The sequence below is a fragment of the Diabrotica virgifera genome, chromosome 7 (assembly GCF_917563875.1).
Source record: "Diabrotica virgifera virgifera chromosome 7, PGI_DIABVI_V3a".
Taxonomy (NCBI): domain Eukaryota; kingdom Metazoa; phylum Arthropoda; class Insecta; order Coleoptera; family Chrysomelidae; genus Diabrotica; species Diabrotica virgifera.
Genome location: NC_065449.1, coordinates 115,373,994 through 116,527,426, shown reverse-complemented (window position 1 = coordinate 116,527,426; position 1,153,433 = coordinate 115,373,994). Strand labels below are relative to the sequence as shown.

Sequence of the window (1,153,433 nt, the reverse complement as noted above, 5' to 3'; positions counted from 1 at the left end):
GACTTGTCTCTTTTAAGAAGTTGCTGTTATAACCTATAATTTTTTTGGCACTTCTGTTTGTCACATTTGACGGGTGACTTATTTGGCCTCGATCTTGTAGGCAAATAGCCTTGCTTTTAGTTGAAAATTCTGAGGATGGTGTTTGCACCCTCAGAATGATATCAGAGTTATACTTCTTTAGGAGCGATTGGGAGTGAATATAACTGTGCGCTAATTCAACAAAAATTGTTTGTGCTACGCGCAGATACGTTATACGGCTACTATGATTGTGTATTCCAATGACATATCAAAAATTATCCAATATAGCGGCTGTGGTTAAAGAATGTGTTGTCATTGTTGTCATTTTTATTATTATGGTTATGGTTATATTATTATCATAAGTTGTGTTTTAAAAGTTGTGAGAACAGAGACAAAAGTGAGTTTATAGTTGTACTGACTTTTTAAATAGTTTTTATATATATTTTTGGACTTATTAATATAGGAAAAAAATGTGTGTGTACTTTGTACGCACGTTAGAAGTTATACTTCTATCAAAATTTTGTATAAAATCTGACGTGTTTTAGATTTTCTACAATTCCTCAATAGAAAAGCAATTGCTGGGACCGTCCAGTTCTTCAAAAAATGACGAATTTACATTATTTTTCGAGAATTTACCATTTTTAACGATTTTAAAATTTTACGAAAATACAGCAGAAACTCGAAAAGCTATAGCCCATGAAAAAATTATAATATAAAGTTTTTGTCGAAAAACGACGTTTTTTAGAGTTTATACGATTTCTCACGAGAAAAGCAATTGCGGGGACGTGGACGCTCCAGTTCATAAAAATGACGTATAATCGTTATTTTAAATTTTTTATTTTGTATTTTGGTATTATTTTGGTATTAAAATTAGTTAGTTATTAAAATATAATATTAACAACAAATATGCTGATGATATCACCTATTCGCAGACGAAAACGTACAGCGAATGTACTACTGACCTCAAACATAGGGTGATTCATTAAGAATGTACAGTATGGTGCAAATGTACTGTATGATACATTATGGAATAAATTCGTATTTTCTTAAAACTTTAAGGAAAAATCTCGAAATAGGTCGATTTTTATTTTTAAATTATGATATTTTGGCACATATATCATACGAGTGACGTCATTCGCATAGGCATGATGACGTAATCGATGATTTTTTTGAATGAGACTAGGGGTTGCGTGATAGCTCATTTGAAAGGTTATTTAATTTTATATTCACTAGTATAAATATTAATATAATTGTTTATACAGGGTGTCCAAAAGAAATATTTTTAAATTGAATTAATGAACAAAAAAAGAAGAATGTATGTATATATATACACCGTTATTAGGCGTCAACGCCCTTCGGTAGGGATCTATGGAGGAGTATCACCAAAACGCAGGTCCCCCTTATCACCCTTATCCCTTGCCATACCGCTCCTCTATAGGCCGATCAGACACCAGTTTATTTTAGACCAAGTCGTAGATTCTATTGAATTTTATACTACCGACGTTGGATTTTTACTAATTTCAAATGACCTGGCTGAGGCTCGAACCGTCGTTCGCAAATCCACTAAAATTGTCGATTGACTGCACCTCTTCCAACTGAGCCGTCGTGACCAACTGAATGTATTTAAGTTATTTAATTTAAAATGTTTTCTGACAACAGTTAAAAGTAGTTTAAATTAAAGAACGTATGTAAGTTATTTAATTTAAAATACATTTAACTGTTGTCAGAAAACAGAAAAATAATGTTTATTTAAAAAATTGGCATTGCTTTTCTCTGAAATTAAATCTTCAAACTTACAATGAGGCAAGTGGTTGGCGGGACCTGGTTTGAAAATTGAATTTAAGCGAAAGACAATGTTTATTATTTAAATAAACATTTTTTTCTGTTTTCTGACAACATTAAAATAGTTATTTTCCTAACAAGTGCAGAAAGTCATTCTTTTCCGCACGCGACTATTCCGCACAATATTATTTCTAAGAGTCTTTAAAAAATTACCAAATCTTAATCAATTAATTTAATTAATATGAAAATACATACACAAATTAATTCTTTGACAAGGTAGTCAAAACCAAACTTTCAATATAATTAGTTAGCATGACGACGATCTTGGTTTCCATGACGATGATTCAAAACGACTGTTATTGTCTACCGATTTGACTTTTGAATATTATGTCAAAAAAATTTTATTTCATCGAATTGTCGCGTTAATTTCATTAAAACAGGAACACAATAAGATATATTTGAAATAAATTAGTAAATAATAGCTAAATATTAGTTTAGTGCATGTATTATAATTACTTTAAGGCCATATTAACATATCTAAATTAACACGCGTGCGGAAAAGTAAAAACCGCGTGCGGAAAAGTAACACGCGTGCGGAAAAGTAACACGCGTGCGGAAAAGTGAAACTTTCTAAACTAAAATGCGTGCGCGAAAGTAGACATTTTTGCACGCTCGTAGAAAAAATGTATTTCGAATTAAATAAATTCCATACAGTCTTCTTTTTTTGTCAAGTAATTCAATAAAAAAAATTTCGACACCCTCTAGAAGCAAATATGTTAATATGTATTTATATTACTGAATACAGACTTAAATTACCATTCAAATGAGTTATCACACGACCCCTATTCTTACTTAAATAAATCATCGACTACGTCATCACGCCCATATGGATGACGTCACTCGTATAATATTTATGCCAAAATATCATAATTTAAAAATAAAAACCGACCTGTTTCGGATTTTTTCTTTAAAATCGCCAGTTTACGAAATAACAAAATTTATTCCAAACATTTACAATACCCTGTATAATCTCGTGAGCTGTAGATTCTAGACCTCAAAATATTAAGATTAAATCCGAATCAGTTAAATAAAATGTGACTCTTTACTGAGTTTTATTTAAAAAATTAATAACTATTTGAACCCAGTACTTTAAAACAATTTGACGTATTCTCATCATACTTGGCAGAAAGGGTAGGTACTGTACACCCTACTAAATTATGATAAATAAATATTTCTGGCTACTACCAGAGCTACTACAAGGGATAGTGAATGATTGACCCTTTCCAAATTTTATGCCACTGGGGCGATTACTATTTTAGTCAGTGTTGCCAACAGCATTCCTCTAGATTATCCGATGATCGCTCCAAAAAGATCCGATCTGTCACGAAAAGATACGTTCATACGCGTAAACAGAGGGGTTGGGGATTATAACCCCCCCCCCCCCATTTGTATGTACTCTGAGCTCTCTACTCTTAACACCATTACTATTCCATACCTCTCAGAGGGGCGCGACCCAAAATAGTGTCAACTCTACCTTATCGATAATAGTCTAGAAGAAGTGCAGGGTAAATTGAAGATAGAATTACAAAAAAAATTGTATGTCTTTTTACTCACTTTATAATGCTCAAAGAGTTACAAGATCTGGATTTCAATGCATATTTTTTATACTTCTCGTATCAAAGTTGCGCGTGAAGTTAGGCCTTAATGACAGTAGCAATTTTGGGGGCGACCCTCCCAGAGACCATCCAGTAGTTGTAACCCCCTTCCGCCCTTAGGATCATCTTGGTTTCTTTTATCTTTTTTGTATTGAATACATTACTGAAAACCCTTTGTACACTCTAAAATAGCGTTTGAAAATGGTTGAACGAATAGCAAGAAAAATACTTTTTTGCACGATTGATCATTTTTGACTGTTTACCGTGACAGATTTTACGTCAGTAGGTGACATTTACTAGCAACTCGACGGTAAGTAATCCAACTCGACGGTAAGTACTCCAACTCGACGGTAAGTAATTCACTTACCGTCGAGTTAAAAAATCTCTTAATTTTAATTTATCTTTTGAACGAGTAACGAAAACTAACGAATTATTTATTAATATTGAAACTTATGGTACAATTTGTTAAATTGTTTAATAAAATCCCACTTGTTTGGGCTGTGGTTTCACTTCTAATAGAAACTCCTGCAGAATCGCATACATTAGTAGTATTACTAGTATTGCACAATATTTTTTCGGCAAAATCTATTTTATTTTGAAGACAATCTTCTACATAGCTTTCTGCCACTGTCGATGAACGAAATATGCCAATAGAGTCTTTTCTTTGATTCTTAAATTCTTGCCTTCGCACCATTTTTTAAAACTTTGGTAGGTATTTTGATAACGGATTTTGGATTTTTCGGCAATAATTGCGGAACACCCTTCTTCCTAAGCCCGTTCAATTTCTTCAAATTCACTTTCGCTCATATTTTAATTTATAATAATCAAAATTGTATTTAAAATTATTGACAACTAAATAAAAACTCAATTCTCCATTGTTGTTATGCACCCTAGTTACTACCTAACAACCAAAGTATCTATCTTGATAAAATGAATGAAACTAGTCAATATGACGAAAATGTTTAATTTTATAATTTATAATGGTATCAATCGTGCAAAAAACGTTATAAGCATGTCGAACGTTAAGGGTAACCGATCTCAGACAATAATTGGAGTCGTCGCCCCGCTCCTCCTCCAAACAATTGTCTTCGATCGGTATAAAACCCTTACCGTTCTCCATACTTAATATACTATTTTAATTAGGAAACAAATATATATTAGTTTCATTTTTTAATTTTACCATTTATCCATTATAAAAAAGCGTTTTCACAAACCAAAACTTATTTCAACAGACGTTTACTTAAGCATTGCACTACATAAAATAAAAATAGAACTAAATCGTGCAGTACCTATTAAAGACTAAAAACCCATATATAAAATCGGACGGCAGAATCCCTGTTTTTGAAATTTAAATTGGATCAGTATGCCTTAAGTGGAAACATTTATGCATTCAAATTCTAAACAAAACAATTCGCACAGGTCCCTTTTGGCCCTTCTTATCTTGTCTATAGATAATTACCATGAAAAGTATCGAATGTCGGTAACATTCATCATTCATCCAATATATAGGCTATTTATAGAAATTTGGGTGGAACCAAAGAAAATTAATGTGTTGTTGGGAATATATGAATGAAAATTTTTTTAAGTTTATTTTTGTTATTAGTCTGTTGTAGTAGATTGGTAGATACACTAAAAAATATAGATACGCAAATATCCGATTTATTTAAAGATACGAAGAAGATACGACAACAAGATACGCAAATCGGATAATTATACGCCGATTGGCAACACTGATTTTAGTACAATTTTTCGATTCTCCAATACTTTCTATGGTGACAGATCAAATAAGGTACTGGGAAGTGTGCTTTTACCCAGATGGGGCCAGAGAAACCCATTGGTTTCGCTTCAAGGTTATCAAGTAAAATAGGATCTAATTATTCAGTTATCCACAAAGAAGCTCTTGTAATGTTGTGGGTTGTGGAGGTAAAAAAGTCTTATCAATATTTCATAGAAAAAAAGTTTGTTTTATGTTCAGAAACCTCTTCAAGCTATTTTTGGGGAACATAAAGGAATATAAATCCCGTCATTTGGGATGGCACTAATTTGCATATTATGCGCATCTAAAAATGGTCTAAGAACCGTCTTTAAAGTGCGTAATTGATTACTAACATTGAATTTTCCTACTAATTATTTAATCAAATTTTGACTTCTAAACAAGTGCAGTAATATGCAAATTAGTGCCTTCCCAAATGACGGGACCTCTACCACAAATGGCAGCGGGGCGTCTTCAAAGATAGACTTTTTTCTTAGGCGGATTTAACTACAGTTTTCAACATGTGAAGGGAAGTCAAAATGGGGGAGCACATGGGCTTTTGATGCTTCCTTTAACTTCAGATAGGGAAAATGACACAGCACAAGATTATTTTCATTTTTTGGTAGAGGACAAGGTAGCAGTAAGCGCTGAGGCATTAGTTCGAAAAACACGAGTAGAGATCGAGAAATTTAGGGAAGGTATATATGTATGTAAGGGAAGGTTGGCCAGAAGAAGTTGAAGAAGATTTACGGCCTTTTACAGAAGACAACCTATGCCAATAATTAACAGATGAGTCTGACAGGGAGATATTATTTCTCCCAAACTACTTACATTAGTACTGGAAGATGTTTTCAAAACAATGGAATGTATAAACTTGGGAATAAACATAAATGGAAAGAAACTAAACCACCTAAGATATGTAGACGATGTAGTAATAATGGAATCAAGTTTTGAAGAACTACAAACCATGCTAACCAAATTTGCAAAGGAATCCAGACAAATAGGTCTAAAAATAAATTTTACCAAAACAAAAACAATGACAAACACAAGATAATAGAAACGTAATACTAAACGAGACCATAAGCGTCGGACTCCACTTGCGATTTTCTAGTCGCGCGATTGTTTTGTCGCGAAAATTGAATACATTGTTTCAAATACAAGTCAATCCACGATTATTTAGTCCAGTGGTTTCCAACCTTTTTGTACCTGCGCCCCCCTTAAAAACCCAAAAATTGTTGCGCCTCCTTAATTTTTCTAATAATCTAATTTGATAAACTCAACTGATACTATAATTTATTTAATGGGCTACAAAATAGTATACCTACAATATCATGTAAAAATATACAAAAAATAATAATAAAATTGGCTTTTTAATAGTATTTACCCCTTTTGTAAAATAATTTTCAGACATTTTGTTACAATTTCCTAACGGTAACAAACAATTTTAACAGCTACAAGCCCCCCTTGCAACAGTCTCGCGCCACCTAGGGGGGCGCGCCCCACAGGTTGAAAACCACTGATTTAATCGCAAATGGATTGACTTGTACTTGAAACAATGTGTTCAATCTTCGCGACAAAACAATCGCGCGACTACAAATCGCAAGTGGAGTCCGGCGCTAATAGAAGCGGTTAATGATTATATTTGGGACAGATAATAAAAATAAATGAGGAAAATGAAAACCAAACAGCAGGGGTAAATAGAACGGTCAGATTAGCCTGGGCAGGATTTGGGAAATTAAAATGGGTCTTAAAAAATAAAAAAAAAACAATACCAAAAAAAAAAAGAGTGTTTGACCAGTGCATACTTCCAATTCTCACATACGCATGCCAAAAAAGGGCCTTGACCAAAGCAAACATGGATAAAATAATGAAGACACAAAGAGCCATGGAGAGAGCAATGTTAGGAGTAAAATTTAAAGACAAAAAGCAAAACAACTGGATAAGAAATAAAACAAAAGTCAAAGATGCAGGACAACATACAGCCAGGCTAAAATAGAGTTTCGCAAGTCATAACGCCAGGCAAACGGACAATAATAGGTTGAATACCACGATACAACAATGGAGGCCATGGACAGGAAAGAGAGCAAGAGGATGACGACCCCAGATGAAATGACATTAGAAAGATATGAGGAACACACTGGAAACAGAAAGCACAAAACAGAAGCGAACGGAAGAAACTGGGGGAAGCCTATATTCAAAATTGGACGAATTATAGAGCAAGAGATGAAAGAGGAGACATCTTGACTTAAGTCTAGATAATGGTATGTTAATGTGGGGATTTAGGGTAATTGTACCGAAAAGGATAAGGAAAGAGTGATTAGAGAAAATACATGGGGCACACAATATAATGGTTAAGATGAAGACACTTAAGGTTAAGGCTAGACATTATTTTTGGTGACAAACGGTAAAGAGTTGTGGAGCATATATGACAAACGCAAGTAATCCAAATAAGACAGTATTGGTAAAGTTTGAAGAAGCCAAGGGAGTATTTGATAGATTTCACTTAGACTTTTTAGAAAAGTCATAAGAAAGATGTTTTTGATCACAACATACTCATTTTCAAAGTGGCTTGAAGAGTATATAATGGATAAAATTGATACTTACCACAGCAACACTGCACAGACTTTGTAATGTCAACAGATTGAACCGTTGGCGTTCCACCGTTTGCGCAACAGGAAACCCCACTTATTTCCACTTCTCCAAAACAGTCCAGGCAGAGCGTCCAGTCTCAACCAGTCTTGTAGCGACCAGCTCTGGACTCCAAGGCCAACCAGCGGATTGAGCAGGCAGGCCGACCTGAGTAGCGAAACACCGTACTGCAGTGGGAGCACGCAAAATAGAATTCTATTTTAGTGACGTCACGTTGCCTAGCAACTGTCGATTCTCCCATTATGAAATTCTATGTTGTGACGTCAGCAAAATAGAATTCTATTTTGCGTGCTCTGGGCCCAGATGTGATTCGCATGCTCGTAATTAAACGGTAGCAATGAGCTAGTGAGCGTGCTTCAGATCAGAACCGTATGGCTCCCGTATGATTGTTGATATTTTGATTGCTTAACTGTTTGTGTCTTAGACTGTAGTGAGGTGTAAGAATATTTCATTTTAAAAATATTAATTTTATTTTTCTTTTGCAAACATCTATCCAGGGGGACTGGGGACTTCTCTGCAACGGGGCAATATATAATCAATCATCTTTTATTTTTTTTGTTTATTTTTGAACTCTGTATATAAATCGCCGAAATATATTTACTTTGTTTTTAACATGCGTTTTACTGAGTCTCTCCTCCTGAAAGGGCTAGCCGTCACAACTTAAGAGCTTGCTTGGCTAGGTATGGGTTGCCAAATACTATAATATCGGATAATGGGCTCCAGTTAATTAGCGAAGAATTTGAAACATTTTGTAAAATGAATGGTAAATGATATAAAGTATAAAAACAGATAAGTCTTCAGTACTCGTATATTACACATACTGACCGAAATATTGCATTGCATTTTTATCGAACTTAGATTTATTATTTTTACTCCTTCACCTGTTGTTACTAGGTTTATCTCAAATCTTTGTTCTAAACGTCTTTTATACAGCCATTTTGTGTTTTGGTTCTCTAGAGACTCAATGTTTAGGTTTTCGAAGTACTTGAGTGGTTTTTCTTGTTTTGTGGTATTTTGAGCAAAAATTTTTCAAGCACCATTTTATGGTCTGATCCGATATTGGGCGATGTTAATGCTCTTACGTCTAGTGTTTGTTTACGTATGATTTCTCTATTTGTAACTATATAGTCTATTGTTGATTGTTGGTCTTGCGTGTTTTGCCACGTGTATTTGTGTTGGGGTTTGTGTGTAAATGGAGTAAATGAGACATGGGCAAAAATAGAATATAATATATTACAAGCCGCAAAGGAAAGCATAGGGGTCAGAAAAAATAACCTGAATGCAACAAAAATATCAAAGCCCTGGTTCAATATTCAATACTGAAATAAGAGATCTAGCGTATGAGAAGTGGAAAGCATACCTACAATACTGCACTAACAAAACACCAAACAATTACCAACAATACAGAGACACAAGAAATTACATCAATTCTAAGATAAGAAATATAAAAAGAGAATATTGGACACGCTTTACCAAAGAAATGGAACACGATTTGTATGGGGCGCAAAGAAAAGTTTGGAAAATACTAAAAAATAGGAAAAAACCCATTAACGAATATAGAAGTTTAAATAAAATAGAAGCAGAACAATGGACCGCCTATATAGAAGAACTATATAAGGAAGATACTATAGTACCTGAAGAAGAGGAAGAAACAGGAAATGAAGATGAATCCAATATAGACACAGAACTAGAAATCACAAAAGAAGAAATAAGGAATAATATACGTAAATTAAAAATCAGAAAAGCACCAGGACCCAATGGGATACCAAATGAACTCCTGAAATACGGAGAAGAAACCTTAATCGAAAACATAGAGATCCTCTTTCAAGAAATAATATGTAGCCAGCGTGTACCAGACCAGTGGAGGACGAGTATAACAATACCTATACACAAGAGAGGAAACAGCAAAGACCCTAGCAACTACCGTACCATCACCTTGCTGAGCACAACTCTTAAACTCTTAACAAAAATACTTGCCAATAAAATAAATGAAGAATACACAATTAGTGAGGAACAACAAGGTTTTCGTAAAAATAGGTCCACAATAGACGCCATATTCATAGCCAAACAAATTACTGAGAAAGCACTGGAATATAATAAACCTGCATTTATGTGCTTTATAGATCTGATTAAGGCCTTCGATTGTGTAAAATTGGAAGATGTGCTAAGATTGCTAAAGGAGAAAAATCAGCCCAACAAGATGATAAGGATAATTAAAGACATTAATACGAAGAACAAAACCAGAATAAAAGTCGAGAATGAACTAACATCGGGAGTAGAAATCAACTCGGGAATCAGACAATGGGATAGCTTGAGCCCATTGCTTTTTAATTTAGTCATGGACAAAATCATACAAAACATTAAAGGTACTGGAATAGGCGGAAAAACAAATAAAAATCCTCTGTTATGCTCACGACGCAATCTTAATCTCCGATAACGAGGATAACCTACAGCGAATGGCACAAATTTTCAATATAGTGGCGAAGAACGACAACATGAAAATATCAACAGCCAAGACAAAATCCCTGGTAGTGTCAAGGGAACCCATAAGATACAAATTAGTAATTAACAACGAACTAATTGAACAAGTCTCGAGATTAGAATATCTGGGAATCGAAATATGTAGTTATGGAGATGTTAAAGAGAACGTCCGAAAGCTAGTAAATAAAGCCAATTACGTGTCAGGATGTCTCGAGGGATGTCATCTGGAGAAAAAAAGATATGAAGCTGGAAGGGAAAGTACGCACATACAAATCATATGTAAGACCGATCATGACGTACGCGATAGAAACAAGATGTGACACAGAAGAAACCAAGAGGATACTGAGAACATCAGAAATGAGAACGCTGAGGTCAATAACTGGGAAAAACTCTGAGAGACAGAATACCGAACGACAGAATAAGAGATCTCTGTAACATAAAAGATATAGTACGGTGGGGAAGACAGAGACGACGAGAGTGGAATTAGCATGTGACGAGAATGGACAGCGAGAGAATAGCCCGTATAGCCAGGGAGTCGAAGCCAACAGGCAAGAGACCAATAGGAAGGTCCTTTAAAAGGTGGCGAGATAGCTGGCAGTCAACATCACAGCTACAAATACAAGCTCAAAATCGGTAAGAACAGGCCAAGAGGCCTATTATAAGAAGAAGAAGTAGAAGAAGAAGAGATTTATTATAGATTACTGCTGTTTAGTATATGGGTTAGAAATGAAGCCACACTGGTTCTAACCCCTAAAACTCCACTCTCATTACGCGGAGAATATCTGGACAGCAAATTAATATTCCCTAAGCCAATATTATCGCTGCACGTGTAATGCAAAAATAATGAATCAATTAAATATAGCAGATTTAACACGTATTCTTCACCAGTTGCAAGAGAATTTGAAGGTTCCAGGGGAAAAACATATGATAAGCGCCAACTGGTCCCATTTAACTGATCCCTACAAAAAAATGTCACTACAAAACAGATAAATTCTAATCTGTTCGATATGTTTCCGTGCAAGTGACAGCTATAATCAAAAATTGGTCCTATCATAGATCTATAAAACACTAAACCAATGTTGGGACCTGCACCCCAGTTTGTTTTACAGAAAGCCCTTTCGATATGAATTGCATTTTCGTTTTTTTTTATGATGTATTATATATGATGACATTCATAATTTAAAGCCTAATAATAAGCCGAAAGAGAATATAGGGGATTCATATGTGAAATTTGTTTTTTATAGCTACATTATTTTATTTCAAAATAACAGATTATTTAAAATATATTTTCTACAACCGTGTTAAAAATGCAATTTTTAGCACTCCATAGGATCGTTAAAAATGCTACTTTAAGGCACTAGTGCTTTAAAATTTTTAAGGCACTGCAGTTAAAAGTGAATTATCAAATTTTAAAACGTCAAAATATTTATATTTCATTTATTAACATTAATATTAACAGTACAACTTGCACAATTTTAAAAAGGTGGTTTAAAAGGTTTTTAAAAATTTAATTTAAACTGTATTATTGCATTTTTACAGGGCCCCCGTGACGGGGCGTGCAACGCGTGCGACGCACGCGGCCGTAACCCCGAAAGGGCGCCAAACCGAAGGTTTGGTTAAGAAATATTTATTTTAAATGAGATCATTTTTTTATTCAATCTTAATTTTAATTTTTCCATTGACTCCTAGAGAAATCTCAAAAAATCAAATATTGTGTTATTACTGAAAAAATAATTAAAATCTTATTATATATTTGGTGTTAATAAACAATTTCTACTATTATTGTATTTTTAAAAACAATATAATTTTCAAATATCCGTTTTTCAGTATTAATGTTTCCTAAAGTAAAAAATAATATTTAGGGTATGCTGCATAGTTCCAAATTTTATTCAATAATTATGGACTTTACCTCAGATTCAAGTGATACAAAGCAAATAAGCCTAATTTTGAGTTATGTTGTATTAAACGATAATTCTAAAAGAAGTTCAAATACAAGAGAGTTTTTTAGCTTCACGAATAATATTTGACACTACAGGGGAAGGATTATTTAATTTTGTAGTTGAACTATTACAAAATTTAAATATAAAAGACATGAGAGGTCAAGGGTATGATAACGATGCCAATATGCATATATGATAAGGGTAGGATAATCCTCGAGCTTTTTTGTTTCACGCGCTGCATATAGCTTAAATTTAGTAATGAATGATGCTGCTAAAGTGTCAAATAAAATAGTAAATTTGTTTAATAAAGTATAAGAACTTTACGTATGTTTCTCTTCCTCCACAAAAAGATGGGATATTATAAAACTACATGTTCCTGAGTTAAATCTAAAACTCCTAAGTAATACAAGATGGTCGAGTAGGATAGAAGCTATAAAGCCATATAAATTTCATATGATTATTAAAGTTTGTGAGAATCTTACAAATATAACTAACAGAAAATGATACCTTTAACATAAAAATTAGACAGTATTAGAGTAATTGATCAAATCTTAAGTTCGTTAAATAGTAGATTTGATATGATGTTTGGTTACGATAATTTTTTTGGTTTTTTAGTGATATTATTACATTAAGTGACGATGATATTTAAAAAAAAAACTGTCTTGCTCTTCAACAAAAGCTAACTGATCCATTAAAAACTGAACTCACTACTAAAAACTCTTAATAATCAATATATATTTGAAAATATCTAACTACATCTCTATTAAATATCACTTTTTCATTATGAATTCTCCTCACTTTAACTGTCTGTTGCTTCTGGTGGTAAGAGATCATTTTCAAAATGAAAGTTATTAAAAATTATTTGAGTTCTACAGTGGTAGAGGAAAGATTATCTGGTTTGACAATATTAGCTATATAGCAAGAGCTCGTCAATAAAATTGACTTTGAAGATAATATCATATAATATATAAAAGAATTTGCTGCAGTCAAATCTAGAAAACACCCATTTAATTCAATTTAGATTTAGCTGTCGGTTTCTAGATTTAAGAGCGTAGGCCCAAAATTTCGGACCAATGGTTTTTAAATGTACTCATTTTTTTCAAATGCTGAGAAAACTAATAAATATTTTAAAAAAATTTAAACGCAGAATGAAAGATTACATTATTACCAATGGCCGAAAGTCCATTAAATTAAACAAAAAGTTTTTTTTTGAATGAGATATTTAAAATTAAAAATCATAATAAATTTTCTCTTTTTTACCCCTTTGACTTATTAAAATAAACATTATAAAAGTTTTCAGGGAATTTCGGCTCTCGGTAATAACGTAATATTTCATTCTGCGTTTAAAATTTTGAAATATACTTATTAGTTTTCTCAGGATTCGAAAAAAATGAATACATTGTGGATATAGTAGATTTAAGGGCGCTAAAAGACATGCCGCACGCGGGCGCCGTTCAGCCTTGCGGAGGCCCTGCATTTTTAACACGTTTGTAGAAAAAAAAACTATTAGTAAGATGTTATTTTATAGTTATTATGTTTTACGTAATGACAGTATAGGCAGTTTTGATGTAATGTCAAGGAAAATATAAAAATGGAATGTCAGTCAAGTTCAAGTAAAAGTTTTTGTAGATATTGTCCTGTAATTGAGAATGAATAAATTATAATTGTTGATATATAAGACGTTTGTAGAAAAAATATTGTATGATATATGTGTTAAAAAGTACATTTTTAAGGCACTCATGTGAATTGCAGAATTCGCTTCGCTCATTCTGCAAACTTTCACACGCGTCCCTTACACGTGTACTTTTAAGACTTTAACTATTAAGATTTTAGAAAAGCGACCTTTAAACGTAATCAGTAATACTCAACAGTTCGGGGAAATACGTCCTGATTAAAAAAATTGCTTCATGACGTTACAAAAATTTAAATAAACCCAAATTATGAAAATATCCTTGACATTTGGTAACATAATTTACAATTGCATCAGTACCCGTACACTATTTTAAGAAAAACTGATAACTTTTTTTATCTTTTATTTAACTATCAAAACTGAAAACAGTTATGAATCAGCCTCAGACTATAACAGGTTTCTCCAGCGCGCAGCGGTTATATATTTATTTAAATAAATGTGATTGTTTATCACTTCAATGGACCTAATTTCTTACTAAAACCAAACATACTTCATTATACATTACGTAAAGGTTGGATTAATTCATTTTTTCATAAATCGGCGATTTGGGAAATAAATCCCGAATCAGGTCGATTTTTATTTTTAAATTATGATTTTTGGCATTATATCATATTAAGTAGTGGCGCCATCCATCTGGGCGTGACGACGTAATCGACGATTTTTTTTAATGCGAATGGGGGTCGTGTGAAACCGTAATAACAGACCTGGGTGTTAAATAAAACAGAAGAAGAAATGATAGAGAGGTGGCAACGAACGTTACTGAGAGCTATTTTCGGGGAAAAACACGGAAAACGAAATGCGAAAGACGAAGCAAAAAGAACCATTCAAGAATTTATGGATGCTTTTCAAGGAATCAAGTATAACAAGATGCACAAAGAATCAGGTAAGCAGATCATGTCGAGAGAATGGATATGGCATGAATGCCAAAGAAGGTATTGCTAACAGAGCCGTGCGGTACATTTTTTCAATATGATGCAAGTCTTCGAAATGCCGCCCCTTAAATATAACTTGACTTTTATTTTAGTCCTGTCGCCAGTGGGGGTACAACGGCCTCCTTAATTCAGATGGACTTACCCAAGTTTTTTTTATATATTTTGACCCGTAGAATACGAATTTTTTGGGTAACAGTTGATCCGGATGTCGATAAGATTGTTATAGACAAAGAACTTGAGGAATTACATAACAGCGATTTCTCGCAAAACAAAACATCTTTTTGTATTTTTTGGGTCAATTTAAGCAAAAAATATTCCTACAAGTTTTTTCGTAGAGTGCACAGTTTTCGAGATAACCGCGGTTGAACTTTTAAAAAATCGAAAAATTGCAATTTTTGAACCCGAATAACTTTTGATTAAAAAATAAAGTAGCAATTCTGCTTACCGCATTTGAAAGTTTAAGTCAAATTATATCGGTTTTGATTATTTGCATTGCTAAAAATTAATTTTTTTATTGTTAAACAAAGCTATAAACATAATATAGTCTGTCCCGTGCCTAATACAGGCGTTTTAACGCATGCTATGTAGAAATTGCCTCGCTTGCACTTGTAGCTACTCTACCTACTCGTTCGATTTTAAATGAGAAATCATTGAAAACATCACTCACGCACTAGGTGTTTATAGCTTTGTTTAACAATAAAATAATAAATTTTTAGCAATGCAAATAATCAAAACCGATATAATTTGACTTAAACTTTCAAATGCTGTAAGCAGAATTGCTACTTTATTTTTTAATCAAAAGTTATTCGGGTTCAAAAATTGCAATTTTTCGATTTTTTGAAAGTTCAACCGCGGTTATCTCGAAAACTATGCATCCTACGAAAAAACTTGTCAGAGCATTTTTTGCCTAGAATGACCCAAAAAATACAAAAAGATGTTTTGTTTTTCGAGAAATCACTGTTATGTAACTCCTCAAGTTCTTTGTCTATAACAATCTTATCGACATCCGGATCAACTGTTACCCAAAAAATTCGTATTCTGCGGGTCAAAATATATAAAAAAACTTGAGTAAGTCCATCTGAATTAATGAGGCCGTTGTACCCCCCCTGGCGACAGGACTATTTTTATTAAATGCAACTGCACAAAATGAACACACTTTTATTTTAAAAACAAAATATAATTTAAATTAAATAAAATACGTATTAACATTAAATAATATTTACAAAAATTACAATTGTACCCTTCTGACTTTAATTTTGGCAAATTCGTCAATCAGATTGATGTAGTCTAAAGTAGCAGCCAGTGAGGACTCTATTGAAATGAGTGCTATTTCTTTAATTTTGTTTGTCTTATGGAGCTTCATAAACAGTTTTTAATAATTTTTAATTTTGAAAAACTTCTTTCCCCACTTACTACCTAGACAGGGAGTGTTAATAAATTTCTTAGCGATACAACTACATTTTGGTGTACAGAAATAGTTCAAAACTTCTAGGTTTCATAAGGTTTCATGGACTGTTATCATTTGGAATATATCACACAATTCTTCTAGAAGATTATTTGCCTGTATATCCGATTCTTTTTCTATTGAAAGCATTGAATGAAGATTCATACAATATTTTTCTAGTGTTTTATCATTTATTTCCCCCAATTTAAAAATATCATCAAAAATTTATTTATTTATGGATTTCTAGAAGCGAAAATCAAATAATCAAAGAATTAATGACAATGTCTAAAATATAGATGAAACAAATTATTTTAAATTTATCTTCTTCTAACAAATTGACACTTCAATTTGTTATGAGATGTCGCTGTATCGCGTCTAATGGGAAATTTGAATTATTTTTCAGATTCCCTTTAAAATGATGGTGGAGCTATTTTTCTATTCAGAGGTGTGCACCCTTACAAAAGCTACTGATGACGCCGGAAATGGTAGAAACAGCCTGTCTAGCGGGTGTGCGACCCTCTGAATCGAAAACAAGCAAAACCATCATTTATTATTTTATCTTCTTCTGTTAAGAGCTCATCCATAGGTTTTTCGTCATCAAATTGACGCTTTTTTCTCCTGGCTCGAATTTCATTTTTCGCTGGAAATTTGGAGCTTATATCAAGATTTTCTGCAATTGCATTAGCAGTAAATTTCGTTTGGTCATAGCCAGATTATCTGTAGCTTTTAATTTTTTTTATTGTTTCTGACAACCTTTTTGTACAATCTGACAAATTTATAGTTACATGTTGCAACATCTTCAAGACTGAGACCGAATTTATATGAAATAAAATATCATGCCAAAGATCTACACCGCATATAAATTTATAATTTTTAATATTTTTTGCTAATCCTCGTGATTTGACTTTAGTTTCTGTATCTTTGTTGACTTCTTCTATTATTTCGAATAAGGCATCATATTATTTCACAAAATCTTAAAGGTTTCAATGCATCTATTCGACTTAACCATCTACTAGTATCGCTTAATGGTTTTAAAGTTAGTTGTGAAACATGTTTTTTCAGAGCTTCCCAACGCTTTGTAGAACCAGAAAAAAAAGTGTACAGCTCTTGTATAATACAAAAAAATGTTATTGTTTCTGTAGAAGAAGACGATTTCACTTTTAAAACTAAGTTTACAGAGTGGCATGATTTAGCCTAAGGTCAGACAAGCGATAATTGACGGCGCCGTAAAAGCAGTAAAATGAAGCGCGAAAATGAAGCGGTGAGAGTAGTAGATGGCCAGACGAGTTGTAAAATATCGCGCAGCAACATAGGATAGGACCCATTTTTCGCGCTCCATTTTACTGCTCTTACGGCGACGTAAATTATCGCTGGTCTGGCCTTAGCCTTAAACTCGAGTGACACAAACCATCAGATATTTTTCAAATGTTCTATTTTGCACACCCTTTCTTATTCCTATGATTATTTTGATGTATTTTCATTTTACTGATTATGCCGCCCCCTTGTGATGCCGCCTGATGCGACTGCCTCACCGCATCATAGCACCGCACGGCCCTGACTGCTAAGAAGACCAGTTGGGACAAGGAGACGAGGTAGACCATGAAAAAGATGCCACGAAAAGTTTCAGGAAGATATAGGGTATGGAACTTACAGACTGGAAAGAGAAGGCAAAAAATAGGATGCAGTGGATAAGCGTAGTGTAGTAATTTTTACATAGACATCCAAAATTATATAGGTATAAGACATTAGTATATTTATGTATGTGTTACGGTAAAAGTAGATAGTCTGGTAATTGTACACAATTACCCGTAATTGTATACAATTACCAGACTCGATGGTAAATGTACGAAATATTCTTTAAAAACCCGTTATTTCCTACTTCTACCGGTAATTGTATACATTTCCCAGAGGATCTTAGTAAAAGTAAGAAATTCAAATTATAACGATCGACACGCAAGCGGAATGCCACAATACTTAACTCTATAATTCATAACGATCTATTTGGATCTGTGTGAAACTTGCCAGAAAAAATCTAAAGTTCCCAAAAAAGGTTTAGTAGTGAAACCTATACTGTCAAAAAGAAATGAATAGTAGATGTCAAATAGATTTGCCAGATATGCAAGCCCAAGCATATAATTAATTCAAGTTCGTTTTTGTCTACCAGGATCACTTAACAAAATTTGTACAATTACGGCCGTTGAAATTTAAACGTACAGAAGAAGTTGCATTAGTTCTTCTTGACCTGTTTTGTTGCCTTTGAAGCTCTTAGCATCCTTCACAGCGACAATGGACGAGAATTCTCCAACATAATTATAAAGAACTGTGCTCCATGTGGAAATAGTTAAAGATAGTGCACGATAAGCCAAGATACAGTCACTCACAAGGGTCTGTTGCGAATAGAGACATCGAAATATACTAATTTCCTGGTTGGAAAGCAACCAAACAAACAAGTCAGAGGGTATTCGATCTGTACAATTCGCCAAGAACCGAGCTTACCCTTCTGGTATCAAGTGCAGTCCCTATAAAGCTATGTTTGGGGTTCCTGCAACAATTGGTTTCAAAACTTCATCACTGCCAGAAGATGCCTTAGAAAATATTTCGACTGAAGAAGATTTGGAAATAAAAGAACAAGTAGAAGAAACCCAGTCAGGTCCTGATTCTGAAGAACTTGAAGAAGCAGAAATGGATGAACAAAATGAGCTCCTAATAGAACAAGAACCAGAGAAACCTGAGCAATTATCAGTGAATGAATCTAATATAATTCTAAGAGAATATTTTTCTAATCAAATTTCAGAGAGGCGAGATTCTGTTGCAGTTAAACGAACACGTGCATAGGAAGGTCTTAAAAAGCAAGCGAAGAAAATGCTTAAATCATCAAAAACGTTTGGCTGTTTTTATGAGTTTTTAAAATGAATTATAAGAATTGTGTACTAAAGAAGAGCGACTGTCATAGTATATAGCAGAAATCAATTTACCATCTGCAAAGAGTCATTCGTTTCTTTAGACATATACATATATGTATTATGTAGTTCCAAAACTAAACATTCCATTGCGCGAGTATGTTAAGGCGGAGATAAATATCCGGGCCGCAAACACCGTGCCGTGTGAGCGCCGCGCGTTCGTGGCGCGGTTAATGTTTGTTAAAATTTTGCCCTTGACGAACCTTCTTCGATCCAGAGGAAACTTACGAACATTTAGTAATTGTAGATAATCATGTCTCTGCCCTGTACTTCTACTACATCTTATTTTGGCATTGTTCTGAAACTATTTTCTTCTGGCATTTATGCAATTTACTATTTTATGTGGAATAAGCCACAATTTGAGTTTGAATCAAGTTTATTTGACGTTCCAAATAAACAGTAAAAATATCTCTAATAAAATATTTCAAACGTTTCGTGTTGATTTTGAGAGTAAACTAAATGCAAGACCAAATGTTTACCTTATTGGGATCGTATCATGAGGTTTTTTCCTCGTTATTTACTATGGGACATGGGATCACTAACAGCCTTAAACTCGAGTGACACAAACCATCAGATATTTTTCAAATGTTCTATTTTGCACACCCTTTCTTATTCCTATGATTATTTTGATGTATTTTCATTTTACTGATTATGCCGCCCCCTTGTGATGCCGCCTGATGCGACTGCCTCACCGCATCATAGCACCGCACGGCCCTGACTGCTAAGAAGACCAGTTGGGACAAGGAGACGAGGTAGACCATGAAAAAGATGCCACGAAAAGTTTCAGGAAGATATAGGGTATGGAACTTACAGACTGGAAAGAGAAGGCAAAAAATAGGATGCAGTGGATAAGCGTAGTGTAGTAATTTTTACATAGACATCCAAAATTATATAGGTATAAGACATTAGTATATTTATGTATGTGTTACGGTAAAAGTAGATAGTCTGGTAATTGTACACAATTACCCGTAATTGTATACAATTACCAGACTCGATGGTAAATGTACGAAATATTCTTTAAAAACCCGTTATTTCCTACTTCTACCGGTAATTGTATACATTTCCCAGAGGATCTTAGTAAAAGTAAGAAATTCAAATTATAACGATCGACACGCAAGCGGAATGCCACAATACTTAACTCTATAATTCATAACGATCTATTTGGATCTGTGTGAAACTTGCCAGAAAAAATCTAAAGTTCCCAAAAAAGGTTTAGTAGTGAAACCTATACTGTCAAAAAGAAATGAATAGTAGATGTCAAATAGATTTGCCAGATATGCAAGCCCAAGCATATAATTAATTCAAGTTCGTTTTTGTCTACCAGGATCACTTAACAAAATTTGTACAATTACGGCCGTTGAAATTTAAACGTACAGAAGAAGTTGCATTAGTTCTTCTTGACCTGTTTTGTTGCCTTTGAAGCTCTTAGCATCCTTCACAGCGACAATGGACGAGAATTCTCCAACATAATTATAAAGAACTGTGCTCCATGTGGAAATAGTTAAAGATAGTGCACGATAAGCCAAGATACAGTCACTCACAAGGGTCTGTTGCGAATAGAGACATCGAAATATACTAATTTCCTGGTTGGAAAGCAACCAAACAAACAAGTCAGAGGGTATTCGATCTGTACAATTCGCCAAGAACCGAGCTTACCCTTCTGGTATCAAGTGCAGTCCCTATAAAGCTATGTTTGGGGTTCCTGCAACAATTGGTTTCAAAACTTCATCACTGCCAGAAGATGCCTTAGAAAATATTTCGACTGAAGAAGATTTGGAAATAAAAGAACAAGTAGAAGAAACCCAGTCAGGTCCTGATTCTGAAGAACTTGAAGAAGCAGAAATGGATGAACAAAATGAGCTCCTAATAGAACAAGAACCAGAGAAACCTGAGCAATTATCAGTGAATGAATCTAATATAATTCTAAGAGAATATTTTTCTAATCAAATTTCAGAGAGGCGAGATTCTGTTGCAGTTAAACGAACACGTGCATAGGAAGGTCTTAAAAAGCAAGCGAAGAAAATGCTTAAATCATCAAAAACGTTTGGCTGTTTTTATGAGTTTTTAAAATGAATTATAAGAATTGTGTACTAAAGAAGAGCGACTGTCATAGTATATAGCAGAAATCAATTTACCATCTGCAAAGAGTCATTCGTTTCTTTAGACATATACATATATGTATTATGTAGTTCCAAAACTAAACATTCCATTGCGCGAGTATGTTAAGGCGGAGATAAATATCCGGGCCGCAAACACCGTGCCGTGTGAGCGCCGCGCGTTCGTGGCGCGGTTAATGTTTGTTAAAATTTTGCCCTTGACGAACCTTCTTCGATCCAGAGGAAACTTACGAACATTTAGTAATTGTAGATAATCATGTCTCTGCCCTGTACTTCTACTACATCTTATTTTGGCATTGTTCTGAAACTATTTTCTTCTGGCATTTATGCAATTTACTATTTTATGTGGAATAAGCCACAATTTGAGTTTGAATCAAGTTTATTTGACGTTCCAAATAAACAGTAAAAATATCTCTAATAAAATATTTCAAACGTTTCGTGTTGATTTTGAGAGTAAACTAAATGCAAGACCAAATGTTTACCTTATTGGGATCGTATCATGAGGTTTTTTCCTCGTTATTTACTATGGGACATGGGATCACTAACAGAAAATTTCACTGTAATCATTTATGATTTTTCTGATATTCTCTGATTTTCTTTCTTCTGATTCTCGGATATTCTTCAATTAAAGTTGATTTCATGTAATCGCATGAACTATCATCTTACAATAAAGTCAACCCTTTCGCGCTTCTGCTCCTGATATAAAATCGTAAAACTTCTCGAATTTTAAGCCATTGTTTCAGTCCTGAACATTTCAGGGACTACCTTTTTCGCTTTCCGGTGACACAATTATAATATATCTGCGTGTTCCAACTCCGTTGCTTCAACAAAAACGAAGTTAGAAAATTATAGGTTCTTCCAAGTTGTGCGCTACCTTTTTCGCTTTCCGGTGACACAATTGTAATATATCTGCTTGTTCCAACTCCGTTGCTTCACCAAAAATGAAGTTAAAAAACTATAGGTTCTTCCAAGTTGTGCGTTACCTTTTTCGCTTCCCGGTGACACAATTATAATATATCTGCTTGTTCCAACTACGTTGCTTCACCAGAGACGAAGTTAGAAAACTATGGGCTCTTCCAAGTTGTTCGTTACCTTTTTCGCTTTCCGGTGACACAATTGTAATATATATGCTTGTTCCAACTCCGATGCTTCACCAGAAACGAAGTTAGAAAACTACGGGCTCTTTCAAGTTTTTCGTTACCTTTTTCGCTTTCCGGTAACACAATTATAATATATCTGCTTGTTCCAACTGCGTTGCTTCACGAGAAACGGAGTTGGAAATCTACAGGTTCTTCCAAGTTGTGCGTTACCTTTTTCGCTTTTCGGTGACAATAATTGTCACCGGAATAATTATAATTATTATAATATTATATCTGCTTGTTCCAACTTCGTTGCAGTTGAAGAAACAAAGTTAAATTTTTAATTTATAAATTTTTTTTATATTGATAACGATTTCCGAAGTGAAAGTCGAAACGTCAAGTAAACTTGATTTCAAACTCAAATTGTGGCTTATGCCCAAATAAAATAGTAAATCTTATTTTGTATTTCTCCCGCCGGTAAGAAGACAACAATTAAATGACCTTTTTTTACATTGGTCAGCATGTATATTTTTTTATTTCAGCTTCTATTTCCCTTCAGATTTCGGTTTTAAGTTGTTTTTTAAATGGTCCTTTGTTGAGGATCCCACAATAATGATTTTCCACGGTAAACATCAATAAGTTTGATCTTTACTTCCGACCACTCCATCACTAACAAATATTCAACTCAGGCGCGCCAAAACCAACAAACCAGTCGCAAACCTGTCCAAATACGTATTGCGAACCATACAAGCGTTTGTTGAAAAACCGACAGAAGTTAGATCGTGGTGCGCCGTGTGCGAGCCGTTTGTGCGCCACTTGAAAACACGTACTAATCTAACAAACATGATGCGCACGACGGCTCGCACACCGAGCGGAGCGCATATGTATACCCGCCTTTAGAAAAACGTATTGATTGCAAAAGTAAATAATGTAAAACAGATAAGTGTAAATGTAAAAAATGGAAAGTTGTGTAATTCCAAGTTCCATGAGAGTTTGCTAGGTCACAACAAATAGTAAATAAGTAAAGTATGTCGTAGTATTAATTCAGACAAAAAGCTCAATTCAGGTTAAACAAAACCTCTCGTGTTTTTAATTCATTTCAATAAAAGTCACACTTCTTGAATAGCTGTTGGAATTTATTGTTTTTATTTTATCATTTTACTTACTTTTACCACTGGTCTTGGTAATTGTATACAATTACCGGTAAAAGTAGACAATTGAAAATAATTTCCTACATTTACCGTAGGCTGTGGTAATTGTATACAATTACCAGTAATTGTATACAATTACCAATTATCTACTTTTACCGTAACATATATACTGTCATGTTTATTCTGTAAAATTGTAAAGCCCTAGGGCCCCTAGGCCTACAATGCCTGTAGAGCATATTAAATAAATAAGTGATCGTGTGGCAGCTCATTTGAAATGTTATTCAATTCTATATATAGCAATATAAACATTAACATAATTATGTATATAGGGTAATAATTTAAAATACATTTTACTGCAGAAAATATAAAAAAATGTTTATTTCACAAATAAACATTGCTTTTCGCTTAAATTAAAATTTTTAAAATGCCAAGAGGCAAGTGGGTGGCAACTTTAACATTGACTTTAAGCGAAGAACAATATTTATTTGCCAAATAAACATTTTTCCCGTTTTCTGACAGCACAGTAAAATGCATTTTTAATTATATCAATTGCACAGATTCTTATTTTTGTGTCAATTAATTTAATTAAAAAAATTTGTCACCCTGTATAAATAATTATGTTAATGTTTATATTACTGAATAGAGAATTAAATAACCTTTCAAATGAGCTAGCATATGGCTCCTTTCTGATTTACAAAAATCATCGATTACACCATCACGCCCAGCTGGATGACGTTACTAGTATGATATATATCAAAAATCATAATTTAAAAATAAAAATCGACTTGTTTCAGGATTTATTTCCAAAATCGCCCATTCGTGGAAAAATTAATTATTCCAACCTTTACGTGCTCACTGTATGCAATCACAAATTTATAATTACAAAAATAAAAATTACAATAAATAGATATCCCTTGGAAGTATGTAGAAGTAAGATCTTTTTTAGGAGGCTTTTTCTTTGAATTACAATGAGGTAATGCAAAACATTCTTGTTGATTGTGTTTGTGTGAAAGCAGAACTGGTGAAAAGCATTATAGTCTACCTTAAGCGGTGGGTAAGGATCAAATTCATCATTTCTTTGCCTATATCTCGGCTCTCTTAGTTACACTTCTCCATAAGTTTTTCTTTTGGGCCATACCAATATCAATGTGCTTTATCGATATGTCCTGCCTAAACGCCTCCTCTCAGATATTATTTGATCTTTCTCTCCTACTCCTTCTAGGAACCAGCAGTTCATCAATTTTTCTCATTATTAGCGCCTCATTGTTGAACATATCCGAACCATCTTAATTGTTGGAAATTCTAGACTTCCCTTAATATACACTCCGATCGAAATAGAAATACACGTGAGCATATTTTTGGTGCACATATATGCTTCTGTTCATGAGCATTTTTCAGTGCGTCACAAATGATAGAAAAAGGTAAGTCCGTGATAATATACATTTGTAACATTTATTCTAACCTGACATTTTAGTTAAATCTGACAGTTGTCAAATTTTATTTGCAATTTGGCATAAAAACAAATCAATTGTGTTTATTACATTTATAAAATGGTATTTTCTTTGATTTGTATAGTCTTATAAATTGTACAGATTATATTCGTAGATATATTATATAATTCGTAAATAATTTTTTTTCGATTATAGCGCCATCTATTGACAACTAGAATAAATGTTATAAATGTCACCGACGAAATGTAATCACCGACGTGGTTTTTTTTGTCACATATAATTTTATGCGTTAGAAAGAAATCGAAAAACTGTGACGCACTGAAAGATCCTCATGAGAAAAAGCATAAATTAAACACCCCTATTAAGCTGCACCCCCCACCATCGCGAATAAAGTTTGGACTATGCAAAACATTTAGTGATATTCATGTGCTAATTAGTTGCTCTAATCCGAATTTTGTTGCTCAAAACGTTGACCAGGAACTCGCGTTGAAAGTGAAGGGGTCCAGCTTAATGGCAAGCTGGACCCACCCCACACCGAAAAAAGTTCAAACTTCTTGATTTGTCGGGTGAAAAATTTACTTCTATTTATATGCTAATTAGTTGCTCCATTTTGGATTTAGTTGCTCTAAGCGTTAAGCAGGAAATCGATTTGAAAGTGGGGCGGGGCCAGCTTCTCATTAGAAGTACAACGAAAGACTTGTATATTCACTAAAACAATGAGGAATATAATCACATATCGGTATATTTCGATGGTACGTGTTCCATAAATTAGTTTAGTACCAAATATGTACGAGCAACTAATTTATTTAACATAGAACAGAGACAAATATAACGCGGTGCAAGCAGAGCCGGATTAATTAATAGGCAAAATAGGCAGTTGTCTAGGGGCCTCGGCCTCAAAGGGGGCCTCGCAGGGCCCAAAATGAAAAAACAATAATTAGATTTAAATAAAAATAATTAAAAATCATATTACGTTGAAAAATCCAAAATCGCGCAATACCATAAAAGTGATGGTGGACGTAAAAAACTACATTCTGCATTACAATGCTTACTTTTGTTCACATATAAAGCCTATGTTCTGCGAATAAGTTAATTAATGCCGTTTGGTAGAAGGAACAATACTCCCTATCAGTCTGCACGGTAGGAAAGTAGTAAGAGCAAGAGCAACAAATGAATCAGCGCCCCCTCGCTACCCTCTCCGTCATTACCCATGTCTTTCGCTACATGTCAGGCAAATACAATGGTCTCCAGGCTCATTTATCTAAGATTAATAAACTTGCAATTTACATTTTTTGTGTCGAACACTCGCTTTAGTTGGAGTAAGTGCTGCTAAAAGTTGAGTTGGACCCGTTGGAGCAATATCATATTTTGAATTTGTTTAGTCCGTGTACAACTTTTTCCAACCTCTACCCACCGTTGGGAAACTCAACTAAGCGATCCCATTCGCTTCGATCTAATCCTTGTCCTTAAAAGAACAAGCAGCACTAGATGGACTGCAAGAGCTGATGCAACAAGATTTTTGTCTAAAGGTTACAATGCCCTCAAATCTGCTCTTCATACTCTGGCTGAAGACCCTAATCAGAAAGCTGAAACACAGTTCATGAGGCTGTTTGTTGAAATAAATGTCAAAGCAGAAACATTCATAATAATTAATGAGTTTTAGGCAACCATTTTAGAACTCATCAACGCTGTCAGTAAATCATTACAGAGAGAAGAGATTTAACTTGAAACTGCAGTTCAGCTTCAAAAATGACTTTTGAAGTTCTTAAAATCCTAAAGAGATAATTTTGCTTACTACGAGCAGAAGGTCTGCGATCTACAATACTCTGAATATACCGACGAGAGTAAACAAACGTGAGCAAGAAAACTATATTTTGATGATGCTAATTCCAATGAAGTTTTTCTACAGGGTGGAGAAAAGTTGAAGGTTTAAACGAATCTTCCAATTTTGGGTAATCTAATTATTGAGCTGAGCCGTCAGTTGACAGCGTACGAGTCAGTAACTCAGTATTTGGTGTTTTGTGTGTTTTTCCAAAACTGAGTAATACTCAAATAACGAGGTCTGCTTCAAAACTACATGAAAACTTTACCTACTGATGATATTGAACCTGAAATTTAAGATGAACTAATACAGTTCAAATATTCTATCATCCATCTTCAGGACTTGTAGCGAACGCTAATGACTACAAATACAACAGGCGCACGGTCATTTTCAAAAATGAAAATTATTAAAAACCGTCATCGTCCGACAGTGGCATAAAATATACTAGTATTTCCACGGCTATTGAGAATGATGTGCTCGAAAATTTTAAAGTTGAAGATATTTTAAGTAGTTTTGTTTCTATGAAACTCAGAAAAGTTGCTTTATAATAATTATAAGCTTTGAAAACTCAAACTAAATTTAATCCATAATTATTATTATTAATATAAATAATTATCCATAATTATTATATAATAGGTAATAAATAATTATCTATAAATTTTTATTATTACATAATTATGTAATAAGTAATACTTAGTATATATTATTCATCGAGCATGTAATGACGGGTATTACTCACGATAATGAAGTTTGCGACACGAGCCGAAGGCGAGTGTCGTTATTCATTAGAGTGAGTAATAGCCATTACATGTGAGTAGAATACTATAATTTTTCTACATTCTGTTTTTTTCCATTATTAGAAAAATTATTATCTATACTTTAAAATGAATCGTTCGTTTCCTGATAACTGTAACAAAAAAAAACTAAAATAATTTTTTATTGCAAAATTTAAACATAAATAAACAGTTTCTTAACTTTTTTTTGTTTTATTTCTTCAAGCAACACGTTTAACAAAATGAAACAAAAATTTTAAGTTTAAATCTACAAAATGTCCACTAATATATCAAAGGAATACCGGTCGGAGATGGAGGGGTTATCCGAGGTTTTGGACGGAAGAGACAAAAGTTTCTTAAGGAGCCTCCTAGCTTAAGTTGCCTAGGGGCCTCAAGATTCTTAATCCGGCACTGGGTGCAAGGTCGGGTGGGATAAACCAATGCATTTCCAAGTTCTACGGTTAGCAGCAAAATCGGATACCAATATATTTCGATAGTACGTGTTCCCTAGAATATTTTAATACTAAATATGTGCGAGCAACTAATTTATTTTACGACTACTATCATTGTTTGATTTGCGTGTATAGATATAATGCTATGTGGAAATGCGATCAATGATTGTCTCCGTTTAGGATTTAGTCCTCTTCAGGGTTTGTAGTGAATGTATAGTGTTGGCAGCAAAAGCAAACAGTCCGAAAAACACACTGGGGCAAGCGCCGTGTCCTGGCGTTTTTGGATCCTGGGTTATGCCGGACGGTGGTGTCCAGAAGGCTAAGAAGTCAACAGAGAAGAAAGTTTGATGGATTGTTGTTGGTTCCATAGACATTTACGTGTACTGTCCGTGCTTTGCTCTCGACCAGTCTCCCTAGAAACCATTGTACAACGACAGGCGAACCTGTGTCCCTCGTCGGCGGTCAGGAGGTGGCTTTGAGTGCAGCGTGGACAGTGTGCGTTCGAGTGGAGAAAATAGTTGCGGCTATTTTCTTGGGACGAACAGGTATAATTGTGCAATGAAGTTGGGAAACCGCAAAAAACCAACTTCTCCCTGTTCGGGTAATTTATTTTACACGAGACAGAGGAATATAAAGCACGGTGCAATGGTGGGAGGAAGGAAGTAATAAATTTTTGAGTTCTACGGTTAGCAACAAAATCAACTACCGGCATATTTTGAATAGAATAGAATATTTTGCGAGTATATAAAGTTTTTGGAGGGTTTTTTATTCTAAAAATAATATAGTTTAAAATAGTTAAAAAAATGAGAAAAGTTCATTTAAAGTTCTAAAAAAAGAGATGAAACTAGGAGTGCTTTTGGCGTTCTATAAACTAAATAAAATAAGACGGCTCTTGTTTCGTTTCACAACGAAATGGTTATTTATTATTGTTTTATTATTATTTAGTGCAAATACCTATGTTAATATAAAATTTTCATCCATTTTGGTTTATTTTTATAAACATTTATTTACTAACAATAAAATAATTGCTTTATATTATCCATTTATCGCGCCCATGAGTTATTGTCAAAATATTGTCACTGTTACCAAAGTTTGATATTATTAGTGAGTGCTTTTACTCTGGGCTAATTAGCAAAATACAAGGAAAAGTTATTTACCAGCAATTTTATTGCTGGAATCGAATCTTATTATTGTATGTATTAATAATATAGGTATGCAAAGTCCGCAGATAGTGTGCTACTTTTTTTATAAACAAAATGGCGCCCGAAAATCGTGCTTTTTTCAATTTTTGCTCTATAACTCTAAAGATTTTAATTTTACACCAAAAACACCCAAATAAAAATTCACCACAATTAAATTCTGCATAGAGACGTGTTTTTCCCGATTCACTTCGACGAAAACTTTCCCCGGAAAAAGCGGGTTTTTCCAACAAAATCTTTAATTTTCAACTAATATTTTAGATAAGTAATTGTTAATCAATAATTAAATAACTTGGCAATGTAAAAGCCCTTTTTGTATAGATTATAAAATTCCAGAAGTTGATGGAAATTGAGTAAACAGTTTAGCAACAATTGAATTGTTAATTAAAAATTTTCGGTCGCTATAATAACGACAATAATTATGGTGCATAAGAATAACTATGATTTTTTCATAAAAAGGCACATTATAGGCCAAAATATTCTTTATAATTTTAAAATATTCCTAAGGCCGCTTAAATAGTCCAATTTCAGTTCTGTAAAGTACATTAGATAGGTATAGTGCCTTTTTATGAAAAAATCATAGTTATTCTTATGCACCATAATTATTGTCGTTATTATAGCGACCGAAAATTTTTAATTAACAATTCAATTGTTGCTAAACCGTTTACTCAATTTCCATCAACTTCTGGAATTATAATCTATACAAAAAGGGCTTTTACATTGCTAAGTTATTTAATTATTGATTAACAATTACTTATCTAAAATATTAGTTGAAAATTAAAGATTTTGTTGGAAAAACCCGCTTTTTCCGGGGAAAGTTTTCGTCGAAGTGAATCGGGAAAAACACGTCTCTATGCAGAATTTAATTGTGGTGAATTTTTATTTGGGTGTTTTTGGTGTAAAATTAAAATCTTTAGAGTTATAGAGCAAAAATTGAAAAAAGCACGATTTTCGGGCGCCATTTTGTTTATAAAAAAAGTAGCACACTATCTGCGGACTTTGCATACCTATATTATTAATATATACCATCATAAGATTCGATTCCAGCAATAAAATTGCTGGTAAATAACTTTTCCCAAAAATGGCCTATTCTCCGATAATCAGCCCAGACTATTTTGAATTGTTTGATATTATTAGTGAGTTTTTAAGTGACAAACCTGAAATGAATATCTGGCAACAATCGATAGTAAAGTACTTGCTAGTTATTTAGAATTTAGCCGAATTAAGTAGACACGCCACATAAAGCTCGCTTCCTAATAAGGCCCACGCGCCCTTTACTTTCGGTGTATAACGATGGCAGACTCATGCAATGTCCTGCGTAGTAGATTCATCTAACGCCATTTTTAGAAAAGAAGCGAATAGTTACTTTCGTGGATTCATTTGTTCGCGAGCGTGCAAATACAGTAAACATCCGATCTAATAATAAGGTTAAAATGATATCGTAATTTAAAATATAATTAAGTTTCTATTTTTATTTCTGCATATCATCTTTATACAAATATAACCCTAATGTTTTCATGAACCAGAGATAATTTAATGTTAGTGAAATTTATACTTAATAAAGAAATATTAAATGTTGTGTATGTATGTGTATGCTTCTTAAGATAGGGCTGGATGCTGGATGATGTGATGGTGAAAGAAAAGCTTTGTATGCTGAATTAGGAGACATACTGCATGATATTCCATCAGAGAAAACGTCATAATAAGAGATAATTTTAATGCGCATGAGGGCCAATCCAGACAGGATATGAAGCTATACATAGAAGACTAGACTTTGGAAAGCTGGAGATGATCTGCTTTACCTGAAAACAGCATTACGTATGGTAATTGTTAACATATTCTTTCAAAAGATATGATAAACTCAACTTATTACGTGCAGAGGAGGACAAAATAACTCAACAATATATTATTTCATGACAAAAAAAACAAGTTATATGTTAGTGTAAGAGCTGTAAGATAATAGTTGTGAGGCAGTAGGTAAGTCAAAAAGCGAAAATAAATCAAAGTATCGGAGGGGTCAACAAAAAACGTCTGGAGAAACCAAACCTTTTGAAAAGGCCGTGAGAAAGTAGACCTAAAGCACTCTAATTAAAATTCCTCTATTAAGCTGCACTCCCCGCCATCGCGAATAAAGTTCGGACTGGGCAAAAAATTTAGGGCTATTTATGTGTTAATTAGTTGCTCTAATCCGAATTTTGTTGCTCAAACCTTTGACCAGGAAATCGCGTTGAAAGTGGGGGGTCCAGCTTAATGGCAAGCTAGACCCCACCACATCGAAAAAAGTTCAAACTTCTTGATTTGTTGAATGAAAAATTTACTTCTAATTATGTGCTAATTAATTGCTCTATTTCGGATTTTGTTGCTCAAGTGTTAAGCAGGAAATCAAATTGAAAGTGGGGCGGGGCCAGCTTCTCATTAGGCGTACAACAAAAGACTTGTAGGTATATTCACTAAAACAATGAGCAATACAATTAGATACCGGTATATTTCGATGGTACGTGTTCCCTAAATTATTTTAGTACCAAATATGTACGAGCAACTTATTTATTTAACATAGAACAAAACACATATAGCGCGGAGCAAGGTCGGGTGGGATCAACTAATGCATTTGCAAGTTCTACAGTTAGCAACAAAATGGGATACCAATATATTTCGATAGTACGTGCTCGCTAAAATATTTTAATACTAAATATGTGCCAGCAACTAATTTATTTTACACGAGACAGAGCAATATAAACCGAGGTGCAATGTTGGGAGGGAAGAAGTAATACATTTTTAAGTTTTACGGTTAGCAAAAAAATCGGCTACCGACCAATTTCGATAAACCACGTTCCCTAGAATAGTTGAATATCAAATATGTGAGGGCAACTAACTTATTTTACACGAGACAGATAAATATAAAGCGCGGTGTAACGTTGGGAGGGACGAACTAATAAATTTTTAAGTTCTACGGTTAGCATCAAAATCGGCTACCAGTATATTTCGATAATACGTATTCCCTAGAATACATAGTACCAAACAAGCGAGCAGTTAATTTATTTTACACGAGACAGAGGAATATAAAACGAGGTACAAGGATGGGTGGGATGAACTAATAAATTTTTAAGTTCTACGGTTGTGCATACATAGATATATTCAAACATACGCATTCAGCTGTAATGCAATCAGATTAATAACTTACACTGGCAGACCTTTATAAATAAGCTAAACTCTTACAACTACATTTATTCCAGTTGGTGATTTCACTGACGCTATATTTCGTTTAAAAAATAGTACATAATTGCTCTCCGTCGTTATTTGTTCTATTTGTTTGCTTTTTGATTTGCCGCCCCCTGGGCATGCTGCCCGTGTGCGGTGCACCCCTTGCACCGCGCTATATATTCCTCTGTCTCGTGTAACATAAATTTGTTGCTCGCACATATTTGGTTCTAAAATATGATAGGCAACAGGTACCATCGAAATATATTGGTATCCAATTTTGTTGCTAATCTTAAGACTTGCAAATTCATTAGTTTATCCCAATTAACCTTGCTCCTCGCTCTATGTGCATCTGTTCTGCATTAAGTAAACTAGTTGCTCGCACATATTTAGTATTAAAATATTTTAAGGTACACGTACTATCGATATATACTGGTATCCGATTTTGTTACTAACCGTAGAAGTTAAAAATTAATTAGTCCATCCCACCCATCCTTGCACCGCGCTTTATATTCCTCTTTATCGTGTAAAATAAATTAGTTGCTCGCACATATTTGGTACTAAAATATTCTAGGGAAGACTTATTATCGAAATATACCGGTACCCGATTTTGTTGCTAACCGTAGAACATAAAAATTTATTAGTTCGTCCCACCCAACGTTGCATCGAGCTTTATATTCCTCTGTCTCGTGTAAAATAAATTAGTTGCTCGCACATATTTGATACTTAAATAATCTAGGGAACATGATTTATCGAGATATGCCAGTAGCTGATTGTGTTGCTAACCGTAGAATTTAAAAATTTATTACTTCTTCCCTCCCAACATTGCACCACGCTTTATATTCCTCTGTCTCGTGTAAAATAAATTAGTTGCTCGCATATATTTATTATTAAAATATTCTAGCGAACACGCACTATCGAAATATATTGGTATCCTATTTTGTTGCTAACCGTAGAACTTGAAAATGCATTAGTTTATCCCACCGGACCTTGCTCCGCGCTATATGAGTCTTTGTTCTATGTTAATATAATATTGATAATCGAAATATACCGGTATCCGATTTTATTGCTCATTGTTTTAGTGAATATACAAGTCTTTCGTTGTACTTCTAATGAGAAGCTGGCCCCGCCCCACTTTCAATTCGATTTCCTGCTTAACACTTAGAGCAACAAAATCCGAAATAGCACAACTGATTAACACATAAATGGAAGTAAATTTTTCACCCAAAAAATCAAGAAGTTTGAACTTTTTCCGGTGTGGGGGGGGGGGGGGGGGGGGGGGGGGTAAGCTGGACCCCCCCACTTTCAACGCTATTTCCTGGTGAACGGTTTGAGCAACAAAATTCGGATTAGAGCAACTAATTAACACATAAATAGCACTCAATTTTTTGCTTAGTCCGAACTTTATTCGCGATGGTGGGGGGTGCAGCTTAATAGGGGTTATTAAACTCGCGCAACTGCATAGACAAGAGCGGAATAATTCCTAAAGATACTTAAATCAACATTCTTGGCGATACCTAACAAGACAGACCACGTATTGGAAAGAATATAGAACACTAGTTTAATGAGGAATGTATCTACTAAAGTTGTTTCCGATGAAAATGTTTCACTCCAGAATATACACCATATATGAATAAAGCATTGGCAAATCTCAGTTTGACTTCAAGAGTGGTTTCGTTATAAGAGAAGTGTTATTTGGGTTCCAGGTTGTTATGCAGATATGTCGAGATGTAAATGTTAATGTCTGTGCCTGCTTAGTCGACTACTAGAAAGCATTTGATACCGTTTAACACGAGAAGTTAATTATAATTTTTTTAACAATACAGGTCTTTATGGACGGGACGTTTGGATAATAGCTGGTTTGTACTGGAATAAGACAACTGACATTAGAATTAAAGGTCAGATTTCCAAAGAATTTTCTATTATAGATGAGTTCGACAGGGATGTGTGCTCTCTCTGCTTTTGATTAATTTGTTTGCAGAAAAGATTTTTGAATCTGTGGAATACATAACACAAGGTATAATTGCCAACGGAGTAGTCATCAACAACTGAAATACTTATAACACAGGCTGTTAGCAACGGATAAAATATGATTTACATATACATACTTCTATCAGCGGTAACAGACCACAGTAAACAGATGGCTTTAAAAGTTAATACAAAGAAAACCAAATGGATAGTTATCAGCAAAAACAAAAAAATAGCTAACAATCCAACTGTTATCAGGATAGGTAGAGAAATAGTGGAGGAAGTATAATCATACAAATATTTGGACTTAATTCAGGAAATGGGACCGAAAAGTGCCAGTATTTCAGGAAATCACAAGCAAACTAGAGCAAACCAGAAAACCATTTAAGAAGGTGCAAAAGGTATTAACCGTCAGTTGTTATGTCTTTTGCGTTCTGCTATATGGAATGGAAGCATGGACTCTCACTGAAAAACGGTATAAAAGAATTGGGACTTTCGAGATGTAGGTGTACCGCCGAATGTTGAGGATAACTTGGATGCACAGGGTGACGAATGAAGTAGTTTTACATCTTCTAAACAAAGAAAGAAAGGCTCTGAATGCCATCATAAAAAGGAAAAAATTGAAGCCCACGTGATACTCTATCCTAAATATGAATTACTACATGTAATCAAAACTGGAAACAAGTGGAGCAAAATAGACAACACTGAATTGAATTGGGGGAGGCCTAGGTCCGAAGTTGGACTACTTAAGGCTGAAGAAAGACATGTAATCATTTTGTGAACAATAGAATGGAAACGTGGTCCGTGATGACGAAAACCATCCTGTCTCAAGTACCTCCGCAAGAGGTATGGAGTCAGCACCACACTATTCAAACTCGCTGGTAGACCAGGGCATTTAGGAACAATAGATCGATTTTTAAATACAACACTTATCGACTTCCAACTTTTTGCATTGTTTCAAACGTATCTATAGCCCGTATATCTAGTGATGTTGAAAAAGTAACTATTCGTTACAAAGTACTCGTTTTCTTATCCGTTATTAAGTACTTCTTATCGGTTATCCGCGAAAACCATCCTGTCTCAAGTACCTCCGCAAGAGGTATGGAGTCAGCACCACAACACTATTCAAACTCGCTGGTAGACCAGGGCATTTAGGAACAATAGATCGATTTTTAAATACAACACTTATCGACTTCCAACTTTTTGCATTGTTTCAAACGTATCTATAGCGCGTATATCTAGTGATGTTGAAAAAGTAACTATTCGTTACAAAGTACTCGTTACTTAAGAATACCGAAAGTAACGATTACTATACAGAGAGGCAAATCGTCACTTTGATTACTTTTATTAATCTGATTACTTCGTTACTTCGTACCAATCGTATCAGAGCGAGTACCTATTTGAGTATTTTATCTACAACCGGTTGATATCGGAATCGGACCGTTACTCCACGAGTATCTACCGTAACAACAAAATGGAAGTCAGAATAGATGGACAACCTACAGAATCGATAGATATAGGCAGCGGAATAAGACAGGGAGACTCATTGAGTCATATGCTCTTCAATTGAATTATAGATGAATGTTTATGTACTTTTGGACGCATTTTATACTGCAATTATGCATTTCCACCCATTTTTCTATTGAAAACTTTTTCCTGTTTCACTATTTCCCTAAAAATCATTTATTTTTTCCTTAATGCCTTGGTCTATGTGTATTTTATTGTTATTATCCAAAAATCTAAAATAATATCTTAGTATGGTATAACTAGACCCAAACCCAGACATCCAAAGTGAAAGTTATTCTCCAACACCAAATTGTTCTATATGGTTCACATAATGTTTAGAAAAAAGTCACACCATTTTGAGCGTCGGGTTTTAAGGGGAGAGGGGGGAGAAATCGGTAAATTCGTAGTTTTTTAGGGTTTTCGTAAATATTTCTAAAACTATACGATTTAGCATAAACAACCTTCTATACAAAAATGTTCTACATTACATTTGAAATAAAAAAGGCCCTATGCATAATCCTTCTAAAATGAACGGTTTCAAAGTTACGGAGGTAGTATAGTATAAATTGCTCCAAAAAAAGGCCCAACCTAAACATCCAAAGTAAAAGTTTTCCTCCAACACCAAATTGTTCTATATGGTCCATATATTGTTCAGTAAAAAGTTACACCATTTTGAGCGTCCGGTTTGGGAGGGAGATGGGGAGAAGTCGGTAAATTAGTAGTTTTTTTACGTTTTTCGTCAATATTTCTAAAACTATGCTTTAGCGTAAACAATTTTCTATCAAAAATGTTCTATATAAAATTTAAAACAAAAAAGGTCCTATACATAATTGTTATAAAATCAACGGTTCCAGAGTTACGGAGGGTGAAAAGTGGAGGTTTTCGATACTTTTTATATTTTTTGGGCAATTTCCTACTGATTTTCTTTAACAGGATTGGGTTTTATAAATCAAATTTGCTATTTCAGTGGCCGATAAACCCTTGAAGAAACGTCAACCTCACCACCAAAAATCATCATCAATTGCCCAGATAATGTAAAAAGTATCGAAAACCTCCACTTTTCACCCAACCGTTGATTTTATAACAATTATGTATAGGACCTTTTTTGTTTTAAATTTTATGTAGAACATTTTTGTATAGAATATTGTTTACGCTAAAGCATAGTTTTAGAAATATTGACGAAAAACTTAAAAAAAACTACTAATTTACCGACTTCTCCCCCATCTCCCCCCCAAACCGGACGCTCAAAATGGTGTAACTTTTTACTGAACTACATATATGTGGACCATATAGAACAATTTGTTGTTGAAGGAAAACTTTTATTTTTGATGTCTGGGTTAGGCCTTTTTTTGGACCAATTGTACTATACTACCTCTGTAACTTTGGAACCGTTCATTTTAGAAGGATTATGCATTGGAGCTTTTTTATTTCAAATTTAATGTAGAACATTTTTGTATAGAAGGTTGTTCATGCTAAACCGCATACCTTTAGAAATATTGACGAAAAACGCAAAAAACTACGAATTTACCGATTTTTCCCCTCTCTCCCCCCCAAACCCGACGCTCAAAATGGTGTGACTTTTTTCTGAACATTATGTGCACCATATAGAACAATTTTGTGTTGGAGGAGAACTTTCACTTTGGATGTCTGAGTTATGCCATCTTTTGGATCAATCTTATCATACTATCTGCCCGGGCCAAAAAATTAGTAGAATTTATAAAAAAAAAATCATTTTTAATTATTAATTAGCCTGGTCGAAATAGCATTGGTCCATAAATATAAATACTTAGGGCATGAAATCCAAATTGCCAGGGACAATCAAACTGCTGAATTACAGAGAAGGATTACCTTAGCATGGGCCGCATATGGAGCTCTATCAGACATCTTCAAGAGCAACTTGCCAAATTATTTGAAAAGGAAGACGTTCAACCAATGTGTGCTTCCAGTCATGACTTACGGCGCTGAAACATTATCGTTAACCCAGGCCACAGCAACGAAACTTAGAGTGGCCCAAAGAAGAATGGAACGGTCACTACTTCGTAGTACTACTAAGGACAGGCGTCACAGATGTCATAGAGCGAGTAGCATGGCTGAAGTGGAATTGGGCGGGCCATGTAGCCAGAATGAAGGACGGGAGGTGGAACCAAAAAATTACAGTGTGGAGACCAAGAGAAGACAGAAGAAGTAGAGGTAGACTACCTACACTATGGACAGACGACGTCAAAAGGATTGCTGGGAATTGGTTGCAGAAAGCCCAAGACCGACAAAATTGGAAGAAATTATGGGAGGCCTATGTTCAACTTTGGATGCAGAAGGCTGGATGATGATGAATTAGCCTGGACAAAATTATGTCGGGCATAAATATTATATTGTTTTTAATAATTTTTAACATAAGAAATTACATATCATTTAATTTCTGTCCATTAAATAGATCGGTGAAGGTCGTTGTTATATCGGATCTTATACGAAATACTAAGAAATGCGATTCTCGATTTATGATTACCGGTACTCAAATACAAAAGTAATCATACTAATCAAAATATCCTACTAATACAAAAGATGTACTGAGAAATGCGATTCTCCATATTATGATTACCGGTACTCAAATACAAAAGTAACAAAAGTAATCAAAGTAATCAAAGCAACGAATACTGTAAATGATTACTTTATACAAAGGTAAAGATTTGTAACGATTACTCGAAAATAACTATAATCAACATCACTAATATCAACTTCCTTGAAAGATCAGCATTCAGATCCATATACAAAAATGGAGAATAACATTGTCTTTACAAGCCATTTAATCTTTGTATCCATAGTAGTGTTGTTGATTATAGTTACTTTCGAGTATTCGTTACAAAGCGTTACTTTTGTATAAAGTAATCATTTACAGTATTCGTTACTTTGATTACTATGATTACTTTTCTTACTTTTGTATTTGAGTACCGGTAATCATATCGAGAATCGTATTTCTCAGTAGGTAAGTATTTTGTATAGGTATATTACGATATAACAACGACCTTCACCGATCTGTTTTTACTCGCTGGGATACGATTGGTAGAAAGTAATCAAGTATACTGGTTGTAGATACAATAGTCGTTACTCGCTCTGATACGATTGGTACGAAGTAACGAAGTAATCAAAGTAGATACAATAGTCGTTACTCGCTCTGATACGATTGGTACGAAGTAATGGAGTAATCAGAGTAATCAAAGTAATCAAAGTAGATACAATAGTCGTTACTCGCTCTGATACGATTGGTACGAAGTAATCAGAGTAATAAAAGTAACGATTTGCCTCTCTGTGTAGTAATCGTTCCTTTCGGTATTCGTAAGTAACGAGTACTTTGTAACGAATAGATACTTTTTTTAACATCTCTAATCCATAGTGATGTTGTTGCTTTGTGTTCGGGATGACGCATGACGCCAGGAAAAAAGTCTGCAGTAGAAAAATGTGTAGAAATGCATAATTACATATACAGTGCATAAACTTGTCAAAATTAGTATATTAAGGGCATATTTTGTTACTCTGGACTTTTGGAGTCGCTGAGCACGAATACACAAAAATGATGTTTACTCGGTAGTTTTTGGGGTCGTTGAACAAAAATACGCCATCAGAACCGATCCCCCGAGCACCTGGTGCCCAGGGTCACTGCTAAGGCACGTCATCTTCGGGAGTTTTGAGGGTTTTCGGCACTAAATTTATGCAAACACATTATTCGGGGGATTTTTGGGTTTGTTGAGTACGATTGTGACGTAGGTGGAGGCCTATGAAATATCTGGTATCCAAGGTGGATACAAATGAACAAGAATATAATAATCATACAGTTTTAACTATTTAGAATGGGAAATAAGCCACAATATTATTAAAAAATGATTTTTATTAACGTTTCGACGCCCAAATCGGGTGCCGTTGTCAAAATACAAAATACTATTAATATAAACAAAAATGTTGTTGCTTAGTAAAAAAATTCTTCTAATAATTTATTTAATTTGACTCATTTATATCGGCAATTCAGATACATATGATACATTTTAAAGTAGAAGACTTTAAAATGATATTGCCAATATTTATGAGTTGCGTTCCTGGGACGACTTTACTGAAAGATAGTTCATTCGATTACATGAAATCAACTAAATAGTTAAAATTGTAAAAATGCCACAAGAAAATAGCTTCAGAACAACATAATCATACAGAACAAGTAAAAACTTCGTTTGTACAATTGTATAAAAAGTTTATTGAAAAACTATTAAAAAGTCATCCAAAAGGATTCGCAAAACGTTTTCGATTTAGATCAGATCATCTTCAGTGCTTTCTGCTTAGTAGATGAAACTAGCAACCTTATAAAATAGGTGACATCGAGAAATATGATTTACATGTTGATAATCTGATGTTAGTAGCGACTCTAGGTCGATGTTAAAATATAAATTTGTTAAGAGTGAAAAAAAAAACGTTTTGCGAATCCTTTTGGATGACTTTTTAATAGTTTTTCAATAAACTTTTTATACCATTGTACAAACGAAGTTTTTACTTGTTCTGTGTGATTTTTAATAATGGTATACAGCCAGCTACTGGGATTTTTCCATTGATTTTAAGAATATAATAATTAATACCGTTTTTTCTTTAAAACCAGTTCCTTATTTTTTTTTTGATTACGAATTTGAATATTTTAGAGGAAATTTTACATTTATAATGATTGATTGGTGTATTTAAGTATGATTTATCCCTCTTAATCTTCGCTAATGCCACTGTCATCAGCATTATAGACCATGTCGCCAGCACCCTCACATCTTACCACAAACTATAGTACAGTTACAAAATACTATTCTCATTATATTAGGGGGACGTGCGTCCTCAATCATTCGTATCTCTGTTTGAATAAATTTTGTGTCGGAAAGCCTCGAGCTTCCAGAATATGATAGGCATAGTAGTCACTCTGGCCAATATAGGTGCTCCGAAAGTCGGTCCTGACGTCATATTCGTGGTCAGCAACCCTAAAAATCACCGAGTAATCTGTTTGCATTAATTTAGTGCCCAAAACCCTCGAAACTCCAAATGATGTGCCTGAGCAGTGACCCTGGGAACAAGGTGTTCTGGTAGTAGGTTCTGATGGCGTATTCATGTTCAGCGACCCCAAGAATTCCTGAGTATCAAAATATGGCCTTTAATATTCTAGACAAGGCGAAAACGGCGGGTTTGTTGGAAAAAATATTCCCATGAGATTTTTTTGCCTAATCACATTCGTGAGACATTCCAGAATAAGGTTCAAGAAGTCGCCCACGTGAAAAGTGGTCCAATTTTTTTTTAACAATTTTTTTTAATCACATTGCAAATCAATATTTTCGGCACGTACTAATTTTTTTTAGGTTTTTTGGGCAATTCTGAACAAAAAAGTTCTCTTATAATTTTTCTCTAAAGTTGATCGTTTTTGAGTTATAAGCAATTTAAAATTGAAAAAAAAAAACGAAAAATGGCGATTTTCAAGGCTTAATAACTCGGTTAAAGGTTATTATCTTCAAAGTCAGAACGTGACTCAATCACAGTTTAAAGCCCGCCCTACAAGATCCTGAAGAAATTTTTTTCATTATTTTATTACAAAATTGTTATTTTTAAGTAATAATATTGAGCGCCGTGCACGTATTAGTCTGCCGTCCATGGTGAGTGCGAGCTAGATGCCATTCCAGCAGTCAATGGTGCATCTTACTCGCACTCACATTTACAGCCGCGTCAATACGATCTTACCGCTCATTGATAATAATTAAAAATAACAGCTTAGTAATAAATTAATGACACAAACTTCTTCAGGATCATGTAGGGGGTGCTTTTAACTTTGATTTAGTCACTTTCTGATTTTAATAATAATAGTTTTTAACCGAGTTATGAAGTCTTAAAAATGGCAATATTCGCGTTTTTCAAATTTTAAATTGCTTATAACTCGAAAACGATCAACTTTAGAGAAAAATTATAAGAGACCTTTATTGTCAAGAATGATCCAAAAAACCGAAAAAAGATTTGTGCGGACCGAAAACATTGACTTTTGCAATTTAATTAAAAAAAATTGTTAAAAAAAATTTGGACCACTTTTCGTGTGGCCGACTTGTTGAACCTTATTCTGGGGTGTCTCACGAATGTGATTATGCAAAAAAATCTCATGTGAATATTTTTTAAACGAACTCGCCGTTTTAGCCTTGTCTATACTTCTTTTTGACATGTTATGTAGTTTTGGATGCATTTTATGCAGTGTAAATGCAACTATGCATTTCCACCAATTTTTCTATTGTAGATTTTTCCTGACGTTATCTTGAATACTATACAAAAAAGTGCAAGTCAATAGGTGCTGTATTTTAAAATCGATATATTAGGTGTTTTTTGTTGTAAATGCCCTAGCCTATACTGACAAAGTAAAGATCATGCCACTGGTCGTCAATGTTCTTGGAGGATAAGGTACTTAAAGAAGAAGAAAAAAGTAATAAAGTACGAGTACACAAAAAGATTGTCACAAAGCGATGGAAAAAATACTTTAAAATTTCTATCGATTCTATGTAGAACGCTTCACCAGTTTGTAATTTGAATTGGTGAACGTCTCTTGTTCTTCACATAAGACGAGAACCAGCTTCTGTAGTGGTTAATTACGAAGATTGATTATATTATCTTTGTCGACTCAAAGCAAGGTGTAAATCGGAGTTAAAATGTATAATAAACGGTGTGGCAATTATTTTATTTTGTAACACAAACACTATTTACAATCACTGTACAATAATAACAATTACCGAGTTTAATACAAGGCATACATAATACATTATTTACTATGTTACTGCGAATTGTAGGTAAAGTGAACCGCGATTATGAGTGTCAAGGAGAAATTAATAATTCGCGTGATAGCACTCACGATCACATTCTTACAGTTCGTCCACATCAGGGCGGTTTGCCAACGTCGACGTCGCCGTTTACCTGAAAAACCCAACCGCCGCGGTTTAAGTTAACATAAAAACAAATGCAATCGCTCAACATGCGTACACATGCAACCGCGAGTTTACCAGCGTTTAAACTGGTAAATCGCGGCGTAACCGCCTGCATGTGGACAAAGCGTTAGTTATACTAATGCGGCCGACTAGCTCTGAGACTGAATGGCAACTGGCTGTTAATTCTAAAACCCGTGTTGAGCTGCCCCCCCCACTTGCAAAAATTAAAAAACAAATAGCCCTGATTTGAGCTATTTATGAGCTCTCATATTCCGCAAATTAAAAATTTTGAGCTCGTTCCACTGAGCAGGAATTTAATATTTTAGTGGGGGGGGGGGCTGAGTCAGCCCCCCACTACTTTAAAATAGGAATATTGAATCGATTTTTGCTTCAGAATTACGAGCTATTTATGAGATCTTGAAATGATAAAGTTTTGATTTTTGAGCTCATCCCCTTCACCCTCAAACAACCCTTTAATTGATTTAACTTAAGAGAAAAATGCTGAGGAAACTTAAAGTATATCGTATTGCGGATATAATTCCTATAGCTTATATAGTCTAAGAATAAACTATTAAATTACGTGCATTTCGATTATTGAGCTACAACCCCTTCGCAAGAAAACTACCCCATCTTCCCGGCTTAAGAGGGAGTTGTACTTAAAATGCATTAAATTAATTATTTGGCGACTACATATCATTTATTAATTTATGAGATCACAAATTACGCGCATTTAGATCAGTAAATTGCAATTTATTTTGTATAGTGCAGTCACTGAAGTTAAAAATCAACGATTACCTTCAATTTTGGTGAAACTTCATCGATTTTCACGAAAATTGGTCAGTGGTTAGAGGATACCTCAAGAAACAAAGGTGACATGGTGCCACCTTGCGCCTTTACCCCGAGAGTGGATACCGCCCCTTCTCGGGGGTGAAAATTATTTTATAAAAAATAACTGTACAAATCAATAAAAGGACAAAATATAAGCAACATTTGTTGTGTGTGTGTGTGATGAGAGAGTGGATGGCATTAGACCATGTCTATTTGCCACAGAATTTTTTAATTTAAAATTGATTGTATCTTCTAGGTATAATTACTTTTTCATATATCTATTTTAGCTTCTAAGATAAATTTAATTAAAATATCGTAAATTCCTTTGTCTTGTTGTGCTAATAGAGTAGTGATACTAATCGGTAGACTTGTAAGTTTTCTTAGTTCTTGATACAGCGTATCTGTATATGCAGTATATTTTTGACACTCTAAGAAAATATGATTTATATCGGCTACAGGATTTTCCGGACAATGGGTACAATGCGGAGAGTCAATGATACCTATCCGAAACAAATGGGCTGGGAAACGTCCATGATTCAATTTTAAACGAGATACTATAGACGAATGTCGCCTATTATAATTCCAAGTGTTAATATGTGGCATAATTTTTGGTAATGCTGGGTGAATTTTAAAATAATGACTTTCAGAATTGGATGAAGATGTTCTGTAATGAGCCTCCCATCTATCCCTAACATCTTCCTTATACAAATTAATAATATCTAATGAGTTATAAATATTTAAACTCAATTCTGAATTCAATGCTTTTTTGGCTGCAAGATCAACAGCTTCATTTCCAGATATCCCTGAGTGACCCCTTACCCAAACTAGTGTAACTCCTATACCACGCTCTTGCAGTTTAAATATACTATTTCTTATAGATAATATAAGATTATTTTTATAGTGTTTTATTGGGGAACTATTAATTGCCTGCAACACTGAAAGAGAGTCACTTACAATTATCACAGATGAAGTTACATTAGCCTCGCACCAATCTAGAGCTTTCCCTATGGCTATCGCTTCTGCACTAAAAACTGTTAAATAATATGGAACTTTAAATTCCTCAACATGATTGGTGTCTGAAACGAGAAATGCACAGCCTGTTTTATTTTTATTTTTTGATCCATCCGTATATATGACTGTTTTATTTTCTCCCAACATTTGTTATATAAAGTTATTAAAATAAGTCAATGCTTTTTAAGTTATTAAAGATCAAAGATTTTAATTATTCGGGAAAAAATGCATGTTTTGAAGCGGTTTTTCGTAAATCACTGAAAATCAGTAAGTTTTTACAAAAAAGTTAATAGTAGTTTAATTCGTATAGCTTATATTCTAAGAATAAACTTTTAAATCACGCGCATTTCGACTATTGAGTTACAACCCCTTCGCAAGAAAACCATCCCATATTCCCGGCTTAAGAGAGAGTTGTACTTAAAATAATTTAAATTAATTATTTGGCGACTACATATCGTTTAATAATTTATGAGCTCGCAAAATATACGCATCTCAATTATTAAATTGCAATTCTCTTTCTATAGTGCAGTCACTGACAGTAAAAATAAACTATGACCTTCGATTTCGGTAAATCTCCATTCATTTTCACGAAAATTGGTGAGCGGATAGAGGATACCTCAAGAAACAAAATTAACAATAACAACTTGCGGTTTTAGCCTGGGGTATATGTAACCCCTTCCGGGGGTTAAAATTACTTTATTAAAAATAACCCCACAAATAGAGAGAGGGACAAATTCTAAGCAAAATTTGTTATATAATGTTATTAAAATAAATCAATACTTTTTGAGTTATTAAAGATCAAATATTTTAATTTTTGTGAAAGAAAATGCATGCTTTAAACTACTTTAAAGCGATTTTTCATAAATGACTCAAAAACTGTAAGTTTTTACAAAAAAGTTTTCATCATTAAAATTGAAGCTAATAAAATATATAATAAATTGCTTACTTAAAAATAATGTTAATTTAAAGTAAGTTATAGGTAATTAAATGTATATTTTTTCTGCGACTATTCAAATCTAAGGATTCAAGCTTAAATAACGGGAAAGAGATGCATTTTATGTAACACTTACTAAATACTTGTTAAAGTACTTAGCAATACCTATCAAATGAGCTCCAGAAAAAGTTGATAGCATCAAAATTTATACTCCAAAATTTTTTCCAAAAAAAATGAATTTTTTTTTTGAATAACTGTTAATTTTGATGAAATCAGGCACATCCAACTATTTTAAAGGTAATTTCAAGAGCTATAAGACTGTATTAGATTTAATCTTTCAAATAATTTATTTTTTTAGGATAATAGTAAAGGGCTCCTGTTACATTGTTCTCGTAGTAAAATTTAGGCTTAAACGTTTCTATCTTCTTTATTTTGATTCATACAGAAATCAAAAGACAAGTAAAATCTTTGCTAATAAAAAAAACTCAAATTTCGTTATCTATCATTTTTTACGTGTATCGAGTATTGTTGGAGTTATTATCCAAAGCAAATGATTTACGAAAATTTGAAAAATTTTGATTTTTTTAAATCATGTTTAAAATAATAACTCCAACAATACTCGATACACGTAAAAAATGATAGATAACGAAATTTGAGTTTTTTTTCTTAGCAAAGATTTTACTTGTCTTTTCCTGTTCCTGATGTTATAAAAATTAACAGAGTTATTAATAAAAAAATTAATTTTTTTGGAAAAATTTTTGGAGTATATATTTTGATGCTATTTCAACTTTTTCTGGAGCTCATTTGATAGGTATTTCTAAGTACTTTGACAAGCATTTAGTGTTACATAAAATGCATCTCTTTCCCGTTATTTAAGCTTGAATCCTTAGGTTTGAATAGTCGCAGAAAAAATATACATTTATGCCTGGTTGCACGAACAGATCTTAAGCTCCAGCTTAGCTAAGCTCTACTTATAGATAGGACCTCCTTGACTATCACTTACGTTGCACCATAATTTTAGATTCTTACCTTATTATCAATTATATCTATTATTCTATTATGGTATTCTTATTGTAATATATTATAATTATATTATATTAATTCTTATGATATTTTCGACTTAAGCTTAAGATCTGTTGGTGGCAACCGGACATTAATTACCTATAACTTACTTTAAATTAAGATTATTTTTAAGTAAGCAATTTATTATATTTTTTATTAGCTTCAATTTTAGCGATGAAAACTTTTTTGTAAAAACTTACAGTTTTTGAGTTATTTATGAAAAATCGCTTTAAAGCATGCATTTTCTTTCACAAAAATTAAAATCTTTAACAACTCAAAAAGTATTGATTTATTTTAATAACATTATATAACAAATTTTGCTTAGAATTTGTCCCTCTCTCGATTTGTGGGGTTACTTTTAATAAAGTAATTTTAACCCCCGAGAAGGGGTGACATATACCCCAGGCTAAAACCGCAAGTTTTTATTGTTAATTTTGTTTCTTGAGGTATCCTCTATCCGCTCAGGAATTTTCGTGAAAATGAATGGATATTAACCGAAACCGAAGGTCATAGTTAATTTTTACTTCAGTGACTGCACTATAGAAAGAAAATTGCAATTTAATAATTGAGATGCGTATATTTTGCGAGCTCATAAATTATTAAACGATATGTAGTCGCCAAATAATTAATTAAAATTATTTTAAGTACAACTCTCTCTTAAGCCGGGAATATGGGATGGTTTTCTTGCGAAGGGGTTGTAACTCAATAGTCGAAATGCGCGTGATTTAAGAGTTTATTCTTAGAATATAAGTTATACGAATTAAACTACTATTAACTTTTTTGTAAAAACTTACAGTTTTTCAGTGATTTACGAAAAACCGCTTCAAAACATGCATTGACTTATTCTAATAACTTTATATAACAAATGTAGCTTATAATTTGTCCTTTTATTGATTTGTGTAGTTATTTTTTATAAAATAATTTTCACCCCCGGGAAGGGGCGGTATCCACCCTCAGGGTAAAGGCGCAAGGTGGCACCATGTAATTTTTGTTTCTTGAGGTATCCTCTAACCACTGACCAATTTTCGTGAAAATCGATGAAGTTTCACCAAAATTGAAGGTAATCGTTGATTTTTACCTTCAGTGACTGCACTATACAAAATAAATTGCAATTTACTGATCTAAATGCGCGTAATTTGTGATCTCATAAATTGTTCAATGATATGTAGTCGCCAAATAATTAATTTAATGCATTATAAGTTCAACTCTCTCTTAAGCGGGGAAGATGGGGTAGTTTTCTTGCGAAGGGGTTGTAGCTCAATAATCGAAATGCACGTGATTTAATAGTTTATTCTTAGAATATATAAGCTATAGGAATTATATAGTCTGTTCGCTAAACTCAGACGCAACTTTCTAGATATTTTAGTCGGTAATTTTGCCAATTTTAGTAAAATTGGCAAAAAATAATTACTAAGTAGTTAATAATCACTAAATAGTTAGTAATTTTGCCAATTTTTGCAAAATTGGCAAAAAACAAAAAAATTATCGACTAAAATATCTAGCCAGTTGCGTCTGAGTATAGCGAACCGACTATATCTGCAATACGATATACTTTAAGTTTTCTCAGCATTTTTCTCTTAAGTTAAATCAATTAAAGAGTTGTTTTGGGGTGAAGGGGATGAGCTCAAAAATCGAAACTATATAATTTCAAGAGCTCATAAATACCTCGTAATTCTGCCGCAAAAATCGATTCAATATTCCTATTTTTAAGTAGTGGGGGGAGCTGACTCAGCCCCCCCCCCACTAAAATATTAAATTCCTGCTCAGTGGAACGAGCTCAAAATTTTTAATTTGCGGAATATGAGAGCTCATAAATAGCTCATAAATCGGGGCTATTTGTGTTTTAATTTTTGCAAGTGGGGGGGGGGGGGACAGCTCAACACGGGCAATTCTAAACCGTATAAGAAATTGGCTTCTTGTGACTTTGCGACGAGGCGGAAAATCAACTAATTTTTGTGCGTATCTAATTTAAATTCTAGAGCAAATAAAACCTTTTAGTTCGGCCTGGTACCACAAAGAGCTTTTAGAGATTTGGAGAACATAAAATGCAATATAGCTAGGGTTACCATAATTTATTAAGGCCAAATCCGGACAGGGGTAGTCCAAGGGGTTATAGACAATGTAAAATGTGAATTTGACTGAGTTGCTACCTTTACATTGTACATCTATGCGAAATGCATATGGCAGCATTAAAAGTACAGCTGTTTCGCTACAATATGCAACTAACATTGAAAATCTCTGCCAGTTTAAAATACATATACCTATGTTTTAACATACTTTAGACCTAAGGTGCTGCGCAGAATGAAATTTCCCACCGTTGGGCCTAGTATTTACCATTTTTTTAGTAAAGCAAAAAAATCCGGACATTTCTCATATCCGGACCCAATCCGAACATGTCTTTCAAATCCGGACTGTCCGGACGAAATCCGGACGTATGGTAACCCTAAATATAGCGAACTGAGATTAAGTTAATACTCCTGAGCGATATTGAGATTCTACATGTGAGTTTTGGCCTAAATTGCTTTTATGAAGGCTCAAAACGTGTGAGAAAGAAAAAGTAAGTCAGGATAAAGATTATGAATTTGTATTCATATCCTAAAGATTTCCAAGTCAAAAAGGTCTGTGACAGTCAACGGAAATATAGTATTAATTTAATGATTTTTCTCATATTCGAGTTGATTGGAAACTACAAGGATCAGATCGCCGAATATGTGTGTTTATTTAGAAGAAGTCAAACATGCGATAAATTATAATATATTGAGATCGTATAAGTAAATAATTAGAATTATCTATACATTACAAGGTTGTAATAGATCCTATTCTATCTAATCTACTATTTTAATTTCTAAATCTAAAATTTATCTAGCTTAAAAGTCTTCAATTGTACATTACAGTGACTTAACTAAAGTTTTTTTTTAAGTTTAATTTGTTTTAAAATTCTGAAAACAACTTTCTTTGTTTAGTAAACTCATATAATAATCTCTTAAAACCTTTTATAGTTTGTTTTCTATGTTGTAAATAATATATAAATATTATCATCCTATAAATAATCTTTTGCAACTATATTATTTGATTAGTATTATAGTTGTTTGCAAATTTTTATTGTTTCTACGAAACGAAGCAAGTGATTAAGTGATGAGCGCGCTAATAACCGGCAAAATAACGCAAAACATGGAAAACATAATACGTTGTGGAATAAAAAGAGATGAAAACACTAAAAGTAGAAAATTATCAGTAAAAACCGATAATTTACATTACCACTATGGAAGGTTTCTACCTTTAGACATTAGCTAGTTGACTTCAGTCATAATTCTACGTATGACGTTCTTCCTAACCTAGTTTTATTAGGTTATGCATGTTTTCATCTTCTTTGGTTTATTGGTCTTGGAATAAAGGAAAAATCTCTTATTCACCTACAATTTGGAGTTGATATGGGACAAATACAACAAAGGTAAAAACTTTTCATGCTCAGGGGCAACTGCAGACCATTGCACAATAACATAATGTTAACTCGGATAGCTGTAGTGAAGAACCTAGGTGATTACAGAATGTTTAACAAAAGATTATAGTTGATTCGGCAATTGGAATATTATTTAATGTCTGCGAAAGCAATGTTTACTTGTGACATATACATGTTTTTCTGATTGCTGAGAGCAGTAAAATGTATTTTGAATTAAATAAATTACACACATTCTTGTTTTGTGTCAATTAATTTAATTCAATTTTTTTTTTGAATACACAATACACAATAATTATGTTATGTTTATATTACTAAATAGAGAATTGAATAGACTTTCAAATGAGCTAGCACACGACCCCTATTATAGATGACGTCACTAGTATGATATATATGCCAAAAGATCATAATTTAATAATAATAATCAACCTGTTTCGGTATTTTTCCTTAAAGTCGCCGGTTTGCGAAATAATGAATTTATTCCATTTGGCTTTGCCACACTGTATAAACACGAAAAGCTGAAACCTCTACGTACGGACAGATTTTCTAGACATGTTTAGCAATTATTTTATGGATTCGACAATAAATTATTCGTAAAATCGGTTACTTTATAGTGCCTGTATATTAGATCCCAATTATAAAGACAATTTAGAATATGAATATTTCGGTCATAAATATAGTAAGAGGTACAGTCGGACTCGCTTATTGGAATATCCTTCGTGCCAGTCAAACCGGGATTTTTTAATAACCGATCATTGGTGGCTAGTAGAAACATTTCGGAATCTTAAATTTCTATTCTTTAAACGGGGACATTCCTATAACCTGTATTCTAATAAGTGGGTTCGACTGTATTCGTTATTGTCTGCAGCGTTTGATTATAGAGGGCAAAATAAAAGGTGAAAGATATGTAGGAAGAAGATGAACCTACTGGTATCGAAATTTAAGGGAATAGTTTAGGCTGAGGTCTAACCAATTATTTAGAGCTGCTGTGAGTAAAGTAAGAATTACCATGTCGATATCCAACTTTCGTTGGAAGATGGAACCTTAAGAAAGAAGAATATTAGATCCATTCTTCCTAGTCGGTCGTCCGATTCGAACATCGAGCCACCTTAAATGTTCAATGATTTCTCTAAAACTGTCTCCATCTTTCTCTATCCTCTGCAACTCTGAAGCAAAGGTTTAGTGGAGCTCCAACCTCCTTTGTAATGTGGTCCACATACCTTGTTGGTGATCTCTTCCGAGCTCACGCTCATTGCACCATCCCTGCAATGTCAGCTTCTCCGGACCATCTCTGATTTGGAGTGATTTTGGACGAAAAACGTGATTTTTTTCGGTATTTCGGAGCCTACTTGTAACGTGCAGCTGTCTAAGACTAGACTGGATGGGTCTTCTTGCGGTCCAGGGTATTCGCAACATTCTCCACCAGCAAAACATTTCAAACGCATATATAGTGCGTTTATCAATTTCCTTGAAAGACCAGCATTCAGATTCACATAGAAAAGTGGATAAGAACATTTTTTTTACAAGCATTATCTTTGTATTCATGGTGATGTTGTAGCTTTTCCATACATTACTGAGTTTTGTTACTGCTCACTTGGCCATGGCTGAGCTTTTTATTTCTTTGGTGCAGGTGCATGGTGAAATAGAATTGGTTATACGGGTGCCCAGATACGCAAATTGATTTACCACTCTCCGATATTATTGATTCTGGCAAGGTCTAGCTGGTTGTTATTTCTTCTACTTATACAGCGTGTCTACTTAAGTTGGAAACATATGGGAAACTTTTTTATTATTAATTTTACGAAAAAAGTTATTTTTCATAAAAAGTTCTGCATGCTCTAAAACCTAAGATTCAATCATTAAATATCAAATTTTATCAATATTATACGAGATATGTCAAAAAATATGAATTTCGTTCAAGGGCAAATTACATTTTTTTCTCTGAATATCGAAAATTCTTATGATGAAAAGTTGTTTGGAATTAAAAACTAAGATCAAATATGCATTTATATGCTTCTAACTGAAAAAAAATATTTTCCAAACTTTTCTCTTCATGGATACTTAACTTCGTTATTATTTATTACAGATAAGATAACTCTTTTATTATTACTTTTACGAAAAAAAGATATTTTTTATAAAAATCTCTGTATGTCCTGATATGAGTTATGTCAAAAAATATGAATTTCACTCAAGAGTAAAGTACCTTTATTTATCACAATATTGATACAGTCGAACCCGCTTATTGGAATGGCATTCATGCCAAGCAAAAGTATTCCTATGACCGGGATATTCTAATAACCGATCATTAGTGGCTATTAAAACCATTTCGGGATCTCAAATTTCTATTCCTTAAACCGGGATATTCCTATAACCGGTATTCTAATAAGCGGGTTCGACTGTAATTACAAAAAGTTGTTTAGAATTAAAAACAATGTTTAAATATGAAATTACATCCTTCTATTTGAAATATTGTGAAATATAAAGGTACATACTACACTCATGAGCGAAATTCATATTTTGTGACACACCTCGCATAAAATTTAAAAATGTTGATATATTATGATTGTATCTTAGTTTTTCGACCATGCAGAGCTTTTTATGAAGAATAACTTTTATTTGTAAAACGAATAATAAAAGAGTTACATATCATATTTGTAATAAATAAAAACGATGTTGGGTATTCATAAATTAGAGAAAAATTTGTAAAATATTTTTTTTTTCAATTAGAAGCATGTAATTGCATATTTGATCTTAGTTTTTAATAACAAGCAACTTTCCATAATAAGAGTTTTCGATATTCAGAGAAATAAAGGTACTTTACCCTTGAACGAAATTCATATTTTTTGACATATCTCGTATAATATTGATAGAATCTGATATCTAATGATTGAATCTTAGGTTTTAGAGCATGTAGAACTTTTTATGAAAAATAACTTTTTTTCGTAAAATTAATAATAAAAAAGTTTCCCATATGTTTCCAACTTAAGTAGACACGCTGTATATTATCATAATCTCTGTTTTTGATTTATTCTTATTTTAGATTTATTTTCAAATTCTTCCAAGGATTCGGCGAAAAGCGTTGTATCATCTGCGTATCTTAAGTTGTTGATTTCTTTGCCGACTATGGATATTCGCCCTTCCCATTCTGAGATTGCTTGGTTCATAATGGCTTCTCCATATGTAATAATCAGAATGGGGCTTATCACGCAGCTTATCACGCTGCTCATCACCTTACACCCTTGCCACCCCTGAACGTCTCCGGCAGTTCTCCATATGCCCTCAGTATATGTTTGCTAGCAATGGCACTAGGTGTTTAGAGCACCTATTTTCTCCACGTATAACCACATTTTGTCCCATATGACACAGTTGAATGCTTTACTGAAATCAATAAAACACATAATATATATGCTTAGATTGAATTCCCTTGATTTTTCGATGATCTACCTTAGGTTCAAAATATGCTCTCTGTCCTGTTCTGGTATTTCAGGTAGTAGCTACCTGAGTCTTTCTAAGATAATCTGCAGCATGACTTTTCTAGCTTGTGGTATAAGAGCTATGATGTGGTAATTGTGGCATATTTCTTGGATCATTTTTCGTGGACTGGTACATAAACTGAAGTGGTCCAATCATCAATCATCCGGCTACTTACATGTTTGCTATATATGCTTTGGCAGATCCTTTAGATTATGTCTACCCCCACTTCACCTGTTACCAAGATCATCTCGGCTGTAACCTGATCTATACCAGAGGTTTTATGCTATTTTAGTTTTTTAAGAGCTGCTTCCAATCCTGGTCTTATAATTATTGGCTCCAATTCAATATTATTTGCTGTAGTTGTGTTGCAGTCCTGTGTGGGGTTATTAGTCCACCATCGGGCACATCCCCGGGTGGCGGGATAGGAGAATACCTCCCAGATATGGGTGGTATCAGGGAAATAAAATACTCGAGGCGGAACAACAACTAGTATGCAGCCACTGACTCAGAGTGGGCGGCTGCAAACAGCGACAGACTCAGAATGGGCGGCTAACAAGATGCCCTCCAAATGGGGGTTATGGCGTTTAGGACTAAACAACCGAACACATGCAAAAGCAAAGGGAATTACGAAAAATAATGGTAAAATGAAAAATCGAGGTAAATATTCCCGGGTGGTAATCCACATATCTCTAAGAGGGGAGGGGTATTTTTGCTATAGATCTTCAAAATTCAGTTGAAAACGCCAGCAAGGCAAAACAAAAGAAGAAACAGAAGAATGAAGCTGATGAGAACATGGAATATTGAGGAAATTCTAATATAAATTAGAAAGATGATAGTCGACATATTAACCATAAGTGAAACTAAGAAAAAGGGAAATGGCATAGAGGAAATCGGAGATATAATACACATATGGAGTGGAGTTGATACAGATAAAAGAGCAAAAGCCGCAGTAGGAATTCTTATTAAGAAAAAGTATAAAAGGAACATCAAATCATGGGAGCCCATAAATGAAAGAATTATAAAAGTTGGGAATTATTCGGTAGAGATATACTGGTATTAGGAGTATATAGTCTAACAGATAACAGCAACATCAAGGAAAAGGAAAATTTCATGGATACGCTGCAATGCGAAATCACAAAGGTGAAAATAGGGAAGAAGTGATCATTGCAGGAGATCTGAATGGTAGAGCTGGAAAAAACGAAAATTACCAAATAATTAGCCAATTTCCAATTTCAAATTACCAACCAATGGAGAAAGCCTCACAGAACTATGCGAAATAAATTATGCTTAGAATCACCAACGGCTTCTTTGAACATAAAGAAATTCATAAGTACACATGGATTCAAGAAACAAGAAACCTTAAGTCGACAATATCTTATTCAAATTCTATTTTTTATAATTGTTTTTGATACAGTAAAATTTTGTAACTCCAGAAGTTATTTGAAAATCTAAATTTATACTTAAATTTGATATCAAAAGTGAATAACCATTTTTAATTTCGTTGCAACACGAAACTACAACCGCATCATCATTCCAGTTCAATCAGAGAGTGCAGCAAGTACCTCTACCGGTTTCGAAACTTATTAGTCTCTCATCAGGAGGCACATATGCTGCTCTCTCTGACTCAAGTAAGACAAACCCCGGCGTGCAGTGACGGATTGCAACGAACGAAATGGCAGGGATGCCCTAGCGGAAACTGCTAGCAAAAACCTGACATTTCGTTCGTTGCAATCCGTGACTGCACGCCGGGGTTTGTCCTAGTTGGATCAGATAGAGCAGCATATGTGCCTCCTGATGAGAGACTAATAAGTTTCGAAACCGGTAGAGGTGCTTGCTGCACTCTCTTATTGAACTGGAATGATGACGCGGCTGTAGTTTCGTGTTGCAACGAAATTGAAAATGGTTATTCATTTTTTATTTACATGCTTACTCTGATTGGAGTACGAAGGGAACCATTCTCGTTGGAACATTAGCGCGCTGAGCAGATGGAACGTGAACTATAAATTGTAAAATTACCTCATCTTCCTTAGTCTCAGTATCCGTTATGGCTTTCAAATTGTAAAAGCCTCGGAGGTGTTACCAGAGAAGGTTCCCATTGTTTTCAATCTGGTAGGATGTAGAGTAACATCTTTGGATGTTGTTTTATGTGCTACTAGTTTGAAAACTTAGTTTTCTTTTAAATTAGATAATTTTAATCGCATTTGCATAGTAGCATTTAAGTGGAATTTTAATTGTATTTTGTTTTGGGTGTTCATTTGCTTTTTTTAGGAAACGATGAAACACCGACAATCTGGGGGGTGGGGGTCAGCAATTATGCCGGAAGTTGTGGAAATAATATAAATAACGTCGCAAAGGAAGTGAAATATGACCAGAGCTTGAAATAAAAAATATAAAAACTCGGAAGAAATAAGAATATTGTGCATCATTCTTTTATTTTTATTTCGAAACTAAAAATGTTAGCGAACATTACCGATTACGCGATAACCTTGACCTTGTGTCAGTTGTATCGCAATTCCGCTATCAAGAGAGTATCAACAATATTAACTATACATTTATTATTCTATATTTTTGGCAAGCAGAAGTAAAGCAAACATATTTTAGGTCAAGAAAATATTTGTAATGTTTTGGAAAATCCGGTTTATTTATCATTGATAAATAACACATGTTTAGAGATGAAAACTTGGGGAAAAACCATAAACATGTTTAATTTAAAATATGTGATGATTTATGTAACTTAGTAATATTGATAAATTTAATCACATATTGGTTTTAAGAAAATACGAGGCTCTTGTTTTTCAAACATCTTGTAATTAAGGCGCCTTCTTCCTTACTTCTTCTTCAAGTTCCATCTCAGGTTGAAGGTTGGAAATCATCATGGTTATGCGGACTCTGTTGACTGCAGCTCTAAACAGTTCTGCGCCACTGCATTCAAACTATTCCCTCAAGTTCCTAAACCAGGATATTCTTCGTTTTCTCACATTTGGTTTTCCTTGAATTTTTCCTTGCATAACAAGTTTTAATAGTGATATTGTTACTCTCTCATCACATGTCCTAAGTACTCAAGCTTTCAACTTTTGATACTTAATATTATTTCCACTTCCTATCCTTTCCTATCCTTCTAGTTAGGTACTCATACTAGGTACACCAAGGAAATAAAGCAAAAATATACCATGTTCGGTAATACATTATAAATACAAAAATTCCCGTCACAGTTTGGACGAGAAATTTAGTTATTAACAAATAAGGGTCAAAAATGAGAGTTTTTTCGTTTAAATCGCTACAGGTAAAAATAGGGTGATTAAATGTCTTATTTATAATATTTTTCTTTTAATAGATGAGCCAAGGTTTAAAATAGTGTTTTTGGAATTTTGGTCCGATTATTTGTTGCTTCGGATATTGCAAAATAAAACTAAAATTTCGAAAATAAAAAAATTGTTATAACTTTTGTGAAAATGAATTTAGGACTTTCATATTGCATGAAAAGTTGAGTCAAACAGTCCATACAATGCACAAACATTTTTAAGACGATGCGTCAATTAGTTTAAATTTTATTCAATTTTTTTATCCCAAAGAGCTTCTTTCGCAATGTTATTGTTCAGAAATAATAATTATACAGCAATTCTGTGAAAACAACATGAAAGAAGAATAGTCATATTTTCAACGCATTTATAAAAATCATTAAAAAGTCATTTTTATCACTCAGAAAACATTTTACCAAAATAGAGTCATTTTTGTCTTATAAACAATTTAAATAACTTTGTTAATATTGACTGTATGCTAAAACTACAATGGAATTTGAAAAACTGGTATTTTTGTACGAATTTTCAAAGAAAATCTTTTCGTCTAGGTTAATTACGGTCAAAGTTAGCCACTGTCTTTATTTAATTGACGGCTACTTTGTTTATAACAATTAAGCAACCTAACTAGAGCCATTTTGAAGTTGAAGATATATAGGTTATGTGTAAAAGTTTGAGTAAACTTTGAACCTCAACAGAGTGGTTAATAAAGCTTTAAAAATGGCGTCCGAACGGAATTAATTTGTAGTCGGTGGAGGGGAATTACTAAAATACGTGCACTCAAAAAATGAAACTGATTCTGCAAACATATGCTGCGATTAATATCGCTGGAACTTATTGATGGATTTTGATCATAATTTTTTTAATTTGTATGTACTCGTAGTCTTATAGGGTACGTTATGTACACACAACCCCACCTAACATTACAAAGTGTTAGGGGGAACTCCCCTTATCACTCAGGGATATGAAAAATAGATTACGACCGATTCTAAGACCTACCGAATATACATATATAATTTCATAAAAATCGGTCAAGCGGTCTCGGAGGAGTATGGAAGCTAACACTGTGACAGGAGAATTTTATAGATGTAAATATATAGATGGCTATTAACAAATAGGGGTTGGTGATAGAAGAGTAAAAATTAAGGATTGTATGTATTTTTTAATTCTACATCATATAAAATTAAGGTAGACAATTTTGTCCAAAAAAATAAAAAAAATGTCAGGGGGCAACCCCCCTTATAACTTATGGGAATAAAAAATAGATTAAAACCTCTTCACGTCCTACAGGATAAACGTGTAAAATTTTATAAAAATCGGCCAAGCCGTTTCGGTGCAGTATGGTAACTAAAACTGTTACAGGAGAATTTGATGTATATAGAAGTAACTGCGAATTAAATAATAAAAGGTGCTAACTTTGAACCTAATTAACCTAGGCAAAAAGTTTTTTTCTGAAAATTCGTATAAAAATACCAGCTTTTGAAATCCTAAAGTAGATTTACTCTATAGTCAATATTAACAAAGTTATTCAAATTGTTTAGAAGCCAAAAATGACTCTATTCAACTACAGTTTTTTCGGAGTCATAAAAACGACTTTTTAATGATTTTTTTCAATACTTTAAAAACATAACTATTATTCTTGCATGTGGTTTCCACAGATTGCTATATCATCATTGTTTTCTGAACCATAACATTGCGAAAAAAACGCTCTTTGCAATAAAAAAATTGAATAAAATTTAAACTAATTGACGAATCGTCTTAAAATTTTTTGTGCATTATACGGAATGTTTGACTCAACTTTTCGTGCATAATGAAAGTCTTAAGGCCATTTTCGCAAAAGTTATAGCACATTTTTTATTTTTGAAATTTTAGTTTTATTTTGCACTTTCCGAAACAAAAAAGGATCGGACCAAAATTCAAAAAGTGCAATTTTAAACCTTGGCTCATCTACAAAAAAAAAGGATATTATAAATAAGATATTAAATTGCCCTATTTTTACCTTTATCGATTTAAACGAAAAAACTGCCAAATTTGGCCCTTATTTGTTAATAACTAATTTTCTCGTCCGATCTGTGACGGGAATTTTTGTATTTATAATGTATTAGGTATATAGTATTCAAAAAATCCAGTTCCAACCTGGTTGCTCAAGTGTCCCGACAAAAACTTATTTCTCTGGACTATACGTTTGACATTGTTTCAATCAATAATATTCGTAGGATTCTTCTGTAACACCAAAATTCAAAGGCTGCCAACTTATGCAGATGTACTTGTTTTAGTGTCCACGTCTCAAAGTCATAAAGAAGAGTAGAAAACACGTAACTCCGAAGCATTCTTTAGGCATAGGTCTAACCTTATAGTCCAGGGAAATAAGGTTTTTCTCGTGATACTGAATTATTCAGGTAGCTAATAACTTTTTAGTTATTCCAGACCTATGGACAGAAAGCCTACTTCTTGCCTGCCTAGAGTTCGGAGCCGTTTTTAGTTTATCGTACTACATCTATCTATTAGCCTTGCGACATCCAATATTGGGCATAAGCCTCCCCTTCGCTCCTCCATCTTTCTCTATCCTGAGCCATGTGCATCCATTTTGAGCCGGCTTGGTGTTTTAGGTCATCTACCCATCTCATCTGTGGTCTCCCTCTCTTTCGTTTATGTGTCCATGGTCTCCACTCTGTAATAATTTTCTTCCACCTTTCGTCTTTTTGTCTAATCGTATGACCGGCGAATTTCCATTTTAGTTTAGCTGTTTGGCGAGTAGCATCTTTAACTTTTGTGATATTTCTTACCCAGGAATTCCTTTTTTTATCTGACAGTCTTACGTTGATCGTTACATACATAGTATAATAGATAAAGTTGTAGGATCGTGCAAAAAAAATCAGATTTCACTTTTTCTCGACGTTTTAAGTCGCCCTGAGTCTAAAGGTCGCGGCAGATTATCATGCAAGCATCGTTTACGGCACGCAGCGTAGTCTCCGAAAAACCTGATTTTACTGAAAGGTGTCTGATACGATACGTTCCGGACAGTGTGAATTGTTCATATTTAAAACCATTAAAATTAAAATATTTCGGAAACTAAACGCTACAAACGCAACGTGCATAATAATATGCCACGACTTTTTAAAGCAGAAACATGTCGGAAGTATGTTCGTGCGTATGCACATACATACAGTCCACAGATTCTAAAAGTACCGGTGGGGGATTATGCGTAGTATTATAGTCGGTGTATGAGAGAGAAAGTATTTAAAATAACGAAATAACAAGTTTTATATTATTTGTTATTTAATTTTTTCGGGAACTTTCTCTCTCATACTCCGAATATAATACTGCGTATAGACACCATCCCCCACCGGCACCTTTAGAATCTGTGCACTGTACGTATATATGTACGTATGTCGCCACCGCCCAGCAAAAACTACTGGACCGATTTTGATGAAATTCGGTATGAGTAAATTTAAAAGAATTTTGTCGAGAAAATAAGGTTTTAAAATAAATCTTTTAAAGGGAGGCCGAAATATGGGGGTTATTTATGGCTCATTTTTGCAAATTTTGACCTAAACGAATGAAACTTGGTGCAAAGTTATCTCATCGATAGGCTAATGGAAATACGGAATTTGACATTTCCAAATTCAAAATGGCGGCCAATATAGCCGACCCGGCACATTTCCTTACCTATCTAAAAACCTATTTAAGGTAAGTTTAATTTGAAAAGGTTTATTATAGTATATAAGATGGGGCTATAAGGAGAATATTATCGTTTTTTAGAAAAAGTTATGGGTTGCCTATATTTAATGGGCCAAAATTAGATGTAATGGTAATGGTATATCGGGGCAGGGCCCACTTGTGAGCCCGTCAGACACTTAGACCTCCTACGGCGGGTCCATTGTATCACCCCTATCTTGCTGATCAGATTAGGTCCATAAGAACCTGGTTTTCGGCGTTTATGGGGCCCAGGCTACACCGAGCCCCCATGCTAGTCCCCCAGAAACCTTATGGCCTCACAGAAAGCCACAAGTCTCTTGAAAGACAACTCCCTCACCTGGCTCGGCTGCATAGATGCCGATCCCAGGATCTGCTACCTCTGATAGGCCAAAACCGGGTACTCTCAGAGGACATGTGAGGAGGTTTCCTCCTCCTCGTTACATAGACGACACCATGAGCCATCCGCCAGTACAAGCAGATGAAGGTGCCGTCGGAGTCTACAGTGGCCGGTGAGCATACCGACCACCAGGGAGCATCTTCTACGATCCAGAAGAAGCAGTTGGGCTGTAAGACTTTTGGATGGCCCCACTATGTGGAGCCTGGCCTGTCTCATACCTGCACAACTGGCCCAGGAGTCGTGGAACCTCCGCAGAAGAAGCTCCCTGAGACTACCCCGACCAGTACTGGAGGGCACTCCAATCACAGGTTCGGGTCCTACAGGGAGAGTGGATGAGCCCCGTATTGCCAGGGCGTCAGCCCGTTCGTTACCTTCTATACCTGTGTGTACCGGTACCCATACCAACCTAACCCTGTTGGTTATAGCAACATCATCCAGAGCTTTCTTGCACTCAAGAACCAGCTTAGAGCTGATCTTGGGTGCTTCCAGAGCCCTTAGCGCTGCCTGGCTGTCAGAGCAGATAGAGATGGTTCTGTCTGAGCAAGGCCTATCTGTAATCTCTTGAGTACATGCCAGGATCGCAAAGATCTCGGCCTGAAAGACTGATGCATGAGATGAAATTAGACGTAACTTTGAACTCGATTTTCTCAAAACTGGCTTCAAGAAATTTGTTTATTTTTTGATATATTTTAGATGAACTATCTCATTGAATGATATTAGTCAGATTTTTTATCTCCCCATAGCAGGGGAATTATGAATTTTTTATAAAAAAATATTCGAGTGTCCGTAACTTCCTGTGTAATAGAAATTAAAATTTGAAATTTGGCAGACATATATGGTACTCTATTATCTATTATCACATTAAATTTTACTTAAAACGTAGCTCCCGGTTAAACCGGAAATGAAAAAAATCTTAATTTTTTAGTCATGCCCTGTACATTTTTACATATTTTGAAATAATACAAAATTACCTTTTCAATGACATAAAATTCGTTGCTTTATCTTAAAGACTCGAAAAGTTACAGTAAATGGAAGTTTTGCTATAATCTGGTGTGTCATCCCTCACACATATATTATGCCTAATATTCTATTGATTTATGCAATAATATATAGGGTGTTCCCCGAAATATGGCATCGACCATTTTCTCAAAATTTATTGAATATTTTAAAAAAATATTCTTGTAAAAGTTGCAGGAATTAATGATGCGTAGAACTATAAAATATTTTCAAGTATAGAGGGACACTCTAAAATATCAAAATAACGAGCAACTTTGTTATTGTTTATAGAATGCCATTATCTAGTACAATACCGATAATAGATCGGTACGATAAAGTTCTCGGGCGGTCTGTCCGTCCAGCGTTTTTATTATTAACAATTTAGTGCAAAAAACGCGATTTTTTCGATTTTTTGCACTCCATTAAGAAGTTAAATAGGTGACATAAACTTACAAAATTTGATTTTTTAGAACATTGAAAAAGTTTCAAAATGCCGCAGAATTGTCATATCTTCATTATTTTCTGTCTTATGTTATTGCAAAAGATAGGTCTCTGGGATAAACAAATATAAATAATAATACTCTCCCCTTTTATACCGCTAACGCGGCTTTGGGATTATGGCAGGGTAGTCTTCTATATCTGCCACGCTTCAATCGCCTATTATTACCCCTGGTTTTACCCAAGGTACTCATTTTATTCAGGCTGAGTCTACCTGGGGTCTATCATCATCATCTTGGTGCTACAGCCCTTAGAGGGCCTCGGCCTTCTTAAGCTTTCTACGCCATTCTGTTCTGTCCCTTGCTTGCATTTTCCAGTTGCCGACTCCGATCTTCTCGGCATCCTGTGTTACCCCGTCCATCCACCTCAGCTTTGGTCTACCCCGTCTTCTCATTCCCACGGGTTGCGCTGTTAGAATCTTTTTTATCATGTTCGATTCAGGGGCCCGGGCTACATGTCCTGCCCACTGCAGGCGGTTTCGCTTAATTGATAATATCTTTTCCACCAAACGTATGCTTGTAGATATTCTGCAGTTCAAAGTTATATCTACGCCTCCATATTCCGTTCTCACAGACCGCTCCGAATATCTTACGTAGCACCTTTCTTTCAAAAATCGACAGAGCGGATTCATCTGTTTTAGTTAGCTCCATGCCTCTGATCCATATGTGAGAACGGGGACTATCAATGTTCTATACAGCCTTATACGAGTTTTTGAGACATACGTTTGTTAGCTAAGTACTTTGATAGACTATGATAACACCTCTTTGCAATTATTATTCGTCTTTTTATTTCCTCTGATGTGTTATTATTGGGGTTAATCGATGTCCCTAGATATATGAACTCTGACCACTTCGAAGTTTTGGTCATTGATGATTAGATCTGCGTCAACCTTTCCAGCTCTTGTGTTTGTGTTAGTCGCCATGAATTTTGTTTTATTTCGATTTATATGTAACCCCATTCGTTCTGCTGCTGCTACTAGCTCGGTTAGGATTTCCTCGGTTCTCGCTCTGGTTCTTGTTATAATGTCCACGTCGTCTGCATATGCTAGAATTTGGACAGATCTATTGATTATTGTTCCCCTGCTATCTATATTAGCGCCTCGTACGACTTTTTCTAATATATATATATATATATATATATATATATATATATATATATATATATATATATATCCTACTATCAATTTGGCATCGATACATTATGCATTTACCATCGATTTGGCATCGTCTTGCAAAGTGGCATCTGTATATCGATGCCCCTTTACACTACCTTAATAACTTTTTTTCTGCACTTGTTACCAGAAGTCTAATCAACTCGGTAGTTAGAGATTTGATTTCTTGATGTTACTTTAATATATCAGCTTTCTTTGTTTATCCCTTACTAAGTCATATAAGTTTATTCCATAAAATGTTTGAGTCCAAAATGATGGTACAGTGAAAATATTATATACATTTAGTTCAGTGTTTTACCGTTTTGTCGCTGCCGCTATATACATGAAAACGTATATCCCACTTTCATTATTAATCATTTTGGCATCAGAAATTTGGCATCACTGTTGAATATAATATTATCCACACCGAAAAATAGGCAATTTGAGAATGTATATATTATTTTCATCAACAAATCATTCTGGCATCATGTTGTTTTCACCCAATTTTGAAAAAATGTGAAAACTTTGTATTATCCACGTCCGTCTGTCCGTCCGTCTGTCTGTAATCACAACTCCTCCGTCAACATACCAGCTAGAATGACAAATGAGGTGTCAACTGAAGGCTGATAATCCAAGGATGGTACTAAAGGTGAGATATTTGACCTTGGCGGTCTGTTTGTCGGTCTGTCCGACCGCGAATATAATTCCTCCATCATTATACCAGGTAGAATGACAAATGAGGTGTCAAATGAAAGCTTATAATCCAAGGATGGTACTAAAGTTGACATATTTGACTTAGGCGGTCTGTGCGTCGGTCCCTCCGACCGCGAATATAACTCCTCCATTATTATACAAGCTTGAATGATAAATGAGGTGTCAAATAAAAGCTTATAATCCAAGGATGGTACTAAAGGTGAGATATTTGACCTAGGCTGTCTTTCCGTCGGTCCGTACGACCGCGAATATAACTTCTCCGTCATTATACCAGGTAGAATGACAAATGAGGTGTCAAATGAAAGCTGATAATCCAAGGATGGTACTAAAGTTGACATATTTGACTTAGGCGGTCTGTGCGTCGGTCCCTCCGACCGCGAATATAACTCCTCCATTATTATACAAGCTTGAATGATAAATGAGGTGTCAAATAAAAGCTTATAATCCAAGGATGGTACTAAAGGTGAGATATTTGACCCAGGCTGTCCTTCCGTCGGTCCGTACGACCGGGAATATAATTCCTCCGTCATTATAACAGGTAGAATGACAAATGAGGTGTCAAATGAAAGCTGATAATCCAAGGATGGTACTAAAGGTGAGATATTTGACCTTGGCTGTCTGTCCGTCGGTCTGTCCGACCGCGAATATAACTCCTCGATCATTATACCAGGTAGAATGACAAATGAAAGCTTATAATCCAAGGATGGTACTAAAGTTGACATATTTGACTTACGCGGTCTGTGCGACGGCCCCTCCGACCGCGAATATAACTACCAGCTTGAATGATAAATGAGGTGTCAAATAAAAGATTATAATCCAAGGATGGTACTAAAGGTGAGATATTTGACCTATGCTGTCTTTCCGTCGGTCCTTACGACCGCGAATATAACTTCTCCGTCATTATACCAGATAGAATGACAAATGAGGTGTCAAATGAAAGCTGATAATCCAACGATGGTACTAAAGGTGAGATATTTGACCTAGGCTGTCTTTCCTTCGGTCCGTACGACCGCGAATATAACTTCTTTGTCATTATACCAGGTAGAATGACAAATGAGGTGTCAAATGAAAGCTGATAATCCAAGGATGGTACTAAAGGTGAGATATTTGACCTTGGCGGTCTGTCCGTCGGTCTGTCCGACCGCGAATGTAACTCCTCCATCATTATACCAGCTTGAATGATAAATGAGGTGTCAGATGAAAGCTTATGATCCAAGGATGGTACTAAAGGTGAGATATTTGACCTAGGCGGTCTGTCCGTCGGTCCGTACGACCGGGAATATAACTCCTCCGTCATTATACCAGGTAGAATGACAAATGAGGTGTCAAATGAAAGCTTATAATTCAAGGATGGTACTAAAGGTGGCATATTTTACTTAGGCGGTCTGTGCGTCGGCCCCTCCGACCCCGAATATAACTCCTCCATTATTATACCAGCTTGAATGATAAATGAGGTGTCAAATAAAAGACTATAATCCAAGGATGGTACTAAAGGTGAGATATTTGACCTAGGCTGTCTTTCCGTCGGTCTGTCCGACCGCGAATATAACTCCTCGATCATTATACCAGGTAGAATGACAAATGAGGTGTCAAATGAAAGCTTATAATTCAAGGATGGTACTAAAGGTGACATATTTTACTTAGGCGGTCTGTGCGTCGGCCCCTCCGACCGCGAATATAACTCCTCCATTATTATACCAGCTTGAATGATAAATGAGGTGTCAAATAAAAGATTATAATCCAAGGATGGTACTAAAGGTGAGATATTTGACCTAGGCTGTCTTTCCGTCAGTCCGTACGACCGCGAATATAACTTCTCCGTCATTATACCAGGTAGAATGACAAATGAGGTGTCAAATGAAAGCTGATAATCCAAGGATGATACTAAAGGTGAGATATTTGACCTTGGCGGTCTGTCCGTCGGTCTGTCCGACCGCGAATATAACTTCTCGATCATTATACCATTTAGAATTACAAATGAGGTGTCAAATGAAAGCTTATAATCCAAGGATGGTACTAAAGGTGACATATTTGACTTAGGCGGTCTGTGCGTCGGCCCCTCCGACCGCGAATATAACTCCTTCATTATTATACCAGCTTGAATGATAAATGAGGTGTCAAATAAAAGATTATAATCCAACGATGGTACTAAAGGTGAGATATTTGACCCAGGCTGTCCTTCCGTCGGTCCGTACGACCGGGAATATAACTCCTCCGTCATTATACCAGGTAGAATGACAAATAAGGTGTCAAATGAAAGCTGATAATCCAAGGATGGTACTAAAGGTGAGATATTTGACCTTGGCGGTCTGTCCGTCGGTCTGTCCGACCGCGAATATAACTCCTCGATCATTATACCAGCTTGAATGATAAATGAGGTGTCAGATGAAAGCTTATGATCCAAGGATGGTACTAAAGGTGAGATATTTGACCTAGGCGGTCTGTCCGTCGGTCCGTACGACCGGGAATATAACTCCTCCGTCATTATACCAGGTAGAATGACAAATGAGGTGTCAAATGAAAGCTTATAATTCAAGGATGGTACTAAAGGTGGCATATTTTACTTAGGCGGTCTGTGCGTCGGCCCCTCCGACCCCGAATATAACTCCTCCATTATTATACCAGCTTGAATGATAAATGAGGTGTCAAATAAAAGACTATAATCCAAGGATGGTACTAAAGGTGAGATATTTGACCTAGGCTGTCTTTCCGTCGGTCTGTCCGACCGCGAATATAACTCCTCGATCATTATACCAGGTAGAATGACAAATGAGGTGTCAAATGAAAGCTTATAATTCAAGGATGGTACTAAAGGTGACATATTTTACTTAGGCGGTCTGTGCGTCGGCCCCTCCGACCGCGAATATAACTCCTCCATTATTATACCAGCTTGAATGATAAATGAGGTGTCAAATAAAAGATTATAATCCAAGGATGGTACTAAAGGTGAGATATTTGACCTAGGCTGTCTTTCCGTCAGTCCGTACGACCGCGAATATAACTTCTCCGTCATTATACCAGGTAGAATGACAAATGAGGTGTCAAATGAAAGCTGATAATCCAAGGATGGTACTAAAGGTGAGATATTTGACCTTGGCGGTCTGTCCGTCGGTCTGTCCGACCGCGAATATAACTTCTCGATCATTATACCAGGTAGAATTACAAATGAGGTGTCAAATGAAAGCTTATAATCCAAGGATGGTACTAAAGGTGACATATTTGACTTAGGCGGTCTGTGCGTCGGCCCCTCCGACCGCGAATATAACTCCTTCATTATTATACCAGCTTGAATGATAAATGAGGTGTCAAATAAAAGATTATAATCCAACGATGGTACTAAAGGTGAGATATTTGACCCAGGCTGTCCTTCCGTCGGTCCGTACGACCGGGAATATAACTCCTCCGTCATTATACCAGGTAGAATGACAAATAAGGTGTCAAATGAAAGCTGATAATCCAAGGATGGTACTAAAGGTGAGATATTTGACCTTGGCGGTCTGTCCGTCGGTCTGTCCGACCGCGAATATAACTCCTCGATCATTATACCAGGTAGAATGACAAATGAGGTGTCAAATGAAAGCTTATAATCCAAGGATGGTACTAAAGGTGAGATATTTGACCTAGGCTGTCTTTCCGTCGGTTCGTACGACCGCGAATATAACTCCTCCATCATTATACCAGCTAGAGTGATAAATGAGGTGTCAAATGAAAGCTTATAATCCAAGGATGGTACTAAAGGTGAGATATTTGACCTAGGCAATCTTTCTGTCGGTTCGTACGACCGCCAATATAACTCCTCCGCCATTATACCGGGTAGAATTACAAATGAGGTGACAAATGTCAAAGTTTAGTAAAAATGACTCAAAATTAGTAAATTCGTATATCAATCCACGCAAAGTTACACGTAAAATTCAAATATCGTCTTCCAGTTCTACTTTCGATTACTTTGGGTGAAAACCTAGGACTTACGAAGTCCAATTACTTGTTTTGTTTAAAAATAAGGCATATCATAGACATGCCTTAGGCATCATAGAAGACAATGACACAGAAAAATCAAAACACAGCAGCATGTCAAAAAGGCCTTAGTTATGTATCTTCGGTCCTGTTAGTCCAATCGTGATGTATAGCACCTCAAATGATAGGATTTGACAAACAGAATACAATGACATAGAAAAATCAAATACAACAGCATGTCAAAAGGGCCTTAGTAGCGTATCTTCGGTCCTATTAGTCCAATCGTGACGTACAGCATCTTAAATAATAGGATTTCATAAATAGAATCAAATTTGACACAAACAAATCAAATACAGCAACAAGTCAAAAGGGCCTTTGTTATTTATCTTCGGTCCTATTGGTCCAATCGTGACATACAGCAACTCAAATGATAGGGTTAAACGAACAGAATACAATGACACAGAATAATCAATTACAGCAACATGCTAAAAGGGCCTTATTTACGTATCTTCGCTCCTATTGGTCCAATCGTGGAGTACAGCACCTCAAATAACTGGATTTGTCAAATAGAATACAATGACAGAAAAATCAAATACAGCAGCATGTCAGAAGGGCCTTAGTCATGCAGCTTCGCTACAATTGATCCAATCGTGGCGTACAGCGCCTCAAACGATGGGATTTAACGGGCAGAATGCGACTGTAGACAAATCAAAACGCACAGAGGTGTATGACATATTATGTGACAGTATTTAACAAATTGAATACGATTACATATGTCCAGTTTTTGACAAGTGACTTCTCTCCATGATAAACGCGAAAAGGCTCCGTTCGGTCACTGTTCGACATAGGCCTCCCGTTCACTGCATATATCCACTGCTTCCTGAAGCCGTGACATAAGAGGATAGAATTTAACGAATGAAACGACAAAGAAGACTAAACAAGGCAGCGTGCGGGAAAAACAGGACCATCCTTTGTATACTCCACAGGAAAGCATTATATATTCAACGTTAGAATTATGTTATAGTATAAGGGTATATATTTTTAAATGATAAAAATATATTTTTTTATTTAGTACATTCCGTACGTTTTTTAAACATGATCAGGAGAATTTGTTGCCTGAAGTCTATAAAAGAATTTCCTAACAATCCTTGTGTTATGGATAATTTTTGAGAATGTGTTTAAAAGGTAGCTTACATGCTTATTGTTCAATGGTGTTATCACTTTTAAGCGCTTGTCTTTTTGTAGGGCTATTAATTGTGATTTCAACCATTCTTGCGGGACAATGCCTTTTCAGTAAATGAAGTGAATATTGTTATACATTTAATTTTTTTCCTCAATTAATTGGATGCCCCCTACTGGTGTTTGGTCTAAGCTTACAGCTTTTCCCCATTGAAGCTATTTTATAACTAATTATAATTAGGGGTACGGAATTTTCGCAAACAAAAACATGAATTTCGCATTTACTTTTTTTATAATTACAAAATTTCGCATTTATTTTTAACTACGAGTAAAGACAGTTTAACAGAAAACATTAATTAAAAGCTAACATCGTTGTAATTTCGACATTCGACTCTTTAAGAGCTGTTTTTCGATCTGTCACTACAATATTATATGTGCTGAAGAATCGTTCTGCGTCTACGCTGTTCGTTGGACTCCAAATGCTCTGTAATGCTGCTTTAGCAAATGACGGAAAACTGCACTGTGTAGCAATTGTGTCTTGTGTCACACAGATATAGGTCATCTGTTGCAAATTCTTTGACTCGATCACTCAAAATTGTTTTAGGGCGTCCCATTTTAGGGGATACTTTAAGTAACTTTATGTTACTATGAAAACTTTTTTGATAGACCATGTTCTTAATAAAAATTGACGGAATGAGCACTGATTGTCCTGTTTGACTAATTTATATGTTTAGAAAATAAGAATTGGCCGACTTTTATTCCTACTTAGATTTTTACCAATACAAAAGACCGAAATGCAGATAACAACAGTCGGATTATTTATATTTCTCAAAGAATCAACATTGAAAAATATCAATTCCTTATCTTATCTTTATCTATTTAATGATGAACAATGAAAGTTCCTTCTGTTTCAACACGTGTTAGAAAAATAAACAACCTTTCAAAAATTATGTACAATAGAAAACTTTCCGTAAAATCTTTCCATGCCTTATTTACTACGTAACTACCTACTTATTTACGGGCGAGTTGGGCACCTGCAGGTATTTCGCGGAAATAAACAAAAACTCCATATTTCACATTTATCGCATTTATGTTCAAAATTTCGCCGAAATTCGCATCTATTTCGTATAAACGAAAATTCCGTACCCCTAATTATAATAAAACAGTTGGTCCAGAATCATTATCTCGTTGACTGTTTCTTGTTTATCGTTGATAATTCTGCCGTTTGAACCTTCTGATAAGCCATATATTTTCTCTATCTGCTCTTAAAGTGTGTTTATTATATTATTTTCTTTCTCATTTAATTTACACCGATCCAGACTAGTATAGCTCCATATAACAGTTCTAGTTCTGCAGTAACGAATCAATACTTTTATTTAGCACATTAATTTTTGTTTTGTCTTCGGGTCTATTAAATAATTTTCTTGCACTGTTTCGCGCAATTTTTAATTATCCATTTATTACTCTACTTGTCTTATTTTTTGAATATACGACTTGAATAAAGACTTTAATGTTTTTCCAGTCGTTATTGTTTAGTAGACCGGAATATTGAGATATTAATTCTTTACATTACATATTTGTCTTTCGGTGATTTTCTATTATTAATATGAAGCTGGAAGTGTTAGGTTACACTGGTTTTTAATATTTGGTCCAGAGTTCCCTCTCAATTCTTTTGTCGGATTTCTCTTTAATATTATCGCAGCTGCATGCACTGGTACTAGGTTCTGAGTGCTCAGGTGGCCTTTGAAGGACTCCCAATTACTCTATTTCGTCCACTTCTTCTGAGGTGGGTTCAGAAGTGGATATCAACTTCTATTCCATTATTCCATATCTATTTATATGCCATCTAATGATTTTACTTTAAATTTAGCTGCTTGATCTTCTTCATGAGTAATAAAATTTTTGTTATTTTTGCTACTTAGCATAAAGCAGAAAGTCTGTAAGCTTTTTTTATGAACTGCTGAAGTGCGTCCTATAAAAGTAGACATATTTTCATAAAAAACATGTTTTCATGAAAATTCTTTAATTTTATTCAATATGTTCAATACAGCGATTTTAACGGTTTTACAAATTTTTTATGTCGATGCCGTGCGCATAATACGATTCTGAAAGCTCTGAAAAATAGTTATTTTTTTCTTTAATTATCTCAGCTGATTTTTTTATTTACGAGTCATTTCTTCAGATTTGGGAACACTTAATAATCGGAGGGGGCCAAGTCAGGAGACTAAGCCGCATGAGAAAGTAATTCGAACCCCAACTCGAATTTTTGCTACTGTGACAACGCTCTTGTGAGTCGATGTATTGTCTTAGGTCTTGAGAACACTTTAAAGAACACTTTTTTCTTCTGCTTATGGAGTCGTTTTTCATTCATCACATACCGGAACTCACCACATAAATTTTGAAGCCCCTGACATCAAAACTGTATTAAATTATATGTGATCTAAGTAAGTTATAGAAAAAGTCAGAATAGATAGAGTAGAACACTTATAAAAAAATTGTAACAAGCAATTGGACATCGTAAGTTCTAATTTTTCACCCAAAGTGACCGGAAGTTGAACCGGCAGTCGATATTTGAACTCTTCGTGTAACTTTTTGTCAGTTGATATGACGGATGAATTTTGTTCACCGACAGACATGGACGAACAGACAGGCATGAAACCGGAAGTATGTATTTGTTCTGTTTTTTCTTAGTCGCGTTGAATAATAGTATGTACTATTTCGACGAATTTAAAACAGTACTTTCGGTTGCAACTCTGGAACCGCCAGTCCGAGGTCAAACTTCTCACATGTAATATCATATTTTGGTTATAGGCTTTCATTTGACACCTTATTTGTCATTCTTTCTGTCCTACTAACAGAGGAGTTGTGTTTATTGACGGACAGACATGGATAATTCTAGGTTTTCACATTTAATAATAAAAACAATAATTATATAATTCAGTTAACCTGACTATGTCATTGTGATAATGACTTCTTATCTAAAAGTGACAACGGCAATCATTCCATTCACTCACGGTAAAATATCGCAAAACCTCCAGATTTTAAAGAACCGCTTGGATTGACATGAAATTTGGCACACACGTAGCTAAAATGCCAAAGAAAAAAATGAGATTATGCCGATATGTTCTCTTGTCCTGGATGTGACTTTCACCCCTTCTTGGGGGTGAAAAAACATACGTTCAAAATAAATCCGGGAGTGGATAAACTGACTAATTCTAATTCTAAGCAAATTTTGTTCTATAAGAGTTTTAAACGGCTGAAAATATTATAAGAATTTTTTGCTCTACATTGTGCTTTCTATCTATACCTTTAAGGAACGCACTATTTTCGGGGACACCCTGTATATGATCTGTAAGTTGCATTGGTTAAAAATGCTTATTTTTGAAAGGGGTTTTGTTGAAAGGGCTCGAACGAATCACTAGTCACGAGTATGTATATGCAAATTTTAAACAGCCATATCTTAACCAAGTTTTGTCTTCCAGAAAATCAAAAAATCCCAAATATTTAAAAAAGCAAAACCTACATTTTTTACTCTTTAAGATATTTGGTATCACTAATAATTTTAAAGTTATTTTGAAAAAAGTCTTTTTTTTTCAAAATTAAAGATTTAAAATTTACTTTAAAACCAAATTTTTTCACAAATAAGCACTTTGAACTGATGAAACTTACAAACACAAACAATACATAAAGTTACTTGTGAAGTGGTAACGATTAATTCCATTTGGGCTGTTAATTAGAGGGAGATTTTTACGATATTTTTAACCAAAAAATAAGGAACAACTGTATTTTGAGCGTAACTTGCTTACTCTTGCTGCTAGAAACTTTTTAAAAAAATAAAAATAAACGTTTTCTTAAACACGTTAAAAAAGTTGTAATAAGTTTTCCCAGAAAAGTGTTTCATTTTTTTTATTTCACGTTAAAATATTCGATTTGGAATTTGACATATAAGAGCTTATTTTTCACTATAGTCTGTTTTTAAACCAAGAGGAGTAATTCAAATTTCCCGCGCCGTAAACCTTGTTTGTAATTGGTACAACCTCAGGCAATTTTACTCATATCAAATTTTGACAATAATGACATTTATAAAATTTTAACACTATTGGCATTTCATAGGTTAGTTTATTTATTTTGTCAGCGATTTTTGCATTTTCTGCGTTATTCCTTTTATTTTTAGATTTTTAGTCAATATTACCGTCAAAGGCCGATATGATCAACCAAAAAAGAAGATGTATCTGAAGATATTTCTAGTAACTTTCTTGGGTGTGAATCTGTCTTTTTACCCTAATAGCACAAGGACGTCCAATGGACGTCCATAGGACGTCCTTCACGGACTTTAAGGACGTCCGTTTACGTCCGAGGAACGTCCTTTATACGTCCTTAATCTTAGGACCTTAATCGGACGTCCTAGGGGACGTAAATTGGACCTTAACAGGACGTCCTAGTTTGGTCCAAAGCCACATTGCCAAATGTCCAATGGACGTCCACCTAACGTCCGAGGGGACCTAAATTGGACCTTAATCGGACGTAAATTGGACGTTAATCGAACGTAAATTGGACCTTAATCGGACGTAAATTGGACCTTAATCGGACGTCCTAGGGGACGTAAATTGGACCTTAACAGGACGTCCTAGTTTGGTCCAAATGCCTCGTTGCCAAACGTCCAATGGACGTCCATCTAACGTCCAATGGACGTCCACCTAAAGTCCGAGGGGACGTTCGGTGGACGTCAATTGGACATTCATAGGACGTCCCAGTTTGGTCCAATGTCGTGCTGCCGAACATCCATCTAACGTCCTGAGAGGACGTTCGGTGGACGTCTAGCGACGATATTTAGACCTGTGGAGAATGTATTGTGGGAAATAAAAAATACATTTTTTAAGGAACTTATATTACATCTTATATTAAATTACAATTATTGGATATTACATTATTTACATTAAATTACAATTACACTTCTCCAAGAAATTAACGCACCACCTTAAAATGATGCATTTTTGATGTCTCGAATTTCCTAAACTTGTTGTCCAATCTCAGTGATTTTTTTTATAATATTATAGCCTAGGCTACAGGTTACCTCCTTAAGCTTGTCATGAACGGGGAGCTATACTGTAATATATTATGTATATTATATCATATCACTCCCTATAGAAATGAGTGAGCCTGGAGACACGGAACTAATGGTTCCGTGTGTGCAGACTCACTCATTACTATAGAGAGCGATGTGATATAATATATATTACAGTATATAGCTCCCCGTGCATGACAAGCTTAAGGAGGTAACCTATAGCCTAGGCTATAATATTATAAAAAAAATCACTTAGATGGGACAACTGGTTTAGGAAATTCGAGACATCAAAAATGCTCAATTTTTAAGGTGGTGCGTAATGGGCTCTATATTATACATATACATATTATTTCAAATCGACACCTTGCTCATTTGGAGATAATGGATAATTTCTTAAAAAGAAGATATTCTATCTATGTATACTTATTATACAGAGAGCACGTAAAGGTTGGAATAAATTCATTTTTTTGAGAATGGAGGATTTTGGAGAAAAATCCCTAAACAGGTCAATTTTTGTTTTTAAATTACGACTTTTTGGCATATATATCATACTAGTGACGTCACCCATCTGGGCGTTATGACGTCATCGATGATTTTTTTAAATGAGAATAGGAGTCGTGTAATAGCTTATTTGAAAGGTAATTCAATTCTCTATTCAGTAATATAAACATTAACATAATTATTTATACAGGGTGTCCAAAAAATTTTTTTTTATTAAATTAATTGACATGGAAAGAAGAATGTATCTAATTTATTTAATTCAAAATACATTACTGCTCTCAGAAAACAAAAAAATGTTTATTTGAAAAATATTCATGGCTTTTCGCTTAAATTAAATATTCAAACTGTCACGAGGCTGGTGGGTGGCTGCTTTAATATTGAATTTAAGCAAAAAACAATATTTATTTGCCAAATAAACATTTTTTGTTGTCTTCTGATAGCAGTAAAATGTATTTTGAATTAAATAAATTACGCACATTCTTCTTTTTATGTCAATTAAATTAATTCAAAAAAAATTTTTTTGGACACCCTGTACAAATAATTATGTTAATGTTTATATTACTGAATAGAGAATTGAATTACCTTTCAAATGAGCTATTATACGATCCCTATTTTCATTTAAAAAATTCATCGATGACGTCATCACGCCCAGATGGGTGACGTCACTAGTATAATATATATGCCAAAAAGTCGTAATTTAAAAATAAAAATTGACATGTTTCAGGATTTTTTTCCAAAATCGTCCATTCTCGAGAAAATGAATTTATTCCAACCTTTACGTGCTCACTGTATAGTGTAATATTATATTATAATATTATAATAATCATTCAACTTTTGTCTAATTTTTTTTCATCCGCCTTCGCTTTCTCTCTTTAGATAATTCAATATTATAAATAGATTATAAAATACTGAGATAAATACTTTTTGCTTACTAGGTACAATAACCAACCCAATCTGTTTGACAAAAGAACTTTATGGGTAGAGGTAGGTAATAAGTTAAGACGAACAAAAGGCGACCGCGGTAGCGAAACTTTCCTTTAACAATTGTAATTCAAAATTCAAGGAAGTCTATACTTTATAGAAAATCAAAAAGATTGGCTAGAATACAAATATGTACTTATACAGAGTGTTTGGTAAAGAATAGGCCATAGATTAACCTTAGATTTCGGGGTGTAAAATAGGTCGATTTAAGTTAACTTACGTTAGTACTAAAGTTAATAATAACCGAAATACAAGGTGTCAAATTTAAACTTTTATTTTATTTATTCTTGAATATTTCCTAACAAACATGGGATAATATCACGAAATTTGGTAAGCGGGGTTTTTTTGGGACAAGAAATCTAAATTCAACACCAAAATTGATGTATTGCCCAGGAAATAATCAAGAATAAAATAAAAGTTTAAATTTGACACCCTGTATTTCGGTTATTATCATCTTTCGTACTAAAGTAAGTTAGCTTAAATCGACCTATTTTAAGCTCAGTAATCCAAGGTTAAGCTATGGCCTATTTTTTACCAAACACCCATAAGATTGAAAAATGTATGAAAAATATACCAGAAAGAATAAGAAATATATATCAAAGAGCATGAAAAAATATGCAAATGTAATAAAAAACGTAAATAATACCAATGTTTGGATACCAGTTGTCCTGGCTGGTGGTTTTTTCCATCATTCTCGGTGAGTTTGTCCTCTAGGCCATCAGGGATCGATAGGCTATGTCCAGACGGTGGTAGCAGCAGAGTCTGAATGCTTCCTCTTTGGCGTTCACTTACCAAGAAGTGACTGGCTGCAACGTGGAGCTCCAGTAGCTGTCTGGGGTTGATGGCTCCAAAAACTCCTCATCTGATCGAGGAATCAGGAACATAGACTGTTTCGGCACTTCAGAAAAACTCCAGGAGCAGGAATCCTCAGGGTGGTAGATTAAAATGTTGTGCGCCTATGTCAAAGGGGCACATAATAATCCATTGGATGGGCTTATGCATTGATGCTCTAAATGGCCCGATGAGGCGGTCGGACTCTGTGTTATGTTGTGAAACAGCGTCTTCATAGTTTTACGTAATATATAGTATATGTATAAGTATATTATACTTTAATTTGTATATAATATAATTTCTTACATTATGAAAATCAGTGGTTAATGAATAAAACTCTACGCGGGAGCCCTAACGACGACAACGACTGAGAGATCAACTCTCCAACTTCGAACTGATATCGGTGGGTGAATCGAAAATCTATCGCCTATCGTTATAGTTTTGTGAACAGAGGAACCAAGTAGTGGGGGTGATTTTCAGACGTCCACAAAAAGTCCGTATTTCGTCCAGTACGGACGTCCAAAGGACGTTCGTATTTATTCCACCATCGGACGTCCACCATCGGAAGTCCGAAGGACGTATATATTTAGTCCACCGTATTCATATTTATTCCACCCGAAGTACGTCCAACGTCGGACGTCCAAAGGACATCCATTTATAGTCCATAGACATTAGGACTAAGACTGGACCTATTTTGGGCACGGCCACGTATATTCAACTTCAAAAAGATGCTCTTAAGATTCATTTTTAGTACAGATACATTGATAAAAATTATATTTTTGCTTACTAGAATTAATTAGCAAACTTATGTCATCTTGGTAACTAGAATAATAAAACATTGTAACAAATAATTTACACATAAGATTTTCACACTTTACAAAAAAAAACAAAAACATGTTTAGAATATTAAACTGTGCAATTTTGAATTAAATATAATTATCTTTTCGATGTAAACTATTTTACTAACATAATTAAGTTATTATTTTATTGAATTATTTTGCTATTTTATCCCGTAATTCGTATAATATGTCGAATATGGACGATCAGCAAACGTCCGTATTTCGTCCAGTACGGACGTCCAAAGGACGTTCATATTTATTCCACCCGAAGGACGTCCAACATGGGACGTCCGAAGGACGTACATATTTAGTCCACCGAAGGACGTCCAACGCCGGACGTCCAAAGGACGTCCATTTATAGTCCATGGACGTTAGGACCAAAAATGGACCTATTTTGGACGTCCAGAGGACGTCGTGTGCTATTAGGGTTAGTTTACCTACTCCTCTTGGTTTTAAAACAAAGCTTAGCAATAACTCTGCTTCTACTGGGTCTACAGACCTGACACATATACCATTTTTTCACTTTTCTATAAGCTATATTTGCTATTTGCTATTTTTTTTTCAATAAAGTAGGTACCTACTTTTTGAGTTATTTGCGAAAAACCGTCTAAAAACGTGTTTTTTTTTGTTGAAAAATGAACATATTCACTTGCAAATATCTCTAAAATTATTGACTTAGTGAAAAACTCTATAAAATAGAAGTTGCTTAGAATTAGTCAGTTTATCCAATTCCGGACTTATTTGAACGTATTTGTTTTCATCCCCGATAACGGACGAAACTCACCTCCAGATCAAAAGCACATATCGGCACAATATCACTTTTTTTCTTTAACATATTAGCTATGCGTGTCCCAAATTTTATGTCAAACCAAGCGTTTCTTCAAAATTCTGAACAAAAACCGTAAGTAAATTAAATGAAAATGTAAAAGGTACATTCCATGTCAAATCACTCAGGCAAAAAAATTTGGATCTCCGATTTGTCTGAAAATTGGTATATAGCTTCTGCGGGACGTAAAAAGAAGATATTTAAGGTCAAAAAATCTTCTTCTTCTTTTTTTCTCAAAATGTAATTTTATGCGATTTTACAGTGATTTGGTGTTTATTTAAACAAATTTGCATTTTCTGTCGTAAAGTATCAATGAAAAACATAATATTTTAATAGAAATGACTCAAAAATGTCATTATATGGCATTATAACAAGTTATTTTGAATCAAAACAAGATTTTGATCAAATTTTATAGTGTAAAAAACGCTAAAATACCGTTTTTTACATTTTCCTCCATTCCCAAAATACATCATCATCGATTTGGCTAAAAATTTGCCCGCAGATAGCTAAAAGATAGGACTTTAAGTGGTTAGAAGGATTTGAATTATATTACAATACCAAAAAAGTTACATGCAGTAATATCATACTCAAAAGTATATATTAGTCCAGTCGGGATAGCATTTGACCTTGAATGCCAAGCTGCACAAAAATTTATTTTTCTGATCTTTAGGGGAGTCAATAGTAGCCTAAATTTAAAATCGCGAATGAATTCCTCCGTTACGTTAGCGGCCATCTTGATTTTAAAGGAGAACCTGTTTTGCTCAATATCTCCGCCATTTTTAACTGTTCGACAAAAATGGAAGGAACTGAAATTGTTCCAAATAAATCGTATTTACAATTATTACAATTTCTTTTTAAAAATTTTTGTCGTGAGGTCGATATTTTCGAGTTAATTTTACTTACAGTAGACATCTATATTTTTGACTATAATATTGCATGTAACTTTTTGGGTATTGTAATATAATTCAAATCCTTATGACCACTTAAAGTCCTATGTTTTGTCTATCTGTGGGCAAATTTTCAGCCAAATCGATTATGATGCATTTTGGGAATGGAGAAAAATGTAAAAAAACAGTATTTTAACGTTTTCTACACTATAAAATTTGATCAAAAGCTTGTTTTGAATCAAAGTAACTTGTTATAATGCCATATAATGACATTTTTTTTGAGTCCCTTCTATTAAAATATTATGTTTTCCATTGATACTTTACGAGAAAAAATGGAAATTTGTATAAATAAACACCAAATTACTGTAAAATCGAATAAAATAACATTTTGAGAAAAAAAGAAGAAGAAGATTTTTTGACCTTAAATATCTTATTTTTACGTCCCGCAGAAGCTATATACTAATTTTCAGACAAATCGGAGGTCCAAATTTTTTTTTGCTCCAAAATTGAGTGATTTGAAATGGAATGACACAAAATTAATTTCTCAAACAAATATTTTAAGTCGTTATGAGAAAATTATAATTTAACAGATGAAATAAAATAAACACAATTCAACTAGTAAAATATTTGGACCCTTACCAGCCGAACAGGTAAAGAACCCACCTTTTATATAGTTTCTAATATACCTTTTCTACCTGGCCTCAAACGCTCGATATTTTTAACTCGTGGCAACATCGATTGACGGCAAATACACCGCAAATACACATTTTTATGTGGTGGAAGTCAAAATGGCTGTGAAGTGTAAAAATTTTTGTATATAATTTAAATTTTTGAAATCAAAATTTTAGAAAACTGAGAACGATACAGGGCATTAAAAAATGCGCTCAACAAACATACACGAATTAAAATTCGAAAATGATAGTATTTCTTAGTGATGCCAAATGACTGCAACATGAAAAGATGACATAATGATAGCGGGATGTATATATATATATACATTAGCACTTCGAGCCAAGCAGGCTCATGGCTTGGTTTACAATCTTCCTCCATTCTTGCTTGTTCTTCGCTTTTTCTTTACAATTGGTTGCATTGAGATACTTCAGGTCATCATTAACTTCATGGCTCCATCTGTTCCTAGGTCTTCCTTTTCTCTTTTTACCACCTATTGTAGCGCTTAACATGATTTTAGGCATTCTAATTTGGGCCATTCTTTGGACATGTCCTAACCATCTAAGTCTTTGTGATCTTACAACTGCAATTATATTAGGCTCCTTATACAATTCTTCTAACTCCTTGTTTGTTCTTCGTGTCCAGTGATTGTTGATTATTTTTCCACCAAATATCCTTCTAAGTATTTTTCTTTCCCATACTTGTAACATTGATTGCTCGGTTTTTGTCATAGTCCAAGTTTCTGAGGCATACGTAACTATTGGTCGTATCACAGTTTTATACGTTCTTAATTTAGCTGCTTTGGATATATTTTTGCTTCTGAGTATTCTATTGAGTGCATACATGCAACGATTCCCTGACATTAGTTTTTGTGTATTTCATCCCGGATATTTGGTTTACTAGAAAATAAGGTCCCTAAATATTCAAATCTCTCTACCTTTTCAAATTTATACATTGTTCCTTCATTCGTTGTTATCATTAAATATTGCCCTTGTTCAAATTTTTTGTCGGTCCATTCCATGTACTTAGTTTTTGTTTCATTTATATAAAGTCCTTTTTCTCGAGGTGCCTTTTCTAGTCGTTCTATTACCTCTGTTAATTGTTCCTTGCTTCTGGATAGAGTTACTACATCATCCGCGAATGCCAAACATTGATGTTTTTTGTGATATATATGTCCTGATCTGTTAATATTAGCCTCTTTTATTATCATTTCCAATACTACATTAAATAGCAGTGATGACAACGGATCCCCTTGTCGTACTCCTTCTTTCACTTCGAAATTTTCTGTTAGTTTGTTATTTACTTTTACTTTATTTTCTGTTTTCGTAAGTGTAAGCTTTATCATTCTTATTATTTTTGGTGAAACTTCTAGATTTTTTAACGCTTTATATATTTCTTTTCTTTTTATTCTATCAAAAGCTTGCTTAAAATCTAAGAAGAGTGCCATTGTTGGTTTATTATATTCATAGCTCTCAGCTTGTATTTCTCTTAAAGTAAAGATGTTGTCTATAGTACTTCTCCCTTTTCTAAAGCCACACTGGTATTCACCTATGCTATTGTTAAGACTTCTTGCTAGCTTGTTTTTGATGCAAGCAAGCAATTTGATTTAACCCGACCTGTGGGAATGTCCACCCTCTCGAAGGAGTACATTCGGGTGTAACAATTCATTGGGGCGAGGTGTTTTGACCCGAGTGTAAACAGGGATCACCCCACCTCGCTCCAATGCCCCAGGCCATCCCTTTCCCCCCCATAGCACGCTGATGCGCGATGAGGGCACAACTATCGTAGCCAAATGCTCTTCACAATGGAATCCTGGGTAATAAGATTCCATGTGGTACCCTAATCGAATGCAAAAATCTTAGGCTCAGCGTGATGCGCTCTATGCCTTTATCGTCTTACTTACTTAACCGCGGTACTAAAAATTGCTTGCTTGGGCCCCAAGTCATCGTGCTGAGCCCTATTGGGCTCCGCCCAATGACTTGTTGCTCGAGTTTTTATGTGTTTTTTATGGTTTTTTATATTTTTTTGGGGGCTTACGCCTTTTTTATTTTTTTTATATATATTTTTTTGGGGGCCTGCGCCCTTCTATAATTTTCTAAAATTGTCTTACCTTGGAGGTGATCGTGGTGTTGGATCTCCGTATGTAACGCTATCTTCGGCACTTGTTTTGAGCTACGAACAGACTACTATCACTTTTCACTTTTGATCACTTTATTCCACTATTTGCTGTTTCGGTCTTCTATGCTTCCATCGGTGGAACTCATCATACCTTAGCATCTCTCGCAGTATATGACTTGGGTGGTGCTCCAGTTCCGCGAATTTGACCCTTGCTTTGTCTGTCATGATTTCGGTGACTCTCACCTGTTGGAGTTCTCTGAACAGGAATCTTTCTGCGACGTATCTTGGGACTCTGGCGGCTTCTCTCAAGCTGTTGTTGTGGACCGCTTGGATCTTCTTTTTGTGGGTGTTGCATGCTTGTCCCCATGCGAGAGATGCGTATGTTAATACCGGTAGTATAATACTGTTTATCAATCTTAACCTTGTTTTTAGTCTTAATTTGCTTTTTCTGCCTGTAAGTCCTCTTAGTGTTGCTTTTGCTATGTTGGCCTTATGGACTGTGGCTTCTACATGTTTTTGGAAGGTTAATCCTTTGTCCATGATGACTCCTAGGTATTTAGCTTCGTTTTTCCACTCGATGGGGGTGTTCTGTACCGTCAGCTGTTCCTCTGGTTGTTGTCTTCCTTTCTTGTATAGAACCGCTTGTGTCTTTTCCGAGTTGATGGCTATCTTCCATTTTATACTCCATTCCTCTACTTCTTGTAGTGCTGTTTGCAGGTTGGTCACTGCTATATCTACATTTCTGTGTTTGGCCGCTATCGCTGTATCGTCGGCGTATAGGCTCATAAGGGTACCTGGTATTCTAGATACGTCAGCGGTGTATATCGTGTACAGCAGGGGTGACAGGACCGCTCCCTGGGGTACTCCAGCCTCCGGGTTCCCGAGTTCGGACAGGACTTGTCCTATCCGAACCCTGAAACTCCGGCCGCCCAAGTACGATGAGATTAGCCTCGTCATAGCCCTGCTGTACCCGTAGCCCCTCATTTTGTATAGAAGCCCCTTATGCCATACTCTGTCGAATGCTTTGCTTACGTCCAGGAACGCTGCTCCAGTGTACTGCCTGTCGTTGAATCCAGCTGCTATGTACTCGGTTAGTCTGAGTACTTGTAGCTCGCTGGAGTGCTCTGCTCTGAATCCGAATTGAGCTTCTGGGATAATGTTTAGTCTATTTGTTTCCGCTTGCAGTCTGCTAAGAATGATTCTTTCCACTATCTTGCTGATCGCTGGAAGTAAGCTGATTGGCCTGTAGTTCTGCGGGAATGTGTGGTTCTTACCAGGTGTTGGGATCATAATGACGTGGGCCATTTTCCACCTGTTCGGGAATGTCTTGAATCTTAGTATCGCGTTCACTATGTTTGTGAAGTACACTATAGCTTTTCTGGGCAAATACTTTAGGGCTCTGTTTGTTATTTCGTCTGGACCAGGTGCTTTCCTCGGTGAACTGTTTCGGATGTGTTCGTTGATTTCTTCCGGTGATGTTGGGGGAATGATGTCCTCTGGGTCTTCTGGTCCTTCTTCTTGTTCTTCGACTTCTTCCAGGAAGTCATCGTCTTCGTCTTGGTGGTAGTTTAGGTCGCATTCTCTTTCGAGTGTAGCCCTCATCGCCTCTACTTTATCCTCTATGGTGTATACCATGCCGTCTCTTCCATGTAATGGGGGGATGGGTTTTCTGTCGCTTCTCAACATTTTTTGGAGCTTCCAAACGTTTTTCATGTTTGAGTCTAGTTCTTCCATCTCTTGTACAAAGTTGTCCCATTTTTTGCTGCGGTGGAGTTGTAGGGCCGTTTTGACCTCTGTTTAATGTATTTGCCCAGGTTTTGTCTACTCGATTTCTTGTTCTTCTGGCTATTTTTTTCGCTCTATTTTTTTCCCTTATCAGCTCTTGAGTTTCTTGTGGTATGTCTTTGAACCTTCCCGTGTGGATCTCGACTTCTTCCTCTGTTGTGCTGTTTCTGATTTCCTCTTGGATGATGTTTTCAAGCTCTAGGACTTTTACTTCTATTTCTTCAGGGTTATTTATAACTGGCACTATGTTTATTCTTTCACTCACTAATCTTTTATAATTCGTCCACTTTGTTTCCTTTTTTGTTCTTTTCGGTGGGTTTGTCTCTTCCCATGTTCCAATTTCTAGAAGAATGGGGTTGTGGTCTGTTGATCCTTCGTCCAGCGTGATTAGTTCTGATTGTAGTCCTAGGTTTTTGGCCACAACTATGTCGATATGGGTGGGAAGTCCATTTCCTGGGAAGTGTGTTGGTTCTTCTGGGCCCATCGCCACTGTATCTTCATTATTTTCTATATAGCTATTTAGTAGTCTTCCATTTCTGTTCGTAGCTCTATCGTTCCAGTTGGGGGATCTTGCATTCAGGTCTCCTATTATGATGGATGTTTCAGCGATGTTAAGGAACGCGTCTAGGTCATCGTCCATTAATGGGTGTTGCGGTCTTACGTAGGCTGATGTTATTCTGACTGCGCCTTGCCTCATTTTCACTTCGACTGTTGTTGCCTCCATGTTAACTAGTGGTGGAGTCGTGAATCTGGTGTGAGTGATTCCCTTCTTAACTAGGATGGCCGTTCCTCCTGATCTTCTATTGAGGTCGTTCCTATATACATCGTACCCAGGGAACTTTAGGTTGAAGTTGTTAGTTAGCTTGGTTTCCTGGATTGCTACGATGTCCATCTCATATCTATTGGCGATTTCATCCATGATGTTTTGGTTCGTTGATATACCGCCCGGATTCCAGGAGCCTATCCTCAAATATCCCCTATCTGTCAGCATTACTTCTGCGCTTCCCTGGTGCCTTGTATAACTTCTCTAACTACCCTAGTCACTATTCTGACTATGTAGTCTTCATCAGGGATCGCTGTTTGGTGTTGGTTGTTTTGCGTGGCCTGGGCGTAGGTGGTGCCGGTGGCTTGTGGTCTTCTTGCCTGTGGTTGTTGTTGTTGCGGCCTCCTTGGTGGGGGTCTTCCCCACGTAGGGCATCCTCTGTAGCTGGCTGGATGGCTGCCTTTACAGTTGGCACATGTAGCTTTAACTTCTTTGGCCCTTTTGCACATCTTAGTGGGGTGATCCTCACCGCATTTGACACACCTGGGGTCCTTGTGGCACGCGTTCTGGGCGTGGTGGTAGCCTTGGCAGTTGAAACACTGCGTGGGTCCTGTCGCTTTTCGGAGATCCTCTACCACGACCTTCATGTGGCACAGGTTGGTTATGCGTCTCGCCGCCTCGACGTCCCCCTGATCCAGAGTTATGACGAACATAGGTAGCTGTCTTCTTGGGCCGGCTCTTGTTGACATATTCTTTGCTGCTTGGCAGTCAATGTTATATTGATCTGCCATGTCATTCTTGATCTCTTCCTCTTTGGTATTCGTTGGTAGCCCTCTTATTACCATTTTTGGTTTTACTTCTTCCTCGAATGGGAAGGCTATCCATTGTAGTCTCTTCTTGGGATCTTTTAGGGTCATGTTCTTTGCGTAATCCTCAATAATGTGTGTCATCTTTCGATAATCTTCCGGGCTTTTCGCCTGGATGAGGGTTTCCCTTCCGCTTCTGGAGATCTTATTTGTCGTGATTACGCCTTGTTTCTGGGCTATACTGAGGATAGCTCCTGTCTCGCTCACGCTTTGTAATTTAATTACAGGCGGCTTACGTTGACGGGTTACCTGTTGTTCAGGTAACGCGGCAGCTTCTTCTTGTTCGTTCGTCTCCATTTGGTTCGACTCTGAATCCTTGGGATGCCGTGCGGCAGGCGCATTTCCACCCGCGCTCGTAGATGGATGCATTGGTGGGACATTTCCTCGGGGTAGGTTGAAGGAGTCTTCTGGTGGGGGTGAAGCAGCTCTCATGGCGTTTCTTGCTTGGTTTTCCCATGATGTCGTCTCGTCTTTTGAGATGGGTGACTTCAGTTTTGGGAAATCTTCCTTATTTTTTGGCGACTCTCGGATTTTCCTTAGTCTCTCCTCTGCGTGTGACTTTTTGGCTTCAGGGATTGGCTGCGATTTCTCGACTTCAGAGATTGGCTTCTGTTGGAGATTCTGTAAGAGTCCGTTCATCTTTATTTGTTGTTCTACCAGACTGTTCAATTGGGCTGACATTTTCTTCATCTCTTCCTTTTGTTCTTGGATCACGATCCTTAGCTTCTCGTTTTCGGCTCTTTGTTGGTCTCTCTCTGCCGTCATCGCCTCTAGCATCTTCCTCATCTCTTCTTGCTCATTTGTCTTGAGTACCTTCCCTTTCATGTCTTCGTCTGCTTCACTCTCTTTCGGCTTCGTTCGTTTGGTGGTGCCTCTGACTGCCTGCTCTGTCTCATCATCCATGGGCTCTGCTATTGGATTTTCTCCGTCCTTCTTCGCTTCTGCGTCGTTCTTAGGACAAGGTAGGACTAATAAGTCCCCAGCCGAACAATCCCCACTACTCGTTGGCTTCTCTTCGCTGCTTCTCTGCTCCGCTCCGCTCGCACGCGTGTTACCAGTCCAGTGGTCGGCACTAGACTTACTGCTTGTTTTTGATGTGGACTGCTAATATCTTATATATTACATTTAATAATGCCACGCCCCTATAATTTTGACATTCTGCTTTGTCCCCCTTTTTATAAAGAGGACAAATCACTGCTTGCTTCCACTCCATTGGTAGTTCTTCCTTTTCCCATATGTTTTTTAGTAATTTGTGTATTTTGTCTGTCAGCTGCGCTCCTCCATATTTTAACATTTCCGCCGTTATAGAATCACTTCCAGGACATTTATAGTTTTTTAGATTCTTAATAATAATTTCAACTTATATCTTTATCTATATCTTCTATATCTTCTAGACTATATCTTCCGTACTGTCTCTTTGCATATTCATTATTTCGTCTGTGTATCTTTCATACTTTTTCTAATGCTACATTAAAAAGTTGACACGCCAGCGCATCTCCCTGCCTTAACCCCCTATGTATTTCAAATGGGGTTGACGAGTCGTTTTGAATTTTTACTGCTGATATCATCTTCGCCATTGTCACTTTTATCATACATATGGGTTTTTTTTGGAATTCCTAACTCATTCATAGCGTTGTAGAGACTTGGTCTTAATACACTGTCATAAGCAGCTTTAAAATCGACAAAAATATGGTACATATCTATGTTTAACTCTTTCGCTTTTTCCAGGATCTGTCGTAGTGTAAAGATCTGGTTAATGGTTGAACGTCCACGCCTGAATCCTGCCTGATATTCTCACCTGGGACCTATAAACATTTTAAAAATGTCTAGCTCTTCTTGCCGGCGCTAGATCTGGAACGCAGGTCTACCAGCACGCGAGTCACACATCCTACCGCTGAGCTACGCCGGCTCCTATATAAAATAATATAATATCAAATATAATAACTTATAAAACAATTAATACATCAGTCTCAAAGCTATAAATTATCGGTTATGTGTCCTTCGAATAAGAGGAAAATTTTTGAACATATGTCTGATCAATGTCCACGCGCCAATCGAGAAAAAAGGCGAAGAAATTAAAGATCTATTAGATCCAAGAGATATTAAAATAATCATTGGGAACGGGGACATGAACGCCCAGATAGGAAAAGAGATATGCTACCAAGATTATATTGGTAAACACAGCCTTCACGATGTTACTAATGACAATGGTTTAAGACTTATTAGTATGCCAGCTTCTAAAAACTTAATTGTGGGAAGTACGTGTTTTCATCATAAAAATATCCTTAAAGCAACTTGGATATCACCAAATGGTAACACCACAAATCAAATTGACCATGTTATAGTTGACAGAAGGCACTTTAGAAACCTAATGGACGTCAGAAGTTACAGAGGCGCAAATATTAACTCAGACCATTTCATGGTAGGAGCCAAGTTACGACAAAGAATTTCCAATGCCAAGAAAGAAAGGAGTACTAGACAAGTAAAATATACTTTACATCTGCTAAATAATGAGAACATAGAAAAACAGTTCCAGTCACATAATATAACAGAAATCCTAGAACACATCTGGGCAGTCGACCAGTCAAGCACGGAAATGTGAAACAACTGCAAGAAGGCTATGAAATTAGCATCCGAAAGCACATTGAGATTATCCCGAACCCAAGAAAGAATCGACTGGTTCGACCAAGACTGCAAAAAAATAACAGATGAGAAGAACGAGGCATTTAGGACCATACACCGAAAAAAGAAACAAGACTCGGAAAATGACATTTTAGAACGGCTCGAAAGCCATATGAGTCACGGAGAAACAAGAAAGTTCTATCATCAAACAAATATTATTAGAAAACAATTCAAACCGAGAATCAACTCTTGTAATGATAAGGGAGGTAACTTACTTACCAACAAAGAGGATATCCTGTTACGATGGGTAGGGCACTTTCGAGAGTTGCTGGAAAGGGAACCTACTAACAACATAGAGCTGGAATACCGAAATGAGGAAATCGTAGAAACCCCCTCGGTAGAAGAAGTAAAAATATCTGTAGAAAACTATAAGGAACCACAAATCCACAGGCAGCGATGGTATCCCAGCAGAGTTATTTAAGCACGGTGGAGAGTAGATCACCAAGGTAATGCGAGAAATTGTTTGTAAAATTTGGTCTGAGGAGCAAAAAAAAGATGAAGAAGAAGAAGACCCTTTGACATGACTTGAATTTGACTATTTTACATACTTTCACCTCCTTGATTCAATTAGACTACCTTCATTAGACATGCATCAAGTCAAACTAGTTTGATTTTATTCAACAAACTTGACTTGACTTGAAAACCAAACGTTTTCTGTAAAAAAGTTTGACTTGACTTGATTTCGATATCTTTAGGTTTGACTTGAAATCAAACTACTACAAACAGTTTGAAGTTTGAATATAATATTGCGCAACGTGTTTATTTCCAATTCTAATTGAGAGCGTTCCGACTTTTGTTTTGACTTATTTGGATAGGTCTGAATCTGTACTCTGCTACTCCGCAAATTAGTTTGTAGTTCATATTAAGATTAGTTTGTAGTTCATATTAAGAAGTATGTGCTTGGCTTGTTTATTACGTTCATTTTGAAGTGTGTGCTTTGTGAAATAATATCTGAACCTGAATATTTTTCTGCTCAGAACAAGCACCAGATCAAATTGAGTCTGATTTTGAAGGTATCACTTCTCTTCCACTGCAAAAATTATGAGAAAAAAATCTGTAGTTGAAGTAGAATTAATTAAGAAAAATAAATATACTGATTTATTTGATATTGCGGCAGGTGATTTCAAAACAATGAAAATTGAAAAGTGCATACTTGTATTATGTAAAAATAAAGAACAGTGTTATAAAATAACAATTAGTGAACTAATTCTTTAAGACGACATTGCACAGTCGCAAAAAATTCATTAAACCTACTCTATCAAAAATATAATATTTTGTTGTTCCTTTATAAATTTTTGTTCAAGGGGGCGTTCAAGTATCGTAACACAATTTTACAACCTCTTTATCCCATCTGTACCTTTTCATCTTTTGTTGTGAAGAAAGGTCCAGCTATTTATTGCAAACATGTGTTACTGTGCTTGATGTGGTAATACAAATTTTAAGATTTTTTCACTTGAATACTATTGTCCTATTGTAACATGAGCGGAGCGTGAGGGGGCAATATAATACAATCCAGGGGTTCTATGTAAAATATAAACGTAAGTTGAAAAGTTGGGAGATTGTGATTCCGTAGTTTTTTTATTTAAGTTAAAAAACAATGTTATGTAAAGCGCTGTTCGAAACCCCCTCCCCCCGTATAACGCGCCGTAACGTTTTACATGACCCCTCCCCCAACTTCATCATCAGTAGTTCGACAACCCTTTTTGGGTCCTGGCTTGTTCTAGGATTTTCCGCCATGCTGTTCTGTTCCTTGCTTTGTTCTTTCAGTGGGTAATCTCAAGTGTTTTCAGATCTTGTTCCACTTGTTCCATGTATCTAAGTTTGGGTCTTCCCTTTGACCTTCTCCCTACTAGTGTTTGCCTCATTATATGCTTTGGTATTTCGGTTTCCAACATCCGTTTAACATGGCCCATCCAGCGCAGACCTCCGATCTTTATGGATGTTATGACGTCGGGTTCGTTGTATGCTGCGTATAGTTCAAAATTATATCCTCTGCTCCATACGTCATTTTCTTTCACACCTTTATATATGTTCCTGAGGATTTTTCGTTCAAACGTACCTAATAAGTTCTCATCGCTTTTCGACAGTGTCCATGTCTCTGATCCATATATAAGGACCGGTTTTATAAGGGTTTTGTATATTTTGCATTTGGTTTTTCTCGTGATGTTGTTAGATCTTAGATGTTTAATTAGTCCATTTACTAACTTGCGTTACCCTCCTCCAACTTGCTTTACGTAATACTTTAAAGCTTCCAAAGTAGATTAAATTACACTTGGTGTGATAAGAAAACTATCCAAAGAATTCTTTGTTTTAATCTAGTGACACTCAAATATAAAAAAGTTATATCGATAAAACGAAACGTACCAGCAAACAATTCTAAGCATACCGGAATAATTTTCAAAAAATTTACCCTATTTTGATTATAATAGCTTCCTGTATCAAGATACTTTTAAGTGGCACTCATTGTATTATTAATTTTCTTATCTTAATTGGCAACTAACACGTCAATCTCGAGAAAAAAGTATATCTACTAAATAAATTATTTTTCAAACTCTTTCAAACTAGTTTGACAAACAGTTTGAATTTTCAAACCTGTACGATTGACCAGTTCGACTTGACTTGAATTATTTGTCAGAAGGATTGACTTGAGTTTGACTTGAAATTAAGTCAAACTCAAGTCAAGTTCAAACATTCAAGTCAAACTTGTGCAACTCTAACCTTCATTAATCAATGAGATGTTTGCATCTGCTGATTTAGTCATCATGATTTAGTCTGCTTCTTAGTATTCATGACAGCATTCATTAGGGCATTGTTGCATTACTTTCCGTGCGAAATGAAAAATTCTACTGCCTTCAACTTATAATCGAGGGTAAAATTAAAGGCAAGAGAGAATAGGACGCAAAAAATGTCCTGGCTCCGAAACATAAGGCAATGGACAGGTATTAACGACATACAATATATGATACGCATTGCAAGAAACAGAGAGTTAATGGAAAATGTGATCGCTAACATCCATTAATAGGGCTTTTCATTCACAGTCATTTGTTTCGAGCTTCTGTCATGTGTCACATAATATTAATATATCTACGTCATACGTTATTGGCATATACCAATGGCATATACCAATGATACAAACCAAAGACGTATGACGTAGATATATTAATATTATGTGACACATGACAGAAGCTCGAAACAAATGACAATCGATGAAAAGCCCTATGGATTTACATCTGAAGAAGGAAAAGATTATGTTCCGTAAATCATTGTTGTTATCCGTCATTATCGCTGTAACGTCTGCAAAACGTAAGTTAATCAAAACATCTCCATTGATACATATACCTTCTATTATTGAATCTGAGAGCCCTTCTAGAAATATCACTTCACTGTAAACATTTAAGAGTAGTGGGGTGGGGACAGCATGCAAACCTAGCGAAGTCCTCTTTGTAATTTAATATCAGGTGTTTCGGTTGTCAACTTTTACTTTTGCAGTTTGATTACATTATAAATTAGGTATTATTTTCATATCGCGACTGTCAATATTTTTGCTGTTTAATATATCTATTACAAGCTTTTTATATGGAATCTTATCCAATTTTTTTCAAAGTCTATAAAACAAAATTATATGTCCTGATTTATATCCATGCATCTCTAGGCTAGCATATTTAAGCCGAACAGAGCATCTTTTGTGACCGTGCCATTTCTAAAGGCAAATTGTGTGCCACTAATTTCATATTTAATAGTTTAACAATTCTGCTGTGTATGATTTTCAAAAATAATATTAAGTGTCTGACTCAATCCTTTACCATTAAACGAATAAAATTGCAGTATCTGGGACACGTTATGAGAAATTAGCACCGTTACTCCCTGATGCAGTCCATATTGCAAGGTAAAGTCAAAGGTAAGCGGGGACCCGGTAGAAGGAGAATATCATGGCTGCGGAATTTGAGAACATGGTTTAAGAAAACCTTCCAAGATTTCCAACATCCGAAACGAATAGGAGCCAGAAGTAGAAGAAGAAGACTCCTTAGTGTGTGGGAATTATAGCAGTCTGATTTACTAAACTAAAAGACCAAACATTACATCAATATTGTTCGTCCGCTATAACTTTTCCCATGCGTCACGATTCATTTTCAAACAAATTAAGTCAAAACATAAAGTGAAATGAACTTCGATGTATATATACATTTTGTATACTGTATACTAGGGTTTTATTTATTTAGCGTATGGCTTAAGTATATCACAGAATATATTTATATTTATGCATTATACAATGCATCACAAACAGATGTCCAATTTTTTTATATATTCGATTGACCCTTCGGTTGCCATTACAAAGTCTATAGGGTCGCCTGTGTATGCTCTGCGTGGGCAGTCCTGAACAATGTGACTGATCGTCTGTCTTGCAACGCCGCAGTCACAAGAAGGCGAGGGGAGTTTACCCCATCTGTGGAGGGAGTCGGCGCATCTTCCACAGTTTGTTCGAATTCGATTAAGGGCTGCCCAAATCTTACGGGGACGTTCAAATTCGCCAGGTTTCCCTATTATGTCCGGTAGACTATGGTAATGCGGATCTGTCCTACTTTCCCAATCTTCTCTCCATCGGGTATTTAAGTCAAAGTTGGATTACTGCAGCGCTTGAGCAGATTGTAGAGGGGGTAACCTGGATCGGAGACGGTTTCCAAGAATATCGGGGATGTCGTTGTGGACTAGAAGCTGGCGACTGTCCATTATTTTGTTGTATTCTTTAACCAATGCATGTTCGCGGCGTAGGTTGGGTGGTGCTATATTACTAAGGGTAGGTAGCCACATTGTAGGGGTGGGCTTAATTGTGCCTGTTATCATACGCATAGCACGGTTTAGTTGGGTGTCGACCAGGTGGGTATGCCTGCTATTTAGCCACACTGGAGCACAGTATTCTGCCACCGGATATATCAGGCCAAGAGCAGAGGATCTTAATGTTGATGCCGTGGACCCCCATGTAGTGCCGCAGAGTTTCTGTATTATATTGTTGCGTGTTTTCAATTTTGCTGCTGTTTTCGTCAGGTGTTCTCTGAATGTGAGCGTTCTGTCTAGAGTAACCCCAAGGTATTTCGGGTATTTATTGTGTTTTAACAGCTTGTTATTAAAATACACTCGTAATTCTCTGTTTGCCAACTTGTTGTTTAGATGAAAAGCTGATACTTCAGTTTTTGTAGTACTTGGCTGTAGTCTCCATTTCTTAAGGTATTCGCTGAGGATGGATAAGTCATTCGTGAGAGTGATTTCTGTAGTTTCTAAAGATTGGTGGCTTGTTGCAAGGGTCCAGTCGTCAGCATATCCAAACTTCCGAGATTCGGTTTCAGGCATGTCAGCAATATAGAGGCTGAAAAGTAAAGGGGCAAGGACAGAACCCTGTGGAAGACCATTGTTAAGTTTCATCTGTCTACTCGTCTCCTTTCCCATTATAACCTGGAAGGCTCTGTTGGTCAGCATGTTGTCAATGAGGTTAATTATCTTTCTGCAGGGGATAATGCGGGCCAGTTTATATATTAATCCCTGTCTCCAAACAGTATCATATGCTGCTGTTAGATCTATAAATACTGTTGCTGTCTTTTGTTTCTTTTGAAAACTAGCTTCTATAAAAGTTGTTAATGACAGCACTTGGTCCGTACAGCTTCGATGAGGGCGGAAGCCAGCTTGTTCAATGGGGACAGTTTCTAGTATCCTGTGACTAATTCTGTTGAAGAGAAGCTTTTCTAATAGTTTATATACCATGCTGAGTAGAGCTATGGGGCGGGAGTTTTCTGGCTTATCGTTTGATTTGCCCGGTTTCGGAATTGCAATTATCTTTGTTCGCTTAAGTGAGAAAGGAATGTTACCTGACTGAAGTATATCATTAAAGAACATAGCAAGCCACTCTTTCGTGTATGCACCACTGTGTATCAAGAACTCTGGATGGATACCATCAAAGCCAGGTGCTTTACCTGATTTCATTTCTTTCAGCGCATGTGTGATTTCAGAAATAAGTATTCTTGCTGAATATTCGGAGTTCGTTCTGTTCATTTGTTTTAATGCCCTTAAGTCTCTTTTCACGTTGGTAGTATGTGTTCGATCTCGTGGAGCTCTGGATAGAGATACTATATGGGAGGCAACCTTGTTAGGAGACATTTTAGACTCTCTGGATTCCAGCTGGTTAGCTCCTCCAATTTTCCGCAACAAGGACCCTGCCTGCCGGCTTGATTTTTTGAAGTCAAGGTTTTCGACAGTCTTTATCCATTTTTGGCGTCTAGCTGTATCGATGTTGTGTAAAAGCTCATCGGCTATTTCTCGGTCACCACTTTCGAGAAACTTCGTGTATAAGTCTTCACATGTTTCAGTCCATCCAGGCACATATTCTTTGCGATACCCCCTAGGGATGGTTTTCTTGGCAGTGCTTATTACTGCGCCCACAAACCTCTCATAATGTTTGCTGGTTGGAGGGACCCAGCTCAAGGTCCGGTCTAGTTGTTCAGAGAACTTCTTCCAGTTTGCTTTTCTAAGATTCCACCTGGGTCGAGGATATGATCTAATTATTGGAATTGATATTCCGATGGTGATAAGCACCGGACGATGTTGAGTATGTGGGAAGTCTGCAAGGACACTTCTTGCAGTTGTTAGTGGTCTGTCATTGGTATCTTTTGAGACAAAACATAGGTCTGGGTTATATTCTTTTCTCCATGCAGCTGATTTAAATGTTCCTCTGTCTTTGGCATCAAAAACTAGATATGTGTTTTGCTCTTCGGACCATTCTACTAGTGCCTCCCCATTTTCATCATTCGTGGTGTACTTCCACATTTCGTGGTGGCTGTTGAAGTCGCCGATGTATATAGTAGGATGTGGATGAGTCTTTAGCACTTCTGGGTTCCATGTAGTGGCTGGAGATTTGTATATGTTAACTACGGTAATATCTCCAATTTTGGTGACTACTTCATGTATATTATTTTCATTGGAAGCAGAAAGTAGGAAACCATTTTCTATATTGCAGCGAATGTAAGTTGCGACGCCGTAATGTTTATCATAGGTGGCTCCCAGTAAATCGTAGCCAGGTATCTTTCCCCTTAAATCAAGCTGGGCTTTGTCTTCAGTATGGGTCTCTTGTATGGCAACCAGGTCAATGTCGTTATCGTGTAGGATTTTTTGCAACACTTGGCATTTTGCCTGGCTTATGCCCTCGATGTTAAGGTGACAGACTCGGATACACGGTCCGAGATCTCTAGTCAGTTGGTTCTGAGAAGAACCTTTAGTTGTTCCCATCGTATGTTTACGTATAGATAAGATTTCTGTTTGTGATCTGTGATGTTGGCAGGATATTGTTTTTGTTTTTCGTTCGTCTGCCGCCAAATTTTTGCTAGTTCATTTAGCGTTACCCAGGGTGCACCACATGGAGGCGAACTAGCATTACACCCCTATACTAGGGTGTATCATAATAAATACTCAAATAATGAATTTTCGAAATTCAAACTTTCAAGTTGATAAAAAGTTTCCTCTTACATTACTCTTTCAGGGAAAAAAAGTTTTGTTTTAATTAAAACATATTTAGGTCTCCCGGAATCGACTTAAACTTTAGAATTTTTTCTCAAAAACACGATTTTTCATTTTTTTTATTGAAAATTAAATTTTATATTTTTATTGTCAACTTAAAAAATATTAAGTACGTGATAACAGTGAACAATAAAAATTAGGATAATATCTGTAACTAAGCATAAAGTCACCCGGAATCTTTATGAAAATCTCAATTGTAACAACGAAAAATCGAGGTACGAAATTTATTAAAGAAATACAAAAGTTTACTTAAAGATTACAGATAAAAAGTTGATAAAGAAAAATCTTTAAAATGGTTCTTTATTTCATCTTGAAGGACGTTGGCAAAACAAATCCAGTTAGCCTTCAAAGCCACAGGTATTGTAATGCTTCTTCGATCTGGAACCAAGGGAATTTGTTAGGGCGAGTGTCAGATTGTAATTATAGTACTAATACTAAGTTACTATTCAAAATAGAATGCTGTGATGTAATCCTAAATAAGTATGAAATAAATCTTACCTGTAATTTATTTTTGCAATACAGCTGTAGCAGATGTGTACTGCCGCTTAGTTTCAAACTTAGGAAGATACTTTCTGTCCAATAATCTTGATCTTATAAAGCCTTCTCGTTCTTGAACGCCACAAACGTGCTTAGAAGCTGCAGTAACTTCCCTTACAACTCGTTCTACCGCTTGAGTGTGAAGTGGTATTTTGAACTCTTTTCTATCACTGCTTCCTGAATTAACAATCATCCCAATCTCTTCTTTGCTGAAGTCAGCTATAAGTGGTGGTTCTGTAACTAGGGTGGATTGCCAGTCAATGAGATCGATGTAGTCTTCTGCCTCAAAATTAACTTGTGGTGGTTTGAAGACTCGATGTGCCCTTGTTTCTGTCTGTCGAGCTTTTTCTATCCGTTTGCCTGCCAAAGCTCTTATATGTTTTCGAGAGTCAAACAACATCCCTAAAAGGATGTGTTCAGGATGAGCCATAAAGGCGTTTCTTTGAAGGAAGACTGAGCCACAGCCTTCAGTTCACTGTCTAAAAACTTGGTGCAGTGTACGATGAAGGAAAAGTGTTGTGATGCGTGGATAATTTTAGGACGACATTTTATGGTAAACCATGAGGTAGCATAGACTTTCATCGAACTCAGCAAGCTTTCCAAGTTGTGGGGTTGGTTCAATAGTTGAAATATACAGACGTAAGATTCTATTTGCTGATGTCAGCCACCGGGCGTGGGACAAGTTTCCGGGGTTTCTACTGGCCAACTCAGAGAGACATTCACCTTTGATTACAGCCTGACATATCCCAAAGGTATTTCTGGTCCGTACTTAAGTCTTTACTATCGACTTCTGGGAAGGTGCTATCTATTTTGTCATAATTAACAACCGGGAAGTCTTGGCAGTTGGTCAAACCTTTGCCTATTGGCCCACTGAATGATGTTGGTCCTGTGGATGGACCGTCAAGAGCAACAAAAACTTTCCTCAGAGGCAATTCGTGTAAGTGCAACTTACATATTACTACTTGGACCGGATGTTTCAATGCGCGTTCAAACAACAAAACTGCTCCTTGCGATGTTCCAGTATTCGTTGCCGTACCATCACATCCAAGTGCTTTGATATTTGAGTTATCAATGGAGTTATCACTCATGTAACTTAATATTGATGTTACTATATCTTTCGCAGATCCACTTTTTTTAGATACATGACCGAAATATGCTGAACCTGGTTCCTCGACCAAAGATATGTGTTCTTCTTGTATGGTTTTACGGACAGATTTCCCACGTACAATTTCTTTGATTATGGTTTCATCCTTCCTACCATCGAAGTAAAGAGCAATTATTTCGTTTGTGCGAGTTGAATTAATACTTCGGCGGTACTTTAACCTTTCACGAAAAATCTTGGACTTGTCAATAACTGCGGCTTAGTTTTCTGGTGATATGACATTCAAATCTTGTAGAAGAGCACTTGCTAGTTGAGCACCTGCTCTGTTTGAAATGCCTCTGCGATCACGTGCCCTAGAAAACAATGACAGATTCACTGGCAGGCCTTGTTTTACTTTCACGCTTGGACTTTCAATTTTGTTTTTTAGAGGAGTTATTTTAGAACCTTGAACTTTTTCATCGGGGCTACTTGATTCTTTTTCCATTGATTCATCATCAGAGTCACTACTAAAAATATCCACATTTATTAAATCAGGTGGAGTAGTTGGTTCCACATTCCTACTTAATTTAGATTGGAGGGACCTTTCCTTCCGTTTGTTTCGTTTTTCAATTTTTTTAGTCTCTGCTTGGTCAATACCTGCGATAATCATCATCCTCAAGTTCCGTTGGTCTGTCAAGAATGCATGTTCTAATTTTGGTACTTTTCTTGGAGCTGGGCACAAACATTTGTCTAGTTCACTACATTTGCATGAACAAATATCAAAAAGACTATTATCAATGTCAGATCTAAACTTTTCAACTGCAACTTTAAAACTCTTGGCATTTTTTTTATTACAACCTGAAGACTTTTTAAACTTTTCACACCTCCATGCAATTGTAGAATCATAAAAACAATATTGTTAGTAGATGAAACAGGTATTGATGATTTTTTCCAAATTTGCTCTAACTTATGTGTCACACTCGCATTGCAATTAACTTTTTCTGTGGTTGGTAGCATCCTTCAGATTTCAACTGATTTCTCACCCATTCAAAATACCTCAGCACGTCACTTTTAGTAGGTAAAACATTAATATCACTAATGTCAAGAGGCTGTCCGACTATAGGAGCTTCAGTGCATTTCCTCGTTGTTATAGTGTTTGTCTTTTTACTCATGATAAAAAAACAACAAAACCACACGGAATTTACAAGTCATAAACCACACACACTAAACAAAACACACTGAAATACATGTAATAACGCGCAAACCACGTGCTGTCAGATTGAACGGTGGAGTCAGACTAACAGAAACAAAGGGTGTGAGTGAGTGGTGGATGGGAGGCAGACGCCAGACATCCGGTGACTCACAAGTCAGTGCCAGCTGCCCGTCTCATTGACCCATTGCATTAAAATATGGCACTGTATTAGAATTTTTTTTACTGTTTCTGATTCATGTCAAACTTGAATTAAATATGAAAATTGTGATATATTTAGGGTAATTCCGGGTTACCTAAATAATTTAACTCAGAACCAAAATGTTTACTATGGATAAATTAAATGTAAAAGTACACATTTTTTAACTTGATTACATCATTTGTAATTTATAAACTGTGTAAATTATTTTTTCAAAACGTATTTTTTTACAAAAAATTATAAACTTTTTGTACATTCCGGGAGACTTAAATATTGTTGGAATTCAAAAAGATTTTTTTTGGTAGATCTATGATGGTAGTAACAACTTTTTATCAACTTGAAAAATTAAATAATAAAAAAAAAATTTGTGATACACCCTACTGTATACTATACAGGGTGTCCCGAAAAGATTGGTCATGAATTATACCGCACATTCTGGGGTCAAAAATAGTTCGATTGAACCTAACTTACCTTAGTACAAATGTGCTCATAAAAAAAGTTACAGCCCTTTGAAGTTACAAAATGAAAATCGATTTTTTTCAATATATCGAAAACTATAAGAGATTTTTTATTGAAAACGGATATGTATGATTTTTATGTCAGAAACATCTTAAAACAAAATTATAGTGAAATTTGTCCACCCCATAAAAATTTTATGGGGGTTTTGTTCCCTTAAACCCCCCCAAACTTTTGTGTACGTCCCAATTAATTCATTTTTGTGGTACCATTAGTTAAACACAACGTTTCTAAAACTTTTTCGTCTCTTAGTATTTTTTAGATAAGCCAGTTTTTATCGAGATGCGGCTTCTTTTTAAAATATTTACATAAACATTTTCTGTGGATTTTGCTCCTTTAAACCCCTCAAATGTTTGTGTACGTTCCAATTAAACTATTATTGTGGTACCATTAGTTAAATACAGTGTTTTTAAAATTTTTGGTCTCTTAGTCTTTTTTTGCTAAGTCACCTTTTATCGAGATGTGGCTTCTTTTTCAAAATACATAAAAAAGTAAATTATAAATAAATTTTCAGATTATTAACAGGTCTCTATAATCGTATTTAACCACAAATATGTGGTGGATTCGACAAAATTCAAAATATCTCGATAAACACTAGCTTATCGAAAAAGTACTAAGAGGCAAAAAAGTTTTAGAAACATTGTTTTTAACTAATGGTAATACAATATTAATTTAATTCGAACGTACACAAAAGTTCGGGCGGGTTTAAGGAACAAAACCCCCATAAAATTTTTATGGGGTGCACAAATTTTACTTTATTTTTTTTTTAAGATATTGCTGCCATAAGAATGCCACATGTTCATTTTCAATAAAAAATCTTTAAGAGTTTTCGATATATGAAAAAAAATCGATTTTCATTTTGTAACTTCAAAGGGCTGTAACTTTTTTTGTGTGCACTATTGTATATAGTTAAGTGAGGTTCAATCAACCTATTTTTGACCCCAGAATCTGTGGTATAATTTATGACCAATCTTTTCGGGACACCCTGTATACTACACACATCGGCGTACGTTTTTATCATATATGTATATCATCGTAACATATTCATTAATGGGTTTTAATAATTCGATGGGCACATCATTCGGTCCAATAGCTTTGCCCATTGTGTCTTTGATGGCATAGATGACTTCTTCTCGTAATATTGGTGGTCCGATATTCTCTGTGGTTTCTAAACACATATCTTCTCTTTTATTTTTAAATAATTATTGGATGTAATTAGCCCAGTGACGCAACCTCTCTTTCGTATCCTTAATAAGATCCACCTTATCATTTTTAAAGATATTCGTTGTTGTGCTTTTTCTAGAACTTGGCATGTCTTTGATATATTTGTGTACATTAAAACTGTCGTACTTTTTATCCCAATCGTATCTTTCCTTGAATCTGTAGGCGAGCCTCATTTCTTTTGCCTGTCGAATTTTCTTTCTGATGTTTCTCTGAATTTCTTTGTATTTATTCAGGTCTCTTGCTTTATCCAAGGTTTTCTTTTTTCTCAAAGGGTTTGAGGGTTTCTTTTCCAAATGACCCAACGGAATATTGAGTTTCCCCATTTTTGGTCAATATTTAGAGTTTCCGAATTAGCTTCTTTGACTTTCCTTTTTTGGTCCGCCTTGTGTACATGATTTTCTCGAAGCTAGGGCTCTTTACATTTTTAGTTTCACTCTCATTGACAAAACAACTGGGTTGTGATCGGAGGATATGTCTCTTTCTGGATAAGTTTTGGATGATATCATAGAATTGGTATATCTTCTGTTGACAATAATATATTTATAATCTATTTTATTTTTGACTATTGTTCTAATTGTCATCTGACGACCTCCATACAATATACGCTTAGAAAGTTTGAACATGGTATTTGTAATTATAAATTCCTCATTGATAGAGAGATCAACCAGCCTATTGTCACGTTCATTCCTCTCCCCTAGTCCTTAGTCCATATCCTCCACAGAATTCTCCTTGTACCACTGTAGCGTTTAAATCTCCCATTATATTATTTATATCATGCCTTTTAGTTAGCTTTCAGACATTGCCAATTCGTTCATAGAAGTTGTATGTTGTCTTCATCCTTGTCTGCAGTGGGTGCATATAGTGAGATTGTATTTATTTTAGATTTAAAATAAAAGTTGAGAGACAGTATCAATGCTCGTTCAGTATCAATATTCGATAAATACTTCTTTACCGCGAAGTTCCCCAAACGAAAATTAGAACACTCTCGACTATAAACATAAGCATCAATCGAATGAAACAGTTTATAACGTATAGAAAGAAAGGAGTGTAGGCTTTCAAGGAATCTTCCGTCTCTTAAGGCGGAAATACATATCCGCGCCGCGAACTCCGCGCCGTGTGAGCGCCGCGCGTTCGTGGCGCGGTTAATGTTCGTTAAAATTTTTCATTTTGACGAACCTCTCGCGATCCAGAGGAAACTTACGAACATTTAGTAATTGTAGATAATTAGAATTAAATGTGGGTGCCTAAATTGGATCCGTTTTCTCCGATCAGATCAGATCCGATATCGGCCGACGTCGGGAGTAGCTTCTCCTATTCTCATCGAGAAGTGTTTGGTTTCATTCCGATTGGTTGCAAGTTGAGTTGCAAGTTGGTTGCAAGTTGGTTGCAAATTGGTTGCAAATTGGTTGCAAGTTGGTTGAAAATTGGTTGCAAGTTGGTTGCAAATTGGTTGCAAGTTGGTTGCAAATTGGTTGCTAGTTGGTTGCAAATTGGTTGCAAGTTGGTTGCAAATTGGTTGCAAGTTGGTTGCAAATCGGTTGCAAGATGGTTGCAAGTTGGTTACAAGTTGGGGGGTTGCAAGTTAACATGTTTAAATATATTCAATGTCATCATCTCATTTTCACCTTCCACGGTAAACATCAATAAGTTTGATATTTCCTTCCTAACACTCCATTACTAACAAATATTCAACTCAGGCGCCCCAAAACCAACAAACCACTCGCAAACCCGTCCAAATACGTATTGCGAACCATTAAAGCATTTGTTGAAAAGCCGACAGAAGTTAGATCGTGGTGCGCCGTGTGCGAGCCGTTTGTGTACCACTTGAAAACACGTACTAATCTAACAAATATGCTGCGCGCGGGCGGCTCGCACACCGAGCAGAGCGCATATGTATACCCGCCTTTAGGTGCAACCTTTTTTGAGATCAACTATTATCACGGCTTACCACGAAATAATCATCTCTGACGTAGGCTTGATAGTCCATTGAATTGTTACATTTTTTAGGACTTAGCGTGCATTTATCAGAGGACGATTTTTGTCCCCCGGCCGCCATCTTGGAAAAAAGGGTGCAAAGCGTTTCGTTTTCGCGTTGTATCTCGTAAACTGGTTACCCTACAGAAAATTTTATACGACTTTATTTGTAGCAAAATAAATTGTCTACTACTTTATTTCTACAACTTTTTATTGTAAAATGACAAATAAAAAATTATAACCAGAATCAACTAAAGATATTTGAACAAATTACTTTTTGGGCCCTATAACTTTTCTCCTGGTCATTTTACAATACAATAACATCAGAGCATTATAGAATAGTTTTCAAGTAATAATGTTCACTACAAATTTGTTTAATTTTATTATTTTATTTGGGTTTTACAGCGCTTCGAAGTTGGCCGGGTTCTTGAATATTCTTAAGAATACGATAAAAACGAACCATTAGACTTATTTTTCTATCATTATTCTTTTATTCATATAATTTATCATTTTCTTAACATTCCATCATATTTTCGTGTTGAGTGTCACCAATTTAGTAGTTACAAAATTTAAATCTGTCTATGTCCTAGGACTTTGAGGTGTTAATCGCAGCTATCCACACAAGGCATTAGTCTAAAGCAGTGATTCCCTAAGTGGTCCAGGTGGACCCCAGGGGTCCACGAGGGACTCAACGGGGGTCTACGTTGGCGTGAAATAAAAATGGGGTTCACAAGTTTTAAGTGCGGGTCCACGAAAATTTTATAGTGATTTGGTATTTATTATGGAAAATATCAATGGAAAAAATAATGTTTTAATAGTAAGGACTTAAAAATGTCACTATAACAAGTTATTTTGATTAAAAACAAGTTTTTGGTCAAATTTTAGTGTAGAAAACGTTAAAATACCGTTTTTTACATTTTCCTCTATTCCCAAAATACGTTTCCTTCGATTTGACTGAAAATTTGTTCAAAGATAGCCCAAAACACAGCACTTTAAGTGGTTAAAAGAATTTGTATAGTTTTACAATACAAAAAAAGTGGAATAATATCAGAGTCAAAAATATAGGCGTATAATATCTACCGTAAGTGTGTGTGTGTGTTCACAAAGAGGGGATGGCATTAGATAAACTTTTTGCCACAGATATTTGAAAGTTGAAGATTGAAGATGTCATATTAAATTTTTATTTTAGAATCTTTAAGAAATTGTATGATAATATCATTAATAGTTTTGGTATTGAAGCTTAGTAGATGTGAAATATTCAGCGGTAAACTTACATTCCGCTCCTGAAGTCTAGCAATTAGTGCTTTCGTATGGTTTTTATTAAGTTCACAATTAAAGATTATATGATTTAAATGTGCAGTAGAGTAGTTATCACATGAACAGAGAGAGTTGATACGCATTCCTATTTTAGCTAAATGTGCAGGAAAATTGCCATGGTTTAATCTTAAGCGACTTAGGGATGTGGAATAAAATCGAGTAACGTGATAATCAAATATATGTGGGATATTTTGCGGAAGTTGTGGGTGTATGTTAGTGTATGGATTCCTCGAAGTTTGTACAAACTTAAGCCAAATAGTTTCCCATTTTTTTCTTAATTTTTTATGCAATTCGGGAATGTAATCGCTGGAGATTGTTAAATCTACTATTTCATTTAAAGTTGCTGAATTCTTTGCCATTTCATCCACTATCTCATTTTCTTTGATTCCGGCATGTCCTTTTACCCAGATAAAGACCAAGTCACTGCTATTATTTTTAAATCGAGCGATTGTCTTTCTAATATGGCATAACAACTCATTGTTGTGTTTTTTGGTTATTGGTTGCGATATTGCCTCAAGAGCAGATAAAGAATCTGATAGTATAACCGTGTCTCCAAAGTTCTGTTCAACCGCGTAAGTTAGGGCTCTTTCAATAGCATAAAGTTCGGCAGTGAAGATAGATGTACATTTAGGTAGTCTAAAAGAATTACCACTTTTTATATTAGAAACATAATAAGCGCTACCTACACTATTACATGTTTTTGAACCATCTGTATAGATGTATTTATAATTAGAAAATTCAGATAAGATTAATTTTACAATTTTATTGTTTTGGCATGGTAAGTTTCTGTATGTAGGTTTTATGATCTTTGGAAAGATTGCGATTTCCTCAATAGAAAGGTTATATATGGGTAATATTTGTTTAGTGTTAATGCTAAAGTTGTTAGTTTCTAGATAAGCATCTGTAAGAGGGGGAGAAGTTTTAATTCTCCAATAAGAATTTGTTAAGTTATATTCAGTGAGACTGTTAATTTTACTTAATAATTTATGTGAGTCTAAAGTCCTGGTCTTTAATAGAAACTTATTAGACAAGAATTCTCTTCTAAGGTTTAGAGGAGGTTCCTGCGCTTCTGCTAGAATTGCAGCACATGGCGTTGACTTAAACGCACTAATACATATACGTATTGCCTTATACTGAATATGATCGATTTTTGATAAATTAGATTTTGACGATGAACCATATAAAAAGCATCCATAATCAATGATTGACCGAATATACGATTTATAGAACATTAATGCTATCTTTGGGTCGGCACCCCATCTAGCTTTACATATGCAACGAAGCATGTTTAAACCTTTTTCGCATTTGTTGATAATGTGATTCACATGGAGTGTCCAGGTTAGTTTTTTGTCCAAAACCACGCCCAGATACTTATGGTGAGAGGATACATTAATATCAACATTACTTAAATTTATACTGGTAGGGGAACTTAACCTATGTCTAGTGAAAAAGGTGATGCTAGATTTCTCAGGGGATAACGTGAAATTAAAAGCCATAGACCATCTTTTTACACATTGCATTATCAGTTCCAAATCGCATAAACACTCATTATATGATTTACGGCTGCTGTATATACAGAAATCGTCTGCATACTGAATGATTTTAATTGTATTATTTGTTTCATTTAACATGTCATGCAATTCTGCAGTATAGATATTAAAAAGTACTGGACTTAGGACTGAACCTTGCGGAATTCCGACTGATAATAATCGAGGGCCGTAAATGTGATTTTCTGAATCTCGAATGAAAACTTCTCTGTCCCTATACAAATCTGTGATTCTTTGTGCGAATTTATAATTTAGACCGTATTTTATGAGCTGTACAGTTAGAATATCAATATCCAGAGTATCATAAGCCCCTTTAATATCTAAAAACAAGCATGCCGTTATAAGATTAACGGAAAGTGCATTCTGAATGTCGGAAACTAAGTGAGCTAATGCTTCAGAGGTGCCTTTGCCTCTGCGATATCCAAACTGATTAATATGTAATAAACAATTACTTTCAAAATGCAATTCCATTCTTAATTTGATAATTCTCTCAAATGTTTTTGTAATGCATGATATTAATGAAATGGGTCTGTAAGAGTTAGGTGGACTTAAATTTTTGTTGGGTTTAGCAAGTAAGCAAATTACAGTTTTTTTTAAACTTTGGTCATATAAACCTTGCAACCACCAACTATTAAAAATATTTAAAAGAATGTCTTTAGCAATTGCAGGCAAGTATTCAATCATTTTATATGTAATGCTATCAAAACCCGGTGCTGTACTTTTAGATTGTTTGATTGCTAATCGTAATTCCTCCAAACTGATAGGCATATAAAATGATTCATTGCATGCTACATTACTATTGAATTTACTGAAGTCGATTTTATTTGATGCAAATTTGGGAATAAAAAACTCAAAAAAATCGTCCACCATATCAGCTGATATACTGCCCGATCCCGTTGAGTCTTTGTTTGATATTTTTTTTATAAATTGCCAAATTTTAGTAGGGTGCGTGTTTTTATTAATACTGCTTATGAAAGATATCCAGCTGTCTCGAGCTTTTTTAGAAAATAGTAATTTAGTTTGACTAGCTACATTTTGGTATTGACAATAGTTTGTATAGTTTGAGACACGTTTATACTGGTTCAGGGCTTCTTTTCTGCGACGAAACATATCATAGCATTCGGTATCCCACCATATTGGACGTTGAGTTACTTGTTGTCTTGCTCTTTTTAGGGGAATAGTTGCGGATGCTGCTTCTGAGACCTTTTCCATAAAAATAGAGAAGCTTAGTAGATTGGAGTTTAGATTTTGGTTTGTACTAATTAACGAATTTTCCAGTATAGTGGAGTATGCAGACCAATCAGCTAATTTATCATTCCATTTAGATGTTGGATTTTTATTTATTATAACTCTATCCCTAATAATTTCAAATTTGATTAAACAATGATCTGAACCTAACGCATCTGGTACGACATCCCATACACAACAATCACTAGCCAGACTAGCAGAGCAAAATGTAATGTCTACCGCCGAAGGTAGCTCTTCTGGACGAGAAATTCTAGTTGGTTTACCATCATTGAGAACAACATAGTTATTATCATCTAAGGCTTCTACTAATTGATTACCACAAGCTTTATTAATATGAGATCCCCAAAGTGTATGATGGCTGTTAAAATCGCCACAGAAAATAACAGGAGAATTAAATTGCCGAAAGATATTTGACCAATCTGATTTAGAAACATTTAATTTAGGTGGTTTATACACCGATACTAGTATGATATTTAAGGACGGAAATTTAACTGCGCAAAGTTCTAAATCTTTTTTATATGCAAAAGTAATAGGAAAATTGATAAATTTAATGTCTTGGCGAACTGCAATGGCAACACCGCCAAAGCCATTTGCACGATCCTGTCGGATAATCTTATACCCTTTTAGTTTAAAAGAATGGTTTGGTTTTTTAAAGGTTTCTGATAAAGCTATAATATCTACAGGATTATTGTGTAAAAAATTTAATAAACTTGGATGGTTTTTAGAGAAAGAACGAATATTCCATTGGATAACTTTAATGTTTTTACTATTGAGTGTACTTATCTTATTAGTGGATTGAATCATCAGAACAAGATTCAATATCCATTTCTGGAATTAGATTTGAAGAACTTAATATAGAGGAGATCATATTTCTAATATTTTCTTCTAAATTGTAATTTGTTGCGGATGAATCTGAATTAACTACTTGTTTAACTACGGTTATTATCTGACTTGTTAGTTTTTCCTTATATTGGATAAAGTCATCTCTGTGAGGATTTGGTATGATGGGATTATGTGAAGATTTGGTTTTTTTTGTTTGAAAATGGGAAGAAGTAGGCAGAGACTGAGAAATAGGTGGAGACTCCGGAGCAGATGGTTTACGTTTTTTCACTTGTCTTTTGGGTGAAGTATTTCGAACATTGGGTTTACGTAGCAAAAAGCTAGAATTTGGAGTTTGGGACGTACTAGGGAGTGGCAGAGAGGGAAAATTAGTGGAATTATTAAGAACTGAAAATCTATTATTTGTAGAAATCTTGGCATAAGATGGATTATCATGCACTCTTTCAGCTTCTTTAAATGTAATATTTTCCCTGGCCATGAGTTGTTTGATATTTTTTTGTTTCTTATATACTGGACAATCTCTGGATGTAGAGCAGTGTTCATTATTTTGGCAATAAATGCAGAATTTTTCGCAAGAAGAGTCTGACGTATGATTTAGGCTAGAACAGTTTCGACAGTGAGAAGATTTGGTTTTACATTGCTTGGCAGAATGTCCATATCGCAAGCAATTAAAACATTGAACAACGGGGAATATATATGGTTCTACAGAGAAATTGCATAAATTAATTTGTACATTTTGAGGAAGTTCATTTCCTACAAATTGCACAATAACCATTTGTCTGTTTACATATGAAATATTACCGTCTTTATCTGTTACCTTTCGTTTCATGCGTTGAACTTGAACCACCTCTTTATTAGATATTATGGCATTTTTTAAATATTCCTCAGAAAAGTATGTGTCAATATTCCTCAACACACCCTTCTTGTGTGTAAAAAATTTGGGTATATACGCTACTAAGTTATTATTTGACATAATTTTATTATCAACTAGATAATTAGCTTTTTCATACGACTTAAAAATAACTTTAACGCGATTAAGACCAACCGATTTGATATCAAGGACATCGGATTTTATATAATTGTCAGTCAACAAAACGTGACCAATCCGGATTGGGAAAATTCTTCCCAAATGCTTATCAGTACTCTCAATATATACAAAATATGGACCTTTATCCTCAGTTCTATATCTATTATTTAAATCTATAAAATTATTTACATACCTATCCTCCTCTGCATCCTTCTTTTCGGGTGGCGAAGTGCCACCCGAGGTCTCATCCATTATATATTTTTTTAATTACTTACCTAACCTACCTATTATAAACAATATAGAAAATTAACAAAAGGAACACTAATTAACACAATAACACACAATACACCGAGAACTGCTCGTTTGTATCGTTAAAATCAAACTATTAAAATGCGGAGAATAAAAATTCGTGTCCACACTTTGACAATTATTTGACGTTTTTTTGATCTACCGTAAGTAGAATTAATTCGGAAAATATCGACCGTACGAAAAAAATGGTTAAAAAAAAATTGTAATAATAATTATTGTAAACACGATTTATTTGAAACAATTTCAGTTCCTACCATTTTTGTCGAAAAGTTGAAAATGGCGGAGGCATTGAACAAAAACCACTGCTATCAAACCAATCAGCTCTTATGCTCGCGCTTTTACGTATACCTGAATACGAACTACCTGAAATAGATTTTAGCAAAACAATGAAAGAGATTAAAATTGTAAAAAATTTAATTTTCTCCATTTTTGTGTAGGTACATTTGTGTTATATGCTCTAATAATTATGCTGTAACTATTTCCCCTCATAACTAAGAAAATATCGACGGCACAAAAATTTATAATAAAAGAAATTATAGGAAATCATAAAATATTTTCAACAATTTCAGTCCATACACTTTTTTGTCGAAAAGTTAAAAATGGCGGAGATATTGAGCAAAAACGGTTCTCCTTTAAAATCAAGATGGCGGCTAAAGCAACGGAGGAATTCATTCGCGATCTCAAATTTATACTACTGTTGACCCCCTAAAGATTAGAAAAATAGTATCTTGCTTGAGTAGCTCGGCATGCAAGATCAAAGGCTAACCCTACTGGACCGAAGGCTCGAGAGAATCTTTCGAAGGCCCAGAACCTTTCTGTGGTATCACTAAAGATGCTATGAAAAACGAGGTTCAGAAATGGCTGATAAAGAATCATCAAAATAAATGGAGAACCACTCAAGGGCAAATCCAGACTAAAAAAATAATCAAGAATATTGATAAAAAACTCTCGAACAGTTTGATGAACCTCAATAAACGAGAGATCAAAACGGTCACTGAAATGGTGACACGACATTGCCGTTTAAGAAATCACCTATACAAACTAGGTAAGGTGAATGAACCATGGTGCAGAAAGTGCGAAATGGAAGAAGAAACTGCCATACACATACTATGCCATTGCAGTGTGCTAGGTGATGTAAGGCAGGACTTCACTGGTCAAATAAGATTATAACCAGAAGAGATCCTAAAACTACCAATAAGAAAACTGTTGGCCTTCGTTGAGGCCACAGGACTTATTAAAGTTTAAGGAGAAGAACAGGGTTTGGTACAAAGGTCTTATGACCAAGTGCCAGAGACTAACGAGTCTCGCCTGAGTTAAGAAGAAGAAGAAGAAGTTCAGTAATAAAGTCATTGTTTGCACATTACATATTTTTATTTTCATATTTCTTAAAATGAAATAGGACGTGCCATCTCAATTCCCGCTTTTGAGTCGATCGTTTTGCACTCAAGTGTAAATTTTGCGCGGACGCCATTAAGAGATAAAGTGGACATATTATCTATTTATAATACTGAGAAGTAAGTAACGATGTCAGACGATTAACCCGATCAAAGAACAATCTGACCCCAAAAAAATAAAGGAAGGATGAAAATTTGGAAATAGGTAGTTGAAATTGTGTATTATTATGTAACAAAAAGTTTAAAATTCTACATCCCTCCATTTTACAAAAATGGAGGGGATGCCCCCTTTTTGGAGGTGAAAAATATACATTTAAAATAAGTCCGGAATTAAATAAAATGACTAATTCTAAATAACTTTTGTTCTATAGAGTTTTTTCCCGAAGTCAATACTTTTCGAGTTATTTGCGAATGAATATGTTCATTTTTAACAAGAAAAAACATGTTTTTAGACGGTTTTTTGCAAATACCTCAAAAAGTGAATATTTTAACGGAAAAAGTATTCTTGACAAAAATATAGCATATAAAAAATTAAAAAAAAAATGGTGTACCTACGCATGAAGTCTGTAGACCCAATAGAAGCAGAGTTGTAGCTAATGAAAAGTACGTTATTCTTCGTCAAATTCCAAATCGAATATTTCAATGTGAAATAACCAAAAAACGAAGTACTTTTCGGGGAAAATTCATTAAGGTGTTTAAAAAAACGTTAATTTTTGTTTCTCAAAAAAGTTCAAAGCTCAAAAGCTCAAAAAAAAACATTAAAAGTAAGTGAGCTACGCTCAAAATATTGTTGGTCCCTCTTATTTTTTTGGTAAAAAGAATCACGAAAATCACCTCCTAATTAGCACCCCAAATAAATTTAAACGTTATCGCTTCATAAGTTACTTTAATTTTGTATTCTCTATATGATCTGTAAGTTTCATCGGATCAAAGTGCTTATTTTTGAAAAGACTGTAGTTAAAATGACTTGAACGAGTAACTAATCACGAGTTTAGGCAAATTTTAAACAGTCATAGCATAATCAATTTTTAGCTAAGAAGAAAACAAAAAATCCAAAATATTCAGAAAAGCAAAACGTACATTTTACTACTCTTTGAGATTTTTGGTATTACTAATAATTTTTAAGTTAACTTGAAAAAAATTGGAATATTTTTTCAAAATTAAAATAAATGTTTTATTTTAAAACCAATTTTTTTTTTCAAAAATAAACACTTTGAACTAATGAAACTTATAGATCATACCAATAATACATAAGTAAAGTAACTTGTAAAGCAGTAACGATTAATTTTATTTAGGAAGCCAATTAGGGTTGATTTTCGCGATTTTTTTACCAAAAAATAAAAGGGACCAACAATATTTTGAGTGTAAATCACTTACTTTTAATTTTATAAGTTTTTTTAAAAAACTAGAGTAAACCTTTTTTAAACACTTTAAAAAAGTTGTCATGAGTTTTCCCCGAAAAGTGCTTCGTTTTTTGGTAATTTCACGTTGAAATATTTAATTTGTCATTTGACAAATAAGAACCTACTTTTCATTAGCTACAACTCTGCTTCTAGTGAGTCTAAAGTCTACATGTATACACCATTTTTTTTGTTTTTATAAGCTATATTTTTACCAGGAATATTTTTTTCGCCAAAGTACTTACTTTTTGAGTTATATGCGAAAAACCGTCCAAAAACATGTTTTATTTTTCTTAAAAATGAACATATTCACCCGCAAATAACTCAAAAAGTGTTGATTTGGCGAAAAAGCTCTATATAACAAAAGTTGCTTAGAATTAGTCATTTTATCCAATTCCGGACTTATTTTGAACATATGTTTTTCACTCTCCGAGAAAATATTTTTCACCCCGTATTTTCCAATTTTTGTAAAATGGAGGGGATGTAAACTTTTTCTTATATAATAATAGACAATGTCAACTACCTATTCCCAGATTTTCAGCCTTCCTTTATTTTTTTGGAGGTTTTCGAAAAGTTTTGTGTTCATTGATCGGACTAGATGAATTTCAGCAATACATAAATTATGCTGTTATAGTCGGTTCGCTAAACTTAAACACAACTGGCTAATGATTTTAGAAGGTAATTTTTTGTTTTTTGCCAATTTTGCCAGAATTGGCAAAATTACTCACTATTTAGTAATGATTAATTATTTAGTCATTTTTTTTGCCAATTTTACCAAATTGGCAAAATTACTTGCTAAAATCACTAGCCACTTGTGTCTGAGTTCAGCGAACGGACTATAATAATATTGCGGTTTAAATAACAACAATCCCAGCGGAAATGCAAAAAATTAATCTCTTTGTTGTGTTATTTTGTTTAGTCGAATAATGTATTACTACCGCCAAATAAACAAATACTTTTTCATATCTAACATCCCACATCCGCCGATATTTATATTAATTATTTATTAAATATTAAATATTATCGACGCAATATAAACTATACATTCCATGTTGTGTAAGTCACTTTCAGTATTTATTATTATTCATATTCAGACATGATCATGAAAAATTTAACTATGTATAGGGGAAATTTACTAACACAATACTATAATGTAAAATATCTTATCTATGAACACTGGTGGCAAACTCCAACCGGAAATTAGGAATAACAAGGGAAGCCTCAACCTGGCAAAACTGAGCAGGCTACAGTTATCTTAAGAGGCTACAGTAGCGCGCAATCAAAACTGAAAACTCGGTCCAAGATTGCGGCTTTAATTTTGAATATTTTGTCGAGATATTTGGCACACATATTCGTTATATAGTAAAGAATGGCGGTACAGAGCCCAATTTGAGAAATATGTTAGTATGTGAAAATTACACTATAATTAAATACAATATTAAAAAAACGAGTCTGTATTAAGAAGAACAAAAAATACACTTTCTTCAAATAAACTTTTTTATCCCATCCCTAGATTTTGTGTCATATCGGAACTACTAAAACTTTTTAATTCTAACAAGAAATCGAACATAACCATAGAAAAAAGTGTTGTCTGATTTGGTAGAATGCGATCTTACCCTTCAAAAAATATGTCACGTATTTCAGCACCTGAAAAATTGGAAGGATACTACAAATCTAGCCTCCACATAAGTTTTCTGTAGCTTCGACATGATAGGTGTGAAATTTTAAACGTTCTTGCTGTTGATTGGATAGGAAGGGTGCGTTATCTAGCCTCCACGCTAGGTACACCATAGCCTCCATACGGTACTTCCAATATTTAATATTATTTTATTAAAGTGGCCAATAAAGGTAAAACACAAACAACTTTTGTTTCTTAATTATTTATTTATACAATAATGTGACATTTTACATGGAAATATTAGTATTTAATTTCGATTAAATATATGTTTACTTGTTGAATTTATGAGCTGCACACAACAGCTGATCGGCCATTAGACCCAACAACAAAACGCGAAATAAAATGTGTATTTTAAAACTGTTGGATAAACAGTACCTACAATCAGAAAAACTTACCTTTAAAAAGGTACTCGATTATGAAATAACAAAAATATCAAAAAACACGACTGAATATCAGCTTTTTATGGTGACACAAACACAAACTAAACACAAACACCAAACACATCACATAACCGACCATATAAAATAAGTGAACGACAACGAACGAACGAACACGAACACAGATTACAGATTCACAGATAGCGCAGGATTTGTCAAAAGTCATGTTCCACCAATCACAATGCCGACATCAGCGCCTCTGACTAAACGGAAGGAAAATAAATACGATTACATGTTTTTTATTAGAGTTAGCGGGGCATGAACATAACTAATAACTGATTAGGCAACATAGAGAAATAGTCACTGTCATTTTGACAAACATGCGTGACATTTCTAAGTGTAATAGCACGATTCTCTTATTTGTTCTGTTATCTGTATCGATATCTGTTGTTTCAGTATGTTTGAATTAGTATTCTGTACTATCAACAAAATAAGAAAATTAGTTAATGAAGAAATCGTAGGTAGTTTTTTAGTCGCTATCTATTTCTATTTCTATTATTCAGTTGCAGCTAACCTAATTTAACCTGTCAAATTAAGGAGTAGATCGAGATAAAAAAGTTATTCCAAAGTAGATGTTTTCTTGTTCGAAACAAGTGTATTATTTTAAGAATTCTTTAGTGTTGATTCATAGGATAGTAGTGTTTATTTATAATTAATTTATTATATTGTTGTGTAATAGAACTAAGTTCTTGGACTATTTGAAAAATTAGATTATTATTAATTGTGAGTTTTGTAGGTTAGTATATTTTACGCAAAAATATTTCGAATTATAATGCGAGTACATAAAGTTTAAGGAGGATCTAGAAATATTATCAGTAGTTTAAAATTAAAATTTTTCTTACACTTTTAATAAAACTTTCACCTATTTTGGTTTATTTCTATAAATATTTATTTACTAATAATAAAATTTTTGTCTATTACTTCCATTTAGCGCGCCTATGAGTATACGTTGTCACAATTATTGATCTTAGATAATGTCAAATATTCCCATTGTTGCCAAAGTTTCGCAGAATTTTCGAAAAAGGGTATGATAGCATCTCCCGAAGTTATATTGATGACGCGCTACTGCTGAGAAAATTTTCGGGCAGAAATTATTTAAACTATTTTTTAAAACAAATTCAAAAGATCACCTTTTTTCTCCGAAAAATATTTTTTAGGTTTTCTTGAGTCATTTTAAACAAAAAAAGATCTCTCGTCATTTTTCTCAAAAGTTGATAGTTTTGAAGTTATAAGAGATTTAAAATCTGAAAATACAAAATTACGAATTTTTGAGGCTTGAAAACTCATATTATGTAAATTATTTTATCTACTGTATCTCATATTAGGCATACGTTTTTAGTTTGTGAAAACTGTCATTATAGGTAGCAGTGCGTGAAGGATTTAAAATGTGCGTGAAGTAACAATGTATTTTAAATGGGGTTTACTTTTTCGCACACTTTCATAACGAGCGATCCACAATTATTGGGATCAAAGCTAGCCGTGCAAAAAATTACTTACCTATGTCTTGTTTTAATCTGAATTTATATCATTGGTTTATCAATTAATTTTGATTAACATTACAAAACATAAAAATTCAGTCAAAACCTTTAACACAGAACTTTAATCAAAAATAAAAAGAATTAACAAAACAATAATAAATAAAATAAAACAATATGCTGTATTAGTCTAAGAGCTAGAGGCGAGAAATCATCGTCATAAGTAATATGGAGTTTGGCATGTGAAATGTGTCTATTGTATGTTGATAATTATGACCCCTTTCAGGCTGACACCTCAGTGGATACAGGGAGTAGCAATAAGGGATGAAAGGCGAAAGTTAATGCAGTCATTAAAGGTTTTCACCTCCTATTTTGTTAAACCTCCATCGATTTACATGAAAATTGGTGAGTAGTTAGAGCATACCTCAAGAAATAAAACTTATATGGTGCCAACGTGCGCTTTTACCCTGGGGGTGGATGCCACCCCTTCTCATAGGTGAAAACTATTTTATTAAAAATAACCCCACTAATCGATAGAGGGACAAATTTTAAGCAAAATTTATTACCTCTAATTATTAAAATAAATCAATACTTTCTGAGTTATTAAAGATCAAAGATTTGAATTTTTCGTGAAATAAATGCATGATGTAAAGCGGTTTTTCGTAAATAATTCAAAAACTGTAAGTTTTATCAAAATCGTTATGATTACCAAAATTGAAGATAATAAAAAATAAAAGAGATTTCTTACTCGCAAAACCTTTGAGAATTAATAAAAAGTGAGTTAGAGGTGATGGAATATATATTTTTTTCGGCTAGTACCCAAATCTATTATTCAAGCTCAAATAACGGGAAAACGGTGCATTTTATAAAATATATTTACTGAACACTTGTCAACGTACTTAGAAATATGTATCAAATGAGCACGCGGAAAAGTTGATACCATTAAACATTATGCTACAAACATTTTTCAATGTTTAGGCTCCAAAAATTTGGAGCTTAATTATTATATTATTTATATTATAAGTTTTTAAAATTGTTTTAAGACATGTAAAAAATGTTTTAAAATGTATTTTAATATTATGTCAAATGTGCACATAATTGGACACCCTCAGATTCTGTACATATTCAGTTTATACAGGGGCGGTTCTAGACCAAAAAAACTGGGGGAAAAGGTAACACAACCGGTGAATAAACAAGATAACGTGCCTTTTTAACGAAAATTATAGTACAAAAGTACTGTAAAAACTGAAGAAGGGGGCGGGGCAGGTGCCCCCTGCCCCTGGCTAGAACCGCCACTAAGTTTATATCGATAGAAAAAATTCAATTAAATATCGAAATAATATAAAAATCATATTTTAGTAACATACATTTAATTAATAATAATATTTTAAAATAATTAATAATAAGTTTAAATTCCAAACAACTTTTCATAATAGCAATTTTCCATATTAGGAATTTAAATACATAAAAAACAAAGTTTTTGTCATAATAATGCTCGCATTTTTAACTTGTTATATTTAAATTGTAATAAAACGAACTTGATAATAAATTATAATCCTAATTTCATTCCCGAAATTCCTTTAAAAATTATTCTGTTAACTAATTTCAATAGTTATTTTCCTAACAAGTGCAGAAAGTCATTATTTTCCGCACGCGACTGCAGTTTGCCGAACGACGCGAAGCGGGAGTTCGGCAAGCAGTCGAGTGCGGAAAAGAGACTTTCTGCAAGAGTTAGGAACAATATTTTTTCTAAGAGTCTTTAAAAAATTACCAAATCTTAATCAATTAATTTAATTAATATGAAAATACATACACAAATTAATTCTTTGACAAGGTTGTCAAAACCAAACTTTCAATATAATTAGTTAGCATGACGACGATCTTGGTTTATATGACGATGATTCAAAACGACTGTTATTGTCTACCGATTTGACTTTCGAATATTATGTCAAAATAATTTTATTTCATCGAATTGTCGCGTTAATTTCATTAAAACAGGAACACAATAAGATATATTTGAAATAAATTAGTAAATAATATCTAAATATTAGTTTACTGCATGTATTATAATTACTTTAAGGCCATATTAACATATCTAAATTAACACACGTGCGGAAAAGTAAAAACCGCGTGCGGAAAAATAACACGCGTGCGGAAAAGTAACACGCGTTCGGAAAAGTGAAACTTTCTAAACTAAAATGCGTGCGCGAAAGTAGACATTTTTGCACGCTCGTAGAAAAAATAAATATATATATATATATATATATATATATATATATAAAATTATGTTGGATAATCGAGTACAAATATAAAATAAATAAGCAAAATCATTGGCTAATACTCGTAAAGTGAATGTGAATTTAGTTGGAAATATATAAAATGATGAAGGGTCATCATTCCATACATTTCTGTGCAACTATATACACCGGTGTTTCGGCCTATTTGGGCTTCGTCAGTATAGTGTAGCAAGTTAAAAAAGTTGTTTGTTAACTTGTAAAAGGATTACTACAGGAGCAAGGTTACCATTTTTGGTCAGATTGTTAGAAGACCCGCAGTCGCAAGGCTACAACTAACATTGCCAAGGAGGTAAGGCTACCTGAGGAAATGAAAAGCCATAACATTATTAAATAAAATTATGTTGGATAATCGAGTACAAATATAAAAATAAATAAGCAAAATCATTGGTTAATACTCGTAAAGTGAATGTGAATTTAGTTGGAAATATATAAAATGATGAAGGGTCATCATTCCATACATTTCTGTGCAACTATATACACCGGTGTTTCGGCCTATTTGGGCTTCGTCAGTATAGTGTAGCAAGTTAAAAAAGTTGTTTGTTAACTTGTAAAAGGATTACTACAGGAGCAAGGTTACCATTTTTGGTCAGATTGTTAGAAGACCCGCAGTCGCAAGGCTACAACTAACATTGCCAAGGAGGTAAGGCTACCTGAGGAAATGAAAAGCCATAACATTATTAAATAAAATTATGTTGGATAATCGAGTACAAATATAAAAATAAATAAGCAAAATCATTGGCTAATACTCGTAAAGTGAATGTGAATTTAGTTGGAAATATATAAATTGCACAGAAATGTATGGAATGATGACCCTTCATCATTTTATATATTTCCAACTAAATTCACATTCACTTTACGAGTATTAGCCAATGATTTTGCTTATTTATTTTTATATTTGTACTCGATTATCCAACATAATTTTATTTAATAATGTTATGGCTTTTCATTTCCTCAGGTAGCCTTACCTCCTTGGCAATGTTAGTTGTAGCCTTGCGACTGCGGGTCTTCTAACAATCTGACCAAAAATGGTAACCTTGCTCCTGTAGTAATCCTTTTACAAGTTAACAAACAACTTTTTTAACTTGCTACACTATACTGACGAAGCCCAAATAGGCCGAAACACCGGTGTATATAGTTGCACAGAAATGTATGGAATGATGACCCTTCATCATTTTATATATTTCCAACTAAATTCACATTCACTTTACGAGTATTAGCCAATGATTTTGCTTATTTATTTTTATATTTGTACTCGATTATCCAACATAATTTTATTTAATAATGTTATGGCTTTTCATTTCCTCAGGTAGCCTTACCTCCTTGGCAATGTTAGTTGTAGCCTTGCGACTGCGGGTCTTCTAACAATCTGACCAAAAATGGTAACCTTGCTCCTGTAGTAATCCTTTTACAAGTTAACAAACAACTTTTTTAACTTGCTACACTATACTGACGAAGCCCAAATAGGCCGAAACACCGGTGTATATAGTTGCACAGAAATGTATGGAATGATGACCCTTCATCATTTTATATATTTCCAACTAAATTCACATTCACTTTACGAGTATTAGCCAATGATTTTGCTTATTTATTTTTATATATATATATATATATATATATATATATATATATATATATATATATATATATATATATATATATATATATATATATATATAGCGTACGTTTTAATTTTCACGTTTTCCTAAAAACTCGAAAGGGTTCTCTTATGTTCATCATCACTTGCTTAGCTTTGACGTTATAAACTTCATCTGGAGCTCACTTGATAGGTATTCTTGAGTACTTTGACAAGTGTTCAATATATTTTATAAAATGCACCGTTTTCCCGTTATCTGATCTTGAATACTTAGATTTGCGTACTAGCCGAAAAAAATATATGTACATTCCATCACCTATAACTCACTTTTTATTAATTCTCAAAGGTTTTTAGAATAATGAATCTATTTTATTTTTTATTATCTTCAATTTTGGTAATCATAACTATTTTGATAAAACTTACAGATTTTGAATTATTCACGAAAAACCGCTTTACATCATGCATTTATTTCACGAAAAATTCAAATCTTTGATCTTTAATAACTCAAAAAGTATTGATTTATTTTAATAATTAGAAGTAACAAATTGTGCTTAAAATTTGTCCCTCTATCGGTTAGTGGGGTTATTTTTAATAAAATAGTTTTCACCCCCGAGAAGGGGTGGCATCCACCCCCCGGGTAAAAGCGCACTTTGGCACCATATCAGTTTTGTTTCTTGAGTTATGCTCTAACTACTCACCAATTTTCATGCAAATCGATGGAGGTTTAACAAAATAGAAGGTGAAAACATTTAATGACTGCACCAACTTTCCCCTTTCATCCCTTATTGCTACTTCCTGTATCCACTGAGGTCTCAGCCTGAAAGGGGTCATAGTTATCAATATACAATAGACACATTTCACATGCCAAACTCCATATTACTTATGACGATGATTTCTCGCCTCTAGCTCTCCGTCTATATATTTATGTCCACCACCAACATCTCTACATAATAGTATATTGTACAACAAGAGAGAAAAAAGACATATTTCTCACGAGCGCAGAAGTTTGTTGGCACGAGCCGAGGCACGAGGCGAGTGGCGCAAATCAAGCGAGAGAGAAATATGTCATTTTCTCTCGTGTTGTACACTGTACTTTTTCTATGGATGTGTTTTTGTCAAGAGTTCAAACTTCAAAATTAAATAATTTAGGTGCTTTTAGGTATATTATATGCCTAAATTGAAATATAATACATATATACACATAGGTATTTAATATTCTTAATATTTATATAATTCATTTATTTAAAATTATAATTCACAGTTGAACAGTCTTAAAAGTAGGTAATTTTTGATAAGTTTTGACAAGTTGTTTGACATTTTGTTTGAAAAAAATAATTGTGTTTGTATTGTGCATGTAACCATGGAAATGGCGATCGTATGTATGTAAACCTGCGATGAACCCGTGAGAAAAAATATTTCTCAATGCAATGGCCGACTTTTCTCACTGCCTGAGAAATTGTTCGTTTTGAATGTATGTAAGTAGTGAGATAAGTTGCACATCGTATAGCATCCATAGAAAAACTAACTTTTCTTGTTAAGTTGACGTACACTGCAAATGTGAGGTAAACTGGAAAGTATATCTGAATTAAGAATAGACATGCACTGTATAGCTATCTCTGTCGTTATAATCAAATATCCTTAACTCGCGTTGTCATGGTGATGACATTTGAGCAATAAATTACAACAAAAGTTTTTACAGTTTTGTGATTTAAAAGAAGTTAGAAATTTTAAATGTCAAAGTTCTATAATGTATACAGGTTGTGGGAAGTCCAATTAGTCGTTTGTTGTAGGAGATACGAAAAAAGTTTATTTAGGTGAGATTGGGGCATATATATTATCAGAATTTAAATACATTTCCAAATATACAGGGCCACCCATATTGACAGGGTGAAACAAAATTATCTTTTGTTTAATGGAACACCCTGTATATTTTTACATTTTTGGATTCCCCTCTATGTTTTATTTCTTAAAATATCAGGTTTTGTGATGTTATACGAAGTAGTTTAAAAGATAATTACCTTTTTATTTTCAAATTTCATAACAATATTCACCCCCTGTATAATTGTAGTGATTTGACATCAGAAAATCAATTTATGTTCAAGTGATTTTTAATATAATCTATTATTGTTAAAAATTATTACTCTAGCAAAACGTTTAATTATAGCTAATACAGGGTTGGTCGAAACTGAATGAGTGTTTTCTCAAAGTTTGAGATTATCAGTTTTCTCAAACGGAGCAGCCTGTAATGCCTGTAATGAGCACTGTATTATTTCCCACCCTGCCAGTGAGAACTGATTTATTTTTGAAATCCCTAACTTTATGTCTTTAATTATTTTAAATACTGTAAGCGATTAAAAAACAATCAAATTAAATTGAAATGAATAACCAGTGTATATCTTCCACATTTACTTCATATTTAACGTAGCCTGTACCATAACATTGCACAGATTATTATCCCTGTATAGCACCGATATACCATGAATGTGAATTCATACTTGAGAAACGTCCTATATCCAGTCGCACAAAAAAAGGGATTCCTTAAACATAATATATATGCAGACAAAATCAGCCAAAGTGATTTGCGATATCTAATTAAAGGCCCTACCAAGTTGGTTTTGTTGAATATAGCATGGAAGCACGACGATACTTTAGTGATAAGCGTATTTTTTGTAGTAGCTATAGTATGTTGTTTTATATTATGTATTACCTATATTAAATTAGTTTTAGTATGTTTCGTTTATCTAAAAAAATATAAAACAATCAAAAATTCTGTTTTTCTTGTAGTTGTTTTTTCGTATAGATATTGTTTTATAATTGTAGTAATTTGAATTTAGTTTTAGCATGTTCCGTTTGTTTGTAGAATTATATTTAATTAGATTTGCTTTAATTACTAAAATAAATAAATTTTCAATTATATTTTATGTATTTGTGGAAAAGGAAACCTAGCATTAGCGGCCACATTTCTATAACGGCCAATTGTTTTCTATTTTTAGTGGCCGTTATTGTCAGGTTTTACTGTACCAATAATATTTTATTAAATTATGAAATATTATTTAAATAAAAAATTTATAAAGTTGATAAAAGAAAGTTTGCTTAGAATTTACTCCTCTATCTAATTATGGGGTTATTTTTAATAAAATAGTGTTCACCCATGAGAAGGGGTAACATCCACCCCCAGGATAAAAGCGCAAGTTGGTACCACATCATTTTTGTTTCTTGAGGTATCCTCTAACTACTTACCAATTTTCATGAAAATTGATGGAGGTTCAACGAAATCAGGGGTGAAAACCTTCAGTGACTGCCTTTGTGGAAATATAAAAGATTAATTTTTTTCGTGATTGTCGATTTGCTAATTTTCTGATTTTTGGTTGCTATAAGGTTTAAAAAATTAATAAAAATTATAAATCATGCACATAAATGTAAAAAAATATTTATTTTACTTAATTAAACGAGATTGCTTGAGCCAGAATGCTGAAATCTGCATTTTTATCATTAAAAAAAAAGGTGGATTTCACCCCTAAAATGCAAAAAGCGCAACTTGGTGCCATATCACTTTTGTTTTTTGAAGTATCCTCTAACTAATCAACAATTTTCATGAAAATCGATGAAGGTTCAAAGAAATCGTGGGTGAAAACATTCAGTCACTACACTTTCAGAAATATAGAAGAATAAGGTTTTCGTGATTTTCGACTTGTTAATTTTCGGATTTTTGCATGCTATAAGGTTCGAAAAATTAAAAAAAAATGTAATTCATGCACATAAATATAAAAAAAATATTTATTTTTCCTAATTAAACGAGAATAGTTGCGCCATAATGCGGACATCTGCATTTTTTACAATTTAAAAAGTAGGGGTTTATTACACCCCTAAAATGCAAAAGTGCAAGTTGATGCTATATATTTTTTATTGCTTGAGGTATCCTCTAACTACTTACCGATTTTCATGAAAATCGATGAAGGTTCAACAAAATAGGAAGTGAAAACTTACAGTGACTGCACTTTCAGAAATCTAAAAAATAATTTTTAAAAAAGGGGTGTATTTCACCCCTAAAATGCAAAAAGCGCAAGTTGGCACTGTCATCTTTGTTCCTTGAGGTATTCTTTAACCACTCACCAATTTTTATGAAAATCGATGGAGGTTCAACGAAATCTGAGGTAATAACTCATATCCACCTTCATTGACTCCACTAGTTGATATTGACTGTCGATTAAATCTACTTTGAGATTTCCAAAGCTGGTATTTTTAAACGAATTCTCAAAAAAAACTTTTTGCCTAGGTTAATTACGATCAAAGTTAGCCAATTTTTGTTATTTAATTCACAGTTACTTCTATATACATAAAATTCTCCTGAAACAGTGTTCGTTACCATAATACTCCAAAACGACTTGTCCGATTTTCATGAAATTGTACACGTATATCCTACAGTACATCCTATTAACACTCACAAAAAAGGTAGTGAACAAGATTCGCATAACTCAAAGGGCTATGGAGCGCCAGATGTTGGGTGTCTCCCTGAGGGACCGAATCCCAAACGAAGAAATACGTCGTAGAACAAAAACAGCGGACGCCTTCGAAAGAATCGCGTCGCTCAAGTGGAATTGGGCAGGACACGTCGCCAGATTGTCAGACAACCGATGGACAAAACGTATTGTCGAGTGGAGGCCACGAGAAGAAGCACTACGGAGCAGAGGACAACCACCAACCAGATGGGCTGACGATCTGAAACGTATTGTCGGCAACTGGATGCAAGCCGCACAAAACAGAGAAAGATGGAAGGAGCTGAGGGAGACCTATGTCCAGCAGTGGACGCGTACGGGTTGATGATGATGATGATATCCTACAGGACTGAGCATAGGCTTTAATATATTTTTCATACCCATAGGTTATAAGAGGGGTTGCCCCCCTGACATTTTTTTAAATTTTTTTGGACAAAATTGTATACCTTAATTTTTTATGATTTGGATTTAAAAAATACATACAACCCTTCATTTTCATTCTTCTATCTTCTTCTTCTTCTTCTACGGCACTACAGCCCAAATTGAGCCTTGGCCTCCTTTATTTTTTGCCTCCACCCTTGCCTGTCTGTGGCTGCTCTTCTCCATACACGGACTCCTAAAAGGGCTTGTGCGTCGCTGTTTACTGTGTCTTCCCAGCGCTTTCGTGGCTTCCCAACCGGTCTCTTTCCTTGCATTCTAGCATTCAGTGCTCGTTTTGGTAGCCTATCCTCTCCCATTCTTATCACATGTCCGGCCCATTGCAATCTTTGTAATCTATCATTCTTCTATCACCAACCACTATTTGTTAATAGTCATCTATATATTTACATCTATAAAATTCTTCTGTCACAGTGTTAGTTGCCATACTCCTCCAAGACCGCTTGACCGATTTTTATGAAATTATGTACATATGTATATTCGGTAGGTCTTAGAATCGGTCGTTATCTATTTTTTATATCTATGAGTGATAAGGGAGTTCCCCCTAACATTTTGAGATGTTAGATGGGGATATGTGTATAATACGTACTCTATAAAACTACGAGTACATACAAATTAAAAAAATTATGATCAAAATCAATCAGCAAGCTCCGGGGATATTAATCGCAGCATATGTTTGAAGAATCAGTTTAATTTTTTGAGTGCACGGGTTTTAATAATTCTCCTCCACCGACCACGAATCGATTTCGTTAGGACGTCATTTTTAAAGCTTTATTAACCACTCTGTTGAAGATCAGAGTTTACTCAAACTTTTACACATAAACTATATACTTACCTTTAACTTCAAAATGGCGTAAGTTAGGTTGCTTAATTGTTATAAAAAAGTAGCCGTCAATTAAATAAGAAAAGTGGCTAAATTTGACCGTAATTAACCTAGGCGAAAAGTTTTTTAAATTCGTGTAAAAATAACAGCTTTTCAAAATCCATTGTAGTTTTAGCCTACAGTCAATATTAACAAAGTTATTCAAATTGATTATAAGCCAAAAATGACTCTACTATAGCAAAATGTTTTCGGAGTGATAAAAATGACTTTTTAATGATTTTTTAAAACAAGTTGAAAACATGACTATTTTTCTTTCATGTGGTTTCCACAGAACTGCTATATCATTATTATTATCTGAACAATAACATTGCGAAGAAAAGCTCTTTGGGAAAAACAAATTGAATAAAATTTAAACTAATTGACGAATCGTCTTAAATTTTTTTGTACATTACAGGGACTGTTTGTTTCAACTTTTTGTGCAATATGAAAGTCTTAAGGTCAGGTTCGCAAAGGTTAGAGCAAATTTTTTATTTTCGAAATTTTAATCCTATTTTGCAATTTCCGAAGCAACAAATGATTGGACCAAAATTCAAAAACTGCCATTTTAAACCTTTGCTCATCTACTAAAAAGTGAATACTTTAAATAAGATATTTAGTTACAATATTTTTAGCCTAGTATATCTGTAAAAATATTAGTACATTTGGACGTTGAGAGGTGACTCAATTTTTTTTGCAGAAATTGCTTGAAAATAACTCAAATAATAATATTTGAGTTATCCTCCCTCTCAAAAAGTCCGGAACATTGTTTAAATAATCAAAATGTCAAAAAATGAAGGAAAAATTAGATTTTTTTCTTCGTTTTTTGATTATAACTTTAAAAGTATTCATTTCCGAGAAAAGTTGTTCTAACACAAAAGTTGCATAATTAAATTTTCTACAACATAAAATTGGTTGAAAATTTAAAAAATAGTCAACCTTGTTGCAAAATAGCAGTAATTGCGAAAAAACCATACAAAAACAAGTATTGGCATTTTACGTTTTTCAACCATTTATGCTACACTTAGTACCTTCATATTTCACCCAGAAAAAACTTATGATACAGTAAAACAGTACTGTAAATTTCATTAAGGTCAGTTTAATAGATTTTGCAAAATAAATTTTGCAATCCAGCATTAGCAAAAAAAATCATATTTTCAAAATATTACAGGACCGAAAGTAAAGCAGCCAGCAAGTTGAATTTTTTTTTACTTATAGAAGTATACTGTACCTTTCATTTTCAATTTGCAGTACTAAAATCGATTAACTACTACGGCGTCAGAAATTTTTTTAAATAAACATTAATTATTGGTGCTACGCGCAGGACAGCGGATAGTTTGCTCTGATTGGGCATTCCAATGACCTTTGATAATTATTGATACATTTTAATTTTTATTACATTTCGATATAAATAAATAAATTTGTTTATTGCAAAATAAAAACCCATACTCTATCCTTTGAAATAACACTTTTTTTAGAAAAAACATTATTTGTTCATATATTTTAACTTATAGAATAAAAGTTTATTATTTTTAAACATATGCAATTGTTTAAACAATATTTCACAAACAATAATAAAATTAGTTTGACTTTTGTGGAATTAAAATATTAAAATACAACAAAATATAGAGTAACAAATTAATATATTAGATAAAGATTGGAAGAAATTTTGGTGGAAATCAACTTGTGTGAATCGAACACCGCTAAAAATTAATGTTTATTTAAAAAATTTCCTGACGCCGTGGTAATTAATCGATTTTAATTTTGCAAATTGCAAATGAAAGGTACAGTACACTTCTATAAGCAAAAAATTCAACCTGCTATATGCTTTATTTTCAGTCCTATAACATTAAAAAAAATGAATTTTTTTTTGCGAAACCTGGATTGCAAAATTTATTTTGCAAAATTTATTAAATCAATCTTAATAAAATTTACAGCGTTGTTTTACTATATCATAACGTTTTTTGGGGTAAAATATGAAGGTCCTAAATATAGCATAAATGGTTGATAAACGTAAAATGCGAATACTTGTTTTTGTATGGGTTTTTTCGCACTTATTGCTATTTTGCAACAAAGGTGACTATTTTTTAAATTTTCAATTAATTCTATATTGTAGTAAATTTAATTACGCAACTTTTATGTTAGTACAACTTTTCTCAAAAATGAATATTTTTAAAGTTATAATCAAAAAACCAATAAAAAAATCGAATTTTTCCTTCATATTTTGACATTTTGATTTATTTTATTTAACATGCTCTACAGACCTTGGAGGCCTAGGGCTTTACAACTTAACAATAACAATTTTACATAATACAAATAACAATATATACTAATGTCTTATATTTATTATATAATTTGATTTAATGACTATGTAAAAATTGCTGCACTATGTTTCTCCACTGTATCCTGTTTTTCGCTTTCTCTTTCCAGTCTGTAATTTCCATCGATCCTATATCTTCTTGAAACTTTTCGTGCCATCTTTTTCTTGGTCTACCTCGTCTCCTTGTCCCAACTGGTTTTCTTAATAGTATCTTCTTTGGCATTCTTGACCTATCCATCCTCTCGACATGACCTGCCCACCTGATTCTTTGTGCCTTTGTGTATCTTGTTATAGTTGGTTCCTTGTAAAGCATCCTTAATTCTTCATTAGTTCTTCTTTGCCAACCATCTGCCGTATTTTTTCCCCCGAAAATAGTCCTCAGTACCTTGCGTTCCCATCTCTCTATCATTTCTTCTTCTGTTTTGTTTAGTACCCATGTTTCACATCCGTAGGTGACTGTTGCTCTTATTACAGTTTGGTATATTCTAATTTTCGTCTTTCTTGATACGTAATTTGACTTTAATAATTTTTTTAAACTGCCGACCTTTCGGTTACCTTTAGCTATCCTGTGCTTTAGTTCGTTTTGCTCGTGTCCTTTTTCATCTATAATGGCACCTAGATATGTAAAGTGATTTACTCGTTTAAATTTATATTCTTTTCCATCGAACGCTGTTAACTTTAGCATATCTACAGGTTCTCTTTCTGTGTTGCCTAGCACCATATACTTCGTCTTTTCTTCATTTATTTCTAGGCCGAATTTTTTTGCCTCTCTGACTAATCTTCTCATGATTTTCTTTAATTCGGTATTAGTTTTTGCTAGCAGTGTAAGGTCGTCGGCGTAGGCCATGCATTGATGTTCGTTACGGTAGATCGTTTCTTGTGTTTCTATTCTGCTGTTCCTTACAATTGTTTCCAAAACTAGGTTAAATAACACAGTTGATAGAGGGTCACCTTGTCTAAGTCCTTTTTTGACTATAAACTCTTCCGATTTGTGACTGTTCCACACTATTTCGTTAGATGTCATATTTAAGGTAATTCTTATTAACTTGATTAGCTTTTCTGGTATTTCCATTTGCCGTAGGGCTTCATACATTTTTTTCCTATTAATTTTGTCATAGGCCTGCTTAAAATCTATGAATAGTGCATATAAAACCATTTTATGTTCGTAGCAGCTTGTTTGGATTTCTTTTATGTTAAATATTTGCTCTGTCGTCGATCTATTGTTTCTAAAGCCTGCTTGGTATTCTCCTATTAGTTTCTCTGCGTATACCTCTAATCTTTCTCTTACAATCCTATCAAATATCTTATAGCACACGTCCAGCAAAGCAATACCCCTGTAATTCTGCAACATCGTTGCATCCCCTTTTTTATGTAATGGGATTATCCAGGCTTTGGCCCACTCTTCAGGCATCTTTTCTTCTTTCCATGTAAGTTCTATCAGTTCATACACCTTTTCCAGTAGTTTTCTTCCCCCTGCTTTCAGCATTTCTGCACTTATTTCGTTTGGCCCTGGACTTTTATTGTTTTTCAATTTGCTTACAACTCTTTGCACTTCGTCTTTGGATGGTTCGGCTATTCTTATATCTGCACCCTCTGTTCTGTCTTCGTCCTCTCCCTGATCTTCATCATCACTGTTTAGTAACGTTTCGAAATACATTTTCCATTCTTTCATAACTTTTCCCGGCTCACTTACTAGCTCTCCTTCTCTGGTCTTTATGTAGCTTGTTTTGCTTTGGTAACCTTTTTCTACTTTTTTTACCTCTTGATAAAATGATCTTATTTCATTGTTTTTAAATTTTTCTTCTATCTCCTGCAACTTTTTTTCATTGGATTCTCTCTTTTTCTTCCTGCAACTTTTCTTTAACTGTTTTCGTACGTGGTTATACTCTTCTCTGTTTTTGTCGTTAGGGTTGGTCAACATACGTATTCTTAACTTTTTCTTCTCTTCTGACAGCTCTGCACACTCCCTATCAAACCACTCCTTAGTTCTTGTCTGTTTTTTAATTCTGGGTATCAATTTTCTGCTTACTTCTTTTGTAATGTGTTTTATTTGTTCCCATCTTTCTTCTACATCTGTGGCTTCATTCTTTGTTTCCAAAAACGTTTTTTCTATTTCTTCTTGATACTTTTGCCTGGTTGTTTCTTTTTTCAGTTCAGCTACTTCGTATGATTTTGTTCTTTTTGCATCCTTTTTTACAACTATTTTTTCTTCTACTTTACTTTTACATTCAATTTTTACTAAAAAATGGTCTGAACTGCAGTCTGCTCCTCTCATACTTCTGACATTTGTAATAAATTCCGCGTGTCGTTTTTCTATCATTACATGATCAATTTGGTTAACGGTTTTTCCGTCCGGAGATGTCCACGTACCCTTATGTATCTCTTTCCGCTGTAGCTGTGTACTTCTTACCACCATATTTTTTTCCATTGCAAAACTTATCAGTCTCTGTCCGTTGTCATTTGACTCGTCGTGTTTGCTATGCTTTCCTACTGTATTTCTGTAGATTGCCTCTTTCCCCACTTTTGCATTTACATCTCCCATTATAATTTTGACGTCATGTTTCGGTATCTTTTCATATTCCATCTCCATTTTTTCATAATATATGTCTTTTATCTCTTCATCTTTTTCTTCGGTAGGGGCGTGTACATTTAAAATGCTTATATTTCTTTTTTCCCCTTTTATTCGTATATAACACATCCTCTCCGATATGGGATTAAAACTCATAATCTTTTCTTTTAGACCTTTTCTTATAATAAAACCTGTTCCCAACATCCTATCTGCTCCTCCACTTTTGAAAAAAACCACATTTTCTAATTCCGATATTTCTGACCTCAATTGTTTTGTTTCTTGTACCGCTACAATATCCAATTTATATCTCCCTACTTCTTTTACTAATTCCTTCATGGCTCCTTCCTCATAGGTGCCGCGTACATTCCATGTTGCCATTCTTATTTTCTCTTTTTTCCCTTTTTCCACTCTTCTTTTTTCTTCACCCATTTCTTTACCTTTTTCATCATTCTCTACGTAGTCAGACTTTTGATCTCTTGGCTTTTCTGCCTTATGGTTTTGTTTTGCCTCGTTATCTTGTTTATACTTCGTATTATCATTTTCCAATCTCATGTACTTGTCCGTTGCTTTAGTCGTTATACTTTTTGTAGTCGTTTCTGCATTCCTTTTTAGTTTTTTGGGAGTCCTCTCTGGCTGTTCTGTGTGCTCTCTGTCAGTTTACCATTATCCTTATCCCATTTCATATCTTTTCCATTAATATTTAGCTTCATATACCCTATTTTTGTTGTATTACCCTTATCTTTTTCCTCCTTCGCTATTTTCCTAATTATAGCCTGTATCTCTCTTTCCATTTTTGTCATGTCAGACTCTATATATACTCCTTGTCCTGTTATGTTTCTAAGTTTACTTTTGTTCCTTAATACCGAGATTTTATCCGTCATATTTTCCATTTCTGCCAGAAATGATTTATCACCAATTTTATTTCCTTCCCTCAGTTTAACCTTTATTTGCAGATTTGCTTCAATAAACTGTTCTAGTTTTTGTTTAGTAGACCTGTTATCATTGCTATCGAGAGTTAATCCTTTAATTATTATGTTCTTTTTTCTTTTATCCTTCTCAATTCGTTCTATTCTGTCATTTGCTTCATTGAGTCGTTTTTCTAACTCCTTATTCTTCTTCTCCAGCTGTCTGACGCAATCCAAGGTTTCTTGTTGCTCTCTGCGCAAGTTTTTTAGTTCAATCATCATATCTTCATTTCTTGACATAATTGTCTGCATCATTTGTATCATCTGTTCATTTTGGTTATCACTCTTAGTCGGAGTTCTCCTCGTTACCTTGCTTTTTCTGAATAAATCTTCCGCATCGTACCCATCCCTACTTCTCTTATTCCCGTTCTCTTCGCTGCTGCTTTCATACTCCACTCTTGCCGGTCCCGTCTTCTTAATTGCTCCACCTCCACCACTGGCCATTTTTAAGGATTATATTAATTTGTGAATTTATTTATCAACAATTATGTAGATAAAAATCTGATTGTTTACTTTTTATTTTGTTGGGTATCGATTAGTTGTTTAGTTGTTTTTGTGGATTATCAGTCACCCAGCGCCAGAATTCCTAGTGTCTAATGTATAATATGTTGTCTATCAATTGGTGCTAAATATACTCGCAAATGAGGCCTTTGGAATATGTATGCAAATTACTGTACAGGTCTAGTGTAAAATGTGTTGCCTATCGACCGGCGCCAAAAATTACCCACAATTCAACCTTGCGGATGGGTAATTTCTACCAATCGACGTCACAACACCTTATATTCCCACAATTTGTTATCTTTTCGTCCTTATTCGATGGTTTATTTGTTCACTAACACTCTCACTGTTAAGTATTAATATTAACTTTTTCCCTAAAACACTTTTGTAAATTAAAAAGCTCGTTACTATCCGAAATACGGAGAAAATAGCGGAGCAAATAATTTGCAATGTTTATCGATACAGTGGCGTCTCAATCAATCAAAAATTATGATCAAAATCAATCAGCAAGCTCCGGGGATATTAATCGCAGCATATGTTTGAAGAATCAGTTTAATTTTTTGAGTGCACGGGTTTTAATAATTCTCCTCCACCGACCACGAATCGATTTCGTTAGGACGTCATTTTTAAAGCTTTATTAACCACTCTGTTGAAGATCAGAGTTTACTCAAACTTTTACACATAAACTATATACTTACCTTTAACTTCAAAATGGCGTAAGTTAGGTTGCTTAATTGTTATAAAAAAGTAGCCGTCAATTAAATAAGAAAAGTGGCTAAATTTGACCGTAATTAACCTAGGCGAAAAGTTTTTTAAATTCGTGTAAAAATAACAGCTTTTCAAAATCCATTGTAGTTTTAGCCTACAGTCAATATTAACAAAGTTATTCAAATTGATTATAAGCCAAAAATGACTCTACTATAGCAAAATGTTTTCGGAGTGATAAAAATGACTTTTTAATGATTTTTTAAAACAAGTTGAAAACATGACTATTTTTCTTTCATGTGGTTTCCACAGAACTGCTATATCATTATTATTATCTGAACAATAACATTGCGAAGAAAAGCTCTTTGGGAAAAACAAATTGAATAAAATTTAAACTAATTGACGAATCGTCTTAAATTTTTTTGTACATTACAGGGACTGTTTGTTTCAACTTTTTGTGCAATATGAAAGTCTTAAGGTCAGGTTCGCAAAGGTTAGAGCAAATTTTTTATTTTCGAAATTTTAATCCTATTTTGCAATTTCCGAAGCAACAAATGATTGGACCAAAATTCAAAAACTGCCATTTTAAACCTTTGCTCATCTACTAAAAAGTGAATACTTTAAATAAGATATTTAGTTACAATATTTTTAGCCTAGTATATCTGTAAAAATATTAGTACATTTGGACGTTGAGAGGTGACTCAATTTTTTTTGCAGAAATTGCTTGAAAATAACTCAAATAATAATATTTGAGTTATCCTCCCTCTCAAAAAGTCCGGAACATTGTTTAAATAATCAAAATGTCAAAAAATGAAGGAAAAATTAGATTTTTTTCTTCGTTTTTTGATTATAACTTTAAAAGTATTCATTTCCGAGAAAAGTTGTTCTAACACAAAAGTTGCATAATTAAATTTTCTACAACATAAAATTGGTTGAAAATTTAAAAAATAGTCAACCTTGTTGCAAAATAGCAGTAATTGCGAAAAAACCATACAAAAACAAGTATTGGCATTTTACGTTTTTCAACCATTTATGCTACACTTAGTACCTTCATATTTCACCCAGAAAAAACTTATGATACAGTAAAACAGTACTGTAAATTTCATTAAGGTCAGTTTAATAGATTTTGCAAAATAAATTTTGCAATCCAGCATTAGCAAAAAAAATCATATTTTCAAAATATTACAGGACCGAAAGTAAAGCAGCCAGCAAGTTGAATTTTTTTTTACTTATAGAAGTATACTGTACCTTTCATTTTCAATTTGCAGTACTAAAATCGATTAACTACTACGGCGTCAGAAATTTTTTTAAATAAACATTAATTATTGGTGCTACGCGCAGGACAGCGGATAGTTTGCTCTGATTGGGCATTCCAATGACCTTTGATAATTATTGATACATTTTAATTTTTATTACATTTCGATATAAATAAATAAATTTGTTTATTGCAAAATAAAAACCCATACTCTATCCTTTGAAATAACACTTTTTTTAGAAAAAACATTATTTGTTCATATATTTTAACTTATAGAATAAAAGTTTATTATTTTTAAACATATGCAATTGTTTAAACAATATTTCACAAACAATAATAAAATTAGTTTGACTTTTGTGGAATTAAAATATTAAAATACAACAAAATATAGAGTAACAAATTAATATATTAGATAAAGATTGGAAGAAATTTTGGTGGAAATCAACTTGTGTGAATCGAACACCGCTAAAAATTAATGTTTATTTAAAAAATTTCCTGACGCCGTGGTAATTAATCGATTTTAATTTTGCAAATTGTAAATGAAAGGTACAGTACACTTCTATAAGCAAAAAATTCAACCTGCTATATGCTTTATTTTCAGTCCTGCAACATTAAAAAAAATGAATTTTTTTTTGCGAAACCTGGATTGCAAAATTTATTTTGCAAAATTTATTAAATCAATCTTAATAAAATTTACAGCGTTGTTTTACTATATCATAACGTTTTTTGGGGTAAAATATGAAGGTCCTAAATATAGCATAAATGGTTGAAAAACGTAAAATGCGAATACTTGTTTTTGTATGGGTTTTTTCGCACTTATTGCTATTTTGCAACAAAGGTGACTATTTTTTAAATTTTCAATTAATTCTATATTGTAGTAAATTTAATTACGCAACTTTTATGTTAGTACAACTTTTCTCAAAAATGAATATTTTTAAAGTTATAATCAAAAAACCAATAAAAAAATCGAATTTTTCCTTCATATTTTGACATTTTGATTATTTAAACAATTTTCCGGACCATTTTGAGTGGGAGGATAACTTAAATATTATTATTTGAGTTATTTTTAAGAGGATGGGTATATATTTTCGGCTGCAATGCTATTCAAATGCGAATCATTTTTTTCGAATCCTGAGAAAACTAATAAGTATTTTTGAAAAATTTAAACGCAGAATGAAAGATTACGTTATTAGCGAGGGCGGAAAGTCCCTGAGAACTTCTATAATGTTTATTTTAATAAGTTACAGGGGTGAAAAACTAAGATGAAATTTAGTGTGATTTTTAATTTCAAATGTCTGATTCAAAATAAACTTTTTATTTATTCTAAGGGACTTTCGGCCCTCGGTAATAATTTAGTCTTTCATTCTGCGTTTAAATTTTTCAAAAATATTTATTGCTTTTTTCAGGATTCGAAAAAAATGAACACAGTGTCGTGGTAATATTTTCCAAATCTATCTTTGTCTTACAACGCACTCAGCCGAATAGAATATTGTCAGCATATTGTCAATCAGACTCTGAAAATCAGTGACAATTTTAAATATTTGACATGGTATCGGGAATATTTTGAGTTGTTGATTAAATACTATTGATATAATATAGTGTATTTGATAAATAATTGATTTCAGACGTGAACTTAATATAAAGTTATTTATTGTGTATTATTTGTGGAAGATCCAAGCAGAGAATACATCAGGATAATATATTCTGCGATCCCAGTATTTTGTTGTTAAAAATATTCAAAATTGTAAGTGTTCCATAATAACAATATATTATTAAAAAATCACTTTAACACTTTTCCTCTTTTCTCGATTGAGTATTAGTTTTTGTTGTACAAATAAATTTTTACAATCACTGAATACATAGTTAGTGAAAAAATTATCAGTAGTAATTGTACAAGAGCTCTAAAATTATTTAATTTTTTCCGAGTGACACTTTGACAGTTTTAATTTCACGAGCCGAAGGCGAGTGAAATTATGTCAAAGTGTCACGAGGGCAAAAATTCTATATTAATTTTAGTTAGAAATACAGAAAAAATTCCTCTGATTGAAAAATCAAATTTGTTTGTTTTTAAAATAACAAAATGTCTGGCTAATTGGCTAGGCCAAGGCCATCAAATTCACTTAAAAAAAAGAGATCGAGTGCAATTTGTTGCGATTATTTCATGAATAAAACTGTTCAAAACCAAAATTTTATTGTAATTTATTTATGTAAGTACAAATTAATACTGTTAAACACACAGTTGATATAAATATTTTACGGTTGAAAGTCATCACTTTTATAACTTTTAAAACATTAATTGTCATTAATGTCACTGAATGTATTTTTTCGTAGCAACGAAGTGCATCTGACGTAATATACTTGAACACGGGATATTATCAAAAATTATCACCTTAATTTATATTTCTATTGGTCAGAATCTCCTATGAATGAAATAATCACATTTATTAACTGCATTAATAATTTGCAATTATACAAAAATAACAGTTATCCAAGAACATTCAAAAACCCCATCTCTTTAAGTTAATCAAGACATTCTCAAGTAGAATGACATTCTAGTAATGTTTACATATAAATACCAGTGTGAATTTTACTACACGTAATTTGCCGTGTAAAGACAGAAAAAGTAGGGATATCCGTAAAATATTTGCGAAATATGGACCCATAGCCTTAAGCAATTTCTGCAAAAAAATTTTAGTCACCTCTCAACGTCCATCTCAAAACAGATGCGCCCTGGACTATTTTACCTGTAGCGATTTAAACGAAAAAACTGCTATTTTTGACCCTTATTTGTTAATAACTAAAATTCTCGCCCAAACTGTGACGGGCAATTTTGTATTTATAATATATTAGGTATATAGTACCCAAAATAGTTATTTTCCTAACAAGTGCAAAAAGTCATACTTTTCCGCACGCGACTGCAGTTTGCCGAACGACGCGAAGCGGGAGTCTTTTAAAAATGACCAAATCTTAATCAATTAATTTAATTATTATGAAAATACATACACAAATTAATTCTTTGACAAGGTTGTCAAAAACAAACTTTTAATATAATTAGTTAGCATGACGACGATCTTGGTTTCCATGACGATGATTCAAAACGACTGTTATTATCTACCGATTCGACTTTCGAATATTATGTCAAAATAATTTTATTTTATCGAATTGTCTCCTTAATTTCATTAAAACAGGAGCACAGTAAGATACATTTGAAATAAAATAGTAAATAATATCTAAATATTAGTTTATTGTACGTAATATAATTATTTTAGGGGCCATATTAAAAAAAACGCGTGCGGAAAAGTAAAACTTTCTAAACTAAAACGCGTGCGAGAAAGTAGACATTTTTGTACGCTCGTAGAAAAAACTCATTTGCAACCTGGCTGCTCAAGTGTCCCGAACATGGTATATTTTTGCCTTATTTCCCTGGCGTATACGCTTTAATACCCTGCAGTGTTTGTAGCACAATGTAGGTGCTCACTTACCTTTTTCGTTGTTTGTTTTTACTAGATTCTCTTTTTGGAAAAAAGTGGTCTATATGTTTGATCCCGCTTATACAGGGTGAGTCATGAGGAACTGTACATACTCCTACCTCGTATAGAGGCCCCTATGGGGAATAACAAATGACCATTAAAAAGTGTCTGCTCCCATTGTTTAATAATATACAGGGCGAGTTTCGCATTTTGACAGAAATTTATATTCGCCATAATTTTTGAACGGTCAGATCGATGTGTCTCTTATTTTGGTCAATCGTTACACTACTGCCACCTAATCAACTGATTTATTCAAACTAGAAAAAAAATCAGGTCCGGCTTTAAAAAATTAGTTCGTTTGGGTCTTAGAAAAAATTTGACCTTGTATACGCTTTTTGAAAACTCTAATATTAATTTTACAAATTAGACAAATAGGCAATTAAAATGACATATTTATTTTTCTCCACATGATTACTTAATTTTTTATAAAAAAATCTTTGACTATGAATTAAAAATTTGGTAAAGTGAACCATAGATTTAAAAAAAATTAAATTTTATTAAAAAAATTAATTTTTTTAAACAAATATTCGATTTATGTTACCACACAATCAACTGATTTATTCAAACTAGAAAAAAATCAGGTCCGGCTTTAAAAAATTAGTTCGTTTGGGTCTCAGAAAAAATTTCACCCTGTATATGCTTTTTCAAAACTCTAATATGAATTTTACAAATTAGACAAATAGGCAATGAAAATGGCATATTTAGTTTTTCCCCACACGATTACTTAATTTTTTTATTAAAAAATTAAATTTGTCAAAATCGCAATTTTACCATAAAAATAAAAAAAATTAAACAACGTTTTTTTTAAATTAAAAGTTTCACCATTTTTTTTCTATAACACGTCTAGATCTAAAACTCCCCATAACACTTCTCTTTGGACTCTATAGTTTAACATAGACGTGATCAAATAGATAAATTTTAAATTTTTTCACTTAATTTTGCCATTCACGAAGCTGCACCTTTTATTTTTAAAAATTCATAACTTTTACGAGAAGAAGCGAGTCATAGCGAGTTAAACCGTGATTTCATTTTTTTTTTCATTTTTAGGTTAAAATTCCGATTTTGACAAATTTGATTTTTTAATAAAAAATTAAGTAATCGTGTGGGGAAAAAAATAAATATGCCTTTTTAATTGCCTATTTGTCTAATTTGTAAAATTCATATTAGAGTTTTCAAAAAGCGTATACAGGGTGAAATTTTTTCTAAGACCCAAACGAAATAATTTTTTAAATCCGGGCCTGATTTTTTTCTAGTTTGAATAAATCAGTTGATTGGGTGGTAACATAAATTAAATATTTGTAAAAAAAAATAATTTTTGTAATAAAAGTTAATTTTTTTAAATCTATGGTTCACTTTACCAAACTTTTAATTATTATTCATAGTCAAATTTGATTTTTTCATAAAAAATTAAGTAATCATGTGGGGAAAAAAATAAATATGCCATTCTAATTGCCTATTTGTCTAATTTGTAAAATTCATACTAGAGTTTTCAAAAAGCGTATACAGGGTGAAATTTTTTTAAGGCCCAAACGAACTAATTTTTTAAAGCCGGACCTGATTTTTTTTAGTTTGAATAAATCAGTTGATTGGGTGGTAACATAAATCAAATATTTGTTAAAAAAAATTAATTTTTGTAATAAAAGTTAATTTTTGTAAATCTATGATTTACTTAACCAAACTTTTAATTCATAGTCAAACTTGATTTTTTTATAAAAAAATTAAGTAAACGTGTGGGGAAAAATAAATATGCCATTTTAATTGCCTATTTGTCTAATTTGTAAAATTCATATTAGAGTTTTCAAAAAGCGTATACAGGGTGAAATTTTTTCTAAGACCCAAACGAAATAATTTTTTAAATCCGGGCCTGATTTTTTTCTAGTTTGAATAAATCAGTTGATTGGGTGGTAACATAAATTAAATATTTGTAAAAAAAATTAATTTTTGTAATAAAAGTTAATTTTTTTAAATCTATGGTTCACTTTACCAAACTTTTAATTATTATTCATAGTCAAATTTGATTTTTTCATAAAAAATTAAGTAATCATGTGGGGAAAAAAATAAATATGCCATTCTAATTGCCTATTTGTCTAATTTGTAAAATTCATACTAGAGTTTTCAGAAAGCGTATACAGGGTGAAATTTTTTTAAGGCCCAAACGAACTAATTTTTTAAAGCCGGACCTGATTTTTTTTTAGTTTGAATAAATCAGTTGATTGGGTGGTAACATAAATCAAATATTTGTTAAAAAAAATTAATTTTTGTAATAAAAGTTAATTTTTGTAAATCTATGATTTACTTAACCAAACTTTTAATTCATAGTCAAACTTGATTTTTTTATAAAAAAATTAAGTAAACGTGTGGGGAAAAATAAATATGCCATTTTAATTGCCTATTTGTCTAATTTATAAAATTCATATTAGAGTTTTCAAAAAGCGTATACAGGGTGAAATTTTTTCTAAGACTCAAACGAACTAATTTTTTAAAGCCGGACCTGATTTTTTTCTAGTTTGAATAAATCAGTTAATTAGGTGGTAATAGTGTAACGATTAACCAAAGTAAGAGACACATCGATCTGACCGTTCAAAAATTATGACGAATCCCTCTATATTATTAAACAATGGGAGCAGACACTTTTTAATGGTCATTTGTTATTCCCCATAGGGACCTCTATACGAGGTAGGAGTATGTACAGTGCCTCATGACTCACCCTGTATGAATTTTGTTAATTATATGATTAATTTTTAGTAAGAAAACTACAGTCCTCTACAAATCAAAAATCTTTTTTGCACGATTGATAATTTTTGACTGTTTACCGTGACAGATTTTACGTCAGTAGGTGACATTTACTAGCAACTCAGCGGTAAGTAATCCAACTCGACGCTAAGTACTTCAATCGAGTTAAAAAATCTCTTAATTTTAATTTATTTTTTGAAAGAATAAAGAAAACTAACGAATTATTTATTAATATTGAAACTTGTGGTACAATTTGTTAAATTATTTAATGAAATCCCACTTGTTTGGGCTGTGGTTTCACTACTAACAGAAACTCCTGCAGAATCGCATACATTAGTAGTATCCAACATTTTTTCTCTTCAAATACGCGATCAAAGTTGAAAACTTGGAAATATCAATGCCATCATAAAGAGAAACGGTGGATTTAATCATTGAATATTCTGCCCAGAGGCTTCCAGGAGCTTTCAACTGCATATGTCTTTGAACGAAATATGCCAATAGTCTTTTCTTCGATTCTTAAATTCTTGCCTTCGCACCATTTTTTAAAACTTTGGTAGGTATTTTGATAACGGATTTTGCATTTTTCGGGAATAATTGCGGGACACCCTTCTTCCCAAGCCCGTTCAATTTCTTCAAATTCACTTACGCTCATATTTTAATTTATAATAATCAAAATTGTACTTAAAATTATTGACAACTAAATAAAAACTCAATTCTCCATTGTTGTTATGCACCCTAGTTACTACCTAACAACCAAAGTATCTATCTTGATAAAATGAATGAAACTAGTCAATATGACGAAAATGTTTAATTTTATAATTTATAATGGTATCAATCGTGCAAAAAACGTTATAAGCATGTCGAACGTTAAGGGTAACCGATCTCAGACAATAATTGGGGTCAAACAATTGTCTTCGATCGGTATAAAACCCTTACCGTTCTCCATACTTAATATACTATATTATAAATTATAGTACATTATATTTTTTTTAATTTAACACATACTGTAATACTTAGAGTATTACCCACAATATTAAAACAAACAGAAATAAACACTTTAATTATTATGACAAAGTCATTTTACAATGTATGTACAATAAAGAAAGATAAAATAGACAATTTTATAGAGTCCACATGTAAAATTATTAATTTTAATTATAAGTTTATATACGGTGGCAGCCACCGCCACCTCCACCGCCACCTCCACCTCCACCGCCACAGCAATCACTACCTCCACCGGGACAGCAACCCACACCTAGGTCACTGCCTCCAGAGCCACCGAGTGGGCAACCACCGTCACTGCCACCCCCAAAAACGGGCGAAGGTGCTGCGGATATAGTTTGGATTATTAAAAGGACGACGCAGAAGAATGCCTAGAATAAAAAATAAATGTTTAACTCCCACTTTATGGAGACATTAGTATACAGTGATGAGCGCTAATAACCGGCAAAATCACGCAAAAGATGGAAAACATATTAAGTTGTAAGGAAATAAAACTATTGGAGGTGGGAAATTTAGCGATAAAAACCTATACATTTACATTCTATTTATCGTTTCCCATCTTTAGGCATATCAGAGGAGTACCTCAGCTAAAACTGTCACAGTGCCAGTTGCCAAACTCGTCCGATACGTCTAAAGGTGGGAAACAACAAATATAATATAAATTTATAAGTTTTGTCTCTAAATTTCCCACCTCTACTAGTTTCATTTCCTTTTATCTCACAACTTAATATGTTTTCCATATTTTGAGTTATTTTGCCGGTTATTATCTTGCTCATCACTGTATAGGTGTAACCTATATTGTGTTGTTCGACACGTATAATATTATACTGTATTATGTACTCTGAGTTCTCAGTCCAGAACCTTACCAGGCAGGATTTTCTAAATCCATGCTTGTTTTGTACCACAATTGTGTTATTAATTGCAACTGAATGAGCTTTTGCCTGTGCTAGTATAAGTAATTTATTATACCACAGGAAACGAAGCATTTTAAAATAGAAAAATTACTGGCCGGTGTTTTTAAACTGCAACATCTGGGAGAGGTAAACAGAAAATGTGTGCCATCCCGTGGATATCGAAATTTTTACTGCGTCATGGCTTCTATTAACATTTAACCAAAAAACATCGACTTTTATTCATTTCGCGACATCAAAGTATTTGCAAACCTCTACTGGAACCAGAAAGTCAAAATAAGAATTGAAAATCAAATGTCGGAAAAAATAGAAATTTTTGGGGATGTATACTGTCACCACTGCTCTTTAATATATATAGCGAAGCCGTTTTCCAAGAAGCTTTAGGAGAGTGTAAGAATGGGATGATCATAAATGGTGAAACCCTTAACAATATAAGTCATGCAGATGACACTGTCATATTCACTTCTAACAAACATACGACTGAACAATACGACTTCTAACAAACGAACGACTGAACGAAAAGTGTACCATATTATATGGCATTATAATGAAAAGAAAAGAAAATTCATGGTCATTACAAAAATCCAAAAAATAACGAAACACTCCATATTAATAATGCCCAGATAGAAAGGGTAGATAAATACAAATATCTAGGAAAATTGGTTAGTCAAAACGCAGAGCAAACACAAAAGATTAAAATCTGTATAGAAATAGTAAGGGCAAAATTTGTAAAAATGCAACATTTATTATGTAGTAGAGACCTAAGAATGATCTAAATATAAGGTTGTTGCGCTACTATACCCTTATATTTTAAATATTTTGAACTATAAAGATACTTTACTCTTGAACGAAATTCATATTTTTCGACATACCTCGAATATTGATAAAATTTAATGCTTTTGTTTTATTGTCACTAAAAATTTTACAATTTTATGGACGAAACTTATAAATAGTCACAAAATAACAATAACAATTAGAATAAACGATTACAAAAATACAAATATTCCTAAAGAGCTAGTTTATAAGTGAGAGTAAATAAGCCCTGAGATAATACAAATTTTCGATACTGCAATATGAACTTACAGGCTGAACACTGCACCAAAAACACATAAATAAGGTACAGTCATTTGAAATGTAGTGTTACAGAACGATGCTTAGAGTAGCATGAACATCGAAGAAAACGTAGAAAACTATTGCGAGTAATGGACAAAGAATACGAAATAATAAACACAAAAAATGAAAAAGTTACCATAAAAAATATCTTGAACACGTAATTACTTAGATTGAGTAAAGATAGGGGTTATTATATTCAACCACCGATAGGGAGACATCACTTTTAAAGACGAAGATTAAAAAGATAACATCGAATAAATGTTAGTATTTTTATATTTATATAAAAAATTTGACAAATAATATCACGACTATTTTAGTCCATGTAATGAAGCTTAAACTTCTTTACGTGCCATCTCCGCGACGAAGGTTGGCAATCATCATTGCTATTCTCAATTTCGAGACTACAGCCCTAAAGAGTTCAGTTGAGCTGCATCCAAACCATTCTCTGAGATTTCTCAGCCAGGACATTTTTCTCCTACCTATGCTCCGCCTTCCTTGAATCTTTCCCTGCATAATTAATTTTAGGAGTTCATATCTGTCACCACGTGTTATAAAATAGGACAAAACCTCGCAATTTTTACAGAATGGATCGATTTGCTTGAAAATTTGAGAATCAGTAGTGGATAGTCCAAGGATCAAAATCTATATGATGCCAAAAGGCGCTTTTACTATGGGGGCGGTTGCCACCCCATCTCGTGGGTGAAATTTTTTTATTATATTTTGATCACAAACGCTGATAAAACCATTCATTATAAGCAAAAAACGTAATATACATTTTTTTGATAAAATTAATAAGTATTGATTTCTTCGCTATCGAATGTGTTAGTTTTATATCGAAAAATAAATGTTTTTATTGAGTTTTCTGCTAATAACTCAAAAAGTTTTCGTTCTATCAAAACAACTTTACCTAACGAAAATGTACCTTTTGAAAAAATAAACAAAACCGTTATTTAAAATTTTCTTTACGACCAATAGTAATCGAGCTATACTTTATTATATTATGTTAGTTCTTCTTCTTCAAATGCTAAATATTGTAGTTTCAAAGTCAAAAGATGGGAATATTATGCATTTTTCGAGGATAACTAATTTAAACTATTTATAGATTACTATCTCCAAAAATAAAAAAAGTGTCTAGCTTAAAAATTAAGTGACTAATAATGAAAAGAATGCCAGTCCCAATTTTTTTCAGCAAAAAGTGATTGGAAACAACCCCTAATCACCACCTTAATTAAAATTAGTCATTGACCTGATTTGGACTTTTTTATTTATGTATTATTAATAGGTTCTAGAAGTTTCACCGGCTTAGAATGATTAGTTAAAAAAAAAGAATTTGTGTGTACTTTGTACGCACGTAAGAAGTTATACTTCTATTATAATATAATTTCAACGAAATAAATATACCTACTTAACAGTTACAATACAAAAAATTAACAATAATTACCAAAATGAACCAAAACTTAACAATGCCAAATATTAAAAAAAAAGAAAAAAATATGAATCGTCCGGGATTTGAACCCGCAATCTCGCGATTTTTTGATCTCTGGTCCAATGCTCTACCAACAAGGCCATCAAGCCGCATGCTACTTACCTTTCAGATATACATAAATTATACATCACGGTGACAAGTGAAATATAAAAATAGATGTTTTATTATTTTACGCCCAAGGAAGACAAATCCAAAGACACAAAATTATAATAAAAAACCTTTTAAACCACCTTTTTGAAATTGCGCAAGTTGTATTATTAATATTAATGTTAATAAATGAAATATAAATATTTTGACGTTTCAAAATTTGACAATTCACTTTTAACTGCAGTGCCTTAAAATTTTTAAAGCACTAGTGCCTTAAAGTAGCATTTTTAACGCTCCTATGGAGTCCTAAAAATTGCATTTTTAACAAGTTGTAGAAAAATATATTTAAAAACACTAATATATTCTTTCCACACCTTTTCTGAACTGATACATACATAAATTAAAACATTTTGAAGTATAACTTCAAAAATATAATATGAAAACTATTTAAAAAGGCAGTATAACTATTAACTAACCTTTGTTGTTTCTCTTCCCACAACTTTTAAAACGCAACAACCATACATAACCAAACCGTCAACCGTCCAAACCACAGCTGCGCTACAGCTGCCATATTGGATAATTTTTGACATGTCATTTGAACATCCAATCAGAACAAAGTTATAATGCGCATACGCCGGGATCGTAGGTTTTAACATATAAAAATTCACCCTCATATCGCGCGTAAAGAAGTATAACTTCAAAAAATGGAGTTCAAAGCGAACAACGAGCTTTTGTAGTTTGGTAACGAATGTCGTTTTCTTCAAAATAGAAAGATTAGCATCAGAAATACGAAAAAATATTTAAATATGAAATTGTAGCTTATTTAATTCCCAAGACCCTGGTCTGCCAAAAATTTTTTTACGGCAAAAATTGAGTGAGCTATTGGCAATTAAACCTTGTAAAAACATGCAAAAAATACCTTCATCAACCCTTTCAATGTCACCTCTTTTTGTGACTGAGGATTTAAAAGGATTTAACAGTTATAAAATTATAGATCTTGCAAAATCCTACAAAATTCTTTTTTACCAAATTTTCTAACACAAAAAATTAAAAAGTTACGATTAAAAATCAATATATTTTTTTGAAAAAAAAAGGAGAAATCCAATTGGAAGCATAATAATGTAAGTAAGCGGTATTTTTCGTCATTGGCCTTATTCATTCTTCTAGAAGTTTGACTGGCTTAGAATAATAATTTTTAAAACACTGGAGTTTAAAGCGAATAACAAATTTTTGTAATTTGGCAAAAAATGCCATTCTCTTCAGAACAGAAAGATTAGCATCAGAGATACGAAACAATGTTTAAATATGAAATTGTAGGTAATTTAATTCCCAAGAACTTGGCTTGAAAAAATTTTTTCTATGGCAAAAATTGAGTGAATCGTAAATGAGTATACCATCGAAAAACATTCATTTTTTAGATATAAAACCGTATAAAACTAACACTTTCGATAGCGAATAAATTGAAAACTATTAACTTTATCAAAAAAATGTATAGAACGTTTTTTGCTTAGAATAAATGTTTTTATTAACTTTTGTGGTCAAAATATAATAAAAAATTTTCACCCCCGAGATGGGGTGACAACCATCCGCATGGTAAAAGCGCCTTTCGGGATTATATAGATATTGATCCTTGGACTATCCACTACTTTTTCTCAAAGTACCTCGCACAAACTTTATGGAAATTATGTCCGAGTGGATTTCGTTCATACTTTAAAAACTACTCTTTAAAGCATTCTGATAAAAAGTTCTCATGGGCACATCTCGATCGTATGGAGGATTTTCAAGATGTAAAGGCACAAACTCGGAAAATTATAAGATTTACCAGGTATTCCAATTCCCTCAGTTACTGGTTATCTGGCAACATGTAGAAGTTTGGTTAAATAAAAGTACTAGTAATCTAGGATTTCTTCCTGGCTATCCAATGGCGACCTTTACTTTGACCTTGATCTTCAACGAACGTCATCTTCTAGAGTTTCGAGGGTTTTCAGCATTAAATTCATTTAAACAGATTACTCATGAGTTTTTGGGATCGTTACCACGAACATGCCATCAGAATTGAACTCCGGAGGACGTGGTAGCCAGGACCACTGCAAGGGACGCCATCTTCCATCTTCTAGAGTTTCGACGGTGTTCGGCATTTAATTGATGCAAATGAATTACTGAAGAGTTTTTTGGGGTCGCTAAACACGAATATGCCACCAGAACCGACTCCCGGAGCACCTGGTTTTCAAGATTAATGAAAGGGGCTCCTGGAGTTTCGAGGGTCTTTGGTACTACATTGATGCAAACGGATTACTCATAGGTTTTTGGAGTTGTTGAACACGAATACCCGATCAGAACAGACATCGGAGTACCTGGTGCCTAAGACAGGTTATCTTCTGGAGTTTCGGAGGAGTCAAATGGAGGAATCAAATGGATTACTCTTAAGTTTTTGGGGTTGTTGAACATGCATACACTATCCGATCCGACCCACGAATCACATTGTGCCGTAGGCACAATGTGATCACGTATTCGTGTTCAGCAACCCCAAAAACCTATAACTAATCCGTTTGCATTAATGTAGTACCGAAGACTCTCGAAACTCCAGGAGCCCCTTTCATTGTCCTTAGAAACCAGGTGCTCCGGGAGTCGGTTTTGGTGGCATATTCGTATTTAGCGACCTCAAAAAACCCTCCAGTAATTCATTTGCATCAATTAAATGCCGAAAACCATCGAAACTCTAGAAGATGACGTATCTTGCAGTGGCAATGGCCACCACGTGCTCCGTAGGTCAATTCGGTTGCATATTCGTGTTTAACGATCCCAAAAACTCACGAGTAATTTGTTTATATCAATTTAAGGCTTAAAACCCTCGAAACTCTAGAAGATGACGTCCGTTGAAAGTCAAGGTCAAAGTAAAGGTCGCCATTGGATAGCCAGGAAAAAATCCTAGATTACTAGTACTTTTATTTAACCAAATTTCTACATGTTGCCAGATAACCAGTAACTCAGGGAATTGGAATACCTGGTAAATCTTATAATTTTCCGAGTTTGCGCCTCTATACAGTGGAACCTCGATAACTCGGATTAATCGGGACCGCGACCGATCCGGGTTATCGAAAATCCGAGATAGCCGGAGAATATGGTAAAAATTAATAAAATACGGTATACTTACAGATAAACTCCGTTAGAATTGAAATAACATGAAATATATTTCTAAATATGCACAGTACCTGCCTACTCATTAAAATTACTAAAAAAAAACACCAAACCCAAACGTAAGCAAATGGAAGCGAACAATACAAGACACACAATACTAAAGACCATTGTTTATAAAAGAATTTTTTAAATAGTCTTTCCTAAACAATGCTGACAGTTTGAAATAAAAAGGAATAGATACTACAGACAGGTGGCTGTTGTTTCTGCAGCGTGTGCTATGAGTCATTTTTAATATCGTATAGTTCAAATTACACACATAAGTACACATTATCTCTCAAATATAACATTACATACATTTTTATTGTTGAAAGGTTTGTCTGATAATTAACTATTTTGATTGGAAATAAGCCACAATTAAATTGAAAAATACAAAATATTGAAAATCAAAATGTTTATCTGATGAAAATCGGTCCGGGTTAGCCGGACTTCCGGGTTATCGGGGGCCGACTTATCGGGGTTCCACTGTATCTTGAAAATCCTCCATACGATCGAATTGTGCCCATGAGAACTTTTCGTCACAATGCTTTAAAGAGTATTTTCCCAAAATATGAACTAAATCCAATGGGACCTAATTTCCATAAGGTTTGTGCGGGGTACTTTTCAAGCAAATCGAACCATTCTGTAAAAATTGCGAGGTGAATAGCTTCAGTTTCTGGACTATTTCAGACACACTCATCATTTTTAAAAAATCTTCTAAATAAACAAATTATTAAACACTATAACAACAAGATTTTTAGTAATTATTCGTTGAATAGTAATTTATCGATAAACTTGAAAATGGAGAATATCTGGTAAATAATCAAATTGTTCTTTTTACATACATTTCGGAGATGGACCAATAGAAAGTGTTGAAAAATGCAAATATCTGAAAACCTGGATTTCAGAAAATAATAATCAAACAACAAACATAAAGGCCACGATATAAACAGCAAACAATGCGTTTGAAAAATGTTTATAAAGATCTTACATTCGACCTGAGAGTGAGAACTCCGATATATTACGCATTTTCGACACTATAATATGAAAAGCTGGACACTAAAGCAAGAACACCTAAATAAGCTGCATTCGTATGAATCGTGGTGTTACAGAAGGATGCTTAGAATGGGTTGGACACAGAAGAAAACCAAGACGGAAGTATTGCGAGAAATAATAAACAGATTAAAAATAAGCAATTAGCAAGGTACATTATCTGGGACACTTAATGAAGGGAGAGTGACATGAAATGATAAAATTGATAACACAGAGAAAAATAAGACGAAGAAGAAGTATGGAAAGAGGGAGGGTGTCATGGTTGAAAAACGTAAAGGTCTGATTTAAATGGTGTTCAATAGAACTCTTCAGAGTAATGGTAAAAAGAGCGAAGATATTGGTGATGATGTCCAACCTTCGATTGGGAGACAGCCAGCGCCGGTTTTACAGGGGTCTTTTCGGGGCTGTAGCACCGGGCGGTTGAAGATTCCGGGGCGGTACGCGCGAAGCGGTTTTCAAATGCCAAAATTTGATTTTATATAGGACAGTTCGTTCTGAACAGAATTATTACTATTTTTTTTTATTTTTTGAACAGTAATACAACAAGAAGAATCAAAATTTGATATAACATTTTTTATACCAATATAATTATTTGCAAGAAATATGGCACTTATAGTCGAAGTTACGATATAAGGTCGATATGCACCGATCTGTTTAATAATGGATAAAAATTATTGGACATGTAATTTAGCATGTTAACAATTTTTTATAAATTTAAAAAAAATTTCGACCCGGGCAGATATTATTTCAGATTTTTTTTAGGTCATTCTAAACAAAAAAGGTCTTTTGTAATTTTTCTCTAAAGTTGATCATTTTCTAGTTATAAGCAATTTAAAACTGAAAAAAAAAACGAAATATGACGATTTTCAAGGCTCAAAACATAAGTATAAAATATCATTTGTGAAATTACGAAGTACTCAAATTCAAGTTTAAACCTTATTCTATCAGTTACTGATGAGTCTTTTGGACTTATTTCATTTAGACCAGGGTAATAAGCTAGAAATAGACCATGTTCGGGACACTCAAAGATCCAGGTAGCTGACTACTTTTTTAATTATTGTAAACCTATAGGAAGAAAACCTACCTGTATCCTGCCTAAAGTTCGCGTCCGTTTTTTAATTATTAACAATTTACTGCAAAAATCGCGATTTTTTCGATTTTTTGCACCCCATTCAAAAGCTAAATAGTTGACATAAAATTACAAAATTTAATTTTTTAGAACATTAAAAACCTTCAAAATGCCGATTTTTGAAACTTAAAAAGTTAATTTGTTGCTACGCAAACTGCAAAATAAGTGAAAATCGTTATTTGTTAATAACTTTTACTAAAACTACCTTAGAACTTTATTCACCCAAAGTTGGCTATTGGTGTACTTAACAAACCCTCAAAATTTGAGACCGATCCATTAATTAGTTTAAGAGTTATTCTAATTGTTTATCCCAGAGACCTTTATTTTGCAATAACATAAGACAGAAAAAAAAAGAAGATAGAGCAATTCTGAGTATGCCAAATGGAAGTAGAAAACTGATACTATCAAAATGTACTAAAAAACGATAAAAAGATTATCTAATATAGTCAAAAATCCGAATGCCAAATTTGTGAAATTTTGTAGTTTAAAAGCATTTCAAATAACTTTAAAAATATTATCTGTAGAAAAATTCATTTTACATATTAGAAAAACTGGTACTTTGCACGAATTTTTAAAAATGTAGTTTAACTGGTGACTAGTCGTGGTAAGTGAAGGGGAAGCTGGGAGCCGACAAATGCACGAGTTCAAAAACTAAAAAAGCAACTTAAAACTATTATCATTTTCTATATCTCGGGATCTACTGAATATATTTTGATCGTTCTTTTTTTAATTTGTATGTAATTTTTCTGTACACTACAAATATGCAATTTGTCTAGACATTTATTAATTAACAAACAGTCTAATTTGTTTAAATAATTTTTGAAAAAATAATTTTTTCCCAAAAATCCATGATTTTAATCATACTATCCCTATTAATCTAGAAAAGTTAAGGTATACTTTAGTAAATAAATTATCTTCAATAAATAATTATCTAATAAAAATTATTTATTTGTAAAGTGTACTTTAACTTTTTCTGTGATCATTAATGATACTATGATTTAAAAAATAGATTTTTGTAAAAAAAAATATTTTTTCAAGAAATGTTTAAACAAATTAGACTGTTAATTAATTAATAAATTTATAAACAAATTGCATATATTTGTAATGTACGTAAAAATTACATACCAATTAAAAAATGAAAGATCAAAATCCATTGAGTTGATCCGGAGATACAGCAAATTATATTCGTTTGAAATTTCTTTTTCGGTATTTTAACTCGCTGGATTTGTAGGTTCCCCCTAGTAATCGTTTGCACTACATTTTTGAAAAATCGTAGAGGGTGCTGTGAAGGTATAATGTTTGTGAAAAATTTTTAAGGAAAAATACAAATCTCCTTCTTTAAAATGGCATTAATGAGATTCCTTAATTATTAGACACAAATTAGCTGTGAATTAAAAAAAAACATATGGCTAACTTTGTCCTAAATGAGCCCAGGCTAAATTTTTTTATTTTAAAATTCGTGTTAAAATACTATCTTATCGAATATATAAAAAGATTGTTTCTATGAACAACATTTTTAAAGTTATTCTAAGGGCCGGTTGTTCGAACGTTAATCAAAACTGATCATTATCAAATATTTAATTACAATTATATTTGATTAAGCGTACTTCTGACAGATGTCGCATTTTGAGGTTATGTTGACTGATTTATTTTATTATTTTAGTTTTAATTTAAAATAAAACATAATTAAACTCTTTCTGATGTTAATTTCTGGTTTTTACTTACAAATCAATAATAATAATAAGCAATTTTTAATAATTTAAGAGCTGCGGCTATATTTTAATTACTGTTTTACCTACAATCAATAACTGATTAGTGTTTTACATATATTTTTCTTTCATGTCGCGATTTGATTCCCATCAAGAAAATTGATTACAATAAATGATTGATTATAATCAACTTCTTGATTAGCGTTCGAACAACCGGCCCTAAATGTTTTTAAACTACAAAATTTTAAAAATTTGGCAATATGATTTTTGACTATGTTAATCATTTTTTATCTTTTTTAATTGATTTTGATACTATTAATCTTCTACTTTCATTTTTGGCATACTCAGAATTGCTCTATCTTCATTATTTTCTGTCTTATCTTATTGCAAAATAATGGTCTCTGGGATAAACAAATAGAATAACTCTTAAACTAATTAATAGATCAATCTTAAATTTTGAAGGTTTGTTAAGTACCCCAATATCCAACTTTGGGTGAAACGCTAAAGTTCTAAGGTAGTTTTGGTAAAAGTTATTAACAAATAACGATTTTCACTTATTTTGCAGTTTGCGTAGCAACAAATTAACTTTTTAACTTTCAAAAATCGGCATTTTGAAGGGTTTTCAATGTTCTAAAAAACTGAATTTTGCAATTTTATGTCAACTATTTAGTTTTTGAATGGAGTGTAAAAAATCCAAAAAATCGCGATTTTTACACTAAATTGTTTATAATTAAAAAACGGACGCGAACTCTAGGCAGGAAACAGGTAGGTTTTCTTCCTATAGGTCTACAATAACTAAAAAAGTAATCAGCTACCTGGATCTTTGAGTGTCCCGAGAAAATCCTTATTGCCCTAGACTAATTATGAAACATTGTTTTTTAGTTGTTTATGCCCGTCTCTCCATAAGAAAACTTCCTCATTAACAATTAAAAAAATATGTTTTAGACTAATACAAGTCTAAAATTCTTATCGACACCTGATAGAAATAGGTTTGAACTTGAATTTATGTACTTGATGATTACAAAAACGATATTTTGTACTTGTGTTTTTGAGCCTTGAAAATTGTCATCTTTCGTTTTTTTTTTAAGTTTTAAATTGTTTACAACTCGAATACGATCAACTTTAGAAAAATATCACAGAAGACCTTTTTTGTTTAGAAAGATCCAATAAATCTGAAATAATATCTGCCAGGGTCGAATTTTTTTTGAATTCATAAAAAATGTCATTTTTTAATTATTAATTATAGTTAGAACAACATTAGATCGGGCACCCTTGTTTTTTGTAATTTTTAACATGCTAAATTACCAATCCAATATTTTTTATCCATTAAATAGATCGGCACAAATCGACCTTATATCGGATCCTATAACTATTACAGTCATCGGCTGAACAGCTTAAAACTCCAGTCATTAAATTCGAGATTTGCCGACCCATTGCGTCAGTAGCCTCGTCGATAGAATAGATATCCACAGATATTCATCTCTATCCTACTTTTAACAAAATTATGCTGAGTAGAGGATTGTCAAAAAAGAATTACAATTAGGAGAAAAGAATTCGGATGCAAGTTTAAGCGAAAAAAAAAAAAAATGCGAACACAATGTTATGTTTTATAATAGACAATCTTAAGTCGGAGATTATTCGCCGATCTGATAGTTCTACATCTTGTTCAAGAGCATTTGAATTTTTGTTTAAACTAAAAACTACGGAAGATAAAATTATTTTCAGATTGGCAGTCAAATTAGAGCAAAAATACAAGGATGATTTGGACGAGTATTTTCCCCAAGAATGTGATCATTTAAAGCATTTATTAACATCCCTTCCCCAATTAAAAATAGACTCTCCTTTAGAATTGGCACAGGATTTATACGAAAATAAATTAATATCTTCATTTCCAAACGTTAATATTTGCCTGCGTATTTTTTTCTCCATAATGGTCGCAAATGCAAGTGGCGAATGGCGAACGCTTTCTTTCGACACTAAAAAGGGTAAAGACCTACTTAAGAAATGCAATTTCCCAAGAAAATTTGAACTCCTTAGCAGTTTTTTCCATTAACGCGGACCTGCTAAATGAATTAAATATAAATGATATCATCAAAAACTTCCCTTCAGTAAAAGCAAAAAACAAGCTTTTCAATAGATAAAGTTAAATATTTTTGAGCTTGGGCGCGGCATCTGTATAAGCACCGGACGGCAGACTGTGTGACTGGCGACAGCACTTAAAAAGAAAAGTAAATAGATAAATTTAATAAAAAACAATATAGCATCGAATAAATGTTTTTATGTATTTATATGTTAATCAAAAACTAAATGAACACACTCACCACTATTGCAGATATAACCCTCATCTTGAAATAGTCTTCAAAATAAACAAAATATATACACTAAGGCAAATGGGCAAATTAATCTTATTATATACCATTATATTTCTACATGAGATTTTGATGACGTAAAAGATATTGACATTTTTTTAGTAAAGCCAGGATTTTACGGCCCGAAATGATGAAATGAAGATTTTTGTGCCATATCTTTTTCGTATTTAGACTGATATGATTGTTTTTAATATTTTATTTGGGAAATACCCCACAGTTTAAGTTTGAAATATGTCTATTTTCACTTATCGACTTCGTCTTAGGAAAACGTTATCAAAATACAAAACATTAATAAAAAAACAAATTTTGTTTTATTTTGCTTGGTGAAAAACCTTCTAATAATTTAATTTTATCTGACTCATTCATATTGAAAATTCAAGCATATATTATACATTTTGAATAGCGTATCTAGCATACATGATTTATATTTTAAAATAACATACATATAAAATCAGAGTTTAATGTTAATTTTGAGCATAAAATGAATGTAACACCAAATACTTACCATGTCGGGATAGTATTATCGAGGATTTTTCCTGGTTTTTTCCTCGTGATTTTACTGTCATTATGGCATGTCGTTTTACAGTTAAATCACATACTATGATTTTTCTGGCGGATATTAAGTTAAAGTTGATTTCCTGTAATCGAATGAACTATTTTCTATTAAGTCGTCCCAGAAACGCAACTCATAAATATTGGCAATAATTTTAAAGTAATCTACTTTAGAATGTGAATTGTCAAAATGAATAAGTCAGATAAAATTTATTTATTTATTTATCTATCAACTAGGTCTGGATCCCGCGTATGAAAAAAAGTTGATTAATAGCAAGCTGAAAATTTGTTAATAGCTTAAGGGTGTCTAGTCGGACAAACTTTGATATATGGGAACACTGGAACAGGGGAAGTTTTAATTGTGGAACAGGTTAAAAATTTGGAACGGTCAGGCCACGAAGACGGCACATGTATTTTGTCCGACAGAACAGACTTAAACTCTTCGAACATGGTCTGATTTTTGCATGAGAGTTTAATCTCTGTTCGGAGAGTTTAAGTCTGTTCTGTCGGACAAAATAAATGTGCCGTTTTCGTGGTGTGACCGTTCCAAAATTTTTAACCTGTTCCACAATTAAAACTGCCCCTGTTCCAGTGTTCCCATATATCAAAGTTTATCCGACTAAACACCCTTAAGCTATTAACAAATTTTCAGCTTGCTATTAATCAACTTTTTTTTCATACGCGGGATCCAGACCTAAACGGGCAAAGCCCAATTAAAATTATGTTAAACTTTTAAATTACAGAATAGGTAATAACAATTAAATAAAAGAACGTTCACATAATATGGGTAATGTTAATTAATAATAAGTCTTACTTAATTAATGTTTACTAAAACGTGACTCAGGAATTTGCTACAAGATTGAAAAAGGTCAATATTAGGGTGGTATTAGGGTGGTGGTTTGCTGGTCTGGTAGTTCTAGTGAGAAAGTTGTTAAAATCATAGTTAGTACGGTGGATTGGGTAATGAAAACTAACTGTAACCCGAGTTGTTCTTAATGAGACATGAATATTAATTTTTTGACGAAGCTCTATAGTTTCAGTTTTTCCACGTAGAATATTTTAGAAAGTGATGAGATCACTTCCCTTATGACTGAAAGTGATTGGTGCCATATTTAGGAAATTAAGAATATCTGCATCATTGTAGTTGTCCAAAATATTAAGTTTATAAATATGCAATTTGTCTTAAAAATTTATATTCAACTAACTGAAGAGCATTAATACATTACGTGACACGCATTAATCGCTATACTTTTTTTTGGGAAGTGAGAACATGCAAAAGACCGTCTGGGAAGGTGTCCCTGGTGTGTCGGATTCAGTCCAGCACGCTACCGAGGCCGGGGCCGGCTACCGACTAAACTCACCCCCTCTTTCTCCAGCCGATGGGTCTGGAACATTTAACTCCCCTCCGGCACTCTCTGCGTGCATTCCATGGGTTGGTCGGCCACCCAACACCCCCTCCCCCCGCACGAGCATCGCACCAGACCGGTCGGTGGAGCGACCGTCGGGCGCAACCCATGTGCGGGCCAGACGACCGGGGTACCCCCCCTCCGACGGAACTAGCAAAACAGAACCAAAAAAAAAAGAAAAAAGAAAAATAAAAGAAAGGATAAAGGCGGCAGTTGGTGAGATTGGATGTAAAAGATTCTTCCCCGCCAACTACCCTAGGACGTAGCGAACAAGGTATTTACAAAAGAAACACAAATGTAACATAACGGAGACAATACACAAGGTATGTACATGGAGTAGTCTCCTAATGATTACGTCCTAAGCGTACACCACATTTAATACATAACATTTGTGTAAAAAAACGATAGACTTGTAAAATAAAATTAAAATAAATAAGTACGCGATAAATTAAATAAATAAGTAAAAATAATTTAAATTAAAATACAAAAAATTTAAATTTAAATTAAAACTAAAAAATAAAACAAAAAGGCAGTCAGCGTGGTTTGGGTGTATAAGGTCCTCCCCTCGCTGAATTCCTACCACAGCCGAAACACATAAATAAAATAAATAAATAGAGACGGCCTTCCCGCTTGCAGCCGCCTTTTCTTTTCCTCCTTACGCTTTATTGTCTTTGTGAATGATCAGATCGAAGTCTCGCTTGCTGTCGATAGCTTTCTCGATTAGCTCGCGACGTTCGCCCAGAGGAGCTCCCAAGCCCAGCTGCAGCTCGGTATGCCCTGCTTGGTATGCGGGGTATACGAACACGACATGCCGCGCGTCATCCACAACACCACACTCGGGACATATATCGTCCTCGGATTTATCAATACGGTGGGTATATTCCCTGAACGATCCATGCTCCGTCAAGAACAGTGTGAAATAGTAATTGACGCGCCGATGCCGACACTTGTACCACCTCACTACATCCGGAATCGGGGATCTCGTCCAAGCCGCCTTTCCGACTTCGGCTGCCCATTCCCTCTGCCACATCTCTAGACTTTTGACTCTTTCCTACGGTGCTGAACCTATTGCTTCGTTGGCCCTCCTGTACATCCGGACCCTTTCCCCAACCAGGAAGTGCACCGGTAGAGAACCAGCCACCACCTGTAAGGCAGTGATAGATACAGTCCTGTAGGCACTGCATACCCTGATCAGGGGTTTTCTTTGGACCCTAAGAAGCATGTCCTTATACTTCTTCATCCGGAGGACCTCATGCCACACTGGGGCCCCGTATAATATAATGGATATTATAGATTGTAGCATAACTGCCCTCTTTTGCGATCCAGGCCCTCCGATAGTTGACATTAGCTTATTTAGTGTTGAGGTCATCCCCTCCGCTTTCTGACATGCTTCTTGTATGTGTTCCCCGAAGCTAAGTCTATCGTCAAAGGTAATTCCTAGGTACCTGACTGTCCTTTTGGGGTCTTATTTCGGAGCCTTGATATTCGAATACTATACAGGGTGTTTCATTAATAATTGTCCATGTAGTAACCGGAGTAACCTTAGCACAAAATACGAAGATTTAACCTAAAACACTTAAATAAAATGTGGGTCCTTACTGAGTTACAGGGTGTTTTATCTAAAAATTTAAAAAATATTTTTGCTCAGCATTTTAAAACTATTCGACGTATCCTTTTCATACTCAGCAGGAAGTATAGGTAATATACAAACTATTAAATTATGTTAAACAAACGTTTCTGGCTATTACCAGAGGCGTACGACGGGGGAAAGTGAATGGTTGACCCTTTACAAATTCTACGCCACTGGCGGAATTGCTACTTTAGTTCAATTTTTCGATTTTCCAATACTTTTTATGTAAATAATATACTCTTAATTCGTAACGATAAAATGATTAGTTTTCGAGATCTTTGAAGTTAAAAATGGAAGGACACGGTTATTTCGATTAATATATTGGGTGGCTTCATTTTTAATTTCAAATATTTCGAAAACTAATCATTTTATCGTTACAAATTAAGAGTATATTATTTACATAAAAAGTATTGGAAAATTAAAAAATTACAATAAAATAGCAATTTCGTCAGTGACGTAGATTTTGGGAAGGGTCAATCAGCCACTATCCCCTGTCGTACGCCTCTGGTAGTAGCTAGAAACGTTTATTTATCTTAATTTAGTAGGGTGTACAGTACCTACACTTTCTACCAAGCTTGATAAGGATACATGTTTAAAATTCACATCGTTCATCTATGTTCCGATGACGCATTATTTGTAAAGGGTTTTTACCCATAAATTTTTTACTTTGGTGGTTAGCATGTTGGATTCTGAGCAAACACTGATGATGATCGGTCAACCGATTGAAAACTAGTTATGTCCTTGATGTAGCCCTGTATAGGGATTTTAACAAATATACCTTTTATAAAGGATTTTTTCTAAAACCGTGTTAAAAAAGCAATTTTTAGCACTCCATACGAGCGTTAAAAATGCTACTTTAAGGCACTAGTGCTTTAAAATTTTTTTAAGGCACTGCAGTTCGTATTGACCGTATAGACAATTTTTATGTAATGTCAAAAAAATATAAAAATGGAATGTCAGTCAAGTTCAAGTAAAAGTTTTTGTAGATATTGTCGTGTAATTAGGTTTGTAGAAAAAATATTGTATGATATGCGTGTTAAAAAGTACATTTTTAAGGCACTCATGTGAATTGCAGAACTCGCTATCGCTCATTCCATGCGTGCCTTAAACGTGTACTTTTAACACTTATATCGTAAATAACTATTATGGTTTTTGTAATAAATGGTATACAGCCAACTACATGAATTTTTTCCTCGTGGAACTTTTTAAAAAAACAATGTTTTAAAATGAGATAAGACCAAATTACTTATCGGTATCTGATACAATAAAGTTTATACTTTTTAGGCTCTTCGTAGTTTCAAAACTTGTATTTTTTACTTGTGTTTTTGAACCTAGAGGTCATTTTTCGATTTCTTCCGGTTTTAAATTGTTTATAACTCGGAAACGATTACATACCTTTAGAAGAAAATTACAAAAGATATTTTGTGTTCCCAATGATCCAAAAAACCTAAAATAATGTCTACTCGGGCCGAAAAAATTAATTTTTATAATTTGTTTAAATTTTTTTTAATAAAAATGTAGTAATAACTCCTAAACTACGGCAATTCTTCTTCTTATGGTGCCTATCCGTTACGGATGTTGGACACTAACATGGCTATTCTGACTTTGTTGACTGCTGCTCTGAAAAGTCCGGTAGTGGTTAAGTTAAACCATTTTCGCAGGTTATGCAGCCAGGATATTCTTCTTCGTCCTGGACCTCTTTTCCCATGCACTTTACCTTGAAGTATGGTCCGAAGTAGGTCATATCGTTGTTCATTGCGTATTACATGGCCCAGGTATTCCAGTTTGCGACGTTTTATGGTTACGACTAGTTCGCGCCAGAGCCTATTTTACTTTAAATCAGGCTCGAGGCACTACTTAATTTTCGGGCCCCTAACAAAAATTTATATAAATAGTAATAATAATAATAATACCTTTTTAAATGTATTAATTATTTAATGGAAATATAGTTGCACCAAAAATTTAAATTTTTAAAATTGCAATTTTTAATTAATAAAATTTTTAATATTTAATATATATTGCAATAAAAAATTTATATTTCAATAACTAAAAATTGTTTGAAGTGCAAAGATTACCGTGAAGTTTCTCTATACTATGTACAGCATATAAAGTCCTCACTTAAGTATAGTATAAACCAGCGGCTCCAACCACTAGCAGAAAATATTATTGGAGAGTTTCAGACGGGCTTCAGATGGGGAAGATCGACAATCGACCAAATGTTTAGAGTCAAGCAAGTCTTGAACAGGACATTGATGTTCACAACGTGTTTGTTAACTTCAAACAGGCATACGACTTAGTCGAAAGGAAGAGACTATATCTACTTTGGCTGGATTCGCAATACCACACAAGCTAATTAGGCTCATTAAAGACACAATGGATGAAACTCAGGCATGTGTATGAGCACAAAACCACCTGACAGACTTTTTCAAAATCTCGTAGCATTTGAAGCAAGGACATGGGCTGGCCCAAACATTGTTTAACCTGGGCACTGGAGTATGCGGTTAGGCAAATGCAGACTGGACGAGGAAACCTACTGACCAACAGAACCGTTCAACTGGCCGCTTATGCCGATGATATTAATATTATGAGTAGAACATCAACAGGAGCATAAGAAACATACGCAGAGTTAAAACCGCAAACGAAAAGGCTAGGTTTGGAAATTGACACAGAAAAAAACAAAAATAATGATACAGACGAGAAGAAATATAGTCCCACAAAACATTATACATGAAGATGACATTGAAACGGTTGGAAAGTTTACATACCTGGGAGTAGAAATATTTGCCGATGGATAAGAAGATAAAGAAATACAGAGGAGAATAACACAGGCAAACAGAGCTTATTTTGCTCTCTCCCATGTATTTAAAAATGTCCACCAAAATACAAGGATAAGAATCTATAAAACCTTAATTCGACCAATAGCATGCTGTGGCACGGAAGCATGGGTCTTGAAAGAAACATCCAAAAACAAACTCAACACATTTGAAGGTAAAGTACCTACTGAGGAGAAAACTAGGACCTGTGAATTCGATACAGTAACCAGCTTTATCAACTTTATAAGGAAACACCCCTGTCAAACTTCATCAGAATACAAAGATTGCAATGGGCCAGACACGTGATAAGAATGGGAGAGGTTAGGCTACCAAAAAGAGCACTGAACGCTTGGATGCAGGGAAAGAGACTGGTTGGAAAGCAAAGAAAGCGCTGGGAAGACACAGTAAGCAGCGATGCACAAGCATTTTTAGGAGTCCATGTATGGAGGGGAGCAGCGACAGATCAACAAGGCTGGAGGCGAAAAATAAAGGAGGCCAAGGCTCAATTTGGGCTGTAGTGCCGTAGAAAAAGAAGAACAGTATGGGAGGGTGAACTTCCTTTTTGCACACTGTCGTGGGTTGTAAAATATGATCATATTGGATCTTTTTGTGCCAGCCGTTCCTGTTTTCTTGATTTTTATTTTTTTTTTTTTCGTTTTTCACTGCCACTTAAATGTTTGTAACTCATGATAATAACGAAACGATTACTTAGTTAAGAAAAAACGTGTTCAAAGAAATTTAATAGAACGACTAAGTACTGATTAATGAATAGATTAGATGAGCTAACTTAAAAAGAACAGGACTGAAAACTAATACAAGCAATCAATACTTTATCTTTGCAAAAAAACGGCATCAAACATCAAACTATAAAATATATTAAATTTAAAAGTGCATTTTAAATAAATATTATGACAAATATGTGACTATAGGACTCTCTTGTAAATCGTACCTCTTGATCCTTCGGAGGGGTGTTTAAATTTTGCTTATTTTTAAAATGCCGACAAGGCAATCTACCTACTCTTATTGCAGTTTTTTGATAAGAATGGTTTATGGTTTATGAATATAATTCCAAGCAAATTTGTTATCATTTCCTGTTCGTAAAAAAATTTAAATATATTTTTTTTTCAATAAAAATATTCTTTTGGTGATCTTTTCGGGCCCCATTCAATGCGGGCCCGAGGCAGGGGCCTCATGGGCCTAGTGGTAAAATAGGCCCTGGTTCGCGCTCTTTACCCGTTCTATGTAGAACTTCTTCGTTGATAACTCTGTCTATCCAGGAAATCCTCAAAATGCGTCTATAGCACCACATCTCAAGTGCTTCGAGTCTCTTCAGTGATGCTTCAGTTAAGGTCCATAACTCCATGCCATATAAAAGAACGGAGAATACGTAGCACTTTAGTAAACGAATTTTTATTTCCAATTTTATATCGTGGCTGTTAAAGATTTTTTTCATTTTGACGAAGGCTGATCTTGCCTTCTCGATCCTTATCTTAATTTCCGTCGATTGGTCCCACTGTTCATTTAAGTTTGCACCCAAATAACAAAAGTTGGTGATTTGTGTTATAGGTTGTTGGTTAACTAGTAATTGACCAGGTGGTATCCTATTTTTGCTTATAACCATGTATTTGGTTTTTTTGATGTTAAAATCAAGCCCAAACCTGCTACTTACTTCTGCCACCCTGGAGACAAGTGTCTGCAGACCTTCAAGACTGTCTGCAAAAATGACAGTATCATCAGCGTATCTTATGTTGTTCAATCGTTCTCCGTTTATAAGTATTCCCTCGTCTATGTCCGTTAGCGCTAGGTTCATAATGTGCTCTGAATATGTATTGAACAATAATGAGGACAATATACATCCTTGTCGCACACCTCTTTTTATCTTTATGTCGTCTGTTAACTGATCCCCTACTCTAACAGCTGCAGTTTGTTCGTAATAGATATTGTTTATTATACGGCGATCTCTGCTGTCTATTCCAATTGAATTTAATATTTTCATCAGTTCGTCATGTTTTATTCTATCGAACGCTTTCTGGTAATTAACAAAACACACATATATATATATCACAATTCACGTCTCTACCTCTTTGAAAGAGAACTTGTATTGCAAAAAGTGCCTCTCGAGTACCCAATGCATCCCTGAAGGCGAATTGTGTGTTTGTCATGTGTTCTTCACACTTTTTATATATTCTTTTATGTATAATTTTTTAAAAAGTTTTCAGGAGATGGCTCATAAGGGGTCTAGGACGTTTCATCGCCGCCGTTTCGATGCCGCCAGTTCGATGCCGATGCCGGCCGATTCATCGCTAGTCAATTAATCGCTATCTGATATATTTCCGAATTTTCGACAGTTACAATTATTATTTATTTTTAGTATTAATTGGGAATTCTAGTAAATGCGAGATATGACGGCGATGAAATGGACTGGCGATGAACCGGCGGCATCGAAACGGCCGGCGATGAACCGGCGGCATCGAAACGTCCCATTCCGCTCATAAGGCTTATTATTCGATAATCTTCACATTTTTTGGCATTGGGTTTTTTAGGGATTGTTATACGGCATATATAGGGTTACGGCAATTAGGTATTGGAAATATAACATAAGAAAAATCAATATTTTTTAAAAGTCAAAAATATACAGGGTGTTCCATTTCAAATAATAAAGTTCATTAGATTTCCAGTAAAACGCAAGATTTGACAACAATATAATTACCACTATAATATCGGCCGCATTAAAAGTCCCTTATCCACTAAAATCTATAAAAATCGTTTTACCGGTTTCCGAGAAATTATTGTGTTTCCATACTTTCTCGCTACCCTGTATGTTAAGACATGGACCTAACCAAATTTTATCTGACAAACCGTTAATGCGGTACATGGAATCACGGTTTTTGTTCCAAATTTTAAAGAATAACTTGGATTGACATGAAATTTGGCATACACATAGGTAACATGTCAAAGAAGAAAAGTGATATTGTGCCGATGTGTGCTTTAGTGCTTTTGCTCTGGGGGTTAGTTTTACCCCTTCTAGGGGTAGTAAGCCCGTTCAAAGTAAGCCCGTAAATAAATAAAATGACTAATTCTAAGCAACTTTTGCTCTATAGCATTTTTTTACTAAATTAATACTTTTTGAGACATTTGCGGGTAAATATGTTCATTTTTCAACAAAATCAACAAAAAACCATGTTTTTAGGCGGTTTCTTGCAAATAACAGAAAAAGTAAATAGTTTATCGAAAAAAACAATGTAAGCAAAAATATAGCTTCGAAGTGAAAAAGTGAAACTAACGGTGTATATATATATGAACTCTCTAGACCCAGTAGAAACAAAGTTGCAGCTAATAAAATATATATATATATATATATATATATATATATATATATATATATTCATATTCGTCAAATTTCAAAGCGAATATTTCAATGTGAAATAACCAAAAAATGATGCACTTTTTGGGAAAAACTCATTTCAACTTTTTTAAAATGTCTAAAAAAATATTTATTTTTGTTTTTTAAACAATTTATAGCATCACAAGTAAGCAAGTTACGCTCAAAATAAAGTTGGTTCATTTTTTTGTCAAGCGTCTTAAATCAAATTAATCGTTACCGCTTCACAAGTTACTTTAATTATGTATTATTTATATGATCTGTAAAGTTCTTCGGTTCAAAGGACTTACTTTTTAACATTCGGTTTTAAAGTAAACTTTTTTTAATTTTTAATTGTGAAAAAAATGCTTTTTTCAAAATAACTTAAAATTTATTCGTGGCACCAAAAATCACAAAGAGTAAAAAAATGTAGCTTTTGCTTTTCTGAATATTTTTGATTTTTTGTTTTTCTGTAGGACAAAAATTGGTTAAGACATGGCTGTTCAAAATTTGCATACACTCGTGATTATTGACTAGTTCAAGCCTTTTCAACTACAGCCCCTTCAAAAATAAGCAGTTTGAACCGATGAAACTTACAGATCATAATATAAACAATACATATACAGGTAAAGCAACATGTGAAGTGGTAACGATTAATTTCATTTGGAATGCTAATTAGGGGGTGATTTTCACTATTTTTTACCAAAAAAAGGAAGCAACTTTATTTTGAGCCCAACTTTCTTACTTTTAATGTTAGAAACTTCTTTAACAAACAAAAATAAAGCTTTTTTAAACACTTTAGAAAAGTTGACATGAGTTTTTCCCAAAAAGTGCTTCATTTTTTAGTTATTTCACGTTGAAATATTCGATTTGGAATTTGGCGAGTATGAATATATTTTTCATTAGGTACAACTCTTCTTTTACTGGGTCTAGGAATCTCATGCATACACCGTTTTTTGTCACTTTTTATGGGCTCTATTTTTGTTAAGCATGTTTATTTCGATAAAATATTTACTTTTTGAGTTTTTTGTAAGAAACTGTTCAAAAACGTGTTTTTTTTTGAAAAAAAAAATTAACATATTTACTCGCAAATAACTCGAAAAGTATTAACTTAGCGAAAAAGTTGTAATAAGTTTTCCTCGAAGAGTGCTTCATTTTTAGGTTATTTCTAGTTGACATATTGGATTTGGAATTTGACGAATAAGAACCTACTTTTCATTAGCTACAACTCTTTTTCTACTGGGTCTATTCTGGTACTATTTGCATTAAGAGCACACAGTAGCGATCAACAGGTAGCAACAAACGTGCTCCAAGTATTGCGAACTTTCAAAAGTGAGGCAACAGTTCGTCGGTAATTCGATGCTGACAGTGACGTTTGTACTATCAAAAACAATACTTTTTCCACCTACCTCTACCGAAAGTATACTTTTCCGGACCTGTTGTAGGGAGCTGTACTTTTCGTCCCTAGGGAGGAAAAGTAAAAGTGACGTCATGTATTTCATTCATGTAATATAACTTATTGACACCCTGTACAATATCTATTTTCTATTACATAAGTATCTATACATTTTAGCGTTTATTTATAAGACACCCTGTATTTTGCAAAATGGCAAAAAACAGTAAATTGTTATTTTGATTTAATAATGTTTACATTAATAATTTGACTTATATTTGACAGTTGACAGTTATATTGTACCTACTTGTTAGTTTTAGTTTAATAAATTTTGTTAGATACATAAATAAATTAAGTAAAAATGAAAAAATGACTTGTTATTTGAGGAAGGTGGAAAAACCATATTGTGTATAACATGGGAGTAAAGTGCCTTTTCCTCCCTTGAATGATTACTGCCCTCCGCTACGCGTCAGGCAGTAAACTTCATTCTCGGGAGTAAAAGTAGCATTTTCCTCCCTAATAAGTAAGCAATTTGATTCAACCCGACCTGTGGGAGATGTCCACCCTATCGAAAAAGTACATTCGGGTGTAACAATTCATTGGGGCGAGGTGTTTTGACCCGAGTAAAAACAGGGACCACACCACCTCGCTCCAATGCCCCAGGTCATCCCTTTCGCCCCCCCATAGCACGCTGATGCGCCATGGGGGCACAACTATCGTAGCCAAATGCTCTTCACAATGGAATCCTGGGTAAAATTATTCCAATGTGGTGCCCTAATCGAATTACAAAACTAGGCCAGCGTGAAGCGCTCTATGCCTTTATCTTCTAGTTACTTATCCGCGGTACTAAAATTGCTTGCTTGGGCCACAAGTCACTGTACCAAGCCCCACTGAGCTCGGTCCAATGGCTTGGTGCTCAAGAATTTTATGATTTTTGTGTTTTTTTTTTGGTGGCTTACGCCTTTTTTTGTTTTTTGTGTTTTTTTTTGTTGGCTTGCGCCTTTTCCTCTATTTTCTTACTGGCTGACTTACCTGGTCGTGGTGTTGGACCTACGCTTGGGTTGTGTGTTTCTTCGGCACTAGGTGTTTCGAGCTAAGAAACTGACTACTACTTTCACTTTTACTTTTTCTTTTACTTTGTCACTCTTTGTTTGCTTTATTCGATTTACTTTAATCCACTATTTGCTGTTTAGGACGTTTGTGCTTCCATCGGTGGAACGCGTCATATCCTAGCATCTCTCGCAGTATGTGACTTGGGTGGTGCGCCAGCTCCGCGGATTTGACCCTTGCTTTATCTGTCATCATTTTGGTGACTCTCACCTGTTGAAGTTCTCTGAACAGGAATCTTTCTGCGACGTATCTTGGGACTCTGGCTACTTCTCTTAAGCTGCTGTTGTGGACCGCTTGTATATTCTTTTTGTGGGTGTTGCATACTTGTCCACATGCGAGAGATGCGTATGTTAATACCGGTAATATTATGCTATTTATTAGTCTTAACCTTGTTTTTAGTCTTAATTTACTTCTTCTTCCTGTGAGTCCTCTTAATGTTGTACTCGCCATGTTGGCCTTTTGGACTGTGGTTTCTACGTGTTTTTGGAAGGTTAATCCTTTGTCCATGATGACTCCCAGGTATTTAGCTTCATTTTTTCACTCGATGGGGTTGTTCAGCACCGTCAGCTGTTCTTCTGGCTGTTGTCTTCCTTTCTTATATAGTACCGCTTGCGTCTTTTCGGAGTTGATGGCTATCTTCCATTTTATACACCATTCCTCGATATCTTCTAATGCTGTTTTCAGGTTGGTCACTGCGATGTCTACGTTTCTGTGTTTACCGCTATCGCTGTATCTTCGGCGTAGAGGCTCATTAGGGTACATGGTGTTCTAGGTACGTCAGCGGTGTATATTGTGTAGAGCAGAGGTGACAGGACTGCTCCCTGCGGCACTCCAGCCTCCGGACTTCCGAGCTCGGACTTGTCCTATCCGAACCCTGAAGCTCCGGCCGCCTAAGTACGAGGAGATCAGCCTCATCATCGCTCCGCTGTACCCATAACCTCGCATTTTGTATATGAGCCCCTTGTACATACTCTGTCGAAGGCTTTGCTTACGTCCAGGAATGCTGCTCCAGTGTACTGTTTGTCGTTGAATCCAGCTGCTATGTACTCAGTTAATCTGAGTACTTGTAGCTCGCTGGAGTGCTCTGGTCTGAATCCGAATTGACCTTCTGGGATCATCTCTAATCTGTTTGTTTCCGTTTGCAGTCTGCTGAGAATAATTCTTTCCACTATCTTGCTGATCACTGGGAGTAAGCTGATAGCTGGGAGGCCTGTAGTTCTGCGGGAATGTGTGGTCCTTGCCAGGTTTTGGGATCATGATGACATCGGCCTCTTTCCATCTGTTCGGGAATATTTTGTATCTTAATATCGCGTTCACTATGTTTGTAAAGTACACTATAGCTCTTATTGGCAAATAGTTTAGGGCTCCATTTGTTATTTCGTCTAGACCAGGCGTTTTTCTCGGTGAACTGTTTCTTATATGTTCGTTGATTTCTTCCGGTGATGTTGGGGGAATGATGTCTTTTGGGTCTTCTGGTCCTTCTTCTTGCTCTTCGACTTCTTCCATGAAGTCTACGTCCTCGTCTTGGCAGAAGTTTAACCTGCATTCTCTTTCGAGTGTAGACCTGATCACCTCTGCTTTTTCTTCTATGGTATACATCATGCCGTTTTCTCCATGTAATGGGGGATGGGTTTTCTGTCACTTCTGATCATTTTCTGGAGCTTCCAGACATTTTTCATGTTTGAGTCTAGCTCTTCCATCTCTTGTATGAAGTTGTCCCATTTTTCACTGCGGTGTTGTCGAAGGGCCGTTTTGACCTCTCTGTTTAATGTGTTTGCCCAGGTTTTGTCTACTCGATTTCTTGTTCTTCTGGCTATTTGCTTCGCTCTGTTTTTTCCCTTATCGAATCTTGTACTCCTTGTGGTATGTCTTTGAACCTTCCCGTGTGGATCTCGACTTCTTCCTCTTTTGTGCTGTTGCTGATTGCTTCTTGGATGATGTTTTCTAGCTCTAGGACTTTTTCTTCTATTTGTTGAGGGTTATTTATAACTGGCACTATGTTTATTCCTTCACTCACTAATCTTTTGTAATTCGTCCACTTTATTTTCTTTTTTATTCTTTTCGGCCGGTTTGTTTCTTCCCATGTTCCCAGTTCTAGTAGAATGGGGTTGTGATCTGTTGTTCCTTCGTTCAGGGTGATTAGTTCAGCTTGTAGTCCTAGGTTTTTAGCCACAACGATGTCGATGTGGGTGGGAAGTTCATTTCCTGGGAAATGTGTTGGTTCTTCTGGGCCCATTGCTACTATGTCTTCGTTATTTTCTATATAGTTATTTAGTAGTCGTCCGTTTCTATTCGTAGCTCTATCGTTCCAGTTGGGGGATCTTGCATTCAGGTCTCCTATTATTATCGATGTTTCAGCGATGTTTAGGAACGCATCTAGGTCATCGTGCGGTCTCGCGGTCTTACGTAGGCTGATGTTATTCTGACTACGCCTTGCCTCATTTTCACCTCTATTGTTGTTGCCTCCATGTTTACAAGTGGTGGGGTCGTGAATCTTGTGTGTTTAATTCCCTTCTTGACTAGGATGGCCGTTCCTCCTGATCTTCTTGTGAGGTCGTTCCTATATACATCGTACCCAGGAAACTTTAGGTTAAAGTTTGTAAGCTTGGATTCCTGTATTGCTACGATGTCCACCTCGTATCTGTTGGCGAGTTCATCCATGATGTTCTGATTTGTTGATATGCCGCCCGGATTCCTAGGGTCTATCCTCAAGTATCCCCTGTCTGCCTGCATTACTTCTGTGTCTGCCTGGTGCCTAAGATCACTTCTTAAACTACCTTAGTCACAATATTGGTGACCAATCTGACTAGGTAGTCTTCGTCTTGGGGGATCGCTGTGTTGGTCGGCGTTTGTTGGTTGTTTTGAGTAGCTTGGGCGTATTAAACCCCACTTGCTTGTTGTCGTCTGGGCGTCTGTTGTTGTGGCCTCTTTGGTGGTGGTCGTCCCCAGGTTGGGAATCTCGGGCATCCTCTGTAATTTGCGGGATGACTTCCGTTGCAATTGGCGCAAGTTGCCTTGGTTTCTCTCGGTCTTTTACACAGCTTCGTCGGGTGATCTTCTCCACATTTCACACATTTGGGATCTTTGTGGCACGCGCTCTGTGCATGGTGATAGCCTTGGCAGTTGAAACACTGCGTAGGTCCTGTTGCCTTCCGTAGGTCCTCAACCACGACCTTCATGTGGCACAAGTTGGTGATCCGCTTTGCTCCCTCGATGTCCCCGTGATCCAGAGTCAGGACGAACATTGGGAGTTGTCTCTTGGGGCCGGCTCTGGTGGACATATTTTTGCTGAGTGGCAGACAATATTATATTGTGCTGCCATTTCTTCTTGTATTGTCTTCTCGGTAGTGTTAGTGGGCAACCCTCTTAAAACCACTCTGGGTTTTACGTCCTCGTCTAACGGGAAGGCTATCCATTGTAGCCTCTTGGTTTTATCTTTGGCGTCATATGCCTTCGCATATTCTTCCACTATCCTTACCATTTTCTTGTAGTCTTCAGGGCTTTTCGTCTGAATGAGGGTTTCTCTACCACTCCTGGAAATCTTGTTGACTGTACATACCTTTTCCTTTTGGGCTATGTTTAGGATGGCCCCTGTTTCGCTGACGCTCTGTAATTTAATAACAGGCGGCTTTCGGTATGATGTTGCCTGTTGTTCAGGCAACACGGTGGTGTCTTCTTGTTGGTTTGTCTCCATTTGTTCAGTCTCTGAATCACTAGGACGCCGCAGGGCAGGCGTATCTCCACCCGTGATCGTAGGTGGGTGGATTGTTGGAGCTGGTCCTTGGGGCAGGTTCAGAGTGTCCTGTATTTGGGTTGAAGCAGCCCTCATAGCGTTGTCTGCTTGAAGTTCCCATGCCGTCGCCTCTTCTTTCGAAATTGGTGATTTCAGTGACGGAAATCTTCTTTCTTTTTTGATTTTTCGGACTTTTTCTTAACTTCGGCGGTTGGTTCTGGCTTCTCAGTTGTTGGCTTCGGTTTTGGCAGCTTTCATGGTAGCTTTTCCTGTTGTTATTGGCTCTTGTTGTCCTGGCTTCGGGCTTCCATCAGCACGTCTAACCGGTCCACCACCTGCTTTTGTGACTTGACCATCGCGTCTTTCATCTCCAATATTTCTTTCTTCAGCTCCGATATTTCGGCCCTCTGCTGGGCTATCTCTTCATCCTTTTTCACCAGCCGTACCTCGTACTGGGCTTCTCTGGTTTTGGTGGCTTCGAACAGCTGTCTCATCAGTTATTTTTGGGCTGCTAGCTCTTTTAGGAACTTTTCTTTGTCGTTGTTTTCTTCGTCACTCGCTTCATTTGCTGTCCTAGATCTTCTTCTCTCTGATTTCATTTTTCTTTTCCTCTGATTTATTTTTCTCGTCGCTTTTTTTCTTTTTCTCCTCTGTCTTCTTTTTAGTCTTTTCCTTCTTCTTCTTACTCCTAGAGAGTTTAAAATCCCCGTCTTTCTCACTTTTGTCATCCACAGTTGAATAACCGTCGGCTTCATCGGAACTTAACTCCTGAAACAGGTTAAGATTCACTTTACGTGAATCTTCATAGGTTGGCGGAGTGGCCATAGAAAGGGGAGGTGATCGAGACATAGCTCGATTAGTCATCTGGGGACGGACTGTCCTAATTTTGACGAGCCTTTTTTTCAGCCGTCTGGCCCGTTGCCAGCACGGTTTCAGGGTCGGCTTCCCTGGACCTATCGCGGCTGATCACTAACCCAGACAGAACTGGATTAGGGTTCCTCTTGCTGATTCTCGTTCTACTGACCCAAGGGGCTGGGGCTGTCCGATGTAGGTTTCTAAAAAACTACACCTTGCAGTGTCAATACCCTTACGGAGGCACAGTAGAAATCCCGTAACGGGCTCACGTCGAGCCCGTTTTGCTTTTTCCGCTAATCAATCTCTAGCTGTGGCGTCTCAGAGAATCCAATAAAAATCAAACTCCCTAAGTTCACCACATCCAGTATATTGGTTTTTGCCTCTCCTTCTTGCCTCAGACAGTGAGAAGCGCTCGACTTTTCCTCCCTTGTTATACAAATAGCTATTTACACGCATAGGCGCGAAATGTTGCCAAGTGAGTGACGTTCGATTTCTTGTTATAAAAAAATCGATTTTTAGTAGTACCAATGTGACACAAAATCTAGGCAAGGGATAAAAAAGTTTATTTGAAGAAAGTGTATTTTTTGTCTTTCTTAATGGCGGTACTCCTTTTTTCAATATTTTATTTAGTTATAGAGTAATTCCCACATACTAACATATTTCTGAAATTGGGCTCTGTACCGGCATTCTTTATTATATTACGAATATGTGTGCCAAATATCTCGACAAAATATTCAAAATTAGAGCCGCAATCTTGGAACGCGTTTGTTGCTACCTTTTGATCGCTACTGTTTGCTCTTAAGAATATTTTTTCGATAAAATACTTTTTACACAACAGATTCACTCGCAAATAACTCGAAAAGTATTGACTAGTGAAAAACTCTATAGAACAAAAGTTGCTTAGAATTAGTCAGTTTATCCATTCCCGGACTTATTTTGAACGTATATTATTTCACCTTCGAGAAAGGGTGATGGGGGTGACCATTGCAAAAGCACACATCGGCACAGTATCACTTTTCTTCTTTGACATGTTACCTATGTGTAAATGTGTACGCCAAATTTCATGTCAATCTAAACGGTTCTTTAAAATTTATATTTTACCAAAGAATATAGACCTTGATTTTACCGTCAGCGAACGGCTGTCATGTATGGTAATACAGTAAAACCTCGATACAACGGACTAATTGGGGGGACGGAATGTCCGTTGAAGCCGAAAGTCCGTTATATAAAAATAGGTTTAAAATCAATCAATTTTTTTTAATATCGTCTGCTGTATTTATATACAGTATACAAATCTGTAATTAAACAAGGAATCAAGTTTTGTTTGCTACTTTTTTACTTTTCTAGTTCATCTATAAACTTTCTGCAATATACTCGTTTGGTTGCCAAAATTATTCACTGATCCCTGGGTTGAATAAACTATGTATTTTTTTGGCAAAAACATAGAAGTTGCCATCTTCTAAATGTCGAATATTTTCAATGGGGTAAGCAGGAGCGCTGTTTAAAATCAATAAAAATTTCACCTCTTTCGGCGGTATTTCCCGTTTCTTCTCTTGAAATTTTCTCACTGCACATGCAAGTACAAATATCTGTGATGAACCATGCCTTATTAGAGCTATAATATGAGACGGGCAGATAATGCATTATATCTTTGCCAGCTCTAGGTTTACGAGATTTGCCAACCATTATATCAGTCAATCCAAGCGATCCATCGGCGTTAGCACAAAGCAGTGCCGAGAACCTGTCCTTACTGATTTTTCTTCCAGAATTCGATTTTCAATTTTTTTTACATTTGATCGAATTTTTTGTCCGTTATATCCGAAGTCCGTTAAATAGAGGTCCGTTCTATAGAGGTTTTACTGTATTTGATTTTCACTTGGTTTGTTAGTAGATTTAATATTGTTATTTGTTTATTGATTATATTGTTATTGGTATTGATTATATTGTTAATGTTATTTTCTTTTATTTTTTTCACGTTTTGTTTATACTTCGGTCATTTTTGCGATAGCTACAAGCGTTGACGCTATATCTATATTGAAAATTAAAACGTTTTTTAATATAACAGTAGAAATTTTCTAGAAAAAAGATTCTTTGCATTTTAGTGCAGTCACTGAAGGTGAATATGAGCTATTACCTCCGATTTCGTTGAACCTCCATCGATTTTCACGAAAATTGGTGGGTGGTTAGAGAATATCTCAAGGAACAAAGGTGACATGGTGCCAACTTGCGCTTTTACCCTGGGGGTGGATGCCACCCCTCCTCGGGGATGAAAATTATTTTATAAAAAATAACCCCACAATTCGATAGAGCGACAAATTATAAGCAAAATTTGTTATATAAAGTTATTAAAATAAATCAAAACTTTCTGAGTTATTAAAGATCAAAAATTTTAATTTTTCGTGAGAAAAATGCATGTTTTTAACCGATTTTTCATAAATAACTCAAAAAGTATAAGTTTCTACAAAAAAGTTATTATTGTCAAAATTGAGGCTAATAAAAAATCAAATAAATTCTTTACTAGAAAAACCTTTCAATGTTAACTGAAAGTGAGTTATAGGTATGTTCAAGCAATCTATATAGTGTAATAGGTAAGATTTGTAGCTTTCTTTGGGTTGTTCTTCTTTAATATTAGGCCGGCAGCTGGTGTTTTCTGGTAATTAAATATGTAGTTAAAAATATTTATTTATACTTAGGTAAATACCGTTAAAGCAGGACATAATATTGTATGTGTTAAAATTAATTTTATCAATTTTTTAATAACATTTAACCTCACAGGGACCTCCCTCTTACCGCATGCTTGCATTAATAACTGATGTAGAATAGCTTTTATAATTAATCTTGTTATTGTTAGAATTACTGATACTAAAAGAACTTTATTAAAACACAGTTAGATCTAAAATTACTTTAGGTATACAGTTCAAAACTTTTAAAATTCAGCACAAAATGCAAGCATGTCCCCGCTCTTTTTTTCATTAAAAATACAAAATCTAAAACGATTTTTTTAACCGAGTCTTTTCATTAGTACACTTATGCTTGGAAAATGAATTGCACAACACAACAATTAAAATACTGATACACTTAACTCATTTTCTCCTTCTTCCGTATTTTCTTCGTCACTATCATCACCCAATTCAATAATAAATTTATTTCCACCATTAATGTGGAAGTGCCCAATCTTCTTATAATATTCTTCCACTTTGATCACTTTGGCGATTCTTTTCTGCCAGTCTACTTTGGTAATATTGGCTACTTCTTTTTTAATTATCTCAATTACCTTTTTGTCAAATTTAGGAAATTTATTTGAACGCCTTATACTTGGTTTTAATTGTCCCCAAATTAACTCAATAGGATTGAAAACACAAAAGTAGGGAGGAAGTCTCAATATAGTGTGTCCATGCTTTTCGGCAATACTCTCTAGAGCGTATAATTTTCTAAATTGCTTCGTGTGTAGAACTTCAATAAGTTGTTTTTTTGTGTAAAAATCTTCGAAATACAAATCATTTTCCATTAAAAAATTTTGCAGGTCAGCTTTCTTTGAAGATGTATTTGGTATTTTAGTGAGTTGTCGGGAATGATAGGAAGCTTTGTCAAGCACTATTACGCTGTTTTTCTCCAAGTTTGGGATCAGCGAGTTTTCAAACCAATCTTCAAAAATGTCAGCTTCCATATTCTTGTGGTAGTCAACGTTACAATCTTCCACTTTCTTCTCACATAAGTTTAAAGCATTCGGAACCCATCCCTCACTTCCTCCGCAATGTACAATAATTAGTCGCGAGCCTTTATTTGCAGGCATTTCTGGTATGCACATGCTTGAACCATCTGTCCATCCTTTCTTTACTGTATCGTGGGTATCATACAAGTTTCATCTAAATAATAAATTCTCCTATTTTCTTGCCTATATTTAGTAATTTCTTCTAGGTACATATTACGTCTGTTGACTATTCTTTGGCTTTCCATAATTGCTTGACGTTTATTTATTTTTTTGAACTTAAAGTCCATTTTTTTATCCAATTTTGAAGAGTTTTCTCACAGCAGTTCATATTTCGACCGGATGTTTCCAATTTCTTTCTTATTATTTCTATTGTAGGTATTTCATTGCTTTTGTAGCAGTCGTATATTGTGGTTTTCAATAGTTTTACAAGTGAAGGATTTAAAGGTCTTGAAAATTTGTAGTCACATCGTTTCTTGCGATGATAGGGTTCATTTTTAACTATTTTATATACAGTAGAAAGTGGAATTTCTGTTAAATCAGAGGTGGCTTGTGCCAATAGTGTTTCATCGAAGCCGAATTTCGTACGTAGATTTTTGTATACATTCAAACATACTTGCTGTGTTTCTGCATTTAAATGCATTCGAATCTTCTTTACGATCTCTTTTTTTTAGTAGTTACATTCACAATAGCACTGGCAATTTCTACAATATCAGCGTTATCGTACGCGATATTTACATTATCCCACGCGCCACATCACTATTCACATTAATTAAATTACAATAATCAACACTTGACACTCTCCAAACGAAATACTAAACCAATATTCAAAATAATTACAGCAAACAAAACACTCGTATCACTTAACACACGTACACTCCAGTACTAATACACTGCTAGGCTACCGAACTAAAACTAATGTTTTGCACGAAACTTGTGAATAGATATGCGGGAGGCCTGGCCGTAAAAACACAGATGCTTTCACAAAGGGCCGCTTCTTAAACGTTTGACCTAACATCTATATTTGAAGAATATCATATTTCACCGGCTTAAAGCTATTCTACAGTATTTTTTACTTGGACAATAATTGAATGTATATTTCTTTCGTCGAGTACCCAAATCTAAGTATTCAAGCTTAAATACCGGGAAAATGATGCATTTTATAACATAAACTTATTAAACATTTGTCAAAGCTCATTGAAATATCTATCAAATAAGTGCTCGAACAACTTGATAGCATTAAAGTTTATGCACCAAAAATGTTTCAAAATGTATCTTTTAAAAATTTTTCTAAAAAATGTTATTGTTTTTTTTGTAAATAACTCCGTTAAACTTTAAAGTAGCAAGTTCATCTAATAACTGGTTAAAATTTTATTCCAAGAGCTATTAAAAAACGTAAAATAGTCATTTATACCTTTTACTTTTTTAAAAATAAAAGGTTAAATGGCCTCGGTTACATGGTTCTCGCAGCAAAATTGAAATTTTAAACGTTTCTACCTCGGTTATTTTTTACTCTACGAAAATAGTAAAATGAGTAAAGTATTTTTTACAGAAAAAACTAAAATTTAGTTTTTTATCGTTTTTTACGTATATTGAGTATTTTTGGAGTTATTATCAAAAGAAAATGAAAAGTACGATAATTCTAAAAATTCTGATTTTTTTAAATTATACCTTTTTTTCAAAAATATGCATTCTAAACCGGTCAAATTTGTTGAAATAATTAACTATGAAAACATAAAGAAATTCTTGTGAGGATTACTACAAATTTTAATTTTTGCGGAAATGGCGTATGTTTAGTTTTTACTTCTTCCTAAAAAAATCGAAAGGGTTCTCTTATTTTCATCATAACTTGCTTAATTTTGATGCTATTAACTTATACTGAAGCTCATTTGATATGTATTCCGAAGTACTTTGACAAGTGCTTAACAAGTATATATTCTATAAAATGCATCGTTTTCCCGTTATGTAAGCTTGAATACTTAGATTTGAGTACTCGTCGAAAAAAATATACATTCAATTACCCATAACTCACTTTAAAATAACATCAGTTTAGTTCTTTAAGTAGGGAGTGTATTAAATATTTTATAATCTTTAATTTTGGTAATAATAGCTTTTTTACACAAGCTTATAGTTTTTGAATAATACGTGGAAAACAGCTTTAAAACATGCATTTTTTTAAGAAAAAATAAAATCTTTGATATTTAATAACTCAAAAAGTATTGACTTATGTTAATAACTCTATATAAAAAATTTTGGTTAGAAGTTGCCCCTCTATCGATTTCTGGTATTATTTTTAATAAAAAAATTTCACACCCGAGAAGGGGTGGCAACCACCCCCAGGGTAAAAGCGCAAGTTAACATCATGTCACCTTTGTTCCTTGAAGTATCTTCTAACTACTTACCAATTTTCACGAAAATCGATGAAGGTTCAAAGAAATAGGAGGTGAAAACCTTCAGTGACTCCACTATTTACTTGTTTCGTTACTTTCAGAAAATAATATTTCACTAGTTTAATAATTATGTATTGTTTTTGCAAATACCACAACTTATTATTTCTTGATAACAAAGTTGTATGTAGTATAAAGAACTTTTTTATTGTCTGATATAGTAGTTAGTCGACCTGGTGTCCTTAACATTGTAAATGTCATTGCTGATAAAAAGTAGCATTGATTTTAAATAATTAAGTAGATACGCAAAAAGAAGTTTAAAAAAGAAACATTGCGAATTATTTATATAGATTGCTTGAACGGCAAAATAAAGTTCTGTTAACTGTAAGTGTAAACAATATGTAGTAAAAGCCGTTGTACCTAATAACTCCGAATATTATAATAATCAAAAATATCAACTAATATCAACCTGAAATAATGCCGAAACATGATGTGGCAGTATTATTTTACCACAACATAATAATAATAAAAAAAGGAATAATGTATGAACTATATGTCACTAATCAATACTACGTATAAAGTATTTACTTCGGTATTACTAAAAAGACTACGAAATTTTAGTGGTGACTATCAGTGTGGCTTCAGGCCTGGAAGACCAAAAATTTGATCAAATATTTACTATTAGACAAATTGTTGAAAAGTATTAATAATTAAGACGTACCAGATCATCAGAATAAGAAGTAACAGCTCTTTATACACTTCAAACAGCCTTATACGGCTATAATAACACAATAAATGTTAGTCTGCACATGTTAGAAAAGGAGGAAAAACATTAAATGCTTTCTAGTCCAAGGCGCATCTGTTTTGAGATGGACGTTGAGAGGTGACTCATATTTTTTTGCAGAAATTGCTTGAAAATAACTCATATAATAATATTTGGGTTATCCTCCCACTCAAAATGGTCCGGAACATTGTTTAAATAATCAAAATATCAAAATATGAAGGAAAAATTCGATTTTTTTATTGGTTTTTTGATTATAACTTTAAAACTATTCATTTCTGAGAAAAGTGGTACTGACATAAAAGTTGCGTAATTAAATTTCCTACAATACAGAATTGGTTAAAAATTTAAAAAATAGTCACCCTTGTTGCAAATTAGCAATAATTGCGAAAAAAACCATACAAAAACAAGTATTCGCATTTTACGTTTTTCAACCATTTTGGCTGCACTTAGGATCTTCATATTTTACCCAGAAAAACTTTATGATATAGTAAAACAACACTGTAAATTTCATTAAGATCGGTTTAATAAATTTTGCAAAATAAATATTGCGATCCAGCTTTCGCAAAAAAAAATTCAATTTTTTTAAATGTTGCAGGACTGAAAATAAAGCAGATAGCAAGTTGAATTTTTTTTGCTTATAGAAATGTACTGTACCTGTTATTTGCAATTTGCAAAATTAAAATCGATTAATTACCACGGCGACAGGAAATTTTTTAAATAAACCTTAATTTTTGGCGCTACGCGCAGGACAGCGGTGTTCGATTCACACAAGTTGATTTCCACCAAAGTTTCTTCCATTCTTTATCTAATATATTATTTTCTTACTCTATATTCTGTTGTATTTTAATATTTTAATTCCACAAAAATCAAACTAATTTTATTACTGTTTGTGAAATATTGTTTAAACAATTGCATAGGTTTAAAAATAATAAACCTTTATTATCTAAGTTAAAATATATGAACAAAGAAAGTTTTTGCTAAAAAAAGTGTTATTTCAAAGGATAGAGTATGTGTTTTTATTCTGCAATAAACAAATTTATTTATTTATATCGAAATGTAATAAAAATTAAAATGTATCAATCATTATCAAAGGTCATTGGAATGCCCAATCAGAGCAAACTATCCGCTGTCCTGCGCTTAACAGCAATAATTATTGTTTATTTAAAAAAATTCCTGACGCCGTGGTAGTTAACCGATTTTAATTTTGCAAATTGCAAATGAAAGGTACAGTACCCTTATATATGCAAAAAAATTTCAATTTGCTATCTGCTTTATTTTCAGTCCTGTAATATTTTGAAAAAATTAATTTTTTTTGCGAAAGCCGGTTTGCAAAATTTATTTTGCAAAATCTATTGAACTGATCTTAATGAAATTTAAGTATTGTTTTACTGTATCATAAAGTTTTTCTGGGTGAAATATGAAGGTCCTAACTCTAGCACAAATGGTTGAAAAACGTAAAATGCCAATACTTGTTTTTGTATAGTTTTTTCGCAATTATTGCTATTTTGCAACAAGGGTGACTATTTTTTAAAATATTATCTAATTCTATATTGTAGGAAATTTAATTATGCAACTTTTATGTTAGTACAACTTTTCTCGGAAATGAATACTTTTAAAGTTATAATCAAAAAACGCTGGACGGAAGGGCCGCCCGAGAACTTTATCGTACCGATCTATTATCGTTATGGTACTAGATACTGGAATTCTATAAAAATAACAAAGTTACTCGTTATTTTGATATTTTAGAAACACCTACTGTACTTAAAAGTATTTTATGGTTCTACGCATCATTAATTCCTGCATTTGAGAAAATGTTCGATGCCATATTTCGGGGACACACTATAGATGTGTAGGTTATTGCATAAATCAATAGAATATTATAGTCATACTTTCATTTCAAATTAGTTCATTTTTCTGAGAAATTAATAGTTTACAATATTTGCTTTTCATTCTATTTCGATTACGCCAGTCAATGCGCGAGATTAGGAACAAGATATTATCTCCAAATTCTATCCTACTGCATGGATTTTAATGAAATTTTGGGAGTAGCCCAATCTCCTAATTCAAAGTCTATCCTATATACTATGGCGCTTTTATCATGGGGGAAGTTCCCACCACTTCTCAGGGGTGAAATATTTTTATTTTCGAATTACATGGAGAAAAAGGAAGATTTTTAAGAAAATTTAAAAATTCATTCTATAATTTGATCACATTTTTTACAAAAACCATTCATTTTAAAACCGTTCAACTTTTTGAAAGTAGAAATAACACTATACAGTGTGTCAATTTAAAAACTTACAATGGCTATATCTCACGAACAAAAGCTGATATCAAAAAATGCTTGAAACCGTTTCTAGGATAGTAAGGGGGAACTAAAATGGCATGAAAGAGAACTCACCCCCATCAACCCCCTAGGCCCCACCCACCACAACCCAAAAAGTTTAAATTGCAAACCCCTACTTGTGATATATAATTGAAGAGGCTATAAAAAATGCTATCCAATGGTATAAACAATAATTATACAGGGTGAAGCAATAATTGTGAAACTTTGGCTTAAATGAAAAATTTAATGAGGTTTTGTTGAATTGCAAATTTGATAAAAATGTCAATTAAGTAAATATTTAATGTGAATTTCGTTGTTTGGTAAACAAGCAAGCAAGCAAGGATAGTGATTTAACCCAGCCTGAGAGACTTTGGTAAACAATAATACAGCCTATTATCAAATTCTGCACGAAATTTGGCAAATGTTCTAGTAATAGGGCGACATGCTTGAGTAATTCTTTCTCGCAATTCCCCAAGTGAAGCAAGTTGAGTTTTATAAACAACTGATTTAACGTAACCCCATAGAAAAAAATTATATACTATTCTACTATAAAAAGTACCACCCAATGGTATAAAAATTAATTATACAGGGTGTTAATATCAGCTGGCTTACTATGACTTTTGTATTTGTAATTCTATCTCCCGGACTATTATTTTAAATGGTAAATGTCCGCTCGAACTTTTTTTTGTTGAATTAAAACTTAATTTGCTATTTTTACCTTAAATCAGTTGTTTATAAAACTTAACTTGCATCACTTGGGAAATTGCGAGAAATAATTACTCAAGCATGTCGCCCTATTACTAGAAAAACATTTGCCAAATTTCGTGCAGAATTTGAAAATAGACTGTATTATTGTTTACAAAACAACGGAACCCACTTTGCAAATTTATTTAATTGACATTTTTATCAAATTTGCAATTCAACAAAACCTCATTAAATTTTTCATTTAAGCCAAAGTTTCACAATTATTGCTTCACCCTGTATAATTATTGTTTATACCATTGGATAGCATTTTTTATAGCCTCTTCAATTATGTATCACAAGTAGGGGTTTGCAATTTAAACTTTTTGGGTTGTGGTGGGTGGGGCCTAGGGGGTTGATGGGGGTGAGTTCTCTTTCATGCCATTTTAGTTCCCCCTTACTATCCTAGAAACCGTTTCAAGCATTTTTCGTTTTCAGCTTTTGTTCGTGAGATATAGCCATTGTAAGTTTTAAAATTGACACACTGTGTATATTAAAATGTATTGTAGAAGGAAAACAATGCATTTAAATTATGGTGGATGGGGAGTTAAATGTATATACTTTTAATTTTTCCTTAAAGTACATTAGTCATATATTTTTTTGCACCATATCTCGCTTAGTTTGTAAGTAACCGACATTTAACGGTGCTCATTTTAAAGGCCTTTTCAAACACTACAAAAGGTGTTGGTAGCATTATACACCTAAAACCTAGCGTTCCTCTGTTATTTCAAGTTGAATACACCAATTTGAGCATGCACCAAAAAACAAACTATTTTCACCTACCATATCTCTTTTTGTATTATAAATAGAACATTTACGAAGGAACGAATCTCTTTATTATTTATAATCTAAAAAATGTTTTATATAGTGTTTTTAGTTCGATGCATAGTTTTTAAGGTATTCACAAAAAATCCGTCCGAAAAGGTGTCACTTTTCAATGAAAATGGCCAATTTTCAACTACGCATAACTCAAAAAGTATTGAGTTCTCAAAAAAAAGTATAGACCAGTTTTTGCTTAGAAATAGGTTCTTTAGCCACTTCCGTGCTTATTTTGACCAACAAATTTTCCACCCCCTTGAAGAAGTGGGAACCGCCCCAAGATAAAAGCGCCATAGTATATAGGGTAGATTTTGTTTCTTGAGCTATTCCCTCCTTACTGTGAAAATATTAAGTACATCAATGTAGTAGGATGGAATTCGGAGCCAAATACCCTCATTGACTGCCCTACTATAATGCTCTGCTATGAACGCGTGAGAGAGGACACACATAAGATTATAGCAAAATTTCTATTTACCGTAACTTTTCGAGTTTTCGAGCTACAGCAATGAATTTTATGTCATTGGAAAGGTAATTTTGCATTCTTTGAAAATATGTTAAAATATACAGGGCGTATCTAAAAGAATTAAGATTTTTTATTAATTTCCGGTTCAACCGGAAGCCATATTTTTGGTGAAATTTATTGTGATAATAGATAATAAAGTACCATATAAGTCTGCAAAATTTAAAATTTTAGTTTCTATTAAGAAGGAAGTTACGGGCACTCGAATATTTTTTTATAAAAAATTCATAACTCCCCTCCTATGGGAAGTTAAGATATATGACTAATGTCATTCAATTTACTGATAGGATATCAAAAATATATCAAAAAATAAAAAATTCCTTGGAGCCATTTTTGAGAAAATCTAGTTCAAATTTATGTCAAAATTTGACCCCTTAAATATAGGCAACCTATAACTTTTTCTGAAAAATGATAACATCCTTCTTATAGCCCTATCTTTAGGCTATATAACGACTTTTTCAAATTAAACTTATCTTAAACAAGTTTTTAGATAGATAGTGAAATGTGTCGGGTGGGCGGTCGGCCATGTTGGCCGCCATTTTGAATTTGGAAATGTCAAATTCCGTATTTTTATTTACCTATCGATGAGCTTACTTTGAGTTGAATTTCATTCATTTCGGTCAAAATTTGCAAAAATGGGCCCTAAATAACCCCCCTATTTCGGCCCCCCTTTGAGAGGTTTTTTTTAAAAGCTTAGTTTCTCGACAAAATTCTCTTAAACTTACTCATACCGAATTTCATCAAAATCGGTCCAGTAGTTTTTGCTGGGCGGTGGCGACATACGTACGTACGTACATACTTCCGACATGTTTTTTTTTATTTGCTTTTTAGACTCAGGGGGACTCAAAACGTCGAAAAAAAGTGAAATCTGAAAATTTTTTTTTTGCACGATCCTATAACTTTATCTATTATACTCATACTACGTATGTAGTACGATAAAGTAAAACGAAGAAAAAATCGAATTTTTCCTTAATTTTTTGACATTTTGATTATTTAAACAATGTTCCGGACTCCGAACCTTTTTGAGAGGGAGGATAACTCAAATATTATTATTTGAGTCATTTTCAAGCAATTTCTGCAAAAAAATTTGAGTCACCTCTCAACGTCCAAATGTACTATTATTTTTACAGACGCGCCCTGGTCTATTCTGCGTAAATTCTAAACTGAGATCGGGCCCATTGTTGTTTAAAACTGGCCTTAGAACTTGAATATGTGAGAACTGGTCTTAGAACAAATAATTTATCCGAAAATCAAACCCGACATAGCTGCTCGGGGAGCAAAGATCGTTCTCACTTCTCACCTTTGCTTATGACGCAAATGCAATACCACAATCACCATTTTTCTTGAGGATATTTTCTAGAGCTTTGAAGAAGCTGCATTAAATATCGCTCTAAAAATAAATTTCTTAATAATCCCTAATGGATTCTGCAATCTACCGGAAGTGCAATAAACGTTTGCAACAAATATTGGACTGACATAGAGATGTAGATGTAGAGTATCCCTCTAGTGAGTGATATCCCTCACTAACGCTAGTTTTTTTTTTGACTGTGATAGTACTTATTAGTGTTTATATTTCCTTGGAAGCTAAAACTTATCTGGGTGCCGTAGACAGGTCAGCAGGCAGTAGGCATTTAAGTCTACGCACTTCGGTGACATTGGAACATATTTGGACACGGTTGGTCAACACGTTAGGGTGCACTGACACTCTTTAACTGTAACGAACACTGGTAACGAATTAGTAGATGACTTCCTTGATAGATTCCAGCTTGATGTCGTGTAGAATGATCTTATGGGGATATATAATGGAACATCAACGATAACTCGCAACACTTTGTTTTGAAACCTTTCAAGGATGTCAATATTGGAGTTACTGGCGGTTACCCAAATTTGTATACCATAGTTCCACACAGTTTTGAAAATGGCCTTATACAACAGTAATTTGTTGTCCAATGATAATTTAGATTTGCGTCCAATGAGCCAGGACACTTTGCTAAATTTAAGGCTGTTTTATTTTGGTGAATATATTATGCTTCTTTAAAATGCATTAGCCGTCGGTCCAAATGCATGCCAAGATATTTGGCATCATCAGCTTGTGAGTGTGGGCAGTTGTTGATTACAATTGGACATGTTTCTCTGTGTAAAGTGAACGTGTAGATTTCGTTTCATTAACCCTGATACGTCATGTTTTTAGCCACTTTTGGATTTTGTTAGGTTTGTATGAAGGTTCTTTGAGACTGAGGCCGGATCGGTGTGAGATGCCAAGACCCCTGTGTCATCAGCAAATGTTGCAATATTGGTGATTCTTCTTCTCGGCAGATCAGCTGTATAAAGGAGGAACAATATAGGTCCCAAGACGCTACCTTGAGGAACGCCAAAATGTATTGGATATAATTCAGTAAGTTCACTCCCTTATTTCACGAAGAAATGTCTATCTGATAGGTAAATTTTAATAGTATATATTGAGAATAGGGTAATAGGGCTTGTAATTTAAATTGTATGCTGCTATGATACACTTTTTCAAAGGCCTGTGATATATCCAAGAATGCTGCTGAGCAATATCTTTTACCGTTCAGATCCCTGTAAATTTGGTTAACTAATCTGTGTACGTGGGCAATTGTTCCGTGCTTTTTTGAAATCCAAATTGGTGATCTGGAATCTGTTTTTTAATTATTATTATTTCGAGCCTCTTAGGCTTATTGTGAGTAGCAGTAGGCTTATTGGCATATATGAAGAGACGACCTCCGATTTTTCTCCGCTGGTTATATAGCTATCATTGGCATTGGCATTCCAGATAGCAATTTTATATTTAGCTTGTACTGTTATTAAGCTAATTTATTAAGAACTGTAGTAAGTAAATTTAACATTGTCCCCACTTGCTCCATTAGTTTGGTCATTTCCTCTAGTTTAGCCGTGCTGTCGACAGGCTGGATATTTTCTGGTACCTATTGTTTGACTGTTTTGTACTTGGTTATTTATTATGTACTTGAGCATATGTAACTCCAGGTTGTATATATCTATTAACTGTTTGTTGAGTTTGTGGTAGGGCATTGCTGTTCTCTCGTAGAGCAGGGTTAAATTAATTTTTGCTGTAATTGTTTAAGTACGTTACAACCTTTGTAATTCGCAGGGTGATTCCCTCTACAATGCATTTTACCTGTTCATCTCTTGTTTTGCAAGAACAATCTTTTGTTTCATATTATCCTGCACATTTGAGGCATTTATATTAAAAATAAATGAAGCCAAAATATTATACATGGTCTTACCACAACAAGAACGACGGTGAATAAGGGAAAATGTTCCATAAACGATGATAACTTCGAAGTGGTTAAAGAATTTAAATATCTAGGAGTAACATCCAGAAGTAACAAATAAAAGCAGCCAAAATCGAATACCTTGGCCACATCATGAGAAACAGCGAAAGATATGGACTGCTGCAACTAAACTTACAAGGAAAAGTGAAAGGAAAACGGGGACCAGGAAGGAGAAGAATTTCCTGGCTGAAGAATCTACGTACGTGGTTCAACACAACAACCACAAATCTTTTTAGAGCAGCAGTGTGCAAAGTACAGATTGCCATGATGGTCCCCAACATCCGAAACGGATAGGCACTACAAGAAGGAGAAGGAGTAAAAATCACCAACGATAACAAAATAGAACAAGAAATAGAAACTCGAATAAATACCTATAGACGGAGAGCTAGAGCCGAAAAATCATCGTCATAAGTAATATGGAGTTTTTCCTGTGAAATGTGTCCATTGTATATTGACAATTATGACCCCTTTCAGACACCTCAGTGGATAAAGGAAGTAGCAATAAGGGATGAAAGGGGAAAGTTAGTGCAGTCATTAAAGGTTTTCACCTCCTATTTTGTTAAACCTCCATCGATTTGCATGAAAATTGGTGACTCGTTAGAGCATACCTCAAGAAATAAAACTGATTTGGTGCTAACTTGCACTTTTACCCTGGTGGTGAATACCACCCCTTCCGCGAGTGAAAACTATTTTATTAAAAATAACCCCACAAATCGATACAGGGACAAATTTTAAGTAAAATTTGTTATATTATCATGTTATTAAAATAAATCAATACTTTTTGAGTTATCAAAGATCAAAGATTTGTCTATTTAAGAGCATATGCGTGAAGTTACGGATGATAAAAAGAACATGTTAATTAATTGAATCGGTTATTTCGAAAAGGCCACAACTCCAGAAATGTTAATTTTACAGGAAACGAAAAAAATGTTTCATTTTGGTATTAATGAAGATATCTTTCTCTTTTCGGAGTTAAGTCTCAAAATGTGATGCATGACGAAGTTTCATTAACAAATCCAACATAAAAAAGACATAGGTACACTGTAAAAAATAATTTAGTTTTTGGAGTTGTGGCCTTTTCCAAACAAACACTGATGATTTTATGATTAATAATAGAAAACTCCAATATTATTAAGGAAAAAATTTATTAGGTGGCAAAAAAACATGTTGAAGGTTAAGAAATTGTCTTTTAGTAATCTTCCTCTGGTGGTTCATCACTATTAGTGGTAGGCCATAAAATCAGCTCATTATAAAAAAACATTTTGTCTTCTGGCACATATTTTACAAGTTTCTTGATGTTGTCCATTTTTTTCGAATTAATAGGGATTTTTTCTGTGTAAGCAGACTCTGTTGGCAGACTAGGACAAACTCCAGCTGGTTTTCCCAAGGAAAATTCATGAAACATAAGCCCATCGATAAATGGACGTACTTTAACAATTCCCGGTTTTTTGTTGTCATATTCGAACTCATTATATTGAGAAATTTGAAAGTTGTTTTATCATATTTGGGTATTTTCCTATAGGAGTCAATGGAGAGTACGGTTTTCTTATAATGCCTGGGCCACCATTTTTTAAATTCCAAACTTGTTTCATTTTTTACCAGTTCTATAGAAAAAAGAGATTTTCTTGACGATTTTTTTATCAATTCGTAATATTCTTCAGGAAGAAAAATTCGGTCCTGCTTGCGAATGAGTCTTTTTGCTACCCCGAAGTCTCTATCGCACGGGAGGAATGAGTGGCCTCTGATTGGAAAATAATGAAAAATGTGATTGAATTTTCCTGACGAAGCAAGAGCTAGAAGGAATCTTATTACCGTGTGGTTCTTATTTTGGCCTGCACAGCCATCTGAAAATATGTGGACCTCTTTTACATTTTCAGAAACATCATTTTCAAAATAATTTTTCAGGAAGGTGCACACTTCATTGGGTCCTTTGTGGGCCTCGCCCTCGTGATAGGAAAAAAAATTAGCTTCTCCTGTTTTTAAGTTGTGTATACTGAATTGAAAAACCCATAACTGCCGATAATAAAAGATTTCCTGTACAGGTATGTCAGGTATCGGCAAATTTTGCATATAATCGATGGAGATTCCTAGTATCTCGTCCGTCTCTGAAGAAAGTTTTTTAATCTGCTCTAGTTTTTATAAAATTTCTTAGCCCAATTTTTGTGAATTAATAGTTCTGCAACAGCAACTCGTTTTGCAATGTCGTTGAGAGTGGTACTTTTAACTTTCTGGCCAAGTTCTTCACAAGTAGAACATACATCAACTTGAGGACGACCAAAAGAGTATGTAAAATTTTCATGAAAATACTTCAAATAAAAACTGTATTTCACTTTAGATTCCGGAAATTTTTCGATAAACATTTTATGCATTTGTTTGACATCCAAAGTAGCAGGCAAATACTTTTTTATTATATTAGCATAATGGACTTCCTTTACATCAAACGATTGTATGTGTTCACAAATTTGAAAGCACAATTCACCTGGTATTAAATTATGCCTAGATTTAACAGATTTACCTCTATTATCTCTTGGAGTGGATCCAGTCACTAGTAGGTGGCATAATCTTCTGACATGCTTTTCGCCAACACCATATAAACTTAAGAAAGCTTTCTTACATACCTGCTTACGTACTCCTTTTAAACAAACATGAAACAAAAAATTATTGGGTCTCTCAATACGTTTAATGGCATTCTGAGATTTTCTCTCTCTCTTAATGGGAGTTACTTCGATCATATTTTGTAAGTATGAGTCTTGTGAGTTTTTGTCATCAAAGTCATGTAACGACGTTAACAACGCATTCTTGTCCATTTCCGAAAAATGTTCACAACACTTCTTGCGACAAGTACAGTCGATTCCAGTTTTTCGCGCCATAATTTGTTTTCCCACGTGATTAATATGGGCTTGGCCCTTAACTTTAGCCTTCTTAATAACCTCACTTTTATTCACGGCCCGATTAATAATAGCTTTCTTTCTATTCCTTTGTTTATTTTCAATAATAACACTGTTTTCACTATCGGATCTACTCATTTTTGTACATATAAACAATATACAATGGAACCTAATCGTACTAAATGTAATCGTCAACAACTGGTCTAGGAAACTAGGAAGGTCCGCCGCGACCGTAACCACTAAATCACATGTTCGGCGCGCGCAGTTTGTTTCGGAAACGCCGCATCTCCGGAGAAGTGGCCTTTTCGAAATACAGTGGAACCCCGATAAGTCGGCCCCCGATAACCCGGAAGTCCGGCTAACCCGGACCGATTTTCATCAGACAAAAATTTAACAAATAAACAATTTAACAATTTTATCAAATAAAAATGTATGTAGGCCAAATAATATTTCAGAGATAATGTGTATTTGTGTAATTTGAACACATAAGTACAATAGTAAAAATGATTCATGCACACGGCGGCAGCCAGAGCGACCGTCTCAGCTTATCGGAAAGAACAGACACCTGTCTGTATTACTTTTTCTTTATTTATGTCAAACTGTCTTAGCATTGTTTAAAAAAGACGTGACTATTTAAAAATTCTTGTATTGTGTGTAGTACAGCCTATTAATCACTTCCGTTCTGTAATGTAATCGTGCTTCAGATTGTGTTTGCTTTGTCTACGTAATGGTAACAAAACGTAAAAATGTTGCAGTGACAATGGAAAAGAAACTAGAAACATTAGGTAGGATTGATAAAGACGAATCTTTAAAATAAATTTATTGCAGCATCATAATATGATATTATGCTACCATAGGTCTGGATCCCGCGTATGAAAAAAAAGTTGATTAATAGCAAGCTAAAAATTTATTAATAGCTTAAGGGTGTCTAGTCGGATAAACTTTGATATATGAGAACACTGGAACAGGGCAGTTTTAATTGTGGAACAGGTCAAAAATTTGGAACGGTCAGAACACGAAAATGGCACATTTGTTTTGTCCGACAGAACAGACATAAACTCTCCGAACAGAGATTAAACTCTCATGCAAAAATCAGACTGCTATTTATCACCTGTCATAATTCCTGTCATTTGACATATTCTACATGTTCCATTCATTAAAACGCCAATTTGGTGATAAATAGCAGTCTGATTTTTGCATGAGAGTTTAATCTCTGTTCGGAGAGTTTAAGTCTGTTCTGTCGGAAAAAATACATGTGCCGTTTTCGTGGTCTGACCGTTCCAAATTTTTAACCTGTTCCACAGTTAAAACTTCCCCTGTTCCAGTGTTCCCATATATTAATGTTTGTCCGACTAGACACCCTTAAGCTAATAACAAATTTTCAGCTTGCTATTTATCAATTTTTTTTTGTACGCAGGATCCAGACCTACCATATTATGGTGTCGGTACATCTCTACAGTATGACTGAGTTTTTTACCAAGAAATGAACAAAACTCTACACTCTATACAACTATACGTAATTTAGATGTGTACTGTGCATATGTGTTTCATGTTTTTGTAATTGTAATGGAGGTTATTTATTAATTTTTACTATATTCTCCGGCTAACCCGGATTTTCGATAACCCGGATCGGCAGCGGTCCCGATTAATCCGAGTTATCGAGGTTCCACTGTAAACAGAGAAATACGCCTGTCAAGATTAATAGTAACGAATAGCCGATATGTGGCGTTTTCACATGTAATAAAGCACGAGGATTTTCTGAACAAAATGGCGAAGTTAACTCATTTTGTGAAATTAATGGAGATGTGGCCTTTTCGAAGAAATAACCGATTCAATTGTATGTTAATAAAATATTATTTTCGATATTTATTTGAATTTTTTTTTTTTCATTATATACTGAATATGTACAGAAACTGGGGGTGTCCAATACTGAGTACATTTGACATATTCGAATACACTTTTGCTAAATTTATATCGAAATAATATAAAAATAATATTTTAGTAACATACAATTAATTAATATTTTCTTTTTATCATCCGTAACTTCACGCATGTGCTCTTAAACAGACAAATATTTGATCTTTAATAACTCAAAAAGTATTGATTTATTTTAATAACATGATATAACAAATTTTACTTATAATTTGTCCCTCTATCGATTTGTGTGGTTATTTTTAATAAAATCGTTTTCATCCCCGAGAAGGGGTGGTATCCACCCCCAGGGTAAAAGTGCAAGTTGGCACCAAATAATTTTTATTTCCTGAGGTATGTTCTAACTAGTCACCAAGTTTCATGCAAATCGATGGAGGTTTAACAAAATAGAAGGTGAAAACCTTTAAAGACTACACTAACTTTCCCCTTTCATCCTTTATTGGTACTTCCTGTATTCACTGAATTGTCAGCCTGAAAGGGGTCATAATTATCAATATACAATAGACACATTTCACATGCCAAACTCCATATTACTTATGATGATGATTTTTCGGCCTAGCTTTTTAGACTACTAGTTCAGACATGATGAGTTTCCCCAGACATGACGAGATCTGAACCCTGAATTTTCTATTGGCTAGGTAGGACGAGAGAATGCATGTCATTGCCTTGCTGTATTTAAGTTGACTCATTTTGTCAACAAGCGCTTCGTACCACACTTTGTCAAATGTCATATTGACGCCTAGGAATGCAGTGTATTTCTACTGGTTGCATCCCTCTGTGATGTATTCGGTCAACCATAATACATGTAGCTCGCTGGAGTGTTCAGTTCTGAAATCAAATTGTGCATCCGATATCGTGCTGTCTTCTTTTAATCTAGCTAGTATTACCCTCTCTGCAACCTTGCTTAGCGATGATAGTAGGCTGATTGGTCCAGGGACGTAGCTAGGGGGGGGGCGGGCGGGGCGGCTGCCCCGGGCGCCAAAATTGGAGGGGCGCCAAACGGGCAAAAAAGTGAAATTTTTTTCCTAGTTCTCTAAAATATCATGACCGATTGGAGTACATTTGTCTTTGCAAATTTAGTAAAAAACAAACAAAAAACTAAATAATAATATAAATTAGAAATGAAATAGATCTACAAAAATAACAAAGGCAACGTAAACGTATGCCACGCGAGGCGCGAAGTAGCCTTGCCCTTGAGCGGTCGTATGCAGCCTGCATACGACCCTGCATAATGCAGGGTTGTTGACTCTGTGATTTGCGAGTGCGGGTGAGGTTACACGGCTCGCGCACTAACCAGACAGTCTGAGTCTGCCAGTCGTGGTGACACGTTGTGCCACAGTGATTTAAAATATTGATAGTTTTATATTTAAAACCATCTCAAAAAAACCATCCGGCTCTGAATTTCGTACAAGAGCTAAAGAAAGAGAAAAAGTAGCTCAGAAATCTTCTGCCCTGTTATCGTCATGGCTTAATGTTAACGACTCGAGAGGAAAAGGTGAGTAAGATATTTAAATTGTATGGTATTGTAATAAAAACTATTGTATTTTAGTTAATAGATACTTTTCTGCATAAGAAGCTTAACAAAACAAAATGTACCGGTAAACTTCCGTTTTTTCATATGATTTTGATTAAATTGATTAAAAAACTACGGTACATCTTGTTATTCAATTGGTATATTCGAGTTTAAAAATAAACACAATTATTAAATATTTCAATTTTAAGTTGTTTATTTTAATTTTTTTTCAGATGATGGAAGCTGCAATACAAGTGATATGTGTAAGGAACAACCGGAAGCGGTTCAAGAGGAATGTTTAACCGAGGTGGAGGCTGCCAGTTCGATGGAAGTAGACGAACTAGAAGATCTCCCATGTATAGCAATATCATTACAAGGTGATGAAGGCGAAAATGATGCAGATAGTGTTATCCAACCGTGCACTAAGACTGTTGAGGATGACGTTCCTACAGCTCTAACAATGGATGTAGCGCAAGGTGAGCATACAACTCATTTTGATATAGAATTTAAAGATCCGGGAACATGGCCTACAGCTTTATCGGATACAGAAAGGTGCTTCATAGTATCAGGCTTATCAAAGGAAGAAAGTGTAGAGCCTGATTTAAGTAACACCTTAAGAGATGGTAGAAAACTAACCAAAGACTGGTTTACAAAAACTTTGTCCGGTGGCCAGAAGATCCACCGCACATGGTTAGCATACAGCAAATCAAAAAATGCCTTATTTTGCATTCCATGTAAAATTTTTTCCCGCTCTAACTCAGAACAAAATATTTCTGCTTTGGCTAAAGAGCAGGGTTTAACTCAGTGGAAAAAATTGAATGAACGAATTCCTGAGCATGAAAATTCAGAAAATTCACTCATTCACAAAAAGTGTTTTTGCTCATGGAAATCATTGCAGTCATCATTAAATAAAGGTACTGGAATTGATAGAGAGCTACAAGACAAGATAGCGCTTGAGGAAGCGCACTGGAGAGGGGTCCTGTATGCTATCATTGATGTTATCATAAATTTAGCTAAACAAGGTAGCCCGTTACGGGGTTCTAATTCTAATGAAAGCCTGGAATTTGGGGACCCTAGATGTGGTAGGTTCTTAAATACTATAGAGTTAGTGTCTCATTATCATCCCCAGTTAAGAGAGCATATTACTCGCCATAAAAAAGGGCAAGTGAGCTACTTTTCTCCTCAGATACAGAACGAGTTTTTGGATATCATTGCTGGGAAAATCAGAGAGCACATATTTTCAGAAATAAAAGCTTCAAAATATTATTCAATAATGTTTGACTGTACACCAGATATTAGTCATTTAGAACAAATGTCTCAAGTTCTACGTTTTGTAAAGATCACAGAAGAGGGTCCGGAAGTTGTGGAAAGTTTCATTGGTTTTATAACAGTTAGTGAAAAAAGTGGTTTGGCTCTGTCTGAAAAAATATTGGACAAAATACAAACTGATGGTTTAGATATAAAAAACTGTAGAGGGCAATGTTATGATAACGGATCAAACATGGCCGGCAAGTATAAGGGTGTTCAAGCTAGAATCCTAGAAGAAAGCTCTCTGGCCTTATTTGTGCCATGTGTTGCGCACTCCCTTAACTTGGTTGGTGCAAATGCTGCTAGCTTGTCAGTAGAGGCACAGACCTACTTCGGCACTCTTAATTGTCTGCACAATTTCTTTGCTTCCTCCACCAATAGATGGGAGGTTTTATCTAAACATGTCCCTCTATCTCTAAAACTACAGAGTAATACAAGATGGTCGACGAAGAAGGAAGCTGTGACTGTTGTGTATAAGCACTTAGAAAAAGTTGTAGATGCCCTCAATGAACTAAAATCCAGTACACTAACAACACCTGAAACGAAAACAGAAGCGAACTATCACCTAAAAAATGTTAGTACGTTTGAGTTTGTTGTTCTCTCCTGTTTTTGGTATAAACAATTATGCCGCATTGACATCGTCAACAAGCTTCTTCAAAAGGAGGACATCACTGTAGATAGATCGGCAAGACACATCAGTCGATTGATCACAGAATTTGAAGCTCAACGGTCAATTTGTTCAGCTGATGCAGTGAAGGAGGCTAAAGATATTTCAGCAAAGATCAACATAGATCCACACTTCAAAGAAGTACGCAAGCGGAAAAAGAAGCGGATGTTTGACGAAAAAGCAGAAGATGAATCAAACGAACTATCAGAGGAAAAAAAGTTTGAGCTCTTAACTATACAAATTATAGACAGGATTCTTTCTGAACTGCGACAAAGATTTGAAGCCATCCAAAATGTGAATGTTTTATTTGGTTTCTTAAATGGGGCTAAATTTGAACAAATTTCTGAAAAGGAGTTAAAGACCCATGCTAACGAACTGGCTGTTACCTACAAGGATGATTTGGATCAGAGTGAGTTGGAAGTAGAAAGCTTCAAGTACCATGCATTGGATTTAGGCTCTAACATGAAAAAGGCTACTCCACTCGACCTTTTGGTTTATATTTGCCAAAACGGTCTCCATGATGCCTATCCCAATATAACCACAGCTTTGAAACTTTTTCTTACAATTCCCGTTTCAGTCGCATCAAATGAAAGAAGTTTTAGTAAACTGAAGATAATAAAAAAACTACATCAGGAACTTGACAGGACAACAACGACTAACCAACTTGGCCATCATATCAATAGAGCACAAAATAGCTTCAGCAATATCTTTTGATGACATTGTTAAAACATTTGCAGCAAAAAAAGCCCGAAAAGTTTCATTTTAAAGTTTGTTTAGGGCTTTCATTTTGTACAAAAATGTAATTATCATCTATTTAAGAAATTAAATAATACCTTTCTCCTTTTAGACGAAGACTTCATAAATAATTGTGAAAAAAGCAATTTATTACTTTTTTGTGGTTCATTGGTATTTAGGGTGGTTGAGTCTTTGTATGACTCATGAGGCATCTGGCCGGGGGGGGGGGGGGGGGCGCCAAAGTCATTTCTTGCCCCGGGTGAAATACGGCCTAGTTACGTCCCTGGATTGGTCTGTGGTTTTGAGGGACTGTTCCATTTTTGCAGCTTTCCGAAGCATTACCCATTATGCTTCTTTCCATTTCTTATAAAATCTTATTAGACTGAGGATCGACTTTATGATTTGTGTAATGGCGTTATGCCTATTTCTTTTGGATTTCTTGACAATCTTCTGTGGCTACATTCCACTTCTTCTATGAAATTTATATCTTCATCCTGATGGCAGTTTAGCATGAATTAGATAAGGCAGGTTTTGTTTTTATTTGATTCAGAGTTGGACCACCATCTCCATATAATGCTACGCATCCTCGGTGAAGCTATGCACTCACAGGCCTAGCCTGAATTGTCTTTCAAGGAAATTTTTCATCGCTTTGGCTTTTCCTTCTGTCGTGTACACTATCCAATTTTCCCCGTGCAGTGGTGGAATAGGTTGGTTTTCATTTAATAAGATCCTTGAACTTTTTCGTATAGGCGACTTTTTTGGGTCTAAATGTTGAAAAAACTCATCTCAGCATTTGCTCCTATGTTCTGCACAACTACTACGGTAAAACAAAATAAATGACCCTTTTTGTATCAGCTCTCATTGAGGTCGTAGATATATTTTTTCTTTCTGTATTACACGCAATATTTATATAACACGAGATTGTAACCTTGTATGTACAATCTATAAAAATGAAAACGAACAGTTAAATACATTCGCTTCTACAAGGCGCCAAGATGGTGTCTAGACAATACTCGCTTTTATGCAAACCACCACAAATATCGCGAATTTATATTATTAAAAAATAAGAAATTCAATCTCTTCATCTGATCTGGACAGACACAGTGTCGTCATTTTAAAAATGATGATTGGAATATATCCAAACAACACTGTGTTTTTAAAGATGGCACGGTGGTAACTGAGGATGGCATTGTAAGTGCGGCTGAAAGGAAATCTTTTTGCGGCTTGGAATAAAAAAGGCGGTTGTTACAAAATGTAAACTACTAATCAGTCATTTTTTATATTTGGCTACATAGAAAAAGTAACCACATTTGCTTGCCATTTATAAGCTTATTATGGTAGGGGAGCCCAAGAGGGGATTTTTGCAGTTACTCGAGCGCGTCAGAAAATCACATGGGGAGAAACCTTGTACCCTGTAAATGTACCCCTACCATATAGGGACTCAATACAGGGGAGTTCGTTAAGGGGGGTCCGAAAAAAAATCAAAGCTCGAAATCGTCAGATTAAGATAAGAGGGGTCTAACTGCAAAACTCACGTTCTCAAATTTTTCAAATACAACATAAACTAAAAAAAACTTACAAGATTTAAAAAATTAACTATTTTTCATTTATTTGTAAAATATTATACGGGAAATAAATATTCTACCTTCGTCTGTGCTGCCATCTTGGGAACGTTTTCGCTGTCTACAGCTCATCAGCCAAGCTCTCAGAACAGACGAAGATGTAGAATATTTCCTCCGTATACCCGAGGCCGTAAGACAGCCATGCAGTCCTTATGGGACTAGTCATTTATTTCTTTTTTCTAAATAGTGTAACCAAAGCAACATTTTCAATAGCTTATAAAATCATTAACTGGCCTAATAGGGCAGAAATTCCACATTTGTTCAGGGTAATAAGGTTTTTCCCATGACACTTCAACAGCCAGGGTACTGAAGCGTTTTTTCGACAGGTAATACCTGTAAGAACAAATTATAACTATTTCCTGCGTAGGATCTGGCGGCCATTTTTATTTATAAACCATTTAGTGTCCAAAAACGGTATTTTTTTCCTTTTTTTGCAAATTAATGGAAAACAGTAAGACTTATGGTTTTCTTAGTACAAACATCTTCGAGAGAATGGAAAAAACTTTAAAATGGCGTATGACAAAGTTTAATACACTCATTTATTGTTAATATAATTGCGAAAAAAGGTCGAAATTTCAAAAAGATAATTTCGCAATAACTATTTAAAGCGATTTATTCAATTGTTTAAATTTTATTCAAATTGTTTATCCCAGAGAGCTTTTTTTTGCAATAACACAAGTCAGAAAAAAATAATGTTAGAACCATTCTATAGGTGTTAAATGGAAGAGCATGAGCAAAACTTTTACATTGGTTTAAAAAAAGTAAATAAAAATGTATTTATTAGTAATAAATAATTACGCAAAAGTATTTTCAATTTTTCATTATAAACTTTTAATTTTTTTATATAATAAATTGTATATATTTATTAAAATTTTTTATCAATTATCATATAAATAACATTACTTGGTAGTTATCCACCTAAAAAAGGTTAAAAATAGATTAAAAACGTTAAGAAAGGTTCAAAAAGTTTAAAGAATTCAAAAAAAGAAAAATTGAGGATACTTTTCCGTAATTATTTATTACTAGAGCTCGGGAAATATGCACTTAAAAAACCCTAAAATATGCATGCAAATATGCACAAAAAACAGTTGAAATATGCACTAAAATATGTTTTTATGCATTTAATGCATATAAAGAAAAACCGCAGTAATCCTTGTTTTGAAGGTATTTAATTATTTATTTTATGCCAATGGCCTCAGAAGCATTTAAGCTAAATAAAAAAAATATTTATTTTATGCTAAAGTCACAAAAAATATCATTATATTTACAATTCATCATCATTATTATTATATTATTTTTACAATTAAACGATACATTATTATTTTTCTAAATTTTCTACAGACAAACAGACAAACTGAGCCGTCTATCTGATAATAATTTTTTATACACGGAAAAACTTCTTTCTACTTCACATGAAGTTAAAGGAGCAAACTTAAAATATTGCATAATTAAGGGTTCTATCTATAAAATTAAATTATCTTCACATTTCGTATCTTAATAATATTATTTATTTTAATGATTTTTTGTTATCCCTCATTTTTTCTTTAACACTGTGCAGAATTTTTTATACACTTTGTTGGTTTCCCCAAGGTGTTTAATTTTTTCATTTAATGAATAATTTGATAATTTCAATACTTTGGCCTAATTAAATGTTTCTCTTTTCTAATTTAGTAATTGTTTCGGCAATATTTACACAATCAGTTTGGATATGTGCCATATTACTTTTTAATAACGGTTTTTTTAAAACATTCACACATTTTTTATAACACCTGAGTTATCTACATCTAAACTACAAAAATTACGTCTCTAATTCACTCAAAATTATCGGTTAAGAAATTTACAGAATTTAACCATGTTTCCCATCTAGTTATCACAGGTTCAGGTGGTAAAGGAACATTATGTAAACGATCTTTATACACCTGTACTCGTAGAAGGGCTTGTAAAAATAATTTTTTATATTTGATACAAGGGTAAGTATTGGCCATTGGAAATTCTGTCCTTACAGTTTCTGCTAGTCTATTTAAAGCGTGTGCTAAACAAGTAACAAATTTGAAAAAAATATTTCTATATATTGTCCACCTTTGGTCATATTGCTATAGTCGGTTCGCTAAACTCAGACACAACTTGCTAGTGATTTTAGTACGTAATTTAGCCAATTTGGTAAAATTGGAAAAAAAATAATTACTAAATAGTTAATAATTACTGAATAGTTAGTAATTATGTCAATTTTGGCAAAATTGGCCAACAACAAAAAAATTACCTACTAAAATCAATAGCCAGTTGTGTCTAAGTTTAGCGAACAGATTATAACATATCACTTAATAATAACAAAATTTTTTCACTATCAAAATATGACTGCATATTGTAGAGTCCCCTTTGTCTTCTTTATTGGTCGTATCTTTGCTTCAAAAATTTTAAAAGGCAGTTATTAAGGATGTTACCAGGAAGTGGTTCCACGAGAATTTTCAGATTTATTGTTTAGATCTTCTCATTTCTCTGTAAATTTTTTTCTGTTGGTATCGTTTGAGGCAAAAAAAGTCTGAAAATATGCAATCTTAATAAATGCATATGCACTTATAAAATTAATCCCAAATATGCAAATATGCACTTAATATGCATTTTGCATATTTCCCGAGCTCTATTTATTACTAATAAGTGCATTTTTATTCACTTTTTTTTAAACCAGTTTAAAAGTTTAGTTCATGCTCTTTCATTTGACACCTATAGAATGGTTCTAAAATTATTTTTTTCTGACTTGTTATTGCAAAAAAAAGCTCTCTGGAAAAAACAATTTGAATAAAATTTAAACAATTGAATGAATCGCTTTGAAATTTTTGTCACATATTAAGCACCAAAGAACCCTCATTTGACAAAAATTTCAAAGATCTATACTTATTTTTACAATAGTTATTGCAAAATTAATTTTTTTGAAATTTCGACCTTTTCCGCAATTATATTAACAATAAATGAGTGCATTAAACTTTGTAATACGCCATTTTAAAGCTTTTTCCATTCTCTCGAAGATGTATGTACTAAGAAAACCATAAGCCTTACTGTTTTCCATTAATTTGAAAAAAAAGGGGAACAAGGCCGATTTTTGACACTAAATTGTTTATTAATAAAAATGGCCGCCAGATCCTACGCAGGAAATAGTTACAATTTGTTCTTATAGGTATTACCTGTCGAAAAAACTCTTCAGTACTCTGGCTAATGAAGTGTCACGAACAGGGTATATTTTTGTCTTATTACCTGGCCTATATTAAATGTTGGAAAATTGAGTTTTGTTTATTATCGTTTTTCTTCTTTTTAATTTTTTTTATTTTGGATCGTAATAGGAGAATTTCTTTCCTTCAAATATTATAAGGAATCTGACACTTAATTTTTCTAAAAATGCAACCATCAGAAACCGCCTTTAAGAATGAAACTTAAATTGAAAAAATTGAAAATTAATAAATGGAAGCAGTTACAGACATCAATATGTTAAAATTTTGTTGTTGTTTTTTCAATGTAACTAATAGTTGGATATTTTTATATGTAACTACCCTTAAAAACTACCCCTTATACAGTTATTAAAAAAATGGCTGAGATTATGAAATCATTTTATTTTCGATCTTAAATAGCAAAAATATATAATATTAAAATATAAAAAACCTGATACATACAAATTTTTAATTTGATTCAACCCCTAGAAACTACCCCTTATCATAAAAATTGGGGGAAAAATCATTTTGAAAGCTTAAAGTAATGGAATTCGTTAAGAAAATGCCAATTAATTATTGATTATGATATTATAATGATATATTTATGAAATTTGTATCTCATTAAAAATATACGTTTGAGGGAAATTAAAATTTTTAAACTTCACATTTTGATGATAATGAAAAATATTTATTTTACAACATTAAAATAAGTATAAAATTAATATAATTTTTAAAGTATAGGTATATCAATAATTAATTTACCTTCAACTTCCAAATTCGTCTATTTGTTCTGCATCAACTTCCTTTTCTTCTTGGTCGACAGGAGGACAATTTTAGCAGCTATCACTAGAGCAAGAATCGCAAGATTGATTGCAATATAATCCAAGTTTGCGACATCCACAAGCTGAGCCACATCCTTTTTTGCAATTGCAAAATAAAATTTTAAGTAGTTCTTCTGGTGCAGGAATATCCGTGATATTGTTTGGTACCAAGGTGCCATTCAGTTTTGTCCAGAGTTTTTGCCTTTTGTTTAGAGAATTTTAATGTTAAAGGGCTAAAAAGATGCTCCCTTTGCATTGAAATCAATACTTTAAACGCTTATATCTCGCTTAATTTATATGCCACGTGAGTTAAAAAAGCAAAATTTTTGGTCACAACATGTAATTTTTCTAAATATGTAATTCAGACTTTTGGAACGTGTTGTTGGAACATAAATAAAGTTAATTTTACATGGACTATAATTAATATTAATTTTGCTGCACATGGCATCCATTTTACCGACATTTTTTCTTTTATAAATTCGAGATATTTGATTAATTTTCGTCATAACTTGCTTAATTTTTATGCTGGAGGCTTTTATTAAAGCTTATTTTAAAGATAATAGTTATTTATGATATAAGTGTTAAAAGTACACGTATAAGGCACGCATGTGAAAGTTTGCAGAATGAGCGAAGCGAGTTCTGCAATTCACATGAGTGCCTTAAAAATGTACTTTTTAACACGCATATCATACAATATTTTTTCTACAAACGTAATTACAGGACAATATCTACAAAAACTTTTTACGTGAACTTGACTGACATTCCATTTTTATATTTTTTTTACATTACATCAAAATTGCCTATACATTCAATAGGAACTGCAGTGCCATAAATTTTTTAAAGCACTAGTGCCTTAAAGTAGCATTTTTAACGTTCATATGGAGTCCTAAAAATTGCATTTTTAACACGGTTGTAGAAAAAGTACTTAAAAAATGTTTATTAACATTTTCCATGAAGAATTAATCGTTTTTCCCTTATTTGAGCTGAAATATTTGCATAAATTTACGAAAAACAAAAAATTCGTTTTCAATGACTCATAAGTAAAGACTGGATTATATGCAAAATGCATATGCATATATATGCTGCATATTTCTCATGTTTTTCATAAATGCATATGCCTTGCATATTTGGAGATTTAAGAGCATATAAATGCATATTTTGATGGGAATTTACTCTACCCCATTTAAAAATAAGGTATATATTAGTAACATCAACATCCATTAAAATAAAATGTGAAAGTAAATATTTTGCTGTTAAGCTCCTTTGTTGTTGTACCCATAAACATAATGGGCGTTATTTATAGCTGCAGGTATCATTATCCGGATATTTAAGATTTATAGACTTCTCAGAATTTACAAATTACCTAAGTAAATACCGATTATATTTTGAATAACATTACAAATATTACCTGTACTTTCTGCTGGTGTCGGCCAACTATGAATTATTCTGGGAAAACCAACCAAAACGAAATTTTAAGCATTTTAAGGGTAGGATAGATTATTTTATTTTATGAATGGTTAGTCTTAAATCAATCGCCGATTATTCAACTTTTGTGATTGCAAGTTATTGACTATACTGTGTAAAAAAATCATTTTATTATTATTGTGAAAATGCCTAAAGTAGCAAGGGAAAAATCAAGTCTTCTCAGAAGTTGGATTGGAAGTAACAATCATCTAAAAGTTATCGACAGTGAAAGTATGTTTTGCACCATTTGTGATAAAAAGGTAAGTTCTCCACTTCAATAGATTTTTAAACTTATCAAACTTCTTTGCACATCTATGTGTCTGTCTATTCTAAAATGACAAACCGTCCCATTTCTTCAAAAACTGTTTTTTAAAGTTCGCAACGGTTTGGCTTATACAGAGCGAGGTGTTGAGAGTGGCCCACCCTGTATACTACGGTACACTGACTGTACTTTATTGTTTGACGATTTCAATTTCACTTTGAGAAATAAAAAAAAATTGGGGGAGGTTTAAAAAGTTTGATCATTTTAATGTAGGTATCTATTTACGAAAACATCTAAAACATCATTATCATTATATTCCAGATTCCATGTCAAAAGAAATTCCAAGTAGTTCAACACATAAAAACTTCACTTCACCAAACTAAGCTATCAAAAAATGATAATAAACCTCGCCAGCAGATTCTACAGAACAGTTTGCAGATTCAGAATACGTCAGTTGGGCAAGAAACCTTTGCAAAGGATTTATGCCATTTTTTTTTGAACTGCAATATCCCTCTGCACAAGTTAGAACATAAATCGTGTCAAAACTTTTTAAAAACTTATTGCAAGATTAAAGATAAACCAGCTCAAATACCAAGTTCTTCAACTCTTCGGAAAAAATATGTCAGTGCATGTTACAAAGATGTGATGACGAGTATTAAAAATCAGTTAAAAGCCGAATATCTTTGGATTTCCGTCGACGAAACAACGGATACAAAGGGTCGACAAATTGCGAATCTAATTGTTGGAGTTCTTAACGACTCTGGCGATTTTAAAAACTCATACTTAATTAGTGTAAAATGTTTGGAAAAAACAAACTATGCTACAATAGCTAGATTTGTTAACGAATCCCTAACAAATTTTTTTTTACCTGATCAAGTACCATTTGAAAAAATATTATTAATGCTTAGTGATGCCGCCTCATATATGATGAAAGCTGCATCCAATCTTAAAATCTTTTTCCCTAATTTAATTCACTGTACATGTTTGGCGCACGGCCTAAACAGAGTTGCAGAGAAAGTTAGAATTGAATTTCCCAATGTAAACACCTTAATAAATAATGTAAAAAAAGTATTTCTGAAAGCACCACTACGTGTACAGGTATATAGGGAGATGCTTCCCGATATTCCTTTACCACCAGAACCAGTATTAACCAGATGGGGAACTTGGCTTAAAAGTGCTATATTTTTATCTGAACACTACGACGACATCAAAAGCGTTATTTCAAGTTTTGATCCGACTTGTACCGCTATTGATAACTGTCAAAATATTTTTAAAGAAAAGTCTATTAAAAATCAATTGTTGTATATAAAATCGAATTTCGATATCATTGAAAGTTCAATTACAAAATTAGAGGCTCAAAATTTATGTCTTCACAATAGTATGTCTATTGTTGATTCGGTTAAACAGAAAATAACAAATCTGAATGGGGAAATTGGAGTAAAAATTAAAGATAAACTTGATGACGTTTTAAACAAAAATGAGGGTTTCACTTTATTGCGTTCAATAAATAATATAATCAATTTTGGAAACTTCGATGAAAATATTAATATGGATCCGTCTCTAATAGCAAAGTTTAAATATGCCCCAATTACATCTTGTGACGTTGAGAGATCTTTTTCTGCCTATAAACAAATATTAACAGATAGAAGACATAATATTAGTTTAGAAAATATGAATCAATATATGATTATTTATTGTAACAATAAAAATATGTAAATTTGTTTTATTGTACTCTTTTTATAATATTAGTTTAGAAAATATGAATCAATATTGTAACAATAAAAATATGTACATTTATTTTATTGTACTCTTATTTATCTTGTGGTCAAAATAAAATATTTTGCCGTTTTATTTGTCACAAAACCTGAAGTTAAAAAAATATATTAAGAAATAATAATACAATTTGGTTTAAATTCAAACCTATTTATTTATTTTTATTATTTTTTATTTATTTATGTATTTAACGTAAACCATAAAATTATTCATATAAAAATAAGTGCATATATAAATGCATATTTGCATGTTAATTGTGCATATTCAGCTTGTTTTAAAATGCATATTGCATGCATATTTTAGACATTTTTTAGTGCATATTTTCCAGTCTCTACTCATAAGTTGCTTAATATTATCTAAAAAATTTAATTAAAACTGACTACATAGTTTTTTTGTTTTTTATAAGCTTCAATTTTAATAAGGGTTATTTTTTCCTGAAAATGCGTAATTTTCGAGTTATTTGCGAAGAACTATTGAAAAACGTGTTTTTTTTGGAATCTTCAATCGCGAATAACTCAGAAATTATTATGTTAAGAAAAAAAATTTAATCAACATTTTCTTCATAAAATTCAATTCTCTATCGATTCCCTGTGTCATTTTGCAATTTTAAATTTCCACCCTACATTGACACCAAGTCAGGTTTGTTATTTGCATCATTTTTGAGCTACTGTCAAAATTTCAAACAAATCCATGAAGGCCTTTAGAATTGCGAGGTGAATTGCTTGAATGAATGTACTAGTATGTTTTATTTTTCCCATTTAGTAAAAAATTCGAAAAGGTCCTCTTATTTTCATCAAATTATCTTGCTTAATCTTGATGCTATCAACTTTTTCTGGAGCTCATTTGATAGGTATTCCTGAGTACTTTGCCGAAATCAATTCGAAGTACAACTCATGAAGTTTTGCCATTCTCATAACGCTCTTGAGTCGTTGCATTATATTGAAGAAAAAACACTTCATTCTTTGGATATGGAACCGTTTTTCACTGATGTCATGCTTTAGTTTGTCCAATAACACACAATAATAATTTTGGCTCTTGATAGTTTTACCTTTTTCAAGATAGTCAATTAAAATTATGCATTTGCTATCCCAATAAAAACAGTGGCTTCTGAACCATTAATTATTGACTCTTGACTGCTTCGGAACACTTTTTCCGACTTCAGTCCACTGACGTGCGTTCATTCTGTTCTCTGTTGTGCGTTAGTAGATCTAGACTTCATTTCAGAAGGATTGCGATTCATAAGGTCCAAACACTGCTGGTCACCCATGCATCGGCAGGATAATTTTTTCATATTCAAAATTTCATGAAAGTTCTTCAGTTTCCAGTTGTAATGGCAGAATCGCGCAGAAGTTATATAGTCCAGTCGGATTAGACTGTTAGACGAATAACAGGCCTAACCTTGCATAGCATAACAGTCAATAGAAGTGTAAATTTAAAACCTCGACTGAATTACGCCGTTGCGTTAGCCGTCATCCTCATTTTAAACGAGAACCGTTTTTGCTCAATATCTCCGCCATTTTCAACTTTTAGAGAAAAAGTATAACAACCAAAATTGTTGAAAATGTGATTTTATAACATTTCTATTCTCAGAATTTTTTCGTGCCGTCGATATTTTCTGAGTTATGGCGGAAAATAGTAACAATTAGAGAAGCGGTTCTCAATATTTTTGAGTCATGTACCACCTACAGTTCTTTTTATTATTTTTGGTACCACCTATATTTTTAGACTCAATATACTTCAAGATATTTAGATGCCAAGACGTACTAAATACTACTATTTAATTTTTTTTTGTGTGTTGTGTACCACCGCAAATGATGATATGTACCACCAGTGGCACGTGTACCACAGATTGAGAACCGCCGAATTAGAGCATAATTATTATTGAATTACCTCGTTTATTATTAGTTTTACTACAAAAATATTTCTATACAAAAATAGAGAGAAATAAATTCTGCACAATTTTAATCTCTTCCATTTTTTTGCTAAAGTTAATATTTAAGGTAGTACACTTCGCGTCATATAAAACTGGTACACTTTTTTTTTCCAATGTAAACCTGTGTTCAGACTGACAATAATTATTGTTCGTGAATCACTTCGTTGTTGCCATCACAGACAACGGAATTGCACTAGGTAAATCTAAATACAAAAAAATAACGTTTAAAATGTATATGTATTTCGAATTGTAATACATATATTTAAATTCCACACTTAAAAAGTTCACTGTAAAAGTTATTCAGTTTGTATTAATTTTAAATTTAATTTTTAATTTTTCCAGTGTGTTTTATTTATTCTACACAACTTAATGCAGTTTTGTCCTACAATTTACGAGAAACCAATCACACGTCTCGATTTGACATTAAACATAATAATTTAAAGTCATGTCAAGATTTATTATCGACTCCTCCGTGGCTCAGTGGTAAGAGCGCCTGCCTTTGGATCGAAAAAATCCGAAAGGTTGTGGGTTCGAATCTCACCAAGGTCAGAAATTTTTCATTTATTATAAATTAATGAATGAATATAGTTTCTGTCCTTGTGGGATCGGTACTCACCGGAGGGACCGCAGACGTTCGGATACAATTAGCGTCTCTTTGCAAAGACAATGACGTCGACTTTGCAAAGTAACAAGACACTTACTCAACATAAACACTACACATGACACTAATACTTATGTTGTGACTGGCCGAATGACATAAAGTCCATGCCAATATAAACAAAAATAAAAAAAAGATTTATTATCTATCATTATTTTTTAATTGAAATATTTTCATAAATTATAATAAAACACCAATCAATGTATGAAGGAATTGAGATGACGGAAAATTACAATTGTTTTAGTTTTTAGTATATTAAAAAATGCGGGCTGTCGCACAGCCCCGTTTTTATTTAGTTTGATATAATATTTTCGTTGAACTGACAACGTTGCCCTAGAAATTAGAATGACACTTGTGACAAGATTAACTTACACAACTTGAGAAACACGATTTTCGGTTATAAGAGTTGTACCAGTTTTTTTTGACGCGAAGTGTACAATCTACTAAATTATGTTAAGCAAACATTTCTGGCTACTACCAGAGGCGTACGACGGGGGAACGGGAATGGTTGGCCCTTCCCAAATTCTACACCACTGGCGCAATTGCTATTTTAGTGCAATTTTTTGATTCTCCAATACTTTCTATGTAAAAAACATACTTCTTATTTGTAACGATAAAGCCATTAGTTTTCGAGATATTTGAAGCTAAAAACGAAGGAGCATAATACATTAATCAAAATAAGTGTGCCTTTTCATTTTTAACTTTAAATATTTCTAAAGCTAACACAACTTGAAAAACACGATTTTCGGTTATAAGAGTTGTACCAGTTTCTTTTGACGCGAAGTGTGTATATGCGATAATTGCGCGAGCGTAAGAACTGATTGATTTTGTAGCAATTGTTTTTGTTCAATATCTACGCCATTTTCAACTAAAATTGTTCCAAATATGATTTTCTACAATTTCTTTTTAACAATTTTTTTCATGTGGTTGATATTTTCCGAGTTAAGTAGGGGGGAAATAGTAAGTTAAGTGGTGGGGGAGCATAATTACTGAACTGAATCTTGTTTCCGAGCTTTCCCAAATTTTATAATTCTATCCTTTAAGGGAGATAGATTAGTGTAAATAGTAGTGTAAATTTAAAATCTCGACTGAATTCCGCGGTTGCATTAGCCGCCATATTGATTTTAAAGGAAAACCGTTGTTGCTTAATATCTCCGCTATTTTCAACTTTTCGACAAAAACGGTAGGAACGGTAGGTAATAATTATTGAATTGTCTCATTTATTATTAAATTTACGACATAATTGTATGTAAACAAAAATAAAGAAAATTATATTTTATACAATTTTTGAAACTTCCAATGAAACACCAACCAAACTAAGTACATAAAAGACCTAAATAATAACTTATATGCATTATATATACATAAATAATAAATGATAGAAAATCGCATTTTCAACAATTTCAGTGTCTACACTTTTTGTAGAAAAGTTGAAAATGGCGGAGATACTGTGCAAAAACGGTTCTCGTTTAAAATCAAGATGGCGGCTGACGCAATGGTCAAACTCAGTCGAGATTTTAAATTTATACTACTATTGACCCCCCTAAAGATTAGGAAAATAAAATTTGGGACAGCTCGTAATGCAAGGTCAAATGCTATCCCGACTGGGCTAATATAATAGCTACATACATATAAATGTGTGAGCATGATTACTTGTTTAGCTATAGTTATGCAATAAGGAATTTTTACACAGTTCAAACTGGTGTAATTTGGAATTTACGGTTTATTACCATAATAAAAGAAACACTAACGTCAGAAAAACGACACTTCATTGATGTTCATAATTTTAAAGAAAAGGTCAACACCGGTTTATTAGGTTACTTATTTATGCTGGTAGCAGATAATGATTTTTAAAATAGACTCTTTTCTTCCCAGGGAAAACTAAGATTAAAATGTTTTAAAATCTGTAGAAGTAAGAAAAAACTAACATTAAGTATGAATTAAAGAACTATGGAATAGGGAATTTCGGGATCGTTTGCGTGCATTTTGAACATTTCAATTGATTGTTTTTTAAATTATTATTACATACTTTCATCGTTCTTAGTAATGGAAAAGGGGAGCCCAAGCGGGGATTTTTGCAGTTACTTGAGCGCGTCAGAAAATACCATGAAGAGAAACATGTAAATACAGGGTGTCCAGAAACTCTACCGACAAACTAAGACAGGAGATTCCTCAGATAATTTTAAGACAATTTAACCTAATTTGTCTAGTATGAAAATGCTTCCTAAAGGAGCTAGAGCTATTGAGGATGGCGTCTGGTAATTAGTTTTTCTTAAATATCTCCAGAACGCTTCTATTTAGAAAAACTAAAATTGGTACACATATTTATCTTCCAGAAGTAAATCGATTCCATCCATTTCAAATTTGTAGTACCGGTCATAGGCGTCCGTTTTGGGTAGGGAAACAGTTATATTATCGCATAACTTTTTTCTTTTTAATTTTTAACCATTTTTGACCCTGGATTTTTAAAACGAAAGGTATTATAGCACTAAAATGTACTCTTACTTTAAGTTGATAGGATACACCGTTTTCTAGATAAATCAATTTGAAGAGTTTTCGTTCTTTTAATATCAAAAAAGAACTATTTAGAAAAACGAAAACTGGTACGTTTGTTTATATTCCAGAGATGAATCGATTTCATTAAATGCGAATTTCTACTACCGGTCATTTGCGTCCGTTTTGTGTAGGTCAACGGTTATTTTATCGCATAACTTTTTGTCTTCAATTTTTAAGAATTTTTTACACTAGATTATTAAATTATGAGGTATTCTAGTACTAAAAGTTACTCTTGCTTTAAGTTGGTAAAATACACCGTTTTTTTTTTGAAAATCAATTTTTTTTTCATTTTTTTTTTCAATTTCAGGGAACGAAAAATTTTTAAATCGATTTTTCTGGAAAACTGTGTGTCCTACCGAGTTAAAGAAAGAGTACCTTTTAGTTCTAAAATACCTCCCAGTTTAATAATCCAGTATCAAAAATGCTTAAAAGTTAAAGACAAAAAAGTTATGCGATAAAATAACCGTTGCCCCACCCAAAACGGACGCTTATGACTGGTACTAGAAATTCATACTGGATGGAATAGGGTGAATGCACCAGTAACCGACCATGCACCAGTTACCGACCACTCTTTAAACAAATATTAAAACTAAGAAAATCTTAGAACGTTCAGAAATTATTGCACCGCCCACGTATACTACGTGGCCTTAGGTATGTAGGGAAATTTCGTTGACTTATCCAAAGCAAGTTTAAAGGAAGTGGGAATTTTGGTGTATTGGCAACACTGCCAATAGGTTAAATCTGTGAGCGTGTAACTAGATGCACATGAAGGTAAGCAATTTTTATCTAATTACATCGAATGTTTTTTTAACTTTTTTAATGTTGAAATATGATGTTACTCGTTAATAAAAGTGTAATAAATACAGTTAACTTGTTATTTTTCTAAATATCTGTAACTAAGTGATTAATTTATGGTGGTCGCTTTATGGTTCACCATTTAAACATTTTTCCATTAGACGACCAGCTGGTCGCTTTCTGGTTTGGCTTTGTATCCACGGATGATTTGTTAAATAAGCTGTTGCTAGTAGTACGAATAGGGGACTTTAATTTTTATACGTAGATCTAATTTCTGTCCAATAAACGACCAGTGGTCGGCTACTGGATCAAAATGGTGGTCATAAATTGGTACAGTAATCAAACTATTTGTTTTAGATGCCTAAAAATTATTCTAAAGACGATTTGGTCAATGCTATTAATGAAGTTCGTGATGGAGCAAAAATACGGGAAACTGAGAGGAAGTATAACATTCCCCATGCCACATTTATGGACAAATTAAAAGAAAAAACATCTTTGGATGCTAGAAAGGGTCCTCCAACTATTCTAACTTCAGATGTAAGTAGGTCAATCTTGTTAGTAAACATAATATTTTAAACACAAATCAGTAATATTTTGTATTTTGACAACGACATCCGATTTGGGAGTCGATACGTTATTAAAATTATTTTTTCAATTCAATTGTGGCTTATTTCCCAATCAAAATAGTTAATTAGTAAGCATGAATTTCTATATACAGTCGAACCCGCTTATTGGAATAGTCTTCGTGCCATACAAAAGTATTCCTATAACCGGGATATTCTAATAACCGATTATTGGTGGCTAGTAGAAACATTTCGGGACCTCAAAATTCTATTCTTTAAACCGGGATATTCCTATAATCGGTATTCTATTAAGCAGGTTCGACTGTAAAATATTATATTGATTTTTGCCTAACCTTTTCTCGTTTTGTAGGAAGAAAACCTCCTAGTTTGTTGGTTGAAGGGAATGGCCAAAAAAGGAATACCGGTTGAACCAAGACAACTAATTGATTCTGTACAAGAGGTAATAAAAAAAGATCGACGACCAAGTCCATTTACTCAAGGAAGACCTGGAAGAAAGTGGCTAGATCTTTTTTTTAAGCGACATCCAAGTATTTCACTGCGTAAACCTGAAGCTCTTGGTTTAGCAAGAGGGTTGGTAACTGAACGTGCAATTCGTGAATGGCATCAGAATTTGGAAACTTATATAATAGAAGAAACTGGAAATAGCAATCTGCTAAAAGATCCTTCCAGAATTCTCAATGGGGATGAATCGGGTTTTCGAACTAACCCAGGAACCTCTTTAGTTATAGGTCCCAAAGGATTTAAAGATCTGTATCAGGTTCGAGGTAGTGATAAGGAATGTATTACGGTAATGGTAACATTTACAGCTAGTGCAAATATGGCACCTCCTTGCATCATTTATCCCTATGAAAGAATACCGGCAGAAATTAGCAGAAACGTAAATCCTAGCTGGTCATTAGGCAGATCTAAAAAAGGATGGATGACTTCACAAGTGTTTTTTGAATATGTTACAAACAGTTTGTTGCCTTACCTAAAAGAAAGAAATACCACATTTCCAGTTTTATACATAGTCGATGGACATAAATCGCACATAAGCTTTGAAGTTGCTGCTTTTTGTAAGGAAAATGGTATCATCTTGTATTCATTGCTAGCCAATGCCACTCATATTTTACAACCAGCAGACGTTTCAGTATTTCGTCCTATTAAAGTTTCTTGGAAGAAAATTGTTTCAGATTGGCTGAATAAGACTGGAGCTAGGGCTGTCACACGAGCTAATTTCGCACCATTAATTGAAAGTGCTTTACAAGCTGCAAACGAAGATGTCGTGAAGAATGGTTTCAAGAAATGTGGAATCTTCCCTTTTGATAAAGAAAATATTGATTACAGTAAATGTTTGAGTCATGAAAGTAGAACAGTTGACAAACCATGCCAATTTAATACTGAACATTTACTGTTTCTCGAGTCAATGCTCCCTTCTTCACGTGTTCGTCAGTTCCGAAGCAGTGGCGAAAAATGGGATGGTGATGAGTCGGCCAAAGAGCTATTTGATGCTTGGTACAAAATAAAACAACATATTTTGAATCAAGCTAAGTTTACTAAAGAGCCCTCTTCTAGTGATGATAAGGAGTCAGATGCTCTTACAAAAGACTTAAATTCAGAAATAACCCCAACTCAAAATGAACATAATGAATTAATTATCGCCCAGGTGAATTCAGAATCTGATGATAAGGAGTCAGATGATCTTACAAAAGACTTAAATTCAGAAATCACCCCAACTCAAAATGAACATAATGAATTAAGTATCGCCCAGATGAATTCCGAATCATCTTTTAATGAAAATAAACGGAATACTAGTATCCAGACATTACTTCAAGAAGATAAACAGCAAAGTAACGAAAATAATCCACAGTCAACTTCTAAGTCAGAGTCGTTCACTACACCAAAATCTGGTAGGTCTATTCAAACAGGGGTAAGTCCTGCTTTTGCCGACTGCGTTACTTGGCCAACGCAATCACCAGTTAAAAAGGAAGGAAGAAGTAGAAGAAATGTCAAGCTTCCACATGCAATAGGTGCTGGAGCTTGGGTTGAATACTGGAAGAAAAAAGATGAAGAAAAAATACAAAAAGAACAAAAGAAAAAAGAAAGGCTTGAAAAGAAAACCGAAAAAGAAGAGTTACAAAAAAAACGGGCAGCAATACAAGTAACGGATAGAGAAAAAAATATGAAGAAGAGAAAGAAGCTATTAGAAGAGTCTTCATCGTCATCATCTGAAGAGGAAGATGAATTTATGGACACACAGGACGATTCATTGGACGATGCAGAATTTTTCGAACTTCTACAATCGAGACCTTCCACTCCACACCTAGAAGAACTTCTTAAAGATCCTGAAGAAGGAAACTTTGCTTTAGTAAAATTTCCTACAGAAGGTGGAGGCAAAGAAGCATATTATATAGGTCAAGTTGAAAAAATAAAGGAGAACGAAGAAATTGAAATTTCCTGTTTAAGAAAGAGTCACAAATGTGAAAACAAATTCTTCTTCCCCAATGTCCCTGATAAAGCTGTAATTGAAAAAGGTCAAGTTGTATATATATTAAAACCAACTATGGTAAGTGGTACGAAGCGTCAACAGTCAGCTGTTACATTTGAAGTAAATCTAAAGAACTATAATGTTCGGTAGAATAGTATAGGTACAGTGTAAAATTGACAGCTGTTCTGTAATGAATCATTTTATAAATTTTTTACTCTAAATAAATGTTTAAAGAATAAAAAGGTCTTTTTTAAATGCACTTTTCGCGTGGTCGAATATTGGTGCATAAGTGGTCGAAAACTGGAAAAAGTGGTCGGTTATTGGTGAATTTGTCAAATAATTTTTAATAATTAAAAAACATAGGTTACCTCAAAGATACGTTATAATATTAAATGTATTTTTAAAGTATATAATAAATACTAATAAATGCTAGAAGTTTTACGTTTAAAAACTAATTTTTCAATTTAATATTAATTTTTTAATTTAAAAAATCCTAGTTTGGTCGGAAATTGGTACATTCACCCTAGATTTATCTCTGAAATATAAATAAGTGTACCAATTTTCGTTTTTCTAACTAGAAGCGTTCTGGAGGTATTTAAGAAAAACTAATTACAAGACGCCATCTTTAAAGAGCTCTAGCTCTCTTAGGAAGCATTTTCGGACTATGTGAATTGGGTTAAATTGTCTTAAAATTATCTGAGTAATATCCTGTCTTCGTCTGTCGGTAGAGTTTCTGGACACCCTGTATAATAATATAATAATAGTAATAGTCTCCTGTTTTATACCGCTCACGTGGCTTTCAGAGTATAGCAGGACAGTCTGCTATATCTAGGGCCTACGGTATACAAGGAAGGTAACAGGGCCAGTGCTACGCTTTAACCGCCTATTATTACCCCTGGTTTTACCCAAGGTACTCATTTTATTCAGTCTGAGTCAACCTGGGGCCTATAAACATTTTAAAAATGTCTAAATAGTTGTTCTTGACAGCGCGGATTTGAACTCCGGACCACCGGCACGCGAGCCAAGCACACTACCGCTTAGCTACGCCGGCCCCATACCCTGTAAATTTAACCCTACCATATATTGGCTCTTAATACAGGGGAGTTCGTTAAGGGGGGTCCGAAAAAAATCGATCCTTAGAAAAACTCGAAATCGTTAGATTAAGATAAGTTAAGTTAAGTACCTACATGTAGAACAGAATATTTCAAAAATCTGACGATTTGAGCGGGGCGTTAGGAAGTGCATTTTTATATAAAAGTATATTTTAGCAATGTGTTTGGACATGTAGAAATGCCCAGGATTTCTGTTTGATTAAACAAAATATTTTAATCTATATAATATTATAGATCTAGTTATAGATTAGTTTGGGGTTCGATTTAAAGTAACACCAAAATTTATTTCATCCATCACTTTTCAAAACGTTTACTGCTGTAATAGACACACGTTTAATATCCGCAAATAATGCTTATCTTTTTACTTAGAATTAAGATTGGTTATTTTCGTTGTAAAACTAAACTAATTGCACGTAGACTTTACATGCACGTCATTTCACAAGTCTTGTTTATATTAATAATAGATACTCGTATATTGGCTGATATTGTTTAAGTGGTTAATACTTTTGTATATTTTTCTGTGACTTTTTTTCGTCACTATTCTAAATCTTAATTAAAACTAGTGTAACCTTTTGACCTATATATTTTACTTTAAGCAGATAAGAGATAATTTTGATATCACAACGTTATCTTGTAACTTTCGTTACTCAACAAATTTTAAATAAACCTGTATGTAGATAAATACTCTGTCTCTCTTTAATGCCGCCCCTATTTATGGAGTATTGTTTTACTCCTTCGAAATTGTCTCTACTTGTTCATTCTTTTCCATTCTTCTTGTATATCTTCTACCATTTCTCTCGTATGTTCCACTCTGGCTCTGTATCCCTTGTAGAAAAATCGGATAAGGTTGATGTTTTTCGGCGGTAATCCATATAGTTTCAGATTCTTCCACATTTTCTCTCTGTTTATAATATCGAAGGTCTTTTCGAAGTCAATAAACGTTATATTGATATTTCTTTGCCATTTGCAAGTAGGTGATTAGCTAAGTAATAAAGTATGTAGTTACTTACTAAAATTAATTTTAGCATTTTCAACATTTTCGCATTACAACCTGTAAGATCATTTGTATATACCTACTTTACATATAATGTGTATATTCCGTCCAACAAATTTAGGCTTCCCAGAAAGCCTGTTACCCTTGTAAGAGAGATATCTACTTTCTGGTCAGACCGTAAATGGATCTGTTCTAGGTAATTATCTGCATTTTTAGTCCAGGGATATAAGGTTTTTGTCGGGACACTGATCCAGCCAGGTTGCAAATGGGTTTTTTTGGATCGTATATACCTAATACATTATAAATACAAAAATGGCCATCAGGGTTCGGAAAACCGGTGGTCTAAGTCTAAGATGATCAGGTCATCTGCATAGCCTAGAACATGAAGCCTGTCGTTATCTGTCCATGACCAGATTCACAAGAGAGGAGGTAAGACTCGCTCCTGCGGACAGTTACTGGCTACTTCTGCTAACACTCATCCCCCATTAACGTTGACTATATCACACGGCTCTTCAGCAGTATTCCAGTAGTCTTCTTCCATTATAGTTGTGTATCATTTCTCTGCATTTACCGAATACTGCTGGAACGTGCATTTTTCCTTCTGTTGTAGGTACATTAGATTTCTCCGTGACTTAAAAAACTTTTTCACAGAAAATGTCTTTTTCTTGTAGCCTTCAATCTTCATTGGGTCTATTATACAGTACTATTAGAATAGCTGACTGTGCTTGCAGTGACGGTTTAAGGCATCATGGGGCCCTAGGCGGCCATAAGAAGTAGGCCCCTTTATAGCGACCATTTACTTAAAAGAAATTTACAGATATGTATTTATGTTGTTTTGTGAAGTAGTTACCTACTCCAAAAATAAATTACGATAATGTAAAAAAGATCATTTTTCTTTTTTTACATTTCACAACTTCTTATTAATGGTCCATAGCTAATATGCCAAAGAAAAAAAGGGATATTGTGTCGATATGTGATTTTGCACTGGGTATGAGTGCCACCTCCGGGGGTGAAAAAACATACATTCAAAATAAGTGCGGAAATGGATAAACTGATTAATTATAAGTAACTTTTGTTCAATCGAGTTTTTTCACTAAATCAATACTTTTTGAGTTATTTGCGAGTGAATATGTTCATTTTTCAACAAAAAAAAAAACACGTTTTTAGACGGTTTTTCGCAAATAACTCCAAAATTAAGTATCTTATCGAAAAAATATTCTTAGAAAAAATATAGCGTATACAAAATTTAAAAAAATGTTGTATGTATGAAGTATAATATACCTAAGTATAATATTATAATAGACCCAGTATAAGCAGAACTCTAGCTAATGAAAAGTAGATTCTTATTCGACAAATTCCAAATCAAATATTTCAACGCAAATAACCAAAAAATGAATCACTTTCGGTGAAAAATTATCACAACTTTTTTAAAGTGTTAAAAAAGTTTTATTTTTGTTTTTTTAAACAAGTTCAAAGCAAGTTTTTTAAGTAAAGCTTAAAATAATTTTCATTCCTTTTTTGGCAAAAAAATCTTGAAAATTTATTAAAATCTTGAAAAATCTTATAAGTATATTATTTATATGATCTGTAAGTTTCACCGGTTCACAGTGCTTATATTTCAAAACATTGGGATTTAAAGTCAAACAAATTTTTTGAAATTTTGAAAAAAACTGTCTTTTTTTCAAAAATTATTAGCTGTACCAAAAATCTTTAAGAGTAAAAAAATGTCCGTTTTGCTTTTCTGAATATGTATTTCAGATTTTTGCTTTTTTGGAAGATAAAAATTGGTTAAGATATGACTGTTCAAAATTGGCATACCCTGGGTAGAGAATTTTTCATTTATTAAAAATTAATAAATGAAAATAGTTTCTATCCTTATGGGATCGGTACTCACCGGAGGGACCGCAGACGTTCGGATACAATTAGTGTCTCTTTGCAAAAACAATGACGACTTTGCTAAGTAACAAGACATTTACTCAACACACACACTACCCATTACAATAGGTACCTGATTGGAAAAATCCGCTGTACCATGCCAATGGCCATTAGTTGTCGAGGTATTAAGCCAAATAAAAAAATTGCGTACACTCGTGATTAGTGACTTGTCAAGCCCTTTCTACTACAGCCCTTGTATAAAGAAGCACTTTATACCGATAAAACTCACAGAGCATATAAACAATACATAAGTACACTAGCTTGTGAAGCGGTAAGGATTAATTTCATTTGGGATGCTAATTAGGGGGTTATTTTCACCAGTTTTTTTTTACCCAAAATATGGGATCAACTTTATTCTGAGCGTATCTTGCTTACTTTTTGTGTTAGAAATGTTTTTAAAAAAACAAGAATAACGCTTTTTTTAAACATTTAAACAAGTTATGATGAGTTTTCCATGAAAAGTGCTTCATTTTTTGATTATTTCACGTTGAAATATTCAATTTGGAATTTGACGAATAAGAACCTACTTTTCATTAGCTACAACTTTGCTTCTACTGGGTCTACACACTGCACACATACACCATTTTTTCAATTTTTAAAAGCTATATTTTTGATAAGAATATTTTCTGGATAAAATACTTACTTTTTGAGTTATTTGCGAAAAACCGTCTAAAAAGGTGTTATTTTTTGTTGAAAAATGAAGATATTCACTTGCAAATAACTCGAAATGTATTGACTTGATGAAAAAACTCTATTGAACAAAAGTTGCTTAGAATTAGTCAGTTTATCCACTTCCGGATGTATTTTGACGGTATATTTTTTCACCCCCGAGAAGGGGTGGACTCAACCGTAGAGCAAAAACACACAATGGCACAATATCACTTTTTTCTTTGACATGTTAGCTATGCTTATACCAAATTTCATGTCAATCCAAGCTCTTGTTTCAAATCCAAAGTTTCTTTAAAATCCGGAGGTTTTGCAATATTTTACCGTGAGTGAATGAACTATAAGGCCCATCGGTGGGTAGAAATTGAAAAGAAAAACGTACCATACCAAAATAATACCAGCTTCTAAGCAAAATTTGCTTGCAAAAATGATTACCAAATTGAGGGCATGATTAGAACATGGAATTTAAAAATGCCTTTGAAGATAACTGCTTAATTTGTCTTGAAGTCGTTTGTATTTTCCTGATATTTGACAGAAGACAAAGCAAAAAACTGAGTTTGATTGGAAATCATAAATTAACCATTCTCTTTTTTTGTCTCAGTTAGCCCCATTTGATTTTTTTAACATTTTATTTTTTTTAATTATTGCTTAAATAATTCAATATTAATTAATGCATTTGTGTGGGATGCGGGCCCCATCAAGTGCCCGGGCCCTAGGCGGCCGCCTAGTCCGCCTAATGGTTAATCCGGCACTGTGTGCTTGTGCATAATTATCGTCTTTCATAAGCAGTAACATAGCCACCTTTACTTTATTTTTAAATGTTTTTAAATAATATTCACTGTATTTACAGAAAAACTCAAACATTTTACAATATTTCGTGCTCCAAATTATAAAGACTATTAAAAGGTATGTATTAAGATGATTTTAGTTCAATATAATATATTTTTATCTACTATATTTTATAGTATAATATATTTTTATATAAACTTACGTGCATATAGAAATGCGTCCACTTAAAATTTTTGTCATTTTTGATGTCTTATACTTACTAAACCTGTTGGCCGATTCAAGTGATTTTTTTAATATGCCTGATTCTTTAACAATACGCTGTAATAATATTGTTGCTAAGCAGTTAATTCTAAACCCCAACACCATCAAACCATGTGAGAAATTGTTGTTATAGTTATTTCTAGCGATATTTGTATATAATTTAAAATAAGATATTATTTACTTAAAGTAAAGTATTTTACACATATTCTTGTTATTGGTTTTTTTTTTGTATAATAATAATAATATATTAAAACCCAACTATAGACTCTGGTTTTCTTAATAACATTCTGTTTTTTTTTATTATTTCGTTTATGTTGGATAATAAAAAAAGTTAGCTACTTTAACAACTAGATTTTTGTTCTTTATCAATTCAGGGTGTTTCTAAATAAGTGCGAAAAACTTTAAAGGGAAAGGAACAAAATGCAAAATTTTGACGCCTGTCAAAATTTTCAGTGTATTTTAAATGCAATCATTTTTTTCGAATTCTGAGAAAACTAATAAGTATTTTTGAAAAATTTAAACGCTGAATGAAAGATTACTTTATTACCGAGGGCCGAAGGTCCCTTAGAATGAATGAAAAGTTGTTTTTGAATGACATATTTGAAACTAAAAATGACACTAAATTTTCTTAATTTTTCGCCCCTGTAAATTATTAAAATAAACATAGAAGTTTTCAGGGACTTTAGGCCCTCGGTCCTAACATAATCTTTCATTCTGCGTTTAAATTTTTGAAAAATACTCATTAGTTTTCTTAGGATTCGAAAAAAATTAATCCCATGTATATTCTTGATATTGGTTTTTTTTTGTATAATAAACGTTACTTACAAGGAAGTACTTTTAATTTTATTTTGTACAAACTTCTAATTAATAATATTTTCTTGTTCGACTCAAAAAATACTATAAATTTTACCAGAATTTCTACTTTAAAATTGTGTTTTCAAAAGCGGTAGTCCGAAAGTCGGACTACGCACGTCATTAATTGCGATGTTGCCTTTTTCTCTTCATGGCTTGTTAAGTAAAGGTGGCTATGGCAGTAACATAGCCACCTTTACTTAACAAGCCATGAAGAGAAAAAGGCAACATCGCAATTGATGACGTGCGTAGTCCGACTTTCGGACTACCGCTTTTGAAAACACAATTTTAAAGTAGAAATTCTGGTAAAATTTATAGTATTTTTTGAGTCGAACAAGAAAATATTATTAATTAGAAGTTTGTACAAAATAAAATTAAAAGTACTTCCTTGTAAGTAACGTTTATTATACAAAAAAAGACCAATAACAAGAATATACATGGGATTAATTTTTTTCAAATCCTAAGAAAACTAATGAGTATTTTTCAAAAATTTAAACGCAGAATGAAAGATTACGTTAGGACCGAGGGCCGAAAGTCACTGAAAACTTTTATGTTTATTTTAATAAGTTACAGGGGCGAAAAATTAAGAAAATTTAGTGTGATTTTTAGTTTCAAATATGTCATTCAAAAACAACTTTTCATTCATTCTAAGGGACTTTCGACCCTCGGTAATAAACTAATCTTTCATTCAGCGTTTAAATTTTTCAGAAATACTTATTAGTTTTCTCAGGATTCGAAAAAAATGATTGCATTTAAAATACACTGAAAATTTTGACAGGCGTCAAAATTTTGCATTTTGTTCCTTTCCCTTTAAAGTTTTTCGCACTTATTTAGAAACACCCTGATTTGATAAAGAACAAAAATCTAGTTCTTAAAGTAGCTAACTTTTTTTATTATCCAACATAAGCGAAATAATAAAAAAAAACAGAATGTTATTAAGAAAACCAGAGTCTATAGTTGGGTTTTAATATATTATTATTATTATACAAAAAAAACCAATAACAAGAATATGTGTAAAATACTTTATTTTAAATAAATAATATCTTATTTTAAATTATATACAAATATCGCTAGAAATAACTATAACAACAATTTCTCACATGGTTTGATGTGAAGTGTTGGGGTTTAGAGTCGATAACTTTCTTTTTTTGTTATTCCCCTTAGCATTACTTTTCTTTTTATACTTTTTTGAAAATTCATCACTTTGATGGCTGCTATTTTTGTTTTTTGTATAATTATTTAAAACAATATTACACATAATTTTTATAATAGCAGAATAAACTTTGAAGGCATTTTCCCCACATTTACACTCAAATTCAAAATTTAAATGAAAGCCTTCATGTTGTAAACCTTTCATTACCAAACATGATAACAGCTTCAGGTGACAATTGTGCTGCAAAAATAATTTTTCAAGATTGGGACTATTTATAATAAGTTCGAATGTTGAGCAAAGATGATAATAAATAAATTTTACTGAGTCTGTTGCTAAGCACAAACCATCTCTCTGCAAATAATCGTAGTAATCTGCTCCAGTTGTCTCTCCTTTATTGCAGAAAACAAGCTGTTTGAAATGTTCACAATAGTTTTTACTTTTATGAATTTGATGAGCCACATATCCACAAATATATAACTGGGTTGGTTCATCCAATTTATACACTTCTAAGTGGACGCATTTCTATATGCACGTAAGTTTATATAAAAATATATTATACTATAAAATATATTATATAAAAATATATTTTATTGAACTAAAATCATCTTAATACATACCTTTTAATATTCTTTATAATTTGGAGCACGAAATATTGTAAAATGTTTGAGTTTTTCTGTAAATACAGTGAATATTATTTAAAAACATTTAAAAATAAATGAGAACTGTCACAATTAACCGGTCTACGCTTAGATGTTGCCAAGTTTCAACTTCATGGCTTGTAAAGTAAAGGTGGCTATGGCAGTAACCATAAACCTTCTCCAAATGTCACACATCATCTACAATCAAACACAATACATTATGCAACACAAAATACAAATACACAAACGCATATTGGGCACACGGTTCTTAGACATTACTACGGTTGCCCAGATCGACTAACCAATGAACATTAAGGGTGCGATTACGTCACGAGTGTACTGTCATTTGAATCGTAATATGATTTTTTTCGAATCCTGAGAAAACTAATGAGTATTTTAGAAAAATTTAAACGCAGAATGAAAGATTACATTATTACCGAGGGCGGAAAGCCTTTAGAATAAACAAGCAGTTTCTTTTGAATGAAATATTTGAAATTAAATATTACACTTTTCTTTTATTTTCAGCCTGTAACTTATTAAAATAAACATTATAGAAGTTTTTAGGGACTTTCGGCCCTCGGTAATAATGTAGTCTTTCATTCTAATTTGTAGAGTTTAAATTTTTCAAACATATTTATTAGTTTTCTCGGGATTTGAAAAAAATGAATACAATTAAAACACATTGAGAATTTTGACATGCGTCAAATTTTGCATTTTGCTCCTTCCTCTTAATCGGTATTTTTATGTCTTTGATGTATGGAAAATAGTCAAGATATTTAAGAAATAAAGATGTATAGTGGATTATATACCTAATTATGGAGAACTGTTGATATTTATCCATGCGATATTTACGGAAATCTAGGACTTCAATCTCCATTCTACACTGAAAATTTGTCGATGATTTTCCTTTAATACTGGATTAACTATTGAATACATACTATCCTTAGAGGTCAGCTAGGATTATGTGAATTAGAATTACTTGTATAATTTATTGTAAGAATTTAAATAATAGGTAGTACCTAATACATTTGGCCACACTACAGCATGTACCTGGCATTCTAAAATGTCATCAACATTATTATTACGTTAACACTTAATGAACTTCTAACGTTTTAACCTACCTTATAAATATATATATTTTTTTTAAACTCCTACAATAGGTACGATCTACAACTTTCATGAATAGTTCAAAATAAATTTTTACGGGAAACAACACCAAAATTTCAAATACAAAAATATAAAATAAACTAGGATATACCGGGTTATGAATTAGAAAACGAGCCATAGGAAACTCATTGTAAAATTCTAAACTGTTGAATTCCAGCTTCCCTAATTATTTTACATCAAAAGACATTAGAAACTATTTGTAGAGGATTGAAATCTATATTGAAAACAACTGTTAAAATTAGTCTACGAATTAAACATATTCCAAAATTTTGTAAAAATGTAATACATTTCATTTTCAGCCCAAAATTAGGCCACACACAATGCAATAATTTTCACATTTTTGAACTGTCAATATTTTTATTTTTTCATTTATTGTTTAAAAACAATACAGTTGATAAGATACCCTCAGTTGTGGAGAAAGTATTAATAATAAAGATTTTTTATTCAGTCAATGGTGTGAGCACTGTCAGTTAAATAGTAACGTGTGGCCAAACTTTTACACGCATACTAGTCCATTCTTTCACGGTTTTTGCTCTAAATTTTAACGAACCGCTTGGATTGACATGAAATTTGGCATACGTGTAGCTTACATATCAAAGAAAAAAAGTGATATTGTGCCGATGTGTGCTTTTGCCCTGGGGGTGACTTTCACCCCCTCTTGGGGGTGAAAAAATATATGTCCAAAATAAGTCCTGAAATGGGTAAACTGACTAATTTTAAGTAACTTTTGTTCTATAGAGCTTTTTCGCCAAGTCAACACTTTTCGAGTTATTTGCGAGTGAATATGTTCATTTTTCAACAAAATAACCACATTTTTAGACGGTTTTTTGCAAATAACTCAAAAAGTAAGTATTTTGTCGAAAAAAATGTTCTTAGCAAAAATATAGCATATAAAAAAGTAAGAAAAATGGTGTTCGCGTTAGGTCTCTGGATCTCGTAGAACCAGAGTTATAGCCAATGAAAAATAGATTCATATTCACCAAATTTCAAATAGAATATATCGACGTGAAATATCCAAAAAATTAAGCACTTTTTGGGGAAAACCTATTATAACTTTTTTAAAGTGTTTAAAAAAGCTTTATTTCTGTTTTTACAAAAAGTTTCTAGCATTAAATTTAAGCAAGTTACGCTAAAAAATAAAGTTGGTCCCTTTTGTTTTTGCAAAAAAAATTGGGAAGACCACCCCCTGATTAGCAACTTAAATGAAATTAATCGGTACCGCTCCACAAATTATTTTACTTATCTTGTGTTTATATGATCTGTAAGTTTTATCGATTCAAAGTGCTTATTTTTGAAAAAATTTGGTTTCAAATTAAAATTTTTAAAAATTTAAATTTTGAAAAATATGCTTTTTTTCAAAATAACTTAAAAATTGTTAGAGATACCAAAAATCTCGAAAAACAAAAAAAGTCAGATTTGCTTTTCTGAATATCATGTATTTTTTTGTTTTTCTGTTAGACAAAAATTGATTAAGATTTGGTGTTTCTAAATTTGCATACATTCGTGATCAGTGACTCGTTCAACCTTTTTTAACTACAGCCCTTTCAATAATAAGGACTTTGAACCGATGAAACTTACAAATCATATAAACAATATATACACGAGTCAAGAAACTTGTGAAGTCGTAACGTTTAAGTTCATTTAAGATAATAATTAGGGGGTGATTTTCTCGATTTTTTTTACCAAAACCAAAAGGGACTAACTTTATTTTGAGCGTAACTTGTTTAATTTTGATGCTAGAAATTTTTTTTATAAAACAAAAATGAAGCTTTTTTAAACATTTTAAATAAGTTGTAATGAGTTTTCCCCGAAATGTGCTTCATTTTTGGTTATTTCAAGGTAAAATGTTCCATTTGGAATTTGACGAATATGCACCTATTTTTCATTAGCTACAACTCTGCTTCTACTACGTGTAGAGACGTAATGTATACACCATTTTTCTAAATTTTTTACAGGCTATATTTTTGCTAAGAATGTTTTTTCGACAAAATTCTTACTATTTGAGTTATTTGCGAAAAAACATCTAAGAGCGTGGTTATTTTGTTGAAGAAATGAACATATTCACTGCCAAATAACTCGAAAAGTATTGACTTAGGGAAAAAGCTATAGAACAAAAGTTACTTAAAATTAGTCAGTTTATCCATTTCTTGACTTTCTTTGGACGAATATTTTTTCACCCCCAAAAGGGGGTGAAAACCACCCCCAGGGCAAAAGCACATATCGGCAGAATATCACTTTTTTTCTTTGACTTGTTAGCTATGTGTATGTCAAATTTCATGTCAATCCAAGCGGTTCTTTAAAATTTAGAGGTTTTGCAATATTTTACCGTTAAGGAACGGACTATACCTATTGTGGCAAATTTATCATATTTTTCAAAATTTTGGAGTGCATTTAAATCGTAGAACAATTTTAACTTTTGATTTTAATACAGATTTTAATTCTCTACAAGTATTCTCTCATGACTTTTGATGTAAAATAATTAGGGAAGCAGAAATTCAACAATTTAGAATTTTACATTGAGTATCCTATGGCCCGTTTTACGATTCACCACCCGGTATAAGATAAAATGTGTATTAGTTGTCTTATTATTTAATAATAACACAAATAATACACATATATACACAATTAACACACATGAAATGATCTAAAATCATTTAAAAATATGGGATTGTGTATTCTTGTGACGTAAAGTCAAAAATATAAGTCTCCCCACCACCGTCGGTTAAGACAACCGTAATAAAGTCTAAAACCGTGTATTAAACCGTAAGTTTATAACCGTGTATTGGGCATACAAATAATGCAGAAACAAACAAAGTAATCAGTATTTGATGCCTTGAACGCACACAATCAAACCTCACATGTGGGCCAATCAGTTGGGCCAAAGAGTTGGGCCAACGTGTACAGGACCACTTGGCATGAGTTTGCGATTGGCGGTCAGCGTTGGTCTACAAACCGAATCTTGTCGGTATTTGGTGCACAAATCAAAGGATTTTTGGGACTTGCGCGATCTGCCAAACAGCTGTTTGGTTATGAACACTGAACACGTTGTTGTCGTTGAGTTTAAAATATTTGTTTTCTCTTCTCACAATACTGATACTGTTTATAAGTATTAATTTTAAGGTTGTGTTTTAATATGAATACTTTTTTCGGTGTAAAAGCACCGTCGTTTGCGCCATTGTTTTTTAATCACTCTTGTTTGGTACACTTTTCTATAAGCATTGAACGCATTGTACAAATTAATTGCGGCAGCTGCTACAGTCTCCACATCCATATCCATAATCAGAGTTTGTTTTTTGTATATCCACTAAGAAAGGTTAACGCAGACTGATAACTCCACCAACGTGTAATCACTATGTATTCACTGTTCTTACTTGGCCCAACTTATTGGCCCAACTCATTGGCCAACCAGTTGGCCAATGAGTTTTTTTCAGCTAAAAGCATCACTATTGCCTACTAGTCCAAGTGGTGAGACCGCTCCCGTCTGAAAAACATTTCTAATTCGGTTTCTCTGCGGATTCATATTCAAAATTATCCCCTTTAAACGAATCTGAAGGGTGCCGGACGGAATTTTTGGTCAGAAATTATTTAAACAATTTTTTAAAACAAATATATAAGATCGCCTTTTATTGCTCCAAAAAATATATTTTTAGGTTTTTGGGTCATTCTAAACAAGAAAGGTATCTTGTGATTTTTCTCAAAAATTGACAGTTTTGGAGCTATAGGCGATTTAAAGTCTAAAAAAATGCGAAAATACGCATTTTCGAGACTTAAAAACTCATATTTAAATTAGTATTTTTAAGGGTGCCAATAACTTGGATTAAAGTTTAAACATTCCTTTTCAAGATTCAGAAGAGTGATCGGGTCTAACTTCAATTTAGACCGTAGTTTTTAATTGTTAATTATGCGTGTCCATCCGGTTTTTCTGCCGGTGCGGCGCGCACTATTTTCAAAAATCTCCTATTTTCCTCCGAAAAATATTTGTTCTAGATTCTTTGGGACATTCTAAATAAAATAAGTTTTTTGACATTTTTCTTAAAGTTTTGAAGTTATAAGCGATTTAAAATCCGAAAAATGACAAAAAAACACATTTTCGCATTTTAAATCGCTTATAACTTTAAAGCTAGTAATTGTTGTGAACAAGTCAAGAAACTTATTTTATTTAGAATGTCCCAAAGAATATAGAAAAATTATTTTTCGGAGGAAAATAGGAGATTTTTGAAATAAAGCGCGCCGCACCGGCCAAAAAATCGGATGGACATGCATATTTAACAATTAAAAAAACAACGGTTTATGTTAAGGCTAGACGCGATTACTCTTCAGAATCTTGAAGCTGAATGTTGAAACTTCAATTTAAGTATCTGGCAACCTCCAAAATACTAATTTAAATATGAGTTTTTAAGCCTCGAAAATGCGTATTTCCGCATTTTTTAGATTTTAAATCGCCTATAACTCGAAAACTGTCAATTTTTGAGAAAAATAACAAGATCCAATAACAAGATGTTTAGAATGACCCAAAAAACCTAAAAATATATTTTTTGGAGCAATATAAAGTTGATCTTATGTATTTGTTTAAAAAAATAGTTTAAACAATTTCTGCTCAAAATTCCGTCCGGCACCCTTCAGATTTGTTTAAAGGGGACATTTTTGAATATGCATCCGCAGAGAAACCGAATTAGAAATGTTTTTCAGACGGGAGCGGTCTCACCACATGGACTATACATTATACAAGTCTGTGACCAAGTAAGTCACTCGTCATACTCGTCAACCTCCTCAACAACTTTGGCGGTTGGTGGTTATCCTCTTTGCACACAATTTTTTTAAATAATCGTTTTTGGAAATTATTTCGGGAGTAGAAATCGAAACGTCAAACAAGTAATTGGACTTCGTAAGTCCTAGCTTTTCACCAAAAGTGATCGAAAGTGTATACATATATGTATAATCATATCCCTTCTACCTTACAATGGTGTAGGGTAAATAGACGGACAGAAACAATCCTGCAACCGGAAGTGTATATTTGTTCCCCTCTTGCTTAGGCGCGTCGAATAATATATCGCTTGTACTATTCCGGTGACTTTAAAACAGTACTTCTGGTGGCGTTTCTAAAAACGTAAGTCCTAGATAAAATTTCTCATCTTAATACCCTCTTTGGATTATAAGCTTTCATTCGAGAGCTCATTTGTCATTCTATCTGGTATAATGAAGGAGGAGTTGTGTTTACGGACAGACAGACAGACGCACGGACGGACAGACGGGCGTGGATAATTATTAAAGTTTTCACATTTTTTCAAAATTGGGTGAAAACAACATTAGTTAAAAATGTAATTTTCGTGTTGTTTTGAAGCTATTTCTTTGTGGCATCTTTGTAATTAACTATTACAATTGTGAAATAAGCCACAATTTAACTTGAAAAAATAATTTTATTAACGTTTAGACCTCCACATCGGACATCGTTGTCAAAACACAAAATATTAATAAATTAAACAAAAATGTTGTTGCTTAGTAAAAAATTCTTCTAATAATTTAATTTAATCTGACTCATTTATATCGGCAATATAGACATATACTATACATTTTACAGTAGAAGACTTTAAAATGATATTGCTAATATTTTTATGAGTTGCGTTCCTGGGACAACTTTAAAATTGATTCTCATTATAATCAATTGTAGCCTAATCTCATATAAACACAATATTTATGATAAGGTTATTTTCTTTTTTGTTTATATTTCCTCTTCGCATCTTCGCTTCTCCATATCCGTTCAATGTTTTTAATTTTCATCGTTCTACATCGAACCTTCATTACTGCTATTTTTCTTGGGATTTTTCTATTTTTATTTGATAGGTTTTTTTTTATATGCTTTATTGTCACTGAAAATTATACAATTTTATGGACAAAGCTTAACATAGAGTCACGAAAAAGATATACATAACAATAACAAATACAATTTTATAAAATTAGATAAATCGTCAATAAAAAAAATATAAACAAGTTAAAAAAGTGAAGTAAAAAAACAAAAACCAATATATTGCAAAATTACTATAAATTGCAAAATTGAACATACAACATAATATAATAAAACACAAACAAAGGAACTAATAAGTTTAAGCTGCTGTATGTGACACCCAAATATATATAAATACACTTTAGTTACTTGTACATTACTGTGATTTCTTAGTTAGTCATTAAGAAACTCTTCTACTGAATAATATGGTCTTTTAGATAAATGAGCTTTTGTCATTTTACGGAACTTGAGAAAGGATGTTGCAGATTTGAGTTGTAAAGGGAGATGGTTGTATAGTTTTTTTGCGGAATATAGTATATATTTCTTTACTAACTCAGAAGACGGGATCGGTAAATAGACATCAAAAGTTGAATTTCTGGTGGAGTAGTCATGATGAGGCCTTGCTGGAAAGACATGCATGTGTTTACGAATTAAGCAAACAGTTCCTAAAATATACAAAGATGGAAGAGTTAAAATTTCGTGATCTTTAAAGCAACTACTGCAATGGGTTGTTCTTCTGAGGCAAAACAGATATCTTATTGCTCTTTTTTGTAATTTGAAAATAACATCAAATTGGGCAGCTGTACTAGACCCCCAAAAAGGAAGACCATATCGAAGATGAGACTCGAATAAAGAAAAATATGTTATTTTAGAAGATGCTAAATTGAGTTCCTTCGAAACAGATCTTATGGCATAGCAGGCCGAGGCGAGTTTCTTACTTAACAAATCGATATGAAGGGACCATTTGAGGTTGCTGTCTAAAAGAATACCAAGAAATTTTACAGAATCAACGGTAGAGATCTGGCTGCTATTCACAAGCAGGGGTTGAAGAGCACCTTTATATGATAATGCTACCGTTTTATCCACGTTAAAGGAGAGTAAATTAGAGTCAGACCAGGTTTTATCGTAAGAAGATCAGAAGTTATAGTTGCATGAAGAGTTGCAATAGTTGAGTTGCTCCAAGTGATACTGGTATCATCAGCAAACGGAAAAATTTTTCCATCGATTTTTAAATTAGTGATGTCATTTATAAAGATCAGGAAAAGTAGAGGACCCAATACTGAACCTTGTGGTACTCCACATATAATGTTTTTGAGACTAGAGTCAGTATCATTGGCTCTAACCAATTGTTTCCTATTATCTAAGTAAGGTTTGAACCAATTCAAAGAAATACCTCGAATTCCATAGTAATTAAGTTTTTTAATCAAAATGTTGTGATTTACACAATCAAAAGCTTTGGAATAGTCACAGAAAACAGTGGTAGTATAAAGATTATTGTTTAGTGCTTGGTAAACCTCGTGAAGTACAGAAAACATGGCATCAGTTGTACATTTATTAGTTAAGAAGCCGAACTGATTTTGTGATAAAATATTGTTATCAAAGAGAAAGGACATAAGTCGGGTTTTTATGAGCCTCTCAATAATTTTGGAGAGTACCGGTAGTAGGGCAATAGGTCTATAGTTGCAGGCATTAGATTTTTCGCCACCTTTATGAAGAGGAATAATAATGGCTGTCTTTAGGCACTCTGGAAATTTACCGTTTTCAAAGGAATCATTAATTAGTGACACGAGGAGTTCTAACACATTATCTGTGAGATTTGAGAAAATTTTTATGGATAGTCCATCAGTACTACAAGATGATTTGCTTTTGATACTATTGATCGTTTGGATCAATTCAGATTTATAGATTGGTCTTATAAACAATGAATTCGAGACAATTTCTGAATTAGGGAGATAGGAAATGGGATCTTGTTGAGACTGAATAGTTGATGTTATATTTTTACTCACGTTAATGAAGTATTCGTTTAGATTTTCAGGGTTTGGAAGAGCAAATGTTTGAGCTGCGTGGGTTTTATTTCGAAGATCGTTTATTATGGACCAAGTTTCTTTTGCAACACTTTTGGAGCTTCCCAGACGATTTTGATAGTAGGCTTTTTTAGCTGATTTGATGAGTTTTAGATATGTGACTCTATAATTGGTGATATAATGAGTGACAGCGACGTTGGTAGTAAATTTCTTGATATAAAGTAGTGAACGCATATTTTTTGCTGATATGCGGATACCTTTGGTAGTCCAGGGTTTGCGATGTTTTGGCTTAATCGTAATTAAAGGAAATGCCTTATTGAAGATACAGACAAGCTTCTCCAAAAAATCACTGAAATTATAGTCCACGTCCGTAGAAGGAAAATGCCAGTCAGAAGTTAAACATAAATTTTGAAATTTATGAAAATTCCGAGCGGAAAAAATCCTACCTAAACGTCGGGTTTTCGAGGAGGGTTTGCTGAAGATGTTAAATTTCGTATATACTGCTTCATGATCCGATAGTTCCGCATTAATAACTGTAGAGCAAACATCAAGGGGTGAGAAATCGGAGACAATATAATCAATTATGGTAGATGTAGTTTTTGTAATCCTTGTAGGAGAATTAACGTGCATTGAGAGACCATATGATTCAAATATGTTGACCAAGAACATTTGGGTAGCACAAGCAGCAGCATAATTTATATTGAAGTCTCCGCATAGAATTTTTCTGCTTTTGTGAGGCAAGTCATCTAACAAATTTAGCAGGTTCTGAAAAAATAGTTCCACGGAAGAGTCAGGTGATCTATAGATGCAAATAATGTAAAGATTAAGATTTTTATTAAAAACTAAGGAAAATTCAAAGAAGGCTTCATTCAACAAAAAGTCATATTTTGTTATCAGAGAAAAATCATTGTTTGCAGAAAGAATTAGGGTGCCTCCATGAGCTGAGTTTGGACGATCATACCTAGCAATTGTGGTATATTTCTCTACAAAAAAAGGCTCGTTGACTGCAATCCAGTGTTCTGTAACAGCAACTATCTGGGGAAATCCTAATTCCTCTAGAAACAAAAATAATTCGTCAGTTTTATTTCTTATAGAACGAATATTAATCAGAACCATACTAAAGTTGTCATCACTAAAATTATTCGAGGTTTCTAGTTCCTCAGAACACGTCGTATTATTTAAAAATTTCGTCTTGGAGAGCTAGTGGAATAATAATTTCGGTGACATTCCCTTGATTTTTGCAGGTGAATAATTCTTTCCGAAGTGAGAAAAGACCTAAAAGCAGCAAGATCAGCGTCTACTTCATCTGCACCGATTCCATAAGCATCGTTGAATTCTAGAAGAATTTTTCTTAGATCTTCACTCTTAGTCGGAAGTCCTTCGGAAGCCAGAAACAGTTTAACACTTGTGTTGGTATACCCATCACAAAATACTGATGCAGGTTGGTCGTATAGAAAAGCAAGATGAATTTTAATGGCCTTCAAGATATCCGGTTCCCTTAATCTGGCTAAAAGATATCGACTATTCGAGTTATTGGTCAATCTAACTCTTGGTGGGGTCAAATGATCCAGATTTATCGATGGTTCTAAAGTATCCTTCTTAATGAAATTAATATGAGAACGGAAAGATCTTTAGATTTGCACATTACAATGGCCTGCTTGTCTGTCAGTATATTTGTGGTATCAACTTCATTCTTGTTGTTACTTGGAATGGTAATTTAATTTTCCAAGTTAACCGTGCTTCTGATGTTCTTCCGATTTATATCTGTCTCAGATCAAGTCGTTGGTTCGGAGTAGAAGGATTCTGTAGACCACTTAACGTTTACACCCGATGGCCAAATTTCTTTATTAAACAATAAGTCAATAGATGTTTTAGACTTAATACCTATTTTGAATGAGAAGCCAGTTGGCATCTTTAAGGAGGGCGTAACATCTTATAAATTCCTTGATACCTAGCTTCTCTTTAATGTAATGAACTACTTGTATCATCTTCTATAAGAGAGAGTTTCTGTAATATAAAACTATAGTGCTGTAATATTAGAGTAGAAGGACGTATCTTACAAATACTTATAAATCCAAAAATATTAGAAGTACCAAAATACTATATTTTATTAAATTCGTATACACAAAGTTTCAGAAGTTATGCATCGCCTAAAATTATGCTCATATTCATAGTTGATTTTTTCTTGAACTGATTAACGGATTCCGCTAATTTTTTGAAGTGAAAACTTCTTTAGGGACATTGTGCGATTTTTGGATAGGGTAAAAAGCATTGAATTCGCAACCGTCATCGTGACGTTCATCTTTAGGGACGTTGTGCGATTTTTGGATAGGGGAAAAAGCATTGAATTGGCGATCGTCATTGCGACCGTCATCGCGACCGTTATCGCTTATGCTATATATTATATGTATGTATATATAAATTGTGTAGAGGCATTTAAATTTAAAATAAATGTAAAACCTATTTTAGGATGAGGAAAAAGGATTGATTTCGCGACCATCATCGCGACCGTCATCGCGTCGGCGAAATAAATTTTGTACATATATAAGTATCTTATGTGTATGTATATATATGTATAAATTGTATAGAAGTATTTAAATTTAGAATAAATGTAAAACCTATTTTAGGATGGGGAAAATTATTTATTACGCGGCTGTCATCTCTTCGGAGAAATAAATTTTGTACGTATCTATATTATGAGTATGTATACATAAATTGTATAAAAGTATTTAAATTGAAAATAAATGTAAAATCTATTTTGGGATGCGGAAAAAAGATTGATTTCACGACCGTCATCGCTTCGACGAAATAAATTTTGTACGTGTATTGTTATAATGTACGTATAATAATACTAATATTATTGAAGTGAAAACTTCTTTAGGGACGTTGTGCACTTTTTAGATGTGGAAATATTGTTGAATTAGCGACCGCCATTGCTTCTTCGAAATAAATTTTTGAAGTGAAAACTTCTTTAGCGACGTTGTGCACTTTTTAGATGGGGAAAAAGTATAAAATTAGCGACAGTCATCGCGACCGTCATTGCTTCGACGAAATAATGTTGTGAAGTGAAAACTTCTTTAGGGACGTTTTGGTCTTTTTAGATGGGAAAAAGTATTGAATTAGCGACCGCCATCGCGACCATCATTGCTTCGACGAAATACATTTTTGAAGTGAATACTTCTTTAACGATGTTGTGCACTTCTTAAATGGGGAAAAATATTGAATTAGCGACCGTCATCACTTCAGCGAAATAAATTTTTGAAGTGAAAAGTTCTTTAGGGACGTTGTGCAGTTTTTAGATGAGGAAAAAGTATAAAATTAGCGACCGGTATTTGTTCGACGAAATAAATTTTTGAAGTGAAAACTTTTTTAGGGATCCACAAGGAAGAATTTCCTGTAGCTGGCTGTATGTAAATCATTAATTATAAGTAAAATTTAATAAAAAATTTTAGGCTTGGTAAAAGGTATATTAGTTTAAAAAGCCCCTATAGGGCTACAAACATAGAAACAAAACGTTTTCGCTCTGTAACCAGAGCATCATCAGTGTTACAAGAACATGGTGAGCCAATGGTGAGTTGCCTGTCACCTCTTGTAACATAATGACCTAATTGTTACCTATTGACCCACTTACCACGTGTGGGAGTCATATGTTGCCCTAGGGCTTTAGCCATAAGAATTTTATTCATCCTTTGGATTTTGCCATGTTGGCATCTATATAAGACTTTTAGTCTGTTTTTGAAAGGCTTTGACCTTTGTATTTTTTGGTTGGCTCACTATGTTCTTGTAAAACTGATGTTGCTCTTGTAACAGAGCGAAAACGTTTTGTTTCTATGTTTGTAGCCCTATAGGGGCTTTTCAATTTACCAAGCCAAAGATTTTTTATTAAATTTTACTTTTTTAGGGATGTTGTGCACTTTTAAGATGGGGAAAAAGTGTTGAATTAGCGACCGTCATTGCTTCGAAGAAATAAATTTTTGAAGGGAAACCTTTTTTAGGGACGCTATACACTATCTAGATGGAGAAAAAGTATTGAATTAGCGACCGTCATCGCTTCGGCGAAATAAATTTTTCAAATGAAAACTTCCTTAGGGACGTTGTGCACTTTTTGGATGGGAAAGAGGTATTGAACTAGCGACCGTTATTGCTTCGACGAAATAAATTTTTGAAGTGAAAACTTCTTTAGGTACGTTGTGCCCTTTTTAGATGGAGAAAAAGTATTGAATTATCGATTGTCATCGCGACCGTCATTGCTTCGACGAAATAAATTTTTGAAGCGAAAACTTTTTTAGGGACGTTATACACTTTTTAGATGGGGAATAAGTGTTTTATTAGCGATCGTCATCGCTTCGGTGAAATAAATTTTTGAAATGAAAACTTCTTAGGGACGTTGTGCACTCTTTAGATGGAGAAAAAGTATTAAATTAGCGAGCGTCATTGTTTGACGAAATAAATTTTTAAAGTGAAAAATTCTGTAGGGACGTTGTGCACTTTTTAGATGGGAAAAAATTATTGAGTTTGCGACCGTCATCACCTTGCAGAAATAAATTTCGTACGTACATAATAAATATATATTATGTCTATGTATACATAAATAGCAAAGAACGTACGCAACGCTTATATAATATAGGTATAGCACTTCTTTTTGGATGTGGAAAAGCATTGAGCTTGTAATTTATATACTATAAGAAGTTTTCACTTCTGTCGGCACTCCCATGAGTGCTTTAAATTTTTTTTATTATTTTAGATTTTTCTTTAGTATTTACATAGGTTGGGCAAAGGTTTACTCAAACTTCTTTTTTGAACTTACACCGAGTGGAAGAAAATAAAATGTTTTTCTTATGTAAGTTTGCGACAGCCTGTAAGTAGGGAGTACAAGGTATAAGTGTGGATATGCATCGAAATCGTACTGTAGTCTTATGTTTTGTGTACATTTTGTTTTTTGAATATCCCCGATATCTTTAGATATAGAGAAAATAGATAGTTTTATTCATTAAAATGAAGTGTTTTAACTGAAACAAAACTAAATTAACAATAAAAAATAATAGCTAAAAAAATTTAAATACGGAAAGGCACTTAACGTTAACAATTCTGGACGACACCTTAAGAGTTATTTGTCCACCAAGTGAGCTATATGCACCAAGTGAATGCAACATAAGGGAGACGAGATTGTTTAATGGAGGCTCTGTGATGTTTTGTGGTGAAATTTCCTTGACAGTTGGTACATATTTGGTGTATACGTGGAGGCTCTTTAAATAGCGAGAGGTCTATTGCACATACTTTATTTCATTAAAAACTTTGTTCCTTTCGCATTATCATTTAGGAATTAATTTTATGTTAGTGTATGATAAGACATGGCCTCCTCACGTATCTCATGTCGTCAGTTAAAATACATACTAAAGAGTAAAACCGTCTAGTTTCTTTGTTATTACAGATATCAGAGAAACTAAAAAAATAAAATGTTTACAAAATATGAGACTACAACATGTTCTCGATGTAGGGGAGAGATGGATAAAACGGGATAGTCGGATGAAACGGGATACCTAGCCTAGAAACCCAACTAATGCTGCTATCAATCGGACAAAGACGAAAACTTGTTCTCAGTCGTCATTTTAACATTCTCAGTTCGTTTTACCTCGATGCCATTATTTGATGAAGAGTTGTTGTGTTTAGAATTGTTTGACTCTATTTTTTTGGTACTTTGTACTTTTAAGTGCGTTGTTTTCTACATTATATTGCCTACATATTTAAACATATAATTCCGGTGACTATTACATTTAATTAAGCACTCATTAACGAATATTCTCATGTGTAGTCTATCTAATTTTACTTTCACGTTTAGGCAGGAGCCATTTTTGTTTTGAAAAATGTCTGAGTTGGACAAAACGGGACATTTATAAGTTGGATAAAATGGGATACATTTTTTATGTCCCGTTTTATCCACCTATTTATTAGTTGGCCTATTAATTTTTTAAATAACAATAAAGCGTGTTCTCATACTGCAGAAAAGAACAACATATTTTGTATGTGACTTTTATTCTGATATACGTACCTAGTCCTAAATAAAAGGTCTTATTTCCCATTTTGCAATAAAACATAAAAAAGGCATATTTTTAAGTTTCTGACTACTGAAGATATTGTTTTTTTCAAAAGTAAATTTTGCTTTGCAGTCTTATATCTACTTAAATATACTTTTTAGATAATTTTATGCAAAAAATTAAATATTGTGAACCTATCCCATTTTATCCAACCGTGGTATGCTAAAACGGGATGTGCAGGACTTCAATAAATATTTTTTTTACTATTTTCCAGTCATTAAAAATAGCTAAAAATATGTTTTTTTGTGTGCTTCAATAAATGTTATGTATGTATGTATCGGTTTTAGAACGTCTTTCGACGTTGTCCGATGCCTAACTTCCACGTCCTTCTATCATCCCATTGGCCATCTCTAAGATCCCTTGTACTCATTGCTTTGGTTACCCCTTCTTTCCATGTCTTTTTGGGTCTTCCTCGTTTTTTGCGGTTTGGTGGTACCCACTCCAAGATCTTTTTGGGCAATCTTGTGTCTTCCATTCTTTGAACATGACCGTACCAAATCAACTGTTTCCTCTCAATGTCTGTTGTTAAGTAACCATCTATTCCAATTCGTCGTCTTACTTCCTCATTTCGAATTCTTTCCCTACGGGATATACCTAACGATCTTCTAAACCCATCCATTTCTACAGCTTCTAATTTTTTCCTGTTGTTCTCGGTTATTCTCCAAGTTTCTGCTCCGTAAAGTAGGCTGCTTTTAATAAGTGTTTCATAGATGTTTTATTTTCGCTCTATTCCTATTTCGGAGCTCCAAAGTATTCCATTTAGGCATCCAATTGTTCTTCTAGCTTGCGTTACCCTTTTCTTTATTTCCTCATCGTCTTTTCCCGTTCTATCGAAGATTACTCCCAGGTACGTGTATTCACTACAGGATGTGATTTGTTCATTATCCTCTAGTTCGATATTGGATAACTCAGCTCCTATGGGTAGGTATTTAGTTTTTTCCACAATAATTTCCAAGCCCCACTGTTCATATTCCTCCTTCAGTTTTCTTGCCATATACTGTAGGTCGTCTTTAACATTAGCTATGATGACTTGGTCATCAGCAAATTGTAAGGTATACAAACAAACCTCTCCGAGGTCTATACCCATACCGTGGCATTTACGCTTCCACTGGTTTAGTGCTTTTGCAATATATATCTTGAAATAAATGTTATACCTATAAAAAATAATAATATGATAATTTCTTTAACATTTTTCCATAATAAAAATAAACAAGAATGGTATCCCGTTTTGTCCAACTCTCCCCTACCTATGCTATACACTACACCTTAGATAGAATACAATACAATGCGTGTCTCGTTTCACAACATTTCGGTATACTGTATGTCAACCTTGTATAGACAGCAGTTTTGTATGAACACACTATGGCTAATAACGTTTTAATGTGTAATGCAACCTAGATGATATAAAAAGGAAGAACGTTGAAGAATGGGATCACTTAATAATACAAATCTCAGTTACCCATAGACATAGAAACCCATGCGGGTTCAAGTTAAATCACAGTACTTACATCTTTATTTAACTACTATTCCAATCATTAATTTTGTAACTTATAAATAGTGTATTGCCAATAAAGATGTAAAAACCAACTATACGTGTACAGTCAAACCCGCTTATTGGAATAGCCTTTGTGCCAAGTAAAAGTATTCCTATAACCGGGATATTCTAATAACCGATCATTGGTTGCTACTATAAATGTTTCGGGACCTCAAATTTCTATTCCTTAAACCGGGATATTCCTTTAAGAGGTATTCTAATAAGCGGGTTCGACTGTATTCTCTCTCTGCACCGGTAGATAGGCAGAATAGCGCAGAATGCCCACTCTAGGTCTAGTTCTTAGTCGATCCACTGTTCCACCATAATGCTCCTAAATTAATTTAGTTATATCAAAGGTGTTATAAGGTTTGTTCAGGGGCGTCATTTGATAGGGGCAGGGCCCTAACCCTGAAAATTACTGAAATTTACAAAAAATAGATCAATTTTGTATTATGTTTGCATATAAATGTATTGTATTATAATGCTTGCCCCTCCCTATCAAAATTTCAAATGACGCTCCTGGGTTTGTTCCAACTCGTCACATTACTGTTCTCGAATGGTTACGCGTATGCTCAATAATATATTTTCAACGAAAACTTTTCGTTTATAAATTTGCAAAAGCGTGTGTGTTATTGCGTTGCCGCTCCTGAAATATCTAGAGGCCACCTAGCGATGGATCCCTATGTAGTTTTGTCTTCTGAATCCAAATCTGAAAACGGCATTTCGCTATTTCTAGCCATCTTCGAGATATCCGACCTCAAAGTCGTCATTGTGACGTCACAAGCCTCCTTTAAATTGTCATTTTCTTCCGACATAGAAACGTCAACTCTACTTTGTTTTCGTTTGACGCAACTAAACGTCAACATAAAATTGAAATGTCAGATAAACAAATTTTATTTATTTATGTTAATGTAATGTTAAATTACAGTTCACTATTTTCAAGGAACACTGTTTATTTTGTATTACCAGAGAACGTCAGTTCTCGCCAGTGGCGCACAACACTCCTACATGCGGCACTATATATACACGAAATTTTCGATTTTCTAAACCTGACTGAATTGAAAATTGGTCCAAATCCTATCTTAAAGTTTAGAAAAAGACTCGTCCAATATTACCTCTCCAGTGTGGTCCAAGGGTGTGGATTTTACGGCCCTTCCCATTTAGGGTCTATTTTTCGTTCTCGTCCCCAACACTCCAAAAATTTTAAAAACTTAAACCAGACCTTTGCGGCTTCTACTCGTACAGATCATTACCTTTCCAACGCACGTTTAATTTTGAAAATCGGTTATACCATTCAAAAGTTACCGAGCTTAGAAATATGACTCAATTTTTATTTAACCCTTAACTGGTGACCATGCGTCTCACAGACTCCGCACGTTTATTAACGCGTCCGCGTTTCTCGCCACAAATACCTAGCAACCTGTAATTCGGTGTACCTTCCTAGCTTTTTAGAATATATCCGAATGTGTTAATGGGTGCGTTCGGACGACCATAGCGGCTGGCGGTCAGCAGAAATCGGCTGAGTGGTTGTATCCAGCCGTGATAGGGAAAGCTTAGTAAATCTCTCAGCGGCTGGCTTCCAGCGGTGACATCTGACAGCTACTGCTGGCTCAGCTGTCCAGCCGCTGTGGTCGTCCGAACGCACCCAATGAGAGGTACCTCGCTCGTCCCGTTTTCGAAATATTTACGTCGCGGAGTCTACTAGACGCAAGGTCACCATTAGTGTTATTTTAATATGGATAGTTCTCGTAAAGCTGAAGAGTATTAGACGATGATTTCGAAGAAGTATGCACAAAATGGTATAATGAGGCGAACAGTGACATTACTGATGATAATGTGGAAGAAGGATATTATATAGAAAGTGATGAAATTTGTATAAATTGTACCAGGGTATAATAGATTTTTAACGTTTTTTTTGTGATTTGCAGGTTTTGTGCAGAATTGCAATTATGTTGTTTTTAACAATTTTTTATTATAAAATGTACCTATTTTTAAACATACATATATTATATTTGTTTGTATATGTTTAATTTTTTTTGGAATATGACTTTAAAAATTTTGTGTTATAAAACATGTTACCATTTTTTCTGTTTTTGTTATAAGTCCTACAGTTTGATTTTTTTCTTTTTGGCTAAATAAAAATGACATTACAATATTGTTTTATTATTAAAAAACTGTTTTATTGCATTTTTTAAGTACCAGCTTGACAAAAACAGCTTTTTTTAGCCAGGAGTCTGTTAGACTCATGGTCACCATTTATGTAATTAAAAATAGGGTCACCAGTTAAGGGTTAAAAATGGGAAAATGTTTGTGGATATGATGTAATGTATGTATGTGTGTGGAAAAGCTACACCGATCTGAATTTTTTTTCTGTGTTTCAAGAGGGTATGAGGGCCGATTCAGAACCGGTGTAATTTTTGACTTCTGGCTACCCGTAAGCCCTATAGGGCTAGGTAGATACAAAATAGCATATTTTTTGGGCGTATATATCTTAGGTTCTAGGAGAGACAGGAAAACCGAAAATACAATAAATCAATAGGGTTGAGTTAAATTTTCAAATGGTGCCTAAGCGATCAAGCTGAGACGTACACACTGCTCACCATACCCGAAAAACTGAAAAATTTAACTTTGAAAATTTTGGTTTTTCGACAATTACTCAAAATTTCAACATATTAATTGCACCAATAACTGAGCGTTTATAGGAGGACTGAGGACGCGTCTAACGATGTATACCTCATATCTGGAAAAATTCGAATTTTTAAGTTATAGGCTTCATAAGTGTGATCAAATCTATTTCTTATGGAAAAAACGGGTTTTCAAGCTCAAGAATTCCTGTAATACGTTCAGTTATCATACTTGGTCTTATATGCATCAGATAATACATACTTCTCAATACGTTTCAAACTCATGTTTAGTGATCAAAATCATTTAAGCCGTTCAGAAGTTATATAGCTCCAAAAGTATAAGGAACTGAAACTTTTCACTTCGCAATTTTTACAGAATGGATCGATTTGCTTGAAAATTTGATAATAAGTATTACCAGAGAATGGTAGTTCTCGCCAGTGGCGCACACCCACACCCCCTACACGCGACACTATATATACACGAAATTTTCGATTTTCTAAATCTGACTGAATTGAAAATTGGGCCACCTCCCATCTTAAAGTTCAGGAAAAGACTCACCCATTTATATGTCAACCATCCATTTTGGTCCAAGGATGTGGATTTTACGGCCCTTCCTATTTAGGGTCTGTTTTTCGTTCTCGTCCCCAAAACTCCCAAAAACTTCGAAAATTTAACTCCGACCTTTGCGGCTTCTAATAGAAGCGATCATTACCTTTCCAACGCATGTCTAATTTTGAAAATCGGTTATACCGTTCAAAAGTTACCGAGCTCAGAAATATGAGTCAATTTTTATTTAAAAAAGGGAAAATGTTTGTGGATATGTACAAGAGTAAAAAACCGCTATAAGCCGTAAAAATGAGTGGCGCACACAATATTCCAGCTACAAAAGAGCTGGTATGAATATTACGTGGCGCGATAATGTATTTTCATTTTGATGGAAAATAAAATTCTAGTTTTATTTTAAAAGATTTTTCCATAATATTTGCTAAAGTTTAAGTAAAACGCGCCACAAAAGGATAACTTTGACACAATTTGCATTTGAAACTCTTTTGTGTTGCGTTTTACTTCAAATTTAGCAAATACTATGGAAAAATCTTTTAAAATAAAACTAGAATTTTATTTTCCATCAAAATGAAAATACATTATCGCGCCACGTAATATTCATATCAGCTCTTTTGTAGCTGGAATATTGTGTGCGCCACTCATTTTTACGGCTTATAGCGGTTTTTTACTCTTGTTTATTTATTTTTATTAGATATCAAATCTATATTATTAGTGGAGTCACTAAAGGTGGATATGAGCTATTACCTCCGATTTTGTTCAACCTCCATCGATTTGCATGAAAATTGGTGAGTAATTAGAGGATACCTCAAGAAACAAAGGTGACATGGTGCCAACTTGCGCTTTTACCCTGGGGGTGGATGCCACCCCTTCTCGGGGTGAAAATTATTTTATTAAAAATAACCCCATAATTAGATAGGGGGACAAATTGTAAGCAAAATTTGTTATTAAAATAAATCAAAACTATTTGAGTTATTAAAGATCAAACATTTTAATTTTTCGTAAGAAAAATGCATGTTTTTAACCAATTTTTGATAGATAACTCAAAAACTATAAGTTTTTACAAAAAAGTTATTATTACCAAAATTAAAGCTACTAAAAAACTAAATAAACTCCTTACTAAAAAACCTCTTAGTCTCTTAGTATGAACTAAAAGTGAGTTATAGGTAATTGAATGCATATTTTTTTCGGCGAGTACCCAAATCTAAATATTCAAGCTTAAATTACGGGAAAATGATGCATTTTATAACATAAACTTATTAAACATTTGTGAAAGTACTTAGAAATATCTATCAAATGAGATCCCAAACAAATTAATAGCATTAAAATTTATGCTCCAAAAATTTTCAAACTTTATCTTTTAAAATTTTTTCCAAAAAATGTTATCTTTTTTTTAATAACTCCGTTAATTTTTACGTTATCAGGTTCAACTAAAAAAGGCTTGTAAGGTAATTCCCAAGGCTATTAAAACGCGTTAAATTTAATCTTTTAAACCCCTTATTTTTTTAAAATCAAAGATTAAATGGCCACGGTTACGTGGATCTCGCAGCAAAATCTAAGCTTTAAACGTTTCTATCTCGGTTATTTTTCACCCTACAGAAATGGCAAAAAAGGTAAAGTATTTTATATAAAAAAAAAATAAAATTTAGTTACTTACCATTTTTTACGTATATTGAGTATTTTTATAGTTATTATCAAAAGAAAATGAAAATGACGAAAATTTTAAAAATTATGATTTTTTTAAATTACACGTTTTTTTCAAAAATATGCATTCTAAACCGGTGAAAATTGTTAAAAGCATTTCTTATGCTAAGACAAAAAAATTTTTATAAAGATTACTATAAAGTTTAATTTTTGTGGAAATGGCGTATGTTTTATTTTTCAGTTTTTCCTAAAAAATTAGAAACGGTTCTCTTAGTTTCATCATAACTTGCTTAATTTTGATGCTATTAACTTATTCTGGAGCTCAGTTGTTAGGTATTCTGAAGTACTTCGATAAATGTTTAGCAGGTATATTTTATAAAATGCATCGTTTTCCCGTTATTTAAGCTTGAATACTTAGATTTGAGTACTCGTCGAAAAAAATATACATTCAATTACCCATAACTCACTTTGAATTAACATTAGTTTAGTACTTTGAGTGAACAGGGTTTTTACTTTTTTATTGTCTTCAATTTTGGCAATAATAACTTTTTTGTAACACCTAATAGTTTTTGAGTTATACGTGAAAAACAGCTTTAAAACATGCATTTTTTTACGAAAAAATAAAATCTTTGATCTTTAATAACTCAAAAAGTATTGATTTATGTTAATAACTTAATATAACAAATTTTGCTTAGAATTTGATCCTCTACCGATTTATGGTATTATTTTTAATAAAATAATTTTCACCCCAGAAAAGGGGTGGCATCCACCCCCAGGGTAAAAGCGCAAGTTGACATCATGTCACCTTTGTTCCTTGAGGTATCCGCTAATTACTCAACAATTTTCATGAAAATCGATGAAGGTTCAACGAAATCGTAGGTGAAAACCTTCAGTGACTGCACTATATACGAGGTACCTATGTAAAAAAATATGAAGTTCGATCAAGATTAAAGTATCTTTATTTTTCGCAATATTGAAAAGTGTTATTATAAAAAGTTGTTTGGAGTTAAAAACTATGTTCTAATATGCAATTATTACTTGTACATCCTTCTAAAAATAAAAAAAATATTTGAAAATTTTTCTCAAATTACGGATACCAATACCATTTTCATTCATAACTCTTTTATTATTAATTTTACGAAGAAAAGTTATTCTTCATAAAAAGATCTGCACGGTCTAATATCTAAGATGCAATCATCATATATCACATTTTATCAATTTTATTCGAGGTATGTCAAAAAATATCAATTTCGTTCGAGAGTAGAGTACCTTTATAGTTCACAATATTTAAATTAGGATATAATTGCATATTAAAACAAAGCATTTAATACTAAACAACTTTTCATAATAGAAATTTTCCATATTATGAATTTAAATACGTAAATAAACAAAGTTTTCGTTATGATACTGCTCGCATTTTCAGCTTGTTCGTTACTGTACTCGTAACCATTCCGAGGACAGTAATGTCACGGGTCAAGGGTTGGAACAAACCTATAATATCAAAAATAAAAAAAAAAACAGAAACATTCAACGTTAAATATTTTTATTGTAAAACAAAAATGTTACAAATAAACATAGGTGAAGTATAATGCTCTCTGACAAAGCGAAAAAATATAATTTTCATCTAACATTGTAAATATAAATTAGACGGTAAACAATAACAACAGAGAAATTGGCAACGTTGTCGAATCGATATGGTTTACAATTTACACACTCTTTACAAATTCGTTTCGCTGTGTTGCCAAATTTGCTCAAAAATAACTACTTTGAAAGTCAGTATTGTATTCAAAAGGCACTCCTATAATTTAAGTCTTATAAAGGTGGGTTAGAAACTAGAGAACACAGTCAATCTACAGAAGGTACAAATACGATATGCCAAAAATTAAACTAATCGGAACAACTCCGCATATAAGTAGTTAAATTCATATTCTTTCTTAATATACATCTACAATTATTATGTTATGGAAGAACATTGTTCATGTATGTAAAACTCAAGCGCTCTTTTTGGTGCAAATAAATGTTGTACTGTTGTACAAATTTTAGGCGCCTTTTCGAAACGCCGTAATAAGATACTATGCTAAAAATTACCATTTGGCTAATGACTAGAATGCATGTTTACGAAAACTAAATATTAGTGATCATACAAAATCTACAAGCTGGGTTAGTCGCAATGTTTTTCACTCATTTGCAAGAAGACTCAATTTTTGATCAGCATTTGCTACTCTGTTAGTTTTTAATATTATCGGAAGCCCTATTTAGAAACATCTTTTCAGAAAAGGTAACACATTTCTTTGGCAGAAGAAACCGAAATTTGTGCTTAACGTGGTTAATAACATCTCGGCTTAGCTAACTTTTTTTTTCAAAAATTGGCAGTTGATGGTTATAAATTATTAGGCACCATAATTGAAACGGGTTAAATGACAGACAGATTCAATTTAAACAAGATACAGCAAAGGAATTTTTTGCTAAATTTTCTCTACATAGTTTCCTGGGAAAGTACCGAAGGCTCCTGTTCTTTCACTGGAACCAACATACCAGCCGTCATCGCATTTTTCTAAAACGTACACGGTGTCTCCTTCTAGTAATTCTAATTCATCTTCGTTCTGGGGCTTATATTTGTACATGGCTCGGTATCTGTAAAATATAAATCAAATAAATACCTAAATCAATGACATTTGTATTATTATAAAAAAAAATAGAATTGCGGACACTTAAAGAATGGAAATCAATGACTTCATTTGAAGAAATGAGAATGATTCTGTACATAATTGGCAAATTTAGAGTTACTAAGAATGGATAACTTAGTCTATAGTCTAAGATACGATATAAGATCGATCTGTACCGATCTGTTTAATGGATAAAAATTATTGGATGTGTAATTTGGTATGTTTGGCTATTGATTACGTATTTTAGAAAGGAACTACAACATTAACGGAGTTTTATTATTTCATATGGTCAATGGACCTCTAAATAATAAAAACCCGCGGAGCGCTACCATTTAAAGCGGTGCGTTTTCGAGAAAGGGGTGAATTAGTCCCTAGGCACAGGGCGAATTAGGGTAAGTTCTATGCACTTTTGGTATAAACATGTCTACAGGAAAATTGTTCCAGGTTAAATTTACTATCGAGGCATCACCTTTTAAAGTCAAAAATATTTTTTTTTACAAAAATATATTCAAAAGAAAAGCAAGAAAAAAACACAAATGATAGCAATTTTGTTTATTGCCCCATAACTTTTTTCCACCGGGATGTGGGTATATGCATTGCCTTACGGAAAAAAATATTCCATCCTTTCTCTTTAAAATGGAGTTCAGTAGAAGTCTCTATGATTTATATTTTCCAAAATATGATTTTTCAAAGTTCGCCACTCACAGAGATTTTGGCCCATTTTGCTGGTTACTTCTCAAACATTGTTGTGTAACTTTTTTCCACGTAGCTTTAGGTATATGCATTGTTACATTTAATAGGAAGAAAAGTTAATTGTCCTTAAAATGGTCTCCTATAGGAGGCTATTTGGCTATTTTTAAGCAAGATATGGTTGTTCAAGTTTTATACTTTTAATGATTTTGATATATTTTATGGCACTTAGAAATTCCAAAACTGGAAAGGCAAATGGACCCGATGAGGTTCCTACTGAATTACTAAAGCTCTTGAATAATGAATCAATAGGTATAATATTGCACTTATTTAACACAGTACCTATACAATACTGGTATTATACCTCAAAAGTGGCTGCTGTCTACATTCGTTACACTGCCAAAGAAATCCAATGCAAAAGAATGTTCAGAACATCGAACAATATCTTTAATGAGCCATCTACTAAAGATATTTCTAAAACTCATCCACAACCGCGTTTATCAAAAGTTGGAGTCAGATATTACTACTACGCAGATGGTGTTCAGAAAAGGACTAGGTACTCGAGAAGCTCTCTTCGGTTGGAATGTTCTTACACAAAGATGCCTAGACTTTAATCAAGAAGTACATGCATGTTTTATCGATTTTGAAAAAGCGTTTGACAGAGTACGCCACGATAGGCTAAGAGACATTCTTGAAAGAAAAGACATAGATAATAAAGATCTGCGAATAATTCTCAACTTATATTGGAATCAGAAAGCTAACATCAAAATAGAAAATGAGATATCAAAAGCAATAGAAATACGTAGAGGAGTAAGACAGGGATGCATTTTGTCACCAATGCTATCTAATGTATATAGTGAAAGCATCTGTCAGGAAGCCCATTTGCAAGCAAATGAAGGAATCGTAATCAATGGAGAGGTTGTAAATAATATTCGATACGCAGACGACACTGTACTAGTTGCAAGAACAGTAGAAGAATTACAACGATTACTTACAAACATAAATATTGCTTGCAACAATTATGGCATAAACATTAATATCAAAAAAACCAAGTATATGGTCTTCAGTAAAATCATAACACAACCAGCACACATTAGTATAAACGGCATTCAAATTGAAAAAGTATCAAGTTACAAATACTTGGGAACTTTAATAAACGAAACTGGAGACCAAAACAATGAAATAAAAAGACGTATCGAAATTGCCAGGGCCACCTTCATAAAGATGAGAAAATTCTTCTGCAACAGAGATATAAGCATCCCTTTACGATTAAGAATGCTAAGAGGCTACGTATTTAACACGCTATTATACGGTGTAGAGGCCTGGACTCTCAAACAGAACAACATAAAAAATATTGAAAGTTTCGAGATGTGGTGCTACCGTCGAATGCTGAAGATAAGTTGGGTTGAAAGACTCACAAACCTTGAAGTAATACGAAGGATAGGAAGAGACCCAGAAATTTTGTTAGCGGTAAAACGAAGAAAACTCGAGTATTTGGGTCACCTGATGAGAGGTCATAAATACGCATTACTTCAAAATATAATGCAAGAAAAAATATAAGGAAAACGGAATCCAGGCCGTAGAAGAATGTCATGGTTGCGGAATTTGAGAGAGTGGTTTGGCTGCACCACTAATGAACTTTTAGGTCAGCTGTAAACAAGTCACGGTAGCCTTGATAATTTCCAATCTGCGATAGGAGTGGCACAAGAAGAAGAAGAAAATATATTTTACGATTATTTTTAAATTTCTTATTATAACGTTTTTTATGATATATTTAGGTATATACATTGTACAATAAAAATAAAGCTTATTTTCTTTACTTTAAAATGGTGTATCGTAAAAAATTCTAGGGCCATTTTTAAACAAGATATGATTTTTCAAAATGTGACATATACACATGCAATAGGTCCTACTAAGTTGAAACCCTATGGAAAAATTTTTTATTATTAATTTTACGAAAAAAATATTTATTATATACGAAGGCTCCCATTGTTTTCATTCTGGTGGGGTGTAGAATAGCATTACGTTGTTTTATATGCCATTAGAATGAAAACTTAGTCTTGTTGTAGCAGTTGCCGCTAGGGCATCTATGCCATTTCGTTCGTTGCAATCCGGGACTGCACGCTGGGGTTTGTTTTGGTTGGATCAGGGAGAGCAGCATATGTGCCTCCTGATGAGAGACTAATAAGTTTCGAAACCGGTAGGGGTGCTTGTTGCACTCTCTGATTGGACTAGAATATGGTTCGGCTGTATTTTCGTTTTGCAACGAAATTGAAAATGGTTATTCATTTTTGAAAAAAATATTGTTTATAAAATGCTCTGCATAGTCTAAAACCTAAGATGCAATTATCAGATATAAAATTGTATCAATAGTGTACGAGGTATATTAAAAAAATATGACTTTCGCTCAAGAGTAAAGTACCTTTATATTTCACAATATCGAAAAGTGTTACCAAGAAAAGTTATTTGGAATTAAAAATTATGTTATAATATGCAATTATATTCTTCTAATTGAAAAAAAATAAAAAAAAAATAAAATTTTTCTCTAATTACGGATACCCTTGGATATCCTACGAAGATCTTGTTTAAAAATAGCCTTGAATTTTTTGCAATATACCATTTGAAAGTAAAGAAAATAAGCTTTTTTTATTTTACAATGTACCTACCTAAATTTACAAGGAAAAAATTCACAATGAGAAATTTAAAAAATAATCATTAAAAATATCAAAAATTATTAAAAGTATAAAACCTTGAAAGAGCATAACTTGCTTATAAAGAGTGGTGTCCTTATACAATAGACCATTTTAAAGGTAATTGACTTCTCTTTCTACTAAATGTGCGTAAAATTGCATATACCTAGAAATGCGTAGAAAAAAGTTACAGAACAATATTTCCGAAATAATGGGGAAAATGCCCCAAAAATGGTGTGAGCGGAGAACTTTGAAAAATCATATTTCAGAAACTATAATAATATATCCCAGATACTTTTTTACCAAACTTTATTTTAAAGAGGAAGGATAGAAGTTATTTTTAACTAAGCAATGCCTATACCTATATCCCTGTGCAAAAAAGTTATGGAGCAAAAAACAAAATTGCTGTCTTTCGTGTTTTTTCCTTGCTTTTCTTTTAAATATATTTTTGTAAAAAAAATATTTTTGACTTTAAGAGGTGATGTTTCGATAGTAAATTTGATCTGGAACAATTTTTCTGTAGACAAATTTGTACCAAAATTGCATATAACTTACCCTAATGCACCCTGTGCCTAGGGACTAATTCACCCCTTTCTCAAAAACGCACCCATTCAAATGGTAGCACTCAGCGGTTTTTTCAAATTTAGAGATCCTAATTTCAAATTTAGAATACTACTTTGCAGTAGTACTAGTATGGAACTATGCAAATGAAAACAGTATACTTGATAGAGAAAGGGGATGAAAAAATTATGAATAGATAAATGTAACTTGAATGGCTAGCTAAATATGCAAGAGAATGGCCACTTGACACTCAAGGAAGGATTCTGCCAATTTGCACGCCTATTTTTGACCAGACAATAAATTAAAGGAAATGATAATGATGGCTAGAAAAGAAGATATTAAGATAATGTTCAGAAGATAGATAGAGTAAATATAATAATATAATGAAAATAGAATAAATTTTTGGGCGCCAGAAGAAGGCTAACTAGGTTAACACTCTTCCAGGTATTCTACGCTGCTATAGAGTATATTAAATTTGTAGTACAAGTATATTAAATGTATAAATTTAAAGAATTAAAAAAAATTCACAATAAATGTATATATTTATTAAATATAACTACTAGATATTCACAATCTCTGAGTTAAAACAAGTGACTAGTATGTGACTCTAAAATGACAAGAAATGGTAGATACTAGTGAAAGTCATTTACAGATTTATACAATTAAATAATGTAACCATAATGTGAATGAGGTTAGAAAATTTTACAAATGAGTACCTCTAATATAGGAAGTACAAACTACACCTAGATTAGTATGAACCCTTCACCAAATAACACTTGTACGATTGTAATACGTACACCCTAATTGAATACTACCTGATATTAGAACAATGAAAATACCTAATGTATATAATATATATTATACAACTCTCAATGAGTTGACGGGTAACAAGTCCCTAAATGAACCAACTTAGTACTGGATACAAAGATCCTTTTCTGACTAGTGGTTCTAAATCCTAACAGCAAGTAAAACTAGTACCTTCCTGAGGGGATGGGTACTAGGGATTTATTCGAATTTAATATAAAAAGTTTAATAGCGAAAGTTAAATAATATTTACCAAAAAATCTAATAAAAATTGAAAATTATGAAGCAAGTTAAATGATTTTAAATTTAGGTGAATTGAACTAATATTATTTTTAAATTAAATGAGGAAACAAGTCTAAAATTAATACAAACCAAGTGAAAAGAACATGTAGGTGGAGAATATTCGAGCTCGAAACTTCTACCAGGAATTATATAAATTTGGGGAACACTACTAACTGTAAGGTATGGCTGTTATATCTAAAATGTACTTAAATTTGTGGAGAAAGAAAAACATATATGTGTAATTAAATTATGAAAGTATGAAATGTCCTGAATATTACTAGAAAAAAAAAATATGTCTTTAACTGGTATGAACAAATGTCCCCCAAAACAAACCCCTTTTCACATGTTCCAACAACGATCCTTGGTGTCTGGTACCAAATCCGTGGAACGAAGTTATCACCGAAGTGGTGCAACTGCCCAATAGCTAATGAAACTACCCTCGGAGGGTGCAGGATGATGAATCAATACAAAAACAAATGGGAGACGGTATCCTTTGGCTTGTTCCCTGATTGATCGAACGTTGGAAGTGTCTGCTCTCGGCTTTAGAGAGGGTTTACCATCAGTAATGAGATTTCTCCAGAATGGCGGCGTGAGATCCGTTTTCTTACAGTTTCATTATTCCGTCACTTTAATTCACCCAAAAAAAACAAATATAACTTGCAATTGCAATAATGGAACTATGCAACAGGAAATAACTTATTTAATTTCCAAAGAAATTCACGCCGCCATCTGCACTCACATGACACTCCCAAGTCAATGGCCTCCCTTCACCGTTCCGACCTCGTGACAGCTGGCGACAGGCGTCAGTACCAACCTCACGAAATATCAATGTGGCCACGATACACCCAGTATGACGTCGCTAAGGGAATTTTGTGCGAACGGGTTTTTAATATTATAAGAAAATAATTTTAACAATAATCCAATAAGGTGTTCCCATTAATAATTAATTAGATAAGTGACGGAACGTCACATTCTCCTCCTACTGGGAGAAAAAAAAATTTAATCAAAATTTTTTTTTTTTTATATATCTCTAAATATTAAACTAAAGTAGTAGTAGTGTATTATTTCTCGTCGATTCGCAAGATTACAAATAACTACAAACCATGCCTCAGGAGAAAGCAGGATGGTCACTGCAGCAGATATCATGAACCGCAACAGACGACTCGAAGTGATATTAAGATATCCTCGGCATTTTGTCTAAAAGCCAAAGATAAACTAAATAATTTACTAAAGTTCATAATGACAAAAAAATGTCGAATGGGCCCTAAATCCAAAATTGAACTATCCAGGGACATCAGCTTTATAAAGTGTATATCCAAGGACGAACAACCAGGCAAAGGTGTGAGCCTATTCGTACAATAACGCAAGTAAATATACTAAAGTAAGACCAAAGAAATCAATAACTAAAATAAGTGAAGAATCGAACACTTAATCCAAAACTGAACTAACAATGGACACCAGATTCGTACTAGCATATCCAGAGAAGGACAATCAGGAAGATTTATGGAACGATTCTCACCAATATCAAATAATACAAATAATAAACATACCAAATGTATCCAAACTCATTAACCAAAATAAATGTGGAACCGGACACTCAAAGACATCCAAAGTCGGACTATCAGTGGACACCAGATTCATAAAAGCATATCCAAAGAAGAATGACCAGGAAGATTTATTGACCAATTCACACCAATACTAAATCATAGAAATAAATTAGGTCTACGTACACCCACATCCGGTAACACGAACCTATCCAACCGAATAAACAAAATAAGTGAAGAATCGGACACTTAATCCAAAATCGGACTATCAATGGACACCAGATTTATAAGAGCATATCCAAAGAAGAACGATCAGAAAGATTTTTGGACCAATTCTCACTAATACTAAATGAACTAAAATTGGTTCATGCTGGTATTCACACTAATTATAGCATCTTGCTACAACAGGGGTATTAGAATAACCAAACATAGGTAAAGAACCAATTGTAATAATAAAATCTAAATAGAGAACTTACAAGTTCTATGACACCATGATACATGATAGAAAGAAAAAAAAATATGTTGAGAACGTGCAACCAATTTTAAATAAAACTGTAGATTCATGGGTTCTCGCATACATAGAATTATCCAGGAAATATTCCTGAATCTAAACAACAACTGATGCCTAAGGAAAGAAGTGGGAAAATACTAAAAAAAATTAATCATTTGTCTAAACACCCCAAACACCAAATTAACGAACTACTATGTATAGGGATAGTCAACAACAAAACATACTATGAAGTACGAGACATAATATAAACTAAATACTTCCCTATCAAATGGTAAACATGTAACTGGAATAATTAGACTAATTACACAAGGATGTGATGACGAATAGACGTCTGCGTACTCTGCCATGAAGACATAGGTTACGAAATCGGATAGCAGTGATCAGTTGCTGAATTTCGAACCCACGTATTCACTATCTAGAATTAACAGAGTATTGGCAGACTAGTTCAGAAGAAGAAATCCATACACACATCAAAATTCCAAACTAATTCCAGAATCATATTGTCTAGGGCATAAAGATATAAATTATTACAAAGTATTCAAGAGATCCGTGACAAATATCAATACAGTAACCAATATCAAATTAAGACCCACAACATCTTTCCTATATGGCAAATCCAATAAGAAGATAATAAAGGATATATTTAAAAGATAGTATGTAATCAAATATCAAAAATAAAACACACAACCTGAGATAAGTAGTGTATAATATCGTTAGTTCCATAGTTCCATAATAAATATCAATATTAAACCAACTTACTTGTATGAGCCTACATATTCAAATATAAATCTATAATAATCAACACCCTTCTATAATAAGGTGTGAGGTGTACACACTAAAAATACAAGTGAAGTTCTTATTAAATAGATAATCCTACCGACAGGATTAGTTGCTAAATGTTGACTCATGGTAATTAAAGGGCACCATTAATAATACAAAAAAAAATGATAAGCTCATACATAAGAGTATTACATAAATTATTAACCTAATGATTCCTAAATTGGAAGTCAGCTAACAACAATGCCAAAAGATAAAATTGCTATGTACCTGCCCTATATGGTGAATACAACATTAGACTATAATATCAAATAATAATAAGGATTGAGCTAAAGACAAATAGAGGAAGAGGTTAGCTCTAACAACCCTATAAAGTTAATCTTCTTCCGAAGATGACGAATCAACCTCATCCCTGGTGTTATCAGGCAGTAAATCCTTTATGTGAAATTGTCCAATTCGTTTGTTAGTCGAATTGTCCTTCAATTCATACACTAAAGGGGATATTACCTTCACAACCGTACAGGGAATATATTTCTGGCAAAATTTTGCCGAAATAGCATCACCCTTATTAGACTTTACAAAGTTTCGCTTCAACACTCTATCTCCAACGAAGAATCGCAGATCTCTTTTCCTCAAATTATACTGCTGCTGGTTCCTTAAATAGGAAGTTTTTAACTTCTTCCTAATGTCAGAAAAAATTTGAGGTAGAGTCTGGAGATCATCTAAGCGATGAAGGTTATCGGATATCTGAGGGAGATTTGTGGAAGTGTCTGAAATTGCACCAAAATAGTCACCAGATAAAGCAACATTTCTACCAAAATTGAGATATGCCGGAGAACATTGGGTCACCTCATGGACAGATGTCCTTATGGCTTGAGCTATGGAATGGATATATTGATCCCAAGCTCTGTGATCTGGGAATGTATAGGACCTAAGGGCTGTGACGATACTGCGATTCACTCTCTCAGTATGATTGGCTTGAGGATGGTAGGCAGCATTATAAAAGGTCTTCTGAACCTTATATTTAGCTAAAAGATCTTTAAAGGCCTTTGATACAAACTGAGGACCGTTGTCACATGACACAATTTGGGGAACACCATACACCAAAAAGACTTGTTCCTCCAAATATTTCAAAATTGCTGGAGTTGTGGCCTGACGAAGAGGACAAACTAAAGGAAATTTGGTGAAATAATCCACAACTACCAAGCAATAGGTATTACCCTTGTAGCTCCGAGGATACGGTCCAATGAGATCCATTGAGATCATCTGCCAAGGAAAATTAATGTTCCTGAAGGACCCCATAAGTCCAGCTTGTGGTAAATTACTTGGTTTACAAGTAGCACAAACCATGCATTTAGAAATGTACTTTTTAATAGACTTCCGCATGCCAGGCCAATAATATAATTCAGCAATACGGTGATAAGTCTTATAAAACCCAAAATGACCAGCTGTAACTTCATCATGAAACATATGCAGAATATTTTCCCTATTTGGTGTAGGTACAACTATTTTCCACTCCGACATATTGGATAAGGACTCTATAGGACTTAAGATGTGTTTGTACAGTATATTGTTCTCTACCTTAAAATCAGGATAATTTTGTGGGTCTTGAGTGACCCTATCAATCATATTGTGATACCACTCATCAGGAGTTAATGTGGACAAATCTAAAACATTAAGATCATGGACACGGGAAAGAGCATCAGCAACCACTACACCGTTGGCCTTTCGATGAACAATTTTATATGAATAGGCAGCCAGTTTGCATATCCATCGGGAAAGTCTCTGAGATGGGTTTTTCATACTATGAAGCCATACCAAGGAACTATGGTCCGTAATTATAGTGAAATTACGACCCTCTAAATAATAACGGAATGCTTCTAACCCATGTATGATAGCTAAGAGTTCTTTCTCCGTGGTGGAATAGTTTTTCTGGGCCTTATTTAATTTCTTACTCGTGTAGGCTATGGGATGTTCAGAGCCATCTTTCAACTGAAACAACACGCCACCAGAAGCAGTATTAGAGCAATCAGTCATCAAATAAAAATGCTCGTTAAAATTAGGTGACATCATAACCGGTGCGCTAGTTAAAGCCTCTTTAACGCGCCTAAAAGCTTCATCGGCCTCAGGAGTCCAAGTAATGGTCTGCCCTTTTTTCCTGTTCTTCAGAAGATCAGTAAGGGGTGACAACAAGGTAGAGTACGAAGGTACAAACCGGCGATAATATCCACACATTCCCAATATCCTACGGACTTGGGTGGTGGTCTTAGGTATAGGGAAATTCTTAATAGCAACTATTTTCTCAGGATCAGTCCTTAGACCCTGATTATCAACAACATAACCCAAAAACTTAAGACTAGGGCGACAAAACTGACACTTATCCAAATTAATCGTTAAATTAGCTTCCTTAAGACGGAAAAACAACTTATCTAAAATTTCCATATGAAGGGAAAAATCAGGGGTGACAACCAAAATATCGTCCAAATAATAGAAAACATAGGGCTCTAACTGTGGACCAATGACTAAATCCATCAGACGACACATTGTCTGGGGAGCAGAAACAAGACCGAAAGGCATGGTGACAAACTGGAACAGTCCTTTACCACTGACAGCAAAAGCAGTATACTTCTTGCTCTCTTCACTCAGTGGGATCTGTAAGAAGGCCTTAGACAAATCAATCGAAGAGATATATTTGGCATTCTGAAGTTTGCTCAAAATCACGTCGATTCGGGGAATTGGATAAGCATCCCTGTTAGTGGTGATACTGTTTAGTTTTCGACCATCAAAGCAGATCCTGAAGGATCCATCCTTCTTCTTTGTTAACCAGAGTGGGGAACAATAGGACGACGTTGAATGTTCTATGATATTTAAAGCAAGCATCGAATCTACTTCTTTTTCTAAATCTGCCTGCCAGGCTTGAGGTATGGGATACTGATATAATCTGAAGGGAGTAGGATTTCCCACCTCAATAGTGTGAGATATTAATGAAGTACGACCTAGTTTGTCATTTGAAGAAATAGTAGTAAACTGAGAGATCATATTCTCCAATTGCCTTTGTTCAGCACTAGATAAACTGGAAAAATCATGAATAGCACTAAGAGTAGACAGATTGAATTCAGATATGGAAAAAGAAAAATCAGAACAACTTAAGGTGCTATTAAATGCATTGAAGAAGTCCATACCTAAAATTATAGAATTCTGTACAGAAGGAATAACATAAAATGTAATTTGCCTACATAAGTTTGCCACTGTGATTTCAATTTGGAGTTTGCCTGTAATAGACTGAACTGTACCATCTGCTGTAGATACTTGCAAGGATGAAATGGGCATAATGGGAATATTAGCAATTTTCAATAAATTTAATGAATGTGCCCCTATCAAAGAAATATTAGAGCCACTATCTAATAAAGCTAAACACGGTTGTCCTAAAATTTGTATAGGTAGATACGGCCTATTACCATTTTGTTTCCTAACCAATAGAGAATTAATATCTAAGTCTAAAGTATTTGGTTGGCTACAACCGTTATATGGAACTACATCACTATCAAAATTATTGTTATGCTTAACACTACTAATTAAAGAAGAATTTGTGGATTTGTAATCATGTGAACCCTGCGAATTCAACGTATCCTGACAAAAAGTTAATTTCTGGACTGATTTTGATTTGTGGTGTGTGCTTGTTTCTTGAACGGTATTCTCTTCCCTTTCCGACTGGAAGATGGGTTTGAGTTGCTGGGTGTGCTTGGGCCGACGGTCTCGTTGTCTGATGGAGTTTGATTCCCTGATTGGGAGGTGGACGGAGAAACGCTTAGGGGACGGAACTCCGACATTTCGTTTCCCGAACACTTAGAACAGTTCCTTTTAAGGGTGTTCTCTAGGCCACAACCATGGCAGAAAATACGGGTTTGAGGAATCCTACAATTGTAAAACGGGTGGCCAACCTGACCACAATTCCAGCAGACAACAGAACTAACAACAGAAACATTATGTTCATGACCCTTATTTTGCCAAGAACGTTGCCTAAAGGAAGTTGGCTGAGAAGAAGAATTAGAAGAGGATCTAGATGTGGATGGAGGTTGAGAAGACCAGGATAACGTTTCCTCCAAACGTTTGCACTTTACAGTGAGGTCATCAATGTTCTGAATGTCCATCAGAGCTAATTGTTGATGGTAAAAGGGTAATAGACACTTAAGGATAATTTTAATTTTAGATAAATCTGACAAAGGAGTGTCTAGACGACTACACATACCTAATATAGTATTAATAAACATAGTAACAGATTCCCCAGGTTTCTGCTTATGATTTTTAATTTGATCTAGTAAATCGTCCTGGAATGAGTAAGGAAGAAAATCTGACTTCAACCTTTTAATCAGATCCAACCAACAAGAAAAACTACCCCTATTATTCATAAACCATGTAAAAGCTGGACCGGTGAACAGTTCAGCAGAAGCAGCAAACAAATCCTCTTCAGAGACACCTCTAGACACACGAAGACATTCAACCCTTTCTAAAAACGACATTACATCAGTGTGCTGTTTTTCACCAGAAAATGAAATACCCCATTTGTGTACTTGCACAGGTTTGGGGTAGGTGAAGCTAGATACGTTGACGGGAGCATTAGGAGTAGAGGTAGCTACGGGGTTAACTCTAGAATCAAGTTCACCCTCTAGGGTTAATATTCTAAGAGAAACAGACTTCTTAAAAGGTTCCTGTTCTTCAGTAGCACAGTGTAACAAGTGTACACGGCCAGAAATATGGGCTAAACGAGATGTTAATCGCGCGTATTCTGCATCATTTACAGTTCCCCGAAACTTCTCGATTTTTTTAGACAAGCTGTCTAATGTTTCAGAGATTCCTTTCTGTTGTTCCTCAAAAGGAATATGTGCAGCTGAAATTTGGAGAAAACTCCTATTGCCTGCTTCTTGTTTTAAAGCACCCCGCAGAAGATTGCGTTTTCTATCGACTGTTGCCGACTCCTCTGGTACTACGTCCCTAATATTCAACTCATAGTCCAATTCGTCCACCAGAAGATGTTCCACTTTAAAAGCACACATGATGATAACAAAATTATTGACAAACAGTCCAAAGATCAGAAGTATGAAATATAACTAAGTTTGCACGCAGAATATATAAGTACTGAGAAAAGATTAGCAACACACCAACAAAATCAAAACGGCCAGCAAATATATATTATCAAGTATATAAGCGAATAAATAAATAAGATCAAGTAAATAAATAAATGATCCAGTAAATAAAGTATACTTAAGAAAATCTAGTACCTAAATACTGGAAATAAATTTTTAGTTATATGTAACTTACTACCACTCTAGAAAAAAATATATATGATCAACGCTTAAGTGTACCTCCAAATATACCACTATTGGATGGAGGAATAAAATATATGTTGTATGTAATATAAGTAATAGCAATATTAAATATAAGTTCCCAATAAAATACAAAATCTAATCTAGAATGTGAGTTGCACAATCATAAACTATAATGAGGTCTCAAAATATGGAAAAAAAATAAATAAATACAGCGTATAAGAATACCTGATAAATATCAGAAAATATTAACGATAAAATAAATAAGTAATAAAATGAGTATAGATATACCAACGGAAATAACAAAGAAACTTCAGATAAAAGAAAAGAAATGACCTAAATGAATACTGTCTTAGACCAAAAATAAGGCCCCACGTTGGGCGCCAATGTAACTAGAATACTACTTTGCAGTAGTACTAGTATGGAACTATGCAAATGAAAACAGTATAACAAAAATGAATAACCATTTTCAATTTCGTTGCAAAACGAAAATACAGCCGAACCATATTCCAGTCCAATCAGAGAGTGCTGCAAGCACCTCTACCGGTTTCGAAACTTATTAGTCTCTCATCAGGAGGCACATATGCTGCTCTCCCTGATCCAACCAAAACAAACCCCAGCGTGCAGTCCCGAATTGCAACGAACGAAATGGCATAGATGCCCTAGCGGCAACTGCTAGCAAAAGACTAAGTTTTCACTCTAATGGCACATAACATATCCCACCAGAATGAAAACAATGGGAACCTTCTCTGGTTACACCTCCGAGGCTTCTACAATTTGCAAGCCATACGGATGCTGAGACTAAGGAAGATGAGGGAATTCTACAATTTACAATTCACGTCACATCTGCTCAGCGCGGTAAAGTTCCAACGAGACTGGTTCCCTTCATACTCCACACAGAGTAAATGTAAATCAAAAATGAATAACCATTTTCAATTTCGTTGCAAAACGAAAATACAGCCGAACCATATTCCAGTCCAATCAGAGAGTGCTGCAAGCACCTCTACCGGTTTCGAAACTTATTAGTCTCTCATCAGGAGGCACATATGCTGCTCTCCCTGATCCAACCAAAACAAACCCCAGCGTGCAGTCCCGAATTGCAGCGAACGAAATGGCATAGATGCCCTAGCGGCAACTGCTAGCAAAAGACTAAGTTTTCACTCTAATGGCACATAACATATCCCACCAGAATGAAAACAATGGGAACCTTCTCTGGTTACACCTCCGAGGCTTCTACAATTTGCAAGCCATACGGATGCTGAGACTAAGGAAGATGAGGGAATTCTACAATTTACAATTCACGTCACATCTGCTCAGCGCGGTAAAGTTCCAACGAGACTGGTTCCCTTCATACTCCACACAGAGTAAATGTAAATAAAAAATGAATAACCATTTTCAATTTCGTTGCAAAACGAAAATACAGCCGAACCATATTCCAGTCCAATCAGAGAGTGCTGCAAGCACCTCTACCGGTTTCGAAACTTATTAGTCTCTCATCAGGAGGCACATATGCTGCTCTCCCTGATCCAACCAAAACAAACCCCAGCGTGCAGTCCCGAATTGCAACGAACGAAATGGCATAGATGCCCTAGCGGCAACTGCTAGCAAAAGACTAAGTTTTCACTCTAATGGCACATAACATATCCCACCAGAATGAAAACAATGGGAACCTTCTCTGGTTACACCTCCGAGGCTTCTACAATTTGCAAGCCATACGGATGCTGAGACTAAGGAAGATGAGGGAATTCTACAATTTACAATTCACGTCACATCTGCTCAGCGCGGTAAAGTTCCAACGAGAAATTGAAATTGAAAATGGTTATTCATTTTTGATTTACATTTACTCTGTGTGGAGTATGAAGGGAACCAGTCTCGTTGGAACTTTACCGCGCTGAGCAGATGTGACGTGAATTGTAAATTGTAGAATTCCCTCATCTTCCTTAGTCTCAGCATCCGTATGGCTTGCAAATTGTAGAAGCCTCGGAGGTGTAACCAGAGAAGGTTCCCATTGTTTTCATTCTGGTGGGATATGTTATGTGCCATTAGAGTGAAAACTTAGTCTTTTGCTAGCAGTTGCCGCTAGGGCATCTATGCCATTTCGTTCGTTGCAATTCGGGACTGCACGCTGGGGTTTGTTTTGGTTGGATCAGGGAGAGCAGCATATGTGCCTCCTGATGAGAGACTAATAAGTTTCGAAACCGGTAGAGGTGCTTGCAGCACTCTCTGATTGGACTGGAATATGGTTCGGCTGTATTTTCGTTTTGCAACGAAATTGAAAATGGTTATTCATTTTTGATTTACATTTACTCTGTGTGGAGTATGAAGGGAACCAGTCTCGTTGGAACTTTACCGCGCTGAGCAGATGTGACGTGAATTGTAAATTGTAGAATTCCCTCATCTTCCTTAGTCTCAGCATCCGTATGGCTTGCAAATTGTAGAAGCCTCGGAGGTGTAACCAGAGAAGGTTCCCATTGTTTTCATTCTGGTGGGATATGTTATGTGCCATTAGAGTGAAAACTTAGTCTTTTGCTAGCAGTTGCCGCTAGGGCATCTATGCCATTTCGTTCGTTGCAATTCGGGACTGCACGCTGGGGTTTGTTTTGGTTGGATCAGGGAGAGCAGCATATGTGCCTCCTGATGAGAGACTAATAAGTTTCGAAACCGGTAGAGGTGCTTGCAGCACTCTCTGATTGGACTGGAATATGGTTCGGCTGTATTTTCGTTTTGCAACGAAATTGAAAATGGTTATTCATTTTTGATTTACATTTACTCTGTGTGGAGTATGAAGGGAACCAGTCTCGTTGGAACTTTACCGCGCTGAGCAGATGTGACGTGAATTGTAAATTGTAGAATTCCCTCATCTTCCTTAGTCTCAGCATCCGTATGGCTTGCAAATTGTAGAAGCCTCGGAGGTGTAACCAGAGAAGGTTCCCATTGTTTTCATTCTGGTGGGATATGTTATGTGCCATTAGAGTGAAAACTTAGTCTTTCGAAAACAGTATACTTGATAGAGAAAGGGGATGAAAAAATTATGAATAGATAAATGTAACTTGAATGGCTAGCTAAATATGCAAGAGAATGGCCACTTGACACTCAAGGAAGGATTCTGCCAATTTGCACGCCTATTTTTGACCAGACAATAAATTAAAGGAAATGATAATGATGGCTAGAAAAGAAGATATTAAGATAATGTTCAGAAGATAGATAGAGTAAATATAATAATATAATGAAAATAGAATAAATTTTTGGGCGCCAGAAGAAGGCTAACTAGGTTAACACTCTTCCAGGTATTCTACGCTGCTATAGAGTATATTAAATTTGTAGTACAAGTATATTAAATGTATAAATTTAAAGAATTAAAAAAAATTCACAATAAATGTATATATTTATTAAATATAACTACTAGATATTCACAATCTCTGAGTTAAAACAAGTGACTAGTATGTGACTCTAAAATGACAAGAAATGGTAGATACTAGTGAAAGTCATTTACAGATTTATACAATTAAATAATGTAACCATAATGTGAATGAGGTTAGAAAATTTTACAAATGAGTACCTCTAATATAGGAAGTACAAACTACACCTAGATTAGTATGAACCCTTCACCAAATAACACTTGTACGATTGTAATACGTACACCCTAATTGAATACTACCTGATATTAGAACAATGAAAATACCTAATGTATATAATATATATTATACAACTCTCAATGAGTTGACGGGTAACAAGTCCCTAAATGAACCAACTTAGTACTGGATACAAAGATCCTTTTCTGACTAGTGGTTCTAAATACTAACAGCAAGTAAAACTAGTACCTTCCTGAGGGGATGGGTACTAGGGATTTATTCGAATTTAATATAAAAAGTTTAATAGCGAAAGTTAAATAATATTTACCAAAAAATCTAATAAAAATTGAAAATTATGAAGCAAGTTAAATGATTTTAAATTTAGGTGAATTGAACTAATATTATTTTTAAATTAAATGAGGAAACAAGTCTAAAATTAATACAAACCAAGTGAAAAGAACATGTAGGTGGAGAATATTCGAGCTCGAAACTTCTACCAGGAATTATATAAATTTGGGGAACACTACTAACTGTAAGGTATGGCTGTTATATCTAAAATGTACTTAAATTTGTGGAGAAAGAAAAACATATATGTGTAATTAAATTATGAAAGTATGAAATGTCCTGAATATTACTAGAAAAAAAAATATGTCTTTAACTGGTATGAACAAATGTCCCCCAAAACAAACCCCTTTTCACATGTTCCAACAACGATCCTTGGTGTCTGGTACCAAATCCGTGGAACGAAGTTATCACCGAAGTGGTGCAACTGCCCAATAGCTAATGAAACTACCCTCGGAGGGTGCAGGATGATGAATCAATACAAAAACAAATGGGAGACGGTATCCTTTGGCTTGTTCCCTGATTGATCGAACGTTGGAAGTGTCTGCTCTCGGCTTTAGAGAGGGTTTACCATCAGTAATGAGATTTCTCCAGAATGGCGGCGTGAGATCCGTTTTCTTACAGTTCCATTATTCCGTCACTTTAATTCACCCAAAAAAAACAAATATAACTTGCAATTGCAATAATGGAACTATGCAACAGGAAATAACTTATTTAATTTCCAAAGAAATTCACGCCGCCATCTGCACTCACATGACACTCCCAAGTCAATGGCCTCCCTTCATCGTTCCGACCTCGTGACAGCTGGCGACAGGCGTCAGTACCAACCTCACGAAATATCAATGTGGCCACGATACACCCAGTATGACGTCGCTAAGGGAATTTTGTGCGAACGGGTTTTTAATATTATAAGAAAATAATTTTAACAATAATCCAATAAGGTGTTCCCATTAATAATTAATTAGATAAGTGACGGAACGTCACAATTGACCATATTAGACAATAAAATCCCGTTAACGTTGTAGTTCCTTTTAGCCTCTTATTTTGAACATTATAATAGCCTATGTTAACAATTATAAAAAACAAGGGTGCCCGATATAATTTTGTTCTGACTATAATACATTAATTAAAAAATGCCTTTTTTTTGTTAATTAAAAAAAAATCCACCCATGCAGATAATTATTATTTCAGATTTTTTGGATCATTCTGAACAAAAAAGGCCTTTTGTAATTTTAAGATCTTAAGGATCGTTTTCGAGTTAAAGTTCGAAGATAAATAGTAATTTAAAATTGAAAAATAATGAAAGATGACGATTTTCAAGGCTTAAAACATAATACTAGCCTCTCTCTGATAAGTACTTAGCCTCTCTGCCCGTTGGTGCCACTATCGCAAATGAACTGTCCTCTGCCATTTAATGCGTTCTCGTAGACGGCTAATGTCAAAATTTCAGCCAAATCGAAATTATAGTATTGTTGTGATTGCGTGTGAAAATCAGCGTGTCCGCGGATTTTAATAAAATGGAAAAAGAGCAATATCGGTCGGTGATTCGATTCTTGTTTTTGAAAGGGAAATCACGCAGCAAAATCAAAGAGCGTTTGGATGCTGTATACGGTGATTCTTCTCCTTCGATCGCAACTGTCAAAAATTGGTTTAATGAGTTTCAACGTGGACTAACGTCGGTTTTTGATGAGCCACGCGTAGGTGCCCCGAAAATGGCTACCATGGAGACTAACGTGACAAAAATCCACGATCTTGTATTTGCAGACCGCCGACTGAAGGTGCGCGAGATAGCTGACCCAGTAGGCATCTCAAAAGACCATGTACTAGGTCATATTCTGCATGAAATTTTCGGCATGAGAAAGCTGTCGGCGCGATGGGTGCCGAGTTTGCTCACTTCAGACAATAAGCGCAACCGTGAGACCACTTCAGAGCAGTGTTTGACGCTATTTAAGTGTGATCCATAGGAGTTTTTACGTCGTTTCATAACCGTCGACGAAACATAGATTCACTGGTATACACCAGAAACCAAGGAACAGTCGAAAGGGTGAACAGTAGCCGGCGAACGTGCTTCGAAGAAGGCGAAGACTGTCCAATCGGCCGGAAAGGTGACGGCCAGCATTTTCTGGGATTCACAAGGTGTGATCTACATCGACTACTTGGAGAAGGGCAAAACGATCACAGGGCCCTATTATGCCGAATTATTGGGCCGATTCGACGCCGAATTGAAGAAAAAAGACACCATTTGGCAAATAAAAAAGTTCTTTTTCACCATGACAACGCACCGGCTCACACCTCCGCCGTCGCCATGGCCAAATTGGTCGAATTGGGCTACGAACTGTTACCCCATCCACCGTATTCTCCAGATTTGGCCCCGTGCGACTACTATTTGTTTCCAAACTTGAAAAAGACACTCGCTGGGCAGACATTTAAGTCGAATGAGGGGATCATCGCCGCCACGGAAGCCTATTTTGCAGACCTCGAGAAAAGGTATTTTTCACACAGGCTAAAGAAGTTGGAGCATCGCTGGGTCAAGTGTATCGAGCTAAAAGGAGACTATGTAGAGAAATAAATTACAACTTTTCCAAAATTTTCCTTTTTCTTTTGTAGGCTAAGTACTTATCGGACTGCCCACGTAAGTAAAGAATATAATTTTTGAAATTACGAAGTACCTACCTAAATTCAAGTCCACACCTTATTGTATCAGATCTTGATAAATATTTTGGACTTACTTCATTTTAAATAATTGTTTTTAGTTGTAAATGTAGCCCGATCGCCTGTCTTCCCATAATGAACCTTCCTCATTAATTAACAATTAAAAAATATATTTTAGAATAAAATATGGCAAAAATTCTTATCACGACCTGATAGAGGAAGGTTTGAACTTGAATATAGGTACTTGATGATCACAAAAAAAGAATGTGTGTACTTTGTACGCACGTAAGAAGTTATACTTCTATTATATGATTTCAACGAAATTAATATACTTTAAACAGTTTCTCTGCTACTTTCCAAAAATTTTTATTAAAACAATACCAAAAATTAAAAAAATAAAAGAATAAAACACACACAAACACATTGAAAAATGCCACAAATGATTTCTGAACAATAATTGTTGCCAAAAATTTTAATTAAATACGTATTTTCTGAAAAAAATTATATAATAATATACTTACAATCATAAAATCTATAAAAAAAAATAAAAAAATGATATAACTTGCATTGGGCTTGAACCTACTCCCCGTGTATCCCGCCGTACGAGAGTCGAAGCGATTTCAAACTGCACCACCTTCGCGTATACGTCATGTGGGATTATACACAAACTGAACAACTTTTTGACATTTTGTTTATATGAATTTTTATTAGTTTGATTTTTGTCGAATTAAAATACAACAATATATAGAGTAAGAAAACGATACATTAGATGAAAATTTGTAGAAAGTTTGTTCGTAATCAGATTATGTAAATTAAAGCATTGCCTACTAGGGGTATAGCATAGCAAGTACTAGGTAAGTACATTATTTTTTTTACATTTTCTAAATAGGTATGAAGATAATTTTTTATTGGAATACAACTGAAACATTTAGAATTACGTACCTGTGGCTTTTCAAAACTGTTTAAAAAGTCACTATAATTATAAATTTGATGTTATTTCTGTCCTCACAACAATAAAATCTAATATATTATACATTTTTGTTTACCGATAACCTCCATATTGAACAATTATTGACAGATCATTTCAACACCCAATCAGAGCCCGTATAAAGACTAATACCAAACTGTCGGTGTGCGCATGCGCGCAGATCAATATAAATTCACCCTCAATCTCAATCGTGCCTAAAGAAGTATAACTTCAAAAAATATTTTTTACTTGTGTTATTGAGACTTGAAAATCGTCATCCTTTGTTCTTTTTTCAGTTTTAAATTGTTTATAACTCGATAACGATCCACAAAAATTACAAAAGATCTTTTTTTTGGAAAGATCCAAAAAATGTGAAATAATATCTGACCGGACCGGATTTTTTTTAATTCACATAAAAAAGTCATTTTTTAATTATTAATTTTACCTACTCAGAACAAAATTAGATCGGGCACCACTTGTTTTTTATAATTGACCATTCCAAATCACGTGATATAATATGGCCGGCAGTGGGCAAAATTTAATAATATAGGGTTTACATCATTTTATGTAAAGAATATCCTGTTTGGTTTTGTTTTTTATTGTTAATTGTGCACCGAAATTGTGATAGCAAATAAATATAAACTAGTTTATCGCCTACATAACTGAATTATCCCATAGTAGTTATTGACACAAACTGGTAACTAATATGGGATAATTCTGTTCTGTAGGCGATAAACCACTTCATATTTAATTTGTTATCACAATTTCGCAGATTTCCTTACACAATTAACATAAAAAAACAACCAAACATGATTTTCTTTACAAATTAATGTCGATGTAAGGTTAGATTTTGCCCACACCCGGCCATGTTTGACGTTTCATTGGAATGCCTAATTGTTAACATACTAATGCCTGATTGCACCAATAAATCTTAAGCTCCAGCTTAGCCCAGCTCAGCTTGTAGATAGGGCCACTTTAAGTATAACTTACTTTATATGTCCAGCATGAGGAGCACTCCAAAATCATGATTTGGGAGTGCTCATCGAACATTCAACGTGTCTTGGTTTGTGTATTTCTATATAGTGCATTTTTATTGTGATTGTAGTGTAGACAGTTGTGTCTCAGATTAGCGAATCGAATATATCATAATTTTCGATTGTTATGGATCCAATCCACGTGGCAATCCATTGTGACAAGCTGAAAATTGATGGAAGACTCAATGGTGTAACGCGTATGTTTCGTAAGCTGAGCTTAAAGCTCGTCTTAAGCTTCAGATCGGTTGGTGGAACCAGGCATAAATTACATATCCAATAATTTTATAAGTAATAGAGTAATAAAACAGATCGGTGCAGATCGGGTCTATCCCAACATTCCGACAGCCAAAATCCCGACAGCCACAATCCCGACACGCCAGAATTCCGACAGGCCAAAATTCCGACAGGCCAGAATCCCGACAGGTTTGATAAGTTTCTTTTTAACATATAATTGTTTATGGCGATCTGTTTTTTATTTTTTGTTACTAAACAAAAGTATTTACCATTTAATATGAACTAATTTTCTAGTTCATAAGTTTACTTTCATATAATAGATATTATTATGTCACTTATAACCTTCCATTTCAGTAAGTATAGCTTTTATATTATAAAATGAAGTGTTTAAATAATTTTGTCTTTTAATTTACACAATAATTAGTACCTGTACTTATTAGTAAGTAATAATTTTTCAATTTCAATACTCTCTATAATATGATTTGGTATTGTATTTAAAAAAGAAACAATAAATATTCAAAATGTAGTGGTCGGAATTTTTACTTATGCGAGGATTGTTGCATGTCGGGATTTTGGCCTGTCGGGATTCTGGCGTGTCGGGATTCTGGCGTGTTGGTGTTTTGGCCGTCGGGATTTTTGCTGACGGGATTTTGGGCGCCACCGTTGCAGATCAACCTCATATCGGATACTCTACTACTAGAACTATTATACTATAGTACTACTATAACTATTATAGTTGTAACATCCATAAAAGCTAATCTGACTGTGACAGAAAACTCCTTCTTCTTAGTGCCGTCTTTTTTCGAAGATTGGCGATCATTATGGCTATGTGTATTTTGTTTACAGCTGCTTTGAAAAGCTGGTAAGACGATTAAACCATTCCCTGAGATTACCAGAATCCCAGCCATGACATCCGTCGACTTCCAACGCTATGCTTTCCTAAAATCTTTCCCTGCATATTTTGCAGAAGCTATAATGTGTTCTCGACTTATAATCGAGGGTAAAATTGAAGGCAAGAGAAGAATAGGACGCAAGAAAATGTCCTAATTCCGAAACATAAGGCAATGTACAGGGATTAACAACATTCAATCTCTGATACACATTGCACGAAATAGCGAGTTAATGGAAAATGCGATCGCTAACATCCATTAGTGGATTTGCATCTGAAGAAGAAGATATGTGTTTTCATATGTCTACATGAAAATGATATGTGTTTATTTGATTTTAGAACTGTAAGCTTATCAATGAAATAAAATGCTTAACAATTTTTGTTTGTTTGTTTCATGTGCCTGCTCTCTACATGCTGTAATTGAATGGACATTTAGACTGTAAGTATTTACAAACTAGTTACATGTAGATTATATTCTTTTGACAGCTACACTTGGATTTATTTTTATTTAGATACTTTTTTGTGTATGCATATGTTACAGTTGAAGCGTAAATTTCAATCAATGTATATGTATCTACTTGTTATTCCGTTGGTGCCTATCCTCCACATAATCATCATCATCACCGTTCATTGCCTCCGGATTATGGCTAAGGCTTTCGCTCGTTATCCTATTCTAAGATGGAGTAGTCTTATCTTTCTCTGGTTTGGGCACAATTTATTGTTATCCTCCACAGGCTGACTCTGAATAAAAGCACTGTCGCCATTCTCGCCTACTCTGGATATTCTACACCAACAGGGGCCGCTACAGAGCTTTTATACTTTGCAAACAAAGGTTAATTTCATGTTTTTTTATGGAAGCTGTCTGTTACAAACCAGTCATACTGCAGCCAGTTGGCTTATTTTACATCTTCTATTCCTTCATGATACCATTCCAGCATTCTGGAACCCTGTAGCATTCTATACAGGTCTCGTGAGTGGGTACAGGTATCTTTGGAGTTACCTCGTTTTCTCCGAAATATATTTTCCACTAGTAGTTATGTAAGATATCGTTGACTGTTACCGGTTCTCTGCTGCAGAGTCTGCAGTCCAAGTCTCCATAAAACAGTTCCATTATATGCAGGTGTTCTGGTGGGCCCACAGTCTACACTGGATCGAAGTATTTTGTAGCTGATGCTGTTCTGACAAGTGCATCAGCTCTTTATTCTTGTATGAGTAAAGTAAATCATAGAAAACAATGGACAAACATATTAGAAAACACTATTAACTTAAAAAAAGTTAGCAATCAGCCATGTGATGGATGACCGAAGTTATCTTTAACGTAAAGTTATCCTGTAGTTAAGTTATAATCCTCGAAGTGGTGTGATGTATCATATTTAACTTACTACTTGCGTTATTTCTTGACAGTTTTTGAGTTATCTGATATATCAACTGTCACTTTATAACGCGACGTTAAACCTCAAGTTATGAGATAACTTTGTAGTTATGTAAGGATATGTAAGGTTAGGTTCATCTTTTGACTTGTTTTTAGACAGAAATCAAGTTATTTTAGAAGCTAATAATTTAATAATCAAAAATAGAAGGGTAACACAATTTTAAAAATTATACAATAATCAAATCGAGAGATATAAGTTGAAATTTTATTTTAAGTAGGTACCTACTGAGCTTTCTATCCAGAGTTGCCAGATGATATTTTATAAATCCCCCACTTAGAAACTGAAATTCCCTCAAATTGAAGCTCAAATACCCCAAATTTAAATTTTTGCCGCATTTTAATAAAATAGTGGTCAAATTACGAGAACAGTAAACCAAAATTATACTACTTATCAACGAGGGCCCTGGAAATAATTAATAGTTCCAATCGTCTTCGATTATATGGGAGTATATTATACAGTTCTATGTACATTCGCAAATTTAATTTACCATGACCCTTAAAATCCTGCATAATTTTCCGGCCCCGAAAAATCCCACTACAATTTCTGCTTAGAAAAATTTCCCTAGACGCTTTCAAATTACCCCAAAATTGTGGGAAAATACACCAATCTGGCAACCCTGTTTCTATCTACCGTTTGAAACACCACCGAACCCGAACAGCTGTTTGCTGTTCGGTCATCGACGGTGGCCGACGATGGATATTTACTTTTACGGTCATCTACCCATCCTGTAGCATGTTCCGAACGATTTCTCGCGCTCACTCCAACTTGTACTATTTCTACATAAGGTTCTCTTTGTTACGTCAAACTTTGTTCCTTAAATTTTATTTCTAATATAACGTTGAAAAAATAACTATCTCATAACTGTGAAGAATACATCACACCGAATTTTACCTAAATAGTTATGGGCATCGTTATACCTGAGAGTAATCTTAACTTTAACTCAAACAATAAAGATAACTTCGGTCATCCATCACCCGGCTGAATGTCTTCTCCTTCCTCCTAAATGAATTTTCAAGTGCATATTGCAATGTTTCCTGTGACTACTTCTCTCTAAAAATTTTTTTTTAATAATATTAGGGATGTACTTACGGTGTGGGTTCATTCTGGGTTTCTATATGCAGCGCTTGATTCAGTGCCGCATTTCTGCTTGTGTGTGACGAACCAATAGATCCATTGTTAAGAACGTGAACGGGTTTCGCATGATAACTGGGCCCAAGTTGGGAGCTCGAGATGTTAGGAGTATAGCTGTGCGTACCCATAGATTCTTTACCGCCCGCAGATCCGTTAAGTAGTAGAGAGTGGGCTGCTGGAGATGCTACCGGCTTGGTATTAGATGTAGGTGGCGTTTGTGGATCGATGAGAACCTCGACGTAATTGGCGGGAAAGATACCTACAATTGTATAAATATAACGTTACTGTCTAAATGTTTTAAACACAAAGCAATGTCATTTTGTTTTTATATATTGATTACAAGAACACTCGGTAAAATACAAAGAATCTATATACACAGCGGAAAAAGGCGTTTTATAATCTAACAAGACCAGAAGAAATGAATATTGATTCGACGAAGAATATAAGAGACTACAGCAGCGCAGAGCGAGATTGACTTTTGAGGATTCTGGAAGGAAAAAGAAAGATCAATATGAAAACGTTCTAAACGAGATTATTAACCACAATAACAGAAAAACTCACGGAGATTCTACCAGTAGATGGAAGAATCATTTTGAAGAGTTGCTTAATAACAATCATGAACATGTGATTAAAGCTCCGATGACTTAAATGACTGAAAATCACCGGCAGCCACTCCCTATCGAAGAAAAAATTAGAGAAGCCATTTTAAAACTGAAAAAAAAGAACAAAGCATCCATTTCGGATACCTACTCTGTGGAGTTTAAAAACGTCGACGAAATCCTTCTGAAATTCACAAATTAATAACTGAAATCTGACAACAAAAAGAAAAAAACGCAGACTGGAAATTAGGCATATTGTGTCCACTTCACTTTTATTGCGTATCTGTAAAAATTTAATTTTAAACCATTTTACTTTATTACTTTACTCTTTTACTATTAATATCTACTTCAAAATTAACATGTGTGTCCTTAAATGGGTTAAAATTTAGAATTTGCTTCTGATTTATTTCAGTTACGGATTTAGGCTTGCCTGATGCTTTGGCGTATCGTATCATGGTTATCCATTGGTGTGGAGCATATACGACTCAATGTTTTTCCCTTTTTCCATAAGGGCATTCATTGAATCACCCTCGTTTTGTGAATGTGCTATTTCTAAAAATACATGTGTAATGTTAATATCAAACTTTTTCACTACATAGAAGTACGTAGCAAACACTATTCGATACTTATTTTGTCCACCGCAACTATCAAAAAGGAAAAAAACTCCGTAAATCCGTTTTTACTTTTATTTCGATAATTTGACTTATGACATGTACCATATGTTTGACTACGTTATAAATTAAACATACGTGCAACAAAGTTGTAACTCGTTTAAAAGCCTTGTTAATCGTCAAGTATAAAGAAAGTAAATATTTTACATAGGGAGTATCCAGTGTTCCTGCCTTTTTCACGCTAAAATGGCACGCTTAAGTTAAAATACAACTTTTTTCAATGGAGTATTAGCCAAACTATTGAGAATTAAACTATGTCGTTTATATTGATGTGTGCGCAATTTTTTGCTGAATTCGCCTGTGTTGAAATCTGAAAAAAGATGTAACTTGAGTTACAACCTTGTTCGATGGGGGTGTCGAATTATAGATAGATATTATTATTATTCAATATAGCATATTATAAAGTATTGTTCAACGTATTGTACAAAATAATGCTGTACGCCGAACGAATAGTGAACCTTGCTCTAGCAAAGGTAATTCGAAAGTCCCAGATTAACACAAATGATACTATATTAATTTAAAAAATCTGTGCAAGTTGCCGGATATGCAGATGACATTGACATCATAGCTAGTCCTCCTGCATCTGAAGGGCATCTGCACAGAGAATGGGACTAAATGAATGCCCAAAAGATCAAACATATGTGTTGTACTAGGTCAAACAAGCAAGTATAGGGTAGGAACTAACAAAGAGCTGGAAGAATTATATCCAGACGCTAACATAATAAAAGAAACAAAAGTCCAAAAGATTCCAATAGGCAGGACACCTCAGAAGACATTCTGACGAAATAATAGTAAGGCTGGTATGGGAAGAAGTTTCAACTGGAAGAAGACCACGTGGACGACCTCAACTGCGGCGGCGAGATAATATCGCCATCCCGGAATAAGATTGACGTAACTGCAAATTTTGTCAATTCCTGTTTATTGCGTAATTAACTTCTAAAACACTGTGTACAGATGATACAAAACCGACAGAACTATAACTACGTGCTAAGCCACTACAGGGTAGTTGCGTCGTTATTGAACTAAGCACCATTTTAAATCCTTGCTTCTGGTGAATAATGACGCAACTGTAAATAGGGTTGAAAATGGTGGGACTAAATTAAGATAATGAAATTCGAACCAATAGGAATGAAAATAAATGCCATCATTGTAAGGATAAACTCCATACCGATGCTTCGGACGGTTACTCTTTATTTTATCACTATTTTAAATATTTAAAAAAATTTAGATGAAGAATGACGCAACTGCAAAAAGGGTTGAAATGGGGGATTAAATTAAGATAATGAAATTCGGAAACCAATAGGGATAAAAATAAAAGCCACAATTGTAAGAATAAGCGGCATAACGATGCTCCTGGACTGGTCCTGGACTATTACTTCTCATTTAATCCCTATTTTAAATATTTAAAAATCGTTTTTTTGCTATCTTGAAAAATTTGGTTTTTTGCAGTTACGTTATTCTTATTCCGGGCCGGCGATATAGTAGGAGATCTTAAAGCTACGGGCATAGAGAAAATTGGATGGAGATTGCGTAAGGCAGAGAGGCATGTTGTCGAATCGGCTAAAACCAACGAAGGGTTGTAAAGCTACGGAGTAGGTAAGTAAACTAGGTCAAGCAACCAGACACTTAAAAGAATAAATTGATACAAATACCTAGACTCTCTGTTAACTAAAGCTAACAACGTCAGCGAAGAAATTAAAAGAAGAATTAAAATAATATTAACAAAATGAAACGGAAATGATAATATATCTTTAATTTGACACAAATCAAACTTGAAATAGATACAATATGGATCTAATATTTACCTTTTCTTCCACCAATTTTTCCTTCGTACCAGTTTTCATCGACTTTTCGGGTAATAACAACTAGTTCACCTTTTGCAAGGGACAGTTCCAAGTGAGTTTGGGCTACAAAATTGTATTTAGCTCGTGCTTGGCCCTCGTGTGCTTTTCTTATGGTAGATTTGGATTTTAATCCTTCAAAAGGAATAATCTGAAAAACAAGAACAGATATTGTAGTACTGCAGATTCTAAACATGCAAATACGGTATATTTAAATGTGAAATAAACATGAAATTTATACGGGGTGATTCGAGAAAGAGACAAAATATAAAGTACATATTGTATATTGTCGTTTATTAAGTAACATTATCATTTTATTTGGTCCAATCGCTATTAACTTAAATGTATCCTACACCTTGGATCATCCCATATTATTAGGAACTGTGTCGTTGTCTGTCCGTCTGTGAGATAACTCTTGAAAAAAAAAAGATCAAGAGCCTTGAAACTTAATACACACGTTTCTCTTGGTCCAACAAAATAATAATAGGTCAATGGTAAATAAATAAGTTATAAATCTCCGTATAGAGAGGGCATAATATATCCTTCTTGGTATATAATTCTTTTAGAATACATATAATTGCAATACGGGCAAGGGCGCACTACCTCGCCGGACAGTATAATTCGCCCCTACTCGTGAGAACTATATGGATAAGTGTTTAATCATGCAGGAAAAAGGAAAACAACACAGCGAAGTGGCAATGGAGCGCGTCACCAGTGGTGGTGCAGCGAAGAGGAAAAGAGGAAGGAGGAGACTATGATCTTCGGAAGAAGGGGATCTGTTGGAAGATCTCCGACTTAAGAAACCTTAAGGGAGTTACTGAAGACATGGAAGGCAGTAAGTCGCCCTCGGTAGCATGGAGAAATGAAATATATGTAATAGTGGAGAAAACCGGTGAGGAAGGGACGACTAAGGAGACGGCAAGAGTAGCCACACAGATAGCCTTCGAAGAGTTCCCCGAAAAACTTAGTAAAGGAGAGATAGAGATGGTAGCCCCTTTCTCCTGAGTCCTGAACTCAGGGGAAAGGGGCTTTGAAAAAATAAAGGACATTATAAAGTCGAATAGGAAAAGGATCACTATACGGTCGCCAAACCGGGAACATGGAGTAACCCTACAGGCGACTCGGTAGTCGTCTTGGAACCTGGACTTTTCGGTGAGATGGAAAGGTTCTACGAACTGATAAGGAAAAAAGAGGAACTGGGAGTATGTGCAGGAGGTACATACAGACCAGGAGAGGTGGAGTACCTCCAACTTAATACTATGACCACGATTACAAGGAAGGGCCGGGAGGAACAGAACCGGGGAAATCGTCAGACTATTTTCATGGTCCCTGTAGAGAATAGGGTGACAGAAATGGATGGAGACAAGAGACTACTGGCAAGTATTTCTAAATTGAGGGAAGACATGGACACCAGATAATCAAATAGCTTAGCTCACCGCCCTCGAAGACCCTTTTTACGATTTGGGCGCCTTCTGTATGTATAAATATCCGCTATAATATTATTATAATAGATACAGCGGAAATTGATACCCACGAAAGGCGCCCGAAGCTTGAAAATAGTCTTCGAGAGTGCGGTTATAATTTATTTCCTCTGCTAAATAAATTGCTCTATTAAATATAGTTCCACTCGAATCTCATCTCTTTATCATTTAGAAGAACAGAAGTTTTCTTGGTATTTATCGATCACAAAATCTACTACCTTACTTTCATTTTATATATCCTGCTCTGATGCGCGCCTGTTAATCTTTACACTTTTTTGTGGGTACCAATATTAGGCACCTTATTTTAACCTTTTTTTAAATTTCAACTGCATATAGTGCATTCTTTCACGGTTTTTGCTCTAAATTTTAAAGAACCGCTTGGATTGACATGAAATTTGGCATACGTATAGCTTACATGTCAAAGAAAAAAAGTGATATTGTGCCGATGTGTGCTTTTGCCCTGGGGGTGACTTTCACCCCCTCTTGGGGGTGAAAAAATATATATCCACAATAAGTCCGGAAATGGGTAAACTGACTAATTTTAAGTAACTTTTGTTCTATAGAGCTTTTTCGCCAAGTCAACCCTTTTCGAGTTATTTGCGAGTGAATAAGTTCATTTTCCAACAAAATAACCACATTTTTAGACGGTATTTCGCAAATAACTCACAAAGTAAGTATTTTGTCGAAAAAAACGTTCTTAGCAAAAATATAGCTTATAAAAAACTAAAAAAAAAAATGGTGTACGCGTTAGGTCTCTGGATCTCGTAGAACCAGAGTTATAGCCAATAAAAAATAGATTCATATTCACCAAATTTCAAATAGAATATTTCGACGTGAAATATCCAAAAAATTAAGCACTTTTTGGAGAAAACCCATAATAACTTTTTTAAAGTGTTTAAAAAAAGCTTTATTTCTGTTTTTACAAAAAGTTTCTAGCATTAAATTTAAGTAAGTTACGCTCAAAATAAAGTTGGTCCCTTTTGTTTTTGCAAAAAAAAAAATCGGGAAGACCACCCCCTAATTATCAACTTAAATGAAATTAATCGTTACCGCTCCACAAATTATTTTACTTATCTTGTGTTTATATGATCTGTAAGTTTCATCGATTCAAAGTGCTTATTTTTGAAAAAATTTGGTTTCAAAGTAAAATTTTTAAAAATTTAAATTTTGAAAAATATGCTTTTTTTCAAAATAACTTAAAAATTGTTAGAGATACCAAAAATCTCGAAAAACAAAAAAAAGTCAGATTTGCTTTTCTGAATATCATGTATTTTTTTGTTTTTCTGTTAGACAAAAATTGATTAAGATTTGGTGTTTCTAAATTTGCATACATTTGTGATCAGTGACTCGTTCAACCCCTTTTAATTACAGCCCTTTCAATAATAAGGATTTTGAACTGATGAAACTTACAGATCATATAAACAATATATACACGAGTCAAGAAACTTGTGAAGTCGTAACGATTAACTTCATTTAAGATACTAATTAGGGGATGATTTTCTCGATTTTTTTAACAAAACCAAAAGGGACTAACTTTATTTTGAGCGTAACTTGTTTAATTTTGATGCTAGAAATTTTTTTTAGAAAACAAAAATGAAGCTTTTTTTAAACACTTTAAATTGCAATTGCATTAAGTTGCAATGAGTTTTCCCCGAAATGTGCTTAATTTTTGGTTATTTCATGTTAAATTATTCCATTTGGAACTTGACGAATATGAACCTATTTTTCATTAGCTATAACTCTGCTTCTACCAGGTGTAAAGACGTGATATATACACCATTTTTTAAAATTTTTTACAGGCTATATTTTTACTAAGAATGTTTTTCCGACAAAATACTTACTATTTGAGTTATTTGCGAAAAACCGTCTAAAAGCGTGGTTATTTTGTTGAAAAAATGAAAATATTCACTGCCAAATAACTCGAAAAGTATTGACTTAGTGAAAAAACTCTATAGAACAAAAGTTACTTAAAATTAGCCAGTTTATCCATTTCCTGACTTTCTTTGGACGAATATTTTTTCAACCCCAAGAGGGGGTAAAAACCACCCCCAGAGCAAAAGCACATATCGGCACAATATCACTTTTTTTCTTTGACTTGTTAGCTATGTGCATACCAAATTTCGTGTCAATACAAGCGGTTCTTTAAAATTTAGAGATTTTGCAATATTTTACCGTCAAAGAACGGACTACTAGTAATACTTGAATGTCTTATATTCAGCCAGGTGCCTATTTATTTTAAAGTGTGATTTAAATAAAGAAAATATATGCCGGCTTAGCGCCGAAGTCTGGATGAACGAAGAATGGACGAGAAGAATGTCTCAATTGAGACCGGGAGTCCATTAGAAGCAGTTAAATATATTTAAATGTATCTAGTACTAATCGCTAGTCTAGCTTTATTATTCTTTATACTTTTACATATTTTTATGTTGTACTAATTTTATTAATCTCATTCTCTCTATTAAAGTCAATAGAGACATTTTTTTCTAGCAATGATTTTTATTTTAAGCAAGTTAAAAATAGTCCTTCTGTAATCATTATTGACTAAATGGTTATCGAAATTTAAGATTAAAAATCTTAGAACGTATGGCAAATACAAAGTCATATATTGTACAGTAAAAGCAATAATTTTAGGAATTTTTGTTATTGTTGGTAAAACCCATACTTACGAAAATAACATTTTGATATAATACATCAAAATATTTTTACATTATTTGTGCAATTCATTATGTTTGCTACAGATTCAATAACTGCAATAATTAATTGGACACGAGATAGAACTCGTTGGATATAACCTTGTTCTTTTTATATTTCAATATGCCCTATAAGTTTTAAACTGGTACATATAGTCCACTGCTATGATTATGCATATTTTTAACTTTTATTAATCTTTATTAGAATCAATTACAATGTAAGAAGGCTTTATACACTCACCGGCACAAAATTTCGCCACCCAAAATTTTTGATTAGGTTTGACAATCTATAACTTTATTATTTGTACTCCGATTTTCAAGATTGTTGCATCAGTTTGTAGGTAGGGGAGAGTTGGACAAAACCGGGTAGGTTGATAAAACCGGGTACCCCTTAATTCTTCTAACTGTCTGCTACTAACTATTAGACAATGTTAAAATTAGTGTCCCTTTACCACCAACAGTCGTGTGTATTCATTTCTACCTCATTTGAGTAATCTGTGCCGGAGCAGTAAGACCTCACCTGTTTTTTGATGCAGGAAACTCGATTTTTAAGTTAAGTTTATAGCTGTTTTCTCCTCTAATGAATAACTAATGGCCATTTTAAAATTTAATACATGTAACCTAGTATATTACCTTTAATTTGGCCACAAATTTTTAAATATTATTTCATAACTTAAAAATTTAAATGACATTTAATGTCTTGTTTACGAGTTTGACAAAACTGGGTAGTCCGAAAATCGACAAAACCGGGTACCGGTTTTTATCAGACCTGTTGTTACTTCCAGTTTCTGCAGTGGTTTTTTTGCTTTTACTTAACTACAACATGTGGCTTCTTCTGTTGAAGAAGCTAGTAAGAAAGCTAGTAGGAAAAATTAAAAAAATTTCCAGTCGTAAAAAAATTAAAACTAAATGAACTGGACAAAAAAAAAAAGAAAAACCGTGGTAAAAAGTGCTGCACTAAAAACAAAATTTTGGAGAGTTTGGAGGAAGAAGATAATAACGACGATGCGTGTCTATATTACAATTAACTATTTTTAAATTACAGTCGAACCCGCTTATTGGAATAGCCTTCGTGACAACAAAAGTATTCCTATAACCGATATATTCTAATAACCGATCATTGGTGGCTTGTAGAAACGTTTCGGACCTAAAATTTCTATTCCTTAAATCGGGATATTCCTATAACCGGTATTCTAATAAGCGGGTTCGACTGTATAATGCGAAGGAAGGCTGGATAAAATGTGTGTCTTGCACCAAATAGGCTTATGACGCCTGTAGTGCCTATGATGATGTAGATGAAGTTTTTATTTGTGACTTCTGTTCATAGATTTTTGATTTTTGTTTACATACATTTAATAAATATTTTATTTTCTGCCCATTAGTGTTTTTACATGGTAATTAAGTTACTACCCGGTTTTATCATACCGGTTGGACAAAACCGGGTATTTTGCAATATTTTCATAAAAATAAAACAAATTTAAAATCTAAGAATATTTTTAAAAATTAACATTGGCATATCAAACTTAAGTCATTTGAGAATATTTCAATCTGCAGCAAACATTTCCTACTCTCACATAGCAAAAGATACAGACGTTTTTGGAGTGGTACCCGTTTTTGTCCAACTCTCCCCTACATGTATTGATGTCGTTTGTTATTATTCTGGTAATAAATTTTTTTTGCTTAGATGGCATTATACTGGGGGGAATGAAAGCGTTGTTTTTTCTCCTAACTTTAAAAAATTCTGTGGAAAAATTGGAGGGCTGATTTTGTTTCATACTCCTTTAATATTATCCTGAAGGTATCATTAAGGTTTTGTTTTTTTAATTATCCGAATATCTCTTTTCTTGTAAGAGCTGTAAATAAAAACACTGCTTTGAAGGTTTATTTAATTAAAAATATCAGACGCACTAAAATGACAAAACAAAACAAAATGAACAACAAAACAAAACAATTCAATAGCGGATATGTCCACCTCTTGCAGCAACGACTGCTCGCAATCTGTTTAGCATCGAATAAAGATGTGTTATCCTTGCCTAGGGAATAACCCGATATTCGTCTACCAGGGCCATAACTGTACCAAATTTTCTGGAGGGCTAGGACGACGGCGAATAGCTTTTTTAGTTAATCTTATAAATGCTCAATAGGATTGAGATCTGGGCTGCATGCGGGCCATTCTAATCTTATCAATCCAACCTCTATTTTATGAGTCAATCAGTGTTTTTATTTACAAAAAATAATACATCTCTTACAAGAATAGAGATATTCGGATAATTCAAAAAACAAAATTTTAGTGATGCATCCGGAATAATATGACAGGACTATGAAACAAAATCAGCTATTCCATTTTTCCACAGAATTTTTTAAAGTTAGGAGAAAATACAACGCTTCCATTCACCCCTGTATAATGCCATGCAAGCAAAACTTTTTGTTACCGGAATAATACCGAACGATACCAATAGTCCAAGTAATGAAGCTTAAAATAGTACAAAACCTCGCAATTTTTACAGAATGGATAGATTTGCTTGAAAATTTGAGAATAAGTAGTGGATAGTCCAAGGATCAAAATCTATATCATGCTGAAAGGCGCTTTTACCATGGGGGTGGTTGCCACCCCATCTCAGGGGTGGAAATTTTTTATTATATTTTAATCGCAAAAGTTGGTAAATACGTTCATTCTAAGCAAAAAATGTTCTATACATTTTTTTGATAAAATTTATAGTTTTTGATTTATTCGCTATCGAAAATGTTAGTTTTATATCGAAAAATCAATGTTTTTAATAAGATTTCTACTAATAACTCCAAAAGTTTTCGTTTTATCAAAACAACTTTACTTACCAAAATTTACCTTTTGAAAAATAAACAAAACCGTTTTTTAAAATTTTCTTTAAGACCAATAGTAATCAAGCTATACTTTATTATATATTAGCTCTTCTTCGTAAAATGCTAAATATTGTAGTTTTAAAGTCAAAAGACGGGAAAACTATGCATTTTTCGAGGACAACTTATTCAAACTAATTTAAAGTACTTAAAAATATCTATCTCTAGAAATAAAAAAAAGTCTCTAGCTCAAAAATTAAGTGACTTATAATGAAAAGAATGTCAGTCCTCATTTTTTTCAGCGAAAAAGTGATCGCAATCAACCCCCTAATCACCACCCTAATTAAAATTAATCATTAACCTTATTTGGTCATTTTTATTTATATATTATTAATAGGTTTTAAAAGTTTGACAGACATATAATGATTAGTTTAAAAAAAAAATGGAGTTAAAAGCGAATAACGAATTTTTGTAGTTTGGAAAAAAATGGCTTTTTCTTCAGAATAGCAAGATTAGCATTAGAGATACGAAAAAATGTTTAAGTATGAAATTGTAGCTTATTTAATTTCCAACAATCTGGTTTGCACAAATGCTTTTTACGGCAAAAAGTGAGTGAGCTATTGACAATTCAAACTTATAATAACATGCAAAAACCACCTTTACCAACCCTTTCAAAGTCACCTCTTTTTGCGACTGAGGATTTTAAAAAGATTTAATGTTAATATTCTTATAGATCTTGCAAAAGCCTACAAAATTATGGTTTACCAAACTTTCTAAGATAAAGAATAAAAAAGTTACGGTTAAAAATCAATATATTTATTTGAAAAAAAAGGGGAAATCCAATTGGAAGCATAATAATGTAAGTTAGCTGTGTTTTTAGTCATTAGCCCTTATTCATTCTTATTTATCTATGTATTATTAATAGATTCTATAAGTTTGACTGGCTTAGAATGGTTAGTTTTAAAAAAACTGGAGTTAAAAGCGAATAACGAATTTGTGTAGTTTGGTAAAAAATGCAATTTTCTTCAGAATAGAAAGATTAGCATCAGAGATACGAAAAAATGTTTCAATATAAAGTTGTAGGTTATTTCATTCCCGATAATTTGGTTTGAAAAAAAATTTCTCCATGGCAAAAATTTAGTAAATCGTAAATGAGTACATATCGAAAAACATTGATTTTTTCTATACATATAAAACTAACATTTTCGATAGCGAATAAATCGAAAACTATTAATTTTATCAAAAAAATGTATAGAACAATTTTTGCTTAAAATGAATATTTTTATCAACTTTTGCGATCAAAATGTGATAAAAAATTTCCACCCCCGAGATGGGGTGGCAACCACCCCCATGGTAAAAGCGCCTTTCGTCATGATATAGATTTTGATCCTTGGACTATCCACTACTTATTCTCAAATTTTCAAGCAAATCGATACATTCTGTTAAAATTGCCAGGTGAACAGCTTCGGTTCCTGGACTACAATACATGTACCTACATACTGGTGCAAGAATCTTGAAAATCGTAGCAAAAATAATAAAGTTATAAATTGTCAAACTTAATCAAAAATTTTGGGTGGCGGAATTTTGTGCCGGTGAGTGTATAATGCGAAAAAGTAACCAAACTCCACCACTCCCATCAGTGATACTAGAGTCCTGGCTGAACTCCGACCTTCATTAGTCTATTTTGCCAGTTATTATTCTCTATTGACATCCGTTGATAATTTTAATTTTACTTTCATTCATCTTTCGCACCGTCTGGTCTAAAGCATTCTATCCAAGACTTGGCCTATCTCTACTACTATTTACTTCATATGGAGCGATAATATTATTCATTGGGGAGGACAGTTTTCATTCACCCTTGACAGATATCTTGTCCGCCTTGGACTACCTATTTTCTGATATTCATACAAACATAATCGTTCCTCTTCTACTGTCAAGGAGGCGCGTCTAGGTATTTCTCAATTCTTTTCTGTTCTTCGCCATTTGTATTACTTCTTGATAAAATTTACCCTTATTTTGCAATTTTGTTATGTCGCTGTTTCGCTCTTTTCTTAGTGTGCCCCTTCTGTTTTCCTTATTAATTTAGCTTCTCACATTCTTTTCACCTGCATGTTACTCTCTATCCATGTTATACGACCGAACCATGTTTTTTTTCCTTTATTGTTTCAAGCTTAATTTTAAGGCTGATCTCATTCCTTCATTTATGGGTCTATCTACCCTTCTTGCTCCTATCGTTCTTTTGAGGCATTTCATCTGTGCTGCTTGCATCTTGCTCTGGTGTCAACTGTTTAAAACCCAGGTTCCTCGGGTTGCTCCGGATGTCAACGTTGGGCCATATATTGTTTCGTATATTGTCATCTTCGTTTTTCTTAATACTTATTTGTTGTTAATATCCTCTATTTAGTCCACCAAGTAAGTAAAAAATCGAAGAAATCACATTTTTCACACTAAATTGTTCATAATCAAAGGACAACGTCGAAATTTCTACAGACAGCGTATAAGTAGGTATTCTTACTATGGGTATATATTAACGGAAAAACTCATCAAATATTGATATGTCCTAAACACGGTTAAATTTTGTTTATTTTCCTGCTGGTTATTTTTTTCTTGTGTAAATTGTACCTATATGTTACGAAATTGGATAAAACTCATTGTACCTACCCGAATACTTTGCCTATTATCCAAATGGATAAATGGCAAATGAGATTGATAACTTCTCCATTTATCTGTCATTCTAGATGTATGTAGGTAATAAATGTCATATGGATAAAGCAGTACATTTTAAATTTTGGTATAAATAACGCTGCTTACGTTTAAATTTACTTTGATTTATTGTTTTTATTTATTGTCACAAATGTATATGGTATATGGGTCTGAGAGAACTCTCCGAGACAAGCTGCGACTTGCCACAGGTGGACATGCTTATTTATGATCTCAAGATCTACAGTCTTCTGTCTATGCCAGAAGAGCTGAGACTAGTCTCAGGTTGGTGTTTAGTGAAAAAGTAAATATTGTCTTGCTAAAAAATGAGTGCGCGACGTTGTATATGAAATGTTAACCATAAGTTATAAAGGAACCACGAAAAAAATTTATTTATATACTTAGAGGAAACACTAGCGATCAACAGGTAGCCAAAACGCGTTTCAAGATTGCGGCTGTAATTTTAAATATTTTTTCGAGATATTTGGCACACGTATTCGTAATATAATAGAGAATAGCGGTACAGAGCCCAATTTGAAAAATATATTAATATGTGGAAATTACTCTGTAATTAAATACAATACTAAAAAAAAACGATCCTGTACCGCCATTAAGAATAACAAAAAAATACACTTTCTTCGAACAAACTTTTTTATCCGATGCCTAGATTTTGTGTCAATTTGGAACTACTAATGAAATAAAAAATTTTAGTAGTTCCAAAATGACACAAAATCTAGGTATCGGATAAAAAAGTTTATTTGAAGAAAGTGTATTTTTTTGTTATTCTTAATGGCGGTAGAGGCTCGTTTTTTTAATATTGTATTTAATTACAGAGTAATTTCCACATATTAATATATTTTTCAAATTGGGCTCTGTACCGCCATTCTTTATTACATTACGAATACGTGTGCCAAATATCTCGAAAAAATATTCAAAATTACAGCCGAAATCTTGGAACTCGTTTTTGCTACCTGTTGATCGCTACTGTTTCCGAGTTTTTTAAAAAATTTAATAGTTTTGATTAGAGTTCGGGAAATACGCACTTAAAAACCCTAAAATATGCATGCAAATATGCACCAAAAGCAGTTGAAATATGCACTAAAATTTAATGCATATAAATAAAAACGCAGTAATCCTTGTATTTAAGTACATTTTATTGTTATTGTACGCTAAAGTCACAAAAGAAATTTATTGAAATTTCTATTACCTACTTCCTACATCATTATATTCATTTATTCTTTATATTCATCATCATCATCATTCTTTATTATATTATTATTACAGTTAAAACTAATATTATTAAATGTTTTTCTAAATTTTGTAGAGAAAAACTGTGCCGTCTTTCACATATTAATTGTTTTATTTATTTTTCTCAACAGGCCATGTAGGCGCTGGGCGGGAAAAACACAATTACATTTTTTTTACTATACATATCTACAATATACAATATTAATTTGTCTATTAAAAAATACATCATATAAATATATAAATATATTATTGTGTTTTAAATTTTATCAATCAAAGGCAAAATAAAAAGTAAATTAATTTTTTTTTAAATAACGCGGGCACATAAATTTGATACACCCTGTATATTGAGCTGTAAATATTTATTAGAATTTAGTTTGGATGTAAGTGGATTTCTCTTTTTAATGAGCTTTCCGATGAACCATTAAAGACTTTTGTGAATAATTAAAGTGAAAAGGACGATGTATTTAGATTTAAAATGAAAATAGATTGTTTATTACGAGAACTATAGAATCCATAGGTAGATGTAATTATCACTTTCTGGGAAAGTGGTTTAAAAAGAAAGTTTGGAAATTTAATATCTTTGTTCAACACGAGTAAATGTTGTAGAGTTTCCCCGAAAGTAATTAGGATGGTCGGAATAATTTTGAAAATGAATGTTTGTTGGTCGAATGGAAAAGATTGTTCCTGATTCTTGGCAAGTTGGAAGGGGAAAGGTAGTTTGATAGTTTGTGAGAGTTTGAAAAAGAGGTCATTATGTTTTTGGCATCGCTGAAGAGCAGTTCGACGTTTTCGTGGATAGACAGTTAGCAAGTACGAAAAACCTCTTTGATTCTGTATTATTGTGAGAAGGAGAGCAGAGAATTTTTGGAATTTTGTTTGAATCGAATACGTGTCAAAAGAGGTCCGGCTTGTTGGAGAATTGGTGCTGGTATGCTGATAGTTTTGAAGCTGGAGAACGGAGAGGGCTTTGATGAGTAGCTTTTAACATAGTCAACGAGGGAGAGCTGTTTTGGGTCACGAGAAGACATCAGAGTGAATGAAGAAAAAGGTCAGTCAACTTATGTGAAAGATATTTTTATGTTCAGAAACTAAAATTTTGAGTAAAAAGCATATGAATTAAAATTCCAATATTTCTAAAAGTAAATAGGAAGTATAGCTAATCTTGTAAATACATAAATTTGTTTTGTTTACTTTGTTTTACCAAAGTCATCGGGAACAAACCGATAAATTGTTTTTTTTTAACTATAATAAATTTAAGTGGTAAAAATTTCATTTGGACATCTGTGTCCACAGGTTTTTAGATTCGATAGATTTTAGAGTATTGATTTTGATAAATAAAAGACAATTCTGTATTTTTATTTTAATATTTTGCTTTATTTCTTTTCCCTATTTTATCCCGATTAGGATCAACTAAGAGATACTGAACCCACGAGAGAAGATAAGTATAACGTGAGATAATTTGGATTTTTTTTAATAGTATAAAAAGGCACCCTGAGATTTTTTATTCATTTTTTATGTATGATTTGCGACAATTAAATAATTAATCAAATAAATAATAATTAATATAAAATAAATAAGAAGCAGATCATAACAATATATAGCTCTCATTTTACAATTCATGGCACGTTCTTCTGTTACAATTTCTCTTGCGCTCTTCTTACCACTCCTCTCCATTCTCTTCTGTCTAATACCTCGTTTCTCCAGTTTCTCTGCTTGGACGCTGTCAAACCATCTTTTACGGGGTCGTCCTTTCCTTTTTTCCCTACTGGTTTCCTGTTCAATATCATCCTGGTCATTTTATGGTTTTCCAATCTTTGCACATGTCCCAGCCATCTTATTCTATGCGCCTTTATTATTGCGGTGATTTTTGGTTCCGTATACAGCTCTTCCAACTGTTTATTTGTCCTTCTTCTCCATCCCATTTGTGTATTTATGCCTCCGTAAATTGATCGGAGAATTTTCCTCTCCTATCTTTCTAATCTTTCTTCATCTGCTTTTCTTAAAACCCATAATTCTGCTCCATATACAACCGTAGCTCTAATCACTGTCTTATAAATTCTTTCTTTTGTTTTTCTTGAAACAAACTTAGATTTCATTAAGGATCTCAGCATTCCGTATTTCTGGTTGCCTTTTGTAATTCTGGATTCTATTTCTTTATCTTCATGTCCATTTTCCTTTACTTTTCCTTTATCCTTAAATAATTGTTTAATATGCGGAAAAACTTTTTTTCTACTTCAAATCACGTTAAAGGAGCAAACATAAAATATTGTATAATTGGGGGTTCTACTTGTAAAATTAAATTATCTTCACAATTCTCCATCTTAAGGACATAGGTGCAAAATGTCGCCTGTCAAAATGTTCAACGTGTTTTAAATGTATTCATTTTTTTCGAATCCTGAGAAAACCAATAAATATTTTTGAAAATTTTAAAACGCAGAATGAAAGACTACATTATTACTGAAGGCAGAAAGTCCCTGAAAACTTCGATAATGTTTATTTTAATAAGTTACAGGGGTGAAAATAAAAGAGGGAATTTAGTGTGACTTTTAATTGCAAATATTCAATTCAAAAGAAACTTTTTATTTATTCTTAGGAACTTTCAGCCCTCGGTAATAACGAACTCTGTCATTCTGCGTTTAAATTTTCCAAAAATACTTATTAGTTTTCTCAGTATTCGACAAAAATGAATACTTTTAAAACACATTGAAAATTTTGACTGGCGACACCTTTCCACTTATTAATATTTTTATTCGAATCATTTTTTGATATTCCTCATTTTTCTTTAACACCGTGCAGAATTTTTGATAGGTACACTTTGTTGGTTTTCCCAAAGTATTTAATTTTTTCATCTAATGAATTGGTAATTTGAATACTTTGGTCTAATGAAATCTTTCGCTTTTCTAATTTAATAATTGATTCAGCAATATTTACAAAATTAGTTTGGATATGTGCCACAATACTTTTTAATAACGGTTTTTTTAAATATCCACACATTTTTTTAGAGCACTTAATCCTCTCAAAATTATCGGTTATGAAATTTACAGAATTTAACCATGTTCCCCATCTAGTTTTCACAGATACCTCGCTACATTGCATTACTTATATCCTCAGATGTTTGTCCATATAATATAATATTTGAAAATATACACTTTTAATAAATGCATAATATGCATTTATACAATTTATCCAAAATATGCAAATATGCACTTAATATACATTTTGCATATTTCCGGAGTTCTAGTTAATTTTAAAGTAAAATTTAAATTTATATTCTCGTAAATCTGCAGCGGGATTACGAACACTCGATGCGAGATCGCACAACGAACCGTAGGCAAACTCGATGCGAATACGCATCGAAGCCAAAAAGTGATTACGAACTGGGTTCGAGTAGACTCTCAGAAAATCATCGGCAATTTTCGTATTTTTGAACCTACGGGATAATATTTCGAACAAATGGAATGATGTGCATGTTATATGTCAAGGAATTTCTCTCATTAACCTCAATCATTATTACAATAGAATATAAAATAAAGTTTTTATTACATATTTATTTGTTATAAACGTTTATTTTATATTCTAAGGATGATACAGTGAACGTGTACCTAGATATATAAATATATGATTTTCGAACTTGAGTAAAATTTGAGATTAATTATGATTTTTTACCGTTAAAGATTAAATGGCCAGGGAAAGATGGGAGACGTTATATAAAAATATTACTAAAGGTCGTAATGGTCACTGCTAACTACCTATTCACTTCATCGAATTCTGTCTCAGAGCTTTCCTTCACATATTTTTAAAATAGGAAAGTATGTATTAGAGAACTTCTGTCCGTGTAATGAGTGTAATAACACCTCACTGGGAGATTTAATTATTATCAAAACCGTGTATAATCTAAATATCGTTTGATTAACGATTTACATTATTTTTAAATTGAAAAAATCAAAGTATGAAGTAAGTAGGTTATGTCATTATGTATCACTTTTCTTAATTTTTATACTTGGACCGGCAAGAGAGAAAGCGTTATAGGAGATCAGCGATCTATCAGAGAGAGATAGATAGTTCGAGTTGGCAACTCGACAGTGTCGTAGGTATCGAGCAGTGCCTTCGAGTTGACTCGCATCGACAACGTAGGGAAAGAGGTTTTGTAATCACTCCCTACGGTAAACATGGCGGATACGATGCGTATCGAGTGTACGTAATCCGGGCCCAGATATTTTACTAAATCTAAAAGCAGTCCAAACTGCACAGCAGACATTCGAATATAATTTTTGAATTGCTGTGCATCCTCCAACTGCAATTCATTTACAAGGGCTTAACCGACTCCCAAGTCAATTCGATGATCCACCCATTTCCTCATCTCTTTGATTTTCACTTTTTTTTCGTTTTTGTATAATCGTATACGCAATTATAAAACTGGGTCTAGGACGTTTCATCGCCTGCCGATTCATCGCCGGCCGGTTCATCGCCAGTCAGTTAATCGTTAACTGATATTTCCGAATTTTATACCAATTTTCGACAATTACATTTATTATTTATTTTTAGTATTAATTAGGAATTCTAGGAAATGCGAGATATGACCATTCCCGTAAACTTTTATAATATAAAATATAATTTAACACTACAAATTTAATATTATTTAGTATCAAATTTAGGGAAAGTATAAATAGAACAGTAAATTAATATAATAATATTTTTTATCTTTTTATTTGTCATAAGTTTTGAACTGAATTTAACGTCGTGTCGTGCCATCTAGTCTATTGATAATGTACTATAGAAAGGAACTACAACGTTAACGGGGTTTTATTATTTCATATGGTCAATGAATCTCTATATATGAAAAAACCGCGGAGTGCTACCATTTAAAGGGGTGCGTTTTTGTGAAATGGGTGCGTTTTTGAGAAATGGGTGAATTAGTCCCTGGGCATAGGTTACATTAGGGTGAGTTCTATGCTCTTTTGGTAGAAACACGTCTACATAAAAATTGTTCCTGGTTAAATTTTCTATCTAAATATAACTTTTTAAAGTCAAAGATACTTTTCTTTTACAAAAATATATTCAAAAGAAAAGCACAAAGAAACACAAAAGAAAGAAATTTTGTTTTTTGTCCCATAACTTTTGTCCACGGGGATATAGGTATAGACATTGCTTCATAGAAAAAAAACTTACATATTTTCTCTTTAAAATGATGTTTGGTAGAGGTCATTAGGATTTACAGTTTTCGAAATATGATTTTTTAAAATTCACCACTCACAGCAATTTTGGGCAATTTTCCTTGTTATTTCGCAAATATTGTTCTGTAACATTTTTCTACGTAACTTTAAGCATATGCAATGGTACATATAAGAGGAATAGAAATCAATTACCTTTAAAATGTTCTACTGTATAATGTTGTACGACTTCTTTTAAAGAGCTTATCTTTTTTAAGACTTTATACTTTTAGCGAGTTTTTATATTTTTTACGATTATTTTTTAAATTTCCCAATATACCTTTTTTTCTACATTTAGGTATATAAACAAAAAAAAAGCTTATTCTGTTTACTTTAAAATAGTGTATTATAAAAAGTTCTAGGATCATTTTTGAATAAGATATGCTTTTTCAAAATGTAATAAGTACTTGCAACTATTTTTGATTTTAGGATTATTTTTTAAATTCCTCATTATAACTTTTTTATGTGATTGTGTGTTATGACTGAATCTTATTTTTTATAGGTAATACTTTGGATCCACTTGACTGGGTCGGCCAAACTTAAAATATGGATTAATTCCAATATTTACTGTCAAAGCTCCTGCACCACAAGCTTTGCTTGAAAAAATAACCTGTAAATGTACCATTTTAAAGGTAATTGATTTCTAATCCTATTACGTGTACCATTGCATATACCTAAAATTGCGTAGAAAAGTTACAGAACAATATTTGCAAAATAACAAGGAAAATTGCCCAAAATTGCTGTGAGTGACGAACTTTGAAAAATCATATTTCGAAAACTATCAATCCTAATTACCTCTACTAAACAACATTTTAAAGAAAAAATATGTAGGTTTCTTTTATGTAAAGCAATGTCTATACCTATATCCTCGTGGACAAAAGTTATGGGACAAAAAACAAAATTACTTTCTTTTGGGTTTGTTTGTGCTTTTTATTTTGAATATATTTTTATAAAAAAAAGTATCATTGGCTTTAAAAAGTGATATTTAGATAGTAAACTTAACCAGGAACAATTTTCATGTAGATATGTTTGTACCAAAAGTGCATAGAACTCACCCTAATGTAACCTGTGCCCAGGGACTAATTCACCCATTTCTCAAAAACGCACCCCTTTAAATGGTAGCACTCCGCGGTTTTTTCATATATAGATGTCCATTGACCATATGAAATAATAAAACCCCGTTAACGTTGTAGTTCCTTTTAGCTATCTTATTTTGAACATAATCAATAGCCTAATCTCCCATAATACAAAATTAACTGACTAACTGGCGATGAAACGGTCGGCGATGAAACGGACGGCGATGAAACGGACGGCGATGAAATGGACTGGCGATGAACTGGCGGCATCGAAACGGCAGCGATGAACCGGCGGCGATGAAACGTCCCATTCCGTATAAAACTAGTGCCTGACGCGAATTCATTTTGAAGAATGAAAATATGCATACGCGCGATGAAGTCATATAGTGACCTGTGTGTTGACTCTCTAGTGGACACGGAATTGTCTTGGTCTCAAGAGTTAGCGAGTCTCCCATGCCGATCTCGAGACCGCAAGTGATCTCAAATTGACAAACACCTTAAGACTAATCTCGAAATTTTCTCTCCAGATTTTATCTTAAGTGAACAGTAGCTTAGGTAACTGGAGACCTGCAAGTTCGTAATGGTTCGTAATGTCCGATTTGGTCCGATTAGTTTGAATCGTTCGCGGTTGTAAGCTAAGTGTAATTTATATTTTATCTTTGTAAAAGTGAGCTGTCTTTTATAAACAAATAACACAAAAAGTCGTTTAACATTATTTTGCTAATTGAATAACATCACAGAATGCATACAAATCCCATTTAACTTAAACAAGAATTCAAATTCAAATTCCGGTCTCCAGTTACGTCATCATGCGCGAACTCGGACGAATTTGAGCTACGGAAAGATACTATCTTGTTATTTGTAGTATCATGGCTTAACTGTCGAATTATTGTCCGTAACTTCATCTAACTGACAGGGATAAAAATCATATTCATTTTTAATCCAACTTAGAAACATTTATTTATTTGAAATTTGAAGGGATAATATAGTATTAACCGGATGCATCCAGAATAACAACGAAATGTTTAAAAACATTTAGATTTATCCATTATACTTTGATAATTCTAACCCTCTCCGGGTAATTCTAGTATTATATGACTTACCTCTACGTAGTTAGCCGGGAACAGACCAACCATTGCATTAAGTTCGCCCTCATACCAGTTCTTATCTATTTGTCTTCTAAGATAGATGATGTCACCTTTTCTAAAAGTCAGTTCTCTAGCTGATTGACCAACGAAGTTGTAAAGGGCTCGAGCGCAAATTCGAGGTTCTACAATTGGAAAATATATTTAAATCTCACGACAGAAATAAAAAACGGAAAAAAGGTTCTAGAATATTTTCTAATATAGTCTTTGCCATTGTACTCTTTTTATTCTTGACCTTAATTATTTTTTAATTTTGTAATGAAGTTTCCATCTATATAAATAATGATCTATGATCAAAATATTAAAACTTTTCGCAGCATTAAAACTATTCGCAGCAATATAGTGCAGTCAGTGAGAGTATTAGGCTCCGAATTCCATCCTACTGCATTGATTTTAAGGGGAACGGAGCAAAATGCAAAATTTTGAGGCATGTTAAAAGTTCAATGCGTTTCAAATGTATAACTTTTTAAGGCCGAAAGTCCCTGGAAACTTCTATAATGTTTATTTTAATAAGTTGCAGGGGTGAAAATAAAAGTGGAAATTCAGTGTCACATTTAATTGCAAATATTTCATTCAAAAGAAACTTTTTATTTATTCTGAAGGACTTTTGGCCCTCGATAATAAAGTAGTCTTTAATTCTGCCTTTAACTTTTTCAAAAATACTTATTAGTTTTCTCAGGAGTCAAAAAAATTAATACATTTAAAACACATTGAAAATTTTGACATGCGTCAAAATTTTGCATTGTGCTCCGTTCCCCTTAATGAAATTTTGTGAATAGCCTCTACTTATCTTCTAATTCAAAGTCTACCCTATGCCGATGTTCGCCTTTATCTTGGGGGTAGTTCCCACCCCTACTCGGGGGCGAAAAATTTTTTTGTTCAAAATAACCATGGAAATGGCTAGGGAACCTAATTCTAAGCAAAAACTCTTATATATTTTTTTGAACACTCAATACTTTTTGAGTTATTCGTGGTTGAAAATTTGCCATTGTCATTGAAAAATGACACCTTTTGGGACGTTTTTTTGCGAATACCTTATAAATTATGCATCTAACAAAAAAATATATATAAAATATTTTTGTAGCTTATGAAAAATCAGAGGGATTAGTTTCTTCATAAATATTCCAGTTTTAATACAACAAGAGATAAGGTAGTTGAAAAGAGATTTTTTTGGTGAATGCTTCAATCGGGTTGTTCAACTTGAAATAACAGAGAAATAGTCGCTTTTAGGGGTATAGTGCTACACATATCTTTTGTAGTGGTTGAAAAGACCTTTAACATGAGCACTGTTAAATGTCGATTACGTTCAAACTAAGCTAGATATGATGAAAAAAAATTTGGTGACTAATGTATTTAAGGAAAAAATGAGAAGTATATTTTAACCTCTCATCCACCAGAATTTCATTACGTCGTTTTCCTTCTACAATACATTTTATCATAGTGTTATTTCTATGATGAAAAAGTTGGACAAGTTTAAAATAAACGGTTTTTAAAAAAAAATAAGAATAAATTCCAGAGCGTATTTTTAAATTTTCTTAAAAATCTTCCTTTTTCTCCACGTAACTCAAAAATGATAAGAGATACGAAAAAAAGATATAGTACAAGAATGTAGAATTTTTTCAGTTAGCAACTTTGTTTGGTCTTTCATTACTGAATCCCTCTATCATTTTCGAGTTACATGGAGAAAAAGGAAGATTTTTAAGGAAATTTAAAAATGTGCTGTATCATTTGATATTATTTTTTTTTCAAAATCCATGCATTTTAAAACCCCTCCACCTATTTGAACAGAGAAATAACACTATAGTAAAAGGTATTGTAGAAGGAAAACGACGTATTTAATTTCTGGTGGATGAGAGGTTAAAATATATTTCTCATTTTTTCCTTAAATACATTAGTCATCAATTTTTCTTTCACCATATCTCGCTTAGTTTGAATGTAATTGACATTTAACAGTGCCCATTTTAAAGGTCTTTTCATCCACTACAAAAGATATGCGTGGCATTATACCCCTAAAATCGACCATTTCTCTGTTATTTCAAGTTGAACACATTGGAGCATGCACCAAAAAAATCTCTTTTCAACTACCTTATCTCTTTTTGTATTATAACTGGAAGATTTATGAAGAAACTAATCTCCCTGATTTTTCATAAGCTACAAAAATATTTTATACGTATAGTTTTTTTTTGTTAGATGCACAATTTTTAAGGTAAGTATTCGCAAAAAACTGTCTGAAAAGGTGACATTTTTCAATGAAAATGGCAAACTCAAAAAGTATTAAGTTTTCAAAAAACAATTATCGAACACTTTTTGCTTAGAATTAGGTTCTCTAGCCTCTTCCGTAGTTATTTTGATCAAAAAAAATTCCACCCCCGAGAAGGGGTGGGAACTACCCTCAAGATAAAAGCGCTCTTCTGCATAGGCTAGACTTTGAATTAGGAAGTATGTAGAGGCTATTCCCAAAATTGCATTAAAATCCATGCAGTAGGATAGAATTCGGAGGTAATATTCTGTTTTTCCTCTCATTGACTGGCGTAAAAGCATTAATTGTATTAAAAAATAGCAATGTTTAAAACATTTTGAATTAAACAATAAAAAAAAACAAAACTGATTTAGACAATTATAATTACATGTCTAACTAACAATCTTGTAGGCAACCAATCATAATTTTACCTAAATCATAATCATAATCATAACTAAATCAAAATTTTACCTTTTTTTGGAAGGTTTGCTTTATAAATATCTTTTTGTTTGTTGTTGATTGCTATTACAAATTTATAATGCGGTGTTATTACATTAGATCTATAGAAATATAGCAAAATAACGCATCAATAGAGCTATACAATAATATACCTAGATTATAATTATTATAGACCGTCCGATTTCAATACGAAGTTCAACCACGAATTCCCTTATGCCTTTTTGTGAACTGCAAATTTCATATGAGATACGCAAAAAGGGGAAATTTAGAGTTAAACCAGATTCTTGTTTCCGAAAATCGAATTTTCCTTATTTGCCTGCAACTTCCAAGGCAAAATTTTTCGTTTTTACTACCTGCCGTTATTGTGAAAACTAACAAACTTTTAAGCGACATGAAGGAAAATCTCGGACACTGACCTATTAACATGTTTAGTTCATAATTAATACACCTAGGGCACCAGTAGCCTTTTGCCAAAATTTTTAAAAATATAATTAATACTTTGCTATTGGTTCATAAAATGGCATAAGGGAGAAAATAATCGCAGTACATACGATTTTCTTTACAAAAGAAAATTAAATTTTCATACAGATTTCCCTAGGAAACCCTACAGTTTTCACATATTTTACTCTCCTGAATTACATCTTTCAGTACTCTCAAAGGCATAAGGGCTAAAACCGTGGCTGAACTTCTATTGAAATCCGACGGTCTATTATAATATTACAGTATACTCTCTCTGTAACGAACACGGGTATTACGAGGTTTCGCTTATAACGAGATACATTAGGTGTCATGTGAAATTCATATTGAACTATAACCCTCTATAATAAGGCATATTTAGTTATAACAAGGGAAAATAAGATCAAAAAACATGTTTCTTTGCCTGTTTTTAGCGCTGTGATGGTTGTAAATAAATACCCCAGCTGCTTATATACAGACATGCATAAAAACTGTGTGCTTATCGAGGCCAGAACCGACCGAGAACTGTTAGCCCAATAAATGACCGTTTTGGAGTGTAATTTCCAGGGGCAACTCCGAATTGCATGAAAATTTGGATTTAGGTTCTACTTACCCTCCACTTCAAAGTTGAATTTGTGCCGTTGGTTGCTTTTACTTGGGGGGTGACATTTACCCCTTCTCAGGGGGTGAAAAACGCGTGTTTAAAATAAGGCCGAAAATGGATAAATTGACTTATTTTAAGCACCTTTTGTTCTATAAAGTTTTTTACGTAAGTCAATTCTTTTCGAGTTATTCGCGATTTAAAATGTTGATTTTTCGACAAAAAAACTACGTTTTCAGACCGTTTTTCCCAAATAACTCAAAAAGTAAATATCTTATCGAAAAAAATATTTTTAGCAAAATTGTAGCCTATAAAAAAACGAAAAAAAAAATGGTTTAACAGTTAAATCTACAAATTGAGTAGAAGCAAAGTTATAGCTCAAGAAAAATACGTTCTTATTCGTCTAATTCCAAATCGAATAATTCAACGCGAAATCACCGAAGAAAGAAGCGTTTTTCGGGAAAATCTGATTAACATTATTAAAGTCTCGAAAAAAAGCTTATTATTTGTTTTACAAAAGTTTACAGCATAAAAAATAAACGAGTTACACTTAAAAAAAAAGTTGGCCCCTTTTTTTGGTAAAAAAATCGTGAAAACCTCCGTCTATTTAGCACCCTAAATGAAATTAATCTTTTGGCTTTACCATCTATTTTAACTGTATGTGTATTGTTTATATGATCTGTAAGTTTGATTGGTTTGAAGTGCTTATTTTTGAAAACATTTGGTTTTATAGTAAAAAAAATTTTCTAAAATTTTTGAAAAATTAAATTTTTTCAAAATAACTTAAAAAGTATTAGTGATAAGAAAAATCTTCAAGAGTAAAAGAATGTAGGTTTTGCTATTATAAATATGATAGTTCCATTTTGTTGCTCCCTAAGGCAAAAATTGGTTAACATATGGCTGTTCAAAATTTGCATACACTTGTGATTAATGGCCCATTCAAGCTTTCTCAATTATAACCCTTTCAAAAATAAACACTTTAAACCGGTGAGACTGACAGATCATATAAAAAATAGACAGGTAAGTAAATTGCTTGTAAAGCGGTAGCGATTAATTTCATTTGTGGGGCTAAACACGGCGAGATTTTCATGATTTTTTACAAAAAAAAAAAGAGGGCCAACTTTCTTTTGGGCGTAACTCGTTTATTTTTAATGGTAAAACTTTTGTTAACAATTAAAACAAAGCTTTTTATAAACACTTTAAAAAAGTTTAAATGGGGTTTTCCCGAAAAGTGCTTAATTTTTCGGTGATTTCACCTTGAAATATTATATTTGGAATTAGACGAATAGGAACGTATTTTTCATGAGCTACAACTTTGTTTTTGTTTGATTGATAGACTTTACTGATACACAATTTTTTTGGGTTTTTTATAAGCTACACTTTTGCTAAGAATATTTTTTTCGATAAAATATTTACTTTTTGAGTTATTTGCGAAAAACCGCCTGAAAACGTAGTTATTTTGTCGAAAAATCAACATATTCAATGGAAAATTACTCGAAAAGTATTGACTTACGTAAAAAACTCTATAGAACAAAAGTTGCTTATTATCCATTTCCGGTCTTATCTTACACATATGTTTATTCATCCCCGAGAAGGGGTAACTGTCACCCCCCAAGTAAAAGCAACCAACGGCACAATTTCAACTTTGAAGTGGAGGATAAGTAGAACCTAAATCCAAATTTTCATGCAATTCGGAGTTGCCCCTGAAAATTACACGGTATCGCCGAATTTCCTGTTCATTTACTGGGCTATGTGTTCAAAATATTGTTGTATTAATTATACTATGTATATTATGACAACCCAGACTCGTACATAAAAGTAATGTAATATACTCCACTGTCTGTCAAATTTTTACTGTTTATCCAACGTTTTTTTTTCAAAAGCGCCATTCAAACAATATTTAGCAACTCATACTGCTCAGAATGGCTTCACTATAGGAAGTTAATGACTTAGAAAACTACATATTCAGATGTACGCACAATATTATTATTGTCTGATATAACGAGATCGACTTATAACGAGGTAATTAGTCTAAAATTTCATTTCTTGTTCTAGAGAGAGTCTATACTGTATTTGTTCACCACTTTGTATAAAACTTACCTGGTGTTCGAGGTCGTGGTTTTACAGATGGTGCTAGATCGTCAAAGTCATCATATCGATTAAGGGATATTGGAGATTTTTGGGAGGGAATGAAATTGTCTGTGTGCCTTCTGGAATTCATGTCTTGAAGTTCCTAAAACGAATTTTTTATATTACTCTTAAATATACATATATTATATAATGTTTTAGGTAAAATTAAATAAGTTAAGTCTTTGGCACAACCTTTTTTCATTTTGATTTGATGTAATCGTTTGGACTGGGATGTCATTCTCTTGCAAAAATTTTTTCTTAAATTTAAGCTTGGCAATCAACATAGAGCTTTCGAACAACTGGTGTAAACAGTTGTTTTATGCTGGAACCATACCATACCCTTAGATTATTCAGCCAAGATATTAACGTCTTCGGCACTTCTTCTGCCTTCGATTTTGCGTTGAATTATAAGCAGCAATATGCCGTATTTTTCTCCACTCATTATACATATATGAAAAAGTGCATTTTTATTTATTTTATTGGTCGTTAAACTTCTTTTTATTCCTTTGATCTTCTTAACACTTTAATGCTCGTAACGTGATCTCTCTGAGATCTTCAGAATGTTTCTATACGATAACTGATAACTTTCATTCATTATATCCAAAATTTCATCTGCTTTGTATTCTTATTCTTTCTAACTTGTTTTTAGAAAAACAAAAAAAATCTGCAACTCACGTTCTACATTGTTATTTTATATTCCAGGTAAATGTTGATAATATCTTTGTAGATTGTTATTGAAGTCGTGTTACAGTTGTTTTGTCTTTTCTTCTGACTGTAACTTGTCTACAGTTGAGTCCCTTAATCTTTACCCGTGCGTCATCATTTAAAGCATACGAAATAAGTCGATGATAAGTCGGAAATTAAAATTTACTAAACGCAACAGTAAGTGACTTGCTGTTGCGTTTAGTAAATTTCAATTTCCGACTTATCATCGACTTATTTCGTATGCTTTAAATGATGACGCACGGGTAAAGATTCAGGGACTCAACTGTACATTTTTTAGTTTTCATTTGTGAGGTGAATTTCGATACACAAGTTACAAAGTGTAACAAGTCAAAAATCATTAGTTACGAGAGAACAGGGTAACAACTAGAATTGTTACACTTTAAAACTAAAATAATTACCGTTTTAGACAAAATATATGTGCGACATCTTCACAGAACGTTATTATAGAGTTGTTACCCTTTGGAACTCGTAAAAATTAGTTATTGAAGCACTTTCCCCTTTCCAATACTTAACTCCAAATCACTAAAATTCAGACTTGCTACTCTTTGCAACTGGTGTATCGATTTGTATTTTGTTTTAGATGAGGTTGGAATCTAGCGTTAAGAGGTGTTATGATCAAAAAATACATCAGCACTTGGGTATGCTTTTATTGTCTGTATTTCTTTTCGGTATCTATGTTTTTGATCAACTAATGAGTCAATCTGATTTCTTAATAGGTAGCTATCCTATTCCGCAGGCGACTTCCGTCTAGAGATGCGTATTTTAGGTAATTTATTACATTTTAGGTACACTTATTAATAGACCATATCCTTGGCAGAATTATATGAGACTATCACGTCTGTGTTTGCGCACACCAACTCCTTATGGTCCTACTATAGATCCATATTTACTTTCGCTTATTTTGTCGTTAAAATATCCCATGGTTACCATTAATTCTCTAGGTCTAGATTTTGTGAGTTGTAATGTCTTTTCAATTTCTTTTCTATATCATCTTGCTCCTTATTTTTGGTTGGAGTATAATTCTGTATTAAGCTTAGCTTCCCATGGGCTGTCATCAAGCAGTCATATCATTCTTTCAAATATCGAAATAAAGGCCGTTATTGGTTTTATTATCTTTTCGCTAAGTATAATGACGACTGCATATTTGAGTTGCATGTCGTATTTCTCGAACAATATACTCTTTTTTATACTGCATTCTTTAGTGTCTATCCATCTTGTGTCGCTTGTTTCCCATACTGTCGATCTTTAATAAGCACATTTGCTGGTCAATATTTTTTAATTTTCCTACGTGCTTCTTATATTACATGTCGCAATTCTGAGGTTTTTGTGTATGTTTAAGGGGGTTTTGCATGGGTGCCGCCGTTTTACAACCTGGGAAGCCCTGTCACCCCTCCCCTTGCTAAATCTTAGTTTCAGGATGGGAAGATGAAACTGAAGCTAAATGATATATAATTAGGAACAATTTTGTTTTGTACCGGCCATTTTTTAATTTTTAAAGTTGGTAGACTGTGGATTTCAAAGAATTGTTTAGTGATTTAGAATAATTTGCCATATTGTACTCTACATACATGTTTAGTCCAAAAGAGCTAGACTTGTAAATAAGACAGCCTATTAGTAGTCGCCGAGCCACGTTTGTTACCTAATAAGGTTTTAAAAACCACTCTCAGGTATTACTTGTGTTGGTGTTGATTCTGCAGTTGTATGGTGATGTTCCATTGTTTACTTCTCATGTTCGCATAATTTGCATGATCTGCCAATCTCTGTCCAATTTTCACATTTTACAGAGATATTTGTGTGAGTCATGCCCAGTGAGAACACCTATGATCACGCTGTTTAGCGTTCTAAAGCTCGAGTATTTTTGTGCAGTGAGTAAAGTTGTAATAACTTTTTTGTTTCTCTTTGTTTAGCCTAGGCCTAGAATATTTTTTTATTCAGCAAAATTTTAACTTATATGAAATATATACCAAATATATACAGTTAAAAATACATGCACCTAACTATCAAAATAAATCTAATATTAAGTAAAGGCTTTGGCTTGTAAGAAAGATTTTAAAGCAGAATGTTGGCTTAGCATTTTTTGTTTACCGTATTATTTTGTTAGCTTTAAAATTAACTATTACACATTCATTACAATTCTTCAATAATATTCATTTGAATCTTATATTATTTTATTTACGACCATTTTGGCTTATAATATTATAATATATTATGTAATTTATCGGTTTGAAAATTTTTGATTATGCATGGCAGGGTGTATGTGTAGTTATATGTATGATAACCTCTGTCCTAGAGCCAAAAAACTACCTCTAAATGCGGATGAATCAAGAACATACCTAGAACAGTCATTAGGGCAATGACGACAAAAAACGTAAACAGCAGTGATCACGGTAATCGGAATCCGAGATTTGACAGGAGAGGTATTTATAAACCACGAGGACCGCAGGGTTTCTCAGACCGTCAGCAATCGAAACCCCTGTGATATGCTGAAGAAAATTCATATACAATCTGCAATTCAACTCAATTTAATAGGTACACACAAAATAATACGTACTTGAAATGCACGAAGTCTATATAGGCCAGGGTAATAAGGCAAAAATATACGCTGTTCACTGTTCGTGACACTTCAACAGCCAGGGTACTGAAGCATTTTTTCGATAGGTAATACCTATATATATATATATATATATATATATATATATATATATATATATATATATATATGTATATATATATATATATATCAATCAAATGAAATAGAGAATGTGGAGAGATCCCCTTACGAATAATTCACACATCTCTCCACATTCTCTATTTCATTTGATTGATATCGTACGAGTGGTCGTTAAACCAATAACTTCTCATCTTTTGTTTTAAACATATATATATATATATATATATATATATATATATATATATATATATATATATATATATATATATATATATATATATATATATATATATATAATAAGCGAGTCTTCTACAGCTGTCGCCGCTTCTCGCATCCTAATTTCCAGCGATTTCTGTCGAAGCAATCTTCAGTTTTTAAGTCTCTGGCGGTCATTGCATCCTCGACATCTTCTCTCCAGGATCGTCTTGGTCTACCTCGTTTTCTTCTTGTGGGTGGAGTCCATTTTTCTATTTTTTCGGCCATCTATTTGTCAGGCATTCTCTGAAGGTGTCCATACCAGTTAAGTCTTTTGGCTTCGATTGTGTCTATTATATCTAGATCGATTTCCATTTGTCTCCTAATATCTTCGTTTCTCACCCTATCAAGTCTAGTGAGTCGGCAACATCGTCTCCAATAGTTCATTTCCATCGCCTTGATTTTTGACTTGTTTCTTTGGTTGATTTCCCAGAGTTCAACGCCGTACAACCCAATACTTTCTATTATTGTTTTATACATTCTTCTTTTATTTTCTTTTGTTATTTTATTACTCCACAATAGTCCGTGTAGCTGTCTGGTAGGTAATATAGGTAATTACTATATAATATAGGTAATATAGGTAAGGTAATTACTAATATAGGTAAGTAGGTCTTATAGGTAATACCTATAAGAACAAATTGTAACTATGTCCTGCATAGGATCTGGCGAACATCTTTATTTATAAACAACTTTTGTCAAAAACAGCCTTTTTTCCTTTTTTTTCAAATCATTGGAAAACAGTGAAACTTATGGTTAATTTAGTACAAACATCTTCGAGAGCACGGAAAAAGCTTTAAAATGGCGTATTACAAAGTTTGGTACACCCATTTATTGTTAATATAATTGCAAAAAAAGATCGAAATTGCACAAAAATTAATTTCGCAATAACTATTGTAAAAATGAGTGTACCTACAACTTTGAAACTTTTCGGGTTGTTTCGTGCTTAATATGTGACAAAATTTTCAAATCGATTCATTCAATTGTTTATATTTTATTCAAATTGTTTATCCCAGAGAGCTTTTTTTGCAATAACATAAGTCGGAAAAAATGATTTTAGAACCATTCTACAGGCGTCAATAAAAGAGCATGAGCTGAACTCTCAAATTGGTTTAAAAAAAGTAAATAAAAAATGCATTTGTTAGTAATAAATAATTATGCAAAAGTATCGTCAATGTTTCCTTATAAACTTTTTGAATAAATGTTTTCAAAAAATCTATTTTTTGCCGTTTTTTAGGTGAACAACTACCAAGTAATATTATGTATATAATAATTGATAAAAAATTGTAACAAATATTTATAATTTATTATATAAAAAAACAAAAGGTTTATCAGGAAAAATTGACGATACTTTTGCATAATCATTTACCACTAATAAATGCACTTTTTATTTACTTTTTTTAAACCAATTTGAAAGTTTAGCTCATGCTCTTTCATTTGACACTTGTAGAATGGTCCTAGCATAATTTTTTTCTGACAAGAAAGTTCTCTGGGATAAACAATTTGAATAAAATTTAAACAATTGAATGAATCGCTTTGAAATCGCTTTTTGTCACGACATACTAAGCACCAAAGAACCCTCATTTGACAAAAATTTCAAAGTTGTACACTAATATTTACAATAGTTATTGCGAAATTAATTTTTAAGCAATTTGGAACTTCTTTCGCAATTATATTAACATTAAATGGGTGTATCAAACTTAATAATACGCCATTTTAAAGCTTTTTGGATGCTCTCGAAGACGTTTGTACTAAAAAAAACCATAAATTTCACTATTTTCCATTGATTTAAAAAAAAGAAAAACAGAAAATAGTTACAATTTGTTCTTATAGGTATTACCTGTCGAAAAAACGCTTCAGTACCCTGGCTGTTGAAGTGTCATGGAAAAAACCTTTTTACCCTGGACTAATACCAAAGGAAAGCTCATAACCTGATAAAAGAAATGCAACGCTTAAGGATAGGTATCCTTGGATGTAGTGAAGTTCGATGGCCTAACGGCGGCAAAAGTGTAGTAGACAACTACGTGTTTTATTACAATGTAGATAACACTCTATAAAATCGCCATGGAGTAGCTATTGCCATTAACAAAAGACCGAAAGATCAGTCAAAGGATTTATACCGATAACGAACAGAATTGCACTTATGAAATTAAACACCTTGTAGAAGACACCATGTATTAAGAAACCATAAAATAGAGGAAGTTAATGTTATTTTAGGCGACTATGTTAAATATGGACGAGGAAAAGATAATGAGAGAGGAGAGAGGCTAGTTCAGTTTTGCAAGGACAACGAATGGTAGAAACTACCAGTCAGAAGAATATATACTTGGAAGGCCCCTAGAGATGACGGTGAGAACATTGTAACAAACCAGATTGACTATAGCATTATAAATATAAACCAAAGATTCCGTAACGCCATAGTATCGACTAAATTACCTTACACGGGGGCATATACTTAAAAAATATAGCTGGCATATACAAAAAAGAGGTATTGGAGATATAAGGATAAAAAAACAAAATAATAATTGAAAGTGCAGAGAAAATGAATAGATGGGAAGTATATTTAAAATAGCTATTTAAAGACTACGAAAGAATGGCGACAATAGAACCAAGAGGTAGAAATCGAAATACAATTATTAAAGGAGAAATTAAAAAAGCACTATAAAAAATACATGAATCTGTCTACAAAAAACTAAACAACAGAATAATAGGAAACCAAGTACGATTTAGGAAAGGCTTTAGTACTAGAGAGGCATTATTTACTATAAAAACCCTCATCGAACGGTGTCGAGATGTCAATTGTGTACTTTTGATTGTATATTATTGACTATTTGCTAAACATTAGTTGAACTTTTGCATTTTTTCACCAGCTTATCATGAACCTGACAATTTTTGGTGTAATTTCATGTTCTTAGCACTTTTCTCGTTCACTTTTTAATTTTAATTCTTTTAACTTTGAATCTTGTCGTAACTTCCTTTTTTATTAAGTTTCTTTCATTTTCTATTTATGTCACATTAATTTGATAAGTTACAAATTTAGCAAATGATTAATTTTGCTTCGCAACCCAAAATAGATAAAAATCATTATTATTCTGCATTTGAAACAAAATTTAATTCATTGTAAGTCTAATACGGAATATATTCTTTAAACAGTAAAAAGTGATAGCAAAACAAGGCATAATTATGGATTTCAATTAAAATTCGTTTTGTACATACCACTCTGCTAGTAAAAAGCAGCATTAGTTATTCAACCGCTTTTCGTGGGTTATTCGAAAGCATCGAGCCTCCACACCTGCCAAACCTAAACCTTATTGACAATAACTTACTTGAAGTGACTTGCTAACCTGCAGATATTTCTTCCGTCTCTCTTCTTGATATATTTTCTTCATAGCCTCTGCTTGTCGATGGGCCAATTCGTCTTCGCTTAGGTATTCTTTTATTTCTTGTCGCACTGGGGTCTTGTAGTGGATGGTTACTTCGTTTTCCAGATACTTCCTTGGTGATTCTGAAATATTTAATCAACTTTAGTTCTAGTTTACTATAGATACAACATAATTGTGATTTCGTGACTTAACACTTATAAATAAACATTGCATGAATATGTGGTAATGGCATCTTAATAGGGTTATAAAACAGTAAAATCTTCCAATAGAGACCTCCATCGTGGAATCAACAGTGGGCGCTAAAGAGCAGTGGTCGTTTAAGAGAAAACAAAGTGAAATTAAAGCAACTGGTCTGTATTTAACGTTATTTATTTACATCTTAAATATAATTTTAATTCATCAGGAACATAAATGAACACAATGACATTAAGAATAGGTTACGTTCTTTTGTTTCATACTTATTAATTTATTTTTTTTAATTCAGTTTCACATTTTACTAAAAGCTTAGAAATACATATTTTGTGAACATGCCAAAATTGTTCTCATATTCTCATTAAGAAAACAGTTTTCTAAATCTCTGTGACTTACACAGGCTTCAGTTAGGCTTGATATTATATTAAACACTGGAAAAACTTTAAGTTCTTTTTCCTCAGGTTCAGAGTTAGGAAAAGTTTTATTTATTTCTTGAATTTCTTCAATATATAGTTGTTGATGGTCAATGCTCCACTTTCTGCAGCACATCACTCTCAATCAAGGCAGATTGTTTTGAATCCAGTAATGTGTTTTTGCTGGTGGGAAACAGTTGTGCAAATGAAATAATACCCTTTTTTTAAAACTATTCGCATATATATTACACATAAATCCGGCTTTAGCAAAGCATTTTTTATTGTCATCGGCGATAAAGTATGTCAAGGTACTGTAACCCATAACAAGACGTTGCTTATGGGTTATAGTAAAGAGGACAACCACTGTCTATACAAGTTAAAAGCCTCTTAATAAAGTAGCTTTTCTAGATAATTTTAAACTACTGGATAATGTTGTGAATTGCATAGTGTAGAATTCCTTCCCTTTTGTCTTCACTGCAGCATCCATTTGGCTTGCATATTGTAGAAGCCTTGGAGGTGTCACCAGGAAAATGGTCCAATAAGTTTTTCAATTGAAAATCTTTTAAAATATTTTACTTTAAAAATATTTTTATTAGGTTGAAAAACTTAGACTTTCATTTAGCAGATGCCGCTACGCACCTACTACCTTCACGTCAGTTGCAATGGGGGACTAATAAATGTCGAAAATGTTTACCTGGAGTAGAGATAGCAGCCTATGAATTCTCTAAATAGCCTCTAACAAGAGGTGAAATCGTCGATAAGAATGCTGGCCGCGCTCTCTAACCTAATTAAAAGTTATAGGTCTGGATCCCGCGTATGAAAAAAAAGTTGATTAATATCAAGCTGAAAATTTGTTAATAGCTTAAGGGTGTCTAGTCGAATAAACTTTGATATGTGTGAACACTGCAACAGGGGTAGTTTTAATTGTGAAACAGGTTAAAAATTTGGAACGGTCACAGCACGAAAACGGCACATTTATTTTGTCCGACAGAACAGACTTTAACTCTTCGAACAGAGATTAAACTCTCATGCAAAAATCAGACTCCTATTTATCACCAAATGGGCGTTTTAATGAGTGGAACATGTAGAATATGTCAAATGACAGGAATTATGACAGGTAATAAATAGCAGTCTGATTTTTTCATGAGAGTTTAATCTCTGTTTGGAGAGTTTAAGTCTGTTCTGTCGGACAAAATAAATGTGCCGTTTTCGTGCTGTGACCGTTCCAAATTTTTAACCTGTTCCACAATTAAAACTACCCCTGTTTCAGTGTTCCCATATATCAAAGTTTATTCGACTAGACACCCTTAAGCTATTAACAAATTTTCAGCTTGCTATTAATCAACTTTTTTTTCATACGCGGGATCCAGACCTATTAAGACAGTTTTGGTTTCGCATTGCAACTGAATAAAAATGGTATACATTTTTATTTTTATACTGGATAATGCCTTGGTCCAACGGATCACAATGTGAGGTAGTAGGATGGAAAAAAAAAGTTTAACATTATTCAATGCAATCTTGGAGTAAGATGTAGCATTATAGTTCAGAGAAAAAGTAAAGAAAAAAATATCCTGTTCGTGACACAACCCCCTCCAGGCCGAAACCAAATTTTTAAGTAGTATGGACATCTGCATTAATAACCTATATGTTTCCTGCTGCCGATTTTGATGATATACATAGTTATAAACAAATGAAAATCAAAAAACGGTAAATTTTCGCTTTTTTCGTCTATAACCAAAAAGTTAAGTATTTCAAACAAATTTGAGAGTGAGAAACTCATAAATCGTATAAAAAACTTCAATATGGCGTTCGCTGAATATGTCTATCCTTATTGGTTGCTTAGAAAATTGCAAAATAAATCATAAATTTTGAGTTTTTATAAATATTCATAACTTATGTAAAAATTAACTTAGAACATTCTTATTACACGGAATGCTCAGACTTCTGGTGCTTAAATCATACCTTAAATTCTAAAGCAATTGGTCAAATAGTTTAAAAGGAATTTAATTTGTTTATATGGTGTGGAGATCTGGACTCTCAAACAGAACAACATAAAAAGTATTGAAAGTTTCGAGATGTGGTGCTACCGTCGAATGCTGAAGATAAGTTGGGTTGAAAGAATCACAAATCTTGAAGTAATACGAAGGATAGGAAGAGACCCAGAAATTTTGTTAACGATAAAACGAAGAAAACTCGAGTATTTGGGTCACTTGATGAGAGGTCATAAATACGTATTACTTCAAAATATAATGCAAGGAAAAATGGAAGGAAAACGGAATCCAGGCCCTAGAAGAATGTCATGGTTGCGGAATTTGAGAGAGTGGTTTGGCTGCACCACTAATGAACTTTTTAGGTCAGCTGTAAACAAAGTCAGGGTAGCCTTGATGATTTCCAATCTCCGATAGGAGTGGCACAAGAAGAAGAAGAATTTGTTTATCCCAAATTAATTTTTTTTGCAACGCTATAAGTCAGAAAATGATGAAGTTACACTAATACTTTGGATAGTTTATGAAAGAAGATTTATACTATTAATTTAATTTAAAAAAAATGACAAAAAATAATTCTATATACTGCAAAATTTTTTTGCAAAAACATGTGAATTAAAATAAGGGGGGATAACTTCGTCCTTAATTGTCCTAGGACAATTGTCTTTTCTTTTTAAATGTGTATAAAAATTCAGTCTTTCCAAATATGAAAAAATAATTTTTCTACGGGTAACGGTTAAAAAGTTATTCTAATTGTTTATAAGTAAGCAAACAATCGACGTGTTTTTGCAAAATAATTTTACACTGTTTAAAATTACTTTTTGTCATGTTTTTTTAATTAAGTCAATAGTATAAATGTTCTTCTTCCATAAACTGTCAGAAGTCTTACTGTAACCTCATAATTTTCTGACTTATACTGTTGCAAAAAAAAATGAATTTTTGATAAACAAATTAAATAACTTTTAAACTATTTGATCAATTGCTTTGAAATTTAAAATATAATTTAAGTACCAGAAGTCTCAGCAATTCGTGTAATAAGAAGGCTCTAAGTTAATTTTTACATAAGTTATGAATATTTATATACACTCAAAATGTATGATTTATTTTGCAATTTTCTAAGCAACCAATAAGGATAGACATATTCAGCGAACGACATATTGAAATTTATTAGACGATTTATGAGTTTCTTACTCTAAAATTTGTTTAAAATGCTTAACTTTTTGGTTATAGACGAAAAAAGCGAAAATTTACCGTTTTTTGATCTTCATTTGTGGGTTCAAAAGCGGCTGCAGGAAACATAAAGGTTATTAATATAGATGTTCATACTACTCAAAAAAATTAGGTTTCGGCCTGGAGGGGGATGTGTCACGAGAAAAACCTTATTTCTCTGGACTAATATCCAGAAACAATACCACTTTTCTATTCTGCTTTTTTATCTACGTGGAGCCGTTTCATCATAATGTCTGGTATCATCCATGTCTTTTTGTTGGAGATTTTTGCTTTTGCCTGTATAAGTTCTTCCCCTTTTCAGTTTCTATATGTGCATAGAAAAAAAAGAAATTCGTTGTTTTGAACTTTTACTGCCAGAATACTTATTATTTTTAAATGCATATTTGGATCATTATGCACCAATCAGAAAAATGAATAATAAGCAGTAAGCAATACTAGTTGTAGGAAAGCGAAATGTGGGAAGACGAAGAACATCCTGGCTTAAAAACTTAAGGAAATGGTTCGAATGCAGTAGTGCAGAGCTGTTTAGAGCGGCAGTCAACAGGGTCCGCATTGCCATGATGATTTCCAACGTTCGATAGAAGATGGAACTTAAAGAAGAAGAATACTACATGTAGTGCCCGGGAAATCCGAATTGGTCGTTATACGCAGGTGGCCACTTTATGGGCGTGGTTGCTTTCAGAGGTTTTACTTAATTTCGTTGATTCGGCGTTGAATTTCCTCCTTCAATGCACGGGTGGTCGTAGGCTTGTTGCCTAAACTTCAAATAACCCCATAAAAAATCAAATGGTGTTAAATCATACGATATAGAGGGTCAATTCTGATCAGTGAAACGAGAGAGTACACGGCCAAGAAATGTCTCATTCTTCTTCTTCTTTGTGTGCCGTGCTTGTTTTCAAGCGTTGGCTATCGTCAACGTATTCTCGGTAGGCAGCTATATGAAACAATTCCTCGACCGTTCGACCTGTCTACTGTCTAATGTTACGCAGCCAAGACAATTGTTTTCTTCCAACCTAACCTTTTCCTTCGATTTTGCCCTGAATGATCAACCGCAGTAAGCGATATTTAGGTCCTCTCATTATATAACCGAAGTATTGAACCTTTCTCATTTTTATGGCGTTGACCAATTCTCGCTCTTTGTGCATGGTCTCCAGCACACGTTCATTAGATATCTGTGCTGTCCATGTGTCCATGGGATTCTGAGCATGCGACGGTAATACCACAACTCGAACGTTTCTAATTTGTTGAGATTCTTCACTTTTGTTGTCCAAGTTTCATATCCATAGAACAAAACAGACCAGACGTAGCACTTCAATACTCTTAGACGTGTAGTCAATGAAAGACTTCTACTGCACAATACAGAACGCCAGCTAATAAAGCTTTTTCGTGCAAGTTCTATTCTGGTCGAAATTTCCTCATCACTTTCAACCCTAGAGTCAATCCAGCTACCCAGATATCTAAAATATTCCACCCTAACCAGGATTTTGTTATCTAATTTTAGTACTGAGTCTTCGATATTAATTTTTCCGACCACCATCCATTTTGTTTTTTTTTGCGATGATTGTTAAGCCCTCTGCAATGCATTCGTTGTTTACAGCATTCAACAGGGTTTGAAGGTCTTCCAGACTCTCTGCCATTATGGCGGTATCATCTGCGTATCTGATGTTATTCATGATTTCACCACCGATTTTAACACCGTCGCGACGATTATTTAACGCTTCATCAAAAATTGGTTCGGTGTAGGCATTGAAAAATGTCGGTGACATAACTCATCCCTGTCTGATACTATGTCAGTACTTTCAGTGTTTCTCATGCAGTACTTTCAGTGTTTTATGGCATATGGCACCGTCTTGTTGAAACCACATGTCGAACATGTTAATATCACCAAATTTAGGCACGACTAACAAAGAATCAACGTGAAAATGTGCTTTATGGCTTAGGATGATTTTCACTCTCACGCATTTTTTCGACATTGAAATTTGATCGGCTTGTTTTTGGACGCTGGACGACCAGTGTGGTTAGCATCTCAAATTGATCCATTCTCCCTGAATATTTCAAATACCTATTATCTTCACAGTTAACGATTTTTTAACTATGGCCGCCAAATTTTCATTGTTTTTAAAATATTGTTCAACAAAGAAAATGAGTTGTTCTCTGGTGTAACGCTCCATTTTTAATTCTAAACTGTCAGCTACCAAACTGTTTTTTGGTGCCAACACTTCACTGCACAAATAGAGGCAAATTCAGATATTGCGTGCATTCTTACTTAGATGTTTACTTATACATATATTTCAGATTCAGGACTTTTTCGGTCGATTTGTTGTGTATCCTCAATCTGGCGTTATACTTTGTGTCTTTGAAATTATATTTCGTCATAAAATTCTACTCCACTGGACACACCTAATTTTTTTTATTAATATATTGTTGCAATACATTCCCAATACATGTTGCCAGGTATTAACATGACAATATTGAGATGTTACATTCATACAGTTATATTCCACAGACCCACTCGAAAACCATTTTGTTACATTGTAAGTTTAATTTTACATTTCATATAATTTCACATTCGCAGAACTATAAGAGTTTTAAAATTTCAAGTATTAATAATACTTGAAACTTGAAACATAATGAACACTTCCCTGTATAAAACTATTTGTAATTTAATGTTCGTGATTGTTTCCCTCTTAGAATACTAATTATATTTTATAGTGCATAAGCACACTTGAATGTAGGTTAGTAATTAATGCAAGATGTGAAAGAATTACATGTCGAATAATTTCTTTTACTTAAACGTATAAAATTACAATTTATTAATACGTAGGTACTTCGAGTACTAAATACCTACACTTAATTATGTATTAATTAAACTATCTATGTCTATGCTTTAAAAAATAAAATTTATTATTAATAAAAATTTATACTTGGTATAAATGGCAAATATTCGTTACTACCCCAGGCTCTGTCTGAAAAATAGGTCGATTTCAGGATATAATTCAGGAATTTTTGAAACCTATCAGGTGTTGTAAAGGACGATTCCAGGAATAACTTCTACTAAAATGTAACCAAAAATATTGTGCGCTTTTTTTTATTGCGATTTTCATTTGTTAAATTTGCAATTTTTAATGATTTTTAATTTTGCAGCTTAGGATATTGATTTTAGAGAAAAACTTTTTAAAAGAAAGTTGTAGTAAATTAAAAAACCTACAATTTGAGGTATGATAAGTTTAATTTCTTTAATTGGTTATCGCAAAACAGCCTGCGAAAGTTCCAAAATGGCCGTTTTTTACAATTGCATTATTTATTGTACAAATAATTTTTTTTATTTTTTAAAGCTTTAAAATGAAGATCTTTCAATTCCAAATATAAAAAAAATTGTAAAGCCAGATTAACGAATTTGTTGCTTAGATATTATAAATTGTTTATCCCAAGAGGTTAAATGTCGAAGGCTATAACTTTTCGAAAAAAAATCGTAGAGAGTTGGTGAAACATCCAATCTCCTTCTTAAGAGTTATATTTTCATATTCTGATGTAAATAAATGCGTAAAACATTTTTAAACCTCTAATTTTTGGGTTTGAAAATAAGGGGGCAAATTTCGTTATAAACATTTAGAGCTGAAGCGACCCTGTACATCCTATGAGTTTCTAACTTACAGATTATTGTTGCTAAAGATGAAACGAAGATTTATAAAAAAATAAAAAATTTCTACGACCAACTGAAGCCGAGATAATTTTTGGGTTTGAAAATAAGGGGGCAAATTTCGTTATAAACATTTAGAGCTGAAGCAGCCCTGTACATCCAATGAGTTTCTAACTTACGGATTATTATTGCTGAACACGAAACGAAGATTTATAAAAAAATAAACAATTTCTACAACCAACTGAAGCCGAGATAATTGTTTTTTTTCTTCTTAAATCGTAGTGCCTTTATTTATAACAATTAAGAAATTATTTTAAAGTCATTGACTAAAGAAAGACTTATGTTATCTCAAAATAAAAATTATTATAAAATATAATTACATTTAATTATTACAAATTATTTTTAAAATCGGTGCTTTTGCAAGCGGCCGAATTTTGCAAATCGATCGGCTCGCTTCAAATCCGCGCGCTCGGAAAATTTTTACGTAAGTTGTATTAAATTTTGACAGAAAACAATTTAATAATATTACCATTATAATATACAGTCCATTTACCACTGTATTTGTTTTTCTTGATAAACTTTTATATTTATTTTATATTTTATAATAATTTTTATTTTAAGATAATATTTATAAGTCTTTCTTTAGTCAATGACTTTAAAATAATTTCTCAATTGTTATAAATAAAGGCACTACGATTTAAGAAAAAAAAACAATTATCTCGGCTTCAGTTGGCTGTAGAAAATTTTATTTTTTTTATAAATCTTCGTTTCGTCTTCAGCAACAATAATCTGTAAGTTAGAAACTCATAGGATGTACAGGGCCGCTTTAGCTCTAAATGTTTATTACGAAATTTGCCCCCTTATTTTCAAACCCAAAAATTATCTCGGCTTCAGTTGGTCGTAGAAATTTTTTATTTTTTTTTATAAATCTTCGTTTCATCTTTAGCAACAATAATCTGTAAGTTAGAAACTCATAGGATGTACAGGGCCGCTTCAGCTCTAAATGTTTATAACGAAATTTGCCCCTTATTTTCAAACCCAAAAATTAGAGGTTTAAAAATGTTTTACGTATTTATTTACATCAGAATATGAAAAGATAACTCTTTAGAAGGAGATTGGATGTTTCACCAACTTCTACGATTTTTTTTTTCAAAAAGTTATAGCCTTCGACATTTGACCTCTTGGGATAAACAATTTATAATATCTAAGCAACAAATTCGTTAATCTGGCTTTACAATTTTTTTTATGTTTCGAATTGAAAGATCTTCATTTTAAAGCTTTAAAAAATAAAAAAATTATTTGTACAATAAATAATGCAATTGTAACAAACGGCTATTTTGGACCTTTCGCAGGCTGTTTTGCAATAACCAATTAAAGAAATTAAACTTATCATACCTCAAATTGTAGGTTTTTTAATTGACTACAACTTTCTATTAAAAAGTTTTTCTCTAAAATCAATATCCTTAGCTGCAAAATTAAAAATCATTAAAAATTGCAAATTTAACAAATGAAAATCGCAATAAAAAAAGCGCACAATATTTTTGGTTACATTTTAGTAGAAGTTATTCCTGGCATCGTCCTTTACAACACCTGATAGGTTTCAAAAATTCCTAAATTATATCACGTTTTTTCACCCACAGCCTGGGGTATACGTGCGCTAAAATGAATTGGCGACCGTACGTTCACGAAAGTTAAAATACGAAGAGTGGTAGGCAAAACTACGCACTTTACTATTATTATTTTGTATTTTGACAACGACACCCGACTTGGGCTTCGAAACGTTAATAAAATCATTTTTAGGTAAAATTGTGGCTTATTTCCCATTTGAATATACTTGATTATAAAAATGCCACAAGAAAATAGCTTCAGAACAACATTACTATTTAACACCTATGTTACTGGCATTTTTTATATACGTAGATTACGTAAAAGGTACACGTAAGTTGAAAATGGTTTTTTATGGTGAAGTGCATCGCATCCCCAACAACTAGCAGAGAGATGAACTTGGATCGCCCAACAATGGAGCTAAGAGTCAGACGCAGAATTAAGAGTAAGTACATAAAACAAGAGCAGCGGAAAATGAAGAATATTTGACACGAACTGGCAAAGATGAACTGTACAGCAAAATGCTCCTTTCCATGAAACACAAGCTGTCCGGCGGAATATTTTACGCTAAACTTCTGGCTCCATCGAACTTCAGCAAGATATTTACGATAAAACAAATTTTCAAATTTCTAGTTTCACCTGAAATGTGCGAAATTAATCTAACAGAAATCAACAGAAAATGTAAACAAATAACAGAACACTACAATTATTGTACTTATATGTTTTTTAAATAATAATTATGACATTATGGAGATGAGACGGATGGTAAAAAACAAAAACCTAACAAGATACAAAGAACTCAACAGGGAAATTGAGAGAAAGATAAATGTAGCCAACGAAGAGTGGATGAAAGAAAAATGTAAAGAGGTAGAAGATCTGCAAAGGAAGCATAAAGATAGATAATTACACAAAAAGGTTAAAGAAGTAGCTGGAATATGGAAACCCAAACATTTATCTATTCTAACAAACAAGAAAAACCAAATGGAATTAGATCTTGAAAAACAGAAAGAAATATGGGAACAATATCTTAAATATTTGTTTGGTGATCAGAAAACAGAAGAGCCCCCACAAATAGATATACAGGGTGAGTTTTTAGTGCGGGATCGGTCGATAATTCCATTGCGGTATAGAATATCGAAAAAAGTTATTTAGAAAAAATGTAGGCAATGATATTCTCCACGCTTGGAAAATATGTCCCTTTCTACAGGGTGATCAATAACAGCGTGGTATACCAAACATATAATTTTTTAAATGGAACACCCTATATATTTTCTCATATTTATATTCCCCTCATAATTCTGATTCATATAATATATGGTTTTGCATTACTATACAGAGTATTTAACAAGTTATGACCATTTTTATTTCTAAATCCCTATGAGATTAACACCCTGCATATAAAGAAGTAATTCATAGACAATAATTTGTTTTATGTAGTAGGATAAACAATATACTGTAGTTTTTAAATTAAGTCCAATTGAAATCATTGACGAATGTTTGTATACAGGGTGAACTACAAAACCAAATTACGATTTTCTCTATTTTTTTAAATGGATCACCCTATATTTTATTTTTCAAAAATATTGTATTTATTATACTCTTTCATTTTTATATAGAATTCCCTATATCTAAACTTATTACTTTCGGAGATATTTTTAGTTTTCTTCAACTTTCGGGAATACATTCAATTTTTCTAGTAGAAATAAGTTGGTATTGAATGATAATTAAACAAAATTATTTTTATTCAATAAATCACTAACACAAAATATAAACCATAGCAATATGCAATGAATGTATCAATAAATTCCTACAATCCAATATACAAGAATCATACAATTCCTACAAAAAAAATATAGGTATGTTGTGTATAATAAAATTACAAGATTATTTTTATTTAATAAACAACTCACACAAAACATAAATCAAAACAATATACAACTAATTTAATAGTTTTTAGATTATTATATCAACAGCATTCTAAGCCAAGAAGTTTTTAGTAACACATTCCTAATAGCAGATTGTGACCCGCAGTTATTAATAATATAATTTTCATATTAAATTTCATTAATATGCATCAATAAGAAATCCCTACTTTGTTAACACTCAAACTAGGTGATCTATAAATGTTTAAGGTGATATTGTTAGAGATTATGTGATTGGTCCACATTTTTTGACGGTTGAGGTTTTTATACGAGGGTGCTCCAGTTCTTCCAAAATTGATTTTTTTCAAGTGGGGCTATATAAAAAACCTTGTATACCAGAAGCATCCAACAACGCTTGAAGATATGAAAAATAGAATAAAAGAAGCTTTTAATAATATTGACTTACAAAAATGTTAGAAATGTGGCTCGGTCATTTGAATATCGGTTACAAAATGGCATAGACGTTGAAAGTGGTCATTTTCAACATTTACTTTAGACTTATATCCTTAACATCACATTAATTGGTACATTCATTAAATTTTGTTATGGTTTATTATTTTTTTGTTAGTTATTTATTGAATGAAAATATTTGTTATATTATTACATAATAGTTATTTGTTAAGTTATTTATATTTATAAGAATAATTGAATGTATTCCCGGCAAATGAAGAAAACTAAAAATATCTCAGAAACTAATAAGTTTAGGTATAGGAGATGCTATATAAAAATGAAAGAGTATCATAAATACAATATTTCAAAAAAATAAAATATAGGGTGATCTATTAAAAAAAATTGAGAAAATCGTAATTTTGTTTTGTAGTTTAAAAGTGCTTATAAAAATGAATGTTCTACTAAAAAATTCTTGGCTTAGAATGCTGTTGATATACCAATCTAAAAACTGTTACATCAGTTGTATATTGTTTTGATTTATATTTCATGTAAGTTATTTATTGAATAAAAGTAATCTTGTTATATTTTTATATACAATACAAAGTTTTTTTTGTAGGAATTTTACGATTCTTGTATATTAGGGAAATATGATAATTTCTTAATATCACATTTATTGGTATATTCACTGCATATTGCTATGGTTTATATTTTGTGTTAGTTATTTATCTAATAAAAATAATGTTGTTTAATTATCACTCAATACTAACTTATTTCTACTAGAAAAATTGAATGTATTCCCGAAATTTGAAGGAAACTAAAAATATCTCGGAAAGCAATCAGTTTAGATATAGGGAATGCTATATAAAAATGAAAGCGTATATTAAATACAATAATGTTGAAAAGTAAAATATAGGGTGATCCATTTAAAAAAATAGAGAAAATCGTAATTTGGTTTTGTGGTTCACCCTGTATACAAATATTCGTCAATGATGTGAATTGGACTTAATTTAAAACTACAGTATATTGTTTATCTTATTACATAAAACAAATTATTGTCTACGAATTACTTCTTTATATACAGGGTGTTAATCTCATAGTGATTTCGAAATAAAAATGGTCATAACTTGTTAAATACTCTGTATAGTAATGCAAAACCTATATTATATGAACAAGAATTATGAGGGGAATATAAATATGAAAAAATATATAGTGTGTCCCATTTAAAAAATTATATGTTTGATATACCACGCAGTTACTGATCACCCTGTATAAATGGACATATTTTCCAAGCGTGGAGAGTATCATTGCCTACATTTTTTTTAAATAACTTTTCTCGATATTTTATACCATAATGGAGTTATCGACCGATCCCGCACTAAAAACTCACCCTGTAGATGGAAAACTAAATATTCTAACCGAAGAAGTTATGCGGGCAATAAAAGACGCAAAGAACAACAAGGCACCCGGCGAAGATCTAACAACAGTCGAACATTTTAAACACCTAAGTGATGATGCTGTCATCACTTAGGATAAGAACATGGCGCTCTACCATATGACTGGCTAACATCCACATATGTAGCTCTTCCTAAAAAACAAAAAGCAAGGGAATGTGAAGACCATCGAACTGTATCCCTAATGAGTCATGCCGCTAAGATTTTTATGCGAGTAATTTATAACCGCATTCACAATAAGTGTGAAGAATACCTGAATCGTTCTCAATATGGTTTTAGAAAAGGTATCTCGAGGTTCAAAATCAGCTGTATGTGTGCTTTGTCGATTATAGAAAGGCCTTCGACCGCATTAGACACGAAAAATTTATTGAGGTGCTAAAAGAAGTATGGACACGACATAGTTATAATAAGCATTACATACTGGAACCACAAAGGATGTGTTCGAATAGACAACGGAAATACCAATTATGTAAACAAAGGACGAGCAGTGCGTCAAGGGTGCATTCTGTCCTCTCTACTATTTAACGTCTATGCCGAACATATCATCAGAGCTTCTCTTGAAGATCGCCCTGAAGGTGCCAGAGTCAATGGAATTATCATTAACAATGTAAGATATGCCGATATGCCTAGTATTAGCGGAAACAGAAGACCAACTAAAAATATTGATGAACATACTATCAGAAGAAAGTCACAGACTGGGCTTGGATATTAATCTTTCCAAAACCAAAATCATGGTATTCCACAAGAACCCCCATGAACAAATTACACCCAACATACAAATCAATGATATTACCCTTTAGAGTTCCCAAAGCTTTATATACGTGGGCAGAGAGCTAAACAATAAGCTAGACCACTCAAAAGAAATTAGAAGACGCATTGAAATAGTAAGATCTGGATTCATGAACATGCGTAAAATGCTCTGTAACCCCAAGCTATCAGTCACAATAAGGTTGAGAACACTAAAGTGTTATGTGTGATCTCTATTACTATATGGCTTTGAGACCTTGACATTAAAACAGTATGACGTCCACAAACTGAATTCGTTCGAAATTTGGATGTACCGCCGAATGCTAAGAGTAAGCTGGACCGGCAAAACTACAAATGAAGAAGTACTGGAAATAATGAACACACGTCCTCATCTGGTCAACACAATCAAAATTAGAAAGACCTCATATCTAGGACACATAATGCGCCATAGGGAATTTGAGCAGCTCCAGGTAATATTAGAAGGCAAAATCGAAGGTAAAAGGGGTATAGGAAGAAAGAAAAAATCCTGGCTCCGAAATATCAGAGATTGTACCCACACAACAGGGAATGACTTAATCCATCAAGCCCAGAACAGAGAGAAATTTGCCATATTAGCAATATTATAATAGGAAATATTACGAATTTTTTCGAGCTCCGCCGATTTTAAATACCGAATTCAATTTTCTTGCGCGCCGCGTCAACCGAAGAGAGATTTTCTCCACAACCATGACTAGTACGCCGTATCTTCGCAAAAAGCCAACTATAATTAATCATTTTTGACGAAAAAAACGTGTTTTTTAAATATAAACTAATCTACATGCTAAAGGAGCTCAGACGATAATCTGAGAAAATCGGTTTAAAATGAATTTAAGTAAAACAGTGATGAAAAATCAAAATATCACAATCGACTTATATGGGAATGAGATCGAAAGTGTCGAAGAGTATATATCTAGATTACAGAGTATATAACTAGGCAAACAGAATCAAACGGCAGAGATAACAGAAGAATCTGAATAACTTGGGCAGCAGTAGAAAGACTCAGTGATGTGTTGAGAAACGAAAAGATACCAATAAATCTAAAAAAAAAGAGCATTCAACAGTTGTATCCTACTAGTTATGATCTATGGAATGGAAACCGTGACACAGAGTTACCAGCCAACAGATTGAGAACGACACAGATGGTCATCGAACGAGCTAGGTTAGGATTGTCTCTGAGAGAACATATGAGGATTCTAGATGCAAAACCGGACATTTCCACTTTTTGGTCAAAATTAGTTGAATACACCTCTGTAATCTGTGATTAAAGATCCATATATTAACAATTTGATAAAGAGAAAAATTGGACAGTTCCTAGTAGTAATTCAGTGTGAAAGAATTGGTTCAGATGCAAAAGTGGACTTTTCCTCCAATTTGAGATAGGGAAAAGTAAAGTTGTAAATTGTTTTCTTTAGTTTACGCAGAATGACATAAAGTGGAAATGTTCGGTTTTGAATCTGGACCCCTCGTGTACGAAGTGGGGACGTGCGAAGCAGGACGAAGGTGTAATATATAATTGGAAGAAAGGCGTAAGTGAACTAGAACTGGGTAGGACACGTGGCATGGCAAAACAACGAAAAGTGGACGAGAAACTTGGTACATTGGAGACCACGCCAGCACTGTCATAGTAGAGGAAGATCACAAAAACGATGGTTAAACGACATCAAAACAAAACTGGGAAGAAACTGGCACCAAGTAGCACAAAACAGAGAAGAGTGGAGAACTCATGGAGAGGCCTTTGTCCAGGAGTGAATACAAACAGGCTGAAGAAGAAGAAGATGAATGCACTTTTATGAATTTTTGGTTATATTTTATAAATAGCAACAATTTAAACGAAAAAAAGCACATTTGACCACTTCAAAATTTCAAAAATAATAATCAAAAATTTGCTGTTGAATGGACTGGGAAGTTGTTTTTGATTTCACTCTTTAGAACACAGACTAGGTTTCAAAAATAAGTTCAAGAAATCGATATTTTTTTACATACAGCTTGGGCTAGTGCGATGGAGCTCCTCAAGAAGGGACATTTTAAAAAGAAAATATCGGCGAAATATTTAGAAGAACAACGAAGGCAAAAATAAAAAAGATGATAGATGTAAATAAAATAAAAGACGGAACGTGTTTTTTAGGGTTGCAAAATACAGAGTTGCACTTAGATTCATATACATAATTGGCAGGGCCCCCGTAAGAGGTACTGGCGCCTGTGTGCAAAAAAGGATTTTGGCGCCCCAAGGCATTTTGGATCATGTTTTTTATTTATTTTTTAAAGGTAGGTAGGTGCTTGAAATAAACCAGAAAACTGAACTTTAGAATGTGAGTTTCACCCCTTCTCGGAGTGAAACTTCTTCTATAAAGTTTTTTCTCTGTCAATACTTTTCAATAGTTTTCAAGTTATTTGCGAGTAAATTTATGTTCATTTTTCAACAAAAGAAAAATAAGTTTTTAGACGGATTTTCGCAAATAACTCAAAAAGTAAGTATTTTATCAAAAAAAATATAGCTTATAAAAAAGTGAAAAAAAAGTACCTATGTATGAAGTCTGTAGACCCAGTAGAAGCAGAGTTGTAGCTGATAAAAAGAAATTTCTTATTCGTCAAATTACAAATCAAATATTTCAACGTAAAATAACCAAAAGCACTTATCAGGGAAAACTCATTACAACTTTTTTAAAGTGTTTAAAAGAAGCTATATTTTTTTAACATCAAAAGTAAGTAAGTTAAAAATATTTTGGGTTCCTTTTTTGGTACAAAAATAATGAAAACCACCCTCCTAATTAGTATCCCAAATGAAATTAATCGTTACTGCTTCACCACAAGTTACTTTACTTATGTATTGTTTAGCTGATAAAAATAAATTTCTTATTCGTCAAATTACAAATCAAATATTTCAACGTAAAATAACCAAAAAATAAAGCACTTATCAGGGAAAACTCATTACAAACTTTTAAAGTGTTTAAAAGAAGCTATACAGTCGAACCCGCTTATTGGAATAGCCTTCGTGCCAAGCAAAACTATTCCTATAACCGGGAAATTCTACTAACCGATCATTAGTGGCTGTTAAAACCATTTCGGGAGGTCAAATTTTTATTCCTTAAACCGGGATATTCCTTTAACCGGTATTCTAATAAGCGGGTTCGACTCTATTTTTTACCATCAAAAGTAAGTAAGTTAAAAATACTTTTGGTTCCTTTTTTGGTACAAAAATAATGAAAACCACCCCCCTAATTAGTATCCCAAATGAAATTAATCGTTACTGCTTCACCACAAGTTACTTTACTTATGTATTGTTTAGCTGATAAAAAGAAATTTCTTATTCGTCAAATTACAAATCAAATATTTCAACGTAAAATAACCAAAAAATCGAGCACTTATCAGGGAAAACTCATTACAACTTTTTTAAAGTGTTTAAAAGAAGCTATATTTTTTTAACATCAAAAGTAAGTAAGTTAAAAATATTTTGGGTTCCTTTTTTGGTACAAAAATAATGAAAACCACCCCCCTAATTAGTATCCCAAATGAAATTAATCGTTACTGCTTCACCACACGTTACGTTACTTATGTATTGTTTAGCTGATGAAAAGAAATTTCTTATTCGTCAAATTACAAATCAAATATTTCAACGTAAAATAACCAAAAAATCAAGCACTTCTCAGGGAAAACTCATTACAACTTTTTAAAGTGTTTAAAAGAATCTATATTTTTTTTAACATCAAAAGTAAGTAAGTTAAAAATATTTTTGGTTCCTTTTTTGGTACAAAAATAATGAAAACCACCCCCCTAATTAGTATCCCAAATGAAATTAATCGTTACTGCTTCACCACAAGTTACTTTACTTATGTATTGTTTATATGATCTGAAGTTTCATCGGTTCAAAGAGCTTATTTTTGAAAAGGCTGTAGCTAAAAGGGTGAAAGTGTTGAACGTGTCACTAATCATGAGTGTATGCAAAATTCGAAAAGCCATATCTTCCAATTTTTGTCTTACAGGAAAAAAACATCCAAAATATTCAGAAAAGCAAAATCTACATTTTTTACTGCTTGAGATTTTTGGTATCACTAATTGATTTTAAAGTTATTTGGAAAAAGAAATTTTTTCAATTTTTTGGTTATTTCACGTTGAAATATTCGATTTGGAATTTGACGAATAAGAACCTACTTTTCATTATCTACAACTCTGCTTTCTACTGGGTTTTGCAGACTTCATATATAAATTATTTTTTTCACTTTCTTGTAAGCTATATTTTTGCTAAGAGTATTTTTTCGATAAAATAATTAGTTTGTAATTGCGAAAAATCGTCTAAAAACGGGCTTTTTTGTTGAAAAATGAACATACTCACTCGCAAATAACTCGAAAAGAATTGACTTAGTGAAAATCTCTATACAACAAAAGTTGCTTAGAATTAGTCAGTTTATCCAATTCCGGACTTATTTTGAACGAATGTTTTCTCACACCCGAGAATACCCCCAGGTGCACACATCGGCACAGTAGGTATCACTTCTGTTCTTGTTAGCTATGTGTATGACAAATTTTATGTCAATATAAGCGGTTCTTTAAAATTTACAACAAAAACATGAGTAAATGGACTATTATTAGTAGGCTAAAATATCAAAATGAAACAAACAAAATAAATTAAAATGCCTGATTTCTGACATGTTCTCGCAAATAGAAATCAGCAGTAACTGGATGATACACTCATAAAATTTCATTCAAATGGTATACATTTTTATTTTAGTAATAAAATTTCGTGTGTTTAAACTGAATCCTGTTTAATTTCTCAACTTCTATTTTAAAATTAATTTTTGTTTTTTTGTGTCTTTGCTTTTTTGCAATTTTTGACCGCGGGTTTTGGCGCCCCTAAAGGATGGCGCCCGTGTGCATTGCACACTTTGCACATATGGTAGCGGGGCCCTGATAATTGGTACATCATGAAAAATATCATCAGCTAATAGAGTTCAACCTATGTTTAAAAAAAGGGTATAGGGATACGCGGTACACTTTAAAAATGAAAATATCTTAATGATAAAAGACGAATACATATACAGGAATTAATTTTTGAAAAACTACTGATAATACTGAAAAATTATGTTGAAAAAAATGGACGCAAGTTGAATTAATAAACTAACTCCTAAGATTACAAAAATATTCGATAGGTCATTCGGAAGATTAGAAAGACAAATAGGGTAAATGTGTATGCATCTACGGGCGAGCATGTTTCTCTTTATAAAAAATTTAGGATACTTACGAATGATTTTATGTTTACGTTTACTTTGGCAATTTAAAAAATACCCACTTGCTTCCGTCACCTTTGCACTACAGGTACACAAAATAAATTAGCAAAATATACAAAAACCAATTAAAAACACACTACCTGATATTGTTTTAAACTAAATTTAATTGCATGGAAACATACCTCGTAAAATCCTAATTGCGTTTTTAATCATTTTCCGAGCACTGGCATAAATTTTCAATAAGCACACAATCCCACAGTAACGCCGTTAAATTTACCGCGAGTCAATGCGGAACCGAACTACCGATATAAATAAGATATATTTCTATATCTTGATATCAAATACTCTTGGGATCGACCATAGACCATCGAGACAGCGACCAACCGTCGAAGAAAGTATCAAATAAGTCGTGCGTCTCCCCATCACAATCACAACACGAAGAAATGACCATAAGTAAGTGTCACGTACACTTTTCATTCCAGTGGACAACGCCTGTCACTCATTCTACGATTATTCGTGACAATTTATTGAGAGTTATACAGGATGATGATGACAGTGACAATGAAAAAATGAGAATCAAGACAAAACTCATCTGAGCGGATGAAAAATTGTAAGGAAAATGTTTTGTCAGTATTTATGCATTTAAATGATACTGGTTTCTACTACGAGCATTCGTTTGTAAAACGTTAAATATAAAATTTAAAAAATCCACAAGGAAAAGAAAAAAATGTTTTTCTTGTAGTTAGCTGTATACCATCAATCACAAAAATTGGAAAAAAATATAAGGTATAAAAGAAAGGTATACATTTTTTTTATTAAAATCCCTCACAGAACGTTTTCGGCATTATTCTTTTTTATCTGTATCCATCCTATGGAGTTTTAATCCAGTATGTACCTTTAATGCAACTCATTCATCATCATTCTCTTTGCATTATCCCTATGCGGGGTCGGCTTCCCTAATTGCATTTCTCCACACAATTTTATCTTGGGTCATATCAATGTCAATCCCCTTTACCAACATGTCCTGCCTTATCGTCTCCCCCCAGGTCTTCTTTGGTCTTCCTCTCCTACTCCTTCCAGGAATCTGCACTTCAGCTATTCTTCGTATTGGGTGATTAACGTCTCGACGTTGAACATGACCAAACCATCTTGACCTATGCTCTCTCATTTTGGCATCAATTGGTGCCACACCTAGACTTCCCCTAATATACTCATTTCTAATTTTATCCTTCTTTGTCACTCCACTCGTCCATCTAAGCATTCTCATTTCCGCCACATGCCTTCGTTGTTCCTCTTTCTTCTTCACTGCCCAACATTCAGTTCCGTACATCATAGCCGGTCTTATGGCTGTTTTATAGAATTTTCCCTTCAGCTTCATTGGAATTTTTCTGTCACACAACACACCACTCGCTTCTTTCCACTTCATCCATCCAGCCCTAATTCTACTGCATACATCTCCATCTATTTCTCCATTATTCTGTAATACCGATCCCAGGTACAAAAACTATTGCTTTTTACAATCAGTTCACCATTCAAAGATACCATTTTATTTGTAGTAACTCCATCTTTAAATGAACATTCCAAATACTCTGTTTTTGTCCTACTAAGTTTTAAACTTTCTTCCTCCAGAGCTTGCGTCCACTGTTCCAGTTTTTGTTCTAAGTCTCTTTCACTATTTCCTACTAACACGACATCATCAGCATACATTAAGCACCATGGAATGTTACCCTGTAGTTTCGCTGTTATCTGGTCCAAAACTAATGAGAATAAATACGGACTAAGCACAGAGCCTTGGTGCAATCCTACTTTCACATGAAATTTATCAGTCTCTCCCACACCTGTCCTAACACTAGTCGTTACTCCCTCATACATATCTCTCACAATCTTTACATATTCACCAGGGACTCCTTTCTTATTGAGTACCCACCACAGAATCTCTCGAGGAACTCTATCATATGCTTTCTCAAGATCACTGAATACCATATGAGCGTTTGTTTCTTTACTCCTCTATTTTTCCATCAACTGCTTATAATGAAAATTGCATCTGTTGTTGATCTGCCCTGCATAAAGCCAAATTGATTCTGGGATATTTCGGTCTCTTCACGTATCCGTCTATCAATTACTCTTTCCCATATTTTCATGGTGTGGTTAAGCAGTTTTATAGCCCTGTAGTTTGTATATTGTTGTATATCTCCCTTGTTTTTGTAAACAGGTACCAGTATACTTCTTCTCCATTCGTCTGGCATTTGTCCAACTTCCATAATTCTATTAAATAGACCTGCTAGCCACCTTGTTCCTGTCTCTCCCAATGCTTTCCATACTTCCCCAGGAATATCATCTGGCCCTACCGCTTTTCCTTTCTTTATTTTTTGAAGCGCTTGAGCCACTTCCTCGTTTGTTATTTTGGTGACCATTGCTGCTACTGTCTCCGTTGACTCTACAGGCTGTCTGTCAAATTCTTCATTTAATAAGCTGTCAAAGTACTTTATCCATCTCTTTTTGACATCCATTTTGGTTAACATTTAAAGGGTTTTTACCCTAATATTTCATTGGTGGCTCAGCTGGGATCCAACCTGTTTAAACACTGATGATGATTTTTAATGAAATCGAAAACGTTCTGTAATGTAGCCCTTAAAGGGTTTTGAATAAAAAAATTTTTATACCTTTTACAAAGGATTTTGTTCCAATTTTTATATAATTTTTATTAGTGTTTAATATATGTACTTTAGTGTTTATCCTTGATAACATGGATAGTGTTTATCCTAACAATGATAACATAAATATATTTCATTCTTGTTCCCCCTATATCGAATCGGTCGTCCTATTCTTCAATATCGCTTGGTTATTTTACTCTTGATATATTTAGCAGATTATGACAAGTACACATACCAAACTGAGAACCCTTAAGACTCAACGTCGCTACATATATTCCTAGATCCATAGTAACAGAAAAACGAATCGTAACTGGAAGCAGAAATGTCGAAAATTGAATGGGACCTGATAGGCGTTAGCGTGGTAAAACAACGGAGGAAAGCCTAAAAAACTGAAATCGGTCGCCTGTTTTATCAGGTCGATAGTGAAACTGAAGCAACGGGAGGTGTTGGCATCTTCGTATACAGAAAACATCATTATATCAGTAAAAAGTTTCTCTATTAGAGTAGGTCCCTTAACCTTAAAACTGAATGAACTCTGTACTTTAAAACTCGTACAGGTATAATATGTCCCAACAAGTCTAGTGGCCATGCGGATTACGAAGTGTAAGAATTCTACAATGATATTATTTTACCCCTAAATAATACAACAAACTTCACTATACCATTATACCATAATATGTGGTGATTTCAACGCTAAATCAGGGAGAAATGCAGATGAGACAGAAACATCACTGGGAAAATTTGGTTTTGGAAACAGGAAAGAGCGTGGTGAAACCTTACTTACGTTTCCTGCTTGAAAAAATCTGTTCCAAATGAACAGTTTCTTCTACAAAAGAGGCGGTGAGACTTTGATCGAACCAATATTCGATGCTCATGATTTGTCGGATAAAATGACACAATTTGAACCTAAACCGCAAAACCAATGATATATTCTATTCAAGTGCTAATTCAAGTGTATGTAAAAGTGCATTTTTACTGATATATTTTGAAAAATTAATAAAAAAGCAAGAAACATTTTTAGCCAATGGAATTCTGCAAATTCAACAAAAAATGCAGAAGAAGTTAACCCTAAACAAATTGGAGGATGCGTAGGTACACTAAGTAAGCTAGTATAGGTCATGATAGCCATAATAAAGACGTAGAGGAAATATGGAAGTCTGATACTTATTCAATCTTTATCTAAACTGCAATCTTCTGCTGATTTCTTCCGTTGTTCTCAATCTTGGACTATACATCAGCATATTGTTTTATATTATTCATTATCCAGGTTGTGATCTTATTCTATGACGTTTGTAAGTCCATAGTTTCCAGTGTATAATTATTTTTCTCCATCTGTCATTATTCTGTCAAATAGTATGCCCAGCAAATTTCCATTTAAGTTATTTCTTATTTTCTATCTGACTGTTAAATAATATTCAGTATTTGTCATTCTATTGGCCATTGTGTTCTCTTTGTGATTAAGCTACCTTTTCCGTAGCTTTTGTTAAATCTGTTTAAGAATTGTATATGGGAACATTAAACTCTGACGGAAAACCTTTCTTTTTAGATGTGAGGTGTAATTTTATTCTATAGTATATAAGTAAGTTTACCATATGCTGCCCAAGCTAATCTTCTCCTTATTCGAGTATTCTAGTATTATAGGTCGCTCAAGAGTGTGGTGAACGTCCATTGTATACGACTTGTCTGGAAAACACATGTGAAGAAAACATAGTCTATAGCTATACTGAAATGAAACGGAGTAAGTATGCATCCCTGTCTCACTCCAGTAATAATGTCGCAACCGTCACTATTGACCAAATTATTGTGCCACGCTACATTTCGCCTCAATGTGTTCCATTCAACCAATAATTGTTCCATTATTAGCTTCATATTTTCAGCTTAAAGATAAAATATAATACTTTGGGCTATAATAATCAAGAATTTGGCAATGGCTGCAAACTTCATAAAGAAGTGTAGTAAAACAAATTTACCACGCATAGCTCCGATATATGTGATAATGATAAATACAATTTATTTAATTTTGTAACATTTTCGACTTTTATGTTTATTCTGAAGATGTTTTCTTGTGGTAAGTATAATTTAAGTATCAAGTAAAATTAAATTTTTAATTAACCTTTAACTACACGCGCTGGCGTATTTTGTACGCCAGATATAAGAATTCTACTGCAAGTATAATTAAAAATTTAATTTTTGACGTTGTTTATCTCTCTAACCTATCACTGGAATGTGCTTTACAATTTGGTTTTAGTTTGGTTATAATCGGCGTTCTGGGAAGATCGTAATTTACGGTTTATTATTTGTTGTTTCCGGTGGTGGACAATATACGGCACGATTATATTAATATAAGTAGTAATATAAATACATATTTCAATTGTTTTTTAGTCATTATGGCACAAAATATATTTTCTTTATAAACAATACTTTTTCTCCTGTAAAAAACCACTTTTCAAAAAATTCTTTATTAGTAATTTTATTTATCATGGAATCCAGTTATTCCATGATTCCAGTTTAAATCCCAATTGGCTTACTGAGAAGGAACTCCAAGTATTCACTGATGCCAAATAAGGTTTATACAAACAACTAAGTGTATTTTTCAAAAAAAAAAAAAAATAAACAAATCCGCTGTTTTTAAGTGTATTTTCTTGTGGCGTATAAAGTACGCCACGCGTGTAGTTATGTTATAACTTGATGCGCGGGTAGTTAAAGGTTAACTAATGTTTGACGTTTCGATTTTCACTCCAGAAAACGTTCTCAAAAAAAAACTATTCTAAAAAATTTTGGGAAGATTATTTAAGATATTATTTTAGGTGTCATGGTTTGAAAATAAATACATACCCACATGTCCAAAAGTTTGGAACATTGGAATATTATTTCATCATTTTATTGATTTTTATATATAAACCCTTTTGAATAGTTAAACATCATTTTGCTTCAATTCTCATCAATAGGTACTAAATAAATTTCAAAACCAGATAAACGATATGCAAAAAAATGATTTATTCTCTTGGAGTGAAAAACTTACAATGTACAACTTACATTTAAAAATAAATTAGTATAGATAAAAACGATTTTTAATAAAACTAATAATCAGCATTTCCTCTCTTTGCCTCTATGCATGCCTGTAGCCGATTTGGCATGCTGCCGATTATCTGGTCGAGCTAGGCATGCGAAATTCTCTCCCATTCTTCACGAACAGCATCTGTTAGTTCTCGAAGTGTAATAGGAAGATTGTTTCGCTTCTCGAAGCATGTTTTGAGAATGTCCCAAGCATGTTCAATGACGTTCATGTCGGGGGAATTCGAGGGCCACTGTACTGAAAATTTTGTACTGCTGCTGTTCGATGAGGACGTGCGTTGTCATGCATAAACACAAATACATCACCTACTGCCCCTAGAAATAGACGCACGACAGTATTTAAAACTTCCTCGATGTATGTACACAGCACCAGTGACTCTTCTGTCCAGAACCAGCAGTGGCGTCCGTGTACCACCCATAATACCACCCCAAACCATAATACTGCCATCTTCAAATGGGACACGCAGTTGGGCTGTTTCTAGTCGGGCTTGTCGTCCTGGGGCCCTCCAAACCAGTGTTCTTCGCGAATCAGAAACCAAGTCAATTGCACCATTTCTCTAGCCCATTGCAACCTTACTATTTTGTGTTGGTAGGTTAGTTAAGGAATATGTAAGGGTCTTCTACGATACAAATTTACCGCATGCGTGTTATTTTTTGCCATGAAATATTCAGCCCTTGAAACCTAGCAATTTCTCTGGATATATCACTTGTAGATTCCAGACGACTTCTTCGAGATATTAATGTTATCAGCAGGTCTTGTGCTGCTGTTGTACATCGACTTCTACCACTTCTAGGGCGATCCTTTACGTCAATTGTATCTTGATTTTTTTTTAACTTTCGATAGAGCACTCTGAGTAACATGAACAATATTCGCGATATGACTTTGAATAAAGCCCTGGTTTAACAAAGTAATTACTCTAGATCTGTCAAATAGATATCACGTTTCTAGACATTTTAAACGGTTCAATTCAAATTTAAACACAGACTGAAGTAATGTGTAAATACGCTAATCAGTTGAATGTGACCAAAATGATACAAAAACGATTCAAATTTTTTATCATTTCCATTTAAAAACGCTCTAGAATGAATATCAACAACAGTTTTGAAACCACCATAGGCGTAGATATATTATTTGTACATATACCAAACTTTTGGACTTGTGTGTAATCTAAAAACTTCAGGCTATAAAATCTTCCCAGAATTTTTTAGAATAATTTTTCTTTTTTTGAGAACGATCTCCGGAGTGGAAATCGAAACGTCAAACATTATTTAATTAAAAATGTAATGTTCATTACTCCAATAATTGTGGCTCAATCCCATATAAGCATAATATTTAAATTTTATGTTTATAATATAAACATAAAATTAGATAAGATCTATTGTAAATATAGTCGGGAAGATAATTTTTGATGAAGAAGTATGAACTAAATACTTTTCAATCGCTATTGATAGATTTGTACGACTCCGTTCAAGGAACAAAGAAAATCCTGTACATATATAAATATTAAATAAAGAAACCTATATTCCACATTACTAATGATACATCTAGGTTTAGATCGTTGAAAAATGACTTTACTTACAATTTCTCTAATTGCACTAAAAAATCTGAAAGCTACAGAAATATTTATGGCCTTTTATATTTGTAAAGACATTACTGAAAAACCAACTGTATAGTGATATTATTTTCACATTAGAACCATTTTTAGTATTTTGACGAGTACAATTCTCACTTTTTTGTCATAATAAAAAGTGTAATAGTTAAAAAACAATGATTTGATCTAAATTCGGTTGACAATCAGTATTGCTATGGACATAAAAATTAATATATTAAACTTGAAATATAAGATTTTCGTTTTTATTATTAAAAGAAATAGAAATGTGAATAGTAAAAATGTGAATTGATGTTTTGATTTCCAATCATGAAATCGATTCAAAAAATATTGCGTATGTATTTATTAGAATTGCTTTACCAGGATGATATTTTTGGTTCGTGCCATTAATAGGAGTTTTTGTCAAAATGGAAATTAGCTGATTATTGGTTATACTGATTTGCAGATGGAATGTTAAATCAATTAAATAGTCGAAATAAGAATCTAATAAATAAACAGAAGATACTGTAGACACCACGTGAGAGTGGAATTGTGCAGAGCTCAATGTTAAGCCCATACATCTATTCTTATTAGTAATATATTATCTATTACTCGTTACAACTAATAAGAAGAGATCGAAAAATTAAAAATGTCCAGATGATACTTAAAATTGTCTTAACTGTTGGTACCATCTCTAAGAGCTTTCTAGAGAATATCAAAGGATGTTCAAAAAGTTATATTACTTGCTTCAGATGCGCCAGGACAGTTTTTGGGAATACTCAAGTATATTAGGTCATGTAATTCTTAATTATACCAAATACTAAAACAGTTCACCGGATCCCATCCTTTGATACCGAAGGTATCTGGTATGCGTGAATTTTCCTCTTGCAGGGAGTGAGAGCCATATTATGGCATAAATATGGATAAAATATTTTATCTACTCTATGTCATATTATGTATAAGCTTTTATAGTTTGTGAAAACTGTCATTATAGATAGCAGTGCGTGAAGGATTTAAAGTGTGCGTGAAGTGACAATGTATTTATAAATGGGATTTACTTTTTGGCACTGTTTGTAACTTTCGAGTTGTCATGGTGACAATCCTTAACTTTCGCGTTTTCATGGTGATGACAATATGAGCAATGAATTACAACAAAAGTTTTGACAGTTTTGTGGTTTGAAAGTAGTTAGAATTTTTAAATGTCAAAGTTCTAAAACTTGTAGAATAGAAATGAATTCCAGTGGCGAAGAGTTACAGCTTTTTCTATTTGTTTATCGTAGATAAAATATTGTATGAAACTGTGCGTGAAGTACTTTTTGCGAAATTATGCGATTTATAGCGCTCGCTCCGTTGTCGCTCGTGCTCTAAAAATCGCGTGCGTTCGCAAAAAGCATACTTCACGAACTGTTTCATAAATAACTATTCTAGATAACGGTATAGGACGAGGATTAATATCTAATATTCTCTCTAGTTCCTGGAGAACATGAATCGTAAATATCTTTACAATAAATATTAGGGGATAAATGGAAATAGGGGTCGAGTGCTAGCTCATTTGAAAGGATATTCAATTCTCTATTCAGTAATATAAACATTAGCATGATTAATTATATAGGGTGTCCAAAAAAATTTTTTTAATTAAATTAATTGTTTAATTAATAATTCAAATTTTTTTGGACACCCTGTATAATTAATGATCTTAATGTTTATAGTACTGTATAACAAATTGAATAACCTTTCAAATGAGGTAGCACACGACCCCTATTCTTATTTAAAAAAATAGTCGATTACGTCATTACGCCCAGATGGATGACGTTATTAGTACGATATATATGTCAAAAAACCATAATTAAAAAATCGAATAACTTTTGTATTTTACATTTTTTTCTAATTCTGTAAATAAAGCAGTTTACAAGGGGGTCAAAATATAGTGAATAACCCTGTACATTCATTGGGGCCGACCGACCGGCTCTGTCCCGTCATACAGCTGACCGACTATAAAAGCTTTTATTTATATTCAATTTAGAATGTGTTTACTGATTTTCGACCTTAGTAAATGGATTTAATTACCTTCGTAGGGAAACAAATTTAATACCCTCTCAGTCACCCCTGTTATACGTTTCGCTTGACCGACCGCAGTATGTTTCTCTACACAATCACAGTAATCAACTGTGAAAAATTTAGCTTAAGTAAGTTCAATAAGATTTTTCAGCGCTGCCTCTCCGTCTATTAGCACGTCGAAAACGGAGTAGGGATATGTGGTTATATAAGAAACAGGAACTGCATGGGGACATAAAATTGCTTGCGGAAAAACTAGGACGAGTAGGAGAATTTAAATATCTTGGCTCCGACATAACGGAAAATGGAAAAGGTTTAAAAGGAAAGATATACAAGAGTGTGGAGAGACCTCCTTTGGTGTACGGTAGTGAAGCGTGGTCTGTATAGAGGGTTCACAAAAAGAAGATGAAGGTAACTGAAATAAGAATGAGGTACTGAGTAAGATTAGAAGGGACAAGATAAGGAAATACGAGATAGGGGGAACGAGCTGAGATGACTACATTCTCGAAAAAGGTTCAAGAACAAATACTTCAATGGTTTGGTCATGTCAGAATAAGAACGATGTGGGAAGAAAGATAGAGCTATTAGAGGTTGAGGGAAAGAGAAGTAGAGGAAAACCGAGAAAATGGAGGACTGTGTGGCAGGGGACCTAAGAGAGAAAGGTTTAAAGAAACGATGGACGGGGATGAATAGCAAAGAAGAGTAAGAAATCCCTGAAAAAGAAAAATCTGAAGAAGAAGAAGAAGAAAAATAAAAAGATACCCTATCTCTAATGAGTGAATTCTTTCCTTAGATGAATGAGAGTCACATGCTTTAAATCTGGATAATAATAATAAATAAATGAATCGTGGCTTATTTCCAAAAAATCTAGCAGAATGTTAGTGATAATTATTTATACAGTGCGTCCATAAAGTAACGCATAAATTCATTATTTCGTAAACCAGCGATATTAAGGAAAAATCCCGAAACAGGTCGATTTTTATTTTTAAATTCCGATTTTTTGGCATATATATCATACTAGTGACGTCATCCATCTGAGCATGATGACGTAATCGATGTTTTTTTAAATGAGAATAGGGGTCATGTGATAGCTCATTTGAAAGAGTATTCAATTTTCTATTCTCTAATATAAACATTAACATATTTATTTATACAAGGTGTTCAAAAAAACATTTTTTTAATTAAAATAATTGAGACAAAAAGAAGAATGTATGTAATTTATTTAATTTAAAATATGTTTTACTGTTGTCAGAAAACAGGAAATAAATGTTTATTCGACAAATAAATATTGTTTTTCGCTTAAATTTAATGTTAAAGCTGCCACCCACCTGTCTCTTGGCAGTTTGAACATTTCGTTTAAACGAAAATCAATGTTTAGTTGTCAAATAAAATTTTTTATCTTTACTGACAGTAGTAAAATGCATTTTGAATTAAAATAAATTACATATATTCTTCTTTTTGTCTCACTTATTTTAATTAAAAAAATGTTTTTTGAACACCCTGTATGAGTACATATGTTAATGTTTATATTATTGGATAGAGAACTGAATATCCTTTCAAATGAGCTATCACATGACCCCTATTCCCACTTAAAAAAATCATTGATTGCGTCATCACGCCCAGATGGATGACGTCACTAGCATGATATATATGCCAAAAAATCGTAATTTAAAAATAAAAATCGACCTGTTTCGGTATTTTTCCTTAAAGTCGCCTGTTTACGAAATAACGAATTTATGCGTTACTTTATGGACGCACTGTATAGTGAATAGTGAGACTATTTTGTGTAACGCATCCAAAATTCAAATGGGTGTATATCTATAGAACTAGATATTTAGCGAAGAACATCCTAATACTATTGAATATAAAAATAAACCACAGTTTTCCCTATATAATAATATGTTGTTTTTATACACACGCCAGAAAAGAAGCTAATATATAAGTTAAATGTTTAAATAAATATTGTTTTCTCTTGCAAACTCATTTTCCACTTAACTTAACTCTCATTTCAGCGCAAACTATCCGCCGATAATATGTGAAAGTTAAATACAACTTTTCTTATTTACATTAACAATTAAATTGGACTGTACTTACAGAAAAGTGAACAAAGTTTCGACGGACGTCACATTGTTTTTTGTTTAATGACTTGTGCCCACGACAGCAACGTAAATCGTAAAATTATTATTCTTACGAAAGACTCTCTTGACAAGGCACTAGAAGAGTTCATAACACTTCAATTAGCTTTACCACTTGTATGTATCAACCAATAAAAACAACTGGCTCAATTTAAATAATCAAGTCACGAAAGGTCAATGCGTGTATTTTAGGTCTTTGGAAGTTAGGGATAGTCGAAGAATTAAGATATTTTTTATGAAGCAAAAAGTGTTGCTTTGTATATTGTAAATTTCTTGAACAAATAAATTAGGAGATTATTTTTTAAATAAACAATAAATAATAAAAAACAATATATCTCTGCGATATAGCTGTGTAAAAAGTCATATATAATAGATTATTTTTTACATTCCCTTCCTCAATCTTTTCAAATCGAATGGTAAATGGTTCTGTGTCTTCTACAGTTCTTAGCAGTGGATCTATATGTCTCCCAAATCTCCTTTATTTTTTAGGTGGGAGAATTTTGTTATTCTTTTGCCAATTTTTCACTCAATATTTCCCATCACTATTAGATAATAGAAACTTCGTTCGTTCGAACATCTAATACAGGTGTATTTTTTGAGATTTTTTTCATTCTATGAAAGGCACAACTTACTAAAATTTGGAAGGGAACTCTACTTGCTTGTTGCAACAACGTTTCAATCTTGGTTATTAATATTGCTTTTTCTCCTTTCTTTATTGACTCTACAACTCTAAGTGAGTCTTGGCCGAGGTTTGCTATTTTTATCCACTCCTGCAGGTCTTGTGCAATAATCTCCCATTATTACATCCCCATCTTACGTAAATCACTCGCTACTGCAACCTTCCAGTGTTTTTTTTGGAGACCAATTAACCCTCTGCCATCGGGACTTTCCCAGAAGATTATATTTAGTAGTCTTACATTATTTGCTCTCAGTACATGTACTGCTCGTCTTATTTTCTTTGATGTATCGTAATATGTTTGCGATTCCATAGAGTATTTAGAGTTCTTGGCTGTGTCTTCGTCTCCGCTTTCCTGTTATCTCATTTCTACAAGACACAAGGATCGTTCAGATAATCTTCCGTTTTAACACTAATACTTTTGTTGTTTCACGCTGGTTCAATGTCCAAGTCTCACCTCCATAGGTTATTATGGGGCGAGTCATAATAGTATACATACCTTTGTTTTGCTGTCTTTGAGAGCAATTTTGATTTAAGTAGCATAGACGACATGGAGTAATACGTTTCCGGATATGATTCTAGCTGCTACATATTTTTCATAACTATTTTCAGCTGTTAGTACTGATCCCAAGTATTTGAATTCTGCATCTGAATCCCAAGCATTTATAAAAATGTTTTATCTAATTCTTTGATTTATATTTTTGGTAACTACAATGGGTCTTATCTTCCTTAATATTAAGGCCAATTTTTCTGGCAGCTCTTTCAAAAAGAATAAAAACTGTTTTCGCATCTCAGGTGAATCATGCAATTGTGTCGACATTGTAAGCAAAGCTAACAGTATCTTAGCTCCCTGGGCGGCGAATCCATTTGCTAATAATTCTGCAATAAAAAATTCAAAACGATATTTGATAATTACTCATAATTATCATTCAATCTACATTTGTCCTCTGCTGAACATATATATATATATATATATATATATATATATATATATATATATATATATAACAAGGTTGAAATATTGGGGTAGCAGCAATCTCAAAGAAAACTCTTTATAATAATTCCAAGCTTTCGATAATGTTTATTATCATCTTCAGGAAAATTATTTGAGGATGTAGAGCCTAGTTGTTAAATACTGACATAACAATGAAATTTTGTCTTGGTAAATAGTAAATAATATAAATTAAAGTAAAAACTATATAAAAACTTATAAAAATCTGAGTATAAAGCGATAAAAGCTAAAATATTTTTTAAAAAATTTTTTGTATGTCTAATTGGCATTTTATCATTCAATCTACATTTGTCCTCTGCTGAACATATATATATATATATATATATATATATATATATATATATATATATATATATATATATATATAGTAAAATGCCAATTAGACATACAAAAAATTTTTTAAAAAATATTTTAGCTTTTATCGCTTTATACTCAGATTTTTATAAGTTTTTATATAGTTTTTACTTTAATTTATATTATTTACTATTTACCAAGACAAAATTTCATTGCTATGTCAGTATTTAACAACTAGGCTCTACATCCTCAAATAATTTTCCTGAAGATGATAATAAACATTATCGAAAGCTTGGAATTATTATAAAGAGTTTTCTTTGAGATTGCTGCTACCCCAATATTTCAACCTTGTTTCCTAACTGTTCAGCAAAGATTATATACCTGTTATATATATATATATATATATATATATATATATATATACCGTCCTTATAATTTTCCATCTGTTTCGATTTTATGCCCCTTGCATACAGTTTATCTGGCAACGTCAATTTTAGATCATCTGTCCATCATGTTTGTGGACGACCTCTACCTCGGTAGGCATTATCTCTTGGTCTTCATTCCAGTATATGCTTTTTACATCTATTATCTATGTATTCCATTTCAGTGTTGCCATCATTGACCTCTCTTTAGCTTCAGTTTTGTATTTTGATAATTGTTGTGAATAATTCTGCAATGTACGTTTAAAGTTTAAAGGTCTTACGTAGCCCTCCTTAAGATCACATTAGGATCACTTCTGTATACAGTAGACACAGTAAACACTGGATATTGTCGACATAACTTTGAGCGACAACATGACCCTGAATGACTGCAAGATTAAATCGATTGGTCAAACTGATACTGACGTAAATTATCACAGATTCATTACCAAATCGGTCCACTTCCTGAATAATAATAGATATATCTGGATTCTAGATCTCAAAGCAAAGAACGATTTTTTGAGTGTTTTTTTACTTTTATTTACCAACAGCTTTCAAAAGGTCATTACCAACAACTCAAGATGTCTGGATAGATGGTTGTCATTTTGTTTAGCTAATGTGAATTTCTATTCTATTAAGATTGCTTCAAAATATTTACGTAGTAACTTTGTAAAAAAAATGTCGCCGACACCAGTCGATTAAGTAACATAATTTTGTTAATTCATTTTTTTGTATATGTAATTGTTTTCCAAATTCTAATCATTGTAATATTTTTTAACTAATTAATAATTATTATTTCAGAAGCTTAATAAAAAAATATCAAGGTGCATGGGATAATTAGTATAAACGTAATAAATATTATTGCGAAACAAACGTTGTTAAACTTCATTATTAATTTTGATTAGAAATCTTGTATCAATGACCAGGTGTGTACGTTTAAAACAAAATGGAAAGTGGAATTCTAAAATCTGCCAAAGGCTACGCACCAACTTTTACTTGCAAGATTATTTTTATAATAATAAAAAAAGTAAGATAAACAAATCATCCGAGAAATTGCTTCTCACGATGTTCAAACATAGTTGCCAAATATATTGTATTTATTAAAATATATTGTAAAACATGTCTGATTCCAATCGAGATCAAGATATTTAGTAGAGAAAATAGTAAGGGATAAAATAGATCCAAGATTGGAAGACACGCAATACGCAATGTGGATTCAGAAGGAACACAAGCACCGAATACCTCATATTTACAACAAAACAAGTGAGTGAGAAGATAATCAGTCAGAAAAAAGAAATAGATTACGTTAAGAAGACTCACAGAATGCATCTAACATAAGTAGAAGAAAGGACGCGTGGAAAACATTACGAGATAGAAGTAGTAATACAATAGAAATTAGAAAAGATATGTATAGAATCAATAGAAAAATAATAAGAACAAATAATAATGAATCCAATGAATTCACAATACGCCAAGGTCTCAAAGAAGAGTGCGTGCCGAGCCCATTACTTTTCTCAGTATTGCTAGATGCAATGAAAAAAGCCAAGGTAAAGACGAGAAAACTGCCGCTAGGATATTGAAAAATGAAACAAATACAACTATCCGAGCTATTATTATAAATCTACAGCACAATCTAGAAATACTAAATGAAAGAAATATATGATATATAAACATGAAAATAAACGCAGATAAAACAAAAAAAAAAGGTTGGAAAAATAATAGATGGGATTAAAAAGATACACGACTTAAGATTGAATGAAACGCAGCTGATCAAGTAGATCACTTTAAATACCTTTTTAGAGCAATTTTAGGAGAATACGGAAAAGGGAACAAGATAAACGAAAGATTGGGAACAACCGGAAACATATTTAATACAATGAAAACAATATCGCTCTGATTGATTCTGTATAAAGTTTAGTACCCACATATCCTAGCCACAGAAAGTTAGTTTCCATTTACTGTAACTTTACAGGATACCCAAAAACTAAACAAATAGAAAAAGACTGTATGACTCGTACACACTTCTATAAAAGTCGAAACGGTAACAGGTGTATGTTTTCAAAAACTAAATAAGTATATAGTAAAGTAAATAGTAGATAGTGTGTAAAGTATTTATTAAAATCAGCTAAGTACTTTCGGCATAGCAAAAGGCCATCGTCAGAGCTTCGTCTTATAGGTATAAAAACCTCACCTGTGTAGGTTAAAAAACCTGTGTAGGTTAAATATAGTTAAGTGAAGGTAATATAAATTGTGAGTCATTTTCAAATTTTTTTAATATTATTTAATAATATAGATGTCGCATCGGACGTTTCCGTTTTGATACTTCCTTCTTCATCATTTCAAAAAACTGCCAGTAACAGCTGTTCATTAAAATGTGGTAGCTATATTGTCTAGTAGCATATCGATGTGATATTTAATAATGTATAAATATGTTCAATTTCTTTGCAACACGAAAATACAGCAGCTGCATAATACTCTGGTTAAATCGGAGAGTGCAGGAAGAGTCTATACCGGTTTCAGAGGTCTTTTCCCCCTCATCAGTAGTACCATATCCTCTTCTCTCCGACTTATCCACGTATCATACTTTGAGCCTTTCCGAATTGCAAAGAAAGAAATGTCACGGATGAACTAGAGCCATCTACCGAAAAACAAAGTAAGTTATCAATCGAAGTAGTACAGAAAACGACAATAAATATCGTCTCCATGCTACCAGATTGACAAAAGGTGGAATACTTTCTTTGGTTACACGTCCTGAGATTTTCAAAATTTATAAATCAAAGAGGATGCCGAGGAAATTAGGAATATTCTCCTTCTTTCCAATGCATTGTCCTCATCTAGTTTTTATTTTACTTTTTTCAGTCGTCAGGCCATTGGGTTGGTGGTTGCCCAACGCTTCGTTGGTCCTCACGTGGTCTCTATACCAATGGGCTCTTTGTCCACCGACCATCTGTCATTTTCGCTCTGTGTCCTGCTCATCCATTTTATTTATTCTAGCTATTCGTTAAATCTGTTTTTATTAGTATATTCTCTCTCTCTCTCTCTCTCTCTCTCTCTCTCTCTCTCTCTCTCTCTCTCTCTCTCGCTCTCTCGTTCCCCCTCGCTCTCTCTCTCTCAGATGTTTTATAAAACTAGGGTGAAACTAAACAGGATGTGATAGTAACAAGAATATGTATATGTATAATATTTCCAGACATCTTAAACAGGTATTAAGAATTTATTACATTTTTCATGCAGCAATAATTAAACATTGGCAACATTGAAATGAGAGGAGATGTTTATTTTGTTAATGCTTGAGGCTTTTCCGGTGGTCAGTTGTGTAATTACGGTAACATTTCTGGTAAGGTAGTTAATTTCTTGTAATTGCACATATTAGGAAATAAAAGGAGGTGCAAATAAAAATAAAATAAATCAGCAACACTATGTTGAATGTTGATGCAGAAGTGCATACAGTATCTGAAACAGGTCGATTTTTATTTTTAAATTATGATTTTTTGGCATATACAGGGTGAGTCACCACTAACGGGACGGAAGATTACAGCGAAATGGTAAAATATTAGTAAAAAAATTTAAATTAATAGGTTGCAAGTTGATAAAAGCTACATTTTAAAATTATTTTGAAATATACAGTCCCAATAAATGGCGACGTATTAAAGTTATATTTTTTCTTATGGAACAACCTATATTTTATTGCATTCTTTAATTATCCGCAAAAAATAAGGTATAGTTTTCTAAGGCTTCCCTATACCTACGTACAGAGTGTTTTGAGTTATGTTGACTTTTCTTAAAATTTAAAGTTTTAAAAGAAGGCTTGTTCTCTAGTTATTTAAGAAATTATAAAATAATTACTGTAACATTTATAGTTGGATACTGGTTGAATGCATTCCACTATTGATTATTACGCATTTATTTACAGAGTATTCAAAATTTACAGTTTCATTATTGGATTATTCAATATGTCATATTATGCTTATTTTAAATGGGACACCATGTATATTAATAAATAATTATACTAAACTTATTTATCTCTTTCGAATGGTGTATGAATGTCCTATACCTAGGTCTCACAGTTTTTGCTTAAGTTGCAATTATTTAAACTCTTAATATGTAAATAAACAAAAGATGTAGGTAGTTAATTAATGTCATTGTATGACATTGTCATTTTTTGACAGTACGGTCTGGTAACTATCAAAAATATAAACATCCGTGTATGATATTCAAATTTAATTGTTCCTAAAAATGAACAATCACTCTATCTACGAAAGCCACCTAGGTCACCAGGATTGACAAAGATGGATTTTTTAAATGGGGTTATATTAAAAATATTGTATAAATATGCTACACTTGCTACTACTCCAGATGTTATGAAATTAAGAATTTCGAACGCTTTTGCGTCTATAACACCACCTATGTTAAATAATGTAAGCAAATCATTTGAAGATAAAAGCGCTTGTTGTACCTATTGCACAAGAAAGCAAACATTTTGAACATCTATTACATAACTGATAATTTTTTACTTATTTTTTTTCCTTCCTTATTGGCTTTGGATTACTTGATCCATTCAGCCACGATAGATAATAAATTACTGTTTGCTACAATATTCCAAATATAATACATTGTATTACATAATACATTAGGTACATGTGCGCACATATAATACTTATGCACGCACATACATACATACATATGTAGAAGTGGAAACATTTAATTGACCAGTAGGTATACTCCTCATTCATGGCCCTAACCAACTTAAATTAATTTACAAATAATTAAATCGACAAAAAAAAACTACATGCTAATACTAAATACTAATACTAAATGCTAATAAATATATGTTTTTTTTTACACAGCGATAAGGCTTCAACCCGGATCAACCCCGCGGAGGTTTACACCCTCTTTGTGTTTTTAATTTTTTTTTTCTCTTTTTTATTTTTTTTATAATTTATTATACTTTTTTTTATTTATTTATTTATTTTTTTTTAATAAGATTTAATTTTTTTATACATTTTTTTTGTATACATATTTTTTTGTATATTTTTTTTTTTTTTTTTTTTAATTTTCTCAATATAAACTTTTATACAATTCTATTCTTATTAACTCCCTGCAAAATCTACTTAATGAACTTTCACAGGGAGACAATATTACATAATAAGGATAAACATAAAAAAACAATAATTATTGCTAAACACATTCAACCGGACTCATTCAGTGCAAGTTAAATTTTCCTCTTAGTCCTTTTTAAAAACTCCCAGATGATTTGTTTAATTTTAGAATTTCTACGAGACAAATATAAAAGAGAAGCATTATTTTGTGGGAAAGGTATTTCTTCTTGAACCTCTTTTTTACTTATAGTAAGTTGTGGTTCATTTTGTATTATTTATGTATTTGTTTTAATAAAATTCTTTGTTTCGTTATGTATTTAATTATTTTCAATAACGAAATAATTTATTTTAAAACTCAGCAACTAAAAGTACATATATCTACATTTTTATTTACAACTACACTCGTTTATATCAACTATGCCAAGATGGTGGGTTTAAAAATCGGGAGTGACTCTAAAATAAATATTTTTAAAATCGATTTACCGTTTAAGAAAATTCTAAATTACGCAAAAACTATGACTCCTAGTTATAGAACATCCATTATACCATTCGAAAAACGAACCTGTGTTTAGTATAATAATTTATTAATATACGGTGTTATTTAAATTAAGCATCATAATATGACACATTGAATAATCCAATAATGAAACTATAAATTTTGAACACCCTGTAAATAAATGGGTAATAATCAATCATGGAATACATTAATTATAAGATAATTACCAGACCGTACTGTCATAAAATGACAATGCGATACAATGATATTAATTAACTACATCTTTTGTTTGAATATCGATTTACAGATTAAGAAATTAAATAATTGTAAATTCCGCAAAAGTTATGAGACCTATGTATAGGACATCCATATACCATTCGAAAGAGGTAAATTTGTTTAGTATAATTATTTACTAATATACATGGTGTTCCATTTAAAATAAGCATCATATGACACATTGAATAATCCAATAATGAAACTGTAAATTTTGAACAGCCTGTAAATAAATGTGTAATAATCAATAATGGAATTTTTTTATAATTTCTTAAATAACTTGAGAATACGCCTTTTTTTTAAAACTCTACATTTTAAGAAAAGTCAACATAACTCAGAACACTCTGTACATAGGTGGTATAGGGAAGCCTTATGAAACTATACCTTATTTAATCAATTATTTTTAATGGGAAATAAGCCACAATTTTACCAAAAAATGATTTTATTAACGTTTCGAAGCTCAAATCGGGTTTCGTTGTCAAAATACAAAATACTACTAAAATAAACAAAAATGTTGCTAGGTAAAAAATTCCTCTAATAATTTATTTAATCTGACTCATTTATATTGGCAATTCAGACGTATATTATACATTTTAAAGTAGAAGACTTTAAAATCATATTGCCAATATTTATGAGTTGTGTTCCTGGGACGACTTTACTAAAAGATAGTTCATTCGATTACATGAAATCAATCCCAACTCAAGAATATCCGTCCCAAAAAAAATCATAGCATGTGATCTGTCTTTAAAAAGACAACCAAATGCAACCATGACAGTAAAATTCTCGCGTTAGAGATTTCATAGTAAATCACGAGGGAAAACCAGGAAAAAACCTCGTGATACTATCCCGACATCGTAAGTATTTGGTCTTACATTTAATTTACTTTCAAAAAACTAATACCTAATTCTGACTTTAATATGTTTAAATTATAAATAATATTAATTATACATAGATATACAATAAGTAATACTAAAATATAAAATTTATACTAACTCGATATGTTATTGACTTACTAATATTGGTATTTTCTTTCTATTGACTTCCTCTTTAAAAACCCGATTTGAGCTTCGAAACGTTAATAAAATCATTTTTTGGTAAAATTGTGGCTTATTTCCCATTAAAAATAGTTGATTGTAAAAATGCCACAAGGAAATAGCTTCAGAACAACATATACCTTATTTTTTGCAGACAATAATTAAAAAATGCAATAAAATATAGGGTGTAATTTAATATGTATAATAGATGAGATAATGAAAGAATGTAAGGAAACCGTTAAAAAATACTGTATAGGATGGAATAAAATGCAAAGATAAATGCAGAAATTTGCCTATTTGCAGACGACATTCTTCGCCGAAAAAGCAGGAAAACTGAACTGAACTGAACTTATTTCTGTGCTTATATAATAAAATATGTCTAGTGGCTGCAATTCCAGTGTACTCGGCTAAACGATTCTACAAAAGAACAGACCTACGACTTAAATATTTTGTGTTGGTATCATGTGACGTCACTGTCTATGACGCGGATGACCTGCAACGGTATTTATACTGTACGAACCATATACAAATACCTGGGACCATACTGAGAATGATCTTAATAACAGACTGGAGTAGAGAAAACGATTCCAGGCTTTAAATAGAGGATTCATCAACAACAACAACAAGGAAAATGAAGATGACAATATGGATATGAAACAATATATAGGTCATTATTAACATAGGAAGCAGAAAACTGGATCAAAAACAGAAGATACCAGAGTATGATATAAACAGCAGAGATGAAATACCTCAGAAGACCGGTGAGGACAAGAACGACAGACAGACTCAGAAATAAAGAAATAAGACACAGACTTAAAATCAAACCGTTACTTGACACAATAAAAGAGAAAAAAATAGCATGTTCGGTCATACAACACGAATGGACAGCAACAGGCAAGTGAAAAGAGTGTCGTCATCATCATCATCCATCAGCCCTTTGCATCCATTGCTGGATGTAGGCCTCCCCTATTTCCGTCCACTGCCTTTTGTCCTGTGCGCTTAGAATCCAATTAGTGGTCATTCTTTTTATATCGTGGATTTTCTTGCTCAACTTCTTTTATAGGCTCTTGGTCTACACTCGTGCAACCTCTTTGTTCATCTCCTATCTGTCAGAGGAGCCACATGACCGGCCCAGTTCCATTTAGTTTAGCTACCTGATATACAACATCTGTGACTCCTGTTCTCAATCGTAGTTCTTCGTTTGTTAAATGGTCCCGCAATGACACACCAAAAAGAATGTGGCAGACCAATAAAAGAGTGGAACAGCGACGTAACAGTGATATTACAAAATAAGGGCCAATCTTGGCAAGAAGCAGCAGAAATCGCGAAGAACAGGAAAGAGGAACAAATGGAGAAAATTCGTTAAGGTGATACAGTAGTGATCAACAGGTAGCCAAAACGCGTTCCAAGATTTCGGCTGTAATTTTGAATATTTTTTCGAGATATTTGGCACACGTATTAGTAATATAATAAAGAATGGCGGTACAGAGCCCAATTTGAAAAATATATTAATATGTGGAAATTACTCTGTAATTAAATACAATAATAAAAAAGAGCCTGTACCGCCATTAAGAAGACCAAAAAAATACACTTCCTTCAAATAAACTTTTTTATCCGATGCCTAGATTTTGTGTCATTTTGGAACTACTAATGAAATAAAAAATTTTAGTAGTTCCAAAATGACACAAAATCTAGGCATCGGATAAAAAAGTTTATTTGAAGAAAGTGTATTTTTTTGTTCTTCTTAATGGCGGTACATGCTCGTTTTTTTAATATTGTATTTAATTACAGAGTAATTTTCACATATTAATATATTTTTCAAATTGGGCTCTGTACCGCCATTCTTTATTATATTACGAATACGTGTGCCAAATATCTCGAAAAAATATTCAAAATTACAGCCGAAATCTTGGAACGCGTTTTCGCTACCTGTTGATCGCTACTGTTTCCTCTTAAAGGCTAGAAGCACCTTATTCGACATCTAACGGTAGAAGAGGAACGATTATGTATGTATGCAACCTATTTCGATATTACATAAATATAATGAAACAATATGTGAACAATTGTGAGTAAAATTGCAGCAAACCATGTGTTAACTAATAATAATTGTAACTATATTTTGGTAAATTGTAACCAAGAATATAATTTTATAAAAATTAGTTCTATACAGGGTGTTCCATTAATAATTGACCATATAGTAACCCTAGAAACCTTAGCACAAAATACGAAGATTTAACCTAAAACACTTAAGGTGAAACAGTAGCGATCAACAGGTAGCGAAAACGCGTTCCAAGATTTCGGCTGTAATTTTGAATATTTTTTCGAGATATTTGGCACACGTATTAGTAATATAATAAAGAATGGCGGTACAGAGCCCAATTTGAAAAATATATTAATATGTGGAAATTACTCTGTAATTAAATACAATAATAAAAAAGAGCCTGTACCGCCATTAAGAAGACCAAAAAAATACACTTCCTTCAAATAAACTTTTTTATCCGATGCCTAGATTTTGTGTCATTTTGGAACTACTAATGAAATAAAAAATTTTAGTAGTTCCAAAATGACACAAAATCTAGGCATCGGATAAAAAAGTTTATTTGAAGAAAGTGTATTTTTTTGTTCTTCTTAATGGCGGTACATGCTCGTTTTTTTAATATTGTATTTAATTACAGAGTAATTTTCACATATTAATATATTTTTCAAATTGGGCTCTGTACCGCCATTCTTTATTATATTACGAATACGTGTGCCAAATATCTCGAAAAAATATTCAAAATTACAGCCGAAATCTTGGAACGCGTTTTCGCTACCTGTTGATCGCTACTGTTTCCTCTTAAAGGCTAGAAGCACCTTATTCGACATCTAACGGTAGAAGAGGAACGATTATGTATGTATGCAACCTATTTCGATATTACATAAATATAATGAAACAATATGTGAACAATTGTGAGTAAAATTGCAGCAAACCATGTGTTAACTAATAATAATTGTAACTATATTTTGGTAAATTGTAACCAAGAATATAATTTTATAAAAATTAGTTCTATACAGGGTGTTCCATTAATAATTGACCATATAGTAACCCTAGAAACCTTAGCACAAAATACGAAGATTTAACCTAAAACACTTAAGGTGAAACAGTAGCGATCAACAGGTAGCGAAAACGCGTTCCAAGATTGCGGCTGTAATTTTGAATATTTTTTCGAGATATTTGGCACACGTATTCTTAATATAATAAAGAATGGCGGTACAGAGCCCAATTTGAAAAATATATTAATATGTGGAAATTACTCTGTAATTAAATACAATATTAAAAAAACGAGCCTGTACCGCCATTAAGAAGAACAAAAAAATACACTTTCTTCAAATAAACTTGTTAGTCCGATGCCTAGATTTTGTGTCATTTTGGAACTACTAATGAAATAAAAAATTTTAGTAGTTCCAAAATGACACAAAATCTAGGCATCGGATAAAAAAGTTTATTTGAAGAAAGTGTATTTTTTTGTTCTTCTTATTGGCGGTACAGGCTCGGTTTTTTGTATTTAATTACAGAGTATTTTCCACATATTAATATATTTTTCAAATTGGGCTCTGTACCGCCATTCTTTATTATATTACGAATACGTGTGCCAAATATCTCGAAAAAATATTCAAAATTACAGCCGCAATCTTGGAACGCGTTTTTGCTACCTGTTGATCGCTACTGTTTCCTCTTAAATAAAATATCCTTCCTTACTGATTTACAGGGTGTTTTATCTAAAAATTTAAAAACTATTTTTGCTCAGAATTTTAAAACTATTCAATGTATCCTTTTCAGACTTGGCAGAAAGTATAGGTACTTACAAACTACTAAACTGTGTTAAACAAATGTTTCTGGCTATTACCAGAGGCGTACGACGGGGGAAAGTAAATGGTTGACCCTCTTCAAATTCTACGCTACTGGCGGAATTACTATTTTAGTCCAATATTTCTATTTTCCACTACTTTCTATGAAAATAATGTACCCTTCATTCGTAACGATAAAGTCATTAGTTTTGGAGATATCTAAAGTTGAAAATACAACGGCACAGCTATTTTGGTTAATGTATTGTGCTCCTTCATTTTTAACTTCAAATATCTCGAAAAATAATGATTTTATCGTTACGAATGAAGAATATATTATTTACATAGAATGTATTGGAGAATCTAAAAGTTATGCTAAAACAGCAATTCCATCAGTGGTGTCGAATTTGGAAAGGGTCAACCATTCACTTTTCCCTGTACGTATCTGGTAGTAGCCAGAAACGTTTATTTAACATCCAATAGTAGGGTGTACAGTATCTACACTTTTTGACATGTATGATAAGGATATTTGAAATACTTTTAAAGTACTGGGTGCAATTTTTTTTTAAATTCTAAATCAAAGATACCTATTACATAAATATTAACTATTTGTATCCAGTACTTTAAAAGTATTCGACATATCCTTATCATACTTGTCAGAAGGTGTAGGTACTGTACACCATGCTAAACTATGTTAAATAAATCTTTCTGGCTACTACCAGAGTCGTACGACAAGGGAAAGTGAATGGTTGACCCTTCCCACGTTCTACGCCACTGGCGGAATTACTATTTTAGTGCAATTTTTAGATTTTCCAACACTTTTTATGTGAATAACATACTCTTCATTCGTACCGATAAAATCATTAGTTTTCGAGATATTTAAAGTTACCAAACCAAAATAGCTATGTCGTTGCATTTTCAACTTCAAATATCTCGAAAACTATTGACTTTATCGTTACAAATGAAGAGTATATTATTTTCATATAATGTAGTGGAGAGTCCAAATATTGGACTAAAATACCAATTCCGCCAGTGGCATAAATTTGGAAAGGGTCAACCATTCACTTTTCCCCGTCGTACGCCTCTGGTAATAGCCAGAAAAGTTTGTTTAACATAGTTTAGTAGTTTGTATAGTAGCTATACTTCCTGCCAAGTATGAAAATGATACGTCGAACAGTTTTAAAATACTGAGCAAAAATAGTTTTTAAATTTTTAGATAAAACACCCTGTAACTCAGTAAGGAACCACATTTTATTTAAGTGTTTTAGGTTAAATCTTCGTATTTTATGCTAAGGTTTCTCCAGTTACTATATGGACAATTATTAATGAAACACCCTGTATATCCTAATTCCTGCATGTATCGATTTTTTATCATTAATCGATTTGTCGAGGTACTAATTAAACGTGAATACACTTAAATTATAAAAAATAAAATACTTTATAAAATTATAACTTTTATAAATATATAAGTGGCGGTTTGCCAAAAGCTGATATGTCCACTTTCGATATTTTTCAGAAGAGCAAATTCAAATGTCCACGATATCTATAAAAATCAAAGTTTTAGAAATATCATATTTGGTTTTGAGTTTAATGTTTATACAGCTATTTATGTGAGTTGATATATAAGAAAAAACTGTAATTGTATGGTCGTCGTGGAAATTTGAATTACATATACTATGAAAAAATATACTAACTGTACGGAAGAGGCCCGTAAACCATAGGATTTGCGATCGTATGTCGCGTGTGCCCATTTTGTTTTTGCCTTTCAATCTGCTCCGGAGATCTAATCCTCAGTTTCACATCCATCACAATGAACTAATCACAATATACCCGCACATTCACAAAAAAATTATTATATCGTAAATAACGTCTATTTTGATTTTAGGTTCACACCGATATACAAGATATTATTTCTTTCTACTAACTGTTAACGTTAACAATAAACGTATGGACGTTGCCCAATACTTTTTCCTAAAATTATAGTTTATGTAGTTATTAGCAAATATCTATTTTTTAAACGTGTTAAGGACAAAAGTGGGCTCGTTTGTTTGAAAATATGACATTTTTACACGTATTTTGAGTGATATTGTTTCTAAAAGAGATAAGACGTGTACATCAGTGTACATAGTATTTGGTGTAGATTAGCATAGATTAGATAGATACATTGATTTTCTAAAGAATACAAGGTGAGGTGTTACATAAAAGGCTAAAAGTAAATTGCATAAATTAAACCCTTTATAATTATAAACAGACTATATAGAGAAGAAAAAAGCATATGGTCCGAACTTTATCAATGTTTTTGCCTTTGAATTTTGTAACGTTTATTTTGTAAATATTTATTCTCATCTCCATATTTAATATTTTTGTTCCTTTGGCTGTTACTATCACCGTTCTGACATTATTTCTAAGTGTTGCTGGTATGTATTCATCTGTAAATAATAGAACTAACAGCCGGTTTCCGAAACGTTATTCAAATCTCCAATCTTCTAATCTGCAATCAGATTTGATCAACTGTTAACCAGTGATGGGTTTCTGAAACGCCAATTATTGTAAAATTACATGTAGAAAATCAATAACTATCTGACATACGATTTGGTATCGATACAGTCACAATCAGCTGTTATCCTTCAAAATCCCTTATTGCTCCGAACATCGTGCTGGAGATATCCTCTGGATATTTTACCCGCGTATCCTTAAATTATCATTCGTTCATTGCCTTCTCTTCTTCTAGTTATAAATATGTCCAAAATATCTAAGAATATTTTGGATGATTTTTGTGGTAAGTCAAGCTTTTTGTTAAGTTCTTCTTCTTTTTCTTTTTGTATAGACATGACTTAGACTTAGGCAAATATGCAAATTGCATATTTTGCATATAATGCATAAAAAATCCAAAACTTTCTAATTTTGCATATTTTTATATAAGTGTGCATAAAGTGCATATAGTTTTAAATTTTGGTTGTAACTATAAATATATTTTTATATTACTGTAACAAGTAGCTTGGAAATCTCAATATTTAATTTTGTTTTATAATATCTTGGTACATATTCAAATTTTGGGTACCTGAATGTAGTAACTAATAAAAGAGCGGCTTAATATATGTACACAGTTTTGTCACGTTTTGGTTACAAAGGTTCAAAATCAGCCAGTTTATATCTCTAGGTAAAAATTTTTATTTTGACGGCCCATTTCGCTTTTGTTGTAAAATAAGCCGTGAACACACGTGTCTTCGTAATTGTGAATAATTATTGTGCTTTGAAAATGCCGCAAATAGACAGTTCAGTGTCGTGGTGTCATTCATAAAATCAAACTATAGTTTTGTTCAGAAAACTATTACTCAATTAGAATCCTCCAAATAATTATCATTGTTAGACAGTACATTTTAAATAAAAGAATTTGAATCATTGTTTCAAAACGGTAAAGTAATACATATTGGATAGGAAATTTTTCAAAAATTTAAAGCAACCATGGAAAAACAACAGTGGTTATTACCAGATTCTTTCTCAAGTGGTTCAAGTACTAGCTGGGACATTTTTCGAGGTACTTAATTTAGAACCAACTATTATCGTAAATTTGAACAATGCCCCAATTACATCAGTTAATATCGAAAGAAGTTTTTCTATGTAATCAGATAGAAGCCATAAGTATTTGTTAGATTATTTCATTCATAGGAGATTCTGACCAATAGAAAGCTACATAAATCTAAATTAAATCGATAATTTTTGATAATTTCCCGTCGTCAAGTATATTACGTTAGATGCCCTTCGTTGCTACGAAAAATACATTCAGTGACATTAATGACAATTAATGTTTTAAAAATTATAAAAGTGATGACTTTCAACCGTCAAATTAATATTTATAACAACTGTGTGTTTAATTGTACTAATTTGTACTTACATAAATAAATTACAATAAAATTTTGGTGTTGAACAGTTTTATTCATGAAATAATCGCAACAAATTGCACTCGATCTCTAAAATTAATATAGAATTTTTGTCCTCGTGACACTTTGACATAATTTCACTCGCCTTCGGCTCGTGAAATTAAAACTGTCAAAGTGTCACTCGGGAAAAATTTAATAATTTTAGAGCTCTTGTGCAATTACTACTGATTATTTCATTCATAATTTTTGATAATTTTCCGTCGTCAAGTATATTACGTCAGATGCCCTTCGTTGCTACGAAAAAATACATTCAGTGACATTAATGACAATTATTAATGTTTTAAGAATTATAAAATTGATGACTTTCAACCGTGAAATATTTATAAAAATTGTGTGTTTAATTGTACTAATTTGTACTTACATAAATAAATTACAATAAAATTTTGGTTTTGAACAGTTTTATTCACGAAATAATCGCAACAAATTGCACTCGATCTCTAAAATTAATATAGAATTTTTGCCCCCGTGACACTTTGAAATAATTTCACTCGCCTTCGGCTCGTGAAATTAAAACTTTCCCGAGTGTCACTTTGACACTCGGGAAAAATTCAATAATTTTAGAGCTCTTGTGCAATTACTACTGACAATTTTGAACAGCATTTGATAATTATTTATTGTTACCACAATTCGAAATAATATCAATTATTTATTTGTTAAAATACTTAAATACTTAAATATTTAATTAATTAGCTTAGTTAGTAAAATATATACATGTTAATTAATACACCATGTGGAGGTATTGAAAATATGTTTGTAAATAAAAAAATACTGTAAATATTTTTTTTAATTACATACATATTTTCTAGATAATTGTGCATATTTTTGGGTAAAATACTGCATATTTATGCGCATATGTCAAATCTTTTTATTTGCATATTTGCCTAAGTCTAGACATAACTCTGTCTGTGTTTTCACTGCGCCTACAATAAGATATCCTTCCCTTCCATCGTTTTCGTGGTGTTCCCACTGATCGTCTTCCTATTGGGGAACCGTCTCTCGCCGTCCTTATTACTCTATTTGGTATCATCCGGATTATGTGATCATTCCATTCTATTCTTCTGTTTCTTACCTGGTTATTAATGTTATCCACCTTGCACCTCCGTCATATATCTGTACTTATAGCTATGCCCCATAGTGTCTTATCATCGATTTTTCGAAAGGTTTTCTTCTCAGCTGTTTCGAGCAATCTTTTTGTCCTCTCTATGCCAGGTCGTATATCTGCCGCATATGTCATTATTGGTCTGATGACTGTTTTGTAAATTCTGCTTGATATGGTATCGGGAATATGTGGTAGCCATATTGTTGTTTAATCACAACAGATGTGAAATTTTAATATTTTATAGGGTTTTCACCACAAAATCAGAGGCTTAGCCCTGAATCTAATACTTTTTAATTTTTTAATATGCTGTATGTCGATAATTACTTTTCTATGAGGCATTTATCACCTATAAGACGAAGCTCTGATGATGGCATGTGCTATGCCGAAAGTACTTAGCTGAGTTTAATAAGTAATTTTACACACTATCAATTTTTGATTATTGAAGAAAAACTATACATTGACTTCCGTGGAAAAGAACCGAAAATAAAAACAAAACTCGAACAAAATGGTAGGGGAGCAAAGTATGCTAAATTTGCAGTCACTCGAGCGTTATATGGTTACCTATTGGGTTGTGATTATTAGGTTCTAAAACCAAAAAAAGTTAAGTAAAATTTTCCATTTTAGTGGGGTCTTTCCATTTTTTAATTTAATTTTCCATTCCCAACAATCGTTTTTTCCGATTATAGCGCCGTCTATCCATAATTCGAAAAAATGTCTCAAATTAAACTTGCCAATTTTTAAGCAAAGAGTCCAAATCTGCAATAAAAATTTGGGGGTCCCATTTAAGATTTTAAAGTAACCTCCGTGGGAGGTCGTGTTTGGTACCATTCGATAGATTTTTCAAAAACATTTTGAAAGTGTATTTTGCAGTTTTTCGATCTGATGTTCATTTTGCGAAATATCGCGGGGTTTGTATTTAAAATTTTAAATTTACCCCCACCCCTCTCCGTGGGGGTCATGTTTAGTACCATTCGATAGATTTTTGAAAAATATTGAAGACGTATTTTTTAGTTTTTCGATCTGACGTTCACTTCGCGAAATATTATAGCTTTTTTTTGGGAAACTTTTTGACTCACTCATTTCCTTGCTCAAATCGTCAGATTTTTGAAATATACACTCTTTTGCATGTATGTACTTAACTTACCTTATCTTAATCTGACAATTTGGAGTATTTTTAAGAATAGATTTTTTTTCGGGCCCCCCTTAACGAACTTCCCTGTGTTAAGAACCAATATATGGTAGAGGTACATCTGCAGGGTACCAGGTTTCTCCCCATATGATAATCTGACGCGCTCGAGTAACTGCAAAAATCCCCGCTTGGGCTCCCCTACCAAAATGTAGTCCGCTTAATGTAAACAAGAGTTTTGGTTTTGTGTCAGTTTCGTTTTTGTTTTTCAAATTCTAGAGTCAGCACAGTAATTTTAGTCAGCACAGTAATTCAAGAAAGAGCCAACAGACACCACGAGAAATTGGAAGGCCACCCCAACCAATTAATATTACCATTACTGCAGCCACTAAACAACAGAAGATTGCGAAGATTATGGCCCATAGATCTTCGCTGAAACTGAGGTGAAACCGCTGGGTGATGTACCTCATAACGCCATTTTAGTGTACAATACTACATTGATATATATTATAAGATATAAGTTATTGTACTATTGTTATCAAATTAACTCATAGAATATGTAATTCTGAGTGTTAATAAATGCTTGCAAAAAAAATTCTAGAAAATACAAACAAAACAAACTCAATTATCCATTTAGTGGCAAACTGTGATAGCATTACGTTTCACAGTGCATTTGAGTATTATAAGGACAGACGAGAGTAGTGAATGGTGAATGGGAACAGTTGCTGAATATGAGTTTGTGGGCAGAGTTCGTGAACCCATGAAAGGGATATGGGAAAGAGAGAGAGAGAGAGAGTTGAGATTGATAAGATTCAAGAGAAGATTTAATTACGTGTAACTCGATAAACTGAGATAATTTATTATGGAAAAAGAAAAAAATTAAGATGTAAATTATAGTAACTTCCAAATATGTAAGCAACATAGATAGAATAGAATAAAATAAATACATATTTATAACAAAATTTATGTTCTATATTTATTATGTCGGTATTATCATTGTTACAGACACGGATCTATGATTACTACACATCCGTGTCTATAATCAATGGTATTATGTACAATATTAAAAGCTTAAAACTTTTTATCCGAGATTTATTAACTTAAGTTCGGCAACCAACATTACACATTCAGAACCTTCAGTATAATTTTATCAGATTTTATACTAATATGGATTTTGTTTCATTGTTTTCTTTAGTGAAAATATAGTAAATTATAAAAATTATTAAAAAGTGTTAAGTATTGCATGCAAAACTTGTAGATCAAGGTTTTAAAACTAGTTTTGTATTGAATTTCTTCTTCAGCTTCTCACTCCGTGAAGTTTGAGAATAAACATATCAAATAACAGAATTCTTGTCAATGTATGGAGAGTAATATGAATATGCATGGTTAACTAAAATAAATGTTAGATATGTGGTTAGATATTATAATTAAAAGGCATATAAATGACCTAAATCTGTACTGCTATGAGTATACCTACATGGGTATTATGTCATGAAGAAATGAAATGTTGATCAAGAATATTCAATTATGTTTACGAGATAGGTGTCACACTACAAATTTCGTTTAAATCGATGTTTTTAGGGTTTCCGAAAAGGCCAGTTTAATACCTACTGTGTAGGTACTCACTAGTAGTCGAGGCATTGAAGGATTGAAGTGTCGATTTTTTTGCAGTAAGACGGATTTTAATGCGGATTGGTGCGTTGGATTCGTGAGAATGTCAGGAAATTTTGTGAACTAATGTAATGAATAAGAAATCTCAAATTGCATTTGTGCATAAGAAAAATGCATTTCAAAAATGCATTTCGGTAAATAGTGGGAAAAATTGACTCAATTTTCTTACTCGGGGGTTTTTGGGGTCGCTGAAAACAAATATGAGGTCGGCGAGAGTGTGCAAACTACCTGGTGCCTGCAGCGGGTGTAATAAACGTCTTCCTCTGGAGTATTATGGTAATTTGTTAAATAATTGGCCCAAACTTGTAACTCGGGGGGGTTTTGGGGTCGCTGAAAATGAATATGAGGTCGGCGAGATTGTGCAAAGTACCTGGTGCCTGCAGCGGGTGTAATAAACGTCTTCCTATGGAGTATTATGGTAATTTATTATATAATTAGTTTAAACTCTTTACTCGGGGGTTTTTGGGGTAATCTATTTTCTTCGATGTAACTATAGTGATCGAAAAGGGTGGTATTTTTATTATAAATAAACATAAATTTTTATTACTATAATATATTTATGGTTAAAAAAGTTCATTATACAAAATTTATCGTAATTTATCTTTAAAATTCATTTTCTTCATCATTATCATCTTCTTCTTCAGAATTGCCTTGCTCTCTCGAGTCCAATGCAATATTTGTGCAATCAGAGCCTGCACAATTTTTGCAAGCTAAATTACAAACTAACCCATGCTTCCTGCACCCGCATGAGTTGCCGCAGTCTGACTTACAACTACAGAATATTAAATTTAAAATGTTTGGAGGACCAGGTGGCTGAGTCATTCTAACTGGAATTAATACATTATTTTGTAATTCCCATCCCCAATCGGTTGGGTTTATGTTACTGGCCTCTCCATCCAGCCAAATTTGTGTTTGTAAATATACCCTTTTTAAATGCTGGGTAAATGCATCAACAGATGAAAGAATTTTTCCAATGACAATCTTTTTATTTTTGGCAATAGCCATTAAGTACATTTTGTATCTAGTAATTTTCTCTCAAGGCAAAACCACATCATCCACTTGCGACTTAATTCAAATGAAATTATAATTTAGTCGTTGCGATATTTATTTTCAGTGACCCCAAAGACCTCCCGAGTAACAAGTTTTGGCCAATTATTTAGCAAATTACCATAATAGTCCAGAGGAAAACGTTTGTTACACCTGCTGCAGGCACCAGGTAGTTTGCACACTCTCGCCGACCTCATATTCATTTTCAGTGACCCCAAAAACCCCCGAGTAATGAGTTTAAGCCAATTATATGATAAATTACCACAATACTCACGAGGAAGACGTTTATTAGACCCGCTGCAAGCACCAGGTAGTTTGCACACTCGCCGACCTCATATTCATTTTCAGCGACTTCAAAAACTCCCGAGTAATGAGTTTAAGCCAATTATATGATAAATTACCACAATACTCCAAAAGAATACGTTTATTACACCCGCTGCAGGCACCACGAAGTTTGCACACTCTCGCCGACCTCATATTCATTTTCAGCGACCCCAAAAAGCCCCGAGTAATGAGTTTAAGCCAATTATATGATAAATTACCACAACACTCCAGAGGAAGACGTTTATTACAGCCCCAGGTAGTTTGCACACTCTCGCCGACCTCATATTCGTTTTCAGCGACCCCAAAAACCCCCGAGTAGGAAAATTGAGTCAATTTTTTTCACTATTTACCGAAATGCAATTTTGAAATGCATTTTTCTTATGCACAAATGCAATTTGAGATTTCTTATTCATTACATTAGTTCACAAAATTTCCTGACATTCTCACGAATCCAACGCACCAAACTGCATTAAAAGCCGTCTTACTGCGCCAAAAATCGACAGTAAGGCTTTTTTTGTGCTTCAATGCCTCCGACTATAGCATAGTATTAGTCTGATGATCTATTTGGTTTAATACACCTACCAATATACAAATACAGGGTGTAACAAAAATGAACGTTATAAATTAAATCACATATTCTGGGACCAAAAATAGTTCGATTGAACCCAACTTACCTTAGTACAGATGTGCTCATAAAAAAAAGTTATAACCCTTACAAAATGAAAATCGATTTTTTTTCAATATATCGAAAACTATTAGAGATTTTTTATTGAAAATTGACATCTGGCATTCTTATGGTAGGAATATCTTAAAACAAAATAACAGTGAAATTTGTACACCCCATAAAAACTTTATGGAATTTTGTTCCCTTAAAACCCCCCAAACTTTTGTGTACGTTCCAATTAAATTATTATTGTGGTATCATTAGTTAAACACAATGTTTTTAAACTTTTTCGCCTAAGTATTTTTTCGATAAGCGACCTTTTATCGAGATGTGGCTTCTTTTTCAATATGTTTCAAAATATACCTAAAAATGGAATTTATAAATAAATTTTCATATTATTACTAATCGTACTTAACCATATTCAAATATGTGGTGGATTCGACAAATATTCAAAATATCTCAATAAACACTGGCTTATAGAAAAAGTACTAAGATGCAAAAAAGTTTTAAAAACATTGTGTTTAACTAATGGCACCACAATAATGAGTTAATTGGAACGTAACCAAAAGTTTGGTGGTGGGGGGCGGGGGTTTAGGGGAACAAAACCCACATAAAATTTTTATGAGGTTCACAAATTCCATTATAATTTTTTTTAATATGCTCCTGCCTTAAGAATGCAGCATGCTCATTTTCAATAAAAAATCTATAATAGTTTTCGATATATTGGAAAAAATCGATTTTCATGTTGTAACTTCAACGAGCTGTAATTTTTTTGTGTGCACATTTGTTCTAATACTACTAATGTAAGTTAGGTCCAATCGAACTATTTTTGGTCCTAGAATATGTGATTTAATTTATGACCTGCATTTTTGTTACATTTTTGTATAACAATGTAGAAATGGGAATGGGAAAGATCATTTTTTGTGCACAGGTTCTTTTTCGGAGGTACAGGTTCTTTTTCGGAGATACAGGTGTAAATTTCGACATTCATGCTTGTTTCATAAAAGCTTTTCATGGTGTACCTACAATATCATAAGTTGACACGAACATCACATATTCACACAAACACACGAGATCAAAGTTAGGAGTTAGACAAGGATTTAATATTGTCTGAACTCTTGTTGAATCAATACCTACTCTTTAATTTAAACATACTTAATGAAGCCCTAGATGATGTACTGATGGAGAGAAAGTCAGCAATATCAGATATGCGGATAATACGGTGATATTTTCTGATAGTTAACCTTTAACAAGCTCACAGGGCTAGATGAAGCGAATATAGCTCTTCCAAGTGGAGCCTTAGCCTCTCTCTAGTGAAGACCGTAATGCGTGGTGAAGAGCCACATCCTACACGAGGTGCCCCTGTTAACGCTGAACATTACGGATCTAGACCGGAAGGTCGATAAATATTCCTGAAAATGGTAAGCAGCATTTCCAGTACCATGTTGGGGCGTATGGAAATTTATCCAGGACCGGCCTAATATTGGATAGTAGGAGGCAAGACTGCAGCAGTTTGATTGGCTTCTATACTGCGACTCACCAACCCGTTCGGCAAGCGTGGTGTTTTATGTTGCCAACATCCCCTCAAATAAATCGAAATGTCAGATTTTAAAACAAAGACGGAAAGACCCCAGGTGAGTAGGATAAATCCAGAGTCTCACACTGATTTATCAGTCTGTCCCAAGGATTCTGGGGGGGACAAAAAACTGACGAAACGAGAAATACGTAAACCCTTTTCATTCTACGTTGCCACCTATAATGCCAGAACTCTATTGTCAGAAGAAAAATTCTTCGAAATGGAAGATGCAATCAAAGAAATTAAATGGGACGTAATAGGAGTCTGCGAAATACGACACCGTGGTGAAAACTTAAAGACGCTGAAATCAGGACACCTCTTCTATAGCATTGGCTCCGAAACCGAATCAGTTGGAGGGGTCGGTTTCTTCATCCATAAAAAACATAAGAAAAACGTAGTTGATATAAAAAGTGTGTCTACAAGAGTTGCCTGTGTAACCCTAAAGCTCAACAACAGGTATAAACTGAAAATTATCCAGGTATACGCTCCAACAACACAACATCCAGACGAAGAAGTTGAAGACTTTTATGATGATATATCTGTAGCTCTAAAAGACACACCCACCCACTTTACAATCCTGTGTGGGGATTTTAATGCAAAATTAGGCCTTAAAGAAGACGAAGCAGAGACATCACTAGGAAATTTTGGAACTCTAGGTAGAAATGAGCGGGGAGAAACACTCTTAGGCTTTTTGCTACAGAATAACTTGTTCCAAATGAACAGTTTTTTCGTTAAAAAACTACATAGAAGGTGGACGTGGGAAAGTCCTGATGGTAAAACAAGAAATGAAATAGATTACATTATCAGCGACAAAAAACAGATTATCACAGACGTGAGCGTCCTAAATAAATTTACTACAGGAAGTGACCATCGAATGGTAAGAGCCACAATAAAAATAGACCTCAAAAAAGAACGTAATCGTTTGATAAAAAAGAAAACCTTGCAAGCCTGGACTCCCCCATTAAATATTGACAAATACCAACACCATATAAACGCTGCTTTGGAAAGAAATACAACTTCAGATGAAAGTATAAATAGCTTAAATGAAAACATAATTAGAGCCATTGAAGAAAGTCAACGAAAAAACTGCCCAAAAAAGAAGAGAGATGAAAAAATAAGCCCAGAAACTAGAGAACTAATCAAAACGCGAAGTAAAATGAGAGGAAGCGAAAATACTGAAAAAAGTGCGTTAAGAGACATCAACAAGAAAGTGTCAAAGGAAATCAGAAAAGATCTAAGGAAGTATAAAACTCAAAGCATCCAGAAAACCATAGAAGAAAATAAAAGTTTGAAAGTTTTACGAAGGAAATTGACCAACGGAAAATGCGAAATACATAAATTAAAAAATAAAAACAGCGAAATAACATCAAACAGAGAAGATTTACTAAATATCGTAGAAGAATTTTATTTGGAACTATATAGGAGCCAAAGGCTGAATCAAAATAATCTGAGGGAAGCGGTTTCAAAGAAAATAATAAACCAAGGCTCCGAAATACTACCAGAGATAACCTCTAGCGAAATCCATCAAGCACTGAGAAAAATGAAAAATGGAAAAGCACCAGGTGAAGATGGAGTCGTAATAGAGGCCATTAAAAACGGAGGCCACATTCTTATAGGTAAAATAAAAAATCTCTTCAACTTATGCCTTCATCAAAAGTCGATACCTGAAAAATGGAAAAACGCAGTAACAATACTTTTGCATAAGAAGGGAGATAAGACAGACTTAGAACATTATAGACCCATTAGCCTGCTAAACCACTTATACAAACTCTTTACAAAAGTAGTGACATCAAGAGTAGAAAAGAAGCTAGATTTTTACCAGCCAAAAGAACAAGCTGGATTTCGATCAAACTTTGGGACAAACGACCATCTGCAGGCAGTCAAGTTACTAATTGAGAAGTCAATAGAATATAATAAACCCCTTGTCCTAGCATTCGTGGATTTTCATAAAGCCTTTGACACGATAGAGCTGGATAGCATTTTAGAAGCTCTAAATGAATGCCGCATTGACTACCGTTACAGTACACTCATCTATAATATTTATAAAGAGGCAACAATGAGTGTTAAGTTACATGATAAAACCAAACAAATAAGCATAGAACGCGGCGTAAGACAAGGCGACACACTCTCGCCAAAACTATTCATAACTGTTCTGGAATATGCCTTTAAGATGCTCAACTGGGACAATAAAGGGATCAAAATAGATGGAGAAAAGTTAAATCATCTTCGTTTTGCAGATGACATAGTCCTTATAACTGATGACCTAGGAGAAGTAAAGAAAATGCTAAATGAGTTAGACGCTATCTGCTGGAAAATAGGCCTGAAAATGAACTTTTCTAAAACTAAATTTATGACTAATCTGATTCCTAGCGGGCAGCTGATTATACGCGAACAAGAAGTAGAACTAGTGGAAAAGTACATTTACTTGGGTCATGAAATTAGAATTGGCAGAGATAACCAAACATGCGAAATAAAAAGAAGATTAACTCTTGCTTGGGCAGCCTACGGAGCTCTGAGAGACATATTTAGGAGCAGTATACCGATCGGTTTAAAAAGACAAGTGTTTGACCAATGTGTGCTACCGGTAATGACATATGGAGCAGAGACACTGACTCTAACCAAGGCAACAGCGTCGAAAATGCGGGTTGCTCAAAGGCGCATGGAAAGATCCATGCTGGGCGTAACTCTACGGGATAAAATAAGAAATGAAGATCTCAGACAAAAAACCGGTATCGCAGATGTTGTAGAACGTATCACCAGGCTCAAATGGAACTGGGCAGGACACGTCGCCAGGCTGAAAGATTCAAGATGGGCACGAAAGCTGATGGAGTGGAGACCAAGAGAAGATAAACGAAGTAGAGGAAGGCCGCCTACACGATGGGCAGATGATATCAGGCGGATTAGTAAAAACTGGCAAAAATCAGCACAAAACCGTGAAGTGTGGAAACAATTGAGGGAGACCTATGTCCAGCAGTGGACGTGAATTGGTTGGATGATGATGATGATGAACCTTTAACTACACGCGCTGGCGTATTTTGTACGCCAGATATAAGAATTCTACTGCAAATATATTTAAAAATTTAATTTCTGACCTTGTTTATCTCTCTAACCTATAACTGGAATGTGCTTTACAATTTGATTTTAGTTTCGTTATGATCGGCGTTCTGGGAAGCTCGTAATTTACAGTTTATTATTTGTTGTTTCCGGTCGTGGACAATATATGCCACGATTATATTAATATAAGTAGAAATATAAGTACATATTTCAATTGTTTTTTAGTCAATATGGCACAAAATATATTTTTCTTTATAAACAATACTTTTTCTCTAGTAAAAAATCACATTTGAAAAAAAAATTATTAGTAATTTTATTTATCATGGAATCCAGTTATACCATGATTCCAGTTATAAGTCCCAATTGGCTTACTGAGAAGGAACTCCAAGTATTCACTGATGCCGAATAAGGTTTATAACAAACAACTAAGTGTATTTAAAAAAAAAATAAACAAATCCGCTGTTTTAAGTGTATTTTCTTGTGGCGTATAAAGTACGCCACGCGTGTAGTTATGTTATAACTTGATGCGCGGGCAGTTAAAGGTTAAATAGTCTCTATTTCTAATAGTTCTCAAAAGTCTAAAGCAGAGTAAAGTAAGAGAAATTAGTAGGAACTATGGGGTAAGCATCAATACAAAAAAGTAAAAATATATGTCCACAAATTGTACGTCATTTTATATTAATAACAGGCCAATAAAAAACATATCAATAATCAGGGAACTTAACAATCGCAATGAAACAAGAATAAAAGAGGAACATGGACTAAGGAACATCGAAGAAATAGACGTTTCGGCAGAAATCAGACAGGGAGATAGCCTCAGTCCGATTCCTTTTAACATGATCATGGACAAGATAAGATAAAGAGTAAATGAAGCCACAAAAAAGGGGACAAAACAAAGTGCGCGAATTATAGAGGAATTTCATTCCTAAACACGGCATATAAAATCCTCTCAAACATCATTCTTAGTAGACTAAGCCCCTATGCTGAAAATGTCCTAGGTGAATATCAAGCCGGTTTTAGGGCACAAATCCACAATAGATCAACTATTCACGCTGAGACAGCTTCTAGAAAAGGGATGGTAGTATAACAGACCCATACACAATCTCTTCATAGACTTTCGACAGGCATATGATAGCGTAGAAAGAAACCAAGTATGGAATGCCATGGCGGAGTTCTCAATACCAAAGAAACTAATTCGGATGACTAAAGTCTGTATGGAGGGTGGAATATCAAAAGTACGTGTAAATAATAAACTGTCTGACAGCTTTGAAATCAACAGTGGACTCAAACAGGGTGATGCGTTATCTCCACTACTTTTTAACCTTGTATTAGAGAGAGCTATGAGGTCGGCCGAAATAAAAACAGAACTGATATCGGTTCAAGGTCCCAAGTTATTACTAGCTTACGCAGATGACATTGATCTCGTTGGAGACTCCATCCTATCCACAAAAGCCATTTTAAACAAGGTGGAAGGAGCAACAAGCGAAGTAGGGCTGAGGATTAATGAAGAGAAGACGAAATATATGTGTGTAAATAGAACGACACGAAGAGACAGGATAGGATAAAATGTGACGGTCAACACCTTCAATTTCGAAAGAGTACAATGTTTTCAGTATCTGGGGGCCGTAATCACAGGTGACAACGATGTTACTGAAGAAATAAAAGATATAATCCAATCAGCAAATCGCTGTCTATTCGCACTGGATAAGCTTATAAAATCAAAAAATCTTACAAGAAGTTTCAAGATCAAAATCTATAAATCCATCGTCACACCTGTACTAACAAATGGATGCGAAACGTGGACCATGACCAAATCAAACGAAGAAAAGTTCAGACGTTTTGTACGAAAAATACTTAGAAACATTTTCGGACCTCACCACGACATTAACACAAACCAGTATAGGATCAAAACCAACATCTAATTAAAAGCACTCTACAATGACACCGATATTGTCCAAGAAATTAAATCACAGCGACTAAGATGGGCAGGCCACGTGCACAGACTTCATAACGAGAGACTTGTAAAACTGGTATGGGAGGAGATTCCTACAGGCAAAAGACCACTCCGACGTCCCAGAATGCGATGGAGAGATAACATCCAATCAGATCTCCGAAAAATGAACATTCTATTTGACCCTAGGTTGATGGAAGACCGAACAAATTGGAAGAAAGTTGTACAGTCAGCCAGGATCCACCCAGGGTTGTAGCGCTACGTGATGATGATGATGTAAATGAAGACAACATTGGCAAAATGGGAAAATGAAGATGACCCTCCAGTAAGAGCACACAAGTTAAACATGTTAATATCCCACGAAAAGACCCAGTCAATGGTTATAGCCAAGAGCCCCATCAGATGTAAAATAATGGTTCACAATCACACAATAGAGCAACGGGAATATACGGGAAAATTATTTCTTTTTCTTGTGGATTTTACAATAGGACAAGTCATTAATTTTAACTACGTCGGAAAAGATTTATCGTAAGATAGGTAAACTGCAGAGGAACTGAAAAAACAAGTTAACAAGAAAGCCAGAATATCAGGATACGATACAAGAGCTGAAACGTTGCTTACAAAAAGACTGATGAGTACTACAGATATAAACGTATTAAGAACCATAAGAGAAATTTATTTAAGATATATAATACGGAATGAGGATACATTAAGAGAAACTGGAGTCCAAGATGTGGTGAGATGGATACGAGCATAACGTCGCAGATGGAGAGATCATGTCGACAGAATGGATCCAGGAAGAATCACGAAATAGACAAAATAACAAACCCAATACAGAAATATCACTAGCAAGATTTCCGAAGAGGTGGTATGACAGCTGAACATCAACATCACAAGAGTAGGGATGATGTAAAAAAGGAAGAAATAGAAAAGAGGCATGATTATTTTAATATGTACAAGTGAAGGAGTTTTCATATACCTATCAATAAAAAATTCAGGATCTCTGAATCTGAATGATCAGATGTTATATGCTTTCTGTTTTGCTGTATGGCTGTGAAAGTTGGCCAATGGACTCTGAAACAGAAAAAAGAGCAGATGCCTTTGAGATGTAAATATTACACAGATGGATGCTGAGAATTCCATGGGTACAAAAAGTTACTAACAATGAGGTACTTTGGCGCATGAGCAAACAAAAAGTACTACTAAGAATAATCAAAAAAAGAAAAATAGAATACTTGGGTCATGTGTGTTGAGAGCCAAACATGAATTACTTCAAATCACATTGATAGGTAAGGTACAGGAAACAGATCAGTAGGCAGACACCAAAACTCGTGGCTGAAAGATCTGAGAAGATGGCTTGACGACTCATCCGCAGACATTTTTCGTGTAGCAATTTCCAAAGCTACAATTGCCATTTGGATCAGCTTTGAAAGAAGATGGTGCCTTAAGGTGATACAGTAGCGATCAACAGGTAGCCAAAACGCGTTCCAAGATTGCGGCTGTAATTTTGAATATTTTTTCGAGATATTTGGCACACTTATTCGTAATATAATAAAGAATGGCGGTATAGAGCCCAATTTGAAAAATATGTTAATATGTGGAAATTACTTTGTAATTAAATGCAATATTAAAAAAACGAGCCTGTACTGCCATTAAGAAGAACAAAAAAATACACTTTCTTCAAATAAACTTTTTTATCCGATGCCTAGATTTTGTGTCATTTTGGAACTACTAATGAAATAAAAAATTTTAGTAGTTCCAAAATGACACAAAATCTAGGCATCGGATAAAAAAGTTTATTTGAAGAAAGTGTATTTTTTTGTTCTTCTTAATGGCGGTACAGGCTCGTTTTTTTAATATTGTATTTAATTGCAGAGTAATTTCCACATATTAATATATTTTTCAAATTGGGCTCTGTACCGCCATTCTTTATTATATTACGAATAAGTGTGCCAAATATCTCGAAAAAATATTCAAAATTACAGCCGCAATCTTGGAACGCGTTTCCGCTACCTGTTGATCGCTACTGTTTCCCCTTAAGAAGAAGAATAAAAAAACAATACTGCCAAATGCCAACCCGAAATAACAAAGGGGAGTTAATTTCTAAAACCAAAAATAAAATACAAGACAGGAAAAAATTTATATAAGAGCTGTTCCAGGATGAAAGAATGGACATTACGATAAAAAATAATTCTAGAGAAAGTCCACCAATTATAAGAGTCGAGGTGAAATATGCCATTAAACTAAAAACCAAAATGAGCCCAGGACCTGAACCAAGTTTACCACGAAATACTGAAAATGATTGAAAATGATAATCTTGATTTGGTAGTAATTTTTTTTAATACAGTTTATAATACTGGAGACATACTAAAAAATAGCTACAATCTTTATTCCCTACCTTTGAAAACAAGCTAACTCCAGACGATGTGCAGATTTCAGATTAATAACTGTTCTGTATGAACCAAGTATTTAAAATTCTACCCAAAATAATTCACAACATATAACACTATGAAGAAGTGGGATACGACCAATTGGGTTCAGAAGAGCCGGAATGGGAATTCAGGCTTTGATTCCTCTAAGTTTTCTCTACCCTTGCAGAAGTCTTAGAACAAAAAAGGTTATTTCCTAGGCTTTGTCGATTTCGAAAAGGCACTTGATCGCTTGAATTAGAAAAATTGTTGTTTAAAGATTATTAACTTAACATGATAAAAACCTCAGATTAATAAGGACCTTATTAGAGGCAAATATTAGGATAAGTAAACGAGTAAGAAAGGAGTCAGAAATTATCTGAGGTTTGCAGATGATGTTGTATTAATCGCAGCTAACTTACAGGATACAGTTTATATGATACATTCGCTTAAAAGTTTGTCTGAGAGAACAGGATTAAAAATCAACTTTGAAAAAACTAAACTGACAAATCTTGTAATGAGTGGAAATATTACTATTGATAACAAACAGACACTTACAAATATCTGGTACAGGGGATCAAAATAAGCAGAGACGATCAAATACATGAAATACAGAGGCGAATAGGCCTTATATGGGCAGCATTTGGCACACTAAGCCATATTCTAAAAAGTTCAATTCCCATGTATCTCAAGCGAAAGGTCTATAATAGTCTAAGAGCTAGTGAACCCTCCGACTAACGGTCGTCCTGTAAGGCTAGAAATTTGTCTAGTGATAATTCATAGCACACCAAGGCTAAAAACCATGACCTGGCAGGCATCAGCCGTGCATGTGTATCTACCAGGTGAATCGAAAAGTGCATAGTTTAGGGGTAAAATAAACTTACTCCTGCAAGGTTTAAATTTAAGTATGTTTTTGAGTAAGTCATTTAGAAGAAATGTGTACAATGACAGGCGATTCTGAAGAGCATAAGACCTTGCCAGGCGAGGGGAAAAATTAGGGGTTTTTCCTAAAATTATTTTTTATGCATCGAAAATTTTTTTTAGGTTTTTTGAATCATTCCAAACAGAAAAGATCTTTAGTGATTTAACTCTTAAGACATTTATCTAAAAATTTTAAAGTTGCCAAGGTAGGTAGATATTCTTTAAACATTGATTGATGAAATCCCAAAGAGTTTTTTGCAATACAATATCGGAAACCCCTTTGTTTTTTTAATTGCTAATCAAGCGGGCGCGACACTGTAGCATAAGTGAGGACGTTTGTGTTGGCATAAATTCATTATCTCGAGAATGGGCAAATGTCAAGAGAAATCCTCAGATAGGTCGATTTTTATTTTTAAATTAGGACTTTTGGCATATATATAATACTAGTGACCCATCTGAGCGTGATGACGTAATCGATGATTTTTTTAAATGAGAGTAGGGGTTGTGTGATAGCTCATTTGAAAGGTTATTAAATTCTCTATTCACTGGTGTAAGCATTAACATAATTATTTATACAGGGTGTACAAATTTTTTTTTATTAAATTAACTTTGATTAAATTTGACAAAAAAATAAAACATTTTTTTGTACACCCTGTATAAATAATTATGTTAACGTTTATATTACTGAATAGAGAATTAAATAACCTTTCAAATGAGCGATCACACAACCCCTACTCTTATTTAAAAAAATCATCCATTACGTCATCACGCCCAGATAGATAACGTCACTAGTATTATATATATAGCCAAAAAGTCCTAATTCAAAAATAAAAATCGACCTCTCTGAGGATTTCTCTTGAGATTTGCTCATTCTTGAGATAATGAATTTATGCAAACTCAAACGTCTTCACTTATACTACAGTGTCGCGCCCGCTTGATTAGCAATTAAAAAAAACAAAGGGGTTTTCGATATTTTATTGCAAAAAACTCTTCGGGATTTCATCAATCAATGTTTAAAGAATATCTACGTAACTTGGCAACATTGAAATTTTTAGATAAATGTCCGATTTAGGGTTAAAAATGGCTGATTTCGCAATTTTCAAAATTTTCAGTTGATTATATAAGAAAAACTGTTAACTTAAGAGAAAAATCACTAAAGACCTTTTCTGTTTAGAATGATTCAAAAAACCTAAAAAAATTTGTTCGATGCAAAAAAAAATAATTTTAGGAAAAACCCCTAATCTTTCCCCTCGCCTGGCAAGGTCTTATGCTCTTCAGAATCGCCTGTCATTGTACACATTTCTTCTAAAGGACTTACTCAAACACATACTTAAATTTAAACCTTACAGCAGAAAGTTTATTTTACCCCTAAACTATGCACTTTTCGATTCACCTGGTAGGTACACGTGCACGGCTCATGCCTGCCAGGTCATGGTTTTTAGCCTTGGTGTGCTATGAATTATCACTAGACAAATTTCTAGCCTTACAGGACGACCGTTAGTCGGAGGGTTCACTAGCTCTTAGTAGACTATAACCAATGTGTGTTGCCTGTACAAACTTATGGAACAGAAACTTTAACACTGACGCAACACTCCGCGAATAAACTCACAGTTAAACAACGAGCCATGGAACGTGCAATGCTGAACGTGAGCCTTCGAGACCACATAACAAACCAACAAATCAGGCAAAGATCAGGAGTTCAAAACATCACCGAAAGAACTACTACGCTTAAGTGGAACTGGGCAGGTCACTTAGCCAGAACACAAGGCGAAGACGAATTATGGAATAAAGGTCAAGAAACTATAAAAGAAGCCGAGGACGACCACCGTCTAGATGGACCGACGACGTAAAAAGAGTAGCGGGAAACTGGCTACAAGCAGCCCAGTGTAGATAACAGCGGAAAGAACTGAGGGAGGCCTATGTCCAGTAGTGGACACGATTGGCTGATTGATGATAAAAGAAGCAAGCCATAAAGACTGCTATTCAAGAAAGCCTTCAAAAACCTAATGGAATAAAATTATTGGCAACCAAATTTCTAATAAAAGATATGCATATGATACTCTCGTACTAATTGATACAGGTACGATCCTATAGAAATTCTTGGACCAACTTTATAATGTTTGTCGAGAGTTTGGAATGAAAATTAAGGAGAAAAATGTTCCTTTACTTATAATAATAAATGTAAATGTATTATAACAGGCAAATCATTACAGATACCTTATCTGCTGCATTAACTACAAGCTTGACCGAAAAGAAGGAATAAAACGACCAAAACATTTCTGCACTGCCTAAGATTAGAAAATGGATGTGCCTAGGCTTTGAATAACTTTGAATAACAGCAGGACACAGAAATGTTTGTCACCATAACCGCTAACCGTCAATTAAAGAGACGGCACATGAAGAAGAAGAATAACAAATTGAAATTTAGAGCTCATTTCTTCTCCTTAGAAATTTAGATTTTTCTAGGCTAAATTAAGTGTGTGAAACGGGTGAAATACTGCGTGACAGATAAATATACAGATTGTCAGTTTGAAAAGGTACCATCCTCTATAATTTGGTATCTATATATAGCGGTACGCTTTAATTACTATTTTTGCTAATTTTATTTTCTTAATTTTTAATAATTTTCTCAAAACGACATAATTGGGTCATATAAATTCACATGTAATATACAAACCAGATGCTAAGAAGGGCACGGTTTTACGAAACGAAATGTATTCTTAACTATATGTTCTTGGTGTGTTCAGTATAATAAACTGAATTCCCCATAAATTAATTACCTTATCAGACCTTATGTCAATAACTCACTTTGGACATGCTCGAAAACGTTTCCTAAAACTGCAGAAATGTTTAAACTTTTAAACGCCAGATCTAAATAATTTATTGCTCTTCTGGTCAGATGGTAGAAACACAAACAGATTAGCGTCTGTGGTTTCTTTCAGCCAGGCAGTCGGTTACACACCCCAGCAGGCATCGGTCGCTTGCTGGGCCGAAACAATAACAAACTCTCTTACGAGATGAATAAGCAAAACACCTTTTTTTACCAAAAATAAATAAGTATAATATTGACAACTGTTTGCGTTTTAATTAATATTATTGTATATAATTGTTTCCGTCAACACATACACACACCTACCAGAACAAATAGAACATCTAAAAATTTATAAAAACATGTCAAATTCATTTGCGAAAGGGAACCTTTTGTAGACCAATTTTGAACTAAATTGCGTTAACCATCCAGCGGGGGCGGACACAACCCTCAAAATCTTTAATGGAAAGGGGGGTTGAATGATACATTATTTTAAAGATCGTTCAACTACCTTTTCAAAAATACCACATACATTATATTTATTCTCAGTACTTTGGAAAAATCAAGTAAAACCGCAAAGATCTAAGTATCGATTTCAGAACGACAATTTTTTTTTGAGTTTTGGAGTATTTTGAGTATTTTGGGATATTTCTGGAAATATAAAGTAAAACCGTAAATATATTAGGTATCGAGGTCAAAACTCCAAAATGTTTTTGAAGTATTGAGTCCAAGATTTTTTCAAAATTACTGAAAAGAAATATAATGTTTGTGGTTATAGTTAGATGACCTTTAAAATGAGATATCACTCAACCCCCCTTTCCATTAAAGATTTTGGGGTTGAGTCCATTCCAGCTAGAGGGTTGATGTAATTTAGTTGAAAACTGATCTACAAAATGCCCACCTCACAATTATTTCTTGAACATTTTTAGATTTTATATAGGGCCAAATTATAGAGGGTGGTACCTTTTCAAATTGACACACTGTATAAAAGTAAAGCAAGCATACTAACAAGTTAATGTTAATGTTGAAAAAACAATAATTACAAAATAAAAATTTTAAAACTATTTTTAAATATTAAACCAAAAGAGTCCCACTAATACCTTTATACAAATTAGATAAATCAGATACCGTAGTTAATATTACATATAAATTATTAGCGCAACTTAACACATTCAATTACGAAACGTCATTAGCAACGGCAACCTTAAATTCGTATATTTTGTAAACAATATAAACAAAACACGCGACATACGCTCTCGCGCGCCTCAGCCCATGGGCGAGGCCTGCCGCGATTCGAGATCACAGATTGACTAAACAGTTACTAAATTACCAGGTATCTTGATTCTTTTTCAGTCTTGCAATATAAGTTAGACCAGTCAAATCAGTTCCAGCAATTAACCAGTTTGATTAGATTAAAGTTTCATTTAATTAGTAATAGTTTTGTTAAATCAAAACCAAACTTTAGTTGCGAAACCAATCGATATAATATAAATTGAAATAAAGCAGGTATAGGTATGGATAACAAAATAAACTACAAAAGTAGTCAAAATGAGCAAATTTCCGACATTTTCTGACGTCTTGACGTCATTTTGGCATCTTTATGTAACAAATATATAAACCAGGGACTTACCGGCATATAACATCCACCCCATTCACCAGATTTGTTCCCCTTGGATATATTCCAAAAACTCAACAACTTTCTTACTACTCAACTCTTTTTTGATGTTATTAGATAATATTGAAGAATACATTTCTTTGAAAGCGTAAATTGTGATTTTCGTTATTAGACCAAACACTTTTTAGACTACCAGAGGCCCATGTGGTGGAAATATATCTTCAATATATAACATTGGTACCCCATAAACATTTTATGGGGGTTTTGCTCCCTTAAACCCCTCCTTTTGTGTACGTTCCAATTAAATTATTATTGTGGCACCATTAGTTAAAAACAATGTTTTTAAAACTTTTTTGCGTCTTAGTACTTTTTCGATAAGCCAGTGTTTATCGAGATATTTTGAATATTTGTCGAATCCATCACATATTTGTATATGGTTAATGGTTAAGTACCTATGATATACCTGTTAATAATCTGAAAATTTATTTATAATTTACATTTTTAGGTATATTTTGAAGAAGAAGCCACATCTCGATCAAAGGTGACTTATCAAAAAAAGACTAAGAGGCAAAAAAGTTTTAAAAACACTGTGTTTACCTAATGGTACCACAATAATGGTCTAATTGGAACGTACACGAACATTTGGGGGGTTTAAAGGAACAAAACCCCCATAGAATTTTTATGTAAACATATTAAAAAAGAAGCCGCATCTCGATAAAAATTGGCTTATCGAAAAAATACTAAGAGGCAAAAAGTTTTAAAAAACGTTGTATTTAACTAATGGTACCACAGTAATGAATTAATTGTAACGTACACAAAAGTTTGGGGGGGGGGGGTTTGAGGGAACAAAACCCCCATAAAATTTTTATGGGGTGGACAAATTTCATTATAATTTTGTTTTAAGATGTTCCTACGATAAGAATCATACATGTCCATTTTCATTAAAAAAATCTCCAATAGTTTTCGATATATTGAAAAAAATCGATTTTCATTTTGTAACTTCAAAGGGCTGTAACTTTTTTTGTGTACACTTTTGTACTAAGGTAAGTTGGATTCAATCAATTTATTTTTGTTCCCGGAATGCGTGATTTAATTTATGACATACCTTTTTGAAACACCCTGTATAAATGTATAATAGATAGAATGATAGAATATACTTAATAGATAGAACGATAGAGCCCGAAACATCTGCTCTAATGAAAACGCATTTCAGGAAGAAAAACTAGTAACAAAAGCTTTGTCAAAAAATCTCTACTCATTGTCATTTAAAAACAAGAAATTCCACAAGATTGAAGAAAGCAAACAACATAACACCACAAGCAATCCAGAAATACTCACACGAAAGGATTCAAAGATGAAAACAATACCATATTATGTAAAGAGATTTTCAGAAAAATTTAAAAGGATAGGAAATAAGTATATCACAACACTCAAAACAACCAATACAATGAGATCTATCCTGTCCAAAACCAAATCCAATAACACAAAAGAAGAATCAAAGAACTGCTTCTATAAAATACCATATGAATAAAACAATGTGGGAGAAATCGCAAGACCAGTATGTGATGGGATAAATAAGCATCAAAAATACATCACAGAGACCTAACCAATCTCTCTTTTTTTGTTGTATCGTCCTTTGTCCTGTGTGTTTCTATGTGAGGTGAATTTACATAACTAGCAAGTATTTATTTATTGACTAAATTTTATAACACAATGTAGGTATACCAAGAAAATATAATTTACTACCAATTTCCATTATCTGGTTCAATAGTTTATTAATATCTATCCATAGCTTATGTCACTTAAAACATAGTTGCTATTCACAAACAATTACTTCCTAATACATTTACATTTCTATTTAATTTCTATTCCAATTCTCCACCCTTAAATTTGTAATGTTTTGTTTACCTACATTGCTGTTTTAAATTTTTAATTTAAATCCACCTTTTTACTTTGTATTGCTATTTATTATATGACTGCCGATATGGCATTTTAACTACAATTAAAAAGCTTTCGATCACCCTACTCTTATTAGAACAATAGTCCCACACGAGCAGTACACGTCACAGATCTGGTTTTGACCTTAAAATAATCAGTTTGCAACTGCACAATCAAGTTCTAACATACACAATAATTACTCAATACATTTACGATCCAAACGTTGTCAATCTTACATTAATAATAAATAGAATTCTTTAATATATATATAAATATAGATAAAATTATAATTAAAATTAAAATAAAATAAAAATAAAATCTTTAAAATCAACACACATTAAAATTGTAAAATTGTAAATAAGTCATTCACTAATTTGATTTACACAAACATAATAACAGACATAGATTTGCTGGTTAACTTACACCAACTATCTCATCACCCTCAAGAACTCCTAAGTCCCATAGATTTGTTTACCTTTGCTGCATCGTCCGTCTATTCCACCATATCCCGTTAACATAACTTTAAAAGAAACATCATGATAATGAAAACTGAGTTGATAGCACCTTGTATCCGAATGTAAGTACGACACGTTATGATTGCATGATTATATATAGCATACTACTGCGCATGTTGTTGCGTTTAAGGGAAGTTTTGTACCACCACCCCCATGAATGCTTGCATGTGCATTGGTATGCTATTTCGCTACTTTTATGTATGTTATTCAACATTGGCTTGATCATATGGATATTTAGCATCTTTTACAACCAGACAATGTGCTAATTCTGGTTTTTATTTGTAGCATTTTGTAACTTGTTACCTTTGACCTGAAGATGCTCTACAAATTTTAAAGAGCGAAACCGGTCGTCGGAAGTTATAATAAAGATTGAGAGTAAGTCTGACTTTTACTTCATTTACATCACAGAGACTTCGACCAATCTCAGATATGCAAACATGCCTGGAAAAACTAGCACACAATACAATGGAAAGATTCATGCAATAAGACGCAATAATAATGAAAGAAGCATTTGAGGATTTTTGCGAAAAGTCAAAGAAGCAACTCTCATCTAAGTCAAGAATAAGAATATACCAACAATTACGGATTAATAGAAAGTCGGGGACATATCATCTACAATTATACACAATACATAAATATGTAACATAAAATACACAAATATTCATTTTACATAAACACACATTCCACAAACGAATAACACAAAAAAGCATACAAAACAGCCAGAATTGGATATCCAAGGGTTACAAACGCCATCCTCAGATTGTCTTTAACTAAACACAGGCTCTTGTCTACAAGATCAAGACCAAGTAAGTCAACCATCAATTTTGAAAAACAGTACCTGCTGACAACTTGTTGGTTATACACTTCCGCAGAATTTTCGAAATAATCTTTTTTTTTAAACGATTTCCTGAGTCGAAGTCGAAACGAGAAAAATTATTGTAGGGGAGCCAAAGCGGGGATTTTTGCAGTTATTGAGCGTACCCTGTCAACCTTGTACCCTGTAAATGTACCCCTACCATATATGGACTCTTAATACAGGGGAGTTCGTTAAAGGGGATCCGAAAAACAAATCTATCCTTAGAAGAAAATATCGAAACCGTCGGATTAAGATAAGGTAAGTTAAGTACATGCCGAACAGTGTACATTTCCAAAATTTGATGACTTGAGCGGGTCGTAAGGGTTTTAAATAGGAACCCGGCGATATTTCGCGAAATGAACATCAGATCAAAAAACTGAAAAATACGTGATCATTATTTTTTTAAAATCTATCGAATGACATCAAACACGACCACCCACGAAGATGGGGTGAGGGGTTACGTTAAAATCTTAAATAGGGGATCCATTTTTTATTGCAGATTTGGATTCCTTATATAAAAATAAGTAACCTTTTTTTAAATTATGGAAAGTTCCCACTTAAATGGAAAACTTTATTTAACTTTTTTTGGTTTTAGGACCTACTCTTCACAACCCAATAGGTCCCCATAACGCTCAAGTGACTGCAAATTTAGCATACTTTTCTCCCTTACTATAATACATTTTTAACTTAGACATGCCACAATTGGCACATGATGATTAACTCGTCCAGTTCAGATTCTCTAGTCTAGATATTACTATACCTTCGAACATGTCCAAAAATGTTCTTTAGTATATTTATTTCTTTTGAAATTTTTCGAGTCATCTTACTATTTCATCAACACAGTAGTTTATTTTTTATAACTATTGGTCATAAGATTTTATAACAACAATATTTCGACAAGCTATATAAGAATCAAGTCAAGATACCTCTTGGCTGAAATGGCTGAAATTTCTGAAATTAAAAAAAAAGTATTAAAGAATTAGAAAAGATAATGAAAATGTAATACGAATACGAATTAAGGAAAACTGTCCGATCTAAACTTTTTTACAATATAATGTATCTGCTATCATGGACATGTAAAAATTAAAAAAAAAAAATACAAATTGTATTTTTTGAAATTTTGATTTGGAGACTTGCAGTATTAGACGGAAACTATTATTCAGAATAATGCAATAAACGTTCATGGGCGAATGAGAAGAAGGAAAATAAAATAAAATAATCACCAACCAAAAAACATTACAAAAACAAATCTGGACCTCGGAGGTAAACTACACTATGTCGACATGGTGTTTTTTTGAACAAGTTTTTTCAATCCACTTGTTTTATTATTTGGATTACAGAAATTGATTGTATATTATCATTAAAATATAGACGTATTGTCTATCAAACCATTATGGCTAATACCAGATTTTTATGAACATTCTAAGTGCTCTATACTTTGTTGCAAACACACGCTAAACACAGTTGCTCAAAATGACATAGTGTAGTTCACCTCCGAGGTCCAGAAATATAGACGTGAAACAAATCCTTCGTCGATAATGAAAGTATAAGAAGAAGAAAAATAAACATGTCACGCAAACGATCGCGAACCCGTAATGTTTGACTGGACTAAAAAGTTGGTATAAGTATTTCAAGGTGGTCTGCTCGCTTTTGCGTTTAAAAATTCATTAATTATTCCTAAGGTGCGAGATGTAACAATGATGAATTTATAATGATGGTATTGGTATATGGAACATTTCAGGAAGAGGATATTGTTCGCTTCCATATACGGGGCAAGTAGAAAGTATAAATAAACTAGTTACTTGGAAACCGTTACTAATTGAGGGTGTCAATATATTTGTGAATCAATACATCCTACAATAGCTATAGCAATAGCTAATAGGTACGGGAAGTTGTAAGAAACAGATGAAAATTAAACCATAACAAATTGTGTTAATATATTTGTCCATGGGAAAAAGTGAATAAGACTATTTTCCATTATTTCTATACATAACTTAATAAGAGCTAATCAGCAGGATAATTTATAATAATTAAACTTAATTTGTAATTATAACTAATATCATTACTTTATGTTCTTTGTTTTCTTCTTTTAATTTCTTTGAAGAGATCAATCTATATTTTACGGTTTTCAACAATGAGTATTGTTTATATGTCTAAGTTTGGGATATACAGAGTTGAAAGTCGATGAAATGAACATACAGCAGAGTTTGCAACGCACTCCACTTTTTAATACTCCAAAATATAATGAAACCAATTTGATACACATTTTAATAATACTCAAGCCATTCTTAAAATTTCTGCAAAACTATTTTATCTATATGTAGACACAAAAGCGAAAACCGAAATAAATGGTACCTAGTTGCTAGGTTGGCTGATTGCTGTTAGTTGGTTTTGTCTTGGATAACTTGATTTCAGACAGACTTAGTCATCTTAATTACAATAGTCCTTATGTGGAGGACTTATCATGGCTGTACCTACTGATCAAATTATGTCTTCAGTTTTTAATGAATACACTCCCAACTTATAATTTACAGGTGAGATGAAGGTAAACAGCACCGTTCCCTTCCTAAACATTGGTCGTAAAAGGTTTTGACAATATCCTAAGAACCTAGTGGTTTAAAAAGAGCGTTGCTAGCAATCGCGTCCTCAATTATTATGCCTTTCATCCTAAAATATTCAAACATAACCTTGTACAGGGGTTAGCCTTAGGGACCTATTATAAGTTCTCACATCTTCTCTAGTGAAGTGAATCCAGTCAATTGCTTAAGACCAGTTTAAGAGAATTCATTTGTATACCACTTCTCTTATTAACATATACCTGTTTTCCACTCCTCGTGCGTTACTTGACCAGACTTATACCAACTTAAGAGAGGTTCATAGTTCCATACAAGTCATGAATGAAGTTCATCTTGAGGAACAGTCCACATGTGATACTCCTTATAGATACTGTTCCTTACCTTATTTCCCACAGAGTTACATGGTAAACTTACTAAATGGTTCAAACCGCTATCTACTAAAATAGATATCAGAAATTGTAAAACAGTTGAAAATCTCTTTTCGCATATGTATGAACACCTATATATATTTGGGAGAAATATAATGTGGTATAAGTATAACATTCCATAAAAAGACTGACATTTGAAGCATATTGCTCAAACAAGAAGTGTCCCGAAAGGGCGTAAGACATCTCATCGAACTCAAATTCGATGCAAAAATACCCTTAGCATGCATTCTGTTTCTCGTCATATCCCGGCGAAAAGTCACTAACTGACATTTTGTGAAAAAACTTATTAACTTCGCCGATCGAATGAAATTCATTATATCTTTCTATTATAAAAGTCACTACTTGCTGAATGTGTTACTAAATGACTATTTCTGTGTGTTGAAAAACCACTAACCCGTTAATACAGAAAATATTAAGCAGCCACAAGTGGCTTATGCCTGGTTGCACCAACAGATCTTAAGCTCCAGCTTAGCTAAGCTCTACTTATAGATAGGGCCTCCTTGAGTATCACTTACGTTGCACCATAATTTTAGATTCTTACCTTATTATCAATTATATCTATTATTATATTATGGTATTCTTAATGTAATATATTATAGTTATATCATATTAATTCTTATGATATTCTCGACTTAAGCTTAGATCTGGTGCAACCGGGCATTAGTAACTTTTTACATACGAATACGTTGTAGAGATATGCGTTAAAACTCATTAATGGCTCTTATGCCCGGTTGCACCAACAGATCTTAGAATTAAGTCGAGAATATCATAAGAATTAACATGATATAATTATAATATATTACAATAAGAATACCATAATATAATAATAGATATAATCGATAATAAGGTAAGAATCTAAAATTATGGTGCAACGTAAGTTATACTCAAGGAGGCCCTATCTCTAAGTAGAGCTTAGCTAAGCTGGAGCTTAAGATCTGTTGGTGCAACCAGGCATTAGTGACTTTTCCAGAATAATCAACCACTGCTGTGTTTGATTTTACTCTTCTATTTCTCAGTTATTGATATGCAGTTAGTGAGTGAACACATATTATTTTGCTAAAAAATATTCCTTGGTGATGTTACTTGTTAGCATTAGGTTTGTTCAAGCATCAGTTTCAAACGGTTTGAAACCATCAGCGAATAGCGGATCAGCGCGAGTAGAAGGGTGACTGTATTATGTTCTCTCACTGACCAACTGTTTGCTGACGTTTCTGACTAGTTTGACTATTTGCTAGAACAAACCTATTGTTATAACATCTGATTGTTGAAGTTTAATAGTTAAAAATATACATATAATTCTGTTGGGAATAATGATGAGAATACACCTCTAAAGAAAGTTTTTTCTCGATGTAGAAAAGCTGATACCTCTAAATGGTCAAAAAATATTGAGAAGAATAATGTTTAATAATAATAAATAAAAGTTTACTGTTTGCCCTAAAAAATAACGAAAGGTATAAAGCCAGCAAAGGTCCCACAACCAGTAAACTGTCGATCTTGTAAATTTAAATGTAGTCAAAATTTTTCGGAAATGGATAGGATCAGCATTTATAAAAAGTACTGGTCTCTTTCTAATTATAAAAGACAGAAAAATTTCATTTTAAAAATAGTTCAAACAAAAGAACCGGCAAGACCTTTGGCAAATGTTTCAAATAATAAAAAGAAGAAAGTGCAGCAGAGCATACTTTCTTATAAGCAATGACAAGAAATATCGAGTCTGTCTGAATTTCTTTCAAAAAACTCTTAATATTAGTAACGATACGATTAATAAAGACTTTGAAGGTTCCAACGATGGTGTTTTTACTGCAGAAGATAGGCGAGGTAAAAAATCTCCTCATAATAAAATTAAACAAGAAGATGTGGCTTTTGTGAAATAACACATCGAGATGTTTCCTACAACAGAGTCTCATTATTGGAGGAAAAATACTCACAGACGTTACGTAGATGAAAAATGGTCTATTAGAAAAATGTTTTTCTTTTATACTGTCCACTGTAACGAGAATAATCGAATTCCGGTGACTCATTCAAAGTAGGTACAGACAATTTTTTTGCGAATGTTCCAATTTTTCATTTTTCGGGTCGAAAAAGGATCAAGGTACACTCTGTAATAAATTTAGGGACGCAAAACGAATAGATTCTGTAACACCTGAATTAGAACAAAAATACAAGGCCCACTTAGAAAGAAAAAGGCAGGCCACAATTGCTAAAGAAGAAGATGAGATCTGATCTGAAAATGATCCCTAATTTATGTCTGCAACGCTTGACTTCCAGAGTGTTCTTCAAATACCGTCTCGTGAAGAGTCTCTGTTATATTACTGTCGTAAACTCTGCCTTTATAATTTCACTGTTTATGAGTCACGTTTTCCAAATGAAGCATATTGCATGCTGTGGTCTGAGGTGAATGGTAGAAGAGGCAGCAATGAAATTGATACAGCTTTAATGCAGTGGATTAATGGACTTCCAAAGAATATTACGGAGCTTTCATTGTTTTCAGACACTTTTGGGGGTCAAAATCGCAATCAGTACATCTCTGCGCTCCTGCTGTATTTGACCCAAACTACTCATATTGCAATCATAGAGCAGAAATACCTAGAATCCGGCCATTCTTTCATGGAAGTTGACAGAATGCATAGTGCCATTGAAAAGGAAAAAAGGCATGTGTCTATTAGTTCTGTTATGGAGTTCATGAACATAATAAAAAAGAGCCAGATCAAACAGAAACAAAAGCTCCAACAATTCCCACCATGCCAAACAGCTGCATTTTTCTGATATCTTGGATCTTAAGGATCTCTCAAAACGCACAATTAAAAATCGTCTGAAAGATGAGAATGATAACATAGGCAGATGGCTTGAACTCAAGTCTTTGCGATATGAAAAAGCCAATCCAGATATAAAAAAAATTTCGCTAGAGTCACACAGAGTCCTACATTGTACCAAAATGTACACTGAAGAGGTCGGAAAAATTGTTTGAATGAAATTAAAGCTTACAATCAACTGCTGCCTTTTAGTAACCAGAGAAAGGTGGACTTGATGAAGTTATGTAAAAAAGAAATTATATCAGAGGAACTGCCTGGATATTATGCTTCTCTACCAACAGCCAATAATATACCAGATACAATAACCGAGCTAGCCGTTGAGGATAACGACGAAGAGGAACTTCTTTGATATTTTTTTTATTATAACTTATTACGATGTATTATGTAATAAATATAATAATATGTAATAATTATATTATTATGTAATAAATAGTTATTACCAAAATTCATTATTGTTGTTTATGCAAAAAATCACTAACTGATAGTATTGCACAAAATACATAGCAGAGTAGCTTCAAAGTATTAGTAACTTCCGATTAGTAAATATAAAAGCGGTAAATACACCTTAAATCAGTGTGTGATAGAAAATTTTAAAAACCTGATTTATTAGTGAAGATTTTATATTTAACTTCAAATATCTCCATAACAATAAAATGTTAGTGACTTCTCGCCGGGATATGACGTTCTGTTAATCATCAAATTTGTTTCGATAATATCGAATCTATACTTACAGAAAATAAATTCTATAAGAGATCTTTTATGGAAATGTGCCATATTCTAAAAGAACCAAACTCCACCTATAAACGTTCAGATATTGACAACCTCAGCATCATATATCGCTCCTTACTTATAAATAATCCGTAATATGATTTTTCAAAATTCTTAATTAAAGTTATATTTTTACTAATCAGTCGCTGTTACCGTGCAAGTCGTGGCCTAACTTTGCTTTTTAGCCCTTCTACGGAAAAAATAATTACCATCTTTTGAACTGTCGGGTATTACATATTTCAAAACTATTCGGTAGAGCATCAGCTCTAGGAGAAAATAGCATTGCGATTAAAAGTATCAAAAAAGGGGGAAAGCTTAATTTACACTTTCTAATTCCTGTTTAATAGATGCTGTAACGTAACTGGAAGAATGCCAATGTCATGAAACAACGCCATCTCATCATAAGTAATTACGTATTAAAAGCATGAGTCCATATATCGTAAAAACTAAAGTCCAATCAGTTTTCTTCAACATATGTACAAATTATTCATAAAGATACTAAAACAAGAATTTGTATCAATCTAAAGACCAAGCAGTTTTCAGACCACTTAATAGTTATAAAAAGACTTACAGAAAAATAAGTGGAACACAACAAACTGGTCTTATTATTTAAAGAAAACGGGAAAGCGTTTGACTCAGTGAGCCAAGCAAAAATAATTGCTGCACTATCCAATAGTGTAGCAGACCACCACATCAAATGTTAAACTTAACTCCCATACCTTAACATTTTTTAAATTGAAACGAGGAGTATATTTATTATTATGTTTTTTATATAATATAAAGGAAACTAATATTACTAGAAAACCCAAGTTTTTAGGTATAGTTAAAATTACTATGTAGATAAAACTTATTTCATATAATAAACTTTAAGGGATAGTTTTAGACGAAAATTAGAAAATGTTATATCTACATACCAACATCTGTAGTATTCCTGATGTTTTGAACGACACAAAAGAAAAGTTAAAGATAAACTGACAAAATTCTGGTCGATGTTTCCAAACCTCCTGCGTCTGAATAGGAGACTGGCACGAAATGTATTTAATTTTTCCGTCATGTTTGTTTAGTTAAATGTCGACCTCCCTTATACACAACTGAAAATCGATCAAGACGTAGGTTTTAATATATTTTCTTTTTGACAGCTTCTGGATAGGGAAAGATTGCTATTCGATGAAGGCAAATGGTATCTACAGAGTCTGTCTTATATTTTTGATTATACTTGGCAAAATTTGTACAATAGTAATACTGAACCTTTTTCCCAGTAATCTTATTGTAATAAATTTATGTTAAAAAAATTACTAAAACAAAAATGAAATTTCAAAGGTTTATAACAAAATTAACAAATGAACCATAACAACAACAAAAAAATGGAAAACAGGGTTACACGCTTCTCGTCCAGGACTTTTTTACAATAAACTTAGGCCACGGAAGATAGGTAAAATAAATAAGCGAAAATAATAGCTAATGATGGTAATACTATTATAACTTAAGATCAATTTTTGACAAAAAATCAATCAGACACTCTCGTATAATTGTTTATTTTTATTTCCATACTAGTTTTCTCTTTATAATACAGTCCCTTAATGTCCCTTATGATGTCAGAGTCCTTGTACACAGCGCGTCAGACAAAACGGGCCACCCACAAAATTTCGAAAATTTTATATTTTTTTATTTATTTCTCCATTTTATTTTAATGTGTTTTATGTTAATTAAATTATAGGCTATTGATTATGTACTATAGAAAGGAACTACAACGTTAACGGGGTTTTATTATTTCATATGGTCAATGAATCTCTATATATGAAAAAACCGCGGAGTACTACCATGTAAAGGGGTGCGTTTTTGAGAAATGGGTGAATTAGTTCCTGGGCACAGGTTACATTAGGGTGAGTTCTATGCACTTTTGATACAAACACGTCTACATAAAAATTGTTCCTGGTTAAATTTCCTATCTAAATATAACTTTTTAATGTCAAAGATACATTTTTTACAAACATATATTCAAAAGAAAAAGCACAAAGAAACCCAAAAGAAAGAAATTTTGTTTTTTGTCCCATAACTTTTGTCTACGGGGATATAGGTATAGACATTGCATCACAGAAAAAAGACTTACATATTTTGTCTTTAAAATGATGTTTGGTAGAGGTCGTTATGATTTACAGTTTTCGAAATATGATTTTTCAAAGTTCGCCACTCACAGCAATTTTGGGCAATTTTCCTTCTTAGTTCGCAAATAATGTTCTGTAACTTTTTTCTACGTAACTTTAGGCATATGCAATGGAACATGTAAGAGGAATAGAAATCAATTACCTTTAAAATGTTCTACTGTATAATGTTTTACGACTTCTTTTAAAGAGGTTATCTTTTTCAAGACTTTATACTTTTAACGAGTTTTTATATTTTTTACGATTATTTTTTAAATTTCCCATTACAACTTTTTTTTTCTACATTTAGGTATAAATTATATAATAAAAAAGAAAGCTTATTCTGTTTACTTTAAAATGGTGTATTATAAAAAATTCTAGGATTATTTTTGAATAAGATATGCTTTTTCAAAATGTAATAAGTACTTGCAACGATTTTTGATTTTAGGATTATTTTTTAAATTCCCCATTATAAATTTTTTATGTGATTGTGTGTTATGATGTTATGATTGAATCTTATTTTTTATAGGTAATACTTTGGATCCACTTGACTCGGCCGGGCAAACTTCAAAATATGGACTAATTCCAATATTTACTGTCAAAGCTCCTACACCACAAGCTTTGCTTGAAAAAATAGCATGTAAATGTACCAAAGGATGTACAAAAAACTGCGGTTGTAGGAATATACGAATTAGTTGTTTAATATTCTGCAAAGGGTGCATGTGCATGGGTACTAATTGTGGGAACTCTAAGATAACTGAGGTGTCAGAGGAAGATATTGAAGCTAATGCTAACGAAGAGATGGACTTTGATTTTGAAAATTATTTAAATGTCAAACGTTTAAATAATTTTAACTAAAGTGATGTTTTCTAAGACTAATGTTTATGTAATTTTTGTAAAAGAAATAATTTTAAATAATACAGATAAAAAAATTTCAAAGAATCACTCGGTTTTCATTACATATTTAAATATAGATGATACACCATTTTAAAGAACAGAAAGTAAGCCCTCTTTATTGAGCAATATATAGTATATTTATGTACAAGAAAAAAAAGTTATAATGAGAAATTTCAAGAATAATCGTAAAAAATGTAAAAAATATTATTTTTTTTATATTAGGTATTATATGATATATAATATAATATTATATAATATAAAATATATTTTACAATAATATTATTTTATTTTTATATTATATTATAAAAAAATCGTTAAAATATAAAACCTTGAAAACCCAAAATCTCTTTAAAAAAAAGTCGTACAACGTTATACAGTAGACCATTTTAAAGGTAATTGATTTCTATTCCTATTACGTGTATCATTGCATATACTTAAAGTTACGTAGAAAAAAGTTACAGAACAATATTTGCGAATTAACAAGGAAAATTGCCCAAAATTGCTGTGAGTGGCGAACTTTGAAAAATCATATTTCGAAAACTGTACCACCTAATTACCTCTACTAAACAACATTTTAAAGAAGACATATGTAGGTTCTTTTCTGTAAAGCAATGTCTTTACTTATATCCTCGTGGACAACTGTTATGGGACAAAAAACAAAATTTCTTTCTTCTGGGTTTCTTTGTGCTTTTTCTTTTGAATATATTTTTGTAAAAAGAAGTATCATTGACTTTAGAAAGTGATATTTAGATAGGAAATTTAACCAGGAATAATTTTTATGTATATATATATATCTACCAAAAATGCATAGAACTCACCCTAATGTAACCTATGCCCAGGGACTAATTCACCCATTTCTCAAAAACGCACCCATTTAAATGGTAGCACTCTGCGGCTTTTTCATATATAGATGTCCATTGACCATATGAAATAATAAAACCCCGTTAACGTTGTAGTTCCTTTTAGCTATCTTATTTTGAATATAATCAATAGCCTATTAAATGAATTGTCACGTATACTGAGAAGTTAGGCTGACCCTATAAAGAAAATAAACCAATTCGCAAAACCTATTAAAACATAAAATTCTCAAAGCTCATTATTTGCGAATCAAAGAAGCTTCGCTTCAAAATTGATGGTTTTGAGAAATAGGTGAACTATTGCAGTGTTCTAAAGATATCTTAGTATTACACTGGCCTCCTTACAGTGAAGTGTATTTCTTAATAACGATGGAAGAATATCGAAAGTCTGTTCAGATTGTTACATTGGAAAATGGAGCAAGCCAAAAGGATGTGGCTTGCTCAAGTACAATTGAATGTTAGTCAATCAACTGTTTAGAGCAGTTACTAACGATTCGTTGAGATCCGTTGAGATCGACAGCAACCCGGTACTGGTGCCAAAAGGAGGACAACAGTCAGAGAAGACAAAACTATACTCTGTTCGTGACACTTCAACAGCCAGGGTACTGAAGCGTTTTTTCGACAGTTAATACCTATAAGAACAAATTGTAAGTATTTCCTGCGTAGGATCTGACGGCCATTTTTATTTATAAATAATTTAGTGTCAAAAACGGCCTTTTTTCCTTTTTTCTACAAATTAATGGAAAACAGTAAGACTTATGGTTTTCTTAGTACAAACAACTTCGAGAGAATGGAAAAGCTTTAAAATGGCGTATTACAAAGTTTAATATATTTATTTATTGTTAATATAATTGCGAAAAACGGTCAAAATTTCGAAAAAATGAATTTCGCAATAACTACGTATTGTAAAAATAAATATACCTACAGCTTTGAAATTTTTGTCAAATGGGGGTTATTTGGTCCTTAATATGTGACAAAAATTTCAAAGCGATTTATTCAATTGTTTAATTTTTATTCAAATTGTTTATCCCAGAGAGCTTTTTTTTGCAATAACATAAGTCAGAAAAAATACTGTTAGAACCATTCTATATGTGTTAAATGAAAGAGGATGAGCTCAACTTTCAAATTCGTTTAAAAAAGTGAATAAAAAATGCAGTTATTAGTAATAAATAATTATGCAAAAGTATCGTCAATTTTTAACCTTTAAAAAAAATCTATTTTTCTTACCGTGTTTTAGGTGCACAACTACCAAGTAATGTTCTGTATATGATAATGGATGAAAAATTTTAATAAATATATATAATTTGTTATATAAAAAAATTAAAAGTTTATAAGGAAAAGTTGACCATACTTTTGCATAATTATTTATTACTAATAAATGCATTTTTTATTCACTTTTTTTAAACCAATTTGAAAGCTTAGCTCATGCTCTTTCATTTGACACCTGTAGAATGGTTCTAACATTATCTTTTTCTGACTTGTTATTGCAAAAAAAATCTTTCTGGGATAAACAATTTGAATAAAATTTAAACAATTGAATGAATCGCTTTGAATTTTTTGTCACATATTAATCACCAAAGAACCCTCATTTAACAAAAATTTCAAAGCTCTACTCTTATTTTTATAATAGTTATTGCCAACTTAATTTTTTTGAAATTTCGACCTTTTTCCGCAAATATATTAACAATTATTAATGAATACATTAAACTTAAACTTAAGCCTTCTCCAACTGATTCTCCAAAAGAAGGTAAATGGTAAAAGAGGACCGGGAAGAAGACGCATTTCGTGGCTTCAAAATTTACGAAAGTGGTATAACACGACTACCAATGAACTGTTCCGCGCTCCGGTAAACATCCGGAACGGATAGGCACTTTAAGAAGAAGAATATATTAAACTTTGTAATACGCCATTTTAAAGCATTTTCCATTCTCTCGAGGATGTTTGTACTAAGATAACCATAAATCTTACTGTTTTCCATTAATTTAAAAAAAAAATGAAAACAGGCCGTTTTCACTAAATTTTTTATAAATAAAAATGGCCGCCAGATCCTACGCAGGAAATACATGGTTACAATTTGTTCTTAAAGGTATTACCTGTCGAAAAAACACTTTAGTACCCTGGCTGTTGAAGTGTCATGGAAAAAACCTTATTACCCTGGACTATATGGCTGCATTGCGAAATCGGACGCAAAGTGCTATAGTGTTTCAAAGGCAAATTCAACAAGCCCAAAGACCAGTAATCAGTATTTCTGCTGTTCGACGAAGGTTAAGAGAACATGGTTTGACAGCTTACAATCCAGCAGCGGGGCCATTACTTACTGGTCTTCACACAAAATGCAGACTTACATTTGACCGTGAACACGTCAATTAGAGAATAGACGATTGGAAATAGTATTGTTTAAGAATGATTGTACAATATCAATTTATGGTAAAGATAGTCAAAATAAGGTCTACGGTCTACAATAGGGCCGAATAACTTTAGTCTGCCCACAGTCGGTCACACTGGGTTGATTTTGGTGGTGGCTCAGTAATCTTTTGGACATGGATGTTTTTGATCTCGTCTTTATTGAGAAGGGCGCATTAACAAAACACAAATATATAACGGAGATCATACAACATCATATGATGCTATATGCTGAGTTTATTGATGATCTTCTGCTAATGCAAGATATGTATTGAGAGACGATACACGGTAAGGAACTTAACACAGTATCTTGAAGATACCGGTATTCCAAAAATGGACCGGCCTTCTCAAACTCCAGACCTTAATACGATTGAGCATCAGTGTGTAAAATAATATTGAATTCCTAGCGTTCGCTTTCGGCTTACAAACCCAATTTCAGAGCTATGGTAAAAATTTAAAAATACCACAAGAGGGATCCCATTGATGCAAAAATTACAAATTTTATCTCAGAAGTTAAAAAACTTAGATAGTTATGGAAAAAACGTCTAACAAATCACACTATGTCAAACAGTCATTTGCCTGGTAATATTTGTTTGGCCCACACGTAGTCGCCATTTTCAAGTAAGTGCGCTCGTTACCTTTTCGTTACAATATTCAATCATAGACAATATGTCATTAAATAATAAGTTCAAATATGTCATTTTATAATCTATATATATAAAATTCTAATTCGCAGGCTTTGTTACCGTACTCCTCCGAAACCGCTTGACCGATTTTCATGAAATTTGGCAGGTGGACTCGACCGGACAGGGAGTAGGTTGTTATCTATATTTCATAGCCGTACGTTATAAGGGGGCTTTGCCCCCCCTAATATTTTTTTTTATTTTTCGACAAACCGATTTTTCTTAATTGTATATGATTCACAAGCAAAAGATACATATAATCCTAAATTTTCACTTTTCTATCTTTAACCGTTATTTTTTTAAAAAAATTTCGTGGTTTAACATCTATATATATAAAATTCTAATTCGCAGGCTTTGTTACCGTACTCCTCCGAAACCGCTTGACCGATTTTCATGAAATTTGGCAGGTGGACTCGACCGGACAGGGAGTAGGTTGTTATCTATATTTCATAGCCGTACGTCTTAAAGGGGCTTTGCCCCCCCTAATATATTTTTTTTATTTTTCGGCAAACCGATTTTTCTTAATTCTATATGATTCAGAAGCAAAAGATACATACAATCCTAAATTTTCACTTTTCTATCTTTAACCGTTATTTTTTTAAAAAAATTTCGTGGTTTAACATCTATATATATATAAAATTCTCTTTCGCAGGCTTTGTTACCAAACTCCTCCGAAACCACTTTACCGATTTTCATGAAATTTCGCAGGTGGACTCCTCGCTAAAACGGCGTATAAATCGTCTCTCTAGCTCAATTAGTTTCCGAGATAGCAAAACGAGGCCGTAGGATAACACGAGAGCACTAGAGACAACACTAAGCACACGAAACGAATGAGCGAAAATTGTACTTTAATCCGTGAAAATATAAAGTTTTTAACTTTACGATTACTATTTTTAATGTACAAAAAATATTTTAAAATTTTGCCGAAGGACCAGATCTCTGGTATAACAATCAAATTTTGGCGGAGGCGCAAATCTGGAATAATCGAAATTTTGGCGGATGCTTTTGGTGGAGGTTTGTAGTTGCCAAATTTAGTCGCGTGTTGGCTGCTGTACGATACGTGACGATACGATATCTGAAAGTTATGACGATTTGTCTTTTGCAATAAATGCAAGTTTATTTTATCTTATATTAAAAAAAAAAGAAACACAGATATTGGATACATCCCATCATAAAGGAACGAAATTATAAGGAATTTTGTTACACATTATATAACGAAATTAATATAATAAAGTCCCAGAAAAGTTTTTTAATTTTACAAGAATGTCTAAAAAATATTTTCAGGAGTTATTAGTAAGTATAAAAGAGCCGTTTTCAAGAAATAACACCATTATGAGGGAAAGCATATCCCCTAAGAAAAACTATTTATAACGCTAAGAGGCTGTCCATTCAATGGTACGCCACTGAGCAAATACAGGTGTTAAATTGATGCCCCTCTATTATACCCAATTTATTGGGAAATAGTGATGTTTCACAAATTATTATTAACAAAAAAATTATTCGAATTAAAGGCACAGTACTTATCGAGAAAGACGAAAACCAGAATATACAAAACCGTAATAAGAGCAACAGTCACCTGCCGGATGTGAGACATGGGTGCTAAATAAAACAGAAGGAGAAATGATAAAGAGTTGAGAACGGAACGTACTGAGAGCTATTTTCAGGGAAAATAATACAGATACGGAAGACGGCTGGCATAGAAGCAGCAATCAAGAATTAAGGATGCATTACAAGGAACCAAGTATAACAAGATAAACAAAGTCATAAAGAATCAGATGGGCAGGTCATTTTGAGGGGATGGATAAGGAAAGAATGCCAAAGATGGTACTGCTAAGAAGACCAGTTGGGACTAGGGACGAGGTAGACTAGGACTGCAAAAAAGTTTCAGGAATATAATAGTATTGATGAAAATTACACACTGGAAAGGAAAGGAGAAAAATAGGATATAGTGGAGAACTAGAGAACTGGAGAACTATTTTACATACCTAGACATCAAATAAAATTATATATAAGTTAGTAGTATAAACTGTATTGTGTAAAATTTGAAAAAAAAATTATTTTTAGTAGATTACTTTTTTCCAGATAGAAATATTGTACCTAATTAAGTTGCTCTTTAAGCTATAAGATAAAAAATTAAAAATAAAATGAGTCCCAAAGAAAAGTGCAACAGTTTAACTTTTGAACTCAAATTGAACAAAATATGAATTTCACATAATTTGTCCTATTAAATGTACCTTTCCGTCTAATTTTTTTCTAATTTCCGAATATCATATAATTGTCCTATTAAATGTACCTTTTCTTATATACCTACAAATTTTGCATTATTGTGAATAAATATTTAGACATATAATTTTATTTTTAATTCGAGGAATTTGTATTTCAATCAATTGTTATGTCGAGCAATTCATTTTCGAGCAGTTGATTTGAGTAAAATTATGACACATTATCTAATTATGACACACTATCTAAGGTGCAACGAAGTTCACCGGGTCATCTAGTAATTATATAAAATTGTTTTGTTAAATTAATGTTCAAATATGTGATGCCGGTCTGATAAGATCGAAACCGTTTAAAAAAAAATTGTAATCCTTTTGTACAATTTTATTTATATTAGGTATCTATTGTTCATTTCTTTTCTGTACCACCGACGAAATAATCATCAATTTCAACCTACTATTATAATAATAAAATTTAAAAAAAAAACAGTTATAACGATTTAGTTATCGTACGACATTAGACACACAATGTTTAATAAATATAAAGTGAACATTTATAATAGTTACATTATAAAAATATAAAGTGAACTTAAATAGTTAAAATGATAATGGTGTGTATATAAATAGTTATTTATGAAACAGTTCGTGAAATATGCTTTTTGCGAACGCACGCGATGTTTAGAGCACGAGCGACAGCGGAGAGAGTGCTATGCATCGCGTAAGTTCGCAAAAAGTACTTCACGCACAGTTTCATACAATATTTTATCTACGATAAACTAATAAAAAAACTCACTCTTCGTCACTGGTATTCTTTTCTATTCTACAATTTTTAGAACTTTGAAATTTAAAAATTCTAACTTCTTTCAAACCACAAAACTGTCAAAACTTTTGTTGTAATTTATTGCTCACATGTCATCACCATGACAACGCGAAAGTTAAGGATATTTGATTATATGAAAGTGTGCCAAAAACAGTGGGAAAAAGTAAATCCCATTTAAAATACATTGTTACTTCACGCACACTTTAAATCCTTCACGTACTGCTATCTATAATGACAGTTTTCACAAACTAAAAACTTATATATAATATGAGATAGAGTAGATAACAGGATTTTTTGTTTTAAGAGCGTAGACGCAAAATGAATTTATAAATGCGTAGACGTAAATGCATTCATTTTTTTTTCGAATCCTGAAGAAACTAATACATATTTTAAAACAATTTAAAGGCAGAATGAAAGACTACATTATTACCAAGGGCTGAAAGAACCTTAGAATCAACAAAAAGTTTCTTTTGAATAAGATATTTGAAAATATGGAAAAATAAATTTAGGTACTTACTTTAATGTTAGTAGAATAGAAAACGTGAGTCTAACTGTAACAACTTCAAAACAACTTACCTGAGTCGAGATTTCTTGCGGAAATTCCCTTGGGTGGTGGTACTGGAGGTTCTGGGTCTATTGAATATGTAAAAATGTCCAATTTATATGACGTACAGCTTAATTTTTATTTGTCTAGGGTTAGAAAAGCTTATAAAACCGTTAAAAGCATGTTAGATCACTATAACTGTAAGCTGTGTTTTTTAGTTTCGTTAAAAATGGAATTGGAAAATATTTTTCTATTTTTTTTACTCTCCAAAAATGAATTGCAGATATCTCAGCAATTACTAAAAAGTTCGAACAAAACCTAGTGGAGTTACATAATATACAAAAGTAAAGATACACAAAATGAATCAAATTACTTCAAATATTTACACTAGAAAGGAAACATACCCATATTGCATTATTGTACAATATCATACGACAGAAGAAATATTGGTAGTATAAGTAGACCATCGGATTTTAATACAAGTTCAGACACGATTTTATCACTTATGCCTTTGAGACTACTGAAAGATGAAATCAAGGAGAGTAAAATATGTGAAACTGTAGGGTTTTCTAAGGATATCTGCTTGAAAATTGAATTTTCCTTTGGAAAGAAAATTGCATGTACTGCGACGATTTTCTCCGCTAAGGTCATTTTACGAATCGATAGAGGAGAATTTATTATATTTTTAAAAATTTGGGGTATTTAATCACAGAATAAAATAAGAGCTACTGGTGTCTTACGGATGTTAATTATAAGCTAAACATGTAGGTAATGTTAATAGGTCAGTATCCATGATTTTTTCATTCATGCCACTTGAAAGTTTGTTAGTTTTCACGACAAACAAGCTACAAAAAAGGCATAATGGTACGTAGTGAAAAGTGAAAACGAAAAATTATTCCTTGAAAAAGTTGCAGAAAATAAGGAAAATTCAATTTTTAGATAAACGATCGTGGTTTAAGTCTAAATTGCCTTTTTCATTTTTATTTTTGTCTAAATTACCTATGACATTTTGGGTACACAAACAAGCAAAAGGGATAAAATTGTGATTGAACTTCATATTGAAATCCGACGGAGCTAGAAAAACATGGTGTGATAATCGAGACCATAATATATAAACTGATAATAAAGAGAAAGATCAAGAATAAAGAAGGTGAAATAGCAATAGGAAATCAGTAACTTTTGGAAAATCTTCTGGAAGTAAATATTAGACCTCGTACCCACAACTTTACTAATAGTCACTCCAGACTGGTAAAGACATTATCATGCACAAAAATCAGGGTTGAAAATTGACCTTCAAATTTGTGAGTCAAAATATTGAACATAAGGCTAAATGTATGTTCTAGCCATCTAGCCTCTAACGCATCAACTCTTTCGGTAGGGATCAAGTGGATCAACTACTACTTTAGGATTTTTTTCTGTCCAAAAAAATATTTCAACAATTTTTGGGATTTTCAATTGAAGAAAGTAACAATAAAATGAATACTCGTCAAATATATCCCGAGCTTTGGTCGTTTTGAGTTATTCATATTAATTATTATTAAGTTATTTTTTCTAAATGCTTTTTCTATGTACTTTTTGTTTAAAAGAAGAATAATTAGGCCACCCGGATTTACATTAAGAAAAATATATATTTATTACAATAAATTTTATTAAAAATGGTTTATAAAAGGTATATAATTTTATTAAAATTCCTTCAAGGGCTACATCAAATCACATAACGTTTTTGATATAAAAATGTCATCGTCAGTGCTAGCACAGATTAATCACATTCTGAGCCACCAAAAATACCTGAATATACACCCATTAAATGGTATGAAAATGTGTTTTTTCCTTCTATGTGATGACTGCGGGAACGTAACCCATTTGCCAAACTACATTTATACTCTGGGCTAATTAGCAAAATACAAGGAAAAGTTATTTACCGAATCTTATGATTGCCTATCCTATATTAATAATATAGGTATGCAAAGTTCGCAGATAGTGTGCTACTTTTTTTATAAACAAAATGACGCCCGAAAATCGTGTTTTTTTTTTCAATTTTTGCTCTATAACTCCAAACATTTTAATTTTACACCAAAAGCACCCAAATAAAAGTTCACCGTAATTAAATTCTGCATGGAGACATGTTTTCCCGATTTACTTCGACGAAAATTTTCCCCGGAAAATGCGGGGTTTTCCAACAAAATCTTTAATTTTCAACTAAAATTTTAGATAAGTAATTGTTTATCAATAATTAAATAACGTGGTAATATAAAAGCTCTTTTTGTATAAATAATAATTCCAGAAGCCGATGTACATTGAATGAACAGTTTAGCAACAACTGAATTGTTGATTAAAAATTTACGGTCGCTATAATAACCACAGTAATTATGACACATAAGAATAACTACGATTTTTGTATAAAAGCATACTGTACCTATCTAATGTACTTTATAAAGTTGAAATTGGCCTATTTAAGCGGCATCAGTAATATTTTAAAATTATAAACAATTTTTTGGCTTATAAACAATTAGAATATCTCGGAAAATATTAAATTAAATTAAATAATGAAAACGGTATTGGAAAAAAAGCGACAGGACGCTTCTTTCAAAAGAAAAATCGTTTAATTGTGATAAGTGGTTCCTGAGATACAACCGGTTTAATTTGACCGGCATTTACGGCAAAGATATAAACAATAGGATCATAATTTTCCAACCATCACCTTTTAACTTTTGTCCTCTTTCTCCACACCAATTTTCATATATTTAAAATAGTCATAACATATATTATTATAATAAAAACTATCGATATTACGAGTGAAAGTTGCCAAAAATAGCAAAATTTTAATCAAAAATTAGGTTGGAGAAAATGTAATCTCAAAGTTCAGAATCGGTATACGTTAAAAAAATGCATTTTTTCGGCTTCCCATGAAGCAATTTTCTTCATTCTTTTTTTGTTCCCAAGTAACTCGAATAGAGCCATCTAACTAATGCATTACTAAATGTCACACTTGCTTTTGTTTTGTTATAATTGATTAATTTATTTATAAAAAAAGAAAACTACATATTTTTTCCAGTTGTATACATTTTTTAGGTAAACTTACTACAAGTATACCTTTTACCGTTAAAAACACAAATATTTTCATTTGAAAGCTGTAATTATTTAAACAATATTTATTTAAACAAATTAAAAATTTTTGTTATAATCAATGAATTAATTTATTATAACAAAACAAAGGTGACACAAAAGCAAGTGTGACATTTTAATAATGTGTTAGATATATGGCTCTGCTCGAGTTACTTGGAAACAAAAAAAGAATGAAACAAATTGCTCCATGGGAAGCAGAGAAAATGCATGTTTTTTTTAACGTATACCGATTTTGAACTTTGAGATTACATTTTCTCCAACCTAATTTTTGATTGAAATTTTGCTATTTTTGGCAATTTTCACCCGTAATATCGATAGTTTTTATTATAATAATATATGTTAGGAGTATTTTAAAGATATGAAAATTGGTGTGGAGAAAGGGGACACAACTAAAAAGGTGATGGTTCGAAAATTATGGTCCTATTGTTTATATCTTTGCCATAAATGCCGGTCAACTTTGACTGGTTGTATCTCAGGAACCACTCATCAGAATTAAACATTTTTTCTTTTAAAAGAAGCGTCCTGCCGCTTTTTTTCCAATACCGCTTTCATGATTTAATTTAATTGAATATTTACCGAGATATTCTAATTGTTTGTAAACCAAAAAATTGTTTATAATTTTAAAATATTCCTGAGGCTGCTTAAATAGTCCAATTTCAATTATATGAAGTACATTAGATAGGTACAGTGTCTTTTTATACAAAAATCATAGTTATTCTTGTGTCATAATTATTGTGGTTATTATAGCGACCGTAAATTTTTAATTTACAATTCAATTGTTGCTAAACTGTTCATTCAATTTCCATCGTCTTCTGGAATTATTGTCTATACGAAAAGAGCTTTTATATTACCAAGTTATTTAATTATTGATAAACAATTACTTATCTAAAATTTTTGTTGAAAATTAAAAATTTTGTTGGAAAAACCCGCATTCTCTGGGAAAAATTTTCGTCGAAGTAAATTGGGAAAAACACGTCTCTATGCAGAATTTAATTACGGTGAATTTTTGAGTGTTTTTGGTGTAAAATTAAAATGTTTGGAGTTATAGAGCAAAAATTGAAAAAAACACGATTTTCGGGCGTCATTTTGTTTATAAAAAAGTAGCACGCTATCTGCGGACTTTGCATACCTATATTATAAATATATACAATCATAAGATTCGAGTCCAGCAATAAAATTGCTGGTAAATAACTTTTCCCAAAAATGGCCTATTCTCCGATAATCTGCCCAGATTATTATTGATGATCTTTATATGTCTCTGACTATAATGTGGCGTCATATTACAAACCGACATATTAACACTGAGATGAAGTCAAGAATTTATAAAGCCAGTGTAAGACCAATAATGACATATGCATCAGAAACAAGACCCGATACAGCCACAACACAAAGACTACTGGAAACGGTAGAGATAAGAGTACTGAGAAGAATTACAGGAATTACACAGAGAGATCGAAAGAGGAGCGAAGATATTAGAAGACAATGTACCTACAGTGTATAAACGAATGAACATTAAATAGAAAAAAATAATGGAACAACCACATAACCAGAATGGGAGAGACACGTGTAGTCAAAATAGCACGAGATAAATTACCAATCGGTAGAAGAAGTATCGGCCGACCGCGTAAAATATGTAGTGACAACCTTCCATAGAGGTATCAATCCGCCAATGAACAAGCAGAATTGCTTATAAAGAGGAAGAAGGAGAAGAAGAAGATATTACATTATTGATTTTAATACTGGAAATGAAATGAGCACATAAGCAGGATGTCTGAATCAAGGATAGTAAGAATAGCCAGGGACAAGTCACCGTTAGGCAGGAGGAGTATAGGACGCCCAAGGAAAAGATGGAATGACAAGTTAGGGCAGAATGAAAGGCACCATTGAAGAAAAACAGGCAGTACTGCCTAGATAAAAGAAGAAGAAGAAGATTTTAATACTAAATATATTATATCTATCTATAATATATATTTTTTTTCTTAATAATTTTTTTTACATTTTTCTCATATATTTTTTTTTGTATTTTGTTTAAATTGGGACTGTTTTAAAATTCGAAACGATGGATAAAATTGTCAAAGATATGACCCTTAGGCACCGCATTACTCCCCCATACCGCGTGGGTTGCTAATCAGATGGATCTCTCCTTACATTAGGAATGTTGGATGGCAACTGGAATTTTAATAAAATTATATACCTTATACACACTCTGCAAAATTGTTGCACAGTGTGTACCAACGAGGTGAGGTGAGATAGGGCATTATGCATCTATTTTCTTTCAAATACCAAATCGCCAAGTCTCGAGCTATATTTGATAAGTTTATGATACTTTAAATCTATTAAACGGTATATCACTACCTAAAACTTTAGCCTTAAACACATGTTTAAATGATATACAGTGCTAGTCAAAAGTCCGTACCCCCCTCGTATCTTTTGAACGATTATACTTATAATAGTGAAATTTGGAGGGAGGAAATAAACGGACGTAAGCTTCTTAACTAGTTAAGACAGCTGACGTAATAGTGACAGATGACGTTACAGAGCCACTGTGACCGATAATTTTAAATGGGACCTTATGGCAAGTGATACCTCGTTTGAAAGGTATTCAAAATATCTAATCAGTTATACTAATTTTGTTTGAGTTTAAGCTAATTTTGATGAATAAATGAAATAAATATAAAATTGTAGTTTCGCATTTAATTAACAAAAATTCAAAATTCCGCATAGCTATATGTAATTACTTGTCAAAAAGCTTGACGTTAACGTAAAAACTACTAGAGAATTGAAAAATGTCAAACTATTTGACAAAAAAACCATAGGCGGACATTTGAATTTTTATTAATTAAATGCGAAACTAAAATGTTATATTAATTTAATTTATTCACCAAAATCAAAGTCAACTAAAACCCAAAAAAATTAGTATGACTGAATAGGTATTTTGAATACCTTTCAAAAGAGGTATCATTTGGCATAAGGTCCCATTTAAAATTATCGGTCACAGTGGCTCTGTAACGTCATCTGCCACTATTACGTTACCTGTCATGACTAGTTAAGAATCTCACGTCCGTTTATTTCCTCCCTCCAATTATAACCGTTCGAAAGATACGAGGGGGGGTACGGACTTTTGACTAGCACTGTATGTATATTCATATACATAATAAATATTCCAAAAAATACATCGTTGTGCCGATTACGAGATATTTCAAATTAGATATCCTGCGACCTCGGATTGTAGGTCATTCAAAATTTAAACTGACATGTTTTTAGATGTTTTTTAAAGTCGTCTGTTTCTGAAATAATGCATTTATTACATAGATTTGCATAATAATAGATTTGTTCTAGCATCAGTTTCAAACGGTTTGAAACCATCAGCGAATAGTGGACCAGCGCGAGTAGAGGGGATAGCACTGGTGACTGATTATGTTCTCTCCCTGACCAACTGTTTGTTGACGGTTTCTGACTAGTTTTACTGTTTGCTAGAACAAACCTACTGTAAATATATAAACCATGTTGGAACTTAGAAATGATCTTTTCATATAATGTTTAATTACGTATTTAAGTCTAAAGTTGTCGGTAGATGATATTGAAAAAAAGCATGTGCTGTGTGGTCAAAACAAAAGAAGCATTTGAACCATTCTACTGTTTGTAGGGGTGCCATAAATCAGTTTGTGTCATTTAACCTAAATACAACACCTTTAAACGAAACCGTTGGTTTCGAGCAAACACTCCACCCATTTTTGTACCTGGAGACATCTTTCGGCTGGTATCGAGCTATGGGCTCGTGTATCTTCGGATCATACTTCTGATTTTTGAAAAAATCCGTAGACCGTTGTTTTTGCTGAATTGGTTTTAGGATTGAAGAAGACTTTATGGGTTTAGGAGTGGGTGAGGTAGACTTAGGTCTCTGTTTATTTTTGCGAAGGAGAGAAGTGTCTTTGGATGCTACAGAATTCTCTGGAGAAGACAATGAACGAGTGTTATCTTCAAGTCTGGGATAACGGTGTGCTGTCCAGTCAGCAGTTAAGTATGGAGCAATATCTCTAAGTTCACGAATGCTGGGAGAAGAAGTGTACATGTGTCCTACCAACGAAATATCTTCTTGACTGTCAAATTTTTCTCGTAACTTTTCGACTTCACCAACAGGACATCCGAAAATTTCTGCCAACTCCTCTATACTTTTGCGATGTCCTTTATTACCATTCTTGATATTTTTACGTGTATAGAGACTAGCAATTTTACTTATGATATTAATGTGGGGCATAAATCGATCTTCAGCTCTTAAAAAAACGGGCGAAACAACTCCTCCCCTTCTAGTCCGACTTCTACCTCTTCCTGAGTAAGCAGGGTATTCATATTTTCTTCTCAGATTATCCACGTGCCCTAAACTAAAATGTGGGTAAACAGTGTTAAGATCTGATTCACTCCTGGATCTCTTTAGCGTAGTGTCTCCATAAATATCTTCCAAGAATTCAAATTTATTGCGAAGTCTTGACACTTCTCCAGTTTTAAGTGGGGGTTTTTCACTAAAATAAGGAGAAATTGATCTACTCCTGAAAAGACTGTCGTTGCTAGTATCGACTGATATTTCAGATCTTATAGGACTTATGTCAATGGCACGCAATTCTGGCCTTTTTGGAATAAACTTCTGCTTTCTGGTTGCTGATAATGGAATTGTAGCAAATTTCATTAAATCTGTTTCTCCAAAATATTCTTTAAAGCTTTGAACCGACTTCGATTGAACAAGAGATTTCTCATGAGATTTTTCTAAATTTTTCGAAGAATGAACGCTACCTTCACTAACCTCAACACCTGTTTCAGCTGGTTTGTGTATAGTTGGGACGTATGGCTCATGTTCTTTTACCTGCTCAAAATATTCAACTTTCTTTTTAACTTCCTTCATATCTTCCTTCTTTCCAGTACATATAACAGTCCTTGTGCTTTCATCAGTACTACCACTTTCAGTTTCGCTTAAAGATGTCACCTTTCCGTTTGTTAGTGCATTTGTCTTAACCAAAGGTTTTTTTGGTTCTTCTTTCCGAAAATCTGCTTTAACATTCGCTTCAGCTGACGCAACTGCCCCCAATACTTCTTTACCAACAACTAATCGTAAGCCCAAATCTTTACGTTGATTACCAATTTTTTCTAATAACTCTTTGCTTAAAGTATATGATAACATTTTTTTATCATTTTCAGACATATTTGAGCTTTTAACAGTTTTAGATGGCTTGTACATATGATCAGAAGAATCTGAATTTCTTCGCACTGTTAAAGTTGGAACATACCCTTTACTTTTTTCCTTAGGAACATGAATAGTATAATCTTCTTTGTTTTTTGGGTAATTATTGTATATTTCTGCAAGTTGTTCCTTTAATATATTTACTTGTTCCATTGACAAGCTACTCCAAAGCTTGCTTCCAATGCCATGATTCAATATCTTTTCAGAGTCGATAAGCCTTTGCCTGGCTGTTTTAACCCTTCCTTCTGAATGTGCTCTACGTTCTGCTATGTTACTCGCTATATTAGCCACAGAAAATCCTCGCCACAAAGGTTTATACGTGTCTTTGAGGAAAGCTAGTTCTCGCCTCTTTGCGTTTTCACGATCAGAATCCTCATATTTAATTTTTTCAAATTCTCCTTTTATATCATCTACTGACTTTTCCTTTACTCTAAGCCCCATGTCATATTCTTTTCGCCATTTATATCGCTGAACGTCTTTAGGAAGGTATAAGAAACCTTTTTCTTTTTCTTCCTTTTTAATTTGATTATAAAGGGCTCCCAGTTCTTGTTCTGCACGTTCACGGGTCCTAACCTCCTTCCATCTATCATAATCAATAATTTCAGTTTCACTTTTTTTCCTAGGTTTGACGCTAAATACCTTTTCAAGTTGACCAACCTTTTCTATTTCTGTGTAAAACTGATTTAAGTCTTTGAATTTGTCATAATACTTATTGCCATGAACTTGATCGGTAAAGTATTTATAATAATCCTCACTTCTTAAAGAGTCCAATGAGGTAGTACTATGATTTAAACTCGGACACATGTATAAAGATAGTTCTGGCTGTTTCTTCTCAACTTGATGGCTCTTGTATTGCATTATTTTCCTGCAAGATGGCGAGCGGCATAACTTAGGGGAAGGTGGTGGAGATATAAATTTTTTATGTTGTACCACAGGCGAAATGGGTCTACTAGTTTGCGAGAATATTAATTTTGCTGGCAAGCTTGAACTTCTTTTGGGTGGCTTGCTTTCAAATTTAGTGCTATCGTCAAAAGTCACGGACTTGGGACTTGCAGATCTCGAACGAATTCGAGCTATATCTAGACTTATAAATTTGGAATCGGAAACAGGTCTTGTATGTTTTAAATATACTTTCATTGCACTTACAGTAGGCTCAGGAACAGATGACCGTCTACGAGTTAACTGGTTTGTTTTTTCAACAATCCAAGAATTTCTGCTGGTGTTTGACGGAGTTGGAGATATGTCTCGCAGAAACAAATGTTGGAAGAAATGATTACTTTCTATAGCGTTCTTTTGTCTACGTATATCGGTTAGTATCGAACTAGTATCAAAGTCTTCTTTAGTATTAGCATCTGATCTCTTATATGTTCTTAATCCCTCGATTTTCTCTAAAGATTTGCTTGTAGGTCTACTTGATTTAATGTCTTTTTTAATTTCGTCATTGATTTGTTCCTTTTTTGACTTCTGACTATGGTCTTTAGATGAAACACTTTTAGTTTTTATAACGCTCTTCTTCTTTTGCAGTTTTGGTGATGATAATGATTCTAATGATCTCACTTTGGTTGATGATGAGCTTGAAGGACAAGGTGACACTCTTTTAGGTTTAGGAGAAGACGGAACATTTGGTTTTAAAATATTTCTTCCTTTATCTGAAATTCCAACCTTGACTGGCAAAAACTCTTTAATCTTGCCACTGTTTTTAGATGATGCTAATACAGCATTAGATTTCTTATATACTGTACCTTGTGGTAGAGTCATCATGGATGCTTTTTTAACCTCGGTTGGTGACAACAGATCGGGAGATTTTACCAGCTTGGTTTTTATGTTTAAATCAAACTTTCTCTTCTCAGATCTAAAAGTTTTTGGAGAGCTTCTCATAAGATTGAGACTTTCCATGGATGACGTGACCGGACTTCTACCAACAGTCGTTTTAATTGTATTTCTAACAGAATCCGTCGATTTAGATCTCCCAATGTAATTATGAACATTAGTTTTACTTTGTATTTTACGAGCCGAAGTTTTAACGTCTTTCGAAGTAGTTAGGGTAGAAGTTATTTTATTCTTCAGATCTGTAGAAGCAGTAACCTTCTTAGTCACTCTAATTTTAGGACTGGGACTTCTCTTGCTTGGCGTTGGTGATAATTTACAAGTAATTTTATCCTTTAAGTAATTAACTTTTGATTTATCAATATTTGATGTTGTCGTAAAACATGTCTCGTGCCTTTTACACAACGGTGACTTTTCTGTTTTGACTTTCATTGTAGAAACCAATCTTAAAGTCGGATTATTTCTAGAAGATTTTCTTCGTGGTGGAGATGGAGGAGGAATGGGAGGAGGAGTAGGAATGGCTGAAGAAGGAGCAATTCGCTTGTAAGCCGAAAAAGTGTTCGGATCTTGGTGCTGAACTGTTACCGGATAGCAGAGTACTTCCTTTTGAGGCTTAATATTTTTATGAACTCTTATTCTTGTTAGCGTTGGGGAAATTGGGAAAAATTCCACAAATTCCGTTTCTGTGAAGAATATTCTTATTAGACTTTAAGTTTAAATATTAATATTGTGCTCGGTGTTCTGAAAAACAAAGTGATGACTATTGTGTTTTTTTAAAGATAATAGCTACCTAGTCTTACAAACAGAAGAAATCAAAAGCGTTTAGGATTAATTAAATATTAAGTTACTAATAAGTAAAACAGAATAAAACAAACCTTATTAGAATAAAATCCTTCACCAGGGTTATACAGATAGGTTCAGAGAAATATTTATATTTTCACCTTAATGTAGGCAACCCGTATAACTAGTTATTTGATTTTTATAATAAATTTTTTGTACTTATTTGTTCTGTTTGTCCAATATTAATTTAAAATTATACTGAAACAACAGGAGGGCATTAACTTGTTCTTCTTTATAATATTTTTTTTATCCGAGATTGAGCCACAATAAAGCTAGTATAAAATTATTCAGAGCTAATATTAATTATTCTTGTAGTTTGTAGTATAAAGTATAACCAAAGTATATCCGAAATTTAACATCAGTTTATGCCAAAATATCACAAATTTTCAGAAGAAAACACTGAGGAAAATTATTATTTGCAAAAATATTTTACATAAAGTGGTAGACGAAGCACATGACAAAAAGGAGATTAAGGAATAAAATGAGTTCATGGTAGACTGAAGAACTGGTGCAACCAAAAAAAAAAACATCTACCAAAGAGTAGCTCGATAGTAAAGATAGGGAGGACATAAAAGCTTACAACAGGTGTAAATATGAGGTTAAAGATAAAGTAACAATATGTCAAAACGACGTAAAAATACTAATGGATCCTTAAGCACTTAGAATAATGATAGGCATAACAAGAACTGTTGAGAAGCATTTTGGCGTAGGAACGTGGAAAACTTACTATCAAGATTTACAGTTGAGTCCACGAGTCTTTACCCATGCGTCATCATTTAAAGCATACGAAATAAGTCGATGATAAAACGGAAATTGAAATTAACTAAACGCAACAGCAAGTGACTTACTGTCACTTACTGTTGCGTTGTGACTTAGTGTCACTTGCTGTTGCGTTTAGTAAATTTCAATTTCCGTTTTATCATCGACTTATTTCGTATGCTTTAAATGATGACGCACGGGTAATCACTCGCGGACTCAACTGTACTTGATAGTAGTGAATTATGCTAATTCTAATATAAATACAAAAATTTTATACTATATGACAAAGATCTCAGATATCCTAGTCGGTATAATAGTTATAATCTTAGAAAGGCTCTAAATATAAACGGTCATATTCTCTGTACTGTCTGTATATTTGACCTTATGAAAAGAAAAAATCATGCGTTACCTTCACCAACAGATTGATTAGATTTAGGTAAGTAGAAAATCTGTTTTTCAACTGGGGACTCAGAAGACTCACCTTTGGGTCTTTCGGGTGCTGGTTTTCGAAGACCATGCAATGGTATATCCCCACCCTTTTGAATAAATTTGTAGGCTTCCCGTTGCTCCTTTGGACTAAGCTGTTGAGCTATCGCTTCCTCTTTTCGCCTAAACACCAAGGTGGAGTCGCTTTCATATCCGGACTCCTTTAAGGCCCTACGGACGAATTAAAATTTAAAAAAAATAAAATTTTCTTTATAAAACAAACATTCTGTGCACTAATTTTACAAACCATTCTTCAATACAAAAGAACTGGTAGATTTTCGACGAAAACTAGCCATCTGAAGAAAATGTAGATCAACGGATGTCTTCTTAGTGTATGGGTATTCAAAGAGTATGTTCCACTTACGTACGTCAGAGTCGTATACAATATTTTATTGATTGTTTCAGGTTGTATGTTATTGTATAAAGGCGTTCAGGTGTTGACTGACGCATGTCCACTAAAGAAGCCTGTTAGGATTCTAACCTGATTCCTACTTACTCTCTGCAAAGCTTTACCTTCGGATTTACCTTCGCAATGGGAGTTATGTTGTGTTCGGATCCAGATTTTTCCGGTTGTGAAGCGTGGGTTGTTTCACTCCGAAGGCCGACTATGGACCGAAATATTCTGTAGCTGAGCTATTAAGTTTATCAGGTCTTTCTAAGCATAAGTCTAGAAAAGGCAAATTTTACAAAAATGGGAAGAATGCTCTGCATAAGAAATTTAAAGTTGGAGCTAAGAGTTAGGTTGGCGAGATGCTATCTTTTCTGGACTTAAACTTGAATGCGACCCCAATGAAAAAACTGTAATCATTCTAATTCTGAGTGTATAGAAGATCCTGAAAATGTGATGGACAGAAAACGTCATAAAGAGGTTCTGAGGAGGATAAAAAATAAAAAAGAAAAAATCTTAAATACAGTAAAAACAAGAAAATTGGAATATCTCGGACATACTACAGATGGAGAGAGATACAACTTGCTCCAGCTCATTATGCAGGGAAAGCTCCAAAGAAAAATAATCCTGGGGTGACGTAGAAAATCATGGCAACGCAACCTGAGAGAATGGTATGGATATAGATCAAATGAACTTTTCAGAGTAGCCGTCTCCGAATAGCAGTCGGAACAGTTCACATAGCTATGATGATTGCCGACCTCCATCGTGGAGATGACACTTAATGAAGAAGAAACGTTTTTATTGTCATGTATTCTCCAAATGATAAAATGGATGGGTGAAAAAGGAGAGAACTGGATATTTCAGATATGCAAGAAAGCATGGAGTACAGAGAAAATCCCAGATGACTGGAAGAAAAACATAGTTCTGCCAATATACAAAAAAGGACAACATAATGAATGCGAGAATTATAGAGCAATATGCTTGTCATCGGTCGCCTTCAAGGTATACACGAGAATTATAGAGAAGCGTCTAAGATCAGTGATAGAGAAAGAATTGGAAGACCAACAGGCTGCATTCAGATCAAACCGTCAAACAAACGATAACGTCTACAATATAAGGAGCATAATAGAGAGACAATGCCGTAAAGGGGTTGAACTATTTCTCATTTTCGTTGATCTGAAGGCGGCATTTGATACGATAAACAGAAAAATAATGTGGAAAATATTGGAAAGTTATAATATACCAAAATAGATGATAAAAGTTATATAATCTATTTATACGGAAGTAGAAGGCCAAGTACATATATGGAGAAAGATCAGGCATTTTAAATGGGATAAGGGAATTAAACAAGGAGATGGACTAAGCTCCTCTTGTTTATAATAGTCATGGATACTTTAATAAAAAATACCAAAGATCAAACCAGAAACCTTCAATATTTAGTAGGATATAAAAATTTAAATGCAATAAAGATCAACTCCCTTCCATACGCTGATGATGTAATTTTAATTATAGACACAGTAGAGAAAATGCAGAAACTAATACGTATTTGGCAAAAAGAGATATAGAATTTAAAAATGGAAATGAATCTCAACAAAACAAAACTTATGATAATAAATGAAGATGAGAAAAAAGAAAGGAATACTAATATAATAGTAAGGGAACATGTAATAGAGCACGTATCTACTTTTGAATATTTGGGAAATATAATAATAGATGATGGGAAAACGGACTTGGCAATAAGCAATAAACTGAAGAAGGCAACTAACGTGTATTACTCTTTAAATAATACAATTTTTGAAAAGTCAGAAATAAACATCTAAACTAAACTCAGAGTATATAACAGCATAGTCAATCCGATAATGACATATGGGGCGGAAACATGGATTGTGCAAAAAATCATGAATCAGTGATAAACGCGACCGAGATGAAATAGATGAGTAGAATAGCTGCAGTTACGAAGTTTGATAGATTCAGAAATGAAGATATAAGCAGAGAGCTGGAACAAGAACCGATAATGAGGAAGATCGAAAACAAACAATTAAGCTGGTTTGGACACATACAACGAATGGAACAAAAGAGACTTACGAAGAAGGTACATGAAGCCAAAATGGGAAACAAAAGAAAAAAGGGAAGGCCGAGGAAGACATGGATGGACTAGATCCAGGATATAGGTGAAAGGTTACACACGAGTATGAGGGATATAAAGAACCTGGCCACCAATAGAAGCGCTTGGAAAAAATGGATAAAAGGCGGAACCCGACATCCGACACCCTGAAGGGCACTAAGGATTATGAGAAAGAAGAAGGGTATTCTCCAATGCTTTGGTACTGATGCAATTATATTCCAGTCTAACGAGTTCTTCCCGTCATTTCCACATTAGTCTAGAGACCATCTTATACCCCAGTTAATAGGGAAAAAAACATGAAAAAATGTTAAGCAGGGTTTTGAAGGTGCTAAACGGTAGATGAGAGATAACTGATGATAATTCCGTGAAGACGTACAGCTAATTTTTCTTCTTCTTTTTTTTAAACAGGTACAAAGAATGAAAAACTCAGTTTTTTTACTATAAAACGTTTCTTGTTAATTTTAGAGAAAAATTTTTTAAATAAGTGTTGTAGATCTTAAAAAGTTCTTTAATTTGATAGTACTCATAATAATATACATAAACAATTGACCTAGATAATTGCAAGCAACTCTCATTTTTGCACTAATTTTTAAATATTAATAACTTTACTTTTTACATAATGATATATAATTTAACTACTTTAAATTATGCCATTTAATAGTTTATTTAAGTGCAATAAATTTCAACCAGATTGACCAAATAGTTTATAAGTTATTCAATTTGTTTATCCCAGAGAGCAATTGTTTATACAACTGTTCTTGCCCTAACAGTGAATCTAGAGATATTTAGCAAATCGCAATCAATTATTCGAGAGTCTACTTTTAAGATGCATTAAGAAAAAATTAACATTTTATTAAAATTGATATTAAAAAACTCGTTTGAAAAAGACCCTACCTTCTAGGTTATAAACAATTTGAATAACTTTGACAGTTTTTATGTCACACGCTTGCATGTAGGCTCACTGAAAAGCTGGTGAAAAAATACATATTAAAAAAGACAAAATAATTTTATATGACAAATAGGAACCAAGTTAGTATTTTTTTTATAAATCAAATTTTGCATTGTTGATAAACATTAAGAGCTGAAAATTTATATATGGAAATCTATATTTTACGATCCAGTTTATAGATTGCATATGCAGTGAAATAATAAAAACTTATGACCTGTTAAACTGATAGTACTCGTGAAACACCACCAACGAAAGTGAAGGTGGGAACTGTTCAAGCTTCGCTTCCTTTTTTGGAAAAAAACTGCAATATATTATCACCTTCCATAGCACGCACAACCTTCTTTTTTAACTGGAGTAGCTCAAGAAAATACTAAAAATTGTGCAAATTTCACCTTGCACAATTGGAAAATTGGAAAATCCCGTGAAAATCAATTGATTCAATTTTACTATAAAAGTTATTGAATTTTACAAGTATTTCTTAAAAATTCTTTAAATTATTAAGTAAAGTATATTTTTTATATAAATATAAAATAATTATAAATTAGTACAATACATTATTTTTTTTATTTGAAATAATTAAAAAGTATTTAAAAGTCCTTAATAATTTTTAAAAAACTGTTTGTTTTATTTTGTTTCTGAATTGTTATGAAATGTTATTTAATTTAATGAAACTATTAATATTTGTTTAGGTAGGCATCTAATAAGTATAAATATGTAATATGTTTGCACTATTTAATGATGTATGTTTAAGTTCAATAATTAGAATAAAAGTCATATATTTGTTTTGATAGTAATATATATATTTTAATAAATTTATATAATTAATTATAAAAATAAAAAAGTAAAACATTGTTTATGAATTTTAATTTGATTATTCTAGTGAACGTCTATAACTTCTAAATCGCTTCTCGGCAAGTTACAGTTCATCCTCTACAAAGTGACTTGACATCGTCAAAAACCACTGCAGCGCGATTACAACATTTTTTCTCCTCTTCTTCCACTGCACAGTTTGTACAAAGATCCGTACAGTTTATACCATATTTTTTACAACCATATCTGGTACTTTTGCAACCCGTTGAACATTTAGATGTAATTTGTTTTAATATCTCTTCAGGAATCAAACAATCTAAGGTGTAAATAGGTTCAAAACCCGTATCAGTTTTTTTGCATCCATATCGGATAGTATCCAGTTTTTTACCTAACCAGTGTTGTAATTGATGATAAACGCGAAGTACATGCTGATATCCTGCACCTTCTGTTGGGGGCAAATTTTCCAAATTAAAAGATTTTTTTCCTGTATTTCTTATAAATTGTAAAAAACGTAACTCATTTAATGACAATATGTTATTATGTTTTTTTTTATATGTAACATCAATTGCAGCAGAATACAAAGCAACAATGATATCACATCCGTTTTTCATGATGTCCTCCTTGTTAGCATTCTCGTCGTAAAAAATATTTATCAGATCTACAATTTCTGATGATGAAGTTAATAATTTGAATTTTCCTTGATTAAAAAAAGAGGAAGTTGTATCATACCCAGTAAAAATATATAAGAACCCAACGTATTTTCTTAGATGAGAATGTTTAAAACTATTACAACTATAATAGATATATTTTCCTTTTTCGCCTTTTTTTTTTTTCAAAATACATATATGTTATTGTCCGGAGCAGAGAGTTGCGTCAATATTATGAGTATATCAGTATCATTACCAATTATTACAATGGTCTTGCTAGTTTCATATGTATGTTCGTGAAGAGCTGTCTGCACTATTAATACGTCCGCATCTTCATCTGCTACTTTAGTTCGGTACCCAGATTTGTTGAGCTCTGCACATAAAAGTTGAATCAATTGCTTTTTATTTTTACTAACTGCTAAAAATATTTTTTGTTTTATGGATAAGATCGTGTTTTCAACCAATTTAATTTCTGGGCCTGAGTTAATTATTATTGTATATTTATATAAATAATATAATTTAATTAGTAAAATATAAGTAATTCTTACGAGAAATTATTGTAAAATTAAAGCAAGTAATAGCAATTAAACTGCAAATTTTTTCAACATGTTTCAAATTGGGATTCCATTCTAAAAAATAAAACGAAGCTATTCTCACCTTTACATTTGTTGGCGGTGTTTCACGAGTACCATCATTTTAACGAGTCATGACTTTTTATTTTTTACTGCATATGCAATCTATGAAGTGGGTCAGAAAATATAGACTTTCTTAAACAACTTATTCAATTTTCAGCTCTTAATGTTTATAAACAATGGAAATATGATTTATTGAAAAAAAAATTCTAACTTGATTTCTATTAGTCATATAAAATCCATTTTATTATTTTAATGTGTATTTTTTCACCAGCTTTTCATGAGCCTACATACGAGCGTGTAACATAAAAACTGTCAAAGTTATTCTAATTGTTTATAACCTAAAATGTAGGGTCTTTTTCAGACGGTTTTTTTAACAACAATTTTGATAAAATCTTAAAACATTTTCAATACATCTTAAAACTAAAGTCTTAAATAATCGATTGCGATTTGTAAAATATCTCTAGAGTCACTGTTAGGGCAAGAACAGTTGTTTAAACAATTGCTGTCTGGGAAAAACAAATTGAATAACTTATAAACTATTTGGTCGATCTAGTTGAAATTTAGCACACTGAAATAACCCATTAATTGGCATAATTTGAAGTAGTTAATTTAAATATCGTTGTGCAAAAAATACAGTTATTAATATTTAAAAATTAGTGCAAAAATGAGAGTTTTTTACAATTATCTCGGTCAATTGTTTATATATTTCAATATGTGTCCCACCAAATTGAAGAACTTTTTAAGGTATACAATATTTATTTGAAACATTTTTCTCTAAAATGGATAAGAAACGTTTTATAGTCAAAAAACTTAGTTTTTGATCCTTTGTAACTGTTTTAAAAAAAGAAGAAGAAAAATTAGCTGTACGTCTTCACGGAATTATCATCATTTATACCTCATATATCGTTTAAAACCTTCAAAACCCTGCTTAACATTTTTACGTGAAATCGACGATTTTTTTCCCTATTAACTGGTGTATTAGGGTTCATGAGAGTCTTTTAGCCACTCAGGACCTGAGTGGCTAAAGTTTAAAAACCTTCATTTTGGCAAGATATATTGGTTATAAGAATTATGTTTAAGTCAGGTAAAATAGGTTTCTTCTTCAAGTTCGATGTTCCATCGAAAGTCGAAAATCATACTGGCTATCCGGACTTTGTTAACCGCAGCTCTAAATAGTTCTGCACTACTGCATTCAAACAATTTTTGGTTGTTAAGCCAGGATATACTTCCTCCCATAAGTTGTAATAATGAGTGCACACTGCACACTGCTCTCTCACCAAATATTCTAAGCAAAGTTTTCATCTTTCGATAGTAATTATTTTCAGTTCATTTCCTAGCCTGTTAGTTACTTTCACGTTTGACACTCTTTGAAACCATTAGTAGTCTACTACTCGTTCCACTACTCGTAAGAGTCTTCTGTGACATCAAAATTCAAAGCCGGCCAACTTGAAAATAGTCTTCAGAAAAGATTTTTCTTTTTACAATGATGATTATCTGTTCCAGATATTTGCAAAATATACTTTGCATGACCTTTTTTCCTGAAGAATTAGTTCGAATAGAACGAAAAGTGCAATGAGTAAAACTATCACGTAAAAAAGCCATGTTTGTGAAATCCACAATCAGAGAAGCATGACAAAATATTCCATGACGACCAACGCAAAGAAATGAGGAAACTTGTGAACATGGAAACCTCTGAAAACTACTTGATTGAATGAAATAAATAAATAAATAAAAATACCAATACTAATACTAATACATCAGCTTCAGTCGCTGATATACCCGCATAAATTTGTATAGACTTCTGTCTGGTACCAAGCACACTGTGGTTATAAATTTATTCTTCGATCCATAGGTGTCACTCTGGACGGCTTAAATATCATACCGGAATAACTTTTACGCGGGATTTGCTTGTGATCACCGGTGATTCACATGGTATATGAATGAACCAGAAGAGTATAGTTTTCGCATTTTTCGCCTCGTACCCTTTTGATTTGTTTAAAGGGGACATTTTCGAACAGGAATCCGCAAAGAAACCGAATCAGAAAATTTTTCGTACCGAAGGGGCCACACAGCATGGACTAAATAGTTGCCCAAATGCTTCGGCGCTATGTTTGGAATGTTTTCAAAAAAGTTACCAATATATTATTTTTTATCTGTTAACATATATCTTTTTTTTCTGTTACTTTTTATAATACAGTATTCAGCAAACAATGCGTGATTGTTTTAATAATAGTCGTCAAATCTTGCTTTTTTTATTATTACTGTTGCAACTTGACTAAAATGAATCATCCTTGATGCCCACTTGTCCGACATGCTATTAGGTTCACTTACATCCCATCGGCATACTCTGTTTGCTCGATTTTATATACCAACAATTAATGGTCATTTAAACTATACTCTGCATGGTGCACCGGTGATACATATGGTCCAGAAATAAAACAAGAAGTTTGATCACCAGTGATACATATGGCACCACAACGCAGAATCATCATAGGATCATTGGTAGCCAAAGTGTTAATACCTCGTATCAAAAATAACATACTCACTGGTTTATGAAACTCCTTGGATGAGGCTGAACTTGAACTCTCCTTTGCTGCTCCAAATGCTACAACAGTATAACTATTAATATAATATTATAATAAGCCGACATATTAGTTTAAGTAGTGTTTAGGTTCATGCAAGTCGGTGTTGAGATCTCATACATTTATTAATTATCCTTTCATGCTAGGAGACATGCGTATTTAAATATTCGTTTCAATTTTGGGTACAACATTTTAGTCTTTTTGTGAACCACAGAAAGTAACTAATTCTATATAGAAAATTTAGTATAATAGGTATATTGAAACACAAAGCTAATAAAAAATGGAAACAAGTTAAGTATCAAGATCTACTTTACATATGTCGAGACAGACTTGGTTTTGGAGTAATCCTAGAAACATCTGTTAGTTTTTTTTCCGTATCAAGAATTAAATCTGGGACCTTTCGGCTGGTAGCCAAGATGACCTATCAAATCGTTAATAAGTAAAAAAATATTGCATATTGTAATAACTGCTGTCGATGCCCTTTGCTGAGGACGTAGATGCAGTAGAATGATCTATATTAGGGATATCACGTTAGGGATATTTTCTAGAGTTTTGAAGAAGCTGCATTAAATAAAATAAAAAATCGGTCTAAAAGTAAATGAAGGTAAAACAAAATACATGGTTGTCTCAAAACAAGAACGACAGCGAAAAAGGCAAAATATTGCTATAAACGAACATAACTTAGAATTGGTTAAATAATTTAAATATTTAGAAGCAACAATCATCAATGACAACAAAGTAGAACGAGAAGTTGAAAAGCGAATAATGACGGGAAACAGATCTTTTTTCGCGATGCAATATCTAATAAGGCCAAAACTTTTTTCACGAGATGCAAAAATGAAGATATACAAAACCGTAATACGATCAGAACTCGCGTATGGAAGCGAATCATGGACATTAACATCAAAGCAAAGTAAATAAATTGCTGGTATTGGAACGTAAAATTCTTTGAGTAATATAGTGCTCTTGCAGAGATAGTGTGACAAATGAATGGAGGCGCAGACAGAACAATGAGTTAGTCTCTCTTTGGAATGGAAAATCTAGTGAGACATAAAAAGGCCAATAGACTAAAATGGGCAGAACATGTAATATGTAGTAACGAGAATTACCTTATAAACAATGTGTTTTTGATGAAAGATGCAGTCATAGAGGATCTGGAAAAAATGGTAGAGAGACAATGGGAATTAGTGGGATAGGACCAGCAAACATGGAAGGCAATACTAAACGCGGCAGACCCTCACGAAGGAGGAGATGATGAGAAGAATAACATATTCCGAAAAGATGAGTTATATTTTGTTATTTTTATTTTATCAGAAAAAAATCAAATTTGTCAGAGAATTTGTAATATTAAATTTTATATCATTTTTACTAATCAAAATAATGGTTAGTAGAATGAGATTTAAAGAAGTGTTTACTAATTTTTTTAGCAGTGTATTTGGAAATTAGTCGGAAAGTGGAAAACTTCAATTAAGATAATTTTTTTCAATATAATGACATTTTTCCCTAGTAATGAAAACACTGGGATGCCAATACAAAGCCTATCGTTATTTGTTCATATTTATGAATATTTTTTAGCAAACTTTCTATAATTCTTTGTTTTATAAAATAGTGTGATGCAGAACCTACTCAAAATAACATATTTGTTAAATCTGAACACAAACAAAAAACAATTAATTATTTTGGGTAGATCCAAAAACAATTTTGTATGTAATCGGAATAAAAAATATATTTGGGACATGCTCCTTTTCCTTACAGATTTTGAAAGTGCCCTTGCGAACATGACCTCATAGCTGGGTAGAGCCGAGTTATCATCTAGCCACTTTTGCGAAAAAAATAAGTGTTAGTATCAAAAACCCTCCTCCAAATTAATTAAGATAAAGAAGTGAATAGTAAACTGTAGAAATTCCTCGGGTATTTAAGAGTAAATCCACAAGAAAAAGAAAGAATTTTTCCTGTAGCTGGCTGTATACCATTAATCACAAAAATTTTATTGAAAAATCCTTGTAAAAGGTATAAATGTGGTTTATTAAAATCCCTTTAAGCCCTACGTCACAGAACGTTTTCGATTTTCTTACAAAATCATCATTAGTGTTAAAAAATAAACAGGTTGCAAGCTAGCTGAGCCACCAAAGAAATACCAGAGTAAGAACCCTATAAATGGTATATATGTTATAATTCCATAATATTTGCTTGAAATTCCACAGGATGGATAAAATTAATAAGGAATTATGCCCTTAGGTAAAGTATGACATTCCCATCACGTGGGATGTAAAGTGAGTTGTTTTGTCTCTACATGACGACAGTTAGATGGCAAATCTAGTTGACTCTACTTGACTCTAGTTGACTGTCGTCATGTAGAGACAAAGCAACTCACTTTGCATCCCACGTGATGGGAATGTCATACTTTACCTAAGGGCATAATTCCTTATACATTCTATTCATCCTATGGAATTTCAAGCAAATATGTATTTATAACATAGCTATACAGTACTAGTCAAAAGTCCGTACCCCCCTCGTATCTTTTGAACGGTTATACCTATAATAGTGAAATTTGGATGGAGGAAATAAACAGACGTAAGCTTCTTAACTAGTCATGGCAGGTGACGTAATAGTGACAGATGAAGTTACAGAGCCACTGTGACCGATAATTTTAAATAGGACCTTATGTCAAGTGATACCTCGTTGGAAAGGTATTTAAAATACCTATTCAGGCATACTAATTTTTTTGGATTTTAGTTGATTTTGATTTTGGTGAATAAATTAAATAAATATAATATTGTAGTTTCGTATTTCATTAATAAACATTCAAATGTCCGCCTATGGTTTGTTTGTCAAAAAAGTTGACGTTTTTCAATTCTCTAGTAGTTTTTACGTCAACCTTTTTGACAAGCAATCTTATGCGGAATTTTGAATTTTTATTAATTAAATTCGAAACTACAATTTTATATTTATTTCATTTATTCATCAAAATTAACTTAAACTCAAACACAATCAGTATGATAGAATAGGTATTTTCAATACCTTTCAAACAAGGTATCACTTGCCATAAGGTCCCATTTAAAATTATCTGTCACAGTTGCGCTGTAAAGTCATCTGTCATAATTACATCACCTGTCATGACCAGTTAAGAAGCTTACGTCCGTTTATTTCCTCCCTCCAAATTTCACTATTATAGGTATAACCGTTCAAAAAATACGAGGGGAGGGTACGGACTTATGACTAGCACTGTATACCATTTAAAGGGTTCTCACCCTGGTATTTCTTTGGTGGCTCAGCTAGCATTAATCAACCTGTTTATTTTTTAACACTGATGATGATTTTGTAAGAAAATCGAAAACGTTCTGCAAAATTTAGGCCTTAAAGGGATTTTAATAAAAACAATTTTATACCTTCTACAAAATAGAGTACTTAAGTATTTCAAATAGGATTTACTTATCATCACTTTTTCTTATACGTTTAACTGATAACTGATCTTAAAAATAAACTTTTGTGTATTACAAAGTAAATATTTGTAATGAGTAGGTATTGTTAACATATATGTGATTGTCTAGATGTGATGTCGGTGTTGAAGGAAATGAAGCGGCAGGTGAACTTGCAAAAGAAGGCACTACTCTTCCACAGCCCCTAGCTTCCAATCGTACACATCAGCAAAATCCACCATTAGAAGAGGAATCAAAGCGAAGATAAAAGAGCAGCAAATACAAGCCGGCGTCGGAAAATCTTGGGCCCACCTAATAGAGTCACCAATCCCACTCGCGTCTAGAAATTATAAAATTTTTGGCTCCTTGGCTTCCACAAGGTCAAAGTTGTGACAGTTCTATTCGAATGTAAAATAAAATGCCGCGAAATTCAAACATGATTACTAATAAGATTAAAAATTGTTTATGTTTAAATTTGTTTATTTGATTAAAAAAAATTGAAAATGGTTATTCATTTTTAACACAAGACAGGCATAATATCATAAATTGCTTTCAGAATAATCTAGTCTAGTATATAGATAAAAAGGCCCACATAAGGCCTACAATATTTTGAGGTTAGGATTATTATTTACTATTAAAATACCTACTATTATTTTAAACTAGTTTTGCTAAAATATTAATATATAATGGAATATATTAAAGACTTCTCTTTGTTATACATATTGTCATAATATTGTATTATTTTTTGTAATTTTAGATAAACTCGACATAATTGCACACAACAAAACATTCACGTGTATTGCACTTTGTAACAAATGTCTCAAAACTAAATTCTCAAAAAAAGTCATCAAAAGGTTCTCTAAATATTCCAATTTAAAAGGCATGTCACTAAGTTTCATCCAGGTAAGGAAAAAACTTCTATTTTCTGCTTCTTGGCTATGATTGTATACAGAAAGATAGGGGATATTATTTTGTTTCAAAAAGTTTTTACATTTACAAAATCTTAGTAAACATAAAAAAATTCATATTTTTATATTGGATGGAAATTGGATATTGGAAAAAAGAATGGAAACTTCAAGTGCAGTTTTTGTAACTACGAAAGTTCTGTAAAATCCAATTTAATTCTTCATTTTGAAGAATATCATGCTAATAAAATAGAACAACAAGATCTTCACTTTCTAGTGAACTAGAATTTCAAAGATGGAAAATTAACTTTAAAAAAAAAATAAGAATTGTCTTTATATATGTCACGTACAGTCATCCATACATGGCTACAGAGGGCATTAACAAACAGAGTTATATTTGTAATCGTTCCAGGCTTTTATGTGAAAAAATTTAAGGATATTCAGTATGTATTTAAAACCTCATGGAAGCAAAAAAATTCATGGAAAATGCCATTCTTGATTGAAAGTTAGTATTTTACCAGAAAACGGCACTGTTAAAATAAATTTTAACAAACTTACATTGGTCATGACAATGACTTGGTGGGTCATTTAAATATTACTAAAAATAAAAAATAGAAATAGCTAGCAAAACTGCTTCTAAAATTCATCTGGTTTCTGTATTAGATGATATTAGAGATTATGTACAGAAGATTACAGATTCCAGATTCGGTACAGAATCTCTTTAGAAGCTTTAGGCTTTAGAAGCTATTTTTATTTTTTCGTTTTTAGTAATATTTAAATGACCCATGGCATTGTCATGACCAACATAAGTTTGTATAAAATTTATTTTAACAGTGCCGTTTTCTGGTAAAATACTAACTTTCAATCAAGAATGGCATTTTCCATTAATTTTTTTTGCTTCCTTGAGGTTTTAAATACATACTGCATATCCTTACCTTTTTTCACATAAAAGCCTGAACGATTAAAAATATAACTCTGTTTGTTAATGCCCTCTGCAGCCAGGGCCGGCGATAACGGGCCTGCAAGGGATGCACTGCAGGCGGGCGCCCCTGTTTGGGGGCGCCAAAATAAGCTTTTTTCTGCTGGTGTGATACAAAATATTAATTTAAAAGACACTGAAGGGCGCCTATGCTTGTTTTGCAGGTGGGCGCCTGATACCCTAGCGCCGGTACTGTCTGCAGCCATGTATGGATGACTGTACGTGACATGTCAGTTTTCCATTTTTGAAATTCTAGTTCACTAGAAAAGTGAAGATCTTGTTGTTCTATTTTATTAGCATGATATTCTTCAAAATGAAGAATTAAATTGGATTTTACAGAATTTTAGTAGTTACACAATATGCACCTGAAGTTTCCTTGATTTTTTCCAATATCAATGTCTTTTGTATGAATTTTTTGATGTTTTCTAATAGTTTGTAAGTGTGAACAATTTTTCTGACATTCATGCACTGCATTGATATGGGCAAATTGTAGTTATTCAGCTAGGTACTTTATGTTTTCTGAAACAAAATAAAATAATGTCCCCTATTGATTCTGTATACAATAATAGCCAAAAAGCACTAAATATTTTTGCTTTAGTTTTGTCCTTACCTGGATGAAACTTAGTGGTATGCCTTTTTAAATTTAAATATTTAAAGAACCTTTTGGGACATTTATTACATAGTGCAATACACTTGAACGTTTTGTTGGGTGCAATTATGTCGAGTCTATCTATTACAAGAAATAATACAATATTATGACAATATAATATATTCCTATTTTACGGAAATAGTTTTAAAATAATATTTATGTAGGTAACTAACAATAAACAATAATCATAACCTCAAAATATTATAGGAAAGTTTAATAACATCTACTAGATTACTCTGAAAGCAATTTATGATATTATTATGTCTGTCTTGTAACATTGATTCGTAATTTAATCAGCACAACTAATATTTTTATTAATCCATAAAAATTTCAAATAACAGTTAACACATTTTTTAATCTTAGTAATCATATTTGAATTTCGCGGCATTTTACTTTACATTCGAACACAACTGTCAGAACTTTGACCTTGTAGAAGCCAAGGAGCCAAAAATTTTATAATTTCTAGACGCGAGTCACCAATCCCTCGCAACTTGCCGAGACCCATTATTGTAGCCGTGTTCAGAACAACTACGGGACATGACTACCTGGCTTCCCATCTACATCGCATCGGCGTCCACGAAAATGACAACTGTCCACTATGTAATCAGCCCCAGATGGATGCTGCTCACCTCCCAGTGTGCCCAGCCCTGATAACAGACCCACCCGAGGAGGATGAAGATAGCCTACGAGAAACGGCTCGTCTATACTGGTCAGCGCGCCACCAAATGGCTAACATGCCAAGGGTGGGCGTTGGCTAGTAAGTAAGTAAGTAAGTAAGTGATTGTCTAGAAAGATATTCCAATCTGTCATTTGATGTAATTTTGAACAGATTACCTTTTTTATACTTAGAACGTTTTTTTTTTTCTGGAAGACAACTATTCTGCCAGTCTTACAGCAGCCAATTAGTTTATTGGACATCTTAAGTCTAACTTACATCTAGTAATTTATATTTTATTTGTAATTCCACATGATATAAACGAAATTTTTTACTTTTCTTTCTTGGTTCATTCGTTCTTTCTTGGTTGATGTTTTCTTTCTACTTCTTTCTTTTTTTTTTCTTTGTTTAGTTTCATTTTAAATTCTCCACAAACTCTTTTTAATGTAACGTTCTTTGTAATTTTGCTTCTTAGCTGTCCGCCAAAAATCACTGCGACTTACTGTTTGTTCTTAAGCTATCTGTTTTTCCAGAGCCTTCTTAAAAGTTCCTCCAAACATTGAACAATAACAGGGGAAAAACGCAACCTTGAAGCACTTACCTTTCAATATGAATTAGATCAGATATTTTAAATTTTTATTCTCGTCGTTAGTTCTTTCTTATCTATGTTATATGATTTTAGAATATTAATGGGTATCTTGTTAAAGAACTTGTCATAAATATTGTATGAAGCACATATTACATCTCTTTAATATTAAATAATACAGCTTGGTTGAATGTTCTACTACTACAGAAACCAGCAAGGGCTGGTTTCATCCAATATTAGAGATAGGCTCTTCAGAAAAGGCATTTCAGTAACAGACTTGCTGCAATGAAGATATGATAAAAGATAATTAAACGTCTGTGAAGGGTATTTAGATTGATATGAATCAAGGAGGAAACATACATAGATTTCTTAAGTTGGAAAGAGGTTTCGCGTAGTGACAAACACGAAAGAGAATTACGATGATAACTACATTGAAAAGTTATCCTAGTGAGTTTTATGTATTTTTAGGTAACATAGTATGTCTCACCATTCCATTTTATTTTTTTTTGTATGATAACACTACCAAGCAGATTATTTTTTTATCGTATAATAAAATAGGCCTTTATCCCACGTAGGTAACAAAAAAAGTTGATTAATAGCAAGCTGAAAATTTATTAATAGCGTAACAGTGTCTGGTCCGACAATCTTTGATGTATGGGAACACTGGAACAGGGGAAGTTTTAATTGTGGAACGTGATTTTAATTGTGGAACGTGTCATCCTGACAAGTTTATGATTGTGAAAACTAGCAAGTTGTTTTTAAGTTTATTCAATAGCAAACTTTATATAATATATGAAAAAATGTTTGCCCGAAAAATATGGTGGGCATTTTAATAAGTCCGACACGTAGAACATTTTAAATGACAGGATTTATATTGGTGGTAAATAGCAGTCTGATTTTTGCATGAAAGTTTAATGAATGGGTAACAAATCGATTGGAAGTTCTGTCCAACAAAATATATGGAACGTTTTCGTAGTCTGACGTTCGAAACCTGTAACCGGTTCTGCAATTAAAACTTCCCCTGTTTCAGTGTTCCCGTACATCAAAGTTTGTCCGACTAGACACCGTAAGCCATTGACAAATTTTCAGCTTGCTATTAATAACCTTTTTATTTGGTACGCGGGATCCAGGCCTAAAATAAATACTGTTTAAGGCACTGACCACTAATGTCGATTTAAAATACCCGAAGAATATCTTCTACAGTTTTGTATAATGTGTTAAAGAAGAAAAAAAAGTATTAATATATTATTCAGCATAAAAATCGTACCCCATCGAATATATCCATGACTTCGTCCCACCACTATAAAAAAATAAAAAATATTGGATCATTAGAAAAATTTTAAACCTGTTATAATGGTAATAATATTAATTTTTTAAGTTATATCTCAGATATTACCCGAGCTTTAAAGATTTTTTAGTACATATTTTACAAATATCTAAACAAAAATTAGATTATCAACTAAACAACAGCTAAGGTTATTAAACAAAGAGGATATATTTTAATAATTTACAAACGTGTATCTATGGTAACTTACATAAGTGAATACATTAAGGGTCTTCATCCACGAAGCAACTGGTTATTTATCGAACTATTAAGTACATAACTGTAATTTTTTTGTTTCTTAGTACTGTTTTGAGCGTGTTTCAGTTTTTCATAGCTATTGCTGTTTGTTTATTAGGTTTTGTTAAATAAATTTAAGAATGTTATAAGAAAAACTATTAGAATATTCAAATATCCAATGCCATCAATATTACTGTACAGTACGACGTACGACAATCTAGAAGTGCTTGTTGAACGTTTGCCGAATTTTATGTTATTACATAATTCATTTCTTTTATGACTCCTTAAGCGGAGGAGATCGAGTTCCTAACGTTAAATGCTCTGCAGTGTTCTCAAGTAAGTACTGAAATATTTCTTTGAAGCGGAACAGGTACATTTTGGAATTAAAAAAAAATATTTTCCAACTTCAGTCAATCAAAAATTACATATTATTTTCAAGCGTGATCTTAAAATCAATTCAAAGGATAATAATTAAGGAAAGCCGAAAAATAGAAAATGGTAGCTTAACTAAGAATAAAGTTCTGGTTTCGGTCTAAAATAAAAAAAAACAAAAAACAGTATCCAAACTAAAAATAGATCAATTTGACGAAGGTCTGTTACGTAGGCTTATTATAAATTTCCATCATGAAAAAAAAATATTTTTCATAGTTAAACAAGTTATATACAAAGCTTGTAGAAGAAATGGGTTACACTAAAAGGAAAGAAACTCCCTGAAAAGAGATTCATAATATGGTACATATTTCGTTAAAAACCAAAAATAATAGACACATCTTTGTCTATGGCACGATATTTGCAAGTTAAGACTAGATTATTATTAGATTACTATTTCAAGCTTTGTAAAGCTTCTTCTTTCTTTGTTTTTAACGTTTACACAAATAAACATGGAAGAGGTCTCAGCATTGATAGGTATAGCGTATTTAGTATTAGACATACTTATAGAAAAATAGTAGGTATATGCAATAACATTAATACAGTGTATTTAGGCTCTTAAGCTCTTAAGCGCTCTATTCACATGCGTATTTGTCCGGCGGATATGTACGGCGGACAGATACTCCGGACAGATCCGCATGTGTGTATCCGTGCGTACGCCGTATGTGTCTTGCTCGCCGTCTGTGGTTCAAGACGACGCGACGACTGAATGTGTAGCACCAACGAATTTGTCTGGAGACACATCTGCCTGTATGTAGCTAACAACGGATCTGTCCGCCGTACATATCCGCCGGACAAATACGCATGTGAATAGAGCGCTTTAGCCTTACATAAGTAGTTAATACAAAATTAAAATTGATGTTTTGTAATAGTCTGTAACCAGTTTCTACGTGGACCAAGTGCCTAGGTCATCATGATGACACGTGCACGTAAGGTAGAAATAAATAATAAATGTGTAGCTATATAAATACTTGCCTGTTTCGCTTCTTTTTCTGAGATTGAGGATTTGCCAGGAGTGTAGTTTTCTATTCTTCCTGGCTGGTTCGCGTATTTATCCGCTGAGTTTCGTACAACGTCAGAAGATATTGACCTGCAAGGGTTCATCGTTAGTGAATTTTTTAAGTTATTAGATTTCACATGATCATTTCAGTCAGTTTCATATTTATTATAAACAAATCTACCAATATAAATGTAAAATAAGACTCAACAGAGCAAAATAAAAAGCTACTGTTTAAAGAAGACTAGTTTGGAATAATTCTGTATTTAATACGCTAAGACTAAAGTACTATGGATTAAACATGCATTTTTATTTGACACATGTGGCATTGGAAGATAAAAATCGTTTAGCATTAGTAGTTAATTATTTTATTCTGAATTTTCAGAGAAAAAACGAGAACAGGGGGATATTTTTTGTTAATATAGATTCTTTTATGTTATTTTTAAGTGTTTTGGTATTCAGGCAATCAGTATTGATTATGGATCGTTTTTAAAGAAAAAATCTACATGGCATGTAAAAGTAAGAAAATTTTATAACTTGTCTATTGAATTTCACGAGGAATAATTCTAGATCTAAAGTATTATTGTACTTTGGGAGGAAATATTTCAGTTTTATTCAATGATAAGTAGTTATGAACGAGTGAGTACACTTCTTCAATCGATATAAACTGTTTATTTTTATGTAGTATCGTGAATTTAACTTAATCACTTTGAGCATTCAATAATTTAACAATACTCGAGTGAGTCATGCTTTCTAAATTATTTTACATTTATGCTTGTCTATATAATTTTTCTGCTGTACCCTTTTATCTACAATATGCTTAATATTTTACTTTGTGTATAAATTTACTTGTATTTTACTTGTGTATATCACTCTGAGTTTTCTTCATTTTGTTAGGTTAGGTTCCATCTTAGGTCTAGTTTATCCACCCTTACACTCGACCTAAGATGTCTATTGTGGCTAATCCTTAGGTTAAAGTCCCTTCAGCACAGACATTTTAACAAAGTCTATTATGTCCTTCTTCGAAGTCGTATGGATCTAGTTGATAATGCTCAAATATATCGAGTCTTATCCTATCAAGATCTGGGTAGTTGCACATAACATGTTCCGCCGTCTCATCATCAGCCTGACAGAATCTGCATTTCGTACTTTCTGTAAGTCCCATTTTGTTCATGTGCCCAGGTGACAGTGTCCTGTTAGAAGACCTACGATAATACGCAAATCACCCCCAGAGACGGCTTTACCTATTGTGCAGGGTGTGCGGTGCACACGGGCGCCTACATGTTGGGGGCGCCGAGCGCTAAAGAGCGGGTCCTTTACTTTGTTTCAACATAAAAAATAGGCTTTAAAACGATTAATGAAAAATTACATTGGCAATTAGGCGCGATTTATAGATTGCCGCCCACCCGTCTGTCCGTCCAACGCTCCAATGGACGGGCGCCAATCTTTTGATTCGTTTGAAGACATATCGACAATGATTTCGAAATAGTTTGTGGAGCCTATAAAGGTCAAATTGCTTGTGACTTGCCGGGCATTTTCAAAGGCGTTTGTACACGTGTCGCGGGGTAATTTTGCGAAATAAGCGTTGACGGAATGGATTATGTCGTATTATATTTAAGTTAACATGTAAATATAAAGTAAAGCGGCTTTTCTTTTGATTAAAACAATTACCACCACAATTATTGCGACTTTCAGCGGAGTCAGAGCTTCTCAAAAATTATCCGTATTAACAATTTGTTGTTGGTTTTTTAGTAATACTGAAAATACGTAGTTCATCCTAGATTAGATTCGGGTAGGTTGATCTGACCCTGTGAATACCTATTGGCTCCCGACATCATTTATATTGCACTATTTGCATCTGGATTTCTGTTGTAACGATGCAGAAACACGTTAATTTCTTAAAAGAATTCCATCTCACTTGGAGAAGAAAAAAATCTCGTATCACCCTGTATGAGTGAAATTTCGCCGTGAAAAAGTTCCCAAGTAAGAATCGTAATGTTCCTGCGCTTTAGCGTAGATTGATTTGTGTGTCATTTTTCTTACAGTCTCAAGAATGTTTATGCGATATGGACTATTCGAGAATTTAGGTGTTTACACAAGTGTCTGTTCCCTTGCGGTAAACAAAAAATACGACTGAACCTTGAGTGGGTCATTAGTGTCACCATAAATATGATTGACTTTACGGTTCTCTTTAGAGTTAATTCGTTTTCCGTGTCAACTCGCATCCAAAGTAAACATTGAGAATTTGATCGAAGTTATCCAATAGCTCTGTTTGTTGTTCTTATTACTTAAGTCAGCTTAATTAGGAATGAATTATGATCAATCTTTTGGCGTGATCTAATGGAAACATCTTGCAAATGTAAACACTTTAAAACTTATTTATTTTCCAAACTAATAGTCGCATACTCAGGATTTAACGTAAAAGAATGACTACGCAAAAATATAAATCGTCGTATTCTGTTCTGATTTGCTAAACATTGTGTCATGCAAAACCACAGGGCTTAGCATTGGTTAATATTTGTCATCTGAAATCACGGTATCTCATTTTTGATTGGCTGGACTAACGTTTTGTGATATTTTGGGAGAAATGGTGCTTTTCAGGGTTGTTCATGTTTCTGTAATTGGTTGCGTGATTCGTCAATTATTTCGTCATGCAAAGGACAATATTTGCTTGATTGGTTGGTCGGATCATGGTGTGTGAGCTGAAGGAGGGGTGGTATGTTTTCTAGGATAGGAGCGATGAGGAGGTAGCTAAGATGAACATGATCGATTAGCTAACGGGTGAGAGAGGTCGAACTTCTGATGATGTAGTGTCCAGTGATGTCTTCAAAAAACACTGGGAGAGTTTGCATTTAGGTGCAAATATGGAGATTGTGAATTTGGCTGCAGAGTTTGATGTCGGCAGTCAACGACCTTTATTTTCGTCTAGAGGACACCCCCTGTTCCTTTTGGAACACATTTCATATTAATCATTTAAGCAGTTCTTATTAATAACCATGGTGAAATGAAGTCGTGTATTTACGTCACAACAAGTTACTTAAGTTATTAAAACCAGTAAAGCATTGCTGAACTTTTCAAACTAAATACTTTTGTAAATTCGAAAATGTACCACATCAGTATTGTATTTTTGTGGTAGTAAAGTGAAAAGTGCTACGACCGTATACCTGGACTTTGCGTTGGAAGCTGCAGGACATTAAAGCGGAGACACAAAGGTACCTAATTAATGTTGTATTTATTTGTATTTGTGGACAATACCTCTTAAATGTAAAACCAGAAAGAGGTCAACTTTAACTTCTTTTTTTATAATTTTTTGTTTAATAAATAGTATTAATTTTAAATAATGTTGGCTTGTAAATAATTATCCATTTCCCTTCTCTCTGGTCAAGTGCGTAAGAAACAACCAGGTAGGTTTTATTTATCTTTTTTTCTTTATATACTTTATATTTATCTTGAAAAGATTATTTTTATTTAGTTGCCTTTTAATTTGTTGTTTGTTTTATCTAAAGAGTTTTTCTTTGTCTTCCCTTTTAAAACTAAAAGATCAAAGTGGCGCCCTTTTGGCTTAATATTGATTCATTGTTTATTTAATCCTTTTGTCCATTGTGTACTAATTTAGCTCTAGTAGCTATTTTCCTTTTTTTAATTTTTTTGTCTATTATTCATATATTTCCCAGCTAATAAGAAACTATAAAGAACCACCCCACACCTCTAACCGATTCTGAGCAACGGAGCCTTCGTTCATCCCATATGTGTTGACAATTTTTTCTCCTTTCCATTTTATTGCCACACTGTGTACATTATAAGCGTACATAACACCCTCTGTACCCTATGTACTAGTACTAGGTAGGTACCTATTCGACTATTCCATTTTGACTGCGCGTCTACCAAATAGTTATCGGGCCCACATATAAAATTATTATTTATGACCACACCGTCGAAACTTTTTGTACTTGTTATTTGGGTGGAATCGGACAAATTTGGAGCTTTTCACATTATGATAGTGGGGCGTTTCTCTGCCAAGCTGTCACGAAGTTTTTAATTTTATGCAAGAAAAAAATTTATAACCACATTGGTCATTTTATTTTAATCAATGGTTTTTATCATATAAACAGCGAAAACAATTTTGTTGGACAAAATGACGGGCCATATGACGCGTCGGACACGCTAAATATGTCAAATTTATGAAAATAATAAATATATTACTACATGGCTAATTTTAACAAAATCTACCATAAAACATCTTTACAATAATGTGGTAACCTTGTCGGACAATTTTCACGTGGCTTATGTGCAGTCGGATGCGCCGAAGATGTCAATTTCCTGGAATTTTTTTATTTACAACCATTTTCCAACAAAAATAGGTTATAAGTAATTATATTCTAAATAAAAAAATCTAAGTGTCCGACAAAAATATTGGGGCAAATCGACAGTTAAACAAAAAATTTAATTTTTATTAGTAAACTATACTTTTAAACTATACTGGGTTCGTGCATCCTTTATCTTCACAACCATTTTTCCAACAAAAGTAGTAGGTTACAAGTAATTATATTCTTAAACAAAAAATGTAATTGTCTGATAAAAATGTTGGGGCAAACGAACAGAAAACTTAATATTTTTAGGTTATCGACGTCCTTAAGAGGAGGCATTGTCAAAAAAAAATTTAAAACAGTTTTTCTCGGATACTTTTGAATCGATTTAGCTGAAAATTGGTACACACACTAAGTACAACATTTAAAAGAGCGTGACGTAGAGCTGTACCCAAAATTTTCCAAAAAAAATTCCGACAAGAGGGAAAATTTTGATCTGAAAATTTGTGTATATACTCCTTGAACAATGACAAACATCGTTCTGTAGTTTCGTAAAATTCCGTAAAGAGGGAAACTTTCGAAAAATTTTTTGAAAATTTTGGACCCATTCTTTTTGTCCGACAAGTGATCCAATATACATTACACATATGTAAAAAAACAGTACAAAATAAAAATGACATATGTGGTATGCACTAAATAAAAAAATTCCAGGAAATTGACATCCTCGGCGCATCCGACTGCGCATAAGCCCCGTGAAAATTGCCCTAATAGGTCTGGATCCCGCGTATGAAAAAAAAAGTTGATTAATAGCAAGCTGAAAATTTTTTAATAGCTTAAGGGTGTCTAGTCGGATAAACTTTGATATATGGGATCACTGTAACAGGGGCAGTTTTAATTGTGGAACACGTTAAAAATTTGGAAAGGTCAGACCACGAAAACGGCACATTTATTTTGTCCGACAGAACAGACTTAAACTCTCCGAATAGAGATTAAACTCTCATGCAAAAATCAGACTGCTATTTATCACCTGTCATATTTCCTGTCATTTGACATATTCTACATGTTCCGCTCATTAAAACGCCCATTTGGTGATAAATAGCAGTCTGATTTTTGCATGAGAGTTTAATCTCTGTTCAGAGAGTTTAAGTCTGTTCTGTCGGACAAAATACATGTACCGTTTTCGTGGTCTGACCGTTCCAAATTTTTAACCTGTTCCACAATTAAAACTTCCCCTGTTCCGGTGTTCCCATATATCAAAGTTTGTCCGACTAGACACCCTTAAGCTATTAACAAATATTCAGCTTGCTATTAATCAACTTTTTTTTCATACGCGGGATCCAGACCTATAAAAGGTTACCACATTATTGTAAAAATGTTTTATGGTAGATTGTGTTAAAATTAGCCATGTGGTAATAAATTTATTATTTTCATAACTTTGACATATTTAGCGTGTCCGACGCGTCATATGGCCCAATATTTTTGTTCGACAAAATTGTTTTCGCTGTTTATACGATAAAAACCATTGATTAAAATAAAATGACCAATGTGGTTATAAATTTTTTTCTTGCATAAAATTGATAACTTCGTGACAGCTTGACAGACCAACGCCCCACTACCATAATGCGCCAAGCTCTAAATTTGTCCGACTACACCCAGATAACAAGTACAAAAAGTTTCGACGTTGTGGTCATTAATAATAATTTTATATGTGAGCCCAAGGACTAAAAGGGCGCCAGGGCATCAACTGCACACGGGCGCTACATGGGCTAGAGCCGCCTCTGAATCCACCCCTATTTATATCTAGTAGATTTTTTGATCTCTTTTTCGAAGCTATATTTATAAAAGCATTCGAATATTTGAGACTCATTTGTTCGTACCAGTGGTTATTTGCGTTTCATCCGTTCCACCCTCTCCGATATTGTTCTTTTGGTTGTGCTTCTTGCTATGTGAACTACAGGTCCTGGGCATACGAATACCAGTATATCCAGGCATACATTTTTACTTTTTCCGATCCGAATCAGATTACGAAGAGAGTTCCAAACTAACTTAAGAGTCAATCCCGTTCGATTCCAGTGCCTTTATTGCCGCTAAAATAAGTTTTATAGATTTGTCCCTGTTGCTCCTCGCGATTAGTTCCTGCAGACACATCTTTATAGCTATAGCATAAATTTCCGCTTGAAAGATAGTAAATTGATTACCTAGGCTTCCACTAAAGGCTGAGTGACACGACGCTAGTAACTCCTACGATAGTAAATTGATTACCTAGGCTTCCACTAAAGGCTGAGTGACACGACGCTAGTAACTCCTACGATAGTAAATTGATTACCTAGGCTTCCACTAAAGGCTGAGTGACACGACGCTAGTAACTCGTACGAGTTACTGGGGCGAATATTGTAGGCGAGTGTTTCACAGGGATAGTGGCGTCTACAAGCTTTTTTAATGTGTAGACGCGCCTTCGGAGACTTATTACCACCTCAACTAATCGCTGGTGCTAGCTTCTAGAATCGTGTAACCAGTCTTTACGCTGCTAGTGCGTCATACAGTTTAGTATTAAGTCGACTTTACACTACATGATTTATCATGTGATTTATCATATGATTTGGCCCATGACGAGCCGCATGACAATGCTTATGATAAAACACAATGCTTAAGACAAAATCATATGACAAATCGCACAGTGTAAACATGTAAATTTCACTCCATGACCAAATCATATGACAAATCACATGATAAATCATGTAATGTAAAGTCCACTTTACTTGAGAGAAGTATTGGTGGGGAAACATACTTGTTCCAGCAAATAGAATTGCTTTCTATTTACACGACTGGCATGATCACTCGCAGCGAGTACTCTACTCTCTACTAGAATATAAAACACCAATTTACACAAGGAGAGTAAGTACTAAAAGTCGGTACTCGGTTTTAGTGGCTCGTACGAGTTACTAGCGTATAAGTCACCCTAGAGGATTAGTGCTTAGAGTTACAACAAACAATTTTTGTATCCTAATATACAAACCTATTAACTGTTGGCCTTGGCATCGTAGATGAAATATATTCCGTAGATCGATCTTGTGGCGCCGGCCGTCTTCTATCCAGAGTTTGATATTTGTAATCGGTGAAATCACTGTCATAAGCGCCTGGTTCCGGCTCAGACAGATAACCGGAAGTGTAAGGGTATTGCGCTAAAAATCAGATTAAATCACATTTAAAATAGAGAGTAAGGTAAATATCGAATTAATTTGTTTGTACATTTGACTGTTATTAAGCGTGCTCTAGATACTTTGTGTTGACAATGTTAATGATTATTATATTTAATAAGGCACTATATATATTTCCGTCGAGGTCTAATCAAGTCATTCATATCACTATGAACTAATAGTCAGAAATATACAGTATTACATCAAACCAATATTTATGAAGATTTATATTAACAGAAAGGTCACGGAAAGTGGGAAGTACCAAGACACTCTCCAGTATTTTAAAGAATAGAATAAACAAAAACACCAGCGAAAGAACCAGCGAATCAAGAAACACAAGAGGAGAAAGACTTTGAATTCCTGGAGCAAAAAAACACGTACGCTATGACTACTTTTTACAAAAAGAAACCTAATAGAAAGTGGACATAGGAGGAGTAATAGAATAACCAAAAATGATTATTTTCTCTCAAACAACAAAAGAATATTTGAAAACGCCACAACAATAAATAACCTAACAACTGATAGTGACCATCGTATAGTTAGGGCGAAATAAATAAATATTAACTCGAAAGACGAGAGCAAACAATCTTAAAAAAACAACGCGGATAGATGCTTTCAAAGTAAGAACAAATGGAAAAATAGACTTGCAGGATGCCTTAATAAGACTATATAACGAAAACGACATAACACTGAGATGAAGTGAAGAATTTAACCCAGTGTAAGACCAATAATGACATATATATGCGAATAGTACTGGAAACGGCAGATATGAGAGTACTGAGAAGAATTACAGGAAATACGCTGAGAGATCGAAAGAGGAGTGAAGACATATGAAGAAAATTTAACATACAGTATATAAACGAATTGACACCAAATAGAGAAAAAAATGCAATAACCACATAAGCATAATGAGGGAGACACGTGTGGTCAAAATAGCAAGAGATAAATCTCCAACGGTAGAAGTATCGGCCGACCGTGGAAAAGATGGAGTGACAACCTTCCATAGTGGTATCATTGAATGAACAAGTAGAATTGCTTATACAGAGGCAGAAGAAGGAGGACAAATGGAAAAGAATTGCGAAAGGTTTTCAACACTACAAACTGATAAAAATATGGCACCGACGTTGATGGTAACATTAAACCGTCTCAGATTATCGCGATTAGAGTGAGCACAATAGGGGAACTACAAACTATGGTGGAAAAACTCGCAGCCAGCCAATATGTCAGCCTTAAAATTAACGTGACAAAAACAAAAACAAAGAAAAACACAGACGACCCCAGACGTATAACTATAGATTCCAATGAGATAGAATAAGTCCAAGAATATATCTACTTAGGCCAAATGCTGAAAAAAAAAAAGAAAGAGAACCAAAGTGCTGAAATCACTAGAAGATCAAGACTGGCATGGGCAGGATCTGAAAAACTCCGTTGGATACTTAAGAACCGTAAAATAACTCAATACTTGAGGAGCAAAGTGCTCAACCAGTGCATCTTTCCTGTAATGATATGTGGATGTCAAACTTGGATCCTAACCAAGACAAATATGAACAAACTAGTCAAATCAGAAATGGCCATAGAATACGACAGATAGAAAGATGAACCACTGGAAGCAAAAGATTAAAAACAACAGTCGCAACAGTTCACAACACAAATTGCCAAACTAAAATGGAGTTTAAAGGCGCGTTTCCACGGGTCGATCTGGGTTGAACGATTTGGATCGTTCGACCATAATTCGATCTGTGCCGAAAGCAAAAAGGTTTACACAACAGTCGATAAATGTCGAATTTATTGTAGTACACAATGGCATCACGTGAAATTCTTAATGTAGGTTTGCAATTAATTTGTTAAGCAATTTGAGAAGAAATCGCCAAATCAAACAAAAAGAAAAATAAACGAAGGTGGTGGACCCGACTGTGGATTTTAAGACGAAATACTCATGGTGCATCACAAAGCCTGCTCCAAGAAATGGTTGTGGAAGATCCAGAGGTTTATAGAAATCATCTAAGAATGGATAATGCACATTTTAAAGAACCTAAAAAAAACTGGGAAAATTAAAAAAAAACGATACAAATATGCGTGAAGCATTACCAGCAAGGCTGAAATTGCAAATAGCTCTTCGATTTCTAGCCACTGGAGACAGCTATGCGTCACTCGAAGCCTTGTATCGGGTACCAAAATGTTCAATATCGATATTTTTGCCGGAAGTGTTGGATGCTATTTAGTGATTTCAATACTTTGCTCAATTCACGATTGTGTGTTGTTCTAATATGTTTGATTTTATTTTTCAAGTCATTTTCAGACATTTTGGGTTTATTCATATGTTGCAGAATTGCTTGCAATGCTGCTCGCGCCGCTTGTAGATTGCGATAAAACTCGGTTTGTGGATTCCATAATACATCATAGTTTTGATAAGCATCCAAAAATCTTGCCATGTCTGCATCTGACCATTTTTCAGTTATTTTTTCCCAAAATTACAGCTTGTCGCACTAAAAACAACAACTTCATACACGCTAGAAGTACTCTACTCAGCTTTCGGCACGTTGTGTTTCTGGTCGACGAGGTGTTTACACATTCGATTCCAGTCGTTCGACATCGATTCGGCGACAATCGCCTATCAAAAGTAGACAGTCTTTCTACTTCCGTCGAATCGACTCGCTCCGCGGAACAGCCAAGTCGATTTATGGTTTACATATTCAATTTGCTTTAGATTTAATAATCGGTCTAAATCGTTCAATCCAGATCGACTCGTGAAAATGCGCCTTTACCGGTCACACAGCTAGACAAAAACACCCACATTGGAATGCCACAATACAACATTGGAGACCTTGCAAAGGTAGACGACTAAGAGGAATACCACAGGTTAGATGGGTAGATGACACCAAAACAATAGCCGAAACTAATTGAAAGTATCTTGCTCAGGATAGGCATCGATGGAAGAAGTTGGGAAAGACCTATGTTATGTAATACTTGTGTATTCAGATGATATAATCTTAATAGTGGCTTCAGAAAATGATAAGTGAGTTACAGTATGCATAGAGGAGATAACGAGATAACGAAGATAGAAATATAATAAACAAAAAAAATAAAATAAACTCTAAAAATAAAATAGACTCTAAAAATAAAATAATATTTATTATAACTAACAAAAAACATGCATATCTATGATAATAGTCCGATAAAAATTATTGGAGAACAACTTATGAGCTCCTAGGAAGCATATTATGAGATGGCAGAAAACTGATTTAGATGTAGACCACAGGATAGAGATCACAAATAATTTGTACCACTGAATAAAAATGTGCAACAAAATAGTAATTGTTTAGAATTGAATCAATTGGCGTAAAGTATAGAATATAGAATGACAACTTTATAATAAATAAAAGAAACTATATAGATCTGATATCTATAGGTACGAGTACACAAAATCTAGTCTTGAGAGCTAAATTGATTTCTATTATACAAGGAAAAGAAGAAGAAGAAGAAGAAGTGGATTGACAAAATGAGAAAGATATTAATTCCACAGATGAAAAATGATATAAACCATTTAAAATAAAAAAATATGAAAAAAATATTTTTAAGAAACGCTTTTCTTTAGTTACGAGTGACTAAAATTAAACATATTATAAAAAAATCAACTAAAAAGCAAAAAATAAAAAAAATTGAAAAATCTAACACATTCGTCAAAGAAAAGCGTGGCGCGTCTTCATCGAATAAACGGTTTTCGCACCACGCTTTTCTTTAACGAATGTGTTAGATTTTTAATTTTTTTTTATTTTTTGCCTTTTGGTTGATTTTTTATATGTTTAATTTTAGTCACTCGTAACTAAAGAAAAGCGTTTCTTAAAAATATTTTTTTCATGTTTTTTTTTTATTTTTTACTTTTTAGTCTTACACTTTTCAAACATTAAAATATATCGTCATGTTTATTAAAATATATATAAAACATATGATGTACAAGCATGAAAAGTAGTCGGAATCGGCGAAAAATTTGAAACTTTATTGTTTATTTATGAAGCATAACGTAAACAATTAACGTAAAAAGTGAAATTATGTATAGTTCATATAATTAGCTACAATCTGTAAAAGTTTCAAGTTTCTTCATTGTAAAAAACAAGAGAATTTAAGCATTTTCCGTTAAAATGTTTTTGTATTTAAACAATTAATAAACAAAAATATTTTTTATTGACAATTCGTGTATTGTTCCCGCGAATGCCAATGTCTGCAAATTTTTAGTCATTTGCATTGAAGAAAAAGGCAGTCCAATTAACGCCCAAAGATTTGACCCAAACGATTGAACTAAAGAAAAGCGTTTAATTAATTAATACAACAAAACGAATTCTAATGTTAATTGTAGCACAAAACGTCTCTACCGATGGTTTTTCTAAGACTACGATAAAAACACAAATTTTTTGAATTCGAGTTTTGGTTGAAGTTTTGTTTCGTATCGTATTGAAATTTGACACAAATAAACGCCGATTTATATATAAATAAGAGGTTGAAGAGGGCGAAACACATTTCTAAGAACTGGTGTTTGGATCTTTGATTCTATTCAAAAAATTTTTCCCAGCCCGAAATAGTTTATGTGTGAATTATTCGTAAGGGGATTTTTCCATATTCTCAATTTCATTTGTTTGATTTTATATAAATAAATATATGTGCGTTTAAAATTTGAAACTTTATTGTTTATTTATGAAGCATAACGTAAAAAATTAACGTAAAAAGTGAAATTATGTATAGTTCATATCATTAGCTACAATCCGTAAACGTTTCAAGTTTCTACATTGTAAAAAACAAGAGAATTTAAGCAATTTGCTTTAAAATCGTTTTTTTTTTTATTTAATAGTTATTTATGGTAGGGGAGCCCAAGCGGGGATTTTTGCAGTTACTCGAGCGCGTCAGATTATCATATGGGGAGAAACTTGGTACACTGCAGGAGTACCTCTACCATATATTGGCTCTTAACACAGGGGAGTTCGTTAAGGGGGGCCCGAAAAATAAAATCTATCCTTAAAAAAACTCGAAATTGTCAGATTAAGATAAGGTAAGTTAAGTACATGCAAAAGAGTGTATATTTCAAAAATCTGACGATTTGAGCCGGGCGTATGGAAATGGGTGAGCCCCAAAATTTCACAAGAAAAAAGCGAATATTTCGCGAAATTAATGACAGATCGAAAAACTAAAAAATATGTGCTCAATATTTTTTAAAAATCTATCGAATGATACCAAACACGACTTCCCACGTAGAGGGGTGGGGGGTACATTTAATATTTTAAATACGAATCCCGCGATATTTCGCGAAATGAATATCAGATCGAAAAACTGTAAAATACACTTATTCAATATTTTTGAAAAATCTATCGGATGGCACCAAACACAACCCCCCACGGGAGTGTGGTGGGGGGTTACGTTAAAATCTTAAATAGGAGCCCCCATTTTTTATTGCAGATTTGGATTCATTACGTAAAAATAAGTAAATTTTATTGGAAACATTTTTTCGAATTATGGATAGATGGCGTTATAATCGGAAAAAACCATTGTTGGAAATGAAAAATTAAATTAAAAAATGGCAAGCGCCCACTAAAATGGAAAACTTGACTTAACTTTTTTTGGTTTTAGGACCTACTCTTCACAACCCAATAGGTCCCCAAAGCGCTCGAGTGACTGCACATTTAGCATACTTTGCTCCCCTACCATTATGATATAAGTGTTAAAAGTACACGTTTAAGGCACGCATGTGAAAGTTTGCAGAATGAGCGGTAGTGAGTTCTGCAATTCACATGAGTGCCTTAAAAATGTACGTTTTAACACGCATATCATACAATATTTTTTCTACAAACGTAATTACAGGACAATATCTACAAAAACTTTTACTTGAACTTGACTGACATTCCAATTTTATATTTTTTTGACATTACATCAAAATTGCATATACGGTCAATACGAACTGCAGTGCCTTAAAATTATTTTAAAAAATAGAAGACGAAAATAAATAACAACATAGTACTTTATATTTATGATGGATTATAAAAGTAATTTTAATGTTGTGACAACTTCATGTACTGACACCGATAAAACTACGGGCCAATATTAAAATTTAAACACCCACATAGTTCTAAATAGTTGTTATAATATTCTAACTCACCTAAATATACATTTTTTTACTCAAATCATCTACACAGGCCTACAAATGATAAACTACTGTTTGTTTACGTGCAACGGAATGCTTCGAACAAATTATGCCATTACTCAATCGTGCGATAAGAGTAGTTTTACTTATACATACATTTACCATAAAAAGGTCATTGTTTATCTAATCGTTTTTTAAATTATTCAATATTTTAAGCAACCTACCTTGTTTTTCAATTTTTAAAAATGTTCCATTTAATTTATATCTTTATCAATATTGTAGGAGGTATACCATAATATGATTTAGATATTGTGAAATAAAATTTGGATATTGTAACTTTTTTACCAAGAATTATTTTTCATGAATGAATCCTGATGTCTCCGAATGATTCATGTGTATTGTATATTGTATTATATGTTGACCATTATTCCAATCTGATCTTTTATTAGCTTTATTATATCTATTGGTGCTTGATTAGGACCTAATTCCTTGTTGCTCTTCGTGTGTTTTATCGTTGCCAATAACTCAACTTTTGTTAAATCTGGACCGGTATCGATATTTTCCTTTTCCAGTACTATCTCCGTTATTTCATCCTTAAAAAGCTACGGTAGCAGAGAAGTATATCCTAAGATATACAACTGCTACCCCTAGCATATTCCCCAAGTTTATAATTATCTTGCCATTATTATTTTGCCGTTTTTATCCAGCAGTATGCTTGATTTTTTCTATTATTCGTACCTGCTATTTCTCTAATTTTTTTTATTTTTAGTTTCAGTTATTACGTTTCTCTACCAGCTGGTCAATCTCTTCGCATATGTCACTCTGCCATGTTTCCTTTCTCTTTGATTTTCTTCTTATGTGTGTATACAATGTTATGCATGTTTCTCTCTGGTCTCTGGTTTTATAAAATCTCCTCTTGTACATGAGATCCAGAATCACCTAGGTCACCCATTCATTTTTACTGTTAGTTGGCTTAGTGTTGCCTCACTTGTGCGTATAAAAGTATCTTTTATTACGTGCCATTTCCTGTTTACATCCTTAGTAGGAATAATTTCTATTTTGGTGAGAACTTTGTTAATTCTCTGTGTGAGATGCTCTTCTGTTGTGTCCATCAAACGAGATTTTGTCTAAGTTAGTTTTAGCTGCGAACTTCTTTAGTTTAATTCTAATTCTTTCTACGAGTGGGTTGTGATCCAATCTGACATTAACTCCGAGTATGTTTTAATTGATTTCAGGGAACTTCGGATACTGTTGGATATTTCAGGATACTTTGGAACTTCTGTTGTAGATAAGAAGGTAGAAAATTTGCCTTCTGGTCTGCACACGTATCGTAATAAGTAATCGCAACAATAAATCGTTCTCTTGGGGGAATTGGGCAAATGTTTCTTCACTCTCCTTACAAAAATCTAGTCCAAAATTTTCAATAGTCTCCTTTACTACCTGTACATATTTTTGGATTTAGATTTAGATCTCCCATTACTATTGTAACTTTTCTAAATGTGAATACTTCTAATGCTTGTTCTAATTTGTTGTAAAATTGTTCTAACTCTTCATTCGGCTTTTATGCTACGGGAACACACCTACTTAAATTAAATTGACTCATGTTAGTATCATAACTATCTGTAATAGGTAGGAAACCAGTTGCAAACTTTGGGTATTTTTGTCAACTATTCGCTATTCTAATGCCGCTATTACATTCTAGTAATTTGGATCATTGTCATTACCAGCTATAACGTGTTTACGTTAAGTCTTTCAATCTCTTGTATAACGTTATGGACTTTTCCTGGTTCGTATATTCACTTAACATTTCACATGTCTATTTTCATGACATTTCTTTTGATATCAGTGTTGTTGTTGGTCGATGTATTAATACCGGGTATTCATGGAATACATGACTCGGAAATTAATCGAAGAGTACAAAAAATGGGGATTAGAAGTTAACATAGAGAAAACAATGTACATGAACATCGGTGGCAACGAACAGAATCTAGTTTTAAACGACGGACAATACATTAAGTACAACAATAAATATTCTTATTTAGGAGTAGAAATCACGGACGACGGCAAATCAGATCAGGCTATAAAAAAACGAAACACTCAAGGTAGAAGGGCCATATCTCAACTAAATAGTATTATTTGGGATCAACATATATCCAAAAAAAATAAACATCGAATATACAACACTATTATAAAGAGCATAGTAATGTATGGAAGTGACGTGTGGCAGTTAAAGACAACTACTGAAAGAACACTACAAGCCACGGAGATGGACTACTGGAGACGTGCCGCAGGAAAATCAAAACTCGAAAGAATTAATAACGAACGTATACGAGATATTATGGGAGTCACACATACGATTGTCGAAGATATAAGAGTACAACAACTAAAGTGGTATGGACATGTGCAGAGAATGCCAGAACACCGTCTGCCAAAACAGATTCTAGATTGGTCACCACATGGTAAGAGAAAAAGAGGCCGACCCAGAAAGAGCTGGAGAGAAGGAATAGACAGAGAGATCCGAGAGAGAGGTTTAGACGAAGACCTTTGGGAAGATAGACATGCATGGAGATTGGGCATCGGAAGACGTCGGAGGACGTTTTAAACCGATTATATATATATTTCACAGGTCTTTCGTGTGATAACAAACTGAGCGACCCCGTGGTTTCTCATCTTGGTCTCCGATATCCGTGATACAGAGTTACTAAGCTACTAATATTTTTGTATTTGATTAGTTAACAATTCTATATAAACGTGTCCACGCTTGAAAGTATACCTATACATATATATCTCTATAGTACATATTATTAGATACTAATATAAGAAAGCGCAAGTATTTCAAGTATACGTAAGTAAGTAATGTGTTAGTATTAAAAAATGTGTAGCGATGTAGTAGCTGTTAACCCTATAAATATAGCGAGGTGATTAAAAATAAAATCATATATGAAAGCTTATCAAAACTTATTTATATTCCTTATAATAAAGCTCTTGGTAATTATTTAAGCAATCAATACATAATCGACTAACATAATAAGTAGTTCTTCCTTTTAAACACCCTACGAATCTATCGAGATGTTAAAATTGTTTATCATCCGTCTACCTCTTCTTCAACCTGTCCACTTCTCTCGTTTTCTCCTTGATCTCCAGTTTGTTACTCTGCGTCCATTTTCAGGGTTATCTCAAGCAACTACCCGACTGCCCGTTGTACTGAATTGTTTTTAAGTTTTCTTTATAAAGGGTATGGTCTCAAGTCCGTACGTAGTCACTGGTGAGATACACTTGTTATCTGTATTAAATAATACTAGGTCATCCGCAAACCTCAAATTACTCAGACGACTCAGACGTACACCATCAATGTTTAAACATTTTTCCTCCCATTCCAGGCATTTCATGAATACATTTTCCAACACTAACGTAAACAACTTTGGTGACCCGTGTCCTTTATTTGCTTTCTTCTATATTCGTCGTCTCTGTGCTTATATATTGTACAGGCCAGAGATACGGGATGCAGTCAGAAAGCAGTTTCTTAACGAAAAGTCTTGGATTTAAAATTATTATTTTTTTTCAGCTATTTTAATTCTTTAATTGTAGTAAACTTTGTATCTAGGGCTTATCGTCTTCCTCGTTTTACGAGAGATGTCGCTGTTTTGCGTCTCAAAGTTGGAATTATTGCATCGCGGTGAATTCCCTTAAATAGGCAGGCTGTTGATATTTGGTTTAGAGTTGTGACTGTATAGCTCCACCGAGGACGCATGATGTGCAGAAATAGCTATTAGTCGAGGAAATGAAGCATTTTGGCTCGCAATTTTTTCGTCCAGCATGGATTTACTTGAAATTTTCACAGAAGGTAGGGAATAGCCCAAAAATCATTTTATATATCATGCGGCTGTACGCTAAAACCTTGGGGGTGGTTGCCACCCCATCTCGGGGGAGGGAATTTTTTATTACACTTTAACCATGTAAATCTATGTAAAAACTAATTCTAAGAAAAAAATGTTTTTTACATTTTCTTCGTAAAACTAATATTTTTCGAGTTATTCGCGCTTGAAAGTAACAGTTTTTCGTCGAAAAAATCGACTTTTTTAGAGAGTTTTTTGAGAATACCTCGAAAAATATGCATTTAATCAAAAAAACTGCAGATATAAGAATTGTACCTTTAGTCCTGTCGCCAGGGGGGGTACAACGACCTCCTTATTTCAGATGGACTTACCCAAGTTTTTTTTTATATATTTTAACCCGCAGAATACGAATTTTTTGGGTAACAGTTGATCCGGATGTCGATAAGATTGTTATAGACAAAGAACTTGAGGAATTACATAACAGTGATTTCTCGCAAAACAAAACATCTTTTTTTATTTTTTGGATCATTCTAGGCAAAAAATGTTCTGACAAGTTTTTTCGTAGGATGCATAGTTTTCGAGATAACCGCGGTTGAACTTTCAAAAAATCGAAAAATTGCAAATTTTGAACCCGAATAACTTTTGATTAAAAAATAAAGTAGCAATTCTGCTTACCGCATTTGAAAGTTTAAGTCAAATTATATCGGTTTTGATTATTTGAATTGCTAAAAATTTATTAGTTTATTGTTAAACAAAGCTATAAACACCTAGTGCGTGAGTGATGTTTTCAATGATTTCTCATTTAAAATCGAACGAGTAGGTGGAGTAGCTACAAGTGCAAGCGAGGCAATTTCTACGTAGCATGCGTTAAAACGCATGTATTAGGCACGGGAAACACTATGTGTTTATAGCTTTGTTGACCAATAAAAAAATTAATTTTTAGCAATGCAAATAATCAGAACCGATATAATTTGACTTAAACTTTCAAATCCGGTAAGCAGAATTGCTACTTTATTTTTTAGTCAAAAGTTATTCGGGTTCAAAAATTGCAATTTTTCGATTTTTTGAAAGTTCAACCGTGGTTATCTCGAAAACTATGCATTCTACGAAAAAACTTGTAGGAATATTTTTTGCTTAAAATGACCCAAAAAATACAAAAAGATGTTTTGTTTTGCGAGAAATCGCTGTTATGTAATTCCTCAAGTTCTTTGTCTATAACAATCTTATCGACATCCGGATCAACTGTTACCCAAAAAATTCGTATTCTACGGGTCAAAATATATAAAAAAAACTTGGGTAAGTCCATCTGAATTAAGGAGGCCGTTGTACCCCCCCTGGCGACAGGACTACTTTTAGTAACACAAACTAAATTCTTTTTCTATAATATATTTAAGACCAATACAAACCGAGATACGGTATGTTAAAGGTTAGCTTTTTTCGTCAAATGCATAATTTGAAATATTCAAAGCCAAATAACGGGAAAACTTTGCATTTTTCGAAGAAAACTTAAATTATCTTTTTTCAAGTATGCAATTAAATCTTTCAAAGAATAATAATAAAAAATTTCTAACCTGAAAATAGAGCGACTTATGATCAAAAAAAGGTCGGTACCTGTTTTCTCTACGAAAAATTCGGTGAAAATAACCCCCTAACTACCCTCCTAATCAAAAACTGGTCTTCACCTTTCTGTAATTCTTGTATATTTATATTGTCAATACACCCAAGAAGTTTGACCTATTTAAAAGGCCTAATTTTAGAAAAATTGGAGTTTAAAAATAAATTGATTTTTTGTAATTTCGTATTTTTCATTTTTTAATTCAAAATATCTCCGAAAATGCTGGAGATACGAAAAAAATGATAGATTATTAAATTAAAGACTTTTTAATAACTAAAATTATATTGTGCATATATTTTCATTATAGGTAATAGTAAGCGAGATATAGCTGTTTAAAACCTCTATTTACGAGCAAACACCGCCTCATTCGAACCCTTTAAACCCGCCCCAATTAAAAAGTAAGAGATCTAACGGAATTTCATTTACACAGTCTTATATTTCTTCAAAAATCCTACAAAATCATTTTCGAAAAAACCTTTTATCGCCAAAAATGAAGGAGCTATGTTTATAAAACGAATTTTTTTTCGAAATATTCGAATAGTCCGCTTATGGAACATTTTCAATGCATGTATAATACCACAGATCTGGTTCGTAGTTCGTATATTGGAAGATGACTTAAAAACTATCTGTATTTGTACTTCTACATATTTGTAAATTCGTATTTTTGTGTAAATAAATGTTTTTGTAGTTTATTAATTCTACTTTTTTTCTGTATATATCTATTAAATTATCTACTTATAAAAATTGTAATGTTCTTAAGAGTGGTTTTTAAGGGTTGAAATATTATGATATTATATCCTAAAGCATAAAACAATCATTATTTTTAGCGAATCAAAACCAAATTTTACCCTTATTAAAGTTTACAACGTTTTTATATAATTTTTGACAATAAGGGTAGTTTGCACCCCTAAAAATAATCGACGCCCTTCAGCATGTTATAGAATAAAAAGTACAGGGTGAGATGATCCTAATCCCAAATTTTTATGTAAATCGATGCAAGCCGAAATTATTCTTTTAGGATAAGTGATTTTTTATATATATAGCTCCAAGAAGGGTGGTTTTAAGGGTTGAAATAATATGATAGTATATCTTAAAGCATAAAACACTTATTATGAAAAATTATTATACATTAATATTGTGAAAACACTAATTAGAAACAAACGTTGACAATATTAAAGTTTAAAATGTTATTTTATAATTTTTTACAATTAGGGGTAGTTTTCACCCTTAAAAAACCAAAAGCGTACAACGGCTCAATATAGAAAATGAACTAGAGGGTGAAATGAGCCTAATCCCAAATTTTTGTACAAATCGATGCTGGACGAAAAAATTGCGAGGTTTTGCCATTTTTTCAGCTTCATTTCCTCGACTATATCTGGAGATGGCGGTCCAACTCTGAATCAAATAAAAACAAAAACTGCCTTTTCCTTCCTTTTTCAACTTTGGTGAAATAGTATCACCTTGTCTAATACCCTTACCAAGGGACATTTTTCAGTTTTTGTATCTTCATTAATTTTGATGTGGAATATAGCCTGTTCGTAAATATTTTTAATAAGTGTAGTGCGTCGTGTCTATTCCAGCATCCCTTAGGGCCGACAAAAGGAACAAGTTTCAATACTATTAAAAGTCTTATGAAAGTCAATGAATGACATATGTAACATGGGTACAACAATTTTAAAAACCGACTGTTTATTCATAAGTGAAAACTTACTTTTGAAAATATTTATTTTAATAAGTCTATATTTCTCAACGAATTTTTTCAATATGACGGATCTTCGCCAGATGAGTAGATTGTTTTTAATAGAATTTATAGAACTTATACGCTCTGAGCTTCGCTGGTGTCGCTCCTGGCGGATTACTAATTCAACTTTCACCGGTAATTTTTAAATTTATTATTTAATTGTTATCGCTTAATATTTACAACGCTAAAAAGTAATTAAATTGTAATAGATTTTTCTAAGATTTTGCTAATCAATTTGACGTTCTATTGATGAAATATTAATTTCTTACTTCGGATACTTTCACAATTATCGTGTAGATGGCGCTAAGAATTTATAATTACATATTACGGAACATTAAAAAAACGTAAATTCAATATTTAAAACGTAAGTATATTTAAGGTAAAAATATATACCACAGCTTTGACCAACTAATATTTTTTATAATTAATGTTTTTAATTTTAATTATAAATTAATCACTTTGACATTTATGTCAAATTTCCGGTAAACGTTTACAGACTTGCCACTACTGGCGCTCGCGAATTTATAAATATCCCCTCTACGTACGAGCTCACAGCGTATAGTTAAATACTAAGTTCGTTTCATATTCGTAAACTACTAAACAAAACTGAAGTGTTTGTGCAACTCGTGTTTGTCATTTTTGTTCGAACAGACTCGGTCGTCGAACAAAACTGTCGAGCAATAACGCAGTTTGTGGGTAAGTAAGTAATTAATTTGACATATCATTTTGATTACTTGGTCCTCTTTGGAAGACGTACATCGCTTTATTGTTTTTAGAACTTTATTATGAGGCGAAAAAATAAGTCTTAATAGGTTAGCACACAAGCACATGTAAAAGCATTGCGTATAATATACTATTTTAATACCTCTCTTCTGTTTATATCGTATTGTAACATATTCGTCTGTAAAAACAAAAAATGGGTGTTAACACAGTCTAGACATGGTTCTAGTGTACTTGTATTAAAATTAATAAAAGTATAGCAAAGTTTAATATTAGCAGTAACAATAGCAATATTAGTTGTCTTTTTCTAGTAATATTAGCTGAAGTAACCATATTTCAATTTATCACAGATAACCAGATGTTTTTGACTAGTTTTTCTGTATATCTACGAATACTTGGTGACGACTATCAATTAATTAAAAAACTTTACTAAACCTTTACCTTTATGACACAATAAAACATGTAGGTAGTCGTGCATATTGTAGTACCCAAGTAACAATAACAAGGAACCCCTTTAGTTACTGATGTATAGGCTTTAGATAATTACATTGTTAAATACAAGGTTTCTATGTAAAATCTGTATTCATTGAAAAGACAGAGGGTCTACATATATGTAGTATTGAATTTATGATTCCGAGCTTGTCACAACGCAGGAATACTGGGCGGTGAAGTGTTCATTCCCGACACGGTTAATCGAAACATTTTATAGGTGTAGGACTTATGACAATAAAATGGGAAAGAGACAAAAATGATAGCTTAAACGAGAAGAAGGTGAAGTCCACAAATAAAAACGTCTAGAGATCAAGCAGATAGGTGACTCCTGTTGCAGACTCTCTCTTCCTCTGCCTCAAACGGGATTCCCCAAATAGTCACTAACCGCAATCATAGTTCCAGTGAATTTTTAACATAGTAAGATAGCTTCCTCAGAACTTTCTGTTATCATTGGAGGGTTTTATGTCGGTTTGATACAAGAGTCCTAGGTCTTTCAGGACCACATAAAAGGTATCTTGGGTATTGGCAGAGAGCTTATGTGTAGTAAGTTAGAGGCTAGTAGGACCAAGAAAACTCAGATAGAAAGACCGGATCTTATCCTTATTTGCAGTTACAAAATGGACAGAAGTGTGTAGCGACGATCTACCTTAGACAGTAGAAAATATAAACAATAGAAAATAGAAAATAGTAGTTCGTCAAAAATATTGTACTGTGATTCAAAGAAACTATAAGATGCTGGAAGTTTACAAGTGTGTTCATTGCAAAAGTATGTAATAGCAACGTTGTATTACATTCTATTCCACAGCAACACAAACTTGTACTACTACATAAATATGTACATTGTTGTAAATGGTGTACCTACCAAAATGTTCTTTTGTGGTAACTATGTATTTGATAAAGTTAAAAAGGCTTATAGGCTATTCCACGAATATACGACTGTTTTGGATTATCGTGACAACGAATATTTTAGTGTGCAACATAAGAAGTACGAAAGTAAATGGCTCTAATAATTATTCCAATAAGCAACAATGTAATTTGCAATTTACTTTCGTTCTTCATATTTTGCACAGTAAAATATTCATTGTGGAAATAATCAAAAAACAGTCGTATAGTCGCGGAATAGGGTATAGTGAGCACATAATATATATAATATGACGAATGTTGCAGCTATTAGAAGAAATGTGTAAAAAAGATATAGAAACATAGAAATATAGTGTGAGATGGCCGTGTATGAATATTTGCTGCATATTTGCTTCAATTTTATACAAATTGGCCTGTTCAGCGAAGGCTCCTAATTGTCAAAGAATTTTCATGGAAAATTTGTTATATGAACCGCCAGAAGGTTACGTCAAGATATACGTGCTCTTCTCAGGTGACATGTGGTCAGGGGGTTAACCCTACTGAGGAAGAACAAAATAGAAACTTTCCTAAGCTTGGTGTTTGCCGATTATATAGAAAAGAAAAGATCCTCAGGTTGAATGAAGTGTTGCCATTTTCAGTCATTTACGTGCAAGAAGTATTCTGCTGTTGAGATGGGTTGCAATTATCGAAAGAATGATGAGAATGTTGATTCTGACTAAGAGTCAGATTCTTTTATAATATAATTTTTTTAAATTGTTATATTAGTTTAAAATCCATAATACGATAAAAGATATTTTTAATAAAACCTAATAATAATTCCCAACATATATTTAAAGAAAACATCATTTGCATCATTTACAAAAGACGTAAAATTTACGACACGCGACCGCTCATGAGAAATTAAAGGGCGCGCCCGCTGCAAGGTTAAAGCTACTTGTTACTTGGGTACCAAAAACATTTACGAGCTGACTTTTCGTGCAATGAAATGTCGACATATACATTGGATAAATTATTCATTACAAATGCATAATATAAACTTTTTGAAAATGTTTCAAAACAAATTTAAACATGCAACATACATATTTTATTTCATTTTTATTTCAATATCTTTTAACTTAATCTTAATGTTATTTTTAAGTATACTCACCATTATGAGGCTTCTGTTTGTGAATAGTGTCGTACATCCTTTTGTACCATTTTGATTGATTTTCGTCTTTTATTTCCTAAAACCATCACATAATTGAAAACGTGTTAAAATATTTGATTTTAAGTTGCATTTACATAAACTATATCCTGCAATGGACAAATATTTCCTCTTCCTTATCTATTATCTTTTTCTATTTCTATATTAATTGTGTAATTTATATAGGTTTAACGTATTTGCACATTTTTTGTAGATAAGCAAACATCATGGTCTTATACAATAGTATATAGAGTTTCACATTAGTTTTGGCTTTTATATTCTGATCAATTTTCATATTCTCTAATATTTTTAAAATTGTTTAATATTGCTACTCTTTATCAGTTCATTTTTAACTATATACATCAACAACAAGCCAAGAATACCAGAAATGCGCACAAAACAGAAAGAAACAATAAAATTGTGTGAACGACATAAGAAACATGGAATTTTAATATTAAAGAAAATAACAAGCAATTGGACTTCGTAAGTCTTAGTTTTTCACACAGCGTGAATGGAAGTAGAATCGGAAGTCGATAAACTTCCGGTCATAACTTTTTAACACATTGAACGCCACGCGAGTTGTATTTAACTCGCGCCTTGTTTGGCTCAGGCGCTTAGTGAGTTAAATATAATTCACATTAACATTGAGATTCTGCAGGTGGAGCCTGACGACACAAACAAAAAATGTTAGTGTGGCGGTTAATGTGTTAACCAGAAATGACATAAATACCAATAATAGTTTCAACTTTTTAACTGGAAGTCATAGAAAAACTGGAAGTATATTATTTGATCTCGACTTGCTAGGGCGCGTCGAATAATATATTGCCTGCACTATTTCGGCGCTTTCAAAATAGTACTTCCGGTTGCAGCTGTGGAACCGAAATTGTAAGATCCATTTTCTCACCTTTAATACTATCTTTGGGTTATAAGCTGTCATCCGACACCTCACTTCTGACTCTATTTTAATTTAATAATGGAGGAGTTGTGTTTACGGACGGACAGACAGACATAGATAATTCACGGTTTTCACATTTTATTGTTGTAGAATGGGTAAAAACAGTAATAAGACAAATAGAGACTACATCAGCAGCCAGAACATAGCATAAAAAAGTAAGTAAATATGTGTCATGTTAAAAATTTGATATTAAAAAAAAGTAAAAAAAATATAATACTTACAGATCTAAGAACCAGTGGAAGACCATCTTTGGTAACGGGACCAATTCCTTCGAATTTTCTAGGCCCTAAGTCTGTCATTTTTCGAGATCTTTCGTTTTCGGATTCGCTTGTATACTCGTGTTTAATTTGGTACACTAAAAAGTTTAAAATATTTTATCAAAATAGAAAATAAATGTATAAGTATAGGATTTATTGAAATTTTTTTATCTACATCATAAATGATGATGTATTAAGACATTTTTAAAATAATTATCAAACAAGATAGCAAGTACAGATACAAGATACATAGAATATTTATAAAAAATTTCATTGTCTCTAAAGTAGTGTTTTATAAGTTTTCTTTTTTCAATGCTCTGGAAATTGTTCCGCATACCTATATACTAAAATCAATCAATCAATAATGCCGTTTTACTTCTTATTCCCACAAAAAAGTACAAGATTTTCTTTTAGTAACATTTTGTTCTCCTTGGAACGTATTATCAGGAGGGTTCTCAATGACAATGACCAAATACTTATAGAAATAGCAACAAGCAACATTATGTTAATAATACTCATGAGTTTCAAGTGAATGATCACACTGCGAATGATCTAGCGCTCTATGGTTTAGGCTTTGACCAGAAAATAAAACATTAACGTAGTAGTTTAAAATTTCAAATGAATTTACTACTTAGACTAGAATATGCTGGTGAACTAGGTGACCGAATTGCATTCTCTTCACTGAGAATAAACTAGCAGACGATGGTTCAGGCTCTGTCCAGAAAACAAAAACGCTAAGGTAGTAGTTTAAAATTTTAAATGAATTTACTACTTACTTCTTCTTCTTCTTGTAGTGCTATCTCCTTTAGTGGAGGTTAGCGACTACTCTTGCAAATTTGTCTCTGTCCAATATCCTAAATAAAGATGTTGAATAAAGGCCAGTCCAGTATCTGATATTTCTAAGCCACGAAATCTGGCGCTTACTGGAACCCTGTTTTATGTGTCCCAGGTATCTAACTTTTCCAGAGGCGGATTTGAAGATTTGCCACCCCTGGGCTATCCACCATTGGCCGCCCCCTGAATTCTGCCACCTTGAGCTATAGCTCATTCAGTCCATATCAAAATCCAGCCCTTTAATAACTTTGATGATCTTTAGCAGCTCCCTATCTGTACCTATTCTCCTCACAACATTTTCTTTCGTGGTGTGGGGCTGTCCAAGGTATTTCAAGATTCTATAAAGCCAGAATGCAAAGGCTTCTAACTTATTCATCAGCGTTTCGTTGAGTGTCCAGGCCTCCGTTCCATACAAAAGTATCGCAGAAATGCAATGCAGAAAACGACATATAAGGCTACTGTTACAAATTAAGCTTTTCATTTTGATAAAGCCTTGTCGGGCCCCCTCTATTCCCGTCTTACTTCTTGTTTATAATCAAGTTGATTGTTGAACCAGTAGCCAAGATATTTGTATTGGTTTACGTATTCAAGCTGTTGGTGGTTCACATATATTGGAGGGGGAAATTTTTGTTTCTTTATATTTTCCACTACTTACTTAATTACTGAATTTATGACTGGAATATGCTAGTGACAGCAGACTATCAAACATTATTAAGGTACACAATGTATCTTTGTTGCCCTAAGTAAGGATAACACGGTTATCCTTACGTTGCTGGGATTCATTCGGAATAGTCCATTTTTCGTAGTATATATCATTTTCTGAGGAATACATGATAATAGACTAAAAATATATACACATCTATCCTATATGGAAATACTTACAAATTTCTCCAGGTCCAGCTATAGGAGGTCTCTCGTTTTTCAGCCTGTATTGTCTTGGTTCTTGATCAATATAGGATGCTCCTTTTGGAAGTTGACCTTCTAAAACAAAAAATAGGAACTCTATGAATGAAAGCAGCATAAATGATATACACACAATAAAAATTTTAAGCAGTAAAAGTGTTAAAAATAAAGTTAATTCGAAAGTGGATTTGCATGTGGAAACAAATTCTAACAATTATTTTACCATAATAAAGGAGTATTCAGTTACTAAGACACAACAGAAAGGGCCATGGAAAGAGCCATGTTAGGTATACGACTGTCAGATAGAAAGAGCAACGACTGGATAAGATCAAAAACAAAAGTCGAAGATATCACAACAAAAATTTCCAAACTGAAATGGAGCTTCGGAGGTCACACTGTTAGACAAATACACCAACGTTGGAACGCCACAATACAACATTGGATACTTTATAATGGTAGATAGATGTCCAAGAGGAAGGATAGATGAGTAGATAATATAAAACGCCGGAACATATTGGAAGCTCAGGTTAAGATAGCTGGAAGGAGTTGGGAGAGGCCTATGCCCATAAATTAACGATATGAAGCTAAGAAGAAGAAAGCAGTAGTATAATGAAGAAAGCATTGTTAAGTTTACTCAGAAGATTAGTAAAGAAATATCTTTCCTTATGATCACGCTTAATAAGGGACTCTAAGGGTAAGAACAGAACAAGTGGGTCCGGTGGAGGTGGAGGTGGAGGTCGCGGTCGATGCCGATATCCATGTAAAACAAACACATTGTGGTGAATGGCAGAGATCAGAGCAGGTAAGTGGCGGTGGAGGTTTAGCGCGATGCCATCCAGGAGGTTTACATCGATGCTTTTAAAAATAAAAAGAATTTGTTTTACATGGATGTCTACTGCGCGGCCTACAAGGATGCTTCCCTGTGATTGGTCCGTTCGAAGCCAAGTTGTCATTACCTGCGCTATCTGAGTTGATACTTTTTATATAATCCCTTTTTTGTATTCAGTTTATTTTTGAATTTTTAAAGTAATTAAATTCAGTAAATTTTTGAAATATGAAGGAGGATCTGATTATTTACAGCTGACATTTAATCACTATCATCACTTGACTGACACAACGTCGCCCAAGCACAGTCTTTTTGTCATTCAAATTTCATTAAACTACTTCACTTGATAGTGGTTCTAGCTCGGCTGACAGCGCAGGTGACCTCCTTGCTATGTGCTGTCGACATCGACCGCGACTTAACTAGTAGCATCCACCGCGACCTAAACCTCCACCTCGACCCACTTGTTCTGTTCTTACCCTTACTTCTAACAGGTACTTAATTGTTTTTATTAAACTGAGGGTTTCCCCGTGTGGGATGCGGGCCGCCCAAGTAGAATTCACCCACAGTATCTCCTGACTTGATCGTAGAAGGCGACTAATAGGAGCAGCATTCCGCTGTCCTCTTCCTTGAAATCCTGTCGACACCTAACCCTCAACGACCAAACCCCGATACCCACCTCCAACTCACCCCGCGTGAGATTGGAGTCCTTTTGCCCGTGGGTGAATGGCAAGGGCCGTCTGGACGTGGGGGAAGCGGGGCATGTATATGTCGCGCAACCTATCAAACTGCGTTCAGAACGTCCAAACCAGACACGCACTCCTATAATAAACACGCACTCGCACGAAGGAAATGTCGTTGCCACCTCCAGGACCACTACCCCCTGAGGCTTGTCTGGAAGCTACAGTCGGCAGCCCCGGCACCAGACTCGGGTGCGGAAGGCCAATAACCTACCCATCTTAAATTTTATATTATTACTGAAACTTTGGTAGAAACAAACCGGACGGATCAAATGTTGACGACTTTGGCATCACCGAAAACACGGACACGATTTGGTTGCTGGAATGTAAAAACACTGTATGAGATTTCTAAACTGGCTCAAGCAGTAAAAGAATTAAACAGATATAAATTAAGCTTTGTTGGTCTATCGGAAGTAAGATGGTTGGGCAATGGTGAACACCATACCCAAACAGGAGAACTTCTATTATATAGTGGTAAAGAAAATGGAAGTCACGAGAGCGGAGTGGGTCTTCTACTCAGTAAACAAGCCAAAAAAAGCCTCATTTCATGGAAACCCATTAATGACAGAATTATGACTGTCAGATTTTATACCAGATACCGTAAGATAACAGTTATTCAGTGCTATGCTCCTACGAACACATCTCTCCTCGAAGATAAAGACATTTTCTACGAACAACTAGAACAAACAACCCAACAAGTAAACAAAGGCGATATCCTAATAGTGATGGGCGATATGAACGCCAAAGTTGGAGAAGATAATATTAATTTAGAAACCGTAATGGGAAAACATGGCCTGGGAATGATGAATGAAAATGGAGAGCGCTTTACAAATTTTTGCTCCAATCACCGTTTAGTTATTGGTGGAACCATCTTCCCACATAAGAATATTCACAAGGTAACATGGACTGCCCCTGGTCATACCAGAGAAAACCAAATAGATCACATCGCCATATCAAAAAGATGGAGATCATCTCTTCTTGATGTACGAAATAAAAGAGGAGCAGACATCGCAAGTGACCACCATCTGTTAATTGGTACCATTAAAATCAAGATGGCAAAAAACAAAAACAAAATCACAAGAAACACCAACAGACCCACATATAACCTGAACAAATTAAAAACTCTTCCAGGAAAACACATGTTTAGGGAGGAGCTTCAAGTAAAAACAAGAGAACGTGAAGTAAATAGCTGGGAAGATTTGGCAAATGTTCTGACAGAAATAGCTGAAGACAAACTGGGTAAAAAAGAGAAAGATAGAAAGGAATGGATATCAGATGAAACTTGGAATCTTATCGAGGAAAGAAAACAACGAAAAAAAGATATCTTGCAAGCAAGAACTGTAGAAGGAAGAACGAACCGACAACAAGAATATGAAACACTAAATAAAGCATTTAAAAGGAATGCAAGAAGAGACAAAAGAAGGTGGGCTGAAGAACTGGCAAAACAAGCAGAAACAGCTGCACAACACAACAGGACTAGAGAGCTGTACCAAATTACCAGACGATTAACAAAAAATGGGCCCAACTGTTCGAACATTGTAAGATCCAAGACAGGTGAATTACTTACTACAACGGATGATCAAGTAGAGAGATGGAAAGAGCACTTTCAGGAGATGCTAGGCACGCCCAGGGATAACGCGGATGAAATTGTCGAAAACCCGCAGAATGTAGACTTGCATATATCTTGCGAGTCCCCTTCCAAAATGGAGATAATAACAGCTATCAAATCTCTGAGAAATAACAGGTCCCCGGGAATCGATAACATTGCTGCCGAACTACTTAAAACTGACCCGCATCTAACCGCTGAACTTTTGCTCCCCATAATCCGAGAGGTGTGGGAAACAAACCGCATTCCAGCGGGCTGGAAAAAAGGTAATATTATTAAGCTTCCAAAAAAGGGCAACCTCACACTGTGCAAAAATTGGAGACGAATAACCTTGCTTACCGTCATAAATAAAATTTTTACGATCATCATACATAAAAGATTAACAAACAAGGTTGAATTTCGAGCGAATCAAGCAGGTTTTAGACCAGAATCTTCCTGCATAGATCACATTAATACAGTGAGGGTAATAATGGAACAATCGGTTGACTGGAACACACCTCTATACATGGTCTTTGTCGATTTCGAACGTGCCTTTGACAGCCTGTCTCATGCTGCTATATGGAAAATTTTAGAGCTAAGAACCATTCCTCATAAAATAATTTCCATTATAAAGTCACTGTACACTGAGGCGACGTGCAGCGTGACACACAATGGGGTCAACAGTGACGAATTTGACGTACTTACTGGAGTCAGACAGGGATGTGTGCTTTCTCCGTTTCTGTTTAACATAGCTCTGGACTATGTTCTCTCCAAACTAGACTTCGACACAAAAGGGATACAATGGACGTTAACCACACGCCTAAGTGATCTGGAATACGCCGACGATATCTGCCTGTTAGGACAAAGGTTCCAGGATGTGGCCGACCAATTGGAAACACTATCCACTGAGGCCAATAAAATAGGTTTAAAAATCAATATTGGTAAAACCAAGTCGATGAGAATAAATGCAAGGAACAACACGCTATTTAATATCGACAACAAGCAGATTGAAAATGTGGAGAACTTCACGTACCTTGGAAGTGTCATAACAGAAAGCGGAGGTACAGAAGACGATATTCGTATGAGGATACGAAAAGCTCAACAAGCTTTCAGCATTCTTAACCCTGTTTGGAGGTCTGGAGAATATACTACAAGGACAAAGATCCGAATATTCCAGTCAAATGTTATGTCTGTTCTACTCTATGGATGTGAAACCTGGAAAGTGACAAAATACCTTACAGACAAATTGCAGGTCTTTGTTAACAAATGTCTACGAAGAATTGTTCGTATTTTCTGGCCAAACACCATCAGAAACGAAGATCTGCTACACCTGACCCAACAAAAGAGGGTAGAAAATGAAATAAAATACAGAAAGTGGGGGTGGATAGGTCACACACTCCGAAAAGATAGTTCCAGTATTGCAAAAAATGCCCTAGAGTGGAATCCCCAAGGAAAGAGAAAAAGAGGTCGCCCAGCACAAACTTGGAGAAGATCCATCATGGACGAGATAAGAAGTCAAGGAAAGTCTTGGAATGAGGTGAAGGCCCTAGCGCAAAATAGAACCCGATGGCGCGTTTTCACTGAAGCTCTATGCTCCACTTAGGAGTTCAAGAACATTGTATATAAACTGAGGGTTATATAGTGTGAAAGTTTGCGGTTTGAGGTTTGAAACCTCAAAATATTCCCGTTTATCTACCCGTTATCTGTTTACGCTGAAACAGATCGATTTTAAAATTAGTTTTACTTTTATTTTGGAAAAGTGCAACTATGATGACCTTAAATTGAAGGAAGGAGAGTCCTTCTTTACATCATTTATACATGTCAATTTATCGTATGAATCAATCATTATAACTGTATTAAACATATCAGCCTTTTAATTACCAAATATATTCACGAATAAAAGAAAAAAAGTTGAAAACAAACGTTACTATTTTATGTAAAAGAAAATTAAAAAAATACGCACACTACTGACGGATATTTAATAAAGAGCACCCAAGATATATTAACAGAATGCAACAGATATATCAAGGAATTGTTTGAAAATGATAGACTTGGCTTAAGAAAATTTTAAAATTTAAAGTGCCATATAACTAAAAGCAAAAATCAGTCCCGAATTTCATAACATTTACACTGGAATTTTAATACTTTTAAATGAGGATAACATCGATCTGCTTGTTTTGGGTGTTTAATACAATGTATGACACAGGAAAAATATTAGACTAATCCGTAATTTGTGCCGTCCGGCACAAAAAGACGGACAGTGTTTAAAAAATCACAAATTTTTATTCAAAAACGAATTGATTGACGGATTCGGGTTACAATGAAATAGCATTTGTCATAATTGAGTGTGAAAAATCACATCAGTCATTAGGTGACCATTTTTGCCGATGCATTGCTGGAGGTGTTCTTGAAAGTTCGCGTAGAATCTCCAACATCATTCTCCCAACTTGGCGACTTCCACGCGAATTGCCTACTTTATATCGTCCAAAGTTCAGGGGTTTTGCTCATATACACGAGCCTTTAGGTATTCCCATAGAAAATAATCGCAGATTGATAGATTTGGGGACCGCGGAGGCGGTCAATGCGCGGAGGCGGATAACAATGAACATCACCAAACCTGGAAATAAGGCTACCACTGAAGGTAGGCGGTCACCACATCCTATTGGAGCCACACACGTAGGAATGGAACTCGTTGTCGTAATTTAAGTGAAAAGAAGTTGGTGATTATTTTACCATAGCGTTCCAAGTTCACGTAATAGCATTGCCATCACTGTTTTCGAAGACGAAGAAGTAAGGACCGATGATGCAAATTTGCGATACAGCGCACCAAACCGTTATTTTTGGGGTGAGTAACGGTGTTTCGTATAATTGTAGCAGATTTTCATTATTCCAATAACCAAAAACTCTGCTGGTTAACCATTCCATTAAGTTCAAATTGAGCTTCATCACTCACACGAACAAAATGAGGTACCCATTTTGGTCGATAATTGCTTTCATCCCACGTGCGAAGTGTATTCGTTGTATGTAATCTCCAGGCTGTAACTGTTGCAAAATGACCAATAGTGTTGATTAGTAAAAACATCCGTCCTTTTGCCAGACCTTGTATGAAGCCAAAATTATTACGATCAACAAATATAATCTTTCTCTGTTTTGTCGGTTTTAGTCATTCAGTGTCACCCTACAAGACATTGGATTGGATGGAAAATATTTGAGACAAAAATTAATCTAGAAAAAAATGACCAAAATTAGACAGCGGGGTGTGCGACAAGGGTGCTTGTTGTCGTCCATATTGTTTAACTCGTATTCCGAGCTCTTATTTAAAATGGTTTTTAAAAAAATTAACAAAGGGGTAACAATGAGCTTTGTGTTTAAATAGCCAGAATTTTATATGCAGACAACACGTAATCTAGCAGTCGGTTAACAGTCTGTAAACATTCAAAATAAGTAAGTATGTATGCAGTAATACTCATAAGTAAATAGTCACAAAAAGTAAATAAGCACAGTCAGTTTATAGGCTCTATTAATGAAAAAAAAAATCTAAATAATGGTAACTTAGAGAAAATAGAATGTACCCCTAGTATTTACAGTTAATAATGACGTGTTAGAATAGGGCAATCCATACACATACATACTTGAGCCATTGGATAGATAGCCAACTTGAAAAAGAAATAACGTCGCCTAAGCCAGGCCTACAAGCTTACAAGCCATTCTAGAAGCTTACAAGCCATCCTGAAAGGAAAAATATTTGAAAAGCGAGGCCCAGGAAGGAGAAGAACATCCTGGTTAAAGAACCTCAGAACCTGGTTCAACAAAACATCTGTGCAGCTTTTCCGCGTTGCTGCAGATAAAGTGAAGATTGCCAGATGATCGCCAACATCCGTTGTGTTGTCCACCTTGCATATCCGTCGTATATCTGCACTTCTAGCTCTATTACATAGTGTCTTACCATCGATTCTTCGAAGGGCTTTCTAGTATTCTTTTTATCCTTTCTGTATTACGTCGTGTTTCTGCCGTGTATGTCATTATTGGTCTGATGACTGTTTTGTAAATTCTGCCTGTCACTTCTTTTCTGATATTTTTATTTCTCTATATTGTTTCATTAAGGCAACCTGCGGCTCTGTTTGCTTTGTTCACTTGATCTTTCACTTCTGTTAGCAATATAGTTAGGGCTTACAATACCGAGCCAAAATCTCAATACCGGTATTTGGTATTTAAAATTTCAAATACCGGGATCCCGGTATTAAAACCGGTATTATGAATAAAAAATATCCACGTTATATTTATACCATCCTCAGTTGTTATATCGACTTCATATTAAATAATACGGCTTTTCATTCACAGTCATTTGTTTCGAGCTTCTGTCATATGTCATATAATCCGTGTATATTAATATTATACACAGATTATACAACATATGACAGAAGCTCGAAACAAATGAGAATCGATGAAAAGCCCTATATATGAAACCTTTTAAATTTTGTTTTCAAATGAGAAGATGTTGTTTATAATATTACATAGAGAGTAGGAGTAGATAGATACAAAAAAGGTGCAAATAGAAAAACTATATATTTGATTCTAGGATAAATTTTGCATATAGTACTTTTACTTTTGAAATTTTCTATTTTTAAATTAATTTAACTTTAAAATATATTGATACAAAGATTAACTTACTCTGACATATATTCAATATAGACTACTCTGTGTTTAGACTGCTATATATTTTCAATTATTATAAATAATTTAGAAAATAAGTGAGCCTAATTTATACACCACAATACACAAAAAAAATGAAAACTAGATCTAAAAATGTAAAAGCAATTCTGATTATCTTACGGCTTATTTATAAAATAAAGTAGTCTAATTTTAAAAATTTAAGAATTTTTATATAACTCATTTTATGTATTTGTATAGACGAGATTTAATAATTTGGTCGTAGAAACTGATATAACCCTTCGCGTGAAATTCACGCTTTTAGAAAGCGCTATACTTGACTTGTATATGTAATAAGCGTGTTTAATAAATATTTTTTACAATGATATTGGTTGTTTATCTTCAAAAATAATTTCTTGTAATAGCAAAAAATATTTTAGAAGAAAGTTTATTGTGCATCAATTCACTTTTCATAAATTAAGCTAATACCGAAATACCGGTATTTTTATTATAAATACCGGTATCGAATACCGGACAAAAATCGTCCGGGATTCCGGTATTCGGGATCCCGGAATCCCGGTATTGTAAGCTCTAAATATAGTGTTATGCCTAGATATTTAAACTTAATGACTTGTTCGATTTATCTGACCCTCCAGTTCTATGTAATTTACATCTTATTAAATTTGCTATTATAACCATGCATTTGGTCTGTTTTGGGGAAATTAACATGTCACATTTTCTAGCGGTTATATTAAATTTTTGCAGCATACGTTGTAGATGTAGATCATCTTCACTTTGAGATATTCGTATTGCGTCGTCTGTATATAGTCCAGGAACCGATGCTTTTCACCTCGCAATTTTTACAGAATATATCGATTTGCTTGAAAATTTGAGAATAAGTAGTGGATAGTCCAATAATCAAAATCAATATGATTCCGAAAGACGCTTTTACCATGGGGGTGGTTTCCACCAAATTTTTTATTATATTTTGACAAAAATATAGTTGAGCAAAAATATAGTTGATAAAAACGTTCATTCTAAGCAAAAAATGTTCTATACATTTTTTTGATAAAGTTAATATATAGTTTTCGATTTAATCGCTATCGAATGTGTTAGTTTTATATCGAAAAAAATCAATGTTTTTCGATATACTCCTTTACGATTCACTCAATTTTTGACGAAAAAAAAATTTTTTTCAAACCATGTTCTTGGGAATTAAATAACCTACAATTTTGTATTTAAACATTTTTTCGTATCTCTGATGCTAATCTTTCCATTCTGAAGGAAATGGCATTTTTTACCAAACTACAAAAATTCGTTATTCGCTTTTAACTCCAGTTTTTTAAAAACTGATCATTCTAAGCCAGTCAAATTTCTAGAATCTATTAATAATACATAAATAAAGAAGAATGAATAAGGTCAATGACTAAAAACACCGCTAACTTACATTATTAGAGGATTTCTCCCTTTTTTTTTTCAAAAAAATATATTGATTTTTTAACCGTAACATTTTATTTTTTACTTTAGAAAGTTTGGCAAAAAAGAATTTTGTAGGTTTTTACAAGATCTATACGACTATTAATATTAAATCTTTTTAAAATCATCATTTGCAAAAAGAGGTGACTTTGAAAGGGTTGGTAAAGGTGGTTTTTGCATGTTATAACAAGTTTTTATCATCAATAGCTCACTAAATAATAAAAAATTTCCACCCCCGGGATGGGGTCGCAACCACCCAATGATAAAGGCGCCTTTCGGCATCATATATATTTTGATCCTTGGACTATCCACTACTTATTTTCAAATTTTTAAGCAAATCGATCCATTCTGTAAAAATTGCGAGGTTTTGTCCTATTTTAAGCTTCATTACTTGGAACTAATAGCAGATTATTTTAAGTTATTTTTCTCCCATCTGGTATCCTTTTTTAGTTCTTACTTTTTTATTACTTCATCCACGATCAGGTTCAACAATAGATGACTCAGGGAGTTTCCCTGTCTTATCCCATTGCCAGCTTCAATTGGGTCAGTTAGTTCTTCATCTACTTTTATTGTGTTGTTTTTGTAGATATTTTCGATTGTTCTAATTAATGCCTAGAGGTACCTCTAGGCCTAATGCCTCTTTTGCATACAATAAATGGATAACGTGATTTAATGTGAACCTGTCGAATGCCTTCTTAGGGTCCACGAAATATAAGTATGCCGGTTTGTTGTATTCTAATGATTTCTCTTGAACCGGCCTCATTATAAATATAGCGTCGGTGCATAATCTTTCCAATCTAAAACCTTGTTGTTCTTCGGCTGTTGTTATAATTTTATTCAGTTTTTTCGTTATCACTTTGGTCTTTAATTTTAGTGTTGTGTTTAATTAATTAATTCCTGTGTAATTCCCCATGTCCGATTTGGCTCCCTTTTTGAAGGGAGATATTAGGATGCTTGATATGTATTTTTGTAATATTGTGTTTTGTTCTATTATTTTTTGGATGAGTTTTAATAGTTGTTTGGTCAGATCTTGTCCTCCGTAATTTAGGAGTTTATTCGATATTCCGTCCCCTCCTGGTGATTTTCTATTTTCTAATTTCCTTAATGGTACCTTTACCTGCTTCTTAAATGCTTATTTTTTCGTTTGTTGTCACTTCAGGTGTTGGTTGTTCATTATCGTCACCTTTAGCAAATAGAGATCGAAAATAGTCTGGCCAAATTTCTCTCTGAATGTGTCATGTTTTTATTAGTTCGTTCATCTCTTTCTTTGTACTCTGGTCATTCTCCATATTTCCTTTTATGTTCCATAGAAATCGTGTTCCATCTGTTTTGAGAAGCTCTCCCAGTGTCCCCATTTTATTTGTCTGACTAAAGTGTTCGTTTCGTTTCTGATTCGTTTATAGTGGTTGTATGCCTATTGTGTTTGATTTGTTCTGTATTGTAAAAAGGCTTTCTTAAAAAAATATTTATTGATGACCTAAATTAAAGGCATGTATGAACATGTATGTAATGTATGTATGATTACGTAAGGTAACAATGAAAAATCAATGAAATATAGATAATTTCTCCAATATAAAGGCGGAAAAAGAGTAAAAGAAAAAAGCTTTCCGAGATCTTTATCGATCAGTTCTATTGCCTAAAACAAAATTTCACATATCGAATAATTTATTCATATACACTTACCTCTAGCTTTCTGAAGAAGCGTGATAGTAGGGTTTTGTGCTTTAGGAAGACGTGAAGTACTGGAAAATTCTGAAAAACCTGTAGCGGGAGTTGATCGACTTGTAGGCAGCCTTCGGTCTACAGTGGGTCCTGATCCTGTATCGCTACTATAATCTTGGTTTTTCCAAGGAGGTGCCTGAACTTGTGTTTTTGATCCCAAGTTCTAAAATGTTTAAATGAATATTTAAAATATGAACTACTCAGTTATTGTTTATATGTGAAATTTATTTATATTTTAACTACAATAAATTTATATAGAAATATTTGCCGCTGATGGCTATATCTAACTATCTAACTACCAGGCAGAACCCGATTTAAGGCAGTGGGGGCTCCTGGGCCGAATTGGTGTAGGGGCCCTACCTCCTACCATTAACTACCTTTATAAATATAATTTTAAATAATAAAAAGTACCAGGGCTGTAACTTGTTACAGTAAAATATTCAAAAATGAAGAAGCTCCTACGCTTCTTTATTTTATAGTTGTCATACATTTATGTCGAGTTCCTGCACCTCCTGCTAATATCTGTTTAAATGAACCTCTTATGTTTGGGGCTTTGTGAGGGCCCCCGAAATGTGGGGGCCCCGGGCAGCTGCCCAGCCTGCGCCCCCTTAAATCCGGCCCTGCCACCAGGCTACCAACTTTTAAAATGACAACATTTTTAGTTTTATCTACCTAAATATAGTTAAGACAAATATACCCATTAAAAAAACTTTAAAAGGGTATTGTTAGTATTTTTCTCATGGTTTCTTTTGACGAATTTACTAGAGCATGCTCAATTGATTACATGAAATCAAGTTTAACCTAAAAAGACCTTTCAGAAAAAGTAATAATAATATACAAAGTTATTCTCTGAAAATACAACCACATCCAATCATGATAGTACAATTTTCTTGTTACTAATTTCATTGTGAATCATGAGAAAAACTAGAAAAACGACATTATCGCTACATAGTAAGCATTCGGTATAGCATTTATGTTTTTTCTCAATAATTATTCTTATCATTTTCTTTCTAATGATATTTTTCCATAAGTTTCTATTTTGGGTCATACCAATATCAATCCCCTTTGGCGACATGTCCTACCTAAGCCTCTCCCCCAGGTCCTCGTACCGTATCTCTTCCAGGAACTAACAGATCAGCGGTCCCTCGTAATGTACATGCATCTTCATATATTTCCCCGTTACACTTTAATACCTATTCTAGGTACTTTAATACCTATTTTGGCACTTAAAAACAATCACTTTTCACAATCATTTTCACCATCCAAAGTGATTTTCTTTTTGTAGTAACTTCAAATTTAAACGAATATTCCAAATTCTCTGTTTTTGTGCTATTAAGATTTAAACCTATTTTTGCAAGATCTTCTATCCACTGTTCCAGCTTTTGTTTTAAATTATTTTCAATATTTTCTACTAGCACATCATCAGAATATAGGTCTTAGGCCCACATACAGTGCTAGTCAAAAGTCCGTACCCCCCCTCGTATCTTTTGAACGGTTATACCTATAATAGTGAAATTTGGAGGGAGGAAATAAACGGACGTAAGCTTCTTAACTAGTCATGACAGGTGACGTAATAGTGACATATGACGTTGCAGAGCCACTGTGACCAATAATTTTAAATGGGACCCCATGGCAAGTGATACTTCGTTTGAAAGGTATTCAAAATACCTATTCAGTTATACTAATTTTTTTGGGTTTTAGTTGATTTGAATTTTGGTGAATAAATTAAATGAATATAATATTTTAGTTTCGCATTTAATTAATAAAAATTCAACTGTCCGCCTATGGTTTTTTTGTCAAAAAGTTTGATGTTTTTCAAATTTCTAGTAGTTTTTATGTCAACGTCAACCTTTTGGACAAGTAATTATGTGAGGAATTTTGAATTTTTATTAATTAAATGCGAAACTCCAATTTTATATTTATTTCATTTATTCATCAAAATTAGCTTAAACTCAAAATTAGTATAACTGAATAGGTATTTTGAATACCTTTCAAACGAGGTATCACTTGCCATAAGGTCCCATTTAAAATTATCGGTCACAGTGGCTCTGTAACGTCATTTGTCACTATTACGTCACCTGTCATGACTAGTTAAGAAGCTTACGTCCGTTTATTTCCTCTCTCCAAATTTCACTATTATAGGTATAACCCTTCAAAAGATACGAGGGGGGGGTACGGACTTTTGACTAGCACTGTATAAAATTATTATTTATAACCACACCGTTGAAACTTTTTGTACTTGTTATTTTGGTGGAGTCGGACAAATTTGGAGCTTAGCGCATTATGGCAGAGGGGCGTTTGTCTGTCAAACGGTCACGAAGTTGTCAATTTTATGCAAGAAAAAAATTTATAACCACATTGGTCATTTTATTTTAATTGGTTTAATTGGTTTTTATATTGGTTTTTATCATATAAACAGCGAAAACAATTTTGTAGGACAAAAATATTGGGGCATATGACGCGTCGGACACGCTAAATATGTCAAATTTATGAAAATAATAAATTTATTACCACATGGATAATTTTAACGGTATCTACCATAAAACCTTTTTACAATAATGTGTTATGGTAACCTTGTCGGACAATTTTCACGGGGCATATGCGGAGTCGGGTTCACATGCGCCGAAGATGTCAATTTCCTGGAATTTTTTTATTTATTACCACAGATGTTATTTTTATTTTGTACTGTTTTTTACATGTGTAATGCATATTGGATCACTTGTCGGACAAAAATAATGGGGCGTTTTGGTACAATTTAAAAAAAAGTAATTTTTATACATTTTTGACTTCATATTATATTACGTATTTTTCGGCTCATATTACCCGTATGCGCGCCAATGGTGAAAATTTTGGGTACAGCTCTACGTCATGCCCATTTAAATGTTGTACTTAGAGTGTGTACCAATTTTCAACTAAATCGATTCAAAAATAACCGAGAAGAACTGTTGTAAATATTTTTTTGATAATAACTCCTCGTCGACAGCCTAAAAGAATTAAGTTTTCTGTTCGTTTGCCCCAACATTTTTGTCAGACAATTACATTTTTTGTTTAAGAATATAATTACTTGTAACTTACTACTTTTGTCGGAAAAATGATTGTAAATATAAGGGATGCATAAACCCAGCATAGTTTAAAAGTATAGTTTATTAATAAAAATTAAATTTTTTGTACGACTTTCGGGTACGAGGAACTGTTTTAAAGTTTTTTTTGACAATACCTCTTCGTCGATAGCCTCAAAGAATTAAGCTTTCTGTTCGTTTGCCCCAATATTTTTGTTAGACAATTACATTTTATGTTTAAGAATATAATTACTTGTAACCTACTAATTTTGTCGGAAAAATGGTTGTGAAAATAAGGGATGCACGAACCCAGCATAGTTTATAAGTATAGTTTACTAATAAAAATTAAATTTTATGTCCGACTGTCGATTTGCCCCAATATTTTTGTCCGACACTTAGATTTTTTGATTTAGAATATAATTACTTATAACCTCCTACTTTTGTCTGATTTTTTTTAATTCGAGAAAAAAAAATACAGAGAGATGTTTGTCATTGTTCAAGGAGCATGCACACACATTTCCAGATCACAATTTTTCCAAAATTTTTCCCGTTGTCAGAAAAAATTTGTGGAAAATTTTGGGTACAGATCTATGTCATGCTCTTTTAAATGTTGTACTTAGTGTGTGTACCAATTTTCAGCTAAATCGATTCAAACATAACCAAGAAAAACTGTATTAAATTTTTTTTGACAATTCCTCTTCGTCGATAGCCTAAAAGAATTAAGTTTTCTGTCCGTTTACCCCAACATTTTTGTCAGACAATTACATTTTTTGTTTAAGAATATAATTACTTGTAAACTACTACTTTTGTCGGAAAAATAGTTGTGAAGATAAGGGATGCACGAACCCAGCATAGTTTAAAAGTATAGTTTACTAATAAAAATAAATTTTTTGTCCGACTGTCGATTTGCCCCAATATTTTTGTCCGACAGTTAGATTTTTTGATTTAGAATATAATTACTTATAACTTCCTACTTTTGTCGGATTCTTTTTAATTCGAGACAAAAACTACAGAAAGATGTTTGTCATTGTTCAAGGAGCATGTACGCACATTTCCAGATCACAATTTTTCCAAAATATTCCCCGTTTTCGGAAAATATTTTGGAAAATTTTGGGTACATCTCTACGTCGTGCTCTTTTAAATGTTGTACTTTGTGTGTGTACCAATTTTCAGCTAAATCGATTCAAAAATAACCAAGAAAAATTGTATTAAATTTTTTATGATAATACCTCCTCGTCGATAGCCTAAAAGAATTAAGTTTTCTGTTCGTTTGATCCAACATTTTTGTCAGACAATTACATATTTTGTTTAAGAATATAATTACTTGCAACCTACCACTTTTGTCGGAAAAATGGTTGTGAAGATAAGGGATGCACGAACCCAGCATAGTTTAAAAGTGTAGTTTACTAATAAAAATTAAATTTTTTGTCCGACTTTCGATTTGCCCCAATATTTTGTCGGACACTTAGATTTTTTGATTTACAAGATACATAACTATCCTCCTACTTGTGTCGATTTTTTTTTAAATTCGAAAAAAAAACTGCAGAACGATGTTTGTCATTGTTCAAGTAGTATGTACTCAAATTATTAGATCATAATTTTTCCAAAATTTTCCCTCTGGCCGGAAAATTTTGGGTACAGCTCTACGTCATGCTCTTTTAAATATTGTAGTGTGTGTACCAATTTTCAGCTAAATCGATTCAAAAGTAACCGAGAAAAACTGCTTTAAATTTTTTTTACGATTGCTCCTCGTCGATAGCCTAAAAGAATTAAGTTTTCTGTTGGTTTGCCTTAACATTTTTGTCAGACAATTACATTTTTTGTTTAAAAATATAATTACTTGTAACCTATTACTTTTGTCGGAAAAATGCACGAAAAAAGCATAGTTTAGAAGTATAGTTTACTAATAAAAATTAAATTTTTTGTCCGACTGTCATGTCGGTTTGCAACAATATTTTTGTCGGGCACTTTTTTTTAGAATAGTAGTCTACTACTTTTGTCGGAAAAATGATTGTCAAGATAAGGGATGCACGAACCCAGCATAGTTTAAAAGTATAGTTTACTAATAAAAATTAGATTTTTTGTCCGACTGTCGATTTGCCCCAATGTTTTTATCCGACACATAGATTTTTTGATTTAGAATATAATACATATAACCTCCTATTTTTGTCGGAAAAATGGTTGTCAATAAAAAAATTCAGGAAATTGACATCTTCGGCGGATCCGACTGCGCATATGCCCCGTGAAAATTGTCCGATAAGGTTACCACATTATTGTAAAAAGCTTTTATGGTAGATTCAGTTAAATTATCCATGTGGTAATAAATTTATGTTTTTCATAAATTTGACATATTTAGCGTGTCCGACGCGTCATATGGCCCAACATTTTTGTCCGACAAAATTGTTTTCGCTGTTTATATGATAAAAACCATTGATTAAAATAAAATCACCAGTGTGGTTATAATTTTTTTGCATAAAATTGACAACTTCGTCACCGCTTGACAGACAAACGCCCCACTACCATAATGCGCCAAGCTCCAAATTTGTCCGACTCCACCCAAATAACAAGTACAAAAAGTTTCAACGGTGTGGTCATAAATAATAATTTTATATGTGGGCCCAAGACCTAATACATTAAATACCACGAAAAATTAACCTGTCGTGGCCCTCTTATCTGATCCAACACTAATGGGAATAAATATCGAGTAAGCACTGCGCTTAAAACTAACAATTAAAATACTGTGGACATGTTATAAGAGCAAACACATAAAACGTGGAAAGACTCATTATACAAGGAAAGGTGGAAGGCCGAAGATCACGAGGAAGATCCCCAACAAGATGGATGGATCAAATTACAGGAATATGCAAAACACCTATGCATGAGTTAAAAGAAATGACCAGAGACAGAAATCTTTGGAGACGGACAATACACGACATCACATCGACCACTACACTCCCTCCGGGAGGTCAGGATTGAAGAGAGAAGTACTGAGCCCTAATGCAATCCTACTTTCACGTGAAATTTATCAGTCTCTGTTAAATTATCCTAACCCTAGTCATTACTCTCTCATACATGTCTATCACAATCTTCACATAATCATCAGCTTTCTTACTGAGCGCCCGCCACAGGACATCTCGAGGAACCCCTACCATATGCTTTCTGAAGATTAATGAGTATCGTATGGGCGTTTGTTTCTTTATTCTTGTCTTTTTTCATCAGCTGTTGTTAATTTCATCATCATCATCAATGGCGTTACAACGCTTAGTGAGTCTTTGTCGCGTTTACTATTGTCTTTCATGTTTGTCGATCCTGTGGCACTATTTCCTATCATTTTATTCCCATTTTCACCACCTTCTCTCTAATTGCATCTTTCCACCATTTTCTAGGCCGTCGTGCAGATTTTATCCCATCTAGTCTTTCCTAAAATGCATTGTTTGTAAGGAGATTGTCGTTACTGCGTATCACATATCCTGCCCATGTTAGTCTATTGGCCTTTTAGTCCTGTCGCCAGTGGGGGTACAACGGCCTCCCTAATTCAGATGGACTTATCCAAGTTCTTTTTATGTATTTTGATCCGTAGAACACGAATTTTTTGAGGAACAGTTGATCCGGATGTCGATAAGATTGTTATAAAAAAATAACTTTAGGAATCACGTAACAGCGATTTTTCGCAAAACAAAACATTTTTTTGTATTCTTTGGGCCATTCTTAGGAAACAATGTTTTTACAAGTTTTTTCGTAGGATGCCTAGTTTTCGAAAGAAATGCGGTTGAACTTTCAAAAAATCGAAAAATTGCAATTTTTGAACCCGAATAACTTTTGATTGAAAAATAAAATAGCAATCCTGCTTACAGCATTTGAAAGCTCAAGTCAAATGCTATCGGTTTGGATTATTTGCACTGCTAAAAATTAATTTTTTTATTGTTAAACAGAGCTATAAACACATAGTGATTGAATGATGTTTTCAATGCATTTCTCATTTGAAATCGAACGAGTAGGCGCGCATACAGACAATTTCTACGTAGATTACGTACATTAAAACGCATGCATTGGGCACGGGAAACACTATGTGTTTATAGCTCTGTTTAATAATAAAAAAATTAATTTTTAGCAGTGCAAATAATCCAAACCGATAGCATTTGACTTGAGCTTTCAAATGCAGTAAGCAGAATTGCCATTTTATTTTTTGATCAAAAGTTATTTGGGTTCAAAAATTGCACTTTTTCGATTTTATGAAAGTTCAACCGCGTTTAGGGGCATTTTTTGCAAAGGGCAAAAAACTTTTAGGGGCATTTTTTGCTGAGAATCACCCAAAACATACAAAAAAATGTTTTGTTTTGCGAAAAATCGCTGTTATGTAATTCCTCAAGTTCTTTGTTTATAACAATCCTATCGACATCCGGATCAACTGTTACCCAAAAAATTCGTGTTCTACGGGTCAAAATACATTAAAAAAATCCACAAAGAAAAAGTTTTCCATCTCATTGTCACTTGCCGTCATACTTTCAACATGTAAACAAGTCAAAACCACAGTTCAGATGTTACCTGGGGAAGATTAGCTAAATATTTTAAACGTCCATATCTAATGTAGCTTTTTAAACTAATGTTTCCTTGACGGACTTCTTTTACTGGGCTTTGACCCACATATTTTTGTTAAATACTATCTTGGTGGTTAGCATGTACATTACACGTGAGTATAACTGATAATTTTTTAAACCGTAGTCAAAATTTCAATATCTTTGTATTATTTTATCAGATTATATTCATTTTAGGTAAGCACTGAAGATGACTGGTAAACCAGTCGAAAACTAGTTATGCTGCGATTTTGATGTGGCCCTTTTGAGGGTTTTTTAAATATACCTTTTATACATGATTTTACTGTTTTTTTTACATTAAAAAAACTTGGGTAAGTCAATCTGAATTAAGGAGGCCGTTGTACCCCCCCCCCTGGCGACAGGACTATTTATATGTCTCACTAGATTTTTTCTCCGAAAACAGACTCTAACTCGTTATTATGTCTGCGCCTCCTAGTCCTGTCGCCAGGGGGGGTACAACGGCCTCGTTAATTCAGATGGACTTACCCAAATTTTTTTTATGTATTTTGACCCGTAGAACACGAATTTTTTGGGTAACAGTTAATCCGGATGTCGATAAGATTGTTATAGACCAAGAACTTGAGGAATCAAATAACAGCGATTTTTGGCAAAACAAAACAATATTTTGTATTTTTTGGGTCATTTTAAGCAAAAAATATTTCTACAAGTTTTTTAGTAGGATGCACAGTTTTCGAGATAAACGCGGTTGAACTTTCAAAAAATCGAAAAACTGCAATTTTTAAACCCGAATAACTTTTGATTAAAAAATAAAATAGCAATTCTGCTTAGCGCCTTTGAAAGTTCAAGTCAAATTATGTCGGTTTTGATTATTTGCATTGCTAAAAATTTATTGTGTTATTGCTAAACAAAGCTACAAACAACTAGTGCGTGAGTGATGTTTCTATGATTTCTCATTTAAAATCGAACGAGTAGGTAGAATAGGTACTAGTGCAATCAAGACTATTTCTACGTTACATGCGTTAAAACGCATGTAAAAGCACGGGAAACCCTACGTGTTTATAGCTTTGTTAAACAATAAAAAAATAAATTTTTACCAATGCAAATAATCAAAACCGATATAATTTGACTTAAACTTTCAAATGCGGTAAGCAGACTTGCTATTTTATTTTTTAATCAAAAGTTATTCGGGTTCAAAAATTGCAATTTTTCGATTTTTTTAAAGTTCAACCGCGTTTATCTCGAAAACTGTGCATCCTACGAAAAAACTTGTAGAAATATTTTTTACTTAAAATGGCCCAAAAAATACAAAATATTGTTTTGTTTTGCCAAAAATCGCTGTTATTTGATTCCTCAAGTTCTTGGTCTATAACAATCTTATCGACATCCGGATCAACTGTTACCCAAAAAATTCGTGTTCTACGGGTCAAAATACATAAAAAAAACTTGAGTAAGTCCATCTGAATTAACGAGGCCGTTGTACCCCCCCTGGCGACAGGACTATCCATTTGTTCGTTTGTTTGCTAATTTGCTTTAAATAAATATTTTTCGGATTTTTCGTTTTTTTTTTCACATATCCGTCTATCAATTTCTTTCGCCCCCATTCACCATTTTCATGGTGTGACTAATTTTACGGACCTGTATTTTTGTCATTACTGTATATTTTCTTTGTTCTTGTAAAAATATACAAATATACTGCTGGTTGAAAGACTGATGAGTTTGTACACATTTGAATGGATGAAGGAAGTGAAAATATAGTATGTCAAAGTGTGTAAATAATTATTTACATATTGTGCACATTATTTGCACACTTTGACATACTATGTTTTCACTTCCTTCAAATATCTTTCTTCTCCATTTGTCTTGTATTTGTCTTTCATAATTCTATTAAATACGATTGACCAACTTGTTCCTATCTCTCTTAAATCTGTCCATACTTCTTAAGGGATATAATTTGCTCCAACTGCTTCATTTTTTTAAAGTTTTTAAAGTGCTTGAACAACTAATACGTTTGATATTTTGTGACCGTTGCTACTACTGTCTTGAACTGGTGTTCTTTCAACTCTATAGACAGAACAATAACCTCTACACTGTTGGTAGATGTAGACAGATAAAGTTAAATATAATAATGAAAACGAAACAACCAAAAGAAAATTAGACAATTGGAGATTGATTTGAAGCATTATCTGTACATACTTCGTTAAAACATTTACTATTTAATTAAAAGAACATATAGATTTTTTTACCTCAGAAGACGTTCTGTTTCTCCTGCTTAACACAGGCGATTGAAAATTAACAGGCTTAAATTCTTTTCTTTCGGCGACGGGACTAGAGTTTGCACTTTTGGGTGTCCACATAGGAGGAATGGATTCATCTTGGCTCTCGTAGTCCTTTTTATTATGTTCTTTTGTTGGTGAAAAGTCAATTCTTTGACCAGGCGACCATATACCTAAAAATAAAAACCATTTAGATGTGGAGACTTTTGAAAGAATGCATTAAGTGGCACAAAACATCAAACACATAACAAATAATGCTGTTAATGACAACAAAGTTTTAGAGCATTTTATGAATATGCTGTAAGTTGCACATAGTATGAAAAGTAATACAAAGATTAATAATTTTTAATGGTTATTTTAGAAAAATATATGTTGAATTTTTTAATTTATTGTTGCAGTGATCTCATCACATTGTAAATAGAAACGTTGAGAAGTGCCTGGATAGTAAATTCCCGAAGACACTATGCTAAAAATGAAAATATCCGACATACGTAATATACATTCATTCAACTTTATATTAAAAAATATCTAAAATATTCTTAGACAAAATTTTTAATCAATAGAAACTTCTTTAAGAGGCTACATCAGTAACAAGAGCAGTAACAGTACAAGAGACTACACATATACGTAATATAGTAAAGAGTGGCGGTACAGAGCTCAGTTTGAGAAATATGTTAGTATGTGGAAATTACTCTATAATTAAATAAAATATTACAAAAACGAGTCTGTACCAGCATTAAGAAGAACAAAAAAATACACTTTCTTCAAATAAACTTTTTTAACCCATGCCTAGATTATGTGCCACATTAGAACTACTAAAATCTATTATCTATCATAGGAAATTGAATTTGACTGACTGATTTGGCAACAGTTAGGGCGCATATGAGTATATTATTATGACAATATGGTGCCTTCGTCTTTGATAGTGTCAAGTACTGCTGACGCACTGTTGCCAAAGGTTAATGACGCTCTGAAGTAGTCTCTTAACGACTACAATTTTTAAAAAAAGTAGTCAGTTAATAACTAATTAATTAAAAATTAAGGAAATGTATAAATGTAGTGAAATATTTTCTTAAATATAGGTACAAGTCTAGAGTCCAACACATGTATGTGTATAATTTAGTACTACAGTAGTTCTGTGAATTTTTTTTATCTTTCAGTCCTCTCACAAAATCTTCCCTGATGAAACGTAAACGTTGAAACACGTGTAGGGGAATGGTGAGAGACTCGAATGAAGTCGAAACTCAACCATCTATATATTGTGTTACCGTTCTTACTAGACGAAAAGCGTATAAAAATGATATTGATGTACATTGGTAAATTGTTGATTTACTCATGGAACATAAATATTCCTAACATCGACCTATAAGCGTTATTAGCTTGGGTTTACAGTTTACTTAAATCGCTATCGACACTAAGTTCATTTTGCCTCATTAAAGGTCACTATTAGCATTTATTGGTGCATTATTTTACTAATAATTGTGACCTAAATGGCACAGGTACCGTCGATTCAATTAAGTCCTCTCACCAAACCTTCTCTGATGAAACGTAAGCGTTGAAACACGTGTAAGAGAATAGTTATACTAAATTTACAATCAAGATGCAGTAGAAATTAACAAACCAAGACACGTTAAATGCTACTAGGAACACTTCCGAATCATAATTTACATGTATAAACTTTGGAAATCATGATTTGGGATTTACAATGTTTATACATTGTAAATTATGATTTGGGAGTGCTCCTAGTAGCATTTAACGTGTCTTGGTTTATTTATTTCTACTGCATCTTGATTGTAAATTTAGTATAGAGTCTAGAATTGAATTGAAATGCGAATTGAAACTTTACTGTTGTTGATGGTACCAATTTAATTATCAGTTTTGATATAATTGTGTTATTGTTAAGGCCATCGGTACATAATTCGCAAATATTTTACGGGTATCCCTACTTTTTCTGTCTTTACACGGCAAATTACGTGTAGTAAAATTCACACTGGTATGGATATATGTAAACATTACTAGAATGTCATTCTAGTTGAAAATGTCATCATTAATTTAAAGAGATGGCTTTTGAAAGTTCTTGGATAAATGTTATTTTTATATTTGCAAATTATTAATTCAGTTAATAAAAGTGATAATTTTTTCACTAACTATGTATTCAGTAATTGTAATAATTTATATGTACAACAAAAACTAATACCCAATCGAGAAAAGAGGAAAAGTGTTAAAGTGATTTTTTTAATAATATATTGTTACTATGGAACGCTTACAATTATTATTTTGAACATATTTAACAGCAAAATACTTGGATCACAGAATATATTATCCTGATGTATTCTTTGCTTGGATCTTCCACAAAAAATACACATTAAATAAATTTTTATTAAGTTCACGTCTTAAATCAATTAATGTTGTTCTGAAGCTATTTTCTTGTGGCATTTTTACAATTTTAACTATTTAGAATGGGAAATAAGCCACAATATTATATAAGAATTAATTTTATTAATAATAAATAAATTTAAATTATTTATTTATCATTATTTATTTATTTATATTTGTTTTTAATTTTAATTATATATTTTATTGTTAATAATAGAATTATATATAATTAAATATTTTAATAGAGAATATAATATTCTTATCCTACTAACTTAATAAATTTAATTAATTTACTTAATTGTATGTATCTGAATTGCCGATATAAATGAGTCAAATTAAATAAATTATTAGAAGAATTTTTTTACTAAGCAACAACATTTTTGTTTATATTAATAGTATTTTGTATTTTGACAACGGCACCCGATTTGGGCGTCGAAACGTTAATAAAAAATCATTTTTTAATAATATTGTGGCTTATTTCCCATTCTAAATAGTTAAAATTAAATCAATTATTTATCAAATACACTATATATCAATATTATTTAATCAACAACTCAAAATATTCTCGATGCCATGTCAAATATTTAAAATTGTCACTGATTGTCACTGTTTGACTGACAGTATGCTGACAATATTCTATTCGACTGAGTGCGTTGTATGACAAAGATATATTTGGAAACATTACCACCGACATTGTTTTCATTTTTTTCGAATCCTGAAAGAACCAATAAATATTTTTGAAAAATTTAAACGCAGAATGAAAGACTATATTATTACCGAGGGAAAGTCCCTTAGAATAAATAGAAAGTTTATTTTGAATGAGATGTTTTAAATTAAATATCACACTAAATTTTCTCTTAGTTTTTCACCCCTGTAACTTATTAAAATAAACATTATAGAAGTTCTCAGGGACCTTCGGCCCTCGCCAATAACGTAATCTTTCATTCTGCGTTTAAATTTTTCAAAAATACTTATTAGTTTTCTCAGGATTGTGTCCTCTTTTCCCATCCTCTTACCATTGTGTTTCATTTAATTCAGTTTGTTTTAATAAATTTCTTTTTTAAAAGCGATATCCTTCACTTTATACCAACTTTTAGTTGCCTTAATGGCATATGACGCATGTAATAATTTATACTAATAATGCTAGTGCAAATAATAAAAGACTAATAATTTATTTGTTAGTATTTTTTACTCATATTCTACAGCTCAAGCTGTGATGCATTGCTTTTGAAACTGTTTTCCTGCTGTTTACAAAGCTTAAGTGCTCTGGAATACGAGCTCTTCATCTAGCGAATATAATAAAAACAATTTTACCATATAAAAAGACCTAAAATGGTAAAAAGGACCAATTTTTTATCATTATCATTAGTACCCTACTTTTATTAAAATTAAATGACCAAACTATAGGTTTCACCAAAACATGGTTAGCCGACTGGTGGAACCTCGCGAAACGCTGAACAGCAGGCTCTACTGGACATCAAAACGTCTGCGCCTGGATTTGAACTACCCTGCAAAATATTCATCACGGGCATCCATATGAAGGTTCAAAGCTTTCCATCATTCTTATGATATATTCATTAGAGCCTTCATTGCAAATTTAAAGCCGAATAAAAGACCGTAATTATTACCTAGTATACGAGTGCCAAGTGCCAATTAATAAGTTTCAAGGTACCTACTGCCCATGACTTCGTTATATTATGTAGTTCAATTTTGATCCTCGACATCGAACAGTAATTACTTCTAACATGGGTGTAATTTTTCTAATTGTGTACATGATATACATATACCTAGTTAAACTTGCATGTTGTTCATTACAGGCCACAAAACAAATAAAAAGTAACAATATATGACAATATTATAATATAGCTAATGAGACGCTAATAATTGTTCAGTGAAAGCACACACTTGGGCATGTCACTTTCATTGAAAAACTACTTGGAAATGTTTAATCACCGTAGCGTGTATGTGCAAACCAGAACACTATTAAGATGGCACGCATATCATATTAAATTTTGTGATAATCTTTATTTACATGCTGTTCTGCTCAGTTATTTATCATGGTTATTAAAGATTCATTCATTTATTATCAGTATTAATAAAAATGAGGCAACACTTTTCAATAATCATGAAATAATTTAGCGCTTACTAAAAATGAACTAATATTGTAATGAATTTCCCCTGAGAAAAGAAAGAGAAAACGTCCTCGAAGAAGTCAAGGCGTGACGATATCTATGAAACAATGACAGCAAGGAACCTACAAGAGGCAACTACCTGTTGATAAAAGGGCATGGAAAATGGGGACGAACATTTACCAATTAACGGGTAATAGTAATAACATTAAAAACTAGAGTATGGCCAGGATGTATACGTTGTCTAGGGTTGTTAAACTTATATGTATAGAGGGCATCGACAGAAGAAGCGAAAGATTCTTCTATAGTTTGGCTATCAAAGTGGGAGTAGGTACATCTAACTAAGGATCTTACCAAGTGTTTAGATGCAAAGACAGATAGATAGTTATTTGTTTTTATTTGTTTGCATCCAATCCATATCTTCATCGGTCATATTTTTGATTAGGAGAAGAAGAACACAAACCTTGGGAACCTGAGCTAGACTATGGTATACGACAACTATCATAGTTGATTGAAATATTATTTTTCAATAGTATTTCAATTATCTGTGGTAGTCTATCGCGACACAATTGGCAGATAGACAGAAGATAGGAAAGTAGAGTTCAAAACATATAAAACCATCATATAACCAACAGCCACATGGCTATTGGATCACGACAGTAGGTACCTTATTAGTACTTTTGAAAGAAAGATATTGAGAAGGATATTAAGACTCATTGGCTACAATAGTATGTGGAGAATAAGGTTCAATCAAAAGTTATATCAATATATGTATAATATGACAAAGAACCCGCTATAGCAAATTTCATAAGAGTACAAAGATTGCGCTGGGCAGGTCACCTTATAAGAATGTATAATAACAGAACATCTAGTAGAACGCTTAGTGGAACTATGGTGGGACGTCGGCCAGTAGGCCAAGGAAGACCAAGGAAGAAGTAGATAGACAGAGTGAGTAATTTAAAAGACTGGATAATAACAGAACACCTACTAGAACTCGTAGTGGAACTATGACGAAGGGGAACTGGTGATAGAGAGATATATGTATATTATGGTGCATAACTGGAGGAGAGCAGTCGAGGAAAGATATACTTGGAGAAGGATACGGGGGGAGTCCAGAGCCCAATTTAGGCTGTAGCTACATTGGAGAGAAAGAAAGAAAGAAAGAAAGAGAGTGTGAGAGAGAGAGAGAGAGAGAGGGCATTGCAGTAAACATAGGTAGACTATTATCTATGCAATAAAATAAAGAGTTGGTAATACTAAGCGCTTGTACTTAAAGTAATTCTTTATCATCAATCTCACCTTTGATTCTATTCAGTGAAATGGGCATATGGAACAGAATGGTAGGAGCAAGAGTAGTGAGAATCGCTGAAGTTTATAACTCTTGGCCTATTTATCGCTTAAGATTCAGTGGAAGCATATATGAGTCCTTCTGAAAGAGGTGTATCAATAACTTAAGCACCAAGGCGACATGTCTAAGATAACCGGTCAATTTGGATAAACTCAAGATGAAAGAAGAGGAAGCTGTAAGAGCTTTGCATTTTAAATCACAATGAGTATTCTAAATTAGTACGAAGTAACAATTCTGTAAGTGCTAGGTATAACACAGTGTTTTTACTAAGTACATACAACTATAGAATAAAAAAGATCAAACGTTTTTTATTGTGTAAAAACACATAAATTGTGCATTAAAATTAAACCATGTAATTTCTGGATAATAGGAGTCGTTATTTGTGTATTTATATTGTAACCTACTGCTTTTCAACAATGATTCAGAGGCAGAGGAAGGTCAGAAATAAACTTCCAGACATTGCAGCCAAAAAATCTTCGTATGCCGAATGTTTTCCGATTTTAATGGGTTGCTAACACCCACCAATCATTCAATTTAGTACGAGATTTGATATAAACATCAAATTTTAAAATTAGAAGAGTCGTAAATGTGTCATTAAATGATTAAATTTGGTCGATGTATAAGTCGTAAAATCGTGTAACAAACAATATTTAAATGATAATTTTAATTCATATAAACTGTTATGTAATTTAGTAGTGAAAGTAAGAGATTTGTTCCATTAAATATTTCGAGCAGTTGTAAAGAAAGTCGATATGAATGAGATTCTATTTTGAATCTTTGTACATAAATAAAATCGGCTTGTTTTTTATGTTATGATACAGATATAACGCAAAGGAAGTTATGAAGACACAAACAGTACTTTTGGTCGATTTGACCATAATAACCTCCTCCAAAATCCTAGATAGGATTTTGGATTAGGTTATGAAAGGTACCTAGTAATGTTAGGGATAAGATGGAAAAGACCTTTAAAGATGGGATACTAGGAACTACCTATCTTTTTCTTCATGTGCTATCTCCTCTAAGAAGGTCGGCAACCATCATGTCAATTCGCACTTTCGATACCGCTGCTCTAAAGAGATCCGCCGAAGTGCAGTTAAACCAACCTCTCAAATTGTTTAACTAGTAGGTGCGTCTTCTTCCACGACCCCTTCTACCCTATATTATTCCTGGTATCGTTAATTGCAACTGGTTATAACGCTCGCCCCTCAGGACATGTCCAAGATATTGCAGTTTTCTAACTTTAGTTGTATTCAAAACCTATCTTACTTTTCTCATTCTTCTGAATACCTCGACATTCATGACTCTATCCACCCAACTTATTCTAAATATCCTTCTGTAGGCCCATAACTTGAAGGCTTCTAATTTGTCCGAAATATCTTTCTTTAATGTCGAAGCCTCCAAACCATAAAATAATACGGAGAACACGTAGCAGCTCATAAGTCTTATCTTTAAAGGAAATGTAATATCCATGCTACATAATACTTTTTTCAGCTTATTTATAAAAGAAACTTTTAAAAATGCTATATAGGATGGCATAAAATCCAAATGATAAATACAGAGATATGCGTATTTGCAGATGATAGATCGAGGATGATCTCAACAACCGACTATGGAGTACCCACAGGAAATCTATTCCAGGCACTAACTAGAATCCTTGGATTTCTCAACAACAAAGGAATATCAAGGAAAACGAAGATGACAATATACAAAACAATATATAGGCCAAGCCAAAAAAAAAAAATAGTAACAAGCAAGTAAAAAGAGTGCGGGCAGCTAAACCAATAGGAGGAAAAACAGAAGAGGCAGATCAATAAAAGAGTGGAACAGAGGTATAGCAGAGATATTACAAAATAAGGAAAAATCTTGGAAGAAGCAAAACAAATTGCGAAGAACAGAAAATAATGGAGAAAATTAATCAAAAGCTAGACGAACTTCCCTCGACACCTAAAGGTAATAGGAGAACGATTATGTATGTATTGTATATACAGGGTGATTCATTAGTGTGATAAAGCTCAGTAGATCCGCTATAGTAATAGATACCAATAAAAGTTACAGGGTGTTCGATAAGATAGGGGCAGACCAAACAAATGTATTTTTAAATAAAACACACTGTATTTTATTTTATATTCGAAATCTCATTAACTTCTCCATCACAAAAATATAAAGGTTTGTTATGTTATACAGGGTATTTACAAAGTTATAACCAATTTTATATAAAAATCGTAACAAGTTCAACTCACTGTATAAAAAAAATAAGCACAACAGCAATGGATTATTGATACCATATTTTTTATTTATTATCAAAATTTTCAAAAATGAATGACATTGCTAATTTTCTTTATGTCGAATACAGGATGAGTCGAAACGCAAGTACATTATTTTCTCGGTAATTTTAAGTGGAACCCCCTGTATTTTATATCACTATCGAAAGGTACCATTACCGTATTTTAATTTATGTAACGATCCCTATGTCTAGTCTAAATGTATTAGTTTTCGAGATATTTTCATTTTTCAGAACAAAATTATTAATTAGGTATCTAAATTTTTCCAAATTTTAAGTAAGCCATGACTGAATTGTCTAAAACTGACAATTTACGGTTACTGTTTATCAACCCGGTAATAAATGTAACAATTTGGCAAATAAAGAAAGAAAGATAATTTATTAGTAATAAATTTTACAAAAAAAACACAAACGCAGAATACAACATTTTGTGAAAACAATTAAAAACTACGTTTATATATAAATGTAACAATGTAACAAATAAAAAACGAAAAATAATTTATCAGTAAAATTTTACAAAGAAAAACAGGAATACAAAATGCAACATTTTTGAAAAAATTAAAATTACTTGTAATAAAATATTTGAAATATTTAATTACATAAGGTGTTCAAAATGACCTGCTAACACATTTATGCATGCCTAAAAACGGTCATTGAATGTGTTACTTGCACTAGGAGCATTTGTAAATAAACACTTCGAAATACACTTTGTATTCTATTTTTAATCTTACCTCTTGTTGGAGGTATTTTATAACCTTAATTCTTAACGTAACCCCAAAAAAATGAGTCCAGTTTATTAAATTCTGGTGATCTGGGTGACCACGCTACTGGTCCATTGAAAAATGAATAAATGAATGGTATATAAAAATTAAAGTACGGTAATGGCACTTTACAATAATAGTTATATAAAATACAGGGTGATATATTTAAAATTACATACTGAGAAAATAATGTGGCAGTCTCTTGAACGATCTGCCTTAAATAACACGATCATCGCCGCGGTCAGACAACTATACAATAAAGCCACATCAAAAATCAAACTAAACAACACCTTATTAGAAGAATTTCCAGTAACCAAAGGATTATGACAAGGATGCTGCCTCTCCCCAGTACTATTTAAGATCTATTTAAATGAAGCACTAAAATACTGGAGAAGATCTTGTTCAGGGATGGAAATTCAACTTGACGATGATACAACATTATATACTCTACATTTCGAGGACGACTAAGTCGTAGTAGCAGCGGATAAGGAAGATTTAGAATTCATGACAAGACGGTTATTTCAAACATATGAAGAGTGGGGCCTTTCTGTAAACAGAAACAAAACGCAATACTTATGCATCGGGACTGAAGTAGAAGATCTAATAGTTAACGAACAAGAAACAATCAAGAACTGTGAGGGATATGTATATTTGGGAACAACAATCAACAAGAGTGGGCGCACCGAAAAAGAGATAGAGCAAAAGATCGTGAAAGGAAAAAGGGTGATTGGATGCCTAAGCCGGATGCTATGGTCAAAAGAACTATCTAATCAAAGAAAACATCTTATCTTTAACTCCATCTTTAAAAGTATAGTGCTCTATGGATGCGAAACATGGCAACTTACTAAATCCCTGGAACGACGCCTACTTGCATTGGAAATGGACTTCTGGAGAAGATCGGCTAGAAAATCAAGCCTTGAAAGAATACAAAATGACCAAATCAGAAATATAATGGGAGTCAAGTCAACCATCATAGACGAAATTCAAAGGAGACAACTGATCTGGTATGGCCATGTAGAAAGAATGGACGACGACAGACTGCCAAAACAAATTCTAAAATGGACGCCAAGGGAAAGAAGGAAGAGAGGAAGGCCGAAACAAGCATGGCTAGGCGGCATTCAGAAGGCAATGTCGGAAAGGAATCTTCACCCTTGCGAATGGAACGACCGACGAAGCTGGAAACTGGGAACCGGAAGGCGAAGAACGCTATAAATAGCCGGGATAAAAATAAAAAAATAATAATAATAGAAAATAATGTACTTGCGTTTTGACTCACCCTGAATTTGATAGAAAATTAGCAATATTAGTCATTTTTGAAAATTGTCACAACAAATAAAAAATATGACATCAATAAACCATTGCTGTTGTCCTTTTTTTTATTTATACAGGGAATTGAACTTGTCATGATTTTCACATAAAATTGGTTATAACTTTGTGAAGAGCCTATATAACATAACAATCCTTTATATTTTTGTGATGGAGAAGTTAACAGGATTTCGAATATAAAATAAATTACAGGTTATTCAATTTAAAAAACATAAGTTTGGTCTGCCAGTATGTTATCGAACACCCTGCAGAACATTCTAACTAATTTTGTAATGTGAAGCTCAACGTTGGCTACAATTTTTGTTATTAACTTTTATTGCTATCTATTACTATAGCGGATCTACGGAGCTTTATCACACTAATCAATCACCCTGTATGTATTAACATTTATAAAATTAAAATAATATTAAACAAGTAATTTGGACTTTGTAAGTCCTAGGTTTTTACCCAAAGTGACCGAAAGTAGAACCGGAAGTCGATATTTGAACTCTTTGTGTAACTTTGCGTCGATTGGTATACGATTTCACTAATTTTGAGTCATTTTTACTAAACTTTCTGTCATATCTGTTTAAACGGAAATGACTTCAAAATCGGAACTAAAGATTCAAGTTCGACTTTTCAGTACGCTTCGATTGACATGTAACATGCACTACTTCTGAGTATGGTTAGTACTTTTTAACCAGAAATGATATAAAAGCCAAAAGTATTTATTTGTTCTCATCTTGCTAAGGCACGTCGAATAATATATAGCTTATACCGGTGATTTTAAAAGGTACTCTAGTATTTCAGTTGGAACTCTAAAACCTGAAGTCCGATGTCAAATTTCTCATCTTTAATACAATCCTTGGGTTATAAGCTTTCATTCGGCACGTCATTTGTCATTCTATCTGTATTAATAACGGAGGAGTTATATTCGTGGACAGACGGACAGACAGCCATGAAACCGAAAGTCTATATTTGTTTTCTTCTCAAAATTTTTTTTTCTTCTTTGCTTTTCTTGATCAAATTTCTCACCTTTAATACCATCCTTGGGTTATAAGCTTTCATTCGACACCTCATTTGTCGTTCTACCTGATATAATGACGGAGGAGTTATACAAATGGACGAACGGACAGACGGACAGACGGACGTGGATAATTCAACGTTTTCACATTTTTTCAAAATCGGGTGAAAACAATAGGATTAAGATAAAAATCTCATTGATTATTTTTCTTTTCGCCTGGTTATCGAATGTTGAACCAATTTTTAAAAATCAAACAGTTTTTGGCTAATCTAATGTCTGGCTGTTTATTTCTGGCCTCCCTATGATTCATTGAGGGGAGAAATGACGAAAATAACCGCGGCAGGAACGACGTTGTGATTGTTGTTTATTTTAGTGTAGGAAAGGTGTGTTGCGACAGGTGAATTTGGCAGTAGTTACTTTGAATTAGTTGCGGGTTATCTGATTTTATCAATGTCCAAGGCTAGTTCTGCGATTTGTTTTCTTTACAGCCAACCATTAACCTCTTTAATTATAATTAAACATAGGACAATTTGGGAGTGGAGAAAACGTCGATGATTATAGATGGCTCAATTATCCTTATTTAATTATCCGAATGCTAGCAATCAATATTATGCGAGCTTTTCTCTTCAATGATCCAATGAAACTAATTGTGAATATAGTTTATTAAAATTGTTTGTCAAATATATTTAAAAATCGTTTACAAAATAAAGCTGAAATGTTTTACCAACATATGACACGCTAATTAGCAAAACAAGAAATAGTATTATAGATAGTTAAATTAAACATGGTCCAGGTATTTTTTTTAATTAAATAAAGGGCATCTCAAAATTTACGAAAGATTTGAATTTAAAAGAAAACACTCTTTTTTTCTTTAGATTGTAATTTTTGTTGACTCAAAAAGAACATAGGATAGATTGTCTGGAATAGCAAATCAGACAAATGGCCTCCAGTGCTTTGCTGGCACATACTCACTCTTCAGTCTTTTGTTGACATTTTCCTATTTTGCATAAATGTTGTTGAATTTCTTTCTTCAATGCACGGGTGGTCTTAGGCTTACTGGTATAGGTCTATTACTTCAAACAACGCCATAAAAATAAATCTAATGGTGTTAAATCACACGATCTAGGAGGTAATTTTGATAATTCCAACGAGAAATTACACGTCCAGAAAAAGTTTCATGCAGTAACTGAATTGGTTTACAGGAGGCTGTATCCCACATAACAATGATGTTCGCATCATGTTCAAAGCATATACTACCAACATACGTCGGAGTATATTCTTTTTAGTATATGCGTAGTACAAACATAGTATGTAACTTAAAAACATTCTAAATTTCATGTTCTTTACATATACTTCAAAGAATATTCTCATACCGAATATACTGAGCACATTCGTGGAGCGTAGGAAATTTCAACACCAAGGTAGCGATTAAAATTTAATGGCAATTTTTGAGACTAGCCCCAAAGGCTGGTTTTTATCTTACAGGAATATTCGACACCAAATATAGTTGCGGCATAAATAAAATACCATAATTAATAATTATTTAATGTATTTGTTTATTTTATAAACACAATATACATTTTATTTCTCTAAAGCAGTAATAGTATCTAAATATAACTCAACTAGTAATTTTTATACATCTTACAGTCAATATAGGTACATCTATACAATAATTTATTAGCTATTATAGGAATGATATAGCTTTAATAAAATCTAACTTATGTATGTATTTGTTGGAATCGTAGTTTATCTATCATTTTCTCCAAAATTGCCAATTTAGCCTTAACGGTAGTATCTACTATTTATTTTGACATAATAAGTATCCACTGAAAACTTTTCAATAACAAAAAACAAAAAGATGCGTTAAGTAAAAAGAAGAATTAAACCTCTAATGTAAGGGTTCGCAGGCATTCGTGGTCCTCGTAATAGACCTGGATTCATATTAGAATGTATTTGTGGTGGAAATAGGCTATCGATTAAGTAATTTTCCGGTAAATAATCTGCACATATATCAAGTGTTTAGGATTACCTATATGACATGACATCATAAACAAAGCATTCTTCAACTTCGTTTAGTTAAATCAAACGTATGCCTTAATAGCGTAGGAAACAGAGGTTGAACCTTGCAAAATGGACACAAGTCCGGTTTTATTTTTTTTCTGGCATATCAAGGGGTGCTTATTATAAGACTAAATTTTTCTGAAAAAATTTCGCCCCGGAACCCCCCTTTTCACCCCTTTAAAGGGGGTAATTTATGGTTTTTGCAGAACGTAGCCCTTCCTGTACCTTTTACAAAAAATTTCTTTTATAGAAATATGAAGAGGACTATATTTTCTACGATTTATTTCCAACAGCATCTCTCTATCATCCGACGTTTAGCAAGGGTGGCGCCCCAAAGTTGATAAGTTTTTAAAAAAGATGTTTTTAAAAAAAATATATTTTTCCCTAACTGTAACGGAAATTAAAAAGAAATGCTGCGAAGATTATTCACAAGTAGATGATTGATTTTTTGGTGTAGGTTTCACTTAAGGGTAATTGCCCTTTTTTTAATTACAGGGTGTTACATTTTAAAAAACCCGTTTTTATACCATCTGAACCGTTTATGCTAGAGTAAAAAGACTTTCAGCGATTACCCATGTACTGGTGTTATTTACAAATTTGTATAATGCACCCCCATTTTTTCCCCGGAACCACCCAAACAAAAAGAAGAATTAATAAATAAAGTGATTTTCTTGGAATCCTTCACACACAATGCCCTTCATTAATATGCTTCATATATCATTTTGTGCAAGTTATTATTACCCATGCATGGACACTAAAAGCTATTTCCTATTGCAACCCCTGTAGCCAAAAACAATAAATAAAATGGGGGGTTGAAAATTTTTTTTTGTTTTTTGCTTTTTGATCCATATGGGCATATGCTTCATCAATAGTGCTTTTCAAAAATATATATGGTTATTGCAACATCCCTGCGCAAACCACCCCTATCCTTGAAAATATACTGCAGAAACTACCCCTATACCTTATCCAGCATGTTTTTACGATTTTCTCATTACCTATTTATTTTTTTTAAACAAAACTTATACAAGGTTAAAGACCACTATTTACTCTAAAAATTAGGTCCTATTCATTTTTTTCGTTTAAGCAACCGTTACGGCACAGTGGCGCCGTAAACCTCATATATGCTTTGACGGGCTCCAGTTTTTGTTTATTTTTTCGTCATCTGTTTGTTTTATTGATAAAGTACTTATGTAAAATAAAACAACACAGTGTAACCTACAAATCATGACCTATGCACATTTTACATTCTTTGCTCCCCAAAGCTACAGTGGTGGCCCAAAATAAATTTTTTCATATTTTCGCCACCTACACGCATTTTATTGCGTTAATGCTACCTTAATAGCACAATATTCACCCCTAAGTGGTCGCTAAGCAGTGGCGGATCCAGGGAGGGGTGATGGGGGCGATCACCCCCACCGCTCTCAAACCAAGTGATATTATATTTGAAGATTATAAAAATATTCATTTATTTTTATAGAAATACTTATATTATATTAATATTATTTTTATAAGAATGACTTTTTATGCTTTAGCGACAGTGGCGGATCCAGCATCGTTAAGAGGGGGGTGCCAATTGGTTAAATTTCTATAAAAATAAATGAATATTTTTATAATCTTTGAATATAATATCACTTGGTTTGAGAGGGGGGGGGGAGATGATCACCCCATCACCCTTCCCTGGATCCGCCACTGCGTAGCGATCACCTAAGGGTAAATATTGTGCTGTTAAGGTAGCATTAATGCAATAAAATGCATGTAGGTGGCGAAAATATGCAAAAATTTATTTTGGGCCACCACTGTGGCTTTGGGGAGCAAAGAATGTGAAATGTGCATAAGTCATAATTTATAGGTTACACTGTGTTGTTTTATTTTGGATAAGTACTTTATCAATAAAACGAACAGATGACGAAAAAAAAAAAACAAAAACTGGAGCCCGCCAAAGCATATATGAGGTTTACGGCGCCACTGTGCCGTAACGGTTGCTTATACGAAAAAATGAATACGACATAATTTTTAGAGTAAATAGTGGTCTTTAACCTTGTATAAGTTTTGTTTAAAAAGAACACATAGGTAATGAGAAAATCGTAAAAACATGCTCGCCAAGGGATAGGGGTAGTTTCTGCAGTATATTTTCAAGGATAGGGGTGGTTTTCGCAGATATGTTGCAATAACCATATATATTTTTGAAAAGCACTATTGATGAAGCATGTGCGCATATGGATCAAAAAGCAAAAACCAAAAAAAAATTTTCAACCCCCCATTTTATTTATTTTTTTTTTGCTACAGGGGTTGCACTAGGAAATTGCTTTTGGTGTCCATGCATGGGTAATAATAACGTCCACAAAATGATATATGAAGCATATTAATAAAGGGCATTGTGTGTGAAGGATTCCAAGAAAATCAATTTATTTATTAATTCTTCTTTTTTTTGGGGTGGTTCCAGAGAAAATATGGGGGTGCATTATACAAATTTGTAAATAGCACCAGTACATGGGTAATCGCTGAAAGTCTTTTTACTCTAGCATAAACGGTTCAGATGGTATAAAAAGAGGTTTTTTAAAATGTAACACCCTGTAATTAAAAAAAGGGCAATTACCCTTAAGTAAAACCTATACCAAAAAATCAGTTAATTATTTGGGAATAATTGCCGCAGGATTTCTTCTTAATTTCCGTTACAGTTAGGGAAAAATATATTTTTTTTAAAAACATCTTTTTTAAAAACTTGTCAACTTTAGGGCGCCACCCCTGCTAAACGTCGGATGATAGAGAGATTTTGTTGGAAATAAGTCGTAGAAAATATAGTCCTCTTCATATTTGTATAAAAGAAATTTTTTGTAAAAGTTACAGGAAGGGTACGTTCCGCAAAAACCACAAATTACCCCCTTTAAAGGGGTGAAAAGGGAGGTTCCGGGGCGAATTTTTTTCAGAAAAAGTTAGTCTTATAATAAGCACCCCTTGATATACCAGAAAAAAAATAAAACCGGACTTGTGTCCATTTTGCAAGGTTCAACCTTTGTTTCCTACACTATAACTATTTTGTAATTTCTGAATTTGTATTCTTATATTCTTGTACCAAATAAAATAATTGAATTTTTTTTAACATCATTTTTTTTACATCAGTTGTGATGTAAGTAAAAACGGCATCCGCGAATTTTTACATTGGGTCACATTTTAATACAGCAAAATGAATGGCTTTTTCAAAGTCCACAAATATTTCAGTTGACTCTAATGATAATTGAAATGTTGCAAACATTTTAGACTTTAGTAAACAAAATAAATTTTTGTATGTCATCTACAATTTGTCCAAGGAACATAATGTCCATTTTCCAAGCCATGTATAGTAAATAATTGGAGAAAAATTCGGTACTGTATGAAAATGTACTATCCATATACAAACAAGACGTCAAACAAGAAATAAAATACAGCTTATAATATTCCTGTAAATTTAGATGCAAGTGATAAAAAATATTGAGAAAACCCAAGTAATTACCCAGCTACCTACTTTACCGCGCGGTGTCGAAATTTCCTGTAATAAAATTTGACCCTTCGATTACCCCAGGTACAAACCCCAGTTGGTGTCGAAAGTTCGCCCGCCGCATTCGTGTACGTAGTACGTAGTATCTCGGAATATTCGTAAAAGTTTATTCTTAGAATATACCTTTATCGAATATTCTTAACACATACTTATAAGTACATTCTTAACACATACATATAAGTAGATACTTTTAATAGTTATTTACGATATAAGTGTTAAAAGTACACGTTTAAGGCACATATGTGAAAGTTTGCAGAATGAGCGATAGCGAGTTCTGCAATTCACATGAGTGCCTTAAAAATGTACTTTTTAACACGCATATCATACAATATTTTTTCTACAAACGTAATTACCGGACAATATCTACAAAAACTTTTACTTGAACTTGACTGACATTCTAATTTTATATTTTTTTGACATTACATCAAAATTGCATATAGGGTCAATACGAACTGCAGTGCCTTAAAATTTTTTTAAAGCACTAGTGCCTTAAAGTAGCCTTTTTAACGCTCGTATGGAGTGCTAAAAATTGCATTTTTAACACGGTTGTAGAAAAAATATCTTAAAAATATTATGTATATATAGGAAGTAAAATATTACACTTATAGATTATTAACTTCGTTATTTTTTAGAATAATTAATAAAATTTATGTATGTAGGTAGTATTGGACGAATTTCATTTCAAAATTGTTGTATGGTAAAAAAGTTTAAACATTAATTGTATTAACGTTTATTATTAAAAATTCTTTTTCATAATTGAAATGACTTTACCATTTCGAGTTTATCATCAGTATTTTTACATCGTTGGAATTTGAGTTTAGGTACATTTAATGCAATATGTGCCATTCCAGCACCAAAACGTGCCAAAATCAACAATCAAAGACTGGTGTTGCCAACCGTCGAGTAAGCTTTTTCCGTCAACTTACCTTAAAAATTCCCACTTTTATAAAAAAATTCCCTCCTGTTTACAAAATCTGAGAAGATATGTTTAATTATTTTCAAATATTTTATTTTTTTAATATTATACAATTTTAACTAGAGCAAAAATGCCCTTTTTCCCTTTATCATGTTGAAAATTCCCGCAAAAAGGGAAATTTCCCTCCGTTTGGCAACACTAACCACCGATGCACCGATGTTCTTTAGTGACCAAACTGCAAACGGCCACACGGCCAGTCTTTTCCTACCTGAATAAGGATTAGAGATAGGAAACAACGGTAAAATATGAAAACGAAAACAGGCATTATTTGTATCTTCTTATGTTGCACACTAAAATATTCGTTGTCGCGATAATTCAAAACATAAGTACATTCTCATATGCAATTAGAATACATATGTAAATATAATGGGTATTTGGTAGAACCAGTAGGACCTAAGATGAGATTAGGTGATGTTGAAAACATACTTCTGAGCAATATAGCACTTGATAGCACGTTCTTAGAATATTCTTAAAAATATTTTCTTCCCATACAAAGATGTGCAGTAGTACGTTCTAAGTATATAAATAGAAGGTTTATGGCACTTCCTTGGAATATTCTAAAAAGTACGTTCTTGGTATAAACTAAAAAGATGTGCGGTAGTACGTTCTAAGTATATAAATACATAAATTCCTTTGAATGTTCTAAAAAGTATATTCTTGATACTGAAAAGAAGTGCGGTAGTACATTCTGAGTTTATATATAGAACGTTTAAGTACTGTAATATAGTATATACTCAGTATCTGCTCTGCACATTCGCAATGGTAATTACGCATGTTCTCAGTATATACTTTTTCTTAAAACTATGTTCTATGAATCTACTAAGAACATGAAATTGTTATATGGGATGGCATATGACACTGTGGTGTTGAAACCTCATATCGTCCACATCAATATCATCCATTTTAGGTAGCACAAACTCTCTTACCTTCTACCACATCGAGTACCAGTAACAGTCATTGCTTGACCAGCGTGATTTTGAAAGAAGTATTTGCAATGATGCCTCCAGTCCAAAATCAGCACCAAACAGTGATACGTTTTGGATGCATTTTCTCTCGACAGTTACAGATGGATTCTCAAAACCCCAAATGCGGTCATTTTGACGGTTAACAAAGCCATCAAGGTAAAAATGTGCTTCATCACTTAGGATGAATTTGCTAGAAAAATCAGCATCCACTTGTATATGTTCAATAATCCATTCAACGATTTCTTATCTCCGTGCATGGTCATTAGGTTTCAATTCTTATGTCAATTGATCTTTGTAAGCATCGAGATGCAAATCTTCAGTGAGTATACATTATAGAGAACTTCTTAAAATTTGTAATTCTTGTCCACAATGCCGAAATTAGGTTACTGGACGTTACCCAACACTCTCACGAGCTGCTTCGATATTGGCATTTTAGCGATTTGTCTTTGGACGACCAGTGTATTGAGCGTCACCAATTGATTCAGTTTTTTTTAATTTTTCAATTACTCTCTTCACAGTTATCGAAGTTAAGTCAACATTCCGACCATATTTTGTACCAAATTTTCGAACTGTAATCGCCAAACTTTCATTATTTTCAAAATATTGTTTAACAATGAAAATTGTTGTTCTCTCGTGTTCTGCTCCATTTTTAATAACCCTAAATTGTCAGCTGTCAAACTATTTTTGTATTGGCGAGGAACCGCAAAGTGGGCGACGCCTGGTGGCGAATTTGAAAAGCATCAACTCAAAGAAAACATTGACTTTGCCATTAATTTATGTACATATTTGCGGTCAGTTTATGTTGTAATTAACAATAATTTCGACTTAAAAAACTATTGCAGTGTTCCTTAGTATTCATTCCTATTATACTCTACGTAATGACCTAAATTAACCAATGCCAAATCACACATTTTGTTAATTTAACGTTTGTATTAAACGTAGTATTTTTTAATGTTTAAGCGACTGCAAAATTAAATAAATAAATAAAATGTAGTAATATATTCTGTACATAGAATGTACATTGTTATGCAAAATATCCCGACCACTTCGTAATTTCCAGAACACAATTATTATAAAATAAATTCACCTACTTAGTTTCCAAGTTTCCAGTTTTTATTTAATAAAAATTGTTATCTGTTGGTGTAAAGTAAACTGTTTTTTTTTATTTACGCTGTAACCACAGGGGTTATTAGCGATCTAAAAAATATAACAAAAGTAAAGTTAATAAAAATTACAATAGGTGATACAGTCCAGAGTCTTTAAGATAATTTATTGTGTTTTTAACATTCATGTTTACTCCTAAGGCTTCCTTTATATTCATTGGGATGGTATACTTCTTTCTTATTGTTTCATATGTTTTGCATTCAGTTAATATATGTTTCACGGAGAGTGTTGTTTCACAGTTTTCACACATAGGCGGCACAGTTCGCGTAAAGAGATGTTTGTGTGTTAGGTTGCTGTGTCCCAGCCGTAAACGTGTTATTTTCACTTGGTCGGGTCTGTTCGCTATTATTTGCGGCCACGGTTTCACTGATTGTTTGATTTCCTTGAGTTTATTTTGCGACGCACTCCATTTATTTTGCCACGCACTAAACACTTTATATTTTATTTCTGACTTCAGGTCATCGGAAGAAACCTCGTTAATAAGGATGGAGTCCTGGCTGAGGGATGCTGAACGGGCTAGTAGATCTACTTCCTCATTTCCTTGTATACCTGAGTGTGATGGGACAAACATAAAGTCGACAGTGATCTTATTTTTATTTAGGATCGCTATTTCTGATTGGATATGTAAGGCAATTGGATTATTGGTGTAAAGACGTTTGATAATGTTAAGTAGTAAAATAAACTGTAGTGCACCTATTAATTAAATTAAAAATAAAATTAGAAATCGTAAGATAGATTAATAATTTTTAGAACGCTGTGTGATTATCGGGGAGCCAGATGTTTTTATGAAAAAAAGGGTAAAATCAATGAGTAGTTAGCATCAAATTTTAATGAATGCATACAGATTAAACATAATTTTGAGTCGTCTTTAACTTATAAGATGTCTTAGTTGCAAAACTTAGTGGTTACTTTGTCAAAACACTCCCGTAAATGATTTTAATTTAACGTTTTAGAACTGTGAATTCAAATGACAAAATGAATTGTTTTCCTAGAGTTATCGTCCATCTTTGAAATTTTGAGCGCCCTCTGTTGGAATTTAATTTTGCGAATAGTCGTTAACAATTTACTGCACAAAAGGCGGCCAATTCAAAACTTTCGTCAATTTTGGGACACCTATTATTGTATACCATTACAGTATCGGTATTTTGTCTCTAGAGATCTGTGCACTCGCTTTTTTTTTCTACTTTTACTATTTAGTCCTGTCGCCAGGGGGGTACAACGGCCTCCTTTATTCAGATGGACTTACCCAAGTTTTTTTTATGTATTTTGACCCGTAGAACACGAATTTTTTGGGTAACAGGTGATCCGGATGTCGATAAGATTGTTATAAAGAAAGAACTTGAGGAATTATATAACAGCGATTTCTCGCAAAACAAAACATTTTTTTGTATTTTTTGGGTCATTTTAAGCAAAAAATATTCCTACAAGTTTTTTCGTAGAATGCATAGTTTTCGAGATAACCGCGGTTAAACTTTCAAAAAATCGAAAAATTGCAAATTTTGAACCCGAATAACTTTTGATTAAAAAATAAAGTAGCAATTCTGCTTACCGCATTTGAAAGTTTAGGTCAAATTATATCGATATTGATTATTTGCATTGCTAAAAATTAATTTTTTTATTGTTAAACAAAGCTATAAAACATGGTGTTTCCCGTGCCTAATACATGCGTTTTAACGCATGCTACGTAGAAATTGCCTCGCTTGCACTTGTAGCTACTCTATCTACTCGTTCGATTTTAAATGAGAAATCATTGAAAACACTCACGCACTAGGTGTTTATAGCTTTGTTTAACAATAAACTAATAAATTTTTAGCAATGCAAATAATCAAAACCGATATAATTTGACTTGAACTTTTAAATGCGGTAAGCAGAATTGTTATTTTATTTTTTAATCAAAAGTTATTCGGGTTCAAAAATTGCAATTTTTAGATTTTTTGAAAGTTTAACCCCGTTTATCTCGAAAACTATGCATCCTACGAAGAAACTTGTCGGAACATTTTTTGCTTAGAATGACCCAAAAAATACAAAAATATGTTTTGTTTTGCGAGAAATCGCTGTTATGTAATTCCTCAAGTTCTTTGTCTATAACAATCTTATCGACATCCGGATCAACTGTTACCCAAAAACTTCGTATTCTACGGGTGAAAATACATGAAAAAAACTTGGGTAAGTCCATCTGAATTAAGGAGGCCGTTGTAGCCCCCCTGGCGACAGGACTAATTCTCTTTTCGTTAGACTACGCATTTACGTTTAGTAGTTCTCTCGGAGTCCGCTCGGAACTTTCGTAAATTCCAAAATTTATGCCTAACCTTGGAGTTTCCCTTTCCTTCTATGAACATCGATAATAATTTCAGTGACTTTTTGAATAAGCTTGTCTGTATCTTCAATAAAGCATTTCCTTTAATCACAATTAAGCCAAAACATCACAAACCCTGGACTACCAAAGGTAGTCTGCATATCAGCCAAAAATATGCGTTCACTACTGTACATCAAGAAATTTACTCTGTTACTGAATATATCACCAAGTACAATCTATTTAAAACTTATAAAATCAACTAAAAAATTGTACTATCAAAATCGTCTGAGAAACTCTAAAAGTGTTGCAAAAGAAACTTGGTCCATAATAAACGATCTTCGAAATAAAACTCACACAGCTCAAACATTTTCCCTTCCAGATCCAGAAAATCTAAATGAATACTTTCTTAATGTGAGTAAAAATATAACATCAACTATTGTGTCACAACAAGATCCCATTTCCTATCTCCCTAATTCAGGAAAGGTCTCGAATTCATTCTTTATAAGACCTGTTGATAAATCTGAACTGATCCAAACAATCAATAGTATCAAAATCAAATCTTCCTGTAGTACCGACTGTGGACTATCCATAAAAATTTTCTCAAACCTTCCATACAGTGTGTTGGGAGTCCTCATCTCCATAATTAATGATTCTTTTGAGAAAGATAAATTTCCAGATTGCCTAAAGACGACCATCATTATTCTTCTTCATAAGGGTGGTGAAAAATCAAATGCCTGCGATTATAGACCTATTGCATTACTACCGGTACTCTCCAAAATTATTGAGAGACTCATAAAAGCCCGACTTACATCCTTTCTCGTTAATAACAATATTTTATCACAAAATAAGTTCGGCTTTTTAAATAATAAATGTACCACATATGCCATGTTTTCTGTACTCCATGAGGTTCATCAAGCATTAAACAATAATCTGCAAACTGCCACTGTTTTTGTGATTATGCCAAAGCTTTTGATTGTGTAAATCACGATATTTTGATAAAAAAACTAAATTTCTATGGAATTCGAGGTATTTCTTCGAACTGGTTTCAATCTTACTTGAATAATAAGAAACAACTGGTTAGAGCAAATTAATGATACAGACTCTAGTCTCAAAAATGTTGTATGTGGGGTATTACAAGGTTCAGTATTGGGTCCTCTACATTTTCTTATCTTTATTAATGACATCACTAGCTTAAAAATGCTTGAAAAGCTAGCTTGAAAAGTTTTTCTTTTTGCTGATGATACCAGTATCACTTGGAGCAACTTAAATATCGCAACTCTTCATGCTACTATAACTTCTGATCTACTCACAATAAAATACTGGTCCGATTCAAATTTACTCTCCTTTAACGTAGATAAAACAGTAGCATTATCCTATAAAGGAGCTCTTCAACCCTTACCTCTTCTTAACAGCCAGATCAGTATCGTTGATTCTGTAAAGTTTCTTGGTATTTTTTTAGATACCAACCTTAAATGGTTCCTTTATATTGATGTGTTAAGCAAGAAACTGTCCTCAGCTTGCTTTACAATAAGATCTGTTTAGAAGGAAATGAATTTAGCTTCCTCCAAAATAACATATTTTTCTTTGTTCGAGTCCCATCTTCGATATGGTCTCCCTTTTTGGGGTTCAGGTACGGCTGCCCAATCCGATGTTATTTTTTAAATTACAAAAAAGAGCAATAAGATATCTGTTTGGCCTCAGAAGAACAACACATTGCAGAAGCTACTTCAAAGATCACATGATTCTAGCACTACCTTCTTTATATATTTTAGAAACTGTTTGCTTAATTCGTAAACATCTACATGTCTTTCCAGCAAGACCTAGACATGACTATTCCACCAGAAATTCTACCTTTGACATATATTTACCGATCCCGTCCAGTGAGTTAGTAAAGAAATCTATATTATATTCTGCAAAAAACTTTACAACCTTCTCTCTCTACAACTTAAATCTGCAACATCTTTTCCCAAGATCCGTTAAAATGATCCCGTCCAAGTAATGAAGCTCAAAATACGACAAAACCTCGCAATTTTTACAGAATGGATCGATTTGCTTGAAAATTTGAGAATAAGTAGTAGATAGTCCAAGGATCAAAATCTATATCATGCCAAAAGGCGCTTCTACCTTGGAGGTGGTTGCCACCCCATCTCCGGGGTGGAAATTTTTTGTTATATTTTGACCGCAAAGTTGATAAAAACATTTATTCTAAGTGAAAAACGTTTAATACATTTTTTCATAAAATTAATAGTTTTCGTTTTATTCGCTATCCAAAATTCTAGTTTTATATCGAAAAAATCAATGTTTTAATCAGTTTTCTGCTAATAACTCAAAAAGTTTTTGTTTTATCAAAACAACTTTGCTTGACAAAAATATACCTTTTAAAAAAATAAACAAAACTGTTTTTTCTAATTTTCTTTAAGACCAATAGTAATCGAGCTATACTTTATTATATGGTAGCTCTTCTTCGTCAAATGCTAAATATTGCAGTTTCAAAGTCAGATGACGGGAAAACCATGCATTTTTCGAGCATATCTTGTTCAAACTAATTTAAAGTATTTCAAAATATCTATCTCCATAAATACAAAAAAAGTCTCTGGCTCAAAAATTAAGTAACTTATAATGAAAAGAATGTCAGTCTCCATTTTTTTTCAGCGAAAAGGTGATCGCAAACAACCCCATAATCACCATCCTAATTAAAATTAGTCATTAACCTTATTTGGTCTCTTTTATTTATGTATTATTAATAGGTTCTAGAAGCTTAGCCGGCTTAGAATAATTAGTTTTTAAAAAATGAAGTTTAAAGCGAATAACGAATTTAGGTAGTTTGGAAAAAAGGCCTTTTCTTCAGAATAGCAAGATTACCATTAGCGATAAGAAAAAATGTTTAAATATTAAATTAGCTTATTTAGTTCCCAAAAGTGTGGTTTTCCAAAATTTTTTCTACGGCAAAAATTGAGTGAGCTATTGATAATTAAAACATGCAATTGTAATAACATGCAAAATCCACATTTACCAACCCTTTCAAAGTCACTTCTTCTTGCGACTGAGGACTTAAAAAAGATTTAATATTAATAGGCTTATAGATTTTATGAAAACCTACATCATTGTATTTTAAAAAACTTTCTAAAATAAAAAATAAAAAAGTTAGGGTTAAAAAATGAATATATTTTTTCGAAAAAAAAAGAAAGGAGAAATCCAATTGGAAGCTAATAATGTAAGTTAGCGGTATTTTAGTCATTGGCCTTATTCATTATTATTCATTTATGTATTATTAATAGATTCTTGATGTTTTATTGTCTTATAATGATTAGTTTTTAAAAAACTTGAGTTAAAAGCAAATAACGAATTTTTGTAGTTTGGCAAAAAATGCAATTTTCTTCAGAATAGAAAGATTAGCATCAGGGATATGAAAAAAATGTTTTAATATAAAAATGTGGGTTACTTAAATGCCCGGTTGCACCAACAGATCTTAAGCTTAAGTCGAGAATATCATAAGAATTAATATAATATAATTATAATATATTACAATAAGAATACCATATTATAATAATATATATAATTGATAATAAGGTAAGAATCTAAAATTATGGTGCAACGTAAGTGATACTCAAGGAGGCCCTATCTATAAGTAGAGCTTAGCTAAGCTGGAGCTTAAAATCTGTTGGTGCAATCAGGCATAATTCCCAAGGACTTGGTTTAAAACAAATTTCTACGGCAAAAATTGAGTGAATCGTAAATGAGTATACCATCGATAAACATTGATTTTTCTATACAAAATTAACACTTTCGATAACGAATAAATCGAAAACTATTAATTCTATCAAAAAGACGTATAAAACATTGTTAGCTTAGAATGAATGTTTTTATCAACTTCTGCGGTCAAAATATAATAAAATTTCCACCCCCGAGAGGGGGTGGCAACCACCCCCATTGTAAAAGCGCCTGTCGGCATCATATAGATTTTGATCCTTGGTCTATCCACTGCTTATTCTCAAAGTTTTAAGCAAATCGATCCATTCTGTAAAAATTGCGAGGTGAAAAGCTTCGGTTCCTGGCCTATAAAGCCTATTTATCTGAAAGACCATATTATTCAATAGCAGAGTTTCTTAAACCAATAACTAAGAAAGTACAGTATTCTTAATTATAAGTAGAATCTTAATCTATATTTGAGTGTCATATGCAGCAGCTTAACTTAACATATTAGATTTCTTAAGGTAGATTATGCAATTTGCCAATTTTTTTTTTAATTTTGCAATAGATTGTTACTGTTTTTTGTTTAACTTCCTTATATTTTATTTATATTGACGATTTATATCATTTTAGTAAATTGTATTTTTTTATTTGTTATTGTTCTTATTTATGATTCTTGTAAGCTTTGTCTATAAAATTTTTAAATTTTTCATGACAATAAAGCATATTTCTATTATATTCTATAAATAATATTTGAAATACGATCCTGTGCCAGATGTAGGAATTGTAGATGTAGGCTATGTAGGAATTGTCCCACGAGAGTCTTCATCTTCATTTTGGTCTGCTCTTCGTGTTCTATGTAGAAGAGGACCAGTAGGTCGACACAGAGCAGTAGCGATTGGGTATTGGAAGGAGGCTTATAATTCGTGTTAAAAATACTAACATCGTTTTTAAAATATTATTTTCAAATTTTAGCACCTTATATCACATGTTTTTAAATACATTGCCAGTAATATGAACAACCAGTCGACTTATTTTCAGTTAAGTGTACGAAAAATAATTTTTTATTAAAAACAATAAATATTCCCACTATTAATTCAAACTTTTAATTTTAGATTTGAATTATTTTTGGCTCAAATTTTAATGATACGAATTTCCGCTATATATTTTTTTTCTATTAATAATACGGAGAAACAAAAATACCTATTTTTATTCTGTACGAATTGCCACATCTCGTAGTCTCTCGTTAATTAATGCTTCATATAAATACGTAATTGATAACAGAACCTTGGACGAGTCACAAATGATCACAAAATTTACGGAATAAGGAACTGTTTGTTAAGTAATTATTTAACATCATCATTAAATATATGATCGTGGACTTAAAAATATCGGTAATTTTGATGTAGCATATTAATAATATATCTCTTATATACATCTCTTATAAGAATAGGAAGACTAAGATGGGCAGGACATCTAGCAAGATCACAGCAGAACAACTCTCCTAGAAGAATCCTTATGTCACAACCTGTGAGAAGTAGATGGAAGGATGGTGTAGACGAGGATGGGAGGAAAATAGGCGCAGCACACTGGCAACGGTTGGCAACGGATGGGACTGACTGGTGACTGGCGTAATAGACTTGGGAAGGTCGAGGCTCTTTCATAGGGCTGTAGCACCATTGATGATGATGATATTAATAATATATCAGTAGAGCTTGAAGACACCACTTACAATAATTTTTTAATTAATACTTCTTCTTATGGTGCCTATCCGTTACGGATGTTGGACACTAACATGGCTATTCTGACTTTGTTGATTGCTGCCCTGAAAAGTCCGGTAGTGTTTAAGTTAAACCATTTTCGCAGGTTATGCAGCCAGGATATTCTTCTTCGTCCTGGACCTCTTTTCCCATGCACTTTACCTTGAAGTATGGTCCGAAGTAGGTCATATCGTTGTTCATTGCGCATTATATGGCCCAGGTATTCCAGTTTGCGACGTCTTATGGTTACGACTAGTTCGCGCTCTTTACCCATTCTATGTAGAACTTCTTCGTTGGTAACTCTGTCTATCCAGGAAATTCTCAACATGCGTCTATAGCACCACATCTCAAATGCTTCGAGTCTCTTCAGTGATGCTTCAGTTAAGGTCCATGACTCCACGCCATATAAAAGAACGGAGAATACGTAGCATTTTAGTAAACGAACTTTTATTTCCAATTTTATATCGTGGCTGTTAAAGATTTTTTTCATATTGACGAAAGCTGATCTTGCCTTCTCGATCCTTATCTTAATTTCCGTCGATTGGTCCCACTGTTCATTTAAGTTTGTACCCAAATAACAAAAGTTGGTGATTTGTGTTATAGGTTGTTGGTTAACTAGTAATTGACCAGGTGGTCAATTAATACTAGGGGACGTAATTAAGCTCCAGCTCCAGAAATAGTAGAGAGAGAGAGGTAAAGTAGTAGGTTCAGATAAAATCCTTGGGGAAGTGGATAACTTTAATATGGATAATTTAATAGAAGTATAGAACTGCCAGATGAATGAAGGAACAGTATATTATTACTTGTTTACAAAAAAATAGGTATAGATTTTTAACCATACACAAACTACATGACATTAAAACTACTTAGACACACCACGCAAATATAGAAGAGAATTTATAGGAAGATGCGTGAAGAGACCGAAATTCAAATAAAAGAAGCAATTTTCATTCATCATCATCAAGGTAGCAAGGTGATACGTCTGTGCCAATTTAAATGTAATAATCGACGACGTCTAGAAAGCAACAATAGAGTTTAAGAATTAAGAACATGTATAAATTAATCAAAACAATGCTTTGGATGACTCCAAGCTGAGAAAACTCTCCAAAACTTTAAAAGTGCATCTAACGAAGAGATTCAGATGCAAGACAAATTTTCAGAATCCCGATTTTTAAACAAAGATTGTCAGGATCAAAACAATCCATACTTCAACTCAAGAACTCCATATCAACATCATCTTCAACAATGATTTTTGACGAATTCAAAGATTCATCAGCTGAAGAGGACGACAAAGCTTAGCTGCCCAAAAGAGAAAAGGATAACCAAATGTCTGATTTGTTTTGCCTCCTTGATGATTTTATTAAGATCATTGGAGATCTAGCCTTTGGCGAGGCTGGGTCTGAGTTTCAGATCTCTTCCGATTCTGAGCATCGCGGCCTCGTTCATTCTGTGCATCCCAAACACCGACCATCGTTTGTTGTGTTACAATAGAACTGAAACTTCTTCTTCTTCAAGTTCGTCTCCTATCGGAGGTTGGAAATCATCACAGCTATTCTTATTTTACTGGCGGCTGCCCTAAATAGGTCGATGGAACTGCAGCCGAACCATTCCCTCAGATTTCTTAACCAAGATATTCTGCGCCTACCGATACTTCTCTTACCCCTGATTTTACCCTGAATGATCAGTCTCAGCAGCGAGTATTTGTCACCTCCCATAACATGGCCAAAGTATTCAAGCTTTCTTCTTTTAACAGTAAGTACAACTTCACATCCTTTTCCGATCCGACGTAAAATTTCGGCATTCGTCACGTGGTCCACCCAAGATACACGTAGCATTCTACGGTAACACCACATCTCAAAAGCTTCAATGTTTTTAATGCTGCCCATCTTGATGGTCCATGACTCAACTCCGTATAATAAAGTGGAGAAGATATAACACCGCAGCATACGCACTCTCAGATCAAGATTTATGTCACGACTACAGAGAAATATTTTCATCTTGTTAAATGCTGATCTAGCTATTTCTATTCTTGCTCTTATTTCTTTTGTTTGATCGCCTGTATGATCCAGGCAAGCTCCAAGGTATTTATAGGAGGATACCCTTTCTATAACCGTGTTATTGACAACCAAATCATTCCTGGCGTGTGGATCTTTTGTTAACTACTTAAGAACTGAAACTACTTTGTATAATTAAAACTAGCGTAATGCTAGAACAAATCGGATGAAAAGTAGATCGCAAAAGATACAAATCATGAGAATACTTACAACGACTAAGAAAATCAAAAATAGGGTTTCCATTACCCTACTACCACAGATGGATAAGTATTTCAACAGAACTATCTATATGCCACTGTCATCCAAAAACACACCTCAAAGCAATGAAGATGACAGAATACAAATGTTATAAAGTTGAGGATGAAATATCTGTACCTACATAAATATAGTCTCAAACTAGCACGTTATCTTGGAGCATATACGATACAACATGAGTATTTACCCAACATAAAACCTCTAAATTAATATACCAAACTTTATATGAAGAATAGAGAAGCAAAGAAAAGGGATACTCAACAGTTCGCAAAGCGACTTCCCAAAAGTAGCATCAGAGAAATATTAGCAGGAAATAGGAAAAAAGGAAAAGAGCATGGCAAAAATGTTTCTGAATACGGTAAATCCAGTAATAATAATAATAATCAAGATAGTGGTGTTCGAAAAAATACTTAAATTTCGTCTTATAATACCTGAGTTGTATTCTTGTTTCCCGTTGATTAAATAAAAAATTCATCACATAAAAGAAAATGTATTAGAACAAGATATTGGAAATGTAAATAAATAATTTAATTTACTATTTTGTTGGTAAAAAGCTACAACTTTACGTTAAATTTAAGTTTATTTGACAATTATTAACTATTGATTTTTTTCCTCATGATTTACTATGAGATCACCAACAGGAGAATTTTATTGTCATCATTGCATGTGTTTGTCTTGTTAAAAATACGTAAGTCAAATGCTATTATTTTTTCTGACGGATATTCTAAGTTAAAGTTGATTTCATGTAATCGTGTGAACTATCTTACAATAAAGTCGCACCAGAAACGCAGCTCATAATATTGGCAATATTATTTTAACGCCATCTACTTTAAAATGTATAATAGCTATGTCTGAATTGTCAATATGAATGAGTCACATAAACCTACAGTAGTAAAATTTTTTACCCAGCAACAAAAACAAAATTTGTTTTTATTAATGTTTAATGGAAAAAATCTACTTATTTTTCCTGTCCTTGATGCATCTTAGCATATTATATGGACATATTTCTATAACTATTAAAATAAAAATGATATCTTTCATTTTCTAAATTCTAGTCATGTATGGTTGTTTGGCTAGCTTTACTTAATATACTTATTTGCACCCTACTGATAATAAATTTTAAATAACTTTATTATTACACCTTATTGATGGTAGCTTAATATTCAATACTTTCAATCCCAACACACTGATGTTTGTTGTTATTATTGAATTTTACTACAAATAACCTTTAAATTTAGTAGCTAGGGTAACTATAAATCAATTCACAAAACTTCAAGTTGCCTTGTTTTTCTCGTTCTGTCATCAGTCGGAAGTGCTTTTACACCTTTACTTCAGTTGACTTTCACCTTTCTCATGTGAAGACATAGAATTTTACTCAACAACCCACGTGCTTCGTGGTAGGTCATATAATGCCTTAGGGTAGATCCTTAGCAGAGCTACTTACATACTTTCAGAGCCGGATACTTCTGTATCCGGATACAATATCCGGAAATACTTTTTATGTATCCGAAAGCTGTATCCGGATACTTTTTAAATTTTGTATCCGGTATCCGTATCCATGATTAAATTTGAAAGTATCCGGCATCCGGATATTTTCTATATCTCTATTTTCAAGAACCCCTTTTTGTACCCTGTATAATTAGAAAAAATTATTTTTCGGATTATAATAAAGTACATCTTAATATTTATAAGTTTATTTTAGTGTACCTACAAGTACAAATAAGTACTCAACACTTAGGTGTCAATAAGTAAATCTTTTATTATTCATAAGCAATAAACAATTTTTTGAGTACTTTCTGATTTCTTTCTCCATCATTTAATGTATTTTTATTATTATATATTACATTAAAAATACATACACATCACATAGTTCTAATACTAATAATTTATGTCCTGCTTAAAAAAAGTATCCTTCAAAGTATCCTAGGAAGTATCCGAAAAAATATCCGGATACTTGTATCCGAATACATTTTTAAATGAAAGTATTCGTACTTTTTTAAAAAGTATCCGGATACATTTTGAGTATCCGTGTCCGGTATCCGGATACTTTTTTTCAGTATCCGACCCAACTCTGATCCTTAGGGATTTCATCCATTCTTTGGATTTAATATTTAACACTCTAACGTGAGACATTTAGTCGACATTTAAACGGTTTTAACCGATATGTTTTTGGTGGCTTAGCATGTAAAACTTTTAAGTATAACCTAACTTTGTTTTTATCTTGGTCAACATTTAAATTTTAACTTTGTCTTTACTAATTATGGTTATACTTATTTTAGGCAAGAACACTGATGATGCTCTTTTTAGAGCGAACAGGTTCTGTTGTATTTGTAGTAGTATGGTATAGTTAGACCCAAACCCAGACATCCAAAGTGAAAGTTATCCTCCAACACCAAATTGTTCTATAATGTTCAGAAAAAAGTCACACCATTTTGAGCGTCGGGTTTGGGGGGGAGAGGGGGAGAAATCTGCAAATTCGTAGTTTTTTAACTTTTTCGTCAATATTTCTAAAACTAAGCGGTTTAGCATGAACCACCCTCTACACAAAATAGTTCTACATTAAATTTGAAATAAAAAAGGCCCTATGCATAACCCTTCTAAAATGAACGGTTCCAAAGTTACGGAGGTAGTATAGTATAATTGGTCCAAAAAAAGGCCTAACCCAGACATCCAAAGTAAAAGTTTTCCTTCAACACCAAATTGTTCTATATGCTCCACATATTGTTCAGTAAAAAGTTACACCATTTTGAGCGTCCGGTTTGGGGGGGGGGGGGGGGGAGATGGGGAGAAGTCGGCAAATTAGTATTTTTTTAACGTTTTTCGTCAATATTTCTAAAACTGTGCTTTAGCGTAAGGAATGTTCTATAGAAAAATGTTCTACATAAAATTTAAAACAAAAAAGGTTCTATACATAATTGTTATAAAATCAACGGTTCCAGAGTTACGGAGGGTGAAAAGTGGAGGTTTTCGATACTTTTTATAATTACCGATTACTCCCCCCTCTCCCCCCCCCCAAACCCGACGCTCAAAATGGTGTGACTTTTTCCTGAACATTATGTGGACCATATAGAACAATTTGTTGTTGGAGGATAACTTTCACTTTGGATGTCTGGGTTTTTGGTATAGTTATATCATAAATATTGCCCAAAAAATATAAAAAGTATCGAAAACCTCGACTTTTCACCCTCCGTAACTCTGGAACCGTTGATTTTATAACAATTATGTATAGAACATTTTTTGTTTTTAATTTCATGTAGAATATTTTTGTATATAACATTGTTTACGCTAAAGCATAGTTTTAGAAATATTGACGAAAAACGTAAAAAAACTACTAATTTACCGGCTTCTCTCCCATCTCCCTCCCAATCCGGACGCTCAAAATGGTGTAACTTTTTACTGAACAATATGGTGGACCATATAGAATATTTTCGTGTTGGAGGAAAACTTTAACTTTGGATGTTTGGATTAGGCCTTTTTTTGGACCAGTTATACTATACTACCTCCGTAACTTTGGAACCATTCATTTTAGAAAGATTATGCATAGAGTCTTTTTTATTTAAAATTTAATGTAGAACAATTTTGTATAGAGGGTTGTTCATGCTAAACCGCATAGTTTTAGAAATATTGGCGAAAAACTTAAAAAACTACGAATTTACCGATTTCTCCCCCCCCCCCCCAAACCCGACGCTCAAAATGGTGTGACATTTTTCTGGACATTGTGTGGACCATATAGAACAATTTGGTGTTAAAGGATAACTTTCACTGTGGATGTCTGGGTTATGCCATCGTTTGGATCAACTATACTATACTATAGCCCTTTTTAGCGAGAGCTGACGGGTGACCTTAATCGCAGGTGTCACAAATGTGTGGTTGCCGTATCAAAAATTAGTTGGGATCTGAAAATTACGTTAGTAGATATTATTCAGTACGATGTGGACTCCTAGCCGACAGCAATAGAAATGAGCAATCTTTTCCACTTTTTAATTTGTTCTACGCGCAACCCGCCAGCACTCACTTGTCGGATTGTACACCTTTTGTAAAGAAAATCTTTCATAATTTTTTTTAATATTTAGTATTTTGGAAGCGATTTCGGTCTGAAGTGGAAATTGAAGTGTAAAATAAATTTAATTTTAAAGTAAAATTGTGGCTTATTCCCAACAAAAATAGTAAATTGCATTAAGCGTCACAAGAAAATAGTTCAGAAAAATATGAAAGTAGCTTAATTAGGCATCTTAAAGAGAATAAACAATATATTCAAAAACATGCAGAGACGCGTTTTACAGTATTTACAGACATTCAAACTTTACATTAGTTTTTATATATCTACCACTATGTAAATAATACAGTGGGTTATTGGCTTAGAAAAAGTAAATTATGAAATAAATAATAAGGATTTGGCACAAAATCACACAGTATTAGTTGGCTGTGAGAAAATTCACAAATAGATTCGCAAATATAGGAGGATGTTGAGTCGGTGTATTGCGGATATAGTTATGTAAAACATGTGACTTACCAGTGATCTGTTCTAGGTTAATATTATAAATAAATAAAAATATATCCCATTTATCAATTATCTTAAATCATATCGCTTGTTAGTTTTAAGTGTAAGTAAAGAAGGGACAGTAGGAATTAAAAGGATTATTTGATTAATCTATTAGTTAAGAATTCAAGTCTTTTCAATTCAGCATTTAGGCGTTTGTGCACGTAGCAGTATAAACCTTCCCTAGTATTTATTTAGTTAATCGACGTTCATACATACTGTGTACATGTTGTTTAAATTTTGTATTCTTTAATTTTTTCATTCATCAAGTAGAAAATCAATACTGTCTTACATTTCCATTTCTCTTTCTATCAGCTCTTCTCATCCATTTTACTCTTCTCCTCTATCTCACTTCGCTAGTTCTGATTTGGGGAAGATTTCTTTTTATCATTACACAGCTGTCACATTCAATGACAGCATGGTGTCACTATTGTCTCATAGAACTATTACTTCACGAGGGATACAAAATACTCACAAATATTCTTAATCGAAACTTCAACCTCTCGCTGAAAAACTCATCGGGGAATTCCCAGCAGGGTTTAGGCAATATAGTCTACTATTGAACAACTCTTTACAGTTAAAAATACTAGCTAAATCATGACAATATAACATAGATGTATACGATATGTTTGTAGAATCTAAGCAAACCTCTAATTGAATAGACAGAACAAAACCAGTCAATTGAGACTAGTTCAAGACAAATTTTATAAAAAATGAAGTTTGGTATACTATAAAGAATAAGGGATAAAACACGTTAATAATTTTAACAAAATTTATAGGAAAAAATTGAAGAACATTTACGAAAAGAAAGTAATCTCCGGATTCCGGATTGTTCAACACTGCAGTGTGTAATGTTTAGTATTAATTCTTTTCCACGTGTCATATATCAGACTTATTATCCGACATTGGCCATCACCATTGAAAAGGGTTGTCAATTTTCTGCGACATGGAATAATTATTGTAGTGCATTTTATATCGGATATCATTCACTAATGTTTTTTTAACGAAGAAACTTCTTCCTACACTTCTACAGCCCTTTAAAGATCAGTTGTAGTATTTTATATCGATTTCCCCTCACTACATGCTAGACCTGTCGCCAGGGGGGGTACAACGGCCTCCTGTATTCAGATGGACTTACCCAAGTTTTTATTATGTATTGTGGTCCGTAAAACACGAATTTTTTGGGTAACAGTTGATCCGGATGTCGATAAGATTGTTATAAACAAAGAAGTTGAGGAATTACATAACAGCGATTTCTCGCAAAGCAAAACATGTTTTTGTATTTTTTGGGCCATTCTAACCAAAAAATGTTCCTACAAGTTTTTTCGTAGGATGCATAGTTTTCGAGATAAACGCGGTTGAACTTTCAAAAAATCGAAAAATTGCAATTTTTGAACCCGAATAACTTTTGATTAAAAAATAAAATAGCAATTCTGCTTACCGCATTTGAAAGTTCAAGTCAAATTCTATCGGCTTCGCATATATACAATGCTAAAAATGTATGTGTTTATTGCTAAAAAAAGCTATAAACACATAGTGTTTCCCGTGCCTAATACATGCGTTTACAATTTACATGCATGCTACGTAGAAATCGCTTGCACTTGTATCAACTCTACCTACTCGTTCCATTTTAAATGAGAAATCATTGAAAACATCACTCCAGCACTAGGTGTTTATACTTTTGTTTAACAATAAAATAATAAAATTTTAGCAATGCAAATAACTAAAACCGATATACTTTGACTTGAACTTTCAAATGCGGTAAGCAGAATTGCTATTTTATTTTTTAATCAAAAGATTTTTTTTTTCTTTGGAGTTGTATGACTACGGGCCCTTCAAAGCTCATTCGCCGATTCACCAATTTTGCTCATTTATTTTACAATAATATTTTCCTATACTTATCTACTCAACATTTTCTATCCTACTTATTCTACATACTTTATAAGAAATGACCACTGATCAGTGGGAATACCACATCAGGCAAAAACACAGTTTTACTTATATATTGTAATAGATTTTAATTTCGGTCTTTACGTTAGTTAGTTTATAATTTGATTTTTATATTTTTAATATGTTCTATAAAAAATTGCATTAATTCTGTATTATTAATTTGTGATATGTTAAATTTATTGGGTGTGTTATATCTTTACAACTGTATAATTTACTTATAAACATATTTATTTTTATTTGTATTAGAGGGCAATTTAAAATCATATGTTCAGCATCACCTATTTCTCCACATTGACAATATGGATTGTCTCTTAAATGAATTTTATGTAGATATGTTGGAATCAATGCATGGTTAAATCTTAACCGGCATATTTGTCTCACTGCGTATTTTGGAAGAGTTGTCATTGCAAACCATGGTCTTGATGGTATTGTACATTGGATTTCTTTATAGTACATACCTTTTTTAATTTCCTCAAATTCTTTGCTCCAGATTGTTTTATATATATTAGTGCTAATATTTTTAATTTCTTCAGGTGTACATTTGTAGTCAATATATATATCCCTTCTTTTAGAGCCTGCTTAGCTAAGGAATCCACCAGTTCATTACCCATAATTCCGCTGTGTCCTTTGACCCACACTAACCGTATTTTTTTTAAATCTGTATTTAATTTGTTAATATTTTTGATTATTTCCAAAATAATATAATTTACTTTGGAAGTTATCTTCAGGTGCTTTATTTTTGACAAAGCGCTTTTACTGTCACTTATTATAACAATTTCTGAATTTGTGACAATATGTTGACAATACTTCAAGGCTTCTAGTATACCTATTAACTCCGCCGAATATATGTTTGTGTTTATATTTAATTTTACCATTTTTTTATACTTTACTTGTGGATCATATATTGCACAGGCTGTTCCCTCCTTGTTTTTTGATGCGTCTGTATAAATTTGATATGAATTTGGTACTAATTCTTTTATATCTGTTTCAAACATTAGATTTCTTATTTGATTTGGATATTTCGAATAATCTCGAAGGAAATTTATATCTATTTTCATCGTTTCTTCGAATTTATAGGTATAGCTTAGGTTTATTGATGTAGTGTGAATATTTTCCTTGTACTTAGCCAATTGTCTATAGCATTCTGCAATACAAGGTGATTTCTTTTTTTGTCAGTATTTATTCATTAAATCTTGTATTGACAATCGATGAATTTTTTCAATTATATTGGATTCTTTATGAAGTAATTTAATTAAAAATTGACTGCCTAGTTTGCATCTTCTTATTGTCATAGGCATTTCAGAACACTCTATAAATAAATTATTTATTGGAGTAGACTTTAGAGCGCCTAAACACAGTCTTAAACATTTGTTCACAACGACTTCAATTTTTTGTAGATAACAGTTGGCTGCGTCCGCATAAAATACTGATCCATAATCTATTATTGCTCTTATATAAGCTCTATAGACCAAAAGAGAGAGATTGGGATCTGCTCCCCATGTGGAATGTGAAACTGCTCGTAAGATATTTACTCCTATTTCTGTTTTCCTAATTATATTTTCTATTTGTTCTTTCCATAGAAGTTTTTGATCCAAAATGACACCGAGGTGTTTTACAAATTTTTGTACCGGAAAATTTATATTATTTAATTTTATTTCTACTGGGACATTTTTCCTTTGTCTAGTAAATAGACAGGCTTGAGTTTTATCTTTAGATAATGTAAGTCCATTTTTAAATGCCCAGTTACTAATTGTTATGTAGTTATCATTGATATTTTTGATTCCTTGATTAATTTCAGTTTGATCTTGATAAATTACCACATCGTCTGCAAATTCTATAATTTTTGAAAATTTTGCTGTTTTTTCTAAATCATGTGTATATATAAGGTACAATACTGGACTTAATATGCCTCCTTGTGGTAATCCATCTCTAGCAATTTGAGGTCCTAACAGGTTATTGTTGATGTTTAGGAATATTTTTCTGTTGGAATACATCTTAATTATTTTTTTATTAAAACTTTCCGGAAGACCAATTAGTGACATTTTGTTATATAGAATACTAAGTTTGACATTATCGTATGCTCCTTCTATGTCCATAAATAAAGCTGTAACAGACTTATTTTCAGTAAAACTAAGATTAATATCTGTTACTAGATGACCTATGTTTTCTGTGGTAGAATATCCTCTTCTAAATCCGAATTGTGAAGCCGGTATCTTTTCATTAGATTCTAACCATTTCTCCAATCTCCACTTTACCATTCTTTCAAATGTTTTACTAATACAAGATCCTAACGAGATTCCTCGATATGATTCTTGCAATTCTGGATTTTTGTATGGTTTTAGAAAGGGTAAAACTATAAACTCTCTCCAACTTGATGGATAACATTCGGTATTCCATATTTTATTGTAAAGTGCCAGTAGCATATTCTTAGCCCCTTCTCCCAATTTACTTATCATGATATATTGAACATCATCAAGTCTTGGAGCTGTGTTTTTGTTTATTTTTATACTCGCTTCTAATTCATTCATAGTAAATGATTTTACTAAATAATGTTCTTCTACATTAGTCGAGTATATGATATTTTGAGCAGGACCCGGTTGACGAATTTTATTAAAAAAATTTATTATCCAATCTCCTTCCATAACTGAACTTATGGGTGGTTTATAGGCATTATTTAACATTCGTATTTGACTCCAAATGGTTTTAATATTTGTGTTTCTATTTAAAGAGACACAAGATTCTCTCCACGCTTTTCTTTTACTTTGTTTTATTATTTTTTTAGTAATAGCTGTGCATTTGTTGTAGTTAATGTAATTTTCAATTGTTCCTTGTTTTTTATACTGTTTAAGTGCTAATTGTTGTTGCTTTATTGCTCTACTACACTCTGGATTCCACCAATTCTTATTAAATTTTGCGTGAAACGATTTTTTCTTCTCTGGAACAGTAATTTTAATACATTTTTTAAATTCTTCAATAAAGGTATGGTAGTCATTATTATTTTTATTAATTTCAGCATATTGTTCCATAAGAGAAGAAAAAAGTGTCCAATCTGCATTCTCTATATTCCATTTTTTTCTAGTATAATTAATATTATTAACGTTATAATTCAAATTTATCTTCATTAAAATTACATAATGATTTGAACCTAATGTCGTATCATCCACGTCCCAGTCAAATAAATGAGCAACATCGGCTGTAGAAATAGTAATATCTATTGCCGACTTATTAATACTTCCCGGTCTAGACAAAATAGTTTCTTTACCATTATTTAAATATATTAAATTGCATTCATCAATGGCCTCTAATAAATTTTTCCCCAAACGATCCGTAGTACTACAACCCCAAGCAACGTTATGACAATTAAAATCACCACCTACCAAAAATGGTTTTTTCAAACTACCAAAAAATTTTTTCCAATCATTCTGTGAAATACTTAATCCAGGTTTAACATATATTGAGTATAAGTTTATTGTTTTTCCTGAAGGTAATCGGACAGCTATGCTAATAGTCATTACATTATTTATTTTATGATATAATGGAGTTGGAGAAACAGCCAAACCGCTTTTAAGCAGCAAGGACACTCCTCCATATCCATCATGCCTGTCTTCTCTATATATATTATATCCTGAAAAATGAATATTCATATTTCTTTTAAACCAAGTTTCCGATAAAAAACAAATAGAAATATTTTTATCAAAAAGATACCTTTCTAAAGTACCTTTGTTTGCTAAAACAGACCTACCGTTCCATTGCAACATATTAATATTAGCCATTAGTGTTATTTATTACTTTCTCTCTATTATTTTTTAAAGCTGCTAATGTTTCTATGTCCATAGTATAACTTAATTGATATAATTTAGTTTTTATAAAATCTAATATATTTTCACAAACATTGTTACTGTCCATTTGTAAATTATCATTATTATTGTGATAATCAGGTATATTATGGTAGTTTGAAAAAACTGGTTGTGAGTGTACATTGGGATTACGTAATATTTGTTTATGTTGCTCCATTGTTGCCGTATCTTTCGTATTTGAACTAATACTTCCAGTCCTCTTCCGTTTTGCTATTGTATAATAACTCGAGGTAGTTGCTGGATTGCTTTTAACCACTGTAGAAAAGTTTTTTTTGTATTTGACGTTGGCTTCATAGTAAGATAGTTTTTCTGAGTTCATTATATTTTTAATATCTTTTTGCTTTTCCCTTTCTGGACAACGTGCCGTCATATCTGTTGCCATATGATTACCGCTACAAAGTGCACATTTTATATCTTTTTTGTCGGTACAATTATTACTTTCATGTTCTTCACTACAATATTTGCATCTATCTTTTCCTCTACACTGGGAACTTACGTGTCCAAATCTCAAACATTTCAAACACTGAACTAATCTGGGGATATATGCTTCGACTTCATATATCATTTTTTCTATAATTACCTTCTGAGGTATCGTTTGACCCTTAAAGGATACTATTATGGTAGATGTAGGGATATACTCTATATTTCCATCTGAATTCTTAACTCTTCTGTTAATTCTTTTTACATTAACTACCTCAAATTTATATCCATATCTAGGTTGAATTATATTAATTAATTCTTTCTCACCCAGGTCTTTATCAACTAACTTAATTACTCCCCTTTTTTGTATAAGGAATGTTGGTAAGTAAACATACTCCTTTGCTGCTAACTTTTCGGAAATTATTAATTTATTTGCACTTTCAAAAGAATTAAGTTTGACTTTTACTTTATTCCTACCAATTACTGTTAATAATGTAATATTATTTTGTACCTCCGGCACTGTCTTTAATATTATTCTGGCTGTCCCGATTCGGTGCAATTTTCCAAAATTACCGTTTTTATTTTCGATATATACGTAAAAAGGTCCGTTATCATTATTTGTGTACAGATTTTTTATGACCTTATCATTTTCATTTGTTGACATCTTAGAATTTTTTCCCCTGTCAGGTGGTTCTGGCGGAATATTGACTTCCATTTTAGTTTTATCAGCTATTATTTTATTATTATACCGTAAGGAGTAACGCCCACCTCTACAGTTCCAAAATGTTTACTCTTATCTCTAGCCAAATATTTTTATTTGACAGTTGTTAAATATTATATGTTGTCAGTTTTAAAATAATTTAATTTTCAAAATTTTTTACTTACAGCCTCTTCCGCTTGTAATTTTTGATTCTTATTTTCACTTTATACTATAATTTACACTAATATCACACTTTAAGTTCAAAAGGCAGTTTATACAAAACTAAAATTGAAATATAACACTGAGCTACTTTCAAACGTCTGTACTAATTGACAGTTATCTTTTTTGTGCGTAATCAAAAGTTATTCGGGTACAAAAATTGCAATTTTTCGATTTTTTGAAAGTTCCACCGCGTTTATCTCGAAAACTATGCATCCTACGAAAAAATTTGTAGGAACACTTTTTGGTTAGAATGGCCCAAAAAATACAAAAACATGTTTTGTTTTGCCAGAAATCGCTGTTATGTAATTCCTCAACTTCTTTGTTTATAACAATCTTATCGACATCCGGATCAACTGTTACCCAAAAAATTCGTGTTCTACGGGTCAAAATACATAAAAAAACTTTGGTAAGTCCATCTGAATACAGGAGGCCGTTGTACCCCCCCTGGCGACAGGACTATGCCCCAGATAAGATATTTTACGGTGTTTAACAGTCCTTAGCAGTCAGTGGCGTAACAAACTCCGTCGCCCCCCCCCCCCCAGCAGAATTGGAAATGGGGCTCCATTTAAAAAATTACTATATGCGGCTTTTGTGACAAAAACATATTCATGTACTGTTTATAACAACTTACATTTTTTATCTTTATTGGTATAGAACAGACCAAAAATTTAGAACGTAGCCGCAAAATTTAGTGCCAATGCTTTTTAAATGCATTAATTTTTTCTAATCCTGAGAAAACTAGTAAGTATTTTTGAAAAATTTAAACGCAGAATGAAAGATTATATTATTACCGAGGGTCGAAAGTCCCTGAAAAGTTATAAGTGTGAAAAAAAGAATATTTAGTATAATTTTTAATTTCAAATATTTCATTCTAAAGAAACTTTTTGTTTTATTCTAAGGGACTTTCAGCCTTGGGTAATAATGTAATATTTGATGCGTTGATCATGTAATAATTCATCAAAATGCTTCTTAACTCTACCAAACATTTTGATTTTAAAAGTACAGAGAAAGACACAATTAGTAGCAAAATATTTGAATTCTTATAAAAATGACGTAAGTATAGTTTTTCCTAAAGATTTGATAAAAATTCTTTACAGTTATGTAAAAGTACTACTTTATTTTGTAAAATAGATGGGAAGGCAAATTCAAACTGTTCCATTTTACTTTTTAAATTATTAGCTGTCATTCTCTACTCACGATCTGTGGTACCTAGTTAATATTATTTTAGAGAATGTTTTTAAAATTGACATGTAGTTCTGCTTTACACCAAGCTCAGTTTGAAATCTGGATGACCACCTAGTCACCGATAGCGTTTTTGGAGGAAGCGATTTTGGTTGGAAGTTTTTTTGCATTGTTTATTAAATCGAATCGAGGGAAGTTTTTGAAGATGTCCAGGCACTGTTTAAAAACGTTGCGTACGCATGCGTAAAATAATATATCAATAACACATTTTTACATATATTAGACGACAAGATGGGGCCCCTGATATATTGGGGCCTCCCGCAAGCTCCATGCTGCGGGGGCCTCTGTTACGCCCCTGTTAGCAGTTCTTTATCTATAGTAGGTATATACCTACTACACACCTACGATTTCGACGATTAGGCAACATTGAGACGGTGAAAGCATACAATGAAACACCTTATCAATAATTTAAATAGGATCTTGTCGGAAAATTGATCGATTGGACATATTTGATTATAATATTTTGCCTTAAAAACTATTTACTGATTAAATTAATTATATAAAAAGTGATAACATTCATATGATTTATTTGAACGTAACATTTTGTATAACCTAATTTGTTGGAGATTTTTTTGTAGACTATATAATAGTTATGAACAGTTGCCAACAAGAAAATTATTTAACTCACCGCTTTTGTATCCAGAAATTATAGGTAATTACCTGGAGACCCGAATGAGTTAAACTCAGTAATATTAGACACGGTTTACGAAATTAGATTTTATATATTTAGCGAATACATAGGTATGCCCAATATTTGCGAAATATGAAAACGGAAACACGACTAATCATTTAATTACAAGGGAAAAGGGCATGTATGTAACTCATTAGTAAGAGTTTTTCATTTCATACAATGAAATATTTATATCTATTATGTCTGACACATTTTCTTTAAGGCACATAATTGCCATTTTTAATAATTAATTTCTTTACACTAATGTTTTTCTACTACATTGCTATGCCTTCATTTAGTATTTTGAATTCGTAAACATCAATATGTTAGCGCGATTTCAAGCTCCTTGGATATCATCAGAGATGTGCAGGTATTATTAGGCCAGGGTAATAAGACAAAAATATACCCTGTTCGTAACACTTCAGCAGCCAGGGTACTGAAGCGTTTTTTCGACAGGTAATATCTATAGGAACAAATTATAACTATTTCCTGCGTAGGATCTGGCGGCCATTTTTAATTATAAACAAATAACTGTCAAAAAATGGCATTTTCCCCTTTTTTGTCAAATCAACGGAAAACAGTGAAACTTATAATTTTCTTAGTACAAATATCTTCGAGATTATGGAAAAAGCTTTAAAATGACGTATTACAAAGTTTGATATACTCATTTATTGTTAATATAATTGCGAAAAAAGCTCGGAATTGCAAAAAATATTTTCTCAATAACTGTTGTAAAAATTAGTTTACAGCTTTGAAATTTTTGTCAAATGAGAGTTCTTTAGTGCTTAATATGTGATAAAAATTTCAAAGCGATTCATTCAATTGTTTAAATTTTATTCAAATTGTTTTTCCCAGAGAGCATTTTTTTGCAATAACATAAGTCAGAAAAAAATGACCTTAGAACCATTCTACAGGTGTCAAATGAAAGAGCATGAGCTACATTTTCAACGTGGTTTAAAAAAGTGAATAAAAAGTGCATTTATTAGTAATAAATAATTATGCAAAGGTATCGTCAATTTTTCTTTATAAACTTTTTGAATAACTTTTTCCAAAAAAATTAACTTTTTTACGTCCTATAAGTCCATAACTACCAAGTAATGTTATCTATATCATTCTTGATAATATATATATATATATATATATATATATATATATATTATTTCTTATATAACAAAATAAAAAGTTTATAAGGAAAGATTGACGATACCTTTGCATAATTATTTATTACTAATAGATGCATTTTTTATTCACTTTTTTATACCAAGTTAAAAACAAAGCTCCTGCTCTTTCATTTGACATCTGTGGAATGGTTCTAACGTCATTTTCTTCTGACTTATGTTATTGCAAAAAAAATGCTCTCAGGAATAAACAATTTGAATAAATTTTAAACAATTGAATGAATCGCTTTGAAATTTTTATCACGTATTAAGCACCAAAGAACCCTTATTTGACAAAAATTTCAAAGCTGTACACTAATTTTTACAACCGTTATTAAAAAATATTTTTTTTGCAATTCCTACCTTTTTTTCGCAATTATATTAACAATAAATGAGTATATCAAACTTTGTAATACGTCATTCTAAAGATTTTTCTATAATCTCGAATATATTTGTACTAAAAAAACCATGTTTCCCTGTTTTCCATTGATTTGAAAAAAAGTGAAAAATGCCATTTTTTGACACTTAATTGTTTATAAATAAAAATGGCCGCCAGATCCTACGCAGGAAATAGTTACAATTTGCTCTTGTAGGTATTACCTGTCGAAAAAACGCTTCAGTACCCTGGCTGTTCAAGTGTCATGGAAAAAACCTTATTACCCTGGCCTATATACCAAAATTCAAGCCAGAGTACTGAGAACACCTATCTTCACATTATCTACTCTACTCTGACGGTCATTTACTCTGACGGTCATGAATAATGAAGTGAAGAGCCATGAAGAAGAAATGAAAGCTTTACTTAGCCAGGAAGATATGGTTAGTAAAGCAGAGTAGCACGTGAAGGAGGAAATTATCCATAATTTGGGAACAACAACTAAGAATCGTGTACAATGAAGAGTAGTTATATAATATTCGATTATTGATTCGTCTTAAATATAACTTGATTCACGTTTTTCTCCCGAAGAATAAAGTTTTTTTTTTATAATTATCCTTATTAACAATACAATATTAGACTTTCAGCCGTTAAATGAAAGAATGTGTAAATTACAAATTAAATCAAAGTTCTCTAATATTACAATTATCAACATTCGCTGTCATACTGAAGGAAAGATCCTAGCAGAAAAAAAATCTTTTATCAACATTTAGACACCGCATATAATCAGTACGTCAAGTCAAGCAGTCAATCAACTGGAGGAGAACAACCAAGGCAATATATGCATGGAGGCAATAGGAGAGAGATATAATTAGTCATCAGAAATGATATAAAAATATTAATGGAAAAGAAACCGAATACATGGGAACAGTAGGCAAGCATAGCCTCCATGATACATACAACTAATGACAATAGAAATCTGCTAGACTTCGCTGCTAGAAAGGGAATGATCATAAGACGTGGACGTAAAAGCAGTTTTGGTGGGCTGTTGTAATTCTTGGTTGTCTCTTGTGAGATGTTCTCTGATTACTGGACGTTTTGCGAACCATAGCTACCATTCCTTTATTGCCGATTGCGTAACTCCAAAGAGTTGTCCAAATTCAAGTTGAGTCAAGCGTTACTCTATTAAAAATATAGCAGAAGAACTTTCTTCGAGTGTAAGATATCTTATTTCTCATCCATGGTTTCCCCTTTTGTAATAATTAAATTTTTAAATGCACAATAATTAAATCCACATAGTAAAATAAATATAAAAATGTCTTATTGAAATATCGTCGAATTATAACTTGTCTGGAATGGATGGTAAAAAAATACAAATTTTTTTTAAGAAACGCTTTTTTTTTATTTACGAGTGACTAAAATTAAAAATATTATAAAAAATCAACTAAAAAGCAAAAAATAAAAAAAATTCCAACTCGAAGGATTATTAAAAAAAAAACTGTTGGCCAGATTAATATACAAAAATCTCACACATTCGTTAAAAAATTGAAAAAGCTAACTCATTCGTTAAAGAAAAGCGTGGGGCGCTTATCGTTAAAGAAAAAGTAAAAGAGTATCTATCTTCAAACCGTTTATTCGATGAAGACGCGCCCCACGCTTTTCTTCAACGAATGTGTTAAATTTTTTAAATTTTTTAACGAATGTGTGAGATTTTTGTATATTTAATCTGTCAACAGTTTTTTTTCGAATAATCCTTCGAGTTTGATTTTTTTTATTTTTTTGCTTTTTGGTTGATTTTTTATAATATTTTTAATTTTAGTCACCCGTAACTAAAAAAAGCGTTTCTTAAAAATTTTTTTCATATTTTTTTTAGTTTTTACTTTTTAGTCTTACACTTCAAACATTAAAATATATCGTCATGTTTAAAAAAGATGTATATGATAAAAACATTTTTTGCATTTATTTCAACATTTGATACATACATTGTACATTTTCTGTAATTTCTTCATACATTTCTTAAATCAAAATCATTATTTACACCTATTACAGATAGTTTTACGCAGTCTTTCCATCTCTTCTAATGCTTTACTATTGCATGGTGTAGACCCTGTTAATTTCTCGCGAATTACGAATTCTAATGTTAATTGTAGCACGAAACGTCTTTACCGGTGCTTTTTCTAAGACTACGTTAAAAACACGAATTTTTTGAATTCGAGTTTTGGTTGAAGTTTTGTTTCGTATCGTATTGAAATTTGACACGAATAAGCGCCGATGTTTATAAAACAAATATATGAGCGTTCAAAATCGTCGCCGCTTAGGATCTTTATAAACATGATGTACAAACATGAAAAGTAGTCGGAATCGGCAAAAAAATTTGAAACTTTATTGTTTATTTATGAAGCATAACGTAAACAATTAACGTAAACAGTGAAATTATGTATAGTTCATATAATTAGCTACAATCTGTAAAAGTTTTAAGTTTCTATATTGTAAAAAAAAGAGAATTTAAGCATTCTCCATTAAAATCGCTTTTTTTTATTTAAACAATTAATGAACTTAAAAAAATGTATTGACTATTCGTGTATTGTTCCCGCGAATGCATACATCTGCAAATTTTCATTCATTTGGATTGAAGAAAAGGCAGTCAAATTAACGTCTAAAGATTTGACCCAAACGATTGAACTAAAGAAAAGCGTTTAATAATTATGTCAAGAAAGCTTCCATTTTTAATTACTAGAATTATTGATACTTTAAGTTTAGAGGACACCGTTTGACTTTAGGTATAAAACGAAGTATAACGTTAAGCATTGGTTAACATTTTAAATGAAAAAATCTCAGATTCAATAAACGTTAATATTTTATAATTTTTTTTCATTAAAAAACAATTTTCAACTGTTTTCAACTAAACTTAATTTTTCAAATGAAATATCGATCTTTGTAAATATATACATAGTTGCAACTTCAAAGCCGGAAAAAGCAGGCGTTTTAACATATTTTCTGATTATTTTCAGGTTCCATTTGTAATATTAAAATGGAAAATTTGCAATTGGGTAAGTACACTTAAAATAATTTATTGCAGTGGTAAAAATAGAATGTATTTGTAAAGAAGGAAATAATTACTTATGCCCACATTGTTGACAAAAATTAAAAGCCTAATTGTTTCATGGCGATATATTTTGAATTATATGTAGTAAGAGTTTATTCAGTATAAAAATAAATATATATATAATAAAATATTTTCGTATATCTATTATTTTTCAAGCTTGACATAGGTATCTAGATAACTTCTTACACGAGGTAACATTTTATTAAGGTTAGCTTGATCAAACCATATGTATTATTTCTTGTTCGTAACCTTTATGTGGCTTTCAAAATGTGGCTTTTTAGGCTGAAGAAATCGTATTCCGACCACGTTACTAACCAGTACGTCTTATTCAGGATACAAAAAGTATAGACAGCCAAAATCGAATACCTCGGTCACATAATAAAGAACGGCGAAAAATATGGATTTCTGCAACTAATTCTAGAAAAGGAGGACCAGGAAGTCGAACAAGTTCCTGGTTGAAAAATATACGTACGTATATTTTATACAACATATATTTTTATACATATATATTGAACACAACAACCAAAAATCTTTTTAGAGCAGCGGTGTGCAACGTAGAGATTGCCATGATGATCGGCAACATCCGAAACGTATCGGCACTACAAGAAGAAGAAAAACTTTTATGTTTTTTCCGTTGCTTATTCTATGTAAGGGTACCTCGAGGAACGTCTTATCATTTTTTATTAAAAGAAAATAATTTGCCCAATCCTACGACTAATCAACATACATTTTCTATTTAACCTAATTTACTACATTTATCACTGACACTGATCAGACAATTTCGCACAATTTCGAAAGTTTTAGTGCCTTTATGCAAGCTTAAGGCCATCGGTACATAATTCGCAAATATTTTACGGGTATCCCAACTTTTTCTGTCTTTACACGGCAAATTACGTGTAGTAAAATTCACACTGGTATGGATTTGTACATATTACTGGAATGTCATTCTACTTGAAAATGTCATCATTAATATAATGAGATGGCTTTTGAATGTTATTGGATAACCGTTATTTTTATAATTGCAAATTATTAATTCAGTTAATAAATGTGATAATTTTTTCACTAACTATGTATTCAGTGATTGTAATAATTTATATGTACAACAAAAACTAATACTCAATCGAGAAAAGAGGAAGAGTGTTTAAGTGATTTTTTAATAATATATTGTTACTATGGAACGCTTACAATTTTGAACATCTTTAACAACAAAATACTTGGATCACAGAATATATTATCCTGATGTATTCTCTGCTTGGATCTTCCACAAATAATACACAATAAATAACTTTTTATTAAGTTCACGTCTTAAATCAATTATTTAACAAATACACTATATATACTGAATTCGCTCTATCGAGATTCACTTTGACACTGACGTTAGTAATTTCTTTTTTGGAAAGTTCAGTTGTCAGAAGTGACTGGAAATTACTACACAACCAACGCACCTGCTCATAGCCAATATTATTAATAGTAAACAGACATAAAAATAACATAACCTTAACCTTACGCCAATCAATAATTATTTATTTAGACCATTATAATGTATTGATAACAAATGAGAAAATTATTTATTGTACAAAATAAAAATATTTTGTAGAAATAAACTCCACAAAATTTTATGAGATTAGTAGACACTCCCACTATTTCTAATAATTCTTCTTTTTTTAATGAAAGATTAAGTTGATTTTAGCAGTTCATAGTGTGAGGTAGGAATTTTTGTGTTGTATGTTTCCTATTCCGAATGGGTCAAAGTGAATCTCGGTAGAGCGAATTCAGTTATCAATATTATTTAATTAACAACTCAAAATATTCCCGATGCCATGTCAAATATTTAAAATTGTCACTGATTGTCACTGTCTGACTGACAGTATGCTGACAATATTCTATTCGACTGAGTGCGTTGTATTGCAAAGATAGATTTGGAAATATTACCTCGGACATTGTGTTCATTTTTTCCGAATCCTGAAAAAACCAATAAATATTTTTGAAATATATAAATGCAGAATGAAATATTATATTATTACCGAGGGCCGAAAGTCTCTTAGAATAAATAAAAAGTTTATTTTGAATGAGATATTTTAAATTAAATATCACACTAAGTTTTCTCTTAGTTTTTCACCCCTGTAATTTATTTCACCCCTGCAATTTTTCAGAAATAGTTATTAGGTTTCTCAGGATTCCAAAAAAATGAATCCCCATTTGAATAGCATTGCAGCCGAAAATACGTACCCATCCTCTTAAAGGCGCCAAAATTAGCGCCAAAAAAGACGACTAGCTTGCCTTCATTATCTGACAGTGTTTTTATACGGTTATGAAGTCGTTTTTCATGACACTTGGCTCGATCTTTATTTTTTTTTAAATTTTATTGAAGTTCCCATTACAGTTGAGAATGTAACACTCGTACTTATATCCGCAACAAATGATTATATTTCATAGCATTCGGATATAGGACTATTATCCTTAGTATTCGGTTTTTGGATACATTGTACATCTTGATTTGGATTGTTGTGGCTTTCTTTCTAATAAAAACAGTCAGAATTTGATGCCTCTGGTGCAGTAACAACATTTCAAACAATGTTTTTCACCCACAAATAGCTTGGATGCTTAAGATCGAGATCAAAATTTCATTTGTAAGGAAAGTGCACATAACCCAAAAAGATCAGGTCATGAGATTTTCCCAGAATTTTCAAACTAAATTTTCTTTTTAATTTTCTGAGGACGACTTCCGAAGTGGACATCGAAACGTCAAACAATAGTTTCATTTAAGAAATGCAATATTGGTAACAATAATATTGGTCTAAATGATTCTACTTTATCCATCGGTATTTTTCTACGTTATTGGTACGTATTGTAGCCTGAATGCTGCGTTTATTAGGTTTGTGAGTTTTTCTATTGTCTTCCTAAGTAATCGTTGTAGTCTTTTTCCCTTTATTAAGTCAAATAGGTACTGCTACATTTCTGGTACTTATATCATTTTGATTACTTGGGTTACTTTTTGGGGCGTAAACTCCTATTTATCTGGGTTTAATAGAATATCGAGCAATGAACGAGTTGACAAAATGGTAATTAAAGCAGCCGCCTAAAAGGCCAAAATTCCTTTATGCAAAAAAATTTCTACTAGCGAAAAAATAATGATATGATACTCATAGTTTTGTAATCGTGGTAATTTAGGTACATATTTCCTTGGGCATAAATGGAATATTCACTATGTTACTTATTCTAGAAAGAAAATACATACAAAACACATAAAATCAAGTGTTTCAGAATAACTATTTTACTTAAAGATTGGCAAGTGGATTTATAATCTGCAGTAATAAAACGACTGATTTTACCTCTACTAAAATTAAGGAAATGTATACCAGACCTATTTAAATATTGAGATATTTAACGTTAGAACAAATAAATGTTTATGGTTTATGTTTTTTTTCTTACTCTGTTCTAAAATTAACAATTTTCTCAAAGTAATTTACGATCGGCATCTGAATAATTGAATAAACTGGATTGCAGCTCTATTTTTGAAACTCAATTTACTTGGCCGTGACTTTATTATTTATGAAATACAACCGCCATTTGTTTCGAACGATTTATGAGATTATACTGGAACGTGAAGTATTTTAATTTTATTTAATTTATTTCAAATAAAATCATTTCCAATTAAAATACGTTCATTGGATATTCAGGTGCTAAACATAATATTTCAACAATGAATTCACCATTTTGGTATTCTGGGGAGCAAAAAAGGATGCTATCATCACGAACTAAGGAACAAATAGAAAATTATTTAAATAAATATGGAAAATGGCAGGAAAGTTAATTAATAATTATTTGTGTATTGTTGTAACTTTACAATATTTTTACAAATTTTTATTTTTTATATTTTTTATAGATACTTGTGCCTAAGTTTTATTTTATCACAAAATTATGTTATGAGGTATCATTGGATATTGCCCTGTGAGTGCATAAAGAGCTTAATCTACCATAATAGATAAGCATACAAATTGAATGTCACTTTATTGACAACTTTTCTGTGGTTTTCTAAATTTAAAACTGAAATGAAGGAAATATAAGATGGCATATTTTCATCAAGTGTCATGACCTTTACTTTACTGTACTTTAACTTTGTATGATCTTAAGGGCATATAAAGTCCCATTTAACGACAATGTTAACATTATCTCACATAGCTCTGTAACCAAAGCACTTAGAGACCTAATTTTTGTGTTAATATGAAATTAGATGTATTTTTTAGTGAGGGCGCGTAGATTTTTGTAAAGTAAGAGTGAAAGAAAAATTTATTTCAAAATTTTTTAAAATACTTTTACAAAAAAAACCGAAAAAAGTTTAGTATTTATTTTTTATTTTACTTGTTTCTCTATATTTTTTAATAAAACAGTACGCGACACTTGATATTGTCTATCTACAACTACTATAAAAATTTGAACCCTTTATCTTCTAAGGATCCAGAGATATTTGACATCAAAAATTAAAAAACTAGTATTAGCCCAATAAATGACCGTTTTGGAGTGTAATTTTCAGGGGCACCTCCGAATTGCATGAAAATTTGGATTTAGGTTCTACTTACCCTTCTCTTCAAAGTTGAATTTGTGCCGTTGGTTGCTTTTTCTTGGGGGTGACAGTCACTCCTTCTCGGGGGGTGAAAAACGCGTGTTTAAAATAAGCCCGGAAATGGATAAATTAACAGATTATAAGCAACTTTCGTTCTATAAAGTTTTTACGTAAGTCAATACTTTTCAAGTGATTCGCGATTTAATACTTTTCTCGAGTCAATACTTTTCGACAAAAACAAACTACGTTTTCAGACCGTTTTTCGCAAATAACTCAAAAAGTAAATATTTTATCGAAAATAATATTCTTAGCAAAAGTGTAGCTTATAAAAAAGCGAAAAAAATGGTGTATCAGTAAAGTCTATAAATTGAGTAAAAGCAAAGTTGTAGCTCATGAAAAATACGTTCTTATTAGTCTAATTCCAAATCGAATAATTCAACGCGAAATCACCAAAAAATTAAGCACTTTTCGAGAAAAGCTTATTAACATTTTTAAAGTATCTTAAAAAAGCTTTATATTTGTTTTTTACAAAAGTTTCTAGCATCAAAAATAAACGAGTTACACTGAAAAAAAAGTTGGCCCCTTTTTTTGGTAAAAAAAAAATCTTGCAAACCTCCCTCTATTTAGCACCCTAAATAAAATTAATAGTTACCGCTTTACCATTTATTTTAACTGTAGGTATATGTATTGTTTATACGATCTGTAAGTTTGATTTGTTTTAGAGCTAAGTGCTTATTTTTAAAAAAAATTGGTTTTAGAGTAAAAAAAATTTTGTAAAATCTTTTGAAAAATTTGCTTTTTTCAAAATAACTTCAAAAGTATTAGTGATAAGAAAAATCGTAAAAAGTAAAAAAATGTAGGTTTTGCTATTATAAATATGCTAGTTTCATTTTGTTTTTCCGTAAGACAAAAATTTGTTAAGATATGGCTGCTCAAAATTTGCATACACTCATGATTAGTGACCCGTTCGAGCTTTTTCAACTATACCCCTTTCAAGAATAAGCACTTTAAACCGGTAGACTGACAGATCATATAAAAAATAAAAAAGTAAGTAAATTGTTTGTAAAGCGGTAGCGATTCATTTCATTTGGGGAGCTAAACACGGGGAGATTTTCATAATTTTTTTACGAAAAAAAAAAAAGAGGGCCAACGTTATTTTGAGCGTAACTCGCTTATTTTTAATGCTAGAAACTTTTATAAACAATTAAAATAAAGATTTTTATAAACACTTTAAAAAAGTTTGAATGGGTTTTTCCCAAAAAGTGCTTAATTTTTCGGCGATTTTACCTTGAAATATTCGATTTGGAATTAGACGAATAAGAGCGTATTTTTCATGAGCTACAACTTTGTTTTTACTCGATTGATAGACTTTACTGATACACCATTTTTTTCGGTTTTTTATAAGCTACACTTTTGCTGAGGGTATTTTTTTTCTCGTCTGCTTCCATCTGAGTTTTGGCCTACCCCTATTTCTATTTCCCACAGGTTGTGACGTAAGGATTCTTCTATGAGGGTTGTGATCTTGCTAGATGTCCTGCCCATCTTAGTCTTCCTATTTTTATCAGAGATACTACGTCCTTACCACCAAATATATATTTATATCTGTGGTACATCTCGTAGTTGTACCTCCTCATCCAAACACCATTTTCACAGAAGCCATCGAATATTCCTCTCAGGATCTTTCGTTCAAATATAAGCAGAAGGCTTTCAATCTGCCTTCGAGATGGGCCATATCTCTGATCCATATATCAACACTGGTTGTATAAGGGTTTTGTATATGGTTATTTTTGTTTTTTTGGATTAAGTTTCTGCTTCTCATATATGTCTCCAAAATAGCATTTGTTTGCTAGGATTATCCTTCGCTTAATTTCTTCCGTCATGACGTTCTCCTTGGTGATCAGGGAGCCGAAGTATGTGAATTTGTCCACCACTTCAAAGGTAGTGTTATCATCCGTGAGTTGGTAACCGATTTTTCTGGCTCTATTGTTGGGTGTCATCATCTTAGTTTTCTCCTCATATTTACTTGCAGGCCCATATTTTTTGAGGCATTTGAGAAGGTGGTATACATTTCTTCTAGCTTGCGTTTTGTACGAGCAACTAGGTCCACATCATCTGCATATGCCAAAATTTGGGATGATTTATTAAAAATATTTCCTCTGTTGTCTATTCGGTCATGTCTGAACGCCTTTTCCAAAACTATGTTAAAAAGGAGACACGCCAGAGCATCTCCCTGTCGCAGCCCGTTTCAAAAGCATGTGATTGTTCGCCCTGCATTTCGACTTTGCAAAGAACTTTACGCATTGTAGCTTTAACCAATCTTATCAGTTTATCGGGGATGTAGAATTCATTCATGGTTTCATACAATTTATTTGTTAGGACACTATCATACGCTGATTTAAGATCTACGAAAAGATAGTATATATCGATTTTGAATTCATGGGTTTTTCCAGTATTTGCCTTAGCACAAAGATATGGTATGTTGATCGACCAGGCCTAAAATCACTTTGATATTCGCCAAGAAGTTCCTCTGGATGTGCACTTAGGCGACCATATAAATATAAGGTACTTGAAAATATTTTGTATGCTGTATTAAGGAATAAGGAAGGTTATTACCCTATAGTTCCTACATTCTAATTGATCACCCTTTTTGTGTAGCGGGCAAACGATTCCAATACACCACTCTTCCGGGATTTATAAATTGGTTTCTGTATCTACGATCTTCGAAATAATCTTGGCATTGAGAACAAAGCTTCCCTTGTTCCCAATCCTTCTCTGAAACCGAGTTATTTGTATCCCATTGTTTTTTCATATTACTGCTTAATTCTATCAAGAATTATCTTGATATAAAGGAGTAGTTTGAGAGAGTGACTCATGAGACTATTTAGTCTAAAGTTTTTACATGATGATGTATTAGGTTTTGTTGTGAGTGGGATAAATGTAGACTTTAACCATATTTGTAGCATTATTCCAGTTTCGTATATGTAGTAATAAATGTTTGTTAGTTCTGAGACTTTGTCGTCATCTAGAATTTTGAGTCTGATGGTAGTATTTGGTCAAGGCCTGGAGATTTCCCATGTTTGCATTGTTTGATGGCTTCCTCTACTTCCGCTTTTAAAATACTAGGACAAGTATGCATATGCTTTGAGGTGGTGGCCTCGTATCCAGGAAGAGCTCCTTCATGTAATTAGTCCATTATTCCTTTTTTAAATTAAGCCGAAAATTAATTTAGGTACCTTTGGTGTTTCTCATGAAGTGAGGAGTTCTTTTTCTCTTCTTCTTCTTCTTCTTCTTTTTTATATATAGACATTACTCTGTCTGTTTTTCAATGTGCCTCCAATAAGTTGTCATTCCATCTTTTTCGTGGTCTTCCCACTGATCGTCTTCCTATTGGGGAACCGTCTCTCGCCGTCCTTACGACTCTATTTGTTGTCATTCGGCTTATGTGGTCGTTCCATTCTACTCTTCTGCTTTTCACCCAGTTATTAATGTTGTCCACCTTGCGTCTCCTTCGTATATCTGCACTTCTAGCTCTATCCCACAGCGTCTTACCATCGATTTTTCGCAATGTTTTCATTTCTGCTGTTTCTAGCATTCTTTTTGTCCTTTCTGTATCAGGTCGTGTTTCTGCCGCGTATGTCATTATTAGTCTGATGACTGTTTTGTAAATTCTGCCTTTCACTTCTTTTCCGATGTTTTTATTTCTCCATATTGTTTCATTCAGGCAACCTGCGGATCTGTTTGCTTTATTCACCTGATCTTCCACTTCTGTTTCGAGCTTTCCGTAGCTGCATAGTGTGATGCCTAGATATTTAAACTCCATGACTTGTTCTATTATTTGACCCTCCAGCTCTTATTTACACCTTATTAGATCTGCTGTTATAACCATGTATTTAGTCTTTTTTGGGGAAATTAACATGTTAAATTTTCTAGCGGTTATATTAAATTCGTGCAGCATACGTTGTAAATCATCTTCACTTTGAGAGATTAGTATTTCATCGTCTGCATAGCAGATTATTTTAAGTTGTTTTTTTCCCTATTGGTATCCTTTTTTTGTTCTTACTTTTTTTAATTTCGTCCATGATTAGGTTGAACAGCAGAGGACTCAGGAAAACTCCCTGTCTTATCCCATTGCCAGCTTCAATTGGGTCAGTTAGTTCTTCATCTACTTTTACTTTTATTGTGTTGTTCTGGTAGATATTTTCGATCGTTTTAATTATTCCTAGAGGTACCTCTCTTGCGTACAATAAATGGAAAACGTCATTTAATTTGACCCTCTCAAATGCCTTCTTAAGGTCCACGAAACATAAGTATGCCGGTTTATTGTATTCTATCGATTCTTAAATCTGCCTCATTATAAATATAGCGTCGGTGCATGATCTTCCAGATCTAAAACCTTGTTGTTCTTCTGCTAATGCTATAATTTTTTTTTCAGTTTGTTTGTTATCACTTTGGTCGTTAATTTTAGTGTTGTGTTTAATACATTAATTCCTCTGTAATTCTCCGGGTCCGATTTTTTCCCCTTTTTGAAGAGAGGTATTAGGATGCTGGATTTCCATTCTTGTGGTATTCTGTTTTGTTCTATTATTTTTTGGATTAATTTTAATAATTGTTTGGTCAGGTCTTGTCCTCCATACTTTAGGAGTTCATTCGATATGTTGTCCTCTTCTGGTGATTTTCTATTTTTTAATTTCCTTAATGCTTCCGTTACCTCTGCTTCTTCAATATTTATTTCTTCGTTTGTTGTCACTTCAGGTGTTGGTGGTTCGTTATCGTTATCTTTAGCAAACAGAGATCGAAAATAGTCTACCCAAGTTTCCTTCTGAATGTGTTTCGTTTTTATTAGTTCGTTTATCTCTTTTCTTTGTCCTCTGATCATTCTCCATATTTCCTTTTGTGTTCCGTAGAAGTCGTGTTCCATCTGTTTTGAGAAACTCTCCCAGTGTTCTCTTTTTATTTGTCTGACTAAAGTGTTTGTTTCGTTTCTAATTCTTTTATAGTGGTTGTATGCCTGTTGTGTTTGTTGTGTTCTGTATTGTAAAAAGGCTTTCTTCTTTTCTTCACATTTTATCTTCACTTCCTCTCGAAACCATGGGGTTTTCTTTTTTGATATATTGGTATTCGTTACTTTCCTCTCACCCAGTGATTCTGTTGCTGCGTTAATTATGTTACTTTTGAGTTTTTCCCAGCGTTCCTCGATGTTATCGTTTTCTAGTATTTCATTATCAGAAATGATATTATTTTTCTATATAAATACGCCGTGGATTCGGGTCTAGGACGTTTCATCGCCGCCGTTTCGATGCCGCCAGTTCGATGCCGATGCCGGCCGATTCATACTTAGTCCTTCTACTTTGGTTTTTGTTTGTGTTGGTGCCACTCTCTTAGGTGTGAAGCATTTCATGGCGATTCTAATTTTACATAATACTAGGCTGTGGTCACTACCTACATCTGCTGAGTTGAGACATCTTTTTTCAATTATTTTTGATGGATGTATATCTCTGTTAGTTACAACATAATCTATCATAGATCTTTGTCCACGGGTATTATTGAATGTATATTTGTGTTGGTCTTTGTGGTCAAAAAAGGTGTTGTTTATTCGAAGTTCGTAATTCGTGCAGAAGTTTATCATCAGTTCTCCATTTTCGTTTTTGACATTCTCATTATGTTTTTGTTTAATTCCAGGTATTACTTGGTTGCCTATTCGAGCGTTAAAATCCCCAGTATTATCAACTTTCCTCTAACTTGATCTACTACTTGTTGCAATTGATCATAGAATATTTCCCTTGTTGTTTGGGGCTTACTATTTTCTGGGTCGTATACTCCGATGATGTTCATGTCTTCCTTCTCAATTCTAATTTTTGCTACGACAATCCTTTCTGATACATATTGACACTCTTTGATGTTATTTTGGCATCTTTGGTGTATTAGTAAGGCTACACCCTCTTTGGCACTGTTTTCTTTTGCTACTCCACTGTAGATTAGTATATATTCGCCTAATTTTGACTGGCCTTTTCCTTTCTTTTTGGTCTCCTGTAGAGCGCATAATATATCTATTTTTTTCTCTTTTATTTCTTGGGTTATTTCTTGATCTCTAGTGTTGACCGATCTTATGTTCCAAGTGGTTATTCTCATCTGGGTTTTGGAGGTTTTTTTCGTGTCCATATTTCTTGCCGTGGTCGTCTTCATATTATCAATCCGGTTCCGAGGCTTCACATTGTTTCTTTGAGCAGTATTCGTTTTTACGATTGGTAGGTTGCTAACCTTGCCAATCTCCCTCCACATTTTATCCGGGCTTCGGACCGGCTGTGGTAACCGCAGAGCTACTCGATCCACCCCGCAATTACCCCAGGCAGTGTTTTCTTTTTCTCTGAGTGTAGGTAATTTCTTTAAGTTCTTTTTGGATATTAAACTCGCCATTTTTTAACCCACTAAATAGGTAATATGTTTTAAGCATTTGATTGCGAAATGCAAGTACATATAAGTAATGAAATGAAATATGTCTTTACTTTGTTGACATAACATTTCTTTACCTTCGGAAATTACAGAAAATTTTTATTACCAAACTTCTGACTAGATCAGTTCGCTACCTATATTAGTTTTCAAAGTGCTCTCCTACGTTTAAGTTCTTAAAAACCTCAGACGGGATGCATTTGTGTACAAATCCAAGGTTAATTATCTCAACTTTCATAAAACGAAAAAGTATCTGCTGAAAGTCTTTCAACATCACCCAATTTACTAATATAACCGTTTCCACAAGCCCGTGGAATGCGAATGAAAACCGAAGCTTATTTACGTTTTCGTTTCCTCATGTTTTTGACGTAATTTATAATGCATGTGATTTTGGGATTTAGTCAACAGACAAACGAAAAGTAAGAGACATTTTTTAAATGGATTAGTGTAGTCACACAAAAATAAAATAGTAATGTTTTATTTTAACTATTATGTACCTACTTAGGACTCAATGTTGTTTTGTGTAATTCCCTAATTTATTGTTTTCACCCAATTTTGAAGAAATGTTCGTTGAACGTTGAAACGTTAATAGTCGAGGCATTGAAGCACAAAAAAGGTCTTACTGTCGATTTTTGGCGCAGTAAGACGAATTTTAATGCAGTTATATGAGGTCGGCGAGAGTGTGCAAACTATCTGGTGTCTGCAGCAGGTGTAATAAACGTCTTCCTCTTTACTATTATGGTAATTTGTTACATAATTGGCCCAAACTTGTTACTCGGGGTATACTTGATATTATAAAAAAAAACATGATTACTTTGTTCAGGATCTCCATTTTTTTTTTAAATTTGGCGCTTAAAATTATGTTGGCAGTATTGATACATTATTGACAAATTTCACGTAGGATCTATTGCCTTTCTTTCTTACACGTTTGTATACACTAATATAACGGTAACACTGTAAGCAAAACAGAACACGTTTTTTTTTTCTTATTTTGTTTTCCTGTTATTTAAATAATTTATTATAAAGAAGTGTAAAAAATATTTTTTTTTATTTAAATTAACGTGTCTCAGCAACGCAGACCACTGACACGGTTACAAAAGTAAGGTTTACAATATATTTAAATTACAAGAGTTAAGAGAATTAAGAATTTAAATTAAGAAATTACAATATCAGCAAAATGAGAAAAACAACATTCATATGGTGTAGTATAACCGAGAGTCTTTGAGAAACATTATCACATTATTAAAGTTACTATTATCACTAAGAGTGGTGGTTTGGTCTCCATCCAGTTTATGTTGTCTTCGGGTGTTCGTGTATATCTGGCACTCAACTAGTATGTGTTTGACGGTGACACGAGTGTTGCAGGTATGACACCAAGGAGTATTTCCCTGGCTCATCAGGTAACCATGTGTAAGACGGCAATGTCCAATTCTTAGTCTTCTCATGACAACTTTGTCCCTTATACAAAGTACTGGTATTTGTAAGGCATGTATTCTGGGTTGAATATTATGGAGTTTTGAGTTTGTTCTATTCCAGAGGTCTTGCCAGACTCTCAAGCACATTTGGTTTACTGTATGTTGTACCCCTTAATGAAATTATTGGCTGCCACGCTGCCAACTTCTTATGGCTATGTACAATGTCCCGATAAGTTTCAGGAAACCGAATATTCCTGAGCAGTTTAAACTGAGTAATATCCAATTAGCTGAAACTTACCGATACAGAATGTACTTAATGGCTATTGCCAAAAATAAAAAGATTGTTATTGGAAAAATTCTTTCATCTGTTGATGCATTTACCCAGCATTTAAAAAGGGTATATTTACAAACACAAATTTGTCTGCATGGAGAGGACAGTAGCATGAACCCGATTGGGGATGGGAATTACAAAATAATGTATTACCTCCAGTTAGAATGACTCGGCCACCTGGTCCTCCAAACATTTTAAATTTAATATTCATTATCCATACATTTTAATATTCTGTAATTGTAAGTCAGACTGCTGCAACTCATGCATGTGCAGGAATCATGGGTTAGTTTGTAATTTAGCCTACAAAAATTGTGCAGGCTCTGATTGCACAAATATTGCATTGGGCTCGAGAGGCGAAGACAATCATGAAGAAGATGAATGATGAAGAAAATGAATTTTAAAGATAAATTACGCTGAATTTTGTATAATGAACTTTTTTAACCATAAATATATTATAATATTAAAAATTTATGTTTATTTATAATAAAAATACCACCCTTTTCGATCACTATAGGGGGAGGGGGGTATGATGGGGTAGCTAAGGAAAATAACAAAAATACAACATAATTACTACGTTTATTACTATTACTAATTGATGACACGTTGCGTCATTAATCTAACTATGATTTGGTACAATCTTTGGAAAATCAACCTATCACATTTTTCAACAATTAGCCATTAATAAGAACATTATGAAAAACCATCTTGCCCCATACTATGGGGTATGATGGGGTAATGGAATTGGGGCATGATGGTGATGCTAATCAATTCTCACAAAACAAACAAAAATGTGTATTTGCTCCAGATATTCATTGTCCACCCTAGCACAAGCATTGTGAGCTCAACATCCACAGATCTGGCAGCCTACCCAGGGTTCTGACGATGTCACTTTATCTATGGCTGTTTTCATAGCATCTCTCGACCACTCTCCTCTTTTTGTTTTTTTTCTTGTAAGTACGTACCATGGTATTATCTAAAATAATAATCCAATGTTATTTATTAAGAAATTTAAATTAACCCAGACTTACCACCAATGTCCCATCATACCCCGCACCCAATACCCCATCTTGCCTCAAAAGGTAACTTTGAACAAAAAAAATTCACTAATTAAATGTTTAACGTATTCACACAAACAATATGCCATTATCAAAATAAGAATACTAGTAAACAACGACAACAAAGACATTAATGAGGTGATCATAATTACCTTAAAATAACGATGGTTGTCCTTGCACAAAATTAGATCAACGGATCGCTAAAACAGTTTTCCGTTTGTAAACAAAAAACGCGTGCACTCTCATTCACGGTTTCTCTTGCAGGGACTGTTAGTCGAATGACTCTTCCTATTGAGTTACTGCATGCTATTCAACAACGTGTAGTTTCTTGTTTGTATGCGGTACCCCGTCTTACCTCGAGACCCCGTCATGCCCCCCATTCCCCTAGTTACATTGAAGAAAATAGATTACCCCAAAAACCCCCGAGTAACGAGTTTAAACTAATTATATGGTAAATTACCATAATATTCCAGAGGAAGACGTCTATTACACCCGCTGTAGGCACCAGGTACTTTGCACACTCCCGCCGACCTCATATTTATTTTCAGCGACCCCAAAAAGCCCCCGCGTTCCAAGTTTGGGCCAATTATTTAACAAATTACCATAATACTTCAGGAAGACGTTTATTACACCCGCTAGAGGCTAGTTTGCACACTCTCGCCGACCTCATATTCGTTTTCAGCGACCCCAAAAACCCCTGAGTAAGAAAATTTACCGAGTTGCAAATTTATAATAATTTCCTATTTCATAATGCACTTTTGAAATGCATTTTTCTTATGCACAAATGGAATTTGAGATTTTTTATTCATTACATTAGTTCACAAAATTTCCTGACATTCTCACGAATCCAACGCACCAATCCGCATTAAAATCCGTCTTACTGCAAAAATATTGACACTTCAATCCTTCAATGCCTCGACTATAAAATATCCACGTCCGTCTGTCCGTAAACATAACTCCTCCGTTAATATATACTAGGTAGAATGACAAATGAGGTGTCGAATGAAAGCTTATAACCCAAGGATGGTACTAAACATGAGAAATTTGACCTAGGACTGCCGATTTTAGAAATACAGCCGGAAGTACTGTTTTAAAGTCGCCGGAATAGTGCAAGTGATATATTATTCGACGCGCCTTAGAAAGACGAGAACAAAAAATATATTAATCCGGTTTCATGACTGCCTGTTCGTCGCGAATATAAGGATGGTATTAAAGATGAGAAATTTGACCTCGGACTTCCGGTTTTACAGTTGCAACCGGAAGTACCGTTTTAAAGTCACCGAAATAGTATAGCGATATATTATTCTACTTGCCTTAGCAAGATGAGAACAAATGTATACTTTTGGTTTTTATATAATTTCCGGTTAAAAAGTTCGAACCAGAAATGCCATACTATAGTCGCAGAAATAGTACATGTGACATATCAATCGAAATGTAGAGAAAAGTCGAGCTTGAATCTTTAGTTCCGGTTTTGAAGTCATTTCCCTTTAAACAGCTATGACGGAAAGTTTAGTAAAAATGACTCAAAATTAGTGAAATCGTACCTATATCAATCGACGCAAAGTTCACGAAGAGTTCAAATAATATCGACCTCGGGCTCTACTTTCGGTCACTTTGGGTGAAAATCTAGGATTTACGAAGTCAAATTACTTGTTTATAATAGGCACTTAGTAATTTGAGCAATAAAGAAATTTCATTAAAAGGTATTTTTTTGAAGAAGTAACCCAATGGTTACTTCTTTTAAATTGTTAATAGTTATCTATTATAATAGGATTGACTTTGGAATAGTAATAACGTAGTTAATTAAAACAATTAAAATTTGGTGACTAGATTGTGAGTATGGAACGCTTAAATATGTATAATTTTATTTGGGTTTTCACTTAAACTACTCAATGTAACATCCTTGTAATTTGTAATGAAACGGTTTTGGATGATACACTATCCATTGATTAGCATCTAATGGTTTCTGGAATTTTACACTACAAGGGTTTCACTATTTCAAGCGTATGATGAGATTAATACATGTTCATGTATTCTTAGGTCATTTTAACTCGTTTTGTTGAGGTAAAGTTTGGTTGTCGGTATGGCAGTTACCATTGATAAACGAGGAACAACGTTTATAAGAGAACGTTGATAACGAACGTTGAACAACGAGAATAAGATACTAAATCAATATTTTCTGCCAACGGGATCTGTCAGGGAGATGCATTGAATCCAGATCTATTTAATATCTTTATGGACAAATTAATAGGAAAAATGCGTAATATGGGGGGATATAAAACTGGAGAAAAAAATTATGCTTTAGCGACCACACAGTGCTAGTACTGACTTTTACAATAATTTCGTACAATGGCCAAAGCTCTCTACAAACAAATATACGATGACATCGAAGGTAGTAATAATTATCAGGGGGGACTGAAATTTTATTTTAATCTATTCTAATAGCATTTACTTTAGAATAGTATTAAGGTATTTAATTAAAACAATCTAATAACTAATCACCCAATTTGCTAATATAACCGTTTTCACAAGCCCGTGGAATGCCAAACGTTTTCGTTTCCTTATGTTTTGACGTAATTTATAATGCATGTGATTTTGGGATTTAGTTACCCAAAAATAAAAGAGTAATATATTATGTACTTAGGAACTAAAGTTTGTTTTGTGTAATTTTCTAATTTATTTATAATGGTCACTTTGTAATTTGGGTAAAAAAGAAATTTCATTAAGAGGTATATTTTTGAAGAAGTAAACTAAATATTGGTCGGTCTTGACGGTCCAGTTAGCTGGGGCTCAGTCGATCGACAAGTTTAGTGGATTTGCGATTTGCGGTCGCTGGTTCGAGCCTCAGCTAGGTCATGAAATTTATAAAAGGCCAACGCCGTAGTATAAAACTCAATAGAGTCTACGGCTTGGTCTGGAATAAACTGGCGTCTGATCGACCTATGGAGGAGCGGTACGGGAAGGGATAAGGGCTTCCGGCTTGGTGATACTCCTCCATAGATCCCTACCGAAGGGCGTTGACGCCTAAGAACGGTGTATACATACAACTAAATATTGTTCCTTCTGTTAAATTGCTAGTAGGATTGACATGTGATCATCATCAAGGCTTTTTATTCCGCATGGAATGTTTGCCACTCTTACTTAGAACTCTCGATTCAGTAATTGCGATGGATCATTCCGAATTCTTCTTGTGTGTTGTCAAAGTTTGTTGAATCACTCAGCTTTCGTTACAGTTCTCTTCCACTCATTTTGATATGTGCATAGTTCCCTCCAGTTTCTCACTTTCAAAATTTTGATATATCTCTGGGTCTTTCCCTTGGTCTTTCAGTTGATGGCTTCCATCTGGTGATTTTCATAATCAGTAGGTCGTTTTTCCTTTTCTTTATGTGTCCCAGCCATCGCAGTCTTCGCACGTTAAGAAATCTAACTATATCTGCTCCCTTCATTATGTCTCTTAGTTCATGGTTCATTTTTTCCTTTCATTTCTCCGTTTTTCGTTCTTATCGGGCTCAAAAAAAGATAAAGAAAATTCATGAAGATTTTCTTCATCTTCAGGTACACTGTCTCAGCTGCGTATGTAACTACTGGTCTGATTGCAACTCTGTATATTTTCAGTTTTGTATTTCTGGATAAATTCTTTTCCTTCATTAGCCTATGATATCTCCAATATGTTTTGTTGCCTGCTAGTATTCGCTCCGTCACTTCTTCGCATCTCTAATTTTTGCCATTCACCATTACCCCAAATATTTAAATTGTTGAATTCTGTTAAAAGTGTAGTTTTCTATCTTCATTTCTTTCGTCCTGTTATCTTCTCTTCTAGAGCAGAGTGGATATTATGTTCTTCCTTCGTTAATTTCTAGATCTCTTTTCCGTACTTTATTTGCCAGGATTGTTACTGCTGCTTTAATATTTCCTTGTCTCTTCCCATACTATCTGTGTTAAGGAGTGGGCTATAGTTCATTTAATTCAGTGGCCTTAATTGTGCCTTCTCTACTGCTATGTTGAATAGGGTGGTTGACAGGGAATGGTTTTGTCGTACTTTTGTTTCTATTGCAACTGATTTTGTGCTACCTTCTTCTGTTGTTACTGTAGCTCGAGATCCATCCATAAACCTTGATTACACGTAACGAGTATTTTAGCCAGACAGTGTTCTCGGCCGAGTGTTCGTTTGGTATAAACATACTAACTTGTATACTATAAACATACTAACGAGTACTTGGCCGAGCACTCGACCCAGTCATATGGGGTGACAGTCACTCGGATCTTGTTCTATTTACTAGGCCGAGTCTTCAACCTCCCACCCTTCAATCGTATACTCGCCAATCCACTCGGTATGTGTAAACAACACTCGCTGTGTAACTGTGCACATTACCACTTCATCAGAGGAAACGACTTGTGTTAATCAATGTGATTTGTGATTCTCAAAAATAGCTAACACATGGAACTCGGATAGGACAATAAAGTTTAGTTCAATTCTATAGACAAGTCACACCCGTGCTTATAAAATTTCAAATTTTTGGAGTATAAAAATAAACAAAAACGTGATGCAGCATATGTATCGATTGTAGAAGAAATATTGTTGGTTTTAAAACTTAAGAAGTCAAATAAAATAAAAAATTTAAATTCGACATATAGACAAGAGATAAAAAAATCAATGAATCGAAGAAATCAATGAAATATATGTGAGTTTTTGTTTGATGAGGACTGTTAGAACTTTATATTTTGTACTCAGTAGAGATATCCCTCTATAGTTGTTACAGTCTGTTACTTCCGCTTTCTTAAATATTGGTATAATTCTGCCTTCTTTCCAATCCTCGGAAACTTCTTCTGCTTCCCATATTCTAACTATTAGGTTATAGATGCTTGTCAATAATTTTCCTCTCTGTTGTTAATTAGCCCGTTGGGAATTTCATACCATCTTATTTACGTTTTAGTTTCCTCATGTTTTCGACGTAGTTTGTATATAAATAATGCATGTGATTTTGGGATTTCGGTAACAGACAACCGAAAAGTAAGAGAAATTTTTTAAATGGATTACTTTAGTCACACAAAAATAAAACAGTAATATATTATGTACTTAGGAACTAAAGGTTATTTTGTGTAATTTTCTAATTTATTTTAATGTGCACTTAGTAATTCGGCCAATACAGAAATTACATTAAGAAGTATTTTGTTGAAAGAAGTAACCAATTGTTCCTTCTTTTAAATTGTTAATTTACCTATACTAGTAGGTAGTAGGATTTACTTGGTAATAGTATTAAAGTAGTAATTAATTAACTATTTTTAATGGGAAATAAGCCACAATTTTACTAAAGAAATGATTTTATTAACGTTTCAACGTCCAAATCGGATGCCGTTGTCAAAATACAAAAAATATAATAAGATTTGGACGTCGAAACGTTAATATAATCATTTTTTTAGTAAAATTGTGGCTTATTTCCCATTAAAAATAGTTAATTACAGAAAAGCCACAAGAAAATAGCTTCAGCACAATATTAGTAATTAATTATTACTATAAAAAAACTTAAAGTCCAATGACTAGGTTGTAGATGTGGAATACTTGAATACGTTTAATCTGGTTTATTCATTCATTAAATCATTACTAAAATTCTTAACCTATTGAATATTTAACATCCTCGTAATGATTCAGTTTTAGTTGAAACACGATGCATTGCTTAATATAAGGGGGTAGGCAAAATCTTCGGCCAATGCTATTTAAATGCATTCATTTTTCCGAGTCCTGAGAAAACTAATAAATATTTTTGAAAAATTTAAACGCAGAATGAAAGATTACATTATTACTGAGGGCAGAAAGTCCCCGAAAACTTCTATGTTTATTTTGATAAGTTACAGGGGTGAAAAAAAAGTTAGTGTGATTTTTAATTTCAAATATTTTATTCAAAATAATATTTTTGTTTATTCTAAGGGACTTTCGGCCCTCGGTAATAATGTCATTTTTCATTCTGCGTTTAAATTTTTCAAACATACTTGTTAATTTTCCCAGGATTCGAAAAAAATTAAAGCATTTAAATAGCATTGGCCCAAGATTTTGCGCTTATACCCTTAATTGTTTTAAGATCTTAGATTAGAAGGGTTCCAGTCTTTCAAACTTGGAGTTGGCAGCAGTTCTGCCTATTGTAAAGATATATTTCTTATCATTTTAAGTCGCTTTAACATAATGTCTGGTTGTTTAGTATTAGTAGTAACTGATATGAGTAATTCTCCTTGTCTTCTGAGGCTCTGGACATAATAGAAAAGGTCGAAAATGTATTTTAATTTCAATGAAGGAACAATCCAAATCTGCACCTTCAATACATTAAAATGAAACAGTGTAATAGGAAATACGACTATACTTTGAAATAGTAAAACGCAATTTCACAATACTACACACATTAGATTGAAATGATATACCCACTGAGTTAAGAAAGTGAATTGTCGATGAAAACTCGCACATACTCTTCACATATACAACCTAACCTAAACTAATCTGTTACTGAGCCTTCCCTGTCCGTGAGAAAAGCACAAAGTGCTCAACGTGAGCTATTCATCTGGGGGCATGGTGCATGTGATGACTCCAGGATGTCGATGGAGGCAACACCTCTTCATCACGAAGTTGGTTGCTGGCAAAGGTCAGCAGTTTTGTGGATAGGAAGGAGAGTTTATTTTGGGATGCCTGACGAATACGTTACCGCAAGATTCGCAGGCAATTTTAAGTATGTTTGCGGCTAGGGAACTTTTGGCTGCTGATATTTTGTAGTGTGTACTACAACTAGTGTTACTTGTTGTAATTTTAGCCGTGCAAATCAAGTAGAGCAGTGCCTAAAAGGACCTCTAAGTCGATCTTATTTAGGTATGTTAATACGTATTGACATTTAAAGTAGAAATATCGGTTTTGGTGATAGAATTTTAATACAATAAAAATTTCTGGGAAGATTTTTATAATATGTTATGTGTAAAGTTACTTATGTAATCTCGAGTATATAGTTTGTTCCTTTGTCCGAGAGCAAGACGTATTTAAGGGACTAAAACAAGTTTTGGAGTATACGCATTACTGATTTCAATTGGGAACAGTGATAATAAAATTAATTAATATTTAAGTATGAAATTAAAAATATTAGTTTGTAATTTCATACCAGGCAAGCACCAGTTGAATATTTATTACTCTAATTTGAAATACAAAGGTCGCTTAATTATAATACAAATAACCAACCTTTCAATGCCATTCATTATTGTGTTCATACAGACAGTGGACATTTTTTGGGATTTTTACTGTGTTATCTAAATAGCCAATCGGTTCCTACACAACAATATACACCGTCAGTCGGTTAAAAGTGTAATTTAAAAACTATCCGAAAAAATTGTAAAAATGATCTCGTTAGGTTGAGGTGACTAGATGTTAATTAGCATCTTTACACAATTCAACAATGTAGAAGGATTCCTAAATCTGTCAATTTTATAAAACGTTTAGCTTCGTATAAACTGTCTTTGTTAACTTTGAATAGTTTCAATGTATTTTAAAAAGCTTTAAGAAAGGAAATCAGAGTAAACAGTGTTAACAACAAATTTTTCAACAGTTAGTAACATTCAAAGTTACTCGAATTTTACGAAATAATTCTAAACAAGTCCTTCTAAACTGAAATAAATAGATAATTTATATCGTACAACTTGAAAAACGACTACTACAATGTTTAAAAATATATCCCGATCAAAACCAAAAGAAATTAACGAACTAATTGAAATTAACATAATTCATTGGTAATTCGTAATACGACCAGTGGTGTCATGGCAAAATTAGCAGTGCCGGAACGCACTGCTAATTTTTGTTTACAAAACCTAAATTCTCTATTATTTTTTTTTTCTTTTCTTAACCAGTGCCGGAACGGCCTTCCCACGCGTTCCCGCACCATGACACCACTGAATACGACTCAGAAGAAATAAGTTAAACAGCAGATATAATGCATTTCTAGCAAAATTTTGGGCTTTGGACGAAATTCCAAATATCTAATGAAATATGGAATGCAAGAGAGTAAGTTTAATGCAACAATTAACCATATAACTTCAGAATCTTTTCTCAGATCATTATAAAAATTCCAAAAACTGACGAACCATGGCGATAATAAAATACTCTTTAATTTCAGAAAACTACATCAAAACCTACAATAAATATAATCAATAAATAAATAGGTTGTGTGCCCACGAGGCCACTTTCGCATATAAATCTCCATAAGAAAGTCTAAGGAGTCCATTCTGGCCATTTTTTTTATTCTTTTCAAAATCGTGTTTGAAAGGCTCGATGTTCACGGAATCTATGGTCTGTTTTTAAACCAAGAGGAGTAATTCAAATTTACCGCGCCGCAATGCTTGTTTGTAATTGGTCCAACCTCAGGCAAGTTTACTCCACTGTTATGAAATGTTGACATTAATGACATTTATGAAATTTTGACACTACTGACATTTAATAGGTTAATTAAGTTAAATCGGCGATTTTTGTGTTTTCTGCGTTATTTCTTTAATTTTTAGATTTTCAGTCTACTTTTATATAAAAAACAGTTGTTTTTAAAACTGTTTAGCGACGTATTAGTATAATATAATATGTATGGATTACCGTCGAAGGCCGATATGATCAACCAAAAAAGAAGATGTATTTGATGATTTTTCTAGTGACTTTTTTGAGTGTGAAACTGTCTTTTTAGTTTACTCCTCTTGCTTTAAAAACAAACTATAGTTATGTATAATGTAGAAACCAGTACAACTTAGTTACGTTGTGTCATGTCTCACGTTAAATGTCACGTTGTATATCAAAGTCATACGTATTATGTTAAAGCAAAAAATGATATCAAAGATCAAATGTTATGTTATATTCCAAAACCTCACAGATTATTTGCATAAACGTGACATTTGAGCATAAGCAACACAGAGTTCGGATTTCGCAATAGAGTGGGAACTAGGAAGGGTTTATTATGTTTAAATGTATTAACGCAACTCTGTTCGGACGTAAATAAAGATGTGGATACCTGAATTATCGGTTATGAAAAGGCGTTTGCAAGAGTAAGGCATAACAATAAATTACACACAATCCGGATAACATCAAAATTAAAAGACGGGTACGGCAAGGTTACCTTTTAAACGGAATGGGACGTTTCATCGCCGCCGGTTCATCGCCGCCGTTTCGATGCCGCCGGTTCATCGCCAGTCCACTTCATCGCCGGCCGTTTCATCGCCGGCCGTTTCATCGCCAGTTAGTCAGTTGATCTTGAATTATGGGAGATGACACGACACGACGTTAAATTCAGTTCAAAACTTATGACAAATAAATAGATAAAAAATATTATTATATTAATTTACTGTTATATTTCTACATCCCCTAAATTTGATACTAAACAGTATTAAATTTGTAGTGTTAAATTATATTTTATATTTTAAAAGTTTAAAAGTCTATTAAAAGATTAAGTATGGCAACGGGAATGGGCATATCTCGCATTTCCTAGAATTCCTAATTAATACTAAAAATAAATAATAAATGTAACTGTCGAAAATTGCTCGAAAATTCGGAAATATATCAGTTAGCGATTAACTGACTGGCGATGAACCGGCGGCATCGAAACGGCCGGCGATGAATCGGCCGGCGATGAACTGGCGGCATCGAAACGGCGGCGATGAACTGGTGGCGATGAAACGTCCTAGACCCCCTTTTAAATTACATTCGGAAGTTATCCTTATACAGGTACTATTGGACAACGAAACAGCTGGCGTTGTAGTAAACGGAATCCCTATTAATAACTTGAGGTATGCAGATAACACCATGTTAACAGCAGAGAATATTGAAGATTTTCAGAGAGAATAGTCCAAACAGTTTATACGGCAAGTTTACATTATGGCTTAAATAAAATATGAACTTGAATAGTTTTTGAGATGTGGCCTCACTGAAGAATCTTGAGAATATCTTACATAGACAGAGTCATGAATGAAGAAGTCTTGCGAAGACTAAAAAAACAGAACTAAATTATGCAATAACGATACGAAAACTAGAGTTTCTTAGCCACGTGATGAAAGGAACAAGATAACATCTTCTGCAGAATATCATGCAGAGAAAGATTTTAGGAAAGAATAGCGTTGGAAGCCGATGCATGTCATGGTTGCGCAATCTCAATTGCTCGTCTAACCAGCTTTTAAGGCAGCTGTAAACAGAATACAAATAGTCATGATGATCGCCAACCTTCGAAAGAAGATTGCACCTTAAGAAGAAAAAGAAACCCCGATGCACCAATAGATCCTTCTTGTAATTGTGTTGCTGTCTGTTTGCCTGTCTATCTGTCTGTCTGTGTGATACCTACTGAACCAAAAGTCTTAAAGTCTTGAAACTGGAAGTACATTTTGTCTTGGTGCAAGGAAGATTTGAGTTTTCAACCCTACTGAATTTTTAATTCCCCTTTCAAGGTCATTCAAGTTACAGTTAAATCCGGGGAGAGGACGTGGTGTTGAAAATTGGTCGATAGTTGCTTTGTGTATAAATACAAGATAATAATGTCTAAATCATTAGAAGGTAGTTTGACACAAGCTTTCGTTACGTGTAAGAGTTCTGTCGAGCTCTTTGATACCCTGTTGAATCGGTTTATTTCGCGGACTATACGACGTTCATTTTTAAAAATGCATCTAAATACCGATAAATAAGTAAAGAATTTAACAACATGTTGAGAATAGCTAGAGTAGTTGATATACTCTCCTGGATACAAGAAAATTCACTTATGGTTACATTTCTTATTAATTAAAAATATTAGTTTGATAAATGCATAAACCTTTTAGTTATATAAAAGGGGTTACATACTTTCTTGTTCATTGTAAAAGAGTTTCTGTTTATGAACCATAAACTAGTTGATGTGTTTACTTTATAATATATAATTAAATAAAAGAGCATTCGTTATCGAATACCTACTTGGACTAGACGGCAAAGAAGTCGCCTTGAAAGTCGGCGTCGGTGCGATCATTTTCAGTTCTTTCATTTTATAAATATCCTAATAAAACATTGTCACTTTCAATGAAATATATCCACAATGAAAACAAGTAAGCACGTCGTTTGTCATTTTCAATAGAAACGTCATCAGCATGAAGGCATTTTGAGTTCTCACGTGTTCGGACGCGTGCGACGCCGCTAGAATAACGTAGTGAACTGAATACATGGCATCGCGACGCCTTTCAACCACTAGCTCGACGCTCAGTTCGAAATTAGACTGGGAGTGACTACTACTTACTAGTCTTTGATGATTTAAATGGAATATCATTAGTTCTTACTATTCTTCAGTCGAGTAAACATCTGAATTGACAATATTTTTGTGCCATGTTGAAACTTAACAAAAGAAAATTTTTTATTTTTTGTATGTGCGAACAATATCTTTTTGAAAATATTGTATGCAAGTTATATCTTCGAATACTAACATACAAAAAATTATTTACAATATTTTAATTAAAAAACTTTCATAACCTACTACTACTATTTAATTTAAAAATCTTTTTGCTGAATTCTTCTAGCATTCTCTTTATTTCTGTTTCTTTGTAAGCGCATACAATAACGTCATCAGCATACCTCCAGATGTTGAGTCTTTCTCCCGCTATATTTATTCCGTGACCAGACATATCGTAACGTGACAATTCGTAACCGGACAAGTGGTAACGGACAACTCGTAACGGCGACACTTCGTAACGGCGACAGTTCGTAACTATACAAATTCATAACGGACAATTCGTAACGTCAAAATTGAATTATTATGTTTATTTTTGTTAACGTGGAAACTAACTGTTATTACAGTTATAATTGAAATTAAATTTATCAATTTAACGAATCAGTGCCGGGATAAACATGTTTATAGTCCATTCTTTCACGGTTTTTGCTCTAAAATTTAAAGAACCACTTGGATTGACATGAAATTTGGCATACGTATAGCTTACATGTCAAAGAAAAAAAGCGATATTGTGCCGATGCGTGCTTTTGCCCGGGGGGTGACTTTCACCCCCCTTAAAATATATGTCCAAAATAAGTCCGGAAATGAGTAAAGTGACTAATTTTAAGTAACTTTTGTTCTATAGAGCTTTTTCGCCAAGTCAACACTTTTCGAGTTATTTGCGAGTGAATATGTTCATTTTTCAACAAAATAACCACATTTTTGGCCGTTTTTTTCGCAAATAACTCAAAAAGTAAGTATTCTGTCCAAAAAAACGTTCTTAGCAAAAATATAGCCTATAAAAAAGTAAAAAAAATGGTGTACGCCTTAGGTCTCTGGATGTCGTAGAACCAGAGTTATAGCCAATGAAAAATAGATTCACATTCACCAAATTTCAAATAGAATATTTCGACGTGAAATATGCAAATAATTAAGCACTTTTTGGGAAAAACCCATTTTAGCTTTTTTAAAGTGTTTAAAAAAATATTTACTTCTATTTTTATAAAAAGTTTCTAGCATTAATAGGTCTGGATCCCGCGTATGAAAAAAAAGTTGATTAATAGCAAGCTGAAAATTTGTTAATAGCTTAAGGGTGTCTAGTCGAACAAACTTTGATATATGGGAACACTGGAACAGGGGAAGTTTTAATTGTGGAACAGGTTAAAAATTTGGAACGGTCAGACCACGAAAACGGCACATGTATTTTGTCCGACAGAACAGACTTAAACTCTCCGAACAGAGATTAAACTCTCATGCAAAAATCAGACTGCTATTTATCACCAAATGGGCATTTTAATGAGTGGAACATGTAGAATATGTCACATGACAGGAATTATAACAGGTGATAAATAGCAGTCTGATTTTTGCATGAGAGTTTAATCTCTGTTCGGAGAGTTTAAGTCTGTTCTGTCGGACAAAATAAATGTGCCGTTTTCGTGGGGTGGCCGTTCCAAATTTTTAACCTGTTCCACAATTAAAGCTGCCCCTGTTACAGTGTTCCCATATGTCAAAGTTTATCCGACTAGACACCCTTAAGCTATTAACAAATTTTCAGCTTGCTATTAATCAACTTTTTTTTCATACGCGGGATCCAGACCTATAAATTTAAGCAAGTTACGCTCAAAATAAAGTTGGTCCCTATTGTTTTTGCAAAAAAAATCGTTACGCTCAAAATAAAGTTGGTCCCTTTTGTTTTTGCAAAAAAAAAATGGGGAAGACCACCCCCTTATTAGCAACTTAAATGAAATTAATCGTTACCACTACACAAATTATTTTATTTATGTTGTGTTTATATGATCTGTAAGTTTCATCGATTCAAAGTGCTTATTTTTGAAAAACATTGGTTTCAAAGTAAAATTTTTAAAAATTTAAATTTTGAAAAATATGCTTTTTTTAAAAATAACTTAAAAATTGTTAGAGATACCAAAAATCTCGAAAAACAAAAAAAAGTCATATTTGCTTTTCTGAATATCATGTATATTTTTGTTTTTCTGTTAGACAAAAATTGATTAAGATTTGGTGTTTCTAAATTTGCATACATTCGTGATCAGTGACGCGTTCAACCCATTTTAACTACAGCCCTTTCAATAATAAGGACTTTAAACCAATGAAACTTACAGATCATATAAACAATATATACATGAGTCAAGAAACTGTGCAGTCGTAACGATTAAGTTCATTTAAGATACTAATTAGACGCTGATTTTCTCGATTTTTTCACCTAACCCAAAAGGGACTAACTTTATTTTGAGCGTAACTTATTTAATTTTGATGCTAGAAATTTTTTTATGAAACAAAAGTGAAGCTTTTTTTAAACACATTAAATAAGTTGTAATGAGACCAAAATGTGCTTCATTTTTGGTAATTTCACGTTAAAATATTCCATTTGGAATTTGACGAATATGAACCTATTTTTCATTAGCTTATAACTCTGCTTCTGCTAGGTGTAGAGACGTGATATGTACACCTTTTTTTTAATTTATTACAAGCTCCATTTTTGCTAAGAATATATTTTTCGACAAAATATATTCACTGCCAAATAACTCGAAAAGTATTGACTTAGTGAAAAAACTCTATAGAACAAAAGTTACTTAAAATTAGCCAGTTTATCCATTTCCTGACTTTCTTTGGACGAATATTTTTTCACCCCCAAGAGGGGGTGAAAACCACCCCCAGGGCAAAAGCACATATCGGCACAATATCACTTTTATTCTTTGACTTGTTAGCTATGTGTATGCCAAATTTCATGTCAATCCAATCGGTTCTTTAAAATTTAGAGGTTTTGCAATATTTTACCGTTAAAGAACGGACTATTAACACGTCTTATATTTCGTGTTTCATAATAGGTATATTAAAACTCTTTAAACACAAACAAATATTTAAATAGATACAAACTTTTAACAATATTTTTAAAAGTTTATCCCTTTTATTGTTCCTTAAATTTGCATGTACCTAGGACCTAGACAAAGGAATAATGAAGTCATTCGTGAAATCTTTAAACCAACAACCGTCTTTAAACATTCCCAACTTTCTAAGTAAACATTTTGTAAAGAAAATATTATAATTACCTGTTATTATAATAAACCTTGTGATTAATTATAGCGTTGGGGTATTCAATCAACGAAATATGAAATGCGTTAAAAATATTTATCCTGATATTGATTCGTTAAATTGATAAACATAATTTCATTTATAACTGTAATACCAGTTAGTTTCCACGTTAACAAAAATAAACAGAATAATTAAATTTGGACGTTACGAATTGTCCGTTACGAATTTGTATAGTTACGAAGTGTCGCCGTTACGAAGTGTCGCTGTTAAGCATTGTCCGTTACCAATTGTCCGGTTACGAACTGTCGCGTTACGAGATGTCATGGACCCGTTTATTCCTAAATACTATTCTAATATTTGAAAATCTTCAACTGTGAGAATAAGAACTTTAGAGAAAATAATATTTCCTTGTCTTACTCCTCTTTGTATCGTAATTTCCTCTATGAGTTGATGTAAGTGTAATCTTATGGTTCTTTTATTATACATACAGTAAGAAAAACGAAAGAATACCCATGAACGAACATATAAAACACGCTGTAGTTTCTTGTCACCGTGTCATACAAAAAATTGGCCAGCGCAAGTACATGTAATAAATATTGTTACATGTACTTGCAATGGAAAATTTTCTTTGTGACACGGTGACAGGAAAATACAGCGTGTTTTAATATGTTCGTTCATGGGTATTCTTTCATTTTTCCGACTGTATATTGCCTCAATCATTAATGCCTCAAACGCCTTAACTTTCGTCTATTTTTCCATATTGAAATTCTTGTACACTAAATATACTAAATATATATGGTGAGACAGATAAAGGGCCTATTAGAAATATCTCGAGAACTAAAGGCAACTGAATTGTGAAAATTGGAATAAGCGGGTTTTGAAGAGTGATCTATTTAATGAAAATATGTTCATCTATTTGGTACTTCCGGTTATACCGGAAGTTGCTTATAACTTCGTTTTTTTAATTGGACACCCTGTATATTTTTACATTTTTGGATTCTCCTCGATTTCTTCTTTCTTAAAATATAAGGTTTTGTAACATTATACAGGTTAGGTTAAAAAATAATTAAGTTTTTTTATTAATTTCGTAGCAATATTCACACCCTGTAGGATTGTAGTAGTTTGACATAATAAACTCTATTTATGTTCAAATGACTTTTAATATAGTCTACTATTGTTAACAATTATTAGTATAGCTAAATTTTTAATTTTAGTATACAGGGTGGGTCGAAACTCGGAATGAGTATTTTCTGAGTTTTCTTAAATGGAACACCCTATATTTTAGTATTGTAATGAAATGATATTTCATGGTACTTTTTTACTTCTTAAGCATTACCTATACCTAACTGCTTTAATTTGTGCTTAATTGTTAATCGTACCAACAGTCTTAACTTCCTCGGTATTTTGATATTTCAACCATTATTGGCAATTTTAAGTATCAGTCTAGATTAATATGTATTTATTTCCAAAAAATTATTTGTGATTGAATATTTTTACGGAGAACTTAATACAATTTCACATATTTTGTTTTGCAATTAATGTTTGGCTTGAATCACCAATTACTCACAAAATAAAGCAGTTAGGTATAGGGAATGTTTAAGAAATTAAAAAGTACCATAAAATAACATTTTATTACAATACTAAAATACAGGGTGTTCCAATTAAGAAAACTCAGAAAACACTCATTCCGAGTTTCGACCAACCCTGTATACTAAAATGAAAAATTTAACTATACCAATAGTTCCTAACAATAGTAGACTATATTAAAAATCATTTAAACATAAATACAGTTTATTATGTCAAACTACTACTATCTTACAGGGTGCGAATATTGCTCCGAAATTAATAAGAGAACGTAATTATCTTTTAAGCTACCTTGTATAATATTACAAAACCTTATATTTTAAAAAAGAAGATATCGAGGAGAATTCAAAAATGTAAAAATATACAGGGTAACCCATTTAAAAAAACGAAGTTACAGTCAACTTCCGGTATAACCGGAAGTAGCAAAGAGACCAAAATATTTTCATTAAATAGTTCATATCTCCAAACTCCTATATTCCAATTTTCATGATTTTCTTACCTTTAGTTCTCGAGATATTTCTAATAGGCCCTTTATCTGCCTCACCCTGTATATTGAGCGCCAAAATTAACGCATAATTTTAAAATTATAATTTCAGTCGTAATGAAAAAAAAATTGTTTGTTCTTTTGTTCTTTAAGGTTACTTTTGTAACATCTAAAATAAAAAACATTTCTGTTTTTACGAAAAATGTATTACAATAACACTACCTAACATCATAAATAAATGACGAAATTGAAAATTTAAGTTTAAGAAATTTAAACTAGTAGCCAGTATTGCCTCCTCCGATATTGATTACTACTTGACAACGATCTCTCGTAGTGAGAATTACCGTTTTTATTTTCATCTTGATCAATTTGATTCCAATTTTAACTGATCGCAAAAACAATTGACCTAATGTGTTATTTGCTTGGTGCATTAGTTAGTTGTCGTATTTGTTTCCCTACAATGTCTCCAATAATGTTCTATTGGGTTGAGGTCGGAACTTCTCGCAGGTCAAACCATGGCAGGAATCTCAATCCCCTGACCATACTGCTGCACAATTCTTGCAATGTGTGGCATGGTATTATCTTGCAAAAACATGCAATTGTCCCCAATAAATGGTGCAAATGGCACGATATGCTCTTCTAAATGTACCTGTGTGATGTAAGCCAACCGTGATCTATTCTAGCTAACTCCGTACGAGTCTCCAAATAAATCCCACCCCACACCATTACCGAGCTCGCCAACATCCTGTACAATGTACAGTCCCTACGGTTTGCACTGTGAGTAGCGATTCCCAGGCCTTTTGTACACTGTGTTCCGCCTGTTATCAGAAAAAACACAGTACTTACCTGTATTCATAGGTGAACAATATTCTTCACCAATCGCCATTATTCCAAAGAACATGTTCACGAGCAAACTGCAATCTTTGCCTTCTATAATCTCTGGTCAATATTGGGCCAGAGGGTACCCTTCCAGGGCGCAGATCGTTTGCGCCAAGTCTTCTCATCCTATTTTGATAGTTATACTCATTCTAAAGTTACAATCCAAAAATTCGTTTTGTAGAGAAGTACTGGTAACCAACCTTTATCTCAGTGTACGAAGTGTCAAAAACCAAACCGGTCTTGATTAGGAGCTGTAACCCTTCTACAGCCTTATTAAGTCACTTCCAGTAACAAAAAAGTGGTAAGGCTCTTGAAATGGTTGACTGAGTGACATTAAACCGTTCAGCTGGTTCAACTTGACGGTATCATTCTTCGCGAAGATTAACGATTCTGATACAATCACTTTTTAACAAATTTCGATTTTCTTGCTGCTGATGGTTCATTTCAGAGGAAAAACACTTGACAAACTTGAAAAGCGTCTTTGAACATCTCTTCTTCCCCTTCTTAACTCAGGCGAGACTCGTTAGTCTCTGGCACTTGGTCATAAGACCTTTGTATCAAACCCTGTTCTTCTCCTTAAACTTTAATAAGTCCTGTGGCCTAAACGAAGGCAAACAGTAGTTTTTTTATTGGTAGTTTTAGGATATCTTCTGGTTCAAACCTGATTTGACCAGTGAAGTCATGCCTTACATCACCTAGCACACTGCAATGGCATAATATGTGTATGGCAGTTTCTTCTTCCATTTCGCACTTTCTGCACCATGGTTCATTCACCTTACCTACTTTGTATAGGTGACTTCTTAAACGGCAATGTCCAGTCACCATTTCAGTGACCGTTTTGATCTCTCGTTTATTGAGGTTCAACAAACTGTTCGAGAGGTTTTTATCAACATTCTTGATTATTTTTTTAGTCTGGATTTGCCCTTGAGTGGTTCTCCATTTATTTGCCTTTGAACATTCAGGACAACCTATTCAAACCCAACTAAATTCGAATTAAAATGAAGCACAACTAGTATGTTTTTAATTTTTTTGCAAAAAATGAAAAACATCATCGTTTTTTACCGTTCTTTCAATAAATTTTACAATATACCTAAGGTAACAATAACTATATTATCACAAAAATCGAAACATTAAAATTATTTGATTTAGCAGGATTTTTAAAATTATGCGTTAATTTTGGCGCGCAGTGTAGTTTATAAATGGCGCATTGGAGTACCGGAAGAAAATATTATTTTTTGCGCGTGTTAATTGATTCATTCTTCTTGTGTCTTAGCTACATGGTGATTGTTTATTACTCTTCAAACTAATTCTGATGTTTTGTTTTCGGCTCTTCGAAATATAATGAAATGGTGCTTTCTTCCTGAGCTTCGGCACTTCTTACCTTACCTTACAAAATAACTTTGTGAATGTATTATTTGCTTCCCATAAAAATATGACTCTTGGTTATAAGTTTAACTTCTCTATGATTGTCTTATTTCTTGTTTATCGTTCAACTCATCAGATGAGAAAATACGATAATTTCAACGACAAATTCCACCACATGCTTGCAGTTGCTGGCCAGTCTCTAAATCAGACGGAGAAAATAATACAAAGGGAACTTTTCCGGCGGTATCGTGACATCTTCGTAAGGAAAGACAGAAAGAACTACCGTTATCAAACATAAAATCGATACTGGTGAAGCCAATTCGTCAAACAGATCGACGATTACCCCAGACGAAGAGAGAGGAAGCTGAACGAATTATTCGGGAAATGAAGACAGGTGAGGTGACAGAACCTTCTACCAACCCATGGGCATGGATGTTGTCAGGTAGAAATGAGTAGTCATTCAATTCATTCATTATGTCAATTCAACGTTATGTTATGTAATTTGGACTTTGCAAATGCTCTTGCGAGATTTGAAAGGCTTGTGGTGTACTTAGATATTGCTTGATGAATTTAGATGACAAAATCGTCTTGGGGAAGACTTTTGAAGACTATTTCAAGAATTTAGAAGATATTTCTATCGAATTAAAGGTGCCCAATTGATGATATTATACTCAAGAAGTGCCAGCTAAGCCAAAGTAAATATTAGGTCATTAATGCCTGGTTGCACCAACAGATCTTAAGCCCCAGCTTAGCTAAGCTCTACTTATAGATAGGGCCTCCTTGAGTATCGCTTACGTTGCACCATAATTTTAGATTCTTACCTTATTATCAATTATATCTAGTATTATATTGTGGTATTCTTATTGTAATATATAATAATTATATTATATTAATTCTTATGATATTCTCGACTTAAGCTTAAGATCTGTTGGTGCAACCGGGCATTAGTCCATTCTTAGTTAAGAAGAGGTGGCATTGGATAAGGGAAAAGTCGATTTCATTAAGGAGTACTGGTCAAAAACAACTCACAAATATAAAGTGATAGCTTTTCCTGGGCTATGTACTTATTATCGGAGGTTTATTAAGAAGTTTGCAGATATCGCTAAGCCATTAACACGAATTACAAAGGAAGCAAAAAATAAATGTTGGGATGGAGACTGCCAAACTGCCTTTAAAACCTTACAGAAACATTTAATCACAGCACAAATATTAGCGTAGAAACTGTTAGAAGGAGGGTTTATCTTAGAAACAGACTACATAATACAGAAGTATTGAGGGGATTAGAGGAGTACTATCTTAGATCCAAAAAGGGCAGAAACGAGTTCTTGGATATTTTACTAAAGTGCTAGAATATTAATCGGAGATAGCGAGTTAGAAGAGAGCAATCTTCAACTAGATAGGCTGATCTAGTGGAGAAACTACTAGATAGAAACTTTTCGAGCATAATATGGCCAAGCCAGATTAGAAAAATATGAAGAGTCAGCGTAAAAGAGTAACAAAAACCGTAAAAAATATTGGTATTCGTAATCACTACACATTGTCTAAATTACCTGCAATAGGAAAATATCAGCCTTATTGCCTCGTTTCTTCCAGTATAGTTTCTTTTAGATATTCTGTAACAACTGATTAAAACATGTTAGAAATATCCTCTCTGTCTTCTTAATTTAGATGGACAATTTTATTCTCGTTAAGATACTTCTATAGGTTCTCTAGATATTCTGTATACCGTGAGGACGTGTAGGTTGGAATAAATACATTTTTTCACGAATGGGCGATTTCGGAAATAACTCCCGGAACAGAAATTACGACTTTTTGGCTTAAGTATATATTATAGTAGTGACATCATCCATCTGGGCGTGATGACGTAATCGATGAGTTTTTTAAACGAGAATAGGATTCGTTTGCTCATTTGAAAGGTTATTCAGTTCTCTATTTACGTAGTTATACAAATATTAACATAATTATTTGTACAGGGTGTCCAAAAATTTTTTTTACTTAAAATCATTGAGACAAACAGAAAAATGTATGCGATTTATTTAGTTCAAATACATTTTACTGCTGTCAGAAAAAAGGAAAAAATGTTTATTTGAAAAATAAATATTGCGTTTCGCTTAAATTTAAAGTTAAAGCTGTGACTCACCTGCCTCTTGGCAGTTTGAACATTTAATTTAAGCGAAAACCTATTATATATGTTTATTTGTGAAATAAACATTTTTTTTTTGTTTTATGTCAGCAGTAACATGTATTTTAAATTAAATGAATTACATATATTCTTCTTTTTGTGTCAATTTAATTAAACAAATGTTTGGGCACCCTGTATAAATTATTATGTTAATGTTCATACTATTTTATAGAGAATTGAATAACGATTCAAATGAGCTAGCACACGGTCCCTATTCTCATTTAAAAAAAATAATCGATTACGTCATCCCGCCCAGATAGATGACGTCACTAGTATAATATACAGTGTGGTCTACTGTGTATAATATACTGTGTGTACTATAATTTGGTCCCTATAGAAACTCTAAAATATGCAAAAACACGTCAAATTTATTTGTGAGGGGGACATTTTGTAGACCAGTTTTCAACTAAATTACATCAACCCTATAGCGATGGCGGACACCACCCCCAAAATCTTTAATTGGAGGGGGGGTTAAGTGATACCTCATTTTGAAGGTCATTCAATTACCTTTTCAAAAATACCACATGCCTTATATTTATTTTCAGTACTTTTGGAAAAATATTGGACTCAATACTCTAAAAAATTTTGGAGTTCTGAAAATATCTTTACGGTTTTACTTGATTTTTCCAAAAATACTTTTAAAAAATACTCTAAATACTTCAACACCCCAAAAAAAATTCAATTTGGAGTTCAATACTCCAAAAAAATTTTTGGAGTTCTGAACTCGATATTTAATTATTAAAATTAATTATAAAAAAATAAAATTACTGAAAAGGAATATAATGTATGTAAAGATTTTGGGGGTTGTGTCCGCCCCCGCTAGAGGGTTAGTGTAATTTAGTTGAAAACTGGTCTCTAAAATGTCCCCCTCACAAATAAATTTGACGTGTTTTTGTATATTTTTAGATTTTCTATAGGGACCAAATTATAGGGGTGGCAACTTTTTAAATTGACACCCTATATATGCCAAAAAATCGTAATTTAATAAAAATCGACCTGTTTCGGGATTCATTTCCAAAATCGCCCATTCGTGAAAAAATTAATTTATTCCAACCTAAACGTCCTCACAGTATAATTATATGATTGTATATTAATTTATAATCAATTTGGCGGCATTTATTACGATCTACTGTTCAACAAAATAAAATATTGTTGGGAATTTTATTAATAAAATATGACAGATTCATTGGCCTTTTCTATTAAAATTTTCTTCATTAGCAAATGTTCAACAGTGCAATGTTTTGCCTACTTATGTAGGCAAGTACTATTATGTAGTACCTACTTGATCACTCAACTTATATGCACATATGTAATATTATTCTTTAACCGATGCTTTCATTAATAATGGCTTCACTTCATTACCAAGAAATCTTATGTTGGTAATGTGTTCTGAAACGCCTGTTCTGTTGGTAAAGTCATCTGTGCGTCAACCATTACACACACCGTTGGACGTGAAATTTAGTAGAAAATTTGCATAGAGTTCGGATTAGGAGTTACCGCAACCGAGACTTTAGTTTAATTATGATATTTTTTGCTGTGTATCTGCGATCCACAATATTGTGCATGTTAGTAGGAAAACTTAATGAATAGACCAGGGAAATAACGATTTTCCCAAGACACTCTTTGATACAGAGTAATGGAGAAATAGATGGATATGCATGCAGTAGAATTAGGGCTGGATGGATGAAGTGGAAGGAAGCGAGTAGTGTGCTGTGTGACAGGAAAATTCCAATGAAGTTAAAGGGAAAATTCTATAAAACAGCCATAAGACCGGCTATGATGTACGGAACTGAATGTTCGGCAGTGAAAAAGAAAGAGGAACAACGAATGTATGTGGAGGAAATGAGAATGCTTAGATGGATGAGTGGAGTGACAAAAAAGGATAAAATTAGAAATGAGTATATTAGGGGAAGTCTAGGTGTGGCACCAATTAATGCCAAAATGAGAGAGCATAGGTTGAGATGGCTTGGTCATGTTCAACGTCGAGACGCTAATCACCCAATACGAAGAATTGCTGAAGTGCAGATTCCTGGAAGGAGTCGGAGAGGAAGACCAAAGAAGACGTGGGGGAGGCGATTAGACAGGACATGTTGGTAAAGGGGATTAATATTGATATGACCCAAGATGCTATAAGATCAATAAGATCAGCCAATATTAAAAAAATATACATAAATTAAACCCACAGACAAATACATATGTATGCACACATACCGGCAAAGAATTGCGTCTTATGCCCGCAAACACATGCAAGTGTATGCGGTCTGTGATTATGCAATGTAAACGTGTTGTACTTACAGGCCGTTACAAGGAGATATTTCTATAGTCTTCAATAACATTATTCATTGCTCAAATTATGCTATGGAGATTTGATTGGATATACGGACAATGATACATAGGTTAACAAGTATATGGGTAAGTTCTTGAGGGTAGAGAGAAAAGTGGAGAGAGACAGCCAACAAATCTCTGATATTGTGGAATAAAAAGTGATGTCATCTAGATATTTAGTTTTTAATATGTAACGGTTTTAATGTTTTATTTATATTTATTAAAAAATTTCTATTTATGTATGTGTTAATGATTGTAAGACTGATAATAGTACATTCTTTCACGGTTTTTGCTGTAAATTTTAAAGAACCGCTTGGATTTACATGAAATTTGGCATACGCATAGTTAACATGTCAACGAAAAAAAGTAATATTGTGCCGATGTGTGATTTTGCCCTGGGGTGACTTTCACCCCCTACTGGGGTGAAAAAATATATGTACAAAATAAGACCGGAAATGGATAAAATGAGTAATTTTAAGTAACTTTTGTTTTATAGAGCTTTTTCGCCAAGTCAACAATTTTCGAGTTATTTGCGAGTGAATATGTTCATTTTCCAACAAAATAACTACGTTTTTAGACGGTTTTTCGCGAATAACTCAAAAAGTAAGTATTATGTCGAAAAAAATATTGTTAACAAAAATATAGCCTGTCAAAAAGTAAAAAAAAAGTTTACGCTTGGGGTCTCTGGACCTCTTAGAACCAGAGTTATAGCCAATGAAAAATAGGTTCATATTCGCCAAATTTCAAATGGAATATTTCAATGAAATATCCAAAAGATAAAGCACTTTTAGGGAAAAACCCATTATAACTTTTTTAAAGTGTTTAATAAAGGCTTTATTTCTGTTTTTATAACAAGTTTCTAGAATCAAATTTAAGCAAGTTACGCTCAAAACAAAGTTGGTCCCTTTTGTTTTGGCAAAAAAATCAGGAAGACCACCCCCTAATTAGCAATTTAAATTAAATTAATCGTTACCGCTTCACAAATTATTTTACTTATGTTGTGTTTGTATTATGAACTGTAATTTCATCGATTCAAAGTGCTTAGTTTTGAAAAAATTTTGTTTTAAAGTAAAATTTTTAAAATTTTTAATTTTGAAAAAAATGGTTTTATTTTTCGAAACAACTTAAAAATTGTTAGAGATACCAAAAATCTCAAAAAACAAAAAAAGTCAGCATTGCTTTTCTGAATATCATGTATTTTTTTTGTTTTTCTGTAAGACAAAAATTAATTAAGATTTAGTGTTTCTAAATTTGCATACACTCGTGATCAGTGACTTGTTCAATCCATTTTAACTACAACCCTTTCAAAAATAAGGACTTTGAACCGATGAAACTTATAGATCACATAAACAATACATACACGAGTAAAGAAACTTGTGAAGGGTGACGATTAAGTTCATTTGAGATACTAATTAGGAGGTGATTTTCCCGATTTTTTTAACCCAAAAAAAGGGACTAACTTTATTTTAAACATAACTTGCTTACTTCTGATACTAAAAATTTTTTTATAAAACAAAAATGAAGTTTTTTAAATAGTTTAAATAAGTTGTAATAAGTTTTCCCTAAAAAGTGCTTTATTTTTTGGTTATTTCACGTTGAAGTATTCCATTTGGAATTGACGAATATGAACCTATTCTTCATTAGCTATAACTCTGCTTCTGTTAGGTATAGAGACCTAATATATACACCATTTTGTTAAATTTTTTACAGGCTATATTTTTGCTTAGAATGTTTTTTTCAAAAAATGCTCACTTTTTGAGTTATTTGCGAACAACCTTCTAAAAGCGTGGTTATTTTGTTGAAAACTGAACATATTCACTCGCAAATAACTCGAAAAGTATTGACTTAATGAAAAAACTCTATAGAACAAAAGTTACTTAAAATTAGTCAATTTATCCATTTCCGGACTTATTTGTACGTATATTTTTTTACCCAGGAGAAGGGGTGAAACCCACCCCCAGGGCAAAAGCACACATCGGCACAATATCACTTTTTTACTTTGACTTTTAGCTATTCTTTACCAAATTTCATGTCAATCCAAGCGGTTCTTTAAAATTTAGAGGTTTTGCAATATTTTACCGTTAAAGAACGTACTATAACGTTTGGATTAAAAGAGTTAATAATTGAAATTGGTGTTAACTCTGATTATGCAATTGTAACCAAAACGTTAAAGTAATTGCTCCTAGATGATCTTAAGCTATAGGTAGTGTTCATAAACATGAAGAAAATAGTTAGAAAACAACTAAATAATTGTATCAGCAGTCATAAGATAATAATATGAGAGTAAGTGAACATCAATGTATGTACCTGAAACTGAAAAACCACAACTGAAAAGAAAAGAAAGAAACCGACAGGTTCAGTTTTGAAGTCGGGTAAAAATAAGTGAAAAAATAATAAGAAAAATAATATTATTTTTTTATTATTTTTTCCATAATTAATAATAATATAATTTTTTATTTTTTCACTTATTTTTACCAGACTCCACAACTGAACTTACTGATTTCTTTCTTTTCTTTTCCGTTGTGGTTTTTCAGTTTCAGGTACCTACATTGATGTTAACTAACTCTCATCCTATTATCACATGACTGCTGATACAATAATTTAGTTGTTTTTTAACTATTTTCTTCCTATTTACGACCACTGCCCCTAGATAATCTAGGAGCAATGACCTTAACATTTTGGTTACAGTTGCATAACCATGGTTAAAGAACAAATATATTTTTTTGGAAAAAAATTGAGAAATGCGATTGGACGCATAATAATGTAAGTTAGCGGTTGTTTTTTGTATTCTGTACGTTAGTATATACTCGCATATATTGATTCATACTCGACTCATGGAACCATCGAACACATATGAATACGTAGATGTAGATGATTTAGATAAGCACTCAAAAAGGACTTACCCTCAGGTACAGCAGTTGCCTGGAAACTACAATATTCAGCTAGCTGACTGGGGATGGTTTTCAAAAAATGGATCGTCAGATCAATTAAAAATGGAAGAGTCACCTGCTTCTGAAGAACTTTTAAAAATGATATTTTGTCACTGCAAGAAAGTTTACGGTGCGTTAATGTAGCTGCCGAAAAATAACTGCAGTTATTTTGTAACCCAACTTGCTCTGGTTGTTCTGATAATACTAAGAAAGTTTTACTTTTAATATTAACAATATTAAAAATAAAACTTTATCATAATTAACCTTCTGGATCTACCATTCGTGGCTTCTAAAAATTTGCAAGCCAACCAATCGCCGGGGCAAAGAGGGCCGAGGGAGATCTATACAGTTGCATCTCCCTACCCGCCTGTCCAGCACGGTAAAATTCCAACAAAGGTTAGTTCTCAATACTCAGACTAGGAGTAGAACTAATAAAAATAATAAATAATCATTTCGTTGTGAATCGTAACAAGAGCCGTCTTATTTTAGTTAGTTCAGACAGCACCAAAAGTGCTCTAACTAGTTTCAACTTCAAATCTTGTTCGAGTCTCTTCAGAGAGCACATATTTGATTCTCTCTGAACCACTAAAATTCGTCGATTCGTTGACTTGCAAATTTTTAGAAGCCACGAATGGTGTAACCAGAAAATTAGTTCTGATAAAGTTTTATTTTTAATATTGTTAATAGTAAAAGTAAAACTTTCGTTAGTCTTTAGCAGATGCCGCCACGGCATCCATGTCATCATAATATTTCGTTTGTGGGTCGAGGCTGACGACCACAATATTTTAGTGGTTCAGAGAGAATCAAATATGTGCTCTCTGAAGAGACTCTAACAAGAGTTGAAACTAGTTAGAGCACTTTTGGCGCTCTCTGACTTAACTAATTAAAATAAGACGGCTCTTGTTTCGATTCACAACGAAATCACTATTTATTATGTTGTGATAATAATTGCGGTAATAATACTTCATTAATAGAAGATGACGAAGAAGATGGTGAAAGAAGCGACACGAATGACGAATGAAATTTAATATACAGGGTGACTGATTAGTGGGGTAAAGCTCAATAGATCCGCTATAGTAATAAAAAGCAATAAAAGTTAATAACAAAAATTGTAGCCACTTTTGAGCTTCACATTTTAAAATTAATTAGAATATTACAGGATGTGTGATAACATCGTGGCAGACCAAACTTTTGTTTTTTTAAATGGAAGACCCTATATTTTATCTTATATTCGAAATCTTCTTAACCCCATTACAAAAATATAAAGGTCTGTTATGTTATACAGGGTATTTACAAAGTTATAACCAATTTTCTATGAAAATCGTAACAAGTTCAGCTCCCTGTATAAATAAAAATAAGCAGAAAGGCAATGGTTTATTGATGTCATATTTTTTTATTTATTGTCAAAATTTTTAAAAATGATTTACATTGCTAATTTTCTTTATATCGAATACAGGGTGTGTTCAAACGCAAGTACATTATTCTCTCAGTAATTTTAAATGGAACACCCTGTATTTTATATCACTATTAAAAAGTACCATAATCGTACTTCTATTTGTATACAACATTACCTATGTCTAACTTTATTCGCTTTCGAGATATTTTCATGTTTCAATGGACCAGTAGTGTGGCCACCCATATCACCAAAATTTAATAAACTGGACTGATTTTTTGGAGTTACGTTAAGAATGAAGGTTATAAAATGCCTCCAACAACAAGGGATGAGATGAAAAATAGAATACAAAGTGTATTTAGAAGTGTTAATTTACAAATGCTTTGTAGTGGAAGTAACTCATTCACTCAACTCATTTTGAACACCTTACGTAATTAAATATATATAAAATATTTTACTAAAAGTAGCTTTTAATTTTTTCAAAAATATTGTATTTTGTGTTCCTGTTTTTTTTTTGTAAAAATTTTTACTGATAAATTATTTCTTGTTCTTTATTTGATACATTTACATACAAAAGTAGTTTTAACTGTTTTCACAAAATGTTGTCTTTTGTGTTTGTGTTTTTTTTTTGTAAAATTTATAACTAATAAATTATTTTTCGTTCTTTATTTGTTACATTTATATAGGTACCACAGTAGTTATTAATTGTTTCAAAAATGTTGTATGTTTTGGTTGTGTTTTTTTTGTAAAATTTATTACTAATAAATTATTTTTCTTTCTTTATTTGCTACATTGTTACATTGATTACCAGATTGATAATCAGTAATCTTAAATTATCAGTTTTAAAAAATTCAGTCATGGCTTACTTAAAATTTGGAAAGATTTAGCCCCCTATTTAATAATTTGCTCTGAAATATGAAAATATCTCGAAAACTAATAAATTTAGACACACGGAAAATTATACAAAAATTAAAGTACGGTAAAGATACTTTTCGATACTGACATAAAATACAGTGTGTTCCATTTAAAATTACTGAGAAAATAATGTACTTGCGATTTGACTCACCCTGTATGCGATGTAAAGAAAATTAGCAATATCAACCATTCTTAAAAATTTTCACAATCAACAAAAAAATATGGCATCGATAAACCATTGCTCCTGTGCTCATTTTTATTTATACAGGGAGCTGAACTTGTTACGATTTTCATAGAAAATTGGTTATAACTTTGTAAATATCAGTATGTTCCATTTAAAAAAACAACAGTTTGATCTGCCACTAGGTTATCTAACACCCTGTAAGATTCTAACTAATTTTGTAATATGAATCTCAAAGTTGTCTACAATTCTTGTTATTAACTTTTATTGCTATCTATTACTATAGCGGATCTATTGAGCTTTATCCCACTAACCAATCACCATGTATGTATAATATATGTATCTGTGATTTAATTTATGTATAAATATATTTTTTTATATTTTGGCAATGAGTGGCTACTTTTAACCCTTAAAAATAAATTTTCAAAGTGTTGAAATATTTACAAATTATACTTAGAGCACCGAAAAATCATTATTCAATTCATCTTAACCAAATTTTACTGTTGATAAACTTTTTTGTAGAGTTCAGAATGCAGGGTAGTTTTCACCTTAAAAAAATAAATTTTTAAAAGTTAAAATACCTACTCAGAAATTATGTTAAGAATATCACACCATTATTACCTAAATCATCCGATCCAAATTTTATCCTCCTTAATCTTTTTTTTTTCTAAATTTGAGCAATTTGGGGTAGTTGAAATAATCAATAATTATTATAGTTAGAGTATCAGACAATCACTATTTAATTCATCTGAACAAATTTAATTCTTTTTAAGTTTTTTTTATAGATTTTGGAAATAAGGGATATTTTTCGCCCTTAAAAAAATAAAAAGCGCTCTTCGGTACAATATAGATTTTGAAGCAGAGGGTAAGGTGAACTTCCCAAATTTTTATGCAAATCGGCGTATTCTGTAAAAATTGCGAGGTTTTGTCCTATTTTAAGCTTCATTTCTTAGAATATTAGGGAAATTTTTCAGAGGTCGAAGAAAAAACGATTAAATGCCGAGTAGTGTTTAGCTCATAACGTAAAGAATATTCTTAATCTTGCTTAAACTCTAAGCACATGCAGTTACCAATTCAGGCATTCCTAAGATATTAGAAAAATGTCATGAATTTGGAAATATTATAAATTGCTCTTTTGAAAGACGAAAACACTTGGACGAAAACACTTGGCTTTTCTGGCAGCATGCACGAGGGAGCTGAAAGATCACGTGATCGAGAAACGAGTGCTAATTGGATGAGACGCGCGGCTATGGTAATGAGTCGTTGTTGACTGAGTTGTTATGCAGAGTGTTATTTTTTTTAAATAAGTGTGACTTTTAACTAAAGCTGCAGCCCCCTGATGGCATGTGCCAAGGAGAACAAAATGTCATATTAAAAGTCTTTTTTGAGAATAAGAAATAACAAGGCATTATTGATTGATGATTGAGCTAAAGCAGCAAAAGCTGCGATTGTCAGGAAAATTTTGCAGGCATATAAATAAATAGGGCTTCTCATGTAGAATACGAATCTACCATAAATAAAAATCCAGCCAAGGTGGTCTTAACTCTTTATTACTATGTTACTAGTATAATATTTACATGTATATATTTGACATTTGTTGTGCCAAAAGAACCATTCGATCTAACCTACAGTAATTTAATTCTAATCGCCGGTATGTTTACTTTGCGGACTCTCGAGATTTCAAGCAGTTTGTTTGGACGTTCTCCAAGACCTAATTATATCCAAGCAATTTCATAATTTTTTACTAATGGCAGTTAAATAAAAGTTAATATTAGAACCAACCGGTTATATCATTGTTTTACGCCAGCAAAAAATGAATTGTTTTCAAATAAAATTTAAAAAAGTTTTCGTTCATAAAAGAATTTTTTGCTTTTTGTTCTGAAAGTTCTAATTTCTAACTCTACTAACTTAATATTTGCTTTACCTTAAGAATACCGATCAGCACAAATAATATTGCATGTGATTTTTCTTGTAAGACGAAACTTATTCAACACTGACATTAAAATTTTCGTGTTGATAATTAGATAGTAAGGGCCTAGCCGGGTAAGATGGTGAAAAGTGCCCCCAACCCAATTTAAATTCCATATAGGCCACTTTTTAGCACATATAGAGGAACTCAATTTCTGAAATTTTTAGCCCCCTAGGTGGTCACGTGACCCCCCTAGAGCCTAATTAGGCTTTTTATGTTTTTATTTTTTCTCTCAGCCGCAGTAAGAGCTAGCCAAAAACTTTATTTAAAAAGTTGTAAGTTTCAAAAAGATCTATATGAAAAAAATTTTTTTTATTTTTTTGGCGGGAAATTAGAATTTTTAGAACAATTTTAATCTTTTAAATACCTCTGAAAAAAAACTAAGACACTCGTTTTTACGAAAATTAATTATAATGTGTATTTTTGCACAATACGTAAACGTACCTTTAAAAATAAAAAACCGCAATTTTTCGGTTTTTTTTTCGTTTTTTGATACAATTTTATACATATTTTTCAAAAAATTTAACACCGTCACTAGAATAGGTAAAAAACTAAAAAATAATTGGGGTTTGCTTAATAAAAATTTTTTGTAACGATATCCATTTTCAAGATACAGGGCGTTGAAGAAAACAAAATTTTACATATTTTTTACGATTTTGCCGAAACTACTGGCAACATTGTAATAAAACTTGGCGGGATTTAAGAGGTAGTTATTGTGCATGTTTTGACATACAATTAAGGATTTGATATTCATCATTGGCGCGCATAGGGGTAATGGTCTGAACTTTTCAAAGAAAAAAAGATAGTACGCCACTGACATATTTCAAATTAACAATCATTTTTGAATTTCTCGTTCAATTTTCAATAAAAAATCTATCTTCTCATTTTTTCATACGACGCGCCGTTTGGCTGCAAAAAATAAAATATCTTAACGCTTCCAAAGTATTCGAATTAATTTTGATAATAATGGATGTATGAGTTTATTATGTAGATGTAGAAAGTACTAGAAGTTCGAATATTTTGTAAGGGTTAAGATCTTTTATTTTTTGAATAAAAATGGCGCGTCGGATGAAAAAATAAGAAGATACATTTTTTGTCACAAATTGAACGAGAAATTCAAAAACCATTGTTAATTTGAAATATGTCAGTGGCGTACTATCTTTATTCTTTAAAAAGTTCAGACCATTACCCCTATGCGCGCCAATGGTGAATATCAAATCCTTAGTTGTATGTCAAAACATGTACAATAACTACCTCTTAAATCCCGCCAAGTTTTATTACAATGTTGCCAGTAGTTTCGGCAAAATCGTAAAAAATATGTAAAATTTTGTTTTCTTCAACGCCCTGTATCTTGAAAATGGATATCGTTACAAAAAATTTTTATTAAGCAAACCCCAATTATTTTTCAGTTTTTTACCTATTCTAGTGACGGTGTTAAATTTTTTGAAAAATATGTATAAAATTATATCAAAAAACGAAAAAAAAACCGAAAAAATGCGGTTTTTTATTTTTAAAGGTACGTTTCACCAATTTTAAAAATCTGAAAAAATTAAGGGTGAAAGACTGTGCAAAAATACACATTATAATTAATTTTCGTAAAAACGAGTGTCTTAGTTTTTTTTTCAGATGTATTTAAAAGTTTAAAATTGTTCTAAAAATTCTAATTTCCCGCCAAAAAAATAAAAAAAAATTTTTTCATATAGATCTTTTTTAAACTTACAACTTTTTAAATAAAGTTTTTGGCTAACTCTTGATGCGGCTGAGAGAAAAAATAAAAACATAAAAAGCCTAATTAGGCTCTAGGGGGGTCACGTGACCACCTAGGGGGCTAAAAATTTCAGAAAGTGAGTTCCTCTATATGTGCTAAAAAGTGGCCTATATGAAATTTAAATCGAGCTGGGGGCACTTTTCACCATCTTACCCGGCTAGGCCCTTTTATTAGTCCATTCATTCACGGTAAAATATTGCAAAACCTTCGAATTTTAAACAACCGTTTGGATTGACATGAAAATTGGCATACACATAGCTAACAATAAAAAAAAGTGATATTGTTCCGATCACGATGTGCGCTTTTGCACTGGGGGTGACTTTCACCCCTTTTCGGGGGTGAAAAAATACGTTCGAAATAAATCCAGAATTGGATAAACTGAATAATGCTAAGCAACGTTTGATTTATAGAGTTTTTTCACTTTCAATAATTTTCGAGTTACTTGCTAGTGAATATGTTCATTTTTCAATAAAAAAAAACACGTTTATCTACTCTATGTCATATTATGTATAAGTTTTTAGTTTGTGAAAACTGTCATTATAGATAGCAGTGCGTGAATTAACAATGTATTTTAAATGGGATTTACGTTTTCGCACTGTTTTTAACTTTCAAGTATCAACTAGCAATGAATTACAACAAAAGTTTTGACAGTTTTGTGGTTTGAAAGTAGTTAGAATTTTTAAATGTCAAAGTTCTAAAAATTGTAGAATAGCAATGAGTTCCAGTGACGATGAAGAGTTACAGCTTTTTTATTTGTTTATCGTAGATAAACTATTGTATGAAACTGTGCGTGAAGTACTTTTTGCGAACTTACGCGATTTATAGCACTCGCTCCGTTGTCGCTCGTGCACTAAAAATCGCGTGCGTTCGCAAAAAGCATACTTTACGAACTGTTTCATAAATAAATATTTTAGACGGATTCTCGCAAATAACTCATAAAGTAAGTATTTTATCGAAATAAATGTTCCTAAAAAAATATAGCTTATACAAAAATTAAAAAAACTGTGTACATATATACGAAGTCTGGAGACCCAGTAGAAGCAGAGTTGTAGCCAATGAAAAGTTGGTTCTTGTTCGTCAAATTCCAAATGGAATATTTCAACGTGAAATGACCAAAAAATAAAACACTTTTCGGGACAAACTCATTACAACTGTTTTAAATTGTTTAAAAAAACTTTATTTTTGTTTTTTAAAGGAGTTTCTTACATCAAAAGTAAGATAATACGCTGAAAATAATGTTGACGCCTTTTATTTTTTAGTAAAAAAATCGTGAAATCGACCCCTAATTAGCATCCAAAATGAAATTAATCGTTACTGCTTCACAAGTTACTTTACTTAAAAAGGCTTAACTTACTTACACTGGACATACACAAGATAACTTCTCATACACCACATTATTTGGTGGAGGATCCGTTATGGTGTCGGGTGGTATTTCTTTGTCCGCACCTACAGACCTAGTGGTCATACAAAACGAAACTGTTGCAGATGAAAGATACATACTGGGGATCCTGGAGCAACATGTAGTAAGTACCTACTATTCGCCCCTTATACTGGCGAAAATTTCTTACCAATGCAAGGTAATACTCCTCACGTTGTACGGATATTCATAACTTATTTAGAAGAGGTAAAAATTGACACTATGAAATGGCCAGCGCGTAGACCGGACTTTAGTACGATCGAAAATCGCTGGGATATTCTTGGTAGGCGATTAAGAGCGACACCGACGCGACGCAACCAAACAACTTACAGAAGGTGAGAGGGAGGCTGATATAGATTTGGAGAGAACTAGACCAAAATGAAATACGCCAATTAATTTTAAATACGGGCCGAGGATGTCAGGCTGTTATACGCGGTAGAGGTGGAATCACTCGTTTATTAAGACCTTTTTCATATTCTAGTTTACTTTTCTTGTAATTTTCCGTTTTATTTATTTTTTCTGATGTAACTCATCCCGAATGACGGTTGACAGATTGCTATAAGTAATTTTAAGTTTAATTTTTTATTCTTTGTCTGTTTACAAATAAAATTGATTTATTGAAGTAGTATATTAATTTCTTGGAGAAGTATATTTTTTTCCCTGCAACCTGAATTAATACACTCTGTATATCTGAATAGAGCTAGAGTTACTAATAAAAACGTCATGTCATACATTTTTATTATACCCATGACAAATAACATTATGTTGTTAATATTCATTGATCGTACGGTTGAAATAAATTAAATAATTAGATATTATTAGCAATTATCCGTGATCTAAAACAATGGACGACTAAAATGTCGCTCCCGGTAGACAATAACTTAAGTTTAAACAACAGTTAAACAGGAAATTGTATATTTTCTTAATCGCTGCAGTAGTTTTAAACTTTTTATTTAATGACCGTCGTTTTCGTGATAGTTAAGTTGAAACTTCCACCTTTAATTAAAGTATTTAAACTGTGTGCATTGGGAGATAATTTTAACAATAAACATAAGAGAAAGTGTTAGTCACTATAATAAATAGATCAAATATTTATAAAGTGAATCAATTTAACAAATCAAATTTAACAGATCAAAACGCATTACGAAGTTAAAGTGGAAATGGTCAGAACACGTCGCAAGACAGAGAGATAACAGACGGACAAAGAAGATTTTAGAGTGGCGGCCAATGGCAGACAAGCGAAGTCGTGGAAGACCACTTGCCAGATGGATCGACGACATTAAAAGAATAGCGACAAACTGGATTGTAGCTGCGCAGGACAGAGAAGGGTGGATACATCTTTAGGAGGCCTATGTCCGACAGTGGACAAATTTGGTTATGTGATGATGATGATGAATCAATTTAAGGTCACGTTAATAATAGGTACTTCTTCTTCTTCTTATTATTCTTCAAGAACCCTGTCCGTTGCGAACGTTTGCTATTAACATAGCAATTCTGATCTTGCTTACGGCACTTCTAAATAGTTCTAACAACGAAGTTAATAAAATTATAGAAAATGCAACAAATTACTTATTTAATATCGACCTAATACTCAAAATGTACATATACAGGGTGTTTGGTAAAGAATGGGCCATAGCGTAACCTTAGATTCCTGGGATTAAAATATTTCGATTTAAGCTAACTTACTTTAGTACAAAAGTTGATAATAACCGAAATACAGGGTGTCAAAGTTTAACTTTTATTTTATTTATTCTTGAATATTTCCTGACAGGCATGAGATAACAACACAAAATTTGGTAAGCGGAGGTTTTTTAGGACAAGAAATATAAATTTGCCACCAAAGATGATGTATTAGGCAGAGGGCGCCACATACGTCTTTCAACGCTCATTTAATACGTTCAATTGTTTTTATCCCTCACTCCACATACTTTCTGAATCAAAACTTGTATTCTCTTAACATTTTTACTTAAAAAGGGTATACTACATGCATCTTGCTAAATTTAACCCTTTTCGAAATAAACGCACTTTAAATCTGCGATGCAACACTATTTTTTGCATATCTTAGAACACCAGAAAAATAAACTTAAAACCAAAATAAACCAATTACATAAACTTGCACAATTATTATGGTTTAAAGTTTATTTGTCGGGTGTAACTACAATGATATAATGCAAAAAATTATGTTGCATCGCAGATTTAAAATGCTTTTATTTCGAAAACGGATTAGCGAGATGAATGTAGTATCTCTTTTTCAAGTAAAAATATTAAGCGAATGAAAGTTTTCATTCAAAAAGTGGGGGATAAAAAATTGAACGTATTAAATGAGCGATGAAAGACGTATGTGGCGATCTCTGGGTAATATATAATTGTTGATGGCAAATCTATATTTCTCGTCCTAAAAAACCCGTGCTTACCAAATTTCGTTTTGTTATCCCATGCCTGTTAGGAAATATTCGAGAATAAATAAAATAAATTTAATTTTGACACCCTGTATTTAGGTTATTATCAAATTTCGTACTAAGGTAAGTTAGCTTAAATCGACCTATTTTAAGCTGAGGAATCTAAGGTTAAGCTATGGCCCATTCTTTACCAAACACCCTGTATAAAGTAGAACGGGACCGGATGCAGCACGGATAATTGAAACGCGCGGATAATCCGAACATTTATTTCTTATTTGTAATAAACATATTTATATTATGTATAGTAGAAAAGGCAAGTATGCTAAATTTGCAGTTACTCGGGCGTTATGAGGACCTACTGGATTGTGAAGAGTAGGTTCTAAAACCAAACAAAGTTAAGTTTTCCATTTTAGTGGGAACGTTCCATTTTTTAACTTAATTTTCCAATTCCAACAATCGTTTTTTCAATTATAATTTCCATATTTCGAAAAAATATCTCGAATAAAAGTTACTTATTTTTACGTAAGGAATCCAAATCTATAATAAAAATGGGGGCTCTTATCTAAGATTTTAAAGTAATCCTCACCCCACCTCCGTGGGTGGTCGTGTTTGATATCATTCGATAGATTTTTAAAAAATATTGAACACGTGTTTTTCAGTTTTTTGCTCTAACGTTCATTTCGCGAAATATTCGTTTGTTTTTGTGAAACTTTGTGACACGTTCTACCGCTAAAATCGTCAGATTTTTTAAATATACACTGTTCCGCTTGTACTTATCTTACCTTATCTTAATCTGACGATTTCGAGATTTTCTAAGGATAGATTTTTTTTCGGACCCCCTTAACGAACTTTCTGTATTAAGAGCCCATATATGGTAGGGGTACATTTACAGGGTACAATGTTTCTCCCCATGTGATTTTATGACTCTCTCTAGTAACACCAAAAATCCCGGCTTGGACTCCCCTATCACAGGTACACACATGCATATAAATATGTTGAACAGATACGCAGTTTTATCCATAAACTTCGATTAACTGACGATGAATGTCAATAGACGAAATGCATTTTGCATACGTATCACGGCATGAATTTTATATTGGCGGTAACAGCCACCGTGACCTCCATCTTCAAAGGCTGCTAGGCCGACACTGAACAATGCAGCGAGGCGAAACTGGTGGGGTGTGAGAGAGTGAGTGTTGATGTGTACGGCAGTGTTGCCATATTTCTCCCAGCACGTTGCACTCTTTCTCAGCGGCATAGGGAACCTTATTTTATGAATGGCCCTAGTAAATTAAATGGACAACTACACGATACTGTAATAGTCTAAGATACGATATAAGGTCGATTTGCACCGATCTGTTTAATGGTTAAAAATTATTGGATATGTAATTTACCATGTTAACAAAATTACAAAAAACAAGGGTTGCCCAAACTAATCTTGTTCTAACTATAATTAATTAATAATTTAAAAATTACATTTTTTTATGAATTAAAAAATAATTTGGGCCCGGGCAGATATTATTTGAGATTTTTTAGGTCATTTTAAACAAAAAAGGCTCTTTTGTAATATTTCTCTAAAGTTGATCGTTTTCTAGTTATAAACAATTTAAAATTTAAAAAAGAACTTCAAAGAACTACAAAAATATAAGTATAAAATATCATTTTTGAAATTACGAAGTACCTAAATTCAAGTTCAAATTATTACATTATTATATACCTTATTCTACCAGTTCGTGATAAGTTTTTTGGATTTATTTCATTCTGAAACATTGTTTTTTAGTTGTTAATGCCCGTCTCGCCATAAGAAACCTTCCTTATTAACTATTAAAAAAATATGTTTTAGAATAAAACATGGCTAAAATTCATTCTTATCGAGACCTGATAGAAAAAGGTTTGAACTTGAATTTATGTACTTGACGAGTACAAAAATGATAATTTTTACTTGTGTTTTCGAGCCTTGAAAATTGTCATCTTTCGTTCTTTTTTCAGTTTTACATTTTTTATAACTCGAAAACGATCAACTTTAGAGAAAAATTACAAAAATCCTTTTTTGTTTAGAATGATTCCAAAAATAAGATGTAACGTCTGCCCAGGTCGAATTATTTTTAATTAATAAAAAAATGACATTTTTTAATAATTAATTTATTATAGTTAGAACAAGATTAGGTCGGGCAACCCTTGGTTTTTGTTATTGTTAATATGCTAAGTTACATATCCAATAATTTTTATTCATTAAACAGATCGGTGCAAATCGACCTTATATCGGATCCTCCACTATAATATTGGCATATACGCTGGCAGGGAAGCTAGATATTGTGATCAATGAAATGAAAGGGTCTAATAAACGGTTAGATCAAAATACCTATATGGCACTCAGTTCAGATTCAATTTAAATTGTTAAATATCGTTCTGGAATTATTCACTTCTTATCTTTAAAATGTAATTATATGAAGGTGGCTAAAGTTCCATCATCAGACATGAAATGTTCATGACGTACTCCAAATGTTCATAATGAGTCTACAATATGCAACTGCGATATTTCATTGTTAAAACAATGGGTATGATGTATATCTTATACTATTGTTATTAGGTAAATTATGTGGTATGTTTGGTTATACAGACAAATTAAAATCAAGATATGTACCTATTTGATTTTATTTTATTTTTCATAAAAAATTTTGATCCAAGTTTGATGACTGACTCCTTTGAATATAATTGAAAGGAATAGAATCTTTACAAAAGGATTAAAAAACAGCTTATGTTTCTTTTTAAAAAAGGACTATACAAAAAAATTACTTCGCTCTCCATTTTTATTTCTAATTAATTATGCCGAAAATATTGGTCATAAATTATACCACACATTCTGGGGTCAAAAATAATTTGATTGAACCTAACTACAAATGTGCTCATAAAAAAAGTTACAGCCCTTTGAAGTTATAAAATGAAAATCGATTTTTTTCAATATATCGAAAACTATTAGAGATTTTTTATTGAAAATGGACATGTACCGTCCTTATGGCAGGAAAATGTTAAAACAAAATTATAGTGAAATTAGTCCACCACATAAAAATTTTATGGGGATTTTGTTCCCTTAAACCCCCCAAACTTTTGTGTACGTTCCAATTAATTTATTATTGTGGTACCATTAGTTAAACACAACGTTTTTAAACTTTTTTTGCCTCTTAGTACTTTTTCGATAAGCCAGTTTTTATCGTGATGTTGCTTCTTTTTTAATATATTTACGTAAAAAATTTATGGGGATTTTGTTCCTTTAAACCCCCCAAATGTTTGGTACGTTCCAATTAAACTATTATTGTGGTACCATTAGTTAAACACAGTGTTTTTAAAACTTTTTTGCCTCTTAGTCTTTTTTTGATAAGTCACCATTTATCGAGATGCGGCTTCTTTTTCAAAATATACCTAAAAATGTAAATTATAAATAAATTTTCAGATTATTAACAGGTCTATAATCGTTCTTAACCATATACAAATATGTGGTGGATTCGACAAATATTCAAAATATCTCGATAAACACTGGCTTATCGAAAAATTACTAAGAGAGAAAAAAGTTTTAAAAACATAGTGGTTAACTAATGGTGCCACAATAATAATTTAATTGGAACGTACACAGAAGTTTGGGGGGGTTGAAGGTAACAAAACCCCCATACAATTTTTATGGGGTGCACAAATTTCACTTTATTTCTTTTAAGATGTTGCTGCCATAAGAATGCCTCATGTCCATTTTCAATAAAAAATCTCTAAGAGTTTTCGATATATGAAAAAAAATCGATTTTCATTTTGTAACTTCAAAGGGCTGTAACTTTTTTTGTGTGCACTATTGTATATAGGTAAGTGAGGTTCAATCAATCTATTTTTGACCCCAGAATATGTGGTATAATTTATGACTAATCTTTTCGTATATCGCAGATTTTAGACCAGGGCATTTAGCACAAAATGAATCAATTTTTAAATACAGCACCTAGAGACTTGTAACTTTTTGAATTTTGTTCAGAATGTTGTCATGAATTAAGTCTACTATAGGCACATGAGTGGAAATACATATTTGCATTTTAAAGTGTATAAAATGCATCCAAAAGTGCATAAACATGTCAAAATAATTGTATTAAGAGCTATATTTTGTGACTAGGGTGGTTCTTGGGGTCGCTGAACACGAATACGCCATCAGAACCTATCACCGGTGCACCTTGTGCCTAAAAACTCTCTAAACTTCAGAAGATAACATGCCTTAGCAGTGACCTTGGGCACCAGGTGGCCCGAAATCGGTTCTGAAGGCGTATTCGTATTCAGCGACCCCAAAAACCGCCCTGTAATTTATTTGCATACATTCAAGAACGAAAACCTTTGGAACTCCAGAGGATGACGTCCCTTAACAGTGACCGTGGGCACCATTTGCTCCGGAGGTCAGTTCTGATGGCGTATTCGGGTTTGGTAACCCCAAAAACCCCTCGTGTAATCCCTTTTCATCAATTTTAAGGCCAAAATTACTAGAAACTCCATAAGATGACGTGGCCCTTGACACCAGGTGCTCCAGGTGTCGGTTCTGATAGCATATTCGTTTTCAGCAACCCCAAAAGCCCCTAGAGTACTCTATTTGCATCAACTCAATGCCGAAAACCCTCGAAACTCCCGAAGATCACATGCTTTGGCAGTGATACTGGGCACCAGGTGCTCTAGGGGTTGTTTATGAAGGTGTTTTCATGTTCAGTGACTCCAAAAACCTCCAGGTAATCTGCTGGCATCAATTTGGTGCCGATAACCCTCGAACCCCCAGATGACGTGTTTTAGCTGTGACCCTGGGCACGAGGTGCTCCGTAGATCGGTTCTGATATAATAGTCGTGTTAAGCAGCTCCAAAAACCATCGAATAACAAAATCTGGCCCTTAATACACTTATTTTAACATGTTTATGCACTTTAACATGTTTATGCTCTATGAAACTGTGCATTTCATTATGCAGGGAAAGATTCAAGGAAAAAGAAGCATAGGGAGACGCAGAATATCGTGGCTGCGCAACCTGAGAGAATGGTACGGATGTACATCAAACGAACTTTTCAGAGCAGCCGTCTCCAAGGTCCGAATAGCTATGATGATTGCCGACCTCCGTCGCGGAGATGGCACTTGAAGAAGATCTACAGTAGACTTTCTTCCTGACATCATCCTGAACACAATTCAAAAAGTTGCAAGTCTCTAGGTGTTGCATTTAAAAATCAATTTATTCCGGTGTTTCTTTTTGCTAAATGCTATGGTATCTTTTACTTATTAATTAAGATAATTTATAAATTTCTAACCTTTAAAACAATCGGGACATGACTTACTTTACTTTCCTTGCTAGTCAGGAAGTATTTCCCTTCTAGCATGTATAACTTCTCCTTGTATGTAAATACCACCGTAATTGATGTCAAAATAATTTTTATCAAGTTATAATAAAAATTATCCAGATTTTATGATTTACAACCTATTTATCAATTTTAGATAGTGCGAAGAATATCGTCGAAGTTAACTTGGTGTCTCACATATTGGTAAACTTCCTTAAACGGTTTTTTGTGAGCATCCACCTTTACAGCAGTGAATATAAATATGTAAACATTTTGTCATTAATCTCGAAAACATTTACTTTAGGGAAAAATGTTATCGATAAAACGTGAACTAAAATTAAATTTCCTATAAAAGAAAAGTAAATTGTAAAATTCAGATGTTGCCTGTGTTGCTAATTAAATAAAGTAGAATGCAAAAAGAAGGAATTAAAAAAAAGAATTAAATTGTTTATTACAAGTGTAAGTATACCAAATAATGTTGATAATAGTGTTGCTGATAAGTGATAAGTGATAACCTTTGTAAAGAAGCAGTTATTATTCCTTTAATTGAACCAGAGCCATTCTGTCTGCCATCTAGAATTTTAATTTGTCTGTACAAAATTTAAGCATCATCGACAAACCTGTTTGGAATAAGAAACCTTTAGCTAGACTAAGGGAGTCATCAATTTCATGCAATAAGCTAGATTTGATTTGGCCTCTATTTTTGCTAAGTGCTCTATTAACTCTTCTTGCTTGTTTATAATCGATTCTTTTGCATACATTGTTTTTCTTATTGCCTATATAGTTAAAATGAATTGTAATAGTTTTTCTGTTTCAAAAAATACAAATAATAAAGTAAGTATAAAAACGCCATAAGATTATGAAACTGAACAATAGTCAGTTAAATTTTTGTCTATATCTTACTGCATAAACGACACTTCCAAATATTATAAGAAGCGTTTTATAAACTAGAAGGATCAATTTTTAAACTCAATTGAATCGTTTATTGTTGAAAGGGGGTAAGCACCATTTTAAACTTTTCGAGTTATAGTAAAAAACCCTTCTCTCTTTTTATATGCACATCATTTGGTGTTAAATGCAGTTTTGTAGTATAAACTATATCCATGCAGTGCATTAGTGCTTACTTCCTTTCAACATCAAATGACACGGATAAAGAAAGAAAGAAAGAAGGGTTTTTTACTGTCACTCGAAAAGTAGAAAATGGCGCTTACCTCCTTTCAACAATAATCGATTCAATTACATATCAGCAATAAAAATGGTTTCTTGTCATCTTCGAAGGTAAAATATAAAGCTAGTGTGAAATTACATCAGATTTACTGTAATTGAACAGATTTCAAATTAACACCTCTGACATGTTAATATTAATACGTGTAAATTACCAAAACGTAAATTTCGTAAAATCTTACCTTACTACTTACAAGAACAGATAATTTCTAGCCCCGACTTAAAAGCCCGAAAACAGTGTATCATTATAAAACGTGAACACTGGCATTCGATTCTGAGCGTGTTATGGCTACACACCAACGAATGAATAGTAGTTGTAAAACCAAGATTTAATAAAATAATTATATGAACACGAAAATATAAGATAAAGTAAAAAATTAAGCTGTTTTCATTGGCGTATGTCATGAGTGTAAAATAAGATTGATATAAAATGGATATTTTGATTAGATATAGAATACATACTTTGGTACCAACACAAACAGCCAATTGGACCACTTTATTAAAATAAAACTACGTATAGGGAAAGCAAGATTCTAAAGATAAAGTCTCTTTTCAAAAGTCACAATTTACCACTTGGTACCAAAATCTCTATTATTAGATCTATGTGTTTTCTACATTAACATATGGAGCAGAAACCTGGAGACTTTCTGAAGCTTCTTTAAGAAAACTCAAGACCCTCGAGATGTGGTGTTACAGACGTATCTTAAGAATTTCATGGGTGGATTGTGTAACCAATGTTGAGGTACTGCGTAGAAAGGCCAATGAATGCGAGATTATTAAAATAATCAAAGTACTCTTTTAGACTAAGACACTGCCACTTGCAGCAAAGCATTGTTTTAAATGAACGACTACAGACGAACCAGTTTTAGTGTCTGGCTGATTTTAGTGGCTCAACAATTCTTTGCTGCAATTGCACACCGGTGTCAGACACCAGTGTATTATTCTGAGAGGGTACAAAGAGCGCAAATTGGAATATCGTGGGCATGTTATCAGAAATGAACAGAGATATTGTTTTTTGTAACTTATTCTTCATGACAAGGTATTTGTAACGAGAGGACCATGGACCATAAAGGAGAAGAATATCTTGGTCGCTAAATAAAACTGAATTTTCAAAAAATATAATAAAAAAGATAACAGCACTTTATTTTTTACAAAAGTGAAATAGTATGTATAGTATATAAGTCTATAGTATATACAATGTAGAAATTATAGGAAATAAAAAAGTACAAAACAGACCACAGAGGAAATTTGAAATATTGCTAAGATAGAATAAAGACATAAACCGTTGAATATACGAATTTAACAACACGTACATAAAAATAAAACCAAATATGTAGCTTACAAATATCTACGGCATGATATTCGCTTAGGCCGAGATAATCAGAATCACCCTGTTGAACGCTGTACACAACGAATGTACCGCAAAGAGCTTAACAATCAACGCAAAGAAATGTATGGTGGTGGGAAAAATTAATATCGAAGACTCACCACTAAAATTAGATAACAAAATCCTGTAAAGGGTGGAACACTTTAGATAGCTGCGTAGCTGGATTGACTGCACGGTTGAAAGTGATGAGGAGATTTCGAGTAGAACTTGCACGAAAAAGCTTTAATCGCTGGCGTTCTGTATTGTGCAGTAGATTTCTGTCATTGATCATACATCTAAAGTTACGTATCCATACAAGGGTGATCCGCGCTCGGTGTAGCTGCTCAAATAGATACGGCATACACTCCCCTACATATAAACCGCAAACCGCTTGGATCGAAGAGGGTGAGCGCCGTGCGGTGCTCACCAACATATCCACTATGTGGAGCTGCTACACCCTTGTATGGATACGTACCTTAAGAGTAGGAAAGTGTTACGTCTGATCCATTTTGTTCTATGGATGTGAAACCTGAACAACAAAAATGAAGAATCTTAACAGATTAGAAACGTTTGAGTTGTGGTGTTACCGTCGCATGCTCAGAATCCCTTGGACAGCACACATATCCAACGAACCTGTGCTGGAGACCATGCACAAAGAGCGAGACTTGATCAACGTTATAAAAATGAGAAAGGTTCATTACTTCGGTCATATAATGAGAGGACCTAAATATCGCTTACTCCGGTTGATCATTCAGGGCAAAATCGAAGGAAAACGCGATGTTGGACAAAAACAACTGACCTGGCTGCGTAACATTAGACAATGGACAGGTCGAACGGTTGAGGAATTGTTTCATATAGCTGCCGACCGAGAAACATTTCATCAGCTTGTTAATACGAAGATAATTTAAAGAAGAAAGCAGAGATAATCAGACAACTAAATAAGGAGAAGGGTAGGTCTCTGGTAGATTGGTGAACAATATTTTCAAGTCTAATGTTCCAGTTTGTTTGAAAAGGAAGGTTCGTGACCAATGTGCTTTACGGGTTCTTACATGTGGTTCGGTAACACTAACTCTGACAAAAGGAACAATAAATAAAATAACAGTTACACAACATGCTATGAAAAGATCAATGATAGGTATTACCATCAGAGATAAAGTACCAAACATAGAAATAAGAAGAAGAGCAGAAGGCGCGGATGCAGTTGAAAGAATAGCTAAATGAGCTTGGGCCGAATATTGCAGACATATCGAAGTAGAGGACGACCACCGATTAGATGGACGGATGATATACAGCGCATCACCACAAATTGGATAAAATAAGCTCAAGCAAGACAAAGAAAGGTTGACAATTTTACGGAAGGCCTACGTTCAGCAGTGAACGAATGTAGGCTAATTGATTGACTGACCTAAAAATTTCGTAATTATAATATATGAGTAAGAAAGTACACATTAAAAATATAAAAATAAACCTAAAAATATTTTGACAAAAATTTTTTAGACTGTTTTTAATCTGAGTTAAAAATATAACCAATTAAAAACATTGATTAAAACAGATCAATTTAAAATAACATTATTTTGAAATAACCAACATTTTATATTTCCCCATTAAAACACTGTAATAAAATATTCAATCAAACATTTATTGGTAATATTATTCCGCGGCGTTACGTCATTTTCAAGCACCCGATTGTATAATAAAATATCCTCCGAACAGTAACAGTCTCCGGTGTTAGGTATTCATATAACCCGGTTTAAAAATATAAATTTAGCTTAACTTAGAACACTGCAGATCGAAAGCTTGCGTCAATGTTAAAAAAACATCACAAAGTACACAAGCACATGTTTGAAGCCGATAAAATACAAACGCAGATTTATTCATTCACAAGTTTATCATTAGTACAAAACAAAATCAACACAATTAGTCAAAACAACAGATCAACTTACCGTCTGGTCCCACGAACTCCTGCAAATGTTTGGGTAGTTCTCTGGCCTCCTTTAACTTTTCACCGTCCATTACCAAAACGGGAGGTTCATCATCTTCTTTCGTGCTGCTTGCTTTTTCTGTTTCTTCACTTTTTCGGTTTTCTAATACACCCTCTTGCTGCTTTTGTTTCACTTTGTTCATAAATTCGTCTTCTATTTGTACCGGATGAATTATTTCCTTGGCTGTGATGGTTTTTTGATCATCCTCGTGTACGTCCTTGGACGACGTGACCTTAATAATTTTATGTTGTTTACGTTCTTCACGCTCGGCAAACTTATCCATATACTCTTCGTACATTTGTTGACGAAAATATTCAGTCGGAATCAGGGGCATAGACACGGGTCTTTTTTTAGACTCCGCGAAATCGCCCTTGCGAGAAAAATTGTAGTCTTCCGCGTGAAATTGCTTCGAGGGTGCCATATCGGCATTCATTTTTCTCTTTTCCTCCTCGAGGGCTTCTAATTGCCGTTGGATTTCTCGCTCTTTCTCTTGAATGTAAATCATTTGCTTTTCGTAAATATCGTGAGGCAACGACGTACGTCTTATAGGCGCCGCAGGTGTATTGAAATACTTTCTTAAGTTATTTTCGGGAATATCTGGAACGGTGGTCAAGTTGCTTTCACTCATACTTTTGTTTCGAGCTAAATTAAGCCATTCGCTTAAATCTTTAGCGTTCAGGCGCGCTTTATTCGTATCGCGGGGTAATGTAGCCATGCAACTAGGTTTTGGTTCTTTTTCAATAAAAAATATGTAGTCTTTATCATCAGTAATCGTTGACGGTTCTTCTCTTATTATAGATAATAATCTACTGGAGGTCTCCGGTACGTTAGTTGTGACAGTGACTTTTTCTTGAGATTCTTTTCTAACATCTTCGTGGCAACTTCTTCTGTTCATGAATTTTTCATGTAGTTCTAGTAACTTTCCTGCTTCATCAGGAATCTGTTTAGATTTTTCAAGTTGATCCTTTTGTTTAGGCGATAAACACATTAAAACGTTTGGATCCTTTTCAGTGGGTAGTGCAACCCAATCTTTTATTATTGGAATATTTACCTCTTTCTTTAACATGTTGTCCACGTTTTTTATTTCATTATCTTTGATATTAACATTTTCCCTTGTGATTGGTATTAAAAATTCTTTACTTGGACAATTTGACACGTCCGTTTTAATTGGTATATTTACTTCATGTTTCTTTGAGATATTCTTATCTGATTGACATTTTTGTTCAATTTGCACAGGAATTATTCGTTCTTTGGTCACGTTGCTGTTTTGATCTTTTGCGTCTTGTTTTTCATTTGCCTCAATCCCTATTGGAATTGTTCTTTCACACCCTTTTTCGATATGTATAGGAATATTAAATTCTCGAGATGTAGAATCAACTTTTGACGTTTCCTTAGTAGAAGACGTTTCTATCTGAATTGGTATTATTCTCTCTATAGAAGTAGATAACTTAGAATTATCTATTTTAACGTCATTTCCTGGTACTTCTTGTTTATCAAGTTGAGTGACTACCTTATGGCTACTTTTAAGACTATTTTTGAGATTTTCTTGAGTTTCATTTACAGTGCTGTTCATAGCAATGATATCCTCATGTTGCAGTTTTTTGGAGGGTAAATGGACTGAAAGGTTATAAGAAAGAATATTATTGTTTGTATGTGCTTTGTCAACAAACGGTGCTAAGTTAGGAACTAGTTTAGGTAACACAGTGCTAGGCAGGGATCTAGTGTAGGATTCTATATATTTGGAAACGTCAGCCAGTTCTTCTAAAATTTCTTTCCCAAAAGGAAATGCTAGTAGAAACTTCAAACATATTTCCCTAAGAGTTAATGCTTGGTAGTAGTTGGTTTCTTCACTTTTTGCTAGTGACAGAACGTCAGTTATTGACGACACTGATGGATTATATTTAGCTGTACACTGAGAACTTTCTCGGCTTGAGCTTCCACTTCTGGAGGAGGACCTAGATCTTGAAGGAGGAGGTGGACTTATGCTGTTGGTGTAAATAGTTTCTCCATTTGGATCAATTTCAAGAGTTGTTAAATATTTTGTAGTATCGTCTATTCCTATTTTCCTTACTAAAATATCTTCCTTTTTATTGTGAGTATCATGAGTGTCATGATCTCCTTTAGATGAAACATTAATAACTGTTGCGAATGGTACAGGTTTAGTGTCTGCCTTATTTTGGTTGACACCATGGTATATTTCAATATTAGATTTTGTTTCTTTTGGAGATACATTTTCAGGGGTTGGTGGAGGTGTTAATTGGGAGAAGCAGTCTATAGTTACAGTATCTTCTGTGTTATCGAAACTTTTATTGCTTTTAATAGTGAAGCAGCTCTTTGAGGACAATTCACTTTTTAAGGTTTCGTTTCCTTTATTCATATTTTCAACAGAAAAATCCAGTGCATTATTGTTTTTTATAGTATGCAGTTCTTCGCTACTATTTAAAATTTCAGCATTGACACTTACTAATGTTTTTTCACTTAAATCTTCATTGCTACTATTTCTTTCTGAACCAACGGCGTAACTATCGCTACTGGCACTATCCACGTCATCAGTAGAATCTGTTTCAGATGAAGTTAGGTAAACGACCTCAACCTCTGGCCTTATACCTTCTTCAGTTGTAATGGTTGTACTACAAATAGCTTCCGACTTCGTGGGAATTTCAAGCAGTTTTGTATCCACTAAGACTGCAGGTGCTTGTTCTATAGGGGGAAGATAATTTTTTCGTTCGCGATTGGGTCGGGGAGGAATTTTAGGAGGTACAGGAGAAAGGTCTTGTTCTGGGGTTCCTTTCCTAAGAATACGAGTTTTGTTTGTTTGTTCTCTGTCACTGTCACGATCACTAGATTCTTCACTAATTACATCTAAATAACGAGGATTTTGGTAAATGGGAAAAAAATATTGGTCTAATTCAGCCTTCTTTTTAGCTTTTCGTAGTTTAATACTTTCTATTGAGTTCTTTTCGTATACTTTATTCGCGGCTTCTTCTGGACCGTTTACTAAATTAAGACTTCCGAGAAAATCGCGCAAACTTTTCTCTTCTTCGGGAGACAGCAAAGTTATTTGTTCACTACTGCATACTTCGAGAGGTAGTGTAAAGGTACTTAAAGAGCCATGAAGGGGAGGTGGAATATCTAAAGTAGCCGTTTCTTCCCATTCAACTTCACTTTCAGATGCTTCTGAAACTATTGCTTGACTTTCTCTGTCTTCTGTTTCACTTAGTTCAGACACCTCTTGAATTTTTACCATATCATCATCGTCTAAACTTCGGCTTTTAACTGGTTTCACAATTGTTTTTTTACCGCTATTAATTTTTGAAAGTTCACCGGGAGATTGTACGATATAGTCTTCTTTAATATTTTTAATCTCATTAACAACATTTTCGTATTTCTCAGTCTCGACGCTAGTTAAAGTATTTTGCGTATTATTTTGCGTATTATCTTGCGTAGATTCGGAATTATTTCGATGATTTTTTCGGCGCTGTCTTCGTCGCTTTGATCTTGAACTGCTCTGGTTATCGTTCATGTTATCTATTACGTGTTGTTTATCTATGTTGTCTTGGCCTGGAGTACAGCTACATATGCCTATATGGGTGAATTTCAAGTTCAGAAACAGGATGTTTGGATTTGTAAGGTAAATACCGATAAGGAAAGTGTGAAGCAAGAAGGCAGTAGATACTTTCGAGAGGTGTTTCTTGTTTTTGTTTGGTGGTATTTTTAACAGGTAATTAATTATGTTTGTAATGGAGTCGCGTTATATCTACCCCAGTAGTAATTAAATAAAATACTTATGCAGGGTTAAAAATATGCATTACTTAGAAATTAAGAGATAAATTATTATTATAACGATTATTTTTTAATGATTTTAATTTCCAATTGTGCAGTAAGATTTTTCATCACATACTTAATTCTGTCCAATCCGATTATTATTTTAGTGGGAATTTTCTACCTATATTATTATACTGGAAATATTTTTAGGTAGATTGTTTCTGTTTATTTACAACGAATTTCCTAGTTTTGACAACTGTCATATTTAAGACAATTAACCATAATAAACGAATCTAATGTAAAATTATCACGAGGCCAATAAAAATCGACAATTTGAAGTGCTCGAATGTACTTCGGTAAGACTATTTCATGAATAAAACTATGTTTATAAACAAAAGTTGTAATTTGTAGTGGTAATTTTTTGTAATTCTTAAAAATATATTGTGATACATTGCATTTTTGTTTGATACACTAATAATGTCAAATTGTTTTTATGTTTTCTATTTGAAATTATTATTGCTTATAGAGTGAGAATTGAAAAAGCACGTGCCAACTTAGTGAAAATGAAGAAGATTTTATGCAACCAAGATCTGACATTGGCCCATTGAGAGGCGTAGGAAGGAGACACGTATCCTGGTTGAAGAACCTGAGAGAATAGTTTGGTTGCAGCTCAAGTTAGTTGTTCAGAGCAGATGCCTCGAAGGTCAGAACAGCCATGATGGTTGCCAACCTTCGTCGCGGAGATGGCACTTAAAGAAGATTTGAAATTATTGATATATGATAGATATGTTACGGGCAATAACGTAAATCCGGCCAATAACGTTAATAAACCGGTCAATATCGACAATGGCCTGTTGAATTAGTCATTGTCGACAATTGCCGAATATTAACGTTATTGTCCATAGAAACTGAACATTGATGATAATTTTAAATTCTTGATAACTTTTCCATTATTGTCCGGTCAATGTCAACAATGCCCGTTGTTAATCGGTCAATGTTGAAATTTTGACTACAAGATAGGTTATGTTTATTATTTGCTTCATTTCTGTGCTCGTGCTGAAATTACTCGTAGTAAATTTATGTAAAAAGTGTTAAAAATGTGATGCTTCACTATCTTGTCAAAATAAAAATGATGAGCCTTCAAAAGCTATCTTATATAAAAAAAATAATAGGACATCATACCTAATTTTATTTATTTATCAAGATTGGCCATTTCCTTTTGGCCACTGCCGTTATTGACCGGTTATTGATAGAAACTCTAATTTTAGGTTATTTTTTTACAACATTGGCCAACAGCTAATATGGACAGGCCGAACAATAACACGGAAGGCTAAACTCATTTTGGCCAATGCTCTTATTTTTCCCATTGTGGACCGAGCATACCTAAATTATTTCGGCCGCTTAGTCAGAAGAACTGGGACTATGGAAATATTGGTGGTAGAAGAAAAGGTAGAAGGCCGAAGACCAAGAGGGAGATCTCTGGAAAGACTCTGGTGGGAAAATCCTACATCAAGCCGTTCATCTAGCACAGGATCGCAGCCAATGGAAAGCAAGCTTAAAATATATTAAAGTGTCACCACAGCATGAGAAGGGCTCAAATAATGAGAAGTATGGTCTACATTATGTAGAAAATATAATTGAAATGATTTACTAATGATTATGATAATTATTGTTTTAATCCCTTAGAAACAAATTTCATAATTTGCGTGACAGTGATTTTCATCTGCGATTTGTACACCTACATGTAGCAGCGGCGGATCCAGAAGTGTTAAGAGGGGGGGCCGATCGGCTAAATCTTTAGATAGTTTTCTACTACGCCGGCCTTTTTTAGCCTACCGACCCACCGGAAAAGTCCCGTACTATCTCTGTATCTTTAGAGTACGAAGGGTGAGTCAAGTCCCACAGCACTTAGGCCACAATTGACCCATTGTGCATCCTCCCAGGGGGCTGTCGTCCTTAGCTCATTGTTCATCCTACCATTTCCAGGAAGGTGGACAAATGTGACAGTGTGTGAAGGTGTTTTCTTACTTGACAATGGCCAGGTAAAAAACCAACTGTCAAGCGTAGGTTTTTCCTGGTCATAAGTTCTACCTTCTGGCTGAGACAATGGTCTACCAGATCTTCCATCTCCTTTGTTGGTGGTACGGTGACTGCAACTGAGGGTAGGTAAACCGATGCTAGTATTAACTCTATTTTTGCCTTTTGACTATGGCAATTTTACTTTAACCGCAGTTATGTCTGAGGTGCAAAGCTTCACGAGGGGGAGGCTTTGATTTTTCTGGGAACATATATTGCTGTTCTCGGTTGTTGGTTGTTTTTTAAGCTGAAGATTTGACCATTTAGACTGATAAAACCAGTTATTTTGGTCTTAGTTATCCAAGGTTCTCGGATTAATGCTATTGCATTCTCCGTTACATCCAGGTCACGGCAGATTGTCGTCGTTGCCACCTTTTTGTGTTGGAGATTGCATTGAATAATAATTACTTTTTTCCCGATGTCCTTGGCCATGGCGAAGGTGTCGTACTAATTCTTTTAGGCGTTCATTTCCTCCTCGATTGAGGAGGCGACAACCTTAGTCACTTTGCGCTTCCTCTGCAGGGTTCGTCGACCACCATCTGAGGGTCGTCGTCCTGCTGTGGACCATGGGTGTCTCAGTCTCAGTGACCGTCTCCGGCTGCCGAGTAGGTTCCCTTGGACGCGTAGCTCAGCCTCATTGGTCTTTTCTTAACGACAGCCATGTCCTCGTCTACGATTCCAAAGACGAACAGGTGTCTCGAAACAGGTGGAATATCGAAAATTGTTATTAAGAAAAGTTGTTTGGAATTAAAAAATTTGTTTTAATGTTCAATTACATCCTTCTAATTAAAATATTGTACTTTTTTCCCGATGTCCTTGGCCATGGTGAAGGTGTCGTACTAATTCTTTTAGGCGTTCATTTCCTCCTCGATTGAGGAGGCGGCAACCTTAGTCACTTTGCGCTTCCTCTGCAGGGTTCGTCGACCACCATCTGAGGGTCGTCGTCCTGCTGTGGACCATGGGTGTCTCAGTCTCAGTGACCGTCTCCGGCTGCTGAGTAAGTTCCCTTGGACGCGTAGCTCAGCCTCATTGGGCTTTTCTTAACGACAGCCATGCCCTCGTCTCCGATTCCAAAGACGAACAGGTGTCCGTTTGGATCAGTCTTTACCTCGTGGTGGAAGGTGCACTGTCTCGTAACTGACATGTCTGGACTTTACGCCGTTAGCCTCTGCAGCACTCTTTCTGGGAAATCGGAGGTGGTAGTAACATCCCCCGAGATCCATAGAGAGGCTTTGGTAAGCTTCCGGAGCTTATCCTGACTTATAACAGCTAGTGACGCTTCCTCCCACGGTTTGAAGTCATCTATAACCTTTTCCAGCCACTCAGTCGTCACCACATACTACTCTGATGATCTCACCAGAATAGGTCCACGATTTAAACGTGTGGCTTTTGCTTGACTGTTGGAGTTGGACAAGATTGCTCTGTCCAATTCCTCCATCAGGCTGCGTTTGATAAGGTCTTCCCGGTCAGCAGTGACCGAGTGACCTTGCCTTACGGGTTTACCTAATCTATGATAGCGACCTTAAGGTGTGTCACGGCGACTTCTGCGAAGCTTTGGGAAGGGGCAGTGGCGTTTCCGCTTCTGCGTTCTTTCTTGTGCCTCTGCAGCCTGCCTTCCGTGGAAGTGCTTGGGTGAAGGCGCTTCACATCGGCGCCTGTCGCCTGTCGGTTCCTGTCCACTTTTGGAGGTGGAACTATTGTCAGAGACTCTGATGCGAGCACCTTCACCTTTGTTTTGGGAGGGGCTGGAGAGGTATGGGTGGCTCCCGTAGGCTCGTAGGTATCTTCCTGGCCTTCCTCCTTTTTTTACCTCGGCACCACAGGGTCTGAGGCGTTTTGGTCGATTTCTCTGAGGTGATCCGTGTCCAGTCTTTGTTTGGGCCGATGTTTGAGGTGAACATTGCTGTCCATCCTCCACTCCGGCTTTCGACTGAAGTGAACGTTTTGTCCTGTACTAATAAAATTTATTTATAATTCATATAATATAAAATTTATATTTATAGGTATATATATTTATATAGATATATGTAATTAATACATATATCTTAGTCAATATTATAAAATCTATTATAAAAAATGTCTGATTATCTGTTTGGAAAAAAAAAAGTTAAATCACTTGGTTTGAGAGGGGGGGCCGATCGCCCCCATCGCCCCCCCTTGGATTTGCCACTGACATGTAGAAGGAATTAACGCAATATCTATCTTTCTTAAATTATGTATTGCGACGACACTATGACTTTAAGCCCCTCGCCATTCTCCTACACGTATTTCAAAGGCCTACTTATCACCAGGGAAGACTTTATGAGAGGACTGAATTGAACCGACGCATACCATCCAGGTGACAATTATTAGTAAAATAAGTCACCAATAAACCCTAACTAATGATGTGCTAGGTATACAGGGTGTTTCATTAATAATTGTCCATATCGTAACTGGAGAAACCTTAGCAAAAAATACGAAGATTTAACCTAAAACACTTAAATAAAATGTGGTTCCTTACTGAGTTACAGGGTGTTTTATCTAAAAATTTAAAAATATTTTTGCTTACCATTTTAAAACTATTCGACGTATCCTTTTTATACTTGGCAGAAAGTACGACTACTAGACACCCTACTAAATTATAATAAACAAACGCTTTTAGCTACTACCAGAGGCGTACGACAGGGGATGGTGAATGGTTGACCCTTCTCAAATTCTACGCCACTGGCGAAATTACTATTTTAGTGCCATTTTTAGATTTTCCAATACTTTCTACGTAAATAATATACTCTTCATTGGTAACGATAAAGTCATTAGTTTTCGAGATATTTGAAGTTAAATATGAAACGGCACAGTTATTTTGATTAATTTATATTATTCATATGATTAAAATTTAAAAATTATTTGTACCCATTACATACTTTAAAACTATGTGGCGTATCCTTATCATACTCGGCAGTAAGTATAGGTACTGTACATCCTACTAAATTAAGATAAATAAACGTTTCTAGCTACTACCAGAGGCGTACGACAGGGGATAGGGGCTGGTTGACCCTTCCCAAATTCTACGCCACTGACGAAATTGCTATTTTAGTGTTATTTTTTGATTTTGCAATACTTTTTACGTAAATAATATACTCTTCATTCGTAACGATAAAATGATTAGTTTTCGAGATATTTGAAATTAAAAATGAAGCGACACAATATATTAATCAAAATAACCGTGTCGTTTCATTTTTAACTTCAAAAATCTCGAAAACTAATGATTTTATCGTTACGAATGAAGAGTATATTATTTTCATAGAAAGTATTGGAGAATCCAAAAATTGAACTAAAATAGCAATCTCTCCAGTGGCGTAGAATTTGGAAAGGGTCAACCAATCACTTTCCCCCGTTGTACGCCTCTAGTAATAGCCAGAAACGTTTGTTGAACGTAATTTGGTAGTTTGTACAGTACCTATACTTCCTGCCAAGTATGAAAAAGGTACGTCGAATAGTTTAAAAATGCTGAGCAAAAATAATTTTTAAATTTTTAGATAAAACACCTTGTAACTCAGTAAGGAACCACATTTTATTTAAGTGTTTTAGGTTAAATCTTCGTATTTTATGCTAAGGTTTGTCCAGTTACTATATGGACAATTATTAATGAAACACCCTGTATACATTAGGCTGGAGCGCAAATTTATTTTTTCGAATTTCATTTTCGCGGGATGCGGAATTGACGCGTCTTTCATTTTCGAATGAAAAACTAAGATAACATTTTTTCATATTTTCAGTTTGAGTGCCCCAGGGTGATTGAAATTTTGGAATTTTGTAAAAAAAATTTCCTAAAAAAATTTGATAGAGTCAACTAGAGTGAACGATAATGTTTTATTCATTTATTTAAGCTATTAGGACTATAAAATGAAGAAAACAAAAGAAAAATAGTGAATATAAAGTAAAAAAAATATTGAAGAAAAAGATCTTCTGTGTAAAAGGTATATTAGTTTTACACAGAAGATATTTTTCTTCAATTTTTGTAATTAATGGTATACAGACAGCTACAGGAAAAATTTTCCTTATGAATTAAAAAAAAATGCTTACAAACTGAAGAATAACATAAAAACTCATTGTGAACTATAGTCTTTCTTAGTATCAAATTTAGGCATCAAAAGGCATAATTTCAGCTTATTATTAATGAATTCGTCTCTCCTCCGTGACCCACAGGGGACAGCACTTTCTTCTGTAACTAATTTGACACACCTTTCAAAGGACTGTGTGTGACACGGAATTTTTCCGTGATGGCCTATGATGGCCTGAGATATCCTTTCGGTACTTAAATAGTGGAGGTTCTGTCTTGGTTTTCCAATCTATCATATCGATGTAATCATCAGCATCCATATTTAAAGTAGGTACTTGGAAAATATGTAAGGCTCCTATGTATGATGTCTCTCTGATCTTCAATATTCTGCGGAGTGCAACTTCTCTGACGTACTGTCTGTTGTCGGCTAATATTCCTAGTAGTAGATTTTCTGAATGTCCAAAGAATGCATTTCTCTGTATGCCTGGGACAATAACATTCTTCAAGTGGTTTGGCAAATAGTGCGACAGTTTTATCATATCATATAAATGTTTGGCATCAAAAATACAAATTGGCCTAGTCTTTATCCTGAACCACATAGAAGCATAGACCGTTAAAATAGATATGCTTAGTATAATTAGGTTTTCTGACGGAGTTTGGCTTGAGACATATAATCTCAATATCCGATTAACCATTGTCAACCATCTAGGCTGGACTAGTATACCAGGATTTTTTTTCACAAAATGTTCATCACAATGTCCACTATTGATATACTGATATATTTGTAGTAGATATAGTTAATCGGTGCTTAATTCCTGTGTCGATTTGGTAATATCGGGCAACGTACATTTAATTGAATCAAACGGAACAATGGGTAATACTTCACAGTTAGTAACTGCCTTGCTAATGGGACCTGTGAAACCTTTTGGTCCACTTCTAATGCCATCTAGATGTTGAAAAAGATGACGCAATGTCAGTTCATTGGCGTGTAGTTGGCATATGAACCATTGGAGTGGAGGTGGAAACTCCAACAAACGAATGCCGCCACCTTTGTTTCCTTGGTTAACGACAGTCCCATCACAACCAACAGCCATTATTTGATTTACATCAATAGAGTTCGAGGAAAGAAATGTTAGAATAGAGTTACAAAGTAGTCCTAGCTTTAGAACGAGCTCGTCGAACTCTCTTTTTGTCTATAAGCCGCGATGAATCTTTTTCAGTAATGAGACCAATGTCGTGGAAAGCTGCATAAATGATTGCTACTCCACCACGATCTGAAACCCCATAACGATCTAATGTTCTGGCAACAACCGGAAATGTGACATCAGTCATTGTGAGTAATGAAGTGGAAATAATCGATTGCGATTGGAAGTCCATAATTTCACCGCTTTTGTTTAATATATCTGGCTGTTGAACATTCGGTCGTATCTTTGAAGTTGTAGGTAATCTGGAAGTACTAGGAATGGATTCCACCCCTATTTGCAAGACGTTCTTCACGTTGCTCTTACTGGTGTAATCTATGTAAATCCATCTAAATTTTTTTGGTCGCTTCACGATCTAAACTATTAATCATTATTTTATGGTCAGTTCGTTGGTAGATTAAGAAATTTCGTTCTGGTATTGGAATCTTTCGGTTTCTAGGACAGTTGCAATCTCTGAACTCATAAACATTTGCAAGTTGCAATATCAAACAATTTCTTGCTATCCTCACCAAACTTTAAGAGCTTCTCTTTGTAACCGTCTTCGTCCTTCCTGCCTTCATAAGGTTTCAATAATTTTATATACTTATCGTGGAAAACTATAATAATTCTAGCCACTATTGTATTCTACTTACTTATACTTGAAATTGAGTTGGAGAGTGAAGGTCGACTCCTGTGACAGGTTATAACTCTTTGGTTGCAGCGTTAGGTCGGGGGTTGGCGCGAAATTCAAAATAGATCAATTAAGTAGCGCTGGGGCAGTTATTCTGATAAAAATAGAAATAAGTGTTATTGAAGTTTTCGATTCATAACCTAGAAGCGAATTGATACCGCACCCGCGTAGGTTAAAATGCAAAAAAAAATTTTTTCAAATTTCAAAATTTGAATCACGTTGGGGCAGATGTTAGTCATAATATAAAAAAATGACAATTATCTTTTCCAATCCTTTCCCACAGTAGCGTCGATTCCGCACCCCACGTTTGTAAAAATTGTTATTTCATTTTTCTCCATATAACAGCGCTCCACCCTAATATACATAGAAAATTATTCTGAAATATGAAGAGAACGAATCGTAGTCTAGCAACATCAGGGGGGAATAGATAAGAAGATAAGAAGACGGAAATGAATATAGTGAAGTCAAATAGAGGAAAATAAAGAGAACAAATTGATAGCGCATCGAAGAAATGAAACTCCACGAAACGCGTGGAAAAAAGGCAACCGGGCCTGAACCCGATTTATGAAAATGCGTATTATATGGACTGAAAAGAGGAAGCATAATAATCGTTGGTACGATTTGTTCTTTGTAATATATTTTCGGTGTTTTCCGTGTTTATAACGTAAAGAACTATATACTCAAAACTTAAATTTCTAGGTTTATCTGGCCATTAAAGTCAGCAGTGTAAATATTTGAAAGAGTACATCGTTAAAAAGGTTTTATTGTGTTTGGTTTTTATTGGGTCACGAAATCGTATAATATAGTTATCTACATTTTAAGTTCCACCTTGAAGGTTAGGATTTAAAAATAAATTAAGGTGTTGAAAAAATCATTATTACGAATAAAACAATATAGTCCAGAAAGCCACTGCGCATTCGCTAGGAAAAATATTCTAATTCGGATTTTTTGCACAATCTTACTCAAAAAGGACCCCTTTTAACAAATTTGCATGTTGCCAGGACCAAAAGTTGGTCAAAAATTTTATAAACGTTTTTTTTTTGTTTTTTTCCTAAAATTATTTTTTTTGCATGGAACAAATTTTTTTTTAAGTTTTTTGGATCATTCCAAACAGAAAAGGTATTTAGTGACTTTTCTCTAAAGTTGATAGTTTTTGACATATAAGCGAAATTGCGAAATCGGCCATTTTTAACCCTTAAAAACTATGTGAAAAACTGAAAATTTGAATGTTGCCAAGGTAGGTAGATATTCTTTAAACATCGATTGATGAAATCCCGAAGAGTCTTTTGCAATACAATATCAAATACCCCTTTGTTTTTTAATTGCCAATCAAGCGTGCGCGACACTATTTTCCGTATTAAATATAAATGAATAAATTCGTTATTTCGTAAACAGGTGACTTTAAGGAAAAATCCCAAAACAGGTCGGTTTTTATTTTTAAGTTGTGATATTGTGGCATATATAGTATACTAGTGACGTCATCCATCTCGGCGTGATGACGTAATCGATGATTTTTTTAAATGAGAATATGGGTCGTGTGCTGGCTCATTTGAAAGGTTCTTCAATTCTCTATTCAGTAATATAAACGTGTACATAATTATTTATACAGGGTGTCCAAAAATTTTTTATTAAATTAAATCATTTGGCAAATTGACAAAAAAATTAAATTATTCGACACCCTGTATAAATAATTATGTAAATGTTTACATTAGTGAATAGAGAATTGAAGAACATTTCAAATGAGCTAGCACACGACCCCTATTCTCATTTAAAAAAATCATCGATTACGTCATCACGCCCAGATGGATGACGTCACTAGTATACCATATATGTCACAATATCATAACTTAAAAATAAAAATGACCTGTTTCGGGATTTTCCCGTAAAGTCGCCGGTTTACGAAATAACGAATTTATTCCTTTCATTTGCACCATACTGCATACACATGTTGTTCTGAAGCTATTTTCTTGTGGCATTTTTACAATTTTAACTATTTAGAATGGGAAATAAGCCACGATATTATTAAAAAAATGATTTTTATTAACGTTTCGACGCCCAAATCGGGTGCCGTTGTCAAAATACAAAATACTATTAATATAAACAAAAATGTTGTTGCTTAGTAAAAAAATTCTTCTAATAATTTATTTAATTTGACTCATTTATATCGGCAATTCAGATACATATGATACATTTTAAAGTAGAAGACTTTAAAATGATATTGCCAATATTTATGAGTTGCGTTCCTGGGACGACTTTACTGAAAGATAGTTCATTCGATTACATGAAATCAACCCCAACTCAAGAATATCCGTCACAAAAATTTGTTTGATTTGATTGATTTGATTGATTGATTGATTTCATGTAATTGGGTTGATTTCATGTAATCGAATGAACTATTTTTCAGTAAAGTCGTCCCAGGAACGCAACTCATAAATAAATATTGGCAATATCATTTTAAAGTCTTCTACTTTAAAATGTATCATATGTATCTGAATTGCCGATATAAATGAGTCAAATTAAATAAATTATTAGAAGAATTTTTTTACTAAGCAACAACATTTTTGTTTATATTAATAGTATTTTGTATTTTGACAACGGCACCCGATTTGGGCGTCGAAACGTTAATAAAAATCATTTTTTTAATAATATCGTGGCTTATTTCCCATTCTAAATAGTTAAAATTGCATACACATGCAACGGTGGAAAATAGTGTCGCGCACGCTTGATTAACAATTAAGAAACAAAGGAGTTTTGAATATTGTATTGCAAAAATCTCTTCGGGATTTCATCAATCGATGTTTAAAGAATATCTACCTACCTTGGTAACATTAAAATTTTCAGTTTTTCACATAGTTTTGGAGGGTTAAAAATAGACGATTTCGCAATTTTTCAATTTTTAATCGCTTATATGTCAAAAACTATCAACTTTAGAGAAAAGTCACTAAAGACCTTTTCTGTTTGGAATGATCCAGAAAACCTAAAAAAAATTTGTTCCATGCAAAAAAAATAATTTTAGGAAAAAAAACAAAAAAAAAAACGTTTAAAAAATTTTTGACCAATTTTTGGTCCTGGCAACATGCAAATTTGTTAAAAGGGGTCCATTTTGAGTAAGATTGTGCAAAAAATTCGAATTAGAATATTTTTCCTAGCGGATGCGCAGTGGCTTTCTGGACTAATAATTATTACAAATTAATAACGGAATTTATAAAAGAAACATTGGACTGTGTAAATTGAAGCTATGAAATTAATACACATCATATAAATCAAGACAATTAAAGTGATAACAGAAATAAAGATTAGGGAAACCAGTGTCAAGTTCATGTTCCAGGCAAAAAGTTCATGTTTAATAGTTATTTATGACATAAGTGTTAAAAATACAATTTTAAGGCACGCATGTGAAGGTTTGCAGAATGAGCGAAGCGAATTCTGCAATTCACATGAGTGCCTTAAAAATGTAATTTTAACACGTATATCATACAATATTTTTACTACAAACGTCTTATATATCAACAATTATAATTTATTCATTCTCAATTACAGGACAATACCTACAAAATCTTTTACTTGAACTTGACTGACATTCCATTTTTATATTTTTCTTGACTTGACATTACATAAAAACTGCCTATACTGTCAATACGTAAATCATAACAACTATAGAATAACATCTACTTTTATTGTTGTATATTCCAACAAATTTTAATAGTTTTTTTCTACAACCGTGTTAAAAATGCAATTTTTAGCACTCCATACGAGCGTTAAAAATGCTACTTTAAGGCACTAGTGCTTTAAAATTTTTAAGGCACTGCAGTTCGTATTGACCGTATAGGCAATTTTGATGTAATGTCAAAAAAATATAAAAATGGAATGTCAGTCAAGTTCAAGTAAAAGTTTTTGTAGATATTGTCCTGTAATTACGTTTGTAGAAAAAATATTGTATGATATGCGTGTTAAAAGTACATTTTTAAGGCACTCATGTGAATTGCAGAACCCGCTATCGCTCATTCTGCAAACTTTCACATGCGTGCCTTAAACGTGTACTTTTAACACATATCATAAATAACTATTTTCTTCAAACGTGTTAAAAATGCAATAATACAGTTTAAATTAAATTTTAAAAAACCTAAAAAACCTTTTTCAAATTGCGCAAGTTGTACTGTTAATATTAATGTTAATAAATGCAATAGTAAAAATTATTTGACGTTTGTTTTCAAAATTTGACATTTTAATTTTAACTGCAGTGCCTTAAAAATTTTAAAGCACTAGTGCCGTAAAATAACATTTTTAACGCTCCTATGGAGTGCTAAAAGTTTTTAACACGTTTGTAGAAAAATATTTTAAACAATAATTAATGCTACTATTAAGTATAGTATTTAATGTAACAGATACCAAGGAATCAACAAGCCTATTAATGGTAGGGGAGCAAAGTATGCTAAATGTGCAGTCACTCGAGCGTTATGGGGACCTATTGGGTTGTGAAGAGTAGGTCCTAAAACCAAAAAAAGTTAAGTAAAGTTTTCGATTTTAGTGGGCGCTAGCCATTTTTTAATTTCATTTTCCATTTCCAATAATCGTTTTTTCCGATAATAACGCCATCTATCCATAGTTCGAAAAAATGTTTCGAATAAAAGTTACTTATTTTTACGTAAGGAATCCAAATCTGCAATAAAAAATGGGGGCTCCTATTTAAGATTTTAAAGTAACCCCACACCCCGCCTCCGTGGGGGGTCGTGTTTGGTGCCATTTGATAGATTGTTCAAAAATATTAAATAGGTGTATTTTACAGTTTTTCGATCTGATGTTCATTTCGCGAAATATCGCGGGATTCGTATTTAAAATATTAAATTTACCCCCCATCCCTCTCCGCGGGAAGTCATGTTTGGTATCATTCGATAGATTTTTAAAAAATATTGAGCACATATTTTTTAGTTTTTCGATCTGTCATTAATTTCGCGAAATGTTCGCTTTTTTCTTGTGAAACTTTGGGATTCCCCTATTTTCTTACGCCCGGCCCAGACCGTCAGATTTTTGAAATATACACTCTTTTGCATGTACTTTTACCTTATCTTAATCTGACAATTTTGAGTTTTTTTAAAGATAGATTTTTTTCGGGCCCCCTTAACGAACTCCCCTGTGTTAAGAGCCAATATATGGTAGAGGTACATCTTCAGGGTACCAGGTTTCTCCCCATATGATAATCTGACGCGCTCGAGTAACTGCAAAAATCTCCTCTTGGGCTCCCCTACCATAAGCTATTCTGCCACACGTTAAAGAAGTCACAGATACACCGTCACTATAACAGAATGGTTATGGGCACTGAATTTTGGGATCGCAAAGGAATAATTTTAATTAACTAACATCTTAAAAAATGTAACAATATATAATAGCCATTAGCATTGTGTTGAGTGAGTCGTGGACTCTCGCAGAAGCAACCTGCAAGAAAATTGAGACTTTTGATATGTGGCTTTATCGTCGAATCCTGATATCTTTTACCGACCACTTTACTAATCTGGGTGTTTTATTATACACTAAGAAAAAGAACTGCATACCACAATAAAAACATCCAAAATCGCATACCTTGTTCACATCATGAGGAACAGCGAGACATATGGACTGCGTCAACTAATCTTACAGGGAAAAGTAGAAGGAGACGAGGACCAAGAAGGCGAAGGTTTTCCTGGCTGAAAAATCGACGTATGTACGTGGCTCAACATAATAACCACAAATCCTTTCAGATCAGCAGTGTGCAAAGTACAGATTGCCATGATGGTCGCCAACAAGAAGCAGAATTAGTATTGTACTTTACTGGCCAAACTGAAGGAGGAACTCAGTGAGAAACGGCCCCATTGCAGAAGAAAAAAGTGTTGTTTCTCCAACACCATGCACCGATTCACAAGAGCGCACTAGAGCGTTATAGCCCGGGAGCTAGTGTCAAATTTGACCGGAGCATTTTAGCATGGCTGGTTTCTTTTTATTTAGGTAGGTGTTCCAAAGCTTATTAACAAATGATGTGTCGGCTGGCCCAAAACCGGGGATTTTAGACAAGAAAAGGTAAAATATGAAAGTTGATGGACAAACGCTACAACTTAAATGTCAAATATTTATACACGTTATTCAGGACATTTGATAGCCTTGCTTACTTTGCTCCTACCTTTCACTCAGGAGATCCAGGTTCAAATCCTGGCGCGGAAAATTCTTTTTATTTTTTAAATTGACATTTTATTTTGAAAAATAATTATTTTTATAATACCACGTTTTTATTATTTATACGAGACAATATAAAAAAATCTGTTTGTCTTTTATAGAATCGCAAACTATGCATTCTTGGGCATAATATTATGATTGATCTTAATAAGCAAAGTTGTACATGAACCTCTGAAGGTTCCTTAGTTGGTAAGACCAACAATCTAAGTGGAAAGGGAGACATTATTTGTTATTTTTTTGGACAAACTGTTTTTTCTTAATTTTATATGTTGTAGAACCGAAAGATACAACCCTAAATTTTCACTTTTATCTAGCCAACCCCCATTTTTTAATAGCAATCTAAATATTGGCCTATTCTCTATAATACATAAAAATGAATGTTTGTCTGTATCTATGTCCCTTATAGAATCGTAAACTATGCATTTGGTAGAAAAAAGTATAGGTACGCAATATTTTTTAGTATTTTTTGGCTTTCTGGTAATTTTTAGGTATTAAACTTTTAAACATTATTTAGTTTTAAGGCGGTACGAAGTTTGCCGGGTCAGCTAGTTAATAATAAAAAAATATTCTTGGACTAGTGTGGCAAAGATTAAAAAAGATAAATCAATAATTTATGAATTTTAGATTGTAAATAAAAAGCGTCAGCTGCATCATGTACGTTGCAAAAAATGTTAGCTGGCCAAGTGGACATGCCGTGGTATTATAAAAATAACTATTTCTCAAAATAAAATGTTAATTTAAAAAACAAAAAGAATTTTCCGCGCCAGGATTTGAACCCGGATATCCTGAGTAAAAGGTAGGAGTCAAGTAAGCAAGTCTATCAAATGTTCTGAGTAACGTATATAAATATTTAACATTTCTAGCGTTTGTCCATCAACTTTCATATTTTACCTTTTCTTGTCTAAAATCCCCGGTTTTGGGCCAGCTGACACATCATTTGTTAATAAGCTTTGGAACACCTACCTAAATAAAAAGAAAACAGCCATGCTAAAATGCTCCGGTCAAATTTGACACTACCTCCCTGGCTATTATGACAATGGCAAAAATTCATGAGTTGGGCTTCAAATTGCTTTCTCATGCGGCTTATACTCCTCATTTGGCTCCCTCCGATTAATATGTAATCCCAAATTTGAAGAGGTGGCTGAGCATTACAAAATTTAACTCTAACGAAGATATAGTTGACAAACAAACGCTCATTTTGCAGAACTTCCAGAATCAAATTATTCGGACAGTATAAGAAAGTGCGAAAATCGCTGGAATCGTTCAAATCAATCGTGTTAAAAATCGAGTTGTATTGAACTATACGGAGACTATATCGAATAAAATAAAAGCATCTATTGGAACAACTTATTTCTCCTTTTAAAGGAGTTTACGTATCAGACCACTTTATTAAGCACTAATATTAAAAATAGTAAAAATCTTTACTAAAGAAAATTAAAAATGATGGTAAATTATGATCAGCAGTTCTCAAAAATACAATTTTATTGCATTTCCCGTTTTGGGTATTGCATTAATGGACCTGTTTCACCAAATGCACCTATCAAAAAATTATTTTTACATTATACAGGGTGTAACAAAAATGCAGGTCATAAATTAAGTCACATATTCTGGGACCAAAAATAGACCGATTGGACCTAACTTACCCTAATAGAAATGTGCATATAAAAAAAGTTATAGCCCTTTGAAGTTACAAAATGATAATCTATTTCAAAATGATAGAAGAATTTTTTACTAAGCAACAACATTTTTATTTATTTAGTATTATTTTGTATTTTGACAACGACACCCGACTTGGGCGTCGAAACGTTAATAAAATCATTTTTAGGTAAAAGTGTGGCTTATTTCCCATTTGAATATACTTGATTATAAAAATGCCACAAGAAAATAGCTTCAGAACAACTATTTTTTTTTTCATTATATGTGTGGCATTCTAATAGGATTATCTTAAAAAAATAACAGTAAAATTTGTACACTCCATAAAAATTTTATGGGGTTTTGTTCCTTTAAACCCACCCAAACTTTTGTGTACGTTCCAATTAAATTATTATTGTGGTACCATTAGGTAAACAAAATGTTTTTAAAACTTTTTGCTTCTTAGTATTTTTTCGATAAGTCAGTTCTTATCGAGATGCGGCTTCTTTTTTAATATGTTTACGTAAAAATTTTATGGGGGTTTTGTTCCTTTAAACCCCCCAAATGTGTACCTTCCAACTAAACTATTATTGTGGTACCATTAGTTAAACACAGTGTTTTTAACACTTTTTTGCCTCTTAGTAGTTTTTCTAAAAGCCCCCTTTTATCGAGATGTGGCTTCTTTTTTAATATGTTTCAAAATATACATAAAAATGTAAATTATAAATAAATTTTCAGATTATTAACAGGTCTCTATAATCGTACTTAACCATATACAAATATGTGGTGGATTCGACAAATATTCAAAATATCTTAATAAACACTGGCTTATCGAAAAAGTACCAGGAAACAAAAAAGTTTTAAAATATTGTGTTTAACTAATGGTACCACAATAATTATTTAATTGGAACGTACACAAAACTTTGGGGGGTTTAAGGGAACAAAACCCCCATAAAATTTAAATGGGGTGCCAAATTTTACTATATCTTTTTTTAAGATATTACTGCCATAAAAATGCTGCGTGTCCATTTTCAATAAAATATCTATAATAGTTTTCGATATATTGGAAAAATTGATTTTCATTTTGTAACTTCAAAGGGATGTAACTTTTTTATGTGCACATTGGTACTTACTAAGGTAAGTTAGGTTCAATCGAACTCTTTTTGGTCCCAGAATATGTGATTTAATTTACGACTTGCATTTTTGTTACACCCTGTATACTATGTATCAATTTCTAAGAATAACTAAGTCTGATAGGAACCATAACATAACTCATTTCTAAGAAAATATTTTTTGTAACAACAAACATAGTTTTTCGTTACATCACTTATGATTACAACCTTGTAATCTCTCTGAACTTGTACTCCAGATGACTAAAAAGTTTACTACAAATTCATTTGTGATAGTAAGAAAGAACACGTTTTTGATAAAGATAAAAGTATTTACGTCAAATATATTTTCAAACAATGTTATCAACAAACCATTAAGATTTTAAAAAAGAGAATTTAAATTACAAACAATGCAATTAATGAAATCCTACGAATTAGCAATACCTAAAGTACCTAAAGCATACAATGGTATAAGATGAATTTGTGAAAGTAATTATACACTGGGGTGCAAAATTAACCGGACACTCAGATTTTTCCTAAAAACTGGCGTTTAAAATATTTAAGATGTTTTTTCCAATTGAGTAAGTATTTATTAATAATCACAATTTAAAAGTCAAATTTACTACAGAAAAAAACAAAAATTTCATTTTCTTTTAATTTAAACATTTTTTATGAAAAAAATATTTAGTAGGGTGTATTACCTCCACAAGCCCTACTTACGGCTCTCATTCGATCAGGCATACTTCAGATTAAGGCAGCATATTCTGCCTGAGGGATATTCTCCCATTCGTCTCGAACCGCTTGCTCCAAATCATTCATGGTTTCAAACTCACCTTGGTGATGTCGAATACGTCGTCCCAGAATATCCCATGCATGCTCTATATATTGTATTTAAGTCTGAACTCCATAGGGCCATGGTAATAAGCGAATCCCAACTTCATCCAACTAATCCAGTGTTATCCTTGCGGTGTGCGGACGAACATTATCTTGCATCAGACGAAAGTTGTCTGCAAGCAACAAATGGGGCAAATGGCACTACATGATCTTCCAAACATTGCTTGATATACCGTTGAGCATTCAAATTAACCCCTTGCATTGTATCCAGTTCTGTATGAGTCTCTAGGAAAATGCCTGGCCACACTATTATATCACTTCAGGAGTAAAACAACATTGCTGATAACGTTCTTCAGCTCGTCTGCAAATCCTAGGTTGCCCATCTAATGAGTATCTGTTAAATCTGGATTCTTCCGTGAAAATCACAGCACTCCAATCGTCAACACCCTAATTATTATGTTCGTGAACGAAATGTAAACGTTGCCTCCGATAATCTGCTGTTAATAGAGGTCCTGTGACAGGTATTCTGGACCTTAATCCATATTTATTTAAGCGTCTTCAAACATTATCAATAGAAACTATGTTTCTGTAGACATCATTTAATCGCTGAACAAGTACTCGTGCTGATAATGTGCGATAACGTAACGCTTGCAACCTAATAAAGCGATCTTCAACTTGAATTATGGTTCGTAGTCTACTTTGACCTGGCTTCCTGGTGTATTGCCATGTTTTTCGAAATCTTTATATTGCATCATGCTCTGTACTTCGATAAATTCCTTAAACATTTGCGATGTAACGAATGCTCCGCCCATCATCCTGTAAAGCAACAGCTTTTGCTACTCCTTCTGGTTTCATAATTTTGTTGGTGCAAGTTTTAAACAGGGGACATCACAAAAACCTATAACCGAACTTTTAAACACGTGCAATACCATAATAAATTTAAATTAATGCTGTTTCATTTAAGCCACTATTTCGCAATAATAACAAAACGTTTTGCAATAGTGAAATGATTGTGGAAAAGCAATAGTTTTAAGTACCTAGAATCGGTATTACAGAGTAATGGAGAAATAGATGGAGATGCATGCAGTAGAATTAGGGCTGGATGGATGAAGTGGAAAGAAGTGAGTGGTGTGTTGTGTAACAGAAAAATTCCAATGAAGCTGAAGGAAAAATTCTATAAAACAGTCATACGACCGGCTATGATGTACGGAACTGAATGTTGGGCAATAAAAAAGAAAGAGGAACAACGAAAGAATTTGGCGGAAATGAGAATGCTTAGATGGATGAGTGGAGTGACAAAGAAGGTAAAATTAGAAATGAGTATATTAGGTTAAGTCTAGGTGTGGCACCAATTGATGCCAAAATGAGAGAGAATAGGTTAAGATGGTTTGGTCATGTTCAACGTAGAGACGTTAATCACCCAATACAAAGAATAGCTGAAGTGCAGATTCCTGGAAGGAGTAGGAGAGGAAGACCAAAGAAGACCTGGGGAGACGATAAGGCAGGACATGTTGGTAAAGGGGAATAACATTGATATGACCGAAGATAGAATTGTGTGGAGAAATGCAATTAGGGAAGCCGACCCTGCATAGGGATAAGGCAAAGAGAGTGATGAACAAAACGTTTTTCAGAAGTGTTGTTTTCGGCACAAAACATCTAAACAGGTTCAAACAAGAAAAAAAGTTATCGCTAATAAGATATCGCTACAGTTCAAAGAAATTAAACAAGTTTTGATCTAAACACCAAAAAAAAAAACAAAAAATCTGACTGTCCGGTTAATTTTGCACCCCAGTGTATATCTTCAAAACTTAAGAGATAGAAGCCGTACAAAAAATTGAACCAAACAATTTAAATGTGTATTAGATAGATGCTATAGTCATCGTCATCATAAGCTATTGCATCCATCGTCGGATGTAAGCCTCTCTTAGATGTGTCCATTCATTTCGGTTCTTGTTTTTGCACCCACTCGTGACCAGCGATTCGCCTGATGTTATCATTCCATCTGGTTTAAGGTCAGCTTCTACTTTTAATTGCTCTTGGTAGCCATTCAATAATTCGCTTCGTTCAACGGTTTCCTTCCATTCTTCCTATGTATCCTGCCAAGTTGCATTAACATGGCAATCTTTTGGATTACATCCGGTACTTTTTCTTTTGTGATCGCACAGCTTAATGTTGAGCATTTTCCGTTCCATAGCACTCTCTGAGTTACTTGAAGTTTGTGGACTACGTTGTCGTTAAAAGCCCATGTTTCAATTCCATATGTCAGAGCCAGCAATGCGTACTGATCGAAAGTTTTTACCTTTAAAAGGTTGATAAGTTTGGTTAAATACTGTTTATAATCTTTCAAATGCTGCCCATTCTAAGTCGACGGTCATCCAATACACGCTGTACGCAGCCTACGGCGTCTATTGGAGACTACCGGCTAGGTAGGTGGTCACTTGAATACACCCCGTAATTTGAATTTGTTTTAGAACTACTCGTTTTTAACTATTTTCATAGTAAAATAAAAATGTATACCATTTCTATTCAGTTGCAATGCGAAGGCAAAACAATCTTACTTTTCAATTAGAATACGGAGTGCAGTCCAGTCACTTGAATCGCGATTTTCGGCTCTTATTGGAGCCTTCATCGGAAAGAACGTAGGCACTGTTCTCCATATTTTAACCGATTCGCATCGAGAGGTTTTCCCACCCATTGCAACTGAAGTGATGATAGTAGGTGGCAAGCGCCATCTGGCATTGAAAGACGTAGGCGTAAAGACGTATTTTCATAGTCTTAGGAACATCTATTTAAGTTAACCTTTAGATTATGCTTTGGTAGTTCGATTTTTTATTCTATAGTCGTGTAAGTATACGGCTCAACCTTTCAACCATTTAAAGTACGAACTGAATATTTCCGGTAGTACCAGATTATTATAATCCATTTACATTTAATGATATCCTTAGTCAGTGGTTCAATTATATTACCACTCTACAATCATACGCAGTACTATGTACTAGGTACTTGATTTAGTAAGCCTGGTTTGTTTTCTTCATACATTATAATACATTAAAAAATGTGTACCTAGTAGACTCCAAAATGTATATTTCTATTTTTTAAAAATGGAATACGAAACGGACAAATGTTTTAATTGTTAAATTAAAACAAATATTTGTTATGGAATCAACGCATTGTATTCATTCTGAATTTAAGCGAATATTTTTTAAATATCTGCAAAAATTTTATTTCTTACAAAAACAGTGTTTTTGTTCACAAATATGAAATTCCTTGGCTCCCAGTAGACATACAGAAATTAACAGACGTATTTATATTTCTAGTAAACTTTTACTATAAATATAGTAAATATTAAAGAAACTTTTAATATCAAACATAGTCACAAGCAGAACGGAAATATTGTTATAAAGAATTATTATCAAGCCAGTCCTTAGTCCTTAGTTAGGCGTCAGAAACGTGGACGATGACAAAAAACGATGAAGAACGTTTGGGCAGGCAGACCCAGAGTACGATTTAAGGACCAGGTGGAAGACGACCTATAAGTGTTAATAGTACAAATTTGGAAAACCAAGGCAAAGGATAGGAAGGACTGGAAGCTGATCCTAGAACAAGCCCATACTCACTATGTATGGGCTGTAGAGTCAATTATATGATGGCCAGTAGCCATATTCAGGGCCGCGTTTAGGTCAATTGCCGCTCTAGGCAATTCTCTAGTAGCCGCCCTTCAAACATGTACCATTTTTGCGAAAAAAAAGTTCAAGCAGAATTTTTGATTTAGGGAGCGTTCAAGTATTACGTAACGCGATTTTTGAAGATTTTTGACCCCGCTCCCCCCCACCGTAACGCAGTTTTTGAAGATTTTTGACACCCCCCCCCCCCCCAACCTGCGTTACGTAATACTTGAACGGTCCCTTTAATAAGAATGTTAGGTTCTTCATTGCTATCTATTACTATAGCGGATCTACTGAGCATTATCACACTAATCAATCAACTTGTATATTGATTTTAAAATTATTTTAAGGCGAAACATTTTTTTGTCATTACTTTTTAAACCACAGAAATGTCTGTAAATTATAATTCATATTTCTAATAATGTTTAAAAAGTAATGACAAAAAAATTTTTCGCCTTAATAGTTATTTATGATAAAGTGTTAAAAGTACAATTTTAAGGCACGCATGTAAAAGTTTGTAGAATGAGCGAAGCGAATTCTGCAATTCACATGAGTGCATTAAAAACGTACTTTTTAACACGTATATCATACAATATTTTTTCTACAAACGTTATAAATTTATAAAATACAATATTTTTGTTAATTGCTGAAACCATAAAACCTATGACCCGTAAAAGGTAGAACTGGTTGTCTACACTCGAGGGGAATGTCTAAAAATTCTCAGCGAAAATATTATACCGTTACATAAACTTGTTTTTTCTACAAACGTGTTAAAAATGCAATAATACAGTTTAAATTAAATTTTAAATAACATTTTAAACCACCTTTTTCAAATTGCGCAAGTTGTACTATTAATATTAAGGTGATACAGTAGCGATCAACAGGTAGCCAAAACGCGTTCAAAGATTGCGGCTGTAATTTTGAATATTTTTTCGAGATATTTGGCACACGTGTTCGTAATATAATAAAGAATGGCGGTACAGAGCCCAATTTGAAAAATATATTAATATGTGGAAGTTACTCTGTAATTAAATACAATATTAAAAAAACGAGCCTGTACCGCTATTAAGGGTCGATTTCTCATACCTGCGTTAATCTATGGTTCAGTTGAACCGGGTTCACGGGTGATCTCCGGTTCTGTTTGGAATGCATTTCTCATTGCGCGTTCATGTCAGTGCTCGTTCTACAGCTTTCGAGAAATGCCAATAGATGGCAAAAGGTAAAAACTGTCGCCATTTTGAACTACCTTTTTTATGCTGTTTTTGAATAAAGTTAAATTTAAGTATTTATAGTCAAATAGTCATTTTAATAATTATAAATAAATATTATAAAAACACAAATAATGTTATCGTTTATCGTTAGGCTTAATATAATAAAATAGGATATATTTATATTATGACAGCGTTTCGTGTTAATACAACGCATGCGTAGTCCATGAAATCATCTGAACTGAGTTCTGAAATCTTTGAACGGCCGAATTCCACCGTTCAAGCATCGTTCAAGTTTAAACTGCCATCGGTTGAACGGGAATTGAGAAAGACGATTTTGACTTTAAACTGACGTTTACTAGAAGTTCAGGTTAAACTGGAGTTGAACTCGATATGAGAAATTGACCCTAAGAAGAACAAAAAAATACACTTTCTTCAAATAAACTTTTTTATCCGATGCCTAGATTTTGTGTCATTTTGGAACTACTAATGAAATAAAAAATTTTAGTCCAAAATGACACAAAATCTCGGCATCGGATAAAAAAGTATATTTGAAGAAAGTGTATTTTTTTGTTCTTCTTAATGGCGGTACAGGCTCGTTTTTTTAATATTGTATTTAATTACAGAGTAATTTCCACATATTAATATATTTTTCAAATTGGGCTCTGTACCGCCATTCTTTATTAAATTACGAATACGTGTACCAAATATCTCGAAAAAATATTCAAAATTACAGCCGCAATCTTGGAACCCGTTTTAGCTACCTGTTGATCGCTACTGTTTCCTCTTAATGTTAATAAATGAAATATAAATATTTTGACGTTTCACAATTTGACAATTCACTTTTAACTGCACTGCCTTGAACATTTTAAAGCACTAGGGCTTTAAAGTAGCATTGTTAACGCTCCTATGGAGTGCTAAAAATTGCATTTTTAACACGGTTAAAATTGCATTTTTAACACGGTTGTAGAAAAAATAATTTTAAATTCGATATATTTACCTGTACAGGTGTGCTGCGCAGTAATGAACGCAACCTGTGTCAGTAGCCAGATGGCCGGTACGGTGTTCGAGGGAGCATAGGGAATAATATTATATTAAAGAACCAGTTGTCTTAAAATTTAAAATACTTTATTTAATTATATTTACCTATATTTATTATAACTACTGGACCAAATATTTGCTAGTATTTTTTACTATATTAGATAATTTTTTATCTTTTCTTAATACATTTTGATAGTATCACTTTTCTACTTTCATTTGGCATACGCAGAATTGTCCTATCTTCGTTATTTTCTGTCATTTGTTATTGCAAAACAAAGGTCTCTGGGATAAACAAATAGAATACCTAACTTTTAAACTAATTAATGGATCGGTCGCAAATTTTGAGAGTTTGTTATGTACCCCAATACCCAACTTTGAGTGAAGTGAAACACTACAGCTCTAGTTAGTTTTAGTAAAAGTTATTAATAAATAACAATTTTCAGTTATTTTGCAGTTTACGGAGCAACAAATTAACTTTTTGACTTTCAAAAATCGTCATTTTGAAGGTTTTTTAATGTTCTAAAAAATAAATTTTGTAATTTTATGTCAACTATTTAGCTTTTTAATTGAGTGCAAAAAATGGAAAAAATCGCATTGATTGCACTAAATTGTTAATAATTAAAAAACGCGAATTCTAGGCAGGAAACATGTAGGTTTTCATCCTATCCTATAGGTCAAGTCAACAATAACTAAAAAAGTAGTCAGCTACCTTGATATTTCATTGTACCGAACATGGTCTATTTCTTGCCTATTACCCTGGAGTATTATATCAGTGCGACGACACGAATGTTATCTACTTGTAATAATACAGTTTGAAAATCCCAACTCTAACTCGATGTCCTACTGTAATCTTTAGTTTCTGCAATATTAGCAATACATATGTGCAATATTGAAGTGTTCAATGGCTCACCGTCTTTGCCGAGCTTCTGGCGGCCCAATAATCACTAAATTTATTATTTCCGTCCTTTTTGAATGAATAGTGTTAGGTTTAAGATAACAGAATGCTGTTTGTTTTATTTTTGATATGAATGCAATTTGTTTTATTCTATTTAGAAACGAATGCCCACTTCTATTTCATTGATGGATGAATATACTATTTTTGTTATTCGATTTTAATTTTTAAATACAAATATTTTTTTGTGCAGTATTTTTGCCGCCCCAGGGGCGTCTTTTGATAGGGTCAGGGGAGGCAGTTGCCTGCCTCTGAAAATGACTGAAATTTACAAAAGAATACTTTCAATTTTAATCATTACATCATGTATAATGTATTGTATATTATATAATGCTTGCCCCCCCAATCAAAATTTCAAATGACGCCCCTGTGCCGCCCTCTCACAATTTGCCGCCCTAGGCAGCTGCCTATATTGCCTAATGGATAAAGCAGCCCTGGCCATATTAACAAATGGCATCATATATTTTATCCACCTTGGAAGTGTTTTTCATAATGGTCGAAAAATGGTCTAAGAAAAATGGTCGGAAAATATCCACGAAGCTCGTATTGCTCAAGCCAGTAGAAGAAGCAGCATGATATCAAAAGATGACAGAATTATGAAAAAAAAAGCTTTGTTTGACCATTTACAGCTTTTACTTAACAGTGAACGTATACCCATGAGAAATCGCTGATTAAAGGTAAAATAAAAAATATGACCATTTTATTCGATAAAATTACAGTAACAATACTTTAACCGCGTTTTTCTCGAATTTGCATTTTTCAAAAGTGGAAAACCTTTTCCTAAAATCTACTAATCAATCTCAGTACACCAATTTTTTTGATACTTTAGAAAAATATACAAAAGAATTAACTTTATTAGCTTTAAGTGTCAGGAATTGAATCCCGTTGGGAATAAAAAAAAAGAAATAAAAACGGGTTTTTCTCGAAATTCAATTTTTGAAAATTGGAAGACCTTTTTCTTAAAATCTACTACACCAATTTCAGTACACCAATTTTATTTGTTTTGATACTTCAGAAAAATATAAAAAATAATTCACTTTTTAAAGGTTTATTTATTAGTTTTAAGTCTCAAGAATTGGATCCCGTTGGAAAAAAAATGTTACAGGAAGGCAGAAAAGTGTCAAGTACAGTGGCGAAAAACAACTAAAAGTACCAAAAAAATGTTTGTATACCACAAAACCTTCTTAACAATGTAAAATCTTTTGTTTAAATATTAAAAAATTGTCATTTTTTCCAATTTAGAAAGTAAAACTCTCCTTAAGTATTTGTTGTAAGTAAATTTTATAATAATTATAAATGCAATAATTAGGTATAAATGTAAACTCTTTTTTAATAAAAATTACTCTTAACCTTTAATTTCATAGGCTTACACATTTTCAAAAGTAACGACGCTGTACAGGCAACTACCAACACTTTTCGTTTAAATATTTTCTTATGTACTTAGAACATCAAAAATCCACCAAACAAACAATAATTCCACAACCTTGAACAACTAGAATCAAACAAAAATAATGGTGCTATTTATAGTTGTTATTCATATTTTAATAGCGCCGAAACACCTTTCGAAATAATCTAAAAAAAGGGTGAGAGGACGAAGCTGGTTAGCGGTATTGTTAATATTTTGCGCACGTTATTTTTGCCACTAGATCACTTGGTCACAAGCCACTACAACACTCGATATATTATGCTAAAAAGCCGACGCCACCGACGGTTCAAGTTTGTATCTGAACTCGCAAAGTATTAGACGGATATCACTTGGAACGTGCAAATTGTCAAAAGTATTTTTTAAAACATAGGCGGCGCACCGAGCCCATTGTTGTGGTTATGATAGACTGAGCGGTATGTAAAAATACGCATTCGAACATGAGTTGATGTTTGTTTGCGTTGTTTTGAATGGTTACTTACATTCCTATCTTATGATAATTCTAGTTCTGATTCTATAATTCTGATATAATTTTTATTACATCTAACAGTATAATGTAATATGCTTTATTATTATCTTCGTAAAAATCTTTATTGTATTTAAAACCAGACGAATTGTTTTATATTATACAAAATAAAGGGTACCCCCGTTAAGATAGTCGAAATGCCCTAACTCGCAGAATCCAATTTTTTTACGTTCTATGCTCACTCCCCCTCACTCCACCTACCATCATAAATGTCATTTTTTCTTTTTTATTTTTTATTTCAGCGAATTGCAATCAATTTAAAAATTTCAAAAAATTCACACGTATAGTTGATGCTTTTACAAAACTGGTGTATTTTATAGACCCGTAGGTTGAGTATTTGAGCATTGAGCATTTTAAAAAATGCATTTTTTTTTCTAAAAAAGCGTATAATTTTTTTTGAGATGGTTGCAGGTCTAATTTTTTTTATTTTGTGTATCTTATCAAAAAATATATTTCCAATTTTTTCCCTAAAGTACCCACCTTCAAAAACCCAAAAAAACTGGTTTTTATGGGTTTTTGGTAATTTTCTCCATTTTATAGATTTCAAAATAGATCAAATCAAGATTTTTTATGGGTTATATATAATTTGAAGTAAGGGAGTCTCTTGAGAGTTTTGAAAAAAACAATTTTTTTGCGGTTTAAATGTGTTTCGCTCAATTTTTGAATATCATAAAAAACCCATTTATTCCAAATTACATGTATAACCTATAAAGAAACCTTGACTTGATCTATTTTAAAGTCTATCAAACCAGGAAAATGCCCAAAAACCCTTAAAAACAGTTTTTTTGGGTTTTGAGGGTGGCGCATGTTACGGAATAATCTGGAACAATTGGAAATATATTTTTTGATAAAGTACAAAAAACAAAAAAATACACCTTCAGCCATCTCAAAAAAAATTATACGATTTTTTGAAAAAAAAAATGCATTTTTAAGTTGTTTGCACTCAAGTCTATAAAAAAATAAACAAGTTTTGTAAAGCCTCAAGTATGCTTCTGAAATTTTTGAAATTTTTAAATTGATTGTACCGAACAAAAAACGAAAAAATTACGTTTTAGCTGTTAGTGGTTGGAGAAATAGAGGGTGGGCTAAAATTTATAAAAAGAGCGTTATTATTTAAGCACATAGAACGTAAAAATACTAAAAAAAATTGAATTCTGGCAAATAAGTAACCATAAAATGAAGTGGAATATTAAACTTATTGCAAAATATGGAATAACAGCGAATAGCCTGTGAATGGACAAGCGCTCTGATCTGTAAATTTATAAAATAGGTTCTAAATTACAATGTTTTATTTAGAAAGAGGTTTTTTAGCAATTACAAGCAAGCAAAACAATTACAACAAAATGACCTTCGAATTATAACAAATCTATATTATAAAAACGCATCAGAACAGTTCGAAATTAAAAGAGAAGTGCGACAGGGATGTGTATTTTCAGCACTATTATAAACAGCAGACACACATAAGCAATAATGAACACGCATCAGAAGAGTTCGAAATTAAAAGAGAAGTGCGACAGGGGTGTGTATTTTCAGCACTAATATTCAATGCATACTCTGAAGAAATTATGAAAAGAGGTCTTGAGAGAGAAACAGCAGGAATGAAGGTCAATGGAACACCAATTAACAACATTAGATATGCGGACGATACTATCATAATAGCGGACAACCTCCTAGACCTCCAAAACCTAATGAACAAGATAGTATGGAGAATAATGTGGATTATCAATAAACATCAAGAAAACTAAATTTATGAGGATATCAAAAACCCCAAATAATGATGAAAGCCTGACAATTGACGGTAAAACTTTAGAACAAGTTGAAAACTACAAATCTCTTGGCACAATAATTAATCAGACAAACGAATACTCCAAATAAATCAAAGTTCGAATAGAGAAAGCACGAACAAACTTCAAGAAAATGATGAGTATATTATGCAACGAGCATTTAATGATGGTCATTATGAAGCGAGTATGAGGGATACGAAACGAGCCGCCTAGAGGCGAGTTTCGTATGGAGTACGAGCTTCATAATGATAATTAAATGCAAGTTGTGTACACGATATTTTCTATGATCATTAACAACAAAAAATATATTCAAATTTGGCAAAGATTTTTATTTTCTTTTCAGAGCATCATTACGGTAGCTTTCCTGATGAGAACTAAGGAGTTCGAAATGGTCCATAGAAAGATGGTAATGATCTCTGAATCGAAAATAAAAATAATGCCTTTATCTACCTACGTTCTTACTCACGTATTGAGTACTAGGAGACAGATTTGTTGATCTTTGCCTCGGTGAATTGATGTGTTGTGGAGTGAATATAGACTCCCCATGTCTCTGCATTCATCACCCTTTATTCCTTGCAAATTTTAGAAGGATGGGGAATAGGTATAAGAGAGAATCTGTTTCCGAACTAAGAAATCCAAAGATTTTATTATTTTTAAACATTTATTTGTTTGAAAATGGAGTCTTTTGGGTTTCGACAAGTTATATTCAAATTTATTAATTTTGTAACGCAAACAAATTAAGTAATTTGTCAGTTTGACAGTTTGTTTACATATTGAGAACTGTCAAAGCGTATGTATTTGACTCGCCATTGGTCACTGCGCGTGTGCCACCTTAATCGCGAATGCCATATCGCGATTCTATTGGTTAAAAATCTGTATACTAATGAAAATCTGTATTATAATGAAGCTCATTATGATACAGGTCTTGACATCATAATTGATATATTATAGTATGAGGATAGAAAAAGGTACTTTGTGCAAGAGAACTGAAATTAGACTTGAGAGTTAGACTGGTGAGGTATTAAATTTTCTTGACTCTGCTTTACGGGATAAAAGTATGGACACTTAACGCGTCGACTGCTAAAAAGTTGGAATCATTTGAACTGTGGTTGTATAGAAGAATCCTGAAGATATAATGGACCGAGCATCTAACAGACAACAATGCCACGAGAAGAGTCAACAAAAGAATGGAAATATTGCAAACCATCAAGACACGAAACCTGCAATATAGGGATATCGTAATGAGATATACAACATACTTCAATTAATTATACAAGGGAAAATCCGGGGCAAGAGAAGTGTAGGAAGGAGAAGAACCATGTGAGGTTGCGTAAATTGAGGGAATGGAATCACATCAATCGAACCATTCAGAGCAGCAGCATCTAAGATCAGAATAGCCATGATGATTGCCAACCTCCGTCGCGGAGATGGTACGTAAAGAAGAAGACGAGATAATGAAAATATGCATTGCAATGTAATACCATGTCAGATAATTACAATATTTCACTTAATTGAAACATGTGAAAACTGTGTATTACATATTTATATATAAAATTACAGTGTAGTGTCATATTTAAATTATGGTAGGGGAGCCCAAGCGGGGATTTTTGCAGTTACTCGAGCGTGTCAGATTATCATATGGGGAGAAACCTGGTGCACTGCAGATGTACCTCTACCATATTTTAGCTCGGGGACATATGGGAGTTCGTTAAGGGGGGCCCGAAAAAAAATCTATCTTTAAAAATACTAGAAATTGTCAGATTAAGATAAGGTAAGTTAAGGACATGCAAAACAGTATATATTTCAAAAATCTGACGATTTGAGCGGGGCGTAAGGAAATGGGCGAGTTAAAAAGTCTCAGAAAAAAAAGCGAATAATTCGCGAAATTAACTTTAAATCGAAAAACTAAAAATATGTGTTCAACATTTTTCAAAAATCTATTGAATGGTACCAAACATGACCCCCACGGAGAGGGTGGGGGCTAAATTTAAAATTTGAGATACAAATCCCGCGATATTTCGCAAAATAAACATCAAAAAACTGCAAAATGCACTTAACCAATACATATTTTTGAAATATCTATAGAATGGTACTAAACACGGCCCTCCACGGAGGTGGGATGGGGGGTTACTTTAAAATCTTAAATAGGAGCCCCAAATTGTTATTCCAGATTTGGATTCTTTACGTAAAAATAAGCAACTTTTATTCAAACATTTTTTCAAATTATGGATCGGTGGCGCTATAATGAGAAAAACGATTGTTGGAAATGGAAACTTAAATTAAAAATGGAAAGTCCTCACTAAAATGGAAAACTTGGCTTAACGTTTTTTGGTTTTAGGACCTACTCTTCACAACCCAATGGGCCCCCAAAGCGCTCGACTGACTGCACATTTAGCATACTTCGCTCCCCTACTATCATTTAATCAGGTGTAAAAGAATCATCAGAAACGTTGTCTGTAGTTCAGATGTACGTACAGTAATTTTTTATGCTCCAGAAGTAAAACGCTTTGTCAGACTCGGCATTTAAGTTATTGATTGTTATTGATGTGGCATCAAAATTTTGATGAAAAATAATAAAAAGGAACTACTTCAAACTAAAAGAGAAAAACATAAAACGGCTAGAAGCAATTTATACAAGAATATTGGAAAAATATAAAGATCAATGTAAAACAAGCAACAGAAAATTTATTGGGTATAGTAAGCAAGAAGGAGAGAAATAATTTTGGATGGCAGAGAACATCTTTGATAGAAACGAAAAAGGCGCATGGCCAAACTGAAAACAACACACTCCAGTATAACATAACTAAACAGGGATATCTTCTTCTCTCCGTACTATGTTTACTATTAAACGTTGAAAAAATAAGTATTCTCATCCTTTTTAAGAACATTTACATTGATCTTATCAATATTACCCAAAAAATTACACCGGGAGGTGGACCCAAAAAATTACAGTGTGGAGACCAAGAGAAGACAGAAGAAGTAGAGGTAGACCACCTACACGATGGATAGATGACGTCAAAAGGATTGCTGGGAATTGGTTGCAGAAAGCCCAAGATCGACAAAACTGGAAGAAATTAGGGGAGGCCTATGTTCAACTTTGGATGTAGAAGGCTGGATGATGATGATGATGATGATGATGATGATGATGATGATGATGATGATGATGATGATGTATCATTCCCAACTGAATCTAAAATTAACATTTCTTACTAGCCAGAAAAGTTGCAAACGTACCAACAAAAAGATTCAATAACAAAATACCTAGGTAGAAGATAGAAATCGAACTAAGGGATTTTTGGTCTAACTGTATAACCATCGGCATCATCTTCTTATTTAGAGCAAAATTGATGAGATGGCTTTCATATATATGAAAATGGGACAGAGTGACGGACTATTAAAGTTATAATGAAATTCTAAAAGGTAAAATAATACACAATGGAACAAGAGAGAGAGAGAGAGAGAGAGAGAGAGAGAGAGAGAGAGAGAGAGAGAGAGAGAGAGAGAGAGAGAGAGAGAGAGAGAGAGAGAGAGAGAGAGAGAGAGAGAGAGAGAGAGAGAGAGAGAGAGAGAGGAGAGAGAGAGAGAGAGAGAAAGAGAGAGAGAGATATGAGAGAGAGAGGAGAGAGAGAGAAGAGAAGAGATAGAGAGAGAGAGAGAGAGAAAGAGACGAGAGAGAGAGAGAGAAGAGAGAGAGAGGGGAGAATTTAAGTTTTCTTCTTAATCTCCTATAAGTACATGTAGAACAAATGGAATGGAATGAGTTATATCCGTTATTTATTATCGCTTTGGTGGCTTTTGTTTTTATTTGTAGTATTGTATTTCTGTATTATGTATTGTACAGTTTATATACTGATAGTTTTGCTTTTGTATTCTATCCATTTGGTTTCTGCTGTCATTATTGCACATCTTAATGTGTCATTTGACAAGCACTTATTTCGGGGTTGTTTGTTTTTGAATTATGTTTCTTTCAGTTGTTCAATTCCCACTGTTTCATTTAAACATTTCATTGTTTAAATTATTCTGTTCGATGAACAAGTAATATCATTCGGCCATAAAATCAAATAAAGCAAAACAGCGAGCTGTATATTAATATGTAATTACTAAATTATAATTATTAATGGAATTATGTCCCCTTCTTGTTTTATTTAGTTGCTAAATATGCAGGTAATATGCAAATTTTATATATTTATCAGTTCGAATGGTTAATTTAATTTCATGATTTTTAAACTGTTTTTAGCACACGATACGCAATAATTTAGGAAATTAATGTGAATTATGTCAATTTAACAAACTATACTTAACATTCGTCATACCTATTATAATATGCGGTTATTGCATTAAATTTACAGTGGGAAGACTGGTAAAGTTTTTGCTCTATTATTCTACACTGCAAAAACAAAGTTAGAAAGTCCAGGTTGTATCTTAAACGGGAAATTGGCAGAATATCGAATTCATAGTGGTAAATATAAATGGAACATTAAGAAAACCACAAGCTCTGATAATAAGACTAAAAGGTCGGTAAGCAATTAAATGTGTCACCAGTTGTAACAAAATAGGCAATATTACTGCCAATGTGGGAAACAAACAAGTTTTTGCCAGTTTACAGTGGCAAGAGGTAAAACAATCAAGCATTGTGTTTATGTAATAATCTTTTTCTTGTATCTCCTCCTCTCTACTGATATTAATTAGGACGTTAATCCAGATAACTAAGATGACCATTGATCTTGGAAGAGTGTTAGCTGTATGTCTGGTTCACTGTCTAAGATTCTTAAGCCATGCGATTTAGCTCCTACTAAGTCCACGGTTATGCTCAAAGATCAAGTCTTCCAAACGTTGTTCTTTTTTTAAATCTTTTAATTTTTATAATGACGAGAACTGTTTTTCGTAGTATAATTGTGTGTTGTTTGTTTTCTCTTACTGCCAAGTGGTACTTTATCCTTCTGTTCATTTTCGCTTTTGTAATGGATTTAAATCCATTTCCCAAATGATTAATATACTTGCTGCAACCGGACAGCAAAGCTAAAATTTATAAAGCCTGTATCAGATCCCTAATGATCTATGGAATGGAATCACGACGAACGTCAATAAAACCAAAATTATGCTACGTACAATAAGAGGAGACAGAATAAGGAACACCATCGCAGAACAATGCGGTGAACAGGATGTAGTAAGATATGTAGGCTAGACAAATAGAATAGAATGGTACAATCATGAAAAAAACGGATGGGAAGGTACAGGCTACCAAGAATTGCGCTATGAAAACCACCGGGCGACCACCGGGGAGACCACAATGAAATCAACAAATCATTAGATTTATAACAAATACAACATGAAACATACGACGTATGTAAGAGTTTAAACTTTTAAATCATAAGTAATCTATATTTTTCTCGATTAGTTTTGCCGATATTAAAATCCGTTCTTGCGAGAACTTTAATTTTGATTTATTTGCTAACAGCTCATTAGATTGTCTAAAATTAACATTAGCTGAGCAGATTCTACAGACGAAGAAACATTCACGTTTGTTCCGTAATATTATCATTAATTTTTTGATTTAAGACAAAAACCAAGAAGTATTAAATTATTAAAATTAGTCTGGTTCTTAAATACCTAATCTCGACAAGATTTATACCGAATATAGACATAAGCGTCTATAGTTTTTGGTACCTAATATATTTTTGTTGATAGGTCTGGTTACATCAAGATAATAGATAACATCTAAATAGATAACATCAAACTTGCACTGATATAAATATTTATTTATAGACTCCTAGTATCACTCCTGTTACACGATTATTTAGTTACTATAGATTGATAGCATTCATGAATCATACATTACTGATATATTTTCGAATTATACACAACAGAAACTTCAAACAAGAAGTTAATGAAACCAAATTCAGATATTATGTAAAAGTATTTGGAACCAAAATGGCGACGTTTGTTTCCAATATATTGTTTTCATTGATACATCATTAAAAAGTCATTGATTGAATATAATATGAGAAACTAACAAAAATGTTTTGAAGTAAGTATTATATACTTGGAAACATTTAACAATACCATAGTCATATAACTGCATAGTAAAGAAGGGATTAAAAGTGTAATCAATGGAAATAGGAGAAAACGAAATAGCTGCTGAAATGATAAATAATGGAGTGGAAGAACTACAAAAAAGGATGTAAAGCCTTATCAAGAGGCTAGGGGAGAAGGAAAATATGCCGGAAGATTGAACTGAAGCTCTATTATGTCATATGTAAAAAAAGGGAAGATAGATTGGCATATGAAAATTACAGAGGTGTTGCTCTGTTGGATACTTGGTGAGAGACTTAACAGATTTGCTGAAGATCAACTAGGTGCATATCAGGCCGGTTTTAGAGTTAAAACACCAGTGAAAGATTAGATTTTTACACTAAAAGAAATTCAGACTACCTGGTATCAACATCAGGTATCCCTTCATGCGTTGCTCCTAGATTATAAACAAGCGTATGATAGGATATGAAGGAATAAAATGTATGAAGCACTGAACTCCTTAGGCATACCCGCAAAAGTGATTAGGTTAGTATGAATGACTTTGATTTGAATAACACACAAAATCATCTAGTGTGGTAAGGATTCTCATGGGATGAATTTAAAGTGAACATTGGTCTTAGACAAGGAGGTCGGTTATCCACGGTGCTTTTTAACTTAGTATTGGAAACAATAATCAGAAATAGTCGAGTTAAGACGACCGGATCTATCTTGAACAATGAGCATCAATACCTGGTCTTCGCTGATAATCTTACTGTTCTAACGAAAACAAGAAAATACATGATACTCGGAAATACAGAGCAAAAAGAAGAGGGCAGTTTACTTTTATATCAAATGAAGCAAAGGAATATAATTTCGAGAGATTGGTCCATTTTACGTATCTGGGGGTTATTGTAGACCAGAAAGGTCAGGAAGCATGGGAAATAAATGAGAGGTTGGCAAAGGGAAATAAAAAATGGGCCTAAGAAGCCTATGACCGCTGATGAAATCCAAATATGTATCGAGAAAAATAAAGCTAAGGATATATAAAACGGTAACAAGGCTCACAGTCAACTATGGTAGCGAAGTATGGACAATTAAAAAGCAAATACGCAGAAATTGGAAAGATGGCAAAGGAAAATACGCAGAGCTATATATGGAGGAAAAAACACGGTGGAAGGTTAGGCGCAACGAACAAACAGGGAGCTAAAGGAACTGTATAATGAACTAAGCGTCAGTCACTTTATAAAAGCACAGACAGTGAGATGGATGAGACACGTGATGAGAATGGAAAAGAAGAGGATGCCAAAGATGATCCTAGAACAGGGCCCAATAACGAAAAAAATGAAAGGAAGACCCGGACGAAGATGGTTTGACAGCGTACAGGAAGATCTAAGAAATTAGGGAAGTATTGGTTGGGAAGAAAGTGCAATAAGCATGGATGAATGAAGGAGAATAGAAAGTCAATTTGGTAGGCAAGGAACATGATTGGAAAAGAAGCCACCCCACTTAATACAAATTTTGTAATATTTAAGTATTATATTATTGTAATATTAATTGTATTTTTAGCCCTAGGCCTTCAAAGCCTATTGAACTTTGTAAATAAACAACTTCCCAGAAGAGTATCGGCAACGAGATACTTTTATCCAGAACCGATTTTAGGTGTACCAAAAAGCACTATTAGAAACAGAATAACAGGCTGGATCCGGGAAAACACAAAGAATACTGAGAACAAATTCCCACGCAATCTCATGAGAAGATACTGAAGAAGTAAAAAAGACTTGTTTTTGTAGCTGGTATATAATTTATTTTTCTCGTGAAAATAGTTTCATAACTGAGACCTAGCTAGACCTAGAAAGGATAGCTGTAGAACTGAGAGAAATGAAAAAGAGACCGCTTAAAATCATAAAAGGGTTACTAATTGTAATGTGAATATGCAATGGAGATCTAAGCTGCAGATTATGTAACAAAAGGACCGAGAAAGTCAGACATGATTTGTGTGACTGCAAGACACTGGATCGCAGGAGACAAGTAGTATATGGAAACTCCAAATATGGTCTCCACCCAAAAGACCTCTACAAACTGGTAAAGGGCAAAAGCATTTTTGAATCGGTGTCAAAAAAGAACATGAACGGTAAGTGAAATACGCCAAAAGACGGCAGTGTCACCGAAGAATGCGTTCAGACGCCTCTCAAATAAAAAAAAACACACATTTACATGAACAAGCAGCGGAATAGCCGAGGAGATGGGCTTGATGTCTTAATAAATCGTGACATTTGATGTCACAGTACATGAATTTTCTTTTCCTTAAGACTTCTAATGACATTTAATAAGTAGACAGTATGGCGTTAGCATGAACTTAAAGTAAGTACGAGTAGAATGAATGTATTTAAGTTTTCAATAATTTGCAACCTATAATAGAAAACACACTTATTCAAAAAGTTAGCTAGACATAATGGAAACAGCAAACATAAAACAATAGTCGTAATAATCATTTGAAAATTATACCGAAATGACTTACATAAACACTTACATAACCCGCCACAGAGACTCCTAATAAAACTTTTTCTGTTGCATTAAAATTAAAACCAAGCAAAAGTAGGTACCTACTGTGAAATTTATATTCAATCTTTCCGTGCGGAAATCAACTCTACACCCTTCGCATCGAATTCCTTGAGGAATTTGAGATAGAGGTATGCAAAAGAATAAGTATGAATTGTTTATATCGCAGGATTTTTAAAAATCATTCATCTTACAATATATGAAAAATTGGTAGCAGAAATCGGACATAGATAATTTGAATTTAGGAATTGTTTAGCTGCTAGAGAGGTGTTATTTGCTTTTCATGCTTTGATAGAGCTATATTTAACTGCAAAGCAAAGCATATACCTATCTATGTTTTGTTTTGTAGACTACAGTTGAATGCTGTAGAAACGTGGACACTAAACAAATAATGCATGAACCTGATATAGCCATTTGAGGGGTGGGCATACAAAAGGATCTTGATAATCTTGTGGAGGGATAAGTTGACTAACCAGGAAGTACTACATTGTGGTAGATTAAAACAACCAATATTACCAGTATTAACAATTAAAGGAAAATACAATATCTGGGCCATCTGATACAAGGAGATAAATACAAATTGTTACACATAAGTATGCAAGAAAAGGTTCAGTGGAAAAATGGAAGACTATGAACACAGGATAATTTTATTAAAATATCATGGATTGAACGAATCATCAATGAAGAAGTACTAGAGACCATGGTAAATTAACTTTGGGTTTTGAAATAAAAGTATCGTAATATGTAGCATATGTTATAAGAGATCCAAAATACGATTTACAACTGAGAATCCAACGAAAAAACACCATAGGCTGAACAAGAACCTTTATGTCTGCCTAATTTGATTGTCTGGTTTGACTACATTCAATCACCTGTATAGGGTAGTACTAGATACACAACAGTAGATACAGAGTCGAATAGGAGAATGATTCGAATTTGTTAGATATTTGTTTATGATAAATGTTTCATATTTTCGACAAAAATTATATTGACCCATAATGGTAAACTTAAACTTGAACTCTTATTTATTATCAACTTATCTTTTTATTTGTAACACTGTCTAATATTGTTTACCAAATTTACATATAGGCTCTCATATTTTCAATGTTAATCTTAACATCACCACAACGCAAACTTTAAAATCAACTAATGTTAACTTGTAATTATGTACTGCGACGATAACCACAACTTTTACAGCACACGTTTTAGAGGTAAAATTGGTAGCAAAACTATGTTTTAAATTTTAAATGTAGACTCTATGGCATTCATATATTCTTATCAGCGAATGACGTACCTACTGTTTACCTATTACACTTATGGGTAAAAATATCACATAGATTCTTCGTTGTTTGTTTTAAAAGTAAAACATTGATTTTTAATCTTATGCTGCCTATTATCTTTATAAATACATATAACCTAAATTTTTGCTGTCATAAGTATTTAATATCTAATATTTTTGTTTTTATAACAAAAAACTAGCATTCATTAGAATCTTGGTTGCAGCTTGTAAAATGTTTATACATATTTTATTATTTGCCAAATAGGATAGACAGAGAGCATATTTGATATCGACAAAGACTATTTCCGACATGTAATGAGAGGTCCCAAATATACGTTGCTGCAAAATATTATGCCACGGAAAATAGCAAGCAAACTCAATCCAGGACGAAGCAGGACTTCATGGTTGCAGAACTTTCGAGATTGGTAGGGTATGCTATTTAGGGTGGCAGTGAATTAAATCAAAATAACTATGATGCTAACCAACCTTCTGAAAGGACATGGTACATAAAGAAGAAGAAGAAAGAGCATCGGAAACCACTATAATATACATTCATCTAGAAATGAGCTCTATAAACACCAGTGTTTTTCAGTCAATACGGCGTGAAAAATTTTGGTATGTCATTGGTATCAATGGCTGAACAAAAATCGATGATCTGACCAACCGTCAGTGGGGATTTATCAACCCTAGATATTAAGTTAAGAGTACTGATCGATTAAGAAAAATCTAGAGAATTCAACATCTCAACATATCTGTGCTTCATAGAGTATAGTAAAGCTTTAGATCTAATCAAATGGAATAATATGTGGCAAGTTTTTTCTAAAAATGGAAGTCTTGATTCATCTGATACTGCTAACTAAAAGCCTAAAAAATAACAATTATGCAAGAGTTAGAGTAAATGGTGAACTAACCGAAAGTTTCAGGGTCACTAAGGGCGTGAGGCAAGGCTGAAGACTAAGCCCAATTCTATTGAATATGTATGGTAAAAGGATAATGCGGAAACAACTGCAGATTCACTATCTGCGGGAAGGCGATTTGAAACTTGAGGTATGCAGATGATACAACCATCCTTTCTAGTTCCGAGGTTGAACAGAACTGATTCCACTGCTACAACGGATAGAAGAAGTAAGCTTAACGATGGGTCTTAAAATAAACAGAGACAAAACAAGAATCATGATAATCTATAGTACTTACAACAATAAAATGCATCTAACGATGATAAAGAATATCGCTCTTGTAGATAAATTTGTCTATCTGGGCTCATTAATAACTAACAAGGAGGGCTATACCAAAGAAATATAGCGCCGGTGAGCAATTGCAAAAACCTCTGTGCAAAATTGACGTAAATTTGGGAAAGCCATGAAATAACTATCGATACAAACATGAGTCTGGTCTGGTATAATCTTAAAAGTCTTTTAAGATTAGAAATTTATATAGTAAAAATAAATAATAAAGTATAAATTTTTACTTAGTATTCATTTAAAATTTAATCTTAGTTTCTATTATTTTTACCTCTTTTTCTATTCAATGTAAAAATATTCTTGTTCTAAACATAACTTTACCCCTAAAAACGTGTCTAGTTTCAAGCGATGACGCCTATGCTTTTGTTGTCGAATTTGTCGGAAGTAAGCCATACTTTTACTCCTTAATAATATATTATTAACACATGTCGTGTATATAAAGTTTCCTAAAGAGGTTTAATAAAAAGGTTCCATATAAAAAATTTATTTACTTACCGTCTTCGGATAATATGGAAGGGCTGGACGGACTTAATGTACAATTTGTATAGGAAGACCTTTGAGATGCTAAAGCATGATCGGACGATGTATTTCGAAGATCACCTAAAAATATATTATTTAAATACTGTTTAATTTAAATGATTTATTATAAGTATATCGCAAACAAATATCATTATAGTTTTTAATACTTGTAGGTTATTTGTAGTATACATTTAAAGATTTTTTTATTTATACACATGGCTGTTCAATAAGTTTTGCAGTTCGATAAGAGAGGGCGTTGCTACCAGCCTATAATATATTTTGTTACGTTGATACACTCTTCAGATGAACGTGTGTGAATTTTATTTCAATATTAGTGGAGTCACTGAAGGTGGATATGAGCTATTACCTCCGATTTCGTTGAACCTCCATCGATTTGCATGAAAATTGGTGAGTGGTTAGAGGATATCTCATTGAACAAAGGTGACATGGTGCCAACTTGCGCTTTTACCCTGGGGGTGGAAGCCACCCCTTCTCGTGGGTGAAAATTATTTTATTAAAAATAGCCCCATAATTCGATAGAGGGACAAATTTCAAGCAAAATTTGTTATATAAAGTTATTAAAATAAATCAAAACTGTTTGAGTTATTAAAGATCAAAGATTTTAATTTTTCTTGAGAAAAATGCAATTTTTCATCAATAACTCAAAAAGTGAAGTTTTTAAAAAAGTTATTATTATCAAAATTGAAGCTAATAAAAAATAAAATAAACCCCTTACTACATAGACCTTTTAATGTTAACTAAAAGTGAGTTATAGGTAATTGAATGTATATTTTTTTCGGCGAGTAAAAAACTTTAAGTATTCAAGCTGAAATAACGGGAAATTGGTGCATTTTATAACATAAACTTATAGGTCTGGATCCCGCGTATGAAAAAAAAGTTGATTAATAGCAAGCTGAAAATTTGTCAATAGCTTAAGGGTGTCTAGTCGGCTAAACTTTTATATATGGGAACACTGGAACAGAGGCAGTTTTAATTGTGGAACAGGTTAAAAATTTGGAACAGTCAGACCACGAAAACGGCACATTTATTTTGTCCGACAGAATAGACTTAAACTCTCCGAACAGAGATTAAACTCTCATGCAAAAATCACACTGCTATTTTTCACCAAATGGGCGTTTTAATGAGTGGAACATGTAGAATATGTCAAATGACAGGAATTATGACAGGTGTTAAATAGCAGTCTGATTTTTGCATGAGAGTTTAATCTCTGTTCGGAGAGTTTAAGTCTATTCTGTCGGACAAAATAAATGTGCCGTTTTCGTGGTCTGACCGTTCCAAATTTTTAACCTGTTCCACAATTAAAACTGCCCCTGTTCCAGTGTTCCCATATATCAAAGTTTATCCGACTAGACACCCTTAAGCTATTAACAAATTTTCAGCTTGCTATTAATCAACTTTTTTTTCATACGCGGGATCCAGACCTATTATTAAACATTTGTCAAAGTACTTAAAAATATCTATTAAATGAGCCCCGAGCATCTTGATAGCGTTAAAATTTATGCCCCAAAATTTTTTCAAAATTTATCTTTTAAAAATTTTTCCAAAAAATGTTATTGTTTTTTTTAATAACTCCGTTCGTGTTTAAGATATCAGGTTCACCTAAAAACTGTTTGAAAGTTAATTCCAAGTGCTATTTAAACACGTTAAACCTAATCTTTTAAACCCCTTACTCTTTTAAAAATAAAAGGTTAAGTAACCCCGGTTGCATGGTTCCCACAGCAAAATTTAAGATATAAACGTTTCTATCTCGGTTATTTTTTACCCTATAGAAATACTAAAACAGTTAAAATATTTGGCGCAGAAAAAACTAAAATTTGGTTATATATAATTTTTTAAGTATATTGAGTATTTTTGGAGTTATTATCAAAAGAATATGAGAATTACAATAATTTTAAAAATTATGATTTTTTTAAATTATATCTTTTTTTCAAAAATATGCATTCTAAACCGGTCAAAATTATCGAACACATTACTTATGCCAATATAAAGAAGTTCTTGTAAGGATTACTATAAATTTTAATTTTTGTGGAAATGGCGCATGTTTTATTTTTCACTTTTTCCTAAAAAATTCGAAACGGTTCTTTTATTTTCATTATAACTTGCTTAATTTTAACGCTATTACCTTGTTCTGAAGCTCATTTGATAGGTATTCCAAAGTACTTTGGTAAATGTTCAGCAGGAATATTTTATACGTTGCATCGTTTTCCCGTTATTTAAGCTTGAATACTTAGATTTGAGTACTCGTCGAAAAAAATACGCATTCAATTGCCAATAACTCACTTTGAACTAACATTAGTTTAGTTCTTTATGTGAGGAATGTATTCAATTTTTTATTATCTTCAATTTTGAGTAAAAATAACTTTTTTGTAAAAGCTTATAGTTTTTAATTTATACGTGAAAAACCGATTTAAAACATGCATTTCTTTACGAAAAGATAAAATCTTTGGTCTTTAATAACTCAAAAAATGTTGATTTATTTTAATAACTTTATATAACAAATTTTGCTTATAATTTGTCCCTCTATCGACTTATGGTATTATTTTTAATAAAATAATTTTCACCCCCGAGAAGGGGTGGTATCCACCCCCAGAGTAAAAGCTCAACTCATCAAGCTCAAAAACTTCACTTTTTGAGTTATTGATGAAAAATTGCATTTTTCTCAAGAAAAATTAAAATCTTTGATCGTTAATAACTCAAACAGTTTTGATTTATTTTAATAACTTTATATAACAAATTTTGCTTGAAATTTGTCCCTGTATCGAATTATGGGGCTATTTTTAATAAAATAATTTTCACCCCCGAGAAGGGGTGGTATCCACCCCCAAGGTAAAAGCTCAAGTTGGCATCATGTCACCTTTGTTCCTTGAGATATCCTCTAATTACTCACCAATTTTCAACAAAGTCGATGGAGGTTCAATGAAATCGGAGGTGAAAACCTTCAGTGACTGCACTATATGCCAATTTTCTTTGTTTATAAGGACATACAGCTTTAGATTAAATACTTTGTTTATAATTCTTCCAGTTTAACTTTTCCCATGCGTCACGATTCATTTTCAACCGAGTTCAATCAAAAAATAAAGTGAAACGTACGTCGATGTGTAGTATTGATACGTACTGTCAGAGTGTCAGTGGTAGTAATTAGGAAATGGCTATTATCCCGTGAACGTATTTTATAAGGCTATATATTTTCGAAAGGATAAAGTAGATTTTATCCGTCGATTCATCACTGTGGATGAGACTTTGTAGCCCGATCAAAGAAAAATCTGACCCCAAAAAAAATAAAGGTAGGATGAAAATTTGGGAATAAGTAGTTGAAATAGTCTATTATTATATAGGAAAAAGTTTACAGTTCTACATCCCCTCCATTTTTGTAAAATACTCCCTCCCGAAGGTGAAAAACATACATTCAAAATAAGACAGGAATTTAATAAAATGACTGATTATAAAAAACTTTTGTCCTATAGAGTTTTTTCGCTAAGTCAATACTTTTCGAGTTATTTGCGAGTGAATATGTTCATTTTTAACAAAATCAAAATTGACGTCCTATCGTAGTTGACAAAAAGAAAACAAAACAAAAAACAAAACAAAAAAAAAAAACTAAAATAAAATACAAAAAAATGCATTTATTTTAATATTAAGATTAATATTTTTATTTGTAAAATGTATACACTATGTGACATCCTATCGTAGTGAAAAAAGAAAACAAAACAAAAAACAAAACAAAAAAAAACTAAAATAATATACAAAAAAGAATGCATTTATTTTAATATTAAGATTAATATTTTTATTTGTAAAATGTATACACTATGTGTTCTTGATAAACATTAAGTAATGTAATATATTTATATTTATTAACATAGTATGTACCGGGTGTCCCAATAAGAATGGCTCTCGGCCCTATCTCAGGAACGGTTTATAGTAGAGCTTTGAAATAAAAAATTTTATAACAAAAGTTGCCTCAGGAAAAGCCTGGAAATTATTTTCATAATTGTGGGTCCACCGCTAGAGGGCGTAATTGAATATCAAAAATAAAAAAATCTAAATTTTACAAAATTTTCCTAATGAAGGGGCACTGGAAATCCGATTATTGTATTCTTCATCAAATTCTGCGCATATTTGATTTCACAAGTTTAACTCTACCTTTGCAAATAAGAGGTGGGGGTGAGTGGGAACCTTGTTATGAAAAAATGGCTGTAAGTCCGGTTCTGCTAAATCAAATTTTGAAAACTGGGTCTTGTTGAAGACAGATCTTTTTCTTCAATGTAAGCGTGAAAATTTTGAACCATCCTAATAAGTAATAAGCCAGCTGGGAGGCGTTATTTAATTTTTTTCAGAAATCTAGTTTTCTTTGGAAAATATTAAATACAAGTATGCATTTTTAATCATATTTTATAAAATTAGATTAAATTAGCAATAGAATAGCGAAAACCGCATGTCGATACCTTTTGTCTATCTCAAGATATCTCGAGAAACGTGTAAATTTTATACATAACTGTTACTATCACCGGTAAACTAAGTTAATGAAAAGTAGTGTGCTGTGGAAAAAAACAAAATAACATTTTCCAGATGTCAACGTATAAAAATATAATTAATTAAAACAACAACATAAAGAGAAACAATACTATTAAAATTAAATATAACACAGAACAAAAAGAACTACTTAGTGACGACCTAAATATTCAAATTGTTGCCCATCATACACTACTCTAGAATACATTATCCAGAGAATACTAAACGCCATTCAAAGCATATCGAGAGCAGAAATTGAGACTGCTGTTCAATATACTCTTGAAAGAGTAAATGTTTGCAACGAAAATGATGGGCAAAAATTTGAACGTTTATGTCATCACTAAATAGTTGTTTTTATTTCTTTGTAATAGGGCTTTTCAACGCTTCTCATTTGTTTCGAGCCTCTGTCATATGCCGTATAATCCGTGTATAATATTAATATACGAGAAATGAACGAGGCTCGAAACAAATGAGAAGCGTTGAAAAGACCTAATATACGTTGACAGCTGGAAAATGTTTCTTTGTTGTTTCCATAGCACACTACTTTTAATGAATTATTTCGTTTACCGGTGACAGTAACAGTTATGTTTTTAAATTTACACGTTTTGTAAGATATCTCGAGATAGAAAAAAGGCATTAACATGCGGTTTTCGCTATTCTGTTGATAATTTTGTCTAATTTTGTAATATGGTATTAAAAATGCAAGTTTGTATTTAATATTTTCCAAGGAACACTAGATTTCTGAAAAAAATTAAATAACGCCTTCTAGCTGGCATATTACTCAGTAAGTTGGTTCGAAATCATAACTTTTACATTGATGAAAAAGATCTGTCTTCAACAAGACCCAGTTTGCAAAATTTGATTAAGCAGAACCGGACTCACAGCCAGTTTTTCATAACAAGGTTCCCACTCACCCCCACCTCTTATTTCCAAAGGTAGACCTAAACTTGTCAAATCAATGATGCGTAGAATTTTATGAAGAATACGACGATCGGATTTCCAGTGCCCCTTCATTAGGAAAATTTTGTAAAATTTAGATTTTTTAATTTTTGATATTCAATTACGCCCTCTAACGGTGGACCCACAATTATGAAAATAATTTCCAGGCTTTTCCTGAGGCAACTTTTGTTATAAAATTTTTTATTTCAAAGCTCTACTATAAACGGTTCCTGAGATATGGCCGAGAGCCATTCTTATTGGGACACCCGGTACATTAGCTGTAATGAGTAGGTAAATAAGAAGTAAAAAATTGGAATAATATTATAATAACCAAGTTTCACTAATTGGCAATATCTTTAATGCATTTACTTTTGATTGAGACTGGCTGAATGACCATAGTCCAAGCCAAAAAAGAAAAAAAAAAACAAAATCAAAACATGTTTTTGGACGGATTTTCGGAAATAACTCAAAAAGTAAGTATTTTATTGAAAAAAATATTCTTAACAAAAATATAGCTTATTATATAAAAAATTTAAAAAGTTGGTGTAAGCATGAGGTCTGTAGACCCAGTAGAAGCAGAGTTGTAGCTAATGAAAAGTAGATTCTTCTTCGTTAAATTCCAAATCGAATATTTCAATGTGAAATAACCCAAAAATGGGGCAATTTTCGGGGAAAATTCATTTCAACTTTTTTAAAGTGTTTAAAAAAGTCTTTTGTTCTCATCAGGAAAGCAACTGTAATGATGCTCTCAATCGAAAAATAAAAAATACCTTTGCCATTCATGCCAATTACAAAATATAATTAACATTAAGACGCTATAGCGACCTCTATTAACAAAATGTCGAAACCCAAAAAACTCTATTTTCAAACAAATAAATGTTTAAAAATAATAAAATCTTTGAATTTCTTAGTTCGGAAACAGATTCTCTCTTATATCTATTCCCATCCTTCTAAAAATTGCAAGGAAAAGGGTGATGAATGTAGAGACATCACCACCCTTTTCCTTGCAATTTTTAGAAGGATGGGAATAGATATAAGAGATAATCTGTTCCCGAACTAAGAAATCCAAAGATTTTATTATTTTTAAACATTTATTTGTTTGAAAATATAGTCTTTTGGGTTTCGACATTTTGTTAATAGAGGTCGCTATAGCGTCTTAATGTTAATTATATTTTGTAATTGGCATGAATGGCAAAGGTATTTTTTATTTTTCGATTCAGAGCATCATTACAGTTGCTTTCCTGATGAGAACAAAAGAGTTCGAAATGGTCCATAGAAAGATGGTAATGATCTCTGAATCGAAATTAAATATAATGCCTTTTATCTACCCACGGTTTTACTCACGTATCGAGTATTAGGAAGCAGATTTGTTGATCTTTACCTCGGTGAATTGATATGTTGTGGAGCGCAACTATGTAGACTCCGCATGTCTCTACATTCATCACCCTTTTCCTTGCAATTTTTAGAAGGATGGGAATATATATAACAGAGAATCTGTTTCCGAACTAAGAAATCCAAAGATTTTATTATTTCTAAACATTTATTTGTTTGAAAATAGAGTCTTTTGGGTTTCGACATTTTGTTTAAAAAAGGTTTATTTTTGTTTTTTAAAACAACTTCTAACATTAAAAGTAAGTGAGTTACACTCAAAATATTGTTGGTCCCTTTCATTATTTGGTAAAAAAAAATCGCGAAAATCACCCCCTAATTAGCATCACAAATACATTTTATCATTTCCACTTCACAAGTTACTTTGCCTATGTATTATTTATATGATCTGTAAGTTTCATCGGTTCAAAGTGCTTATTTTTGAAAAAGCTGTAGTTAAAATGGCTTGAACGAGTAACTGATCACGAGTTTAGGCAAATTTTGAACAGCCATAGCATAACCAATTTTTGTCTAACAAGAAAACAAAAAATCAAAAATATTCAGAAAAGCAAAACGAACATTTTATTACTTCTTGAGGTTTTTGGTATTACTAATAATGTTTAAGTTAATTCCATAAAAATTCCATTTTTTTTTAATATTTAGAAAAAAATGTTTTATTTTAAACCCAATTTTTTTCAAAAATGAGCACTTTGAACCAATGAAACTTATAGATAATATAGACAATACATAAGTAAAGTAACTTGTGAAGCGGTAATGATTAATTTTATTTGGAAAGCTAATTAGGGGGTGATTTTCGCGATTTTTTTAGCAAAAAATAAAAAAGACCAGCAATATTTTGAGCGTAACTCACTTACTTTTAATGTTGAAAGTTCTTTTAAAAACAAAAATAAATCTTTTTTTAAACACTTTAAAAAAGTTGTAATCAATTTTTCCCGAAAAGAGCTCCGTTTTTTGGGTTATTTTAAATTAAAATATTCGATTTCGAATTTGACGAAGAAGAACCTACTTTTCATTAGCTACAACTCTGCTTCTAATGGGTCTACAGACCTAATGCATACACCATTTTTTTAGTTTTGTATAAGCTATATTTTTGCTAAAATACTTACTTTTTGAATTATCTGCGAAAAACCGTCCAAAACAGGTTTTTTTTTTGTTAAAAATGAACATATCCACTCGCAAATAACTCGAAAAGTATTAACTTAGTGAAAAAACTCTATAGAACAAAATTTACTTAGAATTAGTCCTTTTTTTACAATTTCGGACTTACTTTAAACGTATATTTTGTCACCCCCGAGAAAATATTTTTCACCCCGTATTTCCCAATTTTTGTAAAATGGAGAGGATATAGAATTGTAAACTTTTTCTTATATAATAATAGACAATTTCAACTACCTATTCACAAATTTTCATCCTTCCTTTATTTTTTTGGCGGTTTTCGTAAAATTTTGTGTTCCCTGATCGGGCTATTGGGTCTATCACCATGATCCTGCATCAAAACAAGAGGCTAAAGACTGGTGTTAACCTAGTTCTTCGGCTTCGAAACGAGTTCGTGTCCAGTAATCAGCTAATAAGGAGTTAGCATTACCTTTTTGGGATGCTAGATGCCGGATTACTTGCAAAATGGTAAAACAATAAATTCTGGATATTATTGTAACCTAGTAACCTAGACCAGCTAAAGGAAAAAAATCGTAAAAAAAGACTTGTGCAAAAGAAAATGGATAATGTTGTAGAAGCATGTAACAAATACGGCCTAAAACTAAACTGTAAGAAGACAAAAATAATGATCATTAGTAAAAACACCAACATAAACGCCCAAATTACAGTAAACAGTACACCTCTAGAGAGAGTACAGAAAATATGCTACCTGGGCTGCAACATTAAGGATACTTGGGATCATAGCTACGAAATAAAAACTTGTATTGAAAAAGCCAGAAGCTCTTTTAACAGTCTTGTCTTAAGAAAATTCTCTGCAACTTGTCTTTAAGTATCAATATACGCATAAGAATTCTTAGATGTTACGTCTTTAGTGTCCTCCTATACGGAGTTGAAAGCTGGAACCTGACAGAAGATGCCATAAAACGGTTAGAGGCGTTTGAAATGTGGTGCTACCGACGTATGTTGAGGGTCTCATATATACACCACACAACTAATATAACTATTCTCCAGAGGCTAGGAAAAGACAAAGAAATAATTAACACCGTAAAGAACAGAAAATTGGCTTACTTCGGCCACATTATGCGTAATGAAAAATACCGACTGCTGCAGTTGATTCTACAAGGCAAGATTGAGGGCAGGGGAGGCCCTGGACGTAGACGTATATCCTGGCTGGCCAATCTTAGGAAGTGGACTGGTCTAACGTCAACTGATCTATTTCGAGCTGCCGTAAATAGAATAAGATGGGTCAATGTGGTCGCCAACATCTCTAGAAGATAACTTTTAGAAGAAGAAGCAAAAGAAAAAAATTATTTTTCATTACGATAGTGCATCGTGTCGTATAAGCATTTTAACAAGGGCTAAAATCCATGAATTAAAGTTCGAATTGTTAAAGCGTTCACCGTATTCATAAGATTTGGCGCTTAGTGACTTCCATCTGTTTCAATACTCAAAAAGAATGTATGTGTGAAATGCGCTTTTCGTCAAATGATTATGGTAGGGGAGCCCAAGCCGGGATTTTTGCAGTTACTCGATCGCGTCGTCAGATTATTACATGGAGAGAAATCTTGTGCCCTGAAAATGTACCTCTACCATATATTGACTCTTAATGCAGGGGAGTTCGTTAAGGGGGGTCGAAAAAAAATCTATCCTTAGAAACACTCGAGCTCGTCAGATTAAGATAAGGGAAGTTAAGTACATGCAAAGCAGTGTATATTTCAAAAATCTGACGATTTGAGCGAGGCGTAAGAAAATGGGCGAGTCCCAGATTTTCAAAAGAAAAATGGGAATATTTCGCAAAATGAACGGCAAAACCAATAACTAAAAAAATACGTACTCCATATTTTTCAAAAATCTGTCGAATGATACCAAACACGACTTCCCACGGAGAGGGGTGTAGGGTAAATTTAATATTTTAAATATGAATCCCGCGATATTTCGCAAAATGAATATCAGATGAAAAAACTGAAAAATAACTTATTCAATATTTTTAAAAAATCTATCGAATGGCACCAAATTCGACCCCCCACGAAGGTGGGGTGGGAGGTTACATTAAAACCTTAAATGGAAGCCCCCACTTTTTATTGCAGATTTGGATTGCTTACGTAAAAATACCTAACTTTTATTCGAGACAATTTTTCGAATTATGGATAGATGGCGCTATAATCTAATAAAAAACGATTGTAAATTAAAAATGGAAAGTCCCCACTAAAATGAAAAACTTTACTTAAAGTAAAGGTTTACTTTTGGTTTTAGGACCTACTTTTCACAACCCAATAGGTCCCCATAACGTTCGAGTGACTGCACATTTAGCATACTTTGCTCCCCATACCATTAGGGCATAACAGCTGTGGAAGCGTATTTTGCAGTTCTTCCAGATTCGCACTTTAGGGATGGAATTTATAAATTGGAATCTCGTTGGAACAAGTCTAGTGTATTGATGTTCAGGGAGACTATACTGAATAATATAGTATATTTCAAATCATAAACTTGTGTTTTTCTATCGAACCGCAAAACTGAACAGCCTAGTATTCGCATCAACCTAAAGGTTATCAGCGGGAGACATGCACCGACAATAAGTTACATATTACATACATAAAAATACTTTTCAATTTAGTATTTACAATAGTTTAGTTATTTTGACATAATTTAATAAAGATGTTAAATTTTTTTAATTGTCACTTAAGTGACACGCGATTCTTTCTTTTTGATATACTGGCCACTGGAGGCCACTCGAGTTTATAATCCAGAGCATTAGAACAAAAACCACCGGAATAAATCGATTTTTAAATACAGCGTCTTGCAACTTTTTGCATTGTGTCCGGGATGATGTCAGAAAAAAGTTAACAATGGAAAAGGGGATGGCATAATTGCATTTACTGTGCATAAAATGCATCCTTTCTTTCTTTTTCCCCTTCCTTATACCGTTTCAGGTGTCGGATTTGGGTTTAGTTTAGCTTCATATTCACCCATCTCTTCCATCCTTTTCTGTCTTTTGCTATTATTTTCTTTTCTAGCGTTTTCTGCTTATTTTTCCTGCTTCTACTATTTGCTGTATCCATTTTTTTCTCGGTCTGCCTTTTTTCTTTTTTGTAATATTCCTTGTTTTGTGATTTTTTCTTGTTAGTCTACTAGGTTTCATTCTCATCAGATGTCCATACCAGTTTAATTGTCTTTTTATTATTTTATTCATTATTGGTTCCTGTTTGGTTATCGCTCTTATTGCCTCATTTCTTATTCTATCCCATTTGGTCTTTCCGACTATAGCTCGTAGATGTCTCATCTGAATTGCATTTATCCTACTATTATGCTTTTTCTCTAAAGTCCAATTTTCGCTCGTATAAAGTATCGTCGGTATCACAATCGTATTATATATTTTAATTTTTGTTTCGTGGGGCAATTATTTTTTCCTCAGAGCTGTTGCTCTGTTTAGTACAATTTGTTTGATTTTTTAGTTCTGTTTGTTAATTCGAGGTCTATTTTCCCATCATTGCTATTTATACTTCCAAGATAATCATAACTATTTCAAGTTGAGTATTTTTGCATTATATATTTACTTTATTTTCTTCCTTTTGGCCGATGACCATTATTTTACTTTTCACGATGTTTATTTTCATTTTTAATTTCTCTGTTTCTACTGTCCATATGTTTATAAGTTTTTGCATTTTTGTCACGGAATCTGCTATAAGGACTAAATTATCCGCATACAATAAGGCTTCTATTTTTATTGGCTGTAATCTTTGGTATCCTATTGTTGTCTGTATTTGGTTCGTTCTTTCTCCCGTATTCCTAGTCAATTCATTCATGACTATTATGAATAGTAGCGGACTAAGACTTTCTCCTTTTTTGACACCTGTTTCCCAATTGAATTTTTCAGATCTTTCTCCTGCTATCTGTACACGTCCTTTTACTACTCTGTATATACTTTCAAATATTTTTATCAGTGTAATTGGTACTTTCATGTTCTGCAAGCATTTCCATATAATTTTTCTTTCTATAAAGTTGAATGCTGCCCTTAGATCTATGAATGCTAGAATGAGCTTTCCCCCGAGTCAATACTTCTTTCTGTTATATTTCTAATGATGTAAATGTTATCTTTTGTCTGTCTTTCTGGTCTAAACGCTGCTTGTTCTTCTCCCAGTTCTTTTTCTACCTCTTGTCTTAGCCTCCTATCTACCATTTTCGTGTATATTTTAAAACATACCGATGATAAACATAATGCTCTATAATTTTCGCAGTTGACGTGTTCTCCCTTTTTGTATATTGGCACTGTAAGGTTACTTTGCCAGTCTTTTGGGATTTGCTGCTTTTCCCATGCCTCTTTGTATATTTTCAACAACCAGTTTACCCCTTCTTCTCCCATATACTTGACCATTTCCGGGTCTATGTCATCATCCCCTCCAGCTTTACCTATTTTTACGTTTGATACTGCCTGTATTTCTTTTTCTCTACTTATTTGCTCTAATTCTTTGTTCTCGTTATCTTGATATGTTTCATTTCTATCATCTATTGTTTCATTTCTAAATTTGTTTTCATAGTATTATTTCCATACTGTTCTGGATTTGTTTGGATTTGGTTTGTTGTATCCCTTACGGCTGTTATTTCTTTATGTTTTCCTTTCTTCATATGTCGGATTGCTGTCCAGAAGCTTAAATTTTTATTACATAGTTTTCCTGTAATTCTTCTCCAAACTCTTCCCAATTCTTTGTTTTTGCTTGTCTTATGGTGTTTTTCGCTAATGGTCTCAGCCTTTTATATTCTTCTTTATCTTCTTCCAGCTCGGTTTCAATGTATTGTTTCCATGCTATTTTCTTTTTCTTCACTGCTGTTTTAACTTCATTGTTCCACCATCTCGTTCTTTTATGGTGTTTGTTATGTTTTCTGATTCCACATATCTCTGTTGTTGTAGACTTTATGACTACTTTGAAGGCGTTCCATCTTTCCTCCAGTGTGTATGCCTATTTTTGGTTTTCTAGTTGTTTTAATCTTCTATTTGTTTCTTCTTTGTTCTCGCACCTATTTTAATTTAAGCTTATTTACTTGTACTCTTTCGTAATCTTTTTTTTCACCTCCTTTATTTTTTCATCCTCGAGTTTTGCAGTAACCATCATGTGCTCTGTAGCTAGTTCCGGTTCCTTTTCAGTTAAGACGTTATGTATTTTATCTTCTAGGTTTTTCGTATAAACTATGTAATCAATCAAACTTTTCGCTCTTCTCTCTTCCGCCACGAACGTATATTTCTCTTTCATGTTTTGGTTTGTAAATGTGTTTCCCATTAGTGGGTCATTTGCTTGTCAGAAGTCTAGCAATAAATGCATCCAAAAGTTCATATCTCAACATGTCAACATCAGTATATTAAGGGTCAGATTTTGTTACTCGGGGGTTTTTGGGGTCGGTGAACATGAATACGCCCTGGTGCTCAGGGTTACTGCGAAGACCCGCCATCTGGAGTTTCGAGGGGTTTCCGGGCTAAATTGGTACAAACAGATTACTCGAGGATTTTTGGGATTGCTGAACATGGAAACACCATCAGAACCGACCTCCCGGGGCACCTGGTGCCTAGGGTTACTGCGAAGGCCCGTCATCTGGAGTTTCGACGGTTTTCGGGACAAAATTGATGCAAACAGATTACTCGGTGGTTTTTGGGATCGCCGAACACGGATATGCCATCACAATTGACCGACCCCCGAAGCACCTGGTGCTCACGGTTACAGCTAAGGCACGTCATCTTCTGAAGTTTTGAGGGATTTCGGCATTAAATTGAGGTAAACAGATTACTGGTGAACTTTTGATATTTTTTTATACCCCGAGTACTCTGTATCAATGTAGTGCCGGAAAACCTCGAAATTCCAGAAGGGAACTAGGTGCTCCGAGGGTCGGTTCTGGTGTTAGCACAAGATATTCTTGTGCGTTATTAAAGTATGTGCTATTCAAAGTCGGTTGATGATGACTTGGTATTTTCTATTACTTGCAAGATGAGTGCGGTTCCGATTGGATTTAGGCATTCTTTGAGCTTAGTGGTAGTAAACCCCAAGTAATTTGCACAAAGGACACATCTACACCATATGTAGATGTGTCCTTTGATGTTGCTTTGTGATCAGTCCAAGGTATTAATTTATGATAGTTATATTTAAGTCGTTTATTGCATTGCTTGCCAGACTTTATATAATTGCATTACATAAAGTTATTGTACTTTTAGTAATTGCATTACTTCCTCATTGCCACCGATTACCATATGGGAAGGTACCCAGATCAAGGAAATATCTTTTTGTTGAGCTTGTAGATAAGATAATTTTTCTTTGATCTTAAGAAGTATAGCTCGAGTTTTATTCCAAGTAATGCGTTCATTGATTCAGTGATAATAACAAATTTATTTTCATGGATAAAACCATATTTTTTATGGCTTGGTGAGTTGTAGGAAATTCTTCGGTAAAAATCAATTGGTAGGAATTTTTACGGCGGAATTGAAGTACCTATTCGCAGATATAGGCTGCAGCATGTCCTTCATCACATTTGGGAGCGTCAGTTAGTATTTATAGCACGTTTTTTAACGGTAAAATATTGCAAAACCTCTAAATTTTAAAGAACCGCTTGGATTGACATGAAATTTAATTTGGCATACACATAGCTAACAAGTTAAAGAAAAAAAGTGATATTGTGCCGATATGTGCTTTTGCCCCGGGGGTGATTTTCACCCCCTCTTGAGGGTGAAAAAGTATTCGTCCAAAGTATGTCCGGAAATTGTTAAACTGACTAATTTTAAGTAACTTTTGTTCTATAGAGTTTTTTCACTAAGTCAATACTTTTCGAGTTATTTGCAGGGAATATGTTCATTTTTTCAACAAAATAACCACGCTTTTAGACGGTTTTTTGCAAATAACTCAAATAGTAAGTACTTTGTCGAAAAACATTCGCAGCAAAAATATAGCCTGTAAAAAATTTAAAAAATGATGTATATATCACGTTTCTATACCTAGTAGAAGCAGAGTTATAGCTAATTAAAAATAGGTTCACATCCGTCAAATTCCAAATGGAATACTTTAACGTGAAATAACAAAAAATGAAACACATTTCGGGGAAACTCATTACAACTTATTTAAAATGTTTAAAAAAAGCTTAATTTTTGTTTGATAAAAAAAATTTCTAGCATCAAAAGTAAACGAGTTACGGTCAAAATAAAGTAAGTGCCATTTTTTTGGTAAAAAAATCTGGAAAATCACCCCCTAATTATTATCTCAAATGAACTTAATCGTTACGACTTCACAAGTTTCTTGACTCGTGTATGTATTGGTTATATGATCTGTAAGTTTCATCGGTTCAAAGTCCTTATTTTTGAAAGGGCTGTAGTTAAAAGGGGTTGAACGAGTCACTGATCACGAATGTATGCCAATTTAGAAACAGCAAATCTTAATCAATTTTTGTCTAACAGAAAAACAAAAAAAATACATGATATTCAGAAAAGCAATGCTGACTTTTTTGTTTTTCGAGATTTTTTGGTATCTCTAACAATTTTTAAGTTATTTTGAAAAAACCATATTTTTCAAAATTAAAATTTTTAAAAATTTTACTTCAAAACCAATTTTTTTCCCAAATAAGCACTTTGAATCGATGAAACTTACAGATCATATAAACACAACATAAGTAAAATAATTTGTGGAGCGGTAACGATTAATTTCATTTAAGTTGCTAATTAGGGGGTGGTCTTCCCTATTTTTTTTTTGCCAAAACAAAAGGGACCAACTTTTTTTTGAGCGTAACTTTCTTAAATTTAATGCTAGAAACTTTTTATAAAAACAGAAATAAAGCTTTTTTAAACACTCTAAAAAAGTTATAATGGGTTTTCCCCAAAAAGTGCTTATTTTTTTGGATATTTCACTTTGAATTATTCTATTTGAAATTTGGTGAATATGAATATATTTTTCATTGGGTATAACTCTGGTTTTACGAGGTCCAGAGACCTAACGCGTACACCATTTTTTTTTTACTTTTTTACAGGCTATATTTTTGCTAAGAACGTTTTTTTCGACAAAATACTTTCTTTTTGAGTTATTTGCGAAAAACCGTCTAAAATGTAGTTATTTGGTTGAAAAATAAACATATTCACTCGCAAATAACTCGAAAAGTGTTGACTTGGCGAAAAAGCTCTATAGAACAAAAGTTACTTAAAATTAGTCAGTTTATCCATTTCCGGACTTATTTTGGACTTATATTTTTCACCCCCAAGAGGGGTAAAAATGTATCAAATGTGAAAAGAATGTGTACATATAATGTATCATTATCATCATCATTTGGCTCTACAACTCTATGTGAGTCTTGGCCGCGTTTACTATTTCCCTCCATTGTTGTCGGTCCTGAGCAGCTATTTCCCATTGCTGTACTCCCATTTTGCGTAGATCGCTGGCTACTGCATCCTTTCATCTCTTTTTTGGGCGACCAACTGACCTTTTTCCATCGGGCCTTTCCCAGAATGTGGCGTTCAGAAGTCTTTCGTCACTTGATCTTAGCACGTCACTCGCCCATCGTATTCTGTTTGCTTTAATGTAGCGTACTATGTTTTCATCTCCATATATTGTCTGGAGTTCATCATTGTGTCCTTTTCTCCATTCTCCTGTTGTCTCTTCTCTGCAAGGCCCATAGATAGTCCGCAGTATCTTTCTTTTAAGTACCAGTAATTTTGTCGTTTCCCGCCGATTCAGAGTCCATGTTTCGCTTCCATACGTTATTGTGGGACAAATTATTGTCTTATATACTCTTATTTTGCTGGTCTTGAGAGTATTTTTGATTTAAGTAGGGTCCTTAATGAGTAATATGCCCTGTTTCCTGCGATAATCCTGGCTGCCACGTCCTTTTCATATTTATTTTCAGATGTTATGATCGCTCCCAGGTACTTAAATTCTTTGACGACTTCAAAATTGTATTCATTAATTGTTACGTTTTGTCTAACCCTTGGTCTTGGGTTCTTCGTAACCACCATGTACTTGATCTTGTCCTCGTTGACCTTAAGACCAACTTCCTTGGCTCCGTTCTCGAATAGGGTAAAAACTTCTTTTGCATCTGTATAATGTATAGGACTCAGATATCTGGTGCAGAAAATAAGTACTTATTGTTGTTTCAAAATAAGTATTTTCAGTTTTTAAAACGAAGAGTCACATAAATCACGATACTGACGAACTAATTACCCTAAGAAGCTCAGCTTTTGACCATTATTTGAGGTTTCTCATTAATACCTTCTACGCACTTAACATTAATATTATTGTTGCTACCTATATGAAGGACTCAGAATTCATTGATCAATATGATACTTTTGTTCGAAAATATTTCATGATCGTTTCATTACTTTGCTAAGTTGGATCGTTTTTTTTAAATCATCAATCAATTTACGTTTTGATCTTTATTTACTCTTTATCGCTGTTTTTAACTCTCTTTAACGATGTTTAAATAAGACAAAATCGTAGATATAAGTTTTTCCATTTTACCTTTGCCTAAATACCATGATTCATTGTCAAACAAGTTAAATCAAAACATTAATTGAAACGTACGTCGATGTGTAATATCATTGATACGTACCTACCGTCAAGGTAAGAATTAGGAAATGGCTATTATCGGTGGACGTAATTTATAAAGTTATATTGTACATTTATATTTTAGTATGTTATAATATATTTCACACAATAAAACTTTATAAAATCATCACAACATAAGTTATAAATTACAATATACACAACCAATGCGCTAATGTCACTGACATTGAAAATGATAAACGTCAATGTTGTTCTGAAGCTATTTTCTTGTGGCATTTTTACAATTTTAACTATTTATAATGGGAAATAAGCCACAATATTATTAAAAAATAATTTTTATTAACATTTATATAAATTTATATTTTGATAATCGTCAAAATTCATAGAAAACAAGGTATCAAAGACATGCCGCATTGTTTATCCTTGTTTAACTCATTGTGGTTTCTATGGACAAGCGGCTTAATTTTGCGATACTAGATTTTGTGAGTAAAAAAGAAACCTAGTATAAAGAGCAATTCGTGAATAATTTCATGCATGAGAAAAGATAGAACGGAAGAACTATACCTATGTGTGCCTCTTGTTTTTATGATGTAGCTTTTATGTTTTGCATTAAGTTATATAACTTTTGGTCTAGTAAAAATCAAAATATCAAAATAAATACAATACCTTCTTTAGTGAGTGTTGGTGATGAAGAACTGGAAGAACTTGTTTTTCTTGTCACTAATAAGTTACTAGGGGGTATGGTGTTCGAAGTACCTGAAAAGAGTAAACACCATTAGTATTTCTTTTCAATATAACTAACGATCGTTAGGTACATAAAATATAGCTAGTATGTAAGAAAATTACTTGTAGTAATCATACATAGTATCTGTATGTTTGCCCTATAGTTTGTATATCACATCTTATATATCTCATTTTCCTGGTTGATAGTTTTCTTCTGACTTTCGATTTGAATATTTGGGTATTTAGTCCTGGTAATTATATCCTCATTACTAGTTTTTTTAGTTAAAATCTTAGATTGGAATTATATGGTTTTAATCAGATCCATTGGTCGTTACCCGAGTATATGTAGTTTGACGCTCACTATGCCACTTCTATAGTGTTTTCGATTAGTATTTAGTCTATTTGGTTTCTAACTAAATGTTTAAGTAAGCCCTGTCGAAATTTACAAGCAATTTGAAGCATGTGTTTGAGATTGCTAATTCTTCCTCCTAGGAGGATTGTATTACTAGTATTTGCCCGCATTGATTTCTTTTCCCTAGGACATATTCTGCCACTGTGTCATCAGATCTTCTTTTGTCTACTTTGATGTATTCATTTAGGAGCACTGTTTTTTCATTTTTACCTATAGAAGTCTAAAGTATTTACGGATCTGAATTAGAAAGAACTTATTTCCAAGCTGGATTTATCAGCGGTTGTATAGTGTAAAGTTTATTCTGCTTCACGTTCTTTAGATACATTAACAATTTAAATACAAAAAATTGTGGATATGTAATAAATCTTCTTCTTCTTCTTCTTCTTCTTCTTCTTCTTCTTCTTCTTCTTCTTCTTCTTCTTCTTCCTGCTTCCTTAATAGGCTCGCGCCTGTTCCATCTTCGATTGCCTCCTCATCAGATATCCAGGTTGTCACTCCATCTCTTTCTTGGCCTTCCTATAATCCTTCGGCCGTTTGGTGATCTGTCTCGTGCTATCTTTATCAGTCTTCCTTCTGCCATTCTGCTTATAGGCTATACCATTCTTTTTTCTTTTTAGTGTCCAGTCATTTATGTTGTCTATATTACAGCTTGGCCTAATGTCTGTGCTACGTTGTCTGTTCCATAATGATTTTCCTGTGATATCTCAGACTATTTTTATTTCAAACGTTTCCATCAGTCTTTTGTTCTTGTGGTGTCAGGTCTTGTGTCCACAGTTAAAGTCATAATTGGCCTATAACTAACTAAACTACTGTCCTTTAAATGTTGGCCTTTGTTTCTGTCTGTAGATGTGTGTTGCGCCAGATAGTGTGTTTAAGACATCCTGCTATTCTGTTGGCTTTGTTTATTTGTTCGGCAACTTCCGCTTCTGTATCTCCATAACTGTACTCCCAGGTAGCTGATACTTCTTTCTTGCTGGATTATGTTGCTGTCCACTTCCAGCTTCCGCCTTACTGGATCTTTAGAGATTACCATACTTTTTGTTTTATTTGGTGATATTATCATGTTGAACTTTCTTGCTGTTATATTAAATTGATATAAAAGTCTCAGAAGGTCATCTTCACTCTCTGCAATAAGTATGCATCATCTGCATAGCGTACTATAGAGATAACTTCTTCACCCATTCTGTACCCTATACTCAGGTTTTTGACTTAATGAATAATTTCATTCATGATGAGGTTAAACAGCAGCTGGCTCAATGAACCCCTTTCCACTGTGTTATCGGCTGTGTTAGTTTGTTATTAATTCTGGCCTGTATGTTATTTCTGCTGTATATGTTTTCGATAGTCTCTATAATATCTGATGGTATGTTTGGTTTATATAACAGGTAAATTACGCCATTCAGCTCTACACGGTCGAATGACTTTTGTAGATCTAAGAAGCAACAGTAAGCCGGGACGATGTATTCAAGTGATTTTTCCTTGACTTGCCTGACGACAAAAACTGCATCGTTACAGGATCGTCCGGATCTAAAGCCTTGTTGTTCATCTGCTAGAGGCATTTCGTTGGCGATTTTGGTGGTTTGGTGGTTTTGGTGGCGTTCATAATGGGTTTCCTGCTTTAAGCAGGAAACCCATTATAAACGCCCGGCACGGCACAGCCCGGCAGGGCACAGGACAGTCCAAATTCATTTGTATAGTTTTAAATGCAACGTAACCCATTATGAGCGGCCAGCTCGGCCCGGCACAGTCCAGCACGCAAACGGAACGGCCAAAATTCTCCGAGGAGAATAAAATCCGTTGAAGTCGAACCGCCTGAACGGCCAGTCGGCACTAGTGCGTCATAATTGTTGGTAGTAAGCAGATACATTGTTGATTTTTTAATTGAAAGCGCGTTGTTTGTTTTGAAATATGGAAATATAAAATTTGGTTTGAGACATTCGAAAATATTTGGGAAATTTTGGATCATCTTTATAAAGGAAAAGATGATAAAAATCGCCATATTCTCTTCTTTTTTTAATATTTCGTGGACCCAAAACCGATGTTTCCGTAGTAATTTCGCATTTTCGTCTGTTTCAATCTCAGCACAAATTTCACTTACTATTATAACCTCTTCTTCTGACGAGGTCTCCATGGCAAATGATCATTTTTCCGGTGCCGTGCCGTGCCGGCCCTTAGCCCTAAGCAGGAAACCCATTATGAACGCCCGGCTCGGCACAGCCTGGCACGGCACAGGACAGTCCAAATTCATTTGTATAGTTTTAAATGCAACGTAACCCATTATGAGCGGCCGGGCCGTCCAGCACGCAAACGGAACGGCCAAAATTCTCCTAGGAGAATAAAATCCGTTGAAGTCGAACGGCCTGAACGGCCAGTCGGCGCCAGTGCGTCATAATTGTTGGTAGTAAGCAGATATATTGTTGATTTTGTAATTGAAATCGCGTTGTTTGTTTTGAAATATGGAAATATAAAATTTGGTTTGAGACATTTGAAAATATTTGAGAAATTTTGGATCAACTTTATGCGGGAAAAGATGATGAAAATCGCCATATTCTCTTCTTTTTTTAATATTTCGTGAACCCAAAACCGATGTTTCCGTCGTAATTTTGCATTTTCGTCTGTTTCAATCTCAGCAAAAATTTCACTATGGTTATGACTTTTTTGGTCAATTTCAGAGCGGTATTAAGCAGGTTTATTACTCTGTAGTTTTCTGGTACCCTTTTATCACCCTTTTTAAACATTAAGATCGTTGTGCTAGTGCGCAGCTGTTAGGTATTGTATGTCCCGAAAGAATTTTTTGTAGGAAAGTATCCTTAGTTGTTCAGTTAATGTGTTTCCACCGTATTTCAGCATTTCGTTTGGAATCTTGTCCGGTGCTGGAGATTTACGATTTTTCAGTTTTTCTAATGCTTTAGTAATTTCCTCCGTTGTGACGATTACATTTTCGGTTGTTATCTCTGGAGTTTCTGGCAAGGTCTCGTCTTCGCCTGTCTTAAACAATTGGGTGAGATAGGAGGTCCAGGTAAATCGACATCTATTTTATCGACATATATTTTGTTGGTTTCTGTTAATTCGCTTATTTATTATGCGTTATCTTCTCTCTGCATTATGTAATAAACGTAATAAATCAAAATTAATTAATGCTAAGATAATTTATAGCAACAAAAAAAATGTGTTAAATCGATCTACTATTTTTAAGCGTAAATAATGCAAATTATTAAGTAAATTAGCATGAGAAACTCTTAGATTCTTGACCCATAAGCAGTATTTACCTAGAATTTAGATAATTTTCATATAGCCTAAAGAAGCTCCTTATAGGCGAAAGATAGAATCCACAATAAATAGCGAACATTACTAACAACGTTTACACAAGCAAGCACAACTGTATAAGACAAAAATATATGTGTAAATTATATATATATATATATATATATACAGTACGTAAATCGTTCAGCTGGACATAGGGAACATACCTTGTATATATGTAGATACATAAATACATACATTGTATTATATTGAGATAATTGTGGCAACTGAGCTCTCTCGATGGCATATGGTTGCATAGGCGTAACCAGGATGATCCTAAGGGGGGGGTTACAACTACCTGAAAGGGGGGGGGTTACAACTACTGGAAGGTCTCTGAGGGCTATGGTGTTAAGTGTATAGAGCTCAAAGTACATCCCAATGGGGGGGGTTATAACCCCCAAAACCCCCCCCTGGTTACGCCTATGTATGGTTGTTAGCATTAAGGGGCATTAACATCAAAAATGTTAACTCATTTCGACTGACACAAATAAACTTCACAATATGACAATGTAGTAGCTAAATATTTTGGGTCTAAGGGAATGGGAAAACTGTTTAGTTTTGAAATTATGTAGTTTTTAAATAAAAAATATTTTAAAAATTAAATAAAATTATTAACTCATTAATCATTAACTTCGTTTTTGATTTATTTATGGACAGAGCCTGGCTTCAAAACTCACTCATTCTATTCGTTCTAACAGCTCTATTGCACCAAAAACTTGTACTCGAACAGAAGCTTTAACTAACACAGGTTAGCGCTGTTGCCACAATTCTCTCAATGTATATTCCCTATGTACAGCTGAACGATTTACGTACTGTATATATATATATTGTTATATTTCTATTTGATATAAAAATTAAAATTTGATAATTATAAACAAAATTCACTTTAATATAAAATATTTTTAATTTTCTCAACCTCGGGCATATAAATTTAGAACAACCTGTATACAACAAATTGTTATATTTAATTTTAAGAAGTGATTAGAATAAGCGTACGAAACTCGGAACAATGTGCTTAGATAAACAAAGTGAATGACGCGTACCATTATCGTTCTTCTCGGAAGGTCGATCATTAGCCTATGCTAAATAAAACTCAGTGAAATAGATGATAGTTCATTATCGTTTTTCGCGGAAGGTTTCGATCATTAGCCTATGCTAAATAAGACTCATTTGAAAGAGAGAATAGGTCATTAAAATTTGTAAATAGTTAGAAAGTATTTTAGAATGGGAATTAAATATTTTCTTTTGAAATCCATTAAGCATATTTAGAAAGATTAAAAATTGGTTTTGAGGAATATTACGAATGAGAGTTGGTGGTGGAAGATTGATTTGTGAATCTGGAAGGGATATTTAGAAAGTAGGGGAATGGATGAGAAAGTGAGATCAGGATGTTTTGAGCTGTCGAGAAGTGAAGTCGAGTAGTAGACGGTAGTGTTCGAGGAGTGAGAAAGCCGGTGTAGTTCCGTGAGTGTGGAGTATCTATCGTGGAACGAGAAGTAGGCCAGGTCGAGAGTAAAAGAACCTCCTTGAGCCCAGAGTGTCCCGGTAGATGATAGCAGTTTCGAAAAAGGTAGAACACAGCATCACGACAAAAGCAGGAACGAGAGCTATTCGAGCTAGTTTTTCAAAGGAGAACATCACTGGAAGCCAGGACGAGGTTTGATCGCAGCCAAGGATAGCAGGAAAGGGTCTTGTGTGAGGACATTTTCAGTTCACCAGGAAAAGGTCAGTCTCATTTGTTTGGACATTAATGTATGGGTTTTTCGTATTAAATTCCACATAAAAAATTGAATAACATAATCAATAATATCAGAAAAGCTTCATCAAACTTAAATAGAGTTGTTCCTAATAACTCCTAATAGTTAAATGTTAATAAAAACTTTCAATTGAAAACCAAAAGGAAATAAGATTCCCATTTGTAAATGTTATGTTTAAGAATAATAAGAAATAGCAAATATTAAGCATTGATTGCCTTTTAAATAAAATAAAAAATATTTTGATTATAATTGTAACCCATATGTGTATTTTTTTTACTCTTTTCTTTTCTATCCCGATTAGGAACCATTAAGAAATATTTAGAAGCCACGGAAGTAAGTAATTAATTTATAATTCGCCCTGAGATTGAAAACATATTGATATGTGATCTGGTTAATTAATTGGATTAGTATTAATACATTGATTAAATTAAGTAACATATAAGAATATTATCTCATATCAACAATCAAGATCACATCAATATATATATATCAGGATATATGGGTCAATTTATTTAAGGATATTAACGATATGTTTATAATATATGTATTATGATAAGACAACTACCGTATAAAAATAAGCGATGTGTAGATAAAAACGCACAAAAGTATTATACAGTGACCGACATAATTATGAAATAAATTCATTTTTTCGAGAATAAACGACTTTAAAGACAAATTCCGAAAAAAGTCGATTTTTATTTTTATGCTCGTAAAGCGCTTTTATTTTTTGGCATATACACATATACATACAGTGATGAAGGCGCTAATAACCGGCAAAATAACGAAAAAATGGAAAACATATTAAGTTGTGAAATAAGTTGTAGTTGTGAGTTGTTTGGAAAATTTAGCGATAAAACCTATAAATTTACATTCTATTTGTTGTTTCCCACCTTTAGCCGTATCGGACGAGTTTGGCAACTGCCACTCTGACAGTGACAATTCTAGTTGACATACTCCTCTGATACGTCTAAAGGTTTGAAACAATAAATATAATGTTAATTAATAGGTTTTTATCGCTAAATTTCTCATATCTGCTAGTTTCATTTCTTTTCATCTGACAACTTAATGTGTTTTCCATCTTTTGCGTTATTTTGCCGGTTATCAGCGTGCTCGTCACTGTATATACATACTAGTGACGTTATCCATCTGGCCGTGTTGACGTAGTCGATTATTTTTTTTAATGAAAATGGGGGTCGTGTGCTAGCTTATTTGAAAGAATATTCAATTCTTTTATTCCACGATATAAAAATTAACATAACTATAACATGGGGTAATCAAAAAATATTAAATTTTTGAAATTAATTTTTGTAATTTGCACAACAAGAAGTATGTATGTAGTTTAATTAATACAAAATACATTTTACTGCTGGCATAAAACAGAAAAACAATTATTTGACAAATAAAAATTGCTTTTCGCTTACATTAAAAAATGTTTAAATAGATTATTTCTTGAGTTATATTACGAATTTACATCTTATTATATTTTCTAAATCTTGTGTAAATTTTGTCGTCCAGCGATGCAATCTTTTAATTTTAAGTAATTCCATAGCAAAAAACTAAGTGGTGTAAGGTCTGGAGTTATTCGGGGCCACTCTATTGTTCTTCTTCTACCAATCCATCTTCTGGTAAAACATCTGTTTAAAAAATCACAGGAAGTGTAAACTTAGGAGGTGTACAGACTTAATGAAAAACTACACAGTTTTTATTTGGCAAACTACGATCATTTCCATTTATAGAACTATCTGTGAGAGAGGGTATAAATTAATTTTATAAAAAATCAAGATTAGCCCAGTAAATGAACGGGAAATAAGGCAATACCATGTAACTTTCAGGGTCAACTCCGAATTGCTTAAAAATTTGGATTTAGGTTCTACTTACCCTCCATTTCAAAGTTGAACTTATGCCGTTCAAACTATGAAAAAACGCGCGTTGAGAATAATTCCGGAAACGGATTAATTAACTAATTATAAGCAGCTTTTGTCTTATAGAGTTTTTTTTTAAGTAAGTCAATACTTTTCGAGTTATTTGCGATTGAAAATGTTTATTTTTCGGTAAAAAACACGTTTTTAGGTGGTTTTTCGCAAATAACTCAAAAAAAGTATGTTATCGAAAAAAATATTCTTATGCGTTTTAATAAAAACGCATTTGAAAAATGCGACCTTATTCGTCAAATTCCAAATGGCATACTCCAACGTGAAATAATCCAAAAATGAAGCAGTTTTCGGGAAAAGCCCATTGAAACTTTTTTAAAGTGTTTAAAAAAAGCTCTGTTTTGTTATAAAAATTTAGCGTCGAAGTTATAGCGTCAAGATTAATCAAAATACGCTCAAAATAAAGTTGGACCCTTTTTTTGGTAAAAAAAATCGTAAAAATCTCCCCCTATTAACACCCCAAATAAAATTAATCGTTACCGCGTTACATAATCTACTTTACTTATGTATTTTTTATATGATCTGTAAGTTTTACCGGTTTAAAGTGCTTATTTTGGAAAGGGTTACAGTTGAAAAGGTTTGAACGAGTAACTAATGACGAGTGTATCTTTGAACAGCTATATTTTAACCAATTTTTCTTCTTACAGAAATACAAAATGAAAGTAGCATATTTATAATAGCAAAACCTATATTTTTTTAATTTTTGATATTTTTGTAGAAAAAAAGTAGAACCTAAATCGAAATTTTTATGCAATTTGGAGTTGACCCTGAAAATTAATCTCCAAAACGGTCATTTACTGGGCTAGATATATTTGCCCCTAAGGAGACTCTAAGAGAAAAAGGAATTATTATTATATCTTCGACTATACTTGCAAATACATGTACTTTTTGAGGTTGCTGAGTATGCGCCTAAGTCATCCAAAGAGGATTTTATTTACTCTAATATAGTTTGACGATTCACTGTTTGATGTAAACAGAAGATTTTACGTAAATCAGAAAAACGGAGTTAACGAATGAAGCGTGGAAACTGATTACATAAATCTTGTATTACTTCGTAAAACTGCATTCGGTGATCTAGTGATTTATTTCCTGGAAATTATAAACTTGATACGGATAATATTCCTCTTTTTTTAGTATACGAATAACGTACATTTTAGTCAATGTTCGTATCAGCTGCAATTTGCCTTGAATTAATTTGTGGATTCCATGCTACACTTAGAATACAAGCGTAATTTATTGGTGGACCTCTTTTTTTACGTGTCCAGTTTCTCTAAATTTCGTCCAATTTTTTTAACACTGCATTGTATGATAGACGTATTAGAATAATTTATATTAAATAAATTGTTGATCGAATAGCTCAGCGGTACGAGCCGTTGGCCGCACATGCACATCACTTCGCTGTGCTGAATACGAGTTCAATCCCCAGCCCGGTGAACGAAAAACAAAAAGGCTAGGTAACGCGTCAGTATAAAATTCATAAGAATCTGAAGCTTAGACTGGAATATGCGGGCGTCTGATCGGCCTATGAGGGAGCAGTACGGCATGGGATAAGGGCTTAAGGCTCAGTGATACTCTCTCATAGATCCCTACCGGAAGGGCGTTGAAGTTTAAATACCGGTGTATATTTCGATTCTTTGTGTTTCCGTTAAGGGGGTCAATATTTATTTGTTTATACTATGCGCATCCCACAGATCGCATTGATCATGCCATCGAAATGTGCGAAAGGCTCTACCATGCCTCTACACAAGTTGGTTTAAAGATCAACCCTTAAAAGCACAATGATGACAAACCTCGTTCCGGGTGAGAACATTAACATAGCTGCAACAATTATATAACAAACATCAGCATATAAATATCTAGGGCACGAAATTCGCTTAAGTAGAGATAATCAGACCAATGAACTAATACGTAGAATAGTGTTGACTTGGGCGGCTTATGGAAAGCTAAGAGACGTTTTGAAATCAGCTCTTCCCATCTGCTTAAAGAGAAAGGTCTTTGATCAAGATGTGCTGTCGCGACATGTCGGTTCTAACCTATCTATGGTGCGGAAAGACCATTTCTCTGACTTACTTTTGTGATCCTATTCATTAAGTGCGTTTTTCCAGAAATTTTATTTATGAAAACATGATCCGACGCTCTTATAGGGTATAAGGTATGTGAGTATAAAAAAACATAAACAAAAGTACAAAGTATGTGCATTAAATTTGAATATACAGATTTATTTTACTTCTTCTGATAATTTTTTCAAATTTGGTAAATAATTGGTGACATCACTTCTCGGTAATTCTCTCAGATGCTAGTTAGATAATACTGATCAGTGTTTCAATTTCACGAATTTTAAAGAGAAATAAAATGGTTCACAACGTTGCTCCAAATACGCAAATAATTCTAAAAGCAGCATTTACTAATGTAGGATACTTCGATTCTTCATCTGATCTTATTACACGACCTGCCCCTCTTATCCTGTTACCTTTTATATGTCTGAAGATGTTTTCAGTCACTAATTCAGCTTTGCGGCTCCTCCACTCTCCTGTCAATTCATCTCTTTGAGGGACAAATATCATTCTGAGAATTTTCCTTTCAAATACCAGCAACTTATTTATTTTCCGCTGATGTAGCCCATATTTCACTTCCATATGCAACAATTTGGTAAATATTTGGCATGTACCGGATGTCCCAATAAGAATGGCTCTCGGCCAAAGCTGCCTCGGGAAAAGCCTGGAAATTATTTTCATAATTGTAGGTCCACCGCTAAAGGGCGTAATTGAATATCACAAATTAAAAAATCAAAATTTTACAAAATTCACCTAATAAAAGGGCACTGGAAATCCAAACATCGGATTCTTCATAAAATTCTGCGCATATTTGATTTCAAAAGTTTAAGTCTACCTCTGCAAATAAGAGGTGGGGATGAGTGGGAACCTTCTTATGAAAAAATGACTGTAAGTCCGGTTCTGCTAAATCGAATTTTACGTGCTTGGTCTTGTTGAAACAGATCTTTTTCTTCAATGTAAATGTTTTATTTTCGAAATAGCCTAATAAGTAATATGCAAACTAGAAGGCGTTATTTAATTATTTTCAGAAATCTAGTTTTCTTTGGAAAATATTAAATACAAGTATGTATGCATTTTTAATCCTGTATTACAAAGTTAGACTAAATTAGCAACATAATACCGAAAACCGCATGTCGATACCTTTTTTGGATCTCGAGATATCTTACGAATTGAAGATATTTTAAGAATGTGTAAATTATAATCATAAGTGTTACTGTCACCGGTAAACGAGGTTAAGGAAAAATAGTGTGCTATGGAAAAAACAAATAAACATTTTCCAGTTGTAAACGTATATAATTAATTAAAACAACAATAAGACAAACAACACTATAAAATATAACAAAGGAATAAAAGCAACTACTTACTTAGTCTTAGTGACAGCCTAAATGTTCAAATTGTTGCCAATCATTTTCGATGCAAGCATTTACTCTTTCAAGAACATACTGGATAGCAACAGATTTAACTGTTTTAGACTTTTATTTATAAGAACAGATTAAAGACCTTGTTTTCGCCGCTAGGCCCACTACTCGAGAAAACATTATCCAGAATCTAGAGAATACGAAACGCCATTCAAAGCATTGCGTAAGCAGAAATTGAGACCGCTGTTTAATCTACTCTTGAAAGAGTAAATGCTTGCATCGAAAATGATGGGCAACAATTTGAACATTTAGGTCGTCACTAAGTAAGTAGTTGCTTTTATTTCTTTGTTATATTTTATAGTGTTCTTTGCCTAATCATTGTTTTAATTAATGATATACGTTTACATCTGAAAAATGTTTATTTGTTTTTTCCATAGCACACTACTTATCCTTAACCTCGTTTACCGGTGACAGTAACAATTATGTTTAAAACTTACACATTTCTTAAGATATCTCGAGATCTAAAAAAGGTATCGACATGCGGTTTTCGGTATTATGTTGGTAATTTGGTCTAATTTTGTAACACAGGATTAAAAGTGCATACTTGTATTTAATATTTTCCAAAGAAAACTAGATTTCTGAAAATAATTAAATAACGCCTCCTAGCTTGCATATTACTTATTAGGCTATTTCGAAAGTAAAACACTTACATTTACGAACAAGAGCTGTTTTCAACAAGACCAAGTATGCAAAATTCGATTTAGCAGAACCGGACTTACAGCCATTTTTCATAAGAAGGTTCCCACTCACCCCCACCTCTTATTTGCAAAGGTAGACTTAAACTTGTGAAATCAACTATGCGCAGAATTTCATGAATAATACGATGATTGGATTTCCAGTGCCCTTTCATTAGGTAAATTTTGTAAAATTTTGATTTTTTAATTTTTGATATTCAATTACTCCCTCTAGCAGTGGACCTACAATTATGAAAATAATTTCCAGGCTTTTCCCGAGATATTTTTTTCTCAAAGCTGTACTATAAACGGTTCCTGAGATATGGCCGAGAGCCATTCTTATTGGGACACCCGGTACAGTCTTAATTTAGATTGTATTTTTAACAGCTTAGATCTTAATAATGATGCTAGGGAGTATACTGCTCTATTCCACGCAACTATCCTTGCTGAGACATCTTTTTACATGTGGTTGCCATCTGCGATTACCGCCTCTAGATATTTAAACTCTTTTACTACTTCGAAGTTGCGGTCATTAATAGGTATGTTCTGCCTAAGTCTTGGATTTTTGGTCACTAGCATGTATTTCGTCTTCTCTTCATTTATTCGAAGGCCCAGACTACCTGTTTCTTCTTCGAGTTGTGAAAACACCTCTGTCATGTCTCTTATAGAATGAGCGATTGCACTTAAATCATCAGCAAAGGCCAACACTAGTTTTGATCCTCGATTCGCAAATCCCCCTGTCAGCTCAGATGATATTTTACTTATTACATAATATATTCTGACGCCAAATTGAATAGCCAAGGTTATAAGGGGTCTCCTTGTCTAAGTCCTGATGTTACACAGTCTTTTATATTTGTTGTCAGTAATTTAAGACATTTTGAAACACAAAAATTAAAAGTTATTCAGGTCGGTACATTTATTGACAGCCACAAATTATCCTTCAAAGAGCAAAATATGGCTTGCGAGGCACAGTTTGGCCACCCCTGATATATTATGAATAAACAGTAGAAATCGAATTATTAGAGAAGCTGATCTAGTAAAAGGATATCTTCTTATCTACACAATGTGAATAATAGACAAAAAATCAGGATATTAGTAAAGTAGAAAATACATAGACAATAAAAATTAAATTTATTAATGATACGGTAAAATGAAAATACGATTTTAAATGAGAAATTTTTTATTTTTATAAATACTGAGTATTCATCCATGAAGCACAATAAAGAGTACGTCATTATTATGATTCAACTGTAAAACAGGTTGCATAAGTTGTAGTAGTAGTCGTAGTAGAATAATCAGAATATTATTTTAAAAATGTTGAATATGTATTATTTTAATTCAAAATTTAAATACGTATCTAACAATCTAACTATATGTTATATTGATAATTTTAATAATATTAGTAATTATAAACATTGATTATGTGTCGGCGTTATTCACTAAATATTTACTTTACTTGTATGTACTTGTTATTTTACATTTAAGTACGTTACTTAAAAATTTGCAATATTGCATAGGTATTTGCATACCTATTTGCATAGTTAGGGGAGACCTGGGAGACTTTGGCTACTTTTTCATTAGGAGCCCTGAAATCCATAAAAATGCTATTTAAACAACGACGACGATTTCGTTGTATACCTTGATTAACTGCTGTCCTGTTTTCATAGTCTCATTCCAAAATCTTAAGACCTTAAGAGCAATCAAAATTATTGCAGAAAAAAATCTACCGTGCAGGTTGTCCATTGTCTCCTCCACCCGAGGAGATAATGGACTAGAGTCAGGGAGAAAATAGAAAATGGACAGTGGAAGTTTATTAAAAATCTTTATGTTTTAAAGCGAATATATATTTTTCTGTTAACTAAACCTGACCTCAAAAAGTATATTATAATAAATAAAAGTAAAAAATATTATTGATTTTGATCCTAAAATTCAGTGAAAGAAGTTATTGCAAACTGAACTCCGTCAAATCAATGTTAAAATAGACCATTCCTTGAAATCTTGGCCTGTTGTCCTCTATTGGTTTTGACAGACAGTCCCAACTTCTGTGAAGCCAACTATAGCCGCGGACTCGGAGGTAAAACTGAATCTATTTGACGAAATATTTCTCTTAAGAAATCTTACTTCATATCCCTTCTCAAATATGTCATCAACAAGTGCAACGTATTTTCGAACGCAAGCTTTCCCATAAACATTCGCAACTATATAGTCGCCTTTAGAAATATCTCTATCCTCCCAATCTTCTTTAGAGTCGAAATTATGCTCTGAAGAATGATCTGCGTATTCTAACAGATTACTTTCATCCTCAGATGACTCATCCTGCAAAACTTTCCTTGTAACAACTTTCCTCTTTTTTGCTTGAATCTTATCTTCTCTTTGTTTTACCTTCTCTTCAAGTAAAATTTTCTCTGGGGTGTCCGTTGCAATCATGCATCTGCCGGGTTTTCTTTCTCTATTCGAATTTCCTTTTCTAGCAGGCGCTTTTGGAAAAGGCTAAATGATCTTTAAAAATATGAAGGTACGTTCGGCTTGCTTTGAAGAACACGGTGTTACGTTGGGTGATTCATTCTCTGATCGCAGTAGGACTGAAGTAGTTAGGGACCTGTCATTCAAGTCCAACGTCGCCTGGTGGTCCATAGCTGTAGTTGCAGAATGTATATTAACAGGTTCAGATATCGGGCGATCCGTAACTGCAGAAGATAAAAATTCCTCTTCGCCGAATATTTTTCGGTCAAATGGAACAATCCCCATGCACCTAAATCCAGACTTGATGTTAACTGGACTAGCTGCCCTATCCGATGATTGAAGACACGTCAGAGGAAAATCGTATATAGTTACAGTTTGTCCTGAATGAGACAGCATCCAAGAATCTGCTTCTTGGTTGAAGCAAGTCTTAAATGGTCCAAAAACTGTCCTGTCCAACGGTTGGAGTTTGTTGGATGTGTGCGGTGGGAGGGTGAGGATGACAATCCTTTTATCCCTGCAGAACTCAACGGCCTTCAGTGACACATGCGATTCATGGTTGTCCATGATTAGCAGAACACGGTCATGTGAGTTACATTTAACGTGCTTCACAAAATGTTCCAACACCTTCAGAAAATTGTCGCAGGTCATCCAGTCACTGGGATATGCTAACCCCATAGGGCCATCACTGGAAATTCCATTCATCATCCTAGCGGTGTCAAACCTATGGCGCGAAAAGATCCATACAGGTGGTGGAGCTCTCCCATTTGAACCAATTATCCCAACATGAGTCATTAGTTCACCTCTCTCTCTAGAAATCACTTTTCCGATCTGATGCTCGCCTTTTTTCCCACGATCTTCTGAACCCTCTGCACAGTTGTGACGCCCGTCTGAAAGAGAAAGTAAAATGGCTATATTCTTTTCTTTATCATGAAAAGTCGAAATTACCTCATCAAGATTATAAATTTGGGCTGGTGTAAAGGAATACCGACTGAGGACATCTTGTAACTTCTTTTGGAAAATTTCCACATTAGTCTTGTTAAAACTGGCCATTCGAGCTAAACTGGTTGCCTCGGGCTTTCACACTTATGACTTCGGATGTCGGCGCATAAAGTTAGTGAAGCAAGACTCTGACGCCACCTTGTCCACTTCCCATTTGTTAGGTACTTTTCTCGAGTTTATAGAAGCATATTCAAATGCCAGGGGCCTCACCAATTTGGGCGCGAGGTCATAAAACATTGCTGCAGGTTTGAATAAATATTCTTCTAATGCTCCATATCAGAAGTGAGGATTTGGCTTATACAAAAGTCGGGTTTAAATTACATGTGCTCGGTATCAACATCTTTTGCCCTTTTTACATACATAGCAACAGGGCCTATTTTACCACTAGGCCCATGAGGCCCCTGCCTCGGGCCCGCATTTTAAAGGGGCCCGAAAAGATCACCAAAAGAATATTTTTATTGAAAAACAAATTAAATTTTCAAAATTATTTAATTTTACGAAAAGGAAATGATAACAAAGGTTAGAGTTATATTCATAAACCATAAACCATTCTTATCCTAAAACTGCAATAAGAGTGGGTAGAGTGCCTTGTCGGTTTTTTAAAAATAAGCAAAATTTAAACACCCCTCCGAAGGATTAACAAGAGGTACGATTTACAAGAGGTATAGTCACGTATTTGTCATAATATTTATTCAAAATGCACTTTTAAATTTATTTAATATATAGTTTGATGTTTGATGCCGTTTTTTGCAAAGATAAAGTATTGCTTGCTTGTATTAGTTTTCAGTCCTGTTCTTTTTAAGTTAGCTCAACTAATCTATTCATTAATCAGTACCTAGTCGTTTTATTAAATTTCTTTGAACACTTATTTTTCTTAACTAAGTAATAGTTTCATTATTAACATGAGTTACAAACATTTAAGTGGCAGTGGAAAACGAAAAAACCAAAAATCAAGAGAACAGGACCGGCAGGCACAAAAATATGCAATATTATCATATTTTTCAACCCACAACAGTGTGCAAAAAGGAAGTTCGTCCTCCCATCCTGTCCTTCTTCTTCTACGGCACTACAGCCCAAATTGAGCCTTGGCCTCGTTTATTTTTCGCCTCCAGCCTTGTTTATCTGTCGCTGCTCCTCTCGATGCATGATCTCTTAAAAATGCTTGTGCGTCGCTACTTACTGTGTCTTCCCAGCGCTTTCTTTGCTTTCCAACCGGTCCCTTTCCCTGCATCCAAGCGTTCAGTGCTCTTTTTGGTAGCCTAACCTCTCCCATTCTTATCACATGTCCGGCCCATTGCAATCTTTGTATTCTGATGAAGTTTGACAGGGGTATTTCCTTATAAAGTTGATAAAGCTGGTTGTTGTATCGAATCCACAGGTCCTAGTTTTCTCCTCAGTACTTTACCTTCGAATGTGTCGAGTTTGTTTTTGGATGTTTCTTTCAAGACCCATTCTTCACTGTCATAGCATGCTATTGGTCGAATTAAGGTTTTATAGATTCTCAACCTTGTATTTCGGTGGACACTTTTAAACCGAAATATATGGGAGAGGGCAAAATAAGCTCTGTTTGCCTGTGTTATTCTCCTCCGTATTTCTCTATCTTCTAATCCATCGGCATATATTTCTACTCCCAGGTATGTAAACTTTCCAACCGTTTCAATGTCATCTTCATGTATAATGTTTTGTGGGACTATATTTCTTCTCTTCTGTATCATTATTTTTGTTTTTTTTTTCTGTGTTAATTTCCAAATCTAGCCTTTACGTTTGTGTTTTTAACTCTGCGTATGTTTCCTGTGCTCCTGTTGATGTTCTACTCATAATATTAATATCATCGGCATAAGCGGCCAGTTGAACGGTTCTGTTGTTCAGTAGGTTTCCTCGTCCAGTCTGCATTTGCCTAACCGCATACTCCAGTGCAGGTTAAACAATGTTGGGGCCAGCTTCAATCGCTGCGAGATTTTGAAAAAGTCTTTCAGGTGGTTTTGTGCTCATACACATGCCTGAGTTTCAACCATTGTGTCTTTAATGAGCCTAATTAGCTTGTGTGGTATTGCGAATTCAGCCAAAGTATAGTCTCTTCCTTTCGACTAAGTCTTATTCCTGTTTGAAGTCTACAAACACGTTGTGAACATCAATGTCGTGTTCCCATGATCTGCTAAAGACCTGCTTGACTGTAAATATTTGGTCCATTGTCGATCTTCCCCGCCTAAAACTCTCCAATAATATTTTCTGCTAGTGGTTGGAGCCGCTGGTTTATAATATACTAACGTGAGGACTTTATATGCTGTACATAGTATAGAAAAACTCCACGATAGTTTTTGCACTTCAAACAATGTTTAATTATTGAAATATAAATTTTATTTATTGCAATATTAAATATTAAAAATTATATTACTTAAAAATTGCAATCTTAAAAATTTAAATTTTTGGTGCAACTATATTTATATTAAATAATTAATACTTAATTAATAATTTATATAAATTTTTGTTAGGGGCCCGAAAAGTAAGTAGTGCCTCGGGCCTGATTTAAAGTAAAATAGGCTCTGCATAGCAAGTCTGCTTTTTTAACTTCATTATGCGCTGCGCTTCTCCTTATGCTCATGTTATTAACCTTTAAGTACTAACATCTTAAATTAATGACGTAAACACTAACTAACCGCCTGACAGACGGGTTTAACATTTTAGTGGTAATTTTTGTTTTTGTTAAATATTTTAATGCAAAAAAATATCTCGATGACTTACTGAAAGTATTGATTATCTAAAAAACACAGTAATAAATCTAGTATTTCTGTATTTATTAAAATAAACAACATTATAACAAGAATGGAAGGATTATTTGTGTACCTTTTTACTCCTGAAAAAAAGTGTCATAAAAACTAAACAAATTAAAAAATCTTAATAAAAATTTATAGTCGAGTTAAACAAAGAGTAAGAAAAATGAAAATAAAAGGTTTTTAAAAAATGTTAAAACAAAAAAAAAACAGGTACTATAGTTAGTACAGTGTAGCAATGGTAGTCAGTGGCGCCATTTTCATCACAAATTGATTCCACTTCGCTTATGTCGTCTTCTACCTCATCAAACCATTTCAAAAGAGTTTCCTCAGGGTCTTTATTCCCTTATTTGATGTTTTTTGACGAACTGGGGCACATTATGTGTAATGACGAACTGGGCACAAACACTAACACCCCGTCTATTAGACGGAAATTACACTTTGAGCCTAAATATCTTTCGAACAACAACCTGCCGCAAATTGCCGAATTCGAATTGCCCAAATCGAAATCTTTTTCTTTTTTTTTGCATAAATGTTCGGCATGTTGAAATTATTAAATCTACAAAATAATAAATAGGTAAATGGCAAGTTCGTAGCAGACTTTGGACACTGTCCATTGTCTACTTTGTATGCACAAAATATTACTTAAAAAATAGTATTTAGTCAAGGTTATGATATTTGAGCAGTTATTATCGCATAACCTCAAACAGTAGACATTTAAGGAGCACCGTACAAAATATGATATGTCTCCCTATATCAATGATCAAAATATGCCTTGCAATATGAGAATCCAAAATTACATCAGACTCACCGAAAATAGATATTATTATTTTTTCACAAATTTCTGCAATGTCGCAGGGTCGATCGGCATACAGTCAACAATGTAACGGCTAATGCGCCATATTATAAGAAAGGAACTAAAATTCACGTGCTACTAATAGAGCAGGAAATATGAATGCCTCCATTGTCTCCTCGTGTCCAAAGCCTCCCAGGTCTCCCCTATCATATATCATTGTTGAATTTTTAACCAAAATAATAATTAAAAGTACAATATTATTTTGTAAACAAAAAGAAATCAGTAAAACTATAAACAAATATATTGGTGCAAGAAAGATAAGAAAATTTACTATTTTTGTTGCGAATATTCCTTTAAAATTAAGTTTAATTGACGTTTCATTTTCACTTCACAGAATTTTGAGAAAAATTACAAGAATGGTATCTATGTAACAAATAATCGAAACTATTTGACGTCAATACGACACATGAAAGGAGGAAAGAGAAATGAAATAAACGCAGTAAGAGATACATCAATGCAAATCCAAATATACCCAAAATAAATAGGTTTGCAAAGAATATTATGAGAAAAAAAATTGATACCGAAGTACCAAAGGAAGACAATGTAATAAATAAAGGTAAAGAAAACAAAGAGATAGAACAAATAAGTAAAGAAGAAGTAACGGAAGGATTATCAAACACAAAAATATGCAAGGCAGTTGGATACGATGAAATTGAACCGACAATGTTAAAATACATGGGAGAAGAAGGAATATACTGGCTATCGAAAATACATAAAAAAGCATGGTGTAGCGGTTACGCTACTAATTAAATTAATTTAATTAAAATTGCATTAATAATATCCCTCGAGGAATTCCTTGTGATACTCCCGCAATCGATTCACAAACGACATTTCTCTACGCACGCGCAAAAACCTCGTTGGATTGAAGCCGAATGGATTCCCAGAACGAACTAACGCTAGGCGAACTGAGGATAGACACGGTAAAGGCGAAACGTTGTTCGTTCTGGAAATCAATTCGGCTTCAATCCAACGAGGTTTACGCGCGTGCGTAGAGAAATGTCGTTTGTGAATCGATTGTGGGCGTATCACAAGGAATTCCTTGAGGGATATTACATATTAAGCCAATTTTAATTGAATTAATTTAATTAGCAGCGTAACCGCTACATTGAAATCAATTCGGCTTTAATCCAACGAGGTTTTCGCGCGTGCGTAGAGAAATGTCGTTTGTGAATCGATTGCGGGCGTATCACAAGGAATTCCTTAAGGGATATTATTAGTGCAATTTTAATTGAATTAATTTAAGTAGTAGCGTAACCGCTACAATGGGAAACACTAACAATCCCTAAAGATTGGCAGAACAACATCATCATATCAATATACAACAATGGAAAACATGTAAACTGCGATAACTATAGGATAACTATATGTGTGTCATCGGTATGCTTTAAAATATATACGAATATAATACAGAAGACACTGCGACAAAAAGCAGAAATGAAATTGGAAGAACAAGCGGCATTAAGACCAGAAAGATAAACAAATGACAACGTAATATGATATGGTATACATTATATATCATTAGGAACTTAATAAAAAGATGCATAGAGACGGGGGAAACTGGTATTAGCATTCATATACCTAAGAGCAACATCTGACATGCTAGAAAGACAGATTATAGGGGAAAGCTTGGGGAAATTAAATGTACCAAATACATTAATAAAAATTATAGAAAGTACTTATAGAAAGCGGTAAAAGAAAGAGTAAAAATAACAGGGGAAAAACCGGAAGAATTTAATTAGAAGAGAGGTATTAAACAAGGAGATAGTCTCAGCCCTCTGCTATTCATAATCATCATCATCATCACGTAGCGCTACAACCCTGGGTGGATCCTGGCAGACTTTACAACTTTTTTCCAATTTGTTCGGTCTTCCATCAAACTAGGGTTAAATCGAATGTTCATTTGCCGGAGATCTGTTTGGATGTTATCTCTCCATCGCATTCTGGGACGTCCGGGTGGTCTTTTGCCTGTAGTAATCTCCTCCCATACCAGTTTTACAAGTTTCTCGTTATGAAGTCTGTGCACTTGGCCTGCCCATCTTAGTCGCTGTGATTTAATTTCTTGGACAATATCGGTGCCATTATAGAGTGCTTTTATTTCGATATTGGTTCTGATCCTATACTGGTTTGTGTTAATGTCGTGGTGAGGTCCGAAAATGTTTCCAAGTATTTTTCGTTCAAAACGCCTAAGCTTTTCTTCGTTTGCTTTGGTCATTGTCCACGTTTCGCATCCATTTATGTTAGTACAGGTCTATGGATGGATTTATAGATTTTAATCTTGGAACTTCTTGTAAGATTTTTTGATTTTATAAGATTATCTAGTGCGAATAGACAGCGATTTGCCGATTGGATTCTGTCTTTTATTTCTTCAGTAACATCGTTGTCGCTATGATTACGACCCCCAGATACTTAAAACGTTGTACTCTTTCGAAATTGAAGGTATTGACCATCACATTTTTTCCTATCCTATCTCTTCGTGTCGTTCTATTTATACACATATATGTCGTCTTCTCTTTATTAATCTTCAGCCTTACTTCATTTGTTGCTCGTTTATTATTTACACGTACTTTAAATATTCCACTCTCCATGCAGACTTTGGTCATTCGACTGAGTTTCTTTGGTATTGAGAACTCCGCCATGGCATTCCATACTTGGCTTCTTTCTACCATCCCTTTTCTAGAAGCTGGCTCAGCGTGAATAGTTCATATATTGTTGATCTGTTTGCCCTAAAACCGGCTTGATATTCTCCTAGGACATATTCAGCATAAGGGGTTAGTCTACAAAAAATAATGTTTGAGAGGATTTTATATGCCGTGTTTAGGAGTGAAATTCCTCTATAATTCGCGCATTTTGTTTTGTCCGCTTTTTTGTGGAGGGGCACTATGATGTTTTCCTTTCATCTTGCTGGTATCCGTTCTTCTAACCATATTTGTGTATTCACTGGTGGATTTGGCGATGTAGTGCGTCTCCACCATGTTTCAGAAATTCTGCTGGTATCTTGTCCGTACCTGGCGATTTGTGATTTTTCAGCATATTTAATTTAGAAATTATGAACAGTATAAAAACAAGAAAACTGGAATATTTGAGTCACATTACCAGAGAAGAAAAATATGAGTTGATGAGAATTATTATGCAAGGAAGGATCCAAGAAAGAACAAGCATAGGAAGAAGACGCATCTCCTGGCTGAGGAACCTTAAAGAATGGTTTAAATGTAGTTTATTACAACTGTTTATAGCAGCAGCCAACAAAGTGACCATAGCCATTATGATATCCAACCTCCGATAGGAGATGGAACTTTAAGAAGAATAAGCTTATTTAAGGCCTTTTGGGTTTCTTTAAAAGAGGGATTTTTGACGGGCATATCCGCTGTGATATAGATCTCTTCTTTGTGCTGTTCTTCCTGTATGATGTTTAGAAGGTCCCTGAAATACCCTTTCCATTCTTCAGTTAGTTCTTTATCGCCGATTATCATATGGCCTTGATTGTCTCTCAGTCTAGGGATAGAATTGGTTCTATGTCCTCTTTTCTCAGTGAAAATTGCTTTATAGAGTTCTCTGGAGCCTGATTTGGGTCGGTCTCTCTCCATAGCTTCATATTTTTGTAGTTCATAGTTTCGTTTCTTTGTGCGTATTATTTTTCTTGTTTCTTTTCGGCAGTCGTCGTATTCCTTTTTAATTTTTTCTATTTTGTAGTTTTATCCATGTCTTTCTTACTGTTTGTCTTTTTTCCAGCTGTTTCCGACATTCCTCGTCATACCATGTTTTTGCCCTCTTCTGCCTACTCCTTCCAAAGATCTTGTCGGCTGTCTTGGTTATTATTTCGGCAGTCGTTTCCCACAGCTCTTGTATATCATTGTAAACTGTTTCAGAGTTCAAGGTTTGTTCAAGTTGTTCTATATATATTTTTGTAGTTTCTCTGTATTCTGCATTTCGTCCATGTTTCATTGTAGGTTCATTGTTGTTTTATTGTATTTGTGGGTAGATATTCTGGATTTGACTTTTGCTCTGACTAAGTAATGATCTGTGTCTCCGTCTATTCCTCTGAGGCTTCTTACGTCTATGATGTTGTTCTCATGTCGGGCATATACAATGATGTGGTCAATTTGGTTTCGCGTCATATGGTCGTTTGAGACCCACGTTTGCTTATAAATGTCTTTATGAGAAAACATAGTTGACTTTATTAGCATATTATTAGCTGCTGCAGTTTCTGCGAGTCTTAAGCTATTGTCGTTGGATATATTGTGGAGGCTGTGTTTACCTATTGTAGGGTATAGGCTAGGCTCTTTGCCTATTTTAGCATTAAAATCTCCCAGAGTATGCACATCGTATCTATCACTCTTTCTAGGGCGTCGTAGAAGTCATCCTTGATATCTTCATCCTTCTCTTCCATTGGTGCATACGCTATTCATTATCGTAATGAACGAATTAATAAGAAATACTAAAGTAAGAACCAACCAACTACAGAAAATAATAGAGTCCGCGGACGACGTACGCGGACGACCATAGTACTAATAACAGATTCCGAGAACAAAATGCAGAAACTAATGGATACATGGCTAGAGGAAAGCTAATGACTAAAAATGGAAATAAACGAGGAAATGATAATCGACGGCAAAAGAGATACGGAAGATAATGAAATAAAGATAAAATGCAAAAACTCAGAACTGGAAATAGTTACAACTTACGAATACCTGGGAAGTATCATTAACTAGGAGCCATGAAAAATATATTAGGAAATAACAAATACAGCAAAGAAGTCAAACAAGCTATACTATGCGTTAGCATCAATACTGGGAAAACGAAAACTACAAGAGAGACAAAAATAAAAATATATAACACAATAGTGATACCGACTGTGCTCTATGCAAGTGAAAACTGGACAATTCTGGAAAAACATAAGAGCAGGGTAAATGCAATGGAGATGAGACATATAAGAATAACGATTTAAGTTGGAAAGACAAAATGGGATAGATTAAGCAACGGGACTATTAAGAGAATGGCCAACCAATAACCAATAATGAATAAACTAACAAAGAGAAAAATGAACTGGTACGGGTATTTGATGAGGATGCAACCCAACGGAATTACAAGAAAAGTCCACGAAGCAAAGAACATCGTAAAAAAAGAGACAGACCAAGGAAAAATGGACACAACAAGTAGTAGAGGCGGGAAAAGTTAAAGAAAAATCACTCGAGGAATTGAAAATAATGGCAGAAAATAGAGAACAGTGGAAGAGATGGGTGCCACGGCCCAAATCCGACACCATGAATAGGGATAAAGGAAGGGGAGAAAGAAAGAAAGAAAGATTTTCACTTCGGACATCGTTCTCAAAATACAAAACATTAATTATGTTAATTATCGTTGAATGCGCCGGATCAATATTCGCAATCACTGCCAATAATGTAACCATTTTAAACTGTGTGGGTAATTTTAGCATATATTGTAAGTAAATGGGGCGTTCTTTGCAAGAACCCCATATGTCAGTTTTTTTCGGAAATGGACTTGCGCCACCTATGGATTGAAGGACTAATTACCTAAGTTCCTTGCGTAAGAAAATTCCATTAATTTAAAACCACAGTAGTCCAAGATACAAGCGACAAAAATATAGGCGATTCCGCATAAACCCGATATGTCAAGCGCAATTTCCTTCAAAACCACAGCTGTTAATGACAATTGGTGTCTTTGAGGGAAACTTTATTGCTTGGCTGTCAGTAGGTTTTTACAGGTTAACGTTCCTTCGAATAGTTGTGTTGTGTGATTTTTTAAGTAAAAACCATTTTTCGTTCATTTTTTATTTTGGTTTATTACTATAAATGTCGTTTTTCCTATAAATTAATGAAAATTTCCTGCAAAAACCCCATTTGTCAAATGAATAAATGTCCTTCAAAAAAAAAAAACAAACGAAAAAATAATGTTATTTATACTGTAAACTGTGTGTAATGATTAAAATAATAAATCACTAATTTGAGAATTTCTGTAAACTTAATACGGTTCAATTAAATAACTTTTATTGCCAACCGTCACTAAAGTCATTAATTATTGTACTCATTTGCCCTCATTTGCGGCAGTAAAGTAACACTTTATTGTACTGAAAGAAGAATTTTAGTTTACCTGCCGCGATTAATCAAATTAACCAAGACTGAATGTAAGTGGTCAATTGCAGTAATTGATTATTTATTTGTGTGAACTGAAAATTTATTTACTTTAATTAATAAAGATATTGTACAAAATTTACGTTATAGTTAATTAAATTTATGCCAAAAAGTGAAATTCTGTATTAGTTTGCAATTATATTCATACAAAATAAATCCAAACTTTACAAATTTAGTAATTAGGTATTCAATATTGATAACAACTATCGATTAAACATCGAAACCGCCCATAATGCAAAGGCATTCTGTCATTACTGTCATTGTCATACAAAATTTTTATTACGTCTAAAATTTATAAAATTCTTAAATCTTTTAAGTTAGGTACTACCTACTAATGCAAATAATGTGTGAAATTGTGTTTTTGTTAATTAGATTATATATAGGACGGTGATAGATATTTATTGATAATTTGTTAGTAAATATATTTATTTAGATTGTCAACGATTCATCGAGAGACAAGCAACTGCGCAAGGATATACAGTTCATAAACAATGGCGTAACTATTAACGATATTTTTAATTTTTGGTAGATATTATTTTAAGAAAATTAGTTATTTATATAAAAATACAATTAAATTGTTTAAAATATATTTGTTTCGTTGAAATCATAATAATATAAGTATAACTTCTTACGTGCGTACAAAGTACACACACTCTTTTGTCATTAGAAGGATGTAATTAAGTAAGTATTAAGTAAGTGTTAATGTTTTTTATGATTGGCGATAAAATTTTGTATGCACCACGTCAGTAAAGACTCTTTATCGAACTAGTCTGTTACTCGCTTCGCTCGCTTCGCTCCCTCTGCTCGTAATATCAGACTCGTTCGATAAAGAGTCACTTTACTGACTTGGTACATAAATAACTAATGTTTAAATATCTTCAATGTTGTAAATAATGACAAATGGGGTTTTTGCAAAGAACGCCTCAAATGTCTTCGACATTCGGGATGTACCTACTGGATAGTTTCCTTTTTTGAAGAAATAAATATGTTCCTGAAGCTGCTCTGAGAGTGAAAGTCCTTGGACAAGATTTAATAAATATATGTGCTCGAGATCGGCGCTTATTTGTAAAATTTATTTAAAATTCGTTATTACTCCCACAGCAACATGTTTTTTGCATTTTTTAAACTGTGATATTTTTTACTGAGGAGTAAATTTATAAGAATTTCTTTTTAACATTTGATAATTCTCACAAACACTTTATTTAAAAATAAAAAAGTAATCTCCAACTGATGTAACTGGACAGTAAAATGACTTGAATTTATTGATAAAAAATTGGAGCTGTAAAAACAAATTACGCTTTGTTTGCATAATCCTACTGCCAGAGGCTTTGTGAATTTTTTTAAATCATAAAATCAGAATAATTTATAACCAGAAATGGAAATACAGTTAGTGTAAGCTGAATAAATAACAAATCGTAAAAAGCAAATATTCAGCCTTGAGTATTATTATTTTTTAAATATAAATATTTTAATACTACTAAATAATTGCTAATTAATATAAATATTTTAATACTATTAATGATAAAAACTCGATTTCTATCAGTCAGAAGAACAAGTGGGTTTTCGATCAACCCACGGAACAAATGATCATTATGCAGTGCCTTAAAACTATAGTCGAAAAATCTATCGAAAATAATATACCCCTGGTTGATGTGTTTGTTGACTTCCACAAAGCATTTGACACAGTAGAAACAGTCGCTATAATAAAAAGCACTATCAAAATGTAGAATAGACCACAGGTACGCGAATATTATTCGAAATATATACGAAAATCTGACAGTAACTGTAGACCTTCATTGCACGACAGAAGATAAAAAGGGCAGCTATCTACAGCGTTGCCCCCGCTTGGCAGCGCGGCGCCAATGTAGTTGAGGGTCAACACATTTTGACAGTTCTTTAAGCTCGTTTGGCATTTTTGTTATAATTATAGCGATTTAATAAATTATGGCAGAAAAATACGGATCTTAATATGTACGCCAGCTAAAAAACGAATTGAGGAGAAGAAAAGCGAGAATTAGTGTAAAAAAGGAAGACCTTATCGAAAGATAAACTATATTAATCAACGTCTTAATATTTTATTTCTATAGCTCAGAACAAAATAAAATTTATAGTGATGTATTTGGGTTTGAACTAACAGTCACGTAACTAAACTGAGGAAATGTTGAGTGGTACCCAGATGTTAAGTTCTATAAACTGACAGTAAAGAAAGTTGATCCATGTGATAAAGATACAGCTAACTAATACCTCACTTGGCGCCTTAAATTAAAAACAGTAAGTAGAAACTCATTCGCCGGATTTAAGACACGAACACCCATTCCCATTTTAGATCCAGTTAGATAATACAAGACATGGTCCACTGCGGGGCCTTAGATATTAAAAGCAAGTCAAAAATGTTCACAGTTATCAAATCTAGTATAACATTTGAGTTCTTCCAACTTAGACTCACATTGCAAGTTTTCAATACAAAATGAGTTTAGCAGTGTGCTATGTTAACAATGTTTATTGTTACAATCCAATCTTTTCTCATTAGATCATCTTTTGGAAACCTTGTCCTGATGTTCTCGATGAGCACAAAAAGGTACATAACAACATCGAGGCATCCTATTTTCCCAAATTAAATTCATACAGCGAAATAAATGCAATCTTAACTTAAAAATAGATAATATATTTGAACAGTTGACGTGACCTCCAACGTCACTAGTGCTATCTACGTTGAGCTTTCCAGATTATCTGACGGGAGATATTTTGGCGCCAAAACTATTTATAACAGTTATGGAATAGGCATTTAAATAATTAGAGTGGGACTCACAGTATATTAACATCGATAAAAAGAAACTAAGTCATCTCCGATATGCCGATGCCATTGTCTCAGGACTGACTTAGGAGAAGCCAGATTTATGATACAAAAACTACAGCAATTTAACACACAGAGTTGGTTTAAACATAAACTTCTTCTTCTTCTTGCAGTACCGTCTCCTATCGGAGGTTGGCTACCATCACAGCAATCTTAACTTTGTTGGCTGCAGCTCTGAACAACTGTATTGAACTGCACCCATACCACTGCCTTAAATTTCGCAACCAGGAAATACTCCTACGTCCCACATTTCTCTTTCCCGAGATTTTTCCTTGGATTATGAGTCTTAGCAGAGAGTACTTTTCTGCTCTCATTATGTGGCCTAGATATTCCAGTTTTTTCATTTGTATGGTTTTTATGACTTCGCATTCCTTCCCCATCTTCAGCAAAACATCTTGATTTGTTACTCTTTCTGTCCATGGTATTTTCCACATTCTCCTGTAGCACCACATCTCGAATGCTTCAATGTTGTTGATGTTTATCTCTTTCAGTGTTCAAGCTTCCATGCCGTACAGCAGAACGGAGATAACATAGCACCTTAACATTCTCGTTCTTAAGTTTATATTTATGTCCCGGCTGCATATTACGTCAGTAAATGGGAGCAAAAATAGGATATTACCTCCGAATTCTATCCTACTGCATGGATTTTAATGAAATTTTGGAAATAGCCTCTACTTATTTCCTAATTCAAAGTCTACCCTATGCCGATGTGTGCTTTTATGTTGGGGGTTGTTCCCACCCCTTCTCAGGGGTAGAAAATTTCTTGGTTAAAATAACCACGGAAGTGGCTAGAGAACTTAATTGTAAGCAAAAACTGCTCTATAATTTTTTTTTGAAAACTCAATATTTTTTGAGTAGTTCGTGGTTGAAAATTGGCAATTTTCATTGAAACGTAACATCGTTTCCAACGGTTTTTTGCAAATATCTTAAAAACTATGCATCTAACTAAAAAACTATATAAAACATTTTTGTAGCTTATAAAAAACCAAAGAGACTAGTTCCTTCATAAATATTCTAGTTATAATATAAAAAGAGATATCGTAGGTGAAAATAGTTTGTTTTTTTGGTGCATGTTCAAATCGTTGTATTCAACTTGAAATAACACACAAACGGTCGATTTTAGGTGAATAATGTTACCAACACCTTTTGTAGTGCTTAAAAAGATGTTTAAAATGAGCAATATTAAAGGTATATTGCATTTAAACTAAGCGAGATATGCTGCAAAAAAATTGATGATTAATGTATTTTAAGAAAAAATAAGAAGTATATTTTTAACCTCTCATCCACCAGAATTTTAATGCATCATATTACTTATACAGTACCTTTTACTATAGTATTATGGACGGGTTCAAAAAGATGGACGGGTTTAAAATGAAGGATTTTTGAAAAAAAATAGGATCAATTTATAGAGCGCATTTTAGATAAGGGATACAACAATGAAAAACCCACAACAAAATTGTTATTCAACAAAATCCTACATTTTTGTGTGGTACCTTTTTTTCGTATCTCTTATCATTTTCGAGTTACATGGAGAAAAAGGAAGATTCTTAAGAAAATTTAAAAATGCGCTCTATAATTTGATCTTATTTTATTCAAAAACTATTAATTTTAAACCTGTCCAACTATTTGAACATAGAAATATCACTATAATAAAAAGTATTGTAGAAGGAAAACGATGCATTTAAATTCTGATGGACGAGGGGTTAAATGTACTTAACATTTTTTTTTCCATTAGTCATCAAATTTTTTTTGCAGCATATCTCGCTTACTTCGAATGTAATCGACATTTAATGTTGCTCATTCTAAAGGTCTTTTCAATCACTACAAAAGGTATTGGTAGCATTATACAACTAAAATTGACTGTTCCTCTTTTATTTCAAGTTGAATACACCGATTTCAGCATGCACCAAAAAAAAAAAACAAACTTTTCTCACCTACCATATCTCTTTTTGTATTATAATATACAGGGTGTCCAGAAACTCTACCGACAAACGAAGACAGGAGATTCCTCAGATAATTTTAAGATAATTTAACCCAATTCACCTAGTCCGAAAATGCTTCCTAAGGGAGCTAGAGCTCTTTGAAGATGGCGTCATGTAATTAGTTTTTCTTAAATACCTCCAGAAGGCTTCTATTTAGAAAAACGAAAATTGGTATACACATTTACTTTCCAGAAATGAATCGATTCCATCCATTGCTAATTTCTAGTACAGGTCATAGGCGTCCGTTTTGGGTAGGGCAACGGTTATTTTATCGCCTAACTTTTTTGTCTTTAATTTTTAAGCATTTTTGACTCTGAATGATTTAATTGTGAGTTATTCTAGTACTAAAAGGTACTCTTAGTTTAAGTCGATAGGACACACCGTTTTCTAGAAAAATCGATTTGAAAATTTTTCATTCCTTGAATTAAAAAAAAAAGATTAAAAAAAACTATTTAGAAAGATGAAAACTGGTACATTTATTTATATTCCAGAGATTAATCGATTTCATTAGTGGCGAATTTCTAGTACCGGTCATAGGCGTCCGTCTTGGGTAGGTCAACAGTTATTTTATAGCATACCTTTATTGCCTTTAATTTTTAAGTATTTTTGACACGAGATTATTCAATTATGAGATATTCGAGTACTAAAAGTTACTCTTGCTTTAAGTTGGTAAAATACATCGGTTTTTTTTTTAAATTTTTTTAACTTTTTTTTTCAAATTCCCAAAACTAAAAACTTTCAAATAGATTTTTCTAGAAAACGGTGTATCCTATCGACTTAAAGTAAGAGTACCTTTTAGTACTAGAATACCTCACAATTTAATAATCCAGTATAAAAAATGCTTAAAAGTTGAAGACAAAAAAGTTATGCAATAAAATAACCGTTGCCCTACCCAAAACGTACGCCTATGACCGGTACTAGAAATTCGCAATAGATGGAATCGATTAATTTCAGGAAAGTAAATAAATATACCAATTTTAGTTTTTCTAAATAGAAGCGTTCTGGAGGTATTTAAGAAAAACTAATTACATGGCGCCATCTTCAAAGAGCTCTAGCTCCCTTAGGAAGCATTTTCGGACTAGGTGAATTGGGTTAAATTGTCATAAAATTATTTGAGGAGTCTCCTGTCTTCGTTTGTCGGTAGAGTTTCTGGACACCCTGTATAACTAGAAGATATATGAAGGAACGAATATATTATAAGCTACAAAAATGTTTTGTATGGTTTTTTCGTTAGATGCATAGATTTTAAGGAATTCGCAAGAAACCGCCCGAAAAGGTGCAATTTTTCAATGAAAACGGCCAATTTTCAACCACCAATAATTCAAAAATTATTGAGTTTTCAAAAAAAAATTATTGAACAGTTTTTGCTCAGAATTAGTTTCTCTAGCCATTTCCGTGGTTATTTTAACCAAAAAATTTTACACCCCCGAGAAGGGGTGGGAACCACCCCCAATTCTCTACTTATTGAGAAAATATCAAGTAAATCGATGTAGTAGTATAGAATTCGGAGCCAAATAACCTCACTGACTGCCCTAATAGGAACTTTTTCATTTTGACAAACGATTGTCTCGCTATCTCTAAACCCCTAAATATTTGTAGGACGTAACTCTTTCAACTGGCTGATTATTTATGGTTAAATTCACATTGGTGTATTGCTTCTTTGTTACAATCATGAATTTCGTCTTTTTTATGTTCAGTTTTAGACCACACTTATTGGCATTGGTATGAGTATTTATGTTTTCCATCCAATTCTGTAAATTTGCTAGGTTATCTGTTACTAGTAGCGTGTCATCAGCGTATCGTATATTGTTAATTAACTCTCCGCTAATGTTCATACCAATGTTTTGCTCTAGGAGCGCTTCCTGATATATTGTTTCGCTATATAATTGAATAGTAGTGGAGAAAGCACACAACCCTAACGCACACCTCGAGGAATCTCAATTTCTTCGGTTAACTCATTATCAACCTTGATTTTTGTTGTATGTTCCCAGTACAACCTGGATATGATGTTAATGTCGCGACTGTCGATGCTTTTGCTTCTTAGGATTTCATAATAACATAAACTATGAGATAACAAAATGATGACGAATCTCGTCCCAATGAGCTAATAAAAATCCAGAAATCGCTCATAGAAGTTGTGGAAAGAAAATATTATTTCGTGACCCTAAAATTTGGGACACGAAATAAGGTTAACTCGAGAAAACCAAACATGTGAACTACTTATAAGAGTAGTTACTTATAAGTAAGTAAGTAAGTGAGTAAGTAACTACTTATAAGTGTAGATTGGGCTTTATTCGGAAAAATAATTGACGCGTTTAAAATAAATGTCACCAACTATTTAAACAGGTAAGTTATCAACTATGCATTTTACCAGTCCTTACATACGGAGCAGGAACCTTTTCTCTCACAAAAACAACAGCGGAAAAATTGAGGAGGACACAACGTAAAATTAAGAAAACTTGGAATAAGCTTAAGAAATATATTAAGAAACAAGGAAGTAGACACCGAAGTGGAAGACATTATCGAACGTATTACATTTCAGGCCATAATAATGAAAGAATAAAGAAAATTATACTGATATTGTTGCTTTTCTTGAAGTAAAATGTTCCAGAAGCAAATTGAGTCTCCTTTAGGATTTCCCTGGTGAGGAACACAATTGTAAGATAAAAAATTAGGATAGGGTCTTGAAGTATTACAGGATAGAGAGTGGAAGTTAGTAAATGTGCTTACAAGAAGGGGAGTACCTACAAGTATGTAGAGTAAAGTAACACTAGGAATGGAGTTGGTGTAATTGCAAATAGTAAAATGCAAGATAACGCAGCAGAAGTTAAAACAACGGGTAATACAATAACGTCAGTGTAATTGGTGCTTGATAAAGTTGTATATTGGAGTGTATTCGGAGCTGTGTGTGTATGCTCCTCAAGCAGGGCTTTGTGAGAACGAAAAAAAAGCTTTCTATGATCCATTAGGAGAAATACTGAATGAGATTCCTCCGCAGTATGTTTCCTAATAGGAGGTGATTTTAATGCACATGTGGACCAATCCAAGACAGAATATGAAGCAATATATAGAGGAATAGGCTTTGGAACTAGAAATAAAACTGAAAATGTCATGCTTGACTTAGAAACAGCATTAGATTGAAAGACAATTAAAAAGGCATTCTTTCAAAAGAGAGAAACTCAATGTACAACAGTGGACAAAATCACTCCCAAATATATTATTGCATGACAAGAAAAAAAGATAGACGTGATTATAAAAACTGCGAGGTAATAATTAGACAGTAAGGCAACATAAAATAAGTTGCTTGTGCTGGATATTAAAGTAAAAAACGCAAAACCAAACCAAATTATTGCAAATGGCAACAAAAAATCAAAGGGCGGATGTTAAAAGATACGATAGAAAGTCTACTCTGAACCAAAGTAGTAGAAAATATGGACCATGAAAGGAACTCCCTCGAAAGTGAGTGTGGGTTCCAGAGTAATCGCGGCACCCGTCGTGGTCACGCCTATGGAAATTATTGCAAATTTGTAGCATAAAAAGTAGAAACTTTGATCTAAATTAATTGATAATCATTTATATTTTAGATCTGTTAGATCACCCTATTATATGTATAAGAATGACACTAGCCTCACCAATATTTTTTTTAGGTTGGAATGCATAACATTTCATAAATTTGGCTATTTTAGCAATAACGGATCTACATAATATTATCAAAAAAACTGCTGTTCCTCTAGCTTATCTTCATTACGTACCATTTCAGTTATTACAGCTGCATACTGTAAATACCTAGATTATGTAATATAAAGTATTGAGCTCAATAAATAGCAAAACGTGTAAACATACTTTCGCAGAATTTTAATCACTGACCTTCAATCACATGCAAATTGGTACATGCATTTTGCATTCCATTAAGATGGATATTTTATTATTTTACTATGTTTTTAAGTAAATTATAAATAACATGATGCCGTAACACGGTGTTGTTTATGTCTGTAGTGACTCAAATACACTACTTACTATTATTGGCATGTAAGTTTATTCTTATCATGTTTTTATTAATAAAATTATTAGTATCTGCTCTAAAACACCAGTGCAGTGGTGTAAATATGAATAGATGTGATTAATAGTGGTGCACATTGAGGAAACGCTCTTGAAGAAGAATAAAAATGATCACTGGGAAAGTTTTTCAAAAGAAGCATAGCATGAATTTTAAAGTATACAACAGAAAATATGGCCCAGAAAATATATAACAGGTCAAAGAACGGAAGTAAAGGTACTAAGAGACCCGAATAACATAGAAAAGAATACATGGCTTGATTATCTAACGAAAGTGTATACAGAGTAGAGTTGCTCAAGTTTGACTTGAATGTTTGAAATTGACTTGAGTTTGACTTATTTCAAGTCAAACTCAAGTCAATCCTTCTGAGAAATAATTCAATTCAAGTCAAACTGGTCATTAGCTACAGGTTTGAAAATTAAAACTGTTTGAAAAATAATTCATTTAGCAGATATACTTTTTTGTCGAGATAGAAATGCTAGTTGCCAATTAAGATAACAAAATTAAAAATACAATGAGTCCCATATAAAAGTAACGTGACACAGGTAGCGATTCAAGTCAAAATACAGTCGTAAATTTCTTGAGAATGATTCATTTACGTGTAAAATTGCTTGCTGGCAAGTTTCATTTTATCGGCCATCGGTGTTTATGCATTATATGCTGTCAACGATATCACTTTTTTATATTTTTATTTGAGTGTTACTAGATTAGGTACAACAAAAAATTCGTTGGATGTTTTTTATCATACCAATAATAAAGTATAATTTAATCTACTTTAACAAAAATTTATGAAAAAACAACAAAATATTATATTTTTGATAGAATAGGTTTATTGAATTTTTTGTGACTTTGCATCAGACGTCGTTTTAAATAATTTTCCACTATTTGTCATTTTATAAAGCTGTTATTTATTTTTACATAACGCGCACTTTGCAATTTTCATGGTTTTGTAATCGCCTGCCGCAACATCAAATAAATCAGTTTATTTATTTTTCTTAATTAATTCTGCTTCGTCTACAGATTTTTTCTCATAATTTTTGCAGTGGGAATACCTTCAAATCAGACTCCATTTGTTCCAGTACGTATTCTGAGTCGAAAACGATTCAGGTTAGACATTATCGCACAAAGCACACACTTCAAATGAACGTAATAAACAAGGCAAGCATATTATACTTCTAAATATGAACTACATACAGTGTGTCAATTTTAAAACTTACAATTGGCTATATCTCACGAACAAAAGCTGGTATTGAAAAATGCTTGAAACCGTTTTTAGGAAAGTACGGGGGAACTAAAATGACATGAAAGAGAACTCACCCCCATCAACCCCTAGGCCTCACCCACCACAACCAAAAAATTTTTAATAGCAAACCCCTACTTGTGATACATCATTTAAAAGACTATAAACAATGTTATCCAATGGTATAAATAATAATTATACAGGGTGTTAATATCAGCCGGCTTACTATGACTTTTATATTTGTAATGCTATCCCCGGACTATTATTGTGAATGATAAATATCCGTCGGTACATTTTTTTGTATAAAAACTTAATTTGCCGTTTTTGCAAAACAAGTTAAAAGCATCTGTTTTTTGGTTTCTGTCAGATACAATAATTTTTGGTTAATTTGAGACCTATAATGTTATTAGTGGCTGTAGTTGTCACGATGGTTTACAGCATCAGCGCAAAATAAAAAAAAGGAATGCCCCAAGATTACCGAATGAAGCATCCCAAATTGAGGTCCTTGGAAATTGTGTAATAGAGCCTACTGCATCAACACGTCAAGTATCTGCAATGACAGAACTTTCACATGAGTCAGTTAGAAAGGTGTTGCAATTACATAAGTTTCACCCGTACAAAACACAAATTCTTCAAGAACTAGGCGATGATGATCCAGACCGACGAATTGAGTTTTGTGAACTCATGACTGAAAGAATTCGCGTTGAATCGAGATTGTGAAAAAATATTTGTTTCACTGATGAATGTACTTTTATGCTGAATGGTAATGTTAATAAACAAAACTGTCGGTACTGGATTGATGCGAACCCGCATCGATTCAGAGAAGGTCACACTCAATATCCTGAAAAACTGAATGTTTGGGCAGGAATATTAGGCGATGCTATAATTGGCCCCTTGTTCATACCAGGCAATTTAAGTGGCGACATTTATCTCGATATGCTGGAAAACACCATCGAACTTTTAATTGTGCATGAATTAGACAACCAAAGGGACGACCAAGGCAACCTAGCTCTAGACGAATATTTGCTGCACTTCCAACAAGATGGAATACCTCCTCATTATGCAGCTCCAGTTAGGCACTGGTTAGCTACCAATTATCCGAACAAATGGATTGGAAGGAGAGGTCCTATTGAGTGGCCACCAAGATCAGTAGACTTACCGCCACCTGACTTTTTTCTATGGGGTTACCTCAAGTCAGTTGTTTATAAAACTCAACCTGCGTCACTTAAGGAATTGCGAGAAAGAATTACACAAGCATGTCGCACTATTACAAGAACAACATTTGCCAAAGTTCGTGTAGAATTTGAAAATAGGCTGTATTATTGTTTACAAAACAACGGAAGCCACTTTAAACATTTATTTAATTGACATTTTTAACAAATTTGTAGTTCAACAAAAACGTTATTAAATTTTTCATTTAAGCCAAAGTTTCACAATTATTGCTTCACCCTGTATAATTATTATTTATACCATTGGATATAATTTTCTATAGTCTTTTCAATGATGTATCACAAGTAGGGGTTTGCAATTTAAACTTTTTTGGTTGTGGTGGGTGGGCCTTAGGGGGTTGATCAGGGTGAGTTCTCTTTCATGTCATTTTAGTTCCCCCTTACTATCCTAGAAACGGTTTCAAGCATTTTTTGATATCAGCTTTTGTTCGTGAGATATAGCCCATTGTAAGTTTTAAAATTGACACACTGTATAACTAATTTGCGGAGTAGAAGAGTATAGATTCAGACCTATCCTAATAAGTCAAAACAGAAGGCGATACGCTTTCTATTAGAATAATTGGAAATAAGCACGTTGCGCAATATAATATTCAAACTTCAAACTGTGTAAAGAAGATTGATTTCAAGTCTTCTTCTTCTTTCTCGAAACTCCTTATGCCCCTCAGGGGCGTCGGAGGTTTTATTCATCCTCTATCCATATCTTCCATTTCTTGCGGTCTTTTAATAACTCTTTCATTTGTTGATGTGTTTTCCCTTTTTCCTGTCCAATTTCTATAATCTGATCGATCCATATCTTCCTTGGCCTCCCTTTCCTTCTTTTACCATATCTTTTTGATTCCATCACCTGCTTTGGTAGTCTTCCCTGGCCCATTCTGTTAATGTGTCCATACCAATTTAATTTTCTTTTTTGTATCTTGGTTATTATCGATTCCTGTTTCAGTCTTTGTCTAATATCTTCATTTCTTATTCTGTCCAATTTCGTTTTTCCTGCTATTTTTCTTAGCTGCTTTATCTCCGCTGCGTTTATTGTACTGTCTATTTTTGCATTGTTTAACCCATGTAAACTTGCATATATTAAAGTTGGTACAGAGATTGCGTGTATACCTTCAGTTTTATTCTTTTATCTATTTCTTCCTTTCCCAATATTGTTTAATTTAGTGCATAGTAGATCTTATTTGCTTTTTTCGCTCTGTATGAAATTTCATGATCTATATTTCCATCCTCTGATATTATTACTCCAAGGTATTCAAACGTCGAGACTGTTTCTATTATTTCGTTTTTGCACCTAAATATCGTTTGGTTTATTTCTTCCGTTTTCTTTTGGGTTACTAGCATGGTCTTCGTTTTCTTTACATTTACCTCCATTTTCAAATTTTCTATTTCCTCCACCCAGATATCGATTAATTTTTGCATTTTCTCTTTATTGTCTGCTATTATTACTGTCATCTGCATATAGTTATCCCTCCATTCTCACTGGCACTAAATTCCTGTACCCTATTGGAGACTGTAATTGCCTTGACCTTCTTTTAGCGCTCTTCATTACTCTATCTATTACTAATATAAAAAAAAACTTGGCTGAGACTGTCCCGTTGTTTTATTCCTCTCCTTAGGTTTATTATTGGCGATCTGTTTCCGTTTATTTGTACTTTAGCAAGTACGTTTCTATATGTACTTTTTACCACGCTTCAAGTCAAACTTAAAAATATCTAAATCAAGTAAGTCAAACTTTTTTACAAAAAAAGTTTGGTTTTCAAGTCAAGTCAAGTTTGTTGAGTAAAATCAAACTAGTTTGACTTAATACATCTCTAATACAGAGGGACAACAAATGACGTCGACGTCGACAACAAAAAGTCGAAACAATAGAAACAACTACAAACGAAAAAAGTAATATAAAAACGCAGTTAAAAGAACTTAAAAAACTAAAGATAAATAAATCTGCATGTATGATACCAAATGTTCAAATATTGTGAAGTAGCCATGACGGACTAACGAACAGGTAAAATAATGGAGAACTAGCGAACTAATCCTGTTATTTGAAAAGACGATAAAATCAGCCAAAAAAAGTAACAAAAAAACAAGACCCAACTCAGCCTCAACACAAAGAGTAATAGAAACGGCAGAAATGAGAGCACTATGAAGAAATACGCAAAATTCGCTGAGAAGGTGAAAGAGAAGTGAAGAAATAGAAGAAGTATCCGCTTCGAAATGGACTTGAGCCAAGCCAAGCCGAGCTTTTGACAAGCTTGAGCTCTTCTCGAAATTTCCGAGCTCGAGATAGAAGCACCGCTTAAACTTCGAGCCAAGCCAAGCCGAGCTCGAAAACATAATAATGAATGTAAAACATAACATTCATAGTAATTTACGGACACACTGTAGATTCAAAATACAGTCATATTTGTAGTCTGAATTAATTATTCTTAAACAAAAGTATCAGTAGTAGCAGAAATAAACGAATTAGAAAAAGTATCAATACTCTGGGCTAATTAGCAAAATTCATGGAAAAGTTATTTACCAGCAATTTTATTGCTGGAATCGAATTATAAGATCCTATATATTAATAATATAGGTATGCAAAGTCCGCAGATAGTGTGCTACTTTTTTTATAAACAAAATGGCGCCGACAAATCGTATTTTTTCAATTATTGCTCTATAACTCCGAAGATTTTAACTTTACAACAAAAACACCCAAATAAACATTCACCGCAATTAAATTTTGCATAGAGATCTGTTTTTCACTCTAAAAAACTCCAATTTTCAAATAAATTTTTAGGTAAATAATTATTAATCAATAATTAAATAACTTAGTGACATCAAAGCTTTCTTGGTATAGATTGCAATATTCCAGAAGCCGGTAAAAATTAAAGGAATATTTTAGCAACAATTCAATTGTTAATTAACAATTTACGATCGCAATAATAACCAAAATAATAATGATACATTGATCAAACTTATAAAGATTATAAAGATGAGATGCTTATTTAATATTTTATCGACAAAATATAAATTTTTCTTTTTTTTGCATAATCTTTAAATTTTGAAAAAAAAAATAGTTACAATACGCTGGTCTAATTAGTAAAGTACAAAGAAAGGTTATTTACCAGCAATTTTTTTGCTGGAATCGAATTATAAGATCCTATATATTATTAATATAGGTATGCAAAGTCCGCAGATAGTGTGCTACTTTTTTTATAAACAAAATGGCGCCGACAAATCGTATTTTTTTCAATTATTGCTCTATAACTCCGAAGATTTTAGCTTTACACCAAAAACACTCAAATAAAAATTCACGCCAATTTAATTCTACATAGAGGCAAGTTTTTCCCGATTTGCTCAGACGAAAATTTTTCTCGGAAAATGTGGGTTTTCGCAACAAAATATCGAATTTTTAAATAAATTTTTTGGGCCAGTAATTATTTATTAATAATTATATAGCTTGGTGAAATAAAAGCTTTCTTGGTATAGATTACAAATTCAGAAGCCGGTGAAAATGAAACGAATATTTTAGCAACAATTCAATTGTTAATTAACAATTTACAGTCGCAATAACAACCAAAATAATCATGACACATTCATCAAACTGAGAAAGATTATAAAGGTGTGATGCCTATTTAATATTTTGTCGACAAAATATAAATTTTTTAATTTTTTTGCATAATCTTTAAATAAAAATTCACGCCAATTTAATTCTACATAGAGGCAAGTTTTTCCCGATTTGCTCAGACGAAAATTTTTCTCGGAAAATGTGGGTTTTCGCAACAAAATCTCGAATTTTTAGATAAATTTTTTGGGCCAGTAATTATTTATCAATAATTATATAGCTTGGCGAAATAAAAGCTTTCTTGGTATAGATTACAAATTCAGAAGCCGGTGAAAATGAAACGAATATTTTAGCAACAATTCAATTGTTAATTAATAATTTACAGTCGCAATAACAACCAAAATAATCATGACACATTGATCAAACTTAGAAAGATTATAAAGGTGTGATGCCTATTTAATATTTTGTCGACAAAATATAAATTTTTTAATTTTTTTGCATAATCTTTAAATGTTTAAAAAAAATTGTTATAAACAAATTAACATTTCTCAGAAATTGTTTATTATATTCTAGTTTTAAAAAATACTTGAAATGCGTATTTCATAGGTCTTGAAAATGAATGCTTTAAAAAATTTTTACAACCATTTGCAAAAAAGTTATGAAACAGCAAAATGAATATACGATTTCTCTGTTGTTTATAATTTGTTTTAATTGTTTCAAAGCTTAAATGTGAGTCTATGGTACAAACTAATTACTCACAAAGAATGTCAAAAATTAGTGCAATGGTTATATTTTAATCAAAGATTAAAAATACTTTTTTTTGTAATTTTTAGCGCAAAAGTAGGCCTGATACAGAGTCGGAGCTAAAATGTTCACTCGAAGCGACTGACACGCAGCATACATTATTTATTAAAAGTGTACGTTGCGCGGCCGGTCGTCGCTCCGAGTGAAAATTTTAGCTACAGTACTGTATTAGTCTACTTTCGCGCGTGTAAATTACAAAAAAATATATTTATAATCTTTAATTAAAATATAACCATTAAACTGATAATCGATATTTTTTGTAAATAATTAGCTTGTACTTTAACCTAACTTCTACGGTTTGAAAGAATTAAAAAAAATTATAAACACCGTTGTAATCGTATGTTTATTTTGCTGTTTCATAACTTTTTTGCAAATGGTTGCAAAAAAGTTTTAAAGCATTTATTTTCAAGATATTTGAAATGCGCATTTTAGCTATTTTTTAAAATTATAATATAATAAAAACTTTCTGAGAAACGTTAATTTGTTTATAACTATTTTTTTAAACATTTAAAGATTTTGCAAAAAAATTAAAAAAAAAATATTTTGTTGACAAAATGTTAAATAGGCATCTCATCTTTATAAGAATTCAAAGTTTGATCAGTGTATCATAATTATTTTGGTTATTAGTGCGACCGTAAATTATTAATTAACAATTGAATTGTTGCTAAAATATTACTTTAATTTTCACCAGCTTCTGGAACTATAATCTAAACCAAGAAGGCTTTTAAGTCACCAAACTATTTAATTATTGGTAGATAATTACTTATCTAAAACTTTCTTTGAAAATTAAAGATTTTGTTGGGAAAACCCGTATTTTCCGAGGAAAATTTTCGTCTAATCAGATCTGGAAAAACACGTTTCTATGCAGAATTTAATCACGGTGAATTTTTATTTGAGTGTTTTTGTTGTAAATTTAAAATATTCGGAGTTATAGAGCAATAATTGAAAAAAACACGATTTTCGGGCGCCATTTTGTTTATAAAAAAAGTAGCACACTATCTGAGGACTTTGCATACCTATATTATTAATATATAGGATCTTACAATTCGATTCCAGCAATAAAATTGCTGGTAAATAACTTTTCCCAAAAATGGCCTATTCTCCGTTAATCAGCCCAGACTACAATACTTTGCTCGTTAAGGAAATCTCGCTTGAACAGCTCGTTAAGGAAATCTCGGCTCGTTTCAAATTCAGCTTGGTTTGGGTCGAAAAAAAAATTGATTCGGCTCGAATCTCGGCTCACAAGAAACAAACTGGCTTGAGCTCGAAGCTCAGCTAATCAAACGAGCCGAGCCTTGAGCCGAGCCTTGGGCCAAGCCGAGCTAAGCTCGAGCTTGTGACCATTCCTATATCCGCTGGCCGCGCAAGATTGAGATATGGAAATGGAAATCAATAAATATGGAAATATTTTTAATAATAATATAATATTTTACAAAAAGACTAAGTTTTCACTCTAATGGCATATAAAACAACATAATGCTATTCTACATCCCACCAGAATAAAAACAATGGGAACCTTCTCTAGTTACACCTCCGAGGCTTCTACAATATGCAAGCCATACGGACGCTGAGACTAAGGAAGATGAGGGAATTCTACAATTTACAATTCACGTCCCATCTGCTCAGCGCGGTAAAGTTCCAACGAGAATGGTTCCCTTCTCTGGAAATTGAAAATGGTTATTTATTTTTAATATTTTACAATTTAATTTCGCCCCAATAGACAAGCCGAATTGCTTATAGCTAGGAAGAAAAATAAATGTAATTAATTAAAAAACCAATACAGAAGTAAAAACTTCGAGATGTATTCTGGTATAAAATTGTTTATTTAAAACTATAAAATGTCATGGATTGCAAAACGTTTTCGTTCTATACAGAACATCTTCAGTGCCTAGAATGAAGTATTTCCACGTTAGTTTAAAGCAAAAGGTTAAAATTGTGACTGTTAAAATGAAAAATGTGGGAATACTTACATCCTGCCGAGTAGTTTGAAACTAGCACACTGTAAATAGTGTTAACCTCATTGTATATGGTTTACATAATATAATATATTAAAATTTTATGACTACAAGTCGATGTTGATAGATAAAGTGGAACACATGCTAAAAGGGTGCCATGGTTCCCTGCTCGAAGATGCTAGGTACTTGCCAATTCAATGGGCACAGACCAACTGAGAAATTAGGAAGTGGATATACAATTTGACAAGAGTGACATGACATGACAAGATAAAGCCAATTTTTGGTTAAAGTTTCATTTGATTTTGGATTTACAAAAAAATAAAATGCAAAATAATAATTTGTCTATGGTAATTTTGTATATTTGTAATGGTTTGTCTGCAAAAATAATTTAAATTATTTGAATAATAAAATCTACTGTAAAGTTTAAATTAGCAACTCTCTATTCCAGAATAACTTATAGATTCATTAAATTTAATGCAGATGTATTTCATGGTTTAAGATGTGACGTCATCGAATGTGAAATGACGAGATGAAAGTTGAGTTCTGTTGAAACAAGGAAATACACTACATAATAAAAGATAATTAGACTTGCGTGGAAAAACAAAGCTAAACAAACCAAAAGACCAGAATTTAAGAGTATTTTTATGTGATGTACTGTTGGTTGCTAACAAGGCAAGCAGGCAACAGGTTGAAGGTAAATGGTAGAATATTGCGAGAAAACAGTATAATACAAAAGGTGGCTATTTATTGTGTTAAATTTATTAGTATACTATTGCAATGAATAATTATGTCTGTTAAAAGTTGGAAAATAATTGTTGACAAAATTAAACAACTAAAGATTACTGTTAGTGAGGTAGATATATGTGTGAAGGAAATGATTGTATATAATATTGTGGAATGAATAAAAGTATGTAATAATATAATAAAATTAAACTATGTGACATAGAGTCTAATTCATCTTTATGTAGTTTTGGAAGGACTGAATGAATTGGAAGTAATGTATCTTGATAGGCTACCAACGTAGATTAGTGAATAAAATAATTAGAATGAGAGCTACCCATATAAGTCAAATTGTGGGTTGGTGTCAGTATGTAAAGAAGAATCTAAATTGAATAAGTATATGAAATAGAGAAGTATGAGATTGACTTCTATTGGTGATAGTGGAGTGAACAGACTGAACTAAATGAAATATATTTAAGTGCAGAACTTTATGAACGTATGTGATTGCAACTGAAATTAAACAAATGTAAAATGTGAAAAAAATTATTTTAAATTGGGATAAATGGATATTGGAAGTTGCCTGATATGATTGTAAATGAAAAGATAGATGAAAAAAAAAGAATAGTGAATGCATTAAAACTTAAATGTTATAGTCTGAAAGAAGTTTGACTGAAAGGATCATAATGGATGTAGGTGTGCAGTATCCTATTGTTAAGTAAAGTCTAAGAATCTAAAAAGAAAGAAGTGACAGAATGTTACTAAGTAAGGAAAGTGATATATATGACGGACCAGAGTGATTGGCTGTATGGTGCTTTTTTTATTGTAAACGGAGATGAGAGAAAATGAGTAAGTAACATAACAGGCAACAGGATAAAATGAGTGATAAGGTACATTCCAAAGAGACAATAAACCAGACAGATTTAAGGATTATTAATAATAAGAGCCATTTAAATAAATTATGAAAGAAATGGTGAGATGAGATATAGAGGACCTGAAAAAAGACAGAGACACGGGGTCAAACCAGAAATGACTAGGAATGTAGAAAAATATGAAGGATAGGAAAATAGAAGAATCAAAACTGTGTTAGGGATGGGATAGTGGAAGAGGCAATAATGAAGTGGAAAACAAGATGCAAGTTGAGATATGTGTTAATGGGTGATTAGTATGGAAAGAGAAGATAGTCAGAAACTAGTGTGGTAGTGGAAAAAGAGGGGGAGGGGGAAAAGTGGAGAATAGGAGTAAAGGGGAAGGGGGATTAGTCAACAAGTCTGTTCAGCCCAATGTCATTTCACCGATACTAGATATCCTTGAATTATGTATATCTTAAGATTTCTTTCAATTTAACAACAAATTCTATAAACAACCAGATGGTTTAGCAATGGACAGTTGCTTATCCCCATTCCTAGCTGATGTCTTTATAGATCATTTAGAGTCCAATCACATTATGAAAAATCCAGAAATTTTACATTGGTTCCGTTACGTAGATGACTATTTGGTCTTCATTGCTGGACATCATGACTCAGCTCAACAACTACTTCTTAAAATTAACCTAATTCACCCAAATATCAAATTTACCATGGAACTAGAATCTTCGCAGGCCATTAATTTCCTTGATTTATCTATTACCAGACTTAACAACCAATTCAACTTTGGTATCTTTCGTAAACGCACCCAAACTGACCATGTAATTCATTTTTCTTTTAATCATCCTCTATCACACAAACTAGCAGCTTTTAGAAACTTCATACACAGACTTTTCTCTATACCTATGTCAACAGATTCATTCAACAAAGAACTCAACATTATAAAACAAATAGCTGTCAACAATGGTTACGATCCCTCTATAATAGATAAACTCATCCGTAAAAGAGAATCTAGATCGCTTCAAAATTCTGCTTTTTATCAGTCATCTTCCTCTTCTGCTATTTACAGATCACTACCATATCATAACCCCAATCTATCTGAAAAGATTAAACGTATTGTATCTAACTCTTCTGAAAACATACATATTTCTTTCAAAGTTGGAAATACCCTTGGCCACTTTTTGACAAATACTAAGGATACAATACACTATATGAACCGTAGTGGTGTTTATAGACTGACTTGTTCTGATTGTGATGCCCCTTACATCGGCAGGACGTACAGATCACTCTCAACCAGATCTGCTGAACATTCTAAAAGAGACACTATATCAGCCTTTTCCCATCATTTAAAAGTTAATAATCATCATCTTAACATCCCTGATGGTGTTAAATTAATCCATAACATCCAAGACAAAAACAATCTACGCCTGGATTTGTACGAGGACCTTGAGATTTCCAGAGACATGAGGACCAGCCCCAATTGGGTTAATCGCCAAACCACTTTAAATCGTCCTTTTACTCCTATCCATCGACAACTATTCCCTTAATCCAACCCTAGTTTTATCTCATTATTCCCCTCACCCCCTTCCCCTTTACTCCTATTCTCCACTTTTCCCCCTCCCCGCTTTTTCCACTACCACACTAGTTTCTAACAATCTTCTCTTTCCATATAAATCACCCATCAACACATATCTCAACTTGCATCTTCTTTTCCACTTCATTATTGCCTCTCCCACCATCCCATCCCTAACACAGTTTTGATTCTTCTATTTTCCTATCCTTCATATTTTTCTCCATTCCTAGTCATTTCTGATTTGACCCCGTGTCTCTGTCTTTTTTTCAGGTCCTCTATATCTCATCTCACCATTTCTTTCATAATTTATTTAAATGGCTCTTATTATTAATAATCCTTAAATCTGTCTGGTTTATTGTCTCTTTGGAATGTACCTTATCACTCATTTTATCATGTTGCCTGTTATGTTACTTACTCATTTTCTCTCATCTCCGTTTACAATAAAAAAAACACCATACAGCCAATCACTCTGGTCTGTCATATATATCACTTTCCTTACTTAGTAACATTCTGTCACTTCTTTCTTTTTAGATTCTTAGACTTTACTTAACAATAGGATACTGCACACCTACATCCATTATGATCCATTCAGTCAAACTTCTTTCAGACTATAACATTTAAGTTTTAATGCATTCACTATTCTTTTTTTTTCATCTATCTTTTCATTTACAATCATATCAGGCAACTTCCAATATCCATTTATCCCAATTTAAAATAATTTTTTCACATTTTACATTTGTTTGATTTCAGTTGCAATCACATACGTTCATAATGTTCTGCACTTAAATATATTTCATTTAGTTCAGTCTGTTCACTCCACTATCACCAATAGAAATCAATCTCATACTTCTCTATTTCATATACTTATTCAATTTAGATTCTTCTTTACATACTGACACCAACCCACAATTTGACTTATATTGGTAGCTCTCATTCTAATTATTTTATTCACTAATCTACGTTGGTAGCCTATCAAGATACATTACTTCCAATTCATTCAGTCCTTCCAAAACTACATAAAGATGAATAAGACTTTATGTCACATAGTTTAATTTTATTATATTATTACATACTTTTATTCATTCCACAATATTATATACAATCATTTCCTTCACACATATATCTACCTCACTAACAGTAATCTTTAGTTATTTAATTTTGTCAACAATTATTTTCCAACTTTTAACAGACATAATTATTCATTGCAATAGTATACTAATAAATTTAACACAATAAATAGCCACTTTTGTATTATACTGTTTTCTCGCAATATTCTACCGTTTACCTTCAACCTGTTGCCTGCTTGCCTTGTTAGGCAACCAACAGTACATCACATAAAAATACTCTTAAATTGTGGTTTTTTGGTTTGTTTAGCTTTGTTTTTCCACGCAAGTCTAATTATCTTTTATTATGTAGTGTATTTCCTTGTTTCAACAGAACTCAACTTTCATCTCGTCATTTCACATTCGATGACGTCACATCTTAAACCATGAAATATATCTGCATTAAATTTAATGAATCTATAAGTTATTCTGGAATAGAGAGTTGCTAATTTAAACTTTACAGTAGATTTTATTATTCAAATAATTTAAATTATTTTTGCAGGCAAACCTTTGCATTTTATTTTTTTTAAATCCAAAATCAAATGAAACTTTAACCAAAAATTGGCTTTATCTTGTCATGTCATGTCACTTTTGTCAAATTGTATATCCACTTCCTAATTTCTCAGTTGGTCTGTGCCCATTGAATTGGCAAGTACCTAGCATCTTCGAGCAGGGAACCATGGCACCCTTTTAGCATGTGTTCCACTTTATCTATCAACATCGACTTGTAGTCGTAAAATTTTAATATATTATATTATGTAAACCATATACAATGAGGTTAACACTATTTACAGTGTGCTAGTTTCAAACTACTCGGCAGGATGTAAGTATTCCCACATTTTTCATTTTAACAGTCACAATTTTAACCTTTTGCTTTAAACTAACGTGGAAATACTTCATTCTAGGCACTGAAGATGTTCTGTATAGAACGAAAACGTTTTACAATCCATGACATTTTATAGTTTTAAATAAACGATTGTATACCAGAATACATCTCGAAGTTTTTACTTCTGTATTGGTTTTTTAAACTATGGTATACAGCCAACTATTGGGATTTTCCCATTGATTTTTTAATTAATTAAAGTCTAACATCTACAAAAAAGTTCGCAACTACCGCAACGGTATTTAAGACCGCAAACTTCAATTACACACAACAAAATCAAAACAATATTTAAAAATTTAAGGAAGAAGAAGTAAAATAGATGTATGAAGAATGAATAAAATTCTCCAACAGTGTGACCACAATTTACAAAGAGAGAAAGCCAGGAAACAAATTATATCTGCCGTATGAGAAGCTAACGGAAAATAGTTAAGGGTGACTTCAAGAGAAGTCTTCCAAACAAAGATTGGTTTGACGCAGAATATCAGGTGATAGCAAAAAAAAACAAGAAGACCAGACAACAATTATTGACAGATAATAGAGATTAAAAAAAAAACAAGAATATAGAATAATTCAAGGGACACTGAAAGCTCTGTGTAGAAAAAAAAAAAGAATGTGTGTGTACTTTGTACGCACGTAAGAAGTTATACTTCTATTATATGATTTCAACGAAATACATATACTTTCGAACAGTTTATTTATATTTTATTTAAAGATTAAACTAATTTTTACTTAGTACTTTCCAAAAATTTTTATTAAAACAATACCAAAATTAAAAAAAATAGAAAACACCCGGATTCGAACCGAGTACCTCTTGATCTCCAGTCGAAGGCTCTACCACTGAGCTATACTCCTTTTGTTTGTGAGCGTGCGGACTACAAAATTTCTCAGACATAGTGTCAAATAGACCAAGTGAAGTATAAAAATACTTTAAATATTACTTATTATCTTATTCCCGAGTTAGACATACAAAAATTATAATAAATATATTTACTAAAAACACTAATATACAGTGATGAGCACGCTAATAACCGGCAAAATAGCTCAAAAGATGGAAAACATAATACATTGCGAAACAAAAAGGAAACTAGTGGATGTGAAAATTATCGTTATAAACGTATTAAGTAACATTACGTTATATAGTTTCCCACCTTTAGAAGTCTGTGACATGAGTATTTTATAAAATTCTACTGTCACAGTATCAGTTGTCATACTCCAATGATACATCTAAAGGTGGGAAGCTATGTAATGTAAAGTTATTTTAGACGTTTATAACGATAATTTCCACCTCCACTAGTTTCATCCCTTTTTGATTCGCAATGTATTATGTTTTCCATCTTTTGAGCTATTTTGCCGGTTATTAGCGCGCTCATCACTGTATTCTTTCCACACCTTTTTTGTACTAATACATACATAACTTGAAACATTTAGTAACAAACGCCATACTGTCTGTGTGCGCATGCGCGCAGAATAATAAAAATTCACTCCCAATCGCACCTAAAGAAGTATAACTTCAAAAAGATTTACACAATGAGTAGAAATTAAAAGAGATCAAAGAAAAGTTCAAAACCAAAGATCTGAAGTCGTTCTATCAAGAAGTTAAGAAGATGGAAAAAGGTTACCACAGACACTGTAGTTATATGAAAGACAAAGATGGAAATCTAATAGTTGGCGATCCGGTAGAAATATTAACTGAGTGGAACAAACATTTCGAAGAGTTATTAAATGGTGTGGTGGAGCGCGAAGCAGTAGAAAACTGGGAAGTTGGAGAAGATGAGTTAGTTGAAAGGCAGGTAATCAAGTTTGGTGGAGTTCAACTGCAGAGAAGGATTTATCAACTAATAGTGCTAGTATGGGAAAATGAAATAGTGCCTACTGATTGGTGTAAAGCCCGCATAATATGCATAATGTGCATAATCATATTATGACCTGGTATACAAAATTTTTTTCCACCTACCTCTACCGAAAGTATACTTTTCTGGACCTGATTGTAGGGAGCAAAGTCGTACTTTTCCTCCCTAGGGACTAAAAGTACTTTTCCTCCCTAGGGAGTAAAAGTAAAAGTGACGTCATGGTATGTCGTTAATGAAATAACTTATTGACGCCCTATACAAAATTCTATTATCTATTACGTAAGTATCTATACATTTTAACGTTTATTTATAGAACACCCTGTATTTTACAGAATGGAAAACACAGTAAATTGTTATTTTGATTTAACAATGTTAACATTAATAATTTGACTTATATTTGACAGTTTGCAGTTCTGCTGTTAGTTTTAGTTTTCTAGTAAATTGTGTTAGTTAGTTACATAGGTAAATAAATTATTTAAAAATAAAAAAATGACTTGTGATTTGAGGAAGGTGAAAAAATGATATGTATAACATGGAAGTAAAGTGCGTTTTCCTCCCTTGACTGATTAGTTTTCAAACTTCATTTTTGGGAGGAAAAGTAGCACTTTCCTCCCTTGTTATACAAATAGCTATTAAATTCTAAAATAGATTTTACTTTTATGACCAGGAGCCGCAGCTGATCAAAATACAATAATTATTTCCAAAATTCTATTTTTTTTTTCATAAGCCCCAATAAGACAAAAAAATGATTTATCAATCTAATACTAATAACGTTTTTAAACCAAAAGCTAATTACCATTGACAAATAATCTTATATATATATATAGATATATATATATATATATATATATATATATATATATATATATATATATATATATATATATATATACCATTGACAAATAATAATCTAAATATCAGAACAATGACTAAGCTCACCGAACTTCATTGTTTTTAAGTAACAACCGCAAATGCAAAAATTTATCACATAAAATCCTAACCTATCTCACTACTACAATCATCCGAAAAAGGTACCGCAACTGTATTCAAGACCGTAAACTTCAATTAAGAGGACAAAACGCAACAAAAACAAAACAAAAGAAAATCGAATAATTCGAACACAATCTTGTTTAGTTGATACCCTGCGCGCGGTGCGCCGGTAGTCGGTTTCAATGGAAAACGGATTTTGTCAAGAAGAGTTGAGTCATTTACTAATTGATGGTCTAATAAGGGTAATGCATGTGTTTTCAAGTGTGACGACCCAGGTGTAAGCCGAAGAAGTCAAGGAAACTCAAGTGATGGTTACAAAAAAGCTACTCATCCATGCAAAATATCCGTTACGCTATTATTACATATTATAACAGTTGTGATATTTAAACAATATTATTCCGTTTGATTGCGAACGATATTCAATATTTGATTGCGAAATTGCCTTCGCACCAAGCAAAAATAGGTATTCCTATAACCGAGATATTGTAATAACCGATCATTGGTGGCTATTAGAAACAAATGTAGTGAACATACGTAATAATATTATATTATATACTATTTTTTATATAATTATATAAGTAGACGTATGGTGCGTACAGGATAAATCCGGATGCACGTCATTATCTACGTCAGAGATAAATGTTGACATTGTTGCCAAATTACCAAAAAATGTATGAATTAATTTTAAATCAAATTCACATACTTATTGCAGAAGTGGATTACATAACAAAACAAATCAATATTCAACGTAAATCAATAAAAACATAAATAAAAAACAAGAATTAAGCAATATTCTCAAGTTAAAGTAATAAAAAAAACAATAAATATAATAAAAAAAAATACTTAATATAATATTAATAAATAATAAAAACAAATCGGACGAAGTGTCAACACCGCAACTGTCAAAAAAGTGATACCAATTTATCAAAAAAAAAAATATCACCTTCGTTCGATCGCAGTGTAATCCGGTCAAGTGTGCTTTATAAGAAGATTCTACTTATACATACAAATTACCTACAGTCGGAAAAATGAAAGATTACCTATGAACGATCACATCAATCACTTATTTTGTATTTGCTGTCTTTTTCTATAACAAACGTTTGTTATTTATAGAAAAAGACAGCAAATAGAAAATAAGTGATTGATGTGATCGCTCATGGGTAATCTTTCATTTTTCCGACTGTAAATAAAACAATGTATGGTGTATTTCTTAAGTGTATATTATTAGAAATATTCAAATATTGTTTCTACGCGTATATAATAAAATAAAAGAAGGAGCAGACCCATACAGACCTACGGTTTAAATATTTTGTAAAAATATATAAACATTCTCAATTTCTTTGCAAAACGAAAATGCAGCAGCTGCATAATACTCTGGTTAAAGCGGAGAGTGCAGGAAGAGTCTATACCGGTTTCGGAGATCTTTTTCCCCTCATCAGTAAACCCATATCCTCTTCTCTCCGCTTTAACCATTTACCACAGCTTGGGCCTTCCCGAATTGCAAAGAAAGAAATGTCATGGATGAACTAGGGGCATCTACCGAAAAACAAACTAAGTTATCAATCGAAGTAGCGCAGAAAACGACAATAAATATCGCCTCCGTACCACCAAATTGACAACTGGTGGAATACTTTCTTTGGTTACACCTCCTTAGATTTTCAATATTTATAAATCATACAGGGTGCCGAGGAAATTAAGATGAGAGAATTTTAAATAATTCACAACTCATCTACTCAGCGTTGGAGCTTTACCAAATATGCCAAAAAGTCGAAATTTAAAAATAGAAATTGACCTGTTTCGTCCATTCTCGAGAAAATGAATTTATTCCAACCTTTACGTGCTCACTGTATATGCACATATTTTATTATAAAAGTTACTTATTTTTTCTTGAAAACTAATAAGTAGTCCTAGCCATTTTTTGTTACATGTTTAACAAAATTAGTCACTTGTTGCTCTAAATCAAAATAATTAGAGAAATTGACATTCGACTAGTCTTCCGAAAAACTTCCGAGTTGTTTCGAAAGGCAAAGATGATTGATCTCGGTAAAAGACTTGAAGAAGGAGAAGCGCTATCGTATATCTATCCTAATACATACTGCACTTTAACTAAATAAAGAAAGTGTTAAGGCGGATATACATATGCGCTCTGCTCGGTGTGCGAGCCGCTCGCGCGCAGCGTATTCGTCAGATTAGTATTCTTGTTCTCATGATCATTTTTCAGTGCGTCACAGTTTTTCGATTTCTCTCTAATGCATTAAGTTAGATGAGACGGAAAAAGCGGTAGCTCCGTGATTAAACACAAAAATAATGCAGCATTACAATGATTATATACATAAGATGTCTATTCCTAACCTACGCTTGATTCGTTGATATTTAGAATGCGCGTTTTTTCTAGCCAATCAAATACACGTATTACGAACATTTGACGAAAACTTCGTCCATTTTGGTCATTTTTTAGAAGTGTCAAAAAGTCAAGTGACGGTTATTATTCAGGTCAGTATTTTGTGTACCCGTCATTTTGAAATTTCGAATTCGACTTCACTTGTGTTTCACAACGTCTTTGTGCATTATTTTGTGTTTTGGTTTAGAATTTAGTTCGTTAAAAGTTAGTCATTGACGTGAGGAGACTAGAGACATTCGAGATGTACCGAAGAGTGCTAAATATCTCATGAGTATATAGAATAGCCAACGTGGAGGTAATGAGATTTACGCATAAGGAACGAGAACTAACAAATAAGAAGAAAACTGAGATATATGGGACATGTGATGAGAGATGTATATCTAATACTCCAGGTCATTATGCAAGAAAAAGATCCATAGTAAGGAGACATAACTCATGGCTGAAGGACCTTAGGAACTGGTTTGGATATAATAACAATGAATTATTTAGAGCCGCTGTTTCAGAAATAAAGATCTCTCTGATGATTGCTAACTTTTGAAGTGGAGACAGCACCTACAGAAGAAGATAAAAACACAGTTTATGGATAGTTTTGTGTCATTTTTTAATGTTTCCATATTTATAAATTTAATTAACAATATTGTTTACTTTTTAATTCTATTCCCCTTTATAAAAAATACCTACATGTTAACATATTGTGTAAAAATCAAATCTACTAAATTACTAATTCCACAAGCTTTTCACCTATGGCTAAGTACGATTGTGGCATCTGTCAGATTCGTCAATAATTACATGAAATAAGTATCGACACAGCCAATACAGTATATGACGTCATAATTAATGACGCACTGAAAAATGATCATGAGAACAAGAATACGTGTTTTCAAGTGACGCACACACGGCACGCACACGGCGCACCACGATCTAAATTCTGTCGGGTTTTCAACAAACGCTTTGATGGTTCGCAATACGTATTTGGACGGGTTTGCGAGTGGTTTGTTGGTTTTGTTAGTAATGGAATGGTCGAAACTGTCGGAAGGAAATATCTAACTTATTGATGTTTACCGTGGAAAATCATTATTGTGGGATCCTCAATAAAGAACCATTTAATTTAAAGAAACAACTTAAATCCGATGAACGGAAATAGAAGCTGAAATAAAAAAATTTACATGCGGACCTTTTTAAAAAATGTTAGTTCATTGTTGTACTAAAAATAACATGTATAAAAAAAAGGGTTTACTATTTTATTTGGGCATAAGCCACAATTCGAGTTTGAAATCAAGTTTACTTGACCTTTCGACTTTCACTTCGGAAATAGTTATCAATATCAAAAAAACATTCATAAGCAGATATACCGGGTGGTGAATCGGAAAACGGGCCATAGGAAACTCAATGTAAAATTCTAAACTGTTGAATTCCTGCTTCCCTAATTATGTTACATCAAAAGTCATGAGAAGTTATTTGTAGAGGATTGAAATCTGTATTAAAAACAGAAGTTACAATTGTTCTACGATTTAAACACATTCCAAAATTTTGAAAAATATAATGTATTTACCGCAGTAGGTATGTGTGGGTATGTTAGGCCACACGTTACTATTTAACTGACAGTGAGCACATTATTGACTGAAGAAAATATCTTTATTATTAATATTTTCTCCTTAACTAAGGGTATCTTATCAACTTTATTGTGTTTTAAACAAAAAATGATAAAATAATTAAAAAAATTGACAGTTCTAATTGTTAATATAATAAATTCATTGTCAACAAATGCAATCTTATACACATTATTGTATTGTGTGTGGCCTAGCTTTGGCGTATTACTCTGAAAATTGTATTATATTTTTACAAAATTTTGAATAATTATTGTTCATAGAACAATATTAACAGTTGTTTTCAATAGAGAATTCAATTCTCTACAAATAGTTTCTGATGACTTTTGATGTAAAATAATTAGGGAAGCAGGAATTTAACAGCTTAGAATTTTACATTGAGTTTCCTATGGCCCGCTTTCCAATTCACCACCCGGTATATTATATGTCACCGGAAAGCGAAATAGGTAACGCACGACTTGGAGAACCTATAGTTTTCTAACTTCGTGTCTGGTGAAGCAACGCAGTTGAAACAAGCGGATATATTATTATAATTGTGTCACCGGAAAGCGAAAAAGGTAAGGCACAACTTGGCAGAGCCTATAGTTTCCTAACTTCGCTTCTGGTGAAGCAACGGAGTTGGAACAAGCAGATATATTATAATTGGGTCACCGGAAAACGAAAAAGGTAACGCACAACTTGGAAGAGTTAGTTTCCTAACTTCGCTTGTGGTGAAGCAACGGAGTTGGAACAAGCAGATATATTATAATTGGGTCACCGGAAAACGAAAAAGGTAACGCACAACTTGGAAGAGCCTCTAGTTTCCTAACTTCGCTTCTGGTGAAGCAACGGAGTTGGAACAAGCAGATATATTATAATTGGGCCACCGGAAAACGAAAAAGGTAACGCACAACTTGGAAGAACCAATAGTTTTCTAACTTCGCTTCTGGTAAAGCAACGGAGTTGGAACAAGCAGATATATTATAATTGAGTCACCGGAAAACGAAAAAGGTAACGCACAACTTGGAAGAGCCTATAGTTTCCTAACTTCGCTTCTGGTGAAGCAACGGAGTTGGAACAAGTAGATATGTTATAATTGTGTCGTCGGAAAGCGAAAAAGGTAACGCACAACTTTGAAGAGCCTATAGTTTCCTAACTTCGCTTTTGGTGAAGCAACTGAGTTGGAACAAGCAGATATATTATAACTGGGTCACCGGAAAGCGAAAAAAATAACACAGGGCTTGGAAGAACCTATAGTTTTCTAATTTCGTCTCTAGTGAAGCTACGCAGTTGAAACAAGCAGATACATTACAATTGTGTCACCGGAAAACGAAAAAGGTAACGCATGACTTGGAAGTACCTACAGTTCTCTAATTTTGTTTCTGGTTGTAGGAACAAGCAGATATATTATGGTAGGGGAGCAAAGTATGCTAAATGTGCAGTCACTCGAGCGCTTTGGGGACCTATTGGGTTGTGATTATTAGGGCCTAAAACCAAAAAAAGTTAAGTAAAATTTTCCATTTTAGTGGGGACTTCCTATTTTTTAATTTAATTTTCCATTTCCAACAACCTTTTTTCCGATTATAGCGGCATCTATCCATAATTCAAAAAAAAATGGCCCGGTAGATGGCCCTAGTTCATCCGTGACATTTCTTTCTTTGCAATTCGGGAAGGCCCTAAGCTATGGTAAATGGTTAAAGCGGAGAGAAGAGGATATGGGTTTACTGATGAGGGGAAAAAGATCTCCGAAACCGGTATAGACTCTTCCTGCACTCTCCGCTTTAACCAGAGTATTATGCAGCTGCTGCGTTTTCGTTTTGCAAAGAAATTGAGAATGTTTATACATTTTCAAAAAAAATGTTTCGAATAAAAGTTGTTTATTTTTATACAAACAATCCAAATCTGCAATAAGAAACGGGGGCTACCATTTAAGATTTTAAAGTAACCCCCCACCTCACCTCCGTGGGGGGTCGTGTTTGGAACCATTCGATAGATTTTCAAAAATATTGATAAAGTGTATTTTGCAGTTTTTCGATATGATGTTTATTTTGGGAAAGATCGCGGGATTTGTATTTAAAATTTTAAATTTACCCCCCACCCCTCTCCGTGGGGGGTCAAGTTTGGTAATTTTCGATAGATTTTTGAAAAATATTGAACACGTAGTTTTTAGTTTTTCAATCTGACGTTCATTTCGCGAAATATCCGCTTTTTTTGTGAAACTTTTTGACTCACCCATTTCTGTACCTCAAATCGTCATATTTTTGAAATATAGACTCTTTTGCATGTACTTAACTTACCTTATCTTAATCTGACAATTTCGAGTATTTTTAAGGATAGATTTTTTTTTCGGGCGCCCCTGAACGAACTCCCCTGTGTTAAGAGCCAATATATGGTGGAGGTACATCTGCAGAGTACCACGTTTCTCCCCATATGATAATCTGACGCACTCGAGTAACTGCAAAAATCCCCGCTTGGGCTCCCCTACCATTATATTTTTGTGTTGCCGGGAAGCGAAAAAGGTAGTTCCCGAAATGTTCCCAAACTGTGGCTTATTCCACATAAAATAGTAAATTGCATAAGATGACACAAGAAAATAGTTTCAGAACAATACCAAAATAAGATGTAGTAGAAGTACAGGATAGAGTGATTATCTACAATTACTAAACGTTCGTAAGTTTCCTCTGGATCGTCAAAATGAAAAATTTTAACGAACAATAACCGCGCCGCGAACGCGCGGCGCTCACACGGCGCGGAGTTCGCGGCGCGGATATCTGTCTCCGCCTTTAAATAGCTTTATATGTATTATAAATTATATTATATTATGGTAAAAGTCATCGGACACAGGTCAACGTTTTTCATAGAAAAAAAACCATTACGATGCTCCATTATTATTACTACTATAAATATTCAATCCATATTTGCATATCCATTTTGCATATGAGGATATTGAGGATAGTAATCAAGTATATTCAAATGGGAAATAAGCCACAATTTTACCTAAAAATGATTTTATTAACGTTTCGACGCCCAAGTCGGGTGTCGTTGTCAAAATACAAAATAATACTAAATAAATAAAAATGTTGTTGCTTAGCAAAAAATTCTTCTAATAATTTATTTAATCTGACTCATTTATATCGGCAATTCAGACACGTATTATACATTTTAAAGTAGACGACTTTAAAATGATATTGCCAATATTGATGAGTTGCGTTCCTGGGACGACTTTACTAAAAGATAGTTCATTCGATTACATGAAATCAATCCCAACTCAAGAATATCCGCCACAAAAAATCATAGCATGTGATCTGTCTTTAAAAAGACAACCAAATGTAACGGTGGTACTGAAATTCTCGCGTTAGAGATTCCATAGTAAATCACGAGGGAAAACCATATAATAAAAAACATAAAGGAGGAAGTCAATAGAAAGAAAATACCGCAATTAGTAAATCAGTAACATATCGAGTTAGTACATATTTAAAATTTAAAATATCAAGTCAGAATTTTGTATTAGTTTTGAGAGTAAACTAAATGTAAACCCCAATAACTTACGACGTCGGGATAGTATCACGAGGTTTTTCCTGGTTTTCCCTCGTGATTTACTATGGAATCTCTAACGCGAGAATTTCAGTACCACCGTTGCATTTGGTTGTCTTTTTAAAGACAGATCACATGCTATGATTTTTTGTGGCGGATATTCTTGAGTTGGGATTGATTTCATGTAATCGAATGAACTATCTTTTAGTAAAGTCGTCCCAGGAACGCAACTCATCAATATTGGCAATATCATTTTAAAGTCGTCTACTTTAAAATGTATAATACGTGTCTGAATTGCCGATATAAATGAGTCAGATTAAATAAATTATTAGAAGAATTTTTTACTAAGCAACAACATTTTTATTTATTTAGTATTATTTTGTATTTTGACAACGACACCTGACTTGGGCGTCGAAACGTTAATAAAATCATTTTTAGGTAAAATTGTGGCTTATTTCCCATTTGAATATACTTTATTATAAAAATGCCACAAGAAAATAGCTTCAGAACAACATTGAGGATAGTAGTTAATGCATGTGCTAAGTTTTTCGTTACTTGTGATATATAGTTGTAGAATAGTTATTACGCCACCCTACACTTATTCGTATATTTTTCTACTACATAATAAAAATTGCAACAGTTGTTAAATAAAGTTGCGTAAATCCAAACTCATTTTCAGATATTTTGGTTTGTTTATGTACTTATTCATCTATTAATTAGTACTCTCTCCCATATCTTTTTAATGTATAAGTGGGTTTATGGCCCTAAAACTGTATACGTTTAATTTAATAGTGGTATTACTTAATACTATTTAATTATTCAGTATTTAGTTAACACACCTTAGTCTACTGGTAGTTTTTTTATTCTATAAGTGAAAAACCTGTTCTTGAAAGTATATACAGTTAAAGAAATGTTACTTATTTCTTATATTGTAGTTTTTAATAACAAAGCGCATTGTATTCATTTATTTCTCAGTTAAAGTACAGTAAGGGTTAGTAAAGTCACAGAATAAATAACCACAATAACAATGTTGTTATTTATTCTGTGGTAAAGTAAAGGCAGGGTTTGTATCTTTACAGAGACAACCAAATAAGAAACACACATAATATTTTAACTTTAACACTTAATTAAAATAATAGGAATAAAAAGCGTAGAAATATTTTATAAAGTGTTCGAAAGCTAAAATTAATGTGCTAGCAGAAAAATGTACGTTACAGTTTCAATATTATATGGAAATGATGAGATAAAAATAATTCATATTAACATTTCTTGCAAAGTACTCAAGAGTTAAGAAAAGAACAAAAGCATGAAGGGAATAAGACATCATTTCAGCAGATAATCCACCTAAATGTTTAATGTGTATAAAATATGTAATGATTTACTTAATGGTTTAGCCATGGCAAATAAGGTCTGTTAAGCATTAAAAATAAATAAAAGTAAACCTTGACCGGTAGTGATATGAAAATTTTTAAAAACTATTAATAAGGAATTTTTCTCTTTAACTTACGCATCACACTATCTAGCTACGGAGAGCTCGAAACAGAAGTGGAAGATCAAATGAATATAGAAAACAAGCCGCAGGTTGCCTGAATGAAACAATATGGTGAAACAAAAATATCGGAAGAAATGAAAGACATAATTTACAAAAAAGTCATCAGACCAATAATAACACACGAGGCAGAAACACGATCTGACACAGAGAGGACAAAAAAAATTAGAAACATCAGAGATGAAGACCCCTCGAAAAGTCGATGGTAAGACACTTGACACTATGAGCTTTTGGATACAGCTGGAAGTGCAGATATACGACGGAGATGCAAAGTGGACAACATTAATGGCTGGAAAAAAAAAAACAGAAGAGTAGAATGGAACGACCACATAAGCCGAATGACAACAAATAGGTAGTAAGGTAGGCGAGGGACGGTTCCCCAATAGGAAGACGATCAGTGGGAAGACCACGAAAAAGATGGAATGACAACTTAATGGAGGCACATTGAAAAACAGACAGAGTCATGTCTACACAGAAAGATGAAGAAGAAATTAAATATTGGTCGTATTTAAAATTAATAACTAGGTCCTTCTTCGTCTTTTTTCAAGTGTGTTAGTCAGTTTCCTGGACGTTGGCGATCTCTATAGCAAGAATACCTTGTTTGTCGTGTTCATTGTCTACCATTTATCAAAAAGCTTTCCTGTAATCACATGGTAAAAATCACCATTCTCGAAAACGTAAGTTCATTAAAACTAATCCCATCCTAAAAAACTAAATGTATTCTATTCACACGAAAACATAACACTCGAACTCCACATCTGAAGCTATACAGTGACACTTGGATAATTCGAATCTCAGGGGACCGTTAAAAAAATTCGAATTATCCAAAAATTCGAATTAAACAATAAATCTACAAAAACAAGGATTACCTACAAAAACATCTGCAAATAATGATAGATATCAGTAGTTGATCAGCAAAAAACAGTAATTGATCATTTTTATCGCTGGTGATGTTTTTGTTCCTATTCTTGCCCGAGTTTTGTCAACCTAAAAAAATGGGCCAACAAAATTCGGCCAAAAATACCAATTAAAACATTTGCAAGTTATAAAAAAGACCGACTTAATTTTTTTCGTAAGTGATCCGAAATTTTTAGCTGCTTTTTAGAATTTAACTTCTCAGTAATGACTAAAGATTCTAAGATATTCAGAAAAAATAGTAGAAGAGTTCGAATTATCCAAAATATAATTCGAATTATTTACTACTTTTTACCATCACTTATATAGGAAATGTAGGGACCGGAATAAAAAGTCGAATTAAAGAAGATTTCGAATTATGGAAGTTCGCATTAAGCAGGTTCCACTGTATAACCAAACCCTCAATTTCACAAATAATGTCCGATTTTTAGGTATGGTTTTCGATCAAAAGTTATCATGGAAAAAACATACAGAAAAACTTAAAAAATCATGCCAAGCAGGATTAAATTTTATGAAAACTATTTCCAGCAAAAACTGGGGAGCAGATCAAAATACACTATTACACGTATACAGGGTGTTTCATTAATAATTGTCCATATAGTAACTGGAGAAACCTTAGCACGAAATACAAAGATTTAACCTAAAACACTTAAATAAAATGTGGCCCCTTACTGAGTTACAGGGTGTTTTATCTAAAAATTTAAAAATTATTTTTGCTCAGCATTTTAAAACTATTCGACGTATTCTTTTCATACTTGGCAGGAAGTATAGGTGCTATACAAACTACTAAATTATGTTAAACAAACGTTTCTGACTATTACCAGAGGCGTACTACGGGGGAAAGTGAATGTTTGACCTTTTCCAAATTCTACGCCACTGGCGGAATTGCCATTTTAGTTAAATTATTGAATTTTCCAATACTTTCTATAAAAATAATATACTCTTTATTCGTAACGATAAAGTCATTAGTTTTCGAGATCTTTGAAGTTAAAAATGAAACGACACGGTTATTTTGATTAATATATTTTGTCGCTTCATTTTTAATTTCAAATATCCCGAAAACTAATAATTTTATCGTTCCGAATGACGAGTATATTATTTACATAAAAAGTACTGAAAAATCAAAAAATTACGCCTCTGGTGGTAGCTTGAAACGTTTATTTATCTTAATTTAGTAAGGTGTACGGTACCTACACTTTCTGCCAAGTATGATATAGTTTTAAAGTACCGGGTAAAAATAATTTTTAAATTTTAATCTTATGAATCATATCATAAATTAATCAAAATAACTGTGCCGTTTCATATTTAACTTCAAATATCTCGAAAACTAATGACTTTATCGTTACCAATGAAGAGTATATTATTTACGTATAAAGTATTGGTGAATCTAAAAACCGTACTAAAGTAGTAATTCCTCCAGTGGCGTACAATTTGAGAAGGGTCAACCATTCACTATCCCCTGTCGTAGGCCTCTGGTAGTAGTTAGAAACGTTTGTTTATCATAATTTAGTAGGGTGTATAGCAGTCGCACTTTTTGCCAAGTATGAAAAGGATACGTTGAATAGTCTTAAAATGCTGAGCAAAAATAATTTTTAAATTTTTAGATAAAACACCATGTAACTCAGTAAGGGGCCACATTTTATTTAAGTGTTTTAGGTTAAATCTTCGTATTTTGTGCTAAGGTTTCTCCAGTTACTATATGGACAATTATTAATGAAACACCCTGTATAAGTCTTTAGTCAGATCGAAACTCGACTACAGTGCGATAGTTTATTCATCAAGCAAATTATCAGTATTGAAAACCTTAGAAACTGTTCAAAACACAGCTCTACGAATAGCTACAGGTGCGTTTCGAACGACACCAGTTGAAAGTTTACAATGCTTAACAGGAGAACCACCCCTAAGTTTACGATGCAAATATCTTTCTCTCTCATATGCTTCTAAAATAGCCAGTAATAAAGAACACCCTACTTATACAAATACATTCACAGATCGATTTCAAGGCACTTTCTCTGCAACAAGATTAGATCCACCATCTTACGAAAGAATTAGGAGAAACCTTCATGACCTACATCTTCAATTTCCTGAAAGTATCCCAACAAATTTCCCATCTTCTCCACCTTGGTTAATACCAATTCTCAAAATTAATACTAACCTTAGTATATACAAAAAAAGCGAGACCATAACAGACCTAATCAAACAATCATTATTAATAGAAATGGAAACCTTTAATAAAAATCACTATAAGATATACACTGACGCATCCAAATCATCAGACGGTGTTGGTGCAGCCATCATCACACCCAATGCATCAATAAAATTTAAATTCAAGCCTATTACTTCGTCATTAACTGCAGAGTTGTATGCAATATTACAAGCACTCATCCACATAAAATAGTCAAAACAATCCCCGTCTCTCATAATAACGGATTCACTCAGCTCACTTCGTATTATCAAACGTCTTTACACCATTAATCCAATTGCTTTACATATCCAATCAGAAATAGCGATCCTAAATAAAAATAAGATCACTGTCGACTCTATGTTTGTCCCATCGCATTCAAGTATACAAGGAAATGAAGAAGTAGATCTACTAGCCCGCTTAGCATCCTTCAGCCAGGACTCCATTCTTATTAACGAGGTTTCTTCCGATGACTTGAAGTCAGAAATAAAATATAAAGTGTTTAGTGCGTGGCAAAATAAGTGGAGTGCGTCGCAAAATAAACTCAAGGAAATCAAACAATTAGGGAAACTGTGGCTCCAACCAACAACGAACAGACCCGACCAAGTGAGAATAACACGTTTACGGCTGGGACACAGCAACCTAACACATAAACACCTCGTTACGCGAACTGTGCCGCCTATGTGTGAAAACTGTGAAACAACACTTTCCGTGAAACATATTAACTGAGTGCAAAACATACGAAACAATAAGAAAGAACTATACCATCCCAACGAATATAAAGGAAGCCTTAGGAGTAAACATGAACGTTAAAAACACAATAAGTTATCTTAAAGATTCTGGACTGTATCACCTATTGTAATTTTTACTAACTTTACTTTTGTTATATTTTTTAGATCGCTAATAACCCCTGTGGTTACAGCGTAAATAAATAAAAAAAATCCCATCCTATATTTTAATAGAACCGTATCAAAACGGATAGGTAGGCTCTAACGAATAGATACAAATACATGCACGTGAACTATGAAAGTACTTTTCAAAATTAAGTTCCTTGACGAATATGCAGATTTCCATTCTTTGTGCCGATCTCGATCTTAGAGAACTCAAGCTAGTTTTTCTCTGGTGCCTTTTCTCTAGTGTTACCGCTTGTAAATGATATTTTGACTTAAAATTGTCCTCAAAAGACTTCTCCTGTATATCCGTGCCTACTAGCCAAGTGGTTAGCGAAAGTTTCATATTTGAGTGAGATTTGGCATGTTTATGAATTCGTTTCTTGCAATGTTTTTCTTTTTTGCGTCTAATCTCTGTATAATCAAAGTTACAATGCAGTTGGAATGCAACAATACAACATTGCGGAGACCTTACCAAAATAAACGGCCAAGAAGAAGACCACTGATGAGGTGGGTTGATGCTATTAAAAGAGTAGCCGGAACAAATTGGAAATATGTTGCTCAAGATAGAGTCCGGTGGAAGGAGTTGGGAGAGGGCGATGTTCAAACGTGAACGATAGAAGGCTAAGAAGAAGAAGACAATGCAATAAAAAACTTCTAATGTATGATGGTATATTTTTTATTAAGAAATGTTAAAGAATCATTCAAATGGATTATAAATCTTCAGAACGTTTTCGATCCATTCCGACCATCATCAGTGAATCATCCTGATAGTAGTTGAAACTAGCCAAATTGTTGGTTATTAAGACCTTTATATTGCGTAGTATTATTATTAAATTGGAAAATTATGATGACACGAGATCGATGTTATGTCCCTGCTCGAAAAATGGACATGATGGATTCATATACTGTTTAGCACAAAATGATGGCCTGTTTTATACAAGTTTGATGTTATGATTTTAGATATGATACTTTTTAGAAAATGTACTAGACTTTTCAAATTTTTAGTAAATAATAATTAAGAAATCAGAAATTAAACAGGTTAACATTTTGTATGGCCTTTTCTATAGTGCCTTCGATATCACCCTGTATGGGTAAGTGTTAATATAGTTTATTTTATTTAAATTTATTTTATTGCATAACTCCTGACAAAGAGTAAACCAGGTTTAGTTATTTATAGGAAAGCGTGGATACGTTTTACTTTAAAACTTCCACGAAAACTATATTAGCTAAAGTTAAACCACCACCTAAAACAGCAACTAAACAGTTGTTTCTAGAACATTTCTGCACAAACCTTTTAACACTTGATACTCGAGTTCAACTACAAATACCACAAACTTAGCAAACTGCACGCAAACTACAAAGACGACAAACTAATAGAATATTAAAATGTCTTTATACGAGACCCACGCGAAATTCTCAACACCGACGATAGAGTTAATAAAAACGTTCGAATGAGGTGATTAGGTAAAGCGCGTTTTTAGCGAAAGCCGATGGTGAACTATACTAGTACTAGTGGATCAAAAGAGATCCAAAGGATGTCCTCTCGCACAGTCGTACCGCGTTTCCGGATCCGGGCCAGGGCAGGCCCTGGAATCATCACCGTAGGGAGTGTATTCATGGGCGCAGTACACACATTTTATTAATAAAATATATAATCTAGAGCTAGATTTTAAAATACGAAAGAAACATATTTAAACAAAGAAATATATTTAATAACTACCAATGGATGCATTATTTCAATAATATGTTTTCAGATGCGTATTCTCTTAAGTCTACCTAGTCTATTTTTGACAGTGCGTTTTAAACGTTGGCGAGTCTGGCTACTCTAATGAGTTATCCATATGACATTACGGTAGTTCCAACCTTTAAAATCATACTGTCAAAATTTCTTGTCATTCGGATTATATTTACTCAAAATTGCTAATAAACCAAAGAAGAAGAAGAAAGTTGTGTAATGGTCGACAGTTGCCACTGATCGAGATAAGTTTTAACCTTTGTTGTATTTGTCCCATGCCAACTCAAAATTGAGAGTTAACCAAAGAAATAGAAGAAGAATCAGATTGTGTTATGGTCGGCAGTTATCCATGAGCAAGAAAAGTTTTTACTTTTGTTGTATTTGTTCCATATCAACTCCAAATTGTAGGTGCATAAGAGAGTTTTCCTTTATTCCGCGACGATGAGCTGGCCAAGTACCCAAGTAGGTGGATGCCAATAAACCAAAGAAGAAGAATAAGATTATTCAAATAATGAATGGGAAGAAGAACAAGATTATTATTTACCGAGTTACAGTGCTTGAAGTGACGCTATTTTTGTGGTTTTCATAAACAATGGATTCAAAGCAATTTCGTGTTCTGATTTGTTATTATTATTTGAAGAAAGAAAATACCTTAATTTGTCCAAACTAGGCTCAAAAAGTGTCACCGGGACTCTGCTCGTTTAATGATTGTAATCGATGATTTGTTTAATCAGCACCAATGTTGCTGAACGCTCTGGAAGGCCAAATGAGGCAGTTATATCCAAAAACTTAGAAAAACATTCTGAAAATTATTACGGAAAAGAGCAAAGAGAAGTTTCAAGAGATAGCTGACACTCTAAAGTTATCATAAAGTAGCATTTTTACTATTATAAACGAACATTTGGCTGTAAGAAAGCTGTTTTAGAAAATAGATTTCTCACACCAGAGCAAAAACAGCAACAAATTGATGAATTTCAGCACTATTTGGATATGTTTAAGCGGAATTAGTCGGAATTTTTGCAGAGGTATGTCAGAAAGGATAAAACATGGATCCAAACATGAATGCAATTGGCAGTTATCTAAGTGGACAGCACGCGGTCAAAGCCGTCCAAAGCGATTAAAGATGTAACAAACCGCTAGGTAGGTTATGGCCCCTGTATTTTATACATTGGGTATTGGAATGCTAAAGAGCGAAATCGGAAAGAAAATTAAAAATTTGTTAAAAAATGAATAACCATTTTCAATTTCGTTGCAACACGAAAATACAGCCGCATCATTATTCTAGTCCAATCAGAGAGTGCAGCAAGCACCTCTACCGGTTTCGAAACTTATTAGTCTCTCATCAGGAGACACATATGCTACTCTCTCTGACCCAACTAGGACAAACCCCGGCGTGCAGTCACGGATTGCAACGAACGAAATGGTAGGGATGCCCTAGCGGCAACTGCTAACAAAAACTAAGTTTTCAATCTAATAGCACATAAAACAACAACCAAAGATGCTACTCTACATCCTACCAGATTGAAAACAATGGGAACCTTCTCTGGTAACACCTCCGAGGCTTCTACAATTTGCAAGCCATAACGGATGCTGAGACTAAGGAAGATGAGGAAATTTTACAATTTATCATTCACGTCCCATCTGCTCAGTGCGGTAAAGATCCAACGAGAATGGTTCCCTTCGTACTCCAATCAGAGTAAACATGTTAATCAAATATGAATAACCATTTTCAATTTTGTTGCAACAGGAAACTACAGCCTCATGATTATTCTAGTCCAATCAGAGAGTGCAGCAAGCACCTGTATCGGTTTCGAAACTTATTAGTCTCTCATCAGGAGGCACATATGCTGCCCTTTCTGACCCAACTAGTACAAACCCCGGCGCACATCACGGATTGCAACGAACGAAATGGCAGGGATGCCCTAGCGGCAACTGCTAATAAAAAACTAAGTTTGCAATCTAATAGTACATAAAACAACACCAAAAGATGCTACTCTACATCCTACGAGATTGAAAACCATGGGAGCCTTCTCTGGTAACACCAGAGAAGGAAAACTTTGTTGTTTCAGAAAACCAATGCACCAGGTCACAAGTTGATGAAAACTATGGCAAAAATGCATAAATTGGGCTTTGATTTGACTTGCTTCCGCACCCGCCGTATAGTCTAGATATGATCCCTCACATATGGATACAATGAGATGACTTTTGGCCTATTCCACTGCGACCATTTCAGAACTATTGCCCTTCTAACCCTAGATTACATTCTCTAGCCTGATCCTTTTTAAACGGTCTAAACTCTAAAAACTTCGAACCTTCCATGTAGCTCTTTGCCGGTGGCTTTTTTTCGCCTAAAACAAAGAACCGCTCATTCGCCAGGCTGTCAGACTGACACAAAAAACAGCTCAGCTGTTTCTCCCGTCAGCTTCAACTGACTATTCAGCTTACAGGCTGCAGCACTACTGCGGCTTTGATTATTTTTCCCTCTTTGTTTATTAGGTTAACCTTAAATTTTGGCAAATATTCTATAATGAACTATTTCGTTTTTCTTAATATTCCTTGACCATTCCAGTGAGACTTGTGAGCTGCCCACTTTCTTGTAACTCTTGCAATTCCGCAGAAGGGTTCCAGTTCAATGAATGTCATTTAATCTGCTTTTTGATCTGACTTCTAGCGAAATGGGTGGCTGCTTATTTTTTTTAGTTGTTTTTCCATTTAAATATACCATACCGTTTTTACTTCCGTTTGCCATGATCATCGTATATTTTATACCAATTTTTAATATCAATAAAGAACAACAATATGATCATTACACTTTAAGGATTTTTACTAAATTTTTGTGTTTTAAAAATATTTATTATTTCAATTCTTTATATTTAGAGAATTTAAAAAATACTAATTAACACTTCTACAGATAAAAGTTTTTTAAAATTCACTTACCAAAACGCATGATCTTGTTTACCGATAAAAAATATACTCTCGATACGATATTACTTACACACACTGACTAAAAGATGCGATTGGTTTAACATCATAATAATAAAGAATATTCGGTAATCGGTTAGATAAGATAAAATGACAATATTTAGTTAATATATGGTTAAGAGTATACCTATTAAGATTAAATAAAAAATGTTGCAAAAACTGTAAAATTCTCTCGATCTGTTCAAGAGTACTGGATTGTGGGTGGATGGTTAAACATTAACAGTGGTATTTATGAATAGTTCAACCATAAAAACTGGAGTAATATACATACAAAAAGAAAATTTTTTATAAAACTATAACATCAAAGTAAAAAACTCCTTAGCAGTAGGTATAACTTAATTAAAAATCTTAAAAATCCAAATGAATTACATATATGTGTTTGGAACAAACGTTTTCGTACCTATCAGTCCATCATCAGTGAACTCTTGTAATTGCTAAATAGCTCCCGAACCAAACAGTCGTTATATTTAGAATTCAATTTACATCGTTAAATTGTAAAATTAAAAAGGCTTAAAGCCGGTGTTAGTGAATACCTTCCGGGAACATGAAGAATCCCTACACGAAAACTTAACCAACCATCTTGGGCCACTGACATCTGCCCTCAGTGCAGACGTGTGTATAGGTTTCCTTATTGTTTTTCTTTTGTTTCTAAGATAATTGAATAAATACCAAATTGTTTTATTTCATTTTTTATGCGTTCATTTATAACTTTATATAGTCCTCTGTAAATAAACGTTTTTCGTACGCATTTCCTACGTAAGACATAGAAACATACTTCAAAACCTTATATTATCAGAGCATGCCAATCGTCGATATAAGCTACAATAAAAAATAAAGTGTGCTTCGACAACGTTATCAAAAATTCAAGGGGGCCCGGTTTTCGTGCCGGTGAGTGTATTTTCTTTTTATTTCTAGTTTTCAAAATTCCATTTGTTTCTTACCTGTACATATTTGTATCTTTCGTTCCTTTTACCTTTCCTTTTAGAACCTCTAGGACCAAAGTTATAGCAGTTTTAATTTCAACTTTAATCTGACGTATCAAATCCGTGCATGCTATTAGTAATATATAGCGACAAACTATGCATCACTACTTAAGGTGATTTCCGGAGGGGTTAGACACTAAACGTTAGGTTTTTTTTTATCTATTTTAATAATCAGTTGAATTTAAATAGTACATAATAATCAAACAGATGCGAGAAATTATTAACGATAACTTTTTTTGGCTTATCTACTTATGAATATTTTTCAGAGGTAAAAAATAGTTAAAGGCTTGATCCAAGAAATCCAATAAGTAGAGATTGTTGTATATGTTATAGTCAAAGCCCGAATTTCAGGCACTCCTAGGTTTGACTAGGCAATCCTCAGGTCTGACTGACGGTATTAGTCAAAGCCCGAAATAAATTAGAGTTTCGGCCTTTGACTAGTCAAACCTAGGAGAGACTAAGTTGGTCAGGCAAAGGTCGAAATTTAATTTTATGGAATCGGGGTTTGACTAGTCAAACCCCGATCAGCTATTTAAATGTCGTAATTTGTTTGATTAGGTTTAATAAAACGTTATTTTTAATTTTATTGTTTATTATTTTTATATTGTCGCAATTAAAATAAAAAAATAGTGTTTATTCTCACATGTTGAGGCATTATGGCATTTAGAGTTGCACAATACGTTAGGTTAGACTTTTTAGGTACACTTATATAATTTTGAAGGGCATTTCTTATTGCAGTAGCATTTTATAAAGCCTTGTCCTGCAAATTTAGAATTTTTTGTAGGTACTAATTTCCCTTGAGACAGCTTAACGGCTGGAACATCTTCGAAATTAAGAAAATTCTCTTTGTATATTTGATTTCTTGAAAAAAGTGTGTTTATTGTTCCTAATTTCGTACCAATTCTATGTAAAACGTCAACTGTTTTATCTTGTATGATATCCAAAATATTTCGAGCATCTCCTTTGACCCTATCAAAGCTGGGGAGAGGTATTATTACAGTTTTTCCGATCGAAATTGTAAAATTTTTTTTTAACTTAATTGATTCATAGCATTATCCTGGGCATTAAGACCTTCAATCGCCTTTCCTTTATTTATTTTAATCTTTTCTGTCTGTACATAACGCATGCATGTACCTTTTCTGTCAAAACCTTCATAGTATACACCAAGTGTGCTGTCAGCGCACACAACATGTACCACCTAATTACAAATTATGCACGTATGTGCGTCAGAGCTCTCTTTTTGGCAAATAGAACAAACCACTTCTGAATCTGAAGAACTAATCTGAATTGTTTGACAATTTTCTTCCTCTCCTAGTGACGACGGTCCAGGGGCTTCCTTAGTATTATGGTGATGTTCCTAATTTCGAAGATGTTCCAGATGTTAAGCTGTCTCTATAAAGAGAAATTTGTACAAAAGGTTCTAAATTTGGAGGACAAGGCTTTATAAAATGCTACTGAAATAAGAAATCCTCTTCAAAATTATGTAAGTGTAAAAGGTCAAACGTATTGTGCAACTCTAAATGCTATAATTCATCAACATGTGAGAATAAACATTAATTTTTTTATTTTAATTACGACAATATAAAAATAATAAATATTAAAATTAAAAAATTACGTTTAATTCAACCTAATCTAACAAATTACGACATTTTAATAGCTGATTGGGGTTTGACTAGTCAAAGCCCGATTTCATAAAATTAAATTTCGACCTTTGCCTGACCAACTTAGTCTCTCCTAGGTTTGACTAGTCAAAGGCCGAAACTCTAATTTATTTCGGGCTTTGACTAAGACCGTCAGTCAGACCTGAGGATTGCCTTGTCAAACCTAGGAGTGCCTGAAATTCGGGCTTTGACTATAACATATACATTGTAGAACTACCTTCACCTAAATTTTTAGCCAATTTAATATTGTCAGGCAAAAGTACCATCAGTTTACAAATGACAAAAACTGCTATTTTCGAAAAACTGGGTATTTTAAGCAGCTGTATCTTCGAACATACTAGAAGAATTTTAATTTGCAAACACTCGTTTGAAAGGTAGTTAAATATCCTTTCATTTGTCGGTTTCTACATATTTTTTACTCTTAGTTAAATTTTGACAATTAGTTGAAGATCATAAAGTGTTTACAGTTTTCTTTTCCTTTTTCTTTACCTATAAAATACAACATATCATATATATATATATATATATATATATATATACACCGTTACTAGGCGTCAACGCCCTTCGGTAGGGATCTATGGAGGAGTATTACCAAGCCGCAAGCCCTTATCCCTTGCCATACCGCTCCTCCATAGGTCGATCAGACACCAGTTTATTCCAGACCAAGTCATAGATTCTACTGAATTTTATACTACGACGTTGACCTTTTTATTTTTTAATTACTTGGCCGGGTCTCTAACCTCGATCGTAAATCCGCTAGATTTGTCGATGAGCGCTCAGCCCACTGAGCCATCTTACCGACAAAAAGACATTATAACAAAAACAACGAACCTTGTGCATTAAAATCGGTACACTCGGCTCAGAGATAGGTATATCTCTTTAAATATAGCATAAACAGGACTATTTTTGAACCTTTCGAGGGACACAAAGTCACCTAGAGGGCAAAAACAAATAGGCTGATTTTTTAAGGTACAATAATATATTAAAATTTGGTACAAATCCGCGGACCACGCCCCCCCCCCCTCAAAGTGGTTGAAAAATAAAAAAATTACTCATATACAGGATGATTGATTAGTGGGAGGAACCTCAGTAGATCTGTTATAGTAAAAATTACAAAAAAAAGTTATTGACAAAAATTGTAGGCAGCTTTAAAGTCCACATTTTAAAATTAGTTACAGTCTTACAGGGTGTTCCATAAGATGGTGGCAGACCAAACTTATGTTTTTTTAAATGGAACACCCTGTATTTTATTTTAAATTTGAAATCTGCTTCACTTCCACATTACTACAGTGTAAAGGTTTATTATGTTATACCGGGTATTTAAAAAGTTATAATCAATTTTACCTGAAAGTCGTATCAAGTTTAACTCCCTGTGTAATTAAAAAGGAGTATAGGGACATTGATCTATTGCAACCATAGTTTTTTAATAATTGTTAGAAATTATAAAACATATTCGTTTTCATAATATTCGTTAAATCAAATACAGGGTAAGTCAAAATGCAAGTACATTATTTTCTTGGTAATTTTAAATAAAACACCCTGTCTTTTATATCACTATCGAAAAGTACTAATATCGTACTTCAAATTTTATGAAGTACTCCCTATACCTGAAGTTATCAGTTTTCTAGATATTTTTATTTTTCCATCAACGTATTAATTTGGTAGATATTTTAACGTTTACCAATAATTATTGTGAGTTGGCCATGATTGATTTGTCAGAAACTGACAGTTTGACATCATTGTTTATTAATTCAGTAACGAAATAACGACACATGAAAGAAAACAATTTATTTCAAATAAAATTTATAAAAAATAACCGACGGAAAATTAAAAAAAAAATAATAACACATAGAAAAATAAAAAACAACAGTAATTTTAACTTATCTTCCTAAAGTAAGGTGTTCAAAATGACCTCCTAAAACATCAATGCATACTTGAAAGCGGTCATTGAAAGAGTTGCTTACATTACTAAGCATTTGTAAAGAAATATTTTGAAATGCAATTAGGATTCTATTTTTCATACCGTCCCTTGTTGTTGGAGGTATTTTATATACTTCGTTCTTAACGTAACCCCAAAAAAATGTGTCCATTTTATTGAAATCTGGTGACCTTGGGGGCCACCTTACCGGTCCATCCATTCCGATCCATCTTTCACCAAACTGATCATTAAGGTCACCACGTACTAATTCGTTGTGGTGCGCAGGAGCACCGTCATGTAGAAACCACATTTGTTCACGTATATTAAGTGGAACCTCTTCTAATAATATCGGTAACTGATTTACGATAAAATCTAAATAAATCTCACCATTTAAGTTATCTTCAAAAAAATATGGTCCTACTACATGGTTACCGACGATACCTCCCCACACATTTAGAGACCATCTTGTTTGACTATGTGTTACTATGTGGTATGGATTACTTGTTGAATAGTAGTGAAAGTTATGCCTATTAACAGAACCGTTTCGATGGAATGTAGCTTCATCGCCAAATAGGACATAATCAAAAAAATCTCTCTGCTCATTAATTTTTTCTAAGGCCCATTCACAAAATACTATTCGTTTCTGAAAATCATCATTATTTAATTCTTGGTGCTTTTGAATATGATAAGGGTGCATCTTGTTTTTAGATAGAATGTTTTGAACAGAGTAGAAACTAAGTTCTTCTTCATTGGAAATACTCCTTATACTTGTGTGTGGGTCACACTCGTTTCTGTTGGTTCATGTTTCTCATAATTCACTGAACCAGTGCGGTTAAATCGATCTTTCAATTTTTCAAATGTATCTTGTCTAGGTTGCCGCCTATCTGGAAACCGTTCTTGATAAATTCTAGCTGATAGTAATGAATTTTTATTGCATTCCCCCAAAATCCAGATCATATCTACAATTTCATCAGTAGTAAAATTCATTATTGTTAATTTAAATTGAATTAATTACTGAATTACTAAATTATAATTGTTGCTAATTTACGGTGTACCCCAATACGGAATTAATAAACAATAATGTCAAACTGTCCGTTTCTGACAAATGAATCATGGCCAACTCACAATAGAGAGATATCGCAAATGCATTTTTATCGCACGCTAATAGCGGAATACGCTATTTTGACATGTACGCAAGCGCAGAATGAATGTTACGCTAATACCGGATAGCGTGTCCCGCTATTTAGGTTGAAATAAGGGACGGTAATAACGTTAACGCTAATTTGACATTTGGGATGAAACATAAAAATAATGTATAGAATACAAATTTTATAAACTAAATACTGTGAATCATCTTATGTTGGGAAACACGTGCATTTTTATTTTGTCTACAATAGACTACTTTTTGTGGTTAGGATATTATTTATTCAGATATTTTATATTATTTTTATACTAACTATTTATATTTATTGTTGGTTAAATCATTAAAATTAAAATGCATGTCAACCAGCTCAATATCCAAATTCATTTTTCAATAAAAAACAATTACAGTATTCCTCAAAATTAATTTCTAGGTTACATTGTAATACCAAACGTCGGTTGTCATAATAACGTTAAGCCCCGCCCCAGAACATTTGCGATAACTCTCTTGTTGCCTGTGCTGAAATAGAACGTTATACGTTATTTACGTCTTGACACGATATTATCGTTTGCATTTGCGATATCTCTCTAATAATTATATTATTGGTAAACGTTAAAATATCTACCAAATTAATACTTTGATGGAAAAATAAAAATATCTAGAACACTGATAACTTTAGGTATAGGGAGTACTTCATAAAATTTGAAGTACGATAGTAGTACTTTTCGATAGAGATATAAAATACAGGGTGTTCTATTTAAAATTACCAAGAAAATATGTAATGTACTTGCATTTTGACTTACCCTGTATTTGATTTAACGAATATTATATTATGAAAACGAATATGTTTTATAATTTTTAACAATTATTAAAAACTATGGTTGCAATAGATCAATGTTCCTATACTCCTTTTTAATTATACAGGGGGTTAAACTTGATACGATTTTCAGGTAATATTGGTTATAACTTTTTAAATACCCGGTATAACATAATAAAACTTTACACTGTAGTAATGTGGAAGTGAAGCAGATTTCAAATTTAAAATAAAATACAGGGTGTTCCATTTAAAAAAACATAAGTTTGGTCTGCCACCATCTTATGGAACACCCTGTAAGACTGTAACTAATTTTAAAATGTGGAGTTTAAAGCTGCCTACAATTTTTGTCAATAACTTTTTTTTGTAATTTTTACTATAACAGATCTACTGAGCTTCCTCACAGTAATCAATCACCCTGTACAGTGATGAGTGCGCTAATAACCGGCAAAATAACGGAAAATATGGAAAACATAATACGTTGTGTAATAAAAAGGGATGAAACTTGTAGAGATGGAAAATTATCAATAGAAACATATAAATTTACATTATATTGATAGTTTCCCACCTTTAGACGTTCCTGAGTCAAACTGTCACAAGATAATTTTTATCAAAATCTCCTGTCACAGTGGCAGTTGGCAAAGTCCTCCGATACGCCTAAAGGTGCGAAACTATCAATATAGTGTAAATTAATAGGTTTCTATTGATAATTTCCCACCTCTAAAGGTTTCGTCTCTTTTTATATTTCACAACGTATTATGTTTTCCGTCTTTTGCGCTATTTTGTCGGTTCTTAGTGCACTCATCACTGTACCTATAAACTAAACATAGCTTGCATTTGAGGTTTCCGCGGGTGGTATATTATGTTATTTATTGGGTTTTTCGGCGTTGAATAACTTTATTTTGTCAACAGATGGCACTAACTTGATATTGTCACGCCGCGCCGGATTAGTTCTGCTTCTACTAGTTGTTCGAAGAGAACTGATGTTAATATGTTATCCAGTTAAATCCTATTTAGAACACCTAAAGAGAAGAAATCGTATGTAAAATGAAGAAGTGGTTGTAGTTCGAACAAAGAACATTATACCTATGTAGTTTATATTTTCTAAATTATTTCAATACGTTTACAAATAAATGTACTATGTAAGTAGCATACATTGCTACGCCCATGGTTGACGCTTCCATGTGTGACCACTAGACAATCCTCTTTTTTCGATAATAAAACTTTGTGATTTTGCATAATCCATTGAAAATTAGAGTCATATATTATCATTACATAAGCGTAAACAAATTCTATTAGTTTGATTGATTTTGGATATACCGTAGTAAAAAGTATACTATGAAATCAACAAGCCTCCTATTGTTCGTTTTTATTTAAAGAGATTTAGTGCAATTTGATGATGTAATTTTTTTAAAACTGATTAATTGAAATTTACTTCTTTTGTGCACTCGAATGTGGAGCAAATCTGCACTGAAACAAAAACGACCGTGTCAAATTTCTTTAAAAATTTATATTGAAGTAAAATATGATGTTGAAATAGGTTGATAGTTTGGAATAGTTGCTAATTGTAATTGTTGTTAACCTTTTTCGTTAAATTTTTTAGCTTTTAACAATGCAGTAGGTACAAAGAAAAGATATAAAAATTAAAAAGAGAATCGAATAAAGACTGAAAAGGTTTACTAACGAAAAATAGGATCTAAAAGACCACTGAAAACGGACATTTGAAAAAGCAAGGAACAGTTTCCTAATGGATTATACTAAATTTACAATCAAGATGCAGTAGAAATAAACAAACCAAGACACGTTCAATGCTAATAGGAGCACTCCCGAATCATAATTTACTTTGGAAATCATGATTTGGTATTTACAACGTATAATATGTATTATTATGTTACCGTTAAAACCCGATTTCAGTTATTACCCAAATTAACTAGGAAAACTAGTTTTAACTATGCGCTTTAGAAAATTCTAATTTTAACTAGTCCAAACTACATTTGACTGCTAAATTCAGTTAAAACTAGAAATCCCGAATGAATTTGATTTGTTTATACTAGTTCAAACTAATTTTTACTGGAATTACTAGCGAATACCAGTAAAAACCGTTGCGAAAAGAGAAAAATACGATTTAGCTTGTTCGGGGTCGTGTTAAAACTAGTAAAGGTTAAATTCGGGTTAAATTCGGGTTTTAACTAAAATGGGGTTTTGACGGTAACATATACATTGTAAATTATGATTTGGGATTGCTCCTAGTAGCATTTAACGTGTCTTGGTTTGTTTATTTCTACTGCATCTTGATTGGTAAGCATCCTGTAAGTATAACCAACTTTGCTTTTTCAGACTTAGTCAACATTTAAAACCTTTGTTTTCATTTCAACGGTTATACTTACCTTAGATTCAGCACTAATGATGATCTATAATAGATCGAAAACGTTCTGCATTTGTGATTTAGCCTTCAAGGGACTTTTATTAATAAATTATAAAGCTTTTACAAATAATTCTAATAAATAGAATATATTTATGTATTTTCTCACAGAAAATATGATTCAAAATATTTTGAATGACACAAATGCGTTTATTAATAATTACATTATACAAGATATTGTCAAATATCTTGCACTGGAGATAGAAGTCTTAACCTGAAGTTTTTCTAGGAGAATATCAGACAGGTTTCAAAAGTGAAGGCAAATCTATTAACTAAATCTATTAACCAGATCTTTACGCTACGGCAAATTCTCGAAAAAACCCCAGAGTTTAATATAGACAGGTACCATCTTTTTGTCGATTTTAAACCGTCATATGATACTGTCATAAGACCAGGTCTTTACAGCTCTTTAAATGAGTTAGGAATTAAAAAAACTCATATGCATGATAAAAGTGACAATGGGCAAGATCGGCTGTTTTTTTAGAACGACTCGTCAAACTCATTTGAAATACACAGGAGGTTAAGGTAGAGTCAGCTTTTCAACATGGCCTTAGAAAAAGTCCTACGAGACGCGAATCTACCTAGCAGGGGAATTTTATTTAACAGATCAGTACAAATTCTAGCATATGCTGATGACGTAAACGTTATAACCAGGGCGAGAACTACGGAAATCCTAACCGAACTAGTAGTAGTAGCAGAACAAATGGGATTATATATAAATCAAAATAAAACCAAATTCATGCCGACTAACACAAAGACAAGAGCTGGAAATGTTGACACAGATCAAATTGTAAATGACCAAAACTTCGAAACAATCAAATACTTGATATACATCTGGGGACATCGGTTAACCCCAATAATAACACACCAGGGAAAATAAAACGGTGAATGATAACTGCAAACCGGTGTTATCTTGATCTATGAAAACTTAGGAAGATCTTAGTCTACAATACTAAGGCAATAAAAGATTGTTTAAAAAACTCTTATAAGACTTAGAACACTGATTGCCCCCGTTCTCACATATAGATCAGACTTCAGACCAAAACAGCATGGACTATGCAAGATATTCGGAGCGGTCTGTTACACCGGAATAAGGAGACGTAGATATAACTTTAAACTGCAGAATATCTACCAGCATGTTTGGTGGAAGATACATTACCACTATAATCAGACGAAACCGTTTGCAATGGGCATGACATGTCACTCGCTTCCCGAAAACTTCTTCTTCTTCTTCTTTTTACGTTATAAATAGGCTCATGCCTGTTTTACTTCGGATTTTAGCCTCAATTAACGTTGTCTGACCATTTTTTCCTCCGTCGTCCCAATGATATTCTTCCATTTGACGATTGGTCTCTTGCTATTCGTACTATTCTATTTGCTGTCATTCTTTCTATGTGTTGATTCCATTCTATTTTTCTTCATTTGGTCCACATGTTTATTTCCCCTATACCACATCTCGTTCGTATTTTACTCACTTCTTAATCTGTCTTTTAGAGTTTGGTTTGTTATTTTCCGTAATAATTTCATTTCTGCTATTTCCAGCAGTATTTTGTTTTCGCCGTATCTGCTCTTGTTGTCGTCAATATTGGTCTTATTGTTGATTTATATATTCTGGTTTTCGTTTTCGTTGTGACGTATTTGTTTCTCCAGATTGTATTGTTGAAACATTCTACTGCTCTGTTCGCCATGTTCGCTTGTTTTTTTACTTCTTCTTCCACTTTTCTGTAGCTTGACAGTTTTATTCCCAAGTATCCCATTTCCATCACTTGTCCTATTATTTTATTATTTACGACCAGTTTATATCGTTTTGGTTCCACTGATATCACTATCGATTTAGTTTTCTCTGTTGAGATCACCATGTTGTATATGAGCGCCGTGTTTCGAATCTTTGTAGGTCATATTCATTTCCGGCTGTTTTTATGGCGTCGTCGGCGTAGCATATTATCATTTTTTCCTTTCCTCCCATTCTATACCCTCTTCTTTTTTAACTTTCTTTATGATTTCATCCATTATCAGATTAAATATTAGTGGGCTCAGCGAATCTCGTTGTCAAATGCCAGTTTCATACTTGATGCGATAGTTTTCCTTTACATTTTACGCTAGCTATGTTATCTTTATATATTATAATATATTCTCAACGGATTTTACTAAATCCAGTAATATTCCCTTTTCATATAATAAATGCATCGCGTCTCGAATTCTCACTCTATCAAACGCTTTCTTCAAATCTATCAAGCACATAATATCCTGGTTTCTTGTATTCCAGCGACTTTTCTTTTATTTATCTTATTACAAAAACTTTTTTTTTTCCCCATAATCATCACTACGATGATGATTATTACAATTACAATCTGGTCATACTTGACCAATGAGCAATTTTAATCTAACCTAAATTATTACTGTTCCTTAAAATTAAGAGCTTGCCCCATAGCGTCTCTTACCTAACCTAACAAAATAGTGCACTATTCTAGCATACACACTAACGCGCACAAGCACTATGCTCTGCTTTTCAGTATCACCTATCACTTAAACTAGTTCATAAGGTTTTGTCCTCTTCAGTCTTCTAACTTGCCCAGTAGTATCGAGGAGCTGGATTGCCTCAATATTCTCGTGCATGTGAAGTCGTTGCTCGTGACTTCCTGCCATCTTCTTGATGATTATTTCCACAGTTTCCATTCCTAGGTCCTTATGGAGATCACTGTTTGTAACATACCAAGGAGCATCTACAATATTTCTTAGTATTTTGTTCTGGAATCTTTGTATTACTGTTATATTACTTGGTCTAGTACACCCCATAGTGGGCATCCATAAGTCCATACAGGTCTCAATATTTGTTTGTAAATTAGTAACTTATTATGCATCGACAGTGTGGAGTTTCTTCCAATTAGCCAATACATTTTTTTATATCTTATATTTAGTTCTTCCCTTTTTTTCTTAACGTGCACCTTCCAGCGTAGTTTTGCATCTAATGTTATACCCAAATACTTAGCAGTATCTGCATATGGTACTTGGATATTGCTGATTATAACTGGTATATATTGTATTTTTTTGTTGGTGAAATTAACATGGACAGATTTAGCTTCATTTAGCCTGATTCTCCATTTTTGTGTCCACTTATAGATTTGGTTAACTGCTATTTGGACCTTGTTGGTCGCCTCTTCACTTGTCGTCCCTACTGCTTGAATAGCTGTATCATCAGCAAAGGTGGCAACTGTGTTGTTTTCCATTACAGGTATATCACACGTGTATAGTAGGTATAGGACCGGACCCAACACACTGCCTTGTGGAACACCTGCTCTAATTTCTTTTAAGTCTGAAAAACAGTCTTCTTGCTTAATTCTAAAATGTCGTCCTTTTATGTATGACTGTAAAAGTTTTGAGTAATTACAAAAACTGCATCCGTGTATGATCTTCCTGTCCGAAATCTTTGCTGTTCCTCTTGCAGTGCTATTGACTCGTTTATTTTTGTCGCTATTATCCTTGTTGTCAATTTGCATCCGTGTATGATCTTCCTGTCCGAAATCCTTGCTGTTCCTCTTGCAGTGTTATTGGCTCGTTTATTTTTGTTGCTATTATCCTTGTTGTCAATTTAAGTCTTGTATTTAAAAGATTTATTGCTCGATAATTATTGGGGTCTTTCTTTCTTATCCCCTTTCTTGAAGAATATCAGTATGCCCGCTCTCCTCCATTCATCTGGTTTTCTGTTCGTGGTGATTATTTTATGAATAAAATGTTGCAGGTTTTGTACAAGGTAATCACCTTCATATTTTAAGAGTTCATTTGGGATTTGATCTCTTCCTGGTGACTTTCTATTTTTTTAATTTGTTTATTTCTTGTTTCAGATCGTTTTGGGAGGTTTTGGTCTTTTCAGCAGTTATTATATTTGGCGTTTCTGGTAAAGATTCTTCGTTTTTTTTTAAACATTTCTATCAGGAAGGCCACCCATATATACTTATGTGTTCTATTTCAACTAGTCCTTTCATTTCGCTTCTTTGTTGTCTCATTAAGCGGCATACTTGTTCTGTTGTCCGTAGAAGTCCATCTCTAGTCCTTTTGTGAATATTTCCCAGTAATCTGCTTTTGTTTTTCTTACCAATTGATGAGTTTCAGGAACACACTTCCATTTTAGGAAAGCTTTCTTTTTTTTTTTGTTTAACCTCTAGTGTATGATGTTTTCCTTGACCACTTTTTGTGTTTGTTTATTATTTCCGTAATCGAAGGTGATACAAAAACATTCTAACAGTGGAACCGATGGGAATAAGAAGACAGGGTAGACCAAAACTGAGGTGGATAGACGGGGTAACACAGGAGGATGTGAAGATGGGTATTGCCAACTGGAAAAGACTAGAAAGCTTGACAAAGTAAAGGCCCATTAAGAGCTGTATCACCATGATGAAGATGATTCAGAAGAAAGGAGGCTATGGAGAGATTAGTGATTTAAGGCAAAGTAGATGGTAAAATACCCCGAGGAAGATCGCGACTCCGATGTTAAGACAAAATAAAGATCACTACCGGTTACTCTCTGTCTCAGGCAGCACACCACGCCCAAGATAAAGAAGAATGGCTAGCAATCATTCGTCGAATACCATAACCTCTTACGACAAAAACCCTTCCGAAGAATACCGGATATAGGAGGCGAATGTTCTTATTGGCTTTTCCAGACAATTAAACCCCGCTCCAAATAAATCTTAAAGAGCGTAACAATTATTGTTAATACTAATACATCGATGAAATTTCGTAATAATGAAAAAAGTCCTTCATGTTTACTTTGAAGTGGTAAATTCACATTAATATTAATGTACGGCTGGACTAAGTAAATACCGTAAATAGGTTATATTTTGTTCAATGACACGCAAACAAAGTAAACAATATGATGAGTGGATATACGGTTATTTGTTCTGAAAGGTGATTACGGCTGCATGCATATCGGAAGTTTGTGTCGGTGTCAAGTTCGGATATTAAAAAAGTATCTAGTAATAATGCGTGAAAAATAAATATATTATGTCAGTATAAATTAGAAGCCTAATCATCCTACTGCTCTGTAACAGCTAAATCAAGAAAAATTCAATTCTGATATTTTTTAAATATACAAAAATAAAGTCACATGAATGGGCCATTGGATCAATGTTTTATGTAACCAAAAAGGATGGTGACAGAAAAAAAAACTTGTTTCATCTTTTTACTAAGGGGTGGCCGGACTAAAATGAAACAGTCGAATTGTCAGGAACTACATTTTCGGAAAAACCCAGCGACATTTTTGATTAAAGGGGAACACATTTTTCCGGTATTTTCGATTATTTTACTTTCACCCCTAAGGCAGATTAAGAATCACTCCAATATTTTTGAATGGCAATGGAGGTCAAATAAGATATCGTTTGAAAGTGCTTGGAATTCCCTATACATTAGTCTTAAAATTTTTAAATTCGGTACAGTACTTTATTTGGTTTGTTAGAAAAAAAAATCAATATTTTTATTAACTAATCTTAATATTTTAAAATCAATATTTTTGTCTGGTTACTTATTTCTTAGGTGACTAAATGGTGAAACTGATGACCTCTGGCGTCCAAATAATGACAATCGTTTGTTCAAAACGTTCTTCCACATTCCAAAGCATCTGCAGAGTGATTGTTTGACATTTCGTTGACGTAAATCTTCTAAAGATACGGGTTGAGCTTTATAGATTTTACCTTTTAGGTGTTCTATAAAAAATTGGAACAGACCAATCTGCTGACCGAGGAGGCCATTTGATGCTGCCTCTTCTCCCAAGCCAATGGTGTGAAAAATTTTGTTCTAAATATTGACGAACAAGTAAAGCTAAATAAGGAGGGGCACCGTCCTGTCCTGAGGAGCGACCAATCATTTTCAATAATATCAGTCAAGGCAGAATTTATCACGTCTTATAGTAATTGTAAATACATTTCGCTAGTTAAATTTCCAGGTAAAGAAGCTGGTCCCATTAGTCAATCACCAAAAATACCAGTCCATACATTTAATTTTTGCGGTTGCTGTGTGTGCACCTCGTGAAAAATCCTGAGGTTTTGATCAGACCAAAAACGACATTCGTGAGGAATTTACAGACCATATATGAAAAAAGTGCTTTTATCGGAGAAAAAGTGTTAAAGCGAAACTGTGGATCAGTCATTGGTTGTTCACTGATTAGTGATTATTTCAAAAAACTGCAAACGGCGCGGCGGCCATAATCATTCCCATTAAGTTCCAGCACTATGGATATTTTATATTGACGAGAACAGAGTTTTTGCATATATACGATCAAAAACGTCGAAGATTTCAAACATTCAAACATAAACATTTCAAACATAAAAATGTCGATCGAGTTAGATATAGACTAAGAGCCGATATAGGTGAAATTTACTAACCATTTTAGGCACGATACGAGTCTATAAATTAAATAGTAGAACCTAAAAGAAAACGTATGAACACTGTGCCATCACCTAGCGGCGACATTTTTTTTAAATCGTATAACTTTTTTTCTTAGGTATAGCTGCAGGTCTAGTTTTTCAATCTTGTGTATTTTATCAAACACTATATTTCTGATTTTTTTCCGATTTTTCTACCACCTTCATAAATCCGAAAAATTGTTTTTTAGGGGGTTTTTGGGGATTTTCCCTATTTTATAGCATTAGATAATCACAGAAAATTAGATAGAAAATAAATAAAATCAATGTTTTTGTAGATTAGATGTAAATTAAAATAACTGAGTCCTTGAGAACATTTAAAAATGGAAGAAACACATTTAAACCCCCCAAAAACCCCCTAAATAGCAGTGTTTTTGGATTTTTGACGGGGCGAACCTTATGGAAAAATCTGAAAAAATTAGAATAATAGTGTTTGATAAAATACACAAGATTAAAAAAAATTAGACCTGCAGCCATCCAAAAAAAAACTTATACGCTTTTTTCCAAAAAAAAGATTTTTTTTTGAGGTTATGTAAAGTCGACCTACGGGTCTATTAAAAATAGACATATTCTGTAAAAGCCTCAACTATGCGTGTGAATTTTTGAAATTTTAAAATTGCATCCCACCTAAAAAAAAATAAAAACCAAAAATGAAGTTTTGATGGTGGGAGAAGGGGGAAAGGGGTGGTGGATTAAAGTTACGCTGAGCTTATTTTTTGATCACATATAACTTAAAAACATGAAAAAAATTGAATTCTGGTAGTGAGGGAGGGTACCTTTTAATTTATTTATCACGTGGAAATAAGTGGAAAATTTGATGCTCCACTGTCGACGCATGTGCCACTAAAAAGTGACGGCACAGTTAGTCTAAGAGCTGGGAGCGGATTTTGTGCGTGATAAGTAATATGGAAAAACTATACGTGGATATGTTGAATTAGTTGTGTGCATGACTTTCACCAACGGCCGGAAACCAGAGTGGGGGCCGAGGGTAGTTATAAGGAGTCAAAGTCGCGGTTTTTATTATTTTTTTTATGAAGCTCATGATCGACATAGTGCACCAAAATTTGGGAATAAGTAGGTCATGACGTACCTAAGTAGAATCTCTAGGGGCGCAACACTGTGTGGCCGACAAAGGGGTGGGGGTAGGGGTGAATATAAAAAATATAAGGGGCTTTTTGCGACGTTCGTGATTGAGATAGTGCACCAAAATTTGGGTATAGGTAGACCATGACATAAATAATTGAAATCCCCAGAGCCGGAAACCAGAGTGTGGGAGGAAGGTAGTTACAAGGGGACAAAATCCCGTTTTTTATTATTTTTTTTGTGACGCTCATGATCGAGATAGTGCAGCAAAATTTGGGAATGAGTAGATCATGACGTAACTAACTAAAATCTCCAGGAGTGGAACGCTGTGTGGCCGACAAAGGGGTGGGGCAGGGGTGAACTTAAAAAAATGTAAGGGGTTTTTTGCGACGTTCGTGATTGAGATAGTGCACCAAAATTTGGGAATAAGTAGACCATTACATAACTAAGTAATATTCCCAGAGGCGGAAACCAGAGTGGCGGACGAGGGTAGTTATAAGGGGTAATATTCGCGGTTTTTATTATTTTTTTGGGGCGCTCATGATGGAGATAGTGCACCAAAATTTGGGAGTAAGTAGGTCATGACATAACTAATTAAAATCTCAGCGGCGGAACGCTGTTTGGGGTACAAACGCTGCTTGGGGTAGGCAAGGCTGAGTATAAAAATATATGGGGTTTTTTTTGCCGTTCGTGATCGAGATAGTGCACTAAAATTTGGGAATAAGTAGATCATGACATTACTAAGTAAAATCTCCAAGGGCGGAACTCTGCGTGGGGGACAAATGTTGTGCCAGGTCACAAAAAAATAATACACACTGCGACTTTGACCCCTTAAGACTTCGCTCATCCCCAACTCTGGTTTCCGGCTCTGGGGATTTTACGTAGCTAAGTCATGGTGTACTTATTCCCAAATTTTTGGTGCACTATCTGAATCTAGAACGTCGCAAAAAAACCCCTTATATTTTTTATATTCACATCTACCCCCACCCCTTTATCGGCCACGCATCGTTCCACCCCTGGAGATTATGAGCGTCACAAATAAAATAATAAAAACGGCGACTTTGACCCCTTATAACTACCCTCGTCCCCCACCTCGGTTTTTCGGCTCTGAGGATTTTACTTAGTTATGTTATGCTCTATATATTCCCAAATTTTGGTGCACTCTCTCAATCACGAACGTCGCAAAAAACCCCTTATATTTTTGTATTCACCCCGCCCCATCCCTTTGTCGGCCACGCAGCGTGCCACCCCTGGAGATTTTACTTAGTTACGTCATGACCTACTTATTCCCAAATTTTGGTGCACTATCTCGATCATGAGCCTCACAAAAAAAAATAATAAAAACGGCGACTTTGACCCCTTATAACTACCCTCGTCCCCCACTCTGGTTTCCGGCTCTGGGGATTTTACTTAGTAATGTCATGGTCTACTTATTCCCAAATTTTGGTCCACTATCTCAATCACGAACGTCGCAAAAAACCCTTTATATTTTTTATATTGACCCCTACCCCCACCCCATTGTCGGCCATGCAGCACTCCGCCCCTAGAGATTTGACTTAGTTACGTCATGACCTACTTATTCCCAAATTTTGGTGCACTATCTCAATCATGAGCGTCACAAATAAAATAATAAAAACCGCGACTTTGATCCCTTATAACTACCTTGGCCCCCCACTCTGGTTTCCGGTTGTTGGTGAAAGTCATGTACACAACTAATTCAACATATCCCCTTATAGTTTTTCCATATTACTTATCACGCACAAAATCCGCTTCTATCTCTCCGACTAAGTGTTCATACGTTTTCTTTTAGCTTCTACTACATATTTAAGTTATAGGCTCTTATCGGGCCTAAAATGATTAGCAAATTTCACCTTTACCGGCTCTAGTCTAATATCAATGAAGATCTCGCGATGCTGGCTCGCATCATTAAAAAGGTTATTTCAAGTGTACTGAGATGAATAATGAATATATACTTTTATTTATAAGGAAACAAAAAAAGTAAATTTGTTTTTTTTTCAAATTTTTTTTACTGACTAATGCCTACCCCTGTATACATTTATACATTTACAAATTATAGTAGTAGATTAAAGTGCTATCACTGATATTAAAATTATTAAATCGATACACTTACGATATCTCCTGCTTCGAAAAGGTCTAAATACCCTAGTCCAAATCCTTTTATGTTTGTCTTTCTTTTTTACCTTTTCACTTCGAGGAAGGGTTCCCAATTCCTTTAAACACTCTAACCAAGGCAATTTCATACCTTAAAATTTCATACAACACCACAACAAAAATAGATAAAAGTTTAATTTGTGACCTGTTGTGATGAAGACTATATTTTAAAATTAAAAATTCAAAACAAATTAATAAATTTGAAGTAATTTTGTTTTAATATTAATTGACTAAACTAATAAAAAGAGTTTGATACACTTTGTTGGTAGATAATATGACATTCGCAGTGTAACAAAACAGATAATATTCTAAGCTCAATAATATGGGGCTCAATAATATTTATATAGAGCAAAAGTTGTCTCTAGAATATTAAAAATGTTTGTTACACAATCGACTAAAAGGCAATATTTTTAAAAAGAAGAATTTTACAATAAAACAAGCTTTAACGTAAAAAGGCTAATATGGAACGGGAAGGAAAGAAACTAAAACCAATTTGATGAAAAATTAAAGGGAAGAAAAATATATATGACTTATTTTTTTTATCTAGCTTAATGCATCGACAACTAGTAGCCATTGGCATGGTACAGTAGATTTTTCAATTAGATACCTAGTGTAATGTGGAGTGTGTTGAGTAAGTGTCTTATTACTTAGCAAAGTCGACGTCATTGTCTTTGCAAAGGGACGATAATTGTATCCGAACGTCTGCGGTCCCTCCTGTGAGTAGCGATCGCAGAAGGATATAAATTATTTTCACTTACATATTAATTTTTAATAAATGAAAAATTCTATACCCAAGTTAAATTCGAACTGACGACCTTTGGGTCCAAAGGTAGGCGCTCTTACCACTGAGCCACAGAGGGGGTAGATCAAATATTGTAATCCGAAAGAGAGGACTATATTGAAAAACAAGAATCCAACGTAGTAGATATTTAGAATATCAAGAATACAGAAATCAAGAATATCAAGAATTAGGTAAAATGTTGTTAATAAACATAATAAAGGAAGCGATAGTAAGAGGTACTGGTAAAGTACAAAGTACCAATGCAAAGAGACTGGGAGGGTAAATAATATATGAGTATCAATCAGAAAAAAAAAACGGAAAAGGCGGTATGTAAACATTATGGGTGTGTTTATTTATTTATCAGTAAGATATCAAATTTAAAATACTTAATTTAAAGTAAGACAAAAAATTAGTTCAAATTCTAAAGACAAAAAACATAGACAAAAGAGACTTAAGAATAATATCAAACCTTACTTTAACTAAATCAAAGAGCACAAATTGTAATAGATAACGAACCCAGTTCAAAAATTTAAATCAGAGAAGGAGTTAGGCAGGGACGTATTATATCTCTATCTATTACTATTCAGTTATATAATGAATCCATTTTTGAAAAAGTAGGTATTACTTTCTGAAAGTGAAGGAATAATAATTACAGAAAAATTATTAACATCATAAGATATGCAGATGACACCGTGATTCAAGTATAAGTTCGTGCAATAAGAAAAACAGGTTCTATGAAAAATATGGACTAAAAATGAACATAAAAAGGACTAAATATAAAATAATAACAAAGAAAACAAATATACAAACAAACATACATTTGGGAGATGTACTCATATAAAGGGTTCATAAAAGAAAATAAAAATATCTGGGAAACTGGATTTCAGAAAATAATGATCAAACGATAGGAATAAGGGCCAGGATAAAAATAGCAAGGAATGCGTTTGCAAAAATGAAAACAATTCTCTGCAATAAAACCTTAGATTAGAAGTGGGAGTAAGGGCTTGTTTATATGCAGGCGGTTTGCCAAGGTCGGCGCCGCGATTTATCTCTTTTCCCCCTGTTTTACTTGATCTCATCCTAATGCCGCCTTTGAAGTCAACAAGAAAACAGGGGAAAACAGGTAAACCGCGACGTCGACGTTGGCAAACCGCCCTATATGAACAAGGCTTAAGAGTTCTGAGATGTTACGTGTTTTCGATTGTACAATATGAACTTAGAAACTGAACACTGAAGCAATAACACAAAAATAAGCTGTCATTTGAAATGTAGTGTAGAAGAATGGAAATGTTTTCTTGTGGCATGTCAAAGTCAAATATATATTGTGTTTATATGGGATTAAGCCACAATTGACTGTAATGAAAATTACATTTTATAATTGTTATTTGACACTTCGATTTGCACTCCGGAAATCGTTTAAAAAAAATATTTTAAATTAGTGAGCTACAAACAATTATTGGTTATAACAGCTAACTAATTTAAAATAATATTTTTTTGAAAACGAATTCCGGAGTGAAAATTGAAAATGTAATTGAAAAATGTAATTTTCCTTACAATCAATTGTGGCTTACTCCCATATAAGCATAGTATTTGACTAAAATATCTTTTAAAAACGACGAAAAAAAGTCAAATAAAATGTTTATTTTGTAGTGACCAAATTAAAAAGAGTTAAAAAAGGCGAAAATGAACCAAAAGGTTTTAAAATGCCAGTGGGTCAGCTTGTTAATTTAAGAAAGTAATAAATAGCCTTTCTTCTAATATACTTTCTAACGTAAAAAAATTAATCAAGCACTTATTTAATTTGCTCCTGAGAATTAAGAAATCACACATGCATGACTTGAAAAATATTTGTCATTTAAAAATTAAAGTTATACCAAACGATAGCAGATTTCTTTGTTATCTCAATTTTACATTAACATCTAAATGTTTAAATACTTTCGAATATAGTCACCCTTTAAACTCTTATCCACTTTGTTATGACAATAAATTCTGTACCACAAACGTCCCGGCGTTGTTCTATATTACTAAACTACCAAACGTGTCATCTAACAACGACCCGAAGACTATCTATTAACTGAGTAAACTAAATAGAGGCGCGGAAGAAAGAAACTACGGCGACGATGACGACGACACAGCCCCAAACGGAAGACACGGTTATGAGCAATAAAAAGTGTGGATATATGATTCGAAAATATGATGATGGTAGCGGAACAGATTGGTGTTTCTGGGCACACCTTACTACTGTTTGTTTAGTACTATATTTTTGTTGATGTGTAATTTTATTGACAAAAGCAAACTCGATCATCTCAAAAAGTATAACAGCCTATTTGATGGTAAAAAAATTATATAATTTTAAGTTCATTGTGACATAATTTAGTAATAACTGATTTATATACATGTAATGATTTCAAATGGAAATAACTAAAATAACTCAAGCAAACAAAAGTTTAAAAGTTTTGAGTACGTACAAAATAAGAAACAAAGATGAAAACATTACTACGGATAGAACCGAAATCCTCGAGGTTGCCGAATCCTTCTATCGTGAAATGTATAATAACACCAATGAAAGGCAATCAGCCCCTGCCCAAAATCACAAACCAGGAATCAGAATTAATATCAGAAATAACACCATACGAAGTCAAAACGACACTTAAGAGCCGATCAAACTAGGTGAAAATAAAATTATCTAGGCTTTGGACAAACTTTTTATCGAATGCATCTATCAAGGAAAAACCCTTTCTAAATGGAACAATGTAACTGTATATAAACTTTTCACAAAAATTATCAATAAAAGACTGGAGACTAAGTTAGCTTTTTATTGCCGTAGATAACAAGCTGGATTTAGATCGGGATATAGCACTAACTACCACTTACTAGTGATAAAGAACCTAATAGAGAAGTCTGCATAATACAACAAACCATTTGAACTGATAGTCGTGGATTACAAGAAACGTTTGATACTGTAAGCCAGCATAAAATGTTAAAAGCATTGACAGAATGCCAAATAGACCATAGCTACACTAACATAATCATATATATCTACCAAAATGCCACGGCGGGCGTAACATACTATGTATACAAGAAACAAATATATTCTGTATACAGCGAGGAGTACGGCAAGGAGACACCATCTCTCCAAAGCTATTCATGACGCTTTTAGAACATACATGTAAGAAGGCAGAACTGGAGCGGAGAAAAGCTCAGTCATTTGAGATTCACAGATGACATCAGCTTTTAGCCCATCATATGGATGATGCAATAATGATGTTGGAAAAAGTGTATCACGCTTCCTTGGAGGTCGGAATAAAGGTTAACATGAACAAGACGCACATAATAATGATTCTAGTGGAATCTTAATATTGCTGTTAATGGAGAAGGTATTGAGCAAACTGCATCGTTTCAAAGGAACTATAGTTCGAAGAGGCTATGGAAAAATAACAATGTTTTAATTAAATTGGGCAGGGCACGTTGCAAGAACAGACTATAAGAGTTGTACCTACTTAGGACATGTTTTAATTGACAATGAGACATGAAATGCCGGCAAAGATAACCAGACATGTGAGCTTCCACGTCACACTATGGTTCCAAATGCCGAAAAGGTGGTCATGAACCTTTAAAAGCGTATATTGTTCATAAACTTCGGAATTACTTTCGTACTGAAGGCATCACTGATTACGAATCTGACATTATCTTTTTTGAAAAACAAAATGGCGGATCCAACATGTCGGAAAGAAGTTGAAAATATCAATCAAAACGCAATTTTTTTGTCAATTTGGTAGTCGAAGTTCGCTAATTACAAATCTAACATTATTTTTTTTTTAAAACATTTTCCTTTTTAAGTACAATATTCAAAATCCTAGTACTTATGTACAACCGCCCATACATACGCAACAATCGCCAGAATCATGTAATATGCGTCATTTCACATTTTTGTATTTAAACTGCAAGCTGCCTTTAACTTCCAGCAATGCAAAGGTAGTTAAAGGCAGCTAAACTAATTTGATTCTATAGCTTCTGACTGTACATTTTGAGATTAATAAACATTAATCACAAAAATATGCATAATTATGTACTTTTTGAATGTATTTTTACTAAATTTTGATTATTTCAAGTATACTTTTACTGTTCATTGTACGGCCTCATTGCCTCTCCAAGCAAGTTCAAATGAGCAAAGGTGAAAACACTTTTTTGTGCTCCATCGGGGGTTTCCTCGTCGTAGCTTTGACTGATTTTTAATAGTTATTCGGTGGATAATGCTTTTGAACTGAGTTTTCTTTTTTGAACACTTTGAAGCTGCCTTCGCTTGGTATCTCTGGACAATCTTGCACATTTGAAAGATATGCCTGTGAAAGGGTCGATTTTTATGCCGTACTCCGTAAAATATTTTTCTTGTATCATTTTTGCTGTAGCTATTCCACATTGACTTTACAGACGACTTTAGAGTCTTCGCCATTGCCTTTTTTCATGTTAAGGGTATAATCCTCGAGAATTTGTGCTAGTTTCGTTATGGTACATCTTTCAAGCGTAAAATTTATCACCCGTAGGAACTCCGAAAATTGGGTACAAATAGAGCTTCTGGACCTCTGCGTATTCAATGGGACATTTTCCGAAACCAATTTTTTGATTTCTTCACCTGACTGGCATCAAAATCTTGATTTTTCGTCTGGGTTCATTATATCTCTCCAAAATTGATTACGCCTTAATGACGTTTGTCAAATTGACAACAATAAAATTACCAGACCTCTTCGTGACGGATCTGTCATAATTTGGTCGCTGATAAATCACGGACAGGAAGAAGTTTTGTCAGTAGGAAACTTGGCGTTGCTATGACGTTTTATCAGTTTAACATAGTCTAGTGAAATAGTCAGTAGTAATTGCACAAGAGCTCTAAAATTATTGCATTTCTCCCGAGTGACACTTTGACAGTTTTAATTTCACGAGCAGAAGGCGAGTGAAATTATGTCAAAGTCTCACGAGGGCAAAAATTCTATATTAATTTTAGAGATCGAGTGCAATTTGTTGCGATTATTTCATGAATAAAACTGTTAAAAACCAAAATTTTATTGTAATTTATTCATGTAAATACAAATTAGTACAATTAAACACACAGTTGTTATAAATATTTTACGGTTGAAAGTCTTTACTTTTATAATTTTTTAAACATTAATTGTCATTAATCTCACTGAATGTATTTTTTCATAGCAACGAAGGGCATCTGACGTAATATACTTGACGACGGGAAATTATCAAAAATTATCAATTTAATTTAGATTTCTGTAGCTTTCTATTGGTCAGAATCTCCTATGAATGAAATAATCTAAGAAATATTCAACTTTGTAGATAGGCGTCGTTATGTTATCCGCATTAGTTTTATTAATGAATTATTTTATATTGTTTTCAGAGAATCCGAATGACTGAATCAAATTATTTTAACTGAACTAAAAGTAAATAAAGGTAAAACAATCAAAGAGAAAATATAATAATATCGTGTAATGAATGTTGACACAATTGATAATTCGTTTTTACTGTATATTTATTAAAGCTTAGATTTTTTTCCGAAAATTGAAGAATAAAACCGATGAAGAGCACAAATTTTGAAAATAAAATGTTTTTAATGAAATTGGATTCTACTTTTTGTTTTTGCATGACATTATCCTAAACAAGGATTATTTTCGCAAGTATTGTTTATACAATAATAGCCCAGTAAATGGACGCGAAATACGGTGTAATTTTCAGGGGCAATTTCGAACTGCATAAAAATTTGGGTTTAGGTTCTACTTACCCTCCACGTCAAAGTAAAATTTGTGCCGTTGGTTACTTTTACTTGGAGGAGGACAGTTCTCGCGGGTGAAAAAACATACGTTCAAGAAAAGCCTGGAAATGGATAAATTGACTAATAATTATGAGCAACTTTCGTATAATAGAGTTTTTTTATGTTAGTCAATACTTTTCGAATTATTTGCGATTGAAATTATTTATTTTTTAACAAAAAACACTACGTTTCAGACGGTTTTTCGTAAATAAATCAAAAAGTAAATATTTCATCGAAAAAAATAATGTCAGCAAAAATTTAGCTTAGAAAAAAAAATAAAAGAGTTGTGTATTCGTGAAGTCTATAGATCCAGCAAAAGCAAAGTTGTAGCTCATGAAAAACACGTTTTTGTTCGTCAAATTCCAAATCCAATATTTTAACGTGAAATAAACAAAAATGAAGCACTCTTCGGGAAAAATCCATTTAAACTGTTTACAAAAAGCTTTATTTTAATTGTTTATAAAAGTTTCTATCATTAAAAATAAGCGAATTACGCTCAAAATAAAGTAGGGCCCCTTTTTTTGATAAAAAAAATCATGAAAAGCTCCCCGTGTTTAGCTGCCCAAATGAAATTATTCGTTGCCGAATTTACTACACTTATCTATTTTTTATATGATCTATCAGTTTCACCGGTTTATGTGCTTATTTTTGAAAGGGTTTTGGTTAAAACGGCTTGAACGAGTCATTAATCACGGGTGTATGCAAATTTTGAACAGCCATAGCTTAACCAATTTTGTCTTACAGAAAAACAAAATAAAACTATCACATTGATAACAGCAAAACCTACATTTTTTTATTCCTTGAGATTTTTCGTATCACTAATACTTTTTAAGTTATTTTGAAAAAAGGGAATTTTTCCAAAATCTAAAAAAAATTTAGTATAAAACCAAATTTTTTCAAAAATAAGCACCTTAAATCGGTCAAACCTACAGATTATACAAAACAATACACATACATTTAAAGTAAATGGTTAAGTAGTAACAATTAATTATATAGGCTATTGATTATATTCAAAATAAAATAGCTAAAAGGAACTACAACGTTAACGGGGTTTTATTATTTGATATGGTCAATGGACATCTATATATGAAAAAACCGCGGAGTGCTACCATTTAAAGGGGTGCGTTTTTGAGAAATGGCTGAATTAGTCACTGGGCACAGGTTACATTAGGGTGAGTTCTATGCACTTTTGATACAAATACGTCTACATAAAAATTGTTCCTGGTTAAATTTCCTATCTAAATATAACTTTTTAAAGCCAAAGATACTTTTTTTTACAAAAATATATTCAAAAGAAAAAGCAAAAAGAAACCCAAAAGAAAGAAATTTTGTTTTTTGTCCCTTAACTTTTGTCCACGGGGATATAGGTATAGACATTGCTTCACAGAAAGAAAACTTACATATTTTCTCTTTAAAATGATGTTTGGTAGAGGTCATTAGGATTTACAGTTTTCGAAATATGATTTTTCAAAGTTCGCCACTCACAGCAATTTTGGGCAATTTTCCTTGTTATTTCGCAAATATTGTTCTGTAACTTTTTTCTACGTAACTTTAGGTATATGCAATGGTACACGTAATAGGAATAGAAATCAATTACCTTTAAAATGGTCTACTGTATAACGTTGTACGACTTTTTTTAAAGGGATTGTGGTTTTTCAAGGTTTTATACTTTTAACGATTTTTTATAATATAATATAAAAATAAAACAAAATTATTATATAATATATTATATACTATATAATACCTAATATAAAAAAAATATTATTTTTTACATTTTTTACGATTATTTTTAAAATTTCTCATTATAACTTTTTTTCTTGTACATGAATATACTATCTATATATTGCGCAACAAAGAGGGCTTACTTTCTGTTCTTTAAAATGGTGTATCATCTATATTTAAATACATAATGGAAACCGAGTGACTCTTTGATATTTTTTTACCTGTATTATTTAAAATATTTCTTTTACAAAAATTTCAAAAACATTAGTCTTAAAAAACATCACTTTAGTTAAAATTATTTAAACGTTGACATTTAAAAAAATTTCAAAATCAAAGTCCATCTCTTCGTTAGCATTAGCTTCAATATCTTCCTCTGACACCTCAGTTATCTTAGAGTTCCCACAATTAGTACCCATCCACATGCACCCTTTGCAGAATATTGAACAACTAATTCCTATCTTCCTACATCCGCAGTTTTTTGTACATCCTTTGGTACATTTACATGCTATTTTTTCAAGCAAAGCTTGTGGTGCAGGAGCTTTGACAGTAAATATTGGAATTAATCCATACTTTCAAGTTTGCCCGGCCGAGTCAAGTGGATCAAAAGTATTACCTATAAAAAATAAGATTCAATCATAACACACAATCATATAAAAAAGTTATAATGGGGAATTTAAAAAATAATCCTTAAATCAAAAATCGTTGCAAGTACTTATTACAATTTGAAAAAGCATATCTTGTTCAAAAATAACCCTAGAATTTTTTTTAATACACCATTTTAAAGTAAACAGAATAATCTTTCTTTTTTATTGTATAATATATACCATAAAAAAAAAGTTATAATGGGAAATTTAAAAAATAATCGCAAAAATATAAAAACTCGTTAAAAGTCTTGAAAAAGATAACCTCTTTAAAAGAAGTCGTACAACATTATACAGTAGACCATTTTAAAGGTAATTGATTTCTATTCCTCTTACATGTACCATTGCATATACCTAAAGTTACGTAGAAAAAAGTTACAGAACAATATTTGCGAAATAACAAGGAAAATTGCCCAAAATTGCTGTGAGTGGCGAACTTTGAAAAATCATATTTCGAAAACTGTAAATCCTAATGACCTTTACCAAACATCATTTAAAAGAGAAAATATGTAAGTTTTTTTTCTGTGAAGCAATGTCTATACCTATATCCCCGTGGACAAAAGTTATGGGACAAAAAACAAAATTTCTTTCTTTTGGGTTTCTTTGTGCTTTTTCTTTTGAATATATTTTTGTAAAAAAAAGTATCTTTGACTTTAAAAAGTTATATTTAGATAGGAAATTTAACCAGGAACAATTTTTATGTAGACGTGTTTGTACCAAAAGTGCATAGAACTCACCCTAATGTAACCTGTGCCCAGGGACTAATTCACCCATTTCTCAAAAACGCACCCCTTTAAATGGTAGGACTCCGAGGTTTTTTCATATAGAGAGATTCATTGACCATATGAAATAATAAAACCCCGTTAACGTTGTAGTTCCTTTCTATAGTACATAATCAATAGCCTAATATGTAGGGTGCTAAATACAGGGAGATTTTAACGATTTTTTTTTACAAAAAAAAGAGGCCAATATTTTTTTCAGCGAACTCGTTTATTTTTGATGCTAGAAACTTTTGCAAAAAATGAAAATATTTTTTTAAACACTTTAAAAAATGTTAATAAGATTTTCTCGAAAATTGCTTAATTTTTCGGTGATTTCACGTTGAAATATTCGATTTGGAATTAGACGATAAGAACGTAATTTTCATGAGCTACAACTTTGCTTTTACTCGGTTTATAGACATTACTTATACTCCATTTTTTCCTCTTTTTATAAGCTACACCTTTGCTAAGAATATTTTTTTTGAAAAAATATTTACTTTTGGTAAACGTAGTTTTTTTTGTCGAAAATTAAACATTTTCAATCGCAAATAACTCGAAAAGTATTGACTCCCAAAAAATCTCTATACAACGAAAGTTGCTTATATATAGGGTGAGGCAGATAACTGGCCTATTAGAAATATCTCGAGAACTAAAAGCAACGGAATCATAAGAATTGGAGTAAAGGGGTTTTGAGGGATGATCTATTAAATGAAAATATTTTCATCTCTTTGCAACTTCCGGTTATACCGGAAGTTGCTTATAACTTGGTTTTTTTAAATGGGACACCCTGTATATTTTTACATTTTTGGATTCTCCTCAACATCTTCTTTCTTAAAATATGAGATTTTGTAATATTATACAGGGTATTTTAAAAGATATTTACGTTTTTTATTAATTTCGTAGCAATATTCACACCCTGTAGAATTGTAATAATTTGACATTAAAACTCTGCTTACGTTCAAGTGATTTTTAATATAGTCTATTATTGTTAAGAATCAGTAGTATAGCTAATTTTGAAATTTTAGTATACAGGGTTGGTCGAAACTCAAAATGAATATTTTCTGAGTTTTCTTAAATATAATACCCTGTATTTTAGTATTGTAATGAAATGATATTTCATAGTACTTTTTTATTTTATAAGTATTCCCTATACCTAACTGCTTTAATTTGTGAGTTATTGGTGATTCAAACTAAACATTAATTGCAACAAAAAATACGTAAAATTTTATTAGGTTGGCCGTGAAAATATTCAATCACAAATAATTTTTCAGAAATAAATACATATTAATCCAGACTGATCCTTAAAATTACCAATAATGGTTTAGCTATCAAAATACCTACGTAGTTAAAATTGTTGGTGCGACTAACAATTAAGCACAAATTAAAGCATTTAGGTATAGGGAATGCTTAAGAAATAAAAAAGTACCATAAAATATCATTTCATTACAATACTAAAATACAGGGTGTTCTATTTAAGAAAACTCAGAAAATTCTCATTCCGAGTTTCGACCAACCCTGTATACTAAAATTAAAAACTTAGCTATACTAATGATTCTTAACAATAGTAGACTATATTAAGAATCAGTTGAACGTAAGCAGAGTTTTTAATGTCAAACTATTACAATTCTACAGGGTGTGAATATTGCTACGAAATTAATAAAAAACGTAAATATCTTTTAAAATACCTGTATAATATTACAAAATCTCATATTTTAACAAAGAAGATATTGAGAAGAATCCAAAAATGTAAAAATATACAGGGTGTCCCATTTAAAAACGAAGTTGTAAGCAACTTCCGGTATAACCGGTAGTTGCAAAGAGATGAAAATATTTTCACTTAATAGATCATCCTTCAAAACCCCTATATTCCAATTTTCATGATTCTGTTGCCTTTAGTTCTCGAGATATTTCTAATAGGCCAGTTATCTGCCTCACCCTGTATACAATATAATCAAATTCCCTTCTACGATATTGGTGTCGGGATTACAACAATAACTTAGATATTGTGTACAAATTTACGTCACTGACTTCTATTTTGTGCCAAGACTTTTGCTTCTTTCCAGGATTTGTCTCTCTTTTGTAGAACTTTTCCAATAGCTTGGTCCCATGTTTCTCTTGGTCTTCCTCTCTTCCTCTTGATATTTACTCTCGCTTCCCAAATCATTTTTACCGGTCTTCTATCGTCTAGTCTTTGTAAATGTCCCCACCAGCTGATTTATCTTTTTTCAATGAATTCTAATATTGACTCCACCTCCAGATCCTCTCTTATCAGCTCATTTCTTACCCTGTCAAGTCTTGTGACTCCTCTTGCTCTTCTTAGGTACTTCATTTCGGTCGCTTGTATTCTGCTCTTCTGCCTCTCTGTTAATGTCCACAATTCGCAACCGAAGGTGAGTATGGGTCTATATATTGCTTTAAATACTTTCATTTTTGTACTTTGTTATTGTAAGTTGCTTATAATCAATCAATTTATCCATTTCCGGGCTTATTTTAAAGACGCGTTTTTTCACCCCCGAGAAGGAGTGACAGTCACCCCCCAAGTAAAAGAAACCAACGACACAAATTCAACTTTAAAGTGGAGGGTAAGTAGAACCTAAATCCAAATTTTCATGCAATTTGGAGTTGCCCCTGAAGATTACACTTCGTAACGGTCATTTACTGGGCTATAATTACATTTGGCATTCCATCGATTTGGCGAATTTTTCGAAAACATTTTTTTTGCTATGTAATAATAAATCCGTTTTTATACCCTATTCCACGAATATACGCCTGTGTTGGATTATTTCGACAACGAATATTTTATTGTGCAAAATATGAAGAACAAAAATAAATTGCAAATTTCATTGCTGCTTAATGGAATAATTATTAGAGCCATTTATTTTCGTACTTCTTATGTTGCACACTGAAATATTCGTTGTCGCTATAATCCCAAACAGGCGTATGTTGGTGGAATGAACCATATTTCCGAAATTACAAAACAAATCAATTTTAGAGTATCCTCAAGCAAATGACCATAAAACAATGCAACCTATCAATGCAGCGTATCAGATTAACTCAAAAATTAAATTTTTTGCAATTTTGAACACGTGCCAAACACAATTGTTTTTAACGGTTAAATTCTTTAAACGAAAATTTTATCGCTTACCATTTACAGTTGATTGTTCTGTTTTGGCAACTGGATTTTCGTTGGAATTTTCCGATAACGAGTCTGCAGTTTCAAACGTTTTTGTTAGAGAGTATGTTGTCACGCTGGATCCTGCAAGTAATATTAAATTTAATTTTTTAATTAACAATGTCCAAACCAAAGGTTTTAAAAATGGATTTTTTTTTGTAATCAACAATAAATGTTGGTTTCTATAAATTATAAAGCTAAACATAGTCATTGTTATGTCAGATACTTACGAGGCAAAATATTTCTAAAAAATAAAGTAAAAACGAGCTGGATTGCTTGGTACTCAAAGTTGAATAAAAATATGTCAAGTTTACGGAATCAAGCTATAAAATTAAATATAAAACCAATTTCTACCATAAAATGTTTTCACAATATCTCATAGTGGAATAGCAATTTCCGGCTTATTCTATTAGGAACTTAAAGTTGAGTATAAAAAAGTCTATATTCGTGTTGGTAATAAGCTATCGTTTCCAAATAAAAGATTAATAAAAGGATGCAGTACATCTCCACTCTTTAATCTTTACTCAGAAAGAGTTTAGGTCATGTGGTAAAATCAAAGAACAACACAGGGTTTAAAAGAGTATTTTTTGAGAAAAGATGGAACGATGAAGTGGAATAAAAAAAAATTGATAACCTTATTTTCGAAAAAACTATAAATAAAAAACGTACTTTTTACCGTTTCTTGTAAAGTTTCTTGGTGTACTGTTCTATATTGTCTTCTCTTTGGTGATTCTCCTGGGTCCCTGTAAGAAAATAAGTAGATGTTAAAGCGCAATTACATCATAGACTGAAATATTCATACTAAAACAAATAAACTGAACTTTCAACTAACTTTACAACAACACGCTGTAAACATTATGACTAAATGTGTTAATTTTTTTATAGGTATACAGTTTTGGTAACACATACAAATTTTGCTATTTTGGATTGATACTTCTAATATATGAAGGAATGAAAAAAATGAAGGCACTCGTGGGAGTGATCTCCTTTTTCAGTATGTTTTCTTGTTGAGAAAACAAATGTTGGTTACAGTGAATACCACAATAGTATGTTTTCTGTCTAGTTGTCTAGTGTATTAGAAAGAATAACTTCGTTATGTTGTTCTTAAGAAGAAACGAATACAAGTTCGCGGAACAAGTTTCCCCAACTTCATAATAAGATAAAAAAACTCATTTTTTTTAAACAAAAATTTTACTACGTTCAGATGAACAGTGTTTATATCGTTCCAATGTGGAATGTTCAATGTTCAATAACAATCAATAAATAGCAGTTACCTTTTTACTAAAATAAACAAAAACTATGGAATTCTATTCTCATATTATAAAATGTTGTGAAGTAGTATAAATGTTATAACTTTTATTAGTATTTTTTCTTTTGCACACTTAACCTCTTATCCTTATTGTTGGAGAGGACTACAGACAAACTTACGACCGCAATGGTAAGTACCAACCTACATCAGAGGGAACGACATTGCAAGTAACTTTCTTTAATTTTGAATAAGCACATTGCAGTATTATTATTATGATTTATTAATGGCGCCCAAATTATCTTTTAATTATAAATGTTATTTTAAAAACCCACCCCTTTAATCTCTGAAGAATGTAGCTTACCGGTGCATCCGAAAAGTAGCAGAATAAAACATCACGCCTATGACCTACATAATTACACTGTTTGAATAGATATTTTTTATTTTTATTTAACGCTACTTAATGTTTTACACAAATGGCGTTATGGCAAATATTTTTTTGTTTATTTAATTAAACGTGTCTAGGCAGGCTACACAAATGCCGCCCACCGTGTTTGGGCCATTACACAAATAGCGCCCACCGTTTAGGCTTTTGTTTTCATTTAGTGCTACAATAGAACTCACCCTAATTCACCCTGTGCCTAGGGACTAATTCACCCCTTTCTCAAAAACGCACCCATTTAATTGGTAGCACTCCAAGGTTTTTTCTAATTTAGAGGTCCATTGATCATATGAGACAATAAAATCCCGTTAACGTTGTAGTTTCTTTTAGCTCTATGATTTTGAACATAATCAATAGCCTATAATCTGTCGATCTCATGGCATTTTCTGACCCAGAATTCGTTTTTTATTTTCGCTACTTGCTTCTTGACCATATAACAGTACCTTTTGTGCATTTGTCTGTCTTCTAGGTCTTGTGAGGCTAGCCATTCATTATAAAGTTCTTTCTTTTGTTTTATAAGATCATCTAGTTCCTCGTTCCATCAGTAGTTTTCCGTGTTTCTACTAATGATTTTTCTCCTACAGCCTCATTTGCCGCTTCGTGTAGATACGTTTTAAGAGTGTTATACATTTCTTCAGGCGATCCTGTAGGTTCGTTTTTCATCTTTTTTGCTAGTCTTATTCTATACAAGAAGACTGTGGAGTCGTTGTAAAAACTATCTAGGTTATATACAGGTTGTCTAGATAGAAACTCAGGTCTTGTTTTTTCCTCTTTATGCGTTATATGTTTGTATTTTATGAAGGTTACGGTTTTGAGTAAGTGGTGGTCTCATCCACAGACTGCACCCCGTTTCACAATGACGTCAATTATTTTTGTTTGTGATTGTTGTCTGGTTATACAGTAGTCAATGATAGATTTTAACCCCCTTGTTCTTTGTTCCCACGTGAATTTGTGGATGTCTTTATGTCTAAAATATCCATTTTGTATTTTTAAAGAATGCTGCTGACACAGTTCTATAAGACGTGTGCAATGGTCATTTAACATATCTCCTCCGTAGTCTCCTATCACTGCACTATGTTTTTTCCTTCCAACTCGACCATTAAAGTCCCCTAGTTAGTAGGAATATATCTTTCCGATTTCCAAAACTGCTTATTAATTCACTTAATTCTTCAAAGACATTTTCTTTCGCGTCAGCAGTTGCGTCATCGTATTAAAGAATTTTTACTAAGGAATTTTTACTTCAAAAATTTATTTCGTCGAAGCGATGACGGTCGCTAATTTAATACTTTTTTACCAATCCAAAAAGTGCACAACGACCCTCGAGAAGACTTCACTTCAAAAATGTATTTCTTCGAAGCGACGCCGGTCGCGATGACGGTAGCCAATTTAATACTTTTTCCCATCCAAAAAGTGCACAACGTCCCCAAAGAAGTTTTCACTTCAATACATATACGTACAAAATTTATTTCGCCGAAGAGATTACGGTCTCGATGACGGTCGCGAGATAAATCCTTTTTTCCCATCCAAAAATAGGTTTTACATTTATTTTAAATTTAAATACTTCTATACAATTTATGTATAGATACACATAATATAGATCCGTACAAAATTTATTTCGCCGAAGAGATGACGGTCGCGAAATAAATCCTTTTTACCCACCCTAAAATAGGTTTTACATTTATTTTAAATTTAAATACTTCTATACAATTTAAATATACATACAAATAATATATAGCATAAGCGATGACGGTCGCAATGACGATCGCGATGATGGTCGCGAATTCAATGCTTTTTCCCCTATCCAAAAATCGCACAACGTCCCTAAAGAAGTTTTCACTTCAAAAAATCGTATTTTTGTAAGACGTGTAAGACAGCTTTCTGTTAAACAGACTAGTGTAACCATTTGCTTTGTTGATAAATTGTAACACTGACAAAGAAATGAAAATATACAGAAATAACTGTAAAGACACGCTACATTATTCATTTTTGTTTTCTTGTTTGATGTTTCCACCAGACTAACACGTGTTTGAAATATTTGAAAATATACCATGCGATTTATAAAGTTGAATTAAAAAGATGTATTGTATCTACCATTATAAATTGATATATTTTTCCTCTTCCGCTTTCTTCTAGTATTATTTTATTAAATGTGATCTTTATTACCCGTACTTTTAAAGATCTCTGGTGCGATCAAATTAAATCATTTTCTCAGATTTCTTAGCCAGGATTTTCTGCTCCTTTCTAGCTTCTCATTCCTTGTATTTTTCCTTCCATAATCAACCTAAGTACTATATATTATATATTTCGTCTCCCTTCACTATACTGTATAACCCCATTATGTAGAAATTATTTAAGGGATAGGCGCAAGATCTTGACCAATGCTATATAAATGCATTAATTTTTTTCGAATCCTGAGAAAACTAATAAGTATTTTTTTTTGAATAATTTAAACTCAGAATGAAAAATTAGTCCTGTCGCCAGGGGGGGTACAACGGCCTCCTGTATTCAGATGGACTTACCCAAGTTTTTTTATGTATTTTGACCTGTAGAACACGAATTTTTTGGGTAACAGTTGATCCGGATGTCGATAAGATTGTTATAAACCAAGAAGTTGAGGAATCACATAACAGCGATTTCTCGCAAAACAAAACATTTTTTTGTATTTTTTGGGCCATTTTAACCAAAAAATGTTCCTACAAATTTTTTCGTAAAATGCATAGTTTTCGAGAGAAACGCGGTTGAACTTTCAAAAAATCGAAAAATTGGAATTTTTGAACCCGAAAAACTTTTGATTAAAAAATAAAATAGCAATTCTGCTTACCACATTTGAAAGTTCAAGTCAAATTATATCGGTTTTAATTATTTGTATTGCTAAAAATGTATTATTTTATTGTTAAAACAAAGCTATAAACACCTAGTGCTTGAGTGATGTTTCAATGATTTCTCATTTAAAATCGAACGAGTACGTAGAGGAGGTAAGTGCAAGCGGGGCTATTTCAAGTAGCATGCATTAAAACGCATGTATTAGGCATGGGAAACACTATGTGTTTATAGCTTTTTTTAACAATCAAAAAATAAATTTTTAGCAATGCAAATATTCAAAACAGATATAATTTGACTTAAACTTTTAAAGGCGGTAAGCAGAATTGCTATTTTATTTTTTATTCAAACGTTATTGTTCAAAAATTGCAATTTTTCGATTTTTTGAAAGTTCAACCGCGTTTATCTCGAAAACTATGCATCCTACGAAAAAACTTGTAGGAACATTTTTTGGTTAGAATGACCCAAAAAATACAAAAAAATATTTTGTTTTGCGAGAAATCGCTGTTATGTAATTCCTCAACTTCTTTGTTTATAACAATCTTATCGACATCCGGACCAACTGTTACCCAAAAAATTCGTGTTCTACGGGTCAAAATACATAAAAAAACTTGGGTAAGTCCATCTGAATTAAGAAGGCCGTTGTACCCCCCCCCCCCTGGCGACAGGATACCCCCATAAATTGCATTATTGCCGAGGGCTGAAAGTTGCTGAAAACTTCTATGATGCTTATTTTAATAAGTTACAGGGGTGAAAAAAAAAAGAGAAAATTTAGTGTGATTTTTAATTTCAAATATTTCATTCAAAAGAAACTTTTTGTTTATTCTAAGGGACTTTCGGCCCTCAGTAATGTAATCTTTCATTCTGCGTTTAAATTTTTCTCAGGATTCGAAAAAAATGAATGCATTTAAAAAGCCCAAGATGTTGTGCCTACCCTCTTAAGTTTACTAGTTTTTATAATCTCACATTTTGTATTCATTCTTTTGTTTAAAATAATATATCTTGATTTGTCATTATATCCGTCCGTGATATTCTGTGCATTCTCCTATAATGTCTCATTTCAAAAGAGTTTGTTTCAGATACTATTCAGATATTAATGTTTTCAAGCATATAAAAGTGTGATACAACATAACGTTTTTGTGAAAATCTCTATGACAAAATTAAGGAGATGGTTGGTTGTCTAGCAGAGTGTAAAAGAAAATAATTTAAAAAAAAGGATAAAACTTCACTTGATATCATTGTTATAATAATTGATATAATTATCATATTTAACGAATTGAAATAAATAAAATTCTCTTTTTCTTCTTCTTTTAGTGCAGAGATGACTGTCTGTTTCTCAAAGTGTCTCCAGTAAGTTGTCTTTCTATCGTTTTCATGGTCTTCCCAGAGCTTAGGGCTTAGGGAATCCGTCTGCCTTGTCAAATTACCAGCTTCAGTTAGTTGAGTTAATTCTTCTTCTGCTTTTACTTTTATTGTGTTGTTCTTAGGGCTTCCAATCCCGCAATACCGAGATCTCGGTATTGCGGGATCCCGCGTCATTTTCCAATCCCGCGTGATGCGGGATTACAGGCGCGGGATCCGCGGGATTTGCGGGACTGAAAAGAGCGTACATTACTGCTGTAGCTACGCTCAAAATTATCAAAAAACTGGAAAAAAAATCATTCAAGGTTTTTTGGGTTTTATGGCATAGACTTGGGTGTCAATTAGCCAGTCACAACTTTTATTTTTTCTATTCATACATAAAAAAGGCAATATCGTTCAAGGTTAGCTTCAGAATTAGCTTTGTCTTTGCGCCGTATTTTACAACGACGTAGAAATGTGACTGCACTACTGATTTATCTCCAAAAACCTCGTAGTTACCAAGCGTCGTGTGCGACGATGAAACTTTTCATCTCTTACCGAAAAGTTTACTTCAAAAAGAAATTAATGATTTTGTAACGGGAATGCATTTTAAATTCATCTGAGAGCACGTACTGATGAAGAAGAGGCTGATCAAGTAAGAAACACGTGAGAAACCATGTAGAGGTTCCATCATCGGGTTCCGATCTTGATCTTACATTGCAACAGGAGTTGGAGTTAACTATATCGTCAGCATGTAATGTATTTACTTTGCCCGTCGCCATCTCGAGCTAATACACTTTAGAGTCTCGAGTCCATTAAACATAAATGACTCTGTATGAATCTGGGGAGTCAATGGGAAAATATCTTACATTTACATATAAAGCCTTAAAAGGAATACCGTCGATGTATGGAAGCCGAAAGGGCATTTTCTGCTGCTGGCTATATTGTGTCAAAAATACGCAGGAGTTTGGCAGATGACAGTTTAGATTTAGATGTTGGCTCGTATGAATAAAAATGAGAATGTAGTTTATACTCCAAATTTTGAAGTACATACTCCACGCGGTAGTATCTACTCTTATGTACGGTGAGTAAAAACTCATCACATCAACATATTTTTATTCATATGAAATGTAGTAAGTATAAACTTATACTTTATGCTCATACTCATGAGAAATTAGTAAACTATATTAATTTTCAGCTGAAAATGGGTTTTTTGGTTGATTTTTAAAATTTTGTTGGTGCATTTTTTTTGAAGAAGATAGATTTTTGTTTTTTCAGTATTTGTTACTGTTTTATAAAAAACAGTTTTGATCTCATACTAATCCGACGCCCCGAAGGGCACTAAGGATTATGAGAAAGAAGAAGACGAAGATCTCATACTAATAGCAATAGTACTTAAATAAATGTGGAGTTAGTTGATTAATTTATTGTTTTTTTTTTGCCTTATATAAAAATATGACTATTTATAATATGCGGGATCCCGCAAATACCGAGATCCCGCGGGATTGAAAATTCGTAGTCCCGCAAATACCGAGATTGAACTCAGGTTGCGGGATTGGAAGCCCTAGTTGTTCTAGTAGATATTTGCGACCGTTTTGATTATTCCTAGAGGTATCTCTCTTGCGTGCAATAAGTGGATAACGACCTTAAATTTTACACTTTGAAATGCCTCCTAAGGTCCACAAGAACATAAATATGTCGATTTGTTTTATTTTAGTAATGTCTATTGTACGTGCCTTATTATAAATATAGCGTCGGTCATGATCTTGCCGACCTAAACCCTTGTTGTTCTTAACAAGGTTCTAAAACTGTTTTCTTGTGACATGTCAAATTTAAGTATTATGTTTATATCTGATTGATCCACAATTGTTGGTGTCATGAAAATTACATTTTTAATTAAATAATGTTTGACGTTTAGATTTCCACTCCGGAAATCGTTCTCAAAATGATTATTTTAAAAATTCTGGGAAGACTGTATAAGCTAGATTTATTAGGTTATGTATGTGTTTTAACAAATTGACATAGGTACTTGGCCTAGATCTTATAGGCCACAGCAAATGTGTGGTTGCGAAACATTGTTTAAGGGTTGATGTTATTACATCAAGGATATCAAATGCTCACTGTTTCTTTGTGTCATTTTGTGTTTAAGTTTTTTGTGCAATCTGTAACCTAGGTGTGGTTGTGCCAATTGAGTTTTTTAAATTGTTGTACAATAGAGTGTGTTCGTGTATTGTGTGTTACATATACATATTATACAATCTGTGTGAGATTGTCGCTGATTGGTTCTTCGACTTCCTATACTCAGCTGTTGTTGGTATGCTCTTGTTGTTGACTTCTTCTTTTAGTATATTCTATAAAACAAAAGTTTTTGTTATATACATATCACTCTACGTTTAACTGACGTAAATTTTCAACGTCTCTAAGAGGAACTTTAAATAAAAGAATCTCGAAGATTTCTTAAAAATATCAGAAACAGTAAAAGTGAATCCTCTACTTTCAAAGTACATTATCATCATTAAAATTTTAAACTTTAAATGCCTATTTATCTTTTGTTTTAATGTGTCGGTGCAAACAAAGCAAACCACAGCAATGTTGATTAATTAATTCTCAAGTTGAACATATTAATCATTAAAAGGCTTTAGAAGTTATCCAGAAACATCGGGTCAAACATATATCATAAGTGTTGAGAATTATGATGGCAATTAAGCGGGATGTGTTAGTTGTGTTACAAATGGGAGTTTCATATTTTAAGTTCAGGATATAAGTCCATAGCTATTAAACTGAAAATAATGGGAAAATTATGAAGCTATTTCTGAACTGTATTAGGAAATAATTCTTGTGAATTGTGTAATTGATCCATATATTTTTCGGTAGCAATTACTTATGTTGTAACAGGTTGAATTAATGTTATTTATTTTTCACTTGCATATTACTTATTTGTTTATTTTACCTTGGATACGGTTGCCATAAACACACATGTTATATCCTAGGGCATAATAAGCGGACGTTATGGCCTGTAACGCCCTGTTGTATAAGAAAAAAAAGCAAATGGTACAGAACGAAGTTTATTTTTTATTTTTTATAGAGTGATCAGAACTGCTTGTGGTGTACCTTAAAGTAAAGGGTACAAGGGTAATACATCACAGGCCCGATGACTCTATAAAGAAGAAACATTATGTCAACTGATGGTGGTAGTTCCTGAAACAAATTAAATCTAAATTTTAAGCTCTTTCCATACTTTGGTTTTACTCACATTTTGAGTACTGTGGTCGAAGTCAAACAATAAAACTCGCACGCAATTTTCCCCTTGTTGCCATATTTTAAATTTGAAAAAATATATAGGAAATAATCAGATTTTCTTGACGTGCCATTCCTATTTCAGCGGGCATTTCATTGGCTAGAAGTAGTGACGAGTATATATCGACCCATGCAACGAAGACTATCGTAACTCAAAAAACGTTAGATTTGACTTACTATAACGGTATTAGGTTTGTTCTAGCAAACAGTCAAACTAGTCAAAAACTGTCAGCAAACAGTTTGAGAAATCAAACTCAGCTCTGCCAACGAATCCTACTCTCACGTCCTCGAAGATCCATTTATGGGTCGCGTAACTGCTGGAGGCATGGCGTACAATGGATGTGCGTTGTGCTGCAGACGAGGGAGGGCGAAGAGCGAGTATCCAGCGCTCGAAATCTGGATCACATCAGCTAAGGGTAGAAGACCGCGACAGAAATTCTTCCTGGTTCTCCAGGTTGGGGATTGTGACAATGGACCTGCTCCTCATTTCACGTAAAAACGATAAAATGCAAAAAAGCCTAATGGTTGCCTCGGAAGTAAGGACGGACAGAATGGAAAAAGACAACGGCATAGAAAAAGGATGATGAATTTTGGAACTATCAATACGCAAGGTTGCAGAGGAAAACTAACAGAAATAGTACACGAAATTGATAAACACAAGTTAGAAATAGTGTCACTAACTGAAACAAAGAAGAAAGGAAGCGGTATCGAAATAATTGGCAGTTACCTTCATCTTTACAGTGGCGTCACAAAAGATAAACATGCAAGTATAGGTGTATCGGTATTAATTAGAAAGACATTAAAGAATAAAATAACAGATTGGGATGCAATAAATGAAAATATCATACGAGTAAACATAAACATCTTGCATCATAAACTCACTGTTTTTGCAGTATACGGTGTGTCAAATGATAGTGTCGTCAGTGAAAAAGAAACATTCTTTCAAACGTTACATCAAGAGATATCGAAAATTGGTGACACTAGAGAAATAATTATATTAGGAGACATCAATAGTCGAACGGGAAAAATGGAAAACAACAACATAATAGGACCTTTTGGTGAAGAAATAGTCAACGACAATGGCAAAAGACTTGTAGACTTATGCGACCAACTTCAGTTAAGAATTAACAACGGCTATTTTAACCACAAAGAGGTACATAAGTATATATGGACACAGCCGACAAGAAATTTAAGATCAATAATTGACTACGCAATACTAAAACAACAAACCTTATTGAAAGTTGAAGATATACGAGTATGCAGAGGAATATGTAACATATCAGATCATCATTTCCTAAGAGCTAAAATATTCTTCCCGATAAGACACACAATAACGAAGACGAAAACAATCCCGGATGCAGACAAAAATACTTCAAATATAACAGACGAGAAATATAACTTAGAGAGCCTATTTCATGAAAGTGTTAAATATCTCTATCAAACGAGACTCGACAATTACATACTAAGCCCGAATAATCTAACAACAGAAGAGGTTTATAATAATATAGTATACAGCATAAAAGCAGCTGCAAAGGAAGCCCTTGGTATCAGAGAAATTAGAAAAAGTAACAAATACTGGTGGAATTCAGAGACAGAGAGACTAGTCAAGGAAAAAAAGATACTATACCAAAAATGGCTTAACACAAAAAATGAAGAAGACTACAACAGATATAGAGAAAAGAAAAGAGAATCAAGACATAAAATCATTCAAAGTAAGAGAGAGACCTGGGATCGAAAGTGCCAAGAAATCGAAGCACACATAAGAGGACGAAAATGCAGTGAATCATGGAAATTTCTGAACAAGATCAAGAATAACGAAACACGCAACGACAAACTACAATTAATACCAACAGATAAATGGGTTCAACATTATAAGGACTTATTAACTGAACAAAGGCCCGAATACTCACAACCAACAGAGACGGAAATACAAATTGTAGGGGAAGAAATAAACATAAACAGTGTAGCAGTTAAAAATGCAATTAAACAACTAAAAAATGGAAGATCTCCTGGTCCAGGTGGAATCAATGCCGATCTACTGAAAAATGGAACTAAAAAACTTTTCGAATCTCTGGCATATGTATTTACAAAGTACATCAATGGCGAAAATGTACCCAGTGACTAGAAAATAGCTTATATATCATCGATTCATAAAAAGGGCAATAAACTAAAATGTAGCAATTATCGCGGAATATCAGTAACAAATACATTAAGCAGAGTATATATAAAAATTTTAAGAGAACTGATTGAACAAGAATATTCAGAATACGAAGAAGAAGAACAATGCGGGTTTAGAGCTGGAAGGTCCTGTACGGATAATGTACTTTCGTTAAAACAAATCATCGAAAAAAAATTAGAACGGAATAGGCCAATACACCTAGTTTTTATAGATTTACAAAAAGCTTATGACAATATACCGATACCGAAACTATGGGAAGTACTGCAAAACTCCAACATTAACTTTACTCTCATAAAAGCTGTCCAAAATTTATACAGTGACATGAAATCTGCAGTAAAATTAGGAAGCAAAATAACAGATTTGTTTACAGTCAACAAAGGTCTACGACAAGGATGTTGCATATCACCGAGTCTGTTTAAGATTTATATCGCCAAAGCCCTTGCAATATGGAAAAGAAAATGCAGTGGAATGGGCATCCAAATCGACTACAACACCTGCCTGTACACCCTTCAGTTTGCAGACGATCAGATAATATGTGCAAACGATAAAGAAGATTTGGAATATATGACTCGCAAATTGAAGAAAGAATACGAAAAATGGGGATTGCAGATGAATGTATAATTTATGCCTAGGTGAGGATTCAACTTATATGATATTGGACAATAATCAGAAAATAACTAGCTGTGATAAATATAAGTATTTGGGCATTAATTTCAACAAGGAAGGTACTGACGATGCAGAAATTAAGAGCAGAATAAATAAAGCAAGAACGATAATTAAATCATTGAACGGAGTTTTATGGAGTACCGAGATAGGGAAACAAAGAAAAATGCGAATATACAACACCATGATTAAGAGCACATTGGTATACGGATCCGAAACATGGAGAATAAAGGAACACCTAAAACGAAAATTATAAGCTACTGAGATGGACGCCCTAAGAAGAGCAAGTAGAACATCGAGATTGGACCGGGTTAGAAATGAGGAAGTAAAGCGAAGAATGAATTTACAAGAAACGGTTGTAGAATGCATTGAGAAGAAACAATTAACGTGGTACGGACATGTTCAGAGAATGGGGGAGGAAAGACTGCCAAAGAAAATTATGAAATGGATACCCACAGAAAACAGAAAAAGAGGAAGGCCAAGAACGACATGGATACAAGGAGTAAGACGATCAATGAGTGTACGAGGATTAGAAGATGAAAACTGCAATGATAGAAGATATTGGCAACAAGGCATCGGACAACGTCGGAGGACGTTTTGAACCCGAATTTATATATAAACAGTTGGTCAGTGAGAAAACATAATACAGTCACCAGTGCTATCCCCTCTACTCGCGCTGGTCCACTATTCGCTGATGGTTTCAAACCGTTTGAAACTGATGCTAGAACAAACCTATTATTATTCTTTTTAAGCTTTATTTGGTGGAAAAGTATGGTAAATCAGGTATGAATTTTAAGGCAACCAGTAAAGCATTTGCATGTGTATAGTAAGTTTACTGACCCACACTCCTGCAAGCGAAAACTATAGTAATTTAAGTTACTGTATTCTTCGTTGCAAGAAACAGCGAAAGGTATTCCAAGTTTGAGTTAAACTGTTTGACTTACTATAGTTTTTTCTAGTTAGACTCTAATTTTAGTTATTCTGATTAACTATAGAAATGTTTTTTATTAGAATTTTGTACATAGTACTGTTTTACTTCAATAAATCTGTTACTAGTAAGTCTAGTCTAGAACAAATATTTTTTCGGTAACTGTTTCGACGAAAACTATAGTAAGTCTTCAAAATTTAGCAAAAAATCTGATTTTTATTATGTTTGATGTGAAATACCTTACCTTTTATACATAATATAACAGAAATTTAAATTTGTAAGACGTATTTCTTCCAAAGATAGATAAACGTCACTTACTGTTACAGAGTCTAAAGTATTATTTTTTCCTTAATTGCTTCGACGAAAACTATAGTAAGTCTACAAGATTTAGAAAAAAAATGTGTTTTTTGTTATGTTTGATTTGTGAAATTCCTTAAAACCCTTTAAATATAATATATCAGAAATTTCAGTGTGTAAAGAGTATCAGATTCAACAAATTTTGTTCCAAAGATATCGTCACTTCTTAGAGCGAACTCTTTGCGAAACATTTTCAAACGCGATTATCTCAGTTCAACCAAAATTAAGTTACAATAGCCTTCGTTGCATGAGTAGATATGACGTCATTATTAATTTCGTGAGATGGTAAATGGTAATTGACGTCTGTCATAATATTGGAGGTTAAATATAATGTCAAATTATTGTTTTCAAATTATATTTTATTTGCCACCTATGCCTCTCTGATGATGTCTCTAATAAGAGGCGAAATCGTCGATTTGAGAGCTGGTTTACGCTCTCTCAACTAAATGAAAATTAAAACAGTTTTGGCTTCGCATTGCAACTGAATAAATATAATATACAATTTTTTTTATTACTATTACTCGTTTGAGTAACATAACATAGGTCCATTTTCAGTTGGAATTTACCACGTTGAACAGACGGGGTCGTGAATTGCAAGTTTTAGAATTCCCTCTTGTCTTCTTCGCTTCAGCATCCATCTGGCTTGCAATTTTTAGAAGCCATGGAGGTGTTACCAGGAAAATGGTCCAATAAGTTTTCAATTAAATGTCTTTTAAAAATATGTTTAAATATTTTTATTAGGATGAAAACTTTGACTTATATTTTACCTATTTAGTTTATATTTTAACGACAGTTTATTTTTTAACCAACTTCATTCCCTTCCCTATCTTTGATTGGTGGATTAGGTTCGAAATAGTCTTGTTTTATGGTAGGTTTAGTTAGGCGTTAATTTTAAGAACAAAAGGCGTTAGTTAGGAACAAAAATCTTACATAACCTTCTATAGGACAACATAATTTTGACACTTATATTACAGATAGTTATCTTTGTTTCACACTCTTAAAGACAAAGAGAAAGAGTGTATCCGGTAGATGCTGTGGTAAATACGAGTACATATAGGTTTTTATTTCGCGCAGTGCTTTCTCCCTAAACTTGACCGAAGCGAAAAAACTAAGAAATGCGGAAAAATTTGTTGAATTTGTTTGCCGTCAAGTTTGTTTGTACCAGTGGGATATGATGTCATTAAATCTATGGTGTGCACGTTTAATTGTTTGAATTTTAGTTTAGGAACCAAGACTTCGTTGGATTTTTACCTAGATAAGTATACAGGTGTAGAATACGAATCGTAGATTCTCCCATGTCTACTATTTATCGGTCTGTAAAACTTTTGCTTTCCGACTTATAGATATCTATCTACTTTAAGTGCCATCTCCGCGGCGTAGGTCGGCAATCATCATAGCTATTCGTATTTTAGAGACGGCTGCTCTAATAAAAAGTCCATTTGATGTATATCCGTACCACTCTCTCAGGTTGCGCAGCCACGATATTGTGCGTCTCCCTATGCTTCTCTTTCCTTGAATCTTTCCCTGCATAATCAACTGTAGCAAGCTGTATCTCTCTCCACGTGTAATACGTCCGAGATATTCCAATTTTCTTGTTTTGATGGTATTTAGGATTTTCATTTCTTTATTCATCTTTCTCAGAACCTCTTTGTTTGTGACGTGTTCTGAAATGGTTAAACAAAAACACACTTTTTAAATAAAAGTAGTACTGGCCAACGTCACCTGCTAATTACGCCAGTAAAAAGCAAAAAAAAATTATTCAGGTTTTGACGGTTCTAAAAGGTATATGAGGGATAGCTAAGGACAAAAGCTTGAAGACGTACAGGTGATTTTGGTTTGTTTTTTTAAACAATCGTAAAAAATTTTAAAAATCACTTTTTGTCTATAAAACGGATCTTATACATTTTAGAAAAAAAAATGGTCATCTGCCTGTGACTTAAAAATCGAATGACGTCTTTCGATGTCATCCGCAATGAAAGGGTTAAATAAAAGTTGTAGATCTTAAAAATTTTAAAAAGGGGGTAAACCCTGTAGTTGGATGTATACCTTCAATATAACAACGTGGAATGAAGTAAACACTTCTGTTGTATGTAGGCATATGAATTTATTAAAAAATCCCTAAAATTTATCCACGAAGGAGTGGAAGTACAAAACGTTTTCGGTCAGACTGACCATCATCAGTGTAAACTTGGAAATAAGTGGACCACTAAGATTAAAAACCAAAAGGGTCAAATTTTGACAGTTGAAAAAATGTAAGAAAATGTGGTTAGTTACGTCCAGTGTACAAGTAATTGTAACTAGCCACTTCAATAGGTATAAAAACCTCTAAAATACATTATTGTTACATTCTATATTAAAAAGTGGTCGACATTAAGTCGATGTCTTAGGATTTAAAGATCACATGTGAATGTATTTCATCCTTGCTCGAAAATTGCACAAGGTATGTACTTGCGTTCAGGTGAGAGGTTACGAACCAACTGATTAGACAGTTTGGTCACAGTATAGGAGGAATCAGTAAGCTCACTCGTCGAAAATTTTTTTTTGTTCCACTTTTCCGAAGATGCGCAAAGTCGTCCAAAACTCTGTTCATGATGATATGTTGTTAGTAGAAAATGAAGTGGTAAATTGGCCGGAATAGCGCAATTCTCAAACACAAACACAACCTCAAAAATTTCATGAAAGAAAATCAGATGACGATTTGACGATCCCGACCAATCATAGCAAACGTATCCCATCCGCTGTGTCGGATGCGCGAGGTGAACAGAGTTTTGGACGACTTTGCGCATCTTCGGAAAAGTGGAACAAATTTTTCGACGAGTGAGCTTACTGATTCCTCCTATACTGTGATCAAACTGTCTAATCAGGTGGTTCGTAACCTCTCACCTGAACACAAGTATCTACATACCTTGTGCAATTTTCGAGCAAGGATGAAATACATTCACATGTGATCTTTAAATCTTAAGACATCGACTTCTTGTCGACTACTTTTTAATATAGAATGTAACAATAATTTATTTTAGAGGTTTTTATACCTATTGAAGTGGCTAGTTACAATTATTTGCACACTGGACGTAAGTAACCACATTTTCTTAAATTTTTTCAACTGTCAAAATTTCACCCTTTTGCTTTTTAATCTTAGTGATTCACTTATTTCCAGGTTTACACTGATGATGGTCAGTCTGGCCGAAAACGTTTTGTACTTCCACTCCTTCGTGGATAAATTTTAAGGATTTTTTAATAAATTCATAAGCCTGCATACAACAGAATTGTTTACTTCATTCCACGTTCTCTTAAAAATTTCTTTAATTTGTGAGTTTCCAAATTAAAATACATAATTGACCCAGTGAATTGCAAGAAATTATGGTAATTGGTGATATTGAAGTGTGTTAAAGTGTGAGAGTGATTATTTAAACAACTGTACTTACCCAAACAGTGACTCTAGAGATATAGATCGCAATCGATTCTTTGAGGCTTCAAATTTTAAAATATATTACAAAAATTTCAACATTTTATCAAAATACGTCATCAAGGATTTGTTATCAGCTATCCCTATATACCTTTTTCAACCTTCAAAAACCTGTATCAGATTTTTATGTGAAATCGATGGTTTTTTCACAGATAGACTGGGGTAATTATATTAGCTAAACGTAAAAATTCATGAATTTTTGTGAGAGCTAGTGGTATATCTGATTTTTTTTTGTTTGCACAATAAACTAAACAAATTAAAGCCGTTTAGGTCCTCGGTGGGTGAAGCTAAAATAAAAATGTACGTGTATTTAAAATTATGGCTTAAATAAATAAGCTCGTGCTTTTCCAGTAGCAGAGACTGCCTCAACTCTGCTGCATTACGGCTTTTTGTGCCCTAAACGAAGATCACGTTCTTACAAAAGGTGGTTCTAAAAAATTCTAATTGCCGTTTTATTATTCATACGCCAACGTTTCATTTAATCTTTTGACTTTCGTCTGTGTGGTTTCCTATTCCATTTTGGTAATGGGTATTTTGAGACTCATGTTTAGGATTAAAAATATTTTGCAAAGCTTATAATGAATTTTAAAATATGTTTTTTATTCATATATTCCTTTGGTAAATGTTTGTTTTGTACAATAAATTAAATTTTCCGAAAGTCGGACAGGAATTTAGACATTTTAGACAACATTTTTGAAAGAAACGTTCGATGTTTCCTAATTCTTAGCCGTTGCCTGGAAACGAAAAATAATTGTACGGAAACGTTATTTCCTTACTGTAAGGAAATATTTTTTCCTTACAGCAGATTCAGAACAAGTTTATTAAAGAACAAAAGAAGTATGCCATTACAACATTTTCTGAGAAAGAACTTGCATTTTTCTTCTTACGATAGTCCATGAAACGGTTGTATGAATAGTTCTAGTCTCTAGATCTTGATGCAATAAATCTAATGAAGCATTATTCACTACTTCCATCAGTTCTGGAGGGGTACCAGGAATCGAACACTCATCATCATTCATGATTAAATTGGGTAATTTTGCTTTTTAGAATGATTACAATGACAGAAAACACGAAAAAAAAAACACCAAAAATACTGACAAAAATAAGCAAATGCGTCAAATTTGACAATTCAATATTTTTGTTCCTATAGTTACAAAACCTGTATGTGGTGGCATCACGAATATTTGAGTCAATATAATAATATGTCTATTTGAAAATTTTAACATATTTATTTTAATATAATTTAATTGTTCGATTTTCGAAAAAACAGTATGTATACCTTGTAGGAAAAGCCACATTCTCGGACTCTGTATTAACTTGTCTCAGCTTGCGCCTCGACGGCAATCTTTACATCGTCCGGGAATGTTAAGCTTTTTCTACTAGGTCACAATGTACTATTACTTTAAATTAAAGGACAAGTAAATTTAATTAATGGTTTATCTATACTACTCCATGGAAATAAGGCAAAAATGTACCATGTTCGGGACACTTGACCAGCCAGGTTGCAAATGGGTTTTTTTTGAGTACTATGTATATACCTAATATATTAAAAATACAAAAATGCCCATCAGAGTTCGGAGGATAATTTTAGTTGTTAACAAAAGGGTCTAAAATGGCAGTTTCTTCGTTTAAATCGCTACAGGTAAAAATAGGGTAATTAAATATCTTATGTAGAGTATTCAACTTTTAGTAGATGAGCAAAGGTTTAAAATGGCGGTTTTTGAATTTTGGTCCGATCATTTGTTGCTTCGGAGATTGCAAAATAAGACTAAAATTTCGAAAATCAAAACTTTGCTATAAATTTAGCAAAAATGAACTTAAGACATGATAATTAATATGAATGATATTGCATGAAAAGTTGAGTCAAACAGTCCATATAATACACAAAAAAATTTTAAGATGATTCGTCAATGTTTTAAAATTTTATTCAATTTGTTTATCCCAAGGAGATTATTTTGCAATGATATTGCACAGACAATGATAACGAGAAGACAAAGAAGAAGAAGAAGAATCTCCCGCCTGCATCAAATGACTGACTTTTTATTTTACACATATATTTTGTGTTGAATAATTTTGTACTGCGAGCATATCATGAGGCTAAATTCAACTTTTGCCTCTTTAAATAAATAAATTTGATTTTGTTTTACTTACTGTCTTATTTTTTGGTAGATAACGTAATTTCCTATCAAAGTTTCAAGTTATCAAAAACTAGTTGGTATCTACATTGAATCCGTTTAGGAAAGGTTCTCTGCAAGCCAGCAACCCCCAATAAGGAGTTCTGCGTTGGTATGATGTAAATCACGTTAAAGTTAAAAATATATTACTATCTACAACAATGTAATATAATTTTATACCATTTAAAGGATTTTCACCCATATATTGTTAGCGGCCCTGGGATATGGTGACGACGGTGACCATTTTTAGGTATACCTACCATGTATAGCTTATAAGCAGCTTGAAGATGGAATTTTCATTCCAAAAACGTTCTGTGATGTAGCCGAAATGGTTCTTTTTAATACGTATATCTTTTATAAAGGAATTTTTTATTAATAGTAATTTACGTAACAAGTTCCGAAAGTGATATTTTACGAGACGAGTAGGAAGTTTCCAGGGCGAGCCGTAGGCGAGTCCTGGAATCCTGCGAGTCTCGTAAAATCACTTTTGGATCGTGTTACGTACAATATTTTTTCTGCAGCCGTTTTGTATGTTAAAAAGAATATATGGATAAACTTTACTTATGAACTTTTATTAAACACTTTAAAGTTACTCTCGTGAATTCAACATTAGAAAAATCTACTTATGAATAATAATAACACAATTATAACAATTATTTACATTGATATTGTTAGGAATATTAACAGAAATGGCAGTATTGAAATTAGTGTTAGACGTGTCAGTACTTTCACTATTTTTTGAGATACTAATTTGATTGCGGCCATTTTCACACACACGAATCTTAAATGACAAGCGTTGTTATAATCAAAAGTTGATGTTATTGTCAAAGCCGTTACGTAGCTACCCAAAATCGCCCCGAAAGTAAAGAAAGCGCCCCGAAATGGAAAAAATTAGTCTCGAAAGTAGCTACTTTCAGTACGAGTTGTGTAAAATGGTACTTTCGATTTAATAAATCATACCGAAAGTTTTATTTTTCTACGGCCGTGCTAAAACAGCCACTTTCCCGCACGCCTTTCTTTTCCGAAAGCTGCACTTTTCCGCACGTCGGCGTCGTGCCGGAAAGTAAATTTTCCCGCACGGCGTGCGGGATAGTAGAATACCTTTTAAAATGTCATTATAATATACTATAATACATGGAATAAACTAATATTTAGATATTATTTACTAATTTATTTCAAATGTATCTTATTGTGTTCATGTTTTAATGAAATTAACGCAATAATTCGATAAAAAAAATATTTTGACATAATATTTAAAAGTCAAATCAGTAGACAATTACAATGGTTTTGAATCGTCGTCATAAAAACCAATATAGTTGTCGTGGTAACCCATTATATTGAAAGTTTGGTTTTGACAACCCTGTCAAAGAATTAATTTATGTATTTTCACTTCTAAATAAAAATTGATATGACTCTATTTTTTGTGGCTTTTTTCCAAACGTACGGCCCTAGAAAAAATATTGTTCCTAACTCATGCGGAAAGTGTCTTCCCCGCACTCGACTGCTTGCCCGAACTCCGTTATCGCGTCGTTCGGGTCAACGGCAGTCTCGTGCGGGAAAGTATCACTTTCCGCACTAGTTAGGAAATAGTATATTGTGCAACAAGTGCAGAAAGGTACTAATTTCTCACGAGTTTGAAAAGTTGCGGTACGAGCGCAAGCGAGTGCCGCAATTCAAACGAGTGAGAAATTACCTTTCTGCACGTGTTTCACACTATACTTTTTCTACAAGCACAGTTTTTCCTAAAAAAAAATTACAATTTCCAAACGACGATTAATTATAATAGGTACCTATGTGATAAATTTTAAACTGTATTTAATTAATACCTACTAATCAATTTAAATTCCTCATACCTAAATAAATTGCACAGAATTCAGTTAAAAAATTAATGCACTGTCTTAATTTGTTTAAATTTAAACAATTATTACACATTATTGACATTATATTTATGCAGTCACGGATTTACACAAAACCTACTTCATTCGACGTCTCTTGCACAGGTTGCTAAATCCTTATTGGTTATTTGATAATTATAAAATGTTTAATAAGAATAAAATTGTAAAATAAAACAGTTGTAACATCCATAATTTAGTTTCTATGCTATAGTTAAATATAATTACGGTGACCATATGTACTTATTTAAGTAGGACAGTACTTATTTTTAAATATTGTCCTAATGTACTTTAAAACCTTTCTAAGGACACGCGAATGTACTTATTTTTTCTAAAAATGAATATTTTTATCTTTTACTACTTTTAAACAAATTTCTTTGTATATTTTTCTTTTTGTATACATATATGGTTTCCAATATTTCCATTCTTTTGTTGACTCTTCTCATGACTTCGTTGTTTGTTACAGGCTCGGTCCATGCTATCTTCAGGTACCTTCACCCACAGTTCAAATGCTTCCAACTTTTTAGTAGTCGACGCGTTAATTGACCATGCTTCTATCCCGTAAAGCAGAGTCGAGAAAATATAACACCTTGCCAGCCTAACTCTCAAGTCTTAATTATTTCAGTTCTCTTGCACAAACTACCTTTCTTATTTTATTGAAGTTGGTTCTTGTCTTCTCTATTCGAACTTTGATTTCTTTGGAGTAAGTAATCGTTTGTGTGATTAATTATTGTGCCAAGATAGTTGTAGTCTTCAACTTGTTCTAAAGTTTTACCTTTAATTGTCAGGCTTTCATCATTATTTTGGGTTTTTGATATCCTCATAAATTTAGTTTTCTTGATGTTTACTGATAATCTATATTGTTCTCCACACTCAACTATCTTGTTCATTAGATTTTGGAGGTCTTGGAGGTTGTCCGCTATTATGATAGTGTCGTCCGCATATCTAATGTTGTTAATTGGCGTTCCATTTAGGTACCTTTATTCCTACTGTTTCTCCCTCAAGAACTTTTTCATAATTTCTTCAGAGTATGCATTTAATAGTAGTAGTGACAATACACACCCCTGTCGCACTCCTCTTTTAATTTCGAACTCTTCTGATGTGTGTTCGTTAATGCGTATGTGTGCCTGCTGTTTATAATATAGATTTGTTGTAATTCAAAGGTCATTGTATTGTAATTGTTTTGCTTTGAGGATGTCCATTAGCTCTTTGTGGCAGACTTTATCGAAAGGCTTGTTGTAATCTATGAAACAGACGTACATATTATCCTGGTTCACATCCAAGCATCTCTGGATTAGTAGTGTAAACCCAAAGTAGGTTTCTTCAATATCCATATCAAGTGTTTGGTAAATGCGTTTATGAATGATCTTTAAAAACATTTTAAGTGTGTGAGACATCAGGCGTATGGTGCGGTGGTCGTACACTACACAAGTGAAACATTTTTACACAAAATGTGTAACCTTCTTAGAAAACTGGAGTACAAATTTTCATTTTCATACACATGTCTCATGTGGAGAACAACATGATACAAAATCTTGTAAAAAAACCTAGAAACACTCCGGCTAAGGCATATGCAAACAAGATCACCCTGCTAACTATAAGGGCTGTGTTGTCTACATGGAACTAGTAGAAAACAGAAATATGCCAAAAAGAGGAAACCAACAGCCCCAAAGAAAAAACATTTAACAACCCTCATGTAAGTAATGAAACAAATCAGCTAAACACTACTCTACAAAATCATTACAGAACATATGCAAATGTGACAGCACATCAAATCAACCACGACCAAGAACCTAAAACTAACATAGAACTACAACTAATAACATTCCTTAACGAGTTCAAAAACATGTTCTCACAACTCATGAGTCAAAATGGTATGATATTAAACTTACTCACACAAGTCATTAACCGAAGGAATTGTTAATGTTAAACATACTTAGAATTGCCACATGAGCAAAGTTACTTCGCCAAAGTTGACCGAAGTCCGAAGTACCCTCTCTACACACTCGTTCTACTTCGCGAGGAAGTGCGATACCGACAAAGAGCGGTGCGATACCGACAAAGATCCCTTTGACCAGACCGACAGCGACAGAGAATGGAAGTAGAACGAAGTGAGGCAAAGTTACACAAGGTGGCCGTCTACACTCTCGTACTTGTTGAACCTCGATCGACTTAGGCGAGAGTGTGGAGCTCGTATAAGAAGTGAAATAACCTGGAACGATGTTTGTTATTCTCTCGAAGCTTTTAATAAATTGTAAATCAAGGCAACCATGTTAAACGAAGATCAACTCTTTGACGAACTGGGAATTTTGAAAGACATGGCTACAAGTGAAAAAATTGCTGAGTGGAACAGAGAAGAAAAAATAGTCAGGATCGATGGCTTAAAGTTTTTAAGTGTGTAGATCAATTCAAACTGAAAAACTTACAAATATTATGCGAATTTATTTTTTGTCTTCCGGGTACTAGTGCGGCTATCGAGCGTTTATTTTCTGTAATAAATAATTATTATTGGACGTCGGAACAGTCACAAATGTCCATATCACTCTCAAGGCAGCGATGCTGGTGTACGCAAATTTTGATGAGACTTGTATGAAATGTTTCATTTACTTCAGTCGAAGCCGGACCTTCTTAAATTAATTTTAAGTTCAGAAAAATATGAATGATGCAAAACACCGGAAGAAGATGAGGCTATTCCAGGTCCCTCATCTAAAAACTCTTAATTATTACAGGCTTGTAACTTTTTCAAAGTTAATGTAATGTGTTATGTTTAGTTTAATTGATATAATTTTTTATGTTTAGCTACATAGTTTATTTATTTTTAATGCCAAAAAGCTATATTTGTCCAATAACAAGATACATTTTGCGTTTTTAATACATTTTTGTTTTTTGTACTTTTTTTTCTTTAAAAAGATATGGTCACCGTAAATATAATAATTGTCTTATAGGTTATATATTTGTCTAAAGTTTAACCACGGATGTAAACAGAATATAACGTTACTCAGAATGAGGTAGTCAACTGTGCAGAAAAGAACTTTGCGGCACAGAAACGTCACTTTGCGGCACAGAAACGTCACTTTTCTGCACACTAATGTCAAATATCTTATACTGTGAGAAAATATCAAGTTTGCTAACATAAAACCGTGCAGAAAAGTGCACTTTGAATAGTGGTTGTAGAAAAATAACTATTTCGGAACGGCTAGGCTGCAGAAAAACATTTTTGTGAGTATACAGCTGGACTACATGAAATTCATTTCCTTGTGAATTTTTATCAATAACCTTTTGCTGATTACTTTTCTGGGTTTGAAAAGTCTGTAGAATCTATCACTTAAATTATAAACACAATATATATTTTTAAGTTATTAGATTATTAGATATGCCTCATATTGAGTCATCGTTTACATTCTAACCCCAAAAACTATTGCAAAAACATTAATTTCTTTAATTACTGGAACGAATCCGACCCTGAATTCATCCATTACCAACCCACGTCCATAACTAACCTATTTGTGCTTTTGCCTCGCCTTCCTGCATAAATACCGTCAAACATTTCGACTCCCCGCACCTATCATTTCATGCAGAAATCCTATGGAACCAACATGACAATACACTTAAACGGTTCTCTCTATTTCAGTGCAATTCCCATAAATATACGGAGATTACACTATTACAGTTTGGGTAAATGAATCTGTGAAGCAGAGATGGATTTACGAAATCATCAAATTAATCGATTAACGAATAACATTGTATTAGATTTATGACCAATTTATGATTGCTGTTTCATTGAATAACAAAATTAGGAATGATTATGATTAGGAGATTAATCAAATTCATAAATCGTTTAAACCATTATCAGAGGTGTAACCAGGATGATCCTAAGGGGGGGGATTACGTCTACTTGAAGGTCTCTGGGGGCTATGGAATAATAATGGTGTTAAGCGTACAGAGCTCAAAGTACATCCAAAAGAGGGGTTATAACCCCCAAAACCACCCCCTGGAAAAAAATTTGAATATTATCAACTGATCTTTTTATAATATTTGAAATATCCCCAGACAGTCTATCTTCATGGAAATGTATGGAAGCATAAGTAGGTTTAGTTGTCAAATCCCTAGGGAACGCAGCATGTCGTAAGACCTTGAGCTGTCTTTTAAGAATGAGCTTGGTTATGATGTGTGGATCCTATCCGTTATTGTGAGCTATTTGACGTAGTATATTTAATTCTTTCTTGTAGTTGGATTGTGATAAGGGGATGGTTTCAAGACGGTGTATGTAACTGTGAAAAGCAGCAAGTTTGTGTGACATAGGGTGGTTGGAAGATGATGGAATCATATGGTCGGTCTGTGTTGGTTTCCTATAGATACTGAATTCGAAGTGGTCATTTAATCTGGTAATAGTAAGGTCGAGAAAATTTATTGATTTGGAAGACTCTAATTCCATAGTGAATTTAATATTGGGGTGGATTTGGTTGATTCTAGAAAGTAATAGTTCAGCTGTATTTGAGTTACCTGAGATGATGAGAAAACAATCAGCAACATAACGATACCAATGGAGAATTTCAGGATTTTTCATGATATCTACGGATTCTAAATGATCCATAAAAATGTCAGCTAGGAGAGGAGATAGGCAACTACCTATGGCTAAGCCATCAGGTTGTCTGTAATATTTATTGTCAAATACGAAGAAGTCTTGAGCTAGACAAAATTGCAGTAATTGAATAATCGAATTTAGTAGAAATGGTAATAGAACTTGCTCTTAGAAGAGAGTGTAACAAGAAACTATTATTCTGGTACAAGAACCAAACAAGAAACTATTAATCTGGTACACTCTCTTCTAAGAGCAAGTTCTATTACCATTTCTGCTACCAATTCAATTATTCAATTACTGCAATTTTGTCTAGCTCAAGACTTCTTCGTATTTGACAATAAATATTACAGACAAGCTGATGGCTTAGTCATGGGTAGTTGCCTATCTCCTCTCCTAGCTGACATTTTTATGGCTGACCTTTTTATGGATTAACAATGACCATTAACCATTATCATCTATCCAATGATACACATACAAACTAACATCTGCTATCATCACCCACATACATCTCCATCTCTAAACGTTCATCCATAATTTTCTATGACTATCTTCACCCCATCTATTCACATTATAACCAAATTTAACAGTCTCACTACTCTTTCTAGGTCCCGTTCATGTCACATTTCCATTATGGTCTCATAAACTTCTAACACTCAACCCTCTCTCCTATGGTTGACTATATCATGTGACGGTCTGTTTTGTCGAACCCTTAGAGTTCTGATTGGGTGGCCTGCAGGGAACTTGGGAAATGGTCGCATGAATATGAGCTTATCTTGTACATCCCTCCCTGATTTTTAAACATTTCTACATCTGTGGCTCCCCCATTGTGATCTTTTGTGGTGCTTCCACATACTACGGCAACTTCCGACCATTCGAATAATATCGATAACTTGATATCAACATAAAATTGCTTTTCTAAGCCCTAGATATCCACATAAGAGGGCTTGATAACGTTTATTAAGTTTTCGTTCCAACGCGTAATGTGGTTTGCCTATCTCTTTCATTACAAATATTCTACATCAAGTTAATTTTCATTCTAACAGAGTATTTACTATAGTGGGAGCGACTGTGTTTATTGTTAATAATTTAACAAACTTTACAATCACAAAACCAACAGGGAAATTTTAACTTCCTGTGGAACTGTCATTTCTGTCATGTCACCATTCAGGATTTCCGCTATCAAAGTCACTTGCTTCTACACAGCCATGATGTGAACAAGTCATATTTAGCTCAATGGTACCTAGGGCGTGAAACATTGGATATTTTGTACATCCATATGTAAAGTCACATCAATTTTATATGTTCCTATGACGGATTAATTTTAAAGGGTTTTTACCCTAATATTTTTACTTTGGTGGTTAGCATGCATGATTCAAGTGAGTATAACCTATAACTTTTTAAAATCATAGTCAAAATTTTAAATACTTTGCATCATTTTATCAGGTTATACACTTTTTAGGAAACACTGATGATGATCGGTCAATCGATTGAAAACTAGTTCTGTTTATTTTATGATGTAGCCCTGTATAGGGATTTTAACAAATATACCTTTTATAAAGGATTTCATGGTTTTTTGTAATACATGGTATACAGCCAACTACAGGAAATTTTTTCCTCGTGGATTTTATTAAATACTGTATTTCTTTTTTTCAGATTTTTTATAAGGTGTGCCACTTTCAAACATCCAAAAAACTGATTTTTAGAGGTTTTTGGGCGTTTTCTCCATTTTAACGACTCCAAAATAGATCAAAAAAAGTTTTTTTATAGATTATAATATAATTTGAAGTAACGGAGTCCTTTAGGATAGACGTTCAAACCCCCAAAAACATCATATGTTTTTTGGGGGTCTTTTTTGGGTTTGAACGTGTTTCTCCCATTTTTTAATGTCCTTAAGGACTCAAGTACTTCAAATTACTTATATAGAACCTATAAAAACCTTGATTTTATGGAAAAAATAAAAATAAAAAAATTATGACGTGTTTGGTGGGGGAGGGGAGGAAAGAGGGTGCGTGGTTAAAATTGCGCTGATTCTTATTTTTTAATCACATCGAATGCAAAAAAATTAATTAAAAACTGAATTCTGGGTGTGAGGACATTTTCCCTATCTTAACGGGGGTACCCTTTGGACCTAATTAGTTTAGTTGACAAATAAGTTCCGACATTTTTACTATCTCACAAAAAAATATAGTTTAAAAGAAACACATATGTAAAGAAAATATCAGACATATTTTACTTACTCGTTTAATCCTAATTTCAGTACATTTCCTGCATTGCGTAAAAGTCCATGTGCTTCAATGTTTGTTAATTTTTTAGTGCCTTGACCATTGATTGACGAAATCAAATCTCCCTCTCGGATTCCTTTAAGCGCAGCTTTACTCCCCGGATTAACCTGCAACAATAAACGCAAGTCTGTATTACGAGTTGCCTATATTGTAGTAATACTAATTCTGCCGCCTAATAAGATCCACCTAGTATTTTACACTCATATTTCTCAATGTCGATGTCGGATCGCTAAATAGAAAATAAAATTGCTGCAGGCTTGTAATAATAATTCTAGTCATACAGCAAGTAAGCAAGTACCTAGTAGACCTAGGATTAAATAAGCAATCTGCATTTTTTTATCGATTTCATTATTTTGTTATTAAGAGGTAATACTGATCCACTAAATAATAATATACAAAGCAAATAGAACCAATCCTTAACCGATGGAACACAAAATCAATCTAAAGTTTTATCTATCTAGCTTTAGAATCATAATGTCTTCAAAGCCATTGCAAACCAAGAATAGGTAATGTTCTTTCAAGAATTTTTATCGAAATCCAATTTTAAATACAGGGTATTTACAAATGAACCGCCATTTCTTTAAACAACAAAACTTACAATAAACTACAGTAAGTAAATAATTTTAAATAAAATCCCCTTGTTCTTATAATTATAATAACATTGTCTTTCGAATAGTGTTAGGCTTCCCTATATCAAAATTTAATACTTTCGGAGATAATTGTGGTTTAGGTAATTACTGTTTTATTTTAGCGGACCGTTTATGAAGATCTCATCTTCTTTTTAATGTAGTGCCTATCCGCTTCTAATGTTGGCGATCATCATGGCAATCTGCACTTTGCATACTACTACACTGAAAAGATTTGTGGCTGTCGTGTTGAACAAAGTACGCAGATTTTTCAATCAAGCAATCCTTCGCCTTACTGGTCCCCGTTTTCTTTCTACGTTTTCTTATAAAATTAGTTGCAGCAGTCCATATCTCTCACTGTTCCTAATGATGTGTGACCGAGGTATTCGAATTTGGCTGTTTTGATTGTGATTAGAACCTTTTTTTCTTTTTGTATTCTTAATAAAACGTCCTGATTAGTAATGTGGTTTGTATAAGATATCTTCAGGATTCGACGATAAAGCCAGATTTCGAATGCCTCAATTTTCTTGCAGGTGGCGTCTGTGAAAGTCCACGATTTAACTCCGTATCACAGTATAGACAAGGTATAACACCGTAGTAACCTGATTTTTATGGGTATATTGATAAATCATGGCATTTAAAAAGCTTAGCCATTTTTGAAATGCAGATCCTGTTTTCTCTATCCTACATTTGATTTCTAGGGAATGGGCCCAATCTTCATTGATGTTGACCAAGGTAGGTATATGTTTTTACTCTTTCTATTTGTTGACCGCTCACACAGATTTGTCCAAATTGCTACTTCCTCTTATATATCATCATATATTTTGTTTCCCTAATGTTTAGTGAAAGTCTCTATCTCCGACTAACTTCTGTGATCCTATTCACTAACTCCTGGAGGGCTTCAGAACTGTCAGCAGATACCACCGTATCGTCTGCGTATCTTATGTTGTTGAAACACTCTCCGTTAATTCGAATTCTGGCTTCAACATCATCCACTGCTTCTTGAAAGATTTCCTCAGAGTAGATGCTGAACAGAAGTGTTGATAATATACATCCCTGTCGGACCCCACGTTTGATTTTGATATCGTCAGATTCTCCATGATTCTGTCCCGATAGAAGATGCTTGATTCTAGTAAAGATTGCTAGTAATTCTTAGATCACAGGTGTTTATTCCAATATTTGTTAAAATCTCCATCAGCTTGTCGTGCTGTACTGTATCGAACTGTATCGAAGATGTCATAATTGTAATTATTTCTGGTTAGTGACAATTTTACAAAGTGATGAAAATGGTTCGTTTAGAATTAAACGATGAATATTGCGTATTCCTTTAAATACATTGAGCTATCTTTCACCTAAAAAATCAAAAGCTGCTTAACACGTTGACGGACAGTGCCTCAAATGTATATGCAAGTGTTGTGACACTGTATATGTATTTTGCAAAATAGAATAGGGAAATTGCTGAATCTCTTTTAGCACTTATAGTTATGGGTTATTTAACATTTTTTGTAAACATGTGGACGACGACCATGGACATCGTGTCACATTTAGTATGCATCTGTAGATGTAATGTGACATTTTTTGACACCTATTTTTTCTCAAAACTCGTTATTTTAGAAATGTCGTCTATAGACGTTATGTCACATTACATCAATGAAAATTAGACGTCTATAAAGACGTTCTGTGCGTCAACGTGTTAAGTTACCCTCATAAAAGTGAAGAGCTACAACATGGTTGTTTTTGATATCACAAAACTCCCGTCGCCACGGAGTCTTTTAAAATGTTGATTTACTTCGCTCAAGTAATGCGAATTGTGCCTATTAAAGATTCCGTTTTTTGTAAATTTTTATTTGCCGTTAGAAATTCTGCACATACTATTATTTTTTTTGTAGTGTGTTTTCCTTAGTTCTGAATTATATAATAGTAGATAAACAACATAGTAACCAAGTAAACATTGTATGATCATTATTAGCAAAAATAGGCTTCTCTTGGTTAACTTTTTATTGAAAACAACCAAAATGTGTTAAGTTTTTAACTAATATATTCAGAGCGCCACGCAGGTGGTTCCATCTGGATATTATTAGTTCAGAGGAATAAGGATTTTCTCGGGACACTAAAAGATCCAGGTAGCTGACTAATTTTTTAGTTATTGTAGACATATAGGAAGAACACCTATCTATTTTTTAGATTTTTTGCATCCCATTCAAAAGCTAAACAGTTGATATACAATTAAAATATTTACATTTTTAGAACATTGAAAGACCTTCAAAATGTCGATTTTTGAAAGTTAAAAAGTTAATTTTGATGCTACGCAAACTGCAAAATAAGTGAAAATCGTTATTTGTTAATAACTTTTACTTAAACTACCTTAGAACTTTAGTGTTTCACCCAGAGTTGGGTATTGGGGTACTTAATAAATTGTCAAAATTTGAGACCGATCCATTAATTAGTTTAAGAGTTATTCTATTTGTTTTTACCAGAGACCTTTATTTTGCAATAACATAAGACAGAAAATAATAAATATAGGGCAATTCTGAGTATGTCAAATGAAAGTAGAAGAGCGATAGTATCAAAATGTATTAAAAAAAGATAAAAATTTATTAATATAGTCAAAAATTCCTAATGACAAATTTTTGAAATTTTGTAGTTGATAAACATTTAGAATAGCTTTAAAAATGTCCGTAGAAACAATCTTTTTCTATATTCGAAAATCTAGTATTTTAACACGAATTTTCACTAGTAATACCACTAGAGGTCAAATTATTTCCGGAAATTTTTTTGAGATCATGAATATTTTGAAAATTTCCCGAGTCGCAGACGAGGGAAATTTTCTAAAAATATTCATAATCAAAAAAAAATTTCCGGATATTAATTTGACTTCGCGTAGTATTCGGTAAGAAAATTCCAGACCAAATTTGCATTTGAAAATCCAAAGCTGCATGAACAGATTAATAGCGCGCCATAGCTTTGTCAGCAATTATTTAGGCTTTCAAATTCGTAATTTCTACTCATTGTAGTTGCATGGGAATACCATTTCAAGATAGAAAATAGTATATTCTTCAATTTTACATAAGTTTTGAGTAACTACAAGTGATAGAAAATGAATCAAAACTAAATTATGTAAACAAATAAAAACCAGTCTGTCAAAAATGTTCTGTTATTGTAAACGTCAAAAAATTTCCACTATAATTCGCTGTTGGGTACCCCACGAGCAAAAAATTTCCGATAAAATACCTCCGTTGCCATGGTGATCTGTCAAAATAACGTATTTTGATTGGTTCAAAATTACAGGTGTGGAATTTTCAAATAAAAAAATTTAGCTTGGGTTCATTTGGGACAAAGTTAGCCATATGTTTGTTTAATTCATAGTTAATTTGTTTATAATAATTAAGGAATCTCATTAATGCCCTTTTAAAGAATGAGATTTGTATTTTCTCTTAAAAAAATTTCCCAAACATTGTACCTTCACAGCACTTTCTACGATTTTTGAAATATGTAGTTCAAACGATTACTAGGGGGAACCTACAAATCCACCAATACTCTGGGCTAATTAGCAAAATTCATGGAAAAGTTATTTACCAGCAATTTTATTGCTGGAATCGAATTATAAGATCCTATATATTAATAATACTGTTATGCAAAGTCCGCAGATAGTGTGCTACTTTTTTTATAAACAAAATGGCGCCGACAAATCGTATTTTTTTCAATTATTGCTCTATAACTCCGAAGATTTTAACTTTACACCAAAAACACTCAAATAAAAATTCACCCCAATTTAATTCTACATAGAAGCATGTTTTTTTCGATTTGCTCCGACGAAAATTTTCCTCGGAAAATGTGGGTTTTTCCAACAAAATCTCGAATTTTCAAATAAATTTTTTGGGCCAATAATTATTTATAAATAATTATATAGCTTGGTGAAATAAAAGCTTTCTTGGTATAGATTATAAATTCAGAAGTCGGTGAAAATGAAACGAATATTTTAGCAACAATTCAATTGTTAATTAAAAATTTACAGTCGCAATAACAACCAAAATAATCGTAAGACATTGATCAAACTTAGAAAGATTATAAAGGTGTGATGCCTATTTAATATTTTGTCGACAAAATGTAAATTTTTCATTCTTTTGCATAATCTTTAAATGTTTAAAAAAAATTGTTATAAAAAAATTTACGTTTCTCAGAAATTGTTTATTATATTCTAATTTTATAAAATACTTAAAATGCGTATTTCATAGGTCTTGAAAATGAATGCTTTAAAAAAATTTTCCAACCATTTGCAAAAAAGTTATGAAACAGCAAATAAATATACGAAATCTCCGTTGTTTATAATTTGTTTTAATTGTTTCAAAGCTTAAAAGTGACTCTATGGTACAATCTAATTACTCCCAAAGAATGTCAAAAATTAGTGCAATGGTTATATTTTAATCAAAGATTAAAAATACTTTTTTTTGTAATTTTTAGCGCAAAAGTAGGCCTGATACAGAGTCGGAGCTAAAATGTTCACTCGAAGCGACTGACACACAGCATATATTATTTATAAAAGTGTACGTCTCGCGCGGCCGGTCGTCGCTCCGAGTGAAAATTTCAGCTACAGTGCTGTATTATTCTACTTTCGCGCGTGTAAATTACAAAAAAATGTATTTATAATCTTTAATTAAAATATAACCATTAAATTGATAATCGATATTTTTTTGTAAATAATTAGCTTGTACATTATACTCACTTCTACGCTTTGAAAGAATTAAAAAAATGTATAAACACCTTAGTAATCGTATGTTTACTTTGCTGTTTCATAACTTTTTTGTAAATGGTTGCAAAAAAGTTTTAAAGCATTCATTTTCAAGATATTTGAAATGCGCATTTTAGCTATTTTTTAAAATTACAATATAGTAAAAACTTTCTGAGAAACGTTAATTTGTTTATAACTATTTTTTTTAAACATTTAAAGATTATGCAAAAAAATAATAAATTTATATTTTGTCGACAAAATGTTAAAAAGGCATCTCATGTTTATAAGATTTCAAAGTTTGATCTTCTTCTTCTTCATGTGCCGTGCTCGATTATCGAACGTTGGCTATCAAATTGGCTATAGCAACTTTGTTAACGGCAGCTCGGAAAAGGGATGCAGAGGATCTGTTATACCATTCTCTCAGGTTTTTAAGCCATGACGTTCTTCTTCGACCTGGCCCTCTTCTTCCGTCTACCTTGCCTTGTATTATTAAATGGAGTATATTATATCTCTCTCGGTGTCGCATAACATGGCCAAAATATTTAAGTTTTCGATTTTTAACTGTTCTGACGACTTCTGTGACTTTTCTCATCCGGTGCAAAACAACTTCGTTACGAACTCTATCCACCCAACTTATTCGTAGGATTCTTCGGTATACCCAAATTTCAAAGGCTTCCAATTTCTTGAGAAGAGTATCTGTTAAAGTCCAACCTTCGACACCGTACAAAAGAGTAGAGAACACATAACATCTCACTAATCTAATTTTAAGATTCAAAGTAATGTTGTTTCCACATAAAAGTTTCTTTATCTTAAAGAATGCAGCTCTGGCCTTCTCTATACGTATTCTAATTTCTTTGCTCATGTCCCAGTGTTCTCATTTAGATTACAACCAAGGTAGGTGATACTGTTAGTTCTCTCTGATTGTTCACCATAAGCTGTTACTACTTCCGGTTGTATTGGCGTCTTACTGACAACCATCACCTTGGTCTTTGCGGTGTTTAGCTTGAGTCCATATTCATCACACGTTGTGGTAATCCTATTAATCAGATGTTGAAGTTCTTCATAATTGCTCGCAATTAACACCGTGTCATCCGCATATCTCAAATTATTAATATTGACGCCATTCATTTTGATACCACATTGAGCATTATCCACTGCTTTATTGAAAACAAACTCAGAATATTAGTGGGGACAAAATGCAGCCCTGCCTTACTCCTCTTCGTATCTGAAGTTCTTCAGACGTGTCCCAGCCAATCCTGATGTTTGCACGTTGATGCCAGTAAAGATTTTTGATAATGCGTAGGTCTTTATCATCAATACCCACTTTCTGAAGAATAGCAATCATTTCTGTATGTTTTACCCGATCAAAGGCCTTCTCAAAGTCAATGAAACACATATAAACCGGATGTCCGACATCTCTGCATCTCTGTACCATAACCTGAATACTAAACATTGCTTCTCTGGTCCCAAGGTTATTGCGTTTGGTTATAAAGTTTTGGTTATAAGGTTTGGTTATAAAGTTTGATCAGTGTATTTTAATTATTTTGGTTATTATTGCGACCGTAAATTATTAATGACCAATTGAATTGTTGCTAAAATATTCGTTTAATTTGCATCAGCTTCTGGAACTATAATCTAAACCAAGAAGGCTTTTAAGTCACCAAATTATTTAAATATTGGTAGATAATTACTTATCTAAAACTTTATTTGAAAATTAAAGATTTTGTTGGGAAAACCCGCATTTTGCGAGGAAAATTTTCATCGGAGCAGATCGGAAAAAACATGTCTCTATGCAGAATTTAATCACGGTGAATTTTTATTTGGGAGTTTTTGTTGTAAAATTAAAATCTTCGGAGTTATAGAGCAATAATTGAAAAAACACGATTTTCGGGCGCCATTTTGTTTATAAAAAAAGTAGCACACTATCTGAGGACTTTGCATACCTATATTATTGATATATAGGATCTTATAATTCGATTCCAGCAATAAAATTGCTGGTAAATAACTTTTCCCAGAAATGGCCTATTCTCCGATAATCAGCCCAGACTACAAGTTAAAATACCGAACAAGCAATTTCAAACTACATAATACAATTTTCTGTATCTCCGGATCAAGTCAATGGATTTTGATCTTTGTATGTAATTTCTACGTAAATTACAAGTAGGCAATTTTTTTATAAATTTATTAATTAATAAACTGTCTAATTTGTTAAAAAATTCTTGAAAAAATATTTTTTTACAAAAATCCATTTTTTTAATCATAGTATCATTAGGGATCATCGAAAAAGTTAAAGTACTTTTTAATAAATAAATTATTTTTATTAGATAATTATTTATTGAAGATAATTTATTTATTAAAGTATACCTTAACTTTTTCTCTGATTAATAATGATAGTATAATTAAAATCATGGATTTTTGGGAAAAAATTATTTTTGCAAAAATTTTTAAACAAATTAGACTGCTTATTAATTAATAAATGTCTAGACAAATTTCATATTTGTAATGTACAGAAAAATTACATATAAATTAAAAAAAGAACGATCAAAATATATTCAGTAGATCCCGAGATATTATACAAAATGATATTGATTTTCTCATAAACACCTTTCAATGCGCCTCAGTTTTTCGATTTCTTTCTAACGCATTAAATTGTATGGGGCAGAAAAAAGGCACGTCTGTGATTAGAGACATTTATAACATTTATTCTAGTTGTCGATAGATGGCGCTATAATCGAAAACAAATTATTTACGAATTATATAATGTATTTACGAATATAATCTGTACAATTTATAAGACTATACAAATCAAAGAAAATACCATTTTATTAATGCAATAAACACAATTGATTTGTTTTTATGCCAAATTGCAAATAAAATGTGACAACTGTCAGATTTAACTTAAATGTCATGTTAGAATAAATGTTATAAATGTGTGTTATCACGGACTTACTTTTTTTTCTATCATTTGTATATACATATTAGGGAGCGGTCAAATATTACGTAACGGGATTTTTGAAGATTTTTAACCCCCCCCCCCCTACGTAACGCACTTTATGGGAGTTTAAACGTTCTCCGTCTTCCGATACCCGTTCGCCATTCCTCTCTGTCCGCACATTGATCTACTTGCAGACCTCTTTCATCCATGGCTTTGTTTATTCCTGCCTGCAAACTTTTCCTCGGTCTACCTCTTCTTCTTCTACCTTGCCTACCTTGTGACGCACTAAAAAATCCTCATGAAAAGGACTTAGTCGTTTTAAATTGCCTTTTTTAGTTTTTGAACTCGTGCATTTGTTGGCTACCAGCCCCCCTTCACTTACCACGACTAGTCACCAAATGAACTACATTTTTAAAAATTTGTGTAAAATACCAGCTTTTCTAATACAGTAAAACCTGTCAATAACGGTCACTAAAATTTACAGAACTATTGGCCGATATAAAAAGATGGCCGCTAATACCAGGATTTGTAGTCCACAAATTTTGGTTTGGGGAACTTTGAAATTGGCCGGCTAGTTCAGGTGGTCGATTTTGACAGGTGGCCGTTAACACAGGTTTTACTGTATGTAAAAGGATTTTTTTACGGATAATATTTTTAAAGTTATTCTAAATGTTAATAAACTACAAAATTTCAAAAATTTGGCATTAGGATTTTTGACTATACATATTAGATAATTTTTTATTTTTTTTTTAGTACACTTTAATAGCATCAGTTTTCTACTTTCATTTGGTATACGCAGAATTGCCCTATCTTCATTATTTTGTGTCTTGTGTTATTGCAAAATAAAGGTATCTGGGATAAACAAATAGAATAACTTTTAAACTAATTCATGGATTGGTCTCAAATTTTGAGGGTTTGTTAAGTACCCCAATAGCCAACTTTGGGTGAAACACTAAAGTTCTAAGGTAGTGTTAGTAAAAGTTATTAACAAATAACCATTTTCACTTATGATGCAGTTTGCGTAGCAACAAATTAACTTTTAAACTTTCAAAAATCGGCATTTTGAAGGGTTTTCAATGTTCTAAAACATTAAATTTTGTAATTTTATATCAACTATTTAGCTTTTGAGTGACGTGCAAAAAATCGAGATTTTTGTACTAGATTGTTAATAATAATTAAAAAACGGACGCGAACTCTAGGCACGAAACAGGTAGGTTTTCTTCCTATAGATGATTATAGATCTACAATAACTAAAAAAGAAGTCGGCTACCTGGATCTTTAAGTGTCCCGAACATATCGTTTATTTCTAGCTTATTTCCCTGGAGTATATCTTTTGCCCAATAAAGCACATGTTCTAGTAATAAATCTGTCACATTCCCCATGTATTAAAAGTAAATTTACGCAATCTTCATTGTTTAATTCTCAACGCGCCTTTTCTATCATTTTGTAAAAGTGCCAATAAATAATTTCTATAGAAAAATTCTTATTATCATTAACATTAAATCAGAAATAACTCCAAAAGTATTAAATTTAGATGTAGGGCGCCCTAATACTATTTGAAAGACAATTGATTTTAATTTGCAATAAAATTATAAAATACAGGGTGTTTTATTAAAAAGTGTGGACTTACTGTGGTTTGAAATTTAAGGAAATTATGCGTTTAATTTGTGAACGCCTTTTATTTAGAAATTTTGATGTAAATTCCTAAAAGAACGTTACTTAAGCCGGGGTTTCCTCGAAAGCGGCACCGACAAACTGCGACTGTAGCACTGCGATGAATTACGTCAGATTACGGTGAAATATTCAAGGTTCTTCACTGCAGCAATGGAATGTGCAAACTCAGCAAGCAGTTGCTTCCAACGCATCCTTGGAAACCACCGCTATTATTTTGCGTGGTACAGTTTTTTATGACGTCATTCATCGCAGTGTTACGCTCGCAGTTTGTCGGTGCCGCTTTCGCGGAAACCGAGGCTTTACTCTATGCGTGTGAGGGTGTTCAAGGCATTACGACTGCATTATGGATAAGATATTGACTTTGAAAAGACTGTCTCTATCTGCAAAAGTTTTTGAAAAAAAAAACGAATAACTCAAAAGTTTTGACCTATGGCACCTTAAAAAAAATTTTGTCTAGGATTTTATGCAGATAATATACAGAGTGTTCCGTTTAAAATAACAAAGTTGTTTAAGTGGAATGGCCGGTATAACCGGAAATGTTATGTATGCTAAGATATTTTCTTTATATTCGTCACTTGTAATCCCCCATTTTCATAAGAATCCTTCTAATATATCCTAATGTATCTAATGTATCCTAAGTAGTTTCCAATATATAGATAGTGTAAGCACGTCTTGAAATACTCTGTATATATTAAGCAATACAAGGTACGTAAAACAATTAAATTATAGTAGAAGATAATTAATATCATATCAAAATAATTCAATTAACTATTATATTAAATTTAATACGGACACCACCATTTAGCAGATCTAAAAGATTTTTATTGTAACTTGTATGGACAGACAGAACCGCACAAAAATATAGAATTGATTTTTGTAAAATGTTTTATTTTCATCAAGTTACAAAAATCCCCGAATAAAAACACTATAAATAATACTTGTTAGTCTATCAAACATAAATTTACACTAGGGTGGTATCAGACATCCCTCGAGATTATAAAAGATGTATGGTTAATAAATTATGATTAATGTTCCACTAAATGCTTCATATCTAATCGCCCGGACGTTCGCTATCAGGGTTTTAAAGATTATTGCCGTCTGCAATAAGAAATCTAAATGTTTATCTGTTACCGGATGCTTTTGATTAGAATGTGTGGATCTCATATTGCTAAGGGCTCTTGTCAGTAACCTTACTTAATGTGTAATGTAATTTAACGTATAACATAATAAACGCTATGAAGCTTTTATTAATTTCTAAGCAATAGGTATTATATTTTTTTATATTTTCACTAACGAAGATTAGATAGATGTAATATCATTGAATAAAAAATACATCTTCTTCTTCTTCTTCCTTTTTGTATGTAGGTTTATAAACCTGTTTCTTCTTTAAAATTAGCCTCCTAAATTATTTAAATTATCGCGCCATCTTTTTCTTGGCCTGCCTATACTTCTCCGTCCATTTGGTGACTTATCTCGTGCTATTCGTACTATCATATCCTCTGCCATTCTACTAATATATTCGTTCCACTACTGTTCATATATTCATCCATTAATGTCTTCTACATTGCATGATCTTCTTATGTTTTCGCTTCTCTCCCTATCCAACAGACTTTTTCCTGATATTCGTCGAATGATTTTCATCTCTGTTGTTTCTAGTAGTCGTCTCGTTTTAAATAGATATGTCAGGTCTTGTCTCCGCTGTGTATGTCAATATAGGTCTAATTGCTGCTTTATAGATTCTTGCTTTTGTGTCTTGTCTTAGGTATTTGTTCTTCCAGATTGTGTCATTAAAAGATCCCGCCGCTTTACTTGCTTTTAAGCTTTGTTGTCGTACTTCCTCTTCAACATATCCGTAACTGGTTATATCTATTCCCAGATATCTAATAGTCCATTCTTTCACGGTTTTTGCTCTAAATTTTAAAGAACCGCTTGGTTTGACATGAAATTTGGCATACGTACAGCTTACATGTCAAAGAAAAAAATTGATATTGTCCCGATGTGTGCTTTTGCCCTGGGGGTGACTTTCACCCCCTCTTGGGGGTGAAAAAATATATGTCCAAAATAAGTCCGGAAATGGGTAAACTGACTAATTTTAAGTAACTTTTGTTCTTTAGAGCTTTTCCGCCAAGTCAACACTTTTCGTGTTATTTGCGAGTGAATATGTTCATTTTTCAACAAAATAACCACATTTTTGGACGGTTTTTCGCAAATAACTAAAAAAGTAAGTATTTTGTCGAAAAAAACGTTCTTAGCAAAAATATAGCACATAAAAAAGTAAAAAAAAATGGTGTACGCGTTAGGTCTCTGGATCTCGTAGAACCAGAGTTATAGCCAATGAAAAATAGATTCATATTCACCAAATTTCAAATAGAATATTTCGACGTGAAATATCCAAAAAATTAAGCACTTTTTTTAAAGTGTTTAAAAAAAGCTTTATTTCTGTTGCTACAAAAAGTTTCTAGCATTAAATTTACGCAGGTTACGCTCAAAATAAAGTTGGTCCCTTTTGTTTTTGCAAAAAAAAAATCGGGAAGACCACCCCCTAATTAGCAACTTAAATGAAATTAATCGTTACCGCTCCACAAATTATTTTACTTATGTTGTGTTTATATGATGTGTAAGTTTGATCGAGTCAGAGTGCTTATTTTTGAAACAATTTGGTTTCAAAGTAAAATTTTTAAAAATTTTAATTTTGAAAAATATGCTTTTTTTCAAAATAACTTAAAAATTGTTAGAGATGCCAAAAATCTCGAAAAACAAGAAAAGTCAGATTTGCTTTTCTGAATATCATGTATTTCTTTGTTTTTCTGTTAGACAAAAATTGATTAAGATTTGGTGTTTCTAAATTTGCATACATTCGTGATCAGTGACTCGTTCAACCCCTTTTAACTACAGCCCTTTCAATAATAAGGACTTTGAACCAATGAAACTTACAGATCATATAAACAATATATACACGAGTCAAGAAACTTGTGAAGTCGTAACGATTAAGTTCATTTAAGATACTAATTAGGGGGTGATTTTCTCGATTTTTTTACCAAAACCAAAAGGGAATAACTTTATTTTGAGCGTAACTTGTTTAATTTTGATGTTAGAAATTTTTTTTATGAAACAAAAATGAAGCTTTTTTTAAACACTTTAAATAATTTGTAATGAATTTTCCCCGAAATGTGCTTAATTTTTGGTTATTTCACGGTAAAGTATTCCATTTGGAATTTGACGAATATGAACCTATTTTTCATTAGCTATAATCTGCTTCTACTAGGTGTAAAGACGTAATATATACACCATTTTTTTTTTAATTTTTACAGGCTATATTTTTGCTAAAAATGTTTTTTCGACAAAATATTTACTATTTGAGTTATTTACGGGGTTCCGTCACTGGCTATATATTAGAAGATACGTATAATTAGATCGATCGTCTAAAAATCAAGTTTTTGGTGGTAAAAAGTGAATTTTAAAACTTATAAACAACAATTAATAAAACTTAATTAATAGTTAAATGGTTTAAAATATTTACATAGTGAAAATTCATAATATTTTATTGTGGAAGTGTAAATTTAGTTTATTAACCTACAAACAAGTAAGACGCGTGGTGACAGAATTTAATAAGGTACTCAAAAATAACAATAACATAAACATAGGCGTAACAATTCAAGGTAAGAATATTCCATATTTTTATTATTAAAAATAGATTTTGGATCCTCTGGACGGTTGGATGGTTAAAGTATTGGATTATAATAGTATAAATATTCTTTAAACCATAATAAATAAAGTAAGCCTAAAATCAACTTAAAAATCAATTTAAAAATAAAATATTTGATTTAAAATCTAAACAAACTACATTTAACCACTCAAGGAAAGGCGGCTCCTCCGCAGGGTCGACTTGGGATAAACCTTTATCGGTGAGTGGTCGTGTAGGGAAAGGTAAAAAAAAATACATCGTCATGGAAAAAATAATGGAAGAAATAATAGAAAAACTTAATAAAATGGAAGAGAGAGAGATTAGGGTAGAAAATAAAATAGATGCTATATCAATCGAACTCAATAAGCTAAAATTAGAAAATGAACTGATTAAAAAGGAAAACCTGGAAATCAAAGAGGAGATGAAATTGCAAGAAAGAAGAATCGAGGCTCTAGAAAAAGAAGTAAGAAAGAAAAACATTGTGATACATGGTGTAGACGAAACAACAAATGAAAATAGAGCAATCCTAAAAAATAAATTCAAAGAAATAACTAATAAAATGAACATTTCAATAGACGAAAACGAGGAGATACAAGATATCTATAGAGTAGGAAACCAAAATAATAAAAGCAGGCCTATAAAAATAGAACTTAAACATGTGTCGAAAAAAATAGAGATACTAAGCCAAACACGCAGACTCAAGGGCAGCAAAATATTCATTACGGAAGACTACTCAAAAGAATACCAACAGAAAAGGAAATTTCTAATCCACCAACTGAAATTGGCTAGAGATAAAGGTTACAGAGCGTTCCTAAACTATAACGGGCTCAAAATAGATGGAGAAATATATACCCCGGAGCAGTTGGGCTACAAAAATGATAACAATGGAGAAATTCAACCTGAAAATGGAGCAGAGGAACAAAAAACAAAGGGGAGAAAAGCGAGTGAAAGATCCCCAGGAAACGAAATACAGCAAATACCAAAATCAATAAGAACAGCAGAAGGGGGAGCATATAACTCAAAAAACTGAAAACACAGGCACCAAAAACTGCAAAGATACTAGTAAAAAAGACAACGCAAATGGAAAAGGACAACGAAAATAATGGAAAGGAAACAACAATAATAGGTACTTGGAATATCACAAGTCTTTATGGTAAAGAATTCGAATTGACAGAGGAAATGAAAACATACGGCATTGACATCCTAGGCCTGAGTGAAACGAAGAAGAAGGGAAGAGGAAATATAAGATGTGGCGATGGTTACAAGCTCTTCTACTCAGGTGTACAAGAAATGGAAAGAGCAAAAGAGGGAGTCGGTTTTATAATCACGGATGATCTGAGTGGGAGAGTTGTAAAATACCAAGCAATAAACTCTAGAATAATTACCGTAAGTATAAAACTAGACGAGTTAGTTAGCATAATACAAATATATGCACCAGTCGAGGGCACAGAAGAACAGAAAATGTCTCAATTCTATAGCGAACTCCAAACAGCTTTAGACGAAGTGAGAGAAGATACTGAGAACATAATTATTATGGGAGACTGGAATGCTAGAGTTGGAAATGACATCAACAAGGGACTTGGAAGCCTTGGGCGGTATGGAGAAAAAGCTGAGAACAGAAATGGGAAGAAGATGATACAATTTTGTGTAAATAACGACTTAAAAATTGGAAATACATTCTGGTATCAAAATATGGAGGACAGATACACTTTTGAAGCACAGGAAAGAAATGCCAAAAGTCTAATAGATTACATCGTGATTCCTGCAGAAATGAATATTATCAAAAATATAAAAACAGAAAAATTTGCAGAACTTAATACTCAACACAAGCTACTCGTAGCCGAAATGACTACAAAGAAAAAGCAATATATAGTCGATAAGTCATACACTAAGATAAATATTAAGAAGCTGAAAACAGAGAAAGAGAAAAGTGACTATAAACAAGAAATATATGAGGAATTGCAAAGAATGGAGCTGGAAAGAGAGCAATTGGATATGGAAGAAAGATGGAAAATACTAAAAGACACACTATATAAAACAGCAGAGAAAATTTGTGGAAAAAAGTCAATAAATAAATATCATAAGAGAACAGAATGGTGGAGTCAAGAACTAAAGAAAATAATAAAGGAAAAGAAGCAAGCCTGGAAAAAATATCAACAATGTAGAAATGAAAATAACAAAGTAGAATACATGGAGAAACGTAATAGAGCAAAGATAGCAGTAAGGAAAGCGAAAAATATGAGCTGGGAAGAATTCGGAAAAGAATTGGAAGCAAATTACAAAACAGATAACAGAAAATTCTGGAACCGTATAAAGGGTCTAAGAGGGAAAAAAGGTAGGGAACAGTATGGAATCAAAGATAAAAATAACCAATTGAAAATAGAGACTACAGAAATAGTAGAAGTATGGAAACAATACTACGAAGATAAATTCAAACACGAAGAAGTAGAAATATATGAAGCAGGAAGAAATAGACCAGAACTGGAGGAGGAAGAGGAACCAGAGAGTATAAGGAAGGAAGAACTGGAAGAAGCTATAAACAATATTAAACTTGGAAAAGCGGCAGGAGAGGACCAACTAGATCCAGAAATGATAAAATGGATGGGTGAAAAAGGAGAGGACTGGCTATTACAGATATGCAAGGAAGCATGGAGTACAGAGAAAATCCCAGATGACTGGAAGAAGAACATAGTTCTACCAATATACAAAAAAGGACAACATAATGAATGCGAGAATTATAGAGCAATATGCTTGTCATCGGTCGCCTTCAAGGTATACACGAGAATTATAGAGAAGCGTCTAAGATCAGTGATAGAGAAAGAATTGGAAGACGAACAGGCTGCATTCAGATCAAACCGTCAAACAAACGATAACGTCTACATCATAAGAAATATAATAGAGAGACAATGCCGTAAAGGGAATGAACTATTTCTCATGTTCGTCGATCTGAAGGCGGCATTTGATAAGATAAACAGAGAAATATTGTGGAAAATATTGGAGAGCTATAATATACCAAAAAAGATGATAAAAGTCATAAAATCTATATATATGGAAGTAGAAGGCCAAGTACAAATAAATGGAGAAAGATCAGGCACTTTTAAATGGGATAAGGGAATTAAACAAGGAGATGGACTAAGCCCCCTCTTGTTTATAATAGTCATGGATACTTTAATCAAAAATACCAAAGATCAAACAAGAAACCTTCAATACATAGTAGGATATAAAAACTTAAATGCAATAAAGATCAACTCCCTTCTATACGCTGATGATATAGTTCTAATCACAGACACAGTAGAGAAAATGCAGAAACTAATAGATATTTGGCAAAAAGAGATACATAAATTAAAAATGGAAATGAACCTCAACAAAACAAAACTTATGATAATAAATGAAGATGAGAAAAGAGAAAGGAATACTAATATAATAGTAAGGGAAAAAGTAATAGAACATGTATCTACTTTTGAATATCTGGGAAATATAATAACAGATGATGGGAAAACGGACTTGGCAATAAGTAATAAACTGAAGAAGGCAACTAGCGTGTATTACTCTTTAAATAATACAATTTTTGGAAAGTCAGAAATAAGCAACAAAACTAAACTCAGAGTATATAACAGCATAGTAAATCCGATAATGACATATGGGGCGGAAACATGGATTGTCCAAAAGAAACATGAATCAATGATAAACGCGACGGAGATGAAATACATGAGAAAAATAGCCGGAGTTACGAAGTTTGACAGATTCAGAAATGAAGATATAAGAAGAGAGTTGGAACAAGAACCGATAATTAGGAAGATCGAAAACAAACAATTAAGCTGGTTTGGACACATACAACGAATGGAGCAAAATAGACTTACAAAGAAGGTACATGAAGCCAAAATGGGAAACAAAAGAAAAAAGGGAAGGCCGAGGAAGACATGGATGGACCAGATCCAAGATATAGGTGAAAGGAGACACATCAGTATGAGGGATATGAAGAACCTGGCCACCAATAGAAGCAATTGGAAGAAGTGGATAAAAGGCGGAACCCGACATCCGACGCCCTGAAGGGCACTAAGGATTATGAGAAAGAAGAAGAAGAGTTATTTACGAAAAACCGTCTAAAAGCGGGGTTATTTTGTTGAAAAAATGAACATATTCACTGTCAAATAACTCGAAAAGTATTGACTTAGTGAAAAAACTCTATAGAAGAAAAGTTACTTAAAATTAGCCAGTTTATCCATTTCCTGACTTTCTTTGGACGAATATTTTTTCACCACCAAGAGGGGGTGAAAACCACCCCCAGGGCAAAAGCACATATCGGCACAATATCACTTTTTTTCTTTGACTTGTTAGCTATGTGTATTTGTGTATGACAAATTTCATGTCAATCCAAGCGGTTCTTTAAAATTTAGAGGTTTTGCAATATTTTACCGTTAAAGAACGGACCATAAACCTTGCTTCCTGCTTTATTATTTTCCCATCAATTTGAATTTTACATCGTAGTGGGTATTTAGATTTTGTCATACATTTGGTTTTTTTCTGCCGATATCATATTGTATTTCTTGGCTGTTATATTAAAGATGTGTGTTAATCTTTGAAGATCGTCTTCTGTCTCGGCAATTAATGAACGATTAATTAAGAGAAACGAGAGGCCTACATGAAGTATAAAACATCAAATACTCCAAAATCCAGAGGCAGCTATAGAAGAATACGAAAAACAAAATACATAAATATACAAAATAGCTTTCTTTATTTCTCCCCTTTCTTTTATCCTTTCTGTTGGTTATTTGGGTTAGTTATATTACTATTATCTATTTCTTCAATATTATTCTATTTTGTGCATTCGTTTTTTATTATTTTGCATTTTTTGTTTCGTACTTTAACTTCTTTCCTGGTTACTTCATTCTTTGTTCATGTATTTTTCTTGTAATTATACTGGGTCACATTATCATCAAGTATTTGTACTAGTTAAACTGTTTTTACTATTCTATTCAACCTCCTAATTGGCCATTCTTCTTCTTCTTAACGTGCCATCTCCGCGACGAAGGTTGGCAATCATCATTGCTATTCTCACTTTTGACACTACAGCTCGAAAGAGTTCAGTTGAGCTGCATCCAGACCATTCTCTGAGATTTCTCAGCCAGGACATTTTTCTCCTACCTATGCTGCGCCTTCCTTAACTCTTTCCCTGCATAATTAATTTTAGGAGTTCATATCTGTCACCACGTGTTATATGACCCAAGTATCGAAGTTTTCTTATTTTGATGGAATCCAGTATCTCCCTGCTGTTCTGTATTCTCCTTAGTACTTTCTCATTGGTTATTCTGTCTGTCCAGGAGACTCTCAGCATTCTTCGATACGTCCACATCTCAAATGATTCCAATCTATTGAGGCATTGTTTATTGAGAGTCCCACACCATATAAAAGAACAGAAAATACATAACATTTTAGTACTCGCTTTCTAAGGTTTAGGCTGAGGTCTCTACTACATAATATTTGTTTCATATTAGGGAATGTACTTCTAGCCGTTTCTATTCTAATTCGAATTTCTTTGGTATAATCGTTTGTTTCACTAATGTTTGTCCCTAAATAGTTATAATTTTGAACTCGTTCTATCATCTTATTATTTACGTGTAGATTGATGTTCACGTGTATCTGAAAGATTCAATATCTGGGTCATATAATGAGGGGCGAGAAGTACGTACTACTTAGGTTAATTATGCAAGGAAAGAGAAACCCAGGACGACGCAAAATATCCTGGCTAAGAAATTTGAGAGAGTGGTTCGGTTGCAGCTCATTAGAATTATTCAGAAGTGCGGCCAATAAAATTAAAATAGCGATGATGATTTCCAACCTCCGATAGGGGAAGGAACCTGAAGAAAAAGAAGATTGATGTTTCTAATTGGCCATTACATTACCCTAATTATCTCATTTCTTGATTTCTTGTTTTGTTCTTCTTAAGGTGCCGTCTCCTTTCGAAGGTTGGCGATCATCATGGCTATGTGTATTCTGTTTACAGCTGCTCTAAAAAGCTGGTTAGACGCGTAATTTCACCACACTGTGAGATTGCGCAGCCATGACATTTGTCGCTTTTCAGCGGTACGCTTTCTTAAAATCTCCCTGCATAATATTTTGCAGAAGCTGGTATTGCGTCCCTCTCCTCACTTGGCCAAGGTATTGCAGTTTTCGTATCTTGATTTCATTACTCAGTTCTGTTTCTTTTGAAAGTCTTCGCAAGACTTCTTCATTTGTGACTCTGTTTACGTAAAATATTCTCAGGATTCTTCTGTAAATCTGCATCTCGAAAACGTCCACTTTTTTCATCACCGATTTAGCCAGAGATATATAAAATGATCTCCATTGGTTAATATTAAGAATCTCCAATGGTTAATATTATGCTTTTTAAGTGCCAAGTTCTCATTTTCATAGAGTAACGTCTTTTTCTTCTCGTTCCGACTCCACTAATAAAGGTTGGCTATAACCATTGCAAATTCGTCTCTATCTTCTGCTTTTCTTAAAAGTATCTGTGTGTTCAACTCGGTTCATCCCCGAATGTCGAATGTTTTTCAGAGAGTAACGTCGGTATGATTATTGTGTAGCATTTTTAGCTCTTGGTTCAGTTGTTTCCTTTTCCGTAAAATTGAAGTTAGCGCGTGGTACAATTCGTTAAATTTTTTTACTCTATTTGTTATATCCTTTTATCTTCCCGTCGTTAATAAATTTTTGAGTTGTATATTTTATATTCATTTCATTAGTTTATTTTTTATCAGAGACGATTATCTTATTTTTGTCCCATAAATTTCCATTTTTATTTCCTCCGTACTTGTTGCCTGTGTAAATTAAGCCTTCTTCTATATTGGTAATAATGGTTAAATGGTTAAATGGTAACCTGTCTACCATTATTGATCTGTGGCTGATTATATTTTAATCTGGTATATCTCGTCACTTCAGTCATTTCAGTCATTTCTTCCGAAACCAAGAAGAAAAGAAATGGATCAGAAATTGGAAGAATGATTTTTTTTATACCGGACTAGACAAAGACAAAAGAACACAACAGGGAGTAACTATCCTGACTCATCGATAAACGAATTATAAATAGAATGGAGGAAGCCAGAGTAGACTGCACAAATGTTAGAGTGACACCTTCCATACAGATATTCATCCACCACTAAACAACCAGAATTGCTTATAGAGAAAGACAGAGAGAAAATGAAGAGTATCATTATCTTCTACAATTAAAACATCAAAGAACGTAAATAAATCTTAGATGATATGATATATGGGATTATTTCAGAATATTGCATAATAAACTTCAGTTATCTTCGCTTTACTGGTTTAAGTAGCATTCAAAGCCACCGATTTATTGATTGTGAAATTAATTGATGCTACAATGTTTGGCGATTGCGAATTTAAATTATATTTTTTGATTGGTTATGGTTAATAAATGAACCCCATCATTTATTATCCAAAACCAATAAACAAATTTGTAACATGCAAACAGTTTACATTTAATACAGTAAAATACAGTTCCGATTTGATTGGAAATGTGAACTATTGGTTATACCGGTTTATTATTAATCTAAATTGGAAGCTATCCTATATTGTGAAAAATATAAAATGACATACATAAACTACTCCAAGAAGTTAACGCACCATCTTTAAATAGGGTCATTTTTGATGTCTCGTATTTCCTAAACCTGTTGTCTGATTTAAGTGATTTTTTAAAATGGTATAGCCTTATTCTTTAACATTATCGCTGTAATAAAATTGTTGCTAGACAGGTAAATTGTCACTGTATACTGGGTGTAACAATCAAACTGTATTTTTTCTCAAAGTTCACCACACCATGTGGAATATTCTAGCATTTATAAAATACTGCAATTAAAACCAAACTATAGCCTCAGGTTCTCTTAATATTTTGTTTTTTTATTCATTCGTTTATGTTGGATAATAAAAACGTTAGGTATTTTAACAACTAGCCATGTGCTTCATCAATAAAGGGTGTTTCGAAATAAGTGCGTCAAACTTTAAGGGGTATTTCTTCATGAAAAAATAATAGAGTTTGCTTTATAAACATATGTCTGCAAATGCTTCGTTTCCGAGATACGGGATGTTGAAATTTTTCTTACAAACTGAAGATTTATTGCTCTAAAACCGGTTGCGATATGCAATTGAAATTTGGTAGATTTTAAGAGGTAGTTATTGCGCATTGCTTGAGGTATAGTTAATAATTTTTAGTCTCCATTGGCGCGTATATGGGTCATATTACCCGTATGCACGCCAATGGTGAATATAAAATTCTTAATTGTATGTAAAAAATGTGCAATAATTACCTCTTAAAACCCACCAAATTTCATTTGCATATCACAACCGGTTTGAGAGCAACAAATAAATCCTCAGTTTGCAGGAAAAATTTCAGCATCCCGTATCTCGGAAACGAACCATTTGCGGACATAAATTTATAAAGCAAACTGTCATTACTTATTCATGTAGAATTACCCTTAATACCTGTCGGACAACAATATTATTACAGCGATATTGTTAAAGAATAAGGCTATAACATAATAAAAAATCATTTAAATCGGACGACAGGTTCAAGAAATTCGAGACATCAAAAATGACCTATTTTTAAAGTGGTGCGTTAATTTCTTGGAGTAGTGTATAAAATATGTATTACATTTTACAATTTTTATTATGATTGTTCAAATGCCTCTTTTCTGGTTAGAAAGACACCATAACTATTATATATGGAAATATCGAAATAAAATTAAAGAAAGAAGTCAACTGAAAAATAGTTACGGAATTAAACTATTTCAGTAATGCTATTCACACTGTAATTTTTGTTGTTATTTTATAGTGACTATAACAACGCCTAAAAGCAATGCCAACACAAGTCACTATTATCACCAATGGCGTTACAACTCTTCGTGAGTTTGTACCACGTTTACAATTACCTTCCATGTTTGGCGGTCCTGTGCCAGTATTTCTCATTGTTTCACTTCCATTTTCTCCAATTCCTCTCTGACTTCACCTTATCACCGTTTTTTATACCGTCCTATAGAGCTTGTCCCATCTTTTCTTTCTCAAAACATATTGTTTATAAGGATATTGTAATTACTGCGTATCATATGTTCTGCTCACACTCAACGAAAAAGGTACGTAATATTAATAAAAATTTTAATTCAGACAACAAAAGCAATACTTAAAATTTGTCCAATTCTTGGTTTTATTGGAACAACAAAGCGATGTTCATCAATTCATTACTTATTTTCGTTAGTTGATCCAATGTATTACGTTTATTGAATTGATGAACATCCATTTATTAATATTACGAACACTGTTCACTGAGCCAACGAACACTATTCATTGAAACAACAACGTCGTTAATTGACCGACGAAGACTATTCGTTGTGTCAATAACAGTGTTATTTCTAATAACGTATTTTGTTTATTTCTACAATTATTTCAGTTTATTCTTACAATTAATTCCGTTCATTCCCACAATAAATACGGTTATTATTACAAGCAATTCTATTCATCCCTACAATCAATTTCGTTCATTCCTATTATGAACGTATTTTATATTGATAATTACTGAATGCATTAGCTCAATGTATGATATTATTTGATTAATAATAATTTTGCAAATCCCCCTTTTTTGTCCTAAACCTAATGGACTTTACACTGTGTGATTTCTCATATGATTTCACTTATACAGCGTGCTGGAAAAAGTGTGGCCCTCTTATTAACTTATTTATTTTTATCACATAAGCAAAACGCTCGGACAGGTCGATTTTAAAAATAATCAAAGTATATTATAACATCAATGTTTCGAACTTTACGCGATCCCTCTTCAGGTGAGAGCCACAACTTTGTTTTCTTTAATGAGAAAGTACATCATGTGACAGCTCATTTAAAAGCGTTTGAAATAGTAATTCCAAAAATGTATAGGTAATACTTTAATCATTTTGGAAAGCGCAGGTGCAAAATTTCGATCGCATTAATTTTTTTGGAATCCTGAGAAAACTAATAAATATTTTTGAAAAATTTAAACGCAGAATAAAAGATTACATTATTACCGAGGGCTGAAAGTCTCTTAGAATAAACTGAAATTATAAAATTTATAATTATAATTTATATTTAAAATTAAAAATCATATAAATTTTCTCTTTTTCAGCCCTGTGTGCCCTGTGACTTAATAAAATAATCATTATAGAAGTTCTACGGGAATTCAGACCCTCGATAATACTGTAATATTTTATTCTGCGTTTAAATTTTTCAAAAATACTAATTAGTTTTCTCAGGATTCGAAAAAAAAATGAATACGATAATAGACAGACGAAAACTTCCTTCCAGTACGGACTACACTTGGAAACGAAATGAAATTATTCGGCACTTCGGCAGAGCATGCAGAGGTAACAGCATTGTTTAACAGAGAACGATAAGGAAAAGCCGTTACATTTCAAATGGTCAAGCAAAACATTTATTGTTTCAACAACTTCGTTTATTGTTACCATGAACACATTGATTGTGGTTATTAAAGGCAGTAGTAGATTGATTAATGCATTCGTTGTCGCAACAATCAGTTTACATCTATGGAATAATAAGATTTACTCTAAATTAACAACATTTGTACATTGTTTTAATGAAATCTGTACGTTGTCCATATAAACCAAGGTAATTGCTTAGAATCTACGAAATCAAGAAAGTGCTTTGCTGCCAGAATAACCATTATTTATTAAATATACGAAACTAACTTATTTTCTGAATAAATTGAGTTTTATTGATTAATGTACTTTAGTTATTTTCACAATTATTATTCAATCAGTGTGACAATAACCAAGTACATTGATCAATGTCTAAAAGTTCGTTGAAACAAAAAATTCAATTGTTGTTACAACGAAATACCATTCAATAATCATTGTTAATCAATAATACGAACTAAATTTTCTTGAGTGCATCTTGGTCTATTGGCCTCTACAATCTCACTAGATTTTCCTTACCGAAGAGAGAATCTAACTCTTTCTTGTGTCTGTTACGTCTGTTTCACGTTATCTCGGCAAGGGCCATACTATTACTCGAATGAGTTTACGTTCCCAAACCAGCAATTTATTTACTTCGTTTTTTTATTAGTGTCAATGTTTCGCTTCCATAGCGTCCATGCTTCGATTTTCGCACTGGAAATCGAAACATCATGACTGCCAATGTTCGCTAAACATTGGCTGCTAAAAAAAACTAAAGCAAAAGGATTCAATGGAAATACTCTAAAAGAGACATGTTTTTGAAATGAAGTATCTTCGTGATTTGGGAGACGACAAGAGTGAAAACAATGAAACACAAAAACTAATCATCCATAAAGCAGAAAAAACAACAATACTTAAACGATATACATTAAACAAACCGAGAAAAAAAATCAAATGTATTAAAAAGGTAATTAGAAATACCACATGGGAGCGCATAAAATCACGATGCTATGCTATACCGATGATGCAGTACTAATTGCTGATAACGAGGATGACCTACAAAGGCAGCTCCACACTTTCAATATCACAGCAAATAAACTTAATATGAGAATATCAGTAGAAAAAACTAAATATATAGTGATAAGAAAAAAGCCGCGTAGATGCAAGTTAGAAATAGACGGCAAAATTGTAGAACAAGTAATGAAATTCAATTACCTAGGAGTAGAGATCACTAGTGACAGGAATATAAGAACAGAGACCACAACACAAGCAACAAAAGCGGCAAGAGTAAGTGGTTGCCTCCGAGAAACCATATAGAGAAACAAATATCTGACCAAGGAAAGCAAAATAAAAGTATACAAGACAACAGTAAGACCTATCCTAACATATGCAGCGGAGACAAGGACCGATACAAGAAAGACGAAACAACAAATCAACAATATCGAAATGAAAGTACATATTAAGATCAATAGCGGGCATATCATTAAGAGACAGACAAAGCAACAGAAGTATACGAGAACGATGCAAAATTCAAAATATTAACAGGTGTATAAAAACAAGAAAGAAAAACTGGAACGAACATGTAAACCGAATGAAACCAGATAGATTAGCGAACATCTGTAAAAACAACAAGCCGTATAGCAGAAGACAAAGCGCAGAAGAAGAAGGTGGAAAGACAATGTACAGTCAACAACAACTGAAACAGAATAAGATGCAGACAAACAGGAGTAATTCTAGTCGCTCGAAGAAGAAGAAGAAGAAGAAGAAGAAGAAGAAGAAGAAGAAGAAGAAATAAATAAAATATTATTTCTTTACTTATCACTTCTAGATTTTCTTTTGAGTATTCTGTAGTAAGATTAATGTTGTACGTATTTTTAGTGGGAGTCGTATATATTATATCTTAATAAAAGATTGATCACATCGAAATTATTAGACAAAAAAACAAAAATGACTATCTACAGAACATTAATAATTAGACATTGATTAACATATTGACATGATTCCTCTGCGAACGTATAGAGAGCTTTCAGAGAGACTGGAAAAAGTGTTGGAGTGTTGAATTGTTGACTTTCAAGTCCGCCGACACGGCTCCCGTGTGCACACTGTTATTAATCAGGTGCTACCGACACGGCTACCATGTTTATATTTCAACAATTTTGTGTATGTATAAATGGGCAGATGAGACAAATATCTGATGGAGTGTCCGCATTGCTAAATTTTTCGTGCGTACCAGCTGTTCGTCGCAAATATTTGCGTGCTCGAAGTAAATTGTGCTAGTATAGTCGTGTTCGTGGCATAAATCGGATGGAAGAATTTTCGACGCATACAACGCGCACGCTCCATCGGTTATAGTTTTCGAGCGAAGATCAAATGATCGGAGCACCTCGTCCTCACTAGTAAAAATTTGCGACGAACCATTAGTTCAATACGCACGAAAAATGTACCAATGCGGACGCGCCATGATATTGGCTCGGAGCTGAAAGTGTTAATAGAATTATGGAGCTGGGATCCATACCAGACTAATAGTAAAGCAGGATATTAGAACCTTCCTATAAAAACAAAGGACATGTTCAATATCTCCAGGCAGGAAGTGCGACTAAAGGGGATTGATAAATTTTTATGACCCAAGGGCTATGATGCAAGATATGGTAATGACCTAATATAAAATTTGTAAATTGTTTTCCCCCTTTCTAGCTACTTCAAGTTAATGGTGGGGACAATAAAAAGTGAAAAGATTTTAAAGATTCAATAAAATATACATAAAATCAAATATATTAGTGTAGTCGAGTGGTCAGAGGCGAAAATGCTACTGAACCTCTAAAATTAATAGATACGAATAGCTGACTTTTGCTAAGAATATCAAAAATATGAAAAAAAAAAGACTAAGTTTTCACTCTAATGGCATATAACACAACATATTGTTACTCTACATCCCACCAGACTGAAAACAACGGGAACCTTCTCTGGTTACACCTCCGAGGCTTCTACAATTTGCAAGCCATACGGATGTTGAGACTAAGGAAGATGAGGGAATTTTACAATTTATAATTCACGTCCCATTTGCTCAGCGCAGTAGAGGTCCAACGAGAATGGTTCCCTTCGTACTGAGCAGATGGGACGTGAATTATAAATTGTAAAATTTCCTCATCTTCCTTAGTCTCAGCATCCGCATGGCTTGCAAATTGTAGAAGCCTCGGAGGTGTAACCAGAGAAGGTTCCCATTGTTTTCAGTCTGGTGGGATGTAGAGTAACATTATGTTGTTTTATATGCCACTAGAGTGAAAACTAGAGTCTTTTGCTAGCAGTTGCCGTAGGGCATCTATGCCATTTCGTTCGTTGCAATCCGTGGCTGCACGCCGGGGTTTGTTCTGGTTGGGTCAGAGAGAGCAGCATATGTGCCTCCTGATGAGAGACTAATAAGTTTCGAAACCGGTAGAGGTGCTTGCTGCACTCTCTGATTGGACTAGAATATGGTGCGGCTGAATTTTCGTTTTGTAACGAAATTGAAAATGGTTATTCATTTTTGATACGCAAAAAGGTTTGCCGCTTCTAAAAAAATAAAAAACCGGAAAACGGAAAACATTGATTTACCAATAATCTGTGCGCTATAGATAAAAATGTTAAAAAAAATGTAGCTGAGATAAATTTAAACATAAATGTTTATTAGCACTTTTTATGTAATCCCTATTCCATGAATATACGACCCTCTTGGATTATCTCGACAACGAATATTTTGCTGTGTAAAATAAGACGAATGAAAGTAAATTGAAAATTACATTGCTGTTTATTGGAATAATTATTAGAGCCATTTACTTTCGTACTTCCTATGTTGTACACCAAAATATTCGCTGTCGCGGTAATCCAAGAGAGTCGTATATTCGTGGAATGACCCATAGGATGAACCGTTCTCCGGCGATTTTGATTGTCAGTTACGCGCACAATATCAGATTTTTAAATAACATTTGTATCAACTGGACGGTAAAAATTCGATATCTTTCGACCAGAGTGCCCTATTGACAAAAATAAGTATGTTTTAAAGGTGAAGAGTGAGTATGCAATTTTTGCATTTTGTCGTAAATGAAGTCAGTTTCTATAGAACTGTTGTGCGATTTTTGCATTTTTTACGATTCTTATGAGATCAATAAAATTTATCACTTATATTGACCGGTCACTGTGAAATTTACATTGTTACAGTCAAAATTACATTTACAAAACAAATAGGGCGAAATTTCATTTTAAATTTTTTTTTCAGCAAATATGAGGCAGTTGAAATAGGTATGCCTAAAAAATGAATTTAAACTTTAACATTACAAACGATCTAAACCGTTTAAAACTGCTTGTTTACGATTGCATAAGAACGTTTTTCGAAACTACTCAACTTTAGTTCCAAATTTCACCCAATGCCGTCTTCGTGGAAGCATTTCTCGTGGCGTGAGATCGTTTGTGATGTGACTGCATTTGCGGCAAAATGCAAAAATTTGCAACGTACGCTGCACTCTTCACCTTTAAAAGGCAATTTAGTTTTTGTTGACAGGACACTCCGATCCATTCGAATTTTTACCGTCGGGTTGATACAATTTTATTTAAAAAATTTATTTCGCGCGTAAAGCTACGTATCCATTAGAATGGTGCTCCGTGCTCCCTGTAGCTGCTCCACATAGTGGATTGGTGCTCCCGCTCGGCGCTCACCCTCGGCGATCCAATCGGTGGCGGTTTATATGTAGGGTAGCGCATGCCGTATCCATTTGAACAGTTACACGGAACACCAACGGAGTACGGATACGTGCCTTAACACATACAAAATCACCTGTCGTCTCAAGCGTGGTTTCTGGCTTCATTCTACACAAAAAACGCTAACAAAAGTTTATTTCAAAATTGTCCTAGGCACATTTGTTGTTTAATACATTTTTTTTTTCTACGGCGAACATGTTTTTGGCAAATCGATGTTCTCCTTTAGTTTTCCCCCTACCAGGGGGGTTTTAGGGGAAAACGCGGGGGTAGGAGTAGCAAACGGCTTTGCATTTTTTTGGGGTCCTATAATTAACATTATCCGCAAAATTCAGCCTGTTTTCGTTTTTAGAGGTCAAATCTCTGGCGACTGAACTAGTGATAAATGAAAAAAATTCTACTAGCCACCAGTGATGGGTTATTATGCTGGGGCCACAGTAACGTCTAATGTCGTTAATTAACGCATTGTTTTCCTTATAAAGATGGCAAATAATGCGTAAATTAACGGCATTAGACGTTACTGTGGCCCCAGCATTAGAATATCCCGGTTATAGGTTATAGGAATACTTTTACTTGGCACAAAGGATATTCCATACCCACCTTTGTCTCTTTTCCCCCCTAAAATGTGTCTCAAACTTTTGTTTCCGTTAAAACACATGTTAAACTACAAAACCGTCTATTTTCTTTGTTTCTGAAGATATGAGGGACATTCGAAAAACAAAATGTTAAAACATAAGACTACAATACTATTCTGATGTATACTTACATTTGTACCTCGTCCTCCCTACAGGGTGTCCCAAACTTAACAAAATAAAAACATTTCTTTTCTTCCACCCGGTATAAGTACAAAAAAGAAGTTTAAGTAAACCTTTGCACAACTGTGTAAATACTAAAAAAAATTTTAAAATAATAAAAAAAATTAGCGGAATCCGTTAATGTGTTCAAGAAAAAATCAACTATGAAATGAGTATATTTTCTATATCCCTAATTTTTGACGAGCAGTTTATTTTACCAGTACCCGTAATATGCACAAGTTTAATAATGTTTACTATTTTTATTGAGATTAAGCCACAATTTAACTTTAACATAAGTTTATTTGTAGCTTCAATTTTCACTTCGGAAATCATTCGCAAAATACGATACATTAGTAAATTAAACAAATTTTGTTTTTGTTACTTGGTAAAAAATTTTCTAATAATTTAATTATGTGACTCATTTGACATTTATATTGAAAATTCCGACATATATCATATATTTTAGAGTAGAATACTTTAAAATGATATTGTCAATATTTTTGAGTTGCGTTAAACTTAATGGTAGGGGAGCCCAAGCGGGGATTTTTGCAGTTATTCGAGCGCGAAATTAATGTCAGATCGAAAAACTAAAAACTACGTGTTCTTATTTTTTCAAAAATCTATCGAATGATACCAAACACGATCCGCCACGGAGAGTGGTGGGGGGTAAATTTAAAATTTTAAATACAAACCCCGAGATATTTCGCGAAATGAACATTAGATCGAAAAACTGAAAAATACACGTAATTAATAAGTTTGAAAAATCTATCGAATGACACCAAACACGATCCCCCACGTAGGTGGGGTGGGGGTTACGTTAAAATCTTAAATAGGAGATTTCATTTTTTTATTGCAGATTTGGATTCCTTGTGTAAAAATAAGTAACTTTTATTTGAGGCATTTTTTCGAATTATGGATAGATGGCCCTATAATCGGAAAAAACGATTGTTGGAAATGGAAAATTAAATTAAAAAATGGAAGGTCCCCCACTTTATGGAAAACTTAAATTAACTTTTTTTTGGTTTTAGGACCTACTCTTCAAAATAGGGCCCTATAACGCTCAAGTAACTGCAAATTTAGCATACTTTCCTCCGCTACTATAAGAATACCCGTCAGCAAAATCATAGCATGTGATTTGTCTTTAAAGAGTCTATTTGTCTTTAACCATATGCAATGATGACAATATAATTCTCCTGTTGGTAATCAAATAGTTAACCGTGAGGAAAAAACCGTGAACAAACCTCAAGACACTATCCCCACATGATAAGTAATTGGTCTTACATTTGGTTTACCTACCCCGAATATAAGTAGCAAAAGAAAAATTTGTTTAATTTATTATGTATTTTGAAAATGATTTCCAAAGTGGAAGTCGAAACGTCAAATAAATTTAATTTCTAACTAATATTGTGGCTTATTCCCTGTAAAAATAGTAAATTGCATTAAGCTTACAGTATTTCAATACAATTGAAAAAAAAATTATTTTTCTTTTACCTAATGTTAAAATTTCTTATGCTAATGAATTAAATGCACTTTTAAAAATGTCTTTACTCACCAAATATTCTCTTCGCTTCCCATGTGGCGAACAAAATTTCAGCATATTTTCGAGGTAAACACTGACAATCCACCGAACTCAAAACTCTAATGTCTTGCACGTTGTTCAAAAGGCACTATTCATCACAAAGTCACCAGACACAACACGAATGTTTGTTTCGTAGGTCACTGAGTATTAACAATTCTTCATTCAGACGCATGGGTACGCAAGTTCTTTAATATTTTAACAGGGTATAATGCCTCCGCTGTAAAGACGGGTAAGTATTCATAAGAGCTTGATGCCTGAACATGAGTGGTAGCCAGAATAATTATTATAGTTTACGTCATCGCTTCTGTTGGCATAAAAAATTCATTCAGGATGTTGTAAATTAATCAAAAAAATGTGTCAGAGTTTTGTAGTAGCGTTTTTAATAAAATTAGGTTGTAGTGCTTCTATAATTATTGTTTAATTCATAATTATTATTCTTTTATTCTTTAATATTTTTGTCAAAATAATACAAATTGTAATCAACCAACTAAAATCTGTTATTTTGTTATGCGAACTAAAAGGGAGTGAAACCCAAATAAAAAAAAATGAATTAAAATGTTACGTGAAAACGGTGAATAGTGAATAATAAAAATTATAATGATAATTTGGCCAACGAAAAGATCGCCAAGTATAGAGATCTCGAAATACAAATAAGGAGACAATGGAGAATGGAAAGTACCCAGACAATACCTATTATCCTTTCAACTACTTGAGTAATTCCGAAAAACCTCATAGAAAACATCAAAAACCTGGGTCTAAATGAACATCTTTACAAGATTATGCAGAAAGCTGTGCTACTCTCGACGTCCAGATGCGGTAGAAAATTTTTGGGAGAGACTCCGGCGTACCAAGTCACCTAGGGCTCGATAACACGGAAAGAGTCCCACCAGAGGTCAATCCTTTTGACACCCTAGGTATCTGGGATGAGTGAATTTTTCCCCTTAGAGGGAGTGTGGGCCGTATGGCTAATTCTGGACAATTTGCATATGCTTATCTACTGCACAGCAACAGCAATTATTGCTAATGTTATGGGTACTAAGATCAGAACACAACTGGATACTAAGAACGGAAGAACTGGTGACATAATTGCACCTTCGGGAAAACGGTTGAAAGAAACAGATCATTGACCAGACGGAGTTCAAAACTTCTGGCTAAAGAAATTTTGGAGTGTTTATAAGTTTTTGTCAACATAATTAATTATATTATTTCGAATCCACAGGAAATACCATCATTCGTTACTCTGGGAACCACTACTTATCTAATATCTTCTCTTCTTTAAGTTCCATCTTCTGTCGAAGGTTGGAAATCATCGTGGCAATGCGGACCCTGTTGACTGCCGCTCCAAGTAGCCCTGCACTATTGCATTCGAACCATTCTCTCAAGTTCTTAAGCCAGCTTCATCTTTCCACATTTCGCTTTCCTCGGATTTTGCCTAGCATAATAAGTTATAGTAATGAGTATTTTTGCCCTCTCATCACATGTCCCAAGTACTCAATTTTTCGTCTTTTGATAGTTAATATTATTTCCGGTTTATTTCCTACCCTTCTAGTTACTTCCACGTATGAATCCTTAGGGGTAGACCTTATATCCCGACAACAAAGAAACTTTTTAAGTGTAATGAATTATGCACGTGCTATTTCAATACATGTCTTAATATCTTTGGTTTGCTCTACATTTGATGTTATCCATGTTTCTAATCCCAAGTATTTGTAGTTATCCACACTCTCAATTACAGTATCTTCAATTAATAGTCAATTGAATGTTTGCGTGTACTGATTTAGTCAGGTTTGCGTGTACTGATTTAGTTAGGATCATGCATTTAGTTTTGTTTAAATTCATCTTCAGTCCGCACTCATGACAGCGTTACATTACGTTTTGTAAATCATTATTGCTATCCGTTATTATTACTCTCTCGTCTACAAAACGTAAGTTGTTCAAAACTTCTCCACTGATAGATATCTAATATCAAAGCATCAAAATAATACTCAAAATCCAACCAAGTACCGTCCAATTACTTGTCTTCCAACTCTGTAAAAATTGGTCATATCCTGTGTAGCCCGGCGTGTCTACCAACACTGTGCTCTATACAATATCATAGAGCATCAACAGAAATGATGTGCTAAGGGTTCCATGGGTTGTAAAGAACAAATTATGATCGAGTCACTCATTTATAACTAGGCATTCATAAAAGAAAACTTTTTACCTTCATTGCCTACAATAATACCTATGATTCAGTGCCACACGAATGGTTTATAGATATATGTATTAACAATATAGTCGATGATAATATTATGTATGTGAGCATGTAATGACGGAGTGGATCTTCAAATAGCAACGAACCCTCTATCTCAGCTACTTAACTCCACTGACTCAGATTTTAGCATCAAAAACAACAATACTGTTGTCGCGAAGCTTAATCATCTGTTGTACATATATGGATGATTTGAAATTAATGGTTTCTACTCGAAACCACCTAGATCAGATACTAGAAACTGCAGAAACTTTTTCAAATGATTTCTGTAAGCACTTTAGACAAGTGCTGTGTTCCAAATATAGTCAGAGAAAATGTTCATCTCAGAGGTTTGGATATGCAAGATGTCCAAAACATCGAGGCCATGGGTGAAAATGATTGTACAAATATCTCGGAGTAAGGCAAGCTCAAAAAATTTAACATAGACAAATGAAAACCGAACAAACTTTCGAGTTTATACGAAGAATGAGACAGCTAAATAGGTCACCTCACATCTTAATGGTAAAACTTAATTTAAGGCATTCAATACATACGCCTGTTCCGTGCTTAGCTATTTATTTGGTATTATAAGGTGGTCAAAAGCGGATATAGAAAGTCTTCAGCGGAAAGTACAAACACTTCTTACAAAGGCACACAAACATCGTCCACGCAGTGAAGTAAAGAGAACAACATATACCGCGGTATCTAGGGCGAAGAGGTCTCACGGAAATAGGATAGCAATTGGATAAACAAGTTGCGAATTTAATAATTTATTTTCAGACGCAGGTTGAGGCATCAACTTTAGATCGCTCAAACTGCACAGTAGATGACATAACACCGCTTAAACTGAGGGAACAAGAAATGCGCATAAGCCACCTATCTAAGCAAGAAAAAATGCGCACCTGACGACTGCAGGCTGTAATAATGCATAATGACGGAGGACCTACAAAATATTACCAATCATTTTTCAATGCTTTGAACTTTAACTATGGCATAAAAATCATACATAAAATAACGAAATATTTATTGCTATTTAAGTATGATATATTGGAAACCCAAAAAATAGCTTATGTTATTGTAGAAGACCTATAGTAATTTTCATTTTTAGTAATACAGCCATTCTTGCAGAAAATTTACAAGTTTTCTAGACATTAGTAAATCTAGTCAGTGAAGCAAGCTATCGAAGGGGCCATAAAATCAATATTTCAAAGACAAAGTGGATGGCAGTTGAAAAGATTAATATAGATCCAGGTCTGCTTTCTCTTAATGGAGAGGAGATAGAACGGGTAAACCATTTTAGATACCTTGTATACAAACTCGTATTATACTTTTATGTTTTGTGAAGATTTTGCTTTTTGAATATCCTTGATATCTGTAGAAACAAAGAAAATATACGGTTTTATTCTTTAACATGTGTTTTAACTGAAACAAAAGTTTGAGACACCCTGTAGAAAGGAAACGATATAAAGGTGAGTAATACATCAAAATTATATTGTAGTCTAATATTTCGTGAACATTTTACTTTTATAGTTTTTTTGATATATTTTATAACAAAGAAACTAGACGGTTTTACTCTTTAATATGTGTTTTAACTGACGACATGCGATACGTAAAAGGGGTTATGTCTTATCATACACTAAGATGAAATTATTTCCTATAAATACTGTGAAAGTGTTCAAAGAAAGAAAATCTGTGCAACATACCTCTCGCTACTTAAAGAGCCTCCACGGAGACACCAAATCCGTACGTACTCTCAAGGATATTCCACCCCAAAGCCTCACAGAGCCTCCATTAAACAATCTCGTTTCTCTTATGCTGCGCTATGCATACCGCTGACTGTTTCGACAAATAACTCTTAGGGTGTCGACCAAAATTGTTAACTTTATATGCCTTTCTGTTTTTAAAGATTTGTTAACTCTTATTTTTTTATTTTTTATTTAGTTTTGTTTCAGTTAAAACACGTCATGTTAAAGAATAAAACGGTATATTTTCTTTACTTCTACAGGTATCACGGACATTCAAAAAACATAATGTTCACAAAACATAAGACTATAATAATATGATTTCGATGTATACCCACACTTATACCTTGTCTTCCCTACAGGCAGGACCCCTTTATCCATTAGGCAACATAGGCAGTTGCCTAGGGCGGCACATTATGAGAGGGCGGCAAAAATACTGTACAAAAAACATTTGTATATGAAAATTATGGATCTAGGTTCTGTCTCTGAAAAAGTACTGCCTCTTTTAGCTGCGAGTAGCACCGTGAAAGTTCATGAAGAAGAAGTAGCTATAGATCCTGTATTATTATTTCAACGCATGAGTATCACTGAAGCTTTTGAGGATGAGATTGAAAAATTTTTTGAGTATGAATTAGCTCCTTACCCCTTATCACTTTTCGATGCAGCTGGAATGCGTAAAACAACAAAGTCAGCAATTTATGATTGCTTTGAATCGGTCAATACTGAGGTTGATCGTAGAAACGCTACTTACATTATTGATGGAGGGTACCTACTACATCACGTTGTGTGGGATCGAGAAGAAACCTTTAGCGTTATTTTTGGCAAATATGTTCAGTATCTACGCAGACATTACGGGCTTACAGTGACAGTGGTATTTGACGGCTACAATGACTCGACAAAGAATATTAAATCTGCAGAACAACGTCGACGAACTACAAAAACATCATCGGGTTCCGAGATTATCTTTGATGAAAATATAACAGTTCCAGCGAATCAACAACAATTTTTCGCCAACATTAATAATAAATCTCGTTTCATTTCCATGTTAACTGACAAATTAACAGCTGCGAATATTGAAGTGAAACAAGCTAAAAATGACGCAGATGTCCTTATAATTGAGACAGCAATTGAAAAATTTAAGGCAACAAACACAACAATTGTAGTTGGTGAAGATGTTGATTTGTTGGTACTGATTACTGCAAGGACTCCAGTAGATAAAGTTATTTATTTTCTGAAACCTGGAAGGGCTCAACAGCGAACAGAAATATATTCTTCGAATAGTTTATCGGCTTATCCCAAATGCCAAAAGTACATTTTATTTTTACATGCGATAACCGGCTGCGACACTACATCCGCAATGTACAGGAGGGGCAAAACGTCAGTACTTAAATTATTCGAAAAAAAAGATTTGACTGACTGCTGTAAAGTTTTTACAGAACTTGATTCTACACCGCAAACAATAATTACGGAAGGAATTCGCTTTCTTCTTGCGGTTTATGGAGCTCCAAAAAAAATTATTTGTCTTGATAAATACCGATACTTAACTTTTGTAAAAAATACGCGAAACAAGAAACAAGTACAACTATCATGTCTTCCTCCAACATCAGCATCTGCTTTTCAACATTTGTATCGAGTATATTATCAAGTTCAAATATGGCTAGGCAATGAACTGAATCCAGAAGACTGGGGTTGGAAATTAATAGATAATACTCTGGAACCGATTAAAACCTTACTCCCACCTGCTCCAGAAAAACTCCTTAACAGTATTTTTTGCAATTGCAAAAAAGGTTGTAGTGCCAAATGTGGATGTAAAAAAGTCGGGTTGCTGTGTTCTCAAGTGTGTACCAACTGCCAAGGTCAGTCTTGCTCAAATGTCCAGTTTAGTACAACAGAGGAAGACTCCTGTGATTTTAATGAAGAGACCAATGACTCAGTCACATTTGAACAATTTTTGAACATCCAGCAAGAGGAAGAGGAAGAAGATGAAATCGAAGAAGACTTAACTGTTGAAGTAGACTTTCAAGAATATGAATCTGATTAAAATATCTAAAGAAATCAAAACAATACTTAACCTAATAATCAATAGTAATAAAATATATTCAATATCAATAATCAATATCAGTAATAAGGTAATATCTAGAACTTGACCGGTATTGTTTCCTTAAATTATCCTAAAATTGTCAAAACAGTTAGTGGAGTAGACCTACAGGGGAAACCACGGTAAAAAAAACGCGCCGAGTACACTACCTCACAGGTGGTGTGGAAACGTGTGCATATCATGTATAATGTGACTCTTTGAATCGCGATATCTCAGGAATGGCAACTCTTAGGAAAAAAATAGTAAGGACTATTTTTGTAGAGAATTTTAAGATCTACAACTTTGGTATAAGGTTTTTTTTTGATAAAACTTACCGTTTTCGAAAAAAATCCAAAAAATCTCAAATTTTGACCTTTGACCCCGAATAACTTTTGACGCACACATGGGATCGATGGGGACTTTTTAAACTTTATTTGTTATGGTATACCCTAGCTCTCCACCAAAATTTGGCTCTGTGGCAATTTTTGTTATTTGAAATGTCTATATAGACCGGGTTAATAACTCACTTTGAGTTCTTTAAGTGAGGAGTGTATTCTGCTTTTTATTATTTTCAATTTTGGTAATAACTTTTTTGTAAAAGCTTACAGTTTTCGAGTTGTACGTGAAAAACAGCTTTAAAACATGCATTTTTTTACGAAAAACTAAAATCTTTTATCCTTAGTAACTCAGAAAGTGTTGATTTATATTAATAACTTTATATAGGCATCATAAGAAGGCATCATAAGAGGTCATTTGACAGGGTCAAATTAAAGGACGTTATCCATTTATTGTACGCAAGAGAGGTACCTCTAGGAATAATTAAAACGATCGAAAATATCTACCAGAACAACACAATAAAAGTAAAAGTAGATGAAGACCTCACTGACTCAATTGAAGCTGGCAATGGGATAAGACAGGGAGATTCCCTGAGTCCTCTGTTGTTCAACTTGATCATGGACGAAATAATAAAAAAAGTAAGAACAAAACAAAAGGATACCAAATGGGAGAAAAACAACTCAAAATAATCTGTTATGCAGACGATGCAATACTAATCTCTCAAAGTGAAGATGATTTACAACGTATGCTGCAGGAATTTAATATAACCGCTAGAAAATTTAACATGTTAATTTCCCCAAAAAAGACTAAATGCATGGTGATAACAGCAGATCTAATAAGGTGTAAATTAGAGCTGGAGAGTCAAATAATAGAACAAGTCATGGAGTTTAAATATCTAGGCATCACACTATGCAGCTACGAGAAGCTCGAAACAGAAGTGGAAGATCAGGTGAATAAAGCAAACAGAGCCGCAGGTTGCCTGAATGAAACAATATGGAGAAATAAAAATATCGGAAAAGAAGTGAAAGGCAGAATATACAAAACAGTCATCAGACCAATTATGATATACGCGGCAGAAACACGACCTGATACAGAAAGGACAAAAAGAATGCTAGAAACAGCAGAGATGAAAACATTGCGAAAAATCGATGGTAAGACGCTGTGGGATAGAGCTAGAAGTGCAGATTTACGAAGGAGATGCAAGGTGGACAACATTAATAACTGGGTGAAAAGCAGAAGAGTAGAATGGAACGACCACATAAGCCGAATGACAGCAAATAGAGTAGTAAGGACGGCGACAGACGGTTCCCCAATAGGAAGACGATCAGTGGGAAGACCACGAAAAAGATGGAATGACAACTTACTGGAGACACATTGAAAAACAGACAGAGTAATGTCTATATAAAAATAAGAAGAAGAAGAAGAACTTTATATAACAAATTTTGCTTGGAATTTGTCTCTTTATCGATTTATGGTATTATTTTTTTCACCCCCACGTAAACGGGTAGTTTTCACCACCACGGTAAAAGCGCAAATGGGCATTATGTCACCATTGTTCCTTGTGGTACCCTCTAACTACTCACCAATTTTCATGAAAATCGATAGAGGTTCAACGAAATCGGAGGTAAAAACCTTCAGTGACTGCACGAAGTGAATTGAAAGATATTTTCCCTAATTTTGACATTGCTTTGCACATTTATTTGTGCTTCCCAGTTGCCAACGTGTCCGCTGAAAGGTCATTTTCGAAAATGTCAAGAATTAAAAATAATTTCCCATCAAGTATGAAGTATGACGCGAGAACGTGTTAACAATTTGTCGATTTTGTCAAGAACAAATATTTTTTTTGAAAAGTCTTTTTTTTGAAAAGAAGTCTCTGATGTGATCGAACTGGAATGACAATTTTTTTTATTATAGGTATATAAACATCGTAGTTTAAATCCCTTTTTAGTGTATGTATTCTTATTTAAATAAAAAATTCTGCAATTTTTTTTTTCGCAAAAGTGGTACATGTTTGAAGGGCGGCTACTAGAGAATTGCCTAGGGCGTCAATTGACCTAAACGCGGCCCTGCCTACAGGGTATCTCCAACTTAACATAAAAAATATATCTTTTCTTCCACCCGGTATAAGTTCAAAAAAGAATACTACGTAATAGTTGACCAACGTGTTTTGTTATTTGGAAATACATATAAGAAAACGTCGACGTTAAGGACTTAGCTACAAACAGCCCAGCTTGCTCCTATGTCAAGTTATCAGTTGGCGCGTGTTTATTTGATTTAACCCTGTACACACACTGATAATCATATAAACTCCTAAAATATTGTGGAGCCAATTTTTGAAGTGGATACTTCTTATCCCTCGGTATGGAATTTTGACGTCATTAAAAACGTAATTGTCGAAAAAACGTATAAAAATCTGTCGTATAAAAACCGTATTTTGTCGTATTCGAAAAAAATAGAGCGGCACATGTTTTTATAGTAAAAATAAATACAGATTCCAAATTTTCAATTCTTAATTGGCTACGGGGGCTAGTTTTCGATTGGCATTTTGGTATTTTTGATATTTTTCACGCGTAATACCGTCGTGTCTCTTACGTACTTTTCAATAATTTAATTTAATCTAATAGTTTCCAAGATATTATATTTGTTTATAAGCCAAAAATTTGTTTATAACTTAAAACATTCCGGAGGCCTCTTAAATAATCCTATTTCAATTCTGTAGTATGGTTTGTTCAACAGTAAATGGTTGAGTGCAATTAGTGCGGTCGTAAATATTATTAAATTTATCTGACCTGGCCCATTGTTAAGACCCACCCGGAGCGACAAGCAATCGAGGTAGACAGAGTTGGTCTTTTGACAATTAACACTGACTAGACGGTACTCCCATAATAAAGCAAAAGAAATTTTACCAGAAAACATATTTAAATTTTACCTGAAACCGGGCCTTTTATATTATTATCGGTTAATCCAAGATGATTATAGTGGTAACTAATTGAACCCAACCATTTACTGTTAAACATACCATACATCCGTAGATAGCCAAACCGGAGACGTAGGCCCAGAGATAACCAAATCAGAGGTTAGTCAAGCAATAAACTCTATGAAAAGTAATAAATCTGCTGGTCCAGATGAATTACCTAGCGAGCCGATAAAGTTGGTCAACGAGAAAAACCTGGACATAATAGTAGAACTGTTCAACGCTATCTACACTACGGGAATCATCCCTAGAGAAATGTTGAGATCAGCATTTGTGTGTTTGCCAAAAAAAGTGAAAGCCAAAGAATGCATTGACTACGGAACCATAAGCTTAATGTCACATACCTTGAAAATTCTGCTGAAAATTATCCACGCCAGAATACACTCTAAACTGGAACTGGATATTAGTGACACTCAATATGGGTTCTGCAATGGTATGGGCACCAGAGAGGCATTATTCTCCTTCAACGTGCTGACACAGAGATGTTTGGATGTTAACCGTTCTCTTTACGTCTGTTTTATAGACTACAATAAAGCGTTTGACAAAGTAAAACATGACCCACTCATGGAAATTCTAAAAACTAAAAACCTAGATGAAAGAGATTTAAGACTAATAACACATCTCTATTACAATCAGCGAGCAATAGTAAGAATAGAAAAAGAAACATCTGAAGAAATGGAAATAAAGAGAGGAGTCAGGCAAGGCTGCATACTATCACCTCTATTATTTAACGCTTATTCTGAAGAGGTAATGCGAGAAACTCTTGAAAATAAAACAGTCGGCATAAGAGTAAGTGGAGTCTTAGTTAACAACATCAGATATGCAGATGATACAGTAATAATAGCCGATAGATTACAAGACCTGCAAATACTCATGAGTAAAATAGTAAGGTGTAGTAGGGAGGACGGACTCTCTCTCAATATCAAAAAGACGAAGTTTATGAAAATTAGTAAAAACAACCATAATACTAACGAAATCTTGATAGTAGAGGGCCAGCAGATCGAAAAAGGAAAAAAGTACACTTACCTAGGAACACTTATAACCGAAAATAATGACTACTCTGCACAAATCAAAGTCAGAATCGAGAAAGCACGTTCTAATTTTATGAAAATGAAAAAGGTCCTATGTAGCAAAGATTTAATATTAGCTCTTAAAGTACGCCTAACAAAATGTTACGTATATAGTGTACTATACTATGGACTGGAATCATGGACGTTAAAAGTAGAGACAATGAGACGACTTAACGCCTTTGAAATGTGGACCTATAGAAGAATTATGAGGGTTTCCTGGGTAGATAGAGTTACGAACAATGAAGTACTGAGAAGAATAGGTAAAGAGAAGGAAGTTGAACTTACAATTAAAGAAAGAAAACTACAGTATCTCGGACATGTGATGCGGGGTGAGAAGTATGGCATCCTGCAACTCATAATGCAGGGAAAGATAGATGGCAGAAGAAGCATCGGCAGAAGACGAATTTCATGGCTGAAGAACCTCAGAGAATGGTTTGGATGCAGCTCAAAACAACTATTTAGAGCTACTGCCTCAAAAATTAAAATAGCTATGATGATTGCCAACCTCCGTAGCGGAGATGGCACCTGAAGAAGAAGAAGATACAGTATGGTGCAAATGAAAGGAAAAAATTAGTTAAGTCGTAAACCGGCTACACTAAGAAAAACTCCCGAAACAGGTCGATTGTTATTTTTAGATTATGATATTTTAGCATATATTTAACACACGTGACGTCATCTATCTGGGCATGATGACGTAATCGATAAATTTTTAAATGAGAATAGGGGTAGTGTGCTAGCTCATTTTAAAGGTTATTCAATTCTCTATTCAGTAATGTAAACATGAACATAATTATTTATACAGGGTGTCCAAAAACAATTTTTTAAATTAAATTAATTGACAAAAAAGGATGAATGTATGTAATTTATTTAATACAAAATACTTTTTACTGTTATCAGAAAACAGAAAAAAAAAGTTTATTTGAAAAAGAAACCTTCGTTTTTGCTAATGCTCAATGTTCAAGACACATCCCGCTAGGCACCTGCTTTTTGGAAGTTAGAACAATAAATTTAAGCGAAAATCAATGTTAATTTTTGGAATAAACATTTTTTTCAGTAGTAAACGTATTTTGAATTAAATAATTTACATACGTTCTTCTTTTTATGTCAATTAATTTAATATAAAAAAATTGTGACACCCTGTATAAATATTAATGTTAATGTTTATACTACTGAATAGAGAATTGAATTACCTTTGAAATGAGCTAGCACACGACCCCTATTCTCATTTAAAAAAATCATCGATTACGTTATCACGCCCAGATGGATGACGTCACTTGTGTGATGTATATGCCAAAAAATTATCATAATTTAAAAATAAAAATCGACCTGTTTCAGGGTTTTTCCGTAAAGTCGCCGGTTTATGAAATAACGAATTTATTCCTTTCATTTGCACCATACTGTATATGTATATAGTGCCTTTTTATACGAAAATCATAGTTATTCTGGTGTATCGTAATTATTCTGGTTATTATTGCGACTGTAATTTTTAATTAACAATTTAATTGTTGATAAACTATTTGTTAGATTATCGCCGGCTCCCGGAAATATAATCTACTACAAAAAAGCTTTTATGTCACCAAGCTATTTAATTATTTATAATTGCTTTTTTATATAAAACCAAAAATTTTAATTGAAGATTAAAGCTTTATTTAAATTTTGGAAATAGGAAAAATAATCTTTGTACAAAATTATCTAAATTAAGGTGAATTTTTATTTGAGTGTCTTTGGTTTAAAGGTAAAATTTTCGGAGTTACAGAGCAATAATTGAAAAAAGGTAGTTTTCGGAGCGCTAATTTGTTTATAAGCAAAATAGCACACTTTCTGCGGACTTTTCATACATATATTACTAACCTATGCAATTTTAAGATCTGATTCCAGCAATAAAACAGCTGGTAAATATCATCTGCCCGGATTACTAGAGCACCAAAAGAAGAAGAAGGACCATTACCGACATCACGACGACCACTACTATACAGTATACAGTTCTCTGACTGTACTCCTTCAGCGGGGTTAAGATTGAAGAGAGACAGAGTGGAATCCCTGTATTTTTATTATCATTGTGCCTACGAGGAAAAGCGCATTTATTATTTTAGTCTGCCACTTGGGAAACAAATGATTTTCCAAAATTTTCGAATCAGGTAATCATCGGTGTAAACATCAAAATAGTGTGTGTTACTTTTGTCTAAAAAAGTGGTAAACTATTTTACCAAGTTTAAGCCTATATTACATTTTGCTTAATGCACATAGGTATAATAATTTACCGGCCTCTAAAATAGAACCTCACTATTTTTCTTAACTTTATACTGTGTTACAAGTTATATAGGACTATAATAAATACTATTTACCCAAAATAGACTGTGAATTCACCATATTAATAATTTGCCCTATAAATGGTTAAAAGTCTGTGTATAAATTAACACAGCTAATTTCAGCTTCAGATTTATCTTTTTTATGAAGGCAACACAAATTAATTATAAAAATATAGCATAAGTATAACAGTTAATTATTTCTTATAGTCCAGAAAGCCACTGCGCATCCGCTAGGAAAAATATTCTGGAATCCTTTGGAAAAGGAATCCTTTTAACAAATTTGCATGTTGCTAGGGCCAAAAGGTGGTCAAAAATTTTTTAAACGTTTTTTTTTGGAAACAGGTTTTTTCAGGTTAGAAAAGGTCTTTAGTGACTTTTCTCTAAAAATGACAGTTTTTGACATATTATAAGCGATTAAAAATTGAAAAATTGCGAAATTGACCATTTTTAACCATCAAAAACTATATGAAAAACTGAAAATTTGAATGTTGCCAAGGTAGTTAGATATTCTTTAAATATCGATTGATGAAATCCCGAAGAGTTTTTTGCAATACAATATTCAAAACTCCTTTGTATTTTAATTGCTAATCAAGCGTGCGCGACACTATTTTCCACCGACAGTATGGTACAAATGAAAGGAATAAATTCGTTATTTCGTAAACCGGCGACTTTAAGAAAAAATCCCGAAACAGGTCGATTTTTATTTTTAGGTTATGATATTGTGGCATATATGGTATACTAGTGACGTCATCGGTCTGGGCGTGATGACGGAATCGATAACTTTTTTAAATGAGAATAGGGGTCGTGTGGTAGCTCATTTGAAAGGTTCTGCAATTATCTATTCAGTAATGTAAACATTTATATAATTATTTATACAGGGTATCTTTCTACTTCTTTTTTGTCAAATAATTTAATTTAATAAAAAATTTTTGTACACCCTGTATAAACAATTATGTAAATGTTTATATTACTGAATAGAGAATTGAAGAACCTTTCAAATGAGCTAGCACACGACCCCTATTCTTATTTAAAAAAAATAATCGATTACGTCATCACCTCTAGATGGATGACGTCACTAGTATACCAAATATGCCACAATATTATAACTTAAAAATAAAAATCGACCTGTTTCGGGATTTTTCCTTAAAGTCACCGGTTTACGAAATAACGAATTTATTCCTTTCATTTGTACCATGCTGTCGGTGGAAAATAGTGTCGCGCACGCTTGATTAGCAATTAAAAAACAAAGGAGTTTTGAATATTTTTGACCACCTTTTGGTCCTGGCAACATGCAAATTTGTTAAAAGGAGTAAGATTACTTACTTACTTTTTGAGAAAGATTGTGCAAAAAATCCGAATCAGAATATTTTTCCTAGCGGATGCGCAGTGGCTTTCTGGACTATTAAAAATAAAATAATATTAAGGTAATGGTATTAAATATTAATCATTTTGATACAATATGTGTATATACTCTGTTCATGTGTGTGTGTGACAAGTATAAAAACTTTAAATAAGAAAACAAACACTACTTCCAAAATGTCGTAATATGAATAAACCTCCAGATGTTAACAACCTTGAGTTAAAAGGGTTAAAAGTATAAAGACTCAATTAGTATGCATTAAAAGGTCTTTTGTAAGTGGTAGTCTATTCTTCGTATTGCTTAAGAATTCAAGTGGTGATTTTTTGTTACATTATGTACTATTGTATCTCGAGTGTGTTAAAGCATACGCTCCGCATTTAAATGATCAGTTCATTTTATAGTTGAATAGGTTTTGTAGAACGGATTTAAGTATTCTAGTTATTTGCTAGAAAATAACGTCCGTTTGTACTAACATAAAGTTTGTTAGTTTGATTTAATTAAAAATTATATTAACTAAAATAATAGTTCAGTCACTTGGTCAAAAAAAGGGAAAGTTCTACGGGGGTTTTGCGAATAGGTTATTTTATGGATTTCGGTATGCTTCTTCCGAATTTCAACTTTGCTACCTCGTACCTCTGCGAAAATGGCTCTTAACCCGTTAACCGCCAAGCAAAGAAATACTGCAATAATATGTAATATAATTACGTATTTTTTATGGGAAATAAGCCACAATTTTACTAAAAAATGAATTTATTAACGTTTCAAAGCCCAAATCGGGTTTCGTTGTCAAAATACAAAATACTATTAAAATAAAACAAACATGTTGTTGCTATGTAAAAAAATTCTTCTAATAATTTATTTAATCTAACTCATTTATATTGGCAATTCAGACGTATATTATACGTTTTAAAGTAGAAGACTTTAAAATGATATCGCCAATATTTATGAGTTGCGTTCCTGGGACGAATTTTTTTTTCTGGTTTTCCCTCGTGATTTACTATGGAATCTCTAACGCGAGAATTTTACTGTCATCGTTGCATTTGGTTGTCTTTTTAAAGACAGATCACATGCTATGATTTTTTGCGACGGATATTCTTGAGTTGGGATTGATTTCATGTAATCGAATGAACTATCTTTTAGTAAAGTCGTTCCAGAAACGCAACTCATAAATATTGGCGATATCATTTTAAAGTCTTCTACTTTAAAATGTATAATATACGTCTGAATTGCCAATATAAATGAGTCAGATTAAATAAATTATTAGAAGAATTTTTTTACTTAGCAACAACATGTTTGTTTTATTTTAATAGTATTTTGTAATTTGACAACGAAACCCGATTTGGGCTTCGAAACGTTAATAAATTCATTTTTTAGTAAAATTGTGGCTTATTTCCCATAAAAAATACGTAATTATAAAAATACCACAAGGAAATAGCTTCAGAACAATATGTAATATATTTGATTAACTAGAGTAAAATAAAAATTTGTAAAAAAACTGTTTTACACTTTGATAATGGCAGGTGTCACATCAACAAAATGGTTCGTGTTCGAACCTTTGGCGGGACTGAGATATAAAAATTGAAATACACAATTTTATTTTTTGTAAAAAGTCTCAAAACATTTAGAGTGTAAATGGGCTTGACATTTTTGATAAACAAAAATAATATGCTGTTCTGAAGTCATTTCCTTGTGACCTTTTTATAATCAACTATTATTAATGGGAAATAAGCCACAATTTTACCAAAAAAAAAATGATTTAAATTCACTATGGAGTCTCTAGCTCGAGTATTTTACTGCCACCGTTGCATTTGGTTGTCTTTTTAAAGACATATCACATGCTATCATTTTTTGTGGCGGATATTCTTGACTTGGGTTGATTTCATGTTATCAAATGAACTATCTTTTAGTAAAGTCGTCCCAGGAACGCAACTCATCTCAATATTGGCAATATCATTTTAAAGTCTTCTACTTTAAAATGTATACCTGCCTGAATTGCCGATATAAATGAGTCAGATTATGTAAATCAATTATTTGAGGAATTTTTTACTAAGCAACAACATTTTTGTTTAATTTAGTATTATTTTTATTTTGACAACGACACCCGACTTGGGCGTCGAAACGTCAAAAAAATCATTTTTATGGTAAAATTGTGGCTTATTTCCCATTAAAAATAGTTGATTATAAAAATGCCACAAGGAAATAGCTTCAGAACAACATTAATATTTTATAATTATAGGTAATTTCTTTTGTTTTAGATATAAATATTTCTCATAAAAATCAAATAGAACTTTATTAATCTAATACCTGTTGTAGTAAACTTCTCGTCAAAAGTTAGGGATATGAAAAATTATGCTCATTTTTATAGCTGATTTTTTCGTAAACAGATTAACGCAAATCTTTTTTTAATATTTTAGATTTTTCTTTAGTATTTACACAGTTGTACAGAGGTTTACTCAAACTTATTTTTTGTACTTATACCGGGTAGAAGAAAATACATGTTTTTCTTATGTTAAGTTTGTGACACTCTGTAGAAAGGACGAGGTACAAAAATGTTAGTATACATCGAAATCGTATTATAGTCTTATGTTTTGTGAACATTTTATTTTTTTAATATCATTGATATCTTTAGAAACAAAGAATATGCGTGGTTTTAGTCGTTAATAGGTGTTTTAACTGAAACAAAACTAAATTAACAATAACAAATAACAGTTAACAAAACTTTAAAAACAGAAAGGCACATAAAGTAAACAGTTCTTATCGACACCTATAAGAGTTATTTGTCGACCAGGTAAGCGGTATGCAAAGCGCAATATAAGAGTGATGAGATTGTTTAATGGAGGCTCTGTGATGTTTTGGGGTGGAATTTCCTTGAGAATAAGTACATATTTGTGTGTCTACGTGGAGGCTCTTTAAATAGCGAGAGGTATATTAGATAGATTTTTTTAACACTCTGTTCCTTTCGCACTATAGGTAATGTAGGACATAATTTCATATTAGTGGTATGACAAGACATGGCCTCTTCACGTATCGCATGTCGTCAGTTAAAACACATATTAAAGAGTAAAACCGTCTAGTTTTTTTGATATTAAAGATATCAGAAACATTAAAAAATAAAATATTCGCAAAATATGAAACTATAACATAATATCGATGCATACCCACTTTTGTGTCTTTTCCTCCCTACTATGTGTCTCAAACTTTTGTTTCGGTTAAAACACATGTTAAACTACAAAACCGTCTATTTTTTTTGTCTCTAAAGACATGAGGGATATTCAAAAAACAAAATGTTAAAACATAAGACTACAATACGATTCTGATGTATACTTACATTTGTACCTCGTCCTCCCTACAGGGTGTCTCAAACTTAACATAATGAAAACATTTCTTTTCTTCCACCCGGTATAAGTACAAAAAAGAAGTTTAAGTAAACCTTTGCACAACTGTGTAAATACTAAAGAAAATTTTAAAATAATAAAAAAAATTAGCGGAATCTGTGAATCTGTTCACGAAAAAATCAACTATGAAAATGAGTATATTTTCTATATCCCTAATTTTTGACGAGTAGTTTATTTTATTAGTACCCTTAATATGCAAGTTTAATAATGTTTACTATTTTTCTTGAGATTAAGTTGTCTTTTTAAAGACAGATCATATGCTATGATTTTTTGTGGCGGATATTCTTGAGTTGGGTTGATTTCATGTAATCAAATGAACTATCTTTTAGTAAAGTCGTCCCAGGAACGCAACTCATCTCAATATATGCAATATCATTTTAAAGTCTTTTACTTTAAAATGTATATGTTACAGTTCAAGTTGATTATCCAGTTGGAGTTGACTCCAACTAGTTGGAGTCAACTCTGACGGCTGGTTTCAGTAAAAGTTGATTATAAATATAAAATGAAGATTTATATTCAACATTTACTAGTAAACGTAGACTCCAACTAGGAAAAGTATACTCTTCCCAATGCCATTTAGTAAAAGTTGATTCTGATTCACACAAACAGCCGATTCTAGAAATTAAATGTTACTGAATATGTTCAAATTAGTCTAGGCTGTATTGTCGCCCCCGTTAGGTAAATTACTCCGATTCGAATTTTTTGCACAAACTTACTTAAAAAGAGGTCCTTATAACAAATCTACTGGGTACCAGGCAGTACCTTGATCGATAAATTGTTTAAACAATTTTTTTTTAGACGAATTCACAAAAATAATTTTTTCACTTCGAACAATTTTTTTTAGACCATTTGATTTATTCTGAGCAAAAAAAGTATTTTGTTATTTTTCTCTAAAATTGATTGTTGTCGAGTTATACGCGATTTAAAATTTGAAAAATGCGAATAACTCGATTAAAACCCATTATGTATTATGAAAGTCAGAAACTGACCAAATCAAAGTTTATAGCCCCCTCTACAACATCCAGCAGAAAATTTTGTCACTATTTTATTACTAAGCTTTATCTTTAATTATTAACAATGAGCGCTAAGTGCGTATTAGGCGGCCGTCAATGGTGAGTGCTAAAGAGATGCACCATTCCGGCCGTCCAATGGTGATTCTCACTCGCACTCACATTGACGGCCGCCTCAATACACGGTTAGCGCTCATTGTTGATAATTAAAAATAATATCTTATTAATGAAATAATGACAAAATTTCTTTAAGATCTTATAGAGGTAGCTTTAATCTTTGATTTTTTTAGTTTCTGACTTTCATAATATATAATATCGTATGGTATTTTTGCCTTTCGGATAGTTCCGGCGCCAATTACATCTTTAACCCTGTTTCAAGTAACTAGTGTCGATGTACACTAGCCCAGGGGGACCAACGGCTTAACGTGCTCTCCGAGGCACGGTGAGATGGCTCGTGTCATTATTGGAAATGAAAATGGTTTGTCTTTGGCAGGGCTCGAACCCACGTGCACTGGCGTATGAGGCCAGCGATTATGCCGTTACTCCACGGCCGCTCGCTCGACTTTCACAATAATTATCTTTAACCGAGTTATTAAACCTTGAAAATGGTTATTTTGGCGTTTTTCAAATTTTAAGTCGCTAATAACTCGACAACAGTCAATTTTAGAGAAAAAAGGCCCAAAGGATCTAAAAAAAATTTGTACGAAGTGAAAAAATTATTTTTGCGAATTTGTTTAAAATCATTGTTTATCGCCAAACGTCACTAAAATCATTCATTATTGTACTCATGTGCCCTCATTTTCGGCAGTAAAGTAACACTTTGTTGTATTGAAAGAAGAATGTTACTTTACCTGCCGCGATTATTAATCAAATTAACCCAGATTGAATATAAGTGGTCAATGGCAGCAATCAATTATTTATTTGACTAAAATTAAAATTTATTTACTTTAATTATTAAAAATATTGTACAAAATTTATCTTATTATTAATAAAATTGATGTCAAAAAGTAAAATTTTGTAGTGTTTCGCAATTATATTCATACAAAATAAATCAAAACTTTACAGATTTAGTAATTAGGTAGGTATATAATATTGATAACTATCGATTAAACATCAAAACCGGCCATCATGCAAAAGTCAGTTGTGATTACTGTCATACGAATTTTTTATTTTGTCTAAAATTAAAAAAATTTCCTCAAAGTTGTAAGTAAGTGTTAATGTTTTTTATGATTGACGATACAATTTTGTACGCACCACCTCAAAACTCTTTATCGAACGCGTCTGTTGCTCGCTTCGCTTCCTCTGCTCGTAATATCAGACTCGTTCGATAAAGAGTCACTTTACTGACTTGGTACATAAATAACTATTAAACAATTTTTCGACCACGGTACTGCCTGGTACCATCTGTCCGACAGCGAGTATAACTCCTCGTTAATTATAAGGTAGAATGACAAATGAGGTGTCAAATGAAAGATTAATATCCAAGGATGGTACTAAAGGTGACAAATTTAACCTAGGCTGTCCGTCCGTCCGCGAATATAACTCCTCCGTCATTATAACAGGTAGATTGACAAATCTTCTTCTTCTTCTTTTTGTATAGACATTACTTTGTCTGTTTTTTCAATGTGCCTCTAGTAATTTGTCGTTCCATTGTTTTCGTGGTCTTCCCACTGAACGTCTTCCTATTGGGGAACCGTCTCTCGCTGTTCTGACTACTCTATTTGTTGTCATTCGACTTATGTGGTTATTCTATTCTATTCTTCTGTTTCTTACCCAGTTATTAATGTTATCCACCTTGCATCTCCGTCGTATATCTTTCTGTACTTCTAGCTCTGTCCCATAGAGTCTTACTATCGATTTTTAGAAGGGTGTTCATCTCGGCTGTTTCGAACAATCTTTTTGTCCTCTCTGTGGCGTGTTGTGTTTCTGCCGCGTATGTCATTATTGGTCTGATGACTGATTTGTAAATTCTGCCTTTCATTTCTTTTCGTTAGGTAAATTATTCCGATTCGATTTTATTCCACAAACTTACTCAATAAAAGTTCCTTATTTTATAAACAAATATACAGGGTGTCGGGAGGTGGGGAGTCGGAAAATTGGTTAACACATTCGCGGTCATGACTGCATATGAAGTCATTTACTCCATAAGAATACGTGTATAAAATGACAGCGTGTCCGCGAATGTGTTAAACAATTTTTTTAAACAAATTCAAAACATCAATTTTTTCACTTCGGATATTTTTTTTTAGATTATTTGGGTCATTCTGAGTAAAAAAGGTCTCCTATGATTTTTCTATAAAATTTAATGTTGTCGAGTTATACGCGATTTAAAATTTGAAAAATGCGAAAATCGCCATTTTCAAGGCTTAATAACTCGTAAACTAGTTATTTATGTAACGAGTCAGTACAGTGACTCTTTATCGAACGATTCTGATATTACGAGCAGATGGAGCTAAGCGAGCGAGGCGAGTAACAGACGAGTTCGATAAAGAGTCTTTACTGACGTGGTGCATACAAAATTTTATCGCCAATCGTAAAAAACGTTATGAAATTTAAGATTTTTTTTATTTTAGACGAAATAAAAATTTTGGCTGACAGTAATGACAGATGACTTTTGCATGATGGTCGGTTTCGATGTTTAATCGATAATTATCAATATTGAATAACTAGTTACTAAATCTGTAAAGTATTTACTTATTTTATATCAATATAATTGAAAACACTACAGAATTTCAGTTTTTGACATAAATTTAATTAACAAGTAATTGGACTTCGTAAGTCCTAGATTTTCACCCAAAGTAATCTAAAGTAAAACTGGAAGTCGATATTTGAAATCTTCGTTTAACTTTGCGTCGATTGGTACACGATTTTACTAATTTTGAGTCAGCTTTACTAAATTTTGGTTCATAATTGTTTAAGCAAAACCAAAAAGTAGACTCCAACTAGTTAAAGTATACTCTTCCCAATGCCATTTAATAAAAGTTGATTCACGCAAGCAACCGATTCTAGAAATTAAATGTTACTGGATATAATTATGTTCAAATTGTGATGTATTTATATTCCAGGCTGTATCGTCGCCTCCGATAGGTAAATTATTCCAGTTCGATTTTTTTGCACAAACTTACTCAAAAAGAGGTCCTTATAACGAATCCACAGGGTGTCAGATGGTACTGTGGTCGAAAAATTTTTTAAACAATTTTTTTAAACACACTCACCAAAAAAATTAATTTAGGACAATTTTCTTTACATCATTTGGGTTATTTGGAGCAAAAGAGGTCTTTTGAGATTTTTCTGTAAAATTTATTGTTCTCGAGTTATACGTATACGCAATATAATATATACGCATATATAGTTTAAAATTTGCAAAATACGAAAATGACCATTTTCAAGGCTTAATAACTCAGTTAAAAATTATTATTATGAAAGTCCGAAAGTCACAAAATAAAATTTTAACGACCCCCCTACAATATACTGAAGAAATTTTTGTTATTTTATTACTATGCGGTTATTTTTAATTATTAACAATGAGCGCTAGGAGCGTATTGAGGCAGCTATCAATGTGAGTGCGAGTGAGATGCACCATTGCACCATTTTGACATTTAAAAATTCAAACTTCTGTCAAACCACAAAAGTGTCAAAACTTTTTTTGTAATTTATTGCTCACATGTCATCACCATGACAAGGCGAAAGAAAGTTCTTCTTCTTGTGGCGCTTTCTCCTTTAGTGGAGGTTAGCAACTACACTGGCAAATCTGTCTCTGTCCAATGCGGCTCTAAACAAAGATGTTGAATCAAGGCCGGTCCAGTCTCTGATATTTCTAAGCCATGAAATCTGACGCCTACCGGGACCCCGTTTTCCTTCAATCTCACCCTGGATGATCAGTTGCGTGAGGCGGTACTTTCCGTTTCTCATTATGTGTCCCAGGTAGCTAACTTTTCTGACTTTAATGATTTTTAGCAGTTCCCTACCTGTACCTATTCTCCTCAGAACATATTCGTTGGTGGTGTGGGTTGTCCAAGGTATTTTCAAGTCACTTCTGTAAAGCCAGAGTTCAAAGGCGTCCAACTTGTTCATCAGTGTTGTGTTGTGTCCAGGCCTCCGTTCCATACAAAAGTATTGACCACACATAGCAATGCAGAAAACGACATCTAAGGCTGATATTAATGCTACTGTTACAACATAAGCTTTTCATTTTGATAAACCCCTGTCGGGCTACCTTTATTCTCGCTCTTGACTTCTTGTTTGTAATCAAGTTGATTGTTGAACCAGCAACCAAGATATTTGTACTGGCTTACGTATTCAAGCTGTTGGTGTTTCAGATATTTATTGAAAGGGGTAAATTTTTCTTCCTTTATATTCTTATAACTTTGGTTTTCGCAGTATTGATCTTCATCCCCATTTTTTCACAACTCTCAGTAACCCTATCCAACAGTATCTGCAGACTATGGTGCGAATCAGTCATTAATACTGTGTCATCTGCATAGCGGATGTTATTTACTCTCTGACCGTTTATCCTGATTCCTTCTGAAAAGTACGATAAAGAGTTCGCAAATATTACCTCAGAGTAGACGTTAAAAGTATGGGTGATAGCACGCAACCATGTCTAACTCCTCGTTGTATTTCAATTGGCCTTGACGTATTACCATTGTTCTTTATGATTGCTGTCTGATTCCAATAAATAGCCTCTATAATTTTAGAATCTCTTTTGTCGACTCCGATGTCGTTCAATCTTTCTATCAAGGTCTTCTGCTTCACCCCATCGAACGCTTTCTCAAAATCTATGAAACAGATAAAAAGGTCCGCTTGCTGATCTTTGTATCTTTGTGCCAGAGTTTGAAGACAGAATATTGCTTCTCGTGTCCCCATACCTTTCCTGAAGCCAAATTGTTCTTGACCCGTGACCTCATCACATTTTTTATAATATATTCTGTTCTGTATGATAAGCAAGAAAAGCTTCAGAATGTTATTTAATAGACTTATAAGGCGGAAGTCCTGGCATAATTTGGCGTTCCTCTTTTTAGGTAGTGGTATGAAGACTGATTCAAGCCATATTTTAGGGATAGTCCCTGCATTGAAAACATTATTAAATGGTCCAAGAAGAAGGTCTAAGTTTTCCTCGTTGATTAACTTCAATAGCTCAGCTGGTATTTCATCTTTTCCTACAGATTTGTTGTTTTTTAGTTGACCTAGAGCATATTCCTATTCCAGTTCGGACTTCAGTATTGGAAGACCTTCGTAGTTTTCGGTATTTAATGTAGGAGGTTCTCTGATGTCATAGAAGAGTTCCTTTATATAGTCTTCTCACATTTTTATTTGTTCTTCAGGGCTTGAAATCAGTTTGCCTTCTGCGTTGATTAGATTATTTGGTCCTTGTGAGTATGTCGTGCCTGTGAATTCCTTGAGTTTCTTATACAGATGGAAGCCATCATGTTTTTTATATAAGTTTTCGATTTCTTCACATTGTTCTGTTATCCATTTTTCTTTTGCAATTTTTATTTTTTGTTTAATGGTTCTATTTAATGCTTTGTACATTGCTTTGTGCTGTTTGCATTTTCTTCTTTCATCCATTAAATCCAATATTTCCTCTGTCATCCATCTTTGCTTCCGTGGTCGCTGTTTTGTGAGCATTTCAGTTGCCGTTGCAAGGGCGTGTCTGTTAAGGATGTTTAATTATATGAAAGTGTGCTAAAAAACAGTGCGAAAAAGTAAAACCCATTTAAAATACATTGTTACTTCAGACACACTTTAAGCCCTTCATGTACTGCTATCTATATTTACAATTTTCACACAATAAAACCTTTACTAACATAATATGAGATAGACTAGATAAAAATTATTTTTGTGAATTTGGTTAACAAAAATTAGTTAAACAATTTTTCGACCGCGGTATCGCGTGACACCCTGTGTATTTGTTATAAGGATTGTTATACGGATGTATTTCTTTGAGTAAGTTTGTGCAAAAAATCGAATCAGAATAATTTACCTAACGCGGGCGACGTTACAGACTATACTAATAAGTAGTTGAAACGGTCAAAACAAAGAAACGCACACTCATCAAAAATGCACTTGAGATTCTCGTTTAATCAACATTTACTGAATCGATCCAGGAAGAGTCAACTCCAACTAGTAAAAGTTGATTTAAATTTTTAAAATCAACTTTTACTGCTCGTTTCAGTTGGAGTTGACTCCAACTAGTTGGAGTCAACTCTAACTGAGAATCAACTTGAACTGTAACATATACATGCCTGAATTACCGATATAAATGTGTCAGATTAAATCAATTATTTGAAGAATTTTTTACTAAGCAACAACATTTTTGTTTAATTGAGTATTATTTTGTATTTTGACAACGACACCCGACTTGGGCGTCGAAACGTTAATAAAATAATTTTTGGTAAAATTGTGGCTTATTTCCCATTGAAAATAGTTGATTAAAATTAGTATGGTTAGAACATGGCCTACACCTTCTTCAGCTTCTTTGTTAAAAACGAAGTCGAACGGCTCTCTATCTTTTTTAGAAATTATTTTAGATGTTTCCAGTTTACACTTTTCAATCCTGTATCTCGCACTGTGCCAGTTGTATAAATTCAACAAATCGACATATTGTTTACAACACAACAAAACCTCCCTTATGTAGCACCCCACCCCAGCCACAGCTTATAATAAAACTGAATACCAGAATACCCGTCTTTCTAAAGGTACGTACCCACTATAGCACTATTTTCGTAATATTGGGCCACCGAGGAGGAGCACGTACTGTTGCACGGTCCGGGAGCGCCAACCATTCACTATGTTTACAAACCTCTTGCGCTCTGCCCTCCCTGCAACTGCTCCAATCGATACGGTATGCGCTCCCTTACATATAAACCGCTACAGATTGGAGCGCCGAGGCAGAATGCGCACAATTGCACAGTCCGGGAGCGCCAAACGTATCAACTATGTGGAGCAGTTGTAGGATCTCCGAGCGCAAGCATAGTTGACACGTGCTTTTACACATAATAAAGAAATATCCCAACAAATTACTGGATGTCAGAAAAGGATGTCAGAAAGCCTGTGTATGCAGAAAAGCTGGAGCTTAATTTTGCACATAAATGTTTTTTTTTTGTAAAATGCGTCGGAAGGGAGATATTTCAAAAAAAAATGTTATTAGGCGCCATTTTTTCAATATGGATGCATGAGCGGCGGAGATACAAGGTAGCAAAGTTAAAATTCCCAAAGAGCATACCGAAATCCATAAAATAACCAATTTTTAAAACTCCCGGAAGACTTTCCAGGTAAAACTACCAAATGATTGAACTATAATAGAATATTGTTCTGAAGCTATTTTCTTGTGGCATCTTAATACAATTTACTATTTTTACTAGAAATAAGCTTTATTAGGTCTTTCAATGTGCTTTGATTTATGTTCATTATTAGGGGATATATTTATGGAAGATTTCTAAACAAATATTATTCCTAAACAAAATTTAAATCCAACAGTCTAATAGTGGAGATATGTGTGTTCTCACACATGATGACACATTCCTAAATAATTGGTCCATTTACTCACGGTTTTTGCTGTTAATTTTAAAGAACCGCTTGGATTGACATGAAATTTGGCATTACACATAGCTAACATGTCAAAGACAAAAAGTGATATTGTGCCGATGTCTGCTTTTGCCCTGGAGGTGAGTTTCACCCCTTGTCCGGGATGAAAAAACATCATCATCATGGCATCTACACTCCTAGCAGAGTGATTGCCGCTCTCTTTGAGCTCCTCCGATTCATTAGTCGCGGTGAATGAATCCGCATTAACATTTTGGTTTTACAACTGGTTGTGTGACTTGACATCTTCTACAATTTTTCTCCATTCGTTCCTGTTTTTGCTTATGGTTACCCTCTAACTCCCATCTTCTTAAAGTCCTCGATTATCTGGTTTTCCGATCTGGTTTTGGGTCTTCCTCGTGGTGTGCCTGATACAGGTCTCCATTTGGTAATTTTCTTGATAATGGCTTCTGGATTTCTCCTTTCTATATGTCCCATCCATCTGAGTCTCTGGGCCTTGATAAATCTGACGATTTCTTCTCCCTTTAAAAGTTCTCTTACTTCGTGGTTCATCAGTTTTCTGAAAAAACATACGTTCAAAATAAATCCGGAATTAGATAAGATGAATAATTCTAAGCAACTTTTGATCTGTAAGGTAAGATTTCGACGACTGCAGACGGCAAACGGTAACTGCAGACGGCAGTTAGAGTTGTTACCATAACGACGTTATTACTTTGCACTTTATACTATTAATTTGTATATTTATTAGCAACTGCTGTCCGGCAGAACGTCAGCAAATTTTAATTATTAAAATTAAAAATTAACTTCGAAATATTATTTGCCACTGAATATGTTCATTTTTCTACAAAAAAAACACATTTTTAAACAGTTTTTCGCAAATAACTAAAAAGTAAGTTTTTATCGAAAAGATATTTTTAGCGAAAAATATGGCTTTTAAATAAGTAAAAAAACGGTGTATGAAGTCTGTAGACCGAGTAGAAGCAGAGTTGTAGCTAATGAAATGTATGTTCTTATTCGTCAAATTTCAAATAGAATATTTCAACGTAAAGTGTTTCACAAAACTTTATTTTTGTTTTTTAAAAAAGTTTATTGCATCATAAGTATGTACGTTAAGACGCGTCCACACTGTAGCAACATTTTCCAACATAATACAACAAAAACTTGTTACAACATAAAATGTTTATATTTGTTGGAATATGTTGTGTTGCGTTGCATAAAGTTGGTGTTGCGATTCAACACAAGTTGTAGTATGTTGTATAAATCCGTTTCTAGCGGTAAAGATCAAAGGATAATATGAAACAAAGTGAAACATTTGTCAACATTGCTTCGATGTGGACGGATTGTTGCGAGTTGAGACCTGTTGCAAATTGAGTGACTAGACAGTAGACAGACCGCCGCGTCTATATTTAGTGATGGCGCTTAAGTGGACTTCGGAGAATTGTTTTAATTTAATTGACAATTATAGACAACATCCATGTATTTGGAATCCTAAAAATGTTAAATATAAATGCAGAGAATCAAAAAATGATGCATGGAATGCAGTTTGTTCAGCTGTAGGGTGCTTATCTCAGGAAGAGGCAAAAAGAAAAATCCGTAATTTGGTGGCTCAGTTTTATAGAGAGAAAAAAAAATATCGCAGCATGAAAAAATCTGGAGCAGGCGCTCAGTTTCATTCCAAGTGGTTTGCCTACGATGCATTAGTATTTCTTCGAGACAAAAACAAAGTCCGCCCATGCAAGGAAAGTGAAGCTGAGAACGTGGTAAGTAAACACACAATGTTTTTAGATATTAACTTTTCTGTTATTAATTATTCAAACAAATAAATAGGCAATTTCAATTTATACATGAATTAAAATTCAATAATTATTCTGCCACGGCACCATCCCCAAAGGTGTAACGAAAAAATCTGCAAACTCTTGCCTAATATCTTTTGCTTCAGTTGATGCATTTCGTGCAACTTTCTTGTATGAAGTAAATGTATTACTCTGAGTTTCTCTTCTCCACGATCCTTCTAAAACACGTCCTGTATCTTTATCTTCACCGTCATATGTACCTGGGGGATTGTAGGAATTTTTAGATCTTGAACTATTCCTTAAAAAATTATGCAAGTAAATGCAAGCCATAACAACAACTTCTGCAGTTTCTGGTTCTAAAAGTAAGGGTTTTCTAAATATTCAAAAAATCGAAGATAACATTCCAAAAACATTTTCTGATATTCTTCTCGCTCTACTGAGACGGTAATTAAATATCCTTTTGGGAGACCCTTTGTCCTGCGCCCCAGGATAGGGTTTCAGTAAATTTGGTGATAATGGGAAGGCATCATCCCCTAAAAATACGTGAGGGACTAATTTCTCACGTCCTGGTAAAGAGCTATATTCTGGAAGGTTGAGTTTGCAGCGAGTTAATAGTTTTTTGAATAATGTATTTTCGAAAACTCCTCCATCAGATATTCTCCCTTGGGAGCCTACATGAAAATACAAAAATTGGTAATTAGCATCCATTACGCCGAACAGAACAATGCTAAAAAACGTTTTGTAATTGAAGAAATCACTTCCACTGTTTTTTGGTGCTTGTATTGCAATGTGCTTGCCATCCATGACGCCTACACATTTTGGAAAATTCCAAAGAACACTGAAACCATTAGTAATTGTTTCCCATTCTTGAGCAGTTTTAGGCATCTGAAATACAAAGATATCATTACTTACGCTAAAAATGTAGATCACTGTAGTGTTTACATTTTATACAATGTATTTTTCTTTTCAGGATGACCTTAATGACTCTTCCTCCGAAACGGATTTAGATGATTCACAAGTAACAGATTGTGATGAAGGTGGAAATGAGACCCAAGAATTTCAAGATGCAGAAAATGGCAACGAAGGCATGAAAGACTTGTATGACGATGGTTCTCAAAACCCATCAACATCTAACGCTGCTTGTGAGAAGCCTTCGGCATCTAACAAATCCTCTCAAGAGCCTCGTAAAAAAACCGTGGAAAATCCGAACAGCACAAATGTTGATGAATTTAAACACCCTAATAAAACTAGACGTGTCACACAAACACTTACAAGAAAAATCGATGATAACGCTCGAAAAGAAGAGGCATATAAAATAATTCAAGACATACAAAATAAACGACAGCGAGACAAATTCGATGTATTTGGAGAACATATGGCGTGTAAAATTAGGGATTTGAATATCACTTGCGCACAAAATATTGTAGAACATCTTATAGGTAATATTTTGTTCGATGCAAGTATGGGTAAATATGATTATGGAATGCCACAATCAACTAACACATATGAGCCAATTTTATCAATGCAGCCTTCCACGAGACCACAATCACATTCATCGTATTGCAGCACACCAGCTATATCACCAGCGGAGACATACATACAAAACTCTTCAGACTCCTCTACTGCTTTTGGTTCCTCAAACATTCTCGCAGAGGCATTTCAATTAAGTAACATGTAAAACTTCTAAAGTTATCAATAAAAAAGTACAATAAAGTTTACTTACCTTAACTTGGTCTTTAATTGCATTTACTAGCGCAGCACATACTTCTGGTACTATCTTTGAGATAGCTTGTTTCGAAATCTTAAATAAATACATCAAGCTGCTGTAGGAATCTCCAGTTGCCAGAAAGCGCAATGTTACAGCTAATCGTTCTTGTGGAGGTATAGCCTTTCTACAGTTAGTATCTGCTTTTCTTATCACTGGTGCAATTTTTTGCAGCAAAAATTCCATATCTGAACTACTCATGCGCAAAAAATTTTTGAAGCACCCATCGGTTCGAAGTTCTAATAAAACGTCATCTTTCTTTAAATCCGATAATATTTCCTTTCCACCATATTTTTCCCTTTTCTTCAAACTTGGACGGACCCAACATTTACGCTTCCGTTTTCGTGAATCACCACACAAAATTAGAAAGCACGCGGTAGCAGTTAATAAGTCTTCCTCCATCATGTCACAAAACTACAGCAGTATGGACAGAATGTTGTACTCAACTGAATTTGTGATTCAACAAGTTCAAACATTCATTAACATTGTTGCACTAGTGAGGACAATTTGTTTTATGTCAAAAGTTTAATAAATTAAACATTTAGCAACTTGTTGCAACATAAAATTGCTACAAGTTGCCAAATGTTGCTCCAGTGTGGACGCGCCTTTACTCTCAAAATAAAGTTGGTCCCTTTTTTTGGCAAAAAAAAATCGCAAAAATCACCCCTGTATTAACATCTCAAATGAAATTAGTCATTACCGCTTCATAAGTCATTATAGTTATGTATTGTTATTAAATATGATCTGTAAGTTTCATCGGGTCAAAGTGCTCATTTCTGAAAAAATTTGGTTTTCAAGTAATTTTTTTTCCATCTTTAAAAATTTCTTTTTTCAAAAATAACTTAAAAATTATCTCAAATGGTAAAAAAAATGTAGGTTTTGCTTTTCCGAAATTTTTGTATTTTCTTTTTGTTTTCCTGTAAGACAAAAATTAGTTAAGGTATGCAAAATTTGCATACACTCGTGATTAACGACTCATTCAAGTCCTTTTAACTACCACCTTTTCAAAAATAAGCACTTTGAATCGATTAAACTTATAGGCCATATAAACAATATATAAGACATAAGTAAAGTAACGTTTTAAACGGTAACGATCAATTTAATTTGAGTTGTTAATTAGAGGGTGATTTTCACTATTTTTTTACCAAAAAAGGGACCAACTTTATTTTAAGCGTAACTTACTAACTTTTTATGCTAGAAACGTTTTTAAAAAATAAAGATAAACCTTTTTTAAAACTTTAAAAATGTTTTAATGATATTTACCGGAAAAGTGCTTAATTTTTTGGTTATTTTACGTTAAAATATTCGATTTAGAATTTGACGAAAAAGAACCTACTTTTTATTAGCTACAACTCTGTTTCTGCTGGGAACCATTTTTTGAATTTTTTATAAGCTATTTTTATGCTAAGAATATTTTTTCGATAAAATAAAATTTTTGAATTATTTGCGAAAAACCGTCTAAAAACTTGTTTTTTTTTGTTGAAAAATGAACAAATCCACGCGCAAATAACTCGAAAACTATCGACTTGGTGAAAAAACTCTACAGAACAAAAGTTACTTATAATTAGTCAGTTTATCCTGCTCCAGACTTATTCTGAAAGTATGTTTTTCCACCCCCGACAAGAGGTGCAACTCACCCCCAGGGCAAAAGCACACATCCGCACAATATTTTTTTCTTTAACATGTTAGCTATGTGTATGCCAAATTTCAGGTCAATTAAATTTGAAGGTTTTGCAATATTTTACCCATAGTGAATGGACTAAAATAAACGATAAAGAAGAGACAATTCTTATTGCATTAACCATGAAAAAAATATAAGAACACTACCTTCACTGGATTTTTTTGTCAAAGAATGTTAATGGATATGAGACTCAGGTGTATAGAAAACCAACAAACACTAAAATATATCTAAAATAAAAATCAAATAACAACATTAATATCAAAAAGCCAAAATTACTTGTTCTAACGAAAATTCATCTGTAGAGGAGAAACATTTGTTAACATTTAAGGAATTTTTAAGAATATCCCGAATGGAACAGAATAACTCAGAACGGGATCCTATAACCTTCAAAAGACGTAATACAGACAAAATAACAATACCATACATAAAAGGATTATAGAAAAAACTTAAAATGATAGGAAATAAATTCCACATTTCAACAACGTTCAAAACAACAAAGATATTGACATCTATTTTATCTAAAACTAAACTTATCAATGAACAAGAAAGAACAAAGAATTGTAATCATAAAATGCCTTGTTAATGCGAACATTTTTATTTAGGAGAAACATCACAATCATTAAATGTTAAAATAAGTGAACATCAATGTAAAATCAAAAATTGAGAATTTGATAGATCTCACATAATATGTAAACACGCATGAAAAACTGAACATAGATGTCCGTGGAAAGATTTAAGTGTAGACCTGAAAGAAACAGATGGTAAATAGAGAACAATCAAAGAAGCGGCTCTTATTATGTTAAACTAACCCAATTGCGTCGCAAATTCCTCAACAGAATGTAGTAGAATCTGTTACCCATATTAAAAGAGGCAAGCGATAGAAATAAAGTACCACAATTAATAAGTCAACATCATATTGAGGATACATCATTTATGTTTTAAAATAACATACATTTAAAATCAGAGTTTGGTGTTAATATTGAGAGTAAACTAATTGCAAGTCCGAATACTTACCGTGTTGAGATAGTAGCTTGAGGTTTTTTCCTCATGATTTACTATATATGAGAGTTTTACTGTCATAATATGCGGTTGTCTTTTTAGAGACAAATTATCAATTTTAATTTTTCTGAGAGGTAAGTATTCTTAGGTTAAAGTTGATATCATGTAATCGAATGAACTAGTAGTAGAAAGTATAGTAAGTGGAAATAGATACGACAAAATAGACTTATTTTAAAGTAAAATTGTGACTCATTACCAGTTAAAATAGTAAATTAAAATAATCAAAATACAAAGAAATAGTACCATTTTTTATAGGTATAGTTTTATTTGTCAAGTGATGATTTATAAAAAAATAGAGTATATAGTTGTCCATATTATTTACAGAGCAAAATGAATATTACGCTTTGAATGAATTAGAAATTCTAAGAAAACTTATATGCATGATCAATGTGTCAATGGCCAAGATGCTATCATCAGTAAAATTTCAGAACGACTCGTTAACTCCATTTGAAATATCCATTGCAAGCCTAGAGGATAGCAGATGAAGTATCTATAGAAATTAGACTATATTCAAATCAAAGATCATCTATAGAAAAAAGGAATCCAGAAAGACCACAAACAAGTTAATATGAGGACATATAAAGGCCAATTGAAGATATCTGATGGAGGTTTATGTCCATATGACCTGAAGGATGCAGGAGGGAAACTGAAAGTAATGCTTGTTTGTCTGTTTCATATTTTATGCTTTGCTAAGGGCACATAATACTCTGACCCTGGTCCGAGGAAGACGTGGAGACCACGGAGGCTCAGAGTGTATGTTTATGAATTTTGACCCGCTGAATTCGAATTTCAAACTTGCTTTTCAGTCAAAAATTATGGTGATTTGTTATAAACAATTGCATTGTTTAAATGTTTAAAATAGTCCATTCTTTCACGGTTTTTGCTCTAAATTTTAAAGAACCGCTTGGTTTGACATGAAATTTGGCATACGTATAGCTTACAAGTCAAAGAAAAAAAGTGATATTGTGCCGATGTGTGCTTTTGCCCTGGGGGTGACTTTCACCCCCTCTTGGGGGTGAAAAAATATATGTCCAAAATAAGTCCCGAAATGGGTAAACTGACTAATTTTAAGTAACTTTTGTTCTATAGAGCTTTTTCGCCAAGTCAGCACTTTTCCAGTTATTTGCTAGTGAATATGTTCATTTTTTAACAAAATAACCACATTTTTAGACGGTTTTTCACAAAAAACTCAAAAAGTAAGTATTTTGTCGAAAAAAACGTTCTTAGCAAAAATATAGCCTGTAAAAAAGTAAAAAAAAATGGTGTACGCGTTAGGTCACTGGACCTTGTAGAACCAGAGTTATTGCCAATGAAAAATAGATTCATATTCACCAAATTTCAAATAGAATATTTCGACGTGAAATATCCCAAAATTAAGCACTTTTTGGGGAAAACCTATTTTAACTTTTTTAAAGTGTTTAAAAAAAGCTTTATTTTGGTTTTTACAAAAAGTTTCTGGCTTTAAATTTAAGCAAGTTACGCTCAAAATAAAGTTGGTCCCTTTTGTTTTTGCAAAAAAAAATCGGGAAGACCACCCCCTAATTAGCAAGTTAAATGAAATTAATCGTTACCGCTCCGCAAATTATTTTACTTATGTTGTGTTTATATGATCTGTAAGTTTGATCGAGTCAAAGTGCTTATTTTTGAAACAATTTGGTTTCAAAGTAAAACTTTTAAAAATTTAAATTTTGAAAAATATGCTTTTTTCAAAATAACTTAAAAATTGTTAGAGATACCAAAAATCTCGAAAAACAAAAAAAGTCAGATTTGCTTTTCTGAATATCATGTATTTTTTTGTTTTTCTGTTAGACAAAAATTGATTAAGATTTGGTGTTTCTAAATTTGCATACATTCGTGATCAGTGACTCGTTCAACCCCTTTTAACTACAGCCCTTTCAATAATAAGGACTTTGAACCGATGAAACTTACAGATCATATAAACAATATATACACGAGTCAAGAAACTTGTGAAGTCGTAACGATTAAGTTCATTTAAGATACTAATTACGGGGTGATTTTCTCGATTTTTTTTCCAAAACCAAAAGGGACTAACTTTATTTTGAGCGTAACTTGTTTAATTTTGATGTTTGAGAAATTTTTTTTATAAAACAAAAATGAAGCTTTTTTAAACACTTTAAATAAGTTGTAATGAATTTTCCCCGAAATGTGCTTAATTTTTGGTTATTTCACGTTAAAGTATTCCATTTGGAATTTGACGAATATGAACCTATTTTTCATTAGCTATAACTCTGCTTCTACTAGGTGTAAAGACGTGATATATACACCATTTTTTTAAATTTTTTACAGGCCATATTTTTGCTAAAAATGATTTTTCACAAAATACTTACTATTTGAGTTATTTACGAAAAACCGTCTTAAAGCATGGTTATTTTGTTGAAAAAATGAACATATTCACTGTCAAATAACTCGAAAAGTATTGACTTAATGAATAAACTCTATAGAAGAAAAGTTACTTAAAATTACCCAGTTTATCCATTTTCTGACTTTCTTTGGACGAATATTTTTTCACCCCCAAGAGGGGGTGAAAACCACCCCTAGGGCAAAAGCACATATCGGCACAATATCACTTTTTTTCTTTGCTTTGTTAGCTATGTGTATGCCAAATTTCATGTCAATCCAAGCGGTTCTTTAAAATTTAGAGGTTTTGCAATATTTTACCGTTAAAGAACGGACTAAAAGATGTTTAAAATGTTTTTAGCTAGTAAAACTTTAGATTATTAGCCCGATCAAAGAAAAATCTGACACCCAAAAAAATAAAGGAAGGATGAAAATTTGGGAATTGGTAGTTGAAATGGTCTATCATTATATAAGAAAAAGTTTACAATTCTACACCCCCTCCATTTTACAAAAATGGAGGGGAATACCCCCTCTAAGAGATGAAAAATATACATTCAAAATAAGTCCGGAATTGGATAAAATGACTGATTCTAAGCAACTTCTGTTTTATAGAGTTTTTTCCCTAAGTCAATACTTTTCGAGTTATTTGCAAGTGAATATGTTCATTTTTAACAGAAAAAACATGTTTTTGGACGGTTTTCCAGAGATAACTCAAAAAGTAAGTACTTGAGCGAAAAAATATTCTTAGCAAAATATACCTTATAAAAAACTGAAAAAAATGGTGTATGCTTGAGGTCTGTAAACCCAGTAGAAGCAGAGTTGTAGCTAATGAAAAGTAGGTTCTTCTTCATCAAATTAAAATTCGAATATTTCAATGTGAAATAACCCGAAAACGGGGCATTTTTCGGGGAAAATTCGTTTTAACTTTTTTAAAGTGTTTAAAAAAAGGTTTATTTTTGTTTTAAAAAAAACTTGTAACATTAAAAGTAGGTGAGTTACGCTCAAAATATTGTTGGTCTCTTTTATATTTTGGTAAAAAAATCGCGAAAATCACCCCCTAATTAGTGCTTAATTTTGAAAAAGCTGTAGTTAAAATGGCTTGAACGAGCAACTAATCACGAGTTTAGGCAAATTTTGAACAGCGATAGCATAACCAATTTTTGTCTAACAAGAAAACAAAAAAGCAAAAATATTCAGAAAAGCTAAACGTACATTTTATTGCTCTTTAAGATTTTTGGTATAATTAATAATTTTTAAGGTAATTTCATGAACACTTCCATTTTTTTTAAATGATTTATTTTAAACCCAATTTTTTTCAAAAAGGTGCACTTTGAACCAATGAAACTTATAGATAATATAAACAATACATATAGTCCGTTCGCTATAACTTTACCCATGCGGTACGATTCATTTTCAATCAAATTAAGTCAAAACAGAAAGTGAAACGTACGCCGATGTGTGTAGTATATAGTATACAGTATACAAAATGTATATAAACATCGATGTTCGTTTCAATTTATGTTTTGACTTAATTTGATTGAAAATGGATCGTACCGCATGGGAAAAGTTATAGCGGACGTACGCTATCAAGTACGCTCAAGTACGTAAAGTAACTTGTGAAGCTGTAATGATTAATTTTATTTGGGAAGCTAATTAGGGGGTGATTTTCGTGATTTTTGTACCAAAAAATAAAAGGGACCAACAATATTCACAAACTCACTTATTTTTAATGTTAGAAGTTTTTTTAAAAAACAAAAATAAATCTTTTTTATACACTTTAAAAAAGTTGTAATGAAGTTTCCCCGAAAAGTGCTCTGTTTCTTGGTTATTTCACATTGAATTATTCGATTTGGAATTTGACGAAGAAGAACCTACTTTTCATTAGCTAAAACTCTGCTTCTACTGGGTCTGTAAACCTTACGCGTACACCATTTTTTAAAAAATTTTATAAGCTATATTTTCCTAAGAATATTTTATCTGCGAAAAACCGTCCAAAAACATGTTTTTTTTTCGTTAAAAATGAACATATTCACTCGCAAATAACTCTAAAAGTATTGACTTAGGGAAAAACTCTATAGAACAAAAGTTGCTTAGAATTAGTCATTTTATCCAATTCCGGGCCTAGTTTGGACGTATATTTTTTCACTCCCGAGAAAATATTTTTCACCCCGCATTTCCCAATTTTTGTAAAATGGAGGGGATGTAGAATTGTAAACTTGTTCTTATATAATAATAGACAATTTCAACTACCTATTCCCACATTTTCATCCTTTCTTTATTTTTTTGGAGGTTTTCGTAAAATTTTGTGTTCCCCGATCGGGCTATAAAGCAAAGCAAGTAACATAGTCATATTTTATTGTAGGATCCAAAAGGAAGAATTTTATGTTTCAACTTGGATTGTACAATAGTACACTACGACCATGTAGCTTACTTTGCTAAAGTTTTTAAAAACCTTATAAACAAATTATATGCCTAGTTTAAAAAAATCGGTTTACTTATTCTATTGTTATAACTTTGTCCTAAATAATACTTTGATTATAATATAATTAAGGTATAAAGTAATTTATTTTATTTGTTGGGAACAAGCCACAATTTCACTTTAAAATTAAGTTTATTTGACGCTACGATTTCCCATTCGGAAATCGTTATCAAAATACCTTATTCTTAGCCTTATTCTCATTATTCCCTTATTCTCAACAAAAATAGTAAATTTAAAATTTAAAAAATAGCAAATAGCGTCAGAACAAAATTAAGGTATAATTTAAAAGCTGGTAGTTGTTCCTTTAATTTGATCTATTTTAAAGTTATTTTACTCAAAATGCAGCCGAATTACAAGTGAAAAATCACCTAAATGCCATTAGACCTGGATCCCGCGTACCAAAAAAAGTTGATTAATAGCAAGCTGAAAATTTGTAAATATCTTAACGGTGTCTAGTCGGACAAATTTTGATGTATGGTAACACAGGAACAGGGGAAGTTTTAAATTGTGGAATAGGTTAAAAATTTGGAACATCAGACTACGAAATCGTTCCATGTATTTTGTCGGACAGAACTTCCAATTGATTTGTTACCATTTCATTAAACTCTCATACAAAAATCAGACTGGTGTTTATCCCCAACTGGGCATTTTAATAAGTTGAACACGAAGAACATGTCAAATGACAGGAATCAAGTTGGCTACTAATAGCAGTCTGATTTCGCATGATAGTTTGATGAAAGGGTAACAACTCAATTGGATCTTCTGTCCGACAAAATACATGGGACGTTTTGGTAATCTGACGTTCCAAATTTTTAAACTGTTCCACAATTAAAACTTTCCCTGTTCCAGTGTTCCCGTGCATTAAAGTTTGTCTGACTAGATGCCGTTAAGCTATTAACAAATTTTCAACTTGCTAGTAATCAATCTTTTTTTTTTGGTACGCGAGATCCAGACCTACATCATTTAGGTTTAGATTACCAAAATATCATCATTTTGTAGGCTTTTTTAATGGAACAAATTGCATTTTGTAAAAATGATTTACATAGGTATATTTATTTTATTACTTTACGAATTATAATCGTTATTAAATTGTTTATAACAAATTCCCGTTACTTCCACCGCAAAAGCAAGTATGAAATTAGACCAAATTATACAGTCTGAAACTCCATGGACTAGGGATGGCGGTTTTTGACAAAACACCGGTTTTCGGTTATGCCGGTTTTTTTTGCTTACGGTTTAACCTGGCGGTTATAACCGGCCATAAAAAAACCGGTTTTCGGTTTTTTTAATCCAATAGGTTACAAGAAATGGGATTTAAAAAAAAATAAGATCAACATAAATATTTTACTTAAAAATAAATTGTATAATGCAATTTATCTTTTATTTTTACTACCATCAACAAAAATTTATCATGTATTACTTTTAACACGTTTGTATGTTTGCAGAATAGGTACATTTTAAATCATTTAATACTTCCTGTATGGGTGTATCGTTTTGAAAACGTAGGGAAATTCTTGGAGATTCGTATTCGTAACCAGTAATTCGATATTCATAGTCAGAGCATTATTTTTGGTAATCAGAAAAAGTCATTCACCCACTTTCAATGTCAAGAGTTAAGTGTGAAAAATAGATGATGTTTGCGTCTAATTCAACCAGATCACCTCTTATGTAAATATTATGATTACAAATAACTTTTCAAGGAAATACTATAATAAAACTGAATAAATGTTTCTGGCTGATGTGAGATTGCACTTTCAGTTTGCTTCTGTATTTATAAAATAAAATAAAATTTGAATTATGGTTTTGTTTGGAATAATTACTTGAGAATAATAATTATGATTGGGATCCAAAATAATACCTAACCTAATCCTAATCACCGTAAAAACCTAATAACCGGTTTTTACTTTCAAAAGAAAAAACCGGTTATAACCGGGACTAAAAAACAACCGGTAAAACCCGTTATTGTGAAGTAAAAAAACCGGTTTTAGGTTTAAACCGGTAGGTTTTTCCCATCCCTACCATGGACTTGGATCAGCCACGAAACAGCCCTGGCCCATCGACTATTTCCACCAAATATGAAAACCAAGCTTATTTTTAATACCTTTAAGTGGGTAGTATACCTAAGTAAAGGACTCTAAGTAGGTATACCTAATTAGTATTTTTGAATAAAATTAAACGCAGAATGAAAGATTACATTATTACCGACGGCCGAAGATAGTTCCTGAAAACCTCTATAATGCTTATTCGAATATGTTACAGGGGTGAAAAAAAAAAGAAAATGGAGTGTAATATTTAATTTCAAATATCTTATTAGCCATTTAAAAAAAATATCTTATTCAAAAGAAACCTCTTGTTTATTCTAAAGGACTTTTGGCCCTCGGTATTAATGCAATCTTTCAATCTGCGTTTAAATTTTTCAGAAATATTTATTAGTTTTTTCAGGATTCGAAAAAAATGAATGCATTTAAAAAGCATAGCAAGCAAATTTCGTGCCTATGCTCGTAAGTATCAAGTATAACTAATATCAGAGAGTACCGAATTTACCAAACCAATTAACATTGTTTTACCACCGCTATTATTGACTACAAAACTTTGACACAATTTAGTAACAAAATATTTATATGTATAAAATAGCACTTGTTTAACAATCACTTGTTGACTATCCTACCGAACTTCTTGGGCACAAAGCACAAACATCACGTTTTGAACTGACTGAAGAAGAGACATAACTAAAAATATTCTTGAAACTATAATATGTAACTTGATATGACCTACAATATGGCGCTATTCGAGCCACTTGATACATACGCCTTTTAAAAATATCGAATTACCTCTGAAAACATCAAACTTACTGTTAAATAAACTGTAACATTTTTAGAGCAGTTGGTAATATTTACTTTATAAAGATAAATAATATACATACTAAAAAAACTACAGTGAAATAAATTATGCTAAAAGAGCAATAATAATAATTTAGCCGGAGATAAACTTGATCGTATTATGTATTTTCACGTTAAAAGATTTTATACTATAGGTACCCTGTTTTTAAACCAAGGGAAGTAAACTCAAAAGACAGATTCACACCCAATAGTGTCACTAGAATAATCACGAAATATATCTTCTTTTTTCTTTTTTGATTGATTATGTCGGCCTTCGACGATAATCCATAAATATTAAATAATATACTATACTTTCATCACTGAATTGATTTTTACATGTTAGGGACTGTAACTATTCACTTTTATAATCAGAAAAGCTTATTTTGACGCATTATCAATCAACGATATAAGCTTTGTTTATATAGGGATAGTTGGTCAGCCCAATAACAAAATTTGTTTGATTCAAATTAAGACAGTCACCAGATGTCCCCACAATTTCTGTCAGGGTCGCAACGTCAAAATGCATAGACACCAAGTTGGATACGATCCTCTTCATAACACCCCAACTCGCATACATATTAAGAAAAATAAATATATATTGAAGAATATATTTAAAAATTGAATTAATGATGTCATGCTATTACATATATAATATATAGTAGCATGACATCATAATTCAATTTCTAAATATACTCTTCTAATATATTATTGTGTATCATATCATTTGTCAATCAAAGATAGAATAAAATTTTTATTTTTTTAATATAACGCGAGCACATAAATTTGATACACTCTGTATATTGATTTGTAACTATTTATTATAAGTTAGTTTTTACGCAGTGGGTTATCTTTAATGAGTTTTTCCCTGAAGAATTAAAGACATTAGTAAATAAAGTGACGTATAATTTTAAAACAGTTGCTTTGTTACGTGCGAGACCAAAAGCCACACACAGGTAATTGTTATATTTAGAAAAATAATGTAGAGAAACTTGGAATTTTAACTCTCTTTGTTTAAGCCCCAAGTAAATTTGTAGACTTCCCGAAAAGTAATTATCATGAGTAGAAGTATTTGTTTGGAAGGATGCATGGGTTTTTCGAATGAAAAAAGAGAGAAAAATGTTTCTGATTGGTTTAGCAATTTGGAATGGGGATGAGAGAAGGTTGAATGTTCAGATAGTTTTAAAAAGGAGATTATTATGTGACCGCCATCCGAGAAGAGCAGGCAAAGTTTTCGTGAATAGTTCAGAAGCAAGTACCAGTGGTTGTTTGATAGTGAAGAGTGTAGCTGAAAAGTGGAACGAGAGACAGATCAAGAGATCTCAAAGAGAGGAGAGAATTTTGGAGTATTTTTTTTTACGAGTACTGGTCAAAAGAGGCCTGGCTCGTGTTTTGGAGAATTAGTTGCTGGTATGCTGTTGGATTAATGCTGAGAACGGAGACGGCTTGGATGGGTAGCCTAACATAATCAACAAGGAAGAGCTGTTTGGGTCAAGAGGAGACATCATTGTGTGTGAATCAAAAGGTCAGTCAATAACTTATGTGATAGATTTTCTTTATGTTCAGAAGTTAATTTTTTTGACTAACAGCATATGAACTAAGATTCCAATATTTCAAACATTTAATAGGAAGTATAAGCAGTTCTGCGAATATCTAAATTTGTTTGTTTAGTTGGTTTTATCAATGTTATCAAGAACAAACCGATAAATATTTGTTGAATTAAAATTAATTTATGTGGTAAAAGTTTCATTGGGACAGTTATGCCCACAGGATTTGATTGATAGATTTTCAGAGTATTGCTTTTGATAATAAAAGATATTTGTATTTGCTTATTTATGGTATTTCTATTTAGTTCCTTTTTCCTATTTTATCCCGATAAGGATCAACCAAGAGATACTGAAACCACGAGAAAGGATAAGTATAACCTAAGATAATTTAGTTATATTTTTTGTATGATAAAAAGGCACCCTGAGATCTTTCTTAATTTTTATGTATGAATTGCGACAATTGACTAATTAATTAAATAAATACTAATTATTATAAAAGTAAGAGAAAGCAGATCATAACAACATGGCGAGCCAACGTGGGACATGAAAGTATCTCTAGTTGTGAATTTGAAAGGACAGGAAACGGAAAAACAGGTGATGGAAAATTTATTTGCCCGTCGGAAAAAGTTGATATGTATATTTAAAATTTATGAAATATTTTGTTGGAGTTATTTTTATCTAGGTATAATTTTACATATTTATTTTATATTTGATTGATTTGAATTTGATAAATTTAAAAATTTGTGTGATAAATTGATCGGCCAAACTGGCAGAACTTTTGAAAAACGGATAGCAGAACACAAAAGGGCTTTCAACAATAGAAAAACAGACACTTCTACATACGCACTTCACCTTCTAGATCATAATCATTCTTTCAATGAAGAGTTTCAAATTCTGCATATCCAAAATAAAAGCCTTAAGCTATCTTTTTTAGAATCTATGGAAATTAATAAACTGAAAAATACAGATATAATTCTGAATGACCAACTCAAAACAAACAGCTCCCCACTCCTCAACCTCTTCAGTTAGAGACTTAAAAAGACAAACACATTGTAAATTATATCACTTGAGAAAGGCACTCTGCCGAAACAGCTGTAGTCACATAGTTGTAAATAATAAATTTTGTGGAAGTATAGAAAACAAAAGTTTTCAGTGTTTTATTGTGAGATAAAATGAACTTCCGTCAAGTAACGCTCGAATCCATCAATTAAATTGATTATATTTGGGGATAGAAAAATTTTGTCTCTACAGCATACAAGGTATTTTCGAATTTCGTATCAGGCGGGATAAAATTTAACTACATGTCGATCACCAGAAGCAAAAGCAAAAAAAAACAAAAAACAAGAGGAACATTTGGAACAAGAAGAACATATTGAACAAGAAGACATTTTCGAAACAACAATCATGGCAACGGAAAACAGGAATTATCAGTAATAGATAAATTATTACAACTGATGCAACTCCAGTCACAAAAAATGACAGAAAGTCAAAGGGAAACACAACGAAAAATGGATGAAACACAACAAAAAATGGGTCAAAAAATGGACGAATCACAACAAAAAATGGATCAAAAATGGATGAAACACAACAAAAAATGAAACAGAAAATAGAAGAAAATAATATAAAAATGGGAAAGCGTCTGGACAAATATGAAAATGAAGTAAAAGTTTGTTTAGAAAATGGCGGAACAAGACAAGAAGGTAGAAGAAATGGAAGCGACATTTGAAAATGCTTTACAAGAAGACAGGCGAGAAATAGAAAGAAAAATGGAGGAAATCAGGAATTAACAAAATTCCGGAGAAAGAAGGGCAACGATTATCCATAGTACAGAGGATGTGAAAATAAGATTTGGCGGGGATGTAAAAAAATTACACCCAGTAATTTTCATAAATAATTTAAAAAAGGAAGTACGATACATCGGTAACTTCGAAACAGCCAAAGAAACGATAAGGAACCATCTTAAAGATGAGGCGAGTTTATGGTTTGATAGCAAAGAAGAAGAATTGGACAATTGGCATAAATTCGAACAAAAGTTCCTGAGTTATTTCTGGGGAAAAATACAGCAGATGGAAATAAACAAGGAGTTGCAAAATGGGAGGTACCATGAAAGCATGATAGAATGTGTATTTCAGAAAAAACATACGCACTACAATTATACAACAATACACACCTACATTACAATTATTCGTCCGAACAGCTAGTAGAACTGATAGCCAGACATTTTAAAAATACCTTAGAAGATCACATAACTTTACAAAACTACAAAGATATCGACAGTTTGTGCCAATTCTTACAAATACGAGAAGCAAAAATGAGAGAAAGAAAAATAAGAAGATCGCAAGAAAATTATAGACAACGCGAAAATCAAGACTATAGAGATAGAAGACAAAACTTTAGGAGATATTATACAAGAAGAGAATTTATTCCGAGGAGGGAAAACGAAAATAGAGACAACGGAAGAGGAAACTATGAACAAAGAAATCGGCAATGGAGCGAAGACAGATATCGAGAAAACCAGAATAGAAATAACACCCGCACATATCAAGAAGACAGAAATGATAATAAAAAAAATGAACAGGAAAATCGTGAAAACCGATACGGGTCCGACAGACCAAGAAAAAATAGAAGAGCAGTGAACAATACACAAATAGGTGAATATGAGGATGAGGGACAAAGCGACGGAAGAAGAAGAACAGCAAGCATTTTTCACGAAGGCGCTCACTAGACACAAAAGAACTAACAGGAATTTTTTGTCACCCGAAGGAATTTATTAAATTAGCAAGAAATAATGATAAAAGAAGTGGAGTAAATTTAAAAGTAGATGGTTTTATCAATGAGAAACCGATTAAAAATATGATTGATACTGGTTCGGAAATTACATTGATTAACAGGAAATTAAGAGAAGAGGTTGATTTAACGAATTTAATTTACAAAATTCCCAGGGTAAATTTAGTGGGTGCAAATAAACGGACTTTGGCAACTATAAATGAAGGAATACGAATAAGGGTACGATTGGGTAAGAAATTTTATGCACTACAATGTGTTATAATGCCGAACATGATGCATGATATGATCGTAGGAGTGGATGAATTGTCAGAAAAACATGTGGTGATAGATTTCAAAAATAACACGATGAAAATCACAGAGGAAAAATAAGAAGAACAGGACATTCTGAAAATGGACAAGGAACATGAGAAACTGAAAAAGGATAATTTAGACAAAAAACAAACGGCGGAAATGAATTTGGCAATGAAGCAAGGACAGAAAAGAAAGTGGAGAAAGCAGCAGAAGACAAAAGAAAATGAAGCTTGGGATTCCTTAAAAGAAGAGATGAGCCCAGAAGAAGAAAAAGAAGAAAAAAGATTGACAAAAGAAAATGAAGCTTGGGATTCCTCAAAAGAAGAGATGCGCCCAAAAGAAGAAAAGATCAGAATAGAAAAAGGAGGCGAAAGAAATACAATTGAAACTGTGGTATTTGAAGAAGAGGTATGCGAAATGGAGGAGGCAGAATACACAATAAACATGTGTAAATAATCGGAGGAAAAAGAAAGAAAATTGATATGTGAAGAAGAAAAGGAGAAGGAACTGCGTGTAATATTGAGGGGGTATGAAAATTTAATAAATGAAGAAAACGTAGTAGCCAAAAAGTATGAACATTCATTTGAGGTTAAAGACTTTTAGGGTAAATTTTCGATCGAAAACTTACCCTATCCCATATAAGTACAGACACTGGAAAAAAGGAAGCAATTGTTTTTCAGGTGGAACTAAATATTTTGACACAGGAGAAAAGTTTTGTTGTCGAGAGAAAATAATTTTTTCGTTGCACTTATTAAAAACGATTTTATCTCAAAACAAGGCGGGGATTTTATTGTGTATCATTTGTCAATCAAAGATAGAATAAAAAATTTTATTTTTTTTAATATAACGCGGGAACATAAATTTGATACACCCCGTATATTGATTTGTAGCTATTTATTATAAGTTAGTTTTTACGCAGTGGGTTATCCTTAATGAGTTTTTCCCTAAAGAATTAAAGACATTAGTAAATAAAGTGACGTGAATAGACAATTTATTTCGGAATTATAATTTTAACACGGTTGCTTTGTTACGTGCGAGGCCAAAAGCCACAGGTAATTGTTATATTTATAAAAATAATGTAAAGAAAGTTGGAATTTTAGGTCTCTTTGTTTATGCCTCAAGTAAATTTGTAGAATTCCCGAAAAGTAATTATCATGAGTAGAAGTATTTGTTTGGAAGGATGCATGGGTTTTCGAATGAAAAAAGAGAGATAAATGTTTCTGATTGGTTTAGCAATTTGGAATGGGGATGAGAGAAGGTTGAATGTTCAGATAGTTTGAAAAAGGAGATTATTATGTGACCCGCATCCGAGAAGAGCAGTCAAAGTTTTCGTGAATAGTTCAGAAGCAAGTACCACTGGTTGTTTGATAGTGAAGAGTGTAGCTGAAAAATGGAACGAGAGACAGATCAAATTGAGAAGAAATACCTCTTTGATTCTGTAAAGTCCAAGAGAGAAAATATTATTGTGAGAAAGAGAGGAGAGAATTTTGGAGTTTTTTTTTAACGAGTACTGGTCAAAAGAGGCCTGGCTCGTGTTTTGGAGAATTAGTTGCTGGTATGCTGTTGGGTTAATGCTGAGAACGGAGAGGGCTTGGATGGGTAGCCTAACATAATCAACAAGGAAGAGCTGTTTGGGTCAAGAGGAGACATAAGGAAGTATAAGCAGTTTTGCAAATATCTAAATTTGTTTGTTTAGTTTGTTTTATCAATGTTATCAAGAATAAACCGATAAATATTTGTTGAATTAAAATTAATTTATGTGGTAAAAGTTTCATTGGGACAGTTATGCCCACAGGATTTGATTGATAGATTTTCAGAGTATTGTTATCCCGATAAGGATCAACTAAGAGATACTGAAACCACGAGAAAGGATAAGTATAACCTAAGATAATTTAGTTATTTTTTTTTGTATGATAAAAAGGCACCCTGAGATTTGTCTTAATTTTTATGTATGACTTGCGACAATTGACTAATTAATTAAATAAATACTAATTATTATAAAAGTAAGAGAAAGCAGATCATAACAATATATTTATTTTTCTTAATATGTATGCGAGTTGGGGGGTTATGAATAGGATCGTATCCAACTTGGTGTCTATGCATTTTGACGTTGCAACCCTGACAGAAATTGTGGGGACATCTGGTGACTGTCTCAATTTGAATCAAACATATTTACCTATTGGACTGACCAACTATCTCTCTATATCAACAATGATATAAGTATGTAGTCGTAAAATTCTTCATTTTCCGTTCTAAAGAGGTGGGAGTCCGTTCTTTTGGCCACAACAGTAGTGTTAACTGGGAATCTAAGGTCCCATAAGTAATAAAAAGAGGACTTGTAACAGAAATTGATATTGAAAAATAAGGTATAATAACAATTATTTCAATATGAGTTAAAGTTGAATGTTAAAACCTTTTGCCTAAATGGACATGGCATGGAGTCCATAAAGTCTTTGTACGGCTTTCCTTTTTGTTTTGGAATCAATGTACTTTTAATGCCTTGCAGCTATACCTAGTATTTTACAATAAACATGTGGGGGGTTTTGATTTGGCTGAACAAAGCCACCTACAAGTTGTCTACAAATTTTTAACAGCATCTATAATCTCTTCGTGAATAATATTTTCGGAAACAAAACCAAAGGAATAAGAAATCAAAGGTTTTTGATTATCTTAACACCAATAGCTGAGCAGTTGATAAGTTCGAGCAGGCTCAAAGCCAAAATTAAAAGAAGAGTCGCTTGTCGTCTAGATAGGTACACAAAAACGCAAAAACTTTTGACAGGTGTTGGACAAGTGACTCTTCTTTTAATTTTGGCTTTGAGCCTCCTCGAACTTATCAACTGCTCAGCTATGGGTGCTAAAATAATCAAAAGCTTTCTTCTTTTGGTTCTGTTTCCGAAAATATTATTCACGAAGAGAATATAGATGCTATTAAAAATTTGTAGACAACTTGTAGGTGACTTTGATCAGCCAAATCAAAACCCCCCACATGTTTATTCTAAAATACTAGGTACAGCTTCAAGGCAATTAAAAGTACATCTTTCACCTGGTTTTAGTTTTCTTAATCTGTAATATAGATGGTACGTGGCAGTTTGATAAAAGTAGAACTTCTTTAATATCCTGTCATCTAACTGCCATTACGACATTCAGTGTTAAAATTTCAAACGAATCGGTCGTGTATCGAGTGAGTTAAATTATACAGGTTTTTTATAGTCATTAATGGACAATAATAATATGGATAACGATATACCTCCTGAACCACCAGATCGAGGAAAAAATGTAAAATTCAACAACGAAGGCGAGATTATGGAAACGGAATTGGAAACACCCGGATTAGGTAGTATTCAGAAAAATACGCAGGTAACGGAAAATCATGATAAAAATAAATATTCAGAGGCTTCGGTAAGTCAAAATAATATTTCTAATCAAAATACAGTAATATCAAAAAGATTTAATTTTACAAATAACAGTCAGTTAGGTGAGGTAAATACCACTCCGAGCGTAAATAATAGTCAGGTAATTAAGAACGCAAACAAAAACTTGTATACTGCAACTGATAATGGACCTTATTATGTCTATATTGAAAATAGTCTAGGCAACATTGAAAAATTTTATCGGATTGGGACAGCAAAAATTATAAATAATTCGGTTCCGGAGATTCAAAATAATATTAAACAAATAACCGTTATAGGTAGAAATAAAGTTAAGGTAGAACTAAATTCGGGAGCAAGTGCAAATAAATTAATATTGTCAGAAAATTTAGCTATTAAAAATTATAATGCGTATTTACCAAATTTTCTTATTCAAAAAAAGGGCGTAATTAAGTTGGTAGATAAAGATTTAGATACAAAAGAATTGAAATCATTAATTAAACCAAGATACGGATATAATTTTGATGTTATAGACGTCAAAAGAATAAATAGAAAGGTTATAAATTCAGAAGGAAATGCAGATTTTGTACCTACATCTACCATAATTGTTACATTTAAAGGGCAAATAGTGCCACATCAGGTAGTTATAGAAAAATTAGTGTACGAAGTAGAAACGTATCAACCGAGATTAATTCAATGTTTGAAATGTTTACGGTACGGACACGTTAGTTTTCAGTGTAGAGGAACAGACAGGTGTAGGTTTTGTGCTGGAGAACATGAGAGTTTAAAATGTTTAGATAAAGAGTCAGTAAAATGCATATTATGTAACGGGAATCATTCCGCAACAGATATAAGGGCTGAGTGTCCAGAAAGAGAAAAACAAAAGAGTATTAAAAATATAATGAACGTAGAAAAAATATCTTATTATGAGGCTAAAACAAAATATCAAAAAAATTTCTCATCGGCAGTAAAAAATAGTCAAACATCGAATCATTATACAATAACAAAACGTAGAAGAACAGAAAGTGTTAATTCGATAACAAACGACACGGCAACGCTTGAACAACGTAAAGAAATACTAAGTAAACCGAAACCACAATCACAAACAGTCAATAGTAATTTTCATAATGTACCACAGTATCATAATATTTCATCTAATTTACAAATAAATAAAAAAAATGTGTGTGATAATATTTTGGAATGCTTTAAAACTATTCTCAATAATTTAAATCAATCTTTAGAAGCAAATACATTGTTAGTTTTAAAAAATAATATAGAGAAAATTCTTACTAGAAATGGCTAATATAAATTTCCTACAATGGAATGGTAGATCAGTATTATCAAATAAAGGTACTTTAGAGAAATATCTTTTTGACAAGAATATATCTGTATGCTTTTTGTCAGAAACCTGGTTTAAACCAAACATAAATATTAAATTCACAGGGTATAATATTTTTCGAGAAGATAGAGGTGATGGATATGGAGGAGTGGCTGTACTGCTAAAAGGAGGTATAGGTTTTTCTCCAGCTCCAGCATTTCATAAAATCAATAATGTAATGTGCAAACAGGTAACCATTCACTTAAATTTAGGAAAAAAGATAAATATATACTCTATTTATGTAAAACCAGGGTTATCTATATCTAAAAATGATTGGAAAAATTTTTTTAATAGTTTAAAAAAACCATTTTTAGTTGGTGGAGACTTTAATAGTCACAATATTGCTTGGGGTTGTAGTACTACGGATCGAGCGGGTAAAAATCTATTAGAAGCATGCGATGAGAGTGGTACTGTATATTTAAATACTGGTAAAGAAACGGTATTACCAAGGCCGGGATTTTTTAATAAATCAGCTATAGATATTACCTTTTGTACAACCGATATTGCTCATTTATTTGAATGGGATGTAGACGATACAACACTAGGCTCAGATCATTATGTAATTTGTATGAAAATGAATATAAACGTTAGTGTAAGTAATATAGATTGTAAAACTAATTGGAAAAAATGGAATGTTGATAAAGCAGATTGGGAGATTTTTTCCTACCATATGGAACAATATGCACAAACTCATAAAGGCAGTCACAGATATACAGATTTTATTACTAAACTAAATGAGGTCAATGCAATCAGTATACCAGAGAAGCGAAAATCGATTAATCCAAAATTTAATAAACATTGGTGGAATCAGGAATGTAGTAGGGCAGTCGAAGAACAAAAGGTAGCATTAAGACGGTACAAGAAAAAAGGAACAATGGAAAACTACATTAATTATAATAAATGTGTAGCCCAAACGAAAAAAATTATACAACAGAATAAAAAGAAAACGTGGAAAGAATTTTGCATGTCTTTAAACAGAAACACAGATATTAAAAATATTTGGGGACAGGTTAAAAAGCTAAAGAATGTGTACAAACCACCAATAAATTCAACAATAGAAGGGGAATGGACAACAACTTTCTTTAATAAAATTGCACCGCCAGGTCCGAGACAAAATATATTGTATCCAGTAAATACAGAAAGACACAGTCTAACTAAAAAATTTTCTATGGACGAATTAGAGTCATCCATTAAAACAACTAAAAATACAACTCCTGGAATAGATAATATACACTATGTTATGCTAAATAAGTTAGGGATGGCTGCAAAGGAGATGATCTTGGCAATATACAATGATATATGGATAACTGAAAGTTACCCCTCTAGTTGGAAAGAATTCTTAGTTGTTCCTTTTCTGAAACCAGATCGAAGTCCTGAATCACCAGATTCATATAGAGGTATCTTTTTGGGATCTTGTATTGCTAAAACTTTTGAAAGAATGGTTAAAATCAGATTGGAGAAGTGGCTAGAACTTAATAAAAAAATGTCAATGACCCAATTCGGCTTCAGAAAAGGTTATTCTGGTACAGAAAATCTAAGTCATTTAATAACAGATATTAATTTATCCTTCACTAACAATAAATCAGTTACATCTCTATTTATAGATATTGAAAGTGCATACGATAATGTTAACCTCAACATATTGTATAATAAAATGATTGAAGTTGGATTACCAGAGTCTTTTAACACAAAAATAATCAAGTTGTATAGTAATAGAAAATTATATCTTCAAATCAACAACGAACGCTTAGGACCACAAATAGCTCAAGACGGATTACCACAAGGAGGAATATTAAGTCCAATTTTATACCTAATATATACATATGATTTGGAAAAATCGGTAACAGATACTAAAATATTACAATTTGCAGACGATTTGGTAATTTATAGTGACCAAAGAGAAATAAATACAGGTGTAGAAAAGGTAAAACAGAGCTACACTGCAATTAGAAATTGGGCGTTTAAAAATGGTATGTCCCTTTCAAATAAAAAAACACAAGCATGTATATTTACCAAACGTAGGAAAGGCATTCCAAAGGAAATAGAAGTAATAGATGGTATTAAATTTCCGGTTAAAAAATCAATAAAATATCTTGGGGTGATTTTGGATCAGAAACTCTTATGGAAGGAACATATAGAAAACACAGTTAAGAAAGCAGAAAGGGGAGTGAACGTGTTGAGAACCATTTCACATTCTAAATGGGGAGCAGATCCTAATATTTCCTTACTGATGTATAGATCCTATATTAGATCAATAATAGACTACGGATCTATTTTCTATGCAGATGCAGCAAATGTTCATCTACAAAAAATTGAAAATGTTGTCAATAAATGTTTAAGACTTTGCATAGGTGCTTTAAAATCTACTCCAATAAATAATCTACATGTGGAGTGCGCAGAGATGCCATTAAGGTTAAGAAGAAATAAACTGTGTAGTCAATTCTTAGTAAATTTATCACATAAAGAATCAGAAATAATTAATAAAATTCATTGGCTTTCGATAAATGATTTAATAAAAGGTTATTGAAAAAAAAAAAGAAATCTCCCTGTATTGCTGAATGTTATAGAGAACTGGCAGAATATAAAGAAACTTTACATACAACCCCAATTAATTTAAATTATATTTTTAATACAGTACAATTAAAAAATTTAAAAATAAACTTCCTAAGAGATTATTCCAATTACCCAACATGTATTAGAGATGTGATGTTTAAAGCTGATATTAAAGAACTATCATCAAATGCTTATCAAATCTACACCGATGCTTCCAAAAGTACTAAAGGAACAGCATGTGCAATATACGATCCTCAAACAAATGAGAGTAAGATGTTTAAATTAAACGCAAATAGTAACATATACTCAGCTGAATTAATAGGCATATTAGAAGCCCTAAAATACTGCCAACATCTTCCAAACAAGAAAATTTATATTTTCTCTGACAGTAAAAGTGCTTTGCAAAAAATTAAGCACCTTCAATCTACATCTAAAATAAATTATATCATCTTAGAAATATTACAAAAAGTTGAAGAATTAAATAAAGATTTCAAAACAATACATCTAATATGGGTCAAAAGCCATTGTGGAATACTGGGCAACGAAACAGTTGATGTCTTAGCTAAAAGGGCCATACACGAAGGAGAAGGAACAAAATACAAATGTACAACAAATGAAATAAAAAAAGTTATTAACAACTTTTGGAAATCAAAATGGGAAGAAGATAATAAAAACAATCAAAAAGGCAAACATTACAAAGAAATTCAAGAAACGATTCCCAAAAAACCATGGTTTATAAAGGGGAATCTTTCCAAAAATGCAATAAGAAAAATTTGTCGTTTGAGGTTTAATCACGTACCGGTTCCCAAATTTCTATTTAAAATTCGTTTAAAAACCGATCCATATTGCAATTGTGGAGAAATAGGAGACGCAGAGCATCAAATATTAAATTGCTCTCTAATACAAGCTCAAGTGAAAATCTTTTTGGACAAAATTTATAAGTTAAAGGATGTCATACATCCAATTAATTTAAAATTCTTATTAAATCAAAGTAATAATCCACAACTGGTCATTTTAATATGTGAACATATTAAAAATATTAAACTGGAAATATGAGTAGCTATGGTTAACTATCTGTATTTAGAATTAGATAAATATTGTAAAAAAAAAAATGTAAAAACAATGTAATAAAAAAAAACAGAAACCATTAAGAAGACGAATAACCTCCGCGAGGATGAATCGGGTTTTAGTCTTACCGTAATGGAAAAAAAAAACAAAAAACAAAAAAAAAAAACAAAAAACAAAAAAAAAACAAAAAAAAAAAAAAAAAAAAACAAAAAAAAACAAAAAACAAAAAAAAAGCAAAAAAAAAAGAAAGCAAAAAAAAACAAAAAACAAAAAAAAAAGCAAAAAAAATATATATAACAAAAAAAAATAAAAAAGATACAAAAAAAAAGGAAAAAAAAATATAATTGAATAAAAAGATGAAAAATATAATGAAAACTAAAAGTAAAAAATGTGAATGTAAAATAATAATAATAATAATGATATGATGATATTGTAATGTATACATAGGGAAGTAAAATAAACATAGATTAGTTGAAATTAATGTAAAAATGAGCAAACTCGGTTAGATGGGCGAATGGACCCTAAGGTCCGCAGTCATACAAACCCAAGAAAAAAAAAACTGCCATTACACCTTTACCATTTACCAATGAATTAGATTCACCTCTTGGTAGTTCTTTATCAATAAAATGGGGAGGATTCCGCACTGAATGTATGTACCAAACCAACGCATGGAAACTCAAGATTATTACAAGATACACACTCACAAGAGTTCCATCTAGTGGTGTGCTTTATTTGCCGGAGTAGAGTTTGAAGTCTATATAACCAGTCATGGTATCGCATCTTTAAAATAATTTGATAACCCTATTGATTGATGTGTTAGGTATGTTTTATTTGTGAGATGGGGCCTTTGAATTTTACCATCGTTTCATCAATAATATTTTCCAAGTTACAATATTCGTGTTTATTTACTCTAAGAACACTAAGTCTATCGGATATTGGCCTGCATTCAACAATTGACGCTCTAAATCCCTTATGCATTAAATGCCTGTACCTATGCCTTAGAATTCAATTATTTCCTCTGCTATTAAAGAATAAATAATCTTCTATTTCTCGACAATATTGCCCTAATTGCTTTGTTTCTTGTAATGCTACGGTTTCAAAGTTATATCTTTTTAAGTTTAAATACCACTTGTTTTAATTTTCTTTCTTTGTAGCATCTTCTTATCTTAACTGTTGTCATTTGTGTTACTTCGTTTGATTTTATTATTTTCTTTTTGGTTTTCTCGTTTTCCTCTTTTGTCCTTTTTCTTAACCGTATCGTGTTTGTAATATTGTCCTCTCCGTTATACTTTAATAATTTTTTGTTCTATTATTAGTTACTTTTTCCATTCAAAAATTCAATAATTAACCAAATATCTTAGCAACCTTTAACTGCATACTGGGGTCTGAAGTGCCACATTCCACTCAAATCGTCATAGCAAAGAATTGTGTAAATCGTCATGGCAATAATCTTTCAATGAGTTGCGAATTTACAATTGACATTAATTCATTACCTCACTGTGTGTTTCTGGGGTTAACAATAAAGGGACAACAAGAAGAATCAAAACTCAATAAATTAAATTAATATTGGGAGACCCTGTACAACAATTATCAGATAATTTTCACGTAGAGCTGACTAATAGTGTTTCTGTGGTTATGTAAAAGGGTTATTTTGTAATCAACATCTGGAATGAGATAAATGGTAGAACTAATAACAAACAATTATTGTTAACAACTGCATATATATTTAGTTGCAGAAATTTATATGTAATAACATACAAAATAACAGTGTTTAAAATGCAATATCCTTTGCTTTGTCTACTTTGTAAAAAAAAATCATCCCACACATGTAGAATATGCTTTAGGCTAGTGTTAAATATTTACGTCTCCTTCTTGTTATATAATATATTCTAACAGGTTTCTTCAACTTTTATTATTTGTTTAATTTTGCAATTTACACCTACTAAAAGTCAAGAAGAATAGTATGAAAATTACGGTAATATTTGGTCTCCATAGAATGTATACCTACTATACACAACTGTTAGCCTTTCAACTAAAGCTATTAATAAACGAATAACAATATTGTTACAATTCTTTATGACTATTTTTATTCAAAACAGTAACCAGTATTACAATGGTTGTTAAGAACTTTAACTAAATGACAGAACTATACAGGGTGAGGCAGATAAAGGGTCTATTAGAAATATCTCGAGAACTAAAGGTAAGAGAATCATGAAAATTGGATACAGAAGTTCTGAGGTATGAACTATTTAATGAAAATATTTTGGTCTCTTTGCTACTTCCGGTTATACCGGAAGTTGATTGTACCTTCGTTTTTTTTAATGGGACACCCTGTATATTTTTACATTTTTGGATTCTGCTCGATGTCTTCTTTCTTAAAATATGAGGTTTTTTAACATTATGCAGGGTAGTTTAAAAGATAATTACGTTTTTTTTATAAATTGTGTAGCAAACTTCACACCCTGTAGAATTGTACTGATTTGATATTAAAAACTCCATTTATGTTCAAGTGATTTTTAGTATAGTCTTTTATTATTAAAAATTAGTAATATAGCGAAATGTTTAATTTTAGTATACAGGGTTGGTCGAAACTCGGAATGAGTATTTTCTGAGTTTTCTTAAATGGAACACGCTGTATTTTTGTATTGTAATGAAATAATATTTTATAGTACTTTTTTATTTCTTAAGCAATCCCTTATACCTAACTGCTTTAATTTGTAAGTTATTCGTAGTTCTTTAAGACAAACATTAATTGCAACAAAAATTACGTGAAATTTTATTAGATTTGCCGTGAAAATATTCAATCATAAATAATTTTTCGAAAATAAGCACATATTGATCTCGACTGACCCTTAATTTATTAATACTGGTTGATATATCAAAATACCTACGTAGTTAAGATTGTTGGTGTGTTTAATATTAATAAAAACATACAACATTCTATCTAGTTGGCTATGACTTTGACACTAAATATGCTTAAACATTTGCTTTGCTTAAACATTCTACTATTTTGAAGTTCCAGTTGCTTTGCTGTCATTACTACTTAATATGAATTTTTCTAATCAGGAACTGATTCAGATGTTTTTTTGTTAGAGGAGAGTATAACAAATAAAAATGTGCTACTAGCAATAAGAATTTATCACCAGCAATTCCATGATGGATGACAACCAAAAAGAGAAAATTTTCAAAATTTACTAGGGCGGTTTCAACGAACTGGATATAGATTACGAGAAATCTGATCGAGCAAAAACTATTGTAAATGATTAAAATGAATTAAATGTTAGTGTCACTGAGAATCTGCATATTACTATGTTTAGTTCTCGTTATCTAAGTGTCTAGTACGTCGAAACTATTCTAGTAAACTTTGAAAAGATTCTCTTCTTGTTGTCGTCTATCAGGGAGTTGCAGATGATAAATTCTTATTGCTAGTAGTACATTTTTGTTATACTCTCCTAGAACGAAAACTTTACTAATCAGTTCCTCATTACAAAAATTTATATTAGTAATGGTAACAAAGCAACTGGAACTATAATTGTTGCAATTAATGTTTGTCTTAAAGAACTACGAATAACGTACTACAAATTAAAGCAGTTAGGTATAGGGAATGCTTAAGAAATAAAAAAGTACTGTAAAATATTATTTCATTACAATACAAAAATACAGGGTGTTCCATTTAAGAAAACTCAGAAAATACTAATTCCGAATTTCGACCAACCCTGTATACTAAAATTAAACATTTCGCTATATTATTAATTTTTGATAATAATAGACTATATTAAAAATCACTTGAACATAAATGGAGTTTTTGATATCAAATCAGTACAGTTCTACAGGGTGTGAAGTTATATGAAATATAGTTATATATTTCATATACATGTAACATTTTTGTAATATTATTTCTTCAGAAATGAGATTTCACATATATATTTATCAAGAAAAACAAATACAGTGGTAACTAGACTGTATATTATAATGGTAATATAATTAAATTGTTTTCGGTCAAAATTTAATACAAGTTACGTAAAAATTATCCGAGCGCGCGGATTTGAAGCGAGCCGGGCGATTTGCAAAATTCGGCCGCTCGCAAAAGCACCGATTTTAAAAATAATTTTTAATAATTAAATGTACCTATATTTTATAATAATTTTTATTTTAAGATAATATAAGTCTTTCTTTAGTCAATGACTGTAAAATAATTTCTTAATTGTTATAAATAAAGGCACTACGATTTAAGAAAAAAGAAACAATTATCTCAGCTTCAGTTGGTTGTAGAAAATTTTTATTTTTTTATAAATCTTCGTTTCCTCTTCAGAAATAATAATCTGTAAGTTAGAAACTCATAGGACGTACAGGGCCGCTTCAGCTCTAAATGTTTTTAACGAAATTTGCCCCCTTATTCTCAAACCCAACATTTAGCTCGGCTTCAGTTGGTTGTAGAAATTTTTTATTTTTTTATAAATCTTCGTTATGTCTTCAGCAACAATAATCTGTAAGTTAAAAACTCAGGATGTACACGGCCGCTTCAGCTCTAAATGTTTATAACGAAATTTGCCCCCTTATTTTCAAATCCAAAAAATAGAGGTTTAAAAATGTTTTACGCATTTATTTACATCAGAATATGAAAATATAACTCCTTAGAACGAGATTGGATGTTTCACCAAATCTCTACGATTTTTTTAAGTTATAGCCTTGGACATTTGACCTCTTAGGATAAACAATTTATAATATCTAAGCAACAAATTCATTAATCCGGCCTTACAATTTTTTTTATGTTTGGAATTGAAAGATCTTCATTTCAAAGCTTTAAAAAATAAAAAAAAATTATTTGTACAATAAATACCGCAATTGTAAAAAATGGCCATTTTGGACATTTCGCAGGCTGTTTTGCAATAACCAATAAACGAAATTAAACTTACCATAGCTCAAATTGTAGGTTTTTTAATTTGCTATAACTTTCTATTAAAAAGTTTTTCTCTAGAATCAATATCCTAATCGGCAAAATTAAAAATCCTTAAAAATTGCAAATTTAACAAATGAAAATCGCAATAAAAAAAAGCTCACAATATTTTTGGTCACATTTTAGTAGAAGTTATCCCTGGCATAGTCCTTTACAACACCTGATAGGTTTCAAAAATTCCTGAATTATATCACGATTTTTCATCCACAGCCTGGGATAGAAGCACTTTTTTGAGGAAAACTCATTTTAACTTTTTAAACACTTTAAAAAAGTGGCTTATTTTTGTTTTTTAATTTTTCAGCATCAAAAGTAAACAAGTTACGCTCAAAATAAGGTTGGTCCCTTTTTTTGGTAAGAAATCGGGAAAATCACCCATAATTAGCATTTCAAATGTACTTAATTGTTACCACTTCACAAGTTTTTTACTCTCGTATGTATTGATCATATGCTCTGTAAGTTTCATAGGTTCAAGGTCCTTATTTTTGACACAGCTGTAGTTAAAAGGGCTTGAACGGGTCACTTATCACGAGTGTATGCAAATTTGGAAACACCGAATCTTAACCAATTTTGTCTTAGAGAAAAATAAAAAAACACAAAATATTCAGAAAAGTAAAGTCGACTTTTTTTATTGTCTAAAATTTTTGGTATCTCTAACAATTTTTAAGCTATTTTGAAAAAAAGCATTTTTCCAAATTAAAATTTTTAAAACTTCTGCTTTAACCAATTTTTTTCAAAAATAAGCACTTTGAATCGATGAAGCCTACAGATCATATAAACACAACATACAGTCGGAAAAATGAAAGAATACCCATGAACGAACATATAAAACACGCTGTATTTTCCTCTTACAGTGTCACAAAGAAAATTGTCCAGCGCAAGTACATGTAATAATAATTATTACATGTACTTGCGCTGGCCAATTTTTTGTAAGACACGGTGACAGGAAAATACAGCGTGTTTTATATGTTCGTTCATGGGTATTCTTTCAGTTTTCCTACTGTAAGTAAAGTAACTTGTGAAGCGGTAATGATTAATTTCATTTAAGTTGCTAATTGGGGGGTAATCTTCCTGTTTTTTTTTTGTCAAAAAAAAATGGGACCAACTTTATTTTGAGCGTAACTTGCTTACATATAGATACCTATTGTAGAGACCTATTATATACACCGTTTTTTTTTCACTTTTTTATAGGCTATAGATTTGCTAGGAATATTTTTTTCGGCAAAATGCTTACGTTTTGAGTTATTTGCGAAAAACCGTCTAAAAACGTGGTTATTTTGTTGAAAAATGAACATATTCACTTGCAAATAACTCGAAAAGTATTGATTTGGTGAAAAAACTCTATAGAACAAAAGTTGCTTAAAATTAGTCAGTTTATCTATTTCGGGACTTATCTTGGACATATATTTTTTCACCCCCGAGATGGGGTGAAACTCGCCCCCAGGGCAAAAGCACACATCGGCACCATATCACTTTTTTTCTTTGACATGTTAGCTATGCATATGCATGTGCCAAATTTCATGTCAATCCAAGCGGTTCTTCAAAATTTACAGCAAAAACCGTGAAAGAATGGACTATATTGTTATCACAATAATAATTTAATTGGAACGTACACAAGAGTTTGGGGGGTTTAAGGGAACAAAACCCCATACAATTTTTATGGGTTGTACAAATGTCACTGGTATTTTTGTGTCATTTTTGTAACATGTCAAGTTTCAATAAAAAATCTCTAATAGTTATCGATAGCCTTCAAAGGGCTGTAACTCTTTTTAGATGCACTTTTGGACTGAGGTAAGTTAGATTTAATCGAAATATTTTTGGTCTCAGAACATGTGTTTTAATTTATGACCTGCATTTTTGTTACACCCTGTATAGTATGGTATAACTAGACCCAAACCCAGACATCCAAAGTGTCTCCAACACCAAGGTGTTATCCTCCAACACCAAATTGTTCTATATGGTCCACATAATGTTTAGAAAAAAGTCACACCATTTTGAGAGCCGGGTTTGGAGGGTGAGAGGGGGGAGAAACCGGTAAATTTTTAGTTTTTTACGTTTTTCTTAAATTTTTCTAAAACTATGCGGTTTAGCATGAACAGCCTTCTATACAAAAATGTTCTACATTAAATTTAAATTAAAAAAGTTCTATACATAATCCTAATATTGACGAAAAATAAAAAAAAACTACTAATTTACCAACTTCTCCCCCATCTTTCCCCAAACCGAACGCTCAAAATGGTGTAACTTTTTACTGAACAATATGTGGACCATATAGAACAATTTGATGTTGGAGAAAAACTTTTACTTTGAATGTCTGGGTTAGGCCTTTCTTGGACCAATTATACTATACTACCTCCGTAACCTTTGGAACCGTCCATTTTAGAAGGAACCATAGTGCCTTTATTATTTCAAATTTAATGTAGAGCATTTTGTATAGAAGGTTTTTCAAATAACTTGCTAAATCGCATAGTTTTAGAAATATTGACGAAAAACGTAAAAAACTACGAATTTATCGATTTCTCCCCCTTCTCCCTACCCCCAAACAAAAAACCCCACACTCAAAATGGTGTGAATCTTTTCTGAACATTATGTGGACGATATAGAACAATTTGGTGTTGAAGGATAACTTTCACTTTGGATGTTTGTTTTTAAAGTTTATGTAACTCTTATTTTATATTGTTAATTTGGTTTTGTTTCAGTTAACACATGTTAAACAGTAAAACCACCTCTTGTCTTTGTTTCTAAGGATATCAAGGACATTCAAAAAACAAAATGTTCACAAAACATAAGACTACAATACGATTCCGATGTACTTTCACGTTTATACCTAGTCCTCCCTACAGGGTGTCTCAAACTTTGCATAAGAAAAACATTTCTTTTCTTTCACCCGGTATAAGTATAAAAGAGAAGTTTGAGTAAATCTTTCCACAACTGTGTAAATAGATACTAAAGAAAAATCTAAATGACCCCCTCTGTGTACGTTCCAATTAAATTATTATTGTGGTACCATTAGTTAAACACAATGTTTTTAAAACTCTTTGGGTCTTAGTAATTTTTCGTTAAGCCAGTTTTTATCAAGATATTTTGAACATTTGTAAAATTGTAAAATCCACCTCAAATTTGTAAATGGTTAAAGTAATATTATAGAGATCTGGTAATAATACAAAAATGTATTTATCATTTTCATTTTGTTAGGTACAAAATTTTGTTGTACTCCGAAGTTTTGAAACGTATTAAAAACGAAGCCGCATCTCGATAAAAACTGGCTTATCGACAAAGTACTAGGATGCAACAAAGTTTTGAAAAACATTGTGCTTATCTAATGGTACCACGACAATAAATTAGTTGGAATGTACACAAAAATTTGGGTGGTGTTTAAGGGAACAAAACCACCATAAAATATTTATGGATTGCACAAATTTCACTGTTACCTATTTGATTCAAAATGTTCCTGTCATAATAAAGCCACATGTCCATTTTCAATATAAAATCTCTAACAGGTAACAAATCGATATATTGGAAAAAATCGACTTCCATTTTGTAACTTCAAAGGGTTCTAACTTTTTTCTGTGCACATTTTTATACTAAAGTAAGTTAAGTTAGGAATATGTGACTTAGTTTATGACCTGCGTTATTGTTACACCCTGTATAAATAGTAGAAAAAGGTTACTAAATAGAATTTCATAATTATTCGCCAATCATAAAAATAAAGGACTATTTTAATAATACAATGTAATATTTTAGTGTACGGCACTGAACGAGGAAAGTCTCTCCCACAATAATTACTGCTTTGTTTACTTGATTGTTTACATTCGTTCAAGTTTACTACAGCAGAAATAGCCAAGGTTATTTGGTTGATTAGTTCAATTGTACTTTATTTAAGAACCGGACCAGGTCAGTTTCCAAACAAGTAACCGCTATATTAAGTCATTACGAAAGTTGTACTTGCAAGTCATATTACACTAGGTACCGTTAAAAGTTGAAAAGAGCGGATATATACCTTCTCATATAAGAAATTTAGTATGTTTTTACGATGATTCATTGTTTTTTCGGATAAAACTATAACCTAAGTCGGCCACAATTTCAAGCTAATAATAAACGAAGCAACGAAGCAATAAAAAGCCCAAAACCTAGATGAATCGTCATGCAACTTTTTGCATTCAATTCGAGCGAGTGTCAGGCAATTTTGTGAACTAAACTGATCTCCGGAAAAAATTTTTGCGCATGAGAAAAAGCATCTTTAAAGTGCATCTCGAAGAGATGGAAAAAAAATTTAGGACTTTAGGAGGTCACTGAACACGAATTTCATGACGGCGATGGTCTACGAGCTACCTGGTGCGGTAAGACCCCATTTTAACAGTCCCCGTTTCAGCGGCTCTCGATTCAACCGACCCTTTTCAGCAGTCCCCGGTTTAGCGGTAGCCATTTCAGCAGTCACCGTTTCGGCGGTTCTCGATTCCACCGACCCGTTTCAGCGGCGTTTGGTTCTGCAGCATGCCGTTTGAGAGGCATCGTTCAGGAAAATGAGTAAAAACAGGACCCTCTTGGGGACAGTAGTTTTAACAATAAAAAATGAACATATAAAATTATTTTTTCTTTTTTTATATGCATTTTTTCATCAGCTTTTCATTGAGCATACATACAAGCACGGAACATAAAAAATATCTAAGTTATTTTAATTGTTTATAAGCTAAAAAGTCAGGTCTTCTTCAAACAGTTTTTTTAATAACAATTTCAATAAAATGTTAAAAATTTTTTAATACGTCTTAAAATTAAAGTCTCAAATAATCGACTGCGATCTGCTAAATATCTCACAGAGTCACTGTAGGGCAAGAACAGTTGTATAAACAATTGCTCTCTGGGATAAACAAATTGAATAACTTATAAACTATTTGGTCGATCTGGTTGAAATTTAGCACACTTAAATAACTCATTAATTGACATAATTTAAAGTCAATAAATTTTACGTCATTGTGCAAAAAATAAAGTTATTAATATTTATAATTTACTGCAAAAATGAGGGTTTTTTGCAATTATCTCGGTAAATTGTTTATATATTACAATATGCTTACCACCAAATTAAAAAACTTTTTAAGATCTACATTTATTTGAACCATTTTTCTCTAAAATGTACAAGAAACGTTTTATAGTCAAAAAACTGCTTTTTTCATTCTTTTCAATTGTTTAAAAAAAAAAGCAAAAACAGCTGTACGTCTTCACGGAATTATCATCAGTTATCCCTCATCTAACGTTTAAAACTTTGAAAACCCTGTAGAACATTTTTACCTGAAATCGATGATTTTTTTCCCTATTAACTGGGGTATATACCGGATACTTAGATATTACCTGTATATTTTCAAACAAGAATAGGTTAAAATAATATCCTACAATAAAACTAATTACTTATCATTGTCATATTATTATTTTCTTATTGAAACCGCTCTATTGGGGACCGCGTTTATGGGGACCGCTGAATCGGGGTACCGCTGAAACGGGGACCCGCTGAAACGGGGACCGCTGTATTGAGACCGCTCAATCGGGGACCGCTGAATAGGGGTGAAACCACCTGGTGCCCAGGGTGGAATTCGCGAAATGAAGATTGGATCGAAAAATTAAAAAATACGTGTTCAATATTTTTCAAAAATCTATCGAATGACACTAAACACGACCACCCCACTCCACCTCATGAATATAAAAGACGTATTTTTTGGTTTTTTATTTGGAAGTGAATTTCTCGAGATATTAGGCCGTTTCTATAATTTACCTATGGTATTACGAAAAAATCGTTTTTTCCGATTATAGCGCCATCTATCCACAATTCTAAAAAATATCTCGAATAAGAGTTGTTTACGTTTACGTAAGCAATCCAAATCTGCAATAACAAATGGGGTTTCTAATTAAGATTTTAAAGTTTTGTCACCACCCCACCTCCAGGAGGTGGAGTGGGGTGGTCGTGTTTAGTGTTATTCGATAGATTTTTGAAAAATATTGAACACGTACTTTTCAATTTTTCGATCCCATCTTCATTTTGCGAATTATTCGATCGTTCCGCGAATTATTCGGTCGTCCCAAGCGACGAATTCCACCCTGGACACCAGGTACCTCTGAGACCATCGCCGTCATGAATTTCGTGTTCAGTGACCTCCAAAACCCCCAAGCATAAAACTTTAACTCATTTTCGTCAATATTTCCTGAGTCCTAAATTTTTTTTTCCATCTCTTCGAGATGCACTTTGAAGATGTTTTTTCTCATGCGCAAAAATTTTTGCCGGAGATCAATTTAGTTCACAAAATTGCCTGACACTCTCACGAATCGAATGCAAAAAGTTACATTACGATTCATCTTACTGCACAAAATTCCTAGGTTTGATGCTTCGTTGCCTCGTCTACAAATAGCTTCATTTATTCTCATGGAACTAGAAAACAATTAGAAAATTCTCTTGTTCTCTATAGGTCCCTGTTATTGGTCATACCAATAATAATAAACCCCTTCACAGACACAGTCATAAACTGAAAAAAGAACTAATAGAGACAGATTATTCGGCAGGCTATGTAAATATTCGGGCTACAAGTACCTACTTATGTCTGCTTGAATATAATATATTTAAGATACAAATGTGAAATACTGCGGTGAGTAACTTGAACAGTCAATACCGGGTGGTGAATTGTAAAACGGGCCATAGGAAACTCAATGTAAAATTCTAAACTGTTGAATTCCTGCTTCCCTAATTCTTTTACATCAAAAGACATTAGAAACTCTTTGTAGAGGATTGAAATCTGTATTGAAAACAACTGTTAAAATTGTTCAACGAAAAAATTTAATTCATATTTCAGTTTTTCAGCCCAAAATTAGGCCACACACAGTGCAATAATTTGCCACAATAAAGTAATTATTTTCATATTTTTGAACTGTCAATATTTTTATTTTATCATTTATTGTTTAAAAACAAGTTGATAAGATACCCTCAGTTGCGGAGAAAGTATTATTAAATAAAGATTTTTTATTCAGTCAATGGTGTGAGCACTGTCAGTTAAATAGTTTCGTGTGGCCTAACTTTTACACACATAGCTACTGTGGCAAATGTATTATATTTTTTAAAATTTTGGAATGCGTTTAAATCGTAGTACAATTTTACCTTTTGATTTTAATACAGATTTCAATCTTCTACAAATTTTCTCTCATGAATTTTGATGTAAAATAATTAGGGAAGCAGGAATTCAACATCTTAGAATTTTACATTGAGTTTCCTATGGCCCTTTTTACCATTCACAACCCGGTGTAATATATAAGCTGAAGAGTTACAAAAGATTTTGTTATGAAACTGTTAAGGACGTAATTTTTACTAAGAACATCAGCCATAACTACATAACTAATTTAAATATAAGACATTTATGATGATAAACCAGCGGAATAAGAAACACAAGAAAACAGGAAGTGACGATCTAAAAATCAATTTACAACAATATAGATGACTACAGGACTAGATAGAGAATAGAGATCCCCATAAAATGTAGTGTGGTTTTTCCTTTTTCACCTAATTCTGTCCATTGTCATCTGTCAGCTCTCTAATTATGTCTATTGTCATCTGTCAGCTCTGTTGATGAGTCCATACGATAATAATGAAACCAGCATAAGAGAATCGATAGCAGTAAGTTTAACCCTTTGTAGTCAGTAACAGTCGTAAAACCCGTAAGTCAGTAGCAGAGTCCGTCAAGGACGTGTTCTATTTTCAAAACACGAACTTGGTAAATAAAATGGCGGGAATAACTGCATCCAAAAATTAAAAGTCAAGCGTGCTACAGTTAGTGGAAAACGTAAGCAATATACGTAGTCTCAAGATCAATACACAAAAAACAAGAATTATGGTATTCAATTATTCAAACTGACTGCAAACAACCGAAATCTTAGACCACTTTGAAATGGTTATCGAGTTCAATTATCTAGGATCCTGCATTAGTAATGCAGGCTCTTATGAAACTGAAATCTTCTTCTTAACGTGCCCTATCAATTCCCCTTGATGTTGGGACTAACATGGCGAAACTGTCTCTGTCTCGAGTTATTCTAAATAGTTGCTCTGCTTTCTTTATACATATCCACTTCCTGATAATCTTCAACCAAGAGGCCTTTTTCTACTAATTCCTCTGCGTCCTTCGATTTTACCCATCATAATAAGTTGAAGAAAATTATATCAGTCTCCCCTTACTACGTGTCCAAAATAGACCATCTTTCTACATTTGATATTATCAAGTAGCTCGCGAGTAAAATTTGTCTCTTAAGGACTGCCACATTTGTCAGCATAGCGGTCCATGGTATTTTTAGTGTAGATACGTCTGTGCAGCCACATTTTAAAGGCCTCCAAACGATTAATGGTGGATATTTTTAATGTCCATGCTTCAACACCGTATAAGAGGACTGACTAAATGTAACATTTAATCATACGCTTTCGAAGTTGCAAGTTATCGTTACAAAAGAATAACCTCATTTTTAAAAATGTTGTGCGGGCTATCTCGATTCCACATTTTATCTCTTTATCTGGATTTAGTTGTTCAGTAGTATGGCAACAAAGATATTTAAAACTGGACACTCTTTGAATTATATGACCATCATCAACGTATAACTGTGAATCTTGATGTGCTAAACGGCTAAACACCATGTATTTTGTTTTTGAACAGTTTATGTTTAGGCCAAACTCTCTTCCCACTGTGTCAATGGCATTTAAAAGGCATTACAATACATTCATGTTATCACTTAAAATAATTTTATCATCTGCATATCCAATTGTATTTTATCATCAGGATTCCATTAACTTTCACGTCGCATTGCAAATTTTACAGCGCTTCTTTAAATATTCTATCTGGATATAGATTGAATAATAGTGGGGACAGTATACAACCCTGTCTGACACCTCTTTGAATTTTACATATTTCTGTTGATTTTCCATTTATGCAAGTTTCCGCTGTTTGACGCCAGTAACATTTTTCTATGATTCGTACGGCTTTATTATCAACTCCTTTATCCTTAAATATTTTATTTAATTTGTGATGCTGTACACGATCAAAAGCCTTTTCATAGTCAATAAATACAGCAAAGATGTCTTTCCTTTGATCTCGACATTTCTGCAATAATATATTTAGTGTAAAGGATGCGTCCCGGCTTCCTAGTTCATTTCTGAAGAGATATTGTGTTTCATCCTGATCTTCTTCATATTCTGATTCTGCTATGGATGATACGTAGAAATATTTTTAAACTGTGGCTCATAAGGCTTATAATTCTGTAACCGCTACAGTTTTTCGGACGTTGTTTTTTTTTGGTAGAATTATGAATTCGGACTTTAACCAATCTTCAGGGATATCACCAGTCGAATAAACATCATTGAAAACTTTGACCAGTATTCCAATGTTTTCCGCATTTATGAGCTTTAACATCTCTATCGGTATGTTGTCAGGACCAACGGCTTTTTTGTTTTTTTGCCAATTTTATAGCATGTATACTAAATTTACAATCAAGATGCAGTAGAAATAAACAAACCAAGTCACGTTAAATGCTACTAGGAGCACTCCCGAATCATAATTTACAATGTATATACATTGTAAATCCCAAATCATGATTTACAAAGTTTATACATTGTAAATTATGATTCGGAAGTGCTCCTGGTAGCATTTAACATGTCTTGGTTTGTTTATTTCTACTGCATCTTGATGGTAAATTTAGTATAGTATTTATGATTTTAGTATTTCTGGTCCTGCACCACTCACCTTCACCTTCAGAGTCAATATTCATTCCACTACCGAAAAAGCCAAACCCACAACACTGCAATGAGTTCCGTCTCCGTTCCGTCAAAGTCGTACATAATCGTATCTATAGAAAGTGCGAAACAATCATCGGAGACGACCAGTTTGGATTCAGAGCCGGCATGGGAATGAGAGAAGCCCTCTTCAATTTACTAGTTCTCGCGCAAAAATGCTACGACCAACAGAAAGATATATTTATATTCTTTATAGACTTCGAAAAAGCATTTCATAAAGTAAGACACGACCTACTATTAGAACGTTTGCAAGAAGCCAGTTTAGATGGAAAGACATCAATTTACTAAAGAACTTTTACTGGAACCAAAACGCCAGAGTTAGGATCGAAGGTTCCACATCCGCAGAAGTAGAAATTAGGAGGGAAGTTAGACAGGGACGTGTTCTGTCACCTCTGCTGTTTAATCTTTACTCCGAATTTCTATTTAAAGAGGCACTTGGGGACTCCAAGGATGGAGTCAAGGTGAATGGCGTAAATATCAATAGCATCAGATATGCCGATGATACGGTGTTGATTGCGGATTCCGACTTGGGTCTACAACGACTCATCAACAAGACCAACTCGACCTGTGAGCAATTTGGTATGAAAATAAACATTAAAAAAACCAAAGTGATGTCAATCCGAAAAAACCAAAACGTGCCTCAACCTTGCAGAGTAAATGGGCACATTTTAGAACAAGTCAATAGATTTAAGTACTCGGGATGTTGGATCGATAGCAGTCTAAATCCTTATCTAGAAATAAGATCGAGAATAGAACAGGCCAAAAAATCTTTCGAAAAAATCAAAAAACTGCTTTGTGATTCTCGAATAAAACTCGAAATTCGATTACGTTTATCCAAATGCTATTTTAAGAATTTTATTAAGCCAAATTTTATTTGTGGAAGAATGTAGAAGTTTAAGGATTATGTTTGATATTATTTTAATAATTACGATATTATTATATTCAAGAAAAGTCAAAATTTTATTTCAAATTAATGTAAAACAAAGTATAGTACCTACGTTTCAAGATATTTTAGAAAACGGTCTCTTAATCCTATTACCAAGTCATTTGTATTTGAGTAGTATCGTTAAACTTCCAGTACGGAACATACTGAATAGCAGGTATAATGATTAAAAATACAATAGATTAAAATTTATTAATTTCTACCTGGATCGAAAACTTAACCACACGATTCAAGTACAAATGATTTTGTAATAAGCTTAAGATTAAGGTTTTATAAAATATTTTGAAAGGTACTATAATTCTTAAATGAGGATTCGCTATACTTACATTATGTTGTAAAATCAGCTTAAATAATTAATTAGGCAAAAGATGGTATAAAACCTCAAGGCAGACGTAAATATATATTACTTCCTGGTAGTTTTATTGATCAAGCTTTAACAAATATTTTAGAAATTTACTACCGAGATTCTTATCCTAACGGTGTCATCATTATCAACATAAGATTGGTTTAATCGTCCACATAGTTTATAATAGTAGCAGTTTATAGACGTATTCCCACGTGATTATCGGAATTTCATAACTATCATAAATATCTTCTAAGGTAGGTATTTACTTTAATTAGCAATGGTAATTTATTATATTAATTCACTTCTGAATCAATTTGTATCTCAGCACACTACAACATTTAAATTAGAAGCCAAAACAAGTACGATAATTATAACAAAAATGCTAAAACGAGAAAAGTATTTTACTTGTTTCGTAAATTGTATTAACATTTTACAACAGAATAGCTTCAGAACAATATTCTTTTTAAAAATGAATTCTATTTGGGTGTCTTTAAAACGGTACTTCCGGTTGCACTCCGGAAGAACTAGGTCAAATTTATCATCTTTAATACCATCCTTGGGTTATAAGCTTTCATTCGACACTTCATTTGTCATTCTATCTGTATTATTAACGTGAACGGACGGACAGACGTACCTACCGTGCTAAGGAGAGTCGAATAATATATTGCTTGTACTATTTCGGTGACTTTAAAACAGTACTTCTGGTTGCATTTTTCTAAAATCCTAGGTCAAATTTCTCACCTTTAATACATACCATCCTTGGATTAGGTACATGCTTTCATTCGACACCTATTTGTCATTCTACCTGGCATAATGACGGAGGAGTTGTGTTTACGGACGGACAGACAGACGAGGATAATTAAACGTTTTTACATTTTTTCAAAATTGGCTGAAAACAATAAATCAGTCCAACCTATCAATGAATAGAACCAAAGCAACAGGTGAGAATACGTATGAAACATAAATCATGCTAAACAAATAAATCTGGCAATTAACACAAAAAAAACTAAAATCGTTCTTATCACGGCCCCTATATTGTTAATCCGATCGATTTCTAGTAAATCCAACATTTGTATTTCTGTGTTTTTAGACAAGAAAAAATAAATCTAGCCTTGACCTTATTTTCCAGATATTTTGGAACAGCGGACAGGAAATAAATACAATTGGGATTAATCCGTTTTAGTTTATTTGGACGTTTCACAGACCTGTTAGACAAATTAATCGTATTATTGTAAATTTTCAGCTTTTACGAAATTAGGTATTGTTATAAATATTTAACTGTTTTTATAGTGGAAACGGAACTTTGTCAGAATGCGCAAAAAAGTTGCGATATCAATGCTTGGTATAAAGGTTTAGGAAATTCGATACGCCGCCTTTAAAGATAAGAGCTTGCCGATGTTTTAACATCCCATTAATCAAGTCATTCACTTAGTCATTAGTAGTCAACTTGCATACTAGTACGATTAAAATTATTAGACGATAAAATATTAAGCAATTGAAATTAAACTTTTTTTTCTACTTTTAAGAACAAAAAAAGCAATTTTACTAGCCTAACCGAATTCAAAATTACTCTGCACATCATTTTTGAATCGCTATTTAGTAAAAAAATATAATTTTTGTTGTTAAAAAAATATATTAATTTGTCTGAACTAAATTACGGTTCTGTTGATATCTGAGAGGAGTTGGTATTCACACAATGTTGCCAAACTGAATTTTGTTATATTCGTTTTAAATGTTCTAGCGGATTTCCGAGTCGACTATACTTCATTTTTAATATGGCAGAACTAATTCGCAAATTTAAGAAATATTTTACATACATTTGTTATTTTCTTCTTCTTCTTCTTCTTCTTCTTCTTCTTCTTCTTCTTCTTCAGATGCAAATCCACTAATGGATGTTAGCGACCACATTTTCCATTGACTCTGTTTCTTGCAATGTGTATCATATATTGTTTGTCGTTAATCCCTGTCCATTGCCTTATATTTCGGAGCCATGGCATTTTCTTGCGCCCTATTCCTCTTTTGCTTTAAATTTTCCCCTTGATTATAAATTGGAAGGAACTGTTATTTTTCGTTTCGTATGATGTGGCCCAGATACGCCATTTTCCTTTTCTTGGTGGTTTCGAAAAGTTGGCGTTTTTGGTTGATTGTTTTAAGGGTAAGGGCATCTACATTTGTGACTTTTACCGTCCATGGTATCTTTAGGATACGGCGACAAAACCGCATTTCGAAGGCTTCTAGTCTGTTTATATCCCTTGTTTTGAGTGTCCAGCCCTCTACGCCATATAGCAGCACTGACCATACGTGGCACTTAGTAAACCTTAGTCTCAGTTGAAGTTGAAGATCACACTCTGAACAAGTCAGTACCTTCCTGAATTTTACAAAAGCTTATCGAGCTTGCTCAAAGCGACATTTTACTTCCCTGTCCAATGCCCACTTTTTAAAAAGCGACGTTCCCAGGTATTTAAATTTGCTCACTCTTTCAATGGACTTGGTATTCAGTGTTTTGGTGGAGTTTTCATTTTTTTTCTTGTGATCTATAAAAACACAACTTTATACCCTTCAGTGAAGAATATATTGTATTAGATTATTCATAGTTCAGTATAGTTCAAACTAAACGTAGTTTAAACTGCCAACGGTTAAACGTGAATTGAGAAATACGATTTTGACTTTTTGACATTATTCACTTTTTATAGGTTAAATGGAAATACTGCAGTGGTTATTTACTAATTCCGATCTCCAAATATAAAATATTTATGCTAAGTTTAGCCCTAAAGAATAAAAACTAATAAGACCAAAAAATTTAGCCCTTATAAGGGATAAGGAAGTTTTCCTTTTCCAAAACAGAATAAAAAAGTAAAAATTGAAGATACAAAATAATGAAAAGACAATATGATACGGTATGAAAAAAAGAAAATGGAATAAGTGAACAAAGAAAAACAAACAATAATTGAAAAGATAACAATTTAAACGAAACAAAGCCTTAACTAAAACGATATTTTCTAAATTGAGAAAAAGTACTATAGTATAAACATATTTAATATACCAACAAGATATTCCGAGATGAGATATCATAAGAAGTCGCAATTAGAACAAAGAAAGATATAAAAATCTCAAAATTTACATAAAAAAACTTCTATGTAGTAAGCAACTGAATCTCTATTCCAGGTAACAGATAGTAGATAGATCTTAGCTACTAATGAAATGTGGCTAATCGGTTAGAGCAGTGCAGTCTATTAAACCATAATATTCAATAAAAATAACGCTACACAATTCCTGTCTACCAAAATCACTAGAAGTTAATCATATTATTATTTAATTAATCATTTACGTGCTCAAGAAAAGTATAAAACAGGTCTCCTCGCAACCCAGTCCTGTCTTCCAGAAAGTCGGTTTCGAAATACCAATGATGATATCTTATCGAGACATCGATAGAACTTATAAAGGTAATGCTATGGAATGGATCCCATTAGAAATCAGCAAAGGGGAAATTAAAGCTTTCAACCAGTGTGTTCTAGCACATACGAAGCAAAAATTTTAACTTCGACCAAAAGATCAGGGAAAAGTTAAGGAGGTTACAACGAAAAAGGAAAAGATCAATGCTTGGAATAAACTAGAGAAATTGACTAAGAAATGGGGAAGTTCGTAGACGAACGAAGTGGAGGACATTGTCGAATGTATTACAAGGCAAAAATGGAGGTGGGCGGGACCTGTTGCAAGAATGAAAAACGGCAGGTGAACAAAAATGACTTGAATGGAGACAATAGGTAGACAAGCAAAGCCAAGGAAGACCGCCAGCCCGATGAACCGACGACCTAAAAAGAGTTGCGATTGCGATCAATTGGATAGCAGAGACGCAGAACGGAAGATAGTATCTAGAGTAGCCCTATGTTCAACAATGATCAAATCAGGTCGAATTGATGATGATGATAAAATCCTAAGATCTGCCATTGCTAACGTCCAGTTCACTCAACGAAAAAGGTACGTAATATCAATAAAAATGTTAATTCAAACAACAAACGCAATATTTAAAATTTGTCCAATTCTTGGTTTTATTGGAACAAAAAAGCGATGTTCATCAATTCATTATTTTCGTTAGTTGGGCCAATGTATTACGTTTATTGAATGGATGAACATTCATTATGTATACCATAATATCACTTTATTGATATTACGAACTCTGTTCATTGAGTCAACGAACACTATTCATTGAAACAACAACGTCGTTAAATGACCGACGAAGACTATTCGTTGTGTCAATAACAGTGTTATTTCTCCTAACGTATTTCGTTTATTTCTACAATTATTTCCGTTTATTCTTACAATTAATTCCGTTCATTCCCACAATAAATATGGTTATTCTTACAAGCAATTCTATTCATTCTTCCAATAAGTTTCGTTCATTCCTACTATGAACGTATTTTATATTAATAATTACTGAATGCATTAGCCCAATGTATGATATTGATTAATAATAATTTTCTAAATTCCCCTTTTTTGTCCTAAACCTAATGGACTTTACACTGTGTGATTTCTCATAATAATTTCTGGCACATACAATGTGCGCTGGAATAAGTGTTACACTCCCCGCCCCCTTATTAACTTATTTATTTTTAGCACATAAGCAAAACGCTCGGATAGGTCGATTTTTAAAATAATCAAAGTATATTATAACATCAATGTTTCGAACTTTACACGATCCCTCTTCAGGTGATAATTTTGATTTTTTTTAAATAGGAAAATACATCATGTGACAGCTCATTTAAAAGCGTTTGAAATAGTGACTCCAAAAATGTATAACACTTTAATCCTTTTTGAGAGCGCAAGTGCAAAATTTTGATCGAATTCTTTTTAAACGCATTCATTTTTTTTTGGAATCCTGAGAAAATTAAAAAGTATTTTTAAAAAATTTAAACGCAGAATAAAAGATTACATTATTACCGAGGGCTAAAAGTCCCTTAGAATAAACAAAAAGTTTCTTTTGAATGGTATATTTGAAATTAAAAATCATACTAAATTTTCTCTTTTTCACCCCTGTGACTTATTAAAATAATCATTATAGAAGTGCTCAGGGTCTTCAAGAATTCTTTTTTAAACAATGGTTACACAGAGAAGCTAGGGGTATCACGATAAGAAATAGCCGTTACGTTTCAAATGGTTAAGCAAAATATTTATTGTCTCAACTACGTTTATTCTCACCATGAACGCATTGATTGTGGTTATTAAACAGAGTAGTAGATTGATTAACGCATTCGTTGTCACAACAATCAGTTTACATCTATACAGTAATCATATATTACTCTACATTAACAACATTTGTAAATTGTTTTAATGAAATCTGTACGTTATCACGATAAACCAAGGTAATTGCTTCTCGTCTACAAAATCAAGAAAGTAAGTTGCTGCCAGAATTAACAATATTTATTAAATATACGAAACTAAGTTATTGGCTGAATAAATTGAGTGTAATTGATTAATGTACTCTAGTTATTTTCACAATTATTATTCAATCATTGTGACAATAACCAAATACATTCGTCAATGTCTAAAAGTTCGTTGAAACAAAAAATTAAATTGTTGTTACAACGAAATACTATTCAAAAATCACTGTTAATCAATATTACGAACTAAATTTTTTTGAGTGTTACCAGACAACTTTGACACAAACAAATGGTGAAGAAATAGATGAAAACAAACTGGTCAACTGGTCCACTGATTTCAAGATTAGATTCGAATGGTAAGACATGGTTGACACTAAATAGAATCAGTACCGGATGAGGTAGATCTACTAAGATCCTATCTAAGTGGAGTAAGATCGGTCTCTAGATCGTGATTGTGACCATGAAAGACAAACCATACGATGCATTATTTCTGAAGATAATTTCTCTCTAACAATATCCAGAACCATGAAGTGACTTCCTTGAAACTACTATAAACCATAAACTACCTGAGATACATAAACACAGAATGAACGACGGAGACCAACAGCACTAAACAAGTAAACAAGCATATTGATAGCTATATTTACAATTTAAGACCAATACAACGTAACAATTGATATACCTATCTAAGCAGCAGTAAACATTTACTAGCATCTCCAAATAACTTGCAAATTATTTATACTCCCAAGAGAAGCACTTAGTTAAGTTTTGATATAGAATTGCAAAATATAGACATTCAAACAAGACGATATAAATAAATAAAAATCATTCGAAATAAGAATGCACAATGAATGAAGAGCTTTAAACATCAATGAACTCTAAACCCAGGACACATCTTTATCCGATCATAATATAATATAATAAAAGTAATATTAATTTCATTTAGTAAATAGTAAATGTAAATAGACATATAAATTAGAAAATTGCCCATTTGTCAAATTTGGAAATAGTTAGGGGAAGTATTAAAGTAAAATATCAACAAATTCGTGCAGTGATGATAAAATATAAAATGATAAGAATTTCGTGTAAGATTATAAGAATGTGTGTGCATTCCTAATATACCGATATTTCTGTATATAAATGATTTGTTTATTAATACTTAATCAAATAACTTTTTCTAAAAAAACTATCACATCCTGTCCACAAATACTCGGTATGTCAAAATACATTAAATTTGAAACTATAAACATGCGCATTAGACAACACAATTTGTCAACGTCAATCTCAAACACAAAAACAATCAGCACGCTATACTCACCCTAGAAATCCTCAACGGCTGATTATGATCGACTCCACCATGCATGCGAAAACCCCACGGAGCACCACCTTCGAGCGCGACTTCACGCGTCGTCATAGCCTACTCGCTGTAGAGATCACCGGTTACATTTGTAACAGTTCTTTTATAACTATTTTGTCAACATTGTGTTCATATGCTGAATTAGACACGCCCGAATATTATACTCACTAATTTTGATAAAACGATTCATTGGTTAGTACACTTTATAGACACTGGTTTTGCGATATCTGCAAAAAAAACAGAAGATTAATAACAGTATGACAAAGAAAATAGAAATACTTATATTTATATTGTTATACTTTTTAATGCGTCATTTTTTGTCGTATAAAGTATGAAAATATACTTTTTTTATCATTAAAATATAATATTTATTGATTATAAGACGAGCGGGTTACCCAATTATTGATTAAACGTTTCGGGTCTCTTCGCTATTTTCAATAAGCACTTTAATTATTATATAAACATAACTTAATACAATTTATATTTGAGGCGCTCAGAGCAACAGTAGCCTAAGTCACCAATTGAGCATTTTTAGATTAATATATCAATAAAAGCAGAAGCATTAACTCTGCGAATTAACAAGGGTCTACACAACGTACCTATATTTTGCTAAATGGCGCTACATAATTTGTATCGTCATCCCATAAGCATAATGGAAATACGAATGCAAAGGTTGCATTTATCTCAAAACTTCGTTTTTGGGGAACGCCACTGTTGCTCTGAGCGTCTCATTTATGTTTGCACTACATATTTGCTAGTTTGCTATGGAATCCAAAAGTTATATTTTACCCTAAGCCACATGGTGGACACTTGAAATGTAGGACTGGTACGGGGTCGTATTTAAAATATCTGCCAATGGTGCATTTACGAACAACTCAATTATTAAGTTGTATTGAAAAATCTTTTATATCGGTCTGATTGTTGAAACAATTTTTATCTTTTTTATGTGTATCATATCCAATATACATCTTTTGCTGCACTTCTTTTCTTTTTCAAAAATCTGTACATTTTCAAAATCAAAATAATCGTTGTTTTCTAGAAAATACTTAACTAAGCTAAAGCTGTAGTATTTACTCGGTTGATTTGTACACTATGTTTATTGTTGAAGGGTTGTTACCCTTCTATGTAGATATTGTTATGTTTGCCCAATATATGTTGAATTGAAGTCATTGTTTTAAATACAACATCCAGCTGATGATTTTTAGTAACATTGGGTTTAAATTTTGAAAAATATATTCCGGATGCTTTGACGATTTATGTCCAACATTGATTTCATATTTTTCGAGAATCCATCAATGTATGGTAAGGATGGTGCAATTGTTTGGAATACATTCGTTATTTCGTAAACCGGCGAATTTAAGGAAAAATTACGAAACGTCATTTTTATTTTTAAATTATGATATTTGGCATACAGATCATACGAGTGGCGTCATCCATATGGGCGTGATGAGGTAATTGATGATCTTTTTTAATGAGACTAGGGGTTGCATGATGTCTCATTTGAAAAGTTATTCAATCCTGTATTCAGTAATATAAAATTAACAGAATTATTTGTACAGAGTATCCAAAAAAATATTTTTTTAAATTAAATTAATTGACAAAAAAAGAAGAATTTATGTAACTTATTTAATTTAAAATACATTTTACTGCTGTCAGAAAACAGAAAAAAATGTTTATTTGACAAATAAGCATTGCTTTTGGCTTAAATTAAACGTTAAAACTTCCAAGAGGTAGGTGGTTGGCGGGAGCTGGTTTAAACATTGAATTTAGGCGAAAAACAATGTTTATCTACTCTATCTCATATTATGTATAAGTTTTTAGTTTGTGAAAACTGTCATTATATATACAATACCAGTACGTGAAGGGTTTAATGTATGCGTGAAGTAACAATGTATTTTAAATGGGATTTACTTTTTCGCACTGTTTTTTGGCACAATTTCATATAATCAAATATCCTTAACTTTCGCGTTGTCATGGTGATGACATGTGAGCACTAAAGTACAACAAAATTATTGACAGTTTTGTGGTTTGAAAGAAGTTTGAATTTTTAAATGTCAAAGTTCTAAAAATTGTAGAATAGGAATGTATTCCAGTGACGAAGAGTTGCAGTTTTATTATTTGTTTATCGTAGAGAAAATATTGTATGAAACTGTGCGTGAAGTATTTTTTTCGCACTTACGCGATGTAAAGCACTCGCTCTGCTCGTGCTATAAACATCGCGTGCATGCGCAAAAAGCGTACTTCACGAACTGTTTCATAAATAACTATTATTTATTAAATAATTTTTTTTCTGTATTGTGACAATAGTAAAATGTATTTTGAATTAAATGAATGACATAATATATTCTTCTATATTTTGTCAATTAATTTAACTTAAAAAAATTTTTTGACGCCCTCTATAAACAATTATGTTGGTATTTGCATTACTGAATACACAATTGAATAAGCTTTAAAATGAGCTATCATACGACCACTAGTCTAATTTTAAAAAATCATCGATTACGTCATCACGCCCATATGGATGAGATTTTTGGTATGATATATTATGCCAAAATATTATAATTTAAAACTAAAGACGACCTGTTTCGGGATGTGTCCAAATTCGCCGGTTTACGAAATAACGAATTTATTCCAAACATTTTCACCATACTGCATAGTATTTGTTTCTGTTAGTGACATTATTGTTATTACTACTACGTATAGTTTGGGTTTGTTTTAGATTCGTTTCGGAATTAGATTGATTTTTGATAATGCAACTTCCTTTTTTAATTAGACGGTGAGATTCTGATGGCCATCAAAAATAAAGAAGAACCAATCAAGTTCACCATGAAATAAGAAAACAATAATTCACTTTTCTGGATATGCTAACCACAAAAGAAGACACGAGATATGCAACCAAAGTCTACAGAATACCAACCCACAACAACGCAAGTTACCACTCCAACCACAACATAAACATCATAAAAGGAATTATCAAATCCCTAGATGATAGAGCCAGAAGCACCTGCTCTAATAAAAATGCATTTCAAAAAGTAAAAACCTGCGAAGAAAGGTTTTGATTAAAAATGACTACCCGAGTACCCGTTATCATTTATAAACAAGGAATGCCACAGGATTTAAGAAAGCAAACGACAAAACACCACAAGCAATCCAGAAACACTCACAAGAAGAAGCCAAATATGACAATACCATATGTAAAGGTCTTTTTGGAAAAATTGAAAATGATAGGAAACAAGTACATCACAATATTAAAAACCACCAACATACTGACATCTATCTTTCCAAAGTCAAACCCAGCAATAGAGCAGAAATATAAAAAAGGATCTATAAAATATCCTGTGAAAGTTACAATTTATACGTAAGAGAAAGCTTAAGACCACTAAGTGTCAGAATAAACGAGTATGAAACATACATGTAGAACAGAGACTTCGAGAAATGCCAGATATGCAAACATGCCTGGGACAACGAGCACAGAATATTATGCAAAGATTCATCAAAAAACATGAAAGATACAGACATAAAAAAAGAAAAGTCAAAGAAGCAACTCTCATCCTGCTTAACGAAGAACAATGTGTAGCAAACCCATCAGCAGAATGTAGCAGGCTTTGGTTCCCAAGACTGAAAGAAGAAGCCAATAACAAGAATATACCAACAATAGCGGAGTAATAGGAAGTTGGAGGAATATCACCTACAATCGATTTTACCTTTTTTATTTTTTAGTGCCACACAATACACAAACACGTTAAACAACTTACGTTATACAACTGCAACTACCAACAGATTACACAAACATAACACAAAAAACACACAATACAGTCAGACTTTAATATTCCTAGAATAAAAACACCACCCTTAAATTGTTTCAACCGGGTCTACCCCAAAATCCCGACAGCCAAAATCCCGACAGCCAAAATCCCGACGGCCAAAATACCGACACGCCAGAGTCCCGACAGGTCAAAATCCCGACACACCAGAATCCCGACAGGTTTGATAAGTTTTTAACATATAATTACATTTATTTCTGGTTTTTTGTTAATGGCCATCTGTTTTATATTTTTTGTTACTAAACAAAAGTATTTACCATTTAATATGAACTAATTTTCTAAATTAAAGTTACATGGGTATATGAATTAATTTTTTTTTGCCAGTATATATGTAGTCCAATAGTATATTATGTATACTCAAATCCTGAATTCAAGTTTACTGTCATAATATAATAGATATTATCATGTCACTTACAACCTTCTATTTTAGTAAGTATAGCTTTTATATTATAAAATGAAGTGTTTAATGATTTTTTCTTTTAAAATACATAATAATTAGTACCCGTACTTATTAGTAAGTAATTAATTTTTCAATTTCAATACTCTATAATATGATTTGGTACTGCATTTGAAAAGGAAACAATAAATATGCAAAATGTAGTGGCCGGGATTTTTGCTTATGCGAGGATTGTTGCATGTCGGGATTTTGGCCTGTCGGGATTCTGGCGTGTCGGGATTCTGGCGTGTCGGTGTTTTGGCCGTCGGGATTTTGGCTGTCGGGATTTTGGCTGTCGGGATTTTGGGCGCCACCGGTTTCAACCATACGCATGTTGTTTCGTAAAGTATCAAGTCCCAGTATAACAATTTGAAATAGACAGAACATAATAACAACTTCAAAGTTATACATTTTTAGTAGGGATGGACTCGAGTCGAGCCGAGCCGAGCTTCTGACAAGAAGATAAAAGCTCGGCTTGAACTTCGAGCTGCAGGTTGAGCTCGTGGCCGTGTCGGCTCGGTTCTAATATTTCGAGCCGAGCCGCACTCGGCTAGAATTTATTACATATTTTACGGACACAGTGTGTACTGAAAATACATACTTGTAATCTGAATTATGTACTTATTCTCAAACAAAAGTATGAGTCACAGCAGAAATAAATGAATTAGGAAAAGTTTAGAGTATTAGCTAAAATACTAACAAGCTCGTTAAGGAAAGCTCGGCTCGGCTTGAAAAAAAATTGATTCGGCTCGAAGCTCGGCTCCCAAGAATAAAACCGGCTTGAGCACGAAGCTCGGCTCGTGAAACGAGCCTGAGCCTCGAGCCGGTTTGTTTCAAACCAGCTGTTGTTCGCAACTGGTTGTTGTTCGATCCTCGAGCCGAGCCAAGCTAAGCTCGAGCTTGTGACCATCCCTAATTTTTGCACAATTTTTAAAGTATTTTTTTGAAAACGATTTCCGGAGTGGAAATCGAAACGTCAAATATTAGTTATAAGTGTAATTTTCATTACAATCAATAACTGTGGCTTAATCCCATATATACATAATACACCTAGTTTCAAAAGTTATGCATCACCAAAATTCTGCCCACTTTTGTAGTTGATTTTTTCGTGAACAGAGTAACGGATTCTTCTAATTTTTTTAATATATTAGAGTTTTCTTTGGTATTTAGACAGTTAGGCAAATTTACTCAAACTTCGTTTTTAAACTTATACCGGGAGGAAGAAAAGATATGGTTTTCTGATGTTAATGTGAATGTCCCTGATATCTTTAGAAACAAAGAAAATGGACGGTTTTATTCTGTAATATGACGTGTTTTAACTGAAACAAAACTAAATTAACAATAAAAAATAACAGTTAATGGACCTTTAGAAGCAGAAAGGCACATAACGTTAACAATTCTGGTCGAAGTCTTAAGTTGTTTGTCGACCAAGTGAGCGGTAGGTATGCACAAAGCAGCATAAGGGAGACGAGATTGTTTAATGGAGGCTCTGTGATGTTTTGGAGTGGAATTTCCTTGACAGTAAGTACGGAGTTGATGTCTACGTGGGGGGTCTTTAAATAGCGAGAGGTACATTGCACAGATTTTCTTTCTTTGAACACTTCGTTGCTATCGCAGTATATATAGGAAATAATTTCATCTATGTGTATGATAAGACATAACCTTCTTACGTATCGCATGTCGTCAGTTACAACACGTAGTAAAGAGTAAAACCGTCTAGTTTCCTTGTTATGAAAGATATCAAAGAAACTAAAAATATAAAATGTTTACAAAATATGAGACTACAATACGATTTCGATGCATATTCACACTTGTACCTTTTCCTCCCTACAGAGTGTCTCAAACTTAACATAAGAAAAACAGTTATTTTCTTCCAGCCGGTATAAGCACACTTCCCGTCATAAAAAACTGGTACACTTTTATTTCCCAATGTAAACCTATCTTCAGACTGAACACAATGGTTCGTGAATCACTCCGTTGTTGCCATCACGGATAACGGAATTGCACTAAATCTAAATTAAAAAAATAATGTTCAAAAATGTATAAAGTTCTTATTATTATTATATTATCTTTATCATAACAACAAAAAAAAATTTTTTATTAACCAGAGAGAGGGTTGAGTTACTGTCCAAAATGTTCGAAGGATCTTTAAATAACTCAATACAGATTTCTGCTACACACTTTAAACGTAATAATTTAACACTAGAATGTCTGGCTTAGCATACCTACCTAGAAAGCCGGAAGGGATTATTTTGGCCCCACGTTCTTTAATCAATTAAAACTTAGTTTAAAGAAATTAAATCAACTCTAGAAGGTAATCGTCCGGGATTTGAACCCGCAATCTCGCGATTTTTTGATCTCTGGTCCAATGATCTACCAACAAGGCCATCAAGCCGCATGCTACTTACCTTTCAGATATAAATAATTATACATCACGGTGACAAGTGAAATATAAAAATAGATGTTTTAGTATTTTACGCCCAAGGAAGACAAATCCAAAGACACAAAATTATAATAAAAAACCTTTTAAACCACCTTTTTCAAATTGCGCAAGTTGTATTATTAATATTAATGTTAATAAATGAAATATAAATATTTTGACGTTTCACAATTTGAAAATTCACTTTTAACTGCAGTGCCTTAAAATTTTTAAAGCACTAGTGCCTTAAAGTAGCATTTTTAACGCTCCTATGGAGTCCTAAAATTTGCATTTTTAACACGTTTGTAGAAAAATATATTTAAAAACACTAATATATTCTTTCCACACCTTTTCTGGACTGATACATAAATAAATTAAAACATTTTGAAGTATAACTTCAAAAATATAATATGAAAACTATTTAAAAAGGCAGTATAACTATTAACTAACCTTTGTTTGTTGTTTCTCTTCCACAAATTTTAAAACGCAACAACCATACATAACCAAACCGTCAACCGTCCAAACCACAGCTGCGCTACAGCTGCCATATTGGATAATTTTTGACATGTCATTTGAACATCCAATCAGAACAAAGTTATAATGCGCATGCGCCCGGATCGTAGGTTTTAACATATAAACATTCACCCTCATATCGCGCGTAAAGAAGTATAACTTCAAAAAAACTACAATAACTTTAAATCGCAACAGGGGCCAAATTAGTACCTCCGGCTTTCTAGTGTTAAAGTCATGTCTAGATTTATTATCTGTCATTATTTTTGTAGTGAAATACGTTTATAAATTATAATAAAGCACGAATCAATGTATGGGTACTTAATTGAGACGATGGAAAATTACAAAATTAATATAAGTTTTTTATGCATGTTTATTAAATACTTGCGGTCTGTTGCATAGCCCTGGTTTGACACAATATTTTCGTTGAACTGGCAACGTTGCCCTAGAAACTAGAATGACACTTGTGACAAGATCAAATTACACAACTTAAAAACACGATTTTGGGTTATAAGAATTGTACCAGTTTATTATGACGCGAAGTGTACAAAAAAGAAGTCTGAGTAAACCTTTACTCAACTGTGTAAATATCAAAGAAAAATCTAGAATATTAAAAAAAATCACGAAATCCGGTAATCATGTTCATGACTTATATTCATAAAAAAATCAACTATGAAAATGAACATAATTTTAGGTGATACATACTTTTGAAACTATGTTTATTTACAAGGTGTTTTAATTAGTTACAATATTAAATGCAAAGTGATACAACTCAATCAACATAAATGATATGATTTTTTAACACATCGTTAATAAAAATATTGCAGAAAACCTTTATGCAAAAAGAAACATATTTTTTTAATTGAAAAGTTAAAACATCTCAAATCAGAGAATGAATTGTTATAATCAACTGTATTTAAGATTGAAGAAGCAGTGGTGGTAGTAATAAGCAATATCTCACGAAAGACATTCTGCGCTCTGAAAGACATGATGAAGAAAATAATGGAAAAATATGATTATCCTTAAATTTTAAAATGTGTCGTCACAAACGATGTATGTGATGCTCATAGGAAAATTAGAAGCATATTTATTGATGATTGTAACTAAAGTTCGAAAATAAGTAATACATAAAGGCAAGCAGTGTGTACCTAGCTAATATATATTTAGTATTGAGAGGTAAGTCTACCCATACTAGAAGAGTTTATAGTCCAAGAGCTGAGCAAAACATCAACATAACAAGGAAATCCTTTGTTTTTTATATATTGTCCTTACTTATTATTTTTTAATATGTATTCTGGCCAAGTTATTCTATAAAAGCATTATTTTTTAACAGTTGTGTATTTAATTTGTTAAAATAATATAATAGCCATAGCTTACCAAATTGTTTTTACATACCTTACTGTATAACTGATGGTTGATTTAAAAAACAGCTTAGAAATTTAACTTATTCGATGTTAAATGTTTGCCATTGTGAGAATGACAGCAAGTTCAAGGTACGCCCACCTCTACGAGCGACGTGCTCCGACGTCCTGATCGTCGTTGGGACTTTGGGACGCCGCCAACTAGATGAATCCCTCACGATAGAGTCATAAAATCGGTGCGTTCCGATTGTCTGATGTTCATCGTTGAGGCGCACCATAGCATGCTTGATTTTGCACCGGCTTTCCAAGCCGTAGTCATCGATCAAAATAGACGTTTTTTGATGAGTAGATACAATGAAATTGATTTGGATTTTCTCCTCGGTATATTCGTTTAATAGGTCAGTCGGTTGCTGTAAAAAAAAGAGAACAACGCGTTATTAATTTAAAAATATAGGCTTCCTTGTACTAAAAATAATTTTTTTTGAAGTATGTTTATTGAGTGAAATCGGGGTATACATTCAAACTATATCTAAGGAGATACTTGAGTTTTTCTTTCAATGTAATTAATGAATCTGTCGGAAATACTTGACTATAATAATTTGTTTACCATTAAGAAAAATAAAAAAGAAAACGTAAATCCAACAGTAAGAAAATAACGAGGCCAATACGAGATTACTTATTCTAAAACCATTTACAATGAAGACACTACAGCTTGGTCCATGTACCGCCTAAAGTATTTAGTGTACAAAATTTGTCTGTAAAACTGTAATTTCTCATTTTTCCATTTCACTTTCATATAAGGGTCATGTAAACTGGAGTGAACAATCTTTACTTTATTATGTATATTCCTGTGAGGAAAAGTTCCTACGTTTTATTTAAAAACTGCAAAAATTAAGAAATACGTAAGCACATACAAGACTATTGGTTCCATGACATCCCGTAACACGACAGTTCGTAACCCGACAAATGGTAATAATGGACAATTCGTAACGGCGACAGTTCGTAACTCTATATATTCGTAACAGACGATTCGTAACGTCAAAATTAAATTATTCTGTTTATTTTTGTTAACATGGAAATTAACTTTTATTATAGTTACATTGTTACAATTAAAATTACGTTTATATTCGTAACACTAACATTAAATTTCTTTTTAGCAAATTTAGTATTACTGAATTTAATAAAAAATGCATTTGGCATACTGGCATACATTCCTATACTAAAAGTATGTAGGTAATAGTATTTTTGTTAACACCACTTGTATTTAAATATATTTCACAAACTTTTGCACATTATATTCTTGTTAATATGACTACTGGAGAATTTTTTAAATTTTATTTTGAATTACCTTTTTATAGTTGTAAAACTAAGTGTGAAAAGTAATGAAACTAATAAAAAATGTACATTACTAGATTAAGTATGTTTTATTTTAAGACAATTTTAAAAATTTATTTCTCCACGAAATATGAAATGTGTTGAAAATAAAATGTTTGTCCTAATGCTCGTTCGTTAAATATGTAGATAAACGTAATTGCAATTGTAACTGTAATAAAAGTTAGTTTCCGTGTTAACAAAAATAACCAGAATAATTCAATTTTGACTTACGAATTGTCCGTTACGAATATGTATAGTTACGAATTGCCGCGGTTACGAACTGTCGCCGGTACGAACTGTCGCCGTTACGAATTGTCCGTTACGAATTTTCCGTTACCGTTTGTGTGGTTACGAACTGTCGCGTTACGAGATGTCTGGACACGAAGACGGTTACATCATTGAATATTTTCCTTTTTCCGTCTGTAAAAGTGTACCCACCCTAAATTGGTAAAACGTAAAAACAAACCAATGATTCCTGTCGGCACCTGGACATTGGAAGCAACGCCATCCAAGAAATGAACAGGTTAAATATTGATATCCTTGGAAGTAACGAGCTAAAATTCCCTGGGTCAGGAGAAATGAACATTGTTATGGTAGGGGAGCCCAAGCGGGGATTTTTGCAGTTACCCCAGCGCGTCAGATTATCAAATGGGGAGAAACCTTGTACTCCGTAAATGTACTTCTACCATATATTGGCTCTGGAGTTCGTTAAGGGGGGTGCGAAAAAATATATCATTAGTAAAACTCGGAATCGTCAGATTAACATAAGCGTATATTTAAAAAATCTGACGATTTGAGAGGGGCGTAAGGAAATGGGCGAGTCACAAAGTTTCACAAAAAAAGTGAATATTTCGCTAAATGAACGCCAGATCGAAAAACTAAAAAATATGTGTTTAAATATTTTTCAAAAATCTATCGAATGATACCAAACACTACTCCCCGGAGAGGGGTGGGGGATAAATTTAAAATTTTAAATGCGAACCCCGCGATATTTCGCGAAATGAACATCAGATCGAAAACTGCAATATACACATATTTGATATTTTTGAAAAGTCTATAGAATGGCATTCAACACGACCCCCCACGGAGGTGGAGGGGGGTTACTTGAAAATTTTAAATAGGAGCCCCCAATTTTTATTGCAGATTTGGATTCTTTACGTAAATTTAAGCAACTTTTATACGAGACATTTTTTTGAATTATGGATAGATGGCGCTATAATCCGAAAAAACCGTTGTTGGAAATGGAAAATTTAGTTGAAAATGGAAAGTCCCCACTTAAATGGAAAACTTTACTTAACTTTTTTTTGGTTTTAAGACCTACTCTTCACAACCCAATAGGTCACCATAACGCTCGAGTAACTGCAAATTATTTTTGAAAAATGTAAACGCAGAATGAAAGATTGCATTATTACCGAGCGCCGAAAGTCCCTGAAAACTTCTATAATATTTATAATAAGTTACAGGGGTGAAAATAAAGGAAATTTAGTGTGATTTTTAATTTCAAATATATCATTCAAAAGAAACTTTTTGGTTATTCTAAAGGACTTTCGGCGCTCGGTGATCATGTAATCTTTCCTTCTGCGTTTAAATTGTTCAAAAATACTCATTAGGATTTTTTCAGGATTCGAAAAAAATGTTAGAATCTTGTAAAACAAATTGGCGCGAAATTTTACGCCAATGCCCTTAAGAAGTTAAAAATACATTACTCAAGTAATAATTATACTAAAATCACAATAAAGATGCACTAGAAATAAACAACCAAGACACGTTGAATGTTACGAGGGCCACTCCCAAATCATGATTTAAAATATATTTTATATATGTTATAGTCAAAGCCCGAATTTCAGGCACTCCTAGGTTTGACTAGGCAATCCTCAGGTCTGACTGACGGTCTTAGTCAAAGCCCGAAATAAATTACAGTTTCGGCCTTTGACTAGTCAAACCTAGGAGAGACTAAGTTGGTCAGGCAAAGGTCGAAATTTAATTTTATGGAATCGGGGTTTGACTAGTCAAACCCCGATCAGCTATTAAAATGTCGTAATTCGTTAGATTAGGTTTAATAAAACGTTATTTTTTAATTTTAGTGTTTATTATTTCTATATTGTCGCAATTAAAAAAAATAGTGTTTATTCTCACATGTTGAGGCATTATGGCATTTAGAGTTGCACAATACGTTAGACCTTTTAGGTACACTTACATAATTTTGAAGAGCATTTTTTATTGCATTTTATAAAGCCTTGTTCTGCAAATTTAGAATTTTTTGTACTAATTTCTCTTTGAGACAGCTTAACGTCTGGAACATCTTCGAAATTAAGAAAATTATCTTTGTGTATTTTATTTTTTGAAAAAAGTGTGTTTATTGTTCCTAATTTTGTACCTACTCTATATAAAACATCAATTGTTTTATCTTGTATGATATCCAAAATATTTCGAGCATCTTTGACCCTATCAAAGCTCGGTAGAGGTATTATTACAGTTGTTCCGATCGAAATTGAAGGAATTTTTTTTTCACTTCATTGATTCATAGCATTATCCTGGGCATGAAGACCTTCAATCACCTTTCCTTTATTTATTTTAATCTTTTCTGTCTGTTCACAACGCTTGCATGTACCTTTTCTGTCAAAACCTTCATAGTATACACCAAGTGTGCTGTCAGCGCACACAGAATGTACCAGCTAATTACAAATTATGCACGTATGTGCGTCAGAGCTATCTTTTTGGCAAATAGAACAAACCACTTCTGAAGAAGTAATCTGAATTGTTTGACAATTTTCTTCCTCTCCTAGAGACGACGGTCCGGGGGATTCCTTAGTTTTTATGGTGTCCTTAGTGTTTTCTACGATTGCAATATCTTCTTTCACAGTTGACGATAACATTTCCATTCCATCTGTTTGTGCTAAAATAAAATTCATATACAGTCGAACCCGCTTACTAGAATCCCTGTTATAGGAATATCCCGGTTTATGGAATATAAATTCGAGTTCCCGAAACGTTTCCATTTACTCCTTAATAAATTTATCCTTTTATTGGAATAGGTTCTAATTAGATAATACCGCTTATTAGCATATTTTGCAGGTCAACGAATATTTTTTTACATTTTACTAAAAATTTAAATTATGTTTGGTATTATGGTCAGTCGTCAAGGCCTGTAGTGCTGGATTAGATATTATTAGGGTAATAAATATTTATTACTTTGTTACGAGTACCTACCAATTCGATCTTTAGCCGAAAAATGCATGGGTCATAAAGTAGTTTTTATTTGTCTACACAAAGGCACTGTTGCCTGCTATAAAATTGTTAGAAGCAGTTTATTTAGAATTCACCCAGAGAGTATTTACCTACTTGTTTGCAAGATGAGAATTATGGCTTTGTTAAATTCATCCATCTCTTGCCGCCAATAAAAGTTCCATTCAACCAATGGATTAAGGATGACCACACGGATTAACAATAAAAAACTATAATTACCGATAATTTCTCAAGAAAAAATAAGTAATTTTGTTATATGCATTTTAATAACAAAATATTTACATATCTACATATTGCATACATTTTATATTAATTACCTACTGCTACTGTATTCATTCACATACATAATATAATGTAATTTGCTATTTAACACATACATAGATAAGTAGTAGTTACACTACTGTATTATTGAGGTAAAAAGACCTAAAAACATTTACATATACTGATTATGTAGGTATATATATTGATGTGATCTTGATTATTGATATGAGATAATATTCTTATATGTCATTTAATTTAATCAATGCATTAATCATAATCTAATTAATTTACCAGATCACATATCAATATGTTTTCAATCTCAGGGCGAATTATAAAATTAATTACTTACTCTCGTGGCTTCTAAGTATTTCTCAATGGTTCCTAATCGGGATAGGAAAGAAAGGAGTAAAATAATACACACATACGGGTTACAATTATAATCAAAATATTGTTTATTTTATTTAAATGGCAATCACTGCTTAATATTTGCTAGATATTATTATTTTTAAACATAACATTTACAAATGGGAATCTTATTTCCTTTTGGTTTCCAATTGAAAGTTTTTATTAACATTTAACTATTAGGATTTATTAGCAACAATTCTATTTAAGTTTGATGAAGCTTTTCTGATATTATTTATTATGTTCTTCAATTTATAATGTGGTATTAAATACAAAAAACCCATACATTCATGTCCAAACAAATGAGACTGACCTTTTTCTGGTGAACTGAGAATGTCTTCACACAAGACCCGTTTCCTGCTATCCTTGGCTGCGATCAAAACCTCTTCCTGGCTTTCAGTAATGTTCTCCTTTGAAAACTAGCTCGTATAGCTCTCGTTCCTGCTTCTGTCGTGATGCTGTATTCTACCTTTTTCGAAACTGCAATCAGCTACCGGGACACTCTTGGCTCAAGGAGGTTCTTTTACTCTCAACCTGGCCTACCTCTCGTTCCACGATAGATACTCCACACTCCCGGAACTACACCGGCTTTCTCACTCTCCGTACACTACCGTCTACTACTGGACTTCACTTCTCGACAGCTCAAAACATTCTGCTCTCTATTTTCAGTCATTCACCTACTTTCTAAATATCCCTTCCAGATTCACAAATCAAACTTCCACCACCAACTCTCATTCGCAGTATTCCTCAAAAACCAATTTTTAATCTTTCTAAATATGCTTAATGGATTTCAAAAAAAAATAGTTAATTCCCATTCTAAAATTACTTTCTACTATTTACAAAATTTAATGACCTATTATCTACTTCAACTGAGTCTTATTTAGCATAGGCCAATGATCGAACCTTCCGCGAACAACGATAATGACCTATTATCTCTTTCAAATGAGTCTTATTTAGCATAGGCTAATGATCGAACCTTCCGCGAACAACGATAATGGTACGCGCCATTCACTTTGTTTATTCTCCGCGCATTGTCCCGAGTTCCGTAAGCTTTTTCTAATCACTTCTTAAAATTAAATATAACAATTTGTTGTATACAGGTTGTTCTAAATTTATATGCCCGTGGTTGAGAAAATTGAAAATATTTTATATTAAATTGAATTCTGTTTATAATTATCAAAATTTAATTTTCATATCAAATAGAAATATAACAAATCCCCGCCTTGTATTCGATAAAATTTATCTGCATTTTTAAATAAATTTTCTCGAGGAAAAACCAAATCCCTGTATATTTCCTTACTTTAATCTACCTCTTATATCCTAACTTACTATCTACTTCATGTATCTGTCTTTTATTCGTGATATTTGTATACATCGTGAATATTATAAATTCCTCGGATCTTTTCCGAGTTCCTGTGCCTCAACTCATAACTATTTATCCCATTTTCATTATTCACGATGTACGGGCCTTCGAAAACAGGCATCAACTTTGCGCAAATGCCCCCAGGAAGATTTGATACTCGTAATGCCCTCACGAGTACTTTTTCACCCTTTTGGAAAGTCACTGGTCTTCTTTTTCTATTTTGTTCCTGTCTTTGGATATATTTTTCGTTGCTTCGCCGTAATCTTCTCTGTACGGTTTCAATCACCTGTTGATATTCTTTTGGCTCTTGGTCTTCCCATGGCCTTAGCGGCAGTACACCCTTCATGATGTATTCTGGGGTCTTTTTTGTTACTGTGCTCGGAATTGTATTTAGATACCTTTCTATTTCCGCCATTTTCCTGTCCCAGTGGCGATGTTGACCATCTGTTGCAATGCGAAGAAATTTCGTCACTTCCTCTATGAATCGTTCCGACGGATTACTCTGTGGATGCCTGATGCTGACAAAATTTGTCTCTATTCCTCGTTCTCGAAGTTGTCCCTTGAAACGATCATTTCGGAAATACGTTGCATTGTCCAGTAGAATCTTTTTTGGTGTTCCTACTATGGCTATAAAATTGTCGATTTTTCTTAATATTTCTTCCCCCTTTGTGGTGCGGCAACTATATAATTTTACGTATTTTGAAAACACATCCACCATTACCAGAATATGTTTGTTCCTTTTAGTGGTCATAATTAGCTCGCTTAACATATCTATTGCTACAATGTCTAGTTTGTTTCGGGCTTCAATATTTTTGGCAACATTTTCGTTTTTGAAATTCCGACTCTTATATTTTTGACATACATCGCACTTCTGGGTAATTTCCTTTGCAACGCGGTAATCCTGTCGGCTGATGTAATTTTCCCTAAAAACGAGCCAAACTTTTCTGCTACCGATATGCCCATTGTCCTCATGTAATTTCTTTGTTATCTTTTCAGCCAATGTCTGTGTCACTAAATATAGTTCCTTTCCGTCTATTCTCTTAAAATATATGTTATTTTCTACTTCCGCTCTTCTTTTCTCTCTTTCCTCTAGGTCTTCTTGGTTTGTTCTTATCTTATTTAACGAATATATCCCTTCTTCTTGTATTAATCTATTTAGTCCCACCTGTAGAGTAATTGTTTCCTTTTTTCCGGTGTCCTCATCCCGTGTTAGAGCGTCGGCTATTATGTTGTCTTTTCCTTTTATATATCGGAACTCAAAATCATACTCCTGTAATAATAGAATGCCTCTATGTATTCTATTATTTACTAATCTATTCTTCATGATATGTACTAAAGCTGCATGGTCTGTTTCGATTGTGAATTTTGCTCCCAATAAGTAAAACCTCAATTTGTTTACGCAATATAGTACACTGGCAAACTCCAATTCTGTAACACTATATTTTCTCTCATGTGTTTTAGTCACTCGAGATATAAAACATATCGGCACTTCTTGGTCGTTTTGTATTTGAGACAGAACTCCTGCAAATTTTTGTATGGACGCATCAGTTCGGAGTATAAAAGGTAAATTGTAAATGGGGTGGTATATTTTCGTTCCTTTTGCGAATTCTCGTTTTAATGTTTCGAAAGCTTCCTCCTGTTCTTGTTTCCAATTCCATTTTATTCCTTTTTTAAGCAATTTTATCAGAGGGATTTCCTTTTGGCTCAAATCGGGAATCAGTTTTTTAAAATAATTAATCGTGCCAAGAAAACCTCTCAATGTTTTCAAATTCGTTGGTCTTGGGTATTCATCTATGAGCTTGATTCTGTCTTCGGCTAATCTTACTGTTTTGGTGTCCAATTGAAAACCCAAATAAATGACTTCTTTTTGAAAAAATTGACATTTTTCAATGTTTAATTTCAATCCCGCTGTGTCCAATTCTTCCAGAATTATTTCTATGTGTTCCAGATGACTCTGAGTATCTTGTGAAAAAATTAATAAATCATCGATATAATGAACTATGAAATCTTCATGGCGATTCAAAATGGTATGTAGAGCTCGGACGAGTGCAGCACAAGCACTCTGCAATCCAAATGGCACTACCTTAAACCTGTAGACAATACCATCAATAGAAAAAGCGGTGTAGTTTCTACACTTTTCAGCTAACGGTATCAACCAAAAACTGTGTTTTAAGTCAATTTTTGAAAATATGTGTGACCCGGTGATTCTTCCAAAAATGGCCTCGATGTTTAGAGGTGATTCATATTGTGATACAGTGTGCTGGTTGATATTCCTGGCATCTAAACATAATCTCAATTCTCCATTGCTTTTCCTTACTATCACAATCGGGTTAAAATACGGTGAATCACATCTTTCGATGATTTGATCTTCCAACATTTTATTTATTTCTTCTTTCACCTCTTGTCGATACTTGTATGGAATCGGGTAAGTTTTTGATCGAAAATTTCCCAAGTTTTTCACCTCAAATGAATGTTCGTACTTTTTAGCCACTCTGTTTTCCTCATTGATCAAATTTTCGTAGTTTCTTAACATCAACCGCAATTCTTTTTCTTTCCCTTCTCCACATATCAATTTTCTGTCTTTTTTCTCAGATTCTTCACACATGTTTACCGTGCATTCTGCATCCTCGTTTGCATATACCTCCTCTTCAAATACTACTGTTTCAATCATATTCTTTTCACTTTCATTTTTTAGCTTTATTTCTTCTTCTCCTGAGCTCGTCTCTTCTTTTGAGGAATCCCAGGTATCCTTTGTTTCTGATACTCTCAAATTTTCTTCTTCTGGGCTCAACTCTTCTTTTGAGGAGCCACAGGTTTCATTTTCTTTTATCTTTTTCTGACCTTTTCTCCTTTTTTTTCTTTGTCCTTGTTTCGCTGCCAAATTCATTTCCACTGTTTGTTCTTTACCTGATTCGTCCGTATTTTGTTTCTCATGTTCCTTGTCCTGTTCTTTTTCTTTTTCTTCTGTTAGTTTCATCGTATTATTTTTAAAATCTATCACTACATGTTTTTCTGCCAATTCGTCAACTCCTACTATCATGTCATGTGACATGTTTGGCATTATTACACATTGTAGTGCATACATATTCTTACCCAGTCGTACCATTACTCGTATGCCTTCATTTATAGTTGCCAATGTCCGTTTGTTTGCGCCCACTAAATTTACCCTAGGTATTTTGTAAATTAAATTTGTTAAGTTAACTTCTTCTATTAGTTTTCTGTTGACCAATGTTATTTCAGATCCAGTGTCTATCATAATTTTAATTGGTTTCTCGTTGATAAATCCATCCACAAATTTTAAATTAACTCCATTTTTCTTTTCGTTGTTTCCTGCCAATTTAATAAACTCCTTGGGGTGACAAAAGATTCCTGTTTGATTTTTGGTTTTTAGTGAGCGCCGTCGTGAAAAGACGCCGGTTGCTCATCGTTGTTTATATTTTCGTCATAATGTCTCTCTCCGTCATATTCATCTGTCTGGGTATTATTTACTTCTCTTCTATTTTCTCTTGGTCTGTCGGATCTGTTTCGGTTTTCTCGATATCCCTGTTCATTTTGTCTACCATTATTTCTGTTTTCTTGATTTGAGCGTGTGGTGTTTCTATTCTGGTATTCTCGATTTCTGTCCTCATTCTATTGCCTATTTCTTTGTTCATAATTTCCTCTTCCGTTGTCTCTATTTTCGTTTTCCCTTCTGGGATTAAAATCTCGTCTTGTATAGTCCCTCCTATTTTGATTTCTATCTCTGTAATCTTGTGTTTCTCGGGGCCTGTAATCTTCTCGCGACCTTCTTGATTTTCTTTCTCTTAGACGTGATTCTCTTATTTGTAGGAATTGGCATAAACTATCTATGTCTTTGTAATTTTGCAATGTGATATGGTCTTCCAGCGTTTCCTCGAAATGTCTTGCAATCAGTTCGACTAATTGTTCCGATGAGTAATTATATTGCAAATGTTTTGCATTATTGTAAATTTGCAAAGCATATGTCCTTTCTGATACACCCATCCTATCATTGTATTTCCCATTTTGCAATTCCTTGTTAATTTCCAATTGTTGGACCTTTCCCCAGAAATAATTCAAAAATTTTTGTTCAAATTGTTGCCAATTGCCGAATTCTTCTTCTTTGCTATCGAACCATAGGCTTGCTTCATATTTGAGATGGTTTCTGATAGTTTCTTTTGCTGTTTCGAAATTTCCGATGTGTTGTATTTTCTTTTTCAGGCTATTTATGAACGGCACTGGGTGTAATCTTCTTACATCCCCGCCAAACCTTATCTTCACGTCATCTGTGCTATGTATAACCATTTCTCTTCTTTCTCCTACATTTTGTTGCGTCCGGTTTTCGGTGACTTGTTTTTCTATTTCTGTGATTCTTTTTTCCACTTCTTCTCTATCTACTTGAATAGCATTTTCCAACTTATTTTCCAAATTTTCTAGTTCCTTTTTCTGGCCATTCGTTAACTCCTTTATTTTATCTTGAATTTTCATTTCATACTTTTCTATGCGTTCCTCCATTTTCTTGTTGTTCTCTTCTATGGCTTGTTTTGTTTCCTTCTAATTTTCTTGCATTATTCTTTTTGTTTCATCCATTTTTTGATCCAATTTTTGTTGTGTTTCATCCATTTTTTGTTGTGTTTCATCCATTTTTTGTTGTGTTTCATCCATTTTTTGTTGTGTTTCATCCATTTTTTGATCCACTTTATCCATTTTCTTTGATGTTTCTTCCTGATTTTTATCCATTGCTTGTTTTGTTTCCTCCTGATTTTTATCCATTGTCCTTTTTGCTTCATCCATTTTTTGTGATTGGAGTTGCATAAGTTGTAATATCTTTTCTAATTCTGACAATTCTTTTTTTCCTGTTTCCATGATTGTTGTGTCTAAAATATCTTCTTTGTCTGAATTATCCTCTTGATTTGAATGTTCTTTTTGTTTTTTATTGTCTTTGCTTTGGCTTCTTGTCACAGACATTTGTTTTCAAAAAGTACTGTCCCCGCCAAATATGAAATTTTACTAGTATGTTACCAAGACGACTTTTTCTCACCCAAATATTATAAATTGTCAATAAATATATCAAATGTAAATGTCGTAAAAATAAAATATTAAATCAGTTAAGTAAAATTTGTACCTAAAGAGATCTAAAATTTTATGTTATCAAATGTAAGTATCTCACTTTTTACCACAGGCATATAAATTTTCAAATACCGGCTTTACTCTTTCTATCCTTCAAATTTGCCACTAGAAATACTTTTCCATGCTTTCCACGTTGGACGACAGTTGATGTGATCTTGATTATTGATATGAGATAATATTCTTATATGTCATTTAATTTAATCAATGCATTAATCATAATCTAATTAATTTACCAGATCACATATCAATATGTTTTCAATCTCAGGGCGAATTATAAAATTAATTACTTACTCTCGTGGCTTCTAAGTATTTCTCAATGGTTCCTAATCGGGATAGGAAAGAAAAGAGTAAAATAATACACACATATGGGTTACAATTATAATCAAAATATTGTTTATTTTATTTAAATGGCAATCACTGCTTAATATTTGCTAGATCTTATTATTCTTAAACATAACATTTACAAATGGGAATCTTATTTCCTTTTGGTTTCCAATTGAAAGTTTTTATTAACATTTAACTATTAGGATTTATTAGCAACAATTCTGTTTAAGTTTGATGAAGCTTTTCTGATATTATTTATTATGTTCTTCAATTTATAATGTGGTATTTAATACAAAAAACCCATACATTCATGTCCAAACAAATGAGACTGACCTTTTTCTGGTGAACTGAGAATGTCTTCACACAAGACCCGTTTCCTGCTATCCTTGGCTGCGATCAAAACCTCTTCCTGGCTTTCAGTAATGTTCTCCTTTGAAAACTAGCTCGTATAGCTCTCGTTCCTGCTTGTGTCGTGATGCTGTATTCTACCTTTTTCGAAACTGCAATCAGCTACCGGGACACTCTTGGCTCAAGGAGGTTCTTTTACTCTAAACCTGGCCTACCTCTCGTTCCACGATAGATACTCCACACTCCCGGAACTACACCGGCTTTCTCACTCTCCGTACACTACCGTCTACTACTGGACTTCACTTCTCGACAGCTCAAAACATTCTGCTCTCTATTTTCAGTCATTCACCTACTTTCTAAATATCCCTTCCAGATTCACAAATCAAACTTCCACCACCAACTCTCATTCGCAGTATTCCTCAAAAACCAATTTTTAATCTTTCTAAATATGCTTAATGGATTTCAAAAAAAAAATAGTTAATTCCCATTCTAAAATTACTTTCTACTATTTACAAAATTTAATGACCTATTATCTACTTCAACTGAGTCTTATTTAGCATAGGCTAATGATCGAACCTTCCGCGAACAACGATAATGACCTATTATCTCTTTCAAATGAGTCTTATTTAGCATAGGCTAATGATCGAACCTTCCGCGAACAACGATAATGGTACGCGCCATTCACTTTGTTTATTCTCCGCGCATTGTCCCGAGTTCCGTAAGCTTTTTCTAATCACTTCTTAAAATTAAATATAACAATTTGTTGTATACAGGTTGTTCTAAATTTATATGCCCGTGGTTGAGAAAATTGAAAATATTTTATATTAAATTGAATTCTGTTTATAATTATCAAAATTTAATTTTCATATCAAATAGAAATATAACAATATGATATACATATTGGCATAGTATGTAAAACTACATATTGGCATAGTATGTAAAACTACACATTGGCATAGTATGTAAACAATATTATTACGTATATTTGGTACACTTATTTCGACTAGCCACCAATGATCGGTTATTAGAATATCCCGGTTATAAGAATATTTTTGCCTGGTACAAAGGCTATTCCAATAAGCGGGTTCGACTGTACTTAGTCAAACCAAATTACGTATTTCAAGAAATCAAATAAAAGAATGCAAAGAGAATTTTCTTAATTTAGAAGATGTTTCAAAAATGTTAAGCTGTCTCTACAAAGAGAAATTTGTACAAAAGGTTCTAAATTTGGAGAACAATGCTTTATAAAATGCTACTGCAATAATAAATGCTCTTCAAAATTATGTAAGTGTAAAATAATGTCTAACGTATTGTGCAACTCTAAATGCTATAATGCATCAACATTTGAGAATAAACACTCATTTTTTTTATTTTAGTTACGACAATATAAAAATAATAAACATTAAAATAAAAAAAAATTACGTTTTATTAAACCTAATCTAACAAATTACGACATTTTAATAGCTGATCGGGGTTTGACTAGTCAAACCCCGATTTTATAAAATTAAATTTCGACCTTTGCCTAACCAACTTAGTCTCTCCTAGGTTTGACTAGCCAAAGGCCGAAATTCTAATTTATTTCGGGCTTTGACTAAGACCGTCAGTCAGACCTGAGAATTGCCTAGTCAAACCTATGAGTGCCTGAAATTCGGGCTTTGACTATAACATATACATTGGAAATCTTAAATTATGATTTACAAAGTTTATGCATTTTAAATCATAAACAATTCAACTCGTAACATTCAACGTGTCTTGGTTTGTTTATTTCTAGTTCTTCTTTATTGCGATTTTAGTATAGAAACAGCAGTAAAATGGTGTCGGAATCATAATAAGCGAAACTATGGAGAAAAGCGGTACAAATGTGGTCTATCACACAGATCGTGTGCAACTTTTACAACTTTACTGATGTAGAACCAATGAACATCAATATTATACAAGTCTACGCTCCAACAACTGATAAACCCGATACAGTTCTATAGAGTTGTAGTTAATGATATGAACTATACATAATTTCACTTTTTACGTTAATTGTTTACGTTATGCTTCATAAATAAAAAATAAAGTTTCAAATTTTTGCCGATTCCGATTACTTTTCATGTTTGTACATCATATACATCATGTACAATGTACAATTGTATCAAAAGCAAATCATCCTGTAGTACTGATGGACTATCTATAAAAATTTTCTCTAATCTCACAGAAAATATGTTGGAAATCCTCCTCTCACTAATTAATGATTCCTTCGAAAAAGGTAAATTTCCAGAGTGCCTAAAGACAGCCATTATTATTCCTCTTCATAAGGGTGGCGAAAAATCTGATGCCTGCAACTATAGACCTATTGCCTTACTACCGGTACTCTCCAAAATTATTGAGAGACTCATTAAAACTCGACTTATGTCCTTTATCGTTGATAACAACATTTTATCACAAAATCAGTTCGGCTTTTTAACAAATAAATGTACCACTGATGCCATGTTTTCTGTACTACATGAGGTTTACCAAGCACTAAACAATAATCTTTATACTGCCACTGTTTTCTGCGACTATGCCAAAGCTTTTGATTGTGTAAATCACGACATCTTGATTACAAAACTAAATTTCTATGGAATTCGAGGTATTTCTTTGAATTGGTTCCAATCCTACTTGAATAATCGGAAACAACTAGTTAGAGCAAATGATACTGACTCTAGTCTCAAAAACATCGTCTGTGGAGTACCACAAGGTTCAGTATTGGGTCCTATACTGTTCCTTATCTTTATAAATGACATTACTAATTTAAAAATAAATGGGAAAATTTTTCTTTTTGCTGATGATACCAGTATCACTTGGAGCAACTCAACTATTGCATCTCTTCATGAAACTATAACTTCGGATCTACTGACGATAAAGACCTGGTCTGACTCTAATTTACTCTCTTTTAACGTAAATAAAACAGTAGCATTATCCTATAAAGGAGCTCTTCAACCTTTGCCACTTCATAACAGCCAGATCAGTACCGTTGATTCTGTAAAATTTCTTGGTATTTTTTTAGACAGCAACCTCAAATGGTCCCTTCATATCGATTCGTTAAGTAAGAAACTCGCCTCAGCTTGCTATGCAATACGATCTGTCTCAAGGGAACTCAATTTATCATCTTCTAAAATAACATATTTTTCGTTGTTCGAGTCTCATCTTCGATATGGTCTTCCTTTTTGGGGTTCTAGTACAGCTGCTCAATTTGATGTCATTTTTAGATTGCAAAAAAGAGCAATAAGATATTTGTTTGGCCTCAGAAGATCTACACATTGCAGAAGTTACTTCAGAGATCACGAAATTTTAACACTTTCATCTTTATATATTCTAGAAACGGTTTGTTTAATTCGTAAGCACCTTCATGTCTTTCCATCAAGGCCCAATCATCTTTACTCCACCAGAAATTCAATCTTTGATATTTATTTACCGATTCCATCCACTGAGTTAGTAAAGAAATCTATATTATATTCCGCAAAGAAACTGTACAATCATCTTCCGTTACAACTTAAATCTGCAACATCTTTCCCTAAGTTCCGAAAAATGACAAAAGCCTATCTATCCAAAAGACCATATTATTCAATAGAAGAATTTCTTAATAACTAAGAAAATTGGGTTCCATGCGCAGTAGCATAAACTTGTCAGTTCCTTATGTTGTACCTATTTTATTTTATTTGTTGTATGTTCAATTTGCAATTTATATATGTTTTGCAATAAATTGTTTTTGTCTTGGCTTTTATATTATACTGTACATTGTTGACGATTTATCTAATTTTAGTACATTATAGTTGTTATTTGTTATTTATATTATGTTTTTCTTTTGACTGTATGTAAGCTTTGTCCATAAAATTGTAAAAATTTTCAGTGGCAATAAAGCATATTTCTATTCTATTCTATATGTTTTATACATATTTTAATAAACATGACGATATATTTTAATGTTTGAAAAGTGTTAAATTAAAAAGTAAAAAATAAAAAAATATGAAAAAATTTTTTTTAAGAAACTCTTTCCTTTAGTTACGAGTGACTAAAATTAAAAATATTATAAAAAAGTCAACTAAAAAGCAAAAAATAAAAAAATTGAAAAAATCTAACACATTCGTTAAAGAAAAGCGTGGAGCGAAAACCATTTATTCGATGAAAACGCGCCACGCTGTTCTTTGACGAATGTGTTAGGTTTTTTCAATTTTTGTATTTTTTGCTTTTTAGTTGATTTTTTATAATATTTTTAATTTTAGTCACTCGTAACTAAAGAAAACCGTTTCTTAAAAAAATTTTTTTTTTCATATTTTTGTATTTTTCAAATATAATAATAATAACGTTTATTTCCGTAAAATTAAACAATTAACAATAATAATACAATACAATAATTAGGTACATTACAATACCACAATTAATAATATTACATTTATTTAAATGCTTATTTAATTTAATAATGGATGAAGTTATAGGTAGTGTTAAACAAAATGAATCAGGGATACAAAATGGGTAACCGAACCATGAGAATATTTTGCTACGGATGCAATCTTAATAGCCGAAAACGAATGACTTAATAGCCGAAAACCAACTCCAACGACCCATAGGAAGACCCACAAAACGATGGTACGAGAGCTGGAGCTCCAGATCGCAGCAGAGACTGTAACAGAAGAAACAGGACATAGTCCTATTACAAGAAGAAGACATTTATTTAATTGTTCTGTAATTGGTTCAAGATAAATAAACAATAGTGCCATTAAAACAATGGAGTTGAGCGTGGGCCATTTTTCATATTGCTTATTTATATTGAGCTTAAAGCGATTTTTATTAATTTGTTAATTTTGATTAATTATTATTATATTAAGATAAAAAAAATTACAAAAAATTACAAGAGAGAGATAATTCATTCATACAATCAATGCAGATAACAACTGATGCGTATATAAATTTTTGAGATTTAGTAATCTATTTTTAATCTGACTCTATAAACTTTATTAATTGGTTTCAAAAAGGTAGCTTAACATTTGTCTGTAATTTTGTTTCAAATACCTACTAAACAATTTCTTAATTAATTGATGGATTCGACTGTTACTTAATGGAAGTTCATTTTATCAGAAGTTTATCATAAGATTCGATTCCAGCAATAAAGTTGCTGGTGAATAACTTTTGCTTGTATTTTGCTAATTAGCCCAGAGTAGTATTATGTCCCTTCGTTTTAACTTCAAATATCTCTAAAACTAATGATTTTATCGTTACGAATGAAGAATATATTACTTACAAAGACATTCAGCCGTGTGATGCATGGCCGAAGTTATCTTTAACGTAAAGTTATCCTTTAGTTAAGTTATAATCCTCGAATTGGTGTGATGTATCATATTTAACTACTTGCGTTATTTCTTGACAGTTCTTGAGTTATCTGATATATCAACTGTCACTTTATAACGCCACGTTAAACCTCAAGTTATGAGATAACTCTCAGTTATGTAAGGTTAGGTTCATCTTTTGACTTGTTTTTAGACAGAAATCAAGTGAATTTAGAAGCTAATAATTTATAATTAAGAATAGAAGGGTAATACAATTTTAAAAATTATACAAAAATCAAATCGAGAGATATAAGTTGAAATTTTATTAAGTAGGTACCTACTGGGCTTTCTATCCAGAGTTGCCAGATGATATTTTATAAATCCCCTACTTAGAAACTGAAATTCTCTCAAATTGAAGATCAAATACCTCAAATTTAAATTTTTGCTGCATTTTAATAAATTAGTAGTCAAATAAAGAGAACAGTAAACCAAAATTATACTACTTATCAACGACGCCCCTGGAAATAATTCATAGTTCCTATCGTCTTCGATTATATGGGAGTATTATAGACACTTCTATGTACATTCGCAAATTTAATTTACCATGACCCCTTAAAATCCTCCATAATTTTCCGCCCCCAAAAATTCCACTACAATTTCTGCTTGGAAAAATTTCCCTAGACGCTTTCAAATTACCCAAAAATTGTGGGAAAACACACCAATCTGGCAACCCTGTTTCTATCTACCGTTTGAAACACCACCGAACCCAAACAGCTGTTTGAATTTGAAAAGACGTTGAGGAATTTGTTACATCTTATAACTGTGAAGAATACATCACACCGAATTTTACCTAAATAGTTATGTGCATTTATACCTAAATAGTTATGAGAGTAATCTTAACTTTAACTCAAACGTTATAGATAGCTTCGGTCTTCCATCACACGGCTGATTATTGGAGAATCTAAAAATTATGCTAAAATAGCAGTTCCCTCATTGGCGTAGAATTTGGGAAGGGTCAAACATTCAATATCCCGTGTCGTACTCCTCTGGTAGTAGCCAGAAACGATTAATTATTTAACACAATTTAATAGGGTGCAGAGTACCTAAACTTTCTACCAAGTATGATAAGGATTTGCCAAATAGTTTTAAAGTACGGGGTACAAATAATTGTTAAAGTTTTGAATAAAGTATAAACTATTTAAAAATAAAAAAACATGAAAAAAAAATTTTAGGAAACGCTTTTCTTTAGTTCCGAGTGACTAAATTTAAAAATAATAAAAAATAATAAAAAAAAAATTGAAAAAATCCAACACATTCGCCAAAGAAAAGCGTGGCGCGTCTTCATCGAATAAACTGTGTTCGCCCCACTCTTTTCTTTGACGAATGTGTTGGATTTTTTCAATTTTTTTTTATTTTTTGCTTTTTAGTTGATTTTTTAATATTGTTAAATTTAGTCACTCGTGTACAAGAATTCATCTGTACTCATTAGATATCTTTTAAAAAAACACCCTTTAATTATCTACGCTAATTTCTTTCGGTTATTTAAATGTCATCATAAACAATTCCAACCTTCTTTCGTTACATAAACATTATTGACCTAGATCGTGAGGTGTAAGTATACATACAGCCACTATAAACACTTTTCAGAGTCGACGCTGACTTTGCACTTTTCAATATATTTATACAATCAAAAACATATAAGGGATTCCTCATTACACATTCCACATTCGTCATTCTATTATTAGATGTAAGATTATTCACATTAAAAGAGAGTGTCGTCTACACTCCGCGGGGACGACGTTACGTAAGTTGCTACCAGCTTGTACTCATGCGAGTATAATAAAACAACTTGAACAGTGAAACGACTAGTAATCATTCCACACCTCGGATAAGGGTTAACCACCCTTACCGGGAGAAGATAGCCCTAGTAATCTTAGACCATCATATGGCGATCCTGCCAGGATAGAAACTGAAGTAAACTGGAACGAGAAATGGAAAGAAAAACGTCTATGGCTGAGGATCTGGTACCTCGACCACCCTAGAATACAGTGTGGTATGTAGAAAGGATGGAGACAGCAGGCCTGACATGGAGCTAAATGGACAATGGTATGGAGATGGAACATCGTGGGACAATGGACAATGCCAGGGAACGTGGATCGAGAACTTTTGGTGATACGAACACAAACGTTTAAAGTGGTGAGTCTATATTTTGTTCTTATAGTATTTCCACGATATTTCTTAACAAATGAATGAAATAGCAGTAATGTAATTAGTATTTTTATCTATTTATTTTTAATTATCTTTATGGGTATTATTGGAATTTTTTTTAACACATATTAAAGTTATTAACATGGCATATTACCATTATTATTTGAGGTATATATTATTTATATTATTTATTACGAGGGTACATTTTTGCAATTTTTTTTATGATTTTAATATTTGCTATCGTAAATATACACTATCAATATAAATATACGATATAAATATACAACAAATATACGCTATAGGCATAATACATTTACATTATTACTCTAACTACTTATTTACAAGTGTAATATAACGTTATTTATTTTTGAACTATTATTTATTATTATTGCAAATTTTTTACATATTTTTACCATATATTGACGTATTATTTTATCTCGTTATTTTTTACTATATATCTATATATCACATATCTATATACACCGTAAGACTATCGAATTTATATTTTCGCTAAGAAGTGCAGGAACTGAGGATAGAATATTATGTATAAATGAGTAGCAACAAATTTACTTGGGAAGATTTTGTCAAAATAGTTGAGGAACTTGCACAAGAAGTAGGAAGACAGAGCAGAAGGGTCTTAAAGAAAAAAGTACCGAAATCTAAGGACATACAGGAAGAAGTAACGACACAGCTAATTAAATCCTATAACAAGTTCACGCACTTAACTAAGAAAAACTGGGAAGCACTTTCGGACAAACAGAGGGAAGCGTGCAACAAATATTTTGGAAAAATCAGAGAAAAAGTTATACGCTCATTTCAAGCAGTAAATGTAAGAACAGTGGTTCCAAATTCAATACATCAACCAATCGACGAGGAAGTTGAAGAGGAACAAAGCGACGAGGAAGCAGAAGAAGGAAAAAGCGACGAGGAAGTAGAAGAAGAAATAATTAACGACGAAATAAAAGAGGAAAAAGGTCACATAAAACAAGATATAACAATATTAAACATGGCTCTGACAATCAATGAATTTTTGAATATCGCAAGCAAGATATTGCCCAACGAGTTCGATGGAAGCGCAGGGAAATTACAACCATTTTTGGACGCATTAGAACTACTTGGAAAATTGGCAGAAGATCATGAAGACACAGCTGTAACGCTAATAAAAACACGACTTACCAATAAGGCTAGGAACTTAATAACCACGGAAGATACGATTCCACGGATGGCTGAAGCACTGAAGAAAGAACTAAGAGGTGATAATCCGAAGAATTTAATAGCCAAATTAGCCAAGAAAAGGCAAGGGCATAGAGATGCAGCAGTGTACGCATCTGAAGTGGAAGAGTTAGCAGAACAATTAAAAGTAGCATACATAGCGGAACGAATGCCACTGGAGTTAGCGAAGAAATATACGACGGAAACAGTAGTAACAACAATGAAACGAAACGTTAATGCAGAGGAAGCTAAGCTAATACTGGAAGCAGGTAACTTTACATCACCGCAGGAAGTAGTATCTAAATTTTTATCGATCGATACGACGGAAGAAAATGCGCAAGGAAGAGTCTTAAATTATAGGACCAACTACGAGAATAAGAGAGGACAGCAGCAATACAGAAGAGGATACCATAACAAGTATGACAGAGGAAGAAGAAATAACTTCGGACAACGGAACGAAGGAGAAGCAACGGACAATCAACGAAATTATTCGAACAGAAGATACAGACAGTTTAACAATCAAACATACAGAGGAAACCAGAGAGGAGGACGTAACAGGAACGTAAGGTTACTAGAGACAGAGGACAGTCAAGAAGAACAAGAAAACCAGCAGTTGGGGTTTTGAATGAACAAGAAGTTGGAAGCACACAGGCAGAAATAAAATATAACATTTACAACTTCGACCTGAACCTAACGAACTTTGTACGAATGAAAACAGGAATCCTTGAAAACACAAGCACCTTTATCATAGACACAGGAGCTGATATTTCAATATTAAAATGTTCACAAGATTTTATGAAGGAACAGGTGAAACCAAACACAAAGGCGAAAATAAAAGGAGTCACTAAAGGAGAGTTGCAAACAATGGGAAAAGTTGAGACAACACTAGAAGTAAAAGGAACTCGATTCGAACACAGCTTTCAATTGGTAGAACCTAACTTTCCAATTCCAACAGACGGAATCATTGGGAGAGACTTTATTTCTAACTTTCAATGTATACTGGACCACGCAAACCTTAAAATGCACATTAAAGAGGACAACGATTGTTACATTAGTACGAAAATTCTGGATAATATAGATAATGACACCATAATAATACCACCCCGATGTGAAATTTACAGAATAGTCAAAATTTTTCAAACGCTAAGGAACGACAGGATAGTGGAGCAACAGGAAATACAACCAGGAATATTCATAGCAAGAGCAATTATTTCAAGTAGTAATCCATACATTAAAATTTTGAACACAACATACGAAACAGTAAACGTAGAGGCAAGCACAATCAGGACGTTGGACATTAAACTATTCAATATATATAGACTAGTCAACGACAGCAAGGATAGGAAAAAAGAATTACGAGAATCACTGAAATTAGACATACCAGAATATATACGAGATAACTTAGTATCGTTATGCGAAGAATATGCAGACATATTCGCCCTAAGGCATGATATGTTAACCTGTAACAATTTCTACGAACAGAAACTAAGAGTTAAAGACCAAACTCCGGTATATATCAAGAATTATAGGACACCTCATGCGCAAACAGAGGAATTAAATCGACAAGTACAAAAACTAAGAGACCAAGGAATCATAGAACCATCTACATCCGAGTACAACAGCCCAGTAGTACTGGTACCGAAAAAAGCTATGGATGGAAATAAAGCATGGAGATTATGCATAGATTTTAGACAACTGAACAAGAAAATAGTCACAGACAAATTTCCATTACCAAGAATAGATTCGATATTAGATCAACTAGGAAGAGCAAAATGGTTTTCAGTTATAGACTTAATGTCAGGTTTTCATCAAATACCATTAGAAAAGTCATCGAGAAAATACACATCGTTTAGCACGGAAAACGGAGCATTTCAATTTACCAGATAACCTTTTGGATTAAATGTAAGCCTGAATAGCTTTTCAAGAATGATGTCAATAGCATTTTCGGGATTAACACCAGATAAAGCATTTCTTTACATGGACGATATAGTAGTGATAGGAATATCCGAAAAACATCACCTAGACAACCTGAAAAAGACATTTGAGACATGTCGAAAATTCAATTTGAAACTTAACCCAGGAAAATGTCAATTTTTTAGAAGGGAAGTAACATATTTAGGACATGATCTTTCTCAAGAGGGAGTATCACCTTACAAAGCGAAGTATGCAGCAATTGAACAATATCCGACACCTAAGACAGCGGAAGAAACAAAGAGATTTGTAGCATTTTGCAACTATTATAGACGTTTTATTAAAAATTTTGCGGAAATATGCAGACCACTCAACAGATTATCGAGGAAAGGAGTAGAATTTTTTTGGTCTGAGGAGTGTGAAAAAGCATTCAAAAAGCTTAAAGCATCTCTGACGAAACCACCAATTTTAAAATATCCTGATTTCAACAAACAGTTTATCCTAACAACAGACGCATCCAATGAGAGTTGTTCAGCAATCCTAAGTCAAGATTACAACGGAATAGATCTACCTATAGCATATGCATCAAGAAGTTTTAGTAAAGGAGAATGTAATAAACCTATAATCGTTAAGGAATTACTAGCGATTCATTGGGGAATTAATTATTTTAAATGTTATCTATATGGAGCACCAACATTCAAAGTAAAAACAGACCATAAACCTTTGACACACCTATTTGCAATGAAAGAACCAACCTCAAAACTCACGAGGATCATATTAGAGCTAGAAGAATATGACTTCGAAATAGAGTATATAACAGGGAAAAATAACTACGCAGACAGCCTTTCAAGAATAACATTGCATCAACTAAAGAACCTATACATAGACAACACCCATATACTAGCTATAACAAGAGCTCAAGCAAGAGAAAAGGAGAAGGAAGCAAGACAAACAACGGCTGAAAGTGAACTCGCACTACAGCCAGAAGCCACCAAACAGACAGTAAGGAAGGTACTAAATAATTTAGAGGCGCATAGACTACCAATTTTGTCCTTTGGAGCAGAACTAATCTCACCAAGACTGAGCATTAGGGCCAAAAACAAAATAAAATGCAGCAAAAGCATAGCCACAGGATTTGATCGTTTCGATTTAAACCAAGCGTTGGCACAGCTTGATAAGCTGGCGGTGGAGAATGCAGTACGTAAAGTAAAGATATACGTAAATGATATTATTTTTAAATTGTGCACAATTGATAAATTTATTAAAGAAGGAAATAAAAAATTGAAGAATATAGAAATATACACATGTGAAGTACCAGAAACAATAAAAGATGACAAAGAAAAACACAGATTAATAGAAGAATACCATAATCACCCGATGTTCGGAGGACACGTAGGGAATAATAGACTAATAAAGAAGCTAAAGGCAAGATTCCGATGGAAAAATTTGGAAAAAGACGTAAGAAAATACGTTAAACAATGCCACAAATGTCAAATTAACAAACCGAAAAGAACACATGTCGAAGAGTTCGTGATATCGGACACATCTTCCAAACCATGGGACATAGTATACATAGATACAATAGGTCCATTCACTAGAAGTAATGAAGGTAATAGATACTGTATCACAATGTTGTGTGAACTGACAAAATACGCGGTCAGCATACCAGTGTGCAATAAAGAAGCAGAGACAATAGCAAGAGGAATCTTTGATCATTTCATACCAACATACGGACTCATGAAGCAAATAAGAACAGACCAAGGCACAGAGTATAAGAACGAAGTAATGCAGGAATTAACAAAGCTATTAAAAATAGAGCACAACTTTTCAACGGCATACCACCCACAGTCCATTGGAAGTTGCGAAAAACTACACAGAACGTTGAACGAGTACGTAAGAGCATTCATAGACGAAGACAGAGAAAATTGGGATGTGTGTTGCAGAATGTTCACATACTGCTACAATACAACCCCTAACGCGTATTATGGATACACACCGTTCGAACTGCTATATGGCAGGAAGGTTAACCTACCGGAAGACCTTACACAGGAGATTCAACCATGTTACAATATAGATGCCTACTACAATGAGTTACGATACAAACTACAAAGCGCACACGAGAGAGCCATAACCTTCTTATTAAAACACAAAAGAGAGCGGCAAGAAAAGAATAAGCTCAAAGCAACACCTCAACACTTTAAAATAGGAGACCTAGTCCTAGTAAAAAGGGAAGAGAATGGTAAGTTTGATAGTCTTTATGTAGGTCTTTTCACAATAACAGAAGTAAATAACGTTAATTGTAAAATCAGAATAGAAAACAATAAAATCAAGGAAATACATAAGAATAGATTATATGCTTACAATCCGAAAACACAGTGAGTGACAAGTGTGATGAAACAATGTTGTTAAACGAACATTTTTATTTTTATTTATGTATTTACGTAGTTTTAGGAAGTTTGTATATAAAATAAAATTTTTTGTATTGATTACAACACAGTATGGGCTGGTAGTACCACTTGCAAAATTTTCTGCCCGTAGTCAGAAAATTCTTAGGATGGAAAGGTGTACAAGAATTCATCTGTACTCATTAGATATCTTTTAAAAAAACACCCTTTAATTATCTACGCTAATTTCTTTCGGTTATTTAAATGTCATCATAAACAATTCCAACCTTCTTTCGTTACATAAACATTATTGACCTAGATCGTGAGGTGTAAGTATACATACAGCCACTATAAACAATTTTCAGGGTCGACGCTGACTTTGCACTTTTCAATATATTTATACAATCAAAAACATATAAGGGATTCCTCATTACACATTCCACATTCGTCATTCTATTATTAGATGTAAGATTATTCACATTAAAAGAGAGTGTCGTCTACACTCCGCGGGGACGACGTTACGTAAGTTGCTACCAGCTTGTACTCATGCGAGTATAATAAAACAACTTGAACAGTGAAACGACTAGTAATCATTCCACCCCTCGGATAAGGGTTAACCACCCTTACCGGGAGAAGATAGCCCTAGTAATCCTAGACCATCATACTCGGAACTAAAGAAAAGCGTTTCCTAAAATTTTTTTTTTCATATTTTTTTATTTTTTACTTTTTAGTCTTACACTTTTCAAACAGTAAAATATATCGTCATGTTTATTAAAATATGTATTAAACATATGATGAACAAACATGAAAAGTAGTCGGAATCGGCAAAAAATTTGAAACTCTATTGTTTATTTATGAAACATAACGTAAACAATTAAAGTAAAAAGTGAAATTATGTATAGTTCATAAAATTAGCTAAAATCTGTATTGTTTATTTATGAAACATAACGTAAACAATTAACGTAAAAAGTGAAATTATGTATAGTTCATATAATTAGCTACAATCTGCAAAAGTTTCAAGTTTCTTCATTTTAAAAAACAAGAGAATTTAAGCATTTTCTGGTAAAATCTTTTTTACATTTAAACAATTAACAAACATAAAAAAATTATTGACTATTCGTGTATTGTTCCCGCGAATGCATATGTCTGCAAATTTTTAGTCATTTGCATTGAAGAAAAGGCAGTAAAATTAACGTCCAAAGATTTGATCCAACGTCCAAACGCGTTTAATTAATATGCCAAAACGAATTCTAATGTTAATTGTAGCAAAAAACGTCTCTACCGGTGGTTTTTTTTAAGACTACGATAAAAACACGAATTTTTTGAATTCGAGTTTTGGGCGAGGTTCTGTTTCGTATTATATTGAAATTTGACACGAATAGGTGCCGGTTTTTATATAAACATATATATTTTCGTTCAATATTTCGTTATAAGCTTTTAAAATTTGAAACCTTATTGTTTATTTATGAAGCACAACGTAAAAAATTAACGTAAAAAGTGAAATTATGTATAGTTCATATCATTAGCTACAACCCGTTAAAGTTTTAAGTTTCTACATTGTAAAAAACAAGAGAATTTAAGCATTTTCCATTAAAATGGTTTATTTTTATTTAAACAATTAATAAACATAAAAAAAATATTTTTTATTGACTATTCGTGTATTGTTCCCGCGAATACATATGTCTACAAATTTTCATTCATTTGCATTGAAGAAAAGGCAGTCAAATTAACGTCTAAAGATTTGACGCAAACTAATGAACTAAAGAAAAGCGTTTAAAAAAAAGAAGAATGTGTGTAACTTATTAAATTTAAATTAAAATACATTTTACTGCTGTCAGAAACCAGACAAAAATGTTTATATCACAAATAATCATTGCTTTCCGCTTAAATTGAATGTTAAAACTTCCAAGAGGCAGGTGGCTGGCGGGAGCTGGCTTGAATATTTAATTTAATCGAAAAGCAATGTTTATTTCTGAAATACACATTCTTTTCTGTTTACGGGCAACTGTAAAATGTATTCTGGGTTAAATAAATTACATACATTCTTCTTTTTTGTCAAATAATTTAATTAAAAAATTATTTTTGGACGCCCTGTACAAATAATTATATAAATTTTTATATTACTGAATAAAGAATTGAATGACCTTTCAAATGAGCTATCGCATGTCCCCTATCCTCATTTAAAAAAATCATCCATTACGTCATCGCGCCCAGATGGATGACGTCACTAGTATGACGTCACTAGTATGACATATGCCAAAATATCGTAATTTAAAAATAAAAATCGACCTCTTTCCGGATTTTTCCTTAAAGTCGCCTTTTAACGAAATAACGAATTTATTCTTTTCATTTTCATGGTACTGTATAAACAAATATATGAGTGTTCAAATTTAAAACTTTATTGTTTATTTATGACGCATAACGTAAACAATTAACGTAAAAGTGAAATTATGTATAGGTTATATCATTACCTACAATCCGTAAAAGTTTCAAGTTTCTACATTGTAAAAACAAGAGAATTTAAGCCTTTTTCCATTAAAATCGTTTTTTTTTATTTAAACAATTAATAAACATAAACAAAAATTTTTTGTTGTCTATTCGTGTTTTGTCCCCGCGAATGCATATGTCTGCAAATGTTCATTCATTTGCATGGAAGAAAAGGTAGTCAAATTAATATCCAAAAATTTGACGCAATCTATTGAACTAAATAAAAGCGTTTAAAAATATATACTTTAAAAATATTTGACATATCCGTCTCATATTTGGCAGAAAGTGTAGGTACCCTAAACCTTACTAAATTATGATAAATAATCATTTCTGGCTACTACCAGAGGCGTACACAGACTTCAGACTTGTAAGACTGGTATGGGAGTTGAGTCCTACAGGCGAAAGACCACTCGGACGTCCCAGAAAGCAATGAAGAGATAACATCCAACCATATCTACGGAATCTGAACATTCTATTTGACCCTAGGTTGATGAAAGACCGAACAAATTGGAAAAAGTTATACAGTCAGCCAAGACCCACCCAGGTTTGTAGCGCTACGTGATGATGATAACCAAAGGCGCACGACAGGGGAAAGTGAATATTTGACCATTCCCAAATTCTACGCCACCGACTAAACTGCTATTTTAGCCTAATTTTTAGATTCTGCAATACTTTCTATATAAATTTACATTATATTTCTATATACTCTACATTCGTAACGATAAAGTCATTAGTTTTAGAGATATTTGAAGTTAAAAACGAAGGGGCATAATACATTAATCAAAATAACTGTGCCGTTTTATTTTTAGTTTCATGTTCTTCATGTTAGATATCTGGAAAACTAATGACTTTATCGTTACGAATGAAGATTACATTATTTACATAGAAAATATTGGAGAATCCAAAAATTGCACTAAAATAGCAATTCCGTCAGTGGCGTAGAATTTGTAAAGGATCAACCATTCACTTTCCCCCGTAGTACGCCTCTGGTAGTAGCCATACATATTTGTTAACCCATTTAGCGCCAAAGGTGTGAAAACGCACCATTTAAACATAATTTAGTAGCGTGTACAGTACCTACACTTGCTGGCAAGTATGATATGGATATATTAAATGGTTTTAAAGTTCTGGGCACAAATAATTTCCAAATTTTTAAATAAAACACCCTGTAACTCAGTATGGAGCCACATTTTATTTAATTAGGTTAAATCTAAATAAAGGGCCGGCGTAGCTTAGCGGTAGGATGTCTGACTCGCGTGCTGGTAGACCTGATTACCCTGCTGTAATCCCAAAGCCGCGTCAGCAGTATAAAACGGGAGACTATTATTATTATTATTAGGTTAAATCTTCGTATTTTATGTTAGGGTTTCTCCAGTTACTATGTGGGCAATTCTTAATGAGACACCATGTATAATACGTATTTTTTTATTTCAGATCTACCGTATAGAAACTACGTATTTGCAGAATCGTAAGTACCTACATAATATTAGGTATTCTCGAATTCAACTTTTAGTGTCAATATTATTCATAACTCTACGAGACTATATTTTTGATACACATAATTATGTTAGGTCGTAAATAAAAGGTTAGGTCAAACTGGTAATTTAAGTGTAAATTCGTAAAAGAATGTTAAAATTGTAAGGTCGAAGGTTAATAGAATAATAATTTTACAATTTTGTAAGTTAAACGCAATCATTTTTATGGTAGTTATAATTCTTCTTTACAGAAATTGGTAGAATAATATTTATGTGTCTGGTTACTTTTTATTCACACTATGTTCTAAATTGACACTAACTGTGTTAAATAAACTGTGAAAACTGCGTGAATAAAACTGTTTTTCGTGATGTCTGTATTAAACAAATGTGTTTTGGTTGAGCTTGTGTAATTTCAGTTAAAATGTTATTCGCGAGAAATTTATAGAAGAGAAAATTTTATAATATAGTTGAAACCGTGTATTGGAATAGGTAGCTTTAGGACTTACGCTTGTTTCACACACCAAGAATTTTGAACGTGCGATGGTTAAAATGTACATAGTGGCTCGAGCAATCATATGGAATCTTTCTCCCTTCACCGAACGTTTAATAGGCCGATCAGGAACGCAAAATTTTACGAAAACCTCCAAAAAAATAAAGGAAGGATGAAAATTTGGGAATAGGTAGTTGAAATTGTCTATTATTATATAAGAAAAAGTTTACAATTCTACATCCCCTCCATTTTACAAAAATTGGAAAATACGGGGTGAAAATTTTTTTTCTCGGGGGTGAAAAAATATACGTTCAAAATAAGTCCGGAATTGGATAAAATGACTAATTCTAAGTAACTTTTGACCTATAGAGTTTTTTACTAAGTCAATACTTTTCGAGTTATTTGCGAGAGAATGTGTACTCATTTTTAACCAAAAAAAAAAAATGTTTTTGGATGGTTTTTCGGAGATAACCCAAAAAGTAAGTATTTTAGCGAAAAAAATATTCTTAGTAAAACTATAGCTTATGAAAAATTGAAAAAAAATGTGTATGCGTGTGGTCTGCAGACCCAGTAGAAGCAGAGTTGCAGCTAATGAAATGTAGGTTCTTCTTCGTCAAATTCCAAATCGAATATTTCAATGTGAAATAACGAAAAAACGGAGCACTTTTCGGGAAAAATTAATTACAACTTTTTTAAAGTGTTTAAAAAGTTTTCTTTTTGTTTTTAAAAAAACTTCTAACATTAAAAGTAACTGAGTTGCGCTCAAAATATTGTTGGTCCCTTTTATTTTTTGTTGAAAAAATGGCGAAAATCACCCCTTAATTAGCTTCTCAAATAAAATTAATCGTTACCGTTTTACAAGTTACTTTACTTATGTATTGTTTATATTATCTATAAGTTTCATTGGTTCAAAGTGCTCAGTTTTGAAAAAAATTGGGTTTAAAATAAAACATTTTTTTTTAATTTGAAAAAAATCGTAATTGTTTACGGAATTAACATAAAAACAATTAGGAATACCAAAAATCTCAAAGAGTAATAAAATGTTCGTTTTGCTTTTCTGACTATTTCTGATTTTTTGTTTTCTTGTTAGACAAAAATTGGTTATGCTATGGCTGTTCAAAATTTGCCTAAACTCGTGATTAGTTATGCGTTCAAGCCATTTTAACTACAGATTTTTCAAAACGAAGCACTTTGAACCGATGAAACTTACAGATCATATAAATAATATATAGACAAAGTAACTTGTGAAGTGGTAATGTTAAAATGTATATGTGATGCTAATTAGGGGGTGATTTTCGCGATTTTTTACCAAAAAATAAAAGGGGCCAACAATATTTTGAGCGTAATTCACTTACTTTTAATATTACAAGTTTTTTTAAAAAACAAAAATAAACATTTTTTTAAACACTTTAAAAAAGTTAAAATGAATTTTCCCTAAAAGTACTCCGTTTTTGGGTTATTTCACATTGAAATATTCGATTTGGAATTCATTAGCTGCAACTCTGCTTCTACTGTGTCTATAGACCTCATGTGTACATTATTTTTTCAATTTTTTATGGGCTATATTTTTGCTAAGAATATTTTTTCGCTAAAGTACTTACTTTTTGAGTTATCTCAGAAAAACCGTCCAAAAACATGTTTTATTTTGTTAAACATGAACATATTCACTCGCAAATAACTCGAAAAGTATTGACTTAGTGAAAAAACTCTATAGAAGAAAAGTTGTTTAGAATTAGTCATTTTATCCAATTCCGGTCTTATTTTGAATATATTTTTTTCATCTTCGAGAGGGGGTATTCCCCTCCATTCTTGTAAAATGGAGGGGAAGTAGAATTGTAAACTTTTCTTATATAATAATAGACAATTTTAACTACCCATTCCCAAGTTTTCATCCTTCCTTTATTTTTTTGGGGTCAGATTGTTCTTTGATCGGGCTATAAAGCGGTGAAGGGAGAAAGATTCCATATGATTGCTCGAGCCATTACATATGTGCATTTCAACAATGTGTGAAACAAGCGTTACGAAGTCCAATTTGTTTTAAACGAGAGGCACGCCCTCAAAAAAATGCTTATTTCTCGAGATACTGACCACGGGTGGTGAAGGGGTAATTTTGGTCTTACTTTATGTTTTTGATGGTGCTGAAAACGAAAATGGGGTTTATTTCGAATTTAAAGTGGAGAAACATTGTAAAAATTCTGTTTTGCCCTAAAGATAAAAATAAATCACTTTTTTGTGTTTAACTCGCTACATCTCTGTTTGGTTTTAAAATTTTTTTTTGAAATTTTTACAGCCTATATTTTTTACCTTTTTGAAGACTGGAGTTAGTGGTTGCAAGCCTTTAGTCTCATTTTAATAAAAGTTATAAATTTTTAAATTAAAAGGTGCAGATTCGTGAATTGCAAAATTATATCGCGTAAGTTAAGTGACAAAATTTGAAACTTAGCTTTTTCATCACGTCTATGTTATATCACAGGTTCACTACAGGAAGAAATAAAAAGTAGATGTGACCTAGCAAAAGCAAAAATGACCACCATATGGAAAGACTGTCAAATTTCAAGAGTGTTAAAGGTGAGGTCGGTCAACTGCTTAATGTTCCCAATACTGACCTACGGTTGTGAATCTTGGATATTGAGACAATCGGAAAGGAGAAAGATAGACGCCTCTGAAATGTTCTGTTGGAGACGAATCCTACGAATTCCTTGGACCGACCGTACGACAAATAATTCAATTCTCTATCTCTATATCTATCTCTAACTCTATCTCTATCTCTATCTCTATCTCTATCTCTATCTCTATCTCTATCTCTATCTCTATCTCTATCTCTATCTCTATCTCTATCTCTATCTCTATCTCTATCTCTATCTCTATCTCTATCTCTATCTCTATCTCTATCTCTATATCAATCTCTATCTCTATCTCTATCTCTATCTCTATCTCTATCTCTATCTCTATCTCTATCTCTATCTCTATCTCTATCTCTATCTCTATCTCTATCTCTATCTCTATCTCTATCTCTATCTCTATCTCTATCTCTATCTCTATCTCTATCTCTATCTCTATCTCTATCTCTATCTCTATCTCTATCTCTATCTCTATCTCTATCTCTATCTCTATCTCTATCTCTATCTCTATCTCTATCTCTATCTCTATCTCTATCTCTATCTCTATCAGCCTTGCGACATCCAATATTGGACATATACCTCCCCTTCACTCATCCATATTTCTCTATCCTGAGCATGTGCATCCATTTGGAGCCCGAGTGGTGTTTTAGGTCATCTACCCATCTCATCTGTGGTCTCCCTCTCTTTCGTTTGTATGTACATGGTCTCCACTCTGTAATAATTTTATTCCATCTTTCTCGTCTTTTTGTCTAATAGCATGACCGGCAAATTTCCATTTTAGTTTAGCTGTTTGACGAGTAGCATCCTTAACTTTTGCGATATTTCTTAACCAGGAATTCCTTTTCCTATCTGACAGTCTTCTATGTGTCCCGTTCCATGAGGCTTAGTGACGACAAACACAGACCATCTGAAATAAATTCAATAAGGCAAACACTCTTACAAAACGGCTACCACAAAAACCCAAATCAATAGGAGCATTAAGAAACATCTAAATCTCATTCCATCTTAAAAAGAAAACTTACCGCCCGATCAACCCAAAATCTTTCTACCTTAGCTTTCTGCCTTATCTTTCTGACCTTAGATGCATCAGATACTACTTGTCAATACGTTTCAAACTCTTGTTTAGTGGTGATCAAAAGCGGTTAAGCCGTTTAGAAATTATTAAGCTACAAAAGTCTAATCCAATTAATTATTATTCCCGAAATGGTTTATGTAGTTGTAGTGGTTACGACGCTAAATTTGATCTGGCAACGGGCAATCCGAGTATATTTACCGACCATCCCAATCTATTTCGAATAGAAAAAAATCTAGTGTACATTCGATGGACACTAGATCATTTGGGAGATAATGCGACAAACGCGACCATTTATAAAGCTTAACGTGTAATCGAGAAACATTGCATTCAACTTCATACATTTAATTTTAAAATAATTTTGAAAAATTCCTGATACAAGAGTAAATAACCGCTAAACGCAAATAAAATGTATTTTCATTTTGATGCAAAACAAAATTCTAGTTTTATTTTAAAAGATTTTTCCATAATATTTGCTAAATTTGAAGTAAACGTGCCACAAACGAGTTTCAAAATTCAAACTGTGGCAAAGTTACTCTTTTGTGGCGGGTTTTACTTCAAATTGAGCAAATATTATGAAAAAATCTTTTAAAATAAAATTAGAATTTTGTTTTGTTTCGAAGAAAAACTAGAAGAAATAAAAGAACCTAAGTATAACCTTCAAAGCTTTATTCATGAAAGTACTAAAGAGCTGTATCAAAGAAGACTAGATCAAAATCTCAATGAGCATTTGGAAAACACAACAGATCTATATCAAAACATGCTATGGGCAATGCAGAAAAGTGCCAAAAAAGTGTTAGGAGAACAACCAAAAACCAAACCAAGCAATAAACTCTGGTGGAACGAGGAAATAGAAGAACTAGTTTTGACCAAGAAGAAGCTTTACCAAAAATGGTTAAATACTAAAAATGACGAAGATCGAATAGAGTACAACAGAATAAAGCGAGCAGTGCGAAACACAGTAATAAAGGAGAAAAACGATTTAGGGATCGCAAATGTATGGAGATAAACACATATATAGGTGGCAGGAAAACCACAGAAGCTTGGAGATTTATAAATTCCGTAAAAAAGAATGATAAAGAAAAAGTACCCATACACTGTATACAGTCACAAAAATGGATGGACCACTATAAAACATTGTTAACAGAAGAACGAGGAGAATATCTAGAAAATATAGCTACACCAGGTATAGAAATAGAAGGAGAACATATAAATACCGACGTAGAAAGTCTGATAAAAGCGGTGAGAAGCTTAAAGAATGGTAAAGCTTGCGGTTCAGATAAGTGAAACTGCGAAAACTACAGGGGAATTTCGGTGACCAGCACACTCAGTAGACTGTATGGTAGAATACTGAGAGACCTAATAGAGTCCGAATATAGCCAATACGAAGAAGAAGAACAAGGGGGCTTTAGAGCTGGCCGCTCTTGTACAGAGAACGTATTTAGTTTAAAACAAATTATAGAGAAAAAAACAGCCAGAAACAGAGAAGTGCACCTGACATTCGTTGACTTACAAAAAGCTTATGATAACATACCCTTAAATAAGATGTGGGAAGTTCTACATGCTTCACCAGTAAGCTACACTCTCACCAATGCATTAAAAAATCTATATGCAGGATCACGTTCACGAGTAAAGATAGGAAACTCGCTTACTAACAGCTTTCCAGTAACTAAGGGGCTTAGACAAGGATGTTGCATATCTCCGACCCTGTTTAAAATCTACGTTGCAGCAGCACTTAAAGGTTGGAAGAGGAAAGTAAATGGAAAGGGCATCGAGCTAAACAATACATGCCTCTACACGCTCCAGTTCGCGGACGACCAGGTGGTAATAGCAAACGACAGGGAAGACATAGAATACATAATGCGTAAGTTGGTCGAGCAATATTCAAGATGGGGATTGGACGTCAATATAGATAAAACAAAGTACTTATGTGTTGGTTCAGAAGAGAACGATATTCATCTTACTATGGAAAATAATCAAAAAATTAAAGCCTGCCAATATCATAAATATCTAGGAGTAACATTTGATAAAACTGGAACTGATGACAAAGAAATTACTTCCAGAATTATACAAGCAAAAAGAGCAATCCAATCTCTCAATAATATTCTTTGGAGTACTCAAATATCGAATAAGAGAAAATTTAATATCTACGAGACTATGATTAAGAGTAGTTTATTATATGATGCTGAAACTTGGAGGCTTACAGAAAAAAACAAAAACAAAATTGAAGTAGTGGAAATGGATGCAATCAGAAGGTCATTCCGTATATCCAGAAGAGAACATATCAGAAATGAAGACATTAAAAATCGAATGGGAATAGAAGGAAAAATAATGAAAGATATAGAGAGAAGACAACTGATCTGGTATGGACACGTAAACAGAATGAATGACGAAAGACTTCCAAAACAATGTCTGGATTGGCAACCTCCTGAACATCGGAAGCGAGAGAGACCGAAAGTTAATTTTACCACCGGCATCCGGAAAGCGATGAGCGCGCGAGACCTCAGGGATGACCTGTGGCAAAATAGGAAGGAATGGAATTTGGGACTCGTTATATTCACACGTTATATTCATATCATATCTTTTGTAGCTGGAATATTGTATGCGCCACTCATTTTTACGGCGTTTAGCGGTTTTTTATCCTTGTCACTATTATTATAATATGATATTTCAAAAATATTTGTGTGTAAATTCTGCTTGCTTACAATCTTAAGCTAGCCGAATTTCTCTCCTTAAGGGTTGTTTAGAGGTGAAACATTACTAGGGTGGTAATAAATTCGTAAAAATCTAGCAGACCACTGTGGTATTTCAAAAATATTTTTTTTAATTCTGCTAGCTTGAATATTAAGCTAGCGGAACATCTCCCCTTAAGGATGGTTAAGGGGTCAAAATTATTAGGGTGGTGATAAATTATTAAAAAAGTGATGTATAATATGGCGTATTTTAAATTGAATTGCGCTAATGTTGCCTTGGTAGCTTAAGGCTCCTATAAATTCTTGCGATCTTGTGGTACTTACGACAAATTTTTTAGCATTCAGCAGAGAAAAGGTCAACAAAAAGAAATCTATGAAGGTTCTCACGTGGAAAATTCCAGTATAATTATATAGGACAATAAAGTAGAGTATTATATTAATATTAATTCTACAATGTCCGTTTACGAAATATGGATATCGAGCACAAAAGATCAAGACTTGTGTTTATGATCTACACAAGGCACTAAGGAGTAAAGGAATCAATTTATTAATATATGTATTATGGTTTCGTTAGGGCTAGGATACCTGAAGCAAATGGAAGGGACAATATGAATTAAACGAATTGCATTAGATCATCAGAAAAATTGAAAAGGATTACATTACTTTAGCTCTAGAGTCTATGCTTACGTGGTCTAAAAATAACACGTATCTATTAAGGCTTATGGAGAAAAGAATATAAAATTATTTTTATATTTGTAAGTTAACCGTTGAACCTAGAATGCATTCCTAATTAAAAAAAAATAATGAGAAATTAACAAAGTACACTTTATTGATTAATTTGATATCATTTATTATTCAGCTGATAAATAACTAGAGTAGATAATATTGAGAGATGTTAATGGGTCATGGAAACAAGGTTTTGTCAACTAAGTCAGTTCTGTACATATTTTGCATTACTTGGGTGGTAAGCAGCTTAATAATAATTGAATAATAATTTTTTATCTAATCAGGTGGTAATAAACAATATATTCTAATACACAAGAACACAAATTGTACTTGTTGTTTCTACTTATTGACAATTTATTTATATTATAAAAATGCTAATAGCAGTGTTCTCTAATTTTGAGTATATTAAAAGTTAATTTTTCACTAAATTTTCAATAATTTTGAATTTATTACACAAAATTCTCAAAAAGAGAATTGAAGACGAAGCGAAAGAATCTCAAATTCAAAGAAGGCAAAGGGCAATGGAACCCCTCCAATTACTATAAATAGTATATCACAATTACCTTGAAAATTTAATTAAATTAGATGAAAATGTGACCTTGAAATGTGACTAGCTTCAACTAGTTTCAAGATGTTTACACTAATGATGGTCACAGTATAAAAAGGGACAGTAGAACCACTCTCCGAAAAATTGGAAGTAAAATTTTTAGTCGCGCATGGCGACCGCGCAATGTTCCCAGTCGCTTTTGCACCACTCTCGCATTGCTAGTCGCATAGAAACGTACGGGTTTTAACAGGGAAATCCCGCATCCACCACTGGTGAATTACCAGTTGCGTACTGCCGGTATTACTTCTTGAGATCAAAGTGCCGACATGGAAGAGGTTTTACTATCCCTTTTTTATACTGTGTGATGATCAGATACGAAAGAAAACGCTTTGAAATATTTTTAATCTTTTTGGATCATTTAAATTTTATAAATAAAGGCTGGTTTTGTTTTTTAAATTTTAATTTATTTTATAATTATAAATAATAATAATACCGTATGAAATTTTTGCCGGGGAGACATTTTCAGATTGTTCCGGCGCTAATTGCATCTTTAACCCTGTTTCAAGTAGGTAATATCGATACACACTATCCCAGGGAGATCGACGGCTTTAGTTGCCTTCTGACGTAAGATGAACAGCTCGTATAATTTTTAGAAATAAAAATGTCTGTGGTATCACAGACTGCGCTGTTGCTTAGAAGACAAGTATCTTACCGCTACACTACGGCCGTCCACATAATAAAAATATCGGAATGGGACGTCTCATCGCCGCCGGTTCATCGCTGCCTTTTCGATGCAGCTGATTCATCGCCAGTCCATTTCATCGCCGGCCGTTTCATCACCGACCGTTTAATCGCCAGTTGATTTTGTATTAAGGGGGATAGAGATAACACGACACGACGTTAAATTCAGTTCAAAACTTATGACAATTAAAAAGAAAAAAATATTGTTATATATATATATATATATATATATATATATATATATATATATATATATATATATATATATATATATATATATATATATATATATATATATATATATATTTAAAAACATGAGATGTAGATCCTTGAAACACACTCAGTGATCAAATATATATATATATATATATATATACATCCTACTATCAATTTGGCATCGATACATTATGCATTTACCATCGATTTGGCATCGTCTTGCAAAGTGGCATCTGTATATCGATGCCACTTTACACTACCTTAATAACTTTATTCCTGTACTTGCTACCAGAAGTCTAATCAGCTCGGTAGTTAGAGATTTGATTCCTTGATGTTACTTTAATATATCAGCTTTCCTTGTTTACCTCTTACTAAGTTATATAAGTTTATTCCATAAAATGTTTGAGTCCAAAATGATCGTACAGTGAAAATATTATATACATTTAGTTCAGTGTTTTACCGTTTTGTCGCTGCCGTTATATACATGAAAACGTATATCCCACTTTCATTATCAATCATTTTGGCATCAGAAATTTGGCATCACTGTTGAATACAATATTATTCACAACGAAAAATAGACAATTTGAGAATGTATATATTATTTTCATAAAGAAATCAGTCTGGCATCATGTTTTATTGTTTTCACCCAATTTTGAAAAAATGTGAAAACTTTGTATTATCCACGTCCGTCTGTCCGTCTGTCTGTAACCACAACTCCTCCGTCAATATACCAGCTAGAATGACAAATGAGGTATCAAATGAAAGCTGATAATCCAAGGATGGTACTAAAGGTGAGATATTTGACCTTGGCGGTCTGTCCGTCGGTCTTTACGACCGCGAATATAACTCCTCCATCATTATACCAGGTAGAATGACAAATGAGGTGTCAAATGAAAGCATATAATCCAAGGATGGTACTAACGGTGAGATATTTGACCTAGGCTGTCTTTCCGTCGGTCCCTCCGACCGCAAATATAACTCCTCCGTCATTATACCAGGTAGAATGACAAATGAGGTGTCAAAAGAGAGCTTATAATACAAGGATGGTACTAAAGGTGAGATATTTGACTTAGGCGGTCTGTGACTCGGTCCCTCCGACCGCGAATATAACTTATCCGTCATTATACCAGGTAGAATGACAAATGAGGTGTCAAATGAAAGCTGATAATCCTAGGATGGTACTAAAGGTGAGATATTTGACCTAGGCTGTCTTTCCGTCGGTCCCTCCGACCGCGAATATAACTCCTCCGTCATTATACCAGGTAGAATGACAAATGAGGTGTCAAAAGAAAGCTTATAATACAAGGATGGTACTAAAGGTGAGATATTTAACTTAGGCGATCTGTGCGCCGGTCCCTCCGACCGCCAATATAACTCCTCCATCATTATACCAGGTAGAATGACAAATGAGGTGTCAAATGAAAGCTTATATTCCAAGGATGGTAATAAAGGTGAGATATTTGACCTAGGCTGTCTTTCCGACGGTCCGTACGACCGGGAATATAACTCCTCCGTCATTATACCATATAGAATGAGAAATGAGGTGTCAAATGAAGGCTGATATTCCAAGGATGGTACTAAAGGTGAGATATTTGACCTACATGGTCTGTACGTCGGTCCGTCCGACCGCGAGTATAACTATTCAATCATTATACCAGGTAGAATGATAAATGAGGTGTCAAATGAAAGCTTATAATCCAAGGATGGTACTAAAGGTGAGATATTTGGCCTAGGCAATCTTTCTGTCGGTCCGTACGACCGCGAATATAACCCCTCCGTCGTTATACCAGGTAGAATGACAAATGAGGTGTCAAATGAAAGCATATAATCCAAGGATGGTACTAACGGTGAGATATTTGACCTAGGCTGTCTTTCCGTCGGTCCCTCCGACCGCAAATATAACTCCTCCGTCATTATACCAGGTAGAATGACAAATGAGGTGTCAAAAGAAAGCTTATAATACAAGGATGGTACTAAAGGTGAGATATTTGACTTAGGCGGTCTGTGACTCGGTCCCTCCGACCGCGAATATAACTTATCCGTCATTATACCAGGTAGAATGACAAATGAGGTGTCAAATGAAAGCTGATAATCCTAGGATGGTACTAAAGGTGAGATATTTGACCTAGGCTGTCTTTCCGTCGGTCCCTCCGACCGCGAATATAACTCCTCCGTCATTATACCAGGTAGAATGACAAATGAGGTGTCAAAAGAAAGCTTATAATACAAGGATGGTACTAAAGGTGAGATATTTAACTTAGGCGATCTGTGCGCCGGTCCCTCCGACCGCCAATATAACTCCTCCATCATTATACCAGGTAGAATGACAAATGAGGTGTCAAATGAAAGCTTATATTCCAAGGATGGTAATAAAGGTGAGATATTTGACCTAGGCTGTCTTTCCGACGGTCCGTACGACAGGGAATATAACTCCTCCGTCATTATACCATGTAGAATGAGAAATGAGGTGTCAAATGAAGGCTGATATTCCAAGGATGGTACTAAAGGTGAGATATTTGACCTACATGGTCTGTACGTCGGTCCGTCCGACCGCGAGTATAACTATTCAATCATTATACCAGGTAGAATGATAAATGAGGTGTCAAATGAAAGCTTATAATCCAAGGATGGTACTAAAGGTGAGAAATTTGACTTGAACTATCTGTCCGTCGGTCTGTCCGACCGCGAATATAACTCCTCCGTCATTATACCAGGTAGAATGACAAATGAGGTGTCAAATGAAAGCTTATATTCCAAGGATGGTACTAAAGGTGAGATATTTGACCCAGGCTGTCTTTCCGTCGGTCCGTACGACCGCGCATATAACCCCTCCGTCGTTATACCAGGTAGAATGACAAATGAGGTGTCAAATGAAAGCTGATAATCCAATGATAGTACTACAGGTGAGCGATTTGACCTAGGCTGTCTTTCCGCCGGTCCGTACGACCGCGACTATAACTTCTGCGTCTTTATACCAAGTAGAATGACAAATGAGGTGTCAAATGAAAGCTGATAATCCAATGATGGTACTACAGGTGAGCGATTTGACCTAGGCTGTCTTTCCGTCGGTCCCTCCGACCGCGAATATAACTCCTCCGTCATTATACCAGGTAGAATGACAAATGAGGTGTCAAAAGAAAGCTTATAATACAAGGATGGTACTAAAGGTGAGATATTTAACTTAGGCGATCTGTGCGCCGGTCCCTCCGACCGCCAATATAACTCCTCCATCATTATACCAGGTAGAATGACAAATGAGGTGTCAAATGAAAGCTTATATTCCAAGGATGGTAATAAAGGTGAGATATTTGACCTAGGCTGTCTTTCCGACGGTCCGTACGACAGGGAATATAACTCCTCCGTCATTATACCATGTAGAATGAGAAATGAGGTGTCAAATGAAGGCTGATATTCCAAGGATGGTACTAAAGGTGAGATATTTGACCTACATGGTCTGTACGTCGGTCCGTCCGACCGCGAGTATAACTATTCAATCATTATACCAGGTAGAATGATAAATGAGGTGTCAAATGAAAGCTTATAATCCAAGGATGGTACTAAAGGTGAGAAATTTGACTTGAACTATCTGTCCGTCGGTCTGTCCGACCGCGAATATAACTCCTCCGTCATTATACCAGGTAGAATGACAAATGAGGTGTCAAATGAAAGCTTATATTCCAAGGATGGTACTAAAGGTGAGATATTTGACCCAGGCTGTCTTTCCGTCGGTCCGTACGACCGCGCATATAACCCCTCCGTCGTTATACCAGGTAGAATGACAAATGAGGTGTCAAATGAAAGCTGATAATCCAATGATAGTACTACAGGTGAGCGATTTGACCTAGGCTGTCTTTCCGCCGGTCCGTACGACCGCGACTATAACTTCTGCGTCTTTATACCAAGTAGAATGACAAATGAGGTGTCAAATGAAAGCTGATAATCCAATGATGGTACTACAGGTGAGCGATTTGACCTAAGCTGTCTTTCCGCCGGTCCGTACGACCGCGACTATAACTTCTGCGTCTTTATACCAAGTAGAATGATAAATAAGGTGTCAAATGAAAGCTTATAATCCAAGGATGGTACTAAAAGTGAGATATTTGGCCTAGACAATCTTTCTGTCGGTCCGTACGACCGCGAATATAACTTCTCCGTCATTATACCAGGTAGAACGACAAATAAGGTGTCAAATGTAAGCTGGTAATACAAGGATGGTACTAAAGGTGAGATATTTGACCTAGGCGGTCTGTCGGTGCGTCCGTCCGACCGCGAATGTAACTCCTCTATCATTATACCAGCTATAATAATAAATGAGGTGTCAAATGAAAGCTTATAATCCAAGGATGGTACTAAAGGTGAGATATTTGAGCTGGGTACTCTTTCTGTCGGTCCGTACGACCGCCAATATAACTCCTCCGCCATTATACCGGGTAGAATGACAAATGAGGTGTCAAATAAAAGCTTGTGGGTGAAAACCTAGGACTTACGAAGTCCAATTTAAAAATAGGGCATATCAGAGATATGCCTTAGACATCATAGAAGACAATGACACAGAAAAATCAAACAAGCAATATGTCAAAAGGGCCTTAGTTATGTATCTTCGGTCCTGTTGGTCCAATCGTGATGTATAGCACCTCAAATGATAGGATTTGACAAACAGAATACAATGAGAGAAAAATCAAATACAACCTCATGTCAAAAGGGCCTTAGTCGCGTATCTTCGGTCCTATAAGACCAATCGTGACGTACGGCATCTCAAATAATAGGACTTGACAAATAAAATACAATGACACAGAAAAATCAAATACAGCAACAAGTCAAAAGGGCCCTAGTTATGTATATCTAGTCCTATTGGTCCAATTGTGACGTACAGCAGCTGAAATGGTAGGGTTTAATGAACAGAATACAATGACACAGAAAAATCAAATACAGCAATATGTCAAAAGGGCCTTATTTACGTATCTTCGCTCCTATTGGTCCAATCGTGGCGTACAGCACCTAAAATAACTGGATTTGACTAATATAATACAATGACGTATGAAAATCAATTACAGCATCATGTCAAAAGGGCCTTAGTCTTGTATCTACGGTTCTATTGGTTCAATCGTGACGTACAGCGTCTGAAATGATGGGATTTAACTGGCAGAATAAGATGGTGTAGACAAATGAAAATGACGGCATGTAATAACACTTTAAAATTGTAGAAATAAAATGGATTAACACACATGGTATGACATATTAGGTGAGAGTATTTAACAAATAGAATACGATTACATACGTCCAGGTTTTGACAAGCGACTTCTCTACATATGATAAACGCGAAAGGGCCCCAACGTTCACTGCTCGACATAGGCCTCCCGTTCACTGCATATACCCACTGCTTTCTGACGCTGTGACTTGAGAGGATAGGATTTAACGAATAGAACGACAAAGAAGACTAAACAAGGCAGCTCACGGGAAAAACACAACTGTCCGTTTTATACTCTACAGGGAAGCATCAAATATTCAACGTAAGAATATATTAGAGTATAACGGTATGATAAATCTTTTTCTTCTTTTTTTCATTTAGTGCATTCCGTACTTTTTTAAACATAATCAGGAGAAGTTGTTGAATTTCTGAAGTCTATAAAATAATTTCTTAACAAACCTTTTTTTAATTGTGTTATGGATTATTTTTAAGAATGTGTTTAAAAGGCAGTTCGCAGGCTTATTGTTCAATGGTCTTATCACTTTCAAGCGCCTGTCTTTTTTGTAGGACTATTAATTGTTACTTGTGATTTCAACCATTCTAGCGGGGCAATGCCTTTTCTATAACTGAAATGAATATTGTTATCCATTTAATTTTTTTCCTCAATTAATTGAATGCCTCCTACTGGTGTTTGGTCTAAGCTTACCGCTTTTCCCCATTTAAGCTAAACTGCTCGTCAAAAGTTAGGGATATAGAAAATTATGCTCATTTTCATAGCTAATTTTTTCGAGAACAGATTAACGGATTCCACTATTTTTTTTTAATATTTTAGATTTTTCTTTAGTATTTACACAGTTGTGCAAAGGTTTACACAAACTTCTTTTTTGTACTTATACCGAGTGGTAGGTATAAGTACAGAAAAGAAGTTTGAGTAAACCTCTTGATAGGTATTAGTTACGTATCTTCACTCCCATTGGTCCCAACGTGTCGTACGGCGGCTCAAATCATTGGAATCAGCCAACAGAATACAATGACTAGGGAGCGGATTTATATGCGATCAATTTTGATGAAATATTCGCATATATATGCGGTAAAAAATTACGAAATATGCGCAAGATATGCACAAAAATTCAAAAAATGCGCATTTCGGGAAACCACAAATTTTCTGTCTTATTTAGTTATCTTATTTATTATTTTTCAAATAAAATCATTTTTTATATATGCAATTTATTCACAGTTTTTACAAAAACTGCTACCAATAGTTACCTATTTAAAATAAAACAACAATATCACTATAAATATATCTTCGATTATAATTCACTACAATGTGTTTTTCCAAATTCTTTACGAGGAAACATATTCTTTGATCAGACAAAATATTTTTATAACTTGAAAAACTCCTTTCAACATCGATAATTGGTGCGTATTTAAAATAACTTGTTAATTTCCGTTAGAAAATCGTAAAACTTTGGCTAAAGGTGTAAATTCTCTTAACAATAGAGGATTTAAAAAATCACCAGAATTATAGGTAGGTACCTACCCTAATAGCACAAGGACGTCCAATGGACGTCTTTCACGGACTTTAGGGACGTCCATTGGACGTCCGTTTTCGTCCGAGGAACGTCCTTTATACGTCCTATTTTGGTCCAAATGTCGCGCTACCGAACGTCCATTGGACGTCCATCTAATGTCCGAGGGGACATATATTGGATCTTAATCGGACGTAAATTGGACCTTAATCGGACGTCCTAGGGGACGTAAATTGGACCCTAATCGGACGTAAATTGGACCTTAATCGGACGTAAATTGAACCTTAATCGGACGTAAATTGGACCTTAATCGGACGTAAATTGAACCTTAATCGGACGTAAATTGGACTTTAATCGGACGTAAATTGGACCTTAATCGGACGTAAATGGGACCTTAATTGGACGTAAATTGGACCTTAATCGGAGTAAATTGGATCTTAATCGGACGTCTTAGGGGACGTGAATTGGACCTTAACAGGACGTCCAATTTTGGTCCAAATTCCACGTTGCCAAACGCCCAATGGAGGTCCACCTAACGTCCGAAGGGACGTTCGGTGGACGTCAATTGGGCCTTCATAGGACGTCCCAGTTTGGTCCAATGTATTGCTGCCGATCATCCATCTAACGTCCTGGGAGGACGTTCGGTGGACGTCTAGAGACGATATTTATACCTGTGGAGAATGTATTGTGGGAAATAAAAAATATATTTTTTAAGGAATTTATATTACATCTTATATTAATTTACAATTATTGGATATTAGATTATTTACATTAAATTATAATTACATTTCTCCAAGAAATTAACGCACCACCTTAAAAATGGGCCATTTTGATGTCTCGAATTTCCTAAAGCCATTGTCCCATCTAAGTGATTTTTTTAATAATATTATAGCCTAGGCTATATGGGCTACCTCCATAAGCTTGTCATGCACGGGGAGCTATACTGTAATAATATTATATCACATCGCTGAGGGAACTCTACATTACATATACTTTTCGAATCAAAACTTTTATTCTCTTAATATTATTACTTAAAAAATATATACTACATTCGTCTCGCTAAACTCGAAAAATAACTTATAAACCATAAAAATCTCCAAAAATATAAATGACATAAATGAGAATTGGCACAATTATTATTATGGTTTTAAGTTGATTTTTCGGATTTAACTACAATATTATGCAAAAAATTATGTTATATCGCAGATTTAAAATGGGTTTATCTCGAAAACAGTTATATTAAGTTTAGCGAGATGATTGTAGTACACTTTTTTTAAGTAAAAATATTAAGAGAATAAAAGTAGACTGGTACGCAGTCTGATTTTTGCATAAGAGTTTAATGAAATGGTAACAAATCAATTGGAAGTTCTGTCCGACAAAATACATGGAACGTTTTCGGTAGTCTGATGTTCCAAGTTTTTAACCTGTTCCACAATTAAAACTTCCCCGGTTCCAGTATTCCCGTACATCAAAGTTTGTCCGACTAGACACCGTGAAGCTATTAACAAATTTTCAGCTTGCTGTTAATCAACTTTTTTTATTACGCGGGATCCAGGTCTATAAATGAATACAATAAATAAGTAGGTAGGTACATATTATACACTTATTTATACGAGTACAATTAATAGTAGAGCTGGTTTTTGGGATGTTACAAGCAGCATTTGCATTTCCACAGAGATACTTATGACAGAAATAATAAAATACCGAGACGGACTATTATTATAATAATTTACAATAGGACCCGACGGCCGACGCTATAGGGACAGGTAAAATTTATGACTGAACAATGCACCGAGCATCGATACAAGCAATATGTACCGGTCGAAGGTTATTTTTTATTGTGCCAAATGGACGTATATAGTACCTACCTTTAAAAATCGAATACACAAATTAAAAGATATTTAACAACCATAAAGATTTGTCAAACTCTATCACCGACTTCATGAAAACAAGTATTACTACATTCTTTGATGGTTTTTGCTGTAAATTTTAAAGGATTGACATGAAATTTGGCATACGCATAGCTAACATGCCAAAGAAAAAAAGTGATATTGTGCCAATGTGTGCTATTGCCCTGGGGTGAGTTTCACTCTTTCTCTGGGGTGAAAAACGTTCAAAATAAGTCCGGACTTCGATAAACTGATTAATATTAAGCAACCTTTATTCCATACTTACAAAGTATGTGTACTTACAAATTAGTATGTGAATTTGGGGGGTGAGTTTCACCCCGAGGAGGGGTGATATACAAAATATAGATAGATACACAAAAGATATACAAAAATGTTTCAAAACATCGAAAAAATGTGGTAAAATGCAAATATACATATCATATTATGATAAAATTGCGATTTTGGCGATTTGCCTTTTTGGATAGAATGATGATGATGTTGATTAGGATAAAACTGCGAAGAATTTTTTTATCGAAATATAGTAAAAAATATGAAAAATATACCAAAAAGCTTGAAAAAATATGTAAGTATGTAAGGAAAAACATAAATAATTAAATAAACTTTTGACAACATAACACAAAAGTTTGAAACACTCACTATTTGGATTGGTTGTCCTGGCTTGTGATTTTCTTCTTTGCAGATGACGCTCACGGATCGATGTCAATGTCCAACGGACGTCCGAGCACGGACGTCCAATGGACGTCCAAAGGACGTTCATATTTATTCAACACGTAAGTACGTCCAACGTCGGACGTCCGAAGGACGTTCATTTATAGTCCATCCGCATTAGGACTAAAACTGGACCTATTTTGGGCACACGTACGCTCAACTTCAAAAAGATGCTCTCAATATTCATCTGTAGTAAGGATACATTGATAAAAATTATATTTTTGCTTATTAGAATTAACCACCAAACTTCTATCATCTTGGTAACGGGAATAATAAAACATTATAAAGTCCACTTTACATCAACAATAATTGAACAAGAAATTGACGACAAGTTATTCAAGGTCAAATTTGGCTTATACAAAACACAATTCTACTTCCAATTTTGCCGTGAATAAACAGAAAATAAAGAAATTTGACAAAATAAAACATATCCAATTGTTCTATTTCATCAAATTCCTTCATTTTCTTTTACAAATCATACATTTTGTACTCGTCAAATTTGGCCTTGAATAACTTAGTCAATTTCTTGTTCAATTTATTGTTGATGTAGAGTGGACATAACGAATAATTTACCGATCAGATTTTCACACTTTACATAAAAACAAAAACATGTATTAGATATTAAACTACATATACAGTTTTGAATTAAATATGATTTATAATCTTTTCCATTTAAACTATTTTATTAACATAATTAAGTTAATATTTTATCAAATAATTTTGCTGTTTAATCCCCTTATTGGTAGAATATGTCCAATATGGACGATTGGAAAAGGTCCGTATTTCGTCCGAGTACGGACGTCCAAAGGACGTTCATATTTATTCCACCCGAAGGACGTCCAAGACCGGACGTCCGAAGGACGTACATATTTAGTCCACCCGAAGGACGTCCAACGCCGGACGTCCAAAGGACGTACATATTTAGTCCACCTGAAGGACGTCCAACGCCGGACGTCCAACGCCGGACGTCCAAAGGACGTACATATTTAGTACACCCGAAGTACGTCCAGCGTCGGACGTCCAAAGGACGTCCGTTTATGGTCCATGGACGTTAGGACCAAAAATTGACCTATTTTGGACGTCCAAAGGACGTCGTGTGCTATTAGGGTATTAAATATAACAAAAGTATATAAAATTCGGATTTCCGGGTAAAACATCCTTCGTCATTTTAACATCCTACAATCATTTCATAACGGCGGCGTATTATCCTATAAGTACTTTGTGTAGAGATCGTTTATTTTCTAAGAAAAAATGAAAGGCGGTTAATGAGCTGTCTCTCTTGGTTCTCGAATTAATACAGACCACAGCCTGTGCGTGGAAATATTTTGTCGAATTAAAAAATTTAAATTTTGTTTTGGACTAATGAAATAAAACATTTTAGTAGTTCCAAAATGACACAAAATCTAGGCATCGGATAAAAAAGTTTATTTGAAGAAAGTGTATTTTTTTGTTCTTCTTAATGGCGGTACAGGCTCGTTTTTTTAATATTGTATTTAATTACAGAATAATTTTCAAATATTACCTAATATATTTTTCAAATTGGGCTCTGTACCGCCATTCTTTATTATATTACGGATACGTCTGCCAAATATCTTGAAAAAATATTCAAAATTACAGCCGCAATCTTGGAACGCGTTTTGGCTACCTGTTGATCGCTACTGTATCACCTTAAACAATTTTTTAAACAAATTCACAAAAATAATTTTTTCATTACGAACGATTTTTTAGATAAGTTGGGTTATTCTGAGCAAAAAAGGTATCTTGAGATTTTTCTCTAAAATTGATTTTTGTCGAGTTATATGGCCATTTTCGCATTTTTCAGGTTTTAAATCGCGTATAACTCGACAACAATCAATTTTAGAGAAAATTGACAAGAGACCTTTTTTGTTCAGAATGTCCAAAATTATCTAAAAAAAAATTGTTCAAAGTGAAAAAATTATTTTTGTGGATTTGTTTAAAAAATTGTTTAAACAATTTTTCGACCACGGCACCTTGTGAATATGTTATAAGGACCTCTTTTTGAGTAAGTTTGTGCAAAAAAATCGAATCGGAATAATTTCACTAACAGGGGCGACGATAAATCCGGGACTATAGCGCTAATTATTAATAATTAAAAATAACAGCTTTGTAATAAAATAATGACAAAAATCTCTTAAGGACCTTGAAGCAAGGGTTTGAAACTTGATCTGCTCACTTTTTAATTTCATAATAATAACTTTTAATCGAGTTATTAAGACTTAAAAATGGCCATTTTCGCATTTTTCAAATTTTTAATCGCATATAACTCGACAACAATCAATTTTAAACAAAAATGACAAGACACCTTTTTTGCCCAGAATGACACAAGTTATCTAAAAAAAATTGTTCGAAATGAAAAAATTGTTTTTGTGAATTTGTTTCAAAAAAATTTTTTAAACAATTTTTCGACCAATGCACCGCCCGGCACCCTTTGGATATGTTATAAGGACCTCTTTTTGAGTAAGTTTGTGCAAAAAAATCGAATCGGAATAATTTCGCTAGCGGGGGCGACGATACTGCCCGGTCTACTTTTGATGCTGATGGTGATAGGATAGATACTTTTTATATAACAAAAATAAAACTTTTTTTAAACTCTTTAAAAAATTTGTGGCGGGTTTTCCCCGAAAAGTGCGTTATTTTTTGGACATTTTACGTTGAACTAGTCGATTTGGAATTTGACGAATAAGAACCAACTTTTGATTAGCTCCAACTCTGTTTTTATTGTGTGTCCAGACTTCATACATACATCATTTTTTTTTACTGTTTTATAAGCTTTATATTTGCTAGGAATAGTTTTTCGATCAAATACTTACTTTTTGATTTATTTGCGAAAAACCATCTAAAAACAAAAGTTACAAGGAATTTAATTAGTTTATCCACTTACGGACTTATTTGGACCTATATTTTTTCACACTCGAGAAGGGGGTGGTACTCATCCCCAGAAAAAAAGCACACACTGGCACTCTGATGTTCATTTCGCGAAATATCGCAGGGTTCGTATTTAAAATTTTTAATTTACTCCTCACCCCTTTCCGTGGGGGTTCGTTTTTGGTATCATTCGATAGACTTTTGAAAAATATTGAACACGCATTTTTTAGTTTTTCGATCTGACGTTCATTTCGCGAAATATTCGCTTTTTTGTGAAACTTTGTGACTCGCCCATCATTTCTTCAGATTTGGGAACACTTAATAATCGGAGGGGGCCAAGTCAGGAGAGTAAGCCGCATGAGAAAGTAATTAGAACCCCAACTCGAATTTTTGCTACTGTCACAACGCTCTTGTGAGTCGATGTATTGTCTTAGGTCTTGAGAACACTTTTTTCTTCTGCTTATGGAGTCGTTTTTCATTCATCACATACCGGAACTCACCACATAAATTTTGAAGACCCTGACATCAAAACTGTATTAAATTATATGTGATCTAAGTAAGTTAATGAAAAGTCAGAATAGATAGAGTAGAACACTTATAAAAAAAATTGTAACAAGCAATTGGACATCGTAAGTTCTAATTTTTCACAAAAAGTGACCGGAAGTTGAACCGGCAGTCGATATTTGAACCCTTCGTGTAACTTTTTGTCAGCTGATATGACGGATGAATTTTGTTCACCTACAGATATGGACGAACAGACAGGCATGAAACCGGAAGTATGTATTTGTTCTGGTCTTTCTTAGTCGTGTTGACCAATAGTTTGTACTATTTCGACGAATTTAAAACAGTACTTTCGGTTGCAACTCTGGAACAGGCAGTCCGAGGTCAAACTTCTCACATGTAATATCATATTTTGGTTATAGGCTTTCATTTGACACCTTATTTGTCATTCTTTCTGTCCTACTAATAGACGAGTTGTGTTTATTGACGGACAGACATGGATAATTCTAGGTTTTCACATTTAATGATAAAAACAATAATTATACAATTCAGTTAACCTGACTATATCATTGTGATAATGACTTCTTATCTAAAAGTGACAACGGCAATAATTGCCGTTGTAATAATTATTATTCCATTCACTCACGATAAAATATCGCAAAACCTCCAGATTTTAAAGAACCGCTTGGATTGACATAAAATTTGGCACACACGTAGCTAAAATGCCAAAGAAAAAAGTGAGATTATGCCGATATGTTCTCTTGTCCTGGATGTGACTTTCACCCCTTCTTGGAGGTGAAAAAACATACGTGCAAAATAAGTCCGGAAGTGGATAAACTGACTAATTCTAATTCTAAGCAAATTTTGTTCTATAAAAGTTTTAGGTCAATACTTTTCGAGGTATGTGCGAGTGAGTATGTTTATTTTTCATAGAAAAACACGTTTTGGACGGATTTTCGCAAATAACTCAAAAAGTAAGTATGTACATATTTTATCGAAGAAAATATTCCTAGCAATAATATAGCTTATGAAAAAGAGGTGTCAGTATAAGGTCTGTAGACCCAGTAGAAGCAGGGTTGCAGCTAATGAAAAATAGGTTCTTATTCGTCAAATACCAAATCGAATATTTCAACGTAAAATAACCAAAAAAATAAAGCACTTTTCGGGAAACACTCATCATAACTCTTTTAAAGTGTTTAAAAAAAATTTTTTTTGGTGTTTTTAAAACAGTTTCTAGCGTGAAAAGTAAGCAAGTTACGCTGAAAATAAAATCGTTCCCTTTTTTTTGGCAAAAGAAAGTCATGAAAATTAATTGTTACCGCTTCACACGTTACTTTAGATAAATGTATTGTTTATACAGGGTGTCTCCGAAAATAGTGCGTTCCTTTAAGGTGTGGATATAATACACAATTTAGAACAAAAAGGTGTTGTAACATTTTTTCCTAAAGTTAACCGTTTCAACAAAAATTACGTTGTTCTCCATAAGAGTAAATTTTTATTTTCATAAATTTATATGACCTGGCAACATGGCGTAGAAGAACCTGTGACTGTGAAATTTAATCTAATGGGACCCCTTGTTTATTTACTAATTGAGTATCAATTTGCATATCAAAATGTATTTTCGTTTTTTGGTCAAACGGCTGAATTTAGAATAAAATGTTATAAGACTTTTTTGCTCTACATTGTGCTTTCTATCTATACCTTTAAGGAACGCACTATTTTCGGGGAAACCCTGTATATGATCTGTAAGTTGCATTGGTTCAAAATGCTTATTTTTGAAAGGGGTTTTGTTGAAAGGCCTCGAACGAATCACTAGTCACGAGTATGTATATGCAAATTTTGAACAGCCATATCTTAACCAATTTTTGTCTTCCAGAAAATCAAAAAATTCCAAATATTTAAAAAAGCAACACCTACATTTTTTACTCTTTGAGATATTTGGTATCACTAATGATTTTTAAGTTATTTTGACAAAAGTCTTTTTTTCAAAATTAAAGATTTAAAAAAATTTACTTTAAAACCAAATTTTTCCACAAATAAGCACTTTGAACTGATGAAACTTACAAACACAAACAATACATAAAGTTACTTGTGAAGTGGTAACGATTAATTCCATTTGGGCTGTTAATTAGAGGGAGTTTTTAGAATATTTTTAACCAAAAAAAAAGGAACAACTGTATTTTGAGCGTAACCTGCTTACTCTTGCTGCTGGAAACTTAAAAAAAAATAAAAATAAACGTTTTCTTAAACACTTTAAGAAAGTTGTAATAAGTTTTCCCAGAAAAGTGTTTCATTTTTTTTATTTCACGTTAAAATATTCGATTTGGAATTTGAGATATAAGAGCTTATTTTTCACTATAGTCTGTTTTTAAACAAGAGGAGTCATTCAAATTTCCCGCGCCGTACACCTTGTTTGTAATTGGTACAACCTCAGGCAATTTTACTCATATCAAATTTTGACACTATTGGCATTTCATAGGTCAGTTTATTTATTTTATCAGCAATTTTTGTATTTTCTGCGTTCTTCCTTTTATTTTTAGATTTTTAGTCAAGATTACCGTCAAAGGCCGATATGATCAACCAAAAAAGAAGATTTATCTGATGATATTTCTAGTGACTTTCTTGGGTGTGAATCTGCCATTTAGTTTACCTACTCCTCTTGGTTTTAAAACAAAGCTTAGCAATAACTCTGCTTCTACTGGGTCTACAGACCTTACACATATACCATTTTTTACTTTTTTATAAGCTATATTTACTATTTGCTAATTTTTTTTCAATAAAGTACCTACTTTTTGAGTTATTTGCGAAAAACCATATAAAAACGTTTTATTTTTTTTTGTTGAAAAATGAACATATTCACTCGCAAATATCTCTAAAAGTATTGACTTAGTGAAAAACGCTATAAAATAGAAGTTGCTTAGAATTAGTCAGTTTATCCAATTCCGGACTTATTTGAACGTATTTGTTTTCATACCCTATAACCGACGAAACTCACCTCCAGATCAAAAGCACATATCGGCACAATATCACTTTTTTTCTTTAACATATTAGCTATAGGTACGTGTCCCAAATTTTATGTCAAACCAAGCGTTTCTTCAAAATTCTGACCAAAAACCCTAAGTAAATTAAACGAAAATATAAAATTAATTTTTCAAACAAATATTTTAAGTCGGTATGAGAAATTTTAATTTAACAGATGAAATCAAATAAACACAATTCAACTCGTAAAATATTTAGACCCTTGCTTGGTAATCCAGCTGAACAGGTAAAGAACCTACCTTTTATGTAGTTTATAATCTGAGAGGATGGAATATTTTACCAAAATATTCCATCCTCTAAGTTTACAATAGACCTTTTCTACCTGTCCTCAAAAGATCGGTATTTTTAACTCGTGGCAACGTCGAAAAGCGGCAAAATGATGGGAAATACACATTTTTATGTGGTGGAAGTCAAAATGGTTATGAAGTGTAAAAATTTTTGTATATAATTTAAATTTTTAAAATTAAAATTTTAGAAAACTGAGAACGATACAGGGCGTTAAAAAATGCGCTCAACAAACATACACGAATTAAAATTCGAAAATGATAGTATTTCTTGGTGATGCCAAATGACTGCAACATGAAAAGATGACATAATGATAGCGGGATGTATATATATATATATTGTTCTATTTCTGCTTCCCCTAAATTGTATACTAAATAGTACTAAATTTGTAGTGTTAAATGGCCTTTGTAGAAATATATATGTTCAAATTTATGTAGTGTTAGGTTGGGTTAGGTTAGGTTAAGTCATTTCCCAGAATTGATAATTAATATTAAAAATAAATAGTAAATGTAGCTATGTCTGTAAACCTGTATTGCCCCAGTTCCCAATATATCTTTTCACAACTGTAGCAGTTAGTGCTAGGTTTGTTCTAGTTTGTTCTGTAATTTTGAAGTTTGTTCTAAAAAAATAAAAGAGTTATTGAAAAAAAGTATGTGGCATTTTAACTTTACATAAACTTGTACGGCCCACTCGAAAACAAAAACTTTCCGAAATATTCAAACAGATAGCCACTTAGTGCTAAGTTTTTTTCTACTTCCAGGCGAAAGCGAGTTATTAGTTTCCCATAAACAAAAAAGTTATTCAACATACAATGTGGCGCTCCAAGTTTACGTAAAGCTGTACTGCCCCATATAAAATCCAAACGATTAGAAAAAATCAGAATAAACCACAAGTTAGTGCTAGGTTTGTTCTGCATTTTTGCCAAAGCGTGTAATTGGTTCTGCATAAACAAAAAAGATATACAAGATATAATGTGGCGCTCCAAGTTTACGTAAAGCTGTACTGCCCCATATAGAATCCAAATGATTAGAGAAAATCTAAATAAACCATAAGTTAGTGCTAGGTTTGTTCTGCATTTTTGTCAAAGCGTGTAATTTGTTCTGCATAAACAAAAAAGATATATACAAGATATAATGTGGCGCTCCAAGTTTACGTAAAGCTGTGCCCCATATAGAATCCAAACGATTAGAAATCTGATTAAACCACAAGTTAGTGCTAGGTTTGTTCTGTATTTTTGCTAAAGCCTGTAATTTGTTCTACATTAACAAAAAAGTTATACAACATACAATATGGCGCTTCAATTTTACATAAAGCTGGACTGCCCAACTGCCCGACTGCCCCGTATAGAATCCAAACGATTAGAGAAAATCTGAATAAACCACAAGTTAGTGATAGGTTTGTTCTGCATTTTTGCCAAAGCGTCTAATTTGTTGTACGTAAACAAAAAAGTTTCACGCCATATAATGTGGTGCTCCAATTTTACCTAAAACTGTGGTGCCCCACAAACGTTTACGGAAACGATATGATTCGTTTGATATGATATCGTATAGCACTGATCATTTGAAAAAAAATTATCTATAATCAAGAATAAAACAAAAGATTTGCTTTTTGTCTTGTTTGGCCCCACCGAAGTTTTAAGATCATCGTAAGTTTCCCATTTATTGTTATTTCGTCTGCAGTGGGAAATATAATGTCCAATTGTTATTTCGTTTTCAGGAGGAACAAACTCAACTATGCCTTTAATTTGGTATGTTTTGTTTTTTAAGGTACCTAACTGTTGCTGGAATGTCGTTTAACTCGACTAATGTATAATTTTCAAGACAAAATCTTGGATGGGAGCAAAAAATTGCTTGAAAACGTAGCAACAATTAATGTATCTTCCACAAACGGAACACATAGATATGGTAACATTTATTGCATTTTGCAAATTATTGATTCCCTTCCTTGACAAATACTGCGTGGTTATTGATAAACTGAATTTTGATTTATTCTGAAAAAATGCACGTATTGCTGCTGAATTTGAAATTTCTCATTATTTCAATTTTCATTTTGCTATCATAACGTTTATGGAAAAATGTATCTGTATCCAGAAATTTAGTGTTTCATTATAAAAGTTATTTTAATAACAGCTGTAAAGGTGAATAATTCCTTGTAAATACCTACTCTATTGTTGTATAATTATTACCCAAGCCAAGACCGGCTTGTAGCCAAGTCAACTGTAGGTACAATATTATTATCATCAGATCAAAAATAATAATATAATAATATGTATTACCCCGGTATTTAGGAGGAAGAGGACTTATGGATATAGGTGAGCAATTAGATAAACAAATTGCTAATTTAAGAACTTATTTTCAGATGCAGGCTGAGACATCTACTCTACATCGCGCTATCTGCGCAGTAGATGACACAACACCGATCAAACTGAGGGAAGCCGAACTGCGCATAAACCACCTTACTAAGGACGAAAAAGTGCGCGCCTGGATGGGTAAACCTTTGCACGGGCGACATCCCAATGAGGTCAGCCAAGATTATGTCGACAGTATAGCGTCGAACTACTGGTTGACATCAGGAAAGATGTTCCCTGAAACGGAGGGTTCATTACTGGCCATTCAGGATCAGGTTATACCAACCAGAAACTACCTGAAATATATCATCAAAGACCCTCAGGTTCAAAACGACAGATGCCGATATGGATGTCAAGCCCAAGAAACCATCCAACATCTTACAGGGGGCTGCCAGGCATTTGCTGCAACTGAATACAAGGAACGGCATGACGCAGTGGGAAAAATCCTTCATCAAGAGATAGCTATCAAGCTGGGACTTCTCCAAACGGACCATCTCCCGTATTATCAATACGTCCCTGAGAGTATGCTTGAGGATGGCAACTACAAGCTATACTGGGACCGCACTGTGCTCACAGACCAAACAGTGGCACATAATAGACCAGATCTCGTACTAGTTAATAAATTAACAAGACAAACAACACTAATTGATGTGGCGATACCTAACAACAATAATCTACGTAGTAATTTCACTGAAAAGATCGCCAAGTACAGAGATCTAGAAATTCAAAGACGAAGGCAATGGAGAATGCAGAGTACCAAGACGATACCTATTGTTATGTCTACTACTGGAGTCATTCCGAAGAACCTCCTCGAAAGCATAAAAAGGCTGGGTCTAAATGAACATCTTTACAAGACCATGCAGAAAGCTGTACTACTCGCAACGGCCAGATGTGTACGAAAATTTTTGGGAGATACACCTGCATACCAAGTCACCTAGGGCTCGATAACACGGAAAGAGTCCCACCAGAGCTCAATCCTTTTGATACCGTAGGTATCTGGGATGAGTCAATTTTCCCCTTAGAGGGAGTGTGAGCCGTATGGCTAAATCTGGAAATAATATCATTCATGCGTAATTTCAAAAAACTCTCATTAGTTTTCAACGAAGAAAATGCGTCAAAAATTATTAAGATCTATTTAGTCAAATTGACTGGATCGGCTGTGGAAATTAATAAGTTTTGCAAAAAACGGGAGAAACAATTTGAATTTGGAAAGATCGATTAGGCGCATCTTTAACGTACTTTTTAGCAATAAAACTCACAAATTTAAATACACTTAAACAGATGTTAGTCAATATACAGGGTGTTTCAAATGTAAGGTTCACTATTTAAGGGGATTCTTTGGTTTATTTTACAAAAAAACTTTATATGAACGTATGTTTAAAACGTCTTAAATTTTAGATACAAGGTAATAAAATAAATAAAAGCTACCTGATATAATAAATACATATAATAAATAATCATCATCATCATCAATGGTGCTACAGCCCTATGAAAGAGCCTCGACCTTCCAAGTGTATTACACCAGTCAGTCCTATCCATTGCCAACTGTTGCCGGTTTGCTGCGCCTATTTTTCTCCCATCCTCATCTGAGTTTTGGCCTACCCCTATTTCTACATCCTACAGGTTTTGACGGAAGGGCTCTCCTAGGTGGGTTGTTCTGGTGTGATCTTGCTAGATGTCCTGCCCATCTTAGTCTTCATATTCTTATAAGAGATTCTAAGTCTTTACCTCTAAATTTTTGTTTATATCTATGGTATATCTCGTAGTTGTACCTCCTCCTCCAAATGCCATTTTCACAGATGCCACCGAATATTCCTCTCACTATCCTTCGTTCAAATATAAGCATAAGGTTTTCATCTGCCTTGGAGATGGTCCATGCCTCCGATCCATATGTCAACACTGGTTGTATAAGGGTTTTGTATATGGCTATTTTTGTTTTTTTGGCCTAAGTTTTTGCTTTTCATATGTCTACTTAGTCCAAAATGGCATTTGTTTGCTAGTATTATCCTTTGCTTGATTTCTTTCGTCATGACGTTCTCCTTGGTGATCAGGGAGCCTAAGTATGTGAATTTGTCCACCACTTCAAAGGTAGAGTTATCAACCGTGAATTGGTGACCGATGTTTCTGACTCTATTATCTTAGTTTTCTCCTCGTTTACTTGCAGGCCCATATTTTTTGAGGCATTTGAGAAGGTGGTCTACATTTCTTCTAGCTTGCGTGATTTGCGGGCAACTAGGTCCACGTCATCTGCATATGCCAAAATTTGGGATGACTTATTAAAAATATTTCCTCTGTTGTCTATTTGGGCATGTCTGATCGCCTTTTCCAGAGCTATGTTAAAGATGAGACACGGCAGCACATCTCCCTGTCGCAGTCCAACATGCGTTTCAAACGCCTGTGATTATTCGTCCTGTATTTCGACTTTGCAAACATCTCTACGCATTGTAGCCTTAACCAATCTTATCAGTTTATCAGGGATGTTGAATTTATCCATGACTTCATACAATGTTTCTTTTTGGACACTATCATAGGCCGATTTCAAATCTACGAAAAGATGGTATGTGTCGATATTGAATTCATTGGTTTTTTTCACTATTTGCCTTAGCACAAAGATCTGGTCTGTTGTTAATGGACCAGGCTTAAATCATTTTGATATTCTCCAAGAAGCTCCTCTGAATGTGCACTTAGGAGACCATATAAGATACTCGAAATATATAATGTTATATAAATAATATAATATTAAAACAAAGTAAATAATAAATAAATAAAAAAATAAAAGGTACAGTGGAACCCCGTTAAGTCGGCCTTTCAGACAACCGAAACAGACTGAAATTTTTACCAAGGAATGAACAATACTGTATATAACTGTACGTAATTCGCATGTACTGTGGATGTATTTCATGTTTTTGCAATTATAATGGAGTTTATCTCTAAGGATACCGTATTTTATTTATTTTTACTATATTCTACGGCTAACCCGGATTTTCGATAACCCAGATCGGCCGCGTTCCCGATTAATTCGACTTATCGAGGTTCCACTGTAATCTTTATATACACAGCGTTTCAAAAGTAAGGTAAAATATTTAAGGGGTTGATTTTTGGGTTTATTTTAAGAAGAAAACTTTATTTGAGGTGTCCTAAACATCTTAAATTTTGTGATATACGAAAAATCTATAAATCCCTAGGGTGTTTTATTTAAAATAAGTAGGCTTAAAATACAACGTGAAGCGAGCACCACACTCTCGGCGAAGTTACTTCGGCAAAGTTGACCGAAGTCCGAAGTACCCGTCAATACACACTCGTTCTACTTCGCGAGGAACACATTCACGCCGGGCAATAAGGACTTCGTTCCTTTGACTTGATCGCAATACCGCCACCGAATGGAAGTAGACCGAGGCGCAGCGAAGTAGCACAAGGTTACTGTCTACACTCTCGTACTTGCTCAACTTCGATCGACTTCGCCGAGAGTGTGGTGCTCGCTTAAGAGTAACTAACGTAAGCTAACCGAAGTAATAAAATAAACTACTCTGTAAAGAAAATGACACAAACGATGGTGGCGCCACAAGAATTATTGTATAAAGGTAATCAGTCACGGACTAGTTTCCTTTATACGCTCAACAAAAATTTTATCGTGCGATATTTCGCGTATGGTGAGAGATACAAATTTCCTTTATAGACTCGTCGATCCGTCGACGTTGGTTTAACGAAATGTATATCTCACTTGAATTTCGTACGGAAGTGGACTTATTCCCTTTATACAATAGGCGATTCAATTGTTGACTATTGTCGTATTTTTGATTATAAAATTATTGGAATATTCACTTTCTTCCCTTACATGGAATATAAAATATATTATCTGATAATACCTATTAGATTAATTCATATTAATTTTTACTTCACTGTTTTATTATTTCACTTGTAATTTATTTAACATAACAAAAATTGTTAATTACTTTCAAAATTTCGATATATTTAATAAATAATCGACACAGAAAAATATAATAATCAACTAATTCTAATACTCTATCGGTTTCTGTATTATCTAGATATTTTATTTAAAATAAATATGTAATGTTAAGTAAATACCAAATGAAATATAAAATTTCTTAAGCCGGCCCATTTCACTACATATTTACCTGAAATCCTACTTATAACTACTACTATGAGGCAAATACCTTTATCGCTTCGACTTTATGAGCGGGATACTCTTAAATTCTGCATAAGTCAATTAATAATGTTGTGAATGAGCTTTATAACAAAGTTAGCACTAGTTTTCTATTCAAATTTTTCTTTGGATTTTATATGGGGCAGTAAATTTTTATGGTAGGGGAGCCCAAACAGGGATTTTTACAGTTACTCGAGCGTGTCAGATTATTACATGGGCAGAAACCTTGTACCCTGAAAATGTACCTCTACCATATATTGGCTCTTAATGCATTCATTAATGCGTTCAGTAAGGGTGCCGAAAAAAAATCTATCCTTAGAATAACTCAAAATCGCCAGATTAAGATAAGTTAAGTTAAGTACAGCAGATCTTTCTTCACACGAAGACCCAAAGATGGCATCAAGACAACTTCAAATCTGCCTTAACAAGATACAAAAATGGCTGTCGAAATGGCGCATGAAAGCTAACGAAATAAAATCTACACATGTAACATTTACACTCCGTAAAGAAACTTGCCCACCAGTACAACTTAACAACAACAATTTACCTCAAGCCGAAGATGTAAAATACTTGGGAATCCACCTAGACAGAAGACTAACATGGCGAAAACATATTTTCACTAAACGCAAACAGTTAGGACTAAAACTAAGCCGTCTATATTGGATTATCGGCAGAAACTCGAAGTTGTCTCTAGAAAACAAACTACTGGTCTACAAAGCCATTATAAAGCCCATTTGGACCTACGGTATCCAGCTCTGGGGAGCAGCTTCTAATAGCAACCTAAATATAATAAAGAGGTTACAAAACAAGACGATAAGGCTGATTCTTGATGCTCCATACTACGTACCCAACTACGTGATCCAACGAGACTTAGCAGTTCCAACAGTGCAAGAGGTGATAAGTGAATATAGTGCAACATATCGCGAAAGAGTGTCTGAACATCCTAACGAGTTAGCCAAGCGGTTGTTTGAAGACTTACATGAACATGAAGAAAGAAGATTAAAAAAATTCAAACCAAGAGACTTAATTAATAGGTTAAGTAATTAGTAATGTACATATCTTTGTAAATAATAACCTATTGTAAATATTAGAGGTAATGCCACAAAGTTAGCAATAGCTACATTATAAAACAGGGTGCTTAATGGAGCATCCTGTACATGTCATAATCATTTATCAACAAAGACGCTTATTGTCATTACTGATAGATTGCAGAATAAAGGAGTTAAAAAAAAGTATGTACATGCAAAACAGTGTATATTTCAAAAATCTGAGTAAGGAAATGAGCGAGTCCCAAAGTTTTACAAGAAAAAAGCGAATATTTCGCGAAATGAATAACATATCGAAAAACAAAAAAATACGTGCTCAATATATTTTTAAAAATCTATCGAATGATGCCAAACACGACTTTCCACGTAGAGGGGTGGGGAGTAAATTTAAAATTTTAAATACGAATCCAGCGATATTTCGCGAAATTAACATCAGATCGAAAAACTGAAAATTACACATATTCAATATATTTGAAAAGTCTATCCTCCCACATCCGCGGGGGGTGGGGGTTACTTTAAAATCTTAAATAAGAGCCCCCATTTTTTATTCCAGATTTGGATTCCGTGCGTAAAAATTAGTAACTTTTATTCGAGACATTTTTTTAATTGTGGAGAGATGGCGCTATAATCTAAAAAAAAACGGTGTTGGAAATGGAAAATTAATTAAATTAAAAATGGAAAGTTGCCATTAAAATGGAAAACTTTACTTAACTTTTTTTTGGTTTTAGGACCTAATAATCAAAACACAATAGGTCCCCATAACGCTTGAGTCACTGCAAATTTAGCATACTTTGCTGCCCTACCATTACCATTAGGTAGAATTGGAGCAACGCATAATGTCTTGTGTAACTTTTTGTGCGCAAATTTCACGCTTTGGCAGAAATGCAGAACAAACCCAGCACTAACTTATGGTCTATTTAGATTTTCTCCAATCGGTCTAATCCTATAGGTGGCAGAGCGCCATACTGTATCTTGAATAACTTTTTTGTGTAAGCACAACAAATCACACGCTTTGGCAAAAATACAGAACAAATCTAGCACTAACTTGTGGTTTATACCTTATTCCACGAATATACGACTGTTTTGGATTATCTTAACAACGAATACTTTACTATGCAAAATGAGAAGAAGGAAACTAAATTGCAAATTACACTTTTGGTTATTGAAATAATTATTAGAGCCATTTACTTTCGTACTTTTTATGTTGTACACTAAAATATTCGTTGTCTCGATAATCCATAACAGTCATATATTCGTGGAATGACGTATATTCAGAACTTCTTTAATGGTTTGGATTCTATATGAGGATGGGAGAAAAATAGGCGCAGCAAACCGGCAACGGTTGGCAATGGATAGGACTGACTGGTGTAATACACTTGGGAAGGTCGAGGCTCTTTCATAGGACTGTAGCACCATTGATGATGATGATGATTATTTATTATATGTATTTATTACATCAGGTAGCTTTTATTTATTTTATTATCTTATATCTAAAAATTTAAGACGTTTTAAACATATGTTCATATAAAGTTTCTTTGTAAAATAAACCAAAGAATCCCCTTAAATAGTGAACCTTACTTTTGAAACACCCTGTATATTGACTAACATCTGTTTAAGTGTATTTAAATTTGTGAGTTTTATTGCTAAAAAGTACGTTAAAGATGCGCCTGATCGATCTTTCCAAATTCAAATTGTTTCTCCCGTTTTTTGCAAAACTTATTAATTTCCACAGCCGATCCAGTCAATTTGACTAAATAGATCTTAATAATTTTTGACGCATTTTCTTCGTTGAAAACTAATGAGAGTTTTTTGAAATTACGCATGAATGATAATAATACATATTATTATATTATTATTTTTGATCTGATGATAATAATATTGTACCTACAGTTAACTTGGCTACAAGGGGGTCTTGGCTTGGGTAATCATTATACAACAATAGAGTAGGTATTTACAAGGAATTATTCACCTTTACAGCTGTTATTAAAATAAATTTTATAATGAAACACTAAATTTCTGGATACAGATACATTTTTCCATAAACGTTATAATAACAAAATGAAAATTGAAATAATGAGAAATTTCAAATTCAGCAGCAATACATGCATTTTTCAGCATAAATAAAAATTCAGTTTATCAATAACCACACAGTATTTGTCAAGGAAGTATTGTTAATTGTTGCTACGTTTTCAAGCAATTTTTTTGCTGCCATCCAGGTTTTTGTCTTGAAAATTGTACATTAGTCGAGTTAACCGACATTCCAGCAACAGTGAGGTACCTTAAAAAACAAAACATACCAAATTAAAGGCATTGTTGGGTTTGTTCCTCCTGAAAACGAAATAACAATTGGACATTATATTTCCCACTGCGGACGAAATAACAATAAATGGGAAACTTACGATGATCTTAAAACTTCGGTGGGGCCAAACAAGACAAAAAGCAAATCTTTTGTTTTATTCTTGATTATAGATTATTTTTTCTTCAAATGATCAGTGCTATACGATATCATATCAAACGAATCATATCGTTTCCGTAAACGTTTGTGGGGCACAGAAACAAAAAAAGACAAGAATGGTATAATGAAGAATGCCATAAAATGTTAAAAAAGAAGGTAGAAATGAGACAAATGTGGATAAGAACAAATAGACAGGATTATAGGGAAGAATACAATATAATAAGGCATGCATGTAAGAAAAAAATAAGGAAAATTAGACGTGAGTGGTTGGATGATAAGATAAAAGAAATAGAAAAAGAGAGTAAGAACAGAAACACAAAAGAATTCTATAAGAAAATTAGTGAGCAGAACAAAACGTTTAAAGGAAAGATAAAAAGCATAAAAGATAAAAATGGAAAAGTATCAGAAAACGATGAAGAGTATAAAGAAATTTGGACTAACTATTTTAAAGAATTATTAACAGAACAACAAGATCAAGACCTAAATGAAAACAGAGGAGAAGAGACAATGATGTTAGGAAACCAGCTACAAATACCAACAAAAGAGGAAGTTGAGGAAATTATTAATAGCAGCCGTAATGGTAAAGCCTCAGGATCGGACTGTATCAATATGGAGCTTATAAAATATGGTGGTGAAGAATTAAAAGATAGATTATACAATTTAATAAAAGACATATGGGACGAAGAAAAAATGCCGGAAGAATGGTACAAAGGACAAATTATCACGATTCATAAAAAAGGAGATCAACAGATGTGTAAAAACTACAGAGGACTGACGCTATTAAACACAGCATATAAAATCATGTCCGCCTTAATACAACGAAGACTGACCGAAGCTACCACGAATATCATAGGACACTATCAATGCGGATTTGTTAAGGGAAAGTCTACAACAGATGCCATACATACAGTTAAACAAATTATGGAAAAAGCTCATGGATATAAAATAGAAATTGAACTGCTTTTTATAGATTTTCGACAAGCATTTGATACAATAAATAGATCAAAACTAATGGTAGCTCTGAAAGAAATGGGAATACAACATAAATTAAGAAGATTAATACAAATGACAATGAGTAGAACTGTAGTTAGTATAAAAACTCAAGTAGGCGACACAGAAGAATTTGTCATCAATAAAGGGGTGAGACAAGGAGATTCATTATCAGCAACTCTGTTTAATCTTGCCCTAGAATACGTCGTCAGGAAGATCAACAAAGGCACCCTCCGAACGAGAGAAGGACAAATAATAGCATACGCTGATGATATTGTGCTAATAACAAAAAATAGAAAAACAATGGAACGAATGTTAAACGAAATGGTAACAGAAGGAAAAGTAATGGGATTAAAAATAAACCAAGAGAAAACCAAAATAATGAGATTTGACAAAAACTTTGAAAACAGAAAGGTTAGAGTAGGAGAATACACTTTTGAAGAAGTCGAAAAATTTAAATATTTAGGAATATTAATAACAAACAATGGAGAAAGAGAAACCGAAATCAAAGAAAGGATTATTACAGCAAATAAGAGCTTCCATGCAAATAAAAAATTACTTAAAAATAAGTTATTGAGTAAGAAATCAAAAATGAAAGTATACAAAACAATAATTCGACCGACGATGATGTATGCAGCCGAAACTCTTAGCATGACAAAAAAACAAGAGGAAAACCTTAGAATACAAGAAAGAAAAATACTAAGAGCAATATTAGGACCAATAAAAATAAATGACAATGAATTTAGACAAAGAACGAACCTTGAGTTACTGGAAGAAATTGAGGAGGATATAGTATGTAAAATAAAACAGCAAAGAGCAAAATGGCTAGGACACATATGGAGATCCGGATCAACTACGACGATATACTCAATATTGGAATGGACACCAGCTGGCAAAAGAAGACGTGGAAGACCAAGATCTACATGGTTACAAGAAGTAGTAAGTGATCTCAACAATGCGGGCATACGACATTGGAAAGGGAAAACCAGAGACAGGAAAGAGTGGAGAAAAATAACAGAGAAAATTAAATAACGAACATGAGGACTGATCTACCTCAAAACATAGATCTAGAGAGCGTAAGCGGCGTAACCCCTAAAGGGGTGTTTAGCCACTATATATATAAACGTTTGTGGGGCACCACAGTTTTAGGTAAAATTGGAGCGCCACATTATATGGCGTGAAACTTTTTTGTTTACGTACAACAAATTAGACGCTTTAGTCGGGCAGTCGGGCAGTACAGCTTTACGTAAAATTGAAGCGCCATATTGTATGTTAATAATTGATGGATTCGACCGTTACTTGATGGAAGTTCATTTTATCTAACAATAAAAAACTGAAAACGTTTGTTTTCTATACCTCCACAAAATTTATTATATCTAAGTGACTACAGCTGTTTCGGCGGAGTGCCTTTCTCAAGTAATATAGTTTACAATGTGTTTGCCTTTTTAATCTTCAACTGAAGAGGTTGAGGAGTGGGGAGCTGTTTGTCTCGAGTTGGTCATTCAGAATTATATCTGTATTTTTCAGTTTATTAATTTCCATAGATTCTAAAAAAGATAGCTTAAGGCCTTTATTTTGAATATGTAGAATTTTAAACTCTTCATTGAAAGAATGACTATGATCTAGAAGGTGAAGTGCGTATGTAGAAGTGTCTGTTTTTCTATTGTTGAATGCCCTTTTGTGTTCTGCTATCCGTTTGTCAAAAGTTCTGCCAGTTTGACCGATGTACGTTTTCGGACAGTCACCACAAGTTAGTTTGTACACACCACTCTGTAGTTGCTTTCTCTTTCGGCTTTTATTGTTCTTAATATATTTGCTTAAGTTGTTGTTAGTTCTGAAAGCTGGTGTTATTCCTTTCTTTTTTATGTATCTGGCTATTATTGTTGTTATCTTGCCAGTATATGTGAGAGAGCAGAAGGTACTGGGTTCTTTCTGTGGTGGTGGATACACTAATTTCAGGGCTTTCTTATGGAGTTTTTGGTTTAAAATTTTGTTAACTGTTTGTTCGTTATAGCCGTTGTTTACTGCTATTTGTTTAATGATATTTAGTTCTATTTCGAAGTTATTTTTTGTCATGGGAATTTCTGTCAGTCTATGTATCATGCTATGGTAGGCTGCTAATCTGTGTTGTGTAGGATGGGATGATGAATTGTGTATAGTTGTGTCAGTATGGGTAGGTTTATGATATATGGAGAACTCATGTTTGTTGTGTAGTCTGGAAATCGTTACATCTAGAAAGTTTATAGAGTTATTCTGTTCTGTTTCTACTGTAAACTCAATATTATTATGAAGTGAATTAATATATGATAGAAATTGGTCAAGTTGTCTGTTAGTTCCTGTAAAGCATACTAGTATATCATCCACGTATCTCCACCAATATAAGAACTGTTTAAATACGGGATGTTTAGAAATTGTTGTTTCAAGTTGGTTCATAAATATATCTGATAGCAATGGGCTTAGAGGATTACCCATAATAAGTCCTGCACTGTTGTTTGTGTATATTTGATTATTGAATTCAAAATAGTCTTGATTTATGCAAATTTCAAGAAGGTGTAAAATTTCAGATGCAATGATCGGATCCCACAGAGATCCCACAAAGACCCCACAGAAAAATACCGAAAACAAATTAAACTAGCCATTGAAAATTCAAAATCAATACTAAATCCAACAGAACAGAAATACCTTAATATTATGAACCCACAACCTCCTAAATTATACTCTTTTATTAAACTACACAAACCAGACCACCCAATAAGACCTGTAGTTTCTTTTTATACAGCTCCGTCATATAAAATTTCAAAAAAACTGTCAGATATTATTACAGAATACACTAAATTTTCACCTAAATTCACCGTAAAAAATACACTAGAACTAGTTAACAAAATACAACATTTTCAATTGCCCAAAAACTCCAAACTAATTTCATTTGACGTAAAAAATCTTTTTCCTAGTGTTCCTCCTACAGAAACTTTTGTTTTAGTTAAGAATCTTTTAGACCATAATAGTACAAATCCGATCATTGCATCTGAAATTTTACAACTTCTTGAAATTTGCATAAATCAAGACTATTTTGAATTCAATAATCAAATATACACAAACAACAGTGCAGGACTTATTATGGGTAATCCTCTAAGCCCATTGCTATCAGATATATTTATGAACCAACTTGAAACAACAATTTCTAAACATCCCGTATTTAAACAGTTCTTATATTGGTGGAGATACGTGGATGATATACTAGTATGCTTTACAGGAACTAACAGACAACTTGACCAATTTCTATCATATATTAATTCACTTCATAATAATATTGAGTTTACAGTAGAAACAGAACAGAATAACTCTATAAACTTTCTAGATGTAACGATTTCCAGACTACACAACAAACATGAGTTCTCCATATATTATAAACCTACCCATACTGACACAACTATACACAATTCATCATCCCATCCTACACAACACAAATTAGCAGCCTACCATAGCATGATACATAGACTGACAGAAATTCCCATGACAAAAAATAACTTCGAAATAGAACTAAACATCATTAAACAAATAGCAGTAAACAACGGCTATAACGAACAAACAGTTAACAAAATTTTAAACCAAAAACTCCATAAGAAAGCCCTGAAATTAGTGTATCCACCACCACAGAAAGAACCCAGTACCTTCTGCTCTCTCACATATACTGGCAAGATAACAACAACAATAGCCAGATACATAAAAAAGAAAGGAATAACACCAGCTTTCAGAACTAACAACAACTTAAGCAAATATATTAAGAACAATAAAAGCCGAAAGAGAAAGCAACTACAGAGTGGTGTGTACAAACTAACTTGTGGTGACTGTCCGAAAACGTACATCGGTCAAACTGGCAGAACTTTTGACAAACGGATAGCAGAACACAAAAGGGCATTCAACAATAGAAAAACAGACACTTCTACATACGCACTTCACCTTCTAGATCATAATCATTCTTTCAATGAAGAGTTTAAAATTCTACATATTCAAAATAAAGGCCTTAAGCTATCTTTTTTAGAATCTATGGAAATTAATAAACTGAAAAATACAGATATAATTCTGAATGACCAACTCGAGACAAACAGCTCCCCACTCCTCAACCTCTTCAGTTGAAGATTAAAAAGGCAAACACATTGTAAACTATATTACTTGAGAAAGGCACTCCGCCGAAACAGCTGTAGTCACTTAGATATAATAAATTTTGTGGAAGTATAGAAAACAATCGTTTTCAGTTTTTTATTGTTAGATATTGTATGTTGTATAACTTTTTTGTTAATGTAGAACAAATTACAGGCTTTAGCAAAAATACAGAACAAACCTAGCACTAACTTGTGGTTTAATCAGATTTTCTCTAATCGTTTGGATTCTATATGGGGCACAGCTTTACGTAAACTTGGAGCGCCACATTATATCTTGTATATATCTTTTTTGTTTATACAGAACAAATTACACGCTTTGACAAAAATGCAGAACAAACCTAGCACTAACTTATGGTTTATTTAGATTTTCTCTAATCGTTTGGATTCTATATGGGGCAGTACAGCTTTACGTAAACTTGGAGCGCCACATTATATCTTGTATATCTTTTTTGTTTATACAGTACAAATTACACGCTTTGGCAAAAATGTAGAACAAACCTAGCACTAGCTTGTGGTATATTCAGATTTTCTCTTGTCGTTTGGATTCTATATGGGGCAATACAATTTTACGTAAACTTAGAGCGCCATATTATATCTTGTATATATTTTTTGTTTATGCAGAACAAATTACACGCTTTGGCAAAAATGCAGAACAAACCTTGCACTAACTTGTGGTTTATTCTGATTTTTTCTAATCGTTTGGATTCTATATGGGGCAGTACAGCTTTACGTAAATTTGGAGCGCCACATTGTATGTTGAATAACTTTTTTGTTTATGGGAAACTAATTACTCGCTTTCGTCAGGAAGTAGAACAAAGTTAGCACTAAGTGGCTATCTGTTTGAATATTTCGGAAAATTTTTTGTTTTCGAGTGGGCCGTTACAAGTTTATGTAAAGTTAAAATGCCACATACTTTTTTCAATAACTCTTTTATTTTTTTAGAACAAACTTCAAAATTACAGAACAAACTAGAACAAACCTAGCACTAACTGCTACAGTTCTGAAAATATATATTGGGAACTGGGGCAATACAGGTTTACAGACATAATGTAGCTGTCAAAAATTGGTCGGAAACTCGAAAATAAATCAGTTAGCGATTAACTGACTGGCGATAAATCGGCCGGCGATGAATCAGCCGGCGATGAATCGACTGACGATGAATTTTCGGCATCGAAAGGGCGGCGATGAAACGTCCTAGACCGTAAAAATATATATCAAAAGTTTCCACTTCATTGTAAGTTTTGTTAAAACTATAGTATACAGCCAACCACAGGGATTTAATTTTTCTTATTTTTATTGTATTGATTATTTCGTATTCTCTTCCAATTTCCAGCAATACTTCAGTGTTCGTTTTCTTCTGTGTCTATGCTATTCTAAGCATTGTTCTGTAACATGACATTTCAAATGACTGTTTTATGTGCTTATTTATGTGTTTTTGCTTCAGTGTCCAGCTTTTAAGTCCATATTGTATTATCGAAAACACATAACATCTCAAGTTCTTACTCTCAATTCTAATCTAAAGTCTTTAATTCAAAGAATTGTTTTTATTTTTCAAACTAATTTCTTGGTATTTCTATCCTGGCCCTTTTTGTGTTACATTTTCTGAAATCCAGGTTCCCAGGTATTTGTTATTTTCAACTATTTCTATTGGTATATTTCACAAATGTATGTTTGTTTGCATATTTGTTTGCTTTGTTATTATCATATACATATTTAGTATTTTTTATATTTTTTTAATCCACATTTTTCACGAAAGCTGCTTGTCTTCTGTAGTAGTAGTTGAAGTTGTTCAGCAGAGCCTATCACAATCACGGTTTTATATATTTTTCGTTATTTTTCTTCAATGTTTAGTAGTTCAATAGTTTAGATTTGAATAACCAAAAGACTATTCTTCTTCTTTCTCTTGATAAGAAATTCTGCTTGTTCATTGGCGGATTGATACCTCTATGGAAGGTTGTCCCTCTATCTTTTGCGCGGTCCGCCGATACTTCTACCGATCGGGGATTTTGCATTTTGTACTACTTGATTTCTCACTTTTTTGTACAGGTGTCCTTAGCTTGACAATGTAATTCCAAGGTATTTTTATTTCCATTACTTGTTCAATACTGATACCATCAATTTCTATTTTACATCAGATTGATTTTTTACAGATTACTGTTGTGTTAGGTTTCCGAGATGAAATTGTCGTATTGAATTTTTTTTATAGAAAAATATAAAGATTCTAAATAAAAAGAATATTTATTTGACTAATTTTTATTAAGAAACTGTTTTATTTTCTTGCTTCTTTTTATGTTACGCTAATGTTAAAGGATTTTTCCTATTACAGAATATATTCTTATGAAAAACATATTATTAACAATATCAAATAATTATATTGGTCTTCTAATTAAACTTTAATTAAAAATTGATGCGCTTCATATGAAATATCACAATAAACTAAAATCTTATGATATATTTGTAATTAAACCTTATAATGCATAACTATTCAAATAAAAACATTTCGATCAAAGTATTACTGCAATAATAAAATATTATCGAAAGTTACATAAATCGTTCAAATAGTAAAAAATATATTTGCGTTTTAAAGAAAAAGTATAATGTTTTATAAACAAAATTAACAAATTTAAATACAAGCTTTTTATCATTATCTAGTTTGTGTAATATAAACTAAACCTAATTAAACACTTACGTTAAGAAAATTAAAAAAAAACTTTAAGATATCATTAATTTGTAAATAACAGTCAATGGAAACATGTAAATATGAACTCGCTATCAAAGTCTTGCCAATATACGGAATTTATTAAATAATTTTCACACGAATATTTGACTTCTGTACAAAAGACTATTTTTTACCGAAATAAAAGGCAGATGTAGAGCATCATTAGGGGCGTCTGAAATAAGCCAAAAAAACGTCATGTAAAACCATGATTTTTGGCTTATTTCAGACGTCCATGATGATGTTCTAGGAGCGACAGTGTACTTGGGCAAGTTTAATAAACTCAGTGCTCGATATGTGCCTTTTATTTCCGTAATATTCGTATATTCGAGCATTTAACCATTTCCTATTCTATTTTTTTTGATTAATGTAATTATGGTAGGGGAGCCCAAGCGGGGATTTTTGCAGTTACTCGAGCGCGTCAGATTGTTACATGGGGAGAAACCTTGTACCCTGAAAATGAATCTCTACCATATATTGGCTCTTAATGCAGAGGAGTTCGTTAAGGGGGGACCGAAAAAAAAATCCATCCCTACAAAAACTCGAAATCCTCAGATTAAGATAAGGTAAGCTAAGTACATGCAAAACAGTGAATATTTCAGAAACCTGACGATTTGATGAGTCCCAAAGTTTCTAAAGAAAAAAGCGAATATTTCGTGAAATGAATGACAGATCAAAAAACTAAAAAATACGTGCTCAATATTTTTTTAAAAATCTGTCGAATGATACCAAACACGACTTCCCACGGAGAGGGGTGGGGGGCAAATTTAATATTTTAAATACGAATCCCGTGATATCCCGCGAAATGAACATCAGATCGAAAAACTGAAAAATACACTTATTCAATATTTTTTTAAAATCTATCGAATGGCACCAAATACGACCCCTCACGTAGGTGACGTGGGGGGTTACTTTAAAATCTTAAATGGGATCTTCCCTTTTTTATTGCAGATTTGGATTCCTTTCGTAAAAATGAGTAACTTTTATTTGAAACATTTTTTCGAATTATGGATAGATGGCGCTATAATCTAAAAAAACAATTGTTGGAAATGGAAAATTAAATTAAAAATGGAAAGTTCCCACTAAAATGGAAAACTTTACTTAACTTTTTTTGGTTTTAGGACCTACTCTTCACAACCCAATAGGTCCCCATAACGCTCAAGTGACTGCACATTTAGCATACTTTGCACCCCCACCATTAATGTGTCTCGGCTGTAATGGCTATTGGCATAAACAATATAATATTGGATTTATAATCATTAGAATGAGGACTTATAACTATATTATTACAGTAATAAAAGCTTTAAAACTAGTAAAAAGTGAAAAACAAAATAGTAACAAGACAGAACCCATTGGAAAACGAAGAAAGTATAACACAAATCATTTTTTTAATTCGTATTATACAAATCAGATCCGGCAACCAGATGTTGGAAAGTTAAAGCGGGTGACTATTTAAGGATAAAAATGATTTATCACGAGTTCCGGCAAAATTACAAGTCCTATGGAAAAAAGTTCAACAGTAAAGTACCTACTTACTAAAAAGATCTACAACTTTTTTATTTACACGTTTTGCACATAACCACAAAATTTATGAAAAAAAAATCAAATATCCGAGTTTTTGGTTTTTTATTTTTATGTAAAAAAATTTTTTTTATAAAATTTGTTGAAAACTTACCGCTTTAGGTTCCGACTCTACTGCATCTTCTTTATTCAAAATTTCTTTATTTTTTCCTCTTGTTTTCATATAATATCCAAAAACCACAAATATTTTCAAACGAAAATTCTTACGTCAAAATATCTGTTTTTTTTTAAAGTCTTTTTTTCATAAAAATACAGTCGGAAAAATGAAAGAATACCCATGAAAGAACATATAAAACACGCTGTATTTTCCTGTCACCGTGCCACAAAGAAAATTGTCCAGTGCAAGTACATGTAACAATAATTATTACATGTACTTGCGCTGGCCAATTTTTTGTCTGACACGGTGACAGGAAAATACAGCGTGTTTTATATGTTCGTTCATGGGTATTCTTTCATTTTTCCTACTGTATCTACTTTCTGATGGTGTAAAACAATATACAGTAGGAAAAATGAAATAATACCCATGAACGAACATATAAACCACGCTGTATTTTCCTGTCACCGTGTCATACAAAAAATTGGTCAGCGCAAGTACATGTAATAATTATTATTACATGTACTTGCGCTGGGTAATTTTCTTTGTGACACGGTGACAGGAAAATACAGCGTGTTTTATATGTTCGTTCATGGGTATTCTTTCATTTTTCCGACTGTATGTACATTGCTATCATTTATTTAGGAATAATCAAAACGATTGAAAATATCTGCCAGAACAACACAATGAAAGTAAAAGTAGAAGAAAAATGAACTGTCACAATTTAAGCTGGCAATGGGTTAAGATAGGGAGATTCCCCGAGTCCTCTATTGTTCAACCTGATCATGGATGCAATAATAAAAAAGTAAGAACTAAAAACGGATACCAAATGCGAAAAACAACCTAAAAATAATTTGCTATGCAGACGATGCAATACTAATCTCCCAAAGTTAAGATGATTTACAACATTATGCTGGACCAATTTAGTATAATCAAAAGAAAATTTAAAATGTTAATTATAAGAAATATAAGATAATAAAAGGTACAAATAAAATTAAAAACCATTTTTATTTTAACCGAACGGAATTATTACAATAATATTTAGAAAGAAATTAAGATAGGTGTTTCCTCTACAAAATATTCTAACAGACTAAAAATCAAACAGAGAACTAACACAGTTCTCACATTTATATGTAGCTTGACACTTTTTCGCAATTTTACGCAAGAAGTATATCGAATTGACTTTTAGGCATTCGGTGAAGTGGCCCACCCCTTGAAGACTGCATGTATTTATTTTAACGCTGAAAATAATAATTTATAGTTGAATATTAAATGCTAATATTAATTTCCCCGCAAATGGATGGTTATGTGTAACAGTAAACCTACTAAGATATAAACTAGAGCTGGATAATAGGACAAGTGATGAAGTTTATATAAATACGCATAACATTATATACCTAAGGAAAGCTCAAAACAGAAGTGTGAGCAAGTAAAGAAAGCAAAGAGAGCCGCAGGTTGCATGAATGAAAAAATATGGAGAAATAAAAATATCAGAAAGAAATAATAGGTAGAATTTACAAAACAGTCATCAGACCAATAATGACATACGCGACAGAAACACGACTTGACACAGAGAAGACAAAAAGAATGATAGGAATAGCAGAGATGAAAACCCTTGGAAAAATCGATAGTAGGACACTGTGGGGCCGAGCAAGGACTACAGATATACGACAGAAAGGCAAGGTGGAGAATGTCTAGGACTGGGTAAGGAATAAAAGATTAGAATAGAACGATCATATATGCCGAATGACAACAAGAAAATAGAGTAGTAAAGACGGCGAGAGACGGTTAACCATGAGAAAGACCACGAAAATGATGGAACAACTTACTAGACGCACAATGGACAACATACAGAGTTCTGTTTATACAAGAAGAAGAAGGAGACGAAGAATATGAAATTCGTACATATGTTAAGTATCTATGAATAAAAATATCATTTAAATACAAAATTAATGGCGAATATCAAACGATATAAAAATCATACGGTAACACATACAGTGGAGAACAGAAAAACGTATACGTGTATGTATAAAGAAGAACCTTTAATTATGCAGGAAACAATAACCAGACGGGGAGCAATATATTCTATAAATAGCTTTGAAACCTTAATAAGAAGTTTTGTCTAAAAAAATAGAAAAGAAGGACGGTATTAAAAAATTTACATTATATTACATATAAAGTATCACTTTTATGAAGAAAAACACTATACGTAATATTATTATATTCTCTTTAGAGTAATAAACGTTAGTTTTAAAAGTTTATTAGTAATTACACTAATAACTATACTATGAAAACAAAAGCGTTAACAATGCAATTAAATGGCCGTCATCTTATAGTTGAATAAGCTTGTCTTACAAAACTATTGCTTTTAAGGATTACTAAACCAGGCAAAAATTAAACATCTGTCAAGAATAGAAAGTGTGACTACGACAGATTTTGCAAAACCAAACAGTACAATAAAAAATGTACAATAAATAAACTAATTTACATAACTATTCATACACTAATACAGTTCAAGATTATTATTAAATTATTATTATTATTACTAAAGAATAAAAAAACACAAGGAAATAAATAATAAAAAACAAAAAAAAAAGAATATTAAAAAATATATTTCAGAAGAGATTAATCTCAAAAAAATAGATAAAACATCATTAAATAAAGATACATGTAGTAAAAAATCCAGTAAAAATAGAAAAAAGTATATAAAAAGGCAAGAATCCCTCTCATTGGCTGTATACCATAATAAAAATTACTAAAGAAGTAAAAATTTTGCTTTGTAGATGGTATATCATTTATTTAAAATTTTTTTTAAAAAAGATCCAACTTGGATTTAAAGTGGGTACATCACTGGTACGATACAAACAAACGTTTTCGACTAATCAGTCCATCATCAGGTTAAAGTTCCAGATCCAAAGTAGTTGAAACTAGCTACTGTGGTAGGTCGAATGACCTTACCAGTATAAAAAATAAGCCATTTCGGCTACATCGAGAGTGACAATAAGTCGATGTTACAAGGCTACTGTATAGGCTGAATATAGAATATGTTGAATGAGATATAGGCTAATATAAGGTAAGACTCACATAAGTAATGGATATTACTTCATAGACTGTAAAAATCGATGAATTCCCAGAAACTAATAATGTTTTTAATATTCATTATTATCTTTATCATGACTCTTTATCACTGATACAGTGATTGTCTCTATCATTTTAGAGCTCTTTTGATTGGGTTATTGCGTTGGACAAGTCTGCATTTCTAGTCTTATTTAACCCTTAACCACTGACATACGGTATGCCATACCGCGCCGAAAATTTGTTTTATTTTGTTGTAAAACGTGTTTTATAAAAGGTTCCTAGAACACCATGCCTTTGTGTACAAGTCATGTGTAAGTGCACCTGATCTCAACTGCTGCATTTTTAGTATGGTTTAGTCTTTGAACTACATAAAGTTTTCTTGCGGTATCACTTACTGCATGTCAGTGTTTACGTTCCTGTAGTTAAAAGCTCTCCACTTTATTCTTTCGCCATTAGTATGGCAGCAAGTTCATCTAGTTGTTCTATTTCAACTACTATCAACATTACTTTAAAATTTTTGAGTTACCAATACTCAAGTTTTTTTGTAGTTTAATTTATAAAGGATTTTGTAAGATCTCCACCATTTTTTACAACCAATATGCATTCGTGCATAATTTTGTTGAAAAAATAAAGTTGATTTCATTTGGAGCAGTATTTTATTCTACAGCAGGGTAAAGAATCATTCCGTAGTTGGTGTAAAAAACAAATACAATGATATAAGACAAATTCATATTGAAGACAAAGAAGAATAGGCAACGGTATGACCTACCGCATGTCAGAGTCTACGTTCTGAAACATCCACATCAGTAGTTAAGGGCTAGTTTGAAGTCCTAGTAATAACATGTCTGCCATTTCGGTAGTTTGGTTCTAGTCCGCTGTAATCCGTAAGTCAAAGAGACATACACTAAAAAAAAATATTGTACATAGCACCTATGAACGCCAATCATTGACTTTTTTTACATTGATTCAATGAAAATTTCGTTAATACTATAAACACGTAGTCATTAAGTAATGACCATATTCATTATTACAATGTAATTCTATTCATTAAAAAATAATGAGTAGAATCATTAATCCAATGAATCGTTTTGTCTATCCAATGACTTTTTTCATAATACTAATAATTGGTTCATTGTATATATGAAACTATACATCAGGATTATGCGGTTAAATTAATGAATATAAAACGCTGCACTAATGTAAAGTGTTCTTTAAATTACGAACTAGTTTATTGAATCAATGTTTTCGTAACATTAAATCAATGTTTTCGACTTTGATTAATAACTCGATACATTTTTTTGATATAACGCAATCATTGTATCAATGTAATATACCTGAATCAATGATCAATACATTGTAGCAACAATTTTGTACATAAACCGATACATTTCTTAAAACTCTATAAGTGTTTTATTGGTGTAAAAAATCACGTGACAACAGTTGCAGCCTCATAGCAGACAGTCACCCTGCAGACTCTGAGGAGCGGTGTTTGGCGCTAGTGATTTGGTTGATTTTTCTAAGGTATGTATTTACATATATTTTTAACTATTTATAAATTATTTTGTTGGATTTCTATAAAAAAAGCTGTACTTCTATTTCCACTTTTGCAGATTGATATGGACTTTGGAGTGGCATTTGGAAATGGAAATGGACTTATTGATGGATATGACAGCAATTTCGAAAGAATTATCTCCTTTCTTCGGTGTGAAAGTCATATCAAGGATAAAACAAATAAATTTTTATTTGAAAAGACTACCCATGAAGACATTACGGAATGTAAGTACCTATTTCATTATGCAATCCTGCATGTCTAGTATTAATTAATTGTTGTTCTCTGTAAATATTTTCAAAAGCTAATTCGACACGTAGGAACCATTTGAAACCATAAAAGAAAATAGGAAGCATTTGAAAATATTTCTAAATGGTATAATCTTATACCAGATTAGTAAATTAAAACTTTAGGTGATTAAACCGTAAATAATTGAAAAATATTATTAACTCTTGCAGTCGGTAGTATCTATCAAAGTAAAAATAAACATCTCAATATCTAGCAATTTTTTTCAGGATAAATTAAAATATTTCTATAAAAAAAAGTGATACCCAAAAATACAACTATGTTCACTATTTAGATTTCTTTTTTTATAATAATTAATTATTAATATAAATTGTAGATGGCTAACATGCAGTTCCTCTTTGGGTTCTACATCGATATTTTGTACGAACTAATAAAATGGTTAAAAAAAGATCTTAATGGACAACCAAATATATAATAAAATATACCATCAGAGATTTTCAGTAATCATTCTTACATCGGGAAGACCCAGCAAGAAGTCGAAGATCATATTAGATTTTTTAAATCAAAGAAAAATGCCATTCAACCATTTGTTTTTTGTATGGGTGGTAATAATTACTCCCAGAGAGATGTATTTATCAAGATGTTATTGTAGATGTATTTATTTTCACGATATTAGGTATACATTTTTTAGTAAATAGATATATTTTTATATATTATATAAGAAGAATCAATTTCTGTTACATTTAGTTATTCAGTTTTTTCCAAATTACATTATAAAAAGTTTTTTGTGTTAATTAAAAATATATGTTTTTTCTTTCTTTAAACTTATAGATATATACTTAAGATTAGTTTGAGAATCGGCAAAAAATCGGTGCTTCAACCAATATTTGTAATCTTTATGTAGATATTAAGTCGTGATTTTGTTTACTTATTAACTATTTGTATGTTATATACAAATATACATGAAGATGACATTCGCCGAACCAAAAAAGTACGTAAATATAATGAAAAAAACATTGATTCAAAAACGGGGAGCATTAATTTTCGTCCAAAGATCAGTATCGTTGGTCCAATGTACAATACATTAACTAATGCTCAAAAACATTAACTTTTATGAATTAGTACGTTCATTCAATGTACTTTCTAGCTAAGAATTAATGTACCGATACATTGATTCAATGTATCGGTCCATTGATTCAATGTACCGATACATTGATTCAATGTACCGATACATTGCTTCTTAACTAGAAAGTACATTGAATTAACGTACTAATTCATAAAAGTTAATGTTTTTGAGCATTAGTTAATGTATCTACTTACATTGGACCAATGATACTGTTCTTTGGACGAAAATTAATGCTCCCCGTTTTTGAATCAATGTTTTTTTCATTATATTTACGTACTTTTTTGGTTCAGTGTACGTATAACTATTTTTCCACCTACCTCTACCGAAAGTATACTTTTCCGGACCTGATTGTAGGGAGCAAAGTTGTACTTTTACTTCCTAAGGAGGAAAATATTTTTCCTCCCTAGGGAGGAAAAGTAAAAGCGACGTCATGGTATTTCATCCTTGAAATATAACTTATTGACGTCCTGTAGTCCTGTACAATATCTATTTTCTATTACTTAAGTATCTATACATTTAACGTTTTTTATAAACACCCTGTATTTTGCAGAATGGTAAAAAACAGTAAATTGTTATTTTGATTTAACATTGTTTACATTAATAATTTGTATATATACCTTGTTTATACACCTACTTGTTAGTTTTAGTTTTAATAAATTTTGTTGGTTAGTTAAATAAATCAATTAAGTAAAAATGAAAAATGACTTGTTATTAATTTGAGGAAGGTGGAAAAACCATATGTATAACATGGGAGTAAAGTGCCTTTTCCTCCCTTGAATGATTACTGCCCTCCGCTACGCGTCGGGCAGTAAGCTTCATTCTCGGGAGGAAAAGTAGCGCTTTCCTCCATTTTTATACAAATAGCTATTACTTTAAAGAATTTATGTGAGTTTTTATGGCGACAGTAATTTTTTTTATATCGACCTGATATAATCAAAAATTAATTATTGCTTCAAATATACATAGCCGTCGGAATTATTACGAAATGAATGGGAAATATTTTTAGTTCCTATTTTGGATTTATCTTGCTTTTTAATTCTTGAAACAAAGATTATTTAAGAACATGATACAATATTTTTATATAGTACATCGTGCTTAGTTAAAATATATACATACATAATCGGCCCTCTTCTACCGTTATGTGTCGAGGGAGGTGCCTCTAGCCTTTGATAAATTTTCTTCATTTTTTCTGTTCTTCGCAATTTGTGTTGCTTCTTGCCAAGATTTGTATTTGGTTTGTAATATCTCTGCTATGTCGCTATTTCACCCTTTTATTAGTCTGCCTCTACTGTTTTTCGCTTTTAGTTGATCTTTCCACACTCTTTTCACTTGCCCGTTACTGTCCATTCGTGTTGTATGACTGAACCCCGCTATTTTTTCTTCTTTATTGTGTTAAGTGACAGGTTAATTTTAGGCCCGTTTCTTATTTCTTCATTTTTGAGTCTGTCTGCCCTTCTTGCCTCTATCGTTATTTTGAGATAGTTCATCTCTGCTCGTACCTCTCTGCTTGTACCCTACTCAGTTTTCATGCTAATGTCAGATTTTAGGTACTTCGGCGCATGAGAAAACAAGAAGAATTACTAAGAATAATCAAAAAAAGAAAAATACAATACTTGAGTCATGATGTGTTGAGAAGTGAAATATATGAATGACTTCAAATCATATTGATATTTTTTGTTTGTTAGGAATCCTCTGTTTAGAACTTGGAATAGTTTTCCTGTACTCTCTAGTCTTATGTTGAAATCGTCCTCGTCCTCTGTTATTTATTATCTACTGTTTCCAGATATTTGTACCTGTATGTTTGTATGCTTTATTTTTTCTTCTGTTTTATTTTATTTTCATATAAGGTGTTCATAAATGATACACTATTTCTGTAAACTTGAAACCACATTAAACCAACAATAATTTTAAATAGAACTTCCTGTATTTCATAATTTTAATGAAAGACGAAATCAGTTGTCTTTCAAATAATCCCAAGTAGCACCGAACGGGTTTATTAAAAATTTTAAGGATGCGTTAAATTGTAAAATAAAACTAAAATTAAAACCATTTGGTTTTTAAATAAATTTCAAGGTTGTAATAAACCCTCTTTCAGTACACTGAAGGAGGTCAATAAAACCAAAAATAAAAACCTTTTTAAAACTTTGTTTTCTACAGTATTCCGAGAAAGCAAAATGGTCAAAAACAAAATAAGACCATTTAGTCATCGAGAGAAAATTGTTAAGATTAAAAAAGGGTTTTATTTTATACCGTTCCGAGAGCGTATATCCTACATTTAGAGCATGGTGGCCTTGGAATTAAAACCGTTTAGTTTTAATGCGGGTGTCATTATTGGCACTCGGTTTTAATGTGAATCTAACCTTAAAATCAAGGCGTCATAGTGCTGTAATGTGAGTGTGTCGTATTGTTTGAAAAATAATCTGTAAGATGTCTAAACCAACTGACGCTACCGTTTATTTACTACTTCCTTTACTATTTCCGTATTTACTTATTTTTTAAAATGTCCAGTGCGTTTATATTTTAAGTACTTGCGACTAATTTCTTTCATACTGTACTTCCATTTTTTACAACATTTTTTTTTAGATAAGAAAGAAGAGGGGATGAGTTAGGCTTTAGTATTTCTAACAAGAAGCATAGTTTAGTTTATGTCTGTACGATAAACAAATTCATTAAGTTATAAGCGTTCAATTTTATTATAGCCTACTACCTAATTGCATTTAGGAAAGCAATTTTAAAGAAAACTAAAAAACGCTGGATGGAAGGGCCACCCGAGAACTTTATCGTACCGATCTATTATCTTTATGGTACTAGATACTGGCATTCTATAAAAAATAACAAAGTTACTCGTTATTTTGATATTTTAGAAACACCTTCTCTACTTGAAAGTATTTTATGGTTTTATGCATCATTAATTCCTGCATTTGAGAAAATGTTCGATGCCATATTTCGGGGACACACTATAGGTGTATAGATTATTGCATAAATCAATAGAAAAATATAGTCATACTTTCATTTCAAATTAGTTCATTTTCCTGAGAAATCAATAGTTTACAATATTTGCATTTCATTCTATTTCGATTACGCCAGTCAATGCGCGAGGTTAAGAACAAGATATTATCTCCGAATTCTATCCAACTGCATGGATTTTAATGAGATTTTGGGAGTAGCCCAATCTCCTAATTCAAAGTCTATCCTATATACTATGGCGCTTTTATCATGGGGGAGGTTCCCACCACTTCTCAGGGGTGAAATATTTTTATTTTCGAATTACATTGAGAAAAAGGAAGATTTCTAAGAAAATTTCTTCTTCTTCTTCTTTCTCATAATCCTTGGTGCCCTTCAGGGCGTCGGATGTCGGGTTCCGCCTTTTATCCACTTCTTCCAATTGCTTCTATTGGTGGCCAGGTTCTTCATATCCCTCATACTGATGTGTCTCCTTTCACCTATATCTTGGATCTGGTCCATCCATGTCTTCCTCGGCCTTCCCTTTTTTCTTTTGTTTCCCATTTTGGCTTCATGTACCTTCTTTGTAAGTCTATTTTGCTCCATTCGTTGTATGTGTCCAAACCAGCTTAATTGTTTGTTTTCGATCTTCCTAATTATCGGTTCTTGTTCCAACTCTCTTCTTATATCTTCATTTCTGAATCTGTCAAACTTCGTAACTCCGGCTATTTTTCTCATGTATTTCATCTCCGTCGCGTTTATCATTGATTCATGTTTCTTTTGGACAATCCATGTTTCCGCCCCATATGTCATTATCGGATTTATTATGCTGTTATATACTCTGAGTTTAGTTTTGTTGCTTATTTCTGACTTTCCAAAAATTGTATTATTTAAAGAGTAATACACGCTAGTTGCCTTCTTCAGTTTATTACTTATTGCCAAGTCCGTTTTCCCATCATCTGTTATTATATTTCCCAGATATTCAAAAGTAGATACATGTTCTATTACTTTTTCCCTTACTATTATATTAGTATTCCTTTCTCTTTTCTCATCTTCATTTATTATCATAAGTTTTGTTTTGTTGAGGTTCATTTCCATTTTTAATTTATGTATCTCTTTTTGCCAAATATCTATTAGTTTCTGCATTTTCTCTACTGTGTCTGTGATTAGAACTATATCGTCACCGTATAGAAGGGAGTTGATCTTTATTGCATTTAAGTTTTTATATCCTACTATGTATTGAAGGTTTCTTGTTTGATCTTTGGTATTTTTGATTAAAGTATCCATGACTATTATAAACAAGAGGGGGCTTAGTCCATCTCCTTGTTTAATTCCCTTATCCCATTTAAAAGTGCCTGATCTTTCTCCATTTATTTGTACTTGGCCTTCTACTTCCATATATATATATAGATTTTATGACTTTTATCATCTTTTTTGTTATATTATAGCTCTCCAATATTTTCCACAATATTTCTCTGTTTATCGTATCAAATGCCGCCTTCAGATCGACGAACATGAGAAATAGTTCATTCCCTTTACGGCATTGTCTCTCTATTATATTTCTTATGATGTAGACGTTATCGTTTGTTTGACGGTTTGATCTGAATGCAGCCTGTTCGTCTTCCAATTCTTTCTCTATCACTGATCTTAGACGCTTCTCTATAATTCTCGTGTATACCTTGAAGGCGACCGATGACAAGCATATTGCTCTATAATTCTCGCATTCATTATGTTGTCCTTTTTTGTATATTGGTAGAACTATGTTCTTCTTCCAGTCATCTGGGATTTTCTCTGTACTCCATGCTTCCTTGCATATCTGTAATAGCCAGTCCTCTCCTTTTTCACCCATCCATTTTATCATTTCTGGATCTAGTTAGTCCTCTTCTGCCGCTTTTCCAAGTTTAATATTGTTTATAGCTTCTTCCAGTTCTTCCTTCCTTATACTCTCTGGTTCCTCTTCCTCCTCCAGTTCTGGTCTATTTCTTCCTGCTTCATATATTTCTACTTCTTCGTGTTTGAATTTATCTTCGTAGTATTGTTTCCATACTTCTACTATTTCTGTAGTCTCTATTTTCAATTGGTTATTTTTATCTTTGATTCCATACTGTTCCCTACCTTTTTTCCCTCTTAGACCCTTTATACGGTTCCAGAATTTTCTGTTATCTGTTTTGTAATTTGCTTCCAATTCTTTTCCGAATTCTTCCCAGCTCATATTTTTCGCTTTCCTTACTGCTATCTTTGCTCTATTACGTTTCTCCATGTATTCTACTTTGTTATTTTCATTTCTACATTGTTGATATTTTTTCCAGGCTTGCTTCTTTTCCTTTATTATTTTCTTTAGTTCTTGACTCCACCATTCTGTTCTCTTATGATATTTATTTATTGACTTTTTTCCACAAATTTTCTCTGCTGTTTTATATAGTGTGTCTTTTAGTATTTTCCATCTTTCTTCCATATTAAATTGCTCTCTTTCCAGCTCCATTCTTTGCAATTCCTCATATATTTCTTGTTTATAGTCACTTTTCTCTTTCTCTGTTTTCAGCTTCTTAATATTTATCTTAGTGTATGACTTATCGACTATATATTGCTTTTTCTTTGTAGTCATTTCGGCTACGAGTAGCTTGTGTTGAGTATTAAGTTCTGCAAATTTTTCTGTTTTTATATTTTTGATAATATTCATTTCTGCAGGAATCACGATGTAATCTATTAGACTTTTGGCATTTCTTTCCTGTGCTTCAAAAGTGTATCTGTCCTCCATATTTTGATACCAGAATGTATTTCCAATTTTTAAGTCGTTATTTACACAAAATTGTATCATCTTCTTCCCATTTCTGTTCTCAGCTTTTTCTCCATACCGCCCAAGGCTTCCAAGTCCCTTGTTGATGTCATTTCCAACTCTAGCATTCCAGTCTCCCATAATAATTATGTTCTCAGTATCTTCTCTCACTTCGTCTAAAGCTGTTTGGAGTTCGCTATAGAATTGAGACATTTTCTGTTCTTCTGTGCCCTCGACTGGTGCATATATTTGTATTATGCTAACTAACTCGTCTAGTTTTATACTTACGGTAATTATTCTAGAGTTTATTGCTTGGTATTTTACAACTCTCCCACTCAGATCATCCGTGATTATAAAACCGACTCCCTCTTTTGCTCTTTCCATTTCTTGTACACCTGAGTAGAAGAGCTTGTAACCATCGCCACATCTCATATTTCCTCTTCCCTTCTTCTTCGTTTCACTCAGGCCTAGGATGTCAATGCCGTATGTTTTCATTTCCTCTGTCAATTCGAATTCTTTACCATAAAGACTTGTGATATTCCAAGTACCTATTATTGTTGTTTCCTTTCCATTATTTTCGTTGTCCTTTTCCATTTTCGTTGTCTTTTTTACTAGTATCTTTGCAGTTTTTGGTGCCTGTGTTTTCAGTTTTTTGAGTTATATGCTCCCCCTTCTGCTGTTCTTATTGATTTTGGTATTTGCTGTATTTCGTTTCCTGGGGATCTTTCACTCGCTTTTCTCCCCTTTGTTTTTTGTTCCTCTGCTCCATTTTCAGGTTGAATTTCTCCATTGATATCATTTTTGTAGTAATGTGAGTGTGTCGTATTGTTTGAAAAATAATCTGTAAGATGTCTAAACCAACTGACGCTACCGTTTATTTACTACTTCCTTTACTATTTCCGTATTTACTTATTTTTTAAAATGTCCAGTGCGTTTATATTTTAAGTACTTGCGACTAATTTCTTTCATACTGTACTTCCATTTTTTACAACATTTTTTTTTTGGATATGAAAGAAGAGGGGATGAGTTAGGCTTTAGTATTTCTAACAAGAAGCATAGTTTAGTTTATGTCTGTACGATAAACAAATTCATTAAGTTATAAGCGTTCAATTTTATTATAGCCTACTACCTAATTGCATTTAAGAAAGCAATTTTAAAGAAAACTAAAAAACGCTGGATGGAAGGGCCACCCGAGAACTTTATCGTACCGATCTATTATCTTTATGGTACTAGATACTGGCATTCTATAAAAATAACAAAGTTACTCGTTATTTTGATATTTTAGAAACACCTTCTCTACTTGAAAGTATTTTATGGTTTTATGCATCATTAATTCCTGCATTTGAGAAAATGTTCGATGCCATATTTCGGGGACACACTATAGGTGTATAGATTATTGCATAAATCAATAGAAAAATATAGTCTTACTTTCATTTCAAATTAGTTCATTTTCCTGAGAAATCAATAGTTTACAATATTTGCATTTCATTCTATTTCGATTACGCCAGTCAATGCGCGAGGTTAAGAACAAGATATTATCTCCGAATTCTATCCAACTGCTTGGATTTTAATGAGATTTTGGGAGTAGCCCAATCTCCTAATTCAAAGTCTATCCTATATACTATGGCGCTTTTATCATGGGGGAGGTTCCCACCACTTCTCAGGGGTGAAATATTTTTATTTTCGAATTACATTGAGAAAAAGGAAGATTTCTAAGAAAATTTAAAAATTCATTCTATAACTTGATCACATTTTTTACAAAAACCATTCATTTTACACTTACACTATATTAAAAGGTATTGCAAAAGAAAAATAATGCATTTAAATTATGGTGGATGGGGAGTTAAATGTATATACTTTTCATTTTTCCTTTAAGTACATTAGTCATATATTTTTTTTGCACCATATCTCGCTTAGTTTGTATGTAAGCGACATTTAACGTTGCTCGTTTTAAAGGCCCTTTCAAACACTCCAAAAGGTGTTGGTAGCATTATACACCTAAAACCTACCGTTCCTCTGTTATTTCAAGTTGAATACACCAATTTGAGTATGCACCAAAAAACAAACTATTTTCACCTACCATATCTCTTTTTGTATTATAAATAGAACATTTACGAAGGAACGAATCTCTTTATTATTTATAATCTAAAAAATATTTTATATAGTGTTTTTAGTTCGATGCATAGTTTTTAAGGTATTCACAAAAAATCGGCCCGAAAAGGTGTCATTTTTCAATGAAAATGGCCAATTTTCAACTACGCATAACTCAAAAAGTATTGAGTTCTCAAAAAAAAAGTATAGACCAGTTTTTGCTTAGAAATAGGTTCTTTAGCCACTTCCGTGCTTATTTTGACCAACAAATTTTCCACCCACTTGAAGAAGTGGGAACCGCCCCAAGATAAAAAGCGCCATAGTATATAGGGTAGATTTTGTTTCTTGAGCTATTCCCTACTTACTGTGAAAATATCAAGTACATCAATGTAGTAGGATGGAATTCGGAGCCAAATACCCTCATTGACTGCCCTACAATAATGCTCTGCTATGATCGCGTCAGAGAGGACACACATAAATAGACTTAGGCAAATATGCAAATAAAAAAGTATGAAATATGCGCATACATATGCAGTATTTTATGAAAAAATATGCAGTACTTTATGCAAAATATCCATATTTATCTAGAAAATATGCATATGTAATAATAGTTATTTTCCTAACTAGTGCGGGAAAGACACTTTCCGCATGAGTTAGGAACAATATTTTTTCTACGGCCGTATGTTTGGAAAAAAGTCACAACAAATAGAGTTATATCAATTTTTATTTACTAGTAAATACAACAAAATATTTGGTGGAAAAAGAAGAACGTCTATTTATTGCTTCGTAATATTAAAGATAAAAGAGCAATTCGCAGCATTTTGCAAATTTATAACGGATGCAAGCTGATCCTTGAATTGGCACTGTGTATTCTCCCTCGACCTGTGCTCGCTGTGATCACTCGACGTAGATGTAGATGGTTCTAAAGAATCGATACTTAAAATTTTGTTACACACATCTCCTTTTTTGCTTTTCAGAGTCTTCTAGGTAACCTTCGGCTACAGAAGTTGTTTTCCAACCTCCTAGACGCTTTATATTTGTAATCGTTTCTGCAGAATCGGCTAGGAAGGTTGCTGATGAGCGTCTGTAGCTGTGTCCTCTGTAACGTTCAGGATTAGGTAGATGCAAAAAAGCTGCAATTTTGGAGGGGATTTTTCCAAATGTATTAATTCCTACACATTGCACTGTACATTTTCCTTTCTGGTATTTTATAAACAAACGCCGATGAGTTGCGGTTGAAGGTCGTAAACTGACGTATTCTCTGTATAGCTTCAAAAACATTCCATTGTTTATTTCTTCTGAGACAACAAATGATCTCGCAGAGTTGTTTTTCGAGTCCGTAATTTTTACGATTATTAGATTCCCTCTGTCTTCAATATCGTCGAGAGTGATTTTCGTAAGTTCGGCTCTACGACAAGCCCCAGATAAATCAAAAATGGTAACTACTTTTATCATAAGATGTAAATATCTCGTTTGGTGCGTCTAACAAATTTGGCTATATCTTCTTTACTAAAAATTTTTGCTTTTTGTGTTCGAAAATCAATATTTTGTTTTTTCAAAAAAGTTGTTAGTTTATAAAATTTACTTAAGTATATCAATATTGTGCTTTATTTTCATTAAACTTTTATTCATGGAATAGCGTGACCAACGTGTGTTTGATTTAAGCACTTTGCTCAATTCTAAAAAGTATGCCAAAAATACTTCCTCTTTATAGCTCCTTACTTTCATGGATTCGCACCAGTTCACAAAATGGACAAATTGTTTTTTATACCTCTCTTTGGATTTGGCAGGCAACAAATTTAAATTTGCTTCCCCGGCGGCTATCAAGACAGCTTTCGGGATCTCTTCGTCCGATGAATCCATGTAATTTTTTAAAAATTGCAGCAAAAACACACAAATGCATACGTTGTTTGACAAGGTTGTCAAAATCAAACTTTCAATAAAATTGGTTACTATGACGACGATATTCAAAACCATTGTGATTGTCCACTGATTTGACTTATAAATATTATGTCAAAATAATTCTATTTCAAAGAATTTTTGCGATAATATTATTAAAATATGAACACACTAAGATAAATTTGAAATAAATTAGTAAATAATATCTAAATATTAGTTTATTGCATATATTATAATATATTATAATGCCATATTACAAGGTATTCTACTTCCCCGCACTAGTGCGGGAAAATTTACTTTCCCACACTAGTGCGGGAAAGTGCAACTTTCGGAAACAAAATGCGTGCGGAAAAGTGGCTGTTTAGGCACGGCCGTAGAAAAAAAATATTTACAATATTTTTTATTTACAAAAATACTTACAATATTATAAATACATAACATATAAAATTATTTTAACATATAACATTATTTTGAATTGTGGTAACAATAGATTATCAAATGATGTTCAAAATTTTCTAATAAAAACTTATGGCTTCTGTCTGAATACATATATTTGTAAATAGAAAAACTTCTTTTGACATCAAATGATGTAACTGGGGCATTTTTCAAATTTACTATAATAGATGGTTCTGATATATTAGAGTAATGCCAATGCATTTAGAAACACAAAAAAGAGCATGTAATTATTGGCTAAAAAAAGAAAAATATGAAAAAATAATACAAATAATAGGATTAGATATAAGAAATAAAAGAGAATTAAAAGAAATAATAAATAGAAAAAGACAAAATGAATGGGAAAATTCAACAAAATCTAGACGTTTATACAATTTTATACCAATATTAGAAAACATTCCAAATTATTTTAATCCAAAACAAGGTTTAGTACAATTTTTAACAGGAAATGGACCGTACCCAACATATTTGAAAAGATTTAACTTAAAAGATGATGCATATTGTGAATGTGGAGAACTAGGTACACCAGAACATATAGTGTTACATTGTCAAAATACTATAGAAAATGAAGAACATAGAGAAATGAGAAGAAGATTAGAAAGAATTGAAATAAGAGATATATTACAAAATGAAGAATATTTTGGAATATTAAACAATCTAACAGAAATAATATCTAAAAAACAACAAGAAATTTATAATAATAGAAGAAGACAACAAATAATCCAACCCTGATGAAGTTGAGTAAGATAAAGTTAAAATAAATAAAATTAAATATAAATTCAAAAATAGATATTCACAATTATAATAATAATAATTCAATATAAAATAAATAAATAAAAATAATAATTCAATAAATAATTCATTAAATTAAAAAAAAAATACCAACTCTCTTCTGAAAATAGAGGGACTGTCTTTATAACTTAGAAGGGAGTTGATAGTACCAAAAATATTTTAACAAATATGCCTATATTGTTTCTTTAAATTTGTTAAATGTATTTGTTTAATGTAATTAATAGATTATGGCAAATGATTAATTGTAAAAATAGATTTAGTAGTTTAATAAAAAATATAAAAATATATAAAAAAAAATATCTGTAATCCCATCAGGAAAAAACGACCTGGATTAGTCACTAGAGGCCAGGTCATATGTATGAACAATAAATAAATAAATAAAAAAAATAGATGGTTCTAAATTAAGTGGTTCGGAAAATGTCCCAGCTAGTACTTGAACCATTTCAGAAAGAACCTGGTAACCACTATTTTTTTTTCATGGTTACTTTAAATTTTTGAAAAATTTCCTTCCCAATAGTACCTTTGAACGTTTTGACACAATGACTCAAATTCTTTTATTAAAACTGTACTCTCTAACAATGATAATTTGGAGGATTCTAATTGAGTTATAATTTTCTGAACAAAACTATAATTTGATTTTATGAATAACAGTTGCTGTTGGAGGATGTTATATTGGAAGGCTTGCTTAGCTTCCAATAAAGATTGACAACTATCATCCGTTAAAAGGTTAATTACTTTTTTTTAAATCAACAAAATGATCAGCATAGAAACTAGCTGCTTCCAACCATGTTCCCCAACGTGTTAAAATGGGTTGCGGTGGCAGTGGAACAGCAGGGAAGCATATCTCTGTTAACATTGTATTCATACAGGTGATTTCAGGAATACCTTTTTGACGCTCGCTAGTAAACTGTTAAATAGTGGAAATTTTTTTCCTACATCCTCCGCAACTCTGTTTATTTCATGCGCTAAACAAGTGACATGTATTAAGTTTGGATAAAACATTTTTAAATTTTGTGCTGCTTTCACCATAATATGGTGTGGTATCAGATAAAATAAGCAATAATTTAGCAGCAGGAAGAAAAAAGTTTGCTAACGCTTCTTGTAGAAACCGTGATATTGTTAGAGCGTTGGTTTTTTCCACTTGCTTACAGGAAATTAAATACGATTTTGGAAAGGTTTCATCGCTAACTACACCAATTAGTAAGTGCACAATGTATCTTCCTGACGAGTCAGTGGTCTTGTCCACACATATGTAAAAGTAATTATTATCTATTTCGGCTTTTATGTTGTGGATAACTGAGGAGTATAACAAATTGACATTATTTCTCTTTAGAGTTCGTTCATTGGGAGTGTTGTGTTTGCAATATTTTTTTACAAAAGAACTAAAGTTTTCATTAGATAATTTTGAAAGCGGTATATTAGAAGATACTAATGCACGACACAAGTCTTCGTTAAAAGTTTCTTGTTCGGTTTGTTTTTGGAACTTGACTGAAAGCACTTGGACCCTGAAGGTTGATATTTTTCACCGGATGTGGTTTTTACTTTTTTAGCTAAATGTTTCGCGGTTCTGACATGCTGATCTATTTGAAAATTTTTTTCAGATGAAATCTAAAAAACAATATAAATATTCTATACGCTCTGAGCTTCGCTGGTGTCGCTCGTAGCGGTTACTAATTCAACTTTCACCGGTAATTTTTAAATTTATTATTTAATTGTTATCGCTTAATATTTACAACGCTAAAAAGTAATTAAATTGTAATAGATTTTTTTAAGATTTTGCTAATTATTTTGACGTTCTATTGATGAAATATTAATTTCTTACTTCGGATACTTTCACAATTATCATGTAGATGGCGCCAAGATTAATTTATAATTACATATTACAGAACATTAAAAAACGCAAATTCAGTATTTAAAACGTAAGTAGTTAAGGTAAAAATATAAACCACAGCTTTGATCAACTAATATTTTTTATAATTAATATTTTTAATTTTAATTTTAAAATAATCACTTTGACATTTATGTCAAATTTCCGGTAAACGTTTACAGACTTGTCACTACTGGCGCTCACGAATTTATAAATATCCCCTCTACGTACGAGATCACAGCGTATAGTTGTACCCATTTTTAAAATCTAAGATTGTAGAAATAAACTAAAAATGAACCGTTTTTGCATAACAATTAAAATATTTAAATTAAATCAAATAAAAATCGGTGTAGTAATCTTGAAAATTTCAATAAATGACTGTGAAGGAAGGAAGAACCCAAATATTTACAAGAGGCTCTTGGTCTTTTCTGTTTACATTTAAAGAAAAAATATTGTGAGCATAAATCAAAAGCACTTAATTAATTAAGTCCAAAATATGATATATTTTTGTTTTTAGCAAAATTAAAGCAAACTATGCTATTGTTAGAAAAAAAATGTTAGCGACCTTCCAGTAGACTATTGAATGATTTGAATTTTAAATAGGTATCCTATTTTTTATCGCAAGGAGTTTAAAAAATGCTTGAAAAAAGAAAAAATACATCGATTTATTGCAAACTATCCTTGTGTCGGTACTTTTCCTAAACATAATCTCCAATTTTAAAATCTTTGTTTGTACCACCGTGTAAATTTTTAAAATAAAATAAAAAATAATACGTATGTACTTACGGTTTTTCCACAAAATTAGCAATAAACATATCCATAGATAGCTCTTTGTAAGGTTTTATCCAAGTTGAAACATTGCTTATTTTCGGCATTTTCAAAGCATAATAATTATTCGCAATTAGAAATACACGTTGTTTACGCCTCCAATTTTACAACAAAAATGATACCAAGTGAAACTGACCCTCAAAATAAAAAATTTTACCTAGAGACAAACTGGCAAACACAAACCCTTAATTCCAGGACAAAACGTGACAAAACTATAAGCCGCTGTCTTTTATTAGTTACTATACCAAGAATTTGAATACCAAGTGATTATAAAACAAAATTAAATATTGGCATTTTCATGATATCTGTAAGTTTGAATATAAAAATATATAGCCACCAAACTTTCAAATTGTATGCACTTTATGCTCACTTTTATAAAAATATGAAAAATTTGACATTTTTGCATTTTTTATATATTATATGCAAAATATGCAATTTGCATATTTGTCTAAGTCTACACATAAGATTATAGCAAAATTTCTATTTACCGTAACTTTTCGAGTTTTTGAGCTACAGCAATGAATTTTATGTCATTTGAAAGGTAATTTTACATTCTTTCAAAATATGTAAAAAACACAGGGCATTTATGAAAAATTAAGATATTTTATTAATTTTCGGTTCAACCGGAAGTCATATTTTTGGTAAAATTTATTGTAATAATAGATAATAAAGTACCATATACGTCTGCAAAATTTCAAATTTTAGTTTCTATTAAGAAGGAAGTTACGGGCACTCGAATATTTTTTTATAAAAAATTCATAACTCCCCTACTATGGGGAGTTAAGAAATCTGACTAATGTCATTCAATTTACTGATAGGATATCAAAAATATATCAAAAAATAAAACAATTTCTTGGAGCCATTTTTGAGAAAATCTAATTCAAATTTATGTCAAATTTTGACCCCTTAAATATAGGCAACCCGTAACTTTTTGTGAAAAACGATAACATCCTTCTTATAGCCCCATCTTTAGGCTATATAACGAATTTTTCAAATTAAAATTACCTTAAACAAGTTTTTACATAGGCAGGGAAATATGTCGGGTGGGCGGTCGGCCATGTTGGCCGCCATCTTGAATTTGGAAATGTCAAATTCCGTATTTTTATTTACCTATCGATGAGCTTACTTTGAGTTGAATTTAATTCACTTCGGTCAAAATTTGCACAAATGGGCCCTAAATAACCCCCCTATTTCGGCCCCCTTTGAGAGGTTTTTTTTAAAAGCTTAGTTTCTCGACAAAATTCTCTTAAACTTACTCATACCGAATTTCATCAAAATCGGTCTGGTATTTTTTGCTGGGCGGTGGCGACATACGTACATACATACGTACGTACATACTTCCGACATGTTTTTTTTATTTGCTTTTTAGACTCAGGGGGACTCAAAACGTCGAAAAAAAGTGAAATCTGAAAAAAAATTTTTGCACGATCCTATAACTTTATTATACTATACTACGTATACGGGGTGTCCAGAAACTCTACCGACAAACGAAAACAGGAGATTCTTCAGATAATTTTAAAATAATTTAACCCAATTCACTTAGTCCGAAAATGCTTCCTAAGGGAACTAGAGCTCTTTGAAGATGGCGTCTTGTAATAAGTTTTTCTTAAATACCTCCAGAAAGCTTCTATTTAGAAAAACAAAAATTTGTACGCGTATTGATCTTCAAGATATAAATCTAATCCATCCATTGCAAATTTCTAGTACCGATCATAGGCGTCCGTTTTGGGTAGGACAACGGATATTTTATCGCATAACTTTTTTATCTTTAAGTTTTATGCATTTATGACACTTTATTATTAAATTGTGAAGTACTCTAGTACTAAAAGTTACTCTTGTTTTAAATCAATAGGACACACCATTTTCTAGAAAAATCGATTTGAAAATTTTTCGCTTTTTGAATTAAAAAAAAAATTAAAAAAAAACTGTTTAGAAAGACGAAAACTTTACTTATATTCCAGAGATAAATCGATTTCATTAATTGCGAATTTCTAGTACTGGTCATAGGCGTCCGTTTTGGGTAGGTCAACAGTTATTTTATAGCATATCTTTTTGTCTTGAATTTTCGAGCATTTTTGACACTAGATTATTAAATTATGAGGTATTCGAGTACTAAAAGTTACTCTTACTTTATGTTGGTAGAATACTTCGTTTTTTGTTGAAAAGTTCTTTCAATTTTTTTTCAAATTCCAAAAACGAAAAACTTTCAAATCGATTTTTCTAGAAAACGGTGTATCCAACCGACTTAAAACAAGAGTACCTTTTAGTACTAGAATACCTCACAATTTAATATTCCGGTGCCAAAAATGCATAAAAGTTAAGAACAAAAAAGTTATGCGATAAAATAGCCGTTGCTCTACCCAAAACGGACGCCTATGACCGGTACTAGAAATTTGCAATGGATGGAATCGATTCATCTCTGAAAAGTAAATATGCATACCAATTTTCGTTTTTCTAAATAGAAGCGTTCTGGGGGTATTTAAGAAAAACTAATTTCATGACGCCATCTTCAAAGAGCTCTAGCTCCCTTAAGAAGCATTTTCGGACTAGGTGAATTGGGTTAAATTGTCTTAAAATTATCTGAGGAATCTCCTGTCTTCATTTGTCGGTAGAGTTTCTGGACACCCTGTATAGTACGATAAAGTAAAATAGGTTTAAGGCGTATGATTTACTGACGTAATAGTCTTTAGATCAGGTAGATTTGATAGTGGGTTTAATTAGGAGAATCTTTAAAACTGCAAAAAAACTACAACGTCACAAACTAGAATGTAATAAAACCAAATAATCCTAAAGTTTTTCATAAAGTTGAGTAGTTTTAAAGTGAGCTGACAATAAACCCATTTAAAACTACAATAAGAAAAATTATTTATTAAGATTAATTAGTCTTATTTGATAGTGTTATTATATTCTTAAAAACTAGTGACATGCTTAATAGTTTTTAAGTTCTGGCAATATATTTGCAAGGTTACTTAAAAAATATTATCTTTTTATTTACCACAATAAAACCTTTTTAAAACTTTCATTATTACTGTCCTTGATAATCACATTTTTGCAAAGTGATAGAAATGGGCCGTTTAGAATTAAACACTGAGTATTACGAAAATTATTATTACGAAAATTAACTCCGCCTGAAATGACTGTTGGGTGGATCGAGTAGCTTGACGGTTATTCTTGCCAGTCCCAAACCCGGAAAAAGGAGGACGGTTGGGTCGTAGGGCCAGCAACCCTACACACGTAAAAAAAATTAACAAATGCTAAAAACCCAGAAATTGGTCTCAGAACGGGGACTGTTTTAATCAAAGACGAGCACGGCAACGAAAATGGACATTGAATATTGGTTTTTGGAATATACAAGGAATTAGAAATAAACAAAGAGAAATTCTTATGGAAGTAGAAAAAAGAAACTTGGACCTGATTATCCTCTCGGAAGAAGGGAAACGCCTGTGAAGATCTTCAGAATTATATACACTGTAACACGGGAGTACCAAAAAGTGAAAGAGCGAAAGCAGAGATATCAGTAATGATTAACAAACGATGGAAAAACCAAATAAAACCATGGAAAGCTATAAACGAAAGAATAATAAAACTGACCATCTCAATTAGAGGAAGAACGATTACAATTCTAGGCGTATATGCTCCCAATGACGATGCCCAGATAGCAGTAAAAACAATTTTGAAGAAATATTAAAAGATCAAATAGAACAGGTTCCGAATATGCACGAATTGATTATAGCAGGTGATTTAAATGCCAGAGTAGGCAATCAAGACCATAGCAATGTGGTGGGAAAATATGGAGAAGAGAGAATTAACGACAATGGGATAAGGTTGATTAATCTATGCGAGGAGTATGAACTTAAAATATATAACACGTTTTTGAACATAAGGATATCTATAAATTTACTTTGTACCAACATATACGTAGACTTAAGTCAATCATTGACTATCTAATCTAGAGACAAAATGCAAAATTTAGGAATTCATATGATCCGGAAATATAATATTGACGGAAATAGAAAAATATAATATTGACAGCTTACAACATGAAAGTACACAATATCTGTACTGTAACAGACTTGAACAGAAACTAAATCAAGAACAAAGAACAACCGAAGAAGAATATAATCAGATAAAAACATGCATAAAACAAGCAGCACAAAAAGCACTAGGAAACTTAGAAAACGGAATGAAACCAGAATGGTGGGATAAAGGTATCGAGAAGAAAATAGAGAGGAAAAAACAACTTCACCTACAACGTCTACAAAATCAGGAAAACATTGAGATTCAACAACAATACAGGGACTTAAATAGAGAAGTAAAAAGAGAAGTGATTAAAAGAAAAAACGCATCCTGGATCAGAAAATGTGAAAACATAGATCAACAATTAGGAGGAACTAGGGGTTCAGAAGCATGGAAGATGATAAAGAATGTCAGAATATCACAAAAGGGGGCACACAATTAAGAGTATATCTGATGCAGAGTGGGAACAACATTATAAGGAATTATTAGTAGAAAAACTACCACAATACATAACAAGAATACAAGAAAAAGAGAATGATATTCAGAGAGAACACGAAATAGAACTAGATAAAAGCAAAGTGGAAGAAGCTATTAAAACTATGAAATCCCGGAAAGCACCCGGGGCTGAGGAATTTATCCTGAATTAATAAAATGTGGACCACCCAAACTATGAGATATGCTTAAAAAACTTTTCGAAAGATGTCTAAATGGAGAAAAAATACCAGATGAATGGCTAACATCACATATTACTCCCATAATAAGAAGGGACCTAAAAATATCCCCAAAAACTATAGGGGATTATATATCGCAGTCATCAGCACCATTGGAAGATTATACTTCAGGATATTAAGAAATGAAATAGAACGAGAAATTCAAGGAAAGCAAGCTGAAGAACAAGCTGGTTTTCGTGCGGGACGTTCAACGGTAGACAATCTCTTCACTTTAAAAATAGCACTAGAAAAAAGAATACAGGGAAATCAGGAAACCCACATCGCTCTTATCGACCTAGAAAAAGCCTATAATAGTGTCCCCATAATAGAACTATGGATGTTAATGAAAGATATCCGTATCGATGGAAAACTCATACAAGCAACTAAAATGTTATATGAGACCACCAACACCATAATAAAAAACGGCAAAAATTTCACTGAGGCATTTAATACTTCAGAAGGCCTCCGACAAGGATGTTGTCTATCTCCCACTCTCTTTAAAATATATCTTGACCAATTCTTACAGAGATGGACAAAAGCAGTAAAACCGATAGGAATGAAAGTGGGAGACGACTCCCTATTTACATTATACTTTGCGGACGACCAAGTTGTTATAGCCCAAGATCAGGATGACTTAAGCTATATGATACGAAAGCTAAATGAACATTACCAACAGGCAGGATTAGTAATAAATATGGACAAGTCAGAATACTTCATAGTGGCAAACGAAGACATTGAAAACCTACCATTGGAACAAGGACATATTGTTGGTGTGAAACAATGCAAATATTTGAGAGCTGTATTTAACAAACGAGGAAATAGTGAAGATGAAGTACAATACAGAATCAATAAAGGTAGAAGCATCACTAGATCCCTCAATTCAATTTTATGGAACAAAGATATCAGGAAGGAAACAAAGAGAAGAATATATGAAAGTATAATGAAGAGCGCTACAACCTACGGTGCAGAAGTTTGGGACATAAATGCAAGAAATAAAAAGAAGCTAATTAGTACAGAAATGGACTTTTTAAGAAGTTGTCAGGTCTCAAGATTAGAACATGTAAGAAATGAAACAATTAGAGAACATATGAAGGTGGAAAAAGCTATAACAGACGATATTGAAAGGAGACATGGTTTGGTCACGTTAAAAGAATGAATGAGACTCGCTGGCCGAGAAAAATATTATAATGGGTCCCACCGGGGAGAAGAAAAAGAGGACGACCACGGAGAAGCTGGAGGGACAATATTCAGGAGGCAATGGATCCGAGGCAATTAGATGAAGATATGTGTTACGATAGAAAAAGTTGGAAGCTGGGTATGGAGAGGCGGCGACAGCTGTAGAAATTCATATATATATATATATATATATATATATATATATATATATATATATATATATATATTACGAAAATTAACTTTTCATATACTAGAACATGAGCTTTATTTGCTAAAAGATATCCAGATTAACCACGATCTATCCGAACGATATAGTGAACAGAATACTGAAAAATTTAACAAGAAGTTAAAAAAGAGAAGCCCACATTTTTTTGTTTGACTCCACAGATATATTATATTACAACAAATGTTCAAAATTTCCAAGTATCTACACAGCCATTTTATTACACCTTCGTTTCTTGCACATATAATCATTGCTGCAAGGGGTGAAAAATATTAGTACCTCTAAGATAACTGATACATCCACTTTGGTTTATGTTGTCTGGGAAAAATGCAGGTGATATCGAACCTTTTTTTTATCGAAAATAGGTCTTTCCAGCATCGCATATTGTTAATAACGAAAAGTTAAAAATAATAAGAGTCAAACTAGAGGTGTGATACATTTAAAACAAAAGCCAAACTGAATGTATCAACTATAATGGAGCTACTATATCAAGTTGCACAGGTAACACTTATTTTCAACAAGATAATGATTTCTGTAAGTAAAATTTCGGATTAGCCAAGGACTAATCCTTATTTTCAATATCGGCTAGATTTATTATATTATCATCCAGATATATTCGTCGTCGATTTCGAACAAAACACAGGTAACAGGAATGGCTGGGACAATGAGCATAGAGTAAATTTAAAAGATGTATTATAGACAAGCCGGAAACGGCGGGTTCGTTGGGAAAAATATTCCCATGAGATATTTTTGCATAATCACATTCGTGAGGCATCCCAGAATAAGGTTCAAGAAGTCGCCCACGAGAAAAGTGGGCCAATTTTTTTTAACAATTTTTTTTAATCAAATTGCAAAAATCAATATTTTTGGCCCGGACTAATTTTTTTAGGTTTTTTGGACCATTTTGAACAAAAAAGGTATCTTATAATTTTTCTCTAAAGTTGATCTTTTTCGAGTTATAAGCAAGTTAAAATTTGAAAAACGCGAAAATGGCCATTTGTAAGACTTAATAACTCGGTCAAAATTATTATTTTGAAAGTCAGAAAGTGACTAAATCAAAGTTTAAAGTCGCCGTTACATGACCCTGAAGAAATCTGTGTCATTAATTGACTACTAAGCTGTTATCTTTAATTAATAACAATGAGTGGTTAGATCGTATTGACGCTGCTGTAAATGTGAGTGCGAGTAAGATGCACAATTGTAATGCTGGAATGGCTTCTCTCTCGCACTCAGCATTTACAGCCCCGCACACGTGCATGGCGCTAATTGTTATTAGTTATTACTTAAAAATAACAGCTTAGTAATAAAATAATGACAAAAATTTCTTCAGTATCTTGTATGGGGGCTTTAATCTTTGATTTAGTCATATATTGACATTCATAATAATAACTTTTAAACGAGTTATTAAGCCTTGAAAATCGCCATTTTTCGTTTTTTTTTTTCAATTTTAAATTGCTTATAAGTCGAAAACGATCAACTTTAAAGAAAAATTATAAGAAACCTTTTTTGTCCAGAATGGTCCAAAAAAGTAAAGAAAAAATTGTTTAGGTCAAAAATATTGATTCTTGCAATTTGATTAAAAAAAATTGTTAAAAAAAAAATTGGCCCACTTTTCACGTGGGCGACTTCTTGAACCTTATTCTGGGATGTCTCACGAATGTGATTATACAAAAAAATCTCATGGGAATATTTTCCCTTCGAACCCGCCGTTTTCGCCTTGTCTATTAATAATCACTAAAGAAACATACATGAAAAAGAGAAAAATCAAAGAATCTAAAGGAAGAAAAATGTAGAGAAAGCATATCAGAATATAGGTTTGCTGACGATGCCAGATTGCAGTGAAAACGAACAATTCAAAGAAGTTAGAGATTTGAGAACCAGAAAAAAGCACAATATCAAACATTTCTTGACGAAAAAATCTAGCTTAAGTGGATTAAAAGTCCATTAAAATAACCAGAAACTAAACGTTGAATAAGGAAGAAAGTACTCCATAAAATGTAAGAAAATTTTTGTTGGAAATAAGCCACAATTTTGCTTTAAAAACCATTCTCAAAAGACAAAATACTAATAAATTAAATAAGGTTTGTTTTTGTTGTTTGGTAAAAAATTTTTCTAATATTTAATTTTACCTGTAGTATTCATATTGACAATTCTGACATATAAAGTCCTTTTCATGGACATTTTTCAGTGCGTCACAAATGATAGAAAAAAAAGGTAAGTCCGTGATAATACACATTTATAACATTTATTTTAATATGACATTTTAGTTCAATCTGACAGTTGTCACATTTTATTTGCAATTTGGCATAAAATTACATCAATTGTGTTTATTGCATTATAAAATGGTATTTTCTTTGATTTGTATAGTCTTATAAATTGTACAGATTATATTCGTAGATATATTATATAATTCGTAAATAACTTTTTTTCGCTTATAGCGCCATCTATCGACAACTAGAATAAATGTCTGTAATCACGGCTGTGCTTATTTTCTGTCACTTACAATTTTATGTGTTAGAAAGAAATCGAAAAACTGTGACGCACTGAAAGATGCCTATGAGAAGAAGAATACCTATTATACATTTTACAATAGATGAGTTTAAGATGCTGTTGCCAGTATCTCAGTTGCATTTGTGAGTCGACTTTATTGGAAGATAGTTCATTCGATTACATGAAATCAACTTTAACTTAAGAATATCCATCAGAAAATCACACCATGTGATTTGTCTTTTAAAAGATAACCTCATGCAATAAAGACAGTACAATTCTCCGGTTAGTGATCCCATAATAAATATAATGAATGGAACACAAACTGGATCCTATAACATTCACAGAAATAATACAAGGACAATATCAATACCATATATTATGTATACTGGACTATATTCGTTGGTATGGAAGAAGAACGTTATAAGTCGAAAAGTTCTAATTTTCAGGAGCGACGTTTTAAAATTTTAATGTACTATTTTTAATTATAATTTTGGTAAGGTAAAAAATAAGAGGTAAAATCTTTTACAATGTTAAAGAGCCCATTATTATCATTTAAATATAAATAGAAAGACCTTTCTTGTTCTCACCTTTCTACCTGTAATTAGCATTTGTAACAGTTTTTCCCAAAATTTGTTGAAATGCTACTGAATTGCCCATAATAATTCTATATAAACGCACATATCCTGTAAGGAATACTTACTACCTAAGACGAAATGTCTTGCATTAAATATTAAATGCAAGATCCCCAAAAAATACGTTCCTTTTTTAACTTGTAACACTGTTCTCCAAAAAACACGTGGTAACTTCCACAACAACTGAAACACAACTACATATTGTATATTGCGACGTTCTTCCATAAAATGTAATGCATGGGTTTGACAAAGTCAAACTGTTATAAGCCGCCATCTAGAGGTAATTACATGAGTGCAACTTCTGACATTTTTTTCCATAATAAAGTTTAACATTTAGAGTTGGTTAGAGGGTAAACCTAAAAATGGCAGTTTTTGAGTTGTAGCGTTCTTCTTCCAAACCGACGAAGTATATGGATAAAACTTGAAACGATAGGGAATATTCCACATTTCAACATAATTTGAAACAACAAATACATTGAGATCTCGTTTATCAAAACATTTTTAATTAGGTGAAACGGTGAAACATCAAAACCATTCAACGCTAGAATACGTGAACATCAATCTTATATTAAAAATAGAGAAATGATAGAACTTAAATATGTAAACACGCTTGGGAAAATGAATATAGAGTACAGTGGAAAAATTCAAGTATAGTCCTGAAAGAAACAGGTGGTAAGTAGAGAAAAATCAAAGAAGCGGCTCCAATGATGTTTAATGAAGCCAATTGCGTCGCAAATTCCTTAACAGCATGTAATAGGATGTGGTTACCCATAATTAAATAGGAAGTCAGTAGAAAGAAAATGCCACTATCAGGGCACATAAAGGATATATCATTTATATGTTTTAAATAACATACATATTAAAACCAGAATGATGTTAATTTTGAGAGTAAATTAAATGTAACACTAAATACTTACCATGTGGGGATAGTATCATGAGGTTTTTTCCTCATGATTTACTAAGGAATCACTAACAGGAGAATTTTACTCTCATCATTGCATGTGGTGCCTTTTCAAAGACAAATCAATTGTTTTTGATGGATATCTTTAAGTTATAGTTGAATTCATGTAATCGGATGAACTATCTTTCAAAAAAGTCGTTTTAGGAACGCAACTCGTAAATATTGGCAATATCATGTTAAAGTCATATATTTTAAAATGTACAATATATCCCTGAATTGTCAATATAAATGAGTAAGATAAAGTTAAATCATTAGAAGAATTTTTTACCGAGTAATAAAAACAAAATTTGTTTCTTTTATTAATATTTTGTATTTTGAGAACGTTTTCCGAGGTGGAAATCGAAATGTCAAATAAATTTAAGTGTAAAGTAAAATTGTGGCTTATTTTCAACAAAAATAGTATATTATGTATATTATATTATTGTATTTTAAAAGATTTATTAATAAAAAATTAGTACCTAATTATTCTGTCAAATTATTATCTCATTCAAATCTCACCCTGTCGCATTCTCCAAAATATAATCCGAAGTGGGAATATTGGTTGAAAGTTCCAAACACAAATTGTACACACAAACTCCGTATAATAAAATAACTTCACTGACGTAGTTCTTCTTCGTATTTTCACTAGTTTTCGTCTCGGCGACCTTTACCGTCGCGTGCGCGTTTTGCGATTGTTTCATGGCACTCGCCGATCAGCTAGGATTACTGCCATCAAGAATGCTGCAGCGGCGACGCCGTCTTTCATGTCCTGCTTCCAGTTCGACAAAGCCGGAAAAATGCTCCCTTTACGTGTACCCCTAAGGGATTATGGTCAGAAATTAGTTCAATTCGAGTTAATGTGATTTTGTAACAAGGTGGATGTGTTAAGTGCTGTACATGTTTTCTGTTTGTAATTGGATTATTAATAATAATAATCTCTAAAATTTTTTAGAGATTATTATTATATAAATTTTAAATAATATCTCTAAAATTATTTAAAAATAAACTTGAAAGATAAATACAATTAATATTTATCATCTAAATCAGGGAGCAGGGAATCCGGCAACTTTTGCTTACTTTATCCGGCCCGTTGAAAAATCTCGCAAGATTTTTTTTTAATCGCTTTATGCGATTTTGTTGAAATCAACAGTATTAGTGTGCGTAGTGTTCATTTAACGGAACGGAAATTGAATAATTATGCTTGTAACGTTACAAACGTCACGTCATTGTTATTTTATTTATAAACGATTATTTTACTTTATTTTCTTTAATATTTCATTATTAATTATCCTGTGTATTCGTTTTAACTTGTTTTCCCGTTAAAAACCTGTTTGGCGGCCTCTTTAGTTTTTCTCTATTTACTATATCTCTTTTCATCTAACATCTAAATCATCATACTGAACGTACTTCATAATATATTATCCTTTCTCTCTAGATATCTGTCTTTCATTACGGAACATGCTTATCCTACCTTTCTACAGTTCACGCTGTCATTTCAGTGACTGTGACAATTCTCAAAATGGTGGTGGTAAAGTCATAAAAGCCAAAGGAGCTTGAAAATAAATTATTTTGTTTCAAACAGACGATCTCTTAGCCAAGCCGCACACCAAAGAAACATGAAAAGAAAAACATGAAACATGAAACGAAAAACAGGTTTCATGAAAAGAAACCACTGCTAAACAAATCTCAAAGTCCGCCTACCAATGAAACGAGTGTGATTCATGCTCACGACACATTTTTATTTTCGGAGAGTTTCATAAATGGCCGGATATATATTTGTTTAGCAGTGGTTTATTTCCATGAAACGTAATTTACGTTTCATGTTCCTTTGATGTGCAGCCTGCCTTAGGATAATAATTAAAATTCATTATCTCTTTTTTCTTGTATTCACAGTTCAACATTAATAGTTTTTATAATTTTTTTTACCTAACCTACGTCTTCTAAAAGCTTGTGTTCTGATATTTCAGTTTTAAATAGGTATTTCTTTTAATTTACATTACTCACTATTAATTTTGTCCTATTCCTTTGCCATTTGCTACTTTTTACGATTATTTGGCAAGGCTCGTTTTGGTTTTATTTCTTGATGTTTTATCAGTTGAGTCCGGGAATATTTACACGTGCGTCATCATTTAAAGCATACGAAATAAGTCGATGATAAGTCGGAAATTGAAATTTACTAAACGCAACAGCAAGTAACAGTAAGTGACTTGCTGTTGCGTTTAGTAAATTTAAATTTTCGACTTATCATCGACTTATTTCTTATGTTTTAAATGATAACGCACGGGTAAAGATTCCCGGACTCAACTATATGTATTTTATCTTCTAGTTTTTGGGATTTAAACCGCTTTTCTCCCTAGCATCCTCAATTGCCGACGACACAACAACGAGAACCATGTAATCTAGACGTTACACTGGGTCCTCCACGTTGGGCGCCAGTGAAACGATACGATAAACTACCCCAGATAATTGAAATAATATTGAATAATAATACTTCAATCATCCATGATAGCTATCGTTCACCCTAGACTAGCTCAGTCTTCCAAAGTGTGTGTTCGTCTTGTCCCAATCAAAAATATGAACACTGAAAATGTATAATGGAAGCAAACAAAACAATATTTTAACTAATCATGTTTATTGTTCAATAAAGATATAATTAAAATATGACTTATCAAATGCAATAACATATATTGAAATTCTTGTCAAAAACTAACAATTCTTGTATTATACTTATGGCTTTTGGTATTTGATGGTGAATTCTTGATGTCGAATGGTACTGCTGTTTCTGCAACTAGCGGTGGGGTCCTTGATGCTGTATTCCACCAGGCCTATGGATGTTGATCGTTGCAGTCTAGATGATTTGGTTGCAGTTTAGATGATATGGTCCTCGTTGTTGTATCGCCGGTGATTGATGATGCTTTAAGCTCCCAGAGGGAGAAAAGTGGTTTTATTCCCAAAAATTAGAAGATAAAATACATATCAAACATCAACAAGTTAAAACCAAGACTAGCCTTTGCCAAATAATCGTAAAAAGTACCAAATGGCAAAGGAATAAGATAAAAAGAGGACGTTTGAGTTGGAATAAATTAATTTTCTAGAGAATGGGCGACTTTTATTTTTAAATTATGATTTTTTGGCATATTATATCATACTAGTGACGTCATCCACCTGGGCGTGATGACGTATTCGATGATATTTTTAAATGAGAGTAGGGGTCTTGTGATAGCTCATTTGAAAGGTTATTTAATTCTCTATTTAGTAATATAAACATTAACATAATTATTTATACCGGGTGCCCAACAGGGGTTTAATTATTTGAGACAAAAAGAAGAAGGAATGTAATTGATTTAATTCAAAATATATTTTACCGCTGTCATAAAACGAAAAAACGTGTATTTGACAAATAAGTTTTATTTTTCGCTGAAATTAAATGTTAAAACTGCCACCCACCTGCCTCTTAGCAGTTTGAACATTGAATTTAAGCGAAAAGCAATGTTTATTTGTCAAATAAACATTTTTTCTGTTTTCTGACAGCAGTAAAATGTATTTTGAATTAAATAAATGGCATGCATTCTTCTTTTTGTCTCAATTAATTTAATTTAAAAAAATATTTTTGGGCACCCTGTAGAAATAATTATTTTAATGTGTATATTATTGAATGGAGAATTAAATAACCTTTAAAATGAGCTATCACTCGACCCCTACCCTCTTTTAAGAAAATCATCGATTACGTCTTCACGCCCATATGGATGAAGTCACTAGTATGATATATATGCCATAACATCATAATTTAAAAATAAAAATCGACCTGTTTCGGGATTTCTCTCCAAAGTCGCCCATTCCCGAGAAAATGAATTTATTCCAACTCAAACGTCATCACTGTATGTAAATTAAGAGAAATATTTAAAGCTGAAATATCAGCACACACTTTTAGAAGATGTAGGTTAGGTAAAAAAAAAACTATAAAAACTATTAATGTTGAACGCTTAATACAAAAAAAAAAGATAATGAATTTTCTTACCCCAAGAGATCATCTGTTTGGAATAAAATCATTTATTTTCAAGTTCTTTCGCTTTTATGACTTTACCACCACCATTTTGAGAATTGTCACAGTCATTGAAATGACAGCGTGAACTGTAGAAAGGTAGGATAAGCATGTTCCGTAATGAAAGACAGATATCTAGAGAGTAAGGGTGTATGAAGTACGTTCAGTATGATGATTTAGACGTTAGATGAAAAAATATATAGTAAATAGAGAATAACGAAAGGGGGCGCCAAACAGGTTTTTAAGGGGAAAACAAGTTAAAACGAATACGAAAGATATTTATTAATGAAATATTAAAGAAAATAAAGTAAAATAGCCATTTAAAAATAAAATAACAAAGATATGACGTTTGTAACGTTACGTGCTTCCTCTCCCCTTTCACTAGTCTCCCCCTTAACTGAAAATATTGATCGCACAAAAAAATATAAATTGTAGGAAATCACATAATTGAAGAAATTATAGAAAAGAGCATTTTCAGCAATTTAAGTCTTCACATTTGGGCAGCTCGGCAGGCAAGGTCAAATACTATCCCGACAGGACTATTGTAAATTAGTATCTATTCTGCTTTTCTTAAAAGTATTTGTGTGTTTAACCCATCTAGTCGCGAATATTTTCAGCCAAGGATTTGTCGTCTACCAGAACCTCATTGTTTTTGGATGTTACCCTTCTTAAGCAGCTGCTGAAAGAACTCGCACTTATCACGCCCCAAATATGCTGTCTTTCTCTTTTTTATAGTGGTCAAAAGTTCTTTATCTCTTCCCATTTTGTGCAACACCATTTCATTCGTACTATAATCGGTCCTGGTATTTTCAAAATTCTCATAGAAAGCCACATCTCAATTTCCAGCTTTCTCATTAAGTCAACATTAACAGTCCAATCTTCGGCACCATAAAGAAGAATAGAGTGGATATAACATTTTCCCATCCGATACCTATCGGATTTGCAGATTGGGTCATTGATTACTCAGAAATTTCCTCATTTTAAAACAGGCTCCTCTTAATTGCCCTATTCCTAATTGAATTTCGGATTTAGATCTTCCGTAATCCAGACTCCTAAGTCGTTCGTTTTGTCCACTTGTTCAATATCTTTATTTTTTATTTATATCCTTGTTATGACTTAATACATACACACACTCAAAAATGTTTTGCATATTATCTGTAACGCCACTGAACGTTTCTCATTTGAAATTTTTTGCACTGATTTTTTTTGTCTACTAAAATAATGTATTTTATTGATTGTTTTTTGTTTCTTAATCGCCGCAAAGACCCGTGTTGAGCTGCCCCCCCCCCACTTGCAAAAATTAAAAAACAAATAGCCCTGATTTATGAGCTATTTATGAGCTCTCATATTCCGCAAACTAAAAATTTTGAGCTCGTTCCACTGAGCAGGAATTTAATACCCTAGTGGGGAGGGGGGGCTGAGTCAGCCCCCCCACTACTTAAAAATAGGAATATTGAATCCGTTTTTGCGGCAGAATTACGAGCTATTTATGAGCTCTTGAAATTATATACTTTCGATTTTTGAGCTCATCCCCTTCACCCCCAAACAACCCTTTAATTGATTTAACTTAAGAGAAAGATGCTGAGAAAACTTAAAATATATCGTATTGCGGATATAATTCATATAGCTTATATACTCTAAGAATAAACTATTAAATCAAGAGCATTTCGATTATTGAGCTACAACCCCTTCGCAAGAAAACCACCCTATCTTCCCGGCTTAAGAGAAAGTTGTACTTAAAATGCATTAAACTAATTATTTGGCGACTACATATCATTTAATAATTTATAACCTTCCAAATTACGCGCATTTAGATCAGTAAATTGCAATTTATTTTGTATAGTGCAGTCACTGAAGGTAAAAATCAACGATTACCTTCAATTTCGGTGAACCTTCATCGATTTTCACGAAAATTGGTCAGTAGTTAGAGGATACGTCAAGAAACAAAGGTGACATGGTACCACCTTGCGCCTTTACCCTGAGGGTGGATACCGCCCCTTCTCGGGGGTGAAAATTATTTTATAAAAAATAAATCCACAAATCAATAAAAGAACAAATTAAAAGCAAAATTCATTATATAAAGTTAATAAAATAAGTCAATACTTTTTAAGTTATTAAAGATCAAAGATTTTAATTATTTGTGAAAAAAATGCATGTTTTGGAGAGGTTTTTTGTAAATCACTGAAAAAGTTTAAGTTTTTACAAAAAAGTTAATAATAGTTTAATTCGTATAGCTTATATTCTAAGAATAAACTCTTAAATCACGCGTCTTTCGATTATAGAGCTACAACCCCTTCGCAAGAAAACGACCCCATATTCCCGGCTTAAGAGAGAGTTGTTCTTAAAATAATTTAAATTAATTATTTTTCGACTACATATCGTTTAATAATTTATGAGCTTGCAAAATATACGCATCTCAATTATTGAATTGCCATTTTCTTTCTATAGTGCAGTCACTGAAGGTAAAAATCAACTATTACCTTCGATTTCGGTAAATCGCCATTTATTTTCACGAATTGACAATAACAACTTGGGGTTTTAGCCTGGGGTATATGTCACCCCTTCTCGGGAGTTAAAATTACTTTATTAAAAATAACCCCACAAATCGAGAGAGGGACAAATTTTAAGCAAAATTTGTTATATAATGTGATTAAAATAAATCAATACTTTTTGAGTTATTAAAGATCAAATATTTTAATTTTTGGAAAGAAAATGCATGCTTTAGAGCGATTTTTCATAAATGACTCAAAAACTGTAAGTTTTTACAAAAAAGTCTTCATCACTAAAATTGAAGCTAATAAAAAATATAATAAATTGCTTACTTGAAAAACCCTTTAATGTTAATTTAAAGTAAGTTATTGGTAATTAAATGTATATTTTTTCCGCGACTGTTCAAATCTAAGGGTTCAAGCTTAAATAACGGGAAAGAGATGCATTTTATAACACTTAGGTACTAAATACTTGTCAAAGTACTTAGAAATACCTATGAAAAATAAGATCCAGAAAAAGTTGATAGTATCAAAATCCGCTCACCAATTTTCGTGAAAATGAATGGAGATTTACCGAAATCGAAGGTCATAGTTGATTTTTACCTTCAGTGACTGCACTATAGAAAGAAAATGGCAATTCAATAATTGAGATGCGTATATTTTGCGATCTCATAAATTATTAAACAATATATAGTCGACAAATAATTAATTTAAATTATTTTAAGTACAACCCTCTCTTAAGCCGGGAATATGGGATGGTTTTCTTGCGAAGGGGTTGTAGTTCAATAATCGAAAGGCGCGTAATTTTAGACTTTATTTTTAGAATATAAGCTATACGAATTAAACTACTATTAACTGTTTTGTAAAAACTTACAGTTTTTTAGTGATTTACAAAAAACCTCTTCAAAACATGCATTTTTTTCACGAATAATTAAAATCTTTGATCTTTAATAACTTAAAAAGTATTTACTTATTTTATTAACTTTATATAATAAATTTTGCTTTTAATTTGTTCTTTTATTGATTTGTGCAGTTATTTTTTATAAAATAATTTTCACCCCCGAGAAGGGGCGGTATCCACCCTCAGGGTAAAGGCGCAAGGTGGTACCATGTCACCTTTGTTTCTTGACGTATCCTCTAACCACTGACCAATTTTCGTGAAAATCGATGAAGGTTCACCGAAATTGAAGGTAATCGTTTATTTTTACCTTCAGTGACTGCACTATACAAAATAAATTGCAATTTACTGATCTAAATGCGCGTAATTTGGAAGCTTATAAATTATTAAATGATATGTAGTCGCCAAATAATTAGTTTAACGCATTTTAAGTACAACTTTCTCTTAAGACGGGAAGATAGGGTGGTTTTCTGGCGAAGGGGTTGTAGCTCAATAATCGAAATGCTCTTGATTGAATAGTTTATTCTTAGAGTATATAAGCTATAGGAATTATATTCGCAATACGATATATTTTAAGTTTTCTCAGCATCTTTCTCTTAAGTTAAATCAATTAAAGGGTTGGTTGTGGGTGAAGGGGATGAGCTCAAAAATCGAAACTATATAATTTCAAGAGCTCATAAATAGCTCGTAATTCTGCCGCAAAAACCGATTCAATATTCCTATTTTTAAGTAGTGGGGGGGGGGCTGACTCAGCCCCCCCCCCACTAGGGTATTAAATTCCTGCTCAGTGGAACGAGCTCAAAAATTTTTAGTTTGCGGAATATGAGAGCTCATAAATAGCTCATAAATCAGGGCTATTTGTTTTTTAATTTTTGCAAGTGGGGGGGGGGGGGGGCAGCTCAACACGGGTGCCGCAAAGATTCTCAGTATTCATATTGCGTTCATCAGTTTTCGAAAACCGATATTTGTAAAAATTGGTTTGCGTTTTATTCACTTTGTAGTGAACAATATGAATAGACAAGTGATATCTGAGTTCAACAGAGTTAGAATCGTTACTTTGATTGAGGAAGGCCACACATAAGTCGACGTTGCTGTCCGGGTTGGAGTTAATCAGAGTGACGTGTCTCGGATTGTGAAAAAATATCGAGAGACGAATTCTGTTAGCGATCGTCCAAAAAGCGGAAGACCCAGAATTGCTACCAATGTCCAAGAACGTTTTTTAACGTTAAATACCCGGAGAAACCCCTCTATGACTGCCCCAGCTATTAGAAGAGAGCTCCAGCAAGCTCATATTATTGTAAATTGCGATCAGACTATTAGAAACAGGTTATATTTGGCGAATTTATTTACAAGAAGACCATTGTTTGTACCAAATCTTACGTTAGAGCAGAAAAGGACTCGACTGGAATGGGCCAATGAACATTTACAATGGCATGATAACAGATGGGGAAACGTGTTATTTTCTGATGAAACCAAAATCAGCCTTTTGTCGGATAATCGCTGAATTAGGATTTGGAGGAACCCAAATCGACAGGATAGACTTAACCAAGCTGTCCAAAGAGTCCCATATCAAGGTGGCTTCATAATGTTTTGGGGCGGCATCATGCTAAATAATAAAACTCCTTTAATTCCTATTGTTGGTAACATGAATGGACAAATTTATATTGATACCATTCTTAGGCCTGTTGTACGCTTGTGGCGAGGAGCTGTTGGTCCAGAATTTATTTTTATGGACGACAATGCGCCTCCCTATCGTACGAGACATGTGGCAGATTTTTAGAGATAGAAGATATCATCAGATTGCAAGGGCCACCTTGCTCACCTGACCTCAATCCCATTGAGCACGGATGGGATATGCTCAAAACAAAAATTCAGTCCCTGGAGCCACCCCCCAAGGACACTACAAGACCTTAGAATAGCAGCGATTGAAGAATGGGGAACCATGGACCAGAACTACATTAATACACTTATAAGAAGCATGAGACATCGCATTCAGTCTTGCATTGATCCAAGAGGTGGAAATACGGCATATTAAGTATTAGTTCCTATATCTGTACAAATTTAAAAAATATATTTATAATACATATTATAAATAATAATAATAAATTTTTAATCCTTTAAATTTTGTTTATTGTTTTTATCAAAACATACAATTTTATATATATAATAAAGTATTTTGTTAAAAAAAATTAGATTTCACCAGATTTGGTGGATTATTTCATTCATAGGAGATTCTGACCAATAGAAAGCTACAGAACTCTGAATTAAATCGATAATTTTTGATAATCTCCCGTCGTTAAGTATATTACGTCAGATGCCCTTCGTTGCTACGAAAAAATACATTCAGTGACATTAATGACAATTAATGTTTTAAAAATTATAAAAGTGATGACTTTCAGTCGTCAAATATTTATAAAAACTGTGTGTTTAATGATACTTACATAAATAAATTACAATAAAATTTTGGTTTTGAACAGTTTTATTCATGAAATAATCGCAACAAATTGCACTTGACCTCTGAAATTAATATAGAATTTTTGCTCTCGTGACACTTTGACATAATTTCACTCGCCTTCGGCTCGTGAAATTAAAACTGTCAAAGTGTCACTCGGGAAAAATTCAATAATTTCAGAGCTCTTGTGCAATTACTACTGATAATTTTGAAAATATTACATTATGCAAAACATTCTTGAGTGTGTGTATTATAATGGACCATATTTCTTTAAAAATTACGTGACATATTTTACTGGGTACATATTGTTCGCATGTACACCAAATTTATTTGTACAAATGCTTTAAAATAATACTTACTTATAGTATTTTTGTCAAAACAATTTGTTGGGCAGGGAAAAAACTCCACCAAAAAATTCACATGTGTACAAATTAGGTACGCTTTAAAAGTTCTTCGGCCCGGGAGATGTTTTGAAAATTTCATTTTAGCCCGCGCTTAAAAGTATTTGCCCCAAACCTAAAGCCTACAGCCTAAAGTATCCCATGTCTAGAAATTATGTAAAAATTAAGAGACTATTGATAAAAAATTATTTTCTTTTTTTCTTTATTTTCTTTAGTTGCTGTCTCTTATGAAGTTTGGCGATGACTTCTTCAAATTCATTTTTATTGTCGGCTTTTCTCATTGAGGTTTGGAGGTTTAGTATTGCCCATTTCCGTCATATAAATTTGTTATCTGCCAGGAAGATATTTTTCTTAAATTTTTACTTTTATTATTAGTCAAAGTAAGATATATCGCTCGCTTGTTGGTTAGGTTACCAACAAAACACCAACAGAATGGCTGAAGTCTGAGTATTTCCATTTCTAAAAAACAGGAGCCAAAAAAATGCAAAGAATACCATTCGATATGTCCCATGAGTCATCTCAAAACTTCCCAAAGATAATCCATAAGACAAATAACAAGCTTGTGAAAGTCAATTTGTCCCTAACCAGTTCAGATTCATAAATGCTTTTGGTACGAGAGAGAGAGAGACTTTGTTTTCAGTTTATGTATTATTCCAGCACTGACGTCACTTGCGACGTAAATGAATGTCTAAATTGAGTAATTCATAAGAAGAAAAATAGCAATTAACTATTATCAACTAAAACAAGTGTGTCATTTCAAATATCTAGAACCTAGATTGTCACACGAGTTTCAAGAAAAATTGAAACTCACTGTAAAATTGACAGATTTCAGTACCACAGACTACAACCCGTCGCGTCGCAGAGAAGGTTATCGGAAATTATCGGGCAGGATTTATTTAGCCAAGTTCAGACACGATTTTATCTATTATGCTTTTTTGTACACTGAAAGTGTCATATGAGATAAGCCAAAAGAAAACGAAAATTCACAGTTGAAACAGAGTACGCTTTTCTGAAAATGGAATTTTCCATAACTTTTCTCAGGTCAAATTTTAATTTTCACTCTTGGTTTCTAGTTTCTGGGGGCGGGGGTCAAATTTTCGTTGGAACACACTGTATATCTAGTATACATGATATAGCCTTGCAAGCATTATTTACGACGACGCACGTTCCCGATAAAACAGATGTTGAAGATGCCCTCTGGCCAATGGAGGACCTACGGGGAATGAAAATGAGAAAATTTCCCCACCTGAGAAGGTCTAAAATTAAAAAAAAATTGTTCAAACATACAAATATATTGCTGACATGAAACCGAAATCACAAAGAGACAAAGTCAACCCAATATACACGCTAGTTGGGAAAATTAAGGAAATTTATTGCCTATAAGTTGTTATTTATGACTTTTAAGTAATCTGAGTTTATCTTTTTACGTCTTTTGGTTGGTTTTTCATTAAAAGTTCCTCACTAAGCCAAATTTCCCCTCCCAAGGCAAATTTCTAGATCCGCCACTCTTTGGCACGAAAAAATCTTTAATTCTAAATCTTTAAAATTGTTCAAACATAAAAATATATTAGCTGACATGAAACCAAAATCAAAGAAAGACAAATTCTACCCAATAAACACGCTAGTTGGGAAAATTAAGAGAATTTAATGCCTCTAAGTTATTATTTTTGTCTTTTAAGTAATCTGCGTTTATCTTTTTTACGTTTTTTGGTTGGTTATTCATTGGAAGTTCCCCCCTAAGCCAAATTTCCCCTCCTAAGGCAAATTTCTATATCCGCCACTGCCTTTGGCACGAAAAAATCTTTAATTTTGGTCCAAAATCACGAAATGGCAGACGGTGGCGTTAGTTCTGGTGAGTGGCAACTCCCAAAATGATCGCGCAGTGTTCGAAGAGACTCCCTGGCAGTGTGACAGGTTGTCCCGTCTTGCTGAAACCATTGTTGATTTTAAGCTTGGACCATTTTCGTGACCTTTTCCGTGTTACCGAAAATAGTACTCCACCATAAAAAAATTTTCTGCAAAACTGAGAACCATTCTGAAGCACCTAACATTATCACGACACTCACATACGTTATAACGACGTTCGGAAACCACTCAGTACGTTTCGGGGCATGACACATACAAATTTGAGGCATACGAATTTCAGTACTGTTTATTTTGCCGCATACTGTAATAGTAATAGAGCATACTAGTCGTAGTGCGTCACTCTTTCTACTGGAGTTTGGTTGACGTAAAGCTGACAGTCTGTTATATTTTTCTTGCTAATTGTCATGAGCTTTGTCTTGATTTATGAATATATTGAGACCATATTGTTGACTGTAATATGAGATTTTGTTCCTAAGAATTTGTAGATGTTCTAGGTTGTCTAGGTTGCCCTGTTCTAGGTTGCAAATATTATGATGGCATCTGCGTATCTAATTTTGTTTATCAAATATCAGTTTAGTAGAATGTCCGTTTTAATTTCGTGCAAAGCTTCGCCAAATATTCTTTCAGAGCATACGATTGAAGATTAGAGCAGAAAAAATATAGCCCTCTCTTAAAGTATTCTAATGATTTTCAGATCTTTGTTGTTAATTGCTGCTTCTTTTACTATTTGCATCATCTTGGCGTGCTGTACTTGATCAAATGCTTTCTCGTAATCAACTAATAATTAAATTACATATAGCCTAATAAAATAAAAAAATGTCAAAATGTAAATTCGTACAGGTTAAAACAAATTTTATATCAAAGTTTAGGTGGGTACAAAAGATATTTTCAAGAAAGTATCCAAATCATACAAGGGGATCATTGTTTAAATATTTAAAAAAGGGTCATTTTTGCAAAAAAAAAAATACTTTTTTAACTGCTGAGGTAATTCACTTATTAATGAAGGTCTATGGGATTTTTTCTGCAAAAAAGAGTAAATCTCTCACATAAGACTTACTAAATTAAATTTGACCCCCTATTTATTTAAATAATTGTATATAAAACTTTAAAAACAAATTTGCAAAAAATTATTTTTAGCGTATTAAATAAGCACTATAAAATATCTTATTTTACAGACTAAGTTGCACTATGTTACCAGTATTAAGTAAAAAAAATTGGTCGAAAAATATTTAATATTTTTTAAGATATTGAATTTGTTTATTAAATGTTACTATATTTTCAATTGCAAAAACGCGGTCGTTGCCAAAGAAATATTCACCTGTTTAAGAACTCATTATTTTTATTTTTATGTATATTTTCGATAAAGATATTGATAAATTCAAATTTCAATTAAACTCCCCCCCCCCTAAAATTGCATTTGAAAATTATTCAAATTGGTTTATAATTTATTTTTTTAATAACATCGCGGGGATTAAGTATTTTAAAATGCCGTTTCGATAATCGGGTTCCTGGGAATTTTTTACTAATTAACAAATTTTTTTTGTCGTTTTTTCTTTTTCTTTTTTTTTTCTTGGAGTTATATTCCTATGGGCCCTTTTAGGGTTAAATTTTATTAAGAATGTCGAATCTCTGAGTTGTAGATTCTAGACCTAAAAATATTAAGATTTAACTAAAATCTCTTAAATAAAATGTGGGTACTTACTGAGTTACAGGGTGTTTTATTTAAAAATTTAAAAATTATTGTTACCAAGTACTTTAAAACTATTTGACGTATCCTTATCATATTTGGCAGAACGTGTGGCTATTATACACCCTACTAAATTGTGATTAATAAACGTTTCTAGCTAGTGCCAGAGGCGTTCGACAGGGGATAGTGAATGATCGACCCTTCCCAAATTCTACGCCACTGAGTGAATTATTATTTTAGCGAAATTTTTGGATTCTTCAATACTCTGTATGTAAATAACTTTATGGGTATCGACAAAGTCATCAGTTTGAGAGATCTTGGAAGTTTAAAATGAATGAATGAATGAATCGAAATAACTATGCCGTTTCATTTTTAACGTCCAAAACTAATGACTTAATCGTTACCATTAAAGAGTATATTATTTACATAGAAAGTATTGGAGAATCGAAAAATTTCGCTAAAATAGTAATTCCCTCAGTGGCGTAGAATTTGGGAAGAGTTGGCAGACTTTCTGCCAAGTATGATAAGGATACGTTATATAGTTTGAAAGTACTTGTTAAAAATAATTTTTAAATTTTTAAATAAAACACTCTGTAACTCAGTAAGTAGCCACATTTTATTTAAGTGATTTTAGACCAATCTTATTATTTTTAGGTCTAGAATCTACAACTTAGAGATTCGCCAATATTAATGAAACTTAACCCTAAAAGGGCCCGTAGTAATATAACTCCAAGAAAAAAAAAAGAAGAGGAAAAAAAGTTAAAAAAATTTGTTAATTAGTAAAAAATTCCCAGGATCCCAATTATCGAAACGGTGTTTCAAAATATTTAATCCCCGCGACGTTATTAAAAAAACAAATTATAAACAAATTTGAATAATTTTCAAATGCCATTTTAGGGGGCAGTTTAATTGAAATTTGAAATTATCAACACATTTGTCAAAAATATACATACAAATAAAAATAATAAGATTTAAAACAGTTGAATATTTCTTTGGCAACCACCGCGTTTTTGCAATTGAAAATAGAGTAACATTTAATAAACAAATTCAATATCTCAAAAAATATTAAATATTTTTGGGCCAATTTTTTTTATTAATACTGATAACATAGCGCAACTTCTTCTGTAAAATAAGATATTTTATAGTGCTTATTTAAAACGCTAAAAAGAATTTTGTGCAAATTTGTTTTTAAAAATTTATGTATAATTATTTAAATAAATAGGGGGTCAAATTCAATTTAGTAAGTCTTATGTGAAAGATTTACTCTTCAAATTTGCAGAAAATAATCCTATATACCTTCATTAGTAACTGAATGTCCTCATCAGTTAAAAAGGTATTTTTTTTTGCAAAAATGACCCCTTTTTAATTATTTAAACAATGATCCCCTTGTATGATTTGGATACTTTCTTGAAAATGTCTTTTGTACCCACCTAAACTTTTATATGAAATTTGTTTCAACCTGTACGAATTTACATTTTGATTTACATGTAGCGTAATTTTATTTTACTAGACTAATATTCTTTGATAAAGTTACCACCTTTTCAATTTTTCTTGTTACAACCGTGATATTCCTTTATAATGGCTTGTGTAATATTTTTTAAATTATTGTTAATAGGTTTCGAGTTCATTTTATAGATTGCAATTAAAATTAAAAGTTTGATAAAATGACGTTGCAGGGTTCAAAAACTGCAGTCATAATAGATGGAGAACTGACTCCCCTGTTTGACATCAACATGGGAGTGAGACAGGGAGACGCTCTATCAACCAAGTTCTTGAGGCCAATTCATATTCATCAGAAAAACCAATATTTCCGGCCATATAAACACCAAAACAGTAGAAATTACTGCATCTGAAAACGAAGTAGCTATCATTAGTAGGAACAAGTCACGACTAATGGAAACGCTCAAAGAAATTGATCTTGAACGACGACAAAGAGGGGTTTAAGATAAACGAAGCAAAAACAAAGTACATGACGGTCAAAAGAACACCCGACAATGAAGATAATATCACAATAGACAACTATACTATTGAACGTGATATGCCTTCGCATATCTGGGCACAGAAATCAATCAAAAGAATTCCGTAAATAGCAAAATTAATGCACGTATTTCCAGCGGGAATCATACATACTATGCTAATATTAGATTGATGACATCGAAATTATGAGACAAAAGAACCAAAATGACTATTTACAGAATATTATTTAGACCTGTAGTAATCTATGGTCGTGAAACCTGCGTAATGACAAAAAAAGGTGAAGCCCAACTCAGGATATTCCAGAGAAAAATGCTAAGAAAAGTATATGGTCCGCTGCAAGAGGACGACGGCACATGGAAAATCACGAGAAACGACGAGGTTAATTAACTGAATGACGGTTATGATATTGTAAGATTTGTGAAAACTCAAAGACTGTCATGGCTGGTACATGTACGTACAGAAACAGGACGATGCAAAAACAACAAATAAAATATTACAATGGAATCCGATAGGTAGGCGAAAAAAAGGAAGGCCGAGAACGATATGGTTGGATGACGTGGAGGACGACCTGAAAACCAATGAACATAAGACAATGGAGAAGAAGAGCACAAGAGAGATCGGAATGGAAGAACATAGCCAGACAGGCAACATCCAGGGTTATGATGCCAAAAGAAGAAAAATAATTAAAAGTTTGATATCTGTGTAATTTTTGTAATAATTGTTACGTGCTAGAATTGATTTTAGTGAACTTTAACATATTTTTCCAGAATTAATTATGGAATACAACTTTTGACTCCGTTATAGAACATAATATATGATTTCCCGTATCTTGTCATGTATTAGTCCTTTTCTGTACGTCTTCATTTTAAAGTACACTTGATCTATATTTGAATATTTTTGATAATAAACGTTAACTTTTATTTGTCAACATTAAGTTAAAACCCCTTACTTTGTATATTTCTCTCAAAACCAGTATACAATGTTCCAGAAGCTAATTGAATCATAAATTATACGAAAAGTATAAACTTGGTCCTTTGTCCGGTTCAGCAATTTGCTCATTTTGTTTCTGCCGAATTATCAGATACAGCCAGATCAGAACATGTAACTTTACAACTATCCCCTTAAGCGAAGTTTACATTTCAGTTCGCCGATATTAAATTATGTCTGTTGCTAGTTGTCCTGCTGGTAGTGGCCATTATTATCAATTTATCAGCCAATCGTGGTAAATACAATCACACCGGCTACACAGATAATCTCTGCCCACTACAATTACATATTATCGGGTTCTATAAGATACGTATAAAGTTGTTTAAAATGAAATAATTGTTTTTTTAAGTTATGAACCTACCAAATATACAGTGTGTTTGGTAAAAAATGGGTCATAGCTTAACCTTAGATTCCTGAGGTTAAGATAGGTCGATTACAGGGTGTCAAGTTAAACTTTTATTTTATTTTCTCTTGAATATTTCAGGCATGGGATAATAACACAAAATTTGGTAAGCGGGGGTTTTTTGGGACAAAAAATCTAAATTCGCCACCAAAAATTATATAGTGTACAGAGGGCGCCACATACGCCTTTCAGTGCTCAGTTAATAGTTTTAATTTTTTTATTACCCACTCTACATACTCTTTGAATCAAAAATTTTATTCTTTTGATATTTTTAATTAAAAAGGTATACTACATTCATCTCGCTAAACTCAACCGTTTTGGAGATAAACTCATATAAAATCTGCGAGGCAACATAATTTTGTGCATAATATCATTGTAGTTACACCCGAAATAGTTATTTTCCTAACAAGTGCAGAAAGTCATACTTTTCCGCACGCGACTGCAGTTTGCCGAACGACACGAAGCGGGAGTTCAGCAAGCAGTCGAGTGCGGAAAAGAGACTTTCTGCAAGAGTTAGGAACAATATTTTTCTACGAGTCTTTAAAAAATGACCAAATCTTAATCAATTAATTTAATTAATATGATTATTTCATTCATAGGAGATTCTGACCAATAGGAAGCTACAGAAATACAAATTAAATTGATAATTTTTGATAATTTCCCGTCGTCAAGTATATTACGTAAGATGCCCTTCGTTGCTATGAAAAAATATATTCAATGACATTAATGACAATTAATGTTTTAAAAATTATAGAAGTGACGACTTTCAACCGTCAAGTATTTATAATAACTGTGTTTAATTGTACTAATTTGTACTTACATAAATAAATTAAAATATAATTTTGGTTTTGAACAGTTTTATTCATGAAATAATCGCAAAAAATTGCACTCTATCTCTAAAATTAATAATGAAATTTTGCCCTCGTGACACTTTAACATAATTTCACTCGCCTTCGGCTCGTGAAATTAAAACTGTCAAAGTGTCACTCGGGAAAAATTCAATAATTTTAGAGCTCTTGTGCAATTACTACTGAAAATACATACACAAATTAATTCTTTGACAAGGTTGTCAAAACCAAACTTTCAATATAATTAGTTAGCATGACGACGATCTTGGTTTCCATGATGATGATTCAAAACGACTGTTATTGTCTACCGATTTTACTTTCGAATATTATGTCAAAATAATTTTATTTCATCGAATTGTCGCGTTAATTTCATTAAAACAGGAACACAATAAGATACATTTGAAATAAAATAGTAAATAATATCTAAATATTAGTTTATTGCATGTATTTTAATTATTTTAAGGCCATATTAAAATATCTAAACGCGTGCGGAAAAGTAAAACGCGTGCGGAAAAGTAAAAGTTTCTAAACTAAAACGCGCGCGCGAAAGTAGACATTTTTGCACGCTCGTAGAAAAAATAACTTAAAACGATAAAAATCTCCAAAAATGTATCGCAAATTTCTTAAAATGGAATTTGCCATGCAATGACATAAATATGAGAACTGGCACAATTATTATGGTTTCAAGTTGATTTTTCGGGTGTAACTACAATTATATTATGCAAGGAATTATGTTGTATCACAGATTTAAAATGCGTTTATCTCGAAAACAGTTGAGTTTGGCGAGATGAATGTAGTATACCTTTTTTAAGTAAAAATATTAAGAGAATAAAAGTTTTGAGTCAAAAAGTATATACAGTGATAAGCGTGCTAATAACCGGCAAAATAACGCAAAAGATGAAAAACATAAGACATTGCGAAACAAAAAGAGATGAAACTAGTGGTGGTGGAAATGATCGTTATAAACGTATAAATTAACAAAATCCACGAGGAAAATAAACTTCCTGTAGCTGGCTGCATACCATAAATCACAAAAATACCAAGTTTCTTGTAAAAGGTATATATTAAAATACCCTAAATAAGGGTCACAATACAAAACGTTTTCGGATTAAGGAATCCATCATCAGTGTTTAAAAGCCAAAATTTGCATGCCTGAGCCACCAAAATGTATAGGGTAAAAACCCTTTAAATGTAAATAATAAAGATATTTTACATATTTATATAAAATTCATCGGATGTTATAGATAAACCTGGATGTTACCCAGGGCAACACAGGACTCTCCCCACGTGGTTGGAACTTTTTTTGGAGAAAACCTCACATATTGGATTTCAGTGGCCAACTGACTTTATTTATATTTAAATATCTTTATTATTTACATTTAAAGGGTTTTTACCCTATACATTTTGGTGGCTCAGGCATGCAAATTTTGGCTTTTAAACACTGATGATGGATTCCTTAATCCGAAAACGTTTTGTATTGTGACCCTTATTTAGGGTATTTTAATATATACCTTTTACAAGAAACTTGGTATTTTTGTATAAATTAACATTCCAATACATAGTTTCCCATCTTTGGGCGTCTGTGACAGGAGTATTTTATAAAGTTCTAATGTCACAGTGACAGTTATCGTACTCCTTTGATACGTCTAAAGGGGGGAAATTATGTAATGTAATGTAAATTTATACGTTTATAACGATCATTTCCACCTCCACTAGTTTCATCTCTTTTTTTTTTCGCAATGTATTATATTTTCCATCTTTTGCGTTATTTTGCAGGTTATTAGCGCGCTCGTCACTGTAGAGTGTAGAGTGAGGGATACAAAAAACTGAACACAGAACACTGATACACTGAACTTATTAAATGAGCCCTGAAAGACGTATGTGGCGCCCTCTTGGTAAAACCTCATTTTTGGTGGCGAATTTAGATTTCTCATCCCAGAAAACCCGCGCTTACCAAATTTCGTGTTATTATCTCATGCCTATCAGGAAATATTCAAAAATAAAAATAAAATAAAAGTTTAACTTCGACACCCTGTATTTCGGTTATTATCAACTTTCGTACTAAAGTAAGTTAGCTTAAATCGGCCTATTTTAAGCTCAGAAATCGAAGGTTAAGCTACGGCCCATTCTTTACCAAACGCCCTGTATACATTTTAATATTTTGAAAGGAAATAATATATACAGTGATGAGTGCGCTAATAACCGGCAAAATAACGCAAAAGATGGAAAACATAATACCTACCTATAAACGATATAAACGTATAAATTAACATTACGTTACATAGTTTCCCGCCTTTAGAATTCGGTGACAGGAGTAGTTTATAAAATTCTACTGCCACAGTGATAGTTGTCATACTCCTCCGATACGTCTAAAGGTGGAAAACTATGTAATGTAATGTTAATAATTTATACGTTTATATCGATAATTTCCACCTCTACTAGTTTCATCCCTTTTGTATTATGTTTTCCATCTTTTGCGTTATTTTACCGGTTATTAGTGCGCTCATCACTGTATACTGTGTTACAATTAAGTATAATGTAAAATAATATGTATAGAATAAAATACGGTTACTGTTATCGTTTTTTACTATTGAAGAAGAAATCTCACTACAACCTATCAGATTTATTTGGTTCACTTTTTTTTGCTGTGATGGTTCCTTAATGATTATAGCATTTCATGGCGTTCTATATTTCCTAGTGACTTTAAGTATATATAAATACAGGCTTTAGGTTAGGTGAATTTTCTTCTCTCGCATGCTCTCAGCAATGTGATCTGAAATCCCTTGGAGCAGTTTGAGAGTATTATGTATATAACATTCATCCCATAAGTATTACAATCTGCGGTGTGCAAGATCTACTGTTTTTAATATTTCTACATGTTCTCGTACTCGATAATATCTTAGAAGTTGCTTTTTTTGCTTTTGCTTGCTTTAATTCTTTAAAACTCTTTTCTCTACCCCAACGTCTTTTGGGCGGATGTCCATTTAGAAATGTTCTCTGGGCGTATATTTCAGTACGATATGGTCAGAAATTATCAACTCAGAAAACTAAAAGAATAGTAATCAATAAACAACCAATCAGATGTAAAATAGAAATTTATGGCATCAGTATTGGAAAAATTAATGGAAATACAATTTTTTGAAATTACATTGTCGAGTTACGGAGACCTGGACAAAGCAATGAGAAATAAAGTACAAAAAGCAAATAGACTGGATGTCTTAATAACACTGTATAACGAAACCGACATATTAACACTGAGATGAAGTCAAGAATTTATAAAGCCAGTGTAAGACCAATAATGACATATCCATTAGAAACAAGACCCGATACAGCCACAACACAAACACTGCTGGAAACAACAGAGACGAGAGTACCGGTAAGAGTTAAAGAAAATACGCTGAAGATTGAAAGAGGAGTGAAGACATTTGAAGAAAATGTATCGTATAGAACGAATAGACACTAAATAGAAAAAAAGAATGGACTAACCATATAAGAAGAACGGGGGAGACACGTGTGCTCAATATAACAAGAGGTAAATCACCAATCGGCAGAAGAAGTATCGGCCAACCGCGCAAAATATGAAGTGACAATCTTCCTTAGAGGTATCAATCCGCCAATGAACAAGCAGAATTGCTTATGAAGAGGAAGAAAAAGAAAAAGAAAATATTTTGGAATGTATTACTGAAGTGGAAGTTGAAATTTTAATAAAGTATTGGCAATTCTACAGTTGTGGCCAGCACGGCGATATGGTATAAGGCATCCGCCTGCAAAACTAGCATAGGGGCTCTTCTAAAACTCTTCGGTTTCTTTTAAATTAGTATTTTGTATAGCACCAGCAGAAAACAACTTATTTTGGCGCCCTCTAAACAGGACCTCTATTAAGCTGCACCCCCACCATCGCGAATGAAGTTCGGACTAAGCAAAAAATTTAGTGCTATTTATGTGCTAATCAGTTGCTCTAATCCGAATTTTGTTGCTCAAACCGTTTACCAGGAAATCGCGTTGAAATTGGGGGGGGGGTCCAGCTTAATGGCATGCTGGACCACCCCACATCGATAAAAGTTCACACTTCTTGATTTGTTTGGTGAAAAATTTACTTCTATTTACGTGCTAATTAGTTGCTCTAATCCGAATTTTGTTACTCAAACCGTTGACCAGGAAATCGCGTTGAAAGTGGGGGGGGGGGGGTTAAGCTTAATGGCAAGCTGGACCGACTTCACCCGAAAAAAGTTCAAACTTCTTGATTTGTTGGGTGAAAAATTTACTTCTATTTACGTGCTAATTAGTTGCTCTATTTCGGATTTTGTTGCTCTCTAAGCGTTAAGCAGGATATCGAATTGAAAATGGGACGGGGCAGCTTCTCATTAGACGTACAACGAAAGACTTGTTTGTATACTCATTAAAACAATGAGCAATAAAATCAGATACCGGTATATTTCGATGGTACGTGTTCCCTTTATTATTTTAGTAGCAAATATGTACGAGCAACTAATTTATTTAACATAGAACAGAGACACGTATAGCGCGGAGCAAGGTCGGGTGGGATAAACTAATGCATTTGCAAGTTCTACGGTTAGCAACAAAATAATATACAAATATATTTTGATATTAAGTGCTCCCTAGAATATTTTAATACTAAATATGTGTTAGCAACTAATATATTTTACACGAGACAGAGGAACATAAAGCGCGGTGCAATGTTGGAGGGAAGAAGTAATAAATTTTTAAGTTCTACGGTTAGCAACAAAATCGGCTACTTGCATATTTCGATAAATAATGTTACTTAGAATATTTAAGTATCAAATATGTGCGAGCAACTAATTTATTTTACATGAGACAGAGGAATTTAAAACGCGGTGCAACGATGGCTGGGACGAACTAATAAATTATTTAAGTTCTACGTTTAGCAACAAGATCAGGTACCGATATATTTCGATAATACGTGTTCCCTAAAATATTTTGGTACTAAATATGTGCGAACAGCTAATTTATTTTACACGATACAGAGGAATATAAAGCGCAGTGCAAGGATGGGTGGGATGAACTAATAGATTTTTAAGTTAGCAACGTTTTTACGGTTAGCAACAAAATCCAATACTAACATATTTCGATAGTACGTGTTCCCCAGAATATTTAAGATTAAATATGTGCGAGCAACTAATCTATTTTACACGTTACAGAGAAATATAAAGCGCGGTGCAAGAATGGGTGGGATGAACTATTAAATCTCTTTAAGTTCTACGGTTAACAACATAATCGAATACCAACCTATTTCGATAGTACGTGTTCCCTAGAATACTTTATGACTAAATATGTGCGAGCAACAAAGTTATTTCACACGAGATAAAGGAATATAAAGCACGGTGCAACATTACCTGGGATGAACTAATAAATTTTTAAGTTCTATTTATTATTTATACATTTACATATAAATTTATTACTTCATCCTTGCACCGCGATTTATATTTCTGTCTCGTGTAAAATAAATTAGCTGCTCGCATATATTTGGTACTAAAATATTCTAGGGGGAACACGTATTATCGAAATATATCGGTACCCGATTTTGTTGCTAACCGTAGAACTTAAAAATTTATTATGTAGTTCGTCTCACCCAACGTTGCACCGCACTTTATATTCCTCTGTCTCGCGTAAAATAAATTAGTTGCTCGCACATATTTCGTATCAAAATATTCTGGGGAACACGTATTATCGAAATATATTGGTATCTGATTTTGTTGCTAACCGTAGAACTTGCAAATGCATTAGTTTATCCCTCCCGACCTTGCTCTGCGCTATATGTGTCTCTGTTCTATGTTAGGGGTTACATAGGTCTTGCGGGTAAAAAAAGCGACTTTTTAAAAAAATTATATCTCGAAAACTAAAACTAATTTTTATTTATAATTGTTACATGTAAAGTATAGTACTTAAGGTACTCTCAGAAAAAATTTTAGCCAAAAATATTCATTTTTGTAGAGCTGACATTTTTCGACAACAGCCTTTTTTTGCGGTGGGCAGCATAACTAAGTCCAGTCTCATCTGAAATCAAAAAATCAAAAAGTTTCTTGTAGTTTACAACTCTGGCTAGTGAATGAATAAAGGAGTTAAAAAAAATGAAATTTGAAGATTTTACATAAGTTTAAACACATTTTCGACCCCAATTTTTCTATTTTTTTTCAAAAATGACCATTTTTAAAGTAGTTTTTTTTATAAAACAAAAACAACTGCACCTAATGAAAATTTCTTTGTTCATTCACTAGCCAGACGTATAAACTACAAGAAACTTTTTGATTTTTTGACTTCAGATGAGACTGGACTTAGTTATGCTGCCCACCGCAAAAAAGGGCTGTTGTTGAAAAATTGCGGTCAACTCTACAAAAATGAATATTTTTGGCTAGAAATTTTTAGTTTTCGAGATATAATTTTTTAAAAAGTCACTTTTTTTACCCGCAAGACCTATGTATGTAACCCGAAATAAATTATGTAGTTGCTTGTACAGTCACTATCACTGAATAGTTTACACCTTTATTTTTATATTGTAATACTGTAAAATCGCAGTGTCGTACGGATTTACTAAATGTCAAATTGCTTGTCAAAAATTTTAGTGCGTATTGAAAAATAAAATAAGAAGTTATTAAAAGCGTTCAAAATGCCGTTTATATCACGCGCAAAACCAAAAGTAATTGTCAAACTCAATAATTTTACCTCAATTTTATTTAAAAAAATGCCTTTCTTGTAAAATAGATTTATTTTATTTTGATTTTTTAATTTTAATCAACTTATTCTGGGTCCGCCACTGGCAACGTCACTTTGACGTAAAAAGTGCGTTTAAACGAGGTATAAATTAAAAAAATTGGCTACTGCATATTAAAGGGTGTAAACTATTCAGTGATTGTGACTGTACATATTTGGTAATAAACTAATTTAGGGAACACGTACCATCGAAATATATCGGTCTCTGATTATATTGCTCATTGTTTTAGTGAATATACGAGTCTTTCGTTGTACGTCTTATGAGAAGCTCGCCCCGCCCCATTTTCAAATGAATTTCCTGCTTAACGCTTACAGCAAGAAAATCCGAAATAGAGCAACTAATTAGCACATAAATAGAAGTAAATTTTTTACCCAACAAGTCAAGAAGTTTGAACTTTTTTCGGTGTGGGCTGGGTCCAGCTTGCCATTAAGCTGGACCCCCCTCCCCCCATTTTCAACGTGATTTCCTGGTCAACGTTTTGAGCAACAAAATTCGGATTAGAGCAACTAATTAGCACATAAATAGAAGTAAATTTTTCGTCAAACAAATCGAGAAGTTTGAACTTTTTTCGGTGTGGGGGGGGGTCCAGCTTGCCAATAAGCTGGACCCCCCACTTTCAACGTGATTTCCTGGTCAACGGTTTTAGCAACAAAATTTGGATTAGAGCAACTAATTCGCACATAAATAGCACTAAATATTTTCCTAGTCCGAACTTTATTCGCGATGGTGAGGGGTGCAGCTTAGTAGGGGTCTAAGCAGTGGCGCCCGCCTGCAGTGCGTCCCTTGCAGGCCCGTTATCGCCGGCCTTGGTTGTGGCTAATTCCTAGAATTCATAGTAATATGTTAATTATGGAAGTAAAATGCCACAAAAAATAAGTTCAGAATCATAATATTAAATTAACACAAACGTATAACATGATGAAATTATTTTCTCTTACTATTTAGATGTAATGCTCATTCAACTCGTCTATTTTATTTACACCAACATATGGTAGACCGGTAGATCTGTACTGGAATGCACTAAATAAACATACCTAATGTTCAACACCATACCGTACCCAGGTTAGATAATTAGGAAGAGCTCGTGTGCTTATTGCAAGATATTGTCTGCTGGAAATTATAAATAGCAGTAAAATAATAAATAAATTCCTAGCAAGGCGAACGACTTAAAATCAATTTAACTTTTATCGGTATTTATAGCGATAATTTTAACATGTTTATTTTTAGTTTGTAGCGAAATATGTTTGTTCTTATGAGTTACTGCTGTCGTATGTAGAGTTTAATCGTTTGAAGTTATGTAGCGCTTCATCTTGTATAATTGTTAAGGCTATGGGTACATAATTCGCAAATATTTTACGGCTATACCTACCTTTTCGGTCTTTACATGGCAAATTACGTGTAGTAAAATTCACACTGGTATGGATCTGTACATATTACTAGAATGTCATTCTACTTGACAATGTCATAACTAGCTTAAAGAGATGGCTTTTGAATGTTCAAGGATAACTGTTATTTTTTGTATAATTGCAAATTATTAATTCAGTTAATAAATATGATAATTTTTTCACTAGCTATGTATTCAGTGATTGTAATAATTTATATGTACCTCTATCAAAAACTAATACTCCATCGAGAAAAGAGGAAAAGTGTTAAAGTGATTTTTTAATAATATATTGTTACTATGGAACGCTTACAATTTTGAACATCTTTACCAACAAAATACTTGGATCACAGAATATATCTTGATGTATTCTCTGCTTCTATCTTCCACAAATAATACACAATAAATAACTTTTTATAAAGTTCACCTCTTAAATCAATTATTTATCAAATACACTATATATCAATATTATTTAATCAACAACTAAAAATAAATCAATTTGGCTAAAGGTTCTGAACCAAGGCCAGAATAAAATAAAAAAAAACTAAAAATATTCCTGATTCATGTCAAATAAATATTTAAAATTTTCATTGATTGTCAGTGTCTGACTGACAATATTCTATTCGACTACATACTTGTAAGTGCGTTGTATGACAAAGATAGATTTGGAAAAATTACCACGGACATTGTGTTAATTTTTTTCTAATCCTGAAAAAAACCAATAAATATTTTTGAAAAATCTAAACGCAGAATGAAAGACTAAATTATTACCGAGGGCCGAAAGTCCCCTAGAATAAATAAAAAGTTGATTTTGAATGAGATATTTGAAATTAAAAATAACACTACATTTTCTCTTAGTTTTTCACCCCTGTAACTTATTAAAATAAACATTATAGAAGTTCTCAGGAACTTTCGGCCCTCGCTAAGAACATAATCTTTCATTCTGCGTTTAAATTTTTTAAAAATACTTATTAGTTTTCTCAGGATTCGAAAAAAATGAATCCCCATTTGAATAGCATGGCAGCCGAAAAAACGTACCGATCCTCTTAAGACAAGCTTTAAATGTTCAGCATATCGTTTGTATTAATTAAAGATATTTTTGTCCTTTAGATTATGAAACAATAAACAGAAGAATTTTATTTGTAAAATACCGTGGTCTACTCTACTGTACAACATAAGAAGTACGAAAGACAATTGGTCTTGTAATGAAAATATGAAACAAGTGATTTCTAAATTAAATTTGAAATAATTATTTTATTATATAACCTTTTGTACAGTATTAATAATAAAGACTAAGTTTTCAATCTAATAGCAGATAATAGTATATTAAGTATGGAGAACGGTAAGGGTTTTATACCGATCGAAGACAATTGTTTGTCTGAGATCGGTTACCCTTAACGTTCGACATGCTTATAACGTTTTTTGCGCGATTGATACCATTATAAATTATAAAATTTAACATTTTCGTCATATTGACTAGTTTCATTCATTTTATCAAGATAGATACTTTGGTTGTTAGGTAGTAACTAGGGTGCATAACAACAATGGAGAATTGAGTTTTTATTTAGTTGTCAATAATTTTAAGTACAATTTTGATAACTATAAATTAAAATATGAGCGAAAGTGAATTTGAAGAAATTGAACGGGCTTGGGAAGAAGGGTGTTCCGCAATTATTCTAATACTAGTAATACTACTAATGTATGCGATTCTGCAGGAGTTTCTGTTAGAGTGAAACCACAGCCCAAACAAGTGGGATTTCATTAAATAATTTAACAAATTGTACCATAAGTTTCAATATTAATAAATAATTCGTTAGTTTCCTTTATTCTTTCAAAAAATCAATTAAAATTAAGAGATTTTTTAACTCGACGGTAAGTGAATTACTTACCGTCGAGTTGGAGTACTTACCGTCGAGTTGGATTACTTACCGTCGAGTTGCTAGTAAATGTCACCTACTGACGTAAAATCTGTCACGGTAAACAGTCAAAAATGATCAATCGTGCAAAAAATAACATTAAAAACACAATTTTACATCCCACCAGATTAAAAACAATTTGAACCTTCTCTGGTTACACATCCGAGGCTTCTAAAATTTGCAAGCCATATCAAATTCTGAGACTAAAAAAGATGAGGGACTTTTACTATTTATAATTCACGTCCCATCTGCTCAGTGTGGTAAAGTTCCAACGAGAATGGTTCCCTTCGTACTCCAATTAGAGTGAACATATAAATCAAAAATGAATAACCATTTTCAATTTCATTGCAATACGAAACTAAGCCGCATCATATTCTAGTTCAATCAGAGAGTGCAGCAAGCACCTCTACCGGTTTCAAAACTCATTAGTCTCTCATCAGGAGGCACATATGCTGCTCTTTCTGACCCAACCAGGACAAACCCCGGCGTGCAGTCATGGATTGCAACGAACGAAATGGCAGGGATGCCCTAGCGGCAACTGCTAGCAAAAAAAGTTTTCAATCTAATAGCATATAAAATAACATTAAAAACACTACTCTACATCCGACCAGATTGAAAACAATGGGAACCTTCTCTGGTGACACCTCCGAGGCTTCTAAAATTTGCAAGCCATAACAAATGCTGAGACTAAAGAAGATGTAGTCGAGGCATTGAAGCACAAAAAAAGGCCTTACTGTCGATTTTTGGCGCAGTAAGACGGATTTTAATGTAGTTTGGTGCATTGGATTCGTGAGAATGTCAGGAAATTTTGTGAACTAATGTAATGAATAAGAAATCTGAAATTGCATTTGTGCATAAGAAAAATGCATTTCAAAAGTGCATTTTGAAATAGGCAATTATTATAAATTTGCAACTCGGTAAATTTTCTTATTCTGGAGTTTTTCGGGTCGCTGAAAACGAATATGAGGTCGGCGAGAGTGTGCAAACTACCTGGTGCCTGCAGCGGGTGTAATAAACGTCTTTCTCTGGAGTATTGTGGTAATCTATCATATAATTGGCTTAAACTCATTACTCGGGGTTTTTGGGGTCGCTGAAAATGAATATGAGGTTGGTGCAAACTACCTGGTGCCTGGAACAGGTGTAATAAATGTCTTCCTCTGGACTATTATGATAATTTGTTAAATAATTGGCCGAAACTTGTTGCTTCAGGGGCTTTGGGGTCACTGAAAATAAATATCGCAACGACTAAATTCTAATTTCATAGGATATTATAAAAGAACATGACTAATTATTTTGTTCAGGATCTCCATTTTTTTTTAATTTGGCGCTTAAACTTATGTTGGCAGTATTGATACGTTCTTGACTAATTTCATGTAGGATTTATTGCCTTTCTCTCTCACACGTTTGTATACACTAATATAACGGTTACACTGTAAGCAAAACGGAACACGTTTTTTTTTCTTATTTTGTTTTCCTGTTATTTAAATAATTTATTATAAGGAACTGTAAAAAATATTTTTTTTTATTTAAATTAACGTTTCCCAGCGACGCAGGCCATTGACACGGTTACAAAAGTAAGGTTTACAATATGTTATAATTACAAGAGTTAAGAAAATTAAGAATTTAAATTCTATAGTAATCTATAGGAACTCCAAGGAGGATTTCCTATAGATCACTATGGTTACACCGAAGAAAATAGATTACCCCAAAATCCCCCGAGTAACGAGTTTAAACTAATTATATGATAAATTACCATAATACTCCAAAGGAAGATGTTTATTACACCCGCTGCAGGCACCAGGTACTTTACACACTCTCGCCGACCTCATATTCGTTTTCAGCGACCCGAAAAACCCCAGAGTAAGAAAATTTACCGAGTTGCAAATTTATAATAATTGCCTATTTCAAAATGAAATTCAAAATGCACCTTTGAAATGCATTTTTTTATGCACAAATGCAATTTGAGATTTCTTATTTATTACATTAGTTCACAAAATTTCCTGACATTCTCACGAATCCAACGCTCAAATCCGCATTAAAATCCGACTTACTGCAAAAAAATCGACACTTCAATCCTTCAATGCCTCGACTAATGAGGGAACTTTACAATTTATAATTCACGTCCCATCTGCTCAGCGCGGTAAAATTCTAACGAGAATGGTTCCCTTCGTACTCCAATCAGAGTAAACATGTAAATGAAAAATGAATAACCATTTTCAATTTCGTTGCAACACGAAACTACAGCCGCATCATAGTTATTCTAGTTCAATCAGAGAGTGCAGCAAGCACCTCTACCGGTTTCGAAACTCGGAGGTGTAACCAGAGAAGGTTTCCATTGTTTTCAATCTGGTGGAATGTAGAGTAGTGTTTTTAATGTTATTTTATGTGCTATTAGATCGAAAGCTTAGTCTTTTACTAGCAATGGCCGCTAGGGCATCCCTGCTATTTCGTTCGTTGCAATCCGTGACTGCACGCCGGGGTTTGTCCTGGTTGGGTCAGAGAGAGCTTTAGAACAATATGTGCTATTAGATGAGAGACTAATAAGTTTCGAAACCGGTAGACGTGCTTGCTGCACTATCTGATTGTACCAAAATATGCTGCGGCTGTAGTTTCGTGTTGCAACGAAATTGAAAATGGTTATTCATTTTTGATTTACATGTTTACTCTGATTGGAGTACGAAGGGTACCATTCTCGTTGGAAATTTACCGCGCTGAGCAGATGGGACGTGAATTATAAATTGTAAAATTCCCTCATCTTCTTTAGTCTCAGCATCCGTTATGGCTTGCAAATTTTAGAAGTCTCAGAGTTGAAACCAGAGAAGTTTCCCATTGTTTTTAATCTGGTGGGATGTAGAGTAATATTTTTAGTATTATTTTATGTGCTATTAGATTGAAAACTTAGTCCTTTGCTAGCAGTTGTAGTCCGTTCTTTAACGGTAAAATATTGCAAAATCTCTAAATTTTAAAGAACCGCTTGGATTGACATGAAATTTGGCATACACATAGCTAACAAGTCAAAGAAAAAAAGTGATATTGTGCCGATATGTGCTTTTGCCCTGGGGGTGGTTTTCACCCCATCTTGGGGGTGAAAAAATATTCGTCCAAAGAAAGTCAGGAAATGGATAAACTGGCTAATTTTAAGTAACTTTTGTTCTATAGAGTTTTTTCACCAAGTCAATACTTTTCGGGTTATTTGGCAGTGAATATGTTCATTTTTTCAACAAAATAAGCACGCTTTTAGACAGTTTTTCGCACATAACTCAAATAGTAAGTATTTTGTCGAAAAAACATGTTCAGCAAAAATATAGCCTGTAAAAAATTTAAAAAAAATGGTGTATATATCACGTCTCTACACCTAGTAGAAGCAGAGTTATAGCTAATGAAATATAGGTTCATATTCGTCAAATTCCGGATGGAATATTTTACCGTGAAATAAACAAAAATGAAGCACATTTCGGGGAAAACTAATTACAACTTATTTAAAGTGTTTAAAAAAAGCTTCATTTTTGTTTGATAAAAAAAATTTCTAGCTTCAAAATTAAACAAGTTACGCTCAAAATAAAGTTAGTCCCTTTTAGTTTCGGTAAAAGAATCGAGAAAATCACCCCCTAACTAGTATCTTAAATTAACTTAATCGTTACGACTTCACAAGTTTCTTGACTCGTGTATATATTGTTTATATGATGTGTAAGTTTCATCGGTTCAAAGTCCTTATTATTGAAAGGGCTGTAGTTAAAAGGGGTTGAACGAGTCACTGATCACGAATGTATGCAAATTTAGAAACACCAAATCTTAATCAATTTTTGTCTAAGAGGAAAACAAAAACATACATGATATTCAGAAAAGCAAATCTGACTTTTTTTTGTTTTTCGAGATTTTTGGTATCTCTAACAATTTTTAAGTTATTTTGAAAAAAAAGCATATTTTTCAAAATTTAAATTTTTAAAAATTTTACTTTGAAACCAAATTTTTTCAAAAATAAGCACTTTGAATAGATGAAACTTACAGATCATATAAAAACAACATAAGTAACATAATTTGTGGAGCGGTAATGATTAATTTCATTTAAGTTGCTAATTAAGGGGTGGTCTTCCCGATTTTTTTTTGCAAAAACAAAAGGGACCAACTTTATTTTGAGCGTAACTTGCTTAAATTTAATGCTAGAAACTTTTTGTAAAAACAGAAATAAATATTTTTAAACACTTTAAAAAAGTTATAATGGATTTTCCCCAAAAAGTGCTTAATTTTTTGGATATTTCACGTCGAAATATTCTATTTGAAATTTGGTGAATATGAATCTATTTTGCATTGGCTATAACTCTGGTTCTACGCGATCCAGAGACCTAACGCGTACACCATTTTTTTACTTTTTTATAAACTATATTTTTGCTAAGAACGTTTTTTCGAAAAAATACTTAATTTTTGAGTTATTTGCGAAAAACCGCCTAAAAATGTGGTTATTTTGTTGAAAAATGAACATATTCACTCGCAAATAACTCGAAAAGTGTTTTTTCGAAAAAGCTCTATAGAACAAAAGTTACTTAAAATTAGTCACTTTACCCATTTCCGGACTTATTTTGGACATATATTTTTTTACCTTCAAGAGGGGGTGAAAGTCACCCCCAGGGCAAAAGCACACATCGGCACAATATCACTTTTTTCTTTGACATGTAAGCTATACGTATGCCAAATTTCATGTCAATCCAAGCGGTTCTTTAAAATTTAGAGCAAAAACCGTGAAAGAATGGACTATTGCCGGTAGGGCATCCCTGCGATATCGTTCGTTGCAATCCGTGACTGCACGCCGGGGTTTGTCCTGGTTGGGTCAGAGAGAGCAGCATATGTGCCTCCTGATAAGCTATTAAGAAGTTTCGAAACCGGTAGAGATGCTTGCTGCACTCTCTGATTGAATTAGAATATAATGCGGCTGAAGATTCGTCTTGCAACGAAATTGAAAATGGTTAATCATTTTTGATATAAAATTAATAATTAATATATTAGCAGAAATTAAGGAATTTTACTAATTGATTTCAAGATGAGCGTATCCGTTAATATCGTTCGAGCATATTCAAAGTCGAGATGTTAGTGACCCAATTCGAAGAATTAATGATCTGTAAGCTTCCTGGAGGAGAAGGAGAAGGAGATTTAAGAATACATAGGAGAAGACAAAAAACTTGGCTTGGAGAGGACTTTTCGGTAAAGGGGCTTGATATTGGTATGAGAAACCAAGATAAAAACTTATGAAGCAATGTAGTTGGTGATAAATCCCGATCCCGTGTAGGAATAAATAAGCCACAGAGGGGTCTAGGAGGTTTCATCGCCGCCGTTTCGATGCCGCCAGTTCATCGCCGGCCGATTCATCGCCAGCCGATTCATCGCCGGCCGTTTCCATGCCGCCGCGCCGGTTCATCGCCAGTCAGTTAATCGCTAACTGATATATTTCCGAATTTTCGACCAATTTTCAACAGTTACATTTATTATTTATTTTTAGTATTAATCAGGAATTCTAGGAAATGCGAGATATGACCATTCCCGTTGCCATATTTAATCTTTTAATAGACTTTTAAACTTTTATAACATAAAATATAATTTAACACTACAAATTTAATACTGTTTAGTAACAAATTTAGGGGAAGTAGAAATAGAACAGTAAATTAATATAATAATATTTTTTATCTATTTATTTGTCATAAGTTTTGAACTGAATTTAACGTCGTGTTGTGTCATCTCTCATAATACAAGATCAACTGACTAACTGGCGATGAAACGGCTGGCGATGAAATGGACTGGCGATGAACCGGCGGCATCGAAACGGCGGCGATGAACCGACGGCGATGAAACGTCCCATTCCGGCCACGGGTAATGATGAAAAATATTATTTAAAATGTTCTTTTTTCTATGGATGCTATACAATGTGCAACTTCTCTCATTACTTACATACAATCAAAACGAAATATTTCTCACGCAGTGAGAAAAGTCGGTCATTGCAGTGAGAAATAATTTTTCTCATGGGTTCTCCGTCGATTTCCATACATATGTTCGCGGTTTCCATGGTAACATGCACAATGCAAACACAATTATTTTTGTCAAACAAAATGTGTTGAAGCAAAACTTACCAGGAATTACCTTTCAAAACTGTTCAAATATAACTGTTTATAATTTAAAAAAATAAAGTATATAAATATTAAGAATATTAAATACCTACATATATCATGTATTTTATTTCAATTTAGGCATATAATACACTTAGAAGCACCTAAATTATTTAATTTTGAAGTTTGACCTATTTACAACAACGCATCCATAGAAAAAGTACAGTGTACAGCACGTGAGAAAATTACATATTTCTACCTCGCTTGATTTGCGGCACTCGCCTCGTGCCAACAAACTTCTGCGCTCGTGCGAAATATGTCTTTTTAATATACTATTAATGTTATCATTGTATCTTTCTAATTTATAATTTATAATATTTTGAAATACAACACTTTAAAATAATATTGTCAGATTTTTGAAGGGGATTCCTAGGACGACCTAATTGGAGATTGGTTTATTTTATTACCTGTAATGATTTTTTTATATATTGGATTATCCTAACGAATCTGGTACTAAAAAGGTTTTGAAAACTAGATCTGGAAATAAGTGATTCTCTCAACTGGGGTTCAGAAACGAAAATGGAACGAAAGAAGCATTATTCGGTGGAAATGTGTTAATACTAAAATGTCCAAATGTGGATCAAGATATGTAAAGCTGGTTTGTGGATTTGTAGAAAGCATTTATAAAGTTAGACATGACAAACTTACTGATATAAATAAAAAATGTATACTGCTGATTGTTTATTGTACATAGTGAAGCCATATTCAGGAAGATTTATTTGAGAGAACCAATAAGGGCATCACAATAATGATGAATGAAATATGAATAATTTGCGCTATGCTGTAAATATACACACAATACAAATATCTGGGCACATGGTTAACGAAAGACGTAGAGGCTATGTATTCTCCATATTATTATATGAAGTTGAAGTATGGATGTTGAAAGAGCAGATCTACATAAAATTAGAATTATTCAACAGGTGGTGCATCGTCGAATGTTACATACACCATAGCTAGACCTTATTAAAAACAGTGAAAACAGAAAATAATGCAAACAGTGAAAGAACTCGAGAACTGTAATATAAATGGCAAGAATGTCGGCTTAAAATTTTAAGGAAATGGTTCAGTGAGTTCCAATCAATTATTTTCAATACAGTACAGAGTACAGAATCACGATCATGATTAATGGTTAGTTAAAAAACAGGAAAATAAATAGGTTGCCTTCACTTTTAGTTTGGGATAAGCAAAGCATAATAAACCTGTGCATTAAAATTTTAATAAGCTTATAAAACAAGTGACTTTCTCATAACGGTTTGGTTCGGATCTTGTTGTATTTTTAAAAACTTGGCAAGCGTTTAGTTTTTTACGAATATTTTTGCATCTTGATCGATTTAAATATGTGTTAAGGTTAGAGATTATAAATACTGCATCCACTGTCATTGCCGTAAATCTTTACATTCAGGCTGAAATATATGTATGGGCAGTTTATTTGTATTAGAGATACGTGTATAGTGTATACTCATAGAAGATGCATTTAAATACAGTCGGCAAAATGAAAGAATACCCATGAACGATGACATCAATCACATATTAATCAGATTATTAATAATATATCTCTCTCGTTTGTTATTTATGAAAAAAAAACAGCAAATACAAAATATGCGATTGATGTGATCGTTTATGGGTATTCTTTCATTCTTCCGACTGTATATTTTAAAATATACATTTACAATTTAAAAATAAATTACATTGTTAACTGTATTTTGGATGCAGTATAATGTCAAAAAGAATAATAAATAAAATATTTTATAAACAAAAGTTAAATATTGAACAAACTTTTTATCATTAATCGAACATATGCAACGAAAGTGAAATTATATTTCATTACATTATGATTACACTTTGTGTTGAACTAAACTTATAGGCCAGGGCGGATCTGTTTTGAGGTGGATGTGAGAGGTGGCATTCGGATTTTTGCAGGTAAAGTTAGATGACACCTTCAGTAATAATAATTACTTACGCTCCTTCTTAAATATGCCCGGAACATTAATAAAAAATTAAAATATTTAAAAATTTCGAAGAACATCAATATTTTTTCTACTATCTTTACTTATAACTTTAAAACAATTCGTTTTGGAACAAAGTCGTACGGAAATAGAATAAAGATAATTGAATTTTGTATGATATACGACTGGTTAAAAATGTCTTAAAGTATTACCCTTTCTGCAATATAGCAATAAATACTGTTGTTACTCAATCTGTTGTTACTCAATGTTTTTCAACCACTTTAGTGCCACTTAGAACCTTAGTAATTTGCTTAGAAAATTCTTATAGTATAGTTAAACCGTCTACCAAATTTCATTAAAATCAACCTAATAGATTTTGCATAATAATTTTGCAATCTATTTTTTTTAAGTTCAAATTTTTTAAAAACTTTCTGAACAAAAAGTAGACTATTTGAAAGTTTCTTATTTTTTTACATATACACAGGCGCTTTACCTATCTAATACACCTTACAGAATTAAAATCGGATTATTTAAGCAGCCTCAGCAATGTTTTAAAGTTATATACAATTTTTTGGCTTATAAACAAATTAGTGCTATCGTCAGGAGGGGGTGCAACGGCCTCTTTTATTTAGATGAACTTATCCAAGTTTTTTTATGTATTTTGACCCATAGAACACAAATTTTTGGGTAACAGTTGATCCGGATGTCGATAAGATTGTTATAAACAAAGAACTTGAGGAATTACATAACATCGATTTTTCGCAAAATAAAACATTTTTTTTTGTATTTCTTGGGTAATTCTAAGCAAAAAATTTTCTTACGAGTTTTTTCGTAGGATGCCTCGTTTTCGAGATAAATAAACGAGGTTAAACTTTCAAAAAATATAAAAATTGCAATTTTGAACCCGAATAGCTTTGGAACAAAAAATAAAATAGCAGTTCTGCTGAGAACATTTGAAAGTTTAAGTCAAATTATACCGATTTTAATTATTTGCATTGCTAAAAACTATTTTTTTTTTATTTTTAAACAAAGCTATTTGTTTGTAAGCCAAAAAATTGTTTATAATTTTAAAACATTTCTGAGACCCCTTAAATAATCAGATTTTAATTCTGTAAAGTGTATTAGATGGGTAGAGCGCCTCTTTATATGTAAAAGAATCAGCCAACTTCTAAGTGGTCTACTTTTTGTTCAGAAAGTTTTTAAAATATTTGTTGAACTTTTTTAAAAAAATTTAGATTGCAAATTTAATATCCAAAATCTATTTAGGTCGATTTTAATGAAATTTGGTAGACAGTTTATATGTTATAAGAATTTCCTAAGCGAATTACTAAGGTTCTAATTGCCACCAAAGTGGCTGAAAAACATTGAATAACAACAGGCTTATTTTTCCCCCTTATTTTGTATTTATTGCTATATTGCAGAAAGGGTAATACTTTAAGACATTTTTAACCAGTCGTATACCATAAAAAATTCAATTATATTTATTTTATTTCTTCACGACTTTGTTCCAAAACGAATAAGCAAAGAAAGTAGAAAAAAATTGATGTTTTTCGAAATTTTTGAAATTGTTTAATTGTTTTAATACTATTCCGGGCATATTTGAGAATGAGCATAAGGCAATTATTATTACTGAACGTGTCACTAAACTTTATCTGCAAAAATCCGAATGCCACCTCTCACATCCAAAAATAGACGTTTTTTCACAGATCAGCCCTGATCTATTACTATATCGTTCAATACTATAAAAACCTACAGGTTTTTGTAGTGTTTGCAAATCAGGACATTCAAACTATACACATAGTTTCAAAAGCTATGCATCACCTAAAATTATTATGCTCATTTTCGTAGTTGATTTTTTCGTGAACAGATTAACGGATTCCGCTTATTTTCTTTATTACTTTAGATTTTCTTTGTGTATAAGATCGGCTTAGCTCAAACTTCGATCTCCGATAGTGAAACACAAAATTAAAGATGAACCTTTATTTATGAACGACACTCTAACCCGGGAGCCTTAAAAATCTACTAATCGACGAAGTCTTACTGTCTTACTTGTATGAATGATAAACGGATAATTATGATGATAAGACTACATGTTGTCTCTATGAATTGATTCGAATGAATGATTTTTAATGTACGTTCTTTCTTAGCGGCAATATGTAGTTTCTGGGTCAACCCACGCGCTGAATATATTTACAAAATATTGAAGAACACAGAAATTATATTAAGTCATCACTATTAATGTGCCATAGCCGAAATTATTGTTTATGATTTGTAATAATTACCTAGCCCGCACATGTTTAAATATAATAACATTGCGTTAATGTGATATACGGGGTGATAAAAAGATTGTTTGAATGGCCAGAACAAATTGACCATAAGCAAATGAAATCTGAGATTACTACTGAGATTATACGCAGTTATACGCATAAAAATGTGTTAAAAAAGGCAATGAACACCTACCCTTGTTCCGCGCTTAGCTATTCATTTGGTATTGTTAAGTGGACAAAAACGGATATAGAAAATCTTCAGCGAAAAGTACGAACACACCTCACAAAAACACAAAAACACCACCCGAAAAGTGCAGTAGAACGAACGACATTAACGCAGTATTTAGGAGGAAGAGGACTTACGTAGATATGTGAGCAATTAGATAAACACATTGCTAATTTAAGGACTTATTTTCAGATGCAGGCTGAGACATCTACTCTACACCGGGCTATTTGCGCAGCAGATGACACAACACCGATCAAACTGTGGAACCAGAAATGCGCACAAACCGCCTTACTAAGGACCAAAAAATGCGCACTTGGATGGGCAAACCTCTGCACGGGCGACATTCAAATGAGGTCAGCTAAGACTATGTCGACAATAGGCGTCGAACAATTGGTTGACATCAGGAAAGATGTTCTCTGAAACAGAAGGTTCATTATTTTTCCATTCAGGATCAGGTTATACCAACAAAAAGTTACCTGAAATATATCATCAAAGACCCTCAGATCCAGAACGACAAATGCCGATATGGATGCCGAACCCAAGAAACCATCCAACATCTTACAAGGGGCTGCCAGGCATTTACAAGGAACGACATGACTCAGTAGGAAAGATCCTTCATCAGGAGATAGCTATCAAGCTGGGACTTCTTCAGACGAACCATCTCCCGTATTATCAATAAGTCCCTCAGAGTATGCTTAAGAATGACAACTACAAGCTTTACTGGGACCGCACTGTACTCACAGATAAAACAGTGGCACATAATAGACCAGATCTCATACTAGTTAATAAATTAAAAAGACAAACAACACTAATTAATGTGGCGATACCTAACAACAATAATCTACGTACTAAATTTACTGAAAAGGTCGCCAAGTACAGAGATCTGGAAATTCAAAGACGAAGGCAATGGAGAATGCAAAATACCCAGACTATACCTATTATTGTTATGTCTACTACTGGAGTCATTCCGAGGAACCTCCTCGAAAACATAAAAAAGCTGGGTCTAAATAAACACCTTTATAAGTAGTCCAAGTAATGAAGCTTAAAATAGGACAACACCTCGCAATTTTTACAGAATGGATGGATTTGCTTGAAGATTTGAGAATAAGTAGTGAATAGTCCAAGGATCAAAATCTATATGATGCTAAAAGGCGCTTTCATCATGGGGGTGGTTGCCATCCCATCTCGGGGGTGGAAATTTTTTATTGTAATTTGATCGCAAGAGTTGGTAAAAACATTCGTTCTAAGCAAAAAACGTTTTATACATTTTTTTGATAAAATTAATAGTTTTCGATTTATTCGCTATTGAAAATGTTAGTTTTATATCGAAAAAATCAATGTTGTTAATAAGTTTTCGGCTAATAATTCCAAAAGTTTTCGTTTTATCAAAACAACTTTACTTAACAAAAATGTACCTTTTGAAACAATAAACAAAACCGTTTGTTTTAGTTTTTTTTAAGACCAATAGTAATCGAGCTATACATTAATAAATGTTAGCTCTTCTTCGTCAAATGCTAAATACTGTAGATTCAAAGTCAAAAGACGAAAAAACCATGCATTTTTCGAGGATAACTTGTTCAAACTAATTTAAAGCATTTTAAAATATCTATCTCCAGAAATACAAACAAAGTCTCTAGCTCAAAAATTAAGTGACGTATATTGAAAAGAATGTTAGTCCCTACTTTTTTCAGCGAAAAAGTGATCCGAAGCAACCTCCTAATCACCACCCTAATTAAAATTAGTCATTAACCTTATTTGGTCTTCTATATTTTTATATTATTAATAGGTTCTAGAAGTTTGACCGGCTTAGAATGATTAGTTTAAAAAAAATGAAGTTAGAAGCGAATAACGAATTTTTGTAGTTTCAAAAAAATGGCCTTTCCTTTGGAATAGAAAGATTAGCATCAGAGATGCGAAAAAATGTTTAAATATGAAATTGCAGCTTATTTAATTGTCAAGAAACTGGTTTACAAAAATTTTTACTACAGCAAAAATTGAGTGAGCTATTGATAATTAAAACTTGTAATAACATGCAAAAACTACCTTTACCAACCCTTTCAAAGTCACCTCTTTTTGCGACTGAGGATTTTAAAAAGAATTAATATTAATAGGCTGATAGACCTTATAAAAACCTACAAAAACATTTTTTGAAACCCTACATTTTTTTGAAAAAAAAAAGGAGAAATCCAATTGGAAGCATAATAATGTAAGTTGGCGATGTTTTTAGTCATTGGTCTTATTTATTCTTCTTCATTTATGTATTATTAATAGACTCTAGAAGTTTGACTGGCTTAGAAAGATTAGTTTTTAAAAAAACTGGAGTTAAAACCGAATAACGAATTTTTGTAGTTTGGTAAAAATGTCGATTTTTCAGAATAGAAAGATTAGCATCAGAGATACGAAAAAATGTTTAAATATGAAATTGTAGATTATTTAATTCCCAAGAAATTGGTTTGAGCAAATTTTTTCTACAGCAAAAATTGAGTGAATCGTAAATTAGTATATTAATGAAAAACACTGATTTTTTCGATATAAAACTAACACTTTCGATAGCGAATAAATCGAAAACTATTAATTTTATCAAAAAAATGTATAGATCGTTTTTTGCTTAGAATGAATGTTTTTATCAAGTTTTGCGGTCAAAATATAATAAAAAATTTCCACTCCCGGGATGGGGTGGCAACCACCCCCATGGTAAAAGCGCCTTTCGGCATCATATAGATTTTAATCCTTGGGCTATCCACTACTTGTTCTCAAATTTTCAAGCGAATTGATCCATTCTGCAAAAATTGCGAGGTGAAAGGCTTCAGTTCCTGCACTAAAGACCATGTAGAAAGCTGTACTACTCGCAACGGCCAGATTTGTACGAAAATTTATGGGAAATACTCCAGCCTACCAAGTCACCTACGGCTCGATAACACGGAAAGAGTCCCACCAGAGTTCAATCTTTTTGATACCGTAGGTATATGGGATGAGTCAATTTTCCACTTTGAGGGAGTGTGAGCCGTATGGCTAAATCTGGAGTATTTTTATTAATCTGAATTTTATTAATTTTGTGTTTTAGTTTAATTTTAAATCATACAACTATCTTTAGTGTAGGAAACAAAGGTTGAACCTTGCAAAATGGACACAAGTCCGGTTTTATTTTTTTTCTGGTATATCAAGGGGTGCTTATTATAAGACTAACTTTTTCTGAAAAAATTTCGCCCCGGAACCTCCCTTTTCACCCCTTTAAAGGGGGTAATTTGTGGTTTTTGCGGAACGTAGTCCTTCCTGTAACTTTTACAAAAAATTTCTTTTATAAAAATATGAAGAGGACTATATTTTCTACGATTTATTTCCAACACCATCTCTCTATCATCCACCGTTTAGCGGGGGTGGTGCCCTAAAGTTGACAAGTTTTTAAAAAAGATGATTTTAAAAAAAATATATTTTTCCTTAACTGTAACGGAAATTAAGAAGAAATCCTGCGGCAATTATTCACAAATAATTGACTGATTTTTTGGTATAGGTTTTACTTAAGAGTAATTGCCCTTTTTTTAATTACAGGGTGTTACATTTTAAAAAACCTCTTTTTATACCATCTGAACCGTTTATGCTAGAGTAAAAAAACTTTCAGCGATTACCCACGTACTGGTGCTATTTACAAATTTGTATAATGCACCCCCATTTTTTCCCCGAAACCTCCCCAAAAAAAAAGAAGAATTAATAAATAAATTGATTTTCTTGGAATCCTTCACACACAATGCCCTTTATTAATATGCTTCATACATCATTTTGTGGACGTTATTATTACCCATGCATGGACACCAAAAGCAATTTCCTAGTGCAACCCCTGAAGCAAACAAAAATAAATAAAATGGGGGGTTGAAATTTTTTTTTGTTTTTTGCTTTTTGATCCATATGGACATATGCTTCATCAATAGTGCTTTTCAAAAATATATATGGTTATTGCAACATCTCTGCGAAAACCACCCCTATCCTTGAAAATATACTGCAGAAACTACCCCTATCCCTTGGCGAGCATGTTTTTACGATTTTCTCATTACCTATATATTCTTTTTAAACAAAACTTATACAAGGTTAAAGACCACTATTTACTCTAAAAATTATGTCCTATTCATTTTTTCTTATAAGCAACCGTTACGGCACAGTGGCGCCGTAAACCTTATATATGCTTTGGCGGGCTCCAGTTTTTGTTTTTTTTTGCGGCATCTGTTCGTTTTATTGATAAAGTACTTATGCAAAATAAAACAACACAGTGTAACCTACAAATTATGACTTATGCACATTTTACATTCTTTGCTCCCCAAAGCCACAGTGGTGGCCCAAAATAAATTTTTGCATATTTTCGCCACCTACATGTATTTTATTGCATTAATGCTACCTTAACAGCACAATATTTACCCTTAGGTGGTCGCTACGCAGTGGCGGATCCAGGAAGGGGTGATGGGGGTGATCACCTCCCCCCCCTCTCAAACCAAGTGATATTATATTCAAAGATTATAAAAATATGCATTTATTTTTATAGAAATTTAACCAATTGGCACCCCCCTCTTAACGATGCTGGATCCGCCACTGTCGCTAAAGCATAAAAAGTCATTCTTATAAAAATAATATTAATATAAGTATTTCTATAAAAATAAATGAATATTTTTATAATCTTCAAATATAATATCACTTGGTTTGAGAGGGGTGGGGGTGATCGCCCCCATCACCCCTCTCTGGATCCGCCACTGCTTAGCGATCACTTAGGGGTGAATATTGTGCTATTAAGGTAGCATTAACGCAATAAAATGCGTGTAGGTGGCGAAAATATGAAAAAATTTATTTTGGACCACCACTGTAGCTTTGGGGAGCAAAGAATGTAAAATGTGCATAGGTCATGATTTGTAGGTTACACTGTGTTGTTTTATTTTACATAAGTACTTTATCAATAAAACAAACAGATGACGAAAAAATAAACAAAAACTGGAGCCCGTCAAAGCATATATGAGGTTTACGGCGCCACTGTGCCGTAACGGTTGCTTAAACGAAAAAAATGAATATGACCTAATTTTTAAAGTAAATAGTGATCTTTAACGTTGTATGAGTTTTGTTTAAAACAAATGAATAGGTAATGAGAAAATCGTAAAAACATGCTGGATAAGGTATAGGGGTAGTTTCTGCAGTATATTTTCAAGGATAGGGGTGGTTTGCGCAGGAATGTTGCAATAACCATATATATTTTTGAAAAGCACTATTGATGAAGCATATGCCCATATGGATCAAAAAGCAAAAAACAAAAAAAAAATTTAACCCCCCATTTTATTTATTGTTTTCGGCTACAAGGGTTGCACTAGGAAATCGCTTTTAGTGTCCATGCATGGGTAATAATAACTTGCACAAAATGATATATGAAGCATATTGAAGGGCATTGTGTGTGAAGGATTCCAAGAAAATCACTTTATTTATTAATTCTTCTTTTTTTTTGGGTGGTTCCGGGGAAAAAATGGGGGTGCATTATACAAATTTGTAAATAACACCAGTAGATGGGTAATCGCTGAAAGTATTTTTACTCTAGCATAAACGGTTCAGATGGTATAAAAAGGGGTTTTTTGAAATGTAACACCCAGTAATTAAAAAAAGGGCAATTACCCTTAAGTGAAACCTATACCAAAAAATCAATCATCTATTTGTGAATAATTTCCGCAGCATTTGTTTTTAATTTCCGTTACAGTTAGGGAAAAATATATATTTTTTAAAAACATCTTTTTTAAAAACTTGTCAACTTTGGGGCGCCACCCTTGCTAAACGGTGGATGATAGAGAGATGCTGTCGGAAATAAATCGTAGAAAATATAGTTCTCTTCATATTTCTATAAAAGAAATTTTTTGTAAAAGGTACAGGAAGGGCTACGTTCTGCAAAAACCATAAATTACCCCCTTTAAAGGGGTGAAAAGGGGGGTTCCGGGGCGAAATTTTTTCAGAAAAAGTTAGTCTTATAATAAGCACCCCTTGATATGCCAGAAAAAAAATAAAACCGGACTTGTGTCCATTTTGCAAGGTTCAACCTCTGTTTCCTACACTACTTAGCCATTTCCAGAATTTCAAAAGGTATAAAGTGTTTTGAATAATACTAAAACGTCGCTCTGTATATTAATTGTTTAGTGGTTCATTCGTAGATTCGTTTTATTGAATTCTCAGAATTTTGTTTTGTCAGAAATAAAAAAAGACAAGTTAGTCTTTAACGACGAGACAATACATTTTCATGAAAATAATATAGACAAGGATACACAATTACACCAACAACAACTCCTTAAAAACAAATGAAATGACTAAGACGTAACGACAACCACAGGTAAAATTGTTTTATAGCAAATTTTCGAAACAAAATCTACATGTTTTCATTTTTCTTTTTTAGACCATAAAATGAGTTACGGGATCATTTTCTGAGAGTTAAGTGATAATTTCTAATATTATTATAAAAATTAATAAACATTTCAATTAGTTTTTGTCATGTATCTATATATTTTTGATAAAACATTTATTTCAATAGATTCCATATCGAATTATCAAGAGGGTTAAAATCAGGTGTCCTATCCACCTATTTCCATAAGGTTCATGAAAATAATGTCGAATAGTAATTGAGAAATGTGGATATGCCTCATTGTGCATAAAATAGGTACATACCTTGGGCTGCTATACCGGATAGTAGGTATATTAGACAAAATACTTCGTAACAAATCTAAGTGCACCGGCCTATTAGTTGTCCATCCAAGCATTGATTGCGAAATATATACTACGAACGAGATTCGCGTATCCCATGAGGATTGTCGTCTGCCCAAAAATGTGTGAGTTGCGCGAATTATTTATTCCATCCTTCGTAAATTGGCTTTTGGCAGTAAATAGGGGACTATATAATTAAATTAAATAGGCGCATACTATTCGAAATCCATCTAGCAAATTGTAAATATCGTATTTCATCTTAGATAAAATCTTTCGATTTGTTAGATGTGATCAAAGTGTAAATTATTATTTATTAATATTATGGCAACTTTTAATTGAGAAACGTCTAATTATCTGCTTACTTGCCTGGTAATATTTTTTAGGATTTCTTCGACTGCCTCAAGAATAGGTATTGTCTTCTTGTAATGGATCTAATGCTGGTTCAAATTTTTATTGGGGAACATTTTGCAATTATTTAAAATAATTTACATAACGTACACCCCCTCTAAAACCAATGAAAAACTGCCAAAATAATCTAAGAAACACAAATACATACATAATACAGAAAACAACGTACACAAACAACGAAAATGTCAAATTTTCATAGCCTCCTAAGATTCACTTAAATTGTCACATTAATGACACTATTTTTCTAATGTACAAAATTCTATTAACGAGTTTTCAAAAACCTCATATAGGGTGAAATTTTTTCTATAAACAAAATGAACTAATTTTTTAAAACCGAAAAAGTAGGATTATGGACTATTATATTATATTCATTATAATATTATGTACTATTATATTATTATTATTATATTCATGACTCACCCTGTGTAGGACAAAATAGTATATCGTACGATCGGTAGTACAATAAAATGCATCGCGTGTGACACGTTTTAAAATCCTTTAACCATTTAAAACATCTTTTGTAAATTTTTCTAGTTTTAACGTCTAGTTAATATTATTTTTCTACAAACGTGTTAAAAATGCAACTTTTAGCACTCCATAGGAGCGTTAAAAATGTTACTTTAAAGCACTAGTGCTTTAAAAATTTTAAGGCACTGCAGTTAAATATGAAATGTCAAATTTTGAAAACAAACGTCAAAATATTTTTTATATTTCATTTATTAACATTAATATTAACAGTACAACTTGCGCAATTTAAAAAAGGATTTTTAGAAGGTTTTTTAAAATTTAATTTAAATTGTATTATTGCATTTTTAACACGTTTGTAGAAAAAAACTATTAAAATTTGTTAGAATATACAACAATAAAAGTAGATGTTATTCTATAGTTGTTATGATTTACGTATTAACAGTATAGGCAGTTTTGATGTAATGTCATAAAAAATATAAAAATGGAATGTCAGTCAAGTTCAAGTAAAAGTTTTTGTAGGTATTGTCCTGTAATTGAGAATGAATAAATTATAATTGTGATTATAGATAAAGAAATTTGTAGAAAAAATACTGTATGATATACGTGTTAAAATTACATTTTTAAGGCACTCATGTGAATTCATACATAATACAGAAAATAACGTACTCAAACAACGAAAATGTCAAATTTTCATAGCCTTCTAAGATTCACTTAAATTGTCACATTAATGACACTATTTGTCTAATGTACAAAATTCTATTTACGAGTTTTCAAAAACCTTATATAGGATGAAATTTTTTCTATAAACAAAACGAACTAATTTTTTAAGACCGAAAAAGTAGGGTTATATACAGTTCTTTATGAGTCACCCTGTATAGGACAAAATAGTATATCGTACGATCGGTAGTACAATAAAATGCATCGCGTGTGACCCGTTTTAAAATCCCTTAACTATGTATTTAAAACATATTTTGTAAATTTTTCTAGTTTTAACGTCTAGTTAATATTATTTTTCTACAAACGTGTTAAAAATGCAACTTTTAGCATTCCATAGGAGTGCTAAATTAGGGTACACGACAATTAGACCGAAATCATTAGACCGAAAGTAGTAGACCGAACTCATTAGACCGAAAAGCACTTTACCGAAACCTCACTAGACCGAACAGCATTAGACGGAAATGGTACATAAATTAAAAAATATTGCAGTAAATTATGCTAAGATTTTGTATACCTGTCTTTTTGTTTATTGTGTTTTTTTTGTATTATTTTATAGGCTGTGTACAGTACACTGCCGTGCTAGGCCCAAAGGCGGTAACTAACATTTGAGAAAATGGTGGCAAAATAGATTTCAAAATTGAATGCTAAAATTTTGGCCCGTTAGGGATTTATGGACTAGCTAATAGTTTTTATGCATGGAACCCCCAAGCCCCAGTTTATTAAGGGAACCGTTAATTATATTTTAAAACAAAGTTTTATATAAAAAGAGGTACATACCGCTAAAACGTTTTATCAAAACTTACTATAAAACTAAGCCTATTAGCGGTATGTGGTTTATAGTTGTGACTGATATGAAATAGAAAGGTTTTCTGTGTATTCCAGTTTATTAAATTGAAAGAATTAAAGTACTATTAAATGTTATTATTTTGTTGAGCCACAATATGACAACAACAAATTGAGAATATTTAGTTGTCGTTATATCTGTTTTCTTTCAAGAGTCAATAAATACATATTGGTTCATTAATATTAATGTTCTATTTGCGATTCAATATAGACAATTTAATAGACAATCGAACACCATACCTTGTGTCCGGTATATACACAAAACCTATTTAGTATTACAATGGTATTACCTCATAATTATCATTTTTTATAAAATCTTTTATAGTGAGTCTAATAATTTGGGCAGAACTGTACTTATACAACGAAAAACCAGAATCCGTTCAGATTGTTATAGCTGTTTAAACATCTGCGTTTTAAAGAATTCTTCAACTGTAAATGTGATTGTAAACCATACTTTTGACTTTCTCTTCTCAGCTATTTTTATTTTGTTTCTTGCAAACAAATTTTTGGATCATTATCCAGGTACCTGACGCATTCTTAGAAAATTTATAAAGGAATAAAACCAGCATTTTTGTATAAAACTTATGTAAAGGATTCTCAAAAGATAAGGTAAAGATATCCCAAATCTACAATCCCGTATCTATAATAGCATTGTATAACTAGACTACTATTAGACATTGTCTAGTTAAACAATGATAATAGCTTGTATTGAAACAAAAAAAAAATGCAATCAATGGGTTGCATTGATTTAGTTGTTGCAACCTAACAAAGGGTTTAAACATACATATAAATCATCCACTTGGCGCAGATTCACATTGTTTAGGACAACATAAATGGTTAATTCTTGAAATAGTATAAACAAAAATGAAAATATATTTCAATAGATATAGTAATCTCGAAAATTCTTACCATCCTCGCTAATTACTTCTTTTACTAACACAACTCTTTTAACTAACGCAATAATTTAACCTTGTAAAGTTAGGCCGAATTTACTTTGTAATACTAAGGCGATTTGGCGGTTTCTAAATGTAGGCGTAGAATTCTTGAAAGTAGATTAGCGGTAAGTGCAATATGCTAAGGTATATGGACGGCAACTGTAGCAGATATCGTCAAAACGCCATAGTATTTAACATTTGCCGCCAAATTGCTTAGTATTTTATCTGATACCGCTAACAAAATTGCAATTTTATTTAAAATATAATGCTTCTACAACTCCAAAGACTTTATAAATATATACTAAATACCCTATTCTACCTAAAAATACAAAAATCTTATTTTCGATAAAAAATCAGATCCCGCCTTTGGGCTTAGCACGGCAGTACAGTACTGTACTATAGAGTCTGATATGAAATAATTTTCATCCGTTAAACAAATTAGTAAAGGTAAAATAAATTAAGGGTAGAGTGACGATAACACCATTTTAACTATTTCTAATAAGCATCCAAATGACATTTAGTTGTAATTACATTTGTCTTATCTCTTTTACTGCGACAAGCGACAAGTAAAAAGAAATTAAGGGTAAATTTTATTTGCTTTTTAATTTGAATTTCATGATTATGACAACAACCATTATGGATAAAGGGTGAAGGGAGGTTGATGTTACCCTTACTCAGAGTACAATCCTTTTTTAGCACCCTGTATTATGTACTCGGTCTCCTGCTTTTCGGTCTCCTGCTGTTCGGTCTAGTGAGGTTTCGGTAAAGTGCTTTTCGGTCTAATGACTTCGGTCTACTGCTGTCGGTCTAATGATTTCGGTCTCTTTACAGTAAGCCCTAAATTAGCACTCCCATATTTTCTTACAAAGTATAATCAAACCTTCACATGCGTGCCTTAAAATTGTATTTTTAACACTTATATTATAAATAACTATTATTTAAAACTAATATACAGGATATACGAGTTAAAATTTAAATTATGTATTTTATATTGTCTTATTAAAGCTTGAGTTAAAGACAAATTAAAACAAACAGTTTTTTAATTAACATTCTAAAGACGTCTAACCCATAAAACGTATCATTTAAAAACGTAAAAAGAACCGCCTCTTTCTAATTAAGCCCCAAGGGAGGTTATAAACTAGGCTGTTAACCATATATTGCTTCATTTCTAATGTACATTTTAAGCGGTGGTATATTAGTTCGTACATATATGTTGAGTAATAATTTTCAATTTGTAATAATGAAAAAGTTTTGTTTTGTGGTAGAGCCGGCAGTACAAGAATATAATTTAATAGATTTATGTTGTATAGATGTCAATTTAATTGCCAATGTGACGTGCAAATTTGGTATTATTGATGAGATGAATTTATTTTAACTGTTTAAAGTCAATATTGGTTATTTATACTTTATTAGCTCTTTGTTCTTCTTAAGGTGCCGTACATTTCTGCATGAGCATCTACCGTACATTGTTTTGTCAGGTGAGAGGTTAGACAGTCAGTATTAAAGTATTATATTTTCAACAGCATTGAAAAGCATTTCAACACTGGTAAATATCATTGGTAAATATTAAGCAGCCATGACCCCTTTTTACGTCCTAAATCTCTCTTACCCTTTATATTATTTCCTTCTAGCGCTAGTTGCTGAAAAGTATATCGGTCTCTAAAATGTGCCCTAAATATGCAGTCTTCTTACTATTTACATAATCAAAAAGTTCTCTATCCTGGAAGTCCGCTCTTCTTAATATTTCCTAATTTCTGACTCATTCCTTCTATGATATTATAAGCATTCGGCGCAAACACCACATTTCAGAAACTTTAAGTTTGTTAATACAAGAAAACAGGAAAAACGTAAAGGCGGAGATAGATATCCGCGCCGCGAACTTCGCGCCGTGTGAGCGCCGCGCGTTCGTGGCGCGGTTAATGTTCGTTAAAATTTTTCAATTTGACGAACCTTCCGCAATGCAGAGGAAACTTACGAACCTTTAGTAATTGTAGATAATTAGTATTAAATGTGGGTGCCTGTGCCTACATAGGGCTTTTCCTCGATTGTCATTTGTTTCGAGCTTCTGTCATGTGTCACATAATATTAATATATCTACGTCGTACGTTATTGGTATATACCCATGATACAAACCAAAGACGTATGACGTAGATATATTAATTTTATGTGACACATGACAGAAGCTCGAAACAAATGACTGTGATTGAAAAGCCCTATTGGATCCGTTTTTCTCCGATCAGATCAGATCCGATTCGGCCGACGTCGGGAGTAGCTTCTCCTATTCTCATCGAGAAGTGTTTGGTTTCATTCCGATTGGTTGCAAGTTGATTTGCAAATTTCAAGTTGTTTGCAAGTTGGTTGCAGGTTGGTTGCAAGTTGGTTGAAATTTGGTTGCAAGTTGGTTGCAAGTTGGTTGCAAACTGGTTGCAAGTTGGGGGTTGCAAGCTAACATGTTTAAATATATTCAATGTCATCGTCTCCTAACACATCTTCATCGGAACTCATTGTCGGTGGCCGGTGGTCGGAAGTTAACGGAACCAATAGGGCTTTTCATCGATTGTCATTTGTTTCGAGCTTCTGTCATGTGTCACATAATAATAATATATCTACGTCATACGTCTTTGGTTTGTATCTTGTTGGTATCATTGGTATATATCAATAACGTATGACGTAAATATATTAATATTATGTGACACATGACAGAAGCTCGAAACAAATGACTGTGAATAAAAAGCCCTATGTAGGCACCCTCGCCGGAAAATCTGTCTATATCGGATTTGATCTGATCGGAGAAATACGGATTCAATGTAGGTGCCGCCTATCGGATCGGATCGGATCTGATCTGATCGGATCGGAGAAAAACGGATCCAATGTAGGTGCGGCCTAAGACCAAATGTTTACCTTGTCAAAATCGTAAAAATTCTCGAATTTTAATAGGCCTTGGGCCCACATATAAAATTATTATTTATGACCACACCGTTGAAACTTTCTGTACTTGTTATTTGGGTGGAGTCGGACAAATTTGGAGCTTGGCGCATTATGGTAGTGGGGCGTTTGTCTGTCAAGCGGTGACGAAGTTGTCAATTTTATGCAAGAAAAAATTTATAACCACAGCGGTCATTTTATTTTAATCAATGGTTTTTATCATATCAACCGCGAAAACAATTTTGTCGGACAAAAATATTGGGGCATATGACGCGTCGGACACGCTAAATATGTCAAATTTATGAAAAAAATAAATTTATTACCACATGGATAATTTTAACAGAATCTACCATAAAACCTTTTTCCAATAATGTGGTAACCTTGTCGGACAATTTTCACGGGGAATATGCGCAGTCGGATGCGCCAAAAATGTCAATTTCCTGAAATTTTTTTATTTATTACCATTTTTCCGACAAAATTAGTAGGTTATAAGTAATTATACTCTTAATCAAAAAATCAAAGTGTCGGACAAAAATATTGGGGCAAATCGACAGTCGGACAAAAAATTTAATTTTTATTGGTAAACTATACTTATAAACTATGCTGGGTTCGTACATCCCTTATCTTTACAACCATTTTTCCGACAAAAGTAGTAAGTTACAAGTAATTATATTCTTAAACAAAAAATGTAAATGTCTGACAAAAATGTTGGGGCAAACGAACAGAAAACTTAAATCTTTTAGGCTATCGACGAGGAGGTATTATCAAAAAAAAATTTAAAACAGCTTTCTCGGTTATTTTTGAATCCATTTAGCTGAAAATAGGTACACACGCTAAGTAAAACATTTAAATAGGTATGACGAAGAGCTGTACCCAAAATTTTCTTAAAAAATTTTCCGACAATAGGGAAAATTTTAGAAAAATTGTGATTTGATAATTTGTGTACATACTTCTTGAACAACGACAAAGGTCGTTCTATAGTTTTTTCTCGAATTAAAAAAAAAAACATTCCCGACAAAAGTATCAGGTTATAAGTAGTTATATTTTAAATCAAAAAATCAAAGTGTCGGACAAAAATATTGGGGCAAATCGACAGTCGGACAAAAAATTTAATTTTTATTGGTAAACTATACTTTTAAACTATGCTGGGTTCGTACATCCCTTATCTTTACAACCATTTTTCCGATAAAAGTAGTAAGTTACATGTAATTATATTCTTAAACAAAAAATGTAATTGTCTGAAAAAAATGTTGGGGCAAACGAACAAAAAACTTAATTCTTTTAGGCTATCGACGAGGAGGTATTGTCAAAAAATTTTAAAACAGATTTTCTCGGTTATTTTTGAACCCATTTAGCTGAAAATAGGTACACACGCTAAGGAAAACATTTAAAAAGGTATGACGAAGAGCAGTACTCAAAATTTTCTTAAAAAATTTTCCGACAATAGAGAAAATTTTAGAAAAATTGTGATCTGATAATTTGTGTACATACTCCTTGAACATCGACAAACGTCGTTCTATAGTTTTTTCCCGAATTAAAAAAAAAACATTTCCGACAAAAGTATCAGGTTATAAGTAGTTATATTCTAAACCAAAAAATCAAAGTGTCGGACAAAAATATTGGAGCAAATCCAAAGTCGGACAAAAAATGTAATTTTTATTGGTAAACTATACTTTTAAAATATGCTGGGTTCGTACATCCCTTATTTTTACCACCATTTTTCCGACAAAAGTAGTAAGTTACAAGTAATTATATTCTTAAACAAAAAATGTAATTGTCTGACAGAAATGTTGGGGCAAACGAACAGAAAACTTAATTCTTTTAGGCTATGGACGAGGAGGTATTGTCAAAAAAAAAATTAAAACAGGTTTTCTCGGTTATTTTTGAATCCATTTAGCTGAAAATAGGTACACACACTAAGTAAAACATTTAAAAGGGTATGACGAAGAGCTGTACCCAAAATTTTCTTAAAAAATTTTCCGACAAGAGGGAAAATTTGAGAAAAATCGTGATCTGATAATTTGTGTACCGGGTGATCAGTTAAGGGTAGCGAGCGGCCATATCTCATAAGATATTGGTCGTATAGAATTGAGAAAAAAAAATCATGGTAAAAGTCGCCAAGAGAAATTGCTGGAAATTATTTTCGAGTTTATCAAACGTCCGCTAGAGGGCGTAACAACCAACACAAAGTAGAAAAATGGGATTTTTATAGAATTTTGTCCAATGAAAGTTTATCGATGATATCATTTTCATATTAACAGACCATTTCCCTACATTTTTTGTCTAAAACGTTTTGTTCTATCTATCAAAATAAAGCGGTGGGGGAAGTTCAATTGTTTTTTTAAACAAACCAAGATTTCTTCCGTTTCTTTTGACCGATTTTAGAAAACTTAGGCTCATATGAAAGAGCATAATTTGCACTACAAAACTCTTATTTGGTTTTTAATTTTTGACGTTTTCTGTCGCCGCTAGATGGCGTTAACTGAAATGGTAGCAAATTTTTGAGTTTTTTTCAAAAAAAACAAATGTAATGATATATTAATTTTTATATATTTTAAAAGAGGATAAATTTCTCTATAATTTAATGAAAATAATTTATTATCTACCTTTTTTTGAACCGTTGATATTGACCAAAATATAATTTTATTACATTAAAAAATGGCACGCCACTGTTTTTTATCAAAATAAAAATCAGTTTTGTAATCTCTTATTAGTTGCTAACAAAAAGAACCTCTTGACTTTTTTTCGTTAGACAAACGGTTTTGGATTGAAAAAATAAAATAGGTTTACATACTGATAATTATAAGGTTCAAAATTATTTTTAAATATTACATCTCACAATAATAAAATTATTACCTATTATTTTTATCATTAATAATTATTTAATTAGCGAGAGAATGCATTAGTTCATAATTTATTAATAATAATTATTATTATTTCATAAATTAAATTAAAAATCAAACTTAACTAACATCGCATTTAAGCGAAGCAGGCCATGATCTACGAAACTGAAAATAAAATGAAAGAAAACACCAAATTGTCAATCACGCTGATATTTATTTTGACAGTTCCTGCCATTGACATCTAATTTAATGTTATGTAAAAAGTATTTTTACAACAAATCATGCCTTTTACGAATGAAGAAGCCTTTGATATGTTGAGAATTTATTTTCAATGTTTTGAAAATGCGGCGATTGCTTCTAGGCAGTATGCACTGCGTTATCCCCTCCGTAGACGGCATTCGAGAATGGTTTTTCGTCGTTTAGCCTTACGTTTAAGGCAACATGGCCAAGTGCAACCAACTCCAACTTTGAGAAGAAATCGTAGAGTAAGAAGAGAAGATAACATTATAAATGTGTTGGCTTATATTCATGCAGACCCCCATTTAAGCATAAGAGAGATCTCCAGATATTTAGGAATATCCTATGGCTCAGTGCAAAAAATATTAATGGATTTTAAAATGCATCCGTATCACGTCGTGATTCATCAATCCTTAAAAGAGACTGACTTTGAACGTAGGCTCGATTACAGCTACTGGCTTAGAGACTTCATTAGGGAAAACCGTCTTATTTTGTCACAAATATTATGGACAGATGAAGCATCGTTTAGCAGTAATGGCAAGGTAAATCTGCATAACATGCATTACTGGTCGGACACTAATCCACACTGGTTACGTGAAGATTATCAGCAGGGTCGATGGAGCGTTAACGTCTGGTGCGGTGTTATTAATGGTACTATTATCGGTCCGCACATATTTAATGGCAATCTAACCGGTGACATGTATTTGAACTTTTTATTGAACGATTTACCAGGACTCTTAGAAAACGTGCCTTTAGAAGTAAGAAGAAACATGTGGTTTCAACAAGACGGATGCCCGGCACATTATTCTCGAAATGTGCAAGATTTTATGAACAGGCATTTTCCTAACCGTTGGATTGGTAGAGGCAGCCTATTTTCTGGCCACCACGGTCCCCTGATTTAACCTGCCTTGATTTTTATCTATGGGGCCGAATAAAGGATTTAGTGTATAAAACTCGACCAACTACTCGAGAAGACATGATAGTCCGAATTCAAAACGCGATAAATATTATACCAAGAGCGGAAATTGAGGCAGCTGTCAACTCCACCCAGAAGAGATTGGACCAGTGCATTCAAAATAACGGACAACATTTTGAACATTTACGACAAAATTATTAATTTAGTTTTAACGTTTATTTTTAAAGTTCTGTGTTCTTGTTTTTAGTGTTACTGCTCTTGCTGTTGTTGGACAGTTTTATTAAGATTTTTTTCCAAATATGTAAATTAGTATGTTTCGAGATATGGGCGCCCCATGTAAACATATCTTATTTTTTCAATCCAAAACCGTTTGTCTAACGAAAAAAAGTCAAGAGGTTCTTTTTGTTAGCAACTCATAAGAGATTATGAAACTGATTTTTATTTTGATAAAAAACAGTGGCGTGACATTTTTTAATGTAATAAAATTATATTTTGGTCAATATCAACGGTTCAAAAAAAGGTAGATAATAAATTATTTTCATTAAATTATAGAGAAATTTATCCTCTTTTAAAATATATAAAAATTAATATATCATTACATTTGTTTTTTTTTTGAAAAAAGCTCAAAAATTTGCTACCATTTCAGTTAACGCCATCTAGCGGCGACAGCAAACGTCAAAAATTAAAAACCAAATAAGCGTTTTGTAGTGCAAATTATGCTCTTTTATATGAGCCTAAGTTTGCTAAAATCGGTCAAAAGAAACGGAAGAAATCTTGGTTTGTTTAAAAAAACAATTGAACTTCTCCCACCGCTTTATTTTGATAGATAGAACAAAACGTTTTAGACAAAAAATGTAGGGAAATGGTCTGTTAATATGAAAATGATATCATCGATAAACTTTCATTAGACAAAATTCTATGAAAATCGCATTTTTCTACTATGTGTTGGTTGTTACGCCCTCTAGCGGACGTTTGACAAACTCGAAAATAATTTCCAGCAATTTCTCTTGGCGACTTTTATCATGATTTTTTTTTCTCAATTCTATACGACCAATATCTTATGAGATATGGCCGCTCGCTACCCTTAACTGATCACCCGGTACATACTCTTTGAACAAAAAACAATCGTCATTTTATAATTTTTTTTCTCGAATTTAAAAAACAAACATTTCCGACACACGTATCAGGTTATAAGTAGTTATATTCTAAATCAAAGAATCTAAGTGACCTACAAAAATATTGGGGCAAATCCAGAGTCGGACAAAAAATTTAATTTTTATTAATAAACTATACTTTGAAACAATGCTGGGTTCGTGCATCCCTTACCTTTACAACCATTTATCCGACAAAGTTAGTAAGTTACAAGTAAATAAGCCACAATTAAAATGAAAAAAATAATTTTATTAACGTTTCGACGCCCAAATCGGGTGCCGTTGTCAAAATACAAAATACTACTGAGTAGTATTAAATATTCAAAAATACTCAGTAGTATTTTGTATTTTGACAACGGCACCCGATTTGGGCGTCGAAACGTTAATAAAATTCACTAGGAAGAATTTCCTGTAGCTGGCTGTATACCATTAATTACAAGTAAAATTTAATAAAAAATTTTGGTCTTGGTAAAAGGTATATTATTTTAAAAAGCCCTATAGGGCTACAAACATCGAACAGAACGTTTTCGCTCTAAAAAGAGCATCATCAGTGTTGCAAGAACATGGTGAGCCAACCAAAAAATACGAAGGTCAAAGCCTTTCAAAAATGGACTAAAAGTTGCAAACAACTGTTGCCTGTCAGCTCTTGTAACATAATGACCTAATTTGTTACCTTTGACCCACTTACAACGTGTGGGAGTCATATGTTATCCTAGGGCCATATCCTTAGGGATTATATCCATCCTTTGGAATTTGCTATGTTAGCATTTTGATGTGACTTTTAGTCCATTTTTGAAAGGCTTTGACCTTCGTATTTTTTGGTTGGCTCACCATGTTCTTGCAACACTGATGATGCTCTTTTTAGAGCGAAAACGTTCTGTTCGATGTTTGTAGCCCTATAGGGCTTTTTAAAATAATATACCTTTTACCAAGACCAAAATTTTTTATTAAATTTTACTTGTTAATAAAATTATTTTTTTCATTTTAATTGTGGCTTATTTCCCATATAAATAATTAATCATAAAAATGCCACAAGGAAATAGCTTCAGAACAACATTAAGTTACAAGTAATTATATTCTTAAACAAAAAACGCAATTGACTGACAAAAATGTTAGGGCAAACGAACAGAAAACTTAATTCTTTTAGGCTAACGGCGAGGAGGTGTTATCAAAAAAATTTTGAAACAGATTTTCTCGGCTATTTTTGAATCGATCTAGCTGAAAATTGGTACACACAATAAGTAAAATATTTAATAGGGTATGGCGTAGATCTGTATCCAAAATTTTCCCAAAAAATTTTCCGACAAGAGGGAAAATTTGAGAAAAATCCTGATCTGATAATTTATGTACATACTCCTTGAACAAACGACAAACGTCCTTTTATAGTTTTTTTTCTCGAATTAAAAAAAAACATTTCCGACACAAGTATTAGGTTATAAGTAGTTATATTCTAAATCAAAAAATATAAGTGTTCGACAAAAATATTGGGGCAAATCCAAAGTCGGACAAAAAATTTAATTTTTATTGATAAACTATGCTTTTAAATTATGCTGGGTTTGTACATCCCTTATTTTTACAACCATTTTTCCGACAAAAGTAGTAAGTTACAAGTAATTATATTCTTAAACAAAAAATGTAATTGTCTGACAAAAATGTTGGGGCAAACCAACAGAAAACTTAATCTTTTAGGCTACCGACAAGGAGGTATAATCAAAAAAAAATAAAACAGATTTTCTCGGTTATTTTTGAATCCATTTAGCTGAAAATAGGTATACACGCTAAGTAAAACATTTAAAAAGGTATGACAAAGAGGAGTACCCAAAATTTTCTTAAAAATTTTTCCGACAATAAGCAAAATTTTAGAAAAATTGTGATCTGATAATTTGTGTACATACTCCTTCAACAACAACAAATGTCCTTCCGTAGTTTTTTTTTAGAATTAAAAAAAAATTCGACACAAGTATCAGGTTAAAAGTAGTTTTATGCTAAATCCAAAAATCTAAGAGTCCAACAAAAATATTGGGGCAAATCCAATGTCGGACAAAAGTTTAATTTTTATTAATAAACTATACTTTTAAAATATGCTGGGTTCGTTCATCCCTTATCTTTACAACCATTTTTCCGACAAAGGTAGTAGGTTACAAATAATTATATTCTTAAACAAAAAATGTAATTGTCTGACAAAAATGTTAAGGCAAACGAAAAAATGGTCAAAAAAAAATTTAAATCAGGTTTTCTCGGTTATTTTTGAATCGATTTAGCTGAAAATTGGTACACACTCTGAGCACAACATTTAAAAGGGCGTGACGTAGAGTTGTACCCGAAATTTAAAAAAAAATTTCCGGCAGGAGGGAAAATTTTGGAAACATTATGATCTGAAAATTTGTGTACATACTCCTTGAACAATGACAAACATCGTTTTTTATTTGTTTTTTCTCGAATTTAAAAAAAATTCCAACACAAATATCAGGTTATAAGTAGTTACATTCTATATCAAAAAATCTAAGTGTCCTACAAATATATTGGAGCAAATCGAAAGTCGGACAAAAAATTTAATTTTTATTAATAAACTATACTTTTAAATTATTCTGGGTTCATGCATCCCTTATCTTTAGAACAATTTTTCGGACAAAAGTAGTAAGTTACAAGTAATTATATTTTTAAACAAAAAATTAAATTGTCTGACAAAAATGTTGGGGCAAACGAATAGAAAGCTTTATTCTTTTAGGTTATCGACGAAGAGGTATTGTCAAAAAAAATTTAAAACAGTTTTTCTCGGTTATTTTAGAATCGATTAAGCTGAAAATTGGTACACACACTAAGTACAACACCTAAAAGGGCATGACGTAGAGTTGTACCCAAAATATTCCAAAAAAAATTTCCGACAATAGGGAAAATTTAGGAAAAATTGTTATCTGAAAGTTTGTGCACATACTCTTCGAACAATGACAAACATCGTTCTGTAGTTTTTTTTTTCGAAGTTAAAAAAAATCCGACAAAAGGGAAAATTTCTGAAAATCTTTCGAAAATTTTGGAAAGTTCTCTACGTTACGCCCTTATATTATAAGGAGTATTTCTACAAATTTTCAGTTTGATCTATGTAGAGCTAACCGAGAAATATTGTTTATAGTTCGCTTTGGCCTCCTTGATGTTTATTATTTTTTTATATCCCAGAGAACGGCTGTTCCCGTACTTGTGACACTATATATATATCTACAAGAAATTTTCTATTTTCTAAATGTGACTAAATTAAAAAAATTGGGCCAAATCCAATCTTAAAGTATAGGGAAAGACTCGCCCATCCAAATGTCAATCATCCATTTTGGTCCAAGGGTGTGGATTTTACGGCCCTTCCTATTTAGGGTCTGTTTTTCGTTCTCGTCCCCAAAACACCCAAAAATTTCGAAAATTTAAGTCCGACCTTTACGGCTTCTTATAGTACTGATCATTACCTTTCCAACGCATGTTTAATTTTGAAAATTGGTTATACCATTCAAAAGTTACCGATCTCAGAAATTTTATTCAATTTCTATTTAAAAAGGGAAAAATGTTTTGTATGTGTGTATGTTTGTGGAAAAGTTACACCGATCTGAATTTTTTTTTCTATGATTTAAGATGGGGTCAGGGCCGATTCAGAACCGGTGTAGCTTGTGACTTTCGACCACCCTTAAGCCAGCTATAGGACTTGGTAGGTACAAAACGGCATATTTTTTGGGGGTACATACATATCTTAGGTTCAAGGAGAGACAGGAAAACCGCAAATACACCAAATTAATAGCTTTGAGTTAAGCTTTCAAATAGTGCCTAAGTGGTTAGGATCAGAGATACACACGGCTCAGTACAGCTGAAAAACTGAAAAACTAAACTTGGAAAATTTTGGTTTTTGGACAATTACTCAAAATTTCAACCTACGAATTGCGCCAATAACTGAGGAGGACTCTAGACGCGTCTAACGGTGTATACCTCATATCAGGAAAGATTCGAATTTTTAAGTTATAACTTTCATAAATGTGATCAAATCTATTCCCTATGGGAAAAACGGTTTTTCAAGCTCAATAGTTCCTATAATACCTTCAGTTATCATACTTGACCTTGGATGCATCCGACACTACTTCTCATATTTAGTGATCAAAATCGGTTATACCGATTAGAAGGTATCTAGTTCCAAAAGTATAATCCATTTGACCATTATCGCCGAAATGGTTTATGTAGTTGTAGTGCTTGCGACGCTAAATTTAATAGAGCAATCCGAGTTCATTTACCGGCCATTAAAATAATTTTTTATTCTATTTGGAATAGAAAAAAAAACTCTAGGGTACATTCAATGGACACTAGATCATTTGAGAGATAATCATAGAAAGGCGACCATTTATCTTAACGTGGAATCGAGAAACAATACATTCAACGTCATACATTTAATTTATATACACGGTGTTTGGTAAAGAATGGGCCATAGCTTAACCTCAGGTTCCTGAGGTTAAAATAGACCGATTTAAGCTAACTTACCTTGGTACAAAGTTTATAATAACCGAGATACAGGATGTCAAAGTTAAACTTTTTTTTTCATTTATTATTGAATATTTCCTGACAGGTATGGGATAACAACATGAAATTTGGTATGTGGGGGTTTTTTGGGTCGAGAAAACTAAATTCCCTACCAAAAATTATGTATTGCCCATAGGGCGCCACATACGCCTTTCAGCACTCATTTATTACGTTCAATTTTTTTTATCCCTCACTCTGTATAATTTTGACATTAAAATTTTTATTCTCCTATTAGTTTTACTTAAAAAAGGTATACTTTTTCATCTCCCTAAACTCAGCTGTTTTCGAGATAAACGCATTTTAAATCTGCGATACACCATCATTTTTAGCATAATATCATTGTAGTTACACCCGAAAAATAACTTAATACCATAATAATTGTGCCAGTTCTCAAATTTATGTCATTGCATCGCAAATTCCACTTGAGGAAATTTGCGATACATTTTTGGATAATTTTATGGTTTTAAGTTATTTTTCGGGTGTAACTACAATGATATTATGCTAAAAATGATGGTGTATCGCAGATTTAAAATGCGTTTATCTCAAAAACGGTTGAGTTTCGGGAGATGAAAGAATTATACCTTTTTTAAGTAAAACTAATAGAAGAATAAAAATTTTAATGTCAAAAGTATACAGAGTGAGGAATAAAAAAAATTGAACGTAATAAATGAGAGCTGAAAGGCGTATGTGGCGCCCTCTGGGCAATGCATAATTTTTGGTAGGGGATTTAGTTTTCTCGACCCAAAAAACCCCCACATACCAAATTTCATATTGATATCTCATACCTGTCAGGAAATATTCAATAATAAATAAAAAAAAAGTATAACTTTGACACCCTGTATCTCGGTAAACGCCCCATTATTTTTGTCCGACAAGTGATCCAATATGCATTACACATGTAAAAGAACAGTACAAAATAAAAATGACATCTGTGGTAATAAATAAAAAAATTCCAGGAAATTGACATCTTCGGCGCATCCGACTGCGCATATGCCCCGTGAAAATTGTCCGACAAGGTTACCACATGATTGTAAAAAGGTTTTATGATAGATACCGTTAAAATTATCCATGTGGTAATAAATTTATTATTTTCATAAATTTGACATATTTAGCGTGTCCGACGCGTCATATGCCCCAATATTTTTGTCCGACAAAATTGTTTTCGCTGTTTATATAATAAAAGCCATTGATTAAAATAAAATGACCAATGTGGTTATAAATTTTTTTCTTGCATAAAATTGACAACTTCGTGGTCGCTTGACAGACAAACGCCCCACTGCCATGTTGCGCAAAGCTCCAAATTTGTCCGACTAAACCCAAATAACAACCACAAAAAGTTTCAACGGTGTGGTCATAAATAATAATTTTATATGGGGGCCTAAGAACTATAAGGGATTGTTTCAGTCCTGAAAATTTTAGGGACTACCTTTTTCGCTTTCCAGTGACACAATTATAATATATCTGCTTGTTCCAACTGCGTTGCTTCACCAGAAACAAAGTTAAATTTTTAATTTATGAATGTTTTTCTTATATTGATAACGATTTCCAAAGTGAAAGTCGAAACGTCAAGTAAGCTTGATTTCAAACTCAAATTGTGGCTTATGTCCAAATAAAATAGTAAATCTAATTTTGTATTTCTCACGCCGGTAAGACAACAATGAAATGACCTTTTTTACATTGGTCCGCATGTATATTTTCTATTTCAGCTTCTATTTCCCTTCAGATATCTGCTTTAAGTTGTTTTTTTAAAATGGTCCTTTGTTGAGGATCCCACAACAATGATTTTCCACGGTAAACATCAATAAGTTTGATATTTTCTTCCGACCACTCCATTACTAACAAATATTCAACTCAGGCGCCCCAAAACCAACAAATCACTCGCAAACCCATCCAAATACGTATTGCGAACCATCAAAGCATTTGTTGAAAAGCCGACAGAAGTTAGATCGTGGTGCGCCGTGTGCGAACCGTTTGTGTGCCACTTGAAAACACGTACTAATCTAACCAACATGCTGCGCGCGAGCGGCTCTCAAAAAAGCATTTTTGGCTTGTTCTACTCTGCTCTTTATCTCAGTCTCAAGGTCTGAACTATCGTTTAGCAGACAACCTAAGTATTAAAACTGACTGATCTCTTTGATTTCTTCTGCAGCTTCATATATTTGCGTTTCTCTCCAGCGTTCGGTTATATGTGTTTACCTATAATAATTACTGTTTTGTCTTCTTGATAATTGTTTCCAAACCCAAAGCTTCATCTGCTAGACATAGATCATTTAAAAGACATTGAAGATCTTCGATGTTATCTGCCACTATTGTTGTATCATCAAAATGTCTAATGTTTGTAATAAATATTTACTTTAATACCCTTAGTATAGGCTGCCACTGCTTCTGTAGGGGAGTTTTATGGTAGGGGTGCCCAAGCGGGGATTTTTTCAGTTACTCGAGCGCGTCAGAGAGAACTCTTGTACCCTGTAAATGTACCCCTGCCTATAGACTCTTAATACAGGGGAGTTCGTTAAGGGGTGTCCGAAAAAAAAGTCTATCCTAAGAAAAACTTAAAACCGTCATATTAAGATAAGGTCAGTTAAGTACATGCAGAACAGTGTATATTTAAAAAAATCTCACGATTTGAGCGGGGCGTAAGAAAATGGGTGAGTCACAAAGATTCACAAAAAAAAGCGGATATTTCGAAAAATGAACGTCAGATCGAAGAACTAAAAAATACGTGTTCAATACTTTTCAAAAATCTATCGAATAATACCAAACATGACCCCCTACAGAGAGGGGTGGGGGGTAACTTTAAAATTTTTAATAGGAACCCGGCGATATTTCGCCAAATGAACATCAGATCAAATAACTGAAAAATATATGTTGTAATGTTATGATTAAAACTTTATTGAGTCTAAAATCTTAATACAAAAAACATTAAGTTATCGAAATTTAAAGAAACGTTGAGAGTTAAAGTCTTTATTACACGTCTTCACTTTTCAACGTCCTGGATTCGAATGTTGAATTGTCGAATGACTGAAAATGCCCTGGCCTCTCTCCGAGTACCTACCACCACCTCGAGTCCATGTGGTAGTGGGGTCGGGTACAATCGACACCAGTCGATCATGCCGTGGTGTGGAAAGACAGGGCCGGCTCGGTTTGCTACAGTCTCCCCCTCTGGCGAGGAAGGCGTCTCGACGAGTCGCCAGTAGTTGGAGTAGCTCGAGAAGACTCTGTAGGAGTATGGGTAGCTGGTCCCTGTTTCTTGGGCCGTCCTCGCTTAAGGAGTGTCCTTACGGGCTCAGCCGTAATAGTGTCGCCCTCCTGAAATGGAGCAAGGGCGCTAGAGTGGTATACACCTAGTGGGGTTCTCTTGTCCCTGGGGTCTACGATTGTATAACTTGTAGGCCCATGCTGCTTTAAGATTTCATACGGTCCGTCCCTTCTAGGGGCAAGTTTAGCAGAATACCCCTGCTGCGTATACTGAGGAAGTGGCAGCGTAGTAACACCTTATCACCTTGTTTATACTTTGGGTCAGGCCGTCGTTTCGCATTTTCATATGCTTGATTACGATCTTGACGCTCTTCAGTAATACTCTGTGCAAGCTTAAGTGAGGTTGCTAATTGCTGCAACCTGGGGGGTAATCTCTGCAACGAAGTTTTCGTTTTGTACTATAACACTTAAATCATTAGTTACTTCTTGCACAGTTCGGAGCTCGCGTCCGAAAGTTAGGTAGGCGGCAGTATAGCCTGTGCTCTGGCAGTTTGCTGTATTTAAGGCAAAACGTATGGCGGGTATGTGTTCACACCATGTTGTGTGTTCTCTTCCAACCAATATTCCAAGTTGAACCTTTAAGTCTCGGTTCTTTCTTTCAACGGGATTAGCTTCGGCGTGATACATAGGAATAAAGGACTGTTTGATTCCCAAACAAAATGTAAGCTGCTGAACTACGGCCGAAACGAACTGTACCCCATTGTCGCATAAAATTCTGCGGGGTAGACCATAACGCAGGAATATATCCTCCAAAAGGACTGGTGCACAAGCTTCAGCGGTTGCGTCGGTCAACGAGAATAGTTCCACCCAGCGACTTGCCGTGTCTTCTACAGTAAAAATCCACCGTTTGCCTCTTTTGGATGTGGGCAGAGGTCCGAATAAGTCGATGGCTAGTACTTCAAATCTCTGGTTAGTTGTAGATGTTTGCAATAATCCAGGGGGTTTCCTGTTGGCTAATTTATATCTTTGACAGTCTAGGCAGTGGGCAACATGTTTGGTAATACACTGCCTCATTTTCGGCCAGTAGTACCGTCTTGAGATTCTATGGAAGGTCTTCTCAACACCATAATGTCCTGCTGTCGGATCGTCATGGTATGCTTGTAAAATATTATTCCACTGGGATTCGGGAACTACCAATCTGGCGTCGTCGTCTTCCTGTTCTTCACTGTATCGATAGAGTACGCCTCTATGCAACAGGTATCCTCGATTGAACCACTTTTGGTGTGCCTCCAAATCCTCTATGTTTTCTAATGCATTCACTATGATTTTCAATTCGGCATCTGCCAATTGCTCCTCGCGGATCTCTTTTTCGCTTCGTACGGGTAAGTCGATCTGCACGCTGCATACGCTACAGTTTTCAGTCTGCTGTGAAAATGGCGGCCTAGATAGAAAGTCGGCAACAGTATTGGTTCTACCAGGCGAGTACTGAATCTTTAGATTGTAGGATTGTAGCTGCAAGCTCCATCTTGCTAATCGACCGCTGGGAGTCTTTAGTGTCATTAACCATCTAAGCGGCTGGTGATCGGTTATGAGAATGGTTTCTGCGCCTTCTATATATCCCCTAAACCTGGCTACAGCCCACACGACAGCGAGGGCTTCTCGCTCCGTCGTCGAGTAGTTCCTTTCCGCACTGGTGAGTAAGCGACTTGCATATTCTATGGGATGTTCTTCCTCCTTCTCCCCCTGGACCAAAACTGCTCCAATTGCGTAGGCACTAGCATCTGTTTTAATTATAAAAGGGATAGCATCATCAGCTTGTCTCAGAATAGGTGACGTGGACAGGCACATCTTAAGACTATCGAAGGCTCTCCCTTCTTGCTCACCCCACTTCCAGATGGATTTCCTTTTGGTGAGATTGGTTAATGGTCGGGCTATATGAGCGAAGTTCGGTATGAATCTCCTATACCACGAGCATGTTTGTATAAACGAAAGAAGTTGTTTAACGGTTTTTGGTGCCGGTAACGACACGATCGCCTCCGTTTTACTTGGATCCATATTGATTCCATCTCTTGTTATTATATGTCCTAGGTATGGGATAGTAGCGAAACTAAAGTTGCATTTTAATCGGTTTACTCTAAGTCTATATTGTCTAAGACGTTCAAAGACCAATTCTAGGTCGCAGATATGCTGCTCGAAGCTAACAGATCTTATTATTAAATCGTCTAAATATGTTAGTAGTGACACTGTGTGCAGACTGGCTGTAAAACGGTCCATCAGTCGTTGGAACGTTGAAGGGGCATTGTAAAGACCAAATGCCATTCGGTTAAAGCGGTAGACTCCAAATGGAGTTATGAATCCTGTTTTGTTTCTATTTTCTTCGTGGATCTCGATCTGCCAATATCCTGACTGAAGGTCAAGGCTTGACATATATGGGCAACCTTTTGCGGCGTGTAATAGATCGTCGACTCTAGGTAACGGGTAGTGATCCGGGATCGTAATACTGTTCAGGCGTCTGTAGTCTACACATACTCTAAGATCGTTGTTCTTTTTGGGAACCAAGACCACTGGAGATACCCAAGGGGTGTCACTCTCTTCAATAATGCCTTTTGCTAGCATGTCATCTAATTTGTCGCGAAGGATCGCTTGGCGGGATGAATTCAGCCTGTAAGGGGCACTGGCTATTGGAGCATGATCTGCTGTGTTGACCCGGTGCTGAGCATAGCACGTTGGCGGACCTTCTTCAGCGAAGATGTCTTGGAACCGTAGCAGCGTGGTATTGAAAATGTCCCTTTGTCCTTCGGTCAGCCCGGAGGCTTCTTCCGTATTCAATACAACGTCTATGCCAAATATTTCGAACCTTCTTCTTTTTCGAGGATCACGAGGTGGACTACTATATAGGGAAGGTATCGAGTCTTTGAATATTTCATCAATAGCATCTGGCGAATATAAGTCATTGTGTTAAAATACTTCTTTTAATGGTATCTGTGTTGGTACATTTGGTAGTTCTAGCTCGCATAGATTATAACTTTGCTCTTCCGGTAATGGCGATGTAAAAATGTCGAGAAACGGTGACCTTACTTGCCTAACCCCTGTAGCATATACAGTTTTCTTTGAGGGTGCTTGTTGTCTGTCATTCGGAGTATGATCCGTCGTTTCCAAAAACTCAAAAAATTGGTCTGGTTTATCAGCAAAAGACCAGCACCTTTGTGGTATGTGTAGGGTCATGGCCGCCTTCTCGAGAAAATCGATTCCCAAAAGTGTTCGATTATCTGAAGCGTTCGGTAGAACTATAAAGTTTATTTGAAAAGTTCTGGTTTCAATATCTATTTCAACTGTGGTGCTAAGCAGCTCTTGCATTTGGTTAGAACCATCGGCTAGGGTTACCGTAGCTTCCGATTTCTTGAAAATAACAGATGGTGTCTTCTTCAAGCACTCATAGAGAGATCTACCAGCGACGCTAGTCCTGGCTGCAGTGTCTATATGCGCAATGCCTCGAATGCCTTGTACTGTTATTGGTATTGTCGGTACTTGAGTGCTTAAGCTTTGTAGTGTATTGAAGGAGTAAAAATTCACAGCTTGGGTGTTTACGTTAGGTCGCGAAGCTACTACTGGACAATTGCTTCTGTAGTAACCGGCCTTGCCACATCCATAGCATATGATACCATTATTGGTTTGGGGCAATTCTTTCATTGAATTCTGCGTATCAGGTGCTTTGTCGGTACCGGGATGCTTTTCATTTTCTTTAGTCTGCCGCTTTCTACACACATCAGTTGTGTGGCCTTTGAAGTGGCAAAATCCACATCGTGCCGGCTTGCGTTTTGTTGAAGTGCCTTGTTTCTCGTCTATTCTTTTATCTGGGATAGCTTCTTTGCGAATCTCCTCACATTGTCGGCCTTTATCTAAAAGCTCACTGAACGTGGTTATTTTATCTCGGGGTACTTCTTTCCGTATGTGGAGACTCAGCAATCCATATATTAAGTCCAATTGGGTCTGTTCGTCGTGTCTGTTGAGGGGCAGTTGAGCGAGTAACGCCCTCTTCTGCGTAACGAATTCATCAATGGTTTCGTTGGATTGTTGCTTATTGTTAAATATATCAACATAAACTTGGTGTGCAGGTGTAGATGGTGAGAATGCTGTTCTAAGTAATTGGGTAGCGTCGTTCCAGGTTTTGGCTTCGTTCTGGACGCCTTGCCACCATACAGCTGCATTGTCAGTAAGCAGTAAAGGTAACCCTTTCAGTGCGTCTGCTTCTGAAATCTTTTCAATTTCTTTATAAATTGATACCGTTGTTATGAATGTTTCAACTGTATTATGACATCGTTTACCGCTAAAACGTGCGGTGCATTTACTAAAACTACCGCTGGAATTGTTGGTGCCTGGACTGGCTGCGACTGTTCTAAATAATTCATTAAATTGATCCGCAGACATAGTTATAGTAGTCATATTTTCAGCAAATCTTGGACTTCTTCTAAGTGTCGCGTTTTGATTTGGATCGGCCACGTTTGGTGTAGTCGTCGCTTACGGGTTATCACAATTATACAAATCGTCGCAAAGCTAATTCTTGTCGAGGCTTGTTTGAAACGTACAGAACTGACAAAACAATGAAAAGCTAGCGAATGTTTTATTGCACGATCTGCAAGCCAAAGTAAAATGTGAATATAATATAATGTGTGTTGAGAACAGCTACTAAACAAAGCCACGAAAGGCGAATGTTTCGTCTGATGTCTTCAACACCTTTAAAATATTTGTTAATAGGTAATATGTAGAAATGTTCGTTTTTGTATTGAAAACGCTACTAAATAAAGCCACAAGTGCGAATGTTCTGTTGGTCGCCTTCAACACGTTTATTAAATTATTTCAAAATTTACAAAAACAGCTACTAACAAAGCCACAAAGGCGAATGTTTGTCGGGTGTCTTCAATTGAATTTACTATTCAGTTACAAGTTTGAATATTATTTGTTATTATTATTGAAAATAACTACTAAACAAAGCCGTAGATAGCGAATGTTTTGTCGGGTGTCTTCAATTGAATTTACTATTCAGTTACAAGTTTGAATATTATTTGTTATTATTATTGAAAACAACTACTAAACAAAGCCGTAGATAGCGAACGTTTTGTCGGGTGTCTTCAATTGAATTTACTATTCAGTTACAAGTTTGAATATTATTTGTTATTATTATTGAAAACAACTACTAAACAAAGCCGTAGATAGCGAATGTTTTGTCGGGTGTCTTCAATTACCTTTATTTTAGAATTTGCTAATTATTTCCTATGAAAACAACTACTAAACAAAGCTCCATAAAGCGAATGTTTTGTCGGGTGTCTTCAATTGGATTTTTTTTCAATGCGGATAAGTGAACTAAACAAAGCCTGCTTTGCGAATGTTTGGCCGTAAATCTACACGTGTTCAATGTTAAGCGGAATCGTTGCAATTCTTATTTCTTAACACGACGATATTAATTTTAAAAAGGCTTTACGTTGGACGCCAGTTGTAATGCTATGATTAAAACTTTATTGAGTCTAAAATTTTAATAAAAAAAACATTAAGTTATCAAAATTTAAAGAAACGTTGAGAGTTAAAGTCTTTATTACACGTCTTCACTTTTCAACGTCCTGGATTCGAATGTTGAATTGTCGAATGACTGAAAATGCCCTGGCCTCTCTCCGAGTACCTACCACCACCTCGAGTCCATGTGGTAGTGGGGTCGGGTACAATCGACACCAGTCGATCATGCCGTGGTGTGGAAAGACAGGGCCGGCTCGGTTTGCTACAATGTTCAATATTTTTTAAAAATCTATCGAATGACATCAAACCAACCACCCATGGAGGTGGGGTGGGGAGTAACTTTAAAATCTTAAATAGGAGACCCCATTTTTATTGCAGATTTGGATTTCTTACTTAAAAATAAGTAACTTTTATTTGAGAGATTTTTCGAATATGGATAGATGGCGCTATAATCGGAAAAACGCTTGGAAATGGAAAATTAAATTAAAAAATGGTAAGTCCCAACTAAAATGGCACTAGACTTTCAATGTGTCCGGCAAGGTGAAGAAACCATTGAAACTGTCCGGAAACGAACCTATAAAACACGCTGTATTTTTCTGACATCGTGTCACAACAAAAAAATTCACCAGCGAAAGTACATGTAATACATATACAGTACGTAAATCGTTCAGCTGGACATAGGAAATTTACATTGAGAGAATTCTGGCAACTGCGCTAACTTGTGTTAGTTGAAGCTTCTGTTCGAGTATGAGTCTTGGGTGCAATAGAGCTGTTAGGACGAATAGAATGAGTGAGTTTTGAAGCAAGGCTGTCCATAAATAAATCGAAAACAAAGTTTATGATTATAGAGTTAATAATTTTACTTTAATTTTTAAAATATTTTTTTAAACTAATTTCAAAACTAAACAGTTTTCCCATTCCCTTACGCCAAAAATATTTAGTTAATACCTAATACATTGTCATAGTTTGACGTTTATTTGTGTCAGTCGAAATGAGATGTCAATTTTGAGGTTAATGTCCCTTAATGCTAACAACCATATTTATTGTCATCGAGAGAGCTCAGTTGCTACAATTGTCTCAATATAATATGATGTATGTATTTATCTACCTAAATATATACAATGTATGTTCCCTATGTCCAGCTGAACGATTTACGTAGGTACTGTATAACCTGCTCTTATAGTACTGGTACTAGTTCATTATTTTCTGGAACATAGAAAATATGTGTTTAATATGATCGCTCATGTGTAATCTTTCATTTTTCCTACTATATATAAAATTCAGCTTTTATACTTAAAGCAAAGCAACATAATAGTTTACACGCCTTTGCTACCTGTCACCTACTCAAGTAACCGCGATCCAAAGTCCGTACTCACCGATCGTTTTTACCTGTGTTAGAGACATGCGCAGAGAAACTTTCAGCTTTTATTAAATATGGAATGCCTAGAGGCCACGGGCTCTCGCTCTAATCGTTTAAGAACTTCACAATAATATCTAGATTTTCTTCATTAAATAACATGATTGTTTCTGTATACATATCTTTTCTGGTCCTGGGGCTTTGTTACTTTTTATAGTTTCATAGCATGTATAACCTCACAAATTAATGGTCTCCCAGTTGTGGTGACTTTTATGTTCTGTGATCGTTGAACAAATTATATAATAATTATAGCTGTGTACAAGTCAGTATTAACCCTCTTTAACCCAAGCTAAGAAATCCTCAACACATGATAATTTCCTTTTAGCATTGTATTGTTTAGGGACCCCCCAAAAAGGCGTTTAAAAAATATGTATCTTGTGAGATACATTGGGTAGATAGGTCTTGGAAGCGGTACCCTAAGAGATACATTGTGCACGCCAAACCAGTGTTATATGGTAAAACATCGCTCTTTACAAAACAAAATACACATGTACCTATAATAATAAACTGTTTGCTGCACGAGATGGATTTCTTTCATGTGAAAAATGTTTCACTTTTTAAGACAACTGATAACCATTCGCAATTGGCCGATAAATAAACCTAGGTATATAAACTAAGAATTTTACCAAATAAAGATAACACTTGATAGGAATGTAGGGAAGTAGTAATACATACAAGCCTCTTGTATAGGTGTAACTTAATAAAAATAGATTAGTAATTGGTTAACTTTGTGAACCACAGTGAATAATGTAGCAAAAAGTTGGTGGTTCAAATTTCAACTCGGTTTGCAGAAAAGAGATAAGAGACAAGATAACCCATAAATATCATTAAAAGAATTTTCGAAATTAGTAAAATATTTTAAATGGAACATAGCCGTTATATTCCACCTTCCACCAAATAAATTTATTTTTGAACATAATTGAGAGTCAAGAGTAGAAAGAAATCTGAACAAAAAATTACAATTTCAAAACGGAAACAAACTTCAAAAATAAACAGCCAAAATAATATACGTAAGTTAAAAATATGCGAATTGAAAAAAATAATATTCTACTATTTGCATGAAACCAAATATACGAATTGACAATGTCACAAATCGGACCATGCTGCCCAATGTGAACTGTAAGATACATTTTATAAAAGTATATTGCAAATGAACCATACAGTATTAGTACCTAAAACTTGTGAATAATGTGTGTGAAACTTATATAACAAAATAATAAGCGACTTGAATTAGTTTTCATAAAGAACATATAATAGAATAGTAACAGTAAGCTGAACTTACCTCTTCTGTTGATGGCTTAAAAATGGCGCGTTCTTACAGAACAAGAAAATAAATCAACAAAACCTAATACTTTGACACCTTCTAAATCAAACAGATCTTGACAGCTGTATAGAGAGAGGACATCTGAATGTGACAGCCAAGGTTTGAACTATTGAAAAAGCCCGCAATATACAGGGTGTTACAAAAATATAAGACAAAAAATAAATCACATATTCTAGGACTAAAAATAGTTCGATTGAACCTAACTTACTTTAGTACAAATGTGCACATAAATAAAGTTACAGCCCTTTGAAGTAATAAAATGAAAATCGATTTTTTTCAATATATCGAAAACTATTAGAGATTTTTATCGAAAATAGACATGTAGTATTCTTGCGGTAGGAACATCTTTACAAAAAAAATATAGTGAAATTTGTGCACCCCATAAAAATTTTATGGGGGTTTGGTTCTTTTAAAACCCCTCAAACTTTTGTGTACATTCCAATTAAATTATTATTGTGGTACCATTAGTTAAACACAATATTTTTAAAACTTTTTTGCCTCCTAGTACTTTTTCGATAAGCCAGTGTTTATCGAGATATTCTGAATATTTGTCGAATCTATCACATATTTTTTGTATAATATGGTTAATTGGTTAAGTACGATTAGAGAGACCTGTTAATATCTGAAAGTTTATTTTATAATTTACATTTTTAGGTACATTTTGAAACATTTTAAAAAAGAAGCCACATCTCGATAAAAGGTCGCTTATCTAAAAAATACTAAGAGGCAAAAAAGTTTTAAAAATACTGTATTTAACTAATAGTACCACAATAATAGTTTAATGTGAACGTACACAAACATTTGCATGGGGGATTTAAAGGAACAAAACCCCCATAAAATTTGTATGTTAACATATTAAAAAAGAAACCGCATCTCGATAAAAACTGACTTATCGAAAAAATACTAAGACCCAAAAAAGTTTTAATAACATTGTGTTTAACTAATGTTTTCACAATAATAATTTAACTGGAATGTACACAAGAGTTTTGGGGGATTTAAAGGAACAAAACCCCATAAAATTTTTATGGGGGTGTACAAATTTCACTGGTATTTTTTTCTAAGATACTCCTGCCATAAGAATGCCACATGTCCAGTTTCAATAAAAAATCTCTAATAGTTTTGGACATATTGAAAAAAAATCGATTTTTATTTTGTAATTTCAAAGGGCTGTAACTCTTTTTACTGCATCGATGCATCGCCGGCGACATTGGGGGCTCCAGTTTCAGGGAGTCTTCCACGAGGTGAAGGGTTGTTCGGTGTAGATTATTATTTGTCCTGAAAACCCAAATAAGAACGTCTGTTTGAAAAATATGACTAGATCTTTGTCTTGGCAGTACTGTATCAATATATCCCCTCTGCCGTTTCGCTGACCAAGACCATTTTTTCCAGCTAGGTGATCTATGGCTCTTTCTAAAACTTTGACGTTAAAATCTCCTAATATGATGTTAAGTTCATGATTCTTATTTACGTTTAAGTCTTATAACTTTTCCAAACAACTGAGTATGACTCTTTCGGAGACCGGAACAAATTTTGGCCTATTGGAAATTCAACCCCATGTCTGTGATTAGGATCTATGCTATCAAAGTAGCAAAGGTTTTTCCCACTAGTACTCATTATTCCTGTACCTTCTCATCGTAATGCGCTTATGCCGAGAATATTATTAACTTATCATTACGTAATTTTTGCCTAATTTAAGCCAATTCTAACCGAATTAGCTTTTTTTGCTCCAGATTTTTTATTTAGGGACGCGTAGCTCAGGCGGTAGTATGCTTGACTCGAGTGTTGGTGGGCCGGAGTTCAAATCCCACCACCGGCAAGAACAACTAGACATTTCTAAAATGTCTATAGGCCCCAGGTCGACTCAGCCTGGATAAAATGAGTACCTTGGGTAAAACCAGCGGTAATAGCAGACTACCGTCCTATAATCCCAAAGCCGCGTTACCGGTATAAAACGGGAGACTGTTATTATTATATTTTATTTAAAAAAAGTCGTTCAGAATAGAGAAGCGTCCTTTCTTCCACTGTTCCACATACACAAATCCTACTGAAGCTAATTTTGTTTGTTGCGCATATTTCATTAACTATGCAAGTACTCGGGACTTCGAAAGATCTTCGATATGTATTACCAGAGAACGGCAGTTCCCGCCAGTGGCGCACAACCCCCCTACACGCGACACCATATATACACGAAATTTTCGATTTTCTAAATCTGACTGAATTGAAAAATTGGGCCAACTTCTATCTTAAAGATCAGGAAAAGACTCACCAATTCATATGTCAACCATCCATTTTGGTCCAAGGGTGTGGATTTTACGGACCTTAATAATTAATGCCTGTTTTTCGTTCTCGTCCCCAAAACTCCTAAAAACTTCAAAAATTTAAGTCCAACCTTTGCGGCTTCTAATAGTACTGATCATTACCTTTCCAACGCATACCTAATTTTGAAAATCGGTTATACCATTCAAAAGTTACCGAGCTCAGAAATATGACTCAATTTCTACTTAAAAAAAGGGAAAATGTTTGTGGATATGTATGTATGTATGTATGCATGTATGTGTGTGGAAAAGTTAAATAAATCTGAATTTTTTTTTTCTGTGTTTGAAGAGGGAATCAGGGTCAATTCAGAATCGGTGTAGTTTGCGACTGTTGACCACCCATAAGCCAGCTAGAGGACTTGGTAGGTACAAAACGGCATATTTTTTGGGGGTATATATCTTCGGTTTAAGGTACTAACTGGTACACTTTAGAAGACCAAAAATAATCATTTTTTTCAAGAATTTTTTTCTCAGAACCTTTATTAAAAACGAACATAAAACTTTTTACATATTAATATCTAACGCTTAGAGAGTACAAAAATATATCTTTTTTCATTTATGCACGTACACTAATATTGTAGAGGGCGCAAAATTCGAGACCTCAAAAAATGATGGCGGACAGTTAATCTCAGGATTGGGATATCTCAGGAAGGTTTCTTATATACCTTCCTTTCGTCCACGTCCTACATCAAATTTACCACAATTTGACCAAAAAATAAAAAATATATATTTTTAATTGAAAAACTTAAGAAAAACGGGCCATTTTTTCACAAATTTTTTTAAAATTCCCGTAAAATCTTGTTTTTTGCGAAATTTTTCACTAACGGCGGTAAATTTAGTCCTGTCGCCAGTAGGGGTACACCGGCCTCCTTAATTCAGGTGGACTTACCCAAGTTTCCTTTATGTATTTTGACCCGTAGAACACGAATTTTTTGGGTAACAGTCGATCCGGATGTCGATAAGATTGTTAGGGTGTTTCATTAATAATTGTCCATATAGTAACTGGAGAAACCTTAGCACAAAATACGAAGATTTAACCTAAAACACTTAAATAAAATGTTGTTCCTTACTGAGTTACAGGGTGTTTTATCTAAAAATTTAAAAATTATTTTTGCTCAGCATTTTAAAACTATTCGACGTATCCCTTTCATACTTGGCAGGAAGTAAAGGTACTGTGCAAACGACTAAATTGTATTAAACAAACGTTTGTGGCTATTACCAGAGGCGTACGACGGGGGGCAGTGAATGGTTGACCCTTTCCAAATTCTACGCCACTGGCGAAATTGCTATTTTAGTTAAATTTTTGGATTCTCCAGTACTTTCTATGAAAATAATATACTCTTAATTCGTAACGATAAAGTCATTAGTTTTCGAGATCTTTGAAGTTAAAAATGAAACGACACGGTTATTTTGATTAATGTATTGTGTCGCTTAATTTTTAATTTCAAATATCTCGAAAACTAATCATTTTATCGTTACGAATGAAGAGTATATTATTTACATAAAAAGTATTGCAAAATAAAAAAATTACACGAAAATAGCAATTTCGTCAGTGGCGTAGAATTTGGGAAGGGTCAACCAGCCACTATCCCCTGTCGTACGCCTCTGGTAGTAGCTAGAATCGTTTATTTATCTTAATTTAGTAGGGTGTACAGTACCTACACTTTCTGCCAAGTATGATAAGGATATGCCAAATAGTTTTAAAGTACTGGGTACAAATAATTTTTAAATTTTAAACATATGAATCATATTATAAATTAATCAAAATAATTGTGCCATTTCATATTTAACTTCAAATATCTCGAAAACTAATGACTTTATCGTTACCAATGGAGAGTATATTATTTACGTAGAAAGTATTGGAGAATCTAAAAATCGCACTAAAATAGTAATTCCTCAAGTGGCGTAGAATTTGAGAAGGGTCAACCATTCACCATCCCCTGTCATACGCCTCTGATAGTAGCTAGAAACGTTTGTTTATCATAATTTAGTAGGGTGTCTAGTATTCGCACTTTCTGCCAAGTATGAAACGGATACCTCGAATAGTTTTAAAATGCTGAGCAAAAATAGTTTTTAATATTTTAGATAAAACACCCTGTAACTCAGTAAGGAACCACATTTTATTTAAGTGTTTTAGGCTAAATCTTCGTATTTTGTGCTAAGGTTTCTCCAGTTACTATATGGACAATTATTAATGAAACACCCTATAAACAAAAAACTTGAGGAATCACATAACAGCGATTTTTCGTAAAACAAAACATTTTTTGTATTTGTTGGGTCATTCTAAGCAAAAAACGATTTTAGAAGTTTTTTCGTAGGATGCATAGTTCTCGACATAAACGCGGTTGAACTTTCAAAAAATCGAAAAATTGCAATTTTTGAACCCGAATAACTTTTGATTGAAAAATAAAATAGTAATGCTGCTTACCGCATTTGAAAGTTCAAGTCAAATTCTATCGGTTTTGATGATTTTCATTGCTAAAAATTATTTTTTTTATTGTTAAACAAAGCTATAAACACATAGTGATTGAATGATGTTTTTAATGCATTTCTAATTTGAAATCGAACGAGTAGGCCCGCATACAGAATTTCTACGTATATTACGTACATTAAAACGCATGCGTTGGGTACGGGAAACACAATGTATTTATAGCTTTGTTTAACAAATTAAAACTTAATTCTTAGCAATGCCAATAATCAAAATCGATAGAATTTGACTTGAGCTTTCAAATGCAGTAAGCAGAATTGCTATTTTATTTTTTAATCAAAAGTTATTCCGGTTCAAAAATTGCACTTTTTCGATTTTTTGAAAGTTCAACTGCGTTTATCTCGAAAACTATGCATCCTACGAAAAAACTTGTAAGACCATTTTTTTGCTGGGAATCACCCAAAAAATACAAAAAAATGTTTTCTTTTGCGAACAATCGCTGTTATGTAACTCCTCAAGTTCTTTGTTTATAACAATCTTATCGACATCCGGATCAACTGTTACCCAAAAAATTCGTGTTCTACGGGTCAAAATACATAAAAAAACTTGGGTAAGTCTATAACGATCAGATGGACACGAGGTCATGAAGGCTGAACCAGAAGGATCAGGACGATATTATCCTTGGATGGAATAAGGAATGACCGAAGATGGAAAGGTCCAATCGTTTACATTGACGAAACAAAGGCCACGTTACTCAGTCGGAAGAGATGTGGGCATGGTTCTTTGGGTTGGGCTTCTGTTACAATGATAGATGTTAAATGAATAAACAATGGTATGCGAATAGAGCTAATGAAACGACGATAAATAAAAGATAAATAGATAACATTAACTGATGGTTTGACACTTAGACTCTAAGGAAACGGAAATACTTAATACTCAAACGAAAATATAGGGCGCCAGGTATTTTGACCAAAAAATACTCAAAGGAACAATAATTAACGAAACATAACACAACAATAACAAATTAGCAAGAATGCTACGATAAGACATCAATGTACTAATCTTGAGCTGTAAAAAAATTAAATAAAATACGACATCGTAAGTTTCAATGTAACATTTATTAAAATACTCTACCAAATCTCAATATTTACACAATACGTACAGTGTATACGCAGTATAAGATCGCCAACAACAAAATTAAGAAACCAAAAAATACCTAAACCGTTAATCTATAAGACAAAAGTTGGCGACATAATAACAATCACTGCATATAAATTGGTGTATTCACCAACACAGTAATACTAAAAAAATGGAATGTAAGTGAACGAATATAACTATTAATTATTAACTCAAAAAAAAATTAACTGTAGTTACTCGAAACAATAAAAAATCCATACTCTAAATAAAAACTAGAAATTTTACCGTTCACTTACAACAAAAAAAGAAAGAGCTCTTTGTTTATATTTATACCTATCTAACAATACTTAATAACACTCTAATAATACTCAGAAAAATATCTACATAATGTAAATGTTTATAGTTTAAATGATCACCCATTTAAAAATAAAAAGATAATCATCAACTTCATACTAAAAGTATGACCTACTTTTCAGAATGTCACTATCACAAACTGGGCGAAAACTTTAGGTCATTGAACTTATTTCACGAAAGAAACACAAACATAAGTTCCTTGTTCTGGACACGCGAGAAGACATCTCAATACTTCTAATAAAGGATGCGTAGTTGCGTAGCTTACTTGAAGTAGATGTAGAGGATGCCATTAGAGGCATTCTTTATCTAGGCCAGGTCATTTACCCAGCGGCGAAGTCGAAATAAAAGGAACGACAAAGAATAGCTTTGGCCACAGTGTAATGTGGATTCAGGAGCTAGCGATAGGTGGTAACTGGGACTTGGGCCAGGGACCAGCCCTGTGAACAAAATTAAGTATTCACAGCGAGTGTTCTATAAAGAAAAGGGTTTTGTAAAGACTTACCAGAAGAAAATTCTAGGCTGGTCCATCACAAAACAACTAACGCTCACTACATGGCTGACACGGCTTAACTTACTGCCACAAAGTTTAACTCACGAATGCCAAGATATCTCAGATTTCTGCTTAAATAAGACTGACGGCTTGGGGTACGCGACTTGCCAACGGTCGCCACAGAAATGCAAAAAAGGGCCTTATTAACACCCATAAAGGGCTTAGCAAGCCTAATACTTAAAATGAGTTATGGGATGCAAGGCCCATATCATTCACCAGAAAGCTATTAAAGTCTAACGGTCGACTCTATCGATAGCACATATGTGTTTCTAAGAAAAACAACGCCGATAGGGACTCTAAGATCTAATCAGTTAAGATAAAAGCGTGAAATGAAGGGGACTAGACCAAAATCTACACTGGGAAAACGTAAACGCTACAAGTCCATCTGAATTAAGAAGGCCGTTGTACCCACCCTGGCGACAGGACTAATTGTCACGTAAGAAACCTTCCTTATTCAAATGTCGTACGTTTTTTTTGTTTCAGAGAGCCCAATCCTGAGATTAGCTGTCCGCCATCGGAACTAATTTTTTTCGAGGCCTCGACTTTGGCGCCCTCTACAATATTAGCGTACGTGTGTTGTATAAATGAAAAAAAGGTATATTTTTTGTATTCTCTAAGAGTTAGATATTAATATATAGAAAGTTTTATGTTCATTTTTATTAAAGGTTTTGAGAAAAAAAATCTTGAAAAAATGCTTATTTTTGGTTGTCTAAAGTGTACTAGTATGTTAAAAAACGACAGGAGAACCGCAGATACACCAAATAAATAGTGTTGAGTTAAGCTTTTAAATGGTGTCTAAGCCGTCAGGATACACACGGCTCAGTATAGCCAAAAAACTGAAAAGCTAAACTTTGAAAATTTTGGTTTTTCGTCAATTACTCAAAATTTCAACCTACGAATTGTGCCAATAACTGAGAATTTGTAGAAGGACTCTAGACGAATCTAAGGGTGTATACCTCATATCCAGAAAAATTCGAATTTTTAAGTTATAGGCTGCAAAAGTATGATCAAATCTATTTCCTATGGGAAAAGACGGTTTTTCAAACTCAATAATTCCTCTAATAGTTTCAGTTTTTATCATACTTAACCTTAGATGCATCAGATACTACTTGTCAATACGTTTCAAACTCATGTTTAGTAATCAAAATCGGTTAAGCCGTTTAGAAGTTATTAAGCTACAAAAGTATAATCCAATTAACGATTATTCCCGAAATGCTTTATGTAGTTGTAGTGGTTACGACGCTAAATTTGATCTGGCAACGGTCAATCCGAGTTCATTTATCGGCCATCCCAATAATTTTTTTCAATCTATTTCGAATAGAAAAAAAAATCTAGTGTACATTCGATTGACACTAGATCATTTGGGAGATAATGCGACAAAGCCGACCATTTATAAAGCTTAATTAACGTGTAAGCGAAGTATATTGCATTTAACTTCATACATTTAAATTATAAATAACTTTGAAAAACTCCTGATACAAGAATAAAAAACCGCTAAATGCCGTAAAAATGAGTGGCGCATACAATATTCCAGCTACAAAAAAGCTGATATGAATATTACGTGGCGCAAAAATGTATTTTCATTTTGATGCAAAAGAAAATTCTAGTTTTATTTTAAAATATTTTTCCATAATATTTGCTAGATTTGAAGCAAATTAAACGCGCCACAAAAGAGTTTCAAAATTCAAACTGTATCAAAGTTACTCTTTTGTGGCGCGTTTTACTTCAAATTGAGCAAATATTATGGAAAAATCTTTTAAAATAAAACTAGAATTTTGTTTTGCATCAAAATGAAAATACATTTTCGCGCCACGTAATATTCATATCAGCTTTTTTGTAGCTGGAATATTGTATGCGCCACTCATTTTTACGGCGTTTAGCGGTTTTTTAAACGCTTTTATTTAGTTCAATAGTTTGCGTCAAATCTTTAGACGTTAATTTGAGTGCCTTTTCTCCAATGCAAATGAATGAAAATTTGCAGATATATGCATTCGCGGGAACAATACACGAATAATATAAAAAAAAATGTATGTTTATTAATTGTTTAAATAAAAAAAAACGATTTTAAGGGAAAATGCTCAAATTCTCTTTTTTTTACAATGTAAAAACTTGAAACTTTTACGTGTTGTAGCTAATGATATGAACTATACATAATTTCACTTTTTACGTTAATTGTTTACGTTATGCTTCATAAATAAACAATAAAGTTTCAAATTTTTTGCCGATTCCGACTACTTTTCATGTTAGTACATCATATGATTTATACATATTTTAAGAAACATGACGATATATTTTAATGTTTGAAAAGTGTAAGACTAAAAAGTAAAAAATAAAAAAAAAATTTAAGAAACGCTTTTCTATAGTTACGAGTGACTAAAATTAAAAAAATCATAAAAAATATCAACTAAAAAGCAAAAAATAAAAAAAAATTGAAAAAATCTAATACATTCATTAAAGAAAAGCGTGGGGCGAAAATACTTTATTAGATGAAGACGCGCCACGCTTTTCTTTAATGAATGTATTAGATTTTTTCAATTTTTTTTTTATTTTTTGCTTTTTAGTTGATATTTTTTATATTTTTAATTTTAGTCACTCGTAACTATAGAAAAGCGTTTCTTAAATTTTTTTTTTCATATTTTTTTATTATTCTTGTACTATAGACAGTGTGTCAGCACCAGATAGATCTTTTATCTGACCCTGATAATAAGGAAGCTGTGAGATGAATGAAAATTTGTAAATAAGCTATTACTAAATAATCATAGCAAAAAATTAGTGCCATATCAACTCTTTTTAGTATTATGTACCTACCTTAAATTTTGATTTGCATTGCGTAGGCATATCAATTTAATAATGAACGGAATACTAAAAATTAATGTTCATTCTCAATGAAGCTTTGACTACTTATCGTGTGAGATTTAAACATTTTTCATGGTAAGATTATGTCATGTTTAAATCGTAATAGTACAGTGAAATTTTATACATTTTCGTATATTATTTGTCCAAATATAATATGAAGAATATGAAGAGTGCATTTGTATAGATACAGTGATGGATGCCCTAATAACTGGCCAAATAGTAAGATAAAGCCAGTTCTTATACGTGATCATAATTATACGCGTGCCGTCGAGAAACGAGAAGAGTAGAATTATTAAATGACCACTTAACGCGAATGTTAATAAATAGAGTAGTAAGGACAGCGAGAGTCTACTATCATTGTTTGATTTGCGTGTATAGATGTTACAGTTCAAGTTGATTCTCAGTTAGAGTTGACTTCAACTAGTTGGAGTCAACTCCAACTGAAACGAGCAGTAAAAGTTGATTTTAAAAATTTAAATCAACTTTTACTAGTTGGAGTTGACTCTTCCTGGATCGATTCAGTAAATGTTGATTATACGAGAATCTCAAGTGCATTTTTGATGAGTGTGAGTTTCTTTGTTTTGACCCTTTCAATTACTTATTAATATAGTCTGTAACGTCGCCCCCGTTAGGTAAATTATTCTGATTCGACTTTTTGCACAAACTTACTCAAAGAAATACATCCGTGTAACAATCCTTATAACAAATACACAGGGTGTCACGCGGTACCGCGGTCGAAAAATTGTTTAACCAATTTTTGTTAACCAAATTCACAAAAATAATTTTTATCTACTCTATCTCATATTATGTAAAATGTAAAGGTTTTATTGTGTGAAAATTGTAAATATAGATAGCATTACATGAAGGGTTTAAAGTGTGTCTGAAGTAACAATCTATTTTGTTATAATATAATTGCGAAACACTACAGAATTTTACTTTTTGACATAAATTTTATTAATAATAAGATAAATTTTGTTCAATATTTTTAATAATTAAAGTAAATAAATTTTAATTTCACTCAAATAAATAATCGATTGCTGCTATTGACCACTTACATTCAATCTCGGTTAATTTGATTAATAATCGCGGCAGGTACAGTAACATTCTTCTTTCAATACAACAAAGTGTTACTTTACTGCCGAAAATGAGGGCAAATGGGTACAATAATGAATGATTTTAGTGAAGTCAGAAACTAAAAAATATCAAAGATTAAAACTACCTCTATAAGATCCTGACGAAATTTTTGTCATTATTTCATTAATAAGATATTTTTAATTATCAACAATGAGCGCTAAGCGTGTATTGAGGCGGCCGTCAATGTGAGTGCGAGTGAGATTCACCATTGGACGGCCGGAATGGTGCATCTCTTTAGCACTCACCATTGACGGCCGCCTAATACGCACTTAGCGCTCATTGTTAATAATTATAGATAAAGCTTAGTAATAAAATACTGACAAAAAATTTCTGCTGGATCTTGTAGAGGGGGCTATAAACTTTGATTTGGTTACTTTCTAACTTTCATAATAATGGATTTTAACCGAGTTATTAAGCCTTGAAAATGGCTATTTTCGCATTTTTCAAATTTTAAATCGCTTATAACGACAACAATCAATTTTAGAGAAAAATCACAAAATACCTTTTTTTGCTCAGAATAACCCAAATGATCTAAAAAAAATTACTCAAAGTGAAAAAATTATTTTTGTGGATTTGTCTAAAAAAAATTGTTTAAACAATTTGTCGATCAAGGTATTGCCTGGCACCCAGTAGATTTGTTATAAGGACCTCTTTTTTAGTAAGTTTGTGCAAAAAAATCGAATCGGAGTAATTTACCTAACGGGGGCGACGATACAGCCTAGACTAATTTGAACATATTCAGTAACATTTAATTTCTAGAATCGGCTGTTTGTGTGAATCAGAATCAACTTTTACTAAATGGCATTGGGAAGAGTATACTTTTCCTAGTTGGAGTCTACTTTTACTAGTAAATGTTGAATATAAATCTTCATTTTATATTTATAATCAACTTTTACTGAAACCAGCCGTTAGAGTTGACTCCAACTAGTTGGAGTCAACTCCAACTGGATAATCAACTTGAACTGTAACATAGATATAATGCTATGTGGAAATGCGATCAATGATTGTCCCCGTTTAGGATTTTGTCCTCTTCAGGGTTTGAGGTGAATGTTTAGTGTTGGCAGCAAAAGCAAACAGTCCGAAAAATACACTGGGGCAAGCGCCGTGTCCTGGTGTTTTTGGATCCTGGGATGCCGGACGGTGGTGTCCAGAAGGCTAAGAAGACAACAGAGAAGAAAGTTTGATGGATTGTTGTTGGTGAACAGCGAGAGACGGTTCCCCAATAGGAAGACCATCAGTGAGAAGACCACGAAAACGATGAAATGACAACTTACTCGAGGCACATTGAAAAAAGGACAGAGTCATGTCTACATAAAAAGAGGAAGACGTCAAAAAACGTTTTATTTTATTGCCTCATGTTATTCGTTTCGACTGACACAAATAAACATCAAAACGAAATAGAAACATCCAATAAACTTAATTTCAAACAAAAATTGTGGCTTATTAAAGCAGATTGTGTAATAGTTGGCAGTTATCCCTGAGCGAGGAAAGTTTTTACCTTTGTTGTATTTGTCCCATATCAACTCCAAATTGTAGGTGAATAAGGGATTCTTTCTTTATTCCGCGACGAGAAGGGGCCAAATACCTAAGTAGGTGGAGAACAATAAACTAAAGAAGAAGAAGAAGTACAATTGTGACTGAATTCAACTAGTTTTTAAGCTAACGTCTACGTGTAATTTAAATTAAATTATATGTTTCTACCGCTATTTTCTCACCTCTACTAGTGTCATATCTTTTCATTCGGGATAAAGGCCTCCCATAAGTTCTCCATTCTTCTTTGTTTTATGCTATTTGGTGCCAGTTTCTACCCATTTTTGCTGTGATGTCGTCTAGCCATCGTTTTTGTGGCCTTCCTCTACTACGACTGTGCTCACGTGGTCTTCTATATACAATGTTTCCCGTCCACCTTTCGATGTTTTGTCGTGCCACGTGTCCTTCCCAGTTCTATTTCATTTGCGCCATTCTTTCAATTACATCTTCCACCTTCATCTTGCTTCGCACGTCCTCATTTTGTATATGTTCCCTCAGAGATACCCCTACATACCTCTGTAAGTGACATCGTGTCCATTCTATAGGCCATAATTGGTAGAATACCACTGTTAAATACCCTTTTCTTTAGTTTTAATGATATCTGTTTGTTCTTCAACACATCACTGAGTCTTTCTACTGCTGCCCAAATTATTCAGATTCTTCTAGTTATTTCTGCCATTTGATTCTCTTTGCCTAGTTTGATCGTGTTACCTAGGTATATCTATAATATATACTCGTCGACACTTTCGATCTCACGTCCACCTATAGTCCGTCCCACCTTGACTTTACAGTATAAGGAACATAGGCAATGCAGTCCTTATGAGAGTTTTTAGAGCGGAGATGCCGATTTTATCAAAAAGGATTTGTAATCAAACAGAGAGATTAAATTAAAACTGTTTTAGAAAGGCAATCTACAATTTTAGGATTCATATGAGGAAAAACTATAGTAGGTATATCAAATAAACTTAAACGCATATGAATCCTAAAATTGTAGATTGCTTTTCTAAAACAGTTTTAATTTGATCTCTCTAATGATCGATTACAAACCCTTTTGATAAAAGCGGCATCTCTGCGCTAAAAACTCTCATAATAACTGCATTGCCTATATTCCTTATACTGTAAAGTCAAGGTGGGACGGACTATAGGTCGATTGTGATATATTGATCTGCCATCACTTTTGTTTTATTTAAGTTCATTTTTAAACCGACTTTTTCAGATTCTTGTTTAAACTCCTTTAGCATGCAGATTTTTTATTTTACAACGTGTTATATTTTCCATCTTTGGCATTATTTTGCCGCTTATTAGCGCGCTCATCACTGTATTTTCAGTAAGTAAAATGCATAATCTATTTTTAAGTAAATGTTTATCTAAATATTTTCTAGTAGCACTAATAGTTCTAGATCCCGCGTATGAAAAAAAAGTTGATTAATAGCAAGCTGAAAATTTGTTAATAGCTTAAGGGTGTCTAGTCGGACAAACTTTGATATATGGGAACACTGGAACAGGGGAAGTTTTAATTGTGGAAGAGGTTAAAAATTTGGAACGGTCAGACCACGAAAACGTCACATGTATTTTGCCCGACAGAACTTCCAATTGATTTGTTACCTTTTCATTAAACTCTTATGGAAAAATCAGACTGCTATTTATCACCTGTCATAATCCCTCTTATTTGACATATTCTACGTGTTCCACTCATTAAAATTCCCATTTGGTGATAAATAGCAGCCTTATTCTTGCATGAAAGTTTAATGAAAGGGTAACAAATCAATTGGAAGTTATAATATAATATAATATGAAGTTATATGAAGTTATATAATATGAAGTTATCAAGAAATATGAAGTTATGGAACTTTATGCAAATTGTATCTATAATTTTACGTAGAATCTAAAAATATAATAATATATAGAGTGTTCCATTTCAAACACCAAAGTTTTTGTAAGTTTTAAAAACAAAAGTAAATTGAAAGAGATTAGAGAAAAACGGATATATATTAACGATGATATGGACAAAGCGGAACGGGCGATCCAAGGAAAAATCAGAATAAGGGCTAAAGAAGCCAAAGCACAAGGAAAAAACGTCAAAGTATTCTTTCAAAGAATCAAAATAAACGACGATGTATGGATATGGAATAAACACGTAGAGCAACTAGAAAAAATGAAACAGCAAAAGAGGAAACCAAAAAAACTAAGTGACGAAAAGGAAACGGTAGCAACAACGGCAATGAACAAGGAGACGATTTGGATTAAAGACAAGAAAATGAAAACTAACTTTTGGGAACATGGAAAGTAAGAGGTACTTATGAAACAGGAAAACTTAAAGAATTAATAAGAGAAATAAAAAAATATAAAATAGACATATTAGCTTTACAAGAAACGAAACAGTTAGACACAGAAATAATAGAAATAGAGGATATAGTATCTTTTAAAAGTGGGGGGGAATAATAGAATGTTAGGAACAGGCTTTATCATACAGAAAAAATGGAAAACCAGAGTGATGAATTTCAAGCGGATGTCAGATGGAATGTGCACAATCAGTTTAAAAGGGAACCAACGAAACATAAGCATAATAAATATACATGCACCAACAGAAGACGCCACAGAAGAAGATAAAGATGCATACTATGAACAACTAGAGAGAGAATATGACAAATTACCAGGAATTGATATCAAAATAGTAATGGGAGACTGCAATGCTAAAGTGGGAAAAGAGGATATATATGAAAATGTAGCAGGAAAATACAGTAAACACGATATATCAAATGATAACGGTCAAAGAATTATAGGTTTTGCATCGAAAAGACAAATGGTTATAAAAAGCACACAACAACGCAGAAAAGATATATATAAAGGAACATGGATTTCCCCGGATAAGATTTTTGATATCAAAATAGTAATGGGAGACTGCAATGCTAAAGTGGGAAAAGAGGATATATATGAAAATGAAGCAGGAAAATACAGTAAACACGATATATCAAATGATAACGGTCAAAGAATTATAGGTTTTGCATCGGAAAGACAAATGGTTATAAAAAACACACAACAACGCAGAAAAGGTATATATAAAGGAATATGGATTTCCCCGGATAAAAGGACAATAAATCAAATAGACCACATATTAATAGAGAGGAAGCACGCCCAAAATATAATAAATATTAAAAGCATGAGAGGAGCGGAATGTGACTCGGATCACTTTTTGGTAAGAGCAGGTTATAAAATGAATGCGAATATAAAGAAAGACAATCAAACGGATAGAGAAATCAAAAAACAATTCAACACAGCATTACTAAAAGATAGTACGACACAGAAGAAGTACGAAGAACGAATATCCAACAGACTAAACGAAGAAACAGAAACACAATACCCAGAAGAAAAGTGGAAAAGCATAAAAGAAGTAGTTTTAATCGCCAGTAAAGAAACATTAATTAAAGCTAATAGAAAACAAAAAGCAAAAGAATGGTATGATGAGGAATGTCAAAAAATAGCAGAAGAAATTAGAAAAATAAGAATAAAAATCCTAACACATAATAGTGATATTAGAACACAACAATATAGAGAATTGAGGAGAATGATGAAGAGAACATGCAGAAATAAAAAAAGAAACTACAACGAAGAAAAATTCAAAGCGATAGAGGAGAAATTAAAAAAAAAGGAAATAAGATCCTTTTACCAGGAAACAAGAAAAATGGAAAGAGGATATAAGAAACCTAACCCATATATGAAAAATGAGAAAGGAATATTAATAAATGAACCAGAGGAAATAATGAGAAATTGGCAAACTTACTTTACACATCTTCTAAACCAAAACGAAGAAGAAGGGGGAACAATCCAGGAAATTGAAGATGACCAGATAGTAATAGAAACACCTACGAGGGAAGAAATAGAAAATGAATTAAGGGGACTAAAAAACAATAAAAGCCCAGGAATATCAGAAATATCGGCGGAAATGATAAAGGCAGGAGGAAAAAGACTACACAAAGAAATACATAACCTGATAAAAAGCGTAAGGGAAACAGAAAGAATGCCAGGAGAGTGGGCCATAGCAAGGATATGCCCCATACATAAAAAAGGTGACACAATGAGATGTGAAAATTATAGAGGTATCGCGCTGCTAGAAGTCATTTACAAAATCTTGACAAACATCATAAGAAAAAAGCTAAATCAATACACGGAAAAGATATTGGGCGAATATCAGGCAGGATTCAGAGGCAATAGGTCGACGACAGACCAAATATTTGCATTAAAAGAAATTCAGACTACGTGCTACGAACATAAAATAGCAGTATATGTTCTGTTCGTTGACTTTAAACAGGCCTACAATACAGTAAAGCGGCAACAAATGTACGAATTAATGAAAGAGATGGGCATACCAAGTAAAATCGTCAGGATGGTAAAAATGACTATGGATAACACCACAAACGAAATAGCGTGAAAGGGGCATAAATCAAATAATTTTGAAACAAAGGAAGGTTTAAGACGAGGACTATCACTATCAACGACTCTTTTTAATGTAATAGTGGAAGGAATAATTAGAAAAAGTAAAATAAACACACAGGAAACCATTTTTAAAAATGGCCATCAATGTATAGCATTCGCAGACGATCTAACACTATTAACGACAAGTAAGACAGAGCTAAAAAATTAATGAGGAATATAATAAAAGAAGCAAAAAGGTTTGGTCTCCTCATAAATATGGAAAAGACAAAATACATGATAATAGGATAAACAGATAAGGAAAAAGAGGACAATTTCACATTGGAGATAAAAGGAGAAAATTCATGCTCGTTTAAAAGAGTTTCAGAATTTACTTATCTGGGTGTAAAAATAGATGAAAAGGGACATGAGGAAGGCGAGATAAAAGCAAGAATAGCAAAAGGAAACAAAAAGTATGGGGCACTGCGATCATTAATGAAATCAAAATATGTCTCAAGAAAAACAAAAATAAGAATCTACAAAACCGTTATCAGACCTACAGCTACATATGCATGTGAAACATGGGTGCTTAAAAAATCAGAAATAGACCTTTTAGAAAGATGGGAACGAAAAATACAAAGAGCAATATATGGAGTCGTGAAAATAGATGGTCAATGGAGAAGAAGAAATAATAAGGAACTTGAAGAACTCTTTAACGAACCAAAAATAACGACGGCAATCAAAGCACAGAGAATCCGATATTTAGGACACATTGAAAGAATGGAAAGGGAAAGAATGCCAAAAATGGTACTATCACGTAAGCCAATCCAAAAAAGAAGAATAGGTAGACCAAGAAGGAAATGGATAGAGAGCGTATATGAAGACTTACAAAAGAGTAATATTGTGAACTGGAAAGAAAAAGCTTTGGACAGAAAACAATGAAAGGAAGTGGTCAAGAAATGTATGGAAAGACTATAGGGAATATTAAGTGTTTTATATAAATTAATGTAATATTGTATATAGTATAGTAGTATAGGATATAGCGTTATAAATATATAATGTAATAGTAATTTTAAGAAAAAAATTAAATCTTTCAGCCCTAGGTCTTCAGTGCCTGTTGAGCTTAATAAATAAATAAATACAGTATAAATTACCCACAAATAAACTATTTTTTCAAATCTTTATTACGTATACTATAATCTTTATATACGTATACTGCTTTTCTCGTAAAATACCTCTAATCACAAAAAAAACTGTTTGTAAATGCATGAGTTATTAACTCTAAAATATTGTCCCTATTTATAAGTATATCAAAATTTTTGAAAAAAGATAAATAACTCAAGAAATATGAAGTTTGACCTATGGAACTTTATGCAAATTTTATCTATATTTCTATAATTTTACGTAGAATCTAAAGTATAATAATATATCGCACCTCGGCAACAACACTGTCATAAGTCAAAAATAGCCATTTTGAGTAAATCCGGTATGAAGATCATCCTTACTATATAACATTCCATTATTTCTATAAATTGAACAATAATTTTGTTATTTTTTCTTCAATAAGATTAATTTAGGTTATTTTATCAATTAGTACTTTTTATTGTAGAAATTTGAAACTAACTTATTAATTATTAACAAATGTGTCTGTGTTGCTGAAAACCCAAAGATGGATTATAACAATGTGCCACTGTTGCTGATCATAGTGGTTGGAAATTGCACAGAAATTGAGGTTCAACGTGAAAATTATGATAGGTTATAATGATTTTTAAGATTTTTTTATATGTACATTTATTTAAAGAATACAACACAAACGTAATTACATAAGAACATAAAATAAATCCGCTTATTGCCTATTACAAAATTCTCGTTAGAAACATGTACCTATTTAGATTTTTAACATTAATTTTAAAGTAACTACTGGTTTTTGACGCCTTTCTTTGATGACTGGAGGAGGATCTGAGAGGAGGGTCTATTTTGCATCCTAAGATCGATAAAAATTATGATACATATTATTTTAAAATGATGTGATTTTTGTTGGATAAAAAGTTCAAGGCATCTATTTTATTTTGGAAAAGTTTCAGTGGTGCGTTATAGAGTTGTTTTAATTCAATATTATCAGGAGTTAAGCCAATGGAATTTCTACTGTTTGTTTTCCGAATTAAAATTTTATTTTGAAGTTGCTGTCACTGTAAGAAGTTTTATAATAAACGGCAAACAGTTCATCTCTAAGTAGATACTTGTAATGTTGCAATATCAGACCACAAAACTTTTTCTCCGTCAGATTTTAAAACAAAATTCTTTCCCATTTTCTCCTGCAATTGTTTTACATCAAAAAAATCTGTAAAGTTCATTTCTGTAATTTTGTATGAATTTGTTGCCCAGATATTCCTCCTGGTCCACTTTTAAAATAAACAGCTTTTTTGGTAGCAAGTTTTAATATATATTTTGAACGATCAGTCATTTTCAACGACAAATTCACAAAAAAACACGTTTATAACTAACTGAAATCACACCACAAACGTGGTTCTCAGAATAATGTGACAGTGTTGTCACTCATTATAGCGCACCTAATTTAAAAAAAATGTATCTAAATATATCTGCAACACTGTCATAAGTGAGTTGTTACAGTGTTGCTGAATAGAGTTGTACAAAAATAGTTATTGCTATAACAGACATAAGTCGCTATCTAGCGCTTATAACACAAAATATCTTTTCGACAGTGATGCAGACGAAAGTTTAACAAAATACCCATTTAATGCACCACACATAAAAAAACACTGAATTTCGACTTATGACAGTGTTGTTGCCGAGGTGCGATATAGAGTGTTCCATTTCAAACACCAAAGTTTTTGTTCACTTCCGGTATAACTGTAAATGACATGTCGGTCAAAATATTTTCATTAAGTAGTGTAATCTCATCGTGAAACACCTTGTATACTCTTTTTTACATAAATAAACTGTTTGACTTTAAAGTTTTTCGTTGTAGTTTTGAACCCGCTCCTAAAAAGGTTGTCCATCAATACCATCCATAGGCCGTCTCTGAAACGGACAGTTAAATTTCGAGTAGCTGTTCTTACAACTCAAAGAAGTTTATTGAATGGAAGATTATTTCACCACTTCATTAACTCCACCCGCTTGATGGGGCGACATTCAATATTAGTTTTACAGCATAAGTTGTTTTACTTTAATTTCACAAGATATTGATCAAATTTCTAAACAAGAGATTGGACTTCGTAAGTCCTATACTAAAATCACAATAAAGATGCAGTAGAAATAAACAAATTAAGATACGTTGAATGTTACGAGTATCACTCCTGAATCATAATTTACAATCTATACACTTTGTAAATCATGATTTGGGATTTACAATTTATATACATTGTAAATCATGATTCGGGAGTGCTCCTCGCAACATTCAACGTGTCGGGTTTGTTTATTTTTATTGTATCTTTATTGTGATTGTAGTTTAGATTTTCACCCACGTGAATAAATGTTCTATATTTCAGTCGAAGCAACTAATTTATAAATAAAGCCGGCTCAAAAGATTTAATCAGTAGTGAAATGAAAACCTGAACTAAATAATATTTGAACTCGTCTTGTCAATACGTGTTTATAGATATCATATTATGTCTAGTTTTGAGATATTTTTGGAAAACATCCGGTCACAACTCTTTAACCGGATGAGATATTACAACCGGAACCTTATATTTAGGCTCGTCTTTTCAATACGCATTTATAGATATCTCATAATATCCCATTTAAACGATAAAATAATATGTCACTTCCGGTTGTAACTCCAGAACCAGAAGTTCCAGCTAAAATTATTTACCCTCACTGTCTTGTCTTGCCCTATTCAAGTACAGTGGAACCTCGATAACTCGGATTAATCGGGACCGCGACCGATCCGGGTTATCGAAAATCCGAGATAGCCGGAGAATATGGTAAAAATTAATAAAATACGGTATACTTACAGATAAACTCCGTTAGAATTGAAATAACATGAAATATATTTATAAATATGCACAGTACCTACTCATTAAAATTACTAAAAAAAAAAACACCAAACACAAACGTAAGCAAATGGAAGCGAACAATACAAGACACACAATACAGTCACAGCGATGTAATGTTATTATTTAAGAACAGTGAAAACTAAAGGCCATCGTTTATAAAAGAATTTTTTAAATAGTCTTTCCTAAACAATGCTGACAGTTTGAAATAAAAAGGAATAGATACTACAGACAGGTGGCTGTTGTTGCTGTGGCGTGTGCTATGAGTCATTTTTAATATCGCATAGTTCAAATTACACACATACACATTATCTCTCAAATATTATATTACATACATTTCTATTGTTGAAAGGTTTGTCTGATAATTAACTATTTTGATGGGAAATAAGCCACAATTAAATTGAAAAATACAAAAAATTGAAAATCAAAATGTTTATCTGATGAAAATCGGTCCGGGTTAGCCGGACTTCCGGGTTATCGGGGGCCGACTTATCGGGGTTCCACTGTACTATTATTTTTTCTTCATCATCATCTTCAGACGGACGTGGATAATTCAACGTTTTCCAAAATTTTTTAATGATGTACCTAGAATGTAGAACTTTACTGTTCTGTTGACAATTTTTGGTAAATGTTTTCTGTTATAATTCTGCCAATAAAGATTTTTTAATGGGTGTTGGCAGTTGGTATAAACGATTACAAACATTCTATTATAAGCAGATAAACAATGGTTTTTCTCTAAAATTTGAACCGAATTCTACTGAAGTATAAACGAGGTTGCTATTTCCGTAGGGACCATACTGGCTTTTTATATGCATTCAGATTATTACATTTCATACCACGATGTAAATAAAGATATGGATGCGTATATTTATACATTTTAATCTTTACTCTTGGCAGACCCTACATAAATTCTGTGTTATCTGGTAATTAAAATGTGGCACAAGAAAGGACATTGAGATATAACTGTAATAAAATGAATGTTGCAGAAAAAACTTGATAGTGCTAAATGTATTTGTGTCGTACTTATTAATAAGTAGTAGAATATTTAAAAAAAATGTACAATGTCTTCTTCTTAAGGTGCCGTGAATTTCTGCGTAGGCGTCCACAGTAGAATGTCTTGTCAGGTGAGATGTTGATAGTATTAAATTATTCTGTTTTTATCAGCATTTCATCTCTGTGGATTATACAGGGTGTCCCGAAAAGATTGGTAATAAATTATACCACACATTCTTGGGTAAAAATAGTTCGATTGAACCTAACTTACCTTAGTACAAATGTGCTCATAAAAAAAAGTTACAGCCCTTTGAAGTTACGAAATGAAAATCGATTTTTTTCAATATATCGAAAACTATTAGAGATTTTTTATTGAAAATGGACATACGGCATTCTTATGACAGGAACATCTTAAAACAAAATTAAAGTAAAATTTTTCCACCCCATAAACATTTTATGGGGGTTTTGTTCCTTTAAACCCACCCAAACTTTTGTGTACGTTCCAATTAGTTCATGATTGTGATACCATTAGTTAAATACAACGTTTTTAAAACTTTTTTGCCTCTTAGTATTTTTTCGATATAGACCAGGGCGCATCTGTAAAAATATTAGTACATTTGGACGTTGAGAGGCGACTCAAATTTTTTTGCAGAAATTGCTTGAAAATAACTCAAATAATAATATTTGAGTTATCCTCCCTCTCAAAAAGGTCCGGAACATTGTTTAAATAATCAAAATGTCAAAAAATGAATGAAAAATTCGATTTTTTTCTTCGTTGTTTGATTATAACTTTAAAAGTATTGATTTCCGAGAAAAGTTGTACTGGCATAAAAGTTGCGTAATTAAATTTTCTACAATATAGAATTGGTTAAAAATTTTAAAAATAGTCACCCTTGTTGCAAAATAGCAATAATTGCGAAAAAACCATGTAAAAACAAGTATTCGGATTTTACGTTTTTCAACCATTTATGCTACACTTAGGACCTTCATATTTCACCCAGAAAAACTTTATGATACAGTTAAATAATACTGTAAATTTCATTAAGATCGGTTCAATAGATTTTGCAAAATAAATTTTGCAATCCAGCTTTCGCAAAAAAAATTCATTTTTTCAAAATGTTACAGGACTGAAAATAAAGCAGATAGCAAGTTTAAATTTTTTTACGTATAGAAGTGTACTGTACCTTTCATTTGCAATTTGCAAAATTAAAATCTATTAACTACCACGGCGTCAGGAATTTTTTTAAATAAACATTAATTATTGGTGCTACGCGCAGGACAGCGGATAGTTTGCTCTGATTGGGCATTCCAATGACCTTTGATAATGATTAATACATTTTAATTTTTATTACATTTCGATATAAATAAATAAATTTGTTTATTGCAAAATAAAAACACATACTCTATCCTTTGAAATAACACTTTTTTAGCAAAAACTTTCTTTGTTCCATATATTTTAACTTAGAGAATAAAAGTTTATTATTTTTAAACGTATGCAATTGTCTAAACAATATTTCACAAACAATAATAAAATTAGTTTGATTTTTGTGGAATTAAAATATTAAAATACAACAAAATATAGAGTAAAAAAATAATATGTTAGATAAAGATTGGACGAAATTTCAGTGGAAATCAACTTGTGTGAATCGAACACTGCTGTCCTGCGCGTAGCACCAAAAATTAATGTTTATTTAAAAAATTTCCTGGCGCCGTGGTCATTATTCGAACTTTGAAGTTATTTGAGTCCGGTGTCAGACACCCGAGGAGCTACACGTACGAGCGGAGCGGAGCAACAGGGAGAGCAGCCGAACGAGGTGGGGGTAGCCCAACTGTGAACTTTTTAGTTCAGTTGCGAATGTGAATGTAAGCGCAACAACAGTTGAACGATACTCACTCTCCGAGGCTGGCAGTCGACGAGGAGCCAACGGTGGAATAGGTAGCACGGCTAGCAGGAATTTTCATTCCACACCACGAATGTAAGCGTGGTAGCAAAACCGTGCACTTCAAAGCCTTAGGCAAGAAGGAGAGGCAAAAGCCAGTCTACGGGATGTGGTGAACTCAGGGAATTTTATTTTTATAAGTTTTTATCTCTACAGCTAGAGATTGGCTAGCGGAAGAAGCAAAAGCGGGCTCGACGTGAGCCCGTTTACGGGATACTACAGTGCCTCCGTAAGGGTATCGACACTGCAAGGTGTAGATTTTAGAATCTACATCGGGCAGCCCCGGCCCCTAGGTCTGTAGGACGAGAAAGTCAAGAGAATCCCGTACCCGGTTCTGTCTGGGTACAAGAACAACCGCGATTTGGTGCAGGGAGCCAACCCTGAAGCCGACGTGGCCCCGGGCCAGCCGGCAGACAAAAAGGCTTCGTCTAAAATTAGGACCATTCGCCCCCAAACCCCCACGATGTCCCGAGTCAGATCTTGGTCACCCCCCCGTTCCAAGGCGCCTACCCCGCCGACACATGAGGACTCTCGAATAGAGAGTACTAATCCTTTTCAGGTCCTCGACACCGACGGATACTCGACCGACCAGCGGTCACAGAAAGATGGGGAATTTCAAAAGCCCAGAAGATCAAAGAAGAAGAAGCCGAAGAAAAGCGAAGAGAAACCAAGCGAAATAGAGGACATGGAAGAAGATGAGGCAGATGCGGCAGGCAGAGGCACTAAGAAAATAACTCGGGCCGAGAAATCCGAGAGCGAAGAAGACAAGAGCGCGAAAGAAGAATTAGCAGCCATGAGGGAAGTGCTAAAGAAGATGAGTGGGCAATTTGAAGAACAAATGGCAAAAAAGGAAGAAGAAAATAACCGACTAAGGGCCGAAATCAAGCGGCAAAGTGAAGAAATGACCAAGATGTCTAACCGGTTGGACGACCTACTGAAGCTACTTGAGAAGCAAGGAAAAATCCAGCAACAGGAAAAGCAGCCATCCAAGCTGCCGAGGCCCCAAACCGAAAAGCCAGCCACCGAGGCCAAGAAGATAGGCACGGAGAAGTTCAAACCGGCCGCCGACGCGAAAAAACTAACTGAAAAACCAAATCAGAAAGAAGAAAAGTCCAAATCAACCGCCGAAGCGAAGAAACCGAGACAACAGAAAGAAGCTTTCCCGGCACTGCCATCTACCTCCAAAGAACTGACGACATGGGATCGCCAAGCAAACAACGCGATGAGGGCCAAGTCACCCCCAATAGAAATGCTCCTGCCAGAAGGACCAGTCCAACCAATCCATCCAGCTACGAGCACAGGTGGTGGTACGCCTGCTCCAAGACGTCCCAGTGTCTCAGAGTCAGAATGTCAGATGGAAATCAACCAAGATGAAGATACCGCCGAGTTACCTGAACAACAGGTAACACACCACCGAAAACTGCCTGTAATAAAATTACAGAGCGTGAGCGAGACAGGGGCCATCCTCAGCATTGCCCAAAAACAAAAAATCATTACGATTAACAAGATCTCCAGGAGCGGTAGGGAAACCCTAATACAAACCAAAAGCCCCGAAGATTATAGGAACATGGTTAGGATAGTGGAGGAGTATGCTAAAGCATACGAAGCCAAAGACAAAACCAAAAGGCTACAATGGATAGCCTTCCCGTTAGACGAGGATAGGAAACCCAGAGTGGTTATAAGAGGGTTACCAACAAATACCACAGAAGAAGAAATAAAAAACGAAATGGCAGCACAATATAATATTGTCTGCCATTCAGCGAAAAACATGTCCACCAGAGCCGGCCCAAAGAGACAGCTTCCAATGTTCGTCCTGACTCTGGACCATGAGGACGTCGAGGATGCCAAGCGAATCACAAACCTGTGCCACATGAAGGTCGTGGTAGAGGACCTACGAAAGGCTAACGGACCAACGCAGTGCTTTAACTGCCAGGGCTTCCACCACGCCCAAAACGCGTGCCACAAAGATCCAAAATGTGTGAAGTGAGGTGAAGACCACCAAACGAAACAGTGCAAACGGGACAGAGAAGTTAAAGCAACCTGCGCTAACTGCAGAGGCAGCCATCCAGCCAGCTACCGAGGATGCCCTAGGTGCCCAACATGGGGAAGAACACCACCAAGGAGGCCACAACATCAAACACAACAACAAAGACGACCGCAAGCAACCGGGGTTTCCTACGCCCAGGCCACACAAAACGCGCAGAACAACACAGCGATCCCAGACGAAGACAACCTAGTCAGAATGGTCACCAACATAGTGACTAAGGTAGTCAAAGAAGTGATATTGGGCACCAGGGAGGCACAGAAGTAATGCTGACAGAAAGGGGATACTTGAGGATAGGCTCCTGGAATCCGGGCGGCATAACAACAAACCAGAACATCTTAGACGAAATCGCCAACAGATACGAGATGGACATCGTAGCCATACAGGAAACCAAACTTACCAACAACTTTAATCTAAAGTTTCCTGGATACGATGTATATAGGAACGACCACACGAGAAGATCAGGAGGAACAGCCATCCTAGTCAGGAAGGGAATCAAACACACAAGTTTCGCGACTTCACCACTAGTAAACATGGAGGCAATAACAATAGAAGTGAAAATGAGGCAAGGCGCAGTCAGAATAACATCAGCCTACGTAAGACCGCAAGACCCATTAATGGATGAAGACCTCGACGCGTTCCTAAACATCGCCGAATCAACAATAATAATAGGAGACCTAAATGCGAGATCCCCCAACTGGAATGATAGAGCTACGAACCGAAACGGAAGATTATTAAACAGCTACATAGAAAATAACGAAGATACAATGGCAATGGGCCCAGAAGATCCAACACACTTCCCAGGAAATGGACTACCCACACATATAGACATCGTTGTTGCAAAGAACCTAGGACTTCAAGCATAACTAACCACACTAGACGAAGGGAACACAGACCACAACCCCATTCTACTAGAACTAGGAACATGGGAAGAAACAAATCAACCGAAGAGAACTAAAAAGAAAATAAAGTGGACAAATTATAAAAGATTAGTTAGTGAAGGAATAAACATAGTGCCAACTATAAACGATCCAGAACAAATAGAAGAAAAAGTCTTGGAGCTAGAAAACATCATACAAGAAGCGATTAGAAACAGCACAACGGTAGAAGAAGTCGAGATCCATACGGGCAGGTTCAAAGACATACCACAAGAAGTAAAAGATCTTATAAGGGAAAAGAACAGAGCGAAGCAAATAGCCAGAAGAACGAGAAATATAGTAGATAAAACCTGGGCAAATACACTAAACAGAGAGGTGAAGACGGCTCTTCGACTACACCGCAGCGAAAAATGGGACAACTTCGTACAAGAGATGGAAGAATCAGACCCAAACATGAAAAACGTCTGGAAGCTCCAGAAAATGCTAAGAAGCGACAGAAAACCCATCCCCCCATTACATGGAGCAAACGGCATGGTATACTCCATAGAAGAAAAATCTGAGGCGATGAGGTCCACACTCGAAAGTGAATGCAGGCTAAATTTCCATGAAGACGAGGACGACGACTTCTTAGAAGAAGTCGAAGAGCAAGAAGAAAGACCAGAGGATCCAGAAGACATCATCCCCCAACATCACCGGAAGAAATAAACGAACATATAAGAAACAGTTCACCGAGAAAAGCGCCTGGTCTAGACGAAATATCAAATAGAGCCCTAAAATACCTTCCCAGATATTAAGATACAAAAGATTCCCAAACAGATGGAAAGAGGCCCATGTCATCATGATCCCAAAACCTGGTAAAAACCACACGTTCCTGCAGAACTACAGGCCAATCAGCTTACTCCCAGCGATCAGCAAAATAGTGGAAAGAATCATCCTCAGAAGACTGCAAGCAGAAACAAACAGACTAGAGATAATCCCAGAAGCTTAATTTGGATTCAGAGCAGAGCACTCCAGTGAGCTACAAGTACTCAGACTAACTGAGTACATAGGAGCTGGTTTCAACGATAAGCAGTACACTGGAGCAGCATTCCTGGACATAAGCAAGGCTTTCGACAGAGTGTGGCATAAGGGACTCATATATAAAATGCGATGCTATGGGTACAGCGGGGCGATGACGAGGCTGATCTCTTCGTACTTGGGCGACCGGAGCTTCAGGGTTCGGATAGGATAAGTCCTGTCCGAGCTCGGGAGCCCGGAAGCTGGGGTACCGCAGGGAGCAGTCCTGTCACCCCTACTGTACAAAATATATACGGCAGACGTACCCAGAACTCCGGGTACCATTATGAGCCTCTACGCAGACGACACAGCGATAGCGGCCAAACATAGAAACGTAGACATAGCAGTGACCAACCTGCAAACAGCGTTAGAAGATATAGAGGAATGGTGTATAAAGTGGAAGATAGCCATCAACTCCGAAAAAATGCAAGCGGTACTATACAAGAAAGGTAGACAACAGCCAGAAGAACAACTGACGGTGCAAAACACCCCCATCGAGTGGAAAAACGAAGCCAAATATCTAGGAGTCATCATGGACAAAGAATTAACCTTCAAGAAACATGTAGAAGCCACAGTCCAAAAAACCAACATGGCAAGAGCAACACTAAGAGGATTAACAGGAAAAATAAGTAAACTGAGAATGAAGACTAAAATAAGGCTAATAAACAGCATAATATTACCGATACTAACGTACGCATCTCTCGCATGGGGACACGTGTGTAACACAACAAACAAGAAGATACAGGCGGTCCACAACAACAGCCTAAGAGAAGCAGCCAAAGTCCCAAGATACGTAGCCGAACGATTCCTCTTCAGAGAACAACAGCAAGTAAGAGTCACGGAAATGATGACAGACAAGGCCAGGGTAAAATTTTCAGAACTGGAGCACCATCCAAGCCCAATACTGCGAGAGATGCTAAGGTACGACGTTTTCCACCGGTGGAAGCACAGACGTCCAAAACAACAAATATTGTAAAGAGGGATAAATAAATAAAATAGTGTAAACAGTGAACGGTTCGTAGCTCGAAAACAACAAGTGCCGAAGAAAACGTAACACACGTAGGTCCAATACCACGATGACCTTTAAGGTAAGTCAGAAATAGGAAAATACAGAAGGGCGTAAGGCCCCAAAAAAATATAAAAAACCAAAAAAAAAACACCCAAAACAACTCGAGCAACAAGTCATTGGACAGAGCTCAATGGGGCTCGGTACAATGACTTGGGGCCCAAGCAAGCAATTTTAGTTCCACGGATAAGTAATTAAGAAGATAAAGGCATAGAGCGCTTCACGCTGGCCTAGTTTTTTGCATTCGATTAGGGTACCACATGGAATCTTATTACCCAGGATTCCATTGTGAAGAGCATTTGGCTACGATAGTTGTGCCCCCATCGCGCATCAGCGTGCTATGGGGGGGGGGGGGAAGTGATGGCCTGGGGCATTGGAGCGAGGTGGGGTGATCCCTGTTTGTACTCGGGTCAATACACCTCGCCCCAATGAATTGTTACACCCGAATGTACTTTTTCGATAGGGTGGACATCTCCCACAGGCCGGGTTGAATCAAATTGCTTGCTTGCTTGATCATTATTCGATTTTAATTTTGCAAATTACAAATGAAAGGTACAGTACATTTCTATAAGTAAAAAAAATCAACTTGCTATCTGCTTTATTTTCAGTCCTGCAACTTTAAAAAAAATGAATTTTTTTGGCGAAAGCTGGATTGAAAAATTTATTTTGCAAAATCTATTAAACCGATTTTAATGAACTTTACAGTGTTGTTTTACTATATCATTAAGTTTTTCTGGGTAAAATATGAAGGTCCTAAGTGAAGCATAAATGGTTGAAAAACGTAAAATGCGAATACTTGTTTTTGTATGTTTTTTTTTCGCAATTATTGCTATTTTGCAACAAGGGTGACTATTTTTTAAATATTTAACCAATCCTATATTGTAGTAAATTGAATTATGGAACTTTTATGTCAGTACAACTTTTCTCAGAAATGAATAGTTTTAAAGTTATAATCAAAAAACCAATAAAAAATCGAATTTGTCCTTCATATTTTGACATTTTGGACTCAAATATTATTATTTGAGCTATTTTCAAGCAATTTCTGCAAAAAAATTTGAGTCACCTCTCAACGTCCATGTCAAAACGGGCAGACTGCAATTGCGCGCAGCGGTCAGAAAGGAGGAAGACCTAACCCTTCGGTCCAAACCTAACTTACGGGTAATAGAGTGAGAGAACCGCAGGAGGTATTTGACCGCTGCGCGCAATCACAACCCACCCGTCAAAACAGATGCGCCCTGGACTAATAAACCAGTTTTTATCTAGATGCGGCTTCTTTTTTAATATGTTTACATACAAATTTTATGCGGGTTTTGTTCCTTTAAACCCCCCAAATGTTTGTGTACGTTCCAATTAAACTATTATTGTGGTACTATTAGTTCAACACAGTGTTTTAAAACTTGTTTGCCTCTTAGTATTTTTTTGATAAGTCACCTTTTATCGGGATGTGGCTTCTTTTTCAAAATATACCTAATAATGTAAGTTATAAATAAATTTTCAGATTACTAACAGGTCTCTACTTAACCATACACAAGAAATATGTGGTGGATTCGACAAATATCCAAAATATCTCGATAAACACTGGCTTATCGAAGAAGTACTAAGAGGCAAAACAGTTCTAAAAATATTGTGTTTAACTAATGGTGCAACAATAATAATTAATTGGAACGTACACAAAAGATTGGGGGGGTTTAAGGGAACAAAACCCCCATAAATTTTTTATGGGGTGCACAAATTTCACTTTATTTTTTTTTAAGATATTGCTGCCATAAGAATTCCACATGCCCATTTTCAATAAAAAATCTCTAAGAGTTTTCAATATATGCAAAAAAATCGATTTTCAGTTTGTAACTTCAAAGCGCTGTAACTTTTTTTGTTTGCACTATTGTATATAGGTAAATCAGGTTCAATCAACCTATTTTTGACCCCAGAATCTGTGGTATAAGTTATGACCAAACTTTTCTGGACACCCTGTATAATGCATTTATTATACTTGTTTATACTTGTCTCCTTCATTTTACTGATTTACATCTTCGAGTCCTTCTAGTGAAATCTTGAAACTTCTAGTAAAAACATCAATGCTTAACAAATTAGAGGCATTTGAGTTGTGGTGCTATTGACAGATCCTAAAAATATCGTGTGTTTCGCATACTTTCAATGAAAATGTTCTTAAAATGATGAATTCAGAACGTCTGCTCATAAACTAAAGAGGAAAAACAGAATACCTTGGACATGTAAAGGGAGGAAAAAAGATGGATTGGTCGGAAGAAACTTTAATGGCTTCGTAATATTAAACAATGATGTGGTTCCACAGTAGCAGAATTATTTCGCGCAGCAAGGGATGGAGCAAAGTTTCAGATAACTATAAACATGGTAGCGGCCAACGTTTGAATACGGCCTAAGGTCCTAAGGTAGTCGTTTACAATGCTTAGAGTATGAAGACGAGCAAAATTCTGTCAACTGTGTCAGATTGAAGGATTGTGTCTCTTTCCTGGAAATTCGGAATAGGGTATACAGAAGTTTAGCTACTTTGTTAGGATGGGCATAAGACGGCACCGAAGAACAGCAGAGCATCAAGATATTTGCCTAACCGTTACGGTTCGCCTCTCCACTACAAGTCCCTTGCAAGTAGAATAAATCTTTAGAACATGGAAGACCAATTATAATACTTTTTCTTCTTAAAGTTTCATCTTCTATCGGAGGTTGGACATCATAATGGCTATGGTCACTTTGTTGGCTGCTGCTCTGAATAGTTGTAATAAACTACAGTTTAACCATTCTCTAAGGTTCCTCAGCCAAGAAATGCGTTTTCTTCCTATGTTTCTTCTTCCTTGGATCTTTCCTTGAATAATAATTCTCAGCAACTCATATTTTTCTCCTCTGGTTATATAACCCAAATATTTCAGTTTTCTTGTTTTTATACTGTTCATAATTGTAATACGGGACATTTATTAAGAACAGTCAATAATATAGGAACCTGGCAGTATGCAATGAAACAATCAGTATTATCTCTTAAGAGATCGGATTACAACTGCGGAAATCCGAAGAGAACCAGAGTACCAAAATGAAAATAATAACTATATCTATAGGGGAGTGCATATAGATTTTCACTTCGGAAAAAATCAAACAAGATACAAATTTTTGTAATTTCATTAAGAAATGTTTAATAAACAACATATCAAAAAGTTCTACTCGAGAAGTGGGTGCTTCATTTTTTATTAAACAAATGAACTGCGAAATTAAATGTTTTTTTAAATAACTCCGAAAATATAAATTTTAGAAAAAAACTGACATGTCCCATTGAAAAATTCAGAAAATTTTACAAAATAAACCTTATATAAAGATTTTTCTAAAATTAAATCTATAGCTTCTATAATTTTTTATTTATAACGCTAAAGTCACCCTTCTCACAAACATTGCGCACTGTAAACTAGAGTTCGGCGAAGTGCATGGTTGAGTTATGTCAATGTAAATCTTTAACTAATGGATCAAATGAAATTTTACAAATTGGACATGAAAGAAAAACAATTAAGCTATCTTATGGTTATAATAACAAGAAATAAAACGTATGGGCATAAGTACGGTGTGGGCGAAAAATCAGACTTACATGAATTTTGTTTAAAAATGATTTAAAAATGTGTAACTAATACAATTTTACCTATAAAACTCTCCAATTTGCACAACTTACCCCTCATACATTTTACTAAACGATGTTTTATTCAGAAAAAATCTCAAAAATTTAACTAGAATGATACATCTCAAAAAAAAATTTTTTTGAAAACTTTGTAGTTTTACAGAATTACTACCATTTTAAGACGATATTACTCAAGTTTGAACAGATTTAATACAATTTTATAGGTGTTTTTTAAAGCTTAGAATGCAATATCTAAAATGCACTAAATTATTTTATTTTAGAAATGAAATAAACAATTTCTTTTTGAGAAAATTGAGAAAGATAAAATAATGTAATAAAAAACCCGAAAATTTCCTGCTAAAAAAATGTTTATAAAAAGTGATCAAAACTTTTTTCTGTCAAACTTACTAAAACACATTTAATAATAAGTTTCAACAATAATATAAGTTTAACAAAAAAAATTTTGTGCTCTTATACAGTATGTCGGCGTAAATTGGAACCTATTGATAACTTTTTTATTATCAGTTTTACGAAAAAAAGTTATTCTTTATAAAATACTCTACATCATATTTAATCTGAGATGCAACCATGAGATATGAAATTTTATTAATTTTATACGAGGTATGTCAAAAAATATGAATTTCACTCAAGAGTAAAGCACCTTTAAATTTCACAATATTGAAAATTTTTGTTAAGAAAAGTTGTTTAAAATTAAAAACTAAATTTCAATATTCAATTACGTCCTTCTAATTGAAATATTATGCACTATAAGGGCACTTAACTGTTAAGCGAAATTCATATTTTTTACATACCTCGTATAAAATTGAAAAAGTTTGATATATGATGGTTGTATCTTAGATGTTAGATCAGGTAGAGCATTTTATGCTGAATGATTTTTTTTCGTAAAATTGATAATAAAATAGTTATCATAAATGTAATAAAATAAAATTTTTCTTAATTAGAAGGATATAATTGTATATTAAAACATAGTTTTTAATTCCAAATAACTTTTCATAATAACAATTTTTATTATTCTGGAATATAAAGGTACTTTACTCCATAACGAAATTCATATTTTTGACATACCCTGTATAAAATTGAAAAAATTTGATATCTGATGGTTGAGTTTTAGATTTTAGGCTATCCTGAACATTTTACGGAGAATAACTTTTTTTTCGTAGAATTGATAATAAAAATGTTTCCCATAAGGTTCCTAGATAGGCAGACATACTGTATAAGAGCTTCTGTATAAGAATTTTGAAATTGCAATGCCATATTCCAGTTTTCTCTATTTTGGGCTAGCCAGTACCAATTTAGCCCCACTGTTCCTTTTAAGCTGTCGTATGTACCATCTTTGTTAAAAGCTTATGGGACAGGAAACTTATAGGTCGGCTATTTTCCAGATCTTCTGAATCGCCTTTATTTCTGGTATGACTAATGCTTTTTATATTTGTCTGGAAAAGATTGCCCAAACAGACAAATAAGGAAAAGCATTAGTCATAGTAAAATAATTATTCCATTCTTCCTCTTTTAGCCATTTATTAAACAGATTTTTACATTATTTTTTATATATTTACATTATTAGGCATTTATTAAATGGACTTTTAAATACAGTTCATTTTTTAGTTTCGTGGTAGGTACTTTCTTTTTTTGCTCATTTTTCTTTTAAAAACATTCACCCATCTTTGTCCAAGTATGTCCTGTTTGGCTATTTTTCTTATTTGAAGTTTTGTTTAGTTCTGCGTATTAAATTTGTCCTGCTTTTATAAGTTTTCTTTTGTATAAGTTGTTTTGTTATTTTGGGGAAAGTTTATCAATACCTACTACTCTTGTGATGGATTTCTGGACTTAGTATCTCGATAGGAAATTCCTAATACAATGCCTAATTTTTCCGTTATTAGAAAAACTGAGATAATGACCAATAAACTCGTAAAGAAACAAATGAAACATATTTAATCAAAAAACACCTATTACTATTTGGTTGCCCGTATATAGTAATAGTTAATAATAGTTAATAGCCTACATTCATGATTAGCACTAGCTTTTATTTGTATTTAGGATTTGCATATGAATCCTCATGTGAAAATAGATTATACAGGATGGGGCATTAGTGTGACAAAGTCCAATTACTCGTTTGTCGTAAGAGATACGAAAAAAGTTATTTAGGTAAAAGTTGGGGCACAGATAGGGCCATAATTTAGAAATATTTTCAAATATGCAGGGTCATCCGTATTTACAGGATGACACAAACTTATGGTGTTTTAAATAAAACAGCCTATATATTTTTACATTTCTAGATTTTATTCCTTAAATTTTTCCTTAAATATAGGGTGTTGTAATATTATACGAGGTAGTTTAAAAGATAATTACTTTTTTTTGTTCATTACGTAGCAATATTCACACCTTATAGAATTGTAGTGATTTTCCATCAAAATAGTCTACTAATATTAAACATTCATAGTACAGCGAAATGTTTAATTTTAGTATACAGGGTTGATCGAAATTCGGAATGAGTATTTTCTTAGTTTTCTTAAATCGAACACCCTGTATTTTAGTATTGTAGTGAAATGATATTTTATAGTACTTTTTTATTTCTGGAGCATTCCCTATACCTAAGTACTTTAATTTCCAAGTTATCCGTGATTCTTTAAGTCAAACATTAAGGGCAACAAAAACTACGTGAAATTTTATTAGGTGGCCGTAAAAATATTCAACCAAAAAATTTTTTTTTCGAAGAAAATACATATTAATCTAGAATCTAGACTGATCCTTAATTTATTAATATTGGATCAGATATCCAAATACATTCGTAGTTAAGATTATTGGTGCGTAAAATATTAATAAAACATACAATATTCTCCCTAGTGGGCTACGTCACAATTATTTGCTTAAACATTTGACATTATACTATTTTTATAGTTCCAGTTGCTTTGTTACCATTACTAATGTTTAAGCAAATAATTGTGTCATAGCCAACTAGGGAGAATATTGTCATCATCATTCTCTTTGCCTTATCCCTATACGGGGTCGGCTTCTCTAATTGCATTTCTCCACGCAATTATATCTTGGGTCATATCAATGTTAATCCCCTTTACCAACATGTCCTGCCTTATCGCCTCCCCCCAGGTCTTCTTTGGTCTTCCTCTCCTACTCCTTCCAGGAATCTGCACTTCAGCTATTCTTCGTATTTGGTGATTAACGTCTCGACGTTGAACATGACCAAACCATCTTAACCTATGCTCTCTCATTTTGGCGTCAATTGGTGCCACACCTAGACTTCCCCTAATATACTCATTTCTAATTTTATCCTTCTTTGTCACTCCACTTATCCATCTAAGCATTCTCATTTCCGCCACATGCATTCGTTGTTCCTCTTTCTTTTTCACTGCCCAACATCCAGTTCCGTACATCATGGCCGGTCTTATAGCTGTTTTATAGAATTTTCCCTTCAGCTTAATTGGAATTTTTCTGTCACACAACACACCACTCGCTTCTTTCCAATTCATCCATCCAGCCCTAATTCTACTGCATGCATCTCCATCTATTTCTCCATTACCCTGTAATACCGATCCTAGGTACTTAAAACTATTGCTTTTCACAATCATTTCATCATCCAAAGGTACCATTTTATTTGTAGTAGCTCCATCTTTAAATGAACATTCCAAATACTCTGTTTTTGTCCTACTAAGTTTTAAACTTTTTCCCTCCAGAGCTTGTCTCCACTGTTCCAGTTTTTGTTCTAAGTCTCTTTTACTATTTCCTACTAACACGACATCATCAGCATACATTAAGCACCATGGAATGCTACCCTGTAGTTTCGCTGTTATCTGGTCCAAAACTAATCAGAATAAATACGGATTAAGCACAGAGCCTTGGTGCAATCCTACTTTCATATGAAATTTATCAGTCTCTCCCACACCTGTCCTAACACTAGGCGTTACTCCCTCATACATATCCCTCACAATCTTTACATATTCACCAGGGACTCCTTTCTTATTGAGTGCCCACCACAGAATCTCTCGAGGAACTCTACCATATGCTTTCTCAAGATTAATGAATAGCATATGAGCCTTTGTTTCTTTACTTCTGTACTTTTCCATCAACTGCCTTATAGTGAAAATTGCATCTGTTGTTGATCTACCCTGCATGAAGCCAAATTGATTCTCGGATATTTCGGTCTCTTCACGTATCCGTCTATCAATTACTCTTTCCCATATTTTCATGGTGTGGCTAAGCAGTTTTATCGCCCTGTAGTTTGTACATTGTTGTATATCTCCCTTGTTTTTATAAACAGGTACCAGTATACTGCTTCTCCATTCGTCTGGCATTTGTCCGACTTCCATAATTCTATTAAATAGACCTACTAGCCACCTTGTTCCTGTTTCTTCCAATGCTCTCCATACTTCCCCAGGAATATCATCTGGTCCTACCGCTTTTCCTTTCTTTATTTTTTGAAGCGCTTGAGCCACTTCCTCGTTGGTTATTTTGGTGACCATTGCTGCTACTGTCTCCGTTGACTCTACAGGCTGTCTGTCAAATTCTTCATTTAATAAGCTGTCAAAGTACTTTCTCCATCTCTTTTTGACATCCCTTTCGTAAACTAGTATTTTATTATTTTCATCTCGGATACATCTAATCTGATTAAAATCTGTTGCTTTCTTTGCTCTCTGTTTGGCTATTTTATATATCTTCGTTTCGCCATCCCTGGTATCAAGTTGATCGTATAGGTTTGAATACGCTTCTGCTTTGGCTTTTGCTACTGCTACTTTCGCTTCCTTTTTCGCCACCATATAGTTTTGAAGATCTGTGTCGGATCTGGTTTCTTGCCACTTTTTATATAATTTTCTCTTCTCTTTTATTTTTCCTTGTACTTCGTTTGACCACCACCAAGCCTCTTTATCCTCAAACTTTTTTCCTGACGTTTTCCCAAGTATTTCAGTAGCAGTCTCTCTAATACTACTGGCCATTTTTCTCCAAATTGTATTAGGGCTTCCTTTCATGTTCCAACATATTTTTTCTACTATTCTTCTCCTGAATAGACCTTCTTTCTCATCTTTCAGCAGCCACCACTTGATCTTTTGTGGTCCTCTCCGATATTTTTGTTTAGTTTTGCTTTCTACTGTATGTTTTATTAATATTTTACGCACCAACAAACTTAACTACGAATGTATTTGGATATCTTATTCAATGTTAAAAAATAAGAATCAGTCTAGATTATTAGGTATTTTTTTTGAAAAATTATTTTTGGATTTAATTTTTTCACGGCCACCTAATAAAATTTCGGGTAATTTTTGTTGCAATAAATGTTTGGCTTAAAGAATCACGAATAACTTACGAATTAAAGCACTTACTACTATTTAGCACTACTAAAAAGGTACCATAAAATATCATTTCATTACAATACTAAAATACAGGGTGTTCCATTTAAGAACACTACTCTTAATGTAGTAGACTATATTAAAAATCGTTTGAACATGAATAGAAATTTTGATGTCAAAGCACTACAATCCCACAAGGTGTGAATATTGCTACGAAATTAACAAAAATAAGTAATTAATTATCTTTTAAACTACCTCGCATAATATTACAATACTATATATTTTAAGACAGACAATATCGAGGAGAATTCAAAAATGGAAAAATATACAGGTTGTTCTATTTAAAAAAAACATAAATTTGTATCACCCTGTCGATACAGGTGGCCCTGTATATTTAAGAATAGTTTTTAATTATGGTCCTATCTGGGCCCCACCTTTTACCTAAATAACTTTTTTTCGTGTCTCTTACGATAAACGAGTAATTTGACTTGGTCACACTAATGCCCCACCCTGTATATAAATAAGTGATATAATATTTAAAATTACCACAGTGATTGATACAATCAACCACACAATTAACATAATATAATGGCTCGAACTGACCAATATTTTTATCGTCTAGGAATTTTTATTTCTCTCATAAAATTTAAATATCTGGAAACGATCCAAGTCATTTAAGTGCGCCACTGCAATGAATGAATGAAATGCTATATATTGCAATTACTTCATTAAAAGGGAATTCATAAAATTCCTGAAGTACTGCGCGATTTATTTTTTCGTGTTCATATACTTCTCACATTAAATACGGAATCAATTACTATTCATCGCTTCAATTTGTACAAAGATTTATACAAATTGTCATCGTTCTCATCTTAATATAAATATGTACAAGGAGTGGCAATACAGTTCTGAAATTAATTTCTTTTGGCGTATTTTAAACTGTACAATTTATACTTTTTTGGGGATACACACTGATTGTAATTATTGGAATTAAATGTTTTGGACATTTCGACATTTCGACTTCTAGTCCGGTATTAATTTAAAAAACAATCTATTAAAAATACTTGTTTGTCAGTTGACGGTTAATGAATTGATGATAGTTTGCTTCGCTTCGATCTTGGTCGCATCAGACATGTATTATATCAACATCTGCAGCTAAAAGTCTTCAACGTCTAATGCTAGATTGACATGAAATTCTGATTTTTTTATGGCTACTGTTGGTTGTGCATTATGTTGTTCGTACGTTACAAATGAGGTATTCTTGGTATGTTCTTATCTTATTTACTACGTGGTAAGTGAAGTTCTTTCAGTGTTTGCTACTCAAGATGAGAACTGCTTTTTTACCTTCCTTTACTATCCTGAAGCGCTATTGATTTGGTGTATTCGCGGTTTTCCTGTCTGTTTTTTACCTTCCTTTACTATCCGTTTCTGTCATAACTATTAATACATTTTTCGATTGAACTTTGTTAGTTGTTCCAAATCGGTTTGTAGTTTACTTAATTTATTGATATTCCAACTTAATGTACAAATAGCATACAGATAATAATGAAAGAATCCTTTGTATAAGCTAGCCATATTTTAAGTATTTTATTACAACTGTATGCATATACATACAACCAAACATATGGAATCATATGATATTTCTTATTATTAAAACAAAATAAAACAATAAAATATTTAAATAACAAATTAGAACTAGTTGTTTTAAGAGCTAAAAATTTCAATGCAATACTAATGATATTTAAACTGTTTTTATTTATTTTTGTTTTTGTAGTAGTCAGTATTACTACTCTTATCCCTCATGCAATCTTCAATTTGCGTGGGCAGGGTCCTAATCAAATTGTCAACTTGTTTTTGTAGTAGGTTGTTCCATTCCTCAAGAGCAGCTTGTACTAGTCATGCGATGTTTTGTGTATTATCTCGACGAGCTCTAATTTTGCTTTTAAGCATACCATACACATCTATATAGGGATAAGGTCGGGTGAGCAAGCAGACCACTTCATAACAGTGATATCTTCTGCTTCAAGGAAGTCTGTAGTCACTCTAATGGGATGTGGAGGTGCATTATCATGCATAAAAAATTAAATTTTCTCCCGTTGTACCCCTCCAGAGCATAAAATTGGTGTCAATTTATATTAAATTTTTCAGTTTTTCGGCTATATTGAGCCATGTGTATGTTCAATCCTAACCACTTAGGCTCTATTCGAAAGTTTAACTCAAGCGCTATTGACTTGGTGTATTTTCGGTTTTCCTGTCTCTCTTTGAAACTAAGATACATACCCCCAAAAATATGCCGTGTTGTACCTACCCAGTCCTATAGTTGGCTTATGGGTGGTTAAAAGTCACAAACCGTGTTGTGAGTAAAAAGTCCCATACACTGGTTCTGAATCGGCCCTGACCCCCTCTTTAAATATTGAAAAAAAATCAGATGGGTTTAACTTTTCCACATACATACAAACAAACATTTTCCCTTGTTTTAAATAAAAATTGAGTCAAATTATTTCTGAGTTCGGTAACTTTTGAATTCAAATTAAAAAATTTTTCAATGCCCAATTTTCAAAATTAGACATGCGTTGGAAAGGTAGTGATGAATACTATCAGAAGCCGCAGAGGTCGGACTAAAATTTTCGAAATCTTTGGGAGTTTTGGGGACGAAAACGAAAAAACACACCGCAAATGGGGAGGGCCATATAGCCCACATCCTTGGACCAAAATTGATGGTTATTATAATAAAAATATTGTCTGGTCTTTTCCTAAACTTTAAGATGTGATTTGGCTCATTTTTAAACTCAGTCATACAGAATCGACATTGTCAGACATTGACAGAATCGAAATCTTCGCGTATAATATATAGTGCCGCATGTAGGGGGTGTGCGCCACTGGCGAGAACTGCCGTTCTCTGGGAATTTAACATGATTTAGCAATTTTAAACTCCAAGCACCTATCATTTTTATAATTATTCGGTATCAACAGGTGACCTTAGAAAAGAAGGTTGAAAATTGTTAGAAATCAATGTAATGCAAAGCCATAACTCGTTATTACTCCTCCCAAATAATTGAATTGTCAACAATATTCCAAAAAATCAAGGTTGTTTCCAAACTTTTATTGCGTAAAAGGTACAAATAAATAATGACCGTGTAAACAGTCTTTTATTTACATGGTAAAATACACGAAAACATTTGAAATTCTATTTGCCAATTATGAAATAATGTTAGTAGGATCTGTGTAGGATTCGTTGGCCAGTTAGTTAACTAAATTTTAATGATCGTTGTTTTAGTCAAACAATTTTAATTGATTGCATAGAAGCGGAATATGTTAACATATTTAAAAAAAATATCACAAGAGAGGAAAAAACATAAAATACAATTTAACAGTCGTATTATAATTTTGTAGTGGTGTACCCAAATATACCAGAGCAAAAAAGAAGTTGTCGATCTTAAATAAAAAAAATATTTGATAGACATATTAAGGAGGGTCATTGAGGGATTATCCTCTTAATAGCAACCAGCATGCATATCAAGAAGGAAAATCAACAGAAACATCAGTGGGCGAAATATTTCAGAAAATCAGTCACTCCATTAATAATGGATACATTGCATTAACCTCCTTTCTACAAAATATCTTTATGATGCATAGGATCAAAATTCCGTTACCGTATGCAACTGGATCAAAGCAATGCTAGAGAATCTGCTAATTCTAACAGACCTGCAAGGAGAAAAGATTTTGAAGAAAAGACTTGATCTCGCTCCATAACTCACAGGAAGTAGAAGTGCAGGTCTCTGCGAGTAAGAGTAATTATGGTAACAGGAAAATTTGGTAATGTTCTATCCAACACACTTTAAAGAACATTAAATATCCTTACTAGGTGGTGCAACAGGAAAAACTCTCTATTAATCCATAAAGATGTCCATAGAGGGTAAAATCGAAGGAAAATAGGGGCTTAGTAGACGACAAATATTCTGGCTGCAAAACATTGGCGACTGGACCGGGTTAAACACACGGACGCTTTTAAAAAAATCAGAAGAGAGACAAATGTGCAATGGATATAACCAACCTTCATTACTGGAAATAGGAGAAGGAGAATCCTAGTAAAACAGTCGATGGTTAAGAGCTCAGATATAGTATGTCCAAATATCTTAATTGTTGAGGAGAACGTTTTGAAGTTTTCGCGTTACTTTTTGTTTGATACTGCTGATATACCGATATATCATAATGTTTGGGTAATAAGTTCGGGTATCATTATTAGCTTAATGTAGATATTTTTTAAAATATTATGTATTATTGGGTTAAAAAATATTTTTTTTTTTGAAAATGTGTATGGACATACAACATAAGGCGCATGTTACTGCATGTCCGGTCAAATGATATTTACAGCCATGATAAGTTTGATCGCGTGAGCACTAACATTGTATGTCCCAAAACATACTATGTTTGTGCACTTCCAAACGGACATAAAATATCTGTGCAAGTCGGTTTTTAGTACAAATGGGAAATACTATATTTTGGCAAGGCCGTTTAACCCATTTACAATCATTCTGGACTTACAATAATTATGCAGAACATTCATATGACCCTACTGAATATTTTTATAATGTTATCTTAAAATCAGCAAAAAGTGGACATACTATATCTGTGCTCTTAACCATCGCAGTAGTAGTTAGTTTCAAAAGGAGACAGAACCCAGAAAACATCTGAATGCCTGCTCTGTACGGAGAAAGTCTTAAGGAAGTGAATGAAGTGAAATACCAAGAAGTTATGCTAGATAAACGACCACCAAAGAAAAGCTGAATAAGCTTCAACAACAAGGATGCTTAATAGTAGCGGAGGAAAGTATGCTAAATGTGCAGATAGTCTAGCGTTATGGGGACCCATTGGGTTGCGAAGAGTAGGTCCTAAAACCAAAAAAAGTTAAGTTAAGTTTTTACATAAAGTGGGACACTTTCCATTTTTTAATTTAATTTTTCATTTCCAACAATTGTTTTTTTCGATGCCATCTATCGATAATTCGAAAAAATGTCTTGAATAAAAGTTACTTATTTTTACTTAATTAATCCAAATTTGCAATGAAAAATGGGGGCCCCTATTTAAGATTTTAAAGTAAACCCCCACCCCACCTACGTGGGGGGTCGTGTTTGGTGTCATTCAATAGATATTTCAAAAATATTGAACGCGTATTTTTTAGTTTTCCGATCTGACGTTCATTTCGCGAAATATTCGTTTTTTTTGGAAAATTTTGTGACTTGCCCATTTCCTTACGCCCCGCTTAAATCATCAGATTTTTGAAATATACACTGTTTTGCATGTACTTAACTTACCTTATCTTAATCTGACGATTTCGAGTTTTTCTAAGGATAGATTTATTTCGGAGCCCCCTTAACGAACTCCCCTGTATTAAGAGCCAATCTATTGTAGAGGTACATTTACGGGTTACAAGATTTCTCCCCATATGTTAATCTGACGCGCTCGAATACCTGCAGAAATCCCCGCTTGAGCTTCCCTACCATAATCATAATAGGAGCGATGTAGAATAGTCTGGCCGCCCCCAAGGAGGTCAGGCTTGACCTCCCTCCATTACGTCTACGGATGGAAAAGGAGGCGAAGGTAGGAGTTTACAGAAGACGGTTAAGACGCCAGAAAGCATGGTAAAAGGATGCCGGGATCAAATCTGGAAAGATAATTAAAGGTCATCTAGTGTTGGAAATTCTACCAGATTGGTTAGGAAATAATGGATGAGAGTCGAATAAAACGAATATCATAATGGAATTCAGCTTATGTAAGAGTTGTAGCGGGAGTATACGGAGGGAAACCAATGCTAAGCAGTAGTAAAATATAGGTAATCATTTTATCATCTACTAGGCTATTGATTAGGTTCAAAATAAGAGAACTAAAAGGAACTACAACGTTAATGGGGTTTTATTATCTCATTTGGTCAATGGACCTCTCAATCTGAAAAAACCGCGGAGTGCTACCATCTAAATGGGTGCGTTTTTAAGAAAGGGGTGAATTAGTCCCTAGACACAGGGTGAATTAGGGTTTTACCCCAACAAAGTACCTTTCCCACCACACATCCATTCCAAATCCCGCGTAACAGGGGAGGCAGCAGTTACGCGGAAATTCCAGGTAGCCTGTGTATTCACTGCCGCTGCGTCCGGAGGCAACCGTGATAAAATGCTAGAGGAGTAAACCTCAAGAAAAAATCCCCACTATCACGGTGGAAGGCATCGTGCCAAAGATATGAGAGATGCGAGGGTTAGAGCATCGCAAACGATCCCTTCGGGATACCTGGTGACCTCCCGAAGTAATGTAGCCTTAATGCGGTAAGGGCGCACTGCCGCGTCGGACATACACGACGTCCCTACTCGTGGGACCTACATGGCAACGCAAACTAGCAAAAAAACCGCGGGCGATCCGAGCGGAAATTCGGGAAGATTTTCAGACCTACAGAGGAGGGGGAGGGTAAACTCTCTACCCGAAAATAAATTAGACAACACCATGAAAAGAAAGAAATCTTTTGAAGGAGAGGATATAGAGGACAGGATGTACAAGAAAAGAACCTGCAGCGAAGCAGTAGACCTACTGGAATACTTAGACTACGTATCGGCACAATTAGGCAAACTCACGAAGGCAATAGACCAGACACCGAATACGACCAGAACGATTAAAGATTTGGTGTCTGCCATGAGAAAAAAACACGCCCTACAGAGGCATGTGCATCTAAGGGACTGGCTAGACAAACACTCTGTGCTGCCGGTGGAACCACTAACCCTGGACACGGAAACACAGGTAGACCTTGGCCGAGGAAATATAACTACCATAAAGATAGCAAACACGGTTGAAGCCAACACCCAGACAAGAAAACCAAAGATGGTAGACGCAGACACGCAAACGGACGCCTGACACGGTCCTCCCGGAGTAGTTAAGATGGCGGGCCTCGAGGGAATTAACACTTTTGTTTACTTCCAGAGGCACACCCGTTTCGACTGGCCTGAGAAGATCTTCACGAAGTCGGTAATAGAGACAGGGAGCCCACTTGACTCCAAAGATAACACCAAGGTAGTCATTCTTGAGCCAAACGACCCTACCATGCACTTTTCAATTCAGAGGCTCTATAGGGACAGATACCCCACCCTTGCGCGGCTGAAAGGGGAGCATAACATTATGGAACATACATATACCGTGGTTGTAGACGGTGAAAGGACTATCACGGAGGAGAGAATAATCAAACTACAATGTCAAACACCTGAACAGCTCTGGCACGCCTTGGGACGCGTCAGGGACGATGTCAAAATCGGCGACTCGGTGGCTCTCCACCACATCAGTTACATGTCGGTAGAAGACCTAAGGAAGATGGCGGAGGTCATCTTCAATAAGACCAAGGTGACTAAGGTGACAATTCACACTACGCCCACACGACGCGACAGGCAAACATACGGTTTCATTGTCAAGAAGAAGGATGCAACCTATTCCCAACTCCTGGAGGGAGTAGAAAAGGCAGTAGGTGGCACGGAGGCGAAGGGGGCAATCCAGAGCCTCCGAAGTACTAAGGACAGGGGCCTCCTTATCACACTCGACAAGAATCAAGAGGCAGCCAAGGCCATTAAGAGTGCCATTAGCAGCAGGGAAAGCGGGCTCACAGCAAAACTTGTGGCCACATAAAGGCAATCTGTCATACATGTTAGAGGGATGACAGCACACACAGAAGAGGCCCACATAAAAAATGCCATCCAACAGGAACTGGGAGCGTGGGACCCGAATTTCGCCATCCAAATTCGGCCCATGAGGAATGATACTAAGGCGGCCACCTTGGTCTTAAGTGTACAGGCGGCAAACCATTTGCTTAATTTGGGACATCTCAAAGTCGGACTGGCGCGATGTGAGATCAAGAAAAGGTACGTCGTGAGAAGGTGCCAGAAATGCTGGAGCTATTCGCACGACGCGACGAAATGCGACGGTCCTGACCGCACGGGGAGCTGCCTTAATTGCGGCAAGCACGGGCACGCTGTGGATGCTTGTGCGGGGGAAGAGTTCTGTGTGGTCTGTAATAAGGCACACAGACACGGCAGCGCTAAATGCCCCGCCTTCCAGGAAGCACTGCAGAGAGCGAAGAAGGCTGATCGGAGTAAGACACACGAGGCTCCTACCACATACGCTCATCCATTACGAGTAAAGGAAAGTCCCAAAGGACAGGAGGCCTCCACTAGTAACAGCCAACAAAGTCTAAACAGCCAAACAAAAATAGATGACGGCGTCTTTCAACACGCGGTGTTCCCAGAAGTGGATCCCCATTCCAGTCCAAATAGTGAATGGAAAATAGACGACGATGCTATCCAACATGCGGATCTGGAGAATTCAACAGAAGAAGATAGACCGCATGGAACTACCGCCAGAGATATGTTGACCTTCGCGCCCCCCTCCCAAAATATACGAAAACAAGAGGAGGCAAACGTGCCGATGGAACAATTGACATCGTTCTCGCTGGATGACAACCACGTCATCGATACCACCTCGACGGGTGATGAGGACGAAACCCAGTGAAACCTCTCCGTTTGCTCTGTCCCCTTACCGTTTTTGCAATGAAAACTTCACTGAAGATACTACAGGTTAACGTCGGGCGAGCCAAGGCGGCACACGATTTGGTTCATGCGAAGGCCCTGGACATCGGGGCGGATCTGATAATTGTCCCAGAGCCGAACAGGAATCTGGCCAGAAGATTCGGCTGGATATCGGATACGCTCTGCGATGTAGCTATCCACCTTATCAACAGGAACATTAAGATCGATAAAATAACGAGAAATGAGAGAGTAGTAAAAATCAACTTGGTTGATGTGGCTATAATAGCCTGCTACATCTCTCCAAATGTTAACATGACAACCTACCTTGATAAGATGAATGGTGTCACGAGAATGGCCCTGGTAGAGAAAAACTTCATCATCGCCGGAGACATTAACGCTAAATCCGTCCGATGGGGTTCTCCTAGAAACGATAGTAGAGGGGAGATATGGAATGAGTGGGTCTCCTCTGTCGACGTGATGGTCGTGAATAACGGCAAACACACCTTCGAGAGGGGGGACTCACACACCCATATCGACGTCACGCTGGTGTCAGACAAGTATGCCAGTAAGGTCTCAAAGTGGGATGTGCTGGATGACAATCTTTTCACATTCCACAAATACATCTCCTACGAGCTCGGCACCAAGGGGAACACCGGTGGCGGCAGAAAGGTCATGTCCTTCAACAGTGTAACTTTTAACGAGAGGGTCGGTGGCTTCCGAGAGGAGGTCACCGACTTCTCCAGCCTGAGAAGTGCAATAATACGCGCGCATAAGGCGACACCAGTAGCAGCCAGGTATCGTATACGGTACCGTATTGGTGGAACGAGGATGTTCAAAACCTACGCACGCAGTGTTTCAGACTGAGGCGAATCGTACAGAGGGATAGAACAGTGATAGCTAGAGAAGTGTACAAAAGTGCCAAAAAGGTCCTCAATAAAGTCATTATGAGGTCCAAGCTCACGTGTTGGACGAATCTGTGCGATGCGCTTGAGGAAGACGTATGGGGTGGGGCTTATAAGATAGTAACCAGAACCTTAAGAGTCGAAGCCCCTTATAAACTTACTCAGGTAAGGAAGCGAGACATTGCCAACATTCTCTTCCCCAGGAAGCCTGAATTGCTGTTCGTGCCCGTCATATGTGAGAGCCCGGAAGTCGTCACCTCTCTGGAACTCTCCAGGGCGGTAGAAGCAATTAAGATAGGGAGGTCGCTGGGACCTGATCGTGTGCCGCCGGAGGCCATCAAGATTACGGTAGCCGCGCAGCCTGAGCTAGTTAGATCGTCACTGTCCCGGCTCCTCGTGCCCCAGGTTTTCCCTGATGAACTGAAACGGGCACGCCTCACTCTTATACCGAAACGCGGTAAAGATCCGGAAGAGGCCAATGCCTATCGACCGATTTGTCTTCTAGACTGCCTAGGCAAACTTTATGAGAACATAGTTAAGAACCGCCTACAAGCAGAGTAAGATGCCGTGAATGCCATATCAAATAGGCAATATGGCTTTAGGAAGGCGATATCGGCGGTAGACGCTGTCAGGCACATCACGGAAGGCGTGAGAAATTCTAAGAGGAGATGGGCCGTGTTAATAATGCTCGATGTGAAAAACGCGTTCAACTCGGCGAACTGGGGGCATATCATCAGCAAGATGGAAGCCCTCAATCTGCCCACCTATCTTATTAATATAATAACGAGCTATCTGTCCAACAGGATCCTAAAAACCAATAACTACGATAACATTAAGCTTTCGGCCGGCGTCCCCAGGGGTCGGTCCTCGGACCGATACTCTGGAATATTCTTTACGACGAAGTTCTTAAGTTGCGCTACGGGCGGTCTTACGAAGCGGTCGAGTACGCGGACGACTTGGCAATCCTTATAACCCACGACTATTATTGGGAGTTGGTAGAGGTGGCGGAGCGATTTTTCGGTCTTGTGAACGCTTGGATGACCGAAAACGATCTTGAGTTTGCAAGTGCTAAGACAGAGGTCGTGGTCCTTAAGTCACCGAGAGGCGGACCCGACCTGTTGTTTCGCTTCGGAAACAACGAGGTCAAACCTTCCTCTTGCGCCAAATATCTGGGAATAGACCTCGACCGAGGACTCAGGTTCTCCAAACACATCACAAGGGTGGTAGGGAAGGCAGAGGCACAAACCGCAGCCCTCCGGAGAATAACACCAAACATCGGAGGGCCTGGTAGTGCCAAGAGGAGACTGTACCTCAATATTGTACAGTCGACCCTTCTCTACGGAGCCCCGGTCTGGATCGAGGCTCTAAGGTACAAAAAATACAAAGATATGCTAAACAAGGCGCAGAGGAAGCCTCTGCTGAACGTATGCAGTGCATACCGGACGGTATCAACCACGGCCCTGCAAGTAATCGCGGGCGCCCCTCCTATCCACCTGCTAGCCAGGGAACGTATATCCCTCTACATAACACCGAATGGTCAATTGCCGGAAGCAAGAGCAGTCGTCAGAGAACGGCTTCTGGCGGACTAGCAGGCGGAATGGAAGGCGGAACACAATAAGGCCCAGTGGACGAAGAGATTAATCCCAAATGTGAGGTCGTGGTTCGCTTGCAAGTTCAAGAGGACCAACTTTTATTTTACACAATTTTTAACAGCACATGGTGTAACGGTCACGTTACAAAATTAGCTCTTTAATTATTATTATAATTATTTTCCCTCGGTCTCCATTTAAATTCTCTAATTTCTCGTACAGGACTACTGGGGTGACGTCATACCTCGGTGATGGAACGTACTCCACCTATCGAGAATGATTTCGTTTTCTGAGAGAGTTTGACGTTTACCTTGGCGGAGAAGCGCCTCTCGTTCTTTACTTGACTGTTGGCTGTTGTGTCGAATAGAGGTACCATATAGAATGGCGGATGATTTCATCCAACTTATTTTATAACATCAAGCAATTTAAAGTAAAGTAAAAAGTTACCACCAAGGATTGTCTGGAGTGAGGAGACATGTGGGTGACAACTCCTGTTGGAGTCTAAATAGGAATCATTCGGTGAGATCTACTTTTTCATAATAATTTTTTTATGTATAGCCTTGTTTTTTTGTTATGGAACATTTGATATACTTGGTTCATTTTTAAACTTTCTTAGTCAATCTATTAAGGGAAGGATGTAGATTATTTCGATCTTTATATTATCTTTATATCGATCTTTTATATTAATGTGGTTTTTGGTTTTACATAACCAAACATTTTTGAAGTCCTCAAATTAATATTGAAAATAATTACCATTTCTCTGTAGGTTTTAAATTATTCAACATCCAATATTTTATAAATTCAATATATTTTTACAGATATTTCCTCAAATAAATCATTTCAATGTCATTTGTCCATGTATTCACACTCAAAACAGTTCAAGGTTACCTGAGATTGGTTTTTGTTCCAGTTTTAATGGTCGGTTTTTCTATACTATTGCTTCTAAAAAGTTCCTCAATTATTTCTTCTTCCCTTTACTTTTTGCTCATGTTTAAAATGCGAAATAAAACTGGGAATGTTTTTTAGCCATTTAGGAGAAACCCTACCATGAAGTCGTAGACCTTATTTGACCACCTAGGGAAACCACTACAGCCACAGTCAAGTCATCATGGGAGTATGTCTAATTGGGAGCAAGCTATGGGAGCGTTCCAGCTCAGTTTTCGTCTTGGCACCTGGGCCTACAGGAGTCATGGGTCGCACCATCCTGGTGCATCATTTTCTAGGATGCAACCGCAACCTTTTTAGGAATCATTGGGATTCGTTTGGAAACAATTAGTGTGTTTTAGTAACTATTGGTTTTTTTTTACATTTCAGACTCTCGGTTTAATGCGCTATGTTTATTAATTTTTTTTCCAGATTTAGTTTACCTCTGGTTTTTTTTTAATATGACATATTTGTATATTAGATTATTTGGTTCCCAAACTTTGTATCTACGGTAACTTCTTGTGCACAGGAATAAGCCTAGAGAAAATTAGGTTTTTAATACTTTATTATTGCTTTGATATTGGTTTATGTAATTCGGGTAAATTTATATTTTAATATTACTAGCTTGTTTCCCAAATATTTTACTGTTATTTGCTTTATTCCATTTGTTCGGTTAATTTATGTCATCGTCGGTATTTATCTCAACTTCATTTCTATTTCATTCCTTGTATATTTAACTTGCATACTTCATTATTGTATTTTCCCTTAGTGAGGCTTGGGCCTATTTATTTGTAGTATTTTCATCTTTGTCAGTTTCCTTTAGTTGTACGTAGCAGGCGTACTATAACCATTTGGTAGAAGACTCATGTGAGTTGTACCCTATATATATGTAAGAGGTATTTAAGTTTGTAACAGATAACATTATTGTTGTTATCTTTAAAATATATATAGCTTCTTGTATAACTTATGTCATTGTAGAGTTACATGATATATGCTTGTCTAACTCAGAGATTGTTAAAAATCTAGTAGTTATTTTAATAAATATTTATTTATTTTGTATATCATGAATTTTATTATTCCTTTATGTTTGTTATTACAGGTTTGATATATTTAATATTTGACAGCAGTATAAGATACCTGGGAAAATGATCGAAGATCATTTTCATGCGCCCATGATTAGTTAGTTTTATTTATTTTGTTCGTTTTTAGTCATTAGTCATCTCCATTCATTTTCAGTACATTATTTTTATTTTATTATTTCATCTTTTAGTCATCATTACTATCTATATAGAGCTACTGTTCTTCGACAGGCATGCAAACGAGCCGTATCCATCCTTGAGTGTCAAGTTGCTCTCTTGCATCTATAGCTAGCCAACTCTATTCAGTTTGCCTCTGTCTCTTCCCACTTCTACTTCTATCCCTTCTAATTCCCCTTTCTTCAGTACTACTGCACTTTAGTAGTATTTTTTTTCCGACTTCGGCTTCACTGCTGAAGCCCCTTCATTTCTATTTTCAATATAGACACAACTATTGAGTGATAAGTAGTAAACATTTTTTTCATTACTTCTGTTGGAGTATATCACTCCAACAGAAGTTCATTTTTGTTACACTGGCGCCCAACGTGGGGCCAACCGTTTTATGGTTCTAAGACAGTAGTTCTTTTAGTTCAATTTTCTTTTATTGGAATTTTCTGTTTTATTAACTTTTTGATATCTTTGTATACATGTTACTTCTGATTTATTTTTGGTCTTTAAAACTTTACGAATACTAAACAGGTAGACTTATGCTGCTTTTGGTTTTGATTAGTTTATTTCGATACCTCATTTTTAGTTTTAGTGGTACAGCTCATATCTTAGTTTGGATTTTGAATTTGTATTGGAAACTTATTTATGTATTTAGATTGAGTATACATAACTGACATTATGTTCTATTAGTTAAATTTTTATTCCTTCTACCAATGGTAGTACGTTTGCGCGTACAATTAATCGTTGAATATATTCATATTTTTTTTCTAGTGTGGTTATATTTTACACCTAACTAGAAATTATTTTCAGTATTTAGGTATTTTATTTACTTTATTGATTTGATTATTTATATATTTTGCTGGCATTATTGATTTGTTGGTGTGTCACTAATATTTTCTCCATATGTATATTTGTCTTACAAACTTTAGATTATATTTTATATTTGTTATTTTTGATATTTGGGTTGTTTGGTAAGACAGGCACACACCACAAAGCAATATCAGTCCAGACATTAGTTTCTATACATGATACGTTGAATTCGCATGGTTCGGATGGTTACAGATGGTCATCCAAATTATTTTTCTTTAATTGGTAGTGTTAAACATAACAATTATAATTATTGTATAGTAAAGTAGTTCCATTATCCATCTCAGTTTCTAGTTTTATTATTGTTGATAATAATATTATATCAATGTGGGTACCATAATATAATGCTCATAGAAATCAGATACTTTAGGTTGAGATTTAAACATAAATCTTTTATTAGTTAGAAACATTGGTACTTTTTCTATTAAGTTTAGAACAATCCTCAGAAGAAGATTAACTTAACGGTGTCATTCAAGCTAATCTCTTCTTCTGTTTGTCTTTAGCTTAGCTCAATCGTTAGTATGGTTAGAAATTTTAGTCTGATTTTTTTTTACCATCTGATAATGCAGGTACCTACATATATTGCTTGATTTCATCTTTGGCTTTGTTGTTGATGACTTTTAATTTATTACTTATTAATTTAATTATTATGTAGTACTTTATGTATGAGTTTAATTTTTTTTTGGTAATAGGCATGGTGCATTGTAATTATTATTATGAGTCAATGTTATTAATTGCTAATCCTGTCAGTAGGATTATACAATTAATCAGAACTTCACTTGTATTTTTGTTTAGTTTTTGCACACCTAACCCCTTAAGTTAGAAGGGTTGTTGAATTATTATTTATATACTTATTTGGACAGGTAAGCTCATACAATTACTCTTGTTTAATATGGATATTATGATGGAACTATGTTACACTACCATATCTCAGGTTATGCGTTATATTATGTTGAATATTTGATTACTTACTAATTTTTTTTATTATTTTTGATATACTGTTATTGAATTTGCCATATTCGAAAGATGTGGTTTTTAATTTGTTATTGGGTTACTCTATTAACATTTGTCTCCAATATCTTAAACACTTAATAATTTATATCCTTCTATCCTACACACTATGATTCTGGAATTAGTTTGGAATGTTGATATAAGTATGTATGAATTCTTGAGTCTTTCATATTTCTGCTTATGATTAGTCTGTCAATACTCTGATTTGTGAATGCGTGGGTTCGAAGTTGTTTCTCAGCAACTGATCACTGCTGTTTGACTGACTTCGTAATCTATGTCTTTCATGGCAGAGTAAGCAGACGTTTTACCATTATAATATTTCTTGTTAGGAAATGATGGTCGCATGTCCTAACCATTCTTCTGTAATTAGTCCAAGTATTCCAGTTTTTTTTTACAATTTAATAGGGAAGTATTTAGTTCATATTAGGCCTTTTACTTCATAGTATGTTTGTACTTTGAGTTGATGAGTAAACATGGATAAATATCTTGCGCACTTGTTTATAAATCAATGCTTAGGCCATCCCTATACATAGTAGGTTCGTTAAGTCAGTATTTGGAGTGTTTAGACAGATGAGTTGTTCATTTGAGTATATTCCCACTTCTTTCCTTAAGCATTAGTTTTGCTATTCAGATTCTGGAATATTTCCTGAATAATTCCACGTATGTGAGAACGCATGAATTTGCAGTTTTATTTAAAATTGTGCTCGTTCTCGTCAATTTTTTTTCCTATCACTTATCATATTTTTTTTTCTTCCTATTATTTATCATAGTGCCATAGACCTTGTAAGTTCACCATTCATTCTGTTTTCTTCCTTACTTATTCTTATATTAGTACCTTATCTGGGTCTGGTTATTCTCATACATCTGTTGTAGCAACATGCTATAGTTCGCGAATACTAGCATGAATTAAGTTATGTATTTTCTAGAATACTTTAGTCAATACACTTTAGGTATTTATCTTACCTTTGATTTAGTTTGGTTACCTCTCTGTTACTTAGTCTGTTAGTAATTTTTTTTCTGACTTATTTTGGATTACTTAGTTTAGATAGGTTCATATTACCGGATGAGGGTGTATGTAGACCTAATTTATTTATTTTGTTCAGTATTAGTTACCATTGGATCCAATAATTTAGTTTATTTAGTATTAGTAAGAATTGGTCCATAAATTTGCCTGATCGTTCTTCTTTGGATATACTCCTATATAAATCTGGTGTCCATTGATAGTCCGATTCTGGATAAGTGTCCGATTCTTCATTTATTTTGTGTATTTGGTTGGATAGGTTCGTATCACCGGATGTGGGTGTACGTAGACCTGATCTGTTTATGTGGTTTAGTATTGGTGTGAATTGGTCCATAAATTTGCCTGGTCGTTCTTCTTTGGATATGCCTTTTATGAATCTGGTGTCCACTGATAGTTCGACTTTGGATTAAGTGTCCGATTCCACATCTATTTTGGTTATTGAGTTTTGGATTCCTTTGGTATGTTTATTATTGGTATTATTTGGCATTAGTGAGAGTTGTTCCATAAATGTTCCTGATTGTTCTTCTCTGGATATACTATTATGAATCTGGTGTCCATTGTTAGTTCAATTTTGGATTAAGTGTTCAATTCTTTACTTATTTTAGTTACTGATTTTTTTTATTACCTTTGGTACATTTACTTTAGATATGGTTCGAATTGGCTCACACCTTTTCCTGGTTGTTCCGTCCTTGGATATATCCTTTATAAATCTGATGTCCATGGATAGTTCAATTTTGGTTTTAGTGCCCAATTCGACACTTAGTTACTATTCTGAAATTTAGGGCAATATTTAGTTTTGTTTTGACTTTTAAGCAATATATTAATATTTGGTAGCAGAGAGTAACATAGTAACATTTTAGTATGAATTTGAGTAATTTATTTATTTTTCCTGATCATTAGTTTATATTTAGAAGTAATCTTGCGAATCAACGTGGATTGTTAGACTATTGTAAATTTAGTTGTTAATATTTTGAAGTTTAGAAAAAAAAATTTATGGATAAAATTTTTTTTCCCGAGTAGAAGGGGATTGTAACGGTCACGTTACAAAATTAGCTCTTTAATTATTATTATAATTATTTTCCCTCGGTCTCCATTTAAATTCTCTAATTTCTCGTACAGGACTACTGGGGTGACGTCATACCTCGGTGATGGAACGTACTCCACCTATCGAGAATGATTTCGTTTTCTGAGAGAGTTTGACGTTTACCTTGGCGGAGAAGTGCCTCTCGTTCTTTACTTGACTGTTGGCTGTTGTGTCGAATAGAGGTACCATATAGAATGGCGGATGATTTCATCCAACTTATTTTATAACATCAAGCAATTTAAAGTAAAGTAAAAAGTTACCACCAAGGATTGTCTGGAGTGAGGAGACATGTGGGTGACAACTCCTGTTGGAGTCTAAATAGGAATCATTCGGTGAGATCTACTTTTTCATAATAATTTTTTTATGTATAGCCTTGTTTTTTTGTTATGGAACATTTGATATACTTGGTTCATTTTTAAACTTTCTTAGTCAATCTATTAAGGGAAGGATGTAGATTATTTCGATCTTTATATTATCTTTATATCGATCTTTTATATTAATGTGGTTTTTGGTTTTACATAACCAAACATTTTTGAAGTCCTCAAATTAATATTGAAAATAATTACCATTTCTCTGTAGGTTTTAAATTATTCAACATCCAATATTTTATAAATTCAATATATTTTTACAGATATTTCCTCAAATAAATCATTTCAATGTCATTTGTCCATGTATTCACACTCAAAACAGTTCAAGGTTACCTGAGATTGGTTTTTGTTCCAGTTTTAATGGTCGGTTTTTCTATACTATTGCTTCTAAAAAGTTCCTCAATTATTCCTTCTTCCCTTTACTTTTTGCTCATGTTTAAAATGAGAAATAAAACTGGGAATGTTTTTTAGCCATTTAGGAGAAACCCTACCATGAAGTCGTAGACCTTATTTGACCACCTAGGGAAACCACTACAGCCACAGTCAAGTCATCATGGGAGTATGTCTAATTGGGAGCAAGCTATGGGAGCGTTCCAGCTCAGTTTTCGTCTTGGCACTTGGGCCTACAGGAGTCATGGGTCGCACCATCCTGGTGCATCATTTTCTAGGATGCAACCGCAACCTTTTTAGGAATCATTGGGATTCGTTTGGAAACAATTAGTGTGTTTTAGTAACTATTGGTTTTTTTTTACATTTCAGACTCTCGGTTTAATGCGCTATGTTAATTAATTTTTTTTCCAGATTTAGTTTACCTCTGGTTTTTTTTTAATATGACATATTTGTATATTAGATTATTTGGTTCCCAAACTTTGTATCTACGGTAACTTCTTGTGCACAGGAATAAGCCTAGAGAAAATTAGGTTTTTAATACTTTATTATTGCTTTGATATTGGTTTATGTAATTCGGGTAAATTTATATTTTAATATTACTAGCTTGTTTCCCAAATATTTTACTGTTATTTGCTTTATTCCATTTGTTCGGTTAATTTATGTCATCGTCGGTATTTATCTCAACTTCATTTCTATTTCATTCCTTGTATATTTAACTTGCATACTTCATTATTGTATTTTCCCTTAGTGAGGCTTGGGCCTATTTATTTGTAGTATTTTCATCTTTGTCAGTTTCCTTTAGTTGTACGTAGCAGGCGTACTATAACCATTTGGTAGAAGACTCATGTGAGTTGTACCCTATATATATGTAAGAGGTATTTAAGTTTGTAACAGATAACATTATTGTTGTTATCTTTAAAATATATATATATAGCTTCTTGTATAACTTATGTCATTGTAGAGTTACATGATATATGCTTGTCTAACTCAGAGATTGTTAAAAATCTAGTAGTTATTTTAATAAATATTTATTTATTTTGTATATCATGAATTTTATTATTCCTTTATGTTTGTTATTACAGGTTTGATATATTTAATATTTGACAGCAGTATAAGATACCTGGGAAAATGATCGAAGATCATTTTCATGGCGCCCATGATTAGTTAGTTTTATTTATTTTGTTCGTTTTTAGTCATTAGTCATCTCCATTCATTTTCAGTACATTATTCTTATTTTATTATTTCATCTTTTAGTCATCATTACTATCTATATAGAGCTACTGTTCTTCGACAGGCATGCAAACGAGCCGTATCCATCCTTGAGTGTCAAGTTGCTCTCTTGCATCTATAGCTAGCCAACTCTATTCAGTTTGCCTCTGTCTCTTCCCACTTCTACTTCTATCCCTTCTAATTCCCCTTTCTTCAGTACTACTGCACTTTAGTAGTATTTTTTTTTCCGACTTCGGCTTCACTGCTGAAGCCCCTTCATTTCTATTTTCAATATAGACACAACTATTGAGTGATAAGTAGTAAACATTTTTTTCATTACTTCATTTTTGTTACAATGGCCCATTCCGAGCGTTCACACACCGCATCGGAAAGGTTAACGATGACCTGTGCCTGACCTGCCACGTGAGGGAGGACGCGGAGCACTGTGTTTTTCGGTGCAGCGTCTTCGCTCGCGGGCAGACCAGGCTCAGAAACCGATTCGGTGATATAGGTCCGGACAATATATTGAACCTCGCGTTAGAAAATAGAAACAACTATGAATACATAATTGATGTCGTAACTAACATAATTAAAGAAAGGACGATACTCGAGCGCGCAGAGCAAAACGGATGAGGGGGTCTTCTCACCATCCTCATATAAATAAAAAAAATCGCTTTCGATCCTAGCTAATTACCCAATCGTGATCCTTGTTCCACTTAAGCCCTATCGCTTCCCGATAGGCGCTTAGCCCACTTTCCACTTCAGGAAAAGAACCTCCACCTATTCCTGTCGCTCTTAGGCAGATGAATAGGACACATATTTCTAAATTACATTCTAGACAGCGCGGAATATCCCCATGTATCGTTCTCTAAAGAGCACGTCCAGGGATATTCCGGGTCGGAAGAGGGGTGGTTTTAGTTGGTAGGCGGCTGGTTATGGGGGCACGCGGGACGCATGGACCATACTGTGGTCTGTGGGCCCTAGCGAGATCTCCTCTCCTGTCCGAGTCCAACAGTACTAGGGACACCTTCCCTAGTCTGCTAAGAGCGTTCCACCTCAATCCAAAAAAAAGGGTGAATTAGGGTGAGTTCTACGTACTTTTGGTACAAACACGTCTACAGGAAAATTGTTCTAGGTTAAATTTACGATTAACTATTTAGTGGGAAATAAGCCACAATTAAATTTAAAAAATAATTTTATTAACGTTTCGAAGCCCAAATCGGGTTTCGTTGTCAAAATACAAAATACTACTAATAATACAGTAGTATTTTGTATTTTGACAACGAAACCCGATTTGGTCTTCGAAACGTTAATAAAATTATTTTTTCAATTTAATTGTGGCTTATTTCCCACTAAATAGTTAATCATAAAAATGCCACATAACAAGGAAATAGCTTCAGAACAGCATTAAACTTACGATCGAAATATCACATGCTAAAGTCAAAAATATTTTTTTTTTACAAAAATATATTCAAAAGAAAAGCAAGAAAAAAACACGAAAGGAGGCAATGTTGTTTTTTGCCACTTTCTTCCACTGGGATAGAGGTATAGGCAATGCTTCGGAGAAAATAACTTCCATTTCTGCTCTTTAAAATGACGTTTGGCAGAAGTCTGGAATGTATAGTTTTCGAAACAGGATTTTTTAAAGTTCGCCGTTCACAGCATTTTTGGGTCATTTTCCCCATTATTTCGCAAACATTGTTCTGTAACTTTTCTCTACACATTTCTAGGTATATGCAATGGTACTTTTAGTAGACATAGAAGCCAATTACCTTTAAAACGGTCTATTGTATAAGGTTGTACGACTAATTTTAAGCAAGTCATGATTCTTCAAAATTTTATACTTTTAATGATTTTTGATATTTTTTACGATTATTTTTTAAATTTCTCCTTATGACTTTTTTCTTTGTGGAATAAAAGAAGCATATTTACTTTAAAATGGTGTATTGTAAAAAATTCTAGGCCTATTTTTAAACAAGATATCTGTAGGATATCCAAGGGTGTACGTAATTTAAGAAAAAAAAATCAATTAGAAGAATGTAATTGTGTATTATAACATAATTTTTAATTCCAAATAACTTCTATTAATAGCGAAATTTATTAAAAAAATTTTCTTCTTGGTAAAAGGTATATTAGTTTAAAAAGCCCTAAAGGGCTACAAACATATGAACAAAACGTTTTTGCTCTGTAACAAGAGTATCATCAGTGTTACAAGAACATGGTGAGCCAACCAAAAAATACAAATGTCAAAGCCTTTCAAAAAACAGACAAAAGTCTTATATAAATGAAAACATCGAAAAATTCAAAGGATGGATAAAATTCCTAAGGATACGGCCCTAGGGCAACATATGACTCCCACACGTTGTAAGTGGGTCAAAAGGTAACTAGGTCATTCTGTTATAAGAGGTGGCAGGCAACTCTTAGGAATTTTATCCATCCTTTGGATTTTTCGATGTTTTCATGTATATAAGACTTTTGTCTGTTTTTTGAAAGGCTTTGACCTTTGTATTTGTTGGTTGGCTCACCATGTTCTTGTAACACTGATGATGCTCTTGTTACAGAGCGAAAACGTTTTGTTCATATGTTTGTAGCCCTTTAGGGCTTTTTAAACTAATATACCTTTTACCAAGAAGAAAATTTTTTATTAAATTTCACTTGTAATTAATGGTATACAGCCAACTACAGAAAGTTCTTCCTTGTGGATTTTTATTAATAAAACTTTTCGATATTGTGAAATATAAAGGTACTTTACTCTTGAGCGAAATTCATATTTTTTAACATACCTCGTACAGTATTGATAAAATTTTATATCTGATGATTGAATCTTAGATTTTAGACTATGCAGAGCATTTTATAAAGAATAATTTTTTGAGGGACAAAAACGACATTAATACATTAGTAAATTCAAATAATGACCGATTCATAATAGACGGCTTCCAGAAAAAAAAATCGGATATTTGTGTCAATACCTGAAGATTTCGTTAATGTTCATATATATTTCAGATGTTCATATTTGTCTTTAGACAAATAATAAATGTGGGGAAAAGTGGGGAATAAAGACTTTGATTTCATGTCTTTTCCAGAACTTAAGCTATATTAAAAATTAGTCTTGATCCCGAATAAAACAAAGGGGTGTTAAGAAAATCGAACATGGCTGTAGCTTTTCTTGTTATAGTTCTTCCACTCTATCTGTTCCCATGCATGAAATTATTCACGAATTACTTTTTACACCAGGTCTCCATTTTACTCACCGAAACTAGTATCGCAAAATTTAGCCGCCTGTCCATAGAAACCACAATAAGTTAAACAAGTATAAACAATACGGCATGTCATTGATACCTTGTTTACTATGAATTTTGACGTTTACCATTTTCAATGACAGTGACATTAGCGTACTTGTTGTGTATATTGGAATTTATAACTTATATTGTGTTTATTTTATAAAGTTATGTGTTAAATATATTCTAACATAGTAAAATATAAAAAATGTACAATATAACTTTACAAAATACGTCCACCGATAATAGCCATTTCCTAATTATTACATTCACAGTACGTATCAATTATATTACACATCGACGTACGTTTCAATTAATGTTTTGATTTAACTTGTTTGAAAATGAATCATGACGTTTGGGCAAAGATAAAATAATGGAACAACTATACAGGGCGTTTCATTGGAAAAGTAGCGTACGTTAACTGTAGAAATTGGACACTTAGGCGGTCTCAAAAATACCATACTTAATGGGTTTTACTTCACCAACAACAAAGTTACTGGGTGTTTTATCTACATAATTTGCCATTTTCTTATCTGGTTTATAACTTTTTAACCACACTGTATATTTATTTTATATTTGGCACGCTAATGTTCTTTAAGGTGTTAAATCAATTAATTTATTTATAATTTTAAAAAATCCAGGTCCGGATTAGAAAATATTGGAAAAATGCTCCGACCCAAAAACAACACCCTGTACATTAAATTTTTTAAAAATGGATTCTGCACTTAAAAGGAGAATAGGTGCAGAACAGAATAGGTGCTTTTTAGGTGCAGAATCCATTTCTAAAAAATTTGATGTACAGGGTGTTGTTTTTGGGTCGGCGTATTTTTCCAATATTTTTTTATCCAGCCCTGGATTTTTATAATTATAAATAAATTATTTTATTGGACAAGTAAGACCCATTAAGTATAGTATTTTTGAGACCGCCTAAGTGTCCCCTTTCTACAGTTAACGTATGTTACTTTCCCAATGAAACACCCTGTATATATCCTGTACCGGTAATTGGGTGAATAATAATGAAGTTAACATTTATATATAACATATATAATATATATATAACATATATAATGTTATAATATTATAATATAATATTATATTTATATATAACATATTTATATATAACATATAAACTATATGAGATTATAAAACTGTTTTCTTGTGGCATGTTTAAACCTTTCAGTGAATTTATTCTTTCAGAGGGTCATAAGTACCTACTCCTGAAGTACATGTGATTTTTTGAGGAATAAAATATATAAAAGACAGAATATGATCTAGAATCTAGAAGGTGAAGTTTGTAAGTAGAATACGTTTTTTATTAAAACCCCTTTTATGTTCTGCTGTACGTTTGTTAATGGTTCTACCAGGTTAACCGATATAAGTTTTTAGGCAGTCACCTCATGTACATAAGTTACATGTATAGGTCACTATGTAAGTGGTATTTATTTTGGTTTTGTTGTTTTTAATAAAGGTGCTTAACTTATTCAGTTATACTATAAAGTATAAAGTATAGACGCATAGAAAAAGACATCATTTGAAAAATGCCTCTGCCGAAACAAATATTCTTCTTCTTTAAGTACCGTGCCCAAATTTTTAGGCGTGGGTAGCTTCCATAACAATTTGCCGATATCCTTCTCGATCTTGTGCGGCATGTAACAATTGATCTGCTGATAAGCCAGTCCATTGACGAAGGTTTCGGAGCCATGAATATTTCTTCCGACCAATTCCACTTTTTCCGTCGATCTTTCCATTGAGTATTAACTGCAGCATCCTGTATCTGCTACCTCTCATTATATGCCCCAGATATTCAAGTTTTCTCTTTCTATTCAAGTCTTTCTCTTTCTCTATTCAAAAACTATAGTGAAAGTAATTTCTATTAAATTGTGTGGAAGTGTAGAAAACAAAAGTTTTCAGAGCTTTATTCTTAGATAAAATAAACTTTCATTAAGTACCTAACGATCGAATCCATCAATTCCAAATGGAAAATGTAATTCTCATTACAATCAATTATGGTTTAATCCCATGTTAAATAATAGTTAAGTATTAACAAAATAGTAAGAGTAATTAAACTCAATAGTAAGAAGGAAGAAAACAGAACATTGGGAAGCATTTTCAAAAGAGATGGAGCACGACTTTTATGGAATGCAAAAGGAAATGTGGAAAATAATAAGAGGTCAAAGAGCAGAGATGAAGGAATTGATAGAAGTAAAACATATTGGTAGAAATACATGGACAACTTACCTAAAAAACCTCTATCAAACTGCTAATTACGAAGAACTGGAAACAGCAGGATTAGAATCGGATGAGCAAACATAAATTAAAGAGAAAGATATAAAGAACGCCTTAAAAGGGATGAAAAATCGAAAACCTCCTGGGAAAGATGGAATATCTAATGAACTTTTAAAATACGGAGGAGATAGACTTCACAAAGAACTGAATATCCTTATAAGTAAAATAATAAATACAGGAAGAATTCCAGAAGAATGGAGAACCACTCAAATAATAGCGTTATTTAAGAAAGGTGATAGGGCAGACCCCAGTAACTATAGAGGGATAAATTTACTGAGCACTATACTGAAACTCACAACCAAAATACTGATGGAGAAAATAATTTAGTGCATAAATATATCGGATGAACAACAAGGATTTAGTGGAAGATCATGTAACGATGCAGTTTTTGTGATAAGACAAATAGCGGAGAAATCATGGAGAAATCATTAGAATATAACAAACCAGCCTTTTTCTGTTTCATAGACCTAGAGAAAGCGTTTGATAGAGTCCATTTAAAAGGTATTATCGATAATTAAATGATGTGATACACCTACTATATGACAAAAATTTACCACTGGATGTCATAAAACTGATAGAAAACATATATAGTCCGTCGGATGTTTTCATGACATCGAATTGCTGCTTTTAACTGTCGATGAAACCTTTCTACCATACCACTTGCTTGCGGATGATAGGCGTTTGTCCTTAAATGGGTAGTTCCAGTTAATTTGCAGATTGATTTGAAGAGATGCGATTCGAATTGTCGGCCTTGATCGGTTGTGATGCGCTTGGGAGTGCCGAAACGAGCTATCCAACCAGAAAAAAATGTTCTGGCTACTGTGTTTGCTTCTTGATTAGGCATCGGGAAATCTTCTGGACAATGTGTGAAACGGTCGACGCATGTTAAACAGTATCTGTTTCCTTCTGAGACCGGTATCACTATAATGTCTATGTGGACATGTTCGAATCGGCTGGAAGGTGGTAGAAAACTTCCAGTAGGTGAAACAATGTGGCGCGACATTTTCGATTTTTGGCACTGTAGACACGCTCGAGTCCATTTCCTCACATCTGATTTAATGGATGGCCAAACATATCGCTGTGTGATCGTCTTCACAGAACTGTTGATTCCGGGATGTGCTAGTTTATGCATGGTGCGAAAAATTGCCATTCGAAGTGGTTTCGGTACAAATGGTCTGGCTGTAGATATTGATATGTCACAGTACAAACTCAAGTTTTGTTCGGAAAAGCGTATTTTCTTCATTTGCAGTGATGTTTTCTCACTTAAAAAAGTTTGCAGTTCTGGATCAGCTTCTTGTGCGAGAGCTAAGTCCATGATGTCGATATCTGTCTTGATGCTATCGACTCGAGATAGTACGTCTGCCACAATATTTGTTAATCCAGAAATGTGCTGAATGTTAGTGCAAAACTGTCCTATATAGTCTAAATATCTAAACTGTCTAGGACTACATTTATCTAGCTTCTGAGTAAAGGCGAAGGTGATTGGTTTCTGACATGTGTATATAGTTATGTCCTTGCCTTCGATCATACGTCTGAAGTGTTTTATGGCTAGATATATAGCTAATAATTCTCTGTCGTATTCACTATATTTCTTTTCGCTAGGTGAGAATTTCTTAGAAAAGAAAGCTAAAGGTTTTATACCTGTATCCGTTTTTGTTGTAGCACAGCTCCCGCACAAAAATCCGAAGCGTCACAAGTGATGGAGATATCAACATCGTTTACAGGGTGGCTCAGTAAAGCAGCGTTAGCTAAACTGTTTTTGCAGTCGTCAAAGGCTTGGATTCGCTGTGGTGTCCTTTCAATTGGTGCTTTTCCTTTGACATTACCTTTTAGGGCATCATGTAGTGGTGCTTGTAGCCCAGCTGCATTGGGTATGAACCTTCGGTAGAAGTTTAGTATACCTAGAAATCTGCGTAGGTCTTTTACTGTTTTTGGCTGAGTGAAATTTTGTACAGCTGCTACTTTTTCTTGTGGAGGTGTGAGTCCTCCGTCTGATATTGTGTATCCAAAAAAGGTAATCTCGTTTTTGCCGAATTGACACTTTGCTGGATTTATCACAACGCCAAACTGTTTGAGCCTTTTGAAAATTTCTTCCAAATGCGACATATGCTGCTCTTCGGATTCTGACGCAATGAGAATGTCATCGATGTAGGCGTAGGCGAAGTCTAGACCACGTAAAATCTCGTCTATGAAACGCTGGAATGTCTGTCCTGCGTTTCGTAAACCAAAAGGCATATATAAGTACTCGTACAACCCAAATGGTGTGGTAACGGCGGTCTTTGGTATGTCTTCGGTGGCTACTGGTATCTGGTTGTATGCTCTCACTAAATCTATTGTAGAGAAAATTGTCTTACCAGCTAGCGACTGACCGAAATCTTCGATGTGCGGAATTGGATATCGATCTGGAACTGTTCTTTGGTTTAGACGTCGATAATCTCCGCAGGGTCTCCATTCCTCACCTTTCTTCGGGACCATGTGCAGTGGAGTAGACCAGTTACTTTTTGATGGTCTTATGATGCCTAGTCGTAGAAGATTTTCGAACTCTTTTTTAGCCCATTGCAGTTTGTCAGGTGCTAATCGTCGCGGTTTCGAAAAAACGGGTGGACCTGGTGTTGTATCAATGTGGTGCTTGGTTTGATGCTGAATGTCTTTCACGATACCGGCGGGTCGCGTAATTTCCGGAAATCGTAGCAGCAGTTCATGGTAACGCGACACTTCTGCGATAGTCTATACGCTGCCGTCGAAACACGCTTTAACGAGTCCCTTTGTTCGAAGGGTTGTTGTACTGTCTACTAAGCACTGGTTAGCAATGTCCACTAGGAGAGCGAAATGGGAAAGAAAATCAGCTCCGATAATGGACTTTGAAATGTCCGCCACTACGAATCGCCACGTAAAATCACGCCGTAGTCCGATGTTTAATGTCAAGTTTAGATAACCGTATGTCGCGATTTTAGTGTCATTGGCCGCGTATAGTTCGTATGAAGTCTTTTCGCGTGCACCCCGTACATATTTCCGCGGGAAAACGCACAGATCGGCACCGGTGTCGATTAAAAACTGTTTTTTTGTATCATAGTCTGTTATGTAAAGGCGGTGAGACTTTGGGCTTAGATCGGATGCCGCGCTCACCGACTGCCCGCGACGTTTCCCTGATGCTTGCACGGAGGAGAGCACTTTTTAGCCTGGTCACCAAAACGGTAGTGATACCAACATAATATGTCACTATTATGTTCCCTACTGTAGCTATTGTCTCTCGGATATGGTCTGCGTCTTGAGTTGCTGCGGTTGCGACGGTATGTGTTTGTTTGTGCTTGAGCCTGCGACAAGCTGTATTTTCATGTCGGCTAATTCGGCTGTCAATTTATCAATGGTGCTTTCAAGAGCGTTAGAAGCTTCTGAAATTTGGGCCCTAGGAGCTATAGCTTCAGATATTGTGTCAGCTAGCTCGGCAACTGCGTCCAAACTAGCTTTAGCTTGAGTAGCTAGAATAGCCTGTGTAGACGCTGGCAGTCTACCTAACCACAGAGACCTTACAATATTGTCTGGTACCGTTGTGCCTGCTAAAGACTGTAAATGTCGTAAGAACTGCGAAGGTCTTCGATCGCCCAGTTCTTCATGCTCAAGTAGTCTTTTAATTTTTTGTTGCTGTGATGCACTAAGTCTCTTAATTAATTCTGACTTTAATTTTGCGTACCTCTCTGTGGCTAGTGGGGAAACAATGATGTCCCTAACTTCTAATATGTAGGCTGTGTCTAAATTGGCAACTATATAGTTAAATTTGGTTGCGTCACTTTTTATGTTTGCCAGTGTAAATTGATTTTCCACTTGCAGGAACCAAATTTCAGGATCGTTGGGCCAGAACGGTGGGATTTTAACTGAAATCCGATCAACTGAAGCACTGTTATCCTGAAGCACTGAAGCACGGGTATTGTCCGTCATTTTCGATATTCACCTTATTTAAAACCGGCAAAAGAATATTATTAACACTAACTTTTTCAATTTTCACGGCGTTCTAAATATTCTCGGGGTCACCAATATAATGTTCCGTTGGTGTATGTTGACGGAAACAATTATTTGAGATAATAAAAAATAAGTATAACAACGAACGGTAAATATTTTCTTTATTTGTGTAACAAAAAATTTGTTTCGCTTAGGACTCGGAAGAAAGGTCGGTGGTTAGCGACGACCCAGGGGTGTGACCACATCGTGCGGATGCTGGGAATGAACTACCTCCTTTGAAACCCCACGTATCATATTGGCTCATTTTGCGGTTTTAGATGATGACCAGAAAAGCCATAAATTCTGCCTCTGCCTTTTAATAAGGGTGAGAGAGACTTTTATGGATTTCAAGAAATTGACATGACAAGTGTGGCACTCTGGCTGGGGGCATCTTATAAGTGTTTCTTTGAAAGAAACGTTAATCTTATACAATCTGTTTAGGATGACATTTCGTTTCGTACAACGTGTCCCTTTTAGCATCTGCTCTGTATTTTTCATGTGAATTTATATGAATAATGTTGTTTCGATTTTGAGAAAAAATAGTTAAACATTAGGAAAATAAAATTAGCAGAAATAGTAATTATAGCGCAATGCTATAATAGAAATGAAAGTCAATGGGATAAAACAAAACCCATAGAAACAAACACAGGAATCAGGCAAGGAGATTCACTAAGCCCTCTACTGTTTAACATAATGTTGAATACAATAATAAAACAAGTGAAGAAAAAAGAGAGTATAAAATGGGCGACAGAGAGATAAAATTACTCTGTTACGCTGATGACACCGTGTTAGTAGCAGAGTGCGAAGACGACCTACACAGATTACTGCAAGAATTCAACATTAACGCAAAAGAAATGACTATGAAAATATCAGCCCAAAAAACAAAAAGCTTAGTAATAGCCAAAGAACCAACAAGATGCAAATTGGAGTTAGACAATCAAATTATACAACAAATAATGACTTTCAAATACCTTTTTTTTTTTTTTTTTTTTTTTTTTTGGGAGGTGAGAATCTTCTAAAGACTTCTGGGAAGGTGTCCCAGGTGTGTTGGATTCAACTCTCTACGCCTAACCGTAGCAAGCCGCCTACCAACTAAACTCACCTCCTCTTTCTCCAACCGGCGGGCCAGGAACCGACCTTAGCGGGCATAGCTCTGACCCACCAGCTTTGCTCGTCACCCCATCTAGCACTCTCTGCGTGCGCTCTGTGACTGTCATGACAACCCGGTTTCGCCACCCCATCCACGCATGCAGCCAGCCAGGGTCCGTAAGGCAACCGACCTATCTGCATGATAATGGGTGAGGAGGCGCGACCACGCTATCATCCCATCCACCGTAAACTGGCAAAGAATTACTAAACAGCCAGTGAGAACAACTAAACTTTCATTCCCCACCCCCTGTAGGAGTGGCCCATTCATCTATACACTCACAACATAAGATATAAACACATGAAAAACAAAACATCTAACATTTACTAACACTAGGATTAAAAATCCTTTTATTTTAAAGGACACTGCCCCGGCAGAAGTGGGAGTTGTATATTGACTGCCCACCCCGGTCGGTGCAAAACGACACATGTTCAAAAGAAATACAAACAGATTATCTTTGTTGGAGTCTCCTCTCTCTTTCTTCCTTATGCTTCATCGTTTCAGTGACAAATCCAATGATCAAGTCAAACATTTTTTCATTCATAATGGCTTTATGCATTAATTCTTGGGGCTCACCCAGAGGGGACCCCATCCTCAGCTGCAGCGAGGTTCGCCCTGCATGATATACAGGGCATACGAATATCACGTGGTACGCGTCATCTACCACTCCACACTCGGTACACAGATCGTCCTCAGTCTTTCTTATACGATATGTATATGCCCGAAAGGATCCATGGCCCGTCAAAAATTGTGTGAAATAATAGTTAACGCGCCTGTGTCTGCATTCATACCACCTCACTACATCAGGGATAAGGGTCCTCGTCCAGGCGGCTTTGCCTGTTTCTCTTGACCACTGATCCTGCCAACTTTCCAGGCTTCTTCTTCTTTCTTCTGGTCCTGAACTTATAGCTCCGTTACCCCTTCGATGCATTCGTACCCTCTCCTCTGTCAGAATGTGCACCGGCACAGCTCCGGCCACTACCTGTAGAGCAACGGTTGATACGGTTCTGTACGCGCTGCACACTCTGATCAGGGGTTTTCTTTGTGCTCTGAGAAGCATGTCTCTGTATTTGGCTTTATTTACAACTTCATGCCATACTGGAGCCCCGTATAATATTATTGACATAATGGATTGTAGCATTACTGCCCGTTTGTGTGATCCAGGGCCTCCTATATTCGGCATTAATTTTTGTAGGACTGAGGTCCTTGCCTCCGCTTTCCGACATGCTTCATGATATGTGGGCCGAATGACCTTCTGTCGTCGAAGATTATTCCCAAATACTTAACTGTTTTCTGGGGTTTTAGTTCGGAGCCTCTGAACCGAAAATTAATGTCTTTTCGATCCCGCCGTCCCCTCAAGATAATTATCTCAGTCTTTTCTACTGCCAATTTTAAATCGTTGTTCTCTATCCATTTCGCGGTTTTTTCTATTGCTGTGTTTACTTTATGTATGATGCCCCGATTCGTGTCGTCCTCGATTAGTAGGGCTAGGTCGTCTGCGTATGCTATTGCCCTTACTCCTAGTGTTCTATTTACCTCTAGTACCCCATTGTATAATATGTTCCATAATGTGGGTCCCAGGACTGACCCTTGGGGTACTCCAGCAGTCATATTCATCTTATTTTTCTTCGTTATGCATACGCTTCTTTCCGATAGGTAGTCCTTTATTATATTGGACATGTAATCCGGGGCCCCCAGCTCGACAATCCTGTCGATGATGAGGCCCCAGTTCGCCGAGTTGAAGGCATTTTTAATGTCCAATAGAACAAGTACCACCCACCTCTTTCTACTTATTTGTGCCGCGTCTCTAATCCAGATCGCTGCGTCTACTGCTGATCGACCTTTTCGAAATCCGAATTGTTGACTGGATAGAGCTCTCTCACTTGCCAATACCCCTTCCAGCCTCTTCTTCACAAGAATTTCATAAAACTTGCCAAGACAGTCTAGAAGGCATATCGGCCTGTAGGAGGATGCCGAGTCGGGGGGTTTCCCAGGCTTGAGTAGCAATACCAGATTTGCTTCCTTTAATTCCCTGGGAAACTCTTGATTCCGCAGTAGATTGTTAAATACTCTTCTGATCAAACCTGGTTTCTCTGTTGCTATTATCTTCAGTGCCTCGGGTGGCAGACCATCGGGGCCGGGAGCTTTACCCGATTTGATTTCCTGACCAGCGGCTTTTATTTCTTCCTCCGTAAACTCCTCCACTACCGTGGGGAAAATCTTCAAGAAAGCTTGCTCCTCCTTGGCAGGAAAGAGAAGTTCCGCAGATTCACGCCGCTGGTCTTCGTCTAGTCTGTATGGGGCGATCATTTTGAGAGACTTCATTGTTATTTTGTATGCGTCTCCCCATATGTCATTTTCTAGCGCGTCTATCAGATTCTGCCACCTTTCCTTTTTCTCTTTCTTTATTTTGTTGTTTAGATTCCTCTTCGCTGTTTTATATATCTCATTGAGCTCGGGGTTGCCCTGGCTTCTTGTGTAATTCCTCCGAGCTCGGAGGCACACTTCCCGTAGTTCTCTTATCTCATCCGTCCACCAATAGGGGGTTCTTTCGTTATTTTTTGTCTTTTCTGTGGCCAACTCAACGGCATTAGCGAGTGTCTTCCTAAGTTGGCCGAGATCTGTAATTGCATCTTCGTCGATTTTTTTAATCTCCGACAGGTACCTGTTTTTGTTTAATATTTTCTCTCTTCGACCTATCGGTTTTCTTAGAACCCTCCCTTTAACCATCACCTCGTACGTTATGTAACAGTGGTAGGTGAATAACTGTTCGTCGAGGACATCCCAATTTTTTATGCGTCTGGATAGCCTTTCGGTTGCAATGGTTACATCAATATGTGATTTGCTAGCCCCTCTTACGAATGTGGGTTTGTTGTTGTTGAGTACATGGAGGCTAGCCTGGGCTATCCATTCATTCCAGAACTCTCCCTTCTCATCATTCATGGGAGAGCCCCATGACCTAGATTTTGCGTTGATGTCTTTCAAATACCTGGGAATTAATTTATCAGCCGACAAAAATATCGAAGAAGAGGTAAAAGACCAAATAATTAAAGCCAGGAGAACGGCCGGATGCCTAAACTACAGTATAAAGAGGGACAGTAGAACCACTCTCCGAAAAATTTTAAGTAAAATCTTTAGTCGCGCATGGCGACCGCGCAATGTCCCCAGTCGCTTTTGCTCCATTCTTGCATTGCTAGTCGCGTAGAAACGGAAGGGAAAACCCGCATCCACCACTGATGCATTACCAATTGCGTACTGCCGGTATTACTTCTTGAGATCAAAGTGCCGACATGGAAGAGGTTAGGCCAGTTATGACTTACACGGCCGAAACAAGACCAGATACAAGCAAAACACGAAAATATGTGGAGACCAAAGAAATGAAGATCTTAAGAAGGATGGCTGGAAAAGGACTACAGGATAGGGTAAGAAGTGAGAAAATCAGACGCATATGCGGGGCAGACAATATAAATAGCTGGGTAAAGAACAGAAAAGAAGAGTGCAATGTACACATAAGCAGGATGCCTGAATCAAGGATAGTAAGAATATCCAGGGACAAGTCACCCTTAGGTAGAAGAAGTATAGGACGCCCAAGGAAAAGATGGAATGACAACTTAGGAAAGGTACCGTGGAAGAAAAACAGGCAGTATTGCCTATATAAAAGAAGAAAAAGAAGAAGAAGAAGTATTAACAAATTTGTACATTATAAAATAAATTTACGTTGATAAAACGTTCACTCAAAGCAAGTGCAGTGTATACAGTGATGAGTGCGCTAATAACCGGCAAAATAACGCAGAAGTTGGAAAACATAATACAATATGAAGTGTTGTTCTGAAGCTATTTATGTGTGGCTTTTTTGTAGTTACCTATTCTAAATGGGAAATAAGCCACAATTTACATAACTAAAAAATTATTTTATTAACGTTTCGATGTCCAGATCGGACGTCGTTGTCAAAATACAAAATATTGTATGTATTGATATTATTTGTATTTAAACCAAGAGGAATAAACTAAAAAGACAGATTCACACCCAAGAAAGTCACTAGAAAAGTCACCAAATACAACTTCTTTTTTGGTTGATGATATCGGCCTTCGATGGTAATCCTTAAATAATACCTATATTATAATAATACGTCGCTAAATAGTTCTAAAAACAATTATTAAACAAAACAAAAATTAAAGGATTAATGTAGAAATCTCAAAAAAATGATATAACCTAATTAACCCATGAAATGCTAATTGTGTCAAAATTTCATAACAGTGGAGTAAACTTGCATGAGGTTGGACCAATTACAAACAAGCATTACGGCGCGGTAAATTTGAATTACTCCTTATGGTTTAAAAACATACCATAGTAGAGGTGGAAATTATAGATATAAATGTATAAATTAATATTACATTACTTAGTTCCCCACCTTTAGACGTTTCGGAGGAGTATGACTACTGTCACTGTGACAGGAGATTTTATAAAAATACTCCTGTCACAGACGTCTAAAGGTGGGAAACTGTGCAACGTAATGTTAATTTATACGTTTATATCGATAATTTCCACCTCCACTAGTTTCATCTCTCTTTATTTAACAATGTACATACAGTCGAACCCGCTTATTAGAATACCGCTTATAGGAATATCCCGCTTTAAGGAATAGAAATTTTAGATCCCAAAACGTCTCTCCTAGCCACCAATGATAGGTTATTAGAATATCCTTGTTATAGGAATACTTTTGCGTGGCACTAAAGCTATTTAAATAAACGGTTTCGACTGTATTATGTTTTCCATCTTTTGCGTTATATTGCCGGTTATCAGCGCGCTCATGTATAAGCGTTCCTAGCATAAATATTCAAATATGTAATACGTTTTGTAACCTTTCATACTTCCTGACATTTTAGTAAAATGTTACAGTTGTAATTTGGATCAAAAAAGAAATTGGCAAATAAAGTGATTATTTAACTTCTATCTAAATATGTTTTTATAAAGATTCATGTTACATATTACTTTTAAAGCTATGCGTTTCGCAAAGCATTAGAGTACATTTTATAAATATGTCTGGTACAGTTTGTCAAACGTAAGAAACCGTTTAAAAATGTCACCATCGTCATAACACTACATGGCGATTATAAGATTTTCCAACTTTTTCCTACGTTTGACAAATTGTGCTCCAGAAGTGGATAAACATACGTATTTGACATACAATACACTATACTCCATATACAGTATGGTGCAAATGAAAGGAATAAATTCGTTATTTCGTAAACCGGCGACTTTAAGGAAAAATCCCGAAAGGGGTCGATTTCTATTTTTAAATTATACTATTTTGACATATATGTCATACTAGTGACGTAATCCATCTGGGCGTGATTACGTAATCCATGATTTTTTTAAATGATAATAGGTGTCGTGTGCTAGCTCATTCGAAAGGTTATTTAATTCTTTATTCAGTAATATTTTATATATCATTTACATAATTATTTATACAGTGTCCAAAAAAATATTTTAAATTAAATTATTTGACAAAAAAAGAAGAATGTATGTAATTTATTTAGTTCAAAATACATTAGGTCTGGATCCTGCGTATGAAAAAAAGTTGATTAATAGCAAGCTGAAAATTTGTTAATAGCTTAAGGGTGTCTAGTCGGACAAACTTTGATATATGGTAACACTGAAACAGGGGAAGCTTTAATTGTGGAACAGGTTAAAAATTTGGAACGGTCACACCACGAAAACGGCACATTTATTTTGTCCGACAGAACAGACTTAAACTCTCCGAACAGAGATTAAACTCTCATGCAAAAATCAGACTTCTGTTTATTACCTGTCATAATTCCTGTCATTTGACATATTCTACATGTTCCACTCATTAAAACGCCCATTTGGTGATAAATAGCAATCTAATTTTTGCATGAGAGTTTAATCTCTGTTCGAAGAGTTTAAGACTGTTCTGTCGGACAAAATACATGTGCCGTTTTCGTGGTCTGACCGTTCCAAATATTTAACCTGTTCCACAATTAAAGCTTCCCCTGTTTCAGTGTTACCATATATCAAAGTTTGTCCGACTAGACACCCTTAAGCTATTAACAAATTTTCAGCTTGCTATTAATCAACTTTTTTTTCATACGCGGGATCCAGACCTACATTCTACTGCTGTCAGCAATTAGAAAAAAAATATTTATATCACAAATAAACATTGCTTTCCGCTTAAATTAAATGTTCAAACTTCCAAGAGACAGTTGGCTGGAGGGAGCTGGCTTGAACAAGCAATGTTTATTTGTGAAATAAACATATTTTTCTGTTTGTCGGGCAACAATAAAATGCATTTTTAATTAAATAATTTACATACATTCCTCTTTTTTGTCAAATGATTAAACTAAATTTTTTTTTGGACTCGCTGTAAAAATAATTATGTAAATGTTTATACTACGGAATAGAGAATTGAATGACCTTTCAAATGAGCTAACACACGACTCCTATTCACATTTAAAAAAATCATCGATTACGTCATCACGCCCAGATGGATGACGTCACTAGTATGACATATACGCCAAAATATCATAATTTAAAAATAAAATCGATCTGTTTCGGGATTTTTCTGTCACCGGTTTACGAAATAACGAATTTATTCCTTTCATTAATTTGCACCATACTGTATATTTAATTTATAAAAATATATACATCGATACAACGAAGTAGGTTGTTTGTTTTTCGGTCATTTGCTTAGATGCACTTGTCCCATCCTTCAAGCGCTCTTCTCTTATTATGCTTCCCATATTTAAATGTTAAATAATTAATCGATTATGTGTAGCAATATTTTACTACGTTTATTCTACTTAGCCAGTCAAATAATACTCGTTAAAATATGATTATGACTTTATGACTACTATAAATATTATGACTAATATGACTAATATGACTAATAACATGACTTTCTTCACACTTTTCGGTGTAACTGCATCGGATGACCGTCCAGTACGTGGTTCATCTAAGGTAGATATACGGCTACTACGAAAGGCATCTACAAAATTCAGGGAACCAAAATTGGACAGTGGAGAATGAAGGAATATTAGTCTGAATGAGTCTTAGTTCCTTACTATTTATTCAGATTTTCTTTTTTTCCATCACCGTTTTATTTCTTAAGTTTAATTAGAGATCAAAAATAAGTCAATTCTATGCAGCTGTCAAAAATATATAATGGCAGCATTGCATTAAATTGGACATGTATGCTTCTTTTTATGAGCATTTTTCAGTGCGTCACAAACGATAGAAAAAAAGGTAAGTCCGTCATAATATACATTTTAGTGACATGACATTTTGGTTAAATCTGACAGTTGTCAAATTTTATTTGCAATTTGGCATAAAAACAAATCAATTCTGTTTATTGCATTTATAGAATGGTATTTTCTTTTATTTGTATAGTCTTATAAATTGTACAGATTATATTCGTAGATATATTATATAATTCGAAAATAATTTTTATTTCGATAAAAGCGCCATCTATTGACAACTAGAATAAATGTTATAAATGTCACCGACGAAATGTAATCACCGACGTGCGTTTTTTTTCGTCACATGCAATTTAACGCGTTAGAAAGAAATCGAAAAACTGTGTCGCACTGAAAGATCCTCATGAGAAAAAGATTAGGATGTAGGATGATTAGGAAGTCCGCGATTACGTCACGAGAGTACAGTAATTTGAATCGTAATAGGATTAATCGGTATTTTTATGTCTTTGATGTATGGAAGATAGTAAAGATAGTTAAATAAAGATGTTTAGTGGATTATAATACCTAATTATGGAAAATTGTTGATATTTGGGTGGTTTGCTACTTAAAATTAATCAGGATCGATTCTTCACATTTATCCAAGGGTTAAGCAAGATTTACGGAAACCTACGACTTCAGTATCCATTCTACACTGAAAATTTGTCACTTATACTGAATTTACATCAATTCTGGATAACCTACATATTGACGCTATTGAATATATACCGGCGCGCCGTTAGAGTTCAGCTAGGATTATGTGAATTAGAATTACTTTAGAGAATTTTAGAATTACTAAAGAACCAAAAAATACGTGTTTAATATTTTTAAGAACCTATCGAATAACATAAAACACGACCATCCACTCCACCCCCTGGAGGTGGGGTGTGGAGTAACTTTAAAATCTTAAATAGGAGCCCCCATTTTTTATTGCAGATTTGGATTCTTTACGTAAAAATAAGTAACTTTTATTGGAGACATCTTTTCGAAGTATAGATAGATGGCGCTATAATCGGAAAAACACTATTTATTAACGCTATCTATCAACAATTTTAAAAATGTTTCGAATAAATGTTACTTATTTTTTATGAGGAATCCAAATCTGCAATAAAATATGGGGATTAATATTTAAGATTTTAAAGTTACCCCCCCCCCCACCCACCTCAAGGGGGTGGATTGGAGGGTAGTGTTTGATGTTATTCGATAGGTTCTTGAAAAATATTAAATACTACACACGTATTTTTTGGTCTTTCATTTGTAAGTGTATTTCTCCAGATATTAGACCGTTTCTATAATTTGCCTATTATGGCTATGGTATCACGAAAACTAGTTTTTCCGATTATAGCGCCACCTATCCAAAATTCGAAAAAATGTCTCAAATAAAAGTTTCTTATTTTTACGTAAGCAATCCAAATCTGTAATAACAAATGGGGGTTTCTATTTAAGATTTTAAAGTTACCCCCACCTCACATTCAGGGGGTGCAGTGGGAGGTCATCTTTAGTGTCATTCGATGGATTTTTGAAAAATATTAAACACGTATTTTTCAGTTTTTCGATTAAATTTTCATTTCGCGAATTATTCGATCGTCCCAGGCGACGAGCTCCTCCCTCGGCACCAGGTACCTCGGACACCATCACCGTCATGAAATTTGTGTTCAGTTACCTCCAAAACCCACAAATATAAAAATTGAACTCATTTCCGTCAATATTTCCTGAGTTCTAAATTTTTCATTTTCCATCTCTTCGAGATGCACTTTGAAAATGCATTTTCTCATGCACAAATTTCTTTGCCGGAGATCAATTTAGTTTACAAAATTGAGCGTTAAAATGTTAAGTTTTATCTACTTTGTTTTATGAGATGGAAAGCTACAATTTAAGATATAACAAATAAAGAAGTTAGACTCATTTGAGATGTGGGTGCTACAGACGAATCCTCAAAATAGGGTAGATGCAAAGAGTTACTAATGCCGTTACATAAAACTTATCTAGAATGTCATAATTTTATACTTACATCGTGACATTAAAAAGAGAGTTATATATAGTTCATTAATCACCCAGTAGGTACCTAAGTCATAAGCCATGGATCTAACGTCCGCAGCCATATAAAAAACAATAACAAATAGGTAAGTATATATGTATATATAAAGAAATAGTAGCATCAAAGTTACCGGTATACTAATTAATTGTGAAATTAATAGACATTTGTGAAACGCGACCCCATACTAACAAAAAATTATAACCAATAAATTACACAATATAAACATATTTTGTTACTTTAGTATACTTTTAAAAAATTAAAATGTAGACATTTATGGTTTCAAACTAATTTTTTATTTATGTTGATTTAAATATATATGAATATTAATTTTACACTACATACTAGGTACTAAAGGACTAAAATTCGGATTAATTTACTACTTTTCATAATAATAAATAATATGACGAATCATTCTAAATATTTAAGTAATAATTTATATGCGAACTCTTTATTACGAAATTTAAATAAATAACTTACATATTTAAAGAAATATCCATATTAAAATTCGTAGAATATTGTCAACACTTGAAAATGATTCACTTTATTTTATTGGAACTTAAACTTATCAATTATTTAATTTAAACGTTCACTAAATGTTTATTTCGATACTTTTTTCGTTGTATTTAATATTTACATTCAACACAACTGTACCCATGCTCATATGGAATGCGCCATTTTCAGTATTATCCCAAAAAATCAATAAAATAACCTATTTTCCTAAATAATCCCTTGTTTAAGAAAAATTAAATATCCAGTTAAAACAAACATTTTTGAGGGATTTTATTAATCAGATTTATTCACACTAAAAACGCAATAAAAATAAAAAATTTAAAATAAAAACTTTCCCTTGTGAAAACAGAATTCTCTCTAGACACCCGTGTAAACTTTGAGAGTTCGGTATAGATGGCGCCACCAAGAAAAAATTTAATATTTTTATAGCGGGGCTACATCCTGAATTTAAGTTGCCATAATAGCATTTACAAATTTTCTTTTTCATATTGTTTAATACTAAAATGACTTGAAGTAGTCATTTGTTCACAAAACAGCTTTTATCAATCTATAGTTTATTACTTTTTGAATTATTTCTTGAGCGGGTAGGCACATAGTCTTGGTGCAATGCTATTTAAACGCATTAATTTTTTTCGAATCCTGAGAAAAATAATAATTATTTTTGAAAAATTTAAACGCAGAATGAAATTTTAAATTTAAACATTATTACCGAGGGCCGAAAGTCTCTGAAAACTTCTATAATGTTTATTTTACCAAGTTGCAGGGGTAGGGGTGAAAGAGAAAATTTAGTGTGACTTTAATTTCAAATATTTCATTCAAAGGAAACATTTGGTTTATTTGAAGGGACTTTCGGCCCTTGGTAATAATGTAAGCTTTCATTCTGCGTTTAAATTTTTCAAAAATATTTATTAGTTTTCTCAGGATTCGAAAAAAATGAATGCATCTAAATACCATTGGACCAAGATTTTGCTCATACTCCTTTAAGATTTTATTACTTCCTATATTATTTTGACAGACTTTTTTACAGTAAAATTTCAGTTTTTATTTAATTCATGTATGACTAATACTTAGAGAAGCCAACAGCGCTCATTTTATTATACAGTGGAACCCTGATAAGTCAGCCTCCGATAACCCGGAAGTCCGGCTAACCAGGACCGATTTTCTTCAGATAAAACAAAAATTTTCTCGGTTTGACTGAGTTTTTTTACCAAAAAATGAACAATATTGCATATAACTGTACGTAATTTAGAGGTATTGTCCATATGTATTTCATGTTTTCGCAATTATAATGGAGTTTACCTGTAACTGTAAGTATACCATATTTATGTTATTAATTTTTACCATATTCTCCGGCTAACTCGGATTTTCGATAACCCAGATCGGCCACGGCCCCGATTAATCCGATTTATCGAGGTTCTACTCTATTATAAAATTCTTAAGCGGTGCTTTGGATATTTAAAACTAGTCACAAAAATTAGACTCATAAACAAATTATTTCTATTGACAATCCTAATATGGATGTTTGTTGTGTTCTCCTAAATTTTTTTAACCAGCTTAACTTTGCATTTAACGCTCACACTACTTTGCTTGTAAACCTCAACTACGTATTTACACTGATTCAAACGGTTTAATTCTTCTGAGTCCTCTCACTATTCCATGCTAATTCAGGAGCTTAATTTCCTTCACATTGATATGGTTACGAAATCTATTTTCATACTTCTGTGCTTATACATCTGTAATTATTCCCATACCCAGGTCTCTGCGTTGATCGCTATTTCTTACGTATCAGAGAGCATTGACAATATTCCTTAATATTTTATTCTGGAAAGCTTGAACCATTTTGATGGAGCTGGCATTGGTATATCCCCAGTCCAGAGCTGTACTTACGCTATTACTTATGTCCATACCGGCTTTGGTACCTACTTATTATTGTTTATATATCAAGAGCTTTTTATATATTCTTCTTCCTGTAGTGCCTATCCGTTTCAGATGTTGGCGACCATCATGGCAATCTGTACTTTGTACACTGCTGTTCTAAAAAGATTTGTGGTTGTTGTGTTGAACCACACGTACGTAGATTCTTCAGCCAGGAAGTCCTTCGCCTTCCTGGTCCACGTTTTCCTTCCACTTTACCTTGTAAGATTAGTTACAGCAGTCCATATCTTTCGCTGTTGCTCATGATGTACCAAGGTATTCGATTTAGGCTGCTTTTATTGTGGTTAACAGCTCTTTTTCTTGCATTCTCAGCAAGACATCCTGATTAGTGTTCGATATAAGATACCTTCAGGACTCGACGATAAAGCCACATTTCAAAAGCCTTAATTTTCTTGCAGGTGGCGTCTGTGAGAGTCCACGACTCAACTCCGTACAACAGCAAAGGAAAGATATAGCATCGTAATATCCTGACTTTTATGGGTAATAGCTCGGAATTACATTCTAGATTTATACTCAGATATTTTGCTATATTAGCATTATGGTATAGCAATATCCTTTAATACCATTGGTGAGTTACTTAATTTTTTGTTGGTAATTACCTGTACTTAGGTGTTCATTTGGTATCATTGATTTGATACGCCATTTCTTAGTCCATCCATTAACCTCGTAATGGCTGTTTGGCTTAATTTTCATTATCATCGACAGCTATTTCTCCGCTGTTTCACTTATGTACCTACTCGAGTGTGTTCCTCACATTCGCTAGGTAAATGAAAAATACAGAATTTAATAATGTGGCGAAACCTTTGGATACTGTGCTTCTCGTAAAGGAAAGATATTCTCATAGAGATAATTGTTTAAAGTAACAATCAAACTAACAGCCAGAAACAAACTTGTTAGTCAACAAATGAGGCGCACAGTATTACAGGATATTTGAGTATGGTATGGGAGTATCACAATATGTACTAGATGCATACACATTATGTAGATTTAGCTATAGCTATAAACGACTTACTTTTTCATATACGTTCATTTAAAAAGGTTTTAAATTGCAAAACTGAAAATTATTTACTGTAATTTATTCACAGACAGCTCTGAATTTTTTATAGTTTTAAGTAGGTAGTTATTTTTTTTTTCAAATAATAAGTAGTTAATAATAAGTAGTTGCCTACCACATGGGCGATGTACGCACCTGCCATCTATGTGCCGAAAGCTTTAGTTCGGAGACGTAAAATAAATTCCTCCAGGTATACCCACGCTGATTATAGCTTCTGCTCAACAGAGAGCAAAAGAACAATGTTTTATTAATTTATTCCCGGGTACATTTTAGGCAAGTATAATTTACATGTAAATAAAAAGATTTTTACGACGAAAAATGTATAAAGTTTATACTTTTTCTTAATTTTAAGATTCTATATATCGAGATAAAAATTTAATCAAGTTTTGGTATAAAAAAGACATCAAATGTTTATTTTTAAAAACATAAATTCAAACTTAACTAAGCTTTGCTCCATTATTATGAAAAAATTCCTGATGTAACAAACAAACAGTAACGTACTGATATATCCGTGGGCCCTGGTTACAGTTGGGATGCCCCCGCCCACACTCATTATATATCAAAAGTTTTTAATAAACATTAAATATAATTCATCATTTACTTATAAAAACTCAAACTATGTAATTTAAAACAGTAAATTACTATTAATCCTATCGTTTTTCATACTGACATGACTGATCACTTTACTCCAGCTGTTTTTATAAATAATGAAACTCAAAAATGTTCTACATCTAAATCTCCAGTCATAATTAAAAACATTAATATCGTAAAACTAATAGTCCTGTCGCCAGGGGGGGTACAACGGCCTCCTTAATTCAGATGGACTTACTCAAGTTTTTTTTATATATTTTGACCCGTAGAATACGAATTTTTTGGGTAACAGTTGATCCGGATGTCGATAAGATTGTTATAGACAAAGAACTTGAGGAATTACATAACAGCGATTTCTCGCAAAACAAAACATCTTTTTGTATTTTTTGGGTCATTTTAAGTAAAAAATATTCCTACAAGTTTTTTCGTAGAATGGATAGTTTTCGAGATAACCGCGGTTGAACTTTCAAAAAATCGAAAAATTGCAATTTTTGAACCCGAATAACTTTTGATTAAAAAATAAAGTAGCAATTCTGCTTACTGCATTTGAAAGTTTAAGTCAAATTATATCGGTTTTGATTATTTGCAGTGCTAAAAATTAATTTTTTTATTGGTCAACAAAGCTATAAACACATAGTGTTTCCCGTGCCTAATACATGCGTTTTAACGCATGCTACGTAGAAATTGCCTCGCTTGCACTTGTAGCTACTCTACCTACTCGTTCGATTTTAAATGAGAAATCATTGAAACATCACTCACGCACTAGGTGTTTATAACTTTGTTTAACAATAAAATAATAAATTTGTAGCAATGCAAATAATCAAAACCGATATAATTTGACTTAAACTTTCAAATGCGGTAAGCAGAATTGCTACTTTATTTTTTAATCAAAAGTTATTCGGGTTCAAAAATTGCAATTTTTCGATTTTTTGAAAGTTCAACCGCGGTTATCTCGAAAACCATGCATCCTACGAAAAAACTTGTCAGAACATTTTTTGCCTAGAATGATCCAAAAAATACAAAAAGATGTTTTGTTTTGCGAGAAATCACTGTTATGTAATTCCTCAAGTTCTTTGTCTATAACAATCTTATCGACATCCGGATCAACTGTTACCCAAAAAATTAGTATTCTACGGGTTAAAATATATAAAAAAAAACTTGGGTAAGTCCATCTGAATTAAGGAGGCCGTTGTACCCCCCCTGGCGACAGGACTATAAAACAGCTTTTAAGAAATGAACAAATTCTCAAAGTGCATATTTTGTTATGTATAATACATTTATAAATAAGTTAGATAATTACATACAAACCCCAAGAGAGATAAAAAGCTCAAATAAAAAAAAATAGCAAAAATATAATCTTGGATAACGGTGGGGCTGATATATTTAATGAAACGACGAAATTTTCTTAAAAAGGAATTAACAAAGAAATTTTCGCCAACATTTAAGGGAAATAGGCGCAAATTTCTGTTCCAATGCATTTTAAATGCATTAATTTTTTTTCGAATCCTGAGAAAGCTAATAAGTATTTTTAAAAGATTTAAACGCAGAATAAAATATTAGGTTATTGCCGAGGGCCCAAAGTCCCCGAAAACTTATTTAATGTTTATTTGATCAGTTACAGGGGTGAAAAAAAAGAGAAAATTTAGTGTGATTTTTAATTTCAAATGTTTCATTCAAAAGAATTTTTTTATTTATTCTAAGGGACTTTCGGCCCTCGGTAATAATGTAGTGGGTCATTCTGCGTTAAAATTTTTCAAATATATTAACTAGTTTTTTCTGGATTTCGAAAAAAAAAGGACACACACGTTCACATTTGTGCGTCAAAGGGACGTACGAGAACATTTCTCCAATGTTCCGTTTCTTCTAAATACTTTTTTTTCATACTACTTCTCTTGACTAACGTACCAATTGAGGAAATATGCTCAGCAGATCGCTCATGTTGAATAACTGTTCTATTGATATTTTTCCAGTCATTATACCCATCGGAAGTCCCCAGATGGAATGACAGTAAATATGATAGATCATGTTATTGTATACTCGAGACACCAATCGAATATAATAAACGTCCGCACCAGAAGAGGGGCAAATGCGGATTCTGATCACTACCTGGTCGAAAGTAGAGTAAGGGCTAGAATTTCAAACATCAAAAAGGAAAGAGGCTCTAAACATGAACGATACAAGGTAGAAGGACTCAAAGAAACAAACAAAAATAAAGAGTATAAAGAAAAGATAAGCATCAAACTAGAAAACAGACCAAAACATGAAAACCCAAATAAGGAGTGGGAAGAGTGCAGAGAAATCATAAAAGAGACAGCTAAAGAAGTGTTAGGCATATAAGGTAAAGAAAGAAGAACAAGAACGAATGACTGGTTTGACGAAGAATGTCAGATTATAACAGACAGAAAAAACAGAGCATATTTACTGATGCAACAGGGGCACAGAACCCGACAAGCAGAGGAAGAATATAAACAACTACGCAGAGAAGAAAAGAAAACTCACCGAAGAAAAAAGAGAGAATATATGAACAAAGAACTTCAGGAACTGCAAGAACTAAGTAGATCGACAGAGACAAGAAAATTTTATCAGAAACTGAACAAAAGCAGAAAAGACTTCAAACCGAGAACGACGATGTGTAGAGATAAGGAAGGTAATATATTGACAGAACAGCAAGAGATACTAAGAAGATGGACAGAACATTTTACGGAAAAGCTTGAAGGAGATGGGAGTGAGACGAACCCTGATATACCATTAAACCAAGCAGACAACAGAGAAAAGAGTCCACCAACAATAGCCGAGATTAGAACAGCAGTAGACAAATTAAAGAACAATAAATCACCGGGATCGGATCAAGTAGCATCGGAATTACTGAAGGAAGGAGGAGACGCACTACAGAAAACAATACATGTATTGATAACAAAGATATGGTCAAATAAACAGCTACCAGCGGAGTGGAATAGTGGTATTATTGTACCATTACATAAAAAAGGGAATCAGTTAGAATGTGGAAACTACCGTGGAATCACGCTGCTGAATGCAGCATACAAAATAATGTCCAACGTCATTTATGAAAGACTTAGACCACACGCTGAAAAAATAGTTGGCAGGTACCAAAGTGGCTTCTGTAGACAGAAGTCAACAATAGACCAGATATTTGTTCTGCGACAGATCCTTGAAAAAACAAGTGAACATAACATCGACACACATCATCTCTTCATAGACTTCGAAAGCGCATATGACAATATAAACCGAGAATTCTTAATAAAAGCAATGAAAGAATTTAATATACCAACACAACTAATAGAACTGATAAAAGAATCTCTAAAAGTAGAAAGTAAAATCCGGATACAAAACGAACTAACGGAAACAATAGATGTGAAAAAGGGGCTACGCCAGGGAGACGCTCTATCATGCATCTTGTTTAACATTGTACTCGAGAAAATAATGAGGGACACAACAGTCAATACTCGAGGAACAATAATTAATAAAAGCGTGCAAATACTAGCATTTGCAGATGATGTTGACATAATCGCAAGATCAAGAAGAGAAATGATAGAGGCATTCAATCAAATAGAACGAGCTGCACAAAATAGTGGCCTGAAAATCAACCAGAACAAAACAAAATATATGCAGGTAAGTAAAAACACAGAAATAAGGCAGCCACAAAATATAACAATAGGAGAATACAACATTGAGGGGGTAAAAAACTTTACATACTTGGGATCCCTAGTCACATCTGATAATAACGTAGCAGAGGAAGTGAAGAGGCGAATATTTATTGCCAATAAAAGTTATCATGGCTTAATTCGGCAACTAAGATCAGACAACGTCGCAAGGAAAACAAAATGCCAAATATACAAAACCCTAATAAGACCGGTACTCACATACGGCTCAGAAACCTGGACACTCACTAAAAGAGAGGAAACATTACTAGCCACCTTTGAAAGAAAAATCTTGCGACACATATATAAGGGCACAAAAGAAAATGGAATTTGGCGAAGAAGGTACAACTTTGAACTATACGAAATATACCAGGATCCAGATATCATAACATTCATTAAAATAGGACGGCTGCGTTGGATGGGACATGTAGAAAGAATGGAAGAAGGCGAAATACCAAACAAAATATTCAAACAGATGCCAGTAGGAAAAAGAACAAGAGAAAGACCGAAGCTGAGATATTTAGAACAAATAGAAAATGATATAAAAACCTTAAAAATAAAAAACTGGAGAAAAAAAGCACGAAACAGATCAGAGTGGAGAAGAATCCTGGAACAGGCCAAGACCCAGAAAGGGCTGTCGAGCCAATGATGATGATGATGATACCCATCGGAAGTTAGAATTTCGTATAAAACAGTTTACAAACGTAACAAAAAACACGGCTACATTTAGGACTGTACACTAACCACTCGCGAAGAATTTTCTCCCCATTAACTTTCGTTTTATAAAAAATCACACTTTGCAAATGTCTGGTTTTATTATATAATTGTGTAAGGACACACACGTTCACATTTGTGCGTCAAAGGGACGTACGAGAACATTTCTCCAATGTTCCGTTTCTTCTAAATACTTTGTTTCATACTACTTCTCTTGACTAACGTACCAATTGAGGAAATATGCTCAGCAGATCGCTCATGTTGAATAACTGTCCTATTGATATTTTTCCAGTCATTATACCCATCGGAAGTTAGAATTTCGTATAAAACAGTTTACAAACGTAACAATAAATACGGCTACATTTAGGACTGTACACTAACCACTCGCGAAGAATTTTCTCCCCATTAGCTTTCGTTTTATAAAAAATCACACTTTGCAAATGTCTGGTTTTATTATATAATTGTGTAACATAGTCACCAATTTTATCAATATTTTGATTCGGTTGATTTTTATAAAACATTGTTGAACTTCAAGATTTAAATGTTTTGGCCAATTTCCTATACATCTATGAAAAGAGTTACTTACATTGTTGTTTTCTATAGTAGATGACGGAGATGTACTTGTACCAGGTGAAGTCGCTTGAAAATCAACAGTCGAGTCATCATTTTCTTTGATTGCAACTCGCCCTTCATCACATAATTTATTTTCACTATCACTTTCACTAGTCACAGTCACCATAAATTGATCAGCAACAGGATGGTAGGACGAACTTCCTTTTTGCGTACTGTTGTGGGATGTAAAATATGACAATAGTGCATCTTTTTGTGCATGCTTCTTGTTCTCTTAATTTTTGCTGTTTTCGTTTTTCACTGCCACTTAAATATTTGTAACTCATGATAATAACGAGACGACTACTTAGTAAAGAAAAATAAGTTTTTTATGAAATTTAATAAAACTATATATATCAATCGGTTTTAAAACGTCTTGCGACGTTGTCCAATGCCTAATTTCCATGACACTCTATCATCCCATTGGCCCTCTCTAAGATCTCTTGCGCTCATCGCCTTCGTTATTCCCTCTCTCCAAGATTTCTTGGGTCTTCCTCTCTTTCTGCGGTTTGGTGGTACCCATTGCATAATTATTTTAGGGAGTCTTGAGTTATCCATCCTCTGGACGTGTCCGTACCATATCAGCTGTTTTCTTTCTATGTCTGTTGTTAGAGAGCCGTCAACCCCCATTCGCTGTCTTATCTCATCATTACGTATTCTCTCTCTGCGTGACACTCCTACTGATCTTCTAAAAGCGTCCATTTCTACTGCCTCCAGTTTTCTTCTGTTGTTTTCGGTTATCCGCCAAGTTTCTGCTCCGTACAATAGACTGCTTTTAATAAGAGATTCGTAGATATTGTGTTTTCTTCTTTTTCCTATTTCATGACTCCATAGTATGCTGTTTAGACAGCCTATTGTTTTTCTGGATTGTGTTATTCTTCTCTTTATTTCTTCATCATCTGTCCCCGTTGTGTCAAAAACGATTCCTAGATATGTGTAATGGTCGCAGGGCATGATGATTTCATTATTTTCTAATGTGATGTTCGATAGTTCGGTACCTATTGGCAGGTATTTTGTTTTTTCTGTATTAATTTCTAATCCCCACTTTCTCTATTCTTCTTGTAATTTCCTTGCCATGTACTCTAGATCATCTTTATCGTTTGCTATAACAACCTGGTCATCAGCAAACTGCAATGTATATAAGCAAATCTCTCCAAGCCTACGCCCATGCCTCTGCATTTTCGTTTCCACTCTTTCAATGCTTTTGCAACATATATTTTAAATAAGGTCGGTGATACACAACACCCCTGACGTAGACCTTTATTAACCAGGAAGCTTTGCGATAATCTGTTTCCAGTTTTTATTTGTGATGTTGACCCTTCATACAAATTTCTTAAGGCTTTTATTAAGGTGACACTAATATTCGTCTGTCGTAACACGTTCCAGAGTTTGTTTACAGGAACTGTATCGTACGCCTTCTGCAAGTCAATAAACATAAGGTGGGTTTCTTGATTTGTGCTTAATTTTTTTTCTATTAGTTGTTTGAGGCAGAAGATATTATCAGTACAGCTTCTTCCTGTTCGAAAACCGGATTGTTCTTCTTCCTCTTGGTCTTTGTACTCCTTCTCAATGCGGTCTCTAATTATTCGTCCATACAAACGGCTGAATGTACTAGTCACTGATATCCCTCTATAGTTTTCACATTTAAGCTTATCTCCTTTCTTATGGATCGACGAAATATAAGCAATTTTCCACTCGTCTGGTACGGGAGAACCAATTATAAATTGATTTATGCACCAAGTGACGGTTTCAAACAATTTAATAAAACGACTAAATGATTAATGGATACATTAATTGAACTAACTTAAAAGTCACAGGACTGAAAAATAACACGAGCAAGCAATACTTTATCTTTGCAGAAAGCGGCATCAAAATCTAACTAACTATTAAATTTAAAAGTTCATTTTGAATCAATATTATGAAAAAAGGTGACAACACCTATTATTCTGGGTCTAGGACATTTCGCCGTCGCCGTTTCGCCGTCGCCATTTCGCCGTCGAGCCATTTCGCCGTCGCCATTTCGCCTTCGAGCCATTTCGCCGTCGCCATTTCGTTGTTAGCATTCGTACTTATAATTTCGGAATGATCATTACTTGTATATAAGTTTTGAATGGTTTACGAACGATTATAATATCACTGATACAGTAAAAACAATTGAAATTGAAATCCATTTTCTCAATATTGTTTATTTTCGGGAATCTGATAATAGTCATATTTATTCTATTTAATGATGTATTCTGATTATACTTTTGTTTATTGTCCTTAATTTCCTAGAAATAATAGGTTAAAGTTATAATTACAAACAATAGGTGACTATTAAAGGTTGGCAGGTACGTCAGGTACCGTTAACAGATTATTATCTACTTAATGATGTATTCTAATTATACTCTTGTTTATTGTCCTTAATTTCCTATAAATAATAGGTTAAACTTAAAATTACAAACAATAGGTGACTATTAAAGGTTGGCAGGTACATCAGGTACCGTTAACAGATTATTATCTACTTAATGATGTATTCTAATTATACTCTTGTTTATTGTCCTTAATTTTCTAGAAATAATAGGTTAAACTTAAAATTACACACAATAAGTGACTATTAAAGGTTGGCAGGTACAGTACATCAGGTACCATTAACAGATTATGTCCCTTTTCCTCATTTCTCTCTGTTGATTTACTATATAAGCGTAGAATTCATCTGAAGAGTTCAGTCGTATCTTGAAAGTGTTTGCGATAATTACGAACTTAATTATGGACCGACAAATTCTATATACTAGAGGAAAGCCAAAATTTAGCTCAGATGGTTTTATTTATGTTTTTGATGCCCTTAGCAAAAATGACGATGAAATTAGATTTTGGAGATGTGAGAGAAGAAGCATGTGTAAGGCAAGAATTAACACTAAAAAAGGTGAAATAATAAAAAAGGTTAACCTGCACTCTCATAACGCCTCGGCTGTGGATGTAGAGGTTGCCCAAATAGTAACAACCATTAAAAGACGAGCAGAAGATACAATGGAAAGGACAATTCAGGTAATTCTCAATTTATTCTAATAAATTATCTTATTTCCAATAATATTTTACTTTAAAATTTTCATTGATTGATTCATTTTTTTATTTTAGGTAGTCAACGAATGTTTGAATAATACCAGTCAGGCTTCTCAAGCTCGACTTCCAAATAGTTGCGCACTGAGGAAGACCATCAGACGAAAATGCAACGAAATTCAAGCTGCATCGCCAAACCCTGTTAATTTGGAAGAATTACGGATAACGCAACATTGCAGGATTTATGAAGTGTCGGATGGCGTGGAAAAAAATTTCCTCTTGGCGGACAATGGAGAAGGGAATGGCGGACAGAATATTGATTTTTGGGAGAGACAGCTGGCTACAGCATTTGCAAACTTCGCCCATATGGTGTGCCGATGGAACATTTGCAATAGCACCGCCGCTTTTTTCCCAAGTGTACACCATGATGGCAACTAAAAATAATGGGGTCCACCCTATATTTTATACCCTTTTGCATATATTTTAGAATATCTTAGTAGAGGACTTGCCCATAATTATGAAATGTAACTTTTTAAATATTTTTAATACTGAAAATATCTTATTTTTCAAAAGAAAAAATGTATAGTTGAATAGGAAAATATAACTTGGTTTTACTAGCAACATCAGCATTTTATTTACACTGACATTTAGTATAAAAAAAAGTTAGTATGTTATCACGTTCTTGCGACATTTAGTATAAAAAAAGTTAGTATGTTATCACGTTCTTGTAAACTTAACCAATGCCGGGATGGCGACGGCGAAACGGCCGACGGCGAAGTGGCTCGACGGCGAAACGGCGACGGCGAAACGTCCCAGTCCGATTATTCTTATCTCTTGTTAATCCTTCGAAGTGGTGTCTAACAAATTTGCTTATTGATATTGATGCCGACATTGCGGGCAAGGCAATCTACCTACCCTTATTGCAGTTTTATGATAACAATGATTTATGGTTTATGAATATAACTCTTATTGTTAATTTTTTCTTGTATGGTGTATTCCACGAATATACGACTGTTTTGGATTATCGCGACAACGAATATTTTAGTGTGCAACATAAGAAGTACGAAAGTATTTTGCTCTAATAATTACTCCAATAAACAACAATATAATTTGCAATTTACTTTCGTTCTTCATATTTTGCACAGTAAAATATTCGTTGTCGCGATAATCCAAGAGGGTCGTATATTCGTGGAATTGGATATATATCATATCCTGTTCGTAAATACAAATTTATTAAGCAGTTACATTTTCTAGTGTGTACTTGTGTAGTTCAATATGTCCCCATTAAATTAGAAAAAAATGGAGCAATAATCGGGTTAGTGTTAGTTCTCCGGAACCATGCTCAGTACGCCACTGAAACAAAAAGATTAGAGAATACAGAATGAGGACACAGTACACAGTTAAATAAAGTGATGGGCGCGCTAATCGACAGAATAACGCAAAAGATGGAAAACATATTAATCTGTGAGATAAAAGAAATGAAATTAGTAAAGATAAGAAATTTAGCTATAGAAACGTATAAAACATCATATTGATTGTTTCCCACCTTTAGACGTATCAGAGGAGTATATCAACTAAAACTGTCACAGTCACAGTGTTAGTTACCAAATTCGTCCGATACGTCTAAAGGTGAGATACCATCACCTAGCTAATGTAAAATTTCCCATCTCTACTAGTTTCATCTCTTTTTATCTCACCACTTAATATGTTTCCATCTTTAGCGTTATTTTGCCGGTTATTAACGCGCTTATCACTGTATAATATAATATTGCTACACTATTGCTTGGGAGATTAATCCAAACAAGTAGGAAAAAACACGAAAATGATATAATAAGTTATTGGAAAGTATACCTACGGCGACAAAGCAGTGCCGGATTAATCATGAGGCAAAGTAGGCAGTTGTGGTTGCCTTGGCTCCAAAGGGGCTTCGCAGGGGCCAAAACAAAATAATAATCAAAATTAAATAAAAACTATAAATCGTATGTTGAAAAATTCAAATATCTTGCAATGCCATAAAAGTGACGGTGGACGGTAAAAATACATTAGAATGCATACATTTTGTTCACATAGAAAGCCTATATTTGAGAATAAGTTGCTAATGAATGCCGTTTGGTGGAAAGAACAGTACTGTTTGTCAGTTCGCATGGTTTCTTAAAAAAGTAGTAAGAGCAAGAGGAAGAAATGAGTCAGCACCCCTCCCTACCCTCTCCTCATCTACCATGCCTTTCACTCTAGTTTCCCGTGGAATTAATCATTTAGCCTCTTATTTATTTTTAGTTTGGTTTTGTTCTTTGGAAGATAATGACTGACTGTTGTCGTGTAGTTAGTAGCCATAAGTAGCCATACTGGAGAAAATCTTTTTTCTGCTCTTCTTAAACGACTGTGGCATTGATGTAAATGACATGAAGGGACAATCATTCGACAATGCAGCAAACATGTCAGGCAAACACAATGGTCTCCAGGCTCATTTATCTAAGATTACCAACCTTGCAATTTATATTCCTTCTGCCGTACACTCGCTTAATTTAGTTGCTAGTAAGTGCTACTAGCAGTAGCTACTAGGAGTAAGTGCTACTGAAAGTTTCCTCTAAGCAATATCGTATTTTGGGTTTGTTCAGTTCGTGTACAACGTTTTTTCGCCTCTACCCGCCGTTAGAAAGTTATGATCAAATGCTTAAATTAAACTCTACTAAGCAATCACAGTCGCCACGATCTAGTCCTTGAAATACCAAGCAGCACTAATAGATGGAGTGTAGTAAGGGCTGATGCAACAGGAGCTTTGTCTAAAGGCTACAAAGCCTTCAAATCTTCTCTTCATACTATTGCTGAAGGCACTAATCAGAAAGCTGAAACAGACCCTATTTTACTTCAAATCAGGCCCGAGGCATTACAAAATTTTTGAGTCCCTAAATATAATTTAATAATAATAATAAAAATAAATTTTTTAAATTAATCACTGATGAAACTGCTATTTTAGCATAATTTTTAGATTCTCTAATACTTTCTATGCAAATAATATACTCTTCATTCGTAACGATAAAGTCATTAGTTTTCGAGATATTTGAAGTTAAAAATGAAAAGGCACACTTATTGTGATTAATGTATCATGCTCCTTCGTTTTTAGCTTAAAATATCTCGAAAACTAATGGCTTTATCGTTACGAATGAAGAGTATGTTATTTACATAGAAAGTATTGTAGAATACAAAAATTGTACTAAAATATAAATTCCGCCAGTGGCGTAGAATTTGGGAAGGGTCAAC

General features: G+C 33.3%; 4 protein-coding genes across 17 annotated transcripts; 1 reads left to right on the top strand and 3 right to left on the bottom strand.

Moving 5' to 3' along the window:
• Positions 1–140,720: 140,720 nt before the first annotated feature.
• On the bottom strand, positions 140,721–153,845 carry LOC126887883 (uncharacterized). The gene is made up of 2 exons (XM_050655778.1): positions 153,662–153,845; positions 140,721–141,049 (listed from the first exon to the last, which is right to left on the bottom strand). Exons 1-2 carry the CDS (start codon positions 153,683–153,685, stop codon positions 140,840–140,842), a joined length of 234 nt encoding a protein of 77 aa, XP_050511735.1. The 5' UTR covers positions 153,686–153,845; the 3' UTR covers positions 140,721–140,839.
• An 89,847-nt stretch (positions 153,846–243,692) lies between these two features.
• On the bottom strand, positions 243,693–1,138,723 carry LOC114328625 (uncharacterized). 14 transcript variants are annotated; one of them, XM_050655804.1, is made up of 29 exons: positions 1,138,539–1,138,723; positions 884,496–884,871; positions 875,873–876,138; positions 768,832–768,983; positions 741,877–741,950; positions 741,181–741,291; positions 641,447–641,536; positions 623,226–623,330; positions 579,471–583,091; positions 471,267–471,469; positions 461,370–461,571; positions 450,392–450,490; positions 448,640–448,773; positions 447,428–447,503; positions 445,073–445,108; positions 430,708–430,873; positions 423,363–423,477; positions 421,665–421,697; positions 414,958–415,023; positions 413,169–413,227; positions 405,064–405,239; positions 399,614–403,666; positions 392,830–392,886; positions 304,608–304,786; positions 297,603–297,735; positions 291,706–291,872; positions 273,345–273,531; positions 270,228–270,528; positions 243,693–244,800 (listed from the first exon to the last, which is right to left on the bottom strand). In XM_050655804.1, the coding sequence occupies exons 3-29, from the start codon at positions 875,966–875,968 to the stop codon at positions 244,632–244,634; spliced, it is 10,860 nt and encodes a 3,619-aa protein (XP_050511761.1). In that variant the 5' UTR covers positions 875,969–876,138; positions 884,496–884,871; positions 1,138,539–1,138,723; the 3' UTR covers positions 243,693–244,631. The 14 variants fall into 14 exon arrangements, with proteins under 14 accessions (XP_050511761.1, XP_028133318.2, XP_028133320.2 ...); XM_028277517.2 differs by lacking the exon at positions 1,138,539–1,138,723 and adding an exon at positions 988,896–989,112; XM_028277519.2 differs by lacking the exon at positions 1,138,539–1,138,723 and adding an exon at positions 988,896–989,112 and having other exon boundaries at positions 304,626–304,786.
• LOC114327840 (uncharacterized) lies at positions 827,583–829,643 on the top strand. The gene is made up of 2 exons (XM_028276546.2): positions 827,583–827,882; positions 828,886–829,643. Exons 1-2 carry the CDS (start codon positions 827,763–827,765, stop codon positions 829,591–829,593), a joined length of 828 nt encoding a protein of 275 aa, XP_028132347.2. The 5' UTR covers positions 827,583–827,762; the 3' UTR covers positions 829,594–829,643.
• Positions 1,126,870–1,127,565, bottom strand: LOC126888580 (uncharacterized). The gene has a single exon (XM_050656930.1). It carries the CDS (start codon positions 1,127,563–1,127,565, stop codon positions 1,126,870–1,126,872), a length of 696 nt encoding a protein of 231 aa, XP_050512887.1.
• Positions 1,138,724–1,153,433: the final 14,710 nt, after the last annotated feature.

Coding starts and splice junctions, on each gene's coding strand:
- LOC126887883 (XM_050655778.1), bottom strand. CDS start 153,685: ATGAGGGTTATATCTGCAATAGTG. Junction 141,050..153,661: donor GGGTTATATCTGCAATAGTG/GTGAGTGTGTTC, acceptor TTTTTATTCTAG/GCATTCTTCTGCGTCGTCCT.
- LOC114327840 (XM_028276546.2), top strand. CDS start 827,763: ATGAAAAAATCTGGAGCAGGCGCTCAGTTTCATTCCAAGTGGTTTGCC. Junction 827,883..828,885: donor AAAGTGAAGCTGAGAACGTG/GTAAGTAAACAC, acceptor TTTTCTTTTCAG/GATGACCTTAATGACTCTTC.
- LOC114328625 (XM_050655804.1), bottom strand. CDS start 875,968: ATGACGACGCGTGAAGTCGCGCTCGAAGGTGGTGCTCCGTGGGGTTTT. Junction 641,537..741,180: donor AGAACAATCAACTGTAAATG/GTAAGCGATAAA, acceptor TACTCTTTTCAG/GTACTTCGAACACCATACCC. Junction 244,801..270,227: donor ACCCAGAATGAACCCACACC/GTAAGTACATCC, acceptor TATATTTTACAG/ATACCGAGCCATGTACAAAT.
- LOC126888580 (XM_050656930.1), bottom strand. CDS start 1,127,565: ATGACGGACAATACCCGTGCTTCAGTGCTTCAGGATAACAGTGCTTCA.